General features: G+C 44.3%; 6 protein-coding genes and 1 long non-coding RNA gene across 15 annotated transcripts; 2 read left to right on the top strand and 5 right to left on the bottom strand.

Moving 5' to 3' along the window:
• Nucleotides 1-1,256: 1,256 nt before the first annotated feature.
• ARL5B (ARF like GTPase 5B) lies at nucleotides 1,257-31,901 on the bottom strand. Its single transcript, XM_074984843.1, has 6 exons — nucleotides 31,723-31,901; nucleotides 17,307-17,367; nucleotides 15,313-15,460; nucleotides 9,941-10,024; nucleotides 7,983-8,134; nucleotides 1,257-5,073 (listed from the first exon to the last, which is right to left on the bottom strand). The coding sequence occupies exons 1-6, from the start codon at nucleotides 31,766-31,768 to the stop codon at nucleotides 5,025-5,027; spliced, it is 540 nt and encodes a 179-aa protein (XP_074840944.1). The 5' UTR covers nucleotides 31,769-31,901; the 3' UTR covers nucleotides 1,257-5,024.
• A 99-nt stretch (nucleotides 31,902-32,000) lies between these two features.
• Nucleotides 32,001-68,928, top strand: NSUN6 (NOP2/Sun RNA methyltransferase 6). Of its 6 annotated transcripts, none has more exons than XM_074984838.1 (12): nucleotides 32,001-32,531; nucleotides 35,290-35,385; nucleotides 37,246-37,401; nucleotides 42,526-42,608; nucleotides 44,484-44,593; nucleotides 47,182-47,335; nucleotides 50,732-50,813; nucleotides 52,878-52,997; nucleotides 55,188-55,332; nucleotides 63,139-63,287; nucleotides 64,616-64,741; nucleotides 67,957-68,928. In XM_074984838.1, exons 2-12 carry the CDS (start codon nucleotides 35,311-35,313, stop codon nucleotides 68,167-68,169), a joined length of 1,413 nt encoding a protein of 470 aa, XP_074840939.1. In that variant the 5' UTR covers nucleotides 32,001-32,531; nucleotides 35,290-35,310; the 3' UTR covers nucleotides 68,170-68,928. The 6 variants fall into 6 exon arrangements, with proteins under 6 accessions (XP_074840939.1, XP_074840942.1, XP_074840937.1 ...); XM_074984841.1 differs by having other exon boundaries at nucleotides 35,286-35,385; nucleotides 42,529-42,608; XM_074984836.1 differs by having other exon boundaries at nucleotides 35,286-35,385.
• Nucleotides 68,929-89,413: 20,485 nt separating this feature from the next.
• On the bottom strand, nucleotides 89,414-491,468 carry CACNB2 (calcium voltage-gated channel auxiliary subunit beta 2). 2 transcript variants are annotated; one of them, XM_074984834.1, is made up of 14 exons: nucleotides 491,307-491,468; nucleotides 472,642-472,734; nucleotides 233,701-233,820; nucleotides 150,126-150,248; nucleotides 144,434-144,570; nucleotides 133,122-133,198; nucleotides 126,459-126,592; nucleotides 122,825-122,905; nucleotides 122,438-122,496; nucleotides 118,422-118,531; nucleotides 104,555-104,706; nucleotides 103,445-103,540; nucleotides 98,609-98,794; nucleotides 89,414-92,448 (listed from the first exon to the last, which is right to left on the bottom strand). In XM_074984834.1, exons 1-14 carry the CDS (start codon nucleotides 491,415-491,417, stop codon nucleotides 91,957-91,959), a joined length of 1,971 nt encoding a protein of 656 aa, XP_074840935.1. In that variant the 5' UTR covers nucleotides 491,418-491,468; the 3' UTR covers nucleotides 89,414-91,956. The 2 variants fall into 2 exon arrangements, with proteins under 2 accessions (XP_074840935.1, XP_074840936.1); XM_074984835.1 differs by lacking the exons at nucleotides 472,642-472,734; nucleotides 491,307-491,468 and adding an exon at nucleotides 268,828-269,087.
• LOC142008907 (uncharacterized) lies at nucleotides 187,904-191,056 on the top strand. The gene is made up of 3 exons (XR_012644264.1): nucleotides 187,904-188,144; nucleotides 189,465-189,619; nucleotides 190,929-191,056. It is a non-coding gene; the product is annotated as an uncharacterized LOC142008907 (long non-coding RNA).
• Nucleotides 491,469-555,562: 64,094 nt separating the features above from the next.
• SLC39A12 (solute carrier family 39 member 12) lies at nucleotides 555,563-608,532 on the bottom strand. 2 transcript variants are annotated; one of them, XM_074986275.1, is made up of 12 exons: nucleotides 608,260-608,532; nucleotides 602,752-603,033; nucleotides 599,599-599,806; nucleotides 593,894-594,096; nucleotides 586,636-586,807; nucleotides 582,846-583,018; nucleotides 581,081-581,233; nucleotides 579,716-579,826; nucleotides 574,719-574,779; nucleotides 569,603-569,761; nucleotides 558,452-558,639; nucleotides 555,563-555,691 (listed from the first exon to the last, which is right to left on the bottom strand). In XM_074986275.1, exons 1-12 carry the CDS (start codon nucleotides 608,530-608,532, stop codon nucleotides 555,563-555,565), a joined length of 2,112 nt encoding a protein of 703 aa, XP_074842376.1. The 2 variants fall into 2 exon arrangements, with proteins under 2 accessions (XP_074842376.1, XP_074842377.1); XM_074986276.1 differs by lacking the exons at nucleotides 593,894-594,096; nucleotides 599,599-599,806; nucleotides 602,752-603,033; nucleotides 608,260-608,532 and having other exon boundaries at nucleotides 579,716-579,823; nucleotides 586,636-586,801.
• A 69,619-nt stretch (nucleotides 608,533-678,151) lies between these two features.
• LOC142008040 (macrophage mannose receptor 1-like) lies at nucleotides 678,152-758,275 on the bottom strand. Its single transcript, XM_074984833.1, has 30 exons — nucleotides 758,130-758,275; nucleotides 752,482-752,883; nucleotides 748,955-749,137; nucleotides 747,355-747,519; nucleotides 745,597-745,710; nucleotides 740,820-740,963; nucleotides 739,496-739,678; nucleotides 735,317-735,474; nucleotides 734,384-734,497; nucleotides 731,762-731,877; nucleotides 729,248-729,396; nucleotides 727,117-727,316; nucleotides 726,578-726,699; nucleotides 718,178-718,265; nucleotides 712,535-712,682; nucleotides 710,486-710,521; nucleotides 710,218-710,387; nucleotides 708,623-708,690; nucleotides 701,374-701,474; nucleotides 700,805-700,947; nucleotides 699,229-699,343; nucleotides 697,626-697,774; nucleotides 695,660-695,762; nucleotides 694,178-694,410; nucleotides 690,738-690,903; nucleotides 688,730-688,882; nucleotides 685,541-685,657; nucleotides 680,986-681,153; nucleotides 679,614-679,655; nucleotides 678,152-679,187 (listed from the first exon to the last, which is right to left on the bottom strand). The coding sequence occupies exons 1-30, from the start codon at nucleotides 758,188-758,190 to the stop codon at nucleotides 678,937-678,939; spliced, it is 4,362 nt and encodes a 1,453-aa protein (XP_074840934.1). The 5' UTR covers nucleotides 758,191-758,275; the 3' UTR covers nucleotides 678,152-678,936.
• A 17,864-nt stretch (nucleotides 758,276-776,139) lies between these two features.
• Nucleotides 776,140-883,812, bottom strand: LOC142008039 (macrophage mannose receptor 1-like). 2 transcript variants are annotated; one of them, XM_074984831.1, is made up of 30 exons: nucleotides 883,638-883,812; nucleotides 871,652-872,053; nucleotides 869,391-869,564; nucleotides 857,127-857,291; nucleotides 855,100-855,213; nucleotides 852,592-852,738; nucleotides 845,775-845,957; nucleotides 842,863-843,020; nucleotides 837,696-837,809; nucleotides 835,752-835,867; nucleotides 832,917-833,065; nucleotides 831,104-831,303; nucleotides 829,241-829,362; nucleotides 824,446-824,533; nucleotides 823,066-823,210; nucleotides 820,508-820,549; nucleotides 820,256-820,419; nucleotides 819,052-819,119; nucleotides 815,319-815,419; nucleotides 812,591-812,733; nucleotides 809,809-809,923; nucleotides 805,871-806,040; nucleotides 803,322-803,424; nucleotides 802,263-802,492; nucleotides 801,182-801,347; nucleotides 796,873-797,022; nucleotides 788,227-788,343; nucleotides 786,479-786,646; nucleotides 779,056-779,097; nucleotides 776,140-777,596 (listed from the first exon to the last, which is right to left on the bottom strand). In XM_074984831.1, the coding sequence occupies exons 1-30, from the start codon at nucleotides 883,696-883,698 to the stop codon at nucleotides 777,343-777,345; spliced, it is 4,371 nt and encodes a 1,456-aa protein (XP_074840932.1). In that variant the 5' UTR covers nucleotides 883,699-883,812; the 3' UTR covers nucleotides 776,140-777,342. The 2 variants fall into 2 exon arrangements, with proteins under 2 accessions (XP_074840932.1, XP_074840933.1); XM_074984832.1 differs by having other exon boundaries at nucleotides 776,140-777,590.
• Between the last annotated feature and the right edge of the window lie 21,596 nt (nucleotides 883,813-905,408).

Below are 905,408 nucleotides of genomic sequence, written 5' to 3'. Positions count from 1 at the left end.
CATTCCTTTTCCCTTTGGTTTAAAAGGTTAGAAATCCTGGAGAATACAAGTTGCCATAGTAAATGTAGTCATAGGCAGTGGTTCTTATTTTTTTGAGGTCATGGCCATCATTATGATTCTAGCAGTGGTACCAGAGCTTCAGGTTAACTGGTAACTTAAGTATCAGACTTATACCTCATATTTACTCATGTGGTGATAGTTTATTTTTGCTTATCATTATTTTGTTACAGTACCTAAAAGAATAACAAAGATAAACCAATTTCCTTTATTCTGGTTGTTGCTTGACACTGGTGAAGCTGGAGAGAGAGCACAAATTCATGGATACCTACAGCTTGTGTGTTTTCAGAATACTGCAAAAAGCTAAATACATAAACTTTGACTTTGTCTAGTCTCCTTAGGAACCAGACCAGTTTGTTTATACTTCACATTCCAAGGGCTGGAACTGTAAGTGTGTGTACAATGAGAACTGCATTATTTATAACTTGAGGGTACAATGATCTCTTTCCAATACTGCCATAACAAAATGGTCTTAAATATGTTAATCCAATAAAATGGGTTGGTAAAGGCTTTAAAGGACATACTCTTTAAAAAGAAACAGAAAAACTAGCAGGAGGGAGTTAGCGTGTAAAAGTTCCTATGCTGGGTACAGCAGAGAGTCAAGCCCTTCCTTCTTTACAGGACCCTTTTTAAACATCATTTGAGAGGACAGGTGACGAGCTCCCAGCAGTGAATGGCTGTGGACGAAGATGAGTAAAAGATGAAGGCTGACAGAAGGCCTCCCCGAGCACATGTAAGGGATTATGGAATTACCTGCACTGTACAATTATCTGCCACATAACCCCAGATATCTAGGAAAAAAGCTGTGACCTAATTGGCTGTGGCCACACTTGGCCAAAACTTCGAAGTGGCCATGCAAATGGCCATTTTGAACATTAGTAATGAGGTGCTGAATTGAATATGTACTGCCTCATTAGCATTAGGATGCTTCTGGCTGTGGCACTTCGAAAGCACCGCTTTCAAAAGCGCGTGGCTCGGCGTGGCTACACAGGGGTCCTTTTCGAAAGGACCCTGCTCCTTTCAAAATCCCCTTATTCCCCTCCACTGAGAGGACCCCCCTGGTGTAAAGCGCTGCTTTTGAAAGCAGCGCTTTCAAAGTGCTGCAGCCGTAAGTGTCCTAATGCTAATGAGGTGCTGAATATTCAATTCAGCACCTCATTAGTAATCTTCAAAACGGCCATTTGCATGGCCATTTTGAAGTTTTGGCCAAAGTGTGGCCACAGCCAATTAAGTCACATTCAGCATCTCCTGTCTGTCTTCTGACACAGATAGTCAGATGTACCCAAACTTGCAGGTGGTAACTTATTTATAAGCTAAAAATAAAGTTATTTAGAGCTGTGAAAAAAAATCAACTGTCTAGAATTTGGAGTCTGTCCCGATGAAACTGTAAGAATTAAAAGAAATTTCAGATTACAGAATGCAATGCCTTTAGCAATTCTGTATTTAAAGAGCTCGTACCAATGATTTAGCTAGTCATTTTCTGACGTAATCTGTTTTGGAGGAGGGGTGTGTCGGGAACTACTAGCCAGAGATAACTGTTCAAATATTGCCTTTAAAAGGAAAAAAACTAAGACTGAACACAATCAAGCAGATCACTGTCCTGTGTTAATACAACAGACTTTTCACTCCAGAATGCATACAAACGCCTATCATAAATCTAAATGCAGAAAAACCACTGAATTGGGCATGGTTTATTTTCAAGGCAGGTAATAAAAAATAAATTCAAAATACACATTTTTACAATAGCTTTGACTGCATGAGGTTTACGTTACCAAAAGCTAATAAACTCTTTAAAAATCCAGTGATGTATTAAAATGATATAAAAATTTACATTTCAATAGGCTATACTGCATGTGAACTATGAGGACAGGTGAAATAAAGCCTTTCTATTCTTTCAAGCGAAAGTGACCTATTGGTCTTATTTCCCAGGGTGTGATAAATGGTGTGACAGAAGTGGGGAATGCCTTTCTTTCTTCCTTAAGAAAAGATGATGTTTTCCCCTTACACAGAGACATTCATTTGCCCCTACATTACTGAAAAATCACATGGGTGGAAGAAGGGAGGTATGTTTTATGTTAAATGGAAATTTACATGTTTCTTATTAAGAAAGGATGTGTAACAGGATAGCTGGCTCCCCGATCAGGCCAGCTGAGTCCCATCAGCCAGTTAAAGGGGGCTGAACAAAGCATAAACTTATAAAGGACTGCCAGTGGGTAGGAAGAAAGTTGACTGATTGACATAGGATGTGTCTAAAGGGAAAGCACTCCACTGGAGTGGAGCTAAATCTGACAGTAAGTTGCCTGGAGCATGGAACCAGGTACTCAAAGAGACAGCCCTGAAGCTGCTGTCCCAGAGAGGGAAAAAAGCTGGTCAGAACTAGGAAGCTGTTGAGCCTTGACAGGTATACTGTTAAAACCTTAAAGTGAAGATTGACTTAAGACTTGTTTTGTTCACTTACTTCTATAAAGAAAATAAATCTTCTTGAAAGAGACTGAGTGTGGTAGCATATATCCGGGAGGTGGAGAGAATCCCTGCATGGTGACAAGCCCATGTACTATTACAGTCCTCAGGAAAAAAGTTCTAATGACCATATTGTTGAAGCAGATGAGATTTACCCCTATATCTCTAACAGCTTAAAAAGCTTGGGAAAGCCTCACAGAATGAAACCCAGCATTTTGATTAGAAATGTAAAATCTAATCTTAACTAACTTAGTTTTATTTATGAACAGAAAAGCTAAAATTTTAACAATTTTTTAAATATGGATCTGGTATTTACATACCAGGCAGCTGTATGTGTTTTACATGAGCACCTCCACAGCTAGTATTAGTAAACAAAGCAGCATTGACGCTTCTCTTATAAGCCAGGTCCGTTATTTGTTAAACGGATTTTAGTCTTAGAAAAGCAAAACATTGCTGCATATACCATTCTTCTGGTAATATATTGCATAACAAACTGTACTTCAATAATTTTTAGCTAAAATAAAAAGGGTGATAATCCACTTTCTACAAAGACTAATATTTAACCTTAGATGTAACTGAAAGGGTGAATGAGGATTCCCTGCAGATATTATATTAACTGCTAAGGAACACATTTAAATAGCAAAACTAGCCAGCATTACATTCACTACAGATAAACAGCATGAACTGAAGATGGCTCTGATAGTCTAACGAGTGTTGGGCTTTCAAATGATCTTTTTAAACCCAAATGGACAACTCAGGAAGGAAAGCACCCATCTCTCTGTTTGCCAGATTAACCCTTTCATTTCTAAAGACATCTTGTGAGAGAGACAATAGCTATTATGGAAAACAATACAAAGCCTGACATAGGAAACAAAGCCATGGATTTGTTATTTCTACATCACAGCTATTGTCAAGAATGCTTACTAATTTTTCCTCTAGTTGAGAAAATTATGCCCACCCTGTAGCAATGCTAAAATGTTGAAAAAACCTCACCTTCATTTTGTGTTTCTTTCTGGTTTACTAGGCTTCAGCACAAGACTATTTTCTCCAAATACATGCAGCTGAACTAGAACTAGGTCAAATCTGATAAGTGTTCTTGGGGGGAAATAGTGCCTGTGTTTTCCACTATAAATCTGCATTGTTAAAATATCGTGAAATGTACTAGTACATTTCACATTCAGTATAGTTTCAGCATAGTAATAATTTACAAAGCTATTGGGTGTACTGATTTAAATGCTAGTAATTTAAGGCTCTTATTTTTATCACCAAACAGGATTTTGAACTTGTTTTGTATTTAAACAAAAAAGCGGTCATGTAGTACTTTAAAGGCTAACAAAACATATGTTTTGTATTTGTGCTTTCAGTTTTCTTTCCTAAAGAATGATATACCAACCAATAAGAATGAACCTATGAAAACACGTTAAATCAAATATAATCTTAACACCAATTTTGGTACTTTTTGCTAAATCATGAAGCTATTCTATATATGTATATTTAAAGAATAATATAACAAATGTTTATTCAAATTCTTAATCTGTACATTGTGAGAAAATGATGAACAAAGCATTTATTTACTCGATTTTTTGCTGTAGACTTGTGTCAAGCTGCATTTAGAAACTGGAATTAAATTACAAGTATACAGAACAGCCTTTTAAAGATGTTTTTAAGTGTGCTGGGCATAAGATACAGAACTTTTTTATTTAAGTGATTTTTAAAGGATCATACCAAATTTACCACTTAATACATGGTCAATTTCAAGTTTTAAAACTGCTTAATTTAAAAAAAAATGTATTTAAATAGCTGGATTTTTATACACTATGCAAAGTTGTGTTTTTAGCTAAAAATACGAGACAAAACTACTTACCCAGCATATTGGAATAAAAAAAGGCATGGTTTCTTTTAAGGCAGAAATTCAGTTACACAAATAACTTAAAAAAAAAAAAAAAAAAAAGAGCACATCAACCATACATCACTGTTTCAATACTGACTTTTAAAATTCTTAATGTACCTAAAACCTGCCTTTGAGAGATCCACATCTGCAGCTGGGCTACATAAACACATCTAGCCCAATCTCTTGAAATCATTAAAGCTGTGCTAGAGTAAAGGTCAGTCTACTCATTCTCTTTTCCAGTGTTAATACGGAAATGAAGAAATTTATCTACGGTAGTAAACTACAGAAACAGTTTGCATTACAAACAAACAAAACAAAAAAAATCAAGTGTGAAATATTTCCCACGATGAAAGATATTTTACAAGGCAACCATTAAAAAATTAGAAGAGGCAGGAGAACTTTGATACTGAAACAGATTTGCTTGTTCATCCTGTGGAAGAGTAGTGCATTAAAAAAGTTAAAATACTTTTGTTTCAGTTCAGCTGCACTTGATTCAAATGCTGCTCAGAGGTTTCTGTTGTCATAATTTAAACATAGTCACTGTCTTAGCAGTTTAAAGTACCAAGAAACTGTTCATGTTCACAGAATAAATAGATGCAGTCTTTTTTGCAACAAGCTATCTCACTCCAATATGGGATGTCATCCATTCCAGACCTTGGCATAATCTGAAAATGAACAAGAGATGTTACAATGCAACTTTTAACTTTTCTTCCCACAAATCATCCTCCCAAAAAGCACCATTTTCACCATCTATTATGGGAACATGTGGTCTTGATAGGAATTTTTGTAAAGCAGCCAAAAAGCTCCAATTGCATGAAATTAAGTACAACTTCAATTTCCATTCCAGAGCCAAATCTTGCTACTCTCATTGCATACCATTCAATGATTGCAAGGAAAAAAAATAATGAGTTTCCCAAATGGCAATAAAGATTGTTTATAACCATGTGTTACTGCACAGATTCTGAGGTGTATCCTCTTCTGACAACAAAAATTACTACAAACCCAGAAGGGGGGCCTGAAGCCTTCTTGAGCCTTGATACGCTGGGGCTTGGGGCAAAACTCCATGGGCTTCAGCTTTGACCTGGGATAGAGAGTCTCAAGGTTTGGCCCCAAACCTTGGCAAGCTTAATGTCAACTTTGGCAACCCCATTAAAATGGTGTCCCAACCCTCAGTTTGATAACCACTGCTTTAGGACTAACATAATGTCATATTTCAAATGTTGCTTATATTAGATCTTCATTCAATGTCAGTATTAAGCTAACACAAAATAATGTGTGCATGAAACTCAAAGCTGACAGTCAAGAAGCATCAAAGTTGTTCTAACTGATTAATACACAATTGCCAGTGATGTCTCTCTTTTGGCTTATGGTATACTGCCCAACCCTTTATTATCCATTCACATGCTGAAATTTGGCAACATAAAAGTGCCAAACAGAGAGTGTGACAATCTTTTAATAAAATAAAGCCTTTTCAGTAGTATTCACCTATTTAAAATTGAGGGAAAAAATAAAATTCTATTTTGTACACATTAAAGAAGAAGGTACTAGCTTAATATCTATCTACTAATCTATTTTGAAATGGGAACGTGGAATTAACCTAGAATAGCCATGTTAAGAACAAAAGTTACAGTAAGTCAGTCTCCAATTTAAATATGAAAAGAAATAATTTGACCTGCAAATGTTGCTCTGTTTACACAAACAAGAACATCATGAGTTGCTTGCCCCCTCCCCCCCCCGTTTTTTCCCCTCGGCTAAAAGCAATTTTGATGGGTAAGGAGCTAGCTGGACAAAGCAATGATTTATTTTATGGAAATAAATATTCCAAATTAACAGACCAAAGAGAGGTTAGGTAAAGAGATGGAGATACAGTCACAACTGAATCTGAAATGTAAATGCCACATTTCATAACTGTGAGAAATATTTAGAAAGAATTTTGAATCTTATTACAGTGATTATTTTTGAATCCCTGAGACAGCATTATTAGAGAATATTCTTCTATTCTTTTATTGCTAAAACAAAATGAATTCTAGAAGAGATAAGGCAGCTTAAAAAAAGAAAAATCAAGGCAAATGTTCAGGACACTTAAGAAAATTGGATAACTGGATCTGAGAGAAAAAACCCATAGCTGGCTTCTGTCAGACCTCAAGAATGTATGATCTGTGAAGACAAGGGGTCTAAGGAAAGCTCTGTTTTAAATTTTAGTAACTTTGCAGGCATAACCGATTGTCATATTAATTTTTAAACTTCTGTCATATCAACTGCAGATAGGTAACAGGTCCTACACCGGTAACAAAGTAAGTCCCCATGTCATAGTGAATATGGACAAACATTTTTGAGTGTACACATGAACCACCAAAATAAGATCTGCTCAGACAGCAAATTAAAAAGACATTGCAGGATGAATGTCTACCTGCAGGGATTTCCAGGAGCATTAAAATATTTGCTGGTTCCCACACAAGAGAAAATGAGGTTCATAAGCGATCCTCACAGTGAGTCTGAAAGCCACACTCTACTTAGATTCTTTACCCTCTGGTCAAGTCAAAGTTGCTGCCCTAGCATATAGAGAAGTTGAAGCAGTCACCCAGGTATTACAGACACCACACAAAAGCGAGTCAGTCTACACAGTGAGAAAGAATGGGATAGTGGAGGAGCACAGGGCTTCATTCTTCCTAATGGAAGAAACATCTTGGCCGTGTCTACACTAGCCAAAAACTTCGAAATGGCCATTTCGAAGTTTACTAATGAAGCGCTGAAATACATATTCGGCGCTTCATTAGCATGCGGGCGGCTGCGGCACTTCAAAATTGACACGGCTCGTCCATACAGGGCTCGTTTTCGAAAGGACCCCGCCTACTTTGAAGTTCCCTTATTCCCATCTGCTCATAGGAACAAGGGGACTTCGAAGTACGCAGGGTCCTTTTGAAAAGGAGCCCCGTCTGGACGAGCCACGTCAATTTTGAAGTGCCGCAGCCGCCCGCATGCTAATGAGGCGCCGAATATGTATTTTGGCACTTCATTAGTAAACTTCAAAATGGCCATTTGCATGGCCTTTTCGAAGTTTTTGGCTACTGTAGACGTAGCCCTTGTTAATTAAACCTGGCGGGCTCAGCTGCAAAGAAAATTCAGATGTCAGTCAAGGGGCACATACACAAAGGCTGGGTCTACACGGAGCTCTGCTCAGCGCTGCTGCTGGCAGACTTCTGCAAAGTGAGGCCTAAGGGACTGGCAACAGAGCGGGGTTTAGCCAGCAGAGGCATGTCCACATGGCCCCTGCAGTGCCGGCACCCCCTTCTGCCGGCACTGTACTTTTGCGTGGCTGTGGTAATGAGCTCTGGGAGTATGCTAATGGGCAGCCATTTGCAATCCTGAGAAGCTCACTTTGCATAACTCTGCCAGCAGCAGTACTGAGCAGAACTCCATATAGACCCAGCCTTAAAATGTCATTGTGTCTACAAAGATGGGACTAGGAAAAATCCTATTTCAGATGATCAATATTGGTGCTAGTGAGCTTCTAACTCCCATACAGTTTTCCATTTATTTTACATTACTAAAACACACATTATTAGACACTTACCCTTCTCCCGTCAAAGCACAGCAGGACTGAATATGCCATGGATGATCTTTTATGGAACTAAGGGTGAGGTATTTAGATATTTCAGCAGCTGTCATACAACCTTTCACATCCTGCTTATTTGCAAAGATGAGCACTGCAGCCTTCCGTAAATCCTGGAAGCAAGACAGAATATCTATAGTACTTGTGATGCCAGTGTTATGGAAAAATACGTACAAGGTTATGTAATGTTAACTATATTCCCCATACCCCCTTCCACAGTTATAGTGAAGTCATTCTACATAAAAATTATGCAGTAACACTCAACTTTGAGAAGTTTATTGCAACAAGTTGGAAATAAGTTATTAAAATTAAATTAACAAAATTACAAGACAAACTTAATGACTTATTTAGGAAGGTGTCCTAACATTCCTCAGGCATCAAATTAGGGTTTGCATCACTTCTTGGTCTTTTGGTCTCACTACACTTTGCTGATAGCTAAACTAAAGACACGATAAATGATATATTTTCTAAAGCAGCTCAGTAGGTTCAGCCAATTAGCTTACTATGGGAGGAACATTTTGGGAACCTAAGTGAGAGAATGACAATTAGAGACTTTGCATACCATAATTCTGTTAAAATTACTTCCAAGTGTAGGGTTTTTTCCCCCCTGCTTTTTAATAAACCTAAATATTAAGCAATGTTTTTAAAACAAGAAAGGAAGAAATTATATTTCACAATTTAACAAATCCACTTCATACCTTAAAAGTTTTGTCACTTTTGCCTAAAGGGAAATTATTACTAATAATGTCTGACTGGTTTCAGTTAGATGTGAGAAATTTGGAATTGTCTAAACTTTCCATGCAACTAAGGAAACAAAAATAGGAACACCAGATTTTTCTTTTTTTTTTTTTTTTTTGTGGCCAGGGTCAGAGGGAGATTTCATAACAAAGAAACCAATAGGTCAAATGTTAAGAGTTTAATACCAATTAATCAGCTAGGATTAGTGGAGATCCATTTCTACATCTGGATTCTTTAAAGAAACAAAAAACAAAGTTACAGTATAGTGCTGCATATCCATAATCTCACTAGGAGTGAGAACTTATAAACTAGTCTGAATTGAGGCAGTCAATCAGAACAACTCACATAAGTTAAGATTTTTTTAGAATCAAGGAAATGCAGAGTTGGAAGGCACCTTGACAGGTCATGTAGTCCTTCCTCCCAGTGCTGAGGCAGTATTTGAACAAGTGTTTGCAATATAGGGACCCGCTTTGAAATAATAGAGAAGATCTGAATAAAAACTATTTTATATTTTTTTTACCTCTCAGTCCTGAATTTAAAATAATTTTTATTGAATGAGCCATTTAAAGACAGTTTCCTTTCATTTTTGGGAACGGCTCATCACTCAGATAACCCTGAGTACTGCTGTGAGCCAAACTTTCATTTTAAACAAAGTTTAAAATTAGAAAAGGGAAATAAGCATAACCCAAAGATTAATCATTTATAAAACTAATTGATGATTCTTTTACGTTAATAGTATGCAAGAAGCAGTGAAAACTAGTAACTCAAAACTTGCTTTAGACATTTTCAAGCTTCTTCAACATCTTATTTTTAGCTGTAGTTGTAAAAGAGTAAGGAAAAATAGTACAAGTCACAAAAGCATGATGTTAAACATACAACAAACTTCTTTATAATCTGTATAACTTTTATAAAAGAAACTGCTACCTTGTTACAATAGAATGAACCCTCCTAAGAGTGTTAGAACATGGAGCATGTATTTCTCATGATATCCTGACTGTTCTTGTCTAGACACCGACAATCTAAAATTTTTAAAAAGCACAGTTAATGTACATCAATGCCCTATGCTGAAGAAACAATTTGTCTTGTAAAAGGTGTAGTTTTTGTTTATAACTAACTGTTTGGTTATGAACAAAAAAGGAAGCCTGAAAAAATAATATTGTAATGCTGAGTTTTTAATATACCTCATGAGCCAACATTCTGTAAAGTTCTTCTTTTGTGATCGAAAGTCGCTCTCTGTCAATGCTATCAACAACAAGAATGATGAACTAGGGAAAACGAGAAAAAAAATGTTGATCAGACTACATGCTAAGTCCCACATAGCTATTTTTTTTGTAGTCTGACCTTTGCAAGAAACACATTGGTTAGTAAATGTACAACAGACTTGGATTTTCCTAAACACCATGAGATAAATGAGATGAGAAATTCCTAGGGCAGAAATAAGAATGTACCAAGGGTAATCTTTAGAAGACATGCCTAGAGAGCACCGTGTTGAACAAAACTCTTGTAAAACTACTGTAATCTAAAATACAAAACTATATATAGACTTGCAGGCCCAGGTGTATTGTTTAATCCCAAAGGACAAAATACCATTAGTCTATAACATCAAATAATAATAATTTCTTCCTAGAATAGAAAGACTATTCTAGGTATTACCAGAAAACCGGCTGTGTGCCAAAGGATTCCACTTTTTGCCTGAGAATGGTGAAGTCAAGTACCCCTTCATATGAGGATTTATTGCAAGACACAGGTACATAATGCAGCTTTGTTTCTACAGTAGTAATTGATTACAAAATGCTTTAGCAAGAGGTGAAAAATTTCAAAATTAAAAAAAAAATTAAGTATCTCCTGATTTTGCAGTATCTAAACTAACACACATATTCAGACTTATATAAAACATCTAGGTCAGGAGGTCAACTACATTAAGAATTATTCTATTCACTTAACACATCACATTTGTTCAACTGAAGCTTTGGCTGTCAACCTTACCAGAGTACTGTACCCTTTCAGAGTCTTATTTGTCTTGCAGACCCCCAAGTTTCACCACAACTAAAAGTTACTTGCTTACAAAAAAAATTAGAAATAAAAATGTGTTACAGCCTTCATTTACTAAAAAATTGTTTACTTTCCTCATTTCAGTGCATACCATACAGAGCCATTGTCTGTACGAAATTTTAGGCTATGTCTACGCTACAAAATAAAGTTGAATTTATTAAAGTCGACTTTTTACTGATAGATTTTATAAATTCATTGGTGAATGTCCACAAAGTTGAAATGGTGTGTCTGTGTTACCTTTGCTAAGTTCAACTGTGACAGCAGTGCATTGTGGGTACCTATCCCATGGCTCCTGAAGCCCCGTTGCATTTTACGTTTCTGTACCAATGTTTTATTGGGGGGGGGAATGTGCAGCATTTGGTTGTGGGTGTCTGTTGGCATCATATCAGAGTGCACTCCCTCACTTCCCCCTCCCATTGAAAACAAATGGACAAAGGCATTTTTGTGCCACTTTTCCAAAGCCTGACCCGGACACATGCCTTTACAAGGTGCTAGCATGTATGTGGGGGAACAGAGAGGTTTTGCACAGTGTGTTACGGCCACTTCAAGAAGTATCCTGTAGCATCTAATTAGACAAAGTGTGAGAGTGAGGGAGAAGGATGTGGACCCTGATTTGGAGCATGCTGAAGGATTGGGTAGCAGGAAAGCACAACTGCTGGCTGCACTAGATGCACTGCATACAGTGGATCACTGGTCTGGAGCCATGAAAGCAGCACACACCGCTGGGACTGCATCCTTTTGTGGTTATGGGATGATCAGCAGTGGCTGCAAAACTTCTGCATGCACAAGGCCAAGGAACTCTGATTTGCTGGTTCCTGCCCTAAAGTGCTGCAACACCATAGTGAGACCTGCTATGACTATTCATAAGAGTGGTGGCTGCTCTGTGGAAGTTTGCAACAACCAACACCAACTGTAAGCAGGAAATTAAAATCAATTAGGAGTGGGCAGGTCTACATTGGGGGTGGTTGTGATCCACGTAGCCAAAGCAATCAATGCCCTTCTGCCATGAAAGTCCTGTGAAATGTGCAGTAGGTAGTGACTGGCTTTGCTGCCTTGGGGTTTCCTAACTGCAGTAGGATGATAGATGGAATGTACATCCCCATACGGGCACAGGACCATCTGCCCTCAGAGTACATAAACCATAAGGGGTACTTTTCCAGGGTGTTGCAGGCACTGGTGGATCACAAAGGTCATTTCACTGACATCTATGTGGGATAGCTGGGAAAAGGTTCATGACGCGCACATCTTTAGAAATACTGGTCTATACGGAAAGCTCCATAATGGGACTTCCCTCCCAGACCAGAAAAAAACAAACAAACAAAAAAAAAAAAACAAAAAACAAAAACCAAGACTGGAGTCACGGACATGCCCATAGTGATACTGGGCCACCCTACTTACCTCTACCCCTTTGGCTCATGAAGCCATACACAGGCACCCTGGACCACAGCAAGGAGCACTTCAACCACAGACTGAGCAAGTACAGAATGGTGGTAGAACATGCCTTTGGGTGTTTAAAAGACAGATTCAGGTGACTTCTGACCCATTTGGACCTCAGCAAATCCAAAATTCCACTTCATGGTGTGGGCTTGCTGTGTGTTTCATAGCCTTTGTGAAGTGTAAGGGAAAATTTCATGCCAGGCTGGAGGGCAGAGAGAGAGGTTCTGGCCAGTACTTATGAACTGCTAGATACAAGGGCAATAAGGACAGCACAGACAGATGCAATGCAAATCAGGGATGCTTTCAAAAAACACTTTTATGAATGAGAAGACAGCCACATGAATCTGCTGCTTTTAAGTAGGGTAACCCCCGCCCCACACACACACCATAAAAAGTGTTTGCCCTTTATGAAAGCACCTCCAACTGCACCAAAAATAACCAGTGCATGACACTGTGGTTTTCTGACCCAAGGTGTTTTTATTTAGGGGCTAAGGGGTGGAAAAGCAAGGGAATCCTGCCATCACATGTGGAGAATGAGACTTATGGTGTGTTTAGCGTTTCAGAGGCTATTCCTGTCCTTCCCCAACCTGCATTCTGGGCCCCTGATGAGTGTGGGGGCCAGGAAACATGGTGAGGAGGTCACGTAATAGCTCATTATGTGCAGGGGGGCCCTATGTAATTCCAACAGGGACTGAAGGATGTTGGTCTGTTCCCTAACAGCCAACAGAAGCTCTGCTGCATCCTGGATCCTCTGCTGGAGTATGTTTTGCTGCCATTGGTGTGTCTACTTTCTATCAGTGGAGGCTTACACTCGCTCTTTCTGGGACTCTTGCAATTGTTGCAGGATGAAGTTCTGTTTTGTTTTTTTTTCCTGGGGCACCTCAGAGCAAGCCTGTACAGAGGCAGGGAGGAACACCAGTCATCCTCCCACTTGCGCTGCCTGTGGAAGACATTCAAAGTTGAAATTTAGATGCAATTTTTAAATCTGAAAAAATGCACAGAGCCATACAATGAATGGGTATCTGTTTCTTTTGTATTACAAGGCCACTTTTGGCCTCTTAAAAGGTGAGGATGAATCAATCAATCACTGCAATAAAGCAGCTACATCTTCTCCAGAGCATTTCCACATTGTGGATTTGGTAAGATGCTGGCAGGTAATGTGCCATAGGGGTAGACAGGCACAGCACAGCACGGCACGGCACCTAGTAACGCACTAAAATCCCATGCTGGACATGCTGATGTCTAGAAGCAGGGTCCAGACAGCCCACCAGCCATGTGGTGGGTTGGGGCAGTCCTGTGACATGTAAAGTACAGGAGGAAGGGGAGGGCACACGACACACCTCTTTCAGGTCTCCTCCTAAATCCTGTGCAGGGGGAAAAAAAAAAAATCTTTCAGATGACTGAAAACCTGTGCTGGACATTCCAGTGTCTGGAAGAGGGTCTGCACAGCTCAGCAATAGCATCATGAAAGGGAGGGAACAAGCCCACCAGCTGCACGGATGGGTGGGAAGATGGAAAGCCCGCCAGCCATGTGGCGCCTTGGGGCAGTCCTGGGAAAATTAAATGGACAGGGAGCAGTGTAATGATGTTAAAGGGACAAACTTTTATGAAACTGCTCCTGCTTCTTTTAGATTGCAAAAAGAGGTATCAGCTTCCCAAGAATAACAGAAAATTAAAAAGAAAATATCCTCATATTCTGTAGTCACAAGCCTAGGAAATTTGAAAGAATGCTTTGTGGTGCCATTATTCCAGATTACTAACTGGTGGCTTGGTGTGGCAAGGTGTGATCTTGTGGAAGCTGGAATAAGTCAGGCCTCCCTAGAAACCTTACAAGAAAAATATAAAAAGCGTACATTTCTGAGATGTTTATGGAAATTTAAAAAAAAGGATCAGCGCACCATCCCCAGCCCCAGAAACATTAACAGTCTGTTCTAGGGGCCCTGGGATGCAGATTGACAGATGCACCCCACCCCAGCAGCAACCTGCTTGTAGCACTTTAAAAAAAATTATACTCACCAGAAAGGCCCTCTCCAGCACTGCTTGCCCCCAGAGCATTTTGCAATGAGGGATGACAAGGTCCTGGCTGTTTCCAGGATAAGCTTTGTTGGGTTGCATGCTGACTAGCTTCCTCATCTTCTTTGTTAACCACTTCCTTGCTGCTCTCACAGGACAGCCAAGCAGTTGCTCCTGAGGAGTCCAGGCAGTTCTGTGTGACCATGGTTGGTTCCTTCCCGCCAGATCACATCAAGCTGCTCATAAAAGCTCTATGTTTCGGGAGATGACCCAGATCACCAGTTGGCTTCTTCTACCTTCTGATATGCCTGGCTGAGTGCCTGGATTTTCACCTAGCACTGCTGAGCATTCCCGGTGTGGCCTTTCTCCAGCATGCCCTGGGAAATCTTCCCAAAGAAGTCAGCATTTCTTTTGCTGGTTCGCAGTTGCTGCAGGACAGATTCATATACCCACCCCACCCCAGTAATGAGATGCTGGATCTCCATGCTTGTGTTATTTTGCAACTCTGAGAACTCATGGCCAGATGTGCTCCTGAGGTGTGCTAGCCACACTGGCCAAAGAGAGAATGAATTCAAAATTCCCAGGCTTTCTGTTACCTACTTCTTGCACACCTGGAGATCAGCAGAGGTGAAAGCAGCCAGAGCAGACACATCGGTGACATTGAAAGATACTTCTGGAGGCCAATAAAATCTAATTAAAGTAATGCTGTTCCTATACTAGCCTTAAGTCAACCTTGCAAATTCTTACTTGACGTTACGCCCTGTGAAATTGGTGGGGCAGAAAAGTCAACTTTAGCATTTCTTAAAATCAATCTAATGTTATTTGCAGTGAAGACACGTACATTATAAAATCAAATTAAGTATCCCAAAGTCAACTTTATGTTCTAGTGTATACATAGCCTTAGTTTTGTCATCTACTACATGTGGGCCTGTATTCTACCCTTGCATAGTAGTAAATTCTTCTATATGCTATAAGTGTAACCTCCACTCAATTTATCAAGGCTGAAAACTATATTTATTTCATTTTGAAGCTTTGGAACAACTTAACATACCTCTGTATTTGAATAATAGGTATTCCACGATGACCGTAACGACTCCTGTCCTCCAATATCCCACATAAGGAAATGTGTATTTTTTACTACTATTTCTTCAACATTGCTTCCTATGGTTGGAGATGTATGGACCACTTCATTCATTAAGCTAATGGAAACAACATTATACCACAAAAGCTATTTAGCAAAATCTGTACTATATATAAGCATCTTCTGTGTCAAAGATATATTCAAAGTGAATGAAGAGCCTGCCCTTTTATTTGCATTTGAGTAGTGCATACTACAGACAGGAATAAGTATATATACAATTCCATATGAACATCCATTACAGAAAAGTGAAGTTTAAATCTACCACTTTGTTAATATTAGTAGTTATCTTAAAAGGGTTGTTCTTTCAAACAAAAGTTGTAATTTCCCAAGAGATAATCCCATTGTAGACAGTACATTTGAATCTTATTAGAATAATCTAAAAAAAAGTTGTCGAAACTCCTGGAAAACATAATGGTTGATTTCACAACAGTTTCTGAAAGAAATCCTGTGTCTGCAGCTGAAAATACCTCACTACTATCTTTTAGAACAATAGGGCTATGTGTATACCAGCACCCCCGCCTTTCGAAAGGGGGATGTTAATGAGACGCTGCAATGAATATGCAGCACATTATCAGCAAAATGTCAGCCCCAGCACTTTGAAAATGCTGTTTTCGATTGTGCGTGGCTCATCTACACAGGACCCTGCACACTTAAAAATCCCTTTATTCCTATAACCAAATAGGAATAAGGGGATTTTGACATCTACGGGGTCCTTTCAAAAAAGCCCCTGTGTAAATGAGCTGCACACAATTGAAAGCAGCACTTTTGAAGTGCCACGGCCACCATTATGCTAATGAGGTGCTGCATATTTATTGCAGTGCTCGTTAGCATATCTCAAAGTATCTCATTAGCACCCCCCCTTTGAAAGGGCGGTGCTTGTGTAGACAGTCTATTTGTTTTCTCAGCGTAGTGTACAGAAGAAAAGGTTTCAAGGAAAGATTCTTTATTTGTTTTTATCTAAAAATACACATAACTCCTCCCATAACTGTAGCAACTGTGTGCATTCCAAATATTTACAGGATTTATCATTTACCCTTGTGTTAAAAAGGGAATACAGGTTGGACCTCTCTAATCCAGCAACACCCATAATCTGGCATAATTTTAGTTAGTTGGATATATATTTATCACAGGTGTGGCCAAGTTTCCTGTGGTCCCATAAAGTTTGTTTATACAAACACCACCAGTCCTGGCTCTCAGTGTTCTGTGCTGTTATTTAGCTCTAATTTGTCCCCTAAATGTCATAGGGCACTCTATGCAGTAAAAGTGGTAGTAATGCTGGTAGACAACATTAACCTTTCATCATTTAGCAAACTCTTTTGTTTGGCACCAGACAGATCCCAAAGGTGACAGACTAGAGAGATGTGACCTGTATTTCATTTTGTTTTTAAAAAGAGTGGCATCACCAGACCCATAGCAAATTACTGCAAGAGCCATGGCAGCAGTTCTATCAACGTCATTGCTATGACGGGGGGGAAAGATGACAATTTTGTTCTCATTTGAAAATAGTGGCCTGTATGTGGATTTTGACAACCAACTGAATTTAAATGCAGATACAAATTTTAAAAGAAGTTTCTTTTAGAAGCTTTTACTGATGAGTGAAATGATTTCACCACTTTTCAACCACCAATGGCTTCTACTGCAAAAGGATTGTGGATTCATTCTTTGTTCTTGAAGACACTCTGTGCCAAGTATCTGACTAACATGAAGCTCAGCTCTAAACAATTCAACACCTATATCTATTTTATCAGAATGCACACAAAGCTTAAGTATTATGAATAACAAATACCTTCCCAGGACAAGCTAAGCTCTAGGTTTCTTAAGAGTTTTTAGTTAGGTCCCATAAATTACTTGTGAATTAAAAGTATCAAACAAACAGAGGATTTTTAAATAGCTCATATACTTACAACTGATAGAGAATGGTGGTCTTTCCTGCATTGTCAAGTCCTACTATTATTACTTTACGTTCTGCAGGGAAAAAAAAGGGGTAAACTGTCATAAGCAGCCAAAGATACCATTAGCCAACTACCAACAACTTTTCTGATATAAAAAAGGCAAGCCTGTCTTGCCTGTTTTAGGAGAATAGCCTGCACAGAATACAGAAGACTCCCAACTAAAAAACTCCACAAAAAGATTTTTTTCCAGAAAGAGCTTTTATACTTACAAGGAACAAGTCAAGTCCTTGGTAAGTTTTATTTTAAAGAAAAGATTATTAAAAATAATTGTTTCATATAAAAGCATACCATTAAAACAAAACTGGGTTTGAGAAATAAAGTCATAAGAACAAAGCAGCATGTTAACTGTGCTGTCTTAATTCTGTCAATGTACTTATGACTTAAAAATCAGGGGTGCGCAAAGCGGGGGGTGCAGTGCAGTCAGCTGCCCCCCCCCCAAAGCTTCTGATGCATCTGCTTTCTCCTGCATGGCCTCTGCCGCTGCGTTGCCAAGGGAACAACCCACACACAAAACCCCACTGCTGGGCCAATCAGAGAGCACAGAGGCCCTGAGATAAGTGGTGGAGGCAGCTGGTGAGTTTCCAGCTTGATAAGATACCCTCCTGGGGTCCTCCCCCGAGCACCTCTCCACCTTTGGGGCACACCTGAGCCTCCTAGCACACACTTCCTGAGCATTCCACACCCGTTCTGAGCCCCCTTCTCCACATCCCTTCCTGTGGTCCTCTCACAGGTTGGGGGAGGGCTGGCTAATTGCAGGGCCAAAAATGGGGGCACAACCTAAGATGTTTGCTCACCCCCAACTTAAATATTTCAGATACGTTCATGAAAATGGCTAACATATATGCCACAAACTAAAATTTCTTCTGAATTTTGCATTGGGAGGTTAAACCAAATATAAGAAGACTGTATGTAAATTTAAGACTTATACCTACAAAGGCTTGCAATTTGGGAGGATGGATGACAGTCCTGGACCACCACGCACTACATCCATCAAAACAAAAAAGCAGACTAACAAAATAATTTATTAGGTGAGCTGTCGTGGGACAGACCCACTTCTTCAGACCATAGCTATACCAAAATAGACTCAATATTTAAAGGCACAGAGAACCAAAAACAGGAATCAAGGTGGATAAATCAGAAAAAAAAATTATGAAGGTGAGCAAATAAATTAAATAAGTAGCTCATCTAATAATTTATTTTGTTAGTCTTTAAAGTGTTACTTGACTGCTTTTTTGTTTTGGTAGTATATAGACTAGCACAGCTTTCTCTGTTACTACACTACACCCATGTTACTAAAGGGTATGCTCAAATCTCATGAAACTAGAAGGGACCGAGAGGTCATCGAGTTCAGTCCCCTGTCCTCTTGGCAGGATCAAGCACCATCCCCGACAGATTTTTTTTTTTTTTTTTTAATTTATTTGCCTCAGACTCCTCAATGGCCTCCTCGAGGATTAAACTCACAACCCTGGGTTTACAAGGCCAATGCTCAAACTGCTGAGCTATCCCTCCCCCATAAGTATAAGGCCACCCCCCATCCCCCAAGAACTGAACTCACAACCCGGGGTTTACAAGGCCAATGCTCTTCTCTCTTGGTGGTCACTCGATAATGAGTGGGACATCTTCATGTCACCCTCATATTTGTGAGTCCCTTGATGGCTGATAAATCTGCAGCTCCAGAACTGGGGATATCAGAGAAAACGAAGTGTTAGTAGCCGTTGGAGGGGTGCAGGGCCGTTTTTGATTCTCTTTTCTTCTTTGCCGCCTGTCCTTACCTGCACTGTGGCAGGACCTCTCAAATTGTTCCACCCTCTCACAAATTACTCTTCTCCACTGGGGACGGTATTAGCAGGGTTCTCCCAAGTGTTGACACCAATGCTGCACTTTTTCATGTGTGCCTTCAGCATGTTCTTATAATCGCTTCTGGTGGCCCCCAACGCTCCTCTGTCCTTCCACCAATTCAGAAAAAAATCTGTTTTGGAAGACACTGATCAGACATCTGAATCACCAGGGACCAGTCCAAAGAAGCTGATGAATGATAATGGCTTCAGTGCTGGTTATGTTTGACTCTTCCAGGACGCTAGTGTTCATGCTCCTATCCTCTCCCAGGAGAGATTTAGGATTCTCCTGAGGCAGCATTGATGATGTTGGTTAAGTGCCTTCAGATGACACTATGTTGTCCAGGTTTCACACGCACATAGCAGCGTTGGAACAGCAACTGCATGGTATACAAGGAGCTTTGTGTTGGAATAGATGCCCTGGTTCTCGAAGACACTTCTTCCTCAAGTGGGCAAAAGTAGAGCTTGCATGGCTCAGACAATGCTGGATTTCTGCAACAACGTTGACTTCAGCAGAAGGACGACTTCCAAGGTATGGGTGTAGCCAGACAGAAACCTCCTTCCCTTCCTTCCTCTTGGATCACGAGAGAGAGCGAGCGAGCAGTCTGATGTTTCAGGGGTACAGATGTGCTCCCTCATCATGACCCTGAAGAACAGACAGAAACCAGACAACAAAGACAAATGGGCTAGCTGACGACCAGGGCCTCAGCCTACCCTTGGCTGGTACTGGCAATTGATACACCTACACACTATCCCAGGAGAGGAATCTCACGCCCATAAGAAAAGAATGCCTAAGTTATCTTCACCTCACAGGTGTAAATTAAGTCTCTGTAACCCTTCTGTGGGAACTGGCATCACAAAGATGATCTAACACAATTGGCATTTTTAAGATCAGGAAGTATGTACATGACCCAAGGGGTATAAAGAAGGGTCCAGCAGCCCACTCTACTTTAGCTCCAATTACCTATACCTGCCAGTCAGGAAGGTCTTTGCCTCCCGCAGTCCCAGGGGACACCCTCCTCGTACTACTTCTTCCCGAGGGATTAAGTGAAAGATGCTGACCATGCCAAAGTCAGGTAACGCAGGGGTGAGAATTATACCTGCTATACGTTTCTCTTTTGTGCGCATTCAATAATAGATCTGTAAGCTAGAATTATTTCGCTACATGTAAGTTACTTGCAACCAAAGAAGTGAAGCAATAGCCTTTTAAACATACGAATTAAGTTTTCTTATCTAATAAACAGTAACTGGTTAAGTTTCAGCCTGACTCCTCCTGCTACTGCACTAAACCAAACACAAACAAGAAACCCCAGCTGGTCTTGGCCGTATTAGCGTGGTCAATGGTGAGGTGTACTGAGAGCCGGGCGTTGAGTCGTGTCGTCTCCACAGGGCAGACTCTTGGGGCACCCATCAACCATCCTGGCTGCCCACTGCGAAGGGACTGTGTCCCCTAGCAGCTAAAGACTCGGGTGAGAATCCTTGGGGCATCCATCAGCCACCCTGGCTGCCCGCTGTGAAGGGACTGTCTGTCCTAGCAGTTAAAGACTCAGATGAAGTGAAGGCATATGAGATATCTCACCAGGCCATCGGCTAACAATGGGAAATGCTCCACATTTTCCAGCAGTTCTCCTTCTCCATTGACTTCAATAAAAGGTGCATGAGCTTGTCCTGTTGGTGAAGACTGGTGAAGCACCTTTGTCTTTTTGACATTTGGTGTGAGGCCGAGGATCTCATACGCTTTGGCGAAGGCATTTAAGATGGTCTGAAGGGCTGTGGGAGAATGACAATACGGTTGTTGCTCTTTCACATACTCATGCTCCATGATCAGGATTGTGGAGGCCTTGCTTTTAGCCTTCAGTCTCCTGAGATTAAAATGAATGGGAATCTTTTCACAGACCATCTTCACACCATCTAGGAGCTTGTCATCAATGAAGTGAAGCATCATGCCGATGAAGATGCAGAACAGTGATGGGGCAATGATGTAGCCTTGCTCGATTCCCATTTTGATCTCAAAGGGGTTGCTCTGGGATCCATTTACCCCTTTGGGATCCATTTTGCTCAATTCTGTGGCAGTCATGTTGTCATAAAGCAGGCTTAAAATGTTAATGAATTTTTAGGGCAGACAATCTTTGAGAGGATGGTCCACAGGGCTCTATGACTGACTGAGTCAAATGCTTTGGTCAGGTTGACAAAACTCATATGAACGGCTTGACTATATTCATGACGTTTTTCTTGCAGTTGCCAGGCAGTGAAATCACGTTTGCAGTTCCTCAGAATGGTCAGAAGCCACACTGGGATTCTGGGAGAATTTCTTCTGAGAGTGGCAAGAGCCAGTTTGCAAGGATTTGGGCTAAGATTTTCCCTGCTGTTACCAGGATGGAGATGCCACAATAGTTTCCAAAGTCTGATTTGTTGCCCTTCTTGAAAAGACTGACAATCAGCACGTTTCTGAAATCTTGTGGCCATCTGCTCCCTATCCCAGATCTTGAGAATCAGAAGATGGAGCTGTTTGCGGAGCTCTGGCCCACGTTCTTTGAAGACTTCAGTGGGGATTCCACCTCGTCTAGTTGCCTTGTTGCACTTCTTCACTTTGATGGCAGCTTTGACCAAGACTCTAAACACTGAACTATTCCCTCCCATTGAAATTTTGCCCCAGGTCCCTAAATGGCCCCCTCAAGGACTGAGTTCACAACACTGAGTTTAGCAAGCCAATGCTCAAACTGCTGAGCTATCCCTCCCTCCTCTCCCCTGCTACAATCCCATTGCGGTTTGCAATCCCATCCCAACTCCTGCAGACATTCCAGCATACCTGTCCCCCAGCAGTTCTTATCGCTGCTGGGACAACATCCCAGTTCAATAAGTACCTTATCAAAACGAAATACTCTGTTCCATACCTGTGTGGATTCTGGGGGCAGGGGAGATGATACTTAAAAAAGCAAATCTGCATTGGCCACTGAGTGAGCTGTACCAATAACTATTCTTTTGGGCTTTGCATGATTTACAGCTGGAAGCATGGTCTTCAACTCTTCCTCCACACCATTTGAGAGGCTCTCCGAGATAAGATGAAGGAAAAAGAGGACAGGCAATGACATGTTTAATGAGTTAATGAATGCCCCCGGAACAGGGGACACTGAGCAGAGGGGGTAGAGGATTGCTCTTACAGGAAAAAAAATGGACATGGACACTATGAGCCAAATAGCCAAAAGCCCAGAAGAATGAGGGTGACATGCAGCAGGAGACTGGGGGTAGAGGTGGAGGGGAAATTCTGAAGGGACAGACAAGTTTAGGCATTTGGTTGACCTCTAGGACAGACACTTTGAAGCTCCACCCAGAATGGCATTCCAATATCTGTGTCATCTCCTTCACAAAAACTTGCAGACATTCCACTTGTCAGTGACACATCCTTGGCACTCAACCCTGGCGGATGATGCACAGAACCACAGCCATGCATACACTCATGTGCGACAGGCAAGGCTGGTGGGTTTAAAAATAAACAAAAAGAAAAAAAACCAAAAAAACCCAGAAGATGAATGTGCTTTCCCATCCCAATTGTATCCCCCTCCCCAGATTTCCAACATTGCATTCTATGTCACATATTTTTGTTTATGTGCGCAATAAAAGCCAATTTCTTAAACAAAATCTTTATTAATTCAAAAGCATGAGGGAAGGGAGGAGGGAATGACAGGAAAATTGAAGCACTGCGGCGAGGGTAGACAACGAATGAGTTCGCATAGAGCTGGAGTTGTGGCTAGAACCCAGGAGTCCTGGCTTCCATCTCTACCACTTAGTAAGTAGTAGTCCACACTCCTCTTTGTCATGATAGTCCTATACACGGGATAAATTGGTGGGTTACAGCCCATTCTCTAGGAATCAAGTACCCCCTCCCCACCACCCCACCCCACCCCACACTAACTGTTTTTGAAGGAACCAGGAGATTAATGTGGGATTGCCTACCCAACATTATACTGGAAGGCAGCTCTGTAGACCAATACTGTACAATTGAAATGTACCCAATCGGCATATTATCCCCCCGACCCCTGCAGCCAGCCCCTCCCCAGGTAGCCCCACCCCACAAGATCACTCATGTGGCATAAGCTGCGCTGGGGCCGGAGCTGTGGCCACTGCACAAGCCACACCAGGGCCAGAGCCATGCGATCTGCCTGGGGTCAGAGCCAAGCCACGGCTGGAGCCACCTAGGGCCACAGCCACAGTGTGGCTGGAGCTGCTGCCACCACGCAAGCCACCCAGGGCCAGAGCTGCTCCCGCTGCGCAAGCCACCCGGAGCCAGAACCACCACTGCTGCGTAAACCACCCGGGGCTGGAGCTGCCATGTGAGCCACCTGGGGCCAGAGCCACAGCCACGCCTCAGATGGATCCCCAAGGCTGGAGGAGCCACCTCTGCCACCGTGCGCTTGTCCCACCAGGTAGTGCAGCATACGCATGGAGCAGCCAGAAGAGTGCCCCACATGTGCAGCTTTCCTGAGCCACATTCGCCAGGCTATGATGCCATCCTCACCACATGCGGTGAATGGGAAGGATACTGGACATCACGACTATAGACTCTAGGGGATGCGTGCTGGGAGTCCTTTTAAAATCAAAGCCAGAAGTGTGTTTCTAAGGTTACATTACTACATACACAGCAGTGACAGCAGCATTCATGCTGTTGCAGGCACAACACGGAAGAGAAGCATTGCTGTGGATCATTAATAAAGTGGGTTTTCAAAACCTCCCGCAGACACCCGGCTTCAAGCTGAGCCCTTCAAACACTGGTAAAAATTAGTTTAAAATTGCAGCCAGCCTATTCATCTTCATGCACCAACCCGTGGAACTCTCTCTTCCTTTGCTTCAGACTTATTATGAAGCACACATCAGACAACTACCAGAATAGAGATTTCTGACTCGTCAAACAGCCAAAAGTACATTCTACTACTCACAGAGCCTACAGTTGCAGTTTTTCTGGCTGCCGTCTATATGCCTGATGGCATGAGCCACAGAATTAAGTAGTACACTGGGTGTCTCAGGATTAATATCGGCAGTTCAACAGCTCTAAGAGTAATTCTGTAGTCCACAAAGGATGTTCCTGCTTGCAGCTTTCTGAACAGGCCTGCGTTCTTAAAGATTGGGGCACCATGCACCTTCCCAAAGCATCCCATGCTGATGTCAGTGAAATGTTCCCAGTAATCCATTAGCAGTTGCAAGCCCATTGAAAACTATCCCTTTCTGCTTACATAATCTGTAGCAAGCTGGTCGGGTGCCAAGATAGGGACCTGTGTGCCATCTACCGCCTCACCACAAGCAGGGAACCCCATTGCAGCAAAACCATCCAATATTTTGCGCACATTGCCCAAAATCACATCTCTTCTTACCAGAATGCAATTTGTGCTTCCATACTCATATCATAGCAATACCTAAGAAAGAGTTCCCAAATTCAAATGGATTCCCCACTGATTGGCAGCAGTCTGGCATTGAAAGGTTCCACAGAGTAATTGCCATTAGTTTCTCTAGTCAGAGCAGGTTTCATTTTAGTGTCATTGCACCACAGAACAGGAGAGAGGTGTAAACTCAATTCCTGGAGAGTGGCCTTGCACATACAAAAGTGCTGCAATGATTACTCATCTCTTCACACCTGTATAACAATGCAATGACCTTAGGCAGTGCTTGTTTCTCCAGACCTGAAACAGTACTCCACCAGTTCAGCTGCTCTGTGACTACTAACAGTCATAGATAACTGTCGCCCCCGCCCCCCCAATAGCTTACAGCATTTTTACTTGAAGGACACTGCCACATTCTACACTGCAATTTTTCTCATGGCTCTGGAAATACTGAAGGATAAGGTGTCTGGTATTTGCAGTGCTCACGACAACAGCACATGGCCCTGCTGGGTCCTTGCTTCGCTACAGATGGGTGTACATATAACTATGCCAGGCTTCTGAAAAACTGGGTGAAATATTATGGGATTCAAATGCAATCATGAGAGAACAAAAACTACATGGAACATTCAAGCAATGTTCTCCATCGCCCAGGTGAGAATATCTTGTTCTCATGAAACAAAAAGTCCTGTGGCACATTATAGACTAACAGATATTTCAGAGCATAAGCTTTCGGGGGCAAAGACTGGCTTCAAAGCTTATGCTCCAAAATGTTAGTCTATAAGGTGCCAAAGGATTCCTTGTTGTTTTTGAAGATACAGATGAACTCGGCTATCCCTCTGAGACTTGTTCTCATAATACATTGGAAACCCTTCCCAAAACGCCACTATAGCACAGCTAACCAAAGGCTAACCAAAGTGTAGTGCTCTTTTCATTAATTGAACAGCTACTAGTGAGAACACGTGCCACTCCTGAGGAAATTCTACACCAAAGAAGTGTCTGTGCTAAAATTTGACCTATTCTGCGCACATTTTAAAATTTTACTAAACTCTGCATTTTATTTGTCAAAATAACATAGCTGCACCAGTCTGAAATATTTGGTGACAAGGCTTTTGAAATAAGTTACCAAAATAATTGAAAATGATGTGCTTATACTATTGTATTATTTTTACAATTAAAATGTGCAGAACTTTGCAGATTATTTTTTAAATTTTTCAGTTCAGAATTCCCTCAAGCGTACCAGCGTTCTGCACGGCACAATCTGAACATAGGGCATTTTGGTGGGGAGTGAGGGAGAAGAAAGTGAGCAAGGGCTCAGTGTGGGGTTTTGGGTATGGGTGGAAAAGGGACTCTGCAAGTGTGGGGAAGAGGTTGAGGTGAAGATGGTCAGGGTTCAGTGGGAGAGACGAGTGGCACTTGATAGGATGGGGTGCAGTTTGGGGTCAGGATGCAACCAATTGCGGCTCAGTGTAATAGGGTGCAGGTATGGCATGCTCCTGATGCAGCGCATGAGGCCTGGCAGGTGGAGACTGGAGAAGGGGGGGGTCCTCATAGAGAGAAGGTTTGTGTATATATACATATATATAGCGCCAGAACCCATCCACAGGCCTCGCTTCCGTTATGGTGCAGCGCTTCCTTCCACCAGGGGAATTTTTTGGTACTTGATCTAGCCGAGTCCTAGCTGCTACATGCATGGAAGGGGGAAGAGGGAACTAGATTAACCCCAGACCTCACACTGCCTGGTTACTTACCTCCCCTTGCCCAGCTGCCTGAACAGATGCATCTGAGTTGGCAGCTGCTTCTCTTTGCTTGTCCCACAGAAACCACTGGCCTGCTAAAACCAGGAGAGTAAGTCCAGTCCTTAAGGGGGCCAGTCAGAGATCTGGGGCAAATAGAGTTTACAAAAAAAAGTGCATCAGGGATGGAGATAGGTCCTGCTGAGAGGGCATGGGACTGGACTCTGACCTCTGAAGGTCCCTTCCAGTTCTATGAGATAGGTATAACTCTGTATTTTCTGCAACAAAGCAAACGCATTCTGCTGGGAAGCATTTTTCTGCTGTGCTGCAGGTGTGCATAATTTCCTCAGGAGTAAGTTATTGTTAGTGATTGCAGACATTTGGCATTAAGCAGTACATTAAAAATATGTATAAACATACAATACTAGTTTGATTACGCTTTATTCAGTCTCCTGTATGGCTGTGAAACCCGGACTTTGTACAGAAGACATATAAAACTGCTGGAGCGCTTCCACATATGCAGCCTGAGGTCAATACTACACATTCAATGGCAGGATGGAGTTATGAACCTGGAAGTCCTGGACAGGGCAGGAACCAAGCATCAAAGCCATGATTCTGAAAGTCCAGCTTCACTGGACAGGGCATGTCATATGAATGGAGGAGTCCAGAATCCCTAAGCAATTCCTCTACGGTGAACTCTCCCAGGGCAAAAGGAATCAAGGCAGGCCTCGCAAGAGATACAAAGACTGTGGGAAGGCCAACATTGCTCATGCTGGTTTAAAACCAGATCAGCTAGAACACCATGCGAAGGACCAAACAGGCTAGTGTACTCTCGTATTACACGCACGACAACTTGGAAGAGCAGCAACGTGTACGCCTCACAGATGCTCACAAGAGGAAGAAAGCAACAGCAGCAGCTGTACCAAAAGAGCTAGGACATTTCCCTTGCTCCTACTGCGAATGCCCATGCCGTTCAAAGCTTGGATTCCTCAGCCACAAGAGTCCACAACCGATGAGCTTGTGCAAGCTTAAGACGTCATCGTCGGATACAACGGACTACCTACAAGTACACTGTACCCAAATACATATGACTTTTTTAAAAAAGGAATTGGGAGGCACGCATCCAAATAGCTGTGAAAATCTAAGCTTCACACACACACACACACAAAAGGGTATTTCAAATTTTGTTCCATCAATTTAACCAACAAAGGGACAAGGGAAAATGGCACCCATAAAGTGCTTCTTGTTTTTGGAAAAGGTTAGGATGAGGCAGACAAAATAGAGTCATTTTGATTAGGATTTACAATTCATCTAGAAGATTATTTAAATTCAAATACAGTAGTCCCTGGAGTTACACAAGGGTTGCGTTCCCACACACCCTCGCATAACTCAAATTTTCTGTAAGTCATGGGTGGCTTTTTTCCCCAGTGGAACGCATGTTCTGCAGCTGGGGAAGCAGCAGGAGCACCTGGAGCTCCTTTTGAAAGGTAAGTCCTGGGGTGGGGTGGGGTGACAGCTGGGGAGGGTTAATCCTGGCAGTGGGTTGGGGTCGCAGGAAGGGGGGCAGAGGAGTTAAGATTGGAGTGGTCTAGGGTTGCGGGGGGTGGGGGTATAGAGTTGAGCCAGGGCTGCAGGGCCCTGCGGGGTGGTAAGCCAGAGCAAGCAGGATTTTGAGCTGTGCTTAACTCGCTTTAATGCGAGTTAAGTGTGACTCGAAATCTTGCATTTCAAGGGATTACTGTACCTTAAACCTGACCATCTTATAGTTAAAGTGACTTTGACCAACTACTGTGGAGCCAGGATTTCATCTTAAATCTTACAAACCTATGTCTCAAAAATGGACACTTATGTTAAGAGCAAGAACTACAGTTCACTACCACAGGTTATTATATAGTCTTGCAATTTTTGTTTACTTGGCATTTAAAAAACCAAAAAAAAAAAAAATCAGGCAAACATAATAAATTAGCACCTTTCAACCAAATGAAATAATTAAACCAAAATAAGACTTGTGGTGGGGGTGGGACTGTTTATGGTTAGCAATAAAATTAGTTCTGTAATTAGTTCATACTTCTTTCCTGGAATCACCAAAAATTAAGGGACTAAGACCACATGTATACAAGCTTAGCTGAATTAACATGCATATTTTGCCAGCCAGCAATTTTATGTTTAAAAGTGGTATTTTATGAGAGCAGGAAAAATCATGGGAAAAAAAGTAAACCCAACTCTATATTGCTGTTCTTGTCAGATAATTAAAATTAAAACCACACAAAAGCACTCATTTTTTTAAAATGTCATTAACAGAATCGTTGACAGTTAAATATCACTTTCACAGCAGAAATTCGCTAAATAAAAAAAGCCTGGCTGGTGAATTCATGGCTTGTTCCAGATCATCCCTAGAGGACTAAATTCTCTTTATGCTTTATGACAGGGATAGGCACCTCTGACTGCCAGCCTCAGCACAGTGCTGCCCTGAATTTGCTGTAGCCAGGAGAGAGAGAGAGAATATGCACATCATAGTGTTACCCTCAATTTGCTGTAGCCAGGAAAGGGAATGTGTGTGTGTGTGTGTGTGTGTGTGTGTGTGTGTGTGTGTGTGTGTGTGTGTGTGTGTGTGTGTGTGTGTGTGTGTGTGTGTGTGTGTGTGTGTGTGTGTGTGTGTGTGTGTGTGTGTGTGTGCGCGCGCGTGCACACGTGCTAAAGGCTGCAGTCACCTCATCTTCCCAACTACTGCTCGGGGGCATGCCCAGAGATCTGCTGCACAGAGCTGCTAAGCTGGCAGTGGCTGATTTGTCCCTCGCCCCACACTTCCCAGGAGAGTTCTCTCTAATTTTTTAGGAAGCAAATCAACCCTTGCCAGCTTGGAGACCTTTCTTGCAGCCTGCAGCACCCCACCCCCCTTTAGTTCCTGCTCCTACTTCTTCTAGAACTGACTGTTTTAGCCAGTTGCACTTGCCTACAGAGGCTTCCCTCCTCCCCGTCCCAATGGCCCAGTTAGTTTTCCACTTCTCGTAAATGCCACGTTTAGTTCCTGCCCCATGTCTTCTAGGACAGTGTTTCTTAATCCCTTTCCTTTTAAAAAAGAAGCACCCTTGCTTTAAAAAAAATAAATAAAATAAAAAAAATTGTACAGTAAATGCTCGAGAAGTATGATTTTGATTTGCATTTAACTCACGTTAACTTGAAACCACCCCCTTCCAGTCCTCACCTTCCCCAGCTGGGAAAAACCATGCCACAAGCAGTGGGAGAAGCCAGGGGCCATGTGGCTGCCCACCCCCACTTCCTCATGAGGGGGAAGCTAGCAGCTGGAGTGGACACCTGCACCACTTCTCACAGCCATGGAAAGTGTGCGGCTGGAACAGCGGTGGAGCCCCAGAGCTCTGCAGAGGCTCCAGGTGCCCACTCCCCCTGCCAGGGGAATTCTGGGGATCTCCCCAGCTCCCCCAATTTACCTAAAATCTGATTTACACAGTGATTGCCCAGGATGCAACCTCTGCGTAAATTGGGGGACTACTGTAAGTACCCCCCAGACTACTGTAAGTACCCCCCAGACACCTCTAAAGATATGTGTACCACCAGTTGAGAACATGCCCTAAAGTAACCTGAGGCTGCATCTAAACTATGAAATAAAATCAAATTTAAAGACATTAGCTTGATATTAAAACATCACTGTCTCCGCTGTAAACACCATTAGCTCAATTTATTGAGCCCTAATACTGATAACAAAATATCTCTATTACAGGATGGGTGTAGCACCAATTTTGAATTTAAAATTTCAAATAAAACCTAGTGTGGAAGTGTCATGTCTTTAATTCAAATTGATTAGCCTCCAGAAGTGTCCCATATGCATCTCACAAGGCTATGCAGTGGCCCTATATGTATGGCTGCCTCCTTCTCTGCTGCTCTGCATCCACGTGTTCAGGAAGAAGGTTACAGGAAGGCCACAAATTTTTGATTGAACTAGAATTAGAATTTTAATTCAGAAGTGCCCAGGCCTGCAACTATAAGGGGCTCCCATAATGAAAAAAATGCTTTTGTCCATCACATTGCACTGCATCAATAGACATCACATCGGTAGCCAGCATCTGCAATCATGAGCACTCAGGGTAGTACTCCTCAGGCTTCAAAGAGAGTCCCAGCTTGGACCCACCAGGAAATTCTGGATCGTCTTGAAATTTGGGACAATACTTTGCATTGTGGGATTCAAACATGCAACACCTACAAGCAAACAGGGCTAAGGCACTGTGGGATAGGTACCCACAATGTACTGCTCATGCTGTCAAACTTGCTTATGACAATGGGGACACAGAAACTTGACAAGGAAAAACAATGGGTAGAATTTCAAGGTTTATGGACACAAATTAAAATTCATAAGAACGAGGTTAAAAAAATTGAATTTATCTCATACTGTAGCTGCAACCTGAGCCCTCGAAACAAGTACCATTCAACCTTTTCAGATTACTGTACCTTTTTCCAGGAGTCAGATTTGTTTAGCATACCGCCAAGTTACACCTCACTTAAACACTGTGCACTTGCAAAAACATGCAAAAATATCACAGACTACTACTGAAAACTTGCTGAGTTTCTACCTTTTCATTATCAAATAAATGAAGTGAAATAGAAACACTGTACTTAAATTTCAGCGTAAAAAAATTATCAAGCCATAGAAGCAAGTCATCATCTGAATAAACTTTAAGATTGTACTGACTTTACTAGGGTTTTTGTGCAGCCTGCTGTAAAACTAGGCAAACATCTAAATGAGTTGATGTATCCCCTGGAAGGCCTTGGTGGATCCCCAAGATTACATGTACCCTTGGGGGAGAAACACTGTTTTAGAATTGACTGCTCTGGCCAGTTGCACCTGCCTGCCCATCTCCCCCACCGTTATTTTTCCAGCTCTCATAAAATACAGCTTTTAAAGGACTGATTTAACAAATTAAGTTTCAGATCTGAAAGTATGTACAATCCCTCTTATCTGGGGGCAGCTTGCGTTTGAAAAGACACAGAAACCAAACGTTTAACTCTTTCCATCGGACATGACCAAGACTCCACGACGTCAAAAGCACCACTCCCCGGCTGAACCCAGTTTGGACGGACAGTTTTACAGACCCGCACTCAGAAGAAGAGGGACACCCTAGGTAATAAGGTCTTGAAAGGCTCTGCTGTTGCAGAGAAGGAAACCCAAGTCTGAAAGAACAGACTACACCAGCCAACCCTCCCCCCGCACTGAACACGGGCTCCCACCTCCATGTCACCCTGAGCCTCGCCACCTCCACCCCGGACGCCTCCCACCCCCGCTTCATTCTCCACAGCCCACCACCGCGATAAATCTCTCCTTTCGCTGCCAGCCAATGACTCACCGGTAGCCTCCCACCCCCTCCGCAAAACAGCCGGCACGCCAGGCCTCTCTCCCCACATCCCCGGCACTCACCTTGGTTACAGAAAAAGCTCCACAGCTTGGCAAAGAGAAGGCCCATGGCTCGGCGCAGAAGAAGGACGTCACGCTCTGAGCGTCCCCGCGGCACAGACGGACGCAACGACGGCGGCGATTTGTCCCGAACGTAGGGTGGAGATACCCATTAACCCGCCTCCTCAGCCAACCTCTTCCTGACAGGCTTGCGTCACTACGTAACCTGCGTGAGTATTAATACGTCCACCCTTACGTGCATTACGTAAGATATCGTCACCTGTCGGGCTTGATGTTGCGTTCTGGCCGTGGTCCCAGTGCCCCTTCCGTAGCGCAGCTGAGAGGATGTTACTGCCGGAATGGGAAGCCTGCGCTGGTTTACGCTGGGGTGGCTGACGCTGCCCGCAGACCATAGTCTGGCTGCGGGCAGTGCGGCTCCGCCGGGGGGTAGGGCCCTGGGCACCTCCCCGACACGGCGCTCAGCTAGGAATAGGGGTCGGGAAGGGCCAGTTTGTGCCACCGCTCCGGCTGGCGGCTGCTGACTCTAGGCAATGCGTCGACCCAAGGCCGAGCTGCGCACCCGCGGCAGTAACCCGGAGCCGCCAAGGATGCGACTCGAGTTCTGGAGCCTCCCTTGTGCTGGGGGCGGCAGCAGCCCCTCGGGCACTGCCCGTCACAGTTAAACTCCGGCTTAGGCCCTCACCGAGAGGCGGTCCACGGGCGCGCTTGGTTGCTGGGGAACAGCCGGAGGCTGAACCGCGCCACTGGCCAATCCCTGAAGAGGTTCTGTGCGGAGTCTCCCGCCTGAAGAGGCGGGCAGACCCAAGACGAAGGTGGGCGGCTGCGTGCGGACAGATCGGCTCGCGGGGTCCTGTTAGATGTGGGGTGTGGCGAAAGGGGCAGCAAGAGTCCCCGTGGTTCCCGGACGCTGCAGCCGGGACAACGGGGGGCGGAGCTTTCCCCTGACGAGGGAGCCGCGCGTCCCACACTCTTCTCCTCTTCCTCCTTTCCCTACCCCGCGGGTCTCAGACCGTCGCGGAGCGGAGCCCCGAGGCCCCGGCCCGGAGAACGGTTGTTAGTGTTGTGGGAGGGCTAAGCAGGAGCTCAGGACTGAGTTGCCGCTGTGCGGACGTGACCAAGAACCACTTCCGGGGGCGAGTGGGCTCTGTGCTGCAGTTTGCGACCCGTACTCGCTGCGTCGCTTGTGCAGCGCCCCGCACACGGGCTTGCACCCAGGGGGTGGCCGGCGGGAAGGCTGAGGGCTCTCGCATGACTTGGGCATGGCCCTGACGTGCTGAACTTACTGCTCTTCTCCTTGCCCTTGTTTGGGATAGTACTGTGCTGAGTCCTTTTTTTTAAAAAAGGGCAAATCGGAGGCGAGAGGGAGTCAAGGGTCTGAGCGCTCAGTGAAAAGTGACTGGTTTGGGGTGGGGAGGGGTCAAAGCAACTGGTGGCATGGTCAGGATAGGAGTTGAAGGGCAACCATCAGATATCAGTTGTTAGTCCTTTAAATATTCACTGCTACAGGTAACTAATTCCTATAGGTGGTAGTTTCTTGCAGTACATGCACAAGATCAAATGTACTGGCAATTGGCAATGTGGTCAGAAGTTTTAGGTCACATATGGAAATATTCATACTGTAACACTTAAGTAGATATTTGAGTTCTACAACTAATGCTGTTGCATACATTACTTCATAATTGCTGGGTCTTTTAAAAAAATAATGCTTCAGTGCATTTTGAGAATCCTGTTTTTTTAAAAACATAAATTTTTCCAAATAAATCCAACCATCATGCTTCAGAATTGAAACATAACTCCTTTGTCTTCATTGATTCTGTAAACCTGTAGCACTAGTTTGGAGACAAGAGATTGTGATGGTTCATAATATATTAACATTGATATGTTAGCACTTTAAATGTCAACATTCATTTTCATTGTTGATTTTATGTTTAACAGAAACATGTTTTTAATGGTCACATTGAAACATGGTACTGGATACCAAGAGAGGGTACAGTGAGGCAGCTCACTCCTCTCAAGGGTTGCTGAAGTGGAGAATTGGCTGTTCAAACCCTTATCCCCTGCCCCGCAAACCTGGAGTTTCCTCTGCCTATGTCTAAAACAGGTGTCACCTTTCTAGTGCCAAAAACCTCATCTCAGACAAAACCTCCAGGCTCCTCAGATGATTTCCTAAATGCCAGAAGTCCCAAACATGCCTTTTTCAGCTGTCATAACAGCCATAGTGGGTCAGACCATAGGTCCATCAAGCACAGTATCCTGTCTTCAACAGTGGCCAATGTCAGGTGCCCTTGAGGGAATGAATGGAACAGGTGATCATCAAGTGATCAATTCCCTGTCACCCATTTCCAGCCTCTTGCAAACAGGCTAGCGACACTGTCCATCCCCATCCTGGCTAATAGCCATTGATGGACCTATCCCCCATGAATTTATCTAGTTCTTTTTTAAACTCTGCTATAGACTTGGCCTTCACAACATTCTCCGGCAAGGAGTTCCACAGGTTAACTGTGCATTATGTGAAAAAAATATTTCCTATTGTTTGTTTTAAACCTGCTGCCTGTTAATTTCATTTGGTGACCCCCTAGTTCTTATGTTGTCCAAGACTCTAGTTTTCCTTTAATATCTGCAATGTGGTTACTTATGAAGCACGCTGGAATTTTTAAGTTTGGGGAAAGCTAAATATAAATATATTAGGCACATAATATGGTGAATGATTTGAACGTTGAGTGGGGAGAGGGAGAATGTTGAGGATTGCTGGTGCATAATTTAGGGAAAATGTACAGCAGACGAAAATGGAAGTTAGATCTTTTAGTTCACGTTTAGCAAACTCTTCTGGAAAGCAAATGTGAAAAATATCAAATAGGTGTTCATCTACAACATTATGCCAGTTATAGAAGTGCAGCATTATGTACATTTATTTTAATCAAGAAGACATTTAATATTTTGTTCAAAAAGATCATGTGGTATCTTAAAACCATTCACTGTGTCACCTTCTGCATTCTGTTTCACAAATAAGTGTCTCTCTATAGTTCTGGTAAAATAATGTATGTAAATTTGATGGCTTTTTTTACTATTGCTGTCCCCTTTATGCAGATAAGTAATTTATTAATAGATTATTCAGGTTGTTAGAATTCATTCTGTCTGAAATGCAGGGTTTTTTTGTTGATACATATTAAAACACAATTATGTATCAAATGTGTTGAACTATGTTTCCAGTTTTGAATAAAAGTAAAACTGCACCATTCAGCTGGTACAAACGACATCTTAATTTAGAATATACTAGGTACATCTTGTAAAATGTTGCACTGAGTTTTAGTAACTCCTTAATTTTATCTTAAACCATAATGCTTGAAAAGGGTATTTTAAAAAATTTCTTACTGTTGTGATAAAATATTCATGTTGAGAAACCTGCCGGAGATAGTGTCTTGCCACATAATGCACCTGACAACGTGCTTCACAATGTCCCATGTATTTTCTTATACTAGTAATGTTCATTTTACTGATTATTTATGAATTATGTAAATTCAATGTGTTAACAAAGAATATCTTTGGTTGTTGTTATTGTTTACCAGGAAGACTGTTGCACTGTAAAGGAAAATGTCTTTTTTTTCGAAAATATTATTGAAACCAGAAGTTGAAGAATACCTCAGGAATGTGTTCAGAAATCAGGAGGTATGTGGTAATGGTACCTTTCAGCTTATATAAACAAATTTGCCTTTTTCTAATTGAATGCTGAATTATGCAATTATTTACATTCCTCCCAAAATAAAAGTGTAATAGTATTAGAGTCAGGGACGTTTTTCGGAAAAGGGCTCTGATCCTGTAATGAGATCCGTGCAGAGCATCCTTGACTTCAGTGACCATATGTGGATTCAGGAGTCTTATTAGACTGCTCACTGAAGGATTAAAGCCTAGGATCACTAATTCCATTGAGAAGTTATAAGGGTTAGTTTAATATCTGATTTCTGAAAATATGAAAATTGTTGTAAAACTTATTAGGACTGCTAATATTAGGATATGTCTGCACTACCTGGATTTTGCACACCTAGTGGAGTCGTGTGAAACTGAACTATCTGGAGTCAGCAGTTTACTCCTGTTTTCGATATTGCAAGGGGAGAGGGAGTTCGACAGGAGACTCTCTTGTCAACTTCCCTCTGTGTGGATGGCCAGGTAAGTCGATTCTGGCTGCGCAGATTCCTTAGCTAGAATTGTGTATCTGCAATCCACTTACCTCTCTGTTGACCAACCCTTAGTATTAAAATGTTGTAAATTATCTTTAAGACTTAAAATGACACTTCATTCTCTCGTTTCAGTGCACACAATGAGTTAAAATATTACTTTTGAAAAGGTTTAAGATTTTCAGAATTAAAAATGAACCTTTTTCCACTTATTACAGACACCTTGTGCTTTCTTGATTTATGTGTGTATTTTCTCATCAATGGCATTTAAGATCTGTTTATTTTTAAAGAGGAGTTTTGATGGGAAAAATTGATTTGTGCTCTTCTGTTGTGTTAAACTTTGAATTCTCTGGATGAAGTGTGATCTTCCCTATTTTTTCTTGATGATTCCTTGGAGGACCTACACAAGTTAAGTGGGAGCTTTCAGAAGCTGGAAATGGATGACAAGAGAGGGATCACTTCATGATTTTCGGTTTTGTTCACTGCCTTTAGGGCATGTGGCATTTGCTGCTGTGGGAGGACAGGATCCTGGGCTAGATGGGCCTTTGGTCTGAACCAGTATGGCTGTTCTTATGTTCTTAATGCATCTTAATCCTCCAGCGACTCCGAATAGACAGATAATACTTGAATTTCTTTTGTAAAATATATGTGAACAGAATTTTTCAAGTCTTCATCTATCACACAAATTCTTCACAGCTTTTAGTTGCAGTCTGATTTTTTTTTGTGTCTACACGTTCCTTGGCACAGCATCCTAGACATACCACTTAATAGAGCAATATCAAACCAATAGAGATTAATTCTAATGCCTATTCTAGTGTCAATTTGTTTATAACAGTGTTTCTTAAACTTTTTGAGATCATGGAACACCAAACTCTAATATTTCTTTTTATATGGAACACGTATGACCTCCCCCCCCCCACAAAAAAAAAACCTGTTTTCAGACCAAAAACAAACAAACATGACATACATAGCAAAACCAAAATCAAGTAATTTAATCAGGTATCAAAGGGAAAGAAGAATAATATTGTATCTGGCTTTAATAACACAAAATACGTACCATTAGTGTTTGATATCAAAAAAGTGTCAGATGTTCTCAGCACACCAGCAAGTTATTCACAAAACACAGTTTAAGAAACACTGGTTTAGAATACTTGTGCTTAACAGGCTGGTCTTTTCGGCAGCCATACTGCTCTGAGTTGTGCATATGTGATTCTGAAGTCAGTGGGTGCTGCACTTGCATCAGAGGGTCTGTTAGGTGACATGCATTCAATAATTGATTTAAATGTTTTGACTTCAGCAAGCACCATCATATGAAACAGTTTATTACTAATTTGACTTTTTTTTTTTCTTTTAGCTCACAAGTGTTTTAGGCAAACTGGAAGCAGAGAGAAAATATGAATCTCTGTTAAATTGTCTAGCTCATCCTCCAGCTTTCACAACTGTTAGAGTTAACACTTACTTGGCTTCGGTGAAACAAGTGAAAAATCTGTTGCTTGAAGAGATCCACAAGGTTCGTATAGTTCTGCATCCTGATTATCGCTAAAGATAGCGGGAATTTTAGCTGGTTGCAGAAGCCTTTTTTTAAACAGTGAAAATTATTTCTAAACTTGATGGTGCCAGTTTGGTGCCACGGTGAAAATCCTATTAGTGCTTTAAAAGTCAAACATAGGTAGACTCATAGAGGGGTAACTGTGTTAATCTGTAGCTTTGCAAATAACAAGCAGTCCTGTAGCACCTTAAAGACAAACAAATGAGCTTTCATGGGTAAGACCTGCTTCTTTAGAGTGGAAAACTAGAATCCAAGGTTTACATACCAGGGGAGAGGGAGGGAAGGAGGAGAGAAAGGGGTTACCTGTCACTACTAGGACCAGTGGTTGTAGCAAATCATGTTAAGTAGGATATATGCCATTCCTGTGATTATCAAAGGTGGGGAAATTGCCCTCATGATGCATAAGATAATTGTGATCTCTATTAAGGCCTGATTTAAATGTGTCAAATTTGCAAATGAATTCCAATTCAGATGTCTATGTAATCTTGTGGTAAAATCCTTTTTTAGAAGGATGGTTACTTTTAAATCCATTATTGAATGTGCAGGGAGGTTAAAGTGCTTCTCTTTAGGTTCATGTGTGTTCCAGTTTCTGAGGTCAGATTTATGTCCATTCATCCTTTGGCATAGAGACTGTCCAGTTTGTCCAGTGTACATGGCAGAGGGGGTGTAGCTGAGACAAGATTGCATATTTCACATTAGTGGATGTGCAGGTGTATGAGCCTCTGATGGTGTGGCTGATATGGATAGGTCCGTTGATGATGGTGCTAGTATAGTTATGTGAAAAGAGTTGACATGGGGGTTTGCTGTAAGGATAGCTTCAGTGACTGGTAGAGTCAGTGATTTAAATCTAACACAAGTCAATATCAGTGATTTAAAGTACCATAGTGCCCTAGACCAAATTTGCTTACATCAACAGAAAAGACCCCTATTTTTTTTTTGCATAATTCTAAATAACTTGAGCTTGACTGTAGATAGTTACGGTCTAATAAAAATATTAATGTTTGATTACCTTTTTATACATGTACATGTTCCCTCAGAAGTTAAAAACTTATAAATAGGGACCATGTAACACTCATGGATTATTTGTATTATAACAGTACACCTATAGCCCCTAACTAGGATTTGGTCCTTATCGTGCTAAATGCTTTACAACCGTAGAAGGAAGACACTACCATCTAGACAAGACAACAGAAACAGAAATTAGTCATCTGAGAAGATATATGCCACAAGTATGGAGTTTGCTTTTAATAAAAGGTGCCAGAAAAATTAACTGATATTGCAGTGTCCTACTTCAGAAGCTTGTGAAATTGAAAGAAACAGAGTATCCAAGTAACTTGAGTGATTCCCCAACTGGTGTAACTTGTTAGAGAATGCTTTGATATTAAAGCTGCATCTACACTACAAGATAAATTCAAATTTAAGTCAGTTAGCTCAGTTTTACCATGTGACTGTCTTCACTGCAAAGACCATTTGCTCAATTTTGGGTGCACTAATACCAAGATCACAAAATTGCAGTTACCTGATGGGTATAACGTCAAGCTCGAATTCAGAAGTTCAATTAAAGGCGAATGTGGAAGCACCACATCTTAAAAGAGAATTTATTAGCCTCCAAAGGTGTCCCGATGTACCCGAGAATGCCCCTCTCAGTGCTCTGTTTTGGTCAGTGCTCTCCAGTGCCAGGAAGATCGTGAATTTCCGAGTGGGAGCAGCGAGCCTTTATCTGTGGGCTCATCTTAGTATGAGAGCCTGATAAATGGCTTCTTTCTTGCTGTGCTAGTAGTGCTGTGAGTGCATCTATCCATTCAAATAGTCCTTGCAGGGAGTTTGTGGCTCTGCCTGAATACTTGCTATTTTTTTCTGTGCTGTCTGGCTCCAGCCATGCCCCACTGTACATGTCAACAAGAATGTGCTGGGGGTCGTGCTTGCATAACACGCCAAGAAACTTCTCAGTGGTTTACATTTCTGTGTGACCCCCTTCCCTCCCCCACAGGCGCTACAGTCTGAGTCTTTCACGCATTCAGCCACGTCACATGGGTAGCCCCCGAACCCAACCCAACCCAATAAAAGGATGTGCCTGTCGTTCAGTGCTGACAATACTGTCAGTCACGCATTTAGGGCTCCAAGGGTGGGAAAGATATTCTGGGTTTTGCTGCTGCCATGGGGAAGTCTCCCTCAGTGCTTAAGATAGTGGGGCTTTGGTGCTGGTGTGGGGAAGTTCCCCCCCCAGGGTTAAGATACTGGGGCTTTGCTGCTGGTGTGGGGAAGTCTCCCTTGACCGCCAAGGGGCTTTCTGCCACCGGGGAAGGACCGCCTCAACTGGTCCTCCGCTGAACCTACCCCCTTGGCCCATACAGGGGCTTGCTGACACTGCGTAAAGGTCTCCTCCAGCAGCTAAAGAGCTTGCTGCTGCTGGGGAAGGACCACCTCAACTGGTGCTCCCTCCACTGAACCCCACCCCTTTAGCCCATACCAGGGTTTGCTGCTGCCAGGGAAAAGTCTCCCCCAGCAGCTAAGAAATGTGGGGTTTGGCTGCTGCTGTGGACAAGAACCACTTCAGCTGGCCCCCCCAGTGCAACCTTTGCCCATACCAGGGCTTGCTGCCACTCAGGGGAAACCAAAAATTCTTTTTTCCTGCACTTTTCTATTCTCTTTTTCTGACTTAAGAAACAGTCTGGGACCCTGCATCATTTTCAGGGATAACATTCATGCAATTATGGGAGCTGGGACACTCAGTGGATGGCCAGTTGAGAATGGAGTTGCTGCATGGAAGCCTTATAATGCGCAGGAAAGCCAAAGACTCTCCCCAACACCAATATAGTGAAGGGGGAAACCAAAAATTATTTTTTTCCTACACTTTTCTATCATCTTTTTTCTCACTTTAAAAGACAGCCCAGGCCCATGCATTCATTTGAGGGATCACATCCACGCAATGATGGGAAGTGGGACAAGAGGATGGCCAGTTGAGAATACAGTCGCAACACATGTTGGCAATGTAATGTGTGGGGGAACCAAAAATTCTTGCTTCTGATTTTGAGGGTCTCTGCATTATTTCCAAGGATCAACACATTTTCAGGGATCGGGAGGAGAATGAGGGAAATTCAATGGGGGAAGATGATGTCAAGACCAGTGAGCATACCCAGAATGCTATGGGGATGAGGGAAGTCTGGGATAACTTCCCACAATGCACTACTGCAACAGTCAATGTTAGCCAATTTGTGTGTGGCAGCAATGACTCAACTTTGTGGGGAGCATGATGGAAGTGAGGATGATCAAAATCAAACTTATAAATTCCAGAATTAAAAATCAATATAAATAAATTTGATTTTATCTCATGGTGTAGACATAGCCTTAGTTAGTTTTTAGGTTTTTTTGTTACATTTATTTTATGTCTGTCTTTATTTGACACAGATAGTTAATTGTAAGCCATAAAGTCTGAACATAGATAGGTTTGAAAGCCTACTGTCTCTCTTCAGTACTGCTGAGTAGATCCATTGTTTTCTATAAATAAATTATTGATGTTGGTGGCTGTACAGACAGCAGCTGCATATCAGGAGCCAAGATGTTTCTGTAATGTGAAAGCAGTTGACACTACTCTGTTTACTGGGAGACCAATGAGTTATGTTTATTTTATCATGTAACTCATTCTCGGAAGCTAGGACTGGTATTTTATTTGATTTTTTTTGCATTGTAAGGGGAAATGCTTTGCTAAAAACAGATGCAGCTAGTTTCTCCACGATAGTAAACTGTTTTAATTCTAATTATACACAGAAAGAGAGTTACGTAATCTTAATACTTGTTTTAACAACCTTACAAAGCATATGAAGTAGTTTATAATGAGAAGATACCTCTTTATACGATGTACACTGAATTACAATTATTTGGGATATGTAGAATGACAGTTTTAAAATGGCTACTCAGCTTGGAAACTTCTCAAATTAATAGGAAATCAGATCTCTGTCACTCAACCACGGCATCTCACATTTCTTTCAGTTGGAATGAACCATCAACAAGAACATCATTTGATATGTCCAATAAGAACAATCAGCACTCAAATATGTTGAGCAAATATTCATTTAATCTGAGCCCGCCTTTGGATGTTTTTAGTGATAGTGTCACAAAACAAAAAAGCAGTCCTGTAGCACTCTAAAGACTAACAAAAAGAATTTTTAGACGAGGAGCTTTCGTGGGACTTCTTCACTGGGTCTGTCCTACGAAAGCTCCTCACCTGATAAATCATTTTGTCTCTAGAGTGCTACAGGTTTGCTTTTTTGTTTTGTAAAAATACAGACTAACTCTCTGTGACTGTTAGTGTGTTTGTCTGTGTGTAACAGGGCCCAGACTTCTTATTCCAGAGAAAATAAAATAAGGGTTAAGAGTGTATGAACGTTCAAGACTCAGTCGGGTGTTGTGAAATGAAGCCTCAACAGCTCCTGTTGTGGTCTTGGCATTTCTGAATGTACTCATTTTTCTCTGTTTAGCTTCAGCACTTATAATATTTAGTATTCCCTAATGTAGCATTTTCCAGTGTCGCCTCACTTAGAGACTGTTCTGCCATTTGTAGCTCAACAGTAAAACCCTGAGTTACACGGGGGTTGTGTTCCTCGTAACCCTCAAGTAACTCAAATTTCATGTAAGTCAGGGAGGGGGCCTCCTCCTTCCTCCTCCGAGCCCCTGGGAGCCTGGAGCCACCAGCAGCAGTGCCTGGTCACTTTCCAGGCTTCCATTCAGCTGCGGGGAGCCAGGTGCAGCAGTGCCTGGTTACTTTTCCGGCCCCCTTCGCTTCTTGTGGGAGCCAGGAAATTGACTGGGTGCTGCTGCGCCTGGCTCTCAGCTCCCTGGGATTGAGGGGCTCCCACGTCCCCACTCCCCTCCTCCCAGCAATGGCGTCCTCCTAGCTGCCTCCCCACAGGCTCCAGCCACCCACTTCCCTCAGCTCAGAGAAGCAGGTGTCTGGAGCCTGGGATTTCGACATTCACGTTAATATGATTAATGTGTATGTTGAACTCGTGTAAAGCAGGGGTTTACTGTAAAGCGTGAACTGAAGTATAAATAAAATTATTTATTATCAATTTCTTTTTAATTAAGCAGCAGTTTAAAGGTCTTAGTGTTCCTGTTCTTCAGCACCCAGAACTCCAGGATATCTTGCTTATTCCTGTCATTGGACCCAGGTTTGTATTTTTTTTAAATTTTAGTAACTGATTTGTGTTTGAGTTTCACAATAGTTTTTATGTTAACCAGGTTGGAAACCGATATGTTATTAAATACATTATAATTGTTTGCTAAGGCAAAATATGCAGTACTTGTCATAGATATTATACATTTTTGATTTTTTTAAAATATAACAAAAGTCAGAGGGAGTTTGAAGGACCATAATCTTTTCTTTCTTCATTTATGATAATGGACTTCTCGTTAGTTTTCCCTACAGCAATTGCCCTGTGGTGGAGTATGTTAGGAGGAGGTAGATTTCTGCTCAATCAATAGGGACTCAAAAAACAAGCAGGCCTGAAACACCTTAAAGAAATAATAAATGTATTTATTAGATAATGAGCTTTTGAGGGTAGGACCCACTTGTTCAGATTAGTAGGGACTGTTTGTCAGGGGTCCAAAGTATAGAATCTTGCAGTAGTGCACAATATTTCTCCATGAGAACACTTGCACGTACAAAACTAATATAAATGGACAGGCTGAACCTCTCTGATCTGGAATTTTCTTGTATGACAACATTATTTTAGTTAGCCAGACAGCCACTACAAGTGGGTGTGGCCAAGTTTCCTATGATCCCCTGAAGTTTGTTTACAGCCACCAGTCCTGGCTCTCAGTGTTCGGTATTGCTATTTAGTTGCATTTTATCCCTGAATGTATTCTAGGAGCCCAGTAAGCAGTGGGAGTGTTGGTAATGTGCTAAACAGCATTGACTTCCTGTCCCAAGGGTTCTGGATGAGAGAGGTTTAACTTGTACTTAATCTCTGAAGAGTAGCCATGTTAGTCTGTGTGACTTTAAAAACAAAGTCCTATGGCGCATTAGAGACTAACCAATTTATTAGGTCATGAGTTTTCATGGGTAAACCCACTTCAGGCTCATGATGTTATACATTTGTTAATCTTGAAGGTGCCACAGGACTGCTTGTTGTTTTCATAAGTGTATTTGAATAAGGTAGCATAAATGGTGGTGTTGAACAGGAATTTCTGATCATATTAATCCCTCTGTGTTGATGCTGTACTCTATTCTTCACAATCAAGTTTTGTTTTGTTCAGTAGTTTTCATTTTAGCACCTTAAGTGTTTCCACATTTTTTTTTCCCTCCTGGAATTTTTTCATTGCTTAATTTGACTTTACAGTTACAAGGGTAATCTAAAATATCTGTCTTATAATGAGGCTTCAAATTCACACACCATCATCAATTTTCATTTTATTAAAATTGTGTCAAGTTGACTTGTAAACTATGTGGATCAAAAACATAAGTAGAGTGCCTAAACTATAAATTATATTTTCTGTTGCTCTTTTACATTGTTGGACAGTATTTTGTTGTCTTTACCCTGATTTTAAATGCACTATAAATAATCTACTCTTTGTACTTGACCTTAACAAGCTTGAGACATTACCAAATGGGACACAGTTTCTACCAGCAAAATTCACTGAGTCCTCTTAAAATAGTTCTTGTAATAAAGACGTATGGCAGTTATTAAAATTCAAAAGGTCGCTTTTTGATTATCCCACATAAATACCAAATTGTAACTTGTTACTGGTAGAGAAAGTGGAGAAGAATATTAACAGATCTGAAAATCAATTTTATTTTATATTTTAGTATCATATTTTTGGTAGTGGCAGTTTTAGGTCAGAATTTGCATTTTTCTTAAGACTGCCGCTTGTTTTCAATGCTTATAATTACTTTTACCAGACCTGAGCAGCATCTTGGAAACTTGTTGAGTAGCTGCATATTTCTTCACTGCCTTTTCTTCAACATCTTGTGTGAACTGACTTTTTTCCTGAAACAAAGTTATGTCAGTAGGCTTTTGTAATGAAGTTGTACTTTTTATTTTAAGGAAGGATCTACAAAAACAGTCAGCTGAAGTGATTGTTGGAGCTCAGTGTGGGAATGCTGTGCTACGAGGAGCACATGTCTTTGTCCCAGGAATCATATCTGCTTCAAAATGTAAGATTTCTCTAATATATTCCAGCAGAATGTAGTTGGGGGAGGGACACTAACCCATCCATTCCAGCTGACATCTAGTTTTGTGTTTTTAAAACTTTAGTATATGTAAGAAAATGAGTAACAATAATATGTAACGACTAATATATGTAACAAAATGAGTGCTATCTCTTCTGTGCTGGTTTCAAGATTCCAGTTTAACAGAAAGATTGTCTTTGATATTTTTACATTCTTTTGATTTGAGAAAGTATGGATTTTTTAAAACAAATCAGATGTTTTCAAGTGAGACATATCAGTTTTGTCAAATTGTCATTTTGGGGTATACCAGAGAGATTAATTTTGTAGATTTTTCTATAAGCTACAGTAGTTGCAATTGAAGTCAATATTTACCATCAGTACTGCCTGGGAAAAGCACATTGAAGTTAGTAATTTCCTACCCTATTGAAGGGGAAATGAGAGGTGAATGATTGATACCTCTGTGGGTTCAACAACCATTAATGTAGGAGCTGTTATCTTTTGAAACACTGGCAAATCAAGATACTTTGACTTTGTGATGTCTTAGGGGAACGTAAGACAGTAGATATATAGGAGAACAGAAGTTTTGGTTTGTTACTTTCCCTTGACAGTGAAATTAGCATGTTTAATGTTATAAAAGTATGACATTGAATGTACCGTATTGAAGTCACTTAAGTCTTCTGAATTAGGGTAGATTATAGTGGAAATGCAAATACTTGTGGAACTTATACGTACACAGTTAATCATTGATCAAATTGTATAGATAAGATGGAATTAATGATCAGATGTCTTAATGCTTACTCTAACTAAGCTTAAGGTTAGCCAATATAGCTGCCTGAATGGGTAAGGGAACATGAATATTGCAAAGTATACCTGCAAGTTCAAGACTTCATTAAGCAAATTTCTCCCCGCGGCAACTTCGAAGTGTTAAACTTTGAAGTGCTGGCTTGCGTCTAGCCGTGGCTCACCCGCTGGTACTTCGAAGTCCATTTTACTCCTCAAAATTTTGAGGAGTAAAATGGACTTCGAAGTACCCCGGGTACTTCGCAGTTCCGGTGAGTGAGCCGCTGCTAGATGTGAGCCAGCACTTCGAAGTTGCCCTGGGGGCAGGGGGAGGATTTGCTTAAGGAAGTGCTGCATGTGCACCACAGCACTTCATTAATAAACTCCCAGCACCCTACTTACTCTGCTCCCTTTGAAGAAGTGGGTCTGTCCCACGAAAGCTCACCTAATAAACTATTTTGCTAGTTAAAGTGCTACTTGACTGCTTTTTGTTTTGAAGTAGGGAGTAAGTGTAGACAAGCCCCTAGAAAGGCATCTGAGAGAAGTCTTTAATGATGGTTTGAATAATAGTTGCCCTCTGAATAAAGCTTTTACAAGTAGAGGCAGAGCTCTGCAAGTCCACATACGAACCATGCTTTTACTGCTTTACTCCATGCCAGCTTACCAGGATCCAGAGACCAGCGTGTTTTTTCAAGCTCTCTAAGCATCAGTGCAGCCAGACACTTGAAGATACTGGGTCTACTTTTGTCCTTATGATTAGGCACAAGCCCAAGTATTTTGCTCAGATAAGGTCTTTACCCAGAAGTGACTCCTGTCATATTTTTTGTCACAAAATATGAAATCAACATGAAAAATAAGGGGCAGGTATGTGCTTTAATTTGTACTATGGATAACTAATAGGTCCAGTTCTGTTGAGGTGAATTACCTTGTTTTTATCCACATGCAATGGACAGACACTGAGAACATGCTGTAACTGACTTTATTGGGGGGAGCGGGGAAAGCAACAAATATGACCACCTACTTAAATGTGGTGGTGCAATCAAAGTTTTCTAACATCAGATGAGAAAACATAAGGGGGACAACACCATAGACACCACTGAGCATCTTCCACTAAAGTATAAAGGTGCAATAAATGTGGAAGATGGAAACATGGAACATGGAAGCAGCTTATAAACCTAGAGTGGATGCTCTCACAAACAAGAGCAGATTAAAAGCTACTCAGTCTGCTTCTTAAAAGTTCATTGGATATATTTAACACTTGTTTAAGTAGAGTAGTTGGTGCTAAACCTGACCAGAGAGGGTTGATTGGGTCATGTACATGTTTGAAAATACGGGCCCTGAGCCAGAACAATGTTCTTCAAGAATATGGATGATTCTGCTACGAAGAAATACCATGTTAAGAAGTTGGCCAAATCTTGTTCTCCTTGCTGGAGGACCAAAGGACAAAGTCTGGGTAAAATCTGACTTGTAACTCAGGACCACTTTACTTCTCCATCCAGTTAACCTTCTTCACTCCTTCCGAATCATTCACCACTTAGTCCCACTACCTCAGAAAACGGATGACTCACTTCTTCAGTCTGAACAGTAAGTAAGTCTCAATTAGATAATGGGAAAATTACCAGGTAACTTGGTGGACCAGCTAACACTGAAGATACTCAAAGCTTGTCCAGACCTTAAATCAATATTTTTTTGGTAGAAGGGGTTGAAATACACGGTACATCAGAAGTTTCAGGTGAATTGGTCACTATTCTAGTGCCAAAGAAACATTTAAAAAATCTCTTTCCTTTCTCTAGGTATGAAAGCTGGAGATGTGGTCTCTGTGTACTCTGATATTGATGGGAAATGTAAAAGAGGAGCCAAAGAATTTCTGGGAACCAAAGTTTTTATTGGAAATGGGATTTCTGAAATGAGTCGCAGTGAAATCTTCAGTTCAAGTGGCTCACTGAAGTAAGCCCATAATAACTACACTTATTTCCTTTCTTGAGGGGAAAAAGTTAGAAATTTTAAAATTTTCCATAATACATATAAAGGCAAATTGTGGCTTTGAATGAGCCACTATGTTGGAGGCCTGTGAGAAGGGATCTTGAGGCAGTGGGAGCTTGGGGAAGAATTCTAATTAATTGTGTCATGAATGCTGGGAAAGGGTTAACTCTTGCAGAGACAGTTCTCAGCAGGTAAGCCAATGGGAGGGAGAGAGACTTTTTTTGAACTGAGAACAATTGCAGTCTGAGGGGTATTTTGTCTGTGTGGCTGATGCAGAGGGGACAGAGAGATGATTTCTCCTAAACCATCAGAATGAATCCAGTAAATATATTGACCATTTCAAAATCAGCTGTATATATGTAAGTAGAAGGCAAATGTGTAGCTGAATGCAATTGGGTTATTTTGGATTTGATGTGGACTGTTTTTTCAGTGGCTTTGGTTAATGATGTGATTCATTTCACTCTAATCCGTACTTTTAAGATGAATCCCAGGGAAGTAATTCTCTGTGCTGCAACTGGTATGATTAATTTTCTCTTGTTTTGTGAACAAACATATATATTTTTAAGCAAATGATTTGATTCCTGTATCCTAGAGGAGAGTCTGTGTACATTCATGCCTTAGACTGAAAGGTCAGATACCAGATTAGTTTTTTGTTCCCAAACTTGCTGTAAAGGGAGGGATAGGAGCTGTGATTTATCTTACAGGGAGACATTCCCAAGTGTGTTTTCTTGGCTTAAAGGGTTTTTTTGTTGTTGTTTTTAATGGTTCTACTTGGAATGTGGTGGGAGCAATTAATTTTTTAAAAACGCAGACTTTAACAAACTCAGAAACCAGTAGATGAGGTACTGTGGGAAGCAAATATAAGGCAGAATTGTTCAGAAGAATGAGCAGATTTTAAAAGATACACTGTTAAAGGCACAACATAAAATGATCCTAATGAAAAGGAAATATAAGAAGAACAGAGGCTCGTGACTGTATCAGAAGCTCTTTAATGATTTGAAAATCAAAAAGGAATCCTACAAAGATTGGAAACAGACGGATCGCTTAGGGGGAATATGGAATAATAGCACAAGCATGTAGGGACAAAAATCACAAAGGCTAAGGCACAGGCACAAAGAGAGTAACAGCTAACAAGGGATATAAGGCAATAAAAAGCGGTGCTATAAATACACCAGGAACAAGAGAAAGATCAAAGAAAGAATAAGTCTTTTATTTAGGCTTTTGACTCTATCCTACATGACAGTCTTGTAAGCAAACTAGAGAAGGTGGCCCAGATGAAGTTAGTATAAAGTGTGTATACAACTGGTTGGAAAAAAACTGTACTCAAAGAATAATTGTCAAAGGCTCACTGTCAAACTGAAAGTAAATAGCTAGAGATCACACAGGAGTCTGTCCTGGGCCTGATACTAGTCAGTATTAATGGCTTGGAGTGGAGAGTGTGCTTATAAAATTTGTAGCTGTGATGGGTTGATAGTACTTTGGGGGGACAGAATTAGAATTCAGAGTGATCAGCACAAATGGGAAAACTGGTCTGAAAATCAACAAGATGAAATTCAGTAAAGAAAAGTGCAAAGTACTACACTTCAGAAGGAGAAAAATGAATAACTACAAATTGGGGAGTAGTTTTTAGGTGGTCATACTTCTGAGAAGGATAATCTGAGGGACATAATAGATAACAGATTGAATAATGAACCAACAAAATGAAGCAATTGTAAAAGAGGCTAATATAATTTTGGGGTGTATTTAACAGGCTTAAGACACAGAAGTTAATTGTGCTTCTCTATTTGGTTCTGGTAAGGCCTCAGCTGGCGTATTATATCCAGCATGAATGAATTGGAAGGAGTAAAGAAAAAAAAAACAAATGATCAGAGGTTTAGAAAACTGGATATGTGTAGTCTTAAGAAAAGAAGTCTGATGGTGGTGGGAGGTATGGGGTGGAGCTAAGTCTTCAGATACCTTAAGGAGTGTAATAAAAAAGATTGAAATCAGATGTTTTCTGTGACCATTGATGGTACAGCCAGAGGTATAGCTTAATCTGCAGCAGGGGAGATTTAGGGGTAGATATTACGGAAAAATTTCAAACTGTGAAGATAGATAAGTACTTGAATAGGTGTTTAATGGATGCACTTGCCTCTCACAAATGCCCCCAGCTGAACATATTTGCCTGCTCTCCAGCTGATTCAAACACTGTGTGTTAAATAAAGCAACTCCTTTACAGGGTAGAAGTCCAATAGGCATTTTCTCAATGTCTTGGTAATGTTATTCCATGTTTGTCCCTGCTCTGGAATAAAGGGGTGCCCCAATTCTCCTTCCCTGGAGGCAGTGTCTTTGGCTTCTGGCCCCCGCTCTTCAGCTGAGTCACTGTAGTTCAGTTTTTCCTTCCCCCTCATTTCCTGTCCTCAGGATTCCTCAGGGTTCTGGCCACTCCTCCCCCTGTGGCTAATTAGGGTTGCAGGCAACCTGAGTCCACCCTCTAATGTGGATCCCAGCTGAAGGACCATGTAGGTAACAGCTGTTGCAATGTCCCTTCAAAGAACTGTGCTGTTGCCACAATTCCCTGGACCAATTCTCTATGGCTCCCACATCCCTATTTCCAGCACCTGTGCCTCAGGTTCTTTTCTTGGTGGAGTCCCAGTAGCCAGCCTAGCACACTATCTGCTCTCCTCCAGTTCTGAGAAGGAACTGCTCTTGTTCTGGCCCAGCAGCTCTTCTGAAACTAGTCCGCTGGCTCCTCACTGACAGATCAGAGGAGCTCTCTACTGCCCTTTTCAGGGGTGGGGCATGGCCAGGACCATAAGGCCTCCAGCAGGGGCATTCTGGCCAATCACAGCAGCAGGATAAAGTCTCCAGGCAGCACTGGTGATGTGTCCTGCCCCTCTTCCCAGGCTGGGGGGAATGGGAGAGAGCGGCAACAGGAGCACCACTTGGAGTTGTTTCCTCCCAGCAGAGCCTGTGGGCTGGCTCTGGCCTCAGTTTGCCTGGGCTCCAGCCCACGAGGCTTGGGGCTCCATACCCCATTGGCAGGCAAGATGCTGGGGAGGGGAATCCCAAACCTCAGGGTCCAGATCTAGGCAAGCCACACTGGGGGGCCTGCGTTTACCTACCCCTGGCTTAAATCAAAGCCCAAGGGCTTCAGCACCAGGATTCAGGTTGTAGGCCATCTGCCTGGGATTAAAGGTATTGAGCTTCTGCTTCCCTCCCTGCCCCCAGGTTGGGGCATGGGGGTTTGGTGAGCTCAGATTTCAGTCTCCTATCCTGGGGTCGTGAAGTAATTTGTTTTTACAAGGGGGTTGCAGTACAATAACTTTTGAGAACCCCTGATTTAGTGGAATCAGATTTAATGAGTGTCTTGTGTTTCAGAGGAATCGGTGTAAGAATGACAGACCCAGTCTACCTTTGTCCTTCATTGGCTGATGTGCTCTCCAGTTATTTGTTTTTGCAAGTAAGTGCATTATTACATAGGGCTGCACAATTTTCAGTACAATATCCTTCAAATGGATCATTAGCATTCTAAAGAGTTTCCATTTTCAAAGTGCTTCCATAGCACACAATACATCTCTTAAGTTGGGTATAGATATAGACCTAAGGAAGAGCTCTGTGCAAGCTTGAAATCTTAACTCTTGAGCCAACGGTAATTGATTTAAAAAAAAGTACTGTCTTGCCCATCTTGCTCTGCAATAGAATAAAACACAGGTATCTATTTTAGACATATGGAAACTGATTGTGTGTGACTTCAAAGAGACACATTACAATTTGTATATATAGACTTTACATCTTCCAAGCACTGCTTTCACTTTCTCCTGGAATCTACACAAGCACTAGTGGTTAGTTTGGAATCTGAGTCTGTTACCACATACGGTTCTATTATTGTCATGCCAACTATTCAGTCAGGAGCCTACCTTTAGTTAAAAACAAACCCACCACTTGATTTGGACTTTGAAAAAAAAGTCTGCTTCAAACCAAGCATGGGAAATCTAGGGTGGAGAGGAAGAGGGAAGCACTGTATTCCATCTGTAATTCGTGACAGTGTACCTTATTCCAGAAGTTCTAAAGTGTGTGTCTCACGTTTGTGAGAATTTCTAGTCATAGTGCAGGAGGTTTAAGGACTGTGTTCCAGCCTTAATTTCCTGTTTTTAGTTTCAGTGGGACCTCTTTTTGTTCTTTTCATACATAATTCTTACCATCAAAAATATTTAAATTAAAAATATTGTCCTTTTAGTGCTACAGATTAAATATACTTCTGCAGCTTTTAATCATTGGGGAAGACTTTTTTTAATCTGGTTTTTGTTTTTAAACAACCTATTCGTTTGAGGCAGTTAGCTCACCAGTATTATGGAGTCTTTTATTTGTTGTTGGTGGTTTGGTTTTTGTTTAATATGGGGAGCAAATACTGGTGTAGGTAAGTAGTAATTCTCACTTCTGTTTGTCAGCGTATGGAATGTAATTAGACCAAGAGCTCAACTAGATCTAGTTCCCATGGAAGTAATACAATAGCAATGTGCTATTTCGAAATGCATTTTGTGTGTAGCAGTGTTATTTTGAAATAAACTATTCCAGAATAACTCCTCTGGAATATCTTGTTTTGGAATACCACTGCTGTATAGACATAGCCTGACTTAAGGCCTACTCCAAACTTTAGGATTCGAATAGAGGGTTTTAGCAGAAATTTCTTCAGAAATTTCCATCCTACTTAATGGCTCTAATTGAAAAGAAAATCATATGGCTCACGATGGACCATGTTTCCTTTATTTTTACCCCTTGGGTTATGCTACCATATGCTGTAGTGTTAACATGTATCAGAGCTGCAGCTGTGTTGTTAGTCTGTATCTACAAAAGCAACAAGAAGTCCTATGGTGCTTTTATAGACTAACGGATTTATTGGAACATAAGCTTTCATGGGCAAAGACCCACTTTATCAGATGGACACAGTCTTGAGTAACTTTTTATCCAGCCAGAGTTTCTTTATTTTTGTTAGCTCGTGGGCTTCAGATTCTCAGAACCAGGTTAAGAGTCTCTCTGAAGGAGACTGAGGCAGACTCCAGAGCTGATGACACTGCCATTATGCTATACCAACCCTCAAGTGTTTGCAGAAATGTTTTGTTTTGAGCTATTATTCTGCTTCCTATTTGCTTTCTTTAGAGCTTACCATTAAGCTAAACAGATACATACAATAAACATCCTAATAAGCAGGTCAGTAACCAGCTCCATGTCAGTCATAGTATTAGCCTGTTTTATTTTGCTTTATAGTTTCCTTATACACAGTCATGAATTGCCAGGAAATGCCCAACATTCCAACTTTTAATGCTTAAGTTTAAGAGGAAAGTGACCACAGGTGTAAAGTGTAAGATAGGTATGTGCTTAATATAAAGCATTTAAATTGAAATTTTTGAGGCTCTGTAAGGTAGAGCAGCAAAAATATAAGTGTCTTCACTGTTTGAGAGAGATTTGTTATATCAGAAATAAGACTGTTTTAAAACATTAATTCAACTTTCTTTTTTTATGGTAGAACTTGCCCTCTGCAGTTGTAAGCCATGTTTTAAACCCTCAGCCAGGAGAGAGAATTCTGGACATGTGTGCTGCACCTGGGGGAAAAACAACCCATCTTGCAACATTAATGCATGACCAGGTAAGAAAAATCACTGAGCATTTTTTGTCTTAATGAGGAAGGCTTGATCTGCATTTTACTACTATGGCTCCCTTCACTTATGTAGTGCTGTCCACAGATAACAGAAAATATATGAACGTGCTGCTTGCTTGGCAGCATGGCAGAATTATGAAATAAATATAGGTCTTATAGTCACTTGTTACAAATAGAACCTTATTTGCCGCAATCTGATCTGATTTTAGTGGCTATTTGTGACCAAAGTATTTTTTAAAAACTGTTCTAATCTTTATTTAGCAAAGGCATTAATAATACATAGGGTAGTGGTGAAGAATGTACAAGAGCCTTGAAGATGAGAATACATGGGAAGCATTACTGATCTATACAGGTGTACATGCAGTGAAGATCCTTACTGAGTTTTAATGTGTGATGCATTTTGAAATGTTACTATATTTAAGCATGCTCATTGTTCTTGGAGTGTTTCCACAGTCAGTATTTCCACAGTCATTGAAAATTTTTCCTTCAGTGGTATCTTTTTGGGTGACTTGATAACTCTGCTGTTGTGCATTGGTATAAAGGTCCCAGCTGCCCTTGTGCTATTTCTTATCTCTCATGATGGTCATTGGGATCACTTGGCTCTCTTAGCAAGTGCTTTCAGTATGCACGTTCATTGTGAATTACTCATAGTAACTGCCTTTTACTCTGTGTACATATGAGTGCATAAAGCCCTCAAAAATTGATTTTGGATATTTGAATAAAACTCAGAAGTTTGTTGCTAAATGTAAACACCGTAATAAATGAAGATAAACTCCCCCCCCCCAAAAAAAAAAAAGAATCCCTAAGTATAAAAGCTAAATTGTCATTTTTGACTGGAATGGAATTGTATGAGAGATCTCAGTTTGCAACAGAATACATTACTGTAGTTATCCCTATATTTGCATTAGGACTTTTCAGTGGTTGTGTGTGTGTGTATGTACTTAAAAATAGCCCTACATTTTGCTGTATATGATCATCTGCTTGAAATAATCAGTGTGATACTAACTCTTCAGCATGGGACATTGCAAATGTGCATTAGGCATTCAGAAGGTAGAACCATTTACAAGAGAAAAGCTACAGTGTTGAATGGAGACTGCTATATCGAAATTCTTCATTACATCATTGATTTATTTCTATCTATAGTATTTGCACATGCTTGCAGTTTCATAACTTGGTGGTGAATCTGCAACTTTTAGACATTACATATGTTTGATTTACAAGGAAAATCATGTTCTTCAGAGGGTAATGGGTACGTCTTTCCTACAGGGAAGATTGACCCTGCCATGGTTGATCTTCCGGGATTGGATTTAGCGTATCTAGTAGGGATGTACCAGATCAAACATACTGGGTGCCTGCATTGGCATCGATACTCTTGTCCCTTGTTAGGATTAAGAGAAGATGATGGGAATAAATACTCCTGTCAACCACCCTTACTGGACATGGCCCAGAAGCCCGAATTAAGGTACTTCTGCTACAGCTGCAATGTAGCTGGAATTGTGTACCTTAATTCGACCTTCTGCTTAGTGTAGATTTGCCCTTATTGTGATTAACTGTAATTCCATCCAAAGACTCTACCAACCTCAAACTACACAAGAATGCGGTTGTTGAACTGGAAGTAGTTGTTATATACTTCCCAAACAAGTATAAAATAAGGCTTCTTAATGTTTCTGCCTGTAAAGTGCATTTTGCCATATGTTGTATTTATTAAGTAATTTACATTTTCAAAATGTTTTTAGTGAAATATTGTGATGTGTGTTCGTGACATTACTTTAGCATTATAACATCAGTATATTATATGATTATATTGTTAGCAGATCAGATAATACAGCCACTTTTGGAGAGGGAGTCTCTTAAAATTATTAATTAAAGCTGGTTGATAAATATGAAAATATTACTGATTTTTCCCCCCCTCCCCATTTTGACTGAACTATTCAGTTAAAATTTTAGCCAGTTGTAGAGATCATCTGAAAACAGAAAAAATGTTCATCTAAGTTATAATTGCATTTTTCATCCTATTTATCCAAAGCCACAAAACAAAGATTCTGATGAGAACTGTAATTTGTTTTTAAAGTGGGAAAAAAATGCATGATATGAATTTGAGTATAAATAAAAGTTAACAGGTGTTGCTGTAGCTACTTATTTAACCACTACTTTTTGATGCACACTTCACTTTTTCAGGGTGAAGTGATAGCCATGGACAAGATAGCTAACAAAGTCAAAACAATCAAGCAGAATGCAGCTTTGTGGCAGCTGAATTGTATTAAGGCATTTTGCTATGATGGAACTAAGGCACTTGCCATTGGGAAAAGAGAGGATGGACAAGGTAAAGTAAATGACTTGAATTTTGATGGTTTTTTAGAATAAAATTATTGATTTTGCTATTGCTGTTAAGCCCGTTTCAGTATCCAAAGTCCTTGAAGCATTGGCACATCCCCAGGGTATGTCAGTGTTCTTCCACTTGTTACCCTTCTGCAATTATTGGTTTCTCAACTCTGCACATGTAAAACTCAAGAACTATCCTTATTGCCATCTAATGTGCTTAAGGAGGCATTCCTTCCTACTCCAGATAATATCAGAGCGAGACTGCCTCTAAAGCATGATAGTATTTAACTCCACAGTCTAAATTGCTTGGTGTTTGTCAGCTCCATCTCATCAGTGACTGGCAGATCACTTGGCTTCTGTGTGCCTCTGAATTCTCATTTGCATTATGGGCATGTTAATATTTATTTCCTAGTAGTACAATGAAGCTCAGTTTGTTAATGTTTGTGGAGCTGCTTAGGAAAGACAGACAGAAACTGCTTTAGAAGCATAGATCATTACTTTTATTTTAGGTCAGTTCATTTAATTTTCTGAAGTGCTGTATTATGGTTCTGTTCCCAGGATGGAAATTTTTAAGTTGTATATTTTTGTCTTTTTCATTCTTTTTCATTTGCTATGCTAATTAAACAGCATCTTTTTCAAAAGGGACTGGTTAATTCCCTTTCCCTGGTAATTCAGCGAGGTCAGTAGCTGTCAAAATTATAAGTTTATTGGCAAAATTCATGCACCTTCTACATGTGGGGCAGTGCTTGATAGTGTCCCATACCTTACAGTCAGAGTGCTTTCCAAGGTCAATTTTTTTTAACCAATATATGTGCATGTTATAGTAGGTAGTATTTAGTGCTTCTTCTTCGAGTGTCCCCGTGGGTGCTCCACATTAGGTGTCGGGCTCGCCCGGCGCCGCAGATCGGATCTTCCAAGCAGTTTCTGCCGGACCGCGCATGCGCCGGTGCGCGCCGCTCCCCCGCGCGCTCCCGGCCATGTGCGCGATCCGGTCCCCGCCAGTTCCTCTTAACCGCCGTCGGCTGCAGACGGAATCCAACTAGGCTAAGGCCAAGTAGCGTATTCAACGACTTTATCTGTTTTTCTTTAAAGTTTTTTTCAGGCACTTAGGCTACTACGAGTTAGCCGGTTGTTATTTTGTAAAAAAAAAAAAAACAAACAAACAACAACGAACAAGCTACGAGCGGGACAGCTCAGCCAGTCCCAGTAACAAGCGCCGGAGGCCAGGAGCTAGGGCCATCAGCCCTCCTGCTGAGGCAGGCCATCGGATGGGGAAAACGGCACAAAGAAGGTGCTAAGTACCCACTTAAAAACTCAAAGACTCACCAACAATGTCCTCTTCAGGCTTTAAAAAAAAAAAAAAAAAAAAAGTGAGTCCTGCCGAGAGGCGATGCCAGTGTCCGATGGGCACAGTCTATGCATAAGGTGCGTGGGGGAGTCCCATGTGGCACAGAAATGCGCCTTCTGCGCTAAATTAACAACCAGAGCACGGAGGGACAGGGAGATGAGGATAAAAATGCTGCTTCTTGATAAGGCCCTCCAGCCAGAAGCGCCGGAGCGGCCGCAGCAGGAGGGACCCTCCGGGGCCCTTAAAAGGAAAGCTGCCTCCCTCACTCCATCAGCGCAGAAACGGAGGAAAGTATCTCCAGCCCGATCCCTGCCGGCAGCAACAGCGAGCGGGACGGGAGGAGCAAGCAGCCCCCAGCCGCAGCAACAGCTGATCGGCGGCGGCACGGAGAGCCACGTGGAAACGGCTCAGCCTCCGATACTCAGCCAGCCACCCCGCACCGCAGGCAGGGCGGCGGCTAAACAAGCGCTGGTACCGGCGGCACCGCAGGCAGCGGCACCGACCCCCGGGGAACCGGCGGTGCAGAGCGCGCAGGCATGCAGCCTGCCGGCACCGGAGGACACCGCACATGCGGCACCGCCCTCGAGCGTGCCGAGCTCGGTGCCGACAGGGCCGGAATCCCCTGTATGCTCCCCAGCCCGATCCCTGCCGGCAGCAACAGCGAGCGGGACGGGAGGAGCGGGCAGCCCCCAGCCGCAGCAACAGCTGATCAGCGGCGGCACGGAGAGCCACGTGGAAGCGGCTCAGTCTCCGATAATCAGCCAGCCGCCCCGCACCGCAGGCAGGGTGGCGGCTAAACAAGCGCTGGTACCGGCGGCACCGCGGGCAGCGGCACCGACCCCCGGGGAACCGGCGGTGCAGAGCGCGCAGGCACGCAGCCTGCCGGCGCTGGAGGACACTGCACGTGCGGCACCGCCCTTGAGCGTGCCGAGCTCGGTGCGGACGCCGGAATCCCCTGTATGCCCCCCAGCCCGATCCCTGCCGGCAGCAACAGCGAGCGGGACGGGAGGAGCGAGCAGCCCCCAGCCGCAGCAACAGCTGATCGGCGGCGGCACGGAGAGCCATGTGCAAGCGGCTCGGCCTCCGATAATCAGCCAGCCGCCCCGCAGCGCAGGCAGGGCGGCGGCTAAACAAGCGCCGGTACCACCGACCCCCGGAAAACCGGCGGTGCAGAGCGCGCAGGCACGCAGCCTGCCGGCACCGAAGGACACCGCACATGCGGCACCGCCTTCGAGTGTGCCGAGCTCGGTGCGGACGGGGCCGGGATCCCCTGTATGTCAGGGGCGGAGTTACCTCCTCAAGGGAGGGGGAAGACTGCACACAAGAGGAGGCATTGCAGCCCCTCTCCGCACAGGGCTGTGGAGTTGCTTTCTCACAGCCCTCTGCTATGTTGCAGACTCCAACTAGAAGGCAGGGGTCCCCCCCCAGCCTACCCGGAGCCCCCTTCTCCATTTCTGCAACCAGCCTCACCCTGGCTGGGACCACGCAGGGCATAGACACCATCGGCAATCTACTAGGGAAAAATCCCTACAAACGATCTCGTACCCCCGAGGGCAATTGCGACCGGGGACAGAGACTTAAGCATCTCAGGGGGGACTGGTTATGGAACCCCGAGATTTTTCCTCGCAAACCTCTAGTGAGAGGGTGTACCATCATCAGCGGGAACCGGAAGGGTCCAGGGAGACGTACCCCAGCGGTTCCTCGCTCTCCTCCCCGGATGAGGCTACGGCCCCGGGGGACGTCCATCCTCCGGACAATCTCAAACAGTTCCAAGAGCTGTTTTACGAGGGTGGCCTTCACGCAAGGCATCCAAACAGCAAAGGTGCAAGAGCAACACCATAAGCTCCTCAAAAATCTGAGACCTCCGGCCTCCTCCAAAATAGCAATACCGCTAATGACGCAATCTTGGAGTCTGCCACTATGATATGGCAGACTCCTGCGACTATTCCGCCTGTCCACAAGAGAGCGGAAAAAAAAAAAAAAAAAAATACTTCGTGCCGACGAAGGGCATGGAGTTCCTGTTCAGCCACCCACAACCAAATTCTTTGGTGGTGGAGTCGTCGCAATGTGGGGGAACGAACAAACATGCCAAAAAGCTAGAGCTGTTGGGCAGAAAGGTCTACTCCTCCTCCACGCTACTGTTGCCAATGGCAAATTACGCAGCGCATCTAGCGAACCATAATTTCGACAACCACATTAGGTTAACCTCCCTCATGGACTCGCTTCCAGAGGGCACGAAACCAGTGCTCAAGGCCATCATCCGACCATTTTATAACCAGTGGCAAAGGATCACCACAGACAAATGGGTGCTGGAGATCATAGCCACGGGGTACGCCATCCCCTCCCAGTTGCTCCCACCGCCATGACCTCCACCCGGGGCCCCACCTCCAGGAGGCCTCCCATGTAGCGAGGCTCAAGCAGGAGGTAGACCATCTCATGCTTGTAGGGGCAGTGGAAAGAGTGCCGGAGCAACTGCAAGGGAGAGGGTTCTACTCAAGGTACTTCCTCACGGGGAGGTCCATCTTAGATTTTTCGAGGCCTCACCGATACCTGCGCAAGCAACGCTTTCGGATGATCACAAACGCCTCCATCCTTACGGCACTAGACGATGGAGATTGGTTCGCAGCCCTCGACTTACAAGGTCCTACCGTTTGGGCTCTCCTCAGCCCCCAGAGTCTTCACCAAGACCTTGGCAGTGGTGTCAGCCTACCTGCACAGACAGGGGGTATTTATATTCCAGTATCTGGATGACTGCCTACTCAAAGGGGCCTCGAAGGAGGAGGTACTACGCATAATATGTGTCACAGCAGGCACGTTCTCTTCGCTCGGCCTGCTTATCAATCTGACAAAATCAAAGATAGACCCCACACAGGACATAGAGTTCGTAGGGGCACGCATAAATTCTATTACAGCGAGGGCGTATCTACCAGAGACTCGCTTTCGGGCCATCGGCTCCCTCGCGCAAGGCTTCACCTTCAGCCCTATGGTGCCGGTTCTGACGTGCTTACAGCCGCTGGGCCACATGGCAGCAGCGACGTTTCGTAGAACAGAACGCCAGGTTACACATGCGCAGCATGCAGCATTGGCTGGCGAGCGTATACAAACCGGAAGCACACACTGTTCACAGGATGGCGTCGCCCACAACAGAGGTGCGCAAATACCTGCAATGGTGGGTAAACCCCGGGAACCTGCTAACAAGGGTACCCTTCCACCAACCACACGTATTGGTTTTTCTTACTACAGATGCCTCCCTCATAGGGTGGGGAGCACGCATGGGCGAAGAGGTGACGCAAGGGCTGTGGTCCTCCATGGAGCAGTCACTGCACACAAATATACTGGAGCTCAGAGCAGTGTTCAACGCCTGCAGACACTTTCGAGACCAAATGAAAGGCAAGGTAGTCGGGATCAGTACAGACGATACCTCCACCATGTTTTATATAAATCGGCAAGGAGGAGCTCGGTCCCGTGCCTTATGTGTAGAAGCAGTCCGGTTGTGGAACTGCTGCATCGCCAACAATATAACCTTGAAAGCCTCGTACTTACCAGGCGCTCGCAATGTGAAGGCAGACCAGCTGAGCAGGCGTTTCGCACTCACGCACGAGTGGCAGATCCGTCCCGATCTGCTGCAACCGATTTTTCCACGCATGGGGTTTTCCCCAGATAGACCTGTTTGCTACTTAGCACAACAAGAAGTGCCCACGATTCTGCTCCAGGGCAGGACTTGGACGGGTGCCCCTGAGGGACGCCTTCGCGATCTCATGGAGGGGCCCCCTGCTTTACGCTTTCCCTCCCACAGTGCTCATCCACAAAGTGTTGCACAAAGCCAGGAGGGAAGGAACCTGAATGATCCCGATAGTCCCAACGTGGGATCGACAGCAATGGTTCCCCCTACTCCTGCGCATGTTGGACCGGCCACCGATGTCCCCTCCGGTGGCGCTGGATCTGCTCACGCAAGCCCAGGGGTCCATAGTGCATCCGCACCCCCAAGGCCTGCGACTACAAACGTGGTTAATCCATGGCTCAGCTCCCTAGAGAGCACATGTACGGAGGAAGTGCAGCAAGTCCTAGAAAGTAGCAGGAGGACTTCCACCAGGAAGACCTACAAGCAGAAATGGACTCGCTTTACGGCATGGTGTTCTACCAAACAGCTAGCCCCCTTTCGGTGCCTATGGCTGTGATATTAGAGTATTTACTGGACCTCAAGAGAGGAGGACTCTCGCTATCCTCGTTTCAGGTCCACCTGGCCGCCATTTTGGCGTTCAGACACGAAGAGGAAGGGCACACGTTGTTCGCCCATCCCATGGTTACCAGGTTCTTCAAAGGGCTGGTAAGCCTATACCCCCCTCAGAAACTGCTTCCACCTCCGTGGAACTTGGACCTGGTGCTTAATGCGAAAAGGGGACCACCGTTCGAGCCTTTGGCCACGGTTTCCCTCCGCCTCCTTATGATGAAGACGACCTTTCTTCTCTCAATCACGTCAGCTCGCAAGATGAGCGAGCTTGAGGCAGTTACGGCAACGCCACCCTGCGCTGTTTTTCCAAGGAGGCGGTAACCATACGGCTGCATCCAGCCCTTGTTCCTAAAGTTTCTTTCTGAGTTTCATACTAACGAACCTATTGTTTACCCTTGTTTATCCAAAGCCTCATAACTCTAACAAGGAGGCGCGCCTACACCTCCTGGACGTGAGGAGGCGCTACCTATCTATATGGACAGGACCAAGTCCTTCCGGAGAACGGATAGGCTCCTAGTCTCTATCGCTCCCAAATCAAAAGGAGAATGTCTCTCTTCGCAGAGAATCTCTAAGCACATCGTATCTTGCATAAAAATGTGCTACGAACTCAAAAAGACTCCTTTACTGGCCACGCCCAGGGCTCATTCCACTAGGGCGGTGGCAGCATCAACAGCCTTGTTTTCAAGGGCGTTGCGCTAAAAGACATTTGCAGAGTGGCGACCTGGTCATCCTGTGACACCTTCGCCAAACATTACACCCTTCACAGGGTATTCCAAGAGGATACCCGTCTCTCGACAGCGGTCCTCTCGGGGACAAGCTGCACATAATCCAATTACCCACCTCCTATCTTGGGTTACTGCTGGGTAGTCACCTAATGTGGAGCACCCACGGGGACACTCGAAGAAGAAAGAAAGGTTACTCACCGTAGTAACGGTGGTTCTTCGAGATGTGTCCCCGTGGGTGCTCCACTACCCGCCCATCCTCCCCGCTCCGGATCTCTGTTTAGTGTTTTGCAGGAGCATCCGAGGCGGTTGGTCAAGGAACTGGCGGGGACCGGATCGCGCACATGGCCGGGAGCGCGCGGGGGAGCGGCGCGCACCGGCGCATGCGCGGTCCGGCAGAAACTGCTTGGAAGATCCGATCTGCGGCGCCGGGCGAGCCCGACACCTAATGTGGAGCACCCACGGGGACACATCTCGAAGAACCACCGTTACTACAGTGAGTAACCTTTCTTTGTGCACCAGCAGTACCAAAAGCCAGTCCATAGTACAGGTAAAATCTGTGCAGGCTTTACAACACACCTCTGCACATAAGTCTCACAAAGTGCTCCGTATTCCAGTCCACAGCCTCTTTTGCACAACAGCTGTAAAACAGAGTGTTTTTGGGGTGCTGGCATGTGACTGGGTTACTGTAAGATGAAGTATCAGAGGGGCAGCCATGTTAGTCTGGATCTGCAAAAGCAACGAGGGGTCCTGTGGCACCTTGAAGACTAACAGAAATGTATGAGCATAAGCTTTCGTGGGCAAAGACCCACTTTGTCAGATGCAGGTAGTGTAAGTTGAAGCTAACATCTTGTTTTCAATTATGATCTAAATTGAATTTTTGGGAGGCATTAGTAAAGACAACTTCTTTTCTCTTTATCTACTCCCAGATGTATGCTTCTTGCCTATGAGGTCCTGAGCTGAGGAGTCACTCTACTCCTGGTGCTGTAAGAACGTCTTGAGTTGTAAAGCCCAGCATGGTTCAGGAGAAGAGACAGAGTCAGGATAGAGCGTTGCAACAAGTTGTCAAGCAACTCCAAATAGTATTTCACTGTAATTTTTGGAGCCAGCTTGTGTAACATTCCAGAGCCTATAACCCAAGTCCTGTTTTTGTTGGCATTTTTTTAATATAGTACTTTCAGTACATTAAAATAGGCTTGAGAAATGCTAAAGCCTAAATTGATCTCAAATTGTTTAAGTGCCCAATGTTGTAAAGACAGTGGTAAGTAAAACATTTCCTTCTCAGGAATGAAATTTACCCTGTCATTACTAGCAGTGCTGCTCTTTCCTGGTAGACTGGGCCACTTCTGCAGACACAGTATACAGAGCACAAGCACTTCATGTCAGTCGTTCAGTGACAGCTTGCTGTTACTTGTGGGTGGAGTTTCAAGAAGAGAAAAAAAGGCTGTGTGTAATCAACTAACAGATTTATCTGCTGTTCTTAAAAATTGTAATTGCCCTTTGCAGAAGGCCCTCCGTTCTCAGCAGAATCATTTGATCGAATTCTTCTTGATGTTCCTTGTAGCGGGATGGGACAGAGACCAAATATGGCCTATTCCTGGACTCTAAAAGAAGTGACATCTTATCAGCCATTGCAACGCAAGCTTTTCACCACGGTATGTATGAATCATTAAGCAGCTAAATAAAACTGCACATAAATAGCTTTACGGTTAAGGATTGCATAGGTCAGCCATGTCAAACTCAAGGCCACGGGGCTGCATGCATAACGAATTTTTTTTGCAGCCCACGACTAGATACCAGTAAGACATCTCAATCACACACCTTTCTCTGTGGCACATGAACAGCAGGGGGCAGGACAAACACCAATCCTGGCTGCTGGGGCTGTCCATGTCCAGCGCATGCGTATTAAAACCCCAGGGAGCCAGGGGGGTTTCATCTGCGTGTGCTGGACATGGACAGCCCGCTGAGTTGTGGTTGGTGTTTGTCCCACCTCCTGCCACTTGGACGTGCCAGAGAAGGATGTGTGACTGTTCTACAGAGAGGGACAGTGAAACCCACATGGGCTGAGGTGGAGAGAGGTGTCTGCCTGGGGCAGCTGCAGGTAGGGAAACGTGAGGCAGAGCAAGGGCCAGAGGAGTGTGAGGCAGAGTAATAGGGGGAGGGAGTACGGTTGGGTGCAGTGCAACGATCATCCTAAGCACATCTGTACATATGTGAATTTTCTGAAATGTGTCTTTCAAATGATGTAACTAAAGTACAGTTATGTAATAGGAAACTACATTGTCTTTTCTAATCCCTTTGTTCCTCTGGTCTCAACAGGAGACATAGTACTAATGCTTATAATTTCATAATACATGGGAATAACATCAATTGTCAGTCATTGATTAGAAAACTCTATGTTCACATTTGGCCTCAGCTGATGAAAACAAATCCAACCTACTCCAGGGGGCTGGTTTATAGATCTGGATGGGGAGAGGTCACTTCCCTCATCCAAGGGAGCAGCACAAGTCCTAATGCTAATAGGGCAGGAAAGGTTATCTAATTGGTAGAAATGAACTTGGAAATGCCAGATCTTTTATTGCGTCCCTTAAAAGGGACAAAATGTCTATACATTTAGCAGAATGCCTGAGTCCTGGACAGACGGATTCTGGCACAAATATGTGTTACATTTATCTACTGTACTGTAATGGTTCCAAATCAATATACAAACCATCAGTTAACCGTTAAGAAAACTTATATGCCGCTGTATTGGTCAGAGTAATTGTGCATTTAAGTTTCAGAGGGTTGCCGTGTTAGCAAAAACCAATGAGGAGTCCTATGGCACCTTAAAGATGAACAAATTTATTTGGGCGTGAGTTTTCATGGTGTGGAACCCACTTGGTCAGATGCATCATAAATTTGGTAGTCTTTAAGATGCCACAGGACTGCCAGTTCCTGAATTTAAGATGTTCACGCTGTGCAGGCCTAACTGGTCTCTTTGTAGGCAGTGAAATTGCTGAAGCCAGGGGGCGTACTGGTGTACAGTACATGTACAATTACACTATCTGAAAATGAGGAGCAAGTCGCCTGGGCCCTGGAAACTTTTCCCTACCTCCAGCTTCAGTCACAGGTAGGAGGAATGGTTTCGGTGTACTACATGCAACTCTATATGCAAGTTTTAGCATTGGGATTTTAAGTGATAAGCCAAAGAATTCTGCTGTAGAATGCTACTCTGGAAACAATGAATAAACGACGAATGTGCTGCAAATCTGAACAGTGTATGGACTTCTTTTTCCCCACATCTGTTTGATCTGTGTCATTACAGTAATAGCTATACTGTAATAGCTATACCATTACACTTAAAGTATTCTTTGCTACTTAGTGGATTTAAATTTATTTCATCGTGTTCTTCTGAGCAATATCTAACCACACCACAGCAAATACTGAAACTCTTGGTATGTAATATCCCTAGATAGTTAGTTAGAAATGAATTTGCAATTAAAAGTACTTAAGGAAAGTTGTGTAACCCATGAGTGACAATATTGTGTTGACCAAGGAAAAGTTTTTTGGTTGGCAGCTTAGATGTGTGTTACTGCAACATGATAACAACTAGCGAATTTCAGGTTGGGTAGCAGGAGAGGTGGTTTGGATATCGAACACGTGGGGATTTGCATATTAAATCAGAGCACATATAATTGCACTTCACTGAAGCGAGCTTAAATGGGTTTACACTCCTACTCTCATCAGCGTATTGCAGTAAATCCATGTATCTGTACACCAGTCAGTCATGTTTTTCCTATAGCTCTTGGTTCTTAATGCATATTTGTACTTTTTTGTTCTTTTATTTCAACATCTCATGTGAGGCGCAAAATAGATTTCATTAATGCTATTGAAATGGCAATAAAAATCATGTGAAGTGTTGAAGAAAATGTGAGAGGCTGATGGGGGAAGGGGGAAGAAATACAAAGATGTTTTATATATGTATATGAGAGTCACCCTTGCATTAGTCAAGGGCATTGTCATTGTGCTGGAGGTGTATGAGAGCTATCCCCAGCAGCACAGACATACCAGCTAAAATAGTTCTGTTACAGCATTTAGCTCATTGCTCAGCCAATATTTGCAGATAGAAGGGGTATGAAAATAAGCACGGTCATTGAATACAGGTGTTATAAGATACTTCTCTCACTATTTATGCTAGTACTTACAGAGATTTTTATGATCAGGCTGGATGGGGCATGGTAATGGGGCACTTTGGCAGATGCTAACGAGGCACTGCCTTGAATATGCAATGTCTCGTTAGTAAAATGGCGGCTGTGCGGCCTTCGAAAGTACTGGTTTTGAAACGCACACCGCCCATGTGGCCAATGGCCTTTCGAAACGACCCCCGATTTCAAAAAGTCCCCTTCTTCCTATTTGGTTTTGGGAAGAAGGGATTTTCAAAATCAGGAGGGTCATTTCGAAAAGCCCCTAGCTACACAGATGGCGTGTGTTTTGAAACCAGCACTTTTGAAGCGCACGTGGCATCTGTTATGCTAATGAGGTGCTGCATATTCATAGCAGCACCTCATTAGCAGCTGTTGAAGTGCCTCATTACCATGCCCCCTCCAAAAGGAGGGGGTACCTTGGCCACAGCCGTAGAGTTCTGTTCTCCCAGGCTTTCATGTAAGCTGGTTGCTAAGGAGGTTAATTTGTTTCTTTTAATGGATTGCATGGCTGAGGGAAGGTCATTTTGATGCTGGTTTAGCATGCGGATATTGTAATTGCGCACTTTTAAATGAGCATAGAGCAAATAATTGAAGCATCTTTTAAGTGAAATTGTGAAAATGAGCGTTTGAGATAGGGATATGAAAACAAGCGTGACTGGCTGTGTTTAGCATTAAAAGAAAAGATGTTCAAGTTAAGTCTCTAAAAACTGTGATTCTCTGGTCTGTCAACGTCCAGCTTAACCATGGATGTCCCTGGGCCAGAGAACCCCAGTGGCCAGGAATTGAATGGCAGTGGCGCCTGTGGCTGCGAGTCCTGCCAGTGGTGACAGTCTCAGCGATCCAGCAGCCCAGGCGGGCCACTGACGAGTCTGGCTGGGGCAAGCAGCCTGAGTGTGTCTGGCAGCCAGTCTGAGGCACCCAGTAGCAAGGCCTGGGCTGGGCAGCTGTAGTGGTGCCAGTGCCCCAGCCATTCTCCTGACAGCAGGGCCAGGCCAGCTAACTCAAGCAGGGATGGCAGCCTGGCCAGAGCTCCTGGCAGCAAGGCCAGGAAGCCCAGCTGGGGCTGGAAGTAGAGCCAGTCTAGGGGGGGCAAGGTGGCAGAGGCTGGCAGCTGGGACCAGGAGTGGAAGTAGCAGGGAATATGGCAGAAGCAAAGTCCTGGAGGGGAGCTGGGCAGGGAGGCCAGAATTGACTTCTCCTGGTCTAGAAAACTCCCTTGTTTGGGACCAGTGAGGTCCTGAGGTTGCCAGGCCAGGGAGGTCCAACTTGGACTATCCAACATTTGGCAGAACTGGGGCTTGTGCTGAAGATTCATGCATGCCCAGATTTCCATTGTTGCTTGTCAATATGTTTACTATCCAGTTCCTAGGATTTCTCGGGTTATACCTACCATGTCCAAGATCAAATGCTTTGTTGACGTGCAGGAAAAAATAAATCCTGATAAGTTATAAAACATAATTTTCATTGAAATAAATAGCAAAACTCCCATTGATGACGGTATTGTTGGGATTTCGGTCGTGAAGTTGAACAATGTTCACTTGCCATCATTTCCCATGGAGATGTATAGGTAGCAGGAATATGCCGTGTTTTAAACACTTAAGGCTGTTACTCAGCTGAAATATCCTAATTCTCAAACCATCTACTTTAGACTTGGAATTAAATTTCTGCTACTTTAAGATTAAATATGCTTTCTTCTCGTACCTGTTGTGCATATGGAGTACTGGTCACCATTTGTGTTGTGCATATGAAGTACTGGTCTTTAGGGTCTAATTTTTCCGATTTAGGGATTGACATTAAACAGGGTGTATTCCCACAATGTTTCCATAGATATTTGAGGGTTTTGTGTGAATAGATCTCCATTACCATGAACCAAGATGTTTTTTCCTTTTCCTTATGAAAGTGTACAACAGAATTATCTCCAGGAGCTTGTTTGGGTTTGATTCATGTAGAAATTGTACATTAAATACATTAAAAGTGTTTAACAGTATTCTACTAGTATATAACACTATATGCACGCATACTTCATATGTACTTTTATACGTAATTTCTTGTTGAGTTCATATTTTGTTGTGTGTTAATTAATCAAAACAGTAATAGCAGACTAATGTAAATAAAATTATTTACTTTCTCATTCTAAAAGGAACCACGTATTGGAGGAGAAGGCATGATGGGAGCTGGATTGTCACTTGATCAGCTGAAGCTGCTGCAGAGGTTTGATCCATCCAGTGTGATTTCACATGGAATGGATATTAACTCTTTGCAGGGTTCCAGGGAAGAAGACCTGATCTCACTGGCAAATAAAGACTGCATAGGATTTTTTATTGCAAAATTTATTAAATTCAACAGTCAATAGGTATTTAACAACATAACATAACCTCTGGGCCAGGGGAGAACCTGAGTTAAGAATGTTCCAGTTGTTAACTGTTTCTTCTTGTGTATTGTTGTCAAGCCAACAGGCTGATAACATGCTATAGCTGCAGTAAAATTTCCCAGCTGTGCACCTGGAACAGAGCCACGTGTTAGAGCAAGAAGTCACAATGGCAGGAGGTGTTGATTCATTTTTAAATCTCCGTTAGTTTTTGTATTTGTAGTATCTCAGTGGCAAATTACTCCCTGTTGACTGTGTGTATAGTATTGCAGGTTATGATTACTGCTTGTTCTCTGTTTTCACTTGTTGGTTTAATATGTAAAGTTTTACATAAGGACAGATTTTTTTATGGGAATTTAAATGTTATATAATGTAGAAAAAAACTGGATTAAATACACTGAAAAATATAAATTCAAATTTTCTATGGGGACTTTACAAATTACTGCATCATTAAATAGTGATGTGTCAGATTTCAAAAAAAGCTGTTGTATAAACTAATTATAACATCCCCTATTCTCTGTGCATTTTATATACATACAGTACAGTTAGGCTTTGTAGCCTGAATTTTACAGCTATGTAGTTATACTACCCCTTTCACTCCAAGAAATGAAAGATACAATGCTTCAGTGTCAGACTTGCCATACATTAGCCTGGATCAGTTCAGAAATATCATCGTTGCACTGGTTGACCAGTGACATTTTTAAAGTCCAATATCACTTACCCAGTGAAACAGTAACAGAGGTAACCATGTTAGTCTATATTCTATCAAAACAAAAAGGCAGTCCAATAGCACTTTAAAGACTAATAAATTATTTTGTTAGCACACCACCTAATATGTTATTTTGTTAGTCTTTAAAGTGCTACTGGGCTGCCTTTTTGTTTTACCCAGTGAAAGTTACTCTCTAATCTATGCTGTTGGGATGGTGACAGTCTTTTTTTCATGCCACAGCGTATCATGTTCCTGTTTTTGTGTGTCAGATTGTGAAATATCCAATGCTAGAAATACAGAAACGTGAGCTGCAGTTACGGAAATATAGGGCTGGAAGGGAACTTGGTCGTCAAGCACAGGTCCCTGTGCAGAGGCAGGACCTGTTAAACCTCGACCATCCCTGACAGGTGTTTGGGCATCTTGCTCTTAAAACCCTTCACTGATGGGTCTCCATAACACTCCTTGAAAGCCCTGTTACAATGTTTAACTATTGTTACATCTCCATATTCATGGAAGGTACGAGAACCATTGGCACCATCATCTTTATAACAGTCCTTAACGTGCATTGACTGACTGTCACCAGGTCCACCTCCTTCCCTCCCCTCCAATTGTTTTAAGACTAAGGATGCTCTGTTGTATTAAATCTTTCCACACAGGTCAGAGTCTCTAAACAAGTGATCCTCAACTTTTCAGCATCATGTCCTAACCGCCTTGTCTCTGCTCCATGCTGTTGGAGGCAGTGCTGTGACTCACAGAGGTGCACAGGTATAAGGTCTGTAGCTAGGGGCAGGTCTGGGGATGGGACCAGAAGCAGAGCACTTAATGAGGGTCAAGACTGGGATCACCATGGGAGGTGACAGCCAGTGCTAAGTTCAGGGAAGGGCTGGGGCCATTGTCTCTCTGCCACTATGGCCTCTGCCCTCCAAACACATGTCCCCCAGTTTGGGGCCCCATGCGCTAAGCCTTTTGTTATTGTGGCTGCTCTTGTTTGGACTTCCCAGTATATCCACATCTTTCCTGAAGTGTGGCATCCACAATGGAACACAGTACTCCAGCTGAAGGCTGACCACTGGGCTGTAGTGCTGAACTGTTACCTTCATATCTTCCCTATATGTTAGTGTTAATACAGGCCGAAATATTTTCGCAAATGTTGGCTCATTCCATTTATGATGCACTCTAGCCCCAGCTCCTTTTCCACAGTCCTACTACCAAACAAGGTACCCCTCTTTTTTTTCCCCCATCTTCTATCTCAGATGAAGTACTTTGATTTCTGCGCAGTTCTCCAAGGTCATTTTGAATTTTACCTCTTTCCCCACCCACCAATGTGCTTGCAACATCTCCTTAGCTTGGTGCCACCCGCAACTCTCATAAGCATACGCTTCACTCCGTCATTTAATGACATCACAATAACAGGCTGCCTCCTCTGCCCCCATCTCCATTGGAATGTTAATGTGGTGGCTAATATAGCACAGACGGCTGATGACAGAAGTCAGCGCTTAAGGCTCTAAGGCAAAACATCGCAGTCCACTGCACAAGTGGCTTAACTGGTAGCTGATCTGGAGCTATAAGGTCTGAGTTCAGGAAGGAATTTAAAAAGATGTCAGTAAGAACTGGTTAACTTTAATAAGCCTGCAAAAATGTATACTGGTTCTGAGTGCTTATAGCTATTTGGTGTACTTAATTCATTCCAGTGTTAGGTCGTATTGGTTCATGCTATCTCCCTCATTTCCAGTACAAGGAGTGTTGCTGAACTAGCAATACATAGGAATGAAAAAGGTGGGTGCAGTTCAAACCACCTAAACTCTGTGGTTGATGGTTTGTTTGTTGTTTTTTTTTTATTCTGATCAGCAGCTTATGTGTAAAGCTGTTACTTACAAAATGTTTCCGTATTGGAGTAAAACTATATTTGGTTCAAGTGAATAGCATGGATGGTAGTTTTTTCTGTAAAAGTAAAATAATTTTTGAGTTCACTTCAGTGTGTTTCCTGGCCAAGATGTATCTGTTTCATTTGCAGATAAAACAACCTATTACAAGTTAAATAATGTTGTTACTCAAATGTCACTGTGGTTTGTTCTTAAATTTAGCTTCTGCTTTTTAGCCTTTTGGCTAGGGTTGCTTAATCTGTCCTCTGCAAGCAAGAGCCATTCCTCGCAGGGGAAGGAATCGGTTTGATAGCTCTTCTGTACTTCAGATGGATACCCTTAGAGTTAATGGAGAGGAACCTGAAGAAAGCCATCTACTGTCACTTTACCAAGCACTTAAGTGGAAGCCAAACCAGGGCAAAATGTTCAAGGTGATCAGCAAGAGGAATACCAGTAACCACTTCCTCTCTGGGGGCAGCTGCACCCAGTTTGCTGACTGGTGGTTTGGCCAGTGGGCCCAGCTCAACTGTGTCCCCTTGGTGGAACCATCTGCCATGGGAACTGGAAAAAGTGCTTCAGGAAGTGTGGCTTTGCCAATGAGATGCTGCCCCACATCCTGTATGGTTGCAAGACCCACTTCAGGCCCTGGCTGCTCTGCCACAGTGCCATCCAGGTCCAATTGGTCAGTGCAATCCTGCTGACCTTGGGAAGGATTACCATCGATTCTGTCTCCAGAACAGACAACATACTATGACCTGACCTTAGCTTGCTCAACAAGGAGCAAAAGGTGGTTACGGTGGAACACACAGTGCTCTTTGAAAATATGATGCTGGCTTTCCACGGGGCCTGAACTTGGAAGGTAGAAAAATACAGCCTGCTGGCCAGCACCCTGAGAGCTCAGTGGTATGAGGTCCAGACCCACACCAATTATGGGAGCCCCACAACAAGCCCATGCTGAGTGTGCAGCGTCAGTGGTGGTTCAGAGACATTTACATGGAGCATGTCATGGGCTACTGTAAGTACCAGAACAAGCGAACGAGACCCCAGATGAGGGACACAGGGAAATAACTAATTTCCTTCCCTACCAGACTACATTCTTCTACAAGAAGACCCATCACACACCGACAGACTAAGATGTACATAGGCGGAGAGCATCCATCTGCTTCACCACCAGTGGCTCTGACTCTGTTCACTCCATGGGTGGAGTTCCAGAGAACACTTACTCACTGATGTTTTAAAAACTCACAGGCCCCAATCTGCGACAATGCTGATTATGCACCATATGTAACTCATGAACTGTTTAAGCCAATACTTGGAATTCCCCATAACCCAAGCTTGACCCAAGATGTACACTGCCTTCCTTTTTAAATTGTGTAATGTCAACTTGACTTCAAACATTATCTCAAATAACAGTTTCCTGTGTTTATCTCCTACATCATATGTGCGAGAGGCTGCTTACGAGGGGAATGGTTGAGTTTGAATTTTTTCCTGTAACTTAAAAGGCTACCATAGGGTTAACTGTCACTAGCCAAGCCAATGTTTTTTAAAGATGGTTTGCCCTGTGTACAGTAGGTGTAAAGTCCTCTGTGAAGTCCTGTTACTTTAAATGTGTTAGCTAGCAAACACATTTTATAAATACAACCTATTCTCCTAGTCTAGACTTGACCATACTGACTACTCAGGAATAGGATGTATTGGCTAGCTGTTGGCCTTTATAAGTCAGTGCTAGTAAAAGATTCGCCATCATCTTCTCAGGTGCACACCTGGAATTAAATCCTGTTAAGGTCAATCAGGAAAGTAGGAGCTATATTCTGATACACATGCACTGAGGTGAGCAGGGAACTTCTTAGTTGCTGCTTTTGATTTGTATTAATAGCAAGAGTTGTATGGTGCAACGGTGAGTTTGGAAAAGGCAGAAGTTGAATTGTCAGGCCTGTTGTGAACTTTTCTACAATGATTAAAAAAATCAAAACAAATCTCTCTTCTGACTTAGAAAACGGGCTGTGTTGGAGCTGATCCCAGCTGACCTTTATATGAAAAGTTCTCAGTAAGAAACAAACCTCTTTTCTCTTTTGTAACTAAATTATAAACAACCCCAGCTTCAGGTGTTTCTACTGCAACCCAACCATGTCATGGCAAGGCCCAACTTTCTTTATAGCTCATATTTGTCAACAAGCTGCTTCTGACCCAACAGGATCACTGAAAATTGTAGGCCATTAACTCTCCTGCTTTGAACTACCGAAATGTAGTGTCAATATCATGCCTGTGATCACCAGCAGTTAGTTATCCACCTGGACTGCCGCTCTTGGTTATGGCCATAGCATTATTCCTTTATAGTGTCTCTGTCTTATAAGAGAAAAATGATGTACCAAAAATGGATTTGGCTACCCTAGCTTTTCTACTGTTTGAGGGATATGGGATAGGTAAGTGTGGTCAGTTGATGCAAACTGTCCTTTTTTGCTTAACTTTGCAATGTGCAAGTTGTGTTAAAAGCAACTTTGAGTCTTTTAAATAACATTGTTCAGTGCTTTTAAATAGCCTGAATAATCAAATAACAAAATAGGGTCATTCAGTAATTCTTTTAAAAAAGGCTTTTTTGGGCGGGGGGGAGGCTCAGGGGCTGATATAGGTACTTGCTATTAAAAAAAAAAAAGGTAGATGATTGCATGATGCAGGATAAGTACATTTGTCACGAAAAATCAGTGTTGAGTTGTGCAGGTACACCACTGTAACTGTTTCTGCTTTGTTGCTGGAAGGTGCACTTAGGTTCAAAATCATATTGAATACTTGGTTTTTCTTTCCAGTCTTTTTTTCTTTCTCATTCTCTCTGTCTCTCTAGAATATAAATGTCTATAATATGCTCTCTTTTAGTAACTCTGTCTATACTACGCCAGAAGATCGACCCACTCAGGGTTGATCTTCTGGAGTTCGATATCATATGTCTAGTATGGATACGTGAAATTGACTTCTCAGGGGTTGCAGTTGACTGCTGTACTCCTTGCGAGATGTGAGGAGTAAGGGAGGTTAACAGGAGAAACTCTTCCTTTGACCTCCTCCAGTATGGACAGCCAAGTAAGCTGAGTGCAGATACGTTGATTCTAGCTCTGCAATTGCCATAGCTAGAATTGTGTATCTGAGGCTGACTTACTTTACCTAGCTTAGATGTGGCCTCTGTATAATGGCAGGCTGGCCTGGGGTTGTTATAGGTTTCACTTTCTCATGCTTATGCACTATCTAGTGCAGAATGTTAAAATCCCAAATGAAGATGTTTACCATTGGATGACAAAGGATTCTTGCAACAAAACCTAGATCCTGTTTCAAACTACCTGGCCCTATTTAAATAACGAAATCAGTTCAATCTGTTTGTAGAAATGATTAGCAGTTTTGCTGGGGAGGATGCCGGGGGGAGTGCCATCTTCATCAATGTAAAGGTATGGATGCTGGTGTAGTTTATTAAATTTTAGGATCATGTTCTGATATAACCAAAGAGAACTCAATGAGAAAAGATGTTAACCATGGTGACAAATTGTTTCTTAAAAAAGGAATATTTCTTCTTCGAGTGTCCCCGTGGGTGCTTCACATTAGGTGTCGGGCTCGCCCGGTGCCGCAGATCGGATCTTCCAAGCAGTTTCTGCCGGACCGCACATGCGCTGGTGCGCGCCGCTCCCTTGCGCGCTCCTGGCCACGTGCGCAATCCGGTCCCCGCCAGTTCCTCTTAACCGCCGTCGGCTGTAGACGGAATCCGACTAGGCTACAGCCAAGTTAGCGTATTCAATGGTTTTAACTGTTTTTCTTTAAAGTTTTCCAGTTCTTAGGCTACTGTTAAGTTAGCCAGTTGTTGTTGTTGTTGTTTTCGAAAAAAAAAAAGAAAAAAACAACAAGCGGGACGGCATTCGGTCCAGTCCTAGTAACAAGTGGAGCACCGGAGGCCAGGAGCCTAGGGCCATTAGCCCTCCTGCCGCGGCAGGCTATCGGAGAGGGGGAAAACAGCACAGAGAAGGTGCTAAGTACCCCATTAACAACTGAAAGACTCACCAACAATGTCCTCTTCAGGATTCAAGAAATGTGAGTCCTGCCGAGAGGCAATGCCAGCGTCTGATGGGCACAGTCACTGCATAAGGTGCCTGGGGGAGTCCCATGTCACATGGAAATGCTCCTGTGCAAAATTAACAGCCAGAGCAAGGAAGGACAGGGAGATGCGGCTTAAAATGCTGCTCTTTGACAAGGCCTTCCAGCCAGACGTGCCGGAGTGGCCACAGCAGGAGGGACCCTCCGGGGCCCATAAAAGGAAAGCTGCCTCCCTCACCCCATCAGCGCAAAAACGGAGGAAAGTCTCCCCAGCCCGATCCCTGCTGGCAGCAACAGCGAGCGGGACGGGAGGAGCGCACAGCCCCCAGCCGCAGCAACAGCTGATCGGCGGCGGCACGGAGAGCCACGTGGAGGCGGCTCAGCCTCCGATAATCAAACAGCCGCCCCGCACCGCAGGCAGGGTGGCGGCTAAACAAGCGCCGGTACCGGCGGCACGGCAAGCAGCGGCACCGACCCCCGGGGAACGGGCGGTGCAGAGCGCGCAGGCATGCAGCCTGCAGGCACGGGAGGACACTGCCCGTGCAGCACCGCCCATGAGCATGCCGAGCACGGGGCGGAGATCCCCTACATGTCGGGGGCGGAGCTACCCCCTCAAGGGAGGGGGAAGGCTGCACACAAAACAAGGCACCACAGCCCCTCTCCAGACAGGGCTGCAGAGTTGCTTTCTCTCAGCCCTCCGCTTATGCTGCAGACTCCAACCAGAAGGCAGGGGCCCCCCTAGCCTACTCAGAGACCCCATCTCCATTTTTACAACCAGCCTCGCCCTGGCTGGGACCACCTTCACCCTTCCTGGGGTTTGAGCCGCTGGAGTACTATCACAAATCGCTCTCTCCAGTGTCCCAGGTCTCTCAACGATCTCGCTCCCCCAGACGCAGAGGGTATGCACCAAGGGAGTGGTCTAGGTCACCTTCCCAAGAACAGTGCCCATGCTGCCATGGTTGCCCCTATCACGCGGGGCATAGACACCACTGGCAATCTACCAGGGAAAGATCCCCGCAGACAGTCCCGTATCCCCGAGGGCAATCGCGAACGGGGACAGAGACTCAAGTATCTCAGGGGGAACTGGTTATGGAACCCCGAGATTTTCCCTTGCAAGCTTCCAGCGAGCGGATGTACCATCGCCAACAGGAACCGGAAGGGTCCAGAGAGGCGTACCCTAGTGGTTCCTCGCTCTCCTCCCCGGACGAGGCTACGGCCCCGGGGGACGTCCATCCTCTGGACGATCTCAAACAGTTAAAAGAGCTGTTTAAGAGGGTGGCCTTCACACAAGGCATCCAGACAGCAGAGGTGCAAGAGAAACACCATAAGCTCCTCAAAAATCTGAGACCTCTGGCCTCCTCCAAAATAGCAATACAGCTTGATGAAGCAATCTTGGAGTCCGCCACTATGATATGGCAGACCCCTGTGACTATTCCGCCTGTCCACAAGAGAGCAGATAAGAAATACTTCGTGCCGGCGAAGGGCATGGAGTTCCTGTTCAGCCACCCACAACCCAATTCTTTGGTGGTGGAGTCGTCGCAACAAAGATCAAAGACATCTCAATTCAAGACAGGGGGAACAGACAAAGATGCCAAGAAGCTTGAGCTGTTCGGCAGAAAGATCTACTCCTCCTCCACTCTACTGTTGCGAATGGCAAATTACGCAGTGCATTTAGCGAACCATGATTTCGACAACTACACTAGGTTAACCTCCCTCATGGACTCGCTTCCAGAGGACAAGAAACCGGTGCGCAAGGCCATCGTGCAAGAAGGCTACGCGGCCTCGAGGACGGGAGTTCAGATCGCCCTGGATGTTGCGGACACAGCAGCACGCTCCACAGCTACGGCAGTGGTGATGCGAAGGGAGTCCTGGCTCCAGACTTCGGGTATACCGAGGGACCTGCAGGCAAAGATAGTCGATCTTCCCTTCAACTCGCAGAAGCTGTTTGCTGAATCAACTGACTCGGTCCTTCATTCCAGTAAAGATTCAAGAGCCACACTTAGGACCCTGGGGATTTACACCCCTCCATACAGAAAGAAAAAGTACTACCCTCAACAAAGACGGCACCAGTACCAGCAACAGCATCCCCAGTACCACAGAGGTTACGAGCAAGGGCGACATCAACAGCACCAGCAGTATAGAACTCCCAGGCGACGTTCCCAACAGAGCCGTGCGTCCTCGGGGCAGGGCCAAAGGCCACAAGTTTGACACACAGATCCAGGGCTGCGCCATCACTACTATCGCACAAGGTCATCCGAAGCGGTTATTCCACCATTGCCTCCGACCATTCTACGACCAGTGGCAAAGGATCACCACAGACAAGTGGGTGCTGGAGATCATAGCCATGGGGTACGCCATCCCCTTCCAGTTGCTCCCGCCGCCACGACCTCCACCCAGGCCCCACCTCCAGGAGGCCTCCCACGTAGCGAGGCTCAAGCAGGAGGTAGACCATCTCATGCTCATAGGGGCAGTGGAAAGAGTGCCGGAGCAACTGCAAGGGAAAGGGTTCTACTCGAGGTACTTCCTCATGGAGAAAAAGACAGGAGGCTGGAGGCCCATCTTAGATCTTCAAGGCCTCAACCGGTACCTGCGCAAGCAACACTTTCGGATGATCACAATCGCCTCCATCCTTACGGCACTGGACGATGGAGATTGGTTCGCAGCCCTCGACTTACAAGACGCGTATTTTCACATAACTATCCATCCGGCTCACCGACGATTCCTCCGGTTCATGGTAGGCAAAGAACATTTTCAATACAAGGTCCTACCGTTTGGCCTCTCCTCGGCCCCCAGAGTCTTCACCAAGACCTTGGCAGTGGTGTCAGCCTACCTGCACAGACAGGGGGTATTTATATTCCCGTATCTGGACGACTGCCTACTCAAAGGGGCCTCGAAGGAGGAGGTACTATGCATGATACGCGTGACAGCAGGCACGTTCTCTTCGCTCAGCCTGGTTATCAATCTGGCAAAATCAAAGATAGACCCCACACAGGACATAGAGTTCATAGGGGCACGCATAAATTCTATTGCAGCGAGAGTGTATCTACCAGAGACTCGCTTTCGGGCCACTGGCTCCCTCGTGCAGGTCATCACCTTCAGCCCGACGGTGCCGGTCCTGACGTGCTTACAGCTGCTGGGCCACATGGCAGCGGCGACGTTCGTAGTACAGAACGCCAGGTTACACATGCGCAGCATGCAGCACTGGCTGGTGAGCGTATACAAACCAGCAGCACACACCGTTCACAGGGTGGTGTCACCCACAGCAGAGGTGCGCAAATCCCTGCAATGGTGGGTAAACCCCAAGAACTTGCTAGCAGGGGTACCTTTCCACCAACCACAAATATCGGTTTTTTCTTACTACAGATGCCTCCCTCATAGGGTGGGGAGCACACATGGGCGAAGAGGTGACTCAAGGGCTGTGGTCCTCCATGGAGCAGTCACTGCACATAAATATACTGGAGCTCAGAGCAGTGTTCAACGCCTGCAGTCACTTTTGAGACCATATACAAGGCAAAGTAGTCGGGATCAGTACAGACAATACCTCCACCATGTTTTATATAAATCGGCAAGGAGGAGCTCGGTCCCGTGCCTTATGTGCGGAAGCAGTCCGGTTATGGAACTGGTGCATCGCCAATAATATAATTTTAAAAGCCTCGTACTTACCAGGCGCTCACAATGTGAAGGCAGACCAGCTGAGCAGGCGTTTTGCACTCACGCACGAGTGGCAGATCCGTCCCGATCTGCTATGACCGATTTTTCACACATGGGGTTTTCCCCAGATAGACCTGTTTGCCACTCAACACAACAAGAAGTGCCCACGATTCTGCTCCAGGGCAGGACTGGGACGGGGGTCCCTGGGGGACGCATTCGCAATCTCCTGGAGGGGCCCCCTGCTTTACGCTTTTCCTCCCACAGTGTTGATCCACAAAGTCTTGCAGAAAGCCAGGAGGGAAGGAGCCCGAATGATCCTGATAGTCCCAACATGGGATCGACAGCAATGGTTCCCCCTACTCCTGTGCATGTTGGACCGTCCACCGATGCCCCTTCCGGTGGCGCCGGATCTGCTCACGCAAGCCCAGGGGTCCATAGTGCATCCGCACCCCCAAAACCTGCAACTACAAGCGTGGTTAATCCATGGCTCAGCTCCCTAGAGAGCACATGTACGGAGGAAGTGCAACAAGTCCTAGAAAGTAGCAGGAGGACTTCCACCAGGAAGACCTACAAGCAGAAATGGACTCACTTCATGGCATGGTGTTCTACCAAACAACTATCCCCCCTTTCGGTGTCTATACCTGTAATATTAGAGTATTTACTGGACCTCAAGAGAGGAGGACTCCCACTATCCTCGTTAAAGGTCCACCTTGGCGCCATTTCGGCATTCAGACACGAAGAGGAAGGGCACACGGTGTTCGCCCATCCCATGGCTACCAGGTTCCTCAAAGGGTTGGTAAACCTATACCCCCCTCGGAAACCGCTTCCACCTTCGTGGAACTTGGACCTGGTGCTTAATGTGCTAACGGGACCACCGTTCGAGCCTTTAGCCACGGTTTCCCTCCGCCTCCTTACGATAAAGACGACCTTTCTTCTCGCAATCACGTCAGCTCGCAGGGTGAGCGAGCTTGTCGCAGTTATGGCAATGCCACCCTGCACTGTTTTTTCCAAGGAGGCGGTAACCATACGGCTGCATCCAGCCTTTGTTCCTAAAGTTTCTTCTGAGTTTCACATTAAAGAACCTATTGTTTTACCCTCGTTTTATCCAAAGCCTCATAACTCTAACAAAGAGGCGCGCCTACACCTCCTGGACGTGAGGAGGGCGCTGGCCTTCTATGTAGACAGGACCAAGTCCTTCCGGAAAACGGATAGACTCCTAGTCTCTCTCGCTCCCAAATCGAAAGGAGAAGGTCTCTCTTCGCAGAGACTCTCGAAGCACATCGTATCCTGCATAAAAATGTGCTACGAACTCAAAAAGACTCCTTTACTGGCCACGCCCAGGGCTCATTCCACTAGGGCAGTGGCGGCATCAACAGCCTTTTTCAAGGGCGTTGCGCTAAAAGACATTTGCAGAGCGGCAACCTGGTCATCCTATGACACCTTCGCCAAACATTACGCCCTTCACAGGGTATTCCAAGAGGATACCCGTCTCTCGACAACGGTCCTCTCGGGGACAAGCTGCACATAATCCGATCACCCACCTCCTATCTTGGGTTACTGCTGGGTAGTCACCTAATGTGGAGCACCCACCGGGACACTCGAAGAAGAAAGAAAGGTTACTCACCGTAGTAACGGTGGTTCTTCGAGATGTGTCCCCGTGGGTGCTCCACTACCTGCCCATCCTCCCCGCTTCAGATCTCTGTTTAGTGTTTTGCAGGAGCATCCGAGGCAGTTGGTCAAGGAACTGGCGGGGACCGGATCGCGCACGTGGCCAGGAGCGCGCAAGGGAGCGGCGCGCACCGGCGCATGCGCGGTCCGGCAGAAACTGCTTGGAAGATCCGATCTGCGGCGCCAGGCGAGCCCGACACCTAATGTGGAGCACCCACAGGGACACATCTCGAAGAACCACCGTTACTATGGTGAGTAACCTTTCTTTACTTCTTTCTTTCTAAGTACCCACTTTCTTTTGTTGGTAACATTAAACATTCTGGCTGTGGCCACACTAGCGAGTTTTTTGACAAAACTCGCTGCACATCCACATGCACAATGTGTTTTTTTGACCAGTCTGTCGACAAAACTTGGCACTTCTGCTGACAACCTTCTGCCTCTCCCAGATGAGGAAGAGTGTCTCTGTCAGAATCTGTTGACAGAAAGGCTGTGTGGATGCTCTTCGGGGCCTTGTGTTGACAGACAGGACTTCCAGTACACTGGGCAGCCCTGTCTTCTGTGCTTCCACTTGGCTGTTTTGTCAGTGTCCAGGCTGTTTGGTTTGCACTGTCAACAGAGCAGATCTCACTTTCAATCTGCTTAAGTGCATGGCCGCACTCTGTCGACACTTTGTTGGAAAATCTCTTCTGACAGAAATGTCTGTCTACAGATTCTTCTAGTGTAGCTGTAGCTTCTATGTGCTATATTTCGCATTCAGACTTCTGGAACACGTTAGAAGAAGAACATTAGAAAACCTGTCAATTAAAAAAAATTAACACAATTTTGTTTCATATTATTATATAATTTGTTGAAAGGTTTATTTGCCGGGATGATCAGATTAACAAAATATGTATTTAATTTAAGCAACAAAGTTTTCATCTGATATTACGTTCTGTGTAACCCATTGGCTTTTAACTATCATTATTTTGCTTTCTAGGGTCACAGCATTAGAATGCTGTGCTATGGAAGGAAATGGTGATCTTATGTGTCTAGTCAATCCAGTTCTTATGTAAAAACTGGATTCTAACTTAAAGATGACATTCTGGGCATTTGAAAGAAAACCAAAACAATATTAGTATTAAAAATATTCACAAGAAAATAGCATATCCATATTGTGTCAGCCTGATTATGAGGGAATGAAACATTTTGCCTGGGTCTAAATGGGCCTCTAGTGCTGGTGGCTTGATGGAAATGAGCAGTCTTGCCATTACAAATGGCCGCTCATTCGTATAATCATGCAGCTACTTAGCATAGCTGTGTGAGTTCTCTCTGCCAGCAGAGGCTGCTGCCAGCAGTAAACAGGCCATGTAAACGTGCCTCTGCCAGCAAAAAAAACCACCCTCTGTCGCCAGCCCCTTGTGCCTGAAAAAATAAGGCATAAGGGGCTGGCGACAGAGGGGGTTTTTGCTGGCAGAGGCTTGTGTACACAGCCTGTTTACTGCCGGCAGCAGCCTCTGCTGGCAGGGAGATCTCACATAGCCATGCTAATTAGCCATATGATTATGCTAATGGTAGACCCTTGCAATTGCAAGACTGCTCATTTTCTATGAAGCTGCTAGCAGTACAGGTCCTTGTAGACCCAGGCTTTGTGAAAGATCAGAGATACAGGCAGAATGTGTAACAGAAGAATGTTACTTCACAGTGTGAAAAAGCAATGTCTCCATTCCTTGCCTATCTTGGCAGAGCTGCTTGCTTGTGCTTTTCCTGCACGGAGAAATGGAGCATAGTAAAGTGAAGTTTGTAAAAGATTCAGAGGACTATGGCCATGCATGGGTATCAGAGGTGTAATCCAGTCAGTCTGAATTAATGGGGGATTCAGACCACAATAAGAAATGGTAAAGAGATTGGAGAGCTTACAGAAAAGAGAAAATTAAAAGAAACTGCTTCCTAAAAGGTGAGAGAGGAAACAGACATGGCATATGATTTAATACTTAGAAATAAAAACAATTTGGCAGAAAATACGTTTGACTGAAATGAGATTATCTACTGATTTAAAAACTGGGTAAAGAGCAGAAGTGGCATGTTCTGAAGCTGACTTTCACTGACTAACAACCCAATAAAGCTTAGAAATGTTTAGCAGCAAATCCCTTTGCTCTCAGTTGTTTCGTAAAGATGGGTGTAGAGCTGGAGCAATGAGACATATATGGGATGCGATGAGCTGCTCCATGGCAGGGTAGGGGGAAGAGGTTATAGCAGCTTCTACCTTTGACCCTAGGTTTGGGGGTCAGGGAAAAGGTATTTCATCTCCTCATTCTTTGGCTAAGTGAGTTTCTCACAGGGCATTTTGAGAGCCTGTTACTCCTGTGGTGGTGTTTTATTTACATTCTTTCCCTGGGTAAGAATCGGTTGATGTAGTGCAAAATGATATTTTTACCTCCTGTCATTCCATCCAGTCCCAGCCGAGTGCCTGGCTCCTGCATACACACCTTTCCTCTTTTTTTATACATTGTCCTGCATGCACAGACTTTCCTCCCTGATCTCTGACTCTTTGGCCACTACCTATTCCACCTTCAAATCACTCCTCAAGAGCACCTTCTTCCATAGTGTCTACAAGAAACTGAAGTGAAAGGTAAAATTGAGGTGAGTTGTTGGGGCTAGCATTGATTTGTATTAATTTTAAAAAGATGTGCAAAAAGTACAGAATAAAATGTGGATATATTTGTAACTATTGAGTTGTAGGCCTCTTCCCTCACCATTTCTATGCTGATTGTCCTGAGGGCAAAAAATATGGACTTAATAAGATACATGCATCACCACTCCCAGGTGGCTTGCTTTATGTTTTATCATGCTTCCACCTGTTTATCTTTTCCACTTGACAGTGTAGGGCAGCACAAAGCTTAATGCAGATGGGGCTTCTGGCACTATCACAATACAAATAAATACGCCCAAGCTTTCCTAATGGCTAACTATGGAGAAAAAGTACTTCAGTGCAGCAACCTTTCAAATGTCCTCCAATCAAAGTGTTTTTAAACATGCTGGTCAAAACTGCTAAGTGCCGAATGCTTCTTCAATAATAAAGTGTAGCAAGCCAATTGTATTGCAAAAGGTATAGTGATAAGGCAGTACTACAACTAGCTCCTCCCTTTAATGGGGGGGGAACAATGTCATGCATAAAATAAGAAAATGAAATTGCTAGTCCAAATACTCCTACCTTCCAATATGCAATAGATATTCAACACAAAGCAGCCTACCCTCACGGAACTGGTTTAAGGACTGTGCTTTCCCTTGTGAAAAGAATGCCTGGTTCATGAACCAATACTACTTCTTCGAGTGGTCCCTGTGGGTGCTCCACAATAGGTGTCGGGCTCGCCCGGCACCACAGATCGGAAATCTTCCAGCAGTTTCTCCTGGATCGCGCATGAGCCAGCGCGCGCCGCCCCCCTGTGTGCCCCCAGCCGCGTGCACGATCCGGTCCCTGCCAGTTCCTTCTCAACCGCCATCGGCTGCTGACAGAATCCACTCAGGCTAAGGCCAGAGTCAGATTAGTGGTTTTTTACCACGTGTAATTTTTTGTTTTTGGGTTATTAAACAAAAAGAAAGAAAAGAAGAAGAGAGAAAGCAAAGACAAAGAGAATACCAGCAAAAAAAAGGAAAAAGAGAGGAGTGGAGAAGAACAGAGCGGACGTGAAAGGCCATTAGGCCTCCCGCTGCCGCAGGCCGGTGATCACTCTTTGAGGAGGAAAGGCACGGATTAAGTGCTAAGTACCCTTTTAACAATAAAGGACTCACCACAATGGCCTCTTCAGGTTTTACACAGCGTGAGTCATGCTGTGAAGCTGTGCCGGCCTCCGTGGGGCATAGTGAAGGCATCCGACGCCTCTGGGAATTGCAGGCTACCCGGCCGCGTTCTCAATGTGCTCTGACCCCGCCCCCCAGTGCAGAAACGGAGGGAACTCTCCCTGGCTCGATATTTGCCGTGCATCTGCAGCGAGCAGGACAAGCGGAGCACACAGCTACCGGCCGTCTTCCCTCCCTGGCTCGATCCTTGCCGTGCATCTGCAGTGAGCAGGACGAGCGGAGCACACAGCTACTGGCCGCATACTCAGGCGGCGGCACCGTCACAGGCAGCACAGACCCCCGCAGCACCAGCGGTGCAGGGGTGCCAGGCACGGAGCCTGCAGGCACCGGAGGGGGATACCCACGCAGCACCGCAGCTGACGGTGCTGAGCACGGTGCTAACAGCGGGGCCGAGATTCCTGGCAGGGGAGGGGGCAGTGCCGGCCCCGCAGCGGAGGGGCAAGGCAACATCAAAAACCCGGCACCTCAGTCCATCTCTGGACAGGGCTGCGCTGCTGTTAGCACCAAGCCCTCCCCCTGTGATACACATGCTGCACCAAAGGCCTGTGTCTCCACCGGTCCATCAAGGGGAAAAAAAAAATGCCTTTTCCGTTCCTCCAACCGATGTCACCACGGCTTGGGCCACCTTCACCATTTTCTGGGATTGGATCCCCCTGGAGTACTGTCACAAGCCAGTATCACCTCTATCGGTGTCGCTGCGGAGGTCTCACTCTCCCAGACATCGGGGGTATGCACCCAGTGAGTAGTCCAGGTCTCCATCTCCGGACCCTTGCCATGCTGCCATGGTCGTCCCTATCAGTCTGGACACAGACAAACCACAGGCTTGCACCCAGGGGCAGGTGCCCCCCGGCCGCTCAATACCCCCGTGGGCGCTCCCGATTGGGGACGGAAACACAGTTGTTTCAAGGGGAGTTAAATTTAGAACCCCGAGACTTTCCTTCACAATCCTCCAGCGAGCAAGTGTGTCATCGCCCACGGGAACCCGAGGGTTTAAGGGAGGCTTACCTTAGGGGTTCCTCCTCATCCTCCCCAGACAAGGCCATGGCCCCCGGGGATGTCTCTCCCCGGGATGACCTTAAACAGTTTCAGGAGCTGTTTTAAAGGGTGGCTTTCATGCATGACATTTAAACGGCAGAGGTGCAGGAGAAACATCACAAACTCCTGAAAAATCTGAGACCCCCGGCTTCATCCAAAATTGCTATTCCGCTGGACGAAGCCATTCTGGAGTCAGCCATTACTATATGGCAGACTCCAGCCTCTGTTCCACCTACGAATGGGAGAGCAGATAAGAAATACTTCGTCCCGGCAGAGGGCATGAAGTTCCTCTTCAGTCACCCACAAACAAATTCTTTGGTGGTCGGGTCGTCCCAGCAGAGGTCAAAGGCTTCTCAGTACAAATCAGGGGATCAGACAAAGATGCTAAGAAGCTAGAGCTGTTTGGCAGGAAGGTATATTCCTCTCCTATCCTGCTATTGAGAATGGCAAATTATGGGCACACCTAGCAAACCATAATTTTGATAATTACTCCGGGCTTACTCCCCTCATGGATTCACTCCCGGAAGACAAAAAGCCAGTGATAAAGGCGATTGTTCAAGAGGGCTATGCAGCATCGCAGATGGGAGTCCAGATTGCCCTGGACGCGGTGGACACGGCGGCATGCTCAACGGCTACAGCAGTGGTCATGCATAGAGAATCCTGGCCCTAGACGTTGGGTATCTCGAGGGACCTACAGGCGAAGATTGTGGACCTTCCCTTTGATACACAAAAGCTGTTTTGCAGACTCAACCGACTTGGTCCCTCACTCCAGTAAGGACTCGAGAGCTACACTTAGAAGCTCGGGCATTTATACTCCCCCATACAGGAGGGAAAAATTTTATCCTCAGCAAAGATGCTACGCTTACAACCACAGCATGCTCAATATCAACGGGGCTACGGCCACGGGCGCTATCAATAGCGGCAACAGTACAGAACCCCTAGGCGATGTTCTCAACAAAGCCGTACGCCCTCGGGTGAGGCTTCAAAGGCAACAAGTTTGATGGGTATGTCGGGGGCTGCACTATCAATACCCTCGCTCAATGCCATTCTCATCTCATCTCATGTTCCATCATCGCCTCAGACCGTTCCACTCCCAATGGCAAAAGATCACCACAGACATATGGGTGCTGGAGATCATAGCCACGGTTACGCAATCCCCTCCCAGTCGCTTCCACCGACGAAGCCTCCCACCAGGCCTCACCTCAGGGGTGCTGCCACGAGGCGCGGCTCAAGCAGAAGGTGACCCATCTTATGTTCACAAGTGCGGTGGAAAGAGTGCTGGAATAATTCCAGGGGAAGGTTTTTATTCACGCTACTTCCTATCGGAGAAGAAAACGGGACACCGGAGGCCCATCTTAGATCTTCGGGGCCTCAACCGTTACTTGCGCAAGCAACGGTTTCGGATGATCACAGTTGCCTTGATACTCATGGCACTGGACGATGGAGACTGGGTTGCAGCACTTGACTTACGAGATGCTTACTTTCATATAACAATCCACCCGGCACACAGACGCTTCCTCCGCTTCACGGTCAGCCAGGAGCGCGTCCAGCACAGGGTTCTTCCGTTTGGCCTTTCCTCGGCCCCCAGAGTCTTACCAAAACCCTGGCAGTGTTGTCAGCCTACCTGCACAGACAGGGGGTGTTTATTTTTCCCATATCTGGGCGACTGCCTGCTAAAAGGGACCTCGAAGGCAGAGGTCTCACACGTGATACGCGTCACAGCGGACATGTTTCTTCGCTGGGCCTAGTCATCAACCTCGCAAAGTCAAAGTCCGAACGCACACAACATATAGAGTTCATAGGGGCACGCATAAACTCTATCACAGCAAGGGTGTACCTACCCGATGCCCACTTCCACGCAATCAGTTCGCTGGTGCAAGTCATTACATACAGCCCCACGGTGCCAATCTTACCATGCCTACAGCTGCGGGGCCATAGGCAGCGACACTTGTGGTACAGAATGCCAGGTTGCACATGTCAAGCCCGTAGCATTGGCTGGCGAGCGTTTACAAACTGGCATCCCACACTGTCCACAGGGTGGTGTCGCCCACAACAGAGGTGCGCAGATCCCTGGTGTGGTGGGAAAACCCTGAGAATCTGCTAGTGGGGGGTGCCTTTTCACCAACCACAAATTTCTATTTTTCTTACTACCGACGCCTCCCACATGGGATGGGGAGTGCACATCGGTGACAAGGTAACGCAAGGGCTATGGTCCCCTGCGGAACAGACACTGCACATAGCCATACTGGAGCTCAGAGCAGTGTTCAACGCCTGCAAACATTTTCGAGATTACCTGCATGGCAAAGTAGTCAGGATTCAATACCGACAATACCTCCACTATGGTCTACATCAATCGATAAGGAGCACGATCCCATGCCCTATGCGTGGAAGCACTCCAATTGTGGAATCAGTGCATCGCCAACAACATAACGTTGAAATCCTCGTACTTGTCGGGCGCGCACAACGTGAATGCAGACCAGCTGAGCAGGCGCTTCGCAATCACACACGAATGGCAGATCCGCTCCGATCTGCTACAGCGCATTTTTTGTACATGGGGGTTTCCCCAGATCCATCTGTTTGCCACCCAGTACAAAAAAAAAAAAAGTGTCCCCAGCACTGCTCCAGAGAAGGAGTGGGGCGGGGGTCCCTGGGGGACGCATTCATGTTTTTCATGGAAGGGCTCCCTACTTTACGCGTTTCCCTCACAGTGCTTATCCGCAAGGTCTTGCACAAAGCCAGAAGGGAGAGAGCTCGCACGATACTCATAGTCCCGCTTGGGATCGGCAGCAATGGTTTCCCTTGCTTCTGCGCATGTCGGACCGCCCACCACTCCCTCTACCGGTGGCGCCGGACTTACTCCCGCGGGCTCAAGGGTCCATAGTGCACCCGCACCCTTAAGGTCTGCACCTACAAGCATGGCTAATCCATGGCTCAGCTCCTTAAAGAGCACATGTACAGAGGGAGCACAACAAGTCCTGGAATGTAGCCGAAGGACCTCCACCAGGAGGACTTACAAGCACAAATGGACTCGTTTCACAGCCTGGTGTTCCGCCAAGCAGTTAGCTCCCCTTGACGTTCCTATACCTGTAATATTAGAATACTTATTGGACCTCAAGAGAAGTGGGCTTTTCTCTTTCCTTGCTAAAGGTCCATCTCGCCGCTATATCAGCCTTTTTGACATACAGAGGAAGGGCCCATGGTATTCGCCCATCCTATCGTTAGCAGGTTCTTGAAGGGGCTGGTAAACCTGTACCCCCCTCGGAAACCGCTTCCACCATCGTGGAATTTGGACTTGGTGCTCAGCACGCTATCGGGTCCACCTTTTGAACCATTAGCCACAGTTCCCATACGTCTCCTTATGATAAAAACAACCTTCCTCCTTGCAACTATGTCAGCCAGCAGGGTCAGTGAGCTCGCAGCAGTGATGGCAACGCCGCACTGCACAGTATTCTCAAAGGAGGCAGTAACCTTAAGGCTGCACCCAGCCTTTGTTCCAAAAAGTCTCTCTGGAGTCCAGTCTTAATGAGCCAATAGTTTTACCCTCGTTTTACCCGAAGCCTCACAGTTCCGGCAAGGAGGCACGCCTGCATCTCCTAAATGTGAGGAGGGCGTTGACCTTCTACACAGACAGAACTAAGTCCTTCTGGAAAACGGACAGGCTTCTAGTCTCTCTCGCTCCTGGGTCAAAAGGAGAAGGTCTCTCTTCCCGGAGAATCTCAAAGCACATTGTGCCCTGTATAACAATGTGCTTCGAACTTTGAAAGACTCCTTTGCTGGCCCCACCCAGGGCTCACTTCACCAGGGCAGTGGCAGCGTCAACAGCCTTATTCAAGGGCATCGCGTTAACAGACATCTGTAGAGCGGCGACCTGGTCATCCTATGACACCTTCGCCAAGCATTATGCCCTGCCTTGGGTATTCTGAGAGGATACCTGTCTGTTGACAGCAGTCCTCTCGGGGGCAAGCTGCACATAAACCGATTACCCACCTCCTTACTTGGGTTACTGCTGGGTAGTCACCTATTGTGGAGCACCCACGGGGACCACTCGAAGAAGAAAGAGAAGTTACTCACCTGTAGTAACGATGGTTCTTCGATGTGTCCCCGTGGGTGCTCCACCACCCGCCCATCCTCCCCGCTTTGGATCTCTGTCTAGTGTTTTTTAGGAGCATCCGAGGCGGTTGGTCAAGGAACTGGCGGGGACCGGATCGTGCATGTGGTGCATGCGCGATCCAGGAGAAACTGCTGGAAGATTTCCGATCTGCGGCGCCGGGCGAGCCCGACACCTATTGTGGAGCACCCACGGGGACACATCTCAAAGAACCATCGTTACTACAGGCGAGTAACTTCTCTATATGCAATTGATTCTGTGCCACCCTTCCATTTATGTTCTTCGGTCATCTCTTTAGCTGGATGCCTATTGTAAAGAAACTGGTGAGGATTCCATTTATAGCTGCTCATGAATTTGGAATGCTGCAAACTTTCCCTAACAAATGTCGAGGACAAAAACCTACATAGAATGAAGATAATAGAAGGCTAGGTTTAGACTGCCACAGATGGCATCCACAGGTGGTGTCTGTGGAGGCACTAACTGACATAATAGTTGGAGTAGTTAGAAAATTATCATAAACAGCTCTGTAACTTGAAGCTGGTAAACTAGCTTATGTTAGGAGTGAAGAAGGCAAGGAAAGGTATATAATAATCTTTGTTAAAAATGATTTGAAATGTTTCATACAGGAAATATACTTGGAACATGGGTTCCCATTGATGAACTGGTACATATTAAACAAACACCCCAGGATGTACATACACAGCTACTATTTGTACAAATCCATTTAATAGTGTGACAGGTTTACAACCTAGCTTTCTTTTGCTGGAAATGTAATTAAAATATATGCAAACACTTAGCCTGTTGTTGCTAGAAAGAGACCCTTGCCACCCCCTCCCTCAAGTGTACACTTTCAGTTGAACTTTCTTGGATGCCTATGAATGACAGCAATGGGACCAGCTCCTCAACAGTAAAATTTCATCCTCTATTTAAAAAAAAAAAAAAATGCTGCCAAGCCTCTTTTAGGGGGAAAAATAGCTCCCAAAAGCTGGAAAGAAAATTATCTTTACCATGGAATAAAGAAATGGATTTTTCTTAAAAATGAATCTTGTGTATTTCTTAGACATTTCACTATAATGATATAAAATAGAGAATTCCAATGTCCACCTTTCTGTAAGAACATATATACATTATAAAAACGTGCACACTTATAAATGCATATGACCCCAACTCTATATAAGCTGTGCTACTTAGAACGAAGTGGGGAGTGTTTGATTCTTGTAACTATTAAACCCATCATCTAGGATACAACTGAATTTAATCTAGGCAATGGCATGAGATCTGAAGCCAAAAAGTAATACAGGGTGGCCCACTTACCAGTACAACGGGTACTCAGTGCACAGTATGCTGAGTTGTCATTCCACTTGATTTCAACACATTTCTCTAGCAAGTGTATAACAGATGGAACCTTCAGTGACACCAAACTTTCTCATGGGCTCTTACTGGCAGACAAATGTTTAGCTGAAGGATGAGGACAGATGTGGAGATCTGCCTTCAAAGTGGGACTACAAAGTAAGGGGCAAGTGTTTTTTTTTAAAAAAAAAAAAAAGGGAGCGAAGCTACAAAAAATTTATTTTCCAACAAAATAACTCTCCACAAGCTGTGTAAACTCTTCTTACTAAAACAAATACTCTAAAACACAGATTTTACATTTCCAGTGAAACACTTACAGTAACAATTGCCTGTGTTTTTACTCTCCTGGAGTCTCAGCAAACAGCCAGCAGATTTATGCTTCCCAATTACCTGTAGCAGTAAAACTGCCTCATGCTCCCTGACTGCAGTTCCGAGTTTGAGAATAACACCTTGAATAAAGAAACTGATTACTTGAGATTGTGCAAATTTCTTCATTCTCTACACACTGCATTTAAGGTCTCCCCCCCACACACACACTGTCTCTCCCTGTTACACATACACCATCTTATTTTGGCATATAAGACCAAAATTAGAGTGTGTCCATTACAATTTGTGTGAAGGGCATAGAGCAATTCATAGTGCTGTTATCAATTAAAATGCAAAACTATAAATTTGCAAGGGCAGCATAAAATACAATCATTTTACCTCAAGCATTGGTTTATATATACTGTAAGTACACACTTTCTGCTACAGAAGAAAAAGTGTCCGGATTGAACACTGACAAATTTCCTGAATGAGGCTAGTTCCAGTTGCCAGTAATTCAAAAGCAAATCTGCTGACTTGGCATTAGGACTCTAAAACAGTGTGGTCAAACTTATATAGTAAGAAGGTGTCTGCAGAAATAACATTTATAAACGGTATATACAGTACACAGTACCAGTACATAGAAAATAGATTTTGACTTTATGATTCCCTTTGTATAAGGCAAGACTGAATTCTGTCCCCAAATGGAGTCCACTAGAAGTACAAGCAACAGATAGTGGCTCTTAAATCAATATGCAAATCAAGTGCCTACAAATTAAAAATCCAAACAGATGAGTTTGAGTTTTTTATGTGCTGATTCTGGCTTGCTGAATACACGGGAGGTTGTTAAACATCAACTGTACCTTGGTTTAAAACACTAACATCACCTTGATGGCAACAGATATTGTTCAAGTGGCTGCTACCAAAAACAGCTTGAAAAAAGCACAGTACAACATCAGGAGCTCTTCAGTTGTACTATGTCAATTTATATAGCACTAATCAAAAATAAGTATATGAATATTCTATTTCATGCTATTGCTATGCAAGCAACAGCAATACAAATCAGCATACAGAAGGATCAGAAAGATACCATATGTTCTGCAATGAAGAGCCCAAAGATATTTTCAAGGAGTGGTGTTATACAAGACTTCAAAGAAACACAAGACTGCCTCAGGCAAAAGTTACTGGTGGATGTATACATCCCTGTTCCAGTCTCCGGTGTCATTGCGCTTTCTAGATATCATTTCCCCATCCTTGTCGCAATACTGGTCCCTCGATTTATGACGACTGCGTTGTTTGTTGCATTCATTGTGGTCCTGCTCTCGGTCCCTTTCCTTTGAGCGATGCCTTGATTCCCTATGTCTGTGATCACTGCTCCCATGTGACTCATCTCTGTGACTGTGATCCCTGTGAGAATTATTGTGGTCACCACGCTCATGTAAATACTCTTCCTTTGGTTCAATGTAAGCTGAATCTCTGCTGTCTTGGGTTTCTGAGTCAAATGTTTCTTGCCTAGACAGGCCTCGGCTAACACCACTACGATGGTTATGGTGTGCTGAGGAAGATGAACGGTGCTGAAATTTCTTTGTGGGTTCAATCCGTGCTTCTTCTTCAGCTTGTGAGCCAGTGCGTTCTGTGGCTGAGTGCTCATTCTTCTGATCTCCTTGAGAGCCCTGGTTAGTGTCACAAGAGGCAGTAAGTTTACAATCTTGGGCACATATTTAAAGACATTCCCCCAATACAAATTAAGATTAAAAAAAAGCCCTAAGTGCAGTAATTTACATACATGACAATTCATTTTGAATCTAATCCAGAGATAGTTAGAATTAAACTTTTACTGACAAATACTGTATTGTAATACACGTGAGTCCTTGCATTCCAAGCAGGAGGCCGGGCAGCAATCAGTTTTTTTTCTGTGGCAGATCCAGGGCTGGCGCAACATCATTACTTTCTGAATATTCAAGTTAGCAACAACTAAATTCATGGTCCAGACATAACATGCAGGTTACAGGAGCAGAACCAGGAATTCAGAAGATGTGTCAGCTTTAGTGAGAGCAGGCATCATTAGAGCATATTCAGAAATCCCTTTGAGGACCACTATCACTGGAGACAGGTTTTAAAACACAGCTGGGTGAATGCTGAAAGGCTGGGTAGCAGAAGGCAAAGATTTTTGGGCTGTTTATGAATTAAAAGATGGCTTGGTCTGGTATCGCTCATGCTTGGTCTGGTATTGCTCATACTTGTATTATAATGCTAATAATAACATTGCACTTCTGGTTTTTGGTGGCAATCATTCAATGCTCTCACTGTGCTAAAACGCATGGACTTTGCAGTTAAATGATTATTGCCAAGAACAACTGAAGGAACCTATTATCACAAACAATTTCATAACACATTGCTAGTATCTAGGGATTGAAATAAGAATTACCAAGTACAATCAAACCTAGTCTTCATCAGCACAGTGTTTGAAATCACTGCAAAATGAACAATTGTGATTATGTAGCTCAGGTGTGGGGGGTTCCATTCCATTTACCTGTGTGTGTCCCAAAACCACAGCTAAATGATTGCTGAGATTTAATTTCAGAAGTAAAAAATAACAGTATCCTGCCAAAAGGACCACACTTTGGTGAGGAATTTCCACCTGAAGCTATCAGTGCTGGTACAAAGTTACAGCAAACGAGTAGGTCTAAGCCCTTGCTATTGCCTGGGTGTGGCCATTGGGCCAAGTAAGCCACCCTCTCAGCAGTCTCCCTCATACAACCGATGAAACTCTCTGCAAATTAGCTGCAGAGTAATGCTGGTGACTGAGTGACCTTCGACATCATGATGGGCTGAGACTTTTGGCACGGCACAGATCCATGCCTAATTATGAACGCCACGGATGTAACTGGTAACGTACACGTGAATGAGCATTTAAAAATTGGATGGCAATAGAACTGGAACCTCAGGGATGATTGAATGTGGCAGTAGTATGAACAAAAGGAGCTCTCAACCAAGATTCCGTGTGTCTGTGATCCCTCAACCAAGCTTGTAGCTGTTTCCAATTGCTGCACACTGATCAAAATGAAAGTCTAGGCTTCAGATTGATATGCAGAGTAATACGTATGTAGAACTTAATGCCACAGTGCATCTGTTTAACTGAGGACAGTAAAAACTGTACTTGCATCTGCTTTGCCAAATTAGTTGTTATATTGCTTGTGGTGTTCAGGTTCATGAGTTTCTGATATCAAGTTTCTGTCAAGACAAGTCCCTAGGCTCCATGGGGGAAGACTTTTTTGCCCTGTTTGGTTATTCATTAACTGATGTTGGTATTTTGGGAAGATACCATAATGACTATGAATATGAATAGTTAGTACTATTCAGGAAGGTAGTTGGAAAGAAATGCCAATAACTGGTTTCTGAATGAAATAAATTTCTTATGTTCTGTTACATTAAATAGTAACTAAAAGAGTTTAATAATCTGTTTTCACTTCATCAAAAAAAACCCTAAAGTTTGTCACAAGGATGGATTTTAAAACACATAAAATAAGAGCAGGTATATGGCATATTTTAAATCCCAAATGGTCAAAATGTCCAATACACTCAATGTTACAGAATTTTGATTAGTAAAATCCAAAGACAGCAAGTTGCTTTGGTTGAAGAGAAAAGTGTAAAATTTCTAGTTGCTCTGAAGAAAGGCACATTTTCAGAATTCAGAGCCAGTTGGCCTGTTTTGATGGGCAAGAAAGGGGCTAAGCAAATTTTATTCTCTCTCTCTCCCCACCCCCATTTAAGAAATTATTAGGAAAAAAAAACCTAATGGAAACTACAGGCACCTCCATTGAGGGACCTGGCCTCTCCTGTTACACATGGAATGAAGCAGCAAATTTAGACACAGATTAACAAGTAATTTAATTTTTGAGGTTGTGTATCAAAGACAAATGGGGACTCGGTTTTGGATTTGGTTTAAGGCGTTCTGAAATGTAATGAACTGCTCTGTGAAGAGTTCTGTCCAAAATGATGGATGCATGATCTCAGCTCTTTTCAGAGATTTCAGGCTGAAACATTTCAGTTCTTGTGAGACTTTAGATGTATCAAAACAAGAAAGAGAAATCAGGTCCTCCTAGTTCTGGATCCTAACAGTGGATTGAGAGCTGGAGACCTGATTGCAAGTTCACTCCAGTCCTGTATTTGAAGAGGCTCAGATTTGAGGTGCCAGCTTTGGCCCACCACAGCTTAAAATATGTCTTCATATATGATGAAGCAGAAAACAGTTATGGTTCTAGATCACCTCTTCTCAGTATTTCAGGCTTAATAAACCATCAAACAAAGCCATGAAAGCAGGAAGATCATTTCATTTTTTCATGCTTCAAGTAAACCACTGAATTTTCCAGAGGAAATCACAGCATTCAGAAAGGTGTAATTAAAAACCCATTATATGGTCCTTGAATAATGTTATTAAATATCTCCCCCTGAGCACAAAAAGACTTGGACAATATTATAGCTGACCTACTACATAACCCTGCTGGGGAACATCAGTACCTAGAATGGTTAATTCAGAGCAGTTTTTCAACCCTGTGGACCAACCCAGACAGGAGATAGCTGAGGCATTCGCTCTCTTTTTCCCAGTCCATGCCAGCAATCTGCAACCCCTGGGATGTGTGCCATGACTGGCATGCCAGCCACTTTTCAGTGGCATGTTGTGGCAGCTCAGCCCTGCCCCCACTCCTCCCCCCACATACAATGGGGGAGAAGAGAGGTGTGGCAAGCATCCCCCGCCCCCCCAAGTCCTGCACCTCCCTCCACATGGAACAGTGCAGCCTAGTAAATCAGGGCAGGGGGAGTTGGGGGGAACTGCAGACAGGGTGGGGTGGCTCTTGGGAGGAGGCTGCAGGCTTGTCGCAGGGCTGCCTGCCCCAGACAGGGGCTACAGCTTCCCGCAGGGGCTGCTGGTGGGCCTCCACAGACTTGGCCCGCTTCCTGAAGGGCTCCATGCCCCAGACCAGCTTCCTAAGTTCTGGGAGGGGGGGCTTCCTACCCTGGCCAGCTCCATGATCTGGGCTGGGAGCTACTGGTGGGGCTTCACACACCGTCCAAATTCCCAAGGGCTGCGGAGGGCTCCATGCCCTGGCTGGCTTTCTGTGGCTGCCACCAGCGGGGGATTGCTGCCCTGTCAGGGGCTTGCAGGAACTCCCTGCCAGGCTGGCTTCCCAAGGGCTGTGAGGTCCTGTCTGGGGGGGCTGCAAGGGCTCCCCGCCATAGCTGGCCACCTGCTGCAGAGCTCTCCCATCAGGGTTCCTGTGGCTGCGGGGCTCTTTGCCCCAACTGGCTCCCAGCCTCAGAGCTGTGGGGCTCCCCAAATCTGGCAGAGTTTGGTGCCATAGCCATGTTCCCTACTGACTCCCACTGTGGGGCTCCTGACTGGGGCTGGGCTCCCAACAGTGAGGCTCCCCAACCCCAGCTGCAGTTCCTGGAATTGGGTTCCCCAACCTGGTTCCCAGAGTAGGCTGATAGTGGAAATCCTTTACACCAACATGCCTCTGCTGCACCCTGCATAGCTAGAACTCTCTGGTCAAAGTGCCCTCTGGTCCAGCAACATCCAGCTGGAGTGGTTCAACCCTGTACTTTAACAGTGTTCCCTTAGTCTCACACTTGCCCACTGTTTTTGAAATTGCCAGCCCAGAGAATCCAGGGTAAAAAAGGTGTTAAAATCCCAGGCATTTTTAGCTATTTAAAAAACTCAGTCAGACAGAGATTTAAAGTCAGAAACAGTAAAACTCAGCATCTTAATTTGTTTGTTAATAAAACTGGTTTAAGTAGGACTATTAGTGACTTTAAAAGTATCACCAGCACTTGGACCATACATAGGGCTCAAAAGGTCAAATTTCGGCATTCTGCCTCAGAAAGGTTGCTGACTCCTGATCTATGGGCTGCACTAAAGTGATTTTCCTTGCAGGAAAGTGCCTGTCAAGTCTGCAGTTCCACAGGGAACTGACTAGTAAAAACAAAGACTTCACAGCAGGGAAAATATTGTATGGGCCACAAAAAGCAAAACATTTGAGCCGCTGAAATTTTAAATGCAGGGACCAGGCTTCTTCTAAGGGAAATAATTCTGTCACTCATCGGGGTGGACTCCAAAATGAATGAGGTGATCATAAGTAAATCTTAGTCTAAAACTGGGATGGAGTAAGTGGCTATTTTAGCTGAGGCAAATCTGATCCTAACTTCCGCATGAAATCCAGTGTGGCTCCAAAGATACAGGCCATCAGGACGCCAATTATTCTTCAAACAGCAGAGAGAGCTGACGTCTCCAACCAGAGTCCTCTTGAGCTTGGTAAAATGGGAAGAAAGCATGCCTGCCTCCCAAAATAAGGCAGGGAAGGCAAAGAGTGGGAGTGCAGAGATGAAATGCCTTCTTAAAGGTCAATGACAATGCTGAGAACAGAATCCCTATCTCCTGACTCTCCATCCAATGCACCACTGATTATGAAATGCTGCAGCTCAGATTCCCACTTGTATAACACGCCAGTATACAGGAGAGTGGGATGAGGGCGGTGCGGACTCTGATGGCTGATGGATAAGGGAGCCTCAAATGGACCACTTCATCCACACGACCGCAGTAGTGTAGTGGCCATGGACTGACTCCATTATCACTCCATTGCTTCTTGTGGAGCTGGCAGAATGGATTCCTCCCCAGCTTGTGCCTGTCGAACACAGTCACACACAGCAGTGCCGACAGCTGCTGCCGGCCCAGGGTGAGGTCAGAGAGGGTGGGGCAGCTCTGTGCCCTAGAAGGGGGCGAGGCCAAGAGCAGAAGGAGCAGAGCCAAGAGCAGTCAGCTCTCAGTGCCACCCAGCCTGTGGTGCTGCCTCTCTGACACCACTACAGCACTTCAGAGGGGCCTGGAGTGCCAGCCACCAGTGCTGCCAAAGTAGCAGTGGTGGCAGCTGGAAGCATGGCCCTCTTTTAAATGCTAGGCCTGGGGGCCACTGCCCCCTTTGCCTTCCAACTCTCCCCTCTGTCGGTGGGCCGGCTCACACACAGCCTAGTTACTCAGGCAGAGCTCTGGGGTGTAAGTCACTTTGGCTACATCTACACTAGCCCAAAACTTCAAAATGGCCATGCAAATGACCATTTTGAAGTTTACTAATGAAGCGCTGAAACGCATATTCAGCGCCTCATTAGAATGCCAGCAGCCTGCTGTGAGGAATAAGGGGATTTCGAAGTTGCTGGGGTCCTTTTGAAAAGGAGCCCCGTCTCGACGAGCCGTGTGGCGGTGAGCCACATCAATTTCGCAGTGCTGCAGCTGCCGGCATTCTAACGAGGCGCTGAATATGTATTTCAGCTTCATTAGTAAACTTCGAAATGGTCATTTGCATGGCCATTTCAAAGTTCTGGGCTAGTGTAGACACGGCCTTTGTAAGTTGCCAGAGGCACTGTCTACTTGGCATTACTTTTAAGCCTGTTGGATAACAAGGGCTGATCATGAATAATTATAAAAATGATGCAGTAAGGGGTGTTCTGGGCATGCAGAAATTCTATTTCTCATCAACGTGTTTCCAACTAGGCCCTTTCATCCTTGGGAAGCCAAAGATATCTTGCAAGTCAGCAAGCAAGGAAACAAATGTTAGCATGAATACAATGGAGAGCTCAAGAAAAGTGTCTGTCTTAGAGTATTTACATTATAGAAAGAGCAATTTTTTTGTGAGTGCAGAGCTGCCCGATTCTATCTGCTTATGGCCCCCAGGGAAACACATTTAGCATCTTCTGAATTCACACCTTGTGCCCTGCCAAGTCGCCCTCCATCTGCAGAAATGAAAGGGAGTGGGAGAAAAGACAGCGAGGAAACGATACCTGTAAATTTATGTTTGGCCCCGGGCTGATAGGAAGAGTGGCTGTTGCAAGTGTGCGAGTGAGGAGCTGGTTGGGAGGATTGCTGCAAGGAGGGTGTGTGGCCTTCCAATAGGCTTCCAGATAGTCAGCCAGGTGCTCACAGGCATCTTCAAGCTGATTCTCATCCAGAATTACATCAAACATTTCCTGTGAAGGGAGAGACTTTAGTGAGACCAGCCACCTTCAGAGTCCATACAAACCCACAGCAGGTCCTGGTGGAAGACAACATTAGGTAATGCTCTTACTAAATCACCACAAATAAACCAGATTCCTAATATTCATGTCCTGAATTTTTTTCTGATTGCACTTTTTCTTTAAAAACAATTGTCTTAAAAGTAATCTGTACCTAGCATAACAGGATACTTTCCATAGCAAGCACCAATGAAAGTCCCTTGGCAAGATATATGTAAGCAGGGAAGGCAGAATTGGTATTTTAAACATGGAAAGAGCAGTAATACCGTAGGAAAAGGGTTTAATTGTTGGAATTAAAAAAAGACATAACAAGCCACCAGAGAAATACTGTGGAATCCTTACACTTAGTGATACTTCAGACAAATCTAGACAAAAGTGATGACAATAATAGATAAAGCTAATAATACTCAGAATTTTTATGGCGATTTTCACATTTAAGCCACTGCACAGATACTTACTCACTCTTATTTGATCACTATATCACATTCCCACTTGAAGTCTATCGAATGGTTTCCAAATCAGTTTCAGTGGCCGTTGGATAGTCCCCAGATAGTCTCTAAGTTCTTTAAGGCAGGAGCCTTCACTTTGTACATGCCTCTACCATGCCTAGCAAACTGTTGCTACTATGGTATAGTGAAGGATCTGCAAAGCTGGGAACAAGCACTGACATCAGTTCTTCCCAGTTGTCCATCCCCTTCCTCTTGACTAAGCGAGGAGGACATTTCCTGTCCAGCCCCTCCCCTTTGCGCTGCTCCTTCCGGAGGCCAGGTAAAGGAAAAGATCCTGACTCAGGAAGTGTGTGGGCTCTGTTTTGGGAGTGGGAGCCATGTGGCAGAGAGAGCTGGAGAGAAACCCTAGCGACAATGGAGAGAGCCACATGTGGAACAAGCGCTGACTGCCAATATTACAGCTGAGAACAGGTATGCATGAGTCTTATGAAGGAGTGATTGACCCTTGCCTGAAAGCCTGCAAAGGTTTATTTGCTTGAATAGAGACTGGACTGGAGAAGGCACTCCAGGCACAAGAGACTCAAACAAAAACTGTTCAGTCACTCTGAACTGCACCTGCTGAAGCATCTGCACTCAGGGTATTCACAAGCATTACACTTTTCTGCCAGCGCCAGTAGAAACCTCTCTCTTAGCCACATGTCAGAGTGCTTAATGGGAGCCACCAAGGATTGCACCTACAAGGATTAGCTGCTGAAGCAGCTACATTGCTTGGCTCTGGGACATGATATACCAGGGGCACACCTGGCGCTACAGGTACGCCAGTGATCTGAGGTAGACAGTCAATACTATTATAAAGTACATTCCTAATATTAATCCTCACAATGTTTGGGAGAGTAAATCTGGGTGGTTTTTTGCCAAGTAGTAAATTTATTGAAAAATTCATTTCTCGGATCTCTAATTATTCACAAATTCCAGTTCAATTTGGTAAACTGTTTTAGCCAAAATGAACTGGGAAATAATGAACAAAAAAGCTGAAACAGTTAAGTTTGGTCATTTCAAAATGTTTCATTTAGACTTTTTGTTTATAGACGTACTGTTAAAAACAGAAGATTACTTCTGTGAGTTGGGCTCTGGATATTCACATTTTTATTGTGGTGCCTTTTGATGCCTAATGGTAGAGCCTTCTCCAAGCAGTGTATTCTAGATGCTTGCATGCCCCTTCCTCACTTCCTCTTAGCATTTCCAAATGTACAGTGTATAAATTTGGGGGAGGCACAGAGCCCGTTCCAACCTCAGTTCCTTCCACCTCCAAATCAGAGACAGGAATAAAAGGACTGGGAAGAAGGTGACACTGGAAGAATTGTAAATAGGCAGTGCTAACGTGAAGCACTCTGGTTACAAGTAACAAAACTTTACTTTGCTTTTGAGTGGCTCTGCATATTTTCACTTACAGATAGTTTGACAAGTAGTGCAGCAAATTACCTGATATGGGGACCAGACTCTTTGATAAACAGAGGCTGAAGCACCACTCTATGAAATCTAGCACATCTGGGTCGTGGGAAAAGGTTTACACTCCTTGTTCAAGTGATGTACAGGTGGACACTTCTTGTTCAGGTAAGTGGTGAACAGGTCCATAGTCAATTTTACCCATTCACCATCTGAATGCATCATGTGGTACTGAAGAATTTACCTCCTATTTGTGGTCATTTGTGGCTGAGACTATCCGCTATCATGTTCTGTTCTTCTGGACGGCATGTTGCTGATATTGTGATGTTGTTGGAAATGTACCAGTTCCATAGTTTTAGTGATGTACAAAAGGAGGATAATTTAGTGCCTCCCTGGTGATTTGTGTAGACATGCATTCTATGTTTTCTGGCAAGACCTTTGTATGTACCTTGGATTAGTGGAAGGAAGTGGGTACAGGCATTCCTCATAACTCTGAGTTTCCATGATGCTGTAAGATTGTTGAGATGTGCCACCCATCCTTTAGGTGATGCCTTGGTGGTCAGAAGTATAAATGGGGAAATTTATAGGAAGGGCCTTGCTATGCAAATATTCACTGGGTCTTTCCACAAGTCCAAGGAGTGTTTGACTTTGAGGGCAATGACACTGAGCTGAACCACATCTGAAGGCACCTCACATGAAGTTTGGCACGCGATATCACAGACATGCCTGCAGCCATATGCCCCAGAAATAGGAAGCAATACCCGGCTGATATCTGATGACTGGTCTGTACTGCTGCTCTGAGTGTGGCCCAGGTATGGAATCTGTGCTATGGGAGCAACAGCTGCCCTTGTAATAAGACAACATTAGCTCCTGTGAATTAGGTGCTACACAGGGCTGAATGTCAATTTTTAGACTTTGATCTGTAGGCCTAGCTCTACGAATAAATCTACATAAGTTTGGTTGTTCCAGAGGGTCTTGTTGAAAGAGTGTGGTCTCAGGAGACAAAAGTTCCAAGTTGGAGTACATCATAGTCCCCTGGGAGCCTAAATGAGCCATCACTCTAGAGAGAACCTTGGAGAATATTCTCAGAGCCGATGAGAGGCCAAATGAGGTGAGTATTCTGTGAGGTGAATAGATAATGCTCCTGATCCAGGGTAAAACTGAGGAATCATGTGTGGGAAGGAAGGATTGATATGTGCAAATAGGCATGTTGGTTAAGGGCACAGAATCAATCTTCCTGTTTCAAAGATGGAAAAAACACTGTTATTGTGATTATCTAGAACTTCTGAGCTTTGACAAATTTGTTCAATACTTTGAGGTCTTGTATGGGTCTTCAACCTCATTTCTTCTTGGGTATCAGGAAATAAGGAAAGTAGAACCTTTACCTCACAGATGCCAAGCTACAGGCTGCATGACAAAGGAGGTAATCTATTTCTTGTCATAATAAACTCTCCTGAGGAGAGTTTCTGGGAGGAATGGGGAACAGTGCTGGTTGAATGGGGCATGGTGAGGGTAGAGAGGAGAAAGGGAAGTGGATGGAGTATTCATGGCTGATGATTTCCAGAACTCACAGGGCAGATGTTATTTATTCTCAGTTGTTTCGGAATGGCACCCAAATGGTAATAATGAGCTGGACAGCTGCAGCTGGTGTTGAATGGACTGGAGCAGTGTGTGTCCATCTGGCCCAGTGACTGGAAGGAGCTAAGGTGGTAGAGAACACTGTGCCCCCTTATATAACCTCACTCCCAGGACAGCTGGAGAGACAGAGGGAAGGGACAGAAGGGGCCACATGGGCATGTTAAGAGACACCGTTTGGAGATGGTTCCATCATGAGGAACAAAATGGCCATAAATAGGACCATAAATGGGGATATGCAGAGCCAACCTGAACACCTGAAAATGGCCTGAAATGAAACATAAAAATCAAAAACATTTTGTTTAACCTGACACCTTTTTTTTTCATTTCAGTAACTCCTCCCCACCAACCCCCCCCAAAAAAAAACAAAAACAAAAACAAAAACAAAAACAAAACAACACTTTCCATGATTTGGATTGAATTTAGGGGTGTTTTTTTCAGATTGGTTCCTGAACCAGAAAAATCAATTACCTGCTCAGCTTTAATAGTGAGCAGTTGAGCAGCATATTATCATCTTCATTTTAATTATGGAGAAACTAAGTGTAACAAAGGATATAGTGCAAATCAATAGTATGATGCCATATACTCCTTTGCTGAAATTAGTAAGAATGCTAAATTAATCCAGGTGAAGCCAACTGTGATAGCATATGCTCAGTAGGAACTACAGAGAAGCCACCAACTCACTTTATACAGACCATTTTATGTAGACCACTAATCTACTTCAGACAGACACAACTTTTGGTCATAATCCAAATCAATTCAGTTAAACCTAGAAAGAGTTACTGCAGTAATCCAGTTTCTTAGCTATGGATCATGTAAACATATTGATGGCTCAGTGCCTATGAATCTCCAGGACTAATTATGTTTCTGAAATAAACAATATATTTGACTGTTATGCCATGCAGGGAGCTCCAATGGAGTTCTGGGTGAAATGACAAGTGAAATATGGCCAGACTGTGGCAAGCACCACCTACAAAGGTTACACAATTAGCCTATTACTTGGAATCAAAGGATAGAATAGTGTTTTTGAACATGTCTACATTTTCACATGGGTAATGCATTAACAGTAACTCACTGGAGGACACTGAGACAGTTTATCAGCTGCCACCATTTGAACATTCAGGTGTTTAGCCTGAGATTTTCCTCGGGATTTTATTAGCCTCTGTAAAACCTGTGGAAAATAAGAGAGTTAAAATACATAGTTGGTAGCGAAGGAAAATTCAGAAGCAAGAAGTAGTACACTGGAATACAATCAAACCATTCAGTTCAACAGGAGATTTGCCAGTGACTTGAAAGTGAGCAGGATTAGGCCCCCTATATTTGTGTATCTTAGAAAAGTAACAAGTTATACTCTTGTATAATTTTTAACATATCGAATAACATCTCATTTATTGACTTTAAGGGCCTTCCTCTTGGCCTTTTAGGCCTGCACAACCTAGCTCTCATTCCCTTCACTCCCCTTCTCTCTTCCTTTCTGTCCTAGTTATACTAACTAGCCCCTTCAAGTTCTCCTGGTCTCTTATGGCCTTTTGCCATGTAGCCATTTATACTGAGACTCTTGAGAATGCTCTTCCAGACCCACTTTGCGAGACATCCACTTTCTTCTTCCACCATCTCTTCAGGAGGTGTGGGACTTGTTCCAAGAAAACTACAAATGTAGTCTTTCTCACACAGTGAAATGGCAACAAATTAAATGACTAGATACCTTAAAAAATAAAATGAACAAAAAAGCACAGAAGTACACACAATCTCAGAACTGTACCAGTTGTCCTTGTGCTCTGCCCATCTACCCTCTTTACTTTCATTTCCATACTGTCTACTTGGGTTGTAAAGTTTTTGAGACAAGATCTTAGCTCATATTTCTGCAGTTTTTATCAAGGGTTTGGTGCTTTGTAAAGTAATATTACCTAAATAAAAACAAACAAGAGGAGAATTGTTTCCCTTAGTTCAAATAAGTAACTACTAAAACTACGGCTGTCTCTTATTTGAAAATAAAAAGTGATTTTGTAAACCACTGATCAAGAGGACACACTTTAGTGGTATCTCCCCTTCCAAAGGTAAATAATTCAAAAGTGCAACTCCTTAATCTTTAATGACATCCAGTGGAGAATCTCTCTTTGTACCTGTGGCATGGGTCTCAGAGAATAGGTGACTGAAACAGAATTAACAGCCGTAAGAAAATTACCTTGGGAGAAGAAATCTTTACATATACTATAATGGGAGCCAGAGAGGTTTTACTTAGTTGAGCTGGATGATTAATGGTATCGGCATCCAGTACCACGAGCTGCAATGTCCTTGCTAATTCAAATATTCGTTCAATTTCACTCTGAACTTCAGCTGCGGATAAGTAGAAAATTAGAGTTATGAAAATATTTAACTGAAATTAATTCTAACAAATGTGAAAATGAGGTAGATTGGCACGCAGCTCCCACAACAGATGAGTAGATTGGCAGGAGCTGTTAATTGTTAATGTCACTGGCATTCTACTGAAGCAAACATATCTTTAGCAAGAACATTCCGCCTACAGTTTATGTTCTCTGAAGGTTGTACTCTTTACCAGTCTCACCTTCATGCTTTTGTACACTGCTAGTTCGCAGAACCATTTTAATACTGTCTTATCAGATCGAATCCATGTATGCACAGCAAAAACATGTATGAAGACTTATTTGAAGTATGTTTGAAATATGAATTCCTTAATTTTACTACAGTTTTTGAGTGGATTCCTTATTCCTAATTATTGCAGCATAGACTCTAATTATACTTGATGATGATAATTTCAAAACCCAAGTGTCTGAAGCTATACACTGAATTTATACAGAGGCAATGGAAAGGGGACTGTTTTTGTCATAAGGTATTAAGCACCCATAATGTCAATTTGCTCCCATGTGAGTTATCAATACTTACTATCTCTGAAAATTGGGACTTTATGTAACAGGGCACTAGGTCTGAAAATTTTGGTCAATATTAGTAGAATGCTTGCTCCTGATGTAGGTAAGTTTACTATCAGAGCTGCTGAGAAAAAAAATCTGGCAAAACAGTTTTTCATAGGAATTTGTTGATTGATCAAAATCATAATATTCCATGGAAATCATTCATTTCAATGCAGTTTCTGTGGAAACAGGCAGACTTCTGACAGAAGTTGTGTGATTTCTTGCTAGTTTGCCCATCTGCAGACTTCAGGGGATGCACATCTTCCCAGGTCCATGATTTCAAGGCAAGACCCTACAAGGACTTCTTCAGAGCTGGGCCTCTACTGCTTTCCATTACGCATTTCAAAAAATTTTAAGCAAAACCAATTATCAGAATAATGTAATATTCTGAGACAAATGATAATTTTTCTCTGCCAAGTTCTAATTATTAACCTATTTCACAGACAGGGAAACCGAGGCAGAGGTTAAATGACTACCTTAACTTACACAGGCAGTCAGTGTCGCAGCTCAGAATCATAATTCAAATGGGATGGGATTCTAATTCTGTTCTCATTCCACACTCCTATCTTAAGACAAGATTACGAACTAAAACAAGGTCACTCCAAGGGTAAGAAATTAGTGGATGCCCACATGCACACAAAGACAGTTTCCAAATACTACAATATGGCATTACATTATCAGTTTTGTATTTTGCTTTTTGAGGTGGGTTAACAGGACTTGGAGTGCACGACTTAGGTAGTTTTGTGGTGATGGATATTACTTTGGCGGGTGTCAAAAGATCAATACGTGTCACTCTTTGAGTCACTAGGGTTCATGATACCCCAAATCCCAATTTATTTACAGAGATAGAGCTAATCTGTGGTGGACTTGCATGAACAGCCTCTGGATCAGAGCGTGGGGAAGTGGGAGTTTCTTCCAGCTGGGGACATCAGAGATGCATCTCTGTCACCCTTTAGAACAATAAATAGTAACAGAGAGGAAGCCGTGCTAGTCTATACACTATCAAAACAAAAAGCCATCAAGTAGCACTTTAAAGACTAGCAAAATAGTTTATTAGGCGAGCTTACGTGGGACAGACCCACTTCTTCAGACCATAGCCAGACCAGAACAGACTCAATATTTAAGGCACAGAGAACCAAAAACAGTAAGCAAGGAGGACAAATCAGAAAAAGATAATCAAGGTGAGCAAATCAGAGAGTGGAGGGGTAGGGGGGAAGTCAAGAATTTGATTAAGCCAAGTATGCAGACGAGCCCCTACAGTGACTCAGAAAGGTCCCATCCCGGTTTAAACCGGTTTAACACATTTTAAGGTGCTACTTGACTGCTTTTTGTTTTGATATTCCTTTAGAACATGAAGCTTTCTGATCAAAGCATTCAGAGAGAGTGAGACATTTGTCACAAACTGAAGAGGGTCCAATCTGTCTTTCCATCAGTATTTCTGGTTATTGAATATCTGATCTCAGATTCTTATTCAGAGTCAAGGCACCATGTTTCACAACAGCCCAGGGGTTCTCTCCTTGGCAGAGCAAAGATCTGTAAGTATAGTGTTAATGAGCAGATGGTTTGCATTCTCCTGCCTTCTCAAAAACCAACCTAAACATTGCCAACTGGAAGAGCTTTGCAGCACAGCTCAAAAAGACCCAAGTAGACCTTTGGCTACGTTCTGTGCCTTAATGAATCTAATTTGAAAACTTACTCTATTCAGGCTAATTTGCCAGTTATTTTGGCCCTTTATGAAATAGACAAGTAAAATGTTTTTGCTTGGCTAACCTAAGGTTCACCAGTGGGCTTTGGAAATCCCTCACAGTAACATGTGACATTAATGTGGGTCCTGATTAAAGAGGATGAAGACTCTACTCAATGGCTATGAGTTTAGTACTTAATTTGTGCCAAGGCTTTGCTATGGCTGAGCTCCAGAACCTCTAGGTTTGCCAGTTCATAGCTTTAGCACCTCTGGGTATGTAAAGTCAGTTATGAAAGTGAAGTAATTGCTTACGCCCTGGTACCTCTTTTCTTCCCATTTAAATGTGGCACGATTCTCACAAAGAATTTCATTTTGGTGGTAAGTATCAGAGACGTAGCTGTGTTAGTCTGTAACTTCGAGAACAACAAGAAGTCTTGTGGCACCTTATAGACTAACAGATGGTAGTAGTGGTAGTGACTCAGCTCGGAGGAAATAAGCCTAGGGCTCTACTGATTTATCCAACTTATATCAAGTTTGATTTGGAAAAGGTGATGCTTCAGATTCATCACACATTCTAGTCCAAGATGGCTTTAGAATTCTGTCCTAAGAAGCCTATTATCCTGCCAACATGTTTTCCGGGCCCATCCCAGGGAGGTCCTTCTTGACATGTTTCATGTTATAAGGTCTGAGGGCAGAAGCAGGAAAGGGGCTTACCTGTATCCTTAGAAAGTCTGTCAAACGTGCTTTCTTATTTACTCACTACATACCACTATTTCTAAGAGAGACATGACTAAATCATTGTTGGAATGCAATATTAATTGCTATCACCTGGTTGGATATGTGAAATTATACTTGATCAGAGGCAGGCAGCCTCCAGTGCCTGTCTTAGAAATGTTTCCCTTAGATTTCTTCAAGGAAGTCACATAGGCCACACTCTGGATGCTCACAAAGTTAGAACATTTTGCTTGCACATTTGGGAGTGAAGCTATTGTTGATTTGCATGTTGCAGAACAGTTCTTCAACAAAGGGGAGTCCAAACTCACAAGATGTCTATTTCTTCCTTCTGGAATGTGTATTTGAATTGGCCAATTTTATTTGAATCTTTCCCCTTTGCTCTCATTTTGGTGATTTGTGTTGCATCTGAGATGGTGTATTTTTCCCAACCATTATTTAAACAAAAGTCCTCTCTGCTTGGCTGACCATAGTTTATTGTTATGCTCTGATTGAATTTTATTCTCTTTCAAGAAGGGAAAATTACTATGTTGCAATACTCCTTCTCTGAAGGAGTCTTGTAAATTACTGACTGGTAATTTTGCTTCCAAAGGGATGCTCACTCACCTTCCCTCATGGTTTTGAGCAAAGGCTCCCAGTGCATCAGAGAAGCCCAAAAGCTGGAATATGACTGCCAAATGGGACAGATGGCTTTTTTTAGGAGCTGCATAATTCTGCAATGAGCAACCAAAATGCAGGGCACCCACACATCTTAGATTATGGATCTGAGACCCAGAAGGGAAAATACTGTCCAAGCAATATTTTTTAAAGAAAGCAGTCGTATAGGTCAGTAATTTCCCTTTCCATGAAATTCAAGTATTAATGAAATGTCACCTCTGATCTACTAAAAAAATCACAGCAGCAAGCTTATAAAAATGAACTCACATCAGTTGCATTAACCACTCGTATTGGGATGTATAAATAAAGCTCAAGCTATCATGATGGTCATCATGATGAACGTAAAGCCCGGCTATTACAACACTCACAAACATAAATAAACCATGTAAGACAAAAACAAAAGTTGTTAATCAAATGCTAAAGAAAATAAACCAGACATATTTTGTCCTGAAGCTTGACAGATATTGGTGGCAGAAGGCCACTAAACGGGAGCAAATTTCAAAGATGGAGCTTCCCATGTGTGGGATATAACATCAGCTCCAAAAAGTGATCCCACAAGTCTTTCACTCAGTTTTGTACAATCCCATAACATTCACACCAGCATGTGCATCCTGAAGTGAACAGGCATTTGGTGCATGAATCTGAGCAGCCTGAGCAAGCGGTGTTCCAGTGCAACCCTTCCAAGTGGACTGCAAGTGGAGTACAAAGTCCATTACAACTGTCTACCTTGGAATGGGGAAAGGCATGATGATTACTGAGGGACAGGACAGTCCTTCATTTATCTAGCAACTCAACACATTCATCAAAATAAAATTTGTGGGCTCTCTTGTGCAAAGCTGCAGTAAAACAGCTTTGTTTGACAGCATTACAGAGATGTTGGGGTGGGAAAATTGAATCCTTCTTCAAATATGTGGAGCATTTCAGTGGTAACTGGTCCAGCCCATAAGCTATAATAGCATCAGGGAGCTGGTGAATCCAACCTATATGAGTATTATAATTCTGCTGATGCATGGAATTCATATGTGCATGGCTTTATGTTCATCAGCAACACCAGAAAACCGACAAAACAACAAAATTGTGGCATTCATATGATCAAATATAGTTCAGCCCATAGACTGTTGAAAATGTGAAAAATACTGTGTAAGAGACAAAACCAGTCTGGTCTGCAACCATCACACTAGCGGAAGAGTCATATGCTAATTCTAGCTCCCAAAATATTTCTTGGTGTGAACCAGCATGTTCAGAAAGAATTATAAGAAACTAAAAGTTTTACTGAGCGTTAGGTCCTTAACTCAATTAATTTTTTTTTCTTCATTTAAATCATCGCTCTGGGGTGGGGCTGGGAATGAAGAGTTCAGTATGCACGTTGTCCCAGGGACAGAGAACCACCTCATCCCTTTCTCACTACAGCAGCTCGGGACCAGGTGTGAAGTGCCTCTCCATGGCCTCTACCAGCTCCAGCAGGCACAGCCGAGGAAGTGGACTATCTCCCCCACCTAGAAAAGATCCGGGTTCGTCTGCCTTCTGCACTCCCCAGCCAGAGCGAGGAAGGCAACAAACTGCACACTTGCCCCTCCCTTCCTGACAAAAGGGAACAGGCAGTAATGTTCCTGTATGAATCAGGGAAGAGGGGAGGGTGTTTCAGACCACCATCTAAATGGCCCCTGGGGAGTGGCAGGCTTGGGGCTGGGTCAGTCCCAGATGAGGGAAAGGGCAGGGTGCCCCAGCCACCACCTGATGATTCTGACTCTTTTCTGTATGGTTTTATGAGAAGCGATCCCTTTCCAGGTACATCCTATCTTCCTGGCACAACCAACCCCTCATATTGCTTTAAGATACAGTAAGAAGAAGCTGTCTACTGAAATTGGTGGTTTTAGCTCTTTAGGAGGAGTAGACAGATGGACAGTCACATGGACAGATTCACAGACAAAAACCTCTCAAAAATATAGTAGAGTACAATTACTTGCATTTTTTCCAATATAATAGACCTTTCCTGTGATATTTTAACTCTTGAAAATTTTATAAGAATCAATTTTCATTAACTTTTGAAATATGAAAAGCACTCAGAAAAGGCCTATCTAGTGAGTGAGAGCCACAAGACCTTGGGACAAGCATGTTGGAAAAGAATCACATTGAGTTTAGATCCAAAATAATGGAAATTTCCTTTGCACATGCCATCTTCAAAAAAAAAATTCAGAGATGCCAAAGATCTTCTGACGTCCACTTCATTCTCAACCAAAACTGTCCAAAAAAAAAGGCTTCAAAGGAAGTTGAATGAAGTCACACAGTTGAATGAAGTTCAGACTTCCCCAGCTACTTAGTAAATAGTCATACTCAAAAGGAAAAAAAAAAAAATCAGGTAGGCGAGGATCTTGGCTAGGGCAAACTGGTTTAGTCCCTCCTTTTGGATGAAGATCTGCATCAGTTGAGGATCCACCCAGTGGCTTTGGAGCTAGAATGATCGCTCTCAAAAGAAAAATAAAAATCATCTAGCCCTGGAAGGCTTATAAAGGAACTTTCTGAAATTATATGGTTTTGGAAACGAGAGCTGAGCTAATTTTGCTGATTTTGCAGTCCGAACAGGGTGGCTGCTGTTTTCTTAAGAGTGTGGGTATACTTGGTAACGTTCAATAACATGTGGGCCACAATTTTCAGGTAAGTACTGGCAATTAGATACCTAAATATATATTTAGATATCTCTTCCACTGGTGTTATTTGCAGAGGCTCTGGGCTTTCACTTCTCCTACAGAAGTCAACATCTTCTAGGCTACGTCTACACGTGAAGCCAACATCGAAATAGCTTATTTCGATGTAGCAACATCGAAATAGGCTATTTCGATGAATAACGTCTACACGTCCTCCAGGGCTGGCAACGTCGATGTTCAACTTCGACGTTGCGCGGCACCACATCGAAATAGGCGCTGCGAGGGAACGTCTACATGCCAAAGTAGCACACATCGAAATAAGGGTGCCAGGCACAGCTGCAGACAGGGTCACAGGGCGGACTCAACAGCAAGCCGCTCCCTTAAAGGGCCCCTCCCAGACACAGTTGCACTAAACAACACAAGATACACAGAGCTGACAACTGGTTGCAGACCCTGTGCCTGCAGCATGGATCCCCAGCTGCCGCAGCAGCAGCCAGAAGCCCTGGGCTAAGGGCTGCTGCCCACGGTGACCATAGAGCCCCGCAGGGGCTGGAGAGAGAGCATCTCTCAACCCCCCAGCTGATGGCCGCCATGGAGGACCCGGCAATTTCGACGTTGAGGGACGCGGATCGTCTACACGGTCCCTACTTCAACGTTGAACGTCAAAGTAGGGCGCTATTCCCATCCCCTCATGAGGTTAGCGACTTCGACGTCTCGCCGCCTAACGTCAAAGTTAACTTCGAAATAGCGCCCAACGCTTGTAGCCGCGACGGGCGCTATTTCGAAGTTAGTGCCGCTACTTTGAAGTAGCGTGCACGTGTAGACACAGCTCTAGAGTTGCTCAACACCTTTGAAGAATAAACCAGTTATTTATGTGTCTAACATAGATTTAATTCCTAAGCTTATGAATCCACATATGAAATTTTTGGCCTTGACTTTTAACTAGAGGTTTTCAGGGCCATATTATGTGAGGTGATGTGCTTGCGCATGTACTTTTAACACTGGCATGAAAGACTTTTCTCTCTTTTTATTTAACAAGCTTTGCCTCTGCTTCAGAAAAGGAAGTCAAAACTTCCACTTCAATAGATAACAAAATCATTCCCTGCATATAAGAACAGAAGTATCACAAACCAATTTGAGCCTTTTCTAACATATTGATACATAGCAGAAAGCCCACCAAAAGTAACATGATGAAAAGGAATTACTTCAGATGGTTTGACGCATATGGACTCATATCACGGAGGGATGAAAAGGCAAGCACTGCATTCCCGTAAGTCTGACTAAATCCCTGAAAGCTGCCCTAAGATGTCTGCTAACCCCAAGAGGACAATACAGCTGACAGCAGTATTTGGGGATGTATGGGAGTCCCAATCATGCCAGTTGTACTTGCACCACAAAGGTGGGGTGTTGACACAGAAGTTGCTATAGTGGCACTTTGAGGAGGATCCTACAAGAGCAGCTTTCAGGTTCCTTTGCGAAGGGAGTGGGGCGTAAAGGCTATGACTATAGAGCAGCTGAGAGGTGTAAGCCCCAGCTTAGGTAGACACACACGCACATTAACTAGCTTGACTCGACATAACACACTGCTAGTTGCAGAGTGCTAACTCCAGCCCGAGCTAGCACCTGTACTGCTACCTGAGCTGGGAAATAAATACACCCTGAGTGACAGTGTAGCACCTGAGCCAGGAATTCTGAATTACAAACCTACAGGTGCTGTTTAGATAAAGCAAAGTATTTTGACTTCCAGCAACGGCAACTAAGGAACTCCAGGCCCCTTTGCAGTGCCGCAGCAGGGCTGCTTCAGCTGCATGCAGCTATGAGGGAGTGTGAGTGTGAGTGTGAGGAGGGGATGGGGGGCAGCACCACGGTCCAGGCGGTGCTGAGGGCTAAATTTCCTAGACCAAGCACATTCTGCTCTTGGCCCCACCCCTTTCAGGGCCTGGAGCTGGGCTCGAGGGCCTTTGCCCCACTTTGCCGCAAGGCCTGTGGCAGCTGTCGGCCCTGCTGAAGTCTGATGACGTTTTGCTGCCTGGTGTCTGTAACTTACTGAACTGGGGACATTTACCCTCCTCCTTCCCATGTTGTTGAAAAACAAACAAAAAAAATGAAATTACAGTGACAGTAGCGATGTCAATGTGACATTAAATCTGAAGTTAAATACTCAAAACTCAGAACATGGGTGAGGTGGGGTTGAACACACAACTCCAGTGCGTGCACAAGTCATATTTATGCACACACCCTGATCCTATGCTGTGCTTAGTTCAGTTCAGGGGAAGACTAGAAGGCTCTGATGTTGAGTGGGGGCTGGAAAATTAGAAATGTCAGGCCTCAGACATCTCTATGTCCCCTCCCATGAGGTGTGGTGAGGGCTTTGCTATACCTTAGCAATTGCTGGCTGCTAGATTAGCTCCTTGAGAAAACGGAATACATAAGAGCCTTCTTCAAGCCGTTGGCTTGGGAGAGCAGCTTCAAAATCTGAGTTACGCTGAGTTCATTGGCAATTACCTAGGATCTGGGACAGCAGTTTTCAAAAAGTCTGAATTATAAGGAGCTGGTCAAGGTCATTTCCTAACTCCTCAACCCATTTTTTCTCTGGGCTATAAGAAAATGTTGGTAGTTTGAAACCCAAATATACTTTCTAAGACCTGGTAGCTACCTGGCAATAGGCAAATACTTCACACTAGTGTAGGTACTGTTTACGCTGAAGCACTACAGAAGCACAGTTGAATCTGTGTTGCTGTAGTGTTTCAAGTGCAGACGAACCCAGAATCTTTGTTCCCACTGCCTACCACATGTACTCAATAGCTCCGGCAAGGTGCTTTGTCAGCATGTTGGACAACCTACATTCCTTTCTCATGCTGGTTTAAATTTATTTTATGGGTAGTGAAGAATTTATTCTGGAACAGAAACCATACACCTACGCCACAAATTAAACATTAAACACTTTAAATACCACAGCAACTTTATCTTCTTCCAATAACTAATTGTAAAGAATGTACTGGTTATGACCGTTCAAATATTTCTATTAGGTTTGCATATAAATTTAAAAAAAAGATAGATTAATTGTGAACTGACTAAACATAAGAGTGTGCTTTCATGTGCATATAAACCCCTGTGTTTCATTCCTTGGGATATAATCTACAGGATACTAGCAAAACATCAAGGATTTCTATAATTTTTTAGGGTCAAATTTTCAAAGTTAGGCATTTAAATTACATGTGAAAATGTGTGCATATAACTCCAAACAGGCTGCTGCAAATCAGATCAGTTCATAATCGTCTGACTGTGTGATCAATTAATCTTATTTAAAACTATATTTTCACATTTTTACCAGTTTGCACCAGTGCAGGCAGCTCTTGTGAATACAACTTAAAAACCTACATTTGTGTAGTATAGTATAGTGTACTCATCACCCTCAACTTTATTTTAAACATTTTAAATAAAGCAAGAAAATGACATCCCAAAGAAAATAGTATCAGTGCATAGTACAGCTTGAATTTATATTATTATAAAACCAGCTACTAGAAACAGACAGTGGTTTTGTGAGGCACAATAAACCAAAAAACACAAAATTAGCAAGAAACAATTTGCAAGCTTATATACGTACCCAAAACATCTGGAAAGGGAGGGCATTAATGAAGCAAAGAATGGAAAAAGCCAAGACAATCAGGTTCTCCTACAAAGCATACAGCATGAGATAACAAGAGCAACTAGAAATGTCACATACATAGGAACAACCAAGAAAAAGGTTCGGATGCTTAATATTGACAAAGAAATGCAGCAAAAATGTAAAACTAATTCAGTAGCTTCTGCAGATACCATATACACATGTAGACACTTAAATTGCCATGCACTTGAAAATTTTGGACTGACTTTTGGATTTTTTTACCACATACTTTACCTCTTTTCTGTGAAAAGTATTTTCTCAAAAAGACAAACTTTTTTAAGGCATTTTAAGCAATTAGCAAATGAACCTCCCTTTCATTTTGGTATAATTTGTCTCTAGCTATTGAAATTTCACATAAAGATATAGACATTACTGACAAGCAAATAGTTTCCTTCTGTATGCAGCTGTTTTGAGAAACAAAAGTGAGCTTTCAGATCCAACTTGAGTAAAACTTTATTTTGCCCTTTGAATCATTTTGCATAAAGGTTGGTGCTAGTTAGTATCTTGCTGTCATTCTTGGATAGATTAGTTTTGCATTAAAATACGCAGAAACAGACATTTTTAGCTGTCACTTTGGTTTCCAATAAATCAAATCCTCAAATCTTTATTTTCATATGCTCCTTATTCAAGCTGTTTCCAATCAAGACTGAACAATCTTAGGTCTATAATGTACATCTTCATAATCCTTCAAATGCAGTTCTTTATCCCAGGTGTTTTATTTGGACTTTTTTTTTGGTTGTTCTACTATTTTAATATATACTTCCTTGAAAGTAACCCTGCTCAAAACGTTAAATCGGTTGGTCTCATAGCAAGTGTAATATACTTCTCCAGTAGTAGGCAAATATACTTCTATTATATACTTAACTGCTGTGCAGCCCTATCCTTTATAGTCTGGTGAAAATCATTCTTACAAAAGACTGATTTATTTCCCCAATGGAAACAGATTCTTATTGAGACCGCAAATACAGCAGTTCTTTCACTTCTTTATTCATTTTTTTTCCTTTTAAGAGACAGGCACATAAATTCTAATTGTAAGGCTGATATCTTCAAGAAGGAAGAACAATGAGACTAACTGAAAAATAAAGTGGGTGATGATAAATATTCTTTATTGGAGCAGCTTCTGTTGGTGAAAGATACAAGTGTTCAAGCTTACAAAGAACTCTTTTTCAAGTTTGGGAAAGATGTACATCGTGTCACAGCTATATACAAAACTGATTAGGTTATTTAGGACAGTGGTCCTCAACCAGGGGTGTGTGTACCCTGGGCGGTACACAGAGGTCTTCCGGGGCGTGCATCAACTCATCCAACTATTTGGCTAAATTTACAATAGGCCACATAAAAAGCACTAGGGAAATCAGTATAAACAAAAGCTTCATATAGAGAATTGTCACTCTGCTCTGTACACGGAGATGTAAGTACATTTGAACCTCCCTAACCCGGGTGTCTCAAATCTGGTTCAGACCCTGGCAGGAGGAGGAGGAAGCGGCTCTGTGCATTCCGCTCCCCTGACGCTTCATTTGGGACAGCAGTGTAGCACTATGCTTGTCCGGAGCTTTCTCCCAGCATTCCCATAGCAGGCAGGGAGTAGTGCCTGGTAAGGGCAGGGGGAGGGGAGGGCCTTTGATCCACATGTTTCCCAGGGAATGGGGCACTGATGCTTTTAAATAAAAAAATGTATTGCAATTAAATCTAGTGACAATGATCTCTTCATATCTGCAGAATGACCAGAACCAAATAACTGCAGCCTTGACATAGAAAAAGACCAAAAATGAGCTCAGTGGCTGTTTACAATTGCAGCAGTGCCAAGAACCAGCAGAATCACCAAGGTAGCTAAACTTGCACGCATGCTGCCTGGGCCCAGTACTGCAAATACTGTACTCCTATTCTCAGTTCCACTCTCCAGACCTGGCATGGCCTGAAGCAACAAAAAGTTGCAACTGAAAAGAATTCCCGGCATGGCCCTGGGACAGAACATACTCAGTGCAGGCAATCTTTCTGAATCTTTATTTAGCATCCATGAACTGTGATTTTTATCCAAAGGCTTATGATTGGCCAAATTTGCATAGATTTTGCAAGGAATGGGAAAAGGAACATACCTGACACAAAGTCTGTCAAATTGCAAGACTCAGCTCCAAGGCGCGGGGCTCTAGAGCATTTCAAAGGAAAGGCTGCCAGAATTTTCTTTTTTGAACTGGGAAGAATAACATCTCTTTCCCTAGTGTCATGCTTGGAAACAGCAGAACTGCATTGACTGAAATTCAGCCTGAGGCAGATACCCTGAATGTAAAATTTCATCCCAAATGATTAAAGTTTAAAAAAATATAAGAAACTGGATATAACTGTGAAGAGTAAGGTAACCTTAATAATAGATGTTGCCATCAGCTTACCCTATATAAACACACACCCTCACACACCATTTGTTCTGCTACAACTGAGCTCATGTCAGTATAACAGTAAGTAGACAGAAGGGTTGGTGAGGTGCTACACACTAAAGTCTGTCATTAAAGCTGGGTGAACAATACACTGTGAACTGTTTATTCAGAAAATTTAGCTCTTTTCCGATTAACAAATAAATTCATTTTTTAAAAGAAATCACTAGTGAAAAATCTTCCATGGATGTTCTAGATGTTTAAACACATTTTAGCCTACCCAACTAGGTATCCTTTGGACTACTGTGATTATTCTTCAAGTACTATATATTCACTCTTTTATATTGAAGTTGTTCAACAGAGCAACATGACACTATTTGTGTTCCATGACTGTATAACCTAATCTTTAGAACCATCTTTGACTTCAGCTCTAAGCTAATTATTAATAAATTACTAAAGCAATTGTGGCCAATTTTGCAACAGGCCTGAAATTCACTAACAAGAAGGTTCACATGAACAAAACTTTGCACAGAGCAAATAAAAAGGCATGTGAACAGTCCAAATTAAATTTATTTAGAAATTATCCCATCGTTATGCAAATACATTTTCCTACTATAGATCTAGCTCTACTTGTCATCCAGGATCTCAAAGGATGGGTTTTAAAAGAAAATTTTCAAGCTGTTCTTGTAGCCATTTCTTCCTTCCATACAGAAGTGGAATGGGTCAGATCCCAAGATAGTGAACTTTGGTGAAATTAAAAGTCAAAGGAGCTACGCACCAACTGGCATGCTGAGAATTCAGCTGAATATGAATTATGCTTTTTTTCAGTCTTTATATTAACCAGAACAATACAAAATATACTTTTTCTGCATTTATCGTTAATTTTTAAACGAGCTGCTCAGATCCAAGAGAATTCCATATTGAAAATGAAAATCAAAATGAAAACTTCAGAAATATCAGTACGTATTACAGGTATCCCACTGAAGATCAGACTTCTTACTAACCCTGAGAACCACCTACTTGCTGGAATTGTGAGACTACATCTTTACTTATCCAAAGGGATATGCCCACATTTTATATGCAAAATGCTAGTTGTTACTCCCATTGAGGCCTGTTCCAAAACAAACACCAGTCTCAGTGGGAAAATGGTAGCTTCATACCAGTACCTGAAAGTATATTCTCAGGCAGTGCTCTCAGAAGTGACTTGACATTCCTGGGCCTCTGATTTATTGGCCTCATAACTGAAATTACTATGAACCGTGCCCCTTTTGCATCAGAGGTAGCGGATGCTATTTGTTGTAGACAGGAACTGGGAGTACTATACTGCAGTGTCAGTCTCTGGTTATTATCACAACGTACACTACTTACCTAAGCTTGATCTTGTGTTGGACCGTTCTATTATCGCATGCTTACTAGGATTGTTTAATACGGAGCGTTTGGCAAGCGAGATGTCTGCTGTGACCCGTGTGATTGATATACTGTAAAAAAAAACAACAGCTCTGTATGTTACTCGTCATATAGGAAAGCGGGGCAAAAAGTCAGACATTGAAAAGGCAGAGAGGACCAAAAAAGAGAGGAGACCCTCTCTGTGGCACTGTCCTTTTTGTAGGAAGTGGATGAACAGTGGATATCTACATCTTAATTCAGCAATAGGCAAAGTAGGCTAATGAATGGGCTGCATGACTGGCCCTCCATCTCATGGGTCACAAGACTGACATAACTAAGACAGTTTCACAGGACAGGGTAGTTTTAGTAACTGTGCCTAAGTACGATTTGCAGAGTGTGCTAATTGAACTGTATCAGCCCTTTGATTGGATGCAGAGGGAGCACATGGCTCTCACCATCAAAACTGTGTGCAATCAGCACACACCTCACTTTACATGCCTTTGCTTTATGCCTGTGTCACTTTAGTGAGACTGGTAGGAAAAAAGAAAAATCTACGCAGTCAGAAATCAGCAGAGTCTGGGAACCCTGCACATAGACAACAGTAGACAAAATGTCGCGTGAGTCACACATAGAACCCAGATGTGTCACATGTGATCTATGTGCTGCAGGTTGTCTACAATTTATGTAATTGATACTGCTTTGAGCGGTACTTATGAAAGTGCTAAATCTGCATCCCTTTGTTTGCACAGTATAAATGCACATCTAACAGCAGCATGGTTACTGTCTACAGAAACCACGCTGCCAAGGGAGCGGCAACCAGAATTCTGGGGATTGTAGAGTTGTTTTTCCCTTGGACTCCTAGGATTCACACAGTTTGTAGGTTACACCTCAAGCTTTCTCAACAGCCACAGATAAGATGGCTAGAAAGAAATATAGGAAACTAACCTCTGAAGAGCTTTGTGGCCCCTCAAACTACCTCCTACAGGTATTTCCATGGGAATACATAATCTGCCCCACAGAAGAATACATTTTCCCTGTTCTTTATCTGGAATATTGATCTGCATGTGTAATACTAACAGTAATATCTATTACAAAAGTTCTTACAGGACTTAATACCCAGACTACTGCATGCTACACCCAACTGCTATGATATTCGTATCAAGCGGTTCAATGTCCTTGTGTAAGTTTGTAACAGAAAACAAGGTCTACATTTCACTGTCACAACAGATCCTGCAATGCACTATCAGTTGCAAATGTTTAGGCTTTAACTGCAAAGAAATGAAAGTATAGGTAGGCGAGCCAATGAAAGCTAAGGGCTGAGTGCCTGGAAGAGTCACTCTTTGGACAGTGAGTGAGGATGAGGCAATTACAAAGGATTACTTCCTGCTTGGTCACAGTGACCCCCTACATTACCTTTTGTATTTTCTTCTCCCTATGAAAACAGCTCAGCTTCTAGTTTCTACAGCCTACCTACATCCTTCATTATGATTCTACCTTCAAATTTTCTGCATTAAGCAGGGGGGTCACATTCTTCTGAAGATAAGATTTAAATCAGGCTGATCCCATTTCCCCCTTCCCACTTTTATACATTTCTTTGCCATTTAAGAGGAAGAAATGGATTTGCTAAGAATTAAAAGGATATTTTCTTGGAGAATAAGTCATATGTAATTCAGTTAAAATCTAAACAAATAGCTCAATTCATTTTGACTGTGCTCAATATCTGTGTAAACTATCTAATGAAGCAATCTAGAGTTTATATATATAAAAAAGAATTATTTTTACAGTCCAAATTAGAGACATTCATAAAACAGCTTTTAGCTGTCTGGCCAACAGCTAAAAGCAAAGCCAAATGCCACAATTCTTAGCATAACACTGTATAGATTATTCTATTCAGTTCTGGAAAACCTAAATCTAATTTTCATTACTAAGGCTGTTATGCCCATTTGCTAAAAGTTACATCTTATATTTAGCAAAACAAGTTTTGATTTTACATGTTTGTCAGTTTCCTTCCTCCATGCTATAGCTAATAGTTTGTTCTGTTCAATATTTTCATCAATGATTTAGATAATGGCATAGAACTGGGAAGAGTTGCAAATGCTTAATAGGGTAGGATTATGATCAAAATGATCTAGACAACTGGACAAATGTTCTAAGGTAAACAGGATGCAATTAAATAAGGACAAATGCAAAGTACTCCGCTTTGGAAGATAAAATTAGTTGTCCTCCAAAGAAGTATTGCAGAAAGGGATCTGGGGTCATAGTGCAACACAGCTAAATATGAGTTAACAAGTATGATACTGTTGCAAAAAAGCAAATATCATTCTTGGGTGTATTAACAGGAGTGTTGTAAGTTAGCCACAAGGAGCAGTTCTTACACTCTAGTCTGCACTGACTAGGCCTCATCTGAAGTATTGTGTCCAGTTCTGGGTGCCATCTTTTAGAAAAGATGTGGGCAAATTGGAAAAAGTCCAAAGAAGAGCAACAAAAGTGATTAAAAATCTAGAAAACATGACCTATGAGGGAAAGAAATGGGTTTGTTTAATCTGGAAAAGAGAAGACTGAGAAGAGACATAACTGCTGTTAAGTAGCTAAAAGATTGTTACAAGGAGGAAGAAGAAAAAATATTTTCTTTTCCTTCTGATAATAGAAAAAGAAACAGCAGTTTTAAAAGGAGCAAGACAGGTTTAGTTTGGACATTAGGAAAAACTTCCCAGCTATTAGGGTGGTTAAGTACCTGAATAAATTGCCTAGTAAGGCTGTGGTATCCCCATCATTGGCGATTTTAGGATCAGATTAGATAATCACCTGCCAGGGAGGGTCTAGAGGGGGGTTGATTGTGCCTTGAGTGAAGGGGACTGGACTTGATAACCTCGCAAGATTCTCTCCAGTTCTATTATTCTCTGATTTCTCCTATTTTTCCCCAAATGTAAATACGTAACAGTGAATCAAGTCAAGTTTCTACATTATTTTAAACCTCCCTGTTTCATACACTATGATTATTTTAAGAGAATGTCTGACACCAGGAACACAAGGAACTTAATGAAAAAGGAAAGATATTCCAACACTTGTTTCTACTTGCAATACTTGGTATTTTGTCACTACGATTTTTCAACAGTACATAGTCATGATGACCTCGGTGTTATAAAGGATGACTATTATATGTCAGATGTCTGATCTACGAAGATATTACCATAACAATTTCCTGTATTGTCCACCATCTCACAAAGGGGAAGCTCTTAACTGAAAATGTCACGTTTTCTCCAGACCATTTGGCAGCACTGAGAGAAATGGCACACTTTTACTTTGACCTCTGTTCAGCTAAAGCATCCATCAAAGATTACAGAATAAAAGCATACTTCCCTTCTTGTTTGCTCCATTTAATTTTCAGAAGACAGCTGCCTCAGTGTATCTACTCATTTTGGGACTGACTCAACAACCAATCGAGATAATGTAAAGATTTCAATTGACTTCATTGAACACTGGATGCTTAACAATCAAAGAAATGAATGTTCCACTGCTACAATAAGTGCATTGTTATTTAATACTGTTTTACACTGGTGCCTTGAGTCCCCACACAGGTTCAGGAGCCTCTTGTGATACAGGTAGTACAAACATATCTGTTCTGGAGGGCAGGTATCAATCAAACAGGAGAATTTTTTTTGGTTCATAACTTACATAAAACTTTGGGCACACATTTAGCCATTCAGATTCCAGTTGCCACCTTTGGCCCCAAACTGCTACCTTCACCTTATTATCAATAACATGCATGTGTGTCACTTTGACTTCTCCCACCCCCATCCAGCAACAGTGTTTTCTGAAAATGAAGCTTTCATTGTTTTCCACAATTTACCGCACATAACAGGTGCTCTGCTCATACGTGTACTCTCTGATCAAAGTTAACTTCCATTGCTATCCTGGTTAAAAGGTTATTTTTCAGAGATCTGTCAATTTCAAAATAAGAACTACATTCAAATAAATAGGCATTCCACAGTACTTACCGCCCTTCAAATCTGTGTTTTAAAAAATCAAATAATGCTTTTTGCATCATATCTGTCACCTAAAATCAAATGAGCAACAAATTAAAACTCTGCACATGAAATAAACACTACATGATGTTAATGACTTAAAACTGGTTAACTGTTGTTTTAAGGATTATTAAAAACTTTTGACTCTGGGTGGAATAATGCAACATGCAAATTTATAATCTGAATACTTTAACTTCCCAGTCTGACTTCTGATAAGTAAACATATAAAATAAAAATTGCATTTGCCCTGTAGTCTGCTTTTTTTATTTTTTGCCTAATCTGCCTGCGGCATTAATTGATGAGCTTAATCACAAACGGAAACTAAAGACAAACTGACAATGGTGACTGGCAATCACTTACCTCATATCCCTTCAAGGAGGGCCCCACTAAAACTACTGGTCGCATAGAAGGCACTACATCATAGGGAGGGATGTGCTCTGTCTGCATAAAGGGAAACCACTTTTAAGAATCTCGGCATGCATGGAGAATGATATTAATTTACAATATGAGTAACTGTGAATTTCCAGCAGTGTCACCAAAGGGAGACTTGGAGAGTCACAGATTTTTTTTTCCCTCTTCCTGAAAATAGACATGCAGTATAAGAAGGATGGTTTGAAGATTTCTGTTGAAAAAGCTCACATTTTCTTCTCTTCCCTTTCTGCTTCTATAATTGGGAATTGGCCCTTCCAGAAAAAGCTACACAGTCTGAATGGCTAATGTTATTTGCTTTTTCTGCAAGTTACTTTGTGCATGTTTCAGTAGAGCTGTGACATGTGAGTAAGAACAGAAGGTTCTTCTCAAAACTCTGTTCAGTCTATTATAAAATCTAATAAGGCTATCACTACCAAAGTGAGGAAGAAAGCTAAAATAAAAAAAAAAAGTGTGTGTGTGTGGGGATGATTACCTAGCTTTTCTTTCAAATATATCTGTCTCCCGCTTAATAAGTCATAGTGACATCACTGTAAATTCCCCTGGAATTGCATATATTCTAACTTCCACAGTCACAACCACAAATTCTGAAATCTGTATTACCATCATTGGCAAATGGAATCATGGTAATGACTGGTTGTGTTAGTATTTACAAAAAATTTAAACACAGCTGAGAACAGCAATGCTCCTTATCAAGGAGCCTCCTGTCTGCTCTCAAGGAAAGGGGTTATGTTAGTTACATACTTTGTAGTAAACCACTTACTGATGTATCATGCACAATTCATGAATGTTTAAGTAATTTTTCTTTAATATACACCGGTTTAAATAAGGCATCCATCTGATGACTGCCAAAATCATATGCACACATATTTGTGGTAAAGAAGAGTAAGCAGTTTTGAGCTAAACTGTTTGCTCAAGACATCCTCATGACTACCATAACTGGCTTATCAGGCAACTTTTTAAAAAGTTTTGGTTGCTTTTATTTTTGTTTTGTTTTGTTTTAGGGGGAAAATATTTTTTCAAATCCACCAACCCGGAAAAAACATATAAGGAAGTATGCCAGCTCTATTTTTGAAATGCCTACATAGTACAAATACATCAGTCAACATTACAGGATATTGTCATTGTTAATTATTTTAGGACTCAACATGTCCCAAGGTTAATCACAAAACAAAAAAAAAAACAAAAAAAAAAAAACCAAGGTAAAAACATTTTCAAACACAAAAAAACAGAGACAAACATTAATACAGCAACAGCACAAAATGCCACACAAGCAGCAGATTAAAGCAGTCTAAAACATGGAAAACAATCTTGTGCCTGAAAAGTTTTTTTTTTCTACATGTAGGTTCACCACATAATTGGTAACATAAGGAGAATGAATACCAATGCCCAAGGCATCATAAGCACATGAAGAGAACTTATTTACACAATGCAGGATCTTACTCAAGATGTTTTGAAGAAAAAGCATGTAACTATGTTGTGTAATTACAGAAACAGACCCTTTCATAGACCCTTCATAGACTTTTGTTACCAGGAATTTAAATAATCTGATGTATGCCATATAGTGACAATCCCTAAGAAAAACTGACCTATAAATGTCTGTAAATGTTTATGGGATCAAGTCTTCTTTCTTATATGGTGGCTGACTATCCACAAAAGCTACACTGATGCTATTAGTCAAAACAAGCTACCTGAATATCAGGGAAGGTACAGAAATTACCTTGTTTGATGGAATACTGATATTTAAAACCTTCATCACTGCAACTCACAGTTTATTTTTGCATTTTCCAGCTAAAATTAACTATTTTGTCAGCAGAAAATTAGTGAAAATCTATACAAAATTATTCCATGAAAGCATCAGTTATTAAAGTTAGTAAAGAGTTTAAGGCATCAACCTCTTAAAGTTTCAGGTAACTAGCTACAGAAATTTCCCCACTATGTCTTTGGTTGGAATCAGTCCCTGTCCTTGACTGCTGTTGGCATAGATCTTACCATCAGATGGTTATTAAGTGGTACTAATGGTGTTTCTGAAATTTCTTCCAACAGACAACTGACCACATATTACAGAAAACACCTATAACAGCTGGCAATAATTCTGAAATTCTAATCAGAGAAGCCAAGGAATGAATAGGCATTTAGAATTAGCTACCATCTCAACCCTGTAATGGGTCCTCCTCCATGTAAAAGGTTAAGCTTTGCGGAGAGGCTTGCATTAATAGAAGCCAAGAAAGAGATTCAAATGTTTAAGCTGTGAATACTGTTTGCCTTTTTGGTAGCTACAATTATGATTCATTACAAGATCATTCAGAACACAAGAAACTCCCATTCCACTCCAGGCACTGCATAATGGACTGAGAATAATAGTCATGCTATTTAAGAAAACTGTTCACGGAAGTAAGCCAAAGGACTTTTTAAAGGGAAGAAGAATACACTGTTTTCTGAAGAAACATAAGAGGGAAGACAGAAAAAGAATGTTTGCACTGCTAAGCTTGAATGCATCCACAGAACTGGCAACACTACACTGGCAGGACTTACAAGCAGTGTGACAGTGTTACCTGTGGATAGAGGATTGTAGTTAAAAACCAAGGAAGAGAAGAAAAAATGAGGATTAAAAATAAAGTAGAAATATAGTAGCCACCCTAAAACTGCAGCTGCTAAATATTTTGCCGCTAAACAACATATCCAAACAGGGTTCATAAACATATCGGAAAGTCCCCCATCAAGGGGTGCCAACAGCTAGTCAGTAGCATCTTTGTTGGCCGGTCTTTGGACAGGCACAGGATATGAAAGGGACCACCAGTCCCATTTCCAACTCTGAAGGTGCTACAGTCTGATTGGTGGAGGAAAAACCAAGAACATCGGGAGAGAATTTATATATGACAATATGAAAAACTCACAGTAGATCGCCAAAACAAGTCTGCAGTTTTCCACTGGTCTTGCTCATCTGCAGATTTGGCACCTAGTGGATTAGAAGTTTAAATACTGACTAAATTTAAAACTGAAGGGTTTACTTTTTATAAGTACAAGTTGAGTATCTGATTATATTTTAATAATAGTTTTAACTGACTGAATTAAAAGTTAAAAAGCTTGAAAAAAGGAGACAGACAGAATAAGCATGCACTAGAAAGGTGCATCATAGGGAGTTGACACTGTTTTACCTTCTTGAATGCTCAAAAAAATTCCCATTGTGCTTATTATTCCATCAAAAAGGATAAGTACTGTAACAGGGTTTCACTGAGTCACTGACTGTACCTAGCATGTTTGTTTTAATGTGTGGACTCAATCACCAATTGATCTCTTTCTTTCTTAATTCTAAAATGATTGTCTTGTATAGATTATACATAATAATGCTAATGATGCCAGTGGCAGGATAAACACAGCTCATGTCAATGTAAACTTACCGATTTCTGCTTCTGTTTAGCTACAGCAGCATGGAAAAGAAACAAAGAATAACAAAGCATGCATGTTATTGGCTTGTCAAAGGACGCAGACAGTTAACAGGACTAGAAATGTGACGCAGTGCGGTGAGCAGGTGGACAGATAGCAGCTTGGAAGTTGGTGTTACCTTCTTAAAGAAGGGCATTCTTTTCTCTTTGGAGTGGGGTGATGTTACACTGTTTGCACTGGGTTTGGGGGAGCGATGGTTTGCTGGAATATCATTTTCTTCTGCATCTAAGCCAGTGGCATCTATGTCTATAGCTATATACAGACAAACAATTCAAAATTATCAGATGGCAGGGAGAGGAGATACAGGTTAAAAAGAAAAACAAAAGAAAACTGAAGTACTCAAAATAAAAAAAATCAACCATGAGTAGAGAGCACAGTAAAAACTTGAAGGGAAAAGTTTAAAGGTGCAAAACATTAGGATTAGAAAACACACAAGGCAATATGTGTAACAACTACTGTCCCATTTTCTTCTATTTCTGTTCTGCAAAATGAAATCAGACATCCACATTCATATCTACACTTACAAAAGTGATAAATGGTCAAGTTCTGCTCTTGTTATATTGATACAAACCTGGAATTCTTCAGTGGAGTTATTTTGGATTTCCACCAGTGTAAAAGAACAGAATTTGACATACACTATCTGGATTATTTATTTATATACTTATTTTACAGAACTGGAGCTGAAAAAATGCTATCTTGAATTAAGATTTTAGTTTTGTGTAACTTAGTAACAATAACTTGGTAACCAAACACAGCAAATTTTTCTGTTTGAAGTTTTGAATTCCATGAGTCAAAGTCAGAGTTACACACAATTATTTAAGACCAGAATATAATTGCCACTACATTTTAAAATCACATTATTCAATTCAAAAATGTACAGTAGGCACAAGATACATTCATCAGAAGCAATAAAACACAACCAGTGTTAATGAACACATAAATTAATGGTATGGGGAAGAAAGAAAATCTAGTCTAGGATGTATGCTGAATTCTGCTGAAAAGAAAAAGTGGGGAGGCAAGGTGGAAGTAGCCACAAAAACCCATTGCTACTCTACCCTCTTTCAAAAAAATCGTATTCATCAGTCAGAGATAGGAGCATAAATACATGATATGATACATCCTATAGCAAGTCAGTGATACTGACAAAGTAAACAATAAAAAAAGTCATGGACTCAGAGGTAAATGGTTTCTAGAATGCAAAAGAGAATGAAAAATTGAGCTCTTCTCAGGGTATGTCCAACACATTCTGCTAGCTATATCTGAAACAAAGTATCCTAGTTTTTTTTCTGGCACCCTCACTTAGGCCATGTGTAGATTGCAGGATTCTGTCAGGAGCCCTGATGCTCTGAGAGCCTTTTGCTGACATCCTGGTCATCCTCATTCCACAGGGAAGAAGGTAAGTGTCAGCAGAAGTGATTTTCCCAACAGAACTGTCGGCAGGAGACGCGCAAATGCATGGTGCAATTTGCATATTTTTTGCCTATTGATCTCGTCAACCTAGACATAGCCCTAGAGCAGTCTAACACAAGCTTGAACATTGTGTTAAAGTAGGCTCCAGTGAGCATGCTCCACTGCTGACAAAAGGATAAAGGGAATTAATCAATAAAAATAGTGTATCCCTATTCTGGGAAGATCTCTGACAGATTCCATGAAGATTCTGTCTCTCTTGCTACAACCAAACAAGCACACTTCAGAAACACTTAAAAGGCACTAGACTGAACTGAATTAATTCCATGCTTGTAAGGCCAAAAAAGTCCATGAATGTTAGAAGCCTAGATTTTACCTCATATTACAAATGATGACCTCGAGTATTATGCGTCTATCTCAGTGATCTCCAACACTGATCCAATGCAACAATATTAACTAGCAAGTTGTGTGACTAGAACACAGCTGGATCAGCCAGTCTACATGCAGTTTCTATTAAGTTTTCTTGGGTTAGTTGTCTCTTCTGTTTGAGCAACGCACATTTTCTCCTGCTTTAATTATTTATCAGAAAATAAGAACAGCCCTACTGGGTCCAATCAATGCTCCATCCAGCTGAGACACTGTGCCTCCCCCCAGATGCTTCAGAACAGGGCAAATACTGTGATTCATTCCCTACTGTTCAGTCCCACCTTTTGTCAGTCAGAGGCTCAGGACAGATCACATACCTGACAATGTAGTGTTCTCTTGCAATAATCTGACAATTGGTTTTTCAAGGTACATGTTCCTTTAAACATGGCCTCCCCAGAAAAGCATTTGGCCAACTCTCCTTCTGATATCACTCTGATCCCCTTATGACAGTCACAGAAAAACCCATGCTCTTCTTCCAAAATTCCCCACCCCAATTATAAACAGAAATTATTATTTACATAATACAATCAAGTATGCTAGGCAGGATAAAAATAATCAAACTAAAATGCAGTATCTCAATAGAGACAAGGACAATTAACTCTCAGTCCCTGAGTTACTACAGATATTTGCAATAGAAGACATTTTGATTAAAGGATTCAAGTGCTGTGGCATGGATAGGAGGCACAGATGACAAGTCCTGACATGTTGCTCTTTCCATTTTTGCACCACATATTTGAACCCTCTGGCATCTGGGTCAGAGTGCACCAGACAGCTCTTAACAAGATGAGCAAACTACGGACAATAAAAAAACAATCAAACAATATGGTAAGAAACACAACTTGAACACTACAAGTTTCATAAATTCTGAACAAAAGAGTTTAAATTCACCACAATACCATAGAGCAGGAAGCCAAACTGGGGACGAATCCCAGATCTGTGGCTGTAGAGCTGGGCAGACCCCAACCGTGAGTTGAGGAAGGAAAGAAGATACCACCAGCTGCTACACACACTTCTATGTAAATTGCTCGGTGTTTAACTATCAGAGGGGTAGCTGAGTTAGTCTGTATCTTCAAAATCAAAAAGAAGTCCTGTGGCACCTTATGGACTAGCAGCTATTTTGGAGCATAAGCTTTTGTGGGCAAAGACCCACTTCACCAGATGCTGACAAAGCAGGTCTTTGCCTCCAAAAGGTTATGCTCCAAAATAGCTGTTAGTTCACAAGATGCCACAGGACTTCTTGTTGTCTGTGTTTGACTGAATCACCTTTTAATAAAGACATATTTTCAAAGGAAACTAAGAATTTTCTTTTTTATAACACAAGGCATCTGCTGTAATTGAAAAGGCAGTGAGCAAGTAGTAAAATATACTTCTTACTGCATAAGTAAATGCAGGGGACATCTAAAACTACATGCAGGGTTTGATGTGCCCAAGACTCTTCAGGAAAAGCACGGGTATTGCCAGGGGTGAATGAAATATCTCAAGATAAAAACTTTCCTCTCCTCACAAGTCCTTTTCATTTTTGCAAAACAATTTGATTTTTTTAATCTGACAAACTGAATATGAGAATATTAGCTTGTTGGTTTTGCAGTTGCCATTTTCAGGTTTTGTTCTTTGCTTTCATTTTTATTTTTCTGATCTCATTCAAGTTAGCCAACTTTCTCCAACCGTAGTTATTATCACTGTTCTAATGTATTAGACCTCACTGTGATTTTGGATCTTTTTGTTTGATCATCATATTCAGTTGCCATCATCATTTATTATGCAGGCTCTGAGGACTGCATGGACTGATTAGACGGGTCTGAAAAAATAATGAATTCTATTTTTCAGTATTTGTTCACTTGTTTGACATGTGTTTTTTTCACTGTAGGTTTAAATTAGTCAGCCTGGTAATGGGACCCACACATCTTCTGAGTGTGCTGTACCATCCCATTTAGTGGTGCAGAGAGAATAATGAGCCTGGTCTGCAGCCTTAAATAACAGCCCCCTAGTTTTTAGCTCAGGCAGCAAAAACTCATACACTAACCTCAGGCAGTCCCAGGTTTGATTTCACCTGCAGATGATAAGGGTCTGTCATCATTATAGTAACATAGTGGGGGTTCTTTTGTTTAATTGAAAACTAAAATTAACTCATCCTCGTTACCATTTGCGAACATCACAAACTAGTTGAACTAGTCCTTACTTTGGTACAGTTGTCAATCTCTCCCAAGCACAGAGCTTGGCAAAAGAATAGCAGGCGTGTTGCAGGCCAAAAATTGAGTTGCTTTATAAAAGTGTAAAGGGGCCCTCTGCCTGGTGCTCATCCACTGCTATGCCTAATTCATGCACTGGTAACAGTTCCTCTCTTGGTACATTTTAGACAAAAATATGCAAAAACAAAATATGGAGATAAACCAACAAGCAAATACTCACTATTCCTGACTATTTTTCCCGACTCTCAATATGGAGAAATCAAGCACAGTCAAATTAATGTCTTGGACATACCACTTCCTAAAAGCACTGGTTACAGGAATGACTCAACCATGTGGAAGGGGACCAAGCACTCAGAGGGCTCAGTGGGAGGAAAATGCCACCTAAGTCTGGGCTCTCCATATACTCATGCATGTTTTTGATAACCAGGTCAGCTCATCGGTGTCTCAAATTATATCTCAAATAATCATTTGATTCAGTTTTCTGGCTAGATTGCTAAATTCTGTAAAACATTCTGTGAACATTAAATATGATACTTCAAACAAATAGAAATAAATTTGCTCATCTGCTGTACAAATACGTTTAATACACTAAGGCTACGTCTACACGTGCAGCCAACATCGAAATAGCTTATTTCGATGTTGCGACATCGAAATAGGCTATTTCGATGAATAACGTCTACACGTCCTCCAGGGCCGGCAACGTCGATGTTCAACTTCGACGTTGCTCAGCCCAACATCGAAATAGGCACAGCGAGGGAACGTCTACACTTCAAAGTAGCACACATCGAAATAGGGATGCCAGGCACAGCTGCAGACAGGGTCACAGGGCGGACTCAACAGCAAGCCGCTCCCTTAAAGGGCCCCTCCCAGACACAGTTGCACTAAACAACACAAGATACACAGAGCTGACAACTGGTTGCAGACCCTGTGCCTGCAGCATAGATCCCCAGCTGCCGCAGAAGCAGCCAGAAGCCCTGGGCTAAGGGCTGCTGCCCACAGTGACCATAGAGCCCCGCAGGGGCTGGAGAGAGAGCATCTCTCAACCCCCCAGCTGATGGCCGCCATGGAGGACCCAGCAATTTCGACGTTGCGGGACGCGGATCGTCTACACTGTCCCTACTTCGACGTTGAACGTCGAAGTAGGGCGCTATTCCTATCTCCTCATGAGGTTAGCGGCTTCGACGTCTCGCCGCCTAACGTCGAAGTTAACTTCAAAATAGCGCCCGACGCGTGTAGACGTGACGGGCGCTATTTCGAAGTTGGTGCCGCTACTTTGAAGTAGCGTGCACGTGTAGACGCAGCCTAAGTGTGCAGCTACACTAGGAACTAACTTCAAAGTTAACTTTGGAGTTAGGTGCTACTTCAAAGTAGCCTGCAGAGAGTCTACACACGTTTTCCCTTACTTCAAAGTTAACTTTGAAGTAAGGGAGCTGAACTTCACAGTCCTTATGCCATTCCCAGGAATGCGGTAGTGCCCTGCTTCAAAGTTTAACTTTGAAGTTGGGTGTGTGTAGACACTCAACTTCGAAGTCTGTTACTTCAAAGCTATTTTTGTAGTGTGGACACAGCCTAAGTGTTGTAGACTGAACTATCACTTACCCATTACAGACAAGGCCGAAACGCTATAAAACTACATACAGATGTGACTGCTTTTGACCAAAATGCTTTGAGTGGAAACTGGAAGCCTTAACACACATCAATACAATTTAGAGTTCTCATACAGCAAAGCACTTAAGTATGTACTTAAATCTCTGTTGAATCTGGCCATAGAATGAGACACGAAGAACAATTTTTTTTTTTCAGTTGAAACATCAAAATAGGGACCTGAAGTGAAACTAGCTAAAACATGAAGTCATGCACGGGGTCCTGTGTCTGACAGAGTGTTTTTTACCATGAAAGCTTATGCCCAAATAAGTCGGTTAGTCTTTCAGGTGTCACAAAACTCTGTTTTTTTAGGAAATTTTGGTAAATGAATATAAAAGAAATAGTTTTTTTCAACCAACTGACATAACAATGAAAACACCCTCTTTAATTTTTTCCACACATACTCCTTCGGATTCTGTTCACAATAACCAGTCATGTTCCAATTTCCTTTAATTAAACTATCCATTCTTAGCACACTGGTGTAATTTAAAAGTGCAATTGCATAACGTCTCTTGAATATAATCTAAACCAAGTTCAAAATGTTCCTGAAGGCACTCTAAATGCAAAAGGAGCATTTATTGAAAGGAATTCTGTCATGGGAAGGTAAAACAGGTCTATAAGAATTGGGTCAAGATCTGCTTTGTAAAACTCACTAAAATGGCGCAACTATAAGCTCCTCATGTTATAAAATTATGTAGCTCCTGACATTCCTGATTTATCTCAGCACCTTCTACTTTCTTCTACCAGAAGATTATCCTCACCGATCAGGTTTAATTTCACCTTATTTTTCTAGCCTAATTTCCCCACCATGATTTAGTATAACAGATCAGAGTGGAATAAACAGCAGTTGAACAAATTTGTTAATAACCATATCATTACATGAACTAGCCAAACAGATACAGTAAAGAATTTGTCCAATCCCCTGTGTCCAGCACTGACATAAACCAGTTTAATGTGACAAAACAACCACTTGTAACTGTGCCAAAGATGACCAAAAGCTAGGAAGTCCTCTTCTTCGATTCAGTTGAAAAATATAACATAAAGTAGTGAAATTCTTAAAGAAGCAAACACACAATTTGATAATCAAGTTGTCTAAAGGCTAGTGACCTACTTACCAGATGAGGGAGGCGTTGATTTTCTGGAACTAGGTACTATGTCACCCAAACTGGATGATGAATTTCCTCCTGATTTACTGGAGTACAGCAAGAAATCAGAGTTAAAATCTTAGAGGCTTAGTAGTAAATCTAGAAAATATTAATTATCGCTCTTTCAAACTATCAAATGGGTCACTAACAAACATAGGCAGTGTTCCTGACCTCAGTGTAAATTCACACATTTAAACAATTCACACTTTGGTGACGCAGAGATTGCACACCAATCTGTTTCCCCATTGGTCCAGTTTCAAGGCCCAATGATTTATTCTGCTGGTAGTTATATCTAGTAGGAAGATACATCTACTTAGAAAATCCATTGGACATACAGATTACACAGTCGTCTTCATATACTTTCTCTCAGAACTGCTGGTAGTAGTATTCAAGGAAGGGGAAAATACTGCTTTCAAAGCACTCACAACAATTGATCACTTTGTGCAACTAGTTTCTTTGGCAAATGGAAGGTTGCAATATACACAGCTCAAAGTTCTGAGTGGAAATGCCTCGTCGCTAGGCATGCGCATCCAACAATATTTGCACATGCTTTCCAACAGTCAATAGCTGTTACTTCTAATTTCTTTCTAAAATGTTCATATAAGCTAATAATGAAAACAAAATAATCCAAACCTCTCATGGAAAGATGTGTGTGCGTGTGTGTGAGAGAGAGAAAGTTACAGACAGACAGAGATCACCTCATATCTTCAGCAAACGTGCATTGTGGAGGGGCAGGGAACCTCCGGACTGTGGGCCATACATAATTCGTTTGGCTTAGCTGCTGGCAGGCAACCAGATGGTTTGTTTACCTGAGCATCTGTAGGCATGTGCCTCACAGGCTCCCAGTGGCTGCAGTTCACTGTTTCTGGCCAACGAGAGCTGCAGAGAAGGCCAGGTCACCAATTCTCACAGCTCCTTGATGAACTGTGTATGGTTTGCAGGCTAGAGGTTCCCCACCCCTATAAGAAATGTTCCTTTTCTCCAACACAATGAAATTACAATAGTACCCCCAGTATATAAAAAAATAAGAACCTCCAGAGATATTTCTGGAACCTTGTTAATTATTAACAAAGCAGTCACTTGCCTCAAATAGAAACTAGATTCACTCAGTAACAATATCAATCAAATAAATTTTATTTAGCTAGAGAAACAGAACAACTAACTGGATAATTGGTTTATGATTCATGGCACAACCCAGTAATTGACAGAGGTTAGAAAAAAAAGCTCCCCTATTAGCAGTTTGTGCCATAACTTTTTTTTATAGCATTTCTTTCATCTCTGAAGAATCTGGTAATAAACAGGGTCAGAGACATGGCACTCAATTAAATGAACTAATTGTCTAAGGCAATTCCTAATGGCCACATTTTCGGAGGGCTTTCGTCTTCTCCAGATAAGTAACAAGAAAACTTCAGAATAAAGCTTGTAGAGAAGAACTTTTCCAAGATGGACATTTAAATAATATCTGCAGACTAACTGGTAAAAAATAGAACTTCGGGTTCACCTTTGGACACAGGGTTAATCTGCAACCCCATCTTTTTGAAATTTAGCCAGCTGGAGCTGGACACCACCATACTCTGTAGCTCCCGCCTGTAATTTGTCGGCTAAAGTGCCCGTGTGAGCCTGTAGCTGATCCTACCCAAACGAGTACAACTGCAATGCCTGGCAGATCCCTCTGACATCAATTCTTTGCATACTTGAACCACAGGTAGGTGAGGAATTGAAGCTGAAAATCCTGCTGAGGCCAACACACAGGCAAAAGCATTGTGTGATCTGGACAGGCACTTTATGGTGAAAATAATGAGCTAGGGTTGGTCACTCACTCAGTGGGAGAGGACCGGTTAAATTCAAAGAGACAGTGAGCAACTATGGGCTGCTAGTTTGACTCTGGGGAACTGTTTTCATATAGTTACATCTGTGGTTTATCCCATTTGCCTCTGGTGCAACTTTTTTTCCCCCTCTTATACTATGGCCCATGATCCTCACCATCATGGGGTCATGACTCTCATGCTGCCAGTCACCATCACCCACAACCCTCCGCCCCTTTTTTTTTGTTTGTTTGTTTGTTTTAGGACCAATCAGGATTGGTTTTGGGTGGCTTTCCTGGCTGGAAGCTGCAAAAGCAAGAAGACCACATCATCTCTGATTAATTCCCACCCGCCCACAAGGGAGTCTTTTGGAACTGCAGTAGGAAAGTTGTATGGATCAGGTAGCCCAACTTCAGGAGAATGTGCCCAGGGTGAATCACAGAATCATAGACTCTTAGGGCTATAAGGGACCTCAGGAAGTCATCTAGTCCAGCCAGCTGCCTAAAGCAGGATCAAACCCAACTAAACCATCCCAGCCATAAATATGCCAAGCTGGGCAGAGTCTGATCCAGTGCCAATTACAAAGAGCCAGCACAGGCCAGTACAGGACTCCATGCAAGGCAGCACGTGAGCCTGTTAGGAGTCAGAAGAGAAGGACCCTGCTCTACCCAGGGGCGAAGGCATGTTAAGGGAACCCTTTTTATTTAAGACGGTCAACATTCATATCTCTGGAGCACACAGCTCAGTAATCAGTTTCATCATGCAATTTCCCGGGGAAGGTGCTCGGGGAGGGTGGGAGGAGCCACAGGATGGGAAGAGTTGTGAATGTCGAATGTCAAGTCACAGAGATAGGACGAGACATTGCCTGTCTGGCCTGAGACTATGGAAGCCTCAGGGTAATATAATTAAGAATCTTCTGTTGCAGTGTGCCATGGTACTGCAAACATATAACAATGGGCCACATCCTAGATTTAGTTAAACTAAGGTAAATCCAGACTAGTTCTCTTTTTCTCACTGAATTTTATCCTGTGTTTACTTTGGCTTGACTGAAATCAGGATTGAGCTCAACATCTGAAAACTTGCTGCCTGATGAATCTTCCCTTTCCACTCCTAATATATGGAGATGCACATCTCAAAGAACTGGAAGGGACCTCAGGAGGTCATTCAGTCCAAGTCCCTGCCCTCTTGGCAGGACCAAGAACCCTCCCTGACAGATTTTCTTTAATCTATTTTCCCCAGATCCCTAAATGGCCCCCTCAAAGGTTGAGTTCACAACCCTGGGTTTAGCAGGCCAATGCTCAAACCTCTGAGCTATCCCTCCCCCATCATCATCCTACACTTAGGCATCAAGAAGGCTTTAATCTGAACCCTGGTTAACAAGGCCTTTTTGTTGTTTTTGCTATTGTTACTATGAATTTGTATTCTTATAGTACCTATATGGTCTAGGAATGAACCAAGACCCCACTGTGCCATAGTACAAACTGAAAACAAAAATACAATCTCTGCCCCCAAAGAACTTAAAATCTCATTATAAAACAAGTGAAAACAGACAGAGATGGACAGACAGTGAAGACAAGGAAGCAATTAGACACTACAGATCAGCATAAGAATTTATTCAATGTTAAGTTTTTGTTTTTGTTTTTGTATTGTGAGACGGGAGGTTGGTAGACGTGGTGCAAGAGTTTCAAGAAGGTTTCTGAAGGATGATAATAAGTTAGTTTTATGGATGTCTATGGCTATTACAGTAATAACATGGGACAGTAATAACATGGGACTTGAAGTAATTTCATTAGTAGTTTATACCTGTAACATTATGGAATTAACTGGCAGAAACACTTAATCACTATAGCTGTGTCTACATTTGCATTCCTCTTTTGAAAGAGACATGCAAATGAGGACATTGAAAATGCAAATGAGGTGCAGATTACACAACTGGCCTCATTTGCATATTCTTTTTTCAAAAGAGCTTCTTTTGAAAGAAGAAAAACCAGTGTAGACACGGCTCTTTTGAAAGTAAACTCCATCTTTGAAAGAACCCTTCTTCCCATAGGGAGTTACTTTCAAAAGAGCCACGTCTACACTGTTTGCATTTTCAATTTCCTTATTTGCATGCCTCTTTCAAAAGAGGAATGCAAGTGTAGACACAGCCTAACTGATTTAGAACCAGGTGTTTCAACACTATCTCTAGATCCATGGAGCATATATTTCCAGGAACACCAAAGCACTCATCTTTGAGTCCTTGAAAGATTCTCAGACCAATCAATTGAATCTATACTCTCATTTAAAAAAATAAAAATAAAAAACACGAAACATCAGTTCCCCAGTGATACAGTCAGTGTTCTTCTCTTCCAAAGGTGCCCAGGATGTTGCAGCTCCACTCTTGGAACCCTTCAGCTCATACTTGTCCCAGTGTCTGACAGACAAACTCGTGGCCCAAAGAGGGAACAACATTCTCATCTGATTATCTGTAAGGGTGAGCCTACAGAGCAATTTTTTTATAAAGTTGCTATTCCAAAGTATTTTTGCAATGTCTACCCAATGCAACTGCTATTTCAAAATAATTTCAAAATAGCGGATGGCTTATTTCAAATTTGGTAAACCTCATTGTATAAGGAATAGTGCCTATACTGAAATACATATTTAGAAATAGGAGCAGCTGTACAGACAGAGAATAGGAGCTATTTTGAAATAGAGGGGCTCCTATTTCAGTATAGGGGGCTTTGGGCTATGTTTACAGAGCTGCATTATTTAGAAATAGCTAAGAGTTATTTCAATACACATTTTGCAGGTAGACACTCTATTTTGAAATAAGTTATTCTGGAAAATCTCTTCTGGAATAGCTTATTTTGAAATAATACTGGTTTGTAGACATAGACTAAGACTCTTCCTTCAAGATCTTTCCTGCTGTCTTAGCTCTGTATTTACGCAAGCATCACAAGGCCAGTTACAACACAGGGTACTTGCACTAGTATCTGATAGATAAAGGCGATAACCTGGAGAAGATCCTATATCCAGATGCACTGTAATCCTTATCCAGGCATTACAAACATAAATACAGGAATGTAAACAAGCATGCTGAGTATACCAGATACTCAGCAAACATGTTGGAAGGCATGGGACTATTTTCCATATCTACAAAAGAAAAGAGGATACAAGGCAAGATGCCTGGATGGCAAAGGTAACAAAACAAAACCCAAAAATGAGAGCCAAACTGAAAGGTAACTAAAGACAAAGACAAGAGAGACAACAGTAAGGAGTGCATCACCTTTGTCTGATTCTCTGAACCTTGGTTTGCTACTGGACCCATTCAAAAATATTCCTTTTTTTTTAAATTTAAGCAAAATAACAAGGTGAATTCAGCACTGCTACTGAAAACTACATGCAAGAAAGCAAGCTAAACTGAATTTAACACCTGCAAAACTGGATCTCAGCATTATCTGAGGGAAGCTTAAAATCCTAGCTGCAGGGAGAAGACAAGTGAAGAGTTGCAGCTGTTGGCAACTGGAACACTTGGGTTGGTTGGTTCAGCCTCTACTGAGGAGACTGCTCAGAACATTGAGAAATTTGTAGTATGCGAATAGGAATTTGCCAGTTGCTAGGGATATAAGAAGAAGAGCTATGAAGAGATGATTAGTTCTAGCTGTTTCTTTGGAAAACATTTTGTGAACTTTTAGGATAAGACCATGGTAACTAACATTCAGCTCCAGGCATATCTGTACATGACTTGAACATCCCTGGAGAGGAAGTTACTCAACTTGTTCAGTAACAATGGTTCTTTGAGATGTCCCCCACAGTGGCTGCTTCACTCTGGGTGTCAGTGCGTCCTTGCGCCAGTGCTTGGAGATTCCTCTATAGCTGTGGTTTCCTGTGTTGTGCATGTGCAGTAGTGCCTCGTCGTGTGGGCCCCTCTCTTCCTTCTCTACTCTAGAAAATAGAGGAGGGTGCTCCAAAGCAGGGGAAGGAGGGGGGATGAGGAGCACCCACGGGGCCACACATGTTGAAAAACCATTGTTACTGCACAAGCTGAATAAGTTTCTCTTCTTCAAGTAGTGTCTCTGTGAGTGCTCCACTCTGGGTGACTATAAAGCAGTAGCCACACTTCGGAGGTGGCCTTGGAACCCAGTAATAATTACAGATGACAGAACTGCTTGACCCACTTGAATGGAAGAAGCAATTGAAGATGAAAGACCAAAGTGCTGTGCAAAGGTATTGCTTAAAGACAACATCACTGCTTGGGATATGTCCCTTGAGAAGGGCAGTGGTGGAAGACACAGCACTAGTAGAACGGGCAGTGACAGTACACAAGAGGTTTTTCCGGCAAAGAGCATAACAGGTGTGTATGCAGGTGGAGATCTACTTGAGCAGCTGTTGAGACAAAATGGGATGGCTGTTGGATAGCTCTGCGAAGGAGAGGAAGAGCCTAGACTTGCACCAAAGCTTCAAGGGATTGATGTAAAAGGCTAACACCTGACGAACATCCAGGGACACTGCATGTCGGGGATCACGGTGTGGCTTCGGGAAGAATGTGGGTAAGTGGCTAGGTTCATTGATATGAAATGAAGAGGAAACCTTAGAGAGGAGTTTAGGATAAGGCAAAGAGTGACTCTATCCTTGAAGTATCGGAGGGGTAGCCGTGTTAGTCTGGATCTGTAACAGCAACGAAGGGTCCTGTGGCACATTATAGACTAACAGAAAAGTTCTGAGCATGAACTTTCGTGAGCACAGACTCACTTCATCAGACGCTGGTCTTGGAAATCTGCAGGGCCAGGTTCTATCCTTGAAGAGGTTCAGCCATCAGAGGGGCAACCTCCCCAACCTTCCTGGCCAATGTGATGGTGACTAAAAATGAGACCTTCATTGACAGATGGAGCCAGGAACATGTCACCAGGGATTCAAAGGGCAACTTCATTAGACAACTGAGTACATAGTTAAGGTCCCAGATAGGGACTGGAGGATGGACTGATGGGAAGGTGTTTGGCAGACCAGTCAAAAAGCATTTGGTGATAGTATGGGCGTAGAAGGGGATTCCATCCTCCATCTGGTGGACCACTGCCAATGCTGCAGCATGCACCCTGATGGTACTGAAGGTTAGTCCTGACTCACGCAGGTGCATCAAGTAGTCCAGAAGGACAGGAAGAGCTGTGGTGTGAGGAGGTATAGGGTGATTAGCGATCACCCAACCCCTGAGAGCACCACATCCATTTGTGGAGGTACGACTTGTGGTAGACTCCCATCTGCTATTAATCAGAATGCTTCCCCGCCTCCCACACAGCATGCAATTTTGGATCTTGGAACCATGAAGGAGCCATGTGTGGAGGCAGAGCCTGAGTGGATCGGGGAGAAGGGTGCATCCAAAGTCCTGGGACAGAAGGTTCAGGCAAGGGGGAAAGGCATACAGAGTCACCACTGACAGCCGGTACAGGAAAGGATACCAAGTTTGGCTCACCCACAACAAGGTTATCAGTACGAGGTGAGCCTGATCCAGTCTGACCTGGACCAGAAGCTTCTGAATCAAGGGAAGGGGAGGAAACGTATAGAAAAGAAGTGCAACCTATCTGATGGAGAATGAGTTTCCAAGGGAATGCCTCCACAGACCTGTTCTGGAGCAGTACCGATGGCACTTTCTGTTGACTCAGGTTGCAAACAGGCCTCTGCACGGCTGGTCGTAAAGCTGGAACACATGATTGTGGACCCCGTGCTAACCTCTCATGAGAGAGGCATCCACAGTAAGAGTAATAGATGGGGCAGTTGGTGGAATGGCACCCAGGTGAGAACAGGTGTCTAAACATGTTCATCACTTAAGGGAGGTAACAACTTGTGGCGGGATTGCTACCAATTTGGATAGCGGATCCCTGGTTGGGGCATAGCATGTGGCCAGCCAGGACTGGAGGCACAGAATGTATCATCTGGCCAGCCTGACCATGTATGTGGTGGTGGCCATATGACCCAGCAGTGTCAGGCACACGTGCACTGTGACGATGGGAGACATTTGCACCACCCGGATGAAGTCATGTATGGCCTGGAATCTTTGGTCAAGTAGAGTTGCCCGTGCAATGGCAGTGTTGATGTGGGCCCCAACGAACTCTAGAGATTGTGTGGTTCAAAGTATGGACTTCTCATAGTTTATGTAGAAGCCAAGACTGGGTAGAAGGTCTGTAGTGACCCGTACCATGCGAAGTGCCTCTAGAAACGAGGGCAAGATAATCACCCTGTGATGTCATAGGTGGGCAGCCACAACAGCCGGAGTCCTGGAGAACATTCTGGATGTGGTTGAGAACCCAAACAGAAGGACCCCGGTACTGGTAGTGACGGGGCCCCATTGTACAATGAAGAAAGTGTCTGTGTGCCCGGTGGACTGTGTTGTGGAAATAGGTGTCCTATATGTCGACAGCTGAGAGCCAATCTTCTGTGTTCAGTGTTGGGATAATGTTTGTGAGAGTCACCATCTTGAAAAATCAATAGAGGACTTATTTGTATTTGCTGAGCCTCCTTTGATCAAGGATGGGCCTCCATCCCCCATTCTTTTTCTGGGTTAGGAAGTACATGGAGTAGAACCCTCTGCCCTGAATCTCTGCTGGGACCGCCTTGGCAGCACCCAGATGAAGAAGCTGTTGTACCTCTTGCTCGAGCAGATTCTTGTGAGATGGGTCCCTGAAGAGGACAGGGTAGGGGGGTGGGTAAAGGGGGTGGCGATAAATGGGAGGGAATACCCTGGCCCACTAGTTCTAGGACCAAGGTAATGGCAGGCCAATGATGGAAAAAGGTATGGTGAAAAGGGTAGCAATCAGGCTGCGAGAAGGCTGGAGCAGGAAGATCTCTTGAGCTCCTGATCAAACCCTCAAAACTGCTGCTTAGGCTGCTGAGGGTGGGATGCCACAGATTGGTGATGCTGCTGCTACTGAGGTTTGCACCTCTGAGACTTGTGACATTGGCGGGGTTCATAGCACTGTGGCTGCTGTTGGAACTGCTCCTGTGGTCTCTTGTAGGAAGAATACCAAGCCTGCTTAAATGGGGGGTGTACATCCCCAGCACAAGCAGCGTGGTATGAAAATCCTTCATTGGATATAAGACCTCACTGACCTTTTCTGGAAAGAGATGTTGCTTATCGACAGGGAGGTCCTCTACCTTCTCTCGAAGATCTTTGGGGACCTCCAGGAGTTGGAGACATGAGATGTGCCTCATGACCACAGTGGAGACCTTGACTCTAGCTGCAATGTCTGATACATGCATTGCAGACTGGAGGGCCATATGGGACATGGTGTACCCTTTTTAATTAGGTTGATGATGGCCAGGCATTGCTGCTCCAGCAAGGAGGGGACCAGTTCTTGCAGCTTAGACTAACTGAGATGGTGGTAATCAGCCAGAACGGTTGTGTAGTTTGTTGCCTGCAGAAGCAACATGCCTGAAGAGTCGACTTTGTGCCCCATGATGTCCACTTCTTCTCCTCAGGAGTGGAACAGAAGGACTTGGACTTGTTATGGACCACCAGCAAATTTGATTGCAGATGGGTGAATAAAAACTCTGCATCCTTGGAGGCTGAGAAATATCTATCTGCCTTCTTGTTGGTGGCTGCAATGGATGCCAGCATCTGTCAGATGATATTTGTGGGATCCATCATCACCTTGTCCATAGGCAGAGCACTTCTGGAGGAGGTGGGGGGCTTCAGGGTAAAGAAAAGCCTGTACTGCTTGACCTGTACTTCCTACATGTCTTTCTCCTGAGCCTGGGCCACCTGCTGAGGCAGCTCCTGAAAGGCTTGTGAGTCATCTGTAGAGGTAGGCGAGACCAAGATGACCACATCGTCAGGTGAAGAAGAGGAATGTTGCAGTGGAGACCTGTATCCACCCTCTGACAGGGAGTCCTCTGCCTCATAATGCTGCAGTGGGGGATATGTTGCTGATGTGGTGGTCTGCGGTGATACTGGATGGTCCCTGGACACAGCAGAAGGCACCAGCAAAGCAAGGGAGCGGGGTGATCATGACTGCCAAGGCGACCAGTGAGGGACAGGCTCTTGCAGGTATGGACAGTCATGTACGAACCAAGGTATGGGTGGCTGTGGGTAAGCCACTGTTGGCAGCATGTCTTCCCAGTTTGAGTGCATGGGACTGGAGTGCTATGATGAAAAGATACTCTGTCAATTGGAACCACCCTTTCCCAGGATGGGTGATCTGGCCCCTGAGCCATGAGAGAACCCCAAATTCCTAGATGAGTACAGGGATGGAGGCAGCACCGGGGATACATGGTGTGGTGAGTGGGGTGGTTTCAAGACCAGTACTGTGTATGCCTTTTGTGGTGAGTCCTCATGGCAGTGTCTGGATGCTGTGCTGTGCTCCAGTGCCATAAGCTTAGGCGAAGTGTTCTCCTGGTCCTGACAGTGCCAACTGTGACAGAGGCGCTGAATGCTGGTGGCATTGAGTGGTGCCAGCTTAGATGGTACTGGGAATGTCATGGTGGCCTTTTCAACTGGTGCCATGGCCCATGAAGACAGCACTAGAGGCCAGGAATGTGCCAGAGAAGGACCTGTCTTGGTGGCTGGGGTGCTGACTGAGGCAGAGGGACATGCAGAGTCTGCAGCCTTGGTCTCCCATACCAGTTTTCAGCAGAGGGCTGCTCCAGGGCCAGTGGTTGGAGGGACTTTTTGGAAAGGTAAGTCTTACCTTACCTATTGGCTTGGTCCCTCCTGGCCCTCGTTGTGAGGCTGCAGCAATGGGTGCAGGATTGGGTTTGGCAACCCTCACTCTCACCCAGCCACTTAATGCAGGATGCATGGCTGTTGAAAGCCAGCAAGGCCACCCTGCAAGTGGTGCATTGCTTGAACTGTGCAGAGCCCAGCATGGTGATAACACAGCAACTAAATTCTAACACTAAACCTAACTAAAAATTTTTTTTGGTTAAACTTTAATGGGAAAGATAACTTGGACAAGAGTGGCTAAGAGTAGAACAATAACTAACTCTCCTGTTGTCTTTGAGCAAGAGAGAGAATGAAGCTTTGTCTGTCACCGAGGACAGCAGAGAAAGAAATGCCAAGGAGGCAGTACTGTGCATATGTGGTGAGGGAAACCATAGCTACAGAAGAATCTCTGAGCATGGGCACAAAGATGCACCAACATCCAGAGTGGAGCACTCAGGGGGATGCTATTTGAAGACGAAAATAAGAATTGACACTGAAAATGTGGAGAGAAACTAGTTAGAATTACTGCATGACCAATGCACAATGGAATCACTATCAGCAAAACGTTGTTCCTCATTTTGACAATTATTCCTTGCTTTTTCTTAACGGTAACAATGAAACCAGATCAATACGATATTAGTTTGTGACAGGTATTCCTGAATTAATCCAGAGTATTCAGAGTTAACAATTATATTCATTAAAGAGAAAACAACAAAAGGAATATTGGGTGCCCTGAGTGATTATGATTTATAAGCTATATAGCACATAGAAATTTTAAAATGTACCTGTTTTTTATTTTTTTTTACCTGGAGTAGAATTTTCCTTGCTTTGCCCTTTGCTCATGCTGTATCCTCATGTTCTCTAATTTGACTGGACTTGGAATGAATCCTATTTCACAGCCTTCTTTTACCAACCGTCCTATCCACCAGTCATTGTTAAACTTCTAAAGATATGAAAAAAAAAAAGTTTTAGAAAATAATATCATTGGTTCACTTTATTCTTTTTCTTCTGTTCACAACCCATTCTTTTTTGTATAATTCTCCTCCAGTTAGTGACTGCACCAAATTATTATGGGTATGAAGAGCCTGGCAATTTGCAGAAATACATTTAAAATAATTATAACCCATGTATGTACAGACTCTCTCCTTTAGTCTTCATGACTCTCCACAAATGTAACTTCCTTGAATCTCTCCAACTTTAACCCTTTCTGTTTCCATTTTACAGATTGTTGTCTCTGTTTTTCAAATAACATCATTCCATCTTTTTTCCCACCCTTTTCTCTCTACAGTGGACAGTGAATACATCTTCCATTCTGTTGACATCAATTGTAATGCCCTCTGTAACTTCCAAATGCTTCAGAGCACATTTTATAGGCTTATTCACCAATCTGTAGTTTTCAACTCTTTACTTGGCATATTACACATCACTGTAAAAATCATTCTTTGATCAGTCATGTACTCTGAGACTTCACACTTTCCTCCCCCCTTATTTCTGATCTATCACCTTTACATGTGCTATATACACGTTATATACTAAGTAAGTGTAACATATTCACATGCACAGACAAAATATTGTATGATGTTTTTGTATGAATGGAGAAGTTACAAGTAGGTTTAGCATACAAGACATCCATGTTAGCAGAAAATCACTTTATGGTTCCATGCGTCATTGTACAGAGCAGTCAGAGCCACACTTCATGAATATTTAAATATTGATATCAGCTTCCAATAACACACAGCTTGACAATGTAGAGCTGCGTGGCAGTGAAATCTGATATAAATACAGTAAACCCTTGATTTTATGGACCCTGATTTCGTAGCTCTTGAGAACAACGGACGTCCACCACCCCCCATTGTTCCCAAAGACCACTTCACTGGGGCCCATAAAATCCTAAATCCCCTTTCACTCCCCACAAAAAGTAGGTAAGGTGACTTACTGCAGCTGCGGCAGGAGGGCCTGTTGCTTCCACCCAGCAGAGCTGCCCCACGCTCCACCCGGCAAGAGTGTGGCACATAGGTGGGCAGACGACACTTGCATATGCGCCTCACCCCTGGTAGGAGGAGTGCATGGCAGCTCCGGCAGCAGAGGTGGCTCCTCCAGGCCCTGACAGAGCCTCTAGCAGTGGTAGCTTATAATCCCCCAGCAGAGACCCCAGCTGTGGCAGCTCCTGCTGCTGTTGTGGCAGGGCTCCCAGCTGTGGCGATGGTTCCAGCTGCAGCGGTTGTGAGTCACCGGCATTTTTGAGGGGGAGGAGAGGGACTGGAAAGGGGGTGGGTGGGCAGCAAACCCTCTGATTTAATGGCCTTTCAGGTTTCATGGACCTCCCCGCTATTAGTCCGTTAAATTGAGGGTTTATTGTATTTAAAAAAGAGTGATAAAGAGATACAGTTTGACAATGTAGAGCTGTTACTTTTTATCCATCATGCATTAGACCAACTTTGGTCCACCACTGATCAATCACAAGAAGATGAGAAGCCATAACGAGTGACAGAAAAGTTCCATTTGGCCCAACATCCTGTCTTCTGACAGTGTCCAGTGACAGATGCCTTACAGGGAATGAACAGAACAGATAATCATCAAGTGATCCATCCCCCTGTCGCACAATCCCTTCTCCTAACAAACAGAGACTATGGACACCATCCCTGCCCATTCTGGCTAATAGCCACTAATGTATCTATCTTCCACGAACGTATCTGTTTATTTCTAACTCTGTGTTAACCTTGGCCTTTACAACATCCTCTGGCAAAAAGTTCCACAGGTTGATGAAATATTTCCTTTTATTTGTTTTAAACCAGCTGCCCATTAATTTAGCTTGGTGATCTATAGTTCTTGTGTTATAAGGAGTAAATAGCACCTCCTTATCTATTTTCTCTACACCAATCATAACTTTATACACTTCAGTCATCTCTCTCCTTAATCATCTCTTTTCCAAGCTGGAAAGTCCCAGTCTTATTTATCTCTCCTCATATGGACACTGTTTCATATCTCTAATAATTTCTGTTGCTCTTTTCTGAACCTTTTCCAATTCCGATAATTTTTTTTCTGTATCTGGACACAATACTCAAAATGTGGGCATATCATGGATTCAGACAGAAATACAGTAAAATTCCTTTAATCTGACACGGGACTGGATAGGTGCCAGATAACCAAATTTTCTGGACTATTGGACGTAACCACTAGTTCAATCCCCCTGTCATGGCTCACCATGCCTGCACCCAGCTGCGGCTCACTACTCCTGTGCGTCTCCAGCTTCTTGTCTACCTGCTCTCCTGCAGCTTCTTCACCACCCCCAGGCTTCTCAGCTTCACCCCACCCATGCTCCTGCAGGTTCTGCGCTCCTCATGTCTCCAGCTTCACCTCTCGCGCACACCCTGGCTACAATCCCTGCACTCCCCGGCTCCAACCCCTGCACACCCTGGCTCAACTCCACCCCTCAGCCCCCCTGCAGCCCTAACCCACCCTAGGCATAACCCCCTGCCCCTCTCTCACAACCCCAACCCACCACCCAATCCCCCTGGCTTACGTGAATTTCACAGTATGTGTATCTTAGGGGATGCCAGACCATCAGGATTTCTGGACCATCAGAGGTTGGATTAAAGGAATTTTACTGTAATATGATATTCTCTGTCTTATCTGTCCCTTCTTTAATTATTCCCAATATTCTGTGCATTTTTGACTGCCACTGCACATTGAATGGATTTTTTCAGAGAAATATTCACAATGACTCCAAGGTTTTTTTTTTTGGAGTGGTAACATCTAATTTAGACCCCATCATTTTACATGTATAAGTGTGATTATGTTTTCCATGTGCATTACTTTGTATTTATCAACATTAAATTTTGTCTGCTATCTTGTTGTCCAGTCACCCAGTTTTGAGAGATCCTTTTGTAGCCTTTTGAAGTTGGCCTGGGACTTAACTATCTTAAATAGTTTTGTATCATCTACCAATTTTACCACCTCACTGTTTACCCCTTATAGATAGGACCTATGCTCAGCTTTTCTGAGAATTGTGCACATAGGCTGTAAGTTGTTTTTGATCATTTGTGAGCAGATGGTTGGAATTTATTTGTGGCTGAATTTCCTTTATCTCATACAAGTTAATTGCTTGATTTTGAAGTTTTAGTGCATATGATATGTCTGTGATGTAAATTAATGTAATATTAACCAATGTGCAGTAGTTAGAAGAGCAAGATGGATGCCTGTGTACCTTTAGAAAGAAAACAAAGGTCATTCAGAAACAATAGTAAAATATGATCAGTTCCTCCCCCTTATATTCTGCCCTGTAGTATGAGAACATGGGTATCACTCAACAAAATTAATTTTAGTTCAATGAACTGTAAATTTTAAACTAGCAGGAAATGTTCCTTCACACAGAAGACAGTGGACAAACAGTGCACAGAATTCATTGCAGCAACACATTAGAGTCAAATACCATAAGCAAATTTCAAAAAGTGACTTCATAATGTTATGACCAATAATAACATCTAAAATAATCTCAATATTATTAACACTAGCAGAGAGCCTTGGCAGCAGGATATGGGTCCTGTCTTGGCAGTGCAAAGGTCTGAGAGATTCTATGAGACCAACACTGAAAAATCAAACAGCACTGACCAAACGGCCATATGTGGCACCTCATTAACAGTCCCCACCACAAAAGGTAGCAGCTGGCAGTATACCAAATGAAACACTAACAGGACTTAAAGTCCACTTTTTTGGGAGAATCCTGACCAGGCATGAAAGCACTGAAATGCTGCCCAGTAACTGAAGGCTGACTACCGTGCCAAACAAAGTTTGACTTGGTAAAGATAGGTGTACTTTATCTCACTTTGTACTATATTCACAGAATTCATTCTGACATTGGCAGAGAGGAATTTTTTTACTAATTTAATGTAGAGAAGTGCACCATTGCACAAGTTCAAGTCAAAGCGTGTTCTTCTTCCATGTTTAGAAGTAACAGATAACAATTACTTCTCAGAGACAGGATACCAGAGTACAAAACACCAATAGTCTGACTTGATATGCCTATATTTTGTGAGTAAATGTGCATAGATTTCAGTATTCTTACCTATAACAACTGTGTCTTGTTTAGAATAACAATGAACACAATATTGATTTCAAAGTCAGTTGCCACTTTTCCTTTTCCCAAGAGAAAAAAATATTTATACTTTATTACTTTGAACATTCCCTAAAAGGGATCCCCCCAAAAAATACCAAGGGAATCATCATCTAGTTTGCTAAGGCAAAATTGCAACATTTTTAAAGTTGACCAACTTCCAAATATATTTCCCTTCTGTCACTGAAGTTGTGTAAATAACTTCTTTTTTTATCATTTTTTCTCTTTCCCTAGTACTAAATAGGGTTGCAGATAAAATATCAATGGATCTGAATATTGACTTTGTGTTTAAATAAATTATTAAGGATCAAAAAAGATCAAGAAACTTTTTTCCTTCATTATATTTTATCTTCATCCATCTGTGCACCAGCACACCAGTGCCTTGTTAGGACTAGAAACACAGAAGACAATACAATGTAGAGGCGCTGATCATTCCCTTGGGATCTGTTTCAAGTAAGAAGGAAATCCAATTAAAAAATCTTCTTTGGTGACATTACCAGATCAGTTTTGAATTCTAGATAGGATAATCACCATAATTTAGCCTATGTAAACAATTTTGGGGGCTCCTGGGAAGATCACCATGGGACACTGCCAGGGATTGGGAGACTTGTGTAATGTAAGAAAATAGATTCAGAAGAGAACAACACAAGCTGTACCAGGTGGTTTCCCAGAGAAAGTTTTAAAATTATTTACTTTGGTCTCAACCTTCCTCATGTTTTTTCTTTTTTCTTGAATGTGGGAGAGAAAGAAGGAAATTTGTGGGTATGACATTTCCTTTGTGCCTGTTTAAAATTCTTCCAATAATGACTGTGGGAAAGGATAAATCAAGGCACTGACAATCTGGTTATGTTGTCATTCGCAAAGCTAGCACATTGATAGTTATTACATTGTTTATTTATTGTGTAGTTTCTTATATGAATATATTTAATGTTGTCTATAATATAATATAATTAAGTGAAATCAATAAACTTACTCCAGGAAAAAAATCGGGCCTCAGAATTTTTTCAGACTGACTCACATACCTTAAACAGAAATAACTGTTGGCTGCTGAATCATAATGAATCCTTGTAGTGCAAGGTAAGTGAATCCCTGCAGAGATTACATCACTGAAAGGGCAGATTGTAGAGCTAGATTTAAGGCTTACAAAAGTGATGTAATCATCAGAGAACAACCTAATTTTCTCTTCAAATGTTCTGTATTTAAAGGCAGAATGTGAAAGCGATCATATACAATGGGCAAACTATTTACAGGAAGCTACACATCCTGTTGCATTGTCACCTTTTGGTAACATTTCTATAGGGCTTTGAAAATGTAAAGCACTATACTAATATTAATGTTAATAAATACTAATACTAATAAAGAAACCAGCCATGAGTTTTACTTACTTCTTTAACATGAAGAAAGTCTTTTGCTTCAAATGAGATGGCCATGCCTGGAACTGGGACATCATCATCATGTCCTGCACTATAGCCAACATTTGTCCGGACTGCAAATGCAACAGGTTTTGTCTGCAGGGCAAAACAGTAAACAGATTTTGAACACTTTCTCCGTCATACCTGTAGAATCATATACATATATATTGATATATAATTCCAGGAAGTCTTGTAAGAAGTTACCTACTTAACATTCTCCCAATTAACATAACAAAAACACATGCCATAAAGCTTACAAAATATAACTGTTGTACTCATAGTGCTTTTTGTTCACAGTGTGAAGATAACAGGTGTAATTCCAACCATTTCAGTTTAGTAAAACAGCTGAAAGTTTCAAAGCAATAGAATCATTAGTAACATTCATGTACAAATACAATTTGAAGGTATAAATTTTTAAAAAGTGACTAGTGTTTTTATATGTCCAGAAGCCGAAGTACCAAAAGTAGCTAACATATGTTGTTGGACTCTTACGTCTGAATTTCCATTTACAGCCTACATTGGGTACAACAGGCCCTAAAAAGCTTACCATCATAGTATTACAGCTCTGTCCTCACTTACACGAGGTTTGCAAATTTAATCATAGTCAGAAGCTGACTTGTATTAGAACTCTCTCATAGCTGTGGCGGCTTTGGGTTGTGAAAAGGTGAAAATAGTAAAGAATGCTTATTCTGAAGTTAGCAGATCTGCAGTCTACATGTATGTGATTATTTGTTCTGTTTATATACATATCATGATATACCAAAATATTTTTTGAAATGAAATGTCCTTAAATATACATAGAGGCCATGTCTAACCTACAGAGTTTTGTCAACAAAACTGGGCTTTTGTTGACAAAACTCAGGGAGCGTCTACACACAAAAGGTGTTTTGTCAACAGAGCCTCGATAAAACAGAGCACGTTCCCTGACAGTGTTCTCCCTCTCTGCATAGAGGAATAACGCTTCTGTCAACAAAAGTACAGTGTAGATGCTCCGAGTCCCTTTTGTCAACAGACAGGGCTTCCAGTTCACTGGGCGGCCCTGTTTGAAGAGCTTCAGGTCAGCCATTCTGTTGAGAGAGGGCTGGGCAGTCTGGGTTGCTCTCTGTCAACAAAGGGGATTGATCTTTCCATCTGCTTTTATGTGTAAACGCCATCTGTCAACAGAAGTTTTGCTGGTAGATCTCTTCTGACAGTGACTTCTGTCAACAGTCTTCTGTAGTGTAGATGTAGACCCAGGAGGATTTGATACTATGCTCATTTAAGTCTGTTGAATAAGGAGGTGCTAATTTTCCTAGCCACTTCTCAGACTAAAACTGTTTTTTAAGGTTAGTGGTACAGTAAGACTGAGTGACAAAATATAACAAACTTGTGTTAACAAACAATTACACGCAAGCAAACCTACGTAAGTGCAACATTAGGGTACAGATTGTAGAAACCCAAGTCGTAAAAGTAAAAAAAAGTCTCAAAGAAATTTTAAAGCAAAGATTGTCCAGAGAGTAGAATCTCACTCATTCACATGAATGCTTGAGACACTCAACATAGAGTACTAACTTTTCTGATTTTATAAGTAAATGAACAAATAACTGGAACAATCAAAGACACGGCACAGTAAAATAATTAGTTTACCTAATTTTACATATGAAGCTTACTTTTGATAATTTTGATAATACTGCACATAGTTTATTAAGAAATATTCTGTAAGCTGCTATAATTCACCAAATAATAATTGTGGCTTTCATACCATTTCTCCAAAATCTAAGCTTGTTTTGAAAAAAGGAAGGAAAAGAAGAGCCAAGTCCTAGGGGTCAGGTCTAACCAAGCTTGTTGCAAGACCCAGGGTGGTCCTTGATCCAACCAGAGCCCTAACCAGATCACACCATAATTTAGAACAGCTGAAATGATGCCACCTTCAGCAGTCCCCTAGCTATTCTGTTAGCTTAGAATCCTTGCAGCACAGGGTGCTTTGGATCTTCTCTCCAGCCACCCCAGGCCATACTTGCCACCCACCCAGACATTCTTCTGACATCAAAGGGGTCCACAGGGGCCCTGACAGGCCAGCTCTCTGTTCCTTTAGGGTTGCAGATCTGCCTCAAAATTGCTAGTCCATTTGGTCGCTAGATTAGTTTCAAAGTGTGAACTGAAGATAACTGGTGCCACGTCTATCTTAATAGGAATAAAAAGAAGGTCCAGTGGCACCTTAAAAAAACAAATTTTATTATGGCACATTCAAATTGTTAGCCACTGGACTCGTTGCTGAAACAGACTAACACAGCTATCTCTGAAACCTGTCATCTCGGTAGAGGATGAACACATCTATATGACAGTTTCAATGTCAGCATTAACTATCTCATTGCTGATTGTTTTAGCAGAAACATCAAATAAAGATGCTTATGGTAGTGGCACTTCTGGATCTGGAGATCGAAGGTGGGGTGTGTTACAGAGGTCAGCTAATTGCTGTGAAGTGTTATATTAGGATGGTGGATGAACACTTCAATGTTCTTCATCCCAAATATCACATAGGCTGTGTCTACATTAGCTCCCAACTTTGAAGGGAGCATGGTAAGTAGGGTGTTGGGAGATTATTAATGAAGTGCTGTGTTGCATATGCAGAACTTCTTTAAGCTAATTCTCCCCCGCAACAACTTCAAAGGTAAAAATTTCAAAGTGCTGGCTTGCGTGTAGCCGCGGCTAAGCCGTCGGTACTTCAAAGTGCCTCGGAGGAGTGAAGGGACTTCGAAGTTACCCAGGCACTTTGAAGTACTGGCAGGCTAGCTGTGGCTGCACACAAGCCGGCACTTCGAAGTTTAACACTTCAAAGTTGCTGCGGGGGAGAATTAGATTAATGAAGTGCTGTACATGCAGCACAGCACTTCATTAATAATCTCCCGACACCCTACTTACCATGCTCCCTTCAAAGTAGGGAGCTAGTGCAGACAAGCCCATAAAGATACCACTGTCTCTGCCCAAAAAAAAGAAAGGAGAAAAGGCAAAGCAAACCAAATCGCACTGTAAAAGCACCAGCTACCTCTAATCAAAATCAGCTGATATATTTATTTAAGTACCAAAAAGCCCCTACCGCTCTATTCAGGTTTCCCCTGACATGTTGTACTACTGCATTACTTGTTAGTACAGGCATTGCAGCATTATACAATAATAGGCTTTAATCTAAAATAATTAAACAAAAGAAAAGAGAGGTGGGCCTCAATGAAAAGAGTCTCTGATGCTTAGTTTAGGTTTAATGTGCTGCACAGGCTGTGGGGTACATGATGTTTTGCAGGTGTAATGGAACCTCAGTAATACAATGCCTCACCGCAGGCCTTTGCTATGACACCTTTCCTGAGAAGTAGACTAATATAAATGTTTCTTTTTGTGAGGATTACTGATTTGCACATCAGCAAAGTGGCAATTACTGGAACTGTACTGTACTTATGTAGTATTTCAATTATTTATTCTGTTAAATATAAAAGGCAGCTGAGTTAGCGTGGGGATTTAATTTCAGGTCTTGTATATTTAAGATCTCAGTCCTACTGTTGCAATGATGTACGATTTTAAGACTTAATGTTTCAAAAGAAAAATGGCACCTTTATTTGCTCTGAATGTAACTGCAATAGCACAATTTATCGAAATGTGCAAAATGGACACTTTTGTAGCTAGAAGAGTGAAACTGGGAGCATCTTTATCGGGTGATGGAGGAAGGGAGGAGGGAGTCAGGGTTCTTTCTTTACCTGGGCTTGAACAGGGAGTTCTACTGGAGATAAATATGGGAAGGGGACTTATGAGATGAGGTTTATATCAAGGTGCAATGTAATGATACATATCTATAATACGAACTAATGTGAGATCATGGATACGAATAATCAAAGCAAAGTTTATGTACACTGGGGCTCAAAGAAAGGTTTCTGCTCTGTTTCTTCAGATGCTACTTCTGTAATAAGTGGGAAAATAGCAGTTGCTGGCTAGATATGTGAAGAGAAAGGAAGGCCAAAATTGGTACCACATAAATATATGCATATTTACACTAGCAAGGAAAATGAAAACTATAGGGATGCTGGAATAAATACTGCTCAACATAGTTAGGTGTCATTATACCTGACCCTTAGTAATTTCTTGACACATTTTCCCACAAGCTTCACAATGTGACTATAAATCATAGATGACTTAGCTATCTGACAAGCCTGAAATTTTAAAATTCAGCTAATTTCAGTCATCTAAGTGAAGACAGTGAATGATTACTAAAACACAATCTTCATGTTAGTCATTGTCATGAGGCTAGAATAAAAAGCCACATGAGGCATATGGAAATACAGTCAATACAACACAGCTTATTGACATGTACTCATATTCACTGTGAAACGTATTTTCTTTGGAACAGACTTTAAAAACAATAGGACCATAGCCAAAGACAACAATGTGAGCATTTTACAGACACATTCACACTCTATGAAGATCAGAATTTACCACCTAGGTGCAGTATTAGCATTCCTCTTACCCACACCAGTAGTAGTCCTTCCTTAGTGTATAACAACAGTTTGCAAAAGTACTTGCAACAGTTGCCCAAAATAGTTCATCCTGCGGTTAAAGCAAATGACAATCTTCCACAACAGCAATAAATTAATAATGCATCAGCTCTTGTGTAATCACAAGTCCTCACTCTGACTAATTCCTCACCTCAAACTTTTTTGTTTTAAACCACATGCTACAAAGATGTCCCGGATATTTCTTTATTAGCAGAAAAATATTTAAAATGCAAGATTAAATCTTTCTGGTTTAGAATTAAGGGTTAGAAATAGAAGTTGACTTCAGAAACTAAGGTCAGTGAGGATGCTGGTGAAGGTTTTCTTCCTTATACTTGTCTCAGTGTTCTTGTGCACGCTTATTGGTTCTTCGCTGAAGAAACAGAGTTCTGAACCAAAGAGAAGACACAGGGTGTTGGAGGAATCTGAATTTGGAAATTTCGGATATGATGGACTGCATGCCATGGTAACTGCCGCTTGTTACTTCTGTACTCTTTTAGAGGCTTGCTCAACAGGTTAATTTGACATACAATTTTGGTTTTGTCCCTTAACCATATTTTCATCAGTTTCATTTTTTTTTTAAATCATGAAATGGCTTCTCCTTCAAGAGAAACATAATGGGTCTGCCTGTATCCCTAGCAGTTTTGACTAGCACTTTTCTAGATTTACAGTTTAATCAAGTACCGTGACTTGCCTTTTAGAACAACACAGAAAAGACTGACAGCCAAATTCTACTGTCCAGTATACCTGTATAAATCCAGAGTTGAAACTGACTGGATAGAAACTGGCATAAAATGAGCATGAAATCCTGCCCCAGTACCAAAGTTCAGAGGGTCTTGCCTGAGGCAAAGCTGTTTTGGTTCCATTTTACAAGGCAGCAAGGATGCTAGATTTCACATGCCCAAACAGAGGTGTATACTTCCACTGTCTTGCAGATCCCCCAAATCCCAGATTTTTAGCTTGGCTCAAATTTCATGCTTTCTGGCTTGCCCAAGTATACCAATTCCCACTGATTGCAGTCTCTGGCTATGGTTACATTACAGCGATCTGTCAACACAAGTCACTGTCGGAAGAGATTTCCCAAAAAAAACCTTCTGTTGACAGTGTGGCCACACGCAAAAGCTGATCGGAAGAGCACTCCGCTCTGTTGACAGAGCAGCTGGACTGCCTAGCTGCTGTCTCCACAAAACAGTCACCCAGAAGCACAGTAAATAGGGCTGCCCACTGTTCTGGATGCCCTCTCTGTCGAGAGAAGCCCCACCCCGCCTGCCCCCCCACGAGCATCCACACATTTTTTTTGTCGACAGAATCTGTCGACAGGAGCATTACGCCTCATAGCTGAGAGGCACAACTCTGCCTGCAAAAGTGGTGAGTTTTGTCAACAAAACGCATTTTGCATGTGGACATTCTACCAGTTTTGTCGACAAAACCGAGGTTTTGTCAGCAAAACTCGCTAGGGTAACTGTAGCCTCTGTGCGCAGGAGACTGTACGATCTAATTTTTTTGTACACTTCAATCGCAGAGAAGGAGGAGAGGCCATATATCTACAGCATCTCATGTGCTTCTAAATGTCCTTTACGGGTAGGAACATTTCAGAGTCACAGCTTGTACAAGCCACTGTGTCAGCACGATCTTTACAGAGTGAGAAAAAATGTGTCCTCTTTGGAGATCAAACAAGTATATGATACTACTACTCCAAATATCCTTTTTATCTATTTGAGACCACTGACCCACAGAAAAAAACTCAGTTGAGAGGGAGGGTCACACACAAGTAAAAAGCCAAGCTAGAAAAATTGGGTGGGCCCTAGCTTTTGGGTGGGCAACCACTGCCAGGCGCCTGACTCTCCACAGAGAGGTGGGGTATGCTTTTGTGCCCCTTCTGTGGGGAAGAAGGGTTGGGACAAAGGGGCTTACTCCTGCTGGGGAGTGGGGTCTCTGACTACGGACTGGATGAATCTAAGCAAGGGGCTCAAATCTGGTTTGTGGACTGTAGGTTCCCCAACTATGCTTTAAATCATAGTTGATAGTTGCTAAAAAAAGGCACTTTTGTAACACGCACAGGAAAAAAGCTGCCATATATGCAATAAATTCAGCAGTTCATAGTATTCATCAGCTATTGTAATAAACCTCACAGTAATAGTAACGTTTTGATTTTTATAAATTATCATTATGTAAAAAATAAAGATATAAAATCTGACTGTCCTAAATTTTCAAATGTTCTCTAGCTGAGGCAACGCCTTTTTATACACCATTATCCATTTCATGACAGAAAATAGAGAAATAATTATGATTACACTGCCAAATCCTGAGTAATAATTCATCATTGAATAGCATGGTACACAGCATGTCATTCACTTGACATAAAAATTAGTTTTTTAAAAGAAGCCTTACTGAACAGTCTTTGTAAAAAAGGATATGAAAGCAAGCATAGAAATATTTAATATACAAAACCAAGTGCTGAAATAAGAGATAACATGCATTCCTGCCTTTCGGAAACATTTCTTCTGCGCTGCAAAAATGCTCAGATGAGTGTCTTCAGCAGTGACATTTAGGGCCCTAGCAAATTTGTGTGCTTTTACCCCATATTATACAGGTTTGATAAGGAAGACCAGTGTTTCTCAAACTGGGGGTCCTGACACAAAACAGAGTTTCAGGGGAATCACAATATTATTGTAGGGGAGTTGTGGTATTACCACCCTTACTTCTGTGTGGCTTCCCCACCTGGATGGTCACAGATTGGTGGCTGCTATGGGCCCCGCTCTCCAGATACAAATGCAGAACTAAAGGTAGCAGTACTATGACCCCCTCTTACCTCCTACAACTCCTTTTTGGGCCAAGGTTGCTACAGTTACAATACCATAAACACTTAAAATTTAAATAGCTGAAATAAAGAAATTTATGATTTTTAAAATCCTATGACTATGCAACAGGGCTGAAAGCGACCACAGACCCCAGGGCAAGGTGGGAGGGGGGGCCAGGCTCTGTGTCCCCAGAAGGGGCGGAGGCTAGGGTAGTCAGCTCTTAGTGCTGCCTGGACCATAACACTGGCCCGCCCACTCAGAGAGGCGGAACAGCACTGCTGAAGTGTTCCAAAGGACGAGGAGGTCACATCCACCACTACTGCCAAAGTAGCAGTGGTGGCAGCCACAGCTCCAGGCCCCTTTCAAATGCTGGGCCCTGATGCAACAGTTTCTTTTATCCTTTCACCCCCAACAGCGGGTCTGTTACCATGAAATTCAAGAAAATGGAGTGCGAATTTTGTAGGACCCTAGTCATACTGCAGTAGTGAGAGTACTCTAGGCTGGCTCACCAATAGGAGTCTCCAGCAAGTTACTGCCATAGACATACTTCTTAGAGACACGCTAACAACTTCTTATTAAAGGGCAACATCTCTTTTCTCATAAAGAGGAGAAAATGCAGAATAATTTCAAAGGGGATAAATGCAGCAGCTCAGAATTCTCTGGAGGTTACCGCCCATCAAAAAGTTGCTGTGGAATTCTGAGTAGGAAAATAAGCAAAACTTGACTCCAGAAGGTGTAATCAAAATTAAAAACTCTAATTCACTTATGAAGATCAAATAACCTCCAAATTTAACCTGTGTAAAGGTAATTAGAGCCATGAAGGAGTGGTGGCTGAAGCTGCTGCTTGGGAAGGCAAGCTTCCGAACCTGTGTCCCTGATCATACTCCACCCCTGCCCTGACCTGGTTCCACCCCTGCTCTGTCCAGGCCCTGACCTTTTCCAGAGCCTTCCTCTTCTCTTCATTATCCTTCTCTGCTCATCCTTTCCAGCCAAATCTCTGAACCCAAATGTGGCAAATGATGTCGGGGGCAGGGGGAGGGGAGGGGAGGGTGCCCACTGTTCCACTTTTTAAAGGAAATGGGGCATGTTTTCCACTGCATGCTAGATAGTGAAGACTGGACATGCAGGAGGTACTGAATTAAAAGCAGTACATTTGGGAACAAAAATGTCAGCCACCGGCTTTTATGCATATATCCTGACGTTCTTCAAAAATTTGTTTGCAAAAATTTTGTAGTAAGGGCAAGTCAGCTGTCCTGCTGAACACAAGATTAAATATTATGGAACACATGAGGCAGCTCTTCTGTGTTTTACATTTTCTCAGTATTTCAGAGCTGGTTTTACATTGTAGGGTGGCAGGCTCCAGGCACCACTGGAGACCGGCTGCCTCCAGCCCCACCCCTTCCAGGGGAGCAGAGCCAGATGCCCCTTATACCTTACCCTGGGGCCTGGCAAGTCTGTCAGACCCCCTGTGGTTGGCACATGCCTGTTCAACAGCTTCATTACCACTTCATGGATCTTTCACAGGTTCCGTTTTGTGCTCATGGATCTGGTCAGCTGGAAGGCTTTCCACTTTCAAATTACTTGATCCATTCTGGGGGAAGACTCACTAGTCTGCCACAGCCTGCTGTGGCAACGGGCAGGATGGGTTGGAATAGGGATAGAAAGAGTGGAGAGGGTGAGCATAGAAGTCCAGGGGAAGAAATGCATCCCTTCCCTCATATACCCACCACCCAGGAGACCATGATATTCAACACTGGCTTTTTGCAATTCATGATGCTAATAGGATAAAGTAAAATATATCACATTTTTATGCAATTGCTTATCTCAGTAAGGTAAAACCAGTATGCCAAAATATCATGCCAAATAACTGTCTTTCACTCTTTCTTTTAATCCAAGTATAATTTAAATATACAATATCTAGCATTTCAGTCTACAATGCTAAAATTAGAGAGGGTCAAAGAAGTTAAGTACTTTCTGTTCATTTTCCATATCTCTCTGAATATGTGATGACAGTTTAGCACTCAGTTAATCCACGGTTAGGCCTACAAGGACAGATGCTTCCAGATGTTAAACAGTTCAGCATTTTATTTTCCTATGAGAAATGCTGTCACTTGACCAGGCACCGCCTTATCTTGAGAATGTACATATGCTAACAAAAAAATCACAGCTGAAAACAAGAGTACAAGCTGGTTTTGTAAGAAAGAGAGGTATGCACACAAAATGGGTGAGTGATTACCATATCATAGGTGAATGTGGGAAAAAAAAATCATATAACCTAAGGGACCACTGGGATCATCTAGTCTGGCTGCTTATGTATTCCAGGCCAAAGAACTTTCACAATAATTCTTACACAATATTTTTAGAAACAATTATTATATTGAATGAAAAATGGTCATAGAGAGAATCCCCCATGACTTTTGGTAAAGATTAATCTTCTTCACTTTTAAAAATGTATGCCTTGTAGTCCAGTCTGAATGCATCTGGTTTTCACTTCCAGCCACTGGATTATATTATTCCCTTCTCTGCTAAACTGAAGAAACCATTATGAAATATCTGTTCCCCATGTAGGTACCTACAGACTAATTAAGTTACCCTGAACTGGCCCTTTGTTAAACTAAATAGATTGAATTCTACGAATCTACCCCAATACAGCTAATAATTTAATATTTCTTGAAGTTCTTCTCTGAACCCCTTTCAATTTATCAACATTCTTCAATTTATCAACATTTTTCTTAGATGTAGACATGTATATTTAGCCACATTAAATCACATACTATTTGCTTGTACCCAGCTTAAAAAGTGACCCAGACGGTTCTATTTCAGTGACGCATCTGCTTCATTTTTTATTATTTACTTCTGTTACGTGCAAATTATCAATAACCATTTTATGTTTTTCCCCCAGTTCATTAATAAAAATGGTAAATAGCATGGGAACACTATAAAGCACTATAAAAATTATGTCTGATGATTTTCCATTTACAGTTACATTTTGAGTCCCACCTGGTAGGTAAATTTTCATTTAGTTTATGTTCGTTCGCATGGTTAATTTTACGTTTTTAGTTATAGAAACACAGCCATAAACCTGGAAAGAGCCTCAACAGATCATCAAGTTCAATCCCCAGCACTCATGGCAGGACTAAGCCATCTAGTAGTGAAGCCTAACAATAACACTGATCCCATTTTTTCCTAATATATTTGCCGCGGGGGAAAGGGGGAAAACCACTTCTTGTTATCCATAATTCTGAGGGCCTTGTGTAATTTTGGTTTCCTTATCAATTTTCTACAGTATCTAGCTTCAGATTTATGTTCATTACTATCAACTTTCAATTTATTCCATTTGTTATACATTTTAAAATGTATAGCAGCCTTCATATCCTCTCTAAACCTGATAATTTTTAATACAGCCCTCTTCCTTAATTATGGCTGTTGAAGGATCTAGTAAAGTGACTTAAAGCAATTTCCAATGATAACTCACATTTTTCTGATTAAATTGTTCCTTCCATCTGACCTGCTTTGAGCTTTGTTAAATTGGTCCTTGTAAAGCACCCAATGTCTGTGTGGGGTGTGTATATCATCTGAATTTATGCTGTTTGCACATTAGAAATCTGATCAAGTTATGATTGTTTGTACCTAAATTACCAGAATTTTTAGTTATGTGATCAATTCTTAGTTTGTCAGAACAAAATTTAATACAAATTCCTCTGTGTTGGATGTACCACTTTTTGTGTTAGGAAGTTGTCATCTATAATTTTTAGACATTCCAAGGATAGGTTAGTACTGTCAGCATGAGTTCTCCAGCATGCGTCTCTCAAATGTAAGTGTCACATAATCACAACAGCTTTTTTTTTCCCCCTTACATTACAGATGTGAGGTTAAAGAGCCAATCATCCAGTTCCGCAGTGTGATTTGATGGTTTGTGGAAGATACCAGTCAGTACCCTAGTGATTTATCTATTAAGATAGTGAGCCATAAGTATTCAAGAGCATTTCCTTCTGAATTAGGAGTGACTCAGACACAGGTAATACCATTTTTGACAGAGTATCACCCAATCCTAATAGATCATAATAACTGATTTTAACATTGCACTAACGTAAACCATCCTACCAAGTTTCAGCAATACTAATTAGACCAAATTATACTCACATATGAGCAATTCCAATTTGTCTTGTTCCCCACAGTCCTAGTCTTACTATAAAAGAAATTAAAGTGCTGCTGAAGTCAAGGGAGCTGTTTCCACTGACCTCCCAGAATTAAATTAGGGGCTGTTGGAAATGAGCATACATTAAAATGAAAGTATGGGAAGCCCCATATATTCCACTGGTAGGTAACCTTTCCTACTATGCCACAGGTCCCCCATTTGAAGGGACATATCCATGCAATACATAACATAATGCCAATATTTACATCACCACTATCTTATTTCCAGACAACCTTAGTGTGGATGGAAACATTAGATTAGCACACATTTTGCCAATCTCATTTGGCAACAGAGTCCTTTTCATTGCACATTTAACCCAGCAAAGATACACAGAAGGAGTTAATATATTTTGATTCCAGGTAGAGGGAATTTCAGTTTCAGTTGGGACTGCCTGCCTGACCTTTTGCTTCCTTGATCAGCCTTCCCCTCTGTGACTCACAGGGGGAGGGCCTGAGAGAGGCTAGCAGGCTTTAAAAGCCAGAGGCAGGAGCAACCAGGGAGCATAGCGGACAGGGAGCTGCTGACAGGGGAGTTTGACAGAGGGAGTTTGACAGAAGGGAGGCCTACGATGGCCAGGAAGACCCGTAACACCTGTGCCACCACTACTGCTGTCTCCTCCACCTGTGCCTGTAGCCAGACAGACTGCCTTACCATGGATGCCTCTACCCAGACCCTGGTGTGGCCTTGCAAGGACTGTGCCTTGCAAGTTCCAGTTACAGATATCCAGGCTGGGGAGACCGTTCAGTGTGATAGGTTTCTGCTGGTGGAATCTCTCAGGCAGCAGGTGGGAGAGTTACAGGAGGAGGTGTCCATGTTGAGGAGTATCCGAATCCATGAGCAGTTCCTAGATAGTATTCATGTGGAGTCTGCTGAGGTGACTGTCCCAGTGTACAGGAAGGCTGATAAACCACTGGTGGAGAAAGAGGTAGACCAGGGTGGACACTGGCAGCTGGTTACTTCTGGCAGCAGGCAGTGTTCCACCCCTGCACAGAACCCTCCCACTGTGGTACTGGAAAACTGTTATGCTGTACTTGCTACAGGAGATGAGTCGCCCAGTACAGAAGAGGAGAAGCCTCGTACCCCCGAGGCTGAGAAGTCTCCTGCCACCACTGCAAGAAGGAAACGCAGAGTAGTGGTGGTTGGAGACTCTCTTTTGAGGGGGACGGAGGCACCCATCTGTCGCCCTGACATTTCGTCTCGGGAGGTGTGCTGCCTGCCTGGGGCCCATATCCAAGATGTTACAGAGGCATTGTCGAGGATTGTCTGGCCCTCAGACTACTATCCCATGTTTCTCATCCATGTGGGCACTAATGATACTGTGAGGTGTAATGCTGAGCAGGTCAAGAGTGACTACAGGGCTCTGGGGGCACGGGTGAAGGGGTTTGGGGCGCAGGTGGTATTCTCTTCAATCCTGCCTGTCAGTGGTAGAGGCCCGGGCAGAGACAGGTGCATCCTAGAGGTGAATGCCTGGCTGTGTGGATGGTGTCGCCGGGAAGGCTTTGGTTTCTTCGACCACGGGATGCTATTTCAGGAAGGACTGCTAGGCAGAGATGGCGTTCACATTTCGAGGAGGGGAAAGACCATATTCGGACACAGACTTGCTAACCTGGTGAGGAGGGCTTTAAACTAGGTTTGCCGGGGACAGGGGAGCAAAGCCCACAGGTAAGTGGAGAACATGGAAACCTGGGAGATGGGTCGGAAGTAGGAGGGAGCATGGGCAACAATGTCAGAGTAAAAAGAGGGCCAGGAAAAAACTGGGGGGAAAGTTCAAATCAATATCTAAGATGCCTATATACCAATGCAAGAAGTATGGGTAATAAGCAGGAAGAACTGGAAGTGCTAATAAATAAATACAACTATGATATCATTGGCATCACAGAAACTTGGTGGGATAATACACATGATTGGAATGTTGGTATTGAAGGCTACAGCCTGGTTAGGAAAGATAGACAGGGAAAAAACGGGGGAGGTGTTGCCTTATATATAAAAAATGTACACACTTGGACTGAGGTGGAGATGGACATAGGAGATGGACGTGTTGAGAGTCTGTGGGTTAGTTTAAGAGGGGTAAAAAACAAGGGTGATGTCCTGTTAGGAGTCTACTACAGGCCACCTAACCAGGTGGAAGAGGTGGATGATGCTTTTTTTAAACAACTAACAAAATCATCCAGAGCCCAGGATTTGGTGGTGATGGGGAACTTTAACTATCCAGATATATGCTGGGACACTAATACAGCAGGGCACAGACTATCCAATAAGTTCTCAGACTGCATTGGAGACAATTTTTTATTCCAAAAAGTTGAAAAAGCCACCAGGGGAGAAACTGTTCTGGATTTGATTTTAACAAATAAGGAGGACTTGGTCGAGAATTTGAATGTGGGAGGCTGCTTGGGTGAAAGTGATCATGAAATCATAGAATTCACAATTCTAAGGACTGGTAGGAGGGAAAATAGCAAAATAGAGATGATGGATTTCAGGAAGGCAGATTTTGGTAAACTCAGAGAGCTGGTAGGTAAGATCCCATGGGAGGAAAAACTGAGGGGAAAAACAACTGAGGAGAGTTGGCAGTTTTTCAAAGAGACATTATTAAGGGCCCAAAAACAAGCTATTCCCCTATGTAGGAAAGATAGTAAATATGGGCAAAGACCGCTTTGGCTTAACAAGTATCAGAGGGGTAGCCGTGTTAGTCTGGATCTGTCTGAAGAAGTGAGTTAACTCACGAAAGCTCATGCTCTAAACTTTTCTGTTAGTCTATAAGGTGCCACAGGACCCTTCGTTGCTGCTTGGCTTAACAAGGAGATCCTGCATGATCTCAAACTAAAAAAGGAATCCTATAAAAAATGGAAACTAGGACAAATTACAAAGAATGAACATAGGCAAATAACACAGGAATGCAGGAGTAAAATTAGAAAGGCTAAGGCACAAAATGAGCTCCAACTAGCTACAGGCATAAAGGGTAACAAGAAGGCCTTTTACAAATATATTAGAAACAAGAGGAAGACCAAGGACAGGGTAGGGCCATTGCTCAGTGAGGAGGGAGAAACAGTAATGGGGAACTCGGAAATGGCAGAGATGCTTAATGACTTCTTTGTTTCGGTCTTCACAGAGAAGTCTGAAGGAATGCCTGACATAGTGAATGCTGGTGGAAAAGGGGTAGAGTTAGTTTTTGAAATAAAAAAAGAACAAGTTAAAAACCATTTGGAAAAATTAGATGTCTGCAAGTCACCAGGGCCCGATGAAATGCATCCTAGAATCCTCAAGGAGCTGATAGAAGAGGTAGCTGAGCCGTTAGCTCTCATTTTTGGAAAGTCATGGGAGACAGGAGAGATTCCAGAAGACTGGAAGAGGGCAAATATAGTGCCCATCTACAAAAAGGGGAACAAGAACAACCCAGGAAATTACAGGCCAGTCAGCTTAACTTCTGTGCCAGGAAAGGTAATGGAGCAGGTAGTTAAGGAAGTCATCTGCAAGCACTTGGAAGGTAGTAAAGTGATAGGGAACAGCCAGCATGGTTTTGTAAAAAACAGATCATGTCAAACCAACCTGATAGCTTTTTTTGACACGATAATGAGACTCGTAGATAAGGGAGAAGCAGTGGATGTGGTATACCTAGACTTTAGTAAAGCATTTGATACGGTCTCGCATAATATTCTTATTGACAAACTAGGCAAGTCCAACTTAAATGGGGCTGCAATAAGGTGGGTGCATAACTGGCTGGCTAATCATACCCAGTGAGTAGTTGTTAATGGTGCTCAATCCTGCTGGAAAAGCATAACAAGTGGGGTTCCGCAGGGGTCTGTTTTGGGACCAGTTCTGTTCAATATCTTCATTAATGATTTGGATATTGGCATAGAAAGTACGCTTATTAAGTTTGCAGATGATACCAAGCTGGGAGGGGTTGCAACTACCTTGGAGGATAGGGTCATAATTCAGAATGATCTAGATAAATTGCAGAAATGTTCTGAAGTAAACAGGATGAAGTTTAATAAAGATAAATGTAAGGTGCTGCACTTAGGAAGGAATAATCTGTTTCACACAAACAGAATGGGAAAAGACTGTCTAGGAAGGAGTACAGCAGAAAGGGATCTAGGGGTTCTAGTAGATCACAAGTTAAATATGAGTCAACAGTGTGATGCTGTTGCAAAAAAAGCAAACGTGATTCTGGGATGCATTAGCAGGTGTGTTGTGAACAAGACACGAGAAATCATTCTACCGCTCTACTCTGCGCTGGTTAGGCCTCAGCTGGAATATTGTGTCCAGTTCTGGGCACCCCAATTCAAGAAAGATGTGGAGAAATTAGAGAAGGTCCAGAGAAGAGCAACTAGAATGATAAAAGGTCTGGAGAACATGACTTATGAAGAAAGGCTGAAAGAATTGGGCTTGTTTAGCTTGGAAAAAAGAAGATTGAGGGGGGACATGATAGCGGTTTTCAGATATCTTAAAGGGTGTCATAAGGAGGAGGGAGAAAACTTGTTCTTCTTGGCCTCTGAGGAGAGAACAAGAGGCAATGGACTTAAACTGCAGCAAGGGAAGTTTAGGTTGGACATTAGGAAAAAGTTCCTAACTGTCAGGGTGGTCAAGTACTGGAATAAGTTGCCAAGGGAGGTTGTGGAATCTCCCTCGCTGTAGATATTTAAGAACAGATTAGATAGATGTCTATCAGGGATGGTGTAGATAGTGGTCGGTCCTGCCGTCGGGGCAGGGGACTGGACTCGATGGCCTCTCGAGGCCCCTTCCGGTCCTAGTGTTCTATGATTCCATGATATTTATGTATAACATTTCTAAGGCTCTTTGTGCTGTATAAAGACTGTGGGTAGATGCTGCCCTGTTCTGTACCATAAACTTAGTGGATCCCGAACTGGTTCCATTCCTGACTTTGCCAGTGGCCTATTGAGTAACCTTGGGCAACACGTCACCTCTGTGTGCCTAACTTTCCCCATTAATAACATAGGGCTAATGATCTTTCCTCCATGTAAAGCACTTTGAAACCTACTGCCGAAATGCTGCTACAGAAGGGCTAGGTATATTGTATGTTAGCTGGATGACCATTTATGGGTGTAGCCAAGATCCCCATGGTCCCATAAAGTTTGTTTATAGCCACCAGTTCTGGCTCTCAGTGTTCTATGATGTTATTTAGCTGTAAATTACCCCTACATGTCCTCTAAGACCCCAGTAAGCAGTGAAAGTGTTGGTAATGCTGCTAGACAATATTGACCTCCTATAGACTGGCAAATTCTCTCTTTCCTCACCAGTCAGGTCGCAAGTGTGTTGGACAACAGAGGTTCAACCTGTAGATTGATTTAAATGGACTTATTCAAATCAAGATTTAAATCAGCAAGGAGGACGGCTTGATTTAAATCTCCAATTTTACTACTGTTACATAAGAGAATGAAAAAAGTGCCACTGTGGCTTAACAACCAAGTAAAAGAAGCACTGAACAATAAAAAGGTATTGTTTAAAGAGTGGCAGGTAAGTCCTAGTGAGACAAACAGAAAGGATCACAAACTCTGGTATATGAAGTGCAAAAATATACTTGGGCCAAAAATAATTTGAAGAACAGCTAGACAAAATCTCTTCTGGAAGCCTGCTAAACAAACTTTCTCCCAGAGCCTTAGCCTATGTATACACTATGAGATAAATTCAATTTTGTTAAAATCAGTTTTGTAACACGGGGTTTTATAAATTCAAATTTGAGTATCCTCACCTCCCCACAAAGCCCCAACAAAGTTGAATTAGTGCTGCCACACTAAATCGTCAAACATTGACTGTTGCACCGTTGCATTGTGGGAACCTATCCCACAGTTCCCTCAGTCTCATAGCAGTCTGTTTTTTTTTCAGTGGTGCAGTATGGGAAAAAAAATGCCCTGCAAGTGGTTGTGGGTATGTGAAGTCATCTTCCCACATTGCATTACCTGCATTCCTCTCCCGTGGAAAGCAAATGACCATTTTTTCAGAAGGAGACATCTTCCCCGGAGATAGCCAGCCCTGAAAATCTTTGCCATCGGGGGGGAGACATCCCTCCTGGTGACAGCCAGCCCCTGAAATCTTAAATTTGCAGGCTTCCTGTTACCTTACTTCCTGCGTAGGTGGAGAGCATTGGAGATGCAACTGGCCAGAACAGACAACAGTGGAACACTATGGGATATATGTGGGACTCCTCTGGAGACCAATAAAACCAGTTTAACTAGAAGCTGTTTCCACACTACCATTAATCTGAATGCTTACATTCAAACTTCCTGTTAATCCCACTAGGGTTGTTGGAGTAAGAATATCGGCTGTAGCACTCCTTAAATTCTAAATAATGGTATTCCATGTGCAGACAGTCACAATTTAAAATCAAGCTAAGTACTTTAGATTCGAATTTATGCTGCAGTATAGACATAGCCTCAGGCAAAAGGTGAGGGATGGGTGTTTGAATGAGGTAGGGGCTTGGGCTCTGGGCAGTCTTGGCACTGCCAAAATTTCTACAGACATGCTCCCCCTGCTTACAATTTGTGCCCACATTTATTTGGATGGAAGTTAAAATTCAAGTGAAGATACACATTTTAGATGATTTTTTTAATTACATAAAATTATCTTAAATATGATTAATACATAAGAAAAATAGTTTATCCCAATGTTTGGAGGCTGCTGTCGGCATGAACAAGCTGAGCAGTTGGATAGGGTGGCACATTTCTGAAGTTAGCAGTTTTCAGGACCTTTTCTGGTTCTTTGCATGGGCCATATTGAGGCATGAGGCTGGCAGGTCTGCGCTGGGATGGGGGCAATCATTAGTGCCAGGCAAGACTCTAAGGAGCAGAAAGCTGCTAGGCTGCTGGGGATCGCTATCTTGGACTTCCATTGTGACTGCCCTGTGCTGTTAGCCTGATAGTAAGGAGCTCACCCAGAAAGGAGCAGCGGACACAGAATGTGAGCTGGGATGGGTTGGAGAGACAGGGACATAGAAGGACACAAGCAGGGGTGTTTGTGTCCAGCAGTGATTCAGCTGAGTGGCTGCTTGGGAATGGTTGTAGCTTTTCTTGGGAAAGAGTGGTGCTTATGCTGGCGGTGGTGGAGAAGGAGGCAAGGAGAAAGCTGTTGGGCATGGAGGGACAGATGGAGAGAAGATCCCTGTCACACAGTTCTGAGAGAGCAGGAACAGTCACCACACTGAAGTTTTACCGAGGGTGGCAGATAGGGTTGAACAGCTTCTAAGCTTAACTGTACATGTTTTGCATTTAAAACTAATTGATATATTCAACGAAGTGTTACCTGTAGGTAGTGAACAGAACTGTTTCTCATGACCACATGCTTCAGGACCTCAAAATTAGTGGATACCACATTCTCACACCTAGTTGTTATTCATAGATTGGAAGAGGAAAATAAGCTTCTTGTTTTTTCAACTCCTAACTCGTTCCTTTACTTCCAATGAACTAGCCATTGAATCGGACTATCTGAATGAACTGAAATGATGAAAATGTTCTTTCCACACCTGCAGAAGAGGCCTCTGCTGTCAAAAGTAGTAGTAACACTACAAGACAACATGGCTCCAGATGCTTTTCCAGCAATTTTCCTCAGTTTAGAGGTTGGACTTTCTTTAAAGATGCGCAGCAAACATGCAGGCTTTATATTTATTTTAATAGAACATAATAAATATAGGCCTCAGTATAGGCTGTTAATTTCAAATTCATTTTAAATAGGTTTATATTTAACAATATTAAAAATTTAAATATGAAATTCAATTAAAATGTGAACTGTATTTGAAAAGAAAATATGTTTTAAAAATAATGGATTTTTATCCATCTTAAGTTAAAGCCATCTTTCTGCTACTCTTTAGAGCCAATGATCATGGTCCAATGGCAAATTCTGATATCACTCAGAATACTATAAAATCTTAATCTTACTTTACACTCGCATAAATGAAGTCAGAATGTAATTCTATTCCTTCTGTGAAGAAAATGTACAGAAGTCTAGAACTGATGTGGAAAATATCATCAGTCACTGCTCTGACAATGTACCTGTGACAAGTTGGCGATTGTGCTGCAGCTAAGGGAATTTTTCAGAAATCAGCTTTCAACTCTTCCTGTTTGCACATACGGCTACGCACCATCTATCACATCCACTTTTCAACTACGCCTTCAACTTCATGATGATAGTAAGGAATTTCCCACCCCTTTTATGGAAAGACAGTATGTTTTCTCTCCAAACATTCCCAATGGATATTCAATGTCGTGTAAATGTATAAAGACGCTAACAAGATACAAAGCTTTAACCAACAGGTATATTTCAAACAAGGCAAGATGATATTACTCTTTGGCTTTTGATGATTACTTTCTCTGGTGACCACACATACCTAACAATGTCACATAAACTGCATTCCTCCCTCTGGAGGTTATCACAAGCTCCAGCAGATAAAGCACCAGAAAGAACTGTTTGTGCCAAAGATGTGACAGAAAACAATCATGTTAGTGCTCTGTGAGAGTAGCCACAGACTAATATATATTACCTAATTTTAACTTTGTTGATGACTGAGAAACTGGTATATTAAACTCATGCAGTAAAGGACTCCAAACAAATTTTTGTCTAGCTAGTGGTCAAACCTCTCCCACACACATTATGTATCAGCAGAGAACAGATTTTTGTCTTTAAAATACTAATTAATTAGTCAGACTGTTCAATCACCACTTTCAGTAAAGGATCATTCACTACAAACAATTGCTTACTGTGAAAAAGAAATCCGAAGCTCATGAATATGCAGTAGGACTTGGTATATCAGAAATAGTATAACCATTAGATGGCAGCTGGTCATATTACATGTGATTTTACTTCTCTTAATTCTTGCATTCCTGTTTGCTAAATGCTATGAAACCAAAAACAAAACAAGTCTTGGAAATCTTAAAGGCTAAAGTTAAATTCCATCATTTTGATTCACTAGTTTATACCCTGAGTGTTCAACATACAGGAAGAATACCTTAGTACAGGGGTGCGCAAAGTGGGGTGCCGGCATGAAATTTCATAAGGGGGTGTGCAGCACAATCAGCTGCTAGATCTCAGCGTACCCACCTGATTAAAAATGTTGAAATATGTTACTGTTTTACATATGTGTATTCACATTTACATACTGACTAATGAAGATTTTACATTCTATCTATTCATTTTCTTACATGTGCCAAATTTTTTTTTCACATGAACATAACTGACACTTCTGTCGGTTTAGATTACACTAGAGAGGTTGTGGGGGCCCTGCTAATTGCAGGGATGAAAAGTGGGGCCCCACATAAAAAGTTTGCTCACCTACACTTCAGAATACTAAATATGCACAGGACGTTAATAGCAGGATTTTTGCATCGCTGATAGTGCCCTGCACAGACATAAAATTTGTAACCACATCCCCATCCATATCTGCAAAAACGAGCCAAGGATATCCGTGGATGTGGATATCTGTTGTTATAAAGCAGATATCCATGGATTTGCATGGCTCCACAGATAGACTTGAACAGTCTACATAGGAGCCCTGAAACAAAACAGAACACCACCTAATCAGGTGACTGCCCCAAAATGGCAAATTACTTACCCATAGTTCTGCTTCTCCGAAGATCTCCTATTGCAAGCTGTCACATCGGTGTCCTAGGTCCTTAGCATGACACTAGTGGGACTTCATTAGCTTTAACAGCTATTTTGATTCAGGAGGGCAATGATAGAAGGTAGAGCACAAGTGAGTGACTGACTGTAATATGCGCTAACATCTCCCACAGGCTCCAGTTTCTTTGATGGAGAGGATGTAGTAAATGGATCACTTTATTGCCCATACCTATTCCTCCTTGTACCCCTGCCCCACGCCACTCTGACTGAGCAATGATTTGACACCAGTTACACTCTTTAATCTATCTTATCATGTAAATTCCCACATCTATCACTACTTCTGTGAAACCCTGTTTAGTAATGTTAACTCCCATGCAATGAATATTAAGAGGCAGGTGATGAATATTATTGTACCTGTGTGTGTTTATTAGTAATGGGATTTTCAGTTAGACCCGCACGTTCTTCTACATTATATATTTCCAAATCAGCAAGTTACAGAGAGTACAGAGGATGTGACCGTGAAAATATTCTTATAGAGCAAGTGAGAACTGAGCAAGAAAAGCACAAAGAACACTGTTAACAAAAGCTGCATTCATCAAGCTACAGTCTTGGTGCAACTATATGCTTATCTATTTTTCCAGGCCTCAAGCAAGAAGGAAACAAACAAACAAACAAACAAACCAGGCCTGTAGATCAGCAAGGACAAAGCCTGCTCTGACCAGACCATCTACCATTATGATATTGCCTACCCAGACCTCTATTAACTCTTACACATCCCAACAAAGATCAGGTCTTTATTAGTTGTGCTTTTTTTGTAACACTACATACTGGTATGATGCACTGGCATCTTTTTTCAGAGCGCCGAGCCCTGTCAGCAGTCCCAGCCATGGGAATCCCAACAGCACAATGGTGGGGACTGAGCTGGAGTGCAGATTACAGGCACCTCTTATTTTTATTAAAAAAAACAACACTGTATATTAGAAAAGCAACTAGCCTAACAAGGCCTTGATATTAACTGGATTCTATGTAGTCCTGTAACACAAGTAGGGCATTAATAATCATATGGAGATACACATATCTCATAGAACTGGAAGGGACCGTAGAGGTCATTGAGTCCAGTCTGCTGCCCTCTTGGCAGGACAAGCACCCTTCCTGATGTAATTTTTTTTTTAAATTTATTTGCCTCAGGCCCTTAAATGGCTTCCTCAAAGATTCAGCTCACAGCCCTCCGTTTACAAGGCCAATAAGCAAACCATGGAGTTATCCTTCCCCTCCAATAATACAGTGTACTGGATTATCACCATGTTTGTGTATGCTCTTAGTATGGTGAACACCTTTTCAAAATGCAAAAACAGGATGCTTGCAGGAGCCCTGCTCTCCTCCCTCTGCTTTGCCTTCTCCCCTCCCCACCCTGCAGAGGCCCCAACCCTGTGGCCAGGTCAGAAGTCAGAGCTGGCCAATGGTAAGAGCTGCCCAGGGAGCTCAGACCATTGTGAGGACCCCTGGACCTTACCCTGGGTGAGGTGTTAAGATGCCCGAAAACAATCCTGGCTCATGTCCCTGCCCTCTGGGGTTTGCTTCTCAGGGCTTGTGGAAAATCAGGGGCTCTCTACAATGGCCCATGTTCCCATGGTGGCTCTTACCACCAGTGTACCTAGAATCATAGAAGAGTAGGACTGGAAGGGACCTCGAGAGGCCATCGAGTCCAGCCCCCTGCCCCAATGGCAGGACCAAGTACTTTCTAGACCATCCCTGAAAGCCATCTATCTAACCTCTTCTTAAATATCTCCAGTGATGGAGATTCTACCACTTCCCTTGGCAATTCATCCCAGTTGGCTCTGACTTCTGACCTGGCCAGGGATGGGTTCTCAGAAAGAAAAAGAGGAGCAGAGAGAGAGAGGCCCACCTCAGTCTTCACCACTGAAAAGAGGCAGGTGTAATCCCTGAGCCCCAGGCAGGTATGGAATAGAGCCACAGGGTATGAGGGACAAGGACAAACACTGTCCTGGAATCATTCAACCTGGGGCAGGTTGTTAGGTGTACATTTTGTGATTGCCCTGCCCCAATAAGGATAGATGGTCACCCTAGATGTTAGGTTAAGAGCTAAACTACAGAAAAATAACAATATGCCACCACATAGACCTCAGCAGCAAAAGTTATATCCATACTAAGATTAATAGGATATATCAGTAATTTAGAATTAAGGGGAAAAAAAGATTACAGGGATGTTGTAATTATTCCCCTAAAAAAGCATTTTAGACCCAAGAAATTCAGAATAAAGGATAAATTTAAAATAAATGAAAACCATCAGTTAGGGCACCTAGACAGCATATTGTAATTCTGCATTACGGTGATCTCATGCAGTAACCATGGCTATGTCTAGACTAGAGGGATTTGTTGACAAAACAGCTGTTTGTTGACAAAATCCACAGTGTGCAGATTCCCGAGTGTGTTCTGCCAACAGTAAGTATGGGGAATGGGCAAGCTCAGTGGTTTGAGCATTGGCTTTATAAACGGGAGATCATGAACTCAATCCCTGAGTAGGCCATTTATGGGTCTGGGGCAAACACATTTAAAAAAAAAAAAAGCTGTTAGGAATGGTGCTTGGTCTGGCTCTGAGGGCAGGGGATTGGACTTGATGACCTCTCAAGGTCCTCTCCAGCTCTGCGAGATATGATATGACAGTGATAGCCAGCTTACCATGAGTTAGAAAGCCTCTGTTAACAACATGGGGGTCTGGATGTGTCAGGTGGCCTTCTGTCAAGAGAAAAGGCCTCCAGAGTGCTGCACAGGTTCCCTGGGGGACACTGGCTGTATCTTACCTGGAAGGTCAACAACTATTACACAATTTTTGATAAGCCACTTGTGTACCAAAAATCGACTTGGCAGCTGTCAACTTCTGTGCCTGTTTTCACAGCAGAAGGTTGATGGGAGCATTCCTCCTGTAAACCGTCCTTACTACCATGCTCGGGAGGAGCTGGTTCTGTGAAATGGCACTCCAGAAGATCGACCCGGTAACTGTAGATGTAGCTGCCACATCCACAGCAATTAGCGCTGTATGGTCCCTGCCTCTGGCCCTTAAAGCTGCAGGAAGCCTGGGAAACCCTGTGCCAGGAAACTGAGAGCATGGGAGCAGCAGAGCTACAGGCTGCGGTCCCCCATGCCCTCACCTCTACACTGTTGGGGAGATCCTTGCGGATGGCTGAGGAGCAGACCCTGTCGAGAGATTGTTATGCCTCAAATTTTTGAGGGATAATACAGTCAGGCTGGTCTACACTCAAGAGTTTTGTCAACAGAAGGGGCCTTCTGTCGACATAAGTTAAGGAAGCGTCTACAGATTTAAAGCATTCAGTTGACAGACTCGACAGAACTCTGCATTTGCCTTGACAGTATTATCCCTCAAAAATTTGAGGCATAACAATCTGTCAGCAGAGTACTGTTGACAAAAGTGCAATGTAGACACTTCTGTCAACAGAGAGGGCTTCGGTTGTCCAGCAGCCCTCTTTGCAGAGCTGGCATTCCATTTTATCGCACTAGAGGACAGTGCAGCCTGGTTCTGTCGAGATTCCCCTGTCAACAGTAATTTTCTGTCAACAGATGCTTCAGGTGTAGATATAGCCTCGAGGCAAATGCAGAGTTCTGTCGAGATTCCGTCGACAGAATGCTTTAAGTGTGTAGATGCTCCCTGGGTTATATTCGCCTCTGAGGGTGTGTCTACACTAGCTGGCTACTTCGAAGTAGCCAGCACAATGTCGAAATAGCACCCATCACGTCTACACACACGGTGTGTTATTTCGATATTGAAATCAATATTAGGTGGCGAGACGTCGAAATTGCTATTCCCATCCGAAGATGGGAATAGCATCCTACTTCGACTCGAAGTAGGGTGTGTGTAGACGATCCACATCCTGCTACTTGGAAATAGCGGGGTCCTCCATGGCAGCCATCAGCTGATGGGTTGAGACACTCTGTCCAGCCCCTGAGGGGCTTTATGGTCCCCGTGTGCAGCTGCCTTTGACTCGGATTTCCTGTGGCAGGAAGCTGAGAGCGTGCAGGCAGCAGCACATGCACATGCTAGCCCCGCACTCCCTCTACAGGCCACAACCCATCCACCCACCACCCATGGCATCGAGCCAGTCCCCCGAGCGCCCCCAGCAGTCCCCTCCTGAGTGGATCCAGGCACCCCTGGCAGCCAAGCGGGGTGCCAAAAAGAGGCGGGGCCCCTCCTGGTTGGAGGCCGAGCTCCGAGACCTGCTGGGGCTCTGGGGTGAAGAGGTGCTCCACATGATGGGGAGCAAGAGGCAGAATGCAGAAGCGTTCACCCAGCTGGCCGAGGGACTGGCTGCCCAGGGTCACCCTGTCCGCACTCCAGAGCATGTCCGGAGTAAGGTGAAGGAGTTGCAGCAGGGGTACGCCCGGGCCCGGGACTCGACCAGCCGGTCTGGGGCTGACCCCGCCGCTTGCCCCTATTACAGGGAGCTCAGGGCCATTCTGGGCCCCCGGGACACCTCCTCCCCCCTGGCCATCCTTGATACCATGGCCAATGAGCCCCAGCAGGCCTCAGAGCCGGAGTCCTGCCTGGAGGCCAGCCCCACACCCTGGGGCCCACCCGAGGAGCCCCCCCTCGGGACAGCAGAAGAGGGGTCCAGCAGCGAGGAGCGGGGGCTCCTCATCGACCTCCCCTCCTGGAGCACCAGCCTGGTGTCCGCCCACTGGGCTTCCCCTGACTGCGGCAATGGACGGTCAGGTACATACCCCACAGGGCACACACCCACAGGCCATGGGGTGGGGGCACAGGACATGACCGGGAGCCTCACACACCCCCAGCGGACCCCAACCCGCAATCGCCCAGCCACAGCACGGTCCCAGGACGGTGGCATGGCCATCAGCACCCATCAGCACCCACACCCATGGACAGCTCTGTGCCTTAACCCCGGGGGTGGAGGGACAATGCTATGGGGACAGCCAACAGGGACATAACACCCACCGACAGGGATGGAGACCCAGCACCCAAAGCGGTGCGGGGGGAATGGGCCACGGGCCAGGGCATGGTACTAACAGCCTTCCCCTCCCTCTCTGCAGCTGCACCATCCAACACCCCTGGCAGCCAGGCACGCTCCTTCGTCCCTGACAGCCCGCCGGAGGTCAGCCACCACCAGCGCCCGGAGACACCCCCAAGGACAACGGGACACTCCCGCCACCGCTGGACCCCGGGGATGGCCCCTGTGGACCCCCAGCTCCTGGCAGCTCTGCGGTGGCAGATGGAGGTGGCGGAGGAGAGACTCCGCTTTGACAGGGAGGAGTCCACCCGGCTGTGGGCAGCATGGGAGTACTTCATGAGGGTCTTCCGGGACATAGCCAGGTCTATCCGGGAGGCCGTTGCCCGGCTCCCACCCCCCGCTGTTCCCCAAGCTGGCCTCTCCGCCGCTCCACCCATTGCCCCCCTTCCTTGCCACCTGCCTTGCCGCCTGCTGCCCCACCTGCCGCCCCAACTGCCGTGCTGCCTGCAAGCTCCCCAGGACCAGAGCCCACTGGGGCTGAAGACCAGCCAGTGGAGGCATCCCAACCGTACTCGCCGGTCCTTCCAGCCCCCAGCTGGCCACGCTGGGGACCATGGACGGGGGGAGGGGTCGCGAGCCATACCCGCCGGGGGTCACGCCCCTCTACCCCAACCCCGGAGTGATGGGCCAACGGCCGAGCCGTCCGCCGGGCCCCCATGTATATAGTTGTCCCCCTTTGTATATTGGTTGCAGTTTCTGTTGTGCAGAAAACAAAGTTAGCAGTTTTCAAAAAAAAAGGTTTTATTTTCCAAATAACTGGAGGCGTGTGCTTGTTGGGGGGGTAGTGTGTGGGTGTTGGGGGCGGTGTGTGGGCAGTACGGGCTGTGTTGTGGGGGGGTCCTCCGGGGAAGGCCAGGGAGGTGCTCAGGGGTCTCCCTGATCGAAGTGGGCCCACAGGGCCTCGCAGACCCATACCCCTCATGGTGGGCCTGGTGGCAGGGTGCGGCAGCCAGCTGGGGGAAGCCCGTGCTGGCATCGACCTCCCACCCCTGGACGAAAGCCTCTCCCTTTCTCTCGACAATGTTGTGGAGCATGCAGCATGCGTCCACAACCTGGGGGATGTTCTGGAGGCTGATGTCCAGTTGGGCAAGGAGGCACCGCCAGCGGCCCTTCAGACAGCCGAAGGTCCTCTCCACCACCTGGCGGGCATGGTTCAGGTGGACGTTGAACCACTCTTGGGTGGTGTTGAGGCGGCTGGTGTACAGGTGCATGAGCCAGGGCTGGAGGGGGTAGGCTGTGTCTGCCATGAGGCAGAGGGTCATGGTGGTGTACCCCAGAGGGATCTCCCTCTGCAGGATGTAGGTCCCCACCTCCAGCTGGCGGCACAGGCCTGAGTTCCTAAAAACAGGGGCATCGTGTGTACAGCCAGGCCAGCCCACGTACACGTCCTGGAAGCAGCCCCGACTGCCCACCATGGCCTGCAGGACCACGGAGTGGTAGCCCCTGCGGTTTATGTATCTTCATCCACTGTGGTCCGGGGCATGGATGGGAATGTGGGTCCCATCCAGGGCACCGAAGCAGTTCAGGAACCCCATGGCAGTGAATCCAGAAACGGCTGCATCCAGGTCCCTGAGTCGGACGACCCTCTGGAGCAGCATGGCATTGAGCACACAGACCACCTGTGGGGAGGGAACACAGGCGCCCATGAGAGTGTGCAGGGTCTCCCAGGGCCCTCCCTGCAGGCCCCCCTCCCGGGCACCTCCCCGGGAACCCCCCCGCCCAGCCCTTCACTCCCCGGTGCCCCTCCTTCCCCAGCCCCATACCAGGCCCCTCCCTCCCCAGTCTCACACACCTCCCTCCTCAGCCGCACACCCAGCCCCTCCTTCCCTGGCACCCCTCACTCCCCATCCCCACACCTGGGCCCCCATCCCCTCCCCCCCAGTTGGTGCATGCCTACACCTCCTTACCTTCATGACGACGACCCCGACCATGGCTTTTCCCACTCCAAACTGGTGTGGCACAGAGTGGTAGCTGTCTGGAGTGGCCAGCTTCCAGATGGCTATTGCGACCCTCCTCTTGACAGAGAGGGCATGCTGCATCCGGGTGTCCTGGTGCCTCAGTGCGGGGGTGAGCCACTGGCAGAGCTCAAGGAAGGTCTGCCGGTGTATGCGGAAGTTCTGCAGCCACATGCTGTCATCCCACTCCCGCATGACCAGCTGCTCCCACCACTCGGAGCTGCTGGGGTAGCTCCAGTGGTGGAGGAGCAGCCGGCGGGAGAGGAAGAGGGGAGCTCGGTGGACAGGGGTGTCCCCGTCTGCCCCCGGGGAGGGCTCCTCTGGCAGAAACCACTGGGCGGCCTCCCGGGCAGCACCTAGCAGGGCGCTTGCATCCTCGATGACTACCTGGAGGGCCTCCTTTTCCTGCTGCTGCTGTTGGGGGTCCATAGCTGCTGTGACTTGGTCTGCAAGAGTGTGGAAAGTACCCTGCAGACCTCATGCTGTGCAGGCTGGGTGTGTCTGGGAGGGGCCCTTTAAAGGAGCGGCTTGCTGTTGACCCGGAAGGTCTAGTCCATCCTGTGACCCAGTCCGCGGGCTTTCCTGGCCCCTTATTTCAACGGGGAGCGCTTGTGTGCGTGGACGCTCCACGTTTCCTTCTGGGGCGGCTCCTTTCGACATTCCTCATCGCTACTTTGATGCTGAACGTCGACGGCACAAGCCCTGGATATGATACATAGACGATATGCGTTGAAGTAGCCTATTTCGATGTTCTTACGTTGAAATAGGCTACTTCGATGTAGTGTGCTAGTGTAGACGTAGCCTGAGGAAGGCTACGTCTACATTAGCACTTTTTTGTAGTGTAGACACAGCTAAAGAGTAATTATCAATGGTTCACTGTCAAAGAAGGAAGAGAGATCAAGATGGAGCCCCACAGGGTTCTGTCCTGGGACTACTATTACTGAGTAATTTCATTAATTACTTGGATAATGGGGTGGAGAGTATGCTTATAAAATTTGCAGAGGACACCACATGGCGGGGGTGGGGGGGGGGGAGGTTGCAAGCACTTTAGAGGACTGGATTAGCATTTAGAATGACCATGATAAAGTGGAGAACTGACTTTAAAAGAACAAGATAAAATTAAATAAAGACAAGTGCAAAGTGCTGCAATGAAAACAGGAAAAATCAAATTCACAGCTATATAATGGGAAATGACTGACTGGCCATCAATACTGCAGAAAAGTATGCGAGGAATGTAGTGGATCATGAGTTCAATATGATACAACGTGATACAATTCTGAAAAAAGGCTATGTTATTCCTGAGTGTATTAACAATAATGTCTTATTTGAGATGCAAGAGGTAATTGTTCTGTTCTAGTCAGCTCTCATGAGGCCTCAGCTGGAGTACTGTGTTCAGTTTTGGCACTGCACCACATTTTAAGGAATATGAGAGCATAATTGGAGAGTACGGAGAAAAACAACAATGAAAAAAAAGGTCTAGAAAACCTGATCTATGACAAAAAGCTAAAAAAAGCCAAAACTTGATTTGTTTACTTTTCAGACAAAAAGACTGATGGGGGACCTGAGAAGTCTTCAGATTAAGGGTTTTTTTTTTATTTAGAGGAGACTGATCTATCATTCCCTGTGCCACTGAAGACAGGACAAGGTTAATCTTCAGAAAAGGAGATTTAGGTTAGATATTGTGGAAAGCTTTCTAAGTATTAGGGTAGTTTAATTGCTAGAGCAAGTTACCAAGAAAGGTTTTGGAATGCCGATCATGGGAAGTTTTCAAGAACATATTAGAAGAAAACCTGCCAGAGATGAAAACAAAAAGCAGGCAAGTAGCACTTTAAAGACTAGCAAAATAGTTTATTAGGTGAGCTTTCGTGGGACAGAAATCTGCCAGATATGATCTAGGTATTGCTGGTTTTGTCCCAGAGCAGGGAGATGGACTAAGTGGCTTCCTGAAGTTACTTTCAGTCCTACTTTTCGGTGATTCTGTCAAGCAATTCCCATTTGCCCTGTGTTCAAACTATTTTATAATATTATATTTAAGTTGTTTGTTTAATCTAAAGTTTTGGCATCTCTTTCTTTATTCTGCATATTGTATCCATGTGTGTTATACCATAAATGCATAAAGTGCAGTTTTGAAATCTCACTATCCAACTGCTAAATGTTCTGAAAGAACTGGAGCTCTGATCCTTGGAAGGCAGCCAAAGTCTTTGTATAATAATTATAGAGCTAGTGGGAAGAGTAAAAATGATAAAACAGCCCTTTTAAATGCTTTAAACGTATAAAGCTTTAGATCTCGATCAACAATTTCTATCTGCCAGCCGTTAATCCTTTACTTAAGACCTACTTGCTGAGGCCTACAAGTACGTGTGTGTAATCTGTGTGTTTGTCTAATATAGAAATAGCTATGCCATACAAATTCTCAGCTAAAGTCTGTGATGCTGCATTCATTTACACCTGAAGAAAATGTGACCCACTGGTTGCTGGTGACAAAATAACCAAGGAAGGATTGCAAAACAAGTAATTTTTATTACTCTGGGATTACTACCAGCTTTGGCCATTCAGTGCTTACCCTGTCCATTTCACAGGTGAATACAATTCAGTTTCACCATTGTTGAATTCCTTGCTGTTGTAATAACATCATTTCATACATATAGGAATTCTCAATCATACTTCTGCCATAATAAGAATGAGGCCTCTTAGCTAGTGGATCATCTGCTGGGTGCATGACTAACTGTGTTGCAGCTGTAAATTATATTCTTTAAGATAAAATCACTGCAGTGTTTTCACTCTTGAGTCTCACATTGCTAGCATGAAACCTGCTCTGTCTCGTGCTTGGAACAAGATTACAAGAATGAGAGACAAGAGACATAATTAAGGAGAGTTACAGATAATTTTCACCTTATGGAAAAGTATCTATAAAAACCTGAGAGAACTGAATGTTTAAATTAGGGGAAGGAATCTTTCATAAATATCTAAGCTCGGATCAGAGGTATCTAGGTCAGGAGGAGAAAGGCCAAAGAGCTAGCATAAATTAACTTTTATGTTCACCCCTCTCTTCTCAATCTTCCAGACACACTGGTTCTTGGCATGAATCAGATCACCTTCAAGGCTACTCAAACTTAATTCTGACTTTTAGGGGACTTTCAGACAATCAAGACTCACCAGGACATTGGATGCACTGACTTCATCTCAGCCCTTCTCTAATGGAGCCAGAGGAACATCGGTGTGAGACCTGCTACTATGGTCTTACGAATTCTAGGTAGAGTTCCACCCAGGGGAACTCCTCAGAGGGTTGGATCTGCTGGCCTTCCAGATTCCTTGCAGAGGCAGAGGTGAGCAAAGCAGTGAGAATATTGACCAGGCTCCAACACCAAAAATGCAGTGGGTATTTCCCAACAGGTTGTAAAAGTGTTAAAGTTTAATTGGCATGTGGTAGCCATGTCAGTCCCAGGACGTTAGAGAAACATGGAAGGTGAAGTAATATTTGCATGAGACCAAGTTCTGGTTGATGACAGAAACAAGCACAACATTGCAGAAGATGCGCCCATGAGCTTAAATTCATAACTTTGCTACACACTAAAATCCTTGGACTGACTAGAAACACTAGATTTACAACTTATTACAACCATCTATAACCTACTTACCCTGCCCTTCCCCTCCACACTTCTCACCCACCACTTCTGGGGTGTTAACAGGCCACTTCACCTTGAATGTTTTCTTGAAATATGTGCTAACTACTTATGCTAAACAATCTGTTCCATCTTGTACTTAGGTGTGACACTCTGAGTAAGGCTATGTCTACATTAGCACTTTTGTCCCTCAGAGTGTGAAAAAAACTAAAGTGATAATAACAAACGTACAGATATCAGTTTTCCCAGCAGAATGAATGCCCCATTTTCACCTTTACTTTTGCATTGCTGCTGAAGGTAGCAGCACTGTTTCAGAGCTGAGCAGCTCTGAAATCTGAACCAGGAGATCTTGAATGTTCTAAAAATCAAAAAGTAGTCCTACAAAAAGTGGAAAACAGGTCAAATGATAAAGGATGAATTGAAAAATAACGCAAGATTGTAGGGGCAAAATTAGAAAGGTGAAGGCACAAAATGAGCTCAAACTAGCGGGGGACATAAAGGATAACAAGAAAACAAATTCCACAAATACAAATATATTAGAAGCAAGAGGAAGACCAAGGACAAGGCAGGCCCCTTACCCAATGAAGAATTCAAAATAATAACAGAGAAGATGTAAAAGGCAGAGGTTCTTAAAGACTTCTTTCAGTTTTCCCAAAAAGGGTGAATGGAGGACCTAGTACAGTGAATACTGGAGAAAATTAGGTTTGGTGGTTGAAGCGGGGAGGAGGCGGGAGGGGTTCAGAGCAGAGGGAGGGTGTGGGGGGCGGATTCAGAAGGCAGGAGTTTGGCGTGTGGTGCACTGTTCCCTCTAAGATTTTTCATCCAGGAGTGGAACAATTTTGCCTTGTGCACCAACACTGAGGTCATGTGTGATTGTTCTGATGTGTGCCACCATCGCACTGCACACATCAAATAAACACACACGTATACACCTCAGTAGAAAGGTTGGAGCTGCAGACCAGCCATGCACAGACACACATGGGAAGAGGGGGAGCCCAGTGTCTCTCTGTGTGTGTGTGTGTGTGTGAGAGAGAGAGAGAGAGAGAGAAGGGGGAGCCCAGCACTCTTCCCCCACAAACATAACAGCAGGGCTCAAGAGAGGAAATTGCATGTTTTCACCTTTGGGAAGTACTTCACTTACCAGAAACAAATACATTAATGATGATTAATAGTATTGTAGAATTACTACTATGATTTTGGGGTGTCTCATCTGATTTTGTACAATGCCATCCACTAAAAAATGAACTATGTGCATTAACTCATGCTTAGAATCTAGTATTCTCTCAAATGCTCTTCCATTTTCTGGCCAGATTTCTGGATGAGGAGATAGTTTAACATCTGTCTTTTGAAAATACACACACCTTCACACAATGCCTGCAATGTTGTAGAGCAGTGCTTCCCAAACTTTTTGGCATCACGTCCCCTTTTTGGTTTTGAGACCCTCATGAGGTTAGTGGAATTTGTGGGCTCCTCTACACTCTGAGATGGGGCCAAAAATGAGGGATCCAGTGGGCAGGACAGGGGCTGCCAGTGAGTGCAATAGGGATGGGGTGCAGAATCTGGGTGGAAAATAGGGACAGGAGCAAGTTGGGGATAGGTGTCTGCCCAGGAGATAGGGTGCAGGGGAGAGAACTTATGGGTGTCTGGGGAAGGCACTCGTGGGGGTCTGGGTGAGGAGAGGGAACAGCTCAGCTGGTACATGGGGGTCATGTAGCTGTGTGCCAGGTCCAGGGTCTCCAGAAGCTCATGTGCTGCTTCCCTTCCCCAAACAGCCAGTGCGTTTCCTGAAAAGCAGGATCTATTGCCTTCCAGTGACTTCCTTCCACCTCCTGCCTTCCTGTGGAGAAGGTGGGTGGAGAGTGTGAGTCGTGGGTCCACGCCAGGTTCAACTGCTCAGGCAGCACGCAGCTGCTGTGGGGACTGAGAAGCAGTGCATGTGCTTCCGGAGCAGCTGGAGCTGGTGCAGATCCAGAGCTCCAACTCCTCCCCCCGCCACCCTGAACAGGAAGAAAGACACCGGTGGGCAACAGACCCTGATTTTCAGGAAATGCACCAGTTATTTGGTGAATGGAAGCAGCACACGCGCTTCGTGAGATGCTAGCTCTGGTGTGCAGCTGCAGGACTTCCCCCCGACCCCCAGTTACCCAGGACGCTGGCACTACCTCCATTTTTGCAACTGGTAATGCCAGCGTGGACTCTTTCTTGGGGTAGGCAGGATTGACAGGCGGGGCTGGGTCACCTCATGCTCCCCCTGGAATTCTTCATGCCCACAGGGGGGCATGCCCCCACCCCAGTTTTGGGAAGTATGTGGTTCACTGATTGAAAGCAAAATGTGAAACTTAAAACCACAAAGATTTTGTCGTAGAGAACTATTTTTTAAAGAATTGATATATATTACATATTAGGAAAATGTGAAAAATTCTAAGAACATGAGCTTCTAATGTTAGCAGCTGTCTGGACCAGGCTGGGTAAATTACTGAAAGTACAGAAAACCCTTGAGATGCACGGGGATTTCACAAGTCGAGGGAAGATGAGAGCCAGGCTACCACAGGGTTCCCAGGTCCCCTGGGATTGCAGGAGCCAGGAAGCTGACCAGCCCTGGTGGACTGGTCAGTTTCCTGGCTCCCAGAGTGGCAGGGAGCTGCGAACTGGGGGCAGCCTGATTCTAGTCTCCTTTCTGCTCTTGGGCCTGGGAAACTGACCAGCTCATGACTGGCTAGTTTCCAGGGTCCTGATGGCACAGGGGAGACAGGGAACCAAGCTGCAGCCTGTTTCCCAGCTCCCCTGTGCCGGTGGTATCCAGGAAGCTGACCACTCATGATCTGGTCAGTTTCTCAGGTCCCGCAAATGGCTGGGACAAGGGAACCAGGCTGCTACTCAGTTCTCATCTCCCTGCCCCTTGTGGGACCTGGGATACTGACCAGCCATGAGCTGGTCAGTTTCCCAGGTCCCACAAGCAATAAGGAGAGGGGATTCAAGCAGCAGCCTCATCTGGGGCTGCTGCAGGGGGCTGGTCTGGGAGCCCAGATGATTCCCAGCCATAGGGCTGCGGGTCTCCCCATGCCCCAGCCGGGAAACCCACAGCTGGCTCTGCTGTCTGGGCACTGCCCAGCTGGCTTCCAGATGTGGCACTGCAGGGCCCCGCCCCAAGGCATTGCCCTCCCCATGCCTCCGCTCGTATAAACATGAGATACATACATTTTGAATGCGTGTATCTCAGGGTATTACTGTACAGTGGAAAAAATATTTAAAATATGGAGTCATATATAAACACAGTAGGCATCATGTTGAAACTAAGAAACCATATACCACTATATTGTAGCATTTTTTCATGAAGATTTGTAATCTTATCTCTATTTATAATCACAAATAAACTTCTGTCCTCTTGTTTTATTTAAATAATAACTTCCCTGGGCTACGACCGTGGTTTGGTTTTCTGTCCTTTCTGCAGAATTTTCTCCCCATGAAAAATCTAAAAATATGTTGTTATAAATCTTTTTTGTGTGCGAACCTCAGCTTTGGGGGGGGGGAAAGTTATGAACCAGTGAAATACTATCTCATGAGCATAAAATGTCCTCACTTGTGACATTGAAAAGTGAACTTGAAATCCCAGCAGATTATTTTTATTACAGATGACAGCTTTCATCTGCTGACTTTTCGCTGCTACAATAAGCATGTTTTCAGTAAGCACAAACAGACATAAAAGGAGTCCTCTATTCTTCAACTTTGCTGTTTCAAATAGTTCCTGTTAATTCCCCAAGTGACTGAGACAGGAAGACACACCTTCTGGCACACTGATCACAAACAAAGCGCAGCTGCAGATGAGTATTGACCGGTGGCATTACAGGCTAATACAAACCAGACCCTGCTTGTATGAGAATGCTTTGTGTGCGTCACTAGAGCTATTTCAATCTTTGCTGCCTCCTGAGTTGAATGTAAGCCAGCACTGGTGACTTTATTTTCAAATTACTGTGTGCAGTGTTGTAGTAGCTGTGTTGGTCTCAGAATAATATGGAGAAGGGTGGATGAAGTAATACCTTTTTATTGGATGAAATTATGTTGGTGAAAGAGACCAGATTTCAAGCTTACGTGGGACCTTGTGAGTCTAGGCTCTTTTGCCTCTTCCACCAACATAATTTCATGACTTTTCTACCCCAGCTTTTTCACAAGGAGTAATGCCAAATTCAAATATACACGGTCAACTTAATGCTAGTGTAGACACAGCATTATTAATAAAATATATTGGCCTCCAGAAGTATCCCACAATGCCCCCATTGTGCCTGTCTGAACATCACTTTCACCTTCATTGTTCTCCAGGTAACAGGAAGTAGGACATAGGAAGCAGGAATCAACCCAGGCTCTCTGGCTGCCCACCCACACCATGCAGCAGACGGGCTCTCCGGCTCAACTCCCGCACTACATGGCTGCCAGGCGCTCTGGCTGCCCTCTGCATTATGCAGCTGCTGGGCTCTCTGGCTGCCCTCCACATCACGTGGCTGCTGAGTCAAAATGAAACAAATCAAAATAACACTATCAAATGCAGCATTTCAACAATACAAAAAACAACTTTTTAGTAGCTCCAAGTTGAAACTTTTGAGATTTTTATTTCGGAATTTTACTTTTCTCAGGACTGTTCCACTAGCCTTGTAATGGCATGTGCTGGGGCAGGCTGTAGAAAATTGGCACGAAAATCCATTTGGCTATTTATTTTTAATGAGCGGGAAGTGAGAGCAATGCACTCTGGGACGATGACATCAAACACCCACAACTACTCATGGCATGTTTTTTCCCATAACATACTGGCAGAGAAACCCACAATGCAATGGGGATGCAGGAACTGTGGGATAGGTACCCACAATGCACTTCTGACATAAGGCAAAATTAGCAAAGGTAATGGGGACACATATGTTGACTTTCTAAATACGTGTGGACACTCATAAGAACATAAGAACGGCCATACTGGGTCAGACCAAAGGTCCATCCAGCCCAGTATCCTGTCTGCTGACTGTGGCCAGTGCCAGGTGCCACTGACTTTATAAAATCTATTGGGATAAAGCCAACTTCAATAAATTCAACTTTATTTCCTAGTGTAAACACAGCCTAAGAGTCATTTTTGTCCAATGAGCTGTTTGAATATAGTGAGGACATTTTGTGTTTTCCTATATTTCTCTTTTAACACCTGGTTGCTAAAAGCGCTTATTACTACCCAGTCTCGCAGTTTGGATGCACTGTCATCTACTTGCCTTGCTAAGGAGATGGTGTCCTGTATGTTGTAACAGTTTTTTGTTTGTTTGCTTGCTTTGCTTTGTTTTGTTTTGTTTCACAGTCAGATACAACAGGGAATATTGCTAACTCCAGATTTGCTGTAGAAAGGCAAAGATTATTGTGGCTAGTGCCTGGTCTAGATTATGCCACATTAGGCTGACTTTATGATGTGTGTGTCCATTTGACCGCATCCTTTCTGCTACCCTAAAAGGCTTGTAAAATTGACTCCTGTCCTCCACCTCAGCAAGAGGCACAGTGCGACAGTCGACCTTCTGGGTTGACTTTGGGGTAGTATAAACACAGTTCTGTGCAATTCGCAGAGACACACTTCCAGGTCTCCCAGAGTGCTCTGCTGTGACTGCTCAGGACAGCACTTTCACCGACACTGAACATCAGCCAGGTTCACAGGGAAAAGCCCCAGGGACTTCCGAAATTTTACTTCCTGTATGATAAGCATGGAGACTTCACCAAGACATCTGACCATGTGTGCCCCGGCTGCAAACATGCTTAAGCATGGGCACAGAGGAGACACTGGCAGATGTGGCAAGAAGCGTATGTGCAGGCAGAGCTCCAAACCAGCAGAAGAACTGCTGGCATCCATGCCTAAATCACACCAGCCATGGGCGGTGATGGACACATAGCAGCACCACGTGAAAATAAAGTAGCTCATACAAGTGTACCAGAAGCCAAGGGAACCAAACAGTTGCTCTGGTTCTGGGCGACAAACTTGCTGCTGCTATAAGCTTCTGTATATCCTTCTAGGTAGGCACCACACCAGTCTCCCAAAATTCTCTATGGATACCTTCCTGGAGGCTCAGGTGACCTTGGCCAACAACAGGGACACTGTTGATGATGATGAGGAGGAGGAGGTGGAAGAGGAAGAGAAGAACAAGACTGCAGGATGCAAGTGAAGGATCCATTTTTCTCAACAGCCAGGACCTTTTCCTAAATTTGGAGACAATCCCCTCCCAGGACCTATTGTTTCTGGATCATGACGTTGGGGAAGGTGCCTCTGGTGAGTGTGCATTTGTAATTCAACTATTGGAATTAAATGTAGTGGTGTTTAATGGTTTAACCTAAGGTAAACAATTGGGACTGAGTGGCTGCCATTCCAGCTACACAGAGGGTGCTCCCTGGAAAAGCCCGCTTATGTGCCTGGAGAGGGACCATAGATATCTGCAGAAAACTCACCTGAAGGTACTCTGAAATCCACTGTGGTAGGTTTCAGAGAAATGCTGCCTCATTCTGTCCACCACAGTATGATGCTTTCCCATGCCACACCAGTATTAAGTGATCTGGCCTCACGGCAGCACACAACATAGCAGCAAGTACAGTGGACACACACATTAGAATTTCAACATAATGTGGCATAGAATAGACCAGGCATTAGCTACAATAATCATTGCCTTTGACACAGCAAATCTGGAGTTAGCGATACTCTCTGCTGGGTCTGCCTGTGAAAAATATCATATGAGGGAAGACATCATTTTTGATGTGATGCATTCTTCTGAGACTGACAGGGCAGGCATGGAGGCTTACACTGTCAGCGAGCGTATGCACCAAGCAAGAAGACAGGAGAGCATAAAATCACAGAATTATAGAATCTGAGGGCTGAAAGGGACCTTAGTAGGTCATCTAGTCCAGCCCCCTGCCTAAAGCAGGATCAACCCTAGCAAAATCATCCCACCCAGGACTTTGCAAGCCAGGACTTAAAAACCTGTAGGGATGGAGATTCTACCACCTCTGTAGGTAACGCATTCCCTCCTAATGAAATAGTTTTTGCTAATATCCAACCTACACCTCTCCTTCTGTAACTTCAGACTATTGCTCCTTCTTTTGCCGTCCGACACTATGGAGAATCGACTCTTTCCATCCTCGTTAGAGCCCCCCTTCAGGAAGTTGAAGGCTGCTATAAAATTGCCCCTCACTCTTCTCATTTGCAAACTAAATAAGCCCAAGCCCCTTTGCTGCTCTTCGTAGGTCATGTGCTCCAGCCCCTTAATCATTTTTGTTGCATGTAGAGAACAAGAGTGTAACATGCAGGAGAAGTTTCAGCTTATGGGAGAGCAAACTAACATGTTGAGGCATCTAGTTGAGATTCAAGAATGACCTTAGAATTCTGCTGCACCCAATGATGAACCAGCTACCCTCCTCTCCAACTTGCATGTCCTCCTCTCCCAGATGTCACAGAATGAGGAGGGCAGAGGTGCAGGAAGCTCTGTTATTCCTTGTACTCAAGGCCAGCGGATGATTCAAGGAGCACAAGGCTGTCATTTGATCGCTAGACAGTGGAATTATAAGCTATGTGTCCCTCTCCCTGGCTGTTTCTACACAGGCAAGATCTTCTGGAAGAATGGTGCCTTCTTCCAGAAGATTTGAGGAGCGCAGACACATGCAAGACACTCTTTTGGATTTCTTCCGGAAGAAGGTGCCCCCTCTTCCAGATTGTGTACTCTGCTTCAGAATCAGGAAGAGGACTTCTGGAAGAAGGTATGCATAGATGTTCTCAGACTGCTTCTTCCAAAAGAAGCAGTCCTCCATGGCAACAGCCTGCTGGAGAGTGGGGCCACTCTAGACACCCCCAGCGGGCCTCTATGGTCTCCAGGTCCCTGCAGCCTTTAAAGCTGCAGGGACCTGGAGACCCCCTGGAAGAAAGCTGAGAGTGTGAGACAGGCAGCACGTGCAGGGCTGCCAGCCACACTCCCCTGAGGCCCCGTAGTGCCCAGCGAGTCCTGACCCGCAGAGATGGCCAGCAGGCCAGCACCCCGCACTGCCCAGGGGAGCCCCAGGAACCTGGATGAGCACAGCTGAGACCCCAACCAGGCTCCAAAATGGAGGGCCCCCTCCTGGACTGAGCCAGAGCTCCAGGACCTCCTGGGGCTCTGGTGCAACGAGGAGGTCCTGCGAGACACCAGCAAGCACCGGAAGAATGCCCCAGCATTCGCCCACCTCACCCAGTGCCTGGCTGCCTGTGGCCACCCCTCCCGGACACCGGAGTAAGTCAGGTGCAAGATGAAGGATCTGCGGCAGGGGTACATGAGGGCCCAGGATAGAGCCCATAGATCTGGCCATGCCCCTGCCAGCTGCCCCTTCTGCCAGGAGCTGCAGAACCTCCTGGCTGTGGATGACACCTCTCCACCCCATGCCACCATGGAGACAGCCACACCCAAGCCCCCTGCCGCACGGGAGGAGGAGGAGGAGGGACCCACCACTGTGGACGTCCCATCTGATGGGGAGTCCACAGATGGGTCCCTTGTCATCACGGTGCCTTCCACTGCCAGCAGCCAGGCCCCCTTCAGTCGGGCATCACCTGACATATATGAGGCCACCTCGGGTAAGTGCGCACAATAGAAAAGCACAGTGCGGGGAGGGGGACACCTGGGCCCCAGCCCCGGGCCCCGAAGCCCAAAAGCCCATTCCCGGTAAGGGCCCAGGGCACACCCATGCCTGCAAGCAGCACCTGGCTCCCTCTCTCATGGAGCAACCCCCCCCAGCTTGCCGAGACGCCCCCCGCCCAGGGCAGCATAGCTGCATCTGGAACCCCCCCCACAGCTGAGCACTCCCAGCCCACAAGCCCATTGCCAGGGTGGGCCACAGTGGATAGCGCCCTGGCCCTGGCATCATGCCCCAGTAGCCGCTGGTGCGAGTGCATGCAAGCCCACATGGTGGCCTCCTCTTGCACCTGCCCATCCTGTGGGTTTGTGGAGGGAGTAACCAGCTGGGGAGACTGGGGCCTTGCCTCCCAGGTCTCAGATGTGGCACTGACTTCCCCCTTTACCCCCACCCTCTCTCTCAACAGCGGTAGCATCCGAGGGCTGGGGCAGCTGGACAATGAGCCCGGGGCCTGCCAGCCCCATCCAGCCAGAGGACCCAGCAGCCCACCAGCTGGGCCTGCACCAGCCCCCGCTGCATGGCAGCCATGGTGCGCTGGACCTGCCGTAGCTCCCGCGAGGAGGAGGCTGCAGCCTATGCCGCAGCCCTCCACCACCAGAACACACTCACCGAACAACGGCTGGCCCTCGATGAGGCCAAGCTACAGTGGAGGCGGGACACATGGGGGAAGGTGTTGAGGATGCTCTGCACCATGTGCAGGGCCCTGGCAGGCCAGCCCCCCCTGAGCTGCTCCCCCCACAGTCCCCTGGAGGCCCCCATGCAGTCCCCCTCAGCTGCCCCCTGTAGTCCCCCCCGGAGGCCCCTGCTACCGCCCCCCGAGTCCCCCCCCGCCTTCCCCTCAGATTCCCCCCTGCTGGCCCTCCCACTGGCCCCTCAGCTGCTCGCGTGCCTCCAGCCCATTACCCTGAAGCCCTGGCCACCCTACTGCCCCCAGGCCCGCCTGATGCTGCACTGAGGGACTTCGTAGCATGGCTTGTGGCCACGGTGGGCCCCCCTGGAGGGTCGCCCAAGCCACAACCTACCCCCCTCTGGCCCCTCCGCTGAGGCTGGGCCAGGTGCTGACCAGCCGTACCTGCCGGTGCTTCCAGCCCCATCAGTGCCCCACAAAGGACTGTGCAGCTGGGATGGAAGGGGTGTCCATGGGTGCTAGGTCTCATGGCCTTCCACCCTGTCCCTGGATTAGAGCCCCCTCCCCCATTCCTGCCCCAGTCCCCATCCAAGTTTAAGTACCCCTACCCTCTTACCCCCATGTATATAGTTCACTCCCTATCAGGTTTTTGTCGTTATTGTTATTATTCAACATTTACTATTTACATTGTTTATGGTTGATAAAGGTTGAGGGTTTAATACATGTTAACATTCTGCACCTCCCGTGTCCCTGATTAATGTGGGGGAGGGTGGGGGGTTGGGGGGGTATGGGGTGTGCGCATGGGGGTGTGTGTGTGGGGGGCCTGTGGAGAAGGGTGCAGGGGTTAGTAGTTCCCTCGGCTGAATGCCTCTTGAAGCACCTCCCGGATCCGGAGCCCTTACGGTCGAGCTGCCTGTCAGGGGCCACAGCGGGCTGCTGGTAGTGGGGGGCCAGCTCCGCCATCCAGCCCTGGGGCAGGGTCCCCTCACGTGCCTCGATGAGGTTGTGGAGCATACAGCAGGCAGCCATGACCTGCGGGGCGTTCTCCACCCCGACATTAAGGCGCGTGAGGAGACACCTGAACCACACCTTCAGACGGCCGAAAGCGCCCTCGATGGGATACTGGGCACGTGTGAGGTGGCCTGTGTACGGGCGCATCAAGCAGGGCTGGAGTGGATAGGCTGGGTTGCCCACGAGGCAGAGAGGCATCATGACATCCCTGATGGTGCGCTCCCATCAGGGCACAAATGTCCCTGCCTCCATCCTGCAGAACAGGATCTGCACATCATGTGCCCTGCCTGGCCAGCCGACATAAATGTCCATGAACTTCCCGTGGGCGTCTACCACCACCTGGAGCACGATGGAGTACTACCCCTTGTGGCTGACGTATTGCTGTCACTGTGGCCTGGGGCCCTGAGGGGGATATGTGTCCCGTCGATTGCCCCAAAGCACTGGGGGAACCGGAGTGGGGTGAAGCCCTCAGTGACTGCGTCCAGAACCCCTGTGCTCACCAGCCACCACACCAGCATGTGGTTGATGGCTCTCTTGACCTGCAAGGGAACGGGTGCACTTGTGGGTATATGCAGAGGGGTCTTTGTCCCCTTCCCCTTCCACCCCCTCCCTCCCTACCAGCCCCCCTGCTGAAGGACCCCTCCAGAAGTGGCCATGTGGTATCCCTTCTGGGCTAGGCTTGCCCACCCCCTCAGCCTTGCTCCCTCCCAATCGGCTCCTGGGGTCCCCCAAGCCCGCTGGCCTACTCCTTCCTGCTGGTGGGGCAGGGTCTGGGGCAGGGCTTACCTGGAGGACGACGGCCCCGACAGTGGATGTGCCCACCCCGAACTGCTACCCAATGGATCGGTAGCTGTCTGGGGTGGCCAATTTCCATATGGTGATGGCCATGTGATTCTTTGGGGAGAGGGCCGACCCCATCTAGGTGTCTTGGCCTCGTAGCATGACAGGAGCCAGCTGCAGATATCCAGGAAGGTCTCTTTCTTCATCCACAGGTTCTGCAGCCAGTGGTCATTGTCCTACTCCCCCATGACGATCCTGTCCCACCATTCCGTGCTGGTGGCGTGGGTACAGATGCACTGGACTGGTCGGAGGGGGCCCAGCAGGGGTGGTGGGGGTGCAGGACCCATGGGCCTGGATCTCTGTCTCCCCAGGCGGCTGAGGAGGGTGGCCAGGAGGATGGCTAGCCTGTGGGTGAGGGCAAACCCGATGTCCTGGTGCTGCTGGGGGTCCATGCCTGCTGGTTGGTGGGCGCTGGACAAGGACCTGGGTCTGGCTTGCTGTGCACAGAGGTGGCTGTCCTCAGCAGCGTTTGCAGGGAGGGGCTGTTTGGGTAGGGCCTTTTCAGGGGCGGTGTGACTGGAGGCCCCAGAAGGGCTCCCTGGCTGTGCGATCCTGTCCATGTTGTTTCCTGCCCTGTTATTCTGGAAGAGTGCCAGTACACGAGTAGATACATTCTTCTGGAAGAATGGGTGGCTCTTTTGGGATCCTGTTTGATGTATAGATGCACTCTTCTGGAAGATCTTCTTCTGGAAAAAGTGCCATGTGTAGAAATGGCCTCTGTGTGCTACCGAGCCCTTAGACCTGGGCTATCTTTACGCTTGGCGTGAGAGCAAAAGACTCTTTATGCACTCTGCACACTGTGGTCATGGGTTTTTCGTGTACTGGGTAGTACAAGCAAAAAAACAGGAGAAGCTTGGCAACGATCAACACACATAACTGTAACATCAGTGTGGAGGTCATTCATGAAACTGGTTTTCAAAGCCTCGCAGAGACGCAGTGCACCTTGATGTGCTCTTATTATTGCCCTAGTGTCTGGCATATTACTGGCATCAGAGCACCATACAATCATCCCAGAACTCTGATATAAATGGAAGGGTTTAAAAGTCACAGACATCCTGACAAACTAAAACCCATTTGTGCCAGACCGGAAAATATCCTGTTTTATCAAATCATGCCTCTTTCTCTACATATCTCAGCAAACACCCTTTCAGAAAACTGTTTTGTTGGCTTCTTTGATTAGTAACTTCCCCCTTGAATTGTGGCCTCTAGCTCTCAGTCAGTCACTGGATACATTTTGCTTGACCATTTGCTACTAAATGTACGCATTCTTGAACCACACAACGCAAATATTTTGTTTGTGTTAAAATATGTAAATGTTGCTGTGTTTCTGACCCCCTTGAAAAAAGCATCCTCTAAAAGATAAGGTAATTGGGTTTGTCAAAATTTTCTTGGGGTTGCTAGCACAGAATCATGTTTTGGAAGTATTTTCATTCAGAGCATGTATTTATCTCATTATTAACTATTTAGTGAAAAGTATTTTTGAATATTCAGACATTTGTCACTGAAATTACTAATCACTATCACATTCTATAGTAAACTCTCACAGTGAATATGTTTTCCAAACTGGATCAAAGAGTTTTCCATATACAAAGTAAACTTATAAACTGTTACATATGCAAACGTACAAAAACGGAATAACTGCTACAAGCAATAAAAAAAAAACTGTGTGGGTATTACAAAAGTCATAGATTATATAAATATTAGGAGATTCTTCTGTTAAAAAAACCTGCAAAATATGTTCAACATATTTGTCAGCATGTAGTTTTGTTAAAAATAAAAAAGGAAAAAGAAATCCTGTTTTTACTTGTTTAACATGCTGCTTTGTGAAGCATGCTTCTGTGCTATATAATTTGTTAAATAAGTAGTGTATAAACACTTTAAAATAGTATAAATACAAAGCAAGAGTTTGAATGTCACAATGCTATGAGGAAAATGGAATGCATCCTGGCACCAATTAAAATTATAGAGATATTTTGGAAGAAAACAGGAGAACACCTTTTAACTCAGGTGAAACATATGGGACCAGGAGATTTGGCCTTAAGACTTACCTCTGGCATGATTACTGCAAAACCCCACCCCAACACCCCAATGCTCAGAAGGTGGCAAAATTAGTCCAGAGTTTGTTAGAATCATAGAATTTTAGAATACTAGAGCCATAGAATACTAGAACTGAAAGGGATCTTGAGAGGTCATCAAATTCATTCCCTTGCACTTATGGTAGGACCAACTGTAATCCACACATCAGTGGCAATGTCTACACTACAATGATCTATGGACAGAAGTTTCTGTTGGAAGATATCTTTGGACAAAACTTCAGCTGACAGCTCACAGCCAGACTGTCAAGTAAAGAGTGATCTGCTCTCTCGACAGAATGGCCAACGGAAGCACAGCAGACAGGGCAGTCCCGGTGTCCCAGCAGCCCTGTCTGTTGGCAGAGGGCCCACTCCCCCGGAATGTTCAGACTGGCTTTCTGTCGACAGAATCGGTTGACAGAGGTGTTCTGTCTCATGGGAGAGCAGCAAGAACACTGTCAACTGAAGTGCCGCATTCTGTTGATTTACTGTTGACAGAATGCCTTGGGAATGTGGATGCTCTGTGGTTTTGTCCACAAAATGCCAGTTTTGTTGACTAAACTCTTTAGTGTAGACATAGCCTATATGTAGTTCACTGTCCCATGTAGTGGCCTCTTGACCACTTACACACAGAGAATGAGTCCCCTCTGCAGCCTGAAATGATAAGTGACTGTCTTTTAGCTCAAACTGTAGAGCCTTATGCACTAAGCTCCAGAGGTCCCAGGTTCAGGTCTACCTATGAGGGGTTACACAAGTACCCTTTAGATCATCCCTGAGTTGTTCATTACCTGTTTACTTTACTGTGACATCACACTTTCCACTGCCTCTCTTTCCCATGTATTTGCTTTCCTCCATCTTTTGGGTCTAGTCACTATCTAAGAGAAGTGACTAACTTTTTGTCACATAGGACTGGTAGAACCAATTCTCTCTTGATGGGGCTCAAGTGCTTCCTGCGGTGTTTTGGTTGTCTGGATCATAAAGGCAATGTCTACACAGGCAGCTTCTGTTGATAAAACTGGGCTTTTGTTGACAAAACTTGCTGAGTGTCTGCATGGCTAAAGTGCTTTCTCTTGAGTCTGTCGACAAAACTCAGCCATTCAGCTGGCAGCATTATACTTCTCCCCAGTCAGGTATAACACCTCTGGCGACAGTGTTTTGTCAACAGAGTGCCCGTGTAGACACTTCTGTCGACAGACAGGGCTTCTGGTTCCCCAGGAAGCCCTTTCTGTAGACCATCCAGTCAGCCATTCAGTTGAGAGAGGACAGGGCAGTCTGGCTGCTCTCTGTTGACAGAGGGGAGTGCTCTTTCACTCTGTTTTTGTGTGTAGACGCCATCTGTTGACAGAAGTTTTTCCAGGGTTTCTCTGTTGACAGTGACCTCTGCTGAGAGAAGCTGCCTGAGTAGACGTAGCCTAACAGAGAAAAAGTGCTGGTACTTTCCCAAAAGTCAGTAGCTCGGGATGTCTACATGAAATGATGTTCTCGGCATACGTGTGCACACTGAAACTGATGGATAATAATCTGGCCTTGGTAACACATCCTTTTGTTACTATTTGGCTGAGCATGAAATTGTCAGCTCTTAGGAAATGTGAACTAGCATAGAACACTACAGCCCTTTGACTTCAAGAGGCCCAAATTTCATTGCATGGGTCTCAGCATGGATAAAGTGGGCTGTGATAGCAGATCCTGAAGCAGGACCAGGGTCTTTGTTATGTAACTTCCATATAAATTACAACACCTCTGTTTAGAACTCTGAGTTCTGAATATATTATGGAAATAAATGTTTCATTTGGTTTGATCATAAATTGCACCTCCTTCTCTCCTTACTCAAAACCTACATTTAAAATAAAATACTCTTGCTTTTGTGACAACTGGGAGCAGTCTTCCTGACAAATGGTACAATAATACAATTTCTTCATCCAAAGATATCCATTTTGAAGCGTAAGCTTTCTGCCTAGAAAACACTGTTCTGTGTGAATGTCCTCAACCTCTGACCAACTCTGTAACTGCTTAGTGTTTAAACTTTACCAAGTCAAATATTTCATCTGATTTATGGTGAGAGGGAATGTCAATATACTTCCATCAACAATATTGTGTTCCTTTAAACAGTGTGGCTACAGTTATACTACAGCGCACTTTTGAAAGAAACTCTTTTGCATTTTATGATTTGAAAAATAGTATTTCGAAAGAGTGCATCCACACACAAAAAGCAAATCATGCATTCAATTCGTTCTTTCAAAAGACCAACCCTCTATTTTGACAGAAAGGAGCGGGAAACACCATGGATGGGGTTGCATGGCTGCCAAGGTTCAGGATCCGTCCATGAAGGAGCCCTCCTTTTGCTGGCTGGGGTGGGGTCTTCCAAGCCCTCAGGTGAGTTGCTAGGGGGGCCCTGGGGACCTCATTACTTCTGGCTTCCAGACAGTGCTCCCCAAAAGAAAAAAAAACAGTTTCCAAAGTAGCTGAGAGGATGATCAGCTGGAGCCTCAAAGCTTCGCTGCTTGCCCTCTCTCAGCTTCCTGCCACAATGTTTTCTGAGTCCCTGCTATTTTAAATGCAGCAGGACACAGGTACCATAGAGCTCGGCAGGTACTTGGCAGACAGTCTCCAAGCTTGTGGCTGGCCAGCACCATGGAGGACTGCTCTTTTGAAAGAGCAGCCCACCCAGTGTCTACACAGGTTTTCTTTCAAAATTATCTTTCGAAAGAAGGTGCTCTTCCTGAAGTGGGAGTGGAAGAGTGCTTCCAAAAGTGGCTCTGAGTTCTTTTGAAAGAATGCTTTTTGTGTGTAGATGCTCTGCGAGTAGTTTCGAAAGCACTCCTACTTTCAAAAGATCTTTTGAAAGAGCATGCTAGTGTAGACGTGGACTGTATGATAAGAGCTTCCGTGCTTGAGATAGCAAGAGCAGAGCAAATTTTCTTCATCAGCTTTGCAAATTATGACAAAATGAAACCTTTTAGTATTAAACCTCACAGTGAATTCTTGAAAAGATAGCAGCTGGAAAAAAAAAATCTAGTCCTACTAAATAGGCCCAGAAAAAGATCATAATCTTTAAGAGGTGAGGAGCCATTACCCTACTGCCCTCTCTGCACGCAGATTTCATCCATTTCACTTTAATGTGGACTATATGTCAGGCCAGATGTGGGCAATAATTTTCTCCAGGAGGAGGGCACTCCATGAATTTTGGTAAGCTGTCAGGGGCCAGCTCTGGGCTCCCAGAAAGGGTGGTGCCTTGAACTGAAGGGGAGGAGTTTGGGGGGGTGAAAGACAGACATACAGAGTGACACTGAGTGAGTGAGTCACAGAGATTGGGAGTGTGGAAGAAGCCAAGGAAGTCACCCTCTGACAGATCCCCTTTGAGAAATATTTCTTCAATGAAAGGGACAAATGCTTTGATTTCTATGGAAGAACCTCACAGAAGTTGTTTTTTCTAAACCTCCCTTCCCACCAAAGGATTGAACATGAGGACATAATCTAGCCCCAGGTGATATCTGAAATGTTTACACTTAAATATTTGCACACTTAATGCCAATTTCATTTGCTATATTCCTCATTCATCAAGAGCAAAGTTGATAAAACTGGGTATCTCCTACGGGACAATCACAGTGTCTTAGATGAGCGTAACTATATTTAACCTATTGTAAATGCATATATCACCCTGCAAACTTAAAATTCCACTTCCACAATGGAGTTCAAATGATTCCAATCACAACTGGATATGAAACAGCTCAGTGAATCTTGGGACAATTACGAGATTCATAGCCTAGTGTAAAAAGTATGATAGGCCTCCATTTTATCAAACATTACAGACAAACCGGAGCCACAGGAGACCACACATTTCAATCAAGATTTCCCCAAAAACAAGTTTTCAGTTAAAACTTTGTGACAGATTTATTTTTCAAACCAAAACATCACAGAGTTAAATTCAATCAGTTAAGTAATAGAGTACAATCAGTGTCACTGCTCATTAAACAGGCATTTAATGTTAACCCCATTTTAAGTTATATGAATTTTTGAGCTCAAACTAGTAGATGTTTTAAGCACATTACTTGTTCAGTTGGGGTCTGAGAAGACCACCCTTACCTGTAGTCTTAAATGAGGAATGAATTTACTAAATAGGGTAAAAATTAAATAATTTGAAGTACTAAAGATCCTGACTGTCCAGTAAATTCTGGACTATCACATTAGGAAATCTGAATTCACAATTTAAATGAAGACACTTGTAGACTATAAAATATTTTGGTGGTAAAAAATATGTTTCTGGAACAATTTTCTGTATATGGCATATTTTACCAAATACAGCTCAATGTTTGAGTCTGATCAAAGCTAAATGTTTGAATGTGTAATTTCAGACAAGTTTGTTAAAACATTCATGTTTAAAAAAAGCCAAAACACATTTCAGAAATGTTTGGGATTTTAATGTTTGTATGTCACATAAAGAATTTTGATAGACTGCAAGTTCATCTCAATAAAGTATAAAAACTGCTTAACAAAGGATTCAAGTAATAGTGCTGTCTCTTCAAATTTTTGTAAATTTTCAAAAAATCACAAAGCTTGCAAAATTAAGTTTCCAGAAGTTTATCACAATCAAACCTGTGTGCACACATACAAGCTTACAATAAATCACATTAATCACAGTTTTATAGATTTTTAAAAAAATTCTATGTTTGATTATGGTTACTGAAATACTCAAAATAAACGTGACACTTCCAATTCAGTAGATGTTTTCCCTGGATTTACTCAGTCATATCTACACACTTTAGTCACAGAAGTAACTTTTTTACAATATAAATTAGCATGGATATGACAGACTGGTATGAATGCTTTTCTGGATCACTCATCATCAAACGTATTGGTAGCTAAATTCCAAATGCAGAATCTTTATTTTGGATGATTCAAAAGCCAGAGAAAAGCTAGATTGACTTTCTGAACCTAAGATAAGTTTATTGAGATTAAAGTTAGGGGGCAAAACACTTATTCATCACTTTACTGCATTTGATAAGAGACCACTGAGAGAGAAACATGGCAACATGCTGGACCATAGGGTGTCAATATTGCCTAGCAGCATTAACAACACTTCCATTGCTTCCTGTGTTCTTTGAAGACGTTTGGGGTAAATTAGAGCTAAATTACAGCCAGAATACTGAGAGCCAGGACTGGTGGCTGTAAACAAACTTTATGGGAGCACGGGAAACTTGGCCACACCCATGGTAACTGGACATGTGGCCAGCTAGCATCATGCCAGACCACAGATGTTGCTGGACCAAAGAGTGCTGAACTAGAGAGGTTCAACCTATGGAATCATTCTTCAGAATACAAAGTTTCCTCAGCTTACTTTCAGCCCTCCCCAAGGGTCTGCCATCAAAATAGCAAGAAGAGCCATTTTTTTCAAATTCAATTACAAAATCAGTCCTTAAGCTCTGTTGACAGTACCAATCTGGTAAACGGAAGTACCAAAGGTCATGCCAAAGAAGCATCTTTATTGTCTCTCTGAGCTGAAGTTCACACCACCAGTGAATTCTTTACAGAGACTGCAGATCTGGATGAACCTGAAATGTCTGAAAGCACATCTTCAGTCTATCCTGGGGTCTCCAACCTTCAGCCATTGGAGAACTCAGGACAGAAAGGTTAAAGAGGTCAGACACCACTTGGAAATCCTGACAGGTCACTGGGACTGAAAGAATGGGTGTTGGAGTCTTTAGTATTTGACTGAACAACAGTTGTTGTGAGCATGCTGGAGCTGATAAGATGTAGGCCATGTCTACACTAGCTCAAATCTTCTAAATGGGCATACAATACATATTCAGCACCTCATTAGCATGCTGTTGGCCGCAACACTTCAAAATTGCCATGGATCGCTGCTGCGTGGCTCGTCCAGAGGGAGCTTCTTTTCAAAAGGACCCTGGGAACTTCCTTCCTATTCCCTTATTCCTATCACACCCACCCTGCACCCACTTCCAGCTCAACCCCTTCCCTCCAACCCCTCAGCGCCTAGCCCCGGCTCACCCCCCCATGTGGTTCCGGCTCAACCCTCCACCAGGCTGCACTTCTCTGACTCAACTCCACCCTCTCATCCCCCCTGCAGCCCTAACCTACCCCAGGCTTAACCCTCCTGCCCCCCTCCCATGGCCCCAACCCACCACAAGGCTTAAACCTCCCAAACTGCTGCCCCAACCCCAGGAGTTACCTTTCAAAAGGAGCTACAGGTGCTCCTGCTGCTTCCCTCACTGCAGAATATGCATTCCACCAGGGGAAAAAAGCCACCCCTGACTTACACTCAATTTGAGTTATGTGAGGGTGTGTGGGAACGCAACCCTCGCATAACTCGAGGGACTACTGTAGATCTGATAATCAAGTGAAAAGATGTTCACTTATTCTTACTGTAGTAGTCTACAGAGTCCAAATGAGAAGAAGTTTGTCTGTTTATCTACCTTTAAGGTGTGAAGTCAATCTTGGCGTCAATAAAAATACATTTATTTCTATTGTTTAACTTGACACAGCCAGTATTATTCCAGTCAAATATGTCAACAGAATGAATTCCATTCCATCAGGATTTTTGTCTGCAGTACAAGATTAGTATATTCCATTACTATTCTTTGTAATGAATATGCTATAAATAACAATGGTTGTCATAGTCATAACTAAAAAGGGGGCAGGGAAAAAAAAAGGTATAAGTAAAGAAGGTATAAGTAAAGAACATAAAAAAAGGTATAAGTAAAGAACATATCAGACCTTATAATGAATTCAAATAAGTGGGGATTGATGCTATTCATCCAAGGAGACTGCAGGACTTAGCTGAAGAAATTTTGCAGCCACTGGCATTAAAATTTACAAACTATTGGTAACAGGAAACATCCTGGAAGACTGGAGAAGGACTAACACAGCACTGATTTTGGAAAGGGATAAAAAGGAAGAACTGGGAAACCACAGATATCAGCCTGACTTGAACACCTTGGAAACTACTAAAGCAATATATAAAATATTCAATTTGTAAATACCTGGGGGAAGAAGGGATGAAGACTAGCAGCCAGCTTAGATTTATCAAGAATAAATCATGCCAAACCAGCTTGATTTCTTTCTTTGACAGAATAATTGTTTTGGTGGATGAGGAAATGTGGTGATTATAATATACCTGGACTTCAGCAAGGCTTCTGATGCTGTCCTACATGACATTGGCTGTGTCTACACGTGCCCCAAACTTCAAAATGGCCATGCAAATGGCCATTTCGAAGTTTACTAATGAAGCGCTGAAATGCATATTCAGCGCTTCATTAGCATGCGGGCGGCAGCCGCGCTTCGAAATTGACGCTCCTTGCCGCCGCGCGGCGCGTCCAGACGGGGCTCCTTTTCGAAAGGACGCCGCCTACTTCGAAGTCCCCTTATTCCCATGAGCTCATGGGAATAAGGGGACTTCGAAGTAGGCAGCATCCTTTCGAAAAGGAGCCCCGTCTGGACGCGCCGCGCGGCGGCAAGGAGCGTCAATTTCGAAGCGCGGCTGCCGCCCGCATGCTAATGAAGCGCTGAATATGCATTTCAGCGCTTCATTAGTAAACTTCGAAATGGCCATTTGCATGGCCATTTCGAAGTTTGGGGCACGTGTAGACACAGCCATTGTGATAAGAAAGATGGAGAAATGCAGGCATGGCAGAAAGGCCATTAAGTACATATATAATTCATTAAATAACTGCAGAGAAAAACTAATTAATGGAATGATGTCAGATTGGAAAGAGGTCTCAAGTGGGGTTCCAAAAGGATAGGTTCTAGGTCAAGTGTTGGTCAACACCTTTATCAATGGCCTGGATGTAGGTATAGAGAACATACTGATCAAATTTGTGAATGATACAAATTTGGGGAGTTGCCAACCCTTGGAGGATAGAACTAAAATTCAGAGGGGTCTTGGTACATTAGAGAACTGGAATAAAATGAAACTCAATAAAGACAAATGTATAGTGCTGCATTTTGGGAAGAAAACTGGCTTGACAGCAGCACTGTTGAGAAACGTGGAAATTTAGGTGGACCACAAACTCTATGGCTGCATCCATACATGCAGGAAACGAGCAGCTGGGAAGATGCTAATGAGGAGCGAATGTAAATTTCCTGTGCCTCATTAGCAAATGGCCAAGTGATTCAGAGTCCAGAAGAAGCTCTTCCAGATTCCAAAATAGCTGTGTAGATGCACAGCCTGCAGGGATCTCCCAAAAGTAAACCAACATGAATCAGCAATGTAATGCTTTTGGGGAAAAAATGCAATTTTAGGTTGCCTTAAGAGAGGCATGGCATGCAGGTGATGGGAGATAATATTTCTCTATTTGAGATTGGCTAGACCAAAGCCGGAGTATTGTGTTGGGGTACGGTCATGATGTAGAGAAAGTAGAAAGGATCCAGAGGCAAGGGACAAAGATGATTGAAGGAATGGAATGCAAGTCCTATGACCAAAGGTGAAGGACCTGGGTATGTTTAATTTTGAAAAGAGAAGATTGGTGGTCAGGGAAGAGAGAATACCTGCCATTTAAAAAAAAAAAGAGATGGAGAAAATTGCTCCCTTTTGCCACAGAGGGCTGAACTTTCTAACTGTAAGAATAGCAGGACAATGAAACAGGCTGCCTTGGAAATTTGTGAAAACTTCTTCTCTTGAAGATTTCAAAAGGAGTCTGGACAGCAAACTGTCTTGGATGCTTTGGACACAATCTTGGCAGAGGAATAGACTACATGATCCTTGTGGTCCCTTCTAACCCTATGACTCTATAACACTCGGTAACAGTCATAAATTACTTCATATATGAACATTCAACACTGAGAAGAGTGAACATTACCTGAATTCATCTTACTGGATGGTCAAATATGACCAAACTCAGACATACTAATTAAGAAGTCACATATACTGTTTTAAATGAAAAATTATCATGTGGAAGGCCAGATCCCAGAGAGAGGTTGGTGAGTGAGAATCCTCTTATCTCTTCTGAGGATCAGATAAGGTACAATATTTAAACTTCTCTTTAAACTTTTATTTAAAATGGCAGACAATTACCTTCATCACCAGAATCCCACACTAAGATGAGAAATCATACCAACTATGTGACACAGTGATGACAAAACATGCCCCCCCCGCCAAACAGCACGGCCAACAGCCATCACTGGAAAGTGGGTGAAGTGGGTGGGGCTTCCAGCTGTATGCCCTGGAAGGGGCTAGGCCAAGGGCAGCAGGGAGAGGGGCCATGGGCAGCCAGTGGAGTGGCAGAGCAGTGGATTTCACCACTTCAAAGGGGTCCAGTGTTCCGGCTGTTGCTGCTACTTCAGAAGCAGTGAAGGCTGCAGCATCCAGTCCCTTTGAAATGCTGCACCCTTTGCTCAAATCCCCTCCCCACCCCATTTGGCAGTCCTGTTCCCAAACCAAGATGCAACAGTTCTGTACTTTTAATGAAATCCTTCAAATCTAACCTGTTTAAAGAAGTAGGAAAAAAAAATCAGAAATAAATATGCTAAGTGGCTGGAGAATTTAAAACACTTTACCAAAGTAAAGGCCAAAGTAATGAAGGACACGTTCAAATGCTTGCATACCTTAATTACGAAATCAGTCTGGAAGTTCACAGCATACAGGGCTACTTCTCAGTTACAGTGAAAGTTGGTATAGCTCACAAACTGATCTACGACAGAATCTAAGTATTCGTTTACGGCCACAAGAGATGTAAACAAACAGTCCTTCAAGGCGGTCCTCTTATGGCATTTATTGTTACATTATCATTTAAAAGAGTGTATTTTCCTTTCATAATTCCTTTTGATTAACTATTGTGACTTATGGAAGAGACATTGATAGCAATGACTAAATCCACCCTTGAGGTACCCTTGTGCTCAGGAAGAGTCTGCACACAGTTCAGCATATTCAATTCATCATTTACATAATTATACCACATAAAGTGATAGGCTTTCTCTGAACAAATCTTCCTGCTCTATGAACTCATTAATTTAAAAATCTATCTTCAAATACCCATATTTTAGGAAAATGTAAATAAAACTTGAAAAATGTCTAGATCAGAACTCCCAAACCTTCAACAAAGTTTCCCCAGACATGGAATAAATAATATCCTGATCAGCCTATTCACTCAGAGAAAGCTGAGAAAAATAGACAGACCTGCAAATGCTCTGAATATCAACAAATCTAAATACAAAAAAGTGTTCCACTGAAAATATAAACCCCCAATCCTCTTCCATTTAAATCAGAAGGTTGTTTTTTCAAATATACTATTGTTCACCGTGCTGACTAAATCTGTTCGGTGGAACAAAACCTTCCATTTGAAGCACCTTTGTGAAGCAACTAACTTGCTTCAGGAACAATGAGATCTCTGAAATAAAATGGAATCTGATATAGTCATTATTCTAAATGCTAGACAAAATTTAACATGTGCATGTAAAATTTCAGCTACAGTAATTTGGCAGTTTGCTAAAGACATCCCATCTCAGAAACTATTAAACGTGAATTTATTCAGACAGTATGATTTTTAAAGGTGAATACACAGAGCCAAAGGAGGATGTTGATGTGGTGGTGTATACTGGAGGGCTTTTGCTGTTGAAATGAATAGGTAAGCCGAGGGACCCCACACACACCTCCATCACCAGGTACCCATTTTCTAAATGGAGAACAGTACACCAATGGGCATGTAGGTGGACAGGTACAGTCAATGCTTGTAATTTTATTATGAGTTTTGCAGAATTTGGTGCTTTCAATAAAGACCCAGTTCCAGAAGTCAAACAATCATGCAAGAATTTCAAGCTTTAAGGAACCTGAAAAAGGCACATTTCTAACTTTCACTGTCAAAGAGAAGAGTTTGAGAATGTGTCACAATTATAAAAACAGAAGGAAAAATAAACCCAGTTAGAAATAATCTTATAAATTTGGGACCAGATTCATGACTTGGGGCTCCTGATGCTGCCAATGTCAGAAGAGAGAAAGCAGTATTTATTCCTCTGAATCTGTTCTATTGTAACTTCTAGGGCTTGTTTACACTTGTAACTATGATGCATCCATGCTGTACCACTTCAGTGAAGTCTTTGCTTCTACAGATTGAAGGGGTTCTCCTATTGCCATAAGTACTCAACCTACTTGAGAAGCAGCAGCTAGGTTGATGTGTGAATTCTGCCATTGACTTAAGCACTTTTTGCTCTGGGGTTAAGTTGGTTTACTTGTGGTTCTCCTGTGTCTGGATTTTTCACACCTATGAGCAACGCTGATACTCCAAACTAATTTCCTGGAGCAGATCAGGCCCTACTCTTGGTCCCTTTGTTATATTTTCTACTCCATCCCTAACAGACCTACATTATTTTTAAACTGCTCCATATTCGGCTACATATGTTGACCTCCCCCTTGGATTTTATTTTTCTGAATGTTCTCTCTCTCCCTCTCACTCCTTCTCCCCACCCACCTTCCTGGTGTTTCTCCACATACTCATTCTCTCTTCCTCCTCTCCTACTCTTTCCATCCATACGTTTCCCTCCACAGCCTTTCCGTCTTCACCAAATATTTCTGTGAGGAATAGACTGACAAAAAGCTACCTGGCCCTTCCAGACAGCTGAAAATGAAGCCCCTCTTCACAGGTTTCTTGTCAGATATGTGTGCAAAGTGAATGGATATTTCCAGCTGCAATAATGAATTGCATGCAGAGGGGGAGGGGTAGTGAGAAATGCTACCTGGTTAGATCCCAGGTAAATTAAGCAATTAAGCCGCAGACTAATTAATCCATTTTTGTTATATATTATTTTTCTCTCTATGTGTCCAGTTAAAAAACTCAGTAGCTGGAACATTTAGATGCCTCACAAGACCCAGTCTCTCCAAACTGGGATGTCTCATTATCATAGGTATTGGCTTGGCAGGCTATTGTTTTTTAAAATTAGTCCAACTGTTTCCTTGGAATAATGTTCTCACTATCAGGCATCATACTCCCATCTTGCTGAAAGTTCTACATGAGGAAAAACGCCCCTAAGAAAGCTGCCTGAAATTTTTGGATTTTATTTTTTTTTTGTGAAAATAAAAACTCAGATTCAACAAACCAAAATGTTTACAAGTTTGTGTCAGTTTCACCAAACCCTTATGATAAAAATATTTTAAAAATTAAAAAAAATATTTCGTTCAGTACACTTCCAAACATAAGGTAAGAATGAATTTAAAAAACCCCACAACTCACCAAAATAGCCTCATATTTCTTAAACCGTATCTCTTGCATAAAACAAAGCTTGACAAGGAGGGTTTCTTTGACCATGTACACTAATATGACTGCATTTGCCTCTGTCACTTCATTTTTTTGGCCTCAGATAAAACATCTCCTTTTTTTGTCATATTAGCAAGCCAACCATTACAGTTATTGCAATAAACTCTGTCCCTGAAGGACGGTAAATAAGTTTTTAGCTGGTGGATTTGTTTTTTGTTTATTTATTCCCCTCTGGTTGCTCTTACTTGTGTGTGTGTGGGGAGGAGATTATTTCTTTGGGTGATGGGTGGGTGTCAGTTTTGTATTATAATGGGCTACTCTGGTAAAGCTATGTCTAGATTGCATGGTTTTGTCAGCAGAAGTTCGTATCAGAAAAAACCTTGCAACAAAACTTCTGTTGACAGAGCACTTCCAGACACCAAGATACAACAAAAGAGCAGTGTGCTCTGTCACAAAGTGGTGAGACAGCTGGATGCTCTCTGGACAAACCAGCTACCTGAAATCACATCAACCAGGATTTCAAGTCACCCCTTCCTTCTGGAAGCTGGTGCTGGAGCCCTGCGGCGATGGCCACTTAAAAGGACCCTCTGCACAGCTGGTCCCTCACCCCGCTGCGGGCTCATGTACCCCTGTGAGGGACAGCAGATCGCTCACTGTGCCCACTGTGCTTGCCCTGCATTTGGGGGTGACTCAGCTGGTCCCTGACGGCATATGGCTGGAACTGCCTCTGGGCTCATGATGGCACCACATGGACATGCTGCTGCTGGGGCTGAATTTTCTGGCAGATGTCTTCCTGTTCCTCACCAAGGCTGAGCCCAAGAGCACCTTCAGGGATAGCACCCTAGCTACAGGACTTGCACAGGTTGCTCTGGAGGCACCACACCATTTCAGACTGGTGAGACTGAGCAGTGGGATGACCAGCAGTGGCTCCAAATCTTCTGCATATGGAAGGACAACTTCTTAGAGCTTTGTGAGTGGCTCACCCTGGCTCAGAGACACAACACCCAGCTGTGCCCACCCCCCATCCCCATGGAGAAACAGGTCCCACCATCACACAGCCCTGCTGCCAGGGGTTGGCCTCATGGGGAGACTCCCCAAGAACTCCAAGGAGTGGATGGGAAAGGGTCAGGGATCCCCAAAGGGCCCAGGTACTCCCTCCCTCAGTCCCTGTTGTGCGTATTTGGTCAACTCCCTCTGCAGGTGGTGAGGGCCACCAACTCAATCCTGCTGAAGAAGGTCATCTATCTGAGGGACCCTGAACAGGTTGTGGCTGGATTCACTGCCCTGGGGTTCCTGAATTGCACTGGGGCCACTGATGGGACCCACATCCCAATCCGTGCCCTGGAGCATAGCACGGACAAGGGCTACTTCTCCATGGTGCTGTAGGCCCTCATCGACCTCCGTGGACAGTGGTCCATCTAAAGAGGATGGAGAGAGGCTGTTCTTAGTGATGATGGATGGCAGAAAAACGAGCAATGGTCTCAAATTACAGAGGGGGAGGTGTAGGTTGGATATTAGAAAAAAAAACCATTTCACCAGGTGCATGGTGAAGCACTGGAATGTGTTACCTAGAGAGATGGTCCTGGCTTGACAAAGTCCTGGCTGAGATGATTTAACTAGGGTTGATCCTGCTTTAGGCAGGGGGCCGGACTCTAGAACCTCTTGAGGTCTCTTCCAGCCCTAGGATTCTGTGATTCTGTGACAGTTCACAGACATATATATTTGGGTGGGCATGCTGAGCAAATGCTGGAGGTGAATATATTCATCCCCCACCATGAGTTGCCAGTTGGGGATGTCTACCCACTCATGAAGCCCTATAATGGCCAGCTGGACCCCTGCTGGGAACTATTCAGAGCCCACCTGACCCATGCCAGGATGCAGGCTGAGTGCACCTTCAGCCACCTCAAGGCATGGTTCAGGTGCCTGCTCACCTGCCTTGATGTGGGGGAGCACAATAAGCACCAGGTTGTAGGGGCTTGTTGTGTCTGCGCAACATTGTCCCAAGGTGGGTGCCAGTCACTGGCTGCAAGGGACATGCCTATAAGTAGCCAGGCACAGCTGCAAATCTGGGAGGCCCTGAGGGAGAGCTTCTCTTAAGGACCCCAGTAACCCACCCCAGTTCCCACAAAGAGGAGGCCTCGGACCCACAGTCTTACTCCACCCCCATAACCATCCCTCCCTTTGCTCCTCTCCCCTCACCTCCCCCCAGCACAATAACAACGATGCATGTGCGGTGAACAATTTAGTGGGTTTTACTGAACAAAAAAAAAAAAAAAGATTGTGCAAAACAAAAACAGTGCAATTTAAAATTATGTATAAGAAACACGGACGTATAAAGCAAATACAGGGCAACTCAGAACTATTTACAGAGATGACGTGCAACCATAACTATTTGGGGGCGGGGCTTGGGAACATGATGGGGTGGGAGGCCATGCATCCAAGCGGGGAGCGGGAACCTGAATAGCGGCAGCCTCAGGATACCCTCCCACCACAGGTTCTGCACCCCCATTGGGGCTGGGCTTGGACCAGGTACAGACAGAGAGGGGCTGCAGCAGGGCCTGGGTGGGCAGGGGCGGCAGGGGGACAGACCATGGCCATCACTCGTTGGAGCAGGCAGGGGTCCAGGGAGCCGGCAGGTGCAGGGCAGTGGGGTTGGCGATGGGCAGCTGGGACAGCATGTTCCGCTAAATGCTGGTGACAGCATGCCTGCAGGACATTAACTGGTCCCAGGCCAATGACCACCACTTCACATCCACCTGGAGGTGGCTCTCCATGTTGGCATGGATGTCCCACAACACTGCAATGAATTGCTGCATAAGGTCTTTGTGGACCCTCCAATGATTTCTCTCTCTCCGGGGCATCCTGGTGGGGTTGGGGTGGGGTGGGGTGGCTCGCCCTTCAGTGGGTGCAGGTCCAGCTGTACAAAAGACAAAGAGGAGAGGCCATGAGTCACTCATGCAATGCAGCCCCGAAGGCCATGCCTCCTACTGTGAGCAGCAACCAACACAATCCTAGGCCAAGGGACAGGGATAACCCGGGAACAAGCCATTTGTGGCCTGCACAGCGGGCCCTGATGCACATGGGCTCCACAGTGCCTCTGGGACCGTGCTGATTGCAGCACATCCCCTCCCACCACTTGACGGGCCAGCAGCCAAGGGAAGGGTGTCTGACCACTTATGGGTGGAGGGTGAGCCAGGAGCAGCCTAGCCCTCGCCAGGGCCCACTCACACTCCTGCAGGCATGCCCATGTGCCGGGTGCCACACTCTTCAGTATGTCTGGGATCAAGCCAGTGCCAGATCCAGCCGTGTCAGGTGCTGGGAGCCCCCCACACACCCAGGCCTGATGCTCTTCCAGCCTCCCGTGAGCCTGACAACAGGATGCTGCCCGTGCCCTGGGGCTGTCTGCTGGGCCTAGGTGGTGCTCATGACCAGTGCACATGGTTGCACATGCTGGGACCGCAGCGTGAAGTCCCACCTAAGCCGGCCAAGTGATGATCACAGCACCCCCCACCTGCACCTGGGGTTGTGTGATGTACAGAGTACTCAGCAGAAGGACCCCCAAAAAGCTCTGAGGATACCTGGGATGTGGCCTGGCTGCTGGAGACCGAGTCCATTACCAGGACAAGGCCACCGGCTTTGGAGTCCCACTTCTGTGGGGGTTGGACCTCCACTGTTTCCTCCTCCTCCTCCAAGGGCTCCTGCTCAGCTGAAGGGGTCTTGAGCCCTGTATCAAGGCTCAAGGGTGAAGCCTCACTGCCCAGGATGTGGTTAAGCTCCCTGTAGTAGGGGCAGGGGGCGGGGTTCTGTCCCCGAGCATCCCGCAGCGTCCCAGGCCCACACTGCTGCAACTCCTTTACTTTGGTCTGCACCTGTTCAAGGATGCCATGGAGGGTGGACCCATGCAGCCGTTTCAGCATTTTGGCCCCATGGCATGGGCATCTTGGAGGGTTTCCTCCTTGGCCCAGAGATCCAGGAGGTCCTCAATCTCTGGGCCAGACCAGGAGGGGGTCCACCTATTGGAGCCCCAGGGAGGGACCTGGGAGCCCTCAGGCTGCTCCCTTAAGGGCCCAGGGGGGTCTGAGTCTCCCTTCTGCTCAGCCATGAGGGAAGCACTCTTGGAAAGGTGAGGTTCCCATCCTCTCAGCTTCCTGCCACAGGGTTCCCAAGGTTCTCTGCGGCTTTAAGAAGGGCCAGAGGCAAGAACCATAGAGCGCTGATTGCTCTGGATAGGGTGCCCCCCAGAGAACATGCACAGTCTCCTGGAGGCCTTTTCCATCGACATAAGGCCTCCCAGCATGTGCAGATCCATTTTTGTGACAGATCTCTCTCAACAGCAGCATTCTTCCTCATGGCACGTGGGGTATGATTGTCAACAAAAGCACTGCACTCTGTCGACTTACCAATGACAGAAAGTGCTTCACAATCTGGACACTCTGTGAATTAACAAAACAACCATTTTGTCGACAAGACCCTGCGATCTAGACCTAGCCTTAGACAAAAAAGGAACCAAACATCTGTGAAAAGGAGAAGGAAACTTAAGAAAGGGGGAGAAGCAGTGTTAGAAGGATCCAATTTTACAGAAGATTTGGTTGGATGAGGTATGCTCATTAAATGGTTGAACACTTAAAATATAAACCAAAACAAAAAAGAAGAAACTTTACCCGCCCTTAAGGAAGTATAATGAAAGCTCCTATCTGTAAACATGCATTTATAGAAATTAATAACCATTATTCACAGAGCTTAATGCAGCTCAGTGTAAGTAATAAAATGTATTTCTACTAGATTTCAGTAAAGCCAAACATGAAACAAGTAGATTACTTCTCTGAAAATTCCTGTGTGTGTGCTAGTTAGAATATGGGGAGGAAATGTCCTGCCCTTTTCTTAAATAAGAATAAAGGATATCTAACTCTCCATAAATGGAAACAGACTGAAAAAAACCTGAGTGCCAAAAATGCAAAATGCACAACAGTCAATCAAAGCTCAAACAGCCAGCACTGTAATAGCGCAACATCTTTTGCAATCTGTGTTCCTGAACAGATCCTTTAAGGAGTTCTAGAAATCCTCAAACAACATTAAAAAGGGAAAAAAAGAGAGAGCAAGAATCAGACAGAAGTGAAAATTTGAGAGTTTGAGATGGTGTCTGTGTTTTTGCTGTTTTGTGTGTGTGTATGTGCGTGCGTACGCATGTGCGTGCGTGTGTGTGTGGTGGTGATGGGGAAATTAGCTCACTTACAGAAGTAGCAGTTGCAGTGACCCAACATATAAAAGAGTAAAACAGACAATACAGATGACTGGATGTGGAAGCTGTGGGGTGTATATCATCTTCTGATGCAACAGAATGTCTGAGGTTTGGATATGCACATAGAATCTACAACTGAGTAGTGAAGCGGATTTCAGCAGATGATGGAGGGAAGGCGAAAGGAGGCTGAAGAGAAAAACACAAGACTTGCAAATGATGGACTGGAGAACTGCTAAGGTGGGCTGCTGCACAGGAAAGTGGACAATAGAAGCATGTCACTAGGACACCCAGGCAGAGGGAAAGACCAGCTAGGAGTGGTGGAGAAAGAGAGCCAAGAAACAGGTTTGCAGAGCTGAAAAGTGAAGATGGGGCACTGCAGGCAGTACAGTAGATGGAAAGGAAAGGAAGAGTGTGGCTAGTCCTGCGAAAGAGTGGTAGACACTCGAGAATCTGAGACCTCAGGAGGGACAAGGATGACTCACAGAAGATTCTAAATGAGAACAAAAATCACAAGGACTTGCAGCCAAAAAGGACAGGATGAGGAAAGCTGAGAATTACACCAACACCAGGGAAAGGCAGGTCTGTGTGGCCTTCTACCACGAACAGACGGGCCTGTCACCAGAGCTATCTGAAGAAAAGAAAGGTGTGCTGTGTGCCAGGAGCCAGGGTATGGGACATGGACCTGAGGGTGAGGAGGATACCAATGGAAGCAGGAAAGAATTAACTGATTATCCTCCATGGCTACGTCTACACGTGCAGCCAACATCGAAATAGCTTATTTCAATGTTGCGACATCAAAATAGTCTATTTCGATGAATAACGTCTACACGTCCTCCAGGGCCGGCAACGTCGATGTTCAACTTCGACGTTGCTCAGCCCAACATCGAAATAGGCGCAGCGAGGGAACGTCTACACGTCAAAGTAGCACACATCGAAATAGGGATGCCAGGCACAGCTGCAGACAGGGTCACAGGGCGGACTTAACAGCCAGCCGCTCCCTTAAAGGGCCCCTCCCAGACACAGTTGCACTAAACAAGACAAGATACACAGAGCCAACAACTGGTTGCAGACCCTGTGCCTTCAGCATATATCCCCAGCTGCCGCAGAAGCAGCCAGAAGCCCTGGGCTAAGGGCTGCTGCACACGGTGACCATAGAGCCCCGCAGGGGCTGGAGAGAGAGCATCTCTCAACCCCCCAGCTGATGGCTGCCATGGAGGACCCAGCAATTTCGACGTTGCGGGACGCGGATCGTCTACACGGTCCCTACTTCGACATTGAACGTCGAAGTAGGGCGCTATTCCTATCTCCTCATGAGGTTAGCGACTTCGACGTCTTGCCGCCTAACGTCGAAGTTAACTTCAAAATAGCGCCCGACGTGTGTAGACGCGACGGGCGCTATTTCGAAGTCGGTGCTGCTACTTCGAAGTAGCGTGCACGTGTAGACGCAGCTCATATGGACACAAGCAATATGGCTAGACTCTCACTGGAACATAACAATCGAGACTATGCCAAGCCTGAGAAAATACTTAAGGCTCACATGATTCTCAGTGGGATTCCACCTGTTCCTATAGGAGGAGAGAAGGCACAGAAAGGTAATGATGACCAAGAGATGGCTAAGGTAGCCGTTCCGTAAGGAAAACTTTGGTGGTGTTTGACCACTGAGAGGCATTAATGGACAGAGGACTGTTTACATGGGATGGACTCCACCAGAATAGGGAGGGAAACACTTCTGGGATAGAGGCGGGCACAACTCATTAGAAGAGCTTTAAACTAGGTATTTGGCAGAGATGTTTGGGATGTGATTGTGTCACCTCCATGTCTGACTCGAATATTGAATCAGAGGAAATTCAAGTAAGAGAGAATACAGCAGTAGAGAAAGGAAAGACAGATACCAAGAGGACAGATTGTGGCAATCCTAACAGTAGAAAGACTCTACTTAATCAGGTGAGGAACATGGGCAAAGACAAGTGGAAACAACTAAGACATATGTAAATGAGTGCAAGGAGCCTGGAGAAGAAAATGGAGTAACTAGAACTACTGGTACAGGAAGTGAAACCAGAAATTACAGGCATAACAGAAATATGGTGGAGTATCAGCCATGACTGGGGTACAAGCAATGGATAAGACAGAATCTGTTGGGTCTTGTAGGGGGTCTCTGACCCTGAAGCAAGGGAAGGGAGGCCACTCTGCCTCATTACAGGCAGACTGCAATGGTTTGGGGTAGTCTGGCAGGATGAAGCACAATAGTCCTTAGGCCGGAGCCACCTAGCTGTAGCAGACAGTAATTAACAGCCTAACAGGGAGCTCTAGCCCTGGGGACAGGGCAAAGCTGCAAAGTCTTGAGTCAGCAGAGACCTGACTTAAGTAGCCAGCTACAAATGATCTGTAGAGGGGCTTTGGCTCCCCCTCTGTAGGGCAGAACCACAAACAGCTAGGGCTTTATTCAAGGGGGAGAGCAGGCAGGGGGCGTAGTCTAGCAGCTCAGGCAGGGATTGAGCCTATCATCGGGAGACTGCTACCTCAGCGCAGGAATATAAACTGACCTGATTCCACTGCGTCCCAGCACAGGGCCCTAACAGTGGTGGGGGAATTCAGCTGCAACATGCTGATTCTCCCTCTGGCAGCAGAGCAAAACTAGACTCTGATCTTCCCAGACTATTTCCTACCACAGTCTGGGTATGTGGTCTCATGGTCAACCAATCCCATCTCCTTAGGATACTTAGCCATGGGTAGGTCCAGCAGCTCCTCGAGGTCCTCATCTGCCTCCCATGGTGGCAAAGTGTTCATCCACTTTGGGGTTAGGCTCTGGCAGAGGTGTCTAATCCTCAGAAGAGATATCTGTGCTCTCCTGCATCTCAGCAGCAACTCCTTAGCCACTTAACACCAGGGCTCTCCCAGTCTACTTCCTGTCCCACCCCAGTACTTCCAGTGAGGGGGAAAGAATGGGTTTCAATCCACCCAAAAGAGTGTATGGGTCCCCCACCCTCCAGTTCAGAGGGAGGCCACCAGCACCAAAAATCACTCTGAGGAAGAAAGTTAAGTGAGGCTCCACTGGCAGTTTGCTACAAGCCCCAGGAGTCCAGTTTGGATCTGGATAGAGATCGCTAATATTTTTAATGAATGTACTTTTGTGAATTGTGTCAGCCTGGGAGACTTTTAATTTCCCAGATATAAATTGGAGGACAAGTGCTACTAAAAATGGTGAGGCCCAGATATTCCTGGATGTGACAGCTGACAGAGTTCTACAAATCAACAAGAGGCAATGCCATTTTATATTAAATATTGGTAAGTAGCAAGGCCCTCATACAAGACCTAATTAGAGAGGAGAATCTTGGTTGGAGTGATCATGAGTTATTTAGTTTAAATTAAATGGAAGGTTAAACAGTACAAATATGCAACTATGGCCATTGCTATCAAAAGGGAAAACTTAAAAAAAAATGAAAAGAAAGCATTCAGAGTAATGGCATCAACTGAAGAACTCAAGGATCTCAGTTTGCAGGAGGCTTGGAATTACTTTAAATAAAGGTTGCAGTAACTTTCTGAAGCCTGCATCCTAAGGAAAGATAAAATTTACAGGGAAGGGTTACAGACAGAACTGGATAAACAAGCATCTCAAACAGGTTATTGAAAGAATGCAGGAAACCTATTGGGCTTTTCAAGAAAAGCTACCTCTTGGAAGTCAAAAACCTTAGGGGGAAAGAGTGAACCACCAAACTCCAAATAGAACTGGAATTTCCAAAGGAAATAGAAACCAATAGTAAACTCTAGTTTAGTCATGTGAATGAAAAGAAAACAAGGAAAAATGGGACTGTTAAACACTGGACATAGGATAGGGATTAAAGTTTACCCAGGCATAGTCCAACATCTAAGCAGATACTATGATTCCTTTTTAATATTGGTAGTAAGGAGATTTGGGGTAGTGAAAGCAGAAATTACAACATCTGAGATGGAAACTGAATGCAAATAACTTAATAAAACCAAATTGGGGAGATGGATAATCTCCACACAAGAATACTAAAGGAAATGGCACATGAATAGAAAGCCTAATAGCAAGGACTTTTATGAATTGATAAATTTGGGGATCACAGTCAACAACTGGAGAATGGATAACTTATTACCTATTTGCTTACAAAATGGTGATGGGGAAGCAGTTTAGGAGACTACAGGCCTGTTAGTTCAATGACGGTTGTGTGCAAATTCTTGGAACAAATTTTGAAAGACAAAGTAGGTAATGACATAGAGGTAAATGGTAATTGGGAGTGAATACAACATTGTTTTACAAATAACGATCCTGATAACCAACACAGTATCTCTGAGGAGATAACTGATTTTCTAGACAAAAGAAATGCAGCTGATTTATAAGACCTGAATTTGAGTAAGACCCTTGATATACACAAGAAAATTACTTAAATTGGAGAAGATAGGGATTAATAAAATAATTGAAAAGTAGGTAAGGAACTGGTTAAAAGAAGAGACTACCACATGTCATAGTGAAAGGTGAATTGTCAGGCTGGCAAGAGACTACTCACGGAGTTCCTTAGGGATCAGTCTTTAAATAAAAAGTAATAAATAATCTTATTTAACATTTTTATTAATGGTCTTAGCGTGCACACGTGCGTACACAAATATGCATGCACGCGCGCACGCACACACACACACACACACAAGGTATTGTGCTAATAAATCTGTGGATCCCATAAAGCTGGTAGGTACTGCAGATACAGAGGAGGATGGGGACATCACACAAGATGATCTGGAACACATTGAAAACTGGAGTAATAGAATTAGGAAGAAATGTAATAGTGGAAAGGGGCCAATAAGAAGCCATTTTTCTGTAGGGAAGCAAAGAAGTCTGTGAACAATACAAATTCTGTGCCCAGAGTCACAGAATTTCCCCAAGAATAAATACTGTGCCCATGCGCATGGACACCCACATCCTGTAAGACAAACCAGCCTTTTCTCCTTGCACCCATGCTTTTCCCTCCCCCACCAGCAGAACAAACAAACCCAAAACCACACATACATACTTGACTTTGGGAAAGAATACAGCACACTGTGGGTGCTACTTAAAAGTAATAGTGCCATATTCATCTCTTTCTCTAGGTACATCAGGAATGATTATGCCATAACTTCATTTTAAAGGTGAACACTGTACTGAATACTGATCCACGAACTCTATCATCCATCTAATACTGAGGAGATCATCTATGCCCATCACTCTGAAAGGTTTACCAGATATTGAGTCTAAACAGGATAATACCAGTAAGGAAAAGACTAGACAAAGATCATCTTGCACTTGGATGAATGGCATAGAAAGCAAAGATAAACAGAATAGGTAAGTGATGTAAAAGCGAAAAGAGGGGAAATGTTGAAAAGAGAAATGAAGAACATTAAATCACATGTGAGGAACTGAGCAGAACTTTCAGCTGAATAGGTGTAAAATTATGAAGACCGAACATTTAATGCCATTCCAGACTCCTGGCCCCATTTTCATCATCAGCCAAAAATGAAATTCCTTCTCAATTTCAATTCTGCTCTCTTTCAAAAGGGGGTGTGTGTTAAATCTTAAAATGGGAATTTTCCCTAAAATATCATTACTTGGCAGAAATACTGGGAAGTACCAAAGTTAAGCAGTAAACACATTGACTGGATTGCAGAGAAACAGGTAAGAAAAGGATGACTTTAACAGTGTTCAGTCTTCGCACCTAGCTTTGGGACTTGAAGGACCCATTCCATAGCTTAGAAGCAGCTACATATTTACACCCGTGATGCCCAGGAACTTTATGCAAAGCCCCTATGCCCCTCTTTGATCACAAGAACAGGGGATTATGCCTGGGCCTTGCACAGACTAGGGCCTCTCCCTGCAAAGCCTGTTATCTGTTCTCTACACTCTGCAGACTCACTGTAGAGCAGCTCCCCCACCTCTCTCTGCACTACTGCCTGTCTGTTACCATAGAGACAGACTGCAGTGCTATAAGAAGCTGAGCTCATGAGCTTGGACAAGGGAATGACAGAACAGGCCTTTCAGTGAGAGTAGAGGGTGCTGTATATTTCCCAACCCCATCTAACCAGAAGAAACTTTGGAGGGAGAAGGAAAGCAGTCTGAAGAGCTTGAGAGGATGAGCAAAATGGCCTGTGGGAAGGAGGATATCAGGAAGTAAGGGAGAGGTGCTACTTAGAAACTAACTTGGAGCATAGCAGAGGACTTCCATATGAAAGAGACGGCGGAAGCTGGTGTGGAGATGACTCTTGTGGAAAGGGGAGAAGAAACAGAGATGTATGAAGAATTTGTGAAACAAAAAAGGACAGGTGCAAGGAAGAAAAGAAAGAAGAAAAACATAACACATTAATACTTAAAATGTGAATCCACCCAAAAGACATTAATTTTCACTGCTTGCAACAGTGTTTTGGAGAAAATCTGAGTTATTGCTGTCAGCCCATACTCATCACTTGAATCTCAACATGACCTTTGCTTTTTCTGTAGTGAAATCACGATAATTTCCTGTGATGGGGTGTGTACCCATGGGCACCCATGGTTAATGAGCCAATCAGGGCCACTCACACCTGCTGGGCATTCTCACAATGGACGCAGAGCTCAAAAGGGAGCAGCCCTGCTCATGGAGGGTGCATAGAGCAAGGGAGTAGTCCTATGTGGGTAATTCCTGCACAGAGAGTGCAGGAACTCCACACCCAGGGCTGCCAGTTTTCCAATTTCTCAAAACTGGATTTTGCAACAGGAGCACCAGAACCTCCCCTGATCACTGCTCCACCTCTCCATACAAGGCCCTGCCCATTGCTCCATCTCTTCCCTCCCTGCCAGGCTCCACCCCTGCTCCCTCCTCTCCTCCTGTCACTCACTGCTTTCCCCATGCCCTCTTCCCTATCGCCAGAACTGGGAGTTGCGGTCGGATGTGGAGCTTGCTGTCTGCCCACCCATGGGACGCAACCAGGAGGCAGGCAGGCAGACAGCAGGGACTGGTGCGAGTTGATAACCTGGTGCCATCCCCATGCCCATCTGCTCTCCCTTACGGCAGCCTGCTAGCTCCCCCCACCCCCTCGTGCCTCAGTTCTGGTGCTCCTGCATTATAGCTAAGGCTGAAATTTCTTGGGTTGTTCAGCTCCCTGCCAGAGATCCTCCGTCTCAGCAACTGGCAGCGAACCAGGACTTGCTCTCGTACCTGGAAACAGCTACTCTGGGCCCATGGCAGCAGCAAAGCCAGCCTTGCTCTGGGTCAGGGTTTTGCTTTGCCCTGGGTGTCAGCTGAAACCACTAGGCCTGCCCCTGTGCCACGCCATTTTTGTATCCTCCCTACTGCTCTGCACTTGGGATGGCTGCCCTGTTAGCCAAATCCTGGACTTACGCTGCCTTGTCAACACTTCTGATCAGAGACTGTACAACCAAAATTTTTTACACTTGAAAACTGTACACCTGGCAATTCTATTTACCCCATCTGGATCGGATCCCACTGTGGCACTCCCAAAGGCTCCTGTGAAGAAATGCCTCCACACAATTTGCAATGGGAACCCTTGGCAATGCTTGTGAAAGGGGCTGAACGTGACAGGAGGTAACCCAGGACCTGAGCCAGGGAGCAGTTTTGGGAGCAGCTATTCCCTGGGCCATATATCTGCCCATCCTGTCACAGGGCCCTTACTGGAACCCAGTGGAGTTATGAGACCCAGTTTCCCCTACTGCTGGCCATACACACTCACTGCTTGGTGACAGGTATGGATACTTGCCACTGAGTAACACGGTCAGGCTGGGACACTCCCACCCCCAGAGATTCCCTCATATTTTAGTAAATTGGGCCTCCTGGCCACTTTATCTGCTATTTACTGCAAGCTGAATTTTGAGCGTGTGTGACTGGGAAGGAGGGTTAAGTGAGGTGAGTAGCATATGGATCAGTATTTTGTAAAGATTAAGTGGAACCCTTTTCAGAAGTTTGGCAATCACAAATAACCACAACTAGATGCTTTTGGCATGAAGTGAAAATAATGTCATTTTAGAGGTGTCTGTCACCTCACACCCCACAATGTTTTAATTTGAACTGCATAATGCCACCTATACCGTTCATAAACTTCAATGTCCTTCAAAATAACAGGAGAAAGGTAAGAAGTGACTAGCTAAATAATTATGAACAATATTACTTTGTATTTAAAAAACTATTTTTGAAGTTAAAGCAATATATTTTGATTTTTTGAATTTTCCAGTATTGTCCTTTCATGCCTCCTTTGAAGTTTCCCTTCTATTCACATCACTCTGTATATCAAAAGCTTTATAATAGTTGCACTTTACTTCATTGAACTTCTTGGAGAAATTCAATGCTGATCTACACAAAGTAGAATGAATTTCACTAGCCAAATAATAGGATGATCTGCTCCAGCAATTAAGAAACAAGCATTCTCTTTTACACATCAGACTCTTTGTTAATGAAACCAACCGGCATCAGACTCTCTGATGTGAGGACAAATTTTGCTTTCTGGGTCTTGATTCTTTAGAACAGGTGTGGGCAATAATTTTTGCTGCTGAACCTCTCCAAGAGTCTGGTAACTGGTGAAGGGCTGCATGCTTCCATGATATTAATGGAGGAGGTGTGGGATGGAGGTTGGGTGCAGAAAAGAGCTAGCGGTAGAGGATTGGGGTACAGGAGGGGCAGTGGGGTCTGGGAGTGAGTTTGGGTGAAGAAGGGAGTTGTGACCTGGAGCAAGGGATTGGGGTACATGGTCTGGAAGTGGGGTATGGATGCAGGAGAGGATTCTGACCTGCAGAAGGGGAGGAGGAGGAGGAGGGTACGGAATCTAGGATGGTATTGTGAACTGGTGCAGGAATGCAGGAGGTGGTTTGGATTGCAACCTATGGCAGGAAGGGTTTGAGACCTTGGGCAGGGGATTGGGGTGTAGGATTTGGGAGGAAATATGGATACAGGAGCAGAGGATTTGGGTTGTGATCTAGGGCAAGGATGCAGGAGTGGGGAGCCAGAGACTGGGGTGCCAGATGCAGACACTGGCTGGGAGGCACTTACCTCAGGCAGTTCCCTGCCAACAGTTTCTGGCCAATGGGAAATGTGAGCTTGTACTGGGCAGGGGTAGCATGTGAAGTCCCCATGCCTGGGCATGCAGCATGCTTTGACTGGCATGTCAGGTAGGGAGCTTCCCTGAGGTTCCCGCTGGCCTGCGAGATGGTGGCAGGCCAGATTCAGCCAATGAGATGGATTTTACCTGGCCCTGCTTTAGAACCTGATTTATTCTTCCTTTTCTGTTACATAAACACCTGTATCTAGAATAATTTTAAAAGTTACTTTGGTAGTGCAACTTATTTTGAATTGATTAACTCAAAAGGCACTAGCAGCAGTAACAGAGGCCAGTATTTAAAATTGTGCATATCTGCCCATCTTCCATTTTAAACAACACTAAACACCACCTAAAACTGGTGTTACTTAAAAGAATTCATGCTGCCATATCAATGTGCATCTTCCTGTGATTAAAAAAGAAAAACCCACCCCCCAAAAAAGCCTTAATATATTTACAGCAGCAAGTTTAAACTGTTCAGTTGTTGCTAACAAGAATGATCTGCTTAATTTTCTGTGGTCTTCAAGAAATTAGGCTCCTTAGCTACATAGCACGAAAAATAACAAATCTTTTATACAGCAACAGCCATCCAAACTACCAGAAATGCTGGTAAAAGGCAACTAATGACAAACTCCTATAGTGAGGTTTTAAACCTTTTCATGCAAGAAAAATCTATGCTATGAGTATAACCTATATTAAATTTCAAGAATTCTGCAATATGACAAAAAAAACTCTAATAAAAACACTTTCAATTCTGAATTGCAAAATTATTCAGTATTTTTCCTTTTTGGCACTGACCCCAGGATTGCAAGATGTCTCAAAATCTAATTAATGCAAAATTTGCTATAAAAAGGAGTGCTCTTATCCTATTTAGGTCTCTACATTTACATTTTACACCACATCATTGAATGATGGTATTAAGATATAATTTTTACCAAAGAGTTTTTGGGCCTATTTTCCAGTCTTATATTATCTCTGAAAAAAAAACTGCTTGCCAATGGCCTGCATTTGTGTACCCAAACCACATAACTGCCCTCAGAAGGTATATGTCTGCACAACATGCCATCTAGAAGATCATATTTAAAATTAGTTTTTATTTAAACCAACTGATGCATGGGGTGGGCAGCAAGTGACCTGTGGGTCAGGTACAGTACACCATGGTTAACCCCAGACTGGCTGATGGTGCTTTATTTACCTGCACGTCTGTAGGTACAGCTGCTTGCAGCTCCTGTTGGTCACGGATCACTGTTCCCTGTCAACGAGAGATGCAAGAAGCAGCACAGGCTGCGACATTGCTTCCTGCAGCTCCCAGTAGCTGAGAACGGTGATCTGCAGCCAACAGGAAATGCAAGCGGTCATACCCGCAGATGTACAGGTAAATATAGCACTGGTAACCTACCACGGACTAACCTTGGCAAACCACCACCACCTTATTGCTCACCCCTACCTCAACTAAAGCAAAGCCATGCAAAAAAAAATGATGTATTTTTCACCATTTTGTCCTCTCTAAAATGGCAACATTTTAAAAAGATCCTAAAAACAACAACAAAGCTTCCCCTCCCCTGCCAAAATAAACATATCCCAGTTAGTTAGTAGGACTGATACCACCCATTGTGTACATTTTATATTTTCCTCTGATACGCCAATCAATAAACCAACGCCGTGATGAACACCGAGCTACACCGCCCAGTGGTACATGACACTGTTACAACTAGAGAGCTGTAGAATTGCACAGACCTTTTCTCTGGCAGATTCTCGAAGAGGGGTATGCATACCCCCAAGGTACCCACACTTCTTACATGGAATATATCAACTCATCTAGATATTTGCCTAGTTTTGTTACAAACTACATAAAAAGCAACAAAGACTAACAGATTTATTGGTTAGATAATGAGCTTTCATGAGTAAGACCCACTTCTTAGAAAGCACTAGCAAAGTCAGTACAAACTAAAATTTCATACTTGCTTATACCACTTCTATTTACTGTACATTAAAATGTATGTACAATATTTATAATCCAATTCATTTATTTTGGAGTTCAATGGTAAAAAATGAGAACGTAAGCAATTTTTCAGTAATAGTGTGTTGTGTCACATTTGTATTTTATGTCTGATTTTCTGAATAGGCAGCTTTTAAGTGGGTAAAACTTGGGGCCATGCAAGACAAATAAGACTCCTGAAAGTAAGCTATAAAGACTGAAAGCCATTGTTAAATAGACAATATGTACTTAACAAATACGAATCAGTTCATCTGTTCTATTCTTTTTTTAACTCCAGTAGCTCCTAACACTGGTAGGAAAAATCAAAAACATACAAAGACGACAAGTGGTAACATTAGCAATTATGTGATTAAGCAAATAAGATGTACCACTTAAATATCTATCACACTGGATATGCAGCCATGATTTCAAAATAACAATCCTAGCATCTACACAACGCAACTACTATTTCAAAATAATTTTGAAATAGCAGTTGGTTTATGTTGAAACTGGTAAACCTCATTGTATAAGGACTAGCGCCTATTTCAAAATAGATTAAAATTCCTTTAATCCGGCCTCTGATGGTCTGGATATCCTGATGGTCCAGCATCCCCTGAGATATGTGGACCTCAAAATTTGCATAAGTCAGGGGGCTTGGGTAGTGGGCTGGGGCCATGGGAGGAGGGCAGGGGAGTTAAGTTTGGCATGGGTTAGGGCTGCAGAGGGACGGAGGGTGGTGAAGCTGGAGAGGCTTGGGGGTGGTGAAGCTGAGAAGCCCAGGGGTGGTGAAGAAGCTGTAGGAGCGCGGAGTAGAGAAGAAGCTGGGGATGCACAGGAGTGGTGAGCCACAGCTTGGCACGGGGGGTGGTGAGCCGCGACGGGGGGGTTGAACTAGGGCATGAGGGTTGTGGTGACATCCAATAGTCCAGAAAATTTGGTAATCTGGCACCTGTCTGGTCTTGGATGTGCCGGATTAAAAGAATTTTACTATGGCTATTTCAAAACAGGCGTCGTTAAGACAGGGAATAGAACCTCTTTCAAAATAAAGCCATTGGATGCACTATGGCTTATTCTGAAATAGGTTCTATACGTGTAGACCTTGATTTCAAAATGCATTTTTGTGTGTAGCAGTTTTATTTAGAAATAAACTGTTCTGGAAGAGCACTTCCAAAATAACTTACTTTGAAATAAGGTAGCTATGTAGACATACACTGGGTATACTAAAGTTCAAGGCTATGTCTACACTCCATTCTGCTTTTGGAAGAAGGATGCAAATGAGCCAGATAAAAATGCAACTGAACCATGGAATTGCATATATTGCATCTTATTTGTGTATTCTTGTGTGACCGTGCTTCCAGAAGAGGCTTTTCTTGAAGCAAAAACAGCCATGTAGATGGGGTTCCTTCAAAAACAAACCCATATTTGAAATAATCTTTGTTCCAGAAACAAAATAGGAAGAAGGGTTCTTTCAAAAATGGGGTTTGTTTTCGAAGTAACCCCATCTACATGTCTGGTTTCGCTTCCAGAAAAGCCTCTTCCAGAAAAGCAGTTTCACAAGAATATGCAAATGAGGAACAAGATGTGTAAATGTGTGCTTCATTTGCATTTTTGATCTTGCTCATTTGCATTCTGCTTCAGAAAGCAGAATACAGTGTAGACATAGCCCCAATGAGCATAAAAAGAAAGCTGGACATTTATTTAATTTATTGTTGCACAGATTCAAGAAGCACAATAAGGCTGAAATCCTTACCCCCGCCCCCATCTCTCTCTCCCCATCCCACTTAGATGGTTCAGTAAATTGGAATAAGGAAACAAAGAAGGATGGTCTTGTATGGCTAAGGCACCTGGCAGGCTCTCCGGACACCTATGTTCAATTTCCAGCTCTTCCACAGTCTTTCTGTGCAATGCTGGGTGAAGAATTTAAGAGTGTTAATGTCCTAAGCTGTAAAAATTCAGAAAGCAGATAAAACCCCAATAGATTTAGGAGATCTGGATTCAGAAAGTCTGGCAATGGGTTCATGTAAGTTTGTAGGACACAGAAACCTAGGAACGTACTTTTAACACACCACTACTGTGTCTGAGCTTTTAATAGCTATCAAATGCAAAAGAGGACACTGCTTTCTATAATATTTCAATAGAAACTCAAAGAAATTATGACAAAGTATTTTTAAATGTTTATTTTATTGTGAATTTATCAATGAAGGAAACATATCAAATATTTCATTTAATGAAAGTCAACTTTTTCATACTTCCAGTTAATGTTTGTACAGTGCTTTGAAGCTATAAAGGACAATGCTAAATATCATCAACATACACTATCATACATCCCAGTGTCATTCACATACTTGGGAATAAACTGCAAGAGTAGGTTAGGCTTATCTCTCTGCAATTCTGGATTCACATTTACGGATTAGCCCTAAGAGACATAACGTTATGAGCTCTCTCCAATGATACAGTAATTTTAGAATTATTTTCTGAAAAAAGATCTAGTCATATTAGAATTAGAAAAAAGTTTTGGGTTAAAGATACACAGAGGAGGCCTTTGGAAAGGCCTGCTCAAGATCACATCTACTATGTGTCATTTAATCTCATGTATCATGGAACCCATGTTATCATTACATATAAACATAATTAAGAAGATGTCCTTGTGAAGGACATGGAAGATATGTGTAATAGTGTATGAATACTACATGTTCCTTCTGTTTGTGTTGGTATGACTAAAAATGGGTTTCTACCACCAGGGACAGACAACATGAAAGCCTCAAAGAGAAACAATAAGCATCCAGTTTTAAAATTAAGAGACAAACATGGGTATCAATTCCTGCCTGCAGAATTTGTCTGTGGGATCCTAGCAGAGTAACTTCAAGGTGCGTTCTCGTGGGAAAACTAAAACAACCTTTGGAACAGACAAAAACCTGAACCCCTGAGGTTGGGGATAAAGTGGGAAGCTGAGGCTGAAGGCTACGCTGTCTGCTTCTCAGGAGTGGGAATGTCTGGATATGTTGGGCATGCCTAAATTTTGGATAAGAAAGTAAGCAGGTGCACTGTGGTGCACAGGACCTGGCAAGACTGCTGGCTAAACTGTGGCAAGAGCCAGGAAGGAGCTATTTAAAGAGCTGGCAGGGTTGCAACAGGATACCACCTGTAAGAAATTTTAGGTTACTCTTACCCTGATAACAGTTATGCATGTAGGCTATTGCTTGCATTCCGTATCTCTTAACTCTTCTTCTATTGAGATTAAACTATACTTTGTATTGACTAGGCTGCCTTACTTTATTATGCTCATGCTAATCTTCGGAATGTCTTGCAGGGAAGCCAAATCTAGTCAGAACTGCTGAGCTACAATAGCTGCTATTTAGGGGATCTGTAACCAGGAACCTAAAAAGGAGGGGAATTCAGGGGGTGGGGGCTCTATCTCAAACAGGAGAAGGTTCAGGGCCTGTTATGGCGGGGTAGGGGGAGGGAGGAACGTGTTGAAGGCATCTTGCAGTCAGAAACAGAGATCAAAAGCGTAGATCGCAGGCGCATCCTAGTTTAGGGTTGAGGCATATCAAAGCAGAATTAAAGCATCCAAACCTGGAACATGATCTAGGACCCACAAATTTGAAATACACACACACACACACACCCCTCAGAATAAAGCTGCGTGAACCACTTCAAATTTAGTCTGTTTTATTTAAAATATTCCAGTATATTTGACCTGCTCCCCACTCGCCCCTTCGTCTGCAGGGAATAAGCTATCTCAACAACTTCTCACTCATGGAATTTCAGGAGTTTCTGCTAGTTTGGCCTGAAAGCTTCACCCTGCTCTAGACTTAATATCAGTCTAAGTATATTACTATGAAATATGCAGATACAAAGGGAAGAACATGTATACTTTGAGATTTAATTTTCAATTATTCACCTTGTAAAAATCTGCAGACCCTGAAGAAAAGAAGCCTCAGACCCTGACATACAATACTGTAACATTTCTGCAGCATGAAGTGGCCCTGTACCGTGTCTGAGATGGAATAAAATTACCTGCATAAGAAACCTCAGTGGAAGGAAAGAACCCACAATTGTGTATGTTCATGAGACTCAGTGTAAAAGACGTGGGGAAGGAATCCCAGTAATGAAATAATTGGATTAGTTAGATATATATTTCTTTATAACAATTTTTCAGGTAGTAATGCTTTCAGTTGCAATTTTACTTCATAACTACAGCACTATACTTTAGATCTTCCAGAATACTACTTCTGCAGAAACAACCTGGGGATTACCGTGCATTAGAAGCTGGATGCGAGCCAAAAGTGTGCCCTTGTAGCCAAAAAGGCTAATGGCATGCTGGGGTGCATTAGTAGGAGGATTGCCAGCACATCTAGTGAAGTGATTATTCCCCTTTATTTGGCACTGGTGAGGCTGACGCTGATATGGAGTACTGCTTCCAATTCTGGGCCCCTCATTACAGAAAGAATGTGGATATACTCGAGAGTTTCCAGCAGAGGGTGACAAAAACAATTCGGTGGCTAAAGCAGAAGATACAGGAAGAGAGGCTGGGGATTTGGGTATATTTAGTCTACAGACGAGAAGAGTGAGGTGGGATTTGATAGCAGCCTTCAACTAACTGAAAGGGTATCTCAGACGATGGAGAGAGGCTGTTCTCAGTGGTGACAGATCACAGAACAAAGGTCTCAAGCTGCAGTGGGGAAGTCTAGGTTGGATATTTGGAAAACCTGTTTCACTAGGAAAGCGGTGAAGTTCTGGAATGGGTTATTTTGGGAGGTGGTAGAATGCGATGTAAATGAGGGCTCTTGAAAATGCAAATTGATGCTCACTTGCATATCCACATGGCTAACTTACATAGTCCCATGAGATAGCTCTACCAGCAGAAGCTGCTGTCTGCAGAAAACAAGCTATGTAGGCCTGGTTCTGTCAGAGAAAATCCATTTTGTCAGCAGCTCCTTATCCCTGGAAAAAAATCAGCCTTGGCAGGGATGATCTTGTTCGGATTGGTCCTGCTTTCAGCAGGGGCTTGGACTCAATGACCTCCTGAGGTCTCTTCCAACACTATGATTCTGCTAATAGTGTACTTACACTTTCCAAAAGCATTGCGTGAAGTTGATTTTTAGAATTGCACACTTGTAAATGCTTCTTTTCATTTTTAGTTTAATTGGAAGAATCTAAGTGAAAACCCTCATGTGCACACCAGAGTCAAAACAGAAGATGATACATTTTAGCCCCCATGTGTTTTGCATTAGTAAATGCTATCTGAAGTAACAGGGCAAAGGTGTTTAGTTTTGTGTGATTAGAATTAGAAATGGCAACACTAATTTTTCCCAGTGTATCAAAATGCTTCTTGTGGCTTCCGTAATGATTATACAAAAAGAAGATCTGGGGTTTTCTGTTGTTCTTAAGTTACTGCTATTTTCTCCAAGCTTTCAAGGGCAGGTACATATTTCTACAACAGGCCACATACAGTCAGAATGGTAAATCATTTTTCTTAGAACTTGCATGTGATATTTTTAATGTAATTCACCTAAAAGCAACAAATTTTCATGCCTTAACTAACTTAGTACATTTTACTATGAAAATGATATCCAAACCTCTAAACCGGGGTTAGCAACTTTCCGAGGTGGAGTGCTGAAATTTGACCTTTTGACCTCTATGTATCGTCTGAGTGCTGGTGATACTTTTTAAAGTCACTAAGACTACGTCCAAACAGTGGGCACCATCTCAGGATATAGCAGTATCCTGAAATAGCTGCCCGCGTCTACAAAATGCAGCCATTGTCTCGAAACAGTTTTCAAGATAACGCATGCGTTAATCTGGCATCACTGTACACCTCATCACAGGAGGAGGAGAGGGATGCCTCAAAATAGCACTTAGTTTAATATGCTGCACTGTTTAGACAGTGCCAAATGCCAAAATAGCCTGGTTTGAAATCTATTCGAAATAAGCTAGGCAAATTGTGTAGTGAAAATTGTGTAGCTTATTTCGACTTTAGGGTGCCATTAGACGTAGCCAAATAGTCCTACTTATAACAGCCTCATTAAGGTTAGCAGGAGGCTGACTTCACCGGCACTGGGAAAAGACAAGGAGCAGATGGTAAACTGTTGTTCTTCTTAAATATACCCTAGTCATATCTTTTTCACCTCAATTTTCCATCTCATCACGCGTGATTTCTGCATACACACTAATTCACCCTGTATTTGGCAAGTACATAGATATGACATGCCATTTACAATGTTTAGTTTTTCTCAGTATTGCGAACAACAAGCCTTCAAAATAATAATTAACTTAATTAAATCATGAAATTGCTAATTTATTTTAATTTCCTTCTACCTTTGAAAATTTGAACCCAAAAGACTCCAATCAACAACAATGAAAAGAATAAAGTCATAAAGTTCAGAAGAAACTTTCTGACAAGATTTGGCTATTACTGGGATTCTTCCTACAGAATTATTCAGCCCACACCCTCTATCATCTCTCCTCAATAGCTACTCTCACCAGCCATATGTCAAGATTAGGTAACAAACCACCTGTCACAGTGATCCACGCAGCCAACACTGATCCTAGTAAGAAGAAGTTAATGGTGTATTTAGGGTAAACACAGCTGGCCTATCATACTTTCCCCTTAAACATGGTTTCAGTCTCCAATCAGTACTACAATCAGTTCTTATACATACTTGATTCATATTAAATGGGCACACAGTCCTAGTCTCTCTTATGCAAAGTCCAAAACTACTACCTTGCTGTCCTCATAGGTACGTCTTCCTACAATTTTAGGTGTTTCCCCTCTCTGTAGGAAGAAACAAGGATGTACGTTGAACTGTTTTCCTCAAATGCATGAAACACTTTGACAGCTTTATATCTACTTTTAATTCTCCTTCATTTCCCCCCTCAGCCTCTGCATTATTCATGTATGCTATCCATTTCTAATTCCTATGACAAATAGAATTCTAATTACTTTATTTAGGATCAACATTTCCACTCACAACGTCAAAGAGAAAAAAGTTAAAAGCACCTGCGTCACTTGCTCCTGATATAACACATAGGCCGCGTCTACACGTGCACGCTACTTCGAAGTAGCGGCGCCAACTTCGAAATAGCGCCCGTCACGGCTACACGTGTTGGGCGCTATTTCGAAGTTGAAATCGACGTTAGGTGGCGAGACGTCATAGTCGCTAACCCCATGAGGGGATGGGAATAGCGCCCTACTTCGAAGTTGAACGTCGAAGTAGGGCACGTGTAGACGATCTGCGTCCCGCAACATCGAAAAAGCGGGGTCCGCCATTGCGGCCATCAGCTGAGGGGTTGAGAGACTCTCTCTCTCCAGCCCCTGCGGGGCTCTATGGTCACCGTGTGCAGCAGCCCTTAGCCCAGGGGTTCTGGTTGCTGCTGCGGCAGCTGCGGATCCATGCTGCATGCACAGGGTCTGCAAGCAGTTGTCGGCTCTGTGGATCTTGTGTTGTTTAGTGCAAGTGTGTCTGGGAGGGGCCCTTTAAGGGAGCGGCTTGCTGTTGAGTCCGCCCTGTGACCCTGTCTACAGCTGTTCCTGGCACCCTTATTTCGATGTGTGCTACTTTGGCGTGTAGACGTTCCCTCACAGAGCCTATTTTGATGTGGTGCTGCCTGACGTCGAAGTTGAACGTCGACGTTGCCAGCCCTGGAGGACGTGTAGACATTATTCATCGAAATAGCTTATTTTGATGTAGCGTGCACGTGTAGACGTAGCCATAAAGACAAAAAAAAGACAGGCACTTTTGGAAATCAAGAATCTATACACAGTGTTTGCAGCCTGGTGCAATGAACATCGAAATGATGTGAGCCTAACTTACGGTTTCCTTAATTTGATTATTCATTAGGAGGCAAACAACTCATCCATTAATAGAAGTAAAAAAATATTTCCTGCAGTGTTTCAGAGATATTTAACTAGATTTAAGCTATGCTGATATTTGTGCTTAGAAATATTTTTAAAAATTGAATATGATGAACATCATGCAATGCAGATTACTTTAAATAATAGGTATATGCAACAATTTATATTCTACGACCACACAGCCATTTCTAAATGGAAGGTTTTTTATTAAACACTTTTTGTTTTAAGAAACTGAATTGTTCCTCCAGTGCTTTCTTTAATCCCTTGCGCCTGCGATCTACGCTTTTGATCTCTGTTTCTGACTGCAAGATGCCTTCAACACCTTCCTCCCTCCCCCTACCCCCCCATAACATTTAAAACATAATTTTGTGTGTTTTACATATTACTGAAACTCCATTGTTATAACAGCTTGATTGTAGCAATTTCATCACATTTCAACTGTTTACAAGCTGTCTCACAGCCAGAGACAGAGTCAGACCTGGTGACTATTCCTCTGCCAACTGAAGTGAGAATATTGTTTTGATGTGCGGAAATACAGTTTTTAAAAGTGAAGGTCTGCTGGCAATTTCTCTGTAAACTACTATGGCAGCTCTGCTAGAGGTCATGAATATTTCATAAGGGCTGTCCATGCAGTCAAGCTAGCATCTCTAAGCCAAATTCCCATAGCAACACTCACATAGATTTACTCATCACTAAAAGATGCATCAGCTCAGCAATAAGAGCTCTAATGCTACTCTTATTATTCTAGAACATATTATTACAAGAATTCTTCTTTCCAAACTCAATTATTTTACTAATAATTCTTTTTTAAATCTTTTCTATCACTAGTTGCTTTGACACTCTTAAAACCAGCCAATCTTAAACTACCCTTGACATACTCAGCTGTTGTTAACCAACTGTGCTGTTATCCAAAGATCAGTCAGCATCTTTTAAGGAGTGAGTAGGGAAAGAGGGGAAAACTAGATTTACTGTTTCTGTTATGGAAATGAAACTGCACTCGCAGAGAATAGAAATGCAGCAGGAGCAGGGATGTAGAGGGATCACTGGGAATCCATAAAACCAGCAGGCTCCAGATGGTTTGGGAATTCTTATCAGATATCTGTTAAAATTATAATTCACAAAAAAGACTTACTAATCAACTCCTTCTCTCTTTGAGCCTTATAGCCTTTAAAAAGCTGTGTCTCTCTGTACCCTGGTGACTGTCTGATTTACTAGCTGTTTCTCTCTAAGCAAGTGTATCTCAATAATCTGAATTCCTGATTTCACAAAGGTTTAGGTGACACCAAGAATTTTGCAAAAGTGAAGTAGTGAAGATGAACAGAGGTGAAGCGGAATAGATAAGGCAATAATGTGAGAGAGGAGAGAATGGGGAGCAAGGAGATACCAGGAAAGAAGGAACTGAGAAATGGGGCATAGAAGAGAGAAACGTAAAAAGGATGAGAGACAGGGAACACAGAGAAAGTAGGTGAGAAAGAATGAGAAGACTAGATTAAAGTTCTTATAATCACATATGAATAGGACAGAAAAAAATTAAACACTGGAAAAAAGAGACCTTGAAAAAATTCATTGGAAATGACACACCAAGATCTGGGACACAGCAAAGAGAAAGATATGCATATACATCTAATGGAAAATGCATAGGAACGTGTGTGGGACCTATGTCTCATTCATTAATTTGCTCCCGTGCCACAGGCTTCAAAGTAGAGTAGAATTTCACTGAAGTGCCCAAACATAGTCCTTATAATGGTTTCTGAAAGCCTGATACCCCTACTTTAGTAGATAAGTGAAAGGAAACCACTAAAAACCTTCCACAGAAAACAGACTTCTGTAACAGCCTGTCTCTTCTTATACATGCCATGTCAGGAACAATCCTGTGTATACAATGGATTAAAAAAACAGGCTTACAATGCTTAACTACAGGGATCGCACAATGCACATGATTTATGTGGCCAAATCACGATCAGGCAAGACTGGCTGATTATAAAAAAAGAATTTCAGGACTTGTCCCTGTCCAGTAGGAATTGATGGGTTATGTAACAAATTACAAAAGTTAGTAAGTTCTCTAAGTAACTAAACTATTTTTTAAAGCAAACTGAGTCTCGTAACACATGCAGGACATTAAAAAATGGCAACTTCTGTCTTTAATCAGTTTGATCAGTGCAATTTCCAAAAACTTGTCATTTCCTTAGCAAGAGACTTAGGAGGGAAAAAAGAAAAAAAGTTCTACCAGTAACCAAATGAGACAACAAGCTCTTAAAAAAATGCAGGTTCATGAGCCTCCCTTACCTTTGCTTTTTCAAGCTGTGCCTGGGCCTGCCGCTCTGCCTCTCTCCGAACTGCCTCTCTGTCTTCCTCCAGAGATACATCTGAATCAGATGGACGGCTGGTGTAGGAGTCCGCCGAACCCTGCAGAGGAGAAGTAGTAATGTTACAAATAGATGCAGCATTTCCAATAAAAGCGTGAAGTGTTCACAGATCTTTTCTGACTGTACAGTTGTGGAAATACCTTTAAAAGAAAATTTGAAAAATACAGAAGCAGAGACAGTTAGAAAAAGAATATTAAGTAAAGGTTTCTGACCTGGAGACCAGCCAAAATGCAGGTCCCCTCTCCAATGGTTTATTTCCTGCCCTACCTCTAATTTTAATTAGTATGCTTTTTGGTAAGCAAAGCTGGTTTCTATATAGAGCAGTGGCAGTGGTGCAGTGCAGGGCTGAAGGACACACAACAGTTTCAAGGATAGCTCCATAAAATCAAAACCTTAAACAAGAACAGTTTACTACCAATGAGGGAACATATTCTATCCAAAAAAAAAATGCAGTCAGGGTTAACAATTACTAATACACAGGATCCCTGCAGAGAGCTTTAACCCATGCCTTCCATTTTAATTGTAGGGCACCTGACACTCTCCTCATCAGAAATGAACATGGCTAAAATCCATCTCAGCTCTTTAACATATAAACATGTAAATAATCACAAATCAAGTTCCAGCTGATTAAATATGTCTCAATTCCACATCTGTATGAGTATTTCTAGCAGGGAACTCGTCAGAATACCAAAATAGCTCAATAAATAACTACAGCTCTGATTTTTGTCTTCTCTTACAATCGCAAGGAGAGAATTCTGCTAATTCTGTGAGAATGAAAACAACTGTCTTCCCACACTGTAAAATTAATAAATACATAAGCTAACAACGAAAACATAAGGCTTACACAGATATCAGAATTCTTCAGCCGTCCTCCTTTGGCTCTTTTCAGAAGCCTGATCCAGGTGGCCTTCATTAGCCAGACAGCTCAGTTATTGTCCGCAGCTGCAGCGCCCGGCACTGATTCTCATAAAACATGTGCACACTGAGCACTGCAGAATCACTGCTCCTTTCCTATCCATGCTCTGCTGCAAGCTGCTTCCTTCGCTTCCCTCTGCCCTTCAAGCTTTCAGACACTCTCTTCTGAAGTATTCTAGTGCAAGTAAATTCTTAAATTTTCCAGCACCAGTAAAGGCTTAAATTATGAAAGAACACTACATTGGTTCAAGTGTATCGTAAGAGATGTTTCAACTCAGTGCAGGAGACCGAGATCATACAGGAAAATGTCTTTGTTGTTGTTATTTTTTTCCTGTTAAAAACAGTACTAATAGGAGAACCTTTTAAATCCAGTGCAAAACGTATTCAGTGATATTTACAAGTACAAAGTTCATTTCATCTCTTCAGAGATAGGATGGGGGTGGGGTAAGAGGCTTTTCACATCACTGGGCATGCTCCTTATGCATAGCTCTTTACGCAGATGCTCACATCACCCAGTGTGGTTAGTCTATGTCAAATTGCCATTCTACATCAAGGTTAAACAGCTGGAAAATAGCAAGGTCCCTGAAAATATCTTTCACATATCCTTCAAACTATATTTCTCTTTCAGAAAATCCAGTTCTCTCATACATGCTCCTCCTCCCCAATTTAAAACACTGAGCCAGAATCTGATCTCAGATTCAACAATGTAAATCTAGAATAAAATAAATTTACTCTTTTACTCTGGTGTAAAAGAAGAGTGAGGCCTACTAATTGCGACATTTTCCCCACATTAGAAACAAGCAGGTAAGATAATCAGTGAATAAATCCAACACACACACACATATATATTGGATACAAAAGGTCAAAATATATTTAAGTTCCTGAATTTGTACATTTAGTTTCAATTTGCTTTAGCCAGTCATAGCCTACAATCATTTCCCAAAATTATATGTGATAGGCATAGCTTTGTGTGTTTAACTAGGACATTCATGATACTCATTCACAGGCAGCTAAGCACAATCTAACTGTAAAAAGAAATCTCAGTCTAGCTGACTTTGAAGTGCCTACCTTTGATATAAATTCACAGTTACATGAAAAATTCAGGAAAATAGGAAAATTCCAGCTGAGAGCAGCAGTCACAAGAAATCTGGCATTGTAAGTCCCACTTCCTTGCAGAATTACAGGCATATGGCTGGGCATGTTTAAGGACCACATTCTGCTTGTTTACGTCTGTGCAAACCAGAAGTAATTCTAGTACAGCCATTGACATACCCTGGGTATACACCCCTGGCGTAACTGCTAACAGACTCTGCCCTAAATTAGAAGTTTAAAAGAAAGGGACATTTCTTAACTTTTCAAAAACTTTTCTCTAGACCTTATCATAGCTGTAATTTTGAATTCTTATGAAGTCACCTTTGAACTGATATCCAGAAAATTACTCTCCAGGGGATATTTTGCTTACCATGAATGCAAATGTGGACAGCAAGACTTCACAACCAAAACTCTTACTACCTGAAGGAAAGGTGCTAAGAAGCACCCACAAAAGGAAATAAAATAAAACACGTTTCTACCTTGAGGGTTTTAGATAGTCTTGTCCATAAGGAGAAGAACCAGAGGTTAGAGATATCTTAATATCCTTGTCTATATTAATCATTTTCACCTAAAATTTCATACCATTGCTTCCATGGGTACAGCTTCACTAGTGGCTCTGAGGGAAGAAGAGCAGTGCAGCAAGCTGTCCATGGTGTCAACTGCATTGCTTGTGTCTCCTCTAAATGGTGTTAGGTGACATTATGCTTAATGCATAGTGACTGGTATTAGTTCTCCCGACAAAACATTTCCAGCTGCTGCAGCTGCACTGCTGATGGTAAAGAAGAATCCTCATCCAAATAGATTGTAAGGATAGAGCCCGGGTTATGCACTTCCTGTGCTCTCAGGAGTCCCCCGGGGTATTGTACCTGCTTTAAGAAGGTTGTGCCTACCACTCTAAAAGGTGCGATGCCAAACTGCCTCTCATTCAAGTCTCTATCTAGCCACACAATCAGACATTATGTAGCATATAAAAAGGAAATAAATCAAAAAGTTCTGGTACTAAAACATTGAGGCTGAAATTTTAAATCATAAGTGTCATCAATTGTAAGTGACTTTGTGAGTCCATAGTATTAGTCAGTTTCAGAATGTGATGGTACTTCTAACAGCCGCCTTCCCCCTCCCAACACTATAAAAAGGGAAAATAAATGGTCTCTGATCACTTAGAAAAGTCAGAGAGCTGGGAGACAGAATCCTCAGCCTCAACTAGTCAGGCTACGTGTTCAGCCAGGTTGGGCCTGCTAAAACTGTGCATAGACAGCTAATTTCTCCTTTCGGGCCAGTGAGTCCCTACAATCCTTGCTGTGTCCAAGGTTGCCCAGTCCTGATGCACTCCTAATGTTACAATGATCCAGCTTACTTTTGTGCTGCATGTATAAATCATGCCGTTAAACAAGACTATTTTGCTAGACACAAACCAAGAGATGTAGATTTACTGTAAAAAATGTGGAGAATAGTGTAGAGAGATGTTTGTAGAAAATTATAATTTACAGACACGGTCTCAGAAGGGACAGTGTTATGAACATAGGAATTTGGAGATATGCCTTGGAGGGGAGGTTAGAAACACCTTATGGCTGTGGGCAGCAGTTCATGAGAATGCTTTCCAGTTTCATTCCTTTCTCATTCACTGATTTGTTACTTCATGAACCTCAGGCTTGCTACTGACCAACCTTTGGAACTTTGCACACAAGAATTTCGGTGTCTCCAGCCCATGGGGGGACAGCACCAAAGGACAAGCCAGGAAAGTGGTGTGGCTATGGTCAATTGGATCTACACCTAGGCAGGCCAAGAGGCTATTCCTCACAGCAGGGAAAATTACACGGTCCTATGGAGTTATTGTAAGTGAGAACTGGCTGGATCCTTCCACTAGCTCTTCTGGAGCCCAGCCACTCAGATTTTCTCATGGTTCAGGAGGTTTACATCCCACTTTGCCAGAATATGGAACACTTCTAACGCTAGATGTCTCTTTGGTTGCTCAGATGTTATTAGCATCAGCATTTATAGGGAGATCTCAAGGACAAATTCTTTTGTTTTCCCCTCTCCTTGCTTATCATTACATCACCAAATGTTCACTTTCCTATACCTTTCTTTAAACCTTGTATCATTTATTACTTCAGATATGAGGTATTATTTTGGAATATGAACTCCTGCATTTCAAGTATGTGTAATTCCAACATTGCTAAATGGGAGTTAGTCCTTCTCCTTTGCCTCACAAAAACAAGCAATTCTGTAGTACCTTAAAGACTAATAAATTTACTTATTACGTAAACAGCTTTCGTGGCTAAGACCCACTTCTTCAGTTCTTACCCACCAAAGCTCACCACCTAACAAATAAATGTGTTAGTCTTTCAGGTGCTACAAGATGGCTTTTTTTTTTTGGAAGCTATGGCCCAACATGGCTACCCCTCTGAGACTATCCCCCTTTCCATAAGCTATGGCTGTCTTATTAAAAATTCTGTAATGTTTGAAGTGTTTCATCCTTAAATTATATGTAGAAACTTCTTGATCAGATTTTTGTGTATGTAGGTCTTTTTTAATTTTCTGTGTGCCTTCTGATATCCCAAAACCCTTGATATAGTGTCTGGCATTATACCCACATTTTTGGCTTATAAAATATTTTGGTCCATAAAGTTGTGGTTTGAGGTATGGTTTCTGAATTTTGTTTATTTAACATACAACTGATTTTGTAGATTGTTACATGTTATCTCCTAAAATGGATGTTTTATCAATTAGTATTTGTGCAAGTTCACTCATGCACTTCTATACATACTTTTGCCTTTCCATACAGTGTTCATAGACACAAAACTATCTTCATCCATTCAAATAACAATTCGTCTTTTCCATTTGCTGATCATATGACTCTCCTCTAAAGCTTAATAACAGAACACCACTTGTCATCATCTATAGCCCCCAACTCAAACCCCTCCAGTCATTATCAACAATCTACAACCCAGAGGCCCTGGGTGAGAGCCCTGTCCTTTCCTACAACCATCAAACCTCAGGAAAATTCTCACTAGCAAGCACACACCATACCACAGAAATTCTAATCCTGGAACTTTTCCCTGCAACAAACCCTGTTCCACATATTTCCTCTGGAGTCACCATCACTAGACGTAACCACATCAGTTACATGATCATACTCCTGTACCTCCACCAATGTTATATATCCTATCATGTGCCAGCAATGCCCCTCTGCTATGCATAATGGACAAACTGGACAATCACTTCTCCAAAGAATGAATGGACACAAATCAGACATTAGGAATCTGAATACACATAAACCTGTCAGTGAACATTTAAGACCTGAAAACATGCATCCTAAAACAAAGAGACTTTCATACCAGATTACAAAGGGAGATAACTGAATTGGAATTTATTCTCAAGTTCCAGAGGGGTAGCCAAGTTAGTCTATATCTTCAAAAACAACAAGAAGTCCTGTGGCATCTTATAGACTAACAGATACTTAGGAACATAAGCTTTTGTAGGCAAATACCTGCTTCATCAGATTCATGACTCATGCATCTGATGGAGCGGGTCTTTGCCCACAAAAGCTTATGCTCCAAAATATCTGTTTGCCTATATGGTGCCACAGGACTTCTTGTTATTCTTAAATTCAACACTTTACGCCTTGGCCTCAATAAAGATAGCAATTACCTTATGCATTGCAACAACAGTTTCCTCATCTTTGATATCCATAGTGACCTGAGGCAACTCACTTAATAGACACTTTCAGTAAATGGTTTTCTTCCCCCACTTCATCCCCCCCTCCTTCTATCCTAGGTAGCTCATTTGTCAGTTTTCATTTAATTTTTTCTATCTTTCTGTTAAATTCTCATCATGTCAGTTTGCCTTTAAAAGAATTTCCAGATTGGAAGAAGTGGGTCTGTCCCACGAAACTCATCACCTAATAAATAATTTTGTTAGTCTTTAAAATGCCACAAGACTGCTTTTTTTGTTTTTAGAACAGCTATATAATTATGAGGCTTTTTTCACAATTATACATTTAACCAATGCAACAGAGAAAGACCTGTAGGAATAATTACATCCATTGCCATGTTTTTTATGACATATGCAGCATAGTCATAGCCACGTCAGTCCCAGAATATTAGGCAGACAAGGTGAATGAAGTGATCTCTCTTATTGGACCAACTTTTATTAGTGAAAGAGTCCAGCTTTTGAGCTACACAGAGCTCTGTCTCTTTTACCAGCAGATCTTGGTCTAATAAAAGATATTCGCTCGCCTACCCTGTATTGCTCATGTTTGAGACATATCTTGAAGTCCTTACAGCATAGATTTGTGAACACACACGTGAAATTCCATCTGTCACACCTCTCTCATCTGCACTCTGATTATTAATTAGTCTCCAATTAGGATAAGTAACTTTTCAAACCTCCAAGCTGCTTTTAAAATCACTTTAAAAAAATTCCTTACCACAAAATCTTCTCCCAAATACAAAATTACATATTGTGGTTTTCAGTACTAAACAAATGAAAAGATGAGGGAACAAGGAAGCGTATTACAAGGTGCCATTTTGTGCTGAATAAAGATGATGGGGAGTGTAATGTACAGAGAGAGGGAGATGCACACACACAAAGTGGCCAAGGTAAAGCATTTTATTGCACCAACTTCTGGTGGTGAAAGAGAAACTTTGAAGGTATATAGAGCTCTTCCTCAAATTTTAGAAAGGTTTTAGATATATTCTCCCCATTTCCCCACTTAGCTATAATACATATGGCATTCAAACATATTTTATTTGTCATAAAATAGCATATTGCAGTATGCATCCTTATATGTCTTTATTTATTTAATGGTGAAAAAGAACATTAAAAACAAAATAATAAATTTATTCAAATTCTCAGTTCCCGCAAAATGAAAGGCTGTATTTTCAGCTAACTCCCTGAAGATCAGCAATGACCAAAATACAATCCACTGAGTAGTAAACCTGGACCCTCCACCATATTCATCTCTAATATAGATGTGTCCCTTAGAGTTTACATGTGCCAACATCCAATTTCAGACACAGATTAACTTGGAACATTGCAAGATAAAATCTGTGAGACACGATACTCCTTACTAAAAAGCTGACAGTAGCTGCAATTTGCCTCATTATATGGAAGATCAGGGCAATGTTTAGGATTCTTCACACAGTAAATCCTTGAGTTACGTGGGGGTTGCGTTTCGGCAACCCCTACATAACTTGAATTTTCATGCAAATCAAGGAGAGACAGGAACTGGGAAACTGACCAGTCCAGCAGGGCTGGTCAAGTTTCCTGGCTCTCAGAGAGGCAGACAGCTGGGAACCAGGGGTCAGCCTGGTTCCCATCTCCCTGCTGCTTGCTGCTTGTGGGGGGACACTCCTGGCTCTCAGAGAGGCAGACAGCTGGGAACCAGGGGTCAGCCTGGTTCCCATCTCCCTGCTGCTTGCTGCTTGTGGGGGGACACAGGAAACTGATCAGCTGGTTCCCGGCTCTCCTCCGCTTGCAGAGAGGGGAAACTGAGCAGGGCAGCAGCCTTGGCCAGTTTCCTGGCTCCAGCCAGTGGAGGGAAGCCAGGAACCAGGGACAGCCTGGCTCCTGGCTCCCCTCCGCTCCTTGGAGCAAGGAAACTAACCAGGGAGAATGCCCTGTTCAGTATCCCAGATCTGAAAGTGGAAGGGAGCTGGGCGCCTGCTTCATGGCTGCCACCCCTCACAGGAGTGGTTTCCTGCTCCTGTCAGGGGCGGCAGTAGCGTTAACCTGAGAAACACGCAACTCGAGGTTTTGCTGTAACCATGATATTTTCTTCCAGAGATCTAGGAAATATAGCTTCTTAAAATGAGTATTTGAAGGAATAACACACCAACTACTTCATTAATATAATCCTTTGAAATTACACATTTTATTTATAATAAAACTAAATAAGAATGATCATTGTTTTTAGGGGAAAAAAACACCAAACTATGACCAGTCATTTATTTTAATAGTACTATTTTTAATTTGTGAAATAAACTGAAATGCAATTAAAAAATAAGAAAGAGATTCATTAAAGAGCTATTTATCAAAAATTCTTGGCTCCTTTGATACTGGGCTTTAATGCTCCATAGCTTGGCAACCACAAAGTCTAGCTGCAATGTCCCTCTTGGCAGAGGTTTTGGGGAACTTAACCACTTACCCACTATGTTCACATTTACACCCAAAGGTTCAAAGGTTTTCCCACTATGACTGTCATCATCATCAATAACCATGGGCTCCACACCCATTGGTGTCTGATGCCTCTCTGTAATCACTTCTGTGAGGTCAACTGAGTCCCCTGCTATGTCCCCTATATTCATTGCTCCAGCTGCAAAGCACATTTAAGTAACATACAGAGGGAAATTAAAACAGTCAGCAAATGCAGAAAAGGTATATGGTACAAAAAGAAGATATTAAGCAGGAAATCACTCTTTGTTTATTCTTTAAATGACTTTGGCAATTTGGCAGACAGATCCAGCTGGATATTAATAGCTTCCATAGCAAAACAAAGCAGCAGAAATGTAGCATGTTAAAGACTAACAAAATGATTTATTTGGTGATGAGCTTTCGTGGGACAGATCCACTTGCATTTGAAGAAGTGGGTCTGTCCCACAAAAGCACATCACCAAATAAATCATTTTGTTAGTCTTTAACATGCTACATTTCTGCTGCTTTGTTTTGTTGGAGTACAGACTAACACAGCTACCTCTCTGTTAGCTTCCATAGCAGTTAATTTTGCCTTAAGATACATGAAAGTTTTTAAAATAGCCTTCGGCTGTTTCTACACATGCCACTTTCTCCAAAAATTTTCAGGAAGAAGGGGCCTCCAGAAGGAGGACTTCCTTCCAGAAGACACCCCCGCCCCCGGGGGCCGCGCTTCTATACACCGTCCAAATCACATGACCTTATGCTAATGACGTGTGGGGAATTTGCATCTGTGCCTCATTAGCATACTTCAGGCTGTTTATTAGCATGCCACTTTAGGAGAAAGTGGATTGTGTACAAACAGCCTTTGAGTTTGCAGAGGGCCTGCATCAGGAAAGGAGTGGAATGCACCATGTAAACATATTAACAGTCCCCACTCCTGTTTGGATATTCAGGACAATGACAGACATGCTTTTGGAAAACAAGTTGCCTGGACGTGAATTTCAAATTCATTGCCTCTGTAGCAGACCATTTACAGGTTTGTTTTAACCTGCACATCTGGCAAATTCAGTGGTGGCACAAATGATGTAAGCTGATTTCAGAGAAGCGAGTCCAGTATTTGACTACACTCTGGAGAGGGGGTTTTGACAAATTTTCACAAAGACTTTCAAAAGTGCACCTGAACATTTTAGCATTTTTAAGTGTCTATTCAAAAACAATTCCTTGTAGAAATGGGCCTAAGTTACACAGTTCAGAACCAGATCCAAACTTCTGTGATGATCTTTTACTTTTATTCAAAATTTATATTACAGTAATGCCTGAATACTACATCTAGGTTCAAACAGCTGTGTTAGGCAGTGACACAATCAAAGACTAAATGTCAGCCCGATTCAAGGAATTCTGAGTCTGAAAGACAAAATGTAACATGTGGGTGAGACCAGTGACAAGGCGGGAGGGGGACACATCTCTCCTCCCCTGGAAGGGGTGGGGCTAAAGGCAGAGGAGGTGAGGCATAGCCCTGCACCACCACCACCACCCATGCTCCCTCTGAGCTACAGTTCGAGTAGCGCGCCACAGTTTTCCAAAGGGGCCCTGAGCTTCTGCTACCACCACAACTGGAACGCCAGGCCACTTTGGTATGCTGGGCCCAGTGGCAGTTCCCCCTCCCCCTCCCCCTCCCCTCAGCCTGGGTAAGACAAAGAAGTGGGTCTGGGTAGAAGGTGGGAGGATTCAGGGAAACAAATACAGTAGAAACACATTCGTCCAGCCCTCCGTCATTTGACTCTCTGCATTAACTGGACAACCAGCATACACAGACCCAAAAGCAGCCAATTTCTCCTATGGTTGCTAGATGGAGATGCAGCACAGCACTTCCCGTTCTTCAGTTTAACCAGATTTCTGGTATTCGATCTGGCCCCAGTCCCAAATACACAGTACAAACAAGATGCTGCTACAATGGAATGTGCAGCAGCACTGTCTGGAACTCACCCCACCTGAAGAAATGCAGTCGGTTGCAGTTTTCTGTGTGCATTATGGGAGTGAGAAATTTTTGGAGAGGCACTTGGGGCAGGATATGCATAGTAGCCCCTCGAGTTATGCCAGTGTTGTGTTCCCACACACGACATAACTCGAATTTCATGTAAGTCGGGAGTAGCTTTTTTCCCTGGTGGAACACATGTTCTGCAGCCGGGGAAGCAACAGGAGCACCCGGAGCTTATTTGGAAAGGTAAGTCCTGGGGCTGGGGGCAGCAGTTGGGGAGAGTTAAGTTTGGCAGTTGGCTGGGGCCATGGGAGGGGTAGTAGAGGGGTTAAGCTTGGGGTGGGTTAGGGCTGCAGGGGAGTTGGAGGGGGTGGAGTTGTGCCGGAGCCATGCAAGGGGGGTTTGAACTGGGGCAATGCACGGGGTGGTGAGCCAGAGCCATGCTAGGGTGGTGAGCTGGGCCATGGGGGTTTGAACCAGGGAAGTGGGGTTGAGCTGGAGCCAAAGGGATTGAGCTGAAGCTGTGCATGGGGGGAGCTGAACCAGGGTCACATGCAGGGGTGGTTGAACCGGGGCAGAGGTGGTGAGCCGGAGCCAGGTGTGGGCGTTGTGGGCCGGAGTCATGGGTGGGTGGTGAGCTGGGCCATGGAGGATATGAACCAGGGCTGGGGGGAGGGGTTGAATTGGATCTGTGCATGGGGCTGGTGGACTGGAGCTGGAGCCACACACACTAGGGGTGGTAGGCTGGAGATGTGCACTGTTGGTGAGCTGGGCCACAGGGGATTTTAACTGGCACCGGGGGTGGGTGTTGAACCAGGGTCACGTGGGAGGGGAGTTGAAATGGTGGTTCGTGGGGTGGGGATTGAGCCAGGGCCGGGGGAGTGAGATTGTGAGTTTCGCTTAACTCATGTAAATGCAAGTTAAGTGCAACTCGAAATCAGGCATTTTGAGGGTTTACTGTACAGGCTTTAAAGATTTCTACTGAGAACTTTTCTCCATGTGCGCAGTATAATAGGCAACTAAAGAAGAGGGTAACTGAAGGCAATCAAGAAATGCAAGAATCATGGAACAGGCTTAAAAACATGACCTTTTATTTTTTTAATGTTAATTTAGAGTTCTTTTGTTTTCTGGTTTTTGACTCTTGAAAAGATCATGTTTTCACGCTTTTCTCCACAGCCATGAAACCTAAAAATATCGCTTAAAAAAGTGAGATTCTCACATGAGACTGGGAGTTGGCTTACAGTATTAAATGCAATGATTGAAGTGAGTTCATTATAGCCTCTTAGTGACCTGTTTATGTGCCAATTGGGTATGAGAACAGGGTGTAGACTATTATGCAGAGCGGGAACAGAGTAAAAGTTTCATAACCTTGAGCTAATGCCAGGGAGACTTTTGTAACTTCATACTGGTGACTTCAGAAAGGAAGGGCTGGTGACAGATTTTGCTATGCCCTGGGCCTGCCGGAAGGGGCAGGACCTCAGGTGGAGGGGGCAGGGCTGGGCAGCCAGCTTTCAACACTGCATGGATCACACCATACCTCCCCCAGATATCCATCAGTGCTGTGGTGCTGATATAAAGGATCCCCAGGCCTTTTTAAATTGCTGGGTCCCAGTGCAACTGCCCCCCCACCCGTCCATGGCCCTGATTATTTGCATTTCCATTTCTTTGACTTGAACAGAGGATGGAATTCTTCAAAAATAGTAACAAATGCTAAGTCTGTAATGATAAATGTGCTGTGATCAGCAACTTGACGTAGGAGCCACACGGGCACTAAAGCAATCCCTGGATGTATGAAGAGGGGAATACTAAATAGAAGTGGAGAGGGTCTCGTCTCCGAATTTGGCACTGGTGCACCTACTGCTGTAATACAATGTCCAGTTCTGGGTTCTACAATTCAAGAACAATGTTGAAATGTAAGAGCCAAGAAAATGATTAGAGAATGGGAAACGTCTTCTAATGACCGAGCTCCTTGAGTACATATCTGTTTAGCTTTTCAAAAAGTAGTTATTAATTAATGGTTCTCAATCCTGCTGGAAAGGTATAACAAGTGGAGTTCCACAGAGGTCTGTTTTGGGACTGGTTCTCTCCCATATCTTCATCAACGATTTAGATATTGGCATAGACAGTAAGCTTATTAAGTTTGCAGATGATACCAAGCTAGGAGGAATTGCAACTCCTTTGGAGGATAGGGTCAAAATTCAAAATGATCTGGACAAATTGGACAAATGGTCTGAAGTAAACAGGATGAAGTTTAATAAAGAAAAAATGCAAAGTGCTCCACTTAGGAAGGAACAATGAGTTTCACACATACAGAATGGGAAGTGACTGTCTAGGAAGGAGTATGGCAGAAAGGGATCTAGGGGTTATAGTGGACCACAAGTTAAATATGAGTCAACAGTGTGATGCTGTTGCAAAAGAAGCAAACATGATTCTGAGATGCATTAACACGTGTGTTGTGAACAAGACGCGAAAAGTCATTCTTCCACTCTACTCTGCGCTGGTTAGGCCCCAGTTGGAGTATTGTGCCCAGTTCTGGGTGCTGCATTTCAAGAAAGATGTGGAGAAACTGGAAAGGGTCCAGAAAAGAGCAACAAGAATGATTAAAGGTCTAGAGAAGAAAAAAAGGCTGAAAGAACTGGGCTTGTTTAGTTTGGAATAAAGAAGATTAAGCGGGGACATGATAGCGGTTTTCAGGTATCTAAAAGGGTGTCATAAGGAGGAGGGAGAAAACTTGTTCTTCTTGGCCTCTGAGGAGAGAACAAGAAGCTTAAACTGCAGCAAGGGAAGTTTAGGTTGGACATTTGGAAAAAGTTCCTAATTGTCAGGGTGGTCAAACACTGGAATAAATTGCCTACGGAGGTTGTGGAATCCCCATCTCTGGCGATATTTAAGAACAAGTTAGATAAGTGTCTGTCAGGGATGGTCTAGAGAGTACTTGGTCCTGACATGAGGGCAGGGGGCTGGACATGATGACCTCTCAAGGTCCATTCCAGTCCAAGCATTCTATGATTCTATGAAAGTTACTGATCACAGCTTGTTAGTATCTACATGTAGAATAAAAAATTGATTGGTTCTTCAAACTAGCAGTCAAAAATGTAACAAGATCTCAAGGCCAACTGTTGTCCTCCTTCCAATAACCTGTCCACCTCTCTTAGATACTTGGGCCATTTGTCCTTAGATTGTGAGCCCATCTCCATGGGGGACTGTCCTTTCCTGTGTATCTGCCCCTAGCTCATTGTGCTTGCTATCATAATTTAAAATAGTTGTTTAACAATGTCTTCTGTAGAGACTTAATAAATCATCCCTTATCCCAAGTGCATTGGCCAGGGCAGCCAACAGCCCCACTGGGTCCCTGGGCAAGGTGGCAGGCAACTCTGGATAGGACCAGGCCTTGCACAGAAGGGGTGGGGCTTTAGAGCATCCCCCTCCCCCAATCCTCAGTGCTGCCTGGAGCATGCTGCACAACACTCCAGAAGCAATTTAAAGGGCCCAGGGCTGTGGGCATCACTGATGCTGCAGTACCAGTGGTAATGGTCAGGCACTCTGGGCCCTTTAGAATCCCCAGGACCTGGGAAAGCTTCCTCCTTTGCCCCCTCCCATGTCAGTGGGTCTGGCATTGGCAGCTTTTGAACCCAGTTCACCAAACAAGGATGAGGTTATTTGAAACAAAAGGTTGAAATTCTACCAAGAAAGATGTTTATTAAAAACTATTTGTCTTGCTCAGGTTTAAACACCACAATAAACAGGTATTGTACATCATAAATAAATTATGTCATCATTTGAACTGTCTAATAAATCTCATGCAAACCACTCATACAAATGCTAATTTAGCCTTAGAATTCAGATCAGACACATGTCGTTATAAAAAACAGTGTGCAAATAATTCAACATATAAAGTGAAACTCCTCGAGGCTTTCACTCATTTCTCAGTAAGGAGCATCTATAATTGTAGGTTCCTATGTTCCTGTAATTTCACCAGTCATAGAACCCAAAATTCCCTATTTTTCTTCCCTGTAAACTCTTCATAAAAACTCTAACGTTGCATGGAAGCTGTTAGTAAGACATGATAACAAGACCTTTGTTTGTTTTAAAAGAGGAATTCAGGGTTCTTATGGAAAGAGTTCTAAATTCTCCACTTCCCCTTTTTTATTTCATGGTACTCATTTTCACTTAGTTATATTTACAGCTGAAAGAAACATATCGTATCTGTAATTAAACGAGTTAATAGTGAATGGCAGCTTCTGAACCTAAGGGCATGCTAATTGTACAACAAAATTATTTTAAAATCTACAGTAGCGACGTCTTCACAAGATAACCCAAGTTTTCTATTATCATATACAGTAGGCGCCTGAGTTATGCGAGGATTGTGCTTCTGAGCATCCTCACATAACTCGAATTTTGCGCAAGCTGGAGCGGGCGGGGAGCTGGGAACCAAGTGGCAGCCTAGCTCCTGGCTCCTCTGGGCTTGCAGGAGGTCGGGGGGCAGGAAGCAGGGGATAAGCCACACCACAGCAACTGTCTGCCTGCTTGGCTCCCGCAGATGGGCAGAGAGGCTTCTCCCTGGCTTCTACCAGCTGGGGCAATCAAGGGCTGGAGCAGGGAGCTACACTTCTTTCCATTTGCACTTAACTTGTGTTAATGTGAGTTAAGTGCAAATTGAAACCATGCTTATTGGGGGTTTACTGTGCAAACAGTGTAGAGTTTGGGGTGTGGTAGCATTCCCATTGGAGCAGAAATCAACAATAAATTCAAAGCAGTTTCTAATAAACTTGTACCCAAGTCTTGTTTCTTTGAACAGAGATGGTCATAAACCATTTTCTTGCAGAAGTCTCAGCTAAGGCTCCATTGCTTAGTCACCAAGAAGCAAGTATCTCCTATACTTTGTCTTTGCAGGATTCTGATTCTTGATACATTCTCCCCTCCCTCCCCCCACCCAGCCCAGACATGCACATGTGAACCTCTGGGCTGTATCCCTGGAAACTGTTTACTGCAAAACTGCAAATATGGTTCAAAAGGTGGCCCAGCAACACATCTGCTCTGCATAAACACCAACAAAAAGGAAGCCACTCTCAGGGAAAGTTACTGCACTGCAATTGAAGTGGGAGCAAGGGTTGCCTGGACTTGCTGAAGAAGGAGGCTTTATGGCAGGGGGGAGAATGAGGTCAGAGACTGCTGCCAAGAGGTGGGCAGGGGGCAACTTTGCAGCACTACTCACCCTCTCAGGAATGGGAGGTCCTAAAGGAATAAAGCCCTGAGTAGGGCAAGCCTCTTTGTTCCATGCAGATAGCAATGTCCAATGCAGTACTCCATAAGGAAAGCATCCAGGGAGCAGATAAATGGCCTGGAAAAAGGGCTTAAAAGGAGGTACTGGATAAACAAACAATGTGGGAGGAGATTTAGGGACCCATCTCTCCCCTCCGCCTGCATACCCCATTCTCATACCCACCTTAACACTCCTATGAGGGTGAGGGACAGTGTTCCCTGTACGTTGAACATGGGCAGCCGCCCAGAAGAGATTCCGGTGCTGCGCGGATGATTAGCAGAGCACCCACAGCCACCGAGAGTGAGCAGCATGTGTCTCTACTAGTGGTGCACAACCCATATGCCTTGGCGCACATAACAAAATTGATTCCAGCCACGAATGTAAAAATATAAAGCAAGCACTGGTGGTGCTTGGTGTGTGTTGGTTGGGGGACCTGGATGTAATTGACGGGGGACTGGTGGAGCCCTGGGTAATGGTTTGAATAACATGGATTTGCCTGCACTGTATATTTTATCTGCTAGGTAGTCTCAGACACCTCTATAATAAAGATGTAGCCTGATTAAAACCCACATCAGTTGTTTTCTGTCATTCTTCTGGTATACCAAGGCAAAGAGAAAAAAAAATGACCGCCCATCCAGACAAAGGAGAGCACTTCAACCCACACAACCCCTTTACTGACTGTGTGTGGCTACAGGATGACATAACTAACTCTTTCTATGGAGACTTCATCCTGACAGCTCTCACTTTGAGAAGTCATAACATTCAGGATATCAGTACCGTATCATTCTAGAAAATAAACCATACCCAGTAATTAAAAATAAGGCAAGGACTATTATCTTTATCTTTGCTTGGTCACTATGTTTATGAGGAATAAATGAAAGCATTCTATTTTATTTAAAGTAGACAAAGTTCTGTACAATTTCAATTTATCACTTTGACAATAACCACGATAAATTAAACTACCAATAGCTCACAAGACTAAGAAGTATGCCACATTACCAAGTCACTTGTCTTTGAATAAGAGTCAATGAAAAGAACAAACAAACAAAAAGCCCTATACCAACAAAATAAATATTCTGAATACATACTGGCTTCAGAAGTTTTCTGTTAGAAAAAAGGTGTTTGGTTTATTCTCCTTTCATGGACATTAAAATAATTTGAATCCAACTATTTACTAATAATCCAGAATGACCCATATAGTGCATGGTTCTGACACTTGTGATGTAAGAAGTCACAGTGAATTCTGACATCTATTTAGCACTTATATTTATTTTCAGCAAATGGAATCTCTCACCCACAACAACTGCACTACAAGGTGAAGATGAAAGCCACCAATCTAAGTTGTAATTGTGCTTTCATGAAGATCCTTTGCACAGTTTTTCTTTGAGTCTTTGTCATCTGGAAAATCCCTCCCAAGCCCCAGACAAAATCTGATAATCAGTCTCATCCCACAGTAATGAGACGCAGTGCACTCACCAAGAGTGAACAAAACAGCATTAAAGAGAAGCAGGCCTCAATGCTGGCAGGAGGGAGCCAGTCACTTGACCCTTCACGCCCCTCCCATATTTTTGTCCAATGGCAGAAGGAGTAGATAGGGAGGAATCTAGCACTTGGATGCCAAATGAGTAGGCCATGGGTGCAAGAGTCACATCTCTAAAAAACAATCTTCTCGTATTAAAATGCAATTATCTTTCAGACACAACCCCAATACATTTGCTCAATACATTCTGTTTTAAGGATCTCATTATGCACGTCCCAAACTCTTAAAAAACTTTCCTTTGCAGAAAACCCAGCTCCCAAACAATAGTATTCAGCACTTGCTGCATATACATATTTGTATTTCCAAAGTGATTTATGCACCTTAGCTAATTATATCTCATTATCTTAGATATGGCTAAATACCACCCTATTTTACAGAGGTAGGAAGAGCACAGTATGTGTAAATGACTCATCCAAGACCCCAAAGTCAGTCTTTCAGTGGTAAAGCTAGGATTATAACTCTGATATTCCTGGTTCCCAATTCTATGGACCATGGAATTCTATGGAATTTTATTCACTGGACCTTGCTGTGCCATTCAAGTTACATTCATGTTTCCCTTACACATTACACACATCTATTTTCAGCTGCAGGACAGTTGCCTGAGGTTATGCAATAAGATGAACAACAAAAAGTCTTTCCAAAATTTCACACTTAGACATTTATAGAGCTCTGCCCCAGGTAATAAGCAGATATGTGCTTCTCAAATGAAACCTGCAATCCAAATGAGCAGGTTCATTTATTAGGTGAAAGGGACAATCCTGAATTCAGTAGCTTTACAATTCTGTGGGGTTTTTTTTGTTTTGCTTTGTTTTGTTTTTTGTTTGTTTGTTTTTGGCAACTGCATGACAATGAGAGATTACCTCCATTGAACAGGACATTGATCACTTTCCTTTTCTCAATTTTTCCCTGTATTAGGCTAAAACAAATTAATTTGGTAATCAGAGGTTGACTCAACATGACAATGAAAAGCTATCAAATGCTACCGTGTCAGACCTCTAAGTCTTCTTTAAGTTTCTTAAAAGCCACGTCTACATGTGCACGCTACTTCGAAGTAGCGGCGCCAACTTCGAAATAGCGCCCATCACGGCTACACGGGTTGGGCGCTCTTTCGAAGTTAACATCGACGTTAGGCGGCGAGATGTCGAAGTCGCTAACCCCATGAGGGGATGGGAATAGCGCCCTACTTCGACGTTCAATGTCGAAGTAGGGAACGTGTAGTCGTTGCACGTCCCGCAACATCGAAATTGCGGGGTCCTCCATGGCGGCCATCAGCTGAGGGGTTGAGAGACGCTCTCTCGCCAGCCCCTGCGGGGCTCTATGGTCACCGTGTGCAGCAGCCCTTAGCCCAGGGCTTCTGGTTGCTGCTGCTGCAGCTGGGGATCCATGCTGCATGCACAGGGTCTGCAACCAGTTGTCGGCTCTGTGGATCTTGTCTTGTTTAGTGCAAGTGTGTCTGGGAGGGGCCCTTTAAGGGAGCAGCTTGCTGTTGAGTCCGCCCTGTGACCCTGTCTGCAGCTGTTCCTGGCACCCTTATTTCGATATGTGCTACTTTGGCGTGTAGACGTTCCCTCGCAGCACCTATTTCGATGTGGTGCTGCCCAACATCGATGTTGAATGTCGACGGCACCAGCCCTGGAGGACGTGTAGACGTTATTCATCAAAATAGCCTATTTCGATGTCGCTACATCGAAATAAGCTATTTCGATGTAGCGTGCACGTGTAGATGTAGCCAAAGAGATGTAAATCTTCCTTTTCTCAAGGTGAAATCTGCCCTATAGGCCATGTCTACACTAGCCAAAAACTTCGAAATGGCCATGCAAATGGCCATTTCGAAGTTTATTAATGAAGCGCTGAAATACATATTCAGCGCCTAATTAGCATGTGGGCGACCATGGCACTTTGAAATTGACGCAGCTCATCACCGTGTGGCTCATCCAGACGGGGCTCCTTTTCGAAAGGACCCTGCCTACTTCAAAGTCCCCTTATTCCTATGAGCAGATGGGAATAAGGAGACTTCAAAGTAGCTGGGGTCCTTTCGAACAGGAGCCCTGTCTGGACGAGCCGCACGGCAGTGAGCCGCGTCAATTTCGAAGTGCCGCAGCCGCCTGCATGCTAATGAGGCGCTGAATATGTATTTCAGCGCTTCATTAGTAAACTTCGAAATGGCCATTTGCATGCCTATTTCGAAGTTTTTGGCTAGTGTAGACGTAGCCATAAAGTGTCATATCTGCAGCAAAGTGAGAATAGAATTAGTACTTTGTCATTTTTACTGCTGGACTATAAAGAGGCTCAAAAGGCAGTGGTTTGAAAGTGGCATATGATTTGACTGTTGCAAATTGTCACATACAAGTTTTTATTTTAGGATTGGTTTTGAAGGCACTGGATAGATTTTCATACATTACGCAAAAAAGAGAAGATAATGACAACTGCTCCAGTGTGCCTTAAAACACATCACATTGGCATCCATCAGCATGATTGTGTAGGAAACGTTCTGACATTTAAAAGGAATATGTACAAATTACAAAAATTTAAGTGTCTGGAAAAAAGAGAGTATCAAACTAATATCAGGAAAACGTATTAATACAGATAAATTAGAATGGTTTGAGAACTGTGGAGACTACAATTACAAAATCTGTACTTAGAAAGCACATAAAACACATAAAATATGAATAAAGCAGACATGCCCCATAAAATACAAATTTTAATAGCTTAATCAAAGTTATCACTGAAATGATAAAGATGCTTGTACTATTCCTTTTAAGGGTAGTTTGAATGAAAACAGGAGGGACAAATTCAACTTTCATATGCCGATGTAAATCCCAAACACTTTTAGCAATTTGAGGAATTATTTAAAAAGAGAGCTAAAAAGATATAACTTGTCTACAAATGTTTGAAGACTGCAAACACCATGGAGGAAGGAGAAATAGTTAGCAAATATCGGTATAACTAGAAATAAAGAGATAAAACCAATCAAGTTAAACTTTTAGGCCATTTCTACGCAGGCCACTTTCTCTGAAAGTGGCATGGTAATACACGGCCCAAAATATGCTAATAAGGCATGGATGCAAATTCCCCATGCCTCATTAGCATACGGTCACGTAATTTGGAGTCCAGAAGACCATTCTTCCAGACTCCAAAACGCCGTTTAGAAGTGCGGCCCCGGGGGGAGCTTCTGGAAGGAAGTCCTTCTTCTGGACGTCCCTTCTTCCCGAAAATTTTTGGGAAGAAGGGGCCTCCGGAAGAAGGACTTCCTTCCGGAAGCTCCCCCGGGGCCGTGCTTCTAAATGGCGTTTTGGAGTCCGGAAGAACGGTCTTCTGGAGTCCAAATCACGTGAACGTATGCTAATGAGGCACGGGGAATTTGCATCCATGCCTTATTAGCATATTTCAGGCCATGTATTACCATGCCACTTTCGGAGAAAGTGGCCTGTGTAGAAACGGCCTTAGAGACTGAGATACTTCAGCCTATGCAATAATGTCCCAAGAAAAGTGGCAGAACTTAATTTCCGTTTGAAATCAGACTGTACAAAAGCTTTAACAAGCCTGCCAAAGAAGCAGAATTCTGGCAGGGTTTTTATTGTATTTACAATATAGAAAAGTGCAATACAAAAATGGAAACTATGCCAGCAAAGTGAAGTGTGATGACAATTTCCCACTAAAAATTTTGACTAGATATTTTCCCATATAGGCCGTTTCTACCCAGGCCACTTTCTTCGAAAGTGGCATGGTAATACATGGCCCGAAATATGCTAATGAGGCACATATGCAAATTCCCCACACCTCATTAGCATACGGTCACATAATTTGGAGTCCGGAAGACTGTTGTTCTGGACTCCAAAACACCGTGTAGAAGCGCGGCCCCCGGGGGTCTTCTAGAAGGAAGTCCTTCTTCCAGGGGCCCCTTCTTCCCAAAAGTTTTCAGAAAGAAGGGGTGTCCGGAAGAAGGACTTCCTTCCGGAAGCTCCCCCGGGGCCACGCTTCTACACGGCGTTTTGGAGTCTGGAAGAACCATCTTCCAGACTCCAAATCACATGACCATATGCTAATGAGGTGCAGGGAATTTGCATCCGCACCTCATTAGCATATTTCGGGCTGTGTATTACCATGCCACTTTCGAAGAAAGTGGCCTGTGTAGAAACGTCCATAATGTTTTGATTAAGTCAGATCTTTTTATTCTGATGAAAAAATATTTATTTGGAAAGTTCTAGTTACTGTCTAATGACAACTCCTTCAGTTATAAAAGAGGACAAGTAGTAGGCATCCTTCAGTCTGCATAGACTATGGATCACGTCCTTTAAAGTTTCAATTGAGGACTTCATTTACAGCGTCTATTGTGACTGTGAAGACCCAAAACTTCTGTCATATTATTGTGGCAACTGAGCAGATCATTTGTTCATTTAAAGTGAAAAATGCTAATAATATACTTTCCCTGACACACACAATATTAAAGGGAAACAAATAATAGTTAAGCAAATTATTTAACTACAAAACATGCCATACTAAAATTTTCTCACTGCTAACTACATACACAAATTGTAAGTTATAAAAATGAATAGCAATATTCAGTGGTAAAATGTAGTACATATCGCTGACTAGTACAAGGCAAATTAAATCATCTCTTCTTTATTTAGACTGCAGAAGCTTTATAAAGGTAATCAACATCACTTCAAGTTTTAGGAAGTATATTATTTCCTTTCCTGATATCTGTTTGGCAACTGGCATACACAACGGACTTCTGTCATTTCCATCTATCTGTTCTGAAATTAATGAAGTGTTATAGGCAGACAAGGAACTGTCATACATAGCTTACCCCAAGCTGACCTTAAGAGAAGCATAACTGACAACAGAAAATACCTAAAGGGAATATATAGCACAATGATTTCCCTAAAAGCACAGCAATTACAGCGTCTCTGAGATATCTTCTCCAATATTCACATGGCTTTCAAAAGAAAGCCCTCTCTCCAGAGCCTTTGATCATCTTAGAAAAAAACAGACATAGCTAGTTTGTTACAGGTTGGTTCTCTGAATCCTTATCAATGGCAAATAAGAATATTTGGCATTGAATATTAGGGTTTGCATGCCACAGATGTTTTGGAGCATGACATAGTCTTGTATGCACACGTTGAAACAGATTCATGATCATTCTTGTCTTTTTAAGGAGCTTCATAGTCACAGGTCAATCAGGCTACACCTACATTAGAAAGTTCTGTTAACAAAACTGGTCTTTTGTTGACAAAACATATGAGCTGGGTCTACACACGAGTGCCTTTTCAGAAGGGCAAAAATGGAGGTTTGGAGGTCGAAATAGCAGCTGCCAAAAGAGAGCACCTGCCACCATTTTCGGATTGGCATTTCGATCCACTCTTTCGAAGTGCCGCTGCAGGTCTTTCAAAAGAGAGCGTCCACACGGCTCCAAGCCCTCTTTCGAAAGAAGGGAGGCAGGAAACGCTGTGGACGGGGTCCCATGGCCGACAAGCCCTTCTGGGGCCACAGCCAGCTGCCTCCTTTAAAGGGCCCCTCCCTCCACTCTCCCCTCGGCATGAGCCGAGTGCTGCCCAGCCTTTCCCAGCCTGGCAGAGCCCACAATGGAGGTGCAGCGACAGCTCCTGCAGGAGGACACCCTCGTTATGGACACCCTGCTGGCAGTGATGTGCACCATCGCCGCAGCTCCACTTGATCTCATTGGGTAGCTGGGCGGTCCCCCTGGGGCCATGGGGATCCCCCACCTCTGGCACCACCAGGCACCCCCCGGGTGCCCTGATGCCTCTGGACCTACCCCAGCAGCACCAACTGGTGGGAGTGCCTGGTGGTGGGGGAGTGGGGCGTGGAAAGGTGGTTGCTGAACTTCTGCATGTTGAGGCAGACCTTCAAGGAGATCTGCCACTGGCTCGCCCCCACCACTCCAGCACCAGGACACTTGCATGGGGCCAGCCCTCACCCTGGAGAAATGGGTTGCAATCGTCATCTGGAAGCTGGCCACCCTGGACTCCTACCACTCTGTGGGACAACAGTTCGGGGTGGGCAAGGCTACCGTTGGGGCTGTACTTATGGAGGTTAGGTGGAGCTGGGTCACGCGTCCCCCACGGGTGGGTGGAGGGGCTGGGGTGAGGGGAACCCACCGCTGCAAGGAGCTGGATGGAGTGGGGGCTGCATTGGAGGGGGGCTGAATGGGATGAGGCTGGGGGGAGATGGCCACCACACCTGCAGTACAAGCCAAATGTACATTGTACTTGTGTACATTGTTCACTGTACATTGTGTACATTGTGTACTGTACATTGTTCACATTGTTCCCCTCCCCCGCCCCGCAGGTCGTCAGAGCCATCCACGTGATGCTGTTCCATAGGGTCATCCACCCGGGGGATTTGGACAACACCGTCACTGGCTTCCAGGACCAGGGCTTTCCAAACTGCATCGGTGCTTTGAATGGCACGCACAACCCCATCTGCACCCCGGCACACAGCACCAGCCAGTACATCAACAGGAAGGGCCACCATTCAGTGGTTCTCCAGGCCCTGGTGGACCCGAGGGGCCATTTCACTGACATCTATGTGGGCTGGTCCAGCTGCACCCACGATGCCTGAGTCTTCCGGAATTCTGGCCTCTGCTGGCGCATAGGGGCTGGCACCTTCGTCCCCCAGCGGGAGATCCTGGCATTGGAGGATGTCACCATGACGCTCTGCATTGTGGTAGATGCAGCTTGCCCCCTGCAGCCAAATGCAGGGACCACAGAGCCTCGCTGCTGCTGGCTGGAGCAGTTCCGCACTCCAGCTGACTGGCACCATGGCAGACCCGTATTTTGAAAAAGTGCACTGTGCAGCGTCTACACATGTACTCTTTCAATTTACTATTTTGAAAGGGGTCGATCTTCCTGATCTGGGATCGGGGATCAGATTTCGACGTCTGTGCCCCATTCTTTCGATTTCCTTTCGAAAGACGGTTTTACATGTGTGGACGCTCCTCCCACTCTTTTGAAAAAGGGCGGCTTATTTTGATGTTTTGTGCATGTGTAGACACAGCTATGGAGTGTCCACGTTACCCATTAGGCCTTGTATCATCAGAAAAGGCCTCCAGGATGCCAGGCAGCTGCTCTGGGGGACCCCCTGTTGTCAGCAATCAGCATTCCAAGGTTCCTGTCTCTAGCTATTCTTAAAGCTGCAGGGAATCCTGGACACCCTGCAGGAGGAAGCAGAGCTCGGTGAGATGTCAGAGAGCCAGGTCCCTGGCGACCTCCCTGGCTCTTCCAGGGAGCAGACTGAGGGGTCACAGGACCCACCCTGGGACATGAAACATTGGGCCCCCTCCTGGACCGGGCCCAATGTCCAGGACCTACTCAGCATGTGGAGCGAGAAAGATACCCTCCTCAACTCCTCAGCAAAGTGGAGGAATACCCCTGATACTCCCAGCTGGCCATCGCCCTGACAGCATGGAGCAGGTGTGGGCAAAAATGCAAGAGCTGCAGCAGGGCTACTTCCAGGCCTGCGACAGCAGGCAGACATCAGGGGCAGGACTTGCCCCTACTACAAGGAGCTACACAAGCTCCTGGGGGCAGATGACACCTCCTCACATCAACCTTCCCCACTGACACAGTGGAGGAGCTGCCCCCACCCTCACCCCAGCTGCAGCCCAAGGAGGAGGGAGGACAAGGACCAGGAGGACCCCAGGACCCAACCCCCACTGGAGCTGGAGCCAGAGCCGGAGCCAGAGCTGGAGCCAGAGCTAGGCATGGGGTCTGAGGCCACCAGCAGCAACCTGGTCATCAGTCAGGACTCAGGCCCTTCCAGCCAGGCCACACCCAGGGTGTCCCTGGAGCTGTTTGAGGGACCCTCTTGTAAGTACCCTGCACAACGCACATCCCAGGGCATGGGAGGTGAGCACAGATAGTGAGTGCTGTGAGTGTCACCAGGCCGGCTCAGGCTGGACCTCATGCTGCAGTCCTGACAAGGGAACCATGTGCAAGGCAGTGTATTCCCCCAGAACCCAGAAGACAGCCCCCAGGCATGGGCACCAGCCTGCTGCCAGCACCACGGGAGCCTGGGAGAAGCCCAGGCTGGCCTGAGACTAACTGATGTCCTGTTTTGACACTGACACCAGTGTCTGGCGGGACCTGTTGGTCCAGCCACCAGTGGCTACTACCCCCAACTCCCTCTACCACTCCCTCAACTTCTGCCCACCCCACCCCTGCCACTCTGCCCCCACCAGCCATCCTCCAAGCCTTCCATGCTTTTGGGAATGGATAAGGTACATGCCCGTCCCCCACCCCCACTCCTCAGACACCCTGACAACCCAGACCCTGCCGCAGCCCCATCCCCTCCAAAACCCCCCATGCTCCTGGCCCCAATCTATACCTGACGGGGACCCTGAACCCATGGCGGAAAGGGATCCCAAGGCTGATGCTGCTCAGAGTCCCGCTCCCCCATGAGGTCAGAGCCCATGGACTGATGCCCACTCACCCCCCTGTCCCAAGCCCCCCCCAACTGTATATACTTCTCTGTTACTGTACATTGTTCACAGTTTTTATTACAATGCTTATTTTCAAACCATTTATCCGTGTTGAAGTAAAAAAATGTTATTCAACCCCCCACCCCCACCCCGTGTCCCTCTTTATTGGGGAGGGATTAGGGAGCAAGTAGGGAGATAAAGATGGGGTCATGGTGGGGATGTGGTAAGGCTGCAGGCCTGAGGCCCCCGCTGTGGGTGCTCTTGGAAGGGTCATTGGGGGCCACAGGAGAAGCTCCCCCTTAGGGCTTCATGGATCTGCAACCCACCCCATGGGCTTGACAGAGGGGAGCTACACCCCCTCATCTCAGAACAAAGGCCTTCACCTCCACTATGTTGTACATAGCACAACATGGCCCCACAACTTGGTGAATGTTGTACTACTCCATGTACAGATAGGTGAGGAGGCACCTGAAGTGTGCCTTCAGGTGGCCTAGGTGCACTCAGACTGCATCTGTGCCCAGCTGAGTCAAGCATTGAAGAGTTCTTGGCTTGGTTCCAGCTGCCTGGCGTAGGGCTTCATAAACCAGGGTATTAGGTGGTATGTGGCTTCCCCCACAATGCACAGTAGCATGTGCGCATCCCTAACTACCAGCGCTTGGTGGGAGACGAAGGTGCCTGCCTCCATCCTCTGGGACAGGCCAGAGTTGCGGAACACCCACACATCATGTGCCCAGCCTGACCACCCGACATCCACTTGGACGTAATGTCTACAGAGGTCGACGAGGGCTTGCAGCACGATGGAGAAATATCTCTTTTGGTTGATGAACTTGACGGCACTGTTGTCTAGGGCATGGATGGGGATGTGGATCCTGTCGATAGCCACAAACCAGGGCAGCGAATCTGGCCACGACCACATCCATGTCTGCCAGATGGATGACACTCCACAACAGGAGTGTGTGGATGGCCATCGTGACCTGCTGAGGAAGGGGATCAAACTCACATGTCAGGGACTGAGGGAGGAAGCCCATGAGCCCTGGGGAGCTCCCCTGCTTCCTCCCATTCCCTTCCCGCCGAGTTCTCTGGGTGCCCCTCCCATGAGGCCGCCCCCCAGCAGCAGGTGTGTGCAAGGTTGGGACAGCCCAGTCCCCCGGGGATGGGGCTTATCCCATCCCACACCAATCCTTCTCTCCAAGGGCCCCCCTCCAACCATGCATGGACTGCAGCCTGAGAGAGCCTTACCTTCATGAGGACAGCCCCAACAGTGAACTTCCCCACACTGAACTGCTTCCTGACACAGCGATACCTGTCGGGGTGGTCAGCTTCCAAAGGGCGATGGCAGCCCACTTTTCCACACAGATGGCAGGCCACAGCTGAGTGTCCTGTCTCCAGGGTGGGGGCAAGCCAGGCACAGAGCTCCAGAAGGGTGTTCTTCCACATTCAGAAGTTCTGGAGCCACTGCTGGTCATCCCACTGCCCCATGACAAGCTGGTCCCACCAGTTGGAACTGGTGTTGTGCCTCCAGACCTTCCTGAGCACCCTGGGGGAGCATGCAGTTGGGCCCATGCAGAAGCAAAAGCATGCTGTTGAAAGGTGGTGTCTGGGTCACCCTCCCTGAGAAGGAGGAGAACGGCCATGATGAGGTTTAGCAGAAGCTGAAGCACTGCTGGGTGGGGTCAGCGCAAGCCCACGGACTGCTCTGGCACCATGGCTATCTGGATAGCAATGTGTCTCTCTCAGAAAGCGTGTGAGCCCTGCTGTAGCAGCTGTGCTGTGCCTCGTGGAGGTAGGCATGCCTCAGCATGGGCAGGGAATGTGCGTTTGGGGGTGGGTGAAGGAAGCTTTAAGGGAGCAACTCGCCAGGGCTCCCAACAGGGATTGCCAGCCACATGACCCTGTCTGCGGGGTTCTGGGGGCCATTCTGTTCAGAGAGCAGTCTGGTTGCTCTCTGTTGACAGAGGGGATTGAAGGAGTGATCCACTTGGCAGTCCGGCCATGATCTGTGACAGAAGTTTTGTTGGAAAACATCTTCTGACAGAAACTTCTGCCAACAGATTGCTGTTGTCTACATGTAGCCTCACAGAGGAGTTCTCTTCATGTCAGCTCTTATGAAATATAATCTTGTTGCGCATAACTGAACTGTCCCTGGTTATAAAGAAAGAAATAGTCCTTCAGGTAGTCTGAACTCATTTGGTACAGATATGGGAAGATTATACCATGCCCTTGAACTTAAGTTTGTGTTCATTTGGTATTGGAGCAAGGGAGAGAGATTCTCCCAACATCTGGTGCTGTTTAATAAATGGGCTGCTGCATTCTGGAGCATATAAGGTGCATTTTCAGTAGTTTTCTTTCCCAGTACTGTATAGGGTGTCACTGTCAGGCTAGAGTAACTCAGGTGAGTTTCTGGTACAGTGTCACGGAGGACTTAAATAATGTATTACTTGTCAGTGTGGCTTGAGGTGATAAATTTAATTTTCCTGAATAGTGAGTGGCCATAATCCCATTTTAGCTTTTAAAAATGATCCTGTAGCAACAGTATGTCCTTCTAGCTACAAAAACATGTCTGCTGATAACAGAAAGAAAAATCACCTGACAGGTATCTGAGATTTATTCAGCTTAGATTAAACGCCCAGTATACCAAAGAAAAGGTAGGGGAAAAGACATACAAGAAAGGCAGCAAGAAAAAAAGACAGAGTGAAATGTTAATAACATATAGGGAAAGAACAGAACTCCTGTTCTAAGGAGAATAGTAGAATTACGGGGATTAAAACCTGCCACATTAAAGTTGATGTGAGTTTTGCTATTGGCTCCAATGGAGTCAGAATTTCACCTCAGAAGTTTCCATTTCTACAAGAATAGGCAGAACAAATTTATCTGTGGTAATTTCAGGTAAAGCCATCTTAAAGCTACATCATAAAAACTACACTGACTTCACTTTACTCAGAAAGTTTTTTTACTCAAATTCACCTAAACTAAGCAAAATTTTCAATATTATTGTCTTTAATTTTATCATCGTTAATCTCAAGTCTAGTACATTACAATCAATTTTTATGCATGCTAATGGAATACCTCAGAATCACTTTACATTATTTGAAATAAACAGCAAATTGAAAGCAAGAAAGCATCCAAAAGATTCTTTGCTGTCACACTTTTCACTTTATTTTGTTCTGTAAAGGCTCCATGATAATTGTGTGGCATGACAACATGAGTATCATTTCCTCAGTGCGGAATGTAAACTACAGATTCATACAGAAAACTACTCACTTGCCTATTAAGAATCCCAAGTCTTGTACATAATGTTCTAAAAATCTTCTGCTAGCAATGTCATTTGGGCTACGTCTACACTACCCAAAAACTTCGAAATGGCCATGCAAATGGCCATTTTGAAGTTTACTAATAAAGTGCTGAAATACATATTCAAAAGGACCCCGGTTACTTCGAAGTCCCCTTATTCCCATCAGCTCATAGGAATAAGGGGATTTTGAAGTAGCCAGGGTCCTTTCGAAAAGGAGCCCCGTCTGGACGAGCCGCACAGCAGCGAGCTGCACCAATTTCAAAGTGCTGCGGCCGCCCGCATGCTCATGAGGTGCTGAATATGTATTTCAACGCTTCATTAGTAAACTTTGAAATGGCCATTTGTATGACCATTTCGAAGTTTTTGGCTAGTGTAGACATGGCCTTGATGTCATGATTTTAAAGTGGAAAGCCCATTTACAGAGTCGTCATCAATTTGGATTTCTGCCTGAATACCAGTGGAGTAATAAAGCCATATGTGAAATAATTTTAAATTTATAGTTCTGCATAAATCTGAAGTATATAGGTTTGTCAAAACATATATTTGTCCACTGTAAATTAAGCAATAGTTTGAAACACAGGTTCTGGAATAGAACAACTCAATCTTTCAGATGTGAACTTGCTCACTGATCCACAACAAATCTCTGAGGATAGTAGCAACCTATTTCTTCCTTCAAGCAACACCCTCTGGAAACACTTAAATGTAGTTGTTTTTTATGATTTTCCCCTCTCTGCCCCGGCCAAATCTCAGGGAACCAAATAGCTTCCATTTCCTCTTTCAGCAACTATACCTAAAGAGGGTACTGTGTTCCTAAAGCCTTATTTAACAGTAAGAAAGTTCCCAGGGTTCCCTTAGAAAGAATGAGTGCACCGTGCTTTAAAGGGAGGGAAGTTGGCTGGCTGGCCAAATGAAAGGCACAGCAGTTTATGATAGGGGAAGGAGGAGGAGAGAAGTTAAACCTCTGAAAAAGGGGACATGAGATAACTATTATGCTCCCACCCTCCCATATTTTATGCAAATGTGTTTTAATATGAATATGCAGAACTCAAATATGTTTTATGCAAATGAGGCATGTGACCTATCAGTGGAGAGCTTGTAATCCCATAAATGTGCATATTCCATTTGAGTGTCACTCCTGTATTTCAAATTAGAACGCTGTAGCACAATCCTATTTATTAATGTAGGGGTACGTCTACATGTATGGAAAGAGCGATATGTTAACAGTCGATCTTCCAGAGTTAGATTACTGCACCTAGATGGGACGCACTAAATTGAACTGCTATGGTGCCACTATTGATCCTAGTACTCCTGTCAGTCATGAGGAGTCAGGGAAGTAGATGGGAGAGTACGTCTATGACAGGAGTATCCAACTCTTTTTCACTGGGGGCCACACAGCAATATTTTATGTGTTCTGGGGGACCGAACACAAAATAACCCCAAACAACACCCCCGCTGGCTTAAACCCCACTAAACTCCTCCCTGGCTCCCAGGCTTAAACCCCCACACAACCCCAAACCACCCCCAGCCTTAAACTGTCCCCTGCCCACCTCCAGGCTTAAACCCCTCCTCCACACACAGCCCCAAACCAACCCCCTGCCCCCAGGCCTAAAACCCCCACAGCCCCAAACTGTCCTCTGCCCAGTCCGAGGCTTAACCCCCCTCACAGCCCCAAACCACTCTGCTGCTCGCCCTGTGCCCAGCAATAGCTCAGCACTCTGACTGCCAGGGCTCTGCCACCAGCTATGCACCCCAGTGAGGGCTGTGCCCTGGGGCTGGTGGTGGCTCTGCACCCCAGCCATTGGGGTTCTGCAGCAGACAGTACTGCCATGAAAGCTGGCCCTGTGGGACAGATAAAAAGACTTCACGGGCCGCCTGTTGGATACCCCAGCTCTATGAATTCGCATTGATTTCGCTATGAAATCTCCATGAATTCTCATTCTTGTAGATGGATTTGCATGTGTAAAATGAATTTTACCTCCTATTGTAGACCTGGCCTAGGTGTGCTAGTAAAAGCTGTTAGTGGTACTTAAAGGACTTAATGGCTTCATACACAAGACAATGATCTGTAAATAGTCTTGTTTTCCCTATCAGCCTGGATTATGGCTAGTTCTACAAAGACATGTGATCCTGCCACCTGCTAGAATCCATCCTGAATTTTGTACTTTTCCTCAGAGGTAAGGGGAGGGAATTGAACAAAGACTTCCGGTCCTAGGGAAACTCTGTATAAGGAATGGGAAGCAAACAATGACTGTCTTCAGCTGGCTTCACAGACTGTTTCCCACCCTGAGAGGATACATGGAAACACCAAGGCTAAGTCTACAGGAGAAGCCTCTGTCAACAGAAGTCACTGTTGGAAAGGATTTCCCAGCAAAACTTCTGTCAACAAATTTTGTCTACATCTAAAAGAAAATCAAAAGAGCAATCCACTTTGTCAACAGAGAGCAGCCAGACTGCCCAGGCCTCTCTCGACAGAACAACTGACGGGAAGCTCTGCAAACAGGGCTGCACAATGAACTGGAAGCCCTGTCTGTTGACAAAAGGGCCTCAGACCTTCTACACAGCTGTTTTGTTGACAGAACACTGTCGAGAGAGGCACTATACCAGAATAGGAGAGGTATAACACTGCCAACAGTTCAATGGACAGCCCTGTTTGCAGAGCTTCCAGTCAGCTGTTCCGTTGAGAGAGGGCCGGGCAGTCTGTCTGCTCTCTTTTGACAGAGTGGATTGCTCTTTCGATCTGTTTTTATGTGTAGAAGCAATCTGTTGACAGAAGTTTTGCCAGGAAATCAACGGTGACATCTATGGCCACAAGTCTTCTCGTGTAGACGTAGCCCTGAACTCTAAAGAAAGTGGTGGAGGGAAGCTGCTGGACGCAGTTCAGAAAAAAGCATCAGCTCTGGTCTGAGAAGGACTTTACCTGAAATAAGAACAAGGGTGAAAAATGATGATTTGTAACAACTTCTCTTTGGCTGTGTCTACATTACCACCCTCCTTCGAAGAAAGGATAGTAATTAAGGTATTGGGAGTTTACTGATGCAATGTTGTGCTGCATATGCAGCAATTCATTAAACAAAGTCCCCCCCACCGCAACTTTGAAGTTTTAAACTTAGAAGTACTGGCTCGCGTCTAGCTGCGGCTCACCTGCCGGTACTTCAAAGTGCTGGGGCAGTTTCGAAGTCCCTTTACTTCTCAAAATTTTGAGAGGTAAAGCGACTTTGAAGTTGCCCCGGCACTTCAAAGTACTGGCGGGTGAGCCGCGGCTAGACGCGAGCCGGTACTTTGAAGTTTAAAACTACTAAGTTGCCACGGGGGGGTGGGGGGGGAATTTGCTTAATGAAGTGCTGCATATGCAGCACAGCACTTCATTAGTAGACTCCCAACACCCTAATTGCCATCCTTTCTTCAAAGGAGGGTGGTAGTGTAGACAAGACCTTTGTGCATTAGGCTTAGATGGCAAGTGTTTTGATTTGCTTAGTAACTTACTTTGATCTTTCCGTTACCACTTGCAAGCACTTAATTTCTTTTACACTAAAGAAAATCACTTTTGTTTATTATTAAACCCAGTGTAAATAATTTTTACGTGCATATCTCTCATTGATAAAGAGGGCAAACTTTATGAGCTGCTCTGTGTAAAACTTGTCTGCATAGTAAGATGGATTTATCTGAGGTTTTATCCAGTTGGGGCTGTACTCCAGGGCACTGATTCAAGTCTGAGTGACTTGCGTCTTCACAGAGCTAAGCTGTGATGGGTCTTTGTTACCTTGCTTTTGGCTGTATCCCCAACTCTGTGCTTTGCTGGGGGAGACCAGAGATTCTGGCTCAGTAGGACAAGTGGCAGTCTCAAGGGTATCTCTGTGACGCAACCCATCACAGTGACACTAACTCATCCTATGGAATCCAAATGGGTTGAAGAGCTTAAAAGGGCAGCCCATGTGGTGAATCCCCCATTCACATGGAACAGGCTGAGGGAGTAACCATCTTCTTGCCTCTTTACATGCTGAAATACCTGATTTGGTCTAGACCTTCTATGAGCACTGCACTAGCCATCCCCTTACAGGGGAAATGAGAAAGAATTTCCCCCTTACCACCAGATGACCCAGAGGGATTTGGTGGTTTTTTCGCCCCTTCCCCACAGCGGGTTTCGGGAGGGCTTTGTTTACATATGATACGAAGGTAGTTAGGTTTTATGTCCTTAGAAGTGTGGGTGGATGTCCAATGCAAGTACTCCACAGGAAAGGTATACAGCAACCAGACAAATGGCTTGGTAAAAGACTTAAAAGGAGACATTGATTAAAGGAATGGAATGGGGCATATATCTGTTGAGTCTTGAGGTTCTTCTGATTGGAGCATCAGGGAGACAGCCCCCCCCCCAGTTTAACCTTCCAATGAAGAGCAGCAATGGATTGGATGAGGAGCCTGGATTTAAATAGAGGGGGCTGGCAGAATCCCCCAAGGAGTTATTGAATGCACATAGGGTTACCAACACTATACTTTCATCTGCCACATAGTCCCAGGCATCTAATAATAATGTTGTGGCCTTATTTAAACTATATCAAATGTCTCCTGATCTTTTTTTGGTAAAACCAGAAAATGGCTCATTCATTTTGGGCCTCAGACTCAACCAGTGCAGGCCAGCCCACCATTTCCGGCAGCTCCCATTGGCCAGGAACAGTGAATTGTGGCCACTAAGAGCTGCAAGCGGGCAAATCACAATCTGGTGGCCTGCCAGCAGCTAACCCCGATGAACCACCTCCAGTATACTGGGCAGAATTCCCCACCCTTTTATTAATGGATCAGTTACATAATGTCTAAAATTAAATGCTGCAACTTTTTAAAATCATTTGAAAAACTAGCAATTTAACCAATCATACTGCATGCTATAGACAGACTTGCAAGATCTTTTCATAAATACCGGTAAAAAGTTGATTTTCCTCTGTATCTACAGAACAATGGAACAATATTTCTATTGACAATCAAAATTTACAGACAGCCAAAGAAAGAGAGAAAGAAAAATGCTGCTCTAGAGCTTGATGCAGGAATCTATTTTACCTGATTTGACATTAAATGTAATGTCTGATGTTATTTATTTTCTGACATCCCTCTGTAATTTCTAACAATTGTGAATTTTAAATAGATAAAAATACAAAGTTTAAAGAGTACAGATTGAATTATGCTCAACCTAATTATAACTGCACTACTCCAAACTACAAAACAATGGCTTCCTCTATAACTGATCTGCCTCCTACAAACTCCTTTCTATCTATTTTGTTACAGTTGTGAATCTTTTTGTGACTTCAAACAGTTAAATGTGTAAAATGATTATTTTAAATAATTGTTTCCTCTGTCTCCCTGTAACACTTAAATAAATTAAAATATAGCAGTTACGAAAACAAAAGCATGCCTACTTAGAACTGAGAAAAGTTAAAAGCAGTCCATTTTAAATAAAAAAAAATAATTCCTTGAGATTGTGGAAGTATCTGGAATACAGTAGATGGAGTTTTTAGACTTCAGAAGAACTGTGGCTTAAGCAACTTGAGTAAACATAATACAAGAATCAGCCCTGCCACTTGTAATGCATAACTTTATTTGGCTGTATTGTAGGATAGCTTTCTCTATTAAAGGGTTTTCATTTTTTATCTTCTGCTAAAGCCTCTTAGGTCCTGATCCTGCAGAGAGTTCTGTGGGCGAACAGATTACGAGCAAAGCTGAATAAAATGCAGCACCAATCAAGGCCTCAATCTATAAAATACACAAACTTCTTATCCCACAAAAGTAGAAGATGACATAGAGGAGACTCTCCATTTTTCTCCCCATTTCTCCTTACAGCAGCCTAATTTAAATTTAATTTCACACAAAGATTTAGGCAGAGTGTGAACCTCATTACATTTTTAAAATATACAACTGAGAAGTAAATTTATGTATGAAACTGAAATGTTTTGAAGTTTCCTACAAAACTGTTATACAGTGTTTCCACATGTATACAACACAATTCAAAACTGCTGGTAGTGAATGCAGCTATTTGAAAGTCAGTGGAGTTGTATCAAGTTACACTATGGGCCACATCCTGCTCAACTTGTTTCTCTGTACAGTCATGTGGAGCACAGTGCTGAATTCGGCCCATATGATTCAAAGCATTCAAAATCTATATTTATAGTTGTATTAACACATATCACCAAATAAAGACAAGTTGATTTTAATCTATCAATCTGTACCTATTTAAATATTCATGCAAACTCTATTTTTTAAATTGCTAGACCATGAAAGAACTATGGATAAAATTATAATAATTTATTCAGCTACAGAAAAAAATAGTATTGATCAGAAACTGAAAGCAGTAAACTAACTTTTGAAAGACAATCAACTGAGTAAAATACTGGTAGATTGTATCTTACCACTTCATAATCTTCACTGCCATAAAGATACATATCTGCACCTTCAGGATTTTACATATCCATAAAGTCAGAGCTTCTGCAGCTCGAAGAGAGTTCCACTACTTGTTTCCCACGCTCAAAATATTCTTTTAAGTATTGTTCTCAGAGTCAAAAACAAAACCTCTTGCTGCAAGCAGTTAAGGAAATACTCTGGTAAGCTATGCCAGTAAACAACAAAAAATCCACAAACAAAGCAGCAGCAGCAGCGACAGCAGCTAGGATGTGTTGTGTTAATCTACTACTACAAGCACAGCAAAGGGGGTTAGTTGGAGGTATTCAATTAGGGGGTCTGTTCATAATCACATGTTGCTGGCCTTGTACGGATTGGTTCTGAAAGGAGCCAATGTAGTAAAAAGTAACTAGAACTCTAGTGATGTATTGTGATGAGAGAGCTCAGTAACGTATCAGCGAAGTGCCATTTCTAATTATTTTATTATGAACATATACTCAGTTGGTTTCTTTACAATAAGCATATATAGACTCCTGGAGTAAACACTGGACACAGAGGGGCACTCAAAATGTTACTGAGAAGAAACAATTTAACTTCAAGGAACCAAGAAAAATAGACAATTTTCAGTTTGCAAACTAACTTAGCTAGCCAAAATTCAGGCCTTCCTTGAATTCAAGGGACCTACACCAATGTTAGATTCAGCCCCCAGCAGTGTTTCTTTCATGCTATAGTGGTCTCTATTACTTATATTCAAAGTTCATTACTCAAATATACGCTGATTCTACAGTAGCCCATTAGTGAAGTACAGTGAGACTTACTGTCATCAAAGCACCATCAACTCAAAACAGAAAACTATACCTACTGCCTCAACAACAAGGGAAAGTATTCCAATCTACAGTACTGGGATTGGCCTAAAAGCCCATGGCCAGGCATTCATTTCTTACTAACACAAACTTTTGTTATGTAAACTTATGAGAGTTTGTCTGAGTAAGAATGAGTTAAAAAGAAAAGAATTTCAGAATTTGGAGCATTGAAATCACATCCTACCTAATACTAGAAAAACAGCGAGCGTTTATTAAAAAACTCATATTATGAATCATTTACAAATACAGTACAGTACAAAAGAGATGAAAAGGCTCCTTACTAGTAAATTTTTTCTTTAGAGCAGTGTTTCCCAAAGTGTGGTACATGTACCACCAGTGGTACACGAACGGATTTCAAGGGCTACGTGGCAGAAAATAAATAACTAAAAATCACGACTTAAGCACTGTGGCGGCACTGGGAGAAGGGGTACGTCAATAAGGCCAAAGGCCAGGAAGAGGTATGCAAATATTTTAAGTTTGGGAAACACTGCTGTAGAATTACCGCTAGGCTTTCACACTTGTGGGATACAGCACCCCCTGCTGTCAAGTCAGAGAATCCCCTATCAAAATAGCATCTCTTGGAGTTATACAAATGGGACCTCAGGACACCAATAGCTGATGTTTGAGTACATATAAGGGAGTATAACCCTTACCCATACAAGGCAAAGAGCACTAGGAGTCTTGGTTACATCTACACTACAGTTATTTTGAGATAACTGTTATTTTGAAATAACTTTGCTAGGGTCTATACTATCATAATGGCACCAAATGGCACTATTTTGAAATAGTGCTATGTGTCCAAAAATGCTACTTTGAAATAGCTGTGTGCTATTATATAATGCATTTTGTGTGTAGCAGTGTTATTTCAAAATAAGATATTTTGAAATATCTTATTTCGAAATGCCTCTGTAGTGTAGCCGTAGCCCTTATGTCCTCTGTTTAACAGCTATTAACCCCCTATTTAGATTAGTTTCTTTACCTATCGATGCCACCTCCAGGAATGCACTGAGGCCTTTGAGGTGTGCTTATGTAGTGAATGCATAACCAGTGAAAAAGGATAATCTTATTAATACATATATCTAGTATCCTAGAAGCAGTATGTACCCCCAAGATTTAATACAGCTGCTTTTAATTGAGGCTGGTTACTGGAGTAAAGGACATTTTTAAAAAAAATAGAAGTGTGAATCCTAATGAATTATTATCTCTACCAATCCTGCACTTCTAATTTTATAAAGAGAACACAGCAATCTGAATTTCTAGGCACTTGATTAATACAACATGTGGGGTGGCAATTCACTGATAATCTCTTGTAATCTCTGATATTAAAAGTTTACCCATTCTGCTTTTATTTTGATATGAAATCAAACCAACCTAAAACAGCTTATCTGTGTCTCTCTCTTCCTGCCCTTCTTTCTTGTGGAGATACCATTCAACACAACTCAATGAAGAGAGACAAAAATCATGACCTAAAATGGTCTCCTGATTGACAGGATCAGTGATACTATGACTCAGTGATACCATGACCTGAGACATAGTGTGACTGTGATGCTGCAGCATATTTAGAGCATAAAGAGCCCATACTGTAACTTCTGAACATATTCATAAAATATATTGTTCCAGTACCACTCACTGGATTTTGTGTCTGAAAAGAGGAATTCTTCTTTGCTCCTTTCATGGCAAGATGGGAGCACTGCCTATAAAGATTTACTGACACTTCCCGCTACAAAACCCTGTTTTCAAATGTTTATAACTATCAAATTTTAACCATTTTTTGTTGAAATTTCCCATAGTGGGTGTCTACATGAGGCTGACTTATTTGTTTGAAAAAAATAGCAAAAATAGTTCTAGATTCATGAGAACAAGGATAGGGGAAGATATGTCTTCTTGCCCATGTTTAAAAAAAAACTGCAGTGACCTTTCTTTTTGGGAAGGTCTAGCACTCCCGGGCTGCAGCCACACTAGCTCCCTTCTTTTGGAAGGGGCATAGTAATGAGTGATTTTGGCAGATTGTAATGAAGCGCTGCCATGAATACACAGCACCTTATTAGCATAATGGCAGCCATGTATGATTCGAAAGTGCCGCTTTCAAAATGCACTCTGCCTGCGTAGCCATGGGTCTTTTGAAAGGACCCGCTGATTTCTAAAGCCCCTTCTTCCCATTTGGTTTTGGGAAGAAGGGATTTTCGAAGTCTGGGGTGTGGGGGTTCCTTTCAAAAATCCCTTGGCTACACAGATGACATGTGTTTCAAAAGCGGCACTTTCGAATTGTACGCGGCTGCCATTATGCTAACGAAGCACTGCATATTCATAGCAGCGTCTCATTAGCATCTGCCAAAATCCCTCATTACCATGCCCCTTCCGAAAGGAGGGGGCTAATGTGGCCACAGCCCCATGCTCTGGAGCAGGCAACTAAGTTTCAGTTTTCAGATTTGTTTAAGTTAGAAGCCCTTTTCTGAGTTGGGGAAGGGAGAAGAGAAATTCATAATTCATGTAAGTCACACAGAAAAGTAATGTTGTGATCTTACACTGATAACTGAAATTTTCTCAGTGGTTGAACTTTCTGAACACTTTACCTCTGTCCTCCTCACAGCTGGTTTCCAGACTATCCCTACACGTGCTGGCTGGGTTTGCTGTGGTATAGAAACAGAGAAGTTAGTTTGAGCCCTATTTAAAACAGTTCAAAGCATCAGGGGCAATTTGCTGTTTTACTCCATGGTAGATTAGGCCTAGGACACTATGTACCATAAAGGAGAAGAAAAACTTAAGCCCTTTGGCTTACTGTTATTTGGCTGAGGAATCTAAATTTCCAGTCTATAATTTTTTGAGACATTTTAGGAGGAGCCAGGTTTGGAGTCAGACATCGCTGCTCCCTGGACAATGGAGCGGGTGGGGAGGAGGTGTCTTGGCTCTGGCATGGCAGAAGTGGCAGGGGCTAAGGGCTAGCCTCTCCCAGCCAACCCTCTGTGTCATGTGGGGCTTCAGAGGTGATTTAAAGGGACATGGCTCTGACCACTGCTGCTGCTGCCATAGTAGCAGCAGTGGTAGGCTGGCATCCTGGGCCCTTTTAAATCACCAGACCCCAGAGCAACTACCCCCTTTGCTGCCTCCTGTCAGCAGCCCTGGGTGGAGCCCTGTTTCAACCAGAACCTCCAATCTCTCAGCAGTGTGCATTGCAGCCATTTGCACTACGTGAAGTAATAATGAACCCTGTGCTTTTAAAGGACAAACCCTGAGTTTGAAAAGTGTGTCATGCTCACACCTGCTCAGCAGAAACTTACTGGAGCCGAACCTCAGAAACACCTAACCTCCCACAGCTCCTTCTGCGGACCAGACTACGCATGCACCATCTCCACAGAGCAACTCTACATGCTCAGCCCAGGGCTACAGGCACAAAGCTGGACTTTCCTTGTGATGGCTGTTCCTAGGAGCTCTGGATTGGGATGGACAGGGTACCAGAACTAAGAGTAGGGCACCTGTCTCTCCTCTGCTCTCAGAGACTTCCCTGAGAAAGCCCAGGCAGCCTGGAGGGGGAAGCTGTCTCCTGTTTGATTTGAATACAGAGAGGACCAGTGGAGAGAAGAAAAGGGATAAGGAGTGTGATGAACCTGAGACTAAAGAAGAAGGAGGACATAAAGAAAGTGGGATTGATCGCCAGGCCAGGCAAGGAGATCCTGAGAGTGCTGGTGAGAGAAACATTACAGACTGGAAGGCCATTTGCTTGGCAGGGGGTGCAGGGGAGAAGATGAGAGGCAGATTAGACAAGGAGCTGAGAGAAGGAGGAGCTGGCAGACCCTTCCTGGATAAGGAGATTGGAGGAACCAATGCAGGGGGGAATAAGGCAAAGGAGACAGCTCTGACAAGGTGCTGGGTTGTGAGGGGAGAACTGAGACTGCATGGACAAGGCTAACAGGAGTGCAACAAGGACCATAACATTAAAGGACGGTTGCTAATGGCACTTTCTAGGGAAGAAAAACCCATGAACAGTTAAAGAACACTCCCTACCATCCCAGGTGCACACATATATAACTTGTGCCTCCTTTCTCTGTTTCTGTTAATTTTATGCCCTTAATAACACAAAAACGTCAAAGCTATTAAAATATTTGGCTCAAAACCCAGCCTATTTTTTTAAGGTTAAGCTATGTGTACCAGTCTTCTTTCCCTGCCTCATGTTGACTTCCCAAATTATCTCATAATGCAGCTGTAGTAGCAGAAGGGTCTGGTATTTAAGCCCTGGCCATGTCTATGTAGTATGGCTACGAACTGCCTACACTATAAATAACTTTGTATATCATAACACTGCAACACAGTGCCTTTGGGAAAAACAAACTGAAAAATTGCTGACATGGTTGTCAAGGTTAATAGACTAAACAGACGCTGCTCAATAAACAGGAGGACTTCAACTTGCATTCAACAGCACATGCTATTTTTTCTTTCAGGAACTCAAATGGAAAGCAATTGAAACTCAAGTACCTAAACCAGATTCAAGCTACTGAAGAATGTCAACAGTTCATAAGTCTCACTTGTGTAGTTAGCAACAAGATCTGTTTCCTGTAAACATCTTGTACTCTACTCAGAACAGAACTTCAGCAATATTATATATGATTTGATCTTTTTTTTTTCCATTTACCTACGGTGAAGAACACATCCCACCCCAAGTCCCCTGACTAAATAAATCAGAACATGTATCAGGACTCAAGAACTTTCTTCTGTGCAGCTTACCAGGAACTTCTATTCAATATCACTTTCAACATTACTGCAACTGCAGCAAAGGAATCAGCAGAACCTCTAGAAGCCTTGGAACACTGCCTTACAGGAAGAAATACAAGAAGCTTCCACATGAGGGAACAATAAAATGATCTTCGTTCAGATCAGACAAGAAAAGTAGTCTTAAATTGTCATGTGCATGGAACTAGCATGTAGCTTGTAATAGGCTTTCAATATTGCCACACAAATTTATACTATTTAATTAGGTAACAATTGAATGAACAATCTAAACTTAATTCAAAATTATACTTTGTAGAAATGTGTTTCTTTGTTACTAACTCCAGACCAACTGAGCCTATGCCTGCACCAGTGGTTCCCAATCTTTTCAGTAACATGGCACACTTCAATGAAACAAACAATTCCATGGCACACCCACTTTTTTCAGCTGAACTGATTGCTTATAAACGTCATATTTAATTACATTTACTATGGTTATGGTCTTAGTAGAGAGGTTTGTAACACAGTAGTGCGTAAAATAAGCTAAACAAGGATCAAAAGAATTAATGTTTCAAATCCACCACAGAATACATCATCTTCGACAGTGAGAACAGACACATTTTAAAAATCTGCTCAACTCAAATATTTCTAACTATTCATAGCCCTAAATCTGTTCCACATGCAGCAGGAAAACTGGGCCTGATGGTGTGCAAAAGGATGGCAAGTGAATGCACACCATGCTAGGGATGTTGAGTAATCCAGTAAATGCTGAAAACTTCAGTGGTTTTTTGATTACTTGTGATGGGGGGAGCAGCTCCAGAGAGCATGCTCCCCTCACTGCCAGCCTGTTGGAGCCAGGACACAGCATTTAAACCACGTCCCAGCTTCAACAGGCTTCTGCCCCCCTCCCTCCTCCCTGCCTTGCCACGTCAGGGATGGGAGGTGGGCTACCTGCCAGACTGTTCAGGCTGGGGAGCAGCATTTCAGCAGTGGGGTCAGCATTTCTCCTCATGGTAGCTGTGCAAAGAGTTACTGTGGGGGGATATTGACCAACCCCACACCAGCTGCTACTCAGGTAGCCTTGCCACATCTGCCCCAGTCTCCTGCAGCCAAAACGCCATGTTTCTAGCCTCTTTATACTGTCACAGTACTGCAAATTGGCTACAGTAAAACAGGCAGCTAGGCCTCCACATCTTTACAGAAGGTGTCAAATATGCTTTGTGACATGTGTTATCTTTTGGATTGCAAGTGTTACTATCTTTCTGTAAGGAGAATGACAGCCACTTACAGTATGTTACTTCCCATGACACCATCAGAACACTATCATGTTATCTCATCCTGCACTACAAGATAATGTGTCCAAAGTGACTATATATGTTTAAGTTGTGAAGCCTCTGTAGTTAACATTATCACTGAAGTATCCTGAAATAGAAACCTGCAGGCAGGTTGGATTGGTTGAAGAATGGTTATAATAATAATAATAATAATAATAAACCCAACTGTGAATGATAAGCAGAATCTGTGTTTAAACATAAAGTTTAAATAGTATTACAGTAGTTTCACAGCGATATAGTACATTCAATTGCATTCATGACTTTAAGATCTTTTTTGTGATTTGAAATGTGCTCTGTTCAAGAATTTTATATGTAATACACTAACATATTTCATATTACAATAAGTCCAATCAATCCCAACACCCATCTTTGAGGCATATACCATATCGAAAATAAATTTATAACCTGGCCAAATTGTGCGTGGACTTGCATTGCCATAAGACCAGATATAAACTCATTGCTAAGGGAGCACAAAGAATGCTTGAGATGAGCACAGAATATCTCTGTGAGACCTACAGTTGCCAGCGTCTATTTTTCAACCCATGGGCTACGTCTACACGTGAAGCCAACATCGAAATAGGCTATTTCGATGAATAACGTCTACACGTCCTCCAGGGCTGGCAACGTCGATGTTCAACTTCGACGTTGCGCGGCACCACATCGAAATAGGCGCTGCAAGGGTACGTCTACACGCCAAAGTAGCACACATCGAAATAAGGGTGCCAGGCACAGCTGCAGACAGGGTCACAGGGCGGACTCAACAGCAAGCCGCTCCCTTAAAGGGCCCCTCCCAGACACAGTTGCACTAAACAACACAAGACACACAGAGCTGACAACTGGTTGCAGACCCTGTGCCTGCAGCATGGATCCCCAGCTGCCGCAGCAGCAGCCAGAAGCCCTGGGCTAAGGGCTGCTGCCCACGGTGACCATAGAGCCCCGCAGGGGCTGGAGAGAGAGCATCTCTCAACCCCCCAGCTGATGGCTGCCATGGAGGACCCGGCAATTTCGACGTTGCGGGACGCGGATCGTCTACACGGTCCCTACTTCGACGTTGAACGTCGAAGTAGGGCGCTATTCCGATCCCCTCATGGGGTTAGCAACTTCGACGTCTCGCCGCCTAACGTCGAAGTTAACTTCGAAATAGCGCCCGACGCGTGTAGCCGCGACAGGCGCTATTTCGAAGTTAGTGCCCCTACTTCGAAGTAGCGTGCACGTGTAGACACAGCTATGGCGTTCTATTTTTTCAACAAGTTAAAATTCCACATTTCTGGGCAATATTTGTTTCATTAAGATGATTCTCACTAAATATTGAAGTTTCCTTAGCCTCATTTTATCTTCAGATTTTATTTCCCATTGACAGTATGTTTTAACCCCCCTAACAATGTTGAGGCTTGAACATTTGACAATGCTGAATAATGCTGGCTGCTTCATAGGTATTTCTTTAAAAAATCTTTTATTACATGTATTTATGTGCTTTAAAAGACACCGCTGAAATGTAAACTCTGGGTGAAATTCACTCCTGCACAGAGAGGCCTATGTACCACTTAAGTCCCACTTCAGACCTCAGAATAGAGATTAAGTGGGGTTTGAAAGTTCACATCCTTTTTAATGGCCCCATTCATACTCTGTGCTTATGAGTGCCACCTGGCACTGGGCATACATTTTCAACAATCAATGGGGTGCCAAATACATAACTCTCAACAACAGTAGGACTTATGAATATAATTCTCCGTATATTACCATGAAAATATTCTCCTGAGAAAGCAAAGCTAGCTGGAGTCATTCATCCTCAGCATTAAGCAGTTTGTAGTATAACAGAGAATATCATGATCAACAAATAATCCTTCTTCTATAGAACTAATGCAGTATATTGAACATCACTAGCCAAGCTCTTCTGCTGAAAAGCAATATGGTATGGCGACAACCATTACCACCATGCCCCCAAAGTGCTGGACTTCCATCAATAACCAGAAATGCAGGAAAGACTAGAAGGCAAGGTAGGAACTAGTTAGAGTGTAGGTCCCTGCATCCAATTTATTTTGTATTTGTGTTTTCAAGCACAACTGCCTGACTGTTGCTGTCCAGGCATTTCAGAATCAAAGATCTGGGTATTACACAAAGTCCCTCTCTCCTCTCAGGAAGGATTCTTTCAAAACAAAAATCAGGGTCAGTCATACCAGGCTAAAGATACTTAAGCATTGCAACACCTGGCCCCATGGGTACCCTGATCCCTATTGGGAAGCTTAATCCTGATTTATGTGCCCAGGCTCCACATGCATGACAAAGTGGGCTTTTGCCCATGAAAGATTACGCCCAAATAAATCTGTCAGTCTTTAAGGTCATCCTCATTGTTTTTGCAGATACAGGCTACGGGTGTTAAAGAACAAGTAATCCTGTAATCGAGTAACCACCAAAATGTCTGTTGGTTACTTAGTTAACTGTCCCCCTCCTCTATCCTGGTACTCTGCTCAACTTCTGTCCCTGCCATGGGGACTGGTCTATCTTCCCCCAGTCCCCTGCTGCTCTGCAGTTAAATTTTATATGCAGATAGACTAAGGAGAGGAGGGGGGTGGAAAAGCTAGACCCCTTGGTGCGGACAGAAACTGAGCCAGCCTGTGTGCCAGTTCAGCCTTTTAAATGGAGAGCAGCAGTGGGAGAAACTGCTTTCTCCTGGCACAATCAGGGATAGAGGCCAAAACAGCCACTCCCTATTTATTTGGAGGGGAAGGGGGCTGCAATAAACCAGTAGCACTAATCAATTAGCAGATGCCTATCTCTTAGTCATGTAACCACACACTCTATTACTTCCTAATACAGACTAACATAGCTACCCCCGCCCCCAGATATTTGTCAGTTTGGCAAGACATTTTGAAATTAAATTTGAGATTAAATATTAGTATAGAATAAGTCTTCCTGTACGTTTCTGTCAGTCCTTTTATATAAAGTTATGTTATGAAGAATACTACAACTGCCCTCAAAAGTCAGGAAAGGAAGTTATGCTTACATATGTGTAACATAGTTTAATAAGAATGTATATGAGTCTACATATACATATGCTTAGTAAGGATAGACAGGGAACAAAGGGGGGAGGTGTTGCCTTATATATTAAAAATGTACACACTTGGACTGAGTGAAGATGGATGTAGGAAATGGACGTGTTGAGAGTCTCTGGGTTAGACTAAGAGGGGAAAAAAACAAGGGTGAGGTCCTGCTAGGCATCTACTACAGGCCACCTAGCCAGGTGGAAGAGGTGGATGAGACTTTTTTTAAACAACTAACAAAGTCAAGCAGGGCCCCAGATTTGGTGGTGATGGGGGACTTCAACTATCCAGATATATGTTGGGAAACTAATACAGCGGGGCACAGACTATCCAGTAAGTTATTGGATTGTATTGGAGACAATTTTTTATTCCAAAAGGTTGAAAAAGCTACCAGGGGGAAGATGTTTTAGATTTGATTTTAACAAATAGGGAGGAATTGGTAGAGAACTTGAAGGTGGAAGGCAGCTTGGGTGAAAGTGATCATGAAATCATAGAGTTCACAATCCTAAGGAAGGGTAGAACAGAAAACAGCAAAATAGAGATAATGGATTTCAGGAGGGCAGATTTTGGTAAACTCAGAGAGCTGGTAGGTAAGGTCCCATGGGAAGCAAAACTGAGGGAAAAAACAGCTAAGGAGAGTTGGCAGTTTTTCAAAGGGACATTATTAAGGGCCCAAAAGCAAGCTATCCTGCTGTGTCGGAAAGATAGAAAATATGGAAAAAGACCGCCTTGGTTTAACCAGGAGATCTTACACGATCTCAAAATAAAAAAGGAATTGTACAAAAAATGGAAACAAGGAAAAATTACAAAGGATGAATATAGGCAAACAACACAAGAATGCAGAAGAAAGATAAGAAAGGCTAAGGCACACAATGAGCTCAAACTAGCTACAGGCATAAAGGGAAACAAGAAGGCTTTTTATAAAAATATTAGAAACAAGAGGAAGACCAGGGACAGGGTAGGGCCATTGCTCAGTGAGGAGGGAGAAACAGTAACAAGGAACTTGGAAATGGCAGAGATGCTTAATGACTTCTTTGTTTCGGTCTTCACTGAGAAGTTTGATGAAGGAATGCCCAACGTAGTGAATGCTAGTGGGAAAGGGGTAGGGTTAGAAGTTGAAATAAAAAAAGAACAAGTTAAAAATCACTTAGAAAAATTAGATGTCTGCAAGTCACCAGGGCCTGATGAAATGCACCCTAGAATACTCAAGGAGCTGATACAGGAGGTATCTGAGCCTTTATCTATCATCTTTGGAAAATCATGGGAGACAAGAGAGATTCCAGAAGACTGGAAAAGGGCAAATATAGTGCCCATCTATAAAAAGGGAAATAAGAATAACCCAGGAAACTACAGGCCAGTCAGCTTAACTTCAGTGCCAGGAAAGATAGTGGAGCAGGTAATTAAAGAAATCATCTGCAAGCACTTGGAAGGTGGTAAGGTAATAGGAAACAGCCAGCATGGGTTTGTAAAGAATAAATCTTGTCAAACTAATCTGATAGCTTTCTTTGATAGCATAACGAGCCTTGTGGATAGAGGAGAAGCGGTAGATGTGGTGTACCTAGACTTTAGTAAAGCATTTGATATGGTACCTCATGATATTCTTATCAAAAAACTAGGCAAATACAATTTAGATGAGGCTACTATAAGGTGGGTGCATAACTGGCTGGATAACCATACCCAGAGAGTAGTTCTTAATGGTTCTCAATCCTGCTGGAAAAGTATAACAAGTGGGGTTCTGCAGGGGTCTGTGTTAGGACTGGTTCTGTTCAATGTCTTCATCAATGATTTAGATATTGGCATAGAAAGTACGCTTATTAAGTTTGCAGATGATACCAAGCTGGGAGGGGTTGCAATTGCTTTGGAGGATAGGGTCATAATTCAAAATGATCTGGATAAATTGGAGAAATGATCTGTGGTAAACAGAATGAAGTTTAATAAGGACAAATGCAAAGTGCTCCACTTGGGAAGGAACAATCAGTTTCACACATACAGAATGGGGAGAGATTGTCTAGGAACGACTACAGCAGAAAGGGATCTGGGGATTATAGTGGACCACAAGCTAAATATGAGTCAACAGTGTGATGCTGTTGCAAAAGAAGCAAACATGATTCTGGGATGCATTAACAGGTATGTTGTGAACAAGACAACAGAAGTCATTCTTCCGCTCTACTTTGCACTGGTTAGGCCTCAGTTGGAGTATTGTGTCCAGTTGCAGGCACCACAGTTCAAAAAAGATGCGGAGAAACCAGAGAGGGTCCAGAAAAGAGCAAGAAGAATGATTAAAGGTCTACAGAATGTGACCTATGAAAAAAGGTTGAAACAATTGGGCTTGTTTAGTTTGGAAAAGAGAAGATTGAGGGGAGACATGATAGCAGTTTTCAGGTATCTAAAAGGGAGTCATAAGGAGGAAGGAGAAAACTTGTTCTTCTTGGCCTCTGAGGATAGAACAAGAGGCAACAGGCTTAAACTGCCAGAAGGGAGGTTTAGGTTGGACAGTAGGAAAAAGTTCCTAACTGTCAGGGTGGTCAAAGAGTGGAATAAATTGCAAAGAGAGGTTGTGGAATCTCCATCGCTGGAGATATTTAAGAACAGGTTAGATAGAGGTCTAGCAAGGATGGTTTAGATAGTACTTGGTCCTGCCATTGGGGTAGGGGGCTGGACTGGATGGCCTCTCGAGGTCCCTTCCAGTCCTAGTGTTCTATGATTCTATGATTCTATGATATGTAAGGCAAATTTAACAAAAGTCTTTCATTTCACAAGGACTCAGTGAACAGTATTTAAATAAGTTAACACATCCATTAAACAGCGTAATAATGAAAGTTGTCATTATTTAAATAAGTTTTCATCTAAATTGCCTTCGAAATGAGCTGACTGAGCTTCTGGATTACACCCTACGAAGGCTCTGCTGAGAGCTAAGCAGGAAATGTAGTGTACCTAGATGGTGATAAAATTATTTTAAAACTTGTCCTCTTGGGCAGAGATCTTCTTACATATGTGAAATTCAGAACATTTACACTGAACCATTATGACAATTAAAACAGTACAAATTTACCAGAATTGGAAGCTATGAAAAATTTCAGTGTTTGACATTTAGATATATAAATAATACTCTGTGCAGTGTGTACACTGTTTGAGAAACAGTATGGCATCATGCAGTTTAGAAGAGTTAATTCCTCACAAATTGCCAAATTAAATGTGATACCACAATGTGTATGTAACAAAGCCCATAATGAGGAAGACAGTATCATTAATGAAGGACTCTTAACATGGTATGTGTTTTGCATTGTTAGTAATTACCATTTTTGCTTTCATGTTTCTAATGTAAATATTTTTGAACAGTTCAAGTGATAGGACATCATACCTGTGTGTGAAAAGGGGTAACTGGGTTGAAACTGACAGACACCCCTCCAAGTGAAAGGTTTGTAAATTATTTCCTGACTGTTATGCATGTACCTATGCAAAAGAGTTTGTATTAAAACATACTTTCCTCCTGTGACACTGAAATGCTATTATACAACAACAGTATTGTAGTCTTACAGTAGGTCTACACAGCAGCCTTATTTCGAAATAAACTATTCCAGAAGAGGTATTCCAAAACAATGCTGCTACACACAAAAATGCATTTTGAAATAGGACTTAGCTATTCTGAAATACAGCATCTAGACACACAGAGCCTATTTTGAAACAGAGCCACTGCATGTACCATGGCTTATTTTGAAATAGGTTTTATTCCAGGGACTCCCAAGCTATGGGTCGAGACCCAAACATGGGTTTCAGTTAGATTTGTTATGGGTTGCCAGCACCTCGGAGCTGCATGTGGCTCTTAAAGGAGCCATTTGCAACTCTTTAATGCTGCCACATCCAGCAGCTATCTCTATCAATAGAGAAGCAATTACGCATTACAAAGACAGCTTCTCCACCTTTGATATTCGTAGGCAACCTGGGCAAGCCACTCTTGCAGTATACCTAAGAATAAGAATGCTGTTGTGCTAATATGGCCCTCCTTTTATTTTGTGCAAATAAATTTTGAATATGATCTTAAATGAGACTAAAATTCCTTTAGTCAGATGTGTAGAAATGCTTCTCCAGCAATCTGTAAAATGTCTGGCAATGTATGGGTTTGCACTGGTTAAAAATATTCAAATATGATTTAAACACCTGTACACTGATATTTAAAAGTTCTTAGTAATATAAACAAGGTATCCTGGAAGTCAACTCAATGAATGATGCAAGCAGAGGTTGGTTGGGCTGAGAGCTAATGTCAAAGATTAAAAAGTCTTAATATTAAAAAGTAATTATATACAGCATTATTATTACAATATTGAATACTAATGTCCTTTGGTCTTATGCTTTTGACTAGAATTATTTATTAGAGCTGCAAATAGGATTTATTCTCCAATGCTCAGAACCTACAAATTCCTGTGACTGGACAGCTGGTAAATTTTAAGTGATGAGCATGTTAAACCATCAAACAGTCAGCCCCAAAATGGGCTGAAAATTAAAAAAATAAAATGGAATAAAATATGGTAATATTCTGCATATCATTTAATGATCAATTCATAAGCAAATAAAACACAGACAAATTCAATCAACTGTTTTTCATGCGTGGCTTGTTTTGAATATGAAATAATAGTGCAGCCATCTCTCCAGTTAGCCTGTTATTCAGCTTTCATGCTACTTGTCAACAAAACCACCATCACTATAGTATCCAGGTAGTCAGTAATTTAATTTAAACACAAGTTTCGCTGAAATGTACATTCTGAGCCACCTGTGCATTAAGTCAGTCTAAGACTGGACTTTTAGGACCACAAGCGGAAGGAATTTTATCAAGTGACAAAAGTTACAAATGTCTATATAGCTGGAAAGAGTATTGAAGTGATTCTGGTATCTCCGGTAACTCTCCTCTGCAGTGGAGACAATTGCTGTAAGTTATAACAGCCCTGTGGTTACATTAACTTACAGCAGGACTTCACTGTCCTCTGACATAAGGAGATGTCAGGCAACATAATATAGGCTTAGAGGTGCCTTGGTCTTCCATTCTCATGTGTTGTGCTTCTTGAGAGGGACAGAACAGGACTCACACCACTACTGTTTTAAAATTCCCAGTCTTGTTTGAAGCAGATTGCTGAACAAATAAAGGATCATCTACTATCATAAATTTCACTAGAAGTTGTAAGTATAAATACAGGAATGTGTGTTAAATCTTCTAATGGGGATGTGCAAAATGGCAAATGCAAGGATATGTGATATGGTAACATATGAGGATACAGTCTGCCTAGAAGCCTCCAGAAATCCTATCCACAGCGGGTATTTAAGGACAGAATGACAGCCTCAGGATAGTATGATCAGCTACTGAGTCTGCTTTAATAGGTTCTTCCTACCACATAATCCCCTGTATCTTAATAATTAGTATGCCAGTGGTTGTGCACTATGTAATTAGTTGACTGGTATGCTTTAATAGTCATTTTTATATAAAGGATGTCTTAAATTAGGTACATAAAATATATAAATGTGGATGCACATATGCAAATTCAAAGACAAAATAGGTACGCACATGCATAAAATGGTCAACTGGAATTTGTGTGTAATTATGTAATTGTGATACAAAGAAGCCACCTTCTTTTCAGAAGTTATAATTAATAGTCATCTTATCAAGCATACAAAGCTAGAAACTGCAAGGACACATTTCAGATGCCATCTCTTAGCTTTATCTTGCAATCACATTAACTTTTATTTTGGAGCATAAGCTTTCATGGGCAAAGACCTGCTTCATCAGATGCATGAGTGGGGGGTGATTTCAGAGGGGTATTTAAAGAGTGGGGTCACAGTAAAAGGGAGGGCCAGAGCTGACAAAGTCTATTCAGCAAGGTGGAAATGGCCCAGTATCACTAGTACTTATCAAAAGAGGAAAAACAAGTTAGATCAGACAGGGGACGCGAGCCTTTGTCAGAGTCTTATGGGGAGATATTAACGCCCAGGGATTACTGCAGCTGTGCCAGTGAAGGCCTGATATTCTCTTTAGTGTGAGAAAAGGAAGACAGACTTTCATGGACTGTTTTGTACGTCAAATAAGCTATAAGCTAACTATGTCCAGATAATATGTTAAAGTTGGTTTGCAAATGGGTTAGGGAATGAAGCAGAGGGTGAGGTCAATATGTGATCAAAGATATATACCAAGTAATTTTCTTAATAAAATTCCAAATGAGTTTTTGAAATTTAAAACATTTCATGAAATTCCTATGACTTTTCCTCAATCATCTCCCCATCCTTAATTTTACTTAGGTTCTCAGATCTCTGAACAGGGGCTGTAACAAAGGCGGACCTTAAAAAAGAGGCCACGACAATACTTCTATTGAAATATTGTACAAATGTGCATTGAATTTAAGAACACTTGAGCAAAAGTCAGCTGCCCCACAGAATGTAAAACAAACTTTTGAATTTCTCATTGTTCTAGCTTAAAAGCAAAACTTAAATCTCTATGACACAGTGATTTTTAAGAAATGAACTGAGGACAGGACTGATTACAATAAAAAACACTGAAATAGATAATCATGTCTTGTTACTTTCAACGAATACTGTTGTTTTTGAACAAACGGAGAGATGGGGAATAGCTACAGTTCTGTCTAGACTGCAGGCTTCTGTTGAGAAAACTTCTGTCAACAGTTTTGTTGACAGAGTGCACATCCAGACTGCAGGTCCCCTGGAAGAGATCTGCAGGTTGGGAGCATTCTGTTGACATCCCTGCATACCTTGTTCCATGGTGAAGAAGGGATGTCTTGACAGAGAGGGGTTGCCTGACATTTGACCCTGTGTGGACGGGCCAAATGTCAGAAAAGCCTCTCCCGACAGAACTGTCAGCAAAAGATATGCAAATATGTTGTGCAATTTGCATATCCTTTACCGACAGTTCTCAGCAATCTAGACACAGCCTACTTCTGTTAGGTTTACTGGCCTCTTCTTAAGTCAAATTTGCAAAAGTTGGATGCCAGAGTTGTACTCAAAGATTCATCCTATTTAGGTACATTCTGATGGTCGATTATCACTAAGCCAAGTGCAAAACACTGGAGATTTAGGGGTCATATCCATAAATGGGTATATGTGTGAGCATGCTGCTTAAATTCTCATACTGTACTTGAAAAACATCATATTTTTATCTTACATTTTCCTCTCAACCAAAATATAGGTATTTTCAAGTAGCTTTACCAACGTTGCTAGCATTTTCTAAAAGTGGCAAAAAATATGGCCATAGTAGATGATTTTCATTTAAGTGCCACTATACTGAAAACAATTTCAGAGGCAATATGGCCTTAGATTCCTCACCTCACCCTAGCTACAGCACATCATCACTTCTCTACTCTCTTCAATACAAACACATTTAATCTTTGATAAATAATACTAATGGACAGCAAGATAGCGTTGTTAACATTTATTTTTACACATTATCTCTCATATATATTCTTAAATAATCCACAAAAAGCAACTCTCTATCTTGGTCTTTTCACTTAAGGAGATGCAACCAAAGCATTACTGGTTGTTAGAAGAAAGATAATGGAGCCTGAAAAACTATTCTGGTGTTTAGGATACAGAACTTCATTGTGAACATTATTTAAATCTCTAATAAATGGAATAGAAATTAGGAACTTGGACAATTTTTTTAATACTAGGCTGAAATGTGGGTCTGATTACATTTAAATCTATCTTCTCTTTTATACGTTGAAAAACAACAATACAGACCAAACTGTAACTCAGAAAAAATATTTGATATCATGTTGCTCTTAATTTCAGAACAAACAGTTCTAGCTTGGATCTGCCACTCTGGAACAAAGTTCTCCTTAACCATGGATAAAGTAACACTCATTATGCTATTATAAAGTAATCTAATCTGCACTAAAAAGATATAAAATGCAACTTGTGTCTATAAAGAAAATGTGTACTTCAAGGTTATTGCCAGTAGAGAGTCCCACTGCACTCTCATGGAAGAAGGCATACAGTAAAGTGTTTAAGTAAGACAATGCTAAAAAATGTAGAACACACACAGGCTAAATTGTTATGACTACCCTTCTTATGGTTCCAGACAGAAGTGCAATCAGCAACAGCCTCTTGTAATCTCCCGCGTCCCCCTCCAACTACACCAAGTATTTGCACTTTCTCAAAACAGCAACAATTCAGCAAATGATCTAGCAAAGTGAACTTTGAAAAAGAAGATTAGGACTGTCAGTAAAAGACTGCCATTCTTAATAAACAAGATTTCAATGCTGCCAAATGAAACCATTACAGATAAGTGAAACTGTATAATTGCAATTAACTTAGTTTTCTTAACAGCCTGCATATTTCATTTTGAAGATGAAAGCACACTGAACATTTCACCTTCATTACTTCACCATTTGCTTAGTCCAGGAATAATAAGTTTAGTTTGAGAAGACATCAGACATCTGTCATGCATGTCAGAATACTTCAGTGTGGACTAGATCCTCCAGAAGGAATACTACTCACAAGAGCAAAATCTCAGAAACAAAACACATGCACCAGTGAAAACTAAAGACAACCAAGTCTGTTTTGTTAATCATCAGCTGAGTTCTTTTTCCTTCTAAGGCCTGATTTGAAGTCCACATTTTGTCTCCGCAGATCTCTACAGTTTTTCCAAGATTTCTCTCAGCTGCTGATCTAATTCCAGTTCCTGTAATACTCGGTTACAGCTCAGCAGTGAACATCGTCCACATCAATTAGCAAGTTAGAGTGGGAAGGTTTTCTTCATTTTTATCTCAAAAATGAGCTTGCGTGCTTGTTGGAGTGATGTAAAATGCTATGAAATTCAGGTGCATGCCTTAGAGCAGGCTTAGTCTGAGATGCTGAATAACGGCAGACTTGTTTCCTGACCTCTGTAAATATATATGTAACCCCAGAGGCACTGAGACCACGTACTAGGGAGAGTGAAGTCTCTGGTCTGCAGCCTTGGCTGAGAGCAAACAACCCTTTAGCTCGAGTGGTAGAACACAGGTGTTATAATTATATGGGTTAGCCAGCAAGCTGGGAGTAAAAGGGTTAACCTTTTTAGACGGGGGGGTTGGTCTATAAAAATGTAGGTAAAAATTAAATTTTTTTGGCCTTTTTTTTTTTTTTTAGCCATGAGGGAGACAGACACAAAATATTTCCCTTTAAAAACATGCCCTCCAATTTTCTGTAAGTAGGGTAAAGTTTAAATAAATTCGTTAGGCTTTATTGTTTTATGGTTTGAAAAGTAAAATTTAATGTCTGTGCACTTTTTAAAAATGTTTTTTTACTCTTTTTGTAGCTAACTTTTAGGCCCATGGTGGAGACTTCCCATGTGTTTTACTTTGTAACTCTTTTATTTAGTCATAAGGCTTGCAACATAAACATTGTTGTAATAATAAAAGGATTTTTAATTAACCTGGTATTGGTTAATGTTTGTGTTTTGGTTTTTTACTTTTGGGGCTAAAATTTCCCAAGTAGTCTCTCCCTGGTTTCCTTACTATTACTTGGGTGGTGGCAGCAAATTTTATCCCCAAAATCTAAGGGTTTTAGGATTTTGGGGGGGGTGTTTATACCAAAACCTGGTAGAAAAGGTTTTGGAGGTACTTTTGCTGGCCCCCACTTCTGCATTTGTCTTGCTAAAGTGGGGAAGGAGCCATGACATGGTGGCATAGCAGTGGGCTCATGCAGGTCTTTAGCCTCTATAGTTGCAGGTTCAATCCCTTCTCCCGACAACCCAAGTCTGTCAGTGTTACACACATAACAATTACCATTTACCCAACATTGTTTGGACCCTTAAGGGGGAGCTCAGGGCATGGGGCTAGGGAATGTGGGAGGTGCAGGAGTCACAGCAGGGAGGGGGGAGGCTCAAGACAGACATGTGGGTGGTGCAAGAGTCAGGCAGTTTATCGGGTGGGGGGGGGCCTCAGGGCTGGGAGCATGGCCATTAAATTGCCAGTGCAAGGTGGGGGCCATGCTGGCTGGCCAGCAGTTCTGTGGGGCTGGCTGGGGCAAGACAAGGGGACTGCAGTGGCCAGCAGCCAATTGCTGTGGAAAGAGAGGGGCTGTATTGCCAGATCTCTGGAGCTGGGATGTGCTGTTGCTATGCAGGGGCTGGTATGGGCTCATCAAGGTTGGGGCCTTGCCTCCCAACACCCCCCATGTGCCTGTTCCACAATGGGGCGTGGGTGGGTGGAAGGGGAAGGGTGGACCTACCATGCCCACCACCAGGGGAACCTTACCTGGGCCCAGTGGACAGAAACATTCAGAGATCTGTCCCCAGCCAGCCACTCCCTTACCAGTAGGCCTGACCCCTTATCATCATTCTACAGTAAACTGTGCTTGCCAGAAGGGACCTTCCTTCCTGTTTTATGAGAGACTCCTGTATTCCAGGCACATCCCATTATCCTGAAACAACCAAACCCTTATTTGCTTTAAGTTATAAAAGGATGCTGCAAACTAAATTTGGTTGTTCTAGTTCTTAGCATTCAGAAGGAGCCCTTGAACAAACAGACTCACACAGAGACAGATGGACAAACAAACCCATGCAAACCCTCTCAAATATATAGTACTGGTATGTATATATCTATATTTATATCTTGATGGCTGAGCTATGTGATTTTGTTCTCATCCGCAACTATTTCCAAGTTGGGGACAATTTGTACCTCCAAGTCAGTGACACTGCTATGGACACCTTCATGACCCCACAGTACGGCAATATTTTATGGCTGACTTAGAACAATGTTTCTTCTGCTCCCGACGCATATCAGCCCTCTTTTACTTATGCTACATCGATTATATCTTTATCATATGGACCCATGGTAAGGAGAACCTTGAAGAATCCCATGAGGACTTCAACAATTTGCACCCCATCATTAATCTCAGCCTTGACAGTTCCACACAAGAAATCCATTTCCTGGGCACTACAGTACAAATCAATGATGGTCAAATTAATGCCACTCTATACCAGACACCTACCACTTCTCTTACCTACATGCTTCCAGCTTCCATCCAGGACACATCACACGATCCATTGTTTACAGCCAAGCCCTAAGATACAAACATGTCTGCTCCAATCCCACTAACAGAGACCAAAAACTACAAGATCTTTATCAAACATTCGTAAAACTTAATTACCCATCAGGAGAAGTACAGAAACAGATTGACAGGCACAGATGAACTCTCAGAAGCCAGCTACTTCATGATAGCCCCAAGAAGGTAAACAGAATACCACTTGTCATCACCTATAGCCCTCAGTTTAAACCCTTCCAGCATGTTATTGACAAATCTACAACCTATACAGGAATATGATCATTACTGTCAGAGGCCCAGGGTGAAAAGCACGCTCTTTCCTACAGACAGCCATTCATCCTCAAGGAAATACTCACTAGCAGCCGCAGACCATACCACAAAACACTAACCCAGGAGCCTACCCCTGCAATAAACATCATTGACAGCTCAGTCCACATATCTATACTGGAGACACCATCATTGGACCTAATTGCATCAGCCACACCATCAGGGAGTTATACGCTTGCATATCCACTAATGTGATATATGCCATCATGTGCCAGCAATGTCCCTCTGCCATGTATACTGGACAAAGTGGGCAGTCCTTGCACCAAAGGATGAATAAATCAGATATCAGGAATTGGAATACACATAAACTTGTAGGGGAACACATTAGCCTTCCAAGACATACAATAATGGACCTTAAAGTGGCCATCTTGTCACAAAAGGATTTTACCACTAGATTACAAAGGGAGTCATCTGAACTGGAATTCATTTGAAGGTTAGCACATTTAACCAGGCCTTAACAGAGATCTCAATTTTGTCAAGTTGGAACCCCTTGCATTTCTTTAGTTGTTGATAGCACTGCAATGTGAAAAGCACTCCCAGCTTTCATTATCAGTCCCACTTACTCTTACATTTGCACAATTTAATAGTGCAGGATGAATGAAATTTGCTAACTGGGTCATCCCCTCTTCCATGAAAAGTTTTGAAATATCAACATGTTAGTTCAGTTTTGGAGCAATTTTCAAATGAATCGACTGAGCCATCGGCATCCCCAGGTTTGAGCATGGTCAGCACGGATTAAATCTGTAAAAATTCAGCTGCGAATCTCCAGCAAGTCTCTACCAAGCATGAGTGAAATGCAATTTTTTCCAAGATTTATAATTTGGCCAAATTTGGATGAATATCACTGGGGAAAGCCAAAGGCGCATCCCTGATACAAAGGCCAAACCCCTGCCAGGTGTTACATTCAAACCAATGGGACAGATTGTGTGCTTCTCAAAGAAGTCACCTAAATTTTCCAACATGAGCAAAACAAGATATTTTTTCCTAGTCTTGTTGGTTATGTCTACCCTGCATTCCGCTTTTGGAAGTGGAATGCAAATGAGTGACATTGAAAATGCAAATGATCGCACTTCCAGAAGAGGCTTTTCTGGAAGCAAAAACAATCATGTACATTATTTTGTTTCCAGAAGAAGGGTTCTTTCAAAAACGGGGCTTGTTTTTGAAGGAACCTGGTCTATATGGGTGCTTTGCTTCAGAAAAGCCTCTTTCAGAAGTGCTACCATGCAAAGTTTTGCCAAAGAGGTGCGAGATATGTAAACCCATGCTTCATTTACATTTTCAATCTTGCTCATTTGCATTCAGCTTCTGAAAGTGGAATGCAGTGTAGACATAGCTGTTCTCAGAAAAAGCAGAATTCTTTTGGTTCAGGCAGGGGTCTCCGTGATCAAAGTTCATTTACTGAGCGCAAACCTCTCAGAACTCTTCTAGGCAAAATTTGTATATTTAATAACTTAATACACTGTGCAGCGAGTCACTTTCATTTATAAATTAGGCCACTTAGGCAGCCCACATATTGTTAAGATATAACTGTTGTACAGATTATGAATTTGAATTGTTCAAATCAAATTTGAACACCATTGATATTTGCTCATTTCCAAGCTCCCTTTCTCCTTCAGTTTAGCTCATTTTGTATCAGTTACTTATTTCTGTAATGCTCTCACAATATATGGAGGAGAGTTAGAAAATAAACATCCAAAATAAAAATCAGAAATTAATTTTATGAGTAATGTGGACTGGGCTACATAATGAGGTCATGCTAAATGCAGGACCTCCCCTTTCCATTTACTCCATATTTACACACATGCTGATGTCATCCATTATCATTAACTTATCGTCAAGCTAAGAAAGCAAGTAAAAATTATTTTCTTCAAATTGGGACTATTTCTACAGAATACTCTCCAGCAAAACACTCAGGCTACATCTACACTAGAAGGTTTTGTTGACAAAATGCTAGTTTTCTTGACAAAACCTGCAGAGTGTTCAGATTCCCAACATGTTCTGTTGACAGTAAATCGAGAGAATGTAGCACTTTTGTCAACAGTCTTATCCTGCTCCCCATGAGGCATAATGCCTCTGTCACCAGAAAGACATTCTGGACGTTTTGGGGGGACTTCTGTCGGCAGAAAAGGCCTCGAGGGAGCTGCTCAGGTGCCCCAGGGAACACCCTGTCCACAGCAATCAGTGCTCTATGGTGCCTCTCTCCAGCCATTCTTAAAGCCGCATGGAGCCTGGGAGACCCTGTGGCAGGAAGCTGAGAGTGTGGAATCAGCAGTGCTACAGACTGCAGTTGCCCACGCCTTCTCAGCCACTCCCTGAGACCGAGCCTTCCCAGACAGCACACTGCCAGGTATCCTGAGACACTCCTGAGCCCTCGAGGGATCAACTGGAGGGGTATGAGGACCAACCCTGAGGCACAAGGCACCCCAAGGCCAAGAGGCAGAATTCCCCCACCCATACCTGGATGGCCACCGCAGTTGTGAAATCGGGCCATACTGCCTGCAGCAAGGAGCAGGTCTGGGTGAAGGTAAAAGAACTTCACCAGGGCCATGCCGAGGCCCGCAACACCACCCGAAGATCTTGGGTAGGACCCGCCACCTGCCCTTATTTCTGGGAGGTGAACCAGATCTTGGGGGGAGGATGACACATCACCTACAATCTCCTTCATCGACACGGCACAGGAGACCTCACCACCACAGCCATAGACCACAGAGGAGGAAGAAGAGGAGCAGCACCCCAACACCCAACCCCTGCCAGAGCTGGAGGTGGACACAGGGTCCGAGTAAAGCAGCAGCACCCTCGTGATCATCCTAGAGTCAGTCCCTGCCAGCCAGGCTACCTCCCAGCTGGCTGAGGGTCTCTCTAGTAAGCACCCCATGAGTCACACATCCCAGGCCTAGGAGGTGTGTGCAGACAGGATGTGCTGCGAGAGTCGCCTGGCCGGCTCCAGCGGCTGCAATTCTGGCACATGGAACCATGTTCCAGTTAGCGTGTGCCACCCAGACCCAGGAGTCAGTCTCCAGACACAGGCACCAGCCTGTTGCCAGCCTTACGGTAGGCTGGATGAGCCCCCAGCCCCGGGGAGCAGGGGACCTGACACGACCTGCCATGGATGGAAGCAGGCTAGCCACAAGGGCGACAGACTGCCCCAGAAACATCGAGAAGTGTGGTTCCCAGAGCATGGGCACGCCCGCAGGCAGAAGCAGCATCGGCTCCTGCAAACAGTGCTGTGAACTGAAGGGCTCTGTGGGGGCCCCAGGGAGGGCTGAGTTGCTTGGGCTCACCTGCCACCCGTGAGGGGTTTCCTCTGTGGCTGGACACCCCCCTCGACTGCTAGCCCATTCTCCCAGGGGCTGGAAGTGGTCAGCACAGTCCCAGACGAACCACAGAGTCCCCCCTGCTCCCTAAATGCCTCCTGCTATTCCTGACGACCCAGCCCCCACTGTAGCCCCACTGCTTCCATACCTCCCCCTGGTCCTGGCCCCAAATCAGCCCCAATGGAGACTCCAAACCCGCAATAGGAGGGGATCCTGAGGCTGATGCTGGCTCATGCCAGTTGGGGTCCTGCTTCCCCTCAGGTTCGCAGTCCCCCATCCCCTCCATGAGCTGAGCCCACCCCGTCCCATCCCATCTCAAACCCACCTCTCTTCCGCCTTCTGCTCTCCTCCCCACACCCACCCCACTGTGCATAGACATAGCCTCAGTGACATCACCAACATCATTACCAGACCCATCACCTTTGTATGATAAAAATTAACTGCTTATGGAGTATAATGGAGTAATATTAAATAAAGTATACCGTTATCTTGAGTCATGTCTTAAGTAGAGTCAAATACATCATTTTATACCAGGTTTGAACCTGCTCCTTAGTTAACTACCTAATATGGAAATAAGTCTCCTGTATGGACATAAGAGATTTCAGTGGTAGAATAAATCATGAATAATAAGTATAAGTGCATTAGCTGCAGAGAGAAGTCTAAAATCAGGAAGTAATCAGTGAATGCAATTAAGAGAATGACTTTGTGTCCCAATTTGGATGCATGCCACAAGACTGTTGGGTAGTATTTAGATAAGAGGGGACTGGAAGGAAGCTTGCAGAAGAGCAAAGCTACCGTATGCCATTTCAAGTATACAGCAGACATGACCTTGGACAGATTTAATCCATAAGGAGGAGGCTTAAGTAAAGTGTAGAATCACACCACGTGAATTATAAAGGCGATTGCACAAAGTTTGTAAGCCAGGAAGAGAAAGAGGAACAGGAAAGGAAGTACAACTCAGGGCGGAAACAGTGGTGTGCCTAAGCAGGTGTATTTTTCTCCCTCACTGATGTTGATTTGGCAATAATGTAATGAACAAATAATAAATAACTGAAATAACTATTTAATTCAAATTAGATGTGCATCTGTAAATTAGCAGAAATAGTGTTTTAGTTTTTTATATCTACAGAGTCAGTCCCAAATTAAAGGTATAGCTACACAGCAAAGTTATTTTGAAATAATTTCAAAACAGTGGTTGGCTTGGCTTATTTTGAAATAGGTTAACCTCATTGCATGAGGAATACCACCTATTTTGAATTAAGCCAACACGTGTTCAATGCTCTATTTCAAAATAGGCTGTACTGTGTGTAAATGCTGTATTTTGAAATAGCTAAGTACCATTTCAAAATGCATTTTGGCTGGGTCTACATGAGCCACTTCCTTTCAAAAGGGGCATGTTAATGAGCGGGTTCGAAAGATACTAATGGGGCGCTGCTATGAATATGCAGTGCCTCATTAGCATAATGGTGGCTGAGGCAATTCAGAAGTGAGGCTTTTGAATCATGCACCACCCATGGAGACAGGGATCTTCCGAAAAGACCCCCCCAGTTTTCGAAAGCCCCTTCTTCCTAACACCAATGCAGGATGGAAACAGTGGTGTGCCTAAGCAGATGTATCTTCCTCCCTCACTAGATAGGAAGAAGGGGCTTTCGAAAACTGGGGGGTCCTTTCAGAAGGTCCCCATCTCCACGGGCGGCGCCTAATTCGAAAGCCGCACTTTCGAATTGCTGCGGCTGTCATTATGCTAATGAGGCACTACGTATTCATTGCAGCGCCTCATTAGCATCTTTCAAACCCACTCATTAACATGCCTCTTCCGAAAGGAAGGGGCTCGTGTAGACCCAACCAAAATGCATTTTGAAATGGTACTTAGCTATTTCAAAATACAGCGTCTACACACAGTAGAGCCTATTTTGAAATAGAGCATTGAATGCACATTGGTTTATGCTGAAATAGGTGGTATTCCTCAGGCAATGAGGTTAACCTATTTCAAAATAAGCCAAGCCAACCACTATTCTGAAATTATTTCAGAATAACTTTGCTGTGTAGATATACCTTTAATTTGGGACTGACTCTGTAGATATAAAAAACTAAAATACTATTTCTGCTAATTTACAGATGCACATCTAATTAAAATTAAATTGTTATTTTCATTATTTATTATTTGTTCATGACATTATTGCCAAATCAACATCAGTGACGGAGGAAAATATACCTGCTCAGGCAGACCACTGTTTCCGCCCTGCATTGGTGTTAGGAAGAAGGGGCTTATGAAAACTGGGGGGTTCTTTCCGAAGGTCCGCGTCTCCATGGGCAGCACACGATTCAAAAGCCACACTTTCAAATCGCTGTGCCCACCGTTATGCTAATGAGGCACTGCATATTCACGGAAGTGCCTCATTAGCATCTTTCGAACCCGCTCATTAACATGCCCCTTCCTTTCGGAAGGGGCTCGTGTAGACCCAGCCTTTGTGTTTAGCAGCATTATTTTGAAATAAACTATTCCCGATTATCTCTTCCAGAATAGGTTGTTTTCAGAATAAAACTGCTGTGTTACCCTAAGATTAGGCAAGTTAGGAACCACTATATTTTCTAATACAAACTAAAATAAAAACACTTTTTGATTGTGACACACTGCAGAGTTGGTCAAGAGATTTTTTTTTATTCATTTATTTTTATGAATTTATTTAATCAGCAAAATATTTTTAGATCATCTGTGGAAATATCAGCTTTTTAAATTGCAGTGGCAAATTTGTATGAATATCAAGTGTTTATAAAGATCAGGTCGTTTGGGGCCCATCAAGATGCTAATATCTTCATATTTAATTTGATTTACAAGATATTTTTGTGACAAGCTATCTGACAGACTATTCCAAATTGTGCGTATATGCATTCTTTTCTGTTACAAGTGTTTTATTAACTAACAAACTTTTACACCAATCTAAGTAAAAAAAAAATGTCTATAAGATTGACAAAACTCAAGGCTGCCAAATTGTATCACACCAGGTAATGAAACAGATCATGTTACCCGTGCAAAAATGTCAAGATTAAACCATTGCCTGAACTTGAGGCTGAAAGATTTGCTTGTTATTAAGTAATACAGTACAATTATAATATATTTTGTTTTGCCATTATGATGAGTGACATTTAAATGTTGCAGAATAACATTTCCCTTCAAAGGTAGATGAATTAACTCAAATTATTGATCTGCCCATGAGCCTCCCAAGACAGTAACTGTTGGATTAAGGATTTTATTTCACCGTTTATTTTCATGGTTTATTCTTCATCTGTCAGCCAGAAAGCAAGCATAAAAATCACACTTTAGGGAACTGAATTCCTTGCACATCCTAAATGTCCATCAAATTCAGTTGGTACTGGGGGAGGTACAAAGAAAGCAAGATGAGGATTTGATTTATTATTCCAGGGGGTAGGTTGGGGATGGGGGCGGAGTAAAAGGGGGGAACAACAAATACAAGTGTTTATCACGGATATAAGAGACATTCTCTATCACAGTGAGTTGCCTCCTGCCTGCCCTTCCTAGCATGCTTCACAATGATTGTTTCTTTGTAAGGAGATTTAGGCAGTTTGCGTCAATCAAGGATTTAACAAGAGAGATAAATGCCATCCCCTCTTAACACACACAAACAGCTGCCAGAATCTGTCTCCCTGTTCTAAGGGAGGATGGGCAACGAGCACAGTTATTTACACTGGTCATTTCTATATATACTGCATTTTTTAAAGTCACTGCACAAAAATGCTATTTTAATTGTAAAGTTGATTCATGCCCTTATATTTTTTCATTAAAAGCAAAGATTTAACAAGAATCTGCCGGTAAAGGGCAACTCAAGATAACAGAACTAGCATAAACAACATGAGAACCTTCTTCACTATTGAACTCCATACTTCTTTCTATGCAGCCTGAACAAACTTAATTTTAGGGGTAACCTTCAGAAAAAATCCTTTTCAAACTGGCCTATGACAGATAATTAGCAAAGAACCTCAAATTATCTTTCACCTAGGATGACGAGAAATATCACCCTTCATTTCTGTGGAATGTTTTGACTGAGACAAATACCAAGCAGTCACGTAGCACCTTAAAGACTAACGCTGTTATTTATTAGGTAATGTGCTTTTGTGAGTAAGACCACTTCATGGTTCTGGGGAAGTGGGTCTTACCTGCAAAAGCACATTACCTAATAAATTTGTTAGTCTTTAATGTGCTCCAAGACTGCTTGTTTTTCACAGACTAATATATCTACCCTTCTGACTGAGAAAGTCAGCCATGCTGGACAAAGAGGCTATGTCTACAAGAGGCGTTTTTTCCAGCAAATCCAGGCCCCTTCTGATTCGTCGGGCAGCCCTGTTTGCTGAGCTTCCAGTAGGCTATTCTGTCAATAGAGCAGCTGAGCTGTCTGGCTGCTCTCTCAGCAGAACACGTTGCTCTTTTCATCTGCTTTTATGTGTGGACACAATCTGTCAACAGAGGTTTTGCCAGGAAATCCCTTCCAACAGTTACTTCTGTTGACAGGTGCTTCTCGTGTAGATGTAGCCAGAGTAATTTGTGAAAGAAGCTATCTTATACAATGTCTGTAGCTGGCTAGATTAAGCTACCTTTATTTCTTTTATTAGGTGCCACTTACCTCCATCCTCTTGCTAATAAACAACACAGTAATTCAACACTTACATAAAAATTACTTCTTAAAATCCTTTATCTCAACAAAGAGAATTATAGTTACAATGCTACAATGAAACTAAGTCAACGACTTCTAACAAACTGTTAAATGTACAATACTCTACTACTCAAGAGTTCTTTCATCTGGCAAACAAAAAATAAATATCGTTGCTTATTTAACTATTGCAATTTTTATACACACAGTCAGTCAAAACTGTTAATTCTGACAAATGTCCGAGAACACAGCTAATCCTGTTATATCCAACAGCAGTTTCCTAGGAAACCAAAATGTAGTAACACGCAAAGAGAATGCATGCAAAGCAGTGAACCAGAATAAACCCTGAATTTCATTGGTTCTGAGTTGTCTGAAACATTATAAATGTATCAAAATATATAACACAGGTAACAGAGAAGTATGAATTTTAAAGTGTTGCCATCTGTGACCTGTGATCTCCCTGCTCATTTGTTAGCCTTTTTGAATGCTCCTTCAGCACTACCGATGCTGTTTATCAGGTCTGGATTTACACATTTTAGATTTTGAGAGTATCATAAGTAGAGTCTTTATAATTTTCCACAGCAAGTAGCAAAACATCACTTTATACCAAAACATTATGCAACTTTCTTAAGCCCCTATTATGTGTATGTGTGTGTGCGTTTTTAACGGGCAAGGCTTGTATGTCAAAGGCACTTTTCCAGGAGACCCACGTGAAATTTATAATAATATACTGAGGTCTATAGAAAGAACAGGGTGAAGTAACTCCCAAAATTACCAATCAAGTGTAAAGTTATGGTAGTAGTGGTAACTAATGGGTAAGCATATAGCGTAATGTTTTCAAAAATGCCTATATGACATGGAAATTTAAAATTATATTTAGGGCCCTATTAAATTCATAGTCTATTTGGTCAGTTTCACAATAATAGGATTAAAAAAAAACCTTAAATTTCATGATTTCAGCTATTTAAATCTTAAATTTCACAGTGCTGTAATTGCAGGGGTCCTGACCCAAAAGAGTTGTTGGGGGGATTCACAAGATTATTGAGGGGTGGCTGTAGTACTGCTACCCTTCTGCACTGCTACTTGCAATGGTGTTGACTTAGGCTGTTTCTACACTCACCCCCAGAAGTAATGGGGCAGTCTGAAGCAGGCTAATGAGGCACTTTTCATGCATAGTCAGTACCTCATTAGCATAATGGCTGCCACATGAACTTTGAAGTGCAGACTTCGAAATGCAGACTGGCAGCATAGATGCAGGCAGATTTGAAATAAGTGCCCCACTTCGACATTCCCTTACTTCCACAAAACTAGACTGGAGATTGCCCACATGTACACTGCCAGGCTGCATTTCAAAGTCTGCATTTTAAAATTCAAGTGGCCAATATTATACTAATGAGGAGCTGAATATGCAAGTTAGTGCCTCATTAACCTGCCCCCTCCAACAGGAGAGGTTGAGTGCATAAGCAGCCTTAGAGCTCAGCAGTCGGAGCAAAGCAGCTGCTGGCCAGAAGCCCAATTCTGAAGGCAGAGCCACCAGCAGCAGAAACACAGAAGTAAGGGTGATATGATACATAGTATTACTGTCTGCAGAACTGGCCCCTCAGTCAGCAGATGACACTTTCCAGACATCCAGCTCTAAAGGCAGCAGGACAGATGTAAGGGTGGCATAGTATGCCCCTCCATTACAGAAAGTGGAAACACTGCAGAGTCCAGCAGAGGGCTACAAAAATGATTAAGGGACTGGAGAACATGACTTATGAGGAGAAGCTGAGGGATTTGGGCTTCTTTAGTCTACAAAACAGAAGTGTGAGGTGGGATTTGATAGCAGCCTTCAGCTACTTGAAGAGGGATCCAAAGAGGATAGAGAGAGGCTCTTCTCAGTGGAAACAGATGACAGAACAAGGAGCAATGGTCTCAGGTTGCAGTAGGGGGAGATCTAGGTTGGATATGAGGAAGAACTACTTCACGAGGAGAGTGGGGAAGCTCTGGTATGGGTTACCAAGGAAAGTGGCATCCTGCTCTAGAGCTCTTAAAGTCCTGCCATGACAAATACATGGCTGGGGTGATTTAATTGGGATTGGCAGTTGGACTCAATGACATCCTGAGGTCTCTTCCAACCCTATGATTCTATTCCTACACTTCTGTGCTGATGCTGATGCGGCCCTGCCTTCAGAGCTCTGTGCCCAGCCAACAGCCCCTGGTCTCCAGCCGCGCTGCTCTACAGTTAAGGCAGAAGGGTGGCAATACTGTGACTTCTGCTAAAATTCCCTTGTGATGCCTTCTGCAGCTCCCTTTTGGATCAGGACTCTCAGTTGGAGAAATGCTGGCCTCTCCCATGTAATCCATGTAGAACAGGGTAAAAACACACAGAAGACCAGCTTTCACAGTAGGCAACCACATTTAATGCTCCATGATATATTATTTCTGGCTCTGAATTTGGTAGGGGCCCTAGTTATATCTGAACTGCTAAAAACGGTGGGTTTTTTACATTGACCTAGTTAAGCTGCATTAGTTATCACAGTGTAAAACCATAATAGAGACAAAACTTTCAAGTGTTTACCTCCCCTAGCTACACAGTAATTAAGGCTACCTTTGCTTTGATTATGCTAGAAGTTTACAGCAAGATAGCTATCTTGAATTAGGTATCTCAGCAAAATACCACATCTTTTTGGCAGCAAAGACACTATGTTAGTCCAATTTTCAAAAAATGACATTAGAATTTAGGATCCACTCTCTATGATTTAGGTTTCTAATTGTCTAAGTCACTACTGAAAAGTTTACTCTTAATTCACATTTCAGACTGAGCTATCAGTCACTAAATTCCTGAAAGCATGAGATCAACTAGTGTTCTTCTGAAAATGCAGTTTGCTGTCACTCAAGCCATCTGTGAAGAAGTAGGGGCACGTACACATTTCTGGATCAGACAGCAAACTGGAATGCTATTGCACATCTTTCTTCAGAATGCATGACCTGAAAATTCCCATATCTATCTCATTTGTCTTTATTCTATATTTAAGGTCTTCTATATCCCATCATTGTACTAATCCAATCCTTTCATTTACATACACTTTTTCTTTTTAATTAAATTTGAAGATCCCAGTTTCTCTTGTTCGATGGCATGCAAAACAGATATGTTAAAATCAGAATAACACTTCTCTTAATACAGTATATTATGAGGATCTCACAAACATACTTATTATTTGATCTGAAGTCCTTTAAATACATCATGGAATAGTTCTGAGGTTAGTGTAATCCCAACTTTCATTATGCAGCACTTTCAGTCTGAAATATTTTGACCTTGAAAAAAGCATAAGCCATACCAGTGAATTTAAACTACAAAATCTTCAGTCACAACAAATTATGTTCATCAGATTCAGACAGAGTTACCTGCTACTGTGAATTCAGAGTAATGTCATGGGGAAACAATAACCACATCTCTTCTGGTTAAATTTTGGCCAGCACTGCTTGACAATACTCTGAAGTTCTGGGAGCACTTCAGGACCATATCTAGATGTTGAATCCATATCCACTTGGGCTGGCTAACACCAGTGATTAGATATTGTACATTGTTACCTTAGGCTGTAAATGTCTGCAAGGGTTTGGTGACTGGGCTAATTCTAGATGGCTTTAGCTCAATCCTGATAGCACTAATGGTGGTACAATAGGTTAAGAACTTGAAGAACATGACATTTTCAGAAACTTACCCTTTAACAAGCACCCCAAAATAAAATTTTAGAAACTAGTATTGCAAGCAAAATTCTCAGAATTTTTATCAAATGTTTATCAGTGGGAAAACAACTGCTAAAAACAGCAAGAATACACATCTGCACTGCTAGTTTTCAAGACTTTATTTCTGAGGTATTGTCAAGGTACAAGTTTCTGAAAAATGATTCAGTTTCCTGAATCCCTTAACCCAGCCTACAACTCACTAAAGTACTCACTTCACTTCAGAGGCATTAGTTAAACTCAGACCATATGTCTGGCTACCTTCACTATATAGAGTTCTTGCTTTCATCAGGCCACAAAAGTAAATGAATGACAGACATTTTGGCAATAGGTCCCAACTTTATGGTAATAATGGCAAGGGGTGTCATCCACTTCCATCCATTCCTGGTCTTATACTAGCCATTTAATTGGTCCTAGAGTGGCATTAAGTGCTCCATTTTATAATCAGTAATCTGGGGTAGACCCTCTTCATCTTAACCACTAATCAACTTACTTCTAAACTCCTCTCTTTCTTCTCCCTGCCCACTATGAGAGGGAAAGGGGCACCAAGTTGGACTCCCAATTTCCTTATGCCCACAGATTCATCAGTGAGGTCATGGGTGTCATTCACCTCTGAAAGCTTCTCAGTCTTCATCCACAATGGACACTCCCACAAGTTGCTACAATTTTACTTCTGGCCCTTCCTAAATTTGAATGCATGACTTTACAACCATAACATTTTTTAACATTGTGAAAACTGTTCCCCATCTGAGTGCAGAAGGTGAGGCCTGCAAAAGACCTTAAAAATGCCTTTTCTCTATAGATTTGTGCTTAAAAGCTTCCCAAAGTAACAAATTCCTTGAACCTGGGAGGTAGCTGCTACCACACAAATGAGAAAACCCCTCTTAGGAACCCAGGTACACATCTGTGATATTTCCCTGTAGAGTAAACCCAAGCTCTTTACCTTCCCTTAGGAGGGAACTGGAAAACAAAGAGGAAGAAATTAGGTTGCAATCTGATAGCTGATCTTCCAGTTTTAGGAATGCATTTACACATCCCTTCTCTAGAACACAGGAATCAAATCATTGCCTTAAAGGTGGTGATCCTTTAACAAAACAAAAGATTTACATGGTAACACATACTTGGTTGCCTGATGCTATAGAGTAACTAAAAATAAAAAAAGTAGATTAAAGCACAAAGAGTTACTTCCATGGGATTCAGTTTAAAAATTACAAGTACACGGGGGTGCATCAGCCAGCCTGAGAAGTCCTGCACCAAACCCAAAAAAAAAAAAAAAGCAAACCTGATGGCATGCAACTAAACATTTCTTTTTTACTTCCATATCTGTATGCCCAAATTTCCTTGAGGCCTGAATATTTATTGAATTCCCCAAGGCTGCTCAGGCTTAGACCACCTCTGTGTCTCTCTCCTCTGGCCACACAAAAGAAAGACCCTCTCAGCAGGTAACTGCTTCAATTCACAAATCCCCTTTCTCTTCCCATTGACTCACATAGGCCGCGTCTACACGTGCACGCTACTTTGAAGTAGCGGCGCCAACTTCGAAATAGCGCCCGTCACGGCTACACGTGTTGGGCGCTATTTCGAAGTTGAAATCGACATTAGGCGGCGAGACGTCGAAGTCGCTAACCCCACGACGGGATGGGAATAGCGCCCTACTTTGAGGTTGAACATCGAAGTAGGGCACGTGTAGCCGATCTGCGTCCCGCAACATCGAAATAGTGGGGTCTGCCATGGCGGCCATCAGCTGAGGGGTTGAGAGACGCTCTCTCTCCAGCCCCTGCGGGGCTCTATGGTCACCGTGTGCAGCAGCCCTTAGCCCAGGGCTTCTGGCTGCTGCTGCGGCAGCTGGGGATCCATGCTGCATGCACAGGGTCTGCAACCAGTTGTCGGCTCTGTGGATCTCGTGTTGTTTAGTGCAACTGTGTCTGGGAGGGGCCCTTTAAGGGAGCGACTTGCTGTTGAGTCCACCCTGTGACCCTGTCTGCAGCTGTTCCTGGCACCCTTATTTCGATGTGTGCTACTTTGGCGTGTAGACGTTCCCTCGCAGCGCCTATTTCGATGTGGTGCTGCCCAACGTCGAAGTTGAACGTCGACGTTGCCAGCCCTGGAGGACGTGTAGACATTATTCATCGAAATAGCCTATTTTGATGTCACTACATCGAAATAAGCTATTTCGATGTAGCGTGCACGTGTAGACGTAGCCATAGTTGCTTACCAACAGAGAACCCACTCTCTCTGAGTGTAACTTTTTACAGGCATTCATTCATGACAAACATCAGATTTTTATTCTATATGTTTTAATATCTACACTCAGAGTTCATAGTTGGCCCAGCATGTCGGAGGGTTTGATCTTTCCTAGTATGCACTCTAGAGCAGTGTTTCTTAAACTATGTTCCACAGAACACTGGTGTTCTGTGAACAACTCACAGGTGTGCCACGAGTACTTGGAAAAATAATTCAAAGTTTTACAATAAGTAACCATTTTACAATGATAACAGCAATGGAAAATGTTGAAACAATTTTATTTCTACATCTTGTGAGAGTGGTAGTAGTCTGGCAGCACAACAAGGTTGACTAACATTGTGTTAGCCTCCCCTCTTCTCTAATCTTCTCCTCTGCATATGGCAGTGCAGCAACTAGCAAGGATGTGCCGCACATGCACTGTGCCAATTTGGCGGCTATGCTGTCAGTCAGCTGCTTGATGTCAGCTAACGTGTGTGTGGCATGTGATGTTTTACTGAATCCATTATTTCCACTGATATGAGTAAACAGAGTAAGTTACATTTCTTTTTTAAAAAGCCAAAGGTGAGTGAAAATACTGCTGGTGAGGAACCAGTGCCATTAACAAGTGAAGTTTAGTCCCTTTGGTCTGACGATTTTTTTTGAAGAAAATTTTCATAGGTGTTCTGCATAAAAATGTTATTGTTTGATGTTCCATGGTCTCAAAAAGTTTAAGAAACACTGCTCTAGAGAAGTTTCACATTGTAAGGAGGAATGTGCAATTAAAAACCTGTGGCTGACTCAAATTCATAGGGCATGGACTAAGGGGCTGTTTCAATGTAGATTTTCAAGCTCCGTGCACCACCAAGGGGCTATTGACAATCACTCAGGAGCGTGGGGCTATCTTTGCAGGAAATGTTTACAGAAGGGGTATTGCCTCCTCCAGAGCCAGGGACTGATCCTCCTCTTTACAAGCCTGGCTGGGGATTTGTGCTTCACAAAGCAGGGACAACTGCAGCAGAAAGTGGACTCCTCAGTCATGTAGCGAGCCTCCTCCAGATCCACTGTCAGTGGTGGAAGGGACCTAATATAGTCTGATAGGATACCAGGACATCTCTTAACTGCTACAGTCCTGCTATAGACTCATCAAACCATGGTTACCACAGTAACACACTCACACAGTTTTTCCTGGGTGTGGCAAACTGCCATGGTAACAAGCCAGATTCTTGAGACACTATTTTGTCTACATTCAGTTACCCTGGACCTGCAGCAGCCACATTTTCTGGCACTGCATTTATAGAGCTGAAGAGAGAGTGAAAAACCTGACCGATGACAAGAACTTCTTGTGGTAGACTTTCCACTTATTTCATATATGTGTCTGGGATTGGCAATTAGTTTCTGAGATTTTTGATTAGGCTGTGCCTCGCTTGCCTGAGCTGAAGCCCTGAATCAGTGAAGAAGGCAACCATAATGATGTTAAGCTTTTTTGGATCAAATTAATACATGTCAGCAGCTGAACCTGTTAACGCCACTGCTGAATTGGATTCATCATTTACTAGTACATTTAGCATAATGCACTCAATTTCAGTAAATAGTTACAGCATTTTAAAATAGTGAATAAACAACTTGCATTCCTAAAACTACTTTGTTCTGATTCTTTGTTGTGCTGCCTTCTGGGTAACTTTCAGTGCCGAATGAATGGAAGTGGAAATAAAATGTCACCATTCCAATGTAGTAGTATTTTACACTACTTCTATTTGCTTTGCAGCGATGTAAAAGCTACACTAGGTAAAAGGCTACACAAAGTGCAAGATGATGGCAAATCAGGCCCCTTTTTTCTGGGTGACAGAATTTCTTCAGGATAAATCAACACTGAAAAGTTTTGCTCCTGAATAAGTAAGACAATGACTCAGTTGACCATTGCCTTCCTGCACTCTCCAGGTCTAAACCAATTAAATTCTTCTGTTAAAATATCCTTTTTCAAACAGTACAATCTTTATTTAGATGGTAAGCTTCTTGAGACAGAGACTTTTCTTATTTACTAGTAAATTGCCACACTATTTGGCGCTCAAAAATCATAGATAATAGTGTGGTATATGTTCCACGTAACAGGACTATTGTTAATGAAAAATCCCTGTCTATTAAAATACACCTTTAAACAAAATGTGTGCCTAATACTCAGTATAGTATTTTCATAACTGCAAATAAATCTAGATGGTCACCTTAAAAAAAAAAACTAAAGAAATGAATTAAGTGGATACTTTCAATCAAACAACACTGAAATAAATGGGGGTTCTGCACAATGATCAGATACAGCATATAGCCTTTTAACTCAGATTTTCATAGAAAGATTTTAAAATCTACCCTTACTTGTGATAATAATCTCAGCAAGCTCTTGTATCAGTAATCCCAGGAGTTGCCAGATGCATTTTGATAACTGCTTATTAAAAAAAATCCCAGAATACCTGAAAGTATATAATTATATCAATAACTCACCCCCCACCACACGACACCTACACCCTAAGCCTAACATTATTTGCGGTTAAGCACGGTAAATGATTTGGCTACAGTTTACTGTCTTAGAAGGCAAACTGCAAAGCACCGGGAAGTAGATTTGAGGCACTAGTGTAATCCACAGTGGTTGAAATACAGGAGCTAAAATTATTTAATACATTTTAACTCCACAGTGCAACAAATAAAGCAGTACTGGCTAAAATATAGATCTGTAACTATGTTAGTTTTTACAACAGAAAATATAATTGAAGAAGGTTGATAAGTCTTACTGTACAGCAATAAAGCACCTTACATATGTGTTTTTTATGTACAAATATGGAATGGATTATCCATAGTGGGGCTGAATTTCAGAGACACTGACTTCAATGGAACCTGCAGGTGGAGGCTTTTTGGCTCAGATCCTCAAAAGTACTTAATTTCCTAATTTTCCTAATTAGGCACCTAATTTCCAAGAGATGCAAGTACCTCAATACCTTTGAGGATCCAGACCTTGGTGTCTGCAAATGACAAAATATCTAAAATGTTATAGATGTGATTAAGAAAACCAGTGCTGTTGCATAGCTTTCCATCATTAACCTGACAAAAAAATATATTTTAGATACAACCTTTTCATTCAGCATACAGTAAGATTGTTACAAATTCTAACATTGATCTTGTCACTTGTGTGTATTATGGAGGCATCAGTAGCAAGGCCATGATTAAAGCTCTTCTGTTTCATGCTTTAATGACAGAAATTAGTCTCCATATTTGGAAGAAATAACTCTTCAGAGGACAATTCAATTTTCTATGCAATATTTTAGTAATTAAAATAAACAACCTTGTTGTGACAGTTATATAGCCTTGCATAAATTACACTGACTTCTAATGTGATGTATTCTATTGAAATAGACCTCAGTACACTACAGTCTATGAAGATTAACTTATCCATCAATACGAATGGGGCAGGCTGGGTTTAAGGAACTTCATCATCTACAGCTTCCACATTTGATTATTAAGAAGCTTCTCATTTGTTTCCCTGAAATCTTCATTTACAAAGAAGAATATGCACTGTCACTTACAGTATACCAATTCCCCCAGCCAATGTATTCACTACCCTCAATGTAGCCACAAACAGATGTTTCTTGAAGACCAACTACTAGAAGAATAGATTTTTTTCCCCATTAGTGTGGGAACATGCCACATTCCCATAGGATTAAATGTGTATTTCCGTTAGCAACAATAAAATGAAGTAAATTAATGCAAGAGGAAATGGAAAGTCTTAGCTGTAATTGAAAAAATTATTCTTAATTCTGATTAAGGTTAGCTACCTTAGTATGGTTCAACATGTAGAGAATGGCAACCTAGCTTCTCAAAAATACTGATTTCATGTTTAGATTACTGACCTAGACTATTAGGCTTTTTTATAGACAAAGTATAACTTTTCAAACTTTCTTTCAGTAGTACGCCAGAGGGCACTCCAGTCTAAAAAATAAGAGCTTCGAAACAGTACAGCTGCTCTAACATTTAAAAGGGTTAGAAACACATCTCATACAAAGAAGCCTCTGAAAATAATTATTTGTCTTAAATTCAAAACCAAAAAGGAAATTGCAGTTAAGATGATGTTTACAAATTCAGCCACGCAGAAAGACAGGAAAGACTGCAGCAGACCTACTGTCCCAGTATGTGTCTTGATGATGCTATGCAACCATAGGGGCAGAAGCCCTGTGCTCTATCACATGAGCTAGAGGCCAGTGATAGAACACAAAGCTGTAGCCCATATGGTTGCAGATTCAATCCCTTGATGATGCTATGTGAACATTACACTCAGAATTTCAGGGGTTATCTTCATGAGCATTTTTGATATTAAGACCTACTTTCCAACAAGTATTTAAATACAACCTTAATTGCTTTCAAATCAGTGCTCAGTTTATCGGCAATAGCTGTTTACACGTGCACCTGTATCCTGACAGAATACTGTAATCCGCAATCATTTTCAAGACCCTTCTCTTGTTGTCAGTAAGAATATTTTTAATGGGGCAGGGAATAGGGACCTAAATTATGATATATTTGTATCCACATAAACTCATGGATCATGCCTTCTGATCATGGCAATGCTCATGTCAATAAACACCACAGTGATGATACAAAAAAATTATACATTACCCTCTACAGACAGACAGTACTTCCCTACAATTGCTTGAGACCAGAACTCACTCTCCAAACAGGAGCTTCTGCTGTGCACTCATAGCAGAGTTTGGGTTGTGTAGGGATGCAGCGACTCAGGTAGACTTGGCCCTATAGTTATATAGTTTCCTTTGAATGTATTTTCCTGTGTTAGTTTTCAAAGAGAGTTCCACAGAGGTGCAGGAATGGAATTCCCTTAAGCTTTCTGCAGCTGCTATCAGCACAGTTTAATTGTGTACATAGAGGACTGTGGTTTATTTGGGTGTAATATAGGGCAATAACTAGTTTTCAGAAGTACATTTCAGTGTTCATTTAAAATCAGTTCAGCCCGACATTACAATTGTGAAGTGAAATTCCACCCTTGGGAGGAGTGCTGGCAGATGATGGCCTCCACACCCGAAGCCCCACTTCATAGCTACGTGAGGAAGTTGATTTGCCAACTGACTACACAGGTCTGCCTATGTACCCCCCTGCACATTGTGCAAGGGTTTCTCTGCCAGGACAAGGCAACATTAGCGATGGCGTATGAGAGGGGCTGCAGAAATATGATGATGGGGCTTCAGTGTCCATAGCATCCTGCGCGAATAGCACAGAAGCTGTACTCACTAGTCCACCCTATAGGCTAAAATAATAGCCCCCAGAGTGCTATGGGGCAGCATTGCCCTCTGCCACCACCAATATAGCACACAAATGCCTAAGCATGTGGAGACTGAAGTGAAGTCTATCCATGACTCTTTATTTTTTCGCAGCGCCTTCACCAGTCAATTTATAATCTGTAGCCCTTACTCCCATATCATCCAACTTTTACACCAACATAACCCCATTGACTTCAAGAAAGTTAATTGTCCAGCGTGAGAGAAGAATGAAGCCCAGTAACAAAACTACCACAGGAATGATGATAGAAGTAGTGAATTCCCATATGTCAGTTCAACAGGGAGCAGTCAGAGGAAAAAAAAAAAGGCTTCTAACACACTGTATCACAGAAAACCAGAACTGGAAGAGACCTCTTCAGGTCACTGAGTCCAGCAGTCCAGTCCCCTTCCCTCATGGCAGGACAAAGCACCCTCCAGACCATGCCTGAAAGATGTCTATATAATTTGCTCTTAAATATCTCCAGTGATAGAGATTCCACAACCTCCATAGCCAATTTATTCAAATGTTTAACCACCCTGACAGCTAGGAAGTTTTTCCTAATGTCCAGCCTAAACCTCCCTTGCAGCAACTTAAGCCCACTTCTTCTTGACTTATCCTCAGAGGCCAAGGAGAACAATTTTTCTCCCTCCTCCTTGTAACAATCTTTTAGATACTTGTATACTGCTATCATGTCCCCTTTCAGTCATCTCTTTTCTGAACTAAACAAGACCAGTTCTTTCAGTTTTCCTTCATAGCTCATGTTCTCTAGACCTTTAATCATTCTTGTTGCTCTTCTCTGGGCCTTCTCTGATTTCTCCACATCTTTTTTCAAATGTGGTGCCCAAAACTGGACACAATGCTCCAGTTGAGGCATAATCAGAACAAAGTAGAGCAGAAGAATGACCTCTTGTGTCTTCCTCAGAACAGTCCTGTTAATATATCCCAGAATCATGTTTGCTTTTTTTTTGCAACAGCATCACACTGTTGACTCAAATTTAGCTTGTGGTCCAATATGATCCCTAGATCCCTTTCTGCAGTACTCCTTGCTAGACAGTCGCTTCCCATTCTGTATGTGTGAAACTGATTAGGCCTTCCTAAGTGGAGTACTTTGCATTTATCCTTATTAAACTTCATCCTATTTATCTCAGACCATTTCTCCAGTTTGTCCACATCATTTTGAATTATGACCCTATCATTCAAAGCAGTTGCAACTCCTCCTCACTCGGTATCATTTGCAAACTTGATAACTGTACTCTCTATGCCAATATCTAAATCGTTGATAACGATACTAAACACTACCAGTCCCAAAACAGACCCCTGCAGCACACCACTTGTTTTGCCCTTCTCGCGTTATTGTGAACCATTAATAACTATTCTCTCAGAATGGTTATCCAGCCAGTTATGCACCCACCTTATAGAAGACCCATCTAAGTTGCATTTGCCCAGTGCATTGATAAGAATATCATGAGAGAGCAAATCAAATGCCTTACTAAAGTCTAGGTATACCACGTCCACCATTTCTCCCTTATCCACAAGACTTGTTATCCTATCAAAGAAAGATATCAGACTGCTTTGGCATGATTTGTTCTTTAAAAATTCATGCTGGCTGTTATCCATGCCCCAATTTTCTTCCAGATGTCTGCAGATGAATTCCTTAATTACTTGCTCCATTATCTTTCCTGGCACAGAAATTAAACTGACTGGTCTGTAATTTCCTGGGTAAGTCTTATTCCTCTTTTTATAGATAGGCACTTTATTTATCCTTTTCCAGTCTTCTGGAATCTTCCATAACTTCTATGACTTTTCAAAGGTGATAGCTGAAGGGTCACATAACTCTTCCATCAGTTCCTTGAGTATTCTATCAAAACAAAAAGCAGTCACGTAGCACTTTAAAGACTAGCAAAACAGTTTATTAGGTGAGCTTTCATGGGACAAGCCCACTTCTTCAGACCATAGCCAGACCAGAACAGACTCAATATTTAAGACACAGAGAACCAAAAACAGTAAGCAAGGAGGACAAATCAGAAAAAGATAATCAAGGTGAGCAAATCAGAGAGTGGAGGGGTGGGCGGGAAGGTCAAGAATTATATTCACCCAAGTATGCAGACGAGCCCCTACAGTGACTCAGAAAGTTCCCATCACAATTTAAACCATGTGTTAATGTGCCGAATTTGAATATAAAAGCCAGCTCAGCTGCTTCTCTTTCCAGAACGGTGCAATAATTCCTCTTCAGTAACACACATACCTTTAGGTCATTGACAGAATGTCCCATTCCATTAAAATGTTGACTAACTGGTTTGTGGATCTGGGGTGTTTTGATGTCTGTTTTGTGCCCGTTGACCCTTTGCCTAAGGGAGTTAGAAGTCTGTCCAATATACAAAGCATCTAGGCATTGTTGGCACATGATGGCATATATGATGTTAGTAGAGGAGCATGAGAAAGTTCCTGTGATTCTGTGAGTAACCTGGTTAGGTCCAGTGATGGTATTTCCAGAGAAGATATGTGGACAAAGCTGGCAGTGGGCTTTGTTGCAGGGAAAGGTTCCAGGACTGGTGTTCCTGGGGTTGAGACTATGGCTGTTAGTGAGGATCCTCATGAGGTTGGGAGGTTGTCTGTAGGAGAGAACAGGCATGTCACTCAGGGCCTTCTGGAGTGTGGCATCCTGATTAAGGATAGGTTGTAGATCTTTAATAATTCATTGCGATGGTCTGAGTTGGGGGCTGTAGGTGATGACCAGTGGTGTTCTGTTCTTGGCTTTTTTGGGCCGATCTTGGAGTAGCTGGTCTCTGGGTATTTGTCTGGCCCTGTTGATTTGTTTTTTTACTTCTCCTGGTGGGTAATTCAGGTTTATGAATATTTGGTAAAGTTCTTGTAGTTTTTGGTCTCTGTCAGTTGGATCAGAGCAAATGCGATTGTACCTAAGAGCTTGACTGTAAACAATGGATCTAGTCACATGTGCAGGATGGAAACTAGAAGGGTGTAGATAAGTATAGCGATCAGTAGGTTTTCGGTACAGTGTGGTACTGATCAGGCCATCCTTGATTAGTACTGTAGTGTCCAGGAAATGTATCTCTTGAATGTTGTAATCGAGGCATAAGCTGATGGTGGGGTGTAGATTGTTAAAGTCTCTGTGGAATTCTAGAGCCTCTGTACCATGGGTCCAGATCATAAAGATGTCATCAATGTATCTTAAATAGAGGAGTGGTAATAGGGGACGAGAGCTGAGGAATCGTTGTTCCAGGTCAGCCATAAATATATTAGCATATTGTGGGGCCATGTGGGTGCCCATAGAAGTTCCACTAATCTGGAGGTATAAATTGTCCCCAAAACGGAAATGATTGTGTGTGAGAACAAAGTTACAGAGGTCAGACACCAGATTGGCTGTGGTGGCATCAGGGATGGTTTCCTTCTGCCCTACCTCCTCCACGAACTTAATACAATTCTGTGGTGACCTTGAAGCCTTCCTTCGCCGCCTCTGTCTAAAGGAATTTTTCCAGCACACCTATGAACAACAGTCTGACTCTCTCGACCCCCACCCCACCAACAACAAAAGAAGAAGAACTCTATGTGGAGTCCCCCTGAGGGTCGCAGTGAAAGTCTGGACTTCTACGTACAGTGCTTCTGCAACCATGCTCAGGCTGACATTATACAGAAACAATGCCAAATGAGACACAATCTCAACTATGCTGAACGCCATGCTGTCCAGAGTCTCAAAAATAACCCAGACATCATAATCAAACCAGCTGATGAAGGGGGTGCTGTTGTCATCCTGAATAAGTCAGACTGGCCGCGTCTACACGTGCACGCTACTTCGAAGTAGCGGCGCCAACTTCGAAATAGCACCCGTCACGGCTACACGTGTTGGGCGCTATTTCGAAGTTGAAATCGACGTTAGGTGGCAAGACGTTGAAGTCGCTAACCCCATGAGGGGATGGGAATAGCACCCTACTTCGAAGTTGAACGTCGAAGTAGGGCACGTGTAGACGATCTGCATCCTGCAACATCGAAATAGCGGGGTCAGCCATGGCGGCCATCAGCTGAGGGGTTGAGAGACGCTCTCTCTCCAGCCCCTGCAGGGCTCTATGGTCACCGTGTGCAGCAGCCCTTAGCCCAGGGCTTCTGGCTGCTGCTGCGGCAGCTGGGGATCCATGCTGCATGCACAGGGTCTGCAACCAGTTGTCGGCTCTGTGGATCTTGTCTTGTTTAGTGCAACTGTGTCTGGGAGGGGCCCTTTAAGGGAGCGGCTTGCTGTTGAGTCTGCCCTGTGACCCTGTCTGCAGCTGTTCCTGGCACCATTATTTCGATGTGTGCTACTTTGGCGTGTAGACGTTGCCTCGCAGCGCCTATTTCGACATGGTGCTGCCCAACGTCGAAGTTGAACGTCGACATTGCCAGCCCTGGAGGACGTATAGACGTTATTCATCGAAATAGCCTATTTCGACGTAGCGTGCACGTGTAGACGTAGCCACTATGAACAGGAGGCAGCCAGACAACTCTCCAACACCGCATTTTACAGACCTCTGTTCGCTGATCCCACTTTGGAATTCCAAAGGAAATTACAACAACTACTGAAGGAACTCCCTGCTGCCACTCAGGACCTCATTCACTCAGACACACCATCTGAGCCACATCCTGGATTATCCGATTTACTTCCCAAAATCCACAAACCTGGAAACCCTGGACGCCCTATCATTTCAGGTATTGGCACCCTTACCACTGGACTATCCAGTTACGTGGACTCCCTCCTCAAACCCTATGCCACCAACGCTCCCAGCTATATCCGAGATACCACCGACTTCCTGAGGAAATTACAAAACAACAGAAAAGTTCCTGATAACACCATCCTTGCCATAATTGATGTAGAGCCTCTGTACACTAATATTCCACATAAAGACGGATTACAAGCAATCAGGAATACCATCCCTGATGCCACCACAGCCAATCTGATGTCTGACTTCTGTAACTTTGTTCTCACACACAATCATTTCCGTTTTGGGGACAATTTATACCTCCAGATTAGAGGAACTGCTATGGGCACCCGCATGGCCCCACAATATGCTAATATATTTATGGCTGACCTAGAACAATGATTCCTCAGCTCTCGTCCCCTATTACCACTCCTCTACTTAAGATACACTGATGACATCTTTATGATTTGGACCCATGGTACAGAGGCTCTAGAAGAATTCTACAGAGACTTTAACAATCTACACCCCACCATCAGCTTATGCCTCGATTACAACATGCAAGAGATACATTTCCTGGACACTACAGTACTAATCAAGGATAGCCTGATCAGTACCACACTGTACCAAAAACCTACTGATCGCTATACTTATCTACACCCTTCTAGTTTCCATCCTGCACACGTGACTAGATCCATTGTTTACAGTCAAGCTCTTAGGTACAATTGCATTTGCTCTGATCCAACTGACAGAGACCAAAACTACAAGAACTTTACCAAATATTCATAAACCTGAATTACCCACCAGGAGAAGCAAAAAAACAAATCAACAGGGCCAGACGAATACCCAGAGACCAGCTACTCCAAGATCGGCCCAAAAAAGCCAAGAACAGAACACCACTGGTCATCACCTACAGCCCCCAACTCAGACCACTGCAACGAATTATTAAAGACCTACAACCTATCTTTAATCAGGATGCCACACTCCAGAAGGCCCTGGGTGACATGCCTGTTCTCTCCTACAGACAACCTTCCAACCTCATGAGGATCCTCACTAACAGCCACAGTCTCTACCCCAGCAACACCAGTCCTGGAACCTTTCCCTGCAACAAAGCCCACTGCCAGCTTTGTCCACATATCTTCTCTGGAAATACCATCACTGGACCTAACCAGGTTACTCACAGAATCACAGGAACTTTCTCATGCTCCTCTACTAACATCATATATGCCATCATGTGCCAACAATGCCCAGATGCTTTGTATATTGGACAGACTTCTAACTCCCTGAGCCAAAGGGTCAACGGGCACAAAACAGACATCAAAACACTCCAGATCCACAAACCAGTTAGTCAACATTTTAATGGAATGGGGCATTCTGTCAATGACCTAAAGGTATGTGTGTTACTGAAGAGGAATTATCGCACCGTTCTGGAAAGAGAAGCGGCCGAGCTGGCTTTTATATTCAAATTCAGCACATTAACACATGGTTTAAATTGTGATGGGAACTTTCTGAGTCACTGTAGGGGCTCGTCTGCATACTTGGGTGAATATAATTCTTGACCTTCCCGCCCACCCCTCCACTCTCTGATTTGCTCACCTTGATTATCTTTTTCTGATTTGTCCTCCTTGCTTACTGTTTTTGGTTCTCTGTGTCTTAAATATTGAGTCTGTTCTGGTCTGGCTATGGTCTGAAGAAGTGGGCTTGTCCCATGAAAGCTCACCGAATAAACTATTTTGCTAGTCTTTAAAGTGCTACTTGACTGCTTTTTGTTTTGATAGTGTATAGACTAGCACGGCTTCCTGTCTGTTACTATTGAGTATTCTAGGGTGTATTTCATCAGGCTTTGGTGGCTTGCAGACATCTAACTTTTCTAAATAGTTTTTTAACTTCTTTTTTATTTTATCTTCTAAACCTACCCCATTCCCACTAACTTTCACCTTGTTAAGCATTTCTTTATCAGACTTCTCAGTGAAGACTGAAAAAAAGAAGTCATTTGCAACAAAGAAGTCGTTAAGCCCCTCTGCCATTATTAAGCTTTCTGATATTGTTTCTCCCTCCTCCCTCCTCACGCCAGTAGGCCTACCCTGTCCTTGGTCTTCCTCTTGCTTCCAGTACATTTACATTTGCAATGTAGTGGAGAATCTTCATTCTTTCCTTTGCTATTCCAGGCTGGTACTCAAAACAAACGTATTATTGTTCTATGCTGTTACTGTTTTTTGCGTTAATCTCCTAGATAAGCACCCCTGAATGTGCTCAAGTGACAGTGTCATTACTACTCTTGGGGATGCATCATTAATCCAGTTAGACACATAGATGTTACTGAATGTCTGCTTTGTTTAATAAAAAGTCTTGTGGCACCTTATGGACTAACAGATATTTTGGAGCACAAGCTTTCATGAGCAAAGACCCACTTCATCAGATGCATTAGTGTGGGGGGAGGTGGTTTCAGAGGGGTATTTAAAGAGTGGGGTCCCAGTAAAGGGGGAGGGCCAGAGCTGAAAACATCTATTCAGCAAGGTAGAAATGGCCCATTATCAACAGTACATATCAAAAGAGGAAAAAACAAGTCAGATCAGACAGGGGGATATGAGCCATTATCAGCATCTAATGGGGAGCTATCAACACCCAGAGAAACTGTCTTTGTAACTGCGAGCCACTCCCAGTCTCTGTTTAATCCATGGTTAATAGAGTCAAATTTGCAAATATATTGCAGCTCAGAGATTTCTCTCTCCATTTGATTTCTGAAAATTTTTTGTTTCAGAACTGTCACCCTTAAATCAGCCACTGAGTGTCCTGGGAGATTGAAATGTTCTCCCATAGGCTTCTGTACATTACCGTTCCTGAGGTCTCATTTACGTCCATTTATTCTTTTACAGAGAGACTGTCCAGTTTGGCCAATGTAAATTGCAGTGAGGCATTGCTGGCACATGATGGCATATATTATATTAGTAGATGTCCAGGTAAAGAAGCCCCTGATGGTATAGTTGATGTTAGGTCCTGTGATGATGTCACTGGTGTAGATATGTGAGCAGAGTTGGCAGCGAGGACTGTTACAGTGGCTGGTTCCAGGCCCAGAGTCACTGGTTTGTGATTTGTAGTGGCTGGTGAGGATTTGTTTAAGGTTGGCAGGCTGTCTGTACGCAAGGACAGGCTTGCCTCCCAAGGTCTGTGACAGTGAAGGATCCTTGTTCAGGATGGGTTGCAGATCACTGATGATGCGCTGGAGAGGCTTCAGGTGGGGGCTGTATGTGAAGGTGAGTGGTGTTCTCTTGTTTTCCTTGTGAGGCCCGTCTTGTAGCAGGTGGCTCCTGGGTACCCATCTGGCTCTATCAATCTGTTTCCTTAGGTGGGTATTGTAGTTTGAGGAAAGCTTGGTAAAGGTCTTGTAGATGTTTGTCTCTGTCTGATGGATCAGAGCAAATACAGTTGTACCTTAGTGCCTGGCTGTAAACAACGTATCGTGTAGTATGCTCTGGATGGAAGCTGGAGGCGTGTAGATAAGCATAGCGGTCTGTGGGTTTTTGGTATAGGGTGGTATTTATGTGACCGTTGCTTATCTGCACAGTAGTGTCCAGGAAGTGGATCTCTTGGGTGGACTTGTCCAGGCTAAGGTTGATGGTGGGGTGGAAACTGTTGAAATCACGGTGGAACTCTTCAAGAGCCTCCTTCCCATGGGTCCAGATGATGAAGATGTCATTAATGTAGCACAGGTAGAGGAGGGGTGCTAGGGGATGAGAACTGAGAAAGCTTTGTTCCAGGTCAGCCATAAAAATGTTGGCATACCGTGGGGCCCATAGCAGTGCCACTGATTTGAAGGTATAATTTGTCCCCAAATCTGAAATAGTTGTGGGGGGAGGACAAAGTCACAAAGCTCCGCCACTAGTTGTGCCTCGGTCTCATCAGGGATAATGTTCCTAACAGCTTGGAGTCCATCTTCATGTGGGATATTGGTGTAAAGGGCTTCTACATCCATGGCGGCCAGGATGGTGTTTTCAGGAAGGTCACCAATGGATTGTAGTTTCCTGTGGAAGTTGGTGGTATCTTGAAGAAAGCTGGGGGTGCTGGTAGCATAGGGTCTAAGCAGAGAGTCCACATATCCAGACAATCCTGTGGTGAGGGTGCCAATGCCTGAGATGATGGGGCATCTGGGATTTCCAGGTTTATGGATCTTGGGTAGCAGGTAGAATAAACCTGGTTTGGGTTCAAGAGTTGTGTCTGTGTAAATCTGTTCCTGTGTTTTTATAGGGATGGTCTTGAGCAGATGCTGTAGTTTCTTTGTGTATTCCTTGGTGGGATCCTCGGACAGAGGCCTGTAGAATGTAGTATTGGAGAGTTGCCTGGCAGCCTCCTTTTGATAGTCTGTCCTATTCATGATGACAACAGCGCCTCCCTTTTCAGCCTCTTGGATGACAATATCAGAGTTGTTTCTGAGGCTGTTGATGGCGTTGCGTTCTGCACAGCTGAGGTTATGGGGTAAGTGATGCCGCTTTTCCACAATTTCTGCCTGTACACGCTGGCGGAAGCATTCTATCTATAGGTCCAGTTTGTCATTTCGACCACCAGGGGGAGTCCATGAGGAATTCTTTTTCTTGTACCGTAGGTGGGAGAGTACCTGTGGGTCAGTGTGCTGTTCTGTGTCATGTTGGAAGTATTCCTTGAGTCGTAGATGGTGAAAGAAGGCTTCCAGGTCACCACAGAACTGCATCAAGTTTGTGGGGGTGGTGGGGCAAAAAGAGAGTCCTCGAGAAAGGGCAGATTCTTCTGCCAGGCTGAGTGTGTAGTTGGATAGATTGACAATATTTCTGGGTTAGTTAGGGATACCACTATTGTAGCCCCATGTGGAAAGTAGGAGTTTAGATAGTTTACAGTCCTTTTTCTTCTGTAGAGAAGAGAAATGTGTGTTGTAAGTCTCCTGTCTTGTTCTAGTAAAGTTCAGCCATGTGGAGGTTTGCATGGAAGATTGTTCATTTATGAGGGTCTCCAGATTTGAGAGCTATCTTTTAATGCTGCTCTGTTTGTTGTACAGGATGCTGAACCACCCCCATCCCACTCATGCATCTGATGAAGTGGGTCTTTGACCACGAAAGCCTATGCTCCAAAATATCTGTTAGTCTATAAGGTGCCACAAGACTTTTTGTTGTTCTCAAAGCTACAGACTAACACGGCTACCACTCTGATGCTTTGTTTAAGTAACTTGTTAAGGAAAAACACCTGCACGAGAGATAAGATGTTCTATAAGCTGTGGTCAGGTGCATGCATATGAAAGATAACAGAGACACCTCCACTTTGCCTTGTTCCTGCTCTACTTCCCTGGATTGTGGATTTACAAATAAAAGGAGTATTTTGAACAATGGACTGAGGAACTTTCAATCTCTTGAAATTTACCAGAGAGACTTTTTACAAGTTATCAAAGATCACAGGTCAGAATAGGATCCGTAATCTGGGGGTAAAGGGTTCCCAGATCCTTAATAAATCTAAATTACTAAGGTGAGCCAATACAGAAAACCCCTCTAGGGGGATATGAAAAGCTGATATTACAGCCAGCTGAGCCTTAATTGAGCTAACTGATAACCCCGATCTCTTCAAGTCCAGCAGGTAATCCAAGATGGTTGAGATCAGAAGAGATTCAGGTACAAGACAGTTAAGGTGACATCAGTGGTTGACGTTTTTTTTCACTCCTGAAGATAAATACTTTGTATTGACTCCCTATTTTTGTTGTACTCCAGTCAAGCAGGTGGATTCTCATCCCATAAATTGTCTAGAAATCACACTTGGAGGTGGAGGACCTCTCAATTGTCATTAGGCACATAACTTGCATCCTGAGAGAGAAGAGGAGGGCTGGGTTGAAGCATGAACACAAGCTGGAAACACCAGATAAATTCCAGGATTGCCCTGAATAAGTCAGTACTATAATGATAATCCTGGCCTTGTCCTCTCTGACCTTATTCATCACACTCGGAAGTTGTAGGGTTGGAAAGAATTTGTCACCTCATACAGGGAAGGAGAAAGGCATCTCCCAATCAGGGGTGATCTGAGCCTGCTCATCTTTGGCAAAATAAGAGGTTCTTGTTGCTGAATGTGGCAAATAGGTCCACCTTTGGATGTTCCCAGTTTTGAAATACCCTGTGAAGAATCTGAAAGTCCAAATCCCATTTGTAGTCCTGGGAAAAGCACTTGCTGAAAATATTAGCTATGACATTCTGGACTACAGGAAGGTAAAATAGTCGAAATCTGAATTTGATGGGCTATACACCAGTTCCAGAACCTCACAACTTTGGTGCCCAGGGAAGGAAATCCTGTTCCTCCATGTTTGCTGATATAAAACATGTGAGCCACAATGTCCATCGTAACACAGATAGATTTTCCCGTGATACAGAGAAGGAAATTAAGGCAGGTATTCCTCACTGCCAACAAGTTGATGTGGAGTCTGGCTTCCTGAGGTGATCATATGTTCTGAGTTGTGAGGGTACTGAGGTATGTGTCCCACTCTAAGGCTGTGTCTACACGTGCCCCAAACTTCGAAATGGCCATGCAAATGGCCATTTTGAAGTTTACTAATGAAGCGCTGAAATGCATATTCAGCGCTTCATTAGTAAACTTTGAAATGGCCATTTGCATGGCCATTTCGAAGTTTGGGGCACGTGTAGACACAGCCTAAGAGTGATGAGTTCAATGTCATAGATACCATTGGCACTAGGAGGACGAGGGGGCTAGCAATGAAGATACTGAATTGATTTTTCCACCAGATTTGTGAGTTCTTCACCTAGAGGGAGAACTATGACCTATTTGTCCAATCAGTCTCTGATTGACAAATAAATCCTTCCCAACTAGCCCTGAAAGTAGTAGAGACTCAGTCTCTCATGGTCATTCACAAAGGTGCCAGCTGCCATTAGACACAGGAGCTGTAAATAGTTCCTTACTATACTACAGAGTTTCCTTGAATTGTCCCAGCCAGGTTTGCCAAAGTTATTACTCCGGGGATACAAAATCATCTATGAATTTTACTCACAGCATAGATGCTAATTTGGACTGTTTTACATTGAGAGAAAAATCCATTCCTGGAAGAGAAAGAAGGCCCTTTGGCTAGAAGCTAGTAGTGTTTCATAATCACCTTGAGTAATTAATTGCCAAGACATGAGAAAATCAAAATTGCTTCTTGCAAAAGTGAACAGCCATTCCATAACTCCTTTTTGAGTCAGCACCCATGCAATTATGACACCATGAAATTTCAGATTTAAATAGCTGAAATCATAACATTTAGGATTTTTTAAAACATCCTATGTCCATAAAATTGACCAAAATGGACTGTGAATTTGGTAAGAGCCTACTTATTGCCTTACAAGAAAAATGACAGGACTAGAAACCTAGAGAGTACAGCATATCTCCAGTACTGAGTCTGGTGTGAAAACTTGTCCTGCAACTATGTAAAACAAACAAAGAAAAAATTAATAACTACTAAACTGTGCCTGGGTACCATTTACACGATGAACCTTTCTAATACAGAATTCTATCATTTGGCAACATCTGTAATCTGGCATGATTTTCGTTGGCCAGTATTATATGATGGGATTTCCGGGCACAGCTACAGAAATCAATCCAGGGTATCCTTGCTTAAAAAACTGGGCCATTTACAGCCCCAAACTGGGATTTCCTTCTCATAAACACAAATGCAATCATCCACAAAAGTACCTCTGCCAGCCCCCCAGGCCAGACAGAAGCCACACAAGCAAACTCACAGACCTTCCAGGTGCTATACCTGTCCAGACCAACAATCCCCAAATTGAGGTGAGAGGTTATTAAACCTATTTCACCAACTTCACACAGATTCTTTGGGGCCCCAAAAGGTCCAGCCACAGTCCTTGGTCAATATGTATACTTGGATCTGACCCAAATCACCAGGCTCACCAATCCTTCAGCTCTAAATAGCTAAAGGTTTGTTAATAAAAAGGAAAGAGCAGGATTAGGGAGAAAAAGTGTTAGAGCAATACTTTACATACATCAATTATAGCTATTGACGCAGGCCAGAGTGTTATTTGGTGATTCGTGAAAGTCTCTGAAAGTTCATTTCAGGTTTACATAGTTTTCGTTACTACAGAAATATAGATCCAGCCTGCTGGGGTCCGCGTGCTGGAACATGGACCCTTGGGCTACGTCTACACGTGCACCCAACTTCGAAATAGCTTATTTCGATGTTGCGACATCGAAATAGTCTATTTCGATGAATAACGTCTACACGTCCTCCAGGGCTGGCAACGTCGATGTTCAACTTCGACGTTGCTCAGCCCAACATCGAAATAGGCACAGCGAGGGAACGTCTACACGCCAAAGTAGCACACATCGAAATAAGGGAGCCAGGCACAGCTGCAGACAGGGTCACGGGGCGGATTCAACAGCAAGTCGCTCCCTTAAAGGGCCCCTCCCAGACACACTTTCATTAAACAGTGCAAGATACACAGAGCCAACAACTAGTTGCAGACCCTGTATATGCAGCACGGACCCCCAGCTGCAGCAGCAGCAGCCAGAAGCCCTGGGCTAAGGGCTGCTGCCCACAGTGACCACAGAGCCCCGCAAGGGCTGGAGAGAGAGTATCTCTCAACCCCCCAGCTGATGGCTGCCATGGAGGACCCCGCTATTTCGATGTTGCGGGACGCGGATCGTCTACACGTCCCTACTTCGATGTTGAACGTCGAAGTAGGGCGCTATTCCCATCCCCTCATGGGGTTAGCGACTTCGACGTCTCGCCGCCTAACGTCGATTTCAACTTCGAAATAGCGCCCAACACGTGTAGACGTGACGGGCGCTATTTCGAAGTTACTGCTGCTACTTCGAAGTAGCGTGCACGTGTAGACGCAGCTTTGGAGACAGGCACAAGTACCAAGAGACATACAATTTCAAGATGGACTCTGCTAAGTCCACATTATGGTTCTCTCCTTGTGTTCAGGGACAAAACCCTTTCTTCTTTCCATCAGGGCCTCAAGGATCTGCCCCAACTTACCCAGGTGGGCCGCTGTGACAAACTGCCATCAGTCACTGGTCTTACTAGAATGCCCCAGTCATTTATATGGCATCCAATTTCAATTCCGTTGCTCAGGCCAGGTCACCTGACCAGTGGGATGCATTCCACTGACAAGTCCCAAGCATCTGGGATATGGATTTGATGTCTGAGCACCTGGTTTCCAACTCATTGTTCAGCCCAGTATCCTGGCTGGGGCTGAGTTCACACCTCCTATTGTGAATCTGAGCACTGAAACATTTTCTAACACAGTTACATAGCTAAAATCTATAACTTTACCTACCAACATGATACAGACATAAAAGTAACATGCATAGATTCAGCACATCCTCAGCTTTCATTAGACACCTCACATGGCCCCTCAGCACAATATCTGGGGCCAAATGATACACTGGGTACATAAAATGGCTTCCATACCCAGTATAAAAACCCATTCATGTGACTGCCGGATGTCCACTTACCATGGGTGTGGCCAAGTTTCCCGTGGTTCCATAAAGCTTGTTTACAGCCATCACTCCTGTCCCTCAGTATCCTGTTACTATCATATAGCTCTAATTTACCCCTAAATGTCTTTTAAGAGCACAGTAAGAAGTGAAAATATTGTTAATGTGCTAGACAACATTGGACCACTTGTGGTCCAGCAAATACTCTTGTTCAGCACTGGTCAGGTCCTGAGGGTGCCATATGAGAGAGATTCAACCTGTACAGGTTCTGACTAGATACTTGCGGAGGCCTGGGCAGTGAGCTCCAATAATCATCACATGCTGTAAGAAAGAACAGAGAGGGCCATGGGTAGCTCAGTCATTTATGTCTGCATGGCATGCACAAGGCAGCACAGGGTACTTGAGCCACCTAAATGGGTTTCACTAAAACATTCTGACAACTGTACACTGGCATACACAATCACCTATAGTTGAATGGACACGTGCAGTCACTCGAAGAATTACCGTTAGTCAAGAGGATTTATCTTTGTAACTAGCAGCTACAGAAAACAAATGAAATGTTACACAAAATTGAAAAATTCTGTTTACACACATTCAAGCTCCTCCCTTAAGGTATATCTCATTTCTGGAAATAATGGAGCTTCAGGTTTTGCATATACCCTTTGTCTATTCTCAGAGGAAGAAGAGTTATTCCAGCAGCAGGAAGAAAATGGACTTTTTTCTTCCGTATACTACAAGTTGAAGACTGTTGTCCCCACATACTAGCAGTAGAACATCAAGTAGATTCCAAAGCTTTCAGCTAGAAAGCTGAGAATTTATTTTTGCATTTGTATGTCAGACATACCTTTCTGCTGAGCCAGCTGGCTTGACACAGGTCAAGATCGGTAACCTTCTGAGGGCTGTGTGGCTCACAAGGCCAGAAAAGTTTGAGATGGAGGAAAAGTTAACTATGGAACATGGGAAATTTACCTACATGCAGAGACTATGAGAGTTTCCAAAAGTTGCATATCTCTTGTGGAACACAAAAAAAATTTTTTTTCCCCTAAAAAAATCAAGGAACAATAAAATACCTACATATTTTGTACCTATTGTAAGTGGATAAGTGACCTATTTTAAACTAATAAGATTTAGCATTATTTTTGAGGACACTATAGTATTCAGAATTCAACAGCTTCTTTAAACTTATAAAAAGTCTCTTTCTTACACACACACACACACACACACACACACACACACACACACACACTCTCTCTCTTACTCCAATCTCCTACCCTCTCAGGTAAGTTACTATTTTTTTAAAACTTCAGCCACTTGCTCTAAATGTGCCTATGCTTGCTCCTTACCATGGGTCCATATGATGAAGAAAATATCACAAAGATGTTAAAGAAAGATGGTATCAGAATTAATTTGTTTTATGGTATCTCAAGGGCTGCCAGGCTTCACACAAATTCTGTTCAAACCACTAGGAAGCTGATAAATTCCCAACTTTCCAAGGTGCAAACGATTCACTTTTAGCACTTAAGATTTTTGATGACGAGCGTTAAAACAGTCACTGCTCCCTCAGACCAACACTGCTGCAATGTTTGGCATTGGTTCCAAGATCAGGGCCTGTGTAACTTTTGGTCTCTAAGACGCAATAGTAAGTGAGATTTGCCATTGGAGCAAACATCCAGTTAAGCAAGTTGAAGCTTTAAAAAGGGAAATTGTAATTGCAGTAGTAATAATCACTTGAACGAACATGAAGCGTAACAGGATCTTTGCTTTGCAGAGCTTGTCAGTGAGAGACACTGGGAAAAATCACAATAGTAAAAATCACACAGGGCAAATGCAAATCTAAAGCAGTACTAAAGCAGATAATACTGGATTTAGATAAACTGTGAGTGTCACAAAAGATAAGACATTTTCAGACTCAAAAGGTTATCACTTGCCTCTATCAGCAACAGTAATGGCAGTAACTGCAGCCTCTTCTTAAAATATTGTTTTTTAAATTATTTGATACTTGGTAGGACATCAGGATACACCTATGCCTCTTTGCCTGACAACGTATAATTTATTTATTCTGCATTGATTAAAAAGGTGATGAGGAGCATAGGAATGCGCATGCCACAAGGAAAAGTGGTGAACATACAATCAAATTACATACGTGAATTAAATCTTTTTCAGACCTATAAATCTCTCTGTCCCTTTTGTTTCTCTCTTTCACACATACAACCTCTATTCTGAATAGTGTTTATGCAGGTGTTATCTTTATTTATCAATCCAAAGATCTACAATTGGGTAATGTTTTTAATGGAGTGAAAAAATAGCAAAAGCCAGAGATAATACTGAGTAGAAGCCAAGCATCTTACATACTATTTGTCCTTATATTTTACTCTGACTGTCATCACATATGATGCCACTCCTCTTGCCCCCAATTTTTCAGATTAGGATTCATGTTATTACAGAATACCTAAGAATGTTAACCAACACTATTAAAGGGTTTCAAAATCTAAAAATCTTATGTGAAGAGGTTATTCCTCTCAAAAGGTAAAACACTCACATACCAGACAATTGAAATGAGTATTCATGCTTTCATCTTCTTACAGTGATTGCTTACAACATGTGGTTTCCAGTTGTAGAGAACTTCACAGTTGCAATGACTTTGTGCATCATTGCAAGAAATCCAATGAAAATAGATTGGTGATTATTTTTACTATTCATTTTATTTTAATCATTATTTTTCCTGTTAGTATGATAAATATTCTGAGAAGGGAAGATAATGTGTTACAGTTTTTCCAGCTCCCAGATGCCTAATTTGGAGCTCTCCAACCTGATCAACGAGCAGTAGGTATTATAAATATATATAAAACTTAAGAGATTTATCCAATAAAGCAAAACATATGGCAGTAATTCTTAGGTTGAAACACTGTGGAACACAAACAAAAATAGTAAAACAACTATTTTAAACATAATCTTGTACATTAAAATGTCTTCTGTTCATTTCAAAATAACCTGAAACTTAAACAGCACTGATATTTGTCATGTAGGTGCTATATAAAAGATAGAGATATATCCTGTCAGGTGACTATACTGCTGAATCTTCTGTGAGTCAGGTGCAAGGCTGTGCAGTCTTAGGTCATGAAAATGGGTCAAGTGATTAGGGTCTTTTTTTTTTTAACCCTCACCCAGCCTACTTCAGAGAACCTGAAACCATCTAATGAATAGTGTTTGACATGGCAAGGTTTGTGTGAAACCAAATAGTTTTATGTGCTTCTTATTTAGCAGAGCTTGCTATGCAGTGACAGTATTATATAATCATATGTGATTAGCTTACAAAAGGCCATTGTTACTCTAGAATTGTATTTCTTATGTTACATGTTTTTTAATGCCTAGTCCTGGTATTTGACAAAGAAATCAATTGTAATGGATTGGGGAAGAGAATGTTTTTAATTTTTTAATAAAAAATAAGGGAAAAAATTCTGACGTATTACCGAACACATAAGCTTTTACTCAACAAATTCAGTCTCTGTATTTAGGTCTTTACTGCACCATATCAGTTATTTAAGTGTTTGGAACCAACTCCTTTGATGTATTAAAAATGCTTTTTAAATACAAACCATATGTATGTCCTATAGGAACCTAGAATTACAAACCATACAGTCAGTAAAAAACAGAAATGAAAGCAATTAAACTGATTACTCTATAACTTCATTTTTATTTTGAGGACCTACTCCTTTGACCTGTGTTGGCCATGTGAGTTTTGCAATTGATTTCAATGTAACACGCACCAACCCTATACTGTATAGAATTAGGATTGGTACTTTCTGCTGCTAAGATCATAGCAACATTAACTGAAGAAAATAAGTCAAAACATTTCCATTATGGGTGATGCTCATAATTCTTTAAAACATCTGTATTTTGAATATTTTAATATAATGTGTTAGTATCTTTCTTAAAAGAACCACTGACCAATTATTTCAATTTCTCAACATCACACACACATTTTAGAGGTTTTAATAACTTCTGTACTTACCCACGACACATTTTTACCTTTTGGTGTTTTTAGCATGGCAACATGAAGTGCTGAGATGACCAACAACAGCCACACCAGCATGGAAAGTCAGATGGAGGGATATTCCAAATGTCTTTGTTACCCAAATGTATTATGTCCCTTTGCCTGGATGATAAAAGCACACTGTGGATCGAGCAAAGTAACAATAAAAAAAGCCATTTTTCTTCTTAAGTTACTATCCACTCTGATGAACACAAATATCTCTAAAACATATAGATATACATCTATTCAGCTGCAGAGATCTGTGTGTACTTTTGTACATCCACCAAGTCCAAAGCTGACTCTGCTCTCCGAAAGCTAAAAGCCCGATTCCCAAATCTCTAATAACACAAATGCATCCCTCGTTTTGCTGTGCGACTATAGTGCCTGATTACTCACCAAGCTTTAATAAAAGCTTTGAAGATAGCGCTTGCAATAGACTTAAGACAAATACTAGAAGCAACTAGCATTCAGAGGACCTTGCAGAGATGGTTGGTTGCTGGTGGCATCACTTAAGAGAGACTGAGCTTGAATATTTCAGAACTCCAGGACTCTTCAGAAGGATAGTAAGAATTAGATCTCTGTTTCAATAAATAATGTATGCCAGCAGGTACAGTATACCTATTGCTATCTTCTGCGCATTCTCACTACATAGCGTCTGCTGCTGCTGCTGCTGCTGGTGCTGCTGCTGCTTCAGAGACCATAGTGCACCTGTTGTTGATGTGACTCCACAGCGAAAGCCTGGTAGCCTAACAACGAGTAACAATTGTTTAGAAAATGAGAGAGAATCCCCAGAAGGGAGCAAGAGCTGAAAAATCAGAGTCCCTGCTTGCTTCTCTTTGTTTATCTGCCCTTATGTCCCTTTACTCTTACCTCCTGTCAATCTAGATTACCAAGGCAGATTCAGGCTAAATTTTGCAACTATCAGTACTGATTAGAGTGAGTTGATTGAAATCGGATTATACAGGAAGACCTCTGCCTTCTCACTCAGCAAACAGGCCAGTGCCATTTATGCTTCACCTCACCACAGCATTGGGAACAGTCCATTTAATGAAAAAGACAGTGCAACAGGGTAACCCAGATTGTAATTTCTTTTAAAAAGAGAGGCAATATGTTTTCAGCAATCCCTGTTTACAGTCAACTCTTTCATATCCAGCAGCCCTGAGACTGGGGAGGTTGCTGGATATTCAAACATGCTGGATAATAGAAAAGCATACCTCGCTATGCATTACACTAAAGAAAAACATGATTAGATATTAAGAAACAAACAAAAATGTATGCAGAGTACTTTATTTACCAACAACTGTAGTATTGTACACTGTAAACTTACACTGTTTTGCTGCATTTATTTGTCTATTCTTTCAGTATACTGTACTTATCTAAAATGTAACTAAAATTTATGTATGGTTAGATTGCCAGTTATTTGAGAGTTCCAGATGATAGAGTGATGGTTAAGACAGAGTTTACTGTAATAGCTATATGCATATATAGAAAGATGTTTCAAATCACTTCCAAATAGACAAGTTTGCTAGAGATTTGGGGGATTCACAGGAAAGCACAGCATGTGAGGCTGCTGACACTTTGCATATTTCTGATCACTACTACACATGCAAGATATGGAACCAAAATTATTAAAAGTTTCTGAATAAAAATGTAAGGCCCTGAGAACTGATGTGAGAACTGGAGTATTTTATTGTCCCTATCTAGACAAATAATAAAGTTACAGTTGAGCCTCTCTAGTCCAGCACTCTTTCATCTGGCAACATCCATAATCCAGCATGATTTTATTTAGCCAGATGACCAATATTGTGGGTGTGGCCAAGTTTCCTGTAGTCCCATAAAGTTTGTTTCCAGGCACCAGCCCTGGCTCTCACTGTTCTGTTATTTAGCTCTAATTTACTCCTGAATGTCTTCTAAGAGCCCAGTAAGCAGTGGAAGTTGCAGTAGTGCTAGTAGACAATATTGACCTCCTGATGTCTGGCAAATTCTCTTTTGGCACCAGTCAGGTTCTGAGGGTGCCAGACTAGAGAGGTTCAAACTGTATAACAATTGATTTATATTATTCAAATAATTCTAAATCAAGTTGGGGTGAAAGTGCTGAGCTGCCCATTAGACCTGCTGAAACCAGGTTGCCAACTCTCCTAGACCAGATGGACCAGACTCCATTGCTACAGATGCTGTCTGGTCCATTCAGTCCAGGAGAGTTGGAGACCCTCATTGCCCCAGACTGAGGCCAGAGGTGAGCGCAGCTGCAGAGCCTTGGGTTGCCAGCAGGATCCTGCAGCTGTCAGGACTGGGGGCTGTCAGTAGCATGGCCAGCCGGTGGCAGGACCCTGAGGACCAGCAGATGGGTTGTGCAATGCTGCCACCAGTGTAGCCCACAGCCGGGCCAGGAAGACACTAAGCCAGAGGGACCCCAGGGGAGTTGGCAGGGCACATAGCTGAGTTGATGGAACCTTGGGGAGCCAGCAGGACATGAGTCAGGGAGCTCACATCAGGGTTGACAGAACCCCTACGGAGGATGGCAGAGCCCACAGAAGAGCACTTGTGGCAGGGCTGGCAGGACCCCAAGGGAGCCAGCCTGACTTGTAGCAGGGAAGGCAGGATCCCAGGGGAGGGGAGGCTGCCTGGAGGCCAGGACCCAGGGCTGGGGAAGCCAGCAGCAGGGCTCAGCCCCAGGTGCAGGGAAGCTGGTGCAAACCTGGACGTACTGCAGCACTCTCTGCACTTACTTTCTGTACCTGTCTCCTGGAATGAAGAAAACAAAATCTACAGTAAAAAAATAAACTTGCAGCTGAGATAGGGAAAGAATTTCAGAACCAAACCAAGGACACAGCTATGCAACATTCAATTCAGACCAGAATCAGAGGGACAACTGTGTTAGCCTGTAGCTGCATGAATAACGAGAAGTCCTGTGGCACCTTATAGACTGATATACATTTGACAAAGTGGGTCTTTGCCCACAAAAGCTTATGCTCCAAAAAATCCCTTAGTCTTATAAGGTGCCACAGGACTTCTCATTGTTTTTAATTAAGATGTGCTAACTAACATATAGAAAAGGCAAGAAGGAGATGCAATTAATACATTCAGTAATGCATTAGAAGCTATAGATCTGATAGGTCTTCCCAAATAACTTCACATTAGTATTAACTCAACGTAAACATCTAGGCCTTGCCAACACAAGCACTTAATCATGTATGTGTATTCAATTATATTCTTGACCTGTGCAAATACAGGCCTCTCTCATTTGGTTAACCCAGGATGTAGAAGACCACAAGCTTTTGCAGGGCTAATTTTTTAATTTAATTTATTTAGCTTGTGTCTTTTCAGGATGCGAAGATGAGCCTTGCTGTTAAGGCAGCTCTAAAGAACAATATATCCTCTCTATGTGGTAGTCAGAAAAGCTGAGATGCAACATCCAAAACACAAATGGAATTATGCTGAGTTCTTATTTATATTTGTCATGATATTGAACTTCTGTAGAACTCTAGCACAAACAGGATAATGCACGCTGGAACCCATACAAGGTAACATTAAATCATTATAACCATACTAAGTGGGGACAACATCCTGAAAGAAATCTTTTCCGAGCCCCCTCTTATAGCCTTCAAACAATCACCACCCTGCCCAAGCTCATCATCAGAGAAAACTGCTCCACACGGTAGCTCAAAGAAGCTGAACTGCTCAGAACCACAGCTATGATGATCACATGCCCCAAACATGCCTTTTAAGATCCATAGATCCTCCATATACCTAGCACAGTACCATAAAACTCTAACTTACAAGCAGGTTGCGTTCCTGGGCAACCAAACATAAGTCAAATTTGATGTAAGTCAGGATGGGGTTGGGGATGGGGATGGAGGAGGGTCAAAGAGCTAGCCCAGGAAGAGGGGCACCCTGCTGCCTTCAGCTCCCCTGGGACAGGGCTGCAAGCAGCAGAGGGGCTCAGCAGCCACGGTGAAGATGGTGGCAGTTCCATGTGCCCACTGGCTGCTGTGACGGCACTGCTCGTGGCACTCACCCTGTTGCTTTCACTGCCCCGGTCCGTGGCACCAGGGCGGTGATAGCAGCAGGGTGCGTGCCATGAGCAGTGCTGCTGTGCCAGCTGTGGAGCACACAGAGCCACCACCATCTTCGCTGTGGCTGCCAAGCCCCTGAAGTTTTCAGATGGGCAACAAGAAGAAGAGGGGGGTTGGGGGTGCAGCAGGGCCCAGCAGGAGGACGCAGCAGTTGGGCAGTAATTGTTAATTTTGAATCACATTATTCCAAGAAATGTGCAAATTGAAATCATGTAAGTTGGGGATCTACTGTACATGGTGTTCCTCATCCAGTGCACTAACTGCCCCAACAACAACATGTGTGAAACCAAAAAATCACTATGTTCTCATACTCATACAGCAAAATGATAGAAGACAAAAATACCATATCATCTTTGGGGGATGAACACTTCACAGAATGATGATTCTATATTGACCTCTCTCTCTTAAAGGAAAACTGCAAAACACTTTCAAAAGACAAGCCTTGGACCTTAAACTCAAAACTTTGCTAAAAATCATGGGGTGAACAGAGACACGGGGATTTACACTTATTACAACAATCAATAACTTATCTACCCTGCCCACCCAGCAGCCTTCCCCCTCCTCCTTCCTTTCCCCACTTTGGAATGGAGGGGTGTCAATCAGCCACTCTACCTTGAGTGGTTCCTTGAAACATGTGTTTAATACTTATTTGTTCTACTTTATATTGAGTTGTGACACTCCACTTTCCAGATCTGAAAAAGAGCTCTGTAAGCTCAAAATCTTGTCTCTCTCACAAGAGATGCCCCTCAACACAACATATCATCTCAGCCATCTTATCTATTATGATACAATTCTAGCATAGATTAAAAAACCATACTTCTAACTTTCAGGGAAGGATTAAGCCACCATGTAACTCGGGCAATGTGTAAAGAGCTAGAATGCAGTACTATGCTTTGGCTGCTTCATATGTTAGCTTGCCTGTCAATCATGGGATTGTACATGTTTTACAGAAGAGGAAATTTTCTTAGGAAACAGTAGATTTAAAAGGTTTACTTCAATTCTCCTATTAGCTGTGCTTGCTGAGGCATGATTTTAAAAAAACACATTATAATTTATCAAGATAGAAAGATCAGAGTTGGACTTTCAGAGCTATCCCCTCCCTACAATATTGCATCAGTTGGAACTACAAAATCAAAGCCAATGTGAAACCTTCCTTGAATGATGCTTACAGTAAGTTTTATAACTAGACAGATGCATATAGCCTCATGACCTGTGTTCACCTTGCTTGCCAACACAGGCCTTCATCTTGAATGCAGAGGTCTTGATAGATCTTTCTGCTTCTTTTAACTGCTCCTCAGCACATGACATAAAGAATAAATTCAATCTATTACATTCTGATGATTTTCACCAGTGGAATATATTCATCTCTTCTGCCACTTCAATGACATACACATCAGAAATGCCTATTCATGCCAATAGTAGAACCACTTGCCAACCAAACATGAACCAATCCATCATGTCATATAAGGTTACCAGATACATAATGACAAACAGAATTTCAGGCTTTATACAATTAACTTATTAATACTGCTCCTCCTCTGCCTGAATAGGTGCACTCATCACTTTATAGGTGATTTGGATTTCTGATCTCAGTGTACTGGTCGCTTGTTCTCAAGTCAGGAGAGAGGCCTCACTGCATGAGTCAACAGTAGTTGGACTTAGGCCTCATTGGCCAGGGCTGAACAATAAGCAGCATATAGCTTACAGCCTTCTGACTGGGAAGACAGCAATTAATGGTCAATAGGGATCTCCAGCCCTCCATGTGAGGCAGAGTGCGAAGAGTCTTTATCTGCTTTCTGGCTGAAGCAGACAGTAATCCAGTCATCTGTGGTGCAGATCTCTTGGCCTAGAATTAATCTACACCCAGGTGTGAAATGGCTGTAGGGGGCATAAGGATTCAGGCCCTGCTCTTCTGCACTTGAGGGCCCTATATGTGGCAAGCAATCCTGCCACCTGTTCAGCAAGGAAACTACTGTAACACACTGCCTCATTTCCCAGGAGCACAACTGGATCAAGGTCTGGTTTCCCAGGCTGCTTCCTTCCCCACTTTGTCACTATTGCTCTGTTGACCTGAGGCTCTGTCTTGTCACCTCACAGTTGGGTGACAGCCAGTTCAGCTACCATTTGGGATCTTCTGTCTTTACCAGCACCAAGGCGCTTCTCCACTTGGGATCTGGTCCACAATCCTGCAGAAGACTTAACTCCCTGGAAGAGATGTCTTTTCTTTGTGGTCTTCCAGCACAATCTGAGCTCCAGGATTTTCTTTTTATACTTCCCATCATGCCCTGGTACTTCAGTCAAGGGGACGGGTGCAGATTTGGCTCCACCCACCCAGGAGTGTAGCGAGTGGTCCCTTTTTCTAAAGGCCAGAGGGAGGCCATTCTGCCTCCCTACAGTCAAGGTATAGATGAATTGGAACAAAGCCATGAGATAATTCTCTCTCAGTTCTGCTCATTATAATAGTTATAGGTCTTTCCATGGAAGTCTACTAATAATTTTGAATTGGGAAACTGGATAGCACCTGTCCTAAAAACCTGAACATTTGCTATCAATTTATGGTGAGATTCAGCTTCCAAAAGTTTATATAATCATTCTAATGTTTAGAATAATCTAATAAAAGAAAATAATGCTTCATATAGCAAAATCTGTACTAACCCTGCTGCAGAATTGTATGAAAATCACATACATGAATGTGCTCTTTTACATGCTTACGTACACACTGTGTTTTGTTACCATCAGGATGAATGTCAATTCAACCCTCAAATGGAAAACATGAATTAACTGGTACATGGGGGTGGACAGTGCTGTATTTTTGTGATGTGTACTTTACATACATACTACTGGAAAAATCCATAGCAGCAGTACTTCACATAAAAACAGTACTATAATTGCCATACACAAAATGCATATATTCATAAGTTAAGTACACACAGTTATTTTCTGATGTGAGTTGTATATATAAAGTGTAATTTTTATTGAATATTTCACATAATTGTACCTTAAATAATAAGACTCGCAGCTGCAAAAGCATGCAGACAGTTTGAAAATTTAGGTGCAACCAAAATCCTCCAGACACTGCTCAGCTACTGCCTAACCCTGCAGATGTCTGCAGATAACTAAATTTTCACTCTAAAACAGGGATTCCCAGCCTATGGGTCGTGACCCAAACATGGGTTGCAATTTGATTTGTTACGTGTCGCCAGCAGGGCAGCTCCAAGCTGCATGTGGCTGTTAAAGAAGCCATTTGCAGTTTCTTAATGCTATCCCCTCTGGCAACTATCTATCAATAGAGACAGCTGCTGGAGATGACAGCTATCTCTAGCACTAGAGATAGCAGGTCAATGGGCACAAAACAGACATCAAAACACTCCAGATCCACAAACCAGTTAGTCAACATTTTAATGGAATGGGGCATACTGTCAATGACCTAAAGGTATGTGTGTTACTGAAGAGGAATTATCACACAGTTCTGGAAAGAGAAACAGCAGAGCTGGCTTTTATATTCAAATTCGGCACATTAACACATGGTTTAAATTGTGATGGGAACTTTCTGAGTCACTATAGGGGCTCGTCTGCATACTTGGCTCAGTCTAATTCTTGACCTCCCCCACACCCCTCCACTCTCTGATTTGCTCACCTTGATTATCTTTTTCTGATTTGTCCTCCTTGCTTACTGTTTTTGGTTCTCTGTGTCTTAAATATTGAGTCTGTTCTGGTCTGGCTATGGTCTGAAGAAGTGGGTCTGTCCCACGAAAGCTCACCCAATAAACTATTTTGCTAGTCTTTAAAGTGCTACTTGACTGCTTTTTGTTTTGAGTTAATTGGTTTTAACGACTGTTACCTGCTGGGAGCAGGAGGGCTGGGGGGAGCTGCCCAGCCTAGCAGCCCAGGTGAAGAGGCTGCAGGGTGGGGAGTGTCTAAGGCTGGGGGCAGTTTAGGACTGCAGGGGGTTTCTAAAACTGGGGGTGGTTTGGGGCTGCATGGGGGGGGGTCTAAGGATGGGGGCAGGGGTGGAGTGGTGGTGGCGGCTTTGGGCTATTTTGTGTTTAGCCCCTGGAACATTTAAAAATCTCCACACGGCCTCCAGTGGAAAAAAAAGCTGGACACCTCTGCCATACGCATTACAAAGACTGCTTCCGTGTCTTTGATAGTTGTAGCGATACCAAGCAAGCCACTTAATAGTCTCTGGCAGTAATATTTGAACCCCCCCTCCTGCCTTTCCTGCATTTGCCCCCCCTTCTCTTCTATGTAGCTGATTCCTCAGTTTTCATGTTTTTTCTTTGACTCCCCCCCAGCCCCTGAATGTGACTCCCCCCAGCCCCGTCCAGCTTCAGAGTGTGGGGTTTAAGTCAGGGCAGGGAGGAGCAGTTTGAGGATGACTCTTTCCCCGCACCACAACTCAGATTAAGTATAATAATAAAATAATAAACAAATAGTGTCATTATTTTATTAATGTATTTTCCCTTTTTTATGGAATAACTATTAATATATAAACATGAGGGGGGCACAATTTTATATTCTTGTCTCAAGCTTAAAATTAGCTAGTTATGGGTGTGCTCCCCGCCATTTTAGAATTAGCTTGGGTCACCAAGGCTTCAGCTGGGTCTACATGGCGCAGCTTTCCCAGCTGGTCCATGCTAATGAGCAGCCATTTGCAATTTCAAGGCTGCTCATTAGCATGGATCTGCCAGGAAAGCCACACTGTGTAGACCCAGCCTTCCTGAATTGTCAAAATGGGTCCCTGTCTGGAAAAGGTTGGGAACCACTGCTCTAAAATAAACCTGATAATGTAAAATTTCCAATAATAATGCAGACTAATGATGAAAGGAATTCCTCTGCACTGAGAAGAGGGAAAAAAAAAAGAAATCAGTGGAGTTAACTTCAGTGCTACTTTGTGAAGAGGCCAGGTCTCAACATGTGGAAAATTAAGTTTACTTGCTCATTTTCTGTGATTGGGTTCTCACCAGTGGAAACATATTACACAGCTAAGATTTACTTAATTGACTGGAAATAATGACTACTTTCCCACCCTAACCCCCTTAATTTACAAGACAACAAAACCAGCAAATTCACTGCCCCAGGAAGAAGCTTCAAACACATGGAAAATCAGCGAATTATTTGGATACAACCTTCTGATGGCCCTGTATTGCATGAAAACTGTCTATGGCAGAAGAACCACTAAGAAGCAATTCATGACTGACTTCTTTCTTCAAAGGCTGAGCTTCATATTGTGAAACATTTAGATTAGCCTGGGAACGGGGAAAGGGAAGGGAAAAGACATTAAACACATGGAACAGAGGCTTTTATTTGAATTTTAGTTTTATTTTTCAACGTAGGAAGTCCTGGATATACTTAACAGTACCCTGTATAAACAGGAGTAAGAGAGGAGGAGTTCGTGGTCTCCTCTAATAAGCTATTTGCATGATTGCAGGCAGTGTACTTACACAGATAAAATAGCATCTGTTGTGAATGCATACTGTCTGGGTAACATATATATTCCCACATTATAACTGAATTTCTATGAGCTAAAATTCGAATACAAATAGAATGGCCCGTTCTTGACCTCAGCACCATATTTATGAGGCCTAGCTAGATAGATGGCTCAAACTCTAAAATAGCCACCACTGCTTTATTTTATAAAGGATGACTAAGGATATTTCCAAAACTACATCCCTAGCATAAAACACACCAAAACCCATCTACTATTGAGTTAGTGTACCATATCCAATATAGGAGACTCCTGTTAACTTTGTTCAGTCAGGATTCACATGATAACTATTCTCCCTATTTGAAGAATACAAGAGCCAGCTATTCATGAATAATTTTCATAAAGTTATATATCCTAATTTAACATGGATTTTAGTTTGAAACCAAACAATCAAAGACAATGGTTCTTGCTGTGGCTAGACATAAATATCATCTAGGTGCTGAAACTACTACATCTAAGTTGTTGGTACTCTTAAAAGAGATGCAGCACTGGAAGCAATTTTCTATAGCTGTGTCTACACGTGCACGCTACTTCGAAGTAGCGGCACTAACTTCGAAATAGCGCCCGTCGCGGCTACACGCGTCGGGCGCTATTTCGAAGTTAACTTCGACGTTAGGCGGCGAGATGTCGAAGTCGCTAACCTCATGAGGGGATCGGAATAGCGCCCTACTTCGACGTTCAACGTCGAAGTAGGGACCGTGTAGACGATCCGCGTCCTGCAACGTCGAAATTGCCGGGTCCTCCATGGCAGCTATCAGCTGGGGGGTTGAGAGATGCTCTCTCTCCAGCCCCTGCGGGGCTCTATGGTCACCGTGGGCAGCAGCCCTTAGCCCAGGGCTTCTGGCTGCTGCTGCGGCAGCTGGGGATCCATGCTGTAGGCACAGGGTCTGCAACCAGTTGTCAGCTCTGTGTGTCTTGTGTTGTTTAGTCCAACTGTGTCTGGGAGGGGCCCTTTAAGGGAGCGGCTTGCTGTTGAGTCCGCCCTGTGACCCTGTCTGCAGCTGTGCCTGGCACCCTTATTTCGATGTGTGCTACTTTGGCGTGTAGACGTACCCTCACAGCGCCTATTTCGATGTGGTGCCATGCAACATCGAAGTTGAACATCGACGTTGCCAGCCCTGGAGGACGTGTAGACGTTATTCATCGAAATAGCCTATTTCGATGTTGGCTTCACGTGTAGACATAGCCTATTTGTGCCATGGACTGCAACTGTGTTCTTAAACATGAATTACAGAATGAGATTGAGATGCTCACTATGCTCTTATAGGCTACGTCTACACTAGCACACTACGTCGAAGTAGCCTATTTCAATGTAAGAATATCGAAATAGGCTACTTCGACGTGTATCATCTGTACGTTCTCCAGGTCTGGTGCTGTCAACATTCAACGTTGAAGTAGTGATGGGGAACATCGAAAGGAGCCGCCCCAGAAGGAAATGCGGAGCATCCACACATACAACCGCTCCCCATCAAAATAAGGGGCCAACAAAGCCCCAACATGCTCCCTTAAAGGGCCGCTCCCAAATACACTTGCCCTACACAGCATGAGATCCACAGAGCCGACAACCAGTTGCAGACCCTGTGCACGCAGCATGGACCCCCAGCTCCAGCAGCGGCAGCAGTGGCAGCCAGAAGCCCTGGGCTAAGGGCTGCTGCACACGGCAACCACAGAGCCTCGCAGGGGCTGGACAGAACATCTCTCAACCCCTCAGCTGACGGCTGCCATGGAGGACCGCGCTATTTCAACGTAGCGGGACGCGGATCGTCTACACATCCCCTACTTTGACACTGAACATCTAAGTAGGGCGCTATTCCCATCTTCAGCTAGGAATAGTGATTTTGACGTCTTGCTGCCTAACATCGATTTCAACATCGAAATAGCTCACGGCGCGTGTAGACGCGACGCATACTATTTCGACATTGTGCCAGCTACTTCAAAGTAACCAACAAGTGTAGATGCACCCATAGAGTTTATCTCCTTCAAATAAGGTTTTTCCAGATGCTAAAAAACCCATCGCTTTCATAAATAAAGTTCATAATACCAATTATTTCGTGAATAACTTAGATAGCACAATCGTTGTATTATTACATAAATAAAAGTTGTTTGCTTTATAACCTCCATATTGTCATGAAGACTAAATACTCACCTGATAAAATCTGACCCTGCTTACTCCCTTAAACTCTGTCTCATACAGGCAAGCTAAAAACAGCTGGTATTTGAGTTCTCCTTCTGAGCTGCTGCAATATTAATTAATGTTCACAGAAGCTCTGATCACCAGCTGCTTGCACTCTGACAGATATGTGCTCTACGATCAGTAAAACTCATTCTCACATACACGAGTTTATAGCTAAGTCTTGAGTTGATTTTTTCTGCAGAGCACAGGGTCCAAAAATTAAAAATTATAGAATTATAAATATTCATAGAATCATAGAATACTAGGACTGGAAGGGACCTCAAGAGGCTAAGTCCAGCCCCCTGCCTTAATGGCAGGACCAAGTACTGTCTAAACCATCCCTGATAGACATCTATCTAACCTGTTCTTAAGTATCTACAGCAATGGAGATTCCACAACCTCCCTTGGCAATTTATTCCAGTGTTTGACCAACCTGACAGTCAGGAACTTTTTCCTAACGTCCAACCAAAACCCCGCTTGCTGCAGTTTAAGCCCATTGCCTCTTGTTCTATCCTCAGAGGCCAAAAAGAACAAGTTTTCTCCCTCCTCCTTATGACTCCCTTTTAGATACCTGAAAACCGCTATCATGTTGCCCCTCAATCTTCTCTTTTCCAAACTAAACAAACTCAGTTCTTTCAGCCTTTCTTCATAGGACATATTCTCTAGACCTTTAATCTTTCTTGTCGCTCTTTTCTGGACCCTCTCAAATTTCTTCACATCTTCCTTGAAATGCGGTGCCCAGGACTGGACACAATACTCCAGCTGAGGCCTAACCAGCGCAGAGTAGAGTGGAAGAATGACTTCTTGTGTCTTGTTCACAACACGCCTGTTAATGCATCCCAGAATCATGTTTGCTTTTTTTGCAACAGCATCACACTGTTGACTCATATTTAGCTTGTGGTCCACTATAACCCCCAGATCCCTTTCTGCTGTATTCATTCCTAGACACTCTGTCCCCGTTCTGTATGTGTGAAACTGATTGTTCCTTCCCAAGTGGAGCACTTTGCTTTTGTCCTTATTAAACTTCATCCCGTTTACCTCAGACCACTTCTCCAATTTACCCAGATCATTTTGAATTATGACCCTATCCTTCAAAGCAGTTGCAACCCCTCCCAGCTTGGTATCATCTGCAAACATAATAAGCGTACTTTCCATGCCAATATCTAAATCGTTGATGAAGATATTGAACAGAACCAGTCCTAAAACAGACCCCTGTGGAACCCCACTAGTTACAGTTTTACAACAGGATTGAGAACCATTAAGAACTACTTTCTGAGTACGGTTATCCAGCCAGTTATGCACCCACCTTATAGTAGCCTTATTTAAATTGTATTTGCCTAGTTTTTTTAACAAGGAATATCATGCGAGACCATATCAAATGTTTTACTAAAGTCTCGGTATACCACAGCTACTGCTTCTCCCCTATCCACAAAGCTCGTTATCCTATCAAATAAAGCTATTGGATTGGTTTGACATGTTTTGTTCTTTATAAATCCATGCTGGCTGTTCCCTATCACCTTACCACCTTCCAAGTGTTTGCAGATGATTTCTTTAATTACCTGCTCCATTATCTTTCCTGGCACTGAAGTTAAGCTGACTAGCCTGTAGTTTCCTGGGTTATTCTTATTCCCCTTTTTACAGATGGGCACTATATTTGCCCTTTTCCTCTTCTGGAATCTCTCCTGTCTCCCATGATTTTCCAAAGATGATAGATAAAGGCTCAGATACCTCCTCTATCAGCTCCTTGAGTATTCTAGGATGCATTTTATCAGGCCCTGGTGACTTGCAGACATCTAATTTTTCCAAGTGATTTTTAACTTGTTCTTTTTTATTTCAACTTCTAACCCTACCCCTTTCCCACTAGTATTCACTACATGAGGCATTCCTTCAGACTTCTCAGTGATGACCGAAACAAAGAAGTCATTAAGCATCTCTGCCATTTCCAAGCTCCCTGTTACTGTTTCTCCCTCCTCACTGAGCCATGGCCCTACCCTGTCCCTGGTCTTCCTCTTGTTTCTAATGTATTTATAAAAAGACTCCTTGTTTCCCTTTATGCCTGTAGCTAGTTTGAGCTCATTTTGTGCCTTAGCCTTTCTAATCTTGCTCCTGCATTCTTGTGTTGTTTGCCTATATTCATCCTTTGTAATTTTTCCTTGTTTCCATTTTTTATATGATTCCTTTTTTTATTTTTGAGATCATGCAAGATCTCCTGGTTAAGCCAAGGCGGTCTTTTTCCATATTTTCTATCTTTCCTACACAGCAGGATAGCTTGCTTTTGGGCCCTTAATAATGTCCCTTTGAAAAACTTCCAACTCTCCTCAGCTGTTTTTCCCCTCAGTTTTGCTTCCCATGAGACCGTACCTAACATATCTCTGAGTTTACCAAAATCTGCCCTCCTGAAATCCATTATTTCTAGTTTGCTGTTTTTTCCTTCTACCCTTCCTTTGAATTGTGAACTCAATGATTTCATGATCACTTTCACCCAAGCTGCCTTCCACTTTCAAGTTCTCTACCAATACCTCCCTGTTTGTTAAAACCAAATCTAGAACAGCTTCCCCCTGATAGCTTTTTCAACCTTTTGGAATAAAAAAATGTCTCCAATGCAATCCAAGAACTTACTGGGTAGTCTGTGCCCTGCTGTATTAGTTTCCCAGCATATATCTGGATAGTTGAAGTCCCCCATCACCACCAAATCTGGGGCCCTGCATGACTGTTAGTTGTTCAAAAAAAAGCCTCATCCACCTCTTCCACCTGGGTAGGCAGCCTGTAGTAGACTCCTAGCAGGACATCACCCTTGGTTTTTTACCCCTTTTAGTCTAACCCAGAGACTCTCAACACGTCCATCTCCTATGTCCATCTCCACCTCAGCCCAAGTACGTACATTTTTAATATTTAAGTCAACACCTCCCCACTTTCATCCCTGTCTATCCTTCCTAAGCAGGCTGTACCCTTCAGTACCGACATACCAATCATATGTATTATCCCTCCAAGCTTCCATGATGCCAGTGATGTCATAGTTGTATTTATTTATTAGCACTTCTAGTTCTTCCTGCTTATTACCCATACTTCTTCCATGTCGATATAGGCATCTAAGATATTGATTTGATCTTGTCTCCCTGTTTTGCCCTGACCCTCTTTTTACTCTGACATTGTTGCCCATGCTCCCTCCCATTTCTGACCCATCTCCCAGGTTTCCATGTTCTCCACTTACCTGTGGGCTTTGCTCCCCTGCCCCCGTCAAACCTCGTGTAAAGCCCTCCTCACTAGGTTAGCCAGTCTGTGTTCAAATACAGTCTTTCCCCTCCTCGAAAGCTGAACACCAGCTCTGCCTAGCAGTCCTTCCTAGAATAGCATCCCATGGTTGAGGAAGGCAAAGCCTTCCTGGTGACACCATCTTCGAAGCCAGCCATTCACCTCTAGGATGCACCTGTCTCTGCCTGGGCCCCTACCACTGACAGGCAGGATTGAGGAGAATACCACCTGCGCCCCAAACTCCCTCACCTGTGCCCCCAGAGCCCTGAAGTCACTCTTGACCTGCTCAGTGTCACACCTCACAGTATCATTAGTACCCACATGGATGAGAAGCATGAGATAGTAGTCAGAAGGCCAGATGATCCTCGACAATGCCTGCGTAACGTCTCGGAGACAGGCCCCTGGCAGGCAACATACCTCCCCAGATGAAATGTCAGGGCGACAGATGGGCACCTCCGTCCCCCTCAGAAGAGAGTCCCCAACCACCACTACTCTACATTTCCTCCTTGCAGTGGTGGCATCAGACTTTCCAGCCTTGGGGGTACGAGGCTTCTCCTCTGCTGTGTGGGGTGATTCTTTGTCTCCTGTATCAAGTACAGCATAACGGTTTCCCAGTACCACAGTGGGAGGGTTCTGAGCAGGGGTGGAACACTGCCTACTGCCAGAAGTAACAAGCTGCCAGTGTCCACCCCAATCTATCTCCTCCTCCAACAGTGGTTTATCAGCTGTCCTGTGTACTGGGACAGTTACCTCAGCTGTCTCCACATGAATATTATCCAGGAACTGCTCATGGAGTCGGATACTCCTCAACCTACCTACCTCCTCCTGTTGCACTCCCACCTGCCGCCCGAGAGAATCCACCAGCAGGCACCTTTCACGCTGGATGGTCCCCCCAGCCTGGATATCAATGAGTGTGAATTGCAAGCCACCATCCCTGCAAAGCCACACCAGGATCTGGATAGAGGCATCCATGATCAGGCAGTCTGTCTGGCTACAGGCACAGGTGGAGGAGACAGTAGTAGTGCTGGCACAGGTGTTGCGGGTCTTCCTAACCATCGTAGGCCTCCCTCTCCCAAACTCCCCTGTCTGCTTCGCTCCTCTGGTCATTCTTGCCTCTGGCTTTTAAAGCCTGCTGGCCTGGGTCAGGCCCTCCCTCCTGTGAATCACACAGGGAAAGGCTGATCAAGGCAATCAAGGGAACAAAGGTCAGACGCACTCCCAACTGCCACAGAAACTGAAACTGAAACTCATCCACCTGAAATCAAAATGGCAGTTCAAATTCAAACAGTTAAGCACACTCACTCACTCACCCCAAAAGCCAGCGCTCTCACCTGGTAGCTTCTGCAGCAGCAGGATCACTTGCTCTCCCTCTTAAACTCCCCTGTCTGCAGCTCCCTGTCCGCTTCACTTTCTTATATTATAAAATTATAAAAAAATTAAGGCTGCAAATTTTAGCAGTCAAAAGTAATGAGACAACAGAATTAAACTGTTCTATGTGAATATGCATTACGTGCAACCTTTAATTCCATGGTCACATATTCTTGCCAGAGGACATTAGCCTTACTTTAATTCCACAAGCAACCTTAATTTGGGTATTTTCGAACTTTTCAAATCAACACTGAATTCTAATAGAAGTAGAAAACTACAGAGAGTTTAATTTCAAAGGAAAAATTTAAAAGGGCTGATTTAAATTAACTTTTCAGTGGTATTTTAACTTTAAATATACATGTCTTCAAATAAACAGAAGGTAATAATGCTTAGGAGACTGTGAGGAGAAAACAGATTTTAAACTCATCCAGTGAGTGTTACTTAATAAATCGAATCTGGAAACAAATAAGAGAGATAGAAAAGGTTACATCATGACAGACCCTAATGGAAACCTGAAATAATGTGTTAGGTCTTGGTATAGATAATAATAAAAATAGCAATAAAAAGCATTATAACTAAAAGTACTGATCATGGAGATCAGCTAACTATACCCTGGCTTTGGTATTCATTAAACAAATGTGTGTTTCTTCTCTATCTCAGTGATTGGTGTCAGTCTGAGAAACATGGGAAAATTAAAGTACACAAGTTTATACTAAAAGATTTAAAGACCAACTTTTATAATGAAAACATACCAGCTACAATATAAAGCCTTCTCTACTGATGCTTTTGTATACTTGCTACTTCCTACTTGTCTTTACCTTTGATAGATTACAATAAATTAAGTAATTTGGAAAGTTCAACTCTGTATACCCATTGTTCTGAATAAAATAACTGTGTTAACACTGTTTGGTATTTAATGTTATAATAGTGAGAATATTGTCTATTCATCCTTACATTTTCTGTTATTATCTGTTTTATGGTTACACCATCTCACAATATGCTCCAATTACCATGGCAACTTCAACTATATGGTTCAAGAAATTATCTACCGTGTATTTAAACACCTGTCTATGTGTCCGTCCACCCATCCATTGGTAAGTGCATTTGTTTAAGAACTCCTCCTAAACAGTAACAGCTATGACCACCAGATTTGATATGCAGCTTCCTCTGATTATAACTTAAAGCACGGTCAGGGTTGGTTGCGCCAGGACAATGAGATGTGCATGGAAGGTGCTTGTTTCTTATCAGACATAAAGGGGTGTAATAGCAGGGAGAGTTATACTAAAAATGACTGACTACAGGGGGCAGCAATCACTGGGTGGGGGGGCACTTATACTCCAGAATGGCTGCAGGGGGGCCCAAGTGCCCCAGAGATAGAAAGCAGCCACTAGCTGGCAGCTTTGCCTGCACCACCCCAGCGACCATCACCACCATGGCACCCTTGGCCAGCCCCAGGGAAATCTCAGGGGGCGACCTGCACAGCCCCTGCCACCAGTCAGCTCTGTCCCTCCCTTTTACTGGGACCCCACTCTTTAAATACCCCTCTGAAACCACCACCCCCACTCATGCATCTGATGAAGCAGGTCTTTGCCCACGAAAGCTTACGCTCCAAAATATCTGTTAGTCTATAAGGTGTCACAAGACTTCTTGTTATTCTCGAAGCTACAGACTAACACGGCTACCTCTCTAACACAATGGATTTGCTCTTGCACGTGGTATGAACAGAGACATCAATTGGATTTGCTCTTGCACGTGGTATGAACAGAGACATCAATTGGATTTGCTCTTGCACGTGGTATGAACAGAGACGTCAATTACCTCATGCACTACAAAGACTGCTTCCCATCCTTTGATGCTCATAACTGTCTCAGACAGGACAATTAACACCCCCCACCTCTCACCCCCTTCCTTCAATTCTGTTTGATTTGTCAGTTTTTATTGCATTTTTTCCTTTTCTTATTTAGTCCTCTGTACCTATAAATGTCAGTCTGTATTGGAAATGAGATTGATCTGATGAAGTGGGTCTGTCCCATGAAAGCTCATCACTGAATAAATCATTTTGTTAGTTTTTAAAGTGCTACATTTCTGCAGTTTTGTTTTGTTGTAACACATACACAGTGTATTTACTGGGGTGGAAATGTCTTGGGAAGATGCACCTTCTACAAAGGAATCTACTAGAAGTTACTCAAGCTTTAATTCAGTGAATTGTTTTGGGACCAATGTGATTTCGTTTCTGATGTTATTAGCTGGTATCTTTCACCTTCCTTCCCCTCTCCAAATCTTAATGACTATGTCTACACAGAGCCATGCTGCTGCCAGTGTGATGCAAAGGAAGGGTCTCAAAAATGCAAATGGCAACTCATCTGCATAGTTGCAAGGGCAATTGACATACTCCCATGGGATTGCCCTACCAGTAGAGGCACCTGTCATCAGCAAATGCACTGTGTAGATGTGGTTCTGGCAGCAAAAACCCCCTTTGTCAGCAGCCCCTTAGTCCAGATTTTTTCCAGGGGTAAAGGGCTGCCAACAAAGGGACTTTTCACTGACAGAACCATGTCTACATGGCACCTTTTCTGATGACAGCAGGCCCTGCCAGCAGGGCGATACTGTGGGAGTATGCAAATTAGCCATGCAACTATGCAAATGAACAGCCATTTGCATTTTCAAGAGCCCTTCTTTGCATCACACTACCATCAGCACAGCTCCGTGTAGACGTAGCCAATGGGTAATGACAGCCCCCAAGGACTAAGAAAAAGAAAAAGAAATCTGATGGCCACTTCTTACTGGGATCCTGGATTCCGCTAATGCAGATTATGTCCTGGCTAATCAGAACATTCCACAGAAATATGGACAGTTTTGTATGTTAGGTTTTTTTGTTTGTTTTTTTTAGCTTGGAAAATACTTGGTGGTCATAGCAATGAAAGGAGGCCTACTTAGATGAGCTGGATGTTATCTAAAATCAGTTTCTGCCCTGCTTACTCTATACATTGGGAATTACATGTTTTTAAGGTCAGAATCCAGAAAACAGGTGTAAAATAATTTCTCCTTTATATCATAGATATTTGCTCCATTTTAATGCCAGTGTGATTAAGTTCTTTTTTTAAAAAAAAAAGTCACTACTCTCCTTCTTTTGTACGTTGTGTGCAAGCAAGAAGCATCTAAAGTATGTGAGAGAGCACATGTCCTCTACAGGCTTTTGCAGTTAGAGAATCTGTCCCCAAGCAGGAAAGTGGAATGTATGTAATTCTTCAATGTGCTTTTAATCTTGGAGGATGCATGTGCATAAATTAAAGTGCCCATTTAACATTTGTGACCATCATTTAATCAGCAAAGCACTTTAGGTTTCACTGACCTTGGCAGTTTTACAGACCTCAGATTTATACATGGATGAACTGTTCTTCAACAATATTCTCTGACTAATGGGCACAAACTGGCTTTTCATGATCATAAGTCATGCATGTTCTCCCTACTCATATTTTTGTAATAAATGTAGTTCTTATGACTTGCTAAATTCGAGTTCACATTAATATTAGAGATGTCTCATGTTACTTTTACAGACATCCTAGGAAAATCAAGGTCTCTTCTAGAGTTTTGTTTGTTTGTTTGTTTGTTTTGCTTTGTTTTTTAATGGAAAGGGTTGAACCTTCCCTGTTCAGCACCCTCGGGCCCTGACTGGTTCCAGACAAGAAAATTTGCTGGATGGCTGGAGTTCAATATTTTCTAGCACATTACTAACACTTCCACTGCTTATTGGGATCTTAGGAGACATTTAGGGTAAATTACTGCTAAATAACAGCACTGAATGCTGACAGGATTGGTGGCTGTAAACAAACTTTATGGGACCATGGAAAACTTTGCCACACCCATGATATGTGGTCGTTTGGCTAACTAAAAATCGTGCCGGATTATGGAATTTGCCAGACAAGCGAGTTCCGGATTTGAGGGGTTCAACCTATATTTTCAGTCAGTATCCTTGTACCATAGCATTTTAGGTTATAGCTACACTGCAGCCCTATTTCAAAATAAGATATTTCAAAACAGCTACTTCAACTGAAAGCAAAAAACAGGTGTTTGCATGTCACTGTTGTAGCCAGGATCGTAAAATATTTACTTACCAGATGTGCTAACGCTTCAACCACTTCAACCACCATTCCAGAAGATATATGTCCCTGCAGCTAACAGATAAAGATCCAAAGCAGTGCAAATCAATGCATCGTCATTTGCATCATTTGAGTCAAATACCACCAGCAAAAGCTTGATTTTCTTTTTTTGGTGTTTCAGCTCTTTTCAGACTTCTGAAAGCACATCTTGTCCCACAGATTTTGGAAAGCATTTCAGATTTTTAAACATTGGTCAAGTGCTGTACTAATCTTTGAAATCTCACATTGGTACTTTCTTTGCATTTTGTCAAGTCTTCAGTCCAAATGTTCTTAAAACAAACAGATGTTGGGTCATCATCCAAGACTGCTATAACATGAAATATATGGCAGAATGGAGGTAAAACACAGAGCAGGAGACAAACAATTCTCCCCCAAGGAGTTCAGTCACAAATTTAATTAGCACATCATCAGCATGGAAGCATGTCCTCTGGGATGGTGGCCAAAGCACAAGGGGCATACAAATGTTTCACATATCTAGCAGGTAATACCTTTGCAATGCGAGCTACAAAAGCCCCATAGGAATGCCTGCTCTCACTTCCAGCTGACATTGTAAATAAGAATGGACACTACAGTACTAATCAAGGATGGCCTGATCAGTACCACACTGTACCGAAAACCTACTGATCGCTATACTTATCTACACCCTTCTAGTTTCCATCCCGCACACGTGACTAGATCCATTGTTTACAGTCAAGCTCTTAGGTACAATCTCATTTCCTCTGATCCAACTGACAGAGACCAAAAACTACAAGAACTTTACCAAATATTCATAAACCTGAATTACCCACCAGGAGAAGTAAAAAAACAAATCAACAGGGCCAGACGTATACCCAGAGACCAGCTACTCCAAGATCAGCCCAAAAAAGCCAAGAACAGAACACCACTGGTCATCACTTACAGCCCCCAACTCAGACCACTGCAACGAATTATTAAAGACCTACAACCTATCCTTAATCAGGATGCCACACTCCAGAAGGCCCTGGGTGACATGCCTGTTCTCTCCTACAGACAACCTTCCAACCTCATGAGGATCCTTACTAACAGCCACAGTCTATACCCCAGGAACACCAGTCCTGGAAACTTTCCCTGCAACAAAGCCCGCTGCCAGCTTTGTCCACATATCTTCTCTGGAAATACCATCACTGGACCTAACCAGGTTACTTACAGAAGCACGGGCACTTTCTCATGCTCCTCTACTAACATCATATATGCCATCATGTGCCAACAATGCCCAGATGCTTTGTATATTGGACAGACTTCTAACTCCCTTAGACAAAGGGTCAACGGGCACAAAACAGACATCAAAACACTCCAGATCCACAAACCAGTTAGTCAACATTTTAATGGAATGGGGCCATTCTGTCAATGACCTCAAGGTATGTGTGTTACTGAAAAGAAATTATCGCACCGTTTTAGAGAGAGAAGGGGACGAGCTGACTTTTATATTCAAATTCGGCACATTAACACGTGGTTTAAATCGTGATGGGAACTTTCTGAGTCACTATAGGGGCTCGTCTGCATACTTGGCTCAATCTAATTCTTGATCTCCCCCTCCCCCCGCCTCCACTCTCTGATTTGCTCACCTTGATTATCTTTTTCTGATTTGTCCTCCTTGCTTACTGTTTTTGGTTCTCTGTGTCCTAAATATTGAGTCTGTTCTGGTCTGGCTATGGTCTGAAGAAGTGGGTCTCTTCCATGAACATTCACCTAATAAACTATTTTGCTAGTCTTTAAAGTGCTACTTGACTGCTTTTTGTTTTGATTTTGTAAATAAGAAGTGATCAATACTATCTCTTGCAAATGTAAACAAATTTGTTTCTGTTTGGCTACATCTACACTAGAAGCATCTGTGGACAGAAGTGTCTATCAGAAGAGATGTTCCAACAGAACTGTCAACAGATCGCATTTACACATAAAAGCAGATTGACCTGCGCCATTGACAAAAGGGTCCCCTGGAGCATCTACACAGCTTTTTTGTTGACAGTTTCTGTTGACAAAACGCATTTTGTGGGTAGATGCTCCAGGAGTTTTGTTGACAAAACTTTCTAATGTAGACATATTCTTAGTGATTGGATGTAGAAGTAGGAGTAAGTGGACTTGTAAGTTCCAAAGATTTATATTGTTTTGTTTTTGAGTGCAGTTATGTAACAATTTGTAAATTGCACTTTCACAATAAAGAGATTACATTTCAGTACTTATATGAGGTAAATTGAAGTTAAAATTGAAGTCAAATTTTAAGCTTTATCATTTATTGTCAATATTAAAGATGCTGTATGTTTAAAATCAGCATTAGTGTAACAGAAGTATGGTTCCATTAAGGGGAAATGTGTGTCAAACTCTCTTGTTTTGCTGTACAATGAGGGGTACTTAGTTTCAGGAACATCCCTAAGACACGCAGCAGACTCAAGAAATTTAGTTTTTGCTATTTAGAACATTTAAACTCAAAAAGTATAGGACTCTATAAAATAACCCAGCATTAATGGTAATATCAAGATAATTTTCTGGATGATCTGGGCAGAAAACAGAATTTCTGAATATCACCATCATCATCATCATGGAATACTTCTGCTATGTTACAGTTAAAAGGAAGTTACAGAGTAGAGAGGTGATAGTTACAACTGCAAGCAGAGCTAAGGTTAATAATGAAGCATCTAGCTGTGACCTGGAAAGACATTTAGGCTTCCAGACATGAAATTTCACCAGGTCTCGATGTTCATAAAGCAAGAGAAGCCAACAAAAGACACAAATGAACACACTATTGATTCTTATAAAGTCTCTGAAGTAAACTTTGCAACTCTGCTTAGACAGTAAGCGCTCCACAGCTTGCCTTGTCCACTTTTACAATGAAGCTACTATATAAAGAAAAAACAGGGAAGACCCAGAGAAAACAGCTCAAGAAAATCCTCCCCAAAATTCAACTTGGGTCAGTGAGAGAAAGCCAACTCAAGCGCTGCCAAGAAATAAGGTTTAAACTCTAACAATGAATGTATTCGGATATTGAATACCACTGTAACTGAAAAATTAAAGTTTCACCTGTTAATCATCAAGTGTTAAGACCAAGATGTAATAAGGGATAAACATTGGCAAACAGATGACCAGGGGCTCTATTCAAATTTAAGATTCCTAATATTGCAATTTGTCTGTATTTAAGAGCTCCTTAAATGGCTTCATCTAAGTAACTTTTGCAAATATTTTCTTCGGTTTCATACGATGTAGTTATGAAAGCTTACTTGGCCCAGTTATAAACTGTTAAGGTTATTAATAGCTACACAGGCTTCACTTGTCCTTAAACAAATATTTTGCCCATATAATAAGATCTGAGTATCTAATGTACTATATATTTTAGATTGCATCCATCTGTCAGTGCTATGAACTCCTCTTAAACCGTAAGAACTATGACCATGATATTTGGTATGCCACTTCCTCTAACCCTAACTTAAAGCAAGGTCAGAGTTTGGTTGCGCCTGGAAAGTAGGAAATGCCTGAAATCCCAGGATTTCCCAAAAGATGGAAAGGGAGGGGCAGAGATGCGAGAGACGACACACTTCAGACTCACCAACGGGGGGCAGCAAGCACAGGAACCAGCCACACTGCAGAGCGACCACTGGGGGCAGCCGCAGCAGGAAAACGGTGGCCACATGGAGACAGGGCCCCCAACCTTTGCAGGAGAGGTAAGTGCCCCTCTACCCCAACCTCCTCCCACAGCGCATGGCCACAGCACCACACGGGGGGGGCGCAGGCGGAGACTCTGCTTCCCTCCCACAGCAACCCCTGGCTGAGATGCTGCAGTCATGACCTGCAGCCCCACCCCCTCCTGCTGCCGATGTGCTGGGGTCACAGAAAAAAGCCACAGCCAGAGATCTGCTCCACCACCTCCACTGTCACTATTCTGGGACCAGGCAAAGAGCTGCCACCATGGCTGTGACCCAGGCTCTGGATCTGACTCCCCCTCCTCCTGCCATGCTGCTGCAAAGAAAGACTGCAAATGTTGTTTAATATTAAGCTCTGTGTAATCTTTGAATCACTGAGACTTTACTTAATGCAAACTTTTTTCCTTCCTTTTCAAAAAATACAATCATCTGCATAAACCACATATATTTTCCTTTTATTTTTCCAAAAAACGAAAAAGGAAAACAAAACTTCCTTCACTTACATACCCAAGTAATGCCAGGTCAATTTGCAGGTGAGATACTAATACTGAATTTACAACTATTTTAGAACAAAATACACTACTTTGAGATCTAAACTTACTGCCTACAGTTACACTAGAAAATTTTATCAACAAAACGGGTTTTGTTGACAAAATTTGTGAAGCATTTATACACAAAATGGGTTTTGTCAACAGCGTGTTGACAAAACCCAGCACTTTCACCTGCAGTGTTCCACCTCAAAACTCTGAGGCACAACACTCCTGTCAACAGATTTCTGTCAACAAAACACAGCTGTGTAAACATGTCCAGGGGCATCTCTCTGGACAGACAAGGCATCCACAACAAAGGGCAGCCCTGTCTGCTGTGTTTCTGGGTGCCTGTCAAAAGAGTGGAGTGCCTTCCCAATTTACTTTTGTGTGTTCACACTATCTGTCAACAAAGATTTTGTCTGGAAAACTCTCCCGACAGGGACTTCTGTCAAGAGATAGCTGTAGTGTAACCATAGCCATCAGGAGAAAAGCACTCCCAAAGGCAACCAACTCCCAGCCGTGTAATTTGTATTAAAAGCTCTCAAAAGAAAGACATTCAAAAGAAATTGCAACAGAAGTAAATAATTTATCATTTATACTGTTTTGTTTAATGTTCTCTTTTTCTTTCTCTACTCATGTAATAGTTGTGATTCATAAGCATGATTAAATAGTGGAAACCACCACTTAATTAGGGGTAACATAAACAGTAAGCACTGCCCTATCTTTTCTTGTTTCACTAAATAAAACATTTTAGTCATTTTAAAAAGAAAATTACTTGATATCCAACAATTTATAATTAAGCCTTTCAACTCAATATACTGCAGCTTTAAAACAAAACACTACACAAAACAAAACACAAAACAAAACACACACTACTGAAAGATACATAACTAATCAAAAATGTCTTATTTAAATGACATTTGAAAAATCTCTATTTTCCTGAAGGATTTGAGTTTGGATCTCTAAGTTGTTTTGTGAAACAAGGTGTAATTAATTTAATTACTCATAGAGCATTTTTGCACTCCCTGTCTGATTTAGGAGTTAGTAATATCACCATTTCTACAAACAGAATCTTTCACTCAGAGTTTAGCTGGTAAGTAAGTGGGGAGAAAGAAGCATAATTTAAGTATTTTGCTTCAGACAACATGTCTTGTTGCTAGTGCTACTGATTTGGAATTGAAAAACCTTCAATACTTTGTCAAATTATTCATTTTAAAATTAATCACAAAAAGATAAAGATCTGAGAATTTCATAGCATGCAGTATAACGTAGTTATTAACTATGTATTTATACAATCTTACCTGAAAAAGAAAAGGCACACTTAAATACACACAAAAAAGAAAGCATGCTCAATTTAAGTATGTGAAGCCTATAAAAGCTTTAAAAAATCTTTCCTTTTAGCAACTAATTAAATGAGAAGTTTAAAGTGTCATCTTGGGAAAGTACCAAGAATATAGAAAGGGCGAGAGGCAAGGAGATTTATTTTTATTTTATATTTTGCAAAAGCTTTGCTACCTACTTTTAAAATGAACAGTAATTATTAAGAGTGGTCTCTAATCACCTGCCCACAATGTCTCCCACTGACCACTCACACTCCCTGTGGTGGTCTGCCTTTTGGTGTGTGTTGACCCGAATGTTTGGGTCATCTTTTAGCTGCACTCCTCTCTGCAATAACTGAGTTCCAAGAAAGATACTGGGCTCCATCCCCTACAGAGGCAGGGGGTGGGAGAAAGTCAGACTTCCATTCCTACAATTGTTCAGTCCCAGCTGTGGAACTTGCAAAGTCTTTCCCATTCTGCATTTCTGAAAGGGAGGAGTAGGGGGAATCTAGCAATGATTGTTCTGGTGACTTCTGGGACAATGTGGTTGGGATGTATGGCTCCAGCTCAGGGCCCTGAAAGAAGCTACAATGTGTAGCACCCAAGCTGCCTCCCTGGGGCTCAGCAAACAAGCTCTGTTGCCCTGGAAACATTTCTGTGGTGCCTTCTCAAGTAGTTCCCAAGGAAGGCGTTTCTACTGCTCTACCAGTGCCCCTCTGAGTTGTCTGGCTCCCTTTTAAGCTCCACTGCCAGCTGGAGCATAATCTGCAAGTGAGGCTGTTTAATGAAGTTGCTGCTTAAACTCTTCAGTTCCAATGTGTGGTTTATATATCCCATCACACGAGTCAATATTAGTAAAAACTCATGCCCAGCTCAAAACACAAGAGTCAACAAGGTTTTGTTTAAATCAAAATGACCTCAGTCAAAAGTGTTGGGTCCCTTTTGAAAAAAATCAGAGCTGAGATTCCATTCCAGTAGTTTACCTCCAATGGTGCCACCAGACATAATTAAAATAGATTAGTGTACAATATATTCTGTGGGCCAGATACCCTGCCAGTATAACTTACTGTAACTCCAGCGAAGCAAATAGAGGAAAGTTAGTTTACTCCAGCTGGGGCTCTTGACCTGTATGTTTTACTTTTCATTTAATTGTTTTATGGAATATCAAAGTAAAACACCAGAGAAAGGAAGAATGTTTGACTACCACATTTACAGTACAGAAGTGAACAGATTCTCTTCTTCCATACTCCTATATTACACACAAAAATTACCACATACCCAGAATTTGTCAATCACATCACAGATTATGGACTACCTATTGGGTTATTATGTTTGATATGCCTCAGTCAATGTTGCAATCAGTCTGTTCACCAGCAAGAACCCAAAGAGCAACTTTGAAAACTAAGTCAGACTTATTTTTTGGGAGCGTGTATCACAGAGGAAGCTGCTGATCCTATTTAAACTAAGAAGTTTTGTGTGTCTTCCCAATATATTTCTGCTCCACTAACAATAGCTTCAGTCTCACATTCTGACTTCAAAATCCTGCACTCTGACCAGGGCTGAAGTTGTCCAGCCCTTCCATTCAGTAACACAAGGACTGACACCACGTGAACACTTTCCTCTCTGATGTGATACAGAAGGGAGTGCCAGTGGATGCATTCAAAGCAGGACTGACATGGCCAAATAAATGCAGTAGGAAAATGCCTTTGCACTGGGTTTCTGCATAGATATGAGTGGGTATAGCCTGGTCAAGCTTGGAAAGGGATTCTTCCCCATCCAGATCTGTGAGGGGCCAATATACCTCACTACTCAGTTGAGTGGAGGAATCAGTCTTAACCACACTAGACCCACTGGTTTAAGCAGAGATCCAGACCACAACATGCTGACTCAGCTATCTCTGGGCCACTTCCAAACTCCCCCTCGGAGCACAGCTTACTGAGTAGAGGTTAAGTTCCTCAGGGTTGGGTAGAGCAGGGTCTCATTCCCAGCTGGTAGATCCTCCTCAGAGAGGTCTACAGAATCACAGGGCTGGAAGGGACCTCAGGAGGTCAGCTAGTCCAGCCCGCTGCTTCAAGCAGGATCAACCCCCACTAAGTCATCCCAGCCAGGACCTTGTCCAGCCGGGACTTAAAAACCTCAAGGGATGGAGAATCCACCATCTCTCTAGGCAACGCATTCCAATGCTTCACCACCCGCCTAGTGAAGGAGTTTTTCCTAATATCTAACCTGCACCTCTCCCTCTTCAACTTCAGACCATTACTCCTTGTTCTGCCATCTGACACCACTGAGAACAGTTTCTCACTCTCCTTTTTAGAGCTCCTCTTCAGGAAGTTGAAGGCTGCTATTAAATGACCTCTAAGTCTTCTCTTCTGTAAACTAAACAAGCCCAAATCCCTCAGCCTATCCTCATAGGTCTTGTGCTCCAGACCTTTAATCATTTTTGTTGCCCTTTGCTGAACCTGCTCCAGCAAATCCACATCCCTTTTATACTGGGGGGCCCAAAACTGGACACAATATTCAAGATGTGGCCTCACCAGTGCCAAATAAAGAGAAATAACTACTTCTCTAGATCTGCTTGAAACGCTCCTCCTAATGCACCATAGTATGCCGTTAGCCTTCTTGGCTACAAGGGCACACTGTTTACTCATATCCAGTCTTTCATCCACCATAACCCCTAGGTCTCTCCATCGTACTGCTGCTGAGCCAGTCGGTCCTCAGCCTGGAACAATGCTTGGGATTCTTCCGCCCCAGGTGCAGGTCTCTACACTTCTCCTTATTGAACCGCATCAGATTTCTTTTGGCCCAGTCCTCCAATTTATCCAGGTCCCTCTGGATTCTCTCTCTACCCCCCAATGAATCTACCTCCCCCCCCAGTTTTGTGTCATCCACAAACTTGCTGAGGGTGCAGTCCAGTCCCTCATGCAGGTCATTAATAAAGATGTTGAATAACACTGGCCCCAGAACTGAGCCTTGTGGCACTCCGCTTGAAACATATCGCCATCCAGATATTGAGCCATTGACCACTACCTGTTGGACCCGACCATCAAGCCAGCTTTCTATCCAAAGTTGTACAGGCCAGTTTTCAGCCTCTTACAGGGCTGGGCCAGCCTTCTAGTCTAGAAGCTGAGGACCAGCATCTGGGTTCTCTGATGGCTGGGGCTTAACTGGCCTCCTGGGCTCCACTTTTATACTTCCCTGTCCCATCCCCTGGCTTCCAGACAGGTGACAGGCAGGTGTGGAGCTCCACCCACCAGGACTCAGGGAGAGGTTCCTCCCCCATCCTGATCAGTGAGGGTAATATACCTCACTACAGTGGGACAACATTGCATTTGTCAAGGCCAGGGAAAAAGATGTTACAGTGCTTGTAACACCAGGAAGACAGTTTCAGCACAATGGCTAGAGGGTACAGGTTGTGAGATTTGGCTCATGAACTTTAGCAAGAACAATTTCAAGGGATAGAAGCTGGATGTAGTGGAACTAGACAGAACTGCAGGAGATGAATAAGGCCATGTAAAATGAAGGGATCCAGGGTACTAAGAAAGCCAGCAGCGGGAGGGAGCAAGATATGAAGAAATCATGGATGAATGGTCTTTTTAGAAGTGGAATCGATGCTTCTGAGAGAGCGGGGGGGAGGGTGGATATAAAATTAGGAACAGTGACACTAAAATCGACCTAATGGTTTTTACAGTGAGGGCAGTGACATGGTAAAATCAAGTTAACTGCCTTAAAAATCGACTTTGTGCTGTAGTATAGACATAGGCATAACCTCAGGAAGCGTGATTTGCCAAACAATTTTCAACAAGGTACAGCCAAGTTTTATTTTAAAAAATTAAGGGCCATATACCATGCTGTCAGTGTTTGCCTAACATACCAGACCATCATAGCAGATGCCCTAAAATGTTCAGTGGACCAGCAGAATCCATTTATTGCTGTCTCAGCAAATGGGGTAATAAGATGGTGAAATAAGTCCACCCTTCCTTCAACTGCACCCCTGGACAGAAACCAGCCTAATCTCTGTCTTTGTGCACTATGGCTGGACAACTGAAAGAGAATGGAAAGACATAGGGTAATATTTCCTTTCCTTCCTTTCCCCTGTCATGCTGCTGCTCCAATATGGCTTGTGTCTCATGTAATGATTAAGGCACCAACATTATGAGTCATCACTACTTAAGAATTGTCCAGGCATTGAGGTCTTCATAAAAGATAGGACAGAAGGCTGACAAAATGTTAAAACCCCCTCAAAATCTAATGGGAAATGTTCTTCAAAATTTCCAAATAGTCTGAGTAAATTCAGCTTTTTGGCAGCCTTTCACAAGAGTGTCCTCTTGGGGTAGTTGAAGGGACTTCCTTTCCCCCCTTTGTAAATAAATGAACAAGCAGATATCAAACATTAAGATTCGTTTCTATATATGGTACGAAAACACAGGAAAGCAGATTGAATCAGCAACTGTGATTCAGTGAAGTGATATGTGTAAAAGGGAATTCAACTATAAACTATACAGCTTTGAATAAAATATTGTAATCTTTAATGACAGAGTTTACCTCATGGGCACTCTTTCTATGGAAAAAGGGGGAATGAAGTCTTTTGATTTAAATGAAGTCGTAATGCTGAAATTTGCCATCAAACAGGCTTACGATACCAAGCTTGCGAAAACACCTGTGCTATGCATCAAATAAAGGGAACAGAAGCCAAAGAATGTGCTATAAGGAGGCTTGATTGCAGACTGGAATCATCAGAAACGAAACTCGTCAATAATGCACAGACACAGCTCAGCCATACATAAAGAAATATTTATAAATCAGCTTTGGCCTGCTATAGAATCAGTTCTTGACATGACTTTGCATTGTGCATGCACTCTTAAAGTAAGTTCAAAGATCATCCAATATGTGGAGGACTTTTTATAAACTATGACCTTTAAACAGGACAGTTCAGCAGCCAGCTGCTGATCTGAGAATGACTAAATGATGCACTGCAGAGGGGCCCACAAAAAGTGATGTTAAGAGGTAATCTGCTTACTGGTGCAAACCAGATAGTATTCAATGTGTATCTTAAAATGGCCCTACCAACAGCTATGCCTAACTTGTCTTACACAAGCTGGTGTGACAAGATACATTGTACTCGGAAAAAAAAAATCAGACCCAGTTACAAGAACTCAAAAGTTTTTGTTCCCTGATTGGATGGAGAGAGAAGACAACTCTCATTTTATATCTTCAACAGAAGTAGGAGTTGTTATCTGACTGGTCCATGCCAGCAACTCCAAGAAGAGAAAACTTGCTGAAGTATCCAGAAAAAATAGAAGTAAATGGCTTACCTCCTTCAGCACATTGTTTCCCAAAAGCCAAAGACACTTGAAAGGCAAAACAGTGAGGTATTGGGCCAGCCACCTGGGAGCCCTGTGGGTGATATCAAGTATCTGTCTTGGATGGGCACTTTTCCAGCAATTTGGGATGTGTTCTCATACACAAGGACAGACTATCGATGTGTCTGTCCTTCATTTCAAATTCGTTTGCAGTATCAACTTCTGATAAGAACAATGAGTTGAAAACAGCTAAGATTTTCTTGGGTGATACAACCCAGATCAGTCAATTGACTATTTCTTGTAACTAGACACCTAATTAGCAATGAAGTGCATGCACTTGAGTAATGAGTGCCAGAGTTGGTATGTGTGTCCTAGATTTGTACAGGTTCCAATCAGGATTGGGCTTGTGTTTGTATCTACCTACTTACTGGTTTCATAATGCCTACTAGTTATAGGTGTTACAGACATAAAAAGAGCAAGTGTGCAAACCTCTTGAACTGCACTCAATCCACACAATTTGCTGTAAGTGTAGGAGTTACGTTAGGTAGATAAAAGTGTTAATCATATCCTGGGTATAATAAAATTTTTTGGGAAGTAGACTAAAAGAATCGACTGAGAAGGAGATCTTGGTGAACCAACTTAAATAACTGAGCAGATTGTCTTGTGTTTTAGTTTTGCATTTTTTCCTCCACTGAGTAAGCAACACCAGAGTTGTTAATCGATTGGCACAAGTGATGACCTATTCTGAGATATAAAAATCTAATTGAAAGCACCTTCTTAGAACAGCAGTTAGGTGTTATTTTCTATTCCTATTTTGTTATTTGTTTCTAAAAATCCAGATGATTATGGTATCCACCAGTTCTCCTGGTTTATGCTAGCAAAATAACAGTTCAATACTATTTTTGCTTTTGTATATTCTATACTTTTATCTGCTGTTAAGGATCGTTAATACATCTCTATGCAATTAAATTAAACTCTTGATTCCTTTTTTCCTTAGTTAAGAAATCAAAATTCAAAGACAGCTAAGAAAGGGGGTACTGGCAATAATTTAAGAACTTTAGCTAAAAAAATTTATATCTCAGCTTTATGCGCTGAGCAGCCACACCAGAATTCTGCATAACTAGTGCTAATGACCTCTGTCTCTGTCCCACACCTTGGCGTAAAGCAAAGGAATAAGCTCCTGAAGCCATCCCAACTCTTAGAACCAGGGCCCCTAAGGATAAGTTGAAGTCTACGGAGGGGCAGGTACACAACCTGTGGTCTGATTATTTTGGGGGATCCTTCACAGAGCAGACCAGCCTATCTCCTGCAAAAATCTGACACTATGTACCAAGGACCAAAGATTACATTTGTACATGGCTAACAGTCCCATTACAGTCAAGGGAACTATTGGCTGCAAAATGGCAGCTGTGTATGGCCGTATATTATAAAGTATGTAATGTGTGTTAGTTTTACCCTTGCCCCAAAACATAACCAAACAAAAAAAATCAAACATTTTATCCAAAATCTAAATTCATAGCTATAAAAAAAAACTAGATACCACCATAGTCTGCTTTTTACCCGAGTGTCAGACAATAAGAAAAATAAGGGCCATATCTTGGTTTGGTTTACTTTTATTTCAGTGTCATTCATCCAAAAAGAATAACATAACCCAACCTCAGTCATTCCATAACCATTGGGGGACACATAATATTCCTTTGATTACTGAATTTTTCAATGTAATCAAGAGATTTCATGAACAACACTAGCATTTAGAAAAAATGGATTTCAGATCTGAATAATGAAAGACATTGGCTTTCAATTATACCACCAGGACACATCCACCCTTGTGGTGAACTGATTTATGGGCTACTTGCTGTGTCATGAAGATAGGTATTCTGGCTTAGTACATTTAGACTATGTCTACACTAGGAGATAAATTCGATTTTATTAAAATCAATTTTATGATGCTGGGTTTTATAAATTCAAATTTGACTGCCCTCACCGCCCCACAAAGTCCTGACAAAGTCAAGTTAGTGCTGCCACACTAAATTGCTGAATGTCAACTGTTGCAGCAGTGCATTGTGGGGAACCTATCCCATAGTTCCCTCAGCCCTGTAGCATTCTGGTGCAGCATAGAGAAAAAAATGCCCTGCAAGTGGTTGTGGGTATGTGATGTCATCTTCCCACATTGCATTACCTGCCTTCCCTCCCATGAAAATTAAATGGCCATTTTTTCAGAGACCCCCCCCCACCACCAGTGATAGCCAGTCCCCACAATCTTTGCCGCAGGGGAAGGGGGGACTTCCCCACCACCCAGTGCTACCAGCCCCTAAAACCTTAAATTCACAGGCTTCCTGTTACCTTATTTCCAGCACACCTGGAGAGCATCAGAAATGCAACCAGCCAGAACAGAAAACTGTGGGGCATTGTGGGATTCATAAGTAACAGAGAGATAGCCGGGCTAGTCTATATACTATCAAAACAAAAAAACAGTAAAGTCGCACTTTAAAGACTAACAAAATAATTTATTAGGTGAACTTTCATGGGACAGACCCCCTTGTTCAGACCATAGCCATACCAGAACAGACTCAATATTTAAGGCACAAAGAATCAAAAATAGTAATCAAGGCTGACAAATCAGAAACAAAAATTAACAAGGTGAGCAAATCAGAGAGTAGAGGGGTGGGGGGATGGGGGAAGTCAAGAATTAGATTAAGCCAAGTATGCAAAAGAGCCCCTATAATGACCCAGAAAATTCACATCCCAGTTCAAACCACGTGTTAATGTGTCAAATTTGAATTTTAATTTAATCTAAGTGCCTTAAATTCGAATTTATGCTGTAGTGTAGACATAGCCTAAGACAGGAAGTGCCGTGGGGTAGGGTCTAAGCAGAGGAAACAGGACTTCAGGAACTTCACCCAAAAGACCCCTCTTCTTCCTAAAGAAGAAACTAAAACTGAGTCAATTTAATTGGTATTCAGCAACCAACATTTTGTTCCAGCTTCTTAAATACAGTTCATTACAGCGGGGTACTTTTACTTTTCTGTCCAAGCAATATTATGCAAAACAGTGGCCGTGTCTACACTAGCCCCAAGCTTCAAAATGGCCATGTAAATGGCCATTTCGAAGTTTACTAATGAAGCATTGAAATACATATTCAGTGTCTTATTAGCATGGGGGCGGCCGCGGCACTTCGAAATTGATGCTGCTCGCCACTGCGCGGCTCATCCCAATGAGGCTCCTTTTTGAAAGGACCCCGCCTACTTCGAAGTCCCCTTATTCCCATCTGCTCACAGGAATAAGGGGACTTCGAAGTAGGTGAGGTCCTTTCAAAAAGGAGCCCCGTCAGGATGAGCCACGCGGCAATGAGCCGCGTCAATTTTGAAGTGCCGCGGCCGCCCACATGCTAATGAGGCGCTAATATGTATTTCAGCGCTTCATTAGTAAACTTCGAAATGGCCATTTACATGGCCATTTCGAAGTTTGGGGCTAGTGTAGACATGGCCAGTGAGTGCCAATATTAAATAGCAATAATATTGTGGGGAGGATCTCTAGAGCCTCTCCTTTCTATTATCTCCTCTTTTATGTGAGAGGCTTACCTTTCACTAACATGGGAGGGAGATAAACAGAAGAGTAACTGACTCCATAGTGTTAGCACTTTTTACATTTAAAACTTAACTTCTGCATTAAAGAATAAAAAGTCATGTTTATCTATAATTACTTCAATAAATAACCAAATGATTATGTGCTTAGCAAAACCTCCAACATTTGTTTTTATACTTCATGCTATTTAATATTAAAGAGATGGCTGAAGTAGTGTTCACATTGGGAATTTGCTTTATTTATTCCAAACAAAGAAAATGATGCTATTTTAATTAGGATATTGAATGCAGAAAAACTCAGAATACCTGCCTACTCTTTTATTAGTATAGTTCATTATGTCAACTGTTGCACCAGCAAAAACCAAAATATGATTTGAAGTCAAATTATTTATTACGAACAACTGACAATACACTTACATTTGCATTGTTTTGTGCCTCTGCAGTATATATCATACAAATAAACTTGGAAGTTTTATTGTATTTGTTATTTTTTCTGCCTGATTCCCTATATCAACTTTGATTTAGATTACAATTGTCTTTGACCTTGTTTGTCCTGTGATTTAAATAAAATATTTCACATAAAACCCTCTCATGTTACAGAGAAATATACTTGAAAACAGATATATAGTCATATTCTTCTGATATATTATTTTCTTGTGTGACAAGGCATAATACAAGGTGCTTGCTGAAAATGTTAAGCAATTCAGTGCTGCAGCTTGGTCAGATTGCATAAACCTCCTGTTTCTTATCAGATCTTTCTGACAACTGAATAGCAGGATAGAAAAGCAATATTAAAGCATAAATGCATTACTTAAGAGACTATCGTGTCAGCTAAGCGCAGTTCAGACACATTTAAATGATCGCTCTTTTTTTTATTACTAGTATTTTAGGTTTCATGCTAACCTTCCTTATGAAATTTAATACTCAGCCAGCCATTTTGCAATTTCAGAGCAGATTTGTCAAACATGAATATTTCAATACTCTGTTTTGAAAAACACCAAAGTGATTAAAGTGTCATCACATGCTTTTACCATTGTGCTACTGTTTACTCTGTGGAACAATGGTGAAAAGCAGATCTTCTCTACATGAATATTTTGCTGCCAGCCCTTGTGTTTAAATTAAATTTTTCCTGGTCTGTAGTTGTTACCAACAACCTAAAATTTTTATATAAGTAAACACAGACATCCCTTTCTAACGTCCCCATGAACAAAGAGCTACCACAAATAAAAACAGAACTGCCTTTGGTTTTACCCAGTAAAACTGTCAAAAAGGTCAGACTTTTAATCTTACGATACAGCAAGTTGCTGTCATCATGCTCGCTATAGGGAGACTCAAAAATGTATAACACATTCAGGGAATCTGTACCTGTTACAACTACTCTTGTACCTCTGTGCTGACAAAACTCATTGCACAGATGAGCAGTGTTCTAACTGGCCCTTCAGACATATTAATATATGTGAATGATGGAAACTGCACCATCAAATACACTAATGATATGTTCAGCTCCTAATCACTGTCATTCTCAAACAATCTGAAACTTACATAGGAAACCCGTACTCGCCGACGATGTACAAGCCCACAGCACTGCATGAAGAGGACAGCTGAAAACAAACAGTGTAGGGCTGCACTAAGCTTCAGTCTGTCTTCTCATCTCTTCTAAGACATGGTCCATTTCTCCTCACTTTCCGGCCCCAGGGAAGGGGAACAGGTAGAGGAAACATACAAGCTCCAGCTCCCAAGCAAAAAAGAAATCTAGACTTGTCCTGAAGGTAGACAAAAGTCTTCTTTTTCAGATGAATGTATATTTACAGAATTGTATCCATTTCCTCAGTACCCCTTTATTACAAACGTATCCATATTCTATTATCTTATTACAGATGGCATGATGTTCATATCAACCATTCTGAACTTAAGAAGACTCAAATATAATAGGATCCTTACATCTCAGGCTACTGCAATACCTTGCTTTGTGAAGGTCTCCTGCTGCTGCCACTGCTGTTATTGCTGCTGCTGCTGTTATAGCCTTCCTCACAATGCATAAACTACCAAGAGCATCCTTGATTCAATGTTACCTCTGTGCCATACTAGGCATATCTGATCTGTTATTTATCCCTCCTCCTATATCCTGAAATATTACCAAGTCTAGACTTTAATTCACTCTGGATTCTTTGGATCAAAGGACCACCCGCCAAGTTGTCAGATGCTTTGTCTTGCAATACGTGTTTCACATGTTTTGTAGGCAGGATTGCTTAGTGGCCTTACTACCTTACTCACTGAGGCACTGCAGCTGCACAATCTTTGCTTTTGATATTCTGACAAAAAGAATTGGAGAGAACATCGAGCGTACTATATAAATTTAGACATAGACATTTGCACATCTCAATGCCTGAAGCACTGTTTGAATTAATTATTTAGATAATTCATTATCCATACTTTTGATATTGATCTTGAAATAGAGAAATAATAAAGTTATTATCCATATATTAACGAGAGAGAGGGAATCTGTGAAGATTAAATTATACTATGTATGATTCCTATCTATCTCTAAGCAATCATTCTTCAGAGGTGGTCTGAATATTCTAACACTGACATGGCTTAACATGCATGCCATGACTGAAAATTAAGTTCTTTAGTACTTTATGGCACTGACCTGATTCTCAAATAGTAACAGAGAGTAAGCTGTGCTAGTCTATACACTATCAAAACAAAAAGCAGTCAAGTAGCACTTTAAAGACTAGCAAAATAGTTTATTAGGTGAGCTTTCGTGGGTCTGAAAAAGTGGGTCTGTCCCACGAAAGCTCACCTAATAAACTATTTTGCTAGTCTTAAAGAGCTACTTGACTGCTTTTTGTCCTGATTCTCAAATGTCTTCAGTACTACAGTCTCTGTACAGAGGAGCAAGTGATTGATATTCCTTTTAATACTGAAGAAAAATTTAACTCTTCCATCATCTTGCTACAATCACTCCTAAAAACTAGAATGGAAAAATATCTGTGTAAAGTAAAGCTATTAAGAAGCAGAGGTAAGATCAGATTAAAATTACATACAGGTTTATTTTCTGATACTAGGGCAAAATATCAGGAATAAGGCCCTGTAGCTGCACCAGCTGATGGCATAACAAATCAGCTGGGCTATCTGTGAGACCACCCTACCTGAAGCAACTATAAAGCCAGTCCTTAAGGCCAGCACCAGCTAGATGGATGCTAGGTTCACATGGATCCTCTGTCTGCTTTTGCTCACTCCAAGCCCTGCTCCTGCCTTGTCTCTTTTTGAGCCCAACCTTGTTCCAGTCCCATCCCAGCCCTGTTCCTGTCTTTTGATAACAGTTTTCACCCTTGGCTCTGACTACTAGGCAAACCAGCTACAGCCTGGCCTCCTGAAAGCTCAAATATCCCAAAACTAAAAAGAAAAACAGGAGCTGACCAGTGGCCCATACCCCAGCATTTATTATGATTCCCTCTCCCAAACTGACATTTTTCTGCCACAGACAGTGAGTGCCTCACAGACCTGCAGGCAGAGGTTGCTTCTGATACAGAACACGGTGCCGCACAGACAGGGACTGCCACCCCTCGACTCCAACCTACACTTCACATGAGTTAAAGCACTGGTGTCCAACAGTCATTTGAAGATCCTCACGCTTACAGTTGTCTTCCTTCCTTATTCGCCACAGTTCCACCCCCTCCTACTCTAACAAGCCCTCCTCTTTCCCCAGACCCAGGGATCCCCAGCCCCACCCTGCTCTAAATAAATACCCTCCCCTAGAGCCAAGCACCCCCAGCCTCCCTCCAACAATGCCCTCCCACGGAGCCTAGCCCCCCAAAACCCCCCACTGCTCTAAATAAATGCCCTCTCTCAGAGCCAGGCACCCTCTGTCCCCCAGCCAAGAACCCCCAGCCCTCCCTCCCCTGTTCTAATGATGCCCTCCCGAGAGACAGGCACCCCCAGCCCCTGTGCAAACTGAATGTGGTGACGGACCACAGCCGCCACTGCAGGAGCCACAGGAGCCGTGCCAGGGCCCACTAGAGCCACAGGAGCCCCCATTGCCGCCATGCGCTTGCCCCACCATGTGGCAGGGCGCGTGGGTGGAGTGGGCAGAGGGTGCTCATGGGTGTCTCTGAAGAGCCAAAATTAAAGGCTCTAAGAGCCACATGCAGCTCCAGAGCCCACAGTCACCACACTGCAGCATCCCACTCTCCACATGTGGTGAGGGGCGAACATACCAGACACCACGGAGTCAAAGGTTCCCCAGTCTGGTAAGTTTAGCAGTGATTGAAGCCCATTTCAAAGATTTCTCAGCCCGTGCTGCCTCCTCTTCCTGCTGTGCCCACAGTTCTCGCCTACTAACCAAGCTAGGATGAAACTGATCGTCAGTCTGTGGCTAGAGAGGCTCTGGACCCTCACGTCTAGAGGAAGCTAGCTCACTCATGTGCCAGCCTGAAGATTTCATTCAAAGTCAGGGCTGTGATCTTCAAAGCAAGACCTAGTGGCAGGGGCCTGACAGACTTGACTGTCCTGGGCAAAGTGTGGGGGGGTGACTCTGAGCTCCTGGAAGGAGCCGGGTCCCAGGTAGAAGGGGCAGGGTTGGAGCAACCGGGCCAGAGCGCAGTGCTGGCCAGAGCACGTAGGTCAGAGCTCCAGAAGCAATTTAAGGGGTCCAGAGCTCCAGCCATGGCCACAGTTGTAGTAGCAGCAGTGGCAGCTGGGAACCCTTTTGAATCATTGAATCAGATGTGTGAGTTGTGGGTAGTGAGATAGGTCTTGGTGCCAAGGACTACCGCACAGTGTGGTCCTCGCATAAGTCTAACCTGAATTTCACCTGGAAAATGTGTTCAACTGTCCTTCCACATCTTCACTGGGGCTTCAGTTTTTCTCTATAAAGAAAACAGATAAATCTCTAAGGCCTTATGCTGATTATTGAGCATTAAACAAGGATGTGATTAGAAATCAGGGTTCCCCACCTCTCATTTAGGAGCTTTTTGAAAGGTCCAAGTTTTTCACTAAATTGGACCTTTGTAGGGTCTGAATTAGGGATGGAGATGGGTATACACCCTTCTCAGACACTAGCTGGTCACATTTTTCAGCCTGTGCAGTGAATCATTCCAGCACTTTATATAACTATGTCTTTGGTAATGTGCTAGACCACTATGTAGTCACTGACATCCTCATCTTCTCCAACAATTGGGCTTCTCGCATCCAATATACATACGGCGTCCTAAAAACACTTTGCCAAACCATCTATATGCACGAGCCAAAATGAGAGAGTTTGATCATAAAACAAAAGAATTTCTTGCTTACATTATCTCCACAAATGAGCTAAGCATGGACCCATGGAAGTCATTGCTGACTGTACCACACCAAAGACCACCAGTGGAAATCTAACAGTTCCTAGCCTTCGTTAATTTCCACAGCCCAACTTCTCTTCTGAAAAAGTCCAGCTCACCTGGTCCTCGCAAGCCCAACCTGCCTTCAGACAGCTAAAAGAAATTCACTGTAGCACCCATCTTGGTTCACCCAGACCCCATAAAACCATTCACAATGGAGGCAGATGCATACAGTTTCACCCTTGGGGTGGCATTGTCCCAACCAGTTGGTTCTGCTAATCTGCTTCATCCATGTCCCTCTTACTTTTGTGAGTAGAGCCCTGTGCAGAAACAAATGTCTACTCTACACCCTGGAGACACTGTGGTCAAAGGAGATGATCGTGGTGCCAATGCTCCCAGGAGCCAGCATCCTATGCCAGCAGCTCTTTCTAGCTGTGCAGCTGTCCTGCCAACAGCACCAAACAGATCCCTTACAACAGTCTCAGATGCTTCTGGCTTGTCAACATGGGTTGAGTCCCCATCACAATCCCTGTGCAGGATTTCGAACTACAGTGTCCTTCAGCCCCTTCTCCAGGGAGGGGAAGCCAGCCAGAAACCTAGTTTCCCATAGGTTCTGCTAGCCCCTCCTCCCTTTGTACTGCCTTCCTGTACTTTCAGCTATGCTGCCCAGCTAGTTATCCCAGCTGGTGGGACAATTAGTTCCTGGCTCATCTGCCCCTCCCCTGCAACACACACTCTGTTCAAGCAATTAAATATTCTGCTCCTCCATCACACCTTTCCCAGTGGAACTAATCAATGCTAGGTAAACTCCTAGGTCTCAGCAGTCTGTTGTCACAAGTACAGTAAAATGAACTTGCCGAGTGGTTTGGGGAAAGTTCTCCTTCTTGTGAGAGGTGATGAAGAGTTGCCCACATAAATAAAGGAGGGCTTATAGGTGTGTGTACTGAAGCTAACAGACAAACTTTGAAAATGGAGTGTGTGTAGTTGGCACCTATTTCTACATTTAGAAATGCAAATAAGTGGATTTTCCAAAGAGCTGAGCACCTACAGACCAAAATGATGTCAAAGGGATCAGTCCTGTCTCTCAGCTAAATGCATCCTAGGTATAACAATGTTAACAGAGTTGCATAGAGAATAACTGATATCAATGGGAGCTGCAAGTGCCCAATATCTCCAAAAATCAAGTCATTTTTCACTTAGGAAGAAAATAAGGATTTAGATACCTAATTTTAGGCGCTTACTTTTTAACATTTGGTCAAAGTTTATCCTCTATCCTGCCAGATAGTGGAAAAGGCCTTGAGTAATGGAATTTGGTACATCACACAGACTGCTGATCTGTTCCTGGCCATCATTTGACAATGTTTAACCACAGTCTCTGTCAAGTAACTGACCACCTATGCTTCTACCTCTGATCTGCTATACTGAAAGGCTGTGTCTACACTAAAGGGCTTTGGCAAAAAAGGTGGCATTTTGTCGACAAAACCCACGGAGCATCCACATACAAAATGTGTTTTGTCAACAGTACGTTGACAAAACTCGGCACTTCCACCAACAGCCTTCTGCCGCTCCGCAATGAGGAATAGCACCTCTGTCAACAGTTTCAGTTGACAAAAAGCTGTGTAAAAACTTTTAGGTCCCTGGGCAGCCCTTTCTGCTGTGCTTCCAGTCAGCCATTCTGTCAAAACAGGGCCTGGCAGTCTGGCTGCTCTCTTGCAACAGAGCAGATTGACAGAGCAATCTGCTTTCATGTGTGGATGTGATCTGTCAACGGAAGTTTTGTCGGAAGATCTCTTCTGACGGCAGCTTCAGTCGACAGATGTTTCTAGTGGAGACATAGCTGTTACTACTGACTACAACTATTATAGTCAAAGCACTAATAAATGAATTATCTGTGTCAAGTAATAAGAAAAATAAAGAGAAAGAAGATGGTCACATCTCACAACCGAAATTATATATGAATAAATTAGATACAATAAGTTGCCCAAAATAACATTTAAGGATAGAAAAGTATAAACACAACAGTTCCCTGTGAATGCTTATGCAAACATCATGCTTCAAGTATAATGCACACTTATTTTAACATTTTCGTAATTTACAAAGAATACTAATTGCCAGCAATTTCAGTGTAAAAGACCCACTACATAGGTTAATATCCGTTGTACTTACAAGAATATTAATTAAATGTTCCATGGAAAACAAAATAATGCAATAAGCATTTAAAAGCCCCCACAATGAAGATAAAGCTTTCTGTATTTCTAGAAACCACCCCGAAAACTGAGCAAATAGATGAGTAAGTAACTGCCTGACCATGGAGGCCTCTACCCAGATCCTGGTGTGGTTTTGCAGGGACTGTGGCTTGCAATTCCCACTTACTGATATCCAGTCTGGGGGGACCATCCAATGTGAAAGGTGCCTGTTGGTGGAATTGCTCAGGCAGCAGGTGGGAGAGCTACAGGAGGAGGTGGCTAGGTTGAGGCGTATCTGAACCCATGAACGTTGCTGTACAGTATTCATGTGGAGACAACTGAGGTAGCCATCCCAGTACACAGGACTGCTGACACACCATTGGTGGAGGAGGAGATGGCTCAGGGTGGACACTGGCAGCTGGTTACTTCTGGCAGTAGGCAGTGCTCCACCCCTGCTATGAATCCTCCCACCGTGGTACTAGGGAACTGTTTTGCTGTACTTGATATTGGAGACAAAGACTCACCCCGCAAAGCAGAGGACAAGCCTCGTACCGCCAAGGCTGGGAGGTCAGCTGCCACCACTGCAAGGAGGAAACGTACAGTTGTGGTGGTTGGCAATTCTCTTCTGAGGGGGACAGAGGCACCCATCTGTCACCCTGACATTTCATCTCAGGAGGTATGCTGCCTGCCAGAGGCCCATATCCACGACGTTATGGAGGTGTTGTCGAGGATTATCCGGCCCTCTGACAACTACACTATGCTACTCATCCATGTGGGCACTCATGATACTGCGAGGTGTGACACTGAGTGGATCAAGAGAGACTACAGGGCTCTGGGGGTACGGGTGAGGGAGTTTTGGGTGCAGGTAGTATTCTCTTCAATCCTTCCTGTCAAAGGTAGGGGCCCAGGCAGAGACAGGTGCATCCTGGAGGTGAATGTCTGGCTGCGTAAATGGTGTTGCCAGGAGGGTTTTGGCTTCCTTGACCATGGGATGCTATTCCAGGAAGGACTGCGAGGCAGAGATGGCATTCACCTTTCGAGGAGAGGGAAGACCCTATTTGGACATAGATTGGCTAACCTAGTGAGTAGGGCTTTAACCTAGGTTCAATGGGGACAGAGGAGCAAAGCCCACAGGTAAGTAGAGAACCTGGAGACCTGGGAGATGGGTCAGAAATGGGAGGCAGCATGGGCTATAATGGCAGAGAAAAAGGAGGATCAGGGCAAAACTGGGAGGCAAGACCAAATCAATATCTCAGATGACTACATACAAATGCAAAGAGTATGGGTATTAAGCAGGAGGAACTGGAAGTGCTAATAAAAATGACTATGAAATTGTTGGCATCACAGAAACGTGGTGGGATAATACACATGATTGGAATGTTGCTATGGAAGGGTACAGCTTGCTCAGGAAGGATAGATGGGGAAAAAGGGAAGAAATGTTGCCTTATATATTAAAAATGTACACACTTGGACTGAGGTGGAGATAGACATAGGAAATGGATGTGTTGAGAGTATCTGGGTTAAGCTAAAAGAGGTAAAAAACAAGTGTGATGTCCTGCTAAGGAGTCTACTACAGGCCACCTACCCAGGTGGAAGAGGTAGATGAGGCTTTTTTTAAACAACTAACAAAATCATTCAGGGCCCAGGATTTGGTGGTGATGGGGGACTTCAGCTATCCAGATATATGTTGGGAAACTAAGACAGCGACACACAGATGATCCAATAAGTTCTTGGACTGCATTGGAGACAACGTTTTATTTCAGAAGGTTGAAAAAGCTACCGGGGAGAAGCTGTCCTAGATGTGATTTTAACAAAGAGGGAGGAACTGATTGAGAATTTGAAAGTGATCATGAAATCACAGAGTTCATTATCTTAAGGAAGGGTAGAAGGGAGAATAGCAAAATAGAGATATTGGATATCAGGAAGGTGGATTTTCGTAAACTCAGAGAGCTGATAGGTAGAGTCCCATGGGAAGCAAGACTGAGGGGAAGAGCAACAGAGGAGAGTTGGCAGTTTTTCAAAGGGGCTGGGTCTACACATGCCCCTTCCTTTCGAAAGGGGCATGTTAATGAGCAGGTTCGAAAGATGCTAATGAGGTGCTGCAACGAACATGCAGCGCCTCATTAGCATAATGGCGGCCGCGGCGATTTGAAAGTGCGGCTTTTGGAATCGCGCGCCGCCCGTGGAGACAGGACCTTCCGAAAGGACCCCTCCCCAGTTTTCGAAAGCCCTTCTTCCTATCTGGTGATCAGAAGAAGGGCTTTCGAAAACTGGGGAGGGGTCCTTTCGGAAGGTCCTGTCTCCACGGGCGGCACGCGATTCGAAAAGCCGCACTTTCAAATAGCCGCGGCCAGCATTATGCTAATGAGGCGCTGCGTATTCATTACAGCGCCTCATTAGCATCTTTCGAACCTGCTCATTAACATGCCCCTTTTGAAAGGAAGGGGCATGTGTAGACCCAGCCAGGGACATTATTAAGGTCCCAAAAGCAAGCTATTCTGCTGTGCAGGAAAAATAGAAAATATGGCAAAAGGCTGCCTTGGCTTAACCAGGAGATCTTGCAGGATCTCAAAATAAAAAGTGAATCATATACAAAATGGAAACTAGGACAAATTACAAAGGATGAAAATCGGCAAACAACACAGGAATACAGGGTCAAGATTAGAAAGGCAAACGCACAAAATGAGTTCAAATTAGCTACAGGCATAAAGATAAACAAGAAGACTTTTTATAAATACATTAGAAGCAAGAGGAAGACCAAGGATAGGGTTGGCCCATTACTCAGTGAGGAGGGAGAAACAATAATAGGAAACTTGGAAATGGCAGAGATGCCTAATGACTTCTTTGTTTCAGTCTTCACTGAGAATTCTGAAGAAAGAATGCCTAGCACAGTGAATGCTAGTGGGAAAGGGGTAGGATTAGAAGATAAAATAAAAAAAGAACAAGTTAAAAATCACTTAGAAAAGTTAGATGTCTGCAAGTCACCAGGGTCTGTTGAAATGCATCCTAGAATACTCAAGAAGCTGATAGAGGAGGCATCTGAGCCTTTAGCTTTCATTTTTGGAAAATCATGGGAGACAGGAGAGATTCCAGAAGACTGGAAAAAGGCAAATATAGTGCCCATCTATCAAAAGGGGAATAAGAAGAATGCAGCAAACTACAGACTAGTCAGTTTAACTTGTCTGCCAGGAAAGATAATGGAACAAGTAATTAAGGAAATCATCTGCAAACACTTGGAAGGTGGTAAAGTGATAGGGAATAGCCAGCATGCATTGTAAAGAACAAATCATGTCAAACTAGCCTGATAGCTTTCTTTGATTGGATAACGAACCTTGTGCATCAGGGAGAAGCAGTAGATGTGGTGTACCTAGACTTTAGTAAGGCATTTGATACAGTCTCGCATGATATTCTTATCAATAAACTAGGCAAATACAACTTAGATGAGGCTACTATAAGGTGGGTGCAAACCTGGCTGGATAACCATACTCAGAGAGTATTTATTAACGGTTCTCAATGCTGCTGGAAAAGTAAAACAACTGGAGTTCTGCAGGGGTCTGTTTTGGGACCAATTCTGTTCAACATATTCATCAACAATTTAGATACTGGCATAGACAGTAAGCTTAGTAAGTTTGCAGATGATACGATGCTGGGAGGGGATGCAACTGCTTTGGAGGATAGGGTCGAAATTCAAAATGATCTGGACAAATTGGAGAAATGGTCTGAGGTAAACAAGATGAAGTTAATAAAGACAAATGCAAAGTACTCCACTTAGGAAGGAACAGTTTCATACATACAGAATGGGAAGCGACTGTCTGGGAAGGAGTATGGCAGAAAGGGATCTAGAAGTTTTAGTGGACCACAAGTTAAATGTGAGTCAATGGTGTAATGCCATTGCAAAAAAAGCAAACATGACTCTGGGATGCATGAACAGGTGTGTTGTGAACAAGACACGAGAAGTCATTCTTCCACTCTACTCTGCGCTGGTTAGGCCTCAGCTGGAGTATTGTGTCCAATCCTGGGCACCGCATTTCAAGGAAGATGTGAAGAAATTGGAAAGGGTCCAGAAAAGAGCAAAAAGAATGATCAAAGGTCTAGAGAACATGACCAAGGATGGCTGAAAGAACTGGGCTTGTTTAGTTTGGAAAAAAGACGATTGAGGGGGGACATGATAGCGGTTTTCAGGTATCTAAAAGGGTGTCATAAGGAGGAGGGAGAAAACTTCTTCTTCTTGGCCTCTGAGGATAGAACAAGAAGCAATGGGTTTAAACGGCATCAAGGGAGGTTTATGTTGGACATTAGGAAAAAGGTTCCTAACTGTCAGGTTGGTCAAACACTGGAATAAATTGCCAAGGGAGGTTGTGAAATCTCCATCTCTGGAGATATTTAAGAACAGGTTAGATAAATGTCTATTAGGGATTGTCTAGACGGTACTTGGCCCTGCCATGAGCGCAGGGGGCTGGACTCGATGACCTCTCGAGGTCCCTTCCAGTCCTAGCATTCTATGATTCTATGACCTACTCTTCCCCCAAAGCCTTGCCCACTCCATGCCCCCTCCCTTGCTCGCTCTCCCTCACCCTCACGCACTTTCAGCTGGCTGGGGCAGCGGGCTGGGATGCAGCAGAAGGTGTGGAACGTGGACTCAGAGTAAATTTGGAAACAGAAGGTGGCTCCTGGATGGGGTAGAGCCTTGGTCTATAGGAGGGATTGAGGGTGAAGGTTCTGGAAGGTAGTTTGGGTGCAAGAGGGGGCTTGAGGCTGGGGGAGAGTGTTGAGATGCCAGAGGGGGACAGGGGCAGAGTGTGGGGGTGCAGAAAGAGATAAGGGGGTGGGCTCTGGCTATTAATTTAGGCATTGGAAGGGGCTCCAGAGTGGTGCAGGGTGTTCGGGTGAAGGAGGGGTGCTCAGGGAGGGAGTTTGGGTGCAAGAGGGAGTTTCTGGCTGGGGGCAGCGTGCTGAGGTGTCAGGGGACTGGGGCACAGTGTTATGATGCAGAAAGGATTGTAAGGAGTTTGGATGTAGAAGGGGTCTCCAGGCTGGGGCAGTATGGTGGGGTGCAGCAGCAGGTGAAGGACGTGAGCTGTGGGAGGATGTTTGGATGTAAGTGGGGCCTCCAGGCTGTGGCAGAGTGTTAGGGAGCAGGAATAAGGAATGCAAGCTGTAGGAGGGAGTTTGTCATAGCCTGGAGCCCCATCCTGCACCCAGTCTTGCTTATGGAGTTCATACCCCTCACTCCCTCCTGCACCCCAATGCTCAGAGTGCCGAAGGAGGCCCCAGGCTGCGACTGAGTGTTGGGTGCAATATGAGCTGAGGCATATGGGGTCTGGGAGAGAGTTTGAGTGTAGGCTCAGGGTTGGCACACAGATAGGGTTGCTGACAGTGGCCAGGAGGTGCTTAGCACAGACAGTTCCCAGTTCGCGATGGAGCAGGGCTCAGGCAACCTGCCTCTGCCTGGCCCCACATTGCTCTTGGAAACACTGGCTGGCTCAATTCAGGCACCCTCTGTGTGTGGCTCCTGGACGGTGTGGAGCAGAGAGGGTCTCCATGCGTTGCACTGCTGCCCATGCTAGCAAGTACTGCCTACAGTGGCCATTTTCTGATCAATGGAAACTGCTTGGACAGTGTTGGGGGTGGGGGCAGCACAGAGCTGCTTCACTGCCCTACCCTCATCCCTGCCAGTCCCCTTGCAGAGACAGACTGCACTCAGCCAACCAGCTGCCTCCAGGAGCAGCATGGGGCCAGGCTGGCAGGGAGAAACTACCTGAGAATCACAATCACAAGGATCTACCAGCTGGTTGTGATCGACTTGTTGGTGACCACTGCACTAGACCATTTGCTTTTAGCAACTTTTAGGGACAGTAAACCCTCTGAACCAGACTCATTTATTTTAGGACTCCCCCTCAGTAATGACATTGTAAAGGCAGTATATTTGGCCCACAATAGCCAGTACAAAATCCAGTCACTGTATAGGAAAAACCTAAATCGTCTGTTGGTGTGCGGGTGACCATTGCCTATCCGCTGTCAAGTCTTAAGGAGGGGTCTGACAAAGGACAGTGTGGTAGCTCTGCAGATGTGTACAAGATAGTACAGACAACCATGTGGAACACCATGAAAGAAAGCGCAAAGATGCCTGTTTTACAATGTAATTAGGGGACAATGGCAGATGACATCATGGGTCGGTTGTTATTTTGATTTAAAACAAAAAAAAACCCTTCTTTTGGGTTTCTTTCCTTTATAAGTGTGTAAATAGCAACAAGTGCGCATGTGCACAAAAAGGCGCACAGGCAAAACAAACACCAGAAGCAATATGCATTACCTTTGCTGTTTCTTCAGCTTGGCTACTCCAGCTAACTTTCATTATCTGGGTATAATTTCAGCCAGCTCACCCTTATCCAAGGCCTCACTCTGGCTAGACATTCTGTAAGCTGATTGAATAACTGTCTGGATCTGATGAGATGGAGTCATATACTGGAAGCCAGAACATTCAGAGCACTGCTGCCTGGACTACTATACTTAATTATCTACCCTAATGGTTCCGCATGCAGTCTGAATGAGCAGTGTGAAAGGATGAAATCCTGATAAACCCTGCACAAGAAAATCACTGGGAAAACGAGTTATAACTCCTAGTCTTTACCACCTTCCTAATCCCTTGGAGAAAAGATTCATTTACATATAATTTAATTTAACCTTGACTCCTTGCCCATGGTCTACAGTAGCCAACTTAGCAGTCAACCAATTGATCTGTAGATTTAACTCATGGCTGGCAGGGGCCCAAGAGACTAATAAAACTTAGACCTACAGGTTCACCTGTGGGGCTCCTCCACTGAAGAAAAGTAGGAAGGCATCACAGAAACTGGGGATTAGACAGGAGCCTGGACGAGTCATGTGTGCCCTCTGTTGTCCTCATGTGTTTGATTTTAGCACACTGAACGTCATGCATTATGAGATGTGGCTCAAAAGACAACATAATGCATAGCATGGGAGAATATTACATTCCAGCAAAGAGCGAACAGGAAGATAATGAATGCCATTGGCATGGTGCTGGAGATCTAGACAAACTCTAGGCCTGTGTATCAGGCAGGACACTTAACATTCCCCCCATCACCCCACCCCCTTCAGTTCCATGTATTTGATTTGTCAGTTATTACTGCAATTTTCTTTTGGACCTCTGTGCTACACAACTGAGTCTGGACTGGAAATTCTATAGATCTGAAGAAGTGGGTCTGTCTCACGAAAGCTCATCACCTAATAAATTATTTTGTTAGTCTTTAAAGTGCTACGACTGTTGGTTTGTTTTGTTAGAACACAGACTAACACGGCTACCTCTCTGTCACTAAGTAATAATGTATCATGCTTAAAGCTGATAGAATGTTATTAAAATTAATTCATTACGATTGCAGTAAAATATGTGGCTTTTGAACCTTCCTAAATACTCATGAACAAATCACAACTATACTCTTTTGTCAGCCTTTGTTATTTATTGTAATGGGTGACAACCACTTCAAGTGCCTCTGGCTGCTGCATACAGTACTATAGTTTTTTTCCACTCCTGGCACTTTATATGTTGTCAAATTCAGTTTTCAGTAGTTTAGATATTCAGCCAGTTTAAAAAAAAGAAAAAAGTAAACCCGTTCTTGGGTAGCAGAGTCCAACAAACTACCTTCAATCCCAACTCTCAGCCTCTTAAATTCAGCCCTTCACTTGGTCTTCACAACAAGCCTTGTCCCTTTCTTGGGGTTTATGCTCCCAACAAGTCTTATCCCATTCTCAGGGTTTATACCACCTCAGCAGTGTCAGATGGGAGATCTCAGGCCATCCCACTCCTTCAGGTTCCAGCACAGGCCCTCCATAAACAGCAGCCACATATCATTCTCTTCAATTTGTTGCTTCTGCTTCCCTGAGCCTCTTCCTACCTGCCCCTTTATCTTCACACCTCACCTCAGATCTAAACTTCTCAGGGCCTCGATCTCGCAGGCTTGAGCTGCTTCTGCATTATCATTCTCCCGGTGGAGGTAACATGGTAATGAGGCAACTTGAAGCAGGCTAATGAGATGCTAATGCGCAAATTTGGCACTTCATTAGCATAATGGCAGCCATGTGAATTTCAAAGTGTGGACTTCGAATTGCAGATTGACAATTAAGATGGGGGCAGCTTCAAAATAAGCGTCTCACTTCCACATTCCCTTACTCTGATCTAGGTCAGTGGGAGTAAGGAAATGTCGAAGTGGGACACAGTTGAAAGCTGTCCCCATCTTCACTGTCAATCTGCAACTTGAAGTCTGCACTTTGAAATTCGCATGGGCTGCCATTATGCTAATGAGGTGCTGCATATGCAGGTTCGTGCCTCATTAGCTTGTATCAAATTGCCTCATTACCATGGCACCTCTAAAAGGAGAGTGATAGTGTAGAAGAAGCCTTGGTCTCCACAAGGAAATTAGGTTGAATTTTAGTGACTTAGGTCGAATTCATAAGGAATTGGTCCACACTACAGTATCCGTTCCACCAACTTTAAGGGCTCCTAAGGTCAACTTTTGTACTCCTACTTTTCACAAGGATTAACACCACATTTGGCCTTAGGGTAGAGCAGACAGGGCGTTGTCAAATTTTATGTTCTTGGCCTCCATGGAAATGTCCCACAGTGACCCAATATGACAACTCTGGCCACCACTTTCAGCTCTACTTCTCTCCAGGTGTGCAGGAAATAGTCCTGGAAAATTTGAATTTCATTTCCTGATTGGCCAGTGTGGCAAGCAGAGCAGGCAGCACACCTCAGCAGATCATCTGAATATAACTTCTCAGGGATGCAGACAAGCTTCAGCATGAAGCATACTGGGCTATGTCTACACTAGCCCCAAACTTCGAAATGGCCATGCAAATGGCCATTTCGAAGTTTACTAATGAAGTGCTGAAATTCATATTCAGTGCCTCATTAGCATGCGGGCGGCCGCAGCACTTCGAAATTGACGCGGCTCACCGCCGCACGGCTCATTCAGACGGGGCTCCTTTTCGAAAGGACCCTGCCTACTTCGAAGTCCCCTTATTCCTATTTCAAAGTGCCATGGCCGCCCCATGCTAATGAGGCACTGAATATGGTCAGCAGGGAAATGGAGCAGCTGTCTCACTGACAGCCAGGATCTTTCTGTAACACTGGATCTCATCCACTTCTCCCAGGAGTTTTCACAATTGGACACTGATGGTGGGAAGGGCATTTCTGGGATGCTCCTAAAAGCAGAAGGCTGACATGCTCCTACCTGTGATTGCAAAATGCAGTTGCTTACCCAACCCTAAACCCCTTGTCACAAACTCCTTGAGCGTACTCTGAATAAAAATGATTAAGGCTGCAAAAATAGTGCTTCTATTGCTTGCATTGCATAGAGTGGGAAGGGGACTACAGGCTTTACAGGCAAGCACACATCATTGGGGGCACCTCCTTAAGAGCAGCAGAGATGACTGTTATGTTGCTGTCTGGTCATTCATAAAACTGTTTTTCAAAGCCTCCCTGATTAGTAACAGCCCTCACTTAGTGTCTGCATGAAATTTTTCACCCTTGCTCTCACACAAATTATGGAGTTCACAGCAGGCTGCCATCACAAGGAGAATGTTGCCTTTGCTGAGGTCTAACCAAGTCAGGAGGCTCCTGAACCTGGCTTTTAAACAGCCAAATCCATATTTTACTACTATTCTGAACTTGCTTAGCCTATAGTTGAACTGTTCCTTACTGCAGTCAAGGCTGCCTGCATACGGCTTCATGACCCAAGGAAGCAAAGGGCAAGCTGGGTCATCCAGGATCACTATTGACATCTTCATGTCTCCAATGATGATGTTCCGGTCTGGGAAGGAAGTTCCATTCTACAGCTTTCTGAACAGACCTGAGTTCCTACAGATGTGCACATCATGCACCTTTCCAACCATTCTACACTGATGTTAAAAAAATGACACTTGTGATCCATCAACGCTTGCAACACACCTTTGAGAAGTACCCCTTGTGGTTTATGTGCCAAAGTGGCCTGGTGCCAAGATAGGGATGTGCATTTCACCTATTGCCCCACCACAGTTAGAGAACACCATCGCGGCAAAAACGTCCACTGTGTCCTGCACATTTCTTACGGTCACTGTCTTTTGTAGCAGAAGGGTATTAACTGCCTTGGCTACCTGGATCACAGCAGCCCCTACTGTAGATTTGCCCACTCTGAATTGGTTTCCCCACTGCCCAGTAGCTGTCTGGTGTTTCAGGCTTCCACAGAGCTATTGCCACATGCTTCTGAACTGTCAAAGCAGGTCTCATTTTGCTATCACTGTGCTTCTGAGCGTGGAAAACAATTCACAAGTTCTGTGCATGTGGAAGTTTTGTAGCCACTGCAGATCATCCCGTACCTGCAGAACAAAGCATTCCCACCAGTATGAGCTTGTTTCACAGCACTCACTGTGTACAAAGCATCAAGTGCAGACAACATTTCCCTGTTCTTCCTCTCCAGTGCTTTACATTCAGTTATGTTCAAGTCCTCCTCAGAGTCTTCACTCATCTGATGGCTGCTCAGGCTCTGCACACACTGCAACACAATGCATGAGGTGCTCACAATACTTGCCATAGAAGTTTGAAGCTGGACAGGTTCCATGCCAGCCTTGCAATGGCATCTGCACCAATATGAAAATAGGGCGTGAAAACACATTTTACAGTTGCTTTACAAAGGCAGGGGGAGTAGACAACTGCATGATATGGGATGCTGAAAACACACATCCAGAAGCACCCACAGCACTTTTTCATCTCATCGGACACTGGAAGAGAAGCCCACAATGCAATGGGGTAGCAGAAACTGTGGGACAGGTACCCACAGTGCATTACTGACAAAGTCGAAGCTTGTAACCTTAATGGAGAAGAATGCGATCGACTTCATGTGCTAGTATGGACAGGCACCCTCAACTTTACAAAATCCAGTACTACAAAATAGACCTTAACAAATTCAACTTAATTTTGTAGTGTAGATGTAATATCAGTTTAAGCAAATGCAGCTAAAACCAAACTCTGATTGTCCCTCAAGCTCCTTTGGCCAAAGTAACACACAGTAGTTCTTGAACAATTTTTACGTAGAGATGTTGAGTGGCATCCTTTCTTACCCCCTGTGGATGCTCCTTACTGCCCGAGGACAGAGCCAGACCTGGGAGTGGCTGTGGAGTCCCAGGTCAAGACCAGGAGTGAAGGACTGTGGGGTTAATGCCGGGACTCTGGAGCTGGTGCCAGAACTCTGGGACTAGCAGTTAGGAAGCCTGGTTCTAGCAGCAGAGCCCCTGGGCATGGGATTGGTGGCCAGCCCCCCAGGTGACAGCGGGGCCCCCTGGTTCAGGCTAGCAGTCAGGCCCTAGCACAACACCTTGCTGCGCACAAAGACCAGGGATGCTGCAACACACCTAGCAGCCCTACTTTCCACACATATGGTAGTCCACCGTTCATTCTTGTCCTGTTGGTGCCTTCTGAGGCCCTGCAACTCCTTTTGAGTTAGGTGGGCTTCTGGGCAGCCCCTCTAGGCAGGCCTAAAGGACTCACTTTGCTGTTCCTTTCATGGGTAGTGTGTAGTAGAACTGCAGGGCTTCAGTAGACAGCCACAAAGGCCTAGTACACCCCAAAAAACCCATTTGAAGTTTTTGTTACATAAATCTCTCATGGCCAGAGCACAGCCATTAGTTACTGATGAGTTTCATCCACAGAAATGAAACAAATGTATCATGGGTATTACAAAGGATTTTCAAAGTTTAGTAATTTACATGAGTTAATTATGAGTTAATATTGCAACAAACTGTGGTTGGTTACTGTCTTTTAAAAGTCAGAGTGTTTAAAAATGTATCAAGTTCTGAATGGACTTCGTTTTTTAAACAAGGTCACGTCACACACTCTGCCACCTTGGACATTTCTCCATTTGCCATATTTGAGGAGGTGAATATTTCCGAGTGTTCTCGGACTTGGGAATCTCAAATTTTGAATGTGACCACAACTCCAATGAAAGGTTTCAAATGTAAGTCTAAGCATTCAGAATTTCCGAAAATAGGGCCCAAATCGTTTTTAATTTGGGCATACAAAGTCATTGGCCATTTCTGCAAATGCTGGCACGAGGGCAAATTTTTGCTGACAGAGCTGCAAGTGAGTTCTTCCTAAATGTGCTGAATGAATAAATGAAGGGATGGTAATTACTATTCTGGAAGGCTTAAGAGATTCTCTGATACCTGGTCAGACACATTTTCTTGTTACTAGATGCAATGGAATGTGGAGATGCATATTAATTCTTTTCAGTCTCATGCACCACAGAAAAACGTAAACCCTACAAGACTCAGACACAGAATTCTTTAAAACTTCAAAGCAGTTATGGGTATTGTAATACCACTAAGAGAAATAATTTCTAAATTTGGGTCTTTTAGCCAATACTGAGTCCAGTGGAATGAAAGAATTGGAAGTCTGGTTTGGCACATAACCAGAAAACATGACAATGGCTGCAAAGATGAGAAATATCACATAGTTGTGTATCAATCTATGTGAAACATCAGTAAGTGCCAATGAGAAGTCTAGACTGTTGCAGCCTATCACTTTTTTTCCTCCTCTGCTTTTCATTTGCATAAATGACAGCTTATTTAACATATTTATTTGGAGAAATTTGCTTACCGTTTAACATGCCTGGAGAGTAAGACACATATTGTATAAGTGACAGATTGTTTCAATTCAAATAGGGATGGTGCAAGGGTGGAACTGCTGACACATAACTGCATGGTTAATGGCTCATTACCTATCAAATAAACCTTTGTGGTTAGTGCTGTAGAATAACAGAGAAAACAAACAAAAGGTTCTCTCACCGAACATAGATGTAGTGCTCTTTCCAAAAAAATCATTTCCATTAACTACTTGCCAAATATTGCAGCAGAACTGGACTCTGCCACTAGGACAGGGAAGGCTTGGGTGGATGTATAATCTGAACAGACAATTTGGTCAAAATAGTTAATGTCTAAAACTCCAACCCTGAGGCTTACATCAAGAACAAGTCTACATCACAGTGATGGACTACAGGAGCAGTTAAATTTTATTTCCAATGAGTTTAATATATTTCATATTTGTGGAATCACAATTCATTTTTGTGTTTCAGACGGAAGATCAAAGCAAAATACTAAGCAAGGGAAAAGATGCCATACAAGACCCATGTAGAAGTTCTCTGAACTACCCTGACCTGTCATACCCAAGCAGCTGCATAAATTTCTGTATGCAGCCTTTCTGCTATTATGTAAAATTATGTATGATGTGCTGCATTACGTCCTTCAAACAGAAGTCACTAGCCTTGTTATCTGTAAAACCGTTTGGTTGAGATGCAAGATGGCTTTTTCCAAGAAGTGTGGTATAGGCAAATATGTCTGTGTGTGTTTTACTGCAATCCAAAATAACTACAAACCAGATAACTAGTGACTAGGACACCGACAAATCACAGCACTCAACAATTCACATGAAATTTCTGCAGTGTATTAGACTAAAAGACACAACCTTGATTGTAAAACAAATTAGACAAAATTTTTTGTGGTGTAGAACTGCATTTTTAAACAAAGTATCCCTGCATTCCTGTTAAAACAATTTTAAAAGTTTATTTATCCCTGTTCCCCCTGTTCATAGGTTATGCTGTCAAAAATATCAGACAACATCAAGCCTAGAAACTAATATAAAACAAAATCAGGCTCAGGCTGCACTGCCTCCTGTCAAGCTAGCCTTGGAAGGGAGTCTGGAAGAAGAACATTTCCCTAAAGAATAATTCCCTAAAGAGCCACTTGGTGAACTAACTCCATGTGTTTATTTGTTTGTACTTTCTCCAAACTTTTTCTTTCTCCAAACATGGTGGTCCTATGATTCTGTATTCGTCGTGGAATTTGTTGCCTCTCTCTTTTGCCTGTGAGAAGTTTGGCTCTCAGCTGGCAGTAGCCCCAGAACTTCTATTTAATGGTATTTCCCAGGAATAAAATCATCACCACGCAAAAGAGACTACAATCTACAGCCTATTAGCCATTTGGCACAGACTTCAGGCCGGACTTCAGACAGAATGATGGAGAAGAAACCACCTTTCCCGATCCTGTTCCCAGGTCATCTCTTCCTCAGAACACAAATTAGGTAGGCTAAACAGCATTCTCCTAAGGGCACTACTAGAATGATGGATGATACTGCAGATGCAGTGGACCTCTCCTTTCACACAGCACAGTTCAGATCTCTATAAACATGGGCCTTTCTGCACCAAAAGTCACAGAAGAACTACAAGACCTTCTGTTAGCGACAAAGGTGAGGCTCGTTTAAAATTTGGTTTGTGCTTGCCTAAAACTATTTCTTTTCTGCTTTGATGGTTCTAACGGGATAAGTACATTTTCTTTTCATGCTTGGATATCTCAACTCTCTTCTCCTCATGTCATAATGAAAAATCCATTGCCTTTCATAAAAATCTGAATTGCCTAGTATTCTTCAATTTTGCATGCTACCGTCATGTACAAAATGTGCAACATACAATATAAAGGAAATAAAGTTGAGTGACCAAAGTTTTATTGTATTATTACTGTTTTCTACTGTTTCTGAGAGCAGTGACAGAAAATTCATTATAACGAAGCATTAGTATTATATACAATGGCATCTGGCAGTGCTCTCTTTTATAAAGTCATGAACTGTTATATTTTATTTTTACCACTAGGTGGCAAAGTTGACCACAGAACAAAAGACAATTTTTTAAAGCAGTTTGTTTAAACCAGAGTGGGAACAGTCAGATTTGGAAAATTTAAAAAGGTTCACCAGCAACATCCAGAAAAATCAAAAATTAAATTGTAATTCAAATATCTGATGAGTTACTTGTAATACCTACTACAGTCTGGCTAGCAATAATACTGAATTACTTAAAGAAAATATAAATAATATTGAATTCTCTTCCAGTTTTGTGCTTTTTTTTAGCTGGGTAAGCAACTTTTACATAACATGGAAGACACATAAAATTGTGTGATAGTTAACCTATATTATCATGCAGATACACAGATTTTTAGCACACAAAAAATTAATCATGTATTCTGTCCTGCATCACAAAAACCATAGGCTTTCACCCAGTAATTCTTGAAGTTAAGGGCATTATTCTTTCCTACTACATAACTCGGCAGAATCAAGCCCAATAACAGGTGATTGCACTATAGCATATATTTCAGAAACACATCAATGATGTGATCTAATTACTGTGACTGTCAGTCTCTCTTTTCCTTTTCCCTCTTCACTGTTTGTCACATCCATGCTTTCTGCTGTCCTTTGAATTAGACTCTAAACTCTTCACGGAAGAGCCCATGTCTTCCTATTTGTTTGTTCACTGCCTAGGCACTGTGGGCCATGAACTTGAATGGAGTTTTTAGAGGGTTAACTTAAGAAAAAGCAATAATACTCACAGTAAGCCCTCAATTTAATGGAGCAATGGTGAGGAGGGTTGTCCATTGTTCTCAAAGGTATGTTAAATACAAGGGTTTACTGCCTACACCAGGCTCCCGCATCTCCCTGCAAAAAAAACCCTGACTTACCAGAGCTGCTACTGGAGGCGCTGCTGGACCTCTGCATGGCCAGCACCTCACCGCATGCAACTAGAGGCACCCTGCCGGCATGGCTGGAGCAGCCCTGCTGCACATGGCTAGAAGCTAGAGCAGCCCTGCTGTGAGCAGCTGGTGGAGCCCCCGCGCAGCTTGGAGGAGCCGGTGTTGGAGCTGCCACACACTCCTGTTACCGGAGTGGGTTAAGAATGCCGTCTGCCCGCGCACGTCCCTAGTCCCTGGTGGAAGGACTGCAAGGCGGCTCCAGTGGAGGAGATGGCAGCTTCTTCATACCACAAAAAGTAAGTCCCTTTACATTTTTTTTGGGGGGGGCAAGTTTAGGATTTTACTGAGCCCAGAGGATTTCAAGAACAATGGGGGGACATCTCTTGTTTCCAAAGTCCACTAAATTGGGGTCTGTAAAATTGAGGGTTTACTGTACTTTAAATATACCTTTCTAATTGATCTTCAAACTTTCTGTAAATATACTGTGAGCCAGACTCTGCTTGGCTTTTGCGTATGTTCATAGCAGAGGAAAGGACATAAGGAACCTTCTCTTCATGCATTGCCCATATGATGACCAGGCAAAAGTCCTTTTCCAGAATTCAGTGAAAACTAGGCACTGCTTTGGCCTATTTCACTATGGGGTGTATGGTGCTCAAAAAGGGCAGTGGGGGAGGTGAACCCCTGCTGCAGCCAGTGCATGCTGTCTCAGGCACAATTCAACAAACCTGGCCAACTGCAGGGCTGGAGGTAAACTGTACTCCTCAAAAGCATGTGGTAAATGATAAAATGAAAAAATGTTGCAAAGGACCTGTAACTGATCAAGAGTGTTTACCTGAAACAATCTTCCTTCTTAGCAGGTGCTGGGAGTGAGTGAAGTACGTTCTACTGGCTTATGGACATAAGTGAAAAACTACCCCTGGCCTTGATATCACAATAATGCAGCAGGTCTCAAGAGAGAGACAGGATACAGCCTGTGCGCTAAGCATTCTTGAGAAAGCAAGCTTAGAATCAGCCAAACCTGCTTGGTAGGAGTGATAATTTTATATTCTTTCTACTCTATGTTCTTGTACTTTATAATTGCTGTTGTTGTTATTATTAACCAAAGTTAAACCCCAAGAAAAGGAAAAAATCTTATGAGCCAACTAGGAAAGGCACTGCTTCACAGGGTTTTCAGAACAGATGATATAACTGTGTGAGAATTTTGATCACAACAATTAGAGCAAGGTCACAAGGTCAGAAGGTCAAATAAATAATTTTGTTAGTCTTCAAAGTGCTACATTTCTGCTGCTTTGTTTTGTTGGAGTACAGATTAACAGGATTACCCTCTGTCCGAAGAGTTGACAGTTCACATCCTAAAATTTGACACATTCTTTTCTGGATAATTTTCGAAGTGAAAAATCAAAGAAAAATGCTGCAGTTAAGACTGAGTCAATATCAGTAGAACAAATCAAACTGAAATAACACCTACAAAGGAGTTTACAGCACACTCAGAAAGAAACCAGTTATTGCAGTGGATTTGGTCTCCATCCCTCTCAAATCAACTCCTATTCCTAGGCACTGGTCATTTGACATTACTATAAATTGGGACTTACAACAATGCAGGTAGCTGGAAAATCTTTCAGTTACTATAAGAATTGGAAGGCCTACCAAAATATTTAATAAAAACACAAACCTACAAAGTGTCCAGCCCCTTCAACTCCCAGTGGTATTTGTTTTTACCACCTGTTGTGAACCTAGCTGTCCCATCCCTAGGATGAACTGGGGTGGCCACCACAGGCCTGTGCTTATGGGGGCCCTGCAGCACCTGCCCCAGCCATTCTATGCTCAGGAAGGGAGAGGATTACCTGGGTCATGGTGCAGTGGCAATGGCAGCAGCAGGGGGTCACCTCCACCCCACACTCACAACCACACAGTGCCAGTGACAGCCTGCTCTGACCCACTAAGCTAAAATGTATTCTCCCAGCCTGCTGAGCCCCACTTCTCTGGGGGGAGAAAGGAGCACAGGCGGCTTTCCTCTGCCACAGAGAGGCAGGTCTCAACAGGCCAGGAGTGCACGGCAGAGTGGAGAAGAGCAGGCTGCCACTTGCGCTGCATGCGGAGTGTGGATGGGGAGCCCGGGGAGGTGACCCCCTGCTTTCACCACTTGCCACTGAATCCTGTCCCAGGTAATCACCAGTCCAGTTGGTCGGGGAGGAGGTAAAGAAGCAGTATGGGGGTGGAGCAGGGAAGAGGTATGGCTTGCGCCATGGGGAGTTGCCTTGGGCGCTGCCCCCCACTCCTTCTCAGGGTGTCCCTGTTTGTAAAAGCCAGGAAGTTTCACAATTCATAAGTAAGTTTAGGCCTGAAATTAGATGCCAAGAATTTCTGGAACCTCCTTGCAAGGGAAATAGCAGGGGCATAAAAGCATAACTTGCTTTAAGACTGGTCTATAAATGTTTTTGGAGGGAATTGTACAAAGTCATACGCTCCTTCCATCACTACTATTAGCAAATATCTCCAACAGCCATGAGATGAGGAGGGCTATGAGACAGCACAAAGAATTCTATCCCATGTGTCTGGCTGGTAGAGTCCAGTTGATTGCCGTATCCGGGGTTGGAAAAGATTTCCTCTGCAACTCAGACTGGCAGAGAGCCTATGGGGGTTTTGCCTTCCTCTGCAGCACATGATACATCACTAGATGGCTTCTCTGCAACTTGAAACATTCAAAGACGACACAAGAAAATCAGTAATTTAGCCAAATGTTATGGGTCTACAGTAGGAGTGAGTGGATGAGGTTCTCTGGCCTGCAGCGTGCAGACTACACAATCATGATGGTTCCCTCTGGCCTCAAAGTACGCAAAACACTAAGTACTAGCTTCTAAAGCCAATATCTTTATAAATCCCATCTATGGCACCTAAACTGACATCTCTCCGGTCACATTCCAAGTGGTGGACAAGCAGAACTGGCAGAAAATATACCAGTTACTAATTCTGTAAAAGTGTGTTCGGCTCATTGATATTGTCTCTTGGGTACCATTTATTATTTTTTAAAAATTCCCAAAGCACATCAAAAGATGGAACGAGCTACTTAGCAAATTTGGTCATATCAGCATACTCCACATTAGGGAATACACTTCAGAGAAAGTGTATGCTCTTCCCTTTATTTATAAATACATTGTCAAGGTTTCAAAATAAGTTATGAAAGCTGGTCAGAAACCGAAATTTCTATGCCAAGGAAAATTCTGACTTTTCAAAATTTGTTTTGTTCTAAATTGGAATTAAAAAAAATGAAATTCTGAAATTTTCAATGGAACAAAAATCCTGGAAATTATTTATTCAAAACCATTAAAATGTTTCATTTCATTAAAGCTGAGTCATTTTATTTTGATAACGTACAGGTGAATCTTTCCAGTCCAGCACCCTTGGGACCTCTCTGGTGCTAAATGAGAGAATCTGCCAAACCACAGAAGGTCAATATTGTCTAGCTGCATTACCAATACCATTGCTTAGTGGGCTCTTAGAAGACATTTAAGAATAAATTACAGCTAAATGACCGCACAGAACACTGAGAGCCAGGACTGATGGCTGTAAACAAACTTTACAGAATCATGCTGTAAAGAACAGAGAAGTTCAGCTATGATGCAGAACAAATACTTTCTTACCAATTCAAATTGCTTTTTAGCATCGACCTTGTACAAAAAAATCTCACAGCTTCTTGTTCTTGTGGGTGTTGCTCCAAAACTTTAGCTTAGAAAAGTCAAGAGTTGACTTGGAGTAGGAGCCTGCTATTAGGAATGTAAAATCCTGCTCAGTTAGTAACCTGGTTAAATGTTAAGTTTAACCAGTTAACTGATTAGATGGTAGGGGGAGGAATGAAGGAGTGCTCTGGCTGGGCTGGAGCATGCCCTGCATGCAGCATTCCCAGGGTCTGCCAAGCACAAGGGCTGCTCTGGCCACACTGGAGATCTCCCATCTGCAGCGGGCACTGTGGGTCTCCTCTAGCCCCCACCAATTAACCATAACCAGTAAGCCTCATTCATGTAGGTTAACCATTAACATCCCTACTGCTTATCAAGACAAAGGTCTTTGAAACTTCTACGCTCTAGGATAACCAAACCTGCAACATACTGAAATTATGATAGATTTACAAGTGCTGCACTTTAAAACATTTCACAACCCTCGCTGGGATATGCTTCACTGCAGCTGGGCTTAAGAAACCTATTCCCAGCACTGCCACCAATTTGTTTTGTCTTTTTGGAGAACAATTTGTTCTGCATCTCAGAGTTTCATTCTGCAAAATGCACATGACATTTTTGTATCTTTGGTAAGCGATTTGAAATCTATGGATTAAAACCATGGGGAATTATTAATAATAGAGGACACTCCTGTGAGGTGCTGAGCAAGGCGCTCTCAACTCCCAATGACTTCATACTTTCCCAGCAAGGAGTCTTGTGGCACTTTAGAAACAGACAGATTTATTAGGGCACAAGCTTTTGTGGGTAAAACCCACTTCATCAGATGAACTGGAGTGGAAATACAAAGGCAGGTGTATAAGCATAAGAAAATTACTGCAAAAGAAATAAGTTACTATCCATTGTAAATTAGGGCAATCAGTAAAGATGGTTGCTGCCATTCAATGTAGATGATCGGAAGATGTCCACTAAGGGCAATTGCCACTGTAGAGTGCTAACCAAATTAGATCCTTATTGAGGCCAAATTGTACAGTTTTGAATTTGCAAATGAGCTCCAGTTCAGTTGTTTCCCTTTGTAATTGAGTTTTGAAGGTGTTTTGTAGGAGGGTGGTGTAACAGGATCCAGTAATGGGATGGCTATCATCTCCAACATGTGCCCCCATCTGGACACGTGGGCGTAATAGCGCTGGTGAAGTTTCAACACAAGTTATGCAGGTACACAGCAATAATCCCCTTCTGGGGTATCTTTTAACAGGGATTTGTCATAGTACCCTCACTAAAGTCCCATGATAGTCCACTTCCCATTTGAGCAGGGGGTGATGGTGCCTCCAGTACTTCCCTTCCTGGAGGTAGAGTCCTCACCCTCAGATCAGAGGTCTACCATCAGTCCACCCACTCATCAATAACTTTGCAGTCTCTCAACACTTCTCCAGTGAGCTCTCCAAGGTGCTGCTTCAACTCCAGTAGATAGTGCTATAGGTCCTCTCCTCTGAAGAACATCCTCCACACTGAGCTGGCTCTGGTGCTGCACTGCTTCTTATAGGGCCTTCCTGGCCTCTTATTGGCCACTTCCTTTGGCAGATTTTTCTAGCCTGCCTTGGAGGATTTCTCCATGATTACAGGGATGGGGTGTGGCAAGATCGCAAGCCTCCAAGCAGGGGGGCTTCAAGGCTCAGTCTACCCCGTCACAGGTGACTACTTTTAAATCCTTTACTAAATGTCCAGGGATGATAAATTGTACCTCTATGGGAATGTTCCCTTTCTTGATGTCTGATGTGTGCCTATTTAGATTTGGTGCAGAGACTGTTTGGATTGTCCACTGCTCTCCAAACTAAATACTCATCTACAGCCACATAACACACAACATAAAACAGAAACAAACAGGAACCTTCCATGCAACAAATCCCATTTTCAGCTATATCCACCATCACAGGACCTAACCACATAAGCCACACCATCAGGGGCTCATATACCTGCACATCCACTAGTGTTATATATATGTGCCAGTACTGCGCCCCTGCCATGTATACTGTAGCAATTAAAAAGGGGAAGAGCTGAATTGAAGCTCATTTGCAAATTTGAAACTAGACAAGGGCCAGGGTAAAGGTCTGGAGGGTAAGTTCCAAAACAATATTATTAGAACACCCAACATTACTAAAGATGCTCAAAAGGCAACGGAACATCTAAGGCAGGAGCTAGAGGTTGAGGTGCTCAAACAGCAACTCCTCAGTGTCTGTTCTGCAATCTGTACATGATGAAAATGGTCAGTTCCATGGAGTCAGCATCACCAACCCCGTATCAGCACACAGAAGGACAGCAATCAATGTTCATTGTATTTCCCATTAGTACCCAGCCTGCGTGGGGAAAGCTAGTGACCCAAACAGTGCACCAAATTTGGTGATGCATCCTGGTCAGGTACCACCTGAGGCATGTTACATCTACATTAAGAAGTTGACCCACCCACATGTATATGCTTGATAGGGTTGAAGGAGGCCTCAGAAGGGTTGGATTAAATTTTCCCATTGGAACTCTTTTCCCTGTGGAAAAGTGGGGTTTCAAATCAATGAGTATTTTTGCAGAATGTGACCATTAACCTCAAAACATTTGATTTTTACTAGAAAACCAAAATTACGAAAAATGAAAATTTTCAGTTTTCACTCAAAAATTTTCAGGTACTAAAAACAAAAACAAAATATTGTGGTTTAGATTTTTCAATGAAAAATCACGTTTACACTGAAAATTTTTAGGAAAAAATGTTCTTACTGAAGTTTTATGCAAGAAAAAGTCCCTAAACAAGTTATAACTACAATTTTCAACTCTTCCAGGAACGTGTACATGGAGTATTATATCACTGCAGACTAGAAAGCACCCTTTGAGGCCATGGAAAAAGGCTCCACTGCTTAATTTGCCATACAGTTAGAAAGTTGTTTTTTCCCCCTCTAACATGTAACCTGAATTTTCTTTGACATGAGATAATGGAGGGGAAAGGAGCAGGAAGGCAAGAGAATTTTCCCTAACCTCCCTGAGGCACAGGTCACACATAGGTGAGCGTGCACCTCTGAAGCCATCTATCTTGGTCTGTGACAAGCTAAAGAGGCTGATCCAGAAGAGCCACACCCTCTTCAATACAGTCAGGGTTATGACTGTACTCAGCACACTACATTGGTGGGGCTACATAAGAGCCTAGGGAGACAGATAGCATACTTGCCTGGGTACCCTTCCAAAGGTCCTGCAGGGACACGATTGGCATCAACCTCTCAGTTTGCTCCCTCTGTGAGACCACAGAATTTTCTCAATCCTGTGATCACAGATCACAGCAGCTCCCCTATGGACAGGCAGTTGAGCACCCAATAATCCAGGAAGTTTATGCCATAAAGAACCACACATCTGTATCAAAATACTGCACATATATCCATCTGAGGATACTCAAGAGGGAAAATGCAGCCTACAGAAACTGGTAACGCCAGGAACATAGGGGCTGGATGTGACACGCAGAGGCTAGTTCCCAAGCATCGTGCAACAGTTATGACAATCTGCCATGCCTCCCCACAGCATATCTCGGATTTCCAGCCTAAATCACTCTTAGCTTTGTGTAAAAGAGGATCTGAGTGTGCTTGCCAGGCACTTCACCACTGAGAGGAAGTTGTTTCTGTAATTACTGAGGTTAACATATGTGTCTGTATCATGAGACTTCTTGTCCTGCTCATTCTCTCTGCCAATTTTCCATAACCTCTTCCTGCTCCAAATTCTGTGGTTTGACCACTCTCCTATGGTGCTGGAAACTAACCTTCTTTTATACCACTCACCCCTGCATCCAAGCCTCACTCTATATATGCTAATTATAGCATTAAATTCTGGCAGTTCCACACAGTATTATGCACTGTGTCATTAGGCATTATGGACACAGAACTATTCCAGCACGGGTGCCCCGCAGAGACTGCAATGTACCTTGAGGAGGCTTAGTTCAGGGAGTGCAGGAAGGAAGGGAAGCAGAGATGTTTAGAAGGAGGGCTAGCAGATATGCTTGAAGGGCATAGTATCATGCAGCAATAAGCTTTTTGAAAAATCACAGCTTCCTACCTAAGCAGGAGGAAGTGGACAACACGAGTAACCTATATTGATGATATATTTTGAAAGAGCATTGCTAACGTGTATAAATAGGCTTTTGCAGGTGCCATTTCTCATGAACACCATTAAGACATCACTGGTATATTAAGTAATTAAATTCTTATTTCCTGCTCACTTCAGCTCCTTCCATGTGTTAATGTGCCGAATTTGAATATAAAAGGCAGCTCGGCTGCTTCCCTTTCCAGAACGGTGCGATATCTTCTCTGAAAATACCATCACTGGACCTAACCAGGTTACTCACAGAATCACGGGCACTTTCTCATGCTCCTCTACTAACATCTTATATGCCATCATGTGCCAACATGATGCTTTGTATATTGGACAGATTTCTAACTCCCTTAGACAAAGGGTCAATGGGCACAAAATAGACATCAAAACACTCCAGATCCACAAACCAGTTAGTCAACATTTTAATGGAATGGGACATTCTGTCAATGACCTAAAGGTATGTGTGTTACTGAAGAGGAATTATTGCACTGTTCTGGAAAGAGAAACAGCCGAGCTGACTTTTATATTCAAATTTGGCACATTAACACATGGTTTAAATCATGATGGGAACTTTCTGAGTCACTATAGGGAATCTTCTGCATACTTGGCTCAATCTAATTCTTGACCCCCCACCCCCACCCCTCCACTCTCTGATTTGCTCACCTTGATTATCTTTTTCTGATTTGTCCTCCTTGCTTACTGTTTTTGGTTCTCTGTGCCTTAAATATTGAGTCTGTTCTGGTCTGGCTATGGTCTGAAGAAGTGGGTCTGTCCCATGAAAGGTCACCTAATAAACTATTTTGCTAGTCTTTAAAGTGCTACTTGACTGCTTTTTGTTTCAATCCAGAAAATGTGTAAGAGTAGGAGCTGCAGATGTAAACCAACACCTCCTTCTCCTTCTGCATCAGTACCTGTCCCATTTAGATACTTGGGGATGATAAAGGGGTATTTTTATGGGATACTTGAGGATAACATGCCAGATTCTAGGGTCCTAGTTTTCCTATGTTAGCAAACTGCCTTTCCCAGTTCCTCAGTGCTTGGTCCCACATTATCACAGACCACAGGGTATTAATATGTGAGATACACATATCTCATAGAACTGGAAGGAATCTCTAGGGATTATGAAGTCCAGTCCTCTGCCCTCTTGGTAGCACCAAGCCTGACAGTTGTGGGGTTTTTTAAATCTATTTGCCCCAGACCCTTCAGCAGTCTCCTCAAAGATTAAACTCACAACCCTGAGTTGACAAGGCCAATGCTCAAGCCACTGAGCAATGCCGCCCCCACTCCTCAAACATTGTGGAAGTGAGATATATCCTCTAGTTAATTTCTAACCTGCCCCCCCACTTCCTTTTCTTCATATCTCATCAGAGACTTTCTTCATGAAGAGCTAGTAAACCAAAAAATTCAGTCCCTCTTTCAGGTGAGAGCCACAGAGGATGTGCTTCAGTATCTCAGAGGGAAGATGATCTATTCCCATTAATTGCTAATCCTGAAAGCAAAGGACAGTCTCATACCTATGTTAATAGGGCAAGAGTAATTGGTCTGTTATGGGCACAAGGGCTTCTGAGAAACACTATGGTGTAAAACCCCAGAGACTTTAAGGTTGCCCTAGAGTCCTTCAAGCCAAGGAGTTCAGAATCAACTTGCTCTAAACCACTGAGGATCCTTGAAAGGGAGGTCCTATAAAGTTTGACTTCCCACAAAAGCTGCAATGACTGCAGATGTGAGCTTATGTGCATGGCCACTGCAGAAGCCATGGGCTTGCCTGCTGAGTCACTGCATTCAGTGCAGTTTGCAGGGCAGATCTCACCACAGATTTTCCCTTGTCAACTCATGAGAACACCTGCCTAGCATCCCCAGGCAGCCTGTCTCTACACTGTAACATGGAATTCTACATGTTAATATTATACCAACCCAAAAGTGCTTGCTGGTTAGCAATCCTGCATTGCAATCCCCCCACTAGAACACACTCTTCTAACAAACCGACCTACTTTTTTGGTATCCTCTGATACAGAGATCACCCCTTGTTGCCCTGCCATTCCCTCTCATTGTCCACCAACCCTACCAAGAAGCCTGAGGGAGGGTGAGAGAAGATATAGTCAAATCCCTTAGGATGATAAACAGTATTTACATTTGCCCTTTCAGACATGTGGAGATGCTGCAAAGGGGTTGCTAAAGTGCCTTTATAGAGTCTCTAATTGCCTGTCAGTAAGTAAGGCCAAAATGCCTAAAATGTCTACAAGGCACTGTGAAGAGTCTTTCATCCACTTTACCTGAATCCCTGGCTTAAGGAACCACCTTTAGTAGCTTTAACTTGGCACGCAGGAGACATAAAATGGCCCTGGATGAGACTGCCCGTTAAGACAGGATGAGGACAAGCCCAGCACAAATTGGGGCTGCTCTTCCTTCCCCACTTGTTCAGCAGGGCCTTCATGAACAATCTCTTTGTGCTCAGTACTAAGCTCAGGAAAAGGTTGTGGCTGGTTATTTCAACAACAGTCCCAGCCTCATAGTCAAGATGCAGTTACCATGAGCTGCTTATCTTTGATATCACCTTTCTGTTGCTATTTTGTCAACAATAAACAAGCTGGTTGACAGTTCTTCAAGGACACAGAACAGGAACACCTGGAGTATGATCTAAAAAGTGGGAGGAGGGACCCTACAGGTACCAAAAAGGCCACTGAACAGGCAGTGGTGCCTGTGATACTCCCAGCCACCCACTCTTCTACTCCTGCCAAAAGATCCATAGCAGGGTAGGACAGGTTGATATTTCTAGCCCAGCACCCTTGGGACCTGACCAGTGTGGAACAAGAGAATGTGCCAGACCATGGAAGGTCAATATTGTCTCGCACATTACCAACACTTCCACTGCCTACTGGACTCTTAAAACACATTTAGGGGCAAATTACAGCTAAATAACATCACAGAACACTGAGAGCCAGGACTGGGGGCTGTAAAAAAACTTTATGGGACCACAGCAAACTCGGCCGCACCCATGATAAGTGGTTATCCAGCTAACAAATTCATGCTGAATTATGGATTTTGCTGGATGAGAGAGTTCTACATTAGAAAGGTTCAGCCTGTACCACATTTTCATTCTAGAGGGTTGTGTGTATCTTCCACAGTGAGGTAAAAAATCCATGACAAGATGGGCAACATCTGAATACACGACTTGAATTAGTTATGGCACAGATTGCTAAAATCAGTTTTTTACTTTTTTAAACAAAAAGAGTAAATGTTAAAGCATATCAAGTCAACACTACCTGTTATTATCTCACTGCCATTGGCAGTAAGAGAAAACCGAGGGATGGCTATTGCTTGGTTGGAAGGCTGAACAAAAAATGCAGCATTCAGTCATAGCCAAATAAACATGGCTTTTCAAGTATTCCAATCTTGCATGCATGTGGAACATGAGTACCTAGAGCGGGATCCGCAAACACAAATATTCAAAGAAAAACATAAAGAGTGATTGTACAGATAAGTCTACATATAGACACAGAAAGAACAACTCCTCTATAGGATCATTTAAAATGAAACTAAGTTTGGAGAAAAATGATTAATATGATCCTCATCTTTCATGATGCTGAATTATGTCTGTGCTCTGTAGGACCAGACTCCTCTTCATCTGGCCCCTGATTCAGCCAAGTATTTAAGTATGCATCCATCTTTAACAGTAAGTAATTCATGGAACTACTACTCTCATGCCCAAAACCTGACCTAGGGCCACAAATCATTTTAGCCAGTTTTTGCAGGAAAAGATGGTACTTACCTGTTTTGTAACTGTTTTTTTTTTTCAAGATGTGGATATAAATGTACATTTCAAGTGCTAGAGACAAGATACACTAAGTTCTAACTGGAAATAAAAAGTGAACAAGATTGTTGATTTCAATGGAATTTTTCCATATCAATGAAACTAAGTGAAGAATTTGGCCCACTGAAATCCTAAAATCACATATTTCATTAGAATCTATTTGAATAAAATAGGAAAAGCATTCAAATTCTAGTTAAAATCTGAAACAAATTCTGTTTCCATTCTGAGTTCAATTAAACTAGTTGTCTGGTGCCTCTCACCGAGCAGAAGGTACCCAAAGGCTTTATACTTCCCAGCATATCTTTTTGTGAGTGCATTTAAACTCATTAAAAAGTCATTTCCAGGTTTGTGCATTAGAATGGATACCATTTATATCTAAATCACCAAATTGCTCTATAGTGCATTTATTATATAAAGAGAGTGTGGTCCATGTTCTCCAACTTCCATTTCATAGGCAAAATTTCAAAAGCAAATAATTAGTTTCAAGCTCATTCACAAGCAGAAAGAGAAATTATGGAACCTAAGACAAAAGGGAGGAGGGAGAAAGGAGAGTGGAAAGTGTAGGTGAAAAGAGCAGCATTTTATTTCCACTTCCAGTTACTCAGCTGGTATCCAATACTGGATATACCCTACTTAATTTCAGCATTGGAAATGTTATCTAAGACAATTCCATCTATTATACCAAGTTCTCTATACCTATTATTTGACTCCAGTCGGGCCTAAGAGCTTTACAAAGTTTACAAAGATAATATAGTTCAGGGGTGGCCAACCAGCTACAGACTAAGAGTCAAAATAGCTGTGGACAGAGTGCAAAGAGCCACGTATTATATATTTATTGTATGTATCTATATATCTATACGGATAGATATATGGATAGATATGTATAACAGACAAAATAAAGCAATAAAAATAACATTACAGGACATGAAGCTGGAGAGGAACCCTTCAGCCTCCTCACTAGCTGGAATTGCTCACTCACTCTCTCGCTCTCCCACAGCCCCTGCACTGCTGCTCCTGCAGTGGCAGGGTAGGAATCAAGGGGCAATGAAGGGGCAGGAATTGCTGCATCCCAGGCAGGTGACCCACCCGGTACCTCTCCAGCCCAGATCGCCCTGAGCTCCAGAACCATCACCCCTGGGAGCAGGGAATAGTTTTGATCTCACAACTGCAGAAGTCAAGAATAATTCTACTGAAGTCTATGGAGTTGACTTCAGTAGAATCGGATACCTGACAAGAGAATTGGATAATGGACAAGAGAATTAGCAGAATCTCAAAGATCTCTCTTCTTACACCTCCAAAGAATCTGAAAATGGAGACATTAAGGACGAGATTCTAGGCTACAGCTTTGTCCCCTGCGCCATCATAGAAGCACAATGGGGAAAGAGCTATGTCGTACCAAGGTAAGGAGGGTTTCTTCAGAAATAAGGGAATTCCCTGGTGATGTCAAGTTGACATAAGCTACTCAAAATACTCTATTATTGATTTCTTCACTGGTCATCCAAAATAAAGCGATGTTATCAAAACACGATTTCCCCAAACGCATTTCTAGGGCAAGCTACCCTTCTGGAGTGAAAGACATTCACATCTATAGGTGCTTCCATAACATTAGAAGAATTTCACATGAAATTGAGAAGGGGGAGTCCGTCATATCATTCTCCTTCCTCAGCAATTACTCCAGCCTCTCACTGGAAATCACACTTATCTAGCCATGCTCACATGTATCCCTGACTGCATCACTTTCCCCCTCTAAATATGTATCTCCCTTCCTCTGATATACTAGTACAAATTTTTATATATAGACATAGATGTAACCTCCCTGCATCTGCATTTCCACTCCCATGGATTTAATGAAGTAGATTTTACCCACAAAAGCTTATGCCTTAATAAATCTGTTAGTCTTAACGGCACCACAGGACTTCTCATTGGTTTTGCAGATACAGACTAACATGGATACTCCTCTGAGAACTGCTGTTATAAGTTGCAGGCTATGATAGTAGCCACCAAGCAGCTGCATTAACCACAGCAGGGTTCCTTTGAGTGCTGGGAAGGGTTCTTTCTTCAGAGTCTCCTGGCAGGTTTCCCATGTACAACCTGCTTACTCAAGCTGGGAGGTATGGAATGTCAAGGGGAAAAATCTGGTCCTTGAAAGATAAAGTTTTTCTAACTACTAATTTAGTTACTCCACACAGAAAAACAATTGAACAAGCTATTTTTTTAAAAAGCAGTTTCTGGGGAACTACAGTAAACTAACTTTCCAGTTAATTTCTGCTCAGCTGTCATACCCAGTAGTTGTTAGTAGACAGCACTAATTCGTGTGTCATATTACGTGACACATTGCTAGATAGCCTGCAATCTATATTCTGTTACTATCACAGACTGTTACAAGAACATTAAATGGCACTTTACACTCAGTCCTCAATACACCATAGCAACAGGAAGAGACTGAAGTAGAATAGTTTAGTTTCTATAGCAACTATCTCATAGACCATCTGTAATCAAATAGATACATAGCATGTGCATAAAATGGGTGATTTTTAATAACGGACTATCATTTATATATGAAAACTTATGACTTTAATATTTAGCTAGTGTAATATGAGCACAAATTATTTAGATTTTGAAGCAATATTACAAGCTAGTTATAATATATAAGCTTCAGTGAAAAAGACTTTCAGTGATTCAATTACTATTTAAAATAATCCGTTCTAAATACAAACTAGTAGCCTTTATAAAAGCTAAGGTATTTCCTACTTAAAAATTGGTTGTTTATAAAAATGAGTGCTAATAAATTACTTAGTGACTTTATTTTCATTCTCAAGATTCAAATGTTGCAAAATGGATACAAATGTATATTTTCTCATAATACCTTACACAGAACTACCCTGGTAAAATGTAATTTCAGAACTGTTACCCCATAGCAACCATTCTAAAATATAAAGATTCATCCAGTATTTCATCATTCACTCAACACTAGTGAAAGAAAGATGTTGAAAATGAGAAAATGAGCAGAAGGGAAAACCTCAAATCCACTTTCAATTACTGTGTTTCACTATTAACAGAGAGGCAATTGTGAAGCTCACTTACTATGCTGGACAGAGCTTTATATTAATGGAACCTATACATTGTTATCAAGTTAATTTGACATCAACTGTGCAAGCCAGTCTCTCTTTTCAGAAAGCCAATATTTTTAATCTTGAGAGGATCACAGATAAAAGCACTATTGATGGCAACATAGAAAAGCAGCTGCATAGTAACCGCTGCTTTTAATGTGATATTAACCTCATGTATAACAGGTTCTAAATCTGGCCTTGATAAGCTATACTATTCAAATTAAGTCCAAAATAAAGAAACACTAAAAAAGGCTGTGTATAATACACTGTTTTAGCAAAATGTGAACAGAATACAGTTTTAATAGACTGCTGGCACGTTAACAGTTTCAGAATTATAATACTTTTTAGAAGTTTATTTAATTTATCTGGCATTGCTTAGGTTCTTAACTCAATTAAGGCATTCGAGATTTTTTTAAATAAAAGCAAAATGTATGTGCTTTATTCAAATGATTTTATTTTTCAAAAATACAGTGTTAATTTTATTAAGTTAATTTCTATTTTGGATTTCTTAAGAAAAAGGATTGTTAAAATTTTTCTGTTTTTTAGTAATTTTTTAAACTGGGAATTCCATCAAGTGTATTTCTTTCTTCATCCCTATAAACTGATATTATTCACTATGCTTTAACAAAAAATGGCTACTGTCAATTTGGTTTTCAAAAAAAAAATCTTCTAGTTTTCAAATGTTAAGCATTGATTGTGCCAAAACAGAGCACTACTCCAAAGTTCTCCATTTTCTCTCTGTTCTGAAATGTTGAGAAGCAATCCTATTTCAGGTTATACCCTGTTTTCCTGGCTTATCTTGGTTCAGTCTCTTTCAACTAAGCTCAGTTATGTCAAGTTTGAGGAGTGTATTTGAACTGGTAACTCTCTCTTTTTTCTCTTTGGTATTACGAGATGCAACTCAGTTCAAAGCACATACCATTTTCCTGGCACATTGATTTAAGTTACGATAAAAGGAACTTGTATACCAAATTTGGTGACCCTAGTCTTACCATTTTGGAGGAGTTCTTGATAAATAGACTCTCTAAAATATATCGTAGATTTAGTTTTAATCTTTTTTGCTATACATGTGTGTATTAACATATAAACAACATGAACAAAGAAATACTTCAATACAGGGTAAGTTATTTTAATGTCCTATTGGTAATTTAAAGCCATATTTATTTCAGTGAAGGACATCTGAGCACCTAATTGCACCCTCCATCCCTTTTGCAATTGGCAGGAGATTTACCCTCTGACACCTGTGGATCTCAGGGGTAATCTAGAACCATGTACATGGAAGTCCTGTGTCTCCCATACTCATAACATTCCCAGCTATGTAACAGCATTGCTCCACCAGGAAGGGAAGCATACAACTGTTGGAGATAAGAAAATATCAGAGAGGTAGTCGTGTTAGTCTGTACCTTCAAAAACAAAAAGAAGTCCTGTGGCACCTTATAGACTAACAGATATTTTGGAGCACAAGCTTTCATGGGCAAAGACCCACTTCATCTGATGAAGCGGGATTTTGCCCATAAAAGCTTATGCTCCAAAATATCTGTTAGTCTATAAGGTGCCACAGGACTTCTTGTTGGTTTTGGAAGTAAGAAAATGTATGGGAGGAAACCTATTCTCTCCATCATTTTCCATGCTACCCTTCACAAAATCCATGAAGTTTGTGATGCACTGTAGTCGTGTATGTGGAGGAGAATTTCAAGTTCAAATACATCAGAAGACATTTTCTATTACTTTAGACGAAAATAACGTAACAATGAAAAGAGAATAAAGTAAAGGACTGCTGGGTAAATTCAGCCCTTCAATAAATTTTGATGTGGCTAAGGGATTTGGGCTTGTTTAGTTTACAGAAGAGAAGACTGAGGGGTGATTTAAAGGCAGCCTTCAACTTCCTGAAGGGAAGCTCTAAAGAGGATATAGAGAAACTGTTCTCAGTGGTGTCAGATAGCAGAACAAGGAGCAATGGTCTGAAGTTACAGAATAAGATATTAGGTAGGTTGGATATTAGGAAAAACTCCTTCACCGGGCGGGTGGTGAAGCATTGGAATGCGTTGCCTAGAGAGGTGGTGAATTTTCCATCTCTAAAGGTTTTTAAGTCCTGGCTTGACAAGATCCTGACTGGGATGACTTAGTTGGGGTTGCGCCCACTTGAAGCAGGGGGCCTGGACTAGATGATCTCCTGAGGTCTCTTCCAGCCCTATGATTCTATGAATCTATATTAACTGTTCAGCAATACAAAGACTGCTAGAGCATTAATTCAGTGGAAGCAGACATTTTACAAAATTTCATATGCAATTGTAACCTCAGAGGCACTGAGACCACATAGTAGGGTGAGTGAAGTCTGTGCTCTACAGCCTTAACTGAAAGCCCCCTGGACTTTAGCTCATGTAGTAGAGGACAGAGCTTTAGCCCCGATAGCTGCAGATTCAACCCCTTCTATGAACATCCTGGATCTGTTGGCATTACCTAATTTAAAAACCACCTTCTTCCTCATTCATACCCCTTAAATAGGCACCAGGGCAAAAAAGGCCTAGATAAAAGGTAATGCCAATTCTGTGTGATGAGAGGACTTCCCTATGCTTAGATGGTCATCCACTAAGCTGCACTGCTAGCTTTCAAACCAAAATTGCAAGTTTGGTGGAATAAACTCCCTGTAAGGGAGGAGGTGAGCCCCTGAATTCTATCAGTGTGTGTACATTTTTAGATAAACTCTTAAAAACATAAGCTATTTCAACCACATGTAGATATGGAAGAGCTCATAACGCACCTTGTAAGAAAAGGCATTTCCACAGGGCCAAACTAAAAACCAGTCCTTTCCACACTTGCTGCAGAATTCTTTGTGTCAGTTGGCTCCTCCCTGCATCCCAGAGACTGTGGCAGTTTCACTGTGCCCAATATGCATTCCCAGATGAAAAGTACTTTATGACAGAAATAGGGTTAAAAGTACAGAGCAGTAACGTAAGGGTGAAAACGTATTGGCTACTGTTACATTAGTGAGTTTTGCTGACAAAACCCAATTTTTGTCAACAAGACTGGTGGAAGTCCACACAAAATGCATTTTGTCAACAGTTTGTTGACCAAACTCATCACTTTCACCGTCAGCGTTCCGCCTCTCAACCATGAGGCATAATGCTGCTGATGACAGATACTTTCCACAAAAAAGCCATGCGGACACTCGGGGTGTGTGTGGCTTTTCTCGACAGAGAGGGCATCCACAACAGTGGGTTGACCTGTCTGCTGTGCTTCCAGATGCCTGTTTTATCAAGACAGCAGTCAAGCAGTCCAGTCATTCTATCAATGGAGTAGGTTGCTCTTCCGGTTGGATTTTGTGTGTGGCCACACTCTGTCGACAGAAGATTTGTCAAGCAGTCTCTTGTGACAGTGATTTCTGTCAACAGGTTGCTGTAGTGTAACCATAGCCACCGTAATGAGGCCCAAAATAGGCATTATATATACAGATAATTCAGCAATGTGATTAAACATATTTAGATTTCTTCTATATTCAAGTATGGAAATGAATATTTAAAGTACCTAAAGAACCTTAACTCAACACTGTTAAGGTTCTATGCAGCAACCACACAATTGTGACTCGTATCTAGTAGCATTTTATACTCCTAAATTATATCAAATAGATTTTACAGGAACATTATATTTTTCATTTTTCCTTCACATTCTCACTATAGAGCAATATAATATGTGATAATATACACTAATAAAAACTCATTATTAGAGGCTATACATGTGTTTATCATGAATGCATGGTTTTCTTCAACCTTACAAACTTCAGATTTTGGTATGTCAGTAAGAATCCTCTAATAGCAAAGTCATTGGCTAGAGCCATTTCATACTGCCAGAATGAGGCCCAAGATCTGACTGTGAAATCCTCAGGGCAAAGACAATACCTTCAAATGTTTTATGTACCATACAGTAAAGCTGATCTGCCAGCCCCCCATTCCCTCTGACTACTGCAATACAAATATTGAATTACATTTTTACATTTTTAACTGTGCACGTAACAAACTTCCAAGTAATTAAAACTCCCAGCAACATCTGTTACAAGACTTAACAACACTTAACGAGAATGAGTTGGCAGATTGTAAATGGCTGAGCAGCACTCCTTCTAATAGGGTAATGTAACAAGAAGGCAAGAACATAACATGTGAAGGAGACAATTGCTAAAAAGAAGAAAGGTAATGGCATTGTAATGTTTTGGGTATCTAAAAGTTCAAATTATTCCAAGAGTGTCAAACTTAGTTTTCAGGGGTTGACTTCCTAAATGCCCTTTCTCAATCATTTAAGCAACTGGAACTTCCAGTGTAAAGTATTGTCTAAACATTCATTGCTCTATCTTTCCTAATTAAGAAACAAGCCATAAGCAAAGTATAAACGATTTGAGCTATCAGTCAAAATCTTGGAGTCCTCCACATGTTTTATTTCTAGTATTCAAAACGAAATTACACAAAATGTAAACTCTTCTTTTAGGCTATGAGCTCCTAAGGAAGAGAATGCTTTCATATTTGTGCTAAACACTAAAAAACATATAGTTCTAGTAAATATATATACACACAGATGTGAATTTAAAAGAGCTGTCCCTGTATTCCTGAGCACCTCACTTTGGGATGTAATAAAAATAACAGAGGAAAGGTACACAGTCCTGGTATCTATTAATACTAATGGCTCAAGGAGTTTTAGAAGATATGTCCTCAAAGCTAAATTCAAGTAATTATTTAAATTACTAAAAGAAACACTCGGGCCCAAACCAACTTGGTAGCTTTCGCTGAAATGCTTTTAGGCCAGCTACGCAAGGTCGACTTTCAGATTTCAATACATAGATAAGAAGATAGCATAACATGGAAGACTTTAAATTTACTTGGGTGCTAGAGGATGAAGACGGAAAACACTATTTAGAAGACAGGCTTCACTTTAATCAAAGTGGAACCAGACTATAGGATCAGAACACTGATAAGATTTGGGGAAATTATTTAAACTAGAATCTAGAGAAATTTTATGGGCGTGGATGAGCAATGACTGAACAGGCATGTTTGTTAAAAATGTCAATAACACAAACGTATTTGTTCAGAAAAATATTACACTTGCATTAAAGAAGGCAATAATAGTGATGACACAATACATCCTAGAAAAGTTACAGGGACCCAGACTAAAATAAAAATAGCTGCACAACCAAAAAAAAGATCCCTACAAATAGTATACACCAATGCAATAAAATTATAACCAAAAACAAAATGTACCAAAATGGAAGGCAACTATATACTAGAATGTTAAATCTGTGTGATAATGTAATACCTGGCTATAAACTACATAGGATGGACAGATTTAATCTCTGTCATGAGAGAACAGCTCTAAATATAAAAGAATCCATAAAAACTACACAGATAAGATTACCCCTTTATTGCAGGGCGTGGGGAGCAGATATCAGAGGTAGCCATGCCACTTTCACCAGCTTTACTTCAGCAGAGTTCCCCTATGCTGGCAGGACTCCCTGCTGGCCATCTTTGACCTTTTTAAAGGCCTATTAGTGGCCCTCACATGCGGCCAAATTGCCTTAGCAGGCTGAGATTTGGCACACTGGCTGGAAAGGAAGTCGTAGGAACAGAAATATACTAATCTTCTCACCAGAAACAGGATATAAATATACGGCATTCAGAGAGATTAAAGAGAGAAATAAATATAATAAATCAGTATAATGGGTGGTTTCTACTCATAACACACTGGGAGGGATCCATATGTATCTGTTGACAAGCGTAAATCTATGCACATGCACAAGATTCATATTTGATATTTGTAATGCCTAGCGTGCCACCATGGAAGAATGCATTGAGCAGTAATAAAATGGCTAGAGCATAACAAGCTTCAATATCTACATTGTTATAACTGCAGTAGAAATGTGTTCACCTTACACCTTGCTGTATGTCTGCACGTGTGCAGACGCACACACGCACATACACACACACACACACAGGCTTGATTTAGTATTCAGAAAACTCATTCATGTATTAGATTTTTTTCCTTTAATACGTCATATACGCATATCATTTAAACTTGCACGCACTGAAAATTCATGACTTTAAATTTAAAATATACATATAAATAAATAGTCCAGTCAATCAGTTGAGGCTAAAAACATGAAATGCCATGTCAGGGCTGTACAATGTCAAATTTGTTACCATTCTTACTCTACCCCACACAAATGATATGAGTTTTTCAATTCATGATTTATATTACAACTGTGACAATCACATCATATATTAAAAAATTGTGATTTAATTTGAAACCTTACCTTCTCATTAGACTTTTGACAAGTACTCTTTTAGCATTGCGTATGATATATTTGTTACTACATCTTTTGTTGTTAGCTGCTAAGATGACTATATTTGGGACTGGGAAAAAATCACTTTGTTGAAGGCTTATAAAAATGTGGGCTATCTTAGCCATGGAAATAAATGACCAGACTACTGAAAAACTCATATGATAGATATCATCTCTAATTCTGAGACAATGATTTTAACTGAAAAGCCAGCGCTGTTCATTATTTCCTTTTCATTACTATTCATTACTCTCATTTGCTTTATACTGTATGTTCACTATACTCTGCTCAGCTGTGATTTATGTGATCACTTCTTTCTTCTTTTATTCTGATAATTCTCTTGAATTCATATAGGCAACATCCACACAAGAAGCCTCTGTCTACTGAAATCACTGTCAGAAGGGACTTCCCAGCAAAACTTCTGTGGACAGATTGCATCTATACATAAAAGCAGATCGAAAGAACAAGCCACTCTATCTACAGAGAGCAGCCAGACTGCACAGCCCTCTCTCAACAGAACAGCTGACCAGAAGCTCTGCAGACAGGGCTGCCCAGTGAACTGGAAGCCCTCTCTGTCAACAAAAGGGCCCTGGAGTGTCTACACAGAGCGTTGTCAAGAGAGGTGTTATACATGAATGGGAAGAGGTATAAGGTTGCTGGCAGATGTGCCAGGTTTTGTAGACAAACTGTTGACAAAGAGCATTTTGTGTGCAGAAGCTCCATGGTTTTACCCAACAAAAGCCCAGTTTTGCTGGGAAAATCCTCTCATGTAGATGTAGCCATAATGAATTCATAAAATGAATGCCCACTTTGTTTTTTGTGACTTCAATAATAAAAAGAAATCTGCTTTCAAAATGAGATAAAACGCATTTTAGAAACAAAACACTAAAATTTGTATCCACCTTCCTTTTTCTGTAGGTGCTTGATTCAAGAAGAAAGAATGTTTTTCCAACTTGATCATTTAAGGCAAGATTCCAACATCTTTACATATCTGAAAATACGTCTTGCTTGAATGTCTTTCGATCATCATATATTATCTTGAATATTATCAGTAATGCACTCCAACAAACTTTCACTTCCACTTCCAACATATACCAAAAAGCAATATGTACCCCAGCTGCACTAAACTTGCACTCTAACGCAAAAAACTTTTAATGGTGACCTTATCTACTATATGTTTGAGGGAGTTTGTGCATCTCTCTATGTATGTGTCTGTTCAAGTAATCTTCCTAAATGTTACAAGTTAGGACAACCAAAATCACACAATCATAGAATCACAGAATTCTAGGGCTGGAAGGGACCTCAGGAGGTCATCTTGTCCAGCCTCCTGCCTAAAGCAAGACCAACCCCAGAGAATCATCCCAGCTATGACTATGTCAAGCCTGGACTTAAAAATCTGTAGGGATGGAGATTCCACCACTTGTCTCAGTAATGCGTTCCAGTGCTTCACCACCATCCTGGTGAAACATATTTTCCTAATATCCAACCTACACCTCTCCCACTGTAACTTCAGACCATTGCTCCTTGTTCTGCCATCTCTCTCCGTGCTCTTTAGAGCCCCCTTTCTGGAAGTTGAACCCTGCTGTCAAATTGCCCCTCACTCTTCTGCAAACTAAATAAGCCCAAATCTCTCAGCCTCTCCTCACAGGTCATGTGCTCCAGCCTCTTAATCATTTTTGTTGCCCTCCACTGTATCCACTCCAATGCATCCACACATTTTTTAGACTGGGGGGCCCAGAACTAGACACAATACTCCAGATGTGGCCTCACCAATGCCAAGTAGAGAGGAATAATAAGTTCTCTAAATCTGCTGGAAATGCTTCTCCTAATACACTCCAATATGCCATTAGCCTTTTTGGCCACAAGGCCACACTGTTGACTCATCCAGCCCCTCATCCACTATACTCCCCAGGTCCTTTTCTGTGGCACTGCTACTTAGCCAGTTGGTTCCCAACCTGTAACAGAGCTTGGTATTCTTCTGTCCCAAATGCAGGACTCTGCACTTCTCCTTGTTTTGGCCCAATCATCCAATTTGTCCAGGTCACTCTGGACCCTATCCCTACCCTCCAATATATCTACCTGATCTCCTATCTCTGTGTCACCTGCAAATTTACTAAGGGTGCAATACATTCCCTCATCCAGGTCATTAAAAAAGATGTTGAACAGTACTGGCCCTAGAACCAATCCTTGGGGCACTCCACTTGAAACCGACCACCAACCAGACATTGAGCCACTGACCATCACCCTTTGGGCCCGTCCATCAAGCCAGCTTTCTAGCCATCTTACAGTCCATGTATCCAATCCATAGTTCCTTAACTCATGGAAAATAATGTTGTGGGAGAATGTATCAAAAGCTTTGCTGAAGTCAAAGTATATCGCATCCAGAGACTTTCCCATGTCCACAGAGCCAGTTACCTCATCATACAAGCTAATCAGATTGGTCAGGCACGACTTGCCCTTGGTGAATCCATGTTGACTACTCTTGATCACATTCAGGAAACAGCTTCATCTTAGAATAACTTCAAGCAAGGTAAGGGTTTGGTTGTGCCAAGAAAAGGGGGTGTGCCTGGAATGGGATTGCTTCTCAAAAAACAGCCAAGCAGGTGGGGTTGGGGGACAGGCTTTGATATATAATGACCACACAAGGGCAGCAAGAGATATGGGATGGAATGCAGGGACAGCTATACTGTATAATGAGCACAGGGAGGCAAGCAAGGGGTCAGAGGTAAGGACCAGGACAGCAATAACCCCATTGGGCCAGCAAGAGCCCGTGGTGGAGAAAGGGACAGCTATTGGTTTGTGTGTCTGTCTGTCCCTCACCACTGGACATGCACCCCTCTCCTGGTTGTGCCTGATGGAACAGCAGCAGCCAGGAAGAGGCACTTCTCACATGGCCCCAAGCTGCTGTGGTGAAAAAGGGATGAGGTAGTTATCTCTCCATGGGGTAGCCTGCCTACTGAACCCCTCACTCCCAGCCTCACCTTAGAGGAAGGATTTAAATGAAGTAAAACAAAAAGCAGACTTAAAGAACCCAGCAATGCTGGGTAAATTTTCTAGTATGCTTATACATCATTTATATAAACAGTACAGCCTTCAGCATTGCATTCCATACTTTTGGGAAATTATACTGCCTTGACACTGCTAAAGTTATTGTTAAAGTTTGGATCACTACATTCTCTACAGAGTGGGGACAGACAACACACCCACACAGACCTGCGGGATGCACAAGCAAAATGCTTGACAGTCACTGAAATGTAATAGACATGGTTGCTGTTCTGTAACTCTTGTTCTTTGAGATGTCTTCTACATGTCCAGTCCACTTCAGGTGTGTCCGTACCAGTGCACCGTAACTTGAAATACTCATAGGGTGGCACCTGAGTCTTTGCTGCCTTGAGCCATTGTGAGCAGGGATAGGAAAGAGTCACCTCCAACTCAACTTAGCTCTTTCTTAACAGAATGATTCCAGTACAGAAAAGAAGGAGGGAGCATTATAAAATGGACATGTGTAACATACCTCAAAGAACAACAGTTACAAAACAGGTTAGTCACCATCTCTTCTTTCTTGGAGTTAGTCACCATCTCTTCTTTCATTGTACATGTCCATTTCAATTCAGGTAACACACAGGCAGGAAATGACATTGAAAATTAAAATTCATGTTGCACTACAGCAAGGATCTCGAATTCCCCGTCCACAGTCCAGCTCTGGTCACAGAAGTTTCCCAAACCAGCCCAGGAGTACTGGAGGGCTGGAGGAGGTGGAGAGGAGGTTCTCTGTTCCCATTGCCCAAGCCCCACCCCACCCTCTCCCCTATAACACCCTTCTCCCTGAGGGAGGTGGCATCAGGGGTTACTGGGGTGGGCCCAGCACAGGGAGGCAGCAGCTGTTGCCCTGCCCCTAGCACTCTCCCTGTGGTGGCAGGACCCATCAGGAATGGGAGTACACATGGGCACACTTACTATAATTCCCCAGGGCTCCTGTTGCCAGGGGGGTTGGGCGAATGACCGCTGCTGCTTCCTCACAACAGACCCCCAGTAACTCCTGAGGCCACGTATCCCAGAGGATGGAGTACTCTGGTGGGGAGAGGGCAGAGTAGCGGTGGGAAGGAGCACACCAGGGACATACAACCTTCAGCAGTAAACACTTAAATTACAATAGTACATAAAGACCCCAGTTGGTATTTCTGCACAGCTGTGCTAGGTGCTACTCAAACAGAAACATGATAATACATGTCTCACAGGTAATTCCCAGTGCCTCTCCAGGCAGCAGTACTGGAACAGCCAGCTCTCTGCTGAGAAGCAGGGGTTTGAAAAAGAAAAACTGAATGGCAACTGCATATAACTGTAAGTTCATAGGTCAGGAAAACATTCTATGGTTAACTAAATGTTATTTTCTGTAGCTCTTAGAAACAAAATGTACTAAATAATAATGCATTACAAAATGAGCTTCACAAACATTTTTGCTAAAACAAGCAAAATCACTATTAAATGCAATGTTTTCAATAGTGTAGTACACCCCCTCCTCCAAACATTTCAACCTATTCTTAGGCATTTAGACTCTTCTGTGTCAATTTCATCAGATTCCACCTCTGTGTTACAATAACAAACTCTTCTGTGATGTCTAACTCTACAAATGCTATTAGAAAGTTTACTCGAATAGTGCTTGGACACTGGCAAAATATTTATAAAAAGACAGCTCTGGCTGAGCATATTTAGTGGTGAAAGGGAAAAGTATCATTCACAGAGCACTTCCAGTACAAGCTAACTTTTAGATAATAATGCTGCAGGATGTAAATTTAACTCCACCATGAAGCCTCTGGGGGTTCCATGCCAGTCCCAAGCCTGGATGGAGGAGGAAGGTTGGTCAGATCTTAATGCACTGGTCATGAAACAACAATATGAATGAAATCTGATGCCAGTACATCTAAATGATAAAAGATGAGCATCTCGAAAATGTGTGTATTCAGCGGCATGTTGTACAGATGTCAGACATGCGTGATAACGAAAGGTGTGAAGAGAAGACTATTGGCATTTGAGAGGACTTGTTATAGAAAGATCCTGAGATGAGGGTGGATGCAGAAGTTCACCAATGAGGAATTATATAGGAAGATACAGCCAAAAGAGAACCTGCTGCAGGTTATACAACAGAAGTTACTTCTGTTCGGGCATATCTGCAGAATGAATGATGAATAAAAAATCAAGACCCTGGTATTCAGCACAATGGACGGTTCAAACAGGAGAGGCAGATCCCACAGAGAATGGGTAGATGATATAGAAGATTGGTGTGGAGTCAATCTACAGAAACTGAGCCACTTCACTCTGGACAGGGAAAGATGGAAGGAAACAGTGAGGGAGACATCAGACACCAAAGGGCACTGAGCCTGCTGCTGCTGCTGAAGATGGTGTAAATTTAGAAGCTAGAGTTCAACAATGCATCAGGAACAAAAATGTTCAAAATGTCAAGGAAAATAATCTGATCCAAAAATATTTAAATCCTCTTTGTAAAATATCAGCAAGTACCACTGACTATTTCACCATACTTCATTTAACATTTGTAGTTATAATTTATCTGGAATATTTTAAAGAGACACAATAAACGTATATCACTATGATTTTCCTTTCTTTTTACCATAAAATAGGTACATGCAGCATTGAAAATCACTATAATTGAAAGAGCCAAGAAAAAAGTGATTTCTCTCTTATTTATTTACTGTGTCCATTGGCCTCATGAGCAGAACAGGACAATATCCAAAATGTTCAATGCCTGTACAGGGCACTTCTCATGTTTCTTCCCCAGCAACTTACTGCTGGACAGACCCAGCACTCAAGTTTACTGCTACTGTAGTCAGCAATAACTGGCTATCAAGAGAAATCTACACCTCACTGTGGAATAATGTAAATTTTTCATTAGTTACCTAAGCATACAGGTTCTAAATGGAAATATTTGGTGCTTGTGAGCTGCACCTCAGACTGTAAAGTCACAATGTAATCACTGATGTCCTGTGCCAGTTCCAGATGCTGCCATATGCTACGAATAAAGGCCTGCACGTCCACAGATAGAGGAGTGGATAGTGGAGCAGTAACTGCATTGGGCTTTCTCCCTCCAACCTTCTGCCCAGCCACCATGTGGGACTGTGGGGGTTGACTGGGACTGGGCAGGTCCTTGCACTTCCAGCAAGGAAGGAAATCAAGAAGTTTTTATATGTCCCTGCAGGAGAGGCCAAGTGCCAGCCCTGCCTCATTCCAGCCCCCCACCGGGTGATCCTGACCTGTGGGAGGCCCAGCCCCCAGGTCCCACTTGGGGACACATGCTGCCCACCTCACACACTGCTCTGTGCTGCTGACTAGTGCAACTGGGAGCATGTGGGTGGAAGTGACCTTCTTCTGGGGGAAGAGAAAGGATCCAAGCAAAGCAAAGAGCTGCCCTGCACCAAAGGGGAACGACCTGGCTCTGTGGGGCTAGGAGGCAGTGCTGGGGCTGGAGCTGATGCTGATGCTGCAGGGAATGGGAAGGCAGTGTCCTTGGCACCAACCGGTTCCTGGGCAGCAGGTTCCCCACTGACCATGGGTATTAGGGCTGGCAGGGTCCCAATACTGTCACCTCTGCCCTGCTGTTGTCTGACCGAAGCTGCTGCTGCCTGGTGCCATCACCCACAAGCCTCAGGCAGCAGCAAGACATGATGCAAGACTACTCCCTTCCTCCTAGCCACCAGAGCTTCTCAAGACTCTCACCCTGCCCCTGTGCTGCCCCTTGCCCCAGTCCCAATTTTCATGTTGCTTCTTCTTCACTAAATGACCTGCCCGCTCCTTGCTCATCTGTTCCCCACCCCCTGCCCTCGATGGTTTGCTGTGCAGATGTGAGTGAAATCCAGATCGCAGGTCGGCTGATGACTTGAACCATCTGGTGAATACAGACTGGATATGGATCCCCACCTTTGCATCTGGGCAGGTGTATATCTGTGAAGTAGTACAGTGCTATGCTTCATCCCCACCAAAGTTTCTGTGTGTTTTGGAAGTAGTCAGTTGGTGTCTCAAGCCAGGCATATTATTATTTTTCCACCACAACTGGGGGGCATGTTATATAAGCAGACAGCTTGTGGCTTTATTTTTGTGTTTTTTAAATGTTAACTTGGCCTTTAAAGGCTATTTTTCCTTTGTTTCTGGATGCAGAAAATGCAGTATATGAAACTACAGAGTAGGTATTGTTAGAAACCAGTATTTATAACTACCACCCATCATATCCTCATCCTATCTATGACTTACATTCACACAATCCTAGAGAATGGTAAATATTGTTGGCGACAAGTCACTTACTTAGACCAGTCTGAATTCTTTAATAAAGTGGGCTTATTTGAACAATGCGTATTTTAATACAGCCCAATACAAAGTCATATATCTGTGAAAAACTAATGTAGATCATGCTTCTAAAAAGATAGGGGCTATCCAGGAAAGCAGAAATTGTGAAAAAGACCTGCATCTGACGAAGTGGGTCTTTGCCCATGAAAGCTTATGCTCATACATTTCTGTTAGTCTATAAGGTGCCACAGGACTCCTTGTTGCTTTTGAAAAAGAACTAGGAGTCGTAGCAGATAACCAGTTGAATATGGGTTCCATGAAACGTGCTACAGCTAAGAAGTTTACTCTACTCCTTCGATGTATAAACAGGAGATTATCAAGTAGGAGTAAGGAAGTAGCCTTACAGCATTGAATAAGGGCATAAGTGAAATACTGAGTCTTGTTCTAGTGGCCACAAATTAAAAAGGTTACTGGAAAATTAGAAAAGTTGCAGACAAGTGCTATAAGAATGCTTTTATATTGCCTAAACATGCCTTGTAGTGAGAGATCAAAGAAGCTAACCTGTTTAATTTTTCCAAGAAAAGGTTAAGAGATTATTTTATCATGGTCTACAAATACATATGTGGGAAAACAAAAAAATCAGTCCTGTAGCACTTTAAAGACTATGTGGGAAAAAGTCTTCTCATAACAGAGATCTCTTTAGTCTATCAGAAAAAGGAATAACAAGATCAAAGGTTTGGAAGCTAAAGTGAGATAAAACCAAGATTAGAAATAAAGATGCAAATTTTTAACAGTGAAATTAATTAACGATTCAAATAATTTATTGAGGAATGTGGTATATTCACCACTATTTGAAGTCTTTAAATCAAGACTGGATATTTTGTAAAAGATATTTTATACCTCAAACAGAAGTTATGAGTGTGGTGCAGAAATTATGAAGTGAGATGTTACAGCTAGAGGCCTGCAAATCCCCACATGTCCACTCTGTGTCCACAGATTCATATATCTACCATAGATTTTTGCAGATATTGGAGCAGATGAAGGTACTGAAAAAGGCTGAGGTGCTCCTCGCAAGGATCTGTGGCAGGGACAGCAGGTACTTATCTCATTCTTCCCCTCCAATTGCTCCTACTACAGAGGGTGTCGCACTCTGCCTTGTTCCCCAGTGTTTACCAAAGAATGGAGTGGGGCACTCTTATGGAGGAGCATACAGGGCAGGGTGCTTGTCTTGCTTTGACCTCTCAGGCACTAATAGGCAGCAGGGTCAGGGCACTCATGACCAGGGCATGGCTGGGGCATGGGTGCTCGTCTGCTCTGCCCCACCAGGTGCTCCTATCACGGAGCCTGTCCCACTCTGCCCCACTCCCTACTCTTACTGGGGAGCATGGTTGGGACACTCCAGGCAAGCAGCATGGCCAGGGTGCATGTGCTTGTCCTGCTCTCCTTCAGGTGTGCATGGACGGGCAGAGCAGGAGAAGCCCCCACACCTTGGCCTTGCTCCTCAACTAAGGCGACCTGACTCTGCTCCCTGTTAAGTGCTGGAGGGTGGAGTAGAGTGGGACAAGCTCTGCTATAGGCATGCCCCAACCCCATGCCCTGGTAAGCACCACAGAGCAAGGCAGAGGGGACAAGCTCTGCTGTAGGAGCACTGCATTTGCTCTGAGGGTGGCTGTTTTAAAACCAAATTGATGTTTACTATAACAAAATGGTTGGTGTGCACATTTTATGAAGCCACAGGACACGCAGACATGCACGCAGACACTCCTCCTCAGAGCGAACACTGTGAGATGGGTTTGCTGGTGCCGAGGTACTATGGATAAGGTTATACACAAAAGGCAGAGAGAGGATTGGATACATGTTTTTGTTTTTTTAGTGGATGGGGATCAGATGCAGATCCACATTTTTATATCCACAGGGACTCTAATTATGACCTGTTTTATGAAGGTCAAATCAGACGACAATAATGGTCGCTTCTGGCCTGAACAAATACACGAAAGGTAATGTACAATAAATTACTTAGTCCACTATTTATTCAAGGGCTACCCATCTCCTTGACAGTATTAGCATGGCCTTTATTCCCATTGGAAGCAATGAAAATTAGGGGATATTACGAAAGAGGGCATCTTGGAAGAACACACCTATGATCTCAGTCCCAATAAGAAGAGTACACGGTACCCAATTTTGAAAGACAGCTGTTCTTTGTGGAATTCTCTGTAAAAAGAACATTAGCTGTTCAACGCTACTGAAGAAGATATTCTGAGACCAGAGGTAAATAGAACCGCTGTTACCATAGATAAAAATCTGTTATCAAGTTAAACATATAAGTTTATAACAAATTAAACGTATAACGTATAATATGTATAACATATATATGGCACCTTATTTATTGATTATATTGTACAATACACCTTCAGTAATTTATGTGGAAAAAACTTGTATGTCTGTTTAAATCTATGTATTGACCCACAAGAGAAATAATTGTGTGAAAAAGAGTTGGAGACATATTTGTAGAATAAAAGTAGGACAGATTACATAAAACTAGAAGCACTACTGTCATGAATGCATGATTAATGAAAAAGTAAAGCTCACATTTAACTTTGCTTCATTCTGCTGTTCTTATTTCTTTTTTTAGTTGTTACATTTTTCCATATTCCTTCAGCTTCTCCACAGCTAATCCATCTTTTGTCTGCAAGTAACTCTCCCCTTATATGTCGTTTCCAAAGTTTCTCTCAGAAGCTTCACTTGTTGCCACAGTAGTGTTGAGACGTGTTTACAGGGGATATCTCCACCCCAAAATTTGCCTTAGCTCCCCAAAAGACAACCGTCTCAGTGCAAAGGTAAAAAAGTGATGCAACAGTTAGGAGGGCATGGTATTGCCAACCTTACTTCTCTACAACTGCTGGGAATGGTTCTGTCCTCAGAGCTGGAGGGCCACAGAACCATGTTTATTCCCAGATCTGGAATAAACACCACCCCTACTTCTGCAATTCTATGCAACCCTTCACCCCCGAGTTTCCTGACTAGCCCACCTCCAGCCCTCCCACTGGGAAGAGGTTGGTGCTACCCCTACTTGCTACTCAAGTTTCTCCACTGTCTCCAGAAAGATTGCTCTTTAATTAAATGTAACTTTCCTATTTTTGTATTTGGAAACTGGAATAACATATATAATCAACATTTTTGTATTTATTCTATATTTCTTTTCACGTCCCTTCACTTGCTACCTTTCACTCTGAAATCTGTTAGCTGCTCTCTTCACGATCACCGCTCAAAAGGTTTGTTGTGTCACGGCACTGCCAAAACTATAACCGCTCAGAATAATGACTCACACCTCTTCAGCAGCTTACTCAGGTCCCACAGAGAGCTTCGAGCACAATGCCCAAGGCCACAGGTGCTAGAACTAGAGTTGCTGGAGGTGCTGCCACATGTGCTGGCTTGAAATGGTTTCCACTCTATACGGGGTTTACAGTTTGGTTTAGCACCCCCATAGTACAAATTGTCCCAGCAGCCCCACCCAGGATGAAATAATAAAATGGTTTTTTTTATTATTTTAAGATAAGGGCCTGCGATCTGTGTAAGTTTACAGTTGTTTTGGCAGGAGTCTATTCATACAAACTAAAGGAGGAGAAATCTGGTCAAAAAGAGGCAACAGCTAATTGGTAGAAAAGTCTGTCTCACAGAAGTTTGCTCATGCATCCATAACAAAAGCTTCCTGCCAATAGGTCACCAGGTGTCACCTTCAAAAGTTTTATTGAGTCTCAATGAAGAAAGGAATTCTCTCTCTCTCTCTCTCTCTCTCTCTCTCACACACACACACACAAAGGAACTAGTGCTGCTTTTATAAAACCCAATCATTTCTCCATTTCTCCACATAGTCATCCCACAAGCACAAGTAATCAGAAATCGAGATAGAAGAAGTATCTTTGATTGGATCAACTTCTGTTTGTAAGAGAGATAAGCTTTAAAGCTCACACAGAGGTCTGCTTCAGATGTGGGAAACTGATTCTGAGTGGCACAGTTAACTATAGGTTGGAACTGACTGTTTAGCAGAAGATGTTAACATATTTCAAGGGACCATTCTAGGTGAAGGGACTCCCCCTTCTTTCCTTTCCTCCAGATGACTGGAGAAGTATTTACCAGTCACTTCGCCATGAATGGTCCCTTGAAACATGTTAGCTAGGATGCCAACAATCTGTTCCCCTTGTAGTTACAGAGAGGTAACCATGCTAGTCTGTATCTTCACAAAACAAAAAAGCAGTTCTGTAGCACTTTAAAGACGAACAAAATAATTTATTAGGTGATGCACTTTCATGGAGCAGACCCACTTCTTCAGATCTGGAAATAATGTTGAAAATGAACTGGGATGACAAATATATAACAGAGAGATAGAAAACAAACAAACAAAAAAGAAATTAAACCTGACAAATCAGCTGCGGGGGAAGTCGGGGAGAAGGGGAAGAAAATTACTTGAAGTAAGTAATTTTCTTCCCCTCTTCCCTCCCTTTCCCCCTCCCTCCCCGGCTGATTTGTCAGTTTTCATTTAATTTATTTTTGTTTGTTTTCTATCTCTCTGTTTTACATATTTGTCGGGCCAGACTGTTATTGATGCAGGTCACACTGCCCCTCGGACTGCTGTTTACCTTTGATAATGCTTTCATGTCTTTGATACAAGTTTAAATGCAAATAAGATTATTACCACTCAAAGTCACTACCATCTATGTGAAACTGAGATTGCCACTGTCCTTCATGGATCTGTTCTGTAGATCAGACTCTTCCATTTCCAGGCTTATTAATCTAATATTTTTCATAAGCATTACATTCACTGTAAAGCAAAACACCACATTATATAACAAGGCCAAACAAAGACATTGTGTGCCCCTTAGAACATAAAGGCTGAAAGATGAATGGCATTAATAGTGATTTGTTCTTAGCCCAGACAGCTAATGAAACTGCAGGTTGTAACTTTTGTTTACTTTCTAGCATCAAGCAGAATCTGTTCTATATCAATATGAAAAGTTCATAAACCAAACATTTTAAAAGTTCAAGAACTATACGCACATCAGCATATAATAGAAGTGCTTAGTTTCCAGAATACACTGTGCGTTTCCCTCTTGATATTCCTAAAAAGGCAAAAATATTTTAAAAGCATAGATTGAACATTTTGCATTGTTAATAACAATAGCATTCTTTAGTCTTTATAAATGACTTTTTACTTTTATTTACATCACACTAAAACACTAACAAAATCAATGTTCTGTATTTAAGACACTCGAGAAAAGTACTGAAGCTAGGAAATCTATTTTAATTAATTAAATTTGATGAATACAGAAACTGCTGTGGGCCTTTTAATTGTATTCAAAAGGCATTATAGTACATTCTTTTCTTATTATTCAGCATTAACTTTTCTGTTAAAAATATAAAGCAGAAAAATATAGTCAATTGTTTTTAACCCAACTTCTGAAACTGCCATCTAAATAAATGATAGAACTTCTGCACGGCCACATGTGAAATAGACAATGGCATGCTAAGAATCCATCTGTGTGCACACGTTCAGGACTTGGGCACATGATTAATGTAGCCAATTTAACTGGCTTAAGAGTCTAAATAAAAAAAATCCATTTCTAACTCTAAACCACATGATACATGTTGATTATGAATTGTATGGGTTTTTTTTTTTTGGAAAGTTAGTTAACCACACAATTATGTGTTCAATGTTTTAAATAGCAAGGACCAGAAGAGAACTAAGCATAACTTATTTTCACCTAACCTTTTCTTTTATTATATCTATGTCATTCCTAAGATGTAGTTCCTCGGTCTGAATCCTAGCTCCACATTCCAGAATGAACCATTCTGGGAAATGAAAACTATCAGAAATGCTACAGGAACAAAAGAATTGTCTACATGCCGTAAGGTAAGTAGCTGTAACAAAGTATGTCAGCATGGTTTTGAATTCTTTTCTAAATATTGTTCTCTAGCTCCATTGTTCCTAACAAGGTTCTAGTTGCTGAGATGTCACAGCAGTTGTGAGTTCGTCATTAGGATTCTGCATAACAAAAACTTAACAAAAACAACAGTTTTAAAGGTTAGTTTAATATGTGCACCGAATGCTTTTGACCCTTGTTATTCAGGGCAGGCAGCATTTAACTATACTATTAACTAGCTCTTTGCAAACCTTCACAATTTACCTTTTAAACAAGGCAGGAAAATAATTTAAAAAAATTAAGACTCTCCCATAATTATCTTTTTCACGTCTCTGATTGATCATTTATATCTGTTCTTGTTATTCTCAATATGCTGCATTATTAAACCATATCACCTTTCTGCTAATACTATAAATACCAAAGGCTTAATTTATATTTTATATAGCTGTCTTTGAATCTCTTTTATATATAAATATTATTTTTATTTAGACCAGGGGTCAGCAACCTTTCCAAGGCAGAGTGCCAAAATCTGACCTTTGACTTTTATGTACAGTCCAAGTGCCGGTGATACTTTTTAAAGTCACTAACAGTCCTGCTTACAATAGATTAATAAATAAAGGAAAATGCAGAGCTTTACTGTTTAGGTGGTGGTTGGTAGCATCAGCTGGTCTTTTGTTAATCCACAGGTGACACGGCTTTGAGCAAGCTCCAAGCTTCATGGGGAAGGAGTAGTGGGTGAACTCCTGCCTCGTGTGCCAACTCTTGGCACCTATGCTAGGGGTTGGTGACCCCTGATTTAGACACGGAAGAAACAAAAAAATAAGTTCTCATAGAAATTTTGATATGTCAGTATATTTTCAGAGTGATTGATAGCTTTAACTCATGACTTGCATATTTACCAGGGCATGGTTGCATGTACAGTCAGAAACATGGATAATAGTAAGCTTTAAAATTATAAATTAAAACACCATAAAATTGTAATCAGAAAAGGGCCTTTTTCCAGATAGGCTATGGTTACACTGACCCAAAGTGCCAGCAGCAGTATGCAAGTAGCCAGTCTCAAAAATGCAAATGGTTGCTCATTTGCATATGTGCTTGCCGGCAGAGGCTGCTGCTGGCAGAAGAAAAAGCAGTGTAAATGTTGTTCTGAAGGTGACCTCCCCGCCCGACACACACTTTGTCGGTAGCAGGGCCGATTAAAAACTGATTAAAAAAAAAGATTGAAAACTAGGAAAAAAAACCCAGAGACAACTTCATGTTAACGGGGCAATGGCATTTTGCAAACTAGTGTAAAGAATACAGGACATGCAATACGACCACTTCTGCTCATTAAACAAGCATATTCCTGCATTCTGCACAAGCTGTGGAGCAGAACACTACCACATGCTCAGCTAGTAAGGAGCTATAATAATGGCACGTCTGCTTTTATGAGGTTAAGGAGGAGAAATTAGGGTACATCCTGCACAAATTGAACAACTGTATAAAACTATCAGAACCTACATACACTGTAGTAAACAACAAAACCAGTGAGTATAATATTAAAATAATGACTAAGCCGTGCTACTAATAAGCACTTATGCTGCACAGCCGTTTACATCTTGAGTAGGCTTGGAACAGCTGTATTTTTTATTAGTAAGTTTCAGTAAAAATTGATTTCACAATACACACACAAATCAAAAAAATACTTCCATTGATACTAATCAAAAAATACAGGTAGGCAAAGGAAGAAAAATGTTGCTTGAGTGCTTACTAGTAGACAATTTAGGGATATTTATTTGGTATAATTTGCCATGTCACATTGACAATTTGTGTTTTAGTTATGATACAACTTAAAGATTTTGAGGTCTACTGTCATTAAATAATTTCTGTTTGACGGTCCAGTCTGAACCTCCCATAATTTCCTGCAACTGAAAAATATGGTTAAACCCGAAATTTAGCAAAGTGTGAAAATTTAAATCAATAAATGCAAAAAGCTTAAAAATAAGTATTAATATTATCAGATGAAATTATTTTTAAAAATTCAAATTCTGCAGGCCTAATTTTAAAGCATAAAAGAGACACTAACTAGAGCCATACATATTGCTGAAACATATTTATTCTCAGTTCAGACCTGCAAGCAATTATAATGAACTACAGTTTCTTTGATCAATATATCTATAATTTATCAAGCAGATAAAGTCAAAATGTTATAGGATTTGACTTCCAAAATATATGTGTATTATTACAGTGATCTTTAAGTAAAAAGGGCAAGAATGGCCCCATCTGAGAATGGGACTGTTCTCTACCGTAGCATCCAAATGATGCTGCTGAGTTTCTAAATTGCAGACTAGCATGGTTACAAGTGCCCCCTCTTTATAATTATTACTGAATCTTTTGTTTCCCTCTACACAGTAAAAACAAAAGCTTGACAAGGCAGGCAAAAAGCACATGAGATTTTCCTTACATTTTGATGACATGCTGATTAAAGGTATTCTGCTGAACAAAACCTCTAAGACTACTGCATTATTACTTCCAAGAGTTCAAAAATTCCTGATAGATGTTCTTATTATGGTACAAAGGTTCTCTTTCCCATGGAGTTCTGGTTACTCCTATGTTCTGTGGGAAGGATTCCTCCATATTTTTGCAGGATCTTTATGACTTTGACATGTATTCTAGCTACAGGCTGAGCAGAAGGTACAGCTGAGAGAAAGTGACAACCTCTATTCTAGCATCACTGTGGGAGATAAAGCTGATACGCCTGCAGGTAAAGGAGAATGTTGGCATTTCAAAGCCTGCCAGAAGTTATGATGAATCCAGTTTACCCAACGAGTGGCAACCCTACTGACACCCTCTTGCCAAATAAGATGACCACCCATGCTGGAGAGAATAAGATTACTTTTATTACACCATCTCCAGCCTTCTGCAACTGAAAACTAGAGAGGGATATGGAAATACACATTCACTCATATATAAACAATACGTGCACACTATACACAAAGCAACAAGGAATTGTATAGTGCGTAATGATTGACCCTAAAAGAGCCACTATGATGATTTCATCAGCAATCTTATCTCTGTGTAAACACCATACTGATTCCATAAAACTGAAGTGAAATTAAAGGTTTTTCTAGCAGTATAACTTAAAACAAGAACTATTTAAAATCTGAAGTTATTAATAAAATTATCATACTGTAAACTTAAAAATAAAAGTTTACAAGTGAATTTAAATTTCAGCTTGTTTTACCTGCCCACTCTCGGGTTGAGGGTCCTGCACTTCTTCTGCAGGAATTAATTCCTGTCCACTCCCAGGCCTATGGTCCTGAAGGTTTTTTGCAGGAGTCAATTCCATCAGTCACACAAAGTAGTGCAAGGAGCTGTGTTCCTTACAAGACTTTAGGTGTTATTGATAGCATCAGCTCTTGTCAAGAAAAAAAAAAAAGAAAGAAACCTGAACTCAGGTCTTAGCAGATAAACAAAAAACGGAATATTTGTTTTGAAATATATACTTTTAGCCTGTAACTTGATTCACACGCTATATTCTATTTTGGGTTTACCTTCATACTATTATCTAAAAAGGCATTTCAGAGAGTTAAGATACAAAAGAAATACTACTACAGGTCAAACATCTTTAGTCCATCACACTTGGTACCTGACCAGTGCCGCACAAGAGAATTTGCCAGACTATCGGATGTCAATATTGTCTGCCATATTACGGACACTTCCACTCCTTACTGGGCTCTTAAAAGATATTTAGAGGTAAATTACAGCTAAATAACAGCACACACCACATAACATCAGCCAGGACTGGTGGCCGTAAACAAACTTTGTGCGACTGTGTGAAACTTGGCCACACCCATTAAAAGTGATCATTCAAATAACTAAAATCATGCTGGACCATGGCTGTTGCTGGATGAGAGTGTTCTGGATGAAAGAGGTTCAAGCTGTAGAAGACCTTGCCTGGTGTTGCACACTCACTGGCTTCTCTCTACAGCTGGTGTGGGAAGGGTGAGGGGGTGCTGAAGAGTCATGGCAGGGGATAGCAGGCTCAGGCAGGGGTGTAGGGAATCTGAAGGAACTTGTTGGGGCTGCCTGCACAACCTGGGGCACCCACAGCTACAAGGCTGCCCACGGCCACTCTGCTGTGGTGGCGTCAGCTCCCCAGAGTACTGGGGACTGCCATGCTTTGGAGAGATGAGGCCTGTAATGCCTATCTGGACTCCCCCCAACCTTTGCAGCACTGGGGGTGAGGGCAAGAGGGAGTGGATTGTGGTGTTGCTGGAGGGTATTGGGGTCAGCACAGGAGTAGGGGTAACTATGGCCAGCAGTAGTATGGTAACCTTACCTATGGACAGTGGCTGCCAACATTCAGAGCCTGTCCCCGAGCCATCCACTGTGGCCTGGTCTACAAAAGGGGTCAAAGTTGATCCCAGATACTCAATACTAGCCACGCCAGCTGCATAGCTAGAATTGATGTATCAGGATTGACTTTCTTCCCTGGCGTAGATCAGGGATCTCCAGGCTCACGGCAACTTCCCTTTCTCTATGTGTCAGTGTGGAGCACCAGGGTTGACAACCGAGCCCAGAGAGATCAGTTTTGCTGCATCTTCACACATGCAGCAAAATTGATTCCCAGGAGATTGATTGCAGCACACCAACCCCCCTAATAAGTATAGACATACACTGTCTTAGTGGTACAGCTGCTGCCCCATGGTCACTCTGACGCATAACTGTGCCTCCTAGAAGACCCCTCTCTCTCTGTGTTATGGAAATCAGTCCCATCTCAGGCATCTCCCATTTTCCTGGTGCAACCAAACCCTGACCCTGCTTTAAGTTCAGATAAGAGGAAGCTGCATAGCCCATTTGTTGGTCCTAGCTCTTACTGTTTAGGAGGAGTTCTTAACCAAATGGACTTGCCAATGGATGGATAGGCAGACACACAGACAGTTGCACAAACTCGTTCAAATATACAGTAGATTAGAAAAAAACTTTCAATATGGGAATGACCAGATGGAGCCAACTGGTTCAAATCATGCATGCTTACTGGGATGAATGCCAACACTTTTGTGCTCTGTTGTTTGCCCTGAACATTTTTTTAATCTTCAGTGACTGGCACTATAGTACCCAAATAGTCCCCAGCAGAAGCAAAGTGCCAGCAGAAAATGGAGCAAAACTCAGAACAGGAAACAGAAGATTAAGCACAAAAGCATAGAAAGAGAAAAGAACCATGTTAGAAATCAGGGTTATCAGAATTATGTTCAATTCATTCAAAACATTAAAATATTGACAGGAATTTACTCTAATTTGCCCATTCTAAATAAAACAGAATAGTCTGCAACCAACCAAAATTTCTGGTAGAATTACTGCCCACAGAAACCACAATTTCTGTATGCAGTGTTCCATCATGAAAAAATGTTCCTCACTTCTTTGGTCAGTGGGACAGATTTTATTAGCATCTTATTGAAAACACCTGTGGTCACAATGGAACTAGCTTTCTTTTGTAATGTAATCAGAATGTATAGCAAACAGACAGCTTTCTTTGGCTGAAAACCAGCTGCACTGAGTGTCACACAGGGCAGGGCAGACAGGGAGCTGGGATGAGGAACCTGTTGGACTGCTGGCTGGAAGCTGGCCAGGTAAGCTGCTCCTGGACAAAGCCTGCTTCTGGCACCCTAGCCCCTCCATTCCCACAAATCTCTGCCCCTCTTCTGAACCTCTACCTCACAGAACCCAAACCCTCTGTACCCCACTCCTGCACCCAAGTCCTCCCTGTTCCTGCACCACAACCCCTGCCTGTCATCACAACCCAAATCCCTGCACCCACTTCTGCACCCCCACCTCAGGTCACAACCCCCCGCCAGACTCTGATCCCCTCCTGCACCCCAGTTCCCTGCTTCAGGTCACATACCTCTCCTTTACCCAAACTCTCTCCCAGAGCCCATACCCCCTTCTGCACCCTGATCTCCTACCCTAAGCTCCTTTCTGCATCCAGCCTCCATCCCAGTCCCTGAACCACCTCCATTAATATCATGGAAAAGTGTGGCCCTCAACCACTTACCAAATTCCTGAAGTGGCCCCCCATGAAAAATTATTGCCCATCCTTGGATTAGAGGAAGGAGTATTGTGTTGCTAAGGGCATCAATAAATGATAAGATTTTAAAAAATACTCTTAGATAATGCTTTAGCATTAAACAATTGATTCTAGTCCAAGGGTTCATGTCAAGTTCTCACACAGGCTATGTGTAGACTAGAGGGTTTTGTCAAAAAAATAGTTATTTTATCAACAAAACCCAGGGGCCGTCCAGATTCCCAGCACTTTTGTCAACAGCTGTACAGTTGCTCCCTACAAAGGGAACGCATCTGTCAACATATCTCTGTCGACAAAATGCTGGTCTGGATGTTCTGGTGGGGCCTTCTTGTCAACAGAACAGGACTCCAGGTTACTGTACAGGTACCCCAGGGGACACCCTGTCCACAGCAAGCAGCACTGTATGGTCCCTGCCTCTGGCCCCTCTTAGTGCCATAGGGAGCCCAGGAAAACAATGCAGCAGGAAGCTGAGAGCATGGAAGCAACAGGGCTACAGGCTGCAGTCCCCCACTCCATCACAGCCACACTGTAGCTGAGAGCTCTACAGATGGCCAAGCAGCAGGCACTGTGCAACCCCCACTGGGCCCTTGAGGGACCAGCCAGAGGGTCCGAGGATCCACCCAGGGGCTCAAAGAGGTGGGCCCCTCCTGGACTGGGACCAAGGTCCAGGCCCTGTTGGACCTGTAGTGGGAGAAGAAGACACTTCAAGACCCTCAAGATGAACTGCCACAGCTCCCCCATCTACACCCGGATGGCCACTGCCCTGGTGGAACGGAGCTACCCTCCCGCCCCCCGAACGATGGAGCAGGTCCCGGCAAAGGTAAAGGAGCTTTGCCAGGGCTATATCAGGGCCCGGGATGTCGCCCAATGCTCCCGGGCAGGACCCACTACCTGCCCCTATTACAAAGAGCTCCACTTGATGCTGGGGGAGGTGTGGGGGAAGAAGAATGATACATCCCCACCATGCTGTGGTAATCTGCAGCAATCAGAGGGCCAGAGCATCTCCACCCCAGCACCTGGGCAAGCCATCCCCATCTCACCATCAAGGTGAGCCAGCCCACTCCAAGATCAGGGTGACACCACAACTGGAGGAGCTATCAGCGTCTCCAGGAGGACCTTCACCAGGACCACAATGCTGTCCTCTGGAGAACAACCAAGATCATGGAGCAGCAGCTGTGGAATGACACTGAGTGGCAGTCCTGGACCTGGGACCAACTCATGTCCTGCTTTGATTTTTATAACCCTATGTTACTAATGTAGTCATGCTAGGAAAGGGCTATAAGTGATACTCAAGGAACTTAATGGTTCAGTCAGTACTCAGGACAAAGCTCTTTGAACGAACTTGTTTTTCTTGAAAGCCTGTGAGAAGAGACTATGGTGCTTCCTATCAAGATATATAGCCATGTCACCTGAGGCTGGGGTCCATCAGGGATATTGTATTTTTCCGCTAGAGCAGAGGGAAATTTAGTACAGAACACAAAGGTTTTCTACCTTATGCAAAACCTGTTTAATGGTGGAGAGTGTGGTAATCTAGGTTGTGAGTTCTCCCTGGCAACTCCATACAAGCTAACTGCTGGAAACACCTAAGACTGAACTGGGGGAATGATTGGGCCCAGGCTGGAAGACAATATGTGCATCATGGCTCCCAGTTTTAGACCTTGGAGATGAAGAAAAGAACCAAGAAACACATCATCTAGTTTCTGGCAGAGGCCAGTAGCTCCCTCTCCCCTGGCCCCCCCTCCGCTCCCCCCCGCATGCAGTGAAGATGCAAGGGAGGGCCAGGGCCTCCTATGCCAGCTTTTACCTCCTGGCTCTGACTGACACTGATGCCGGACAGGTCCTCTGGGACAGATGCCTAGGATAGGTGCCTGACTGACAAAACAGGTGACCAGGACTGACTGGAGCTGCTTCTCATTTTGGCCGAGTTCTCAAAAGTCCTTTTTCTGATGCCACCGACTACTTCCTGGGCATTGACAGGATGGCCATAGAGTTCTGCCACATGTTTTGGGACATCCTGAGCCTTTAGCTCACCTTCATCTGGGTGGCATCCTTAGACAGCAGATTGACTCACCCCTGTTGTGCAGGTGGGGCTAAGCTCACACTGCTGCCCAAGATGGGGGACCTCCACAATTTTCAGAATTAGGTTTCTGTGTACAAATTGCTCGCTGCAGCTGGAGTTCATGCTGCTGGATGTGGATGTGGTTTACTCTGACCACATATACACCATCTAGGAACATACCACCTGTGACAATCTCTACTTTGTCTGGGATAACCTCCAGCTTGAGCATAGAGATGGTCTGCCGTTTATCTTCCTGTCTCTGGAACAGGAGAAGGCATTTGCCAGTGTGAACATTAGTTGTTTTCTGGGCATTCGGCATCAGGCTCCATTTCATGGGCTAACTTTAGGCGCGGAAAACTTGTGTGGAGAGTTTGATCAAGCTCAACTGGACACTTCCTGAACCTGTCTTCTTTGGTCAAAGGGTGCTCCAAGACTACCCCTGTCTGGCCAACTGGCCAGTGAACCTTTCCTCCATCTACTCAACCATAGGTTGATGGGATTAGAGTTCCACAAGCCAGTATTGTGGGTGGTCCTGTGAGCATATCCCATGAGATTCTCATCATGGTCTGGACCTGGGAGACCTGACACAGATGGAAGCATGCCACCCCATCTACTTGGCAGCCTCCTGTGCCCAGGTCATCGGGGTCATATAAGAACATAAGAACATAAGAATGGCCATACTGGGTCAGACCAAAGGTCCATCCAGCCCAGTATCCCGTCTGCCGACAGTGGCCAATGCCAGGTGCCCCAGAGAAGGAGAACAGAAGACAATGATCAAGTGATTTATCTCCTGCCATCCATCTCCTGCCCTTGTACTGAAGGCTAGGGCACCATACTTTACCCCTGGCTAATAGCCATTTATGGACCTAACCTGCAAAAATTTATCGAGCTCTTTTTTAAACCCTAATAGAGTCCTGGCCTTCACAGCCTCCTCCGGCAAGGAGTTCCACAGGTTGACTGTGCGCTGTGTGAAGAAAAATTTCCTTTTATTAGTTTTGAACCTACTGCCCATCAATTTCATTTGGTGTCCCCTAGTTCTTGTATTATGGGAAAAGGTAAATAATTTTTCTATATTCACTTTCTCCACACCATTCATGATTTTATATACCTCTGTCATATCGCCCCTCAATCGCCTCTTTTCCAGACTGAAAAGTCCCAGTCTGTCTAGCCTCTCCCCATATGGGACCCGTTCCAAACCCCAAATCATCTTAGTCACCCTTTTTGAACCTTGTCTAATGCCAATATATCTTTTTTGAGGTGAGGAGACCACATCTGCACACAGTACTCAAGATGTGGGCGTACCATAGTTTTATATAGGGGAAGTATGATATCTTTTGTCTTATTATCTATCCCTTTTTTAATAATTCCTAACATCCTATTTGCTTTACTAACTGCCGCTGCACACTGTGTGGATGTCTTCAGAGAACTATCCACTATAACTCCAAGATCCCTTTCCTGATCTGTCGTAGCTAAATTTGACCCCATCATGTTGTACGTGTAATTTGGGTTATTTTTTCCAATGTGCATTACCTTACACTTACCCACATTAAATTTCATTTGCCATTTTGCTGCCCAATCACTCAGTTTGCTGAGATCTTTTTGTAACTCTTCACATTCCCTTTTGGTTTTGACTGTCCTGAACAACTTGGTGTCATCTGCAAACTTGGCCACCTCACTGCTTACCTCATTTTCTAGATCATTGATGAACAAGTTGAACAGGATTGGTCCCAGGACTGACCCCTGGGGAACACCACTAGTTACCCCCCTCCATTGTGAAAATTTACCATTTATTCCAACCCTTTGTTTTCTGTCTTTTAACCAATTCCCGATCCATGAAAGGATCTTTCCTCCTATCCCATGACCGCCTAATTTACATAAAAGCCTTTGGTGAGGGACCGTGTCAAAGGCTTTCTGGAAATCTAGGTATATTATGTCCACTGGGTGCCCCTTGTCCGCATGTTTATTAACCCTTTCAAAGAATTCTAATAGATTAGTTAGACACGACTTCCCTCTGCAGAAACCATGCTGACTTTTGCCCAACAATTCGTGCTCTTCTACATGCCTTGCAATTTTATTCTTTACTATTGTTTCTACTAATTTGCCTGGTACTGATGTTAGACTTATCGGTCTATAATTGCCAGGGTCTCCTCTGGAGCCTTTTTTAAATATTGGCGTTATATTGGCCGTCTTCCAGTCATTGGGTACCGAAGCGGATTTAAAGGATAGGTTACAAACCACTGTTGTTAACTCCGCAATTTCACATCTGAGTTCTTTCAGAACCCTTGGGTGAATACCGTCTGGTCCTGGAGACTTGTTACTATTCAGCTTATCAGTTAACTCTAAAACCTCCTCTAATGTCACTTCAATCTGGGAGAGTTCCTCAGATTTGTCACCTAAAAAAGCTGGCTCAGATTTAGGAACCTCTGTAACATCCTCAGCCGTGAAGACTGAAGCAAAGAAATCATTTAATCGCTCCGCAATGGCACTGTCTTCCTTGATCGCTCCTTTTATATCTTTATCGTCCAAGGGCCCCACTGCTTTTTTAGCGGGCTTCCTGCTTCTAATGTATTTAAAAAATATTCTACTATCATTTTTTGAATTTTTGGCTCGCTGTTCCTCAAAATCTTTTTTGGCTTTTCTTACTACATTATGACACTTAATTTGGGAGTGTTTATGTTCCTTTCTATTTTCCTCACTAGGATCTGACTTCCACTTTTTAAAAGCTGCCCTTTCCTCTCTCACTGCCTTTTTAACATGGCTGTTAAGCCATGGTGGTTCTTTGTTAGGTCTCTTACTGTGTTTTTTTATTTGGGGTATACATTTAAGTTGGGCCTCTAGTATGGTGTCTTTAAACAGTTTCCATGCAGCTTCCAGGGATTTTAGTTTAGTTACTCTACCTTTTAGTTTCTGTTTAACTAGCTTCCTCATTTTAGTGTAATTCCCCTTTTTGAAATTAAATGCCAGAGTGTTTGACCGCTGCGGTGATGAGATGTGGCCTGATGACCAGGAATGGGTGGCAGGTGAGCTCTGTCCCTCCCACACCCCAAGCCATCTGGTAGAGTAAGGGCTCACTGCTCTATCTGAGCTTCTATTTGTCTGCCACCCACCTCACCACAGCAGAGAATTGACATTATTTGAAGGGCAGGGAGGCTGAGCAGGTGTGGAGGTGGATGGGATTCCTTCAGTGCCTCTCTCATTTTCAAAATGCCTTTTCGAGGTAGAGGCACTTTTGTATACCCATATCTGGGGGAATGCTTGCTAAATGCTCCTGCATATAAGGTTCTGTACATTCACAATGCATCTACAGTCCTCCAATTTGCAGGTCTAGATCTTCTTGTCAGTACTAAAATATTAAATTTCTGTTCGCTAAGAATTTGTTAAAGGTACTATACTGGATGCAGTACTGAGGGAAAAGCTTTTCTTCCAGAGGACAGGCTTCTAAAAAAAATGGGAAGTGACTTTGTAAATTCAAGCTTTCTGATACTTTCCTCGGCTTCTGCCATTTATGTAACTTCATTTGCTTGTCTCAAAATGAAACCAGTGCAGCACTGCATGTCTTAAGTCTACAAATCCCATATGGTCAGTCTTCAAATTTTTGTCACCATATTTCAGGATATTCTAAATTCACTGAAATGTAAGACAGATAAACATGTTCTTTGATTATCCCTGGTCAATTCTCCTTCACCATCAGACACAATAATGTAAACTGATTCCAACAGTGCATAGAGACCCCACTTAGGATGGTTTTTAAGCCACGGTCATTGGTCTTTTAAAGAAAAGAGTTTACACAAAAATGCATTGGAATTAAGAGCTGTTTATTTGGCTTTCAGATCCTTCCTTCATCATATAAAAGAGCAGTCAAGTAGCACTTTAAAGACTAGCAAAATAGTTTATTAGTGAGCTATTTGGGACAGACCCACTCTGTCCCACGAAAGCTCACCTAATAAACTATTTTGCTAGTTTTTAAAGTGCTACTTGATTGCTTTTTATTTTGATAGTGTATAGACTAGCATGGCTTCCTCTCTGTTACCATATAAAAGAGGTCGTTGTTCATCTAGTAATGAACAGTGCAGTCACTGGCTATGTCTACACTAGACATCTTTGTCAACAAAACTGGAACTTTGTCAATAAAACCCATGGAGCATCCACATTCCCAAGGCATTTTGTTGACAGTAAATCAATAGAAAGTGGCACTTCTGTTGACAGTGCTCTGCTGCTCCCCCATGTGGCAGAATGCCTCTATTGACAGATTCTGTTGATAGAAAACTGGTCTGGATGCTCTGAGAGACCCTCTGTCGAGAGACAGGGCTTCCAGGACACCGCGCAGCTGTGTCTGCTGTCCTCCTGGCTCGCCATTTTGCAGAGAGAGCGGCCAGGCAGTCCAGCCATTCTCTGTCAACAGAGCAGATTGCTCTTTCAATCTGCTTTGCAGTCTGGCCTCGATCTGTTGATGGAAGTTTTGTTGGAGCATATCTTCCAAAAGAAACTTCTGTCAACAGATCACTCTAGTGTAGACATAGCCACTGTGCATCATGTGAGCAAAGGAGTCATCGTTCTTTTCAGTTATGTTCCAAATTGGTCAAATTGTAAAAGCGGTACATTCTTCTAGTGACCCTGCATGTAGACGGCTGGGGACTGTTCTAGCAGATTGTCTCAGCAGGGACAGTTCTCAGGTTAACAAGTGGCCCCTCGGGAATAAAGTAGAATGAGATGTCTTCTCCTGTTGGGATGGGACTGATGTAGACCTATTTCCTGCAGGGATCAACAAAAAGCGCACTCTTTTCTGTTCAAGAGAGAGAAGGTCCATCTCAATGCCTTTCTTTTGTGTTTCTTCCTCCATTCCTATTAATTCAGAAAGTGGTGAAGAAGACAGGTCAGGACAGCACAAAATGGTATTGATGGTTCTGTTGCAAAAAAAGAAAAAAAATCTTTCTGGGATGTATTTATAGGAGCTCTGTAAGCAATTCATGAGAAGTAATTCTTCCACTCTATTCTGCACTGATATAGTTTCAGCTGGAGTACTGTGACCAATTCTGGGTGCCCTGTTTCAGAAAAGATGTGGAGAAATTGGAGAAGTTAGAGAGAAAGCAACAAAAATCATTAAAATCTTAGATCTGTCCAAGAATATTGAAAGAAGACTGAGAGCAGACATAACAGCTTTCAAGTACCTAAAATGTTACAAGGAGGAGGAAGAAAAATTGTTCTCCTTAACCTCCAATGATTGGACAAGAAGCAATGGGCTTAAGTTTCAGCAAGGAAGTTTTAGGCTGGTCCTTAGGAAAAACAACCTAACTGTCAAAGTGGTTAAGCACTGGTATAAATTGGCTAGGGATGCTGTGGAATCTCTATAATTGGAATTTTTTAAGGCTTGGTCCCTCCATGAATGCAGGAGGCTGGACTTGATGACCTCTTGAGGTTCCTTCCAGTTCTAGTATTTTTGTGATTCTATGATTGTCATTGTTGGTACGGAATATTGGTACTAGCTAATTGCAGAAAAAAGGTTCCAAAACTGTTACTACATAGCTGCTGGGAAAATCTGATTTTCCTGTTTCAGTTTCTATAGCACATATTTTGGAAATTTTAATGTACTTAAAATTTGAAGGGTGAACTAATCCTCTTTATGGCTGTGGTCACACTTGGCCAAAACTTCGAAATGGCCATGCAAATGGCCGTTTCAAAGATTACTAATGAGGCGCTGAATTGAATATTCAGCACCTCATTAGCATTAGGATGCTTCCAGCTGCAGTGCTTCAAAAGTGCTGCTTTTGACCACTCACGGTTCGGTGCAGCTACACGGGGGTCCTTTTTGAAAGGACCCTGCACCTTTTGAAATCCCCTTATTCCCCTCCGCTGAAAGGAATGAGGGGATTTTGAGGTGTGGGGTCCTTTCGAAAAGGACCCCCGTGTAGCTGCACCAAGCCATGAGTGGTCGAAAGTGGCGCTTTCGAAGCACCATGGCCGGAAGCGTCCTTATGCTAATGAGGTGCTGAATATTCAATTCAGCCCCTCATTAGTAATCTTCAAAATGGCCATTTGCATGGTCATTTTGAACTTTTGGTCAAGTGTGACCATAGCCTATGTGTTCTCTGGGTGGCTATTTCAGCATACTATATTTTGGTCAATGGTACATTACTGTTTGCATGTGATTCTATTTAAAAGATTTATGAAGGAGGCTTTCTAACATGTATCACTCTTTTAAGGTCGAATCCCATCGTTGGTTCTTACTCTAATCTTATGGTGCTTCTGAGACCACCTTTTGAAACCCAGCAGTGTGTTTCTCTCTTAAAGCAGTCTTCATTATCGATATAACATCAGACAGGTGAGTAAATTGCATATAATGGTGGTTAATACTCCATTTACAATTTTTCATAAAGATAAGGTGGATCTTAGACCTGCTCGCAGGTTTTTACCAAAAATATTATATGAATTTCATATACATGAGGCAAATAATTTTGTCTGATATGAGAACTGCTGCAGTCATTATTTAATTGGGACTCAGTATAGACCTCCTGCATTTTTTCAGTATCACTTGTCAAACCACCCATAAATGGAAATATGCAGAAATGAGTCACTAGCTTGTCACTAGCTTTCTCTTACATGCATTTGACGAAGTGGGTCTTTGCCTAAAGTTTATGCTCCAAAATATCTGTTAGTTTATAAAGTGTCACAGCATTTCTTGTTGTTTTCTCTTAGATGACTCTGCGTAATCACAGCTCTTGCCCACCTTCCCCTCTTTCCTAGGATACGTATATACTACAGAGGGTATTGTCGTGTACACTACGCAAATGCTATTTCAAAATAAATTTAAAATAGCAGGTGCATTATTTTGAAATTGGTAAACCTAATTGCTAGAGGACTAATGCCTGTTTCAAAATAAGCTATGTCAAAATAGGTCAAAATAGCTCTTATTAGAAATAAGCCATAATGGCGTTCATTGGCATTGTTTTGAAATAGGCACTATGCCCGTTTCTACACAGGCTACTTTCTTGGAAAGTGGCATGGTAATACATGGCCTGAAATACGCTAGTGAGGCACGGATGCAAATTTTCCATGCCTCATTAGCATACGGTCACGTCATTTGGAATCTGGAAGACTGTTTTGGGAAGAAGGGGCCTCTGGAAGAAGGACTTCCTTCCGGAAGACCCCCCGGGAGCCACGCTTCTAAACGGCATTTTGGAGTCCGGAAGAACGGTCTTCCAGACTCCAAATGACATGACTGTATGCTAATGAGGCACGGGGAATTTGCATCCATGCCTCATTAGCATATTTCAGGCCGTGTATTACCATGCCACTTTCCAAGAACGTGGCCTGTGTAGAAACGGCCCATGTGTTTGGAATGCTGTTTTAGTATAGCTGGGTGCTATTTCAAATGCATTTGGTGTGTAGAAGCATTATTTTGAAATAAGATACAGTAGACCCCCAAGTTATGTGAGGGTTGTGCTCCTGCATACTCTCATGTAGCTCACATTTCACTCAAGTTGGGGGCAGGGGATCTGGGAGCCCTGGTAAGTTTCACAGCTCCCCTGGGCTTGCAGGAGGCAGGAAACTTACCAAGGCACTAGCTGTCTCCCTTGGTGGTTGCCTGGTTCCCAGCTCCCCACGACTTTAGGAGCCAGGCATGGCTTCTCCCCAGCTTTCCCCCAGCTGAGGGAAGCCAGGTGGGCAGACAGCTGTAGGAGCATGGCTTCTCCCAGCTGGGGGAAGCTGGAGAAAAACTGCACCACCACTTCCCTGCCTGGCTTCCTTGAACTGGGGGGAGCCAGAGAGAAGCTGCGCTGCCCCAGCTGTCTGTCCCCCTGCTCCCCCACCTGGTGGAAGCTGGGGAGAAGTTGTCTGTCTGTCCAGCTTCCCCCAGCTGGGGGAGCCAGGTGGGCAGAGAGTCATAGCAGAGCGTCTTCTTCCAGTTGGGGGAAGCTGGGGCGAAGGTAGGCTGCCTCAGCTGTCTGTCCCTCGGCTCCTCCAAATGGGGAAAGCCAGGGAGAAGCCACAGTAGCATGGCTGTCTGTCCACCCAGCTTCCCCCAACTGGGGGAGCTAGGCGGGCAGACAGCTGTGGCAGAGCCCTTGTCCACCTCCCACAGCCCCATCCCACCCCCAGGCTTAACACTCCCTAATTGCGCCCCCCCAGCCCCAGTACTTACCTTTCAAAAGGAGCTCCAGGTACTCCTGCTGCTTCCCTGGCTGCTGAATATGAATTCTGTTGGGGAAAAAAGCTGCCCCCACAACATACGCGAAATTTGAGTTATGCGAGGGTGTGTGGGAACGCAACCCTTACATAACTCAAGGGACTATTGTTTATCATCCACAAACCTCAAGTTGTTGATTCTCATCCTGTGCACAGATATCCTTTCTACCTCTTTCTTGATCTTGTCCATCGCTCTCTCTAGGTGCATGATGAAGATAGTCGGCGATATCGGATCTCCTTGTCTTGTACTTCTACTCATTCTAAACAAACTTCCAGGCTGGGTCTACACAAGCCCCTTCCTTTCAGAAGGGGCATGTTAATGAGCGGGTTTGAAAGATGCTAATGAGGTGCTTCAATGAATATGCAGCACCTCATTAGCATAATGGCGGCCGCAGCGATTCAAAAGTGCAGCTTTTCGAATCACATGTCGCACATGGAGACAGGACCTTCCAAAAGGACCCCCCAGTTTTCAAAAGCCTCTTCTTCCTATCTCATGTCAGGAAGCAATTCTTGTTCTTTTGCTGAGCTTTCTCCGCTATCAGTCTTAGTGCCAATATCTGCTGTATGGTACTTCTATCTTTTCTGAATCCCATTTGCTTGTCCGCTAGATGTTCTATTTGCGAACTCAGTCTCTCCATCAGGCTCATCATCAGCAACTTGCATAGATGACTTGTTAGGGCAACTGTTCTGTAGTTCTTGCACTCCAATGCACTTCCTTTCTTGTGTATTGACACTAGCATGGATCTTGTCCATTCCTTAAATGCCTTCCTTTCTTTCCACGCTATATTACATAGTCGCGTATTTCCTGAATCATATTTTCTCCACTGTAAATCCTCTTGCAGTTTGCATTGCATGTAAGTCTCCTTCATACCCTGACTCAAAACCTCTGTGTGCAATCACTAAAACAACTGTCCCACTTAATATGTTTTACTAATGAGCTTTTACTGTCATTCATAAGACTAGTAAAAATAATAACAAGAGCACGTGCCTAATAAATCTTAGATGTGTTATGTAAATTAGAACATTGCTACAAAGAATGCTTATGTGACATGTTATGCTATTGTTCACAGACTGAATCAAGTAGCACAGAGTAGTGTAAAAGAAGCATCCAAAGCAGCCTGTATAAAAGTAAAATTTGAAGACTGATGCTTGTCATCGTCCAATAAATGTGTTGTTTATAATGACGTATTACATCTCAGGAACATATTAAATGCAGATATTTTTGACTTACAATCACAGAAAAAATTGGGACATGACTTATTCTGACAAATTTCACACTTTATTCCATTCACAAAAAACTACTGTCTGAATAGTTTTCATTAGGCAGGAAAATCAGAATCAAACATTCCCACACAATATTTGTACCTTGCAACAAGATTCTGCAGCACAGGGAGGTCAGACTAGTCAGAAATAAGGAAGGAGCCAATATATCTCAATTTACACAGTTCTCTGGCCAAAATATATATTTTGGAGAGGCTACAGTAGACCTCCAACTTATGCAGGGGTTATGTTCTTGCACAACTGCATGTAAGTCAAAATTCGTGCAACTCGGGGGAGCCAGCGGGCAGCTATGGTCAGTTTCTCAACACCTCTCCGGGCGGCAGCTGCTCCTGTCAATGGCGGCAACCGAGAGTCAGGGTCTCAGATGCCACCACTGACATGAGCAGGGAAACTGACCATGGCAGCAACCTGGATCCCAGCAAGTGGAGGAGAGCTGGGAACCAGGCAGCAGCCTGGATCCCCACTCACTTCCACTTGCAGAGCCAGAAACTGACCAGGGCTGCTCTCTCTCTCCCTTCCAGTCATTATTTACCAATACAAAACCTTTTAATCAGAGAGGTGCAACTTTCATCTTAAGTTTGTACTAACTCAACACAAGCACAGTAAAACCCTGGTTATCTGACATAATTGGGACCGACTGAAGGTCAGATACCCAAAAGTGTCAGATAAAATGGGGTGGGTTCAGTGATTCTGGAGGGGAAGGTGGGGCGGGGGCTGCCTGGGCCCCTTTTAAAATGATCACAGCCAGCTCCCAGGGGCTACGTCTACACGTGCACCCAACTTCGAAATAGCTTATTTCGATGTTGCGACATCGAAATAGGCTATTTCGATGAATAACATCTACACGTCCTCCAGGGCTGGCAACGTCGATGTTCAACTTCGACGTTGCTCAGCCCAACATCGAAATAGGCACAGCGAGGGAACGTCTACACGCCAAAGTAGCACACATCGAAATAAGGGAGCCAGGCACAGCTGCAGACAGGGTCACGGGGCGGACTCAACAGCAAGTCGCTCCCTTAAAGGGCCCCTCCCAGACACAATTTCATTAAACAGTGCAAGATACACAGAGCCAACAACTAGTTGCAGACCCTGTATATGCAGCACGGACCCCCAGCTGCAGCAGCAGCAGCCAGAAGCCCTGGGCTAAGGGCTGCTGCCCACGGTGACCACAGAGCCCCGCAAGGGCTGGAGAGAGAGTATCTCTCAACCCCCCAGCTGATGGCCGCCATGGAGGACCCCGCTATTTCGATGTTGCGGGACGCGGATCGTCTACACGTCCCTACTTCGATGTTGAACGTCGAAGTAGGGCGCTATTCCCATCCCCTCATGGGGTTAGCGACTTCGACGTCTCGCCGCCTAACGTCGATTTCAACTTCGAAATAGCGCCCAACACGTGTAGACGTGACGGGCGCTATTTCGAAGTTACTGCCGCTACTTCGAAGTAGCGTGCACGTGTAGACGCAGCTAGGGACTGGTTTCCAGGGCAGCCAGCCTCCTCCAGCCCGAGGGCGCAGAGGCCAGGCTGGCCTGGGATGGACTGCTGGCTTCCCTAGGCCAGCTCCCTGGATCCAGCTCTCCAGCAGCCAGTCACTGACGGCCCCGGGGCAGGGAACACCAGCTGGCCAGGGACAGGCTGCTGGGTGCCCCGGCTGGCTCCGCAGAGCTGGCTCCCTCAGTGGGAACCTGCTGCACGCCCCAGGGTGCAGAGCTCCACTGGCTGGGGCACGGAGCCACAACCGACATCGGGATATGGAGCCATGACCAATCATGGGGCACAGAGCTGCCACAACTGATCCCAGGGTGTGGAGCTACCATGACTGATCCTGGGGGTTCAGAGCCACAACTGACCCCAGGGTGCAGAGCTGCTGCTGAGCCCAGGGTGCAAGCTCCCACAACTGACCCCAGGGTGCAGACTGCCAATGAGCCTGGGGCATGGAGCCCTGGCCGCTAGGGCACCAAGCCATGACTAAGCCTGACACGCAGAGCTGCCGCAACTAACCCCAGGGCACAAAGCTGCGATGGACCCCAAAGTGCAGAGCTGTGTCCGACCACAGGGTGAGGAACTGCTGCTGAGCCCGGGGCACAGACCCTGGGGTGTGGACCTGTAGCGACTGCCCCCAGGGCGTGGAGCTGCCACTGAGCCAGGGGGGCAGAGCTGCCATGACCAACCTTGGGCACAGAACCATGACCAACCCTGGGGCACAGAGCTGTCGCTGGCCATAGGGCGGGGAACCCCAGCTGGTTCAGTGCGGGGAGCTGCTGGCTACCCCTGCGCCATCTCCCCAGGCAGGAGGTGTGTGCTGCTCAAGATGGGTGGCCACCCCCAGCTCACAGGAAGCCACAGCTGGCTTCAGTGGGGAGCTGCTGCTGGCCCCTGTGAGGCTGCTGGCTACCCAGGACATGCTGCAAGCTGCACAGTGCTGGGGAAGATTATCCAGCCCCCAACCAGTTATCAGACATTCCATTTCATCCCACACTGCCTCAGGTGGTGTAGGATAAAATGGACTGTTAATTAATCAGGGGTCAGGTAACCGGGGTTTGCCTGTAATTTCAATTTTTATTTTATTCCCTATTCCTCTGGAAAAGTACTACATTCATTGCTCCATCTTAAAATAAGTGGCTAACTAACTGAACGTAGTCACTTGCACATCAACTTTGACAGGAAAGTCAGAACTCTGATATTTGGGCTCACTTCATCATAGGATGTAGGCCCTTATTTCCATTTAAATCAATGGGCACTAAGTTCCTAAATAACTTTGAAGATCTGAAACTAAAGGGAGATTTCCATAGCTGGAGCTTCTGTGCCTGGTCTTCAATTTGTAATGTGCCAGTTCCATGGACTCTGTAATATCTTGAGGGAAACAGCTGTAGTTTATATAACTTGCATGAGCCAAATAGCTGTGATTCAAAGATCTTTCTATTCCAGGAGTTAAGTAGCAATGTATACACTAGACATGAGAGTCTACAGAGAACTTTCGAGGCAACAGTAATTCTGCAAAGAGCTGTTTGTACGTTGGCAGGAAAGAATTTATACAATGGGTGACCTAAAAAAGTAAATATTATCCCTACTTCCAGTATATACAGAGAAAAAAATCAATTGAAGAATACCTGCAGAAATTTTATTACCAACAGACTATGTAGAGAAGAACTTGAATTTCTAACACAAGAGTTAAGCCACTCTTTAACAGGAAATAAGAGTCACAATTGTACGACTTAACCAACAAGGAGATTTTAGTTTATATGTTGCCGTGACAGCTTACAATTCAAAAAGGTCCCACCCAGAAGATGCACAAAATCTGCACACTCCCAAAACTTTTTGAACAAGTGTAGGAAGCAGCAGAAAAAAAAATGCAAAGTAGGGAACTTTTTATCTTATTCTGGATAACTAGAGACATCCATACCTGGTATGGCTATATGCTGCATAAAGACAAGGAAACTCAGTGGCTACATCTATGCGAGAAGCCTCCATCGACAGAAGTCACTGTCGGAAGGGAATTCCTAGCAAAACTTCCATTGACCGATTGCTTTCTACACATAAAAGCAGCTCGAAAGAGCACCCTGTCAACATAGAGCAGAAAGACTGCCTGGCCCTCTCTTGACAGAAAGGCTAACTACAATGTCCGCAAACAGTGCTGCCTGGTGAACCAGAAGCCCTGTCTGTCGACAAAAGGGCCCCGGAGCGTATACATGGCTGGTTTGTCGACAGAACACTGTTGAGAGAGGCATTATACCTGAACTGGGAGAGGTATAACACTGCTGATGGATGTGCTGAGTTTTGTCAACAAAATGTAAATAAAGCACATTTTGTGTGAAGACAATCCACGGTTTCTCTCGACAAAAGTCCAGCTTTGCCGGGAAAATCCTCTTGTGTGGACACAGCCAGTGAGTTTCTGAGCATGTTTCAGTATTACAGTCCTTGAGGAGAAATATGTGTCATTGGCCTAAGGATATTTCCAGCCCCATCTTCCCCTCTAAAACCCTTTCTGCAGTCTTTCCCCCATACCTTTCCTTGAGCAGTAGTCAAAGGGTTTTTTTCTTCTGTTCATTGTTGTACCTAGCTACAGTCACTTCTTGTTACTATTATTTTTTCAACGACTAGGTTGCAAAATACATGGTACACTTGGTTGCTTAGTTTTCTACCAACTTTTTGTGGATCTTTGAACTTTCTGAGCCATTTTACTACAAAGAAAAAGCCTGCACCCTCTGGATTTTTTTAAAAATTGCTTCACAGTGGAAATGGACAGTGAAACAAGAAGATAAATTACTCCAATAATCTTAAATTTAAATAGTGGTTAAATGACTCTGCAGGGAAATTAAAACTCTCGCTGAACAAGCATTAGTGAATAGTACAAAAGCTGGATCTCCTGAGTTTGCCATTCTCATATTATTCTGCCATCTCTCAGATGGCATCGCATAAAACAGAAGTTGTTTTTGTTTGTTTTTTGTTTGGTTGGTTTTATTTTTCAGTTCATTTCTGTAGACCAGCTAATATCTTCCTGAGTCAACTGGCTGTGTCCAATTTCCAAGATTTATTTTGTAATGACAGGGGAAATTTTATTACTAAAAAGAGCCTGAAGCTTGGTTTTCATAGGACAATGAATGGTGTGATTTACAGAATTAAGCTGCATTCTTTCAAAACTCCTGATCAAATGTTCCCTAAGCTCTAAGACACAACAGGCCACTTTCCCGACTGTGTAACAGAGTCCCTGTATTGTGTTTTCTGCTGAATAAAAGTAAAAACAAGGACTGTTATCATGTGGTCCGTTTATTACCAGTAAAGTAGTAACCCACCTAATAGCCCATGTGAATGACAGGCCCTTTCACTGCAATGTTACTGTGAATTTGTAGTATTAATGAGATGTGTGAATGTTTTTATCAGCCGCATCTACAGAACAGTAAGTCATCCATAAATTTCAGAATACTAATAAGATTACAGGGTACATTACATGCTGCAATGTTCTGTCAACAAGCGGTTGCATTAATGACTCAGAGTGGCCAAATGCCCAGTTGCTGACTGGAAAGTCTGGTCAAAAAGGGGACCTAACAGCATCCAGTCAAATCTACTGATCAGACACTAAATGTCTGGTTATTGCAGATGTGGAAGGTGGAGAGGCACTGGGTCATCACCCATGCCAGCCCCTATTCACCTGGGGCTCTCTGCAGACAAGGCCCTCCTAATACTGGCATAGGAAGAGGGAGAAGCTGCAAGAAACAAGGACTGGGGAAGAAAAGCAGTGGATGAGGGGGCCTGGTGGGGGAGGTGGGACAGCCTCTCAGTGGAAGAGGTGGGACAGGGGAGCTTCTGGCACTCATGCTGGAGTATCCAGTTTTTAAATATTACTAACTAGACAACCCTGACTATAATAATACATGTGTGCAGAGATTCTTACATCGTTTACCGTACACATACAGAAAAATTTGTAAGAATACCTGACCCAAATCTTCACTCACAGCAGCATACATAAATTACATTAATGCTATTGCATAGGTGTATAAACAACCTGACAGCAGAATCCTGGCATAAAAAATAGATGTACGCAGAGAGCTACGTTCTGCCCTACCTGTTTTATCCACAGCTTTCAATGAAGTCTGGGGGGCGGTGGTTTAGTGGGTAAAAATCAGGGCAGAGAGAGTCCCAATTTTCTCCTTATGTCACAGAGGCCATATCTACACTAGCCAAAATACATATTCAGCACCTCATTAACATGCTGGTGGCCGCAGCACTTCGAAATTGATGTGGCTCGCCGCCGCGGGGCTCATCCAGATGGGGCTCCTTTTCGAAAGACCCCTGGCTACTTCCAAGTCCCCTTAATCCCATCTGCTCATAGGAATAAGGGGACTTCGAAGTAGCCGGGGTCCTTTAGAAAAGGAGCCCCATCTGGACGAGCCGCGCAGTGGTGAGCCATGTCGATTTCAAAGTGCCACGGCCACCTGCATGCTAATGAGGTGCTGAATATGTATTTCAGCACTTCATTAGTAAACTTATTTCGAAGTGTTTGGCTAGGGTAGATGTAGCCAGAAAGACAAGAGAAAAAGATATTCCAAAAATATGATAGGATGGAATGTAATTTGTGCTCTCTCACCAGGAAAACTATGCAGCTTTGCAATGTGAGCAGCAACTAGTGGATGTGCTTTCAGACAGTAGGGATGCTCCTAATAAGGAAGAGGAAATGTTTACCCAAATGCTTCAAAAATCACTTACATTTGTGGTGCCTAGTAACCTAACAAACAACAGATTGCTGGTAACTGTATCAGTCCTCTCTAGTTAGAAATCCCTAGTATACTAAGCAGAGAGATAAAATTCATCTGGTTATAAAATTGAAATTGTTTTACTTAAAACTGGCTGTCACAGTTTCAGGGAACTGTGCCTCTGAGCTCTAAGATCCAATAGCCCACTTTTCTGTTGTGGTCTGCTCAGGAGATGCTCCCTTGAGCTTCCTGCTTACAGCTGTCACTTCTCTGGGCAAGGACTCATGTCTCTCTCCCTCCAAACCAGAATTTTGGGCTGCAGCCCCCTGAAATCCAATATAATTATATCAAAAGCATTGCTCAGCACCTGTAATTTTGCTCTCTCTCAATTTGTGAAGACAGTTTTATCAGAAACATAGGACACTGTGCATTTATTTTATGACAAATACATTACAGAGAAATACTCTGTGCCACAGACTCTGAAAAGGGTGGTTTGCTAGTCACCCACTAGGACTGCTGAAAAAGGATCCAAGCCTCTGCTGCTCCCCTGAGTTGTGTTAAGCCTCAGCAGGTCACAGTACGAGTTCTTCTCGAGGCCTTGCTGGCACATTTCCTGGGCACTGACTCAGTCTGTTACCCATTCTCAGTAACAAGGCTTGGAAAACAGAAAACAAACACTACACACAAATCCCAGTTTCAGCTCCTCACTATTCCATGGCATGCCTTGGGCTGGGGTCCATAACCCTTGGGTTGTCCACATTCCTTGAGCCTATGAATTCAGGAAAGCAGACAAGACATTCCTGCCCCATGAAACTGCTACATGCTAGGTGATCTCACTCTCTCTCCCTCCCTCCTGGCACCTCTTTCCCAGCTTCTGTGACCTTGCTCTTGTTTATTCCACAGTTCTTCTTCCTGCCCAGTTCTCTGTTAGACTGGGCACCAAAAGACCAGTTACCACAAATCCCCAGGGTTGTAACTAAGGTGGAGCAAGAGGAGCAGCTACAAGAGGTGCAGAATGAAGCAAAAGTGGAGGAGGGCAGGGTGGTACCCAATGGCATCAAGCCCCAAACGCTCACCACACAGAGATATGCATGTGCGTGCATGCGTGCATGCGCGTGCGCACACACACACACACACAGATTTAAGCCCAGCAGCATCAGATGCAGCCCAAAGCAGAGCAGTACCTGCTGGGCCGCAGCATGAGGAGAGAACAGCCTGCCCACTATCAGAGGTGCTTTTAGCTCCTCTTTGCCCATCCCAGAGCAGAATTGGCTCAGTTGCTGCAAAGGGGCCTGGAGGAACTGCCACTGAGACAAGAGGGTGGGGTCTGACCTCTTGCAAGCTGCTACATTGGAGACATGAGTGGCCCAGTGAATTCTGTCCACAGCTGTAGTGCAGTCGCACTGGAACAGGAAAGTCCCAGAACCAAGAATGTTAAATGTTTGCCTACTTTAAAACAGTGGTGTGGTAAAAGGGGAAGCCATCAAAACTGAAGCTAACATACAAATCAGGTTCAAGTTTCAGCATTTTCAAAATCTGAAGTATTTTTTATGAAATTCCATTTGCAGAGATATCTGCTGTAGCCACAAATCTTACTGCTCTTTCTTTAATTACTCCACTGTGCAAGTACCTGACACACAGCAACAAGCTCATGTTTTGAAAAATCTTGGTATTCATCCTCAAGAAACACCTATGCAACACTGAGAGACCCAGGTTGTCAGCAAAAGGGATTGAATCTGTGACCTTACGAGCTTAAAGCCCTGTGTTCTACCGCAAGAGCTAAAAAGGCCTGCTGTAGTAATGAGAGGCACCATTCCGGTACCAAGCACCATTCCGGTAGAGATGCCCGACTACACCAGCTGGCTGTCAGTCAAGGCTGTATGTGGTCTCAGTGCCTCTTGGGTTACACACAAACACCGCATTTACACTAGCTCCCTCCTTTCAGAAGGGGCACGGTAATGAGCGAGTTGGGAAGATGCTAATGAGGTGCTATTGCCCATGTAGACAGGGGCCTTTTGAAAGGACCCTCCAGACTTCGAAAGCCCCTTCTTCTTATTGGGTATCGAATCCTGCACGGCCACCATTATGCTAATGATGCACTGCATATTCATGGCAGCACCTCATTAGCATCTTCCCAACTCGCTCACTACAATGCCCTTTCCAAAAGGAAGGGGCTAGTGTAGATGTAGCCAACTGTTTGGGGCCACACATAACTCCTGCCTGACTTTGCACACAAGTAATGAAATTGAAGCTTTTAGAAGTTCTTTTTTCATGTCAGGGCTCAGCACAGTAGCATGTTTCAGAAGCATTTCAAATCTACTTTGAATTTCTTCAACATGTTTACGGAACAGTTTGAAAGCTGTGGCATTTGTTTCCAGCTTCCTAATCCTCTCTGTGCTCATGTAAAAATATTTGCTGTTTAGCACAGAACTGTACAATATCAAACACCATTTTAATATGCTCCCATTACAGCTATCATGAACATATTCATTGTTTCTTTGTTTAACAGGTTCAAAATAACAGCTTCAAAACATCCTGATAACTGGCTCTGTAGCTAACATATTTAGTGAATGCCACTGCATGTGCTTTGCTAGTCTCGTGTCTGGAGCAGGACTAATGCATATGCTTCCAACCACTACACCCACGGTGACTGACTAAGAGCCACCAACATGCCCAGACATTTTACAAAACACTGTCCTTTAGACACACAATATTCCATTCATTGATGTTAATCATACCAATGTATAGCAAAGCGATAAGAGAAGTGGGAAAAGACTGATGTTTCAGATGAGTCAATTGTTCAGTGATATTTGACAAATAAGAAGACCATTTCCTAGTTTTAACAGACATAGCATTAGACTCAGTTATACTGGTCACAGGTTCATTTTTAGTTTTATATGTTGCTGTTTCCTTTGTTGAATCAAATGAAGATGTAGAATTTGCAGAGTCAGTGGAAGACAATGGTCTGTTGATTTGTGCATTTGCTTTCAATCCACTGTCTGTTTGAGAAATTAAAGTTATTAGTTTGTTTTGACATTTTGATTCTACAGTTCAAATATCAAATGTGGCTGTACACAATAACAGAGCTGAACATTGTAACACTTTCTTTGAAGTACTTCTGGCAGATTAATTCTGGTCTCATAGATAACTATCAATCAAATATTTCTTGCCTATAATTCATTATATAAGCAAACATCACACCCCCACATTTCCTTTTAGGGATACAGCTTTGTTTTTGATTGTCTAACATCTTTTCAAAAATTGGCCTTTTGCCCAATAGAATGCACTAGTTAAGCAAATCCTAGTTGCACTTTGCATTTTTAATGCCATATTTGGGTGGTGCCCTATGCTAAGTTGGGTTCTGCAGCTCACCCAGGTCCACTCATGGCTATGCTCCAGTTCAGAGCATAAACAACCCATGCAAGAGAAAATCCCCAAAGTTAATTACACAAATCTCACACACAAGATCCTTTTAGCAAATTTATGCTCGTTACACTTCAAAATCATCCCCAAAGTTTCAAAGTTATCTACCTCCTGTTGCATTCTGAGCAAATGTCACTTTAAGAATGAGGTCTATTTATACTTAAACAGCCTCCTCCCAGTCTCACGAAATCTCTGTTTCACTTCCAGAATTATCAGTTGGGAAGCCTTGGTTACACATACAAACAAATAGAATTCACTAACACTTATACATCATACACAATCCATATTAGGCAATAAATCACCCAACACAATAAATATAAGCTAGTAATGTGTTTCCCATTGTAGTTAGCATACAAAGTTTAAAGCCACAGAAACAGCAACAGCAGGGACATTCCTATAAATGGTAGATGAATCTTTTTGTGTACTATGGTCCATGTTAGCTGAAAAAACTGCTGAGCAGCCTGAGGACCCACAGGACCATTAATATGGCTTTTCAATAAGTTCCAGAGCAATAGGGGAAGTCCCAAAAGTCTGTAAGAAAGCTAATGGTCCACTTTTTCAAAAAAGTAAATGGTAAATGGTAAAAGTAATTCTGGAGCTGTCAGCCTGATAATGATCCCAGGTGAAATAAAGAGAATCTGATACAGAATTAAATTAGTAAAGAATTAAAGGAGGGAAATGTAATTGATGCAATTCAACATTGTTTTATGGAAAATAGATCCTGGCAAATTAACTTGATACCATTTTTTATGAGATTACAAGTTTGGTTGGTAACAAAGACACTTTTGGCATGATATACTTGGAATTCTGCTTGGCGGCTGACTTGGTACTGCACAACATTTCGATGAAAAGCTAGGATAATATGAAATTAACATGCCATCCACTAAATGGATTAAAAACTAGGTAATTGATAGAACCAAAAATTTAACTGTAAATGGAAAAATCATCACTGAGTATGGGTTTTTCTAGTGGGGTCCTGCAGGGATTTGTCCCTGGCCCTCTCTCTCTCTCCCCCTGTGTGTGTGTGTGTGTGTGTGTGTGTGTGTGTGTGTGTGTGTGTGTGTGTGTGTGTGTGTGTGGAGAGAGAGAGACTCTCTCTCTCTCTCTCACGATATATATATATGTACACACACAGTATATATAACATTTTTATCAATGACCTTGGGAAAAAACATAAAATCATCATTGACAAAGTCTGCAAATGACACAAAAATGACAGGAATGGTAAATAATGAAGAGATCCCAGATCAGTGATTCAGAGCAATCTGGATCCCTTAGTGTAGTAGACACAAGCAAACAACATGTATTTTAATACCGCTAAATGCAAATGTATATATCTATCAACAGAAAAGGCCAGGATTACAGGATGAGGGATTCTATCCTGGGAAGTAGTGACTCTGAAACAGATTTGGGGGTGATGGTGTATACTCAGTTGAATATGACCTCCCAGTGGAAGCTCTGGCCAAACAAGCTAATGTGTTCCTTGCAATGCATAAACAGAGGACACTCCAATAGGAGTAGAAATGTTATTTTCCCTCCATATTTGGCAATGGTATGACTGCTGTTGGAATACTGTGTCCAGTCCTAGTATCTATAGTTCAAGGAGGATGATGATAAATTCGAGCGGGTACAGAGAAGAACCATTAGAGTGACTAAAGGGTTAGAAATCATGCTTTATAGCAGTGATCTCAAATTCCTGGCCCACAGGCCATCTACGGCCTGAGAACCTCTCCAATCCAGCCCACGAAAACATTTAAAAAAGCTTTTCAATCAGGCCCACGGGGCTGCCAGTGGGAAGAAGGGTGGCAGCACATGGGAACTGACCCATGTACATGACTTCTATGAGCACCCAGGCCCCTACACCTACATAATCCAGACCACGGTAAGCCCTGCTCACTGCCTCCACTGCAACACAAACCACACTGGCCAGAGAGCTGCCTGAGCTAGCACATTCTTGCAGCTAGAAGGGTAGGGCGGATGAGTTTAGCTTTTGGTTACCCTGAGCCGGGGAACCCTCCATGAAGGACATGGATGTTCCATGGGGGAGGCAGGATCCCTGTGTGAGGGCAGGGATGTTAGCAGAGAAGGGAGGTTACGGTTCAGTGACTAGACCCCCTAGAGTCCTCCCCATTAACAGCCTCGCACTGGGATCTGCCCCCCCCCACACTAGCACCCACATGCTCACACAGGGACTGAGCTGAACCAAGTGGGAGATTAGTCAATGATTTTCTTAGAACACAAATGAAGTGACATAGTTTGGCATTCTGGGTCACAGGCAGGCAACAGTGGACCAAAAAAGTGAAAGAGTTGAGATCAAAGTGGAAATTGGAGTACATGTGTATGTGGGGAAGGGCCATGTGGATGCCACTGCAGAGAGGATTCAGCCCATATTATCATTACTGGTATGATGGGCATTATTCGCATGGTATTTTGGAGTGCTAGGAAATGATTAACTGAACTGCTCGGATCATTTGCAGTTCAGATATCTGTCCTGGAACGAGAATTTTAACCAGACCCACTCCCCCAACTTTCCCTTCTCAAACACACAGAGAAATATCTCTCTCTCTCTCTCTCTCTCTCTCTCTCTCTCTCTCTCTCTCTCACACACACACACACACACACACACACAGAAATCTCTCTCTCTCTGTGACACACACACTTTCCACAATATAAACAAGCCAAAATCGGATGCACACCTTCCTGCAGTCCTGCAAGTTTCCAATGCTCAGTCATTGAGGCCAAACATCAACAGACTGACCGAACTGAAGCCTTGCCAGGTGTCCAGCAAGCACTAGAAACTCTCTGGCAGGCAAGGAATTGTATACATTTATATAACATGGTTTGGTTTTGGTTTTGTTAAATTTCTAAGAAATTTGAAATAAAAAAGAACAAGAGACTTTTTTTTCCTGAGCACCTTCTTCAATGACATTATTGGCCTGTTGGGAGGATTTGAGGATTGACACTTACCCTAAGGTAAACTGAGTTTGAGACCCCTGCCTTAAATTGACATACACAAGGAGTTGATCTTTTTACGTTAACAAAAGAGGAGGTTAAGAGTGGCTTCAGTGCAGTCAATAAGTGCCTGCATGGGGAACAAATAATTAATAATAAGCTGTTCATGGTATCAGAAAAAGGTATAATATGATCCAATGGCTAGAAATTGAAGCTAGACAAAATCAGACTGGAAATAACGTGCACACTTCATTCTTAATACATATTAACTTACTATCTGCCAAAAGTCATAGTGGTCTCTCCGTTAGACAATTTTTAAATCAAGACTGGATGTTTTTTATGAAAAATATGCTCCAGGACAGTAGTTCGCAGCCTGTGGATGCCAGATCCCTGGGAGCCTACAGACGATGCCGAAAGGCTCTACACTACCATAGAACAGTAGTTTTCAACCTGTAGCTCATGGACTCTAGGAGGTCCACAGACTGCATTCAAGTTTTCCAAAGAGGTCCATACGTTGACATTTTTGGGAGTCTACATATAAAAAAGGCAAAAACCATTGCTCTAGGAATTATATATCAGAAGGTCTATGACTTGTGTTACACAACAGGCCAGTCTAGATCACCTTTTTCTTAAACTATGTTCCATGGAACACTGACGTTCCATGAATACCTTGCAGGTGTGCCATGAGCATCTGACACGTTATTGATATCATTCAATGATGGTACATATCTTCTGTTATTAAAACCAGATACAAGGTTACTTCTTCATTGCTTTCATACCTGATTAAATTATTTCATTTTGGTTTTGCTGTATATGTTGCTGTTTGGTTTTTTGTTTTATTGTTTTTCTCTTTTTTTTTGGTCTGACAATTTTTTGAAGAACATTTTCATAGGTGGTTCTGCATAAAAATAGTATTTTTTGGTGATCCATAGTCTCAAAGAATTTAAGAAATACTGGACTAGATAACCACAGCGCAATCTTCTGGCCTTGGAATCTTCTAATCCCTGCATCAAAGTAAAGATTGGGAAAACAATTTGAAAACTTGCTCCATTACTCCATGTAAAAAATATTAATAAACAATAATGCATCACAATTAAGACAAAACAATCAAACTGGAGTTTTTCCAAATCCTCATAGTTCTGCAACCCAGCCTATCACATCATAAGCCCATCACAAGTGAGCTCTTAGCTCATTCTTGAGGAAAATCTTCCATAAAAAATAATTAATCACTGACTTGCATCAGATCAAAAAGTATGTATTCTTTTGGACTGTAAGACAACAGAAAATTTGATGAGGAAAATAAAAAGATTAAACAAGTTGGGATTTGAATATGTATGAACACAGTGATGAGAATTTATTTTTGGTTTTGGATTCCAGTCCTTAAAAGGATGAATTTTTGATTAAATGTATATTCTACAGCTAACTATTAATTTTGGCTCACATCTCCAGCAAAAGTGTTGAAATTGTAATTTTGTCTTTTTTAAAGTAAATTATACTAAATGAATGTTTTTTTCTACATATATTGGCTCTGTCATCACTAGGCGTAATAACCTCAAAACGTCCTTCTGACACGCAGCTATCATAGTGCTGACTGTGATACAGATCACTCGCTAGTTTGCTCCAAGCTCAAGCTGAGACCCAAGAAGCTGTACCGCTCTAAACCTGCTGGAAGGCCCCGCATTGACGCCAGAAAGAGGCAAACTCGGAGAAAGCTGAAAAGTTCAGAGAGACCCTCCAGGAAAATCTGCGCAGAGGCCCTGGGGGCACGGACGCAACATCCAAATGGCAACATCTGAGGGATACAGTTTACAACACGGCCTTGTCGGTGTTTGGAAGAAATGCTAGAAACACGAACGACTGGTTCAAAGCTAACTCCAATGAGATGATTACAGTCATTGAAAAGAAGCGCGCTGCACTCCTGGGCTACGTCTACACGTGCACCCAACTTCGAAATAGCTTATTTCGATGTTGCGACATCGAAATAGGCTATTTCGATGAATAACGTCTACACGTCCTCCAGGGCTGGCAACGTCGATGTTCAACTTCGACGTTGCTCAGCCCAACATCGAAATAGGCACAGCGAGGGAACGTCTACACGGCAAAGTAGCACACATCGAAATAAGGGAGCCAGGCACAGCTGCAGACAGGGTCACAGGGCGGACTCAACAGCAAGTCGCTCCCTTAAAGGGCCCCTCCCAGACACACTTTCATTAAACAGTGCAAGATACACAGAGCCAACAACTAGTTGCAGACCCTGTATATGCAGCACGGACCCCCAGCTGCAGCAGCAGCAGCCAGAAGCCCTGGGCTAAGGGCTGATGCCCACGGTGACCACAGAGCCCCGCAAGGGCTGGAGAGAGAGTATCTCTCAACCCCCCAGCTGATGGCCGCCATGGAGGACCCCGCTATTTCGATGTTGCGGGATGCAGATCGTCTACACGTCCCTACTTCGATGTTGAACGTCGAAGTAGGGCGCTATTCCCATCCCCTCATGGGGTTAGCGACTTCGACGTCTCGCCGCCTAATGTCGATTTCAACTTCGAAATAGCGCCCAACACGTGTAGACGTGACGGGCGCTATTTCGAAGTTACTGCCGCTACTTCGAAGTAGCGTGCACGTGTAGACGCAGCCCTGGAGTACAAATGCTCACCGAGCCAGAGTACCCAGCAAGCACTTAGAGAGGCCAGAAGAACAGTACAGCAGACAGCCAGGCGCTGTGCCAACAACCACTGGCTCCAGCTATGCAGCAGCATCCAGACCTGTGCCGACTTTGGTAATGTCAGAGGAATGTACGAGGGTATGAGGAAGGCATTAGGACCCACCCAGAACAAGATGGCACCTCTGAAATCCAAATCTGGTGAAGTCATTGCTGACAAAACCAAACAGATGGAGCGCTGGGTTGAGCACTACTCCGAGCTGTACTCATGCGAGAACGTGGTGGTTGACGCAGCTCTCGATGCCGTCGAGCTCCTACCAGTAATGGACGAACTGGATCAAGAACCAACTGTGGATGAACTGAAGAGAGCCATCGACAGCATTGCAGCAGGAAAGGCCCCTGGTCAGGATGGTATACCACCAGAGGTAATCAAATGTGCCGCAGACACACTCCTGGAACCCCTACATGAGCTACTGTGCCTGTGCTGGAAAAAGGGTGAGGTTCCACAGGATATGCGCGACGCTAACATTGTAACGTTGTATAAGAACAAAAGGACGCAGAAGCGACTGCAACAACTACCGTGGAATCTCCCTCCTAAGTGTCACCAGTAAACTGTTCGTTCGCGTCATCCTTGGCAGACTCCAGAAGATTGCTGAGAGGGTGTAGCCCGAATCGCAGTGTGGATTCCGTGCAGAGAGGTCTACCGTTGACATGGTCTTCTCTCTAAGGCAGCTGCAGGAGAAGTGCAGAGAGCAGAGAAAGCCACTCTACATAGCCTTCATCGACCTGACCAAGACCTTTGACTTGGTCAGCAGGGATGGTCTGTTCAAACTGCTCCACAAGATAGGCTGTCCTCCACGGTTACTCAAGATGAGCCAGTCGTTCCACGAAGACATGAGAGGAACCATCCAATATGACGGCACATTATCAGATGCTTTCAGAATCAGGAGAGGCGTCAAACAAGGATGCGTGCTTGCTCTGACATTGTTCGGGATATTCTTCACACTCCTCCTGAAGCATGCCTTTGGATCTTCAACAGAGGGCATCTTGCTGCACACAAGATCTGATGGGAAACTGTTTAACCTTGCAAGGCTGAAAGCTAAGTCTAAGGTGCGAGAAGTCCTCATCAGAGACATGCTGTTCGCAGACGATGCTGCTGTAAGACCAGCTTCAAAAACTGCTGGATCGGTTCTCCAAAGCATGCAGGGACTTTGGGCTTACCATCAGCCTAAAGAAGACAAACGTACTCGGTCAGGATGTTGCTGAATCCCCATCAATCAGCATTGACAACTATACGTTAGAGGTCGTCCACGAGTTCGTTTACCTCAGGTCCACCATCACTGACACCCTGTCATTGGACACTGAGCTAAATAGGAGGATTGGAAAAGTGGCCACAACTCTGTCCAGACTCAGCAAGAGAGTGTGGAATAACAACAAGCTGTACACTCACACCAAAATGCAAGTCTACAGAGCCTGCATCCTCAGCACCCTCCTTTATGGCAGCGAGACTTGGACCCTGTATGCCCGCCAGGAAAAGAGGCTGAACGTCTTCCACTTGCGCTGCCTCAGGCGCATCCTTGGAATATCATGGAAGGACAGAGTGACCAACACCGCCGTCCTCGAGCAAGCTGGAATCCCATCCATGCACACCCTCCTCAGGCAGCGTCGACTCTGCTGGCTTGGCCATGTCCACAGGATGAATGATGGAAGGATTCCAAAAGACATCCTGTATGGTGAGCTAGCCTCTGGCAAAAGACCTCCCGGATGCGCCCAGTTGCGCTACAAAGATGTCTGCAAGAGAGACCTCAGAGAGGTAGACATCGAGCTGGACAACTGGGAAGAACTAGCAGACGACCGCAGCAGATGGAGGCAGGGGTTACACAAGGGCCTTCAGAAGGGCGAGATGAAGATCAGACAGCTAGCAGAGGAGAAGCGAGCGCACAGAAAGCACAATAAGGACTTGCCAGATACCCACTACATCTGCAGGAGATGCAGCAAGGACTGTCACTCTCGTGTGGGTCTTCATAGTCACAATAGACGCTGCAAATGAAGTCCTCAATTGAAACTTTAAAGGGCGCGATCCATAGTCTATGCAGACTGAAGGATGCCTACTACTACCTATTATGCTCAGAGAAGGTAAACAGGGACAGATTTTCAAGAGAACTGTAAATAAAATACCAAGTTTTCTTAAAGATGTTGAAAAGGGAAAGGTTCATGAGCACACACTCTATCCTGCAAAAGGTATAGTAAGAGCCAATCAAGCCTACCCTGTCTTGGTGCCCACCCCCCCCGGTATCTCTGGCTAACTTGGCCTCAAGCATACTAACATTGGTTCAAAGCAATGCTCTTACACTAAACTTAATGTCTAGATGCTCTGTAGTCTCATCAGTCAGACATGGGCAAAGGAGTCTGGGGAACTGAAGTCTAATCCTGGACTTCTCATAAGCTCCCTGACCTTGGTTAAGTCATTTTTGGCCTGACTTTCAGGAGCAGTTGGTCTTCATAAAGTATGACTGAAGACAGTGAGAGCTGCAGGTGCTCAACACGTTTGAAAAAATCACACCTCTTTCTGTTTTAAGACTTGATTTATTAATCTGTAAACTACAGGTAATAATTATAAGATGTCTCATGCAAAGGATTAACATAGTCCTAAATGTTTATAGCTAGTACTATGCATGTGTAAATCATTATTAAGAACTCTGAGACTAGAGGCAAAATTAGAATTCAGAAATTCCTGGCTCATTGTTCAGAGATACACTAACTAGACTATCTTTAAGGGCACACTTTACATCAGAAGTTTCCAAAGAGTAGTAGATTTTCAATTATTTACATATTTCAACATACAAAATGTTTAATCTCTTAAAATTTCTTAATTACTGATATTTTGCAGATAAAAATACAAGATAACATATTAGCGAACGATGTATTAATTTTCGTAAAAATATGTATGTGCTGAACAAGAGAGCTCAAATGAAGAACAATATCATCACCATAGTTAATTGCTATTGTTTACTTACAGGATAATTGCCATGTGCCTGTGGTCACCTTATTCATATACAAGACCCTTTTGATTTCAATGACACTAGAAATTTAAGTAATCACGCACTTGGGCACTTATAATTTTATAATAAGTTGTTCTAAAGGTCTGACATTTCTGAATTTCTTCCCTTTAGTCTAAAAATTTTGTTCAAGGAAATTTTTTTTAATATAAATTCTGGTCTACACATTGCCCACCACAATATTTCCCTATATAATACTCAAAACAGGAAATGTTATGTTAATTGTGAGATACTAGCTGGTAAATATTCACTTTTTTAAAGACATGTCATGGATTTTCTGTACCTGTCCTTATATTCAAAAGTGGCTTGTTTTTATTTGTATTACACTTACAATTGTAAATTAAATACACAAAACACTTTCAGGTGTAGATTAAATACCCAAACCTGAATAATACAAAAATGATAACATTGTGTAGAAAAGATACTACACTGCAGTTTCAAATTAATTAATAATAGTAGCTTTAAATTTACTTACAACTTACTTATTCCTAGAGCACAGTCTAATCTGCCTATGTGCCATATTACCTGAACTTATAGACAAAGCATAGATACTGATATAAAAAAAAACATATGGCACAAACAGTACAAATTTTGTGCATATATATTTATGTACTCCATAGCTGTCATGAGGGTCCTTGCAAAATAACAGACATTCTCCACTTTATGTGTACGTAATAGCTGTGTCTACACGTGCACAAAAATTCAAAATAACTGGCTCTTTTTCGAAAGAGCGGGAGGAGCATCCACACGTGTAAACCCGTCTTTCGAAAGAAAATTGAAAGAACGGGGTGCAGACTTCGAAATCCGAACCCTGATCTCATATCAGGAAGATCGCTCCCTTTCAAAATACTAAATCGAAAGAGTACACGTGTAGACGCTCCACAGTCTGCTTTTTTGAAATACGGGTCCAGCCCGTTGGGGGTGGGTCGGTGCCCCTTGGGGGGTCAGTGTCCTCTGGAGGGGCAGGGGGCCTCATGGGGTGGGCTTGCATGGGTGGGCCACAGCCTGGTCCACTCCATCCGGGGCACATTACCTACATGCTCTCCTCCTCTCCACACAGCCGCAACATCCATGAGCCAAGAGAGCCCTTCGCCATCCCTCGTCCCCAAGAGCCCCCCCTGCAGCCCTCGGAGGTGCCCGGACGCCACCCCAGGCAGCGCGCCATTGGGGCCGTGGCCAAAGGGCTTCCCACCAGGATGAGGAAGACCCAGCCAGCCAGCACCAAGCCAAGGTGGCTGAGCAGCACCTGAGGCTCGCCCAGGCCAACATGGAGTGGAGGAGGGCAGCCTGGGAGAGGCTGCTGACCACCCTGGAGGACACGGGCCACACCCTCCGGGACCATACGGCCACTGTTGCCTGCCTCCTGGCCCCCCTGGCAGCTCCCCCCACTGAGCCTGCCCCCGCCTGACCCCGCTGAAGCCGCCCCCCAACCCCTACCGAGCCCATTCCCCCACCCCCACTGAGCCCGCACACTCCACCCCCACCAAGCCCACTCACCGGCATTATCTGCCGATGCTACCCACACCCTCTACCCCGCGCCGGGGACCCCGCACCTGGGGAAGCAGAGGCTCCAGGGACCAACGGGGCTTGCAGCCCACCACCCCTGCCCTGGAATGAGTGCCTCGCCCACTCCAAGTCAAGTTCCCCAACTCTCCTCCAAGTTAGGTTCCCACCCCTGTACATGTTAACAATGAGAATAGTGTATATAAATGATTATTTTATTGTTTACCACTCCGTGCTGTGCCCCTCAGGAGGATGGTGGGTGGTGGATGTGTGGGTGCAGTGCTGGTGGGGGTGGGGGTGGCGGGGACAGTGGGTGGCAGATGTGAGTGGGATGTGGGTGTGCATGCGGGTCAGAGGTGACCATCAGCAAAGGCCTGCCTGAGGGCGTCCTGGATGCGGTGGCTGTCCTGGTGAGCCTGGTGGATGTGGGGGTGCCCGGCTGCTCATAGCCAGCACTAGCCAGAGGGCCTCCCCCCAAGGACACAGGTGTCCCCCTTTTCCTCCACAACACTGTGGAGGACACAACAGGCGCCCACCACCTGGGGCATGTTGGGGACCCCGACCTCCAGCCACGTGTGGAGGCACCTCCATCTCCCCTTTAGGCACCCGAAGGCCCGTTCTACAATGTTGCGGGTGTGGCTGAGGAGCTGATTGAATGCCTCCCGGGTGGGGTCAAGGTGTCCCATGTATGGCCTCATGAGCCATGGCTGTAGGGGGTACGCTGCATCTGCCACCATGCAGAGCGGCATGGTGATGTCCTCCACCACCGGGATCTCCCCCTGGAGGACGAAGTTGCTGGTCCCCATGCGCCAGCAGAGGCTGGAGTTCCAGAAGACCCGGGCATCGTGGGTGCGGCTGGCCCAGCCCACACAGATGTCAGTGAACCAGCCCCTCGTGTCCACCAGGGCCTGGAGCACCACCGAATGGTGGCCCTTCCTGTTCACGTACTGGCCGGCGCTGTGTGGCGGGGCGCAGATGGGGATGTGTGCGCCATCCAAAGCGCCGATGCAGTATGGAAAGCCCAGGTCCTGGAAGCTGGCGACAGTGTTCTCCAGATCCCCCAGGCAGATGACCCTATAGAGCAGCGTCGCATCGATGGCTCTGACGACCTGCAGGGGTGGAAGGGGGACGTGTGCTCTAGTGCGGGTGTGGCGGCCGTCTCCCCCTACCTCAGGTCCATTCTGTCCCCTTCCCATCCAGCCCCCTGTCCCACTCCCATCCAGCCCCTGCCCCATCCGGCCCCTTGCAGCGGTGGGTTCCCCTTGCCCCAGCCACCCCCGCAGTCCCACCTTACCTCCATAAGTACGGCCATGAAAGTGGCCTTGCCCACCCCAAACTGCTGTCCCATGGAGTGGTAGGAGTCTGGGGTGGCCAGCTTCCAGATGGCAATCGCAACACGTTTCTCCAGTGTGACAGCTGGCCGCATGCAGGTGTCCTAGTGCCAAAGTGTGGGGGCAAGACAGTGGCAGATCTCATCGAAGGTCTGCCTCGACGTGGAAGTTTCACAGCCACCTTTCCTCGCCCCACCAGTGCTGCTGGGGTGCGTCCAGAGGCATCGGGTCACCCGGGGGAGCGCCCGACAGTGCCCCGGTTGGGGGGGCCCCACGGCCTCAGGGGGACCGCCCAGCCACCCAATGAGATCAGGTGCAGCTGTGGCAATAGTGCACAGCACTGTCAGCAGAGCGTCCATAATGAGGGTGTCCTGCTGCAGGAGCTGTCGCTGGGCCTCCATTGTGGGCACAGGGAGGCTCTGCTGGGCTGGGAAAGGCTGGGCAGCACTCAGCTTGTGTGGAGGGAAGGGTGCAGGGAGGGACTCTTTAAAGGAGGTGGCTGGCTGCAGCCCCGGAAGGGCTTGTAGGCCATGGGACCCTGTCCACGGTGTTTCCTGCCCCCCTTCTTTCAAAAGAGGGCTTGGAGCTGTGTGTACTCTCTCTTCTGAAAGACCTGTGGCGGAGCTTCAAAAGAGCAGATCGAAATGCCAATCCGAAAATGGAGGCACGTGCTCCCTTTTAACGGACGCTATTTCAACTGCCAAACTTCGATTTTTGCCCTTTCAAAAGTGCGCTCACATGTAGACCCAGCTAATGCGTGCATATATGTATTTATATACACAACATAAACAGGCTCTAAATCAGTGATTCCCAACCTTTTCAGTTACACAGCACACTTCAATGAGACAAACAATTTCATGATACACCCACTTTTTTCAGCTGAATCAATTGCTCATAAACATCACATTTACTTACATTTACTACGGTTACAGCCTGACTAGAGAGGTTTGCAACACAGCAGTGCATAAAACAAGCTAAACAAAGACCAAATGCAATAATGTTTCAAATGCACCACAGAATATACCATCTTAGTGAAAACAGACACATTTTCAAAACCTGCTCAACTCAACTATTTCTAACTATTCCACATTCAGCATTCAGTTCAGGCATCTGAATTTTGCCTTTTCATGTTATGAATTTCATATTTGTAATAATATTTTAAAACTATATTTTTATTAAATAATTAAACCAATAAATAATTGAAATTCAGTAAATAGCAACTTCTTGGATTAGTAGGAAACTTGGGCCTGCCAGTGTGCAAAAAAGGCAGGCAAGCGAACACATGCCATGCTAGGGATGTTAAATAATTCAGTGAAAATTTCAGCAGTTATTCGATTACTCGCTGGGCAGGAAGTGGCTCCACAGAGCAGGATCCCCTCCCCTCCAGCCCATTGGAGCCAACATGCAGCACTGAAACCATGCCCCGACTCCAAAAGTCTTCTCCCACTTCCCTCTTGCCACAGCAGGCAGGGGAGGGGGGCTCTCTGCCAGCCTATGTGGGCCAGGAAACAGCATTTCAGCTGACTCCTGACACGAACGGTCTCCTGCAGGTTCGGTATTTCCCTTTACGGTGGAGCTGCAAAGAGCCACTGAAGGGAGAAACTGACCAACCCTGTGACAGATGGGACTCAGGCAGCCTTGCTGCTTGAGCCCCAGCTGGTACAAGGTCATCACTTTGACAGTTCTCATAGCACCCCAGTGTGTTGCAGTACACCCATTGAAAACCACTGCCCTAAATGAACATTGCTATCCACTACATAAAAGTCTGAAGGGGACCAGAGGAAAAATAAAGCCAATATTTTCATGAACAAATTACTGAGGATGGAAGCAACAAGTTAAATAAATGTACAGCAAAATACCTTTATGTTGCAAGATCAAAAATGCTAACTGCATGACAAATTGGCCGTGAAATGTCACTGGCACATATTGTAATATTTCCAGTGAGTGATGCTTAAGACCAAACACTCCTGCATTTGAACAGGAATGTACTTGCCAGGGATGCAGGGATCCTTTCGAAAGAGGCATGTTAATGAGCGGGTTCAAAAGATGCTAATAAGGTGCTACCATGAATATATCAATCTGTGTCAGCCATGACATTGACAAGAATGACAACCCACAGCCGACATATGAAACGCATTGTCTACAAAGACATTGCATCACCCTAAGTTGTGGTGGGCAGTATTTTTTGATGGGGGGCACCACTCCAAGAATTTGGAAAGTGGCCAAGAGCCACACTCTTCTCTGATATTAATGGAGAAGGTGCAAGGTCTGACATGGAGGTTGAGTACTGAAGGCAGCTTGGGGTGAGGCACTTAGGTAAAGGAGATTTGGGTTTGGGTTGTGACCGGTGGCAGGAGGGAGTGGTGACTTGTGGCAGGGTATTGGGGTGCAAGGTCTGGGAGAGGGTATGGGTGCAGGAGAAGGTTAGAGGGATTGGACTATGTAAGGGTGGGGGCAGAGGACTGGGGCGAGCAGGCAGGGTTGGGGGCAGTGGCAAAGGCAGGCTCTGGCCATGAGACTTACTTGGGCAACTCCTGGCCAGCAGCCCAGCTGATCATGCTCAACCATAGCAAGGACCACGCACATCCGCAAAAAGCTACAAGCCTGAGAGGAGTGGGGCGGGGGCTCGAACAGGAAGTTCCCATTGGCCAGAAAACAGCCAATGGTACTGTGAACCCTCTTTCTCCTGCCCTCCAGGCATGTAGCTATTGTAAAACAAACAGAGCTCCACAATGGCTTTTCTGAGTGGAGTGTAGGAGCGAGACAGGCACAGAGCCTGCTTGAGGCTCCCCACTGTGTCTGCAGGCCATATCCAGCAGCATGGTGGGCTGCATTCAGCCCACAGGTTGTATTTTGCCCAACCCTGCCATACGTATGCCAAAGTAGGTCCTCCGCCTCTTGTGGAGGTGGTGGAGTTATTATGTTGGTGTAGCAGGGATCTTAGGCGACATCTATATTATAAAACATTTTTTCAAAACAATATAATATGAAGGAGAAAGCTAGGACAAAATTAGCAATCAAAGTGCATAATCTGAACTCAGGGTGTGTATATTTTGTGGTCTGAATTTGCAAACTGAAACTTTCATCACCTCACACAGCAAAGAAATCTTTATGTCTAACTAAGTGGATTCCAAGGGAAAGAAACATCCTCCGCAAGTGCCAGACATCTAAATATTTGTTTCACATAGCTTGGGGTTAAAGTGATAAAGTAGTGTTACTCCCACCATACTACAACTCCCTTAGGAACTGTGACCATGGGTACCAAATTTGGAACTGTGGTTCTGACAATTGGTTCTTAGGTATGAGGGTAATAAGGGCTTTTTTCCAGGATGAAAACTAACCACTGGGACCTTCGCTACCGCTACTCTGTTTTTAATCAGATTTTTGGCCTTTGTGAGGATAATTCTGCATTTCTCTAATCCATATATGACTCTTGTACTGTTAGCAAGGAACGGTTGGCCTGTGAAATCCAATAAATCTCTTTCACCACTTGACAGAGATTCAGATTGGGAATTGGGCATAGGTACCAACTCCATGGGTGTCCTGGGGCTCGAGCTCCTGCAGAAAAAAATTAACAGGTGCTTAGCACCCACTGGCAGCCAGGTCCCCCCGCACTTCTCCCACCTGCTGGTGGCCCTGCCAGTTAATTCCTCCCCCTCCGTCCCAGCACTTCCCACTTGCCACAGTCAGCTGTTTCCTAACACGCAGGAGATGCTGAAGATAAGGAAGGATGGGGCATACTTCCTTAGGGGAGGGGATGAGAGGGAGGAGGCGAAGCAAGAGTGGGGGCTTGAGGAAAAACGTTAGTTGGGGGAGGGCCCTGGGGCAAAGCAGGGTGTTGAGCACTCCTCTTCCCCCCACACCCAGGGCAAGCTGGAGTCTATGGAACGAGATACTGTTCCGGGTAAGAAGCCCTGTATGTCACTATAGGTTGGGTTTCTATTAAAAATAGGCTTCATTTTGCAAGCATTCCACATTTGACACTGATTACAAGCAAGAATAATTAAAAACTCTGATGCCTGCAAGTTATTTTTACTGTAGGTTTTAGTATTACCATTCACAAAATTCAGTCAGTAATTACATACTAAGACAATGTCTTTGAGGGAAAGCAGAAAGATAATAAATTCATTACATCATTATTTATAGTTATGTTTGTGAGTGAACACAGCGTAACAGGCATTGAGCCAGTAGTTAAAGGCTGAAAACAGATTTATAAAACCTTCAATATATCAGTCTAAGCAGGCCTGGAGTCTGCAGTCTGTATCACAATTTAATCTGTTTTTGCAACATTTTTTTTAAATAGACTGTCTCCGTGGTTAATCATTAACATTTAAAATAAAACCTGAACGAAGATGGGTCCCAGAAATGCAACCACAAAATATGTGGTGCCAATAGAATATGGTATTTGTTTAAAAAAAAAAACAACACTGATTAAAAATGCCATACAATTTTCTGTTAAATATTTTGTTCATTCCAGTTTGACTTGGTCTCTATTTTTCAAACCCTTCGGCTACTTCTACACTACAGTAATATGTCAACAGAAGTTACTGTCTGAAGATATCTTCCAACAAAACTTCTGTCGGCAGATTGTGGCCACACACAAAAGCAGATCACTGTCAATCCGCTCTGTTGACAGAGAGTGGCCAGACAGCCCAGCCACTCTCTCGACGGAGCAGCCAACTCGCTAGTGCAGATGTAGCCATGGAGCAGATGTATTCCTGCACTCCGTGCAAAGCACTGGTCATTACGACCCAAATCTCATAGACTCACAGACTTTGAGGCCAGAAGGGACTATCATGATCATCTAGACTGACCTCCTGCACCGGGCAGGGCACAGAACTTCACCCATCCCCACCTGAAAGAGAGACAGTCTCTCTCTGAGTTACTGAAGTTCTCAAATCATGATTTAAACACTTCAAGTTACAGAGAATCTACTGTTTACTCTAGTTGAAACCTGCAAGCGACCAGTGCTTCCAGGGACCATCCATCCCGTTTTTCCCAGGACAGTCCCTTATTTAAGCTCTCTCACTGATGCCCCGACTTTTTTAAGAAAATGGGCTCATTGTCCTGTATTTTGTGGGGATCCTGTTCCTTGGCAGTCGGTTTCTCAAGGCAGTGGCCCCCACTGCAAGGGAGCACCTCCACTGGGTGGCTGCCCCATTTCCTGGCATCCCGTGGAGGCAGCCCTCACTGCTGGTGATATCTGCCACGGAGCAGCCTCTTTATTCCCTGGTGCCACCTTGCTGGGAAGTTGTGGAGCCCCCATCCTAAGCTCCCTCTCATCCGGAGGCTCAAGAGTCTCCATCCCTGGTGCCTCACTGTGGGGCAGCTGTGCCCATCTCTGAGGAGCCCTGACATGGAACAGCAGCCCCCCAATCACTGGAGGCCAGTGTCCTGTATTTACCATAGGGCAACGTGGTCACCCTAAGTGTGCTCCATGCTGCAGAGGAAAGTGAAAAGCCCTGAATCTCTATTAATCTGACCCAGAGGTACAGTCCTTCCTGACCATAATATGGTGATCAGCTGTTAGACCATTTCATCAAGACCCAACAGCCAGACATTTGGGAAAGAATTCTCTATAGTCACTCAGAGCCCTCCACATCTAGTCACTGGTCCTTCAGGATTTTTGCCCCTAGTAGTCACAGATCAGCTACATGCTGTTGCAGACAGTCACAACACAAAAATCCCCTCCATAAACTTATCAGTCTCCGTCTTGTAGCCAGTTTGCCTATGCCTACATGGCAGGGCTATTTTGAGATACCTCGGTATCCTGAAATAGTTACTCTGTGTCTTTGAAATGCGCCCGTTATTTCAAAATATTTTTCTGAAGTAACATATCCGCTATTTCAGTATCCCTGTACACCTCATTACAGGAAGTATAGGGGATGCCTCAAAATACTGCTTTATTTCAACATTTGGCACTGTCTAAACAGAGCAAAATGCCAAAATATCTTATTTTGAACTACATTTGAAATAAGCTACACAACTTGCATAGCTTATTTCAAGTGCAGGCTGTTATGCAGACATCCTCTTTTTGTTTCCACTGTTCCTCTTACCTGTTACAGAAATTCACTTCTCCAGCATTTAGAAACTTTCTTCTAATTTCAAGCCTAAACTTGTTCATGGCCAGTTTATAGCCATTACCTTAAACAGCTCCACTCCTTCTTGAATATATATACAGAGTAATCGTATCTCCCCTCAACCTTCTTCTGGTGCGGCTCATCAAGCCAAGTTCTTTGAGTCTTTTTTTTTTTTTTTGAAACATCAAGGTATATATATCTCACAGAGCTAGAAGGGACCTCGAGCAGTCATGAGCCATGTCTACACGTGCATGCTACTTCGAAGTAGCGGCACTAACTTTGAAATAGCGCCCATCATGGCTACACGTGTCAGGCGCTATTTCAAAGTTAACATAGACGTTAGGCGGCGAGACGTCGAAGCCGCTAACCCCATGAGGGGATGGGAATAGCGCCCTACTTCGACGTTCAACGTCGAAGTAGGGACCATGTAGACGTTGCGCGTCCCGCAACATCGAAATTGCAGGGTCCACCATGGCAGCCATCAGCTGGGGGGTTGAGAGACGCTCTCTCTCCAGCCCCTGCGGGGCTCTATGGTCACCGTGTGCAGCAGCCCTTAGCCCAGGGCTTCCGGCTGCTGCTGCGGCAGCTGGGGATCCATGCTGCATGCACAGGGTCTGCAACCAGTTGTCGGCTCTGTGGATCTTGTGTTGTTTAGTGCAACTGTGTCTGGGAGGGGCCCTTTAAGGGAGCGGCTTGCTGTTGAGTCCGCCCTGTGACCCTGTCTGCAGCTGTCCCTGGCACCCTTATTTCGATGTGTGCTACTTTGGCGTGTAGACGTTCCCTCGCTGCGCCTATTTCGATGTGGTGCTGTGCAAAGTCGAAGTTGAACATTGACGCTGCCAGCCCTGGAGGACGTGTAGATGTTATTCATCGAAATAGGCTATTTCGATGTCACTACATCGAAATAAGCTACTTCGAAGTAGGTTTCACGTGTAGACGTAGCCATGGAGTCCAGTCTGCTGTGATCACAGCAGGACCTATCACCATCTTTGACATATATTTTTTTCAATCTCACCTGCCCCAGGACCGTGTAAGGCCCCCTCAAGGAATGAACTCACAACGCAGGGTTTACAAAATAGGTTATCCACCCTTTGCTCATTTTTTTCTGATTTGTCCTCCTTGATTACTGTTTTTGGTTCTCTGTGCCTTAAATATTGAGTCTGTTCTGGTATGGCTATGATCTGAAGAAGTGGGTCTGTCCCACGAAAGCACACCTAATAAATTATTTTGCTAGTCTTTCAAGTGCTACTTGACTGCTTTTTGTTTTGCTCATAAGGTATGTTTCTATTCCTCTGCACCTGTTACAGTTTGAATTAATCTTTCTTAAACATTGAAGACCAAAGTTGTACACAGTTTTCCAGTGACGACCTACCAAGGCATTGTATAATGGCACCAACACTTTTCTATCTTCACTGGAATTACCTTGTGATGTGAGGCAGGATACTTTTGTGAAGGGTCTGGATGGGAGTCTGGTGCAGGATAGGATTCTGGCCTAGGAGAGGGCCATGTCTTTCCCTGGCTTAGGGACTAACAGCAAGAATTTTTGTTATCAGATGGGGACATACCATCTGGAAGCAACAGAGGAGAAGAAAGACCTGGAAGTAACGGTTGATCACAGGATTACTATAAGATGCCAGTGTTATGTGGCGGCAATAAAAAAAGCTAATGAAATGCTAGGATGTATCAGGCAAGGTAATCCCAGTGAAGAGAGAAAAGTGTTGGTGACATTATACGATGCCTTGGTGGGTACTCACCTGGAAAACATCTTTACTGGTGCTCAATGACTTATCTTTTGTTCAGTTTACAAGACTTTCCCTCTCCCCTGACTAACTCCTAGCCCTGCAAATTCATTCTGGGATTTTAAAATCAAGTTGTGTTCTTTCTGGCTCTAACATCACCAATAATAAGATACTGAACAAAGAACTTAGTTGACAGTTCTGCTAATGCTCACAAAGTGAAAAAGGATCCAACTCTCTCTCCCAGAGCTTTATATGCCCTGTAGTGTTTAAAACAGAAAAAGGCAGTGGTTTGTCAGTGAAATCAACAGATACGGTTCACAATACATTTGGGTAGCAGATCTGCTGAGTTTGAAAAACTAATTTTGTATAGCATTTCATTAAACAATTGCTTCAATGTAATGGTAACTTAATACCTACAAAGGCCAACATATGGGAACATCATTCCACTCTGGACTGCTCTCTTTGTGCCCTCTGAACAAAGCGTTTAAATAGCATGTACTACTTCTGGGGGACCTCTGAGAAAAGGTCAGTTTCCATCTCCAGTGTCTGACAGCAGGGACTGTCACATAATTCAAATGAAACATTACTAAGATGCCATTTTCATTCAAATAAAACTAAGTTGGCATTCTCCCTCCTACTGTAGTATTTGGTATGCAGCTCAAGAAACTTGCCAGGTACACAGTGGAGCCAGGGGTACATATATCCTTAAGGAAACAGAAAAATTGAGACAGAAAACTGGGTCACACAACCAAGTAACTGATATTAACATTCCCCCCTAAGCAATTTTAATTTAACATGCGCCTGTTGATCCAAGTTTTTTCACTGCATTTTGCAATACTAAAAAATCCTATCTTCAAAGATTTATGTAATGTTTGACAGCAGCCCTGCAATATGTAAACATATGCTCTTCTTCAACATTGGGCACGTGTCTTTTCTTGCCAAACACACATTTTTCCATTAAGGCAAATATCACTGTCTTTTGGTCATTACATACAGAATCTGCATGCCTCTCCTAGATTAACTTACCTTAAGAACAGGATACAACTAGGTGGCTAAGTAGTAAACAGCTGGTCTAGACAGGGCCCTTTATCACCCTTCTCCTAAACCTTTTAAGTTGCATGCAGGTTGAACCTCTCTTGTCTGGCACCCTCAGGATATGACCAGTGCCAGACAAGAGAATTTGCTGGACTATGGGAGGTCAATATTGTCTAGAACATTACCAACACCTCCACCACTTACTGGGCTCTTAGAAGACATTTGGGTTAAATTACAGCTAAATAACAGCACAAAACACGGAGAGCCAGGACTGGTGGCTGTAAACAAACTTTAGTGAAACATGGGAAATTTGGCCACCCCCATGAGAAGTGGTTGTCCAGCTAACTAAAATCATGCTGGATTACAAATATTGTCGGATTCTATAGTTTGGGATTAGAGAGGCTCAACCTGTACCTAGAATTTTAGTACCTAAAGCCTTTTACTACTGCTAGCTGCTAAAACCACTGTCCATGTAATTGAATTTATTCAGCAGAGAGCATTTGGAGAGAGGTACACAAAGGGAAGAATGACAAAATTAAAAAAAAAAGAAAGAAGCCTGTCAAGAGATGAGGATCAGCAAGAAAAAAGGGGCCTAAGAAGAGGTAAGGGGAAGAAATGGAGAAGACAAAGAAAATATAGTCTATGTGAAAGAAAATCATTGCCCTGTAAGACACAGATAAGAACTGCCACTAGAATAACCAGCTCAGATATTGGGTACAATGGGACAAGGTTTAATCACCTAATTGAAGTCAAGTTAAGGGGTGTTTTTTCATTGTAATACTGTACTCATTCCTGAAATAACTTTGCACCCTGTTTTTTCCAATCCCCTCCTGTCCCTATATTACTTATGGTAATTCTGTACTCATTCTTGATATTACCCTGAGTAGCTGACACTGAGAAAGCTGCCATCTGCAAATGCTAGGCTGCTAACCCTTTGCTTGTCCTTAGCAAATGGAACAAGTATGCTAGAATGAGGATAATTAATGACACTGTACCCCAAAAAGCAACTACCACTAAAGAAGGGAAAACAATAGTTTATAACAAAATAGCAGTCTTCTACAAAAGATAAAAGTAGAGAAAGAGACCCTGTTATATCTGTCTGTAATATTCTAGGAACCTCACACAGAAATACAGATAGCGGAAAACAGCTGCACCTAGTGTCCAAGAGCGCTCTCAGTATTTGACATCCAAAGTCTGCTGTGCTTTTGCATATAATTGCAGTAATGCTGCTAGGAATTCCTCTTCCAGCTTGGTTATAGAATCATAGAACTATAGAATCATGGAATCCTGGTGCTGGAAGGAACCTCAGGAGGTCATCAAGTCCAGCCCTCTGCCTAAAGCAGGATCAACCCTAACTAAATCATCTCAGCCAGGACTTTGTCAAGCCAGGACTTAAAAATCCTCTAAGAATGGAGATTCCACCACCTCTCTAGGTAAAGCATTCCAGTGCTTCACCACTCTACAGGGCTACATCTACGCTACTGAGATCTTCAAAAGTTCTTCCAGAAGATCTCTTCCAAAACATACTTCTTTTGAAAGAGCATGTCCACACACAAAAAAGCAGAATGAAAAAAAAAAATCAATCCGCTTTTTTGATAGTGTCCACACAGCCCCCAGCTCAGGGATCAAAAATCCAGCACCACGAGGACTGCTCTTTTGAAAAAAGGGCTTCCAGGGCATCTACAAAATTTTTTTTGAAAGAATCTTTCAGAAAAAGGTGCTCTTCCTTATCTGGGAGAGGAAGAGGGCCGTCAGAAAAAGGGCTGCATTCTTCTGATTTAATATAAAAAAAAATGCATTTTGCATGCAAACAATCCACAGAATTTTTTCAAAGAGCCCTGGTTTTTTCAAAAAAGCTTGCTAGCGTAGACGTAGCCCTGGTGAAACAGTTTTTTTCCCTAATATCCAACCTACACCTCCCCCTTTGTCATGTAAAACCATTACTCCTTATTGTGACATCTGTTACTACTGAGAATGGCCATCCTCTCTCCCCATCCTCTTTAGAGCCCCAATTTAAGAAGCTGAAGCTGCTATCAAAATACCTCTTACTCTTCTCTTCTACAAACTAAATAAGCCCAAATCCCTCAGCCTGTCCTCATTGGTCATGTGCTCCCACCCCCTAATAATTTTCATTGCCCTCTGATGGACCCGCTCCAATGTGTCCACTTCCTTTCTATGCTGGGAGCCCAGAACTGGACACAATACTCCAGACATGGCCTCACCAATGCCGAGTAAAATGCAATACTAACTTATCTAGATCAGCTGGCAATGCTTCTATTAATGCCAGTATGCCATTAGCCTTAATGGCTACAAGGGCACACTGTTAATTCATATCCAGTTCTCATCCACTGTAATCCCAAGGTGCAGCAGAGAAGAACCTATTAAGCTAGCCAGGTAGGAAGGAGAGTCAGAACAGGACTGCTTGTCCAGGGCGTAATCCTGAGCTCTGCAAAAAAACTCTACAGTGAGCAAACTCATGTAGAAACACTTTTCCCACACACCTGCTCTGACGCAAACAATTCCTCTGTGTGTTCTTCAGAGCTGCTGTATCATTTTGGAACAATACTATAACCATTACTGAAATGCATTATGAAAAGGGGAAAAAAAGGGTTTAAAGCAGGTTCGCACTTAAGCACCATGATAATCTGTACATTATGGTGTGAATGACCAAAACACAAAAAAGTTCTACACTTTAAGCATTTGCCACATCAGTATTGTGTGTCCTCCCCTACTCTCAATCCTGATGTCCAAACCACAGTAGAGTGAGTTAGTGACGACTTTCAGGTAAGAAACCTGACTTCTTAGTAAAAGCAGTAAAGACTCATTCTTTTTGCTATGAAGGTCATTGGTTCAAACCCCGGTGTTGCCACGATACCAACCACCACACTGGCAGGTATCCCATACTGTATTGGCATATTTTGAATTTGAGAGTTACGCTGTATACTGGCAAGGAAGAGGCAGGTTAATATAGAGATAGGCTGACATCCAGCACATATGTGCACCCTATTGCTGAAGCTGCTCCAAGCTGTGCCCAATTTCCAGAAATACATGCCAGACCATAGTGAGTTTCAAGAAGTGAGTACTGACACAGATTCCTTGATGAAGTATGTTGTCACTACAGGTTGAACCTCTCTTGTTTGGCACCCTTGAGTCCTGACTGGTGCCAGATGAGAAAATTTGCAAGATGATGGGAGGTTGGAAGGCTATCAGCATTTCCAACACTTCTACTGCTTACTGTGCTCCTACAAGACACTTAGGAGTAAATTACAGCTAAATAACATCACAGAACACTGAAAGCTAGGACTGGGGGCTGTAAACACACGTCATGGCATCCTGGGAAGCTTGGTCACACCCATGATAAGTGGTTGTCCAGCTAACTAAAATCATGCCATAATAGACTTTGCTGGATGAGAGAGTTCCAGATTAGAAAATTCAACCTGTACTAAACATGGAGAATTGCCCTAAATGTTTACTAATTAGTACTTAGTATTAATGTTCGGGCTATTTTTTTTAAAAAAAGAGGGATAAATTCTTACAATGAATTTACTGACACACATCACATTCTCTCATACTTGTCATGGGGCTTGACAGTCAGAAAAAGCTCTAGCAGCACACTTCTTCCTTCTGAGTCTCAAGAAGATGCAGTTCCCTTTCTCCCTGACTCTGCCGAGTCCTAGGGTAGGTCTTCACTACAGGTAAGATCAACCCTGCCGCAGTCAGTCTTCCAGAGTTCAATTTAGCTTCCCTAGTGGGGACACATTAAATCAAACTTACAGAGCGCCTGCATCAGCGAAGATACTTTTGCTTCCCTTTAGTGGAGACAGTGCAGAAGCCTGAATTAAAGTGTGTCAACTCCAGCTACATAAATGACATAGCTGGAATTGTGTACCTTAATCTGACTTTCTGCTGTAGTGTAGGCCTACTCTTACCTGAAGTACACTAAAGCAGTGTAAAATAACAATAAGAAATTAACAAACAGAACATAACGTTTTCATGGCCGTTTACATTGCAGCAGGATGTACCCCATCAACCTAGAATCTTAAAATTACAAACACAGAAAGTTAAGGGGAAAGCTTTGTTCATTGTTTTCCACACTCACTGCCTGGAACACTATCAATAACACACTCCAACCCGTCATAAGGCTTTCTCTTCCCTCTCAAATATATATCTCTGTATGTCTTATTATTTAAAGTTTACATTCCTTTAAAAGTGATTATTCAGTCAGTAGCTGCTGAAGGATGATCTTCTGCTGGGCCTGAGGGGTCATATTTAAAAAGTATAATACATGCTTTAATTTCATCAAACTTGCAAGTCACACAAAAGTTTCATGTGACTACAGTGGTATTAAAGCAGAATAACTTTTCAGATGCATGGAATAGTTGACAGTCTGATGAGCTGATCTGTTGATACAACTGGTAAAGTTAAAAGCAAGAGACTCTGGCAAGGAAAGAAGACAAAAAGCAAAATGTCGCATGCCTTGTTGCAATAAAATGGTGAATTCTGCTGCAAAAGTGCCAAATTCTACACCTGTAAAATCTCAAATAAAATGGATAAGGAAATTCATTTATCAGAGCTATGTTGCAGATTCAGGTAAATGTCATTGCACTGTTAAAATTTGCTTCACATTTTCAAGGTTCTGTGTTCAACTGAGATTCTGAAGCAGAATTTTGAAGACAATGGTGAAATTGTTAGCCATAGGATACACTGTGCCTTGGATATACTTTATTGTCACTATGGTTTTCACCAACTCTGTGGGCCAAATCAATTCATAAGCAATAAATCCATGACCAGGATTGCAAACTTTGTAAGGCTCCCCCTCACCTATGGTATTATTTCATCAAAACTAATACATCCACTCTGAAATGTGCACATATCTGGGGACATAGAGTGTGAATGACACTGCACTGGTTCTCTGTCCTTTACAACTCTAGCCCAGCTCCACAGCAGTTTGGTGGGATCCAGGCTACCAAGGATTTCCTTTGTAGCCAGGCTCCTGAAATAACACTAGGAAAAGCTTAAAAAGCATCTAAACTGCCTCACACAGCACTATTTTAAGCAGGGTATCCTCATGGGGTTGGTGGGACTGCAATGTCTCTCCTACATGTCATTCCAAGCCCTCCCACAAGTCTCTCCTTCCCTTTCATTCTTAAACACTTCATGGAATTTCTGTGACAAAAAGAAAGTAAATACTGCTCACATCAACAGCAAACAAGAGCAACCAAAAGCTGCTGTGTTCGGTGTCCAATAACATCCCATTGTAACTTGATCTCTAATAACACAATAAAGACTTCGGTTTATCTCAAACACCGACAATTTTACAATATCCTCTGAATACTCTATAACAAACTAAAAAAGCACAACATACCTGACGCACAAAACTGTTAGAGGTAGTGTCAGAAGAGGTACTCCCATCCGATCCTTTAAATCGGTTTTTTCTTCTAGCTCCTTTTCCGTAGGACTATATAAAATAAAACAAGGAATATTGTTAATTTACCTTACACAGATACTTTAAAGTACAAACATTACTGATGTAACATGACACATTTAACTGCTGGGGGCTCAACTGGGTAACCTTTGTGAAGTTGGTGAACAAATTACACCAGTAATCGATGCAGCACTTGCATAAGTAAGAGCTGACCAACACAAATAAGGTTCACACTGTCAAACCTTGAAAGCTTCTCTCTCTCCATGCAGGTTCAGTAAATCAGTTTTTATAAATTCGTACAATGTAATATGTTCACAAGTCACACTGCAGTATGCTTCTATATTCTTTTCTGTCTACTTTAAATATACTCTCTAATAAGAAAGACACTGGAGAAGTCGACAGCTTGTCCCAATTATGAGCTAAAACAGGTGGAGGAAAGAAACAGAAAAATGTAAATAACTGGGAACTGTTTAAGAACAGTTTATTGGATGCTCCAAAATCCATGCTCACACAACTGAAAAAGGTTACACTAATCACTAAACAAGTCTGACTTAGCAGCGAAGTGAAAGCAGTCATAGGACACGCACACACACACACACACACCCTCTAATGGAAAAAGGCAATTGTTGAGAATACCGAACATAAATTAGAACCTAGGAATTGTAGAAAATTGATAATACAAGCAAAAGGACACCAGATAAAAGTCTATGTCCAGCAGAGAGAAAAATATTAAAAATGAGCTTGTTAAATATATCAGGAATAAAAGGTGTCCTAACAATGGCATTGATTTGTTACTAATTAGCTAAGGTAGAACTGTCAATAATAACACAAAAAAGAAAAAAGCAGTCCAGTAGCACTTTAAAAACTAACAAAATAATTTATTAGGTGATGAGCTTTCATGGGACAGACCCACTTCTTCAGATCATAGCCATACCAGAACAGACTCAATATTTAGAGAAAGATAATGTCTGTCTGGATTTGGGCGAGTTTTTTTCATGTAGTTGATGGATCTCCATTCCAAACGGCTAAATGTAGTGCCCTGCATGTTGAATAGTAACAGAAAGGTAGCCATGCTAGTCTAAATACTATCAAAACAAAAAAGCAGTCCACTAGCACGGCTATCTCTCTGTTACAAACAAGAAAGACATTATTCAATATTTCTGTTCGGTATCCATCTCTTTCTTGGTTACTGTACACAATGTCACTATCCTGCCTGTCACTCACTCCCATAATTATGCCTCATCATTGACTTGGACTTCTCTCTAGGTCCTCACATCCAGGTTATGTCTACGTTTTCTACATAGCACCACTTATATTCAGGCTTTTCTGTCATCCACACAGCTAAACTCTTGTCCAGGTTCTCATCATATCACACCGTCATTACAATATCTTTTTCTTTGCCCTTGATAAATGCAATCTTATCACATCCTCCTAGAGTACAGCTGCAAAGATCATTCTTCAAGTCTAGCCCATCACTTTGACCTTTTCACCCCTGCCCCCACCCCAGATGGCTCTCTCTTCTCTATTACATCAAACTTACTCTGCTTGTACTCACTGACAAGGACCTTCACAGTCCATTCTCAACCAATTATTCAGCCACTCCTGCCTCTAATCAGTCAATAATACCAGCCTCCATCTCTCACTCAGTAAATTTTCAAAAAAGCATCTCAGTTCTTTCTCCTTTGCTACCCCTCACACCTGACAGTTAACCAAAAACAGTTAAAAGCTACCTCATTATAGTCCTTCAAATTCATTTGCTGTGACACCTACAAAAGAGTGACAATAGTGCTGATGCTACTTCCCAGCACCTTTTTTGCAAAAAAAGAGGAACTCAGCCACTCCCCACTCCCCACCTCCAGCCAATCCCATGGCGGGGGCTGATGAACTGCCAGTACTGAAAACCAGGACGTACCAGCACAAAAAACAAACAAACAATGTCTACTGCCTATTATGTTGACCAATATTCATAGAATCATAGAATTGCAGAACTAGAAGGGACACTGCGAGATCATCAACTCCATATCCCTGCTCTCATGGCAGGAAAAGGCCGCGTCTACACGTGCACGCTACTTCGAAGTAGCGGCGCCAACTTCGAAATAGCGCCCGTCACGGCTACACGTGTTGGGCGCTATTTCAAAGTTGAAATCGACGTTAGGCGGTGGGACGTCGAAGTCGCTAACCCCAAGAGGGGATGGGAATAGCGCCCTACTTGGAAGTTGAACGTCGAAGTAGGGCACGTGTAGACGATCCGCGTCCCGCAACATTGAAATAGCGGGGTCCACCATGGCGGCCATCAGCTGAGGGGTTGAGAGATGCTCTCTCTCCAGCCCCTGAGGGGCTCTATGGTCACCGTGTGCAGCAGCCCTTAGCCCAGGGCTTCCGGCTGCTGCTGCAGCAGCTGGGGATCCATGCTGCATGCACAGAGTCTGCAACCAGTTGTCGGCTCTGTGGATCTTGTGTTGTTTAGTGCAACTGTGTCTGGGAGGGGCCCTTTAAGGGAGCGGCTTGCTGTTGAGTCCGCCCTCTGACCCTGGCTGCAGCTGTTCCTGGCACCCTTATTTCAATGTGTGCTACTTTGGTGTGTAGACGTTCCCTCGCAGCACCTATTTCGATGTGGTGCTGCCCAGCATCGAAGTTGAGCGTCGACGTTGCCAGCCCTGGAGGACGTGTAGACGTTATTCATCGAAATAGACTATTTCGATGTAGCATGCACGTGTAGACGTAGCCAAGAATCATTTAGACCACCCAGACAGGTGTTTAACTAACTTCATCATCATCAACAACAACCATGGGCTCAGTGCCTGTTGGTGTCTGATGCCTCTCTCACTATTTCCTTCCATCTTTCCTCATCCAATTCAGAGTGGCTTCATTTCTGTAAACTAGCTCCGCACCAATCTACTATATCATCTATCCATTCTCTGTGGGGTCTGCCTCTCCTATTCGAACTCTCCATTATGCTGAATATCAGAGTCTTGATTTTTCATTCGTCGTTCATTCTGCAAATATTCCCAAATAGTTGTAGCTTCCATTTTATAACCTTCTGCAGCAGGTTCTCTTTTGGCTGTATCTTTCTATATAATTCCTCATTGGTGACCTTCTGCATCCATTCTATTCTCAGAATCTTTCTACAACAACTCTTTTCGAGTGCCAATATTCTTCTTTTCAAATCTTCCATTATCACCCATGTCTCACATCCGTACAACATGCTGCTGAATACACACGTTTTCAAGACGCTCAGCTGCATTCTTAAGCTAATTGCTTTGCTTTTCCAGATCTTATCCATTGCCTTCAAACTCACTCTTGCTTTCGCTATTCTAGTCACTATTTCCTTCTTACAGTGTAGATCGTATGTTATGTTGCTCCCCAGATGTGTGAAGTTCTCTACATTTTCTAGTTCAATACCATAGACACTGCTCTTCCTTCCTATTTCCTTATCTCCAAATACCATTGTTTTTGTTTTATCGATGTTCATAATCAACCCCTACCGCTTCCTTTCTTCGTTTAACACCTGCACCGTTTTTGCTCGCTTCTCCTCATCTTCCTCAATGATAACTATATCATCCATGAGCCTCAAGTTGTTAATTCTTTTCCCGTGCAGAGATATCCCTTCTACCTCTTCCTTGATCTTGTCCATCACTCTCTTCAGATGTGCAATGAAGATACTTGGCGATATTAGATCTCCTTGTCTTGTACCTCTACCTGTTTTAAACCAACTTCCCAACTCCCCGCATTTTCTCACCGCTGCCTCCGCATTGTCACTGATATCTTTCAACAACCGTATCATTCTGCTATCCACTCTGTATGACTCCAACACTGCCCAAGTCACTTTCTGAGCTATACTGTCAAATACCTTTTGAAAATAAAGCAAGTGTATACGTTCTTGTTCTTTCATCAAGCTTCTTCACCTATCAGTCTTAGTGCCAATATCTGCTGTATGGTTCTTCTATCTTTTCTGAACCCCTCTTGTTCGTCTGCTAGATGTTCTTCTATCTGCAGTCTTAATCTCTCAGTCAGTATCATCATCAGCACCTTGCCTAGATGACTTATTAGGGCAATCGTTCTGTAATTCTTGTACTCCAATGTACTAACTTTCTTGGGTATTGTCACTAGCACAGATCTTGTCCATTCCTTAGGCACCTTCCCTTCTTTCCACGCTATACTACATAGTTGGTGTATTTCCTGAATTATGCTTTCTCTGCCGTATTTGATCATGTCTCCTGTGATCTTATCATTTCCAGGGCTCTTGCTGTTCTTTAGTTGTTTCACTGCTTTTTCTACTTCCTCCTTCGAAATATCAGTCTCGATCTCGATGCTCGGTGGAGATAGCTCTTTCAGTTCTCCAGTCAGTCTCTCTGAGAAATTCAGGTCAAATTGTGCTTTGTATAGGTCGGTGCAATATCTCGTCCATCGCTGCACAATCTTCTTCCTGTTCAGGAGCACTTCTTCGTTCTCATCTTTAATCACCATATGCTTTGGTTGCCATTTCCTATTAATATTCCTAATTGTCTTATACACCTCCCTGGTCTTACATTCACTGTAATACCTCTCTATGTCTTCACATTTCTCCTCTAACCATTTCTCCTTATCCTTTCTGGCTGCTTTCTTTACCTCATTGCATTTCACCCTATATTGCTGTTTTGACATCTCTTCTGATCTTCAACCCTCTCTTCTCTTGAACCAACTTCAGTGTCTCCTGGATAATTCACTTCTTATTGATCTTTTTGTTCTTCTGGAACAGTCTGCTCAATTGCCTCTTCTATAGCAATGGCTATCCCTGCGACTCTCTTATCTAGGTCTTTCTCTCTGGAGATATTCTTTATCTTTTCTTCAAGCGCTGCTCTGTATGCATTCCCTGTTTCTTCCTCACATAGCCTTGCCACGTCTTTTCTTTTCTTAACCTGTGTCTTACATTGTCTTTTGAGTTTTATCTTGATGTTTACAATCATTAGACTGTGGTCTGAGTCTATATCCACTCTTCTTCTTATCAAATCATATCTATCATGTTATTGGACTTCCTGTCATTTGATCACCACGTCCACTTCCTACAGTCCTTTTGTTGGACTCTCATGTTGCAGATCACCATCTCATGCTCTGTAGCAAACTGTAGTAGTTTCTCACCTCGTTCATTTTTTTCTCCATATCCAAACCTTCCCATGACTCTCTCCCAACCTTTGTTATCTGTTCCAACCTTCGCATTCCAATCTCCTCCGATGATCAACACATCTTTCTTCGGTATCTCCTCCACCGTCTTTGTCAAGTCTTTATAGAATAACCCAGTACCCCAATCTTTCAGTAGCCAACTTATCGACCCAACCCCAGTTGCTTGATTGGTATCATGGACCTTGTTTATCCAGGCAATGTCCGAGCCGGTATCTTTTATCATTTAGTTGTACTGGCATCAGATTTCATTCATATTGTTGTTTGACCGTCAGCACATCACGAACGTCTGACCAACCCTCCTCCTTCATCCAAGCTTGGGACTGGCATGGAGCTCATAGAGGCTTCATGGCAGAGTTTTACCTAACTTGCTCTTAAAAATCTCCAAGGATGGGGATTCCACAACCTCTCTGGGAAATTTATTCCAGTGTTGAACCACCCTGACAATCAGGAATTTTTTTCCCCTAATGTCTAACCTAAACCTTCCTTGCTGCAACTTAAGATCTCTGCTTCTTGTCTTATACTCAGAGGTTAAGGAGAATAAGTTTTCTCCCACCTCCTTATATCAACTTGTTACTTACCTGAAACCTGTTATTATGCCGCCTCTCAGTCTTCTCTTTTCCAAATTAAACAATCCCAATTATTTCAATCTTCCTTCATCGACTTTGTTTTCTAAAAGTTCAGTCATTTTTGTTGCTCTGCTCTGGATCATCTCCAATTTGTTCACATCTTTCCTGAAATGTGGTGACCAGAAATGGACACAATACTCCAGCTGAGGCCGATTCAGTGTAGACTAGAGCACTGTCTGATTACTCCCTTGTACTCCTCCATATACTCATCTGTATATGTATTTGTCTTTTGTATGATAAGGTAAACTCTGCACAGAGTAAAAAACAAAACAAAACAGAGGAAAGGTTCGGACAAATGAGAAACTGAAGGTATCCTCATCATCCTAAAGAGGTGCTGTGCCATGTAATCTCCTCTTACTCTTGCTACTTATCAGGTATATGTTGGTTGCAGTATGCCAGCACTTCCTAATGAAGAATTACATTTCCTAACACTCTCTGTATTATTGCCACCTCAAACACTCAAAAATCATGAGTCAGTCTTCCTACAAAAAATAGGAGATTATTTTTAAAATTCTCATGATTTTGAAGTCAGTACATTTTGGGTTCTTTTGTATTGCCCTCTGGTATTTGAGCCATCAGTGTTACATCTTTTCAAGCTTTTCTCCATAACTTTGAGGGTAAGCAATTTGATTTTTCTTTTTTTCTTTTTAAATTAGCTGAGTTTCTCACATAATCACATGACTCCAGAGCTGTAGATTTAAGGAAAACATCAAATAGGATAAAATTTTGAGATTTGGGAACACTACTTCTGCCTTTTTTATTATATTTTGCCTCTTAGAGTGCATTTCTTCAAAGCTGTGTTGTGCAAGATCAAGCTCTTCATTCATACGTACAATTGTTTCTGGAGCTACAATTTTGGAAGAATAATGAACTGATTTTTCTGAACATACATAATACTAGACCGGACATCACAATGCTAAAATTATGCATTTTATCTCCATTTTCTTGTATTCAAGTGTGCCAATAGCTGGACACTTACAAACAACATGCTGAATTGTGATAAGTAGCTATTGACCTGAATGAGTAGCAAGATGGGTAGCCTTTCTTGAACCCAGCGTTCAAGGAAGTGAATATGTTTTACCATGATTATGAATGTTCTAGCATGATCTCACCAGAGCAGCCTGCTCTCTAGGTGGACACAATAGCATTTATGCAGGGAACAGTCCCTGTAGTCTGGCTCTGTACACTATAGCTGTGTCTACACGTGCACGCTACTTCGAAGTAGCGGCACTAACTTCGAAATAGCGCCCGTCACGGCTACACGCGTCGGGCGCTATTTCGAAGTTAACTTCGACGTTAAGCGGCGAGACGTCGAAGTCGCTAACCTCATGAGGGGATCGGAATAGCGCCCTACTTCGACGTTCAACGTCGAAGTAGGGACCGTGTAGACGATCCGCGTCCCGCAACGTCGAAATTGCCGGGTCCTCCATGGCGGCCATCAGCTGGGGGGTTGAGAGATGGTCTCTCTCCAGCCCCTGAGGGGCTCTATGGTCACCGTGGGCAGCAGCCCTTAGCCCAGGGCTTCTGGCTGCTGCTGCGGCAGCTGGGGATCCATGCTGCAGGCACAGGGTCTGCAACCAGTTGTCGGCTCTGTGTATCTTGTGTTGTTTAGTGCAACTGTGTCTGGGAGGGGCCCTTTAAGGGAGCGGCTTGCTGTTGAGTCCGCCCTGTGACCCTGGCTGCAGCTGTGCCTGGCACCCTTATTTCGATGTGTGCTACTTTGGCGTGTAGACGTACCCTCGCAGCGCCTATTTCGATGTGGTGCCGCGCAACGTCGAAGTTGAACATCGACGTTGGCAGCCCTGGAGGACGTGTAGACGTTATTCATCGATGTTGCTACATCGAAATAAGCTATTTCGATGTTGGCTTCACGTGTAGACGTAGCCTATATGTGCAAAGGCAATGCTCCTCAATACTAGATAAATTCATGGAGGTTAGGTCTATCAATGGCTATGAGCCAGGATGGGTAGGAATGGTGTCCCTAGCCTCTGTTTGTAAGAGGCTGAAAATGCATCACAAGAGAAGGATCACTTGATCATTACTTGTTCTGTTCACTCCCTTTGGGGCATCTGTCATTGGCTACTGTCCGAAAACAGGATACTGCTTAGATGGACCTTTGGTCTGACCCAGTGTGGCCATTCTTATATTCTTCTGCCCTACCCAAGAATATCTGCATGTGGTCAGCAACAATCTGACAAAAAATAATTGCATTTGTTTTGCAATTATTAAGACTCCAATCCTGAAAACACTAAAGTAGGGGTATAACTTCAATAATGGGAGTAGACTCAATGGGACTGCTGACCCAAGGAGAGTTGTGTGTGCCCTTAAGTGTTCAATAGGATGGAGATCTTAGCTTGCATTATTATTTAGTTACTTAGATGTATAAAGTTCTTTCAAAATGGACATGTTGCCATAGATAAGGAAACACAACACAATTTAAAATCTGTTCCTTCCTAAAATACCAGTCAGTCTATGTAAGACTTTTTTTTCTAAACTACAAAGTATTTTTTGTAAAAATTGTACAGCTACCAAAATCTTTAAAAAGAAAAGTGATGAAAACATGTTTTTCATTCCCACTTTTGCCTAAAAATATGTCACTCACTCTGTATTTAAATCGATTGTATCTGATAAACCAGAAAAACATACTAATCATCTCAAAATACAAGTGGTTCTCTGAAAGTTAACAGTGTTTCATATACAGAAAATTACTTCTAAGTTATTAGGAGCTGAAGAACATTCATTTTTCCACAATGAAACCCTAAGGTTTTAAAGAGATCCCTGCTGTGTGCAATGCACAAGAAGTCTGAATCCACAACATGACACAAACAGAAAGCACAGTTCATTGTCTTGGGCAAAATGCAGTGCTAAACTGCATCGGGAAAAGTGAATACAACGGCATCAAATTATTCAATCATGACCAGAAAACCAGTCAGGGTGGACTGAAAATAAGGCATACATTTTTAACAGTGACAGTAATTAAACACTGGAATAATTACCAACATTTTATGGTAGATTTTCCTTCAAATCAAGACTGGATGCCTTTCTAAAAGATATGCACAGGTAATTACTATGGGTGAAGTGCTATGGCCTATGTTATAGAGGAGGTGAGATTAGATCGGGGTGTGGAACCCACGGCCCCCAGAGGCTAGATCTGGCCCGTGAACCTTGGGGCTTCACCCCCCACCTACCCCTCACAGCAGGGAGCCTGCACTGGTGCTCTAGTCTCCCAGCCTCCTCCCATACCCCTGATATGGCTGGAGTGCCACCCACACCCTCCTCACTGAGGGAACAGCACAATGAAGAGCTGGTCTGGAGGCTTTTCTCCCAGAATCACAGCTAACAAGAGAAGCTGGGGGCAGTTCCTGGCAGCAGCGAGGGGGATTAGGGGATGGAGCCATGTGTGCTCCCAGGGTTGCTGTGCAGGTAAGCACCCCCTCATCACCATACACACACACCCTCCTGCAGAGAAGCCCACCTCCAGCCGCCTTCTTTACTCTTCTTTCCAAACCATTCACCCTCCCTCTTGCACTCTCCCTCCCAACCAGACCCTGCACCCCAACCCTGTATCCCCAGCCCACTGCTGCACCCTTCCTCCCACCTAGACCCTGCACCCCCACTGATCACCCCCAGCCCACTGCTATACCCTCTCTCCCACTCAGACTCCACACCGACAACCCCATCCTGCTCCCTGGAAGCCCCTTCCCACACACTGATCCCCTCATCTATGACCACACCCCAGGGTCTAGAGGGCACCACAAAATCTGCTAGTCCTGGGCCCCCAGAAGTTAGGGTATGTCTATACTAGACATAGAAGTCAACTGCCGATACACAGTTTTAGCTACACCAATTGCATAGCTAAAACAGACTTACCGGGGTTGACTTCAATGGCTGTCTATATGGAAGAAGGTCAATGGGGGCAGTTCTTCCATCAGCCTTCCTTATCCTCACCACTTGTCATGAGTTCTGGGATCAATTTTCACCCCAGAAAACACCGTTTTGCACATGTGCAAAACAAAATCCCAAAAGACTGACCCTGAGCAGGTCACGATAGTATAAACTAAGCCTTTTCTCCTTCCCCAATGAGAGGCTGCAGCCCGAGGAGAATGAGGTATCTCAGTCAGTGGGCCACATTAGTGAGGGTTGGGGTTGTTGGTGTTTTTTGCTTCTTGCTTTTATGTAACACCCCACTGATTTTCTGTGGATCAGTGCAAATGAATAACTAAAGTAGAGTAGACCCCCCCCAAGATACATGTGCTCATGTTGCATGTATCTTGGGTTACCATGACTGAGTGGTGGGGAGTTGGCATCTGGCACCAGATGCCAGGAGTGAGGAAACTGCGTGGGGAAATTTCCCAGCTCCTGTCAGTAGCGGCGGCTAAGATGCTGCCACTGACAGGAGCGGCTATTGCCCCTGACAGGAGCAGAGAAATTGTTCTGGCCACCCTGGACAGAAGTGGTTTCCCCGCTCCTGGCAGGGACGGCAGCCTGACTCTTGGCTGCCACCACCGAGACGATCAGGGAATCTGACCAGCATTGCTGCACTGGTCAGTTTCCTGGCTCCAGCAAACTGCAGGGAGCTCGGACTCAGGTGGCAGCCTGGTTCCCCACTCTCTTCTGCTTACAGAGGTGGTTCCTGGCTGCTGCCTGGTTCCTGGTTCCCCTCCGCTCACTGGAGCCAAGAAACTGAGCAGCTCTGCTGCACTGGTCAGTTTCTTGGATCTCCCGAGTTGCACGAAATTTGACTTACATGGGGTTGCGCAAGAATGTATGTTGGGGGTCTACTGTATTAGATATGCATAATCCTGAAACATTTATAGAATCTCTTTATAGAGAATTGTTGTGTGAAAAGAGAAAGCTCCTATTCTAACACACAAAGCACACCAAGGCTGTGTCTTCCTAAAAAAAAAAAGGAAGACGGGTTCTTTTGAAGATGGGGATTACTTTCTAAAAGCCGCATCTACACTGCTGTTCTTCTTTTGAAAGAAGCTCTTTTGAAAGAATATGCAAATGAGGTGCAAGATACGCAAATCCAACCTCATTTGCATTTTCAATGTCCTCATTTGCATGCCTCTTTTGAAAGAGGAATGCTAGTGTAGACCTAGCCCAAATGATCTTTCATCCTTCTGTAGGAGGATTCAAGACCAAAAGACTTAAACGTAATGTATTAAATTACAAAGAGCACAGCGTAAGGAAAATTCAGGATGTAAGGACCCAATGCTACCACTCCATTCAAGAACAATCCATTTCATTTGTAATCATCTCCACCAAATGGGATTGTTCAATGCAGTGGTATATAAAACCCTCTCTCATATTTAGCATCAACGATTCAAAGGCAAGAATTACAAGCACTTCAATCACTATGTTCTATTGACAATAACACCCGGTGAGTCCCAATAAGCACACAGACAAAAGTGATTGTTTGGTAGGGCAGGAAGAAAACAAGGTTACAAATATCCCAGATACAACAGCTTAAACTCCAACAAAAGATAAACATCACAATTCCTCCCTAGCCCTTATGGGGGGATTCTGAAAGAGGATTAGATCTACTTAGTTCACAGTACCTAGAATGCTCCAAATAGATGTAATGACATAATAGTAGTCCCAACATGCTACATGGAGTTCCACAGTGTAGTCTCTTTGGGGGCTCCTCCACCCAGTTGTCCAGTTCTTGTGGAGCCATATTTAGGCTGCAAGATCCACCCTGAAGTCTCCTACCTTCATAGGACTGGCAGGGACCTCATGTGGTCATGTGGGCCAGACCCCTGCACTCACAGGACTAATCATTATCTAGACCACTGGTCACCAACTGGTCGATCGCTGAAGCCCTTGTCAGCCTATGGCAATCTCTGGCTACTGAAAGTTCACTGGGGCACGCAGGCAGGCCACATGCCTGCCCCAGCTTCATGTCCCTTCTGGAAGCTGCCAGCCACTGGCACAACACCACAGGCCCTGGAGGGAAGGGGAAATGGATCTGTGTACTGCCCTCACCCCCAGCACCACCCCAGCCAATAGGAACTGCGGGCGGTGGGCATGGACAGTGCATGGAGATCCACTGTCCCTGCCTCCCCAGGACCAGAGACACATGCAGCAGCCAACTGCCTCCACGAGTAGCAGGAGACCAGGGCAGGCAGGCAGAGCCTGCACCTTGCACTCCCTTCTGCACCCCATTTCCTTCCCAGAGCCTTCCCCACCACTGTGACCCAGCCTGGAGCTGGGTATCTGCAGAACTCAGGAGCCGGAGGCACATAATCACTTTGGATGTTGCCTGAGATAAGTACAGCCTGCCTGGAGTCCACAGTACCCCTCACTTCATCCCAAACCACAACCCTGTGCCCCCAGCCCTGGGTCCCCTCCTGCATTCTGAACCTCTTGCTCCAGCCCAGCAGCCCCTCTGCATCACAAAACCCACACCCCTGGCCCCACCCTGAAATCCACAACCCCAGCCAAAGCCCTCAGCCACTCCCACATGCCAACCCCCTTTCCAGCCCTGAGCCACCACCCACTCTCTGAACCCTTTGGCCCCAGCCCAGAGCATATTCCTACACCCCAAGCCCCTCATCCCCATCTTCACACCACAACCCAGAAGGAGCCCTCACACTCTTCCCACATACCAGCTCCCTGCTCAGAGCCCGCTCCCACAGCCCAAATTCACTTGTCTTTGTAGGGCCAATCACAATCCAGGCTTACAATAAATAAATAAATAAATAAAAGATCATTCACAGATCATTGCCTTCAGCTATGAAGTTCCTTGAGCACTGCTAATGGCCTTCATTATCAGATCTAAATACATACATGGGCTTATACTTGATAATTCTAACTTCACTTAGAAGAATGATACTTGCACACAAATAGACTATACACATTCAGGGGATTTAAAGGTCTCAGCAGATAGGTTACATGTCCCAATTTGCATAAAGCATGGCAAAAACTGCCTCTCACTCCTCCAAGTTGGGTTTGGTCCTGCCTAGAGCAGGGGGCTGAACTCGATGGCTTTTTTAGGTCTCTTCCAGATCTATTGTTCTATGATTCTATGATAAGTTACCAGCAACTCCCCTTTCTGTCATAAGATCTGCAGTGCTAGAATCAGACTGCTCAGTCATCAATAACAACAAGAAGTTCTGTGGCATCCTATAGACTAACAGATATTTTGGGGCATAAGCTTTCATGGGCAAAGACCTGCTTCATCAGATGCATTGTGGGGAAGAGGTTTCCAGAGGAGGATTTAAAGAGGGGTTCCCAGTAAAGGGGAGGGCCAGAACTGACAAGGTCCATTGAGTCAGCGTGGAAATGGCCCATTATTGGCAGTTAGTGTGGAGTAGTAAACATCAAGAGAGAAGAAAACAAGCCAGGTCAGTCATGGGGGATGTGGCCCATTGTCAGCAGAGAAACTGATTTTGTAATGGGCCAACCACTCCCAGTTTCTGTTCAGTCCTTGGTTAATGAAGCAGATGTTTGCCCACGAAAGTTTATGCTCCAAAATATCTGTTAATCTTTCAGGTGGCACATAACTTGTTGTTTGTGAAGATACAGACTAACACGGCTACCTTTCTGACACTTGACATCAGTCATCAATGGACTGACAAATAGGAGGGTGACAGGAAGATGTGCTTCTTGTTACCAACCACCAAGAAGATTTGAGTTATGCATATTCACATTCAAAACCACATTTCATAAAATTAGGGGGGTGCATCATAACAAAAGGGACAACCTATTACACAACAGAGCCATGACAACAGGGTTAGAAGTTTGCTTTGTAAAAGGGTTTGACATAGTTTAAGAAGAAAGGGAAACAAGCAGGGCCATCCCTAGACATATACAGAATATGCAGCTGCACAGACATCATAAAATTTCTTGCCCCATATGTAGCAGCACAAGTGCCATCTGGCAGAAGGAGAAACCACAGGACATCTCCAGCTGATAGCCCAGCTGCCCTCTGCTGCACCTCCATCCCACAGCTCAAATCATGCCACTCACTGACTGGTGCCTGCACCTCCCGCCTGCTTTTCTATGGGGCTGCTGACGAGGGAACAAAGGTGACAACTGCCCCAGGGCCTGGCGATTTCAAAGGGGTCAGAGCTCCCGAGCACCATCATTCCTACTGAGGCACTGGCCAGAGCCCTGGGACCTTTAAATCACCACCAGAGTCACTGGGGGTGCTAACAGGCTGGCTGGGGGAGGCCAGCCCTCCCTCCCTGTTTCCATAGCATCAGAGAATCATAGGGCTGGAAGGGACCTCAGGAGGTCATCTAGTCCAGCCCCCTGCTTCAAGGACCCACCCCTTCCAGGAATCCACAGCCATCTCCTTCATCTTGCTCAGGGCCTGGCAAGTCTCTCCACAACACTGGCCTCCCCCTGTCTCCCTGCCCTGCTCTTGTCCCCGATAGCCCTGGGCCTCCCCCATCCCCGCCTCATCAAAACTCTTGTCTCTGAAGCCTACAGCCCTTCAGCAAAGTCCCTCCCCCTGGGAATCAGCCCTCTTTCCTCAAGAGGGCGCAGGGACTCAGGCTGTATAGGGCACCATGGTTTGTAAGGAATGTCCTGGAAAAAAGGGGAAAGGAAATTGTTCTCATTTACCATTTGTCAAACCATTAGGAAATTAATTGACAGATGACACAGAAGGAGGTAAAGAAAGGACAAGATGAGAAGGAAATAATTAAGAAGGAACTCAGCTTCTAATAAGGTATTTCCCCTTTTAGAAGATTATTTCATAATTGCGAATTACAGTGTTTCATGAACCTTTCTCTGAACGTATCCCACACTGTCCACTTCAACAGACAGCATAATGCACTAGATCAATGATTCTCAACCTGTGGTCCAAGTGTCACTTGCATCCTAATCAGCGCAGACCTGCAGCCCATATGACACCCTCCGAGCAATCCAAGTATTGGCAGTGGCTTGCAATGGTGATAGGCTGAGAACCAGCACATTAGGGCTATAAAATTGCCGAGAACTATCAGCTAAAGATATGCAAACTGCTCAACATGTTTGCATATCTTCTGCTGACAGTTTTGTCAGGAGAGGCTTTTCCGACATTTGGCTCGTTCACACAGGGCCAAATGTTGGACAAAGCCCTCTGCCAAGACATCCCTTTCTCTTCATGGAATGAGGTGTACAGGGATGTTGACATAAGGCTTCCAATAGGCAGTCTCTTGGGACAGATCTGCAGCCTGGACACTCGCACTGTCAACAAAATTTCTGCAGACAGGAGTTTTGTCGACAGAAGCCTGCAGTCTAGACATAGTCTAAATAAGCCAGTAGACTGACCTGGTGTGGAAATAGTGCCAAGGACTTAGTCTTAGGACTTCACAAAAAACTGAGCAATGCAGAAGCAGAACTGATCTGTGGACTCAGTAAAAAACAGGACCAAACAGATCTAGAAATTGCCAGAGAAGAACGGTAAAGCATTGCCACTTGCTCTCTATAGCTATAAATCACCAGGTCGATTTTTTCCTTAAAAAAGTACTTAATTGTTTAATTGTTGTGTTCTGATTTATTTTGTGTTCTGATTCTTTTTGTTTGTGAAAAAAATGATGAAACAGGAAGTCAGGAAAAAAAATACGGGCTTGATTTGCGGAGGTACAGAGCAATTCAGGCTCCCACTGCTTTAAATTGTAGTGATGCTCATGACTTCTGAAAATGAAGAATTCACTGTCCTGACTTTATTCTGATAGGGTCACTTCTAAATCCCCCTCATACTTAGGCACATACTCTGCTTTAGGAACTGCTAGCAGTCCCACCGAAATCAAAAGCTTGTGCAAGTTTGGAGATTTAACATTTTATCTAAAATCTTATCTAAACTAGGATCATCTTGTGCTAGTTATTACTACCTTTAATATTGACTTTCAAGTAGCAACTTCAAGATGATGGTGCCATTATGCTAGATGCTGTCCAAACACACCTGCCCTCTGCTATTTAAACCCTGGATTCTTATTATCTGCTCCAACTCTGATGAAGTGGGTCTTACGCACAAAAACTCATTACCTAATAAATAAAATTGTTAGTCTTTAAGGTGCTACAGGACTGCTTGTTTTTTTGCGACAAAGAAAACAAGGTATTTGGGACAGGGACTAGCAGGTTTCGAGCACAATTTCCTTGATCAATGCCTCCAGGGATTTTATTTTTTTTGCAAACCATGTTCGAAAACCATAACATAAGAATTTTGCAAAAGATTAACTACAGAATCTGTCAGTGGCTCAACAATATGGAAACAAACTATTAAGTATAACTGTTCCTTAAAATTGCCATATCATGATTTAGCCAGCCTTTGTCGACCCACAATACAGAACAGGATATATAACCAAATTAAACAAACATGCCTAACATAGGTAAAATCATAGGGGAGGACACAGTTTTGAACCTGGTTGCAAAGTTTAACCACATCCACACAAGCCAAACTAAGCTACAGAATAATATTTGCTAAAATCGTAACTCCTGTAAGTAACACTGCTGACAAAACTTCAAGGAGTGACATTGCTGCACAAAACTTCTACAGTTCTCTGACATCCCTTCTGGGAATGATGGGATGGAATACTTCTAGTAGTATCACAGAACATGACAGCCCCAGGTTCTTGAAGGTGTGGGTAAATGGGAATTACTAGAACATCTGTAGTACAGTAAGTCGTGGATCACATACTATATTCAGCATCTATCTTATTGTGACTACTTTAAATTAGCATCAAGTTTTTACTGTATTAATTTTTCAGAATTAATGACACAAAAGGAAATGGCCTCCCAATGCAATAACATGCTTGGTAATTAATTGAATATGAATACTGTATTCAGACAAAGGGGTCTTCTATTCCAGTAATGTTATTTCTTTGATAAAACAGTATTACATAAGATTAGGATACACGTGTCTAAAGGCTACTATTGTTTTGTCTGATGGAGGGACTTTGGTATAGAGAAGTGAAATTTGCTCACTGCATTTACTAAAAAGCTTCACTACCTTTACCAAAAAGAAAAGTCACCATTTGTGCTCTAGCCATTCAGAAATCAATTATAAAAAACAGAATACAAGTTCTGTACCTGAGACACAAATTCTGCAGGATGGTATTGATGAACTAGCTCTTCACATCTAAAGAGATTCTTTTATGCCTAATTAAAATCAGAGATGAAAATGAATTTGTGACCAATAGAGGCCATTTGTCCATGTAAGAAAACCACTATAGAATTTGGTACAGTTGTCAGACTCCATTCATGTTAAGGCACAGACCAGAAGAGCAGAAGCATTTGTAAATCAGGATGTAGGTGCCAGAGCACTGCTGTGTGGGAAGGTTTGCAGAGAGTATGCCTTCTGACTGTGTTTCATAAGCAAAAAGAAATAAAATGCATTCTTTTCTTCTTTCTTAAACAAAACGGTTTCTCAATTGCTAAATATTCATTTGTAATGATCTTCAATAAAGATCCATTTAACAGACTGAGACCATGTTCGTATAACATATCTAATTCAACATTTTTGTCATACCAATGGACCGCTTCTTAAACTAAATAAAGGACTTTAGAGTTTTGGCACCCACAAAAAAGTATCACTCCCAAAGAGAAAATACCTCTTATTCCTAACATGAACCAGAGTGTTCATTATTTCCAATGCACACAATCAGGTATTTGTACACACTGGTTTTAAAAATAGCACAATGAATCTATGCAGCCACCTAAGGAAAAACTAAGAGATATTATATATTAGAATCCTAAGCTAATGCTTTTCTCTCCAAGTGCAAGTTCTCAATTAGCAATTTCTCTATCTCAAACATGCATACTCAACAACCTTCATACACCATATATTACACTTTCAGTGCATCGGAGGGGGAAAAGATGATATACCCAGCTTACTAATTTTATTCTAGAGACCCTAGAATCTATAAAGTGGGGGAACACCTTTATCCTAGCCAAAGTCCTCACTCCTGCTGCTTTATTTGGTATAAACTCCATGTTCTATAAAACAGGGTTCCTTATCCATGCACACATTTGTTGTGGTGGGGGAGACAGGCTGTAGAGTAGTGTTGTAAGCAACGTGTATATCACAAGTATCAGAGAGTCAGCCGCATTAGTCTCTATCTTCAAAGACAACAACGTCCTGGGGCACCTTAGATACTAACACATATTTTGGAGCATAAGCTTTGATGGGCTTCGAAGCAGGTCTTTGCCCATGAAAGGTTACGCTGCAAAAGTTCTGCTAGAGTCTAAGGTGCCACAGGACTTCATGTATATCACAGCAGACACAACAGGTTGTTAGAGGTGGGAAATAACGCTCCGCTCTAGAAAGGGAGGGCGCTGACAAAGCCGATGCTTATACACATCAGCACCCCCCCCACAATGCCAAGGAACACCAACCCTCCAGTGCACTGAACACCTCATTCCAAGAGTATGTTTTAATTCAATGGCATTTTAGGGGGCTGGGCGGACGGATCTCCGACCCCTTCTTAGAGCCATCAAGCTGCCCTCCCAGGTGGGCACTGAAGTTGGAAGGTGAGGAGTTCGGCCAGTCCGGCTGCTCCTCTGCTCTCCTGGGCGCCCCGGGACTGGTCTGTTAGCTGAGCAGGGCTGGAGAGCCCACGGCTCCTATAGAAGCCTGGCTCTGCCGCTCGGGCTCAGCTGGGGGCGTGCGGGTCGGCTGGTCGAGCCGAGGCGCCGCTCTCGGGAGCCCGGGGGTCGGATTAGCTTCGCACAGCCGTCCCCCTCCCCCAGAGCGGCCCCGGACTGCAGCGGGCTCCTGCCGGGGGGAGGAAGATGTACGCCGAAGGGGGCCGGCAGACCCCGAAGGAGCAGCCAGGGACCCCCGGGAGGCCCCCCCCCCCCGCTGCCCCCCCCCCTTCCCCGTACCTGCGCTGCGGCGGCGGCGGCGGGTGGGGGGTTGTCCAGCAGCTCCATCGGCAGCTCCTGCGCCGCCGCCGCCGGAGTGGGAGGCGATTTGGACATGTCGCTTTGGACCATTGGAGAAAAGTCCCAGCCGGCTGCGCCCGCCGCGAGTCAGTGCAGAGCCCCGCGCCCGCCGGCACCGCCCGCCCTCGGCGCCCTGCCCTGGGGAAGCCGTCAGCGCCGGGCGGGGGGAGCAGGAAGGGGCGGAGGGTCCCTGGGACTCCGCGCGCCTGCTGGCTGGAGGAGCGCGGGCACCGCTGCCGCCAGCCTGAGGGGGAGGAGAGCGGCAGGCGCGCTGGGTAAGCGGCGCTGACCCTCGCCCTGCCCCCACCCCCAGCAAAGTTTCTGCTCACGGCGGGGGCGGGGCGGCTTCCCCCCGAGGCGGGTTGGGAAGGGCCGGCAGCAGCCCAACCCTGCACTCCCCGGGGCTTCCTTTTGGGCTGGTGCGGGCCACGGGCAGCCCCCTCCCCCGCTGCGACACGGGCTTCCTTCAGGCCCGGCGTGTGGGGTAGGAAGGGCAGCCCCCGCGCTGCAGGTGCACACCTCAGCCCTGTCCGGTAGAGCCTGCGGGCTACAGGCACCACTCTGGCCGCAGGGTGCCTTCGTTTCAAAGGCCTCGCCTTTCCCTCCCCGCGAAATGAGCGCCCCGATCGCAGCTTTAAACCCCAGTGGTCGAGTTCCCCTTGTATGGCAAACGCGGTGGGGAGGGTGACTCAAGTATTCCCGGATTCCCGCATCAGCTGTTGAACAATATTCGCTAACAGGCTCCCACTACTTAGTGTTGAGTACCAATGACCAAATCCATTGTCAGTGTTTTGCATGCAAGCAGCTAGTGAATGCACAGGGTCCTTGCTTCCACCAACTCTTTAACTTGGACCCGTTGAGCAAACCTGGATGATGATAACAGAGAGGGAGCCGTGCTAGTCTATATACTATCAAAACAAAAAGCAGTCAAGTAGCACTTCAAAGACTAGCAAAATAATTTATTAGGTGAGCTTTCCTGGGACAGACCCACATAGCCAATGGCTCTGGTCTGAAGAAGTGGGTCTGTCCCAGGAAAGCTCACCTAATAAATTATTGTGCTAGTCTTTAAAGTGCTACTTGAGTGCTTTTTCTTTTGGATGATGATCATCATCAAGAATGATTAAAGGTCTAGAGAATGTGACCTATGAAAAAAGGTTGAAACAACTGGGCTTGTTTAGTTTGGAAAAGAGAAGATTGAAGGGAGACATGATAGCGGTTTTCAGGTATCTAAAAGGGAGTCATAAGGAGGAAGGAGAAAACTTGTTCTTCTTGGCCTCTGAGGATAGAACAAGAGGCAATGGGCTTAAACTGCAGCAAGGGAGGTTTAGGTTGGACATTAGGAAAAAGTTCCTAACTGTCAGTGGAATAAATTGCCGAGGGAGGTTGTGGAATCTCCATCGCTGGAGATATTTAAGAACAGATTAGATAGATGTCTATCAGCGATGGTTTAGATAGTACTTGGTCCTGCCATTGGGGCAAGGGGCTGGACTTGATGGCCTCTCGAGGTACCTTCCAGTCCTAGTGTTCTATGATTCTGTGATGATGATTGATGATGATGACGATGATGCAGGACCCTTGCTGTCATAGTCCATCTCTTACCAGCTAGGTAGTTGAAAGTAGGGCAAAGGAGGATCCAGGAGTAGTTTGTAGGTGATGTGAACTACAGAAAGATAACTCCTTCACCTCACAGTCATATTCATTTTCTAAGGCAACTGGAATCTCTGGCCATATCTGCACTAGAAAAATTTGATGCTTGAAATTTGTAGCCACCGTCACTGTTATATTGCTAAAGCATGTTCAACCCTGGCTTCTTTGACTAGTGCTGTGTACCCTCTCTGCTGGGGATTGTGTCCGGCATGTCAGACTCCGGGAGAAATGCACCTACCTTCCTCTCTATGGTCCTCCAAGGGCACCAACTCTAGGCTTCCAGCTCTCTTACCTTTCTTGGGAAGAGACCTGCACTTTTCTCCAACTTGACCAGAGTTTTTCCCCCAAGTCACTCAACTCCAACAGCACCTTCACTGTGATATTTCCAGCAATCCAGATTGCCTGAACAGGAAGTTTCTGTGCTCCACTTTCTTGCAATGGGGTCATAAACAGGGTAATTAACAACAGTAATAACTTACTACACAGTACTTTTTAAACAAGCACATTTATGCTTAAGGTGAAAGCATTATAGAGGAAATTTATTTAAAAAAATAAGTAAACAGACATGCACATTAACAAGCTTACAGAGGTCGCTCACCAGACAACTTCAACAAGGGCTCTGTTGTAATAGGAGTCAGTCCTTCAAATTCTACCACAGAGTTTTTCTGTAGTTACAGGTTTGTGCCAGCCTCATCTCAGAACAAGCACACTCACAAACAGTTCAGTCTTTTATACATCTTGGGCCAGTGATCTTCAGACTCTGGGAACAGTTAATCAGCAGATAATGGTCTTCTTGGTGAACGTAGCTTCACGAGGCTGGGTTTCTGCATAACCCAAGGTAGGAATTTGCATTCAGGTTCCCCTAAAATTTCCACAGGTTGATGCTCAAATACTGTTTGTCCCAAAAGTTAATTCTTGTGTGGCAGTTTGGTCAGTATAGTAAACACTTTTCAGGATTTAAAATCCATCCATTACCCATGCTGTTCTGGCCCACAACAATACATACCTTTTGCATTTAATAGAACGGACTCCAAAGATGATTAAGCTCAGTTCAGTAAGGTTTTTCGATTGTAGGTAATTGCCATATCCATCCCACAATAGAAAACACGAAACAACCCAGTGTCTCCTGTAGCACAGTCCAGCTCAGTGCCTTGTGAGATCTTTAATTTCCTGGGCACTGTGCTTAAACTTTCAGGATGCAACATACTGCATCCAGGGAATTGTAAGATCCTACTGTCCCCTTTTCTTCATCCCATACTTTTGTGTTGTTTTTTGAAGTTCATACGATTCCTCACGTCACTTTTCTCACTCTGCTTTCCCACCAGTGAAGATGGATGCTGCATAGGTCAGAGGAAGTCTTTATTTTGAGAGGCCAAGGTAAGGCTTGGACCCCTCATTGTGCCCCTTCTAAACTGAGCGTAGTGGAATATTGAACTGTAGTAGGCTGATCAGCCACTAGATGGCATGGTGTATAAAATACCTTAGGCAGCATCTACAGGATGAGCTAAAATCAAATTTATTGCAGTCAGTTTATTGACGCTAGGCTTTATCCATTCGATTTTGAGCATCCTCACCTTCCCACATGCTCCCCACAAAATCAACTTATTGCTGCACACATGTAGCTTAAATCAAGTGCTCCAGCAGTGTATTGTGGGAACCTATCCCACAGTTCCCTGAGCACCATAGCACTCTGGCTCCGCAAGTGGATGTGGGTATCTAACGACATCTTCCCAAATTTCATTCCCCTCTTTCCCTTCCTGTGTTAAAGAAATGTCCCTTTTCCCAGGGAGTCTGGCTTGCCTTTATAATAGATGTGCTTTTTATAATTGAGGGGACGGAAGGGGTCGTAAACCTGTCACAACTGACAGGTTTTTGAAAACGAGATGCAAAACACTGGATCTTCGCAGGCTTGGATCTGGATTGAGACCTCCTGGCAAAGAAGACCCTTAAAAGAAGAATATGTTTAAGTAGACACGGCTGCTACACTGAAAACACCAATGAATCACTGACACAGTTATGGCTCAGGGCAGCTAAAAGACACCCGGCTACAACCAGCCCAAAAAATCATGACCACTGAGGGAGACATCCTCTGGACAGCTAAAAAACCCCAGACTAAAGCCAGGTTTGTACCTGCCAAAAAAAAGACCCTCACAACAAGAATATTCCTTGCTGCAAGCCTTACTTTGATAACTGTGGTAATTGTATAGCTCCTACATTGCCTTCATTGAAACATGTATGGCTCGGAGTGGCTAAAAGACCCCTAGCTACAGCCAGCACTCGGAAATCGTGACCACCGAGGGTGACTTCTCCCGGGAGGCTGAAAGACTTGAGACTACAGCCAGCACCTGAAAATCATGACCGCTGACGGAAACATCCCCTGAGCTGCTAAAAGTACCCCAGACTACAGCCAGCATCCAAAGATCGTAACCCTTGCTGTATGCAGGCTGCCTGGCACTTTGTTGTGCATATCCTTTTATTGGTTTGGGGTCAAGCCACGTGATGTGGCGGTGTGTGGGAAAGTTCCAGACTGCGTGGCACCTCCGGGGGGAGGCAAGAGAGGGGATGTGGGGATCAGGACAAAATATAAGCGGCAGAAGAGAAGTTTCTCATCCAAGCACGACCACCACCCACAGACTAGCTGCCTCGTGATGCAGGCGAGGAAAAGCTCCAGAACATGTGGCATCTCTCAGGAAGGGAAGAGAGGGGATGTGCGGGGTGCGACAACATGTAAACAGCTGAAAAGAAGTTTCTTGTCCTATCAGACAAGCACGACCCCCACTCACAAGCTAGCTGGCACATGGTACAGGGAAGCAGTGGCTGGCAACAGGCAGCACAGAAAAACAAAAGCAGCTAGCAGGGGTATACACAGAACCACGGTCCCCACAGCCATGCTAATAGCAAACAAAAAGAAAGCTTTTCAGCCTCTCATGACCCTACAGTCATGGGCTCCCAGGTGCTGAATTGAAGTGGTCTTCCTGTTGCCTAATTCCTCTGCACCTGAGAGCAACGGAGATGGAAGAGGACAGAGCAGAGAACTGTGGGGTATTGTGGCTCACATATGGGACATGTCTGGAGGCTAATGAATTTGATTTAAAGACATGGCACTTCCTCACTACCCTTCATTTGGAATTTTAAATTCAAACTGAATGCTACACCTGTGAAATTACTATGATATTATGATTTTGATATTATGTCAATTTTAGTGCTCCATAACGCAGAGCACTGATGGATCTTATGATAAACTCTTCTGGGTGCATAAGCAAGTTCTGTGATCCGTCCATACCTGGCACAAAAGTACATGGTGTGGTATCAGACTAAGAACAGAAGCAGAAGGAAAGCAGCAACAAAAATTGTAGATGGGAGGAAAACAATAACACAGGCTGCAAACTCTATCAACATGCTACTCTTCAATGTCCCAGAGAACTTCAGCTTTGACAAATCATGACAATGGACAAACTGGAAGCTGTATTTTGCAAAATTTCACATTTCAAATAGTCTCCACAGAGACATCAGAGATATACATGTTCCACATCTACCATCTGTAGAGTTTGCTGTGTTGTGTGTTCCATCTGAGGAACAAATGGTTGATGTCAATAGTTTCTGTTGATTTCTCCTGTTGGTCTCAATCACATATGGGTGCTGATTTTTTTTCTTTAGGAGAGCTGGAGTTGACCAACCTTTCTCCACCCAGTTGGTAGAATCATGGTCAGCAGGTTCTAGACTGAACAGGTATTATCCACTATAAAAGCTTTCAAAGGTTCTTTTTACCCTTTTATCAAGTTTGACTAACTCAAGAGCAAAAAATTGATCTTCTTGCTATAGAATTTTCTTGGCTGTCTTGGCTGTATTGTTTTCCCAGGCTCTCCATTCACTTGTGGGAAATGCAAACTGCTAGAAACATAATCAAAATCATACTTTCTTCAGAATGAATTAAATTCCGCCACAGTGAATTGTGAATTGTGGTCTGTTATTTTTCTCCAGTTCTGAAAAGCAGAATACACAAATCCAATATATTGAGGATTCCAAACTGACCACAGCCAGTCATTGGAATTAATGGACCATTAGATCATAAAGCTCTTATACATCCACATCATGCAATTAGAAAACCAGTACAGTTTAGAGACACAGACTGAGATGCACTGAGTTTCAAGCACCGAGTGAAAGTATAAATATTGTAAAGAGTAGGAATGTGGAATTTCAAGGAAGAGATGTAATGCCATGCTAAACTGAATTATACTGTTTAGTCACTAGGGCCGTTTCTACATAGGCCACTTTCCTCAAAAGTGGCATGGTAATACACGGCCCGAAATATGCTAATGAGGTGCGGATGCAAATTCCCCGAGCCCCATTAGCATACTGTCACGTGATTTGGAGTCAGGAAGACCGTTCTTCCGGACTCCAAAACGTCATGTAGAAGTTGTGCCCTGGGGGAGCTTCCAGAAGGAAGTCCTTCTTCCAGAGGCCCCTTCTTCCCAAAAATTTTTGGGAAGAAGGGGCCTCCGGAAGAAGGACTTCCTTCCGGAAGACCCCCCTGGGGGCCGCGCTTCTACACGGCATTTTGGAGTCTGGAAGAACGGTCTTCCGGACTCCAAATCATGTGACTGTATGCTAATGAGGCTTGGGGAATTTGCATCCATGCCTCATTAGCATATTTCGGGCCATGTATTACCATGCCACTTTCAAAGAAAGTGGCCTGTGTAGAAACGGCCTAGGTGACTCTGGGTGTAAAATACCTTGTCTGTGTCTACACTATAAGATGAATTTGAATGTAAGACAGTTAGCTCGATATCACCATATGACTGTGTTCACTGTAAATACCATTTTGCTCGATTTAGGGAGCACTAATATCGAGATTAAAATATTGCTGTTACCTGATAGGTATAGCGTCAAGCTCAATTCAGAAGTTCAATTAAAGGCCAGTGTGGAAGTACGATGTCTTAAAATCAAATTTATTAGCCTCCAGAGGTGTTCCGTATGTAACCCACAATGCCCCTCAGTGCTCCGCTCTGGCCGCTGCTCTCCAGTTAATTACATAACAGGAAGACTGTCAATTTCTAAGTGGGAGCAGCAAGCCTGTGGCTGTGGGCTCATGTTTGTATGAGAGCCTGGTAGAAATGTCTTTCTTTCTTTGCTATTAGCATTGTGAACAAATTGTAGGCGTCCCCCTATTTCTTCTTCTCCTCCTTCCTGCACACACTCATCTCAGGAGCATCACAGAGGTAGCCGTGTTAGTCTGTATCTTTGATAACAACAAGAAGTCCTCTGGCACCTTATAGACTAACAGATATTTTGGAGCATAAGCTTTCATGGGCAAAGACCTGCTTCATCAGATGCATGAGTGGGGGAGGGGTTCAGAGGAGTATTTAAAGAGTGGGGTCCTAGTAAAAGGGAGGGCCAGAGCTGACAAGGTCTATTCAGTCAGGGTGGAAATGGCCCATTATCGGTAGACGGAGTCAAATTTGCAAATGAATTGCAGCTCAGAGATTTCTCTCTCCATTTTATTTTTGAAATTTTTTTGTTGTAGGACTGCTACTTTTAAATCTGTTACTGAGTGTCCAGGGAGATTGAAATGTTCTCCTACAGGTTTGTGTATGTTGCCATTCCTGATGTCTGATGAATCTATATCTTCAAATCAGTGGCACTGCTATAGGCACCCTCATGGCCCCACAGTATGCCAACATTTTGGTGGCAGACCTGGAACAACACTTCCTCAGTTCTCGTCCCCTAGTGCCCCTCCTCTATCTCCACTATGTTATTGACATCTTCATCATCTGGACCCACAAGAAGGAGGCTCTTGAGTTCCACCGTGAGTTCAACAGTTTCCACCCCACCATCAAACTTAGCCTGGACCAGTCTACACAAGAGATCCACTTCCTGGACACCACTGTGCAGATAAGCAAAGGTCATATAAATACCACCCTATATCGAAAACCGACAGACTGCTATGCTTATCTACTCGCCTCCAGCTTCCATCCAGGGCACACAACATGATCCATTGTATACAGCCAAGCACTAAGGTACAACTGTATTTGCTCCAAGCCATCAGACAAACATCTAGAAGACCTTTACCAAGCTTTCCTCAAACTACAATATCCACCTAAGGAAGTGAAGAAACAGATTGACAGAGCCAGACGGGTACCCAGAAGCCACTGCTACAAGACAGGCCTTGAAAGGAAAATATGAGAATACCACTGGCCGTCACATACAACCCTCAGCTAAAGCCTCTCCAACGCATCATCAGAGATCTGCAACCCATCCTGGACAATGATCCTTCACTCTCACAGACCTTAGGAGGCAGGCCTGTCCTTGCCTACAGACAGCCTGCCAACCTTAAACAAATCCTCACCAGCAACTATAGACCACAACACAGTAGCTCTAAACCTGGAACCAATCCCTGCAACAAACCTTGCTGCCAACTCTGCTCACATATCTACACCAGCAATATCATCAACCATACCATCAGGGGCTCCTTTACCTGCACATCTACTAATATAATATATGCCATCATGTGCCAGCAATGTCCCTCTGCAATTTACATTGGCCAAACTGGACAGTCTCTACGTAAAAGAATAAATGGACATAAATCAGACATCAGGAATGGCAACATACACAAAACTGTAGGAAAACATGTTAATCTCTCTGGACACTCAGTAGCAGATTTAGAAGTAGCAGTCCTACAACAAAAAATTTTCAAAAATAAAATGGAGAGAGAAATCTCTAAGCTGCAATTCATTTGCAAATTTGATTCCATCAACCAAAGATTAAACGGAGACTGGGAGTGGCTGGTCACTTACAAAAGTAGTGACCACTGTGATGGAAGTTCACACCTTCCTGTTAGAATCTGACAATGGGCCACATCCCGCCGAGTGATCTGACTTGTTTTTTTCTCCTCTTTTGATCTGTACTACTGATAATGGGCCATTTCCACCCTGACTGAATAGACCTTGTCAGCTCTGGCCCTCCCTTTTACTAGGACCCCACTCTTTAAATACTCCTCTGAACCCCGCCCCCCCACTCATGCATCTGATGAAGCAGGTCTTTGCCCACGAAATCTTATGCTCCAAAATATCTGTTAGTCTATAAGGTGCCACCGGACTTCTTGTTGTTCATCTCAGGAGGTCTTTCTACTCTCATCCAAGTTCTCTAAAAGATCAACATGACTTCAAACTTCTTGCATTGCAGGATTTTATTCCTTTGCTTTTTGGATAGCACCAAAAGAAGCAACAGCTTTTCTACTGATCTTCGATGCAGTCATTTTTCAGACTGTATGCTGAGCAGGAAACACAGGACCTCGGAAGAAGAGAAACAGAACTCTTTGAAATCAACACTTGCCTTCTTAAAAAGGATCTTCAGTAAAGATGTTTTCTTGTTCAGATAGTAGTAAAGTGAGGGTGGGAACTGTACCCATATGCAGCTGATGCCAGATCACATTTGTTACCACTGATCCACTAGTCTTTCTCAATGTATCTTTTTCTTTTTGCTAACCTTTAATACCATATCTGTAGGATATATTTATGAATAACTTAATAGTTCTGAAAATGTACATGTTATATAAATACAAGATCCTTTGTCCATTGTACATGGAGTTATTCCAGACAAATGTATGTAGATAGATATTTTCTAACTATACATTATGGTAGGTATCCTGAAGTGGCTGTTACACAAAGTCTTCCCAGTCCTATTTATTACCATGAAAGCAATTTTTAAGTCTTAAGAAGACATACTGTGTTACACAATGTTCTATATAAAGAAAGTTGTATGAAAGCTTTCTGCTTTGTTCTGTGATTGCAATAAATTGCTCCCTGGGAACCAGGCACGGTGGGCAGTGATTCCTGAGTGAAGGGACTGCCTACATGCTGTTTGTGACTACCTCCATTCCAGGATCAGACTGTTTGTGAAAATAAGCCAAAGTCCTTTTATAATATGCAGAGACTCTGCATCACTGCCTTTTCCTTGCTGGGAAGCCAACCTGCCTGATTGAGACACCTGCTACTGCCCAGGAGAGGGGCAACCCTATTACAGTCAATATATTATCTAACATTCATAATGGACAAATGTTGGTTATTCATATAAGGACAACTCCAATCTTGTGAAATGGATTGGGCAGCTAATTCAAGACAATAACAGAAGAAACACTTTCATGATCTGATTTCTTTGAAACCACCATTCTGGGACCATACAAAGCTATTTTTACTCCTTCTAAAATGTCACCCTTTTGCCAGGTAGAGCCAGCAAAGCCAGACCCAGAGTTCAGTATCTAGAGGTGCCTTTCCATTGATCCAATACAGAACTGACTCAAGCCCCACACCCAGCAACTTAGAAAATTCACACACCACCCCTGGGTGCCTCTAAGAGGCAATACTTCCCCACTCACAAGCACAGAGTCTGAGTTTAGAAAATAAACATTTAATAAAAGGAAGGAAGTAACTTGACATTACTTTGCGAAAACATTCTAAATGGGATTCATAAACAAAAGCCATGAGTAAAAGTCCCATCCCCTATAAGTTGGGGTTTTCTCTAAAGTGCTTAAATACAGCAATCCAGAAGTCCCCTTCACATGCCCATCCCTTCTCAGGGCCCTAGTCACAGTTGCTGCCCTTGATCAGTGTAGACCCATAGTTCAGAGGTGCACCTGCAGAGTTCATCTCCCATCTGGGGTCAGGGGGAGGCAACGAGGTATTTTATTCACGCTGTTGCCTGCTCACTGTTCTCCACTGCTACCCTGTTGGCCATGCATCACCACTCTCTGCTAGCACCTCATCATGTCTTTTTGGTGCTGTCCTGCTGGCTGTTCATGTGCTTCTCCCTGCAGTCTCTTAGTAAACTCTGGGACAGAAACACAGTCCTGAGACAGGTGACTTCAGCTCTCATTGAGTAAAGGAGGCTCCTAATGAAGGCTACTTAGCTCTATTCTTGGAAAAGTAGAATCAATTTAGCAGCAGACCTTTGAGAGCATGCCAACTGTTGGTTGGGAGTCTTACCCTCCCTGCTTTTATTCTCACAAGGCTCAGACATGAAGCCTTCCTCCATCTTAGGTTCTTTAAAATGACAGTGACTTCCTTGTTTGGGACAGGTTAAGCACAGTCTGTCTTTTATGTATTCCATAATACTTACAAGCATTGGTGACTATATTTCACATTTTCTGCATTTAACACTAACATTATTTGTGACTCAACAGTAACCAAATTGATTACAACAAGCAAAACACCACTTCATCAGCTGCATATTTAGCAAATCTAAACAAATAGGTGTAAAAGATAGTTACAGAGACAAACCCACAGTCTCTTCCCCCTTTCAGCTCTCTGTCAATGAAGCATTTTCTTAGCTCCAGCTTACCTAAAATGTCTTAGAATTTTGATGACCATGAAAGTGAGGTACTGAAGGCACTGACATTGTAGGAATGTACACACAGGCTATGCCTACACTGCATTGTAAGTCTGGTCTTAAGGCCACCTTCTGCCCCTTTGCCTGCTCACTCCCCACATCTACACTGCAATGGTGCTAACCCATAACTTGGAATCAGAGTCCTAGGATCTTGCAGGGTGGATGGTCCAAGCTCAAGGGGATACAGGACCTGTTTCTTTGTAGTGTTGACATTGTGCCAGCTTGACTTGGGTCCAGGGAGTCATCCAGATATATTCCGTCGTTCCTTGGTGTAACTTCCTTAGTCTCCTCTAAGCCAACAGTCTGCAATGCACTCTATTAAAAATGAAAGCCATCCCCACTGTGAAACAGCACCAGCTCAGATCAGCATTAACCCATTCTTTTCTGAAGATTAGTCTGCAAGCACACTATCAGAGAGCCTGCAGGGTCTGCAATGGAGAGCAAACCCAGCAAGTCATCTGCAAAGTCAACTATTTCCTGGTCAAATGAGCACAGCTAGTAAAAAATTGAAATGTAGTGAAAGCACAAAGAATAACCATGTGTACCAGATATGCAAACCTGCCCTGCACATCACTACCCCGAAAGGGTAATTAGTTTTGAAATCTGTTATGAAATAGAATAAAGATTTTAATTTAAAATGTACCATTGCTCCAGTTTCTCTACTTCTGTAATTATTATTATTAACTAGGCTGTGGCAAGAGACAGTGTAAGGACTGAGCCATCGTTTTCACAATGTGTGTAGTTTCTTTTAGAACTGTTACATTTTATGGACTTGAGATATCACAGTAATTAATTTTGTACTTTGCCAGGGCTATTTAAACAATAACCCTCTGTTTCTTGTTCTGTTTCAGGACCTTCAACCTCTGCTGTCTGCTGTTCTTCTGAAACTTAATCTCTGCCCCAATATACATAAAAATGGCCACACTGAGTCTGACCAACGATCTCTCTAGCTCAGTATCCTGTCTTCCGAAAGTGGCCAGTGCCAGCTGCTTCAGAAGGAATAAATGAAACAGGTAATCATCAGGTTATCCATACCCTGTCACCCATTCCCAGATCCTGGCAAACAGAGTCTAGGGACACCATCCCTGCTCATTCTGGCTAACAGCTGTTGATGAACCTATCCTTCTTGAATCCATCTATATATTTTGTTAACCCTGTTATAGTCTTGGCCTTCACAATACCCTCTGCAAAGAGTTCCACAGGTTGACTGTGCATTGTGTAAAGAACTACTTCCTTTTGTTCATTTTAAACCTGCTGCCTACTAATTTCATTTGGAGACTTCTAGTTCTTGTGTTATGGGAAGGAATATATAACAAATATTATATATATATTCTGTCTAATTACCTATCCCTTTGTTAATGATTCCCAACATTTATTTCTGTTAGCTTTATTGACTGCTGCTTGTGCATTGACTGGATGAACTCTTGGGGATCATTCCAAAAGGAAGCATTTTTGTGATGAAGTTATGGTCAATGTTCTGACAAGGGCAGACCATCTAGTACAGAACTAGAAAAAGATGGAAGAACTTTGTGCTGAGAGACAGGAGAAAAAGCTTAGACTTGTCACCCAGGTGAGCGACAGTGTTTAAGCCAAAGAGCTGGCACTCTCAAAGCAGTTTCTGGAAGAGAAACAGTAGTTAAGGGAGGAGAGAGGTCAACAGAGAGAACTGTTTCATCAACTCCTGTATGTAATGGCTGCTGGAGCACAGGCTCATCCTGCCTCCCTCACACCATGGCAATGCAGTCTCAGACCACCAGCTGCCTATGCATTCAGGACTGATGTGTGGCTTGGTGCAGCAATTAAACACTGCAACTTTCTTTCTTCCAGCCTTCACTGGTGGAAATCTCCACCTCCCTTCCCTGCTGGCAAGTGAGAGGTAAACACTTAAAGAAGGGAAAGAAGAATTTCCCAGGGGGTTTGTGGTGGGTCTTAATTATTTCCTGCCCTTTCTCTTTGGGTATGGGGTTTTGTAATGTGCTGTATGACCTATTTACAAATAAAGCATGTTTTATTTTCAAGAAAGCTTGTCATACTGCATATCACACTGCAGCATACAATCATGATTTGAGATAATAAAACTGAAAACACATTACAGAGCAAACAGTGTTTCTCTATTTGCCTAGATACAGCAATTCTAATGTCAATACACTGCATCTGCATAGCCACTGTGCTTCCACCCCCATAATCACAGCCAAATTCATTTTTCCTCATGCTCCTCATGTCATTCAAACTTACATTGCATAGCAATCAAAATCACCCCAGCCTGCACCACCACACAAAAAATAAAACGTGTCACTTTTCCCCTCAAGCATGTTCATAGAGATGCTATTTTTCCTCTTCCCGGCTACGTCTACACGTGCACGCTACATCGAAATAGCTTATTTCAATGTAGCGACATCGAAATAGTGTATTTCGATGAATAACGTCTACACGTCCTCCAGGGCTGGCAACGTCGACGTTCAACATCGACGTTGGGCAGCACCACATCGAAATAGGCGCTGCGAGGGAACGTCTACACGCCAAAGTAGCACACATCGAAATAAGGGTGCCAGGAACGGCTGCAGAAAGGGTCACAGGGTGGACTCAACAGCAAGCCGCTCCCTTAAAGGGCCCCTCCCAGACACAGTTGCACTAAACAACACAAGATCCACAGAGCCAACAACTGGTTGCAGGCCCTGTGCATGCAGCATGGATCCCCAGCTGCCGCAGCAGCAGCCAAAAGCCCTGGGCTAAGGGCTGCTGCACACGATGACCATAGAGCCCTGCAGGGGCTGGAGAGAGAGCGTCTCTCAACCCCATAGCTGATGGCCGCCATGGCAGACCCCGCTATTTCGATGGTGCGGGACACAGATCGTCTACACGTGCCCTACTTCAACGTTCAACTTCGAAGTAGGGCGCTATTCCCATCCACTCATGGGGTTAGCGACTTTGACGTCTCGCCACCTAACGTCGATTTCAACTTCGAAACAGCGCCCAACACGTGTAGCCGTGACAGGCTCTATTTCGAAGTTGGCGCCGCTACTTCGAAGTAGCGTGCACGTGTAGACACGGCCCCACTGGGTCAACTGTGGGGCTCTGGAAAAAAGGGCACCACAGCAGAAATCCACTGCAGGGTGACAGAAGCCTGGGGCCCTGGCAGAAGGTGTAAGTGGGCTAGGGAAACCCCAGCACCCCACCACCAGTCTCTGGCAGAAGTAAGGCAATTGTGGGGTAAGCCCCAGCCTCCAAACCTCAGGACTGGAGGGCTCTTGCTTCCTGCTGTGACCCCAAAGCCGTAGTGGATGGACATGGTTTCTCCAGTCTTAGGACTGTGTGCAGGAAGAGAAAGAAAAGAACAGGAAGTGGGGCTGCAGTGGAGGGAAAGAATGAGGTGGAACCGCTGTGGGGGAGGGTGAAGAATGGGGTGGGGCCACTGGTAGAAGGGGTGGGATTACAGGCAGCAAGGGCACAACAAGGTCAGGAGCATAGGTGGAAGGGATGGGGGAATCTTCTCAGTGCCGAGTCCTCCCAGTGCCGAGTCCCCCCCCTGCCACTTTCTCTGCCCAGGAACCAAAGTAGTAAAAGAAGTCCTGACATCATGAACTTTTCCTGTGCCACTGACACTGACATTCATAAACCTTCCTCTGTAGTCCACAATGGCCAGCATCACCACAGAGGATGGAGTGATGTGTGGAGGCAGCAAGATGGGGGGAAATGCAGCAAGGCAGCCCCAGTTTGCGTTGCTCTCTGGCCATGCCACCCCACTTCCAGGGTGTGCGGGAGTGATCCCATGACCCCAGGTGGCATGGCTGGAGAGCAGCATGCCCAGCTGCTGCCACCTGCCGGTGAGTGCAGGGCAGGAGGGTGTGGATCCCAAGAGCCAGCCAGCATCAGCAGGGGGACTAGCAGGGCCAGAGGGCCAGCACCAGCAGCAGGAGTCCATCATGTCCCCTCCTCTATACACTCCCCAGCAGCTCACTACCCATCAGGAAGCAGAGTGGCGTGGCCATAGAGCAAAGTGAGCTGGGGCCACCTTGCTGCGCTTGCACCCTCCCTGCTGCCAGTGAATGGGGGGGGAGGCACAGGCCTCTGGTGCTAGTGCTGGGCCTCTAGCTTTGCTAGTGCCCTGGGCCACTTCTGCTGGACAAAGAGACTGGGTGGGAGTGGAGCAAGGGCAGGGAAAGGGCAGGGCCTGTGTGGGAGGAGGTTGTTCTAGCCCTTTCCCCGGCTGGAGGGCACATAGCCAGTGGTCCCAGCTGGGACCCTTCTCACCCGTCACCTGTGTGTGGGGTAGTACTCACTGTGGTTTATGTACTCATGAGCTTCTTGAGAAGGCAAACCTTGAGGACGTGTCCCATCAACAGACCCACCACAGTTAGGAAACCCTATTTTCTCAAAGACACTGAAATATCAGAAAACACCTTGGAAATATATTTTTTGTCTTCCACATTGAGGTAAACCACATGCCTGATTGCCTCTCATCAGGCCTGCTGGTGCAGGGGCAGGAGGGTTAAGGGGGCAGCTGCCCCAGGGCCCAGTGATTCACAGGTGCCCCGGGGATTCCTGGCTACCACCACTGTTGCTATAGCAGCAGCTGTGGCTGGATCCCCAGACACCTTTACATTGATGCTGGTGCATCAGCCACACGTGTCTCTGCAGACTGGGGGCCCCAGCACCATGGTCTGGGTGATTTTGAGAGATGGCTACCTGAGCCCTGTCCCTTCTACCCAGGGCCCCACCCCTTGTGGGGTGCAGAGCCATGCCTTCCTCCAGCTTGTCCAGGGGACCACAGAAGCTTTTGGTTTCCCTGCCTCTCGTATCTCTGACACCCACAGTTGACTTTCCAACTCCAAACTGGTTCGCAGTGGACCTGTAGCAGTCCAGGGGAGGCAGCTTCTGGACAGCTATATTAATCCTCTTCTGGACTAGCAAGGGTGATCTCAAATGTGTCTTTACTAAGAGGATCAAGCCAAGCTTCTCTCAAAGGTCCAGAAATGTTGTGTTCTTCACATGAAAGTCTTGCATCCAGTGCTGGTCATCCCAGGTGTGTCTGAGAATGTGGTAGTGTACATAGGGAGTACCAGTAGGTATTGCAATTAAACTGTACTGCATCTGCCAGTGGAAGTCTGCAATGACATGGTTTTCCTCCTTCTCTGTCCTCCTCCCGCAGATCCAGCAGGATAACCATGAGGTACCTTTGGTGGGACAGAAAGGCCAAAAATGTCTGCCAGCACCTCATGGATACTCTGACAGTTTCCTGACACACAAGTGAAAGTGCAAGCAGCAGAAGTTCATCGAGGTGCAGCTCCTCCATATTGCTAGCTTTGGTAGCTGGGAGTATACAGAACAAAATGACTTATCAACAGGGTGCATTGGCAGGCAAATAAGTGTCTTGTGACATGCAAGACGTGCAGCAGAGTTTTTGCACAGTACACCATATTCCTTGGGCTAGAGCAGCCATTTTTCATGGGGACCACCCTAGAGATTCTGGGATATGACTTCTTTGCCTTGTGTCGCCACACAGTGGCCACGTCTACACTAGAAGTATCTGTCTATAGAAGTTACTGTCAGAAGACATGTTCCAACGAAACTTCTGTCAACATCCTGTCTACACATAAAAGCAGACAGATCTTTTGATCTGCTCTGTCAACAAAAGGGCCCCCTGGAGCATCTACACAGGTTTTTTGTCAACAGTTTCTGTCGACACAACACATTTTGTGTGCAAATGCTCTGTGAGTTTTGTCTACAAAACTGTCTAGTGTAGACTTGCTCAGTGTGGATGCCAGAGCCCTGGGTTAGAGTGTGGATCAGAAAATTCTTAACCTATGGTTAAAATGCAAAGTGGATGTTCAAGTCCGGGGTTTCATAATACCAGTCAGCTGATGCAAGTACCACTAATCCTATTCTTATGCTGTAGTGCGGAAATATCCTTTGAGGAGTAAGGCAGGTAGTGTAACAAAGATAGCCAGTAGACAGTCTCTTTTTCCCAGCAAAATAGTTTATTCTTTGTGCACATATAAATCTCTCATCTTTCTTTCTGGTCAGTGCAGGGTTGTGGGGCATGGATCAGAGTTCACTTCACACTCCCATTAGTACCCAATACAAGCTGGGGAAGCTAATTATCCAATCAGCAAACCAAAGTCAGTGACGCATGTTAGTGACATGCAATCTGAGGCACATCATGCATGTGCCAAGAAGTAGTGCAGGATTCATCACAACCTTGTTTTTGTTGTGCAGAAAGCGGGAGTAGGAGGTGAATACTTACTCATTTTCATATGTGAATAAACCAAGTTTAATATTTGGCCTCCAGTTCAACATGATCATTAAGCCTGTAACTAGGTCTAAGTTTAATGAAGGACCTTTTTAGAAGTGGCTTTGGGATGCCTGTGGAAATGAAGGGCCAATTGTCAAAGTAACTCTGCCAAATACCTCTTAACATGTTTTATAGCTAATAAAAGCAAATCTGTGAAAACTAAGAATTCAGTAACAGTCACCTGGGTTTTGTGTCTCAGATTTCAGAATGCACATTTTCTTCCGTGATGACTGTTACTGCACTAGATGACAAGTGAGAAGTAAAGAGATGTTTCCTTTACTTTTGTATTTAATACGTTTCTCCTTTCTTAATCTTTCACATTATTGAACCCAAACACTCAGTAGACAGTCAGGCAACCTGAGTTATAAATCTGTTCTCACGCTGTAAAACTGAAAGCAGCACAGACTGCTTTTAATGAGCTGATCTGTACTTTCAACTTTTGTTTATTATACTGTATCTACTGTCCTCTTTAATCCACAGAGCACTGATTGGATTACAGTAAGGGTTCCAGCCTTGATTCATAACTGATCCTATAAAGCAGAAGCTGGGGGGGATAAGCTTACTAAGGGATGGATTCCCTCAGTGGGGATGTCTACACATAGAACAGCAGCGAGTGTCAGAGCCTGTGTTACCAGGCTCACATTAACACACTAAAAATAGCCATCTTAACGTTGTGGATCTGGCTAGAACTCAGGCTCTGAAGCCTAGGGATGCGAGTGGGCTGCAGAGCCTGAGCTCCACCCCAACTCACAGCATCTATTTTTAGTGCAGTGCAAGCCCTGAAAGCAGGACCCTATTGACCCAGGCTCCAAGACTTGCTGACATGGCCTGTGTAGACGTAACCAACTTGCTACCTCCTAAAGTGGTGTTAAAAATAAGCATGAGTATCTCCCAAATGTTAGCCTCTTGTGGAACCTAAATGAGGCTTCAGTCATAATCATTTGTATTTAGTGCTGATCCTTGCTCTTTCTTACATGAGGAATGGAATAGTTAATGCTGCTGACATTAAATTCATCATAACAGGGCATCTCAGTTAACATCTGTCTGAGCTGAATGGGAAAATTCTGATCCACGAGAGCATCAGTTACATTCAGTTCTGCAGCCATTCAAGATTATTCAATTATTCAATAGTTCAATTATTTTTCCCTAGGAAACATTAGAAAAATTATTTTTTTTAAAAAAAACCTAAAATTTCCTGTGAAAAGGTTAGTTTTTCAGGATATATATTTTAAGGCTATTTTTGGTAAACGTTTTCAGTTTTCAAAAACTAACCAGTGTGGACTGAAAAATACCTGTAGTTTGGTTTTCCCTATTTTTTCCAAAAAACAGAAATTTTTCCCCAAATGAACAATGTAATTTTGTTCAGAAAGCCAATTTCATTTAAAACAATCTTTTTATGACAAATTTCAACCAAGTCTTCTGCATTTACCCTTTTGGGATTTTCTCCACAACCACAGCAGTTAGATGCTTTCAAAACAAAACAAAACAAAACAAAACAAAACAAAACAATGCAACAGTTGAAATTCTAGAGAAGTTTGTAAGTACAAGGTGTTTGTATGCTTTAGAATGGGTTACGTGCTTAATCTAACTTCTGACATAAAGCCATTTGTGTGCCACAAAAACCTTTTCTCCCTGAAAGACAAAAATACATTTTTTGGGGCAGGGGGGGAAAAAGGAAACTTTGACCTTCTGGTACCTTAAAAAGTTTAGGCATGAAGAGTTAGTTCAGCTCCTTGGTTTCCTCCCCTCCACATCCTTGAATAGGCTTGTGTGAAGGAATTTCTGTGTAGAATGTGTGTGCGCTTTTTTTGTAAATGTGGACCACTGTGCCTCACAGTGCTCCTGCCCTTCTCCTCCCTCCTGGCTTTCCAGATGGCCCTGCTCCCCCACTTGTACCAGGGCTCTCCCGATGGCATGCAGGGCAGGGGAACAGTGCTCCCTTTAAGATTTTGCATCCTTGGGTGGGGTGAATTTTCTTATGGTGAGTTAAAATTTCTTATGTGCAATAGCAGTACTGGAATAGAGTGTGGGTGTCCACCACCAGTATAAACAAAAAACTATAAATATATATTGCAAACAGTCCATAGGTGTATAAGAAAATATATTAAAAGAAGGGATCATCAATAAGGAGCAATGCTTAAGATGTTTATTTAACATAAAATCAAATAAAAAGAAAATGACTACTTCTGGTCATGACTGGAGTACCTATATTATCATCCTTCGCAACCACTCAAGCTAGTGAACACACCAAAATTCATATTATTCACAGAGAGCTCAGTTTTAAGATACTAAACCAATCTATGAGTAAATTAGAAATACTCCAGAAATTATGGGATAGAATGTGGGAGGCAGGAAATCGCCTCCCCCTCCCCCACATGGCGCACCACCTTGGCCTCCTGGCCTTCTTAGAGGTGAGGCTAAGCTAGTCCGGGGGATGTGGTGGAGCACTGTGTGGTGAGTGCAACGTGAGGGGGGCCGGATTGCAGGGAGGTGCTCCCCTCTGGCTGCCGCTGCTGCCTCCTGTCTGCCCTCTTCCCCAGGTAATCCCTGGTCAGGCTGATCAGGGAGGGGGGACACAGGTCAGGGACGGGATGAAGTGATGAAGGTGCGGGTCGGCCCATTGAGGGGTGTGTGAATGCACCCCTTGCATCTCCCCATGTGTTGAATAACAGTCTAACTAGCTATAGTGATCTATCTGTGTGATACGAAAGTCAATGGTAAAACTCCCAGGATGTTCATACAAGTAAAGTTGGACTGTTTATAGAAGAATACTTGTTTGGTAAGGATGATTGTACTTCTTAGGCTATGTCTACACTAGATATAGAAGTTGACCACAGATACGCAATTTTAGCTATGCCAATTGCATAGCTAAAATTGACGTTCCTACACTTGTCTAACTTGTCCATCTTAGCAGGAGAAGGTTGATGGGAGAGTTTCTCCCTTTGACCTTCCATATACCTCGCATCTTACAAGTACAGTGGTCAACTTTGACCCTTGAGAGCTCGATTTTGTGCACACACAAAACCAAACCCCAGAAGATAACCCTGAGCGGGTTGATCTTCTGCAGTAATGTCGATTAGCCCTTAATTACTCTGCCCTCAAAACAGTAGGGAACCATGGCACCTTAGCTTTAACAATAACAAAACATACAATATGATTCTTTGTGAATCAGCAGGGCAACATAGGCTAGAGAATGGGCCTCATGAACAGCTCTCCTTCATCTTAATGGGCCATAAGACTGTCATCACCCAGATAGTTTCCTGGGACAGGGTAGTTTTGCTAACAGCTTGTTTACTTAGAATTTGCAGGGTGTGCCAATTGAACCATAGCAGTGCTTTGATTGGCTGCAGAGGGAGCACATGGCTCTCATGGTCACTGTTGTGTGTAAACAACACACACCTCACTTCATGTACCCTTGCTTTATGTGGATGGCATTTTAGTAATAGCAGAACAAAAAAAAAAAGAAAAATGACAGACAGAAGCCAGCTGAATCTGGCAACTCTATGCACAAGCAGTGTGTAAACAAAACCTCTTGTAGGCAGTATATAGAACCCTGACGGGCCACATACGGCCCTTGGACCTCAGGTTGCCCACAGCTCTTGAAGATCATAAAATTAGTGCTATACATGATGTGTCCAAGAACATGCACAGAACATCTCAATGTTCAAACAGAATTACCTTATTTTTGGAGGCTAACCGGGTCTTTAGCATCATTTTTACTTAAATGGACTTAAAACTACACTATCAAGTACTTTTTATGGCATATTTCTGAAGTTTGCATTCTGTAAAATCCTCTTTTAGAAGGACTGGGATGGCAAGGACCTATGTGGTGTTCAAAGTCAATACATTATTAAAAAAAAAGAAAAGAAAAGAAAGAAAAAGAAAGAAAAGGGAAAAGAGGCAATCCATGCCAGAAGTTCGGTCTTATTTGCTCACTAGTGTAAGCAAACAAGTTAGTAAACAAGTGCTGAAAAAATTTTTTTCAGTTCAGTTTTGCCCTTGTCTATTTGTAAGATTTGTGGTTTTGCTGCTTATAACAAAGCTTGAAATAAAAATAGCACTTGTTTACTAACTTGTTTGTTTACACTAGTGAGCAAATAAGACCAAACTTCTGGCATGGATTGCCTCTTTTCCCTTTTCTTTCTTTTCTTTTCTTTTTTTTTTTAATAATGTATTGACTTTGAACACTAACTAGGTCTTTGCCATCCCAGTTGTCACACTTTTAAGACATAAAAACTAAACAAATAATAGAGCACTACACCTACTGGGTAGCCTGTGAACTGGTGCCAATGCCTTAAACCATAATATGATATCCTCAGCACAATTTCTTGAGTAGGTGTGCAAAAAATAATTCACCCAAAGTGTTCAGCCTCAGAATGAAAGAATGTTAGAACCACAGCTCTTTCACAAAGCTTTCAATGGAAAACAAATTGAAAACTTATCATGCATCTTACACTAAGATTCTCTGAACAGGAAAAGTCTAAAAGTAGGGCTTTGTTTATTTACAGCCATGTTTGACATTTGGGGATTTATGTGTATCACCAGGTCACTGCGCACGTGTTAATGACAAATTGGAGAAAGTTGAGTGTGAAATGCAAAGCTAAATCCTGAGCTGCATGTGAGGTTAATAGAGAGCAAGCTCCATGGCAACAAGGACTGAAGCAGCAGCCTCTCAGTGAGAGCTTTACTTCGCCAAAGGAGATAATGTATGATTTCCCTCATCAGAACCTGAAAGACTAGAAAAATTACATTTTAGATTGCCAGGATGGGCAAGGCTTGTGATGTTTTGCCTAAAGGAGAACACAATACTGATTCTGGGCACAATCCCTGGGCGGGATGAACTAGCAGCATTTGTTCCACATACTGGTTGATTTTCATTGAGCACTTCTTACAAATGCAGGAAATGCAGGTCAGACCTGGCAGCTCATATTCATGAAGAACTCCCACTGATTTCATAATTGGTTTTCATGTGGGGAAGAACTGCCGGCCCAGCTGTACTTATCGATTCATCAGTATACATTTTCATAAGTCCTTAACAGAGGAGTTGCCATTAAGGAGATTTTTTCCCACCCAAAATTACTTATGGTTACAGTGAACGTGTGTTGTTCTTAACATGTGCACTAAAAATTGTTGGGAAGGGGGATAATAATTAGCTGAATACCAACCATCAGCAATAATTTCCTAAAAACCTCATTTCTGCAAACTTGTACCATCCTCACATTGGCACCTTGCCTACTTTATGAAATTTGCCATGATGAAACTCACTTACAAAACAGATACCACAGCTTTGAAAACAGCATTTGTTATTCTGTGTTCCCCGGTGACAGGGGCATTGCAGAGCCTACAATACTGCAGCTATTATTTTCTTTCAACTTAGCTTCAAACCAGTGAAGTGTTTTTAAAAGGACACAGGGGCTCTTCTAGTTAAAGGCAATTGAAGATGTATCTTGTTAAGATGGATAAGTTACTTGTACCAATACTTTAACCAGTGTGAGCAAGAGGTTTGCAATTAGGCCCTGAGTGACGCTGTCACACTTTTTCTCCAAAAAAATTGTTTTTCATAATGCTGATACTTATTTGAATCCTAAAATGTTTGACAATATCTCATTGAAAAGATTGACTTAAACCCGTGCACTCCAAGTGGAGAATAAGTCATCTACCCATCTCTTCCACTTCACTCTGTCTCGAGACAAAACTTATAGGTGACTCCAGGAGTACCCCAACTGTTGTCGTCATGGAAATAGTTAACTTAAATTCAGTTAGTGGTAAAATCACATCAAATGCATGTCTAAACTTTTCTAAGAGTAGTTGGTGTTTTCCAGCTAAATCTTTAATATTGTTGACTTTTGAGTAGAATTATCTCAGCAGGGTCCTATATTCACATGACCACTGTGTGCTCTGGTATTCAGGTCGTTTTGAGAAAGGGAAAAAGAGCAAACTGTATTCACTGCTACAAATGAGAACTTTGGATGCAATCCTGAAACTTTTACCCTTGGAATTCAGTGCCATTATTTGCTTGAGTAAGGGCTATCCACAGTAAAGACTAATATAAAGGAAGCAGGACCAGACATTATGTTGAGACATTCTCCTGTTTAGAATTTGGCATGGCACCTCTCCAGTTGTGTTTGTGCTGGATTATCATACAAAGTCTATAATAAATTAATACTACAAGAAGAGAGCTCAGTCTTTTACATGAGTCCCATGCATGATGTAAACTAATTTACATGATGCCAGGGTATTTGACTACATAGTTCTCACCCCAAAACACAGCTGAGACTTTTTTTCAAATCAGATACACGTCAACTAAGGTCTTTCATTTATTGCAATAAAACAATTCTTACTTCCATATTATCTTTTATCTAAGAATCTCAAAACACTTTACAAACATACATTAACAAATACATTAACACTGCTAACAGCATAGAAAGAAAGAAGCCATTTCTCAAGCTGTCATACTTACGTGAGCCCACAGCTAAAGGCTCGCTGCTTCTGCGGGGAAATTCAGGCTCTTCCTGTTACTGGAGAGCAGCAACCAGAGTGGAGCACTGAGAGGGGCATTGTGGGTTACATTGGGACACCTCTGGAGGCTAATAAATTCACTTTTAAGATGTGGCACTTCCACACTTGCCTTCAATCGAACTTCTGAATTTGAGCTTGACACGATACCCATCAGGTAAATGCAAGTTTGTAATCTCCAGACCACTTCACCCAAAATTGAGCTAATGGTCTTTACAGTGCAGACAGTCACGTGGTAAAATCGAGCTAACTGATTTAAATTCGATTTTCTCTCATAGCGTAGACGCAGCCAGAGAGTAAAAGATGCTGAAAACTTTCCCAATAAATTTATTATAGAAAACTATTGTATCACAAGAATATTATGTTCAATTACATTAAGTGAGTTCAAGGATAATGATGATGAAGGAAAACATCATCACCAGCCACCATTATTGTCTTAAGAAATTTCTGAGTTTTTTCAGTTAACTTGCCGTAGATGTAATAAACAAAACAGAATAATATATCCCTATATTTAATTTTCATCTCAATTTTCAGTTTTTAATGACAGCTAAGGCTAAAAGAATTTCTGTTGAAACTGATTTGTAATAGCTAATGGAAAATTGGGTTTTCAATTGAATTAATTTTTCCTGTGTGGAAAATCAATCAGAAGTCCTGTGGCACCTTATAGACTAACGGATTTATTGGAGTATAAGCTTTTGAGGGAAAAGACCCACCTTGTCAGACGTGAGCTGTGTGGAAAATGTTTTCCATGCAAAAAAATCTACTTTTCGTCTAAAACTTGAACATTCTTTCAGTGGTAAGCATTCAATTCACACACACAAAACTGAGCTTATTTAATGCAGAGTTGACATTTTTCACGGGGATGGGGTGGACATTAGGGAAACACATTTTCTAGCTCCAGTAAGTCCCTAAGCAGCAAAGGCTGTGGCTGAGTCTACACTATGAGATAAATTCGAATTTAAGGCATTTAGCTCAATAGTACCGTGTGACTTTCTTCATTGTAAATGCCATTAGCTCTATTTTGGGAGCACTAATATCGGTATTACAATATCGCAGTTACCTGAGGGGTAGAGCGTCAAGCTCAAATTCAAAAGTTTAATTAAAGGCTCGTGTGGAAGAGCCATGTCTTAAAATCAAATTTATTAGCCTTCAGAGGTGTCCTGTATGTAACCCACAGTGCCCCTCCGTGCTCCGCTCTGGCTGCTGCTCTCCAGGTGCACTGGAATCAGGTAACAGGAAGACTGTGAATTTCAAATTGGGACCAGGAAGCCTGTGGCTGCGTGGATCATGACTCAATAATAGGACGTGCCTGTTGTTTGGTGCTGACCATGCTGCCAGGTAGCACCGTGTCCTAGCTTGCTCGCATTTAGGGCTCCAAGGGCGGGAAAGAATTTTGGGGGCTTGCAGCCACTGGGGCAGGGAAAGTCTCCGTTGGGGGCTTAGATATTCAGTGGTGGGACTACTTCAACTCCCACTGAACCCCCCCCTCCCACCCCTAGCAACTGGCCCCCTCTTCAAAAATATATTTGGGGGCTTGATGGTTCTGGGGAAAGTCTCCCTCGGCAGAAACGAATTTTGGGGGCTTGCATCCGCCGGGGGGAGTCTTCCCCGGTGGCTATGATACTTGGGGGCTTGCTGCTACTAGGGGGAAGTCTTCCCCAGCAGATAAGATATTTAGGGGGAATAATGCAACTGTCCCCCCATTGAACCCCTTCTCCCATGCCAATAGCAAGGGACCACTGGGGCTTGCACCACTGGGGGGAAGTCTCCCCTGGCAGCTAAGATAGCTGGGGGGACTACTTCAACATTTCAACCAGCTCTGCAGCCGCAGACCACAGCACCCCTGCCACCAACCAAAAATATTTCTGGGGGCTTGCTGTCCATTGCAGATGCCTGCTGGTTTGATATTTCTCTTAATAAAATCTTTTTCCTAACATTTCCTATCTGTATTCATGCTTTGACTCCCCCCACACCAAAACACAGGGGAGAGGGCCAATAGAGATTCACATTTCCATTCTGTGTGTGAGATTTCACTGCCATCCCCCATGTTGGCAATATCTGTGTAGTGAAGAGGGAAGACAAAGATATTTTTTCCTAAACTTTTATATCATCTTTCTTCTGACTCTGAGAATACAATCTGTCCAAGTGTTATTTCCAGGGATCGGATACAATCACAGGAGGGGGGACACTCAGTGGATGGCCAGTTGAGAATTCAGCTACAGAAGAAAGACATTTCTTTAAACGTTTTGCCATCTCTGTAGATGCCCCACTTTTCCTCCCTTCCAACTGTAAAAATGGACATTTGCTAATCACGGGAGGGGAATGAAGAAAATGCGATGTGGGAAGGTAATATAAAAGACCAGCAAGCATACCCAGAATGCTGTGGGGAGGAGGGAACTGTGGGATAGGTTCCCACAATGCACTACTGCAACAGTTTGCCAACTGAGTGTGGCAGCAATAAGTTGACTTTGTGAGGAGCATGTGGGGAGGTGAGGATGGTCAAAATCAGATTTATAAATTCCAGAATTACAAAATCAATATTAATAAATTTGAATTTATCTTGTAGTGTAGACGCAGCCTGTGCATCAGATCAGTAAGAGGAATAATGTAGACACGGTGGCCACATCTACATGGGCAGTCTCTGTCAACAGAGGTCACTGTCAATAGAGAAACCTCGAGAGATCACATCTACACACAAAAGCGGCTCAAAACAGTGAGCCCCACCCTTCGCAGGAAGCGTCTACATGCACCAGCCCCTCCATCTGTGGTCCTGTGACCTGGAAGTTAGGCTCGCATGGTGGGAAAGCCCTTCCTGAACCATCGGTCCTGTACATCCTGTGCTTCCTGCCCATGCTCAGACTTGCCTAACTCCTTGAGGGAAAGCAAAGCAGGGATTGGGGACAGTGAGGCGGGGGAAGAGGGGACAAATGGAGGCAGAGGGAGCAAGGGGAACAGAGGAAGAGGGGGCAGAGGGCTGATAGATGTCAGGCTTGCCTGAGCCCAGGACTGCCACCCCCACCTCCTGGATCCCCACTTGCATATCCGGGCTTCTCCTCCCACAGGTGATGCAGGTCATCAGCTCTGTCCTGCTCTGGAGACTCATCTGGATCAGTGATGTGGATGCCCTCATGGTGGGCTTCGAATGCCTCGGTTTCCCGAACTGCTCTAGGACACTGAACAGGACCCACATCCCCATCCAGGCCCTGGAACAGAGTGCCACCCAACACATTAATAGGAAGGGCTACCACTCTGTGATGATGGAGGCCCTGGTGGACCAGTGATGACAATTCCTCGACATCTACTCCAGGTGGTCAGGCTGGAGCCACGTTGCAAGGATGTTCTGGAACTCTAGCTGTTCCGGAGGATGGAGGTGGGAATCTGCATCCCCTGCCAAGATCTGATCATCGGGAACATGCAGATGCTCCTGTGCATCATCGGTGATGTGGCCCACCCACTCCTCCTATGGCTGATGAGGCCCTACACCAGGAACCTGGACCCCACTGAGGAGCAATTCAATGCCAGGCTGGCACGAGCACAGAACCCTGGTGAGCTCACCTTCAGGAACCTGATGGGGAGATTCCGGTGCCTCCCAAACTGGCTGAATGTGGGGGAGCAGAATGTTCCCGAAGTTGTGGCCACTTGTTGCACCCTCCATAACCTGGTGAAGCGAAAGGGGGTGGACTTTCTACAAAGCTGGGGGCTGGAAGGTGGTAGCCCCTACAAACAGCTAGGTGCCGGGCCCAGCTTCCAGGCACATATCGGAGGGGTCTGCATATGGGAGGCCCTATGGGAGCACGTAGACCATGGCCTCTGATAATCCTCCCTGGGTCACCTCCAGGGGCTGTCCCATGCCTGCAGCCCTTCCACCTCCCCACCATCATCCTTTCCTTTCCCCCGCACACACCCAACCCTTTTAAAAAGTTATGTCTTGTTGTATGCTCTGAAGATCAACAGATTTGCGGTATTTCAGATCAAGAGAACTCAGCTAATACTTAAACTTAGCACTGAAACTGAAGGTGCTATATAAGTGGGTTGCAAACTATAGCACACCCACACCCACAAGGAAGCACACAGGTATGGTCTTAAAACAACACTCTTTACAACAGAAATTTAAACCTTTTGCCAAACTATGGCTAAATGTGAACAAAATAAACAAACCATACGTACATAAATAAAGAACCCTGTCTGAACTATATCAGAGGGGTAGCCAAGTTAGTCTGTATCTTAAAAAACAACAAGAAGTCCTGTGGCACCTTTCAGACTAACAGATATTTTGCAGCATGAGCTTTTGTGGGAAAAGACCCACTTTATTAGATTCAGGTGATGAAACATGTCTTTGTCCATGAAAGCTTATGCTCCAAAATATCTGTTAGTCTATAAGGTGCCACAGGACTTCTTGCTGATTTTGTATGAACTATGTACAGCTGTGAACTATTTACATAATTATAGAGGGGAGGGTTGGCCAGGGGGCTTCTGAAATGGGTAGGGGCGGTATTCTAGGGAAGGGGTGGATGGCCTCGAGCCACGCTGGCCACGGGTTGCCTGTCTGTTCCGGGTCCAGGGTTCACCTTGCGGCTGGGTTGGGGCCAGGAGCATGGGGAAGTATGGGTGCGTGGCAGGTCAGCTGTGCGGTTGGGCTCATCAGGGGTTCAAGGTGAGATACAGGGGTCTGGGAGTCATGGGCACAGGCTACCTCCACCACCCACCGCAGAGCCTGAAATAGCACCTGGGGCGTGGGCTCAGATGCAGTGGGGGGAGAAGGGAGGAAGGTGCCAGGGGAAAGAGGGGAGGCAGGGGGACATTGGCGGCAGGAGAATGGGGGCGGCAGGACTCATGGGTGCTGCACCGCAGGCCAGCCAGGCCTCGAACAGGTCTAGAGTGCAGTCCACCTGCGCCAGCCAGAGGTTGGAGGACCTCACCTGGTCCTGGTGCCATTCACACTCCACCTGTAACCACTCCCGGTCTGCCTGCAGCTGTTCTTGGGTGATGGCATTCTGCTCCTGGATGACAGCTGCCAGTGCCTGGTAACCATCTTCTGCCTGGCAGCGACAGACCCTTGGGCCATGGGCGTACATCAGGGAGGTGGTGAATCCTCCCTGTGCGGTGCTGGTCCTGGGCCCACTGACTCAGGCTTCTCGCCAGGGCTGCCTGGCTGGGTGGTGGGACTGGCCTGGTCCTTGGACAGTGCAGCTCTGGGGTGGGAAAAGGACAGCACAGAGTTCATCCTGCAGCACAGCCCCTGCAGCCCACCCCACCTGTGAGTGGCAGCCCCCCTTGGGATGGGCCCACCTGGTGCACGTGCACGCATGCCCCCTGGATGGTAAGCCCTGTTGAATGGTGTCAGGGGCACCGGCCTGACCACAGCTTCCTGTCATGGGGCTTTGAGCAGCCCAGCAGCGAAGTCTGGGGTCTGCCCATGGCATCTGGGTGAGATGCCCCAGGGTGTACACAGCACACATGCCAGGCCCATAATGTGGGTTCATGGTGGGGCTGTCCCATTGGGGCTCATGGCAAACTCTGTCTCCCCCACCTCCAACTGGGTGTACACTCTCCTGGGAGACTCACTAGAGGGTGCCAGGAACTGGTCTGGGGACACCCATGCGGATGCTGTGGTACTGGAGGGATTGGAGGACAGGGTGATGGTCAATGCGCCCTCGCTGGAGTTAGGGTGAGAGGGTGGCTACTCATGGAGCTCTGGGGACAGTCCTGGGTCCAGAGTGATGGCCTCGGTGGGGAGGACCTCCTCGCCAGTGTCCACTGTCTCCTGCCTGGAGCCCCATCATTGCTCCCCAGCATCTGGTGCAGGGCTTCTTAGTGTGGGGAAGAGGGAGCCCCTGCTTCCTAACAGTGCCAGGTGTCCTGGCTCACATGTAGCCCTGGAACAGCTGCTTCTCATTTGCATGCATCTGTTCAAGGGAGCATGCAGGGCGGCTGTGCTGTGTCAGGTTTGTTGCTACGCACCTCTAGCCGGGGTGATAACACGCAGCCTCAGCCATTTTTGTCTGTTGGGGGAGTGGCTGCTGGGGTGTGTGACTGAGTACACGCAGCCAGCATGCACCCACATCCCCAGCTTCCTACATGGGGCTTCTTGGAGGCCCTGTTGCTTTAAGGGAGGGTGGAAGCTGTAACGATAGAGCCCAGCAGGCTGTGGAGAGGATGTCTCCCAGCTCTCGCCATGGAGGACCTACTCTGTTGACAGAACTGTCTATACGGGCATTCTGTCAACAAAACACTATTGGCAGAGGCCCTGTACCTGAATGGGGAGAGGTATAACTCTGCTGGATGAAGTGCTCACTTCTATCGACAAACCCTCAACATAGCGCCTTAGCCGTGTAGACGCTCCATGAGTTTTGTCAACAAAAGCCCTGTTCTGTCAACAGAGGGTGCCTGCGTATGTGTGGCCAAGGCGTTCCCATGACATTTCACTGATAACACTTGTCGGAGAACAAGTGAATTGGTCTCCTGACTCAACAGCATATACCCAAAGGATCTGACAGCATGAGTTGTCCAGACTTCATTGGTTACAGAACACAATTACTGAAAATATCACCTTGTGAAAGATGTGCTTCTAAGAATATTGTGACCCAGTATCACAGCTTGCACCCTTGATATCGTTCTCAGTGGGCAGGCCAAGGACTGAATGAATTTTGCAAATGAATGTTCTTTCTTCTTAGACGGTCATTCCATGAGACAGGGGAAAGCTTGCTCTGCCACTGTCCAAGTCATGCTGAAGGCAGGATTTCGATCAACAGAACTATGAGTCAGGTATTTTTCATGAGCACTAAACTCACTTAAATTGTTTTCTTTTAAAATACCCCAGGAGAGGTGCGTGTCAGCAGACAGCCATAATTAGGAGTATGAGTGGACACAAACCTATGTAGAATTCACTTTTTTTTTTCAACAGAAAATGTGAATTGCCAAGTGCTTGTCTATCAATAGTTTGTTGGCATTTGCTGAGAGAGCTGCAACTGCAAGCTGGGAGTCTGCGGTATTTCTCAAAGGCAATTTGGAGGAGTAGATTATGGAGGTGGATGATATACTGTCTACACATAAAGGAGGCACAATTAGTCATGTCTGTGTAGGCAAGGTAATTGGAACCCCAGTGAGGCAGGCACTGTGACTTCCGAGAAGCATTGCTATGGAGTTAAAAAAATGCGCAGATAAGTTATACAACACATAAGTGTTGCAGAATATTCCTGTAGTTCCCACTGTTTAATTTGCTCATTGTTTCTGGTGGAAGATGAAAAATCAGGTTATGTGACAGTTTATGTGACTATGGCGATAGCAATGGGAACTGTATGTTTCAAAATGTCCCAAGATAAACACAGAAGGATTTCACGAATAGGCGGTTATGTTTGTAAAGGAAACTATTCTCTGGACATTGTGAGAGAGTCTCACATATAATTCCCATTAACACTAATCCCCATGCTTTGAGAGCAAAGGAAGATTAGAATCCTCTGGTGCTGCTTTCCAGCTGAAATCCAGATTGAGGGCATCTGCACCGTAATCAAGAGGGTTCTCATCTTTCCTGAAGCCATATTAAATTTTTTGTTGCACTGCAAAGCCAACTAATTCAAAGAGCAACCTAAGTGCTACTCCTTGAAACATCCAAGCAATTGTATCAAATGTCAGAAGGGCAGCTACAGCCTGTACTGCAAGGCAAGGACGATGGGACTAAAAGGGGTGATGATAAGCTTCCTGGAAGATGTGGTAATTAATCTTAGTTTGGGGAGGATTTTTAAATGTTGGCTGATGTAACTAATTCTCTTTCATGGTCATAAAACAGAATACTAGCCAAGAGCCCTTTGTTTCTACTGTTTCCCAGATTCCTCATGCATGCTTTTAAAGAAGAGACAGTCCTGAGATGCAAGTCTACTCAACAGGAAAGATACAATATTGAAAAGCTATACTGTGCTGACAGGTGTTATAGAAAAAAAAATCTTTAGCTAAATTACCAGTAGCAGCATGGTTATTGCTTCTGTACAGCTTTCCCTTTTACTGTTTGAAATCACGTGTACCTATATGGGTAAGATTCTGTAATAACAGTCAAGGGTGTCTACCTTTGAAACTCTGTGCATCCTCTAACACTCACTGACATAAACAGAAGTGAAATAAAGGGAATGTTCTTATGTCTAGTTATTCTGCATATAATTTCCAGACTGGGATTACAGCAGTGTGCTCTAACTGGACTAAGTTTCAGGAGTTAGTTACTGTCCACCCAAGCAGAACTTTCTGCTCTGTACTTGCACTCTTGCTCAGTGATGTGCCCTGCAGGGAACATAATTAACACATAATACACAGAATCTATACTGACTTTCATTTGGATTGAGGGTGGTGTTCAACATATCGAGAAACTAAACAATGTCCAGGAGGCCAGGAAGCAAGATGCCCCTGTCACCAGTGATGCCATTTCCAGGCCTCTTACGAAGTTTGAGGTGGATTGGCACTTGCTTACTTAGCCAGACCAATTCTGGACTCATCTTGTTGAGAATTTTCAATGTCAAATTATTTCTTCAAACTTCATATTAAAGGGATAGAGTAAATTAGATCTGCTTCAACCTTCTGTGTACAAGAATTAGAAAACAAGATCTTTACATGATTTTCTATGTTTATAAAATTATTTAAAATTGGGCACATCAAAAAAGGCTTAGTCAATGACATGGTCAAGCTGAATTAAGGTTAACTAAATTAAGGTTAACTGATTAGATAAATAAACCCAAACCTGGGAGCTATGAATTGAGGAGACCAAGCTAGCCCTAGCTAAGTGTGCTATAATGAACATTTAAACAGCTAACCCTTTTCTGAAACAGCTCCTGTTGTGGACAAGATGTTTTCTATGGCTGAAAAATCTTTTTTATAATTTAAATTTTCCCCCTAAGGGAATTTATCTTTTTTCTTTTTTTGCTCAGATACCATCTTTTTTCCTATAAGAACCTGGCAACAACTGAGTGTAAACAATTCATACTTATAGCAGTCTCCACATTTAGTGAGCACAGCAAAACGTTATAACTGATACCATATGAATATTTTAAATCTATGCTGAATATGGCAGTTAGCCTTTAAGAAATGGGGTTGCTTAGCTTCAAACAATTGTGGATCAATATATCTATTTTAATCTGTCATAAGGTAGTGAAATAGCTACAACTGTGTACAATCTTTTGTTCCTAACATTTTATAAAGAGAGGCTTTTGACCAGTCTATTTCAGGATGGTGTAAATGTATAGGGAAGGAGCTCAAAGTAGCTCAAGGTACTACAAGTGTACAGGTATGCCTCTCAAGAGGGTGAGCACGTTTCCAGTGTTATAGTTCTAAGGCTCTTGGCAGCTATTGAGCGATGAGGTGGAAAAATGTTTATTAAAACTTCAACAAAATGGGAGCGGTGTACTCTGATTCCCAGAGCATCTGTGATTTATTGTTTTTCAGAGCTCTCCATGTACTATTTAATACTTGTACAATGCAGCTAAGTAGCTCTCTTCATAGAGCATAAGAAGCATACTGCAGCAGAGAGTGCAGGTAGTTTTCTCTGCACTCTGTTGCCTTTATTTCTCTGCTGGCCAGGTGTAACTTTCTACTGAAGGGCTCTGAAGGTGGAAGGTAACCTTCTGTTGAAGGGTTCTGCAGTCTGTAGAAGGCCTACATTACATCTTCCATGGCTGGGTCCCCCATTCACTCTCCACATGCTACACTCTCCTATTTTTGACAGCACTGTATGATGCCGAAAACATTTCCATGTGAGAGATTTCCTGGCTGAACTTACCTTCGTCCTCTCCATCTCCCAACAGTATTTGTGGATGGGTGCAATTTAAGCAATATGAGTCCAAGGCAAGGCCTACTGAAGTTCAGGGAAATATTGCTAGTGATGTCAATAGGCTTTGGATCAGGCCCTATTTAAGGGCCCGAGCTTGTAACTTGGATACCTTCATCCACACAGAACCTCACTGAAGTTATTAGACGGTCCCGTTGAAGGTTCTAGCCTTAAAATCTGAGCTGCAGATGAATATATATTAAAGGTAGAAAGTGAATTCACAAGCACAACAGCTTCCAGATGTCTGAAGATATTAACTTAAGAGCCAGAGACGATTGAGATATACAAGGGATACACAAAGACAGTGAGAAGAAGAGAATGTTTAACAATGGGAGAAACAAGAAAATGCTGTTCCGATATTTCTGAAACTCTAAATCCCTTTTCTCATTTGGGCTTGGCACTGGGTTTTATATAAAACAGCAAATGTAAATATTTACTGAAGAGGAAGATTCTGTATATTACAAAATCCTGAAGATGACAGACAAATTACTTGCTAATTCATTGGGAGATCCCCTCCCCCCCGCCAATCTGTCTTTGATGTGTTATCCAGTAACTATAAAAATTATGTTAACTGTCCTGCCAGAAAATAGCTATTAATTTTCTATTCTGCTATCTTGGAGCTAACCCATAATTTAAATAAATAGGTAGTACAATGTATATAGTAATTCTAATGCACATTTACTAGCATTTTTCTTACCTCCTTCATTTTTCTGAGCATAATGTGTTTTGAGGTCTGTCTCTTACTGGCTATGTCTACACAAGAAAGCTTTGTTGACAAAACCCTGGTTTTGTCAAAAAAGCTCTCAGAGCATCCACACTAAAAATAAACTCTATCAACATACTGTCGACAGAACTCTGCACTTCTGCCAACAGCCTTCTGCCTCTCCCCCGTGAGGCAGAACACCTTTCTCAACAGAGTCTGTCAACAAAAAAGCTGTGAGGAAGCTCCAGGAGGCCCTCTGTCAAGAGACAGGGCTTCTGGGTCACCGGGCAGCCCTGACTGCTGTGCTTCTGGGTCACTGTTCTGTCAAGATTGTGGCCAGGCAGTCCGGCTGCTCTCTTTTGACAGAGTGGGATCGACAGAGTAATCCTCTTTTGTGTGTATCCCAGATCTGTCAACAGAAATTTTGTTGGAAGATATCTTCCGACAGCAACTTCTGTCAACAGATCACTCTAGATGTAAATATGTATTGTTAGTGAGGGGCAAGTGCATTTGCAAATGTGAATGATGTAAAACTTTTAATATAGATGAAATATTTTAATGGAATGTATTAATAATTTGCAGCTGATAAGAAGAAATAACATTTAAATGATAGAGAGTTTTTAGTCGTCTCAACATTCACTCTACGTTATAGTCTTAAGGAAAACGTATAGTAGAGTTAGAGATTTTATATTAAACAATTCCTTTGGCACGTATCGTTGGGATTTAGACAGTGCAAGACAGCATTCCAGGGTTGTATTGGAATGGTTTGCACTTGCATAGCTGTTTTTACCATGCGAGAGAGATCATCTTTCATTCTTATACCACAGTAAAGCATGATTAAGTGTTGAGATGAAAAATGGATTTTCCTGACAGTAACCTGAGTTTTGAACGTCTGTGTAATCAAGAGCCCATAATAATATAATAAGCATACCTTGTTCACACCTTTCTGTTTTAGCATTTCAATAAAGCATGCATGGCTGGCTTTTGTCACCTAGGAATTCTGTGGGAAGCACAGACTTCAAAAGAAAGGCACTGAAAAATGGGTTGGAAGAAATCCCATTGATATACAAGACAGGGTTTTGTTATAATCCTGCAGCCAAAGCATCTGATTGTTAAAGAAACTGTTTGTGTTTTATTTTGTTTGCCTAGAAAAGAAGAGTGTTAGTAAGTTGCAAAGAAGAGAATGGGATTTCTTGCCATTGCCTGGAGGCTTTTCTTTTCTCTCTCTTTCTCTGGTAAGGGATACTTGAGACTATAGGCCCTGACAGCAAAGACTAGGAGCTTCTTTCTTTCCCCTCCACCATTTAGATCCTCTTCTTTGCATTGAGAATTTATTTGCTTTTGGGGTACGTGCATGGGTGGGCCCGCTATAGATTGGCAAGAGAGATTCACTAGATTCACTCTTCTTCCTAGTCAATTACTATATCAGAGAGGTAGGCGTGTTAGTCTGTATTTTAACAAAACAAACCAGTAGTCATGTGGCACTTTAAAGATGAACAAAACAATTCATTAGGCAACGAGCTCTTGTGGGACAGACCCACTTGATCTGAAGAAGTGGGTCTGTCCCACAAAAGCTCATCACCTAATAAACGATCCTGTTAATCTTTAAACTGCTACAGGACTGCTGGTTTGTTTAATTACTATACCAGTTTATTATTCTAACTCTTTTTCGAGTAAAACAAGTAACCTTTTCCCTTCATTTCTTTAAAAATATGGGGCTGACAGAGAGATAATTAAATTAGAACTAAAAAAAAAAGAAAGAATTAAATCTAGTTCAGACCTTTTCTTCTCCACTGTACACAGCACAAGTGCTTTGAAGAAAGAGAAATAGGAGTTTTCACTTCAGTGTGAGCCAGCAGAATCCTGCCTCTGTCAACAGCTTTCTTATAATTAGCTACCATTAGACCACAGCCAGCCCAGCTGGGGCTACTTTAATGTGCAATAGGTGCCTTACTGTGGGTAGACTGAGATATCAAAACATACAATCAGAATCTGACTTTATTTTAAACAAAGCTTCCAAGCTAGTGGAGAGAAGTTGTTTGTTGACATTAGAGTAGTTTGGTAGGTTTTGACCACAAAGATAACTACATCCCATCCTGATTTTATCTCTGCTTCCCTTTCGCCATCTACCCCAGTTCCTTCACTGTACATTTCTGTTCATGTTTATATAATTAAAGTTTAATTGCAATCTTACATACAACAGATTATCCGTTTCCTAAAAATTCAGCAGCCTGTCTGGTGTTCTCTTACAGCTAACTACCACTGTTGTCTTATGCATACAATTTATGCATACCCGGTTAACTCTTGTTGAGAGGGGCAGACTCTCCCTTGCATCTAGCTCCAGGTGAAAACTAGAATATGGCTTGCCCTAGCTGGTGTCTTTGTTAACAATGGCTGTCAAGGCTGTTCTTCACTCTGGCACTTTCAGTGCAAAATATGGGAGCCCCCCAAAAGATTTTAAAAATACCCTCCCACTAAAGATGTCTGTTTAAAACCTCCTCCAGGTCACATGTTTCCTGGCTATGCATTGGTATTGCTGCCATTACCCAAATGCAAAATCTCCTTTGAGAACCCAGGAAGATGCATTTGGGAATTTCTTTTTGTGGGCCACCCTTGAGCTCTTCAACCTTCCCTCTGGACCAGTATTTCCCAAATGGTGTTCTGAGGAACCCCAGGTTTCCACGAAATGAAAATAAGGGGCCCATGAGAAAATAATCAGGGGTCAGCAATCTGCAGAGCTGCATGCAGCTCGAAGGAGTCATTTGTGGCTCTGGACACTGCTGCTGCTGATTTCTCTGCAGCTCCCTGCCCTCTAGCCACTGAAACAGTAGAACTAAATTTAATTGGTTTAATGGCCAGCAGGGCAGCAGGAGGGATCCAGCCGTTAAACCAACTGAATTTAGTTCCATTATTTCAATGGCAGCAGGACAGAGAGCCACAGAGAGTGCCTCATTTGCAAAGCAGCTGGTGCACGCACAATAGGGGCAAGGCAAGGGGAGCCAATAGCTATCTGGAAGGGAAGCCAGACGGGTCCTGCAGTTCTTGTGTCGTCCTCACTTTTCAGTGGTTGTGAATGGCCTCTCACGTTGCCATAGGGTGGCTAACGAAATCGGGCCCTCAGGACTAGAGTCAGAGGAGCAGCAGTGGCTAAGGTAGGGTCGTCTGCCATATTGTGTGAGGTAATGGGAAGAACCAACTCAGGTGAAGTTTGTTCAGGTAGGGTTAGGCTGGGAGGTCTGTTTGGGTGAATGGGTTAGTCCCAGGGGCCAGTTTGGAGCTGAGGTGGGTTAATCCTGGGGATGTGGGAGGGGCTGGGCTTGGTGCTGAGGGGAATTAAACCATACATAAGACTCTTATTAGGGGTTCCACAAAATTCTTTTGAGTTTAAAGGGTTCTATGGCCAAATAAAATTGGGAAACACCACTCTGGACAGAGCTTGGAAAAAAAACATCCCTGTAATTTTTCATCCTAGCTGGTGTTGCAGTCTTAGGCACATGTACACAGAACTTTCTGCCTTCTATGACACAGGAATCAGATGATGGTCTTTAAACATTGATTTTTACTAATAAAACAAAGAAATTCTTCTGTTTTGCAGAGAGGGGCAGTTGGAAAGCGTGTTTGGCAGTTTGTGTGAATTGGGAGAGCTTCCTTCCAGGTGGGCCTTCAAGGGCTGATTAGATTGGAGGCAAAGGCTCTGAGCTGGGCCTACCCAGCTAGCAGCGCTATAAGAAGGCAGCCCCAGCAAACCAGGTGAGCCGCGAACAGGAGCAGCTAACACGAAGTTTGCCTGGGAGGAGCCCCATACCTGTTTTCACCTTTCTTATATGGTGTTTCTCTTTTGCCCTTCAAGGCAGCACTAGAAACAAATAAGAGATCTCTGAAAAGGGAAAAAATGGAGAGCGATATGGCTGGTGAGAGGTCTGTTGTTGTGATCTGCATGTCATGTGCCATGTTTGTCTTTCTCCCGAACAATAGAAAGGATTTGCTCTGTACCAAGGGTAAGCTGGTAGCCATTTTAGAAGAGAAGGTTAAAGAACTTGAGGCACAAATATCAACCCTCAGGTCCATCAGAGAGGGTGAAGACTTTCTGGATAGAAGGCAACAGATAGTACTGCAGGAACAGCAGGCTCCCCAAAATGAGGAGGAGAACCAGAAGCACGTTACCTCCAGGAGGAGAAGACCAGTTCCAGTCTCTCCAAATCCGGTGGAGTTAAGTATCCGCTTTCAGCCTCTCTCCACAGGTGATACAGCAGAGATAATTGGGGCTGATACAATCCCTGGGAGGTATCTGAAAGAGTCCCCACAGTTTAGAAGGCCTGGGATGCGCAGTCCTAGGGGTGGGAGTTCTATGACCACCACCCGTAAGAGAAAAAGGCTAGCGGTGGTGGTCGGGGACTCCCTCCTAAGAGAGATGGAGGCATCCATCTGCCGCCCGGACCTAGAATCCTGGCAAGTTTGCTGGTTGCCTGGAGCTAGAATTTGGGATATTACAGAGTCGCTGCCAAAAATTCTTCAACCGGTAGACTATTACCTCTTCCTCCTACTTCATGTAGGAACCAATGATACAGCCAAGAACAACTTGGAGATCATGGCAGACTACGTAACCCTTGGGAGAAAGATCAAGAAATACGGAGCACAGGTGGTCTTCTCATCTATCCTCCCTGTGGAAGGAAGGGGTCCGCGGAGGGATCGTCGAATCACAGAGGTAAATGAGTGGTTGCGTAGGTGGTGTAGCAGGGAAGGATTTGGTTTCTTTGACCATGGGATTCTGTTTCGTGAACAGGGATTGCTGAGAAGAGATGGGATCCACCTCACTAAAAGAGGAAAAAGCATCTTTGCGGGCAGGCTTGCAAATCTAGTGAGGAGGGCTTTAAACTAGGTTTGTCGGGGGAAGGTGACACAAGCATGGAGGTAAGTGGGGAAGAAGGAGGGAACAATCAAGTGGGTTTGCTGGGTGAAGAGGAGAAAGTGGGCCAATCAGCCCCTTCTCTAAGATGCTTGTATGCTAATTCCAGAAGCCTGGGGAACAAACAGGAAGAATTAGGGGCCCTGGCACAGTCACACAAGTATGAGGTGGTTGGAATAACGGAGACTTGGTGGGACGATTCACATAACTGGAGCACGGTCATGGAAGGTTATAAATTGTTTAGGAAGGACAGACAGGGGAGGAAAGGAGGAGGAGTTGCGCTCCATGTGAGGGAGCAGTATGATTGCTCAGAGCTCCAGTATGAGGAAAGAGAAAATCCAGTTGATTGTCTTTGTGTTAAGCTTAGAGGTGGAAGTAACAGAGGTGATGTTGCAGTTGGTGTCTGTTATAGGCCGCCAGATCAGGGAGAGGAGATAGATGAGGCTTTCTTCAGGCAGCTTAGTGAAGCTACCAAATCACAGGCCATGGTTCTCATGGGAGACTTTAATCATCCAGACTTTTGTTGGGAGACCAATACAGCAGCACACAGACAATCCAGGAAGTTTTTGGAGACTATTGGGAATAACTTTTTGGTACAAGTGCTGAAGGAACCAACCAGGGGCCGTGCGCAACTTGACCTGTTGCTCACAAACAGGGAAGAACCAGTAGAAGAAATAGAAGTGGGAGGGAACCTGGGCTGCAGCGACCATGAGATCGTAGATTTCAGGATCCGGACAAAAGGAAGAAGGGTGAGCAGTAACATACAGACCCTTGATTTCAGAAGAGCAGACTTTGACTCCCTAAGAGACCAGATGAGCAGGATCCCTTGGGAAACAAAGATGAAGGGGGAAAGAGTTGAAGAGAACTGGAAGTATTTTAAAGTCTTACTGAAGGCACAGGAACAAACAATGCCACTGCGTAGTAAGAAATGCAAACATGGTAGGCAACCAGCTTGGCTTAACAGGGGAATCCTTAGTCAGCTTAAATTCAAAAAGGATGCATACAAGAAATGGAAATGTGGACAGTTGACTAAGGAGGAGTATAAACATACAGCTGGAGAATGCCAGGCAGTAATCAGGAAAGCGAAAGCACAATTGGAACTGCAGCTAGCAAGGGATGTGAAGAGTAACAAGAAGGGTTTCTACAGGCATGTGAACAATAAACAGGTTATCAGAGAAGGTGTGGGGCCATTACTGGATGAGGGAGGTAACCTAGTGACAGATGATGCAGGAAAAGCTGAAGTACTCAATGCTTTTTTTGCATCAGTCTTCACGGACAAAGTCAACTTCCCAATGACGGTCCTAGATGATGCAGTATGGGAAGGTGGAGGGCAGCCATCTGTGAGGAAGGAACAAGTTCTGAGCTATCTAGAAAAACTAGATGTGCACAAGTCCATGGGTCTGGATTTCATGCACCCCAGGATACTGAGGGAATTGGCAGACTTCATTGCTGAACCTTTGGTCATTATCCTTGAAGACTCTTGGAGATCGAGGGAGATACCAGATGACTGGAAGAAGGCAAACGTAGTGCCCATCTTTAAAAAATGAAAGAAGGACAATCCAGGGAACTATAGACCCATCAACCTTCTCTCAATCCCTGGGAAAATAATGGAGGGAACCCTCAAGGAATCCATTTTGAAGCACTGGGAAGAGGGGAAAGTGATCAAAAGTAGCCAACATGGATTCACCAAGGGCAAGTCCTGCCTCACCAATCTGCTTAGCTTCTATGATGAGGTAACAAGCTCTGTGGACATGAGGAAGTCAGTGGATGTGATATACCTTGACTTCAGCAAGGCTTTTGATACAGTCTCCCACAACATTCTTGTCCTTAAGTTAAGGAAATACGGATTGGATCCTTGGACTATAAGATGGAGAGAAAGCTGGCTTGATGATCGGGCCCAATGGGTAGTGGTCAACGGCTCAATATCTGAATGGCAGTCTGTTTCAAGCGGAGTGCCGCAAGGCTCGGTTCTGGGGCCGGTGTTATTCAACATCTTTATTAATGACCTGGATGAGGGACTGGGTTGCACCCTCAGCAAGTTTGTGGATGACACAAAACTAGCGGGAGAAGTAGATATGTTGGAGGGTAGAGAGAGAATCCAGAGGGACCTGGATAAATTGGAGGATTGGGCCAAAAGAAATCTGATGTGGTTCAATAAGGAGAAGTGTAGAGTCCTGCACCTGGGGCGGAAGAATCCCAAACATTGTTACAGGCTGGGGGCCGACTGGCTCAGCAGCAGTACGATGGAGAGAGACCTAGGGGTTATGGTGGATGAAAGGCTGGATATGAGTAAACAGTGTGCCATTGTAGCCAAGAAAGCTAATGGCATACTGGGGTGCATTAGGAGGAGCATTTCGAGCAGATCTAGAGAAGTAGTTATTCCTCTTTATTGGGCACTGGTGAGGCCACATCTGGAATACTGTGTCCAGTTTTGGGCCCCCCAGTATAAAAAGGATGTGGATTTGCTAGAGCAGGTTCAGCGAAGGGCAACAAAAATGATTAAGGGTCTGGAGCACAAGACCTATGAGGATAGGGTGAGGGATTTGGGCTTGTTTAGTTTACAGAAGAGAAGACTTAGAGGTGATTTAATAGCAGCCTTCAACTTCCTGAAGGGGAGCTCTAAAGAGGAGGGTGAGAAACTGTTCTCAGTGGTGTCAGAGGGCAGAACAAGGAGTAATGGTCAGAAGTTGAAGAGGGAAAGGTGTAGGTTAGATATTAGGAAAAACTTCTTTACCAGTGTGGAAGTATAACATTGTATAAGTATAACGTTGTATAAGGGGAGGTGCTGGATACATTGTATATGAGAGGGCATGCCAAAACATGTTACAAAGTATCTGAGGGAGCACACGTAGGGACAGTTAGCTTTTGAATGGAGAAGCAATTAAGATGGAGCCAGCACGTCTAAGAAGCAGGCATCAGAATGGAAGGTGTGAAGGGCAATTAGTTAAGTTAACTGGAAGCTGTTAAAGGAGATTGTTAAGGGTGGCAGGTAATTGAAGATACGTGACTGGTCTCAGGGATCTCGAAGGGTGGTGACTAAAATCTTTTTCTTCTTTTGTCTATAAGTTGTCTGTAACTTGTTCTCCAAAAAAACTGTATAAATTAAGAGACACAAGCCCCACTCGGGGGGCTCACTTCTAAATGTATTAGCAGAGCGGCTTTGCTAATAAAACAGAGTGGTCTGATAAATTGTGAGTCTGAGTCAAACTTTGACACCAGGCAGGTGGTGAAGCATTGGAATGAGTTGCCTAGAGAGGTGGTGGATTCTCCGTCCCTTGAGGTTTTTAAGTCCCGGCTGGACAAGGTCCTGGCTGGGATGACTTAGTTGGGGTTGATCCTGCTTGAAGCAGGGGGCTGGACTAGATGACCTCCTGAGGTCCCTTCCAGCCCTGTGATTCTGTGATTCTTTGAAAATATATATGGTGAAACATTACTTGGTTGGTAGGTGTTACACAGAAACTGAAAACAAAGAAAGATTAAAACACAGAGAATTCATAGAATCATAGAACAATAGAGCTGGAAGAAACCCAAAAAAGCCATCGAGTCCAGCCCCCTGCTCTAAGCAGGACCAAACCCATCAGATCAGCCACGCCAGGGCTTTGTCGAGCCAAGACTTAAACACCTCCAGGGACGGAGACTCCACTACTTCCCTGCATAGACAATTCCAATGCTTCACCACACTCCTAATGAAAAAGTTTTTCCTAATGTTCAACCTTGACCATTCCAACCACAACTTGAGACCTTTGTTCCATGTTCTGCCATCTGTGACCACTGTGAACAGCCTCTCTCCAGTGCCTTTGCAACCTCCCTTCAGTAAGTTGAAAACTGTTATCAAGTCCCCCCTCAGTCTTCTCTTCTGCAGACTAAATAGCCACAATTCCCTCAACCTTTTTTCATAAGTAATATGCTCCAGCCCCCTAATTATTTTGGTCACCCTCTGCTGGACCCTCTCAGATGTATCCACATCCTTCCTATAATTGGGGGCCCAGAACTGGACACAGTACTCCAGATGCAGCCTCACCAAAGCCGAATAAAGAGGAATAATCACTTCTGTGGATCTACTGGCAACGCTCATCTTGATGCAACCTAATATGCCATTAGCTTTCTTGGCTACAACGGCACACTGTTGACTCATGTCCATCTTCTCATCCCTGGGATTGCTTCCCTGGGATTCAGTTTGGGAAGTTATAGTGTATGGGGTGGTTACCTGTGCTCAGTGCAAAAAAGTCCAACAACCCTCAAAATAAAGAAAATAACCTGCCTTGCATCTGACTAAATAGTCCCTGTTCTGTTCACATATCTGTTGTTCCAAGATTTAGCCCTTCCCTAGGCATAGATGTTGCTGGATCCTCAATTCTCTGCTCCCTGGCTTAATTCATGTTCCCCAGCACTCCCCTGTCACACAGAGACTGGAAGGGGAAGGTTACTGATTCCAATTCAGTAACCCACATTCTGTTTTCATTGCATCTCCTGGCTTCCTGCCAATTCAATTCCTCCTTCCCTAATATTCCTGGAGACTGGCTAGGACCCACTCCCTGTGGTTTTAACCTTTACTGGCAATTTAGTTAACTGAATGGCTGGCATGTCCAGAAAAGGATAGTATGCCTCTCATTTATCACAATGGCTCTATGAGCCAATGACAGAATGCAAAATCTCTCTTATGGTTTATGTCGGTGTGATCACACTGACATCCATAGAATCTCACAGGTGTAAAACTGTAAAAACAGATGTGAATCAGGCACTCTGAGCACAAATATAGTAAAGGCTTCGTCTTATGTAGAAATGAAGTATACTGATAGCATAATAATTTATATATATTGAATATTCTCTGGTTCATGGCTGTAATACATTAGTGTCATATAATATATTTTGTCTGAATTCTTATCAGCGCTGAAGCAGTCTCTGGCTTGGAGGCTATTGCAGCTTTAACTGAAGAAGAATTCGCTCAGATAAACAGATAATTTAGTAGATGAGCATTTTAAGAGACCTTGTTCAAGTAGAAAACACTATCTGATGGGCACATTTGGAGGTGGGGGATAATGAAAGTGGGCAGGCCTATAGAAAAGACAGGAAAAGAAGGAAACTTATTAATTACAAAGTGATTATTTTTGAAGCAAGATATTTTCCTTGAGGAGAACAATTTGTGCTTTGGATTTAACAATTTCAGTTGATTTTGTTAGTGACCTGCTAGCTAGCTAGATCATGTGTCCACAACTATCGAGCTAGAATGCTCTGAATCTGAGCCATTTGGAGCTAAGAGATGAAATACACACTGTATTCTTTCGAGATGAAAGTAACTGTATGCATCTATTAGTATATCATTGTAGTCTTATTGGTAACAGTCTGACCAATACCTAGTAATAAAACCAAAAATAAACAGTAGTATTATTTATTGTTTGATATCTGCATGGTGTGAATAAACAGAGGTACAGTTTCAATTCAGAGCTAGTCAGAAAATATTTCTGACATATGCTCCTCCCCCCCCCGACAGATATTTTGAATTTTTGGCAAAAAGATCAAAAACTGAAAATTTTTCTAGAAATGGAAAATTTGTGGCTGAGGATTGAACATTTCTATGCAGAAACACTGCCACAGTATCTCATGGGAACTGTAGCTTTAATGCCTCATATGCCCATTCTGCTTTATTAGCTGGTCTTCCAGGCGAGATTACATGTCCCAGATGCACTATAGCATCTCCTTTGGCTGAACGCATAAGGTGCAGCATGGAAGGTCCATGGTTACAATGCATCATGGGAAATGCAGTCAAGCATGGGAACCCAGCCCATAGAGGAGAATGCAGGCAGGAGACACCATTTCTGAATTTAAAAAAAAATGTTTTCAGGTGTTTGTTTTTTCTGTGAGATGTCAACATTTTCCAGGGGAGACACTTTTTGAAATTTTTTTCTCAAAATCCTAATTGTCCATCAAAAACAGTTTAACTTTTTTTTTGACCTTCTGTATTCCAGTGTCCTTTTTGAGAATGCAAGAATAAGATTCGCCGGCATAAATATTCAACTCATTTGACTAAAATTTAAAAAATAAACAGTCATGTGGTCCTATTGCTCCCCAACTCTGATACCAAGAGACTCACTAACAGGCTGGAAAGTGGTGGGCTGAGTCGATACTGAAGGGCTCAGCAACTGTTCTATGCAATGTGCCGCCCTGGAGTCTGCCACAGTTCTACTACATAAATACTGTCTATGGAGGAGGTTCTCTAGGTATCAGGATTAGCTGAAAGGGAGCCAAGGAAAGATTTCTCCCTGCCTCATACTGCTTTGTCAAAAGTCTAATGCATTTTCAGTGGATTTGAATGTTGGTGGACCATCATTTACTTTCCAGCTGTGACCATAACCACTCACCAAAGGGGTAACAGTGTAAAATCTTGGTAGGGAACCTTCGAACTAGCCATGTTGCTGAGGCATTAGGGGTGCCTATAGGGCACAGCTGCTCTGTGCAACTGGTGTGGCACCATGGGATAGGAGTTTCCCATTGTTTCCTGATCTAAGGTTTTCCACTCTCTTCCCCTGCTATAAAGCATAATTGATGGGATAATGTGGTGGACAAATAAATACAAGATGCAATGTTTTGGGAGTAATGCTTCCTATCTTACTGGATTTCATTGGTGAGAGGATGATCAGTCCCTTTTTTATTTAAAAAACATCATGTTTGTAACTTGGCATGAGTGAAACTATTGGACAACTACAATGATGCAGCAGGTAGGTACATTTCTGCCCCCATTCTTGTTGTGGCAGATGGACAGTGGTAAAGAGAAGCAGTGTAATGCCAGACATGCTGGCTATGTCTACACTACAGAGATGTTCCAGAAGATCTCTTCCAAAAGAACTTCTTTCAAAAGAGAGTGCACAAAAAAGTGCATCAAAAGAGCAACCTGCTCTTTGGAAAGAGATCATCCATGCAGCCTCTGCTCTTTCAAAAGAACAGGCCTGGGATCGAAAAATCAGGCCCCACGAGGACTGTTCTTTTGAAAAAAAGGGCTCACAGAACATCTATAGATGCTTTCTTTCAAAAGAAGCTTTTGAAAGGAGGCTCTCTTCCTGAAACAGGAAAAGAAGAGCAATTTCGAGAGGAGCACCACATGCTTTCGATTTACTTTTGAAAGCATGATTTTTGTATGTAAATGCTCCACAGGATCTTTCGACAAATCCTCCTTTCAAAAAATCCCTCAAAAGAACTTGCTAGTGTAGACACAGCTGCTATGTTAACACCCATGATCATTACTTAGCATCCACAAATATTTAAGAAGGACATTAGTTTGTTTGCCTTGTTATATGGGGCTGGATTTGTCTTGTTCTGTTTGACTTTCTCAAAGCTGAAGCCCACAAGGATTTAGTTACATTATACTATGATAAGTAACAGAGAAGAAGCCGTGCCAGTGTATACACTATCAAAACAAAAAGTAGTCAAGTAGCACTTTAAAGACTAGCAAAATAGTTTATTAGGTGAGCTTTCGTGGGACAGACCCACTTCTTCAGACCATAGCCAGATTGGTCTGGTCTGGTCTGGCTGTGGTCTGAAGAAGTGGGTCTGTCCCACGAAAGCTCACCTAATAAACTATTTTGCTAGTCTTTAAAGTGCTACTTGACTACTTTTTGTTTTTATACTATGATAAGGTGTGGTGGGGAATAATTTGCAAGTTTACTTTCAGTTTGTTTTTCTCCCTCTTAATACAGATGAATTATGACAGGTGATTTGAGCCAACTTATCTATCACCAGAAAACAATAACTTGAAGCAGCTCAAATGGGAGTGTTATACTTATCAGGGGATGTTACATGATCGGGTTAGACTGGGCAATTTAATTCACTCCTACTTTGCTGAAAATGGTGAAGTGCTGATTTTTGTTTCTGCTGCTTTCTAATCAGTTGCTCAATGGATTAGCTAACCAAATGTCAGTGTGCTGATGGAGGGATGTAAACCAGATGCAGGTTTGCTTAACTGAGTACACTAATCTAAGAAATGTTTATATTTTACTTTTAAATAGTCACTGGGGAGAAATGAATATGCAATATGTTTGTTATGAGACTGATGCCTGAGAACTTCAGTACTTCATACTCTATGCGGGTCCCCAACTGTGTGACAGAACTGTAGTGAACTTGTTATAGCATAGATCAAAGTAACAGATGTAAGCTGTGTCTACACGTGCACGCTACTTCGAAGTAGCGGCACTAACTTCGAAATAGCGCCCGTCACGGCTACACGTGTTGGTCGCTATTTCGATGTTAACATCGACGTTAGGCGGCGAGACATCGAAGGCACTAACCCCATGAGGGGATGGGAATAGCGCCCTACTTCGACGTTCAACATCGAAGTAGGGAACGTGTAGTCGTTGCGCGTCCCGCAACTTCGAAATTGCAGGGTCCTCCATGGCGGCCATCAGCTGAGGGGTTGAGAGACGCTCTCTCCAGCCCCTCAGCTCAATGGTGGCCATGTGAAGCAGCCCCTTAAAGGTTCCCACCCCCTCCCTTTCTGTGCAGGAAGCTGAGAGAGCGTGTAGGCAGCAGCAATAACACGCGGCCAGCCTGCACGTTCTTCTTCAGCCACCCAGACCCCCAAACGACCTGATGGCCGCCCGGCAGCCCCCCCAGAGCCCTCAGGGAACCCCCCCGAAGGGGAGCCAGGGTTCCCAGGGCAGCAGCCAGGCTGGGAAGTGGCAGGGGGGCCCCTCCTGGACGGAGGCCGAGCTTCGGGACCTGCTTGGGCTCTGGAGCGAAGAGGAGGTGCTCCAGGTAATGGGGAGCAAGAGGCGGAACGCGGATGCGTTCGCTCGGCTGGCCGAGGGCCTGGCCGCCCGGGGTCACCCTGCCCACACTCCGGACCATGTCCGGAGTAAAGTGAAGGAGCTGCAGCAGGGTTATGCCCGGGCCCGGGATGCAGCCGGCCGATCTGGGGCCACCCCCGTCACTTGCCCCTTTTACAGGGAGCTCAGGGACATCCTGGGCCCCCGGCACACCTCCTCCCCTCCGGCCACGCTTGACACCTCGGCTGAGGAGCCCCAGCAGGCCCCGGAGCCGGAGTCCGCCCTGGAGGCAAGACCTGCACCCTGGGGCCCCCCCCGGAGCCCACCCCCGGGGCATCGGAGCAGGAGGAGGAGGAGGAGGGGGACTCCTCCTCCACCGACACCGGGCTCCAGATCCTCCTCCTGCCATCCTGGAGCAGCAGCCGGGTGTCCGCCCCCCGGGTGTCCCCTGACCATGGGAGTGGACCGCCAGGTATGTACCACCCCTGGTGCACAGCCCCAGGGTTGAGGGGCAGGGGTAATAGATATGTGGCCAGGGCCCTCCACATGCCCAGGTGACCATGGCCCCAAGGACAGCCGTGGCATGTCCCTTACAGGAGTGTATCAGCCCCTGCCCCCCCCTCAGCACGACAGTGCCGTGCCCCATCCCCGGGGTAGGGAGGAGCGGAACATCTAGGGCCCCAGGGAGGTCGGGGTGGGACACCCAGCAGCAGCAGCAGCATGTGATGGAGTGGCGGGAGTGCAAATGCGAGACTCAGGCTAGATATGAGCAACAAGCTGAATAGCTCCCAGTGGCTAAGGATGATCCTGGGGCTACAACTGGCAGGTTACACCTCTGCCCTGAACAAAGAGGAGGGAGGAGCCGAGCTGGGTTTGAATCAGGGGCCACAGTTAGAGGCTAGGGGAAGGGAGAGCTGGAAGGCAGCCAGCCTGAGGAGGGGGAAAGCTACACCCCAGAGGGGCACTCCTTGGGGTCTTCTCCCCAGGACGGGTTGGAAGGACTGTCTCTGACTGCTGTACTGTCGCTTCTGGGAGAAACTGGGCATCTGTTGCCTAAGAAACCTCTCCTGTCATACCTGCTGAGTGAAGTGAGAGTCACTCCCACCAGGGGACGGGGTGCAGTGCAGGGGGACCCTTGAACCCCATCACAGCAGCATCTCCCGGGGACGGGGATGGGGAACCTGCAGCAGAGGGGTGGGGAGACAAGGGCCACGGCTTGGGGCCGACACTAACGGCTGTCTCCACTCTTCTTCCCCCTCCTCCTGTGTTCCGCAGCTGCACCATTGGAAGGACCGGAGACCGCCGGTGAGGCTTCAGTGGTCCTGGAATCCCCTCCGGGGCCATCGCTCCAGGCCAGCCCCTCGGTGGAGCAATGACCGGCCCCACGGCGGGCAAGACGGCGGACCCAGCAGCAGCAACCGCCAGCGACGGACCCCCAGCTGCTGGCCCTCCACTGCCAGCAGGTGGAGGTCGCGGAGCAGCGGCTGCGGGTGGAGCAATGCCGCCTCCACCTGCAGGAGCGGGCGCTGGCCTGGCGCCAAGAGGCATGGGGGGCCTACATGGAGACATTCAACCGCATAGCAGATTACCTGGCCCCCCATGCCACGCCGGCCGCCGCTGCGCCCGCCCTGCATGCTCCACCCACTGTGCCACCCGCTGCTCCAGTCGCCGTGCCATCCGCCGTCGCCCCGCCACCGAGGGTCATTCCACCGAGGGAGACCTGGGGCCAGCTGACACTCGCCGGCCGTATCTTCTAGTCCGCCCGGCCCCCAGCCAGCCATGGCCAGGGCTGTGGCCAAGGCGGGGATCCCGGCCGCCCACCCCCAGTGCTGGACTGTAGGGGCGTGGGGCCCAGGATGTGGCCCCCTCCCCGCCTTTGTATATATTCCCCCACTTTTTTTGTTTTTTGCCCTGTACATAGTTTGTATTTATTCATTTGTGACCCCCGTTTTCACTGTCTGATCCTTCCCCCCCCACATGTAAATAGTTCTCCCCTTCCTTGTTATCCCTGGTTTTTTTGTTAATATACATACATATATAATATTAAGTTAGTTAGAAGTTCCTATAGTTATTATTAGTAAGAAGAGTTGCAGTAAAGATGTTTGATTTCACAAACAAGTGTCTGCTTTTATTTGTACAAGAAAAGTGTGGGGGGTGTGCTGTTGGGTGCTCTGTGGTGTGGGCGTAGGGGCAGGGAGTGTTGTGGGGGATGGGGGCGCAGTGGGGAGCCTGCCAGCGTTCACCCCGCGGCCTTATCGAAGTGGGCCTGCAGGGCCTCCCAGACCTGGGTCCCTTCGGGGTCCACCTGGCGACTGGGGGCAGCGGGTGGCTGCACATCGGCCCTGCCAGCCTCCACAGCCCAGCCCTGAAAGAAGGCATCCCCTTTGCTCTCCAGCAGATTGTGTAGGGCGCTGCATGCACCCACAATCTGGGGGATGTTGGTGGGGCCCGCATCCAGGCGGGTGAGGAGACACCTCCAGCGCCCTTTGAGGTGGCCAAATGAGCACTCCACCACCTGGCGCACGTGGTTCAGGCGCTGGTTGAAGCGCTCCTGGCTGGCAGACAGATGGCCTGTGTACGGGTGCATGAGCCAGGGCCGGAGGGGGTATGCTGCATCTGCGATGACGCAGAGGGGCATGGTGGTGTCCCCCACAGGGATCTCCCACTGGGGGATGTAGGTCCCCGCCTCCAGATGGCCGCACAGGCCCGAGTTCCGGAAAACCCGGGCGTCGTGGGTGCTGCCAGGCCAGCCCACATAAATGTCCTGGAAACGGCCCCGGTTGTCCACCAAGGCCTGGAGGACCACTGAGTGGTAGCCCTTCCGGTTGATGTAGCATCCTCCACTGTGCTCCGGGGCGCAGATGGGGATGTGTGTCCCATCCAGAGCCCCGAAGCAATTGGGAAAGCCCAGGGTGGCAAAGCCAGCGATGGTGGCATCTGGGTCCCCCAGCCTCACAAGCCTGTGGAGGAGCAGGGTGTTGATGGCACGGACGACCTGCAGGGGAAGCACATGGGAGAGCACCAATGAGGGGTGAGCAGGGTGTGTGTGGCCCTCCCCTGCCCGGGCCCCCCTCCCTTCCCCTCCCGTCCCCTTCCCAGGCCCCCCTGCCCTGCCAGGGCTGCCTCCCCCCACCTCCCCCGTGGGTCCTCTTACCTCCATGAGGACAGCCCCGACAGTGGCCTTGCCGACGCCAAACTGCTGGTCCACGGATCGGTAGCTGTCTGGAGTGGCCAGCTTCCAGACAGCGATGCCGACCCGTTTCTCCACAGGGAGGGCACGCCGCATGGCGGTGTCCTGGTGCCTGAGTGTGGGGGTGAGCCACTGGCATAGCTCCATAAATGTCTGCCAGCTCATGCGAAAGTTCCTGAGCCAGCAGTCGTTGTCCCACTCCCCAAGCACCAGCCGCTCCTACCAGTCAGTGCTGGTGGGGTAGCTCCACAGCCGGTGATGTATGAGGCGGCGGGGGGGTCAGGGTGCTGCAGGGTTGGGGGTTTAGTCCTCCTCCCCTGCGGGCAGCTCCTCCTCTGTGGCAAGGAGGTGCTCAGCTGCCTCCTGCATGGCATGGAGCAGGGCGAGCACTGCTCCTGCAGGGGCGGCTGGGTGGACCTCTGGCTGCTGCTGCTGCTGCTGCTGCTGCTGCTGCTGCTGGGGGTCCATCATGACTGTGTCGCCTGAGGTGTGCGTGCCTATGGCTCTGCAGACCGCGTGCTGTGCAGGCTGAGTGTGTCTGGGAGGGGCTATTTAAGGGAGTGGCTAGCTGTTGCCCCGGAAGCGCTAGTCCGCCCTGTGACACTGTCTGCAGCTGTGCCTGGCACCCTTATTTCAATGTGTGCTACTTTGGCGTGTAGATGTTCCCTCGTTGCGCCTATTTCGATGTGGTGCTGCGCAACGTCGATGTTGAACATCGACGTTGCCAGCCCTGGAGGACATGTAGACGTTATTCATCAAAATAAGCTACTTCGATGTAGGCTTCACGTGTAGACGTAGCTGTAATGTGTCAATAGGGCTATGTCTACACTAGCCCCAAACTTCTAAATGGCCATGTAAATGGCCATTTCGAAGTTTACTAATGAAGTGCTGAAATACATATTCAGTGCCTCATTAGCATGTGGGCAACTGCGGCACTTCGAAATTGACGCGCCTCGCAGCCGTGCGGCTCGTCCCGGCGGGGCTCCTTTTTGAAAGGACCCCGCCTACTTCGAAGTCCCCTTATTCCCATCTGCTCCTAGGAATAAGGGGAGTTCAAAGTAGGCGGGGTCCTTTCGAAAAGGAGCCCCATCGGGACGAGGCGCGTGGCTGCGAGCCGCGTCAATTTCGAAGTGCCGCGGTCACCCGCATGCTAATGAGGCGCTGAATATGTATTTCAGCACTTCATTAGTTAACTTTGAAATGGCCATTTGAATGGTCATTTCGAAGTTTGGGGCTATTGTAGATATGGCCTAGGAGACTGCAAAGGCGCGCAGGAGCCTGATTCTGCTTCCCCTGAAAGTGATGTGAGTTTGGACTAGCTTCTCTGGTGTCAATAGAGTTACACCAGCAAAAATACTGTGAGGAAAAAGAGAATCTGGCTCATGATTTAGGAATTTTCATGTTAAGAAGTAAACATGTGTGATTGAAATGAGAGGTTGAGAGCACTCTAACAGACACTTGATCTTATGCTGTGCTGTAATCAAGTGAATATGTCTATGTCACAAAAACAATTTATGCTCATCAGGTTTCAAAACAGGACCACACACTCCACCAACCAACCTGAATTATGGGGGAAGGCAAGTGTGACAGCTTACATCAAATTTGCCTGTTTATGTAGCATAAATGAATGCAAAAAAAGAGCAAAGGGGCCTTTTACTGTGCATTTGACTATTTAAAATGTACTGTTCAGAAAAAGTACGCCCTATGAGTGTGGGGCAGGCCTACCAGAATATGACCAGTATAATGCAGGAATGTAACATGAGAAAAAAAATGCATCAGAAGGATATTATAGCTATTACTTTTGTTAGTGTACCAAACATGATGCTTCTTGCTGCCTCTTTTTCCTTTGTTGTCACTATTGAAAAACCTAGGATCCTGCTGCCCTGTTCTGAGTTTTCTGAATCTGCAGTACTCATAATGGATGCGAAGCGATGATGGGGAGTGTGAGGGGAGAACTTACTTCACAGAATCATAGAACACTAGAACTGGAAGGGAGGTTCAGAGGTCATTGATTCCAGTCCCCTTTCCTCATGGCAGGACAAAGCACCATCTAGACCATCCCCGATAGGTGTCTGTCTAACCTGCTCTTAAATATCTCCAGTGATGGAGATTCTACATCCTCCATAGGCAATTTATTCCAGTGCTTAACCACCCTGACAGTTAGGAAGTTGTTCCTAATGTTCAGCCTAAACGTCCCTTGCTGCTGTTCAAGCCCATTGCTTTTTGTCCTACTCCTTGTGCTCTCTGCAAGAAGTGAACAGGAATTGCTCTTGCTACAGCTGCTCTCCTGTGGGGGCACGGGGACTGTTCTTTTAATAACACCCAACAAATCAGTAGCAGTCAGCACAACTTTAAGGTAGGGAGGAACAGCCTTACCATCACTGCTGGAGTATGTGACAGGAGATCTTTTGTAGGAAAGTTTTGCACACACAGGGCATAGCTACACTGGGGAACTATTCCAGAATAACTACCGTTGATAACTCCTGAAATAAGTAAATCAAAATAGCATGTCCACACTAGGGGGAAGAATTGAAACAAGGCAGAACTATTCTGAAATAGCACATCCACACTGAATGTAGCCTGTGGATGGCACCAGGGGGACAGATGCTTCTGGGGCTGCTGGGTCAGTTGAGCCATGGTACATGCTTCCAGGAGTTCCTGTTGACAGCCATACCTAAGAAGCCACTCTGCCACTGCGTCCCCCCAGGGGACATCAAAAGAGTGCAGTGGGCATGCACCGCTCCATTCCATGGTTGCCATTGCAGATTCCACAGCATGCAAAACATGGAGCCAGAGCTGCTGCACAGCATCATCACCCTCATGGGCCACTTGCTGCACATTACAACACAGTATCGCCAAGCTGCCTGACTGTTGCTCCAGCTGGACAAACTCTAACATGGTCCACAGGTCCTGCTCACCTAGTCATCCAGCTACTGCTGAACATGTTCACCAATCCACTGGACACCACGGAATGCCAGAAATGAGCTTGAACTGGTGGGACCACATTGACTTGCAGGAATGGGATAATCAGCAGTGGCTGTGTAACTTCCAGATGCAGAAGGCCATGTTCTTGGAGCTCACCCCTACCCTTAGCCACCAAGACACCTGCCATCCCCATGCAGAAGCACATGGCCATCACCCTTGTGACATGACTGGATTTTTATATTAGATATAGAAGCAATTTTATGTGCCCAGTGTATCTATTGGTCCCAAATATTGTGCTAAGGGGGCCATGTGAGGTTTATAGTGAAAGCTGATGATGCCCTAAATCTATGTATGCTACTTATATGTTTGTATCAGGTACATAGGTAGAGTTATAGCTTTTAGCTATGTAGTTGTATTAGAAAATGTTTGAGTGCTAAGCTTCACAATAGGTGTGAACTCAGCTCCAGCCAGGGCATTGGGTTAACAATAAGGGGGAAACCAGGTGCTCAGATGCTGAATCCACACCTGAGATGCTTGGGACTTGTCAATGGAATGCAGCCCACTGGTCAGGTGACCTGGACTGAGACAAAGGAACAGGCCCATTTCAGAAATTTGAGACTCTCTTCTGGGATTCATCCAATGGCAATTTGCCACAACAGCTCACATGAGTGAGGTGGGGGCAGACCCTCAAGGGACTATGGGAGGAAGAAAGGACTTGGTCCCTGGACACAAAGGATGATATGCACTTAGCAGTGTCCATCTTGGATCTTTTGTCTTTTGGTACCTGTGCCTGTCTCCAAGGGTCCATGTCCCAGCATGTGGACCCCAGTGGGCTGGCACTACAATGCTCCAGTAACTGAAACTATGTGACCTAAAATGGACTTTCAGAGACTTTCAAGAATCAGCAAATAACATCGCTGGCCTGCATTAATAACTGTAATTAATGTATGTAAAGTATTGCTTTAACTATTTTTCTCCCTAAACTTTTATTTCTATTTATTAATAAATCTTTAGATATTTAGATCTAAAGGATTGGTGAGTGTAGTGATTTGGATAAGATCCAGGAATATATTGACCAGGAACTGGGGCTGGACCCTTTGGGACCCAGAAGAATCTATGTGGTGTTGGATGAAACAGGCTTAAGAGCCTCTCACCTGAATTTGGGGGGTGTTGGTCTGGGCTGGTATAGCAGCTGGAAAGTCTGTGGGTTTGCTTGTGTGGCTTCTGGCTGGCCAATGGGCTGGCAGAAATGCTATTGTGGCTGGTTGGATTTGCCTTAGTGAGAAGGAAATCTCAGCCTGGGGCTGTGAGTAGCCTAGATTTTAAGCAAAGTTACCCTGGATTGATTTCTCTAGCTGTGCCCAGAAACCCTATCCTATTGAAACCCTGTGGAAGCCTGCTGCCCTGGACAGCTACCACTCAGTTGGCAAACAGTTCAGCATGGGGAAATCCACAGTTAGGGTCGTGCTCCTGCAGGTGGCCACGGCCATTAAACATATACTGCTATGGAGAGTCATCTGTCCAGAAAATGTGGACGTCATCATGCACTGCTTTGCTGCCATGGACTTCCACAACTGTGGGGGATGAGGCAGAGATGGTATGCACGTCCCCATCTTGGTTCCAACCACCAGGCCACTGACTTCATCAATAGGACGCGGTACTTCTCCATGGTGCTGGAGGCCCTCATGGATCACAAGGGATGCTTCACTGACATCAGCACTGGATGGTCAGGAAAAGTGCATGATCCCTGTGTCTTCCAGAACTCCTGCCTTTTCCAAAGTATAGATGGTGGCATCTTCTTTCCCAACTGCACTATGAGGGTCAGGGAGGTGTCCAAGCTTATCTTCATCCTGGGTGATGCAGCCTACACCTTGCTCCCCTCACCCAGGAAGCCCCACATGGGCAGCCTGGACCCCAGCAAGGGGCACTTCAACACCAGGTTGAGCGGGTGCTGCATGGTGGTGGAATGCTCATTTGGCCATTTGAAGGGGAGGTTCGGGTGTCTGCTCACCAGCCTGTATCTAAGCAAGCGCACCATTCTCTTTGTGATGAGTTCTTTTGTGACCTCTGGGCTGGGTGGGCCAGGAGTGGAGTGCACACCCTAATGGAGCCATGTCTGCCCCTGCTTGTTACTAGGGAAAGTCATGGAACTCACCTAAAAGTGCCTTCCAATGGTCCTTTGGATGAGGAACCTTGGGAGATGTCCTGGGAAGGGAAGACTGGCTGCAGGGTCAGGAGCACATCCTGGCTCGTGGGCATGGTTGCCTGGCTGATCTCCTTTTCCTCCTCATTGTCACTGTCATCTGCCATCCCACCCTTCAGCAGACTGACACCTGATGTGTCCTGGCTGGACTTGATGATGATGTTAGGGGAGGTGACCAAGACCCCCTTCTAGAATGTCATTGAGTTGGTGTTAATAGCAGCAGATGTGTGGTGCCACTCAAGAACATTCATTCTGCTCTCTGTCCTTGTGGTAGGTCTTCCACAACTTCTTGATTTTGAGCCGCCCTTACTCAAGTGTCCTGGTGTGCCCCTGGTTGGCCAGGCTGGAGGTGATCTGGTGGCAGACATCGACATTGTCCCTCTTGGTGGGGAGATCCTGGAGGTTAGTCTCCTCCAAGAGGTCCAGGATCTCCCCACCAGTCCAGGCTGGGGCTCTCCTGTGTCCCTGGGCAGTGGCTGCTGTGGGAGCTGCAGGAGTGTTGGCAGCCATTGGGGGATTGGAGGTAGCCCTGGGGTCCCTTATTCTGGCCTCACATTGGGAATCCCACATGTGACCTCCACAGCTGGCCAAGTGTGAGCTGCTCTGCTCCCTTTTCAGTCCTTCTGCAGCTCCACAGGGGAGGGGAGCAGTAGAGTTTCCTGGTGTGGCTAGAGTGATCAGGGCTGGAGCTGTGAGAGACCTCAGGTGGCCAATTCTTTCTAAATAACAGCAATGACGTGTGCATGCTACCTCTACAGGTTGAACCTTTCTAGTCCAGTACCTTGGGACCTGACCACTGCTGAATGAGAGATGTTGCCAGACACCAGGAGGTCAACAGTGTCTAACAGCATTACCAACACTTCCACTGCTTACTGGGCTCTTAGAAGACATTTAGAGGTCTCTCTTCTCTCTCTCTCGGTGGTCACTCGATAATGAGAAGGACATTACCTAGGTTCGATGGGGACAGGTGACCATAGTCCACAGGTAAGTACATAACTTGGACACCTGGGAGCTGGGTTGGAAATGGGAGGGATCATGGGTTATAATAACAGAGAATAAAGAGGGACTAGTCAGAACTGGGAAGCAAAAGCAAATCAGTATCTTAGATGCCTATATACAAATGCAAGAAGTATGGGTAATAAGCAGGAAGAACTTGAAATCCTAATAAACAACACAACTATGACATAATTGGTATTGCAGAAACTTGGTGGGATAATACACAAGATTGGAATATTGGTATAGAAGGATACAACTAACTCAGGAAGGATAGGCAGGGTAAATAGGGATGAGGTGTTGCCTTATATATCAAAAGTATGCACACCTGGACTGAGCTGGAGATGGATGCAGGAGACAGATGTGTTGAGAGTCTCTGGGTTAGGTTAAAAGAGGTAAAAAACAAGGGTGATGCCATGATAGGAGTCTACTACAGCTCACTTAGCCAGGCAGAAGAGGTGGATAAGACTTTCTCTAAACAATTAACAAAATTATCCAAAACACAGAAGTGGCTGGTGATGGGGGACATCAACTATCCATATATATTTTGGGAAACTAATACAGTGAGGCACAGAATATTCAGAAAGTTCATGGACTGCATGAACAATGACAATGACAATTTTTTATTTCAGAAGGTGGAAAAAGCTATTGGGGGGAAGCAGTTCTAGATCTGATTTTAACAAATAGGGAGGAACTTGTTGAAAATTTGAAAGTGGATGGTAGGTTGGGAGAAAGCGACCATGAAATCAGAGTTCATAATTCTAAGAAATAGGGAAAGTGAGAACAGCAAAATAAAGACAATGTATTTCAGGAAAGCAAATTTTGGTAAACTCAGAGAGCTGGTAGGTAAGGTCCCAAGGGAAGCAAGATTAAGAGAAAAAACAACTGAAGAGAGCTGGCATTTTTTCAAAGGCACATTATTAAGGGCCCAAAAGCAAGCTATACCGCTGCATAGGGAAGGTACGAAATATGGTAAAAGACCACCTTGGCTTAGCTGGGAGATCTTGCATGATCTCAAAATCAAAAAGAAGTAATATAAAAAGTAGAAATTAGGAGAAATTATAAAATATGTAGGTAAGCAAACAATACATGTATGCAGGGGCAAGATTGCAAAGCCCAAGGCAGAGAATGAGCTCAAACTAGCTAGAGACATAAAGGGTAACAAAAAGTCATTCTACAAATATATTAGAAACAAAAGGAAGACCAAGGACGGGGTTGGACCACTACTAACTGAGGAGGAAGAAACAATATCAGGAAACTTGGAAATGGCAGAGGTGCTTAATGACTTCTTTGCTTCAGTCTTCACCAAGAAGGCTGATGCAGAAATGCCTAACAATGAATGCTAGTGGGAATGGGGTAGGTTTAGAGAAGAAAATACATAAAGAACAAGTTAAAATTACTTAGAAAAGTTAGATGTCTTCAAGTCACCAGGGCCTGATGAAATGCATCCTAGAATACTTAAGGAGCTGATGGAGGAGGTTTCTGAGTCCTTGGTTCTCATCTTTGAAAAGTCCTGGAAGTTGGGAGAGATTCCAGGAGACTGGAAAAGAGTAAATATAGTGCCCATCTATAAAAAGGGAAAAAAGAACAACCCAGGAAACCACAGACCAGTCAGTTGATCATCTGTACTGGGAAAGATAATGGAGTAAATAATTAAGGAATTCACCTGCAAACATCTGGAAGAAAATAAGGTGATAGGTAACTGCCAGCATAGATTTGCAAAGAGCAAATCATGCCAGACCAATCAGATAGCTGTTTTTGACAGGATAACAAATCTTGTGGATAAGGGATTGGCAGTGGATGAAGTATACCTAGACTTTAGTAAGGCATTTGACATGGTCTCGCACAATTTTCTTATCAATAAACTAAGCAAATACAACTTAGATGAGGCCACTATAAGGTGGGTGAGTAACTGGCTGCATAACCATTCTCAGATAGTTGTTATTAATGGTTAGCAGTAATGCTGGAAGGGCATAACAAGTGGGGTTCCTCAGGGATCTGTTTTAGGCCCAGTTCTATTCAATACCTTCATCAATTATTTAGATACTGGCATAGAAAGTATGCTTATTAAGTTTGCAGATGATACCAAGCTGGGAGGGGTTGCAACAGCTTTGAAGGATAGGCTCATAATTCAAAATGATCTGGACGAACTCAAGAAATGGTCTGAGGTAAACAGGATGAAGTTTAGTCAGGACAAATGCAAAGTACTCCACTTGAGAAGAAACAATCAGCTTCATACTTGTAGAAAGGAAGTGACTGTCTAGGAAGGAGTACTGCGGAAAGGGATTTAGGGGCTATAGTAGACCACAAGCTAAATATGAGTTAACAGTGTGATGCTGTTGCAAAAAAAGCAAACATGATTCTGGGGTGCATTAACAGGAGTGTTATGAGCAAGACACAAGAAGTCATTCTTTTGCTCTACTCAGTGCTCATTAGGCCTCATTTGGAGCATTGTGTTCAGTTCTGGGCACCACATTTCAAGGAAGATGTGGAGAGATTGGAGAAGGTTCAGAGAACAGCAACAAGAATGATTAAAGGCCTAGAAAACATGAGCTATGAGGGAAGACTGAAAGAACTGGGCTTGTTTAGTTAAGAAAAGAGAAGACTTGGAGGGGACATGATAGTAGTTTTCAAGTACCTAAAAGAGTGTTACAAGGAGAAGGGAGAAAAATTGTTCTTCTTGGCCTCTGAGGATAGGGCAAGCAGCAATGGGCTTAAATTGTAGCAATGCAGGTTTAGATTAGAAATTAGGAAAAACTTTCTAATTGTCAGGGTGGTTAAACATTGGGGCTGTGGCCACACTTGGCCAAAACTTTGAAATGGCCATGCAAATGGCCATTTTGAAGATTACTAATGAGGCGCTGAACTGAATATTCAGCGCCTCATTAGCATTAGGACACTTCCAGCAAAAGCACTGCTTTTGACCGCTCGCGGCTCAGAGCGACTACATGGGGGTCCTTTTCCAAAGGACCCCGCATCTTTCAAAACCCCATTATTCCCCTCTGCTGAGAGGAATAAGGGGATTTTGAAAGGTGCAGGGTCCTTTCGAAAAGGACCCCCGTGTAGCCTCACTGAGCTGCGAGCGGTCGAAAGTGGGAGCTTTGAAGTGCCTCGTCCGGAAACATCCTAATGCTAATGAGGTGCTGAATATTGAATTCAGTGCCTCATTAGTAATCTTTGAAATGTCCATTTGCATGGCCATTTCAAAGTTTTGGCCAAGTGTGGCCACAGCCTGGAATAAGTTACCTAGGGATGTTGTGGACTACAATATCAAAAAGAACCCTGTTTTGTTATAGTACAGGAAAAATTTATACATTATTCTGTCGCTGGAGAGATGCCAAGTTCATGTTTATGACATAAAGTTCAGGGAGGGAATAGATGATGGTTTTTAACACTTAAGGGTAGACTCCAGAAATGCTCCAAAGGCATTAAGGAAACTGTTTGGAAGGAAGGTAGTATTTATCTTGGAAACTAGTGGCTAATGCATAACTAAACAAGTAGAGATGAATAGGGTCACCCCACTAACACTTAGAAGACCTGATAGCTTGGATCTGAGACTATTTTTATGAGTTCTTTTGCCATATAACTTTCAGAAAAAAAAACAATTCAACCAAACAGATATTCTCTCTCTCTCTCTCTCTCTCTCTCTCTCTCCATGCATCCTAAGAATGAATGGAAGAACAGATGAAATATTAACCCTTTCTGCTAAAGAAGTTAGGAGATGTATAGAGTCTTGAATTTGAAGGGCAGATGTGTTCACCGTGATTATCTAATATGACCTCCTGCAGAACACAGGCTATTAAATCTCATTCAGTAATTTCTGCATCAAGTCCATAACTTTTATTACACAGTTGAGTGTCTTTTAGAAAACTATGCAGTCATGATTTAAGTACAGCAGATAAGGATGTTCTGCAGTATTTATTTGAGATTTGCCATGATAAACATTTTGAGAGAAGCCAATGGGGGACGAATCTACTTTCTCTCAGTTTAAAGTGGGAGTAACAGAGAAGAATATGATCCCTTAAATTCAATTGAAGTTGTGTTTGAGAAAGAGCTATCTAAGGGCTTCAGTATTAAGCCAAATAAGACAAGAAACATTTTCTTTCGGTTAGGTCTGAAGAATTTGAGCCAGACAAAACAAAGTCTCCATCTGCTCCTTGTGAAAGAAAAATATGAATCAAGTTCCAAAGTAGTTTTATACTTCCCCGTCAAAGGAAGTGAAACAGGATTTTCTCATTTCTTTTTCAGTTCTTGGAGTTCACCTTGACAAAAAAGAGTAATGTGATTTTTTTTTTGAGACAGACTTTCAGTAGACATATATATGGCAAATTCTTATCAATTTATTGAAATATATTAGTCATGATCAAGGAGAACTTACTTTTAAAAACAAACTACAGTTTAGCATTCGACATCAAAGTAATACTGCATCTTCACTGTTCCCTGAAATCCACTGAAGTCTCATTTGGTGCAAAAAGGATCATAGCCAAAAGATCAGCCTGAATGAAATGGCGAGGTAGATAATCTCTCTTGGGCACTACAAATACTCAAATCTTTGTCTGTAGGCTTGTGATACAGTCAGCATTATTGCAAATTAGTGACTGAATTGCTCACCTATCGAAAATATCATAGTATCTGAGTGGCTTCACCAGCTGGCTACCCCATATTCTGAAAAATCAGATTTTGTGTTTGGCAGACAGTGCACAAATCTGGCTGGTTGTTCAATGAGACCAGCCTATTTGACATTTTTTTTTGAGCTAAAAGAGTATATTTCTTAAGAAAGTACAGGTATATTTATATACACAAATCTTGCTAGCATACAGTACTTAAGCAAATATTATTTTATTTTGGAAAATATACTACAGAAATATAAGCATCATTCTTTCCACAGACTTTAACAACAGGTAGAAAAACATTTTAATATTGACCTTCAAATGATGATGAAAAATCTTGTTCAATTGGTTGCCTTGCTTTCTTTGGTACTGCATGTACATCCTCAAAATACAGTTGCTCTGCTCTTTGAAATAACAAATGTTTCCTATATTCACTTTCCCTTCGTGAAACAAGAATATATTTTCTTACATCCAGAAATATCCTGAACTGCTTGAACGGTCTGTCTATTGAAGGTCATTTAGGGACTAAGCTCCATCATTAGCAGATGAAATATTAGAAGATCTATTTTTTTAAATCCTACCTTACTAAAATTAAACACAAACTCCTAGAAAATCTGAATTTGGGACAGAGAGCCATCAGGAACAGCTTCTCAGTGGAAATGGACTCTCTCAAAGCTAAAGTAACAGAATAGGCAGCATTAGAATGTTACGTCCCTTGAGCAGACGTAGTTCAGCTGCTAGCATGGGAGACAGAATGCCTGAGTGCTGTTCCCTGTACTGACAAAGACTTCTTCTGTGAACTTGAGCAGGTCACTCAGGGCCAGGTTTTCAAGGCACTTAGTCACCGAAAGATGTACATAGATGCTCAGCAGGATTTTCAGAAGCACATAGTTACTTAACAGCCATTGAAATCAATGGGAGTAAGGCACTTGGGTGCTTTCGAAAATCCCATTAGGTGTCTGTCTGCCTCCAAAACAGCCTAAAATACCTTTACAAATCTTATCCTGAGTCTGCCTGCATCTCATTTCCCCATCTGTAAAGTAAGAGGAACAGTACTTCCCACTTCAGAGATGCTAGAATAAATACATGAAAGATTGGGAGACATTCTAGTATTACAGCAGTGAGGGATGTATGAATACCAAAGACAGAGAAAAGAAGAAAGATTTTCATTTGGTTGTACAAAGAACATAGTTTGGTTCATCAACTGCCACTGCCTCTTTCAGCAAAAAAGAGAAAGAAGCATTTCTGCAACAGACAGCAAGTCTTTGCCACAGAAGTTAAGTAGTGGAGGGAGTTCTTATGCCAAATAAATTACAGAGTTTAATTATGAAATACCTCATTGAAGTCACACAGCACCTCAGAGTCACGCTGTTTCAAGAAAAAAATATGTGAGGGACTGTTTCTGCGGTCCTTACTTAACTGACTTGTCTACCCTGGTGAATGATCCCACTGATGTCAATGGGGCTACTTGCATAAAACCACTGGAGTGAGCAAGGATTGCTAGATCAATGCATATTTCAGACAATAGGAACAGATTTTCATTAAAAGCATAATATATTTGTATGAATTTCTATCCCACGACATTATGTAATGATCTTATTGGCTTCCATAGATTCCAATATGCATACTATACACAATATAATGCAGTCACAAGTTGACAGTCTGATGTTGCTCAACTGTATTCTAATATTATCACAGCCTTTAACACTTGTTTGCCATTGTTTCCTGTGTCACAATGGGCCAGCAATGCATGACCCCAAAACTTTGTCAGTGTATCAGCAAGGGCAATAATGCAGATTTTACTGGAATGAGACTGTGTTGTATTTAACTCAGTGAATCATCTTGACTACATTTTCAGTTTCATAGATGTTTATTCTTGGAATTAAGAGGTAACAAGATTTGATACTTAAATTCTTCAGCTATTTTCCTTTTCATTTGAATGACTATATGTAAAAAACCCTATTATTTTCTTCAGTCAGAGTAATAGGTGTCACTGGAAGCATTTAACTAGAATGGACTCAATAAACTAATCAGAAGATCCTGTGAGTTTGATCATAAGAGTTTTGGTAAACTCATAATACATAAAATGTAAATCTAAACATTCATGTTTAAAAAATTACAAAATCTGAACAATAAGTTAATAAAGTGAATTTGTTACTTAACTTTAGGTACAAAAATCCAACCAACTTCATTTATAAATCACTATAGCAGGCAAATAATACTATTGAAACTCATGACTGATAGTTAGAGATTTTCAGTAGAAGCTTTATATTTTAATTTTCTGTTCATATATAGCCAAAAGAAAGAGACAAAGCCAACCTAATAATAATCCAAGGTTCTGTAGTAGAAACATCAACCAGGGCCGCCTTGTCTGAATGTGAGTCATTTCAGGAAGCTAAAAAAGGAGTAAGATAGCAGAATGAGAACCAGATATATTCATCTCTGGGAAAAATGTTTTATGGGAAAACAAGACAAACTTCATATAACAAGACTTAAATCCTAAGTTTCTGAATTTAGTTGCAGATCTGTAGTAAACACTGTACATTGTCATCAATATTCAAAGTGAAAGATTTCAATTAGTCTAATTCCATCATTGTGAATCTTTCACCAGTATCATAGAGAATTACTAAATAAGCAGCCAAAATGTGTTAGCTTTTCAATAGTTGTTTAAGAATCTTCATGTCAGGAAACACTTGGTAAAACTCGTGGTTCCTTTTTATGGGAATAAAATAGTTTTGATTATTTTGTTTCTGTACTATATATAGGGACAAATTCTTCTCCCACTGACTTTATTGGCAAAATTCCTATTGACTTGACCTTTAATGGGTACATAAATTAAAAGCATAATCCTCTATGCTTTTAACAATTACCTTTTATATTTTTCTCCTTAAAGTTAGATTAGATACAAAGCCACAAAAAGTTTATCATCAGAGTATAAGCTATTTTACAAACTGGCCGTGTCTACACTAGCCCCAAACTTCGAAATAGCCATGTAAATGGCCATTTCAAAGTTTACTAATGAAGCACTGAAATACATATTCAGCGCCTCATTAGCATGTGGGCGGCCGCGGCGCTTCAAAATTGACACGGTTTGCTGCCGTGCGGCTCGTCCCGACGGGGCTCCTTTTCGAAAGGACCCCGGCTACTTTGAAGTCCCTTTATTCCCATCTGCTCACAGGAATAAGGGGACTTCGAAGTAGGCGGGGGTCCTTTCAAAAAGGAGCCCCGTCGGGACGAGCCGTGTGGCAGCAAACCGCGTCAATTTTGAAGCGCCGCGGCCACCCGCATGCTAATGAGGAGCTGAACATGTATTTCAGCGCTTCATTAGTAAACTTCGAAATAGCCATTTACATGGCCATTTCAAAGTTTGGGGCTAGTGTAGACATAGCCACTGACTTTTCACCCTATATCACCTCTTGAATTACTATATTGAGGATAATGTATCTTAATTACACTTTCAACAATAGCCTGTGAAAATATGTGACGGAACCTAATCTATTATGATTATTATTATGATTATGATGATGTAACAATGTCATATGGATCTCTTCTGATCCAATTCTTATGCGTAAGTTCAAATCAACTCATGAACATAAATCTAGAGCGGAGATTCCCAACCTATGTGTTGGGACCCAAACATGGGTTGCAATTAGATTTCTTAAGGGTCACCAGCTGCTCAGAGCTGCATGTAGCTCTTAAAGGAGCCATTTGCAGCTCCTCAATGCTGCCACATCCAGCAGCTCTATCAATAGAGAAGCAATTACGCATTACAGAGACAGCTTCTCCACCTTGGATATTCTTAGTCATCCCAGACAAGGCACTTAATAGACTCTTGCAGAAAGTAATTTTCACCCCCCTCATCTCTTCCTCCCTTTTGTCCCCTCTTCTGTTCTATTTGGCTGATCTGTCAGTTTTCATTTTTTGTTTGTATCTCCTGCTAGCCCCTGCATGTGACTCACCCAGCCCCCAGCCTCTGAGTGTGATCCCCAGCCTCTGAGTGTGACTCACCCAGCCCCCAGCCCCCAGCCCCTGAGCATGACTCACCCAGCCCCCCAGCCTCTGACTGTGACTCACCCAGCCCCCAGCCCCCGCTCCCTGAGTGTGACTCTCCCAGACTCCCAGCCTCTGAGTGTGATCCCCAACCCCCAGCCCCTGAGTGTGACTCACCCAGCCCCCCAGTCTCTGAGTGTGATCCCCAACCCCAGCCCCTGAGTGTGACTCCCCCTGGACGCCCAGCCTCCCAGCCCTTGAATGTGACCTCCCAGCCCCTGAGAGTGGCTCCCCAGCGCACCAACCCCCCAGCTCCTTGAGTGTGACTCCCCACCCACCCCTGAGTGTGGGGTTTAAGCTGGGGAAATGTGGGAGAGTGGTTTGGGGATGAGGGTCTTTCCCCCACCACAACTGAGATCAACTATAATAATAAACTAATAATGAACTATAATAAATGTAGTGTTATTGTTTTATTATTATTAATATAACTCCCTTTTTCAATGAAATTACTACTATGAATATATAAACATGAGATGGGGTATAATTTTATATTCTCGCCTCAGGCACTAGTTATGGCACTGCTCCCCCACTCCACCCTCCGGTTTTGAATTGCCTTGGGTCATCAAGTCTTCCTGAATTGTCAAAACAAGGCCTTGCATGGAAAAGGTTGAGAACTGCTGATCTAGAGTCATGGTATTTGCTATATTTTCTGTTTTCTTTTGTTGTTATATGCTTTGAAACTTGATAAAAGTATTTAAACAAGAAATGGGCCACATCAAAACACCATCACAGAATTAAAATTCCAAACCCTAATAAAGAGCAAAATCAAAAGCCAAGGATTTTTTTTTAAAGACTTCAATTGGAATTCTGAGCCAGAATTGGAACTATTCTGTGCTCTTTCTTGGACTATAAAATGTAGATTCTCAATCTCACCTCATTTCTTATTCTCTTTAATAGCCTTTATTTTCCCCCATTTTCTTATTATCATATTCATTGTACTAGTAATATAGGCAGCAACCATAAATGGGTCTTATTGTGCAAGGTGCTGTACAAACACAGAGTGGAAAAACATCACTGTCAGAGGCGCTTAGAGTCTCTTTCCTGTACTCATTTGTGATGAGTGTTCTGAAATGGAAAGTGTAATGGACAATAGTGTGACACTCACCATTTCTGCTAGTGATAAATACAAGAACATTCCGGCTGTGACAGTAAAAATCCAGTTCTGAACACACGAGTCAGTTGATATCGAAAGACCAATGTAAAGTCCTATGAAGGCAGTTAGTGCACTTACAAAATTCATTAATAATGCAATTTTTGTGGCGAGCCCTGTGCTTAACAGCACAGCAAAATCTCCTGCATAGAAAAAATAAAACAAACAAAAACATTTAGCTGATAAAGCGTTTGCATGATTTGCATGGTAGTAAGTCATTGGTGATAACAGTTTAGACAGAATTACACACACATGTAGGCTATGCCTGCATTCCAGCACTGCTATGAAAGGTGATCTTTTGGAAGGCATCTTCTGGAAGATCACTTTCGAAACAGTGTGTCTACACACCCAAAGCAGATCAAGCTTTTGATCCGCTCGTTCGAAAGACCGGTCGGTTCTTTTGAAAGAAACTGTCCACAGAGTTCCAGGTGCTCTTTAGCAAGAACGGACTAGGAAATGGGGTTGTATGGCTGAAAAGCTCGTTTGAGGGCCCCAGCTAGCCGCTCCTTTAAAGGGTCCCTCTCTGACACCTTTGCCCTGAAATGCTGAAGGCTGCCAGGTTGTCCACAGCACAGCAGACCCCAAGCACTGAGCAGAGCCACTGCATAGACCTCTGTGGAACCTTAGCAGCCATGGCCAGACTGCTGGTCATGTTGCTTGTTGCCATCCTCCAGTGCCTCTGGGGATCACCCACCTGCCCACAGTCCTGCAGGCCATCTCCTTGGGGCAATGTCCATGCTCACTCCCCCAGGTAAGCCGGTGACTGTGGAGCTTTCCCACAAGCTCCAAGTGGTCGGACTGGCTCATCATGGGGGAGTGGGATGATGACCTCTGGCTCCAGAACTTCTGCATGATAAAAGCAGATGTTTTTTGAGCTATGTCACTGGCTTGCCTTCATCCTTCAGTACTGACACACCTGAATGTAGCCTGGGCTGCACCTGGAAAAGTGGGACACCATTGCAGTCTGAAAACTGGCCACCACAGAGAGCCACCGGTCAGTCAGCCACCAGTTCGGGGTGGGCAAGGCCACCGTCGGGGCCACCCTCATGGAGGTAAGGCATGCTCGGGTCACACACCTGTATGAGGGGTCTCATCAGTATGGGGATTCCTCAAGAACAGGGGATGGGGGTCCTGCAGGGGACATGAGACAGGTGAGGGGGACAGGGAGGCCGCGGGGCCAGAGCCAGGGGGGACTGGAGCAACCTGCCACACACTTGTGGGCATATATGCTCTCAATCTCCTGCAGGTTGCCTGGGTAATCCATGTCCTTCCGCTGCAGAGGGTCATCCGCATCGGGGACCTAGACACTGCCCTCACAGGATTCGCTGTCCTGGGGTTCCCCTCATGTTTCAGTGCATTGGCTGGGATGCACATCACCATTTGGGCCCCAGAGCACAGTGCTGGAGGGTACATCAATCGAAAGAGGTACTGCACCACGGTCCTCCAGGCCCTCATTGACTCCCATGGACATCTGCATGGGTTTGTCAGCTCAAGCCCATGATTCCTGGGTCTTCCAGAACTGCTGGCTCAGGCGCGGTATGGCGGAGGGGACTTGCTTCCCCCCACAGGAGCTCCCTGTCAGGACATGACCATACCCCCTCGCATATGGCCAACGCTGCCTACCCGCTGCACCTGTGGCTCACAGGACACATGGCTCCAAGCCAGGACCTTTTAATGCCTGCCTGGACTGGGCCCGCAAGAGCATCAAGGTCACGCCGGGGCACCTGAAGGTCACTTTCAGTGCCTCCTGATGCTCCTGGAGGTTGGCTTCCACCATGTGCCCACCATGGTGGGCGGCGTGCTGTGCTTTCCACGTTATCATGCAGAGCCAGAATGAGCCACAGGTGCAGGGGTGGGCAGCCAAGGCTGAGGCTCCCCCTCATCATGGGGGAGGCAGCATGGCTTCCCACTCTGGACCCACGTGGGAAGTGGGGGTGGGGGTGCTCCAGCCCCGGCGGCAGTAGGTGCAGAGCTCCCCAGGCCCTGGATGGGGCTTGCCCAGCCCTCAGATGGCAGAGCTACGGAGACAGAAAGGTGGGAGCCCATGTTGCCAGGTGCATCAGAACAGGGTGTGGGTTAGGAAGGCCTCCCATGAGGCCTTCACAAAAGGGGCCCCAATGACTCTCCCCCAGACATCCCCACCACAACCCCCCCAACATACTTATACACCACACACCACTCCTTCCATGACCTCCCCCACACCCACCTCTTACTGCTCCCCCACTAGGCACAATGGACACTGAGATGGTGAGCAATAAACATTTTAACTAAATATCTGAACTGTGTTGTAACAAAAATAAAAACTATTTATGGGGGTTCGGGGGGACCATATATAAGGTGGGGTCCTGGGGTGGGGCTGGGGGCACCTGAACTTGTAGGGGGGGCCAGGGAAGGGGGTGGGCAGCCTTAGTCCTTAGCAGGGGTGGGGGCCTGTGAACCACATCAGCCATGTGAGCTCATACTGCCCTAGGTCCAGGGTCTCTGTCGGGGCTGGAATGGGGCTGGGACTATGGGAAGGTGGGGTGCAGGGGGGGTTGCAGCAGCCTTGGCCTCAGAGGGAGGCATGGGGAGCAGGAGGTTGGGGGGGGATGGTTTGCCAAGGCCTGCACTGTCCACAAGCCACTGGCCACCTTCCAGTTCAGCAGCTGCAGAGAGGTCAAGTAGGACCAGGGCAGCAAGGGCAGGGAACACATGGGGAATTGTTGGTGGGGCTGCGCGAGTGGGTGGTGAAGGGTTGGCAGCCTGGGGCAAACTGGTGGTCACAGCCCAGGTGAAGGCATGAAGGGTGCCTGCCACCTCACCCCAGGCCTCCTGCTCCATTGCCAATCACTCCTGCATGGTGGCATCTAAGCTCTGGCAGGTCGTTGTGTGTGTGGTGTGGGGCCCCTCATCATGGGGGGGAGCAGTGTGGCCTTCCACTATGGACCCACATGGGAAGTGGGGGTGAGCGTGCTCCAGCCCCAGCCCCAGCGGCAGTTGGTGCAGGGCTCTCCAGGCCCTGGACAGGATTTTTTCCCAGCCCTTGGATGGCAGCGCTATGGAGACAGAAGGGGACGACCCATCAGTTCCATGACCTGACCCCCCGAGGCCTCTGCCTCACAATCCTCCTAGACAGTGCCTTCGCGATCTCCTGCTCTCCATTGGCTCAGTGGCCCTGGGGGATCCTGGGCACAGGGAGGTCCCTGCTTGGATGGGGCATATACTGGGTGTGGTCTGCCTCCTGCGGCCATGCGGCTTGTGGTGCTGTCCATGGGAGTGTGTGCTGAGTGCCTGCATATGGTCCTCTCCGTGGCCCAGGGGATGTGGCCATCCGGGGCTTGTCCAGTGGGGCCTGGGTGGCCATGTGACCAGCCTACTGCCAGATATAGTGGGGGTGCCCCCACTCCCACACCCTGGGGATTCCAAAGCACCGGGTACCTACCAGAGAGTTGCCTAATGATTTCAGGGCAGGGCCAGGAGGAGGGGGCCTGCCTGGAGGACCTGGACGGGAGGGCGATGACCAGGGACCCCTCCTCCTCTTTCAGTGTGGGTTCCGGCTTCTGGGCACTAGCTCAAGGCTCCTGGCTGTTCCTCGAACTCTGGCTTGGTATCAGGCACCAGCTCTGGCCTGATAGTGTCCAGCACCTGCGGCAGGGGGGTTCCCTCCTTTGGCCTGAGGAGGCAATCCAGCTTCTTGTAGTGGGGGCAGCCAGTGTCCCAGCAGTTCTTTGAGCTCTGCCTCACTCTAGGAGGGGGCCCTCTTCTTTAGCCCCTGGCTGGAGTCCTGGCAGCCCTCCCCCAGCTCAGGGAAGGACCCCTAGAGGGCATGGGAGTCCTGGGCACTGGCTACAATGCCAGTGGGATGCATGGTGCTCCCCTACCATCAGTTGGCAGGTATGCTGGAGGGGGCTCGTGCTCTCCCTGGTGCTAGCATGCTCTCAGCTTCCTGCCACAGGTTTCTGGTTCCCTGTGTTTTTAAATACATCTGGACGCAGGCACCACAGAGCCCCGAAGGTGCTGGCAGGGGCATCTCCACACACCAGCTGTCTGGTGCCATAGAGGACTGCTCTTTCGAAAGAGTGGCCTGAGGAGCATCTACACATGTTTTCTTTCAAGAGACTGTTTTGTAAGATCACACTCTTCCTGAAAGGGCAAAGGAAGTGCGATTTCAAAAAGAGCTCCAGGTTCTTTCAAAAGTACTTTCAAAAAAACATGTTTTGTGTGTAGATGCTCTGCGTGATCTTTTGAAAGAGCCTCTCCTTTTGAAAAAAATATTTCGAAAGAGCGTGCTAGTGTAGACACAGCTGTACTGTATAGGATGCTGAAGGGCTGGCCTTCCATTTCTGTGGAAATGATTATTGTTTGTGCAACTAGCAGAAAGTTCCATATCTAGTCACATTTGTTCAGTAGCATGGACCGTAGGGCTCTCCACTAGTCCTTAATCCTCAATGTGCTGTGGTATTTCCAACTTGGATACATACAAATGTGAAGTCACATGCTTTCCCAGACTTTCTAATTCTTTCTTGGTTGGGAACTTGCCAGTAGAAATCATGTGATTACCAGTAGCACAGCCTTTGGGTCTCTACTTGTAGGTATGGTATGTCAGAAAGAGAATAGGGGCTGATTCTGATCTCAGTAGCACAGGTTTTACACTGGTGTCATTCTGCATTTTTCAGTGGCATTGCTCCAAATTTGCCTTGGTCTAAGCTGGATCGCAACCAGCCCTTTGGATATTTCTTTGTAGAAGAACCCAGTGCAGGACAAATACATGGCACAAGAATCTGAACAACAGATTTTAATCTCATTCCAGTTTTACACTAGCGTAACTCCACTCTGCCAGTTGGTCTGACATCAGAATCAGCCATTCAATATTTTTGCCTTTTTTTCTGTTTTGTTTTCAAAAACTTGCCTGTTTTCCAGGAATCCACAAATTTTGGTAAATTATTCACACATCCAACATTGCAGGTTTTCTTAAGTTATTTACACATAAGAAAAGAAACAAATCTAAAGTTCTGATCCACCTACCACCATATAAACGTACTGATGGCAGGAGTAAGACCAATGTAGGAATGGAGTTGTTATGGGTCTCATTTAACCCCATGTTTCCCCAGACACATCAACTTTGCATTTTACCACATTTTTCCTATGTGCTTGAGAATAACAGAAGAGATGGCAATTCCACCATGTGGAGGATTGCGCCTATGTGCCCATGCATAGTCTCCATTCACAGCTGCTCTAGAGCACAGCATCACTGGGATCCCTGAAATACACCATGGGTGCATCTACACTTGCATTCCTCTTCCGAAATAGGCAAATTGAAAACGCAAATGAGGCATAACTTTGCATATTCAGCGCCTCATTTGCATATTCTAGTTTCAAAAGAGCGTCTTTTGAAAGAAGAAAGCCAGTGTAGATGCTGTTCTTTTGAAAGTAAACCCCATCTTTGAAAGAATCCTTCTTCCCATTCAATAAAGGGAAGAAGGGCTCTTTCAAAGATGGGTTTACTTTTGAAAAAGCAGCATCTACACTGGCTTTCTTCTTTTGAAAGAAGCTCTTTGAAAATTAGAATATGCAAATGAGGTGCCAAATATGTAAATTTATACCTCATTTGCATTTTCAATTTGCCTCATTTGCATATCTCTTTCAAAAGATGAATGCAAGTGTAGAAGCACCCAGTGTGTCTATTGTCCTTATATACTCTTTCCCTCTGGCCACAGAGGAACAAATGTAACCTGTAGTGGGAAGAATATCCTGTACCCAATAAAGGAATGTCTACAGAGCAAAGTTATTTTGAAATAACTAGCCTAGCATCAACACAATGCAACTGCTATTTAGAAATAACTTCAAAATAGTGGTTGGCTTATTTTGAAATAGGTAAAAGTCATTCTTCTAGGGCTTTGACCACACTAGTCCCTCCTTTCAGAGGGGTTATGGTAAAGTGGCACTTCAGGATATGTTAATGAGGTACTTCCATGAATACGCAGTGCCTCATTAGCACAATGGCAGCCAAGCGTGCTTCAAAAGTGCTGGTTTCAAAACACAAGCTTCCTGTGTAGCCAGAGGCCTTTTGAAATGGCCCCCTGATTTTGAAAGCTCCTTATTCCCAGAACCAAATGGGAATAAGGGGCTTTCGAAATCAGAGGTCCTTTCGAAAGGCCCCCAGCTACATGGGCAGTGTGTGTTTTGAAACCGGCAGTTTTGAAGCACGTGTGGCTAACATTATGCTTAAGAGGTGCTGCATATTCATGGCAGTGTCTCATTAGCATATCCCAAAGTTCCAAATTACCATAACCCCTCCGAAAGGAGTGGCTAGTGTGGCCATAGCCTAGGAATAGTGCCTATTTTGAAATATTTATTTTGAAATAGGGGCTGTGTAGACAGGCAATAAAACCTATTTCGAAATAAGCCATAGTGCATCCAATGGCTCTATTTCAAAATAGGCTCTGTTGTGTGTAGATGCTCTCTTTCAAACTAGCTGAGCACTATTTTGAAATGCATTTTGTGTACAGCAGCATTATTTTGAAATAAGCTATTCTTGAAGGCTACGTCTACATTACAGAGATCTTCCTAAAGAACTTCTTTCTAAAAAGTGTGTCCACACATGGAGTGTGTCTACATTAGTAAGTTCCTTCTAAAGGATGACTTTCAAAACTAAATGTCGAACAACTGCCTTTCGAAAAGGAGCGTCCACAGTGGCAAACGGGGCCCAAAGGCCTGATCCGCTGCTTCGAAAGGCCCCATTGCACTTTTGAAATACAGTGTCCACATGTCCCAGGGTGCCTTTTCAAAAGTACAGGGCCACGAAACGTAACAGGCAGGATTGTAGTGCGGCCAACCTCTTCCAGGGCCATCACCAGCCACCCCTTTAAAGGGCTCCCCCTCCAGAGCCTTGGCCTGCACATACAAAGGGCCGACTAGCTGTCCCCAGGCAGGCAGAGGGAGAGTGAGTGGAGGAGGCACCCTGGGCTCTGATGGATCTAGATCAGCTCACACCATCATTGAGGCCATGGCCAGTGCGCTGGCCATGGTGCTGGCCACAGTACTCCAGTGGCTCCGATCATCCACTGCTTGTGAGGCTTTCCCACAAGCTGGGACCAGTGGGACTGGCTAGTGCTGGTGGACTGGGGTGATGACTGATGGCTGCAGAACTTCAGGATGACCAAGAGGATATTCCTGGAGCTGTGCCACTGTCTCGCCCTATCCCTCCAGCACCACGGCACCCACATGAGGCCAACAATCCCACTCCAGAAAAGGGTTGCCATCGCCTGGACAGTCACTGATCCATCAGCCACCAGTTCGGGGTGGGCTGGGCCACTGTCAGGGCCATCCTGAATGAGGTAACCCATGCTTAGGTCACACTCCCACCACAGCTGGGGGGCAGGGGCAGCGGGGAGGGGGCTCCCTGGCACAAGGCACTGTCGGGAACTGGGGGGAGGTCCCCACTGGGGATGGTGGTGGGGACAGAGTGGGTAGGCACACAGGAGGCAGGGGAATGGTGCCTTGGGGTGGCACACCTGTGGGGGCTGGGATGGGGACACGGCAAGGGGGATGGGGAGAGGCAGGCACATTGCTCCCCACCCCACACTCACGAGCGTGTTCTCCCCTCATGCCCTGCACATTGTCTGGGCCATCGACAAGTTCCTCCTGTGGCAGCTGATCCATGTCGGGGACCTGGATGATGCCATCTGAGGCTTTGATGAGTTGGGATTCCTGAACTGCTTCAGGGAACTTGACAGCACACACCTTGACATCCAGGCCCTGCCACGCAATGGTGGGGCCTACGTGAATGGGAAGGGCTACCACTCTGTGGTCCTGCAGGTGCTCATGGATGTAAGGGGATGTTTCCAGGACATCTGCATGGGCTGGTTGGGCTGTGCCCATGATGCCAGGGTGTTCAGGAACTGGGGTCTGGGCCTCCAGATGGCTGCGGGGACCTTCATCCCACAGCAGGAATTCCCTTTCAGGGACTCCATGTTGCCACCCTGCAGCATGGTGGGTGCGGCCTACCCCCTACAGGCCTGGCTCATGAGGATGTACATGGCCACACCCAGCCTACCCAGGACTTTTTTAATGAGCAGCTCAACCAGGCCTGGAACACTGTAAAGCGGCCATTCAGCTGCTTGAAGGGGCACTTCAGATGCCTCCTCACCAGGCTGGAGGTGGGCCTCCCCATTATCCCAGTGGTGGTCAGGGCCTGTTGCACCTTGCACAATTTGTTGGAGGCTAAGCAAGAGCCCTTTGTGCACGGGTGGGCCACTGAGGCAGGGCACGGGTATGAGCAGCCACCTGCCACCCTATGCCACCAGGCCCAGCAGGACAGGGTGTGGATTATGGGAGGCCCTGTGCCAGGCCTTCACCTGGGGGTTACTGTGACCCCCCCCCGCATATGTCCCCCCCACCACTCCCACACATGCACAGAAGACACAGGGTTAAACACAACAAAACAATAAACCATTTACTGTGTACTATACAATGGTATGTGCCTCTTTGTTACCCTGGGAACTATGTACAGGTGGGTTGGGGGAACTCCAGACTGGGGGCTGGGTGAACTATGTACAGGGGTGGTGTGGCCCAGGGCAGCCCTACTGCAATGCCCGGGGGGGGGCAAAGGTTGAGGTGGGTGGCCTTACTCAACCATGGGGGTCGAGAGATGGGATCCCCACCACCCATACCCGCCCCTACCTCCCCCATGTCAGGGGGCCCTATCAGGGCAGGGTCAGAGATGGGGGCACAGGGAGGTAGTGGCAGGGCTGGGGCATGGGCCCCACAGCCTAACTGGGGACAGCCTGGGGGGGCAGGGGCCAGGGGCGCCACCTCCTCATGGACAGCTGCATGATGCCAGCCGGGGAGGGGAGGTGGATTAGAACCAGGGCAGCAATGTTGGGCTTGTGAGGGCGCAGTGCAGGGTCTGAGGTTGGGGGTGCTGGAGGAAGGGGTAAAGTTGGAGCGTACAGGGTGACAGGGGGCTGGAGCAAGGTTGGAAGTTGGAGGGGGGCCAGGTGATGGCGGGGACAGGGACGGTGGGGCGGGAGCAGAAGTGGTGGGTATGGAAGTGGCTCATGAGGGGGTAGTGGCCAGGGCCAGGTGGCTGGTCACAGCCTGGGTCAGGGTGTCCACATTGGCTCCCACCTGGTCCCAGGCTCGCCGATCCACATCAAGCTACTCCCACAGCATGACTGTGAGGTCCCACAGGGCTGCGGTGTGGGTGAGGTCCCACGCCTCCTCTCTCCTGACCCTCCCCAGTCAGGGTGCGGGCAGCTCTCCATCGCCTTTGGTAGTTGGGCTCCCTGGCTCATGGACGAATCTCGTCCAGCTGCCAGCTGTTGACCTATGAAGACAGGTGGGGAGAGGGAACGGGCCGTTAGTTCTGTGTGCTGGTCTCTGTGTCTGCACCCCTCCACATCCCAGGGACCCTGCAATGACTGTGTCATGTGGTTCCCCACATGGGTGGTGAAGGCATGGGCTCCCTCCACGCCCCAGGTCCCTCCAGGGTCATGTGGCCTGTGGTGCTGTCCCGGCTTTGTGGTTCTGAGTGCCACATGTCAGTCCCCTGCAGACCAAGAAGTGTGGCGGTCCAGATTCCATGTGCATGCAGCTGGTGGCTGTGTGGGTGGGCTGTGGCCACCCCAGTCGGGACTAAGTGTCCCCTCCCCAGGCCGTAGGGTGACTGGCATGCACAACACCTACCTATGGGTCCCTTCAGGAACTTGGGCGAGGTGCAGGTAGAAGGGGCCTGGCTGGATGGGACATCGATGACGAAGGCCCCCTCGCTTGAACCCTCATCATCGCTCAGGGTCTGCAGTCGGTGTACTGTCTGCAGGTGCCTCTTGCTGGCTGCTCTCTATCACCATCTCTGGCTTGGGCTCTGGCTCGCTTACGTCAAGCATGACAGCCAGGGGTCCCACCTCCTTGGGTCAGAGGAGTCAGTCCAATTCTTTAAAGTAGGGGCAGCTGGTGGGCACTGCCCCAGACCCAGTTCCACCCCAGGCCTTGCAGTAGCCCTGATGTAACTCTTTTACGTTGGACCTCACCTGATCCGGGGTGCTGTTGGGGTGGCCCCAGCTGGTGAGGCCCTTTAAAAGCCACTCAAAGGCCACAGTGTTGTGGTACCAGACCCCCACCTAGTGGAGGACTTCCTCATCCTCCCACAGGGAGAGAAGGTCCTGGAGCGGGACCTCTATCCAGGAGGGGGCCTGGCACTTTGGGGCCTGGCTTGCCTCCTGGGAGGACTCCCTGGTCTTCTCATGGGGCCCCTGGGGTGGGCGGGGGTCGGGCTGGCAAGCCATGGAGCCAAGGAGCACAGTGGAGTAGCAGAGGCATCATTGCAGGGAGTGGGTTGTGCAGCAGTGTGGGATCCCTGCTGCCTGCATGCTTTCAGCTTCCTGCCTGGTGGTTTCTGGGAGCCTGTGTCTTTAAAATGCAGGCAGAAGCTGGACCCATAGAGCTCTGCTTGTGCTGTTAGCGGTGCCTCTGCCTGGCAGCTGATCAGCGCCACGGAAGACTCCCTCTTTTGAAATAGCTGTCCGCCGAGTGTTTACACTTGCTCTCTTTCAGAAGAGTCTTTCGAAAGGGAGCTCTCTTCCCACTGTGTGAAAGGAGGACTGACTTTGACAGAATGGCCTCATTCTTTCTAAGTTAATTTAGAAAGATCTCAGTGTGTGTGTGTGTAGATGCTCCGGGGGGAATTTCGAACGGAGGCCATTTCGAAGGTACTTGCTATTGTAGGCACAGCCACACAAAAGTGGATCAAAAGAGTGATCTGCTCTTTCAAAAGAGAGCGTCCACACAGCCTCTGCTCTTTGGAAAGAATGGGCCAGGGATCGAAAATGAAGACTGCTCTTTTGAAGGAAGGGCCTGCGGAGCATCTACACACATTTTCTTTTGAAAGGGGGTGCTCTTTTGAAAGGGGGAAAGGAGGAGCAAATTTGAGAGGAGCACCACATTTTTTCGATTTACTTTCAAAAGAACGCTTTTTGTGTGTAGACTCTCCATTGGCTCTTTCGAAAGAGCCCCCTTCTTTCGAAAAATTTTTCAAAAATCCTTCTTAGTGTAGATGCAGCCAAAAAGCTCAAAATGTTTTTGTAAATCCAGAAACACAGGAACCATGTAGGAAAAATATTTGCTTACCCATTTCATGGGGAATTTCATGGCATAAGATAGCAATCGTTGTGGTCACACCTGTTTCCGTTGAGGATGAAAATGCTGCTCCTATTACCAGGCCATCAGCAAAATTGTGAAGACTGTCACCCACCAAAACCATTAGCGCCAACAAACTAATTCCTTTACCTAGGGAGCAAAGGTCAAAAGTAAAAAAAGAAACAATGTGGCTTGTAATTTAGGCTTCCTACAAACATTTTTCTCCAGTGAGCTAAAGTTTTGTGTTGTAAAAAGCCAAGACAAGCAGGATCTACAGACTACCCAGTTTGTTTATCTCATTGTGATGGTTTCAAGATTTTCAGCATGAGGTATTGTTCATAGACTAATTCAGAGATGCAAACACTAGGAAGTAGCTTCCATTGGACCTTTTCTGCTAGGTACATGAGACAAAAAGATGATCTGAGTCCTGTTTTCATTCAACTTCAGTGTGCCTCACAAACCTCACCAAGGGCTGTTAAAATGCGTATTTTCCCTCCCCGCTTCACTCTAATAATTTTTGTCTCAAAAGGTAGGTATTATATACTGGGAGTCAGTAAGTAAAGGAAGAATTTGGCCTTGTCAGGAAACCAGTTCTTAGGTAGTCAGGCAGAATGGTTGGAGCAAGAATAGATGTCCAAATGCCAGAACCAAGATTCAAGATAGGGTCTGAGCCAGGATCAGAACCATAGTCAGGTTCTTGATGCCAGAGCCAAAAGTCAAGACAGAGTCAGACCAACAAATCAGAGCCAAAGGTGAAAACCAGATTACCTGGAGTCAGAGAAGGCACAAGCAAGGCTGGCTCAAAGACAATAGCAAGACTGGAACAGGGCAGGGTCTAGGCTGGAGTGAGGCTTTGGGCAGGACAGAAGCAGCTCTTAGAGCAAGGTGAGAGTGGAAAGGCAGAGAAACTGCAGGCATGTGAACTGAGCAGCTTGTGAGGTACCACTGCCACTGAGGGGGAGGTTAGATATGCTGGCTGCCTCAGTCAACCAGGTGGGGTAATGCAAAAAGTGACCTAACTGATGAGGCTCAGCTAAGATCATGAGGGCATCAGAAGATGGAGAAGGTATGTATCTCCCTGACTTTATGCCTAACTGGCCTCATGTAAATGATATTATAGGTATGGTAAACAACGGAAAATAATATTTTCATGTCCTCAACTTGGATCATACTATTTCACACACAACAGAATTCAAAACATAAGCAACCTCAAACCGTTATCCCCAATACAGTGTCACATCATAATCAGTTCTGACCTTTGTTAGGCGAGTGATCTAGTAGCTTGCATGTTGAAATACAGTTAAGCAATATGAGACAAACCTCTTCCCAGCACCTGGCCCAAGTAGCTGGGTTGTGTGCTGAGCAGATAAATTGGGAAAGGAACCACCTCTCCAAACTGCAGAGCATCTGCAGAACTGCTACATGCTGCAGCTCTACAGCAAGTGGACTTTGTCCAGCAAGTGGGCCCATACCTGGCTCCCCACCTTCTGCACCTCCCTGGGTGCATCTGTTCTGCTCAGTTGACTATGAGGCTTAACAGCATGTGTCCCAGGAATCACACCTACTGCTGCTGCACTCTGTACCTCAAGTGGAACTCTACTGGTTCAGTCCCACTGCCAAGGTCTGGCTCTCTAGCTGTCAAGGCAGTGGCAAGAATTTGCCCCAATGAACTTGTCTATTTCCTGAGTATCCCTCCCCCACCCAGCTACAGAGTGACAACCTGGCGACATGATGTGGCATTCCACAGACCCTGCTGAATGTTGTTATTATGAGATTTTCCTGAAATGACATTTTTCTATAGGAGACTTTTTTTAAGGAGATGTTTTTCTTACATGAACTGGCTAGGACTGAAGCCTTCGAAACTATTATAAAAGAAAACACACAAAAAATAAAAGTCTTGCATCTGTATTCAGACAATCCTCCCGCATTGCCTGAAAGCTCTGCGGATTCAGTAATATTGGCAGAGTTGGTAGATTTTTGTGCCAGCTCACAGAGCCAGACATGGCTGTCCCCAGCTTGCATAACTCTTTCTAAACACTACAGGCAGTTTATCGTCAATAGCACAGGAGAAGAATTACATGGAAATAACAGATTGCTGCATTACATTAAGTTTGTGATTTGTAATACGCCCTGGCTAGGGTGAAATTGTGGCTCGGCTCAAGATGTTATTAGCCTGTGTTATTTAGGTAACAGTTGTTGAAAAAAACATAATATAATGGTTGGGACTCATTCCAGTCTATTTTCTATAATATAAAATGGGAGTCAGGTTAACTTTATGAAGTGCTAGGCATTTTAAAGTTCATGCAAATGTAATCTATGTGATCACACTTCACTGAAATTTAAGTGAATACATACGTGAAAAAAAATTGGAGTGCTTTTAACTTCAATTATTTTAGTTCTATTTTACATCTGAACTATGTTATTAGAATTATGTCATTGCACTTTACTCCTGTGACCATAAAATTTCTTATAGGACCTCTTAGAAAATAAACATCTAGATTCAAATTCTTCTTCTTTGAACAATCCTGCATTTCACTTGAAAATTTCCGTGGCTTATTTGTGTAAACCCAGGGATCGGAATTCTGGTCTTTAATTTTCATGGAGCCACCTGGGTAGAATTTCTCCTATACATCTCACTTCTGAAGTTTTGACTTCAGGTAATACCTTTGACAAGGTAATAGTTTAACTTTTACATTTGCTTATGCATCAGGTTCTAGTTAAATGTTTTTAGGGTTCTTTCTAAGTACGGCTCCTGCTTCTGATTAGTACAACGTGAACCAGAATATACAACCATAAACTGATTATACTGGTTGTTGATATTAACTACAGTCAAAAAAGCCAACTAAATGTTAGGAATCATTAAAAAGGGATAGAGAATAAGACAGAGAATATCTTATTCATCGTCATCAATCACCGTGGGCTCAGCGCCCAATGGTGTCTGATGCCTCTCTCACTATTTCCTTCCATCTTTCCCTGTCCAGTGCAGAGTGGCTTATTGTCTCTATATAAATCCATGGTATGCCCACATCTTGAGTACAGCAGACAGCTATGGTTGCCTCATCTAAAAAAAGATATATTGGCATTGAAAAAGGTTCCGAAAAGGGCAGCAAAAATGAGCAGGGGTTTGGAATGGGTGCCATATGAAGAAAGATTAAAAAAGACTGGGACTTTGCATCTGAGAAAACGGGGGATTTGATGGAGATCTATAAAATTGTGACTGGTGTGGAAAAAGGGAATAAAGAAAAGTTACTTGTTTCCATAGCAAAAGAATTAGGGGTCACCAAATGAAATTAATGGGTAGCAGATTTAAAACTAACAAAAAGGAAGTTTTTCTTCACGCAGCACAAGGTAGGCCCGTTGAACTGCTTGAAGAGGATGATGTGAAAACCAGGATTTTAAAAAGATTCTAAAAAAGAACTAGATAAATTGATGGAGGTTAGGTCCATCAATGGCTACTAGCCAGGATCAGTAGGAATGGTGTCCCTAGCCTCTGTTTGTCAGAGGCCGGAAATGGATGTCAGGAGAGAGATCACTTGATGATTACCTGACAGAGAGATAGCTGTGTTAGTCTGTATTCTGTCAAAACAAAAAGGTTGTCATGGAGCACTTTTAAAGACTAACAAAATACTATTATTTTAATATTTTATTTAATATTATTTTAATTATTATCATTTCCATATTTATTTAATATTATTTTGCTAGTCTTTAAAGTGCTCCATGACTCCTTTTTTTTTTATGATTACCTGTTCTGTTTGCTCCCTCTGGGGCACTTGGCATTGGCCAGTTTTGGAAGACAGACTACTGGGCTAGATGGACCTTTGGTCTAACCCAATGTGACCATTCTTATGTTCTGGATAATTTTTAGTATGTTATAACAAATCATTTTACCATTCATTGTTTCTACTCACATTTTTCATTAACCTCTCTTATGCAGGCTCATCGCATGACTATTTTGAACTTCTTTATATATTAAAAAAATGCAGTTCACTTTATAAAAAAAAAAATCCCCCCATTTTTGAAATTTCTGCTTATAGGCCTGAAAAGGATACTTGGGAAAATTCTCCAAATAGAGGCATGCTGTGCTTGGAGCAAAAAATTTTGACCTTGCGTGGAATATATTTTAAATTATTAGTAGAGAGTGATGACTGAACAGCACTGAAACAACAACTACACATGGGGTAGGTAAGTGATGGTGAAACTGGGACTAGGCTGTGTGATGAAGGGAAAATCAGATTCAAGTAATGGAAATCCAGCTTTCAAAAAGCGAGCACTATGTCCTGAAATGGAAGTGAATTCCACAATATCAGAGAGTGGCTGGAAAAGAGAGTGAGACTACTAAGAATTTAGTCATGTCCTGAAATTGGCTGTCACTAGACAAAGGGGAGTAGAATAAAGGAAATCTATAGATTTCAGGTAAAATGCTATTTCCCAGTACCACACCTGCTACTTTGTTACATGTGTGCCATCGAAAGCAAACAAGGTCTGAATATTTTGTTCTTATTTTCTGAAATAAGGAAAAGCAGAGCAGAGAAGTAAAAACATTTCAAAATTATATAATGAGATAAGATATCAGTTGAGTCTAAAACTACAGCTAGATGGAAAAGTACTAGGAGCCCAGAATTCCATATAAGGAGTAAGTCACCACTATTTTTAATAGCCATGATCTCATTACCATAAAGGAGATAGAAAGCATCAGAAGGGTAATTATATTATGGCAAGTGAGCCAGAAAATGAGAAATGATAACGATTTCAATATCCTTTGCAATAAGAGAAAGGCCCAAGCAAGGTCTACAATTATCGGGTGTCATGGTGGTAAATATGCGAGGGTTTCCCTTTTAAGTAAATGATTCAGCAAAGGAGTTTGAAATGGTGAGTAAACAAACATTGAAACAAGGGCAGAATAAGATTAATGAATTTAACAATTATAGGTCTGGTTGGCTGGAAACATGTCTTTTTAAGGAGAGATTTAATTATGAAGCCAGGCAAAATCAGAGGTGGTGATGTAACACATACAAAACACAGAACTGCATCAGTTTCACACTTTCAATCCCATCTCAAACCTGAAGGTTTTTTGTGGTGCTTTTTAAATCTTTTTATCAGTACTTACCCGTTCTGCTTTTTGCCTTATTGTCTGGAGGAACTTCAGACTCAGAGTCTTCGGGACTTCTCTAATTAAAAGGAAAGATATTGGACCAGTATGAAGAGGCTGTTTTGATCTGCTTTTATTATACAGTGAAACCTTAAATAGATTCACTGTTCACTAAAGAAAAAGTTAGCTGCTGCATCTGCAATATTTACCATTATTACCACTAGATTTATTTACTGAGCTTCACCCGCAAGAGAAACTTCCCTTTTTCCCAAGATTTTATAGCCTAGTTCAGCCCAAACAAAAGTAATTCAATAGCATTGCAGTGCCCTGAGAAAAATCACATTTCAAGGATGAAACATATTTTTGAGCTGGAAATGTAGGGCTGAAGAAAGACTAAGTTTTACTTCGGTATTTGGTACACTTTCTTATGGCACAATGCATTTTGCTGTAATGAATGACTGTGTAGTGCAGCTACAGGTCCCTGAAAGAAAAGTGGTGAAGACTGCAGTCTGTCGGTAAGAGATTGCCTACGCTCCAGAGGTTACAGCATCATATGAGACATATGAATTTTTCATACCCCTGAATGATGTAAAAAAATTTAGGTGTAGATTAGGCCTAAAATATTCTTACTGGTTTCCCTGTGAAACTGCAAGACTTGAAGGGATGGAAACAAATACATGACAATGAGGCAGACATTGGGATGCTCGACCATCTGAATATTGAGATATCAGGTGTCAGCAATGTGCGCACATGATCAGGAAACAAAGGTTTAAGAGTTTAGTAGTCTTTCATTGCACTTCTACCCCTTCCTCAGCTACTTCTTCCCTTCCTATTTTGTTTTTACGTTCCTCAAAATATGCTCATAAGGCTGTTTGATAGGCTACAAAAATCCTCCTCAGAGCCAATTCCTTAACTGCATCAGCATTCACAGCATGAAAGTGAAGCCCTGACCTCTTCCAAAAACAAAAGGAGAGAAAATGATTAGTGAGAAGTGACGTATGTCTCCTTCATTGTGGCACAATGTCTCTTCTCCTTCTATCTGTTGGCTTTTGTCTAGATAGAAGGTTTGACCCTAGACATAAAAAACTTCTTTCACCACACCACTCACAATTTACAGACTTGTGTCATATCCTGCCAGCCATCATTTCTTTTCCAAAATGAAACTTCATTGTTGTTTTCATCTCTCCTCATAGTTAGCCAGGGTTTGTTACGCACATGCTCCTGAAAAATGGGCACCTCTGATCCAAACAAGCCAAGCCACACTAGTTCATATTACCACTATGTAGCTTTAGAATGATGTTACAGTTTCCCAGCTGAAAGGAATGGTTAATCTATTCTTCTACCTATATGATGTCTGTGTGTGTTTGTGTTTTAGAGTGTGTCTGTGTGTACTTAAACCGTAAGAGCTACAACCACAAAATGTGGCATGCAGCTTCCTCTTCCGCTAACTGAAACCAAAGTCAGGGTTTGGTTGTGCCTGGAAAGTGGGAAATGCACGAAATTGCAGGATTTTTCAGAACATGGAAAGGGAGGGGACAGAAGACAGAGGGAGGAAAAAAGGGAGGGGCACAGACAGGAGGGATGCAATACTGAGAGTGGCCACTGGGGGCATCTGCAGCACCAAGAGACTGGCCAGCAGGGCTGGGGCTCTGCCATCTCGCTTTCTATAAAGACTGAGTAAGTAGCTCCTCTTCCCAAACATGGAGGCTCCCCCACCCACCTTGGTGAGCCTACAGGCTGTAGAGGGGCCTGCTAGATGGAGCAGCAGATAGCCTGAAGGACATGGGAGGGGATGCTGCAGGCCGGGGAGAACCCCAGAACCTCACCCCTCCCAGACAGCCTGCAGAACAGGGTGAGGCTGCTGGAAGCAGGGACAGCTGGAGAGAGGAGGTGCTCCCCTGGAGCCTGGCACTCCCCAGACAACCAGCAGGCTGCAGGGGGTTAGCCCGCTGGAGCATACTCCCCACCAGACAGCCTGCAAGCCATGGGGGAATAGCTGGAGTGGACAAGCTGGAGAAGGGACAGCCCCCTGCAGCCTGGCCCTGCCCAGACAGCCTGAACACCGTGGGGTGGGGGGCACGCTGGAGAAGGGGTACCACCCCGGAGCCTGGCTTCCCCACCTGACAGCCTGAAAACCACTTGAGGGGGGGTAGTTGGAGAAGGGTCAGCCCGCAGATAGCCTGCAGGCTACATGAGGGGGTGCTGAAGGCCAGGGGAAGTCCGGATAACATGACCCAACCCAGACAGCCTGCAGGCCATTGCAAAGCTGCTGGAAGTGGGGACAGCTGGAGAGGGGGCAGCCCCCAGAGTGTGCCCCACCCAGGCAGTCTACAGATTATGGGGGGACAGATGAAGGGGAGCATCCCTTCAAAGCCTGAACAACCAGACAGCCTGCAGACTCTGGGAGGCCAGCTGGAGCGGGGCAGCTCCCCAGAGCCTGGACCTCCTCAGACAGCCTACACACCGTGGGAGGCTGTTGGAGAAGGACAGCACCATGGAGCTTCCCCCTCCCTGCAAAACAGCCTGCTGGCTGTGGGACCGTCTGGGGAGGCCGGAACCTGGAGCCTGGCCCAACCCAAGACAGCCTGCAGGCCACGGAAAGGCTGATGGAGGGCGGGATGACCCCCAGAGCCTGAAGGCTGGGGGCAGCTGCAAGAGCAGGTGGAAGGGGCAGGAGGCCTGCTGGAGGTTGGGGGCAGCGCCAAGAGCCTTCCTCCCCACACAGCCTGCAGGCCAAATGGGGGCCACTGGAGGCTGAGGGCAGCCCCCAGATCCTTGACTCTGCTTCATCAGCCTACAGGCTGGGGATGGCGTAGGTCAGCAGGAGGGAAGGGCAGCCCCCAGAGCCTGGTCCTCCTGAGACAGCCTGTAGGCCACAGAGGCCACTAGGGATGTGGGGACCGGGGAGGGCACAGCCCCTGGAGCCTGGCCAGCAACTGGAGCAACCCTCCAAAGAGGCTGCTTGAAGGAGAGGGCTGCTGGATGCTGGGGATATCCCCAAAAGTGTTGTCTTCCCCCAGCCCAGTGCAGGGATGGGGCAGGAGTAGGTGAATGCCAAGCACAGCCTGCAGAGCACTGCCCTGCCTCTGACAGACTGCAGGATGGGGTGGCCACTACCCTAAGCTTCAGACTTGGGGGACAGCAGCAGTCTGGGAGCTGCTCCCAGAGTGCTGCCCCACCCCACAGGCTGCAGGCCGGTGGGCAGCTGGAGGCCAGGGCCAGCCCACAGAACCTCAGCCCCCACTCGACAAGCACACAACTCCAGATCCCTCCCTCACATGAGAAATCACTGGATGAGGAGCACAGCTCCGGGTCCCTGGGACGAGCTGCTGCCATAGCAGCATCACCTTTACCACCATGGGGCCTAAGTACCCCTCCACATCTCCCAGGCCCCACCCTGAGACCCCTGCCCTAACTTCTGCAGCCTCCATCTGCCTTGACTTCTGCACTGCCTCCCTCTGATTTGAGCCCCCCAACGTTGAGCCCCCAGCAGCTCTCTGCTCTAAGCCGCCCACTCATCTCCAAGCCCCTTCTCACCTTCGCACCCTCACTCCGGCCTTCATTTTTCTTCATTTTTGAAAAATACTGTCATTGAGAACAGCTTGCACATTTTTCATTTACTTTCAAACAAATTACTTCAGTTAAAGAGCCAAGCAATGCCGGGTACATCTGCTAGTTTGTTAATGAAGAAACAGGAAGTGACCATGTGGGTCAAAATTCAGTAATTTATCTTCACTGGTATGCTTACAAGCATTCAGTCAGCAGTTCCCAAACCATGTCCATTCAGCAAATAGTGGCTCATCTGGCTTTTGTTAATAACTCTCTCTTCATTAAAAACAAGCAGCTCCATAGCACATTAAAGACTAACAAATTCATTTATTAGGTACAGTAAACTCTTTCATATCCAGCATTCTATTATCTGGAACTCTCAAATAACTGACATTTTAACCATAAGAAAATTTTCGTTACATTTTCCATAGGTACCATTTAGTGAAAGTAAATACAAATAAATAAAGCAGCTACAGTAAAAGTTTACATTGTACAATCCTACTATTCTTAGTCAATAAAGGACTCTGCATACATATATTTTTGTTTGTTTCTCAATATCTAATCTTGTTTTTGTTAAGTGTTATGCATTGCTAGGCATGACTCCCTATTATCCAGAATATTTGAATATCCTGCAACCTCCCACTCCTGGGGTTACCAGATATGGAAGAGTTTACTGTAATGAGCTTTCGTGGGTCAGACCCACTTCTTCAGATTCATTAACAAGTAGAAGGATGGGACAATTTGGTATTCTCTGATTAAAATAATAAGACTACAATTAACATATACTGAAACTACATTTAACATGGAGAAAAACTGTGCTTGCAAAAATGCTAAACCCTATAAATTTTGTTAGTTTACTGTATGGGTGTGTATTTATCTAACATCTTGCTTGGGTACTGTCCATAGATTAAGTGGGAACCTACAGAATTTCTAATAAGAGAGCTCTATTTTCAGCCCATCTAGTTTTGTTTACACATTATTCATGTTAATGGAAAAATGACTTCATATGGTTCAAGTTTTCAGTTGGCAACTAATTATACACTGTAATCTATTTGGATGCTATCTTGTAGTCCTCACTCCAATTTAAAGATTGAAGGGAGTTTTGCCAGTGTAAGGATTGAAGGATCTAGCTCCTTAGAGGTGTAATTTACATTGGAAACCCAAGAAGAGAACAGATGTTTTAAAAATCTTCTGGACAAATGGAATTTTATTACATCAACCTGACATATATCTGTAGATAAGCATTGTAAATATTTGTAAACAAAATATATCTGAATATACTTATTGTGGTCTAACAAATCTACAGATTTCTGATAATACATTCTATTTTGAGGTCATGGAGTAAGATAAAAATCAATAAGCACTGAAAAATACTATTCATTTGAGACGTTAATTGAGTTTATTTTTTTGAGACACACAGAGAGAAGGAAATCAGATCAGTAAAGCAGTTCATATCAATAACCTACCAACTGTATGGTTGAAGTAGACTTGCCTCTCCCTGAATGGTCATTTAATTCAGATTCCGCTGGAAGATCATGGGAATGCCCCAAGTGCCCATTAACTAATGAAAGGCCCTGCTGGATGAAGATGCTTTGCAATTAGTTCTGAAGCCAGATGAACACAGGTGCAGCCTTTGTCAGTTTTATTTTCAGATTTAGCATTTATTTGGCCTACAAAAGTTGTTGACTCAGGAATAAAAAGAGTTGAAAAGAAAGCTAGCTGCAATGCACATTTGCTAATGCCTTTTTAGCTCAGAAAACTGCAGACAGAACCAGAAAAGTATATGAGAACTGTAGGGTATTATAGGAAATTGTTGTCTTTATAAAACTCAAGTTTAGAGTCACAAGCTGACATAAACAAATAATTTAATGTTTGGTTCTCATGCGGTCTTCAACCAAATGGGCTCATCAAAGCCTTGTAGAAGAATTATAAAGTCCCTTTCTTATTATTAATTATTTTTATAGTAGATTTCAGCATTGCTCTTCACATTTTAAAAGCAATCCCCTATAATATTGCAGTTAGCAAAAGGTTCACCTTCCATTCATTTTACATAGTTGTATGGCTCAGTCCTGTATTCCTTAAAGGCAGTGAGTATTTTGGATGCATGAGGAATATGGGATTGGGATTCAGATATCTAAATTAGGCCTCTGATTCAGCATCCTCTGTAAACTAGCAGCAGCAAATGCCATTGGAAGTGTCATTAAGAAAGCCTCCCCTATTCAGAAATTTACTAAGGCTTCACATTGTGTGCTACAATGTATCCTGTACATTAGGGCATTTTCAAACACAAGGCACTCTGAGATGAAATAGTGGATTTACTGAGAGCATGGCAGCCAACAAGGAGACAGTACTGGCAAAATGCAGGAGTCTATGAAGCTCAACATTTATACTAATTTTCAAAATCCTTTGGGGATGGAAAATTATACACAATTGATGAATTTTAAAGTATAATTCTTTAAAGTGTCATTTTAAAAAGCCTTGTATGTGTGTCTTTGAGCTCTTCAAACAGTTCCTACATAAAGAGACTCTCATTACCCTTTCATACAGAGACTTGCTCTTTGCCTCTTCCCGTGCTAGCCGCAGATGTCTGCTTACAGAATGCAATAATTAAAATAACTGGTCTTTTTACAGTTATACACATCAAACCAATGCACCAAAGCAAAATGGAAATGGAAGGTAAGTCTGATGGGAGCAATTTGGGAAGAGGCAATTTATGTTTCATTTCACTTGTAAACTAGGCAATTATTTTTCCAACAACTTTTGAAACTTTACTGTGCCATTTAAAATCTCAATACAAAAGGTGTCTAAAAGGTATACAAAGAAAGTTATACCTGATCACTTGGTGATACCAAAAGAAAGAAACATTTCTCTATCAGGAAAAATCCATGAATTCCTCCAATCATTCCCAACATTTTCCAAACATATTCTTTGCCTTCATAGATGTGTTCCGTCTCCTGAGAGTCATGCTTATGTAAACCAAGAATCTAGATAAGGAGGTGAAATAAAAGGGGGAACATGGTTTTGACTTTTGCTAGAGAAACTCATAATAGTTTTATCCCTCAACTTTTATTTTAATATTCTTAAGTCTTGTAATGCGTTTTAACTTGCTGTGCTTGTCACTTTTGTAGATGAACACAGTTAATTATTAATAGCCTCCCTTATGGTTCTGTTCTCTCTTGCTGGTAAAAGTAATACTATTTCTAGAGGCAGATTTAATTATTGTTTGGACTTTTACAGTTTAAAAAGTTGTTTGGATCATCTTCAAAAGTTAAATTCATACAGAAAATAATTAATTAACCCTTCTGATCAAGGCCTTTGCTCCAGTTTCTATGCTGTGACAGAACATAATAACCTTTCTTTGAAGCATTCTGATGTCAGATGAAAGTTGGCACTTTAAAAGAGCTATACACTACACACAGTACTTTAAAGTTAGAGGGAGAATTTCAGAAACATCTATCAGAATTAGTGGCACAAAAATCTACTGACCTTCTGCCAGACTACTGCACTTAAATTTGTTGGCACCTTTGTAAATTTATCCCACTTCTATTTACAGAAATATTATTGGTAAAGGACTTTTACTGTGTTAAACCAGAATTAACATTTTAAGAGGGAGTGGCATAAGGAGTGTTTTGTCCAGTTTACATAGTAAAGGAAGCTGTTAACCACCCTTTTGTGAGAACCCTTCGATTACTTATTTAGAATTGTGCAATGCTCAGAAAAACCAGCAAAACTAAATCAATAACTAATTAAAGGCTTGTCTTATCTTTTATGCTGTCATGTACATAAAATATATATTGCGAATTTAAATGAAAATTATGGCACTGAAGTGTTTTTTTGCAGTTCATGACAGCAGGACCATATCTCTGAAAGCCCTAGGAATTCTAGAACAATTTAGGGCTGGAGCCGCTAAAGCTCGTGGAAAACTTTAAAGAGTATTCTCTTGAATCAGTTCTCCTTATGTGACCTGCCTTAAGCATCTGTGGAGTGTGCGGCTTCCATAAAGCTGTGTATTTGCTATGGATTCTTGGCTCTGGAATCCATTCCAACAACCCAGGGAAGGGAGGCCCAGCAATCTAGCCTCCCTGACTCTGTCTGCTGAGAAATTGTGCCTGCACCTGCCACTGACAAGTGATCACAAGCTATCTACCAGCCTGCTCTTGGCTCTTCCCTAGCTCAGATGAATGGGTTATTGAAGCATTCCTGAGCCTAACTCATTGGCTTCATAGAGAGCCCCTAAACAAACCTAGAGCTAGCCCTACCTTAGCTGTCTATATTTCCTGAGGGAACACCCCACATTTCTTTTAATTACTAAATTCCTATATCTATATTTCTTCAGAGTTCATCATTCTTTGGCTTCTGCTTCTTCTCGTCTAACAAGACTCTCTTTTTCTGATTTTATGTAATCCTTAGTATAAGGGGAGTCCTAGCCTTCTGGTGTTCAGATTTCATGGACAGCTTCATTTTATAAAGATGGGAGTGCCTGAGCTTCTGTCAGTCAGTGTTGTGGGACAGTCAAAGGAATGCAGCTTCACTAGGTATGCATTTGTCTATATACAGAAGAACATGTTACTTTGAAAACACAAACCGGCATGTTACCTGTGGAATAAGATGTAGCAGAGCATCTCCAGAGAGGGTCCCAACAGCTAAACCCACAAACAGCTGTAAAATGAGTGTATAGATTTCTTGACAGGAGTTGAAGAAAATGAGGGTGGTACCAAACATAGATCCAATAGTAATGAGCAAAACTGCAACAGTGCTGTAGCCATACTCTGAGGAAAAGGAATCAAAATAAAATGAAATACAGCTTTAACAATTCAGTGTCTAATTACTTGAGGGCCTATGTTCTGAGTTCTCTGGAAAAACAGGCAGGAAATTCTTCAGTTGTACCACACTTTCTTGCTATATATGAGGGACAGACAGAATAACAGAAAGGAGAGGTGGTTCAAGGTAGCCAAAGACCTGCAGGTTAAACAGACCACTGATTTTCATGTTTAAAGAGTTAAATATGCACTTAGCAGATAGGTCACAGGTCTCCTGTGACTACACCAAACCTCTGTTCCAAATTGTTTTTGTTGTGTGGTATGAACACCCTTTCTTTATGGATGCTGTTAGTCAGGAGCACCAACCTCTTTTTCCTAGTTTAATGGAGTGATTGGGAAGTTACACATCTGTAAATGCATATGTTTTCAGGCTACTATAAACATGGACTAGCTAATCCATACCACAATCTTCACCCTTGAGAGGCTGATGTCACAAGATGGGGAACAGAAATTAAAGACAAAATATTCAAGTGTCCACTAATTTTGGGTGCATCAAATTTATTTCTTTTTTTTCATGCATCAGGAGCTGTGAGTGCTCAGCACCTCAGAACATTGGATCCTAGGTATCTCCAGTCACATGCCCCAACATTAAGTCAAACTATGTTAGCAAACACTTTTGAAAACTTAGACCTCTTTAACTTAACCAAGACCACTCAGCAATTGACTGAAAAGCTCCCAGTCCTAGGTTCATGTTATTGGGCTATGTTTGCTTTGAGCATTGACCTGCTAAATCCAGGGTTGTGAGTTTAATCTTTGAGGGGGCCATTTAGGCTGCGTCTACACGTGCACGCTACTTCGAAGTAGCGGCAGTAACTTCGAAATAGCGCCCGTCACGTCTACACGTGTTGGGCGCTATTTCGAAGTTGAAATCGACGTTAGGCGGCGAGACGTCGAAGTCGCTAACCCCATGAGCGGATGGGAATAGCGCCCTACTTCGACGTTCAACATCGAAGTAGGGACGTGTAGACGATCCGCGTCCCGCAACATCGAAATAGCGAGGTCCTCCATGGCGGCCATCAGCTGGGGGGTTGAGAGATACTCTCTCTCCAGACCTTGCGGGGCTCTGTGGTCACCGTGGGCAGCAGCCCTTAGCCCAGGGCTTCTGGCTGCTGCTGCTGCAGCTGGGGGTCCGTGCTGCATATACAGGGTCTGCAACTAGTTGTTGGCTCTGTGTATCTTGCACTGTTTAATGAAAGTGTGTCTGGGAGGGGCCCTTTAAGGGAGCGACTTGCTGTTGAGTCCGCCCCGTGACCCTGTCTGCAGCTGTGCCTGGCTCCCTTATTTCGATGTGTGCTACTTTGCCGTGTAGACGTTCCCTCGCTGCGCCTATTTCGATGTTGGGCTGAGCAACGTCGAAGTTGAACATCGACGTTGCCAGCCCTGGAGGACGTGTAGACGTTATTCATCGAAATAGCCTATTTCGATGTCGCAACATCGAAATAAGCTATTTCGAAGTTGGGTGCACGTGTAGACGTAGCCTTAGGGAGCTGAGGCAAATAGATTAAACAGAATCTGTCAGGCATGGTGTTTGGTTGTGCTGTGAGAGCAGGGGACTGGATTTGATGACCTATCCAGGTCCTTTTCAACTCTATGAGATAGGTATATCAGGTCATTTGCCTACGTCCTCTTTTGTAAGACTCACTACATTTCGGCCTCAATCCTGCAAAGAGGCTTATGTAGTCATAAAAGTTGTGTCTACACTAGCTACCTTCTTTGAAGGGAGTATGGTAAGTAGGGTGTCAGGAGATTATTAATGAAGTTCTGTGCTGCAAATACAGCACTTCATTAAGCTAATTCTCCCCCGCAGCAACTTCGAAGTGTTGAACTTTGAAGTGCCGGCTTGTGTGTAGCCGCAGCTGAGCTCCCGGTACTTCGAAGTGCCCAAGCTACACGCGAGTCAGCACTTCGAAGTCTAACACTTTGAAGTTGCCATGGGGGAGAATTATCTTAATGAAGTGCTGCATATGCAGAGCAGCACTTCATGAATAATCTCCTGACTCCTTACTTGCTATGCTCCCTTCAAAGTAGGGAGCTAGTGTAGACAAGCCCAAAGGCATTTATCTCTCATATATGATCTCTTTGACACCAAAAAGATCATCACTGTAGGAAGAAGAAAGCTCTGGTAGATACAATGCTTGCCTGAGCTGTGAAAGATCCTGGTTCAAATGCCAGCTGGACAAAAGACTTTCTGTATGACCTTAGCCAGTGAGCTTTTCCGTGTTTTGGTACCCCAGCTGTAAACTGGTGATGGTTGTATTTCACTATGCCATGGACATGTTCTGAGGATGAATACTTTAAAGAGTGTGAGACATGACTGCAACAGAGACTTGAATAAATAATTCTTGGGAAGTCTCAGTATCTCTGACTACTTTGAATTTCCTGTCCCCTTTAAGTATTAGTAGAATGCCAACAAAATTCCTCCCAGACAATGATCATATTGTTTAACCAATGCATGCTGACAGTACAAATGCAACATGTGGAACTAATTTTCAGTCCATTCCTCACAACTGTCTAATTAATCTAGTTTCAGATCATGAAATGGGCTATCCTGGGTCAGACCAGACATCCATCTAGCTCAGTATCTTGTCTTCTGACAGCAGCCAGTTTCAGATCATTTGCAGGAATGAGATGAACAGAACATTATTCAACTATCCATCCTCTTTCATCCAGCCCCAGGTTCTGGACAGTGAGAAGTTTAGGGAACCCAAAACATGGGATTGCATCTGTGACCATCCTGAATAACAATTGATGTTCCAGGAGCCAAAGCTCCATCCCAGATGACTGGCTGGAAGGATGCATGGGGACATTTATTAGCGCCCAGTCAAGCTGGGAAACTGCTAGATGAATAAGGTAGAATACAATTGATGTAGGCACTATATCCCTGAGAAATTTTTCTAAGTGGTTTCTTACTAGAGGCATAGAAAAAGATATAAATCCTGCAGCTGATTTTTGCTGGCTAACAGACAGTAGGTAACCCTGAGAAGCTGCTATTTTTCATTTTCACATCTCCCAAAACCCTTTACTTTTGCTGTCAACTTTTGCAAAGTGAAAATCTGTTCTTTTCATGCTTATTTACTTTTTGTACATCATCTTAACTCCACTGATTCAGCACAATAACACATTACAATACTGAGGCCTGCTTCATCATTGTGCTACTCCAGTTTTATGCCAGAGTAATCCAAGTGAAAACAGTAAAGTTATACCAGTGAAAAACTGGAGACACGTAGTGACAAAGTAGGCCTCTGTCTCTACGCCTGGGAGGAACTCCCATGATACCGGAGACATTATACCTACTGTCTTTATCTCTTACAAGCATCTGAGGAGAAGAAAAAAAATGGCCCAAATGAGAGTTCATTTTGATGAGAAAGAAATGACTTTGAGAGCTGGACCCCATAACTTCTCATTGTACAATACTGTGTAGCTTGGTGAAATTCTTTGGCATATAAACAGGTTGGTGTTTTGTTTTGTGTTTACTAACAAATATAAAGGCTCTAGAAAGCTAAACTCCTACAACCCTTCACCTGAATTAGCACAATGCAATACTGTACATTGGCAAAATGACTCACTTTCCAGAGTTGTTGGTGACACCTTTGTTTGCTTGGATTCTGTAAGCTGACAAGAGCAGCTTAGTAGTTGCTGAATGATGGCCGGACTGATTTCCTTGAAGTGTTCCTTAGAAATGGATGAAGGGCTGTTCTGTAAAAATATCTTGACAAGCTCGCTGGCAGAGAAGCAAGCCTATGTAGGAAAGTATACATGGTTACTAAATATAAATACTATCAACTGAGTCTGTTGCTTAGGTTAATTGTGGATTCGCAGGACTTTTAAAATTGCATGGAATCATGAACTTTAAATAAATGGAAAGTGGGTGCCAAAGGAAAGTCTTATTTCCCATTTATGCTGGTCTGGTTGCAACTTTATAATCAAAAGATAATGAAGTTTTTGCTTATTTATCAAAACCTTATGCATCATCTTCAATTTCACATTTCAGTGGGCCAGATCTTCAGCAGATGTGAGCCAGTGTCCTTCCCATTGAAGCTGGTTTACATCACCTGAGGGTCTGGCCCATTATTGTGCCTAAATATGTGCATAGCATATTTCTCAGTCAAGACTATTTTGAGAGCTAGGACTATTAACAACACCTGGCATCTATGGCTATTTAATATTCAAACATGACGTGCTGCCCTGTTAAGAGTTGGCAGAAGTTAAGAAGTTACTATGATGAATGTTTTGGTCAGACTGAAGAGACTTTTCTATTTGACTGTGTCTACACTAGCCCAAATATTTGAAATTGCTGTGCAGATGGCCATTTTGGAGATTACTAAGGAGGTGCTGAAATGCATATTCAGTGAATTAGAATTAGTTGGAGATACACATCTCCTAGAGCTGGAAGGGACCTCAGGAGGTCATCTGGTCCAGTCCCCTGCCCTCTTGGCAGGACCAAGCACCATCCCTGACATCTATTTGTCCCAATCCCTAAATAGCCTCCTCAAGGATTGAGCTCACAATGCTGGGTTTAGCAGGCCAATGCTCAAACCACTGAGCTATCCCTCCCCGCTCAGTGCCCATTAGCATGTCTGTGTCCATGGCAATTTGAAATTGCTGCAGCTCGCTGCCACGTGGCTTGTCCAGACAGGGGTCTTTTCGAAAGGACCTCACCAACATTGAAATCCCCTTATTCCTATCTGCTGAGAGGTAGAAGTAGAAGGTATTCCTATCTACTGAGAGGTAGAAGTTATTAGGATGAATATTTTGGTGATATTGAAAAGACTTTTCTATTTGGCTGTGTCTACACTAGCCCAAATCTTCAAAATGGCCATGCAAATGGCCATTTCGAAGATTACTAATGAGGTGCTGAAATCCATATTCACGACCTCATTAGCATGCCAGCGTCCGCAGCTTTTCGAAATTGCTGCGGCTCGTTGCCATGTGGCTCATCCAGACAGGGCTCCTTTTCGAAAGGATCCCACCAACTTTGAAATTCCCTTATTCCTATCTGCTGAGAGGTAGAAGTAGAAGATATTCCTATCTGCTGTGAGGTAGAAGTTACTAGGATGAATATTTTGGTGATATTGAAGAGACTTTTCTATTTGGCTGTGTCTGCACTAGCCCAAATCTTCAAAATCGGCTGATAGGAATAAGGGGATTTTGAAGTTCCTGGGGTCCTTTCGAAAAGGAGCCCCATCTGGACGAGCGGTGTAATTTCGAAAAGCCGCGTTGCCGGCATGCTAATGAGGAGATGTATATGTATTTCAGTGCCTCATCAGTAATCTTTAAAATGGCCATTTGCATGGCCATTTTGAAGATTTGGGCTAGTGTAGATGTAGCCCTTGTGTGTCTGTGAATGGAAGGTATAGAGCTTACCTAAAGGCCAGAAAAAGTGAGTGGGACTCCTAACATCTAGTACAGCAGAAAGATAGCCCATCCACCTTTTTCCACCCTCTTTTGCCCCCGTATGAGGGGAGAGCAGTAGGATTCCAGTACTGGGCTGAGATGAATTCGGAAAGGGGAGCACTGATGGAAGCTCTCCCAAATATGTAGAAACAAGTGAGGCAGGAATGATGATCTGCAATGTTGCATCTGATGAAGCGGGTCTTTGCCCATGAAAGCTTATGCTCCAAAATGTCTGTTAGTCTGTAAGGTGCCACAGGACTTCTTGTTGTTCTTGAAGATACGGACGAACCTGGCTACCTCTCTGAGACCTGCAGTGAGTGATTTGTAGCTGGGTTTGCCCATGTAAGTTACGTGAATAAAACTGTGACCTAATTTAACAGCACCCATTACATGATGTTTTTCTATTTGCATGTTTGGGACATAGGAAGCTAGCAGCCAGATTTGCAGTAACATTGCTTTGAAGTCTGTCTTTATGATGCATATATGTGCCCTTCATAACAGATAGAGCTAATGAAAGTTACAAAGTTTTAGTAGCTGAACCATAAGATAGATATGCAGGTTGAACCTCTCAAGTCTGGCATCCTTGAGACTTGACCAGTGCTCAGTGAGAGGATTTTCCAGACCAAAGGAGGTTGACATTGTCTAGCAGCATTACCAACACTTCCACTTCTTACTGGGCTCTTAGAAGATATTTAGGGGCAAATTAAAGCTAAATAACAGCACAGAACACCGAGAGCCAGGACTGGTGGCTGTAGACAAATGGTACCACAGGAAACTTGGCCAGACCCACAATAAGTGGTCATCCAGCTAACTAAAAGCATGCCAGCATGGATGTTGCCAGATGAGAGTGTGCCATACTAGGGGGGTTCAATCTAAAGATTTTACATTATTGTGCTCATTCATTATACGGAAGTTGTATGGATCAGTTCATTACAATATGGATTCCCATAATGGTACTTAATATATGTAGGTGGAAAGAAGGAAATTAGATGCTGCAGAAATGTCACTTAGTCAATGTTACTCTTTATTTTGCAGAAGTGAACCAGACCCCTAGTATAGCCTTAGGAAAACAGTACCATTTGTCAGATGACAAATAGTCCTGCAGCACCTTCAAGACTAACTCATTCATTAGGTTATGAGTTTTTGTGGGTAAGATCCACTTCTTCAGATCATTGGAATAGATATTTAGAATCCAGGGTTTATATAGCAGACAGCGAGGGTTGGGGGGAAGGAAGCAGGAAAAAAGGGAGTTACCTGTCACCAGTAGGATCAATTGATGAAGCAAATTAAGTAGGATGTGTCCCATTCTTGAGACTCTTGAAGGCGGGGAAATCACACTTGTGCAAAAGATAGTTGAGATCTATGGTAAGAACAAATGGCAAATGTGCACCTGGGAACTCTTGGGCTCTAAAGTGGGATGAGCAGTGATTACTGTGGGCATGGCAGAGAGCCAACTCCCACATTTCACAGGGCTAGGTAGGGAGGTTGTGAATAAGATGACTGGGCTGGAGAGGACCTAGGCAGACTAAGGAACCAACACTGGAACAGGACAGGCTGAAGTTAGGGACTCAAACACTGGAAGAAGAAGGATGATTGCTCCTCATCATAAAATACCCAAGGCAGGAGGGGGATGTTTTACAAGCATAACTGCCAGGGAACAGAGAAGGTAATATCCCCCTCCCCAGGCACTTGGTCTTAAGTGGGAGAGTGTGTGATGGGGTGTCTGTCCCACACTGGGCCTTAAGGGTTAATAGAGCCCTAGGGAGAGTGCACAGGAGGCAGCAAATCATTGAATGGTTTACAGGAATAGCCAATCAGGGCCAGGCAGGCCCATAGAAGAAAAGCTGCAGTTCTGAGCAGCCTGAGTTACTCCCTGGAGCGGAGAACAGCAAGCACCCTGGACATAGCAGTGCTACAGGCAGAAACCCAGAGAGTGAAAGGCAGCTCCTGGCAGCAAGGATGCTATTTTAGAAGGGAAGGTGGGTGGGGCAGCAACCCTGCATACCAGGCCACTGTTTCCTCTTCTTCCTGTTCCTTCATCAGGGAGTGGGGGAAAAACACGCCAGCTATGTAAGGGGAAGGGCAGAGGAGTACTTCACATGATTTGTGTGCTTTCGCCTTGCTCCCTGATAGTCAGGGGGCAAAGAAGAAGAGCAAGCAACATCCCAGTATACATGTCTGCTGCCCCTCGTGTTCCCTCACAAAATGGTGCCCTTGCCTGGCAGGCTGCAGGGATCTGCAGGCTAAGGCCCTGAGGTAAGGGCAAAGAGGGCAGTGGGACTGCAAGGAAGTGGCCCATGGAGATCTACAGGGGAGGTCGCTAGCAGGTGATGGCCATCTGCAGGGCTCATGGGCTGGAGAGTAGAGTATGGGACTGGATTTCCCCACTGAGGAAATGGTTAGATGGAGAGGATGTGATACTGTCTCCCGGAAAGAGGCAACACAGAGTTTGGCAAAGCTGGAGGTCTGTATCATGAAGAGAATGCCAGAGTCCTGGAAATGGAGTGGGTCCCTGAAGCAGAAGTGATTGCAGAAAGACAGGACCAGAAGAAGGCACATTGGCATGCAGAGCTAATTCTGAGGACATCCAACAGGAAGTACTGCAATAGTGATTCAAGCCCTTTCACAAGGCAGTTCCTTAGCAATCCATCAATGAAGAAATTTGTTATTAACCCTTATTTATTAAAAGTTGTCTTAAGCCCCAAAACACAAGGGGATTATATGCCTTCCAAATCATAGAACAAGAGGGTTGGAAGAGATCTCAGGAAATCATCTAGTCCACTCCCTTGCTAAAAGCAGGTCCAATCCCAAGGAAATCATCCCAGCTAGGGCTTTGTCACGCTGGAACTTAAAAACCTCTAAAGAGGGAGCTTTCCCAAATGAAAGTAAAATTTTGCATTTTCTGCCATAACCCTGGTCTCTGTGTGCCTTCTAACAAGAGGCGAAGATAAAGGTCTTTCCTACTAATGAAAGAAATCTGTATTATCTTTGAGTGGAATAATACAGAAAAATACATAGATCTTAGATTTTTCTTTTGTGAAACACCAAATAGATGCATGACTTTTCTCTCCCATAGATTTCTTTAATGAGAAGCTATACATCAACATATAGAAATGAGCTATAGAGTGTTACCTCACTAGAAGTTATAGCTCCTATTATTTCATCTGAATATTTGTCCATGTTTTGTATGCACTTTAAAAATCATTGAAGACAAAGATGATTTAAAAAAAAAGACAGCACTGGCTTGCTTTTCTGGCATTATATAACAAACTATAAAGCTAATATCTGAAAATAAAATAAATTATAGCCTTTAATTGAACTGGCAGAATCAAGCAAAACACTGGTCCATCTCTTACATGGAACAGCATCTGTTACTAATGGAACACAATGGGATATCTTAGGGATGTGGAAAACAGAAGATAAATTTAGCAACAACATTCAAATACAAATTCTTTTCAAGGAGCAATCTGTCAAGGAAAATGTAAATCGTAAGAAGACAAAAGAAGCCAGATATCTGAAAAGGATGGCAAATCTCTTCTCTCCAAAGGTATCTTTATAACTTTTCAAAGGCCACACAAAAATAGTTTGGCTCTCAGCTTGACTGGCCATGCCTGGAATCACTCCCCTGCGTGTGTGTCCTTTGATTCAAGGACAGTCTTGGAAGTCCGTGTTCAAAAAAGTTATAAAAAATGTTCAGTTTTGTAAACTGGCCTTCTGCCCAGAGGCATTATATTCCTTGTACTCCTGGCATTGCATTTGGCCCGCGATATTTGTTTACGTTGTTTTGGGGCCACATTTGCTTTACATATCTAGTTGGCTAATTGGCCTGACTCTCCTTTGAGGTCCCCCAGAAAGCAAACAATTATATTGATGGGATATGAATTCCAAATTAAAAAAAAAATAAATCATTCAGGGAAACAAAGGATGGCATTGAATCAGAGGGCAATTGTATCATCTCCAAATCATAAAGTGAACACTGAATGAAAGCCAGATGCACATCTTTTATCCACTCAAGGGAGTAAACAGCTAGACTTTAAATCATCTTAAAATGTATTAGGAAGAAATGTAACCCCCTTTCGAAGTGCAGCTCCTGACTTACCACATTAAGCCTATAGGGGATTTCCAAAGAAGAGTTTGGGATTTCTGGTACACTGAACAGTGTCATGTCAGCAGAGACCAGACACCCAATAGGTTGAGGAGAGTCAGAGTACCAAGAACTAATCTAACTGCACGTTTGAATCTGGACCATTGAGCTGCAAGGACAATCTTACCCTCCTCTGTGTGAAGACTTAATTTCATTTGATATTGCTTGTTGAGCTGGTCACTGATTTCTGTGCCACACTGCACATCTAAGAGTGTCAACTCTTTGCCTAAGCAGGTGCTGGGAGGGAGAACAGCACAGTTTTTAAAAGAGGGCATTTTGTATCTGTTATTTGTGTAGCAAAGATTTAGAAACTTGTTAAAACATCTTAAATGTATTGTTTAAAAGCATTAACGGGGTAGAGTTGATCTTTTTTTTTGTCTTTTATTATCCTACGCCTCCTCTCAATTTTCCTCCAACTTGAGTTAACTGTACCTAACAAAGCCCCAATTGCTGTTTTATTATTCTGGAATTTGTGATAGCTGTATTACTTTACTGTGCTGTGACTAATATGCCTCTGTATGAATGGGTGTTGGAATTTTCCCAAAAAGTGGGACCTCTGTGCTCTCTGCACAGGCAGTGAGAGGGAGCATTGAGGGGGTGTTCCTTGAACAGAGACAGCTGCTGTTCTTAGAAGTGAATCCAGGAACCCCAGAGGAGAAAAAAGGAAGAAGGCCATAGGTCACTTATGTCTGTGGTAGGAAGGGATGCAAGGAGAGCCACCCAGAGGAACACGGCAGGGATATGGGGGGCACTCCCTTTTAGCAGGGTGGTGATGCACCTCTTGAGTGTTGTCAAAGGTTCCCCCATAGAGAAGGTTGCAACCACATCACAGGACTAGAACAACAAGAAGTCCTGTGGCACCTTATTGACTAACAGATATTTTGGAGCATCAGCTTTCGTGGGCAAAGACCCGCTTCATCAGATGTATCTCATGCATCTGGTGAAGTGGGTCTTTGCCAACAAAAGTTTATGCTCCAAAATATCTGTTAGTCTTTAAAGTGCCACAGGACTTCTTGTTGTTCTTGAAGATACAGACTAATATGGCTACCTGTCTGATACTTATCACAGGACTAGGTTCCACAGAAGAAGGAAAAAATGCCTACTTCACTAGATATATGTGTTCTGCCTTGACTTGAGTCTAAAGTACAAAGATAGTCACAAAATTAATAAATGTCACCTGTTGAAGAGATTTAATCTTTGTACTAAATACTTGCAAACCAGCCTCAACTTTTCAATTGACATTTAATTCCATCCATTGGTAATAGTAATATATATACATAAAAAACCTGACCCCAATCAGCATGGTTTTCATTATCATCATGATAAGCACTTATATATGCCACATTCTTCTGTCTTGATGTGACTGGAATATTTAAATATCCAACATCACTGACCGTCATGCTGTGACGTCTTCCTTTGTGACTGTCGATTTGTCTATTTGTGTTGCAGGTCCTTCCATCCCTCAGCATGCGGAGGAGTTGGTCTATTTCTAGGAATTTGTAAGAAAATGTGGTGTTACCTTGTTACAAACACAAATTAGAGACAGATGAAACAGCAATTGTTCAAAATATCAGAGTACAGCATATTCATAGATTTCAAGGCCACAAAGGACCACTGTGATATTCGTTGGACCTTCTCTATAGCACGACCATAGAACTTTCCCTCCAAAATTCCTAGGGTGTATATTTTAGAAACACCCAGTCTTGATTTCAAAATGGTCAGGGATGAAGAGTCCAACACAATACTTGCTGAACTGTGCCATTGGTTAATTACCCTGACTGGCAAAAAATGTACACTGTATCTTCAGTCTGATTTTACTAGCTTCAGCTTCCAACCCTTGGATCATATTATACCTTCCTGTGCCAGACTGAAGAATCCATTATAAAATGTTTGTTCCCCAGGTAAATACTTTCAGACTTCCAGCAAGTGGCCCCTTAACCCATTCCTTCTTAAACGAAATAAACTGAGCTCTTTAAGTCTATCACTGTGAGGCATATTTTTTAATCCTTTTAATATTCTTGTAGCTCTGCTCTGAACCCACTTCAAATGTCCCTGTTGAACTGTGACACTGTGGCAGTGCCAAATTCAGGAGTAATATAACCTCTCAGATCTCACTCAAGATTTCCCTGTTTATATATGAGGGTCACATTAGCCTCTTTGGTCACAGCACCACATTGGTAGCTTGTGTTCCGCTGAAATCTTTCTTAGAGTCACTACTTCTAGGATAGAGTCCACCATTCTGTTGCGAGGCCTACATTCTTAGTTCTCAGAGATATACATTTATTTAGCCGTATTAAAACACATAGTTTGCTGGTGCCTAAGTCGTCTAGCGATCCAAATTGCTCTGAATGAAAATCTAACATTATCTCAATTTTTGTCATTTGCATGCTTTGTCAGTGATCCCCATTGGAAACATACCTGCTTGATGATGATTCCCTGTGTATAATTACATTTTGGCCAGATCTACACGAGAGCTTAATTTCAAAATAAGGTGTGGAACCCCTCTGGCAGCCCCAGCTGTGTGAAGCCCAGACAGGGTGGAGAATTTTCCCGACAAGTCTTGTGTCCCCAATGTCCATAAACGTGTCTGGCGGGAAATTTTGTATAAATGTGGGACTCAAGTCTTGTCAGGAAAATTCAGGACTGTCCTTCACGCAGAGGGATGTCTGGCAACCCTAGCTGTGATCCTTCCCTGGGACATCTGTGCCCCCACTGGCAAGGGCCCACAGTCTAGGCAACATACAGCCTTGATCAAACCACATTGCCATTGTCTGAAGTGAGGCCTGCCACATCTGCTCAGGGCTGGGCATCATACACAGTGTCACCTATGATGGCTGCCATTATAACCTTTCTTCACAACTTGGCCAGATACAACCTTGGCACATCCCCCAATTTTCATGCCATATACCTGGCTGCAAGGGATTGGCAGGCAGAAAAGCACCCATGATTACCTGATGAGGGAGCAGACGGCTTTCCTTCAGTGCCTCATCCAGAGATTCAAGGAGGAGCACTGGTAGCAGGCCACCATGTGGGAGCAGAGGATGGCCACTTGCAATGAGCTGACATGCCAGCAAGACGCCATGTGCTCCTCCATCACCTCAGTGATTGATGGAGCACTTGGTGGTATGCATGGAAAGGCACACACAAGGAATATAGGGACCCCTTCGGGAGAAGTATGGGGGAGAGTCTCAGAAGTGGCCTTGCATGAAACTCCCACCCCCAAGGCCTTTCTTCAAACAACATTGCACTTAGGACATCCTGCACTTAGGATGGGAGGAATCCCAAGCACCACTACAGGATGTGAACTGATGGTCTAAGCAGCAGTTCTGCAGAAAAAGATCTGGTGATTAAAATGGATGAGAAGCTGGATATGAGCCAATAGTGTGCCCTTGTAGCCGGGAAGGCTAACAGGTTACTGGGGTGCATTAGGGGGAGAATTGCCAGCAGATCTAGGGAAGTGATTATTTCCTGTTATTCAGCATGTGTGAGAACACATCTTGAATATGGCACCAATTCTGGCCCCCATCACCAAAAGGATGTGGATGCCCTGGACAGAGTCCAGCAGAGGGAAACAAAATGTTTAGGGGGCTGGAGTACATGACTTATGAGAAGAGGCTGAGAGATTTGGGGTTATTTAATCTACAGAACAGAAGTGAGAGAGGAATTGATAGCAGCCTTCAACTACCTGAAGGGGGTTCCAAAAAGGATGGAGAGAGACTGTTCTCAGTGGTGACAGATGACAGAACAAGGAGCAATTGTCTCAAATTGCAGTGTGGGAGGTCTAGTGTGGATATTGTGAAAAACTATTTCACTAGGAGAGTGGGGAAGCTCTGGAATGGGTTACCTAGGGAGGTGGCAGAATCTTCTTCCATAGAGGTCTTTAGGCCAGAGCTTGACAAAGCCCTGGCTGGGATGATTTAGTTGGGATTGGTTTTACTTTCAGTAAGGGATTGGACTCAATGACCTCCAGAGTTCTCTTCCAACCCTATGATTCAATGATGAGCATGGCACCTTGATATGCTCTCTGGACATCAGTGGTGTCCAGCTGCTTGTACTCCCTGGTCAGATGTTCATCATCACCTCCCCACGCTGGCAGAAACCGAAAATGTGGAGCACACAACAGGCTCCAACCATGAAAGTGATGTTGCAGTGCCTGAGTTCCTAGTGAGTGAGCAGACACTTGAACCTCCCCTTCAAATAGCCGAATGAATATTATACCATTGTGTGGCACCTGCTCAGCCTGATGCTGCGGCTGGGGGAAAAGGTGCTGGTATGCATCTTTTGGAAGAGGCTGGAATTATCACCATTCAGCACTGATGTCAGTAATGTGTATTCCATGAGGGCCTGCAGCACCATGGAGAAGTACCCCTTCCTATTTCTGTAGTTCATGTCATGGTAGTCAGGGGCCAGGATGGGTATATGTGTGCAGTATAAGCCCCCTGCAACATGAGGAAGCCCTGGGTGGCAGACCTGTCCATTATGGTGTCCAAGGGATGACCCTCCCTAGCAGCACATGTTTGATAGCCTTGGCCACCTGCAGGAGCACAACCCCGACCGCGGATTTCCCCATGCAGAACTGGTTCCTGACTGAGTGGTAGCTGTCTGGTGTGCTGAGCTTCCACTGGACAATGGCCACATGCTTCTGCACATGGGTGGCGGGTCTCATGCAGGTGTTCTTTCTCTGGAGGGTACTGGCAAACCACTCGCAGAACTCCAGGAAGGTAGCCTTCGGCATCCAGATGTTCCAAAGTCACTGCTGATTGTCCCATCCCTGCAGAATAATACAGTCCCACCAGCCTGAGCTTGTTTTTTGCTGCCAGAAGCAGTGTTCCAAGGTGTTCAAAGAATTAGAGGATATGTTCAGCAGCAGGAGCACCAGGACATGGGTGAGCTGGGCCTGTGGACCATGTTGGGGTTTATCCTGCTGCAGCAACATGTAGGCAGCTTAGAAGTACTGTGCCATGAAGTGCAGCAGATGGCCCATGAGTGTGACAATGTTTTGCAGCGTCTCTGGCTCCATGTTGTGCCTGCTGTGGCATCTGCAAGGGCAACCAGAGCATGGGGAGGTGAGTTCTAACTGTGTCCCTTTAATGTTCAATGGGGAAGGCAGTGGCAGAGTGTTTTGTGAGATACAGCCATAAACAGGAGCTCCTGGAAAGCACACGTTGCAGGTTGCCTCACCCAGCAGCCAGGAAATGTTTGCTTTCTTGGTGCCCTCCCTGGAGAGCTTCTGGGGGTTGCTTCTTGATGCTTCTCCGTGGAGTGAAAGTGTTGTTTTGATTTAGTTATTTTTGGAGTTATTAACTCAATTTTAGTTATTTTGGAATAGTTTCCTAGTTTAGAGATGCCCTGTGAGACCTATCCAGTTTTTAATCCATTTGTTGTATCTCATGTTCATGTTATGCATGCTTTGTTGGTGCAGTCAGATTGGTCACAGGATATTAGAAAGACAAGATGAATGAGTCAGTATCTTTGATTGGACCAACTTCTGTTTGAGACAGAATCAAGCTGTCAAGCTTCCACAGAGCTCTTCTTCAGGTGCCAGAAATACACTCAGAGCACAATGGATAAATACAAGGTAGAACAGATTGTTTGGTGTAAACAGTCATCACATATTCCAAGGGACCGTTCAAGATTAAGTGGCCTGCTAACATTCCTTCAGTAACAGGGGGAAGCAGGGCAAGGGGTTATTCATAGTTTACAGAGTGCTGTAATAAACCATAAATCCAATGACTGTTCACTCCTTGATTTTTAGATGCTAACAAATTTATAAAATGACACTTCTTGGCTCATCATTGGAAATATTTATGGAGATTTCCTTTGCCAGTGAGAACTGAGAGGTCAGATATAGAGTTAATGGCTGTGAAATGGGTCTTTTGTCTTCTATCGTTTTCCTGAGTGTGTTCATTCAAGACAATAATGGTTGTCTGGTCAGACCAAATAGTTGCCGTTGGGGCATTTAGTGCACTGGATGAGGTATGCCATAGATGATAGTCATGTGTGTAGGAGCCACGGATCTTGAAGCTATATTGTTGAGGGTGTTGATCATCATGGCAGTGGAAATATGTCCACAGATTTTTTTCACCTGTAATTCTGACAGGGTATGATGCAGGTTTTAGTTAATATCGTCTGGTCTGTGGGGAGCTTGGTTCCGATGATGCATTTTGAGAGGCTGCAGGTGTTTTTATAGCCCCCCCCAACAGATGCCTTGCCACCTTCTTTTCTTTCTGCTTTATGAGTGGAGGGGTATTAACTGGCCACTTCACCTTGAGTGGGCCCTTGAAATGTTCTGCTAAACTCTCAGCTCCACCTTATGTTTAGCTGTGCCTTCGTGTGTCCCAGATTCACTGGAAGCTGCTGCCATTAGAATGTGGGTAAGGAAAAGGAGTGGTGAGTAAAGATCAGAAAAAGACGGGGTGAACAAACTGCATCTGCCCTGAGAAGCTCCCAGTGCCCCAATATACATCTGCCTTATACAATCTCTGGAACTGTGGCCTGGTCTACACTAGGAAAGAAAATCGATCCCAGAAACACAATTCTAGCTATGCCTTTAGCATAGCTAGAATCAATGTATCAGGATTGATTTTGTTCCCTAGAGTAGATCAGGGATGTTTGGGCTTGCACCAATGTCCCTTACTCCACACAATAGCATGGAGTACCAGGGTCAAAGGCCAAACCCAGGGAGATTGATTTTTCTGTGTCTTCACAGATGCAGCAAAATCAATCTCCAGATGATAGACTGGAGCAAGTTGAATGCATGGTAAGCATAGATATACCCAGTGTGTACTAGGCAAACAAAGGTCTCCTTATATATATTTATTTTATAGGTCCCAAAAGGATTTTCAAAATAAAGAAGGAGCTTGTCTCCCCAGCCTTCAAATAGAAGAGTTCTATTAATCAAATACAAGAAGAAATGATAATTCAAACACTGATTTAAGAAATGCCTCAAATGTACTGACACAAAAGGCAAAGCAGAAATATAGAGACCTACCTGTTACTTGCAGTTCATTAGTACTGTTTAGAAAACTAAAAATATATTTTATAAAGAAATCTGGGGTGGGCAATTGTGTTTTCCCAAGGCAGACTCCTTGGAGAGCCAAAGTAATGATTGTAGCAGCCAGACGAGGTAGTGTATTTTCATCAGCACCATCACTGTTCAATATGTCAGCTTCTTTCTCCAGAACGCTTACATCGACACACTGAAAACAGAATAAAAGCTTCATTAAGAAGTTCTTGGTCATATTAGTTGAATCATCAGAAAGGCAGAGAAAGAAGTAAGAGAAGACCAGTAGTGCAGAAGCTAGGGATGGATAAGTTATTAGGACAAAGTGTGTAATCGACAGAAAGAAAAGCAGAAGAGAATCAAGGAGAATGGAATACAGGACCTGAGATTATGTTATGGTGAGGTGATTAGACACTAACATGGTATCAGTTTCAGTCATGTAAAGGAGAGGAAGACAGTTTGGGAAGAGGGAAAAGGAGCCTGAGGCAGCACTTAAAAACACAATATTCAAATAGCTACTTCAAGTTATTTTATTTACTGCTGTTTTATTGTCTTGTCTTTTCTGCCTAATTTAAATTTTAAAATTTTTGCTGGCTAAAGTGTAGCCAGTACAGTCCCAAAAAAGTGCCAGAAAAGAAAGAAGAAGTGTGGATGTTGTGGTTAAGGCAGTGGACTGCTACACTGCAGATCTAGAGTTAATTCCCAGCTCTGACACAGATACCAGGTATAGCATTGGGCAATCCCCTTAATAGCATCCACTTTCTCCTAAATTTTGTCTCTGTTTTCTCAGGTTACACTGCAGACTCTTTGGGCAGACACTGTTTCTTACATCACATGCATATGGTGCCTTTGCCTGGGGAGGCCCTGATCTTGGCCTGGATCCTCTAAGTCACAGTAATACGAAGATGAAGAAGCAGAAGTGGAAGAAGGAAATGTATAAGATCAAATCAAATAAATTGATCTCCCATGATTTTTCAGTTCAAATAAATTAATTTCCCCACTTGTGTGCCTGTGTATGCATGACCATTTAGGTCAGCTACGCATGCAGTTATCATAGCTACCAGAATAAAAGTGTACTTAGCCATCCAAAATATCACAGCAATTGCAGTGTCATTGCAGTAGAGATGGGCACACTAGTTTTGCAAATGTTTGAGCATTTTTGTGCATTAATCTCAGGTCTTTATGTCCACTTGTGAATTAGGGACATTTAAGTATAGAATTCCACTTTGCTTTAAGTATGTTCCAGCCCCATAAATGCTTATTTTACACAAACAGCAGCCACAGACACACACATGTGACCTTGCTTTGGCTAGTGGCTAGATGGTTTATTAATTATTATTTATATTATTGTTGTTGTTATTAATTATTATAATATTATTTATTTGTATTATCATAGCACCTATGAGTACCAACCCTGCACTAGGTTCCCATTGTGCACCATGAAGAAAAGTAGGTGTTCCAATGTCAAATTCACTGCCAATACATCTCCATGTAAGCTGAATGTTCGTCTTTCCTATCAAACTGAATACATCAGTTGTGATAGAAACCAGTTTTATCCAATTATAACATTTCAAAATGGACCAAACTGATTTTCTGACCCCAGATCACTTACCCTAGCCACGGATATTGTGATTCAAAGCATTAGCTTGGCTGTAATGATTTCACTACCTTTCCCAAAGAGTCTCCCCATTCCCCTGCCTGTGAACGATGAAATCACAGACACTAAACAGACATACTGAGCGCGCTGCCAATGTAAACAAATTGATCACACTGTAAAGCACAGTATGGATTGTTACTCCATTTGGATATGCCAGAATACCCTCCAATGTTTCTTCATAATTGCCAAGATACTGCTTGAGTTCCTGGAAATCCGCACTTTCACCGACATGTAGAACCAACTGTATTAGTCAATGAATAATTTATGATGGGGAAAAGATTACACAAAGCATATGAAGAGAAAGCGGAATTGCAGGCCTTCTGCTTTATGCCACATAGCTAGGGGCTTCTAACAATCTTCCAGCTGCCTAGATTGCTGCTACCACTGCGCTGTGTAAATTAAAGAGCAGCGAGATGGAAAAGAAAAGATGAATTGCAGAATCAGCAACTGGCGAAAACAGAATTGTGTAGCATCTAAGAAGGGCTGAGGAACTTTTCCCAACAGGTCAATGAATATTGCAGTAACTCTCTAACTTTGAAAATCTGGTTAGTGGTTTTGATTACTGCCTAGCGTAAGGGCAAGAGATTATTTAGATTGGAATATTTTAGAGGGCAGGGACTGTCTTTCATTCTGGGTGTGTCTACACTTGCAGGCCTCTTTAGAAAGAGGTATGTAAATGAGGTAAATCAAAAATGCAAATTAAGTATATATTTGCATATTTGTCACCTCAATTGCATATTCTAATTTTGAAAGAGCTTCTTTTGAAAGAAGAAAGCCAGTGTAGATGCTGCTCTTTTGAAAGTAAACCCATCTTTGAAAAAATCCTTCTTCCCTTTATTTACTGGGAAGAAGGATTTTTTCGAAGATGGGGTTTACTTTCGAAAGAGCAGCATCTACACTGGCTTTCTTTTCTCGAAAGAAGAGCTTTCAAAATTAGAATATGCAAACTAGGTGCCAAATATGCAAATTTGTACCTACTTTCCATTTTTGATTTACCTCATTTTCATACTGCTTTTGAAAGAGGAATGCAAGTGTAGACACACCCTCTATGTTTGCACAGCTCCTGGCACAATGAAACCCTGTTCTTCTTTGGTCCCTGGCACTGACATAAATAACTAACTATAAATAATAGGTGAGTGATACCTGCCATGTATTTCCTGATTTTAAAAGAATGCTTACAGCTAAATATAATGAATACATTATTTGCCATTCCTAATGTAAGTTTAGTCTTCTTTGGATGACTTGTTCCTCTTCAGGAATTGACTATGGTAGGTAGATTAGCTTCAGATGTACCTGCCATGTCGAAGAAACAGACACATCATTGGGCAGATTCCCTGCTACATAGACTATCTGATGGTGGTTGCACAGTGAGGGATCAACAGGGAACTGGTTAGAGGCACTTGATTCTCTTTTCCATCCCCAGTTTCAGTGCAGGTAAGACCTTTGTTAAGTGTTTTGAAGTGTTCTGTGTATGGAGTGTTTACCTGGCTTTCAGGGGTCTTAAAATGTTGCCTTATAGCAGCCAAAATGTCTTCAGTTTCATTCCTTGAGAAATAATAGCAGTCTTCATCATGCCTCAAACTGAGCATGCTGTGTAAGTAAAATTTATAATCCTTGTTACTTAGACTGAGCTCTGAAGAACAGATGTCTCTTTGATGAATGATATAATAGAGAAGAATGATGGAAATTCTCTGAAATATTTCTTCACTGAGATGGTCTTCAAAATCTCCACCAGCTATTAATAACAAAGCATCTGGTTCAAGGCACTGTGAATAATTAAAAGAAATGGAAATTAGTTTCAAATACCATGCCATTATGAGACTACTGAAAATAGGATTAGGGAACAGGGTAGGAGAATTACACTTTATCTAAGGGCCCAGTCTTGAGGCTGCGCAGATGCAGAGTGGGGTGCCTATGTGTAAGGCAAGGCATTGAGCAATACGGATAGTAGGGAAAGCACACAGAAATCTAATCTTGCAGTAATGAGAGCTGCTGCATGGCTGCCAAATCACTCTCCAAGCCTCCTTTCATAACAGTGTCGGCGTGTGAGCGAGAGCCAGATGCCCAAAGGATTTGAGATTTCCTCCCACACAGGGCCTAATCCAATGACTGTTGCAGTCTGTTTAAAGACCCACACTGACATCACTAGGCATTAATTCTGGCCCTCAGTGCACAGGAATACAGCTATTGCTTAACCTGAGCTTAACTGCTGCAAGGCCTGCACTTGCACTTATGTGGGCTTGCAGAATCAAGGGAAGAAAAAGTCAAAATTTGGATCGAATTTACACCAGCCTGGTTCATGCACTCAAATTTATCTTGGCCAGCTCCCCCTTCTTCATGATGGAGGGATAGCTGGAAGAAACCTGAGTGGCACTGCAGCCCCAGGGGTCACAGTGCCTGGATCTCGGAACTGAGCCAAGCAACCCTCATGAGAACAGAACTACAGGATCCACCTTATAACCCCCTGAGACATTCTAGTGACCCAGTGTTGGGTCTTGACCCACAGTTTGAAAAATTGTAAAGTCAGAGAAACCATAGAAACGTAATGCGGGAAAGAACCTGAAGAAGTCATCTATTCTCTCTCTCAGTCAAAAGAAATACTAGAGTTACTCCACATTTACAGCAGGCTGATAGAGCCAGAATGAGGCCTGCATCTGTAGTGATGTATTTACAGTAAACCCCTGTTATGCTCAGTTTTAACTTGCATCAATGCAAGTTAAGTGCAAGTCAAAGTCATGGGGTTCGCAGGGGCTGGGAGGTGGGAAGCACAGCTGCTCCACCAGCTCCCTGCTCCAGCCCCCAGCTCCCACAGCTGGAGAAGCCATGCCTGGCTCCCAGAGTGGCAGGAAACTGGGAATCAGGTGGCAGCCTGGCTCCTGGCTCCCGCCAGCAGAGGGGAGCTGGGAGTCAGGGTGCCGCCTGGTAACCAGCTCCCTGCCACTCTGGGAGCCAGGAAGCTGATCAGTGCTGGTGCACTTGTCAGTTTCCCAGCTCCCTTAAGCACAGAGGAGTTGGGAGCCAGGCTATTGCCTTGTCCCCAGCTCCCCTCCACTCACTGGAGCCAGGACACTGACCAGCATCGGTGCCCTCATCAGTTTCCTGGTTCCCCTGAGTTGCACAGGAAATTTGATTTATGCAGGGGTTGCAAGAACGCACCCCTTTGTAATTCAGGGGTCTTCTGTATTTATATTTGTAAATTGTGCTATTAGAACATTTGGTCAGCACAAAGCTTATACAACAAGCAAGTCATCAAAATGGGGCTCAAGCAACATAGAAGGCATGAACAGGTCCATGCGGCTCTCTGCCCAGGGATGAGTTCCACCCTAATGAGATGTACAACATTTTTAAAACAAAATAGTTCACCATCTCTCCCCACACTCAGACCCCATCCAATGTCACCTTAGGCAAAAGGCTTTACAAGCAATTAGACCTTATAGGTGTGGCTAGAAAATCTGGCAGTCCTCTCAGACCAAGGGTGAGAGGGTGAATAAATTCTAGAACAAAAAGCCCCTGCTGGAAAATGTCCTGCCACTGATTTATAGGCCTCATCAGTTAGCCACATTGGAAGGATGCTATTTGTTTCTTCTTGGTTCAATCTAAGTGTAGCTTGACCACTTGCATTGATCTCCACACTCCTGACAGATCACAGGGGCTGTAAGCAGAGGGGCTGGAACAATTTTCATAATAGGGGTGCTGAAGGCCATTAAATCCTTTATTTTATAGAAGCCACTTCAAGCCTGGGAGTGCAGCAGCAGCCCCACCAACCCCAGGTCCAGCACCTGCGACTGTAGGATAGACAGATGCACCTACACCATTCAGAGTCATTAGGCACGATTCACCAGCATGCTTCATGTATTTTTCCTTACTTCAATGATTCAGAGCAGTCAGAAATCCAGTTGACTGGGTTAAACTATGTTTATGTCTATGGACATTGTGTCTTGGTGTATCTGGTACCCAATTTATGTCAAAAGCCATTCCTTGACTGTTTGCCACAAACAAAGGGGAATCAATGCAGATTACGGATCCCTGGTGTCATGTGCTCCTTCAACTGTGCGCCAAACGCGTGACCAGACACGTTATAAGAGACATATTCCCCACCTAAATCCACATCAAGAGTAATGTCAGAAAAGACCATGTTTTGCAGGAGCCAATAGCAGAATTAAACATTCACTTTGGTGAGTAAGTTAGATTTGGCTTTGTGTCCCTTCTGACATGGCTATCAGCATCTGCAATACTAGCCTTTACTAACTGACCCTCAGAATCAATGGCCATCTGCTGGATGCGCTTGAGCAACGTCTGGCACTCCTCTGTCTCCCAGCAACGTCTGGCACAAAGAAGACAAACATTCTTCCATATTGATGACATCCATTAACACAACTGTCTGTGTATTTTTGTTTTTGAGTAGGAGAAATACATTTAATTCTTCCAGCTCATTGCCCTAAAGGTGTTAAGCCAATCCAGCCTTTCAAATTTACCCAATAAGGAATAAAAACCAAACCACATACTCTGGGTGAGGCTTTGCAGAGATTTCGGTAATTATACCTGAGGTCTAGTAAGGATAATTTGAAGTCGCTAAGGTTCTTGGCAATGGCAAGCAAGATGCTTGAAAAGGATATGGCTAATGGGAGGGCATCAGGTGCATTGAAAGAGATGGGATTCCCCACAGGGAGTACCTTAAAGATTTGATTAATCACTGGTTATTTTGATGCTGCCAACATTTGGAGCCACGAACACCTGCATGACCTTACTTTCAGAATGCTTATTTTCTAAAATAAACAAGATCCTTTCTGAATATTGGTGCAGAACATCTTTACAGAGCTCTCTATTTCTAATGAATATTAGTAAGGGTTCCATCAATACTGAAGAATGCCTTTTTTGTGTGCTTTGAAGATGGAGTAAGGGTGTGTCTACACTTGCATTCCTCTTTAGAAAGAGATATGCAAATGAGGTAAATTGAAAATGCAAATGAGGTATAAATTCGCATATTTGGCACTTCATTTGCATATTCTAATTTCAAAAGAGCTTCTTTCGAAAGAAGAAAGCCAGTGTAGATGCTGCTCTTTGGAAAGTAAACGCCTCTCTGAAAGAATCCGTCTTCCCTTTATTTAAGTGCAAGGAGCACCAAGCGTATGGCCATGAATTCTGAGAGCAAACTAGCAAAAAAAAAAGATGGTGAATAAAGGCATCAGGGCAATGATTTAAATGCAGGTTGGAGCCTTGTTTGCAAATTAAGTAATCTGAAAAAGCAGTGGTTTGTAATGGCTAGGACTAGGGATATTAAGGATTAACCAGTCAACTGGTAAGCCTCATCCCTAATTGGTTAACTAATTCAGCAGGATTTTACATCCCTAGCTGGGAGTCAGGTTCAGAATGGAAAAGTGAGTCTGATTGATTCATTAAGGTTTGGGTTTGCTGGGTGTAGGAGAGCACTGATAGCAGTTTGAGAAGTTAGGTCCAGTGCCATGGAGGAGGGCTAACTTGTGGTTTTGAAAACCACAGATGTTTCAAGTACAACTGCTGCCATGTGTTTTCCTCCATTTTAGGGGGTTGTTAGGTCATCTTACAGGATTTCAAGCTCATAAATAGACACTGTAGAGTATGAACCGCATCATTTACTGAAATGAGCCCAGGGGAAACTTGGAGAAGAGTTCCGAGAGTCTTTCCTTTGCTACCTGCCAGCAGTCCCTGTGCTTTCTATAAACAGGTCACAGACACAAGAAAAACCTTTTCTCATGCTGGAAGAATTCCAAAGATATTCCCATCCCCCTATTCAGGAATAACCCTGGAGCCCTACATTATTTACCAATGATCTTTCACACTGGGCAGTTACAAAAAATATCAGTGTTTGCTATTATGGCAGAGTACTAAAATCTCCTCTCCAAGACATTAACCCTGCTGAGCACAGGGACCATCGTACTTGCAGAGTAAACATCTGTTTCCCTGGCATTCTCTTTCACCATGTGCTGCTTCTTGACTCTGACATGAATCCATAACGCTCTGGCTATGCCTACACTTATGAAAAACTTTGAAATGGCCATGCTAATAGCCAAATTGAAGAACACGAATGAGGCACTGAAATGAATATTCAGCCCCTCCCTGGCATGCAGCCGGCCATGGCACATTTTTGCTCATGCAAGGCTTATCTACATGGGTGTCTTTTTCAAAAAGACCCCCATGTAGATGAACCGTGTGCAAGTGAAATGTGCCACCTTCGAAGTGCTGTGGCTGGCTGCATGCTAATGAGGTGCTGAATTGTTTGATTTGGCCATTAGTATGTCCATTTCGAAGTTTTTCGTAAGTGTAGACATGGCCTCTATGTATAACTCCTTGCTGTTAGAGATAAACCAAACCTAGAACCACCAGAAGTAATCTTAACTGGAGCCAGAATCCATCAATTTTTATGGGCTCTAATCCAAACTTGGAGCATCTTCCAAATCTACGTTACCTCACGCATAGACCCTCGACCACAGCTCAGTCGCCCTCCTGCTGAATCTGGCATCCTATTTCCCTGTTCCTTCCATGGTGAAACCAAAGAGAAGAAGCTCTTCTAGAAATTATTAGCTTTGCCAAGTAACAAGCAGAATGACAACATTTCATAAAACCACTCCTGTTTCTGCCCATCCATCTCTGTCTACAATGGAAATTTCTTTTCATGTTTCAACTTCAAGCTAATGATATAACTGTAGGATGCAGCGAAGAATGGAAAACCTTCATTTGAAAATAAATAGCTGAAAAGCTGGCAGTGACTAATATTAGCACTAGATGAAAGATAAATGGATTCAAGTTTTAAAGTATACTTGGAGTACTTGGAGGCACTCTTTACAAGAATAAATTAGCCATAGAAATTGTTATCAATTAAACAATCGTAGCAGCTCATTTTTTGAAAGAATGAATTTTGTGTGTGCCCATGATATTGATTAGGATGGCTTCACCCATATAAATGCTTGAGAACTCATCTTTTAAATGTACTCTTCATTACTTGATACACTAACCAGATTACAATCCTCCTGTATCCCATCAATCCACTGTGGACATTCAGCTCTCTCCAGTAATATTTTGATCAGTTTTCTTGAGTGATTCTTGTGAAGTTCAGTGTAGTTGTCAGCTGAAAGAATGCGTAAAACTTCTTTCAGATAGCCTTGGCTGGGAGCGTAACTGCTTTCCTGCTTGTGCTCTTTCCCAGGCTGTGCTTCTGCAATGACCATACCAAATGTGAAAGCTGCACACGCCACCCAAAATGCTAGATGCTTGGTGAGAAAATACATTTTCTCTTCTTCCTGTTAAGTGCGTGTTTCTGCTGAGAGTTGAATCGTGGTTCGTAGTTCACTGTTTAAAGTTGAACCCTGAGGAATTTGTATGGTAAAGGAAAAAAAAACATTTAATGAGAGTGACTGCAATATGTTTGAAAGGATTTATTAATTGGTTGGCTAAGCTGATTTGCAGTGACAAGCTGTTTTTGAACAACAGGGGTTTTGTAGGGACTTTGCAGTTTGAAACAGCAGGCAAATAAGATGACAGTGGCCTTCGAACTTCTGGAGAATTACTGGTAAGTGCTTAAACTGGGCCGGCCTTCCTCCATGCTATAGATATTGGCTATAATACCATTTTTCATTTCCCTGTTACGTTACTGTATTTGAGAAAAATCTCCTTTGGTAAGTACAGGAAAAATGCAATTGCTTTCTCTTTCACTCTGATATTAATCGGATCCTTTATTCTGATACAAATCGATAGTACTGATATTTAGCAATGATTTCTAGTGCTTTTTATCTTAAAATCACTTTTAAAACACTAATTAGCATTAGCTGTAAAGCAGGGTAGAAAAATCAAACCCAAAGCATTTTAACAGGAAATTAATGTCACAGTTGTGACATTCCTATAACTTGAAAAGTATAGAAATGTCCCCACAGCAAGTAGTTCTCACTTTTAATAAACCTAGGTGGAAAGACAACATTCAAAACAGTAAAAGCAAACTAGCCTAGCCATATCTTCTTTTCCTGTAGGATCTGTCCTTACTGTAGTCCATCGTGATATAGGAACATGCCACTTGTAAAAGAGGTTAACTTTTGTTTTACACTAAAGAGTTTTTCCTTTACTGAGGACCAAACCTTTGGAAATATACATACATGTGTTAAATAGCCACATAAAACATCTGGTTCTTTTCTCTGAAAAATAATACGGATCTGATTTCCTTTTTATAAATGTGGTGCTAACAGATTGCTAACATAGAGCAAGCTCATCACTTTTGCTGAATTATAACTTGTATACATTCAAATAAAACTCAGTGTGGTATAGCAGATAGTAAAAGGTGCCGATATTTCAATTTTTTAGCTTTTTAAGTTAGCCTTTAGAAATAGATTAAAAACATCACAATTATAGGGACACTACAAATTCTAATACTGTTTTCTTACCTTTGGTAGAAACAAATGAATGACTGTGTATCTTTAGCTTTGTGGCCTTTTGAATTCTCAAAAGTATTTGGCTGCTGGAAAGTCTGATGTTTTTAAAATTCCTTGAAGGTGCTCTGGAAGCTGGAGAGGATTAGTTTTTTGCTGCCTTGAAAAGTTTTCAGTTGCTATGGAGAGAGCTGTTCTTAAGGTAACAATAGAGGTGGATAGGAATTAGTACATGTTCTTCTCAGGACTTTTTAGGCACCAGATTATTGAGTGTATTTAGGCACTTATTTTGGTAGTTATCATTTTATGTAAATATTCCCTATTTAACATCAGCAGATGGCAGGATGTATGGTATCTGCTGAACAAGGCACCCTGTGACAGCTAATGCACACGAGAACATCAGTTTCTCTACATTATTACAACATGTAAGCAGTTTTATAGCACATCTGAAGAAAATATGTATCTGTGTTGTAACTGAAATCTTTGTTTTGGTTGCAAATGTGAAATCAGAGTAGAAATATTTTCTGGCACCTCTGTAGAAACATATATATTTTTAAAGGGACACGTTCCCTGGAGAACGGACCCCAAACACTGTCTTTGGTAAAATAAACAAGCAAAATCAGAGAATATCAAAATTCCCACCTGCACCAAGCTTGAACAGTTGGGATTGGTGTAGATGATGACATGCAAAAATGGACAAAGAAACCCTCCCTGACCACTTACATTGCTCTGTGGTTGAAACAGCAGTCGTCCAGTTTCTGTAGCCCAAGTCATTCTTGCGTCCCTACATTAGAAAGGGGTGAGAGAAGTCCAGGATTCATGAAGTAGTACTCAAACTGTGGGTTGGGATCACACCATGGACAGTGGCTTGCTGGGGTCTGGTGCTGAAGCTTGAGCCCATTTAGCCAGGGCTGAACCCCAAGGGATTCCGCTTACAGGCCCTCAGCCTTGGGTTGAAGCTCTTGGGATTTGGCTTTACCTTCACCCCACTGGTGTGGGTCTGGTTCAGTCTTAGGCTTTGGTGCCCCACTTCTAGGGTTGTGAGGTGATTTTTTTTTCTCAGAAGGAGGTTGTGGCGCAATGAAGTTTGATAACCCCTAGGAGTAATGGATCTGCACGGTGATAGAGCCACCAAGTTCATCCTTTCCCTATCTTCCAAACCTGCTACGGGTGGGATGCAGAGGGAGCTGTACTCCCCGAGAAGATCCCCTAAACCCAGTGGAGAAGGAGGCTGGATTTAACTTTAAATGAATAAAAATGTTGCCATAAATAAAGACAAGAATGTATTTTTAAATGCAAACCCTCTTTGACAGAGCAGTGAACACAAAAGTGCTTCTAGTCTATTTGATATGTCTGTGGCTATACTAGCATCCCCCTTTCGAAAGGGGGATGCTAATAAGCCACTTTGGCGGATGCTAATGAGGTGCTGCCATGCATATGCTGCACCTCATTAGCATAATGGCTGCTGCGTGCATTTTGAAAGTGCCGCTTTCTAAACACATCATTGGTGTAGACAGGGGCCTTTCGAAAGGACCCCTGGAGTTCAAAAGCCCCTTCTTCCCATTTGGCTTTGGCTACTGTGCTCATCACTATAGTGTCTGAGGCTATGTCTACACTATGAAGTTGAGTATCCTCAACTCCACAGGCATTGGACTTAGTGTACCCCCACTAAACTGCCAAATTTTGACTGTTGCAGTAGTGCATTGTGGGAAGCTATTCCACACTTCCCTCAGCCCTGTAACATTCTGGGTTTTTTTGCTGGTGCTCTGTAAGAAAAAAATGCCCTGCAAGTGGTTGTGGGTGTGTGATGTCATCTTCCCTGGCTGCATTGCCCTCATTTCCTCCCTGTGAAAACAAATGTCCATTTTTGAAAAGTCTCTTTCACTGATGAGAGAAATTATTTGAGTTGTCTGAATTAAAGCCCTTTTAACCAAATGTGTCCTGAGAGCACCCAGTGTCATCTTCCCATACTGCATTGCCCTCATTCCCCTCCCTTCGAAAGCAAGCAGCCATTTTTCATAAGGAAAGCTGGAAAAATAGGGAATCCCAGGGGAAAGAAACCCATGACTGAACCATGTCAACAGGTTGCTCAACTAGTTTTCCCCTGGTGAAAGAACAGCAACCACTGGAAGAATTTGGATCCATGTAAACAGGGGAAGACGTCATATTATTCACAGAGCAGAAAAGTAGGGAATCCCAAGGGAAAGGAAGCGAAACAGGTGGTGGGCTTCAAAAGATGAAGCTCTCTTTGAAAATGTGCTCTGGGACCACCCAGCTGACTATGTCATGTCAACAGGTACCCAACTTTGCTCAGCAGGCAGGGGTGAGCTGAGGTTCCTGTTGATATGGTACAGCCACCTGGTTTCTTATTACCTCACCATCCCCTGGTGTGTGTTGCTTCCTTGGGGCCAGACAGCCCCTGAAATTTTTGCCGTGGGGGGAACCAGTCTCCTGATACTTGTTGAGCCCCTGGGAAATGTGCAGCACAGAAGCCTTCATCCTGCACAGGCCAGGACATGCAACTGTCTGGAACCATGGCCTGCACTGCAGAGCCTCCATGTGGTGTGGTGGGGTGGGGGCTTGTCCAGCATCCACATTGCACCTGGCGGGAGGTGGGGCGGGAGCTGCCCTGCACAAATGTGAAGAGTAGAAAAGCAGTTTCTTGGCCTCTCCTACAAGCATAACCCCCACAGTCCGGGCACCACGGGGTGGGGTGGGGTGGGGTGGGGTGGGGGCTGGCCTGTCAGCCATATGGTACCTGAGGGTTAGCTAGCCACATGGTGCAAAGGGGGCTAGATCCCTGACTGCATAGCGCCGTGGTTGTGGTACACAAGTGTGAAGTGCAGAAAAGAAGTGTATTGGCCTCTCCTGCTACATCCAGTTCAGGGAAGAAGCCTTTACCCCATGCAGGGCAGGACACACTGCTCTGCTGTCTCACGTGCTGCTGTCTGGTCCCAACAGTCAAGCCATGATGTGGTGTGATGGGGTAGGGACTAGCCCACTGGCTGAACTGAGACCTGTCTCTCCTGATGGCTCCATGGCTCCATGAAACTCTGGCTCTCTTTAATAGCTAGATGCGGTCACCAAGCTGATCATAAAGAAATGAATTCAAAATGCTGGGCTTCCTGTTTCTTACTTCCTGCACACCTGGAGAGTAGGGGAGGTGAAAGTGGACAGAATGTACACCTGTAGGGGCATTGTGGGATACCTGTGAGTCACCTCTGGAGGCCAATAAAATCAATTTAAAGTAAAGCTGTTTCCACACTAGCATTAATCCTACTTTTTAAATTCGAACTTGGCATTAAGCTGCATTGGATGACTGGTGCAAGAATGTCAACCTTAGTGCTCCTTAAATTTGACCTAACAGTATTTGCAGTGAAGACAATCACATTGTAAAATCAAGCTAACTGTCTTAAAATTGACTTTGTGCTATAGTGTAGACATAGCTGAGCAGCTAACACTAGAACTGTGAGGGTTTCTGGGAATCTGCAAGTGAAACCAACTATAAACGAAAGTGATACTGACCAGTTGAACCTGAGTGAAAAGCAAAATACAAACGAACCTATTCAATAAGGTAAAGTATTAGCAAACAAGTGCATGCACAAATTCTTGTGTGCTTGCTGGACCTTTTAATATTTTAAAAACAGAACTAATGTTTGTTTGTTCAAATGCAAAGATAGCTGACATTTTTATTGAAGTACATTGTATTTTAAGCTTGATTAATCACAAATGAGTGTACAGAGCTCTACCAAACACCCACAAGTCTTCATCTGTGTGCTCAGAACAGAGAAATTTCAGCCCAAAGGGAAAATTTCTTCTAGAAATGTGTAAGTAACTGAAAGCCGTGACTCTCAATTGTAAGTGCTTCTTCTGTCTTTGGTACTTCCCTATAGCTCCACCACTATGATGCTATGACAAAACATCCACATGTGCTCCACTGATAAGAAATGGTCATTCTGGTAACAAATGAACAGCCTGCTTAATTGACTATTGAGAGTGTCCCATTTGAAAAGTAATCATAGGAAAAGATGTCAAATTCGTCTCAGTGATCTCAGATGTACTGAACATATTTTAAAACCTGAAATTGAAAATGTGTTTTGCCCGGTTAAAATTATATACACATAAGCTGTGTCTACACTAGCCTACTATTTGCGTCACTTCAAGTTGTAATCAATGTTAGGTGCGGAGATGTCAAAACAGCTATTCATATGAGAAGATGGGACTAGCGCCCTACTTCGACATCTAACATCAAAGTTGGACGTGTGTAGACAATCCATGTCCCACTACTTTGAAATAGCGGGGTCTGCCATGGTGGCAATCAGCTGTTAGGAGGAGACATGCCGTCCAGCCCCTGCAGGGCTCTAAGATATCTGCACGAAGCTGCTCTTAAAGTCGCATGGACCCAGAAAACCCGTGGCAAGAAGCTGAGACCATACAGGCAGCAGCCATCACACATGGCTGCTCTGCATGCTTCAGCGATACACCCTGCAGCCTTCAAGTGCCATGGCCAGCCAGGCGAGCAGTCTCAGGATTCCTCTCTGACCACCCCCACAGCTCACAGACCTCCAGCTGTGAGGCAGGAAGCGGGGTCCCTCATGGACTGAAGCTGAGCTCCAGGACTTGCTGAGGCTCTGGGGTGAGGAGGAGGTGCTCCATGTAATGGGGAGCAAGTGGCACAATGCATCCTCCTTCACCCAGCTGGTTGAGTGCCTGACCACCCAGGGTCACCCTGTGTGCACACCTGACCATGTCAGGAGTAAGGTCAAGGAGCTGTGGCAGAGGTATGCTTGAGTACAGGACTCGGCCAGCTGGTCAGGGGCAGCCCCAGCCACTTGCCCCTATTACTGGGAGCTCATGGCTATCCTGGACCCCGGGCACCTCCTTGCCCCCCAGGCTGTCCTCGACACCATGATCAAGGAGCCCCAGAAGGTCTCAGAGCAGGATTCCAGTCCTGAGGCCAGCCCTGCACCCTCAGCCCCACAGCTGAAGCCAGCCCCTGAGGCGGAGGAGTTGAGTGAGGAGGGGGTGCTCATAATTGACCTCCCCTCTCACAGCTCCAGCTGGGCATCCACCTGATGGGTGTCCCCCTGACTGTGGTGGTGGACCATCAGGTACATACCACACAGGGCACACACCCTTGGGGCATGGGGTGGTGGCACCATACACGAACACTCCCCCACCACACCCCTGCCAGATCCCAGCCTGCCAGGGCCCAGCTGGACCATGGCCCCAGAGGGGTGGCATGGCCACCACTGCCCTTCAGCACCTGCTCCTGTGGACAGTGATGTGCCCTGTCCCCAGCGGCATAGGGGTTGGGGGGCAGAACACCCAAAGTGGCCCCCTGCAGGGACAACAAAGATGTGCTCAACCACCTGCCACGCAGGGTTGAGCTGGGCATTGAACTGCTCTTGGCTGACGTTGAGATGGTCTGTATAGCAGCACATGAGCCAGGGCTGGAGTGGGTAGGCCGCATCCGTCACCGGGCAGAGGGGCACAGTGGTATCCCCCAGCAAGATCTCCCTCTGAGGGATGTAGGTCCCTGCCTCCAGCTGGTGGCACAGGCCCGAGTTCCAGAACATGCAGACGTTGGGGGTGCAACTGGGCCAGCCCACGTAGACATCCTGGAACCAGCCCCAGCTGTCCATCATGGCCTGCAGGACCACCGAGTGGTAGCCCTTCTGATTTACATATTGTCCTCCACTGTGGTCTGGGGCATGGATTGGGATGTGGGTCCCATCTAGGGCCCTGAAATGGTTTAGGAACCCCATGTTAGTGAAGCCCACGATGGCCATGTCCAGGTCCCTGATGTGGATGACCCTCTGGAGCAGCAGGGCACTGAGTGCACAGACCACCTGCAGGGAGGGGACATAGGCACCTGTGCAGGGTGTGCCAGCCTCCTGCCCCGACCCCAGGAACCCCCCACTCCTCCTCCCCCGGGCACCCTTCCTGGGCCCCCCCGCCCCCTGCAGTGGGTGCAAGCCCCAGCCTCATTACCTCCATTATGATGGCCACAGCTGTGGCCTTGCCCACACCAAATTGGTAGCCCATGGAGCAGTAGCTGTCTGGAGTGGCCAGCTTCCAGAGAGCTATTGCAACCCTTTTCTTGATGGTGTGGGAATACTGCATTCCTGTGTCCTGATGCCTCAGGATGTGGGTCAGCCACTGGCACATTTCCATAAATGTCTGTTGCTGTATGCGGAATTCCGCAGCCATTGGTCATTGTCCCACTCCCCCATGACCAATTGCTCCCACCACTCTGAACTCATGGGGCAGCTCCAGAGCTGGTGGAACACCCGGCAGTAGGGGGACCAGGAGGGCCGGATAGTCTGGGGCACCCACTTCTGCACCCTGGGAGGGGTCCCCTGCCAGAAACTGATGGGTAGCCACCCGTGCAGTGCCTAGCAGGGCACTTGCTCTGCTGGCAACAGCCTGAAGGTTTTCCGGTTGCTGCTGCTATTGTGTGTCCATGTCTGTGGGCACTGGGTCTGTGAGGCTCGTGGCACCTCCACAGGACTTGGGAGTGCGCTTGGGAGGGGCCCTTTAAAAGAGTGGCTTGCTGTTGCCCCAGAAGGGCTATTCCGCCCTGTGACCCCGTCCGCAGGCTTTCCTGGCCCCTTATTTTGAAAGGGGCAGCTGGTGTGTGTAGATGCTCCCTTTCCACATCCGGGGTGGCCTCATTTGCCATGCCATGTCGCTACTTTGATGTTGCACATCGACGGCGCTGGCCCTGGAGGGTGTGCGTATTTGATACGAAGTAGAGTATTTGATGTTGCTACTTGGGAGTACTCTGCTTTGACATATCGCTCTAGTGCAGTCGTAGCCATAGGGTGACACAATTTAACTTTCAGAGAAGACAGTATTCTGAGAAGTATAGATCTGACAAACTACACTGGTGGAGAGATGTTGAAAGAAGATGTGGAGGAAGATTTTGGTAATATATTAACATTTGCATTGTTGGCTACGAAGAGCAAATTTACTGTATGTTAAAAAATAAAGGAACACCAATGTTGTCACTGATGGAGACTGGGATTTATAAAGAAGCAGACAGTTCCTAGTGGAAGGCATAACTGTTGATTGAATTAATTTTGCACCAGTGTTGTGGCAATGTCATTTGTGGATCAAATTAAGATCACACTGTTGTATCCCTATCAAAACAAAAAGCAGTCAAGTAGCACTTTAAAGACTAGCAAAATAGTTTATTAGGTGAGCTTTCGTGGGACAGACCCACTTCTTCAGACCATAGTCAGACCAGAACAGACTCAATATCTAAGGCACAGAGAACCAAAAACAGTAAGCAAGGAGGACAAATCAGAAAAAGATAATCAAGGTGAGCAAATCAGAGAGTGGAGGCGTTGGGGGGGAGGTCAAGAATTAGATTAAACCAAGTATGCAGACGAGCCCCTATAGTGATTCAGAAAGTTCCTGTCCCTGTTTAAACCACATGTTAATGTGCCGAATTTGAATATAAAAGCCAGCTCGGCTGTTTCTCTTTGAAGAACGGTGTGATAGTTCTTTTTCAGTAACACACATGCCTTTAGGTCATTAATAGAATGCCCATTCCATTAAAATGTTGACTAACTGGTTTGTTGATCTGGAGTGTTTTGATGTCTGTTTCATGCCCATTAACCATTTGTCTAAAGCTGTGTCTACACGTGCACGCTACTTCGAAGTAGCGGCAGTAACTTCGAAATAGCGCCCGTCGCGGCTACACGTGTTGGGCGCTATTTCGAAGTTGAAATCGACGTTAGGCGGCGAGACGTCGAAGTCGCTAACCCCACGAGGGGATGGGAATAGCGCACTACTTCGACGTTCAACATCGAAGTAGGGACGTGTAGATGATCCGCGTCCCGCAACATCGAAATAGCGGGGTCCTCCATGGCGGCCATCAGCTGGGGGGTTGAGAGATACTCTCTCTCCAGCCCTTGCGGGGCTCTGTGGTCACCGTGTGCAGCAGCCCTTAGCCCAGGGCTTCTGGCTGCTGCTGCTGCAGCTGGGGGTCCGTGCTGCATATACAGGGTCTGCAACTAGTTGTTGGCTCTGTGTATCTTGCACTGTTTAATGAAAGTGTGTCTGGGAGGGGCCCTTTAAGGGAGCGACTTGCTGTTGACTCCGCCCCGTGACCCTGTCTGCAGCTGTGCCTGGCTCCCTTATTTCGATGTGTGCTAATTTGGCGTGTAGACGTTCCCTCGCAGCGCCTATTTCGATGTTGGGCTGAGCAACGTCGAAGTTGAACATCGACGTTGCCGGCCCTGGAGGACGTGTAGACGTTATTCATCGAAATAGGCTATTTCGATGTCGCTACTTCGAAATTAGCTATTTCGATGTAGTGTGCACGTGTAGACGTAGCCTAAGGGAGTTAGAAGTCTGTCCAATATATAAAGCATCTGGGCATTGTTGGCACATGATGGCATATATGATGTTAGTAGAGGAGCATGCGAAAGAGCCCATGATTGTGTGAGTAACCTGGTTAGGTCCACTGATGGCATTTCCAGAGAAGATACGTGGACAAAGCTGGCAGTGGGCTTTGTTGCAAGGAAAGGTTCCAAGACTGGTATTCCTGGGGTATAGACTGTGGCTGTTCGTGAGGATCCTCATAAGGTTGGGAGGTGGTCTGTAGGAGAGAACAGGCATGTCACCTAGGGCCTTCTGGAGTGTGGCATCCTGATTAAGGATAGGTTGTAGGTCTTTAATAATTCGTTGCAGTGGTCTGAGTTGGGGGCTGTAGGTGATGACCAGTGGTGTTCTGTACTTGGCTTTTTTGGGCCGATCTTGGAGTAGCTGGTCTCTGGGTATTTGTCTGGCCCTGTTGATTTGTTTTTTTACTTCTCCTGGTGGGTAATTCAGGTTTATGAATATTTGGTAAAGATCTTGTAGTTTTTGGTCTCTGTCAGTTGGATCAGAGCAAATGTGATTGTATCTAAGAGCTTGACTGTAAACAATGGATCTAGTTATGTGTGCAGGGTGGAAGCTAGAAGGGTGTAGATAGCTGCGTCTACACGTGCATGCTACTTCGAAGTAGCGGCACTAACTTCGAAATAGCGCCCGTCACGTCTACACGCGTCGGGCGCTATTTCGAAGTTAACTTCGACGTTAGGCGGCGAGACGTCGAAGTCGCTAACCTCATGAGGAGATAGGAATAGCGCCCTACTTCGACGTTCAACGTCGAAGTAGGGACAGTGTAGACGATCCACGTCCCGCAACGTCGAAATTGACGGGTCCTCCATGGCAGCCATCAGCTGAGGGGTTGAGAGACGCTCTCTCCAGCCCCGCAGCTCACTGGTGGCCGCGTGGAGCGGCCCCTTAAAGGTCCCCTCCCCCGCCCTGACTGCAGGAGGCTGAGGCAACGTGCAGGCTCCTGCCTGCACACGCGGCGGCGAGCCTGCACAGCCCTCAGCCCCTGACAGCAGCCATGGCTGCCCAGCAGCCCCCCCAGCGCCCCCAGGGGACCCCCCTCAAGAGGAGCCACAGCAGCCAGGGCAGCCAGAGGGCCACGCAGTCTGGGAAGCGGCAGCGGGGCCCCTCTTGGACGGAGGCCGAGGTGCGGGACCTGCTGGGGCTCTGGAGCGAGGAGGAGGTGCTCCAGATAATGGGGAGCAAGAGGCGGAACGCGGATGCGTTCGCTCGGCTGGCCGATGGCCTGGCTGCCCGGGGTCACCCTGCCCGCACTCCGGACCATGTCCGGAGTAAGGTGAAGGAGCTGCGGCAGGGTTATGCCCGGGCCTGGGATGCGGCCAGCCGATCTGGGGCCGCCCCCATCACTTGCCCCTTTTACAGGGAGCTCAGGGACATCCTGGGCTCCCGGCACACCTCCTCCCCTCCGGCCACCCTTGACACCTCGGCTGACGAGCCCGAGCAAGCCCTGCATCCGGGCTCCGTCCCGGAGGTAAGCCCCGCACCCCGGGGGCCCCCCCCGGAGGCCATCCCCGGGACATCGCGGCAGGAGGAGGAGGAGGAGGAGGAGGAGGGGGGCTCCTCCTCCACCGATTCCAGCCTGCAGATCCTCCTCCTGCCATCCCGGAGCAGCAGCAGGGCCTCCGACCACCGGGGATCTCCGGACCGTGGGAGCGGACCCACAGGTAGGTACCCCTCTCTGGTGGACACCCCGGGGCTTGAGGGGCGGGGGGAACAGAGATGTGTCCAGGGCCCCCCACACGCTCACATGGCCATGGCCCCAAGGACACCAGGGCCATGGCCCTCACAGCACTGCAGCCATCAGCCCCTGCCCCCCGCCACCCTGCATGACAGTGCCATGCCCCATCCCCGGGCCAGGCGGGAGCGGAACCTCGAGGGGCCCCCGGGCGGAGGGGGTCGGACACCCCGCAGCAGCAGCATGCGATGGAGTGGGGGGAGTGCCAAAGGGAGACTCAGGCTACATATGAGCCACCCGAGCCGAGGAGCTCCCAGGGCCAAAGGAGGATCCTGGCGCTACAGCTGGCAGGTGAAACCTCTGCCCTGAACAAACAGGAGGGAGGAGCCGAGCTGGCTTGGAATTGGGGGGCGAGGGCGGGGGCCACAGGTAGAGGCTAGGGGAAGGGAGAGCTGGTAGGCAGTCAGCCAGAGGAGGGGGAAAGCTGCATCCCAGAGGGGCCCCCCTTGGGGTCTTCTCCCCACGACGGGTTGGAAGGACTGTCTCTTCCGACAGCTGGTGCTGTCACTCCTGCCAGAAACTGGCCATCTGTGGCCTAAGAAAGCTCTCCTGCTCTCAGACCCTGCGGGGTGAAGTGAGAGTCGCTCCCACCAGGGGACGGGGTGCAGGGCAGGGGGACCCCTGAACCCCATCCATCACAGCAGCATCTCCCGGGGACGGGGATGGGGAACCTGCAGCACAGGGCGGGGGGGACAGAGGCCACGGCTCGGGGCCCACACTAACGCCTGTCTCCATTCTTCTTTCCCCCCTCCTCTCCTGTGTCCTGCCCCTGCACCTGCACCATCCGAAGGACCGGAAGAGAGCGCCGGCGAGGCATCGGTCGTCCCGGAGACCCCTCCGGGACCCTCGCTCCAGGGCAGCCCCTCGGCCGAGGAATGACCGGCCCCGCGGAGGGCCAGATGGCGGACCCTGCGCCTGCTACTGGCGGCGGCCACAGACCCCCAGCTGGTGGCCATCCACCGCCGGCAGCTGGAGGTCTCAGAGCAGCACCTCCGGCTGCAGGAGCAGGCGCTGGCCTGGCGCAGAGAGGCATGGGGGGCCTTTCTGGATACCATCAATCGGCTGATTGATTCCCTGGCCCCCCATGCCACGCCGGCTGCGCCACCGCCCGCCATGCCCGCTCCTGCAGCCCCACCACTGGCTGCTCCAGCCGTCGCCGGGCCGTCCGCCGTCGCCCCACCACCTCCCCACGAGGGCCACCGCGCCAAGGGACCCCTGGAGCCACCCGCAACTCGCCGGCACAGCTACCTTCCGGTGGAGCCCGCTCCCACCCAGCCGTGCACCAGACTGCAGGCCCGGTGGAGCTCCCGGCCGGGCACGCCCACTGCTGGGCTGTAGGGGCGAGGGGCCCAGGACGTGGCCCCCCCCTTGTTGGACAGACTTTGGGGACTGGGTGGGTGGTGTGGGTGTTTCCCCTGTTTGCCCCGTCCCCCTCTGTACATAGTTCCCCCTGTTCTCCTCCCTGCTTTTTGTTTTTCTTTTGATGGCACACAGTGCTTTCATTTTTATTGTTGTACATAGTTTTATTTGTGCCCATCTTGGTTTTGTTGAATGTTTGTCCCTCCTTTTTGGTTTCTGTCTCACATATATATATTTTTTTATTTAAAAAAAAAAAAAAATTCGTGAGGACAAAAAAACCATTTACGTTCACCCACAAGTTCGTGCTGTCATTTCTCCTGGACAAGTGGGTGGGGGCGGTGGGGTGCTCCATGGTGTGGGCGTTGGGGCAGGAGTGTGGGGGAGGAAGGGGCGGGCAGTAGGGGGCCTGGGCAGAGTTCACCCCGCAGCCTGTTGGTCGAAGTGGGCCCGCAGGGCCTCCCGCACCCGGGTCCCCTCTGGGTCCACCTGCCGACTGGGGGCAGCAGGTGGCTGGAGGTGTGCCCTGCCGGCCTCGGCGGCCCAGCCCTGAAGAAAGCTCTCCCCGTTGCTCTCCACGAGGTTGTGCAGGGCGCAGCAGGCACCCACAATCTGGGGGATGTTGTTGGGGCTGGCATCCAGGCGGGTGAGGAGACATCGCCATCGTCCCTTGAGGCGGCCAAATGAGCGCTGCACCACCTGGCGTGCACGGTTCAGGCGCCCGTTGAAGCGCTCCTGGCTGGCGGAGAGGTGGCCCGTGTAGGGGCGCATGAGCCACGGCCGGAGGGGGTAGGCCGCATCCGCGATGATGCAGAAGGGCATGGTGGTGTCCCCCAGAGGGATGTCCCGCTGCGGGATGTAGGTCCCCGCCTCCAGCCGGCGGCACAGGCCCGAGTTCCGGAACACCCGGGCGTCGTGGGTGCTGCCAGGCCAGCCCACGTAAATGTCCTGGAACCGTCCCCGGCTGTCCACCAAGGCCTGCAGGATGACTGAATGGTAGCCCTTCCGGTTGAGGTATCGGCCTCCACTGTGGTCCGGGGCGCGGATGGGGATGTGAGTCCCATCCAGAGCCCCGAAGCAGTTGGGGAAGCCCAGGGTGGCAAAGGCGGCGACAGTGGCCTGTGGGTCCCCCAGCCTCACGAGCCTGTGCAGGAGCATGGAGTTGATGGCACGCACAACCTGCAGAGAAAGCACATGGGACAGCCCCAATGAGGGGTGAGCAGGGTGTGCATGGCCCTGCCCTGGCCCCCCTGGCCTGCTCTGCCCTGCCCAGCCCTGCCCTGGCTCCCCTGCCCTGGCCCCCCTGCTCTGCCCTGCCCTGGCTCCCCTACCCTCCCCTGCCCTTCCCTGGCCCCCCTGCCCTGCCCTGCCCTACCCTACCCTGCCCTGGCCCCCCTGGCCTGCCCTGGCCTCCCCCTGTGGGTTCTCTTACCTCCATGAAGACAGCCCCGACGGTGGCCTTTCCGACGCCAAACTGCTGCCCCACGGATCGGTAGCTGTCCGGAGTGGCCAGCTTCCAGACAGCGATGCCGACCTGTTTCTCCACAGGGAGGGCATGCCGCATGGCAGTGTCCCGGTGCCTGAGTGCGGGGGTGAGCCACTGGCACAGCTCCAGGAATGTCTGCCGGCTCATCCTGAAGTTCCTGAGCCAGTGGTCTTCGTCCCACTCCCCAAGCACCAGCCGCTCCCACCAGTCGGTGCTGGTGAGGTAGCTCCACAGCCGCCGGCGTGGGAGGCGGGGGGTGGAGCGGGGTGCTGCAAGGGTAGGGGCTGAGCCCTGCTGCCCTGGGGGCATGTCCTCCCCTGGGGCAAGAAGGTGCTCAACTGCCCCCAACATGACAAGAGCCAGGGCAAGCCCTGTTCCTGCCGGGAGGGCTGGGTGGACCTCTAGCTGCTGCTGCTGCTGCTGCTGCTGCTGCTGGGGGTCCATGACTGCGGCGCTCGGGGTCTGTGTGCCTATATGGCTCGTCAGACCGCGTGCTGTGCAGGCTGAGTGTATGTGGGAGGGGCCCTTTAAGGGAGCAGCTAGCTGTTGCCCCGGAAGCGCTAGTCCGCCCGTTGACCCTGTCTGCAGCTGTGCCTGGCATCCCGATTTCGATGTGTGCTACTTTGACGTGTAGACGTTCCCTCGCTGCGCCTATTTCGATGTCGGGCTGCGCAATGTCGAAGTTGAACATCGACGTTGCCGGCCCTGGAGGACGTGTAGACGTTATTCATCGAAATAGCCTATTTCGATGTCGCAACATCGAAATACGCTACTTCGATGTAGGGTGCACGTGTAGACGTAGCCGATAAGTATAGCGATCAGTAGGTTTTCGGTACAGTGTGCTACTGATCAGGCCATCCTTGATTAGTACTGTAGTGTCCAGGAAATGTATCTCTTGCATGTTGTAATCGAGGCATAGGTTGATGGTGGGGTGTAGATTGTTAAAGTCTCTGTGGAATTCTTCTAGAGTCTCTGTACCATGGGTCCAAATCATAAAGATGTCATCAATGTATCTTAAGTAGAGGAGGGGTAATAGGGACCAGAGCTGAGGAACCGTTGTTCCAGGTCAGCCATAAATATATTAGCATATTATGGGGCCATGCGGGTGCCCATAGCAGTTCCACTAATCTGGAGGTATAAATTGTCCCCAGATTGTATCCCTGTGTGCTTTGATGCCCGTCTCTGCCATTCAGGCTCTCATTTCTCCTCACAGCATCTTTGTGCTTTCTTCCATCCTACCTTGTGCACCTACAATGCCCTCTGTGTAAAACCATTGCTATCTTGCCCTTCAAATCCCTCATCGAGGCCCACTACCACATAATGCCCACTGCAAAGTGCCGGTGGATGACAATGAGCAGGAACCACCTCTTTGGGGTGATTTAGGCCTAATACTTAAAATTACAGAATCTGCAGCTCCTGTAGGATGGTGTTTTTGGTAGCAGAAAGTCTTCATTTCACTTTCACAATTTACTTTAGAAAAGGAAATTTGATTCCTAATTGATAGTACTTTAGTACTGTTGTTCTTAAATTAGTTTAGGCAGAACTTCATTGGATGTCCCTTACTTTTTTTTTTTTTTAAATAGCTAACCCTGCCAGCCTTTCAAACTCTTTTATTGTCTTAAATGGTTTCTTTCTTGCATGCCAGCCTCTGTGTAAGAGGTATATTGCTGTTCCCTTGTACATAGCATTTCAAATTTTAAATGTTTACGTATGAAATTGTTTGATACTAGAGACCTGAGATGTTCTGAATCAAAGACAGCTTCTAGTATGGCATGTGATGGTGACTGTGTGCATAAGGTCACTGTATTTGCCACTTCTCCGAAAGCATATTATCATCTTGCTGCTCTGTGATAGACATGTTATGAATAAATGAGATATTATTCTGATTCTGTTGAGCCACGCTTAGCTAGAGAGCTTTCTAGATAGCGAGACCATGGTAAGGACAAGGGTTGGGCCTGAGGCATGTGGGATTTTCTGTCCTTGAAAAATACAGTCAGAACTGGACAGGTATCATGGAAGGATGTTTGGGAAGTGCTGTAGATTACTACTCCAGCAGATGTTCCCAGCTAGAAGCATATGACTCAAGAGCAATGACAAAAACCAGGAGTTCCTTGAAATTCAGATCTAGTTTCAGACATCAAAGTGTAAATTCTGCTCTTGCACTAGTGCAACTCTTTTGGCCCCAAGAGTTTGTATAAAATGTTTTTGGTGAGTGTGAGAGAGGACAATGCATAAAGTAATGTAACCAGACAGGGGGGCAGGACAAACTCATACATCTACCCTCAGCTCATAAAGAGTTATTTTTGTACTAGTTTTTGCAAAAGTGAACTAGTACAACTTCTCCCACCTACGCACCTGTTGTGAGAACAAAAGCAGATTAGCCATTTCTGAATGCCATTTACAGCTGCACTTTGCAATTTAATGCTTGTCAAAAGATCAATGATTATACAACGTAGGAATATTAAAAGTCTTTATAGAACTGTGCTCTTAGACAACGGAAACATTCCTGTGAGTGCCACCCATCTAGCAAACAGCTTAATTTTATTTATATGCCAAAGTGGGAGAGGATCTATGCAACACCTTGGTACAAATACCATGGCAGCTTGCAGCTTATGGATGAAAACTGCTATTGATATGGAACTCTTCTTCCTTAAATACTGAATAACATATTTTGATGGACGATGCAAATGAGCCTAGAGTCCCTTTACTAATCACAGCAATTACATCAACTGAAGAGAGACCCCTGTGGAACTGCAGATTTCCTCCATGTTATCAGTCTGATGTGTGCATGTCTGTTGTAATTAGGTCCCTAGGGAGCATATTGTAATATGAAAGAATCTCATTCTCCGCACAATACAAGTAGTGTTGCAAAGCAAATTGCATCTTTTGCCAATAAATTGAAGTGTTCCCATAAATAATTTCAGTGCTTTAACAAAGCCCGAGGATATTCAGCTTCATTGGCTTATTTAGTCAGTCTTCCCAATATATTATATTTAGGCTTGGAGGAATTCAATTTTTATTTTTCAATAATTTTGACAGATAATATCTATGATTATTTTAAGCATTGTTTACAAATTTTATTGATTTAAATTTAGTTGCAGGAAACTATGCAGAATGTGTGTATGTGTCAGTCTATTATTTAATGGCTAGAGACTCTGAGATTCAAAATGTTAACATATTACAATCATTGAAGTACAAATTGCCAACATCCCTTGTCAAAATTCACAAAGTAAATATCTGTAAACTGACCCCTAAAAAATTCTCTAGCAGCATTTTCTTCCTTTGGCTGTTTGTAAATTAAGATTGTACAAACAGAAACACTTGTCATTGATATGCAGATACATTGATATGAACTGATGTACAGTGACATCAATGATTACCAACATTCACAGATAAAATCTAAGTCTGCCAACTCTAGTTATATTTTAAGGCTTGTCAGTTAATTACAATTAATGAATAATATTGAAATGCATTTTATAAGAGGTATATATTAATAGGTGGCTCTGGCGCACACCTTGACTCTTGAGCTACCTCTCAGGGCAATAGGTGATGGGCTTTTCAAGTTGCTTATATTGAAATAGAAAAGAAATGCATTTGCTGCAATTTATATCAGGTCTTGTATATCATTATCTTTGCACTGGTAGGCTATGTCTACACAGTAGCACTATTCCTGAATAAGCTATTTCTTTTAGGAGGAAGGATTCTTTCAAAGATGGGGATTGCTTTTGAAAAAGCCATGTCTGCAATGCTTTTCTTCTTTCAAAAGAAGCTCATTCGAAAGAAGGATATGCAAATGAGGTGCCTGGTATGTAAATCTGTGCATCATTTGCATTTTCAATTTCCCGTATTTGCATGCCTTTTTCGAAAGAGGAATGCTAGTGTAGACATAGCTGTAGTGTGGTTTCTTTTCCTCAATAGGCAAGTTGTTATTTTTTTGTATTCCAGTCATTTCTAACTGAGCTCAAAGTCCTATTGTTTTAGATAACTGCACACAAAGATAGCAAAAAAAAAAAAAAAAAAAAAGAGCAATCTCTGTCCCAAGTAGCTTACAAACTAAATGGACAAAGAAGAGAAAGGAGGCAGGCTGAGAGACAGTGGAAAAGGATGACTTGTCCAAGGTCACCCAGTAAATCTGTGACAGAGCTGGGGACTAGATCCATATTTTCAGAGTGACTGAATTATAAACCCATTCTTCCTCTCCAGTTCCACTATGACATGCTTCACTACAAAAGCATTAACATTTCCTCATAGTCAGAACAAGAAGACAAGAGCAAAGGAACAGCTGTCACATATATAATCCAAAACAACAAATGCATAAAGGATGACTTGCTGAAAATAAAGTCAAGAGGCTAGTTACTAAATTTGGTGCAGAGGGACTTATTATGCCATTTTGGGACTGCAAGGCCTGCTGGTGCTCTGGGGATTCATGCCTAGGAACAGCAGGCACACTTTTTTTTTAATTACCCTGTGGAACTCATTGCCCCAAGATATCTTTGGGGCAAGAAACTAGAAGGATTAATAAAGGAATTTAAGATTTATACAGGTAGTGAGATCACCTACAGTTACATAAATTCTGACATACCTCTGTCCCTATCAGCTCTTCTCTGGTAGTCTTTCCACAGCTGAATAGTTGCATCAGAATTTACTTTTTGTGAAAATGGATATAAATCCACTGTCAAAAGGCCCAATCTTTCTGTAGAGATTACAGTTCAATTATCTTGGCTATAATTTAAATGAACCTACCATTCTACTCGCATTCCCACAAACTTCTATGGCTGCGTCTAGACTAGTGAGATTTTTTGGAAAAGCTGGGAACATGGTGCTTCTTTTGGAGGTGCTCTTCCATTCCCACATCAGAAAGAGTGCCGTCTTCTGAAAGAGTCTTCTGAAAAAAAATGTGTGTAGACACTCCAGGGGCCCTTTTTTCGAAAGAGGAGTTCTTCATGACACTGGCCAGCTGGAGCTCGGAGAGGCCATGGCCAACGCAATCAAAGCTCTGTGCTCCCTGTGTGTGGCTGCTTTTAAAGCTGCAGGGACCCAGACACCCCATGGCAGGAAGCTGAGAGCGTGACTGGTGCTGGGAAGTGAGCTGCTCAGCATTATGCTCTCACAGCAACCCATAGAGCAGACACTGCCATTTATACTTCACTGTAGCCAGCAGCTGGCAGCCCTGTGACACTGAGGAGTCCCTGAGGGAGTCACAGGAACCCTCCTGGGCACAAGATGGAATGCCCCCTCCTGGACTGAGCCCAAGCTCTGGGACCCCTGAGACTTTGACATGATGAGGACATGCTGAGGGAAATGAGGGGCAAGAGGCAGAATGCCCCCACCTATGCCTGGCTGGCCACTGGCTTGGCTGTCTGTGGACACTCCACACAGAGCCAGGAGCAGGTACACTCTAAAGTGGAAGAACTCAGGCAGGGATACATCCAGGCCAGGGATGCAGCCAGACATTCAGGGCCAGGACCATCCACCTGCCCCTTCTACCAGGTGCTCCACAGCCTCCTCGGGGCACGGACACTTCCCCCATCAGCACTGCCCTCAACCTTGCAGCAGATGAGCTGGACCTCAAGGCAGAGATGGGGGAGCAGCTGGGACCCTCCACCCAGATCACCCTGCTGGAGCCAGAGCCAGAGCTGCCCTCAGACAGTGGGACACTGGTGATTGCCATGCCTTTGGGTTCATCCAGCTAGGCAACATCCAGCAGCATATCCCCAGACCTTTTTGAGGGATCCTCCAGTGAGTACCTGTCATGTTGCACACCCCAGGGCATGGGAAGGTGCACCTACCTCCACCACAGCTGGACGCAGACTAGCCAAATGTGTGACCACCCCAGTCCAGACATAACCTGGTCCCAGCTTATGGAAATGGCCACAGGTGACACTCAGCACCAGCTCCTGCAGATAGATCCTTGAGCTGCATATGTGGGGAGGTGGTGGGGTGGGACCTTGACAGTGCCCAGTGTGAGCCCCACCCATGTGGGGACCCCTCAGTGGCCAGGATCCCCCAGGACTGCCAGGCCATCAGAAAGGGAGATGAGGAGGCTGCCTGTCTGGGGCGACTGGTGGGGGTGGAGGGCATGGTCCTTGGTGCTGGAGTAGCATGCCATCTCTCTCTCTCTCTCCTTCTTCTATCCTTACAGCTGCACCATCTGAAGGTGAGGCAAGCACTGTCCAGTGTGTGGAGCCAGGGAGTCCACTGGTGATTGTGGAGAGGGAACCCCACCATTGGCGCCCCAGCGGGCCCATGCCTGGAGGGTCTGAAGCTCATGGCAAACTCAGGGACATCACCAGCATCCTGACAGAGCAGGTGGTCCAGCATCCTGCCCCTGTGGCTCCCTCCACTGCCCCCCAACCCCTGCTCCCCCCAGGTCAGTTCCCCAGGTGGTGCTGCTGGCCCTGGTTACCTTCTTTCCCCACTGAACCTAAGGTCACCAAACCCCTCCCAAAGCTATACCTCCCCATGATCCTGACCCCATCCCAGCCCCAACAGAGAACCTGAACCTAGAGCAGGAGGGGATCCCATGGCTGCTGTGGCTTGTGGCCATCCACCCCCTCTGAGAACTAAAGCTCCCGCCCTGTATCCCAAGCCCCCCGTTGTACGTAGTTATCCATTGTTCCACAATGAGAATAGTTATTACCACACTTTTTATTTTGCACTAGGTTTCCTATGTTAAAATAAATAGCTTATTTTTTTCACCACCCGTGTCCCTCATTTTTGGGGGTGGGTGGTGACGGGTGGATGGGTGGGAGGGGTCTTGTTGGGGGCAGAGTGGGGCTGCAGGCCAGGAGACCCTGCGGGGGATGCCCAGGGGAGTTTTACTCAGGTCTGTGGGTAAAGCTGTCCCAGAGGGCCTTCCTATCTGCACCCCATCACAGTGGGCTTAGCAGTTTGGGGCCACAGCTAGCTGTTCATACCTGAGGCCGGCATTGGCCACCCACCCCTGGAAGAAGGTTTCATCCTTTCTCTCCACAATGTTGTGGAGGGCACAGCATGCATGCACATCCTGGGGAACATTATGCAGCCCACTGTCCAGGCATGTGAGGAGGCACCTGAAACAGCCCTTCAGGTGCCTGAGGGCACACTCCTCTGGGTAACATGCCTGGTTGAGTTGGCTATTGAACAGCTCCTAGATGGGGTCTGGGTGGCTGGTGTTAGATCTCATGAGCCAGGGCTGCAGGGGGTAGGCCATGTCCACTACCATGCACAAAGGCTTCGTAATGCCCTCAACCAGGAGCTCCTGCTGGGATGCAGGTCCCCGCCTCCATCTTCTGGTAGAGGCTGGAGTTGCAGAAGACCCACGTGTTATGGGCTTCACCCAACCAGCCTATGCAGATGTCCATAAAACATTCCTTAAGGTCCACCAGGGCCTGCAGCAGCACCAAGTGGTAGCTCTTCCGATTCATAAAGCGGGTTGTGCTGTGGTCCGGGGCATGGATAGGTGATCTGCATGCCACTGAGGGTGCCAAAGTATAGGGGGAAGCTGAGGGTAGTGAATTTAGTGACAGCTGCGTCCAGGTTCGTGATGTGGATGACCCTCTGCAGCAGCATCACGAAGATTGCCTTGATGACCTGCATGGGATAGAGAATGAATACATTCGTGAGTGCACGATGGAGTGCCTCTGGGCCTCAGCAGGCTCCCCTCCCCTCTTCTGTCCCCCTTGTCCTCCAAGGCATAGCCCCCCTGCTGAGGCCTGTGTGAGGATGGGATGGCACAGTCCTCTGATGATAAGCCTCCCGGTTCCCCCACCCTGTTTCATTGCCCAGGAATCCCCTCCTTGTGGCAGGTGTGCAACCCAAGTGTGCCTCCATGAAGACAACCCCAATGGGCACTTTGCCCACCCTGAAGTGGTGTCCCACAGACTGGTAGCTGTCCGGGGTGACCAGTTTCCACACAGCGATGGCTACACACTTTGTAAGGGGGAGAGCAGGCCGCATGTGTATGGGTCCTGGTGTCAGAAGGTGGGGGTGAGCCAGTTGTAGAGCTCCAGGAATGTCTCCTTCCTTATTCTGAAGTTCTACAGCCAGTGGGCATCCTCGCTGTAGTGTAGACTTAGCCTACATGAAAAATACTTCTATAGTAGAAGGGGTCAATATCATACATTTGTAAGGGGGTGAATGTGTTGCTGCTCATTTTTATTCTTTTGTTAACACAACATTTTTAGAATAATATTCCTACCTTCCTCATTGCTTCATCTTTGGCAGCACAGTTAGTAATTATTTTAAAGGGATCCAGATATTATACTATAGTCCTTAGACAACCATGTCATCTGGTTCCACTATCTGCAAGCTATTTAAGTTAAATGGCTGTGCAAAATGAGTTTGAACTCTTTCCTTGTTTTTGGATATTTTGGTCCTATAGTTTTGATTGATTAACAATATCCAATAAGTGCTTGTTTCCTTAGATTTTCAAACAAGTTAATTTCTAATGAGCAAACAAAGTTGGTTTAAATAACAATGTTTTGTCTAGCAAAAGAGATTAATGCCTTAATGGCACTTTTCCAGAAAAGGGAGTTTTAATATACCAGATAGAAAATTATACCATTTAGCATACTATTATAGTGCTGTGAGTTATATTTTGAATGAAAAATAAACCATAGCCATTAGCTCGCATTTGAAAAATCCATGGCTAAACCTGTATTTTGATGATTCATCCTGCACATGAAAAGGAATCCACTTAAGCAATGTGTACACCACCTTCAGGAAATCAGTGCTGTGGGATAACCATCATAACGTGTTTGAGAGAAAATCGTAAGGACATGTGTTCAGCCCAAGCTATTGCACAAAATATTCCCAAATTACTTTTGTACTTAACAACCAGCTCCAATTAAAACAGAGGATAAGCTGGTGCTTATCCACAATGCTTTGCCTCACAGCACTTGTTCTCAGAATCCGACTCATGAAGCTCTTGTAGGTGATCTTACGAGATATCTCTATCACAGCAGGAAGGAATCTATCTTTATACAGTGACAGTTTGCTGCTAGTTATTGCCCAAGGCAGGACAACATTTCTCCAGAGCTTTTACCCATGATCAACCTAGTAAATAATATTAAATTGGAGACTTGGCATACAGAACCACACTACAGTAACCTGAAAAGCTTCGAGCAATAGAAGCTACAGACAATGAATAGAGATTAAATAAATAACTGCAAAGTCCTTCAATCAGGGAGATGATAGCAGTAACACCTACATGTGAAGGGAATGTTATCACGCAGCCAGTGCTTAAATTGTAATGAAAGAGATGCTGGGGCTCAGCTAATTACAAGCTGGGGCTTACTCACTTTATTTATTTATTTTTGTCATAGCTGGGGTTATGAACTTCTAAGCCTACAGGTGCTGGGGCTCAGCCCTGGCAAAAATTAAGCACTGCAAGCAGCCAATCTCATTGCACCAAAGCAAGATTTCCTGCCCACTTTTTCTTCATGATACTGTGCTACCAGGCCAGCTGATAGGATGGGGAGTGGGGAAAGGGAGTAATTGCCCAGTGCTGGGCCACACACTCCGTGCTGCACTAAGAGCTGCTGGGGTGGTGGGAAGATATCCAGTGCTCCAGGCAGTGTTGAGGGCCAGCTGCCCTAGGTCCCACCCTTTCCACCCTTGGCCCCACCCCTTCCAGGAGCACTGAGCTGCCCCCCACATCCATCTTGCCTAGAGGTCCATGGAGGCTGTCAGTTCCACTGTGTGTTAATATTATTTGGCTGTGTAGTCAAGCGCCACAGGAGCTGCTGGAAGATTGGGAGAAGAGACAGTTAAGGAGTTCACTAATTTTAAGAAATGGTTCAACAGAAATAACAAGTCTGAGAATTACCTGGGTATATTTTAGTTAAGACGTGTTTATTATTATCTCTACTTGACAACCTGCATGTAATGTTCCATAAAACAAACAGTGTACATATCCTCATAAGTATGAGACTGTAAAAAGAATAATGCTACGTCTACACTTGCACTCCTCTTTCGAAAGAGGAATGCAAATGAAGGAAATAGGAAATGCAAATGAAGTGCTGATTTACACATCACACACTTCATTTGCATAACTTCTTTTTGAAAGAGATTCTTTTGGGAAAAAAGACAAGACTGTTTTGAAAATAAACCCCATTTTGAAAAGAACCCTTATTCTAGCCTAATTGTTTATGTGGAAATTAAAAAAAAACATATAGAATCAACAATTTTAAATGATGAAGCACAATTTAGAGTTAACATTTCATGAACTGTAGTTGCATAATTTTATCCAGCTCAGGAACAATTCTTATTTTATCACACTAGAGGACAAACTGTTCATGCCGCTCGGTGTTCAACACAGAATTCTTTGCATTTCTTCCCTCCTGGAACAACACTGCCATATTTTCCTAGTATGCTAGAGAATTTATCGTCTGTTTGTTGTTAGCTGTGTCCTTTTTTATTTTTTTCTGTAGGGGAAATAGAATGGATCCAGCTCCTATAAAATAAAAGGGAACAGAATAGCTCCAATCCAAATCTTATTATGATGAGCTCTTTTTGCTTTCCTGTAAGCCAGAGCAAAAGAGTTGCTAAAGAGTATGGGAAGTTCTACAATGAGACAATGAAAAGCAACACCTTTAATCTTAATTATAAAGCAATTTATTATGCCTGTATATTTTTAGTCCATGTAAATATTTTGCAAATAAGAGCAACATACAATGGGAAATATGAAAAGTAAAGAATGTTGATATTAATTAAAATAAAACTAAATTTCCTGCATTCAGACACAAAGAAGGCATAAAGATGTTAGAAGTTTTATAATTTTAATTTAAAGAAATTACAATAAATAATTTAATGAAGGATGAAATTTACCCACATAAGGAAGTCACTCCCCTGGAGTCTCACTTCATTCTTTAGATATGTTCATCCAGGGAGAAACTCATCCACAAAAACAGGATTTTAGTAAAACTTGGGTGGTTATTAGCCCATATTCTGGGTTTCTTGATTGGGATGTGTAACACCTTTACTCTATCTAGGCTTTAATTTATTTATTTATTTAATTTATTTAAAGTGAAATAAGCCTTACCTTTCCTCTGTGGTGGCTTCTGAGTTGAGGCCTCCTCATTAACTTTCAGTTTATGTCAAGTTTACAAATATTTTTGTTTCACACAGAACTATATAGGAACAAATTTAGAATTAAGCCTTGTTCATTGTCTAGGTGCATTTATGAACTGAAGCCAATTAAGATAAACAATGTGACAAAAGCTGGAACTTAATAGGCAGTGAAAGTGGGCCAAAACACCAAAAAAAAACCCTCCTCTATATTAACTAATCAGATTCCAATATTCACGCAATTATTTTTTAGATACAGAAATATTTTTACACGTCAGGCAAATTTAACTAGAAATTACCAAAACACATGCAACATCAGTCAAGTCTGAAAGTAAGTCCCATGCAAAAAAATGGAACAATTTATAAATGTTAGTTTCATGTGATACATGAATCCTAGCTCATTATACACTGCTGACTCTTCAACAAATAGCAGATTTTTAATTTAAATGTCCTCCAATAAATGAAGGCAACAAAATGGCTGTCTCTACGTTAGCTGACGCTAAAGGGGTGGCTGATTGGGGTAGTGCTTAGTGCCAGAATGAGTCCCTTTTACATCTGAGTCTTTAAGTGCTAGGACAGACTGTCCCTTCACAGAGGGCAGCCAGGGTGGCTGATGGATGCCCCAGGAGTTTGCCACTTGGCAGGCGGCCAAACTCAGCGCCCAGTTTCCAGCACACTAGCACCACTGACCATAAGGGGTTAATTAGCCAGAAGCCAGCTAGGGTTCTTTGGTTGTGTATGTCTCGATGCAATCACTGGAGGAGTCAGGCTTAGCGTAGTGGTTACTATGATTTATTACAGTGAAAAGTTTAGCATGTAAGAGATGTGAACTTACAGGTCATTTAGATTATTAAACTTTACTTTAGTTACACCTTAACTTTAGTTACAACAACAACGACACTTAACCTATTGAATGCACGCAAAATAATACATAGCAGGTATAATTCTCATCCCTGCATCATCCGACTCCAGCGTTGTCGGCATCTGTCACTCAATCCCTTGGGAAGAAGAGTACGAGGAGGGCATCCCCTTATCCCGGGAGGCAAAGGCTTGCTCTGACCAGCAGGTCAGGCATTTGGAGCTCAGCTGATGTCTGCTGGTAGGTCCTACTTTATATCCCTTGGGTCACGTACACATCTTCCTTAACACCAGTTGTGCTGGTAAGTTTCAGTGATGCCAGCCTCAAAAGATGATTACTAGATTACTTTGCATTTGTTAGGTGAAGATAGCCGAATGTTAGCCGAATCATTAAGCCAGAACATTCTTTTCACATGGGCGTAGGATTCCTCTCCTGGAACATTATGTGGGTGTATCACTATCAGTACTGTTCAAGGGTAGCCAGAGGCACCGGGCTCCGGGAACAGCCTTCTTACCCCCTTTGTCTATTCTTCTTTGCTTCCCGTGATTTCAAAGGCTCAGCACATCTGTGCCTTGAAGTAGTGGCCGGGGGGGTGGTGGGGGTGTTGTCTGGCTACATTCCACCCCCGATACGCCACATTGTTCCAGGGCGCAAAGTGGTGGTGATGCCAGCACCGCTTGACCTCCTTGGAGGAAACTAAAATTGCCGTACGGGAATGGCCTGATCAAATGTTTTGTGATCGGGGGACTGGGTAGGATCTCTGGGCAATGCCATATATCGAACGTCTGCAGGTGAGAGTGCTCAGACAATTAAGCGTTTAACAATACGGAGAACAATACAAAAAGCAATAACAAAAATTAAAATAGGTAATGCAGTAGTAATAATAGAATGTAAAAATGGGGTTATAGAGAATCCCAAATGCTGGGCTAGCCAATCTAGCCATGAGGTTATTCTGTCCTCTGTGACAGCACGCAATACTTTAACTGCAACCTTAATAGCAGATACATCTTGTTCAATTAGTCCAGACTGATTTACATAAAAGCAACATGATTCATTAATGACAGCACATACTCCCCCTTGCTGGGCTAAAACAGCATCTAAAGGTACTCGATTTTGTAAAGCAAAGCGGGCGACTGATTGTATTTTCTCGTTAAGCAGGCCTAGTGCATGGGCAGTGTGATTTAGTGACTTTTCCACCTTCCACGAGACATTAACTAATGCCTGTTCAAGCTCTGCTACTCTGAGCCAGGGTAGGAATGCACGGGCAAACTGATGAAAACCAGTAGGCCGTTTAACAAGGGGGTTTTCAGCTGTGGCTTGCCTAGATGCTCAATGTAAAAAGCTTCCAAAGTTGGTTATACCTGGAGCTGTAATGTGTGGGCGTACTGTAAGTCCCCCAGGGACGGCATGTCCCAATGACCATAGACCTCGCCAGTTTACTGGGAGGTACTTATAGGCTTTGCTTCCACAGATGACAAATAGGCCAGGCTCCCTAGCTAAAACAGGGGAGTAGGGTCCCTTAAACCATCCCTTTTCCACCCATTCTTTTCTTAGGCACAGTAGCTATCATTAGTGACCGCACACTGTAAAGAAAATAGTATGTCCTGTAGAATTTAGCCTGTTTGGAATATATTGGCTTTCGCACATTGGTTGGGGTACAAAATATTGGTGGTTACTAGCATGGGGTTATATAATTGCCCAGTTCTTAAAACTAGGAACAAAGAGTTAATTGTACCATGCTTGGCTCTCGGTATATTTCTTAAAGTTTAAGGGGGCAATTGTAGCATTACCAATACCATAGAGTAACTTGCCACCGAGGGATACATTGATGATGTTTCCCCAGCAATTTAGATACTCATTTTCTAACTCATCTTCCTCTACATAGATGTCCCATGATTCTAACTGTTCATTAAAAGCTATGATGTGGGTGCACTGTTGATCCTTAAGCCATCCTAAATAGGGACCAGTACCATTCTCATTCTCAAAACAGATAGGGCAAACTTTCCGTGAAACTCCCAAGATGTATTCCAATGGCTGGCCACATACCGTGGGTTGCCAATGGCAACGCCACCCCCAGTACCTCCCCCCAGAGTCATTCCGGAGGTTGTGGTGTTGAATGTTGCCATCGTAGAGCCATGATGGTTCCCACGTGAAAATGTCACTCTTGTTCCACCGGTCATTTATTTTTAAGGGGACAAATTCAATTCCAATTCCAGTGGAACAGTTCAGCAGGCAACACATCCAGCAATTGGAGGCTTGCGCAGCAGTGATGATAGTCTGAAGGGTGTCTCTGAGAGGGTGTGCCGGTGCACCAAAAGTTATATCACCATTTTAAACATCTCCATGCTGTGACTGCTTAGGTTGAGGTTTACCACAGAGCCAAGTTTTATGACTAACAACAAAAACTACCACTAGTGTTATTGCAAATGGTATGAATACACTGAGCCCTCGTGCCGACTGTTAAATGTAAATAGTAGGTAGTCCGTCGTGTCCAATGATGATGTCTTGAGCTTGCACAGGCTCATCAGTTGTAGACTTGCACATGGCTGAGGAGTCCAAGCTTTGAATGGTATGAGCATTCACAGTGTGGACGAGAGAAATGGGTAAACAGTCTCAAAATGCAAAATGGTGGCTCATCCGCATATATGCACAGCTAATATGTATATTCATTAGGCTAACTTGCATATTTGCAGCAGAACTCAAGTGATGTAGATGTGGTTCTGTCAGCAGAAAACCCCTTTGACAAAGGGGACTTTTGCCAGCAGAACCAGGTCTACACTGCTCGAGTTCTGCCACAAATATGAAAATTAGTTGGATGAATATGCACAATAGTCATGAGAATATGCAAATGAGTTTCCATTTTGCATTTTTGAGACTGCTTATTTGCATCAAACTGTTGGCACTAGGGCTCAGTGTAGACGCAGCCAGTTAGATCTTCCAGGAGGTATTCTCAAATGCACAGCTTCCACTAGTTTTTATTTCTTGCTCCAATTTCCCTATTCTGGACAATGACTAAGTTATTCAAATTATCACCACTCCCCAGCATGTGAGACACAACTGGGTGGCTGTCTGCTTGAATGCGTCTTTCAAATATAGCAGAGCGATTCCTTCTCATTTCATACATATAAAGGAGATAAACCTATTTCATCAGTATCTGAGGGCTTTCCACCTATTCTGCAACTGAAATGAAATCTTATGTTCAGAAACTCCTGCTGTTCTGGAATGTGTGGGTGACTGAATTACTCATGTGGATGGTCATTGCTCTTGTCTGAAAAAGCAAACACCTTTCTTGTGAACTTCAAATATTTGGATGGCTCTTTCAGCTATGTGCCTGAACCTATTTGACTGAGATGTTGGGCAAGAAATCGGAAGGCTTTTGATCTCTTGTATCAATCAGGTCAGAATTAACACAAGCATGTTATTGCTCACAGTATTATGCTTTTGCTGCTTCCTGGTAGACTCATTTAATGTAAAGACACACAGAATTACATAAAAAGAAAGTGACTTTAACCCAGATGATGATTGCATTGGACGTGGAATGCATTCCACTTATTGAAAGATTCTCCTCCATTCCTGTTGACAAGATCCATTGTGGTATTCTCTATTCATCATCATTTGCCTAGTGTTCAAGAGAAATGTGTGAATAATAGAAGATTAGATGATGATTTGCCTGTAGAGAATGAAGCACAATGTTCAAAGACTTAAAATATTTAACATTCCTGAATGAAAGCCAGATCAGCAGTGAGGAGAGCAAGTAGTGGATGTGACAAAGTTATTTAAGTTTCATGAACTTCCGAGGGGCTTAATGAAAATAAGTGAGCAGGCAAATGAAAGTCAGTTTTGATAAATGCAAAATAAAGCACATTGGAGGGAAGTACTGAAGCTGCTCATACAGCGTGTGGGGTTCTAAATTTAAATATATCAGCTCGGCAAAGGAACCTGAGCATCATTATAGATAACTCAGTGATGACCTTTGCCCAATGTGCAACTGCATTTAAAAAAAATAAACATGATACTAACCTGCATAGGGAATGGGATGGAAAATTCTGTAAAATTACGGGGAATTTATAGATTCCAAGGCCAAATGGGATCACTGTCATCAGGTAATCTCACCTCCTATATAATACAGGCCATTAGACATTTTCCCAAACATCCCTAGGGCAGATTTTTTTAGAAAAAACATCCATTTTTAATTTCAAAGTTGTCAGTGATGGAAGGACCACCGCAACATTTAAGACAGGTTGAACCTCTCCAAACTGGCACTCTTATCCAGCAACATCCATGATCCAGTATGATTTTAGTTAGCCAGATGATCACTTATCGTGAGTGTGGCCAAATATTCCATAGTACCATAAAGTTTAGTGACAGGCACAAGTTCTGGCTCTGTGTTCTGTGCTGTTATTTAGTTGTAATTTATCCCAAACGTCTTCTAAGAGCTCAGGAAGCAGTGGAAATGTTGGTAATGCTGCTAGACAGTGCTGACCTACCACAGTCTGACCCCTGGAGTGTACAATGTGCCTGGCACTTACCAGAGCATCCTTAGCTGATGTTGGGAGATGCCTGGCGGGAGGTTGCCTGGCTGGAGGTCCCTGAATGGACTGTGATGACCAGGGTACTGTCGGAGGACCCACTATTCAACAGGGTCTCTGGTTCCGGCTCCAGCTCCGGCCGTCTGAGTTGGGTTGTGGGTCCCGGCTGGTCCTGGGCCATCTCCTCCACCGCCTCTGGTGCCAGCTGGGGCTCCTGAACCACTGTGTCTGTGGGGCTCTGTGAGGTGGGGGAGGCAAACTGCCCTTGCCTGTAAGGAGGCCATGCCGCTCCCTTTAGTAGGGGCAGGGTTCTGGCCCTGCCCTTGAACACCCACCAGTGTCCCTGGCCCACGCATACCCCTGCTGCAGCTCTTTCACCTTGGAATGGACCTGCTCTAAGGTGCAGCAGGGGTGTCCATAGGTTGACAGGCTGGTGGTCAGCCGGTCATTGGTGATGGCGTTCCACCTCCTCCCCACCATCGCCTGCAGAATGTCCTCATCCTCCCACAGCGTGAGGAGGGCCTGCCGCTCAGCCTCATGCCAAGACGGTGCCCTCTGCCTGGGAGCTGGGGTGGGCTCCTGGGGCCTTTCTGATGGCTGCCTGGGGGGACCCTAGATGTTGTGCAGTGGCTGGCTCTGCTATGGTTGCTTGAGTCACTTTTGGGTGAGGTGTGAGGTTCTGGGCTCCTGTGCTCCCTGTCAGCATGCACTCAGCTTCCTGCCACAGGGTCTGTAGGGCTTCTTGTGCCTTTAAGGCGGCTGGACACAGGCAGCATAGAGCTCTGCTAGGGCGGGCTGGCGCCACAGAGGACCCCACTTCAGAAAGAGGGGCCCGCAGGGCATTCTACAAACACCTTCTTTCGGAAGAAGTCACTCTTCCTGGTCGGAGAGCTGAAGAAGTGCTGCATTCTTTCAAAAGGCATTCGAAAGAGCACATTTTTGTGTGTGTATCAGAGAGGTAGCTGTGTCAGTCGTTAGCTTTGAGAACAACAAGAAGTCCTGTGGCACCTTATAGACTAACAGATATTTTGGAGCATAAGCTTTCGTGGGCAAAGACCCGCTTCGTCAGATGCACGAGTGGGTGTGTGGACTCTCCACATGGTAATTCAGAAAAGGGCCTGATTTTCCCAAAGGACTTGCTAGTGTAGACACAGTAAGTAGTTTTCCAGTGGGACACCGGTGATTTGTACTTCAGTACTCCTCCACCAACCAGCTGTATTTTTACCTAAGTAACTTTTGGGCTACTTTTTCCACCTCAGGTAAATAGTAACTATCAGAGCAATTTGATAAGGACAGCCAGCAATAACGCTTCACAATCACCATCTAATTAATAGACACCTGAAGTGAGATACTCATTCCAACCATTTATACCAGTAGCAGGGCTGGAGAAATGAAAGGAGGTCTTAAAATCCCTATACACAGCCAGGGAAGGATTTCCCACAAGAACCTTTGTGGAGGGCAGCCACAAGGCTGCCTCTTGAAAGCTGTGTCTACACGTGCATGCTACTTCGAAGTAGCAGCACTAACTTCGAAATAGCGCCTGTCGCGGCTACACGCGTCGGGCGCTATTTCGAAGTTAACTTCGACGTTAGGCGGCGAGACGTCAAAGTCGCTAACCTCATGAGGAGATAGGAATAGCGCCCTACTTCGACGTTCAACGTCGAAGTAGGGACAGTGTAGACGATCCGCGTCCCGCAACGTCGAAATTGCCGCATCCTCCATGGCGGCCATCAGCTGGGGGGTTGAGAGACGCTCTCTCCAGCCCCTCAGCTCACTGGTGGCCGCGTGGAGCGGCCCCTTAAAGGTCCCCTCCCCCTCCCTGACTCTGCAGGAAGCTGAGGCAACGTGCAGGCTGGAGCCTGCACATGCGGCGAGCCTGCACAGCCCTCAGCCCCCCACACACCTGCAATGGTGAGCCAGCAGCCCCCCCAGCGCCCCCAGGGGACCCCCCCAAGGGGAGCCAGGGCAGCCAGCCGAGCCAGAGGACCAGCCAGTCTGGGAAGCGGCAGCGGGGCCCCCCCTGGATGGAGGCCGAGCTGCGGGACCTACTGGGGCTCTGGAGCGAGGAGGAGGTGCTCCAGGTAATGGGGAGCAAGAGGCAGAACGCGGATGCGTTCGCTCGGCTGGCCGATGGCCTGGCTGCCCGGGGTCACCCTGCCCGCACTCCGGATCATGTGAGGAGTAAGGTGAAGGAGCTGCAGCAGGGTTATGCCCGGGCCTGGGATGCGGCCAGCCGATCTGGGGCCGCCCCCGTCACTTGCCCCTTTTACAGGGAGCTCAGGGACATCCTGGGCTCCCGGCACACCTCCTCCCCTCCGGCCACCCTTGACACCTCGGCTGACGAGGCCCAGCAGGCTCTGCAGCCGGAGTCCGCCCCGGAGGCAAGCCCCGCACCCCGGGAGCCCCCCCCGGAGGCCATCCCCGGGACATTGCGGCAGGAGGAGGAGGAGGAGGAGGAGGAGGGGGGCTCCTCCTCCACAGAATCCAGCCTGCAGATCCTCCTCCTGCCATCCCAGAGCAGCAGCAGGGCCTCCGACCCCCGGGGATCTCCGGACCGTGGGAGCGGACCCACAGGTAGGTACCCCTCTCTGGTGGACACCCCTGGGCTTGAGGGGCGGGGGTAACAGAGATGTGTCCAGGGCCCCCCACACGCTCACATGGCCATGGCCCCAAGGACACCAGGGCCATGGCCCTCACAGCACTGCAGCCATCAGCCCCTGCCCCCCCACTCTGCATGACAGTGCCATGCCCCATCCCCGGGCCAGGGGGGAGCGGAACCTCGAGGGGCCCCCGGGCGGAGGGGGTGGGACACCCCGCAGCAGCAGCATGTGATGGAGTGGGGGGAGTGCCAAAGGGAGACTCAGGCTACATATGAGCCACAAGAGCCGAAGAGCTCCCAGGGCCAAAGGAGGATCCTGGCGCTACAGCTGGCTGGTGACACCTCTGCCCTGAACAAACAGGAGGGAGGAGCCGAGCTGGCTTGGAATTGGGGGGCGAGGGCGGGGGCCACAGGTAGAGGCTAGGGGAAGGGAGAGCTGGTAGGCAGCCAGCCAGAGGAGGGGGAAAGCTGCATCCCAGAGGGGCCCCCCTTGGGGTCTTCTCCCCACGACGGGTTGGAAGGACTGTCTCTTCCGACAGCTGGTGCTGTCACTCCTGCCAGAAACTGGCCATCTGTGGCCTAAGAAAGCTCTCCTGCTCTCAGACCCTGCGGGGTGAAGTGAGAGTCGCTCCCACCAGGGGACGGGGTGCAGGGCAGGGGGACCCCTGAACCCCATCCATCACAGCAGCATCTCCCGGGGACGGGGATGGGGAACCTGCAGCACAGGGCGGGGGGGGACAGAGGCCACGGCTCGGGGCCCACACTAACGCCTGTCTCCATTCTTCTTTCCCCCCTCCTCTCCTGTGTCCTGCACCTGCACCTGCACCATCCGAAGGACCGGAAGAGAGTGCCGGCGAGGCCTCGGTTGTCCCGGAGAGCCCTCCGGGACCATCGCTCCAGGGCAGCCCCTCGGCTGAGGAACGACTGGCCCCGCGGAGGGCAAGACGGCGGACCCCGCGCCTACTACCGGCGACGGCGACGGACCCCCAGCTGCTGGCCATCCTCCGCCGGCAGCTGGAGGTCTCGGAGCAGCACCTCCAGCTGCAGGAGCGGGCGCTGGCCTGGCGCCAGGAGGCATGGGGGGCCTATATGCAGACATTTAACTGGCTGGTCGAGTACCTGGCCCCCCCATGCTGCGCCGGCCGAGCCATCGCCCGCCCTGCCCGCTCCTGCAGCCCCACCACCAGCTGCTCCGGCCATCGCCGGGCCGTCCGCCGTTGCCCCACCACCCACCCGCGAGGGCCAGAGCGCCGAGGGACCCCTGGAGCCACCTGAGACTCGCCGGCACCGATACCTTCCGGTCCAGCCCGCTCCCACCCAGCCGCGGACCAGACTGCAGGCACGGCGGGGCTCCCGGCCGGGCACGCCCAGTGCTGGGCTCTAGGGGCGAGGGGCCCGGGACGTGGCCCCCCCCTTGTTGTATATAGTTGGACTGGTTTTTTTTGGTGCCCCCGTTTGCTCCGTCCCCCCCATGTAAATATTTCTCCCCGTTCTCCTCCCTGGTTTTCTTTTTTGTTGATGGCGCACACTTGTTTGCTTTGTTGTTGTATTTTTTTATTTGTGCACATCTTGCTTTTGTTGAACGTTTGTCCCTACTTTTTGGTTTGTGTTTCACATATTTATTTATTTACATACAAAAAACAAAAGGTTCTGAAAGACAAAAAAAAAGTTTACGTTCAGCCACAAGTTCGTGCTGTCATTTGTCCAGGACAAGTCGGGGGGGGGGGGGCGGTGGGGTCTCCATGGTGTGGGCGTTGGGGCAGGAGTGTGGGGGAGGAAGGGGTGGGCAGTAGGGGGCCTGGGCAGAGTTCACCCCGCGGCCTGTTGGTCGAAGTGGGCCCGCAGGGCCTCCCGGACCCGGGTCCCCTCGGGGTCCACCTGCCGACTGGGGGCAGCAGGTGGCTGCACGTGTGCCCTGCCGGCCTCCGCGTCCCAGCCCTGCAGAAAGGTCTCCCCCTTGCTCTCCACGAGGTTGTGCAGGGCGCAGCAGGCACCCACAATCTGGGGGATGTTGTTGGGGCCAGCATCCAGGCGGGTCAGGAGACATCGCCAGCGTCCCTTGAGGTGGCCAAATGAACGCTCCACCACCTGGTGCGCACAGTTCAGGCGCTCGTTGAAGCGCTCCTGGCTAGCGGAGAGATGGCCCGTGTAGGGGTGCATGAGCCACGGCCGGAGGGGGTAGGCCGCATCTGCGATGATGCAGAAGGGCATGGTGGTGTCCCCCAGAGGGATCTCCCACTGGGGGATGTAGGTCCCCGCCTCCAGCCGGCGGCACAGGCCCGAGTTCCGAAAAACCCGGGTGTTGTGGGTGCTGCCAGGCCAGCCCACGTAAATGTCCTGGAAACATCCCCGGCTGTCCACCAAGGCCTGCAGGACGACAGAATGGTAGCCCTTCCGATTGAGGTATCGTCCTCCACTGTGATGCGGGGTGCGGATGGGGATGTGAGTCCCATCCAGAGCCCCGAAGCAGTTGGGGAAGCCCAGGGTGGCAAAGGCGGCGACAGTGGCATGTGGGTCCCCCAGCCTCACGAGCCTGTGCAGGAGCATGGCGTTGATGGCACACACGGCCTGCAGAGAAAGCACATGGGACAGCCCCAATGAGGGGTGAGCAGGGTGTGCGTGGCCCTGCCCTGCCCTGGCCCCCCTGCCCTGGCCTGCCCTGCCTTGCCCTGGCCCCCCTGCTCTGCCCTGGCCCCCCTGCCCTGGCCTGGCCCCCCTGCCCTGGCCTGGCCTCCCCCTGTGGGTTCTCTTACCTCCATGAAGACAGCCCCGACGGTGGCCTTTCCGACACCAAACTGCTGGCCCATGGATCGGTAGCTGTCCGGAGTGGCCAGCTTCCAGACAGCGATGCCGACCCGTTTCTCCACAGGGAGGGCACGTCACATGGCAGTGTCCCGGTGCCTGAGTGCGGGGGTGAGCCACTGGCACAGCTCCAGGAATGTCTGCCGGCTCATCCTGAAGTTCCTGAGCCAGTGGTCGTCGTCCCACTCCCCAAGCACCAGCCGCTCCCACCAGTCGGTGCTGGTGGGGTAGCTCCACAGCCGCCAGCGTGTGAGGCGGGGGGTGGAGCGGGGTGCTGCAGGGGTAGGGGTTGAGCCCTGCTGCCCTGGGGGCATCTCCTCCTCCGGTGTACCAAGGAGGTGCTCAGCTGCCTCCCGCATGGCATGGATCAGGGCAAGCCCTGCTCCTGCCGAGAGGGCTGGGTGGACCTCTAGCTGCTGCTGCTGCTGCTGCTGCTGCTGCTGCTGCTGCTGGGGGTCCATGACTGCGGCACCCGGGGTCTGTGTGCCTATGGCTCCTCAGACCGCATGCTGTGCAGGCTGTGTGTATGTGGGAGGGGCCCTTTAAGGGAGCGGCTAGCTGTTGCCCCTGAAGTGCTAGTCCGCCCGTTGACCCTGTCTGCAGCTGTGCCTGGCATCCCTATTTCGATGTGTGCTACTTTGACGTGTAGACGTTCCCTCGCTGCGCCTATTTCGATGTTGGGCTGAGCAACGTCGAAGTTGAACATCGACGTTGCCGGCCCTGGAGGACGTGTAGACGTTATTTCGATCTATGTCGCAACATCGAAATAAGCTATTTCGATGTAGGCTTCACGTGTAGACGTAGCCAAAGACTCCTCACAAGTTTTTATGATGAAATGTGCTAGGGGTAGTGGGACAGCACCTCAGAGAGGCCAGGAAGCACTCCCACTCATGTGGCAAATTGAGGGGGCAGCTATAACTTAGAACCCAGGATTATTGACTGTATACCAAGGGCATCCCGAGAGTGGCCTGAGATTGATAGGACAAAATCACTTTAGCACCTCTCCTGCTGTGTTGGGAGCTCTGTATAGCACTTTTAAGCGACCCCGTAGGGAATCTTATCCTAGCAGCTTAAGACTCCAATTCAAAACAAGACTACTTTAGCATGTGATTACAGTTAAAACATATTGTGATGAAATGTCTGCCCGCACTGGGCTCTCAGGGGTTAATTGAGCCCAAGAAGAATTGCACAGGAGGCGCCAGTCAAAGAAGGGCTTATAGGAGCAGCCCAAGAGGGTCAGGCAAGACCTGCAATGTCAGTTACTGCCAGGACCTTGAGGAAGGAGGCAGGTGGAGAACAGCAAGCGTCCTGGACATAGCAATGCTGCAGGCAGAGACCCAGGGAGCTAATGCATCACTAAGCACACTGCAGGTGTCCAGTGGTGCTGACAGCCACTGTGGGCCCTGGGGCAAGTCGGGAAGGGGGACCCAGCTCTGCAACCCAGAAGGGGGCAGGGCCAGGAGCAGAAGGGGGAGGACAAAGGGCAGTTACTTCTCGCCACCACCTGGACTGTGACACTGGGCCCCCGCGCGCTTTCAGAGCCATGCACAGCCTGAGCAGCGCCCCTGCGACGTTTCAAAGGGGGCCAGAGGAGCGGCCATCAGTACTGCCAGAGTAGCTGCTGCAGCAGCTGGAGCTCCAGGCTCTTTTGAAATGCCTGGACCAGGGACAAATGCCCCTTTGGTCCCCCTGTAGGTGGGTGTAACAGGACAGGGTTTCTGGGCACAGCTAGAGAACTCAATCCAGGGTAATGTTGCTTAAAACCTGGGCTGTTAACCTGGGATTTCTTTTTCATTGAGGCAAATCCAACCAGCCACCACAGCACCTCTGCCAGCCCCATGAGCCAGCCAGGAGCCACACAGGCAAACCCACAGACTTCTTAGCTGCTATACCAGCCCAGACCAACAACTCCCAAATTAAGGTGAGTGGTTATTAAACCTGTTTCACCCAACACCACACAGATTCTTCCAGACCCTGAAGAGTCCAGCCCCAGCTCCCAGTCAATATATGCTTGGATCTTACCCAAAACAACATGCTCATTAGTCCTTTAGATCTAATATCTGAAGATTTATTAACAAGAAAGAAAGAGCGGCTGAGAGAGAGGACTTGTTAAAGCAATACTTTATGCACATCAATCATAACTACTGACACAGGCTGCTGGTGTTATTTACTGATTCTTGAAAATCTCTGAAAGCTCATTTCAGGTTACATAGATTTAGTCATTGGAGCATTGTAGGTCCAGCCCACTGGGGTCCACTTGCTGGTACATGGACCCTTGGAGACCAAAAGACAAAGGATCCAGTTTGGACACTGCTAAGTCCACATCATCCCTTTGGGGGATGGGACGCTAGTCCAGATAGGCTTAACTCATGACGATTGAAGAACAAAGAACATTGGTGCCAGGGCCCATCTTTTAGTTTTTCATATGTGGATGGAAAAGTCCATTTTTCTGCCATTGGTCTTGGCTCACCACCTGACCCATTGGGTCACTGTGCTGAATTTTCATTTGTTGAAGTCCCAGACAGAAAACCCAACCTTTACCAAATGGGTGCTGGTCATCTGGGCCTTTGGTCAGTCTATTACCCTGGCTGGGGTGGAGACCCACCTCCCATTGTGAACCTCAGCACTGAAACATATCTAATACAGCTGCAGTGCTAAAATCTATAACTTTACTTGCAAGCATGATACAGACATATAAGCAGTGTACATAGATTCAGGGCATCATTAGCTTTCCTTGCATGGTCCTCCAGCACAACATTTGGGGCCAATAGCCATGCTGGCCGTTAAAATAGCTTCCAGATCCAATATAAAAATCTGGTCAGGTGACAGTGGGCCTGCAGGGGTCTGTAGGCTGAGGCTAGGACAAAGAGGGGCCTGGGGCCGTGAGTCAGTAGCCCAGGGAGATCTATAGAGGAATCGGCTTTGGAGTGGATGCCTGAAGTGGTGATCATCTATGGGGTTTCTGGGCTGGGAGCTGTAGCAGTGGGAAGGCCTAGGTCTCCGCCATTCCTGCTCACCTTTGAAGACTGCGACACTTTCGTCTGAAAGAGGGGGCAACAGAGTGTGGCAGAGCTGGAGGGTTGTGTCACGAAGAGGTGGCCGTGGTCATGGGAGTGACATATTTCTCAGTAGAAGAGGAGATACTGATGAGGCATGAACAGATGAGGCTGAAGTAGCATACAGAACGAATCCCCAGGATACCCAGCAGAAGGCACTGCAATAGTGAGTTGAACCCCATCACGTTGACCTGGATTTGAGCATTATATATACCTCCAAAATACGATCAAGCTAACTGCAAACATATTTTGTGCACTCAGCCACTATGAATTAGTGAAATAAAACGACACGTGTTAATTTGGAGACAGGCTTTTAGAGACAAGGTAATATCTAGCTCGCAATTTTTGCTAATCAGAAAGAGAGGGCAGATAAGTAAACAACTGATTCTGAAAACCTTGGTGGTTGGAAAACATTGAATCTAAGCACCTCTAATATTAAAATTTTATTGAAGGTTAGGCAAGTGACCTGCTGTAGGGGTCATCATGACATGGAGCGTATTTTGAAGCATTTCTCTGAAGCCATCTTGGGAGATATCTGTCTTGACACCTTTTCTCCCCAGTGGATGAGCAGCCGGTCACTGTGATCCTGCTGTTAATAACTCGGTACCATTCCAGATGTTAAGTAAATATCTGGGATGTTCTCAAACTATTGCTCAAGCATGTGTACTTAAACCTAATTAACTGCAGTTTTAGACAAGAACATGCTTACTTGCCTCACTCTTGATTAAATGGAAATTGCTGTGTACCTGTGGATTTATTCCTTCCGCCTCCCAGAGTGAAATAGTTACGTTTCTCCTGCTGGGTGTTCTGAAAACCGGGGCAACAGTCACAGTATCTGTTTTGTTTTGTTTTATGTTCTTGGAAAAATCTTCAGGGCCTTTCTTTATGTATGATAAATGGCAGAATCCCAACTGTTTCTCTTTTTCAGGTCTTAAGTAAAGTAATTTCTTTCCTGTAAAATTTGAAATACTTTTTCAGTTATCTATATGTCAATAGAAGCAGATTTCAGGGACTGAGAGCCAGACAGAGTTTTAGGGTATAAAATGCAAAACATGACATGCGTCTGCAGCAATTAAAATTTATTAGCTTAAGATATAGAGTCAGGAAAGCCTCCCTGTCCCAGAGAGAGTGTTATCAAAACCAGATATATTTCAGAATCAGGTTACATTTTATTTGTAATAACAAAGATCAAGGCTGTTGGGATAGAAGGTGCAGGTTTAGTTCCATAGCTATAATGCAAATGTGAGACTAATTTGGTGTCGTCCAAAAGCTCAAAGGAAAACTTTTATTTTTATTTATTTATTTATTTATTTATTTATTTATTTGTGAAACAAAATCTAAACCTATGTAGTTTACAAGTGGAATCCAATTTAATGAGAGCCACCTTGACTGTTGGAGTGCAAGCTAGGCTAAAAGCTTCCAACTTGGGATAATTGTTTGGCTTATTTTTTTCTATTTTGATAGTATGATCTTCCTTTAAACACTAGAAGAGTAGATTGTTTTCTTTAAAATATTGTGATATGTGACACCACTGGCCTCTGCTGGGTAGAAACAAACTTGTTCAACTGTTTGCCAGTCTCATTCTTTAGAAAGTATCTGGTTTGGTTTTTTTTAAGACAAAGTCTAATACAACTAACTGCTAGAGAAGATTTATCTTAAATTTCGTTGTGTTTTATGGTTGAACCACATGCTCTTCATAATAGCATACTAAAGGGGCTATGGCCTAATTTCTGGTCCATGGACCTCTGGGGAGTGGGGCGAGGAGTCTGAAGACAATGTCTAATGAGTGTGTTGAAGGGTAGTGTTGTTATCTTAGAAAAGTGGTTTTCAAAGTGTGGTCCTCCAGCTGTCCAAGATTTCTGAAGTGGTCCTTACCTTCATTTGGAATGTCTTAGGAGTCCATAAGTAGGGAAAAAGGTTGATAGCCACTGGTCTAACGTAAAACTGTAGTTCACTGTTCCTTTGGGAACATAAGATGTGGGATTTCTGTGGGTGTCCAATGGTCAGAACTGGATACCACAGGGGGATACTTTGAAGGTGTGATTGCAAGAGACAACCCTGGAAGAAGAACAGGCTGCACAGAAAAGAAGGATTTACTTATTAATACTAAGTGTAGCCACAGGAGGATCTCCTGGTCTGACACCCATGCTATTCAGAAATCCTAGGACAACTTAGGGAATATAACTGTGATGCAGAAACAATTCAGTTACTAGTTTAGAACTATCAGGGGCTAGGGTAAACCTTTTGTGTAGCTCAGAGGCAAGTGCCTAAGGGTATCCCTACATTGGGAGATTAGTTTGAATTTGTTGAGGTCAATTTTTAGCACCCAATTTTGTAAATTTAAGTGTGCAGGTCCACCCTGGGACATGAAGTCGATGGTGTGCACCCCACTACGGTTGGCAGCTTTGACTTTGTCAGTAATGTACGGTGAGTACCTACCCCACAGTTCCTGCTGCCCTCTTGAATTTTAGCTTAAGCTCCCAATGTCTGATGGGACAAAAAAGTACTGCAGGTCTGGGTGTGTGTCTTCAGCTTCCCATAGTGCACTTATCTCCCCCTCTCCCTTTGGAAAGCAACAGGAAACAGGGTTTTCTCATCCTTTTTTTACTGGGTATCTGTGCAGATGCCATTGTATGGTTGGCATGGAACACATTCATCTTCAACCTGCTGTGGCAAGTATTATGAGCACGACCTGTATTATGCTGCAGTATGTGCAGAGCCTGAGCAGACTTCAGAGTGATGAAGACTCTGAGGACGACATGGACGTAAAGAAATGTGAGACACTGGAGAGGAGGTATTGGGAGATGCTGGCTGCACTCGATGCTTTGTACACAATGGAGTGCCATATAACTAACTGGTGGCTTGGTGTGGAAAGGTGTCCTATTGTGGAGGTCAGATTAAGGCAGGCAACCCCAGAAACCTCATGAGAAGGAGTAAAGATATCGCATCTGAGAACAACAAGAAGTCCTGTGGCACCTTATAGACTAACAGATATTTTGGAGCATAAGCTTTCATGGGCAAAGACCCACTTCATCAGATGCAGTGTAGAACAGACTTGTCAGCACATAACCAGAAGCAGTCAGAACAATTCATCTTGGAGAGAGGTGATTCAGATCCAAGGCTCATAATCCTACCCCCAGGGCCATTCCAGACCCATTCCCATGCCTACCTGTCTGTGGCCAAGCCTGTCTTTAGCCTTTGTTTTCCTTCTGAGGCAAAAGGTGTCACCATTCTGCATGGCCCTCCTGGGCTCAGGTTATGCAGTGCATCAGCCATAGTGTAAGAGCTGTGGCTAGGGTAGCATCCCTCATAAAGGCTGTGTCTACACAGCCCCCTGCCCCTTTTGGAAGGGGCATGGTAATGAGCAGAGCGGAAGATGCATATGAGGCACAAATTAAAATATCTCATGCCTCATTTGCATATTCCTGCAAGATCTTGCTTCTGGAATATCCCCTTCTGGAAGCAAAAGCTTCTGAGTCGATGGAATTCTTTCAGAAGGAAATGGGGGTCCTTCAGAAGGAAATCCCCCTTCTGGAAGACTCTTCTTCTGCAAACATTTATGGAAGAAAGGTCTTCCAGAAGGGGAATTTCCTTCGGAAGGACCCCCATTTCCTTCTGAAGGAACTCCATCTACACAGCAGATTTTGGAAGGGGATTTTCCAGAAGCAAGACCTCGTGGGAATATGCAAATGAGGCATGAGATATTTTAATTGGTGCCTCATTTGCATCTTCCTCTCTGCTCATTACCATGCCTCTTCCGGAAGTGAGAGGACAGTGTGGACGTGGCCAAAGAATCATGTTTGAAACTCCCATTCCCATATCCCTCTAGGTATCAGTCAAAACCTTGAGACGCTGAGGAACACACACAGGTTCTCTATAGCACAGTAGAACTCACACTCAGGATAACAAGCCAAATACAATCCAAAGTGAATACAATCCCCACATTGTCACACCAGCCTGCCTCATAAAACAGAGCAGCATTTCTCCTTTGGAAAATGCTGCTTGGCAAAAGTGGAGCTAATGAAAAGGATTAAAGATTGAGTAATGGAGAATTAGTGAACAGTGCACTAGCTGTGCTGTGGCAAAGTAGCATCTGTGACACCTGAGAACTCCTTCACCCTTAATACTAGGAAAGAATGTGCGAGTTGGAAGCATTACACTTCCTCAGAAGAGATAAGGAGAGTCCTGTATAAAAAGTTTAGTAATCTAGCTAGGAGGATTCCTGCCCATCCCACATGGTAAATAACAACATATTTAACGTGGCATTTCTGTAAGTCTTGTAATTCAAGGATTTCAAAGCAATTTATAACCAGTTAATTAACTTTATGATTCATCTGCCAAATAGATGTAGTATCACGTCCTTAGAGAGGGTAAGCTGAAGCACCTGGTGTTTGAGGCTTGCCCAGTGTCACATAGCCCTTCCCCCCCTTACTCGTCTTTAGGGAAAAGTAGTTTTTACGTATCAAATTAGCTACATGTGTGATGGGAAAATATCAGCCTAATGAAGGATGTTTAAATGATAATTCTGTTAATCTGATAGCTTTAACACAAAGCACAAGATAAAGATGGTCCCTGTTATGTTAGACTCACTACATTAATACATGAAGCATTTGGAAAAAGGCTCTAACTCTTATCAAGCTCCCTAGAAAGAAATATAATAGCAATATGTCCCTTTGTTCATACTCTCAGAAGTTAATTATGAAGACTAAATCAACTCTCACCATATCTGCTGCCCTATCATGTTTTTTTCCCTTTGCATTTTGCCTTGTGGGGAAAAAAAATGACTCTTGGTGTCTCTGCTATTTTAGTTTGAATTAGTTCAGCTAAATGATTGCTTGCTGGCATTCATATTTAAAACAGGAAGAAGCCTACCTTTCCTTGGGAAATCAAGCTAAGAAAATATCCACATAACATAGAGTTCTATTTTATGGAATACCATCCTCTGACCACGCCACAGAGTTTATTTTGGTCCCACAGGCTGGGGGTATATTTCCAGTTCTTAAATGTTGTCTATGGTATAAACACAACTTGAATGTTTGTCTTTTGTTAAAGAATGGTTGTACTCACTGTCATGAGATGTACTTGCAGTATTTTATATTAACTCACTAGATGTCACTATGTGCCCTGCAGAGTTCCAAAAATATAGGCTGACAAAAGTCCATACCATTTTGTGAGGCTCCTTTAGCCCAGGGCCAAGGCTGCAGCCTCTAATACCTCTGTGCATTATTCAATACTGCCCGGCAGGGTGTGGGGTACAGGGTGAGGAAGGGAGGGAGGGAGTGGCTCTGTGTGCTGCTGTCCACCCACTGGGCTGGAACCATGCTGTTGTCAACGCTTTTTCTGCATGCTGTCCCTGCCTGCAGGCTCTGCCTCTGCAGCACCCATTGGCTGGCAGTCGGAATCTTGGCAAATGGAACCTGCAGGCATGTGCAGGGAATCACTGCCTATGCAGCGGCACCTGCTGCCCCCTCAGTCAAAGGCGAGCTGCCCTTGTAAGTACCCTGCACCCCAACCCCCCCGCCCTGAGGTCCCTCCCACATACTAACTCCTTCCAAAAGCCTGCATCCCAACCCCCTGTCCCAGTCCTGAGCCCTATCCCGCACCCTACCTCCCTCCTATCCACAAGGCTCGTTCGCCTGTCTAAAAAGCAAATTGTTTGGTTTGATATGATTTGTTCCTGACAGATCCATGCTGGCTATTACTTGTCACCTTATTATTTTCTAGACGTTTGCAAACTGATTGCTTAATGAGTTGCTCCATTGTCTTTCCTGGTACAGAAGACAAGCTGACTGGTCTGTAATTTGCTTGGCTGTTCTTATTTCCCTCTTTTGTAGATGGGCACTATATTTGCTCTTTTCCAGTCTTCTGGAATCTTTCCTGTCAAAGGGCAGGTCTACACTGTTCTAGATTATTGACCTTCTCAGGGCTGTTTTTAACCCTTTCTGTACCAGTGGAGGGCAACTATCCAATCATAGTGGATAAAGCAAATATTCTGACTTATCACAATATCCAACATGTGGCATAAAAGAGAATCCGTTGTTCACTGCAGCTGTATTTTGACAAGTGCCTGTTTCCCACATAGTTCCTGCTTTAGATGTGCAGTCTGGTCTGCAGGCCCCTTGGTTCCCAGCCCCACACTTGACGCTTAGAGAAAGACCAAGCTACAATTTGCCATAGAGAACAGAAGTCCTAGAATTTATGGAAAGATAAAATCAGCCAAGGCTATACCCACTACAACAAAGTGCTGGCATGGCATACTGGCCCCTACCATCTCAAGCCACACATTGCTAAAGCATGCAATTGCTTGGAAAGTCATGGAGGGGTCTATACTGAAATACACAAACAAGTCAAATTAAAACAGAAAGGGAAACACGTTCATTAAAAATGTTGGTGAATCCTTTTTATTTCTCTAATTTAACAATCTGTATGTTGCATCAGACCAAAGCCACAAATGAATACATCACTAGATCACAGAAGAATGGCTGCTCAATTTCCTAAACTCCTCGTTCCCGAGAATGATTCTCTAATGGTCAAATCATTTTCTTAATGCTCTTCATTGTTAATTTGAAGCTGGTGGGAAAATATTCATATTCACAGACTATTGTGGAAATTTAGGGTTACAGAAAATTATACATTCTCATGTCAAAGATGACACGTTGAAGGTATGAATGAAGGAATATCTGCATTTGGCTTTTAGTTATTTATTTTTGTATTGATGGGCAAAACATTTTAATGCACGTGGCTGAATTTTGATGATTTTAAAATTTGATTAACAAAAATTTTCAATTGTAAAGCTAAGATTTCTAAAATGTTTCATTCTTTGTACATTACAGATGATACTAAACTAAAAGAGTGGGGAACAGTAACATCAAGCCATCATTACTGCATTCCTTCTCTCCAGAACTGTAGATCGGACTCTCCCCAAGTTATCCTAACTGAAACAACTGCACAGGGCAAAAGCCTGACTCCAGTTAAATCCACGGGAATTTTGTCATTGGCTTTAATGGGGTCAGCATTTCATTCACATTTTTTAATACTTATGGCTGATATACAGTCCTAAAAGCTAAAAGAATGTGCTAGTTCTGAAGTTGGCAAGGTGCTTTGCAGAGGGAATTCTCACTGCAAGAACAGGATGTCCTTGACAAATTATGGGGTATCAGATTTCCGTAAAACCTGGACATGCTTGAAGGCTAGTTCACCTTGCTATGTGGTTTGTTTTAGATTTCTGAAATTTATGTTCTTGCCCACTTGAGAAATAATTCATACAGCACTATGTTTTATCTAGTATTTAAATTTGTAGACCTAGAAAAATTGCAAGACTATAAATAATAATCACTTCTAGAATAGTTTATATACATTATGGCTGTGTCTATACTAGCACAAATCTTCGATGTGGCCATGCAAATGGCCATTTTGAAGATTATTAATGAGGCGCTGAAATGCATATTCAGTGTCTCATTAGCATGTCGCCAGCCATGGCTGTTCGAAATTGCTGCGTTTTGCTGCCATGTGGCTTGTCCAGGCGGGGTCCTTTTCTAAAGGACCCCACCAACTTTGAAATCCCCTTGTTCCTATCTGCTGCTTTCTTTCTTATCCTTCCTTTCAAAAAGGACCCCTGTCTGGACAAGCAATTTCGAAGAGTCGTGGCCGGTGGCATGCTAATGAGGTGCTGAATATGCATTTCAGCACCTCATTAATAATCTCGAAATGGCCATTTGCATGGCCATTTTGTAGATTTGTGCTAGTGTAGACATGGCCATAATGTATATAAACTATTGTAGAAGTGGTTATTATTTAATGACATGGCATGGCCATTTCGAAGATTTGTGCTAGTGTAGACGTAGCCTACTTGTATATCTATGAAGAGATTGTGAAACAGGTTATTATTTTGGTAAGAGAAAGCAATCCTGGCCTAAGATTTCATTTATTCCAGTTATATAATTAGCCTTATTGTTCAATCAACTTATTACATCATGCAACAGCATGCTCATTTTGCTCCTGGTCATCCTCAGTTTCTTTTATACCACTCATTGTAGTTACAACAGGTACATGCTCTTGGGTTGTTTTTTTTTTCTTGACACAGAAATAGGCTGCACATGCAGTTGCTGCTAGAATCAGAATGACCAAAATAATTACAAGCCAGGTAATGATGGTTGGTGATCCAGAAACCTCTTTATACTTTTACATTGTTTTTATTTACACATGAGAAATTTCTAGACATCTGAATGATATGAGAAGTTCCAGGAATGTGGGAGTTGAAGATTATATTGCTAATCACAATTTAAAAAAAAAACAACACTTTATACACATATGGTCTCAAAACCAACAAGAAGTGCTTTGGCACCTTATAGACTAACAGATATTTTGGAGCAAAAGCTTTCATGGGCAAAGACCCGCTTTGTCAGATGCATGAGTAGGAGGGGAGGTTCAGTGGGGGATTTAAAGAGGCGGGTCTTAGTAAAGGGGAGCGCCAGAACTGACAAGGTCTATTCAGGCAGGGTTCAAATGGCCCATTATTGGTAGTATACATCAAGAGAGGAGAAAACAAGTCAGATCAGTCAGGGTGGATACGGCCCATTGTCAGATTCTAATGTGGAGGCGTGAACATCAAGAGCAGAGGACTGGAATGCCTTTCTTCCTTTCTTCTCAGCATTCCTTCTCTGCCACTCAGTTTATGCTCCAAAATATATTTTAATCTATAAGATGCTACAGGACTTCTTGTTGTTCTGAAGATACAGACTAACCTGGCTAACCCATGAGGATGAAAAGCTGTAGCTTCCACATATTCCGCCTCTGGTATCACACTCCCTTAAGAGATGGAACTAAGAATGTGTGAAGCTCAGAATGTTTGACTGTCTAATTCTGGTAAGTATATGACTCTCTTCATTTGAGATGTTGGGTAGCAAATCAGGATCTTGAAGAATTTCCAACACTTTCTGCATCAGAATCCAGCACAGGACAGCACCTAGACATCCTCGTATCTTTAAGTACCCATTTATGTGACTTGAGTACATACCAAAGTGCTTTATAAAATAGGAAGCTGCCCTGAATGGAAACCTCAGTTGGCTTAGAAATACCACAGAGAAATCTTTGCCCACAATTAGGGTATTTCTGTTTCCTAACAGTACCAAGTAATGCAAAGATGCACAGAAATATAAAAACTTGAAGTTAAGTACACTGTTTCTGTCCTCAAAAATTATGTTTATTTAATGTTCTGAAGGAAGTTTCCAATTGTTTTTTCAATAATGTAATTTGAATTTGTTCAATCATCCCTAGTATTCCCCACCCCAAAGAACTGCAATTTAAAAAAACAAAACAAAACAAAAAACTATAAATGACAGGATTTGTGGAGTACTACAAAAATTACTATTGATGTGATTCACAATTCTGTCCCCCATCAGCATGATAAAATGCTGGTTTATAATTCCAAATTCCAAATCTAGCATACATTAAAGTGAGTTTTTTCATTACATTCATCATAACAGTAATTTCATACATATTTAAGAGGAGGTGAAACTAAACTTGTTATTTCTAAACCCAGATGTGTGTGTGATACATTTTGTGAAATCTTGACCTCACTGAATTCAATGGGAGTTTTGTGTTTAATGTGAACAAACCCTGTTCTGTAATGGCATATGAGTGACCTTTGACTATGTCTTCTATGTGTGTGGTTTGCACACACACACACACTTTAATACATATATATCTTGACAATAGAAGAGCTTGTGCTCTGCTATAATACTATACAGCGTGTACTTCATAGTATACATCCATTACACACGTTCACCAGGATCCCAATATATTGCAAATATCACTTGCTCTCTGATTTTTTATACATATATCCTCTTTTGTAGGAACACGGAACATCATTCCAGTACCCAGATGAAGCATACTTTTCAACACACTTTTCATTGCCACATCTTGAAGGTTCTCCCTCATTCCAGCTGACAAAATCCACTGCAGTGTTGTCTCTCCATAGCCATTGACCTAATGTTAAAAGGAAATACATGGTCAACTGTTTAGACTGAAAAGACCTGTGGAAAGGCTTAGAAGTACTTAAAATGCCAGAATTAAAGCACAAAGAGATCAAGCTCCAGAGTTTGTAAAGGACTCCTCCATTCTGCTTTTAAATCATCAGGCACCAGATGAAATTTTGAGCTTTTATTTAACCATCAAATCAGTACTATCACTACTGGTTCAAATGTATTAATTAGTAGGTAACCTTTCTTCTTCTGTGGTCTGCATCCAGATTGAGTCATTTTACTCATAGTCTTTGGTTCCAGGGAACTGTGTTTTATAGGCAAGGTGAGACCAGAGATGAATATTGTACTAAATATTGTCTTCAGTACAAACTCATGCTTAAGAAAGCTACAGTGATTAGGAATTGTAAAAGCGAGCACGCAATTACTATAATTATTTCCATAATTATAATTGTTGGCAAAATTTGTCTGTATGTTTCTTCTATACTCACATAACATTCATCTTCGCTATCTTCCTTCCCTGTCTTTAGCTTGCTATTTTTGTTTCTGACATCATCCCCCTCAAAGTCCTGTTTTCCTTACAAGCAGAATGAAATTCCCATTAGTTATTACAGATTAAATGAGTCAGAATGGCTGGCACTTTATTCTGGACCTGGATTATTACCAGTAGTGAAATTTTAAACTGAACAAAAATGTATTTTAAAATGCATGCTACAGTAAAACAATAAAAAATATAATACTGAACTCAAATATGCCTTTTAAAACACTGCAGAACAACCATATTGTTGGATAAAAAGTTAATTCTCCAAGATTTCTTTTAAAATGAAGATAAAATATCTGGTTATTGTTAGGAATGGGAAGAAAACTGGTAAGGAAAAGAACTCATTATAGACATCTAATAGACACTTTAGTGTATAGTGCTGTATAACCATAAACAATTAACTGGGAGTACTCTGTCCACCTCTGGTGACTTAACAAGTCTCCAATTTCAAGTGCATTAAGACTCGTCAGTGACGGAGTGTTGCTGCTCAAGGTGTGTGAAATCTATGTAATAAATAAGAAGCATTAACACAGAAAAAGTCAATCTGTTTTTAAAGCTCTAAAGTTTAAATACTATTTTTAAAAAGTATTTTCCTATGTTTAATTTTGTCTTTACTCCTTTAAAAAAAGGCACTCACCTAATAGAGCACATTCTCGGGAAGCTGGGCCCAATTTCTTGTATATGAGGACTCAATGAAGTAGCAGTGACTATGGAAATGAATCCATGATCTGTGTCCCTCTGATTCAGGGCATAGTACACAATGAAAGTATTTGCTTTAGACCAACTGTCCACTTTGCAAATTCAAAGTTTAGTCCATGCTACAGATCTTGTTGCATGTGTCTTGATATCTTCTAGCTCAGGACTGCTGATGACTTGTAGACTTCCACAATACACAGGTTAATTCACCAAATTATGGAGGACTCAAGAGCTCTGAGTCTCTGACATACTGGGTGGAAGGATAAGAATGGGGACACCAGTCTTGTCCTGGATTCCATATGCTGGAGATAGATTTTCAATATGTTTCTGATATCTATGGCATGACACATTTTCCTGCCTTGGAAGTAGTCATTTTGGACAGAACAAAGGATGTACAACCTCTTGGGAAACATAGATGGAGGAATTTACCTTGGGAAGAAAGGATTCTGATGTCTTGATCATCAGCTTTTCCTTGTGGAACATGCAGTAAAGCTCTGGTATAGATAAGGCTGTTGGCCCTGAACCTTGTCTGGCACATGTCACAGCTATATCATAATGCAGGGTTGTGCTGACAAGCAGCAGTTGAAGAACTTCTGGATGTGCAAGGCCACATTGCTGGCTATGTGTGTCAAGCTCGCCTCAGCTGTCTAGCACAGGGACACCAAAATGAGATCTGCACTGACAGTTGAGAAGTCAACAGAAATTGCACTGTGTAAATTTCCAATCCTGGATAGCTATCAGTTAAAGGGAAAGCATTATGGAGGTGGAAAATCTACTGCAGGAGCCATTGCCATTTGAGTTTGCAAGCCCGTTAATCATCTTCTGTTACACAGGACTGTGATTTTCAGCAATGCGTGGATATGGTTGATGGCTTTGAGGCAATGGTGTTATGATGAACTGTGGTGGACAAGAGATGGTTCATATCCTGATTTTGGCACCAGACCACCTTGCCATGGGGTTCTAGGGTTCTGTAAGCAGTGCTGTGGTGGATCACCAGGAATACTTTCCTGACGTCAGTGTTGAGAAGTGCATGATGCCCTCATCTTTAAAAATACAGACTGTTCAGAAAACTAAAAGCACAGACCTTCTTTCCAGGCTGGCAGATTACCCTTGACGATGTTGAAAGGCCAGTAGTGATCCTGGGGGCATCCTTTCTCCCCGGCTCTTGGAGCTGTACACCTGCTAACTTGACAGCAGCCAGGAAACATTGACCTATAGGCTCTGCAGGTGCAGTATGGCAGCTGAATGCACTTTGGGGAGTCTGAAGGGGACAATGCTGTATTTTTCACAAAACATTGGAATTCAGTAAAAATAAACCTCAGTGATTATTGCTGTCTTGTAAGTCTTGCATAGTACCTGTGAAGCACACTGGGAAAAGTTGCCATCTGGGTGGAGGACAAAGGTGGAGCAGCTACTGATGAACTTAAGCGGCCAGACACAAGGGCTATTAGAAAAGCACAAAAGGGAGCTGTATGGCTCAGGGTGGCATTGAAAGAGCCACAGCCGCAGCAATGCAATGTGATAAGCTGTGCTCTGTCTAGCCCTGCTGTTCTGGGATCTGTTAGGAATTGTGTGTTGTTTGGTGCACATCTATAACACCACTAATGCACCTAGTAATTTTGCTCTGCTTTCTGTACATTTCCGATTGTTACACTGTGTTTGACTCTGATCCAAGGAGTTGTGTCACACGGTACAGCAACAAGTAAGTAGGTGCTTTCAGAACTACAGTTTGAACCTTTCTAGTGTGGCACTCTCTCATTCGGCAATATCCATAATCCAACATGAGTTCAGTTAGTGGTATGACCGCTGTTATTGTGGCCAAGTTTCCCATGGTCCCATAAAGTTTGTTTACAGCCACCAGTCCTGGCTTTCAGTGCTTCGTGCGATTTAGCTGTAATTTATCCCTAAATGGCTTCTAAGAGCCCCATAAGCAGTAGAAGTATTGGTAATGCTGCTAGACAATATTGACTTCTTGCTGTCCAGCAAATTCTCTTGTTCAGCACTGGTCGTGTCCCAAGGATGTCAGTCTAGAAAGGTTCAACCTGTACTAGGCATGCTGCAGTATACATTGGAAACTAATAAAAACACATTATTTCCCAAATAATAGCCTTTTATGCAGAGACAAAACCAGTTGAAAGAAAGTTCCCTGGAATGTGAAAGCAAATACATTACATTTTAATAAATTAGTGGAACAGAACAGAGAAAAAAAATCGTATCCCCTTTTCCTACTGGCAGCAAGCGTAGCTTTCAAGTCAGGCTATTGGAGCTTAGGTTGCCCTTTATGTTCTCCTGGGTGGAAGAGTAGGGATGTTCTTTCTCCTCACTTCACACCAGAGGCTCCTGGCTTGGGTTCTTTGGAGACATTGATGGATATATGTGGTGTGGTGATGGATTCTCTGCCAAGTATCACATGGAGCATTTTGGAAAAGTGGCAGATCTGTGGCTTGGCAGTGGATTAACTGTTGGACTCTGTGGCCTTTTGATATGCCTCATGGAGTTCCTTTTCTTTCTCCTGGTACTGCTGCTGGTCCCTATCATACCTTTTCTTCTGCACTCCCATGCAATGCACTCATAGATACAAGACCTTGTTTTCAGTTCTTTTATGACTGTGTCATTCAGGATGAATTTTTCCACATCGGTTATCTGCCTCAGGCTGAATATTTCTGGAAAACCTCAGCCTGGAACAGATCAGCTATTTCCAAAACTGATGCTAGATGTTAAAATAAAATCTGGTGGCCTTTACTTTGAGCAGCCCTAATGCGTGAATGCTCTGGAGCAGTGATTTGAAATTTGGCAAGAGAAAAGCCTTTGCACACAGGATGTGCCATGTGCCATCCTTTTCAAACAGTAGTCTTTCCTAAAAAATAGCATGTGGTCATGTAACTAAAGGCTGCAGCATAATGCACTTTCATAAAGTTGGCTATTGCAATTGCACAGCCACCTAATGGCTATTTAATGATGATTTACCTCTTGATAGTCATCATCATCATCACCACCAACACCAAAATCAAAATCAGTGAGAGTAGCTGTGTCTGTAAGTAGGTGTGCCGTGGGCCCAGTTTTTATTGGAGACACTTCTTCCATCTGTGCAAAGAAAGGAGAATTCATTATATCATTCAGTCCAATCCACATATTGGTCATGACTTTCCTTAAGTGGTAGAAGAGGAAGGCTGAAAAGAAAGAAAGTGCTTTAAATTATGGAAAACTCGTCATGGTTTTCTTCAGACAGAAAAAATGAACATCTGTGCACAACTGAGGTCACTGTAAACAATATTTCCCTGAAAAAATCCCAACTGCTTAAAAGAAGGGCAGGTCTATACTTAAGTGGGTCTAACTTGCCTCACTCAGGAGTGTGAAAAAAATACCCTTCTGAGGAATGCATGTTAGAATGACCTAAGTGCTGTCCACACTAGTGTTATGTCGGAGGTAGATGCTCACCTGCAGATATTACTCCACCTGCTTAGCGAGCCATCCTCATCATAGGAACGTCCAGAATGGGGAGGATAAAGCCAGTCCCCTTGCAGGCCCGCACCTGCTCCAGTAGAGTAGCCCTCTGGGGAAGGGTGGGAGGAGTCCACACCCCCTCTCTACCCTGGACTCTGGCGCCGGGTCCATAAGAGGACAAGAGGCAGCTGGCAGGCCTTCACCCCTGCCCCAATGTAGCAACCTCACCCTGGGCCACTTCACCCACTGCTTCCCCATGGTACCTTCTCACTCTGCTCCTGCTCCTGCTGTTCTCTGCTCTGCCTCCTCTCCAGTGCACCTTCCAAAACCTTCCCCCCTGCTACCAGGTGGGGAGTCTTTTACAGGAAGCCCAGGGCCTCATCTGGCCCTGGGTGTTGATTGGACTCAGCTGTGGCTGACTACTAACAAGGCCCCAGCTCATCATCATCATCAATAATCTTGAGCTCAGCACCCATAGGTGTCTGATGCCTCTCTCACTATTTCCTTCCATCTTTCTCTGTCCAGTGCAGAGTGGCTTAGTTTCTGTAGATTAGCTCTGCATCAATCTACTATATCATCTATCCATTCTCTGTGGGGTCTGCCTTTCCTATTTGAACCGTCCATTATGCTGAATACCAGGGTCTTGATTTTTCGTTCGTCATTCCTTCTGCAAATATGCCCAAGTAGTTTTAGCTTCTGTTTTATAATCTTCTGCAGCAGGTTCTCTTTCAGCTGTATCTTTCTATACAATTCCTCGTTGGTGTACCTTCTGCATCCATCCTGTTCTCAGAGTCTTTCTATAACAACTCCTTTCAAATGCCAATATTCTTCTTTTTGAATCTTTCGTTATCACCCATGTCTCACATCTGTACAACATGCTGCTGAATACGCGTGTTTTCAAGATGCTCAGCTTCGTTCCTAAGCTAATTGCTTGGCTATTTCAGATCTTGTCCATCACCTTCAAACTCACTCTTGCTTTCACTATTCTAGTTGCTATTTCCCTCTTACAGTCTAAATCATATCTTATGTTGCTCCCCAGATATGTGAACTTCTCTACATTTTTAGTTCGATACCATTAACACTGATCTTCCTTGCTATTTCCTTATCTTCAAATAACATTGGTTTTATTTTATTGATGTTCATAATCAGTCCGTACTGCTTCCCTTCTTCGTTTAGCACCTGCACCATTTTTGCTAGCTTCTCCTCATCTTCCTCAGTGATAACTACATCATCCGCAAACCTCAAGTTGTTGTTAATTCTTTTCCCGTGCACAGCCCTCACTTCTATCTCTTTCTTGATCTTGTCCATTGCTCTCTCCAGAAGTGTGATGAAGATACTTGGTAATATTGGATCTCCTTGTCTTGTACCTCTACTTGTTTTAAACCAACTTCCCAACTCCCCACATGTTCTCACCACTGCCTCCGCATTATCATTCATATCCTTCAACAACCATATCAGTCTGCTATCCATGCCATATGACTCCAACACTGCCCAAGTCACTTTCTGATCTATACCGTCAAATTCCTTTTGAAAATCAACAAAGCAAGTGTATATGTTATTATTCTGTCGTCGAGCTTTCTCCGCTATGAGTTTTAGTGCCAATATCTGCTGTATGTTACTTTTATCTTTTCTGAATCCCCTCTTGCTCGTCTGCTATATGTTTTTCTATCTGCGGTCTTAATCCCTCCGTCAGTATCATCATCAGCACCTTGCCTAGATGACTCACTAGGGCAATCTGTCTGTAGTTCTTGCACTCCAGTGTACTTCTTTTCCTGTGTATTGTCACTAGCACAGATCTTGTCCATTCCTTAGTCGCCTTCCCTTCTTTCCATGCTATATTACATAGTTGGTGTATTTTCTGAAGCATGCTTTTTCCACAGCATTTGATGTCTCTCCCGTGATCTTACCATTTCCAGGGCTCTTGCTGTTCTGTAATAGTTTCACTGCTTTTTCAACTGCCTCCTTCGAAATATCAGTCTCGCTCTCGATGCTCGTTGGGATCTCTTTCAGTTCTTCAATATCTCGTCCATCACTGCACAATCTTCTCCCTGTTCATGAGCAATTCTTCATTCTCATCTTTGATCGCCATCTGCTTTGGTTGCCATTTCCTATTAATATTCCTAATTGTCTTATACACCTCCCTGGTCTTACATTCACCGTAATACCTCTCTGTATTGTCACATTGCTCTTCTAAACATTTCTTCTTATCCTTTCTGGCTGGTTTCCTTACCCCATTGCATTTCACCCTATATTACTGTTCCGCCAACTGAGAAACACCTCTTCTGATCTTCAACACTCTCTTCTCTTGAACCAACTTCAGTGTCTTCTGAGTAATGGACTTCTTATTGATCTTCTCTTCTTCTGGAACAGTTTGCTCAATTGCCTCTTCTATAGCAGTGGCTATCCCTGTGACTCTCTTATCTAGGTCTTTCTCTGTGGTGATATTCTCAATCTTCTCTTCGAGCTCTGCTTTGCATGCATTCCCTGTTTCTTCCTCATATACCCTCGCCATGTGTCTTCTTTTCTTAAACTGTGCCTTACACTTTCTTTTGAGTTTTATCTTGATATTTACGATCACTGGACTGTGCTCTGAGTTTGTATCTGCTCCTTGGAACGTTTGGCACTGCTGTACTGATGTTATGCTCTTCTTCTTATCAAAATCATATCTATCATGTTCTTGGACTTCCCATCATTTGATCGCCATGTCCACTTCCTACAGTCCTTTTCTTTTGGTTGCCAACTTATTGACCCAACCCTGATCGCTGGATTGGTGTCACGGACCTTGTTTATCTGGGCAATGTCCGAGCCGGCATCTTTTATCATTTAGTTGTACTGGCATCAGATTTCACTCCTATTGTTGTTTGATGGTCAGCGCATCGACACTCATCTAACCAATGCTCCTCCTTCATCCAGGCTTGGGACTGGCGTGGAGCTCGTAGAAGCTTCGTGGCGGAGTTAAGATCCCAGCTGCCTGCCCTAATTGGGCTTAATCGGGAAACAAAAAAGGCATTAGCATATCTGCCTTCTAGCAGGTCCTGCAGCTTACAGGCAACAGTCTGCCACATGTGGTACACACTGAGACTAGAGCTCACTTAAGAACACTCCCTGTCCTCAGTGACTCCTGGTCAAGCAAATAAAAAAAGGGCTCTAGCCTGGTAAAATGGGCAGGCAAGAGCTGTAAATATTTGCTGCATCAGCTGCTATAAGCCTGAGTACAAAAGCAGGAGAAAGTGGGGGAAGGGACTGGTATGCAGCAGTCGCCTGAGGTAAAAAGTAGGAGGAAATGGTAGGCACTCTCCTGGTATGTAGGGGAGAAGCTCTTGCAGGGTTTTCCCCTCAGTGAAAGTGACAGCAGAAGAGCTCTGCTTGAAAAAATGAAAAAAAAAACCCCACCCTGCAAACTTTGTATGGAGTTGTTTAGGCAAGGTAAAGACAAATTTAAAGCTCAGGCAAAGGTGGAAGGGGAGGCTCTGAGGTAAGGAAATGCAGAGCAGTTGTTCTATGTGACCTAAGATGGTGGTGGTCAGAGAAAAGCTGAGGAGGCAGTTACTTGTGCACACAGAGAGGCAATTCCACCTATCATGTGCCAGTGTTCCACATGTATGGCTAGCTGCAGAGGTACTGCTACCAAGCATCTGCTGGCTATAGGTGCAGCAGTGCTGGTGCACCTAAAATGGAGCATCATGGGGTCACTCCTTGAAGAAGAACCTCAGTTACAGCAGCCTTGTTTTGCTGGAAGGCTCTGGGAAGAAGTGAGCTACACTGGTACAGGTACTCTTGCTACAAACAAATTGTTTGCTGATGTAGGGAATGTGGCAGCAGGAACAAAATGCTGCTGAAGGCTGGGAGGAATTTGTCTCCCAGAGGTCATCTGCATGAGAATGCAAACTGCTGCATGTGTGATACTGAGGCTGGGAGGAATGTGTCTCCCAGAGATCATTTGCATAAGAATGCAAAGGTGTGCATGTGTGATACCTTTCAGCAAAGCCTAATGGGTAGCAAGTAAGCCATGAGATTTGGTCTATTGTAAACATGTAGTTGTAAAATCACAATTTAAGCTGACACTTAGTGTGGGAGTTGTGAGATCTCACTAATGCTCTGAGTCGTTGTGGGGGACAGGGCAGTCGCCATAGCTGCTTAAGACATTGACTACACAGGGCTCCCTGGTTTAAAGTACCATAAAGGAAGAGAGGAGGAGTACTGGCTGAGCTAGCTTATTGAGCACCTTGGCTTTGTTTATGCTTTGGCCATATAGCTATAAGACTGACTCAATTAACCTTCCCCACCTGTTGAAACAGCAACAAAGGGTCCTGTAGCACCTTATAGACTAACAGAAAAGTTTTGAGCATGAGCTTTTGTAAGTACAGACTCACTTCATCAGATGCTGGTCTTAGAAATCTGCAGGGCCAGGTATAAATAAGCCAGAGCAAAGGTGGGGATAACAAGGTTAGCTCAGTCAGCAAGGGTGAGGCTTACTACCAGCAGTTGATCTGGAGGTGTGAACACCAAGGGAGGGGAAGCTGCTTCTGTATTTAGCCAGCCATTTGCAGTCTTTGTTTAAGCCAGAGCTGAGGGCATCGAATTTGCAGATGAATTGTAGCTCAGAAATTTCTCTTTGGAGTCTGGTCCTGAAATTTCTTTGCTGTAGGATAGCTACTTTTAAGTCTGCTACTGTGTGGCCTGGGAGATTGAAGTGCTCTCCTACGGGTTTTTGTATATTGCCATTTCTGATGTCTGATTTGTGTGCGTTTATTCTTTTACGTAGAGACTGTCCAGTTTGTCCGTTGTATATAGCAGAGGGGCATTGCTGGCACATGATGGCACAAATTATATTGGTAGATGTGCAGCCGAATGAACCCACGATGGTGTGGTTGATCTGGTTAGGTCCTGTAATGGTGTTGCTGGTGTAGATATGTGGGCAGAGCTGGCAACGAGGTTTGTTGCATGGATGGGTCCCTGAGTTAGAGTGACTGTGGTCCCATCCATGCAACAAACCTCGTTGCCAGCTCTGCCCACATATCTACACCAGCAACACCATTACAGGACCTAACCAGATCAACCACACCATCGTGGGTTCATTCGGCTGCACATCTACCAATATAATTTATGCCATCATGTGCCAACAATGCCCCTCTGCTATATACATCGGACAAACTGGACAGTCTCTACATAAAAGAATAAATGCACACAAATCAGACTTCAGAAATGGCAATAAACAAAAACTCGTAGGAGAGCACTTCAATCTCCCAGGCCACACAGTAGCAGACTTAAAAGTAGCTACCTTACAGCAAAGAAATTTCAGGACCAGACTCCAAAGAGAAATTTCTGAGCTACAATTCATCTGCAAATTCGATGCCCTCAGCTCTGGCTTAAACAAAGACTGCAAATGGCTGGCTAAATACAGAAGCAGCTTCCCCTCCCTTGGTGTTCACACCTCCAGATCAACTGCTGGTAGTAAGCCTCACCCTTGCTGACTGAGCTAACCTTGTTATCTCCACCCTTGCTCTGGCTTATTTATACCTGGCCCTGCAGGTTTCCAAGACCAGCATCTGATGAAGTGAGTCTGTGCTCACGAAAGCTCATGCTCAAAACTTTTCTTTTAGTCTATAAGGTGCCACAGGACCCTTCGTTGCTGTTACAGATCCAGACTAACATGACTACCCCTCCGATACTTGACACCTGTTGAAAGGTAGAGCTGAGTACTAGGGTGTTTGTGAAACCCCACACTAGAGATATCAAGACCTGAAATCACAGAGGGGCAGCTGAGGCCATGCAGAGCTATCATAGGGTTCTGCCTCAGGACAATCCCAAGCAGGGGGGTTGGAAACAGTGGTGGACAACGGTGGCTGGTGGCAGCGAGGGGAAGCTGCAGACAAGTGGACAGCTAGTACTGCCCTGATGATGTATCTGTGGGCTCTGGGTTTGGGACTGCACCGCAGAAGGTACACCCTGTAACTGTGTGTGAAGTAAAGGGCCAAGAGCCCCAGCAAGAGACTTGGTTCTACTGCATATGGGGATGGTATCTTGGTAAGGGGGTTTGTCTCTCTTCTGTGCTGAGATACACTGCATCAGTCACTGTAACCTTGGGGTAGGTTACAGTCATTAAACAAGCCATTTCTATCTCAGACTCTATGCTTGCGAGGAGCGGGGGGGGGAGAACCGCCTTACAGGCACCCAGCATGGGGGTGAAATTGTCCCAGGCCACTGGGTGGGGGCTCGAGCTGGTTAGTTGTATCCTTGACAGGAAACCCCACAGGAGTTGAACCTGGCCCTTCTGGCAGGCATCTGGCCTTAATAGAAGGGTTACACTATGCATAGGCTTGGGAAAAGTGATGGTGAACAGCCTTTACAACACCTCTTTCCCAGCCAGCCTGTAATCTCAGAAGACTGTTTGCACTCACTTTTAAACACCTTTATGCAGCCTCTCCACATCAAATATGTTTATAACACTTAGGAGCTGCCTTAAATCAACAGGCCAATGTTGATAATCCGCTACGAACCACCCACAGAAAACTTGTCTGAAAGAAAAGCATGTTGTGTTTAGGGTGAGAAAAGCTGTAACATGAAATAAAAGCACCTGAGCGAAAACACTAATCACAAATAGTAGATATTTGTTTGGAAAGTGCACAGAGATTAGATTAAAGTGAGACCATGTCAGCCAAAAATTCAGAAGTCTCTGCTTTGATTATGAAACAGAGCAACTGAAATGCTAAACTTAAACACAAGCTAGTTGATTTGACAGCTCAACATAAATTTCAAAACCACAGAACATTAAAAAGAAAAACTGAATAAACTGCTGAATAGTATAAGTTTGTGGAAACTCAAATATACAAATTATAAATGTTAGGAAAGTGAAAACAATATAATCTGAATTTTTTCACTGAGGACAAAAGTTGATGAAGTAATAAAAATAACCAGCGCTATGTGCACAAGTCTTTTTTTTATTTTCTGACAATTCTCAGAAAAATTGAAAGAAAGATTCATTTTGCATCAGTGGAAAATATTTTTCAAAATTTTCAAACAATTTAGGTTGAACAAAACCTTGTTTACTGGCAGTTACGTTTTGTTTTGCTTTAAAATGAAATTAAAGGAAATTTCTAAAAAGGCATTACAGCTCAAAAACAAAAATCACGTTTTTTGTTTTGTTTATCATAAGAACAGCCACACTGGGTCAGACCAAAAGGCCCATCTAACCCAGTATCCTGCCTTCTGACAGAGGCCAGTGCTGATGACCCAGAGGGAGCGAACAGAACAGGTAGCCACAAAAGTGATCCCTCTCCTGTCATCCATTTCCAACCTCTGACAAACAGAGGCTAGAGACACCATTCCTGGCTAATGGCCATTGATGGCCTTATCCTTCATGAATTTATCTAGTTCTTTTTTGAATCCTGTTAAAGTCTTGGTCTTCACAACCTCCCCTGGGAAGGAGTTCCACAGGCCTAATATGCGCTGTGAGAAGAAACTTTCTTTGGTTAGTTTTAAACCTGCTACCCATTAGTTTCATTGAGACTACATCGACACTACAGTTCTGTTTCGAAAGAACGTCTTCGAGAACATCGAAAGACGGCCTTTCAAAATAGAGTGTCCACACACACCAGGGGGAATGAAGGTTTGGTCCGTTCTTTCGAAAGAGACCACCCACACGTACCAGGGTGCTCTTTCGAAAGAGCGGGGGGCAGGAAGTACCATGGGCAGGGTCGCATGGCAGATGAGCCCTTCAGGGGCCACTGCCTGCTGTCTCCTTAAAGGGATTCCCCCCACACCCACGTGCCTCGACCTGCAAACACCGAGGGCCAGCAACCCTGTCCCCAGGCAGAGAACAACCGAGAGAGAGAGAGAGAGCGAGTGAGCGAGAGAAAGAGACACACTGGAGGAGGCATACCGGTCCCCCATGGACCCCGAGCAGCACCCCCCCATTGCAGCAGTGGCAAGCTCACTGGCTGTGGTCCTGGCCACTGTGCTGCAGCGGCTCTGGGTGGCCAGCACAATAGCCACCCTCCTGGATGCCATCCTCAGGGCTCAACGTCCCCAGCCGGTCCCCCGGGCCCTCCAACACCTGTGGAGCTTCCCCACAGGAAGTGACCAGTGGGACTGGCTGGTGCTGGAGGACTGGGGCGACGACCAGTAGCTACAGAACTTCGGGATGACCAAGAGCTGTGCCATTGGCTTTCCCCAGTCCTCCAGCACCAGTACACACACTTGAGGCCGGTGCTCCCCCTGCACAAAAGGGTGGCCATCGCCCTGTGAAAGTTGGTGACCCGTACAGTTACCAATCCATTGGCCACCAGTTTGGGGTGGGCAAAGCCACCGTTAGGACTGTCTTCATAGAGGTAAGCCATGCCCAGATCACATCTATACTGCATGTGAGGGGCAGGGGGAAGCCTGGTGATGGGGACCATCAGGAGAAGGGTGGGCACCCCAGGGACAGGGGCGGGGATGGCGAAGGGCATGGGTGGGCAAGCCGCACCCCACATGCCCCTCTATGCCCTGCAAGTCATCCGAGTGATCAACAAGGTGCTCCTGAGGCAGCTGGTTCATGTTGGAGACCTGGACGACGCCATCCGGGTATTCTAGGAGCTGGGCTTCCCCAGCTTCGAGGCCCTGGATGGCACCCACATTGACATCTGGGCCCTGGAGCACAGCCACAGGGCCCATGTGAATCACAAGGGCTACCACTCGGTGGTCCTGCAGGCCCTGGTTGACTCCAACAGCCAGTTCCAGGACAGCTGCATGGGCTGGTCTGGCCATGCACATGAAGTGAGGGTCTTCAGGAACTCAGGGCTGGGATGTTGTATGGCTGAGGGGACCTTCATCCTTGATGGGAGCTCCCCATCGGGGACACTATGATGCCACCCTGCATCGTGGCCGACACGGCCTACCCACTACAGGACTGGCTGACGCAGTCATACACCGGGCACACCCAGCTGAGCCAGGACCTTTTTAATGAGCAGCTGAACTGTTGCCGGAACACCATTGAGTGGGCGTTTGGCCACCTCAAGGGGCGTTTTAGATGCCTCTACACCAGGCTGGAGGTGGGCCTCTCCAATGTCCCGGCAGTGGTCAAGGCCTGCTGCACCTTCCATGACCTGGTGGAGGCGAAACACGAGCCCTATATGCAGAGGTGGGCCACTGAGGTGGGGTGCAGTTACTAACAGCCCCCTACCACCCCGTGCCACCAGGTCCAGCAGGAGTGGGTGCATTTACAGGAGGCCCTGTGCCAGGCCTTTGAGCGGGGCCCACGGTGAGCCCCCCCGGCCACACCCTGCATACACATGCACATGCCCTACTCGCTCCCTGCACACATACACGCACACCCATCAATACACATGCAGGGGGGACACAGGATAAACCATAAAACTAAACTACTTACTTTACAGAAATGTGCCCCTCATTTCGGGGGGGGACTATGTACATGTATTGGCGGAGGGTGAATGGTGAGCTGGGGTGGGGGAGGGCCTTACCCCTCCACAGGGTTCGACAGACAGGATCCCTGTTGCCCGCGCTTGCCTCTTCCTCCCCATGTCCTGGGGCCCCACTGGCACAGGGAGGTAGGGGTGCGGCTTGGGCACGGTCTCCATGCCTGTGTCGGGCTCGGCACGGGGGCGGCAGGGGAAGGCATCCCTGGGGTCAGCCTCCAGCTGACCAGCCCTGCCAGCAGGGTGTGGGCTAGGCGGACGAGGCTGGCTGGTGGGAGGTGAGGAGGGAGCAGGCAGGGCCTCGAGGTCGGCTTCCTCACGGGGGGGGGCATTGTGGTGGGGGCAGGGGGACTGGGGATTGGGGCAGGGGAGAAATGCTTGGGGGGGGCAGGGGACATGGAGGATGGTGGGGGGCGGGGAGTGTGGGAGTGACCTGCAATGGAGCAGCAGCATGGGCCAGGTGGCCAACCACAGCCTGGGTGGGGGGCATTCAGGCTGAACTCCACCTGGTTCCATGCTTGCCACTCCATGGCAAGCCACTCCTGCATGACGCCCATCACCTCCCTCAGGGCGGCAGTGTGGGCCATGTCCTCTGCCTCCTTCTCCCGGTCCGAGGCCTGGGCCACTCCCCCTCGCCCTCAGTCGGGCTCCAGAAGCCCATCGTGGGTCTGGTCCGGCTGTTGGCTGCTGGAGCTGTGGAGACATAAGGGGAGAGGAACTGGCCAATAGTGCCAGTGAGGGACCCCTTGAACACCCCCCCATCCCTCCCACTCCATCCAGGGGGCCCTTCTGGATTGCGGGAGTGCTAGCTCCCCTCTGCCACCCTCCATGGCCTGGCGGCCCATGGTGCTGTCTGTCCTGTATGGTGCTGGGTGCCACATGTCAGCTTTCTGGGGCTGGGGTGGTGGGGCTCTCTGGCCTGCGTGTGTCCTGGGGCTGATGTCCCTGTGGGTGGACTGCGACTGCCCTGGGTGGGATTGTGTGCCCCCTCCCAGGCCCTGCGGCTGCCAGCGTGCACGGTACATACCTGTGGGTTCCTGCAGGCACTTAGGCAAGGTGCAGTCAGAGGGGGCCAGGCTGGATGGGACGCTGAGGACAAAGGCCCCCTTGCTCGAGTCCTCGTCATTGCTGCTGGCCTGGATCGGTGTGGGGGTGCCTGTGGGTGGCCGGTGGTCCAGGGCAGTCCTCCCCCTCGGTCCCCCTCTCCTCCGGCTCTGGCTTGGTTTGGGGGTTGGTGGTGTCAAGGAACACGGCCAGGGGTCCTGCCTCCTTGGACCCAAGGAGGTGGTCCAGTTCTTTAAAGAAGGGGCAGCTGGTGGACGCTGCCTCTGACCACCTGGCTGTGTCCCGAGCCTAGCAGTAGCCCTGCTCGAGCTCCTTGACCTTCGACCTCACCTGGCCCATGGTCAGGGTGGGGTGACTCCGGTCGGTGAGGCCCTTGGCCAGGTGCTTGAAAGCTGCAGCATTCTGGTGCTGAACCCCCATCTGCTGCAGGATCTCATCTTCTCACAGGGTGAGGAGGTCCTTCAGCTTGGCGTTGGTCCAGGAGGGGGCCTGGCGCTTGGGGGGCTGGCTCCCCTCCTGGGAGGACTCCCCCCAGTCCCTGCATAGCTCCTGGGGTGGGCAGGAGTCCCAGCTGCTGGTCATGGCTCTGGAGGTGGTGTGGCTTGCCCCAGAGCATCTCAGCTGGCAGCGGGCTGAGCAGCAGCATGGGCTCCCTGCTGCCTATGCGCTCTCAGCTTCCTGCCTGAGGGCTTCTGGGAGCCTGCATCCTGAAATGCATCTGGACGCTGGAGCCACAGGGCTCTGCTTGTGCTATGAGCAGCACTGCCGCCTGCCAGCTGATCGTGTCCATAGAGGACTCCCTCTTTCAACACAGCAGGCCACAGACAGTCTACACTTGCTCTCTTTTGAAATAATCTTTCGAAGGAGGGCACGTTTCCCATCCTGGGAACAGAGGACCAACTTCGAAAGAAGAGGGGAGTTCTTTCAAAGTTAATGTTGAAAGAGCACCGTGTCAGTGGAGATGCTCCATGGGTTCTTTCGAAAGAACTCGAGCTTCCGATCTGAATTTCCAAAGTACTTGCTAGTGTAGACACACCTTTAGTGACCTCAAGTCCTTTTGTTAAGGGAACAGGTAAATAACTTTACGTTATTCACTTTTTCCATACTAGGCATGATTTTATATACCTTTATCATAACCCCCTTTAGTCTCCTTTTTTCCTAAACTGAAAAGTCACAGTCTTTTTAATCTTTCTTCAGCTAGCACCCATTCCAAACCTATATTCATTTTTGTTGCCTCTTTCTGAACCTTTCCCAATGCCAATTTCTCTTTTTTGAGATGAGGCAACCACATCTGTATGCAATATTCAAGATGTGGCCCTACCATGGGTTTATGTAGAGGCAATAAGATAGTCTCTGTCTTATTCTCTGCACTTTTTTAAAAATGATTTCTAGCATTTTGTTTGCATTTTTGACTTCTGAAGCAGACTGAGTATATGTTTTCAGGGAACTATACACAATGACTCCAAGATCTCTGTCTCGAGTGGTTATAGCTAAATTAGTCCCCATTATTTTGCAGGTATCATTGGGATTATTTTTTTTCAATGTGCATGACTTTACATTTATCAACATTAATTTGCCATTTCTTGACCAATCATCTAGTTTTGTGAGACCTTTAGAAACCCCTTCACAGTCTCCTTTGTTCTTAACTCTGTTCAATGGTTTAATATGATCAGCACATTTTGCCACCTCTCTGTTTACCCCTTCCTCCAATCATTTACAACTAGGTTTAATAGGACTGGTCCCAGTACAGACCCGTGGGGGACAATACTAGTTACCTCTCTCCATTCTGAAAACTTACCATTTATTCCTACCTTTTGTTCCTTGTCTTTTAACCAGTTTTCAGTCTATGAGAGGATCCTTCCTTTTTATGCCATGCTATTTTATTTAAGAGCCTTTGGTGAGGAACCTTAGGAAAGGCTTTTTGGAAATCTAAGTACACTATGTCCATTGGATCCCCCTTATCCACATGCTTATTGACCACCTCAGAGTACTGTAGTAGATTAATGGGGCATGATTTACCTTTACAGAAACCATTTTGCCTTTTCCCCAGTAAGTTATGTTCACCTGTGTGTCTGACAATTTTATTCTTTACTATAGTTTTCCCAGGACTTATTGGTCTATAGTTTCCAGGATCACCTCTAGAGCTCTTTTTAAACATAGGCATCAGATTAGCTATCTTCCATTCAATAGGTGCAAAAGCTTATTTAAAGGATAAATTACAAACCATAGTTAATAGTTCCACAATTTCACATTTGAGTTCTTTCAGAACACTTGGGTGAGTACCATCCGGTCCCAGTGACTTGTTACTGTTAAGTTTTTCAATTTGTTTCAAAACCTCCTCCAATGACACCTCAATCTTGGACAATTCCTCAGATGTGTCACCTAAAACGAAAGGCTCAGGTCTGGGAATCTCCCTAATAACCTCAGCCTTGAAGACCGAAGCAAATTTATTTAGTTTCTCCACAATGGTCTTATCTTGAATACTCCCTTACCATGTCAATCTTCCAGTGATCCCACTGGTTGTTTAGCAGGCTTCCTGCTTCTGATGTATTTAAAAACATTTTGCTATTATTTTCTGAGTTTTTGGCTAGCTGTTCTTCAAACTCCGTTTTGTTTTTTCTTATTGGTCATGCCTATGCTTACAAAAAACTTCAAAATGCCCCTGCTAGTGGCTAAATCGAAGAATACTAATGAATACTAATACATTAGCATGCCTCCAGCCGCGGCACTTCAAAAGTTCCGTGGTTTGCTCACCTGCGGCTCATCTACAAGGAGGTCCTTTTTGAAAGGATCCTGCAAACATTGAAATCCCCTTATTGCTATCAGCTGATAAGGTGATTTTGATGTTGGCAGGGTCCTTTCAAAAAGGATCCCCATGTAGACAAGCCACGGGCTACCAAAATGTGGCACTTTCGAAGTGCCGCGGCTGGTGGCATGCTAATGAGGCACTGAATATTCATTTCAGTGCCTCATTGGTATTCTTCGATTTGGCCCTTAGCATGGCTTTTCCAAATTTTTTTGTAGGTGTAGAGGTACTCATTATCTTTTTACTCTTGACAGAGTTTACGGCCCTTTCTATTTTCCTCACTGGAATTTAACTTTCACATTTTAAACAATGCCTTTTTATCTTTGACTGCTTGTTCTACCTGGTTGTTAAACCACAGTGGCACTTTTTTAGTACTCTGTTTTTTAATCTGGGGTATACATTTAAATTGGGCCTCTGTTATGGCATCGTTGAAAAGTTTCAATGCAGCTTGCAGGGATTTTACTTTGGGCACTGTACCTTTTGATTTCTGTTTATCTAATCTTATTTTTGTGTAGTTCACCTTCTGAAACTAAATGCCACTGTATTGGGTTGCCGAGGTGCTTTATCCAATACAGGGATAATAAATTTTATTACATTATGGTCACTATTTCCAAGCGGTCCAATTATATTTACCTCTTGGACCAGATCCTGCACTCAATTAGGACTAAATCAAGAATTGTCTCTCCCCTTGTGGGTTCCAGAACCAGCTGCTCCAAGAAGTAATCATTTAAGGTATCAAGTGATTTTATCTCTGAATCATGTCCCAAGACAATGTGTACCAAGTTTATATGGGGATAGTAGAAATTTGTTTTGAGTTTTTTATTTTGACAGCCTCCCTAATCTCCCTTAGCATTTCATACTCATTATCACTATCCTGGTAAGGTGGTTAGTAATATAGTCCTACTGCTATATTGTCATTAGAGCACAAAATTACTATCCATAGAGATTCTATGGAACATTTTGGTTCATTTAAAATTTTTACTTCATTTGATTCTACATTTTCTTTCAGATATAGTGCCACTCCCCCACCAGAACAACCTGTTCTGTCCGTCTGATATATTTTTGTACCGAGGTATCACTTATCTCATGGAGTGTCCTCATTCCACCAGGCAACTGTGATGCCTCTTATATCAATATCCTCCTTTAATCTGAGGCACTCTAGTTCACCCATACTATTTAGACTTCTAGCATTTGTGTATAAGCACTTTAAACATATGTCACTATTGAAAGAAATCAAAAAGAAAATCTGTTTTTTTCTTTTGTTTTGTTTTTTCCTGATTTGTAGGGCTTCTGGTCAAAAAGTGTTAGTTGAAACCAACTGGAATTTGCAAAATATTTTGATATCACTGAACCTGCATTTTTTTCACCAAAAATTTTCAGCCAGTGTATTTCACCCAGCCAGTCTTGATCAGTATCACCAGATAACTCAAGCTTTTGCTGAGTTTTACAGAACCATCTGCAAGAATCTCTCACATTAAAGTGTGTCCTAGACCCAGTAGCCCAAAGCTCATTTATACAAGGATTTATTGGAAATTGTTAAAATTTAACAGAACATCACCAGCTTAGGTTCCCATTGGAACAGAAGCTGGGAGCCCCAGGCCCTTTTGAAGCACCATACCCCTCGGCAACAGCCCCCTTTTCCCCACTCCCACCCTCCACCATCAGTGGGCCAAACAGAAGGTAACTGGAGAGCAGCAGATAAGGGGAATGGAAGAGCAACCTATTCAGAAAAGGTTAGATACTGAATTTTGGAGCAACTCGCTGGTAGTATACTGAAGATCAAGGGAGGTACGGTAACATGGATAAAAATATTAAGCTGTTCTTTGTTTAAACAACAAAAATAACTTGTAGCACCTCTTGCATCTTAGGCTTATAAAGAAGAAGTCCCTAAATTGGTAGGATTTAAATTTCCCATTCCTCTGAAATCTGAAAAACTAGAGTAAGAAAACAGAAGATTTTAAAGATGTAGCAACAAACTGAGTATAGAAATAGGCATTTGACACTTGTAAAATTAATTTGTGGTCTTAAGCCAGATTCCTTTGGACTGGGTCCAGATTTTTCCTAGCAATTAGAAAGGTTTTCTGCATCTCCACCAGGACAAAGCTGCCCCAATGGAGTATATCAGGACACACCAATGCTAGGGCTCATTTTCTCTGTTCCCAGATCTGTCCCTTGTATGTGAGATTCTGCAAACTACAGGCTATGTTTTAATCTCTTGTGAAGAGACGTGTGTCAGAGGAGTGTTGGGAAGCCTAGTTTATGTTTGTAAAAGTGTTTTGAGATCCTCCTATAGAAGGGGCTAATGCTGGGCAAATATTATTATGGGTTTCCCAAGAAAGTCTGGAGTAGCAGCACAGAATGGATGGGCCTTGTCAAAACCTCTGTGTGAAATTCTAGGTTGGACGTTCAAGTGTTTGCATGAACAAAGCCTATACTTTGAACGTATCCTACCCGTGTTCCATAAAGTTTGACGTAAACTTACAGCACTAAAAGAATGTTTCAAGAATCACAGTACACGGTGTTATGTGGCTGTAGGACAACCTCATAAATATCAATATCCCTTTTAAAAAGTATGACCTACATAAAAGTGCTCCTTTTTATAAAACATAATAAACATGTGAAACTTTTACAAGAGATCTTTTAATGTTTATTTTACAAAACTAAAGCAAAAGATAAACCACTTTTTACTTGCTTTCAGCCACTCATTTCTGGAGAAGAAATACAGTTTAATTCAAACATGATTGAAATTTTACAAAAGGAATAGATGACATTTCTTGCAGTTAAAATTCCTGAGATCTATGACGTGTTTCATTGGTTACATATTACAAAAAATATAATGCAGAACTAAAACAACAACAAGCAGATACTGATCTAGTGCTCTGGGAAGTCAATCAAAAGCGTACTATTGACTTCAGTAGATCAAGCCCTATCAGAGAATATGTGGAACAGGTGTTGTGAGGTCATCTAAACAGAAATTATACAACAAAAAAGTCTCCTTATATAGGCTGAAGGGAAATACAGTTCTGGAGCTCAGAAGAGAGATTTGTACATTTCCAACAGAATTTGTTGCTTTTCTGAGTACTTTGAAGAGCCCATAATGATTATGCTCAGTATGATCAGGTTGGCTCTTATAATGGCTTTTACAGATGCAAGCACCACGTACAAAAAATGGAATCGTTGGAATGTTTTCACATAGCTTGATGTCATATTTGCTTTTTTATGTGACTACCTTTATTAAATAGCCTTCCACAGAACTATTCTTTGATTAAATCCAGAATCTTGCAGGAGTATGGAAAGAATGTGTGCTACACACAAATGCAATCCCTGCAAAATGTACTACAACTTCCACAGAAGAAAACAGCTTTCTCTTCAGGGTTCATGTAGTCCAGATGCATTAATTGTTACCAAATCAATGGTTTGGTCAAAGCCATTTTTATTTTGTGAATTAAAGCATAGCTTGTTCGTTCTCATCAATGTTGGCCACAAGATACTTTGACTCACTAGTTGCAGGGACAGCATCTCTATTGCAATACAGAGTGTTGTCAAAGCTGACATCTGTTGGTAGCTGGTTGTTTCTTTTTTTGTAGAAAAAACAGCCTGCAAGTCCAGTGCCTATTAAAATTAGAAGGATCAGAATAACTACCACCCCACTTAAATTGTGTGCAGGTGCGGGAACAGCTTCATCCGTCTTCAGTGCTGTAAGTGAATGCAAAGCAATTACTCCGGATGCTATGGATTATTAGGATATATTTTATGGTCTGATTTCTAAAACTTCTGAGCATCCATAAATGCAACTAAAGACAATGTAAGTTGAAGAGAATGAGAAGAAAATCAGGTCCAATGACCTTATTTTTGAAGGCAGAATTTTGGGGCTGTACACCATTACACGTTACAGTCACAAAATATACAGAGATCCAGTTAAATACCTTAATTAAAAATGAAAGACAATTGGAGAGGAGACTTCTGCTTTTAGTCAGGTTTGAGATCTAATAAACACTATAGCACATTTCAAATAAATATCCGCAGAGCTGGGTATTGAACAGTAATTTTGCCAGAACATAAATTATACATTCATGACTTGGTTTGGTTCTCTCTAACTGGCTTATACGAAAGCAGTCCTACCTTTATTGTCTGGTGGTTTCCCAGATGGTTCGACTTCAGTAACTTTGTAATAAAAAAGAAAAAAAGACATGTAGTCATTCAGTCTACATTTTACATCAGATTGCATAGTCACACACAGTAAAATCCTGTATGAAGAATTACTATGTTGGGCAGTCTGGACTGGAGAATAAAGTAAGCTAATGGAGATGCAAAATATATGACATCTATAATTTGGTACAAATGAACCACCCATCTAAATCAACCAAAACATGCCAGCTAAAAATATAATCCAGGAAAAGTGAATGCTTTTTGCTTATTTTTCATGAAAAAACCCCCACACATCAGTTGATTTTGGTTGATTTCATACCTATAGGCTGTATCTAGACTATAAGCTGCTGCTGGCAGCTTGATGCAAAGGAGGGCTCACGAAATAGCGAATGGTGGATCATTTGCATATTCATACATGTTAGCCCTGCCAGCAGAAGTTGCTGCTGGCAGGAAACAAGCTGTGCAGATGTAGTTCTGCCAGCAAAAGCCCCCTTTGTCAGCAGCCCCTTATGCCTTTCAAAAATCAGTGATAAGGGGCTGGCAACAAAGGGGAGTTTTGCTGGCAGAACCATGTCTATACTGCTTGTTTCCTGCCGGCAGCAGCCTCTGCTGGCAGGACTATCTTGCGCATGTATGCAAAGTAGCTCTGTGAATATGCAAATGAATAACCATTTGCAATTTTGTGAGCCCTCCTTTGCATCAAGCTGCCGGCACCAGTTTGTAGCCGAGCTGCAGCCATATTGTCAAGACTTCAGTGCAAAAATCTTCAGTTTCTCAACATTTCATTAAGTATGGAAAACCAGAAAATTGACATTTGCATTTTTAAGGCAGGTATTTCTGCATTGTCTTTTTCTTCCTCCAGCTCCTGAGGGAACACTGTAGGCTGAATTTACCCAAGACGAGAAGATTGGCCCCACCAAACAGGCAGACCTTACCTCTGCCTAGTATCAAACAGGCAGCAGAAAAATGAACTGGGTCACAATTCCCCTCTTCCTTCCAGTGCATCCTTGAAGGGTGACCATTTTGTCTGAGACAGTCCCTTTCTAAAACGCTGTCCTGGGCATCCTGACCTTTTTGCAAAAGGGGGCATTTGCCCTGTTTGCTCTTGACAGCTTAACCAGTTGTCAAGAACAGAAGCCCACTTTTGACTGAAAAACAGGACGTGGAGAAAAGAGGAAAGGAGGTGGCAGTGAACCGTGATGCCAGCCCCACAAAAGAGGTCTGTCTGACTTGGATCAGGGGACATCAGTTCCATGCCTACCACAAACATAGACACATACACAGTACAAAACACAATAAATACTGGCCACTGCTAATTACCCACGCTAATGAACATAGCACTTACTCTTTGGCATTTTACAAATGAATCTTTTTCCAGCCGAGCAGTGATAACTCCTCCAGCCTCCATCTGAGGCATCCATGTCGACACACTGCTCCTGATAACCATCAGTAGGCTCACCTTTTTTCCAATTTACAAAATCTACTGCACTGTTGTCTATCCATTTCCATTCTCCTAAGGTTAAAATGAAAAGGTACAGAACAAGAAATGACAGGTTAAAGATCACTCATTTCTGAAGCTTGAAACAATCACTGTTGTATCTATTGATTAATTAAATCAATTCATTAACATTATACTGAGTAACAACAGCAAGTAGCTGTGTTAGTCTGTATTCTAACAAAACAAAACAAAAAGAAATGTAGCACTTTAAAGACTAACAAAATTATTTATTTGGTGATAAGCTAATGGCCAAAGGAAAACTTACAGAGCTAAGCCTTTCTCAGTTGCATCTGCCTGCAGGGAGAAAGAAAACTGAGTTCAATATAATACTTTAAAGACTAAAAAAATGATTTATTTGGTGACGAGCTTCCGTGGGACAGACCCACTTTATTAGATCAATAGCATTTCCAGTGCAGACTGACATCTATAAGTACAGAGGGACAAAAATTTTTATTGCTATTTTTTTTGGCCCTCTGTACTTATAGATGTCATTCTGTAGTGGAAATGCTATTGATCTCATGAAGTGGGTCTATCCCATGAAAGTTCATCACCAAATAAATCATTTTGTTAGTCTTTAAAGTATTCTATTGAACTCAGTTTTCTTTCTCCCTGCAGGCAGACACAACCAAGAAAGCCTTAGCTCTGTAACTTTTTCTTTGGCCATGGTTACCTGCGCTGACTTACAGGAGCACAACTGCCTCTGTGAACTATGAATAGAATGGCTAGGACCACTGAGCCTGAAGAAAAAAGCCAGAGCTTAGAACATGTATCTGAATTTGCACTGGGAGTCAGCACAGGGGGTGGAGCACCAGAATGTATTCGCTGTGGTGATTCAGATACAGGGATATAGAGCAGCCTTGGTGGTTTTGGCTCTGTTATCAGAGCCAAGTCTAGAAATCAACTCTTCCCCGGATCTGACACAATTAATTCTGCCTGATTGTAATAGGATGGCCATGTCTACACATGCCCCACCCTTTCAGAAGAGGCATGTTAATGAGGCACTTTGGAACAGGTTAGTTATGTTCTGACATATATATTCAGAGCTTCATTAGCATAACAGCAGCTAGTCACTCTTTGAAAGTGCTCCTTTCAAAACGCAGACCGGTGTATAGACACGGGCACTTTGAAATAAACCCCAGTTTTTGAAATTCCCTTATTCCCAGTTTGTTTTGGGAATAACAGAATTTTGAAGTATGGTGTTTATTTCAAAGTGCCCGCGTCTATACACCAGTCTGGCTGTGTCTACACGTGCCCCAAACTTCGAAATGGCCATGCAAATGGCCATTTCGAAGTTTACTAATGAAGCGCTGAAATGCATATTCAGTGCTTCATTAGCATGCGGGCGGCAGCCGCGCTTCGAAATTGACGCTCCTTGCCGCTGCGCGGCGCGTCCAGACGGGGCTCCTTTTCGAAAGGACGCCACCTACTTCGAAGTCCCCTTATTCCCATGAGCTCATGAGACATTGCATGTAGACATTAGTAAACTGAATATGTAAACTTCGTATGTAAGTTTATATAGTAAACTGAATATGTAAAATTAGTAAACTTCATTAGTAAACTGAATATGCATTTCAGCGCTTCATTAGTAAACTTCGAAATGGCCATTTGCATGGCCATTTCGAAGTTTGGGGCACGTGTAGACACAGCCTCTGTGTTTTGAAAGTAGCACTTTCAAAGTGTGACTGGCCGCCATTATGCTTATGAGGTGCTGAATATGCATGTCAGCACCTCATTAATTTGTTCCAAAGTGCCTCATTAACATGCCGCTTCCAAAAGGGAGGGGGCATGTGTGGACACAGCCAATGACTTATTGTTCTCTGCTCTTCCCTTCCTCAGCGTACGTCTACACATCAGTCTCATTCTGAAATAAGCTATTCCAGAACAGCTATTCCAAAACAGCATCTTTTGAAATATCACTGCTGTACGCAAAATGCATTGTGAAATAGAACTTAGCTATTTTGAAACACATCCTCTACACACATAGACCCTATTTCAAAATAGAGCCATTGGACACAATATGTCTTATTTTGAAATAGGCTGGATTCTCTGTGGCTGCATTTACACTAGCCAGTTTTATCGAAATATTTTTTGAAAGAAGGGGCTCTTGAAATATCCTGCAGAGCGCCTACACACAAAAAGCCTTCTTTCAAAATTAAATTGAAAGAACTGGGTGTTCCTTTTAAAAGCACTCTTCCATTCCTGTTTCAGGAAGAGTGCCTTCTTCTGAAAGAAAATATATATAGCTGTTCCTTGGGCCTCCCTTCCCCCCCACCCCCAAAAGAGCAGTCCTCATGGTACCTGATTTTTCAATCCCTGGCCCCTTCTTTCAACAGACTTGGGGCTTTTTGGACAGTCTCCTTTGAAAGAGCAGATTGCTCCTTTGATCTGCTTTTTTGTGGGTGGAAGTGCTCTTTCGAAAGAAGTTCTTTCAGAAGAGATCTTCTTGAAGGACTTATTTTGAAAGATCACTGTAGTGTAGATGTTTCAAAATAGGTGCTGTTAAGACAGGGTGGGCGTGTCTACACTACCTGCTTCCTTTTGGAGGTGGCAATGTAAATGAGGGATTTCAAAAGATACTAATGAGGCGCCGCCATGAATATGCAGTGCCTCCTTAGCATAATGGCAGCCACGCATGATTCGAAAGTGTTGCTTTTGAAACACGTGCCGCCCATGTAGCTGGGAGCCTTTCAAAAAGGACCTGCTGATTTCAAAAGCCCTTTTTTCCTATTTTGTTTTGCGAAAAAAGGGCTTTTGAAATCAGGGGGTCCTTTCAAAGGCCCCATCTACACAGGTAGCAGCATTCTGAAAGCAGCATTTTCAAACCACATGTGGCTGCCGTTATGCTAATGAGGCACTGCATATTCATCCCCTCATTAGCATCTTCTGAAATCCCTCATTATCATGCCTCCCCAAAAGGAGGGAGCTAGTGTAGACACAGCCAGCCTGTCTTAACAGCACCTATTTTGAAACAGTTATTTCAAAATAGATGCTATTCCTTGTAGAATGAGGTTTACCAATTTCAAAACAAGCCAACCACTATTTGAAATTATTTCAAAATAGCAGTTGTGTCATGTAGATGCTAGCAAATATGATAATGGCTGAACTTTGAAATAATTTTGCTGTGTAGATCTACTCTCAGGCCCTGACAGCAGGAGTAGCTGCAAATTCCTGTCTCTCAAGGAAGAAGGAAATACCTGTGCTGAGACTTAGTTAGCTGGAAAATGACAATCAAATTGTTTTCATTAATGGAAATTTTCAGGTTTTCAGGAAAAAAAAGATAATTTTACAGAATTTTTTAATCATGCCTCATGTAGTGAAGGGAAGATCCCAGCATCCCACCCAGCACTCTCCCTGGGTGTCTAAGGTGCTTCACAGAAACAGAAACCTGCACAGGTTCTACAGCCTCGGCCTATCCTGCCTCTAGGCCTCGGTTCACCTCTCTCTGCAAGCCCAGCGTATCCATCTTCCCATGACACTCCAGTGCCACTCAGTTTCTATCTGCCCCACTTCTCAACATGCCCTCACATACCATTGGCAAGTCCCTTGGTCCCCTAGCCACAGCCCCAGTCCCCTATCTCCAAGTCCCCTCCAACTCTGGCTGTGAAATATTTTCACATATCTTCTGTAACAGTCCTGCTGGGGGAAGAGTTATTTCCATCTTTATTTTCTCAGGTGGGGAGGTGAATCTTTTGGACAGGGCATCTGCCTCATTTTTTGCCTACTTCTCTATTCACTGGGCCCTCCCTGAGCACAAGGACTAGGAAAATCTAGTACCAGCAACTGTGCTGAAAACATCCAATGGGCCCAAAAGGTGCAACTCAATAAGAAGCCATGTTCCTGTCTATTTTCTGTGCCACCCAGGATCAACCAGCCCCCAAGGAGCAGACTGCTTGCTTCACATTGCAGTGGTATTAGTGATATAGCCATGGCTGCAGCTATGTGTGCTTTCCAAGGCTTCCACGGGTATTGTGGCTAATTCAAATGAAATACCAGCAAGAATGCTTGCTGCTATGGAAACCCTCCTCATATTGCCCCTGCACCCCATGACAGGCTGTAAGAGGATCAAAATCCTAACCAATAAATACAGATGTCTTTTCAGAACTTCCTCTTGATGAATAAATACTTGACATGGTAAAGTTTCTGCTGTGAAAAACTGAGGTGCTGCAAAGTTTTTAAATGTAAAGGGAATAAAAAAAGTGTGAAGTTAAATAAATTGCTCACTGCAGGCATGTAACTGTTTCTATTTATGAGAAACAGAGACAAGTACATAAAATGTGCAATCATCTTTTCTGAATAATTTTTCCTTTAATATACTATAATTGAAAAATATTAAATATGTGACATCAGATTTCCATCTTCTGAGTATTTATTTGTAAATAGATGTTGAAAGATACATAATTACCATCCACATTTTTGTACATTCCTATCCAAAATTGTCTGGAGTCTTCGGCAAATGCATTCAAGTAGTTTATGAGAAAATTCATTTCAGCGCTATTTTTTATGGAAATCAAAGTGGCGCCTGAAAAACATAAAGTAATAAATAAACATAATATAAACATGTTTCACCACAGAAATTATCTGCCTCTTTGAAACAATCATGATGACATTTTCTTAATCCTTCTGATACATTTAAAATAACCATAGACTGTAATTAATTTTTGCCATGGAAGTCAGTGAGTGCTCCAGACACAGATCAGTAATAGCCCTTACATTTTGCATCCATTTCTTTGAGCAGCTGGTTATTTCCAGTCAAAGTGTATTTCATACTAGTTTTAGCACAGTTGCCAAAGATAACACAATAGGAAAAATGCAGCATTTTGCTTAAATATTGAGCCTTGCTTTGGAGAAAAGAAAAGAAAAGAAAATGTTTTGGAAAATAAGAAACGCTATTATTAGAGGCCAGTTAAAAGGATGTTCTTATTACCACCATAAAGGAAATCAGTGTCTGGAGGCAAAAGAGCAGATGTCTATACAATACTCTACTCCATGCCCATGGAGCCTGGTAAGAGATCAGATCTAGTCAATTTCACATCTAATGGATGTTATTGGACTGAAGAATGAAGCTCTCTGTTGGGCCAGAGAACAGACATGGCAAAGGCAATGTAAGCAGCAACAAGCACTTCCTATTTTTAGCCCTATACATTTCCTCAATACTGAGCCCGTGTTGTATTCATTTAGATGGAACAAAGGGGACCTAGGAGGCACAGGTATTAACATGATCCCATCACTGTCCAACATTAAAGAGTGTTAAACAAGGTTTAATGCATAGGGTCCTCATGCTCCTTCATAACTTAGCAAACACATCATTAAAATCCTGGCTGGCCTCTGTAAGGCACTAAAATAGTTCTAACCTTTTATTAAACATACAAAAAACAAGGGAGGTAGTTAAAGCATGTGAAATGGGAAATGTTAAATGTCTGTTCAACTGTATCCCATGTTTTCTTTCCCTTTACATGGAGAGAGTTTTTAAAAAGGACTCTACCCCCACACCCTCCATAACCTGGCAATCTCTTAGATGGTAGTAAAAATTGTAAGTTCTTTTTCAGGGACAAAAGTTAGGTGAAATGAGCTGCTGTTAAAGTCTAATCCCATTTCCAAGAAGGAAAAACAAAAGAGAACAGCTGAAACGGAAAATAAATATGGTATGTGTATCTGATGTTGACTCTCATTTGCGTCTTTATTACTGCAAAAACACAGGCACAGCACATGGTCTTATCTGCCACTCTGAGACCTGGCAAACTTGTACCACCATGGGGCTGCCCAGAGCATGGCATTAGCTGCCTTTCTGGTCACAGACTTACAGCAATGTTGGAAAATGTAAAGTATTTGCTGGCTAAGCCAGGCTCTTACTTAGCAGGAGAGAGCAGGTGAGAAGAGAAATAAGGTTGGGAAGGAAAAGGACACATGGAGACATGGTCTTATATCACAGCTCATGGCTGAGATTTTGCTAAAGCTGGTAGAAGTGACCCTGTCTTATGTGGGTCCTTCTGTCTGACCTCATCCAGTAAGTCTCTCTCTGGGGATATCAGAATTACCATGGAGGCCCACTAGCTCTAAGAATCCCAGGCAGTGCTCCCTCTCAACTTTTCCATCTGTGTGCTGAATACATTTTGTGATGTGCACCAAGGCCCATGCCGAGGTGCACCACCATTGGAAACACATGCTGCCAGCTGTGGGTGCTCTGCTAATCAGTTGGGCAGCATTTGAATCTCTCCTGGGTGGCCACCCAAGTACTCATCTTACAGGGAACACACTGGGCCATGGAGATGATGCCAACATTGTGGCTAATTATTTTGTCCTCCAATTAGGCCTAATAACTGACAAGCCAGTTTTGGTTAATTAATTTTAAGTCCCACATGTTTCTGATTTACCAGGCACCAGCTCAACACAGTCCTAGAATTGTATCAGTAGGCCTTTTTGGTTTATATTAATGGACTCAATCTCCCTTTTGTACCTTTACCCATTAACATTTATTGTCAGAGATTATTGTGACATTTTATAACATTTTACTCACTTTCCTTCGAGTCCAAGAGTCCACCGTTAGATTCTTTTTCTTTTCTGGTGGACTTGCCAAAGCAAAGTGCAAAATATTTTTCTAAAAGCTATTAAACTGAGACCAACTCATTTCATATAGGCCATATCAAAGTCTGGGTTGTGGCTAACTACCGAGTCACCATTTCTTGAAGTTCTCAGTTCAACAGGGCTTTAACATAACAAAATATCAAGCACTTCTCCCATTTGGCACAGACCAGGAACTCCTTTTACAGTTATTACATTGCAACATGTAAAAGGAAACTGAGAGGGTCCAAAATACATCTCCTTTTCCCCAGGTACCTGGGCAAAAATCCTTGCAGACCTGCATTTTGAACTCTCAGCTTTCTTTCCCACTGCTTGGTTTATTGGAAGGGTAAAAGTGCTACCTGATAAGTAAACAAAGCACCTCAACTCCTGTTGATCTTAGTTCCTCCCTATATAGGTTCTGGGTAGTGGATTTTATTTCCAGGAACCAAGATGCTCTCAGCCCAAACATGTTCCCTCCGCAAACCCTCACTGGCCAGTGCATCATGTCTCACCACCAAACAATAACCACATAGCAACTAATTTCATTTACTCTCAACCAATGCCAAGTTCAGACCCATGGCTTTGAGACTGAGTGAGAATAGCCTTAGACTAACTCACCACTTTGGGTATTTGGTAAGCATCCCCATATGGAGCAAATTAGGGAGCTAATTGGTAAAAGACTGAATGATTAACCAGTTAAGAAGGTGACTCTTCTCATCAGCTGAGGAAAGCTAAAAGAGAAAAAGTGAGAGGGATAATATGGTTCTGTTTCACTGTGCCCTTTACTATAAAGATTCCCAGTTGTTCATTCTAAAAGGGATCCCTTCATTTCCAGCTTCTCTATCCAACCTGTTTCCTACCTTCTCATTTTCCTAAAGCACACCTCTCCCCCTTCCTCTGCCCTCCCCACATTCTTTTCCAACTTTAAAGCTATGATCATACTGTCGAAGGCAGATAGTGGTGGGTGGTGCCTAAAATAAGTGGCAAGCCTGCAGAAAAGCATCAGATCCCAGTGAAAGGTAGCACTCACCTAATCGAATACATTCCATGGAAGACCGGGGCCAGCTTTCCATAGATGAGGATTCAACTGAGTAACAGTGACCATGGTAGGGAACCCAAGACCTGTGCGTGGTAGATGCAGGGCATTTTCCAGGGAGTTGTGGAGGATCAGTCGGGGCTACAACTGATAAGAAACCATGCCGTATGAAATCAGTAAGGGCTTCTGAGATATGTTAATGAAAACACATATATACTGTACCATAAGCAGACACTCCTAGTTTGTGATACGAGGAAAAAGAACCTCAGACCTTCCTGGTTCATGATAAACTAATTTCTCTGGGCCAGATTCTCTGCTCTGCTGCAGTGACTTTAGCTGAGGCCTGGTCTACACTACCCAGTTAGATCAAAGCAAGGCAGGTTGTGCTGACTGAACTACGTCAGCGTTTATACTACAGCCTTGTTCCGCAGATGTATGTATCATACTAGAGTGACTCAGCTCCATCTCCATGAGAGGAGTGGGGCTTATGTCTGTGTAGTTTGGGAGACACAGCACATGTGTAGACACTGTCACTTAAATTGGCTGTTGGAACTGTGAAACCGACAAGAAAGCCAGGCATTGAGAGCATGGCAGCACCCTGCTTCCCTGCAGATCTGGGTGGCTGGATCTCAGAATATAGCCTATTCCCAGCTGGGAGCAATTAAACCCTGCTCCTGGGGGTCAGGGAGGTGAGGAGGTGGAGCAGCGGATACTACACTTTCCAATAAATCTCCACTTATATTTCCTGTTGGATCGACAGATTTGTAGGTGAGTATAAAAACCTCGATTCTGAATTTCTTGACCATCCATGACCCTTATTCAAGTCAGAGAATTTGGCTATGCAAGGGTTGCGATGATAGGGCCGTAGCTTACAGACCGAAAGCAAAGTGGTATAATGCGCTAATAAGTTTGTGCAATAAACTGAGAAAAATCTTTAGGTTCAATAGTTAGCATCTTGTCAAGCACCAAGAAGTTGTATGAATGACACAATGTTTTCAACAGCATGGGGAGGGAGGGCAATGCACTTTGGGATGGTGACATCACACACCCACAAACACATGCAGCACATATTTTCTCACAAGACATTGGCAAAAGAAACCAAAATGCAATGGGTCTACAGGAACTGTGGGATAGGTGTCCACACTGCACTGCTGCCACAGTTGAACTTAGACAATCTAGTGGGGACCCAGTAAATCAACTTTGTGAGCAGATGTGGACACTCAGCTTCAACTTTATGAAATCTAGTGTTATAAAGTCGACTTTCACAAATTCAACTTTATTCCCAAGTACAGACATACTCTCAGGGAGGGTTCCCAGTATTGCTACCCTTGCTTCTACACATCCTCCAGAGCTCAGCAACAGACATTAGTTCCTGCTGGCCAGACACCCAGCTCTGAAAGCAATGTCCCACCAGCAGCAGCACAGACCGAAGGATGGTGATACCATACCAAGGCACCCTTACTTCTGTGTTGCTGCCGTCAAAGTTGGGCAGCTGAAGCGTGGGGGCCACTGTCTGAGAACCCAACTCTGCAGGTAGCAGCACAGAAGTAAGGGTGACAATACCATACCACATCATTCTTATTTCTGTGCTGCTGCTAATAGTTGTTCTATCTTCAGGGCTGGGATTCCAGCCAGCAGCCACTGCTCTCCAGATAACCAGCTCTGAAGGTAGCACTACTGCCTGCAGGAGTGCAGAAGTAATGGTAGTAGTACTGCAAAGACCCCACCCTGCATCTCCTTTGTGGGTCAGGACCCCTACGATCATAACCCTCTGTAATTTCAGATGGAAATCACTCAAATCATGACATGTACCATTTTTAAAATCACAGGATTGTGAAATTGACCACAATGGATGATGAATTTGGTAGGGCCCCCCAGCTGCATACTTTCAGTTCCGCATGAGGTGTCCATAACTCTGAGGTTCTCCTGTAGTCATAATCAAGACTTGAATGCATTCACACTTGAAGCTTGCTAGTAAAAATTGCTAAATTCATTTACATACCATCAGACCTTTTACAGACAGAGAAATAGCTTTCCCCACAAGACCCTGTCTTCCAGGTCCCATCAACATCCAAATAAACACAGGCTGACTTCTTCTTTGGCTCCTCACTGGCCCATTTAGAGTACTTGATTTTCCAATTATCAGTCCACTTGTAAATGCCATCAGTCTGAGAACAAAACAATTGAGATAATACTGCATTAAAAATGATCTTTGAAAAGACTATTGAAGTCACAGGCACGCATGCAAATGTCAGAACTGTTTGTCTATGGAATTTATCCAGTTCCCTTGTGCGTATGTGTTATGATTTCATTTAATTACATGACCACACACTATTTTTCCCCCAAAGGATGCTCACTGCACTCAGTACACAGAATGGATGGTGCTTGTGGCATGAACACTTATTCAATATTAGATTATTCATTTCCTAATTTTTATGGTGCTTATTGCTATGGTAACTGAGTGCTTCACAAACATTAATGAGATGAGGTGATATTATTATTCCCAATTGACAACAGAGGAACTGATGCACAAAGATATTAATATCAAAAGTGTTCACTAACTTTTGATGCCTCTTGAGAGATGGAGATGACCTGATTTGTCACATAACTTAGCATTATAAAGAACTTTATAGGTTCAGATTGCAGGGGTCATTGACTTCAGAGGCAGTTGTGAGCAATCAGCATTTCTGCAAAACAGGCCCCAAATATCCCACGCTGGGCCTGGAGAAAACAGGCACACACAAGCAGGCAATTTCTACACTGGAATACTATGGAAAACTAAGGCAAATCATTCAAAGGTATGAAATTAACGTGCATACATTAATGCACATTAAACTCCCACATGGATGCTAAAAAGATCATTGGGTTACGTTCACTTCACATCTGAGTGAAAGCATCGACACAGGGGTTTAATGCATTTTTAACTTGTGGTCATTGATTTCACACCTTTTGTTGATTTGTCTTAACTTTTCCTGACTATCCCTATGCAGATATGGCCTTAGCGATCAACTGTGAAAAATTAATTTAGTGACTCATCCAGAATAACACAGGAACTCAGGTACAGAGACAGGAGGTAGACTAGTGCCCAAACCATCTTTGCAACCACACAACTTTCAACTTCTGCACCACACGTTTCAGTGCTCCTACAGACAAAAGCTCCCTTCACCACACAGGCCTGAGACATTCAATGTGTACTTTTCAGCCTGTGTGCTAAATGAAGCAAGATACTGTGGGGAAAAATATGTGTGTGATCACTTGCCAATGTCCCTTATTCCACAACAGAAAGTGGAGTACCACGGTTGATGGTCAAGCCCAGGGAGATCAGTTTTGCCCCATCTTCACACACGTGGCAAAATCTAACTCCAGAAGATCGACTGCGGCCCATACCCTGGGTTTTTTTTATGTGTTTTTCTACATTTTGTTTGTTTAAAGCAAACTGAAAAAACCACAGATTCCAATGCAGAATCATATTGACTCCTACAGGTCTTATAAATAAGGCTAGAACCTTTAGATCCACAGTACAGACCTCCATTTCTCAAACTAAGAAAGTGATTGACAGGAGTAGGAGTATCCTCTCCTAGGCCAGCCATTGCAAGGAAAGAAGGCACACATTTGTCAGCCAATTTTGCCACTGTTTGCTGACAGCAGAAGAATGTTGAGGCTCAAGACTCCTGGGTGGCAATCATAGACACTCTGCCTCTGACCTCCCCAAGGCTGACCCCTTCTGCCCTCGGCCCCTCCAACCTGCCCTTGACCCAATCTGTTTCCGTCTTCACCAAGGCTTATTGCTCCAGTTCCCCACTTCCCAAACTCCTCATCCTAGTTTCTTCCATCCCTGGCAGCCTTATCTCAGTCTCTTTTCTTCAGCCTTCCTTGGCTACTTTTCCACTCCCCCATCCTAGCTTCCCTGGCCCCACTTCTTGACCCAGTTGCAGTCCCTCATGTTTGCCCAGCTCCAATGCCAGTCTTATCCAGTTCTTTCTCCCAGTCCACTCTCCTTTATCTTCACCCCACTCTCCCTAGACTCAGCTCCTCATCTCCGTGTTCCAGCTATACTTCCTTCTGCTCTTCCTCCCCTCCTCACTGCCAAGCAAAGAGGGCACAAGAAAGGCTGACTCCCTGCTCCTGGCTCCTGCACTGGTATCTCAGTGGCCCCTGGCTGGAAGGGGGAGGCTTTGTTCTGGCCCTGCAGCCTTGGGCAGGAGAACCTGCAATTGCTCTGTGAAGAAGGGATGGTATAAGACCAGTCTAGTTGTACACAGGCCGAGAGAGGCAATGCAGCACGCCCACTGCAGATGGACTCTTTGGATAATTTAGCTGCCAAACTCTAACAGGTCTCCAGTGAGTATGGGTGAACTGAGACTTCCAGAGGCTAACAACTCAGTGAAATTTGGGCTGGTTTTCTGGGGAGGGCAAGCAGTCGATCCTTGACACCAGCACTTGTCAGATTTAAAACCCATGCTTCAAAGTACAGAGGGACTAAAAAGTCTCAATAAAAATGGTTGTGAGAACTAATTAGGAACATAAGTAAACTGAGATGTGGTAGCCCTGCGGCCCTAGCTACTGGAACAAACCACTGTAGTGATGGAGCATCTGCAGCACATGCAGGACAAAGTGTTCCCAAGCAGAAGTTCTACACATCCTCAGGCAGCTGGTGGATGGAAGTTGCCCACGAAGGAAGCCTGAAGTGGCCCACACCACTTATAACCCACATTCTGCCAATGGTCTGCGGGGGGAGGGGGGTCTTCCAGTAGAACTTATAGTGGGTGGCAGAGATTGGGAATGGTGTGATGCCCAGGCTGCTAGAGGGATAAGCTAATTCAGTGCAGACCCTTGTTCTTCTCCCCGGATTTTAAAATTGCTCCAAGTCAATGGTAACAGCAAAGGAGGGCAATCAACAGCAACACTGCTTGCCCTTCCTCAGTGTCAATCAGACACCAGCTTCAGTGAATCAGGTCGTGAGGCTCTTGGAATCTTCAACCACTGAAAATCATTGTTTTCAAAAGGAAAAAGCCACCTCCTCTCACCTGCTGCTGGTTAATCCTCTCTCCCATTCCCAGCATTTCTCCTGTGCTTCTCTCCCCATGTGCTTCAACAGCTACTTTCCCTCCCTCACCATTTTTATGGCTTCCATTCTCCTACTGGTCCCCCGACATTCATGTGTTTCCACAGGTACATAACTCCACCCACAGCTTGTCTCTTCACGCACCCTTTTTGGCCCTCCTGAATGACCATTTCCATGTCTCCCACTGTTCACACTCAATCCGCTTTTGAAACCCACTAATGCAACCCGTGGGCTTTCTTTCACAACCACTGTTCAGCTATGAGACAAAAGCAAAGAGAGCCCTTGGTAGTAACTGCAGACAACACTTGAGTTAAGAATGAGAGAGGCCTGGTTTGGCAGACAGCCACAGCACATTCACACTTATTTGCTGTACTTACCACATTGCTGTTAAGGCCGATCCATACAGGCTGCCCGATTTTTAACACTTGTAGCCACAGGAATGATTGGGCGTAGGGATCTAAAATGCTGGCAAGTTCTGAGTATTCAGCCTTACAGTTGTTTTGTGCTTCTTCCCACGTCATTCTGGAGCTGATGAGTGAATAGCTACTGTTGCAATAATGGGTAAAGCCAGAGACTGGAACTGTTGGTTGGGAATTATATAATTTAGGGTCTGTAGAGACAACAAAGAAACACACAAACAGGATAGTTTTACAGTACATGGATGGACTTACTCTTCAGCTGAAGAACAAACGTCTGCAGCCCTCAGCCACGTAAGAGTGGTAACACTAACAAATTAAAACGATGCACGTTACATTCATGACTTCAGTGACAAAAACCATGACTCAGAGTTCTTTTATAATAAGTCCTAGTCCTTGTTACTCTGTGCCTGACTCTCCCATGAATTTATATTCGTGTGGCTTCCTCCGCACTGGATTGTGATGAGACTTAGTGCACCTGAATGGGTAGAAGCAGGAGCACAACTTCTCACTCACCAGCTGTCCCCTTGGTAGATGTCAGTGCCAATGCTCTCCACCAACAACACAGAGGGTGTGGGTGGTAGGGTACATAGTCCAGGCGGGTCTTCAAAGCCTGGGGCCTCAGCAGTCAGATAGGACAGTTCAACACTACCCCTCTGCCTCCCCATCTCACTTCCAAACCCTTTAGCATTCATCCACAAACTACCATTCATTCTCACATAGAATGCCCGTCAATCCATGCTGGGCAGCCATCCTTACAGTGTGTGATGCCTAACACTTTAAAAAAGTCATCCTGCTCATCCTTCTCCTCATATGGCCTTGCAAAGGGGGAGAGCTAGATCAGTGGTTTGAACATTAGGCTGCTAAATGTAGGGTTGTGAGTTCAATCCTTGAGCCGTTGAGGGGGCTGTTTAGGAATCTGGGGCAAATAGATTAAAAAAATCTGTCTGGGATGGTGACAGGCCCTGCTGTGAGTGCAGGCAACTGGACTCAATGACCTCACAAGGTCCCTCCCAGCTCTATGAGATAGATTTATCACAATCACAGCAATTCCACTGAAACCACTAGCGCTCTCCTCATGGTTCTGTGGGGTTGTACCTGGGAGTCCCTTATAAAACTTCCCTTTGGGATGTTCATCACTGTGAGGGGGGATTTCAGGCTGTCAGAGAAAAAGCTCTGAAACTTGGTGCCTCCCTAGTCTTATACCTATGCCAGGCTTTTCGATAGTCCAGGCTGCTATATGTATTAGAGGTCAGCAAATGCACTTGTTTTGATAAAATGTTCACTAGTGAATATGAGGCTGTGAAACTAATTTCTCGCAGAGGCCAAATGTTATGTGCTGCACATGGAAAGTCAGTATTAAATCAGAAAACAATCTCAAAATTACAGTAAAGTTGTTAACACAACACAATTCACTCAGAAGATGGCTGAGAAAGAACTCACCAGCGTTTCTCTGACATATGTAGCTTTTCTTAGTTTTGCAGTCTGCATCTTTCCATTTCCCTGCCTCCGCAGTGGGGTTCTTTATCATACTGACACAGTCAGCCTATGGGAAAAATGATACATAAATGAATATGAATGAACATCAAACAAAAAACAATCTTTTTTCTTCCGGATCTGCAGATCCAGCTATCTCAGGTGGTCCAATAACACACACAACCCTCTGTCACTGCTTATATCTGCTCTTGGGCACTTTATAGAACCATATATTGCAGTGTTTCCCAATTTCATTTGGCTATGGAATCCTTTTCAACTCAAAAGAATTTTGTAGAACCCCATTCCCAAGTTCTAACCCCCTTTACCTCCAAATCTGCCCCCCATCTCCAGGCTTGGCCCATCTCAGTCCTCAGTCCCCAAATCTGCCCTCCAACCGCAAGCTTTATCTCCATCCCACAAACCCATCCCCCCCCATCCCCAGGCTTCACCCCTCTCAGACCCAAACCCTACCCCCCACATCTTCAGGATTAACCCCTCTCATCTCCAAACCAGTTTCCATGACTAACCCATCCATGGAGCTAGCTGAGGAGCCCACGCAGGACAGTCCTGTGTGCCCAGTGGAAGAAAGGCTGGTGTGGAGGTAATCTGTTAGTGGGGGTGAGCTGCGCCATGCCCACCAGAGCGGTGTGGCCACTAGGGTAGTGGGGCAAGTCAGGGGCCCTCTGCAGCTCCCTGTCCTGCTGACACTGAAATAATGGTTTCGTTTAATGGCCAGATTCCTCCCACTGGCCTGCTGACCATAAAAACCATTAAATCCAGTTCTACTTTTTCAGCAGCAGCACGGCAGAGAGCTGCAGAGGAGTCAGCTATTGTAACTGAATTTTCTCACAGAACTCTCACTTTCACTTCATGAAACCCCAGGGTTCCAAGCAACACCATTTGGAAAACATTGATCTATTGAGTCACTGATACTCAGTTACTGTGGTGGCACTTCCGAATTGCATCTTCTCCCGTATGTCAACCTTTTAAACCCAACTTCTCTATAGTTTTAGGTGTTTGTGTGAAAACTCATCCCCTTCATCCCAGATCACTTGTCAGCTATATGGTTTTATCCTTAATAAGAGACGTACGTAGCCAAGATAGGACAATAAGAATATAACAATTATTCCACACTAGTCATTTCATTTATTTTTGAACCACATCCCTTTATGTTTTGATATTAAAATAAGTTGGCATCATTCGGAGGAAAATTTCAAAGTCACAGCAGAAGTTTATTCTGAAGAAATTATTTCGTGGAGTTTGAGCAGGGAAGAGGATGAAAACAAGGGACACAGATTCCTCTTCTTTGGGGAAATTTTATTCATATAATTGTATTAATCTTGAGAGACTAAGCACTAGTGCATATTTGCAACTGATATTTGTAAGCATACATCATTCTTTTAATTTTATTATTAATTCTAATAATCCCTTACAAGGCTTCAGAGTTACACAGTTATTGTCAGACCATCTCGTGACCTATATTCATGTGAGTTTTTGGACTAGTCCCAGGGAAGTCAACGGGTCTATTCACTTGAGTAAAGTTTGTAGGATAGGGACCTTATCCATCCATTTGTTTGGATTTATATTGCATCACAGAAAAAGATAAAAAGCTAAAGTTGAAGTTTAAATAGAACTCTGTAGCGACATTTACTAGCTGCAAATTATTTCTCGTAAATCTCCAACCAGATAAGGTTCTGGGATTTCATAAAGAAATAATTGAAAATGAAGCTTCAAAAACCTGGTATAAGCTGATATAACTACTCCTTTCTGCTTTAAAAGTGCTGAAACTTTGCAATGTGACCACTTGACTCTCAACAGCAACTAGTTAATAGAAATAAGCCCACATGGGAAATAAATTGTGCAAGTTGTATGTGGTTTGATGGACCTTATCAAATGTATGATGATGTAATGATAATTTCCAATCCACAATTACCTGACCGCGATAATTTGGGAGACCTTTGGCCCAGTTCGTGTAGTAGACCCCTCTTCCATCTGTCCATAGGAACGTGTACTCAGAATTTATATCATTCAGTCCAATCCAGGCATCCATTGAGACATCTGTGAAGTGGGTGATGAGGAATGCTGAAGGAAAACAAACATTTTACAGGTGAAGCCTGGAGAACCAGCAAATCCAGAGTTGCAACTATAGTTAAAAAATAAAAAACAAGATTGTTTTAACAAATGTATCACTTTAGACTATTGTCTGATGGTGACATTCCTTAGATTTTTAACATAAAATCAGATCATTTTAAAAACTGAGCATTGTTAGTACATAGAAGTGCCTCCCAGGACTTTCTCAGGAGGCACAACATGTAACAGTGAACAGTGCAAGAAAGTGGGAAATTGCAAGGAGATTCTTACTCATTTTATGTATCTTGGGCACCTGAAGAGACACACAAAAATGGTACCATCTAAGGGGAAATCATCTGCCAAGTGACTGGTGGTATGAAGGTGAAGGCCGACAAAAACAAGTCTTCACCCTATGTTGGCAGTCCAGGATGCTGCTCAGAGGTGCAGAGAGCTGGGCATCACTGCTCTTCACATCAAGCTGTGAGCTACAGGTGGAAATAGGGCCGAGACTCCTGGACCTGGTGCCCAGTCAGCCCTCAGAGCCCTCCTGGCTCATTGCAAGGAAAATATACCTGAAGTTATTTGTGCATTAGCGAGTACAACACGGCATGGAGAGAATTGCCCTTCTGGATACAGACACTTTTTCTTAGGTAATAACAGCGGACAGGTGATCCTTTCAGATGAAACACAGCCCCTCCCCCACCTCCACATTCAATTGTGCAGAAGCTAAACGTGCATCCTTGAGATCTGGGCTCGAATGGAAGCTTGAGCCATGTGACATCACTGTCAGTTGCGGCAGTAGCCCAGTCTGACTATTCAGCTGAGGCTTTGCATCATACTTGCTGTTGCAGAGAGAAGCACTACACAATTACTGATGCAGGGAGCACAAGAGACAGTGGGAGGAAGTGCCAGACTTGCTAAATGAGCTAGGGAAAGGCTAACAAACCCTGGGATAAGACAAAGCAACTAAACCAGGATGGGAAGCATTGTGTGAGCAACTATAAAAGGGAAGACCAGCAACTCCACTGTTGAGACGATTTCCAACGCAGTTAAGTTTGAAGGTGGGTGTATCTAGTTATCATTGTTCCTAAGCCTGATTCTGCAGCATTTACTCAATTTGAATGGTATTTACATGTGTGCATAATCTGACTTTATCCATTTGGATTTTTTTTAAAAAGCACAATCTGTGGTAGGAGAAATTGTGTGTTAAATTTTGCATTGTAGTACTTGCAACACCAGTCTATCTGCCACTAATTCCTCCAAGTCTGGGAATTTAAAAAGGTGACCTAGGAAAACCACTAATAGATGCTCAGAAATGTTATCAGAATTACACTTTTCTCTTCCAACTTCAGTGTTTATTAAGTACTAGCATCAAGCAAAAGTAGCAGGTTCTATTACACACACTGGGGCTTTACATCTTTAACATGCTGACGTGTCATCTAGTCCAAAAAGTTTAAGCATTTTACCTTGCTCTTCTTCACTAGGTATGGATGCCAGGTTTCCCTCCAATTTTACACAAGCCTTTCGGGCAGCGTGCCATGTCAAAGTTGTGTTGTCACTCACGCCAAAGAGTCTGAAACACTGGAAAGAAAGGTATTTTGAAGGCTGCAATTTGGTGCTTAAAAGTGAAACCATTAGCGCAGGTTGAACATCTCTAGTCTGGCACCTTCAGGATCAGACCAGTGCTGAACCAGAGAATTTGCCGAATCACAAGCTGTCCATATTGTCTAGCAGAATTACCAACACTTATCTGATGACGTGAGTCTGTGCTCACGAAAGCTCATGCTCAAAACTTTTCTGTTAGTCTATAAGGTGCCACAGGACCCTTTGTTGCTGCAACACTTACACTGTTTATTGGACTCTTGGGAGACATTTATGGAGAAATAATAAGAGCTAAAAAACAGCGCAGAACATTGAGAGCCAGGACTGGTGGCTGTAAAAGACTTTATGGGACCATGGAAACTTGGCCATGCCTGTGATAAGTGGACATCTGTTCTAACTAAAATCATGCCAGACCACAGGTATTGCTGGACCAGAGAGCCCTGGAGTAGAGAGGTTCAACCTCTACTGCAGGTACAACATAGTGTATGGAGGGGAGAGGCACGGAAGAAAATATTTTCTCCTTACAGTGTTGATATCTTTGTAACCAAAAGATAAATGTAAATGGGATTTTGAGTTTGCAGGATGAGAGAGCTGCAGCACCACCACTAGAGGGCAGTGCTCTCATATGCGGCTGATGTGTCTGTAACCCACACGTGTACTGGGTGGTGTTCGCTATCCCATGTAGTGGCACCTAGACCTCTTACACAGAGACAGAATAAGTCTCCTTTTTAGCCTTAGTTGAGCACCAGCTGGCCTATAGCTCAGACTGTAGCAGCTCCTATACTAAGTTTGAGCCTGTCTGTGGGCCGTCACATGCACTATGTGGATGACGGTTCACCATAGTGAACTTTGGTAAAAAGTTCTTATAGAACAACAAAAAGGACTGTGAATGCAAAGGAGCACTACATTCATCACACAATGGAGACACAAAAAGCACTTGTGTTTTGTGCATCAGTGGAAAATTCCAAATTAATTCAAACCCCCCTAGGAAGACTGGCATTCATAGTCTCTCTTTCTGAATAAATCCATTTGGGAAAGAGAGGGCTCTTTGCACAGATTTATGGATTTTTCTTTTCAGGTTCACTCTTGTTGAGAAGTAGCTTCACATTTTCTGTTCATGATGACAGCTGTGATTTTGCTTCTCGAATATGTACCAAAGTAAGAAGAAATTACAGAAAAAAACAGTGTACATTTGGTTAGCTATGCAACCTTTTTAAAATTAAGCATTTGCACAGCAATTGCAGGATCAAGGCCTAAGCCATTTTAAACCTATAGTAACTCACACATTCATTTCTTAAATGTAATATCACCAAAATGGCCTGATCTGCCAATCAGAACTTCAGATCATCTCAACCCATACTACAGTAACAAAAGACAAAAACAGATTTTTGTTCAGTTCTTTTCCAAATTAAACAGAGCTTAAGATGTTTGCTACTGTACCTTGTTATTAAACAAATGCCAGTTCTGAGGACATCCTCCTAGAGGTGCAGGGGACGAAGGAGCAAGTGTTGCATGAGCAGATCCATGCAGCCTTTCGCAGATGAAGCGTTGTGGCACACCACAGTTCAGGTCATTCCATGTACCTGAAACCCGTTAAATGTGGAGAGTAAACCTCTGGACGAGACAAAGACTGGAATAGAAATCTACCTGTCTTCTGGTGATTACAGCATCAAAGGTACAGAAGCTTTGTGTCCATCCTCTCCCCCATCACGAGATACAGATATGTGTTATCAGTACAATGTGTATGTGTAAAACTCCTGCAACTTCTGTTCCTCCGCACAAATCCAGGAATTGAGCTACATCTCTTCAGGTCCAGTCCGGTGCCTTTTCCACACCGAATGAGGTTTTTGAAAGCTCCTAAAATGTCTTTTAGTGTGATTTGTGCTCCATAGTCACTTAGATGTTGTTGAAAGTTCCCCTTAATATCAGCCCATGAAACATGTGTATCATCACACTCCTATGTCACACAGGGCAGAGCTGTCAGAACACTGAAGTATTACTGTACTCACCTGTAGTGGTATAAATGACCACACAGTTTTCATCGTTATTGGCAAAGTTGGGTTCATTCGGAGCCCAGGCTACAAAGTTTACTGGGGTTCCATCCATCCAACTGAAAGAAGCAAAGGAGCAGTTGTCACTGGATAGGTCCATTTGTTATTTTTAAGACCACATTAATCCACTTGATTTTATGTTATAGAAATTCCAGCTGAGCAACAAAAAAGCAGCTTGGTGAATGTGGCTGTTGCGGGAAGAAAATCTTTCTGTCAGAGGCCTGATATGAAGACAGAAGCCTAGGCTAAAGTGACGGTCAAAGCTTTGCTGATATAAAGCAAAACCAGGTTGTAAGCAAGAGTCAGGCCTGCTCACAGAATCTAGCAAGAGCAGGGCTGTTATTGTGGAAATGTACACATTCTTAAGTGCTAGACCCAGAACATTCACGCAAACATGTTCCACAAGGGTGGTATTGGAGCATCCCATATCAACTATGTTACGAACAGCCTTTCAAAGTGATTGGTTACAGACTGACCCCTCCTAAAGATAAGGTCAGGGTGACAGTGTGATGGCCAGAGACTAGGGTATGGCCTGGAGTCTCCCAGAATCAGCATAGATTTCCTGGTGACTACTGAAAGCAATTCTGATGATTTTTTATAGGATATTTTAAGAAAATGACAATCTATAACACTGGGGAGGAAGTTCTCCCAGAAGAGCTTTTGTCAGAATTTGCCACCCTAAACGAGATGCTTTGATTAAACCAACATGTAACAACCCATGTCAGAGGGCAGTAACTATGTCAGAGGGGCCACAAGTAACTTGTTTGTACTGGAGTATAAAATGAAATCTCAGACATAGTGTCTTTAGCTTATGTTGGGGATAATGGAAAGTCCTGCCCTTAACTGAGTTAATCCATTGCTTGTGTTAGTGTACCTGTAGCCAGTGAGGAAGGACTTTAAGACTGTGCAGCACTGACAATCGATCTGAGTGCCATCCCTGCAAACCAAGTCTGTGGTTACCGGGCAATTCAACTGAGGCCCGCTATGCCAACTATCTGCGCAGAGCTGGTATGTTACACAGAGAACATGCACCAGGGTGGGCAATGGACGAGGGTAAGGGGGCAAGGAGGACAACTGCATAGGGGCCTGGCATTTCAAAGTGGCTCAGAGCTCCAGAGCACCTCTTTCAAATGCTGCAGGAGCATCGCTCCGCCACTCCATGCAGCTTCTGAGAGCTGGATGGGTGGTGCTAAGTGCTGACTGCCCATGGGTAGGCCCCTTCTGTGCAAGGCGACACCCCTTTGGGGCATGGAGCCTCCTCCACCACAATTAGCCCTGAGCCTGTAGTGGCTGTCAGCCATGCTGACACGCAGAAACACCTAAGCATATTTAACAGCAGCTGTACGTGTGATTCTCATTAGTATTTACAGAAATGATGTGCCCAAAGTCCTGGAGCTCAAGTAAACAATATTTGTGACAGAAAACTCCTCACCCCGCCCAAGCTTTATGCAGAAAGGATTATGATGCAAAGATGTTTTGGAAAAAATAGCGTCTTATGTCCTGTCAGTTTGAACAGTATAATCTGCTGGATCTGTAAATCATATTTCTGTGCATGTATCACTTTTGTGGTTAAAGTTACAAGTATTGTCTACATCAGTGGTGTCCAAAATATAATTTAACAATTGCCTCAGCTCCCCCCATCTCCCAATAACCAGGTACGGCCCCCACCAGCCAGGTGCTGCCTACCTCCTGCAGCCAGGCATCCCCCCCCAGGCCAGGCATCCCTCACCCCAAGTCAGGCACCCAATCAACCCGGGCAAACTGCCAGTGTCTCACCAGAGCCACCGCGACCATGCAAGCTGCCTGCGGCTGGAGCAGTGCTGTGAGTGGAGTGTGGTGGAGGAGCTGCCACCACACACGTGTCCCACCAAGCCACATGTGAAGAAGTGAGTTAACTCACGAAAGCTCATGCTCTCAACTTTTCTGTTAGTCTATAAGGTGCCACAGGACCCTTCGTTGCTCTACAGATCCAGACTAACACGGCTACCCCTCTGATACTTGACAAGCCACATGTGTGGCCCTAATGAGCAGCTTCATCCAGATCACCACATGTGGTGAATGGAAAGTGTATTGGACACAGCAGGTCTGCATATTTGTGCTCCAAATGTTTGTTCTTCTGAAGATCTCAGCAGGAAGTGCAGCTACTGGTGACAGGCTGCTGGCAAAGAAGGGTGAGCCAGAGCTCTTCTGTGTCAGCTGCTGCAGAAAGGGCATTTGGAGCTGACTGGGTAAGCCCAAGCCTGAGAGGTAAATGGGGAACAGCTGCAGGCCTCATTGGCCACAGGGCTATAGAAGCCTGGCCAGAAGGAAGTAGCTGGAGAAGAAGTGGAGCAGCCAGGGAGTGGAAGGCTGTGCTCCCCAGTAGTTTCAGGAGCTAGCTGTCTCTGAGCTGACTGGGCTGAACATTTGCATGTGGGAACTGGTGGTGGTCGGGGGAACTGACATGGACAATAAATGGCACAGGTGCTTGCACAAGACAAAGGTCTCTGCTTGGTCTGTGGGTTCAAAAGGGCCCAAAGCTGAAGTGCCTGTGTGTGAATCTGGTACAGCTTGTGAGGGGATAGCAGTACTTCTCTGAGAAAGGGTCTTAATGGAGGCCAATCCACTTCTTAAGAACTTTGCTGTCAGCATTCAGATTAGGAAGTAGGTAACAGCTGTTGCCTGAAAAGGACAGGGAATTACCCCCAACAGGGGAAAGGTATAAAGCAGGACCTGGGGTTCCCACATCTTTTGTTTTCATTCTGCTTTGGAAATTGCCTGACACACCCTAGGAAAGATAAAGAACTTTATTTAAGACCCAGATCAGGATATGTTCATAACTGGCCAGAAGACTTCACCTGATACCAGCAACTGTTTAGGATAAGAACTGGTGAGTAGCTGTATTTTGAGGGAAACAGAATTAGCTGTGCATTTTTTCTTTTAATCTGGTAACTCACTTTTATCTGTCTGTTCTTGTTCATGACTATTTAAATCCTATTGTTTTGCTTAATGAAAACTCTTTTGTTTATAATCAAGCCCCACATAAATTGGTAGCTGGGGAGGACTACCACCATGCATATTTCTCTTTCATTGATAAAGGGGGCTTAACTTGTGAACCTTCCCTGTGCAAATACTTTGCAGAGAGAAATGGATTTATTTGGGGTTTTGATCCCTTCTGGAGGTTGATTTCCTGGGTGCTGTGCCTCAGAGCTGCAACCACCCAGAGCTGTGGGTAAACAGTGTCTGCATTGCTCTGCAGGGGTGACCTCAACTCTGTGCTTTGGTTGGGGAGACCAGTGGGTCTGGCTCAGTCGGTCAGGGTAGTGGGGAGCATTAGAAAGCAAGAAGGTAGGTGTCAGTGGCATGATGAGCACACCAGGGAACACCCTAAGAGATGTTCTGGGAGCACAGCCTGTCCTAATAGTCTCTTGGTCTTTTTAAACTTACAATATCCTTGTGCTCATAATCACTAAATTAATTTAAATGTATAGCAGCTCACTGTTAAATTAATGTCACATATGTACGTTATTTAGACAAATGCACTAACATACTTCTTACAGATACATTCTCTTTATGCACCTGGATATTTTTTTTCAGAGTCCATTGACAAAAACACATCAGTAAAACAGCTGAGATAATTATTACCTATAATTGTTGGTCTATGGACACATACATCTCTGTAAGTTACTGGGACAACTAAAAATGAAAAAAAAAAAAACCATCTCAGCCTTCTGGAGGGGAGATGGGCAAGTAATCTGTCAAGGCTGCATATCAGCACACAGCACCACCTATATGTGAGCACTTTGTATATTTTCTTCAAAGATAACAAGCTCAGAACATTCCCAGTTTTGGAGCCCACACAATTATAAAAATAAAATGTGAACATACTGCTTCTCGTTCGAGAAACTTCCAAAGCCAAAGAAGAAGAAATAACATGAAAGAAATAAAGAAAGATTATAACCAACAAGCATCAGTACCTCAGCAGTCAAGAAGAAGGATGAAACGCAGTATGGGAGAAGAACTGATGGTGGCAAACAGAATTTCTAGTAATTTGTCCAGAAAATCAGTGTGGCGTATAAAGCAATAGCTCCAGAAGGTGGGACTGTGTCTTCTGGAACTACTATGCATTTGATGGACTTAATTAATGATCATGAAAGTCATATAAGTAAAACACAATGAGGCATCTGGAGTAGAGCGAGTGGCTGTTTGGAATGTTTGTATCTGGCATAACCAAATGTCCAAATAATAATTTGTCTCTCAGTCTGTGGCAATAGATGGAAAAAGAAGGCTATGCAGAAAGACAGACCTTGGAAATAAAGGAGAGCTATTGAATCCCCGTGGACTTGCGGAGAAATTCAGGTGGTGTCTTAGCACTCCTTAATCTCTGAAGAATCTTGTAGGAAAACAAATACATCTATCCAGCTTGTATCCCATTCCCTCTAAATGTTATCAAAACAAAAAAGCAATCAAGTAGCACTTTAAAGACTGCTTTTTTGTTTTGATAGTATATAGACTAGCACGGCTCCCTCTCTGTTACCTCTAAATGTTGACATCGTTGTCACCTGGAAATTACCTTCCAGGTAAGGAATGTGACCTCAGAGGTATTAAGTTTTGGCTGTTATGACTGCTATCCAGTAGGGCCAGGAAGCAGTGGTAGATCCCTAGGATAATCAAGATGTCATTTTCTGCAGACTAGGGAAGGCTACTACAGTCCAACTGAGGCACCTGTATTCAATTAAGTCTCAGTCAGGAAACTACATTCTCCACCCCCTACATCAGGCAGACAGGGTGCAATGAGAAAGAAGAGAGGACTGGAGTTTAGAGGTATGTTGCTGAAGAGATGAAAGACCAGAGAACTGCAGGAAGAGAGGCCCTGTCTCAGCAGAGCCAGGAGACTTCCTCTTCCATTGTCAAGGTCTAAAGGGGAAAGAGGTAAGATATCAAGAGTTGTTGAGGGGGCCTGGAGCTCAGAACTCTTCCCTGATTCCCTTCTTTGTCACTTTTCTGAGCCACTAGCAGGGCTCTCAGTGCTCAAGAATGGGGCCAATAGGTGATATCCTAGCCCCCTGCCAAGGTAAGTGTAGAACACACCATATCAACATAGGCAGATTTGTCACATGGCTAACAGTGATATCTGGAGATGAAGACGGCATGCTAATATATAGGGAAACAATGTCAGCAATAGGAAAAGACATTCTGCACATAACTGGATAAGAGTAGAGGAACCCCCAACGTTGTTGACAATGCCAGAATACTGAGTAGTAGTGTAAAAGTGAAAATCTGGACCTAGAAAAAAGTTCATATAAGAGACAAACACCAACTCAAAAGAACATATAGGCTGCATCTACACTAGCAAGTTCTTTCAAGAAAACAGGCCTTTTCTGAAAGAATCTATGAGCATTTACACACAAAATATGGTGTTTCCATCTGAAATCAGAAGAAAACAGCACTTTTTCCTGTGGCCCTCTTCCTCTTCCAGGTGAAGAAGAGAACCTTTTTCTGAAAGATTCTTTCCAAAAAAAAAAGTGTGGATGCCCTGGGGGCTCTTTTTTCAAAAGAACAGTCCTCATGGTGCTGGATTTTTCCATCCCTGTCCCGTTCTTTTGAAAGACTGGGGCCTCTGTGGACACTCTCTATTGAAAGAGCAGATCAGTTTTTTTTATCCACTTTTTTGTGTGTTGATGAGCTCTTTTGAAAGAATTTTTTTTCAAAAGCGATCTTCTGGAAGAGTGTCTTTCAAAAGATGATTGTAGTGTAGACGTAGCCATAGTGTCAGCAAATCCACATACTGAAGCATTGTGAATGTGAGGCTGGAAGTGCCAGCTGTGATCACAGAAGAAATCCTTAATGAACCATGGCCAGAAAGATCTGACCTTTTAGAGAAGAAAGGAGGAATGATGCAAGAATCCATCTACTGCACAGTAGTTCCAGAAGAGAGTCCCCCCTTCTGGAGCTATTACTTTACACACCAAACACCTTCTGGATGTGGTGTTCTGTTCCAGCTAGTAGCACTGAGACAACTTTTGTTTTAAGAAAACGTTAGATAATAAGGTACAGAAAATCTTATTTTCTCTATGTAAATGCATGGTATGCCCACCTCTTGAATAGTGCATGTAGATGTGGTCACACCATCTCAGAAAAGATACAATGGAATTGAAAAGGGTTCGGAAAAGTGTGACAAAATGAGTAATAGTGTAAAGGAGTTCCCATATGAGGAGAGATTAATAGGACTAGGATTTTTCATCCTGTAAAAAAATTGACTAAAGTGCGATATGAAATCACGACTAGAGTAAAGTATATAATGAAGTGCTATTGACTCCTTCCTGTAACAAAAGAAATAGGGAGTCATCAAATCAAATTAATAGACAGGAAGTTTAAAACAAACAAAAGGGCGTACTACTTCATACAATGTACAGTCAACATGTGGAACACCTTGCCAGAGGACGTTGTGAAGCCCAAGACTCTAACACAGTTCAAGAAAAAAACTAGATGAATTTATGGAGGCTGTGTCAATCAAAAGCTATTATCCAGGATATACAAGGATGTGTCCCTAGCCTCTGTTAATAAGAACCTGGGAATAGGTGATGGGATGGATCACATGATGATTACCTGTTCTGTTCATTCCCTCTGGAACACCTGGCACTGGCCGTTGTTAGAAGAGAAAATACCTGGCTAGATGGGCATTTGGTCTGACCCAGTATGGTCCATTCTTTTGTTTGTTTAGAGAGAGATAAATGTATCTGCTCTGCAGCCATACCTGAGAGTTATGTGGCTTTTAGCTTGTGCAGTAGAGGCTCATACATTTAGCTCAAGAGGTCCCAGTTTTGATCTCACCTGCTGATGACCAACCAGGGTCTGTCTACATCACAGAGGCTCACTACTAAGAATCAACTGATTAGAATTTGGAATTGTCTTCTGCACAGTGGTACAGATCCAAGAGCAGGAATTAGAAGAGATAGGTATGTTTCCAGAAAGAACTTTGCAAATCCAACAAAAGTATAGAACTTTTACATTTTGTCATCTATTCGCCAACTTTTTCTCTTTATAGCTTAAATGGTTTTATTTATTTTCTAAATAGAAAAGTTATATTCTGGAAATTTTGACAGGCTTGAGCTCCAAACCAATTTTGTTCAACTTTGAATTTTAATGGCTCCTTTATTGGCAGCTTTGCTAAATATGATACATGTTGTAGTATGTTCTACAAGTCCGATATTCATCATTTACTTACCTAAACTTTTTATCAAGACTCACACTTAAACCAATATATAGGGAATCTCCAAATTCATAAAAGAAGCTCTAAAACAAAAATAAAATTAAATGTAGTAAAATAACTGAAGTTCTGGGGTCGTTTCAATTGTACAGCATGCATAGTCAGCAATGATTTGTTAACTCGCTGGTGGAATAAGCAATCTGTCATATTATGGAATAAATATGAAGAATATATGTCTGTCACCTAACTGCCAATATTAAAGTAAAAAAACGTGGAATGGGAGGAAAATGAAACAGAGGAAAACCTACCTGGAAGACAACATTGAAACTGAAACAAAAGTAAATTTTTGAAGAGTTTAGGAGAGTGCTTTGAAGTCCTGATTAAAAAGTTTCCATAATTTTATTTTTATTATTACTGTCCTCAAGTGTTTTTTTCTGCAATACTACAGAATGTAGAGAGTACATATTTGCTAGCTTCTAGAGAGCTGTTCATTTTGTTAAACAACAGAACTTTGACTGTATCAGGTATTCAACAAAGAAAGTTTTAGGGAAAAACATTATCATAAAAATGTCAGCTATTAAATGAAATAACCCAACCCTTTGATCTTTTAGATTTACAACAAAAAAATGAGAAGTGTCAAAGACAACTATTGAGAAACAAAAAACACATTTTTGCTGGCACCAAAGTAGTGTCCCATCCAATTCTAATTCTCAGTTGTCTTGGTTAAAATGCTTTACAATGGTAAACCCATTGCTCATCCCTTTTCCTTTTCTACCTCATGATAATTAGGCTACGTCCACACTAGCCCCTTCCTTTCGGAAGGGGTATGGTAATGAGCAAGTTGGGAAGATGCTAATGAGATGCTACCATGAATATGCAGTCACCCATCAGCATAATGGCAGCACCACACAATTTGAAAGTGCTGCTTTCGAATTGCACACCGTCCGTGTAGACGGGGGCCTTTCAAAAGGACCCCCCTGGACTTTTAAAGCCCCTTCCTAAAACCAAATAGAAAGAAGGGGCTTTCGAAGTCTGGGGGCCCTTTCGAAGGCCCCCGTCTACACGGGCAGCATGCGATTCAAAAGCAGCACTTTCAAATCGCACGTGGCTGCCATTATGCTGATGGGTCACTGCATATTCATGGCAGAGCCTCATTACCATCTTTCCAACTGGCTCATTACCATGCCCCTTTCAAAACAAGACTGTAACTTTATGATTTTATGTAGAATGAGGTTTCAGCAGCTTCCTTATATTCCATGGTTATACCACTGGGAAATTTCCACATGTGCTGACAGCTGAGTAATTCAAGGTCAGATTATGAATGCCATTAAAATACTGTTGAGTTTACTAAAAGGAACAGCTCTCTAGAAACTATCAGCTTTGCACTCTCTAATTCCCTTCTTGTACAGAAGCTGAGGATTTATACACACTTGCAAATATACCATGATAAATGTTCCAGCATATTTATTGCACTACAGTTCCAATTACAGATGAGCCCTGACCTTTGCTGTATGTTACATCCTGATCCTGACAAGGTGGTGTGGATAGATATATAGCTTGACCATACACAACTTCCAAAGTTTCAGAAGCAGGTTTGTAAATAAGTTTCTTACATATTTCCACAGAAATCTCCGTTCACTTTCACTCTCAATGACAACAAGATCTCCAGAATTCTTCTTGCAGTGCTCTCGGGCCTTTTCCATAGGCAAAGGTTTATGGCTGAAATAGTACTCCTTGTCCTCATATACAATCCAACTGTCTTCACTGACTTTATATGTATAATCTGCCAGATAAATAATGAATACACACAGAGTATTTGTGCTACAAGTTAGAATCATTATATAGGAACAGTCTTCTGGTAATAGAAAATACAAAACTTACCAAATGTGGTATTTGGTTCAGGTTTTAATGTTGCTCCTGTAAAATTAAATCAAACTAATTATCATTTTAAAGTGAAATAAGAAAAACTCCAGCATAATATGATACATTTTTTATTTTTGGACACACAGTTCATAAGAATATGTGACAAAATGCTGAATATTCAGCAAAATATAATTTAGACCCAATCAATGATTCAGTTTAAAGAACATATTCAGCTCTTCAAAATGCTGGATTTCAAATATTCATAATATAGAGTAGAGACATAAGATACTTTGAAATGTGTGTCCTAAAATATGTGTTGGGTGCTGAAATCCACGATTCCTATTTAGGTGAAATGGTGTCTTCCATTTTACGAGTGAAATGAATGAAGCTCTTTGGCACGCTTTGGCTGTGTGTACACTATAAAAATAACTTTGAAGTTGCTTACTTCAAAGTACAACCTGGGAATGGAGTAAGAACTTCGAAGTTGGGCTCCCTAATTGAAAGTTAACTTCGAAGTAAGAGAAAATGTGTGTAGACTCTCTGCTGGCTACTTCGATGCAGTGCTTAACTTCAAAGTTAGTTCCTAGTGTAGACGTACCCAATAAGTTTCAATAGCTACGTCTACACGTGAAGCCTACATCGAAGTAGCTTATTTCGATGTAGCGACATCGAAATAGGCTATTTCGATGAATAACGTCTACACGTCCTCCAGGGCTGGCAACGTCGACGTTCAACATCGACGTTGCGCAGCACCACATCGAAATAGGCACTGTGAGGGAACGTCTACACACCAAAGCGGCCCACATCGAAATAAGGGTGCCAGAAACAGCTGCAGACAGGGTCACAGGGCGGACTCAACAGCAAGCCGCTCCCTTAAAGGGCCCCTCCCAGACACAGTTGCACTAAACAACACAAGATCCACAGAGCTGACAACTGGTTGCAGACCCTGTGCCTGCAGCATGGATCCCCAGCTGCAGCAGCAGCAGCCAGAAGCCCTGGGCTAAGGGCTGCTGCCCACGGTGACCATAGAGCCCCGCAGGGGCTGGAGAGAGAGCGTCTCTCAACCCCTCAGCTGATGGCCGCCATGGCGGACCCCGCTATTTCAATGTTGCGGGACGCGGATCGTCTACACGGTCCCTACTTCGATGTTCAGCTTTGAAGTAGGGCGCTATTCCCATCCCCTCATGGGGTTAGCGGCTTCGACGTCTCACCGCCTAACATTGACGTTAACATCGAAATAGCGCCCAACACGTGTAGCCGTGACGGGCGCTATTTCGAAGTTAGTGCCGCTACTTCGAAGTAGCGTGCACGTGTAGACACGGCTAATATCTTTTCACTGAAATACTTTCCATCAAATCTGAAAGTTGCAGCAGCTAATACATGTTAGCATTCAGAATCTCCCTGCTCCTTAACAGAGCCAAAAGTTTTCCTTTAGATTTGCACTATCAGATGGATGACTCTACTGGCTGGTGATCTTTTCATCAGGCCATGAAGAGCGAGTGAAATAAGGGTCATAGGCTGTGTCTACATGGGCACAAATCTTCGAAACAGCCATATTTCAAAGATTACTAATGAAGCGCTGAATTGAATATTCAGCACCTCATTAGCATTAGGATGCTTCTGGCCGTGGCACTTCGAAAGCGCTGTTTTCGAAAGCGCGTGGCTCAGTGTGGCTACACGGGGGTCCTTTTCGAAAGGACCCGCACCTTTCTAAATCCCCTTATTCCAATCAGTGAGTGGGATAAGAGTATTTCAAAAGGTGTGGGTCCTTTCGAAAAGGACCCCTGTGTAGCCGCACTGAACCGTGAGCTTTCGAAAGCAGTGCTTTCAAAGCGCCACGGCCAGAAACGTCCTAATACTAACGAGGTGTTGAATATTCAATTCAGTGCCTCATTAGTAATCTTTGAAATGGCCATTAGCATAGCTATCTCGAAGATTTGTGCCCGTGTAGACACAGCCACAGTGGAGAAGAAACTTTTGCTCTTATATATGTCTAAATTTAATTCAGGGATTTGAATTACTTTCTCCCCTTCGTATCCACTGATTTAAAGAAGGAAGTCATCCTACCTTTTCTGATTTGACAAATCCAGTCACACAGCCTTTCACAGTACATATCATTCCACTGCATGCCAGGGTACCCATTCAAGAACGTTCCACATTTTTCATTTCCATGATAATTATTGGGTTCTCCCTCTAGCCAGTTTTCATAGTTTACCTTTGGAGGGAATACAACTTTGTGACTATTTTCTTTTCAAAGAAGAACAACTGTGTGCTCTGCTTGACAAGCAATGAGACAGTGTAGACTGGGACTGTTAGGGAAATGGTACACTCTGCTGTTACCAGGTGAAGGAGAAAAACATTGTAACTCTTCTTTCTGCTTTAGAAGCAGCACTAAGGATCACAGAATCATAGGGCTGGAAGGGACCTCAGGAGGTCATCTAGTCCAGCCCCCTGCTTCAAGCAGGATCAACCCCTACTAAGTCATCCCAGCCAGGACCTTGTCCAGCCAGGACTTAAAAACCTCAAGGGATGGAGAATCCACCACCTCTCTAGGCAACTCATTCCAATGCTTCACCACCCACCTGGTGAAAAAGTTTTTCCTAATATCTAACGTACACCTTTCCCTCTTCGACTTCTGACCATTACTCCTACTTCTGCCATCTGACACCACTGAGAACAGTTTCTCACCCTCCTCTTTAGAGCTCCCCTTCAGGAAGTTGAAGGCTGCTATTAAATCACCTCTAAGTCTTCTATTCTGTAAACTAAACAAGCCCAAATCCCTCAGCCTATCCTCATAGGTCTTGTCCACCAGACCCTTAATCATTTTTGTTGCCCTTCGCTGAACCTGCTCTAGCAAATCCATGTCCTTTTTATACTGGGGGGCCCAAAACTGGACACAGTATTCCAGATGTGGCCTCACCAGTGCCGAATAAAGAGGAATAACTACTTCCCTAGATCTGCTTGAAATGCTCCTCCTAATGCACCCCAGTATGCCGTTAGCTTTCTTGGCTACAAGGGCACACTGTTTACTCATAACCAGCCTTTCATCCACCATAACCCCTAGGTCTCTCTCCATCGTACTGCTGCTGGGCCAGTCAGTCCCCAGCCTGTAACAATGTTTGGGATTCTTCCGCCCCAGGTGCAGGACTCTACACTTCTCCTTATTGAACCACATCAGATTTCTTTTGGCCCAGTCCTCCAATTTATGCAGGTCCCTCTGGATTCTCTCTCTACCCCCCAACATATCTACCTCTCCCCCTAGTTTTGTGTCATCCACAAACTTGCTGAGGGTGCAACCCAGTCCCTCATCCAGGTTGTTAATAAAGATGTTGAATAACACTGGCCCCAGAACCGAGCCTTGCAGCACTCCGCTTGAAACAGACCGCCATCCAGATATTGAGCCATTGACCACTACACGTTGGGCCCGACCATCAAGCCAGCTTTCTCTCCATCTTATAGTCCAAGGATCCAATCCATATTTCCTTAACTTATGAACAAGAATGTTGTGGGAGACCATATCAAAAGCCTTGCTGAAGTCAAGGTATATCACATCCACTGACTTCCTCATGTCCACAGAGCTTGTTATGTCATCATAGAAGATGATCAGATTGGTGAGGCAGGACTTGCCCCTGGTGAATCCATGTTGGCTACTTTTGATCACTTTCCCCTCTTCCAAGTGCTTCAAAATGGATTCTTTGAGGATTCCCTCCATTATTTTCCCAGGGATTGAGGTAAGGCTGACGGGTCTATAGTTCCCTGGATTGTCCTTCTTTCCTTTTTTAAAGATTGGCACTATGTTTGCCTTCTTCCAGTCACCCGGTATCTCCCTTGATCTCCAAGAGTCTTCAAGGATAATGGCCAAAGGTTCAGCAATGACCTCTGCCAATTCCCTCAGTACCCTGGGGTGCATTAAATCCAGACTCATGGACTTGTGCACATCTAGTTTTTCTAGATAGCTCAGAACTTGTTCCTTCCCCACAGATGGCTGCCCTCCACTTTCCCATACTGCATCATCTAGGACCATCATTGGGAAGTTGACTTTGTCTGTGAAGACTGAGGCAAAAGAAGCATTGAGTACTTCAGCTTTTCCTGCATCATCTGTCACTAGGTTACCTCCCTCATCCATTAATGGCCCCACACCTTCTCTGATAACCCATTTATTGTTCACATGCCTGTAGAAACCCTTCTTGTTACTCTTCACATCCCTTGCCAGCTGCAGTTCCAATTGTGCTTTCGCTTTCCTGATTACTGCCCGGAATTCGCTAGCCGTATGTTTATACTCCTCCTTAGTCAACTGTCCACGTTTCCATTTCTTGTATGCATCCTTCTTGAATTTAAGCTGACTAAGGATTTCCCTGTTAAGCCAAGCTGGTTGCCTACCATGTTTGCATTTCTTACTACGCAGTGGGATTGTTTGTTCCTGTGCCTTCAGTAAGACTTCTTTAAAATACTTCCAGTTCTCTTCAACTCTTTTCTGCTTCATCTTTGTTTCCCAAGGGATCCTGCTCATCAGTTCTCTCAGGGAGTCAAAGTCTGCTCTTCTGAAATCAAGGGTCTGTATGTTACTGCTCATCCTTCTTCCTTTCGTCCAGATCCTGAAATCTACGATCTCATGGTCGCTGCAGCCCAGGTTCCCCCCGCCCCACTTCTATTTCTTCTACTAGTTCTTCCCTGTTTGTGAGCAACAGGTCAAGTTGCGCACGGCCCCTGGTCGGTTCCTTCAGCACTTGTACCAAAAAGTTATCCCCAGTAGTCTCCAAAAACTTCCTGGATTGTCTGTGTGCTGCTGTATTGGTCTCCCAACAAATGTCTGGATGATTAAAGTCTCCCATGAGAACCAGGGCCTGTGATTTGGAAGCTTCACTAAGCTGCCTGAAGAAAGCCTCATCTATCTCCTCTCCCTGACGTGGCCGCCTATAACAGACACCAACTACAACATCACCTCTGTTACTTCCACCTCTAAGCTTAACCCAAAGACACTCACCTGGATTTTCTCCTTCCTCATACTGGAGCTCTGAGCAATCATACTGCTCCCTCACATAGAGCGCAACTCCTCCTCCTTTTCTCCCCTGTCTGCCCTTCCTAAACAATTTATAACCTTCCATGACCGTGCTCCAGTTATGCAAATTGTCTCACCAAGTCTCCGTTATTCCAGCCACCTCATACTTGTGTGACTGTGCCAGGGCCTCTAATTCTTCCTGTTTGTTCCCCAGGCTTCTGAAATTAGTGTACAAGCATCTTAGAGACGGAGCCGATTGGCCCACTTTCTCCTCTTCACCCAGGAAACCCACTTGATACAAGGAAGTTGTCTAGCCCTATCAACAAAGGTAGCAGCCATGTCACAGGCTGTAAAGATGAAGCAATGACCTACTGGGACATAGCGTGGGTGTCTTTTTGGATGATTCAAGTCAAAGTTAAGACTGGGCAGTACTGTCACAGGTTTGGTTTGGTTGACTCAAGTCTATTAAATGGGTGAAAGGTTAAAAAAAAAAAAACTTAGCTGGACCTGTTTTACAAAATTAATTATAACAGTAAGCAAAAGAATTAAGATGAAGAGACTGGCACAAACTGCTGTTTTTTCTTCAATATTTTTGAAAAAGACTAATTAGGAGTTTCCAGTCTTTTGTCAATGTTAGAACAATTGTTTTAGTAACAAATTAAGATGGTAGTAGGATGCAATATATTATCCATGACTGAAGACAAATGTTTGTGCTTCTAAAGGTTAAATGTGACAGGATGAGGTTGCCATGACTTTTGGGCATTGCCTTTTTACCATCTTTGTTGTAATGTTTCAAATTACATGCAAAGGTCACCATAGCCAGAAAGTCATCTCTGCCCAGACTACTCAAATGTAATGTATTTAGGCCTATTATGAAGGGTACTCGGAGTGTCAAAATGTGCAGACTACGCCAGACTAATGGTTCATATAGCCCATTATCCTTTTGACAGCAGCCAGAAACAGGCACTTCAGAGGGAATGAACAGAGCCAAACAATTATTGAGTGGTCCAAGGTTTGTTGCTCAGTCCCAACTCCTAGCAACTGGAGGTTTAGAGACCCCAAGAGCATGGGCTTGCATCCCTGACTGTCTTGGCTAACAGCAATTAATGGACCTATCTTCCAAAGCACTATGAGTCGAACATTCTCTTTCTAGATTTGATGCTCCTGGAGCATGGAAAACTAGGCTGCTCACAGCAGTATTTCCAGGAGCCATTATCAACCCAGACAAAAGGCTTATGAACAAAGACAGCCTTGGGAGCTCTCAGAAAGTATCCATCAAAGCTCAGCTCTCACATCAGCACAGCCACATTTCCCAGAATGCACTGGGGACTTTGTCACAATGCTTTTCATCCTTTTGCCTGTGACAGTCTCTCTGTTCACTGGAGCAGGGACATTTATGTTCCAGTGTCAACACAAGGGCCAGGGTTTAAACATCAGCTGAGCATACAACATCTGCTTATACAGCCTGTAGGCACCACTTCAGTGTAAGGCTATGTCTACACCAACCCCAAACTTCGAAATGGCCATGCAAATGGCCAGTTCAAAGTTTACTAATGAAGCGATGAAATACATATTTGGCGCCTCATTAGTATGTGGGTGGCCGCAGCACTTCGAAATTGACGTGGCTCACCGCCACACAGCTCATCCCGACAGGGCTCCTTTTCAAAAGGACCCTGCCTACTTCGAAGTCCCCTTATTCCCATCTGCCCATAGGAATAAGGGGGCTTCAAAGTAGGTGGGGTCCTTTCGAAAAGGAGCCCTTTCGGGACAAGCCACGCAGCGGCAAGCGCGTCAATTTCGAAGTGCCGCAGCCGCCCGCATGCTAATGAGGCGCTGAATATGTATTTCAGCGCTTCATTAATAAACGTCGAAATGGCCATTTGCATGGCCATTTCGAAGTTTGGGGCTAGTGTAGACATGGCCTAAATGTTTAATAATAAATACTAATGATACATAGTGAGAGCTGGTGGAGTGACAGGAAACATAATGCATAGAATGGAGTGGGGAGAAGGATTAGGTCTACACCCTGGGGGAGCAGTGCACCACACCAGGAAGTCTTTTCAGCAAAGCAGGGCATATGACAGAAGCTAGAGATGAAAAATCCGTGTTACCCCATCATCCTTTTCCATCCACCCCTGGGGCTGGTGCCAGATTGTTCCTTATAGAGCATTTTTGTGTGCTTTGTCATCTGACTGAAAGCATCCCAAGTAATGGGGCTCTGGCTCTTCCCAAATGTGCCCTCTTTAGTGGGGCAAAGCCTTATGCTTTGTACTAGACCCCCCCCATCTGCAAATTAAGATATTGAATATAGTCTACAAGGCCCCAAATATGACATTGATCATTGCAAGGAATCCAAGCTCTACATCCGCACTTGCTGATAGGATTGGAGAGCTCTTCATTACCCTGGCAAATGTTTAGATTTGCCAAAGCAATTAGAAATCTTTTGGTGTTTATGCAAAGAAAATAATGCTTGAAGTGAGTTGTTTAAAGCTACTAAATTATGTCGTTATAGCATCAAAGATCACTGATCAACTTTCATTTGTAAGTACTGAGTACAGGTATGTTGCCTTGTGTAAATGGTGTTGTGAGATCACACAGCATAGCTGAAGATGGGAAGAGGACAGATGGAGAACTACGTTGAGTAAAGACTGCATGAAACAATAGGATAAGTGCAGAAAGCCAGCTGCGGTGCAAAACACCGAGTTACTCACTGGAGAGCCGTCACTCCAGGTAAATCCTCCGTCTGGATCCAAGGCACTTAAACCCATCCAGTATGAGTTATGGTGACCAGCTCTGTCCCTAGAATATTGTAGGTATAAATATATATAGAGAGGACAATATATAAATCAAAGCATACATAACATATATACAGAACATTTTAGGACTTTCACCATGTTGATAAGTGTGAATGTTTCCTTTTAGATCTCAATAAGGTCAGGGCTATACTAGGAGATTAAGCTAAATTTAAAGGTCTTAGGTCCATATTATAAACCATTATTCTTCACTACAGAGCTCAGTAGGTCAATTTTAAGGGGCTCTGAGATCAGCTTTGTAATGCCAAATTCACTGGGGCAGCGTCTACGCTATGAGATAAATTTGAATTTATTTATATCGATTTTCTAATTTTGGAATTTATGTTCGATTTTGACCATCCTCACTTCACACTGTGCTCCCTACAAAGGCCAGTCATTGCTGCCACGCACATATCCCAGTTCCCTCATCCCCATAGCATTCTGGGTATTCTCGCTGGTCTTGATGTCATCTTCCCCCATTGCATTTTCATCATTCCCCTCCCGATCCCTGAAAATAGGTCAATCCATTGGAAATAATGCAGAAAACACTCAAAATTACAAGGAAGAATTTTTGGTTTCCCCACACATTACATTGCCAATACAGGTGCAGCGACTGTATTCTCAACTGGCCATCCATCCCACCTTCCATCATTGCAGCAAAAAGAATTTTTTGCTTTCCCCCATGGCAGCAAGCCCAGGTATAGGCCAAGATGGGGGTGGGGGGTGTTGCTGAATGACCAGTTGAAGTATTCTCACCTGTCGGCAGCAAGCCCCTTTGCCACCAGGGAAGACTTTTCCCTGGTGGCAGCAGCAGCGAGCCCAGGAATGTGCCAGGGGAAGTTGGGGGGTGTCACTGGATGACCAGCTGAGCTGTTTCTTCCCCACAGCGGCAGCAAAGCTACCAGTATCTTAACCGCTGGGGGACACTTCCCCATGTGGCAGCAGAGCCTTCTCTTTACCATGCTACTGGCAGCATTGCCAGCACTGAACAGCAGGCACATCCTTTTATTGGGTTGGGTTGGGGGCTAACCACGTGATGTGCCTGAGTGCAGGCAAGACCCAGACCATGTGGCACCTGTGGGGGAGGGAAGGGGATTCGCACAGAAATGTAAACCACTGAGAAGTTTCTCGACATGTTACGCAAGCACGACTGCCAGCACGGCCTTGTTGACACATGGTACGGTGGAGCAGAGGCTGGTGCCAAGCAGCACAGAAAAAAATAGCAAGTGTACAGAGAGTTGAGAACTTCCTAGAGGGGCTGTTTGAACAGGTAGATGCACTCACATCACTAACAGCATAGGAAGAAAGAAGCCATTTTTCAGGCTGTCTTAAACTGTCGCTGCTCTGCCTTGGAAAATCAGGCTCTTCCTGTTACTGGAGAGCAGCAGTCAGAGCGTGGCAGTGAGAGGGGCATTGTGGGTTACATACAGGACACCTTTGGAGGCTAATGAATTTGATTTTAAGACGTGGCTCTTTCACACTGGTCTGTAATCAAACTTCTGAATTCGAGCTTGACACAGAAATACCCGTCAGGTACCTGCGATTTTGTAATCTTGAGATTAGTGGTCCCAAAATCGAGCCAATGGGCTTTACAGTGAAGACAGACGCGTGGTAAAATCGAGCTAACTGAATTAAATTTGACTATCTCATATTGTAGATGCAGCCTGGGGAATAACTCCTAAAAGTTAATTTTACAATGCTGACCTATGCAAGTGCAGGCAGCAGCATTATTAAAATCGATTTTATTAACTTCTGACACTATCCCACAATGCCCCTTGATGCATCAATTCTGGTCATCACTTTACCTCCGCTGCTCTCCAAGCTCCCATCTACACTAGCCCTCCCACTTCTGGAAGGGGCATGGTAATGAGAGGAGCAGAAAATGCAAATGAGGTGCAAAATAAAATATCTCATGCCTCATTTGCATATTCCCATGAGATCGCACATCTGGAAGATTCCCTTCCAGAAGCAAACGCTGCTGTGCAGATGGGGTCCTTCAGAAGGAAACGGGGGTCTTTCGGAAGGAAATTCCCCTTCCCAAAGACCCTTGTTCTGCAAATGAAGAGAAGCAGGGAGGAGAGAGCAGGAAAACCAAGACAAAAAAAAAGAAAGAGAGAGAAAATGATTTCTTTTCCAAGATGAACAGTTTGAAATCAATCTTTTCATAATTTTCATGAAAAAAATCTAATAAACAAAAAACTGTTACAAAACTACTAGAAAGCAGAGAGATTTGCAATTTTCAGCTTTTTTTTTTTGATGGACCCTATTTCCTACAGGTTGTGTCACTTTTTCCATGTCTTTCAGATGCATTACAACTCATCATCTGCATAAGCTCAACACTGGTAAATACGCAGTTACAAATTTCCGTCAGTACTCTAGAATACGGCTCTTGTCGGTACCACCACTAGCTTCGCTGTATACCTGGTCACAACCCGAATGTTATCTTTGACAACTTTGTTTTTTACCTCCACCTACATCCAAGCCATAGCAAAACCTATTGTTTTCCTCAGACGTATTGAAAATAGTTCCTTCTAATCTAGCAGGTCCAGGTCCTCATTGTAGCTCAGTCTGTCAGTCTTTAACTTATATTGATTCCCACCTTGTTCCCCTTCACTCACAGGCTATACCTAGGCTCCAGAGTTTTGGCAACAAAATGGCCAAAAAATGGGGCCTTCCATATGTAGAAGATTTGGAGCCGCTGCTGGTCATCCCACTGCTCCATGACCAGCTGGTCCCACCAGCCCAAATTGGTGTGGTGCCTCCAGATCTGCCTGTGCACTGGGGGTGGGGAGGGGGTGGTTACAAGTTTGAAGCTCCTGCAGCCAGGATGATGGTCCCAAAGATGATCTCAGGGTCGACCTCACTGAGGAACAGGAAAGCAACTTCCAGGAAGTGCAGCACAAGATGCAGTATGTCCTTGAAGGGCCATCGCAAGCAAAGGGGCAGGTTGAGCTGCGTGCCACCCAGGAAGCAGCTGTGGCATCCAATATTGAATGGCTAGCCCAGTGCGAGCTTTGCTCTCCCTTGAAAGAAGTACGCAAGCCTGCAGCAGGAGCAGAGAAACAGCTGTCCAGGAGGATCACTTTAAGTGCATGTCTCCATAAAGCTCCAGCACCAGCACTTGGAAGCAACTGGTGACCTGCAGCCCTGGCTGAAGTGGTTCTAGGTGGCCTTTCAGGCGACAGAGCGTCCCATCTGTCTGGCTGCTTGCGGGTGACAGAGTGGATTGCCGTGTCAATACATGTTTTAGTCTGGATGCGCTCTGTCAACAGTTTCATTGACAGATCTCCCCTGATAGACTTCTACTGACAGACGCCTGCAGTCTAGACACAGCCACAATGATCTGCCAAAATCATCTCTTCCACTACTCGGGCCATTTCACCTCCCCTTTGAATGCACCAACTTCTAGCTCCCCATTGAGCTGCTTGTGAGTCTAACCAAGTTTCTTCACTTTCAAGGGCCTACATCACTTAGATGCAGAGTGCACATCCGAGTCTGCCTTTTTGGCACTACTCCTTTCCCCTCTGTTCCACCAGTGACACCAGCCTTCTTTTCCTTCTCGCTCACTGTGTTCCAAGACTACCCTGGTACTTGGAAACACTTCTCAATTCCCGTTTGCATAGCCACGCTCCTCCTCATCCAATCCCCTTTGGAAGCCTCACCTTTGAAATCTCACAACATATAAGTCGCATCTACACTAGCCAGCTATTTCGAAGTAGCCGTGCCAACTTCGAAATAGCGCCCCCCATGTCTACACATGCCGAGCGCTATTTTGAAGTTGAAATCGACGTAAGGCAGTGAGACGTCGAAGTTGCTATCCTCATGAGGAGATGGGAATAGCGCCCTACTTTGACGCTGAACGTTGAAGTAGGGTACGTGTACATGATCCGCATCCCGCAACATCGAAATAGCGGGGTCCTCCATGGCAGCCATCAGCTGAGGGGTTGAGAGACACTCTCTCCAGCCCCTGAGCTCTATGGTCGCCGTGTGCAGCAGCCCCTTAAAGCTCCCCACCCCCTTATTTCCTGTGCAGGAAGCTGAGAGCTCGTGCAGGCAGCAGCACTGCCATGTGCCCAGGCTGCACGTCCCTCCACAGCCTCAAGCCAGCACCCTGCACCCCATGGCAGCCAGCCAGCCCCCCAAGTGCCCACAGGGCACCCCCCCAAGGGGACCCAGGGCTCCCAGCCTGCCAGCCAGTGGGGGGAAGAGGCAGCGGGGCCCCTCCTGGATGGAGGCCGAGATCCGGGACCCTCTGGGGCGAGGAGGAGGTGCTCCAGGTAATGAGGAGCAAGAGGCGGAACGCGGATGCGTTCACTCGGCTGGCCGAGGGCCTGGCTGCCCGGGGTCACCCTGCCTGCACTCCAGACCATGTCAGGAGTAAGGTGAAGGAGCTGCAGCAGGGTTATGCCCGGGCCCGGGACATGGCCAGCTGGTCTGGGGCCGCCCCCGCCACTTGCCCCTTTTACAGGGAGCTCAGGGAAATCCTGGGCCCCCAGTACACCTCCTCCCCCCCGGCCACCCTTGACACATCAGCCAACAAGCCCCAGCAGGCCCTGGAGATGGAGTCCTCCCCGGAGGCCAGCCCTGGACCCCAGGGACCCCCCCAGGAGCCCACCCCTGGGACACCGGAGAAGGAGGAGGAGGGGGCCTCCAGCGACAGGGGGCTCCAGATCACCCTCCCCTCCCTCAGCTCCAGCAGGGCGTCTACCTGATGGCTGTCCCCCGACAGTGGGAGCGGAGCGTCAGGTATGTACTCCCCTGGTGCACACCCCCAGGGTTAAGGGGTGGGGACAAGAGACATGACCAGGGCCCTCCACACACCCAGATGACCATGGCCCCAAGGACAGCAGTGGCATGTCCCTCAGAAGAGTCCATCAGCCCCTGCCCCCCAGCAGGACAGTGCCATGCCCCATCCCTGGGGATGGGGGGAGCGGAACCTAGGGTCCCCCGGGGGGGGGGGGTTGGACACCCATCATCATCAGCAGCAGCAGCAGCAGCAGCAGCAGCATCTCTGGGGGACGGGGATGGGAACCAGCAGCAGAGGGGTGGCAGGACAAGGGCCACGGGTCAGGGCCCAGACTAACGGCTGTCTCCACTCTTCTTCTCCCCTCTATTCCGCAGCTGCACCATCGGAGGGCCCGGAGAGCACCGGCGCGCCATCTGTGGTCCCAGAGAGCCCACCGGGGCCATCCCACCAGGCCAGCCCCTCGGCGGAGCACAGACCAGCCCCAGGACGAGCCCAACAGCGGCGGGGCCATCTGCGGGCTTCCATGGACCCCCAGCTGCTTGCCACCCTCCGGTGTCAGCTGGAGGTGTCCAAGCGGTGCCTGCAGGTGGAGGAGCGGTGGCTCCACCTCCAGGAGCAAGCTCTGGCCTGGCACCAGGAGGCTTGGGGGGTCTTCATGCGCATGTTCCAGGACATCACGCGGCACTTGGCCCCCCCCCCCCGCCACTCTGCCTGCTGCTCTGCCTGCTGCTCCACCCGCTGCCCCATCCGCCGTTCCTCCACCATCGGCCATCCTGGGGCCTGCCACCGAGGGGAACCATGGGCCTCCGGACACCGCCCGGCCATATCTGCTGGTTCTCCCGGCCCCCACGCAGCCTCGACCAGGCCTCCGGCTGAGACGTGGGTCGTGCCCCACAACACCAGGCGCAGGACAATAGGGGTCCGTGGTCGAGGACATTACCTCCCCTAGGCCCCCTTCTTTGGACTCATTCCCCCCATGTTGATGTAAATAGTTTTTGGTCTAGCCCTGTTTTGTAACTGCACCCCCCCATGTACATAGTTTCCCCCCTTATTCTTCTGTTTTCATATTGTTAATAATACAAAGGGTTGCAGGGTTTGGTTTAAAAAAAATCCTTTTTTTTATTGTACAGAGGTGTGTGGGGGTGTGCTCTCAGGTTCTCTGCAGTGTGGGCGTGGGGGCAGGGAGTGTTGTGGAGGAACTGGGGGGGTGCAGTGGGTGGCTCACCCGCAGCTGGCCCTGCCAGCGTTCACCCCGCAGCCTGGTCAAAATGGGCCCGCAGGGCCTCCCGGACCCAGATCCCCTCAGAGTCGACCTGGCGACGGGGGGCAGCGGGTTGCTGGACGTCGGCCCTGTCAGCCTCCACAGCCCAGCCCTGGAAGAAGGCCTCTTCCTTGCTCTCCACCAGGTTGTGGAGTGCGCTGCACGTGCCCACAACCTGGGGGATGTTGGTGAGGCCTGCATCCAGGCGGGTGAGGAGACACCTCCAGTGCCCTTTGAGGTGACCAAAAGTGCGCTCGACCACCTGGCACGCATGGTTCAAGCGCATATTGAACCGCTCCTGGCTGGCTGTGACATTGGCCTGTGTAAGGGTGCATGAGCCAGGGCCGGAGGGGGTATGGCGCATCTGCAACGACACAGAGGGGCATGGTGGTGTCCCCCACAGGGATCTCCCGCTGGGGGATGTAGGTCCTCACCTCCAGCCGGCGGCACAGGCCCGAATTTCTAAAGACCCAGGCATCGTGGATGCTGCCAGACCAGCCAACATAAATGTGCAAGAGGCGGCCCCGGCTGTCCGCCAAGGCCTGGAGGACCACGGAATGGTATCCCCTCCTGTTGAGGAAGCGTCCTCCGCTGTGCTCCAGGGCATGGATGGGGATATGGGTCCCATCCAGAGCCCCAAAGCAATTTGGGAAGCCCAGGCTGGCAAACCCCGCGATGGCAGCATCTGGGTCCCCAAGCCGCACGAGCCTGTGGAGGAGCAGGGCATTGATTGCATGGATGAGCTGCAGGGGAAGGACATGAGAGAGCACCGGTGAGGGGTGTGCAGGGTGTGTCTGGCCCTCCCCCCTGGGCTCCCCCCTGGACTCCCCCCCCCAGGGCTCTCCCCTGGGCTCCTTCCCGAGGGGTCCCCCCCCCCCCCCCCGTGGGTCCTCTTACCTCCATGAGGACAGCCCCGATGGTGGCCTTGCCCACACTGAACTGCTGCCCTACAGATCAGTAGCTGTCTGGAGTGGCCAGCTTCCAGACAGCGATGCCAACCCGTTTCTCTATGGTGAGGGCACGTCGCATGGGCGTGTCCTGGTGCCGTAAGGCAGGGGTGAGCCACTGGCAGAGCTCCAGGAATGTCTGCCGGCTCATTCGGAAGTTCCGGAGCCAGCGGTCATTGTCCCATGGGCCGAGCACCAGCCGCTCCCACCAGTCCGTGCTTGTGGGGTATCTCCACAGCCGGCGGCGTGTGCGGCAGGGGGGCACTGAGAGGGCAGCAAGGTCTGGGGCTGCTTCCTCATCCCCTGAGGACAGCTCATCTTCCTGAAGTAAAAGATGGTCAGCTGCCTCCTGCATGGCACTGAGCAGGGCAACCACTGCTCCTCCAGGGGCGGCTGTGTGGGCCTCTGGCTGCTGCTGCTGCTGCTGGAGGCCCATGCTGCTTACACGGGGTGTGCGTGGCTGTGGCTCTGCAGACCGTGTGCTGTGCAGGCTGAGTGTGTCTGGGAGGGGCCCTTTAAGGGAGCGGCTTGCTGTTGCCTCAGAGGTGCTAGTCTGCCCTGTGACCCTGTCTGCAGCTGTTCCTGGCACCCTTATTTTGGTTTGGGCTACTTTGGTGTGTAGACACTCCCCTGCAGCGCCTACTTCAATGTAGTGCTGTCCAACGTCGACGTTGAATGTCAACGGCACCAGCCCTGGAGTAAGTGTAGACACTATTCATCGAAATAGCTTATTTCGATTTCACTACATCAAAATAAGCTATTTCGATGTACCATCCCAGTGTAGACGTAGCTATAGACAAGTAGTATGAAAATATGAGAACAAAAATTAGAAAAGAAAGTCAGAACCACAAAGATATACAGATGGTTAAACTGAGTAACTGCACCACCTTGCTAAAACTCTTCCTCCTTTTATTCTTCACCTTCACTCATTGTATCATTTCTGAAAAGTGTAAACTATAAGATCTCCAAAGGCCATGGACAATCTTCCACTTTCACCCCACTACCATATTCTTGGGTGCGGTCAATATGCAGTAAACAATAAATAATAAAATACATGTTTGTTATTTGGATGCATTGCTATATTCTCCTCAAATATCGCTGGATCAGGTTAAAGCAACTCCCAAATGATGCTTTGAAATCTGCACAGACAAGAAAACTGATTTTGTTTTAATATAAAGTTCAAATGATGCCGAAGCCCTTGCCTACTCTTTTTTTAATGAAACACAGAAGTTAATTGTTGAAGAACAATCACAATACCAATGTAAAGATTTTCATCTCAAACGACCTCCTTCAGAAACGATATTTTCTGTTATTTTCATGTAACATATTTCAAATGGAGAAATAATGGTAATGTAGATACTCACAGTTTATTTATTACATTTTGCTCTTCTTCACTATGGATGGTGGCCAGATCTCCTCCTATAGCTCTACAAAAATCTCGAGCTTCAAACCATGTTTTCATGTGTTTTCGTCCTTTCTGAAATAGCTGCAAAGAATTGTACCATTAAATACTATGTCGGATATTACAGAAACTAAGAAAAAACATCTGTTGTTGTTCCATTGTAGACCCCCTTTCTAAGACCACCTGCATTCATCCACTGTGCTGTGATTCTGCTGCCAAAACCTTGGTCGATACTCTGGTCATCTCTTGAAACTGCCTACTGCAGCCTCATCCAGCCTTCCCTCTCTCAGTCTCTAAGAACCCCTGCTGTAGTTTCAATGGCATTTCATCACTTTCTGTACTAACCCATTTGGAAATACTTGGAATTCTGGAGGTTAAAAGGAGCTACATGTATGCAAGTTGATGCTGGATCAATTGTAGCCAAGTGTTTCTTCAAATTTACCTGCTTTGTACTGTTATACGGAAGCACATGTACTCTGTTTTCAGGAGTTTAATACCTACCTTGAAACATGAGCTACTGTGAGCAGTTGAATGCCATTCATCCGGGCATGAGGGGGCAGGACTTGTTGTTGGAATGGGTGGAGGCGTTCCTCCTTCCACCAGCTGTTTGCAGAGAAACATTGATTTCTCATCACACTTCACAACATCCCATAGTCCAGCTGTCATTCCAGTCCTCATGGCAACGCAGCCTGGCTCCCTTCCTTCATGACACGCAAAAGAAAACAAAATTAAGGGTCATACTTCTTAAAGCATGTAATTATTATTTTATTCAATGTTTTTTTAAAAATATAAACTGTGGATGTTACAAAGCGATTCATTTTTGTATGTTCCATATGGATACACCCACCAGCAGCTCAGGTGGGGTTTAAACAAATACCATAATCAATAAATAGGTATGACTGTCAGCACGTGACTTCATGAAAAAGTTATACAGATGTCCTCACAAATACAGAAAATTAATTAAGCCAACTATTGAACCCCAAAGAACAAACGAATTAAGGAAAATTCATGTCCAGCTGGACAAATAGTTTGAGATAGTCAATTAGGAAGCAATTTCCAGCATATCCCCTTTTTAGTACAAATGAAATCATTCCATTAATAGAGGCTATTTTTTTTTAAAGATTTATGCCAGCAGACTTTCAGAAGTGGTCTTTAATTCTGAGAATCTCACTTGTTGGATGTCCAGAAAGACATCATGTGATACCTGGTGCTCAATCACCACATGCAATGTGGTACCTGGTGCTCAATCACCACATGCAATGCCTCCACAAGTACAACGTGGGCTGAGTGCTTTAGAAGTAGTAGTTTATTTGCTGAAAAATAAAGTTTATGTTGACCTGAAATAATTTACAAATTGAACATGAATTCATTGAATGGTTTTGGCAAAAATCTTTTTTTTTAAAGCTAAATTCACACTGAAATTTAGGCATATTCACAAAATAGCCAGTGGAGAGCGTGCTCCACTTATACACGTTAGTCCAGTGGAACTAACCTGGGATGTGGGATACAAAGATTCAGATCTCCCTTTTGGAGCAGGGATTTGAATCTCAGTCTCCCCACTGTGTGCCCTAACCATCAGTTCACTCACAATTCGGGGATGAGGTTCCCTCAGGACAGATTTACAGTAGACATTAAAATCAATGATAGATACACTATTCCAGCTACAGCAATTGCATAGGTGGAATTGACATGTCTACAATCGACTTATCTGGCTGTCTTCACTAAGGCAGGTTGGTGAGAAAAGCTCTCACATCCGCCTCCAGTAGTCCTTGTGACAGTGAGGAGTACTGGGGTCAACTGTCGACCCTTGATAGTTTGATTTCATGCATCCCCACTTGGCATGCAAAATCAAAGCCCAGAAGATTGACCCTGACTGGGTGAGTCTCCTGACAAGTGTAGGTGTACCCTCAGCCTCTCCCACTGAAGTAGTTCTACTTCATATAAATGGACACCTGAATTACTTTCTAGACCATCAGTCAGTGTTCAACTCCCATGTTGATAGCAAAGGTTATGTCAAAGCACTCACCAGGGAAGGCATCTGAACTATGGAACAGCTACTGAATTGCTTCTGTCTATGATCCTTCTATGGAAGGACAGCCTTTATTCATTCTCTGACTTCAGAAGGACAAGCTTGGACATTGACCTTTAGTGTTACTTTTCAAGGGGCTATATATATAACCACCAGCCTACAAAATACCTTTAGAAGGAGCTTTCATACTATCACCTGGTGAACCTGTCCCACTTTGCATAAAATACTTGAATAGTTATTGAGTCAAAGGCAAAGTGTGATAATGACTTTACAGCCTGGTAGTCAGAGGACTCACCTAGAATGGGAGACACTTGGATTTAAATCCCTGCTCTAGAGCGGGGATTTGAAACTTATCTCTTAGGTGACGGCCCTAACCAGTGGCTTTTGGTTAGGAAGAGGTCGTACCAGATCCTCCTCCATCTCTTTTGTGAAAATAACCCTTTAGAAATACTCAGAAACAAAATGCTTTGGGTTAAAACTTTGTCAATTGGCCAAAAATTCTGAAAAAAAAAATATGGATTCACTTCAACCCAAACTGATTTGTCTGTGAACTGACAAACTATTCACCTAGTACTGCTCATGACACAGCATAGCAGTGCATACCAGGCATTCCTGAGTTCCAGTGAGTAAACTGAACTGCATCACCATCAGCCCACTTGAAAGTCCCTGGTTCCTCAACATCTGAAAGAGCGATCCAGAAATATTTCTTGGGATTGAACCCAATCAGAACAGTCAGAAAGGCTTGTTCATATCTGAGAAGGAGAATAACATATGTCAAATACATTTTAAAACAAGCTTATGTCACATTTTGTCCTTTCCATGCGCAGTGCCAAAAAAATTGAGCCTGCAACCATAGGGGTTAAGGTTGCTGCTACACTACCACTCTCCCGTCAGAGGTGCCATGGTAACGTGACAATTTGAAACAGGCTAATAAGGTGCTCATGTGCATATTCAGCACCTCATTAGCATAATGGCAGCCATGCAAACAGCCTTCAAATGGCAGATTGACAGTGAAGATGGAGGCAGCTTCAAAATAAGCGTCCCACTTTGACATTCTCTTACTCCCAAGGAACTAGATTGGAGTTAGGGAATGTCAAAGAGGGGGGCTTATTTCGAAGCTGCCCCCTTCTTCACTGTCAATCTGCAATTTTAAGTCTGCACTTTGAAATTCGTGCAGCTGCCATTATGCTAATGAGGAGCTGAATATGCACGTTAGCACCTCATTAACCTGCTTTGAATTGCCTCATTACCATAGGACCTCTGATGGGAGAGTGAGAGTGTAGCAGCAGCCGAAAGCCCCGTGCTGTACCAGATGAGCTAAAGGCCAGCTGGCTTTTAGCTCATGTAGTAGAGCACGGAGCTTCAAATATTGGCAATGTTATAGTGGCCCGTTAATTTACATCCCAAACAAATTCTGTTACTGACATCAGTCGGGAAGAATAACAACTGTGGTACTTTCATAATCTACAATGATCCCTTTCTTCTTCTGTACTGTACAATAAAGATCATTAAGCTGCAATACTTGGGTTGATGTGCAGATTTTATTTATTCAACATGTAAATAAACAAACACAAAACAATTAACAATGCTGAGGTTTTAACTGTATTGTGCTGATGTTTGCTCTTGTTTCTTGCTTGTTACAAGCTGTTCCTCAAATAAAGCCTAATATCTTTCAAATGTAACATATTGGCTACGTCTACACGTGCAGCCAACATCGAAATAGCTTATTTCGATGTTGCGACATCGAAATAGTCTATTTCGATGAATAACGTCTACACGTCCTCCAGGGCCGGCAACGTCGATGTTCAACTTCGACGTTGCTCAGCCCAACATCGAAATAGGCGCAGCGAGGGAACGTCTACACGTCAAAGTAGCACACATCGAAATAGGGATGCCAGGCACAGCTGCAGACAGGGTCACAGGGCGGACTCAACAGCAAGCCGCTCCCTTAAAGGGCCCCTCCCAGACACAGTTGCACTAAACAACACAAGATACACAGAGCTGACAACTGGTTGCAGACCCTGTGCCTGCAGCATAGATGCCCAGCTGCCGCAGAAGCAGCCAGAAGCCCTGGGCTAAGGGCTGCTGCCCACGGTGACCATAGAGCCCCGCAGGGGCTGGAGAGAGAGCATCTCTCAACCCCCCAGCTGATGGCCGCCATGGAGGACCCAGCAATTTCGACGTTGCGGGACGCGGATCGTCTACACGGTCCCTACTTCGACGTTGAACGTCGAAGTAGGGCGCTATTCCTATCTCCTCATGAGGTTAGCGACTTCGACGTCTCGCCGCCTAACGTCGAAGTTAACTTCGAAATAGCGCCCGACGCGTGTAGACGCGACGGGCGCTATTTCGAAGTTGGTGCCGCTACTTCGAAGTAGCGTGCACGTGTAGACGCAGCTATTATGTCATAAGATAGCTGCTGCAGGTGGTTTTTCAAAAATCTTGATCTATTTTATATCACAGGACTACGACTCTTAGTTTATGTGACATTAAGCATGTCACAGTACCACTCTAGCACATAAAATGCTGTGTGATAGGTGCCCTATTCATCCCTTACATGTACAGATTCTGTGTCCCCAACTCCTGCAATTTTACCCTGAATTGTGAGAATAGCCACAGCTTTTGGAGTCATTACAGCATAGGAGACTTTCAACTTTTATTAAGCGGAATAACAAAAAAAAATGTTTCTAGTCCTTCTGGTTTCATAGAAAGACTTGAAAATGTAAACCCTAAAGGCTCAAAAACCTTGAAGAAAAATGATGCCCAAAACATATTATATTTCAAATTTCATTTTTAAGCGACACTTACAATTCTTTGGGGGGGACTGACTGCTAACTTTTTAATTTTAGGAGTAGGAAGTGCTACAGACATGTAGTAACAGGAGCTTGACCATCTTTTACCTTTTCGTTCAAAGGAGGGTTGATGGTATAGTTGTCTTCTGAGGTCCCTTGTAACACCATTTTGTGTGATCTTATTCACCTCCACAATGCAACACCAGCCAATGAATGGCATCGGACAAGCATCAGTCATTACTGACTACAAATTTGAAACACAGAACCTCCTTTTGGTCTTTCATCCTGCTCACAAATTGGAAAGCAAAGGTAATCTTTTTCATACCTGTCTTGCACAGTGACAAGGTAGCCTTTGTTTTCTTCACAGATTTTCTTGGCTTCTGAAAATGTCACAGGTGTCTGCCCAACTGAGTAACAGTAAAAACCATGTCTTATCCAGCCCTGTCAACATAACCATCAGCTGTACATGAGTTATTGTCGGACTGTAATATTACACAGCATATAATCATAGAATCATAGAACACTAGGACCGGAAGGGGCCTCAAGAGGCCATCGAGTCCAGTCCTCTGCCCCGATGGCAGGACTGACCACTATCTACACCATCCCTGGTAGACATCTATCTAATCTGTTCTTAAATATCTCCAGCGAGGGAGATTCCACAACCTCCCTTGGCAACTTATTCCAGTACTTGACCACCCTGACAGTTAGGAACTTTTTCCTAATGTCCAACCTAAACTTCCCTTGCTGCAGTTTAAGTCCATTGCCTCTTGTTCTCTCCTCAGAGGCCAAGAAGAACAAGTTTTCTCCCTCCTCCTTATGACACCCTTTAAGATATCTGAAAACCGCTATCATGTCCCCCCTCAATCTTCTTTTTTCCAATCTAAACAAGCCCAATTCTTTCAGCCTTTCTTCATAAGTCATGTTCTCCAGACCTTTTATCATTCTAGTTGCTCTTCTCTGGACCTTCTCTAATTTCTCCACATCTTTCTTGAATTGGGGTGCCCAGAACTGGACACAATATTCCAGCTGAGGCCTAACCAGCGCAGAGTAGAGCGGTAGAATGATTTCTCGTGTCTTGTTCACAACACACCTGTTAATGCATCCCAGAAACATGTTTGCTTTTTTTGCAACAGCATCACACTGTTGACTCATATTTAACTTGTGATCTACTAGAACCCCAAGATCCCTTTCTGCTGTACTCCTTCCTAGACAGTCTTTTCCCATTCTGTATGTGTGAAACAGATTATTCCTTCCTAAGTGCAGCACCTTACATTTATCTTTATTAAACTTCATCCTGTTTACTTCAGACCATTTCTCCAATTTATCTAGATCATTCTGAATTTTGACTCTATCCTCCAAGGTAGTTGCAACCCCTCCCAGCTTGGTATCATCTGCAAACTTAATAAGCGTACTTTCTATGCCAATATCCAAATCATTAATGAAGATATTAAACAGAACTGGTCCCAAAACAGACCCCTGTGGAACCCCACTTGTTATGCTTTTCCAGCAGGATTGAGCACCATTAACAACTACTCTCTGGGTACGATTAGCCAGCCAGTTATGCACCCACCTTATTGCAGCCCCATTTAAGTTGGACTTGCCTAGTTTGTCGATAAGAATATTATGCGAGACTGTATCAAATGCTTTACTAAAGTCTAGGTATACCACATCCACTGCTTCTCCCTTATCTACGAGTCTCGTTATTGTGTCAAAAAAAGCTGTCAGGTTGGTTTGACATGATCTGTTTTTTACAAAACCGTGCTGGCTGTTCCCTATCACTTTACTGCCTTCCAAGTGCTTGCAGATGACTTCCTTAACTACCTGCTCCATTACCTTTCCTGGCACAGAAGTTAAGCTGACTGGCCTGTAATTTCCTGGGTTGTTCTTATTCCCCTTTTTGTAGATGGGCACTATATTTGCCCTCTTCCAGTCTTCTGGAATCTCTCCTGTCTCCCATGACTTTCCAAAAATGAGAGCTAACGGCTCAGCTACCTCTTCTATCAGCTCCTTGAGGATTCTAGGATGCATTTCATCAGGCCCTGGTGACTTGCAGACATCTAATTTTTCCAAATGGTTTTTAACTTGTTCTTTTTTTATTTCAAAAACTAACTCTACCCCTTTTCCACCAGCATTCACTATGTCAGGCATTCCTTCAGACTTCTCTGTGAAGACCGAAACAAACAAATAACAGACCACAACACTGCCAACACATTCATATTAATATTGCATCTAGACAGGAAGTTGAACTAAGAAGCAATGAGAGAAAAATTTGATATTTAACAGTGATAGGGACCACAAATACTCCCATTGGATGGATGTAGGGACTGCAACTCCGCTGGCTGGAGAGGAATTCTCAATGATGTTTGTGTGAGTGTCCCACATTTTGCCTAGGGTTTGTGGGAATACATGGCCACAAGTCCATTAAACATGACTTTTTGTTTGCCTTATGCTTAACTAAAGGCAAGCTTTACTATCGCTTTTCCTCCCTCACTGCTGCCAGTTATCACCAACTTCTGTCTTGTCAAGTGCAAAATATTGAAGGCCTTCAGAGCTGTGCAAGACCCAGAAAAACATTGATGCTGGCCGCAGGCTGACATATAGAAAAATTATTGTTGCTGTGCAACTGGGTGATGCAAAATGTCTATGGCAAAACGATTATTAATAAATTGACTCATGAATGACCATAACTATATAGGTCTGCTCAGTTCAGAGAAGAGAGAGTAAAAGGGGACACAAGTAACTAAGAAACTTAGAGCAAATTCCACTTGAGGGAGCAATTTTCCCCCACTGGTCAAAAAATCATCAATGTACTTTAAATTACCAACAGCAAGCTTTGTCAAAAGCAGTTACCATATGTTGCTTCTTAAAAGGCAATATAATTTTAAGGGAGTGAAATCAATAAGTCAATGTCCTTCTTGCATTGCCAAATATATATATTTGTACTCACTTTCTGGCAGCCTGGGACAATGGCCTCAACTACCTCAGATTCTTCTGCCAAAGGTTTCATTTTGCAGATGTAACCAAGCTTATTTTCACAAATATCATCTGCCCAATATCCGTCCTGAATGGGGCAAAGAATGGAAGGGAACATCAATGAAGGATTACAACTTTAGAGCATTCCTTTCTTTTCCCCCTAGAGTTTTTCTCAAAAAGATTCAGATGAAATAAGAGCCAGACCAAACATTTACCCTCTCCCAGCAGAGCCTAGATGGTCTTTCAGCATCAGTTTGTATATTTCAATTCCCTTGCTACAGGTCTCTTTGTCCTTATCACCATGCATCAATAAAGGCCCCCCTGTTCACTCTGAAAAGCCCACTGGATGGCTCTGCTGCTGTGTCCAAAAGGTCATTAGGTCACATTAGAGCTCGGGGCTTATCCTCAGAGTCCATAGAGTTTAAATTACATTTATGAAGGCTGCAATGACTAGTGAGTAAGCATACATTCTATTCTATTCTCATCAGGGCAGTATCTGAGTACGTTGCAGAAGCGCAATATGTGACATAACTAGAATCTACCATGGTGCAGATGATATTTTTCTTTTAACATCTTGAAGAAAAAAAACCATGAAATATTTGCAAAAATCTTTTATTTAACATCTGCTTGGCTCTGAGTATTTATACTGAAGATAAGTCAAAGAAACATGCTTTACACCAATGCAGAAGGTGGTAAGATCTCAAGCAATTCTTAGTTCTTGTAGGAGTTCTTCTTTGGGGGGCCCTATGGATAAAAGGACACTCTAGGACACTGTGCTAGCATGACATGCACAGCACATTCCTGTCTCTATCAGCATGTCTTTATCTGCCTGCTCTGGGACGTATGGAGCCTGCTGCAGTGTAAATGGACCAGCCGGTAGTAGTTATATATAATTGCATTATTTTACCTCTCCCTTCATAACAACACAGTCTTCCTGCCTATTGCTTGTCTGGGATGGTTCTTCACGTAACCACCTGGTGTATGTCACAGGAGACCCGTCACTCCATTCAAAATACATCTGAATCTTGAGGTCATTCAACCCAATCCACAATTCATCTGTAGGCTCTAAAAACATAAGCACAGTTATAAGCCTCCATCTTTTAACATTGTAAGGGAAGGTTACTCACCTTGCGGAAATGAGTTTTTCGAGATGGTTGTCCCCATGGGTGCTCCACTTTCAGTGCGCCAGAACCGCTGAGTCCATGGTCAGCAGATTCTTAGCAGCAGTGCCGCTGGGACATGACAGCTGGAACTGCCCTTCTGTACACACAGCCAACTGTCCCCTCAGTTCTCTGACGTGGATGTAATTGTATCTGAAGCAGAAGGGAGGAGGGTGGGTGGTAGATCACCCACTGGGATAGTCATATCGAAGAACTCCAGTTACTGCAAGGTGAGTAACCTTCCCTTCTTCTTCGAGGAGTGTCCCTGTGGGTGCTCCACCTCAGGTGGCTAGCAAGCAGTCTCCATGCTTGGTGGTGGGTGCTTTGGTTGTGCCAGCTCAGTAACTGTGGGAAAAGTTCACCCAAAGTGTGTCTCTGTGGCTACGTCTACACGTGCAGCCGACATCGAAATAGTCTATTTCAATGAATAACGTCTACACGTCCTCCAGGGCCAGCAACGTCGATGTTCAACTTCGACGTTGCTCAGCCCAACATCGAAATAGGCGCAGCGAGGGAACGTCTACACGTCAAAGTAGCACACATCGAAATAGGGATGCCAGGCACAGCTGCAGACAGGGTCACAGGGCGGACTCAACAGCAAGCCGCTCCCTTAAAGGGCCCCTCCAGACACAGTTGCACTAAACAACACAAGATACACAGAGCTGACAACTGGTTGCAGACCCTGTGCCTGCAGCATAGATCCCCAGCTGCCGCAGAAGCAGCCAGAAGCCCTGGGTTAAGGGCTGCTGCCCACGGTGACCATAGAGCCCCGCAGGGGCTGGAGAGAGAGCATCTCTCAACCCCCCAGCTGATGGCCGCCATGGAGGACCCAGCAATTTCGACGTTGCGGGACGCGGATTGTCTACACGGTCCCTACTTCGACGTTGAACGTCGAAGTAGGGCGCTATTCCTATCTCCTCATGAGGTTAGCGACTTCGACGTCTCGCCGCCTAACGTCGAAGTTAACTTCGAAATAGCGCCCGATGCGTGTAGACGCGACGGGCGCTATTTCGAAGTTGGTGCCGCTACTTCGAAGTAGCGTGCACGTGTAGACGCAGCTTGTATCAGCAAACCTTTGGATCACATGGTGTGGTGTGAATGTGTGTGCTGAGGCCCATGTTTCAGCCTTTCATGTGTCCTCAGTTGGAATGCCTTAGAGGAAGGTGGTTGTTATTGCTATTGCTCTCATAGAATAAGCCCTCATGTAGGCAGGCATTACCTTGTGGAATGTGTCGTAAACTAGTCGTATGCACCTGTGTATCCATTTTCATAGTCTTTGCTTGGATATGGGTAACCCCTTGGATCTTTCTGCCAACAACACAAAGAGTTGTGTGGATTTGTGAAAATCTTCAGTGTATTGTAGGTAGATAGCTTGTTGTTGTTGTTGTTGTTGTTGTGGTAATTGCCACCAAAAATGCCACCTTCATAGATAAGTGTTGAAGGGAGCAAGTGGCAAATGATTCAAAAAGTTTGCCCTTACGACCAAGTTGAGGTCCCATGCAGGGATTGGGTCTCTTCTTGGTGGAAATAAATTCCAATAGCCTATAAGGACTCCTTTGATAGGTGGATGAGTGAAGGCCAAATATCCCTGTATTGGAGGGCATAATTCTGCTATGGTGGCTAGACGTACCCTGAGTGAGCTCCACAACAGTCCTGCCTCCTGCCGTACTGATGCTGTTGGATTAAGATTGTATTCTAAACAGCGTAGTATAAAGCAATGGCATTTCTGACTGTATGTCTTTCTAGTTGCAGGCCAGCGGCTGTTTATGAGATGGGAAAGATGGAAGAAAATAGTGAGAGAGACATCAGACACCAACGGGCGCTGAGCCCACGGTTATTGATGATGATGGCTGTTTATGTGGATTTGTTGTACTGCCTCTTGGTAATTGATTTCCACCTGCAACATTCAATTAGCAACTACGTATGAAGGTGAAATGTGTTCACTTCTGGGGCATAAGCTGTTCATACGCTCATTTGCAATAGGTAAGGGTGTGAAGACTGGGCTGCTTCAGAGCTAACAGTAGGACACTTGCTTTGTCCTTTCCGGTTTTTAGGATAGTACATTGTATCATTGGGAGTGGTGGAATAGCGTACAGTAGCAGTGCTTCCCACCTTATGCTGAAAGCACCTCCAGTGACCATGGACCTACGCCCACACAAGAGCAGTAATACGGCCACTTCTTGTTTTTGTGGGAGGCAAACAGGTCTAATATAGGAACTCCCCATTTCTGGAATATGCAGCGTATAAGTTGTGAAGTTGATCTCCCACTGGCGGTTGTGAGAGAAGTCTCCCCTGAGAGTGTTTGCCAGGATGTTGTCCTGGCCTGGGAGGCAGGTGGCTATCAATGTTATGTTCCCAGGTACGCACCACTCCCAGAGCTTCAATGCTTTCAGGCATAACTGGTAGGACCATGTTCCCCCTTGGCAGTTGATGTAGTACATCATCATGGTATTGTACGCTACTGTCTGTACTGTGTTGTTTTGAACTACAGGCTTTCACAGGAGTGGAATGACTAGGTGTGACAGCAGTCAAGAGAAACATCGCTCCCTCCGCAATATATAGGGAGGGTGTGGGAGCTTTCATGTTTGACGGGGACAATCTAGCCATCACTGGTGAGACATCAGTACCAAGAAGAGAAGTGGAAGGTACTGAGGTTGCTCATAACTGTCTCATGGAGGTAAAAGGATATGAGTGAGGAGCAGGTGGCCCTGACTATATCATGCTGCAGGGCTGGCACACATGGTGATGGGGTCAGTGTGGGGCTGTATTTGACCTGCTATTTTTGCCAGTGCCAGAGCACAGTGTTTGTGCCAGCAATGCCACAGGTTTGGATGTTTGAGATACATTGAGCTTGCCCAGTTGTTTGGGTCTTAGAGTCTGGCCTTGTGACCCTCTGGGTGCCGGAGACAACAGTAGCCCCGGCAAGCTCTTGTCAGGAGCCGGCACAGGGGACAGATCTGGCTTGTTATAATGGAATCACCCTCTCTCAAGGGAGAGGGATTCCCTAGTAGCAACTGCATTCACTCTTTTTGGTGGTTTAGAGGATGTAGAGCTAGTAGCTGGAGTAGCAGCAGCTGCTTTGTCTGACATCACGGCTGGATAAAATAAACGGGATGCAGAACAAACACAGAAGCAGAAAACAGCTAAATTGTGTTACTCACCAAGGCAAACTAGAGCTCACTTAAGAATGCTCCCTGGCCTCAGCAACCCCCACTCAGGCAGATAAAAAAGGCTCTAGCCTGTTAAAATAGGCAGGTCAGAACTGTAACTATGTGCAGCATCAGCTGCTATAAGCCTGTGCTATAAAAAAAGCCACGGGAAATAGTGAGGGGGGACCTGTGTGAAGTGCTCCCTTGAGGAAAAAGTAGGGGAAAAATGCTAAGCACCCCCCTAGTATGAAGAGAAGAAGCCTCTGCAGGGCTTTATCCTCAGCAAAAATGCCAGTGGCTCAGCTGTAAAAAACAGGACTTTTTTTCCTTTCTTCATATGGAGTAGTTTAGTTAAGGTAAAAAACAGTTAAAACTGAGGTAAAGGTTGAAGGGGAAGGCTAGGGAAGGCTCTGAGATAAGGAAATGCAGAACAGGTGCTCTATGCGAGCTAAGCTGGCAGCAGTCAGAGAACAGAGGGGGCAGTTGGCTGAGCACATAGAGGGGTAGTTCCAACTATCATGTGCCAGTGTTCACATGCACGACCAGCTGCAGGGGCACTGCTACTAGGAATCTGCTGACCATGGGCACAGAGATGCTGGCACACCTAAAGCAGAGCACCCCCAGGATGCTCCTCAAAGAAGACTTAGATGTCATGGTCCTCCCTGACTGAGTTAGGAAAGTGTTTGCGCCATTGGGACATTATGATCTTAGACTAACATCACTGGCAGAACTGCAATTGATCATGCTGGTGTAACACTGCCCTATAGCAATACTCACTGTACCCAAGCTGAGACACTGTAAAGCTGTATTCTTCAATGTTGTGGATACTCGCCAGATCACCCCCCTCTTTTCTACAAGAAGATAAAGCATCTTTCCATATTTTGGGTGTTCTGTAAATGATGTAACAGTGGCCTGAATAGGGGATCCATCCACTGGGGCATTTGACAGGCCTGAAGTCACCTGAAAGAAAAAAAAAATGTTTTAAACTGTTATTGAAAAGATCAATTGAAAGAGGTGGGAATGGAGGGTTCCAGCTACAGGGGCAGGTCTTGACCCATCATGTCAGGGTAGGATAGGATATATCAATGCCTTGCTGGGCCTGGGCTGTAGGGCTAAAAGCTGCAGCAGAGAAGTTTGGACCGGGCAGGATCCCAGACTCTGAAACCTGATGGGGGTGTTAGAGCAGAGGCTCCAGCCTATGCCCAACCATCAGCACGACATTTATCCCCACAGCTGAGCTCTACAAGTCAAGTGAATTGACCTGGGCCCAAAGATTCAGTACAGCAGGTTTTTAACAGCTACACTGATGTACCCAATGGGTCTCAGAAGCCAGGTGAGGGATGCCTTCCAGATTAGCCCTGACTGTAGCACATGGTCCCTCTGTTTACATTCTGCAGACTTCAGCATATGGTCAAAGGACTCAGAGATCTGATTAGTCCCTCTGGGCAAAAAATTATGCCCTCTTAGTGACTTGTGTTCCGAGAACTTTCTCTAAGTGGCCTTAGTAAAGCAACATTTAAACCCCTACTTTGGGAGAACTGACTCAGTGGAATTCTTCCACCTGTGTTTGCAACTCTTTAACAATTTGGGTTTGGCAACTGAGAGCAGAGGCAACCAGTGCAGGGATTCCTGGAGGGGCACCAGCCATGAGCCCCTGCCCCTCACTTCCCATGCCATGCCCATGTTAGTCCCCTCCCATCCACACTCCACCCATGTCCCATCCTCTCTCCGCCCCCACGCACCTCCTCATGCAGCTGTGCCATGCCACCTCTCTGGTGTGCAGGGGCTGTCATCCCTCCACACCGCCTTGGAGCAGTGAGGCTAGGAAGCTTGCGCTGCTCTCAGGCTGCATTGCTCCAGGGGAGAGGACAGACTGCCCTCACGCTCACCAGAAGTGGTGCAGCATTGACAGTGGGTTCCAGGGGGTGGGCCCACTGCTGGGGATGCACACAACCTCTTTTGTACCCCATGCACCTCCTCTGACACAGGCAGAAGGTTATATGCAGTGTATACAGATGTATTCCTTTTTAGCTCTAGCTCATTGCAGGACAGAACTTCACACAGTTGGAATAAATCGCTTTTGTTTGCATAGAAAGCCTACCTGAGGGAGTAAGATGGGAATCCAAAGAGGAGTTTCCTTTTTTGCAGATGTATCCTCCTTTCCGATCACACTGTTGGTTTGCCCATTTCCCATTCTCAGACTGTAGCATTCCACAGATTTTTTCAGACTCCAGAGAGGGACTTCCTTTGAGAAACAGACACAAAAAGCACAGAATCTCTATATTAATGCTCTACAGCTTCAGCTCAGCAACCAAAGGAATAATCAGATGTGGTTCTTCTTGCTCTCATAAATTCATTGCCATATTATTCACTAATCATCATCACTTTAAGGACAGAAGATTAGGGGACTGATTACTTAGCTGACCAACAATACAAATGCTATAAAGTTATCTCCCGTTGCTACAAATAGTCTGACTACAACAGGATATTTATATATTCTTCTATATGTAACCCACTGGTGGGTGGGTGTTACAGGTGCCCCTTTGAGTCACCTCTGCAGGGAATATGAGTCTGTTACAGGAGACAGCGTCAAGGAGGAAAGTCATTGCTATTGTATTTATGAAGAAAGTTGGACTAATGTTTATAATAAAAAGGTAGATCAAAATATATATTTCCACAAGTCTGATGCAATACTTTGATTTGAATTTTTTCAATGCCAGTATTTACACAGTAGCTACAGTATATGGACCTTATGCATCTTTGGCTGCAAGTGGGAGAAGACTGTGGATGCTGGGTGAAACTGCTGCTTAGGGAGGCAAGCTCCCCAGCCTGTGGCTCTGTGCATACTCTGCTCCTGCTCTGCCCAGACCCCTCATCCTCCTCACTGCCCTGCCCTCTTCCCTCTACCCACTCTGTCCAGATAAATCCCTGAACCCAGATGTAGCAAATGACATTTGGAAAAAACAATCTTCTAAAATCTCTTTCTAAAGAAAACAGAGCACTGCGTGCCACATTGCAAAGACTGGACATGAAGAAGGTACTTAATGAAAAGCACTATATTTGGGAATGAGAAATATCAGTCACAGGTTTCTTGATGTATGGTGAATTTTGTCAGAGATTTATGTGCAAAGACTCGGCAAGTCAGTTGTCCAGCTGAATATAATGTTAAATATTAAGGAATACATGATGCAGCCCTTCTTTGTTTTACATATTCTTCATCAGTATTTCGAAGATGATTTTATATTTTCAATACACTCTTAATTACGTCATAAAAATTATTCCAGATTACTACATATTTAAACTGACTGAAACAAAGATGTTATTTTAAATTATTCAGTCAAAGCAGTGTAGTTTGTTCATAATGAAGTTCATTGCTGTTAGAAATCAGGAATATTAATTTATTTTGTATGCTTTTCACATCAAGACACATTTATGAAAATTCTCACTGTTAAAATATGTTTCCAAAGATGTTAGGCATTTGAAATGATTCTATATTTTAGTAAGATATTGATTTTGGTGGAGGGTTCTCTTAAAACCAGTTCATCAGAAGTAGTAGTCAAAAGTAAAGGGGAAACTTCTTTGTCCTGTTATCTTGATGAAAAGGAATGTTGTCTGTTAAAGAGCTCTCTTCTACAGGAAGGGTGAAAGGCGAGTAGAGATAAAAAGGACAGAAAGACTTTGGAAGCAAATTTCTGTATGTATCAATTAAAATTTTTTAAAGATATTTTAGATTTGGGAGGTCTTTTGAAGAATTTATTTAAAAACTAAGTCTGCAGACCCAAGCATTTAAGGCTAAAGCTGAACACTCTGACTGCATCTAAATACCTACGCTATGATTTTTTAGAGATGTGGTTTTATAAGCTTCAGTCACAAACTAATGTAATACTTAAAGCAAGTTTTAAGCTAAGCTTCTTGTTTTGTGTTTGTCAATAAATTCAGGGTTGATCCATGCCTGTTAAATTGCTTCATTTCCCAGTTAATGGCTGTTTCACAGGTTCAATGTTATGTTACTGGGTCTGACAAGTTGGAGGCCTTTGCTCTTTAAAGTTAACAAATCCACTTTCGCTGGAAGAGTCATGAGTCTGCAAATTGCAAAAGCCTGTTTTAAGAGCCTTCAAGAACTGTCAGAATAAGAATAGGAAGAAAGGAATTGGTGGGGCACTAAGACCCAGGGAAGGCATAGCTTCCCTTTGCCTCTTATTTCTGCTGCCAAAGGAGGAGACTTGCTAAGGAAATGTACAGGAGTCCAAGGCAAAAGACATATATCTGAGAAATGGCAGCCCTGGTGATTTGGGGGACATATTTCTGTAGAACTTATGGATTCAAATTAATGTTTTGAACCATCTATAATGCTAATTGGCAATCTGTAGTAAACCAGCTATGGGCTGACAAAGACCCTGTCCTTGTCACACATCCTGCCAGGAAGAAGATACACAAGCAAGAAAAGAAGACAGTATAATTTTAGTGACAGTATGCTGAGTGGTACCTGACCTGGCATAATCCAGTTATTCTACAGGGTAGAAGGCTTGGGGTGGTGTGAATTCCCCAGATGGAGACCGAAGAGACTGATGTCTTGGGACAGCCCTATAATAAGAATAGTTTTGGGCTCCTGAGGAAACAAATCCCAAAGACTGCTCCAGAACGATGAGGAAACTAAGGAAGAAAATGACATTTAGATGTATCTTGTTTTGCATGATTCTGTATCTCTTTTGGGCCTTCTGAAGTACTTGCTGATTGTTTTGCAAACTGGGGTTGGTTTCCTTAAATATCCTCTGTGAAGAGGTAAATGATAAACCAGCAGGCTCACAAGGTTGCCGCTATGGGAAAGACATGCGTAAACAGCTAGCATGTCACAGGCCCAACAGCTAGTGAGTCTCAGGGCCCTCGGGCAGATGGACATTGAGATATCAGCTTTGAAAAGGGGATGCACTCAGAGTACGCTAAGAAACCATGAGTCAAAGGCTGTACCTGCACTCTGTTCAAACACAGAAAAGCTTTAAAAGCACCTGGGTTCAGTGTACTGGACCCAAGCAAAGGGAGTTAGATGGGGGTTGGGACAGGAATCTCATCTCCTACATGATTATTGGCTGCTGCAAGGACATTGCTCTAGCTATTCCTGCATGTTTTGCAGAAAGTATCTGTTGCCCAGCGGTGTTTGGAGCCCTGGCTACCCTTGCCATGCCCACTGCTCCCCACTTTCCTAGCTCAAACTAAGGCTGTGTGAAAGTTGGATGTGGGGGTACACAATATGGACACTTGCAAAGAATACTGACTGCCTATACACCATTCTGCTTTACCTGTCAGGGTTCTCTTGCAGCCTAAACCAAGACCTACTGAAGTCAGGGGAAGGGAGCACATTGACTGCGGTGGACTTTGGTCATACCTGTGATTCAAAAGCTCTTAACTACTCCTTTCCATTGCCTGGGCATCATACCCTTCTGATAGAGAAAGTATGTTATGTTAATGCATGGTGGACTACATAGTTGAATCTTGTGCAAGATGGGCCAAGTGAGGTGTCTAATGAAAGCTGGTATTGCCCTCAGAATGTTTATGTGACTGTATATCTTTACCATCTTTCTATGTAGTTATAGATATTGGCTTTAGACCTGCATTAGAAATGTTTTAGTGCTGAGACTCACAGTAGGAGAGGTGATCACCCTCCCAATCAGGTGACATGGGCTGAACAAAGGAGCAGAGACCAGGTACCCAGCCATCGATTCCACATATTATGAAAACAGACTGGGATGTGCTGGCTAACCCAGCGACCAATGGCAGAGTGCCACAGCAGGCCACCTGGTCAGGTGACCCTCCATTGCCTATGGAAGAGAAAGGAATTTTTCCCTCCACATGGTAAGCTATAAGATGACCCTGACAGTGACCACCTTGGTTCTACAGTCCTCATGGACTAAGCCTGGTAGACTGGGAGCCCATCTCTCAGATAGATGTATTTTCAGAAACTCTTGAGAAAGCAGCATATACCATCATCTGTATGCTGCATCCATAGCTATATCTGATGTATGTAATGTATCACTTTAACAATTTTTCTCTTTCACCCTGTTCTTTCTTTCTTTGTTAATAAACCTTTAGGTTTTAGATTCAAAAGGATTGGCACAGTACACTGGTTTGGATAAGATCTTGGTATATATTGAACTGGGAGTGTGGCTGGACCCTTTGGGGCCTGGAAGAATCTGTGTGGATTTATTTGGTGAAATGGGCTTTCATAGCCCCGCACCTGAGGAAGGAGAGTTACTGGTTTGGGCATTAGGTTAGCTGGAGAATCTGTGGATTTGCTTGTGTAGTTCCTGGCTGGCCAGTGGAGCTGGGAGAGGTATTTCTTGTAGCTGGTTTGGTGTGACTTATTGAGAAGGAATTTCCAGCCTGGGCTGTAAGTGGCCCAATTTTAAGCAGTTTACCAAGTACTGGTTCTCTCAGCTTGGCCCAAAGCCCTTTGTAATATTACACTTATACATACACCTAATTGTATTAAAAGTTATACATTCATATGTTGATTGAAGAGTATATTCTAATAAGTGGGCAGTCACGTAGTAAAAACAGAGAAGATTTCATCCATTAAATACGTTATTTCCTAGAGCAACTATTTTTGTGGTCTGGGGAAAGATGAGTGGAAAAGATCAATGATGCTTCAAAACAGCATCTGGAGTGAGATAGCTGGTGGTGGTGTCTCACCCTCATTTGTCGTTCACTTGTGGACTTTACAGGAAATGATTGTTTGATTCGGATTGCCTAGTAGTTTATATTCTTTATGAAAATGATTCTGGTGTCATATAGAGGAGTATAAATCTAGCTGGGGAAAAACTCAGCAGGGTCCTAAGAATTCTGCCCCTAAACAGATCAACATTAAACCGATATAAACCTACCTGGAGCCCAGTTCAAAAATCTGAATGGACTGCCACCAGCCCATTGCCATCCACCATTGGGACTCAAGTTGTTAAATCCAATCCAGAGTTCAGAATTTGCTTTACCAGTTAGCCCTAAGTAAGGAAAAGATATAGAATGGTAATTTGTTAAATGGACTAGGTTTTGCAGTGCCTATTCAACTTATTCATAAATGATCTGGAGGAACAGTTAAGCTATGAGGAGTCAAAGTTTGCAGACGATACTAAACTGCTTGAGATAGTTACGACCAAAGCAGACTGTGAAGAACTTCAGAAAGATCTCACAAAACTGAGTGATTGGACAATAAAATGGCAAATTAAATGTAATGTGGATAAATGTAAAGTAATGCATATTGGAAAAAATAACCCCAACTATACATATAATATGATGAGTGTTAATTTAGCTACAACTAATCAGGAAAGAGATCTTTTGGAGTCCTGATGGATAGTTCTCTGAAAACATCCACACAGTGTGCAGCGGGAGTCAAAAAAGCAAACAGGATGTTAGGAATCACTAAAAAGGGAAAGTGAATAAGATGGAGAATATCTTATTGCCCTTATAGTAAGCTGTGGTAGGCCCCCATCTTGAATGCTGAGTACAGATGTGGTGCCCTCATCTAAAAAAAATATATTGGCATTGGAAAAGGTTCAGAAAAGGGTAACTGAAATGAATAGGGATTTGGAATGGGTCCCATATGGTGAGAGATTAAAGGGACTAGAACTTTTCATCTTAGAAAAGAGGACACTGAGAGGGGGATATGATAGAGGTATGTAAAATTATGAGTGGTGTGGAGAAAGTGAACAAGGAAAAATTAAACAAAATAGAGTCATGTAGCACTTATTAGGTACAGCTCTATCTCCAGGTCTGAAGAAGTGGCTCTGCCCCACAAGAGTTCATCACCTAATAAATTATTTTGTTAGTCTTTAAATGTTATATGGCTCTTTTTCGCTTTGTTTGGATACAGACTAACATGGCTACCTCTCTGTCACTAACGAAAAATGATTAAATTGTTCCCACACTGTAAGATCTAGGGGACACCAAATGAAATTAATGGGCAGCTGGTTGAAAACAAATAAAAGGAAATTCTTCTATACACAGTGCACAGTCAACCTGTGGAACTCCTTGGCAGAGGAGGCTGTGAAGGTTTGGACTATAACAGGGATTGAAAAAGAGCTACATAAATTCATGAAGGTTAGGTCCATTAATGGCTGTTAGCCAGGATGGGTAAGGAATGGTGCCCCTAGCCTCTGTTTGTCAGAGACTGGAGATGGCTGGCCGAAGGGAGATCATTACCTGTTTGGCTCACTCACTCTGGGGCACCTGGCATTAGCTACTGTCAGCAGACAGGATATTGGGCTGGATGGACCCTTGGTCTGACCCAGTTACTGCCGTTTTTATGTTCTTCTACAAAGCTTAAATTAAAACTAATAGGTTTGAAATAGTTTGAAAACTACTTGTCCTGGACAAAAACAGGTGCAATGATTGGAACATAGAGTAGGTAGTCAACATGCAGAGATGATACAACACCTTTTTACTGTGAAGGGGTAAGTACATTTTTGGAGCACATTAATGTACATTTTGCTGGAAAATGACATTTTATTCTCTCCCATCTTCCTAAAAATGCCTCAGACAGGCAGGTAGGTCACTAGGTAGGTAGGCTGTGGGTGGGAGGGTGGGAAGGGCGTGGGTGTGTGGAAAAATGTGAAATCTCCAGAGACTGACTTATTATTTAGCTTCACCTGTCAGATAAGTTTGCTCATGGAGTTCTGTAATACTTAGTAATTCTGCATTCTGCTGCTGACAGCTTTTCCTTGCTTGGTGCCATGTTAGGGCGGAGTTAGAGTTTATCTGGTAGTAGACGTCAGTTACAGGGTTTGCAGTCCAAAAATCTTTGTCAGTGTTGTCTGTAAAAAGATGGATGGCAGAGTATTTGTTAATTGATAATCGATCACACCTGCCAAGGTTTGAAACCATATTCCCAGTATATTCTAATGACCATTATGTAACAGAATTTGCATATATTTACCCTGTGTTGCACACACCAATTGCCTCACTTACACACCTTCCATTTACTCAATACTTACTTTTCTATCCATATCTAAATGTGTGTGTGTATGTGTCTGTACACATGTAAACGCAGAGGCCAACTTCCCCTCTATCTGGAGATGCTCAACAACCCCCTCTGCCCTAGGTCCCACCCCATTCCAAAGCCACACCTCTACCCCACCTGACCCATTCCACCCCATCCCCAAGCCCTCAGCCCTGCCCTGCCTCGGCCCTGCCTCCTCCCTGAGTACAACCCATCCCTCCTCCTCCCACCTCCTTCCCAAACACTGGGAATCAGGTGGGGAATTGTGATGCTCTGGAAGGGATGGGAGGGTGGGGGATGAGGTGGTCATTGGGGCCACCAGTGGGTGAGAGTTTCAGGGGAGGGAGGTTGAGGGGGACAGCTTAGCTGCTGCTGGTGGGGCTTCAGCATCCACTATTTTTCCCCTGTGGTTGCTCCAGCCTCAGAGCACCCACAGGGTTGGCACTTATTTATATACATCCTGTCGATCTGCATGTCCATCCCTCACCCTATGAAGCTGCTCGTAAGACCTGCCAAGTTTCCAACATTATGGGATTTCCCTGCATATGAGGTGTTCACACCCCTTTTACTGCTCTTTGAGAAAATCTCCATCTGATTGGCTGCTTTTCCTCTGCACTCTGGAGAAGAGAAGCCAATCAGAGATGTTACACAGCCCCATAGAAAGTTTGATCTCCAAGCTTGTGAAGCAGAAGGAACTGCCATCCCCTGCCACGTGAACAGCTGCTGTCAACCAAGAGCCAACTCCCTGCCCATTAGGCCAGCAAAGGGATAAGCCACCTTGATGCTACTTCACTTCCCACTAGGAAACCCTATGTCTATCTAGAAACATCCAAGTAGGGGCTGAGGCCTCTAGGATTATCAGCCTTCCTAAGGTAGGCAGCTGGTGCCACCATGTGTCTCTGCTCCTACATGTGTTACCATCATTTTATCTATCCCAACCCCATTTGCTGTCCTGATTCTCAAGGTTTCCCTCTTGTCTACTGTGCTGATCTTCACCTCACCTCCACAGCTAACCCCAGATCTTAGCTCTCCCCTTAACACGGATTTCTGCTAGTTCCTCCCACTGTCTTCTGGGAATGTCTGGCTGCTTCCCCTATCCCCACCCACCCATCTTTGGAAGTTCACTGCCTCCCCACAGCCACACAGAGTCTCCGAAGCTCCTGGGCAAAGACTGCAAGTGATGAGGGGTTACACATGTGGTTATACTGATTTGCTAAATGAGGGTCCTTGTTTAAATATGAAAAACTTACTTTTCAATGGACAATATCCAAACAGAGAATCTTTATCAAAGTCTGTAGATGTTGCACACCAGGGGAAGTCCAGTTCATTTTCTGCCTTCTTGTCCTTTGTACATTCAGCATACCACTTATTATTGAACTTAAAAGGGAATACACAGGGTGCCCCAAAGGCATTTCCTAGTAGTGTAAACATATCTAAAGAGATAAATGGATAGAGATAACAAAAACTGGGAACCAGTGTCCACCATGTCTGATCATAATCAACTTTCCACACAAACAACTAAGCAGGAGTTGATACTGAAAGTCCATATTATTAATGTAGTAGTAAAAAGCCTTCCAATAATATTATCATAATCAAAGCCGAAGAAAACCAGGAAAGTCACAGTCCCACAGGCTCATACCACATGATAGAAACACTGATTGAAGAATAGGCCCTGTGACAAACCTCATTGCCAGCTTTCTCCACATATGTACCCTAATGACACCACCATACATCAGCCATACCCTGAGTGACTCGTTCACCGCTCATCTACTAATGTGATATATGCCATTATGTGCTAGCAACAGCCCTCTGCCACGTACACTGGACAAACAAGCTGTCTCTACATAAAAGAATAAATGGACACAAATCAGACATCGAGAATGGTAACATACAAAGACCAGTAGGAGAGCATTTTATCCTTCCCGAACACTCAGTGACAGACTTGAAAGTTGCCATTCTTGAGGGTAAAAAAAAAAAAAAAAAACTTCAAAAACAGACTGCAGAATGAAACTGATGAGTTGGAATTTGTATGCAAACCTGACACCATCAGAATGAGTTTAAACAGATACTGGGAATGGTTTGCGCATTAAAAAAAAGTAATTTTTCCATGTAGGCATTCTCACCTACTTACCAACTGTTGGAAGTGGACCACATCCACCTGGGTTAGATTAGCCTCATTGGCTATGTCTGCACTAGAGTGATCTGTTTACAGAAGTTGATGGTGGAAGGGATCTTCTGACAAAACTTCTGTCGAGAGATTGTGGCCACACACAAAAGCAGAGCGCTCTGTTGATCCATTCTGCCAACAGAGAGTGGCCAGACTGCACAGCCACTCTCTTGCCAGAATGGCCACCTGGAAGCACAGCAGACAGGGATGCTTGATGACCTGAAAGCCCTGTCTGTCAACAGAGAGCCCCCCAGAGCATCCATGCGGCTTTGTTGTTGACAGATTCTTCAAGGGGAAGAGGCAGAAGGCTGTCAACAAACTTGACAAATTCTGTTGACGGTATGTTGAAAAATGTATTTTTAGTGTGGATGCTCTGTGGTGTTGTCACCAAAATGCCTCTTGTCACACTCCCATTTCTCTAGGTATAAATCCCTGCCAACTCAAGCGACCATTTCATGCATCTGATGAAGTTAGCTACAGCTCAAGAAAGCTTAAGCTCTAATAAATGTGTTAGTCTTAAGGTGTCACAGAATTCTTCAATTATTTTTACAGGTGAGGTTAAATGTTAAAGAGTTATTCCAAACAAAGTCATTTCAAACAGTTCCAAACAAAGTCACTTCAACCCACCATATTTCTTAGTTACTTTGTGCCAGATTTTCTAAAATGGTCAGACCAGTTATATATTGAATACTTACTCTGAATTATGTGAGGATTCTTTTAATTTTAGCTAAAGACTACTTGACTGAGCCATAGAGATCTGTAGTTAAACCTTACATTCAGAATAATTACTTTAATGACAGTGTTCCTTTTACTCTAGGCATCGTAATTTGTGGCTGGCTTCCATTAGCTGCGGATTATGACAACCTTCCATCAGCTCATCAGAAGCACCTGCTGGTGCATTGAGGGGTAGAGCCAAGGCTCTGTCCGTTCCTGTTGATATACCCCTCCCTTTGCCCTGCTGTTCTGGGATGGGAAATAAACTGGTAAGCAGACTCTTTTCACTTCTTTGTGACTGGACACAAGAACAAAAAGAGGGTTTGTTTTTTTTTTAATTGCCCTACTCCTCTCGTTACCATCTAGCTCTTCAATAGTCATTCCTTACACTTAATCCCCTCTTGCTGCTCAATGGTCAGAGCTTCTACATTTTAGAATCATTTCTACAGAATAAATCTGTAACTCTATAATGTGTCACAGGACTTCTCGTTTTTGAGGATACAGACTAACATGGCTACCCTTGGTACTTTTTGGATGTTAGTTGATATGCAACCTCACTTGTGAATTTCCTGACTTCTGATGTTTGCTTATGGGTAATTATAATATTAGTGAAATGATTTTTAGTGTTAAATTAATGGTGTGAACTCTGAACCTTAGCTCCAGGCCTCTGAAATCATGGGAGCAGAAGGAATAGTGGGGACAGCCAGCAACATGAATCATAGAATTCTAGGGCTGGAAGGGACTTCAGGAGGTCATCTGGTCCAGCCCCCTGCTTCAATCAGGATCAACCCCCACTGTCATCCCAGCCAGGACCTTGTCAAGCCAGGACTTAAAGGCTACGTCTACACGTGCCCCAGACTTCGAAATGGCCATGCAAATGGCCATTTTGAAGTTTACTAATGAAGCGCTGAAATGCATATTCAGCGCTTCATTAGCATGAGGGAGGCTGCGGCTCTTCGAAATTGACGCGCCTCGCCGTGGCATGTCTCGTCCAGACGGGGCTCCTTTTCGAAAGGACCCTGCCTACTTTGAAGTCCCCTTATTCCCATCAGCTGACGAGATGCGCAGTGGTGAGGCGCGTCAATTTCAAAGTGCCGCGGCCGCCCGCATGCTAATGAAGCGCTGAATATGCATTTCAGCGCTTCATTAGTAAACTTCGAAATGGCCATTTGCATGGCCATTTCAAAGTTTGGGGCACGTATAGACACGGCCAAAAACATGCTCAAGTATTCCTTAAATGCGTAAATAGTGAGTGAACAGGGATCATAGACAAACTTACCTTACCTGTAAAAATCATTGAAGAATCCTGTGACACCTTAAGACTACCAAATGTATTAGAGCTTAAGCTTTCTTGAGCTGTAGCTTACTTCATCAGATGCATAAGCTTTCCTTATGCTGGTGGACCACCATGCCTCATGTATGCATTGGAACCCCAAGGAAGAGCTGGGTCTTACGTCCATTTACTAGAGTGTAATTTTTCATGAGTAGTGGCTGAACAGATGATCTTGTATCTCATATCTTAAGGTTTATATAATGCAGGTCCACATTTCTTCTAGAAAGTGTCATATTAATACTAATATATGCACAGATGTTTTGTTGTCATTGTTGTACAAGTAGACGTAGCCCATATACTGATCATCACAAAGTAGTGGACCTATTCTTAACATGCTTTGTTTGGCACTTGGAATTGCCCTCATCAAATTAACCACAAATTGCTCAGGTCAGTCTGTGAAAGGTTCAATTATTCTCTATACTTGTAGTCAGCTTTGCTACTGAGCCAACTGTAATTTTGTGCAGGAAATGATAGCAAGATGAAGTGCATTGGAAAAAAAAATTCCCTTAGCAGCTACACAAATAAATTGGTTCAGAAAAAAAGATTCATTTTCAAAACTTTACCTTCATAGTCCTGAGAACACAAATTGCCTGTAGTTCCATAGATCTTCCACCTATTCCATAAGCCTGATCCTTTGGCCAGCATGACTTTCCTTTCCTCTTTCTGGGCAGAGATGAAAAATAGATCTTCCCCTTGGACTGCAAGAAGGGTCTCATTTCTACATTCCCACTGCTGGAGTTTGCTTGTCTTGTTACAAGGAGATAAAGTGATTGCAGCCTGGTCTTTCACTGAAGGCACCCCCAAGCATGATTTCAATGCCAGACTCAGAATCCGGTGGTCAGAGACCCACCTGAATTTTTGTGACTCATCGGCTGGGTCGCACGTGTCCATTATGACTGAATTAGAGTTTTGAGTTTTTATGCACAGCTTATGGTCTTCATTGTATATTAAAAATACTCCACCTCCTAAAGAACAAAATGAGGAAAAAGTAGTATTTGGGGAAGGCTGTAACAAGAGGTAAGCTGTCCACCTATCGGCCATTTGATCACCAACAGTGAAAGATGCATTTGTGATGCTAACAAAGCAGGTGCCAGCGTATGCCAAGGCCCCCATGTCTTGGATACTGACAGATACACAACTGGAAATAGGCCGACATCCCTGCCAGGGGTATTGTTAAAGTAGGTATTAGAATGTGTGTAAGTTTCTGCACGCATCGATCTCTCTTAGCACATCTGTATTCCATAGTGTGAGCTCATATTTGTGTATTTGCACGGCAATCCACTTCAGTTGTGTCAGTCACCAAACGAGAGAATGATTACAGCGTGAAACGCTGGCTTATAACAAAAGGTGTTATGTCCTGCCTCGCACAGAAGGACCATCAAAACCAGCCAAACTATCGTGGAATGCCAGAGAACAAAAGCCTCTGTTTATTGCTTCCCTTTCCTCTCTTTCCCCTTACTGGGCACCTCATGAAGAGGAAAAGTGAATTCCTCCCATCAAAGACAGTCCCAAATGGGGTATGGGCCTCGGACACCTCCCCCATCCCCCACTGTCACAGGACACAAGGCAACTTCCCTGTCAGAGGCCCTGTCACCGCCTCTTCACCCCTTTGCCAAGCTCCATCCCTGCTCTGCTACATCCCATTACCATCCCCCTGCCCTGTGCAAAGTGAGCCGGGGAGTATCAATGCTGGAACAGCAGCAGCAGGGTTCATCTCCCCACCCACTACTCTCCATGTGAGCAGCAGGAGCTGCAGTGCCCAGCAACCTGATCCACGCTGCCCTCCCAGCCCACTGTATCCCACTTCTTTGCAGGGGTGGGAAACAGAGCACACTGGGGTTGGTGCATTTTACTTCCTGCCTGGACTCGGAGAGGGCAGCACAGTAGAGGCTACTAGCTTCTGCCACCTGCATGCTGAGTGGTGGAGAGGGGGAGGTGAACCCTGTTACCATCATGCATCAGGTTCCATGATCCCCTGGGTCTCTCCTTACCATAGGCTGGTTGGAGTAGCCGCAGCAGGGCCCTCAAAAGTTCACAGCTTGGAGTGACCACACTGATTCATCCTATGGACAGGACAGCTTTGTTCCCATCAACTGAGCTAGCAACTCAGAAAAGGTAAAAAGGGAATAGAAGTCCCTAAAACAAGGAGAAATTGTATCTAAATCCTGCATAGACCCTTGAAATCCTGAGCTTGGGTTAGCCCTAAAGGACATATAGCCCTGGACTGCCTAATGTGTGTGTGTGTGTGTGTGTGTTCTCTTAGTCAGTGCATTTTTAGTTTATTACAGGATGGGCTGAAAATATGGTCTTTGGTGTCAATTTGTGGAACAATTGACCCGAGGTAAGAGACTGGTACTGGAAGTAATTTGAATATTGTTCTGATTTTTGATGTGAGGGACCTTCTATATATCCCAAAGACAGACTTACCTAGATGACAAGATAGACCAGAGTAGTGAAACCCCTCACAGTGCCAGAGGGGTTTACACTCAATAAATACTGGGTGAAATTTAAGTATAGAACTCACAACCCATGTGGGATTTGAGCCCCGATTCTTAGCCATCTGTCTTGAGTTAGGTAGTCAGACTATTTAGTCACTACAGGACAGTTTTACAGCTTATCTACCTAAAATTATTGAGAAAGAAATCAGGAGAGGATTCATCATAAGCACAGGAAGACAATCCTCCAGAAAAACAAGTATGTAACATTGTATAACCTGCAGATATTAGGAAAGAAATAAACAAAGTAAATTGCTTTTCTTCTTCAGATCCTCCTCAAAACATGCTTACGCTAAGAAATGTTTCAAAGATGTCTTCCAGAATTCCCTCGCCGCCTCAATCCTTTATCATCATATAGTGTGTTAGATATGTTCATTTTTCTAGACTCAATTGTAAGTTCTTTTAGGCAGGGACCATAACTTCTAATATGTTAGGGCACTTTTGAGCATAAAGGTCGAGCTCACTAAGGCTACTTCTACACTGCAGCCCTATTTGGAAATAAGTTATTCTGAAAGAGCTATTCTGAAATAGGTTATTTTGAAATAACAGAACTGAATACAAAAGTCACGTCTACACTAGTCTGCTACTTTGAAAGAGCAGGCACCACTTCAAAGTAGTGCGTGTTGCGTCTCCACATGACATGTGCCACTTTGAAGTTGAAATCGATGTTAAGTGCTGCAGATATCAAAACCACTTGTCCAACCAGAAAATAGGAATAGGGCACTACTTTGATGTCTAACTTAGAAAAATGAAGTGTGTAGACACTCCACATCCTGCTACTTCAAAAGAGTGGGGTCCACCATGGCAGCAATCAGCTGGGACATGGAGATGTGCTGCTTAGCCCCTGAGGTCTCTATGGTCTGTGCATGTAGTAGCTCTTAAAGCCGCACAGACCAGGAAACCCCATGGTGGGAAGCTGAGAGTGTGTGCAGACAGCAGCCATCACATGTGGTGCTACTGCATGCCTCAGAGCAACCCCAGCAGCCCATGGAGAGGGATGGTGACCAGGCAGCCACCCAAGCAGTGCCAGGGCTCCTCCTTTGACTGACCCAGGGCTCTCAAGGGCCCGGCTGTGGGGGTGGGGGGAGAAGCATGGCCTCCTCCCTCCTGAGTGAGGCTGAGCTTTGGGACCTGCTGGGGCTCTGGAGTGAGGATGAGGTGCTCTGGGTGATGGGGAGCAAATGGCAGAATATGGCTGTCTTCTGCCAGCTGGCCAAGGGCCTGACCTTCCAGGGTCACCCTGCCCTCACTTCTGACCATGTCAGAAGTAAAGATCAAGGAGCTGCGGCAGGGTTACGCCTGGGCTCAGAACTCAGCCAGCTGGTCAGGGGCTGACCTGGGACACCTCGTCTTCACCAGCCAGCCTCAACACCATGACCAAGGAGCCCCAGCATGTCGAGGAGCAGGAGCCGGGAGCATCGCCCAGCCCTACACCACGAGGGCCGGAGCTGGAGGTGGGCACTGAGGCAGTGGAGTGGTCCAGCAAGGAGGGGGAGCTGGTCATTGACCTCCGCTCCTGCACTTCCAGCCAGGCACCTGCCCAAAAGGCAGCCCCCAACCTCAGTGGTGGACCCTCAGGTATGTACCCCACAGGGCACAAACACCCTGGCTCAGGGGCAAGGGCACCACACGCACACTGGGCACCCCCCACGCCCCCAGCAGACCCTGGCCCACCCGGGCCGAGCCGGACCACGGTCCCAGGATGACAGCATGGCTGTCAGTGTCTGTCAGCACCCACTCCCATGGACAGCTTTGTGCCCTGCCCCCGGGGGGGAGGGGTGGGGGATGGACCACAGACAGGGGCCACCCACAGAGCCACCAAACCCACAATAGCGCTCTAGTGTAGACATAGCTAAAAATGCATTTCGGAGCAGCATGTCAGCCAAAGTGTCTAGTTTGACATAGTGCCTTTGGAGCCCCTTATGGCGCATTCCGGTAATGCCATTCCACATTTTAACAGTGCCTATTTCAAAATAGTTGTGGGTTTTTTTCCAAAATTATTATTTGTCCTGCAGTGAGGTTTACCAATTTCAAAATAGCATATGTGCGATTTCAAATGTATTTCCAATAGCATGTGTGCAGTGTAGATGCGCCGAAAGTTATTTTAAAAAAAAAGGATATTTTGCCATGACTCTGCAGTGTAGACATAGCCTTAAGCTAGCTGCATGCTCAGGACTGCCAGGGAATAGTTTGACCGCCCCCACCCCTGCGTAATTTAGCGCTGCCTTAGGTTAACTATACTGGCCTGGGACTGAAGGAGCACGATAGCACATTGATCATGTTGCCTCCCCAAGCATACTACTGACACATCTCAGCATCCAGGGTGCTAGAAAAAGATGGTGTAGCTGCAACTGTGTGTCACACCAAGGAAATCCGCTCAACTCCCTGATTAGGCCAGCTAGATTTTGGATTTAGGCTACCAGAGTGGTACAAAGATGCCATAGCAGGGTCTAGGATTTTGCCACATATCTCTCTCAGCAGCTTCCCTAGCTTTGTTGTGCTTCTGTCTTTACATCTCCTCTCATCAATGACAGGAGATTAGGAGATTAAAGGGGGAATTGCTTTCAGTGAAATTTCCTTTCCTCTGCCTCTCAGCTGCAGCAGCTAAATTTCCGGAGAGAGCTGAGCTAGCTGAGTGGATGACAGGTGACCACCATGTGTCTCTGCAAAAAGAGGGGGAGAAGTCACCACTCAAGTCTGACTAACAAGTAGAAGGGGCACAACTTTTCAGAAGAAACTTTTTATTAGCCAAAAATGCAGTCTCAGATCACCCACTACTTTTTATTCATTCTTTGACTTGTTTTCAGTCAGTAAGAAAAAAAAAATAAAAATTGAAAGGTTTCAACACTGTCAATGAAATAGTTTAAATTTTGTATTCAAAATTACTGTTGTTTGAAAAGGGACTTTAATTTCATTTTTAAAAAGCTGAAAAACAAAACAAGATCAAACAAAGCATTTCTTTTTGTCTCATATTGCATATTTCATCCACCCAAAATGATTTTTTGCTGGTTTTTCAGTTCAGTCAGGAAGCCAAAAAAAAAATTACACAGTTCTAATGGTAACACCCCAAGAAATGAAAAGAGCATCTTACACCAGAATAGCTTTTGTTCACATACAGTTAACACATCTAATTCCAAGATGGTCATAGTAAACTTTGTTCCTCAGTCTCTTCTAGAGGCTTCAGATAATTGTGGCTCCAATGTGTATCACCACAGAACCATGAGATAGCCCACTTGAGTGTCTCATGGGAGCCTTTGGACAGAGGAGCAATAGCAGAACACCAGCTTCTGGGCCTGCTCCCCAAGAAAGGACTCATGCCACTCAGGAACACCACAGTGCTCCCTGCTCCATAAAAGGTTATAGGGGCATGGCAGCAACAAAACCCATGATAAATGTCAAAGGCACCTGGCAGATCTTTAAGACTCAGCGCTAACACACTAATCCCAGCCTTTACCAAATTCACCAGCAGAGTGTCTGACCCTTATTATTGTCTAAAATCTGATTATAGAACATGAAGGGAATCTGAGGCCACTAGATATCACCGAAACTGAGTGATGCTGTTTTAAATTAGTGCTAATAACAGATCATAAGTAAATAAATAAATAATCTCACGCTGCCCTAAAAGGAAAATTAAATTGATGGAAGAAAGGATGATGAGAAGCACTTTTACTCCCTCCTCCAAAAATGGAGAAAGGAGGATCAGGACAGGAACTTACCTGGCACTTGAACTGATGTAGTGAGGAGGGAGAGAAAAGTCAGGAGCAAGTAGACAGCCATATCCAATATTTCATGCCCTTCTTCCTTTTACCAAAAATACCAATGAGTTACAATTCGTGCCTCATAAGAAAATCCTTCTCTCATGAGCCAGATGAGCAGGTAGTCCTTAGCTTTGAAGAGCGGGTGAATATAGGGAAGTTGTGAGCCCTAAATAAGGAACTATTGTGTTCCATGTGACAGTCTAAAATAAATGCAATGGAAGAACTTTGCATCTGTAAGCAAATTTCTGTAAAGTTGAAAAAGTGTGTTCTTTTCCAGAAACGTCAGTGACACACACAGTGTTTGCGGTTCATTGTGGATTTCTGGGAACATGGCTGTGACATGGAGAGCAGTTTAAAGGGTTACTAAGCCAATTATCATTTTAACAAGAATACAGTTAAAAAACTCAGGCATTGGAGAAAAGGAAGTAAAGATATGCATATAAATGTGTGTAACCCTTCTGTTAACGCCACATGCCTGCCAGAAGGGCCGGGTTCAACTCTTGTGGGGTTTTCCTATCAAGGATACAATCAACCGGCTCGAGCCCCCACCCAGTGGCCTGGGACAATTTCACCCCCATGCTGGGTGCCTGTAAGGCAGTTCTTCCCCCCGCCCTCGCAAGCACAGAGTCTGAGATAGAAATGGCTTGTTTAATGACCGTAACCTACCCCAAGGTTACAGCGACAGATGCAGTATATCTCAGCACAGAAGAGACAAAACCCCTTTTACCCAGATACCATCCCCATATGCAGTAGAACCCAGTCTCTTGCTGGGGCTCTTGGCCCTTTTCCACACACACACAGTTACAGGGTGTACCCTCTGCGGTACAGTCCCAAACTCAAAGCCCACATATACATCACCAGGGCAATACTAGCTGTCCACTTGTCTGTAGCCTCCCTTTGCTGTCACCAGCCGCCCGCCGGTCGCCGTCGTCTACCGCCGCCGCCGCTCCTACCGGCCGCCCGCCGGTCGCCGTCGTCTGCCGTCGTCGCCGCTCCTACCGGCCGGCCGCCCACCGGTCACCGTCGTCTACCGCCGCGCCGCCCACCGGTCGCCGTCATCTACCGCCGCCGCTCCTACCGGCCGTCCGCTGGTCCTGCTGTTGTCTGCCAGTCCTAACCCCACTGCTTGGGACTGCCTTAAGGCAGAACCCAGTGATTTCAGCTCTGTGTGGCCTCAGCTGCCACTCTGTGATTTCAGCTCTTGGTATCTCTAGTGGGGGGTTTCACAAACACCCTAGTATCCAGCTCTATCTTTTAACAGGTGGGGAGGGTTAGTCAAGCCAGGCTTATAGCTATATGGCCAAGGCATAGGCAGGGCCAAGGCACTCAGCAAGCTGGCTCAACCCATACCTCTCCCCCTGCTCTCTCACAATGCTTTAAACCAGGAAGCCCTGTGTAATCAATGTCTTACACAGCTAAGGCGACTGCCCTGTCCCCCGACAACAACCCAGAGCATTGGTGAGATGTCACAACTCCCACCTTAAGTGTCAGCTTAAATTGTGATTTTACAACTACATGTTTACAATAGACCAAATCTCATGGCTTACTTGCTACACATTAGGCTTTGCCTGAAAAGGTATCACACATGCACACCTTTTGCATTCTCATGCAGATGACCTCTGGGAGACTCATTCCTCCCAGCCTTCAGCAGCACTGCATTCCTTCTGCCACATTCCCTACGTGTGAGTCAGTAACTTCAGAGGAAAAACTTTCAGTGCAACATTACACTTTCTAGAAAACAGAAAGTGTAAATCACAGTTGCTATGACCTTTGGGTCAGCAGGGACTTCGGAGTCCCAGCCCTGTGGATCCATATAGAATAGAAAAACTACAGAAGCAAGAGTTGCCTTCATTGACAGCTGGCTCTTCAGTGGCTCTGTTGCCCACCCTCATTCAAGAGCCATGATGCTGATGACTATATCAGTGGCAGCCGTGGAGGAACACAAAATGGATGAAATCAGAGCTGCAGCTAGGAACTTGATGGAATTTCGAGGGATGGTGTTGTACAAGACAGCTAGACTCCTATGCCAGGGAAAAAACATGGAGCTCCAAGAGTGTGGCATTGCCGGAGGTGTTGACTAGATTTGCCCATTACTCTGGGGTATGCTCATTTATTACAGTTACTCTGGTGTGGGAGGCAGGGTTAGCTGATAATTCTCTCAGTTTGCTGCTTGTGTTACTTGTGTTCTCATATGGAGCTTTATTTCTCCCTTCTGCCAATTCCCTCCCACTGGAAATATCCTACAGGACTTAGGTTCCCCAGGCCTGGGTTCTTCCCACCCTAGAATCAGATGAACACACACTCTCCCCCCCCTTGTCCCCCACAATACACACACACACCCCAGCGCACATCTGAGTGGACCAGTTAATCAGCAGTCACAGTCTTAGCCCTTACATATTCCTGGGCTCACAAAGTTGGGTTGCACACCAGTACCAAGCTGTGACCCTCGCATGGCCTTGGACTCAATGAACTGGATTTAAACAGCATGTTAAGCTGCCACCCTCATATGAATCTGATGAACACCCCCCCATACTCATTACCAGAGCATGCCTGAGAGGACCAATTACTTAGTATACACAAGCTAACCGCTTATGTGTCCCTGGGTTGCACAACAGTGCCAAGCTGTGAGCCTCGCATGCCCTTGGACACAGTGGGCTGGGTTTAAACAGCACTTTAAGCTGCCACCCTAACCTACACTAGATTCAGCAAGTCCCTATTCCCCACTTGCACACCACAACTCTTCTGCTAGTAACCCACTTGATAAGTGAACCCTACAGGCATTTTAAGCAGTGCAGAGATCTTAAGGTTAGGTACAAGGAGCATTGCTGCAGAGAATGAGAAAGCCAAAACAACACCCCCCCCAAAAAAGTATGGGAGGGGAGAGAATGAAAGAGAAGCCACCATCTTACCAGTGATGTTATTTATTTCCAGGTAGTAACTATACAATGGGAGTCAAACAAACAAATTACAATAATAAATCTAACTTAATCTGATTACAAATGTTAGGGCTTGCAAACTGTAACTGAACACATAAGGCAGTGTCAGGTGGCTATACCAACAGAGAGAAAGGAGATGGAGAGAGATCAAGAGGGAAAGAGATCTCACCACTCTGTGAAGCCTGAACTCATCAGGTTTCTCAGATGGTGATGGGAGCTGTGTTCCAGAGTGTTGGAAATGGACAGAGCACAGCTCCCGGCACAGTCAGAATGGAGAAGATGAAGTCTCTGTGGAACTGATACAGACTTCAGATCCAGGGATTTCTGCAGGGAAAAAACAACGGCTTGAGATGCAACATTAGATTTGTTTAGGGTAAACCGATGGCTCAAAGGAATAGTCTAACTTTGTTCTGCTGAGGTTAGACAATAGAAACCAATCATTCCTCGCTATGAGTGGTGTTCGTTTCAGAGAGCTCATAATGCAATGACAGTTTCAGAATTTTGGATACCAACAAAGGATTTATTACTGAAATTGGCCTGATTATTACTGATTTTGGTGTGGGCTGCAATCTGAAGCAGGGATTTCCCATCAAGCAGTGCTTTCCTGCTTTGTGTAGCCCACAGTTTGGTGTGATTCTTTCTTTGGAATCTGTTCTCCGTTGTGTGTGCTAATAGGGATGTCTTTCTGTCTCATCTCTGATGCAGGTGAGACTAGTGGTGTTTCCTTAATCCTATCACCCATGTCCAGAATACTTGTCTTACAACAAAGAGCTTTTAAAAGCAGATTGCATAGGGAGATTTGTGAATTGGAGTTCATGCTCAAATTTGACACATTAACAATTGGTATGAACAAAGACAACAATTACCTCACACATTACAAGGACTGCTTCCATTCCTTTTGTTGAAGCACAAGACTTCTCTGTGTTTAGGCGGCTAACATTCAGCTGTATTGAATTCAATAAGGCAACAGATGAGCCAAACTGGACACTAGTAAAACCAAGTCCGGCAGGGCTGCTTGATGAAGCTAACTCTAGTATTTTATACCCTTACACAGACAAAGCCCAGTGTCAGAGGCAATTTTAATCACTTCTCAAAGAGAAATTGTTATCGGCAAAGAGAAACAGGTACTAGGGAGCTGGAGCCTTGACTCCAAACAGTTCATTAACGCATTCCATAGCTCTCATCCTCCCTGCCATTCCCAAACAGGTCGAGGAAAGTACAGGCTCTTGTGTGCATGCAGAAGTAAGGGATGTGAAATGGCTTCTTATACAAGATGATTTCCACAACTCCCCCCTTTTAGCCTTAAAAAAGCTAATTCATAAGCCCTTTCATGGCTACATGTTCATTACAGTATTTACATACACCTCTTGTTCTTTTCTTTGCTCATCATGCCTTAAAATTATTAGCTCCATTTCCCTATTGGTAAGGACCTGTTCCATATTTTTCAGAGCACAGGAAAGACAACATCTGATTAACAAGAAACAGAAATAGACACAAAGGATTATTGCCAATATTAATGCTATTCCCTGCAAAATCCAAGTTCCCACATGTTCAACCCAACCAACTCCATAGGGTTCAACTTTCCTCCTGCTTAAGGCTCATCACAGCCTTTTCAATTTCTGAGGCATCTTCTTCTACTTCATTGTCAGTGTCTGCAATATACACATAGCATTCCTTTCCCGCTGTGGCACAAACCCCGCCCTTACTCATTAGGATGTAATCTAGGGCCATCCGGTTTTGGAGGACCATGTGCCTCATTTCTAATTCCTTTTCGATAGCTCGGAGGGCTTTGGTTGTAGCGTTGGGTACTTTCGCAAAAGCTTCCTCCAGCCACCGGATCTCCTTTATCGCAAAGGCCACACACAAACCTGGGGTCATAACTCCCCAGTACCATTCCATGTTCCTTATCTCTCGGTAGTTTTGGACTCTGCTACCGGGAAGACGGTCTACTATCCAAATGGCTGGGAAGGCTGCCCCAATATAGCAGGTTCCACTCCAATTTGTGGGCAGGGTTTTTTTGCTCTTCGGCCTCATATGAAATAATGGCCAACCTTAGCTGTTAAGGCTTTACTGCATTGGGGTTTCACCATCCACTGCAAATAGTACCCAAAGATGTCAAGGTTGGCAGGGCCTTTATCTTATACCAAACTCCATTCTGAACAAACCTTATCTAGCACCTGCTTTTCCCCACCCAGTCTCCTGTGCCATTGCATGTCCAGCAGTATTCTCCAACTGAGATTATGGCTAGGCAGACGTACCCTAGGCCATTAAACTCTTTATCATACCATGTGTCATTCTGACCCAATTCATCAAACCACGTGGCATTCATATGAGTTTTATTTAGTGGGACTGGAATCATTGGGACACCGCCTTCCGAATGTACATGACTCTGAGCACATATCCAACAATCTGAGGTATTAAATTCTAGGGAAATGTGGTTCATTAAGAGCATAAACGTATTTAAGCCATATAGGCTATAGCTACTAGGTATTAAAAACAAAACTAAACTGAAGTTCAGCAGGATTTGTTTGCACAGCCCCATTGGGCTGTACTTCAGGACTTCATCACTTTCTTCACCTATCACTGGCAGGTTTCCTGGGCCGTAGTTGGTACTGTAGTCTTGGTCCCTCAGGTTCATCTGCTTCTGGGCCTGGATAGCCAGTACCAAGCCTGCGCTGATCCCCATCTACTTCTGGACCTGGGTTTCCAGTACCAGGTCTGTGGTGCTCCTCTTCAGGACCAGCCTCTGTAGGAGCTGGAACCGGTTTGCAGTGGGAGGCGTGAATCCGGGTGGGCCGTCCCTCACACTTCACAGCAGTTTGAGTGGTCAAAAGGACATGGTAGAGGCCCTTCGACCTTTGTTCCAGGGCAGTCTTTCACTGGTGGACCTTTACACAGACCCAGTCTCCTGGTTGCAGCTTATGGCATGGTTCAGTCAGGGCCTCCAAGAAAGCGCCCTTGACCTGTGAATGATAGGACTGCACACACTTCATAAGTTCCTGACAGTACTTAACTATGTTTCCTTTGATAAGTGTGATGTCAGCCTCGTCAATCTCCGGGCTGCTCAGCTGCCTCATAGGCTGACCACGCACAATTTCATAAGGACTAAGTCCAGTTTTTTGGTTAGGGGTGGCTCTCATACTCATTAGGGCAACCAGGAGAGCTTCTACCCAAGTTAAACCTCACATATCTTGGCAAGTTTATTCTTTAAAATCCCATTTCATTTTTCCACAGCTCCCGCGCTCTCAGGGTGTCATGGACAGTGTAGTGCCTGTCGGATGGAGTAGTACTTTGCCATGTTCTGAACAATTTGTCCAGTGAAGTGAGTACCTACATCACTGGAGATCAGGGGTATTCCCCAGGATGGGATGAAGTGATTTAGAAGTTTTTTAACCACTGTGATGGCATCAGCTTTCCTGCATGGATAAGCTTCTACCCATCCCAAGAACAAACAATAACCAGCACATATTCGAAAGATTTACATTTGGGTAGTTGAACGGAGTTCATTTGTAAATTTAGGAACAGTCCTAAAAGGTGGAGATCTGGTTGCCAGAACGGTCTTTACAGGTTTGCTCACGCTGTGAGCTTGGCAGACAGGGCAAGCCAAACAGTCGTCTTTGGGCCACTTGGGAGAATTTGGGAGCAAACCAATTTTGTTTGAACAGCAGTAATCATCCACCTCCCCACCTTTTCTTACATGAGCTACACTGTGGTGCATGCAAGCAAGACAAGGGAGAAGGACGTTGGGCACAGCCAGGCGGCTGTTTGGGGAGTGCCGAAGGTGGTCAGGATGCTAAAGGCATACATCCAGTCTCCAGGTGGTCTTTTCCGAATTTAGGGCCTGATCTTGGAATAGTGCAGTATCAATAAGAGTTGCAATAGGAGACTGGGAGTCTGTAAAAATAGGAAATAGTGAAGTGGCCCAAGAGGGGAAAGGGCTGCAGCCTTAGTTGCTGAGTTAACCAAGGTGTTTCCACATGTAACTTCATCATGAGCAGCCTGATGAGCAGCACACTTAGTAACTGCAACAGCACATGGTAACTGCAAGGCGTTTAAGAAGGCAGCAACATACGGATCATTTTTTAATTTGTGAGCCCATGTGTATTTTTGTTTACTTACCAATATAGACAACTTAACGATGCCATTACTAAGACAAGCACAAACAAAATACAAAACCATGCTTTTCATTTTGAAAGGAGATTCATGATGTTTTAAGTTGTTCTTCAGTAACTACCAGTGTTTCTGAAAGACAAAAGAACAATTTTCTGCCCCCCTTTGGAAGTGGCAGATTACATTTTAAGATACAGATTACATCTTTAAATATTCCGTTTACAAATATACTTAGTTCCTTTTAAACTCTGCAAGCTACTTTGAATTTTTTTAGACTCTTCAGAGCTAGTGATTTGCTCTTTCCCTTTAATAACTCGCTTGCTCCCTTAAAAATGAAAACTTTAGTAGTTTAGATTTCATCATTTGAAGGTGTTATTACAAGCATCTGACTTTCCCTTTGACTTCTATTACTCCCCTTTATTAAAAGACAATTATATACATTGCACCTTATTAACGGGTCACTCAAGTTAAGTGCAAACTTTTTTTTTAAACACCCGTTTCACTACTCTAACTAATTTTACAGTGCTGTACACAGCTTACATTCCCTTTTATACATTTGGGCAGTTAAATCCCAAGAGAAACCCTTTATCTTCTTTTAGCTAGTTTTACTGAATTGCGGAAATTTAAATTTGATTATTTTTTAGAACTGGCCACATTTGGGCTACTGAAGGGGCTCTGGGTCTTCATGAGTACCCCTTCCTTAAGTAAATCTTGGATTAACTATAAAGCTGAGAGCTATTGGCAGATCGGTATTAAACCCTTCTTCTAACTTGTATATTTGGTTTACCAGACTGCAGATCCCTGTGGTCCTCCTGGGCATAACCCTTAGCAGGAGATTTCAAAGACATCTCACCCATTATTTCCATATATTTATGTTACTTCTATAATTTACTTAACTTTACAACAGAAGAGAAAAATTTAACTCTGTGAGTTTATTTAGGTTTTACACAACTTTTGTTCTCTGATATTGGAAGGTGTCCACATCGGAAGACGTCCCCTCCTTATGGATACACCAGCAAGAAAGACAAACAGACAGACAAAACTACCCCAGACCGGTCAATAGAAAAGAAGCTCCAAACACAAATGGATGAGGAATGCAGATTAGTACAGATTCTAATTGCCAGACACTTGGCAGTACAAAACCAAAACAGCTCTTTGTTGCTGCAAGGGCAAGTTATCAGATAGTGACACAAGCATGTTTTAGGAAGACAATTAATTTCAACAAAACTCCATGACTGCTACACATACACTGCAACATAAAAGCTTGCATGACTACATGCTGTACCACAAGGAGTTGAAAAAAATAACTTGAACTAACAGCTTTCAGAGTTGGGCAGTTTCTTTAAGGTCTTGTAGTCTGGGCTTTTGTTCAAACAGCTGTTTCTCACAGCCCAGATGCAACTGCTCTGATATTCCTTACTCCCAGTAATTTGCGTTTGAGAAATTTTTGCTACCTTTTGATTCTAATGCCCTCCAGAGAGAAATAATTTTTTTTTCTTAAGTCAAATGTACCCTCTAGAGGAAATTGCTTCGAAGGATCATTTCTGGTATACCAATTCCATTTATCTAAAAACTTGCAAGTATTTTCTCCATAATGAGTGTACATAAAAAAAGCTGGACTGCATTTAGAGGGTGCTGGAATTCCTGTAGACTGACCTATCCCCCTAATTTATTTTCTCCCTGTGAGGCACTGAACTGGAGTTCGCCTGGCTCATAGGGTGCGAGGCACTGGACTGAAGTTCACCTGGCTTGCAGAGTGCGAGGCACTGGACTGAGGTCCACCTGGTTCGCCAGATCTTTCCTCCCCCTCTCCTCCCTGTGAGGCATCAAACTGGAGTACACCTGGCTCACAGGGTGTGAGGCACTGGACCGAAGCCCACCTGGCTCCCGGCGGGTGTTTCCGGCACCCACTCCAGCCCAGCAGGACGCCTGCATACTGGTGCCTGGAGACAGCCTGGCGGGATTTAAGCCTGCCTGGGCTTAGGGATATATTTAAAGGTTAGGTCTTACTTCAGAACAGAAACAGAGGGAGGCAACAAAGCTTTCCTCAGTTCTGTGTGCTGAAAGAGAGTAGTGGCACCACACCAGCTTTTAGCTTCCGAACACAGAGGGCCTAGCACATGGCTGCCTCACTAGCGACACCAGTGTGCCCTGTTGGAACTGTGACATACAAGACAGGCCTAATAAACAAAGACAGACACAAACAAAGAGACAGACAGACAAAGAATGTTAGCTGCTCCACAAAGGTGGAACCCGTAGCTCCCCCTTACCCTGACGGCCGGCCATCAGTCCAGTCCCAAGCCCCTGCTGGGAGATTTTGTAACAGGTATCCCCTTTACCTTCTATTGAATGCTCTTCAGAGGCTTGGAAGTGGGGTGCCGGCCCCTCCGTCCGGGCAAGTGGTGCATTGGGATCTCGGTGGAACCGCCAGATTGTTGAAGCACAAAACTTATGTGTTTAGGCGGCTAACATTCAGCTTTATTGAATTCAATAAGGCAACAGATGAGCCAAACTGGACACTAGTAAAACCAAGTCCAGCAAGGCTGCTTGATGCAGCTAACTCTAGTATTTTATACCCTTACACAAACAAGCCCAGTGTCAGAGGCAATTAGTTAGAGAATTGTAAATCACTTCTCAAAGAGAAACTGTTATCAGCAAAGAGAAACAGGTACTAGGGAGCTGGAGCCTTGACTCCAAACAGTTCATTAACGCATTCCATAGCTCTCATCCTCCCTGCCATTCCCAAACAGGTCGAGGAAAGTACAGGCTCTTGTGTGCGTGCAGAAGTAAGGGATGTGAAATGGCTTCTTATACAAGATGGTTTCCACACTTTGATGCTCATAATTATCTCAGGCAGGACACTTAACATGCTCCATCCCTCACCCACCTCCTTGAATCCTATGTACTTGATTTGTCAGTTTTTATTGCAATTTTTTGGACTGCTGTACTTATACATGTCAGTCTCTACAGGAAATACTATTGATCTGATGAAGTGGGTCTGTCCCACGGAAGTTCATCACTGAATAAATCATTTTGTCAGTCTTTAAAGTGATACTTTACTGCTGTTTTGTTTTCTTAGAATACAGACTAACGCAACTACCTCTCTGTTACCATGTCCAGAGGGTTTCAGTGCATCTTCTCCTGCATTTTCTTTACTTTTGTATTGGTTTTATTTTAAACAGAGGCCAGGGTTGGAGGTGTCTTCATATGGGGGTTGGGCAGTGAAGTTCTGGTACTTCCAGAACTCTCATTCATCATAAGCAATGGAACAAATTCTAAAGAGTGTTCCGGAGCAGCCTGCATGACTCGCCTAGGGAGGTTTCAGGGAATAGAACAGGATGAGGAGCCAGAGGGATGGATAGATAGGGGCTGGCAGGAGTCGGGGGGAGAGAAGCTTGAACTGGAAGTTGGAGAAGGCATGTGGAATCTGGGATGGGACAGACCAAGTGACAGTATAAGGGAGCCTGGGACTGGCTGGTCAGGGAAATACAGCTGGGCAGGGAGTGGGCAACTGGGAGACAGTGGAGGGAAGTGACTATGGTGGCTGGAAAAAGTAGTAGGGATACATGTAATTAAAGACTTTGTCATAATGTATACCCAAGGCACCCAAAACAAAGGTGAACAAGAAACCCTTATTCTGGCCTTGCCACACTGCGTAGTGCTCAGTGTCTCAAATGTAACTTTCCATCAGCATCATTTTTTTTGATGCAATGTATATGAAATAGTCATTTGTGCCATTTTGGAGGCTGCTGATTGAAGCTCTCTTTTCATAGAGCCCCAATAGACCGGAAGCCAGAGGCAAGGGGTTTATGATAACAGAATGCACATGAATATGTAGGAAAATAAATTGAAACTGTTTTGAAGACCAGTTAGTTTTTGGAGAAGTAGCTGCTAATGTTAGAAGACATCAATGACTGGCAGAGAGATGCTAGTAACAAATACATAGAAATATTAGGGTTTGAATTCACTTCAGGGCCTATACTTGATTTTCCCAGACAAACCCCGCTTAAGAAGCATTGCTGGGAGGTAGAAGTGGTGGATCCTAAATCTTCTTTTCACTAGGTGAGGAGCAAGCCAAAAGCTTGGATCCAGAAAGAGGGTTACTGGGGACAATGATGATTCAGCATGTTCTTTCAGCAGCATCTGCCTAGGGACAGGAAATCTTAACATTCACAGTACTCAGATTTGCCACCTTCCTCTGAAATCTGGACATATTTTCAGAAAGAGGAAATGAAGATTAAATGCAAATTAGCAAGAAATGTTGCAATAAATTAATCACAGAAACAGCTGCATGTCATCACCTAACTAATGAGCAGTGGCCTAGAGGAAAGAGTCGGTGAGCTCAGATCAAGCTGTAGTGGACCGTTTTCCATATGAAGTCTCTGTAGCACAACTGCTCTTGCCCCTGTTACAAGGGGAAAAAAACTTCTCTGGACTCATCCAACCCCATCTTGCCACAACTGTAAAGCTTATCAACCCTGGAGAAAAATGGGTCCTTAAAATAAAGGATCTGGCTGAGGCTGGATGTTATTTAGTAGGAAACAGAGCTATCTGGTGCACGGGAAGCTGACCTTAGTTATGCTATTTGGGCACACAAGCAAAAAGAAGCCCAGACTTTCTTACTAAGGACTACTGCCTTTATCCTATGTGAGACTGCAGGCCATGGAGATATTTTGCCTTTTTCTTTCAGGTTTTCTTAACCAACCACTTCACAGAAGGGAGAAAACTCTCTGAAGTACAGCCGGTGGCATATACACTAAGTCTGGAACCCAAACTGTAGTCAAACCACTTTCCAGAGAAGAATGTACAAGACAAGAAAGGTACTGCCCTGACCAGAAAGATACACCTTATCACACATGGTGGGGAGAGCAGAAAACTACACCCTGACTCTGCCATAGGGTGAGGTGGAGAGACAAAGTCCTTGTCACCATCATCATCATCATCATCATCATCAACTGTTGGCTCAGCGCCCGTTGGTGTCTGATGCCTCTCTCACTATTTCCTTCTATCTTTCCCTGTCCAGTGAAGAGTGGTTTAGTTTCTGTAGACTAGCTCTGTACCAATCTACTACATCATCTATTCATTCTCTGTGGGGTCTGCCTCTCCTATTCGAACTGTCCATTATGCCATATACCAGGGTCTTGATTTTTTGTTCATCGTCCATTCTGCAAATATGCCCAAATAGTTGTAGCTTCCATTTGTATCTTTCTATATAATTCCTCATTGGTGACCTTCTGCATCCATTCTATTCTCAGAATCTTTCTACAACACCACCTTTCGAATGCCAATATTCTTCTTTTTGAATCTTTTGTTTTCACTCCTGTCTCATATCCATGCCACATGCTGCTGAATACACACATTTTCAAGATGCTCAGCTTCGTTCTTAAGCTAATTGCTTTGCTTTTCCAGATCTTATCCATCGCCTTCAAACTCGTTCTTGCTTTCACTATTCTAGTCACTATTTCCTTCTTACAGTCTAGATCATACGTTACGTTGCTCCCCAGATATGTGAACTTCTCTACATTTTCTAGTTCAATACCATCGACACTGATCTTCCTTCATATTTCCTTATCGCCAAGTACCATTGTTTTCATTTTATTGATGTTCATAATCAGTCCGCAACGCTTCCCTTCTTCGATTAACACCAGCACCATTTTCTCTAGCTTCTCCTCATCTTCCTCAATGATAACTATATCTTCCGCAAAGCTCAAGTTGTTAGTTCTTTTCCTGTGCACAGATATCCCTTCTACCTCTTCCTCGACCTTCTCCATTGCTCTCTCCAGATGTGCAATGAAGATACTTGGCGATATTGGATCTCCTTGTCTCATACCTCTACTTGTTTTAAACCAACTTCCCAACTCCTCGCATGTTCTCACTGCTGCCTCTGCATTGTCACTGATATCCTTCAATGACCATATCAGTCTGCTATCCACTCTGTATGACTCCAACACCATGCAAGTTATTCTGATCTACACTGTCAAATGCCTTTTGAAAATTGACAAAGCAGGTGTATAAGTTCTTGCTCTTTCGTCGAGCTTTTTCTGCTATCAGTCTTAGTGCCAATATCTACTGTATGGTACTTCTATCTTTTCTGAACCCTGCTTGCTCATCTGCTTTATGTTCTTCTATTTGCGATCTTAGTCTCTCAGTCAGTATCATCATGAGCACCCTGCCTAGATGACTTATTAGGGCAATCATTCCATAGTTCTTGCACTCCAATGTACTTCCTTTCTTGGGTATTGTCCCTAGTACAGATCTTGTCCATTCCTTAGGTGCCTTCCCTTCTTTCCATGCTATATTACATAGTCAGTGTATTTTCTGAATCATGCTTTCTCCGCCATATTTGATCATCTGTCTTGTGATTTTATCATTTCCAGGGCTCTTGTTGTTCTCTAGTCATTTCACTGCTTTTTCTACTTCCTCCTTCAAAATATTGGTCTCACTCTTGATGCTCGGTGGAGATAGCTCTTTCAGTTCTTCAGTCTCTCTGAGACACTCGGGTCCAACTCTGCTTTGTATAGACTGGTGCAATATCTCGTCCATCGCTGCACAATCTTCTCCCTGTTCATGAGCACTTTTTCGTTCTCATCTTTGATTGCCATCTGCTTCAGTTGCCATTTCCTATTAATATTCATAATTGTTTTATACACCTCCCTGGTCTTACATCCACCATAATACCTCTCTATATCTTCACATTGCTCCTCTAACCATTTCTCCTTATCCTTTCAGGCTGCTTTCCTTACCTCATTGCATTTCCCCCTATATTGCTGTTCTACCATCTCAGAAATATCTCTTCTGATCTTCTCTTGAACCAACTTCAGTGTCTCCTGGGTAATCCACTTCTTACTGATCTTTTTCTCTTCTGGAACAGTCTGCTCAATTGCCTCTTCTATAGCGATGGCTATCCCTGAAACTCTCTTATATAGGTCTTTCTCCGTGGTGCTATTACTAAGTTTCTGTTCGACCACTGCTCTGTGTGCATTCCCTGTTTCTTCCTCACATAGCCTCACCACGTTTTCTTTTCTTAAATTGTCTTACATTTTCTTTTGAGTTTTATCTTGATGTTTGCGATCACTTGACTGTGGTCTGAGTCTATATCCACTCTTTGGAAAGTTTGGCACTGCTGTACTGATGTTATCCATCTTCTTCTTATCAAAATCATATCTATCGTGTTCTTGGACTTCCTGTCATTGTGCAAGAGAGATACAGACCTAGCCCAGCAGGGATCTTGAACAGTGCTGGAAGTGGCTGAGACACAGCAGCTATGTGTACACATACTCCAACAAGAGCTGTTGTAACAGCGGGCCACTCAATGGCAGCAGCTGTTGCCTAAACTGATGAACCAGCATACAGAGCAACAATAACTAGTGCAATAGCTGGTGATGGGTTTGCAGGCGGGAATCTGTGCTACCACCAGTTCTGGTGAAAATTATGAAGATGGGACCAGAAGGTGATCCCAAAGCCTTCTTGAACAACTTTGAATAGGTGGAAGTGGTCTCTCTCTGGCCTTCAGAGGCTTGGCCCTTAAACTGGTCGCTTACATGATTAGCCCAGCTCAAGAAACCTACAAAGCACTTGACCCTGCAGCTCCAGGTGGAAAAAAAGTACCCCTGAGGGGCGTGGCCGAGAAGGCAATGGCTTGGCTACAGAATGGAATCTGAGTGGCTGACTTAATACTGGATGAACAATTTCCCAAATACCATCAAATAGAAACCAAGAGTGGGTATGGAAGCACCTGAAGGGTCACTGAGAAAAGTGTTGTAGTTAATGGACAATTTCATTGTCACAGAAGAATCCCCAGAAATGGGTGGAGGGAGGACTACTCTCCAGAATTAGGAAATTAGCCCAGCCTGATCTCAGGCCAGGCAAAGGGGAACCAACCTCTGTCAGTCAGAGACAAGTACCATCACCTTCAGTCTCACAACATCTAGTACAAGCAGTGGCAGGTCAGGCTTAGCCAGGGCAGAACCAAACCAGGATGGTTGGCTCCCAATCATTCTGCCAGGAGAAGTCAGTCTAAATCCAGGAACCCAGACCCTATACCAGGTGCCAAGAGTGACCTTGAGCAGGTCACTGCAGACTACATGGTGCTGGGAACAAGGGTAAAGGAGTCTGACATGCAAGTCATGTTCTTCTCCATCCTCCCTGTGGAAGGAAAAGTGCTAGTTAGGGACCATCACATTGTAAAGGCCTGGTTTTAGAGGCGGTGTTGGAGAAAGGGTTTTGGATTCTTCAGTCAGAGGAAATAATCAATTTTGTGTTGTCACAAACTAAAAAGAGAGAGTTAAAGGTAAAAGTTCTGAGCTGCTGTACTTGCAGTTTGTTCTCCTGTGACTAGGCACCCAAAACAGAGACCGTGTTGTTTTGTGGCTCAGTGCCCACACATGGTGGTTAGCGCAGAGGAAGCTGTTGGCTGGGGGCCCAGAAAGAGAGTGTTGTAGAAGAAAATTGTTTCTGCTTTTTCTGTATGTTTTACTAATTAACCCTTTCTATGTGCACACATTTAGGGGTTTGTCACTGATATTGTTAAGTGGGCATTGCCTAGTTAAGGAACTAGAACAAAACTGTGACAAAAGCCATACAGACCTCTAAGGCATGCTCACTTATTCTAACTCAAGTGCATAAAGAGGAAAAACAGGTAAATGTACAGCCCGAAAGGGGCAATACTGGACTTACCAAACCTACCATTCACCTCACCTAGTGTCACCTTCAAGGGAAGCCAACTTTCTTTTCCTTCAGAATGATTCCCAGGGTTGCCAGAAGGTGCCCCGGTAGGGACACGTGCAGCCCAGCGGTAGTTTGTGGTGTCCTCACCCCTTTCCCTGGGATCTTCCCAACTTATATTGAGGTGTTGTGATATGCTAGAAATGGAATAAAAATAACAGGCACCAGGGTTTCAAATGTTCTCTTGGTTTTCATCTCTGATTAAAAGTGGCAGCGAACAACATAGATGAGGAAATTCTCTAACACGAGACTCCAAGTTCAAATAGTTCTGAATCAGAGTTTGACGACAAATCTAATTCATCTGCTGGTCCTTGCAATCCTGTAGCCATGGCAACAAATAGTAAAACTCTAAATTTAGTTGCTAAACAGGTGGCAGTGATGGAGGATGTGTCTGTTGTGTTGCATGCCCAAAAAGTCTAGGAGCCCACCCAAATCTTCAGTCCAAACCAGGACCTGGACTGGGTAAAAATCCTACAACTCACTGGCCGTGTCTACACTAGCCCCAAACTTTGAAATGGCCACGCAAATGGCCATTTCAAAGTTTACTAATGAAGTGCTGAAATACATATTCAGCGCCTCATTAGCATGTGGGCGGCCGCAGCACTTCGAAATTGACGCGCCTCGCCGCCGCACGGCTCGTCCCAACGGGGCTCCTTTTCGAAAGGACCCCACCTACTTCAAAGTCCCCTTATTCCCATCTGCTCCTGGGAATAAGGGGACTTCAAAGTAGCCAGGGTCCTTTCGAAAAGGAGCCCCGTTGGGACGAGCCGTGCGGCGGCGAGGCGCGTCAATTTCGAAGTGCTGCGGCCGCCCACATGCTAATGAGGCGCTGAATATGTATTTCAGCACTTCATTAGTAAACTTTGAAATGGCCATTTGCGTGGCCATTTCGAAGTTTGGGGCTAGTATAGACATAGCCACTGTGAATCAGGCCCTATTGGAGTACCATACCTCCATCATATTGGAAAGGTAAAAAAAATTTTACAGACAAGGTGACTCAGCTGAAATGAAACCAATACACAGAACAAGCCAAAGTAGCTATCCTGTCAAAAATAATGCAAATACCGCATAAATCCCTTCATCACTTTCATCTGCGACTAAGTGCAATTTGGGATAGCCATGTGGCATTGAATTCCAAGGGGACACAGTACCTATGTCTGCTAGTTAACAATTCTCTTCCATATTTGCAGGAAAAGGGTCATTATGCACATCCATTAAAAAAAAAAGAAAAGAAAAAAACAAAACACTCCCTACTTCCACCAACTCCTTAAGTCAGGCACTGGACCTGTTAGACAAGGCCCATTTACAGGAAACCTCACGGCAGCATTGGGGGTCCCCATAAGCCACACTGGGGGCAGGGAGGTGGCTGGGGTGCAAAGCCTTGCTGGCAGCCCCAGCCCTGGGAACCCTGGAGGTGGAGGGGGAGGGGATGGGGAAGAGAAACAGCTGAATAACAGCTCCTCTTTGTTTTGTAAAAAAGGCACTGGATAGGACCTATTGAGAACACTGTGTTTGGACATCATTATTATAACTTCATAATTTTAGATCATATCGCATGTTAGTCAGAGGCCATTCTGCTGTTTTCCACAAACGCAGCAATGTTTTACTTGGGACTCGTAGTAGAAGCCAGCCTATAAATTTCTGACCATTTTGAATGGGCCTCAACTACGACCAAAATCACAAAACCATAAAATGTAGGATTAGAAAGGACCTTCATATGCCATATAGCCCAGTCATCTTTACTAAGGCAGGACCAAGGTCATAGAAGAATCCCTAGATTCTAGCTGAAGAGTTCTGTGGCCTATGTTCCTCAAGTAAAACTCTCACCCCAAATTAATTTCTTAGAGTACAGGTTCTCTCTTCAGGTCTCCTTCCCTGTAAGACTCCTGATACTGCTTGGAGCAGAGCTTTGCTGCAACTTCTAAGAGCTCTCTTGCTCTTACAGAGACCAGTGCTATGGAAAGGCAAAATAAGATTGATAGCCATAAGACAATTTGGGGACTGAACAGAACACCGAAAGTCTCAGGGTGCCATCCAGCTGGCCACAATAAAACATACACCCAAGATAAACAGAAATTGTTGGCATATTCATCTTCTTTTTCTGCTTTGGTAGCTAGACTTAGCTCTTTATTTACTGTTACCTTGCATGCTAACTCATATCACTAGATCACAGTGGTATTGCTCCAGGTCAGTATTGGTTAATGAATAACTTTATTTTTCCTATAGTTTCAAAGTTTAAAAATGTAATATTATTTAAAATGCATAGTCTGTTACTGTTTATTTCACAGAACTAAAGTTGAATGCATAAACAAAGGAAACATTTAAATTTTCTTTTCACACATTCTTATCTATGTCAGGAGAAAATAACGCACATGATTTACATTTTACAAGATATACACAAATCAGATTATAAAATGATCATTTGAGAAGCTAAAGTTGCTGAAATATTTTCACTCTTTAAACTTTATAGAAAGAAATAGCTGATCCACTAGAGCAATAGGGATGACAGGCGCATTTAGCAAAATCATCATACTCTGTAGGCCAGGGTCTCTCTTACAAGGCTAAGTTTATGTGATGGAGAAAGAGTATCTAATAGGGTTTGTTTTGTGAGGATCATCGTGGCAGTTGTCCATTGCTAGTGCATGTTTAGAACATTCATAGTCAGTATCCTCCAACCAACAACAGCTATGCAAGTAAGCAGGGTGATGTTTCCACAGTCATCATCATCAGACAAGCCCCTGGGTGGGTGTGAAATGGAGAAGAAGCAGCAGTGTCCAATAAGGGCTAGTGGTAGTGTCTGTTAGCCACATTGCTCAGGTTTGACAGGCCTGCAACCCAATTATGGATAGCTCCTGAGTGGTGGAAATGGAGGGGAAGGAAACATGTTGTCTGAGATTACAGAACTGAAATTATGCTACAAAGCATTTTTAAACAAAATGTATTTAAATACAATGTCATCCCAACACCAAACCCTTGCAATGCAGTTTCGGGGAATATGTGAATTATGAACAGAATTACAAATGTGCTTTACTGAGCAGTATGGAGAGACTGTGCATTAATGTGAAACCTGAAAAATCAATAGGATGATGCAGGTGTGGTGAAGAAAAATTCTTGAAGGCTTATTCCCATTGGCTTGTGTTTCATGTTCATTTTAAGTGCATCTGTTTGTTCCGTTTCATGATTAGACAGCACTGTATTTTTCATAAGGAATGCTCTTGCTAATGTAGCTCTGGAATCTGCTTATGACATGAAGTGATTGCTGCTGCTAGTATGTTAGATAGGCAGATACTGAAAAGGTGACTGACAGGGTCTGTAGAGGAGAAAATAGCTTTGTCCTAAACCTTTAGTGAGTCCGTCTGCATAATTTTATTAAGACAATGCCTGTCTTTAATTAAATCATACTAGAGAGCAGCATGTTCATTTTGCTCAATGTTGACCACAAGATTCTTTGTGTCACTAGTTCCAGGAGCTTCGTCGCTGTTAAAATACAAGTTGTTCTCAAAGTTGTCATTTCTTAGCATGTGATTCTTTCTTCTCTTGTAGAAGAAATAGCCTGCAAGGCCACCTCCTGCTAGGATAAGGACCATCACGATAACTACAATCCCAGTTTTGCCGTTGCTAGGTTTAGAAGTATCTTCCATTTTCCCTGCTGTAACTTAATGCAAATAAAAACATTATTACATTGTTAGTCTTTAAAGTGCTACTTGACTGCTTTTTTCATTTTGATAGAATACAGACTAACATGGCTGTCTCTCTGTCATTAATTCAAATAAATTAGTAGTAACCACATCACTGGCATCTGATTATAGAAAACAATCCTGTACTTAGAACTAGTAATTTATTTGTATGCATAAATACTTTATCATCTCCAAATAATTAGTGACTCACAATGCAGAAGGTAAAATCAAAAAGCATATGGAACAGCTTAATTTTATAAAATTTGAAAGAAAATTTCAATCCAATTAAAAGGAAGAATTCTGTATTTAGACCTAATGGGGTATATTATGGATGCTTTGTTATCAAGTAAAGATCATTTATCATCTAAAATTATATGATGTGATATTATAATATAAAATATGACAATCTTATATAATATATAAGAATGCATGGCTCTCAAACCTTTTTTGTGGACCACTTGAAAATTGCTGAGGGTCTCAGTGGGCCACTTAGTCATTTGTACGGTTAGCTAACTACCTCCTATTTCCCTCACATCACCCCACTGACCCTCCCATCTACCCTTCATTCCATCCAAGGCCACCACCCCACCTTACATGTCCATAGTCCAGCCACCTATTTAGTGGAACCACACCTGTGACCCACTAATTAGATGGGCAGCCCTTCATTCTTTCATGTGTTGCTGCCCAGGTGCACACCTTAGAAGGATCTATTTGCCAATCACCTGAATGTAGTTTGCAGACCACTAGTGGTCCATGAACCAGTCTGAGAACCTCTGTACAGTAGACCCTTGTTTTGCATGGACTTGACTTATCTGATTTCACATTAATGAGAGTCAAGTCCTACTTTATTGTATCTTGCCTCTCTGCTTACCCTTGCACTGCTGGCCAGCTCAGGGGCTCCTTGAGGCAGCTCCTGACTTGCAGCTGCCCAGCACTGCATGGCTGGGGGCAGAGAGGGGCAGGCACTGGTGGAGCCACCTGGATCCAAGCCACGCCACCACCAGAGCAGCCCAGGGACCAACCCATGCCATGGCTGGAGCTGCCCAGGGCTCCAGAGCTGCCACCGCCAGAGCAGCCCTGGGGCAAACCTGTCCCACGAAAGGAGCTTCCCAGTGCTCCATCACTGTGGCTGGAGCTGCCACCACTGGAGCAGCCCCAGGGTCAACCCATGCCTTGGCTAGAGCTGCTGCTGCCCAAGCAGCCCCAGGGCCAAGCCACACCGTGGCTGGGGGGCAGCAGGAGCAATGTGGGTGCCCCAGCCACCCACTTCCCCCAGTTAGGGAAATTCCAGGAATCTCCCCAAAGCACCCCCGCCCCAATTTACGCAAAATTTGATTTACTTGGAGGTTGCCCAGGACTCAACCACCACATAAATCAATGGTTTAGTGTACTAATGGTTTTATTTTTCTTCATATATTTGAAATAAAGTTGTCCTACCTGTCTCCTTTGAGGGCTTCACAGTTGGTTGCACTTCAAGAGCTGTAAAACAAAACAAAAAATAGTTGCTCAGGCTCTTTAAAAGTCTTCACTATGTGCAGAAAATTGTACAATAACACCAGTCTAGACCATAAAACTTGCCACAGGTGGACCACTCTCTGGTCTGGCAACATTGCTCCTCGGTAAAAGACCCTGGGCGTGGAGGGGCAGGTTGCCAGCCACAAGAAGGAGGGCGAGAGCAGGGGCCAGAGCAGAGCAGACCAGAGACCTGTGGCAGCAGTGCAGGGGCCAGGGCTGGAGCCCTAGTGGCAGCACAGAGCCAGTGCGATTGTTGGAGCTCCATGGCAGGAGCTAGCACCAGGGCCACCCAGAACACAGCAGAGGGGCAAGGAGGAGGGAGGGGTGCTGAAGCAGCGGCTTGGGGACCAGTGGAAGGGGACATCCGTGGTCTGGCAAATTCTCATTTGGGACCAGTCAGGTTCTGACCGTGCCGGACCAGGGAGATGCGACCTGTACCCTTTTTTGCCTGTATAGACCCATGGACTTTTCTGGTACTGAATAAATGCAGCAATTCACTTCACAGTGCAGCTTGTAGGACTGTGGCCTTTGAATCTAATCCTGCATACAATTACAACCGGAAACAGCGATTACTACTCTAAGGAAGTCATAGTAGGGATTATATCTACTTACAGGGTTGTGAACTACATGACACCTTTCTATTACAGCCACATCTGCACTAGGCAGTGCTTTTGAAATTCCAGGCCCTCTTTCGAAACAGAGCATGGAGCGTCTGCACACACCGCGCCCTCTTTCAAAAGGGAAACAAAGGAAATGTGCCCCAGCTTTCGAAGTGGCTCTTCCAAACGTGAAATAGGAAAAGGCCGCCCTTTCCAAAGGCTCTTTTAAAAGAAGATGTGTGTAGATGCTCTTTGAAAGAGTGGGTCCACCAAGGCACCAGCCAGCTGGGACATGGAGATGTGTTGCCCAGCGCCTGTGGAGCTCCATGGTCTGTGTGTCCAGCAGCCCTTAAAGCTGCATGGATCCTGAAACCACTTTGCAGGAAGCCAAGAGCATGCAGGCAGCAGCCTTTACATGTGCTACCCCTGAACGGCCCAGTGAGACCTCCAGCAGCTCCCAAAGCAGCATGGCCAGTACCCAGCCACAAAAGGAGCCCCATGGCCCACCTTTGAGCATGCCCGGGGCTCTCAGGGGTCCAGCCGGGGGCTGGGGGCGGGAAAGCGAGCCTCTTCATGGACTGAGCGTGAGCTCAGAGACCTCCTGGGCCTCTGGCACAGGGAGAAGGTCCTCCGTGAAATGGGGACAAAGCGTCGGAACATGGACACCCCTGCCCAGCTGGCTGAGGGCGTGTCCTCCCATGGCCACCCTGTCAGGAGCAAGGTCAAGGAGCTGCGACAGGGATGTGCCCAGGCTAGGGACTCGCCCAGCCAGTCGGGGCAGCATCTGCCTCCTGTCCCTTCTATAAGGAGCTGGGGGGCTTCCCCGGGTGTAGGGACACCACCTCCCTGCCCACTGTACTTGACTCTGCTGCTGAGGATCCTCACCCTGGGGACAACAAGGAGCTGGCACTTGCATCCAGTCCCAACACACCAGAGCCAGAGCCAGAGCCAGAGCCAGAGCCAGAGCCAGAGCCAGAGCGGTTCAGCAAAGAGGGTGAGCTGGTCATTGACCACACCTCCAGCCATGCCTCAGCCAGCCAGGCATCCCCTGATCTTGGTGGTGGACCCTCAGGTAAGTACCCGACAGGGCACACACCCCAGATCACAGGGCGGAGGCTCCATACCTTCCAAAGGGCCCCCACATCTCCTGCAGACCCTGGCTGACCACAGCCCAGCTGCGCTGTGGCCCTTGGGATGGCATCATGGTTGCCAGTGGCCTTCAGCACCTGCTCCCATGGATAGTGCCATAGCCTGCTCCCAGGGGGAGGGTGTGGGTGGGGCCAGACCTCACAAGAGGTTTGCCTTGAGGGAGCCAGGGACCCTTGTTGCCACCATGGTCCGTTGGATGGGGGATGAGGAGCCGCTGCCCATGGGGGGATGGGGTGTGTGGCCCACAGGGCAGGAGTCAGGACTCATGGCCTGTCCCTCTCTTCTTTTCCATTCTTGCAGCTGTGCCATCAGAGGGCCAGGAGAGCCCAGCACACTCCGTGGTCCTGGACAGTGCCCCAGAGGCGAGGGACAGCGACTGGGCAGCCCCACCACAAGGATCAGGGGGTTCCCCGCTCCAAGAGGAGCCAGAGGCGGGCCACCGAGGACCTCCAGCTCACCGCCTCTGACCTGTGCCAGGTGCAGGTGGTGGAGCAGTGCCTCTGCCTGAAGGAGGCTGAAGTGACCTGGCGGCCTGGGCAGAGTGGATGGGCACCCGAGACATGTGGCAGGCACCATCAGGGAGCTTCTGGCCTCATTTCCTCCTCTTGCAGCCTCGTCTGCTGCCCCTCCCGCCGGCCCACCTGCTGGCAGCCCCACTTGACAGCCCCCTTGAAGAAGCCCCCATCACGGTTGATCCCCAGCTGAGGTGAAACCCCAGCCCTACCTCCCTATCCTTCCACCTTCATCCCAGCCCCACTGGGGACCCAGAACTTGGGGTGTTGCAGATCCCAGGGGTGGCATGGCTCTAAGTCCTCCACCCCTTCCCTGCAGTAAGGACCCCACCGCAAAAGGAGCACCCATGTCCCCTGCCCTGTTGTAAATATAGTTTGCCCCCATTCCCAATGTAAATAGTTCAATGTTTCTGTTTTATCAAAACAAAAAGCAGTCAAGTAGCACTTTAAAGACTAGCAAAATAATTTATTAGGTGAGCTTTCGTGGGACAGACCCACAAGTGGGTCTGTCCCACGAAAGCTCACCTAATAAACTATTTTGCTAGTCTTTAAAGTGCTACTTGACAGCTTTTTGTTTTGATAGTGTATAGACTAGCACGGCTTCCTCTCTGTTTCTGTTTTATGTTCATGTTAATAACCACAGGATTTTGTTATAAGGAATATATACTTTATTTAGCTCACATCCCTATGTATTTTGTGCTCAGTTGGGTGGGTGGAGACAGGGGGTAAGTAGGGTGGAGGGGAGTGTAGGGGGCAGCCCACTGGGAGTGGTTGGGGCTGTGACCATTGAGGCCCCTCAGCAAAATGCTCATGCAGGGCCTCCTGTATGCGGACCCTGTCCTGGTAGATCTGGTGGCTTGAGGCAGCAGCTGACTGTGGGCAGCCTGGGCCAGACTTGGCCCCCTACCTGGGGGATGTTCATGAGGCGCACCTCCAAGTGTGCCAGGAGACAGTGCCACTGGCCCTTTAAATGCCTGAAGGTGTTCTCCACCATGTGTTGGGCTTCATTTAGCTGGGCGTTGAAGCACTCCTGGCTGGAGCTGGGGTGGCCCAGAGAGGGCCACATGAGCCAGGCCTGGAGGGGATAGGAAGCATCCCCCACCATGCACAGGGGGCCATGGTGTCCCCAAGTGGTCTCTCCCTGTGAGGCATGTAAATCCCTGCCTCCTTGAGGTGACAGACCAGAGTTTCTGAATACCTGAGCACCATTGGTGCAGCTAGGCCAGCCTACCCCACGTAGATGTCCTGAAACCAGCCCCTGCTGTCCACCATGGCCTGCGGCACCACAGAGTGATAGCCCTTCCTCTTGATATATTGGACCCCGCTGTGTTCTGGGCTGCAGATCGGGGTATGGATCCTGTTGAGGCCGCTGAAACAGTTCGGGAACCTGACCACTGCGAAGCCAGCGATGGCCATGTCCCAGGCCCCCAAGCAAATCATCCTCTGCAGTGGCATGGCACTCAATGCCCAAACCAACTGCATGAGATGGAGGACATAGGCACCCATTAGGGCATGTGGGGTGTGCCAGGCCTCCCGACTCCCTGTCCTACTTCCAGCTCCCTGTCCCCAATGGGTCCCCTTTCTTGAGATCCCCCATGCCTCCTTACCTCCATGATGACTGCCCCAACTGTGGCCTTGCCCATGCCAACCTGTTGGCCGACGGAGTGGTAGCTGTCTGGAGTGGTCAGCTTCCTGACAGCTATCACGACCCTTGTCTTGACGGGAGGGGTGCCGCATCTGAGTGCCCTGGTGTCTCAGAGCAGGGGGCAGCCACTGGCAGAGCCCCAGGAAGGTCTGTTGCCTCAGCATTACGGAGCTGTGGGGGTGGTCAGCAGAAACCCAAGGGAGCATACCGAAGGAGTCATGGGTCCAGGGGGTCCATGACCATGCCATTTGGCACAGCCCCCAGCAGGAGGTGAAGGGTGGCTGCCAGTGCTGTGGACAGCAGGGCAACACCCTGCTGGTGACAGCCAGAAGCATCTCCAGCTGCTGCTGCTGCTCCACATTTTGCCCTGTGAACACTTGTGGCTGCTGAGCTCATGGCAGCTCTGCAGGACTCGTGCTGTGCCGGGTGAAGGTGTTGTGAGGGGGAGCCTTTAAATGAGTGGCTTGCTGCTCTCCCGGAAGGGCTTAACCACCATCCAACATGTCCGTGGTTTTTCCCGGCCCTTTCTTTCGAAAGGGCACTTGGGACAGTGTATATGCTCTCTTTCAAAAGAGCAGACAGCTTTTTTGAATGGGCGGGTTGGAAGCGCCAGCCTCTGCTCATGTGTGGACGCTATATTTCAAAACAGCGTCTTTTAATTCATCTTTTCGAAAGGGGGCCTTTCAAAATTGCACTCTAGTGTAGACGTAGCTTATTTGTAACAGCACATTCCTGGCTATTTGTCAAATAAAGATCAGCTACATGCATACATACAATGGAAATATTTCCACAGTGCTCTATAACTGCGTAGAAATTACATAACCCTGAACAGTGGAAAATATTCAGTTAAAGGTAGACTGCAGTTACAGATATATGTTGTGTAGTCTCAAAACTGCTTTTTTCTTGAACATGCTGTCAGTTTCATATTTATTCTGTTTTATAAAATGGGGAATTAACACAGCCTTGCAAAATTTGACTTATTCACTCACCTAGGGCTATTATTTATGTTAATATGTAAACAAAATGTCACTCATTTTCTATTGTAATCACCACATTGAAGTATGGGTGAGCACATTTTGTGGAAAGTCTGTTACATTTCCGTGACAATTTTAAAGGCTGTTTACATAATTTAAAAACATGTTGTGTCATCAGCAGTCAGGAGTAAGTCAGATGATTGTGAACACAACTCCATAAAAGGATAATGGGATTTCATATAGAGGAACCAGGCACATTCAAATACTGAATGCATTATGCAACAGCTGGTGCCTGTTTGCAAGAAACATTCGCTTGTGGTACAGTGCGAGAGAAATGCCCCCTTGGTGTACTCTGGTCCTTCCTCACCTTGGGGGATGAGATAAGCCATGGCAAATCTCAAAAGACTCAGCTGAATTTTTCTGATAGAAAAATTTGAATTAAGCAGGAAATGTTGCAAAACCAGGCACTTTCATTCAATGCCTGTTTCTTCCTGGTTAACCTGTATCAGAAATACAGAAGAGATAACACTTTGTGGTGTTTTCTCCTTCACGATGAAATCAAGAGCTGTGGAGGTGTGCAGGAACGATACAAAATAAGTTAATTCAAGTATTTAGTTCCTCAAAAAAAATTGGTTCTGTTTAAATAATGGGTGAATTTTCCAGATAGTGCTTGTGTTACTTTAAGTTATGCAGCCACCTTTAATTAGGGCAGCGGGCACTATCTCCACCAAGTAGGATGAAGCAAATTAATATTGGTCCCCAGGAGATGGAAATGGTAGAGTACCACGCTTTCTGAACACTACTAATGACACTGAGATACTGGAGTACAGTAAATCCTCAGTTTAATGGGCTAATGGGGGGAAGAGGTGTCCATTAATGCTAAAAGTCCATTAAATTCAAATGGTTATGACAAGGTCCTGGCTGAGATGATTTAGTTGGGGTTGATCCTGCTTGAAGCAGGGGGCTGGACTCAATGGCCTCCTGAGGTCCCTTCCAGCCCTGTGACTCTGTTATACTGTGGGATGACGCGCTGACCTTCCCAGCCCATCACTCACTCCTGTCCTCTGTCCTGCCTCTCCTCTTCTCTCCGCCTGCCCCATTCTTCCCCTCACACCTCTATCTCCCTCTCCCAATTACCAGGAGAGGAGCTGAATGCCAGCCTGACTCCTTCCGCCTCCTGCAGCTCTCGGCGTGGTCAGCGCTGTACCTCCTCCATCCCCCACCTCTGAGCCACGCAGGTGAAGCTAGAGTGCGGCTGCCTCCCCCAGCCTGCCAGCGGGCAGCAGCGTCCCGCACCGCAGCTGCTCAGTGCCACTGCAGGCAGCAGTGGCCAGGCACTGACATGCTCCAGGCACACGGGGCTGTGGGAGAAGAGCTCCCAGGCCCCACCACAGTGCCCGTCCCCACCCCCCCACAGTTCCTCCAGCCCCAGCAACTCCGGCAGCAGTAGCTCTAGTGAGTCACCAGCATTTATTTGAGGGGGAGGGGCTGGCAGCCAGTGTCCTTTATTTCTGAAGTCCATTACATGGGGATCCATTAAATGGAGGCTTTACGGTACATGGACATGATTCCACAGGTATCAGAGAGGTAGCCCTGTTAATCTGTATCTTTGAGAGCAACAAGAAGTCCTCTGGCACCTTATAGACTAACAGATATCTTGGAGCATAAGCTTTCGTGGGCAAAGACCCGCTTCGTCAGACGTCTGATGAAGCGGGTCTTTGCCCACGAAAGCTTATGCTCCAAGATATCTGTTAGTCTATAAAGTGTCACAGGACTTCTTGTTGTTCACATGATGCCAGAGGACAGGCTTGCTTCTGATTTGCTCCTGAAACTGCCCATTCCATTATTTCAAGGACTTTCTAAATTGTGTACACTTAGACTAATGCTATTTTCTTTTCCCTGATCACATTTTCTTTCTCCAAGTTACCTATCTTCCCTAAGCGTGTTTCAGGAAAGAATATCCTTACAGTACAAAGAAGTGGAGATTAATGAATATTCATTTCCTGTAAACAGCAGCAAAGAGTGTATGTCTGAAAGAAGAGCACATGAAAATGAGCTTTAGGCTAAGATTTAAATGTCTAATCTTCAGGACAAAGTTATCAGGAATGGGCCAAATTCTGTGTGCAAAAATGCAATCCTAATAGTGTTGCGTGCAACTGTATGCACAGGTATTGTAACCACTTGGGTAATGTTGCAAGTATAAGCACAAATTTCCTTACCTGCATGAATTCATTTCTGGAAACAGGGCTTGGCCATTCATTTTTTCTAGACCTGGCCACCTGGCCACCTACTTTTTGACAGTGTGGCATTTTTTTCATGCCATGTATGTGTATATTGTGTATAAAAACACAAATGATAGCTATCACAAATGTACTCTGTGAAGCCCGTATGCACTGAAAGTCTGCATACTATAAGCATTACTAATTAAACAAATCCATGAAAGCAATACATTAACTCTTCACTTACCTTTTGGTTTTTTACAAATATATCCTTTGTAGGAAGAGCAATAAATATTATTCCAGTACCCAGAATTTGCATACATTTCAACGCAGTGCTCATTTTGTTGACTTGAGGGTTCTCCTACATTCCAGTAGACAAAATCCACTGCAGTGTTGTCTAGCCACAACCACTGTCCTAATGTTGATTAGAAATACATGGAATATTAAACACCAGTTTCGTGGTTATTCATTTTTGACAATGAGAATAAAAATATTCAAGGGCGCTTCAGAGAATGCTTCACATTTCTATAGTTTTTTAAAAATGCCAGGAAAAAAGAGGTGTGTGCTTTTGAGAGATGTGGAGGCTTCAGAACAGTCAACTTGTTACAATTTTTGTAGATTACTTGAGAAAGGCAAGGTCAGGGACAGTATCCCTCACAATGTCATCCATTTTATTATTTTGTTTAGTCTTACTGCAGTGATAATTGACTGAAAGAAATCATTCTGCTTCTCTGAAATGCCCTTATCTTCTGTGATTTACAAGTTATTTATTTTATTACCTTTTACTGAACAAAATCCTACATACCCTTTTCTGATTTCCATTTTTCATTTTCTTTGCCATAGTTTATGTTCCTTGCTATTGACTTCATCCGAGTTGGATTTCCATTTTCTGACTGAATATCTGTTTACTTGAATACATCTTTTAACCTTTGTTATTTAGCCATTATAAGACCTTTTGTTTGTTTGCCTGGCTGTTTCTTTTTTCTCAGAGATGTGTGCTTTTCATTACCTTTAAATAATGTTTCAACAACTTTTGCGCTGAGTCTGAATATTTTCTTAGTTTTGACTTAAAAGACTGTATAACTAACTTCCTCATTTCTTTGAAATTCCTCCCACAAAGTGCTAGATATTCATACTTTTCCCTGAACATGTTAAATTAAATCAGTGACTGTTTAGTGATGCATCTGTAGTTAGTTCTTGAATCAGTTCCTGTTTGTTCCTTAAGACAAAACGCCAGAATGGCTTCCTTCTTTGTACTCTATAATGATGTGCTCCAAGAGGCAATCAACCCTTTAAGATGTCAAGCAATTACTTTTCTAAACCTTATTTGTTCATCACTGGCCAGTTTACAAGCCATTATTCCTTTTAATCACACTCTGATCTTCATCCTTATTTGATTTTTCAAATGAAAGCAGAACATAATGTAGTGATCAACATCAAATATTTTGAGACTGGACTGTTTCATGGGAAATTTCTACTTTTTGTTTGTTTTAAGTCAATTTAGGAAAAGAAAAAAAATCAAAATTATCAATTTTCTTCATATAAAGAACCTCTCTCATCTGGCACCCTTGGGACCTGACCAGTGCTGGATGAGAGAATTTTTCTGTATGATGGGAGGTCAACATTTTCTAGCACATAAGCAACACTTCCACTACTTATTGGGCTCTTAGAAGACATTTAGGGTAAATTACAGCTAAATAACAGCACTGAACACTGAGAGCCAAGACTGGCAGCTGTAAACAAGCTTTTGAGGGACCACAGGAAACTTGGCAGCACCCACGATAAGTGGCCATCCAGCTAACTAAATTCTTGCCAGTTTATGGAGTTTGCTGGATGAGAGAGTTCCAGATTAGAGAGGTTCAGTAAAACATACAATATGTTTCCTTTCCTGCTTTATCTGATCATGTACTTCAACAAAGTATAATGTGAAATATTTAACATCAGTGTATCTTTATGACAAATATTGGTCTGGGAATAAGTACAGGAAAGCATTACCATCCACGTTTCTGTACATTCCCGTCCAAAATGTTGAAGATTTTGATTCAAGCGGTTCTATGTGGTGTGCCAGAAAGTTGGCTTCAGCCAAATTGTCCATGGAAACCAAAGAGGCACCTATAGAGTGTAAGGAAACAAACATGATAGAGATGAGGTAAAAATGGAATATATTCTTCTGGTTGGGGGTGCCTGGCCTTTTTTCAAACATGAGGAGTTTTAAATCAATTACCATATGTGGTCCCATATTTTGCCACTAATTTTTGTGCCCAGCTTCCAGTGAAAACAATGGAAATCATTGCAGGATATGGTCCTGTAATTTGTTTTTTCTTCAGAGTAAATATTTCTTTTCTACCCCAACATCTGTACTGATTACTTACATCATACTGGTATGCGTGCACTCTTACCCTTTACAAGACATTTGCACATGAAATTTTTGAACCCATAAGTTTTGCTAGCAAATAAGTTGAATTTCTTCACTGTTGATCTTCATTATCAGATAATTTATGAGAGCCCGATATTGTAGTATGGTAAATAGAAAAGGAGAAAGGAGCATTTATCCCAAGAAATGTTATCACCAGACCGGTTGGGGCCTATTCTTCTGCTGCCAGGTGGCCAGGCCTTCTTGTAGTCCAGTGATGGGAAAACTTTGCCTTTGTCCCCTGTGTCAAAGATACCTGGTGTTCCAACACTGCCAGGAACAAATTGCTGAGGAGGGCTCTTAGTTACAAGAGAATTCTTTCACAGCTATCTGCCTACATAATTAGGGTCTCACTGATCACTATATTTGGGGTTGCAAAGGAATTTACCCCCAAGTCAGATTAGCAGTGACTCGGGGGGGTGGGGGGAGGGAACAACCGGTCACCTTTTTTGGCAGTGTAGGTCCCTTGGAAATTTCAACTAATGTAAATGGTGGATTCTCTGTCACTTGAAGTGTTTACACCATGGTGTCTACTCTAGCAATTTCTTTTGAAAGGTCCTGTGGAGCATCTACATATAAAAAGTGTTCTTTCAAAAGTAAATGGAAAGAATGTGGTGCTCCTTTCGAAATCACTCTTCCTTCCCTGTTTCAGGAACAGTGCCCCCTTTGAAAGCGCCATTCAAAAGAAAATGTGTGTAGACATTGCGCTGGCCCTTTTTCTCCAAAAGAGCAGTCCTCATGAGGCCTGATTTTTTTGATCCCTGGCCTGTTCTCTCAAAAGAGCAGAGTCCACATGGTGTCTCTGGCCGTATCTACACTAGCCAAAAACTTCAAAATTGCCATGCAAATAGCCATTTCGAAGTTTACTAATGAAGCAGTAGTAGTAGGCATCCTTCAGTCTGCATAGACTATGGATCGCGCCCTTTAAAGTTTCAATTGAGGACTTCATTTACAGCGTCTATTGTGACTATGAAGACCCACACAAGAGTGACAGTCCTTCCTGCATCTCTTGCAGATGTGGTGGGTGTCTGGCAAGTCCTTAGTGTGCTTTCTGTGCGCTCACTTCTCCTCTGCTAGCTGTCTGATCTTCATCTCGCCCTTCTGAAGGCACTTGTGTAACCCCTGCCTCCATCTGCTGTGGTCGTCTGCTAGTTCTTCCCAGTTGTCCAGCTCGACGTCTACCTCTCTGAGGTCTCTCTTGCAGACATCTTTGTAACGCAACTGGGGGTGTCCGGGAGGTCTTTTGCCAGAGGCTAGCTCACCATACAGGATGTCTTTTGGAATCCTTCCATCATTCATCCTGTGGACGTGGCCAAGCCAGCTGAGCCAATGCTGCCTGAGGAGGGTGTGCATGGCTGGGATTCCAGCTTGCTCGAGGACAGCGGTGTTGGTCACTCTGTCCTTCCATGATATTCCAAGGATGCACCTGAGGCAGCGCAAGTGGAAGATGTTCAGCCTCTTTTCCTGGCGGGCATACAGGGTCCAAGTCTCGCTGCCATAAAGGAGGGTGCTGAGGGTGCAGGCTCTGTAGACTTGCATTTTGGTGTGAGTGTACAGCTTGTTGTTATTTCACACTCTCTTGCTGAGTCTGGACAGAGCTGTGGCCGCTTTTCCGATCCTCCTATTTAGCTCAGTGTCCAATGACAGGGTGTCAGTGATGGTGGACCCGAGGTAAACGAACTCGTGGACGACCTCTAACGTATAGTTGTCAATGCTGATTGATGGGGATTCAGCAACATCCTGACCGAGTACGTTTGTCTTCTTTAGGCTGATGGTAAGCCCAAAGTCCTTGCACGCTTTGGAGAACTGATCCAGCAGTTTTTGGAGCTGGTCTTCTGTGTGAGACACTACGGCAGCATCGTCTGCGAACAGCATGTCTCTGATGAGGACTTCCCGCACCTTAGTCTTAGCTTTCAGCCTTGCAAGGTTAAACAGTTTCCCATCAGATCTTGTGTGCAGCAAGATGCCCTCTGTTGAGGATCCAAAGGCATGCTTCAGGAGGAGTGCGAAGAAGATCCCAAACAATGTTGGAGCAAGCATGCATCCTTGTTTGACGCCGCTCCTGATTCTGAAAGCATCCGATAATGCGCCGTCATATTGGATGGTTCCTCTCATGTCTTCGTGGAACGATGGGTGAAAGTCTGTCTGTGCAGCTGTGTTATTTTGCAGAGAAGGGCAGTTTGATCAGCTGCCTGGGTGCCTGAGTTTGTGCTGTGCAGAGAAGAGCAGTTTGCAAGGTGTGAACTGGGGGAGTTCCCTGCCAGGTGAGCCTTCAAGGGCTGATTAGACTGGAGGCAAGGCTTTGAGCCAGGCCTGACCAGCTAGCAGCTCTCTCTATAAGAAGGGAGCTCTCAGCGAACAGGGGGCAGCAGCTAACAGGGAAGGGAGTTTGCCGAGGGAGAAGCCCCATGTTTGTTGTCCTTTTCAGGAATGGTGTTCCACCTGTGCCCTGCAAGGCAGCACTATCAGGAAAAGGAGTCTTGAGAGAAGAGCCTGAAGAGTGATGGGGGAAGGTGGACCTGGAGGCACAGAGAGCAGCTGGGGGGAGAGGGGCCAGTGCAGTGAGGAGGGCAGACATGGGAGCAGATGGGGGTAGTGGGTTGGGGAAGGTCCTATGGTGTTGGTAGCTGGGGTGAAGGGCGGCGAAAGGTGGGGAGAAGGGTCCTGGGGATATGAGGTCATTGCTCTGCAGGGAGCTATGGTGACTCGTGGTAACAGGGAGGTATGAAGTAGTGGGATCCTTAACCACATTCTCCACACCCCACTGCCTTGTGGGTTATCCTGGGAAGGAGAAAGGCTAAGGGAGTAAACCCTGACAGAAAATCCGGAGTGGAGTCCGAAGGCGGTTCAGTGTCAACTTCTGGCACTGTCCCGGCAACTCCTGCAGCTGAGCTGGTACCAGACGTGGAGGTGATCCTCTCCTTTGGACTATATCAGTAAAGCCGAGAGGGGGACACTAGTTTCTGGGCAGCCCAGTGTCTCCATAATAAGTGCCCAGGCTCGTGCCCGGAGAGGTACTCCGGCATCACTGAACAGCGTTGCAACAACACAGGAGGCAACAGATACCGGTTATAAGCTCTTGCTCGATTGGCGTAGAGAACGAGCACCAGGGGTTGCCTTTGACGGTGGAAGAGATCCTCGCATCTCACTGGACAGTCACCACCCGCCTCAAGCTGGGCAGCCCCCAGCCAATAGGGTACTGTCCCGCCACAGTTCACCTGCCTCACTGGGTGCATGAGGCTTAAGGTTCCTGAACCTGACAAGTGACTGAAATTTGGGCACCAGGCAAACCAATAAGAAAATCAACAAGAAATGAGAAACATCAACAATTTAAGCTTGCTTGCTGGAATGTGCGGACCATGCTGACCGGCTTGACTGAAGATCTTCAGGCCATCAGTGACACCCGAAAGACCGCTGTCATCAACGAGGAACTGAAGAGGCTCCGAGCTGATATCGCTGCACTGCAAGAGACGCGACTCGCAGATTCGGGATCTCTAAAGGAAAAGGACTACACCTTTTTCTGGCAGGGTAAAGCCCAAGAAGAACCCAGACAGCATGGTGTTGGCTTTGCTGTCAGAAACACCCTTCTACAAATGGTGGATTTAGTCATGGGCAGATCAGAAAAACTTCTTCGGATCACGCTTCAAACTTGTGCCGGTCCTGTCCACCTGATCAGCGCTTATGCTCCAACCCTGTACGCCACACCAGAAGTAAAAGACAAGTTCTATGACGTGCTTAGTGCTGCTGTAGTGCAAATACCTGCTCATGAACAACTGTACATCTTGGGTGACTTCAATGCAAGAGTTGGAGCTGATTGGGCCTCATGGCCTTCCTGCTTAGGACACTTCGGTGTGGGAAAAATGAATGACAATGGACAGCATCTCCTTGAACTGTGCACGTACCACAATCTGTGCATCACAAACACGTTCTTCCGAACGAAGCCACAGCACAGAGTGTCGTGGAGACACCCATGCTCGAAGCACTGGCATCAACTAGACGTGGTCATCACTAGGCATAATAACCTCAAAAACGTCCTTCTGACACGCAGCTATCATAGTGCTGACTGTGGTACAGATCACTCGCTAGTTTGCTCCAAGCTCAAGCTGAGACCCAAGAAGCTGTACCGCTCTAAACCTGCTGGAAGGCTCCGCATTGACACCAGAAAGACGGCAAACTCGGAGAAAGCTGAAAAGTTCAGAGACACCCTCCAGGAAAATCTGCGCAGCAGCCCTAGGGGCGCCGATGCGACATCCAAATGGCAACATCTGAGGGATACAGTTTACAACACGGCCTTGTTGGTGTTTGGAAGAAGAGCTAGAAACACAAACGACTGGTTCGAAGCTAACTCCGATGAGATGATTCCAGTCATTGAAAAGAAACGTGCTGCACTCCTGGAGTACAAACGCTCATCGAGCCAGAGTACCCAGCAAGCACTTAGAGCAGCCAGAAGAACAGTATAGCAGACAGCCAGGCGCTGTGCCAACAACCACTGGCTCCAGCTATGCAGCAGCATCCAGACCTGTGCCGACTTTGGTAATCTCAGAGGAATGTACAGGGGTATGAGGAAGGCATTAGGACCCACCCAGAACAAGATGGCACCTCTGAAATCCAAATCTGGTGAAGTCATTGCTGACAAAGCCAATCAGATGGAGCGCTGGGTTGAGCACTACTCCGAGCTGTACTCACGCGAGAACTTTGTGGTTGACGCAGCCCTCGATGCCATCGAGCTCCTCCCAGTAATGGACGAACTGGATCAAGAACCGACTGTGGATGAACTGAAGAGAGCCATCGACAGCATTGCAGCAGGAAAGGCCCCTGGTCAGGATGGTATACCACCAAAGGTAATCACATGTGCCACGGACACACTCCTGGAACCCCTACATGAGCTACTGTGCCTGTGCTGGAAAGAGGGTGAGGTTCCACAGGATATGTGCGACGCTAACATTGTAACGTTGTATAAGAACAAAGGAGACAGAAGCGACTGCAACAACTACCGTGGAATCTCCCTCCTAAGCGTCACTGGTAAACTGTTTGCTCGCGTCATCCTTGGCAGACTCCAGAAGATTGCTGAGAGGGTGTACCCCGAATCGCAGTGCGGATTCCATGCAGAGAGGTCTACCGTTGACATGGTCTTCTCTCTAAGGCAGCTGCAGGAGAAGTGCAGGGAGCAGAGGAAGCCACTCTACATAGCCTTCATCGACCTGACCAAGGCCTTTGACTTGGTCAGCAAGAATGGTCTGTTCAAACTGCTCCACAAGATAGGCTGTCCTCCATGGTTACTAATGAAGCACTGAAATACATATTCAGCGCCTCAGTAGCATGCGGGTGGCTGCGGCACTTTGAAATTGACGCGGCTTGCTGCCATGTGTCTCATCCAGACGGGGCTCCTTTTCGAAAGGACCCCAGCTACTTCGAAGTCCACTTATTCCCATCTGCTCACAGGAATAAGAGGACTTCGAAGTAGGCGGGGTCCTTTCAAAAAGGAGCCCCGTCTGGACGAGCCGCGTGGTGGCAAGCCGCGTTAATTCTGAAGTGCAGCAGCCGCCTGCATGCTAATGAGGTGCTGAATATGTATTTCAGCGCTTCATTAGTAAACTTCGAAATGGCCATTTGCATGGCCATTTCAAAGTTTTTGGCTAGTGTTGACGTCGCCTCTCTTTTGAAGGAGAAGATCACTCTTTTGATCTGCTTTTTTGTGTGTGGACACACTCTTTCGAAAGAGTTTCTTTCAGAAGAGATCTTCTGGATGGGTTTCTTTCGAAAGATCTCTGTAGTGCAAACATAGCCCATGATTTGAGGACTTCAGTGAATCAAGCAGAAACTTGAAGTTTATTTCTTCAGTAGGTGGGTGAGGTTCTGTGGCCTGCAACAGGCTGGAGGTCAGAGTAGATTAGATAATCACAATGACCCCTTCTGACTCTAGAGTCTCTGAGGCTGCAGTCTACACGTGCTGCTTCTTCCAGAAGTGGCGTGGTAATGAGCCGTCCGGAAGATGCTAATGAGGTGAGGATGTAAATTTCCCGCACCTCATTAGCATATGGGCACATGATTCGGAGTCCAGAAAAAGCTCTTCCAGACTCCAAAATACATGTGCAGATGTGCGGCCTGTGGGCATCTTCTGGAAGGAAACCTTCCTTCTGGAAGTCCCTTCTTCCTCAAAATTTTGGGAAAGAAGGGGCTTCCAGAAGGAGAGTTTCCTGCCAGAAGATTCCTGTGGACCACACATCCGCATGTGTATTTTGGTGGCTGGAAGAAGCTCTTCCAAACTCCAAATTATGTGCCCATATGCTAATAAGGCATGGGAAATTTGCATCCATGCCTCATTAGCATCTTCTGGATGGCTCATTACCATGCTGTTTCCAGAAGAAGCAGCATGTGTAGATGTAGCCTAAGTCTCTAAGCATTCCTGAAGAGCTATTCCAAAATAGTTTATTTCAAAATAACACAGCTGCACACAAAATGCATTTCAAAAGAGCACTTAGCTTTTTCAAAATACAGAACGTACACTCGTACAGCTTATTTCGCAATAGAGGCTTATTTTAAAAAAATGCTCTATTCCCTGTCCTACCAGTACCTATTTTGAAATAGGCACTATTCCTTGTAGCATGACGTTCACCAATTTTGAAATAAGCCAACCACTATTTTGAAATTATCTTGAAATAGCTGTTGCATTGTGTAGATGCTAGAATAGTTATTTCAAAATAACTTTGGTGTGTAAACCAACCCTGAGTCTGTGTCTCAGCAGGTTGACATGTGAGAAAGAGTTGAAGTGAAATGTTTCTCCAAAGAGTGTTTGCAAGATTTTAGCTGCTTAGCAAGAATTCTCACAAGGTTTCTTACATTTGCAAGAGGTATTTGCAAATTGTAGAAAGACAGATAGAATTTGGCTAGTAGTTATTAGCTGTTCGTATTATGCCAAATCCCTTTATCAGTGGGGAATTAGCAAGATGCTGAATGGGCAATGAATGACTATAAAATACAGGAAGCCCAGAGCGTGAGAAGTGACAGTATCAGAGGAGTAGCTGAGCTAGTCCGTATCTTCCTGCTGTTCTTTAAAGGAGTGACGATATATTTATATCCCAAATATAAAAACACTTGGATCTTTAGCCTTCTGTGCCACTCTTATTACAAGCAGATTTCAAAAACACTTGCACAAATGCAGAAGTGGAAAAGGACTTTGAAATGTTTAGGTACATCATGCAAGCAATTAAATCTGTATCATTTTGAGGCTATCAGTTTTTGTACTTTTAATATCCTTCTACCAAGCAACAAATGTCTAGAGTCTGACGGAATGGCTTCCCAGAGGAGGGGAAAAAACAACCAGTGATGCGGAATCTGACTACATTCTACTGTAATTTGTTACCTTATACATACACCATTCTAGAACTTTGGAGGGATAACAGCAGGTAGGAAATACTTTCTCTTAGGGATCCTTCACCTAACACCAATGCCTGTTTCTCAAGTAGCAACTCTGCCTCAAGAGCTAGAGACCAAAACAGAGAACATATTTTCCTACTGCCTGCACAGTTCCTTCTAGCCTGAAACCTGCATAACCAAACTAACAGTACACAGTATGTTGTTCCTTATGTAATACTTGCTCTCATGTTAAGAAAAAGAACTTGGAAAACTGTGTGTAACTAGGCCACCTGGTGACACCTCTCAAACATCAAATATGCTACAACCAGCATTATGCATTTCTGTTTTCAAAGGGACACCAGGAAATCATGCTTGGTAATTTAATCAAATTATTATTCCAATTATGATACAAACAGGCTGCTCTAAATTAAAAAGCACAAAACAAAACCAAAGAATTCATTTAACCATTCCTTTGTAATTTTAGAAATTCAAATACAATGGCTGCTTTAACTAGTACATGAGGATCAGATATTAAAACTTAGTGTACCTAAAAATTCACTTCCCCACACAATGAAATTACTAAAAGTAAATAATGGTCCCAATTTACTAGCACATTATCCCAGTCAGGTTTTTGTAATTCTATTCATTCAATGGCATATAACTGAAGTAACTCAGTGGCCAATCCATCCAACAGTGTAAATGATGTAAAATGTATTTTAAAGAACACAAAACAAATTATTGATGCTGACAAGGAATGTGTCTTGAAATGGTGCTAAATACTCACACACCCATAGCCAATGATATATTCACATTGCTATACAAACAATGTGCGTTCAGTATGTATCTTACCTCTAATTTCAAAGAGCACTCACCTAATCGAAGGCATTCTAAGGATGCCTGGGCCCAGTTTCTTGTTGATGTAGCCTCAATGAAGTAGCAGTGCCCTCGGAAAGGGATCCAACTAATATGTTGTGATTCAGGGCACTTTCCTGGCAGCTGGGGAGGCTCAGTGGGGGCTTTTACTGTTTTTAAAAAGGGATGTAGTTTATGATTAATAAAATATTTTGATGAACAAGTTTCTCTCACTTTTACCATGAGTAACACACTCTCATCTGATACCAGGAAATTCTTATAAGAGCTGTTTAATTGTAAGATAGTCTTTTAAATTCTGTCTTGCTTGTTACTTTGCCATAGCAGAAAAATCTCACACTGGTGAACGATTATGTTACAGCTGCATTTTATGGTCTAAACACCTAATTCAGCAAAGCCCATAAGTACATGGGGTTTTTTTGAGCACTTTCATACGTCCATTCCTACTGACCAAACACACTTAAGAATTAAAGCAAGTCCCATGTTTAGAGCTTTGCTGAAATAGAAACTAAATTTGGTCAGATCGGGCCATAACTCCAGTGCTCCTCTTGAACCAAGAGAGGAGTTCAGTTCACATCAATGGCCTTTCAGGAGCAGATGAAGAGAGCACAGCATAGGCCAAAATTAACAACTGACCAACTACGGCAAATAAAAAAAATGTTTAAATCTGAGACAAAGAAGAGAATATATACTGTATAACCTAAAAATCAGGAATGCATTTAAGTTTTAAACAAAGTATTCTAGGTCAAAAAAAGTGTTTGTATTTTACTTAACTACAAAGACCTGAATTCAGGATTTTCTCTTTTCCCTGGCAATAGCTGTTATTTCAATTGTCAGGCCATTAGGGGAAAAAATGATCCCTCAAGGTTTGTCAGGTAAATAAATGGATTTTCAAATATTTTGGTTAAAATTATAATGATTTTACAGTCTTCCACTGCACAATACACTGTGATAATGACCTGTGTTATAAATAGTCTTTAAAATCTTTCTAATTAAAATGTTTTTGTTCTTTATCAGTGGTAATTTTTTGGAGTATTGCAGAGAGGTTTAGCTTCTTACTGCCATTAAAGAATAACTAATTAAAACATGAAAAAGACAAGGTGGTTTAAGGCAATAGCTTTTGCTGGACCAACTTCTGATGGTAAGAGACTCAAGCTTTTAAGACCAACAGAATAAAAAGATATTACCTCAACCACCTTGTCTCTCTAATATACTGAGACCAACATGACTATAACAGTGCACACTTAGAACATAACTATTTCAAAATACATCTGTTGTCCTTCTGGCATAGGGGGCTGGAGACAAGGGGGGTTTTGCTGGCAAAGGCACATCTACACAACCTGTTTACTGCCGGTAGCAGCTTCTGCTGGCAGAGAGATCATGTGTGGCTATGCTAATTAGCCACACAATTATGTTAATGAGTGGCCATTTGCAATTGTGAGACTGCTCATTAGCATGAAGCTGCTGGCAGTACTCCTCCACATAGACCCAGCCTACAAGGCATAATGCCTTCAACAGATTTCGGTCCGCAAAACAGCCATGTAAACATCCCCGGGGCCTCTCTCAACAGACAGGGCATCCACAACAATGGACAGCCCTGTCTGCTGTGCTTCTGGGTGCCTGTTTTGTGGAGTGAGCAGCCAGCTACTCTGTCGACAGAGCAGAGTGCTCTCCGGATTTGTTTTGTACCTGGCTGCATGCTGTCAACAGAAGTTGTGTCTGGAAACCTCTTCAAACAGTGACTTCTGTCGACAGAATGTTGTAGTGTAACCATAGCCCATAGTGTCCTGTTCATCTCTTAACAAGAGTGCCGTCTTTACATGTCATTTGTGTACACCACTGCCCTCTGCTGGGTATATTTATCTTAGTCAAATTAGTCTCCAATATGCTTTCTTCAATTGTTCTATGTATGCTATAGTCCATTAAACATTCATAGTACACTCTTAGGCTGCATCTACACTACAAGATAAGAAATCAATTTTAATAAAATTGATTTTAACTATGAGTTTTATCCATTCAACTTTGAGCATCTTCACCTTTCCACATGCTCCACAAAAAATTGACTTACTGATGCCATACACAAGTAGCTTAAATCGAGCTTAAATCATGCGCTACTGCACTGTATTGTGGGAACCTATCCCACAATTCCCTAAGCCTCATTGCATTCTGGCCCCACAAGTAGATGTGGGTATATGACGCCATCTTCCCACATTTCATTCCTCTCTCTCTCCTGCCATATTAAGTACGTTTAAGTAGACACGGGTGCTACATTGAAACAGAGGGCCTAGGTTTTATTTTGGGCTTGGATATTGACTTATGTCTCCTGGGAAAGAGGACTAAGTAGACACGGCTGCTACACTGAAACTCAAATGAATCATCAGTAATGGCCCACAGCGGCTAAAAGACAGTACAGTTTTCGCAGCCACAAAAATTGTGACCGCCCACAGAGGCACTTTCAGGAGCTTGAATCTGGATTTAGGCCACCTGCAAAAGAAGATCCTTATGCTTAAGTAGACACGGTCGTGACACTGAAACTCAAATGAATCATCAGTAATGGGCCAGGATGGCTAAAAGACAGTACACAGTTGACAGCCACAGAAACTGTGGCCACCCACGGAGGGCCTTTCAAGAAACTGAATCGGGATTTAGACCTCCTACCAAAGAAGACCCTTATGTCTAAGTAGACATGGTTGCTACACTGAAACTTGAATGATTCATCAGGCTAAAAGACCTTACAGCCAGGTTTACACCTGGAAAAGAAGGTCCTTAGGACAAGAATATTTCCCACTGCAAGCCTTACTTCGACAACTGTGTAATTGTATAGCTAATACATTGCCTTCATTGAGACATACGTGACTTGGGGTGGCTACAAAAGCCCCAGCTACAGACAGACCCTGAAAAGCATGACCGCCAAGGGAGATGTCCCCCAGGTGGCTACACAACCTCTGGCTACAGCCAGCCCTCACCAATTGTGACTGCCAAGGGAGACACCCCTGGGGAGGCTACAAGGCCCCCAGCTACAGCCAGCCCCCCAAAATCGTCACTGCCAGGGACACACCCCCCAGGTAGCTACAAGACACCCAACCACAGCCAGCCCTCAAAAAACATGACCATCGAGGAAGATGCCCCCCAGGTGGCTACATCCAGCCCCTCAAAATTGTGACCCTCACCACGCACAATCTGTCTAGCACCTTGAACAGCACACCCCTTTATTGGTTCGGGGTCAAGCCACGTGATGCAGCTGAATGCGGGAATGTTCCAGACTGTGTGGCACCTCCGGAGGTAGGGAAGGGAGGGCTTCTGAGGGCAGGACTACATGTAAATGGCTGAAAAGAAGTTTCTTGTACTACCAGACAAGCACAGCCCCCCACGCACAGCCTAGCTGACACACGGTAAGGGGGCCAGCAGCTGGCGCCAAGCAGCGCAGGAAAAAAGGCAGCTGGTAAGGGTATACACAGAAGCATAAACCCCAGAGAAGCACTCCTAGCAATGAAAAAGAAATAAGATTTTTTTCAGCCTTTCATGACCCTACATCCATTGGTTTTGTAGGTGCCAAATTGTGACAGTCCTGTTGCCTAATTCCTCCGCGCTTGAGAGCAGTGGAAATGTAAGAGGCCAGAGCGGAGAACTGCGGTGCATTGTTGGGCACACACGGGACATCTGTGGAAACTAATGAATTCTATTTAAAGACATGCTGCATCCTAACTATTCTTCATTTAGAATTTCAAAAATTCGAATAGAATGCTACACCCATTGGGTTAATACCACTTTAAGATTTCAATATCATGGAGATTTTAGTGGTACATAAACTGAGCTAACGGACTTTACAGTGAGGACAGGCATTGTGAAAAATCGGGCTAACTAACTTACAATCGATTATATCTCATAGTGTAGATGCAGCCTGAGTGTGACGAAACCAACCAAACATGGTCTCTGACCCAAGCATTCTACAATGTACAGTGGTCACCTGCACCTTGGCATTCATTGTTTGAAAGTAATTACTTTCCACCCATTTTCTACGTTTTACAAGGCATTTCCTATGTATCCAGGAAGATACATAGAATAACGTACAACTTTACTAATTACTTTTGTTTTTATACTCATGAATGGAGTTGATGGGTTTGCATTTATGAGATACAATTGTGGTCAATGAGCTTTTTTTTAGTAGCCAAGCCAATAGGAATCTTTTCCCTGATTCAGTTCCAAAACTCAACCCCTTCTGCTCACTTAACATTTACTATATAATTGTAGTCCCTACACAATGCAATATAATCATCATATGCATTACCATTGTTCTACTCAATTGCTTACCAGATGAACGTTTACAGATTGAATAGTAGTTTTCATCACAGGATGCTGTCTTCCAGGCTCCTTCAGGGTCCAGGTAGACACAGCCTATCTTCAGTTTTGGCTCCCCTTTGGCCCACTTAGTATACTTCAGCCTCCAGTGATCAACCCATTCATAATTTCCACCAGTCTAAACACAAAATAAATTTAACAGAAACAATGAATCAGGCATTGATAATTGCTTCACTGTCTGTTTTATGAGAGGAATCTTTTCAGTATCCTAAATCTAGGTCATCTCTGGCACAATATGAAACTGAAGAACACCAAGACCCAGTCCTTTGGCCATAGATAGATATTTACAATCTGTCCATCTGCCTTTGCCCGAATTTGTCATTCAAGAAGTATAAAACGAAGATAAATGGCTCAAACTTTTGATTCATGTTCTTGCGTATGAAATTTGCAATTTCCTTCAGTTGGCTAGCATACAAGTTGTTTTCTTAACAAGTTGTACATGACGCTGTTCACAATGGATGTTTCCTTAATTTTTCTGGTCAGCTATTGCAGATAACAGACATATGGACTCTTTGCAACAGCTGTTCTTTTTAATCTTTGTAGAGGGCCCAGATATCAGCACAATATAAATAATTAAATTGGATAGTCCACCAGATGTCAGCATAGATGTTCTGAAATTAATGTTTGTTTAAAATAAATTCAGATGCTACTTAAAGAAATAATTTTGAGTAAAAACACATGATTTTCACTGCATAACTAAGAAAGTTAGAATACCTTCCCCAGGGAATTATATCTATGCCTACTTGAAGAAAGCCATAATATAGATGAACTGAAGTAAAAATTTGCCTGGCCTGAGGTAAAACTTTGGAAAAACAGGCTTTATGCCACCATGCCCTGAGACTGGAAAACTTGTGATCTAACCTGATTAATACTGATTATTGATTAAAGGTTAAGCACATTAAACGATGCCTTTAAACAATGATGCCATACTTTAGTAGTTAGGGCTAGTATATAAACTAATGAGACGAAAAAAGGAATTGAGATAAGGAATCCGAGAGGTATATCATCATAAAGAGTAGCAAGATGCTTTTACCAAATTGCTGTTCAGACCAATCCATACAGGCTCCTTGTACTTTAACATTTGTAGCCACAGGAATGAGTGGCTGTAGGGATTTAAGATGCTGGCAAGGTCAGAGGACTCGCGTGTGCATCCTCTCCTTGCATCTTCCCATTTCATTTTGGAAGTGACAAACAAATAACTGCTGTTGCCTTGCAGGATAAAGCTTACTGGGGGTGCTGTTGATGAAAGGTACAGCTTGGAATCTACAGTGAAAAGAAAATAGGAATGTGAAGTTGCTGGGGGAGAAGGGTTAAAAGTAGTTAAGGCCACATTATGGCTACTCTGGTTGTCATTGCAAAGGAATGGACAAACAAGAAGCCCTCCATCATCTGACTTGTAACTTCTACAAACCCACTAAAGACTGTAAGGATTCACAGGAGTAAAATGAGGTCAGAATGTACATTGTCACTGAGAGTAGCTAACAATGTTGATGGTAATATGATGGCTAATATAAATCCAGATTACACTCTCACAGTTGAGCTAGTTCTGCAGCGCTACAGTAATAACCCTAAATACATGCAGGGAGTAACTCATCCTCACAGGAGTTACATCAGTTTAATTTACACTGGTTTAGGTTCGGTCAACAAAGAAAGTTCTGTTTCTGATTTAATAAAAGATGTTATTTTAAACCGATTTAGCTAAACAGGTGCAACTTTGTATGTGAACACACAAATCTATTTACATCTGACTTATATTGGGTTACCTTGTATTGGTAAATTCATGAGTGGGCATGAGCAGTATGTGCAGGGTTCTTCACTCATTTCATTCTATTCGTTTTTTGGGCAGATCAGAGTTGAACCAGTAAAACTTCTCTATATAGACAACCTGCTAAAAGCTGGTTTAGATGTGTAGACCAAACATTTGATGCTCATGTTTTTAAACAGTGCTTTTCTTAAGCATAGCCACTGAAGTGAAGGATACTAGTGACATAATTTCAGTGGAAATCCAGCATTTAATCATCAAGCAAATCAAAAAAATTTGCACAAAATTTGATTGTTTTTGACTAAGGAGAAAAAAGGTGTTAAAATATACCTTTGTTAATTTGACAGACATAGCCTTTCTTGTTGTCACAACTTGTATCAACCCATTTTCCTGCCTCCTTAAAAGGAGTCTTTCTCATAAAGACACAGTCATCCTAGGGAAAAAGGATACACAACTAAGTTAATAAATAAATCATAAGCAAGTGATAAAACCTTCTCTTACATCTATAGACATAAATATTGTTAAATTCAATTCATGCATCATTTTAAGATTCACTAACGCTGGCAATAGACTGTTAACATCTCTGTTTTTGCTTCTCTTGAATTGTCCTTATTCCTTAGCTCTCCTGTGGTTTTGCCCTATTCTGTCCTATGAAAAGAGAAAGCAGTGCAGAAATTCTATTCTTTCCATTCTATTCTCTTCCCATTTCTATTCTGTGCAATAAAGAGGACATCAAAGCCACAGTAAACTTCAGGGGGACATTGGTCATAGAAGGAAAAAGCGGCTTGATCTTTCTGCAACAATACCATGTGTGTTCCAAAGAAATTGTGGACAAGTAAGGGGCAATGAACTTTTCTGAATTTCTTCTCCCTCTTTCAAATCCATAATTGCAGCTGTGCAAAATATTGACAACAAAATTAAAAACACTTAGGCCAATTTTTTAAGACTGTCTACTGATGAGAGATAATCTGAGATGCAATTTGAGATGGCATTTCCATTTCTCTAGTTGATGTCCAAATCTACAGAGATTCTGTAAGCCCATAACAAATACACAGTGGCTGCGTCTGCACTAGCCCCCTGGTTATCAGCCCGTGCGGAGAATAATAATGAGGTGCTGTGATGAATATGCAGCACCTCATTAGGATAATTCTCACCGCAGCCACTTCAAATTTGCAAACTTGGAAGCGCTGGCCGGCTGTGTAACCATGGGCACTTCAGAGTACCCACACAACTTCAAAGTGACCTTATTCCCAAAGTGCCCTTACTCCCACAATTCAAGAGAAGCAAAAGCACACAGAAAATTTTGGGGAGTAAGGGCACTTTGTAGTTGCACAGGTACTTCAAAGTGCCTGCGGCTATGTGGCACGCCAGCTCTTTGAAGTTTGCAACTTCAAAGTTGCCACAGCAACAATTAGCCTAATGAAGTACTGCATATTCACTGTAGCACCTTATTATTATTCCCTGTTTGGGCTGATTACCATGCCCCCTTTGAAGAAGGGGGCTAGTGTAGACACGACCCCAGTTTGTCATACAAAATGTTTTACATCTGCAAATATTTCTGGACATGTAAGCATGGCATTTTTTTTACGTTCTGCAGCTTCCTCTGAGAAACATTTACATTCTGATACTTACCCTAGAATCTTCTAAGACTTCCCCACCACATTGCTTTGCATATGAAGCCCTGTGGAACTATTTTTTTGTGCAGGACTAATGAGACCTTACATCCCTTGCCACTCATGGGACAGGGCTTTATAAAATCACTGCACTTTTCAGAAAAGGAAAATATGTCCTCCATAGAGACCTGCTTTAAAACTTCTTTGTCTGATAGGCTTCTGGCATTTTCTAACATTTCTGCCTCTGTTCCAGAAAACATGAGACATTTCTGATAGTAAGGTGCTATTTTCAGCAAGTTGGAAAGGGGCACGAGATATCAAAATACATCTTATAAGGAAAATTGTGTTATAAAATTTAAAGCCTAATTCTGCTCCAACTATAGTGTTTGGCAATATCAACTCCTTATCCAACGAGTTACCGTATCTCCACCACACACCACGAGATAATCTTGCATTAGCAGAGATGAACTTGATAATGGATCAGGTTTTTTTCTAGACTACTGAGAAAATATGTGGTGTGATTTATTTTCCCCCTGAAAAATCAAATGATTATTTACAGAAGCTGGTCTATTCCCTGCCACTCCCCTACCGCAGTGGCATCTCCCCCCATAAGGGGCAGGGGAAGAAAGGGGAGAGGATGTTGTTGTGCAAGTGGCTCTTCAACCTGCGCCCCAGCAGGAGCCCAGGCCCTCAAAAGGGAGAACCCCATCCAGGAGGGACCATCGTCAGCATGACAAAGGGATGCACCAATTCAGTTTTTAGCCCATAGCAAGCCCACATGGTAGGGTGCCATGGTGACACACACAAGTTAAAGCTTGTGGAATCTTGGTTCAGCCGGAAGTGAATCCTTCTTGGGACCAATGTTTGCCTTTGGTACATAAAGCGCGTGCACGTTCCAGGCCCTTCTTAAACTAGCTCACCAGCTTAATATTGCTGGAAATCCTTCACGTACTCTTACTGAGCCTCCTGTAACATTCTGCTTATACTTCACTTGCTGCTCCTTCGTACCTTACTGAGCAGCTGTAACATTTTTTTTAAAGCTGAGCCTCATTCAGTCATCAGTGTAAAAGCTTATGAGAACCATCATTACTATGGAGCGAGGCTTCTGCAAAATACAACTGTTCAAAACTTTAAATGCATTCAGCACTCGTGAAAGACCTGAATCTGCAGTATCACAGATCTAGCAATTGTCTTCACTAAGTCAAAACTAAAATGAGCAATAATTGTAGTACTGTTATTTAACAACAATCTGTAATTGACGTTCACCCGTCTATCATATGAATATAGGTCCGTTTCTCCAGATGGGAAACCTTTGCCCCAATCAGTAAAATAGACTCCAGTTCCATCTGTCCAAAGGTACTTGTGTTCATGGTTGATATCATTTAATCCAATCCAAGTATCAATCACGGAATCCTTTAAATGGAAGGTGAGGAAGGCTGAAAGAAGACAAATGGTTTACTTGGAGGGTAGCAGAACACAGCTTTTTCTCATCGCAGAAGTTGCCGATGTGTCCAGAACTGGGCCAGCTATGGTCCAAAAAAAAATGTATGGTACTGAATTCTATGAACTTTCTAATCTGATAGTTTACAAATTTAGATGAATGTCTAATGGAGAAAGCAAGAGAAATGGATATCATTTAGGGTGCGGCTACACTTGCGTTCCTCTTTCGAAAGAGACATGCAAATGAGGTATAAATTTGCATATTTGTCACCTCATTTGCATATTCTGATTTCAAAAGAGCTTCTTTTGAAAGAAGAAAGCCAGTGTAGATGCTGCTCTTTCAAAAGTAAACCCCATCTTCAAAAGAATCCTTCTTCCCCAGATGGGGTTTACTTTCGAAAGAGCAGCATCTACACTGGCTTTCTTCTTTCGAAAGAAGCTCTTTTGAAATTAGAATATGCAAATGAGATGGCAAATACGCAAACTTATATCTCATTTGCATGTTTGATTTGCCTCATTTGCATGCCTCTTTCGAAAGAGGAATGCAAGTGTAGATGCACCCTTAAACTTTAAACTAAAAATGAGAACACATTTGGAAGATTTTTTTTTTGGACGAAATTGAGAAGGCACTTTGGAAGAGAGAGGAGTAAGGTGCTAGTTTGGTGAGCGAGGAATCAGACATACAATTTTTTGTATGCATTCATGATACAACAGATGTGTGTCTGACTCCCCAGGTATCCTAGTCATCTGAACAGCAGTTTAACAGAATGACCTCTTTGAGGTTCCTAGGTCTTACTCCATCGAGCAACCACAGGCCTTATCCAGGACTTTGAACTCTGCTCTGAAGCAAATGGGAAGCCAGCAGAGTTTATGAAGAACAGTTGTGATATACATGCATTAATCTTTGTTGCTAAGGTTTATTTAGGGATGCCAGGGCAGGCATTAAAGCTGGAAATAAAAAAAAAAAAATTGCTTTTGGGTCCAGGAGAATCTTGTGTTTGACAAGCATACTAGCTGCCCTGACAACCCTCACTTGACTACCCCTTGTTTGCTTGGGGTATCACTGGCATCCATCCACATTACAGCTGCATCCATGTTTTTATACCAGTTTGTGATACTCCCCCCTGAACTGATTATAATAGGTATGAGTTACATGTAAACACTCCTTTGTAGGCAACAGATCAATGTAACATCCATACTTATGCATCTGTATCTGCCTTACTGCCTGACCATATTTGTATTTCTGCTTCATGGAAAAATCTAGGTAGATATTCCAAACTGCCTCAGCAGGCTATAGAACCCAAAGAGAATACGTGCAAAGGACAGCAATAGCACCATAAGCTGCAATGTGTTTTGGCCTGTTCTACTGCACAACAAGCTGGAAAGGAAGAGAACTAAACAGGGTACACAGATAAATGTCTGTCATCCACTCATCATAGTAATAATGTTCTGATTACTGGAAGATAATCATGGGCCAACATCCTCCCCAGCAAGGCTGAAACATGGCTGGCTGCCAACACTGAAAACACAGCAATCAATCATATTTTGTGCAGACACAAACCAAATTTAGGGTCAACCATATCACTGATTTGTCACAGTCATAAATATGTAGCAGAGGCCTGAGTTGTGTTGACTTGTCTTGTCAGCAACAGGTGATGATCACAAAGTTAACCTTAAGCAAAATTTTGAGTTTCACTCAGAAGCTTGCTCGTCCCATTGAATACCCATTTTAGTTTCTCTGTTCCCCCTGCTGGTTATCCTCCAAAGTTTTCTCAATACAAAGGTCACTCATGCTTTATCCTGCCGGGAATAAAACCTGTAGGCATGTTTGCTAAATGTCAGTGCTTTTGTCCTGCTGGAAAGCACAACAGGAATTCAAACCTTCCTGACACACTTCTGTTGCCAGTAACAATATTAGTTTGTCCCACCAGTTCCACTGTTCGTATGTTTTCTTACCTAGAATTTAACCTGTCTTCATAAGCAACATTCCAGGAATCTGTACAATATGATCACAATCAGAATGTTTGTCTAGGAGGGAATTCAACTAGCTCTTGATCAAACACTCATATTTGATCCCTAATTTTTTTTCCCCACACTGAGAATGCATCTATACAAGCAAGCCTTCTTTTGGAAAATTGGGTCCTTTTTCGAAAGAACATGCGAAGCATCCACACACAAAATGCACTCTTTTGATCCAAAAATTAAAAGAATGCAGCTCTTCTTCCGGAAGCCCTCTTCTGCTCCCAAATCAGGAAGAGCGCCTCCTTTCAAAAGCTTCTTTCAAGGAAAAAAAAAAAAAAAAAAAAAGGACATGTAGAAGCTCCATGGACCCTGTGTTGAAAGAGCAGTCTTCATGGTGCTGGATTTTTTGATCCTTGGCCCGTCCTTTCAAAAGTGAATGCTCTCTATTGAAAAAGTGGACTGATTTTTTTTGATCCACGTTTTTGCATGTGGACGTGCTCTTTCAAAATAAGTTATTTTGGAAGAGATCTTCTGGAAGAACTTTTTTCTAAAGATCGCTGTAGTGTTGACATAGCCCGAGAGTCTGGATTTCCCTCTATTGAAAATCATATATTCACAAGAAGACAAGGAATTACTCCTGTTTTTACAATAAAGTAATTATGAAAATGTCAGAATATAACCCCGTTTACTTCTCTAATTATGGTGATATTTGTGCTGTTTTGATTTCATATTTATTGGTTTGGTACAATACCTATTTTTCATAATCATTGTTTCAATCTTCACTGTTCTTTTTTATTATTATTTGTATTATTTTAGCGCCTAGGAGTTTCAGTCATGAACAAGGACTGCTTTGTGACAGTCTCTCTCCCAGAAAGTTTAAACAATCTGGCCATGTCTACACTAGCCAAAAAGTTCAAAATGGTCATGCAAATGGCCATTTCAAAGTTTACTAATGAAGCGCTGAAATACATATTCAGCGCCTCATTAGCATGCGGGCAGCTGCGGCACTTCGAAATTGATGCAGCTCACCGCCACACGGCTCGTCCAGACGGGTCTCCTTTTCGAAAGGACCCCGGCTACTTCGAAGTCCCCTTATTCCTATGAGCAGAGTGACAAATCTCATACACAGTGATCAAATCATAATAAAAAACAATGTAGATAAATAGTAGTGCACAAATATCTGTACAATCACTTTCATAAAAGACTATAAGTATAATTTAAATTATTTAGAGGTCATCTTTCAATGATGAGCAAGTAGCTGTCTCACCATATAAAAATTAATGTTACTAGCTTGCTTTGTTAAGAATGTAGCCTTCCTAAACACAGTGACATTATCAGAATGGTGATCAAATCCGCAGTAATATCAAATTGGAAAACAGAGGATAACCTATTTGAATCAAATTAGATCTTAGATTTTGGTATCCCTACTAGTTCATCTTTTCTTTCAGGTGCCCACAAGAGTTAATTCATCAAAATACTATCTCTTGATCTCCAATGAAAAAGACAAATACCTCTCATTTGGCATTCGTGTGTCCTAGATATGACCACTGTACTCCAGTCTGATAAAAGGGTCTTAGTCCTATCAGCTTTATGTTACTACTAAAAAATATATAGCACCACTAAAATCCACAATATGTACCTTCAAATATATATTTTCCTTATGTAACTAAAATTTTTGTTAATTCTATGTGTGATCAGTGGCAGACAAAATATAGTACAATAAATTACTGCTGCTGAAGGGCTACACTTTAAACTTGCTTTTATGGTTCTCTTCATGAATTAAATTACATCTGGTACTCTACCTTGGACTTGTTCATTCGGTATGGTAGCTAAATTTCCTCCTAAATTTAGACAAGCTGTTCGTGCAGCATGCCACGTCAGTCGCTCATCTTCATTTGAGCCAAACATTTTGTAACACTGAAATAAGAATAAATCGTGTAGAAAATTTTACTTGCAACAATACTCCCTGAAGACATATAAACCATTCTTTTAGAATTAATATTGCTGCAATATACCTTCCTGAAATCAAGTAGAAACATGAAAGCTTTGAATAACCACAGGAACGTTAAATGGTGTTCTATGAAAAGTTTGTGAACAAGCCTCATTTATAATGGACTTTTCAAGGTGATGCATTTGATTGAAAAGTGAAAAGTAAAATTACAGAAATGCCAAAAAGTGCATTTTAAAGAAAAATATATTTACCAGATTTGATCTGAAACCAGTTTAAAACAACAAGCAGATTCTGACTGTCTTTAAAGGCCAGTCACACGTATTTGGTGAGCTACAGGATGATTGAAGCTAGCTTTTGTGTGTGTGTGTGTGTGTGTGTGTGTGTGTGTGTGTGTGTGTGTGTGTGTGTGTGTCTTCAGCAGTACAAATCTTAGGCTGAATCAAAAATCAAAGTAGTGATTTCTGGGATAAAACAAAATATATTTATATAAAGAAAATATAATATATATATATATATATATATATATATATATATATATATATATATATATATATATAAAGAAAACTCTGGGAGTGTATGAGGCTGAAATTTGCACAAAAAGTGCTGGAGACACATTTTTTGTGTTCCACAATGCATCTGTTGACCTGAAAAAAATCTTTATTCAAGTAATAAGGTCAACTGATCTCTTACAACGTGTTCTTCGGCCAGCTTGGAACTTGGGGTCAGAACTAGACCTGTCAGTCACTTGCAGCAGAGGAACAGTCTGTTTCTGGAAGTTCTGTCCAGCTGCTACAATTTCCAAAGCCAAGATAATTCCATAGAACTTTCATAAATTACTGATGATGTTACCTACACTTTGAATGAAAAACACAGTTTCACCTACTGGGAAATATGGAGGTAATTGTCCCAAAGAATCAATCTTCATGTGTCAGTTTCTAGCTCTGTCTCCAGGACAGACATGGGTCATCTGCAGAAGGGACTGAACCTGCAACTTTAGGGACTAACATCCTGTGCTCTATCACATGAGCTAAAGGCCAGCTGGCTCTCAAACAAGCCTACACAGCAAGAGACTTCATGCACCCTGGTACATGGCCTCTAAGGTTACATATGAATCTTAACAGTTGCAGAATGGACCTTTTTAAAATAAACCTGCAAATGTTTTCCTATTCTTTATCTTAGTAAGTACCACAGATCTGTGAAAGTGTGATTTTCACACTGGTGTGCTCTCAGTATGGGAAGCAGGTTCGTCCTTGAACTACAGACATTCAAAATACATGCTCTCTCTTGCCCTGGACACTGAGATAAGGAAAGTAGTTGTGCCAATAACAGAACTGACTAATGATTAGATGACTGATATGTTTGGTGAATTTATATAGAGATACCCACAAGGCTGCCTAGCAGATCCCAATACCAGACGCATTACTGTTCTGTATTGCCAGTATGCCTACAAATTCAATTTTGAGACTTGACAGAAACATGAAATCTGTCTTGAATTCTCTTTGGATATTAATGTTATGGGAATTGTGAAGCCTACCTGTATGGATTAAAAGTAGCATTCTGGGTCTCATCAGAGAGAGCTCCCAAATTCATATATTCTTCTGGTCAGAGGTAGTAATTGTTAGGTAGTTTATTAAAAGAAAGAAAATATACTGACACTTGCCACGGGGGTCTGAATGCAGTAATCCTTTAAGGACCAAAATAGGAGATTCATCCTAACAGGCTTGTGGAATCCTTATTAGAGAGATTTGAGTTTGCAGCAGATACAGCTGTAGCTACACCACTAATGATGTTCGTTTCACAAATTCCTGGTGCTGCTAATGATGGTGGTATTGATTCACTGAAGGCTCAATTCTGATCTCAGATACACCAGTGTAAATCCAAAGAAATCCAAGGCTCGATTTGCCCCTCCACAACTGAGATCAGAATCTGGTCCTAAAATTTCAGTTCTCTGTCTGCTGAATGTTCTAACCTTATCTCAGAAAACAGAGATAGCACGTGTGTAAAGTTGCACTGAATCAGTATAGACGAGCAATACAGTCACCACTTTACCTAAAAAACAAAAAAAACCCCAAAAACTAGTGTATTAAAAGTCAGGCAAAACACCTGCATTCGTAGTCTCTTGCAGAATGAAATAACTCCTTGGAGAGATGGGAGCAGGAATTCTGAAGAGAAGTTGTGTGATGAATAAAATGATCTGTTGTTGAAAACAGTTTCCCCTAACACACTCCACTCAGGAGTGATGCTGGCACTTTCAGTTTTCTGATAAATCTCCAAAATAGCATCAATGAATGAGAAAAAAGTGTAAATTCAATTAAATAAGCAAATTAAGATCCACTGGGATCATTTCTGTGTGATAAGCAAATAAAACTTTCAGCAACTTACGCTGCTCGTATTTCATGACTTATTCACTAATGGATTTAAATCACGTTTTACTATTACCCAGAACAGCTCCACCAACCAACAACTGAAAAGAATCAGGGCCTCACTTACATTTTTGTAAAAAAGTTGCAGACCCTAGACCTCACTTTGTGAACATCTGACCCTCTTTCTCCATTACTGTATCCTAATTATCCGTATAAAAATGCATACTTCCTCTTTCTAAATTACAGCATATTGTGGACATGCAACTGTACCTTATTTTGAAACAACATCCAAGTTTCTGGACATCCTCCTGGAGGTGAAGGTGATGTAGGAGAAACAGTGGTGTTAATGGAACTGTTGTGCCTTTCACATATATAAGGATGTGGATAACCACAGTTTATATCATTCCAGAATCCTGAACATGAGATAAATACATAACTGGGTGAGGCTCACATTTGTCATGAATATCCATTTCGTCCCAGGTGGGTGAGGTAATATCTTTCATTGGACCTATTTCTCTTGGTGGAAGAGAGAGGCTTTCGGGCCACACAGAGCTCTTCTTCAGATCTGGGGATGTACACTGAACATACCTATATATACATATATATATAGGTAGCACTTCCTGTAGACGCTACCCTGCTACTTTCCTCGGCCATTATGGTATATAGATCTAGCTATCTATCCATCTCTGTATCTATAAACACAAGATGAATCAGGATATTTAAGGCATAAAGGTTTAATGGTTTTGGTTTATGTTTAATGGGTATAATGGACTGTTCGAAGTACAGAAGTTGGTCTGACAAAAGATATTGCCTCACTCGCCTTGTCTCTCTAACGTTCTGGGACCAATGGCTACAACACAGGATACAGCTCTTCCCATGTCTGCGGCATGAAAAATAATTTCAATATAGTTACATTAGTTCTGGCGCTGTTATTTGAAGCCTACTAACAGTAAGAGTCTAATTCACCACTGCCTCACAGTTTGTGTTAGTTTTGTTTACACCCATGCCATAGCTGTAGTGCAAGTGCTGCTTCTCCATTGCAGGGGTGGGAGGGAGCCTGGAACATGGCAAACCTGATCAAGGCAAGCTGAGGCCAGATGCAACCCGTGGGATCTACCTGCCGGGGTGGGGGGAGAAAGCAGCTCTGTGTGCTGCAGGGAAACACTCCCGGTAGGCATCGCCCCGGCTGCTGCCATTGGCTGGAATCATGGCCAAGGAAAGTAGCACAGGGTAGTGCCTACAGGGAGTGCTTCCTTGCAGTGTGCAGAGCCATGCTGAGCCACTGCTTCCCCCTGGAAGCTGTGCTCGGCAGGTGCTCCCATCCCCTAACCCTAACCCTGCCCCAGCCCACACCACTCCCATCCTGCTCCTGCAACCCTTACCACCCAGACAGAGCCCTCACCCCACTCCTGCATTCTACATCCTGCTCAGCCCCTGCACCCCCTTTCCCAGCCTGCTCCTTCATTCATCCGCATACCACCCAGACCCCACTCCTCCACCACCAGTCTGCTCCTGCACCCTCCCTCTTGCCAAGACTCTGTACCTTCACTCACAGCCCACTCCTGCTCCCTCCTTCCTCTCAGACCCCGCCCTCCCATCCCACACCTCCATCCTGTTCCTGCACCTCCTACCATATGCACTACAGCCTGGATCAGTGCTCTGGGATCAATCCATTGGTGATTGATTTAGCAAGTCCATGAAGACCTGACAAACTAACTGCTCTCTGGTTGACCCTGTTACTCTACCCCAGACCAAAAGAATAAGGGAAGTTGATGGGACAATTTATCCCAACCAACCTCCTCCCCCCGACACATAGTGTAGAACCCACAGTAACTTAAGATACATTGATTTCAGCTATGTTATTTTCTTTGCTGGAGTTACATACCTTAATGTGACTTTCTATTATAGTGTAGATGTAGCCTTGGAGTTATGGCTAGTTCTCTGAAAACATCTGCACAATGTACAGCAGTGGTAAAAAAAAAAGCTAACACTGTCAGGTACTACTAGGAAAAGGATGGATAGCTTGATAGTCAATATCTTAATGCCACTGCAAAAATCCATGAATAAGCCTATACCTTGACTAGTTTATGCAGTCCTGGTTACTCCATCTCAAAAAAGATACATCAGAATCGGAAAAGATGCAGAGAAGGGCAATAAAAAAATGGGTGGTATAGTACAGCTTCTATACCCGGAAGAATTAAAAGACTCGGACTATTCTGTTTAAAAGTTTTTTTGAAGAAGGAGACATATGATGGAGATCTAGAAAATCATGAATGATGTGAAGAAAGTGAATAAGGAAGTGCTAGTTACTCCTTCAAATAACATGAGAATCAGGAATCCCCAAAGGAAATTAACAGATAACAGGTTTATAAAATAAAAAGCAATGCATGGTCAGCCAGGGGACATTGTGAAAACTAAAAGTATACAACCAGGTTAAAAACAATTAAATGAGTTCATTAAGTATAGGTCCAACAATAGCTTTTAGCCAAGATGGTGAGAGATGAAATTTCCTGCTTCCAAGTGTCCTTAAAACACTGATTTTCAGAAGCTGGGACTGCATGACTACAGTGGGATCATTTTGATAATTGCCCTTTTCTGCTCATTCCCTTGAACCACCTGGCACTGGTCATTATCAGAAGACAAGATACTGGGCTAGAAAGACCACTGTTCTGACCCAGCATGCACATTCATATACTCTTAAGATGAAAAGCAATGGAGGCTCGGGTTGAAGAATTTGTCATTTATGTCATCAACATCTGTTTCTTAGGAGCAGATTAGCTCATCATCAAATCAGCCAATCTTCACTGTATATTTATATAGCAACTCTGCTCAGTGGCCGTTGTGAGGCCCCACTGTGGTGGATGCAATAAAAACACATACGAAGAGGGATTTTTAATACTGTTAAAATGGAAAACCAAGAAAAACTACAGAAGGAAAAAAACAAGAGACTTACACAAAAAATACTAAACATTCAATGCAGAAATGTTATATTACTCACCTAAGTTTTTATACATGACTACACAGTTTTCATCATTGTTCGCAAAGTTGGGTTCATGTGCTGCCCATGCTAAGTAATTAACAGGGGATCCATCCATCCAGCTTAAAATCAGATCAAACAGAACATACTTACACAAAAACGTATTTGCTTCCAGATTACAAAAATCATTCTGCGAAATGTTGTAGAGGGCTCTCTGCCCTCATAATTGTCCAACTATAATTAACATTAAAAGCTATGAGATGGCTAAAGACTTTGAGAAGAAAAAATGTTTTATACACTCTTATTTTTATTATCCTTGTAATTAGTATGTGTGTGTATATATATACAGACATAATCTTTCTTTTAAAAATATATGGTAATTTTAACAATACAGTCTAGCGGGGCATAGGTCAGGTGGTGCAAAGCAGTCACAAACATGGCTTGGTTGCATTGCTAGAAGAGCATAAAGCCGCCCAAGTGTGTTATCGAATATAGACCTTATCCTAGTTCCTTGCCTTTTATTTATTTTTCTGTAAAAATTATTGATTTCAAATTATATAATGAATAACACAGAAAAAAGAAACTAATATGAATTCATAAGGTGATTCCTCTGAAAAAAAATTAACAGTTAACCAGTTACCATAATATAGAATCTGAGCTGGGTTACTTATTTTTCATTTTAAATACGGGAAAAGACTGCAATATTTCAGGCACCATGGTGTGGTAGCAGTTGTCCAAAAATGAACATTTTACATAGTGATCCCTGTAAGGTAGGAAGATATTGTAGTGTGTTCTTATATATAAGCTGTAGCAAGGAAGCCTGGCCCCACAACCCAGATGCAAACCTGGAGGGAATGCTACATGACACCTGGTGGGAGGAGCCAGGAGGACTACACCCCGCATGCCGGAAGAGAAGGGATGGAACAGGCAGGGGTACTATAAATGGCTGGCCCAACTGCTCATTTGGGAAGAAATACCCGGAGTCAATAAACATTTCTTTCCTGATGCTAGAGACAAGCACCCGGGAGAACTGTTGCTGCTCTATGGACCAGCAGGAGCTTTCAGGGAGCCTGATGTTTTAGATGCAGAGGAACTGCTACCAATACCATTGGCCATGTACCCAAAGGAGGGTGAAAATGGCCACAGGATCCAGGTACACAAGGGGGAGAGAAGGAAGCAATCCTGCGGAACCAGGCAATAGCCTGTTAAAGGGAGAGCCTGAAACCAGGTCCCAGTGCTGCACGTAGATCCCAGACTGGAATGTGGTAGAGGTGGGCAGGCCCACTTTTCCCTGCCACTCCACCTGTGGGGTAGCAGTACTCCCACTTCGTAAGCCAGGAAGCCTGTGCTCCTTAGTTTGATTCTCTAAAGCCGTGTCTACACGTGCACGCTACTTCGAAGTAGCGGCACTAACTTCGAAATAGCGCCCATCACGGCTACACGTGTTGGGCGCTATTTCGATGTTAACATTGATGTTAGGCGGCGAGACGTCGAAGCCGCTAACGCATGAGGGGATGGGAATAGCGCCCTACTTCGACGTTCACCGTCAAAGTAGGGACCGTGTAGTCGTTGCGCGTCCCGCAACTTCGAAATAGCGGGGTCCGCCATGGCGGCCATCAGCTGAGGGGTTGAGAGATGCTCCCTCTCTAGCCCCTGCGGGGCTCTATGGTCACCGTGTGCAGCAGCCCTTAGCCCAGGGCTTCTGGCTGCTGCTGCTGCAGCTGGGGATCCATGCTGCATGCACAGGGTCTGCAACCAGTTGTCGGCTCTGTGGATCTTGCGTTGTTTAGTGCAACTGTGTCTGGGAGGGGCCCTTTAAGGGAGCGGCTTGCTGTTGAGTCCGCCCTGTGACCCTGTTTGCAGCTGTGCCTGGCACCCTTATTTCCATGTGTGCTACTTTGGCGTGTAGACGTTCCCTCGCAGCGCCTATTTCGATGTGGTGCTGCACAATGTCGATGTTGAACATCGACGTTGCCAGCCCTGGAGGACGTGTAGACATTATTCATCAAAATAGCCTATTTCGATGTCGCCACATCAAAATAGGCTACTTCGATGTAGGCTTCACGTGTAGACGTAGCCTAAGTGAGCCACACAGACTGCTAGTGGTGCTCACACCTCTCCTTAGTCCCGTAGACTGGACTGGGGCCACAGCCCTGTCTGATTGAAGGACAGAGCTCTAATAGAACTGCTGATTGTACTGCCTTACTTCAATTAACAGCGTAGGCAGCCAAAGCTCTGGGACCCTTTGAAACCTTGGGCCCTCAGGCAATGCCCCCTATGCCAAACCACCCCATCAGTAGCCTGGGCCCCCATGGGAATAGGTAATTTCAGGCATACACCCTTTGTATTCAGATTAGAGAAGACTATTGCTGACCCCACTCGCAAGGAGAGACAGACAAATGCATGACAGCCTCATTCGCCCACAAAGTTTTCTTGAAGAGTAATGAGTGAGAAACGAATGCACTGCTGTCACAAAGGCGCAAGCCTGGGGTCACAGCTAAGTTTACACCTGATTTGTACAGTATTTACCACCTTTATAAGAGCCTGTCCTGGGACTCAGTTATTGTGATAAAGAGCTGCAATGGAGGTTAGGGATTAACGTGGCAGAGCAGCAACCAGACAGCCCCATTTTCCCTGATTCATGCCTCTCATCCCAGTTGCAGAGCAGGGAGCAGCATAAATATTACTGTATTGGCTGTGTGCCAACTGACTTCCCTCACATGCAAGAAGGAAGCTGCCCGCAGCCTGGTAAACCAGTGATAGTTCCACTTTGTGATGTTGGCATTTTACCACTAGCAACGTCTGAAACAAGAAACAAGTTCTAACTCTAGGTCTAACATTAGAGTGTTGAGAACCAAAGGTTGTAATGCTTGGTAACACACTGATTGTTAGAATACGGTCTCTCCTGGGGGCAGCTTAGGGCAGCAAGTGTTCAAGAATCAGATTAAGGATTGCTGTGTTTTGGCACTGTGTGTGGCTTGCATAAAATAGTCCCTCTCAGTAGTACACCTCAAAAATTATGTAGCCATCTTTGCGCTATGAAGATGTTTGGGAGAATAGTTAGTGAACTGTAACTGGTTTGTTCTTTTATTTATTTGAGAGATTACTTAAAGTGGTGTTGGGGGAGATGGTCCCTTGTGATGCAGTCCTAACCTTAACATAAATGGCAGAGTACAACATTTCAAAATCCATCAGAGCCACTGAACATAAAAATATTCCTACAGAATTAACAGATATGCACAGGTTTAAGAGCCTGGTCTAACTCCTTTTGAAGTCAATGTAAAAACACTACTGACTTCAATGGGAGTTAGTTTCTACAAGGACAGAATTTGCTCTAGTATCGACAGGTAAACATTCTTTCAGATTCCTCACAGTGGATTTACTTTGTCAGATGCAGACAGTGAAATCCAACTCAATTTTCCTCCTGCTATAAAAAGTTAAAGGTACAGTAGCTATTATTGTGATCAGTCATATAGAAATGCTGTAATAAATAAATGTGGGATTTTTTTCTAAAAAATTGAATGAAATAGGCTCATGAACTGATATTTAGTCCAGAATAGTTTTTTACAAACCTCAATAATGGAAACACTAAGGGTAACACCATGGTCACACTGAAGTCAGTGATGAAACAGTCTCAATTACACTGATAGGGCTAAAATTTCACCCTAGACTTTCTGTAATTATAGCTTTGTACAGTACAAGACTCTTTTCACGAGAGTACATGGTACTGATCTTATTCTGCTTGTTTACTTACCTAGCCTTTTTATCAAGACTCAGCTGTAAACCAATGAAATATGCATCTTCTTTGCCATTTTTCAAGATCTAAAACAAAAAGATAAAACTTAAACACTTCCTCTTTGTTCATCAAAAACATTTATCGAGTGAGTGTAACCTCCTGGACAATATATTGCAGGTCCCCCTCTGCACTGATCCACAGAAGATATAAATTTGCTTCAATAGAGTGCGGACACCAGGTCAAATCATAGCAGCTCGTGTTTACTTGTGGCGGTAACAAGTTCAATCCACAATATGCAGCCATCACTTGAATATGTTCTTCAGTTTCCATTCTAAGTTGGTGAATTTAATGCACAGCAAAATATCTAGCGATATGCATTCTCTCCCTTATTATGTGGATTAAATCTGAGGTAGATCTTTCACACACTTACCACTACCGCTCTTTAGCCAGTTGAGCAAAAGTTGTATTTAATGAACATCTGCCTGGTAAGCACATTTCTGAAAAGGAGACTAACTCTCAGGCTATAAGAGAATTTACCCCAAAATTCCTACTTACTCAGAGTTAACAAGCTCTTCCCTGGGGCTCAATCTATGCTGCAAATTCTGACTTGTCTCCATATTTTGCCAGCCATGCCATATAAAGATGAGAGTGAGAAGACAGATGACCTGTTGGTGGTTGACCCCTTGGCACCCCTCTCCCACATATACACCACCTAAGCCCTGAACCTGTTGTTATATCTAGAATATTGTATTTAAGGTCTCCATCTCTCAGGGGATATATGTCTCTGAATATTCTGAAGTTATCAAGTGACCTGGCAGCTCAGTAATTTCAATCCAGATCCTGATCATTTTATCAACGAAGGCTTTCATTTCATTGTTCTTTCAAGACAGAAAAGAGAAACAATGGCTAATTCTGGCAGTTTTCATTTTCAGAGTAATTTGGTTCTTGTTAAAAAAGCTGATTTAGACCCACAGGTTGATTCAAATTAAAGTATAAAATCCACTGGCAACCACTAACACATTTCAGTAACAGTCACTATCGTAACTGGTTTGCTAACTAAAGGCCTAATTTACCTTAGCATTTTTGCCTGTGTAACTTCATTTATTTTAACGGAGTAAAACTAGATTAAAATAGTAATGAATCAGGCTTTAATGTGAAATATTTAGTGACTGTGCTCAGTGTACTAGATTACTTATTGCTGAAGCAGACATAGTTTTCTTACATATCTCCACAGCATTCTTCTTTCACTGTCACCATCTATGACAACAAGATCTCCGAAATTCTTCTTGCAAAACTCCCGGGCTTTCTCCATGGGAATACTTTCTGTGCTGAAATAATACTGCTTGTCTTGTTGTATAATCCATCCATCATCTGTGATCTTATATGCTGTAAAACAAATAATGAAACTGTATTTTGTATCCATCGTACAAATTACTCATTCAAATTATTCAAATGCAATCCTAAAAATACTCACGGGGAAGGGAAGGGTCCGTCGGTTCAGGTTTCACTTTTGCTCCTGTAAAATAAAACAAGATGTACTAAATCTCATAGCATGTTCTTCCACTGACATTTAAGGTATACTTAAGACGGATTTCGTGCAAAAGACACAAGACATTTCGGAAACAGTCTTTACAAAATTAAGTAAAATGAGTAGCACACGTGCACACGAAGTACGCAAGTGTATATGGCAAAGTTTAAAGAAGACATTGCTTCCCCAAAGCACTAAATCCGTTACTCTTTACAGTATATTGTAAGTTACCTTTCAATGTGTCAGAAGTGAATTATCACTGTGTTGGAATGCCTGGAGCACAGCAGATGCTTGTCCTGATCTACAAATGCTTTTAGGCCTTCCAGATCTCCTTTTTGTATTTATTTAAAAAAAAAAAAAATCTAGTATTTGTAGTGTAAGACAAAACAGGCAAACTAGGCACAAACTGTCAACAGGTATTACTAGGTTTAACTTTTTTCAGATAAAGTTTTTTTTTCTTTGAAAAATGCCTCTTTGTATAATTAAAAAAAATTAAATTATTTTTTGTTTCTCAATTTTTTTTCTTTTTAATAGAAAACAACGACATTTTTAATTTATTGAACTGGGTTTTTAAGAAAATGAAAGAGGCTCATCATTTAGATAAGGTTTCTGATAATTATTTCATGTGAAAATGTTGTGAAAAATATATTTTAAAATGGGCACCTTTTCCAATCCTTCAAAATGAAAAAAAAAATATTTTTTGTGAAAATTTTCAGTTTGTGCAGAACACCAGCTATACATTAAAAACCCTATAATAATACAGTAGTGCCTCAGTTTACACAAGGGTTGTATTCCCATGCACCCTCTCATAACTTGAATTTTGTGTAAGTCAGAGGGGTGTTCCCTGGTGGCAAGCCGGACTGTCTGGCGGGGTGGGGGCGGGGAGACAAGTTAGTTAAACTGGGGCCAGGGGGACATTGAACCAGGTGGGAGGGTTGAACTGGAGCTGCACAAAGGGGGTTTGAACCAGGGCAAAGGGGGCTGAGCTGGAGCTGTGAGCAGGGTTGGTGAACCAGAGGTGTGTTTGGGTGATGAGTCAGCAGGGGGTTTGAACCAGGGCCAGTGGGTTGTGCCAGAGCTGCACATGAGGGGGGTTGAGCCGGAGCCATACACAGATGGTGAGTGGGCTGAAGGTGGGGTTGAACTGGGGCCAGGGGGAGCAATGTATTAATGTAAGTTAAGCGCAATTTGAAATTGTGCATTTTGAGGATTTACTGTATATTGTAGAAAAGTTTACCATTTCCTGATTATTTCTCAGTAGCATAAAAGGCAGGCCACAGGTATTCTCTGAGATTTGTTTGTCATGCCATGAATTTTCATGGTAGCTGGCACTACAGAAAATGCCTTTCCATTACATATGATGTTTCTGTGTCATCTATTGTTGTGACTTTCCTTGTGGAGAAAATAGAATCTCAGAAGTGTTCCATCTTTTGGTGAAATTTCCCTAATCAGTTTTTCAGAAATTTCTTTACCCCACAGAAGTGGATCTTTCTGATCTAACTTTTTGTTCTCATTCATCTGAAATGTGCCTTTCACGTTATGCTCTCCCTAAATAAGAGACTGAGATGAGGCAATTGCTGGATCAGTCGATGAAATACTTAAAATTAGTCACATGTGCTACTCATAGAAGGTGCAACTTTCTTGATTTGGAGCTTTGGCCTTGATGCCAAAAGAAAACAGAACTGCTTAATAAAAATATCCTCATGCCAGCCAGTCAAAACTTTCCGTTCAACACCATTCAGAATGCATTTGTTTAGGGTCATCCTAATTCTGGGTATGTTTGCCTGCTACCATAACTTCGAAGCTACTGACCTGTTTTTCTTCAAACTTCATTTGTTTTGAAGATTTCTGTGAGACCTAAAAATCAAACCATGTTTGAAGGAAATTGGTTCAGTAGCTGAAATAGAAAAATCCTACTGCTTACGCACAAGATTGGCATTTTTAATTTGATTTTATTCAGTGTGGCCTGAACCTCAGATCTCAAAATAAAGATTGCAAAATAACCACTATTTATAATATCTAGTTTCCGTTACCTGGCCAAAAACTTGTCTAACTACATGAAAGGAAGGACCAATTTTTCAGTTTTTTAAAAACTCAAAAATGATTGAATTGATCAAACGTTTCAATAAGCTAAAACGAACCTCAGAAAATATTAATGAAAGAGGACTTTGTTGGAGAAACCCATGACCAATGAAAAGAGAAAATTTGAACTAAATATGAAAATCTGAACTCAATATGAAATTTAATGTTAAAGTTATCTGTGCCTCTTGGAATAAATTAATAAAATTCAAGAAAAAGAGCAAGGCAAACTGACTGATATAAGATCAAGGGACCCCACAGTCTATATCTCTAAATTTAATTCAGACAGCTCAATTAATACCTTCACCTTGTTCTTACTTCACTTCTTGAATGTAACATTCTAAAGGGTAATTTTCAAAACTATTTTTAAATGATTGAAAATAATTTCTTATTTTTTTGTTCTTATTTAAAAGACATAATCATACCTTTTTTAATTTCACAGATCCAGTCATATACATAGTCACAGTGCCTGTCATTCCATAACATGCTGGAATCTCCACTGAGTTCTGTACAAAGTTCCATTCCTTGGTAATTATTGGGTTCGCCATAGCCCCAGTTTGTATATTTTACCTAAAGGGGAAATAGAATTGTACTACTATTTTTCGGAGACAGAAACTGTGCTGCAGCATGAAACTAGAGAGACTCAAGTTCGTTTGCTATTGTCATTCAGGAAGACAAATCTGGTCTGAAACTGGAATATCTATTCTGTGGGAAATGCTGACATTTCAAAATTTGTTTGCATTCTGAATTGGGATACAAAGTCAAAATTTCTAAATTCCATGCACAATGGAACTTACAAAAAATTAATTCAGAAACATCAAAACATTTTGTTATCAAATATTTTGTTTTGATAAAATATTTTGGTTTATAATGGGGAACCATTAAATATTAATTTTATTTTATATAAAAATCAAAACAAAATGAACTGAAATAATGTTGAAAGAAAATATTTTACCATATTGGAACAAAACAAAAAACCCTAAGTGACTCTTTTTAGAGAGACAAGGTAGGTGAGGTAATCTCTCTCGTTGGCCCAACTTCTTTTGGTAAGAAAGAGAAGTTGTAGAGTTTACTCACTTCTTCTACAGACTGTTTTGATATTATTTCTAGATAAAATTACACTGAAATCTACATATTTTCACAAAATATTTAGATTTCAACAAAATCACATTTTTCAAAGGAAAACTGTTCTGTTGAATTTTTAACCAATTTTACAGGAAAATACAGACAAATTCAGCATAGTTATTTCAGTTTTACACCTTTGCTTCAAGGAACTTACACTGGCATAGAAATAGTATGACTCTTCAGTGTAAAATCTAAATTGATTCTGAAAAAGGGAAATTTACAAGACCTAAGCTATTTTCTACTACATTTTATTCATTTTCATTTTACACAATAAAAGGAGAAAGGGGCAGCTATCCATGGCTCTGATGAGTTACAGACAATATTTTAAACTACTATTATATTTTACAACCATACCAATTTCCCCAAACCTTCATCACCAAAATGGATGAGCGAAAAATAGACATTAAAAATATTTCCTTTCTGTAGGCAAACCAGAGCAACTTCTGTGTATCTAGACTACCCTTATGTTATGGACATATTAGTCACTTTTTCTTGTACATTTTTAGTCATATTTTATTATTTGAAATAGTGTGTTGTGCACAAAATCTGGATGCTTAGCAGCCTTTCTGCATGGCAATTTACCACGTATTCAGGAATATGATCAGGAATAAAATTTAAAATAGACGCACGAGGGATTTCAGATTCTGGAACATAAATTGTGGAAAAACTAAATCACTTACTGCAGACCCATCGCTCCAAGCAAATCCGTCGTCAGGATTCAAGTAATATAAACCTATCCAGAATTTCTGCTGATAGTAGCCTTTGTTCCTAAAATACAAGATATATATATATAGACCGACACAGATGAGAGATAAACAAAGGGAAACTGCCAGGGACAGGGCAGCGGCTCCCTTCCCCTCCCTCCAGCTTTGCCACATACATCATCCTCAACCCTACCCTGTCAGCAGTCCTAGTCTTTCTCTTTTATCATGGGAGCATATATTGTTAATATACAAGCATTTGCATAAACCAGAAGAGATGCAGTTTGTATATCAGTATTTATACTGTAAATATGTTCATGGCATTTTACTACTACTTATTAATTGTAAAGGAATCACAATGCATACAAATTGTACTATTACTACTACTACTTTGCCCTTGTACTCCACATGGAGCATAGGTCATCTACAAATCTCCTTCACTTCACTCTGTCTTGGGACAAAACTTCTAGCTGGCTACAGGAGTACCCCAGTTGTAGTCCTTCAATCTCAGTAGAACTTCTCCATGTTGTTCAAGATCGTCTTCTTTTGAGTCTTCCTTGTGGGTTCCATGTAAGAGCTTGACTGACTATACTGCATAATGGTTTTCTGAGAGTGTGGCTTAGCCATCCCCACCCCACTTTCTTCTCTTGATGTCAGTGTCACTTGGTTCTTGTCCTGCTCTGTTCTAAAGCTCCTCATTTGTGACAAAGTCTTGCCATTTGACATGAAGGATGTTTATGAATGTCTGTAGCTTGGGATTTGAAGACTTTTTAGTACTCTAGGTCTCACGTCCATGGAAGAGCATACTCTTCACATTTGTGTTGAACAGCCACAGTTTCGTCTTCACAGATATTATTTATGAACTCCATATAGGACGGAGAATCTTGAGTGACTTGTTAAGGTGAGGTGGCTTGTGTGTCTCAAGGATCCAGAGCAGTATGTCAGTGGGAGCTACAAACTGAACAGGTCAAAGTGTAGAGACCAGATAAATTTGGATCACTGCTCCCCAGAGTAAAAGGGGTTGGCTTAGGGTTAACAACCCTATCCGTAAAAAAACCAAAAGTTACAGAAATATCTACAAAGAAACCTACAACATGCAAACTCTTCTGGTCCAATAAGACCAGTAAAAGAACAGCAGAAAAAGGGTACTTTTATTTTTAATCTGTTAAAAATACAGTATTGTTTCACATAAAATTACCAAAAACCTTAAAGACATTTACTGCTAGATCTATAATTATAGAGAGTGATTGCTAATGAAGGTAACAGTGGTAAAACAGGGTTTTAATAATGGAAAGCTAAATGGTCTCTAAAATTGCCTCTGAAAGTTGCACACGTTCCTGCAGAATACTGAGGCAATGTCTACACTACCTGATAAAGTAAAATTTAAAACAGTTAGCTCAATTTTACAATGTTAGTGTCTTCACTATAAATACCATTAGGTCAATTTTAGGGAGCACTAAGATCAATATTATAACACTGTGAGAAGTGACTTGACGTAGTGTCAAGTTCAAGTTTAGAAGTTTGAATTAAGGCTAGTGTGGAAATGCCATGTCTTTTAATAGACTTTATTAGCTTCCAGAGGTGTCCCATGTGTATCTCACAATACTCCACAGTTGTCCACTCTGGCCACTTCCATCTCTGCTGCTCTCCAGGTGCACAGGAATTAGGTAACAGGAAGCCTATGAAGCTGAATTAGGCACCAGGAAGCCTGTGGAAGGCTAAGAAACTTCTTTCTTTCTTTGCTATCAGTGTGGTGAATGCATCTACCCATTAAAAATAACCCCAACATGAAGTTCATAGCTCTGCCTCTCCCTCTGCAAGCTGAGTACTTAGATTTTCTTTTCCACTGCTGGCATCAGCCCATGCCCTGCCGCACCATGTGGCAGCTAGGCTGTGGGGGTCATGCTTGTATGGGAGTCAGAGAATCTTCTTTTCCGCGGTTTACACTTGTCCAGTGGATGCCCCTCCCTCCCCACAGGCACCCTGCAGCTAGTTCTTTTCTGCACTGAACCACATCACACGGGTAGCCCCCAACCCAGTAAAAGGATGTGCCTGCTGTTCAGTGTGGACCATGCTGCCAGGCAGCACCATATCTTGGCTCACACATGGTGAAGGCTCTAAAGGCAGAAAAGATTTTTGGGAGCTTGCTGCTGCTAGGGGAAAAGTCTACCCCTGGCACCAAAGACTGCAGGGGCTTGCCCCGCTGCCTGAGCAACACTGAAGGGACATTTCAACATGTTGGACATTTCTGTGTAGTGCAGTGGAAAGCCAAAAATCATGCATCAAAAATGCTTTTTTCCCGAGTCTTTATCATCCTCCTCTTCCTTCAAGCGTTGCATTGTTCCTGTAACATTTTCAGAGATTACATTTCTGGAGTCAGTGTGTGGAGGGCAGGGAAGCAGCTGGAGAGCTAGTTGAGAAGAGACAGACACCTGGGTGATCCCAGGTCACAGAGTCATTCATGCATGTGGAAATTGAGTGAGCTCTATCCCCCATGTTGGACACGTCTGTGTAATGAAGTAGGAATCCAAAAACCTTGCATCATACAATGCTTTTTTTTCCCCCAAACCTTTACTATCTTTTTCTTTCTTCAAGCTTGCATTGTTCCTGTAATATTTTCAGGGATGATGTTCCCAGATTCAATGGTGGGAGCTCCCAAGAGTGGGGGAGGGGGAATGGGTGGAGGGCCAGTTGAGATGACACAGACTCGTGGGTGATCCAGATCAGTATAACAGACCCCCACTGCTTCGCACACTACATCTTCTGAAGCCAGCCTATTTGGTTTTCCTTCACCTACTTTTACTTATTTCACTCTGAAAAAATGGCCGTTTGCTGCTTTTTGTAAAATCTTTGATAATTTGATAAAAGAAAGACACTTCAGTTAATTTGGCCATCTTAGCTGAGGCTTTCTTTCCAATCTTCATTTCTTATGGCAAATTTTTTATTAAATGGCTTCCTTAAGAGAAGTCGTACCATATTGTGGTTTCAAGGAGGGAAAAATTAGCTGAGGGACCAGCTGACATGGCAAGTCATCTGCGTGATCCAAGGAGCACATGCACATTGTGATTCCCTACTTTTCCTTCTTTCCTTCTGGAAAAGTGGCCATTCGCTTTCCATGGGAGGCGAATAAATGCAATGCAATGTGAGAGGATGACATCACATACCCACAACCACTTGCAGGGAATTTTTTCCCATACTGCAGCAGCAAAAATACCCAGAATGCTTCAGGGCTGAGGGAACTGTGGGAGGGGTTCCCACAATGCACTGCTGTAACAGTCAATGTTTCACAGTTGGGTGTGGCAGCAATAAGTCGGCTTTGTGGAGAATTTGTGGGGAGGTGGGGATTGTCAAATTCAAATTTATAAAACCCAGTGTTACAAAACTGCTTTTAATAAATTCACATTTATCTCATAGTGTAGCCTGGGTAACTAAGTTTTCTAGAGCCTGCTGATCTCAATGTTAAGCCTCCTTGACTTCAACGTCATTCGAATCAGGCCCAGAGCACTAACCCGCTCATACAAAATTTACCAGCATAATTTCTAAAACCATTTTGAAGCCCCTCCGAAATTTTGGCGAATACTGCTGGATCTAGGTGTTCCAGAATACAGGGAGATGCTTTTCTGAAGCAATGAATGGGCCGGTCTGTTTTGTGATATGCATGCTGCTTTAAAAAAAAAAAAGGTTTAATCACATCGATAATGTATTTCTCACATTGTACAGTATAAGTTCCTTAATAGCGACCTCAGAAATGAATTCCCATTCACTGCACAGAGCTAAGCTGTTTGAAATGGTTTCAGCTATCTGGTTAATTAGAATGAGGGAAAAATAAAAACCTTGACCACTTTTCTTACTTCTTCCTATTTTGTTGCATGTTGGGCCAAACCAGACTGTCATTGTGAGGTGGAGGGGAGGAGAGCCCAAAGGGAGCAGATGCCACAGGGCCTGGTGACAGGCCCACGGACAGAGGCAGGCAAAGAGGCCAGCTGCTGCAGGGACTGGTGATTTTAAGGGGCCTGGGGCTCCAGCCACTGATGACAATGAAGCAGCAGTGCCTGGAGCATTGAGCCCTTTAAATTGCTGCAGGAGTGTCACCACACCACTCCACACAGCTCTTAGGGCTGCCTGGAGAGGCAGAGCACTGTGCTGCGTGCTCCAGGAAGCGCTAGGAGTGGGGGAGGGCACGGCTCAGGCAGCACTGAGGGCTGGCTGCCCTCAGCCCCACCCCTTTCACCCTCAGCACCGCCTCTTCTGGGAGTGTGGAGCTGGGGTCTACCCACATACCTCACCCAGTGGCCTGGCACAGCTGTCCGCTCCCCTGCCCGGCCACTTAAAAGGTTCCAGGGCTCCCACCTGCTGCTGTCGCTACCTCAGCACTAACGGCAGCCAGAGACCAAGGACATGTAAATCTTCTGCTGGAGGCTCTGGGCAACACTGAAGGGCTGGCTGGGGCAGGCTACCCCAGTTCTGCCCCTTGCTCCCAAAGGCCCACCCTTTCAGGGGGCCCGGCAAAGTCTGCATGCAGCCCTGGTACCAAACTACCTCTGAGGCAAATTCATAAATTCCCAAATAATGTGCTGACAAAAGTACATTGAGACATTAAACTTTTGGAATCCCTGATGTTCAGTAGAACAGTTCTAAAATATTTTAAATGGGGTGACAAATATCATATTTAACTTATACCAACTGTTTCAGAAGGGATCAAAATGCGTTTTTTTTTTCTCATTTAAAGGACAAATAAAGTGAAAAAATAGCCATCTTGTAGATAGATACTCACGCTATGGAACGCCAGATAACATGTTGTTGCTCTTTGCCTTGAATGGTGGCCAGATCTCCTCCTATAGCTCGACAAAAAGTTTGAGATTGTGACCAGCTTCTCTTTTGCTCTCTGGAAAAAGGCTGATGAGAGTATACACTATTTTATAATCAGAAAGCTGCCCTGTATATATCATATGTAGTACCCAGAGGCACTGAGGCTTCATCTGGGATGGGTGAAGTATCTGCTCTACAGCCTCAGCTGAGCAGCAGCTCGCCTTTAGCTCGTGTGATAGAGCACAGGGCTTTAGACCCTAGGCTTGTAGGTTTTATCCCCAGTGCCAGCAACCCATGTCTCTCGGTGTTACACCTGGAACCACAAAACATGAGCTATTTCCCTATGGTACAATCAGGCCCACCAATGAGGGAAGAGGAACAAAGGGAGCAGTTGCCCAGGGTCTCTTCGAAGTGCTGTGGCAGCACTGCTCCAGCTGCATGCAGCTGTGAGGGAGCACAGTTGGCCCTGTGCTGCAGTCCAGACCATGCTGAGAGATAACTGCTCTTGGACCTGCCTTTTCTGGCTCAGACCCAGGCCTGCCTCCCACCCGGCCCAGGGCCCACGGCAGCTGGTGGTGCTACTGAGTATGTCATCATACAATCTAACAAATCAAAAAGCAGCCTGTATAATATTTAAATGTTTTATAAAGGTATCAGAAGGCTTTGTAGCAGGATCTGTTTCATTTGACATGCAAAACAATACATCTGAGCCAAGGTTAGGGGACAGCACTGGTGAGACCAATTTCTCTTATAATGCAAATGAAGAGGAATAAACCCTCTCAAACGTAATAGGGGCTAGAGATGTGGAAGAAGGAAAGTGAGGTTTGAACTTTGGAAGCGAGATGAGAGGAGAGTGACCGCGAGCATCTCTTGCCTATTGTTACAGACTTTTAAACAGTTGCTGGTGTCAGCATTTCAATGGTGAATTAAGTGACCCCTACCTACAGCTTGTAAATCCTGTTTAGCAAACACTCAGGGATCCTTTCAGGATGGAGAGAAAATGTAAATACACTCATCCCTCATTTAACGAGTTCTTGACTTACAACTACTCGCTAAAACGAGGGAGATGCACATACCTACCAATGTTCATTAGACGAGTGAACTTCCCCTGCTAATACGAGCCAGCTGCTGGTGGGGGCTGGGAGACCAGCAGCCCTGTGGCTCGCTCCGCTTCAGCTGCTGGGTCCCCAGCAGGAGGCGGAGCCCTGCAGCTGGCTTTGCTCCAGCAGTGGGGTTCCCACGGGGGTGGGGGAGTCCGGCAGCCCCAGGGCTTGCTCCGCTCAAGCCACACGGTCCCTGGCCAGGGCACGAGGAAGTCCGCAGCCCTCCCCGCCAAGTCCCAACATTCTCCCAGCCTACAGCTCCCCACACAACCACCCCCCCATCTCCTTCAGTTCCAAACCCCCTGACCCACCCCCGCCGCGCCCCCCAGGTACCTCTGGTGCAGCCAGGAGGAACAAGCCGCCACCTCCTCCACCTGAGCTGTCAACAGCTTTTAACCCACTCTCCCTGCTAATGTCCCCAAACTGTACTCAGCCTTTAACCCCCTCCCAACCCCAGGTTTGCTTAGTTTTCAAAAGCAGCACCACCTGCTGCCCCTCCGAGCACTTGGAACCACATATTTACAAATATTTTAATAGGAATTTAGTATCCCTCTCACAAGTTTTCACCTACGAGCAAAAAGTTAGGAACCAATTGTGCTGGTATAGCGGGGGATGAGTGTATGTTTGGACTGCATGCAAGTCATTCTTGTTTAAGTTCTTCATACTTTACGTGTTTCAAACATGCATAGAACCCACATCAGTTCAGAATTATTTGCTGTACTTACCTGAAAGCAGGAATTAATATTACTGCTTGAATCCCAACCTTCTGGGCAAGTAGGGGCAGGAGTTGTTGTTGGAATGGGTGGAGGCGTCACTCCCTCAGCCCACTGTTTGCAGAGGAATTTTGCCTTTTCCTCACATTTTACAACATCCCACAATCCACCCGCAATTCCAGTCCTCATGGCAACACAGCCTGCCTTTCTTCCTGCGTACATATAAAAAGTGACAGCAAAACGGTGTGTCATTCACATCTTTCTGAACTTTGAGTTCTGTCCTGAACTAGCAGCACAAAGCCCTATTTATGCCCTTTTTTTCAGAACCTAAGTGCTGCACAAACCCTTGTGCTGGCCTTCTGCAAAGGGGTGAATTACAAACCACACAGGTGGAACTGAATCCATTGAAATGCCCTTGGATAACAAACCAATCTGAGCCATGTCTACACGTGCACGCTACTTCGAAGTAGCGGCACTAACTTCGAAATAGCGCCCGTCACGGCTACACGTGTTGGGCGCTATTTCGATGTTAACATTGACGTTAGGCAGCGAGACGTCGAAGTCGCTAACCCCATGAGGGGATGGGAATAGCGCCCTACTTCGATGTTCAACGTCGAAGTAGGGACCGTGTAGTCATTGTGCGTCCCACAACTTCGAAATAGCGGGGTCCACCATGGTGGCCATCAGCTGAGGGGTTGAGAGACGCTCTCTCTCCAGCCCCTGCGGGGCTCTATGGTCACCGTGTGCAGCAGCCCTTAGCCCAGGGCTTCTGGCTGCTGCTGCTGCAGCTGGGGATCCATGCTGCATGCACAGGGTCTGCAACCAGTTGTCGGCTCTGTGGATCTTGTGTTGTTTAGTGCAACTGTGTCTGGGAGGGGCCCTTTAAGGGAGCGGCCTGCTGTTGAGTCCGCCCTGTGACCCTGTCTGCAGCTGTGCCTGGCACCCTTATTTCCATGTGTGCTACTCTGGCGTGTAGACGTTCCCTCGCAGCGCCTATTTCGATGTGGTGCTGTGCAACGTCGATGTTGAACATCGACGTTGCCAGCCCTGGAGGACGTGTAGACGTTATTCATCGAAATAGCCTATTTCGATGTCGCCACATCAAAATAGGCTACTTCGATGTAGGCTTCACGTGTAGACGTAGCCCTGGTTTTTAACAGAACCAGCTGTCCTAGGGACAGTCTGTTAGCAGGATGGCCCAATAGCTTCATACTGCAAAAGCAGTTTTGAGGGGTGAGCAATTGGGATTCCTTCGCTAATATTCATGGAGCTAATTTTCAATTCTATTTTTCGCCTCCATTCATTCAGTGCTGGGTTGCCCCAAACTAACTGTACTGTTATTTAGCCATATTTTCTCTGGTAACTTCCTTATTATGATGGAGTCAATTACGCCACAAAACATTCCCCACCGCAGCCCCCACTTACACCCTGTTTTCTATCTGGCTTTCTCTCTAAGCCACCATGTCCTGCATGACATCCTAGCCTCAGTACTAACAGCTCAATCTTTCCCATAACACCGGCCAATCCAATTTGATCTTGAATCTTTTTCAGGCTTGAACACAATCCCATGTCAACCCTACCCATAAGGCTAACAAAATGCAAGCACGCAGCTCACTCACACCATTCACACCAAAGCAGTTCAGCCAAAATTCCTGACAACGACCTCCTTCGCCTAAGAAGCGTCTGAGACCAGCCAGCTGCTGTCCCATCCCCCCAGAGGATACTGAATGTGTTCTTAAGGGAATTACAGAAAAAAAAAATCTAAAGTCAAGTATTGCATTGTGAGCCCTGTACTCTTCAGCCACCACCGTAATGCTGCATATACCTGGCATTTCTGAATTCCAATGCGTGAATAAGACGGCTTCATCCTTGGTCCACTTGAAAGTCCCTTTTTCTTGGATATTTGAAAGACCAATCCAAAAATATTTTTCCGGCCTCAGCCCCACCAGACTCGTTAGATAAGCTTGTTCGTATCTGCAACAAAATACAGCCAGTCAAATCACTGTTAAATCCAAATTTGTACATAATAGGTCATTCATTTTATAAGAGTTATTAATGCATGGGTTAGGCGTATCTGCCTGTACAAAACACCAGAATAAAGTGGAATCATTCCAAAGAATGCAGTTGGCAAATTTTGAATTTAAAAGAAAATTCCACGCAGGAGACTGAAGTACTAGGAACAAATGAAGAGGAAGAAAGGCACCTTGTGTAATCATGGTAGAATATAATCTTATTTCTAGAGAATACACAGTAGTTCTACAGTTTAAATATGCAAGATAAATATGGAGTTAAACGTATCTACTCCAGATTAAGCATTTGCCATATTACAGAAGAAGAAAATAAAAGTATGCAGTCTGGGGAGGTAGTGACAGAAACTAAAATTCACTACTTCACTTAATCATGAAAATCAAATCAATTAACGAAGAACCACTTATAAATAACGTGTGTTTATGGGGCTGGACAGATATAGAAATAAAAGTCAGCTACACTTAAAATTAGCAATGTTTAGAAGGCTCATTGGAAGTACAACAGAGATGGGAGTCTAGCAAATATGTGTTGTTGTTAGTCCCAAGACCAGATGAATTTGCTGTTCAATATTTGTATTACAGTTGTACCAGAAATATGCTATGCACCCATAACACATGTAAGCAAACACAAGATAAGCTGTATAGAATTTGCTTTCAGATCCATTAAGATGGCACAGAAACAGCTCTGAGAAATTCTTAAATGACCCATTGACCAACTATAACTAAGTTCTGACTCTCTCCCTATATTGGGCATCCTCTCCTCTAGTAGAATATACTGTATTTGGTTGAATTGCAAAGGACTTTCAGATAGAAATGAACTCTTTGGTTCATTTGGTCACATTTGGGAACCTCTTTAAAAGGACCAATTTGACATGAAACAAAATCTTTTGAAGTCACAGCCATGCATGGGCTATTCTGTAAAGAAAATGATTCCACAGGGATGAATTGAGAGCACTGTAGCAGTACAATTCACACAATGGCCTACATAGAACTTGTAGGATCTTTTCCCCCAGAGGCTTGGTCCTCAAATGAGCTCCAGGAGACTATCAAATATTTTATCAACACTCCGAGGATCGATACTCCCACAGCAGATGCTTTGCCTCATTTTCAGGTGCTCAAGTTTCAGGAGCTAGAACCAGGAGCCAGCCAAGAACCTCAGTGGATGCTGCTAGTGCTGTGGGATCATGGGTAGAATGGTAATCAGTGTACCAGAGAGATCAGTTGGCTCTGCTTATAAGGTAGAGCTGTGACTCAAGTTTTAATGAATTCAGGCAATTACAAGTGTGGGAAGGCCAGTCATCAAATGGCCCAATACAGAGGAGTGAGTGCTGCAGGAAATGGTGTCATGGGCAACCTGTCAATTGGCATCCTCAAGAATTGAATGGCCTCCTAGCTGTTCCATTCACCATGGGCTAAGTGATCCTCCAAATCCATCCAGTGGCTTTAATGCAAAGGTTTCTGGTGAGGTGGTCTCATTTCAATGGCCCAATGGAGGAGTCCCATTGTCCTGTCACATTGACATTTTCAGGCGCTTGGGCAGCTTTGTTCAGAGCGGCACTCTTGGGAGTAATTTTTGATGCTTTTGGCATCAGTGAGCTAGTTCCTGGGATCTGTAGGGGGTTTGTGGGAGGGAACTTGGAGCTGGGTGGTGTACACTGGCAGGGACAAGCGGGGATATTAAGCCTGCAAAAGTTAATGACAGATCAAGGAGGCCAGGGAGAATGTTTTATTGTCTAGGAAGGTGGTGAGCCTTGTTCTACCCCATGGAACTCATCTGAAATCAGGGCAACAATAGCTGCAGTACAGCTGTGCATGGGGGAGAAGAGGCAATTCAGGCAACTGAGCTCTGGTGCTCAGAATAATACTACATGGGTGTGTGAACTGTCTGGGTGAACAGGATGGGGAGCCTGTCTGGGCAATAACCTGATGTTCATTCAGTAATCTGCATCATACACTTACCTGCCAGGTAGTCCCAGACATCGAATAATAAAGTTGCAGTCTTAGTAAAAGCATATAACATGTCTCCTGTCCTTTCAGAATAGACAGAGAACATTCATTCGAGGTTTTTAAAAGGGGCAATTCTCCTTCAGAAAAGGTAACTAAGTAAAAATAGCACCTTCTCATTCACCAGATTATCTTTCTGGGTGGGATTCAGAATCCTCACCATTCATTTAGGAATAAAACTAGCTTTTTTCCAGCTGTTTACTTTTGCAAACTTCACAGAGCCAACACAACAACTCAGATGGGTCAAATGTAATTCTATTTTTTGTGCATGGGCAACAGAATTTTAAACTAAATTCTAGTCTTTCACACCAGTACAACTTCACTGGTTGGCATAGACTATCATAGGTGTAAATGAGGCACTAATTTGCTCTGTAGACCCTATACAAGGGTGAATTCAAAATTTCATGGCAGTCGCCCATCTTTACTATGACCTGACCCATGCTATTGGATTTGGGCACCCACTTACCCACACATTTGAAAGGTTCAATATGCCATTCTAATTTTGTACATCAACCTCTTCTCTGACTTTGCTCAATGTTAAGAATTTTATTTTTGACAGTCTGAACTATTTTAGAATTTTGAGCCTTGTTAGGTCCTGTAAGCCCTCAGAACAGCCATCTTGTCCATACCTGTCTTCAATAGTAGCTAGATAAGCCTGGTTCCTTCCACAAGTTTGATTTGCTTCATAAAATGATGCAAAAGTACTTGAAATCATGTAACAATGAAAGCCATGTCTTTTCCAGCCCTGTCAAAATGAATATTATGCAATCTCAGAAGCTTGCTAGCAAAGTGTTATGTAATACTCATTTCTATACTCTTTTAAAATTATTTAGTACGCAGTATTATTGCTAAACCAATGGGTGAGTAAGAAAATCAGAATGAAGGTGTCAAAATGTGAGCAATAAGCAGAGATAGAAAAAAGTCAGCAAAATATTTCCTTGAAATAAGTAGAATATGTGCATTTTATTCAGCAGAAAGGTTCTGACTCAATTTTTCCCATAAGGATATGTCTTTCATAAATGCCATTAAAAATAAAAAATAAAGCAATGCCAAGCTTCAGCTTATATTTTCTTTATTTGCTTGTCTAACAGAAAAATACCTGTCTCACTTCTGTGTACTGGACAAAGTGGAATAGTCTATCAGAAATTCAGGTCTAGTTAAACTAGACCTGAATTTTGTGTTAAACACAAAAGCATGGAGTGTCTTCAGACTTGCATATGACCCAGAAGGACTTGGATGTTAAATGTATAATACACATATATCAAAGCATCAGCTACAAATGATATGGTAATAAAAAAAATCAGTTCATAAAGCTACTTTGACTATAATGAAGCCAGATACTTTTTATGTCTCTGAGTCACATGTAGGATACACAAAATAGTTGATAACTCTTTTATATTAACCAGCAACAACAGCTCTCTATGATGTATTATTTCACAGGCCCACAGGCCCAGGAGGGTGGGGGTAAAGGCTAAAATGGCACTTGCACAGGGCCAAGTGTTTCAAAGGGCCTGGAGATCCCAGCTGCCACTGTGACTACTGTGGTGGCAGCCAGGCCCCTTTGGAACATTGCAATGCACCCACTCCACCACTCTGTGAGGCTCTGCAGGCTGGGAGAAGGGCCCAGCAACAAGCTCCAAGAGGCACTAATGGCTGACTGCCCTCAACCCTGCCCTTTCCACCCGAGATTCTGCCCCTTCTGGAAGTGTGGAGCTGCCCCCCTATTCACACACACCTTGCCCTAGGGCCCACCTTGGCTGTTGGCCCCACTGCTGTTTCAGGAAACAAAACGTCAAAGAGAATAAATTTTAAAAATAATGCTTCTTGATACAGCTGAGTTCCTCTCTCCTCCACTGCCTCCAGAGAGCATTACTTCAGCTGAGAAACTGCATGCTCAATCCTGAAAGGCGAACTTGATTCCAGGCCAGGAAAGTGAACATCTGCTACAAGAAGTGTAAGTTTGGTCTGCGTAAAACAGAACTGTGACACATGGGCCAAAAGGGCTGCTGGAAGCTAGAGCTGTTTACTCTTCCAGGGAAGCATATGTCTCACACAGTGGCTGTGTCTACACTACCACCCTCCTTCGAAGGGAGGATGGTAAGTAGGGTGTTGGGAGTTTAATAATGAAGTGCTGCGGTGCACAGGCAGCACTTCATTAAGCAAATCCCCCCATGGCAACTTTGAAGTTTTAAACTTCGAGCTAGGAGCTCGCGTCTAGCCGCGGCTCACCCACCGGTACTTCAAAGTGCCGGGGCAGCTTCAAAGTCCTTTTACTCCTCAAAAGTTTAAAACTTTGAAGTTGCCACGGGGGGGTAATTTGCCTAATGAAGTGCTGCATATGCACCGTCACACTTCGTTAATAACCTCCCAACACCCTACTTACCATCCTCCCTTCAAAGGAGTGTGGTAGGGTAGACACAGCCAGTATGTGGAGTGGAGGCCATTTGTGCTGGTGAGGCCAAAAGAGACCAGGTTTTGGCAGTCCACCCTGATCCTCACAGGAATCTGATCTGTATTTAAATGTCTTAATTGTTCCATGCTTATTCAGCTCACATAATGTGTTTTGTACTTACTCTCTGACAGCCTGAATCAATGGTCTCCTCTTCCACACTAGCATCTGCCAAAGGCTTCCTTTTACAAATGTATGCAAGTTTCTTTTCACAAGCATGATCTGCCCAGTAGCCATCCTGAAAAACGGCAAAAGAAGAAAAGCCTATCAAATAGCTATTCCGCTCTTCCAAATAAATAGTTCCTTATTATTAAAGTTACCGGGATATCTATGTTTGTAGTGCTATGAAAGGTAAAATGTGCATCTGAATGAGGAGTTGAGGGACCTCCTGGGCCTCTGGAAAGAGAAGAAGGTCTTGTATGAAATGGGAATGAAGCAGCAAAATGCCATGGCATTCACCCACCTGGCCCAGGGCCTCTTCACGAGGGGCCATGTGGAGCATACTGCTGAGCAAGTATGCTCCAAAGTGAAAGAACTGTGGCAGGGTTATGCCCGGGCTCAGGACCAGGCTGGCTGCTCTGGGGCAGCTCCAGCCACCTGCCCCTATTTCCAGGAGCTCCAGGTCATTCTGGGGTCCTGGGACAGCTCCCCACCCCCGGCAGTCCTGGAAACATCAGTGGACAGGCCACAGCTGAAGACAGAGGAGCAACCTGGACTGTGGACCAGGCGGTTGAGGGCACCAAGAAGTGGTAAAGTGAGGAGGGGGACCGGACCATATACATCCCCTCCCACTCATCCAGCAGGGCAACCAGGATCCGGGCATCCCAGACATCACCAAAAGACCCTCCGGTATGCACACAGCAGGTCATGTACCCAGTCTGTGAGGTGGGAGCGATGCACCGGCCAGCCGGCCTCACACGGGACCAGTGGTCCTGGGCCCCACACTTCCTGGCCCTCTGTGGTACATGGCAAAGCGTGGTGGCCCACCAGCAATAGCCAGCACCTGCCCCCAGTAAACAATGCCACAAGCAGTTTGTGGGGCAGCAGCCGGTCGGGGCTCGACATCACTCAGGAACCACTCACCATGGGCTGGGAAGGTTCACCTGTCCAAGAGCTCCCCCCCCCAGTTGCCGAGACTTCAGATGGGATGCCAGCCCCCGGGGGCGGCAGGTGCCCCACAGGGGTGCTGGCCAACAGTCAGACCCCCTCTCCAGGCCATAATACGTTAGCAACACGCTGTCCCTCTGTCCATACAGCTGCACCATTTGGGGGATGGGAGAGCACCATGCCATCTCTGGTCCCAGAGTCCTCTAGCAGATGTTGAAAGCAGCTAGGCCCCAACCCACCCAGCGCACCATCGGGACCGTGGCCAGAGGAACCCCCGGTGGGGCAGACAGGGACCCAGCCAATTGCCGCCAGGCTGAGGTGGCCAAGTGGCACCTCCAGCTTGCCAAGGCTGACCTGGAGTGGCGGAGGACGGTGTGGGACAGGCTGCTGACCACTTTGGAGGGCAACTGCACCATGCTCCAGGAGCATGCAGCCAATGTGACCAACCTCCTGCCCCACCCAAGCCACCCCCACCCCACGAGCCTGCTGCCAACCCCCCTATCTGTGCTCCTCTGGCAGCCTTACCTGCCAATGCTTCCTGCCCCCTTCCCACTCCACTAGGGACCCCATATCCAGGGGCACAAGGTATCCCAGGGCCAACAGGGCATGTGGCCCACTACCCCAGCCCTGGACTAAGCCCTCCCTCCCACTCTAGGTTAAGAGCACTCCTGCCCCTCCTCCAGGTTAGGAGCCCTCCCAGCACACCTTTGAAACATCGCAAAGCCCCACTGCACCACTCTGTGCAGCTCTGGGGGCTGGGAGAAGGGCCCAGCACCAAGAGGCACGAATGGCCCACCCCGTGTACCTAGTTGCATGTACCATTCAGTTGTGTGTAAATGTTTATTTTACATACACCCCCTTGTGCAGCACTCCTTGGGGAAGGATGGTGGGTGGCAAATGTGTGGGTGTGGTGTTGGTGGGGGCAGTAGCAGGGGTAGGGGTGCCAGGGACAGGGAGTGGTGAATGTGAATGGGGGATGGGTGTGGGTCACAGGAGGCCATCCACAAAGGCCTGCCTGAGGGCCTCCCTAATGTGGAGGCTGTCCTGGTAGGCCTAGTGGATGGGGGTAGCACGCAGCTGCTCATACCTGGCACCAGCCTCATTGCCCCCCCCCCCAGGACATAGGTGTCCCCCTTGCCCTCCTTGATGTTGTGGAGAGCACAACAGGTGCCCCCCACCTGGGCACATGGAGGACCCCAACCTCCAGTCTCATGTGGAGGTACCTCCACCACCCTTTAAGGTACCTGAAGGCCCATTTCATGATGTTATGGGCACGGTTGAGGCACTGGTTGAATACCCCCCAGGTGAGGTCAAGGTGGCCTGTGTATGGCTGCAAGAGCCACAGCTGGATGGGGTAGGCTGTGTCTGCCGCCATATACAGTGGCATGGTAACGTCCCTCCACACTGGGATCTCATGCTGGGGGATGAATGTGCTAGCCCCCACGTGCTGGCAGAGCCCAGAGCTCCTGAACATGTGGACACTCCCTTTCAAAACAACACAGGGGCCCTTCAAAAGGGCAGACTGACCCATCGATCCACTTCTAGCGTGCAGTTGCCCTTTTTCGAAAGCCACGCTTTCAACCGCCTTCTGTCGATTTTTGCCCTTTTTAAGGGGTGCTCACATATAGACCCAGCCACACTGACTACACACTTCCGTCTCATTTAGAAACATCTGACCATGGTAACATTCACCCAATATAAACTGAATAAACAATGAATTTAGGTAAAACAAAAAAGCAATTCCGTAGCACCTTAAAGACTAACAATGTAATTTATTAGGTGATGAGCTTTCGTGGGACAGACCCACTTCTTCAGATCTGGAGAATCCTAATAACTGATAATGGAGACAAAGAATATAAAAGAAAGAAAAAAATTAAACAAACACTGATGAATCAGGCATATAGGAGAGAAGCAGCAGCATGGGGAGCATGGGGGAGAGAAACAGGGAAGAACAACAGTTTCTGTAAGTGTCTATTAAGTTAAGTGGTCTGCCTGTGGTCACAGAGAATACCAAGGGTGTGGAATTTGTCCTTGTACTGTGAAAGGTAATTGATATCTTTGTTCAGTCCAAGGTGATAAGTATCAAACTTGAGGATAACTTCCAATTCAGACAGCTCCCTTGTAATCTGGTGTTAAATTCTGTTTTAGAATGCACACAAATTAATTCAGGTGTTTATGAACTTTGGAGCTCGGTTTTACCATAGGAGCTTCATAAACAAACATTGAAATATTAATTCCCTAAGCAACAGAGCTGACCCTACAATGGTCAGCGTGACTGCTTAGATATGTCCTTCTATGAACCAAATGTATCTGCCAAATGCATTCAAGCTGGATAGCTGAGTCACAGCTCTTACTGTACAAACAGCAAATTTCTTCTCCCAGGTCTTTCACAAGTATTACTTCTGATTGTGAAAACAAAAAGCAGTCAAGTAGCACTTTAAAGACTAGCAAAATAGTTTATTAGGTGAGCTTTCGTGGGACAGACCCACTTCTTCAGACCATAGCCAGACCAGAACAGACCTGAGTTTCCTACATTAGGTATGGTGATTGGCTGACACTAACAATGAGTTACACCAGATCATACCAATTGCTAAACCCATGCTATCTCATTAAATTTAGATGTACAGAAGGCATAAGCCCCTGCAGTAAATAATTTATAACACACATGCTGGCAAACTATACTATAGAATTGTGTATTCTATTGTTAGAATTAGTTTCCAACTTCCTTCCTTCCATTATCCCTTGAAGGTTAGTAAATTTCTGCTAAGTTTATTAAGAGCAGCCATATAAATATGAGTGGACATGGGGAAATATTACAGCAGGCAACACTGCCCTGAAGAGATAAACAAGCTTCTATTGAAAAGTTGGATCTCTGCCATGAAATGTATTTATTTCATTAAACTGTATCTGTTTTCAGGCTATAGGCTGACATGACAGGCAAAAAAGTAGTGTTCCTTAGCCAGTGTTGACAATGGCAAATATGAAAATTTGTCTTCTAAGTGAAAAACTTAAAAATCTTACAGAAAGGGACCTAAGAGGCTTTTTAATGTATAATCGTGTTACAGTGTTAAGATCCTCTATAGCAAGACCTGACTAGACGAGAAGCAAGTGAGGAAGTTTTTCATATTGCTGTAGCACTAGGCCAAAGTGGTCTGCCATACATAAGCCTTGTCCAGCTTTCAGGACAGCTAGAAAGATTATTTGTGTATAGTTACATTGTATATTTATTTTGTGCCTTTCTGCTCAGTCTCCCTCACAAACGGTGTGACATTTTGCAAAATAAAAAGAGGGTTTGCTACTGAAACTATATTTGCCTTGATAGATAAATAAGCCTGCCATGGGTACTAAGTACAAATCTATCACATCACCACAGAACTAGCAAAATATATTTGCTGGTTTCATATAGCAGTGCCTTGAATGACCATCTCTTACCAAGCTCTCTTATCTTAGCTCCTTCTATTTGTGTATCAGGAACTGTATCTCATTTTTCTGGGAACAGACCTTGATTTGTCTGCAGTGGCTTGTCTTAATGCATTGAATAATCCCTTTTCTTGAACGTATGCATGAACAGGACACATGCAACAGAGAACTGATTATAAATTAATACAAGATATCTAGCCCAAATAAGCCCAAGTTCTGTGATCCAGATGCTTTTCCAAAGAGTCAGGGCCCTTTTTTTAAAACAAAAAAAAAAACAACCTAGGATTTCTCCTCAATATGTTTTCTTAGTGGTGTTTATAAAACTTTGCTTGGTTATACAACCTCTGGCCAGTCAAAGCAGAAAAATTCGCAAACTATGAACAAATTTCTTTATTTTTTCCAATGTCCTGGAAGCCACAGTCATACATATTAATCTGTCTCACAAAGTAGGTAGGCCCGTTCTTTGGAAACTCAAATTCACAAATGGGAGTTTTACAGAGTGGTGAACTTACACTGCTTTGTGGCAACACAAGGAGTTAGCCATTGAGAAAAATCATGATATGGGCTCTCTTGCCCATTTATTATCAAACAACTTCATAGCACATTTTGAAATGCTGATTCAGTCCTCCAAAATTAACTCTAAAACCTGTGAGGCAACGTGTAACTTAATATAATGTTACCCCCAATTCTCATGTTCCTGGCTGGAAAGATTGGACAAATAGAAAAACAGGCTCACGTGTAACAGATATAACTGGATTATTTACCTGTCCCTTCATGACAACACAATCTTCTTGCCTGTTATTTGCATGGGTTGGTTCTCCACGAAGCCACCTGGTATATGTCACAGGAGTCCCATCACTCCATTCAAAATACATCTGCACCTTAAGGTCATTCAGTCCAATCCACAGCTCATCCGTTGGATCTGAAAAACGATATTTGATCTGCTAAAATGCAGATTTGCTAGTGGCCAGTTCCATTCTAGAGTAAGGAATTTTTGCTCAGTAAGATTAAAAAACAGATTCAGGAAGTCTCTTCTTTATAAGCCATGCTGGCCAGCCATTCCTCACATGTATACTCTTCATGTGAGGAAGGGTCATCCTCCACAGTGTGGAGGTCGCTTGACTACAATAGCTGGGACTCATATTTACTCCTAAAAGTCAATTTATCTAAACTGGATTATTATTAAAACCAGAATTAGTTTTAGCTCAGCTTTCCAGAATTCTTGTATGTTGCTGCAATCTAAATAGACTTCCATGAATTTCTATAAATGAACCTTTTTTAAAATAACTGTGTACTTCCTTTATGTTGGTATTCTTCAGTACCAATAATGAGCAACTAGACTTGACCATGTTCTTATCGTTTAAAAAAATTATGCATTACCTTGTAGAGCTGACAATCAAAATACTCATCCCTTTTTCCACCATACCACAGGTTTGTTCTTGAGAATGCTTTATTCCTACTTCAGCCAAAATGTGTACCAGGAGCTGCTTGGATTTCACCCTCTTCTCATCTCCCCACACCAAACAAAACTACTCCTTTTCATTTCACAACCCATTCATCGTTTACCCCAACCCTAACTGCCATCTCCTTTGTGGTATAGAATTCCTGACCCCTGTCTTTGTGCTACTACCCATCAGTCCATTTTTTCCACAAACATCTTTATGCTTTTTCTCATGCTTCCCTGTATGTCTGGGGTACAGCTGTAAAAATCTACAAAGCCAACATGTTGTTCTCCAGTATCTCCTCTAACTCACCTCCAGGACCACCAACAGGGGATGCGGGCAACTGCGGGGGGTGGGGGGCGGGCAGTTGCACAGAGGCCAGAGCTCCAGCAGCTACCACTACTTTGGTACTGGCAGCAGCCAGAGCTACATACCTGCTTTGACACACTATGGCAGTGCTGCTCCACTGTGTCATGCAGCTCTGGGAGGAGGAGGCCAGTGCTGCAGCCTGAGCAGCGCTAATGATTGACTGACTTACTAATGCCCTCTCTGGGGCATGGAACTGGACCACCCCACACACCTTGCCCAGGTCCCACGACAGCTGTTGGCCCCACTGCTCACCTCAAACATGATGCCTACAAAGCACATGACACTGGGGAGGCATCTGATGTGCTATGTTGCTACTGCTTAGTAAGCTAATCTTACTGTCTTACTCCTACACATTGTCAAAAGGCAGCTAACATCTGTGGGCTGCTGTTGGCCACCAACATGACACAAACACCTTCTGTCCCCTGGCTATATCATGGGCAGGAACGATCTATGCCTTAATGACTCACTGCGCACCAGGGACCCTGACCTTCAGGAAACCCAACCAAAGAGATGGTTCAGCAGAGGAAAGTGTTTAGGGGATGGAGGAACAGCCCTATGTTCCCTGGGAGCAGGACCGGGGCTAGAGGCCATCAGATGGGTGAAGAGGACGCTAGGCCCCTATTTAGGGGCCTGCTGTGGAGCTCGCAGGTTCAGGGTGTGAACTGGATGGAAATTGCTGCCTCTCTGCCCGCCACTCCAGATCTTAGCTCAAAGGTAGAGATGCTTCCCCCTACCAGAGCTGTGTGGGGCTTTGGCACATTCCAGGCTCAGCACCTCCTGGCCAGCATCCCAGGCCAGAATGTCTTGGGCTTTCCTGGGGTGCTGGCCCACCCAGAAGCTGTGGGAAAAAGAAGGTGCCGACTGGGCAGGCTGCTGGTGAATGCAGTGCTCCAGTCAGAGGCTGGTTCTCTGTGCCGTGGTGGGAGAGGAATGCCTCCACAAGGAGTGTATGGAGGGGTAGCAAGCAGATGGGCGAAGGTACTGAAGGGCCATAACAGGCAGAGGACAGCAAGAGAAGGAGAATGTAAAAGGTTGATGGAAGATTAGCAGAGATGAGACACAGTTGGACTCCACCTGTTGCCTACCCACACTCGCTGACCATTGCCGCCAGTATCAGCTAGAAACAGGTTGGGGGCAGTGTACTGCTGCGAGCTGGCACACAGCAGGGGCTGCACTGATGGATCAGCCAGACCTGCCCGTTGCATCTTCACCCACCAATAACCTTTCACTCTCACTCCCATCAGCCACCCCTGGGAAACCCCCACCCCACTCACTGGTGGGCAGGCAGCTGGCAAGCAGGGATCTGGCCAGTAGCCGAACCCACCAATACTGTGAGGGGAAAACAGAAAACATGGGGCAACTGGCCCATTTTGAAGAGAAAGTCAGGACACCTGCAGGAAGGCTTCAATATAGGGCACCTGGTAACCCGACCTCTCCCATAGCACCCCAAAAATGGCTTCCCCACCTTGCTTAAGATTCTGAGTCATAATTCATTGGCAACAAGGCCTCAGATACATACGAAGAGTTTCAATGTTCCGAAATATTCTATTTGTTTTGTTCAGTGCCTGTTCTGTTAAAAAAAAATCGGAGCTGGTACTCAGCTGGCTCCCCACCCTCTTTCCCCCAGCCAATCCCAAGTCTGGGACTGCCAAGGTACTGGTACTCAGTTCTGGCAAGTACCTGCAAGAAAAGTACTACTGGTTTTGCTAGATTTCCTTCTGTAAAAGTTAAGGGATCTCTCTGGTAACAAATGAATTCTTTCAAACTTTGGAGTTTCTAAAGTGTACCTCATGTACTTGGAGAATTACTAAATGATTGTTCATTTTTCATTATACATATTGACAAAGTCCTATAGAAATACTCACTGTATCCAAGCTGAGAAACAATAAAGCTGTACTCTTCAACGTTGTGGACACTCGCCAGATCACCACCCTCCTTTCTACATGCAGTTAAGGCATCTTTCCATAGTTTGGTGTCTCTTTGAATTATGTAACAATGGCCTGCATATGACATCCATTGAGCAGGGCATTTAATAGGCACGTTAGTCTCTGGAGGGAAAATGACAATGAAAGATTTCAGACTCATACAAAAAAAGGGGAGAGAAAATTACGTAAAGAGACATCACCTTTCCTTTTGAATTTTATGAAGAGCAGCGGGTCTTAATAGAGGCCCAACTTAAAAGTATACCCCAAATTAAAAACCACAGTAAGAGACCTTAAAAAAGACCCCACAGCTTAACTACCATGTAAAAGACGCTGTGGCTACGTCTACACTAGCCCCAAACTTCGAAATGGCCATGCAAATGGCCATTTCGAAGTTTACTAATGAAGCGCTGAAATGCATATTCAGCGCTTCATTAGCATGCAGGCGTCCGCGACACTTCGAAATTGACACACCTCGCCGCCGCGTGGCTCGTCCCAACGGGGCTCCTTTTCGAAAGGACCCCGCCTGCTTCGAAGTCCCCTTATTCCCATGAGCTCATGTCAGATACATAGAACAACACAATTTGTTGGGCAAAAGTCAACATGGTTTCTGTAAAGGGAAATCATGTCTTACTAATCTATTGGAATTCTTTGAAGGGGTTAACAAGCATGCAGACAAGGGGGATCCAGTAGATATAGTATACTTAGATTTCCAGAAAGCCTTTGACAAAGTCCCTTACCAAAGGCTTTTGTGTAAATTAGGCTGTCATGGGATAAGAGGGTAGATCCTCTCATGGACTGAAAACTGGTTAAAAGACAGGAAACAAAGGGTAGGAATAAATGGTAAATTTTCTGAATGGAGAAGGGTAACGAGTGGTGTTCCCCAAGGGTCAGTCCTAGGACCAATCCTATTCAACTTATTCATAAATGATCTCGAGAAAGGGGTAAGTAGTGAGGTGGCAAAGTTTGTGGACAATAGTAAATCGTTCAAAACAGTCAAGACGAAAGCAGACTGTGAAGAACTTCAAAAAGATCTCACCAAACTGAGTGGTTGGGCATCAAAACAGCAGATGAAATTTAATGTGGATAAATGGAAAGTAATGCACATTAGAAAAAATAACCCCAAGTATACACACAGTATGATGGGGGCTGAGCTACAACTAATCAGGAAAGAGATCTTGGGTTATCGTGGATAGCTCTCTGAAAACATCCACGCAGTGTGCAGTGGCAGTCAAAAAAGCAAATACGATGTTGGGAATTATTAAAAAAGGGATAGAAAACAAGACAAAGAATATCTTACTGCCCCTATATAAAACTACGGCACACCCACATCTTGAATACTGCATATAGATGTGGTCTCCTCACCTCAAGAAAGATATTTTGGCATAAGAAAAGGTTCAGAAAAGGGCAACTAAAATGATTAGGCGTCTGCAACGGGTCCCATATGAGGAGAGGTTAAAGAGACTGGGACTTTTCAGTTTAGAAGAGAGAATACAGAGGGAGGATATGATAGAGGTATATAGAATCATGAGCAGCGTGGAGATGGTGAATAAAGAAAAGTTATTTACTTGTTCCCATAATATAAGAACTAGAGGTCACCAAATGAAATTAATGGGTACCAGGTTTACAACTAATAGAAGAAAGTTCTTTTTCACACAGCGCACAGTCAACCTGTGGAACTCCTTGCCAGAGGAGGCTGTGAAGGCTAGGACTATAAGAGAGTTCAAAAAGAGCTAGATAAATTCACAGAGGTTAGGTCCATAAAAGGCTATTAGCCAGGGGAAAGGAATGGTGTCCCTGGCCTCTGTTTGTCAAAGACTGGAGATACATGGCAGGACACAAGTGGCTTGATCATTGTCTTCAGTCCACCCCATCTGGGGCACCTGGCACTGCCCACTGTTGGTAGATGGGATGCTGGGCTAGATGCACCTTTGATTTGACACAGTAATGGCCATTCTTCTGTTTTTATCCCTGTTATTGCATGCTGAATTCAGCATAGAAAAATAAGCACATTCAAATAAGACTAAAAACATTTAACATGTGAATGTAAATAAAAGATACAGTCCTCTTCATCTCCCATTTCTCACCCCTCTACATTCAGATCAGAATACCTCCTCTACCTCCCTGTCTGGGCAGTTTCCCATCTCCCATCCTGTGCCCAGCACCACTGCAGCCCCAGGTAACCTGGAGGAGCATCAGTGGCCCAAGTCCTCCACAGCCCCGGCAGCCACAGGATGGAGCATGCTCAGTCCCTTCATGAAGGACAGTCTGACTCATGGACAGTCTGACCAGCATGTGGATGTTGCATCAGGAGGAATCACGGCCAGGACCCATGGACAGAGTCTTCCAGACTCTTTCAGAGTCTTTCACTGCTACAGTCTGAACTAAGCATGTGTGAACTGACTATTGTGGTGATTCACATTTGGCCAAATTTTCTTGGGAGCGGCAAAAGGCACATCATGTGGCAGCCTGGCAAACTTCAAACCCTGGCTACAAAGAACAGAGGTGACAGCATTGCTCAACCAAAGGGTTGGAAGAATATTATTAATGTGTTCAAACCTCCACATTTCCTCCAAATCTTTGTCAAAGAAAAGGCTGGACCATTTTACCAGAACTGTCCTGAAAGAAGTCAACCTAAAGCAGATACCTGGCATAGAAAATTGCCATGCAAGCTATTAAAGTTTGGCAAAGTATAAGCAACTGAAAGCAGGGTTAACAACGGAAAGCGTTAGGCAGCCATAACAGATGTGAATAGGCCCCTTACAATTTAAACATTAGATACTGTAAAATTCCATACTTGGATAGAGGCAGGTTTTTTTTTCAAATATTAAAATAAACTTTGTGAATACTGTGACGCCAAGGAATATAAAAGAAATTCCTGAGAGACGTAAAATATTGAGAGCTCTCTCAGCTCTGAGAAGCATTTATGTCACAAAGGCTGATCCTAAAAAATATACATGTGAAGAGTTTCACTCCTATGCATAAGCATTTAGTGGCCAAGCCCCAAATTTCCTGAGGAGAGACAGGGTAGTTGTCTGTCTTGCATCAGGAGAACAAAAACAACAGCAATTGTTTTAGGAGTATTTTCTGAAGTCCTTTCTCCTGCTTTATTAAAGCAAATTAGACCTACCACAAAAAATGTTTGTACGCTTATCACATGAGATTGCCCTAGGGTATTGCCTGCAATCACCTTGTTGATTTACAAACCCCTTAATACAATTCATACTTAGCAGGCCACACCATTACAGATTAGCATAAATAGAATATAACTCCACTGAAAGCCAACTAAGATGCTTGTTGGAAAGAAATTATAAATGATACTTGAGCATGGTAAGCAGCATTAGATTGATTAGAACTAGAATTAGCACATGCAGTATTCACAGGCCAGCTGCTCAATGTTGCATGCAGCTTTGGCATATGCCGTTAAACATTGTCAGGTCATGTGTCGGTATGAGTAAGAGTCTGGCTTTGAAAAATATCTAGCCCTGTATGTATGTCCAATCTGATTTTTGCCGCCTTCTGGGAATTATTGGTGCTCTGGTGCTAATGGCTGCCACCAGGAGAGCCTTAGAACTAATGAGAATCACAGACCTCATTAAAGCCAATAGATGTGCCAAGCCCTTTTCCAGGCTGTGCAGGAGGTGCAATAAGCCCTTTTATACAATAAGATTGGAGGTTATGGACTCACTTCTCAACACACTAGGCCGCAGGGTAGGCTATAGCTAAGGCAGACAGACAGATTTTTTTTTTTTTTGCTCCAATGCCAGGCCTAACATATTTGTTGCAGGTTGTCTGTGATAGAGGCAGCAGATGCAGCTCTAAGTACACAAATGAGAAGCAGCGGAAGGGCAGCTTCTTGAGCACAGAATTTGCTGAAGTAGCAGATTAGGGGATTTCTGAACCAGGGAAACAAGATTCTGTGTCCATTCTTTGTAAATAAATAATACTACATCAAGAATGTACCTGATTCACATAATCTATTTTTCTTCCTAACTGTAACAACTGTGTGAGATCCTGGATTTCAGCTATCTGCTCAGGCTAAAAGGGGCAACCGTTTTTAAGACAATCATATTTTGGACAAGCAAATCCAGACACTATGGAGAAGTCCTCATCCCAGATGACAAACTCCAGATTTTCACTCTTAGAGGTGATAAAGAAAAAGTAGAGAGAACAAAGTGTAACTGCTCAAGATCGAGACATGCAGGTTAAAACATCTTAAAATGGCATCTGCCTCTTACTAAAGTAGAGGACAACTAATAAGACAGTTATGAAGTTGGAATTAATAGTCTCCTGCTGATCACGTATCAGTGCCGGGATGCAAACTCTTTCTCCTCAAATGCTTTGAAGCCCTCAGGGTCTGCCACTCCAATTTTTTTTTAACAGATTGTTGTGGTTCTCTAGTGGACAAATAGATTTTTGCAGCATTAGACTAATGTAGTCCTAGAGTTAATGAAAATTTGCTTCTTTTACGGAAGTAAAAGGCTACATGAGTACTACAAAGTTTGGCCAGTTTGCACTACAATCATTTGAACCACATTTAGTTGTAGACCAGGGCCACTGATGGGCAGGAAGAAATGTGTCAGCTGCCCCAGTGGCTGGCAATTTAAAAAGGGCCAAGAACTCCTGACCACCATTATGTTGGCAGCCTCATCAGCTGGAGTCCTGGGCCCTTAAATCACCTGGGTGATGGGCTCCCCATGGCACTGAATGGCTGGCTGGAGAAGGCTAGCTCTGGCCCTTCCCCAGGCCTGGCGAAGTCTGTCCTCAGGTCTATCGTAGATTGTCATATAACGAGCATTCTGCTCTCTCACAACGCTTATACACAGCCTTGCTGGATGCAACCCATTAACTCTAGGGTTGACTTTAACCAACAAGCTTAACGTCAAACATACTTCAGAAGGGGCTGTCTAGACATAGACGGTGGGCCAGAACCAGCCTGTCAAGCCTTTGTATCTGGCCTGCAGCCCACCCTGGTGGGACACTCAGGCAGGCTCTCTGCCTGCCACAGCCCCCAGATGCTCAAAATGGTTGGCTTCGCCATACTCTTCTTAGCGCAAGCCAGCCGGGGGTGGGATGATTTTGTGCACTGCTCCTACCCCTAGATTGTAAGTCTCCCCCTGCCCCAGGTGTGTAGCACAGAGAGGCACATGGGGCTGTGGCAAGCAGGTAGCCTGCCTGAGGGAGGCTACCTAGGTAAGCCTTCCCAGCCACAGCTGGCCTCTGGCACCATGTCCTCTCCCACACTGCACCTCCCTTCCGCAGGTCACCACTCAAACCCTCTGCATGCCCCTTTCCCCCAGGTTACAATTCCTCCCCAGACTCTGCACCCCCTCTTTACTCCTCCCCCAGCTCAGAATCCTCTTCTGCACCCATAATCCCACCCCAAGCCTGCACCCCAATCCCCAGGCCAAGGTCACAATTCTCTCCTTCACCCCAATTCCCTCTCTGACCCCACAGGCTCTCCTGCATCCAAATTGCCTAACCCAGGGGCCAGCAACCTGTGGCTCTGGAGCCACACATGGCTCTTGAAGGAGTCATTTGCAGCTCCAGACACAGACTCCTCTGTGGCACTGGATGCTAGAATAGCCCCACCCTACTATTGGAACAATAGCATGTCTCCAGCCTGGCCAGCGCTGGACTCTCCCTCCTCCTCCTCTTGTCTGGCCAAATCAGGGGTCAGCTGGGCAGCAGGGGGTGGGGCTGGCCAGCACTCCATTCATCCTCCTGTTCTCCTCTTGTCTTGGAAGGGCAGAGGGGTGGTGTGGGGGTGGCGGGGGTGAGGGCTGGCCCTATTGCTGTGCCTGTGTGCATCAGCACAATTCTCCCTATGGGATCTGGATCCTGTCCGGGCTTGTGTGCAGAGTTGTGCGGTGGGCTGTGATGAGTGGGGTCCCACTCCACACAGGTATGGAGTGGTTTGGATGTTTCTTCCCCAACCCCTCAGTTTTAAAATGGGGATGCTCAAATGGTTTTGGTCCACACCTGAACAGAAAAATATTTTCACGGACCACCACCTACCCTTCCACCTGTGAAAAGATAACATCTCTGTGGCAGAATCATGAATTGTTTGCATGGCAAAATTATATTAGTAATGTGTCTAATGTATTTTAACTGTCTTTGAATGTGATTTAACACCTGGAAATAAAGGAGGGTCTATATGCTAGACACTAGGAGAAAATTAGTAATACGTTTCAAAGAGAGACATTTTATAATAAAATAGAAATGTGAGATCATGAGCTGTTACTACTTTACAAATGCAAAGGGCAACCACTGTAAATAAGTATCAGAGGGGTAGCAGAGTAAGTCTGTATCTTTGAAAACAAGAAGTTCTGTGCCACCTTATAGACTAACAGATATTTTCGAGCATAAGCTTTTGTGGGCAAAGACCCGCTTCATCAGATGCATTGTAAATACGGTTAAAATACTGTATGCTCCTAAATTGACCCCCTTTGGATTCTCTGGGCCACATTATTCCCCCAAGTTTTGTGCACAGAGGCCCTTCTGTTTGCTCCTTGAAAGGGGGAAAATCCACCCTTTCCTGCTCTTCCAGGGTTTTAGGCCCAGAGGAAAGGCTAGTTGTGTGGGAAGTGGGTGGGTCTGGTCTGCCAGGGTGATCCCATGCATTCTGAGGTGGGATTTTTCCTTTATACCATCAGTTGCAGAATCCTGAAGTAACTTATTCTTTTCTCCTCTTTTCAGGCTATAAATACCCTTAAAATAATTGCTATTATTATTATTATTATTATTATTATTTCATTACCTGAAGGAATAATGAAAGACTCTAAAGTGGCATTTCCTTTTTTACAAATGTAGCCAAGTTTCTGATTACATTCCCGGTTTTCCCATTTTGCACTTTTTCCAGGATTCAAGGCTGCACAGGTTTTCCCAGGCTCTGGGGAGGGACTGCCTTTGAGAAACAGATTAAAAAGAACCAGAAAACATTTCTATAAGCACATCACTCTATACAAAAAAAAAAAAAAAATTAATCTAATTCTTTGTCATTTCATTCCATAGGCTACATCTACACTAGAAGTATTTGTCGACCATAATGTCTGTCAACAGCGTTGTGTTGAAAGAAACTGTTGACAGAATGCATCTGCACACAAAAGCAGATTGACAGAGCAATCCACTCTGCGGACAGAGAACAGCCAGATTGCCTGGCCCTCTGTTGACAGAACAGCTGACTGGAAGCTCTGCAAACAGGGCTGCCCAGTTGAACCGAGAGCCCTTTCTGTTGACAGAAATGTTTACAGTGCACTTCTGTTGACAGAACTCTGTCAACAGAGTGTTATGCCTCAAATTTTTGAGGGATAGCTCTGTCAAGGCAAAAGCAAAATTATGTGTGTAGACACTCCCTGAGTTCTGTCAACAGAAGGGGCCTTCTGTTGACAGAACTCTCCAGTGTAGACATAGCCGTCCTGTTGTACCAACAATAATCAGCAGAGATCAAACTAAAAAAGATGCAGCACCATTTCCTCATCACCCCAAAAACTTTCTCTCTTGCCTACTTTGAACAGCAATGAAATAATTAACAGTGCAGACACTTAGATAATCATCAGACTCCAGAGTAAACAACTAATTGAGATCAGTGGGGCTGTTCACACTACTCATTGCTGTTCTTTCAGAGTATTTGCACACTCGGATTCTTAAACAGTTTAGATTCTGAAGTTTTTGTTCACAACTATCAAACATAGGCTCTCTTGTGCTCTTTTTTTCCCACCCCACTCTTCTCTCTTCTTTCCATACAGAGACTGCACAAACTCTTGAATAAAAGTAACAGGCTTCCAGATCCAGGACAAAGGACCCGTTCAGTGAAATGCACTGAGATGGCCAAATCCAGGATCTGATGATTACTTTAAAGACTTGGTAGATAATTAATTAGCTGACTGCAAAACTGATGACAGTCTGAAAAATGGATGGTGGTTTTTTTTCCAAACAAACGACGATAACAGGATATTTGTGCTAGAAACTGACAAGGCACTTCCAGGAAGACAGGGGCCCTTTCGGAAAAAAGTAGCAACTTATAAGAATTAAAACACTGCAATACGTTAAAAGAGTTTTTCTGAATCTCCTTTAATAATCTTGCACTAATCCTGTTTTTCTCTTCAGCCTTTGCACACAAAAGGCTGTCTGTATACGTAGCCCCTATACAATTCATATATCACAGCAAAGCAATCCTTTTTATTCAGAGAATGCTCAACTGAAATTGTTTCTTATTGCCGTTACTTTATTACAACAATTACTTTATGAGTAGTATTTTCATTTATATGATGCACATTTCTCTAGGATGTGAGAGTGTCATTATGAAAAAAGTAGAAATTGGATATTCCAATATTCCCATGTAGTCCTATGAATGGCACAGACTAGCGCTATATGATGGCGTCTTACCATGCAAGTGGGTTTCTTTCATTATGAAGGTGGTGGGTTTTTTGGGGCAGGCTGTCACTGACCTTCCTACAAACACACATAGTGGATGCAAATCTTCCCCCTTCCTCAGTCCATTTCCATATCAGGCACCAAAAGCCATCCACCAGCGCGACTGGTGTTAGCCTTTCTGAGATGCACGTAGTCTATAGCACCCTGGGTAGCCCGTAGACCAGGTAGAACTAATAGGAAGTTTCTTGCACTCGCTGTCTGTGCAAAAAGTGAATTTTACTCTTTGGTAATATTTACTTCATTCTCCACTATTGTACGTCTCTGACCTCCTGCATAATACATGCGATAGCATTTCATTCAGTAAACTTAATATTTTCAGGGTGTTTAAAACAAAGTGCTTCATATCCTATTTGTGTATTTTACTTCCTCAAAACATATTAATACTTAAAAAGTAACGTCCTGTTTTTATATAAATGTCCCCAATATTTAAAAAAGGAAAATACATAAGCAGCGTTTTCTCTAAAAAGGACCGTTCAAAGTTTTCTATGGAGAACCAACATTTCATTAATTATATGTAGTGGTGAGAAATAGGAGATGATATTTGGGAAATTTAGATGCCACGTGCAGAAAATGTAAATACAATTAAGCTTTTAAACATTTTTCTGGGTTTAGAAGCTATGAGAATTGAAAGATAAAAAAAGTAAGTGCAGAATTCTATTCTTCATAAACGTGAGATGAGACCAGCTGTATATCTACTTTCAGCTCCGTTTAACACAAGTTAATCAAGTTTCATGCTCGGGGAAGTGTAGAATGCTGGAGCTGAAGTCTACTACATTAAACGAAGAGCAAAACTTTACCGCTAAAATCAACCACCAAGCTGACTGTTACTTACCTGGAAGCCAGTTTAAGTATCTGAAAGGGCTGCCACCACTCCATTGCCATCCACTGTTGAAATTCAAACTGTTGAGACCAAACCACAGTGAAGAACTCAAAGTGCTAGTTAATCCTAGGCAACCAAGAGAAAGACAAAAATGTCACCATTGGGCACAACACAGCCAAAGATGCTATTATAGTCCATGGAGTAGTCGGCCTAGATGGGGGCTCTATTGCAGCTTCTCATCCTGCATGTCACTTGAGAGCTTGAGCTTCACCCACTCCCATTCCTCACTTAGTACCCTCCACCATTCCTGACTACTCAGAATGTGCTTGAATTCTTTAGCAGTCTGGGTAATTTAAGCAGTGAGAGTGCTTACAGTTCATTCTCACATTAGAAGTAGTACTGATTCCAGGTGTAGTCCCAATTTTAAGTACATAGAATTTTACTAGACTAGTAAATCATGTCTCTAAAGCTGAATGAGTTTTTTAAGCGTGCCTACTATAACCACATGCACATGAAGACAAGATGAGCCACTTTACGTGACACTATAAAATGCAAAATTCATCTTAAAACTCATAAGGGTTGTACTGTTTAAATTGCAATAGGTCAGAAATGCAACAGTTAATATTCTGCCAGCAAATATTAACTTAGCCACTTGCACAGCCTATATCCTTTATGGTACTTCACGACAAACAGTAATAAATTATATATTTAAAGACCTTAAAATGTACAAGATATTGTAACGTGGAAACATACTATCACTATTTTACCAAGAGACATTAAAAATAATCCCTGTGTCATCCTGCTTTGGTTGCTCTTTCAACCTTCTTCTCTTTCCTCTGCTGTCAACTCTGCAGCCATTCGCCTGCTACCAATGAAGTTAATATTACCATAATCAACTTCCAGATTGTGATCACAATCCCAGAAACACTAGCACACCTAAGCAGCATCTTCAGTTGCACTGAATTCAACTGGACTACTCACATGGAGTAAGCATTAACAAGTTTAGACCTATTTTTGTATAGTTTACCTCTTGCTTCCCTTTAAGGTTTTGGAAGGTTACTTGACTGACTAATGAATGCTAAATTTTAACAGAGGGATTCACTGGGCTCAGAAAAAAAATATTGCATTGATATGGGTCACTTATTTCTGCTCTACTAATAGTATAGGATCATGATGGTAGAATACCTGGAAGAAAATGCTTCCGATGCTGTTAATCATGGAATGTAAATATATGTTAGATCAGTGGTTCCCAACCTGAGGTCTGCAAGGGTATTGAAGGGGTCCATGAAAAAAATAAATAAAAATAATCATAGAAAATAAGTTTTAAATAAATTAAAGTTACAATCTATCTTTAAATTAAATATTTTCCAAGAATGTTGTTAATTGCTGTCCAAAAATCTACGTTGTTGTTTCTTTTTCCATTTAACAAACTGTACATAGCAGCTAGAATCAGTTTTGAGGGTCTGTGAACAGTTTGTGGCGGGTGATTGGGGGATCCACAAAGAGTTTGGGTGGGGGGTGACTGGGTAGTCTGCACTAGTGAAAAGATTGGGAACCAGTGTGCTAGACAATGCAAGACTCCTTACATTCCCTAGTCTCAAAAAACAGTGCTTGAACGTATCAGTATGGTGCTGAAATCTGATCAGGGTATACATGTTAGTGTGTCAGGAAGCCCTGAAGGTCCTACCTATGACATGATTGCTATTTATGACTGGATTTTTAAAACAAACCAGCAAAAAAAAAATTTGAAAAACAAAAGCTTGAGGGAAAATATGCTATACCTGTTGTTACATACAGTTATTAGGAAAAAAAAAATCTTTTCCTAAGCTTATAAAATGGAAGACACGCTTATAGCACAGGAAAGTTTGCCCTCTGACTATTGTGACATGCTCAAAATATTATCCTACTTATCTCACAGTAGTATGAGGATGAATTAACATGCATAAAACTATACAAGAGCTATACATGTATTATAGTTACAGGGTTCAGAATTTAAAATATCTGCTGCGTTTGCAAGAGTAATAATTTAATTACTCTACCTGCCAGGTACGTTTGCTCATGCAACTCAGTGATGCTTAATAATTCTGCCTTCTGCTGCTGACAGCTTTTCCTTGCCTGATGCCACATTAGAGCTGAATGGGAGTTTACCTGGTAGTGGACTCCTGTCAATGGGTCTATATTCCACAGAGTGTCGATTCCTTTAACTATAATGATAAGTGAGATATGTTATTGTTAGTTACTATCCGTGACCCAAATGAAGCACAGAATAAATTGTGGAGACTAAGATAACATCTATACTACCACAGATGATCGACCCGCTCAGGATTGGTCTTCCGGGTTTGGATTTCATGTGTCTAGTATGGATGTGCAAAATTGACCTCTCAGTAGTTGCCGTAGACCCCTGTACTCCTTCTGAAAAGCAAGGAGCAAGGGAAGTCGGTGGGAGAAATCCCCTGTTGACCTTCCCCTGTACAGATTGATAAGCTAGCTAAGCACAGATAAGTTGATTTTAGCTATGCAATTGGCATAACTAGAACTGAGTATCTGCAGTCAACTTTCTTGCTCTAGTGTAGACATAGCATAAGTGTACAAACTCCATTGTTGTAGTACAAGGCAGATCGGAGGATCACAGGACAATTTTTATACATATGTATTCCTTAGCTAAGCCATGACAGAGCTAACTGAAATACTCAGTATATAAAATAGGCCACCCCCATCCAAGTACTCAGGCAGTACAGAGCACAGGCCTAAGTGTGAACATGACTAGCTAAAATCATGCTAAAGGAATTAGCCTTCACCTACGTGAGGGGAAAGACTCAGCTTAGGTTACACTTAGCAAAGCTCAACCTCAACTCAGCTGCCACTTTCCCAAAGAATTGAAGCTTCCATGCTCGCTGATCACAGGAAAAGAGGAAGGGTGCAAAGAGCTGGAATGCCTGCAGCATAAATCAGAGGCTTTCAAGCTGCAAGCTGTAAAACATTTGAGAGAAAGGCATCTTTTCCTTTTCCTATTCTCAAGAGAAATCGGACGACTCTAGTGTGTGAATCAGAGGAAAGCTTTATAATAAACAATACTCAAGGCAAAGGAGAGTGTAAGTGAAGTGTCAGGAGGTCAGTAACCAGTTCCACTGTTTCCTGGCAGCCTACAGAGCTATAAAATGCTTCGTTGCAAATTAGCCTCGTGCACTAGAAACAATACATGTAGCGATATACATTTTAATGGAAACTGACACATTTTAACATTGATATCTAAAACACCAAAACTAGGTCCAAGATATTTTATGAATACAGGAAAATAGCGCCCTGAACTTGGGCACACAGTATTAGATTGAGGTAATATGCAGATAATTGATCCCTACCTGAAATTACTACCTTTTTCCCCAAAAACAATATGTTCGGCCCAATAGAGGTGTTTTAAATGATTTTAAATACATTAATATGTACTGTCCTGTAGGAACTATTTTGTTTTAAGCAGACAATCGCTACAGCAGGTTAGGAAAGCAAATGCATTTGAAATTCAAAGAAATTTATTTAGAGATAAAAATCTTTCAAAAGTTCCTCTCTTGCAGAGATTGGGAGTACCACGGTAGAGGCAGAGCCTATGGATGGAAAGTTTCAGCCCGAAACACAACTGTTTCAGAAAGTTATTATTGAGCACAAATCTTTATTGTTATAGTTAGTGCCATGATGGAAGCTAATGCAACATGAACTTTTGCAGGTCACAACAAGCACTCCATAATTATATACTAGGAACTGAAGAACACAGGTTTGTCATCATATTCTTGTTTCTCCATGATGAGCAGACCAGTATCAAGATAAAATCTTTATTATGAACAGGGAGACAATCTTCCCCTACTCTGAATACAGGACACCTGGTTAAATGACTCAAATTCAAGGGAGTTTACTAGGAATTGAAGGTACAAATGTTCAAATGAAATTCAAGTTGACTGCACCTGTGTTAAACAGCAATGCTGTGCAGCTCGATTCTTTTATTCATTTTCTCATCTTTAAGGTTTCAGGGTTCAAGCGGGAAGAGGTCACACACGTGCACACACTTGTATTCCCATATACATTGTGCAGTTGAGGACGGGGGCCTGACCGACTGGCCCAATACTTCCTGCCTGGTGCTTTCCATCTTTCACCCCTGGCTAAGCCCCCAGGACAGAGGCACCTCTCCTGACACCTAGCAGAGCCTATTCCTGGGACAACATAGAGGCGGGCGTGGAGGGCTACACAGGGTCATATACACTCCTCCCCAGATTTCTTCCACCAGGGTTCATACCAGAGTATATCCAACAGCAGCCTTTTGGCACAGCTGGAGGGAAGAGATGGGAGCTGATTACAGCCACAGGGAAGGAGGAGATAGCAAAGCGGTGATCTTGCACAGGCCATTCCAGCCTGTTCCGTTCCCCCACTCCACACACACACACACCAACCATTACTCCCATGTGGCTGTAATCAGCCGTCCCTTCCTGACCATACAGTGTCAAAAGGCAGCTAACATCTCCAGGCTGCTGCTGGCCACCGACATAACCCAGCCACCCCCTTTCCCCAAGCTACAGCAGGGGCAGGAAAAGGTTAAGCCCTAAGCCACTGGGCAGCAGGGCCCACATAACCTGACTGCAGAGGCTTCAGCAAACCCAGCCAGAGAGGTGGCTCAGCAGAGGGAGGTGTCCACAGAAAGGAGCAGACCTGTGTTCACTGGGAACAGGGCTCAGGGTTGGGGGGAACAGGGTGGGTGAGGAGGATGCTAAGCCCCTACCAAGGGCACTGCTGTGAAGCCTGCAGGTTTGGGGTGTGAAATAGATGGAAATTGCTCCCCGGCTCTGCCCACCACTCCAGAGGCAGAGAGGCTTTACCACACCAGTGCTATGTGGGGCTTTGGCACATTCTGTGCTCAGCAACTCCTGGCTAGCAGCCCAGATTAGGGGGTCTGGGGCTTTCCTGGGGTGCTAGTCCCCCCCTCAGAAGCAGTGAGAAAATGGAAGAGCCTGCTAGCCAGGCTGTGGGTGAGCTCAGTGTTCCATCCAGAGGCTGGTTCTCAGTGCACTGCTGGGAGCAGAACACCCCAACCAGGGGGTGTGAAGGAATAGCGAGACTTAGGAGTGGGGAGGTTGTTGCAGGGCCAAAGCAGGTAGAGCACAGCAAGAACGGCAACGTGTAAAGGGCCGATGACTGTGCATAACCGGACACTGCCTGGTACCTGCCCACACTCACCAACCACTGCTGCCAGTGCCAGCTAGAAAGAGTAAAGACAAAAGCTGGCACACAGTGGGGCCTCTACTGGTGGATCAGCAGGGGAAGCAGCCAGCTCTGAACATGGTATCTTTGCCCCACCACCAGTCTGCACACCCACTCCCATCATCAGCCACAGAAACGACCCCCCACGGGTCCCCACACGCACAAGTTGGTGGGCAGGCAGCTGGCAAGCAGGGATCTGGCCAACAGCAGTGCCCCCCAGCACTGATGAGGGGGAGACAGAAAATATGGAACAATTTGTCCATTTTTAAGGGAAAAAAAAAGTCAGGACACCGCACGAAGGCTTAAATACAGGGGGGTCCCTTTAAAAATGGGACATCTGCTCACCCTCTTTATGAGCCGAAAACATGCACAGAAATCAGGTAACAAACTTTCCAACGTCCTCTGTAGCTACGTTGTTTGTCTGTGTTCCCAACAGAACCTACGTCATGGGAAACCAAAGACTGCAGCTAGAGAGTACAGGAAGAGTGCCCTCTGTTTCCTGAAGGACTTCTCAATAGCACAACTGTCACCTCAGGACTGCGGGTTCAAAACCAGCCTGTATCAGTAAATGCAGTAAAGCTGTTAGTCTACCAGCTGCTCAGTGGCCTGTGGAGAGGAAGCTGGCGTCTCAGTGCATTTCCCAGCACACAGATGTGACCACTATCAAAACAAGCACTACAGCGGACACTTTTATTAGGATGCTTAATAGAAATCCATCCTGGGCAGAACCATTACAAGAGGAAATTGCGAGTCAATTCTTCTCCACAGCCAGCATATTTGTCTTATATATGTATCTCTCCCAGAGCCAGGAAGGAATCCAGCTATTTTTATATATGGGATCCCCGTATTTAGCTAAACACAATGCTGCCTCTGGTAGGAAAGAAAGCAAAAAAGGTCTGAAGTATCCTAACATCTTCTTCCTCCTCATCTCCTCTTAGCTCTCTTCCGTGGAAGTGCTCTTCTCCTTCCACCAGCTGAGAGACTCCAAGACCCAGATACATTTATTAGGTTCCTTTGACTAGTTTTAAACATTGGGACTCACATATCCAGTTATACAGCAAGAGTTTCAAATCACAAATACATTTCCAATGAATTGTTCCTGTGCAGCCTATAGGCTAAACATTTGTTTGCAGCAAACAGCTGATCAATTGCCAACAGCGGAGGGTATTTCACAGACCATTTGTAAGTGGACCAGGAAAGATCTAAATTCACAAAATTATTTCCTTATTTTTCAGCCAGATCAGCTCATACCTTTATAGCATATAACAGATTCCTTCCCAAGCCCCATTGCCCATGCTGCTATCTTGCTGTGTCACATATTGTCCTACCTAACCTTAAGTTCCTTGGGGTAGGAATTGTGTCTTATTTATCCGTAAAAGCTCTCTCTGTCTCCCCCACTCCCCCCCCACACAGAAAGAACACTCAGAAACAGCAACAAGTTTGCCCTGTTCCTGCCTGATCTATGAATAGTGTTGTCATCTCCATTGCTATCAAGCCAGTATCACTTTTTATGAGTAGGGCCCTATCAAATTCACAATCCATTGTGGTCAATTTCACAGCTACCAGATTTGAAAATTGTTAAATGTCAATGTTTCAGCTGTTTAAATCTATAATCTGGAAGGAGAGGGGAGAAAATCTGCTGCCTGGTTCCAGCTGCTCTACACTGGCAGGAACTGGGAAACTGACCAGTCATGAGCTGGTCATTTTCCTGGGTCCCCCCCACAAGGGGCAGGGAGCTGGGAACCAAGCAGCAGCCTCGTTCCCACCTGCCCTGAAATGGCAGGAACCAGGAAACTTACCAGCAAGCAGCGGGGAGCTGGGAACCAGGCTGCCCCCTGGTTCCTGGCTCCTTGCCACTCTGGAAGCCAGGAAACTGACCAGCCCAGGCCAGTCAGTTTCCCAACTCCTGCAAGCCCAGGGGAGCCGTGAACCAGGTGGCAGTGCGGTTCCCATCTCCACCCCCTGAATTGCATGGAAATTTTAGTATAACTAGGGGGTTTACTGTACTAATGATCTTCCAGGGTCTCCTATGCATTTATAAAGTCCTTGCATATGAAGTCCTTCCAAAGAATTTGAACGTTTTTGGACAAGTCTTGTAAAAATTACCAAGTTTGAAATCAGTTGGGCCTGATAACGACGAAATAGGGATCTGTGGCAATTCCTCCAACGTCCATAAAGCATGATATCCCTCTATAGCATGGTTTCCCAAACTGGGGTGTGTGAAGAAATTTGGGGGAGAGGATGACGCCCTCCCGCATCATGCCCCCGCCTGCAAAGAAAGAGCTGACCTTTGCTTCTGGCTCTCAGCCTCTAACATTTTTCATGGACAACCCAGCGCAGCTGCCGTAAAAAGCAGGCAGCTCGTGAAGAGGTAGCTGCCTCCTACAAAGGTGAGTGAGTGTTGGTTGGGGAAGGGGTGGGGAGGATGGGATTAGATGGAGGGCTTGGCGTGCCTGGCTCAGGAGATGGGGATGGGGTGAGAGTGGTGGGGCTGGTGGTGCCTGGATTTGGGGGAGACAGGGGAGGGGCTCAGTTGGTGGGGGCTTGCAGGGCTCAGGCAGACAGCTTGCGGGCTTGGGTGGCTGGCCCTGGCAATGCAGGGCTTAGGTGGCTCACTTCAGCAGCATTGGGCTTGGGCAGGCAGCTGGGGTGGCTAGGCAGCTGGCCCCAGCAGTACAGGGCTCAAGAAGGCAGCTCTGGTGCGTGGCCCACAGCCGGGGTGGCTGGCCCCCGTGGTATGGGGCCCTGGCAGCTGCTGGGTAGTTGGGTGGACAGCTGGTCCCGGCAGTGCAGGGCCTCAGCAGTTGGAGAGGGGGTGGGCAATTGTATGGTTCCAGCAGCACAGGGCTCGGTCAGCTCAGACAGGGGGTTCCAGCAGCACAGGGCTGAGGCAGGAGGGCATCTCTGGTAGCTGGCATGAAGCTCAGCCAGCTGGCACAGGGCTCAGGTAGCTGGAGCTGCACCAGATACCCACAAGGGGCCAAGAAAATTATTTTTAATTTTATATCAATTTTTTGTGTTTACTTTAAATTACAAATTTAAATTAAATTGTTAAAGGGGGGTTGGATGATGGTAAAGAAGAGATGTGGGGGCATAAGGGTTTCTCAAAAATCAAATGTGGGGGCATGATGCCAAAAAGTTTGGGAACCAGTGCTCTATAGGGTTTTTAATCTTTCTGTACAAGTCTATAAATTAAGCTGGTGCATTTAACTGCTTTAAAGCTGGTGTGTTTTAACTGCTGGCAATTGAACTGCCATTTTGATTCCAGGTGGAGGGAGTTTCAGTTTCAGTTGGGATTGCCTGCCTGACCTTTTGCTTCCTGCCTGCCTGACCTTTTGCTTCCTTGATCAGCCTTCTCCTGTGTGACTCATAGGGGGAGGGCGTGAGAGAGGCCAGCAGGCTTACAAGCCAGAGGCAGGAGCGACCAGGGGAGTGAAGCGGACAGGGAGCTGCAGACAGGGGAGTTTGGGAGGGAGTGTGACAGAGAGGACTATAATGGTTAGGAAGACCCGCAACACCTGTGCCAGCGCTACTGCTGTCTCCTCCACTTGTGCCTGCAGCCAGACAGACTGCCTGACCATGGATGTTTCTACCCAGATCCTGGTGTGGTTCTGCAAGGACTGTGACTTGCCGTTCCCACTTACTGATACCCAGGCTGAGGGGAATATTCCGTGTGGAAGGTGCCTGCTGGTGGGATCTCTCAGGCGGCAGGTGGGGGAGCTACAGCAGGAGGTGGCCAGGTTGAGGAGTATCCGAGTCCATGAGCAGTTTCTGGTTAGTATTCGGGTGGAGACTGCGGAGGTAACTGTCCCAGTGCACAGGACAGCTGATAAACCACTGCAGGAGGTGGACCAGGGTGGACACTGGCAGCTGGTTACTTCTCGCAGCAGGCAGTGTCCCACCCCTGCTCAGAACCCTCCCACCATGGTACTGGAAAACCGTTATGCTGTACTCGATACAGGAGACCAAGAATTACCCCATACAGAAGAGGAGAAGCCTCGTACCCCCAAGGCTAGGAAGTCTACTGCCACCCCTGCAAGAAGGAAGCGTAGAGTAGTGGTGGTTGGAGACTGTCTTCTGAGGGGGACGGAGGCGCCCATCTGTCGCCCTGACATTTCCTCTCGGGAGGTGTGCTGCCTGCCGGGGGCCCGTATCCGAGATGTTACGCAGGCATTGTCGAGGATTATCCGGCCCTCTGACTACTATCCCATGCTTCTCATCCATGTGGGCACTAATGATACTGCAAGGTGTGACGCTGAGCAGGTCAAGAGTGACTTCAGGCCTCTGGGGGCACGGGTCAGGGGGTTTGGGGCGCAGGTGGTATTCTCCTCAATCCCGCCTGTCAGAGGTAGGGGCCCAGGCAGAGACAGGTGTATCCTAGAGGTGAATGCTTGGTTGCGTAGATGGTGTCGCCAGGAAGGCTTTGGTTTCTTTGACCACGGGATCCTTTTCCGGGAAGGACTGCTAGGCAGAGATGGCGTTCACCTTTCAAGGACGGGGAAGACCATATTCGGACACAGGCTGGCTAACCTAGTGAGGAGGGCTTTAAACTAAGTTTGACGGGGGCAGGGGAGCAAAGCCCGCAGGTAAGTGGACAGCATGAATACATGGGAGATGAATTTGAAATGGGAGAGAGTATGGGCTACACTGGGAGAGTAAAAGAGGGCCAGGGCAAAACTGGGAGGCAAGACCAAATCAATGTCTGAGTTGCCTATATACAAATGCAAGAAGTATGGGAAATAAACAAGAAGAATTGGAAGTACTAATAAATGAATATAACTATGATATCGTTGGCATCACAGAAACTTGGTGGGATAATACTCATGATTGGAATGTTGGTATTGAAGGGTACAGCCTGCTTAGGAAGGACAGACAGGGAAAGAAGGGAGGAGGTGTTGCCTTGTATATTAAAAATGTACACACTTGGCCAGAGGTGGAGATGGACATAGGAGATGGACGTGTTGAAAGTCTCTGGGTTAGATTCAGAGGAGTAAAAAACAAGGATGAGGTCCTACTAGGAGTCTACTACAGGCCCCCTAGCCAGGTGGAAGAGGTGGATGAGGCTTTCTTTAAACAGCTAACAAAATCATCCAGGACCCAAAATTTGGTGGTGATGGGGGACTTCAACTATCCAGGTATATGTTGGGAAACTAATACAGCAGGGGACAGACTGTCCAATAAATTCTTGGATTGCATTGCAGACAACTTTTTATTCCAAAAGGTTGAAAAAGCTACCAGAGGGGAAGCTGTTCTAGATTTAATTTTAACAAATAGGGAGGAAATTATTGAGAATTTGAAAGTGGAAGGATGCTTGGGTGAAAATGATCATGAAATCACAGAGTTCACAATTCTAAGGAAGGGTAGAAGGGAAAACAGTACAATAGAGATAATGGATTTCAGGAAGGCAGATTTTGGTAAACTCAGACAGCTGGTAGGTAAGGTCCCATGGGAAGCTAAACTGAGGGGAAAAATGGCTGAGGAGAGTTGGCAGTTTTTCAAAGGGACATTATTAAAGTCCCAAAAGCAAGCTATCCTGCTGCGTAGGAAAGATAGAAAACACGGCAAAAGACTGCCTTGGCTTAACCAGGAGATCTTGCATGATCTCAAAATAAAAAAGGAATCGTATAAGAAATGGAAACTAGGACAAATTACAAAGGATGAATATAGGCAAACAACACGAGCATGCAGGAGCAAGATTAGAAAGGCTAAGGCACAAAATGAGCTCAAACTAGCAACAAGCATAAAGGGAAACAAGAAGGTTTTTTACAAATACATTGGTAACAAGAGGAAGACTAAGGAGAGAGTAGGGCCATTGGTCAGTGAGGAGGGAGGAACAGTAACAGGGAATTTGGAAATGGCAGAGATGTTTAATGATTTCTTTGTTTCGGTCTTCACTGAGAAATCTGAAGGAATGCCTGACATAGAGAATGCTAGTGAAAAAGGGGTAGGTTTAGAAGTTGAAATAAGAATAGAACAAATTAAAATTTACTTAGAGAAATTAGATGTCTGCAAATCACCAGGGCCTGATGAAATGCATCCTAGAATCCTCAAGGAGCTGATAGAAGAGGTATCTGAGCCTTTAGCAATCATTTTTGGAAAATCGTGGGAGACGGGAGAGATTCCAGAAGACTGGAAAAGGGCAAATATAGTACCCATTTATAAAAAGGGGAATAAGAATAACCCGGGAAACTACAGGCCAGTCAGCTTAACTTCTGTGCCAGGAAAGATAATGGAGCAGGTCATTAAAGAAATCATCTGCAAGCAATTGGAAGGTGGTAAGGTGATAGGGAACAGCCAGCATGGTTTTGTTAAAAATAGATCATGTCAAACCAATCTAATAGCTTTCTTTGATAGAATAACGAGCCTTGTGGATAAGGGAGAAGCGGTGGATGTGGTATACCTAGACTTCAGTAAAGCATTTGACACGGTCTCACATAATATACTTATCAATAAACTATGCAAATAAAACTTAGATGGGGCTACTATAAGGTGGGTGAACAACTGGCTGGATAACCCTACCCAAAGAGTAGTTATTAGTGGTTTTCAATCCTGCTGGAAAAGTATAACTAGTGGGGTTCCGCAGGGGTCTGTTTTAGGACCGGTTCTGTTCAATATCTTCATTAACGATTTAGATATTGACATAGAAAGAATACTTATTAAGTTTGCAGATGATACCAAGCTGGGAGGGGTTGCGACTTCTTTGGAGGATAGGGTCATAATTCAAAAGGATCTGGATAAACTGGAGAAATGGGCTGAGGTAAACAGGATGAAGTTTAATAAGGACAAATGCAAAGCGCTCCACTTAGGAAGGAACAATCAGTGTCACACATACAGAATGGGAAAGGACTGCCTAGGAATGAGTACAGCAGAAAGGGATCTAGGGGTTATAGTGGACCACAAGCTAAATATGAGTCAACAGTGTGATGGTGTTGAGAAAAAGGCAAACATGATTCTAGGATGCATGAACAGGTGTGTTGTGAACAAGACACAAGAAGTCATTCTCCCGCTCTACTCTGCGCTGGTTAGGCCTCAGCTGGAGTATTGTGTCCAGTTCTGGGCACCGCAGTTCAGGAAGGATGAGAAATTGGAGAGGGTCCAGAGGAGAGCAACGAGAATGATCAAAGGTCTAGAGAACATGACCTATGAAGAAAGGCTGAAAGAATTGGGCTTGTTTAGTTTAGAAAAGAGAAGGTTGAGGGGGGACATGATCGCAGTTTTCAGGTATCTAAAAGGGTGTCATAAGGCAGAGGGAGGCAACTTGTTCTTCCTTGCCTCTGAGGATAGAACAAGAGGCAATGGACTGAAATTGCAGCAGGGGAGGTTCAGGTTGGACATTAGGAAAAAGTTCCTAACTGTCAGGGTGATCAAACACTGGAACGAATTGCCAAGGGAGGTGGTAGAATCTCCATCACTGGAGATATTTAAGAAGAGGTTAGATAGATGGCTTTTAGGGATGGTCTAGAAAATGCTTGGTCCTGCCATGAGGGCAGGGGGCTGGACTCGATGGCCTCTCGAGGTCCCTTCCAGTTCTACTCTTCTATGATAAAAGAGAATGGTTATCACTTTCTATGAATTTCTACAGGACTCTTATCAAAGGGATAGCTGTGTTAGTCTGTCTCCGCAAAAACAATGAGAAGTCCTGTGGCACGTTATACACTAGTAGATTTTTTGGAGCATAAGCTTTCATGGGCAAAGACCCACTGCATCAGATGCATGTCTGACGAAGAGGGTCTTTGCCCAGACATGCATCTGATGAAGGGGGTCTTTGTCCACGAAAGCTTACGCTCCAAAAAGTCTGGTAGTGTTTTAGGCGCCACAGGACTTCTCGTTTTTTATAGGACTCTTATGCGAAGGACATTAATTGCAATAAAGTGGAAGTCAATGGACAATTTAAGGAGTAAGACTTCATTTAGTCTGACATATATAACAACAGCTGGTATTAAAAACTAAACAATGCTGGTTTGATCAATATTTGGCTGGAGGATTTCCAAAGGAAATAGGAGCCTCAAGTGCATGTTTTACTCCGCATACTGTTTTATATATAACATGTTCAAGACTATTAGGGATTAAAAAGGCATAGTCCCATAATTCAAGATAGTCATAATATTTTTGTATTCACTTTTCTTTGGTTGCAGTCAATTTCTTGATAGATTGGTTCTCACACAAATGAGACCATTCTGTCGTTTAATGTTTCTCTCTTGGTTATTTGTTCAGATTATCCACTTCGGAAATCTAATGTGGCAATTCAGAATTATATTTTTAAAATTTACTTATTTATTCCTTATCTGTTTTATCCCAATTTAAAGGTGAAAGGCATTTCCTTTTAAACACTTTTCAGCAGCTCTTTTGAAACCATTACCAATTAAAATTTGTGATAATGGAGAGAAGAAATTTTCTTTGCACAGAGAATTTGTTAATGTTTGAAGAAACTTCAATCTTGAAGAAAATTCAGTAAATCAATGTAGGTGTGTTGTTCTGATAAAAATGTATTAATTGAGTCTATTTTCATTTTAAATAAAAAAAATGTAAAGTTTCCTTTGGACTAGAACCAGAAAAATTAGAGTGAAGCTTGTTCTTTCAACTGTGAATACATATTTAGGAAATGTGACATATTATTGTATTTGAGAAATAATAAATAAATGTATATACTTCAGTATAATAAATTGAACAGAAGGCGTGTGGTTGGGGGTTTTTTTTTTATTTTTTTGACCAAACCTTCAAACTTTGCACGCTATTTGACATTTAAATTGCATCTTTTTCTATGACATAGGGTCACATTTTCAACAAGACAACACCCTACCCTCTAGTTCCGCTGCACAAGTTATGCAGATATCCTTTTACATCCTTGAGAACAAGATGTGCTATGTTTAACTGCTCTATTACATGAGCAGGGTCCTTGCTACACATTTATTAATAAGTATTTAATAAGCTTCCCTCCAAAGAACATCAAGGCTGTTAAAAGTGGAAAATGCACAGTATTCTCTTCTATAATAAATGCGATATTGACAACATTAATTTAATAAGATGCTACGTGAGAGACTCAAAAAGCATGCAAAACTTACACTTCAGTGGACAAAATCCATACATTCTGTCTTCATCGAAGTCTGTAGTTGTTCCACACCAGAGCCAACCATCTGATCTACCAGCATCTGTACACTCAGCATACCATTTGCTTTGAAACTTGAATGGGAATACACAGGGTGCTCCATTCGCATTTCCTAGCAATGTAAACATATCTAAGGAGACAGAATGAAAAAAATTCTGAAATGTGGACCCTGGGTCTGCTCAAGTTTCTAGTGTACTACAGCAAACAGAATATCATCCCCCAGGAGGAAATGAGTACCAGGAATGCGCTGCAAATAATACCACATTCTATTCCTTATTCTTGAACTTCCTGTCCGGTTTTCTATGGCACAATTCAGTTCAACAAGCTCTCAGAGTCAATAAAAAACTAAAAATTTTCATTGAACAGAATTAACCAAGCTTTCCTATCTTAAAATTTAGAAGGGCAATATTAAGTATACAGCTAGTCAGTAGGGCTCAGGCATTATCTCCAGCTAAGCATATCAATAATTGCAGTACTAAAAAACAAAGTACATTTTTTCTATGAACCAATTCAGTTATTGACTTTATTAGTTGGGGATGACACAGGTCTCAATGAATTAGAAGGGTCTGCTCTATATATAGCAATGGCCCAAATTCTGTTATCCTCAGAGAAAGTTCCCATTAATTTTTCAAGAAGTTTTGCCTGATAAGGATTGCAGGATTTGACTAACTAAACTACATGAACAACATAGGACTAGCGGGCATGTGACTTGCACACAGCCCGGCACTGGGGGAGGTACCAAAGTGCATTATGGGAGAGATTGTTTCTTAGGAAGTATCATTTCTTCCAGAGCATTCTGATTTGCACTTGAGTTTCCAGGGGTCAACTGCATAGATATGACAGGCCCATGATTCCAGCTCCTTCCTGCCTGCTTTCTAGCAATTTGTTCCCTGGGGCTTTAATTGTACCTCTGCTCTAGGGATTGCTACTATGACCAGCCAGCCACTGGGCAAACCACAAAAGGGAGGCTTCTTCCAGGCTGCCCACTTGCGTTCTTCTCACAAACTGACCAGAGTCTGGCCCGTAATAATTTGTGTGTTTAATAAAAAAGCATTTCCCTAAAGAAGCATTTATTTTACATAAAAATATACAAAAACTATACAAATAGTCTCAAAGGGGTAGCTGTGTTAGTCTGTAGCTTCATGAACAACAAGCAGTTCTGTAGCTCCTTAAAGACCAAGAAATGTATAGGTCATGAGCTTTCCTGGGTAAGCCCCATTTTATCAGTCATGCCTTGGTCATCGAAGGACATGGGTCTTACCCCCAAAATGTGCTACAGGACTACTTGTTAATTGTACAATTACATAAATTAACATATCAAGCTTATTTGCTTATTCCCCCAATGTCAGCTCCAGAAGCTTCCCCTAGGAATGAACCAGTAATTTTCAGTGTCCTGGAACTGAACAGATGAAATTACACAAACGCCAAGTATTTTTCTGTATTTAGGGAAGGCATACACAAAAGTGATTGAGTGTGCATTCTTAGTGATTCTCTACATGCTTCTACATATGTACAAATTATAGCAGCAGTAAATACTGTATTCATATAGTTATAGTCTTGTGTACTTAATGCTGTTATTCACCAGAATTGCTGGATTTGGAAGGTCAGTTTTCTTCGGCTACAGTTACATTACAGCGCTCTCTCGGCAGAAGTCACTGATGGAAGAGATCTCCCAACAAAACTTAGATGATGGACAGAATGCAGCCACACACAAAAGCAAATCGGGAGAGTGCTCTGTTATGTCAACAGAGCAGTAGGACTGCCTGGTTGCCCTCTCAATAAAACAGGAACCAGAAAGCACAGCAGACAGCACTGTCCATTACTGTGGATGCCCGGTCTGTAGAGAGAGGCCCCATAGGGGTGTTTACGCAGCTGTATTTTGTCAACAGACATCTGTCAATGAGCGTGTTATGCCTCCTAGCAGAGAGGCAGAACCCTGTCAGGGACAGTGCTGGGTTGTATTGATAAGCTGTTGACAGAAAACAGTGTGTGTACACATGCAGTGTGTTTTGTCGACAAAACTCTCTGGTGTAACCGTAGCCTAAGAGAGCTCAATTCTGTAATACATTTACGCCTCTGAAAACTCCAGTTGATTTAACTAGGCATTCTACTCATTGCAAATTACAAGCCCTACACAAATTAATACACATCAGAATGCTGCAATAGACACACTAAGACATTTGTTCAGAATGAATAGAATAATTTTCAGCACATTACCTTCGTAGAATCTGGAGCACAAATCATCTGTGGTTCCATACATCTTCCATCTACTCCAGACTCCTGATCCCTTGTAGAGCATAATATTCTTTTCCTGTTTGTTGCCATAGTTGAAAAATAAATCTTCTCCTTGTATTGAAAAAAGCGTCTCATTTCTGCATTCCCATTTTTGGAGTTCACTTGTTTTATCACATGGGTACAGAGTGATCCGAACCCAGTCTTTCTTTGTTGGCACTCCTAAGCATAACTTCAATGATACACTCATCAGCTGGTGATCAGAGACCCACCTGAATTTTTGTGACTCATTGTCCTGGTTGCAGTTCTCGGTTGTGACTGAGTTAGTACTCTGAACTTGTACACAGCGCTTGTGGTCTTCATTATACATTAGAAATATCTTGGAATCTGTAAAGCAAAACCAAAACACAAATATATTGCATGGGGCTGGTATTAGAGAGACAAAGGTTTATTGGCTCAAGCAAGGGCTTAAAGGCCCTTCTAAAGCTGCTTGACTTTGGGTATGGGTTAAGTCCTATCAACTGTTCAGTTAAAGTAGGCATGATTCTCTAGTGCCGTGTGCCTCAAAAAGTCACTTCCCCTGTTCAAAGCGAGTAAAAAGTCCTCCTAATTTTGCTATTTAAAAACACATTTTGCATACATAAATCATAATACTAAAAGATGCCAGGCAGCAATGAACCAGATCCTTGAGACTTAAATCAGCAGTGACACTGGAAAGGAAGGGGTGTGTTAGGGGAGCTGTGACCATGGGAGTTACTAAACACCTTGCACTATGGATTGTGCAGTTCTTCAAAATACGATTGTGTGTTCTCTGGGATCCCTGAAATGGCTCCCACTGAGTGTGGTTTGGATTTACCCATGGTGCCACCTTCCCCTGGGGCAGTGGGCCTGATTCCCTGACAATCTCTGCTATGGTTCTTGGGCTTCCTTCTTTAATGGGAATGGGAGGAGGGACTGTACCTGCCAGATGTCAGTCACTCATACGCAAATAATGCACCACTCCAGTATACTGGGCAGATCTGTGATTTCCCCTTCCACTCTTTCCCAAGGAATGAGATAGCTGCCAGGGTTGATATTTTAACTATCACCACAAGGAATTCACACTAACACCTTCATGAGCTACTGCTCGAGGGGCACATCGCTTTGCACTTTTTCAGGTTTCATTTTAATATTCCCTAGGAATCTATATTTTTTAAAAAGGATGGGAATTGGTGAAAAAAATTAACCACTGCTCTCTGAGTAAGTATCTTTTTTTAAAAAAAAAAGAAATTCAAAAAAATCCTTCCTGTTTTGAGCCATAAACAGATATGCTTTTTCATTTTCAACCCATTTCAGCTCAAAAAATAGCTAAACAACTTCTTCTCTTTGCTTTGAATGCTGATAAGCTATCCACGCTAGCTGTGATGCCAGCAATGCATATGTGGTGGCTGACAGCAGCAGCCCTCGATTTGTTCTATTATACTGATCCACTCCGGAAAGAGAGGTGGCAGTGTGGTAACCTGGGCCACTAAGTTACTGAGCTGCTACCTTTCTTCCAGAGTGGGCATGGAAGCAGAAGAGGAGAAGGAAACAGTGTGAAGAGATAACACCTGCACCTTCTGTATGTCTTCCACTTCTGGGCTGGTTCCCTGTTCGAGAAGGAGAGGTGGCAGTTCCCAGAGGGGGAGCTGTGTCCAGGGAGCTCCCTCCAGTGCTTCAAAATTTGGATGAAGGTTTTTATTTATTTATTTTTAAGCATTTTCGTAAGAACTGGGAAATTTTCAGGAGAAATCAATAAAACCTGGGTGGGGGGGGAAGGCCCTTACATCTAGGCTCACACTCAAAGTTTCCTCCACAACAGTAACAGAGATTTCCTCTCCTTCCCCACTGTCCATGCCTTGCATTACATTTAAATCAATCCTGGAGGCCAGCAGATTGTATTCCCTATGCAAATCTGGCTCACAGCTCAAGCGTTTGTCCCTGCTGAGCCATTTCACATGAATTTTAAAATCATATTGTCCTGGGTAGCAGTTTAGTAGGAGGACTAGTGACATAATTCAAAGCTGGCACAATAGCACAATACTTAAAGTGCCCTTTCAGATATGCAGTAAGAAAGAGACATTAAATTTGTATTACTTCAGGCTTTCAGAATAATTGGTATATATTAAATAAAATAATTGTACCCAAATTACAAATGTTGCGGGTGCCTGATTAGCTCCAATATATTATACTGTATTTTTAAATGAGTACTGTATACTCTTCTGAGGAAGGGTAACCTGGAGATGAATAACCTGCTGTTTCAGTGAAAAAGCTGACCTGGACGTATCTCATCCATTCTTTGGTTTCCTTCTCTTGTTCTTTGCTTCCAACTTGTTAGGAAGCAGCATATGGCTGAAGGGCACTGGAGACAAATTGTTGCCCCTTGCCAAGTAGTTATACTTGCAGACAATACAAGAAAATGTAAGTATCACCACTAATGATAAATTATTTTATTATGCTTTGAGCTCACGGTTAATGGGGTGTTATTGGAAACAGGTATATGCCATGTCTACTATTTGAAACATCCCTCTTCTTTTCCGGAATCCTTATCTGAAATCACTAGGTAAAAGGAGACTGGAAACATCTGCAGACTTTTGAATACACTGATTCATTTTCGGAATCACATCTTGTGGCTTAAGATAGCATTCTGGGCTTTGTGCAACATGCAGTGCTTACAAGCAGAGGTAACGCAGTAAAACCCTTGATTTAATGGCCTGATGGAGGGACGGGTGTTCATTAATGCTGAAAGTCCGCTAAATCCGAGGGTTTACTTGTCCTCGCCATAGCACCCCCACCAGTCCCTGCAAAATAAATGCTGGTGACTCACCAGAGCCGCTGCTGCAGAGTAGCAGCCGTGGCTGGGGCTGCTACCACCACTGTTGGAGCTGCCACACGCTCCTCCCACCAGGGGTGGGGCACACACATGAGTGCTGCCTACCTGCGTATGCCTCCCATCCCTGGTGGGAGGAGCACGACAGCCTCTCCAGCCGCTCTGTCACCAGCATTTACTTTCTTTGCAGGAGTCGGGCGGGGGGTGGGGGTCGGCCTGTTATTTTTGAAGTCCGCTAAATTGGGGTCTGAGGGTTTACTGGGTGTGCAGAGAAATATAAACTGACCCCAATATTCATTGTACATGATCTTCAAATGTGGAATGGCTGTATGCTGCCGAGGCAGGGATGTGCTCAGAATGCATCCCTAGGCTAAGGAAGTGTGGGTTAGATGACTGGTCTTAGGTCTTATTCTTTTCTAACTACGCTTTGATCAGCAGTGCTCTTGGTGCATAAAGTGAAATGGGAGGTGGCTGCTTTAGTTTGCGCAAGGACCAAATGTGCATCTGTGCTCACAGGCCCTACAAAGGTGGGCAGCCCAGGGCTCAGTACCAAATGAAGCATGTAGTATGGGTGGGGACCAGAAACAGGAAGCTGACAACGATTGGCATGGAAGGAGAGAACAGAAGAGACACTAGCAGTCCTGAGGTGGTGGGGTGATTTCCTTTCAGCAAACACTGTCCCTGGAATATTTCTGATTGATTTGTAGCATTACCCTGCATTGGTTCTCCGCTATTCTGGTTTATGCAGGTCTCCTTGTGCCTCCTGGCCTATTTCCACATGCAACAGGACTTCCTGCACAGCACTGCCCTGTGCCCGATGCTCCACTGTTCCTATTGCAGCCTTCTCCTTCTTCTGCCAAACAAAGAAAGTATCTGTGCAGGTGCCACTATCGGCTGACAGTCTTATGCTGAAATAAAAACTTCTTGAACCTTAAAATAACTGCTTCTTGGAGCAACTGGCCCTGGAACCCACGAGAGGAGAGGCAATCCTTGATTTAGTCCAGAGGTGGAAAGTAACTAAGTAGAAATACTTACACTGTGTTCAAGATTTGAATAGTGTAAGAAATACTTAAACTACTCGAGTACATTTTTACTCAAGTATTTTTGTACTTTGACTTTTACTCAAGTCGTTTTAAAGACAACATTGTAGTTTTTACTCCACTACCACGTACAGAAGCACTTAGTTACTTGCCACTTTCTTCACCCCACTGATACTTGCACAAGCCAGCATTCTGATTGGCTGAAGCACAGCCAATTTTCAAAAAAAAAACAAAAAAAAACCCACCAGTCAATAAGCACAATGACCACTGCTAACAAAGAAGCCTTTTAAAAAGCTACCTCAACACCCTTTGCATTCAAAGACAGTATCTATGCAGCGGTGTGGGGCCCTGAGCCTCACAGGCCAGATCCAGCACGTGGGAGAGAAGAAGCATGGTGTTGCGCATTGCCACTAACCCTTCTGTGTCTGGAGGAATGCAATGCTGGAAACGGCTTGTGGGAGGGTTTCCCCACCACTACTGTTGGGCAGATTTTGGCCAATGTTATTCTGGGATACATTAACGGGAATGCAGTGAGCAAGACACAAGAAGTGGTTCTTCTGCTCTACCTGGCACTGATTAGGCCTCAGCTGGAGTACTGTGTCCTGTCCCAAACACCACATTTTAGGAAAGATGTGCAGAAATTGGAGAGGGTCAAGAGAAGAGCTACAAAAATGATTAAAGGCCTAGAAAATGTGACTTATGAGAGAAGATTAAAAGAACTGGGTTTATTTAGTTAGGAAAAGAAAAGGCTGGGAGGGGACATTATAGTAGCTTTCAAGTACCTAAGAGGGATTTACAAGGAGGAGGGAGAAAAAGTATTCTCTTTAGCCTCTGATGATAGGACAAGAAGCATTTAGCTTAAACTGCAGTATGGACGGTTTAGGTTGGGTATCAGGGTGATTTAAGTACTTGAATAAATTGTTTAGGGTGGTTGTGGAATCTCTGTCACTAGAGATCTTTAAGAACAGTTTGGATCAATATCTAACAGGGATGGCAGAGATGGTGCTTGGGGATTCGACTTGTTGACTTCTTGAGGTACCTTCCAGTTCTAGTTGTCTATGATTCTCTCTCTCTCTCTCTCTCTCTCTCTCTCACACACACACTTTATATAAGTGTATACAGATATGTATGTGTGTGAAAAAAATAATGGTTCCCTGGGCGGTTAACCATAGGAGGATAGCTACTTTTTACTTCTGGATACTTGAGTACAATTCAGATGGAATGTCCTTATACTTCTACTCAAGTGGTTTTCCAGCAGAATACTTTGATTGTTAGATTTTTTTCCCCAAAATAGTAGTACTTTTATTTAAGTAACTTTTTGGGTCCTTTTCCATTGATTTAAGCATAAGTGGAGCACAGGATCTGGTCCAAGAGGCGAATATAGCTGGACCACTTAGTAATATTGAATACATCATAAATAAATGTAATATGCCTGTGGGAGACAAAACACCACAGCAGCACAATACTGTAGCATTTAGTTTCAGAAAGGAGAACTACACAAAAATGACCAGGTTAGTTAAACAGAAATTATAGGATACCTTACCAAAAGTGAAGTCCCTGCAAGCTGCTTCAAAACATTTTAAATACACAGTAATACAGGCTCAACTTAAAATTTAACTTAAAACCTTACTAAAAGAATCAAAAGAAGTGCCACCATACCTAAACAACTCTGCTGAAAGAAGCAGTGAGAAATTAAAGGGTGTCATTTAGAAAGCAGAAGTTAAATCCTAGTGAGGAAACTAGAAAGTATAAAATCTCGCAAATTAAGTATAAAAATATAATTAGGAAGGCCAAAAAAGAATCTGAAAAACAGCTACCCAAAAACTCAAAGATTAATAGCATTTTTTCTTTTTATCACATCAGAAGCAAGAAGTCTGCTAAGCAACCAGTGGGACCACTGGACAATCAAGATGTTAATGGAGCATTCAATGACAATAAGGCCACTTCAGAGAAACTACATTCTTTGCATCACACTTCAACCCTGAGGATGAGAGGGAGATTCCTAAACCTGAGCCACTCTTTTTAGGGGACAAATCTGAGGCACTGTAGCAGATTGAGGTATCATTAGAGGGCCTTTTGCAACACATTGAGAAATTAAACAGTAATAAGTCTCCAGGGTAGGTGGTATTCACACGAGAGGTCTAAGGTCTAAAGGAACTCAAAATGTGAAATTGCAGAATGACTGTGGTTTGTAACCTATCCTTTAAATCTGCTTCTGTACCAATCACTGAAGGACAGCTAATACAACACCAATTTTTAGAAAGGGTTCCAGAAGTGATCCTGACAATTACAGGCCAGTAAGCCTGACTTCAGTACCAGGCAAACTGGCTGAAGAACAACATTGTCAGACATGTGGATGAACATAATTCTCTGGGGAATAACCAACATGGTTTCTGTAAAGAAAAGCCATGCCTCACCAATCTACTAGAATTCTTTGAGAAGGGTCAATAAGCAGATGGACAAGAGGGGCGGTCCAGTGGATACAATGTGCTTACATTTTCAGAAAGTTCTTGACAAAGTTCCTCACCAAAGGCACGTAAGCAAACTAAGGTGTCATGGGATAAGAGAGAAGGTCCTCCCATAGATTAGTAACTGGTGAAAAGATAGGAAACAAAGGATAGGAACAAATGACTGGTTTTCAGAATGGAGTGACGAAAAAAGTGATGTTCCCTGGGGTCTATTCTGGGATCAGTCCTATTCAACATACTAATAAATTATATTGAAAAAAGCATAGAACAGAGAGGTGACAACATTCACAGATACAAAATTATTCAAGATAGTCCCAGCCAGATTGCAAAGAGCTACAATTTCCCTTAAAACTAGGTGACAGGTCAAGAAAATAGAAGATGAAATTTGATGTTGATAAATGAAAAGTAATGCATGCTGGAAAACTCAATTCCAACTATACATATGTTGGGGTCTAAAGTATCTGTTACCACTCCAGAGAGAGAGAGCTTGAAGCCGTTGTGGGTAGTTCTCTGAAAACATCCATTCAGTGGGGTGAAGTCAAAAAAGTGAACAGAATGTTTCGAGTCATTAAGAACGGCACAGATAATACAGTAGACGCTCCCTTTATGTGAACTTGACTTACTTATTTTCATATTAACATGAGTCAAGTCCGGGAAACCCTACTTTATTGCACCCTGCTTCTCCACTTCTCCCTGTGCTGCTGGCTGGCTCAGGGGCTCCTTAGGAGGCAGCTCCTGCCTTGCAGCTGCCTGGTACTGCAAAGTCAAGGGATGAAAGGGTGGAGCTGCCTGGGAGGAGCTGCCTGGGACCAACCCACGCTACAGCTGAAGCTGCTTCCCCTGGAGCAGCTACCACCAGAGCAGCCCTGTGCCGCAGCTGGAGCTGGGGCCACCAAAGCAGCCCCAGGACCAACTTGTGCTGAGGCTGGGGGGTGGCAGGGGTGCCATGGTTGGTGGCTGGAGTACAAGCTCCAGCCGCCCACTTCCCCCACCTATGGAAATTTCAGGGATCTCCCCAAGCCCTTGCAGTTTATGCAAAATTTGATTTACCTGGAGGTTGCCCAGAATGCAAACACTGTATAAATTGAGGGTTTACTGTACCATATTGCGTCAGTATAAATCCAAGATGCACCCAAGCCTGGAAGACTGCATGAGATATGGTTGCCCCTTCTCCAAAAAAATATTGAATTAGAAAAAAAATTGGAAAAGTCTCAGAAAAGGGCAACAAAAATGATTAGGAGTATGAGGTATGGGTTTTGTATGAGAAGAGATTAGTAAGACTGGGACTTTCCAGCTTGGAAAAGAGATGGCGAAGGGGGAATATGATTGTCTATAAAAGTCACGGCTGAGGTAGAGAAAATAGGTAAAGTAACATTTACTCATTTCTCATAACACAGGAACTAAAGGTCACCAAATGATATTAATGGACAGCAGGTTTAAAAACAAACAAAAGGAACTATTTTTTCCCCACACAGTGTGAACTCTGTGTGAAGTCAGCCTGTGGAACTCTTTGCCAGAGGATGTTGGGAACTCCACGACTATACCAGGGTTTTTAACAAAACTAGATAAATTCATGGTGGACAGACCCACCAATGGCTATTGGGCAGGATGGGCAGGGATGGTGTACCCAGCCTCTCTTTTCAGAAGCTTGGAAGGAACAACAGGGGAGGGACCACTTGATGATTACCTGTTCTGCTCATTCCCTCCCCACCTGCCAGTAGTCATACTGAGAAGACTGGATACAGTAAACCCTCAAGATACATGCAATCAAGTTGCTTGTGCCTCGGGTAAACATGACTGCTGCCCCCGACAGGAGCATTTTCCCGGTCTCCGCAGCAGGCTGCAGCCTGCTCCCAGCTCACCTCCACTTGCAGAATTGGGAATATGAGCAGGGCAGTAGCCCTGGTTAGTTTCCTGGCTCCAAGGAGCAGGGAGAAGCTGGGAACCAGGCTTCCTCTGGTTCCTGTCTCCCCTCCACTGGCTGGAGCCAGGAAACTGAACAAGGTTCCTGCCCTGCTCAGTTTCCCCTCTCTGCAAGAGGATGGGAGCCAGGAGTGAGGCTGCTGCCTGATTCCATTCTCCCTGTCACTTATGGGACCCAGGAAACTGACCACCTAATCAGTTTCCTGGGTTCCACAAGCAGCAAGGAGATGGGAACCAGGCTTCCCCCGGGTTCCCAACTTTCTGCCACTCTGGGAGCCAGTACCGCTGGGCTGGTCAGTTTCCTGGCTCCTGCAAGCCCAGGAGAGCCAGGGACCAGACTACAGCCTGGTTCCCATCTCCTCTCAACTTGCACGAAAACTCAAATTATGCAGGGGTTGCAGAAACGCAACCCCTGTGTAACTCAAGGGTCTACTCTTCTAGGCTAGACAGACCTTTGGTTTGACCCAGTGTCTGTTCTGACATTCCCCTACATCTGCATGAAATTCCTCAAGGTAACCACATTGTGACCACTCTTTGCCACAGAGTACTCCTTTTGGGTTTCGTGTCTCATCTGTAAAAGGTGAAGGTTTGGTGCTAAGTTGATTCCGTCACATAACCACATCTGCCTTTCCTTACCTCAACCCATTGTTCTGCATTTCAGTATTTAATGTAGAGCTTGCAGCATGAAGCAGGGACACTATTATTTTGTACCAATCTGCCCCTTTCTTGGCTAGATGAGCAGGTACAAACTGTGTGATTAGGTATGCATACCACAGGCTTCATTCATTATGCCAGGTTCCGTGTGCATAGATCAGAATACAGGACTCCATATGAAAGAAGATCAGATTAGGATGGAGGTTACCAACCATGCTAGTAACCAGCCAACTTCTACCACATAGCCCTGGTCTAGTTATTATCCCCTCTCTGGTGACCCAGCAGGCTGTCCATGGACATCTCTTCCCAGCATTGTCCTACCTCAGCTCTAATGCCATTTTCTTCTATGCTTTTAAATTTATTTCCCTGACCGTGGCTGCAATTCCTTTACCTCTCTCAGTCTCCAACCTTATCCCCACAGGGTTTAAGGACAACATGATCAAGAATCTCTTTCATGTGGTAATGGTTCAGAATATGCAAGTAATTCCACAGAGCTTCAGTCCATGGAGTGCAACCCACCTCACTTATAGCAGTGTGAACCAGAAATAAACTCCTGTAAAGTTAATGGAGCAACTTTCATGTAAAAACTTAGGTGAACAGCGTCTTGCCAGCAAGAGAAAAGTCAGAACTAAAAGTCCATCAAAGAATGGCGTGGCAGCAGAACTGAGTAAGTGGCCGTGTCTTGCATGCCAATTTAAGTGATTAGATGTTCCCCATATAAAGAGAACTGCAGTGGTATCAGCACTATTTAAATAAGGTTGTTCTATACAGATTGAACCTCTCTAATTCAGAATTCACTCAGCTGGCAAACTCTGTAATCTGTCATGATTTTAGTTAGCTGCATGACCACTTACCATGGATGTGGCCAAGTTTCTTGCGGTCCCATAAAGTTTGTTTCCAGCCACTGGTCCTGGCTGTGTGCTGTGCTGTTATTTGGCTGCAACTTACCTCTAACTGTCTCCTACAAGCCCAGCAAGCAGTGGAAGCATTGGTAATGCTGCTAGACAATACTGACCTCCTGTAATCTGGCAAATTCTCTCATCCAGCATCAGACGGGCCCAGAAGATGCCAGACTAGAAAGGTTCAACATGCACTAGTAAACCTAATATGTATAGAACTAGCCATGTTTAAACACACACACACACACACACACACGCACGCACGCACAGAGTAATCCCTCAAAATGGGCAATTTTGAGTTGCACTTAACTTGCATTAACACCCTTTAAGTGCAACTCAAAATTCCACTCCTCCAGCCCCAGCTCAACCCCCTGGCCCCATCTTGCTCTGGTTCAAATGCCCCCACCCTGCATAGCCCTGTTGAAACACCTCCCCACCCTGTTTGAACCTCCACCCCATGGCCCTGGCTCACCCCCACCCCTTGTGGCTCTGGCTCAACTCCACTGCCCTGCACCTGGCTCCGTCTCACCCTCCCTACCTTCACCATGGCTGGCTCTGGCTCAACCCCCTGCAGGGCCACACAGCCCCACCCCCTGCAGCCCTAACCTATCGCGGGCTTAACCCCCTGCCCCCTCCCATGGCCCCAACCCAGCACCAGGATTAACCCTCCCCAACCCCAGGACTTACCTTTCCAAAGAAACTCCAGGTGCTCCTGCTGCTTCCCTGGCTGCAGAATGTGCGTTCTGCCAGGGGAAAAAGGCCTCCCCCTGAGTTAGGTGTAATTTGAGTTAAGCAAGGGTGTGTGGGAACACAACCCTTGCATAACTCAAGGGACTACTGTACCAAACTCCCCACCTCATTCTACCTGTTGAAAGATATCCAGCCAACTAAGAGACGACTATACACACGGAAAGTGCATTATCTAGACACAAATCCCCTCAATGGTGTAGATTCAAGGTTAAGTTTCTATTCTAGCAGTGGACAATGTCAAGTCGCATCTTGGGGCATTTACACCCAATTCTGACCTCTCTGAACTAGTATAAATCAGAAGTAACTCCACTGACATCAGTGAACATAAAACCAATGTAACCCAGAGCACTATAAAGATCACAGTATTTAGTGCCACATCCCACAGAGGTCACAGATCTAGTTAAAGTAGTGTTGGTGCTTTGCTGGGAGGGGGAGGCGGGGGTGGAGCTCCAACAGGCATGTAGGTGGCTAATCAATTTGAAGCCGTTCAGATGCTTAGTTTGGCACTGACGGGAAAAGGATGAACTCTGCTTCTGTACCACTGAGTGGGTGGGATAGAAAAAACCCTTTATATTCCTAGCTCTGGAGTGAAATATTTGTGCCAGTGCCTAAGATGTGAGAGGGGAGCTTCTTCAGTGAAGAACAGGTCATAGGAAATAGGCATCTTGATGTTGTGACTCTCTCTGCTGATTCAAAAGTTAACAAACACCAGCTCAGATCTCTCAGAAACCCAGAGGCATTTCCTCCATGGTCCCTCAGTGCTGTGGGGAGGAGATAAGGGAGTCCTGCTAGAGCTCCAAGAGAGGAAAGAGAAGCATGGAGGACGGGAAAGGAAGGAGCGGGGGGGGATGGGAGAGACACTCAAAAGGGCAGAACAGGAGAAGCAGCCGAGAGAGAAGTTTGTAGAGACAGCAGGACATGTGGGGTGGGCGGGAAGAGATAACAGAAGAGAACACAGGAGAGGGGTCTCCAGAACTCCCAAATAAGCCGTTGTTTTACTGCTTTAGAAGCAGCAGGTCAGTGGCAACAGAGCTATGCACCTGAGTTGCACTTCTGAATAGGAAGGGGCTGGTTACACAGTCCACACTGACAGGGTCACAACTATTTCTAACCATTCCCCAAAAGGAGCCTTTTCTTCTCTGCCTCTCCACTCTGCACTGCTCCTGCCCATCGACCACTGTGTGTTTAAATCCTCCCCTTCACTTGACAGGGGATTCCACAGCTTACAGCTAGAGGGGCAAAGCACGTCTGTTTCCCATGCGTAAATCGAGCTTGACAACAAACAGAACAATCAGACTCTGCAACACAAAATGCATCTCAAAGCATGAGAGCAGCTGCACTTTCTTGCCCAACTGCCAGGCTCACAGTTCAGACAAAGTAGACACTTACCTAGCTGCTGAAGGGCACTCTGAATGAGATAGAGAAAAAGCAGGAGCAGGGAGAGACTCATCACAAATATTTGGATATTTTCTTCTCCACTATCAAGATGAAAGATGAAGAACTTTGTTTAGTTTCTATCACAACACTGTTTCTGAAGTGAGCCAGGTAGCAGGCCCTCCGTACGTGTGAAGAGCTGATGGGTCCTGGAAAGCTCTGTGCTCTGAATGATAAGGAAATATCCTGTCACATGAGGGCTTTTGAAATAACAGGAATTCACAGGTCAGACTTTGCTTTCCTAAGCTAGTTTCTCTGCTGAGGAAGAGTCTCCGCCAGACACATGGGTGATAAAGTAATGACAGATGATGGCAGTTTTTTTAGGAACTTGGTTTGTCATTATCCAAGTAATTCAGCCCTTAAGAGAGGATACAGTAGACCTGTGACTTACAGATAGTTGCATTCCTGACCAACAATGCATAAGTCAAATTTCACGTAAGGTGGGACTGTCAGTGGGGAAGGGCCCTGCTGCCTTCAGGTCACCCAGTCCTGGTTGTGTCTGGTTTCCTGACTCCCATGAGCAGTGGGGACCCTGGAGCCAGGCACAGCAGCTCTGGTCAGTTTCCCAGTTCCCGCAAATGGCAGGAAGCTGGGAAACTGACCCATGCTGCCGCGCCTGGCTCTGGTGTCCCCGCTGCTCATGGGAGCCAGGAAACTGATCCATGCAGCAGTGCAGGTCGGCTTTCCAGCTCTCACAAGTGGAGGGGAGCTGGGAGCCAGGGTGCTGCCTGCTTCCTGGCTCCCTGCCACTCACTAGAGCCAGGAAACTGACCAACGTAGCCACAGTAGTCAGTGCAAGAGGAGGGGGGCCAGTACTCAGGCTACCGCCTGGTTTCCAGCTCCCAACCACTTGCTGGAGCTAGGAAACTGAGCAGCACATAAGTGCTAGTCATTTTCCCAGCTCCTGCAGGCAGAGGGGAGCTGGAAGCCAGCCCCACCACTCACAAATTCGACTCACTTTATTGCAAGAAACACCTCAGTCAAAATTATGTAAGTCGAGTCTACTGTACTGATGAGCATGTAGAGTCCGAAAACGAGTGAAAACCAGATTTTTCACCCAGCCTTCACAACTAAACATTAAACTTTAAACATATACTCAGTTTTCTGACATGTAATCAAATTACTGCTGAATACAGAAATGGCTGTAATACAGGATTTTTAGATAGAGTACAAAATATATTTTCCTCTCCTTCAACATTTTGTACATATATACAGCCGTGAAAATGTTTACTTCTAAATTGCATGTTTCCTAGGAGTGCAGGAAGAATAGAGCACAGCTGAAAAGTGAAATGTTAAAAAAAAAAAGTAGAGAGGTTCACTCAGCAAAAGTGAAGTGTGTGTATTGTATGTCCTAGGGTTTGGACCTATAAACTCCTGCTAGTCAGACTGGGAATTAGCTTTGTCAACTTCACCTTTCCCCATCTCCCAGGGCACTCTGTGCCTTGTCACCTTTACTTCTGTTCTGGTCCCCATCCAGACTCATAACACCTATCCTGGGGCACAACAGCATCCAACAGAGACCAGATCTATTGCCCCTTTTCTTGCCCATGGAGTAGCAACACACTGTATTGTCACTTACGTCAGGGGTCAACTGCAGTCCTCAGTCTAACCCTGTCATATGTTCAGTCTGCAAGACATTTTGTTTACTGTAGCCTAGGCGCAGGGTTGCTGGCTTGGGCTGGTTTCTGTCTACACAGTTTTTTCCTAATGGTGTTACTAAAGTGGCATGCGTGTAAGCAAGGGCCCACGAAGCGAGGTGCGTGATGACTGTGAGAGCCGCATGCTCCCTCCCAATCAAAGCCCAGCTGCAGTTCACTCAGCACACCCGGCCCATTTTGGGCACACAAGGGCAGTTAGCAAACTGCTCTATCCAGGAAGACAGCCCTGGTTGTGACAGGTTTGCGGCCCACTGAGATGAAGGAGGGCCACTCATGCGGCTCACTCACTAGTCTAGGCTGCCTATTGCTGGTCCAGCCACTTATTCTTGAGGCAAACTGCAATCTATCCTTTTATCACTGGCACGTGTAGGAGGAGGAGAAGGGGGATGATGACCCAGGAACCTGCCTCTCACTGCCCCTCCTCCAACTCTACCACCGTCTTCTTCCCTGGGCCCCTTGCCCACAGCCCCAGCATGTTTGGCTCTGGCACTAGGCTCTCTCTTTCCACAGCCTTGAGCTTGCTGTACTTACCCAGGCTACTCCCGGTACTAGCTACCAGACTGCTGAGAAACCAGCCTTCCTCCTCTGGCTCCTAGCAGCAAACTCCCCCGCCCTGGTCTGCAGCTTCCCTTATTAGGGTGCACTGGGCCCTATTTATCTGTATTCACAGTGGTGGCTGCACCCGCCCACTCCTTGGTCTTCAGTAGGACTCAGCCTAATTATCTGCAGCTGCACACACAGCTGCCTAACGTTCAGCCTCACTAGGCTGATTTTAAGCCTTGTTGGCCAGTGCAGGCCAGATGCCCCATCACATATACACCCCCTTCAAGCCTACTGCCTTCCTGGATTTTGCGGTTCCCAACCCAACATCTCTCACAGCGGGGCCTGCTGTTGGTTCCTCTCTTCCTCTACTCCTTTCAGGAGGAAGCAGATGCTCTCTCTCTCTTTTCTCAAGCACACTGCTCTGGGTTCTTCCCTCTGATAGGTTCAGCAGGGCCTCTTCCCCAGTGGCTAGTTTTCTCTGTGGCTCTTGCCCTTGATCCCTCAGCCTCAGTCTCGTGTGTCCCTGAATTCACCCCTAATCGTTCCTGGGTCCTCTCTGCCCCAGTCTCTGCATTTCTCTCCACACCGCCATCTCCTGCTGGGCAGGGAAGAGCTCTCTCAGCCAGACCCACAATCTTCACCGGCCCAGTCCTCGGGCAGTCCTAGACCTCTCCTGGTCCCTGGGCTTTCTCAGTCTGGTGCTCTTGAAGAGGGCAGGGTCTCTGTACATAGGCCACTTTCCGGCACGGGCTGTGGCTCTTCTGTTTCTCTCTAGTGCTGGGCCTACCTATGCCCTGCTCTGCCTCCGTCCTCTGTAGGCTAGGCCCGGCTGTATGCGTTCTATCTGGGCACTGCTTCTTCCAGTGACCCTGTTGCTCGCAGGCCCAGCATGCCCCTCCCGATCCTGCTCTCTTCACTGGAGGGCCCTTTCTGGACCTCTCCCTCCCCCCTCGGTAGGAGTGTTAACGCCTGATGAGTACTAGTGACCCCAGATAGAACATGGCATTTTCACCAATATTGGGCATATTGCCCAGCCTTCGTGCCTTCCTTTGCTATACCTGCAGCTTCCCTGGACCTTGTCTCTAGCAGCTGGAGGATACACAACTGCTGTTCCGCTGTCTGGGACATGGAAGCCCACTGGCGCTCTAGGGCCTCGTAATGTTTCAATAGTTGCCTAAGCAGTCCATCTTTCTGCAGGGGCTGTCTGTCCTGCACCCATACGAGGAAAGTGCCCAAGCCCTCAGCAAAATAGGCTCCCGCCTGTGGCTCCATACGCTGATTGTCCCATAACATTCTTATTAGACACTTTCCCTCCATCCCTCCACTTTCCCCTCACATCAGGGGTCACTGTCTGCCTGCTTTCCCCACCGGTGTCATGGGGTTCAACTCACAGCCATGGTACCTCCTGCTAGGAATTAGCTCTATTGATCTGCTTGGGTGCCCTTTACTAGCAGCACCTCACCACCATAACTTCTGCTCTGCTACCTGTCTGGACCTGCGTTGGTACCAATTCACGGTGTCCACCTTGATGCACAGCCCTCCAGCAGAGCCCCAGCACCAAAGCCCCTCCATCTCCCAGGGGAGCAGCAACGCACTTGTCACCTGCCTCAGGGGCACCCTGCAGTCCTCAGTCTAGGCAAGCAGTGGGCAGCCTGCAGCCCTCAGGCCACACATGGCCATCCGGGTTCCACACCATGGCCTGCAAGACATTTTGAGCTGGAGATAATCTGGCGGCACTGCCTGCACACCCAGTGCTCTGGGGCTGGGGGAGCAGAAAGGGATGATGGCCATGGAAGACAGTGTACTCCAGTGGGTAAGGGAGGGTGAAAGGGAAGGGGCAGGGCTCAGAAAGAGAAGGAGGAACTCAAGCTAGTCTTGCCCATTGGCAAGTTCACCTGGAAACTATGAAGTTGATGTTTCTTTGGCCAAAAGGGGACCAAACACCCCAACAAAACCCATTGGGAGAAGAAAGACCGTGATTCGAAATGGGCTGCCATTTCAGGAGAGAATAAATAGGCAATGGAGCTGAGTTTCCGGCAGGCTGGATGAATGTTTTAACTACTGGGTGATAGTCAGTCTCTTCTTCTCTCTCGCTTTCTGCTGACCAGCAAAGACTGGGAGTCTGAGAATACCCCACAGTTCAGGGGCTTGGGCGTGTGTCTGAGACTTGAGAGATCCCCCTTGAAGTCCCTTTTTCCTGCTCAAAGGGGACCAAACTTGAACTCTTGAGTACAGTACTCTGACCACCAGGCTGGAAGTCAAAAAAAAAAAAAAAATCCCCTACTGGTGGCTTCTTGCAAGAAACACTTTCAGCACCAGGCCCTAACAGAGAGGTCCCAGCTGAGAAACCCAAGTGCACACAGATGCCTTGCCACATACTGAATTTAGGCATCAAATTCCCTTAAGACGATTGGACTTGAGACACATTTGCAACCTTCGCATCTCCCAACGGCTGTGTTAGGCAGGAAGCAACCTGTTGAGCTGGCTTTTGACTATCCGTATCCTAGGCACCTTTGATTCATTGTACAGAAGCTGGAACAACAATACTCAGGCTTTGTGAATTCCAGCGGCTTCCTAGGCACCTAAGAGTTGTGTGATGTTGAGTGCCAAGACAACCATACCCCTTAATGAACTTAGTCCTAACAGTCTGCAAGGAAGCAGTATTAACTGTCAAGATATAAGGCAGATGACATTGTGCTTTAATGAAATGACATACAGTATATAAATGATCAGGCTTTTGGTATATCAGTTGACTCCTATATATATGCAGCAGCATTACATGTTTAAATACTGGCCACAGACACATACTTTAACTTGGGTGACCATCCATCCTGGCTTTTATGGGGACAGTCCCTTATTTAAGCTGTCTCACAGGCATCCCAACTTTAAGAAAATGGGCAAAGTGTTCCGTATTTTGCAGGGTTCCTGTTTCTTGGTGACTTGGTTTCTCAGGGCTGCAGCCCCCACTGACAGAGAGCTCCTCTATGCAGCAGTTGCCCTGGTCCCCAGTGCCCATTGCCTTGGGGCAGCAGCTCCTGCTAGGTGGAAGCTGCTCTGCCAGACGGCTGACGCATTCCCTGTCCCGCTCTGACAGGAGGCTGCAAAACCTCTATTCTCCACACCCTCCTGCCAGAAGGTTGCAGAGCTCCCATCCCTTCACTCCTCCCTCACTGCCCCAGTGCCTCACCAAGGGGCAGCAGCCCCCCACCACCGAGAAGCCCTGACATGGGACAGCAGCCCCCCATCCCTGGAGGCCGGTGTCCTGTATTTGCCATAGGGCAACGTGGTCACCTTAGCTTTTACAGGCCGTTTTAAAATAGTTGCTGATTGTTGTTTTGTACAAGAAAGCACTTGCCAGAATGCAAACTACTTAGGGCCTGAGCCTCTTTTCATAGTGTACCCCGACAAAGCTGAGAGGGACTTTCAGTGTTCAGGGAATGTACCCATTCCTCTGAATGCTTTGGCAATGCCTCCTGCGCTCCTGCAGGCTTGTATATTCTGAACTAGTGTAGCTCAAAAGCAGCATTTTAGCTTCCCTGGAAAATCTGCCTCTGGACCCAAAGCCCAGCTGAGTCTTTGGTTATAGTAACATGGAAGAACCAAAACACACCTTAAGTCTAAGATAAAGAGAAGTTACTCACCGTAGTAACGGTGGTTCTTCGAGATGTGTCCCCGTGGGTGCTCCACCATAGGTGACGGCTTGGCCGGCGCCGCAGATCGGATCTTCCAAGCAGTCTCTGCCGGACCGCGCATGCGCCGGCACGCGCCGCTCCCTGGCGCGCTCCTGGCCATGTGCGCGATCCGGTCCCCGCCAGTTCCTCGACCAACCGCCTCGGTTGCCCCTGCAAAACACTAACAGAGATCCGAAGCGGGGAGGATGGGCGGGAAGTGGAGCACCCACGGGGACACATCTCGAAGAACCACCGTTACTACGGTGAGTAACTTCTCTTTCTTCTTCGAGTGTCCCCGTGGGTGTTCCACCATAGGTGACTACCCAGCAGTAACCCAGATAGGTGGTGGGTAATCGGATTATGTGCAGCTGGTCCCCGAGAGGACCGCTGCAGAGAGACGGGTATCCTCTTGGAATACCCTGTGAAGGGCGTAATGTTTGGCGAACGTGTCGTAGGATGACCAGGTCGCCGCTCTGCAAATGTCTTTCAATGCAACGCCCTTGAAAAAGGCTGTTGATGCTGCCACCGCCCTGGTGGAATGAGCCCTGGGAGTGGCCGACAAAGGAGTCTTTCTGAGCTCGTAGCACATTTTTATGCAGGATACAATGTGCTTTGAGATTCTCTGCGATGAGAGACCTTCTCCTTTAGATTTGGGAGCGAGGGAGACCAGGAGTCTATCCGTTTTTCGGAAGGACTTGGTCCTGTCTACGTAGAAGGCTAGCGCCCTCCTCACATCCAGGAGGTGTAGGCGTGCCTCTTCGCTGGAGTTATGAGGCTTTGGATAGAACGAGGGTAGAACAATAGGTTCATTGATGTGAAACTCGGAAGAAACTTTGGGAACAAAGGCTGGATGCAGCCGTATGGTTACCGCCTCCTTGGAAAAGACAGTACAGGGTGGCGTTGCCATGACTGCCGCAAGCTCGCTCACCCGACGGGCTGACGTAATTGCAAGAAGAAAGGTCATCTTTACTGTAAGGAGGCGAAGGGGAACCGTGGCCAAGGGCTCGAACGGTGGTCCCATGAGTGTGGTAAGCACAAGGTCCAAGCTCCACGAAGGTGGAATCGGTTTCCGAGGGGGGTATAGGTTTACCAACCCTTTGAGGAACCTGGTAACCATAGGGTGGGCGAACACCGTGTGCCCTCCCTCCTCATGTCTGAACGCCGAGATGGCGGCCAGGTGGACCTTTAACGAGGATAGCGAGAGTCCTGCTCTCTTGAGGTCCAGTAAATACTCTAGAATTGTAGGTATAGGCACCGAAAGGGGGGCCAGCTGCTTGGTAGAACACCAAGCCATGAAGCGAGTCCATTTTTGTTTGTAGGTTTTCCTAGTGGAAGTCCTCCTGCTACTTTCTAGGACTTGCTGTACTTCCACTGTGCATGTGCTCTCTAGGGAGCTGAGCCATGGATTAGCCACGCTTGCAGTCGCAGGCTTTGGGGGTGCGGATGCACTATGGACCCCTGGGCTTGCGTGAGCAGGTCCGGCGCCACCGGAAGAGGCATCGGTGGGCGGTCCGACAGGCGCAGGAGTAGGGGGAACCATGGTTGGCGATCCCATGTTGGGACTATCAGGATCATCCGAGCCTTGTCTCTCCTGGCTTTTTGCAGAACCTTGTGGATCAGCACTGCGGGGGGAAACGCGTAAAGCAGGGGGCCTCCCCACGGGATCGCGAACGCGTCCCCCAGGGACCCCCGGCCCAGCCCTGCTCTGGAGGAGAATCGTGGGAACTGTTTGTTGTGCTGAGTGGCAAACAGATCTATTTGGGGAAACCCCCATGCGTGGAAAATAGGCCGTAGTAGATCGGGACGGATCTGCCACTCGTGGGTGAGCGCAAAACGTCTGCTCAACTGGTCTGCCTTCACGTTGTGCGTGCCCGGCAAGTAGGAGGCTCTCAGGATTATATCGTGGGCGATGCACCAGTTCCATAGGCGGATTGCTTCCGCGCATAAGGTACGGGATCGAGCTCCTCCTTGCCTGTTTATGTAAAACATGGTGGAGGTATTGTCTGTACTGATCCCGACGACTTTGCCTTGTATACGGTCTCGAAAGTGTTTGCAGGCGTTGAACACTGCTCTGAGCTCTAAAACATTGATATGCAGAGACTGTTCCGTGGGTGACCACAGTCCTTGAGCCACCTCTTCGCCCATGTGCGCTCCCCACCCTATGAGGGAGGCATCCGTAGTGAGGAAAACCGATATTTGCGGCTGATGGAAGGGTACCCCTGTTAGCAAGTTCCCGGGGTTTACCCACCATTGCAGGGATTCGCGCACCCCAGGTGGGGGCGACACCACCCTGTGAACGGTGTGTACTGCCGGCTTGTATACACTTGCCAGCCAATGTTGCATGCCGCGCATGTGCAACCTGGCGTTCTGTACCACAAACGTAGCCGCTGCCATGTGGCCCAGCAGCTGCAAGCACGTCAAGACCGGCACCGTAGGGCTGAAGGTGATGACCTGCACGAGGGAACCGATGGCTCGAAAGCGAGCCTCTGGAAGGTATACTCTCGCCGAGACTGAGTTTATGCGAGCCCCTATGAACTCTATGTCCTGTGAGGGGTCTATCTTTGATTTTGCCATATTGATAACCAGGCCAAGTGCGGAGAACGTGTTTGCTGTGACGCGTATCATGCGGAGAACCTCCCTTTTCGAGGTCCCTTTGAGCAGGCAGTTGTCCAGATACGGGAAAATAAACACCCCCTGTCTGTGCAGGTAGGCTGACACCACTGCCAAGGTCTTGGTGAAGACTCTGGGGGCCGAGGAAAGGCCAAACGGTAGGACCTTGTATTGGAAGTGTTCGTTGCCCACCATGAACCGGAGAAAACGTCGGTGAGCCGGATGAATGGTTATGTGGAAGTACGCGTCTTGTAGATCGAGGGCTGCGAACCAGTCTCCATCGTCCAGTGCTGTAAGGATGGAGGCAATAGTGATCATCCGAAAACGTTGCTTGCGCAGATACCTGTTGAGGCCACGAAGGTCTAAGATGGGCCTCCAGCCTCCTGTCTTTTTCTCCGTCAGGAAATACCGAGAGTAGAACCCTTTCCCTTGCAGTTGCTCCGGCACCTTTTCCACCGCCCCTATGAACTCTAGGTGGGCCACCTCCTGCCTGAGCCTGGCTACATGGGAGGCCTCCTGGGGGTGGGGCTTGGGCGGGGGTCGCGGCGGCGGGAGCGACTGGAAGGGGATGGCGTACCCCGTGGCTATGATCTCCAGCACCCATTTGTCTGTGGTGATCCTTTGCCACTGGTCGTAGAATGGTCGGAGGCGATGGTGAAAAAGTCGTTTCGGATGATCTTGTGCAATGGTGGTGATGGCGCAGCCCTGGATTTGTATGTCAAACTTGTGGCCTTTGGCCCCGCCCCGAGGACGTACGGCCCTGTTGTGAGCGTCGCCTGGGGGTTCTGTACTGCTGGTGCTGCTGATGCCGCCCTTGCTCGTAACCCCTGTGATACTGGGGGCGCTGTTGCTGGTATTGGTACCGCCTTTGCTGTGGGTAGTACCTTTTCTTTGAGTATGGAGGGGTGTAAATCCCCAGGGTCCTGAGTGTGGCTCTTGAGTCTTTACTGGAAGGAAGGACCGAGTCAGTTGATTCAGCAAACAGCTTCTGCAAGTCGAAGGGAAGGTCGATTATCTTCGCCTGCAGATCTCTCGGTATGCCCGAGGTCTGGAGCCAGGACTCCCGTCGCATCACCACTGCAGTTGCTGTGGAACGTGCTGCCGTGTCCGCAACGTCCAAAGCAATCTGAACTTCCATCCTCGCAGCCGCGTAGCCCTCTTGCACTATGGCCTTGAGGACCGGCTTTTTGTCCTCTGGAAGCGAGTCCATGAGGGAAGTTAATCTGGCATAGTTGTCGAAATTATGGTTCGCCAAGTGCGCTGCATAATTTGCCATTCGCAAGGTTAAAGTGGAGGAGGAGTAGACCTTTCTGCCGAACAGCTCTAGCTTCTTGGCATCTTTGTCCATTCCCCCTGTTTTAAATTGAGATGTTTTTAATCTTTGCTGCGAGGACTCCACCACCAAGGAGTTTGGCTGGGGGTGGCTAAACAAGAACTCCATGCCCTTCGCCGGCACGAAGTATTTCTTATCCGCTCTCTTTTGGACAGGCGGAATAGTTGCCGGGGTCTGCCATATGGTAGTGGCGGACTCCAAGATCGCTTCATCAAGCGGGATTGCTACTCTGGAGGAGGCCGGGGAGCTCAAATTTTTAAGGAGCTTATGATGTTTCTCTTGCACTTGTGCTGTCTGGATGCCTTGCGTGAAAGCTACCCTCTTAAACAGCTCCTGAAACTGTTTGAGATCGTCCTTGGGATGGACGTCCCCTAAGGCCGTGGCCTCATCCGGGGAGGAAAACGAGGAACCGCTGGGGTACATTTCTTTGGACCCTTCCGGTTCTTGATGGTGATGGTGCGCCCTCTCGCTGGAGGTTTGCGAGGGAAAATCTGGTGGGTCCACGGCCAGTCCCCCCTGGGATGCTTGAGTCTCCGTCCCCGATCGCGATTGCCCTCGGGGGTACGAGGTAATATGTGGGGATCTCTCCCTGGTAGATTGCCGATGGTGTCCATGCCCCGCGTGGTAGGGACGACCATGGCAGTATAGGCACTGTTCCTGGGAAGGTGACCTTGACCATTCCCTTTGCACGTACCCTGTGTGTCTGGGAGAGGGGGATTGTCGAGACACTGGAGAGAGCGATTTTGCATAATAGTCCAGCGATTCAAATCCCAGGAAGGGCGAGGGTGGTGCCAGCCATGGGGAGGCTGATTGCAGGAAAGGAGAAGGGGGCTCCGGGTAGGCTAGGGGGGGCCCCTGCCTTCTGGTTGGAGTCTGCAACATGAGCGGAGGGCTGTGAGAGAAGAGCTCCACAGCCCTGTCTGGAGAGGGGCTGCAATGCCTCCTCTTGTGTGCAGCCTTCCCCCTCCCTTGAGGAGGTAACTCCGCCCCCTGATGGGCGGGGGATCCCGGCCCCATCAGCACCGTGCTAGGCACGCTCGAGGGCGGTGCCACACGTGCGGAGTCCTTCTGCGCCTGCAGGCTACGTGCCTGCGCGCTCTGCACCGCCGGTTCCCCGGGGATCGGTGCCGCTGCCTGCGGTGCCGCTGGTACCGGCGCTTGCTTAGCCGCCGCCCTGCCTGCGGTGCGGGGCGGCTGGCTGATCATCGGAGGCTGAGCCGCTTCCACGTGGCTCTCCGTGCCGCCGCCGATCAGCTGTTGCTGCGGCTGGGGGCTGCTCGCTCCTCCCGTCCCGCTCACTGTTGCTGCCGGCAGGGATCGGGTTGGAGAAACTTTCCTCCGTTTTTGCGCTGATGGAGTGAGGGAGGCAGCTTTCCTTCTAAGGGCCCCGGAGGGTCCCTCCTGCTGCGGCCGCTCCGGCACGTCTGGCTGGAGGGCCTTGTCAAGAAGCAGCAGTTTAATTCTCATCTCCCTGTCTCTCCGTGCTCTGGTCGTTAACTTTGCACAGAAGGCGCATTTTTGTGCCACATGGGACTCCCCCAGGCACCTTATGCATAGACTGTGCCCATCGGACACTGGCATCGCCTCTCGGCAGGACTCACATTTTTTAAAGCCTGAGGAGGACATTGTTGGTGAGTCTTTGAGTTTGTTTGTGGGTACTTAGCACTTCTTTGTGCTGTTTCCCCGTCCGATGGCCTGCCTCCGCAGGAGGGCTGATGGCCCTAGCTCCCGGCCTCCGGCGCTGGTTACTGGGACTGGCTTGAGCTGTCCCTCCGTAGCTTGTTTGTTGTTTGTTTTTTTTTTTACAAAATAACAACCGGTTACTTATGGTATCCTAAGAACTGAAAAACTTTAAAGAGAAAACAAATAAAGTCATTGAATACGCTATGTGGCTTTAGCCTAGTTGGATTCCGTCTGCAGCCGACGGCGGTTGAGAGGAACTGGCGGGGACCGGATCGCGCACATGGCCAGGAGCGCGCCAGGGAGCGGCGCGTGCCGGCGCATGCGCGGTCCGGCAGAGACTGCTTGGAAGATCCGATCTGCGGCGCCGGCCAAGCCGTCACCTATGGTGGAGCACCCACGGGGACACTCGAAGAAGAACAAACAGCTAACAACAGGGCAGCATTTGGCACATACTCTAGCTAGATATAAACTTTCCAGCTGTCTTTGTGGGTAGGAAGCCACCTCTCCCTGATCATGTTGGAACTGGAAGGGCCTACATTTTTCTGAAGCAGGTCAATCCATATCTAATCCTGGAACAGATAGCATTTACAATGAATGACAGTGTTCCTGGCAATGTACGTTGAAAGGCACAAGAGAAGTCAAAGTGGTCCTTGGCTTTTGACAGTCAACAGGAAAATGGAAAGATCTGTATAATGAAAAATCATAGCCAGACCTAAAGCCTCATGTCCATTCTGCTTCAGTGTGAGCAGAATTATTTCCCGAGTCTGCCTGGTGTAAATCCAGATACAATTTCCTGCCACACCTAAACAGGAGTGTACTGTTGATGTGCTATTAATCACTTCATTTGTATATTATGATATACCATACAGTCAAAATACAGTGAACAGCAAAATGCATTACTCAAGTCTGCATATTAGACACATAATTCATATTAAAAATAACCTTATTTTAGCAGTACATTAATCATGGAGAAGTCAGGGACTTCCAAACTTTAACTGCCTTGTGTATGCCAGATAAGATTATGAGTTTCTCTGAATGCTTGTTGGGTTTATTTTGGCACATTAAGAAATATTTTAGGGAAACATTTCTTTGAGTGAAAAAGAAAATGAAAGAACTGGTTTCCATTGCCAGAGCTATCATGAGCCCCTTTAACACATCCTATTAGACAGAGATGGGCATTCTGAACTAATTCAATCCAGGTTATCATCTATGCCATGATCTTTAAAAAACTAGGGGCTGTTTCTACACATGCCACTGTCTCCGAAAGTGGCATGCTAATAAACGGACCGAAATATGCTAATGAGGCATGGATGTAAATTCCCCGTGCGTCACTAGCATAAGGTCACGTGATTTGGAGTCTGGAAGACACTCTTCTGGACTCCATAACAGTGTGTTGAAGCGAGGCCCCCAGCGGGGTCTTCTGGAAGGAAGTACTCCTTCTGGAGGCCCCTTCTTCCCAAAAATTCTTCTCTTCTGGAAGATCCCCCCAGGGGCCATGCTTCTACATGCTGTTTTGGAGTCTGGAAGAGCAACTTCCAGACTCCAAATCATGTGACCTTATGCTAATGAGGCACAGGGAATTTACATCCATGCCTCATTAGCATATTTCGAGCCATTTCTCCAAAAGTGGCATGTGTAGAAAGAGCCATGGACTTTTCAATATTTTTCCCTTGCTGCACAGGGGAGCGATTTTTTAAAAAAATGTTAAGCACTTCATAAATATACAAAATACAGTGAAATGGTTCTCCAATCTATTTCTAGTTTCTTACTTCTCAGTTCAGATTGTAGTGGGCCTGTACAAGTAAGAAAAAAACCAACAAGGCTTTCTGTCCATCCCTCTTTCACATTCCTGGTTTCTTCACTGCTGTGCACAGTTTTTGTACCCTTATTGAGATTTTAAAGCTACTGTAGAACCCAGAGTTACTAGATTTACTCCATACTGTGTCAGTGGCCTAGTAAATCCACTATATAGTTGAGAGTTTGTCTGTGAGCATCCATCCGTCCATCTCTCTGTTCAATAATGCCTCCTAAATGGGAAGAGCAAGGACCACCACATTTCGTATGCCGCTTCCTTTTATCATAACTTAATGCAAGGTAAGGGTTTGGTTGTGCCAGGACGATGGGATGTGCCTGGAATGAGACTGTTTCTCATTAAATGGAAAAAGAGGGCTGTGGCCTATAACGACTACAGGAGGGCAGCAGGGGCTATGCAATTCAATGCAGTTACAGTTATACTGTATGACAACCATGGGGGAGAGGGGCAGAAAGGGGCCAGAGACGGGTACCAGGACAGTTATAACACCATTGCAGAAGCAGCAGCAGACAGCTGTCCCTTTCCCCACCCCTATCTACTATATATTTGAGAGACTTTGTGCAGCTGTTTATCCCTCAGCTGGGGGATATGCACTCCTCCCCCAGCTGTGCCTGCTGTGGCACACACAGAGAAGCACTTCTCACCTGACTCCAAGCTGCTGCAGCAAGGAAGGACTGGGATAGTCCTCTCCCACTGGGGCAGCCTGCCTTCCAAAACTCCCATCCATAGCCACATCCCAGAGCAATGATTTAAATGAAAACAAAATAATAATAACTGAGTTTAGGACCCAAGCGACCTCAGGCAAATCTTCTAGTCATCTATAAATCTTAAGTTAAATCCGGTTCATGCAAGTCTGTATTTGCTGAGTCACCAATAATACTTTCCAGTATCACGTAATCATTGTAGCAATGGTGCATACAACATTACCTTACACATAATATCAAATGGCAAAAATGAATGAGTATCAGGATACAAGAAAAATACGACAGACTGTAATACTGAAATTAACTAACACCATTATAGACATCAACAATGCTGCTCTGTCTCGAATAGTTTGCTGTGTTCCGGTCACCCAGATTTTTTTTTTTTAAAAAAAGAGGTATAGCAGCAGGACAAGCAGTTAAAAGATCAGACAAATGAATAAATGCATGCAGATAGTTCCACATCAGAAGAGAACGCAAAGGCAGTTTAAATCGGAGGTGGAAAAGGGGAACAGGAAAGATGGACGTAAAATAATGACAGGAATAGAGTAAGTTCGTCAGGCACTCCGTTTCACCCTCTCATAACACAGAAATAATAGGACTACCAAAGACAGGGCTGCCACAGGGCAACCCTCCCAGGCCTCCAGGCTCAGAGCCCAGGGCAACCCCTCCCCCAGCCCTGCTCCACCCCCCACTTGGCCTCTCCCCAGAGCAAGCTGCCTGGGCATCCCCACCCCTCCCCCACTCACCACACGGGTGACAGGAGCTAGAGCAGTGTTATGCTGCACTGCTGTCCTGACCAGCTGCCACACCCCACTTGTCCCCAGCAGTAGTGTGTGGGAGGGAACAGTGACCTCTGCTGCTTTTGCTGTGCCTAGACCTGGGCCCCATGTAACACCTCTCCCATCCCTCTCACTTGCCATGGGGTGCTCAAGAGCGGGAGGTCTGGGACCACTGCCCCACCACATTCCATGGACAGGACAGCTTTGACCAAAGACATATAAAGGCAGCAAACTTACAATGTATTTCCTTCATCAGTTTTAACTTGGTGCATAATCACTGAAACCTGCTGCTTCAAGATATCAGAGGCCAAGAGTGTTTAAAACTGACACAAAGAACAAACAGCTATGTGAATGAGACCATCCATAATTGCACCAATAGGGTAAGAAAATATTTAAAAAGGTGGACCGTCTCCTCCTTCGGGATATAAAGCCAACCTTTTACTTGGTTAAGGAAGACATTTCCCCATGAGCAGGTTTTCCACAAACCTTCCAGTTACAGGGTCCCTTCCATTCTGCCCTCCCCGCCCTGCAACATTCCTGTGAAGTATCTTGTATTGGCTAACATCAGCGATAGGATACCAGACTGGACAACAGACCTGATTCTGTACAGCAGTTATGTTTGTTTCTGAGAGACAAGAAAATACCTGAGAAATATGAAGCAGAGACAACGTGTTATTCCTGGAGGATTCTGAGCCCAAAAAAACCTCTCTGCCCAAAAATAAAAATTCTTCATGCTTCGTTAAAACAATGAAATTTAATCTCACCAGTTTCAATTGTTTAGGGGATTAATTTAAAATAGAACACATAAAAAGTCATAACTATTCAGCATTTCCTGAATAGATGGAAGTTAGTTGTAATTTAATGCCCTGCTTTCCAGTTATAAGCCTGGATTTTTATTTGACTTACATTACAGAACACCAAAGAGCAAGAAGCAGGATGTCATTTTAAGTTGCTCAGACGTTCACATCTGCAAGTCACAAGCCTTGTCCTGGAGCTAGCTGGATACTTTAGGAAGTGTTTAGTTCTGGTTGTTCTAACTTTCCATGGACTGCGTGGTCAATGTTTTGTGTCTCCTCAGCATCTTTTTAAAATAAGTAAATAAAAATAAGCCCCGAGCTGTAATCTAACCCTACTGTGTCACTTTTGCACAGGAAAAAGTGAGAAGGCACATAGATCTTCCTACCTCAGGAGTCCCTGACTGTCATGCTCATTTACATCACCCTGCAAAGTAGGGACCTTTAAACTTTCACAGGTTTTATGATCCTAGGGGAATTGATTGAGCATGAGAACAGTAATTAACAAAGGAAAATTAACTTTATTATCCAGTCAGACTGCTACATTTAGGCCTGTGGACTGCCTACCCTATCACACTGGCCAGCTGCAGTCTGCAGAGAGATGGACAGTCTCTTTCTCACTTGTTGGTACACAAGAACACTCAGCCCTGCCCCCTTCTACCTGCCAGTGATCAACCATGCAGACACATCTCCCTTGTCTCTCCGGCTGTTCAAGGATCACCAGTCCAGGATGCGCCTCTATTCTGTCAGGGGTGAGAGATGCGTACACCCCAAGAGACTGTATTTTTCTGCACATTGATACAGTAAAATATGGGCCCCATGAATTCTGCATTCTCAAGACAGTGCCTGAAGAAGAGCTCCAGGTAAGCTTGAAAGTTTGTCTCTGGTCTAGTAAGATATTACCTCACCTACCTTGTCAAAATTTCGAAACTGATCCACCAGTGGTCGATTTAGCAGATCTAGTGAAGACTCACTAAATTGACCACAAACCACACTCCATTCAATCCTGTTACCTCCCTCAGATGATGAGGAGTAAGAAAAGTTGATAGAGCTTCTCTCCTCAACCCCCTGTGGTAACTCAACCTAAGACAGTGGTTCCCAAACTTTTCAGCATCCTACCCCCCTATTCATTTTTGAGAAACCCTCACGCCCCACCCACCTCTTTTTTACCATCATCCAACCCCCTTTTTACAAAAAATTCAATTTGTAATTAAAATTAAACAAAAATGGATATAAAAATGTTATTTAAAATTAAAAATAAGTTCAAAAAAAAATTTTTGGGTCCCTTGTGGATCCCTGGTGCAACCCCAGCTGACTGGGACCTGAGCTCTGTGCCAGCTGTCAGAGCTGCCCACACAAGCCACCTACCCACCTGAGATCTGCACTGCTGGAGCCGCCTGTCTGCCCCCCACCCGAGCCCCACACTGCTGGGACCAGCTGCCTGCCTGCCAGCCAAAGCCACCCCGTGCTGTCAGGACCAGCCACCCACCTGCCCAAGCCCTTCCCCTCCCCTCCCACAAAGCCAGGCACCACTAGCACCCATTCTTACCCAGCCCCAGCCCCCCATCTAACCCCATCCTCCTCCTCCCCCCTCCCCTGCTCCAATCCACATTCAATCACCTTTGCAGGAGGCATCTAGCTCCATGAGGTTCACTGGCTGCCTAGTCCTTACAGCAGCTGCACCAAGTCATCCATGTAAAATGGTGGAGAGTGTGAACCAGAAGCAAAGGCCATCTCTTTCTTAGGGTGGGGAGAATGATGGGGGGGCGTGAGGCGACCTAGCCCCCTCCCCCAGAATTTCTTCAAGCCCCCCAGTCTGGGAAACCATGACCTAAGATATGTCAACTCCAGGTTTATTGTTCATGTAGCTGATGTTGCGTACTTAAGGTCAACTTTCTGCAGTAATGTAAACATCTGCAAATATCCTGGGCCCAAAACAGCTGCCACACCCCCACATAGTAAAATGTGGATGGTTATTTTTGTTAATAGCTTCTCTGTGGGTTTTTTTTTTTAGTTCCTCAAAATAAAAATACTTGATTTAGTTATGTGCTGCACCAAGAGTTAAGATGAATACTCCTTTCAGATACATTAGAAACTCTCCCTGTCTCTTATCTGTGACACGAAATGAAACTATCAGACTTTCTACAGGAAACAAAACAACGTTACACAAGTAACGAAAAAGGACACTGTGAAGCTTATTCCCTGTGCATTGTCTGCGTTTCCTTTGTCCACTTAATGCTGGAAGCAAACTGATGAACATTCACCATACGGGCAGGAAAAACCAGAAAGCTAAAGAAGTTTGTGATGAAAAAATCTAACTCAGAACTGTTCAGTGATATTGTAAGCTGCTGAACTGAACCTCTAGCCTAAGGCTATGTCTAGAGCGCAGGGTTTTTGTGGACAAAACCTGGGGACCGTCCAGCTTGCAAAGCAAACTGCATCAACTGTAAGCCACAGGTGTGGGCGTGGGCCCAGGGAGGGCTAGGCTGCTTCCGGTTCACCTGCCACCCATGAGGGGACCCCTTTATGGCCAGACACCCCACCTTGGCCACTAGCTCCTTGAGCGGGGGCAGAGAGGTAGCATTCAGCATGGTCCCAGAGGTACTGTGGAGCCCCTGTGCAGCAGGGCTCACTGTGCAGGCCACACATGGCTTTGCTCCCGGGACATCCCCCTCTCTTGGCCCGGGGGGCATTGGTTGCTGCTCACAGTGGGGAGCACAGCCTTCGGGGCTGCTTTGCATGAATGACTCTCTGGCTCTCCCTCCTTGTGTTCCGTACAGCTGGACCTGCACCGACGGAAGGCCAGGCCACCCCCATGCTGCCTCCAGACCACTCGTGGAGCTGGAGGTGCTGGAGGGTGCATGAAGGGATAAACGTGACAGGACTGTTGCTGTGCTGTGGGACATCTGGTGGATCCTGAAATACCAAGTCGGGGTGGATGTGGAGTGGCAGTTGTGGGTGCGGGAGCAGTTAATGTCCCAGTGTGATGCTCTCACAAGTACCTGGCAGGACATGCTGGCCCAGCTGCCTGTGGCCGTCCCATACCCTCCTGCCCTCCCACAAGGTGCCCTGCATCTCTGCTTGCTCCCCGTCTCCCAGGTTCCCCGCTCCACGTGCCCACCAAGATCCCCTGCTCTCCCTTTTCAGCCAGACCCCACTGCAGTCTCTCCTCATCCACACCTACCCCTGGCCCTGGCCTCGGCCCCGGCCCCAGCCCCCAAACCTGTGGCAGGAGGGGATCCCAAGGCAGATGCCACTCAGGGTTCCCTTTCCCCTAAGGTTCACGACCTCTCAATGTTCTGAGGCCCCCCATCCCCCTCCCAATCCCCACTCGCCATGTCCAAGTTCTGAGGTCCACACACCCTATAGTCCCAAGCACCATTCCCCCCACCCTGTAAATTGTTCCCACATGAGCACTGAATATGGTTCACAGGACTTTTCCGTCAAGTTTTCAAATCCAGTTACTTGTGCACATTACTTTTGTTAACACATTCACACCAATACAACAGTTAATTGTTCACCACACATGCTTCTGTTTTTCTTGAGTAGGGGTTCAGGGGCAAGAGGAGGGGTTGTAGTGGGGAAGGGATACAGCTGTGGTCTCAAAGGGGGCAGGCCTGGGGAGGGTAACTAAGGTTCTTGGGAGAAACTCTCAGGGCCTCCCAGATCTGCACCCCATCCCAATGGGCCTGGCAGATGATGGCTGTGCTCAGCAGCTCGTAGCATGCCCCACCACAGGAGGAATGTTTTTGGTTCCAAGGCAGAGGGGAGGATGGTGGGGAGTGGAGCACTTGTAGGGGACACATCTCAAAAGAACCTCAGTTACTACCGCACATGGTGAGTAACCATTTTTTCTTCCAGTGATGTCTGTCTGGGTGCCCAGCTTGTAGGTAACTAGGAAGGCTGGGGTTTTGGAGTGACTTTCACTTCCAATTATAAGACAGCATGTCCTAGAAGAATATTTAAAATGTGTGTAATAGGGTAGTGACAGCCAAAGATGGCTGTTAATGCCCATTTGGCAGCTCTGGAAATGTCAACAACAGGAACATTATTGTGAAAAGTGATAGAGGAGGATAATCAATATATGGAATGTGTTCCAATTGTCATAGGAAATTGCCTATTGAGGAGTTCATAGGATAAGTATAAACGTGGCAAGATCAACTTCAAAAGATAGTGTTGAGATCATTGTGCCTCTGGATCTTTTGGTGGTTGAGAGAAATTATTGTGGCAACTTTCAGAAAGTTTTAATCATATCCAAGTAAAAAGCTAATGCTCATCCGATACTGGAGGTATGTAGAGCTGCCCTCTATTGGTTATTGTGATGCTCTGAGAATTAGCAAGGGAGGTGCATCAGTTCACTGAGATGGAAAGATGATGGAACCTCGGATGTGGGCATAGGGAAACTGTCTTTGTGAAAAAGCGTATACAGGGGATGTGTCACAAGGGCTGTAATTTCACAGACACATCAGAAAGAAGTGATAGCAAGAAGGAAATACCATTTTCTCAACAAATGCAGGTTGCCATTAGTTCAAACAGGTCCCTAGTCAGAGAACAAAGGCAGCAGCCAAGATCCTAGGTCGGCTCAGATCTCACATGTGGGGACAAAGATTTCAGAGACCCTTTAGAACACGTTTCATGGGTGTGTGCATGAAAATCAAGCTACCATCTATATGGCAGTGATCGTGATTGCCACCAAACGTACCCAGGTAATCAGGTGAAGAATAATTTGATTGTGTAAGGTGTAATAAATAGTCCACGATAAGCAGGAGCAGCATGTGTGTTGCAACGACCTGACGGAAGCACACCAGTATTGAAATCTAGTCCATTTGTGAAGATAAGGGACTCTAGTTGTGTCGCACCTCCTATTCAAAAGCATCTGTTGGACCGAGTCTGAACAGGCTATTTACAAATCCTGGAACCATGAGAAGCTAGACTTTAAAGGAAAGCATCTGTGGATTGGGATGAATCCTCTGTCCTATGAAAGGAGATGGAGTGTTAGATGGAGAGAGATTAGTTGGCATACCATCCTCTGAAGGAGATAGGTGCAAAATCTGTTTTCTGGAACTTTACCAGTGGGAAGGCTCTTTAAATCAGCCATTTCTGACCTTCATTGAAAGGGAGAGGGATGCAACGGGGCTTGTTGTCCCAAAACCCGGTGATTCAAAAGGGCCCAGGGTTCCCAGTGGTCACCAAACACCACTTCTGCAGAAGTGGCAGCCAGGGGGAACCCTGGGCTGTTTAAATCACTGTTGGAGCACCACATAGCACACTCCAGGTGGCTCTGAGTGTTCGAGGAGGGCCTGGCACAGCACTATGCTCCATGTTGGCTGCTCCACACCCACCCTTTCTGCACAAGGCCCCGATTCTTCTGGGAATTGAGAGCCAAACCCTTCCCTCTGGTGAAGGTGACCGGGCCTCTTGCATTCAATACTACTCCAGCCATGCTTCCCATATATAATGTAGCTGAAATGTACGCTTTATACAACTACAAAAAATACATGCTATCACACACTGCTCAGGATAATAAATAAACCTCCTCCCTCCTCCTCTGCAGATTCCTTCCAACATCTTTCTTCCCTAAAATGAACAGCCTTGTACTAACTATGTATGTCAATAAAATTTATAGCACCTCTAGGAACTATGTCATCAGACTGGATCAGATCCGAGGTCCATCTATCTCATCCTGTCTACAACAGTGGCTGCTTATGGACGTTTCACAAGAAAGGTGAAAGACCTGGAGCAGACAGATGCAGGACTTTCTCTACATTAGGTCTCACCCCATTCTTCAACAGTTAGACTGGCCTAAGTTGTGAAGACACAAAGTTCAGTATCCCTTGAAAATTTAGCATTTCTCAAGACTGACAAGAGGGGTCCCCATTAATATCAAGTGTGACGCTGTTTAATGGGACAATGTAGACTCTCATCCAATAGGAATTAGACTAGCCTCCAATGCATTTCACATAGAATGCACAGCCTTTATAAACAGTGAATTACTGTGGGTCATTGCCATTCTAACCTAGAATCAAAGGCTTTTCCATACTAGTCTTATTTTAAGTTATAACTGATTGCATTGTCTTCACTAGGGCTCCCACTGCACTGGCTTCCTGAAGCATACCTATTGAGCTATGTGGATCTGCT

The sequence above is a fragment of the Carettochelys insculpta genome, chromosome 2 (assembly GCF_033958435.1).
Source record: "Carettochelys insculpta isolate YL-2023 chromosome 2, ASM3395843v1, whole genome shotgun sequence".
In the NCBI taxonomy this organism is placed as follows: Eukaryota; Metazoa; Chordata; order Testudines; family Carettochelyidae; genus Carettochelys; species Carettochelys insculpta.
This window is presented reverse-complemented; position numbering and strand designations above follow the sequence as displayed.

Bases quoted from the DNA above. Each gene is read 5' to 3' on its own strand.
- ARL5B (XM_074984843.1), bottom strand. From the start codon at position 31,768: ATGGGCCTTCTCTTTGCCAAGCTGTGGAGCTTTTTCTGTAACCAAG. The intron at 10,025-15,312 runs GTATGTTAAGTT...CGTTTTCCCTAG, and splicing joins CCTATTATTCAAATACAGAG to TTCATCATTCTTGTTGTTGA. The intron at 5,074-7,982 runs GTAAGTGTCTAA...GTTCATTTTCAG, and splicing joins TGTGCTTTGACGGGAGAAGG to ATTATGCCAAGGTCTGGAAT.
- NSUN6 (XM_074984838.1), top strand. From the start codon at position 35,311: ATGTCTTTTTTTTCGAAAATATTATTGAAACCAGAAGTTGAAGAATAC. The intron at 35,386-37,245 runs GTATGTGGTAAT...TTTTTCTTTTAG, and splicing joins ATGTGTTCAGAAATCAGGAG to CTCACAAGTGTTTTAGGCAA. The intron at 55,333-63,138 runs GTAAAGTAAATG...TGCCCTTTGCAG, and splicing joins GAAAAGAGAGGATGGACAAG to AAGGCCCTCCGTTCTCAGCA.
- CACNB2 (XM_074984834.1), bottom strand. From the start codon at position 491,417: ATGGTCCAAAGCGACATGTCCAAATCGCCTCCCACTCCGGCGGCGGCG. The intron at 233,821-472,641 runs GTATGTTGTGCT...TCTCCTCTGCAG, and splicing joins CTAACAGTTTTGTGCGTCAG to GGTTCGGCGGACTCCTACAC. The intron at 133,199-144,433 runs GTAAAAAAAAAT...GCTGTACTCCAG, and splicing joins CAAGGAAAATTCTACTCCAG to TAAATCAGGAGGAAATTCAT.
- SLC39A12 (XM_074986275.1), bottom strand. From the start codon at position 608,532: ATGTATTTTCTCACCAAGCATCTAGCATTTTGGGTGGCGTGTGCAGCT. The intron at 599,807-602,751 runs GTAAACACTCCA...TTCTGTTTTCAG, and splicing joins TTAAGACCCCTGAAAGCCAG to TGTGTCGATGTAAGCGTTCT. The intron at 569,762-574,718 runs GTAAGTACTGAT...TTTGCTCCCTAG, and splicing joins TAAGGCAAAAAGCAGAACGG to GTAAAGGAATTAGTTTGTTG.
- LOC142008040 (XM_074984833.1), bottom strand. From the start codon at position 758,190: ATGGCTGTCTACTTGCTCCTGACTTTTCTCTCCCTCCTCACTACATCA. The intron at 735,475-739,495 runs GTGAGTATTGCT...TTATGTTTTTAG, and splicing joins AGTGTCTCAGCTTGGGTACA to AGCCTACAGATGAATTGTGG. The intron at 727,317-729,247 runs GTATGCACTGCT...CGTGTCATGAAG, and splicing joins CTGGAACTCAGGAATGCCTG to GAAGGGAGCCAGGCTGCGTT.
- LOC142008039 (XM_074984831.1), bottom strand. From the start codon at position 883,698: ATGAGTCTCTCCCTGCTCCTGCTTTTTCTCTATCTCATTCAGAGTGCC. The intron at 802,493-803,321 runs GTATATTTTAAC...TTTTCACTGTAG, and splicing joins TGTCTGTCAAATTAACAAAG to ATTCCAAGCTGTACCTTTCA. The intron at 788,344-796,872 runs GTGAGTGCTCTT...TACACTCTATAG, and splicing joins CTTAGAATGCCTTCGATTAG to GTGCCTCTTTGGTTTCCATG.